At 48.8% G+C, this 1,051,940-nt stretch overlaps 1 protein-coding gene across 2 annotated transcripts; it reads right to left on the bottom strand.

The window, feature by feature from the left end:
* Window positions 1–343,725: 343,725 nt before the first annotated feature.
* Window positions 343,726–885,698, bottom strand: PABPC1 (poly(A) binding protein cytoplasmic 1). Of its 2 annotated transcripts, none has more exons than XM_085605165.1 (15): window positions 885,050–885,698; window positions 883,898–884,128; window positions 817,014–817,207; window positions 816,535–816,650; window positions 728,757–728,896; window positions 662,700–662,794; window positions 612,323–612,460; window positions 557,696–557,791; window positions 517,911–518,183; window positions 514,622–514,712; window positions 507,773–507,886; window positions 507,543–507,697; window positions 447,173–447,257; window positions 401,616–401,746; window positions 343,726–343,818 (listed from the first exon to the last, which is right to left on the bottom strand). In XM_085605165.1, exons 2-15 carry the CDS (start codon window positions 884,088–884,090, stop codon window positions 343,729–343,731), a joined length of 1,911 nt encoding a protein of 636 aa, XP_085461291.1. In that variant the 5' UTR covers window positions 884,091–884,128; window positions 885,050–885,698; the 3' UTR covers window positions 343,726–343,728. The 2 variants fall into 2 exon arrangements, with proteins under 2 accessions (XP_085461291.1, XP_085461292.1); XM_085605166.1 differs by having other exon boundaries at window positions 884,837–885,392.
* Between the last annotated feature and the right edge of the window lie 166,242 nt (window positions 885,699–1,051,940).

Genomic DNA, 1,051,940 nt, shown 5'->3' with positions numbered 1-1,051,940 from the left:
AACACACCTTCAGCTCGGACTTTAGCCCTGATTGGCAACTGTGAGACACTTTTTTTTAAGGTATCTGATTCGCTGATGAGGGACACTTTTAATTTGGTGCTAGCGGCTTATTTTCTGTCTCCGTCCCACCCAGGCCTGTGTTGGTACATGTCTGTTGGTGTGAAGGGCTGCTGGGCCTGAGTCTGATGTTTTACAAAAACAAGGGAGACAGTGTAGAGAAGTTAAGATTTTTACTAAAAACATGCTTTGACGATAGAGCATTTGAATCACAGGAACTTCTACACAATAATCAGCAGATAACACTGAAGAAAGAGAAAACTGTACACTTGCCTAGAAAAAGATCTGGACAGTTGTGGGATGGGGTCAGGGGTGTAGAAAAAGTATGGCCCTGTCCTGTGAACTTGAGTGCAATCCGGAGTGGGGTTTTGGGGGTGGTTAGTGACTGTGAGGAGCGGCAGAGCGTCATAAAATAACAACATATCCTGGAACTAATTTGTTAGCCTTTCACACAAAGGTAAGACCATATACAATATTTGGCTCAACTCCACACCAAACTAATAAACATATTTTATTTGATGTCTAAAGCCTAAAATCGAAGCACATCGACAAAATGTGAGCTTTCAATTTGTAATCACCTGTCACAGAATGTCCCATAGTCGGCGCGTTTGATTGGAGGGGAATATCTCGGGTTGGAACCTGCGGGTTCCCAGTGGGATCACAATGTCCGCACTGCGGTGTAGCCGCCGATCTCTGCAACAAAAGCATTTACCCGCCGAGTTTTCGGATTTATTTAGATAAGCTTGGAATCTGTGAGCAGCAGGCTGCACGAGGGTCCCTGCAGCCACCTGTGAACCCACTGAACTAACAAGGATTGAAGCAACTGAACTGCACATCACACAGAGATCGAAAATATTCTTTTGTATGTTGCGTCTCCAGTTTTCTTTCCGTTTATATTATTTTTGTCGTTCGCTCCATTCATCCTTTTCCACACATAAGCAGGTACAGTTTGGGGAGTGCTGCTACGAAGTTTCTTCATGCACAAACAAGAACAGCAAAGGCACGTGGCCAGCATAACAGCAACCGCGCAAGTTGTATTTACAGTAGCCGCACGTGTGCCTCAGCTCACCACTAGAGTGACAGACCAAGGCTACTAAACTCGATTTTACACCTAATGTCCATTCCACCATGAGAGAATAAGATCGCAGTACTGATTCTATGCCTATTCAGTTCAGTGCCTCTCTGCTGAGACTACCAATACAGGCGTCTATAAGCAGGAACACTGAAATTATGCAGCATCGGAAAAGAACATATTATGCAGCATGGTTGACTGAATGATATGGCCAGAAAAAGTATATTATGCAGCATTATGATGCATTTTGAGTGGCCGTATTATATAGCTATTTTGTCCTTTTAGCACACGTTATCACAAAATAAATCCCAGGCACTATGTAAAATACAAAGATTTCTTACGAAAATAAAGTATACACATTCATCATATACTTATTTAAAATATTATCTACCAACAAGTAATGATTTTGTATTGTGCCTGGAAGTTCCAGAATACTAAGACCCTCATTACCAGTTTGTGAAAATAGGATAAGGTGTTTACGACATGTGGTAAATACCATTACCCGAGGGCAGTGCTTAATTTGAATCAGTGGTTGCTGACTTGCCGGTGGGGGCAACCAGCACTCATTTTTGGGGAGCAGTGCTTATTTTTCAGCATCAAATGTAAAACGAACCGTACGCTCCCGCCATGCCGATTGAGGGTTCGCCTAGTGGTCGGGGGACACTGCGCTCGACGGAGCTTACGGAATGGCACGCGACGGACATCTGCACGCTAGGGGACCTCTACCGCGATGGAGCGCTTATCCCGTTCGCCCAATTAGCGGAGGAGACGGGGTTACCAGTCGGTCAGTTCCTCCGTCACTGCTCGCGACATTGACGAACCGGTGGGGTGCTCTTCAGGAGGAGCCGGCACAACACCCCATGATGCAGTACCTCCATGTCATGGGACGGGGCAGTCACATGATTCGTTGGTTCGCGGCCTCCCTGCGCACACAGGTGGCGATGGACCTGTCTCCTTTGCGTGGTAAATGGGAAGCGGATTTGGATCGCCCCATGGCCGACAAGGAATGGAGGGATGCACTACGGGGACCCACGCGGGTTCCCAGGAACTTGCGGTTTCGCCAAATTCAGTACTTTATACTACACAGAGCATATCTCACTCCCGACTCTATCAACCGCTATTTCCATCACGCGGACTGCCCACGCTGCAAGGCTCTGGATGCGGGACTGGTGCACATGTTATGGAGTTGTCCAGCACTAGACTCGTATTGGCGGACGGTGCATGGAGCGTTAAGTAAATGTGCCGGCCTGCTGGCGCTGTGGGAATGGCCGGCCTGTTTGTTACACTTGTTTCGTAGAACTCCCCCCACGAAGGTTGCCTGTCGCTTCCTTGACCTGGGTCTGATCGTGGCGAAGCGGTTAATCACTAAGCGCTGGAAGGCGGCTGAGCCCCCCCGGGCGCAGGCGTGGCGGAGTTCCCTGCTGGTGTGGGCGGGGGCGGAGGGTACGGCCCTTTTGCGGGAAGAAACGTTGGGCCTTAGACGCACGCCTATAGCGAACCAGTGGGATGTACACTTGCAGGCCCTGATGCAGCTGGATGGGGATGCCCTGGGACTCTGTGGGGCAAGTACTGCGGAGGCACTCCCTGAGGAGGAGGGGAACGGAGGTGAGCCCGGGGGATCCAATTTGGAGACTGGTGTGGAGGTCCTCGTCGAGCCGGGCAGGAGTGCGGACATTGACAATTGCCTTTAATAGAACTGTATGTAACGAGAGGTGGGGACCGGGTGGGGAGGGGTGGACTGGGGGAGGTACCTTGGGGGTCACGTGGTCGAAGACCGAACCTGCTGCTGCTGTTGTGCTGGGGCTTCTGTTGTTTTGCCTCTTTCTTTTTGTTGTTCTATGGATTTGTTTAAATGTGGGCGGTGGTCCTGAGACCTATCAGTTTATCTTTCTTTGCACATGGGGGTGGAGGTTGATCCTGTGGTTCGCTGTACTCACAATTAGCGGGGAATCCTCCGAGTAACTGACTCATTGCCTGTGAGATGTTCCATTTCTGACACGTGTTATGTCTATATCAACGAAATGCCAATAAACGGATTTCATAATAATCAAATGCAAAAGGAAAAATTGATGGACGGAATGCTGAACAATGCAAACATCACCCCCAGTCTCAAGGATCTGGGTTTGATCCATCGTTCTTTTGCTCATCACGCAACCCCAGTTTTGACTCAGCCATATGCAAATCAGTCTTGACCCTGTTCCGTATGGAAGCCGGAGCCTATATAACTACTAATACACCTAAACAGGCATATAGTAATAACATAAAGTTAGTCCCAGGGCCCCCCTTGCCATCGAACAGGGTGTTGTCAGTGGAGGTACCTAACGAGGCTGGTAGCCCAAGACCATCAAGACCAGTGGGGGTAATGCCTTTGCTACCATCCATAGGGGAAGAGAACGTTACCGCCCCAGGTCATGCTGCTGTTACCGACAGGAGTATTTATACTCGCCATGACCTGCAAAGACGCCCCTCGCAAATCAACAGGGTTGGTACTGAAGGGGTGGGAGCGGGGCTCTCTCCACCCCCCACTAGTCTACACCTTCCCCCCAAGCCACCCCTTACACGATTATCCTGGCAAATGTTCCTCCACTCCTGGAAGGATCTTACGGAAGGATCTTACGAACATTGGTCCAACCTCAAGAATAAATCCCTTCACTACTTGAGTTCCAAAATTGGTAACAGTAAGGCCCTATTTGATGACTTCAATATGGTTAGACGTATTAATTGGATCGGTCAGTCCCACAAGTCTTTTCCTGGGGATTGTGTTGTGTTAAGCTTCAGGTCACCTGCCCTAGTCAAGTACATACTGGAAGCTGCCCACCACCTCCCCCATGCCCCTAACACAATTAAGATCCTCCCTTTGGGCTTCTTTTATAGGCCAGGCTTTTTACAACCCTTACGAGAAAATTGTAATTTACCAACATTTCCCGTCAGATCTGACATGCCCCTTGCGACTTCCAACCGCTTTGATATTCTTTCTACACTGGAGGATAATGATTGACACATGGATGGCTCCCTGCGTACCCCAGTGCTTGCCCTAGGGTTGGTGGGTCCTTATTGTCATCTGAGCCACGACTTTATGATCAAGACACCCCCCCCTAAAGATCGTTCCTGTTTGATTATCTCACCTGATCACATCTTGACACCACCTGTTGAAACGTTCGATTCTCATCATGCCTCGGGTCAAGCAGCTGAAACCAGGGTCGAGAAGTCTACATTAAAATTGGGCTCCTGGAATATTGCAGGGCTGGGGTCAAGGCTCGAGATCCCTGATTGGGCTGACTTTATGGATGAGTTCGAAATTTGGACATTTCAGGAGACTTGGGCACTGTATCCTCACTTTCGTACAGGGTTTTTGAATTTCCACAAACCTGCTGTTAAGAGCCATAGAGGCAGACCCATGGGGGGCTTAACCACCTGGATCCGTCAATGTGAAGGTGTTACTGTGTCAGAGGTTCCAATTGATAGTCCTGATATTTTGATAATCAGGGTCAAATCTTGTAGCGGCCCCGATTTTCTTATAATTAACATCTATGTAAGAGGTCTCCCGGGAGGCAAGTGCTCTCCCACTTGTCTATTACTGGAGAATTTTCTGGAGACTGCTTCTATGTTCACGTACAAGATTGTGGCTGGAGATTTCAATGTTTGTTTTGAGCCATTGGGGGCCGATTGTGGGGACTTCACCGAGGAAGAAGACTCATCCTGGGGTGTTCCCATGTTGGAGCTAGAACCAGTTAACAAATGGTCTCAAGCTGCTCTCTTTATGAAGGGTTTATGTTTAAATCAAGGCATGAGAGCAGTAAATGGGCGAACTAAATCTGACAGGATGGGGAGGTTTACATTTGACAATGGTAGGTCAGGGAGCCGAATTGATTATATATTAGCCAGCTTGGATTTGTGGCCACTCATAGACGACATGGTGGTAGTAAGTAGAGTCGAGAGTGATCACAATCCCCTTGCACTGTGTATCAAGGTTAATACCTTTGCAGCCTCCCCTACCTATCCAGATGGCAGTTCCCCTATAGATGTCATTGTTACCAACGATCTTAGAAGGGTGAGATGGCCGAAGATTGCCACCTGTGAATCTTCACGTGTGGCCATCAGGGAATTAATCAACAATACCCTGGTCACACTTAATAAAATGGAATCCCAAAACTTGATTAAGGACAACATCCGGGATTCCCACAACAATCTCTTTGCGGAGCTCAAAACTTTTTTTGTGAAAAGCCAACCCGCCACCGGTAGGGGTAAAGAGTTGAGACCACGTACATGGTTCAACAAGGATTGCAGAATGGCTCAAAGTGCCCTGAAAGAGGCCATTAAATCAGGCTCTCTTTCTATCATCCAAAAGTGTAGACTTGTTTACAAAAATGCCCAACACAAGGCCAAGCAAAATTGGGATGAAGAGCGTTGGAGGGATTTATATCAGGCTTGTCATGATCGCAACATGGTCCAATTCTGGCATCTCCTTAAATGGGGTAACTCCCCCTCGGATATTCGCCCCTCTAATCAAGTAGAACCACAACAATGGGTAGCGTATTTTGAGGAACAATTTAAGGTTGGTGCTTTAACGGACAGGCAGTTCTCTTGTCCTCTAGTTGTTGAAAATACATTAAAATTTACCACTGATGAAACCAAGTTAGTCCTACGCTCGATTAAGAGTGGTAAAGCCCCAGGACCTGACTGTATCCCTCCTGACCTATTTATTCAGGAACAAGATGTATGGATTCCCTACTTGACCCTCCTGGCTAACGCCCTTGCGGGTGGTGCTGTAGTCCCTGACTCGTGGCTCGGGGCAGAGATACTGCCGATATATAAGAAAGGCGATCGCTCTGCCCCGGGCAACTACAGACCCATTAGTCTAATAGACGCAGTACAAAAAATTATTGCCCGCCTCGTACTCGGTCGTATCCAAATTTGGATGTCTGACTTTGACGTGCTGTCTCCACTTCAGGCAGGGTTTCGGTCCCACACTGGGACCCTGGACCAAGTATTCAGGGTAGTACTTCTGTATTGGAAGGTTGTCTTTCTGGGGGGAGGTAAATTGTATGCAGCCTTTGTAGACTTAAGGTCTGCGTTTGACCTTGTGCCGAGGGACAAGCTATGGAAAGTTCTCTTGGACATGGGCATGCCAAAAGATCTGGTTTCTTTTTTGGTCACCATACATGAAAATACGTACGCCCGTGTCCGATGGGGTAAACCCGGGGAACTGACCGATAGATTTAAAGTTTCCAAAGGTGTACGACAAGGGTGTGTACTCGCACCCACCCTGTTTTCTTTATTTATCAATGGGGTTGTAAACTACTTCTTAAATAGCCCTACAGATGCACCTTCATTGGCAGGAATGAAGATTCCCCTGCTCATGTTCGCGGATGACACTCTTTTGATCTCGAGGACGAGACAGGGACTGCAGCTGGCCCTGTCTCGCTTCGAGATCTTTTGCCGCGAGCATGAGTTGGAAATAAACGTTGGGAAGACCAAGTTTATGGTTTTTCGTGGCCCTCGGCGGGTTAAGGCGGAGGTGTGTTTGGGTGGAGTCAACTTATCCCAAACGGCTGTATTTACTTATCTTGGAGTCACTTTTAGCGAGACGTGCAGCTGGTCTCACCAGCTGGATCTTCTCGCACTCAAGCATGCCCAATTGGGAGGAGCCTTGTTGAAAGAGCACAAACACTCTTTAACAAAGCCAATAGCCCCACTCATGAAGATCTACGGCTCCAAGATTTTACCTGCAATTTTATATGGAGCTGAGATTTGGGGCTTTAATAATTTGTCCAAATTGATAACTGCCCAGAATAAATTCCTCCGGTCAGCTATTGGGCTTCCCCAATCCACTCCACGCATCCCTCTCTTGTTTGACCTGGGAATTCAGCCTATAGAGGACTGCGCAGGGTATAGACCCCTGGCGTTCTGGCGCCGCTTGTGGACAACCCCCGAACTATCTAACTATGCAAAAGCCCTTCTGGAGATCAAAGGGTTGGAGGGGTCTCATAGGATTCCCTGGTTGTCTAGCATCAAAACCCTGCTATATGATCTCGGGATGCGTGATCTATGGGTTAACCCTGATACAGAAGTCTTCCCGGCAAAAAAGGTGCTTAAGGTTGCGTATTGGAATTACATTAAGAATAGGAGATGTGTTTCCCTTACAGGTTCCACAATGACTGCTTCTTTCCTAGTTTTTAAGGAGGACTCTGTCTATGAAAGTTACTGGGATACCATCTTGAAGTTTTTAGATCGTAAGTTGTATCACCAGTTCAGAGTGGGCGCTCTACCACTGCGAGGACTCACCAAAAGTTGGAGTCCTCTTGGTAGTGATAAATGCCCATTCTGTGTTGACAAGATTGAAACCATGGACCACTTCCTTTTTTGTTGCCCAACTTATCAACTTCCTAGACGTATCTGGCTTCGACCTGCATGCAGACTAATGAGCACTCGTTCTGCACAGGTCGCTAGTAGAATTTTGAAAACCGATACTTCCACTCCTATAGTAATTGGTGTTGCTAAATTTATTAGTTGGGCATGGATCCTTAGGGCCAAGAAATTGAAGCCATAACCTGTGTTCTTTGCTGCCGCACAATAGTATCTACTTTGGTCCATGGCATAAACGGCACGTCTCTCTCTTTGCACTTTATTGTATTTTTTAACATGATGTGATCATTTTTACCTACTATTTTATTTACTATTTTAAAGGTTTTACAGTCTATTTTTGTATTGTACATGAATTGTCTTATAGTCGAATTGTCTAATATGTGTAGTATGTCTTTTATGATGCAAATCGAATAAAGACTTTTTTGACTGACTGACTGACTGAATAACATAAACCCTTCATGATCAACACACGTAGTCCTACAGAATTTGTCAAGGTGATCTCAATCTATAGTAAAAGACAACTGCCTTTTCATTCACATTTTTAAACGGATCTACAAGCTTTATGACCAGGTCTCTGCCTAGGAAGACCACGCAGAGGGGTAGACACACCTAACTAATTGGGAAAACATGAACATAAGGTCTCCACCTACAGATATGGACAGTAAATTTGGCCAATCCTACGAAAATACTTTATGTTTGTTAAACCAGATGTAGAGTTTTTAACATGAACCTAAGGCTTTTGCCTTACCAAGACTCCCTCACCAAAAAAAACAGCGCATTTGGCCAGACCAGAGAGCATGACATTTATAATTTACCACAGTCAGTCAATCAAAGCTATAGTAACCTCCTGTCTGTAGCAATGTTTCACTGTGGGAGCTATGGATTTATTTATTTTTATTTATTTTTATTTAGGCGATTTATTAAGCGCACAACTACCCGGAGGTGTCTCGGCGCTATTGGACAGATTAGAAACAGTCAGACAGGTGAGACGAAGAAAATTATTTGAATAACCATGTTTTTATGTACTTCCGAAAAGATAAAAGAGTGGAGGCACTCTTAATATGTAGCGGAAGTTCATTCCAGAGTTTGGTTGTTGCCACGATGAATCTCTTATCGCCCCAGGTGGCTTTCTTGGTTCTAGGGACCGTAAGCAGCTGATTAGAGCTAGAGCGTAGATTCCTGATAGGTCTGTACTGGCAAAAGCTTCTCCTAAGGAATTCAGGTCCTGAGCCGTGGATTGACTTATAGGCTATACATAATGCCTTAAATTTGGATCTGCTTTTGATAGGCAGCCAATGAAGCTGTCGAATGACTCCTGAAATTGGTTTAAATTTAGGAGTGCCCGAGAGAATCCTAGCCGCGGCATTCTGTACCATTTGTAACTTTTTTTGGACTTTTTCTTGTGCGTTTATAAATAGTCCATTACAATAGTCTATTCTAGACATGACAAGGGTACTGATAAGAGTTTTTCCTGCGCTAGGAGGAAGATAGGGTAGAAGCTTCTTTATCATTCTGATGGTGTAGAATGAGGATGAGGTGATATAATTAGCGTGTGGCATGAATGTTAGTCTGTCGTCAAATAAAACTCCAAGGTTTTTTACTCTGGTGACCGGAACCGGGGGGGAGCCTAATTCCTCAGGCCACCAGGAGGATGACCAGCTGGGGAGAGGTTTTCCAAAAATCATCACCTCCGTTTTGTCAGAGTTTAGTTTTAGACAATTTCTTGACATCCAGGTGCAAATGGTGGACATTCCTTTTTTAAAATTGTCTGCAGTGATGTTTCCATTTTCGTATATTTCAATGACAATTTGGGTGTCATCAGCATATGATGAGAGTCGCAGATCGTGCGATTTTATGATTTTAGCAAGGTCAGCAACATAAAGATTAAACAGCGTAGGGCTCAATGATGAGCCCTGCGGGACACCACATGGTTGGGAAAAGGGAGGTGAGAGGAAGCTTCCCAATTTAACTTGTTGTGAGCGATTGTCTAGAAAGGAGGCTAATAAGGCCTTGGCTTTATCTTTGATTCCTATGGCTGATATACGGTTAATGAGGGTTGAATGATCCACCGTATCAAATGCAGCTGAGAGATCCAACAGCACCAGAATTGCAGCTCCACCCTTATCCATAGTTGTACGTATTTCATCAGCTGTTTTAATAAGCGCTGTCTCCGTTCCATGCCCTTTCCTGAATCCAAATTGGGTTTCATCTAGACAGTTGTTGTTTTCGATGTATTCGGCCAGCTGAGTGTTCATCACCTTTTCTATGATTTTAGCTGGAAGAGGGAGACCTGCTATGGGTCTGTAGTTACAACAGTCGGAGGGTCAAGGTTGGGTTTTTTTAAAAGAGGTCTGATTATTGTTTCTTTCCAGATGGAGGGGAATATTCCAGTTTCAAACATAGAGTTACAAATTTTTGTTAGTTCTGGGGCTATGGTTTCTGCAATGGTTTTTATTATAGTGGGTGGGCAAGGATCATTGGGAGATCCAGATTTGGATTTAAGAATGAGGTCAGTTATGTGTTCGTTTGTGATTTTTTTAAATTCTGAAAAGGAGGGAGGAGGAACCTGATTCTTCTTTTGGGATGCTGGACTATTGTATGGGGAGAGGTCCATAATAGACATAGTGGTTTGTGCAGAGAAACTGGAGTAAATGTCCATTACCTTATTCTGAAAAAAACTGGCAAGATTGTCACAGAGAATTTGGGTAGGTGTTACTGACGGGGGTGTGTTTAATCCTGATAATTTGGTAACAACTTTATACAGTTGCTTCGTGGAGTCTTGAGATGCTTCAATTTGATCAGTATAAAATTTACTTTTTTCTGTTATTAATAATTTTTTGTAATTGGAAAGTGCTTCCTTATACTGAATTTTAGCTGCGCTATCATAATTTCTGCGCCAGAGGCGTTCCAGGTTTCGACATTTCTGCCTAACCAACCTTAAATTCTCTGAAAACCAGGGAGCAGAGGGAGTTTTACGATTTTTGGAGGTGTTTTTTGTAGGGACAAGCGTCTCAACGGCTGAGCGAAGCCATTGTGTGTAGAGCATTGCTGCGTGCTCAGGATTTTCAGGGAGGTCTTGATGTGTATCTTTCAGATGCGATTTGATATTATCTGGGGAGATGCTGTTCCATGCTTTAAAGTTAACCTTCGAGAAAGTGGAGGTCTGATTGGGTGGTCTATGTACGGTGTTAATATTAAAAAGAATTGCAAAGTGGTCAGACCATGTTAAGGGGAGGATGTTTCCTAGAGAGATATATTTATTGTTGGTAAACAGTCCATCAAGAGTGTGACCGGCAGTATGAGTCGGTTTGTTTATTAACTGAGAGAGTTCAATAGAATTGAGATCTGAAAGTAAGGCAGATGTATTTTCATCATTATTAGATTCAAGGTGAAAATTGAAATCACCTAAGATAGTGAAATCAGCTTCTCCTGCAGAGGGCTCTATTAGGGCCGCTATAGATGAGAGGAAATCTGATCGAGAGCCGGGAGGGCGGTATAATAATATACCTTTGAATGTGTATGCTTTAGTAAGTGATATGGCAAAAGAAAAAGCTTCGCAGCCATTGATGAGTATAGGATCTATTTTGATATTATAAATATCACGATGTATCAGGGCTATACCTCCGCCTCTTTTATTGACTCTGTCCAGTCTTTTAACTGAAAAGTCGTTAGGGGTTACGGTAGCAAAGTCAGGCCCTGATGATGGATCGGCCCAGGTCTCGGTTAGAAATAGAAGATCCAATTTGTGGTTCTCGAGAAAAGCAAGAATTTCGTATTTGTGCTTAGGTAAGGAGCGGACATTGATGAGCGCCGCTGTGACCCTATGGTTTTTAGTAGGGTTGGTCGATGAATCCATGGACATAGATAGTGGTAAGCAAGAGTTACGTGTGCAGTTGTTGCATGGCATTAGCACTTCAGGGGGTATGTAGGAGTTACGGGGACACCTTTGTGAGTTCTTGGATATAATCTTGATGTTTAGCAACTGTTTTCTGGTATATATTAGCGAAGCGGGTGGCTGGGCTGGCCTGAGAGGATCAGGGGGGGGGGGCGCTAGGCGCGGTCCAGGCGCGGACGGGCGCAGACGGGCTTGCCTTTGGCGCGCCTTCGGCGCGCCGGCGGCGCGCCCGCTGCGCGCGTCCGCTGCGCGTTGCGCTTTGCATCTGGCTTTGAAGTGTATATGCCAGCAGCTGATTGGATGGCTAACCGGAAGTGCCGGGCCCTTCCTGTTGCACGTGATCCCTCCACTCAATCCGAATAATCGGTGGTGGAACGGGGATTATGTGCTCCTGAATGGGTGAGTGCGCGGCGCAAAATATATTTAAAAGGTTGTAAAAGGGTGGTGGGTTAAAACGTCACAAAGTACAAAGTACAATGATTCAATTTGCAAAATAAAGCGTGATTAATGAGCCCTTTTCCAGGCGCTCTTAACAGTTTCAAGCTACAACAGTTTCAAGCTACAACAAAAGGCAGGAACCCTTTACCAGGCGCTCCTAACGTACTGTTACAAATACTCAGCTCACCTTACTGAGTCTAAGCGCGTCCGCTGCGCGTTGCGCTTTGCATCTGGCTTTGAAGTGTATATGCCAGCAGCTGATTGGATGGCTAACCGGAAGTGCTGGGCCCTTCCTGTTGCACGTGATCCCTCCACTCAATCCGAATAATCGGTGGTGGAACGGGGATTATGTGCTCCTGAATGGGTGAGTGCGCGGCGCAAAATATATTTAAAAGGTTGTAAAAGGGTGGTGGGTTAAAACGCCACAAAGTACAAAGTACAATGATTCAATTTGCAAAATAAAGCGTGATTAATGAGCCCTTTTCCAGGCGCTCTTAACAGTTTCAAGCTACAACAGTTTCAAGCTACAACAAAAGGCAGGAACCCTTTACCAGGCGCTCCTAACGTACTGTTACAAATACTCAGCTCACCTTACTGAGTCTAAGCGCGTCCGCTGCGCGTTGCGCTTTGCATCTGGCTTTGAAGTGTATATGCCAGCAGCTGATTGGATGGCTAACCGGAAGTGCCGGGCCCTTCCTGTTGCACGTGATCCCTCCACTCAATCCGAATAATCGGTGGTGGAACGGGGATTATGTGCTCCTGAATGGGTGAGTGCGCGGCGCAAAATATATTTAAAAGGTTGTAAAAGGGTGGTGGGTTAAAACGTCACAAAGTACAAAGTACAATGATTCAATTTGCAAAATAAAGCGTGATTAATGAGCCCTTTTCCAGGCGCTCTTAACAGTTTCAAGCTACAACAGTTTCAAGCTACAACAAAAGGCAGGAACCCTTTACCAGGCGCTCCTAACGTACTGTTACAAATACTCAGCTCACCTTACTGAGTCTAAGCGCGTCCGCTGCGCGTTGCGCTTTGCATCTGGCTTTGAAGTGTATATGCCAGCAGCTGATTGGATGGCTAACCGGAAGTGCCGGGCCCTTCCTGTTGCACGTGATCCCTCCACTCAATCCGAATAATCGGTGGTGGAACGGGGATTATGTGCTCCTGAATGGGTGAGTGCGCGGCGCAAAATATATTTAAAAGGTTGTAAAAGGGTGGTGGGTTAAAACGTCACAAAGTACAAAGTACAATGATTCAATTTGCAAAATAAAGCGTGATTAATGAGCCCTTTTCCAGGCGCTCTTAACAGTTTCAAGCTACAACAGTTTCAAGCTACAACAAAAGGCAGGAACCCTTTACCAGGCGCTCCTAACGTACTGTTACAAATACTCAGCTCACCTTACTGAGTCTAAGCGCGTCCGCTGCGCGTTGCGCTTTGCATCTGGCTTTGAAGTGTATATGCCAGCAGCTGATTGGATGGCTAACCGGAAGTGCCGGGCCCTTCCTGTTGCACGTGATCCCTCCACTCAATCCGAATAATCGGTGGTGGAACGGGGATTATGTGCTCCTGAATGGGTGAGTGCGCGGCGCAAAATATATTTAAAAGGTTGTAAAAGGGTGGTGGGTTAAAACGTCACAAAGTACAAAGTACAATGATTCAATTTGCAAAATAAAGCGTGATTAATGAGCCCTTTTCCAGGCGCTCTTAACAGTTTCAAGCTACAACAGTTTCAAGCTACAACAAAAGGCAGGAACCCTTTACCAGGCGCTCCTAACGTACTGTTACAAATACTCAGCTCACCTTACTGAGTCTAAGCGCGTCCGCAACGAATCCTGCCTTGTGTACCACAGTTGCCGTGCAATCCTCAAGGCTGCTGCTGGGGTCAGCTACCCCAGGGTCGCCAAAGACAGATGCGGCAGAAAGCTGCAGACACCTGCCCTGCTGTTCCTGTGATCATCTGCTCCATCCTGGGAGCGCTAGAGTGTCTTGATGACCCCTGGCAGTGGAGCCGTCTTCTCTGTGAGTGACTCCGCTGTTTTTAGTGGGTAACCTCGACCTACTTGGGCAGATTCTTGGAGATCCCTATACCTCTTGGTCGAGCTGCGACCCTCAAAGATACAGCAGGGTCCCTGGGTGGGCAATGTTGGCTCTCCTGTGGCTGCCGCTGCGCCATGTTTTACGAGACTGCAAGGCTCCTCCCTACAGTGCAGTAGTTAGACTGCCTCCACTCCTCCATTCCTTTTGATTCTTGTACCCGAGTGACATAACGGGCGGTGAGGCAGCACACAGTGCCCCTGCATCTCACAGTAACGATGAGAGAATGTGGCCTAACGGTTAGGGCGGCCGACCTCGGAACTGGGTAACCAGGTTCGAGTCTCGGCAACCAGGTTCGAGTCTCGGCAGGGACGCTCAATGTTCTGTGATTTTAGGCAAATCACTTAATCTCCCCGTGCCAAACAAAAACAGGTATGTCCGTGTGGAACACAACTGGCTTTGCGCTACATAAAACTCTACAGAAATGGCTACCTTCCCTATCTCCAATAGGAACCTTTGGTAAAACACAGATTTGCAGAAACGACTTCTGGTGAGGCTCATACTTTCTGAGGGAGTGCTTCGTTGTTGTCGGTGGAGGGGCACCAGCAATTATTTTTCCTCATCAGATATATCCCATGAGCAAGAGAGGGAAAGAAGGAAAACCTGCCACAAAGACAGAAAGCAGAAGCCTGCAAGAGAGAGATAAAGGGGCAGGGAGTGCCTGGCAGTGGATTAAAGAAGCCTGAGGTGAATTCAGGACAATGCAGCCTTGGTTTTCAGAGCTCTGATACTTAATAGCACCGGCCATGGGCATCCGAGCAGTGCTTTGGGCACCAACTCTTATTATTTTACTAATTAAGCGCTGCCCCCAGAGTGAGGTATTTACCACATGTGGCAAATACCTCCTACTTGTGGCAAATACCTCTTACTTTGTTTTCACATTTAAAATGAGGCATTGCATGTAAAATCGGTCAATTTAAGAATTTATCAGGGAAAAACTGTGAGGTGTGGAAATTATTCCACAACTTGCAATTCTGATCCCTGTGCAAAGAAAATAGTGGAATTTAGCCCTTAGCTTGTAATGTGGGCCTATGTCATTAACACTGTGCAGACCAAGTACAGTACTAAAATAGTATTTGTTACACCAAGTGTGCACATGCTTAGAGATGTTTTCTGTTAAATGCAGTATTCAACAGAACACAAGCTTACATGACCACACTTTTTGTACTAAAAGGTGTGCCTCTTCTGTTTTGTTGTAGAACGAGTCTTCAAATTTGGGTTTACTTTGTTTCCAAACACCAGCCTCTAGAATCCCCTTTAGCCATTAAGAAAGAACCACAGAGAACAGTGTTATACATCACATATGTATAATCTAATGGCTTCAACAGGAGGCATTGTAAGATGCACGTCATCAAACCATAACAAAACAGGTAACAAGTTTGGGGTATTTCTGTATGCTGGACCCCCCTTAGAAATAAAATTGCCTCTGGTGTAACATATATTTTCACAAACAAGGAAGCAAAGCATTTCATAACAAAGAAGTAATTATTATTTCCACCATGTCAGAATTGCGTTTAAATATATATGTTTTTTTCCACACTACAGACAAAAGTTCCTCCCCAGTTTATCAATTGAGGACTGCTTGGGCAATTAATTCATCCTATTAGTACCGCTTTAAAACCCAAGTACAGCAATTAACTACTGAAAAATGACCAGTTGACTTGGCAAAGTTCCAGTGACTTATTGCCAAAAGACTGCAGTATTTCTTTTAGTAACTTTTGATCTGATTGAGCTTGATTGGAAATTAAATTATATAGCTGATAGTGGAATATGTGGCAACTGCAGTAAATTCATAGTTACACAGCTAACACTGCAGCCGCATAATTTTAGTGACTGTGCCTGTTACAATCACAAATGTGTCTTTGATTGTGGAATTACAACAATATCTCTAGTTCATTTCACGTACCCTAGGAATAAACAATCCAATACTTTGTCTTTAACATCTGGATTGAACAGAGGATTTAGACAGCAAAAGGTTCTCAAACTATTGCCTTCACTCTGAGGATATACCTGCTTCTTGCTATATGGATATCCTGCTTGTAGAAAAGTGGGTTTCTGTTGCAGTACCCCCCCCCTACCTTTTGCCTGATCCTGATGCATCTTTGACTGAATGTGCACTGGGTTCCTTCTCACTAGGTTACCAGTGCCTGTGTTCTTTCCCAAAATTGTACTATTGTTTCCACAATTGGCACCACTCTGGCTCACTTATAAGTCCCTTGTAAAAAGTACCAGTGGTGCCAATGGCCTTGTGACCAGAGAGGGTTTCTAAGGGCTGCAGCATGTATTGTGTCACCCTAAGAGACCCCTCACCAAACACAGGCATAGTGTCACTGCAGCCTGCATGTTGTGGTGCAGACAAAAGTGAAGACTTGATCTGGCGCACATCCCTATGTGCCAGGCCTACCAGCTCTGCAAGAGGCATAGTTAAGTCACCCCTAAAGCAGGCCTTACAGCCCTAAAGCAGGGTGAAATATACCTCAAGTGAGGGCGTAACTGCATGAGCAAATATGCCCCTATAGTGCCCAAGTCCATTCTTAGACCATTCTTAGACATTATAAATGCACAGTGAAGCCATACTGAGTACATGGGCTGGGAGCTTGTCACCAAGAGTTCCACAGCTTCATGATGACATCAGTGAATTCCAAGATATTTAGTACCAAATATCTCAGCTTAATAAACCCACACTAATGCCAGGGTTGTATTTATTAAGACATTCTACCAAAGGGCACCTCAGAGGTGCCCCCTGAAATCCTACCAAACCACTAGTGTGTGCCTGACTGGTCTCCACCCGCCTGCCACTTCTAGACATGCTTCTGACCTCCTGCGGTGGGAGCCTTTTGCTCTCATGGGTCAGAAACAAATCCTGCACTGGGTGGAGGTGCTTCACAGCAATGAATGGCGGTAAACCTCAAAGGCGTCCCGTCCTTTGTTATGCTGACCAGTGCCTCTCCAGCTAGTGGAGATGCCTGCCACCCCGACCCAGCCCCACTATTGTGGGCAAGGTTGGCAGCAACATTAGTAAGCAGGAGAGGTGTGTTTCCCTCTCAGCCAGGCCCCCCTAAGGTGTCCTGAGCTGAAGTGACCCCTCCTTCAAAAATTCTCCATAATGGTTTGGAGGATTTTAGCCAAAAGGTTTAGGGGTATGCACCCTCCCCAGAGGGAGTGGACATACAGAGGGTGTAGTCACCCTAAAGGTAAGTAGCCCAATTGGCTACTACCTTCTGACCCCCTGTAAGACCCCTAAAACTGTTATTTAGGGGCAGCCCAGAACCTTAATCCTCAGATTACCGACGGCCCACAAAGTAGAGGACAAAGAAGAGCCGTGTAGCAGCGAAGACTGAGGACACCACCTGACTTGGCCTTAGCCTCACAGGCCTGTCTGCAGCCCTCAAAGACCCTACTACAGAAGAGCACCTTCTAAAAAGACTCCTGATCTCCTGTGGACAGTAGATCTGTCCAGAAGAAAACCAAGTTTAAAGACCAAAGTTCTGCCTGTGGAACCCCTAAGTCGACCACCTCTGCACCCAACGCCCACAGTTCGACTCCAAGAGTCCCAAAAGTCCAGAAAAGGTTCCCCAGCTATCCTGAGCAAAAATTCCTCACAGCGTGCCCCCTTCCGGACTCCACGTCGACACCTGTAGCTTCTGCACGACGACCCCTCCTCCAACTGCGACCACACTGATAAGCTAACTTCCCATGCCAAAGGATACCCCGGAGCCCATGGGCCTTGGGTAGATCTACAGATGGTGTCCTGACACCCCAGCACATCCCAGCTTACCTGTGCGGCTATAGGTTTACATAGATCAGCCTCCTGACTTGAGCCTGCAGCCTTTTTCCGATTCCAAGATTCCCCATTGGTTTGCATAGGGTGCTCGACGCCGTCCCTGAGCCACTGGAGGTGTAAGTTTGGTGCTGCTTTGTGGCCCCCGTGCTTACCGTAACCCCCAGAGACTGGGTTCCAAAACCATGCTACTTACCTGCGAGTAGTACCACTTAGATTTCCCCCTTTCTCCATTGGCACCAGATCCTGAGTTTGATCTCTGCATCCATCGCCCCAGTGGCGCTCGTGGTGCACTTAAGTCACTTACCCGAACCTTGCCTGGTACTGATTCTACATTCAAAAGCTTAATGTCGTAAAATGTTTACTTACCTGCAAATTTCTGATTGTGTTTTCTCCCATAGGCTAACTTTGTATTGATTGAAAAATGCAGTGTCCACTTTTGATATTGAAAAGCAGTGATATTGCAAAACCTATTTTACTGCAACTAAGTATCTTTGGTTCTAACAAATAAACATACAGAAAGTTATATTTTTACAAACAATTGGTCTGAGATTTATTCATTGAGTGTGTGTAATCATTTCTTGCCTGAGTGTGTACAACAAATGCTTAACACAGCCCTCTGATAAGCTTAATTCCTCGCCCACACTACCACAAAAGAGAGCATTAGTATTATCTACTTTAGCTTCTGTAAAGCCTCTGGTGATCCAGTGGACTCTGCACACTATACCTGAATTTGTTATAGTGTATACAGAGCTAGCTTCCTACACCGCCCTCTCCAGTCACTGGTTTGAGAGATGCGTCACACTGGTATAATTTGGCTGACAATGTCTAGAAAACCATTAAACTGTCTGTCCCTCATATGGATACACATAATAAGCAAGATAACTCAATCAATCAAGAATTCTTTGCGGTAATCAGTGCAAAACCTGCTGGCTACAGACTTTAAATACCAGGATTAATTTTTTTAACATCGTTTTTATAAGCAGTCTGTTACTTACGATCTTACATCACAATTTCCTGACCATGTGTATTAGTTACATACTCATTAACTATTATGCATATGGAGTGAATAGAAGGAGAACAAAAGAAGACAGAAACTGATCATACTTTGTTTCCATACTAATTTCCTAATCATTCCGTCTTACATAATCTTGGTCCATATAAAGTTTAAACATGCTCCTAGTATAGTAATGGTCTGTGTGGGGTATTCGTTGTGTTTGCTGATATTATCATATGTATAGCCTTTTCTAATTTTTATAAACCTAATGAACCAATAACAACTGCTTCCTCCTGGGGTCAGAACTCACTTCATTCCTCAATTGCCTATTTTATTCGTAGGTCGAGCTTCTTATTTGCTTCAAGGGTACAGGGAACCAGAGGGGGCCAGCACAGCTACCCTACTGCTTATGTGCAATATCTCTATGTATGGCATGTACCTTATGGCCTATTGGGGTGGCCTCCCATTGGGGTAAGTCCCTTCCTCTGCTTCAGTCAGGGGGTCTCCAGTATGGTTCTCAACTTCCCCAGATCCTTGGGCTTTCCACGCCCTCATTACTTCGTCCCGGGGTTCCGCCAGGGGTTTACGCCTTTTGCTAATTCTATGCTCTTGTGTCCGCACTCTTTCCTCCGCTCTGGCCCAATTCGAAACATCATTCTCCCATTCAGACACTCTTGGGCCTAACATTGTATGGCATCTAAGGGCAACTAGATCGATAAACCTATGTCCAATATTTTGGGCTTTTGTCCTTGGAATAGTCCCAACAGGCAAATTTCTGGACTGCACTTCAGAGTGCGTGCTAGGACTCGATTCAATTAATCAATCAATCAATCAATCAATCAATCAATCAATCAATCAATCAGGGGAATTGTAAGCGCGCTACTCACCCGAGAGGGTCTCAAGGCGCTTGGGGGGGTGGGGGGTTAGCAGTTCCGTTTAGTCGAAAAGCCAGGTCTTCAGAGCCTTCCTGAAGGAGTTCAGGGAAGGGGTGCGTCTGATGTCGGTTGGGAGCTCGTTCCAGGTCTTGGCCGCAATGTAGGAGAAGGATCTTGCCCCTGCTCTGGCTCAGTGGAAGCGTTGGGTTTTGGCGAGGAAGAGGTTGGCTGAGTAGAGGATTCTTTTGGGTACGTGGAGGGTGACTCTGTCGTTGAGGTATTGGGGTCAGGTGTTGTGTAGGCATTTGTAGGTGTGGTTGAGTATCTTGAAGGTGATCCTTTTCTCGACAGGGAGCCAGTGGAGCTTGCGTATGTGTTGACTGATGTGTTCGTGTCGAGGGAATGCAGAGGACGAGTCTGGTGGCGGTGTTCTGTATCATCTGGAGCATGCAGAGTAGAGACTCATTGATACCGGCGTAGAGGCCATTTCCGTAGTCCAATCTGCTGGTGATGAGTGTGTGAGTGGCTGTCTTCCTTGTCTCGGAGGGGGGGATCCATTTGAAGGTCTTGCAGGGGAAGCGAAGGGTGTTAAAACAGCTGGAGGTGACGGCATTGACCTGTCTGTCCATGGAGAGGGAGGAGTCAAGTACGATGCCGGGGTTTTTGGCGTGGTCGGTGGGGGTCAGGGGGCTGCTGAGGGCGGTGGGCCACCATGTGTTGTTCCATGCCGATGGGGTGTTTCCGAGGACGAGTACTTCTGTCTTCTCCGAGTTGAGTTTTAGGCAGCTGTTGCTTATCTAGGCTACGACGTCCTGCATTCCTTCCTGGAAGTTGAGTCTGGTTGTGACAGGGTCCTTGATGAGGGAGAGGATGATCTGGGTGTCATCTGCGTAGAAGACTATGCTGAGGCCGTGCTGTCAGACGATGGTGGTGAGGGGAGCCATGTAGATGTTGAAGAGGGTAGGGCTTAGTGATGATCCTTGTGGGACTCCGCAGTAGACTTCCGTGGTTTCAGAGAGGAAGGGTGGTAGTATGATTCTTTGGCTTCTGCCGGTGATGAACGATCGGATCCAGTCGAGGGCAGTGCCTTGTATGCCGGCGTCGTGTAGTCTGGCTGTGAGTGTGTGATGGGAGACGGTGTTGAAAGCTGCTGATACGTCAAGTAGGATCAGGGCTGTGGTGTGGCCTTGGTGCGGATGTCGGTGGTGAGTAGGGCGGTCTCGGTGCTGTGGTTGCTGCGGAATCCGGATTGTGAGGAGTCGAGGATGGCGTTCTCTTCGATGAACTTTGTCAGTTCTGTGATGACGGTCTTCTCGCGACTTTCGCCGCGAAGGGGAGGAGCGAGATAGGCTGGTAGTTTTTGAGGTCCGTCGGGTCTGCCTAGGGTTTCTTGAGCAGGGGCCTGACTTCTGCGCGTTTCCAGTCGTCGGGGAAAGTGCCGGTCTTGAGGGTGGTGTTGATGGTGCGTTGTAGTGCGGGTGCAGCTCTGTGGTAATTGTGTGGCGGGCAGGGATCTGTGGGGGCCCCGGAGCGGATGCGTTTCATGATCGCGGCTGTCTTTTCGGTCATGATCGCTGTCCAGGAGGAGCTGATGGGCTGGCTGGCGTTGTCGGAGGGAGGGCTGATGGGGGGGTCAGGCGTATGGTGGTTGTCGTAGAGGTTCTTTATCTTCAGGTGGAAGTAGGATCCTAGTTTGTCGCAGAGTACTTGTGAGGGGGTAATGTCAGTGGTTTCACTGCGGAGCTTGGTGAATTCCTGGGTGACGCTGAAGAGTTCCTTGGAATTGCTGGAGTTGGGGAGGATTCTGTTGCGGATGAACGTCCTTTTGGTGGTTCTGATGCATTGATGGTATTCCGTTATGAACAGGTAGAAGGGTGCCTTCAAGGGATTTATTTGACAATTAGTTTGTATAGTTTCAATTATTATTTGAAAGTAGGTTGGTTATATACCTACAATTATCACTTGTTGTATTCTTAAATCAACTTAGTTTATCAGAGTCAAAGTTAAATCAAGTGCGAATGAATCATCACATATTAAACTCAATGTAATAGAGACAATGAATCAGAAGGAGGAGATAAAGTCAGGTGTGTATATAAAAATTGAATTTATATTCAAAGTTCAAAAGGGTACTTCAAATAACAACAATTATTGATACAGTGAAAGGAAATGTTTCAATTATTGATGCCTTCACTTTCAAATTTGATCAAACACTTTTTCACAATGGTATAATTTTCTCTGGAAAACAGTGTGAGAGTCGACGTTTCGGTCTTTAGATTTTCTTTAACAAGACCATCTTCAGGACAAATTTATTTACAAGGTTGACCCCTCAAAAAGCTATTGGTTGTTATATCGAAGGTAGAAATGAAGGGGCGTCAAGTCGCAAATGCGTAACTGCCCCAATATATCGCAGTTAATAAGATTCTAGTGATTATATAGATGCCCACGTTTCAGTCTGAAGGCTGTTTTTTAAATCACGCATGCACGTCAGTATTGCGAGCCAACTCTTGCGTTTATTTACCGGCACCGTTCGCCGTCCAGACGTGTATGGATGAGTCAAATCGTGAGATTAGCCTACAGATTAATTCGTGGGTACCTTTGCAACCTACTGAGTCTTAAACGGTGCCGGTAAATAAACGCGAGAGTTGGCTCGCAATACTGACGTGCATGCGTGATTTTAAAAAACAGCCTTCAGACTGAAATGTGGGCATCTATATAATCGCTAGAATCTTATTAACTGCGATATATTGGGGCAGTTACGCATTTGCGGCTTGACGCCCCTTCATTTCTACCTTCGATATAAGGTCCAATAGCTTTTTGAGGGGTCAACCTTGTAAATAAATTTGTCCTGAAGATGGTCTTGTTAAAGAAAATCTAAAGACCGAAACGTCGACTCTCACACTGTTTTCCAGAGAAAATTATACCATTGTGAAAAAGTGTTTGATCAAATTTGAAAGTGAAGGCATCAATAATTGAAACATTTCCTTTCACTGTATCAATAATTGTTGTTATTTGAAGTACCCTTTTGAACTTTGAATATAAATTCAATTTTTATATATACACCTGACTTTATCTCCTCCTTCCGATTCATTGTCTCTATTACATTGAGTTTAATATGTGATGATTCATTCGCACTTGATTTAACTTTGACTCTGATAAACTAAGTTGATTTAAGAATACAACAAGTGATAATTGTAGGTATATAACCAACCTACTTTGAAATAATAATTGAAACTATACAAACTAATTGTCAAATAAATCCCTTGAAGGCACCCTTCTACCTGTTCATTCACATTTGCCCGAGCCCTCAAGGGTATATTAGGTTGTCCACTGTACTTACTCTGGTATTCCGTTATGGCGTCCTTGTAAGAGGTGTGGATTTCAGGTGTCTTGCTGTTTCTCCAGTTCTTCCTCAGGCATCTGCATGTGCGTCTGGCTTCTTGGAGGTCAGTGGTGAACCAGGCGGCTTTCCTGGGGCGCTGCTTGTCGGGTTTGCGTAGCGGGCGAGCTTGGCAATCCAGGTGTGGAATTCTGTGGCTGCACGGTTGGCGTTGGTTGCCGCGGTGGAGGTGTTGCCATTTAGGGTGGAGTTAAGTTGTTCCTTGGTGACGTTGCTCCAGTTCCTTCTCGGTGGGTGTGGAGCAGGTTCAGGCAGCTTGGGTTTGCTGACGAGGAAGTGTAACCCCTGCTTTCCGTCCGAATCATCAACGCAAGTAATTTCCCAGTCTTCCTCACCTTTATATGCTGCCTCTCCTGGTATGTTCGGAAATCCAGGAGTCGCAGGCGTCCCAGGTTTCATTGTATTTACTTTTTGCGTCTGACAATCAATTTTTGGCCTCCTCATCTATCCCGATATCCCTATCCAGTATCTGGATTTGGGATTCCAGTGTCTGGAGCTCCAGATTAATCTCCCGCCTTGCACCCACTGTCTGGCCCATGCATTGTCCCCTCAGTACTACCTCAAAGGCTTCCCATTCAATCAAGGGGGTGCTTGCAGTGCCTTTGTTTTGTTCAAAATAAGTCAAAATGGCAGCAGACAACTGCTGTCTAAAACAGTCGTCTTCAAGTAGGTTGGGGTTTAATCTCCATAACGGGATGGGAGCCCTTTCGGGAGTCGGAGCAAATCTCAAAAGTAAGGGACTATGGCCCGAAATGGATTGCCACAGGTACTCTGCCCCCACCAGCGTAGACGCCAATTGTCTAGAACAGAGAAACATGTCTAATCTGGTATGGAGAGCATGAAGTGGCGAATAGAAGGCGTATTCCCTCAGTCATGTGTTCTGTAACCTCCATACAAATGAATTTGATCCTGGTTTGGGGCATAGATGCTTCTCCAGGTTATTTCTCTGTGTCAAGGCTCACTTCCAAATGGCAGAAGAACCAATCTCTACGGGAGAGACGAGGTGCCTCCACTCTCCCATAAGGGTATAGCCACCTCAAGCAATGGATATAGCTATGAAAAAGGACTAATACCCCCAGGTAGAGAAGAGACAACAGAAGGACCACCAGGGAAGACCTCCAACTTGGTGGGAAAGTAGGAGAGGTGAGATCCTGGAGCTGTTATCTCAAGACTGCATAAACATAAAAGAAAAAAGAAGAAATGACAAACGTTAAGAATTCTTTCCCTGACTCTATTTAGAATAGTGAGAAGAAAACTACAGCGCTAAGGGTCTCAGAAAGTGGATTGTGTACTATCTCATACTCACAATTAGATGGAGGTGTGTCAAAGTCCATGTAAAGTCTCTTAAAAAAAAATATACATATATAAAATTAATAAACCGCTCTTTCAATTTGCAGAGCGTGAGATGTACCTCAAAAACGGAATCAGAGGCATACGTTTGCCTTCAAGGTGTTCGATGAGATACTTAGTCAAGAATCAACAATAGGTAGCACTGTTCAATCAGGAGTGTCCTGAGAGAGATTGCTCTCAATAAAGTTGTGAATACAAAATACAAATCCAGCATCATATAACGCTATGATGAAGAAGTCTTACAATGCCCAATCTGATATCCAAGTGCACACACAAAAAAAAGCAGATTCCGGAATTAAGGCGGACTCCAGCTGAAGAGACGAACAAGGACTCTTTGGTAAGCCTCGCATCTCGAAGGGAAAACAGGAACCCAATTCACTGCTTGGAAGCGGCAGAAGCTGTCCTCAGGCTGAAAGGAAATCCTTGTGCGACGTCTTAGGGAGGAATCGCATGGAGACAGCAACTGGCAGAGAGCCTCGCCGAGTGATACAAATAGCCGCTGGTGAGAGAGCAGCGTGTCAGCTGTTCACATTGCAGAGCAGCCAGCAGCCGCAAGAGAAAGCGCGGCGTGTCAGCAGCTCAACGAGCTGAGCCAGGAATCAAAAAGGGTAAATTACACTTTAGATAGCAATAGGAGGTTTTCTCGAGGGGAGCAAGAGCCAGTTCTTTGACACAGGAGAGGGGTCTCACAGATCACAGCGTAGATACAACAGGGTTTCAGGCTCTCAGGAAGTCCAACAATAGAGCATCCAAGTCAAGTGACGTGGTCCATACGTAGAGAGTCAGCCAAGCATCTGAGTTAGTGGGCGGGCCGCTTTTATAGTCATGCAGTCACTTGACCACACGTTACCAGTGTAATATGCAGTAGTACACAGATCGACTCTCTGCATTATGGGAGTGGTTCCATATCGAGGTGAGACAAGTGTGATGTTCTGGGCCTGCGGGTATCTATGAAGTAGAGAAAGGAAGGTGAAGGGGTAGAAATTTGGGGTAATACATATCAGAAAAGAAAAAAGGAGAGATTTTGGTGGCTGAATGAGTTGTGTTATTATAGGCGAATTCCGCCAATGGGGAAGGCTTGTACCAAACTACTAGTGATTGTACTCAATAGACATCGCAGATACTGTTCTAGAGTTTGGTTGGGTCTCTCAGCTTGCCCATCAGTCTGAGTGATAGGCCGAAGAAAGACGGTGGGCTATGTGTAAGGCCTCACACATGCCCTGCCAGAATTTTGAAACGAATTGTGGGTCACGATCGGAAATGATTACAGAGGGCAATCCGTGCAGTCTCACTATCTGCTTGATGAACACCTCTATTAGTTCTTTGGCTGTTGGAAGTTTTTTGAGAGGGATAAAATGAGCCATCTTGGATAACAAGTGTACTACCACCATTATTGTCGTAAAACCCAGTGTAGCAGGTAAATCAGTGATAAAATCCATGCTAATGGAAAACCAGGGAATATGGGGGATGGGCAAAGGATGCAATAAGCGGGCAGGAGCACAATGCGAGATTTTTTGTCTTGCATAAGTGGGACAGGCTTTAACAAACTAACTGATGTCTTGGGTCATCCAATTCCACCAAAACCATCTCTGACATGTTTGTACAGTTTTTTCCCCTCCAGGATGCCCTGCCAAAGGTAGAGTATGGCACCATTTCATAATCTGGGCACGAATCTCATCCGAGGGAATATACAAACGATTGTCGTGATAGTACAAATCATTCACAATCTTGTTCTGGGGGTCTGATAACCAGTCTGTGGGATTAATTGTAGAGTAAGCAAGGGCTAATTTATCAGAGAAGGTCTCAGAGTCCTCTTTATGTATCTCGCCTACAGCGTGGATTTTTCTGTCTGGTTTAATGGGAAGTGGAGAGTCCAAAGTGTGTTTCTGGTCTTTTCCCAATTGGGACAAGGCGTCTGCTTTACCTTGTTTCACTCCAGGGCGGTATGTAATAACAAAATCATACTCGCTGAAAAAGGAGACCCACCTCATTTGTCTTGGAGTAAGAGCTCTAGCCGCCTTGAAAATCTGAAGATTCCGATGATCGGAATAGATGGTTATGACATGTGGAGATCCCATTAAGTAATGTCTCCATTCCTGAAAAGCCAACTTAATGGCTAGTAGCTCTCTTTCTCCTATTGTGTAGTTTTGTTCGGCAGTTAAGAGGGTCTTAGAAAAGTAAGACACAGGATGCAAACTTCTAGTCTGAACGTCTTTTTGGGATAGAACATCTCTCATCGCATATTGTGATGCGTTAGCCTCTACATAATACGGTTGTATTCCATCTGCATGACGTATGATGTGAGCGGATATAAACTTGTTCTTTAGAGTGCGGAATGCATCTTCTGCTTCATCATCCCATTCGAATATCACCCCCTATTTTAGGAGCCTAGTGATAGGAGTGACAATGTCAGAGAAGTGATCAATGAACATCCTATAAAAGTTGGCAAATCCTAGGAAGGATTGCACTTCTTTCACTGTCTTAGGCCTTGACCAACTGGTTATGGCAGAGACCTTAGAGGGGTCCATATGGAGACCTTCAGGGGAGATAACAAATCCCAAGAAGTCTACTCTTTTTGTATGAAAGAGGCATTTATCAAGTTTGGCGAACAGGTGATTGACTTGAAGGAGATGGAGTATCTTTTTTACATGCTCCACATGCTCCTGTTCTGATTGTGAATAAATCAGTATATCGTCTATATAGGCTATTACAAAAAGATCTAGATAGTCCCTTAAAATTTCATTTAAAAAAAACTGAAAGGCCACAGGGGCATTGCATAAGCCAAAAGGCATTACGCAGTACTCGTTGAGCCCGAATTTAGTGCGGAAGGCCGTCTTCCACTCATCTCAATCTCTTATACGGATCAAATGGTAGACCCCCCGGAGATCGAGCTTAGTGAATCTCTTTTCCGGCCTGATCTAGAATGTTGGAGATGAGTGGAAGAGGGTACTTGTTTTTTATCGTTACTTCATTAAAAGCACGATAGTCCAGGCAAGCTCTTAAGCCTCCCTCTCGTTTCGGAAAGAAGATAGGGGAGGAAACGGGTGAAGTCGAGTGATGGATAAATCCTTTCTTTAGCATGTCCTAGAGATAGTCATGGGAATACTTGGTTTTGGGTTCCGTGAGGGCGAAACCCTGCTAATCGGCAGATCAGCACCAGGAACTAGATCTATACTACAGTTGTAGGAACGATGAGGGGGCAAAGCCACAGCTTTAACTTCATCAAAGACATACTTATAATCAGTGTACTCAGGGGGTAAGGAAAAATGAGTGTTCTCTGCTATTGCACAACATATAGGGGACTGCCATTGCGTGGCTTCCTGGTAACAATGTAACATACAGTAGTGGGATCTCAAGGTAACTTTTCTAGTGACCCAATCTATGTGAGGGTTATGTGTTTGTAACCAAGGAACCCCTAAAATGGCCCTAAAATTAGGTGTCAATCAAGTCAAATGTAATATTCTCCAAATGCCCATTGTCACATGACATCATGATATCAGGGGTTTGATAGGCCAGTAATCCTGACGATAACTCCGTACCGACAACTGCTCTTACCTTTTCAGGTTGGGGTTTGGGAATAAAGTCTATGCTAAGAGCTTTAGCCAAGGCGATATCCAGAAAATTTCCCGTGGCCTCAGAATCCAGCTGTATGGACATGGCTTTTCTGTGCTGCGATGGCAGGGTCAGTGTTATGGTTATAGTAAAGTGTTTGGGCACAGGAGCCAAGGTGTTGGCTAAAAACTGAGAGATCTGTAAGAGGGAAGGACTTGAAGGGGCGATCTCTTTGTCCTCCAAGTCTCTTAGTTTTCTGATTGGATAGAATACCCAGTCCTCCCAGTGGGAGCTTTTAAAGCCATTTTAGGTTTAACTGTACAATCTCTGGCGTAATGACCGTCTTTGCCACAGTAGAGACAGAGGTTAAGCTTCCTACGCTTGTCTCGTTCTTCACTAGATAACGGACCCCGAATACTGCCTATCTGCATGGGTTCACTAGTGTCTTTCACCTCTATTTTCTCCTCTAGTCAAGACAAAACGAGAGTAGTCCCCTTTAGTTTTCTCGCCCTTTCTCTCGCTTAACCGGTGGTCTAACTTTACCGCCAAGTCGATAAACGAAGTACAATCCTCAGGAGAATCAACTATCTGGGATAAGATGTCCTTTAACTCATCTTTTAATCCCCTATAAAACAGGGAGGTTCTTTTTTCTTCTGGCTATTGGGTCTCTGTGACTAATCTATTGAAGGTGGTAACGTAAGTAAGCAGATCCTTCGATCCCTGTTTGAGTCCCAATAACTCATTGTCACTTGCCTGCATATACGAGTGTCGTGCAAAACGCCTCCTCATCCTGTCCTTGAACTGAGGCAGGTTATATAAAACGAGATCATCATTTTCTACAAGCAGAGTTGCCACTCAGATGAGAGACTATAAAGGTGACTTTGGCCGCATCGTCAGGCAACGAGGTTGATCTACACAAGAACTGCAGATGACATTGGTTCATAAACGCCCCATAATTACTGCTATCTCCATTAAACCTCTCTGGCATTGTTAAAGGGGCTGGAGAAGGCGTCATCACTGTCACATTTAAGGGTGGAGTACCGCTTGCCACAGAGGAGGAAGCAGAAGAAGGTGAAGGAACATGAAAATGGGCGGGTTGTATGAAACTCTTTTTGTGCTTAGGAGTCAGATCTGCTGTTCTGGCTTCTATTTGTCTATGTGTCTTTATGGTATCTAATTCTGACACTATGCTCTGGTTTTCTATCCTAGGTGCTCTCAGTTCAGTTTGTAGTATAACTACTGCAGCAGCTAACACCTTCATAGTAGTGTGACGAGGCGAGGCAGGTCCGAGGGCCCAAGAGCAGGCGAACACCGATTTCTTCTCTCCCCACACAGCCCCACTTGGACCAGGCAACAATCAGGTACTCTGTGCCCGACCCAAAGGCAAGAAACGAGGACTGTTACTTTAACTGGGCCGAGTTTGATCCGGGCCCCGCCCCCTTCGGTGACGTCGACTTTCCGGAACAAGAAATTCCCCGGACGGACAGTAGGGAGGTGTGTCATACACCTGGAGGCGAGGAGGAGGCAAGAGAGGAGGAACCGAAGAACGTGAGAGAGCTGACGAACCTAAGAAGAGACGAGGACGAAGAGGACGCCGCCGCTGCAGAGCCAGGAGGCCAACGGAAAGGCGAATCCCCGTGCCACACTTCAAGGGAAGTGTGGCTTCAGCAGGTACGGAGTCGTGTCACAGCGTGGGTGGGAAGGAAGGGTTCAAAACCTCCCCAAAGCACCCGACCGAATAGCTCTTTAAAGCACCTCCTGTTTACCTAGGCCCTGAGCACAACCGACACACCGTACCACCACCTGAGTAGTTAAAAACGAGCACCGTGTGAATCCTCACTCCCTTCCCCTATTGTGCATGACTGCCTGGCTGACCCATACACTGATACCGCGCTGTATTCTTTCTCTCTGGCCCCACGGTACCCGAGGCACCCCTGCAAGCCGGACAAGCTGGAGTGGAGCAGGAGCAGCGCCGAGAGACGAAGCCGAGCCAGCCGGGACAAGAAAACCCACGAAAGCCCGCTTCCTTACTACCGGAGTAATCCGAAACCCCGATGCACTTTAAAATCAATAAAACCTTCTTTAAGAACAGCACGTGTCCCCGTGGTTGTCTCCGACCCGCTACAAGTGGTGGAGAATGCAGGCACCCCGATAGCCATCTGTCCTGAGAGGATGGAAGACATCCTGCATCACCTAGTGAAAGGACAGGAACAGCTGGGTTGGGTGGTGGAACAGCAACTTAACTCGGCCAAAGCTGACCGAGAAACATTCACTAACACAATGTCTGCGCAGCTTGAGGGGTTACAGAAACTCGTGACTGACGCAACCGGGAACCCCACCCCACGAGAACCCCCGTCCTTCCCCCACCCCCTCGGGAATATCCCTACAGAAGTACGTAACGGGAGAAGACCCCGATGCGTTTTTACTCAACTTCGAGAGAGCCGCTTTGGCCTGTGGGTGGCCCGTAGAGAAGTGGCCCTTCTTCCTAGCCCCCCTCTTAACCGGCGAGGCTCAAGCAGCCTATCAAGTTGCCAACGCTACAGGTGAAACCCCATATGCCACTGTCAAAACGATTATTCTGGACCATCTGGGCATGGACCCAGAAGCATACAGGGTCAGGTTTCGCAAAGAAAGAGGGGCTGTAGGTGAAAACCCCAAACCCTTTTTTTAGATTAAAAGCGGCCGCCGACAAATGGCTTACTCCTACAATCAGCTCCAAGGAAGAAATCATGGATAAAATATATTTGGAGCAATATTTGGACGCTCTCCCGTATGGGACTCAAAGATGGCTACGCCAACACTCCAATCTAACCACCGCTCAGGCGATCGACATGGCAACGACCTTTGCAAGAGCTCAGCCACGAATGTACGTATGGGAGCCAGAAAAAAACGCGAAACTCGCCAGTAAAGCCGATCGGAAACCCAGAACTCCTACAGAAACAATGATGCCTCACCCCCACAAAGTAGAGGTTCCAACCTCTAAAGGCCCGCACTGTTTCGAGTGTGGGGCATGGGGGCATATTGCCCGATTATGTCCTCAGAAAAAGGGCCCTGAAGAACCCATAGAAGTGGGATACTTGCCGAAGACTGTCCTCTATTCCGCGAAACTAGGAGGCGCGTATCATGTAAGGGTTAAAGTGAATGGGAAACCCGCCAATGCCCTTTTAGATTCTGGGTGTAAACAGTCCGTAATTCAAGGGGTGTTTGTGCATTCCACTCAGGTACTTCCCCAGAGGTGGGTTTACATTAAATGTGTCCATGGGGACGTGAGGGCATACCCACTGGCACAAGTACCCCTAGAAATAGAGAATGGAAAGACCCAGGAAGTAAGGGTAGGCGTACTAGAAACCTTGCCTGAAGAAATCATCATAGGCACGGACAACCCCCATTTTCATAGTCTTTTCTCTACGTCCATTAAAGGCTTCCTTCCCAAACCACAAAAGAATTTACCGGCCTTACTGTCCCCCGACCCTTGGGTCTCTGACATGAGTTTTAGGTTCACCCAAACTAATGATCCCACCTTCTTCAATGCATGGGAACAAGCACATGCCGAACAAGACAGTCCCTCACCGACCTTTCCCCGTTTTGTGATGCAGGATGGGCTCCTCTATAGACAGGGAAAGACAGAAGAACCCTTACAGTTATTGGTTCCCTCTTCCTTCAGAGAACAGATCATGTTCTATACACACACACATTTGCTAGCCGGACACATGGGGAGTGAAAAAATCACCCACAACATTTTGCGGTATTTTTTTTGGCCTGGGATCTACCAAGAGATAAAAAAACACTGCCTAGCATGTGAAATTTGCCAAAAGAAGAACACACACAGGCCACCAGCGGTGCCGTTACAACCTCTTCCCATAATAGGCACCCCTTTCGAAAGGGTTGGGATGGACCTAATCGGGCCCCTTCCAAAGAGTCGGAAAGGAAACCTGTATGCACTCGTAATAGTGGACTATGCCACACGCTTCCCCGAGGCCTTTCCCCTAAAAACTCCAACATCTAGCGCCATAGCCGAGAAATTTATTGAACTGTTCTCTCGAGTAGGCTTCCCGAAAGAGATCCTAACAGACCAAGGTACACCATTCGTGTCCAGATTAATGCATGAGGTGTGCACGCTCCTAGATCTGCATCAGATAAAAACATCGGTGTATCACCCCCAGACCGATGGGCTTGTGGAGCGTTATAATGAGACCCTCAAGGTCACTCTTAAAAAAATGCTGTCAGTAAACGGAAGGGATTGGGATCGCCTCTTACCCCTAGCGTTATACGTTATACGAGGACAGACCCAAAGCAGCCTAGGCTGTTCCTCGTTCGAAATGCTTTACGGACGCCAGCCTAGGTCGCTATTGGAGATGACTAAGGAAGCCTGGGAGTTGGAAAAAAATGAGGAGAAAAGTATTTTAGATTACAGTCTCTCTCTCAAAAACACCCTGGGAAAACTGAGAGACCTCGCACATGCTAACCTCGAGAGGAATCAAATCAAACAAAAAACGTATTACGATAAAGGAAAGAAATGGAGAAGACTGGAGGTGGGGGAGTGGGCTCTGGTATTACTATTGTCCTCTACTAAACGTTTCCAATCCGAATGGATGGAACCCTATAAAGTCCTCGACACTATAGGGAAAACCAGTTACCAACTACAGGTGTCTCCCAGAAAAAAGCAAACGTATCATATCAACATCCTAAAAAAATGGTTGGGACCCCCACCGAAGGATGTTCAATTGACCTTACCAACAGGGACATCCACGACCTCCACCCTCGAACATCTGGTAATAAACGAAGACCTTAGAGAGCAAGAGCACAATACTCTAATACAGGTGTTAAAGCCGTTTTCCCCTGTCTTTTCCGACATACCCGGGAAGACATCTCTTACAGAACACCGGATAGAGACACAGCCGGGAACCACAGTAAAATTAAGGCCCTTCAGGATACCAGCAGCCAAGAGGGCAGCCGTGCAGAAAGAAGTAGAAGAAATGTTACGGTTAGGTGCATCCGGCCCTCCCGAAGTGACTGGTCGTCCCCTATAGTAATGGTGCCCAAACCGGACGGTAGTACCCGATTTTGCATGGATTTCCGCTCTCTCAATTCTATTTCAACCTTTGACGCCTATCCCATACCAAGGGTGGACGAACTAATCGAAAAACTCGGAGAAGCACGATACATAAGTACACTAGACTTGACCAAGGGATATTGGCAAGTTCCCCTACGGGAAGAAGACAGAAAAAAGACGGCCTTTGCCACCCCTGACGGGCTCTATGAATTTAACGTGTTGCCGTTCGGATTACATGGAGCCCCCGCAACGTTCCAACGCCTTATGAATGAGGTGCTGAGAAACCATCAAGACTATAGTTCTGCGTACCTAGATGACATTATTATCTTTAGTCCTTCCTGGGAAGAGCACCTACGACATCTAGAAACCATTTGTAGAACACTACAGTCCACCGGGTTACACATTAATTCAAAGAAATCCCGGATCGGATCCCAAAAAGTAAAATACTTAGGATATGTACTGGGGCATGGGTTAATAGAGCCTCAAATTGAGAAAGTCAGAGCAATTTCAGAAACACCCTTTCCCACGACAAAAAAGGAGATGAGAGCCTTCCTGGGACTCATCGGTTATTATCGCCGGTTTATCCCCTCCTTTTCGGCCCTTGCAGCTCCCCTCACCCACACTTTGAAACAGGAATTTAAAGCTCACTTATTCCATTCCCCAACAGTTGAGATGTGGGACGCCTTTAACGCCCTTAAAAAGATCATTACCACCGCCTCAGTGTTGTCTTCTCCTGACTTCAGCAAACCCTTTATTGTACATACGGATGCCTCTGATTATGGGGTGGGAGCTGTTCTGTCACAGATAGGGTCAGACGGAATGGAACATCCTATCCTTTACATTAGTAGAAAGTTGTTTCCCCGGGAGGTGAGGTACCCTACAATAGAGAAGGAATGTCTTGCCGTTAATTGGGCGGTCGACAAGCTCCGATATTATCTGGAGGGCCACCCATTCACTCTTTATACTGATCATGCTCCATTGCTGTGGATGAGCAGGAACGCGTCCCTGAATCCCAGGGTACTGAGATGGTTCCTATCGTTGCAACCCTTCTCCTTTACTGTCTGCCACCGAAAAGGGTCTGCAAATGGGAGTGCGGACTTCCTCTCCCGTTTTCCTCTCCCCAATCGGGAGAATCCTAGGGAGGGCGTGTGTGACGAGGCGAGGCGGGTCCGAGGGCCCAAGAGCAGGTGATCACCGATTTCTTCTCTCCCCACACAGCCCCACTTGGACCAGGCAACAATCAGGTACTCTGTGCCCGACCCAAAGGCAAGAAACGAGGACTGTTACTTCAACTGGGCAGAGTTTGATCCGGGCCCCGCCCCCTTCGGTGACGTCGACCTTCCGGAACAAGAAATTCCCCGGACGGACAGTAGGGAGGTGTGTCATACACCCGGAGGCGAGGAGGAGGCAAGAGAGGAGGAACCGAAGAACGTGAGAGAGCTGACGAAACTAAGAAGAGACTAGGACGAAGAGGACGCCGCCGCTGCAGAGCCAGGAGGCCAACGGAAAGGCGAATCCCGTGCCACACTTCAAGGGAAGTGTGGCTTCAGCAGGTACGAAGTCGTGTCACAGCGTGGGTGGGAAGGAAGGGTTCAAAACCTCCCTAAAGCACCCGACCGAATAGCCCTTTAAAGCACCTCCTGTTTACCCAGGCCCTGAGCACAACCGACACACCGTACCACCACCTGAGTAGTTAAAAACGAGCACCGTGTGAATCCTCACTCCCTTCCCCTATTGTGCATGACTGCCTGGCTGACCCATACACTGATACCGCGCTGTATTCTTTCTCTCTGGCCCCACGGTACCCGAGGCACCCCTGCAAGCTGGACAAGCTGGAGTGGAGCAGGAGCAGCACCGAGAGATGAAGCCGCGCCAGCCCGGACAAGAAAACCCACGAAAGCCCGCTTCCTTACTACCGGAGTAATCCGAAACCCCGACGCACTTTAAAATCAATAAAACCTTCTTTAAGAACAGAACGTGTCCCCTTGGTTGTCTCCGACCCGCTACAAGTAGTTTCAGGAGTTTCAATAGACAGGGAACTATCCATTATAGACTCATATGAGGCGCCCTTATCCATCTTCGCGCGGGGGATATAAAAAAGTGGGCTTGACTTTCTGTCAAGGCTCACTTCTGAATGGCAGAAGAACCAATATCCACAGGAGCGAAGAGGTGCCTCCACTCTCCCATAAAGGTATAGCCAACTCAAGCAATGTATATAGCTATGAAAAATGACTAATACCCCCAAGGAGAGAAGATACAACTGAAGGACCACCAGGGAAGACCTCCAACTGGGCAGGATAGTAGGAGAGGTGAGATCCTGGAGCTCCAAGACTGCATATACATAAAAGAAAAAAGAAGAAATGACAAACGTTAAGAATTCTTTCCCTGACTCTATTTAGATTAGTGAGAAGAAAACTACAGCGCTAAGGGTCTCAGAAAGTGGATTGTGTACTATCCCATACTCACAATTAGATGCAGGTGTGTCTAAGTCCATGTTAAGTCTCTTAAAAAACCCCAAAAATATATAATTAACTAACCGCTCTTTCAATTTGCAGAGCTTGTGATGCACCTCAAAAACTGAATCAGAGGCATACGTCTGCCTTCAGGGCGTTCGATAAGGTACTTGGTCAAGAATCAACACTAGGTAGCACGGTTCAACCAGGAGTGTCCTGAGAGCGATTGCTCTCAATAAAGTTGTGAATACAAAATACAAAAAATGGCAAGTTCCTTGGGTCCAGCATTATATGACGCTATGATGAAGTCTTACAATGCCCAGTATTCTATCCAAGTGCACACACAAAAAAAGGAAGAGCGGGCAGACTCGAAATTAAAACGGACTCCTGGTGAGGAGATGAACCAGGACTCTTTGGTAAGCCTCGCATCTCAAAGGGAAAACAGGAACCCGCTTCACCGCTTGGAAGCGGCGGAAGCTGAAGGGCAATTCAGTGCGTCCTCAGGCTGAAAGGAAATCCTTGTGCTATGTCTTAGGGAGGAATCGCATGGAGGCAGCAACTGGCAGACAGCCTCACCGAGTGATACAAATAGCCGCTGGTGAGAGAGCAGCCAGCCGCTGCGAGAGAAAGTGTGGTGTGCCAGCAGCTCGACGAGCTGAGGCGGGAATCAAAAAGGACAAATTACGCTTCTAATGGCAATAGGAGGTTATCCAGAGGGGAGCAAGAGCCAGTTCTTTGACACAGGAGAGAGGTCTCACAGATTGCAGCGTAGATACAACAGGGTTTCAGGCGCTCACAGGAAGTCCAACAATAGAGCATCCAGGTAAAGGGGCGTGGTCCATACGTAGAGAGTAAGCCGAGTATCTGAGTTAGTGGGCGGGCCTCTTTTATAGTCATGCAGTCCCTTGACAACACGTTACCAGTGTAATATGCGATAGTACACAGACCGACTCGCTGAACAGGTGCATTATGGGAGTGGTAGTGCTGTTATCTGTACTACAGAGAAGGCACAGGTCGCTTGACGTGTAACACTATGCCCCTCAACCTACCTTAACTTTGCCCTAGTTACCTTCCCCCCTTACTCCCTACCCCCATCCTTCTTGTCTCAGCGACAGGATTCTATCTGTGCTTTGTGTGGTGGACCCCAGAGTATCAAACAACAAACCAAACACTACAACTCCTCATCCCAGGAGCGGAGCGGCAAGGGCCGGCTGCCCAAACCTGTAAACAAACATCTCTTCAGTTAGAATGTCGCCTTCAGCTCCTCTGGTGGTTCACCCTGGTGGGGGAGGGAGGGAGTCAAAGAACTTTGGAAGGGTGTTGGTTCCGTACAGGTTCTGCAGTCTGTGGGACGGCCGACCAGCACTCTCCCTTCAGCAAGTCCGACTCATTGCCTGTGAGTTCTTCCAAGTCTGTTGATCGTGCTTTCTGTCCTGAGGATGAGTCTGTTGGTTTGTCCGACTTTTGAGGTGATATCATCAGTGTTACCGCTTGCAGAGCAGCTTTTCTGTCCTGTTGTGCCTGGGAGGTCGTGGGCTTCTGCAATGCACTAAATTTCTTGGTGCAGCATTGTCTGTTCCTGGCTCCACGTTTCATCCCTCGGGGGCCCGGCTGTGGTTTTGGCAGGGGTTCACCTTTTTTGTATGCCTCGAGCTAGGACCATGTCCCCTCCAGTGTGTTACAAAAGTGCATTGTGCCATCTAGGATAATCCTGGGCTTCGCTAGGAAGACATGGGATTATTGTAAAATGGCCTCCCGGAGGGCCTTCTTGGCCTTAATAAAGGATGCTCGCTGCGCCTGCACCCTGGCTGCGAAATCAGGGTACAACAGTACTTTGCTATTGCCCAGGATGTATGGGCCGTGGGCTTTCACTTGCTGTAGGATCGAATCCCTATCCCAGTGGTGTAGAAGTTTGGCCACCACTGGTTGGGGAGACCTCCCCGGAGCAGGAGCACACCCAGGGACTCGGTGCGCTCTCTCGAGGGCAAAGAACTTAGAGAAGGAATCAGGGGGCATCATTTCTCCAGGAACATCAAAATGTCCGTGCCCTCCGTACCCTCCAGAATGCCCCCTATCCTGAAATTGTTCCTTCTATTCTGCACTTCAGTGTCCTCCACCCACCGTTCCAGCTCGGTCCCTTTTGAGGTGAGGTCGCCCAGGCACTTCTTTGACCCTGTCAGACAGCTTATGGTGCTCAGCCTGCAAGAGTCCCAGCCCCACTGACACTGCTCCTGTATCTTGTTGCAGCACAGCTTTAGTGTCTGCGATCGCCACTAGAACTTTGTCTAGGTGGAGGTGCAGTGAGGTTTCTGTGGACGCCAGTTCTCCGCCATCTTTCTCAGCCAGCAGTGAGGAGGGTTCACGTGTGTTGGGCTGTTTTCTCGGCTTTGCCCTTCTGTCTCCGCATCTTGGCACCCGCCGCTAAGAGTGCCATTGAGAGAGGTAAGTTCAAGTTCTCACTAACCCCCTATGAATTTCTGTGTCCTCACCAATCAGTGGGTCTATGGGGATTTGTGTTGCTGGTGCCGCTTAGGTTTCTGTGGCCCTCAGGGGTCTTGGTGTCTAAATATAAGGGCCCACGCATGCAGATATGTGTCTCTCACTTCCCGGTCTCTCTAGCACCACTGTGTTTCAGGCCTCGAGCGCCCCTCTAGCACCAGCCTTTCCTCGCTCACTGTTTATGTGGTTCCCAGGGGGGCCCACTCTCCCCCTGCCTCACTAGCAGACCCGATCCCTCTTACCAGGCCGTGGATCACCTCATTTTTGGCTCCAAGGTTGATGAGTTCCTGGTGCCTCCTTCAAGGCCCAGCCTTTCCATCAGCCGGGCCCAATATTGTTCAGACTGGCCTTGTTACACAACACATAGGCCTCTGCCTCTCACCCTGCACCGTGGGCTGCCTCGGGGTCTCCAAAGTTAATTGTCAGCAGTTTCTTTGGCCCCCTCCTTGTCACCGCTATCCTACAGGAGCCTCTTTCTCTTGGGTGTGAGGCATTCGGACATACTGGGGCTAAGGCTCTCCTTCTCCGGGGGCCGTGTCCCTTAATTGCCGTCACTGGGACCACCTGGGTGAGGGCCCGTGGAAACCTATCAGACCCTGCTCGTCTCTTCCAGGTGCTTTTGTTCAGGGCTGCTCGCACCGGGCAGACCCCAATAATGCATGCAGGGCCGGAGATATGCGCCATTGGCCTTCCTCTGCCCCTTACCGCTCCAACCGCTCCAGGGCACCTCGCCCACCTGAAATCCACACCTCAATCCACTGCCTTACACCAGCGTTGCCGCCGACTGGTAGGCTTTTACGCAAGGCCAAGCGGGGCCTTCCAGCGGGCGTCTCTCTGCTGCCGGGTCACCGTCTTCTTGGGCCTTTGGCCTGCGTCACACTCCTTGTTCGCCTTTCAGGAACCGCTCGGCCTTGGAAGTTCTTAGTTTCAGTCTTTCCGCTTCCATGCCATTACTAAGTAATTCTGTCCCCTTCAGGCGCTGCTGTGTCGCCCCAATCCCAGGGAAACAAAGGATTTTTACTTGGCAGGGACAGAACTTTGCTTTATGCGACCGCCATGTTGGTGCTCCCTTTTTAAACATATTTTATAATATTTTTCATCCAGTATCACATCGTCATTACATCTTTCTTTTTCACTCATTACAAATGTTGTGTACCTGGTTGTTGGTCTGGTTAACAAAGCATTGTTGTGTCCTGCTGGACACATTCTAGTGTCTCAGCAGGCACTGGTCTTTCCAGCCACTCCCTCGAGGGCTGGACACACATGCACCTGACACCCATCCATCACAGGCGTCACTAGTGACGTGAGCCTGTTAATAAAAGGGCCGGGGTGCACGTGCTCGAGGCCAGTTCCAGTATACCACTACCATGTGTCTGCGTCCTTATTAGCAGCATGTGGGCCCAGGGCCCACGACACAACAAGCATGAGTTGAGGGAAATTTAATGAGCATAATGTTCTGCAATTTTACATACAGGGCAGTATTGTGATACACAAAGGTTCACATGACATCTGTCCGGCTACAAAACCCACATCTCAAATGGTGTCAAGTAATGCACTTCAGAAAACCTTTATAATATGATGGTTGTAAATTCTTATCTCAGTCACTCCTGTGTAAATAACTCTTCACAATATTGTTCATTCTGTGATCTCTCAGGGGAAGTGGAGGGCATTTCTTCTAATTTCAAGGTGACATCATTGATGGTGGTTGCCCACATTTCCAAGGCAGCATGTTTGAGCTCTCAAAAATAAAGTATGCAGAAGGGGTATTTCCACTGCTGCATACTGTCGGTATAGGTGCATGTGGGGCGTTCCGTCCGTGACCACTGTTTGCTCAGATAATAGCTACCAACTCAATAAATGTACTTTCATATTTCCCAAGTCCTCACGTGGGAATAACCTGAGCAGACATACTCCAGGATTGTCTGTCAGTTCAATACACATGGCCAGGTTGACTTGGACGATACACCCAGTCTAGAATTGAGTTAGGGGAGACATCCTTTACAACGCAGGCATTACAACGGAATGCCTTTACAACACAACTATTACAACGCAGACACACTTACATTGTATGCTTTTACATCGCATGCTATTACAACGCATGTACAATTACAATGCATGCTATTACAACGCATTGGTAAGTATTGTATGGTAAGTGTTTGCTTTACTTGTTGATAATGTTTGTTTAATAAACTGGGGGGGCGATTTTAATATAGCCCTTCAGCCCCATGTGGATCGGTCCAAGGCTTTGCCGGTACACTGCACCAAATCGCGACAGGTATTGCAGGATATAGTTGCTGATGGTTTGCTGCTGGATTCTTGGCGATACATGCACCCCGCGGCGCTTGAAGGCACGTGCTTTTCAGCAGTTCATGCATCTTGGGCCAGACTGGATTATGTTTTTTTGTCAGTGGGCATGGCAGGATGGCTGGGGAAGGTGACACACCTTGCCCGCACATATTCAGATCATTCCCCTGTAGTGGCCGAACTCCGCATCCCCTTACGACACTCTACATATGTTCATTGGCGCCTTAACCCTCTTTATTTACAGGATGCGGTCTTCAAAGTGGAGATAGAGCAAGATATACGGGAGTTCTTCGAGCGAAATTTGCAATCTGTTCCCAATGTCACTACTGTATGGGAGGCGTTCAAGGTAACGGTGCGAGGGTGGTGCATTTCCAAGGGAGGAGGGATTCTTAAAACACTACGCAGAGATCTGGCGTCCCTCGAAACTAAACTCAAGACGCTGGAGGATGGCCTCAGTTCTAACCCTGGCGATCACGCACTTAGAGCCAGTTTCCGCAACACGCTAACGGAATATGAGGTTCTAGCTGACAGGGAGGGTAAATTGCGTGGCAAGCCGTACAGAGCCAGGTTGTATGGGGAGGGGGACCGCCCGGGTTAGGCCCTGGCTGATGCGATTCGCCCCCCCAAGTTCTCAAACTATGTGCAGGAAATCCAGGACCCGCAAGGTGCTACCCATAGAAGCCTCCCCGACCAACTGGCCACATTCCAGGCTTGTACACATCTCAGAGGGGCATTCCGCTAGAGCTCGCTGATTATCTGGAGGATACCACCCTGGCATGGTTGGGGGATAACCAACAAAAATTCCTCAGCCTCGAATTGGATGAGATTACAGAGGCTATCATGACGATGAAGTCCGGCCGGGCCCCTGGGTCCAATGGGCTCCCGATTGATTTTTATAAAGCTTATGCCCCAATCCTGGCCCCCATTCTGAAGGAGGTTTTTTATGCGGCGCTGGAGGAGGGCTGCTTGCCGAGCACTATGCGTGAGGCCTTAATCACCTCCTTATTAAAACCTGGGAAACCTCCAGAGTGCTGTGACTCGTATAGACCCCTGTCGCTGTTGAACTGCGACACTAAGATACTCACGAAGGTTCTTGTGACAAGGCTTAATTTATTAATGCAACGCCTTGTTTTACCCGATCAGGCGGGATTCATCCAGCAACGTGCCACGTCGCATAATCTTAGAACCCTTGCAGCGGTCCTACAGGATCTTGACCCCAATTGCCCTGCGGTGGCGGTGTTCCTAGACGCCACCAAGGCGTTTGACTACCTGGAGTGGGATTACTTACACAGAATATTGGGCCGCATGGGGATGCCGCCGGCCTTCCTCCATTGGGTGCAGCTGTTATATTGTCGGCCGGTTGCGTCCATGCTTCTGAACGGTGCTAGGTCCCTTACATTTCCGATCTCCAGGGGCACGCGACAGGGATGCCCCTTATCCCTAATCTTATTTGCTCTGGCTATCGAGCCCTTAGCGGCTAAACTGCGGCAACACCATAATGATAAGGCACTAATTTATCCCTCTCGTCAGGTGCTTATTTCCCTCTATGCCGATGATATGACGCTCTATGTGAAAAAACCGCAAGATAATCTGAATCCAATACTCCGAGAAATCACTAAATTCGGGGTTATTTCCGGCATGCAGATAAATTGGTCTAAGTCAGCGGTGTTCCCGCTTACAGAAGGTTCCCAGCTGCATCAGTTGGATTACCCGTTAGCCTGGGAGTTGGAGGAGCTCAAGTACCTAGGAATACACATTACCAGAGATAGAGATGCGTTGATGCGCCTGAATTATGGCACTTCCATGGTTAAAATTACTGACTCCATTACGAAGTGGTTGCGACTCCCCCTATCCATGGCGGGCAGGATTTCACTAATTAAAATGGTCCTTTTGCCGAAACTGCTATATCTCTTTATCAACATTCCGTATTATCCTGGGTCCTTTTTTTTCGCCACACTCAACTCTCAACACGGCTCATATGGGGCGGGAAGCGGGCGCGTCTCAGTCTACGCACGATGATGTTACCTTATCGCCAGGGGGGATATGATGTGCCAGATTTCGAACTCTACTACTATTGTGCACAGTCGCACTTCGCTACTTATTGGTTCCATCCGCCGCCTTTCATGCCTCACTTGGCGGTTGAGGATGGCTATATGGCCCCGATTCCTCCCGCGGCTTATCTCTTCACTGCAGTACGGGAGAGGGAGAGAGATCCAACCACAGTCGACTGCACGGTTGCTGCATGGCATAAGATAGCATGCAGGTTTCAGTCCCCAATGTTCTACTCCCCCAGAATGACCCTACTAAGTAACCCACTATTGCAAGTCACATGTGAAGGTATCTGCCGAAAGATGCTTGCGGATCTTAAGTATTCTACCTGGGGGGACCTCTATATTGGGGGACGGTTCCGCACCAGGGAGCAATTCTTTGCTGACCGCCCGCCTACACCAATGGACATTTTCCTATATACTTGCCTTCGCCAAAGTGTTAGAGCAGCTACCCCTGCGTTTCAAGAAGAACCTGAAGTGCTGGCTCCTCTGCATGCCTTTCTGCAGAAGGACCCACCTAGGCATGCTGTTTCCCTGTTATACAAGCATGCGCAGGCTGCAGTCTCCTCTCGCCTTCTTAAAGCCAGGCAGGAGTGGGATGCGGATTTGGGAACTCCACTGTCGGATGATCAATGGGAGCGCAGCTGTACCCAGACGTTCGGCATCACGGGTAATAGCAGATTACGCATCATCCATTTTACATTTTTACACAGATTGTATTATACCCCGGCTAAGCTCCATAGATTTCGCCTCCGGGACACTGATAGTTGTGCTCGTTGTGGCAGGGAGGGTGCGGATTTCCTGCACTTGGCATGGAGCTGTGCCCCGGTGGTGGCATTCTGGACACGAGTGTTTGAGGGACTCTCGGAAATGCTGGGTATTCAGCTGAGGCCGTGCCTACTTGTGGCTCTTTTGGGGTTACTGCCGGACGTCAAAACACCACATAAAAAATTCCTTGCCATGGCACTGCTTTGAGCAAAGCGGCAAGTGGCATGCCGGTGGGGGAGAGGCGGGGCTCCTAAATTTAAGTGCTGGGTCCACACCATGGCCACTTGGCAAGACAATATGGGCTCCTACGTAGAAATGTTGCCTGCCAAATCGCGCCCGAAGGATATTTGGGGCCCGCTCACTACTTATTTAATCGCGCAGGAGGTGGAGCGTGCGAGACAGGCTGACGGCGAGGCAATGAGGGGAGGGGGAGCGGCTGCTCCCGGGGACGGTTCCCCTACCTTTTAGCTGGGATGGTTTCCGTACACGCACCACACGATGTTATCATCTTGGGGAGGTGGTAGTCTTATTGTATTACCGGGATTGCATCTCCTCAGCGCATGGAGCTGGGGACCGACCTGCGGGGGGGAGTCGAAGCTATCTGGACTTCTGTCCATTGTCACATTTGGTTCTTTATATTGTACCATGCTGTTATTTGCCTGCACTATACAGTGTTTTGCTTTCACAGTACGGACTGGACTGTAACGTGAGACTGTAGTAACTATATTGTTGGCACTCGGTGGGTGGGGGGGAGGTGGGATTGCACGTGGTTTCCAAGCTGTCGCGGGAAGGTGCCATATTTGTGAATTGCTATGTCCTTGGCTATTTGTGGATATCATATTTCACTGATGTACCGCGCAACTTTTCAATAAAGTTTTTTTGGGGGAGAAAAAAAAATGTTTGTTTAATAAAATGAAAATTATGAATTAAACAAAAATATTTTATCAAAATTATTAATACTCATGTATTAATAGTGTTATTAAATAGTTCATATCTATTATAATAGTAATACTAATTATTTTATGGAAAAGGTTTATTTTTGGGTAATAAAATACTCATGTATTAATATTTATATGATATTTTTAATAATTAACTGAAAAGGGCATATTTAGGTGCCGATTCTGATCCGGTAAAAATAATTTGCGTACGACCCGTATCCATATTTGTTTACGTACGAGTCGTACAAGTACCGTACAAACTGGCAAGTACGATTCGTACGTGAATAAAAACTACGAATAGCGTCGGGAAAAGTCTACGAGAGTGCGTCGGAAAGTGTTCACGTCCGAATATAGTTGGGAAAAGTGTACGAAAGTGATCCGGACAGTATCACGAGCAAATCGTAAAACACAAGTCCGAGCGCGTAAGTACGATCCCGACCGTCCGTCCGAATACACAATCGCACGTAAAAAGGCCCGTACGGAGCCAACGCTGGTGCACACATGTACACGGGTAAACTCATGCCCGTGTACAAGCCGTACAGCCCCCCTCCACCCCAAATATGTCAGCACCGTACACCACCATGTCCGCACTGTACCCCAACCCCGCAACTGTATGCGCCGTACCCCCCGCATGTACGCGCCTCACCCCCCATGTACGCGCTGTACCTCCGCATGTACGCGCCGTACCCCAGGGCCGCACGTGTACGCACCGTACCCCCACCGCATGTACGCGCCTTACCCCCCCATGTACACGCCACACCCCCGCATGTACGCGCTGTACCCCAGGGTCGCACGTGTACGCACCGTACCCCCACCCCATGTACGCGCCTTACCCCCCGATGTACGCGCCGCACCCCCGCATGTATGCGCCGTACCCCCGCATGTACGTGCCGTACCCCAGGGCCGCACGTGTAGGCACGTACCCCCACCGCATGTACGCGCCGCACTCCAACACCGTACCCCAGCACCCTCACCCAGCATCACGTATGTACGGATCGTACCTACGCGAAAATGACTGTTACAGAACCAGAACACTGTTAAAACAGCACAAGGAGGGTCAATTCGACTCGCACAACACCACAAAACACGTCTACATGACAAAATACATCTCAATGACTGACCTGGCACATCCAAACAGGCAAACAGAGGCCCCAAATTACAACCACCACTTATAACACACCCACCAAAATTCAAACACAGCCACACCCAAAAATGGACCAATAAAAAGGGCCCACACACACAACCCATGAGCCTTTGCAACAGACCCACTGCTGCCAGACCCCACTGAGAAACAACTCCACAGAGAAACTACTCCACATCACTCATACCTCCACTACACCTTCAATCACACACCTTCACACAACCTCATCCACAAACATCCCCCTCTTCACATTCACACACACACTGTCACATTCACACCCACACACCCACAACCATCCACACCCACACCCACACTCCACACCATGCCCACAGACAAGAATCCAAAGTTCACAACGGCGAAGCTGGACCTCCTTGTCAACGAAGTCATCAGAGTCGAGCCACAGCTGTTTGGAACATTGGTCAGACAGACCAGCATATCTGCAAAATCTGCCATGTGGCAGAGGATTGTTGACAAGGTGAATGCTGTTGCGCCCATCCGAAGGACCAGGCATGAATGCCAAGCCAGGTGGTACGATCTGCGCAGGGCGGTCAAGAGGAAAATGAATGAAGAATGTGCCCAGAATAACATCACTGGAGGTGGGCCGCCCCGCAGACCCGTACACTACCATCCCTGGGAGGAGAACAACTTACGTAACATGGGGGCAATGGGGTCCACACCACATACACACCAAATGCACCCAACGTCCCCCAAGCACTCACCGCAAACAACCACACTCAAAAACCACACTGATGCCACTAACATCACCATGCACCCTTCACAAATCAAGGCAAGGCCATGTCCAAGCCTACAACAACCACAAACACAAGACTGGATGTCCTGGAGGCTGGGAGGGTGGGCCCCACACAACACATTGTGGAAATGAGACGCAGACACCAATGCCCTCAGCCCATATGGCATAGGTACATAACCATGCACAATGCACAGGGACTGGCAAAGTACTGATAAGGTAGATGACACTTGGCCCTGCTGTATGCAGCACAAGGCCCTCCTGGGACCACTGTACACTCAAACACCAACTCCACAAGCACAGGTATCTAGCACAGGAACTCACACTCACTATCATGCCAGCATGCACCATGAGGGGACAGACACATCACCTGGGAGACCCAATGACAAATCACACTACACACAACAGCAGGCCCGGTCACAACCCCCCCCCCCCCTAACACAAGCACACACACCCGGGGCAGGCAACAGATTTACACACTCCCACAATGGACATGTGACACAACAAGACCGATCCAGAGCCAAATAAGCAGCAGAGCAAACAATCTACAGGTCAAACACTCAGGAGAACATCCCAATCTGTCCCCCGCAACATACCCATCACCAAGTGGACATTGAGAGGAATGCTAGGCACATCCAACTACCTGGAGGAAATGTGTCAACTTGAATATGTATGAAACATAGATGTTGCATGAAACACCATTAACATTGTCTCTCTCTCACACACAGGGCAACGTCGTCGATTTCCCCCCAACACTGGGGGGGAGAATCACAGTCCCAGGCACCGCGTGAAGACGATCCCACCGGCAGCGACGACTTTCACCACTCCGTAGATGAACCCGACCAACCTGGACCCTCTGGTGCCCAAGCCCCTGCAGCACCTGCGTCAGGTACATCTGTGCCAACTACCACCCCCATTCCTGCCACATCCCAGGACACACCCAGGAGCCCTGCTCACACTGAACAACACAGCCAGTCTGACCAGGAGGGACAAGGTTCTCCGGGCACCCAGGAGGAGGCAGGCAACCCTGCAAATGCCATCCCTCAAGGGTCCCGTAGACCCGATGTGCCCACAACTGCAGGCCAGGCTCAAGTGGGCGAGGGGTGGTGGGAGTGGAGGCAGGCGGAGGTGCAAACCTGACCAGCCAGCTCAGGACCCCGGTATGTCACACATACGCAACATCCTGGACTCATACCGGCGTGACAACAGAGGCATCAACCAGGTCGTGTCAAGACTCTCCGAGATGCAGGGGACCCTTGATGACATTAAGAACCTGCAGGTCGAGCATCATGCCAGTCATCAACAACACCAAGGACGGATGGAGGCAGGACTGGCTGAGCTCCTGGCGGTGCACAGGGACGTGAGCCAATCACTCCGTCAGATCGCCCAAAGCCTGGCAAACCCTCCCTGTGCCACCAGGGAGGGAGGAGGAGGAGGATTCATCTGACGGAGCGTCCCCAGCATCGTCAAGGCCTGCATCTGAGGGTCCCCGGAGGAAGGTGGGTCGTCCACGGAAAAGACCGTGAGAGTCAGTGGACCATCCCCATCTCCCAGGTCACCTGGCCTGGCACCTGGCCCTCTGGCGCAACAGCAGCACCTCATCCAATGACATTCTCTGCCACATGGACTTGCTGGTCAAAGTCTGACCAATGATGACCAACACTGTGGTCTGGACTCTGATGACTTCCAATGCCAGGGATACCGTCTTCCCCCTGTGAACTTTGGATTCTATTCCCCCGGTACAGCACCCAATTGTATCTACCAAACCACTTATTCCACCACAAATAAATATTTCACTTTGGACATGAGACGTTCCTGTCATTTTGCATCATTCAACGACATATGTGTGTGGAAATGTCAAACTATGCCTGAGTGTTGAACCAACTCCAGCCAACCATGCCCTGGGATCAGAGTCTGGTACAGGACACACATGGGTCATAAGGTATCATTCAATGTAGGCATGGAGCACAACACTCACCTGTGATGGCCTCCGGCTGCTGAGGGGGGGCTTGCTAAACTGTGCGGACACACCTATTTGGGAGATCATCATCAAGGCGTAGAGGTCATGGCTCATGTGGAGGTTCCCGGGGAGGGAGTCCCAGGTATGTGTGGCCAGGTGGGAGAACAATGTCCTGTATGCTGGAGTACGGTGGATGTGAAGAACGGTGGCCAGGACAAGGTTGGATGCACGGAGATGGCCCAACGGGATCTAGGATGACAGACGTACAAGGTTGGTTGGGGTCGGGGTTGTGGACTGCCTCCTGAGTGTAGGTGGGGAGTGTGGAGGTCACCCTGCAGCAGACAGTGATCCATTGCAGCTATCCATGGTGGACGGTGAGGTGGCTGGGGCGCAGGGTGTTGAATCTGAGGTGTGCAGATGCACCCTGGAAGTGGACCAGTTTCCTGGGAGTTTGGATGTACTTGCTCCGTAGAGGGCAGGGCTGTATGTGACACGGATGTTGTCATGGACCTGGGGGATGGTCTGTCTTTTCTTGGAGTGGATCTATCTGTGGATCATGTGCATAATGCAGAGGGCGTTGCAGCATGAGGTACAGATGCTGTGGACTAGCATGGCATATGTGAGCAAGCCAAACATGATGCACACCATCTTGTGTGTGTGGTACTGGGTGCTTGTGCAGGGCTCTTGCGGGTGGGACACAGGCACTTGACCCAGCTGGAAGGGGACAATCCTCAGATGTTCACCTCAGTCCTGTACAAGTCCAGCCTCAGGGTGCTCGTGTGCAGCCATCCATCAATAGATCTCATGCATACTGGAATGACGGAACTGCCAATGTCTGTGTCTTTGTTGAGGGTGAGGAGCACCTGGCTGTCAATGGCATACGAGCTGATGATGAGGTGCTGTGCTCATGTGATGGTGGAGAGGGGGGTCCTGGACACTCTGTAGATTGACATGCTGAGAGATGATACCTGTGCCATGTCCCAGACAATGACACCATACTACATGCTGAAGCCTTGAGTCCCACTCCCATGCCCTTGCTGGGCTACAGAGCCGGTGGGGAGTATTAGGGACGTTACCTGGTTGGTGTGACAGGGCCTGGAAGGCGGGGCAGCGCAGTGTAGGCAGTTGGAGTTGCACACTCAGCATGCAAAGGTGTCGTGTGTGTGCCCAGGGTATGTCTGGCAGCAGGCGTTAGATGTGCGGATGGACATAGCTCGGAGTGTGGCTGATACATCAGACTGTAGTGTGATGTGGGTAATGCAAAGACAGGATGGTGGTGCAATGTGCACCTTGCATGTGCTGATGGTCCAGCCTTTGCCACCGCGTGGCGGCAACAGTGGCATAGACAAGCTGAGGACAGCAAAATGAATGGGTGGAGGGAGGAAGTGATGAGCATCCTGGAGGCGTGTGTGTTGCCAAATCTGGATACTCTGTTGGCCCTTGCTGCAGGGGCTGCAGCAGCAGGCGGCATCCCCTCGCAAAATGACAGAATGTGCACACATAGACTAGGATGTCAGAAGGACAACTGCAACAGGCGCGTGTGTAAAGTAAGGAGTGTCCAGTGTCACATGGCACACCCAGAGACAATGCATGCACAATCACCAAAGAAGCATGACACCGGATCAGGAAACTGAAGGCCGACCTGCGCACAGGAGACACACCCTCAGCAGCAGTTGGTGGCCCATTGTGCGGACCAACATGCCAAAAAACATACACGACCATGTACTTCATGCCCAAGAGGGAGCCTAACCCATGAGCAACTGCATGCATGTTGCTAAACTACACATGGACTCCTATGCATAATCTTCCACAACTATGCCAGATATGCCACATGCAAAGTGGCAAGAGACCTGCATTGACAGAGATGAGGCACCTTGGAGTGTGACAAACACCTTTATTACTCAGCCGCACACTAAGGGAAATGCATCAATTGGAACAGACTCACAGGTCATTTGGCTGACCATGTGTGACCTACACTGGACACCCTCTTCAACACACAGATGTGTAAATCCTACTGAGCTGGCACACAAGTGAAGGGGTTGAGCCTAACACCCCTTGCTGCACACGGAGAGTTTACAATTCCCCATTGAGCCTCATATGGGGATGTCCCACACTATGTCCACCATTAGCATCCTGTATGTTCCTTGGAGCCGTTATACACACATTGATGCCTCCATCAGAATCCACACACCATTACAGATGACTGCCAGGAAGGGTGACCATCAATTCATGGGAGTCATGCAACACGTCATGTGGCCCATGGTGAGTCGACATGTATGCATGGTAACACAACATGCACAGGAGCAGTCCCCACATATCACAAACACGTACCACCCCCAAAATGCCTTGCTGCACTCCTTACCCCAAATTACTTGTCACCATGTCTGTGCATGTAACTCTGATCCAGCACACGTTGCTATACTCATGAGGAATAGCAGGAGGGCAATGATGACATGAGCAGAAGACAGCCGCAAGAACCTGGGGAGGACAGACACACAACAAGTCAGCGAAGAGCCAGTAATCCGCAGACATGTACATGTACTGTACAGGAATGATGTTGTCACCATGCCCTTAACGAATTTAGTGTCCCAGCTAATATGTGTGGAATTACATCATCACTTGAATGACACATCAGAACACACCTCCAAGTCACTTAGCAGACAGTCAGCTCGACACACACATTGCAACACATGCCACACAAGGCTCAAAGCGTGCACACTCAGACACAGGGACTCACCATCATGAGAAGAAGTTGCGGATAAGCTGACTCTGGATGTCCTCATCCTCATCCTCACTTGACCCGTGCCCGAGCCCTTCATCCTTCACGGGTGGATGATCCTGCTCATCCGGATCAAGGATGAGTGGCACGGCCTTCTCCACTGCCATGTTGTGCAGCATGCAGCACACAATGAAGATTTTGCAGACCTTCACCGGGGCATATGAGAGTGCGCCGCCGGTCTTGTGGAGGCCCCGTTTCTGCTCTTCAGGAGTCCAAACGTCCTCTCAATCACGCGCCTCGTCTGCCCATGGGTGTCGTTGTACTGGTGTTCTGCGGCTGTTCTGGGGTTGCGGAGAGGCGTCATCAGCCATGGCATGTTGGGATAGCCAGAGTCCCCTACATGGAAACATCATGTGAAGAAGTGGGTCAGGAGATGCCGTAAGAAACAAAGATAGCGCTGAACACAGGACTAACAGAGTATACCCACCAACAAGACATGCTCGTTCCGCGTGCAGCTGCAGCATCATTTCTGGCACCCTGCTATGCCTCATGACGTATGCATTGTGTGCGGACCCTGGAAAACGTGCACAGACATGGGAAATCAGCATGTTAGCAAGACACACCACAAGGGCATTAATGGAGTGGTAATGTTTTCTGTTTCTATAGGCTACCTCCTGTGCCTGTGGTGGTACCAAAGCCACATGTGTCCCATCAATGGCCCCAATTACATGAGGCATCCCTCCCAGGGCATAGAACTCACCCTTAACACCTGTCAACTGCTCACGAGTGGGAAAATGGATGAATTCATCCAGGTGCAACAACATGGCTTCTATAAAATCATGCTGGACACGGCTGAACATAGTCTGGGACATGCCACCGACATCAGCTAGGGTCATTTGAAACGTGCCGGTTGCAAAAAAATGTAGGGCTGCCATCACCTTCACCTTGGGGGTTAGAGCTGTAGGATACCTGTGTTGTGGTTGGAGGTGTGGTGCAAGCCGGCGGGTCAAGTCCTCTATCAACTCTTGCGAGAATCTGTATCTGCGTATGCAGTCATGTTCAGGCATGGCATCCAGGTCTGGCATTCGTCTGGGGAGAGGCGGTGCCCTGCAGAGATTTGGAAGGAATAACGAAGAGTGAGTACATTACCACACCAATGTCACTGAGGTGAGCACATGGTCAACAGCTAATACACATCTGCTTAATACAGAGTCTGTGCTGTGCAATACATCCAGGACACGTGGGCCAGCCAGGTGATACTCCTACGAACAGCCAGCCACAATAGTTGCATGGCAATGTTGACGTGACATGCCATGAAATAGCTGTTGGACAGTGTAAATGACAAGCCAGACACATTACATGAGTGACAGACATCCACATATCAGCATTAGAAGGATGTCATCTCATACAGACAGCTGGCGGGAGTCTAGACGCACAGGTCACATGTTATCTGTAAATGGACAGATTACACACATTTCCATTAAGGGGTCCATGTCAAAAACTTATGTCACAGACATTGAGACAACGCAGACATTGCCTCATGTCAGGAAGTCATCTGCAAAACATCATGACACATGTAACGTGTGAGTCCACATGTGGCATGGTGTGCGTATATGTGTAAATTAGGAGAAAATGGGGTTTCCACTTCCAGGTTGGAGGCGCGCACAAATATACTTGGACCTGTCAGGTCTACTTCCAGTTAAATACTTTCAATTAAGATTCTTACAAAGTTTCAATCTGATTCAAAATCCATTGTATTTTATTTCATTCTTACTGACGTTCTTTGTTTTTCACAAGTTCCTTCTTTGCTGAGACGTCAATATATTACATTTTCACAACAACCCAATGCATTTCGGGTCAAAAAATGACCCTTCCTCAGGGGTCTATAAATGGAAAAGACAAAGAAATATTTTGAGCTACTCGGCCATTTTTTGACATAAAACTAATTAATAATTTTTTTTTTAACATCTATTGTAATTGCATCACTGTCTGTTGAGTAAACTGTGTCACAACAGTCTAATTATCATGCATTCCTAATTCACCTCAGTTCCCATCATAATGTAATGCTAAACTATCTAGATCAAATTGGTTCCAACGGTATCACTCTCAAACAAAAATCAAATTGTAAAGGTCACCTGCGATATAACGATTTTAGTTGAAAAAAACGAGTGCTGTTGCTCATGTTTTCTACGGCGGTGATAAAGCCACTATTGATAATCTGGTGCTCATGCAGTGTTTGTTATGAGACAGTGCGCTCAAATCCTTCGTGTTTTACAATGTTTTTCTGTCAGCGTTTAGTTGCACATAATGAAACCAGCTTGTGAGCCTATTTTAATCGTAACCTCACTATTTATTTGCTAACTGATTGGTCCAATCGCGGTACCGTGGTTGGTCCCGATCAGTGCAAAAACGATTTAATAAACGATTTAATAAACATTCGTTTGACACTGCTAAGCTTCCTAGATACTTTATAATCGCATCAGTGACTTGACATGATGCTGCTAAATCGAAAGATGCAAAGGCTGTCACTGGTGTATGTTTAAAGGGATTGGAGGAAACGTAGGATGCAAATGAGTCTGACCAATCACTCTGTACTCCTGTATATGAAATAGGCCAGCAAGGCAGATATAAGGCAGGCAGAACACATGAGAGAGCACTTGCCTGCACAACATGTCAGTCGATACCACTGCTGCTGTATTGTCTCCCTCTGGCACCATGTCAAGGACTGTGGAGAGGGCCCAGCCTTTCACCCAGGAGGAGAACGAGGCCCTGCTGGATGTGATCCTCCCACAGTACCCCATGCTGTATGGTCGACCAGGGGAGCAGGTGAGTGCTGACTCCAGTACCTTTGCCTGTGCACCTTTATTGTGTCTGTCACTTCTGGCATTGTGGCCAGGTGTGACAGACATGCAATGTTGGGTGGAGTGGGTCCCGGGGGGGGGGGTGGCTTATATCTCTCATGCAGGGCTTGATGTAGTTCATGTGTGCACTCCTCACTTGCATTGTGCTTACTGTGACATTCACTGCATAGTGCATGGCACATTCCGCTAGTCAAATCCTCTTGGGCATTCTTGTTCTATTGTCCTGCAGTGATTCAGTGGTCACCCCGGTGTGACAGGTGACTGCACCCACAGAAGTGTGTGAGAGTTGAGTGGAGCTGTGGTGAGAGTGGTGAGTGTCCAAATGATGTGTACGCCCCCTGATGTGTGTGAATGTTTCTTGTCATGTGGATGAGTGTCTATGTGGAGTGTTGCACCACAGCTGCATGGAGGAGGCAACTGTTCAATACATCTGATGTGTGAAGTAAGCCGTGCTGTGTGTCTGACTTGCTGAGCTAGCCCCACACCTGTGACCCCCCCCCGGCAAGTGGCACATGTGCAGAGTGAGGTTTGCATCCGCTGTTGCCAATGGCAGGTGATTGATGTGTGCCTGTGTGTGTCTGTGTACTCTGCTGATGTTTCGTCAGTGGCCTGGCGCATGTGACTGCTTAGCGTTGCTGTCCATCAGCCTTGTGTTGCTTGGGATGCACAGTGTGTGCCATGATCAGGGATTGGTTCGCACCCCTCATGCCACCTGTGTACTTACTATGCCATGTAGTGCATTGCTGCGTCCCCAGTGGAAAAAGTCCCTATGACTGAGGTGCTATTACTTGCCAGCATACTATGCCCTGTTCTACAAATCTAAGATGTTCAACTGTGTGTTTCTGTGACATGGTGCAGGTGTAGTGATGTTGTCCCACTTTGTCATCCACACAGGTATCCCCCTACCACAAGGTGAAGATCTGGAAGGATGCCGTCAAGGCCGTGCAATCGGCGGAGGGTCGCAGTCGGCACCTGCCACAAGTGAGGAAGAGATGGCAGGACATCCGGTGCTGGACCCGGAGGATCGCCCGGGTCATGCTGAAGGAGGAGGCTCCTCGCAAGCATGGCGGATGCCGGTGCCTGACCCACCAGATGCGGCGTGTCCTGGCGGTGGTCTTCCCTGACCTGGATAGGCGGATTCGGGAGTTACAGCAGCAGGAAGGGGGTAGGTACATGTGTGTTTGTTGTGTGTCGCCAGCTTTTGTTGCTGCTCAGTCGCCTGGAGACACTGCCAGGGTATATATGTGCAGTGCATATCCTGTTCCCCCACAGTCAACCTGTGCTGTTCTTCCTCCCATCCCCTCCTTGACATGTGTTACCTGGTCTGTGTGTGATCACTATTGCACATGGTCATCTAGGCTGCCAGTTTATCAAGGTGCACACTGCTTTCAGCATCATGTGTGGGGGTGGTCTGCCTGTGCCCTGTACAGTCATTAGGGGGTGCATATTTGTTGCCACTGATGCTGAGTCCCAACATAGGAGTGTGAGGTTTCAAATGAACAGACTTGCTGCATGCATTACCAATGTTGTGGCCTCAGACATGATGTGCATGAGTGGGATATATGCATAGTGCCGGGACGGTTGCTCCTGTAACAGTCAGCTCATTCCAGGACCATGGAGCAGTGTGCACACTACAGTCCCCTGTCACAGCCTGCCCTCCTACTCATGTGTGTCATCCAACACTGTGCACATTCACTGTGAGTTCATAATGGCTCTGCCTCTGTGGCATTGTTCCCTGGCCTGGGTAGTAGTTTTCACATGTGTGATACATTTGCCCACTGGACAGGGATACAGCAGTTTGCTTGTGCATACTCAAACTGGGCAGTGCCTGTGTGGCTATTCACAACAATCTGTTGATGTTTGTTTGTGACCAATATGTTTTGGCAGCCCTACAAGGTGATGTCGTGTTAATGAAGCTACTTTTCAAGCACAGTTATTGTAACCCTGAATAAGAGCTCTCACTTCTTGATTGGTATCAGTCACATTGACTCAGGTATGGGTGGGTGTGCGCGGGAGGGGCGTACATGTTCAACCCTGATGTTTCACTGCCAGTTCTGACTTGTGTGTGATGATTCGCAGTACAGAAAGTCATCGTGCAGTGCCCCCGTGATGTTGGCCAGTGCTTGCTGTTGTTGCTTCATTGCCTGTGTCAGTTCTTGGCAATCATGTATCCTGCTTGGACATTTTTGGCACCTGTGTGTGGTTCAGATGCTACACAGTTGTGACTTTGTGTGCTGACATCTGTGGGTACATTCTGGCTTGCCATGAGGGGGAACCCACAGTACAGCTAGGCTTTTTTGCTAAACAATTGCAGGCCCATTAGCTCATGCATTGTCCTGGGTGTGGACATGTGTGCCACTCCAGATGACAGTCAGTAGGTCATATGTGTAGCCAACTGTGTGATCAGGTGACGGATAGCCATGTGACAAATGACATTATTCAAGTTGTTACTCTGGGGAAATGTCCATTGGCACTCACTACACCTGTCAACAAGTCTCAATGTTTCATATGCTGGACCATGTTGTTTGGTTGTGAAGGACAATGATGTGCCTGCATGACAGATGTCTCCCAGGGAAGTGCACAAGACACCACCTTTACACTTTCCAGGGACACGCTGGCACATTTAAAAGTAATGCACAGTTTGGACAACACTTGTTTGGAGTTCATACATATACATGTTCCCACAGTGTGCTAGCATTTGGGTTAGTCCTTGGTTGTTGCTGATACAAAATTACGAGTGTCAAGTCATCCAGCCACCCTGGTGCCATGTATATGTACTTACTGCTACGCCATTTCTTCCTAACAGTGGCAGATTTGAATGAGTCTGACAGCTCAGACAATGACTGTGTACATGTAGTTTGGTGTGCACCTCCTTGTGTGACTTCTGCTATACAGACACGTGTGTTGTGTTCACAGAGTGCCACATTCACACATGCTAGACATGTGCATTTTGTAAAGGGTTGTGATTCTCCAGGAGTCACAATGTATTTCTTTGGGGTGTCAAAAGTACTCACAGGTCTCTGAGTCTGGGGACACCTTCTGCCTTGGCATGTGGTAATTGGCCTTGGGTGCGACATTACTGTTTGTTTCCCAGTGAACAAGAGGTGGCATGCCTTCATAGTCTTGCTGTGCTCAACTGATCCCAGACACTAGCTTCTCATGATCTTGTGAATTCAAGTCATTTGCTGCTGTGTCCTAATTTTCATTGTTTGCAAGTGGCATGGTGCGTCAATCAACTGGGGAGTGCAGGGCTTACATATGTGGAGAGTATCCTAGATGGTACTCCTGATGCCTTTCCTGATATGCACTGTTGCCTATTTTGTTTGGACTCATGTGTCAGATGTATACAGGTGACTGATTTTTTCCTGTCTCTTCACCTTGCCCACAGCATCATCGGAGTACACCGAGGGAGACACCGGCACGGACGTGGAGGAGGGATCAAGCACTGGTGCCACCACTGCTGAGGAGTCGGCGGAACCAAGTGGCGCGAGGGGAGTGAGGCGGAGGACCTGCCCAGTACCAACACAGACTACGAGGCAGACGGGTCCGAGGCTGAGCTCCCAGAGGGGGCGGAGGCTGCTCCCAGAGCTCAAAGCAGCAGTACATCTCTCGCCGCCCCCTCCATTCCCATCACCGCCCTCCCACTTGCTCGGGTCCCTTCTGTCCGTGCTAGGCCACACGGTGTCTCCTTCGTGCCAGGCACCGCACCCCCTGCCCCTGTCCCCCCTGCTGCCCTCACTGCCGAGTCTGTGGACATTCAGCAGCAGTTGCAAGTTGGGCAGACATCGATCTTGACTGTCCTCCATGGCCACACAAGACTGCTGACCCAGATGGTGTCGTACATGGAGGGCATGTCATCAGCGATGTCTGACCAACGGATGTCCAACACCCATGCCTGTCCCAAGCACACCCAGACATCCACACACACGCACCCCACCAGACACAAGCAGCACACCACCTCGTAAGGGCAAGCGCACACCTCCTGACACGCACACTCAGGGGGTAGCAGGCACACCCACTGGGTCTGGGGCACACAGGCAGGCACGCAGCCACAGTCCTCGTCCACATGACTCACTCCCCAGTCCCTCCGATGTCACTCCCCTTGGCTCCCCTGCCCCAGATTCGGAGAAGGAGGCCTACTTTGCTGGGCTGGGCCTCAGCCCCACTAGTTCACCTGGACGCAAACGGTCAAGGCACTCCTCGGGTAGGGGAGTTAAGTCTCCCAGCCCATCCACCACCTCCCCCAGTAGCGCTGCAACCCATCCCTCCAACCCCCCCCCTCCTTGGGGCCTGTTGTTTCTCCGGGTGCAGGGGAGACGCTTGAAGAACTGGCAGAAGTGTGCAGCACTGAGCTCGCCTCCACCTTTGGCGCTGCCTCACCCCCTGTGGTGGAGTCATCCGTCCCTGCACCCACCACACCTACCCTTCCCCCTCCTGTCCCTGCGGTGCCTGGTCCTTCCCCACATGATGCCCCCCCTCCCCAGTCGACAAAACACTCTTGTGATGTTCAGGCAAGCTAGGGGAGACGCATGGCCATGTGTCCCCCCCAAGGACTGCTGATATGGACTGGCCATTGGCCTTTGTGAATAGTCTAGTTTACACATTATTATTTTCATGCTGAATAAAGCATTTTCTTTTTCTTTGGAAAAGTCTTGCATTTCAGGTATTGATGTTGATGCTGATGCTACAGGAGTTGGGGTTGTGGGCATGTGTTATGTTTCAGGGATATGTTGTGGTCTGCTGCTCATGAGGTGGAACCTGGTATCTGCGTGCCATCACGCGATCTCTGCAAAGATTCGTCGTGTATGCTCTTTGTGTTTGGAGACATTGTCCCAAGGGGTGTTCCTTCCTCTGTGGCACCTGACATCTCCCCTGCAGAGAGTTGCACAATTGTTGTGTTGCCCTGTGTCTACATGTCCTTTGTTGGTGATGGATCCCTTCAACTCTGGGCATGCCTGCTCAGCAATGTGTCCGCCTGCATTGTCTGTGCCATCCTTGGTACTCACTGTACTTGTGTATAGAGTATTTTGCCATGCCTTCATGGATAAATGGTCCCTTTTCCGCACAATGCATGTGTGTAATCCCAGCCTAGTACACATATGGTACTTGTTCTGCTGGGTATTTGAACACTTGACTCACAATTGTGGGCATTGTATCTGTGGGAACAAAACACTATTCCTTCCATGACAGACAACATCTTGGTGGCTAGCCCAGCACCTGAACATTCCTATCAGTCCTGGGATGTGCATGACAGTGTGTGTTCTCTTTGGCTCTCTTAGTTTGTTAGGCAGTGACATGACTATACAGTCTTGTGGCATGATCTCAGTGTGTGTATTGTGCTGCATCTGCCAGGGGTGGGTATGCATGTGTTATTTGTCCTCACACCCACATGTGGTGTGTCATGCAGTGGGGGTTAGACCTCCTTCCTCATGGGAGTGGGACAATGCTGTCAGTGATGTGTTGTTATGGCACTATCCTCATTGTCCTAAGTTAGGGATACGTACATTCACCCATGGAGCTGTGGTCATCTGATTATGATGTACACCCCACCATGTCTCTGTCCACTGCTAGGAGTCCTCTGCACCCACCCCTCACATGTCTGGGCACTGCTGGGAGTCCTCTGCACCCACCCCTCACATGTCTGGGCACTGCTGGGAGTCCTCTGCACCCACCCCTCACATGTCTGGGCACTGCTGGGAGTGATAGACACCCACCCCTCACATGTCTGGGCACTGCTGGGAGTGATGGGCACCCACCCCTCATATGTCTTGGCACTGCTGGGAGTGATGGGCACCCACCCCTCATATGTCTGGGCACTGCTGGGAGTGATGAGCACCCACCCCTCATATGTCTTGGCACTGCTGGGAGTGATGGGCACCCACCCCTCATATGTCTGGGCACTGCTGGGAGTGATGAGCACCCACCCCTCATATGTCTGGGCACTGCTGGGAGTCTTCTGCACCCACCCCTCACATGTCTGGGCACTGCTGGGAGTCCTCTGCACCCACCCCTCACATGTCTGGGCACTGCTGGGAGTGATGGGCACCCACCCCTCACATGTCTGGGCACTGCTGGGAGTGATGGGCACCCACCCCTCATATGTCTTGGCACTGCTGGGAGTGATGGGCACCCACCCCACATATGTCTGGGCACTGCTGGGGGTGATGGGCACCCACCCCTCATATGTCTGGGCCCTGCTGGGGGTCCTCTGCACCCACCCACTCACCCACCCACCTGCGCCCTTGCTGTGGTACACTGCTGTCCTGGCCATTCACCCCCCCCCAATTTACAGCTGATGTGCTGCACCAAGCCGTACACCTACATCCGTGGCGTGTGTACGCCTTGTATCCATCATGTGTTGGGGCTGTAGGGGTATGCGTGTACGGACCGTACCCACGCCCCCAGAGCATGGGTACGGGCCGTACACGCGTACCCCAACGTCACCACTGCACTGGTGGTACGGCTTGTACCCATGCTCTGGGGGCGTGGGTACGGGCCGTATCACCATTGTGGCGGTGACGTAGGGCTATGCGTGTAAGGCCCGTACCCACGCTCTGGGGAACGTGGGTACGGGCCGTACCACCATTGTGGCGGTGACGTTGGGGTACGCGGGTACGGCCCGTACCCATGCTCTGGGGAACATGGGTACGGGCCGTACCACCATTGTGGCGATGACGTAGGGGTACGCGTGGTACGGCCCGTACCCACGCTCTGGGGGCGTGGGTACGGTCCGTACACGCATACCCCTACGTCACCACTGCAATGGTGGTACGGCCCGTACCCACGCTCTGGAGAGTGAGTACGGGCCGTACCACCATTGTGGTGGTGACGGGTACGCGTCCACGTCCACTTCCGTTGTGGCGGGACGTGGGATTGGTGGACACGCCCCCCGAAGTGACCAGACCATGGAGGTAATGAATGTGCAGGATGTATTAGTAATTTGTGGGGTGTGGGTTATGTTTCCTGCCCCTTGCACCCCCCCTTTGCCCCTGGGGGTTGTTCTGACCTTCTGCGGCGTCTGCAGCGGTTTCTGTACACGAGGTGGTAGGCTATGAGGGCCGGGATGACGCGTAGGTTGGGGTCCATCGCTGTCCGTCGCGTACCGGGGCTCCTTGTTCGCGTCGTTCTCAATTTCCCGGCAGTTTTTGGCTCAGGTAAAAAATTCTGCGTGCGGAGTGACGTCGGCACGAATCGTACTTGCTGGTCCGTAGAACGCTGATTGACTCCGACCAGACGTCGCGTATGCGCCGTCCAGATTCAGATTTGTATGTATTTTTTTGCCGGTCGGTGTTTTTTACGACTCGTATGGAAATGGTAGTTCAGTGCGAATCGTACTTGCGAGTTTGTAAGCTGTTTTTCCCGGGTACGAGTCGGACGGAAAAAATCGCTCCGTGCGACCATTCGTACCCGGGTTTTACCGGATCGGAATCGGCACCTTAATATTTAATAGGTAATGGAAATTGGCTGGTATTGTGTAATTTAATACTTAAGTAAATATTTAATTGCATTTTTGATAAGTTATGAGTAAATTAGGGTAGTGATAAAATTAATACTCAGGTATTAATATTAATACTAAATTATTAATACTTAATTAAATAAATAAAACTAAAGAATTAATGGAAACAAATTACTTTTTGGGAATTAATTTTTTAGGTAATTATATTTATACTACATTTTTTATAATTAACTAAAGAGTTATTAAATGATTAATAATAAGGATTAATAGTTAATATGCAATGGAAAATGGGTATAGTGTAATTTAATATTTAGTTACATATTTTGTATATTTCTTTGATAAGTTAGGAGGCAATTATGTAATTGTTTAATTTAATACTTAGGTATTATTAATATTAATATATAAAAAATATTCTAAACATTAATAATTAGCAATGAAAGAAATGTATTGTCATGTTTAAATAATATGATGGATAAGATTTTAATGGTGTAAAAAATTATAAGTAAAAACGAATGTAAAGTAGATGTAAAGTAGTATTCAGGGTTTAAAATAAGTACTAGAATTTTTAAAGTCATTTTTAATAATATATTTTTGGATAGATAATTTTAATATAGGCTTATTGTAATATATGAATAGTTATTAATTATTTAAAAATTATACGTTTAGGGGCCGATTCCGATCTTGCTCGGAAGGGCTCTGAACGCAACCCGGCCGGAAGAAGTACAAGCCGTAGACGTGTTTTCCGACCGACTCGTACAGCTGTACGAGCAAGCAAGTACGATGCGAGAAATGCGAAATAGTCGACCGAATCATTTCTGGGTCCGAACCACTCCGTACGTCTCATCTGTAAGCAAACCGTGCCGTGCAATGGAGGTGATTTCCGACCGAGCCAGTACGATGCACGATTTGGACAGCCGGATCGAGTCGGAGCCTTCGACACGTAAAAGCTCCGGGAAGCGGAGTTTGGGGTCTGTGCCGGACCCCCTACACCCATTGCCTTATGAGTCGATCACGGGGGGACCCAAGGGTCCCCCTACACATGCATGTATGGTGCGGGTGGCACAGGCACGCCCACACAACAGGGGGTGTCCTTGTACGCAACATATATTTTTCATCAATGGGAGCCTATGTACGCGTCGTACAGCAGGCTCCCATTGACTTCAATGGGGCTCCGAGCGACCCGTGTCCGTCAGTGCTTGTTCGCATCGTACTCATGCGCTCGGAGCTCCGGAGCTTGAGTCGGTCGGAAAGCCCTCCGGATCCGAGTCGGACGGAGCCTTCTCCCAGCGAGATCGGAATCAGCTCCTTAATATGTAAGTCACTAAAATATTATTTGGCAGTTTTATTTTTGGGGGAGATACATAAATGTGAATAAAGAAATACAAGACATGTAATGCATTAATAAAAAGATTTTATTAATAATTTTACATATTTTTATTTGTAGAAATAAATGTAAATAAAAATATACAAAAATAGAGTAGAAACATACATCATTTATAAAAATAATTTTGCATTTTATTATGTACAGTTACATTTTAAAATACATTTTTGTACATTTTTCTCACGGTTTTCCATTGAAGTCAATGAGAGAAAAAGTCCTTTTTCTATTATTACAGAAAGAAATGACGTTGATGCGTAAACGTAACTCATCATTACGGAGATCGTCGCGAGAGACAACAGAAACAAGGGAGAGCTTCGTTAAGGTAAGACAAATTTACATTATTAAAATATATAGTGTAATGGTAATGTTTATTGTAAGGAGAGAGTAGGGAGGTAGATAGTTGTAGAAAATGTTATTGAGGTATTTTCGATGTGTGTTAACCAACTATTTTCCGCCATCACAGGATGCAGTAGTAGGTTCATATTGGGTCTCTTATTTTCGAAACAATTTTTGTTTCATAAAGTGTTTAATGATATATATATATATATATTAAAAACAAGTGTTTTGAAAGGTGTGCTTTTTTAGTTTTGCGACACAATTAAAAAAAAATATATATACGTTTCTCGTCGTCGTGGTTAGATGTATTTATAATATGATTTAAAGTAAAATATTTTGGATGTGCTCATTATTATTTTTAGAAAGGATTTTCTGGCTAGAAAAATTGCATTGTTAGAACTTTTTCTAAGAAAGAAAAAAAAAGCTTTTCGGGATTTTTTTCTTGGGTGTGTTTATTTTGGATTTCTACAGATATCGAGATGGCATTGTCTTTATATAAGAATTGGGTTGGAATTTGTTGAGTTTTTTTAACAATATATTCATTTTTTGGGATTTTTTTATTGGGGCCGTTTTTTAAGATATGCACTGTTTTTAGTGTGCATATTAATATCTTTTTTATTGGTTTCTGGATTTTTCCAATGGATTGTTTATTATTTGCTAAGGATTTTGAAAAACAACAGGACTCTTGGTGAAGTAATGGATGGAATGTAAGTCTAAGAGTTGAAGAAAGAAAACATCTGAAGGTAAGGAGACCCGACTTTTATTATTAATTTAAAATTGTTTGGATATAACCAATTGAATTAGTAGTATTTGTTTTAGGGCAAAACAGACAAGTAAAAAGTTAGTGTGTGTTAGAAATGGAGGACGTGTGCAAGATTATCAAGGTAGTCTGAAGCCACTGTCAACGTAAACTGTTGAAATATGCCCAATAGCCTTTCAGACATTTCCTTTTAGTTCTTTTAGAAATACGTGGGTTCAGACTACCTGTTACTGATTGCGACATTCTCATTTCTTGGAAACTTTGCTGCTTCTTCAAAATTTCCAAGAAATGATAGAAATTAGGATGAGGTTTGCCAATTGATTTATTGAAGGAGTTGTGCCATCCCTCTATGGCATTGTTTGTTTTTGCTCCTCCCTCTAAGCAGGACGAGTAACAGTTCCACCACTCCACATGGAAAAGTGGCCTCCTCCTGTGACCCGACCTGCTTAGATGGCTAATCCATGTGTCTTCAAAATAACTTGGAATAGTTGTCAATTTCTCTTCATTTGTTGTAAAATTTTCAGATTCTGTAATTGAAGTGTAGTACTCGTCTACACGGTCAGGAGGAACAAAGCAAAGGGCAGTTCGTTTTTTTTAGTTCAAACTGTAGTTTGCTATCTGATACATAATCCTCAATTAAGGATTTTTAAAAAAAGTTTTCTCCAATATGCCTGTGAAAAGTGAAAAAAACATCCTTGAATATGGGTATCTGTGAACTTTTTGGTTATTGTATTAATCATGATCAATTCAAAGTCAATTAGTACTTTTCTAGGACTTTTGTTTGAGATTTTTATCACTGACAAAAATTCAGTGTATGTTGAGGATTATTTATTAAGGAGTAAACTGTAAAGTAAGGGAACTACTGTATTGTTAATGTATGCTTGAATAGTGTATATTTGTGTAAATGGATGGGGCGTGCTTTTAAACATTCCATCCATCATCCAATATCACTGTTCTCTAGCCTTACAAGATTATGGGGTGTGCTAAAGATTAGTATTCTCTTTTGAGGGTTTTGGTTGTCATGCAAAAGGAAAGGTTAATTAGAAACAGTGACAGAGAGTTCAGGTGGAATTATTATGTCAGAGTAGGTTTGGGGTGTTACTCTTTGTGGGTTATGTAGGAGAGTAGGGTCTGCAATCCTATGATCACCCAGATTTTTTGCTTTTGCTTCATTGGTTTACGACTTTCCCCGGCTGTGGGCCTGCCAATCAGACCCACAGCCTAGCTGTTCTCTCTCGAAATTACACACATGTACATTAGGTGCATCCACCAATTGGAACTGGGCCGCCTTGTCAGTCCCTGTCCCAGCATACCGCAGGTATCCAGGGCATCGGTGTACCCAGGGCCTACCAGGGGCTGCAGCATGTATTACGCCACCCCTGGAATGGCCGCCCAAATCTGACACAACTGGCTGCACGACAGCTGGGGCGACGTGGTGTAATCACCCGTTGCTGTAGGTGTAGTATTCCTACACATAACCCTAAGATGGACACATGGGTTCCTATCAGTCACTCCTATGGCAGGCCTAATCAATCCTGAAGGCAGAGTGCAGGGAATCATGTGGGACGGTGCTCTGGCGCGAGCTGAGCCCGTCGACGGCTTGCGGAACCAAGTCCTAATAGCCGTTCCATGGTGACGCGGGCCAACTACTTTTAAATGCATTATAATCCTCGCGGTTATTTGCTAACTTTGGCCTCGCATCACCTACACATGTAAGGTGTCATACGAATGGGAATACGAACCCCTCGCCAGTTCTGGCAACAGGGTTAGCATTCCCCCCTTTTAGAGGGGCACGACATGGAAGTAACCATGAACCCCGGTTAAAGTTGACTCAAGCCTCAGCATCACAAAATGGATGCTGCCACCAGACACAAGTCTGACCTCCTGCTGCTGGGAGACCTTCCAGCGAGGGGAGCTTGGACAAAGGGTTTCCTGTCGAGGGCGGTGTTAGCACCATCCCAGACAGGGGTTTGTGTATCCCAGGTAGGCAGGGCTGAAAGGAAGGTGATTGCCAGTGGCACCCCGGTGCTCACTGCGCATAGCCCGGCTCAAACCAGTTTCGGGGGCACACCAGCCCCTGAGCTGGGGCGAAGCCGGACAAAGGATAGGGGTGTAACCACCCCCCTCCTGGCTCCACCCATAGGTAGAACCTAGTCACGGGCCAGCCCCTTTTCTTAGAATAAAGGTAGGAGCGAGTCCCCTTCCCAAATTGGATAATTCTGAATCTTGAACTACTTTCCACGAAAGGAACTCTTGACTATTTCTGAAGACTCTCCCTTGTGGCTAAGGAGTAGCCACCCTGCACCAGCAGGCACCACCTGAGCGCTTGCGGTTTGCTGTAAGTCTCTCCTACGGACCAAGACTGCCCAGCTCGACGAGACCCGAGTTCCCTGCCATCTCCGACCTTTTACCTCCCTCATCGGCTCAGCTGAGAGTCATAGGTGTGACGAGACCTGCGGGACCGGCTATCCTCAGAACCAGCACGACGCTTATCTAAGCACGCTCACCGAGGGACCCTCGAGTGAGTGCACCTAGGGTTTGAGAAGCCCTAACCCTGAGCAGCTCCAGCACCGAAGTCTGCCTCCCCAGCATCCCCAAGATCTGCGTGGGGGCCCTTCCGCTCCTTGCTGTTCACCGCGTTGTTCGACCACTTGCCGACCGGCTTGTGGCCCTCTTCACGACGCACCACGTTTGTTTCATCACTAGTCTGGTTGCTCCAGACTGGCTCTTGCTCCCCTTCAACAGAGGAGTACCACGGACCCTCCTGGTCCACTCCAGACGCCATCTCGACTCCACCGCGTGGGCTTGCCACTGCCAAGATCCGCTGCCCCATTCCTGGGCCCAGCCTCATCGACAGCAGACACCTGCGTGGGACAGCTCGCCCTCCATCCTGGTCGCCGCCGCGCCTCCTGGTCCGAGGAACAGCCGAGTCCGACGTCATCCACCCACCTGGTCGAGGTGACTTCAGCCGGTACCCTCCTGGTGCCCCACGATCGCTGGCTAGCGGTTGAGAACTGAGTCCCCTCTGCTTTCAGGTTTCCTTCATCACCGATCCAGGTTTGGATCTCGCTGAACATCGACACTGGTCGCCTGCCAGCAACTCTTCTTTCAGGCTCCTGAGACTACAACGAGGACTTCCGACATCTTGCCGAACCTTCCACAGCCGCAGCCTCTGGGCTAGGTAACTCGAGCATTTCGGTGCTCCATCGCAGGTTCGCTTTACAAGTGTCCAGTTCCTTTTACGTTTAGTCCCACTGATCGGATCACTCCGGAATCAGTCACTTTAGACTTTCTACACTCCTCCCCTTCCACTTGCAGTGTAATGGTTTCGTGCCCTCGGGCATTTGTGTAAATTGTGCAACCAGAAGTATTCTCCTAAGAGTTTTGTATTGTGCTTAGCTCCCTGACTCATAAAGAGCCAGGGTAGTCTTGTTATAAATAAATATCCTTTATCTTCATAACAACTTGTGTGGTGTCCTTTCACTTGGTGTTCAAGGGGTATATGTGATGGTAAACAGCTGGCTTAACACGCCCTCTAGAGTTTAGCCTAAGACTGCTCGTATCCACGCTACTAGGATAGCTGGTCTATAAGGTTGACTTACAACCAATCATCAATAAGGGTCGTTTGGAATGATACACAGTGATCACTAGAATAGTGAGCACTACATATCAGGCCAACTTCTCACATTGGTGAGCAGCGGTTGGGATTTGAGCTTGCTGTTGTTTTACCACACACGTATCCTAAGAATATCGAAGTGAAAGATCACATAAGTACCCAGGTACATATAACTTAACTTAGAATACTCCGAGTTCTACTGAACCGGCTGTTGTAGTGTAACAGGGCTTAGCACACCCTGGCTACAACTCTTAGCAAGGGATCAGTAGGTAAACACATAGTGTAGGTAGGTGCATCACTTACACCTCACTAGAAAAGCATGTCGGTCCACGGAGAGTCTTTGCAGACCCCCCTAGTGGTCAGTGACCCTCCACAGGTCGTGTCACGATATGCAACTCTTAGCTTCAAGGAGATGGGACAACTGTGTGCCTCCAGGAAGCTAAACCAGGGTTCTAACCCTACCATCGCAATACTGATAGGTCTCTTAGAGGCGTACGATGCTAGGAGGTCCTCTAACACAGGTCCCCCCAGTGCTGATGGGAACATGCCTCCCTTAGAGGGAACCCTCGGTGACCCAGACCTCGACCTCCACACAGAGGAGGAGGACGAGGAGGAGTTATCAGGAGACGAGGCAGACAAAGGTCCAGTGGTAGTCGGCAGGCTTACAAGGACCAACTTAAGCAGGCATGAGAATGGAACTGGGGGAGCCCCGGGCCCACGCTCAAGCAGGCCTAACCTTGGGAACGGACGAGCTAGGTCTCTCTCCAGAGGCTCTGGCAGATCGGTTCATACACATGTCTCTCAGGCATCTTCTCAGAGAGGAATGACGTCCCCTCAGAGAAGGGAGCATGAAGCGAAGATGAGGGAAGTCAATCTGAGGATCGAGCGGGAAGAACTTGCCCTCGCCAAGGAAAGACTTGCCCTAGCCCGAGAGCAGAAATTAAGTGGGTTAGATCCCACTGGTGGCAGCATTCTCAATAGAGAGAAAGACAGGGGTATAGACACTAGACACCTGAGTAAAATAGTGCCCCCCTTTAAACAAGGGGACGACATCCACAAGTGGATAACTGCCTTGGAGAGGGCCTGCACTGTCCAGTGCGTCCCCCCAAGTCAGTGGGCAGCTATACTGTGGCTTTCCTTTGAAGGTAAAGGAAGGGACAAGCTCCTCACTACTAGAGCTGAGGATGCTAACAACTACCAAGTCCTGAAGAACACACTGATTGATGGGTTCGGCTTAACCACGGAACAGTACCGGGTGCTGTTCCGGGACACCCAGAAAATTCAGTCTCAGGATTGGACTGACTTTGTAGATTGTGCCACTAAGGCTTTGGAAGGCTGGTTGCTGGGTAGCAAGGTTACTGATTACACAGGATTGTACAATCTTATCATGCGAGAACAGATTTTAAACAACTGTCAGAACCAATTGTTGCATCAGCACCTTGTCGACTCGGATCTGACCTCTCCCCAAGAATTGGGAAAGAAGGCAGACAGATGGGTCAGAACAAGGGTCAAGCAGAACCAGAACCAGAACCAGGGTGGTCAGAAGAAAACAGACCAGAAGGGTAGTAACAAGAATGAACAAAATGACCAGAAGTCTTCGACAGGTCCCCAACAAACCAAAGAGGGTGGGGGTCAGGCTTCACAGAAGAAGAAGACTCAAGAAGGCCAGTCCAAAAGGTGGTGCCAATATTGTAAAAGTAAGACTCACTGGTTTAGTGAGTGCACCAAGAAAGGAGGGCAAACTCCTGCCACTGCAGCCCCTAAGGCACCTGCACCCCCTAGTACAGTCAGCAGTGGTAGTGCGCCTCCCAAGGCATTAGTTGGGTTAACCTTGGGAACCGAGGGGAGTGACGACTTAGTCGGCACACTCACTCAGGCCGTCCTTGTCTGTACAGGGGATATGGATATGTCCCCTGAAGCCAGTGGCCCCAGCAGCACTCAAAGACAAATGGTCTGGGCCCCACACGATCATTGAGCAAAAGGGAGAGGTCACCTACTTGGTAGACCTGGGAACTCCCCGGAGCCCCCACAGGGTGCTCCATGTAAACAGGCTCAAGGCATATGTCGACAGGGAGGGCATGGGCTTGCTCATGGCCACAGACGAGGGACAGGAGGAGGAGAGTGACCCTCTCCCGGACCTGCTCTCTCAGAACCCTGACGATGGGTCAGTAGACGGTGTTGTCTTTTGTGGCAGCCTCTCTGGACATCAACAAAAGGATTGTAAACAGGTTCTTCAATCCTTTCGACATATGTTCTCTCTGACGCCCAGTCAGACCAATTGGTGTACCCATGAGGTCGACACTGGGGACAGTCTGCCCGTAAAGAGTAAAATCTATCGGCAACCTGATCATGTCAGAGACTGCATCAAGACGGAGGTGCAGAAAATGTTGGAGCTGGGAGTCATTGAACCCTCGGACAGCCCCTGGGCTAGTCCCGTAGTTCTCGTGCCGAAACCTCACACCCAGGGCGGTAAGAAAGAGATGAGGTTTTGCGTGGACTACAGAGGTCTCAATGCAGTCACTAAGACTGACGCCCACCCAATACCAAGAGCAGACAAACTTATCGACCGGTTGGCTTCGGCCAGCTACTTAAGTACGTTTGACCTGACAGCTGGGTATTGGCAAATCAGGTTAGCTGAGGAGGCCAAGCCCAAAACAGCATTTTCTACCCCGGGTGGGCATTATCAGTTCGTGGTAATGCCCTTTGGTTTGAAAAATGCACCTGCCACCTTCCAAAGGCTGGTGAATCGAGTTCTCACTGGGCTGGACGACTTCTGTGCGGCGTATCTGGACGATATCGCTGTCTTTAGCTCCACCTGGGAGGATCACCTGGTCCACCTGAGGAAAGTGTTAGAGGCCCTGCAAAAGGCAGGCCTCACTATCAAGGCCACCAAGTGCCAGATAGGGCAGACACAGGTTGTATACCTGGGCCACCAGGCAAAATACAGGCCATCCAGGACTGGGCTCCTCCAACCACCCAGACTCAGGTTCGAGCTTTCTTGGGCCTGACTGGTTATTACCGAAAGTTTGTCAGAAATTATGGATCCATTGTGACCCCGCTAAACGACCTGACAAGTAAAAAGATGCCAAAAAAAGTTCAGTGGACAGCAAGCTGTCAGAAGGCATTCGATGACCTAAAGCAGGCCATGTGCACAGCACCTATCCTAAAGAGTCCAGACTACTCCAAACCATTCATTGTCCAAACAGACGCTTCGGAACTGGGTGTGGGAGCTGTTCTATCTCAACTGAATTTTGATGGTCATGACCAGCCCATAGCTTTTATTAGCAGGAGGCTGACCCCTAGAGAGAAGAATTGGTCAGCCATTGAGAGGGAGGCCTTTGCTGTGGTTTGGGCCCTGAAGAAGTTGAGGCCATACTTGTTTGGCACTCACTTCAAGATTCAGACCGACCATAAGCCCCTCTTGTGGCTAAATCAAATGAAGGGTGAAAACCCCAAACTACTTAGGTGGTCCATTTCCCTACAGGGGATGGACTTCACAGTGGAGCATAGACCTGGCACTGATCATGGCAATGCAGATGGGCTCTCCAGGTATTTCCACTTAGAGCAAGAAGACTCACCTGGTCAAGGTTAGCTTATTGTCCCAAAGTTTGGGGGGGGGTCATGTAGGAGAGTAGGGGCTGCAATCCTATGATCACCCAGATTTTTTGCTTTTGCTTCATTGGTTTACGACTTTCCCCGGCTGTGGGCCTGCCAATCAGACCCACAGCCTAACTGTTCTCTCTCGAAATTACACACATGTACATTAGGTGCATCCACCAATTGGAACTGGGCCGCCTTGTCAGTCCCTGTCCCAGCATACCACAGGTATCCAGGGCATCGGTGTACCCAGGGCCTACCAGGGGCTGCAGCATGTATTACGCCACCCCTGGAATGGCCGCCCAAATCTGACACAACTGGCTGCACGACAGCTGGGGCGACGTGGTGTAATCACCCGTTGCTGTAGGTGTAGTATTCCTACACCTAACCCTAAGATGGACACATGGGTTCCTATCAGTCACTCCTATGGCAGGCCTAATCAATCCTGAAGGCAGAGTGCAGGGAATCATGTGGGACGGTGCTCTGGCGCGAGCTGAGCCCGTCGACGGCTTGCGGAACCAAGTCCTAATAGCCGTTCCATGGTGACGCGGGCCAACTACTTTTAAATGCATTATAATCCTCGCGGTTATTTGCTAACTTTGGCCTCGCATCACCTACACATGTCGAGTAAGGTGTCATACGAATGGGAATACGAACCCCTCGCCAGTTCTGGCAACAGGGTTAGCATTCCCCCCTTTTAGAGGGGCACGACATGGAAGTAACCTTGAACCCCGGTTAAAGTTGACTCAAGCCTCAGCATCACAAAATGGATGCTGCCACCAGACACAAGTCTGACCTCCTGCTGCTGGGAGACCTTCCAGCGAGGGGAGCTTGGACAAAGGGTTTCCTGTCGAGGGCGGTGTTAGCACCATCCCAGACAGGGGTTTGTGTATCCCAGGTAGGCAGGGCTGAAAGGAAGGTGATTGCCAGTGGCACCCCGGTGCTCACTGCGCATAGCCCGGCTCAAACCAGTTTCGGGGGCACACCAGCCCCTGAGCTGGGGCGAAGCCGGACAAAGGATAGGGGTGTAACCACCCCCTCCTGGCTCCACCCATAGGTAGAACCTAGTCACGGGCCAGCCCCTTTTCTTAGAATAAAGGTAGGAGCGAGTCCCCTTCCCAAATTGGATAATTCTGAATCTTGAACTACTTTCCACGAAAGGAACTCTTGACTATTTCTGAAGACTCTCCCTTGTGGCTAAGGAGTAGCCACCCTGCACCAGCAGGCACCACCTGAGCGCTTGCGGTTTGCTGTAAGTCTCTCCTACGGACCAAGACTGCCCAGCTCGACGAGACCCGAGTTCCCTGCCATCTCCGACCTTTTACCTCCCTCATCGGCTCAGCTGAGAGTCATAGGTGTGACGAGACCTGCGGGACCGGCTATCCTCAGAACCAGCACGACGCTTATCTAAGCACGCTCACCGAGGGACCCTCGAGTGAGTGCACCTAGGGTTTGAGAAGCCCTAACCCTGAGCAGCTCCAGCACCGAAGTCTGCCTCCCCAGCATCCCCGAGATCTGCGTGGGGGCCCTTCCGCTCCTTGCTGTTCACCGCGTTGTTCGACCCCTTGCCGACCGGCTTGTGGCCCTCTTCACGACGCACCACGTTTGTTTCATCACTAGTCTGGTTGCTCCAGACTGGCTCTTGCTCCCCTTCAACAGAGGAGTACCACGGACCCTCCTGGTCCACTCCAGACGCCATCTCGACTCCACCGCGTGGGCTTGCCACTGCCAAGATCCGCTGCCCCATTCCTGGGCCCAGCCTCATCGACAGCAGACACCTGCGTGGGACAGCTCGCCCTCCATCCTGGTCGCCGCCGCGCCTCCTGGTCCGAGGAACAGCCGAGTCCGACGTCATCCACCCACCTGGTCGAGGTGACTTCAGCCGGTACCCTCCTGGTGCCCCACGATCGCTGGCTAGCGGTTGAGAACTGAGTCCCCTCTGCTTTCAGGTTTCCTTCATCACCGATCCAGGTTTGGATCTCGCTGAACATCGACACTGGTCGCCTGCCAGCAACTCTTCTTTCAGGCTCCTGAGACTACAACGAGGACTTCCGACATCTTGCCGAACCTTCCACAGCCGCAGCCTCTGGGCTAGGTAACTCGAGCATTTCGGTGCTCCATCGCAGGTTCGCTTTACAAGTGTCCAGTTCCTTTTACGTTTAGTCCCACTGATCGGATCACTCCGGAATCAGTCACTTTAGACTTTCTACACTCCTCCCCTTCCACTTGCAGTGTAATGGTTTCGTGCCCTCGGGCATTTGTGTAAATTGTGCAACCAGAAGTATTCTCCTAAGAGTTTTGTATTGTGCTTAGCTCCCTGACTCATAAAGAGCCAGGGTAGTCTTGTTATAAATAAATATCCTTTATCTTCATAACAACTTGTGTGGTGTCCTTTCACTTGGTGTTCAAGGGGTATATGTGATGGTAAACAGCTGGCTTAACACGCCCTCTAGAGTTTAGCCTAAGACTGCTCGTATCCACGCTACTAGGATAGCTGGTCTATAAGGTTGACTTACAACCAATCATCAATAAGGGTCGTTTGGAATGATACACAGTGATCACTAGAATAGTGAGCACTACATATCAGGCCAACTTCTCACAGGTTACTTATCTGCTTTTGACGTTGAATAATTCTTCGCAACTTAGATATGGTGGGCATACTACTTGCAACATGTGGGGGAATGTGGTGGGATACCTCCCTTAAAACTGCACCACAGGGTTCATTGGAGGTGGATGCAATAACTTTAATTTCATTAATTCTTTCTCTAACTTCAATCTCCATTGCAGTGGCAGAGTGGTTATGGTCTGTGGTTCTTAATACAATGTCACCAAGAGTAACCGCTCTGCCTGCAATGGGTTGAGTAGTATTGCACACACCTCTAATAAAACCTGGGTTCAGATAGCCTTTCCTTACAATAAACATACCCACTATGGTTAAGCAGTCTGTTTCCTCGTTTTGAGGTGATGTATTTTGCTTCTGTGAAAGAGGCAGACATTTTCTATTCTGAAAAGAGAAAAAAGAAAAAACCAATGTTATTTTTTAAATAATTTGTAGTGTATACCTGTATCGAGGGAATTGTTATAGTATATTTTATGTAAATATTTTAACAGTTTAAAGTTTATACTTTTTCAAGTTCAGTTTAATGTTTTCAACGTGTTGCATTTCTATATTTGTTGGCTTTTTAAAAGAAAAATGCTTTTTGGGAGAGAAAAATGGTTAATTTGTCTTACTGAAAAAGATTTCTGCTTTTTTTACTTTAGAATTAGATGTTGCTTGATTCTTTTACTTTGGTGATTTGTTAGGTATTTTTCATTGTTCTGAAATGAAAGATATTTAATGTGTTTTATTAGATATATATAATTTAAATAAAGTTTACTAGGGAGAGAAATATTGTAAAGTATTTGTATTGGTTTTTGTTTTTTAACTCTTACCTTTATAAAATTGTTTAGGTTGTTCGTTTCTTTGGGATGTGAAGTTGAGTTGTCTTTTGGTCTGAAAAAGTAGAAATAAATGTATTGTTAGGTCATTGAAAATATTGTCTATTATTTATCTCAAATAGAATGACACATTTTTGCTTAAGGAACAACAGATCAATGTTTTGTACTTTTACAAAACGTTTTCATTTTTCTCAGAACAGGTACATTTCAGTTTATTTAGCTATATTTCTTTATTGAAGTTTAAAAAATGTATTTACATGTAAAATGTATTTTTCTGTGGAAGAAGAGAATTAAATTGAATTATAATAATATTACAAAAAAATTTAAAGACATATTTTATTGATGTGAAAATTACCTTGTTATGTTTTTCTTTTTTATGTACATTGAAAGTTTTGAAAGCTGAAAGAAAACATATTTGAACATTGGTTAGAAATTGTAATGAGCATGTTATTTTATTTGTTTCATTTGTGTTTTTATAAAATATCATTTGTTTATTTATTTTTGGTGTAAATATTTAAGGAAATTACCTTGCAATATGCTTTTCAGAACCTTTTCTGTAGATATACCTATTCAGGCCAAATATTGCTGTAATTTTGTAGATGGGTGTTGTAGCAATCTGTTGATATATTAAAAAGTAGAATAAATATTTACAGTTTGTGATAATATTTATAAGCTAATAAAAAACAACAAGCCTGTTTTATTGAGATAAGATAATGTTGGAGTAGGATTAGTAATTTAGGGGCCCATTACGATGGCGGGAGGACTTTGTCCGCCCCCCACCGTAATGGTAAATGGGACCGACCGCCAGAGGTGCGGCAGTCCCGCCAGGCCCATTAGGATGCAACCACCACCCTGGCCGTCGCATCCTGCATGTTTTACATTGTGGCTGGCGGTGCTGTAAGCAGCACCCGCCGCAATGTAAAAGATGCATGGTCTGCATTGGTATGCACAACATGACAGGCACCGCGCGGTGCCTGCCACCTTGTGAATGCCAATGTAGGGGGGTACCATGGGTACCCCCCAAGTGCAGTCCCCAGTCCCCACCCTGCACCCCCAGGGGCACGCGACAGGCCCCCAAAGTAAACTCCGCAGTCTTTTCCATGGCGGAGTCTCCGCCATGAAAATGCATGCACACCGCACACATCATAATATGCAGGCACCGCCACCATATTATGGGCATTTTCCTCCCGGCAGGCAATCGTGACGATTGCCTGCCGGCAGAATAGCAGCGGGCGGTCTTTCCGTCTGCCGCGGTACCCCTCGCCATGCTAATGTGGCAGGGGGTAAATGGCCGTCCGGCGGGGTGTTTTGGTGGGTGGATTGCCACCACCGGTCGGGTAGTGGGGATCCGCCCGCCATGATAATAGGCCCTTAAGTTTTCATCAAGATACAGCATTTTTACTGTAGCAGGCACTCTTCAGAGTAGGAATAGTAGTTTTAGTCTCATCACTCTTTAGTACTCTCTTTGAGGTTTGCATCCCTTGGAGTTGGAATAGTAATTTAAACCCCACCACTATCCACATTTTTTAATGAGGCAAGCACTTTTTGGAGCAGGAATAGTAATTTGAATTCCATCACTATCCAGCACTCTCTCTGATGTATGCAACCTTTGGACATTGAATAGTTATTTTAACTACGCCACTATCCAGCATTTTTCCTGAGCTAAGTATACCTTGGAGTAGGAATAGTAATTTAAACACTATTTCTATTCAGCATTTTCCATGAGGTAATCACCCTTTGGAGCTGGAATAGTTATTTTAACCCCACCACTATGCAGCATTTATCCTGAGGCAAGCTCCCCTTGGAGTTGGAATAATAATTTAAACCCCTCAACATCTAGCATTTTCCCTGAGGCAAGCACCCCTTGGAGTTGGAATAGTAATTTAAATCTGACCAATATCCCCCATTTTCATTGAGGCAAGCACGGTTTGGAGTTGGAATAGTAATTTAAACACCACCACTATCAATCATTTTATGAGATGCAGGCATAACTTGAATTTGGAATAGTAATTTAAAACCCCACCACTATCCAGTATTTTTTTCTAAGCAAGCATTTTTGGAAGTTGGAATAGTAATTTAAACTTTAACACTATCCAGTATTGTTTCTGAGGCAAGCACCCCTTGTAGTCCGAATAGTAATTTTAACACTATCACTATCTAGCTTTTTTCCCTGAGACAAACACCCTTTGGAGTAGGAATAGTAATTTAAATCCCACCACTATCCAGCATTTTGTAGATGAAAGCACCCCTTGGAGTTGGAATAGTAATTTAAACCTCACCACTATAGCATCCTTTGGAGTTGGAATAGTAATTTAAACATAATCACTATCAAGTGTTTTCTCAGAGGTAATCAACCCTTGGAGTTAGAATAGTAATTTAAACACCACTACTATCCAGCATTTATTCTGAGGTCAGCACCCCTTGGAGTTGGAACAGTAATTTAAACCCACCACCATCCAGCATTTTCCCTGACGCAAGCAACTTTTAGAGTTGGAATAGTAATTTAAACATCACCACTATGAAGCATTTTCTCAGAGGTAAGCACCCTTTGGAGTTGGAATAGTACTTTAAACCCCACCACTATCCAGCATTTACTCTGAGGCAAGCACCCATTGGATTTAGAATAGTAATTTTAACACCAGCTTTATCCAGTAGTTTCTCAGTGGCAAGCACTTTTTGGAGTTGGAATAGTAATTTAAACCTGAACACTATCCAGTATTTTTTCTGTGGCAAGCTCCCTTTGGAGTTGGAATAGTAATTTTTATACCACCACTATCCAGCTTTTTTCTCCGAGACAAATGCCCTTTGGAGTAGTAATAGTTATCTAAACCACATCATTATCCAGCATTTTCCCTGAGGCAAGCATGTTTTGCAGTTGGAATAGTAATTTAAACCCCATCACTATCCACCATTTTCCCAGAAGCAAGCATCATTCGGAGTTGGAATAGTAATTTAAACTCCAACATTATTTAGCATTTTCACTGATGCAAGCACCCTTTGCATTTGGAATGTTAATTTCAACAACATCACTATTTAGAATTTTTCTAGAGGTAAACAGTCTCTGGAGTTCGAATAGTAAATTAAACCCCAACATTATTTAGTATTTTTTGTGATGCAAGCATCCATTGAATTTGGAATACTAATTTAAACACCTCCACTATTGAGCATTTTCTGTGAGGTAAGTACTTTTTGTAGTTGGAATAGTAATTTCAAGTTAATATTATTTTGCATTTTCTCTGATGCAATCAAACTTTGCATTTCTATTATTAATTTAAATTACATTATTATCGAGCATTCTTACTTAAGTAAGCAGTCTTTGGAGTTGGAATAGTAATTTTAATAATAGCAATCTTCAGCTTTTTTCTTGAGGTAAGTAAAGTTTGGAGTTGGAATATTAATTTCAAGTCGTACTATATAACCTTTTCTGTGAGGCAAGCAACATTTGTATTTGGAATAGTATTTTTAAACTTAATACCATTTATTAATTTATTTGAGGAAGTATCCTTTTTAGTTGGAATAGTTTTTGTAAACCCACCACTATACATGTATTTAAAAAACAGTAAAAAAATGTGTATGGTTTTATTAACTCACTTTATATATATATTGTCCCAATCCGAATATTTTTGCATCTTTTGTCAAAGTGTGAAATGTTTCCAAACCAACTGAAAAAATTTAAAATGCTTTATTTTAGTGCATTTGTGTTTCTATAAATGTGTAAATATTTAAACAGTTTGTACTTACTTGGTATTTTAGATGGCTCACTCTGAGGTCTATATTTTTTCGTATTCAAAAGGTGTGTGCAGTCTCTGGTAATCAGGTAACTACAGTTTTAAAATGGTGGACGGCTCCTTTTATACGTTTTGTTGTGTTGAACGTTATTTGAAATGAAAATATGTTTTGTACATGTTTATTCATTGTGTTTTTAATGCTGTGTGAGAATGTAAATAATTATTTTGTTATGTTAGTGTTCGTAATTTTTTATTTAGGTATGTTATAACATCCGTTTTGGCGATTTCCAGGTCAAAGTAATTTCATTAAAAGTTGTAGGACTTTTGTTTTCGTGCATCTTGAAATGGTGGATTACTTGTTTGTGTTTATATTAGTTTTGAGTTATTGTGTATTTATTATGTAAAATTATAAAAAGTATTAGTGGTAGATTCTTTGGCAAAATGAAGTGTATTAATATTGGTTTTTTTGGTTTGTGTTTATATTGAACATTTTTGAATTAATTACTAAAATGTATATAATATTAAAAATATTGTTTATAAATTATTCATTATTTTCTTTATTTTATATAATTGACGTGTTTTATGTATTTGGGTTATATTTAGTAAAATTACATTAAAATAAAATTTCTTCTATTATGTAAAAACAAATACTCTAGTATTAAGTTTAGTACTCGAGTATTAATTTTAATGTTGGATACTTTTATTAAATAGCATTTAATTATAAAGTATCTGTTAAACAGTTTCTTGATATAGTCAAATAAATGTTATATTTTCCATGAGATAAATATTAAACCCGAGTATTAATTTTAGTACTCGAGTATTAATTTTAAGACTCAAGTTTTAATTTTAAATACCCACGTTTTAATACAATTCCCCACCCAAAACCCCTGTTTTCCATGTCTCCCGCTCCAGGGGATTATTATACAAAGAAAAAAAAACACGTCGTAAAAGTGTGCGTTGTAGTAGTATGCGTTGTAATGGATCATTCAATGTATTATGCTACTTTTGCGTTGTAATAGTATGCGTTGTAAAAACATGCGATGTAATGTTAGTTGCGTTGTAAAAGCTGCGTTGTAAATGCATGCATTGTATTTGTTGGCGTTGTAACGTCATATATTCTGGAGTCAATACCTAGCATTTTGATTCAGTTGATACCATATGTGACAATAGCGTCAGGACATTGACATTTAGAACAATTGATCAAAGAAGCACCAAATACTCTAGAGTCTGGTGGGATGAGATAGGTAGACACTTATATTGTAGCAACTTGGACCAATCAATATATTACAGTCTACAATTATGAACAGGTAGAATGCTGGTTGCATTAACCCCTAGCAATGTTAAGGGGGTAAAATCTAACATACCCTTTTACAATGACAAATCTTTCCTCTGGTCTATTTCCCCATCTACCTTTATCGGACACAGTTGTATCCGTTATTGAGGCCCTAGAGTATCAGTGGAAAAACCTGTTGCAAACACTTTACCTGTCCACCGCTAACACAGTTTCACAATTTCAGACCCAATCAGTTGTGTTTACTGTAGAAAGGTGATTTGGATGCCCCTTCTTTATAAGTTAGCACTTTATGTTATTTGGTAGCTGAAGTCATGCCTCAAACGTTCCAGGTTAGTAACATATGTATTTTGTTTAGATAACCATACAGTAATCTTTCTAGACAAGATATTTGTGGGATTCACATCTCACTGACCACCCCACCCCCCATGTACAGGCGCTTATACAATTTACTGTATTCATTATGCCAACATAGCACCATAATGTCAGTCACTGCCATATACAAGAGATGCACACCATTCTGCAACGTCATTATACCCCGTCAAACCCTTTCCATCTGGTCCCATCATATTCCTCCTTAAGATACAAGTTAATTAGTATAATTACAGTTCTCCAGCATTGGTATCTTTCATAAATTCATATGGTTGAATCCATCCCCATAGTCCAGCAGGTAGTCCTTCAGTAACTAGCATGTTCGTAAAATAAGGCCACAGGCCTGGAACACTGACCATTTAGTAACTTATTGGCCTCAAGAAAAGACCCCACACTTCATCCAATCTGAGAGACGCAAACAACACCCAATGTTTCTATATAGCATGAGCCTCAAAGAATATACAATATACAGCCTTGGGTGAGGATGGGTTGGGCAGCATGCGAATCTATGAAAGAGAGCAATGCGGGAGCACTGTAGGTGCAGGTAAGTAACTTGTGTGTTCTCCATCACTGGATCTCTCTTGATTCACATGCTTGAGTAGAAAGCACTTTATCATCAACAACAATGTGAGCATCATTGGTAATAGCAACTTATACACTTACCTTCAAAAAACACTGAAACAGCATGCAAAAAGGAGTAAGCACACATATTAAATTAGTTGTTGTGGAACTGTCTATAAGACCGCAGATGATGTGAACATCTCCTTATCCAGTTAGTAGTACTGAGTAAAGGTAAACCAGCTGTTCTAGGTCACCACCCTGTAGATGTTCACCAGTGGCACCCCCATAGAGAGCAGTGGTGGTGGATGTCTCTCTTTTGGAGTGTGCTGTCACTGAACTACTGAGATGATTGTCAGCTTTCATACAGCAAAATATACTTGTCTCTGCAATCTATGTTGCAGTGCCTTGCATAGAAAAAGCCCGACCTTGTCATGGATGACTACAGTAAACAATGCGTTTGTTTGATTTACTGAAAGCTTTTATCTATAAATAATTTAATGGAGAATACAGAAAGTGATGGATAGAATGCTTCAATTGATCTCAGTTACTGGTAATTACTCTGGCCACATCCTTGTCCATCATTGTTTTGCCCACAATGCCACTGCACATTAGACCAAGCCTCTTCAGTGCGATGCAGCTTGGTTCCAATGCCACAGTGAGCATAAGACAAAGATAATGGATGGAGCTCTGAAACTAGATTCTGGGTAAAATCCATCCTCGTTCTTTAGCACACTTCGCCACCCCATTTCAGACCCAGCCATATGCAGATCAGTATTGACCCTGCTCCTCATGGGAAACGTCCAGCCCGAACTGCCAAGCCAGGTCCTCCCTGGACCAGAAACAAGCATATTTTTGTTTGCTTTGTTCACTCTAAGTTGGCAGGGTATGCCCAGACGTGTGGTCCCTTGTTCAGTGTGCCACTGTGTTCAAGCTAGCCTGGCTGATGAGGGGTGTTACCTCGAAGCCAGCCCCCGGATTCTGGTCCAGGAAGGACCTGGCTTGGCAGTTTGGGCTGGACTGTTCCCATGAGGAGCAGGGTCAAGACTGAGGAATACAAAAAAGTGATGGATGGAATGCTTGATTAATCACAGCCACTGGTACTTACTAGGGGCCTCATCCCTGTCCATGTTTTTTTGCCCACCATGCCACCCCAGATTAGACCCAACCATATGCAAATCAGCCTGGGTCCTGCTCCAATAGGAATAGTCCATCCCAAACTGCCAAATCAGGTCCTCTCCAAACTGGTACACAAGCAAACCAAGACCGGTTTCGGCCTAATTGGGCTTCTTCAGTCGAGTGCAGCTTGGTTCAGAATTTAAGACATCTGACAATGTTACATTAGCATAGTGATCTTCCTGCTACAGCAGATGGGCTTTGCAAAAGCCTTCAAGACTTCCTGTTTATTTAAATTAAAGTCCGATGGCACTTTTGGAATGAACTTGGGATTTATTCTAATAATACTCTGACCTTATGGAACCTAAGGAAAGGATTACGATTTACGTATGCTTGAATTATGCTCACTGCGTGCAGAAGTGAAAGCCAATACTGTAGTCACATTCCATAACAAAAGTTTCAAATCGGCCTTGTGGATTGGCTTGAATAGAAACTTCAACAGCTGTGTGAGTATTGTGTTGAGTTCTCATTTGGGTGCTGGTGGTGCAAAATTCCCCCTGGGATGTTAGAAAGATCCCCAAGTATTGGAAACCATCCTCTACCACCAGCAGCCCCTGTGGCAACGGTAATAAGTCTGGGAGGCCGCTAGGGGTATATAGCACTGATTTGTCCCAATTAATCTTATAGTCTGAACGGGCCCCGTATTCCCCCAACATTTGAAACAGCGTCAGAATTGTGGGCGCTGGATTGGTTATATAAAGGACAATATCGTCGGTATATGACCATGTGTTTTCCTCCTTGTCATCCACGATAGACATACAGAACCCTCCAACTCCAAGGTGCAACCGCACCATACAAGCAGGAGTCCAGCATTAGGCAAATAAAAGCAGTGATAGGGGACTGACCTGCTTAGTCCCCCTAAATATTGGGAATTCGACTAATGTTCTCCCATTAACCTGTACCGGCGCAACTGGACTCTTGTAGAGCATTGCTACCCACTTCTTAAAGTGGAGGCCAAAGCCACATTTCAGAAGTGTCTGTTCAAGGAATGGCCAGTGGATCGCATCAAAAGCTTTCTCAGGATCTAGGGAGAGAAAGACAGGAGGTATGGAGCGTGCTTATACTGTGTTTAAGCAATTGTGCATGCATCTCAGATTGAGGTGGGTCAACCTGCCAGACATGAATCCCGACTGGTCCCTATGTATCAGGGGGGTGATTACATGTAACAGTCAAGTGGCCAGGATTGTGGCCAGTAGTTTAGTCTCAACATTAACCAAGGAGAGTGACTGGTAAGAGTTACACATTTCCCTGGGTTTCCCTTCTCCGGGAAGAACCACAATAGTGGCTCTCCGCAGATCTGGGTGGGCCTCCCCCAAGTCTAAGCTTCTATAAACAGATCCTGCAGGTGGGGCCTAGGATATTCGCATACTTTAAAAATAATTCTGCAGGGATCATATTGGGCCGCAGGGTTTTCCCCGATCTCAGTTTGGAGATCACAACTCATATTTCATCCAGTGTCAACTCTTCTTCCAATGCGGCCCCCGGGGGAAGAAAGGTCAGCGGACTAGTCTTCCCCCGGGGATTTCGCGCAAAAGGAAGGACAGGGGAGGAAGGGGTGGGATTAGTGGAAGAGGTTAAAGGGGGCTGGGAGAGGAAGTCCTTCCTCTTCCTTTCCCCAGCGCCTCAGGGTGGTTCAGCTAGTTGAGCTTTGGGTGGTGGGGGATATTTTGGGAAGTGGTTTGTAGGCCTTTGCGGGGGTTTCGTGGTGGCGTGGTGAGGCGTATTGGAGCCTGGTTGACCCGTGCGCGGGGGGGCTCGAGCAGCGGTGTTGGTGGCATCCATCGGGTCTGCGGGCGGCGGAGCAGCGGACGTGTGGCGGCCCCGTCAGGCGACGAGTGGCGGCCTGCGAGCGGCTTGGGCGTCGGCGGAGGAGGAGCGTGAGTCGGCGGCGGAGGCGAGCGGCAATGGAGGTAGCAGGGGGACAGGTCCCGGATGATGCGGCGGTGCGCGCGGCGCTTCAGCTCCTTGGGCGCGCTGGGAGGGCTGACCTGCTGAGGCCCGGGGTGTTGGAGCAGGCATGGGTGGGCATGGCCAGGGCACCGCGAGCGGCATCCGCGGGGGTGGCGGCGGCAGTGGCAGCATGTCTGGAGGAACCCCCTCCCAAGAAACATGCGGCAGCGGCGCGGGGGGGGGCCAGGAAGGCAGGCTCTGGGTAGAAGCATGGGGACCGGCGTCTGAGCCTCCCTGCGCTGGGCGGCGGTGAGGGGGGGGAGCGTGGGTGTTGGCGCTGGAGGGGCGGGGGGTCCCCCGGGGGTGTTCTTGGCAGGGGGTCGGAGGGACCGAGGGGGGGCAGTGGCGCCTGGGCAGGGGAGGGGAGGGGGGCTGTTCTGGTGGAGTACAGTGACGATAGTGAGCAGGAGGGGGACTTTGAGGAGCCGGTGGGGGAGGAGTTCTCCTTGTACCTATCTGGCAGTGAGTCGGCCGGGGCGGAGGGAGGGGGGTGTGGGGGACAGCCCCCGGACGCCCTGGGTGGGGGCATGGGGAAGGCTGGGGGGCGGGGGGGCAAGGGCAAGGGCCTGGCGAAGGCGGTGGGGGGTCCGGGGGGGACGTGAGGCGCCAGGCACATCTGGGGGCGCGGGGCGCGGTCGCGGGACGAAGGTGGCGGGCAGGGGTGAGGTTCGGTGGGAGGACCGGTGGGATGGGATGTCGTTGGAGGAGCGCATCCGGGAGCAGCGTCGATTGATTGAGGAGACGGAGCGCCGGTGGGATGAGATGTGCACGGCCAGGGAGGGGGTGCCCCAGGGGGGGCACGAGCGGCGGACCGGGCAGTGGCGCGTGGCAGGGTTGCGGGGCCGGCGGCGGGACGCGGGCGGTGGATATGGGTAGATGAGGCAGGGACTGACTTGACGTCTCAGAGACCTGGTGGCGCTGGGGCCCCCTCGGACTATGCCGGTCCGGGGGGGGGGGGATGCAAGCCAGCGCTGTTTGCTGGTAGAGGCCAGGGTGGGCCGGCGGGGTGCACGACGGCCTCCAGACGCCGGGGCGAAGCAGCAGGGGGGTCCGCGGCGGCCTGCCCACCATCGAGGGAGCGGGCATCGTCGGCGCCGGAGTAGGAGTTTGTGCAGGGCGAGGAAGGCAAAGGTGTGAAACGAGTGGTGCGTGAGGTACGGATGGAGTCTGGTGCGGTTGACTTGGATGAAGAGCTGGATTACGAGTCGGAAAGTGAGGAGTTGGAAGAAGGTGAAGTGCGAGACGTGCAGGGGCTGGAAGAAACGCGGAGGTTTGGTGTGTTACAGGTACAAAAAGCCAGCTGCAGCACGACGCCAGTGGCGAAGACGAAAGCCCCGAATCCCGGCAGACGGGCCCAGGCGGTGCCACGCACTCTGACAGGTGAGGGAGCGTGGTGGGGGGTGTGGGATGGGGGGGGGACAAGTTGGGGCGTAGGAGGTCCTGCAGGTCTGTGGGGGTGGGGGATGGGTCGGTGAGGGAGGAGGGAGATGCTGCAAAGCAGACGGTTCCGGCTAAGGCGGCGGCCCTGGAGGGGGACGGGAAACGGCTCGTGGGGGCTGGTGTGCAGACGGACAAAGAGGGGGAGAAAGAGGGGAAGGATGAGGGGGGGAGAAGCATAAGAAGAAGTTGCCCTATATGGGCCTGGCGATGCCTTTGGGGTCGCATTTGTCTGAAAAAACGAGGGCGAGGATCTGGAAGCATGAGTATGTGGATGTGTTCAAGCTGTTGCACCGGGAGATACAGGCTAAGGAGGGGTCTAAGGAAGAGGAGTGGGAGTTGACGAGACGGCCGCGGGTGCCGGTGAATATGGAGAATTGGACGTCGGCCTTTTTGATTTACACAAGCATCTATTGTGAGAAACATCGGGATAGGGCGATTGCGTTGTTCAAATATATGGATATCATCCGCAAGGCGCAGATGCACTTTGGGGGTTTCGCGTGGCTCAGTTACGATGAGGAGTTTCGGGCTCGGATCAGCGTTAACCCTGACAAGCCCTGGGGTGAGGTAGACCAGGAGTTGTGGGTACAGTGGATGTCTTCGACGCAGTCCTCCGCGTCCACGCATACGGCTAGCGGGCTTCCAGTGTCATATCGGCCTTTTCAGTCCCGTCCCGCCTCGACGGGGGCGGGAGGAGGACCCAGTGGAGCCGGGGGAGTAGGCGGGCAGGCTGCCGCTGCAGGCGCAACAGGACAGCCGGCCAAGAGCGGGGGAGCCACCACAGGGGCCTGCTGGAATTTTAACAAGGGTTTCTGCACCCGCCACCCGTGCAAGTTCAAGCACGAGTGTTCTAAGTGTGGAGGGCGGCACCCGGTCACACAATGTTTTACACTGGCCACTCCCTCCGAACAGTGGCGGATTACCAAGGGCAGGGGGCAGGCTGGGCCAAAGGGCTCCTACCCCTGTTAGTGTGGAGGCCATGGGTCCTTGGCTCTCCCGCTAGCCTGATCGGGAGGCGGCGTTGAAGCTGTACTGGGGGTTCACTGAAGGGTTTCGGGTGGGGTACCAGGGACCGCGGGAGTGCAGATGGGAGGAGAATTTGAGGTCGGCGAAGGATTTGCCGGGGGTGGTTGAGGCGAAGTTGTGGAAGGAGGTTCTGGAAGGTAGGATCGCCGGCCCGTTTGACACGTTGCCGTTGCCGGAGCTCATCATATCCCCCTTGGGGGTGGTGCCAAAAAAGGAACCAGGGGAATTTCGCTTGATCCACCACTTGTCGTGGCACGAGGGGTTGTCGGTGAATGATTTCATCGCGGAGGAGGATTCCCGGGTGCTGTATGCGTCGGTGGATGATGCGATTGCGCTGGTGAGGGTGTGTGGGCGGGGGGCGGAACTGGCTAAGTGTGACATCAAGTCGGCGTTTCGCCTTCTGCCCATTCACCCGGCGGACTTTCCTCTGCTGGGGATGCAGTCTGGGGGGCGATCTTTGTGGATACGGTTTTGCCCATGGGTTGTGCGGTATCCTGTGCGTTGTTCGAGACTTTCAGTCCTTTCCTGCAATGGGCCTTCACTGACAGGGCGGGGCACCGGCTGGTGTCTCACTATCTGGATGATTTCTTGTTCGTCGGGCGCGGACAGTCGGGGGAGTGCGGGGAGGCGTTGTGGCAGTTTCAGAGGATGGCGGGGGAGTTTGGGGTTCCGTTGGCGCCGGAGAAGACGGCTGGGCCGAGCAGTTGTCTGGCTTTCTTGGGGATCGAATTGGACTCCGTCGAGTGGGTGGCGCGCCTGCCCCAGCAGAAGGCGGAGGAGATGCAGGCATTTTTGGGCCAGGTGGTGTTGCAGCGCAAGATTGATTTGAGGTCCGTCCAGCGGTTGTTGGGTTTGCTGAATTTTGCGTGCCGAGTGGTGCGGGCTGGCAGGACTTTTTGCAGGCGACTGGGGTTGGCCATGTCGGGGGCTGTGCTGCCCCACCACAGGGTGCGGATTTCCATGGGTGTCCGGGCGGATCTGCGGGTCTGGCAGGGGTTCTTGAGCGACTTCAATGGGGTCTCCTTGGATTTTGCGGATGACAACATGGTGTGGCAGGTGCAGATCTTTTCGGATGCGGCTGGGGCTCGCGGCTTTGGAGTTTTCTGGGACGGAAGGTGGTGTGCGGAGCAGTGGCCGGCGCACTGGTTGTCGCAGGGCAGGAGTATTGCGTTTTTGGAGTTCTTTCCGCTGGTGGTGGCGCTGCAGGTGTGGGGACAGGAATTCCAGAACAGATCTGTACTGTTCCATGTGGATAACCGAACGGTGGTTGACCTGGTGAATCATCAGAGGGCAAGGGACCTGCGGGTGCTGCGCTTGCTGCGAAGTTTCATGCTGCTGTGCTTGCGTTTTAATGTGCTGTTTTGCGCGAAGCATGTGCCGGGCGCTAGCAATGACATTGCGGATGCATTGTCTCGTTCGCAGTGGCAGCGTTTCCGAAGGTTGGCGCCCGGAGCAGAGGTTGTCAAGACCAAGGTGCCGGAGGGTATCTGGAGCTGGGGGGAGTGAGAGTGGTGAATTTGGTGGAGAAGTCTGTTGCTGAGTCCACAAGGCGGGCGTATCGGTTTGCTTGGGTGGAACTGGGTGCGTCTCTGGGATGGTCGCGGGATGCTTGGCGTATGTCTCAAAGGGAGTGTGAGGAGGGGGTGATGCGGTATGTGTTGCATTGCATGGACAGGGGTTTGTCGCCGGTGACGATTGCAGGGAAATTGGCGGGGATTTCTTTCTATGGTATGGTTTATTTGGGTTTTGATCCAGCCAGGAGTGAGTTGCTGAGTAGGATGCTGAAGGGCTGGGGCAGGGAGCGGGGGAGTGTGACTGTGCGTGAGGCGATCACCTTTGAGTTGCTGGTGGATATCTTGGCGGAATTGAGTTGTTGTTGTTACGACATGGCTGAGTTAGCGTTGTTCCGGTTGTGCATGACTTGGATGTTCTTTGGGGCTTTCCGGGTTTCGGAGTTGTTGGGGGGTAGGGGTGCGACGGGGATGAGGTTTGAGGATGTTCGTTTGGACGGGACGCGCTTGGGAATCTGGCTGGGACGGTCAAAAACGGACCAGGCTGGAAGGGGAGCATGGGTGTGGTTGTGTGAGTCGGGGGGGGGGGGGGGGGGGGTGGGAGTTTGCCCGGTGCGTGAATGGGGCAGTTTTTGTGGGCAGGTCGGCCGGAGTGTGGGAGAGATTTTCTGTCATGCCTCCGGGAAGAGGGTCACGGCTTTCCAGCTGCTGGCGGTTTTGCGCATGGCATTGAGGCGCCTCGGTAGGGACCCGGCTGGGTATGAGACGCACTCCTTCCGGATCGGCGCGGCGACGGCGCGGTTGGGGTGGTCCTGGGACAAGATCCGGCGGATTGGTAGATGGAGGTCGCGCTGTTGCGAGCGGTACGTCCGGAAGTAGGGCAAGGGGGCGCGTTGGCTGTTGGAGCGTGTCTGTTGTATTTCGTGTTCTAATTTCCTTTTTTCTTTGTAGGTTGTGTTGGGGGTCCGGGAGCCAAGACGGTTACCTCGATCGTTGGTCATTCGTTTGTGCATTGGGCATCCAAGTATTCCGACAGGCAGGTGTACGGTCGTAACCTGGGCCTGAGAAGCAGCAGTCACGAGGTATTTTGGTGGGGCAGGAGTGGGATGCGCTGAGGAGAGTTATTGCCCTGGCTGACCAAGAAAGTTTCACAGAGAGGCTGTCCGGACTTGCTCGTCATCCATTTGGGGGAGAATGATCTGGTGAAGCAATCGGGGGTGTCACTGCTTTATTTGATGCAACGGGACTTGGAGGCGATGAAACGCAATCTGGCTGGCGCCTGTATTGTGTGGACTGAGTTCATTCCTCGACGGATCTGGAGGGGGGCATTGAAGCCCGCAGCAGTGGAACGAGCCCGGAGGAAGCTGAATAGGGCAATGCGGGTTTTTTGTGAGAACACTGGGGTCAAAGTGCTGGCGCACACCGGACTGCGGCTCGAAGAGCCCCTGCTTTTTAGGGACGATGGAGTGCACCTTTCGCACATAGGCAACGCGTACTATATGATGGAGCTGAGGGATTTCATCAGTGGTTTGTGGAATGAGTCGATCTGGTGTCGGAGAGAGTGAGGGCGAAAGGTGCACTGGTGAGGGGTGGGGCAGGTAACCGCCCTCCGGGGGTTCCCTGGTTGGCGGATTGGGGAGGGGGGAGGAGTCCATGACGGGCATACTCACCCTTCCGGGGAGGGGGATACTGGTGAAGGTGGGGGTGCGTCAGATCAGTGTACGACGATTGGAGATGATGGAGAAGTTTGGAAGAGAAGTGAGGAAGCGAATGGGATAAGTGAGGAGGTGCTGTGTGAAGTGGGGATGGAGTAATTGGAGTCTGGGAGAGTATGGAAAGTGAGAAGTTATGTTGTTGGGGATTGTTGGGGGGTTTGTGTTATGTTTGGTTATGATTGTCCAACCCTGTCCTAATAAATGGCCTTTTACGCTAACTTACCTGGCGTGGACTGATTATTGCGCGAAGAGTCGCAGGCTTCCGCATCTAACACCGGGGAGGGAATCGTGGCTAAATATTGTGAAAAACCATCCGGGTAGTGGAGCAATCTAGATTTATAAAACTCTTCATAGTAACAGGCGAATTCACTAACAATGCAGGCATACGTGTCGCAAATGACCCCAGTGGGGCTGAAAATTGTCTGCACCCAGCGAGCATCCTGTTCTTCTCTAATCAGCCATGCCAGGAGCCTACCGGCTTTGTCTCCTGTTTCATAAAGACGATGCAACGTAGACATCATCTGTTTCTTGGCCCCGTCTTGTGCTAAATCCCTATATTCAGTCTGTAGAGTTGCAAGCCCCCTGGCACATCTGATTTAAAGACATTCTCTGCTGCATCAGGCTGCCTGGCAGTCATTTATGGTTTGCACAGGCAGTGCTACACTTGGGGAAAAAATACTCCGGCAACCCATAAATAGGTGGTCACGGTGTAGCAGAGAAAAGGGGTGGAGTCACAAGGACGGGGCTTGAAAAGTAGAGTTCGACAGTCAATGTAGACACTTATTTTTTTTTAAACTGCTGCAAATTAATTGGCAACAAGGACGAATGTGACAAAAATCTGTTCTAGCTTACTTTACTAGTCACAAAGAGGCTGCATTTTAAAATATCTTACAGGGTGAAGACACTTGCTGCAGGGATCTTTGTGTGACCAGCAATTTTGAGGGGACAATAATAATGGCAAGACAACTCTGGTGGTTAAGGCCGTACTGGGAGAGTTCTGTGTTTTGTCCATTGACTCCTAACATATCCTATCGAGTTAATGTGTCTGCTGCAAAGCACTTTGTGTAGCATGAAGATCACAGATTTGTATTTTACGTAGATAGGTAAGTAGGCTACTGCTTTTGAAATTGAGAAAAGTTTGCTACTTCCAGTTCATAAGTTTCAATCCTTCTAATATAGCGCAGTGATCTATTTACCAGCACCAAGGAGCTGCATGCAAATTGCAAGTCATGAGTTTAGATCCTTATTTTGTCTCAATCTGTTATTCTAAGATTGCAAATTAATAAATCCTTATTCGTACAGACAACCCCAATCATTGCATTACATTTTATATCCGGACTTTGTGTTACTCTCAATTTAGTTTCCAAAGGTTGGTGTGACTTTACCAAGGTGTGGTCATGCCACACCTTGACCCCCAATGTATGCGTTCCTGGAGTAATCTTTCTTCAAATCCAGCACTGCCTATGTTAACCATAAATGACTGCCAGGCAGTCTGAGCCAACAGAGAGTGTCTTCAAATCAGGTGTGCCAGGGGGCCACCAGGCTGCACACTATGTGACGCTGTGTCGATAGCAGGCAGGCTGAGGCGCCTGCCAAGCAACCCTACTCTTGGCCTTGGATGGTGTTGCAGAACGGTCTGTCACCCTGCTGCTCTCAGGTCCTCTCAGGCCAACTCTGCTCTGTCTGTAAATGCTCAGCACTTCTGACGGGGAAATCTTAGCATATAATATCTGCAGGTATGGATGATATGTGATTCCGACACCTTATAACCCTCATTGTCTTAAGTAACATTTCCTGTACATTTATTTCCACATTTGTATGATTTATTGTCTCTGAATGGGATGTAAAGCGCTCTGACAGCCTATACTGGGATGAGTAGCATTATAAAGGACCAAAATTAAAATTAAAAAAATTAGCAGGTGCTATTTAGATCATCTTTAGTGTAACTTGCTTATGCACACAGATAAATCTTGCATTCTTGCAGTGCATGCACATCTCTTACGTGGGGGGGGGGGGGCAAAGTCCAAAACTTGCCCCCAAGTCATAGTTTCTCTAACATACTTGTGTAGTGATAAGCTATGTGCCTTTGTTTCCTCCCATGGGCATTTAGACGTTAGGCTCCAGATCGCTTACAGCCAGAATGATACTTGAACAAAAAGATCAGCCCTTTTTTGTGCCTATATGGAAGTGAAAATAAGAAAGCCTCCTCGCTGCCTCCACGTTGCTGCGCTTAACGGAATGCAGACAATGTGCAAGTGCTGCTGAATCGTGTCCCAGTGTTGAAAAATTACACCAGGAAAAATTCAGCACCTCTTGCATTTCCCTTCAGCCTCTGGAAGCACAAATTCGGATTATTATTTCTGGAACGGTTCTGAAACATATATGATCTGTTTTTAAAGACTGTTCACAGAATTTCCCACCCACTTCAACCTCTGGATGTAGTTGTTGAAAATAAGATTAATGGAAAGGGATAAAGGTGAAGGTAAAAAATTCATATATTGTCGGATAGACATGCAATGAGTCGTCATGCATCATTGGGTCTATGTTATCAAATTTGGAATTCCATAAGATATCATGGTCAGTACAGCTTCGGGTCAGATGGTGACCTTGTATCTGTTGTCTACTTAGCCAGCATTGGGGTAGGGATGGGGAGAAAGGAGTCAAGTTACATACTTAATTATTTCGCAGTTCCTGATCATGCTGAATGACATGGTCTTCAGCAGGCTGCTTCCTCCTCAGCCTATAATGACTGACTCACTTGTTTGGTCCCATTAGGCTTTGTGAATATCAATGGCACCTTACCTGTAATGATGTGCAGGTATATCCAATAGACGTCATTTAGGGGTTGCCAAGGATCGCAGTTGCGACTCCTAGATTGCCTTCTGTGACCCTTAGCACTGCGCTTGCACATACATGCCAACAGTCCTGATTCAAGCAGGAGCCAAAATGGCTTTATTTCAGGTGTCTTAGCCTAAAATCTCCCTTCTTCTATGCATGTCAATGGTGAAAATAAATTCTCCCTGTTTTTTTCAGAATATACTTCTTTTGATGTTCTAAATGTTGGCATATATGATTGCGACCCCTGGGCCAAGCCTACAAAGAGCAGTACCAGGAACAGAAGATATAAAACTTTTCCTCTGTAAACAAATGTAGATTTTGGGTTTAAACAGCTGTAACTTCAGGCTGCTCCTGCTGAAGACAGGCCACAATTGAAACTTGTAACTATTTAATTTTGTTCCATCAGAGGGAGGAGCCTAGCGCTTGACCAAGATGGCCGCGTGAGCTTAGAGCTCCCGAGACCCTCGCGCCCTCCGTCGACTATCCTGACTCAAATCCTGATGGTATGCATGGCACCGTGTAGCTGAGTTGTCAGGGAGGCGATTGATGTTACCCGCGACCGGATCGCCCACCGGGAACCGGACTTATGACTGGCGAAAGATTGCGGCCTAACTCCCGGAGATGCCAGGGGCTAGAGTTGGCAGGATGCCCGACTCCTAGTTGATCAACAACGGCCTGGTGAGGTGTGAACTACCGGACGGAGGCCCTCGCTCTTTCACTTTCGGTTTCGTCCCCTTTGTCTGCCCGGACACTGTAGTACTCTGGGTGGTTCTATAACCCCAGGGACGCTCGGTGGGCGATTTTGGAAGAACAAGGCGGACCTGCTCACTCCTTAGACCTCTCTCTGAGAGGGGACGGTCCTCACTGCATTGGACTGCTTGGAGTCCATTATGTCGGGCAAGGCAGAAGGAGATAGGCTGAAGACTAAGTCCACCAGGCGGGGAACGTACTCCCAAGTAAATAGTATGGACCGCTACGCCCTCCCGAAGACATCGCCGAGTGGATCGAGCCAGGCGCCGGATGCCCAAAAGGAGGGCTCGCCTGGGACCCCGGAGCTCTCCCTGCAGGATGTCATGGGCGCGCTTGATGGGATGCAGACCTAGATGGGAAGGCAATTTGAGGCCCTGGCGCATAAGGTGGATGCTATCCTGGTGGATGTCAACTTGATCCGCTCGGACCTGGGCAAGACAAACGAGCGCGTCAAGGACCTGGACCAAAAGACCACGGGCCTCACTGGAGAGGTCGCGGACCTGCAGAACGAGGTCAGGAAGCTGAGAGCCGAGAGTGACCTCGCCGCCCGCCGGCTGGAGGACTTCGAGAGCCGGTCCAGGCGCAACAACGTGCGCGTAATCGGGGTACCGGAGTCCTCGGATGAGGCTTCGGCGGACCTGCTTGTGGAGGATCTGGTCCTCAACCATCTGAAGCCTAAGGGCCTTGGGAAGTTTTTCGCGGTGGAAAGGGCCCATAGGGTGCCGGGCGGACGGCCCAAGGCGGGTGCCCCGCCGCGGCCGATTGTCGCCCGGCTCTTTCATTTCCGAGATCGGGACGCTATCCTGCAAGCTTCGAGAGTGACGGGCCCAGTCCCCTTCCAGAATGCGTCGGTGAATTTTTATCCGGATTTTACCCAGCAGGTGCAGAGACAGAGACAGAGTTTCCTGGGGGTGAAGCGAAGGCTTCGGGAGCGGGACCTAAAGTATGCCATGCTTTTCCCCGCCAGACTACGGGTGGTGCATGAAGATCGGACATTCTTTTTTGACTCTCCTGTTATGGCTGATGAATGGCTGGACGCTTTGCCCCGGCGACGGACCGGGGACGACATAGCTGAGCATGGAGACAGTGGCCGGGATGGACAGGGCTGATAACTCAAAGCCGGCCCGACTTGATTTGACCATATTTGTAGATTTGGATAGAGTGCAGTAACTGTGGAGGGTTGCGGGAGGACGAGGGGTGCTCTTTTCCTCCCTTGGGGTACTTTTTGTAGATTTTTGTTTTTGTGGGGCGACAGGCACACTGCAAGTTGGGGGGGCTTTTTAAGCTGCAGCAGGGGTGCAGGGTGGGGGGAGTTATGGGGAGTTTGAGTTTGCTGTTGGGGGGTTTATTTCTGCAAGGCATGATGATTATCCTCAGGGTTGTTCCATGGTGGCGCCTCGGGTGTGGGGTGGGCCTCTTTCCGTTTGAGGATGGGGGGTAGAGGCCTAAGTGTTATAAGCTGGAATGTTAATGGTTTGGGGGATCGCATTAAGAGGGGGATTGTTTTGCAATTTCTGAAACGCTCACTGCCAGACGTTGTACTGCTGCAGGAGACGCACCTCATAGGCAATACGTGCTATGCCCTGAATAGGAAGGGGTTTAAATTCATTGCACACTCGGGATTCTCTTCTGGGTCCAGGGGGGTGGGCATCCTCGTTAGAGCATCGCTGCCTTTTGAGGTGGACTCCACCATTGTTGACGATAGGGGGAGGTTTGTGGCGGTGGCGGGGCGGTGGGAAGGAAGGACGTTGGTTTTGGTTTCGGTTTATGTCCCGCCGGCCCTGCAGGCCGCCACATTTGCTGAATTGGGCAGGGCTTTGCTGACTCTCCCGGGGGGCATGCTGGTAGTGGGAGGGGATTTCAACGCTGTGGGTTCCGGACTGCTGGATAGATACCCGCCCAGGGACACAGGGGGGGCTCAGAAATGGCTTCCAGACCTCCTAGACACGTTTGGCCTGATAGACTGCTGGAGGCTCCGGCACCCCACACAGAGTCAATACACGTTTCACTCCGGGGCGCATGGTAGCCTCTCCAGGATTGACTACCTGCTCACTTTGGCCGCACATGCCTCGTTGATATCCGAGGCGAGGCACATGGCACGTGGTATCTCTGATCACTCGCCAGTGTGGATCCGGCTGGATCTCGGTCGAGAGGGAGGAGGGAGGGTGGCCCCCATTAACCCTTGGTATTTCCGAGACCCCAAGATGCGCAGCGCCCTAGTAAAGAAGGTAGATAATTACTTTAAGGACAATCTGGGATCCGTGGACTCGGCGATCTCGCTGTGGGAAGCTTTTAAGACCGTGCTTCGGGGGGAGGCCCTCTCCCTGGTGGTGACTGCCAAGAATCGGAGGGATTGCGAAGTGAGTCGAGTAGAGGAGGAGATTGCGGCCCTTGAAGGAGATATGGAGGAGGGGGTCACAGAGTCCTCGTTGCATGAGCTTTGCTTGAAGCAGGCGGAGTATAGGGACCTGGTGACGGACGCCGCCAAGACCCTCAGCAGGGAACAACAGGGCCGTCTGTATGACGTTGGAGATAAGGCGGGGAAGCTCTTGGCGTGGCTGGACAGGAAGGAACGGGTCAATAGAGTGGTGCCAGAGTTGATTGGAGAGGGGGGAGAGGTGATTGTGGAACCTGAAGGGATTGTGGAGTGTTTCGCGGAGTATTTTCATAGGGTTTATTCCTCTGTGTCGGACAGGCCGCCCGAGGACTCGTCTGATCTCCTCCGCGATATCGAGTTGCCCTGCCTCTCTGACATAGATAGGGACGATTTGGATGGCGACATCACGGTTGACGAGGTGGCGGGGGCGATTCGCGCGTTGAATTCGGGTAAGGCCTCTGGACCGAACGGACTGCCGATCGACCTGTACAAACTGTTCCCGGATAGGGTCGCCCCTCACCTGCGCGCCATGTTCTTGGAGGCGCGGGGAGACGGGATCCTTCCGTTGGATCAGCGGCTGGCGTCGATTGTGGTCATACACAAAGAGGGTAAGCCCCGAGATAGATGCGCCTCCTATCGGCCCATTTCACTCCTCAACGCTGAGCCGAAAATTCTTGTCAAACTCCTGGCAACCCGTCTGATTAGAGTACTGGGCGATCTGGTCCACCCGGATCAATCTGGCTTTATCCCGCACCGAAACACAGCATTGAACCTTAGGCGTCTTCATGGCGTCATCGCCAGGGCGGGCACGCTGCGTGAACCGGCTGTTGTGGCATCTCTCGATGCCACGATGGCCTTTGACACGGTGGAGTGGGCATATTTATGGGCCGTGCTGGCCAAGTTTGGTTTTGGTCGCGGGTTTGTGAGCTGGGTCCGTTTGCTGTACGAGGGGCCACTAGCGAATGTTGTGGTGAATGGTCGGGCATCTGCTCCGTTTCAGCTTGGAAGGGGTACGCGGCAGGGCTGCCCCCTGTCGCCTCTGTTGTTCGCCCTCGCCCTTGAACCGTTGGCTGCGTGGATACGTTGGCACCCGGATATACGGGGCCTTCGGTGGTCGCCTGATCACGAGGACCGTATTTCACTGTATGCCGATGATATCCTGCTGTATCTCGCCTCACCTAAGAAGTCCCTTATAGTGGTCTGTGACGTCCTCGCATCGTTCGGTAGGAATTCAGGGCTTGTGATTAATTGGGGCAAATCGTACTTGTACGTTCTTAGTGGCGAGGTCCCACCGATCCCTAGAACATGCTCGATACAGGTTGCCCAGCAAGGTTTTGTGTATTTGGGGATTTTTATATCCATGGATCCTGCTGTGCGCTATGAGAGGAACCTGCTCCCCCCCTTGGCACGCTTGAGACGGGATGTTGAGGGTTGGCGGAGGCTGCCGCTCTCCCTTGTTGGGCGTGCGGCCAGGTTCAAAATGATGTCTCTTCCCCGCTTCCTCTACGCCCTCCAGAACACCTTGGACTGGGTACCGGCTAAATACTTTCGGGAGGTCGAAGGCCTCCAAAGGACGTTGCTATGGGATGGGCGGCCGCGAATAGCTATTTCAAAGTTGACGCTCCCATGGTACGATGGGGGCATTGCGCTCCCAGACATCCGACGGTACTACTGGGCCACGCAGTTGAGCGCGATCAACCATGGGTTCTACGGCCCGGCCCTCAGCCCTGGGTATGCCATGGATAGGTGGCTGCTGCGCGGCGGCAACTACTACAGGGCGTTGTATTCGCGGTCCCTAGACTCGTCCCTCACGGGGCCCACAGGTGTGGCGGTGCGCGTATGGAAGATGGCGACCGACTCGCTGGGCTGGAAGGACAGGCTAACCCTCGCTACCCCATTGTTTGAATCGGAACGGTTGGGAAGACTCTGGCATACGAAGGGCTTTGATAAGTGGGATCTGATAGGGATATCCAGGGTGGGGGATGTGCTGCATAAGGGGAGGGTGAAGTCTTTCGAGGAGTTGCAGACTGAGTTTGAGCTAGGGCCTTCAGAATACTTTAGGTATATCCAGCTGCGTCACGCCCTCCGATCAGTCCTAGTGGAGGGTGAGAAGGTGCCGGAGTCTTCTCCCCTTGAGGACCGAGTCCTTGATGGTCATATGCCCGAGAGCACGATTTCGCTTATATATAAGAAGTTGATAAACGTCCGGGCGGACTTGCTATTGGGCCTGAGAGAACAGTGGACCAGGGATGGCCTCGAGTTGGATAATGAGGACTGGCAGTCAGCGGTTTCTTCGCCTAAGGAGGTTGCGATTCCGTCGCGTCTGAGGCTGGTGCAGCTCAAAATACTGCACCGGGTGTACGTTACGGGGCCACGGCTGGTCCACATGGGATTCTCGGAGGATGGCCTGTGTAGAAGGGGATGTGGTATGGTGGGTACTTTCCTGCACATCATTTGGGAATGTGGGGTCGTTGTGGAGTTCTGGAGGAGAGTCCATGCAGTTATGGGGGAGGTGACGGGCATTGTGGTACAGCCGGAGGCGCGGTGTTGCCTCCTGAACGTTTGGGGGCCCACTGATCTCGATGAGGCACAGACCCAATGGGTGACTCTGGGTAACATGGTGGCTAAGAGGGATATCGCGCGATTATGGGGCTCCTCGGGTCCCCCTACACTGACCGCGTGGAAGGAGAACATGGATTGGAGCATGTTTAGGGAGAAGACGGTCTACTGCTCTAGAGGTCGCCCCCGGAAGTGGCACGCCATCTGGGGGCGGTGGAACCAATATAGGGGGGGAATTTGTCTTGCCCCGGATCTGGAACCGCCCGAGGAACAGCTTTCCCCCTGACCTACCATCCAGCACAGTTTTGGTTTAGGTACCCGCTCTGAGCCTCTGCTGTTCCCCTTCTTCCTTCGCACACAGTCTTATAATTAGTAGATGAGTGGGGTCCTGCCTCCCCTGGGGGCTTTCGCCATGGGATTTCAATGTTCTGCCTTGCTGGGGGTTGTTGTGTGTTTTTTCTGTGTTTATTTAAAATTGGACCTTTGCATTACTCTTCGTACTGTATCCGGGACGCATTACTGTATCTAACTTGCAATGCTGCCGAACCTTCGGGCTGTCGGCTGAATAGCTGTGTCCTGAATTTCGAAATAAAGGTTTTCAAAAAAAAAAAAAAAAAAAAAAAATTTTGTTCCATCAGCTAAAGGTTTGCTTAGGTGTTACCTAGCAACATACCCTTCAAGAACCCCAGGGCCAAGACTCCACCAGGTGGAGACGTGTGTTCACCTGCAGCCTCAGTGGGCAGCACCAGGAGGAGTTAGGGTTGCTGTCAGTAGTTTGTACCAGTCTTGCTGTGATGCTGGACTCAAGCTGTTCCTTTTGGCTTATGTAACCAGTGCTGCCAACAACCTTATAGGTAGTCATGGTAGACACCTTCATTTTTTCCATTTCCAATTGCTAATGTAAAAATGGCAGGGTGTATACATTTGCCTGTAGATCTGACAATATCAAACCATAACTACCAGTAGATATTCATTTGCCAGGGACAAAAAGAATAGGATCAATGCCGTCCTCCAGTATATCTGATGTATCTAGTGTAAACAGTCTAACAAGTGGATATTCCAATATCTCAGAGGAACCAACAGCTACTACTTCCCAAAATACTCTTCTATTGGAATTACAAAGAAAAAATTCAGAAAAGAGCATGCACCCATGAAAACAAGAAGGGGAAAAAATCAAGATCGTGAAACAAGGGTGTCACCACCAGATCTACATCACAGAGCCAGAAATCAGGAACACTAATGTATCTGATATTGACAATTCTGACAATGATATTGTTGTGATTAATCTATCGGAGCATGTAGTAAATAATGAAGAAATACATTTGTTAAACAAGTTTCTGGGTTTCTGTCCTTCTGCCTTACCTAGATTTACTGACTTACACGTGGATTGTTTTAAGTTTGTACGGAAACTGAAACTACAGAAATTCTTTTTGGTAAATCAGCACATCCACCGGTGTTAGAACAGGCACATCCGGGAGAGAATGGCACTACTATCAGGGACCTTAGTGATATACTCACCTTGCTCTCCCTGGATGACCTATCTGTACCCCAGACGATTCAGTATTTAATGATTGAGTTGGACATAGATTATGTTTTGAGTAATGTCAGTGGGCTGAAATTATTTTCCACTTTCACTCCTTGCTTGCCATCTGACAATGCCATTGACAGATTTTTCCAAGAAGTAACTAGGGATTTGTACAAACTCGAAGAAGAACATACACAGGGCTATACACAGCTCAAACACATCACCCCACAGGAAAAACAAGCATTGCTTTCTCTTAAAAATGATCAATCCATTGTGATTAGAGAGGCTGACAAAGGGGGTAATGTCCTCATGAATAAAACTGATTACATAATAAAAATCAATAGACAACTGAAAGATACATCAGTGTATCAGAAATTGAATAGTAATGCCTTGAAGGACACCATTGTCAGTTTGAAACATTGGAGGGATTTATGTTTAATAACAAATACTGAATACTATCACCTCTTCAAACCAACTACCAGATGCCCGTGCATCTATATCTTACCTAAAATACACAAGGGGGGTGACTTCCCCCCGGGGAGACCAATCATTTTGGGCATAGGTTCTCCCACTGAAAGGTTGTCTGAATATATTTATTTATTTATTTTATAACACTTGTAAGGCGCACAGCTACCCACAAAGGGTTTCCCGGCGCCGGACCAGCAAAACACAAAACACAACTGGATAGAGAGCATTTAAAGCACTTATTTGTCGAACAACCAGGTTTTTACACGTTTTCTAAAATTCATATATCTTTCCTCCTTGCGTATATGAATGGGTAATGTGTTCCACAGAGTTGGGCCCAAATAGGAAAATGATCTCCCGCCTATTCTAGCCCGTTTGAACCTCGGTACCGCAAAGTTCGCAGCAGTGCAAGAACGAAGACTGCGATAGGGGAGGTAGGGCTTAGCAAGGTCCTGTAGGTATTTGGGGGCAGTGCCAGCTTTGATTTTAAATAGGTAGGTCAGGGTTTTGAAACGAATCCGGTTTTCAACCCTGAGCCAATGCAGGTCCCTAAGATGTTTGGTGATCCTAGCGGATCTAGGGATTCTGCAAAGCAGTCTGGCAGCAGCGTTTTGCACCAGTTGCAGACGTCTTATTACTGCTTTGTTTGAGCCCAGGTACAAGATGTTACCGTAATCAAGCCGAGATGTCACTAAGGCATTGACTACGTTCTTCTGGGTAGTAGGTGGTAACATCCAGACAATTTTGCGAAGCCATTTAAGAATGGTAAAACATATGCCTGCCACTTTGTTGGCTTGCTGAGTCATAGATAGACTGTCATCTATGATGACCCCAAGGTTTCTGACCTGAGAGGCTGGAGGTGGAAGTTTACCTAATGACGTTGGCCAATGGGGATCACTCCAGAGATCTTTACTATTCCCTAAGAGGAGGACCTCTGTTTTCTCCCCATTTAATTTAAGCTGATTAGCTGACATCCAACTAAATATTTCCTGAAGGCCTATTTTTAATGCAGATGGAGCAGATGAGTCAGATTTGGAAAGTGAAAACAGGATTTGAGAATCATCTGCATAAGTCATTAAAATAAGACCAAAATTTTCTGCAAGATTGGCCAATGGTCGTAGGTACAAATTAAAAAACAAAGGGCTCAGGATCGATCCCTGTATAGATATATATCTCCAACTGTTCGTCCACAACCTGCCCTCCTTTATCAAGGACACACAAGATTTCAGATTATGAGTGGACAGAGGGAACTGTTTTGGTAACAATAGATGTGTGCTGATAGTACACTTGTATACCCATGTATACCACAATTCGAGGTACAAAAATATTGTGACAAAAATATGTAAGTCAAGAATATCGTCATCCTATCTACATCATGGTAAGTACAAAAATATCGGATAGAAAAAATATCTTTGTCAAAATAATCGTTGTTAAAAAATCCTTTTTTACTGTTAAAAAAATAATGTAAAATAAAGTAAATAATACATATAATTAAAAGAAACAGTTAAAAATATTTAAAAATATTTAAAAATGATAACATAATGTAAAAATAAATTCAACATATACATATAAAATATAATATATACTTACTTAATATTCCTAAATAATTATTTTAATAACAAACTGTTAAAAACATTTGATAACTTATAAATACATATATACACATACAATATAAATAAAAATATAAAAATATATATATTAAAAATTACAATATTTTTTACATAATTTATACACTACATTAACTAAAACAGTAGAGAAACTATTGGGTAGCGGAGGGAATAAAATTACTATTCCAACTCCAGAGAGTGCAACAGTAGGGAAAATGTTGGATAGCGTAGGCATAAAAATTACTATTCTCACTCCAGAGAGTGTAACAGTAGGGAGAGTGTCGGTTAGAGAAGGGGTAAAATAGACTATTCCCACTCTAGTGAGTGCAACAGTAGGAAAAGTGTTGGATAGGGTAAGGGTTAAAATTACTATTCCCACTCCAGAGAGTGCAACATTAGGGAAAATGTTGGATAGGGTAGGAGGTTACAATTACCATTCCCACTCCAGAGACTGCAACAGTAGGGGAAGTGTTGGATAGCGTAGGGGTAAAAATTACTATTCCCACTCCAGAGAGTACAACTGTAGGGAAAGTATTGGATAGGAGAGGGTTAAAATTAACATGCTTATCAATTAAATATGTTTTTAAATAAAATAAAGTAATAATTAACAAATTAATTATGAATATCAATAAATTAAAATTAATAATTACTTTAACATAAAATTACTTCCCACCCTATTCCCCTATAAACCCACAACCCGCTCCTAAAATAAACACAATTAATATAATAAACAATGAATCAATTAATAAACAATTAATTACCAATTAACAATAAATTATCAATACCAATAAATAAAAATTAATAATTACTTAATTATAATAAATTACTTCAGACCCTATTCCCCTATAAACACACAACCTGCTCCTAAACTAAATTAACACAATTAATATATTTATCAATTAATAAAAATTATTTACCAATTAATTAATAAACAATAAATTAATCATCAATACCAAAAAATAAAAAATAATACATTTTACTTAATTTACTTCCCACCCTATTCCCCTATAAACCCACAACCCGCTCCGATTTTTTTCTACACAATTAATATAATTTTCTATTAATCAATTAATTATTATTTACAATTAATAATTAACAATTTATTATCAATAACAATAAATACAAAGTAATAATTACTTAATTATAATACATTTCTTCCCACCCTATTCCCCTATAAACGACAACCCGCTCCTAAACTAATTTAACACAATATAATTATCAATGAATGAATTAATAAAAATTAATTAACAATTAACAATAAATTAATCAATATAAAAAAATAAAAATTAATAATTACTTTATTATAATTAAATTACTTCCCACCCTATTCCCCTATAAACCCCCAACAGAATTAAAACGCAAAATCAAAATAAAAATAATTAACAATTTCAAAAAATTATTATGTAATTTACTATAATTAAATTACTTCCCACCCTATTCCCCTATTAACCCATAACCCGCTACAGTACTGAAACACAAAATGTACTTTTAAAAAATTTACTAACTTCTAAAAATGTAATACATATATTAAAAACAAAACATAACAAAAAATGTGGAGCACATACATATAAAATACATAACGCTAATATAAACATCGATTATTACCAACAATTTTTTTTGCAAACGATATTACTAACTTCGATATTAACAAAAACAATATTTCTTACCTTCAGGTCGATATTCTGGTCACCGATATTCTTGATGTCGATTTTCTGTCCTTTCGATATTTACAACTCGATATTTCTGTAGGTCGAAAAAAACCTTGATATTATGTCTGTCCATTTTCAGCCACATTGTTTGAACACACTAAAATGCTACTACATCTTATAAACTTACTACCCGAGAATACAATTTTCACAAATAATGGGGAATGGTACAGCCAGGTTCAGGGTGTGGCCATGGGAGCCCGGTTCTCATCCTCTTTTGCAAATATGTACATGTGTCTTTATGAAAAAGTACACATTTGGACGGATGGCCCTAATGAGTTATTGGAACATATATTGTATTGGGGACGTTACATCGACATGATCATGTTTTGGTCAGGAGATGGTGACACTAACTACATTTTTTACTTACCTCAACAATAATGTTTTCAATACTGTATTTACATGGGAATACAGTACAATGGAAATACATTTTTGGACGTAACCATCTGTCCGGATGGTCAATGGCTACAAACACATTTATACAGAATACCTACATCCAGCAACTCGGTGCTCCAGCCACCAGTGCACATCCACCATCACAATTACAGGCGATTACCTTTGGTGAAATTATCAGAACTAAAAGGAATTACAGCCAAACAGATGCCCTTGGCTTGGAATTAGAGGTTGAAAAAAAATCATCCTGTGGGGTTATAAGAAGGATATGCTAGATATCTCAAGACAAAAATTGTCCCACATCAAACAGGAAAATCTTTGTTGACCTTAGGAAAGACTAACAAAATGAGCAGTACACCAAAATGTCTTGCAATCATCACACCTAACTTTGAGCTCAGAAGTATATAAAATCCTAACTAGACATTGGCACATACTAACACATGGTCCAGCTTTGAAGGAAGTGATTAAAGCAGACCCACATGGTACATAGTAGGGGTACTACACTCAGACAAACACTGTGTCGTAGTTACATTCCTCCAAACACTCCGATGACTTGGCTGCCTTCCCCACCAAAATGATTCTACAAATGTGGAGCACTTAGGTGCCGATAACGATCCGGTAAAAATTTTCCCCGTACGACTCGTATCCGGTCTTTTTACCGTACGAATCGTACAAGTGCCGTACAAACTGCCAATTACGATTCGCATGGGAAAAAGACCATACGAATCGCATTGGGAATTATTCCCCACACGTCCTCGGGTCGGAAAATGTGTCCGACACGTCCTCGGACGATTTACCGTACAAATGTGAAAAGTGAAGTCCGACCGAGGAATCACGATCCATCCCGTGCGTCCGATGTTACAACCGTATGGAAAAAACACCGTCCGCACCGAACTCCCATAGCAACCATGGAGACATGTGCCCGCATACGCGCCCAACACTCCCCCCAGCCCCCTAACGTTCGAGACGTACCCCCGTGTATGTACACCCCCACCCGTGTATGTACACCCGTGTACATGTCGTACCCCCGTGTATGTACACCCGTGTACGTGTCGTACCCCCGTGTATGTACCCCCGTGTACGTGTCCTACCCCCGTGTATGTACACCCGTGTACGTGTCGTACCCCCGTGTATGTACACCCGTGTACGTGTCGTACCCCCCGTGTATGTACCCCGTGTACGTGCCGTTTCCCCGCGTGTATGTACACCCCTGTACGTGTCGTACCCCCGTGTATGTACACCCGTGTACGTGTCGTACCCCCGTGTATGTACACCCCTGTACATGTCGTACCCCCCGTGTATGTACACCCCTGTACGTGTCGTACCCCCACCCGTGTATGTGCACCCGTGTACATTAGAGTCATACCCCCACCCGTGTATGTACACCCGTGTACGTGTCGTACCCCTCCGTGTATGTACACCCCTGTACGTGTCGTACCCCCGTGTATGTACACCCCTGTACGTGTCATACCCCCGTGGATGTACACCCCTGTACGTGTCATACCCCCGTGTATGTACACCCCTGTACGTGTCGTACCCCCTGTGTATGTACACCCCTGTACGTGTCGTACCCCCACCCGTGTATGTGCACCCGTGTACATTAGAGTCATACCCCCACCCGTGTATGTACACCCGTGTACGTGTCGTACCCCTCCGTGTATGTACACCCCTGTACGTGTCGTACCCCCACCCGTGTATGTACACCCCTGTACGTGTCGTACCCCCCGTGTATGTACACCCCTGTACGTGTAGTACCCCCCGTGTATGTACACCCCTGTACGTGTTGTACCCCCCCGTGTATGTACACCCCTGTACGTGTCATACCCCCAGTGTATGTACACCCCTGTACATGTCGTACCCCCACCAGTGTATGTGCACCCGTGTACATTAGAGTCATACCCCCACCCGTGTATGTACACCCGTGTACGTGTCGTACCCCTCCGTGTATGTACACCCCTGTACGTGTCATACCCCCACCCGTGTATGTACACCCCTGTACGTGTCGTACCCCCACCCGTGTATGTGCACCCGTGTACATTAGAGTCATACCCCCACCCGTGTATGTACACCCGTGTACGTCAGAGTCGTACCCCCACCACAACCTCCTAAGTACGGAGCGCACCCCAGGCCCCAACATCACAACCGCATGTACGAGTCGTACCAAGCCACACACAAGGACAGCACTGTACAACAAAATGGCCCATGTACACCCCGTACACACGCTAAAAACGCACGTACACAACCAGGACAAAACAAAACAACACAAGAATACACCATTCGAATGGCACAAAGCCACTAAACATGTCCAACAACCACTAAAACAACACATTCACTGACCTGCAACTGCCAAAAACAAACAGAGGGCCCAAACACCACCACTCCTTATAACACACCCACCCAAACTTCAAACACAGACACACCCACCAATGGACCAATAAAAAGGGCCCACACACACAAACCATGAGCCTTTGCAACAGACTCACTGCTGCCAGACCCCACAGACAACCTATAGCACCAAACTAGAAGCTTTACCACACCTTCACACAACCACCTTCACAAACACCCCCTCATCACATTCACACACACCTGCACAACCACACCCACACACCCACAACCATCCACACCCCCCCCACCATCCACACCCACACCCCTCACCATGCCCACTAACAAGAATCCAAAGTTCAGTAACCGAGAGTTGGAGGTCCTTGTCGATGAAATCCTCAGAGTCGAGCCACACCTCTTTGGAACATTGGTCAGACAGACCAGCATTTCAGAAAAAACAGCCATGTGGCAGACCATCGTCGATGCTGTGAATGCTGTTGCGGACACCAGAAGGAATAAGCAGGAATGCCAAGCCAGGTAGTACGATCTGCGGAGGAGGGTCCGAGCCAAGATGATGGATGAACACAACCAGGCCAACGTCACTGGAGGAGGGCCGTCCCGCAGACCCGTACACTACCATCCCTGGGAGGAGAGGGTGATGGCCATACTGCCGGTGGAGGCAGTCGAAGGATTAGGAGGACTCCGAGACCCGGGTGAGTACACAAACAACGCACCTCACATGGGGGGAACGTCATCCACAACCAAACTCACAAACAGGCACGCAACCACCCCAAGCTATCGCATGACTCAACCACACTCCATGAACACGCACATGCCACTGGCGCCACCATGCCCCATGCACCCAGCTGGACAATGTCAAGTCACAGGCCACAGAAGACACCAACACATGACACGGTAACCCAGATGGCGGGAGGGTGGGCCCCCAAAAATCACATAGTGCAACTCAGAAGCAGACAACAATGCCCTCTGCCCATATGGCCTAGGTCACAGCCAGACAAACAGTGTGTCCCCACACAGGAAAGACTCGCCAGCAAATGGCGGACGCCTTGCATTAACACATGGGGGTGAAGGCACTGTTTTGCACATGACAGCAGCTAATGAACAGCCAACACTGTGAAAGAGTGGCAGCACACACCACCACAGCAGCAGCGCAGAGACACACACTACACCCAATGGGTGCCTGGAGATCAGAAACAAACTCACATCAAAAAGCCAAGGGCCATTCAAAGATCTGCTAACAGTGAGTGCCCAGGAAGCTGGGCTGAGGTGACAGAGGGTGACACACAGAGGGAGGGAGAGGGAGACAGAGAGGGAGGGAGAGGGGGACAGAGAGGGAGGGAGACACAGGGAGACGGACAGAGGGAGGAGGCTGACACACAGAGGGAGGGAGAGGGGGACAGAGAGGGAGGGAGACACAGGAAGACGGACAGAGGGAGGAGGCTGATACACAGAGGGAGGGAGAGGGGGACAGAGAGGGAGGGAGAGGGGGACAGAGAGGGAGGGAGACACAGGAAGACGGACAGAGGGAGGAGGCTGACACACAGAGGGAGGGAGAGGGGGACAGAGAGGGAGGGAGAGGGAGACAGAGAGGGAGGGAGACACAGGAAGACGGACAGAGGGAGGAGGCTGACACACAGAGGGAGGGAGAGGGGGACAGAGAGGGAGGGAGAGGGTGACAGAGAGGGAGGGAGACACAGGAAGACGGACAGAGGGAGGAGGCTGACACACAGAGGGAGGGAGAGGGGGACAGAGAGGGAGGGAGACACAGGAAGACGGACAGAGGGAGGAGGCTGACACACAGAGGGAGGGAGAGGGGGACAGAGAGGGAGGGAGACACAGGGAGAGCAAATCAGCCGTGTGGTGTGTGGGAATGTCTGCTCGTCAGCAGGTGGACTGCGTGCATGTAGACAAGGGTGGCCAGTGCCAGCACCCCCCTCTCCTCCATGGCAAAACACAGGGCCATGTCACAACCTGTGCACGAGCACAACAACAGCTACCTGCATCATTGAAGTGTGTGGAACAACTTCATGTGCCCACGTACAGTGCAACACGGAAGGCGCCAATGCACGGCTCGCCACACCTGCCCACTCCACTGCTGACTGCAGTCACACTTGACGCAGCAAGTAAGACTGTGCCACACATAGTTAAAGGCGCCAAAGCTGTGCCCAAGGGACACACCCATGCACAAGTGCACTGTGAGTGGAATGCAAGAGAGATCCAAATTCCCAGAGGAAATGTTCCAACTTTGAAACTGATGAAACATGGATGTTGCATGGACCAAAATTAACATTGTCTCTCTCACACACAGGTCAACCTCGTGGTTCACCCCCCAACACTGGGGGGGAAGACTCACAGGACCCGGCTCTGCGGGAGGCTGATCCCACCGGCAGCGACGACTCTCACCACTCTGTGGACGACCCCGACCAACCTGGCCCCTCTGGTGTCCAACGACCTGCAGCACCTGCGTCAGGTACAACGGGGCCAACCACCACCCCCACTCCTGCCACATCCCAGGAGACACCCAGGATCCCTGCCCCACCACCACAAAGCAGCCAGGCTGGCCAGGAGGGACACGGTGTCCCGGGCACCCAGGAGGAGGCAGGCGACAACGCCAATGCCACCCCTCAGGGGTCCCGGAGACCCGATGTGCCCACAAGGGCAGGCCAGGTGCAAGTGGGCAGGGGTGGTGGGAGTGGAGGACGGCGGAGGCGCCAGCCTGACCAGTTGGCTGGGGATCCGGTATATTCCCATGTCCAAAACATCCTGGACACATACCGGCAGGACACCACGGGCATGGCCCAGGTTGTGTCCGTCCTCGAGGGGATCAAGACCCAGCAGGCCCAGCAACATGCGGAGCTACATGCCTGTGTACTGCAACACCAACGGAGGATGGAGGACAGACAGGCTGAGCTTGTGACGGTGTTCACGGGAATTCACAGTACACTCCGTCGGATGGCCGACAACATGGGCAACCCTCCCTGTGCCAGAAGGCGTAGAACATCACCACCCACAGGGAGGGATCAGGAGGAGGAGGAGGAAACGTCCGATGGAGCATCCCAAACATCATCACGGCCTGCTTCTGAGGGTCCCCGCAGGAGGGCGGGTCGTCCACGGAAAAGACCGTGAGGGTCGGCGCTACAGCACCATCTCCCAGGACACCTGGCCTGGCACCTGGCCCACTGGAGCAACAGCAGCACAGCATCAAAAGACATTCTCTGCCACATGGCCTTGCTGGTCACTGTCTGACCAATGTTGACAAAGACTGTGGCATGGACTCTGAGGATTTCAAATGGCAAGGACACCAACTCCCCTACTGAACTTTGGATTCCAAACACCCGGAAAGCCCCTCATGTCATGGCATCGTGTGCTGATCCTGGAAAACGAGCACAGACATGTGAAATCACCATGTTGGACAGACACACCACAAGGGCATTGATGGAGTGGTAGTGCTTGCGATTCCGGTACGCTACCTCCTGTGCCTGTGGTGGTACCAAAGCAACATGTGTCCCATCTATGGACCCAATGACATGGGGCATCCCTCCCAGGGCATAGAATCCACGCTTGACCCCAGTCAACATTTCTGGGGTAGGAAAATGTATGAAGTCATCCAGGTGAATCAACATGGCCTCTAAGAAATCATGCAGCACACGGCAGAACATGCTCTGGGACATGCCACCAACATGAGCTATGGTATTTTGAAAGGTACCCGTGGCTAGAAAATGTAGGGCTGCCATTACCTTCAGCTTGGGTGTCAGTGCCGTAGGATACCTGTGCAGCGGTTGCAGGTGTGGTGCCAGTCTCGCCGTCAAATCAAGAATCAACCGTTGGGGGAAGCGGTAGCACCGGATACAATCATTCTCCCGCATGGCAGCCAAGTCCGGAATTGGTCGGGGAAGAGGCGGCGCTCTGCAGTAATTTGGAAGTGACAAGGAAGAGTGAGTGCACCACAACAACAAATAATTTGTACTGAGCACATGTTAATCTGTCTATACACATATGCTACATACGGAGTCAGGTATGTGCCACATGCCCTGGACACGTATGGCTGGCAGGTGACACTCCTACCAAGACCCAGCTACACACGGAGATTGAGAACCTCCACATGCCATGGCATGGGATTAGCTGTGTCCCAGTGCAAGTGAACAGCCAGACGCAAGACAGGAGTGACATACACCCACACATCAGCAGAAGTAGGATGTCGATTGCAGAGACTGGTAGCGGAACACTGGAGCCACAGGTCACATGACATTACACTAGGACAGCCCACACACCTTGCCATGAAGGTGCACATGTCATGACTCAACCACACATTCATAGAGAGGATGCAGACATGTCCTTGTTACGCTACTCCGTGTCCCATGCATACATACGCACCTCACATCCAATACCACATGTGGCATGGTGTGCGGAACAGTGTGCAATGTCAATCTACACACAGACACATGTTGGTTGCTGCAACAGCTGCAGCTTTTGAGGGTGCTCCAACATCAACCTAATGGGAAACCCCCACACATACATGACATAGTCACATCGTGCACCGTGGGTAGTGACAAGTCAGGTGTGGTAACCCCTGTACCGGGCATCAGGGGACACTTCCGTGTGTTGGTGTCCGTGCCATGCCAGTGTCGGTCATCCCAAGTGTGCAGTACGACATGCACACATGTCAAAGGAGTCAAGGGCATGCCTGGCACACATTGCACCGTCACACATTACATCTGTACACATCTCATCATACATCTGGTGCCTTCTCGACTCAGGAGTAATGTGCCACATCACAGCCTGTCACACCTGTGCCCCACACATGTAGTACTGCCCAGACAATGCCTTGATGTCCATCCATGGACAAGTATGTCCGCCCTATTCCTTCCTGTGTGCTGCCTGTCACCACTGTGATGTGTGAAAACCGCCGTACTGCTGCTAAGAGGGCCTGTGTACGTTCCCATATCACTATGGGAGTGCTGCCGTATGTGTACCCATAGTGATGGTGAGCGTACAGGCATGTGTACGGTCAGTAAGTACGCATACGCGAGAACACCCATAGTGGTACGGACCGTACACACGCCTGTACGTTCACTATCACCATGGGTGTCCTCGCGTATGCGTACTCGTACTGGTACGGCCCGTACACACGCCTGTACGTTCACTATCACTATGGGTGTCCTTGCGTATGCGTACTCGTAGTGATAGTGAACGTACAGGCGTGTGTACGGGCCGTACCAGTACGAGTACGCATACGCGAGGACACCCATGGTGATAGTGCACGTACAGGCATGTGTACGGGCCGTACCAGTACGAGTACGCATACGCGAGAACACCCATAGTGGTACGGCCCGTACACACGCCTGTACGTTCACTATCACTACGAGTACGCATACGCGAGGACACCCATAGTGATAGTGAACGTACAGGCGTGTGTACGGTCCGTACCACTATGGGTGTTCTCGCGTATGCGTACTCGTACTGGTACGGCCCGTACACACGCCTGTACGTTCACTATCACTACGAGTACGCATACGCGAGAACACCCATAGTGGTACGGACCATACACACGCCTGTACGTTCACTATCACTATGGGTGTCCTCTCGTATGCATACTCGTAGTGATAGTGAGCGTACAGGCGTGTGTACGGGCCGTACCAGTACGAGTACGCATATGCGAGGACACCCATGGTGATAGTGAACGTACGCACGCGTGTACGGGCCGTTGCTATGCATTTGGGGTGCCCTAGGGGCCCGGAACGCACCGTACCTTTGGGTGAAGCTCAATTTTACATACGGGACACATGAGGGACAAGTATTAAGGCCTACATGCATGCTGGTTGTCATGGAGACCAAGTTTTAAGTTTGAATTTGTTCTGGAAGGTGCACAGCAGAAGTCAGTTGGAATGAATCTACTTTGTTGCAATGTGTTTGTGGGGTTGACATCATGCTGAAGAAAAAAACACAATAAGAACCCACTGACTGTGCTAGGTTTGAAGGGATTGGAGGAAACATCGGATGCAAATGTGAGTGACCAATCACTCTATACTCCTGTGCATGAAACAGGCCAGCAAGGCAGATATAAGGCAGCCAGGTCCCATGAGGGAGCACTTGCCTGCACATATTTCGATTCTACCACACTGCTGCTGCTCGTGATTCCCTGGAACCATGTCAAGGTCTGTGGAGAGGTCACAGCCATTCACCCTGGAGGAGAACCTGGCATTGCTGGATGTGATCCTCCCACAGTACCCCCTGCTGTATGGGCGACCAGGGTATCAGGTGAGTGCAGAGCTACTAGCACAGACTGTGTCCCTTTTTTGGTGACTGTGACTTCTGCCATTGTGTCCAGGTGTGACACACATGCTATGTACTGTAGGGGGGTGTCCCGGGGGGGGGAATGCCTGATGTCTCCCAGCAGTGCCCAGAGACAGGAGGGGTGGGTGCCTATCACTCCCAGCAGTGCCCAGAGACAGGAGGGGTGTGTGCAGAGGCCTCCCAGCAGTGCCCAGAGACAGGAGGGGTGTGTGCAGAGTCCTCCCAGCAGTGCCCAGAGACAGGAGGGGTGTGTGCAGAGTCCTCCCAGCAGTGCCCAGAGACAGGAGGGGTGGGTGCCTATCACTCCCAGCAGTGCCCAGAGACAGGAGGGGTGGGTGCCTATCACTCCCAGCAGTGCCCAGAGACAGGAGGGGTGTGTGCAGAGTCCTCCCAGCAGTGCCCAGAGACAGGAGGGGTGTGTGCAGAGTCCTCCCAGCAGTGCCCAGAGACAGGAGGGGTGGGTGCCTATCACTCCCAGCAGTGCCCAGAGACAGGAGGGGTGGGTGCCTATCACTCCCAGCAGTGCCCAGAGACAGGAGGGATGGGTGCAGTGGCCTCCCAGCAGTGCCCAGAGACAGGAGGGGTGTGTGCAGAGTCCTCCCAGCAGTGCCCAGAGACAGGAGGGGTGTGTGCAGAGTCCTCCCAGCAGTGCCCAGAGACAGGAGGGGTGGGTGCCTATCACTCCCAGCAGTGCCCAGAGACAGGAGGGGTGTGTGCAGAGGCCTCCCAGCAGTGCCCAGAGACAGGAGGGGTGTGTGAAGAGTCCTCCCAGCAGTGCCCAGAGACAGGAGGGGTGGGTGCCTATCACTCCCAGCAGTGCCCAGAGACAGGAGGGGTGTGTGCAGAGTCCTCCCAGCAGTGCTCAGAGACAGGAGGGGTGGGTGCCTATCACTCCCAGCAGTGCCCAGAGACAGGAGGGGTGTGTGCCTATCACTCCCAGCAGTGCCCAGAGACAGGAGGGGTGGGTGCCTATCACTCCCAGCAGTGCCCAGAGACAGGAGGGGTGGGTGTGATGCACAGTGTGAGCCTTTATAATTGATTGTGTCTTTGCCCTCATTCCACCTGTGTACTTTCACTGGCACGTACTGCTTTTGCCCTTCCCCAGAGGAGTATGTCCCTATGGCAAAGGTGCAATGCGTTGGCTGCATGACATGCCTTGTTGTAACCAGCTAATTTGTTCTCATATGTGTCTCTGTGACATGTTGCAGGTGTATTGATGTAGGGTCACTTGTTCATCCTCACAGGTAGGCGCCTCTGCCAAGGAGCAGATCTGGCTGACCGCCGTCAGTGCCGTGAGGAGTGCGGATGGTCGGAAGCGGCGCCTGTCCCAGGTGAGGAAACGCTGGCAGGATATCCGGTGCTGGACGCGGAGGATCGCACGGGTCCTGCTGGGGGACTCACCTGAGAGCCATAAGAACCGCGGGCGCCGCCGTCTCTCCCACATCCACAAGCGTGTGCTGGCGGTGGTCTTTCCAGACTTGGACAGGCGCTTACAGGAGATGCAGCAGCAGGAAGGGGGTAGGTACATGTGTGTTTGTTGTGTTTCACCAGCATTTGTAGGTGCACTGTTCTATGGATGCACTGCCAGGGTTTAATGGTGCTGTGCAGATCCTGTTACCCACAGTATTGCAGTGCTCTCCTGCCTCCCTTCCCCTCCTTGCAATGTGTTCCCTGGTCTGTGTGGAGTCACTCCGTCACAAGGTTATGTAGCCTGGCACCTTCTCCACGTGTACAATGCCTGCAGCATCATGTGTGGGGGTGGTGTGTAACAGGTTTTGGGACCTTGCCTGTGCCCTGTCCAGTTCTGGTCTTGTGGGTTCCATGTCAGTTGGCACTAATGCTGAGTCCAGACATGGGAGTTAGTCTCTCAAGTGTGAGGCCTTACAGCACACATGTCCTATGTGGTGGCCTGTGACATGATGTGCATGAGTGTGCGGTACGCATAGTGCGGGGATGGTAGCGTGTGTTGCAGTCATTCCCATTCAGGAGCATGGAGTTGTGTGGCCACTACTGTCCCCAGGGGCATATTTTCCTAGGTATCATGTGTGTAATCCGAATATGTTGACAATCTCTGTGTCTACAGCATAGGTTGTGCTCTGTGCCATTGTCCCCTGGTCAAATGTATTTTGACGTGAAATGTAGTACAAGTGTCCACTGTACAGACTGACCTGATTTTCCTTGTTCATACTCACGGTGGACATTGCCTGTGTCTTGTTAGAATCATCTGATGATGCCCATTTGTACATGAATATTTGGACAGGCGCACCTTGGGTATTTTGTGTGCAACCTTGAATTGTTGCATCCCATATGTATTTCACCCAGACTAAGGGATGTAAGTGCTTCCTGTGTCTCCAAATAATAGTCTCATGTAGGGGGTGGGTGGTGCGGGCATGGCCTTCATGTCACAACCTGATATCTCCTTGCTAGGACTGGCCAGTGTGTGATGTTTGTCTGGACATGCACTCAAGGTGCAGTGGGCCAGTCATGGTGGGCATGTTTTCAGTATAACCTATGCTGCATGTGCCTCTTGTTCGTGGATATGGTCCCTGCTCATCCCTATTTCTCACTGGTTAGAGCAGGCATACCCTGAAGCAGAGGTCAGACCCGGGACCAGGGTTCGATTCCCGACGCGGCAGGGTCTGGAGCCCAATTGTCCACGGACTTGATAATTCTCGCTTCGGTGCCCACTCTAAGCATGAGTTCACACTAGGCAGCTCTGGGCAACTAGCTTGCTTAATCTCCACAATGGCCCCCCCGCGGCGGGATGCCTGGCTTTCACCTTGGGGATGCCCAGTATGGATTATCTCACAGGGAAAAACCAGGACGGGTTCCCAATGCAAGCGCTGGGATGCCCAAGGGTAACCGTGCGCGATATAAAACTCCTAATAATAACTCCTAATAATAATTTCCTGCCACGCTGTGTGGTGCAGATGCAGTGCTGGATTGTCCCCAGGGCCTTGCTCCTCAGTCAAAATTCCATTCCATCTCATTTGCTATTGTGTCATGCTCTCCATAGTTTTTCGGTGGCATGGTGGGTCAAACAACTGTGTCTTGCATGCCCTACATAAGTACCTTGTTTTGTAGATGTAACTCTTTTGTTTCAGGCTATGCACTGTGACCTATGTAGATTGGACTCATGTGACATATGTATACAGGTGTATGATTAATTTCTGTCTCTTCACCCTGCCCACAGCATTGTCGGGGGACACGGAGGGAGACATGGGCACAGACGAAGCAGAGGGACCAAGCACCAGTGCCAGCGGTGACATCGGGGCTGGCACATCAAGTGGGACTGAGGCGGAGGAGAGTGAAGCCGGGGACCTGTCGACTGGCACAACAGAGTATGAAGCTGACGGGTCCGAGGATGATCTCTCCGAGTGGGCGGCGACTGCACCAGCAGCTGACAGCGGCACTACATCTCGCCCCGCCCCCTCCATTGCCATCAGCCGCCTCCCACTTGCTCGTGTCCCTTCCCAACGTGCCCGGTCACCACGTGTCTCCTTCCTGCCAGGCACCGCACCCCCTGCCCCTGTCTCCACTGCTGCCGCCAATGCCGAGTCTGTGGACATCCAGCGGCAGTTGCAGGTTGGTCAGGCTGCGATCCTTAATGTCCTCCATGGCCACAGCCAGGTCCTCAACAACATGGAGGCATACTTGGAGGGCATTCATTCATCGCAGGCTGACCAACGCAGCTTGCTGAGGTCGATAGACTCGACACTGACTGCAGCAGTGGGTCTCCTGCAGCGCTACGTCCCTACCCCTGCCCCATCCACACTTCCCACTCCCATGCCTGTCCCACGTACACCCAGACATCAGCATGCGCCCACCACAACACACACAGGCACCACACCAGCAGGGAAGGTCCACCGCACACCTCCTGACACGCACACACAGGGTGAAGTAGGCACACCCACTGGGTCGGGGGGCAAACGTGTGACACGCAGCCAGAGTGGGAGTCCGCATTCCACCCAATCCACTCCCTCCAAATCCCCTCCCCTCAGCTCTCCTGGCCACATCTCCCCCAAAGACTCCTTCATGGCCGCTCTGTCCCTGAGCCCCACAGTGACGCCACCACGCAAGCGGTCAAGGATGTCCTCGGTCAGGGTGGTTGATTCCCCCCCCCCCTGTCTACACCCTCCCCCAGTGGCGCTGCGACCCATCCCTCTGACCCCCCCCCCCCCTCCTTGGGGCCTGTGGTTCCTTCGGGTGCAGGGGATTCCCTGGCGGACCTGGCTAAGGTGTGCAGCGAGCTCCTGGCCTCCACCTTTGGCCCTGTGGTGGAGTCCTCCATCCCTGCACCCACGACACCTACCCTTCACCCTCCTGTCCCTGCGGTGCCTGTTTCTTCCCCCCCACATGATGCCCTCACCCCTGTGGAAGACAACGGAATGTAACTGTGCAGGCAAGCTAGGGGACACGCATCCCACTGTGTCCCCCATCCAGCTGTGAGTTCTGGACTGCCCTATGGGCTTTGTAAATATTGAACTTTCTACGAACATACAATTTTTGATCTTGCTGATTAAAGCCATTTTTGTTTCCTTTGAACACTACTGCTTTTCTGATATTGCTGTTGGTGGGGCTGCTACATGATTTTGGGTGGTGATCATGTGTTGGTTGTGTGGGAAATGTAGTAGTGTGCTGGTCATAGGGGGGACCCTGGGATCTGTGTGCCATCACACGGTGTTAACTAGGTTTCTGTGTTCATGTAAGCAGTTGCTGCATGGTGAAATTGTCCAAAGGTGTATTCCTTCCTCTGTGTACCCTGACATCTTCCCTGCAGGGTGTTCCCAATATTTTGCGCAGAGCTGTGTGTACATTAGCTGGGTGTGTGACGGACTCCTTCTACTTTGCACATGCATGCTGAGCGATGTCTCCACCTGCATCATTCGTGGCATTCTTGGTAGTCATTGTACTTGTGTATGTGGACTATTGACATGACTTTATGTGTACATCTTTTATTTTCTGCGCTATGCATGTGTATACTCCCAGCCTCGCACACATGTGGTACATGTACTGCAGGGTCTTTGTGCACCTGACTGAAATTTGTGGGCATGGTATCTGTGGCTACTCCACCCTTTGCGTTTCATGGGCACTGCTGTGAGTGTTAGGCACACACCCCTCCTGTCTCTGGGCACTGCTGGGAGTGATAGGCACACACCCCTCCTGGCTCTGGGCACTGCTGGGAGGACTCTGCACACACCCCTCCTGACTCTGGTCACTGCTGGGAGGCCTCTGCACCCACCCCTCCTGTCTCTGGGCACTGCTGGGGGGACTCTGCACACACCCCTCCTGACTCTGGGCACTGCTGGGAGGCCTCTGCACACACCCCTCCTGTCTCTGGGCACTGCTGGGAGTGTTAGGCACACACCCCTCCTGTCTCTGGGCACTGCTGGGAGTGATAGGCACACACCCCTCCTGGCTCTGGGCACTGCTGGGAGGACTCTGCACACACCCCTCCTGGCTCTGGGCACTGCTGGGAGGACTCTGCACACACCCCTCCTGACTCTGGGCACTGCTGGGAGGCCTCTGCACCCACCCCTCCTGTCTCTGGGCACTGCTGGGAGGACTCTGCACACACCCCTCCTGACTCTGGGCACTGCTGGGAGGCCTCTGCACCCATCCCTCCTGTCTCTGGGCACTGCTGGGAGGACTCTGCAAACACCCCTCCTGACTCTGGGCACTGCTGGGAGGCCTCTGCACACACCCCTCCTGTCTCTGGGCACTGCTGTGAGTGTTAGGCACACACCCCTCCTGTCTCTGGGCACTGCTGGGAGGCCTCTGCACACACCCCTTCTGTTTCTGGGCACTGCTGTGAGTGATAGGCACCCACCCCTCCTGTGTCTGGGCACTGCTGGGAGGCCTCTGCATACACCCCTCCTGTGTCTGGGCACTGCTGGGAGGCCTCTGCACCCACCCCTCCTGCCTCTGGGCACTGCTGGGAGGCCTCTGCACCCACCCCTCCTGTCTCTGGGCACTGCTGGGAGGACTCTGCACACACCCCTCCTGACTCTGGGCACTGCTGGGAGGCCTCTGCACACACCCCTCCTGTCTCTGGGCACTGCTGGGAGGACTCTGCACACACCCCTCCTGACTCTGGGCACTTCTGGGAGGCCTCTGCACCCACCCCTCCTGTCTCTGGGCACTGCTGGGAGGACTCTGCACACACCCCTCCTGACTCTGGGCACTGCTGGGAGGCCTCTGCACACACCCCTCCTGTCTCTGGGCACTGCTGTGAGTGTTAGGCACACACCCCTCCTGTCTCTGGGCACTGCTGGGAGGCCTCTGCACACACCCCTTTTGTCTCTGGGCACTGCTGTGAGTGATAGGCACCCACCCCTCCTGTGTCTGGGCACTGCTGGGAGGCCTCTGCACACACCCCTCCTGTGTCTGGGCACTGCTGGGAGGCCTCTGCACCCACCCCTCCTGCCTCTGGGCACTGCTGGGAGGCCTCTGCACCCACCCCTCCTGTCTCTGGGCACTGCTGGGAGGACTCTGCACACACCCCTCCTGACTCTGGGCACTGCTGGGAGGCCTCTGCACACACCCCTTCTGTCTCTGGGCACTGCTGTGAGTGTTAGGCACACACCCCTCCTGTCTCTGGGCACTGCTGGGAGGCCTCTGCACACACCCCTCCTGACTCTGGGCACTGCTGGGAGGCCTCTGCACACACCCCTCCTGTCTCTGGGCACTGCTAGGAGGACTCTGCAAACACCCCTCCTGACTCTGGGCACTGCTGGGAGGCCTCTGCACCCACCCCTCCTGTCTCTGGGCACTGCTGGGAGGACTCTGCACACACCCCTCCTGACTGGGCACTGCTGGGAGGCCTCTGCACACACCCCTCCTGTCTCTGGGCACTGCTGTGAGTGTTAGGCACACACCCCTCCTGTCTCTGGGCACTGCTGCGAGGCCTCTGCACACACCCCTCCTGTCTCTAGGCACTACTGAGAGTGATAGGCACACACCCCTCCTGACTCTGGGCACTGCTGGGAGGACTCTGCACACACCCCTCCTGTCTCTGGGCACTGCTGGGAGTGATAGGCACCCACCCCTCCTGACTCTGGGCACTGCTGGGAGGACTCTGCACCCACCCCTCCTGTCTCTGGGCACTGCTGCGAGGCCTCTGCACACACCCCTCCTGTCTCTGGGCACTGCTGGGAGTGATAGGCACACACCCCTCCTGTCTCTGGGCACTGCTGGGAGGACTCTGCACACACCCCTCCTGACTCTGGGCACTGCTGGGAGGCCTCTGCACACACCCCTCCTGCCTCTGGGCACTGCTGGGAGTGATAGGCACACACCCCTCCTGACTCTGGGCACTGCTGGGAGTGATTGGCACACACCCCTCCTATTTAACAATATGTATGCTTAGTCCATACACGTGTGTGGGTTCGCTCCATGGGGGTACGGGTCGTACTTACACTGTTGGGGTGGGGGGTATGCCCCATACGTCCGCGGGTGAGGGTACGGGTCGTACTTACACTGTTGGGGTGGGGGGTACGCTCCATACGTCCGCGGGTGAGGGTACGGGTCGTACTTACACTGTTGGGGTGGAGGTACGCTCCATACGTATGGGGGTGGGGGTACGGGTCGTACTTACACTGTTGGGGTGGGGGGTACGCTCCATACGTCCGCGGGTGAGGGTACGGGTCGTACTTACACTGTTGGGGTGGGGGGTACGCTCCATACGTCCGTGGGTGAGGGTACGGGTCGTACTTACACTGTTGGGGTGGGGGTACGCTCCATACGTACGCGGGTGAGGGTACGGGTCGTACTTACACTGTTGGGGTGGGGGTACGCTCCATACGTCCGCGGGTGAGGGTACGGGTCGTACTTACACTGTTGGGGTGGGGGTACGCTCCATACGTCCGCAGGTGAGGGTACGGGTCGTACTTACACTGTTGGGGTGGAGGTACGCTCCATACGTACGCGGGTGGGGGTACGGGTCGTACTTACACTGTTGGGGTGGGGGGTACGCTCCATGCATACGCGGGTGGGGGGACGTGTCGTACGTACACTGTTGGCATGGGGGGTACGCTCCTTGCATACGCGGGTGGGGGTACGTGTCGTACTTACACTGTTAGGGTGGGGGGTACGCTCCATACGTACGCGGGTGGGGGTACGTGTCGTACTTACACTGTTGGGGTGGGGGGTACGCTCCTTGCATACGCGGGTGGGGGTACGTGTCGTACTTACACTGTTGGGGTTGGGGGTATGCTCCATGCATTTGGGGTGGGGGTACGGTCCGTACATATCCGTCCCCACGCTATGTGATGCTTGTGCGGGCCGTACCCAAGCCTTTGCCACGTGGGTACGAGCCGTCCCGCCATTGTTGGGGTGACGTAGGTGTGGGCGTGGTACGACTCGTACCCACGCTCTTAAGGCGTGGGTACGGGACGTACCTGTCTGGTTGTGTTGCCGGTTCGCGTCGTCAAGAACTTCCGTTGTGGCGGTCGCTGGCTTAGCTGGGCACGCCCCCACCCCCTCGTAGTGACCAGGGCCTGAGGGTCAGGTATGTCCAGGGCATGTGTGCTGTGTGACTTTGGTGGGGGTTTTGTGGCCTGCCCTGGTCCTGCCACCCCCCCCCCCCCTTTCCCCCCTCCCTTTGTTGTTCTGACCTTCTGCGGCGTCTGCGTCGGAACCTGTAGAGGAGGTCGACTGCTATGAGGGCCGGGATGACACGTAGGTTCAGGTCCATGTCTGTCCGTCGCGTACGGGTACTCCTTGTTCGCGTCGTCCTGTCTGTCCGTCGCGTACCGGTACTCCTTGTTCGCGTCGTCCTGATTTCCCGGCAGTTTTTGGCAGCCGGAAAATATTCACCGTGCGGGATGACGTCGGTGCGAATCGTCATTCCTGGGTCGTGAATGGCAGGCTGCGTGCGTCCCGACGTCACGTCGGCGCTTTCCCGGATCGCATTTGTACGTTTATTTTCGTCGGTCGGGGTTTTGTACGATTCGTACGGAAATAGTGTTTCCGTGCGAATCGTAATTCCATGTTTGTATATTTTGACGACCGGGTACGTGTCAGACGGAGAATATGCTCCGTCCGACGGTTCGTACCCGGTTTTTACAGGATCGTGAACGGCACCATAGTGTTTGCAGTTTTGTAATCGACAAAACCACGTCTTTCCGTTACAAAACAGGAAAAACATACAGCATCAAGAAATTCATCAATTTTAACACCAAGTACGGGTGTATTTTATACTGTGTATATGTGGCCAAATATATCTGGGTATTACTATCAGGCCATTAAAAGAAAATATGCAGGAACATCTAAGGGCTATACAAAACAACACACAACTCCTGCCTGCCCATTCACGACGCCCAGCCTGCTCTTCAGGCCATGCGGACAACATCCTGTGATGCTCTCCTTGCTGCCCTCTCCACCGTGAATGGGAGTCTAGGCACAAAACTTGAGCAGCAAAAATTTCAGTGAGACTTGTCAGGGACAGTATCTCACCCGCGCTCCATCGCGGTCTGTGTTGAGACAGTTTGACTTGGTCCAGTGTGACCAGATAGCTGCTGTTGACATTTTGTGCTTTTAGGTGCCATTATATACTTTATTCATTAAAAAAATTCATAACTCCGGTTCTACTGATTGGATTTCTGTTGTTTTAATCTTGTTTTATTTATTAAATTTATCTCTATCGTTCTAACCTGGTGTTGGTTCCTTTTTGTGTGTTTTCACTTTAAAACTGATTGAAATGTTGCACAAATACTTTACACATTGCCTCAACGTTAAGCTGGACTGCTCTGTGCCAAGCTACCAGGGGGTGACCACAGGTTAATTTGGGGCTTGCTTGTGTCTTACTCTGACAATCATTTTGGTTGCTAGGGCTCACATCCCAGTAAAACAATTTCTTACACTACTAGCCTGGCAATGGAATTAGAGGTTTCTAATCCACACTGTATTGGGAATTTCGCTGTGTCCCGGCCATCAGCGATGACTTGGGTAGGAGTCACACAGGCTTCTTCAGGGGCTATGAGGAGCACTTGTGCCACAAAGTATGGAGTAGCAACCCAGGAGACAAGTGGTATCAACCGATCGTAGGGCCAACCTGGTGGAGGGAAAGATTGTTTTTCCAAATGTGTCCAGACTGTCTTGAGGGGCAGTGGGGAAAGCCTCTGAAGGACAAGTTACGCCTTTTCTGGTGGAGACTCAATCTAACAGGTGAATCCTCATCTTTTGAATACTTCCAGATGTCAGACTGGACTCGGAAAACATTTGCAAGCACTGTCCCCCCCCCCCCTCCCCCAGCACTGAGAGATGGCATTGTGCGGCATCACGGCCCCATTACGACTCCATCTCGTACGCTTGTGATGTTAACATCTGCATATATACATCGCCTGCTCACGCTGGCACCCGTTTCTTTCTGTACTCCATCTGTACCAACAGACCTGGAGCCTTAAAAAAACAAAAAAAACTAAAATTATTAGTTTTTTTATGTACAGATGTCTAATAATATAAACATTTTAGATACCGCTCCACAGAACGGGGAGGTAGGAGGGCTGGTGAAGAATCTGCAGTTAGATAATTTCTCTACCGGAAAAGGCATAACCAAAGGTAAGTAATTTCTTCTGATACAGACATCGAACCACATATTTCTCACCTTTTAAATCGATGGATACCAGAGTAGTAACTTCCAGGTGGTGGGTCTGTGGAATGGTTCAATGGTTCAAACTAAAACATCTTGTAGAACAGACTGGGCAAAATGCCCTTCCCCCTGACTTGGTCATCCAGGCAATAATGTTTGGTGAATGTATGCAAGAATGCCCACATTGCAGCCATACAAACATACAAAACCAGTACACCTGAGCTATTGTCATAGCAGGTGCTTATGGTGGTTGTTTCTTAGCTAGGCTATAACAGATTTTATTACATAAGACAATCCATCTCAATACAGTTTTCTTTTGCACAGCCTTTCCCTTTTTAACTCCAGAAAAAGGAACAAAAAGTTGTTCACCCTTTTGGAATTCCTTAGTTAAAAACTGAGAGCGCTCTTAGGCTCCAGATAATGTAATCGCTCTTCATATTGTGAGAGATGAGGCGGTCCATAAAAAGATGACAAAGTGATAGATTGTCTACATGAAAAGGTGTTAGCACTTTAAGGAGAAATGACGTCCTTGTTCGAAGGACTGGCTTATCAAGACAAAAATAAAACAGAAGGAGGCACTAATGACGAAGACTGATGCTCACTTACTCGCCTAGCAGACATAATAGCTGAGGAACACAATTTTCAGTGTCAACAGCCTTAAAAAACAACTAAGCTGAAAGGGCAGCCAAATAACCTTTAACCATGGGCACAGCATGGCCTTGGTATGCCAGAGATAAATAAAACAAAAGAATAGAGAAGGAAGCTTGTGAGGACGTAAGGAACACCACACCACACCACAAATTTCTTCCAATGAGCATTATAAACAGTTTTTGGAGCTGGCCCCCACAATCACGCTGAGCGCTTCCGGAGGAAGATCGTATGTCAACAACTGCTGCAGTTAAATCTCCATGCATAAAGGTGTAAATTGCTCTGGTTCGAGTGGAGAACTCTTCCTTGCTGCTGCGACAGGAGATCCCCCAGAAGGGGCAACTGAATTGGAGGACTGATGCTCATGGCCAGAAGTTCTGGGTAACACACTCTCCTTGCCAGGCCAGAACCACTGAGAGGACTTGGGCCCCGTCTCTCGATCTTATAGAGAACTCTATGCAGGAGAGGTAGAGGAGGATAGATATGCATGGGCCCCAAACCCCAATACATGCGGAAGGCATCCCCTAGGGAGGTCTGCCTTGGGTACTCCAACATGCAAAATGCTCGACATTGCGCAGTCTCTACAGTGGTGAATAGAAAGAGCCAGTGCTCTCACTGTCTGTGCAAGATACCCCATATTATCTCTGAGTTTAAATGCCATGAATTTGGGCCAACGTGAGCATTTTGAACTTGTCTTTCCTCAAAAAGAAGTTCAAAGGATCTAAATGGGACAAAGACCCCCTCCTTTTTAGGTATTAGAAAACAGCAGGAGTAAAAAACAGTTTCTCTCTCTGAAACTGGGACCCTCTCTATTGTCCCTGCTCCCCCTTTCGCCAAGAGAACCTGAACTTCTTGAAGAAAAGACGAATGGTCCTCTGACATATGTTTTGGTGAAAGAAGAATGTCCAAAGGGAACGAATGAAAAAGGAAGGGAATATCCTTGTGTCACGATATGGAACTCCTATTCAGCGGACGTTATGCTCCTTCATGTCGGAAAGTAATAGGTGATGCAACCCTCAACCAGCTGATTATGAAGCACCTAGGTCAACTCAGAGAGACTTTTATGTTGGCGCAGAAGACGAGGCTGGAGTTTGGGCAGATAGTTGTACTTGAGTGGCTGAACATTGTCTAATTGCTCCGTGACCGCATCCCCTAAAAGCCAGAGTGATCTCTTCCACTGGAGTCCTGAAACTTCTCTGCCTCTGAAGATAACCCCTTTCAAACCCCCGAAACAGACACTGTTACTGTGATAGTTGCCGATTTGGAGGAGCAAAATCTAAAGAGCAGGCCATGGCTTTGCTCTCTCTAAATCTCTCAAGGGCTGTATCTATTTTTTCCCCCAACAACCTCACACCTTCAAATGGCATGTCCATCAAAGAATGTTTAACATCTGTATGAAAACTAGTTGAGTTGATCCAAGCATGTGGTGTCATCACCGCACTGGTCTCCAATGCTCTACCTATACAGTCTGCGGTATCCAGACCAGATTTTATTCAAACCTTTGTAGCATCCCGTCTATCTGCATTCAAACCCTGCAAGATATTTAGAATGTCCTGTGGCATTGGAAGTAAAACATCAGCCACTTTATCCCACAAAGCATGAGAATATCTCCCCAAAAAACAGTATTCACTGACCTTAAAGCAAATCTAGCTGAAGAAAATACCTTTTTCGCAAAAGCTTCCATCTTTTTAGACACCCTATCGGGAGGAGTAGAAGGAAAAGCATTCGGATTAGTACAGCTTGCTGAAGCCTAAACTATTAGACTTTCTGGAGTTGAATGCTGTAGCAAAAATCTGGAGTCCCCATTGCCAGACAATGTCTGCTTGCAATCGGTCAGTTCACTGGAGGACAAGATCCTGGTTTAGCTCAGGTGCCCATTAGAACATCTACCTCATTAAATGTTAACAAGGGCTCATGTGAAGCAAGTGCTGGATCAAGAATTTCTGTCAGTAAAGTTGTTTTAACAGCTTGTGTAGGCAAAACAAGAGCATGAGTTTTTGCTGCCTATGTATGATGGTGGCAAAAGAAGCTGCCTCCTTAGTAGCAGTAACTAGTGTAGGAGATGACAAAATCACACCAGGAGAAGTGTCAGGACCACTTGCATTTAGCATATCATGCAAAATATCCTGAAGATTTCTAGATCATAAAGATACTGTCCCCTTGATAGCTCTGGTTCTGACTGAGAATAAACCAAATTCGATGGTAAATTGTCTTCAGAGAGACTAGTATCAGATTTTGTACTGTTGTCTGCGATGTAAATCTCTGCATTTTGGCCTCAAAGGAACAATCTGCAGCATCAAGCGTGGTGCTGGAAGTAAAGATGTTACAGTTTAAATAGTTACTGGACCAGACATTGACATTGAAACAAAAAAAAGAGGCACATATGGCATCGAGGACAGGTTTTTCGACGATTGATCAGCCAGAGGATCCTCCTTGGAACCCTGGAGCCCAAAGGCGTGCTTGACGGATCCAGAACAATGCCAAAGATAGTCTATAGCCTTCTTAAGCTGCTGGAGCTGATCTGCTGTGGATACCTTACCGGAAGGGAGTTGAAAGGCAAGGATGTCGAGGGTTGATCCAACACAGGGGAACATCTCTGTCCCGAAATCACAGGTACCTCACGAGACTCTGAATGGTGGGAAAGATGAGTGGCTCCACATAGTGAAGACATGCTTGCTCTTATGCTCCTTATAACTCTTCTTGGATGTGCTTGACTTTGATGAAGCTCTATCTAATTAGCGACCTCTATATGGTGAGCAAGATAGTCTTTTTGATATCAACCGAGATCGACATGCCATTGACATCAAATGAGAATTATTCTTCAACTTCCTCAACTACATTACTGTGAGCTTGGTCTCTCAATCCCAGATCATCATCTTGGCATACAACAAACATGACTTCGAGTCATGGCCTGAACCAAGACACCATAAACATATGTTGTGTGAATATGTGACCGAAATCCGGCGGTCACAGGCCCTATATGATTTTAAACTCAATGGCTGTAGCTGACATTGGCATTCACAGTAATTTGTAGTAGAAATTGCAAGATAACTATCGAATGACAGTTGAAGCTCTGGCTCCACATCAGTTGGTACAGAAAAAAAAAGAAACTGACAACAGCACAAGCAGGTGACACATATATAATGAGGCTGAAATCAAGTACGTAAGAGACAGTTGTCAGCGGGGCCGTGGCATTGTACAACATCACCTGTCGGTGCTGTGGGACATTGCTTCGCAAAAGTTTTCTGGATCTGGTCTGACACCTAGAGTTATTCAAAAGGTCAGGAATCTGTGGTTAGAATTCTTCTTGCTAAGGAGGACTGCACTACTAAACTCTTGGGAGAGGGATGCTGGGTCAAGAATGTGGTATATCCTGGAGCCAGGCGACGGCGGCAGGACACTTGGAGGTTTACTTGATCTCCTGAAAAGAGCCTGGACCAGGCATCCAGGAGGACGTCTGGAAGGGCCTCAATAAACGGAAGCATGGGTTCTGAGCTCGTCTGCAATGTAAATCTCTGCATTTTGGCCTCAAAGGAACAATCTGCAGCATCAAGCGTGGTGCTGGAAGTAAAGATGTTACAAGTTAAATAGTTACTGGACCAGACATTGACATTGAAACCAAAAAAAGAGGCACATATGGCATTGAGGACAGGTCTTTCGACGATTGATCAGCCAGAGGATCCTCCTTAGAACCCTGGAGCCCAAAGGCGTGCTCGACGGATCCAGAACAATGCCAAAGATAGTCTATTGCCTTCTTAAGCTGCTGGAGCTGATCTGCTGTGGATACCTTACCGGATGGGAGTTGAAAGGCAAGGATGTCGAGGGTTGATCCAACACAGGGGATCATCTCTGTCCCGAAATCACAGGTACCTCACGAGCCTCTGAATGGTGGGAAAGATGAGTGGCTCCACATAGTGAAGACATGCTTGCTCTTATGCTCCTTATAACTCTTCCTGGATGTGCTTGACTTTGATGAAGCTCTATCTAATTAGCGACCTCTATATGGTGAGCAAGATAGTCTTTTTGATATCAACCGAGATCGACATGGCATTGACATCAAATGAGAACGATTCTTCAACTTCCTCAACTACATTACTGCGAGCTTCGTCTCTCAATCCCAGATCATCATCTTGGCATACAACAAACAGGACTTCGAGTCATGGCCTGAACCAAGACACCATAAACATATGTTGTGTGAATATGTGACCGAAATCCGTCGGTCACAGGCCCTATATGATTTAAAACTCAATGGCTGTAGGTGACATTGGCATTCAAAGTAATTTGTAGTAGAAATTGCAAGAGAACTATCAAATGACAGTTGAAGCTCTGGCTCCACGTCAGTTGGTACAGAAAAAAAAAGAAACTGACACCAGCACAAGCAAGTGACATATATATAATGAGGCCGAAATCAAGTACGTAAGAGACAGTTGTCAGCGGTTCCGTGGCATTGTACAACGCCACCTGTCGGTGCTGGGGGACATTGCTTCGCAAAAGTTTTCTGGATCTGGTCTGACACCTGGAGTTATTCAAAAGGTCAGGAATCTGTGGTTAGAATTCTCCTTGCTAAGGAGGACTGCACTACTAAACTCTTGGGAGAGGGATGCTAGGTCAAGAATGTGGTATATCCTAGAGCCAGGCGATGGCGGCAGGACACTTGGAGGTTTACTTGATCTCCTGAAAAGAGCCTGGACCAGGCATCCAGGAGGACGTCTGGAAGGGCCTCAATAAACGGAAGCATGGGTTCTGAGCTCGTCTATCCTGGCGGAAGGACTCCTATTACTAAGATAGTTTTTACTTCCATCACCATGAGCTAGAGTTCAAGTGGGTCACCCACTCATCTGATCACATCAAAAAAGACGTACTCTCCTTGTGGCCAGACCAGAAGTAACTAAAGCAGTGTCAAGGGATGTGTCTAGCCCACTGGTGCACCCCAACTCCTCATACCTGTTTCTTTGGGGAAACCCTGGGCAATCTCATTGGTGGGGTCAAAGGCCCCATATTTAGCCTCTTCTTTGAATTCAGTACACAAAGAAAGTTGTATTGCTACAGAGCAGAAAGGTTGCCCAGGTGACGCCGGTCTCTAAATCGGACGGCCTCGATGAGGCTCCAACTCAGAGATTGAAAAGACGATTGGATCATTACTTGGAGTCTGTGACACTGGAGGATTAAAGGTCAGCGAAGGCCATGGAACTGGAATGGGGTTTGGGATTGGTCCAGATCCGAAAGGTCTGACCTATGTCAGGGGAGGACCTGTCAACAGTAACCCGATTGAATTATCTCATGATTCCATGCAGCTCAAAGGCGCTCCAGAGGGAGTTAGTTACTCCAAGATACAGGACATCATCATGCAAAACTCCTGAAATTGGTCAGGAGTCGCACCAGTGTCCAGAAAGTTCAGAAGCTGATTAGGCGCCAGCTCTGCAAGAAGTGTGTGGGAGAGGGGCATCGAGGTGTGGAGGTTGTCTGGTGCTCCTTTAGGAGATTTGAAGGGGCATGGTGTAGGAAAGGGCCCCTTTTTGCATGGTTGCCCCCCACTTTTTGCCTGATGTTGATGCTCTTTGACTAAGTGTGCCCTGGGTTCCTGCCAACCAGGTACCCAGGGCCTATGTTCTTTCCCGAAAACTGTACAGCTGCAACCCCAATTGACAAATCTCTGGCCACATGCAAGGCCATTGTAAAAGGTACCAAGGGCAATGTGACCAGGGAAGGCCTCTAAGGACTGCAGAACTTATTGTGCCACCCTTAGAGGCTTTGTACCTTTATACACACTGCCCTTCAGGCTGTGCGTTTTGGTGCAGAAGAAAGTGAAGAGTCGACAACATGGCACACAACCCGGTGTGCCATGCCTACAATCCACTGCCTGTGGCATAGGTAAGCCACCCCTCTAGCTGAGTGCACTGTACCACTGGTGAGGGTACAGGTCCATGAGCCCTGTACCACTACAGTGTCTAAGTCCATTCTTACACTTTGTAAGTGCAGTAAAGCCATAAAGAGTAAATAGTCTGGGAGTGTGTAATTACGAACTCCACAGCACCATCATGGCTTTACTAAAAGCTGTGAAGTTTGATATCAAACTTCTCAGCACATTAAACCCATACTGATGCCAGTGTGAGATTTAATGTCAAATGCACTCAGAGGGCATTTTAGAGATGCTCCCTGATAAATGGCCTAACTCTAGTGTCCTGGCTGCCTGGCTGCTTGCCAGCAGCCACCCCCGACATGTTTCTGGACCCCTCGGTCAACATCCTCTCGCTCTCGGTGTCCTAAAACAAAGCACATCCTGGGCAGAGGTGCCAAGCCTCGTCCCCCAGGATGGGCTGGGTCCACAAAGAGGAAACTTCAAAGGCTTGCCCCCTCTTTGGGCAGGAGAATCAGTTGGAAAACCAAGATAGGAGGAAAAGTGTTTCCACCTTTGCCAACCCCACCACGCAGGTGGGGGAGGCGAGGCGAAGCACAACTCTCAGTCCACAACATCTTGAAGCTGGGGGGACCCAGCCAACCAGAGTGAGGCTTATGCCCCCCTCCCACTGGAGGGTGGCATACTAGGGGGTGTACCCACACCAAGGAAGGGACCCATTGATCCCAACCTGTACCTACCTGAAACGTCCCTAAATTTAGTATTTAGGAGCAACCCCAAACCTTGCCTCATCAGACAAGAAAGAAGCAGGATCGAAGAATCGTGCTGAAGGAAGAAGAGGAGATCTGGCAACCAACAGGGTAATACCCAATTGACCCTTTTAGTACCTGGGTAAGGAACAATAAAGAGCAAGCAACAAAGAAGGTACAAAAGGAAAAGATAAGAGAATAACTTGGGACAAGAGCACACTAATTGACTCTATATCTAGTTTATTAATCTAGACAGATTTAATCAAAATATTTGGACTTTCCTGCAACAGAAATGACCACGGAAGGAAGAAGAGGAGGGCACCAACTGACTTGGCCCTAGCCCTACCAGCCAGTCCCGACCACAACCTGCTCACGTGGAATCCTGGTGTGTCCTGCAGCCAGCAGCACCCAGGGACCAGAGTTCCTGCCCTGCCTTCCATAAACAGACTTTGATTCCCGTAAGCACCTGAATTGCTCACCAACAGACTCTGACCCCAGCGATCCTGAACTGGGATCCTGTGATCCCTGACCTGCCTCAAGCCTTTTGATGACGCTTGCAGTCCCTATCTGGAAGATCTCCCGACCGGAGGCAGTAAGGAAAACCCGACACCAAAAGACACCCCTGCAACAAACACCCATGGCCTTGGGTGGCCCAACCGACGGTGTACAGACATCCCTCAACATACCAACTTACCTCTCCAACCGTTGGTCGCCTCCAGAAGATTTTCGTGTCTGAGCCTGCAGTGTTTGTTCAGACCCGATCTTCCTCATTAAAAACAACAAGGCGTCAATCCAGGACCCTTGCCTCGGACGCCCCTGTGCCGCTGTGGGTGGACCTTGTGAGCCATCTTGGATCTCTGTTTGCCCTGAGCTAAACCCTAGGAGCTTTGCTCCCACATCCAAGTGGTGTGCCTGAGAGCAGCCACCAACTGGAGTCCACCTATCCATCACTGGATAAAATTGGGCTTCAGCACTCTGCACCTGGCCACCCTAGTGCCACTGAGGATGCTCTTTGAGTGCATCCTTGACCCTGAGGGAACCCTGGTTCTAACTCCAGTACCCCAACTCCCAAGACCGATTACTCATCTTTAAACCAATAACCTGATTTTCTCCTATAGGACTGCATTGACTGTGTTTCTGTGGGAAAAGTTTTAAGTGTGGAGTTGAGAATTGTATGAAAACCCAAGAAACTGCGTTTTGAGAAAAACTGACTGACTTACTTTTTATCCAGGAAATGTCACAGTGTGATATCTAGGCATATCAAACGGAGTGTATAAAGTAATCCTGAAAAACGAACCCAGAAAAATAATCAGATATAATCCAAAAGTAATCACATCTGTATTTGCATACCTTTACAAACCTGTAAGTAAAGTCATTACTCCTCCAGCTTGGTTTTTAACAATCTGTCTGGAAAAGTACAATCATATCTACCTGTATTAAATCCTGCTTAGTTCTATAAATAAAAATGCAACAAAGAAATATTTTTGATACAAACAATTGGTCTGAGTTCAGTCTTTGAGCCTGTGACATCATTTCTTGCCTGAGTGTGTACAATAAAGGCTTAGTACTACCCTCTGATAAAGTCTTACTGCTTGCCCAGACTACCACAAATAGAGAATAAGGTATTATCTACGTTCACCTCTGAATGCCTTTGGGGATCCACTGAACTCTATGCACGCTATACCTTACTTTGGTATAGTATATACAGAGCCAGCTTCCTACACGTGGGGAAGTTGAATGGCACTTCAACAACTTATTCTTGAACTCGTTGGGGGAACGGCCTGTGAATGGTCCCGCTACCAAGACTGTCCTTGGGAGTGGAAACAACAGTCTTTCGTCATCTTGCAGCAAAATGTCTCATCGCTCTCTCCTGAATCTCCTTCAGATGCACTGAAAGGCAATTCAAACAGCCATTGGAGTCATGGCCCAACCCAAGGTACCACAGGTAGACCAAGTGAGAATCAGTCACTGACATTTGGCTGTGTGATTTGCTGCAAGGTTTTAAATGGGTAGGCTTCTGAGGGGATATAATTCTCAGCACACTGGAAACAATAGAAAAAGAGCTTGACAAAAAATCAAGAAAAAGTTGGTCAAAAAATGGCTGAGGTAACTCCCCAGATCTAGGACTGTTGGAGTGGAGACTAGAACGATGTAAGAGTGCCAGGGTGGCGTCTATTTAGGCACCACACGTCACATCTGGCGTGTATATAATTGACGAGGAACCGACTGCACCATCTACCGGTGCCTAGAAGAACTGCTCAAAGATTTCTGTATTCAGTCTAACACCTGGCAATATTCTAAGGTAAGGAATCTGGGGTTAGAAGTCTCTTCCAGAAATAATAGGTAAAGCAAGGCAATCTCTTTTTGGCAAAGAATGGGATTCACTGTCCGCCTACACATCACAAACAGAAACATTTCCATATAAAAACACAATGTTCTCGTAAAAGGCCTCCCTGCCTCTAAAACAGAAAGGTTCAGAACCCCATATTGGGCAAGTTCAGGAGCCATGCTTAGTTTGGAGATGTCAAGTTGTTGTGTAGATTCTTGCTGTGTGTTCTGGACAATAGGTCTTGCCTGCAGGACTGTCTTGTGATTTATTTCCCAATAGTAGATCAGTAAACACCCTTGGCTTGTTTCAGCTTGGTGATGGCTTTTGGGAGAAGCAAAATTGGTCGAAACATTTAGAGAAATGCCTTTCACGCACTGATCAAAGCGCGTTCCCCAGATACCCTGGCTCCTGGAATGTGAATCTTCGATATTCTGTGCAGGTTAGTACATGGACTTCAGGACCCCATTTCTGATATCCTCTGCTACATTTACTTAAGCCATATATGTTAGTTTTGGACTCCGTGAAGGTTTTTCAAGATAATTACTGGCTATTATCTGGCAACATGTAGTCTGAAGGCCTTGGAGACTTTCCTTGACCTTGTAACCTCCCAATGTGTCGAGTTGTTAAACATATTGGTGTGTTGTCATTCTGGATCAACATCTCACTGTCGGTTAAAGACTGGTACCAATGATTTTTAGAGCCAGAGGATCCTCGGAGTTCGAGCAGATCACACCCATCTATTCCTCATGGGCGTAGAAGCCTTGGATCTGCAGATTCCATAATAGGCCCCCAACCCTAGAAGGGAGGGATCCATGCGGATGGTCTGCATCAGACGCAACTGCTGGAAGCAGTGCTGAACCAATCGATCCTCTGAACATTCATGATGACGTCTGCAGACTTCGATTTAGGACTAACTGTTGCTATGCATGAAGCCCAGGACCCCGGAAACGGTTACCGCGGACTCGCACTAGGGGAACGTTCTTGGAAATTAGGCATCACTTCTGCTGCGTACTCAACACTCCTTCCTGAGAAGTTTACACTTTTGTTTTTAATGCAGCATCCCTCCCAGATACTGCATCCTTTGTGTTGGTGTGCCTTTGGGTTTTTCGAAATGTACATCAGGACCTAGCTATTTAACCAGCTGAGATGCTTTATGAAAATTCACTAGTGCTTCATGTTGTTAGTTGGCTTTCAGGAGCTAATCATCCAAATAAAGGTACTAAAAAAAAGCTTTCCTACTGAGATGCGCAGACCCCACTGTGATACATTTAAAAAACCCTTGGTGCAGATCAAAAGCCAAATGGCAGGACCTCGAGTTGTGCTTCTGGAGAAGAGGTATATGAAAGTATGCACCCTGAACATCCAGTACACACAGTTTCCTTGACATATTTACAGGATTATTTGAGGGTGCGACAGCATCCTGAAGCTTTCTTTACCCACTTATGAGTGGTAAATCCAAGATGGGCCTATACTTCTAATTTACACTTCACTCATCAAGAAGTACATTAAGTATTCACGCTGTACTTTTGTTTACACAGGACTCCTGCTATTGTTCTGGTCTTTTGTAGAGTCCTTGCTTCTATTCGGGGGTTGATGGTTGCAACGGGAACGGCCTTTACATCGCGGTCATCACACTGCGATGCCATTACAACGACATATTTGCTTACTGCTTTGCGGGGGGAGGGGCCCAGGTACCACAAATAATTCTGCTCTGTCCATACAACTATGCTGTTTATCTGGTAGTGTGATTAATGCATTTGGACATCTTTTCTTAACTGCTGTGAATCCAGTGGAATGTCGACCCTTAAAGAGCAGGGGATTTTGATTTGGCAGTGTATTTCTAAAAAAGCAGCGTTTGATAGTTGAAGGAGCAGCACCTAGTAAGCGTTCATAGTGTGAATTGCTGTAGATTCACACGCTCTGCACACTTTCTATCTAGTGTTAGACTTGCAAGTTGTTTTTCTTTGAGGAAGCGTTCAGAGTCATGAGGTATGGTAGGACTACTCCCTTCCATAGCAATGCACATGAAAATCTCCTGCATTGTTAGATGTTAGATGATGTAGATGTATGGAACAAGGTTCTTAAAGCTGTCTGATCACCTTTAGCCTGTTGAGATAGTATATCCACCTAGTAGTTACTTTGTGAAAGTATGTGGCATTGACCTTGTAGCTTATTTGCAGATGTCAGCTAAGGAGAATATTCCCCAAGAAAGCCTCTGTTGCTCCTTTCTTACGTATGGAGAATGCAGTGGGAGGGGCGAGTAGGTTTTTATTTTTTGCTTTGAAGTAGCAGGTCTGGATACATTTAATTAACATAGCAATTCAGGCTTTTGATATTGGGTGACCTTTACGAGGTTTAGCAAAAGTGATAAAAAAAAACTGTTGAGTTTTACAGAGAGGTTTGATCCCGTCAATGTATTTCATTAGGACTTTCTTTACATTAAGGGTGTGAAGGACCCTTTTCGCTATGGAGTGTGATTGAGGGAAAAAGACTGGAAGCTCAATTGAGAAGGAACGCAGAAGCCACCTTGGGGCGAAAGGTAGGATTGGTTCTAAGGACAAACCTGTTTGCTTGCACCTGGATGAAAGGTTCTTGTAATACTCCTCAATGAGGTTATAGGTATGAGGAAGAACATGTTTACTCATCCTGTAAGCATCTGTTTGTAGCATGTAGTGGTGTAGATTTACATGCTGTGCATAGTCTTGTCATCTAGTATAGGGCCTGGACGTATACAACATGCTTTTCTTGAATAATAAAAAAAAAAGCCTTTCAAGTCACAAGGTATAGTGACTCCTCCTATAACAGGTAATGTGCATTGGCATCCCCTCCATTGTTAGATTGTTTTCCCGCATAGCGGGTGAGGATGGCGATGGAGCATAAATATTGCAGGAAGTTGGCCTTGCAAGAAAAAAAGAGGAAAGACGGAAAATAAAAGCAATAAGGCATCTGCAACAACTGAAGACGTCTGGGGAGGAGGGTGGGCACACATGAATCTGCAGCACTACATGCCATGAACAGATGCTTACAGGGCAAGTAACATTTTCTCTTTGTGACATGCAGAGCTGTAGAAACACATGTTCTGCATAGAATGTAACGAAGTTCCCTCCTCCCCCCCATTCCAAGCAGTGGCTAGCCAAAGGTTGTTGCAGAAGATAGACCGGCCCACTTGAGCTTGTTGGTGTGCTAGGACATCCACGCAGCAGTGTTTGGTGAGGACCAGGTGGCTACCTTACAGATATCCGCTATTGGGATATTACATAGAAAGCCATTGAAGCTGCTTTACCGGAAGGATGAGGCCTGGGTGGAATGGGGAGCTGTCTTTTCGCCTTGGCATAGCAGGTTTGAATGTTCTTGGCTTGCCAGGGAGCTAACCCTGCTTTGGAAATGGAAGTGCCTTTGTGTGGTTTAGTGTAGGTTACAAAAGGTTTTTGAGTTTTAGGAAAGACTGGACCCATCAATATAGTACCTGGGGGCCCATCTTTGCATCTAGTGTGTGGAGGGTTCTTTCCGGCATTGAATCTGGATGTGACAAGAACACTGGGAGTTTAATGGTTTGGTTGACATGGAAAGGATAGACCACCTTAGGCACAAACTTTGGGTTAGTTTAAGGACTACCTTGTCAGTGTGTACCTTAAAAAAGGTTCCTCACATATCTGAGGGAAGGAATTGCAAATAAAAATGCAACCTTCCAAGACAAAAACTGGACAGGGCAATTGTTGAGGGGATCAAAAGGGATTCCCATGAGCCTAGGAAGGCCTCTATAAAGGGGGATAATCTTGTTAAGTCCTTCCATGAAGACTTAAATAACTGGAACTCTGAATAATGGAGGTTTTCCTGTTCTGCAGGAATGCTGCTACCTCAGCCGAATGGAAGCGTAAGCCAATTCTGAGCATTGTAAATGAAGTAGGTAGCAGACAATACCTTGTACTGCTGGCTTGAGTGGATCTGTGTGTTTGGAAAGGTAAAAGTGGACAAACCTTTTCCACTTTGTATAGCGAGCTCAAGTAGTGAGACGGCGAGCCTGGGTAGTGAGACGGCGAGCCTCAGAGGATGGACATTCACTCAGTTGGTAAACTGAGATACCCAAATTCTAGAACCTCAGGAGCCAGATCGCTAGGTTAAGCTGCCAGGGATTGGGGATGGCGGACTGTGCCCTGGTGTTGAGTGGGAAGGTCCAGCTGTAGGAAAGCTGGCTCTGTATGTACTATACCAAAGTAAGATATAGTGTACACAGAGTCCAGTGGATTTCCAAAGGCTTAAGTAGATAACACTAAAAGCTAGATTTGTAGTAGTGTAGTTAGGTTTATCAGAGGGCTGTGTTAAGTATTTGTTGTACACACTCAGGCAAGAAATGATGTCACACACTCAAAGACTAAATCCAAGACCGATTGTTTTGTATAAAACATTATTAGTTTGTTATTTTAGTTTTAGAACCAAGAGGAACTCAGTTGCAGGTAAGTAACAGTTTCAAGAATAGCAGTAACACTTTTCAAAATGCAGTAGGAAACGTTTTGCAAGGCAGTAAAAATGCTTTACAGTAATAGAAATACTTTTGTATTGTCAACCAGAAACAGTAGAACTTAGCAGTTGTAAAAGATAGACTAGACATTGGGGCGGCCGGGTGCAGAGGTCACAGAGCTCAATGTTAGTCAATGGAGATTGGCGGCACCCACAAGAGGTGCTGGTTCCAGGTAAGTATTGGGGGCCACAAGTCAGCACCAAAGCTACACCACCAGCGTGTACAAATCAGTGGCGGGCGCCCAATGCTCTTCAAAGGGGAATTTCGGTCACACAGAGAGGCTGCAGGCTCCGGACCAGGAGGCTGGATGAAGGTGGATAAAGGTGACCACCAACTGGACAGGTAATTTGGGATGTCGAGGGAGGTCTGGGCACCATTGGTTGGGCTCCACAAGGCCAGGGGGCTGAGGATGAAGGGGTACCTATTGGTGGCAAATGTTCTTCGCCGGAGCAGGTCGCAGCCAAGAGGACCCTTCGTGTAGAGGCTGCAGGCGACTTTGTGGGGTCCAGGAGAGGTTAGCCACCGAGGGAGTCAATAACTGGGGACACGTCACTGAACAGGTAAACCACTCACACTTGGGGTGTGGGCGTCGGGTGCAGAGTGGGCGGGGGTCACGGATCCGCCCGATCAAGGAATCCCTACAGTTGGAGTTTTCTGGACAGAGCCGCTGTCCTCGAGAGATCTGGTCTTTGTTGAAGGAGGGGGGGGAGGGGGGGGGGGAAGTCTTCCTGGGGTTCTTGAAAGTTGCTGGCCACAGGACAGGCGTGGTCGTCTTCTTCGCAGGGTCTTGGAGCAGGAGACAGGCCGGTAGGGCTGTGGCCAAATCAGTAGTCATCTTCCAGGCTCGGCTGCACAGCATCTTCGTCCTTTTTTTTAGTATGCAGGAATCGGAGGATCAAGGTTCAGGGGTGTCCCTAAATACTGAATTGAGGGGCGTTACAGGTACTGGCAGCTGGTAGACAATGGGCTACTTGCCCTTAAAGTGACTATACCCTCTGTATGTCCCCTCCATTTGGGGAGGGGCATGCCCTAACCTGATTGGGTAGAATCCTTCTATTCAATATGGAGAATTTCCTAAGGAGGGGGTCACCTCGGTCCAAGACACCTTAGGGGTGTTCCTGGCAGAGAGAGGACATACCTCTCCTGACTACTAATTTTCCTACTGACCTTGTTGCCAAAAGTGGGACTTGGTCAGGTGGCAGGCATCTCCACTAGCTGGACAGGCCCTGACTAGCATATAAAAGGCTTGAAAGCCTTTGAGGCTCACCACCCTGAATGCTGCTCCGGCTTGGGGGTAGGTGTGAAGCACCTCCTCCCCAAGCAGCCTTTTCCCAGACCCACAAGCGAGCACAAGGGCTCCCACCTCAGGGGGTCAGAAACATGTCCGTGTGTGGCAGGCTGGTGCAGACCAGTCAGCTGGATATGAGGGAGTTGCTCGTTTTTCAGGGGGCATCTCTAACATGCCCTCAAAGACTGAACTCAGACCAATTTGTTTGTATCATAAATATTATGTTATATTATTTCTTAGAACCAAGACAAGCCTGGTGCAGGTAAGTGAAATAAATGCTTAGCAAAATCTTATGCAATTGAAAACTGGTTCAAATGCAGTTGATTGAATTACAGGTAAGTCAAGGGTTCAAAATTACTCTTCGGTTACTTTTCAGGTTACTATGTACGTTACTTTTTAGATTACTTTATAGATTACTTTTGCTAATCAGTGTGATATGCCTAGATATCACACTGATACATTTCTTAGATAAAAGGTAAGTAATACACTTTAAGTACATAGACAGTTTTTCAATGTTCCATACAAATCAACTCCACACTTAAAACAATTTTCAAGGAAAAACAATCAATGTATTCCTACGGAGAAAAATTAAGTTAACGGTTTGCAGGCAAGTACTGTTTTGTGGGAGTTGGTATTCTGGGGTAAGTACCAGGGTTCCCCCAGGGTCAAAGAGGCACTGTTGAATCACCCTCAGCTGCACTACGGTGGCCGGGTACAGAGTGCTTAGGCCCAATGTTATCCAATAGGGGTTAGGGAGCCTCTGGTTTGTGCCTGCTCACAAGCAGGCCTCAGGGGTGTGGGAGCAAAGCTCCTGGTGTTAGGTTCAGGCCAAAGGGGGATCCGAGTTAGCACCCAAAGTACACCTGCAGGGGCGGCTGGGTGCAGGGTGCTGGATCAACGTCAGGAGCCATGTTGATTTCAATGGAGATTCTCTGGTTGCAACAAAGATTGCAGGCTCGGGGACAAAGTTCTTCTGGAGGTGACCGCCAGTTGGAGAGATAAGCTGGGATGCCTGGGGATGCTGGGACACTGTCAGTTGGGCCACCCAAGGCCGTGGGGCGTCGGGTGCAGGGGTGTCTTTAGGCATCGGGTTTTCTTACCAGCTCTGGTCGCGGTTGGGAGGATCCTCCAGAAAGAACCTGCCGGATCCACTTGGTGTTGCGAGGCAGGTCAGAGATCACCAGATCTCAGGTCAGAATCGCTGGGGAGATCTCCTCGTGATGTTGGACCACTCAAACTCGGGCCATGTGCGTCGGGTGCAGAGTGGTGCAGACTCACGGTTTTGGCTGGAGTCTGAGTCTGTTGGTGAGCAAATCCGGTGCTCACAGGAGACAAAGTCTTTGGTTTTGAAGGCAGAGCAGGTCCTTTGGGTTCTTGAGGCTGCTGACTACACCGGGATTTCGCCGGAGCAGGTTCAAGGTGCGGACAGGCCGGTAGGGCTGGGGACAAGTCAGTAGGCGTCCTCCTCTACTTAATTCTAGCACGGTTTCTTCGGTCCTCCTTTTCTTGTAGATTCTTGTCTGAGGAGGCAAGGTTCAGGGTGGCCCCTAGAGCCAAGGTCCATCAAATGTGTATGCTGGCCTGCAATATAAGGGTTTTATCTTTGGTGCAATTGTTTCTGTTCATGGCACAATAGTGCCCATGCTGTAATAATGGTCATCCTTGACTATTACGGGTATCTTTAAGTGTAGTTTTCCAATACCGGCTGCCATCATCGACATATTGACTGGCCTACTTTTAGCCACCCCTGACAAAATGATGACCGTTTCTTTCATAAAAATGGCCATAACTGATATACATTGGGCATCCTGGATGTTATGGCGGCAAGCCTTGGTACGTTGGCCCTGGTATAACGGTGGGCATTATTTGCATAACAAAAGCATACTTGATGCTATGGTGAAAATCCATTACCTATGATTGTAATACCTGGGCACTTTAAGCAGAATCTGTCTGTGAGGAATTTTTACATGATAGTGCTGATATTTGTGGATTGTGTGTTTTCTAAAATTGAAAACGGATATTTTACTGGCAAATATGTTTTTTAAAAAATATTTTTATTCTGGAAACGGAGTGTTTGCCCAAAATGGAAAGTGGTATTTGATAGAAAATGCATATTATCAATAACTAATATGCTGACAAAGACAAAATATTTTATTTCTAAAACACATTTAAAGTTGATAGCCGAATGCTAATTCAAGCTGAGTTGGGGGGATCTTACTGCTCTAGTTCTGTCCTCTGTGCCGCAGAGCATTTGATCATTTGAATGTAACTTCGTTAGTGAGGGGGTGGCATTTAATAGTGAGAAATTCTTTCCTGCTATTTCTGCTGGTAACCTTATCTTGAATGCTTGGGTGTTTACTACTGACAATCCTGCTTAGAGTGGTCATAATGTAATGTTAACACATGTTGCCACGGGGGAGGAGCCAAGATGGCGACCGGGACGGCAGCGTAGACTCCCGGCTCCGTGAACCTCCGCATCCCGCACGGATATCCTGCCTGAGATCCTCAACCTGTGCTACGTGGTCGTGTTTCTGAAGGAGAGGGGCTCCCGACTGTGTGACTCCGAGGTTTCTAGCCGTGCTATCACCGGAGAAAACTGCATCGGAACTTTACGGCCTGTGCGGCCCTGGAGCCGGGACATCGAGTGGACGCCGTGGCCGGGTGGCAGTGCGACAACAGCGGCCGGTGGTGACTGGGTGGAGTCGGCCCACCGGAGCGGTGCCAAACTCGGCCTACATTTCAGCGTGGTCGCTTCTACTGCCCAGTGTAGCTGACCGAGTGCATGACCGGGGGTGTAAATCTTAGATCCTCCGGTGACTGCCCCTGCCTTGCTGGTGAGCTGCCCGGCCGCCGTCCGTATCCTGCCCCGATCATTGCGGGCCGCCCCCGGATTTCTACGGGAGCTGGTCCGTGGTGGGGACGACTGTTGCCCGTGACCACGGATAGTTTTTTGCCTGCCCCCGGAACCCGGTCACCCGCGACGTGGACATCGCGACGCTTGTCCCGGGGTCCCGGCCCCGGTGAGGGTCGGGCATACTTGGCGGCCATCTTGGGTCGATGAAGCCTACCATCCTGTCCGCTGGGCTGCAGCGGGCCTGTGAGCGTACGATTTTTGGGAGTGTGGCGGCGAGATCACAGAGAGCTGAGCTGGGGTACGGCGACCTCCTCGAGGCTCTTGGTACTCTTCACTCCTCCTTGGTTCATGGTTTCGTGATCTTGGGGAGTAAGCTCGATGGTGTGGCGTCGGAGTTGGGGCAGTGGCGGCCCGCCTGTCCGCACGAACACAGAGTCTACCCACACTGCGCGCAGGAGGACGCTGTGGCGGCCACCCCTGAGGTTAGTACACGACTGGACGCCCCGGCCAGTGTGCTACAGTGTGTTCGACCTTCTGAGGGCCTGATCTGTCCCGGAGGCGTTGGACCTGAGTGGGATGTGGTGGCCTCATCCCGTGCATGCCCTCCTGCGACCCAGAGACAACTCCAGCAACTAATGTCTGCTTTGGCTGCTTCTGCCTTCCTGAACCTTGCGTGCAGTGCAGATCCTGGGGCAGCACTGGGAAGCCTGTTTCCTCACGCGGCGGACTGTGTTGATGCTCAGAGACTTCCACCCCGCCTGTGTGCGTCGCTTCTCTGTCGTTGTTGGACATTCCTCTGCCTAGAAACATTGGGTATGGTGCTGGGTCGAGGGGTTGGCATGGGCAGAATTCCACAGAGTGGTCAGGGATGAGGCTGGCCCCTCGGGGGTGGTCGCCTAGTGGACGGGCGGGCTTGGGGTGGTGTGCTCTCCTGACATGACTACTGGCACAATAGGTGCATAATGCTCCCCATCGTGGTTTGAGAAGATTGTTTTTGTGCTGTTCCTTGTTCACTTTAGGGGAACCTTACCGTGCGGGAGGGAGAAGCCGGGGGTCTGTTATGAAGGCCCTCCTCCAGTTTATAAATACTTTCTCTACCCCCCCGTCTGGTGGGGGTCCTTTCCTACTTCTTTTTCCCTATTCTCCTACATTTCGGGTCTGGTTCCAGGGCGACAGGCACACTGCTGGGGGGGGGGGCCGTACTCATCTGCAGAGGTGCAGGGTGGGGGGTTGGGGGAGGGGATTCTGTATTCTTTCATCTTTTTTTCCATGGCCTCCTTTTTCTTCTCTGATTCTTTTTGTTTTTCTTTTTCTGGGATCAGCGTGATACACCTCCTTTTGCTATGCCTCGTTGCCGTTCCATGTGTTCACAACTTCCGGGGTGTTCTTGGGGAGTTCTGGCGGGGGACTGCGGGCGCAACTGTATACTATGTTTTTCCCCATCCTGATGTTCTTGTGTTTGCGCCATTGACCGAATAGATTGCTGTAAATCGCTAACGTTCATTACTCTGCATATCCGTGATCGTTGTTTTAAAATTACTTGTCACCTGATCTTTCTGCTTTGTTTCATCATAAAATGAAAACCTCTTTCTCCTGGTGCCCTACTTACGCTGTTCACAGTATTAGCAGTACGATTTTGCTCCCCGAAGTGCTGCCTGTGTTTATACTTGTCGTTATTGCTCTGATTGCTTAGCGGCCGGCCCTGGGGGGTTGTAGGCCCATACTTGTTCTTATTGAACTGTCAATAAAGGTTTTCAAAAAAAAAAAACAAAAAAAAAAAAACACATGTTGCCACTACTTTACAGTGAAAACATATGCTAGTAGCTCAACAGGGTCAGCTTTTGGGCAGTGCGAGTGGTGCCACCGCACCAGGTGCCAAGGTCAGGGGGGCGCCGTATGTGTCTTAAATGTGTCTTAAATCGGCACCAATGGCAATCACATCGTCCAAAAGCCTGCACTGTTAAACGGTTGTCCCTCTTTCTTTTCTACGATGTTAATCTTCGTAGAACTGGAAGAGAGAAAACCGTGTTTAACAAGTCAGGAGGCACGCTTTTGCCCGCCCATGCGTTGCTATAAGTGTTTTGATTAGCTGAATATCTCGGGCGGGCCCTGGAAAAGTCAACAGATGTACTCTGTGTAGGAAGGTGGATATCTGACTATGGTTACCCCCAACTTTTTGCCTAGTGTCTAGCTGGTTTTTCGACTTAGTTGGCCTGAGATCCTGCCATTCAGGGTCTCAGGCTGTCTGCTCTCTCTTTAAAATGGACTCCATGTACCCTAGGTACATAACCAATTGGTAAGGATCACCTTACTGGACCCTGTACAGTGTACCCTAGGTACCCAGGGCATAGGTGTACCCTAGGCCTCCCAGGGGCTGCAGCATGTATTATGCCACCCCTGGTCTGGCCTTCCAATCAGACACAACTGGCTGATCACTCAGCTGGGGCAAGGTGGTGTAATCACCCCTTGCTTAGGTGTAGTATTCCTATACCTACCTTATATATAGACACGTGTGTACCTATCAGTCACTCCTATGGCAGGCCTTGACAATCCTGGAGGCAGAGTTCTTGGTAACATGTGAGATGGTGCTCTAGCATGAGCTAAGCCTGTCTGCAGCTTTCGGAACCATGTCCTTATAGCTGTTCTATGATATAGCCTACCATATACTCTTAAAGTGCCTTATAATCTTAAACGGTTATGGTAACTATGGTTTGGCTTTATCAAAACATGTCGTGTAAGGTGTCTAACACTTTGGAATAATACCCCCATACCATTTCTGGTGATGAGGATATTATTCCTCCCTTCTAGAGGGAGAGACATGTTAAAATCCTACTTTGCTGTTTATCTCTAACCAAAGCCTCAGCATCACAAAATGGATGCTGCTGCCACAGACACAAGTCTGACCTCCTGCTGCTGGGAGTGATCCCAGCCAGGGAGGCCTGGACAATAGGTTTCCTGCTTGGGGAGGTGCTAGCACCTCCCCAGACAGCCTTTAGTGTATTGGGGCAGGGTGGGCTGAAAGGAATGAGACATGCCTGGGGCACACAAGGTGTTCCTTGCATAGTCCAGTTCAAACCGGCGCTGGGGCACTCCAGCCCCAGCTCTGGCGCGAAACTGGACAAAGGGAAGTGGGTGTAACCACCCCCTCCCAGGTCCCACCCATAAGGCGTGACCTAGCAGGTATCCCAGCCCCCCAGATTAGTATAAGAGTGGGAGTTGGGCCTCAAGAGATTAGATTATCCTGAACCTGCAAAACTGAACAGAAACTCTGGACCTTCGACATTCGACGAAAGAAGAAGACTGAAGAATCTCCCTTGTAGCCAAGGAGTGGCTACCCTGTGCAAACAGGCACCATCAAGAGACTACCCTTTGCTTTGCGACCGTTCTACGAGGAACCGACTGCAGAGCCCGACCAGAGCCTTGACTTCCAGACTTCTCCGACCCTCATCCACATCTGCAGCAGAGCTGAGATCCGTGGAGGCGACGAGCGACGTGGGACCGGCTACCTGGGAAAAGTGGCTAGTAACTTACAGCGCAGCTTCTGAGGTACCCTCGAAGTTGTGCACCGGGGATTGAGAAGCCCCAACCCCAAGCACCATCTGCACCGAAGACCAGCCCCCCACACTCCACGAGTCCTGCGTGGGGCCCTTCAGCATTTTCCTGCTTGCCGCGTCTGTCCGGTTGCTTGCCCGCTGGCTAGTGGCCTTTGTGACGACGCTCCCTGAAATCTTCTGCGCTGATTTGGCTCCTCCAGACTGGCTCCCGCTTCTCTGCAAAGAAGAAGCACCCCAAACCTTCCTGGTCTGCACCAGAAGCAAGTCCTTTGTTCTTCGTGGGTTCCGCTTGCCAAGGCTTGGTGAGTCCTAGTCCAACTTCGACGCCGCCGACAGCAAGAGCCTTTGTGGGAAAGCTCGCCTCCTGGTCCTGGTCGTCCTCGACGCTTCCTGGTCCTCCTGGCTGCAGCGACAAGCTTCACCTTCACCTGCAACTCTTCACGACATCGCCTGGTTCCTTCCTGGTTCCACGTGGTCACTGGCTAGTGACCTTGACTCTGTCCCTTCTGCTTGCAGGTTTCTTCTCTTCTAGATCCCAGCCTTGGGATCCACCGGACACTCTCCCCTGACTGCCTGTCAGCATCTTTCTTCAGGCATCCATAGGAGTCGACGACGAAAACGACGCATCTTCACCCCTATGCACCCGCAGCCTGTGGGCTAGGTAACTTGGGTACTCCGGTGCTCATCAGGATAGTGACTATCCTAGTGTCTAGTTTTCAAGTCTCAACTTCCTAGCTACTCCGGAAGTGTCCTAAATCTACCGTTTTCTAAACTGTAATATTGCTATTGACTTTTACGCATTACGCGTGAGTGTTTCCACTCTGCACACGAATCCCGTGGGCCTCCCACTTCCTAACCTTTGGTGGTGTAGTGTAGCCCCAGCGATTCCCTAGGCCTAGGCCTATTCTATTTCCGTGACAGTGGTTCTTATACCACTTATTTAGTATATGGTTTGCGTGGCCCCTAGGGCCTAACTGTATTACTTACCTGTGTGACTTACTGTATGCATTAATAAGACTGTGTTGTACTTACCTCTAATCTCATAAAGAGTGCTGAGGGTTTGCTTAGAATAAATACACTTTATTTTATATATATATCTGTTGTGGTGTCCTTTCATTTGGTATTCAAGGGATTATATATGGTATCACAGCTGGCTTCACATGCCATTCAGAGTTTAGCCTAAGACTGCTCTTGTCCATGCTACCACTAGGATAGCTGGTCTATAAGGTTGACTTTACAACCAATCACCATAAGGGTATTTGGACTGATATAAGGTGTACACTATAACTAGTGACATCATACATCAGGCCAACTTCTCACACTCTGCATCGGCATTTTGAAACACCAAAGTACATCCGGCGGCTAACATTACTCTCTGGCGCGCGCTCTCCAGATTTTTGGCACAGAAAACCCAGCTTCGCTCTCTGCAGCATATGAAAGGTCAGTAGGTCAACAACTTTGTTTTTTCCATAGCTCTTCACTCATGCAGTACGTTTTCTTGTGGACTATGCTGTGGTGTTCAGCTTCCTCTCGCTTTCCCCCATTGCTGCTGACTCTTGGCCTCTGTAGTGCGCTCATTAGAGGAGGGAGCAGGATAGAACCGGGGCCGCCCTGCACGCTTGTTCAGATCGGTGTATGATCGCATGGGCTACCTTCTAAGGGCCAGAGCACTAACTGCTCCGTTATATATTTTTGTTTCGAAAAAACACACTGCCAGCTGCCCCGGGTCCATGCAGGAGACCCGATAAGAGGGCGGCCGCTTTCGTGCCACAAGAAGGCACAGTAGGTGTCACGTCACTTCCGGGGAAAGGGGGGTGGGGGACAAGGTATGTATACCTTCCCCTGCCCACCGGGTGCCCTCTTTTCCACGACCCTGACGCCATTTGGATGCCCGAGGTTGTCTGTCGAGGCTGCCCCGCGGGTCCGTGCTACGCGGCGGCATGTGCGCACCTCGTTAGTCGGATGAAAGGGGGAAGTGAGCGAATAAAGGAAGAAGGCGCTCCTTCAAAACTTTAAAAGCAGAGGCGCCCATTATTCTCTTTTGTATTCGTTTTGTCGCGCGGACTCTACCATAAGGTGTCAGAGCGCTCACTGTAGGAACAGCACTGATCAGGTAGGAGTAAATTCCATATGAGCATGTTTTCATAAGCAAATGTCCGTTACATGAGGCAACCATGAGAAATGGGCAGTTACAATTACAAGAGGTAGCTAAGGTTACTTTACGGTACGAGAGATACAAGTGCCTTGGTGTGCATGTTTCAAAAGCGTATAAAGTACAAGTAGAGGTATAATCCTGCAATATTGGTAGACACACTAAACACTAAATCAAACGTTACGTCATTTGGCATTGTGCAGGACAGGCCAAACGCAGCGACACATAGGACATCCGGCAAGGGGCAGCAGGGGGCAAGTAAGTAGGCCACAATATAAAAAAAAATTTTAAAACTTTTTTAGTGGTACTCCTATGCCTGGACAGGGGTTAAGGGGTACAGTTATTTACAACTGCGGAAAGGGAAAGTTCCAAGGTTCAGTCTAACGAATAGGTATTGGGGGGATGTTAATTCCTCTTGGTTTGCATTTCAGCACTTTCAAGAGAGCGATAAGCATGGCGCCAAACGTCACGGCCTGGGCAGGCCAGGGATCAGGAACTGGGACAAGGGGTGCCAAGTGGAAATCGGACAGGGTCGCAAGGACGATAAGGCAGAGTGTGTTTTAATGTTTTGATTATAATTTCAGATCTGGTCGGAGCGAGAGAGAGTCACTACGCAGTGAAGCGTTGACAGAGATCAAGGACAGGTATGGATAGGGTAAAGGGGGAGACAGGCAGGCAGACTTGTCAATGTAGTGGGGTCGACTACTGGAAGGGGACAGGTCACTTGGGGGGGGGGGGGGATGACTCCGGTTTTAACCCGGGGCGTATGTTAACTTGTTTCTCTTCATCTCCGCACGCAGAGCACACACGGAATCTGGATTAGGGGCACACGGAATAAGGTCCACCGGACTATTCCAATCATGTGAGTATTAAGAGGGGAAGGGAAATGAACTGCAGGCGATCCAGGCCTTGTAGGCCCTATGGAGAACAAGGGGAATGCAACGGTGGTTTTGCTGACTCCTATTTTGTCTCCTCAGATTGTTGTGCCGGTCGGGCCAGCGAGGCGGCATGGAAGGCCAGGGTTCTCCCCCCCCTATTTACGCAGACTTCCCAGGTCGAAGACTCCTTGCCCGAAACGTCCCAGGAGGCTCTGTGGGCAGCATTTATCTTGATGGCCAAGAGCAAAGGTTTGGCAAGGGCCACAGCTCTCTTGAATGCAAGGGATCCGGAAGATTCAGGGATTGTCGTCGACGTCCCTATCCCCGAGCAAGAACACATTTTGGAGTCTGGGTCTTCTAGGCCCAAGCGAGCACGCAAGCCTACGACTAAGGACTTCCCGGCGGATCCGCCACCACCCAAGACCAGGGCTCCGCCTGCGACTAGATACACCGGTTCGCAGCCGATCGCTTCCCCGCCCGTGGGTCCGTCCATCTCCCCAGACAGCGTGACGGCCGCAGCGAATTTCGCCACCCAGGAAGACCTGGGTAAGATCTTGGACACGATGAGGGACTTCATGGCAGAGGTCAGAGCAGGTCATCCTGGGCCCAGCTCACCCCAGGTGGGGGGCAAGCCAGGCTTGGATACAGGAGGGGCGCGGGTGGCTGCGGCGGCCTGGGGTAACCAGGGTTGCGGCCTCCAAGCACCTCAAGCGGTCCCTGCTATTGCGCCCCTGGTTTTAACAGGGGAGACTAACCAAGTTACTCCTAATCCTGCTAGGGCATTGGGGGAGAAGTATGTGCTCCTACTACAGTCAGACAGCCTATCACGAAGACAGCTAGCACAGGCATGGACACTCCGGCCGCAAGGGGGGGGGGCGCTACCGCCCACCAGCGGTTAGTGGTACTCCCCTTTCTGGAACGAGCGACCTAGCTGCAGGGTCTCTTCCTAGTCCCGTGCCCGCATTGGTAACTCCACAGCAGTTGTGCAAGCATCCCGCCCCCACACAGTTAGTTACAGTAGCACCACTACTCTCTGGCCGTTGCTCCCTGGCATGGCAGGTGCCACAGGCAGCTATGGAAGCCATTTGGAGACGCAAACTGATAAATATTTTCTCCCTGTTATTACTTGGCCAGGATGGCATAGACGCCAGGAAAGCGGGGGTAAAGGAAGAGGACAAAAAGGTAAAGTTTCAGACCTGGCCTGAGAAGAGCATAGAAAATTGGCTTGAGGCTTTCCCGATTCTGTCGGCAGTCATCATAGAGAAGCAACCTGAGGAGCACAGGAGCTCCTACAGTATGGAAGGTTAATCCACAAGGAGGCAATGAAGTGGGGTGGAAGTGGATGGTTGAATTATGACAGAGTCCAGGAAGAAGATGTCCATGTGTCCTGAAATGTTGTGGGACCAGAATGAGGTCCAGCTATGGCTGGACCACATGGGTTCCCGTGCACACCAATCCACTGAGACACAAGGCAAGGCAGAGGCAGAGCGGGGGACCGGTAAAGGTTCTTTTCGGTGGGAATCGCATGGTTTTAAAAAGACATTTCGGGGGGGGGTTCAGAAGGGGTGGCCTGAGAGGAGGCTTTAGGAGGTTTTCCCCAGGGACATGCCGATTGTTCAACAAAGGGTCATGCTCTTGGGGCAAAACGTGCAAATTTCAGCACGCATGCAACCCTTATGGTGGATCACATCCTGCGGTCAAGTGTCGCACTCAACAGGAGAAATTGCCTGCCACAAAGAGCAAGCAGGATAATTGAGGACCTAGGCACAACCAAACACCATGTCACATGCCTCCCCTCTCCCAGTAACAGCACCCTTTTGTCTCTCCTGTCTTCTCCAGCAGTACCCCCCTCCCTTGGGATTCCACCCCAGTTACCAGGCAGGTAGTCAAGGGTCCTTCACCAGTCAGCCTGGCCAACCTCATCCCTCTCCTTAGACGGTACCCCAATAAGCAGGACGGCCTGCTACTAGGCTTCAGCGAAGGTTTTCGCATTCCCTATGTGGGCACGCTGGGGAGTCGGGAGGAAGACAATCTTAAGTCAGCAAGGGAACATACAGCAGTAGTCAGAGCTAAGGTGGAAAAGGAGAGGGCTATGGGCAGGGTGGCGGGACCTTTTCAGGGGCCACCGCTGGACGATTTTGTTGTCTCTCCTCTGGGGGTGGTGCCCAAGAAGGAGCCAGGGTCTTTCAGACTCATCCATCATTTGTCCTACCCTGAGGGAGAAGCTGTCAACCATGGGCTGGAGGAGGGATCTTGCTCTGTCACGTATTGTACGCTGGATGTAGCAATGGACTTAGTCAGGAGGGCAGGCAAGGGGGCTTGGTTGGCAAAACAGATATCGAATTGGCGTTTCGCTTGCTGCCAGTCCACCCGAGTAGCCAACACCTGCTAGTTTTCAGGCTGGATGACAGATACTTTTACAACAGATGCATGCCCATGGGTTGCGCAGTATCCTGTGCCTATTTTGAAGCGTTCAGCACTTTCCTCCAGTGGGCCCTTCAAGAAAACTACGGGGTGGTAGGCATTACGCACTACCTCGACGACTTTCTTTTCATAGGAGGAGTGGGCACTCAGGATTGCAGGGAGGCCCTGGAAACCTTTGAGGAGTTGGCTCATCACCTGGGTGTTCCACTCGCGCCAGGTAAAACCGAGGGTCCAGCCCAGGTACTAACTTTCCTAGGGATCGAACTTGACACCATCAAAGGAGAGTCCAGGCTGCCACTTGACAAAGTCCAGGACTTAGCAAACCAGATTCAGTCATTATCAGGTCAGGACAAGGCATCCCTGGGTTGCATTCAAAGCCTGCTGGGGAAACTCAACTTTGCAGCCAGGGTTATACCAGCCGGGAGGGTGTTTGCACGTAGGCTAGCCAGGGCAATGGCTAAGGTAAAGAAGAAACGCCACATGGTGAAGCTAAGTAAAGGTATGAAGGAGGACCTTTCCATGTGGGCTACTTTTCTGGAAAGTTTCAACGGGTCGGTTATATGGAGGGCACCCTGGGCTGAGAGCACTGAACTTGCGCTTTATACAGACGCGTCAGGTAGAGAAGGTTTTGGGGTGATCCTAGACAGGGAGTGGTGCGCGCAGAAATGACCCAATGCTTGGCACAAAAAGAAAATCACGACCCGCATTACAGTCCTGGAATTGTTCCATATAGTGTTAGCTCTGCATCTTTGGCCGGCAGTACTTTCAGCAAGAAAGGTTGTTTTCTGTTCGGACAACATGGCTGTGGTCCAGGACATCAATTCTCAGTCTGCGACTTGTCCCCTAGTTTTGTGTTTGTTGAGGGAGCTGGTACGAGTTTGCCTAATCAACAATGTAGAATGCAGGGCGCGACACATCCAAGGGGTGCAAAACATTGCAGCTGACGCTCTCTCTCGTTTTCAGTGGTGCCGGTTCCGGGAGGCGAGAGCGAGAGAGAACATGACACCTTTCCCGCCTCACCTTTGGTTTCTGCTGAAGTTGAAAGGCGACTGAGGGGACTGGGCGAGCTGTCCCTGGCGCCAAGGACCAGTAAGCGCTACCGAGTGTGTGTGGCAAAGTTTTGTACAGTAACAGGAGCCTGGGACGTAGGGAAAGCATCTCTACAGTGCAGAGTGCAGAAGTTTGTTATTTGGGCCAGGGATGAGGGGGAAGAGCCACCCTTGGATAGCGAGCCATTTGTCAGCAATAAGTCACCATGCAAGACTACTGGGGCAGGAGGATCCAACAAAATCTTTCTTAATCAGGGCAGCGATTAAGGGATGGGCCAGGTGCGAACCACGACTGCCAGACACTAGGTCCCCAATTGATTTTGAAACACTACAGGGGATGCTAGACTGTGTGCATAGGGCCACAAATTCTCAGTTTGAAGCAGCATTGTTCTCAGCCACTTTCAGCCTGGCATTGTTTTGGGTCCCAAGAGTAGGCAAGTTGGTTGCGAGGTCCAAGCAGGACAAATCTGGTGTTGCGTTGAGCAGGTAGGATGCCAGCCTGGCCGGAGACGCCCTCACAATATGGTTAAGGAGGTCAAAGACGGACCAAGCCGGGGAGGGCTATTGTGCTGCATCAGCTTGAGATCGACAGATACTGCCCCGTGCACCTGGTGTCTGCCTACCTAGCGCTACGCCCAGCAACTGAGGGTTACCTATTGATACATGAAGACAGTACCCCCCTCACCAAGTTCCAAGTACATAGCATAATGCAGGCATGTTTATCGTTTTCAGGAAATAATGTACAGGGTAAACGTTTCTGTAGCCATTCATTCCCCATAGGGGCAGCCACCACAGCATTTAGGTCAGGACTGTCAGCTGAACGCATTAAGCAAGTGGGGCGTTGGGAGTCCCAGTGTTACAAAAAATACATCCGTCCCTGAAGACCTGTTTTGGGGCTGGGGACTAGGGAAGGGGTTGACAGTGACAAGCGTGGAACAGCATGAACAATTTGCGGCTATTGTTGCCGGTGGTGTGCAGGGTGATTTATAAGGTTACTTGATTGTAGACAAGTCAGCGAGGCAATATAATGTTGGGTGAACAATTGATGGACATACAGAACAATTTTGCAGCACATGATGCTGGTGGCATGCAGTGAAGTGCAATATGTACATTGTATTTGTAAATGTGAATTAAGTCAATAAAACCTTGCAAACCTTCTTTTCTTTAAATACCAGGGACCATGGTTTGAGTGATTGGACATTCGGGCGTGTTGCGATTGGCACGGTGGGTGGAGAGCAGGAAATGGAGACACGATCTCACAGCCACAGACATTGTCTGGCTAGGATACCCAGGCATGCGCTGGACCTGCTTACTGGAGAAGCTGCAACAGAGACTGGGGGGGTGGGGATTCCCCCTCCTAATGTACTGGTGATACACCTGGGAGGGAACGATCTGGCATCTGTGGGTAGGAGGGCACTACTCCATGAAACAACTGTAACCATGTGCAAGTTGAGCAGTCAACTGGGGACCTGTGAGATCTGGTGGTCAGAGATAACACCCCGGCTGGTGTGACAGGGGGCGCGATCAAGAGAAGCCATGGAGGTCTCTCGCAGGAAGGTCAACAGCGCCATGAGGAGATTCACCGGGCAAAGGGGTTTTGGCTTCATCCGTCATGGGTTACTGCACACTAAGGCCACAGGGTGTTGGGTGAATGATGGGGTACACTTGTCCAGAGTTGGCATGGACCTGTTCTTACTTGACCTGGAGGAGGCCTTAGGGTCAACAGGGTGTAAGTAAGGGATATGGTGGGGGGGCTCTGGGGTGACGCTGGCCACACTCAGATCTGTGGCAGAGTTACAGGGCGATCCAGAGGCTGTAAGGGACATATGGGTACCCTATGCAGGAGCACAACAAGGGTGCAAAGGCCAAATATCCACAGGGAGGTCCTCCGGTTGGACCCTGGAGGAGCGACGGCGCCCTGTTAGTCCCACGGGCAGCTGTTGACCTGAGCAACCGGGGGTTGCCTGGCAGGCTCCGCCCCTCTAGGGGGCTTGAGCAAATGGGGTGGGCTGTTGGCCCACTGGTGGGAGGTGTCTTCCCTCCCCCAAATATGACAAACACTGTTGGACAAGGCCCCGGTGTAATTTGGCTCATCAGGTGGCAGGCGGCGAGGGGCTGCCTGCTTTGGGATCGCCCATAAGCTAACCCACCAATCTTGGCATAGTTGTAACGCTAATAAACCTGCAGCAATATTTCTTTCCATACAAAAGGTGTCTTGTCTGGTTATTTCTCTGAGATTGCTGTGGAAGGGTTTGGGTGGTGAGTGTTGCCCCGATTACTTACCGGTAATCTTCATTACTCCGAGATAGTCTTCCTCGCCACATGACTAACGAAGTGAGCTTCAGCTCCACCACAGAACCCTCCAAAGCAAAAGTTAGCCTCCCATGCCTCCCATGCCTCCCATCCCTTCCCAATATGGCCGACCCCTACCCCCATGGACACTACAAGAGGCGGGCCAGCCCACCCCCAAAGCCTGAAACTACCAAGCCAAACATGAAGCCGATAGCCATACAGGGAGGGAGGGACGGGAACTCATGTGGCGAGGAAGACTAACTCGGAGTAATGAAGATTATCGGTAAGTAATCGGGGCATTACCTCCTCGTTAGTCATCCTCGCCACATGACTAACGAAGTGAGCACATACCCAAGCCAAACGGCTTCATGGTATACAACAAAACACCACAAAGGCGAGAAAAGGTAAACAAAACAACTTTATTCCAACGTGTAATGAAAACCACAGAAGAACACAGCCCAAGTAGGACATTCAAGGGGTGGCAGAACCAGCACTCAGGACAGCCCCCGCAAAATCCCCAGGAAGAGAGCCCCCCAGGACCACCCGGTAGTGCTCCATGAACATGTGGGGAGAGGACCACGTAGCCGCCCGGCAAATCTCCTCAGTGGACACACCCTTAAACGAGGCCCAAGACACCGAGACACCCCGGGTGGAACGCTCCTGGACAGACCCCGGGAGGTTAGACCCCTGGGCGCCGTAAGCCAGCAGGATAGCCTGCTTCAGCCAGCGACTGAGAGTGGAAACGGAAGGCTTGTGCCCCGACCGCACCGGGCCAAAGGTCACAAACAAGCTGTCACACTGACAAAAGGAGGCGGTGCGATCCAAGTAGATCTCCACCGCCCGACGGACATCCAACAAGGACAGGGGATCGCCCACCGAGGGGGAAAAGGAAGGCAAGGAAACCTCACGAGAGCGGTTAGCCAAGGAGGGAATCTTAGGCAGAAACCGGGGATCATGGCGCAGGACCAGCCGGTTCGGCAGGACCCTCAAGAAGGGGGGAGACCGAAGAAAGGACCCCAGTTTGCCCATAGGGCCGGCCGAGACAATGGCGACCAAGAAAACCCCCTTGAAGGTGAGGAACTTCGGATCCACCGACTGAAGCGGCTCAAAGGGGGGACCCTGCAGAGCCCGCAGGACCAAGGGAAGGTCCCAAGGAGGATAGAGGCAAACAGCCCTAGGCCGCCTCAGAGAAAAGCTGCGCAGTAAGCGGGCCACCAAGGAATCCAGGAGGTCCAGGTCCGGACTGCGGAAGACCCGCAGGGCAGCCCACTGAGCCCTAAGAGTGGAGGTAGCCAACCCCAGGGAAAAACCCTCCGCCAAGAAATCCAGAACCCTCATGGGATCCACCGATACCTGATCAGAACCCAGCAAGCCGCACCAACGGGAAAAAGAGGACCAGTGCCGGGAATAGGACAACAAGGTCGAAGACCACCGGGACCCCTGCAATAAAGCAACCACCCCCGGGGAACACCCCTGGGCCAACAAGGTCACCTTCTCAACAGCCAAGCCTGCAGATGGAGCCGGCGCAACACCGCCCCGGGCAGAGGAGGGCCCCGCAAGGGGAACGGGTGATCCGGAATCGGCCAGCAAGACCAAATCGCCAGCTCGCCCAGGAGAGGAAACCAGGAGCGGCGCACCCAACCGGGAACCACCAAGAGCACCAGGGCCCGGTCCAAACGGATCTTGCAAAGGACCCGAGGAATCAAGGGAAACGGAGGGAAGGCATAAAGGAGACCCCGAGGCCACGGGAAAGACAGAGCATCCACCCTCCAGACCCCCGGACACGGATGTAGAGCGCAGAAGCATGGCAGGAGGGCATTGTCCGACTCCGCAAACAAGTCCACCCGGGGAAGGCCAAACAGGCCCACCAGATGGCGAAAGACCGACGGCAACAGGGAGAGGGCACTCAAATGCGCGAACACCCGACTGAGATGGTCCGCCACCACATTCTCCGACCCCGGGAGATAGACAGCCCTGATCGACAAGACCGCACCTTCCGCCCAGGACAACTGTTCCCGGGACAGCAACCACAGGGAGCGCACCCGGCAACCCCCCTGGTGGTTGATGTAACACCTCACCACCTGGTTGTCTGTCCGATCAAAACATGATGACCCTGGAGGGAGGGAGCAAAGTCCCGGCAAGCTAGGAGGACCGCCTTCAACTCGCGGTAGTCGGAGGAGCAGCGGGACAGAAGAGGACCCCACTGACCCTGAACCGACCGGGACCCCAAGGTCGCCCCCCAGCCCAGGTGACTGGCATCGGTCGTGACAACCCGGGATGGGGAGACCAGAAAGGGAAGGCCCTCCGAGAGATGGGACGCCACAAGCCACCAGCCCAGGTCGGACCGGATCTGGGGAGACACCGGAACCGGAGCTTCGTAGTCCTCGGAGCGGGGGTCCCAAAGTGATAGGAGGTGATTGACCAAGGGGTACTGGTGAAGGCGAGCCCAGGGGGGAACATTGATGGTTGCAGACATCAACCCCTGAACCCTCAACCACAGACTCACAGGAGCAGAATCCCGCCCCAGAACAGCCCCCAGATCCCGCCACAAGACACTGCGGCGTGCCAGGGGCAAGAACACCTTCCCCTGAAGCATGTCCAACCGGCCCCCAATGAAGATCAAGTCCTGGGTGGGTTCGAGGTGGGATTTTCGGAGGTTGATCAGGAAGCCATGGGCAGACAGGACCTCGCAGACCCTCCGGACGTGAAGCCTCCCCTTCGAAAAAGAAGAAGCAGAGATTAACCAGTCATGCAGGTAGGGAAAGACCCTGATATCCTCCCGGTGAAGAACGCCCACCAATGGCGCCAGGACCTTGGTGAATACCCTCGGGGCAGAAGATAAACCAAAAGGGAGTACCTGGAATTGGAAGTGGCAGGAACCCACACAGAACCGGAGGATGGGCTGAGAAGACAGGTGAACCGGCACATGGAGGTAGGCATCCTACAGATCCAGGGAAGCCACCACCTCCCCCTGGACCAGCAGCGGCAGAATCTCCTGCAGAGAAAGCATTTTGAATTTAGCGCGAGGAATGAACGAATTCACCCGTTTCAAGTCCAAAACAGGCCGAAAATCCCCAGACACCTTCCTTACCAGGAACAGAATGGAGTACACGCCGAGGCCCCGCTGAGATGGGCGAACAGGCCGGATGGCCCCCTTCACAAGCAGGTCCTGGATGCCAGCGAGCAAGGCCGCCCGTTTGTCCGGAGAGGAAGGCAGCGGGGTAGCGCGGAAGGTGCCCGGAGGAGGAGAACTGAATGAGATGGTGAGACCCTCCCTCACGATCCGAAGAACCCAAAGGTCCGTGACAGAGGACTCCCAAGCTGGAAGGAAGTGGCGAAGATGGCCGCCCACCGGGAGCCCACCCGGCGGGGCCAGAAGATAGTCCGGACTTTGGGGCGGGGGTGGAAGCAGCAGGCTGAGACCGGGATTTTGAGAAGAAGGGAGCGCCCCGGCCATGACCCCTACCTCGAAAGGGCGCACTCCCCCTGGGAGCGGAAGAGGTGGAAAACGCCCTCTTGGGACCCGGAAAGCGGGCCCTGGACGAACGAAGGGGGGCCACCAGTTTCCGGTCCTCAGCCAACTTTTTGATCATGTTCTCCAGGGAAGACCCGAAAAGCTTCGGTCCAGAAAAGGGAATCCTCATCAGCAAGGCTTTCTGGGCAGCCTCAGCCTTCCAGTTGCGCAACCAAATCTGGCGCCTGGCCTGAATAGCAGTGGCCCCAGCAGCAGCAGAAGCCCCCAAGGTGTCGAAAGAAATGTCAGACAGGAGACGAGTCTGCTGTTCCATAAGCGCCAGGGTAGGCACCACATCCGCCCCCTGGTCCATCAGTTCCGCCAAGGACTGGAAATCCTTCAACAAGGACTGCACCTTGTAAGACAGGTAGGCAGAGGCACGAATGGAAAAATTGGCGGCCGAATAAGCCCGCTTGGCCGCGGCCTCCACCCGCCTGTCAACAGGGTCCGAGGGCGAGGCATCCTCGGAAATGATGGAACCCTGCGAGGAAAGCCCTGCCATCAGAGAGTCTACCTTGACAGAGGAAGGGTACTCCTTGGCAAAGTCCTGGATTGCATAGCGCTTCGCCAGGTACCTCGGGAAGGCCTGCTTGTCAACCTCCAACCATTCCCCCTCCAACACCTTTCTCACGGAGGAATGAAGAGGCAGAGACTCCGGCTCCTTACGCTGATACTGTAAGAAAAAATACTCCGAAAGGTCCGAAGCCAGAAAAGCCAAGTTCTGCTTAATGTGAAGAAGAACATCACGCAACTCCTGACCCTGCACATAGCGCCCCCAGAGATCCTCCTCCTCCCCCTCAGCGTCTGACACAGAAGAGGGATCCAAGCGAGAACGTTTTGGAGAGGAGGGACCTTGCCCCGAGCGCTGCGCAAAAGCAGCCGCCACCGCAGCCTGAATCATCCCCTGAATAGATTGCAGGGTGATCGCCTCAGGAGGAACCTGGGGGGGAGGGTCCTCCCCAACCGGGACATCACCATGTTCCATGACAAAACACAAGCAAGGACGCCAGTACAGCCAGGACACCAGAACAGTGAAACGAAACTGAAAAACTCCTGCTCCTAAATAGCAGAGAAGAAGGTGGGAGAAAACACCTGAGAGAACCAGCGCGGGACCGTCCAAACTCCGCCCCGGGACAGCGAGCCGGGCCCCGGGCAGGAAATCGACGATCGGAAGCCACGCCTAACAGACACGGCACGGGAAGACCCAAGCAGGAAGGACCAGGGCAGAGACTCCGCCGAGACCAACACCATCGTGCCCCTGAAACCGGAGAACAAACACCTGGAAGGCAGGTAAGCCAGGCCCCCCAGCCGCCACCCGCCACGGCACCCGGATGGGAAGGCGGGCGGCGGCAGCACATAGACCCGGGCTGTGTACACGGGTCGAACCCTGCAGACTCGCCACCTGCCCCCGCGCCGAAGCGAGAGGCGCAATGTAATCAGTATGGCAAGGCCCCCGCCTGAGTCAGAGACCGGCGGGCGAAAAAACATACGGACATCGCCGCACAGCCGCCGCCTGCACCTAGGCAATGAAAGGCGGCGGCGGAGACAACGGGAACGGAACCCGCATGCAAGTCCGTGAATACGCCTCAAGAAGGGGGGAGCACACAGCAAGCCCCCACACTCGAGAAGAGACATATAAAAAGTCCGCCCCCCCTGACAAACCCACGGCCCGCTAAAGCAGAGCCTAACCGGCTCGAAGGCGAAAAAAAACAAAAAACGCCCCAAACATACCGGGGGCCAAAAGCAGGGGGAACAAACAGAGTCCAAGCCCTAGGGTCCGCTAGAGCAGGACCTCCGAGACCCACATACCTGCTACAGCAGGCACCACTTACCTGACGCGCTCTGGAGAGACGTGTGCAGAACAAAAAAAACAGGCTTTGGGGGTGAGCCGGCCCGCCTCTTGTAGTGTCCATGGGGGTAGGGGTCGGCCATATTGGGAAGGGATGGGAGGCATGGGAGGCTAACTTTTGCTTTGGAGGGTTCTGTGGTGGAGCTGAAGCTCACTTCGTTAGTCATGTGGCGAGGATGACTAACGAGGAGGTAATGCCGATATTGGCACTAAGGCACCAGCCTCAATTTATTTTATTTATTTATTTATTTAACTTGTATGGCGCGACAGCTACCCAAAAAGGGTTTCCCGGCACCTGGACGAAGCTACTGAGAGGAAAGAGTTTATTGGTTGAAAAGCCAAGTTTTAAGGGCACAGCGAAAATAGGAATAGGACGGCTCTCTGCGCAAGGTGAGAGGAATCGAGTTCCAAAGAGAGGGACCCAAGACAGAGAAGGATTTACCACCCATTCTTCAGAGTTTGAACCGAGGCACATCGAATTTTACAAGTGAGGAGGACCGGAGAGAGCGAGTTGGAACATACTGACGTACAAGAGTCTGGAGGTAGTCAGGTGCAAGGCCCCACTTGATTTTGTGCATAAAAGAAAGGGCTTTGAATTCAACACGCTTGTCAATACGGAGCCAGTGCAGAGCATGAAGATGGGGGGAGATAGAGGTGCGTCTGGGAACTCCGCATAAGAGTCGAGCAGCGGAGTTTTGCACAAGTTGCAGCCTATGGGATACTGCCTTATTTGCACCTAGAAACAGAACGTTACCATAGTCCAGGCGGGACGTAATAAGGGCATGGACTACGGTTTTTTGGGTATCTTTAGGCAACATCCAGATGATTTTACGCAACCACTTCAGAATAGTAAAGCAGGTGGCCGACACTTTAGTGGCGTGATGGTGCATTTTCAAGGAGTCATCGATGAAAAATCCTAAATTACGGACATGGTCAGCGGGACGGGGGAGAGGACCCAACTCGTTCGGCCAGTGACGAGTACCCCAAAGATCTTTCTGCTTGCCCAGGATAAGTACCTCCGTTTTATTAGCATTAAGTTTTAGATAGTTGTTGTTCATCCAAGCAGCAATTTGACGTAGACCCGACTGAAGAACAGAAACAGAGGAGGAAGGATCAGATTTGGAGAGTGAGAAGATGATTTGAGAGTCATCAGCGTAGGTGAATAGAGATAGGCCAGTGTTGACAGCAATGTCCGCCAGAGGCCTAACATATAAATTAAAAAGCAGAGGACTTAAAATGGAGCCCTGAGGGACTCCAAATGGTGATGAGAGAGTGTTAGAACTGTCAGATGCAGAAAATACTTGAAAGGTGCGATCAGTAAGAAAGGAGGATAGCCAGTCCAGAGCTGAACCACATACACCAAAGGATTCCAGAATGTTAATTAGGATAGGGTGAGAGATGGTATCGAAAGCAGCGCTCAGATCTAACAAAATGAGCGCTACTGTCTCACCAGAGTCCAATAGGTGGCGCAGTCGTTCAGTCACTCCTAAAAGTGTGGTTTCCGTCGAGAAACCAGCACGGAAGCCAGACTGGGAAAAATGAAGGAGATTATTGGTATCCACAAATTTGACAAAATGAGTGTGGATATGTTTTTCCAGCAGCTTAGAAAAGATGGGAATGAGAGATATGGGACGAATATTAGACAAAACTTTAGGGTCGGCATCAGGCTTTTTTAACAGGGGAACAACCATGGAGTGCTTCCAGATTGGAGGAACAATAGAAGATATAAGGGAAGAATTTAGAGCTTCCATGATCACCTGGAGATGGGCGGGATCGAGTTGTTTCATTATGGAGGCCGGTAAAGGGTCATTAGGAGAACCCGATTTAATGATGCCAAGAGTGGAGATGAAAGTTTCCAAATTCAGGGGAGGCCAACAGGATAGTTTGGGAGAAACACTGAAGTGTTCTTGACAGATATCGGTCAAAATGGGGGAAGAATTCATGCAATTAAGGGGAGAGTTAGCAATTTCGAAGTGAATGAGTTCAATTTTATCAGAAAAGAATTTAGCCAGATCATCACAAGATTGCTTGTTAAGAGGCTGAGGTTTAGCTATAGTCTGGGCGCCAGCCAGATTTTTCACTAAGCTAAACAAAGTCTTAGGGCGATTTGTGGCAGTGTTGATGATGTTACAAGTGTAAGCAGCACGAGAGGATTTACACAGATCATGATAAATTTTTAGAGAGATTTTGTAGGCTACTTTCAGATCTGGGGCATAGTTTCGCCGCCATTTTCTTTCTAGTGCTTTACATTTGGATTTTTCGATTCTAAGGCTATCAGTAAACCATGGCGCAGGTGGATGGTGGTAAGTTGATTTTTTTTTTTAACAGGGGGAAAGCATGATTCAACAGCATGGGACAACCAATTTTGGATGTTTTCAGCAGAGACAGGTGCCTGCATAGTGGCAGGGGGTGTAGTTTCCCTTAGCAGGTTATTCAGAGTGTTGATGTCAACTTTTTTCCAGTCCCTAGTGAAGAACATGGACTGTGGGAGAACTGGGAGGAAAATATCAGGGGCCTGAATTTGAAATTTCTGTAGGAAGTGATCCGTCCAAAAAACAGGTAGTGCAGGTTCACACACCATAGATGTGATGTTAGAAAAAATAGGATCTAAAAGATGGCCTGCCTTATGAGTGGGACCAGTATTACAAAGAGCCAGATTCATAGCTAGGAGATCAGAGATAAGATGAGAGCTGGTAGCATTAGCAGTATCTTCCAAATGGAGATTAAAATCGCCAAGTAGTGAGAAATTGGAAGAGGACAGAAGAAGAGAAGAGACCACACTGGGCAGAGAAGCCGACCACAGTGAAGAAGAGCCTGGAGGTCGGTAGAGTAGGAGTCCAGAAAAAGAGAAATTAGGAGTAAGTGTAAGTGTAAAACGTGCGGCTTCACAATTAGGAAGAATGATGGATACAAAGTTGCATTGAAAAGCATGTTTATAAATGACAGCAATTCCCCCGCCTGGTCCCGTGGTTCGGTCCAATCTAGCAATGGCGTAATTGGACGGTAGGGCAATAGCTATATCGGGGCCAGAACTGTTGTGAAGCCAAGTCTCGGTTAAGAAAAAAGCATCTGGGGGAGGAGCCAAGATGGCGACCGGAGCAGACGCTTGAGCGCCCGGCTCCGTCGGCCCTTGGCCTCGGACTATCATCCTGATTCCTATCCTCGCCGATTTTCGAGGTGCACCGTGTGCGACGACGCGCTGACCGCGCCGCCGCTTTCCCGGAGTCTTAGCCCGCCCGGATGCCGGAGTTCTTGGTGCCTTTGTTCTTCGCACTGGACCCCCGCTCTACTGTGGCCTTGGCCGGCCCCCTGGAAGCTCCGCAGTCACCGGACCCGCTGGCGCAAACCTGAGCCCCGCGGTCCCGATCCCGCCTCACACCACGGACTGTCGCCAGATGAGCCGGGGGAGAGAAGCCCGGACACCTCCTGCACCCTGCACATACGGGCTGGAGCTATAGGGTAAGCCCCGGTGTGGCGGGTCTTCTGGCCCGCTCTGTGGACCGCGCTGTGGGAGGCTGCAGACCCCCTTCTTCTATCGCCTAGTTGGCGGCACAGAGAGCCCGAGGGAGGGGAAGCGACTGTTGGCCTTCACCTGTTGCGGCGCAGACCTGATGGGAATTGCCTCCTTGTAACGACCCCCCCCTGGCCACTGCACCGTTCAGCGGTGGAACATGACGTTGATTGCCTGCCTGCTGCTGGGGGGGGATGCTCCGGTCTCGCCCGCTACCCGCCTCGCCCTCCCTCTACCAGACTCTAGCTCCACAGTGCCGTCCCGGATTGCTGCCGATGTGGGGGCGCAGCTTCCGCTGACATGCGGCTCCATTCTGGCTGCCCTGCAGGACTTTCGTCTGCAATTGTGTGCTGGCTTACAAACACTGAGTGAGCGGTTCGACTCCATACTGTCGGCTGCGGGTCGGGAGCGCCCCGTTTGTTATCAACAAGACATGGGTCGGCCGGTGCTTCTGTCCTCTTGCGGGGCCGCAATGACTGTGTATAACCGTGCTACGCTGGCGTCTGCAACTGGCTTTCCCGGCATCCAGGATCAATCGCTCTCCTGCTCAATTGCGGATACTTTGTTTCCCCGTTCATCGCTGCCTGCCTGGTTGTTGCCTGCCCCACCGCGCCCGCAAGAGTATCCAGCTGAGCGACACCTGACGTCCTCGAGGAATCGTTCACGGCGGCCTACGGCTTCTGTTATGTGGAACTCGTGTACTTTACAGGCCAGGTCTGGATTTTATATGGTGCACAAGGGGACCTCAATAGCCGATCGGCGGCCATTTTGTGACTCTACTTCTCCATCTTCTCCCCAGCGGCCATATTGTCTTTGTCTGCACGGGATGCGGGGCCTTCATGTGGGGGTTGGTCTAATCTTAAGCCCGCGATCGGGCCAGGGCTAGGTTGAGTTATATCACCATGGTTTCACGGCTGGACTGGACTCGGACTGGAATTGTTTGCATATGTTGTGCGCACTCGTCGCGCATTGTCTGCCTTCATTTAAAATGCTGTGACACGTTATCTTCACACGATCGCTTTTGGGTATAGTGGGTTTTCAGTGTGTGGAGGTGTGGCTGGCCGGTGGTCCCGGGCGCTCCGAGGTTACGTGGGGCTCCTCCCCGCTTTCTTTCTTCTTTGTTTTCTTATTTTCTTCATTCTATTCCTACTTTCTCTCTTGTCTATATTTCGGGTTCATTGGGCGACAGGCACTATGCTGGGGGGGGGGGCAGGCCGTAGCCTCCGCATTGGTGTAGGGTGGGGGGGTAATTCACTGTTTTTTAGTTCTATGGGCCTTTTTCTTCTATGTCTCTGCGCTATACTTGTTTCGATTCGGGGTCCGGGTGTGGGGTGGATTGAGTGGGGGCGGCTTTGGAGGGGTGCGTATTTACACACGTGACTATCCTGTTATCTAACTGCACCGCCTCACTGTCTGAGATTTTCAATGGTCGTTTTAATGATGCTGCTGCTCTCCTGTGTGGTGAAGCCATCTTGCGGACTCGAATCTCCTTGGTTCTATCCTTTACTGACCTTTTTCTCGAAAAAATTATTTTAAAAACCGTAAAATTAACCTTTACTTCTCCTTCCCCTTGTGTCAAGGATCTCTCCAGTGTATACCTCGTCAATCGTAGCTAAGCTTGATCATCAATGCACAAGGGATGTAATGTTTGCCTCAGGGCTTAACCGTATTGTGGCCGGCCGGATGGTTGTAGGCCCGTATTTGTTCTTTTCTATGCACAAATAAAGGTTTTTAAAAAAAAAAAAAAAAAAAAAAAGAAAAAAGCATCTGGGGAATCTTCCAAAAGAAGATCAAAAATAAAGCTTTTGTGCTTAGGAAGAGAACGACAATTCAGACTCAAAAAACGGAACTTAGGAGCTGTATAATCGGAAGTCATGAATGTAAGGTCGTTAGACTCCAAGGAGTGGGACAAGGCAAAGGAGCAGTGAGCCCCTGAACATGGGAGGGAGTGAATATTGTCAACAGAAAACAAAGCACAATCAGTAGAACGGATCGGGCGTAAGGCAAGAAGTTGTGACGACGAGTAAACTAATCTGGGAGATACAGAAGAAGATGGAGGGGCAGGGGTTCTGGCCCCTGGCCCCGGTCTGCCGCGGACGGGCGCTGACGGGCTTGCCTTTGGCGCGCCCGCTGCGTGCGTCCGCTGCGCGGGTCGACAGGCATCCCCAATAAAGGCTGCAAGGATCACGTGTCAGCATTGACAGTGAAGCCCCACCTCCCCGCAATGAACCAATCAGTATTCTTCCGCTATCTCCCTCCACAGCAAACGGGATAGCCCGTGGTGGAACGGGGAGTGGGCGGGTCAAGAGGTTGGCGATTAAGGGTGTGTGCAAAATAGTAATTTAAACAGAGTAGCAGCAATTTAAACAGAATAGCAGCAAAACAGTTTAAAAACACAGAAAGAGCATTTCGTTAAAAGAATAAAAGTTAAGGAAAACGAGCTAGCAGGGCGCTACCTTTACAGCGCGCGTCAATAAGCGCTTTACCAGAGGAAGTAAGGAAATTCAGGGCTAAACATATCCTGCACTTTCCTGCTCTGCCCCTCCTGCTCCTTGGTGCCGCTCAGGCTCTGAATGCACGCTCATTTGTTCAGACTCACACTAGTAACATGTCACAGCACTCGAAGAGAAGCCACGGAGTAGTATTTCATGTGCTGAAACAAGTGGCCCCTGCAGCACTTGTAAAATACATTTCGCTAGCTTCCTTTGTCTGAAGGGCAGCCTCATCCCCGCTCCTTGCCCCCTTCCACGGTGTCTACTTTCTCACCTTTTGCTTAAGTTAAGCACTTCGTCGCCGCGCTCTCTTTGGAGGCGGCGGCAGGGTGGAGCCGGGGCAGCCCTGCACGCTCGTGTAGGTCAATGTTTGATCCCATGCAGCTACTGCAAAGACACTAACAGCTCCGTTCGTTTTTTTGTGTTGAAACAAAACAGAGGCACCAGTCTCTGTAGGCGCTTTATGAACAGAAGGGAAATTCAGGGCTAAACGTAGCCTGCAGTTCCCAGAACCCGTCCTGCGCCTCCCGCTCCGTTGCTGCCAGTCACAGCCAATGCTGCTGCCTTTCCTGTCACATCAAAAACGGTCCAGCTAAAACGTGTGTCCCATTTAGTTGTATTTATCGCCCATAAGAGGGGCGGTACCCACTGAAAATACACAATTCGCACATCCTTTTACAGCATCAGTGTGGAAAAGGCTGTAGAAACCTTTTACTTCACCCAACGCACACTCCTCTCTGACGGCGGGCAGCCCTCCACTGGAGGCAAGGCCCTCAGCTGCCTTCTGTGTGAAGTGAGCGCCCTCTCCGAAAGGGAAGGAACAGTACAGTTTCAAACCGACGGTTCGCTTCACAACCTGCAATATCCTGGTTAACTTGCAGTTGAAGGTGTGTTGGTCGGTGTTAGTTTCCCCTGCCACAAAGCAATTTCCGGGCCGTCAGCGTGCAAAATACAAAGACACATGCCTAGCATTCCCACCCCTAGCCCCCTGTTGTCAGTTATAGGGATCCTGAGCTGGAGAAAGAAACCTAGTTATACAGTTGCATTATGAGTCCGTTCTTGGTAGTGCATTAAAGGTCAGTTTGGTCACATTAATTGTTCCATCAAAGTGTTTTGCGTGACGTCCACCCGTTTCATTTTTAGGTCTCGCCTGATCCAGCGCTTGCGCTGATCTGGACGAGACATTTTGTATACAGGCTTTTCAAAGTGCTGCCGTGGCCTAAAGCTTCAGTGCACGTGAACGTGCACGCGCGCTGCGCCATGGGTCTTTCCTCCGTAGCACGCGATCGTAATCGCGATCACTTTCACGGCCGCCGCGTTGCCAAAGCTTGTTAATGCTTGTTTTGTTTGTTGCAGAATCTACTTTAGAATTTGCTTCAAACTACGCCGTTGTCATTCCCCCACCCCCTTGCAAAAAACCTCACAGCCTACGGCAACTTTTCCATCTACTTCATGTTCATTTTTTCTGCTATTCACATCACCCACCCCTCGTTCGCCGCTTCCCTACCTCGTCCTGCTTCTCGGTTACCCCTTGCACCATCCATACCAGCGGTCCCCGGAACGCACGTTTCCCACCCCCACCCCCCCATCTCGAGTCCATTCAGCCGGTTCTGCGCACCCCGCGGGCCGCCCTCACCTCCACTAACGCCCTGACAGTCGCGAGAGGCGCCCCAGACGTCCTTCCTTCACGGCCTCCACACGGTCCTCGTCGCGCACCACGACGCCGCAGCCCACACTGCTCCAGTGTGTGTCTCTAATGGGAAGCAGCTGGGCTGCGGCGTCTGCTCGGAAACGGACCGGGAGGCATTATTCCTTTGAAAATGAATGGAAAGGTGGTCTCAAATTATTTAACATTGCTTTCAAGGTGCTGTGACTTCTGGAGGGACAAGTGACGGGCGAGGCAGATGGATTTATCTACAAGAAAGTCTGACATGTAAATTAACAGCGCTAAGCATTGTGGGACTTGTAGTTTTGTTTTCTGATTAATTTTATAAATCTCCACTTGCTTTAATATATTGCTTTTCTGCTAACTTGTATCTCGCCCAGTTACTCATTTACAACTGGAGTTACTCGATGACGCACAACAGAAGTAGACAAAGCCAACAAAAGAAAAAACAAGCATTTGCAATGCAATAGGTCTCCGATTTCCTCGAGTTTGAGCTATTAACATTGTAAATAACAATGCCTTTTATTTATTTTTTGTTTTTAAAACATAAATAAAAGGCAGTGTCATTTACAATGCCAATAGCTTAAACTTGCGTAATTGCGAGACCTATTGCATTGCAAATGCTTGTTAAAATCTGCAATTGGAAGGCAACTCGAAAAAAAAAAACATATAGTAAGTAACATTTGACTTGGTACAGTGTTTAAAATCTATACAGAAACCAGCAACATTCAACTTGGTGTAGTGTTTCAGATTTGCTGCATGCTGTAAAAGGTTAGACCTGTGAATTAAAGTCACACAGAACAGGAAGATTGCAATTGCATAATTGAAGTAAAAACGTTAACATTTCTGTCTCCATGAATGGTATGGCGACATTAAGTTTTGTCTCCCTTTAAAAAACATTTCAATACATTTGAACTCCCAAACACCAATAAAAGTTTGGTTCCTAAAGTTTATTTTTGCTACTATTCCTGCTGCAAAGAACCATACAATGCAGATTACTGAACTTTATTTAATGTGGATAGCTCAGTGGGTTACTGCTTTTGTCACAGAGATCCTTTTGTTAGTTGCAGTTCATCGGTTACAATCCTAATGAAGCACAGTGACAAATGAACTGTCATTGAAGAACTGCATGGTATAGGTTAGAGCATTGTTTTTTTACTCCAGTCTTTTATAATCTTAATGTTGCTAAAAAAAAAAGGTTTGTTTTGGTTGAAATATATTCTTATTAGTGAAGCCAACCCCAACCACTGTCTTATGTTTTAAATCACTAGAAAAAATGATCTTAAAATATGCTGCTTACTGGTGGATCACATGTGATTCCTAAATCGTGTAATCCTCATTGTGTTATGTAACATTTCCTATAGCCTGAATGATTCATCGTCTCTATATAATGTGTGTGTGATGTAAAGTGCAATGACATCCTACACAGGTATGAGTAGTGCTATAAAACAAAATGTATGTAAGAGGGGCTGTGGAGAGATGAGGGGCAATTTTGAAGGCTGGTAGTACGAGAATCCGTGGAGCAGGAGGTCATGGGTGGGGGGTGCCAAAAAAGACTGTGGCACCAGGCGCCACCAGCGCTAAAGCCAGCCCTGTAGCTCAGCGGGACTTTCCTTGAGCAGAAGTAGCTCTCAACACAGAAAAAGGTTTGAGACCCCTGCTGTAGGGGGCTTCAGTTTAGGACAAGTAGCATCGCCAGTTAAGTGTCCCAACTTCTTACAGTTGCGACACCAGGCCTTCAGGGGATCAAAGTTCTTCCCTTTTGTAAGAAAGTGGGTTTCTGTTGCAGTAACCCCCCCACTTTTTTGCCTAATAGCTGATGCACTTTTCCTTGTTATGCCCTGGGCTCCTGCCAATCAGGTGCCCAGGGCCTGTGTTCCTTCCCTAAAAACTGCTTAACAGCCAAAACCTAAATTGGCAAACCCTGGCCACAGGTCAGACCCTGGTAAATGGTACCCTAGGTACCCAGGGCCTTGTGACCAGGGAAGGCCTCTCAGAGTTGCAACACTCATTGTGCCACCCTTAGAGGGACTGTACCCTAACACCCACACACTGCTCTTGCAGGCTGAGTGTCTGGATACAAGACAAAACAGAGAGTCGACATGGCACACATCCCTGTGTGCCATGCCCACAACCTACACTGCCCTGGCATACATCAGCCACCCCTCTAGCTGGGTGCCCTATGCCAGTGGTGTGGGCACAGAGGCAGGAGCCCTGTGCCCCTACAGTACCCAGGTCCATTCCTGGGTCCTGTGAGTGCAATGCTGCCAGCCAAGAGTATATGGTGCTGGGAGCTTGTCAAACACGAACTCCACAGCACCATAATGGCAGCACTGAAGACTGAGAAGTTTGGTTTCAAACTGCTCAGCACATTAAATCCACACTGATGCCAGTGTGTGATTTAATGTACAAAGCACCACAGGGGGCATCTTAGAGAGGCCCCCTGAAACCTAAACCTACAATCCACGTCTGTCCTGAGGCTGCCTAGGCTGCCACACAGCAGACATGTTGCTGGACCCCTGAGTAGGAGAGCCTCGGCTCTCCTGGGTCTGCAATAATGCATATCCTGGGCGAGGTGCTAAATCTCCTCCCCCAGGATGGGCAGGGGGAAGCTTCAAAGGCATGCCGCCTCTGTGAGCTTCCCCAGGCCACTGCAACCCCCCCACTCTGGCGGGAAGCTTGGCCGGAAACCCCAAATAAGGACAGGGGATGTGCCAGCCTGCCAACCCCACCCCTCAGGTGGGGGAGGCGAGGTGAAGCACATCTTAGGGCTCTCGCCATCTTGAAGATGGGAAGCCCTGCCCAATCAGGACTAGGCTCCTGCCCCCCTCCCACAGGAGAGAGGCAGGATAGGGGGTGTACCCACCCCAGGACAGGGACCCATTGGCCCCTGCCCTTCACCTACCTGTAACGCCCCTAAATCTAGTATTTAGGGGCACCCTGAACCTTCCTTCCCCAGATTCAAGATTCCAAACTACAAAGAAGAGCAAGAAGAAAGAAGACCTGCCCTGCAGCTGCTAAAAAGAGGAAGACACCAACTGCTTTGGCCCCAGCCCTACCGGCCTGTCGACCCTCGAACCTACTCCTGCTCCAACCTGGCATCTCTTGTGGCCAGCAACCTCACAAACCCCGGAGGACCTGGCTACCTCTTGGCTCTAAGCCCCTGGGACACCCATGAGTAGAGGCTCTACTCAAAAACCTATCTCTAATGCCTGGCAGCAGCCCGGAACCGCGAACCCAGCACACTCTGCACCAGCCAAGCCTGGCCAGTGCCGGAGTGAACAAAGACCCTGAGGACGACCCCACGGCGACTGTGACCCCGAGTCCGGCACCCAAGGACCTCCCTTGACACTCCTGAAGAAGCCTGCAGCCTCAGAACAAGGTGCCCCCCCCAACCGCGATTAACAGAGGGTAAGATTTCCCGACAACAAAAGTCACCCCTGCACGCGGCGCCCCACGCCCCCCTGTGCCCAATCCCGGGGTGCCTACCTATCCTCCAACTACCCAACTTACCTCTCGAAGTGGTGGTGGCACCTGAAGAGTCCTCGTCCCCGAGCTTGCAGTCTTTTTCTAAACCGGAGATTTCCCATTGAAATCAATTAAGCGCCCGAAGGCTCAAAAGCACTCTGCACCCAGCCGCCCGAGTGGCCCTGGCAGTGAAAACTCTACACCTACCTACTTCTCCACTTGCCCTGAGTAAGTGACCAGGAGCCCAGCTCCCACAGCCGCGTGGCTTGCCAGTCAGCAGCCACCAACCGAGGCCCCCCTATCCCTCATAGGATAACATTGGGCCTAACTCTCTCTGCACCCGGCCGCCCTAGAGCCGCTGAGGCTGAACCAACTGTACCTACCTGACCCTGGGTGACCCCTGAGTCTATGCCCAGAACCTCAACTCTGCCAGTCGAGTACTTACCCTTAAATTGCAAACTCTATTTTCCTCATAGGGTAACATTGACTGGCTTTTTCCTGAAATTTCTTCTAAGTGTGGACTTTTCAAATCTTAAAATATTCACCAAAAATTAGCCGAGTAACGAAAACGAAATTACTCACCTGCTCTTAGGTGAGCTCCCAGTGCTGGATTTTGATGCCCAGCACTGATTCTGAAAACTACTCACAACTGTACTTACCCTTAACTCAATTTTCTTCCATAGGAATCCATTGACTGTTTTTCTGTGAAATTTCTTCTAAGTGTCGATTTCTGCAATCTTTAAATATTCTTCAAAAATCGTATAATATCTGAAAACGTAATTACTTACCTGTTTTGGATAAAGGTCCCAGTACTGAGTCTAGGCACCCAGTACTGGATTACAAAAGTAACGAGAACCTACTGTACCTGTAACCTGAATTTTCTTCCATAGGGAATCATTGCATGTTTCCTTTGAAATATTTTTTAAGTGTCAACTTTTAAAATAGCTAAATATTGTTTAAAAATCATTACAGTAATTAAGTCGACTTTCATCACTTGATTCTGAGTACTGTCCCAGGACTGAATCTAGGATCCAGTCCTGGAATTCCAAAAGTAATCCTAAAAGTAATCTGTGGCAAATAACATGAAACTTCCATTGAACTCAATGCATTATTGTGTTTAAAATAGTGTTGCCTATAGCAACCACTTGTAACTGTTTACAAAAGTCAATTACATATTGTAAAAGTATTTATATAAAGTATCTCATTCTGAGAAAGTATATTTTAATTCCAATTGTTGGTTCTAAAATAAAACAAGCTTATATTTTTTATATATAAACCATTGGCCTAGAGTTCAGCTATTGAGTGTGTGGAACTATTTGCTGACTGAGTGTGTACAACAAATGCTTTACACTGTCCTCTGATACTGCCTTACTGCTCGACCAAGCTACCACTTTAGAGAGTAAGGTTATATCTAACTTTAGACTCTGTCAAACCCTTGGGGACTGTGGACCCTGTACACCCTGTACCTATTCGGGAACAGTATATACAGAGGCACTTTCTCACATTGGTGGATCAGCGGTGGGATACAAACTTGCATTTGTTGGACTACTTGGTTACCATCTGATCACACGACAGAACTCTTAAAAATTGCCTTTAGAATTCTGATTGGTCTTTTCCAAAATTACTAAAAGTCTTGCTAGGGCCTTGCTTAAGTCCCATTAGAATTTTAGAAAAATAAAAGTCACTATAGTCAGGGTAGAGGATTAGAACTGTCAGGTTAGAATGTCTCAAACAAACCCAGCTATTAGTGATAATAATAACATGGACCTGGTGGAGGAGCTCGACCTCACACCTTACTTACACTTGTCTTTCAAGGAATTGAGGTCCTTATGCAAACTTAAAAATGTACCAATGGGCCTGCATCCAACCAAACTAGGGCTCCAGGAGCTCTTGGCTGAGTATGCTAAGGACCACCCATCTGAACATGGTGATGGCCAGTCAGATGAGGAAGGGGAAGCAGAGGAGGTGAACAATAACCCCCCCATACTATCCCCTAGGGAGGAGAGGGCACCCATACCCTCCAATCCAAGGATTAGCATCTGGGCACCTATAGACTACACAGGTGGCTCTGGTACCAGAGAGAACACTGGGGGACCCACCGGTGAAGAGGACAGCCTTTTAGCAAGGCTGGCCAAAAGAGTAGAGCTAGAGTCCAGGTTCCTGGCTCTAGAAAAAGAAAGGAGAGAGACGGGTTTAGCACCCATCAATGGTGGCAGCAATGACAAAAACAAGGATAGGGAGGAAACTTCTGAACCTAAAATCCCCAAAGGGATTGTCCCCAAGTTTGAGGAAGGTGATGATATTACCAAATGGTTCACAGCCTTTGACAGGGCTTGTGAAATAAGAAGAGTAGGGAAACCTCTCGGGGGGCACTCCTGTGGGAACTGTTCTCTGGTAACTGCAGGGACAGGCTTCTGACCCTCTCTGGGCCAGAGGCAGGATCCTATGACCTCATGAGGAAGGCTCTGATTGAGGGATTTGGATTCACTACTGAGGAGTATAGAATTAGATTCAGGGGGGCTCACAAAACCCAGACCCAGTCCTGGATTGACTTTGTAGACTTCTCAGTAAAGACACTGGATGGTTGGTTAGCTGGACATGGTGTGCAGGATTTTACTGGATTGTACAATTTATTCATGAAGGAACATATATTAAGCAACTGCACACATGAAAAGTTGCATCAGCATTTGGTAGACCTAGATCTAATTTCTCCCCAAGAATTGGGGAAAAAAGGCAGACCACTGGGTCAAGACTAGGGTGACTAGGACGTCTACTGGGAGTGACCAAAACAAAGGGGTCCCAAAGCCTCCCCAGAAGAAAGAGAGTGAACCCCTTGTGGGTAAAAGTAAGGAGTCCCAGGTAGCCCCCCAAAAACCTGACCAGGAGGGTGGGCCCAAAGACACCTCACAAACTAAACCAGGGTACCAAGGTAAGAGTTGGGATCCCAACAGAATATGGTGTTTCAACTGTCAGAAGTCTGGACACCACACCCAGGACTCTAGCTCTCCTAAAGACAAGATCCCTAGTACAGCTCCAGGGGTAACTAGTGTAGCCCCAGGGGTTGCCAGTGTAGCTTGGGAGGGAGGGTCCTCAGATGAGGAAGTCCTCCTAGCTTTCAACTGGGGAATGGGCCCCAGAAGCAAGCTGGAGATCCCAGAGGGGAGTAGACACTTCCACCACCTACTGGTGAATGGAATCCCAGCCACTGCCCTGAGAGATACCTGTGCCAGTCACACTGTGGTACATGACAGGTTGGTATTCCCACACCAGTATGTCCCAGGGGAAACAAGAAGGGTAAGGACTGTCCCAGGGGGAGTCACTGTTAGGCCTGTGGCTCTAGTGCCCCTAGCCACAGCTGGTTCCCTTAGATGGAGAAAAGTGATAGTCAGTAAAAACCTCCCCCTTGATTGTCTCTTGGGAAATGACCACTTAGATGTGGAACTGAGCCAAAGAGAGGTGCTGGCCCAATGCCAGGCCTCGCCCAAAGAACCTGTGGGGGCTCAACCTGCAGTCAGTGCAGCTGAGTCCCAAAAGAGTGAGAAGAAACAGGGTAGGAAAGGTGGGCAACTGTTAGCCACAGTTCCAGAGAGCCAGGGAGATTCTATCCCAGTGAGGGAAAACTCCAACAATGGCACTGGTACAGCCCCCCCTAACCAACAACCAGACCTGACTAGTCAGGTAACTGTCCAGCCTGAGTTAGTGGCCCCTCAGATGGCAGAACAAAGGAAGGAGAATGGGTGTTCCCTACAAAGAGTAGTGACCCCACATCCTCAAACAGACCAACAGCCAGGACCCAAGGAGACCTATAATATAGCTCCCTCACTTACCAGTCAGGAGCTAAAGGTGTGGTTCTGGGCACTGACAGCTGTCAGCAGCCTCTGCTGGGTGTTAGCCTTCATGGCAGCCCTATCCTTGGCATGGTGGCCTAACCCCCTGCCAAATGGCTAAGTTAGAAATTACAGAGGCATGCACCTCTAAACCCAAAATAAAAAGATGGGACAAGGACACTAAAAGACAAGGAGAGGAGCCTTGGGAGTTAGGTCCTGAAACTGATAAGACGGGCCAGCTCCCCAAAGGGACTCGCCTGACAGAAGGATGTAAGGCAGAGTAGGCCCTGCAACTTTCAAACCACTTCCCCAACTCTTCCTCGCCTGAAAGACTAGGTAGACTCTCCCAGCATGGGCAGAAGTCTCCTGGCCTTTGGGCTGGGGGGCGGGGCTTGTGTAAGAAAGTGGGTTTCTGTTGCAGTAACCCCCCCCCTTTTTTGCCTAATAGCTGATGCACTTTTCCTTGTTGTGCCCTGGGCTCCTGCCAATCAGGTGCCCAGGGCCTGTGTTCCTTCCCTAAAAACTGCCTAACAGCCAAAACCCAGATTGGCAAACCCTGGCCACATGTCAACCCCTGGTAAATGGTACCCTAGGTACCCAGGGCCTTGTGACCAGGGAAGGCCTCTAAGGGCTGCAGCACTCATGGTGCCACCCTTAGAGGCCCTGTACCCTAACACACACACACACACTGCTCTTGCAGGCTGAGTGTCTGGATACAAGACAAAACAGAGAGTCGACATGGCACACATCCCTGTGTGCCATGCCCACAACCTACACTGCCCTGGCATACATCAGCCACCCCTCTAGCTGGGTGCCCTATGCCAGTGGTGTGGGCACAGAGGCAGGAGCCCTGTGACCCCTACAGTACCCAGGTCCATTCCTGGGTCCGGTAAGTGCAGTGCTGCCAGCCAAGAGTATATGGTGCTGGGAGCTTGTCAAACACGAACTCCACAGCACCATAATGGCAGCACTGAAGACTGAGAAGTTTGGTATCAAACTGCTCAGCACATTAAATCCACACTGATGCCAGTGTGTGATTTAATGTACAAAGCACCACAGGGGGGCATCTTAGAGAGGCCCCCTGAAACCTAAACCTACAATCCACGTCTGTCCTGAGGCTGCCTAGGCTGCCACACAGCAGACCTGTTGCTGGACCCCTGGGTAGGATAGCCCCTGCACTCCTGGGTCTGCAACAATGCACATCCTAGGCGAGGTGCTAAATCTCCTCCCCCAGGATGGGCAGGGGGAAGCTTCAAAGGCATGCCGCCTCTGTGAGCTTCCCCAGGCCACTGCAACCCCCCACTCTGGCGGGAAGCTTGGCCGGAAACCCCAAATAAGGACAGGGGATGTGCCAGCCCGCCGACCCTCAGGTGGGGGAGGCGAGGTGAAGCACATCTCGGGGCTCTCGCCATCTTGAAGATGGGAAGCCCTGCCCAATCAGGACTAGGCTCCTGCCCCCCTCCCACAGGAGAGAGGCAGGATAGGGGGTGTACCCACCCCAGGACAGGGACCCATTGGCCCCTGCCCTTCACCTACCTGTAACGCCCCTAAATCTAGTATTTAGGGGCACCCTGAACCTTCCTTCCCCAGATTCCAGATTCCAAACTACAAAGAAGATAAAGAAGAAAGAAGACCTGCCCTGCAGCTGCTAAAAAGAGGAAGACACCAACTGCTTTGGCCCCAGCCCTACCGGCCTGTCGACCCTCGAACCTGCTCCTGCTCCAACCCGGCATCTCTTGTGGCCAGCAACCTCACAAACCCCAGAGGACCTGGATGCCTTTTGGCTCTAAGCCCCTGGGACTCCCATGAGTAGAGGCTCTACTCAAAAACCTATCTCTAATCCCTGGCAGCAGCCCGGAACCGCAAACCCAGCACACTCTGCACCAGCCAAGCCTGGCCAGTGCTGGAGTGAACAAAGACCCTGAGGACGACCCCACGGCGACTGTGACCCCGAGTCCGTCACCCAAGGACCTCCCTCGACACTCCTGAAGAAGCCTGCAGCCTCAGAACAAGGTGCCCCCCAACCGCAATCAACAGAGGGTAAGATTTCCCGACACCAAAAGGCACCCCTGCACGCGGCGCCCCACGGCCCCCTGTGCCCAATCCCGGGGTACCTACCTATCCTCCAACTACCCAACTTACCTCTCGAAGTGGTGGTGGCACCTGAAGAGTCCTCGTCCCCGAGCTTGCAGTCTTTTTCTAAACCGGAGATTTCACATTGAAATCAATTGAGCGCCCGAAGGCTCAAAAGCACTCTGCACCCAGCCGCCAGAGTGGCCCTGGCAGTGAAAACTCTACACCTACCTACTTCCCCACTTGCCCTGAGTAAGTGACCAGGAGCCCAGCTCCCACAGCCGCGTGGCTTGCCAGTCAGCAGCCACCAACCGAGGCCCCCCTATCCCTCATAGGATAACATTGGGCCTAACTCTCTCTGCACCCGGCCGCCCTAGAGCCGCTGAGGGTGAACCAACTGTACCTACCTGACCCTGGGTGACCCCTGTGTCTATGCCCAGAACCTCAACTCTGCCTGTCGAGTACTTACCCTTAAACCGCAAACTCTATTTTCCTCATAGGGTAACATTGACTGGCTTTTTCCTGAAATTTCTTCTAAGTGTGGTCTTTTCAAATCTTAAAATATTCACCAAAAATTAGCCGAGTAACGAAAACGAAATTACTCACCTGCTCTTAGGTGAGCTCCCAGTGCTGGATTTTGATGCCCAGCACTGATTCTGAAAACTACTCACAACTGTACTTACCCTTAACTCAATTTTCTTCCATAGGAATCCATTGACTGTTTTTCTGTGAAATTTCTTCTAAGTGTCGATTTCTGCAATCTTTAAATATTCTTCAAAAATCGTATAATATCTGAAAACGTAATTACTTACCTGTTTTGGATAAAGGTCCCAGTACTGAGTCTAGGCACCCAGTACTGGATTACAAAAGTAACAAGAACCTACTGTACCTGTAACCTGAATTTTCTTCCATAGGGAATCATTGCATGTTTCCTTTGAAATATTTTTTAAGTGTCAACTTTTAAAATAGCTAAATATTGTTTAAAAATCATTACAGTAATTAAGTCGACTTTCATCACTTGATTCTGAGTACTGTCCCAGGACTGAATCTAGGATCCAGTCCTGGAATTCCAAAAGTAATCCTAAAAGTAATCTGTGGCAAATAACATGAAACTTCTATTGAACTCAATGCATTATTGTGTTTAAAATAGTGTTGCCTATAGCAACCACTTGTAACTGTTTACAAAAGTCAATTACATATTGTAAAAGTATTTATATAAAGTATCTCATTCTGAGAAGGTATATTTTAATTCCAATTGTTGGTTCTAAAATAAAACAAGCATATATATTTTTTATATATAAACCATTGGCCTAGAGTTCAGTTATTGAGTGTGTGAGACCATTTGCTGACTGAGTGTGTACAACAAATGCTTTACACTGTCCTCTGATACTGCCTTACTGCTCGACCAAGCTACCACTTTAGAGGGTAAGGTTATATCTAACTTTAGCCTCTGTCAAACCCTTGGGGACTGTGGACCCTGTACACCCTGTACCTATTCGGGAACAGTATATACAGAGCCACTTTCTCACACCTTTATATCGATTAATGGACTGGGAAGGGTTTTGGGACCCACCCCCCTGTGCAGGATTTTGGGGCCTTTAGAAGACTCAGGCTTTTTATCTTTAGGATTCTCACCCCCTTTCCCCTCTCGAGGTTTTGTAACCCCTTTCTTTTGGTCACCCCCAGTGGCTGTTTGTTACCCTTGTCTTGACCCAGTGGTCTGCCTTCTTTCCCAATTCTTGGGGAGAAATTAGACCTAGGTCTACCAAATGCTGATGTAACTTTTTATTAGTGCTATTACTTAAAATATGGACATTACTACCAGTTAACCAACCACCTAGTGTCTTAACCGAGTAGTCAACAAAGTCAATCCTGGACTGATTTGGGGTTTTGTGAGCTCCTCTGAATCCTTCTATATTCCTCAGTTGTGAGTCCAAAGCCCTCAATCAGAGCGTACTTCATTAGGTCATAAGACCCAGCACCTGCCCCTGTAAGGACCAGAAGTCTGTCCCCACAGTTACCAGTGAACAGTTCCCAAAGGAGTGCCCCCCAGTGTGACTTCCTCACTTTTCTCATTTCACAGGCACTATCAAAGGCTGTGAACCATTTTGTGATATCACATTTAGGGACAATCCCTTTGGGGATTTTAGGATCATAATATTGCTCTTTATCCTTATTTAGTCAATTGCTGCCACCATCGATGGGAGCTAAGCCCATCTCTGCTCTCTTTCTCTAGAGCCAGGAGTCTGGTCTCTAGATCCAATCGTTTTGGCAACCTTACTAAAAGGTTGGTCCACTCATTGAGGCTGTCCTCAATGGACTCAAGCACCCGAGACACCTGTATGGGATCTAGGTACTGTGAGTTGTATTCTTGGAGTCCATTCTTTCCCTATGAAGTTAATGAATGAATGAATTTGTACTTGTATAGCGCACTTCTACCCCCAGACCGGGGTGTCCTGGCGCTGTACTCATACCGCTGAGGAACCCTTCCTGGCTTTTCCCTGTGAAATGTCCACTCCTGGGCACCCCCAAGGTGAAGCCAGGCATCCCGGCTCTGTTGGGGCCGTTGTGGAGATTAAGCAAGCTATTGCCCAGAGTTGCAGAGAGGGAACCCATGATTAGAATAGGCACCGAGGCGAGAATGATCAGGTCCGAGGAAATTGAGCCCAAGACCCGCCAAGGCGGGAATTGAACCCTGGTCCCGGGCCAGACCTCTGCATCAGGGTCTGCCGCTCTAACCATTGAGCCACACTTCTCCACAAGTGTGTGTGTGGGGGGGGGGGGGGGTGGTAGGTCACCTTATCCCCTCCCTCTTCTTCCTCTGCAAGGTCTTCACCATTCTCAGAAGGATTGTCCTTAGCATACCCTGCCAACAGCTCCTGGAGTTTTTGTTTGGAGGGATGGAACCCCATGTTATTATTAAGCTTGCATAAAGACCTTAACTCCCAAAATTGTAAGTGCTTTGCAGGGGGGTGGGGGGGGGGCATGCCCGGCATCATGGCCGATTGGACGTGACTCCGTTCGGCTTCGTCCCAAGCCCAGTAGATCATATGGCCTGAGGCGATTTGCGGTGACCCTCAACAGCCTCAAAGACAACCAGGTGTGGGGGAACTAAAGAGAAGCGATTTCGGAAGTCCATACGAGCCCACGGAGCCAACGACTGTCGGATAACAGACCGGGGCTGCCCTGGAGAGAACTCCACAACAAGGCGGCCCTTCCCGTCGGAAGAGCTGTGGCGCGGCGCGGATGAGGGCTGGAGGACGGATGGAGGCGCCTATCTTACAGTGAGCCCCGTGGAGGTCTTCTTGAGCGCTCCCACTCGGTGTGGCGGTACAGAAGAGCAGTGAGCACCCAGCAGGAGGTCCCCGTGACCCCTCCGGACTCTGCGCTGTTTAGAAAATGGCAGACTGATCGGACTGGGCCCCCATGGAGGTGAGATGAGGGCGTGCGGGGCCTCAGCTGCCGGACTCTGGGCCACTACTAATGTGGAGATTGTCTAGTGTGGGCCGTGGCGGTTCTGAGGGAGGCGCCCCCGGGCCCCCCCCGAGGCTGCTGAGTGAGCGAAATAACGGGAGACCCCTTAGCGGACCGGAGGGTCGAGGTGGGACACCGGCGGCTGCATCAGGAATCAGTGAACGCGGTGGGAACCTCCACAAAGACACCTACCTTCTTCCGCCTGAGGGAGTGCGCATCAGGAATCGCCAGGACGGCACGGGCCACCAAGTGAATTAAACAGGGCCCTCTTGGCACCCCAGACACGAGGTGCCTGACCCTGCATTGGCTACAGAGAGTGAGGCTTGAGCTGTGCTACTCCGGGGAGCTGTGGAGCAGGCCGCCAATCTTTTTAGTGAATCACTGTGAGCACCTGGCATAAGCATAGTACAGAGAGGGGGTCCTGAATCCAACTCCTACGCGGGACTGTGATCATTGGCTGCCTGACCCTAACATGGCCGCTAATAACTTAAGACTCCAATCAATGCGCTCTGGCAGCATCAGCGCATGCTGCAGGCCCCCTCCCTACTACATATAAAGCGGGTATCGCGCTTGGGGAGGGCATTGATAGAGATGGGAGCCTTCTCACTATGCCCTACCATTAAACCACAAGCTGCCCTCACCAGGGTGACCCATTGGTCCGGCCTCTGTGGCCCAGAAAATCAGATCCAGGGATATACCTGCAAGGTCTAGCAAAGCAAAACAAAGGCCTGTGGGTGACCGAAGAGCGCACGGCCTGGTTCCGAGCGACAACCGGAGGCAGCCAGGAGCTGGCCCAGTGTAGCTTCCACCTATACCACCGAAAAAGACCTCCAACAACAAGGTCTCCAACTATTTTGCTGCAGCAGGAGCAGGGCCTCCCGGTGAAGAAACGGCACAATCCACAGGAGTATTGCGCTCACCAGGTAGGACCTGCAGACCTCCCTCCGAGAATTTAAAAAGGAGCTTCGAGCAGACAAAAACCGACATGAACACCTCCTTTGATGCATTTCAGGAACAAATGAGGGAGAAGATGACGTCCTTGCAGGCAGATTTAGACTCGGTTGGCGCCAGAACGATGGACCTTGAGGCGAAAGTGCAGAAATTGACGGATCGCATGCAACCCCTGTAAGCAGATTCAGCTGACATGAGGGGACACGGTTTCCTGGGGAGAGCAGGAGACCGAGATGTTCTGGCAACATGGATAAAGTCTTTTCAGAACGCCACGTATTTGCTCTACCAAGATGTGGCACAGGCCACGCTTAACCGCCGTCAGCAGTTCCGCCCGAACACAGATTGCCCGAGAGAGAAGAAGGTCAAGTACAGCTGGACCTACCCGTTTGGGATCGCCTTCTGATGGGAAAACAAGCAGAGGCACTGCACTGAGTTGCCAGAAGCGGCGGACACCCTGGGGATCACGGTTCCAGTACCGGCTGGCACGTCAACCTCGGGAGCCACCGAAGGGGAAAAGCAACGAGATCAAATGGGAGGCGGACAGTGGAGAAGAGTAGGCCGCAGGACCAACAAACTCCGGACTGAGCTTCGCGACCTGTGGTTCCTGAAACCAAGCTTTCTCCGGCGGACAGGATACGCCACCCCCCCTTCCCACCCCACGGGGGCGAACAGACATTAATGCGGAGAGATGGGTGGAGCGGAGGACTTGCAACTCACGAGTCTGTGGGACAACTATAGTATTGTACATTATGGGTGGCACTGGTTGTGAGGTTTGCCCCCCTGGGGCTGCCGTGGGCACGCTCCGCTTGCTGAGAGCGGTCTGCAGCGTGACTCGTCTCTGAGGGGGTAAGGAGAATTCGGTGGGAGGGTGGCTGGAGTGGAGGACTTGTATTCTCCTGGGCACATGTGATGCCGCTGGGACTCTCAAACTTGAATAACGCATGCCGGAGTGGTAAGACAATTGTTGCTCACTAGTGGGCTGTTTAATTTCGCAAATCATGTGCCTCAATAGTTATTGTTTTGGGGGCTGGGGGAACGGGAATGGTTACTTTCCACGAGTTTCACCTGGTAGGGAGGTTCCCCTCTGGGAGGGGGATTCTTCATACTCGATGTTATCGTTTGTTCTGGTTTGTTAATTTAGTTCGATGTCATGGTGCCATTTTTATTTTTATATTGTTTTTGGGCGGGGGGAGACCAGGAGGAGACTTCAGAAGCTTAGTTCGTGCAGAGGCCCTAACAAAGGGGGCCAGGTACCATCCAGATATCTATGGCTGTCAGGTCTATAACCTGGAATGCCCAGGGCTTAAGTTCCCCAAACAAGCAACAACGTCTTTGGAAATATTTTCTAGACTATAATGTCCAAGTGGCGGCCATTCAGGAGACGCACTTCAAGAAATCGGAGGAGCATCGCTTGCGCCACAAACATTATCCTCTTATATTTAGATCCTCTCACGCTTCCATACATAATGGGGTGGCGCTACTTTTGCATGCAGGGTCCCGTTTCAGGCGCAGAACACTAAGGCTGACAAAGCAGGGAGGTACGTTATGGTTCGGGGGGGAACTAAGGGGCCAACGATGTACATTTGCAGTTCTCTATGCACCAAACACAGGTCAACAGGACTTTATTCTCTCCTTCCTTATGGCTTTGGAGAACTTTGCGCAGGGGGACATGGTGCTCTTCAGAGACTTCAACCTCGGCTGGGATCAGGGGTTAAACACGTCTCACTCACATAGGGAGGGGTCTTTGGCAAGGCACTCAAGTCACAACTCCAGCGCATGGGATTCATAGACGCTTGGAGAAACAACAATCCTAATGTGCGTGATTACACCTTCTCTCACTCCCACAGATCATACTCCCGCATTGACCACATTTGTTAGTCAGTCTCTGCTCCCTTCGATGCTACAAACACACTTCCACCTGATATCTCTGTCTGACCATGCTCCCCTTAAGTTGACACTCACCTGGTCGAACCCACGTCCAAAGCATGCGCGCTGGTATTTCCCCAACTTCATCTGCCGGGATAGACTTCTACACGACGACCTCAGGAAATCAATTAAGGATTTCTTCGAGCAGAATGACCTTGAGACTACTTCCCATGCCAATACCTGGGACGCCCTCAAACCGGTAGTCCGGGGTAAATGCATTGAGCTGGCCACTTCACTGAGAACGCAGCAGCGAGAGGAGCACCTCATGCTAGAACGAGAATTACAGTCTGCAGAGCAGGCACATAAGGCTAGACCCTTGGTCCAGGCATTGAGAAAAGTCACATCCCTCAAAGGGAAGCTACAGGCCATAAATACTAATAGGGCAGAAAAAACCATCTTACGCCTACAGTCCAGGGGATACGAGGGTGGGAACAAAGTGGGGTCCCTGCTCACACGTCAACTCAGGGCTAAACAGGAAAGGGAGTACATTAAACTGATAGTAGATGATGCGGGCGTCTCACACAAGACAGAGGAGGGGGAAGCACAGGTCTTCGAGAAATTCTACCGTACTCTTCATACTTCAGAACTTCCAAGGGCGCAAGATCAAAGGGAGTACTTGGATCCCCTAGACCTCCCCCAAGTCCCGGCTAACACCAATGAAGAGTTGGCGGAACCCATAACCTCGGAGGAAGTACAGAAAGCAATCAATGCGCTTAAACTTCAGAAAGCACCAGGACCAGATGTTTTTTTGGCACACTTCTAATGTACCTTCGCATCGGAGTTGGTCTCCTTTTTAACTACTCTATTTAACATCATTGCCTCAACATAGCAGGTTACTCCTTCCATGGGTGAAGCGGTTGTGGCAGTGATCCCCAAGCCCGGTAAGGACCCCACAGCCTGTTCCTCTTATCGCCCAATTGCTCTTCTAAATCTAGACGCCAAGATTTACTCCAAGATCCTGGCCACTCGCCTCAAATCTGTGCTTCCTGGCCTCATTGGCCCAGACCAATCAGGCTTTATTAAAGGGCGACAGACTCATGACAATTTGCGGCGCATCATCCATATAATAGAGAAGGCCCGGAAGAAAGAAATCCCAGCGGCTCTTCTCTCGTTAGACGCGAAAAAAGCATTTGGCCGCGTAGAGTGGTCCTTTTTATTTCAAGTGCTCCGGCGCTTTGGTTTTAATGAAACCTTTATAGGGATGATTCGCGCCCATTATCCTAACACCCGGGTCCTGGTCAATGGCTCTGCTCCCCCCCCATTTTAGCTTGGTGCGCGGGACGCAACAGATGTCCATTGTCCCCCGTTCTTTTCGCCTTGAGTATTGAAGCCCGGGCACATGAAGTTAGGGGAAACCGAGACATTCGGGGGATACTGTTTGGTACAGATGACCATAAGATAAAACTCTTTGCCGATGATGTGCTTCTCCCAGTCACAGAACCACTGACCTCTCTCCTGGCTGTCCAAGAGGAGCTCATGCTGTTTGAGCGGGTGGCGGGGTTCAAGATTAATCTGGCCAAGTCCTCTTTACTTAATCTGTCCCTATCCGAAGAGGAGTGGCGGCTAGTGGAGGGAGCGTCGCCCTTTAGTTGCACGACTAGAGATCACCTATCTGGGAGTTAAGCTCACCCCCCATATCTCAGATCTCTAGAAGGCCAACTTCCCTCCCCTTCTACGTCAGCTCAGAACGGACTTGGGCAAGTAGAGCGCTGCATACATTTCCTGGCTGGGCAGAATTAATGCCATAAAGATGAATGCACTTCCCCGTTTGCTTTACCTCTTTCAGGGGTCGCCTATTCCCGTGGAAGAAGGGCTCTTTTGGGAACTGCGGCAATTGCTTACGAAATTTATATGGCTGGGGAAAAGAGCTCGCCTGCCATACCGCCTGCTCACGCGACCACGCAGGGGGGAGGGGGGGGCTGGCACTACCAGATTTCAAAGGGTATTACAGAGCGGCGTAACTACCCGTAATCACAGAATGGTCACTGAGGGCTTCAGAGAAGCATTGGCTCCATATGAACAGACAGATAGTCGGCCGCACAATTTGGGACCGGTTATGGAAGCCAAAAAATGATAGGCCGCCCAACACATACATCAGCACTCCCACTTCACCACACTACAGGTATGGGATGCTCTTACTAGGAGGTTGTGTTGTGTGTCGATTTAGATACCGTATATAGGTTTTCCAGATTTATGTCCTTATATAGGCACAATTCGCATTGCCCATATTTAGGCATAGGAATCCTACCCTTATTTAGGCCTTATCCATGCTAACCAAATACAGGCATGGCCACCTACATCCGTTCATCTACGTCACAAAGAGTTCTTGGAAAACCAGACACTTAAGCCTTTAAGACTTCCCCTTGCATGGATATTGATTTTTCCAAGAACTCATTTATTATGCATGAACATCTATGCCTTAGGGGTTCATTCATGACGTTCTTCTGCCCTTCTTTTACGTCAATACTGGCATTCCTAAACACCTTCAAGGTATAAATATACTTTCACTTACCATGGCAAACCACGGTTCGGCTGCCTACTTGCACAATGCGGTTCGCCACGGCAAGTTCGGAAGGAAGTCAAGCCCCGGCCTGACGCACTGACCAGATGCTGTCATCCTCCTCACAGAGAATCCAGCTCCAGCGTTTCTGACTCCCCTTGCGGGGTGTTCGAGATCGAGTCTCGAAGAGATTCCAACCTCACTCATTTTAAGGTATGGAGCGGACTAGAACCTAGAGGGACTTTTGGCAAATCTTGGCGACTATAGCTAAAGTAGACTATAGACCAGCAGCACCTACTTCTACCTCGTACTACACTTAGGTTAGGTACACTGGGGTAAAACTAGCTAGAAGCATCAGATGAGTATTAACATTTTAGCCTGTGTTATTTATGTATGTATTTTTATGAATATCTGTCAGCTATAAACCATGCTATTGCAGTATTATTTTATCTTACTGCCAACGCTGTACGTATTATACTTCACATTCTGTCATACGATTGTAGCAGTTCATATCTCTTGCACAAGAAATAAGACTGTTCAATAAAACCTTTTTATTGAAATGCCCATCTATCTATTTCTGTGTAACTCTGTAGAAACGAAGCATGCAAGATTGACTGAGTGAAACTTATCTATTGTTTCCACGATTCTGATTGTTCCGATTCTAAGAGAAACAAAGTTGTCATGTTTATGCGGTTGTCAAACTAATTCCTTCTTGTTTATTCGAGAAGTTCCTAGTGACCTCTGAGTCAGCTGGCACACACAAGTAATTAAGTTTAATGTACTCAATAGAGACATACTGACCTCAGTCCTAAGTCAAAACTATAGTGTATATTATTCCAATGCGCAGAGCCTATCAGGAATATAGGAACTACACTACAGTTGCAACTCACCACCTTCCCCTCCCCCTACATGCCCATACATTTTAATGCTGCTTTTCCCCGGCACTTGAAGAGAGACCATTTGAGGCTAGGAGGGAGGCAGTCGGGTGATTTCCCACTTATTTAATAAAGGCGAGCTTCTCGCCTTTCAAGAATGCAAGAAGCAGGGGGCGTGGCCAACTGCCGACGTGAATGGCCGCTCGGTAGCCGAGCTCCGCCGCGCCACTCCCGAAACATCTGTTTAAAATCATCAGCCCCGGCCAAATATCTGTTCCTAGGGACTAAACGAAGTCTGTAGCTGTTGCCCCGAGCACATACGAACTTTGGGAGAAATCGAAGGAGCTCTCGTGCGGTTGCTGCCATCTCTCGTGCCGCCAGTCACGGCTGTATCTCGATCCTCGGCTGAGGGGATCTGCGCGACGCTGCAGCTTGGGCCTAGGCCGCGGTTCGACACGGAGGTGGTAGATGAGTGGCGCTCACATCCCAGTGAAGTTTAACGAACAGGAGGCACCCGGCGGGGCAGCCCGGCAGGTTTGGTGTACGCCGGGGGGTGAAGGAGGGGGGGGGGGGGGGGGGGGGGGAGATCTAGCACTGGCCGAGGCAGTTTTCCCGAATAGCTGCCATAGCCCACAGTTGGAGGGAACTTTGAGAATAGATGCGGGCCTTCCCACTACCCCAGAAACTGCCGCCATCCCTGTCTCACCTGCCCCATCACATCCATAAGCAGACCTGTAGGCCGCCGTGGCGAGTATAAACTACCTGTGAGTGGGTCTTGAGCGAGGGGCTGCAAATACGTGACACCCCAGAGGAAGGAGAAGAGCTGAAAAAGACGTGCAGCGGCCTCCATGGTGCGCTGGACGTCCCGAGGGGCCTCACCATCCTGCTTGCTGCCCGTTGTGTTCAAGCAGCCTCTGCGTGTGTAACCAGAGGGGTCCCGCGGCGCTGCAGCCTTTTCCTTTGGTCGAGAGGGGTGAAGAAGGCGGCCATGATAGAACTCCGAGGGGCAGTGACTGATTGGTGCTCCAGTTGGTTAACGGTCCGGATGCTGGTCTTGAAGGGGAGTCAGCTGGATTATCCGAAGGTGGATTATTCGCACTGAGGCCTACTGTGCAGAGAGGAGCCAGGGCCTCCAGCTACCACATCACGGTGGGCGACCAGAACTCTCTATGTTGCTGAGAGGTGCCACTTAGCGTCCATTGGCTTGGGGGTTGGGGCTCTCTTCGCGAAAACCAACATGCCGGGTGGGGGGTCCCACTGTAGGCGGTGACGAGTAGCTGGCACGTCCCGACCCTCCACTGCACCCTCTTTGGTGAAGCAAACATGGCGACGGGCCGCAGTGGGCGAACTGCCCTGCAGGCCAAATTGGACAAATATGCGTGGCAGAAGACTCAAGAGGAAGGTCAGGGCACTGCCGCAACCCAGAGCGAGAGCCCAGAGCCCACGAATAAAGATATTATAGCAGCAATAACCACTGTACAGACCTCCCTCAATGGCAATTTGATTTGTGGCATAATTTATATGCATGGTCTAGTAAGAGTGGTTTTCTATTAAAAACGGACTTAAATGCGTGTTGTTAAAATATATAGGTACAGTAGACTCCTTCTTGTTTACTTCAGACCTCCCTCGAAACCCGGATCGACACAGTCACCACGGAGATTGCCTTAATTAGGGAAGACATGAGGAAAATGGCAGATCGTGTGAGTTCTGTCGAGAACAACACTAAAGATTTGGTGAATAACTGTCCTCCTTAAAAAAAATAGGTGACCGAACTGCAAACTTCCCACGAGGCAAGGATCCTGCAACTGGACGAATATGATGGCCGAATGAGGCGCAACAACGTTCGGATTCTTGGCATTCCGGAATGAGCAGAGGGGCAGGCAGCCGACCTGTTCGTTGAGGAGCTGATCCTACAACGACTTCAACCACGAGGACTATCCAAGTGTTTCTCTATTGAACGAGCTCATGTGTGCCTGGGGGTAGGCCGAAGCCAAGAGCCCGAGTGTTTAATTTTCGGGACAGTGATGTGATCCTCCAGACTGCGGGAGTGGCTCCCCCGCTGACATTCGAAAACAGTAAAGTGTCCTTTTTTCCGGATTTCACTCCGAGAGTCCAAAAACAACGTCCTAGCTTCCTGGAAGTGAAGCGTACTCTCAGAGACCAGGAGATCAAATATGCCATGTTGTTCCCACCAAAACTCCGGGTTGAATCAGATGGCAAACTGTGGTTCTTCATGAGACCCGAGGACACATTGGACTGGCTTGACGGCTGGCGCACAGTTGGTAAGTGGTCACACAAATCCGTACCTGCGGCCAGCGGGGCCGGTGACCGGCGTCAGCAGCGACGTTCACCTCCCCATTCTGATTCAGGGTCCCAGAGCCCGACGGGGTGAATGCGAACAAGGGACAAGTAAGAGGGACTGCCTGTTAAGTCTTTGATTTTCACACTCAGCTGGGACATAGGTGTTGTACTCAAGCTGTAGTTTCTCCTCCTATTGACTGGAAGAATCAAATTGTTTGTGTGATCCTTAGTTGACCTGCTATGTCTTATACATCTGCTTTGTCTAGCACTATGTAACCCAACATTTGTTTAAGTATGTTCCGCCCTCGGGGCTTATTGGCCAGGGCTAGCTAGTTGGTTTGTGGTTATTGATATAGGTAGTGGGGTTGTTCACATACCCAAAGTTGATGAGGGAGGGCGACAGGCACTCTGCAAGTTGGGGGTGGCGGGTGGTTCAAGACCCGTTGTGCAGGGAGGCAGGGTGGGGGGGGTGAGGAGTACACACTGGGAGGGGGTTAAGGGGTTTGTGGTCTATGTTTCTTTTGCTTTCTGTATCGGTACATTGCCATGCTTGGTTCTCTGATGAAGCAACTGGTCCCACTGTCCCTTGTGAACACGAACTACACTGGGGCGGCTTTAGTCCACCAACTAACTACTATCATATGATGGAGGGGTGCTCTGATTGCCCAGTGACTGCTTGGTTCCTCAAGATGATTCCTTTCCCCAACAAGACGATTAGATGGCACCAGGCGTAGCTCTCAATGTATTAACTTGGAATGTTAATGGCCTGGGGGACAAGATTAAGAGGGGTATTGTGTTGCAGTATATCATACGGCAGGAGCTGGATATTGTGAGACACACTTGATAGGGAACTCCTTTGGGGCCCTGAACAGACAGGGGTATCGAATGATAGTACACTCAGGATTTTCCTCGGGCTCAAGTAGGGTGGGGTGGGGATTCTCCTCCGCAAAGGCTGCCCATACATGCTACACAACACCTGGACTTGCGCTCAGGGTCGATACTCAGCTGTCACGGGTACCTGGGAGGGATATGTCCTTAATGTAGTTTCTGTATATGCCCCCCCCCTGGGTTACAGCGATTGACATTACGAGACGTAGGGATTCTACTACTGGAATTACCCTTAGGAGTGTTGATACTGGGGAGTGACTTTAATTTAACTATGGAGGGATCTCAGGACCGTCTCCCACCCCGGGCAGATCCGCCATGGGGCTCGCAGCTTCACGAGTTCGCTAACGCCCTCGGAGTTGTAGACATCTGGAGGTGGCTGAACCCATTTCCTACTCACTTCACGTTCCAATCAGGGGCTCACGGTAGCCAGTCTCTAATCGATTATATGTTTACACATGCACAAGATATTCATGCTTTCACTATCTCCAACTGTTTAGCACGTGGGATATCTGATCATTCGCCCATTCTTACGACTCTCGGTCTGCAGCAGGCCAGACGCCGCGGTACCTTTACTGTACAACCGTGGGCGCTAAAGATACCTCATATCAGGGAGGCGCTACTTAATGATACTGATTACTACTTTGTGGAAAATGTGGGTTCCGTCGATTCTGCAGACACACTTTGGGGAGCGTTTGGTGCTGTTATCAAGGGCAGTGCACTGTCGTTAATGGTGGGAAAAAGGGCTGTGCGCTCTAAGAGGGTGGTAGAGATGGAAACAGATATATTAACCAGGGAACAGGCCATCGCACGTGACCCCGATCCTGAAGCCCAACATAGTTTAGATGTCAGACGGCAGGACTATAGGCAACTTCTTTTAGAAGAAGTCACTGCGCGCTCCCTTGCTACCCGTCACAGAATCTATGAGCAAGGTGAACACAAGGGTAAACTCCTGGCGTGGCTGGAACGGAAGGAACAAACCGCGAAATGGGTCCATGCAATAGCTGGCCCTGACGGTGCACTTCTCACTGACCCCCAAAATATTGCCGACACCTTTTGAAGAGGTCTACAATATATCGGAGACATCAAGCCCCGTTGTCAGCAGATCTCCTGGCCACTATAAATGTGGTGTCTTTCCCCACAAGATAGAGATGCACTAGAAGTGGACATAACTGAGATAGAGATTCAGAAGGCCATACAGGATGTCCGCTCCGGCAAAGCCATGGGCCCTAACGGACTCCCCATTGAACTTTTTAAACCCATGGCCGCTAAATTAGCGCCTCACCTGCTGAATATGTACACGGAATGTTTTGAGTCGGGACTACTTCCAGACGATATCCGAAACTCCTCCATTGTGGTTGTCCATAAACCAAATAAGCCAGCGGAGGACTGTAAATCATACCGTCCTATCTCCCTCCTCACCGTCGAGGCTAAGATCTTGGCCAAACTACTGGCCAATCGACTCCTTCCTTATATCACCAAACTGGTCCATCCGGACCAGTCCGTATTTATGCCGGGACGGAACACGGCCCGGAATTTGCAATGAGTGAACTGGGCTCTTGGTAGAGTTGGAACCATCAGGGAAGAAGCGATCTTATTGTCACTAGATGCCACTATGGCATTTGACACCATTGAATGGGATTTCCTCTTTGCTGTATTAGCTCGCATGGGGTTTGGACCCAGGGTGATAAGATGGATTATGCTCCTATACACACAACCTACCGCGCATGTTACCGTCAACAATCACCGCTCAGCTACCTTCCCTCTCAGACGGGGCATGAGACAAGGTTGCCCGTTGTCTCCACTGCTCTTCGCCCTTATATTAGAACCACTGGCAGTTTGGGTTAGGGGTGATCCAGAAATATGGGGACTGAAATGGACGGTAGACCACGAGGACCGCGTCTCGCTGTATGCGGATGACATTCTTCTCTATCTGGCCTCTCCTTCACGTTCTCTGCGGTGTGTTCTCCACAAATTTGACATATTTGGCGCCCATTCTGGATACAAGATTAACTGGTCTAAATCTCGGATGCTTGTACTATGGGGTGACCCCCCTCCCCTCCAGTCCTCGGGGCTATGCGATTCCGGTGGCGTCTCAGGGTTTTCACTACCTGGGTATCTTTGTTACCTCGGATACTAACCTTTTCTTTGAACAGAACCTGCTGGGGCCTCTCCGACGTCTCAAATCGGATGCCCTACATTGGCGATCTCTCCCTCTTACTCTTCTGGGGCGAGCGTCCCTTTTTAAGATGCTCGTGCTCCCGCGCTTTCTTTATGCGTTACAGAACACCCCCAATTCTATCCCAGACTCCCATTTCTCCAAAATTGATAGCGTCGTGCGGGGACTACTGTGGGAGGACCGTCCGCCACGCATTGCAATGAACAAACTCACCATGGGACGGTATGACGGGGGCATAGGGTTTCCAGATATACGACTATTATCAAGCTTCACAATTGACAGCAATAGTGGGTGTTTGGTCCACATGACGACCCTAATTTCCGTACAGAATCACTGGCTCATGGGGCAGGGCGGCTATAATAGGGCGTTGTATACTAATTCCCGTAAGCTTAGCTTGACAGGCCCGACAGCCCGTACGGTTGAGGTCTGGCATGGAGTCATGAGGAAACTGGGTTGGCAGAACCGCTTGACTAAAGCAACACCACTCTGGGAACCTGACATCAATGTCCTGGGTTTGATAAATGGGACACCATCGGGATTTCCACAGTAGGGGACATGAGGGTGAAGGGCAACCTAGCCACATTCGCTGACCCTCAGGCTAAGTACCAATTGACACACACGGAGACCTTCAGATACCTCCAGATCAGTCATGCCATATCGGCGGCTGTGCCCAAGGGGCTCCCTCTACCAGAGTCTTCCACCCTAGAGGACCGGTTGATACTAGCACCCATGGACCACAAAGCAATATCCCTCACTTATAAAAAACTGGTAAATAACCATACTGACCCGATGCAGAGACTATGTGTGGGCTGGGAGTCGGACCTGGGAAGTATTGAGGATGAGGACTGGCGAGATGCGCTGGCCTCTCCCAGGGAAGTGGCCATCCCCATGAGACTATGTCTCATCCAGCTGAAAATCCTCCATCGAGTCTATTTTGATGCTAAACTCCTTTTTAGACTGGGTAGATGACTCTGTCTCCGTAATTGTAATCAAACTGGCACCTTCGTTCATATACTCTGGGAATGTCCAAAAATTAAGCATCATGTATTTCCTCTGCTTTATTATTCGCTACATAAATTGCTGGACACTGACCGAAAGCGGAGATATGATGGAACCTGTGCTCATTATCAAGTGGTTGTAAAATGGAGTCATTTATTGGGAGCCTGACTATGGCCTTGATATTGCTTTGTACCAATATAATTTTGTTGAAAATAAAAATTGTTTAAAAAAATAAAAAGAATGCAAGAAACAATTTGCGCTGACTGCCAAAGAAGAGTACCATTATCTACAGCAACCCCTGGGGATGCATGTCCTTCCTGTATGCTCTCATTGAAGCCCTGAGCCCCAGGTCGACTCCGTGTTATCTGTATCCCCCTTTGGCGGAAAAGCAGTGGGAACATTTAAGTAAAGATGTAGTGAAATTCAATAGCACGATGCACCTCAGGGAGGAACACTATAAGCTTATATATGATTGGTACCTATATCCTCAGAAACTACATAGGATCTTTCCCACTACTTCGGATAGATGCTGGAGGGAATGCGGACTGTTGGGCGACTTTCGCCGCATCTGGTGGGATTGTCCCTCCATTCAGGTGTTTTGGAAGGAAATGTTATCCCAAATTAAACTCATTTTTGGGTACTCCATTCCTATGTCTCTGGAACATACTCTACTGGGGGTGAGAGACAACACCCTGAAACGCCAAACACAGAGCGACAGGTCTGTTATGTTGCTTTGCCTGGAGGCAGCAATAATGGCAGTAGCCACAGCGTGGAAAAAACAAGGAAGCGCCATCTTTAACGCAATGGCATGTGAGGCTGTGGAGGGCACTGGAGCGCATGGCCAACATAATGGACGACGCCAGAAAAGGCTTCGAATATATATGGTCCCCGCTGGTGAGCTACCTGTCGGAGGGGCTCCCACTGACAGCTTGCGCCCCACGAATTAGGGCCCTTAATCTGTTCCATATCTAATCCCGCAGCAGCGCAGCAGACAACCTCATTATTTGCACCATGACATCACCGTTTTGTTAAGTTTTTCTTTTTTCCTTTTTTAGGTATGATAAGTTTTCTTTTCAAGTTACTCTCTCTGGAGGGGGGATTGAATGACAGGTGCGGGATACTTTATGCAACAAATTAAGATTGTGATGATTGAGTTCTCTAAGCCATGGACCTTGTGACCAAGCTCAAACCTACATGTGAGATCTGTAACTCTGGGTTTATTCTGACAAGTGTTGCGTATGTATTGCATTCCTGTATCAATCTCAGAGAAAAATCCAAATAAACAGAATTTGACAAAAATAAATGCTTTGCAAAATCTTATGCGATGTTTACAATTGAAAACAGGTTCAACTGCAGTTGATTGAATTACAAATAAGTCAAGGTTTCGAAATTACTTTTCATTTTCTTTTCAGGTTACTATGTGCATTACTTTTTAGATTACTTTTGCTAATCAGTGTAGTATGCCTAGATATCACACGTATACATTTCCTAGACAAAAGGTAAGTAATACACTATTAGTACATAGACAGTTTTTCAATGTTTCATACAAACCAACTCCACACTTATAACAATTTTCAGGGAAAAACTGTCAAAATATTCCTATGGAGAAAACTGAAGATATTGGTTTGCAGGGAAGTACTGTTTTGTGGGAGTTGGTATTCTAGGGTAAGAACCAGGGTTTTCCCCTGGGTCAAGGAGGCACTCTTGAAACACCCTCAGCGGCACTAGGGCGGCCGGGTGCAGAGTGCTGAGGCCCAATGTTATCCAATGGGGGTATGGGGCTTCCGGTTGGTGGCTACTCACGAGCAGGCCACAGTGTTGTGGGAGCAAAGCTCCTGGTGTTAGGTTCAGGGCAAAGGGGGATCAGAGTTAGCACCCAAAGTACACCCGCAGAAGCGCAGGGGCTGCAGGGTGCTGTTTTGGCGTTGGGTGTCCTATTGATTTCAATGGGGATTCTCCGGTTGCAACAAATACTGCAGGCTCGGGGACGAAGATCTTCTGGAAGTGACCACCAGTTGGAGAGGTAAGTTGGGATGCTGGGACACCGTTGGTTGTGCCACCCAATGCCTGGGGCTGTCTTTAGGAATAGTTTTCTGTTTTTTTTTTTTTCTTTCTTAACAGCTCCGGTCGCAGTCCGAGGGATCCTCCAGAAAGAGGCTGCATGGATCGCTTGGAGTTTCGAGGCAGGTCAGAGATCACCAGATCTCAGGTTAGGATTGCTGGGGAGTCCTCCTCGTGGTGTTGGACCACTCGAACTCTGGCCATGGGCGTCGGGTGCAGACTCACGGTTTTGACAGGAGTCGGTCTCTTTTGGTGAGCAAATCCAGGATTTTGCTGGAGCAGGTTCGAGGTGCGGACAGGCCGGTAGGGCTGGGGCCAAGTCAGTGGCCATCCGCTTCCTAGTCCTAACACGGTTTCTTCAGACCTTCTTTCTTCTGGTCTATTCTTGTCTGAGGAGGCAAGGTTCAGGGTTGCCCCTAAATACTACATTTAGGGGCGTTACAGCTTTGTAAAAGTTGGGGCCAATGGGTACCTTCCTTGGGGTGGGTACACCCCCTTTTATGCCACCCTCCAGTGGGAGGAGGCCATATGCCTCACTCTGGTTGGCTGGGTCCCCCCATCTGCAAAATGGCAGGGACAGAGTTGTGCTTCACCTCGCCTCCCCCACCTGAGGGGTGGGGTTGGCAAAGGTGGGCACACCTCCATTCCTCACTTGCTTTTCCAGATTCTCCCACCCAAAGTGGGGGTCAGAACTGGTGGGAGCCAGTTGCTGGAAGCAGCATTGGGCTGGGGTAGCTCACAAAGGCGGCAAGCCTTTGAAGCTTCCCCTTCGTGGACCCTGCCCATCCAGGGGGAGGAAGCTTGGCACCTCGTCCCAGGATGTGCATTGTTTCAGACCCCCGAGATCAGCAGGCTCTTGACCTAGGGGTCCAGAAACATGTCTGGTGGTGGCAACTGGCGAGCAGCCACTCAGTGCATTTTCCATTAAATCACACAATGGCATCAGTGGGGGTTTAATGTGCTGAGAAGTTTGATACCAAACTTCTGTTTTCAGTAAAGTTATTATAGTACTGTGAAGTTCGTAATGACAAACTCACAGAACCATATACTCTTAATGGAATTACTGCACTTACAATGTCTAAGAATAGGTTTAGACACTGTAGGGGTACAGGGCTCATGCACCTGTACCCTCACCACTGGTATAGTGCACCCAGCTAGAGGGGTGGCTGACCTATGCCAGGGCAGTGGGTTGTAGGCATGGCACACAGGCATGTGTGCCACGTCGACTCTTCACTTTGTTCTGCAACAAAACACGCAGCCTGTGTGTGTGTGTGTGTGTGTGTGTGTGTGTGTGTGTGTGTGTGTGTGTGTGTGTGTGTAAAGGTACAGGGACTCTAAGGGTGGCACAATAAGTGCTGCAGCCCTTAGAGTCCTTCCCTGGTCACACCTGTGATACCATTTACAAGGGAATGACCTATGGATAAGGGTGCCAATTGGGTTTTGTATTTAATTCAGTTTTAGGGAAGGAACATAGGCCCTGGGTACCTGTTTGGCAGGATCCCTGGGCACACTCAGTCAAAGTACATCAGCAGTTTAGCAAAAAGTAGGTGCAAGCATGCAAAAAGAGGGCACTTTCTTACCCCTCTGAGTGCATTTTGCAATAAATCTAACACAGGCATCAGTGTGGGTTTATTATGCTGAGAGGTTTGATACCAAGCTTCTCAGCATGCAGTAAAGCCATTATGGAGCTGGGGAGTTCGTAATAACAAACTCCCAGCCCATGTACTCAGTATGCCTCCACTGCACTTACCATGTCTGTGAATGGGCACAGACAATGTAGGGGCATATGCAGCTATGCCCTCACCTGTGATATAATTCACCCTGCCTTGAGGCCGTGAGGCCTGCTAGATGGGTGACTTACCTATGCTACAGGAAGTGGTTTGTGGGTATTGCACCCAGGGGTGGGTGCCATGTCGACTCAAGTTATGTTTGCAGCAAAACACAGTCTGCAATGGCAGTGGGCCTGTGTTTGGTGAGGGTTCTCTGAGGGTGGCACAATAAATCATGCAGCTCAAGGGCCCTGCGACTTCTCTGGTCGCAGGGCCCTTGGAACCAGTGGTACCTTTTACAAGGGACTTACATGTGGGGTATAGGTGCACCAATTGCGAAAACAAGGTTACCGTTTTGGGAAAGAACACAGGCACTGGAAACCTGATTAGCAGGGACCCAGTGCACACTCAAAGTGCATCAGAAATCTGACAAAAGGAGGGGGAGGGTTACTGCAACAGAAACCCACTTTCCTACACCAGCCGGTTTGGGAGCTTCTCATGAAGGACTGCGTACAAATTGAGGAGGGTTGTGAACGACAGCTGCCACCAGGACAAGGGGGAGTGAAGTCTGCGGTAACTTCTAAACCACGCACAGAGATCAGAAAAGGGAAGGTAAATATCCCTGACCAGTTTATCTAGAGTGCATTGCCCATGTGGACTGTGGTTGTAGAAACCTGGAGGCGAACATTGGGCATTTTCGGCAGTAGCAACAGATCTATGTTGGGAAACCACCTATGTTGGAAGTAGGGGAGCAGGACTAGGGGTTGAGCTCCCACTCATGGACTTGTTGCCACATCCTGCTGAGCAGGTCTGCATAGTCATTGCCACGCACAGAAGATACCCTGCTAGCAGATGTACTCTGGTGGATCGTCCAACGCTGAATGCTTAGCAGCAATGTCGAGAGTTGAGGAGTTGCAGATAATACATGGCTGTCATGTTGTCGGTTTTGAGCAGGACTGTTTTGTAATGTACATGGCAGTAGCCTTCAGACCAATTAGACTGCCAGTAACCACAGATAGTTGACGAGGAAGGTCTGTTGAAGGGATGTCCAAATACATTGAAGAACAAGTTACTTACCTTCGGTAACGCATTATCTGGTAGAGACAATACCTAGCTGCACATTCCTTACCTTTGAATTTCCCAGGTGTCAGACTGGATCCAGAAATGTTTGCGTGAGCAGTACCCCTGTGCGCCAATGTGTGGCTTGTGTGGCGCCGGCGGCGCTGGATGTGACTACCTGGGCACCTATATAGGTGCCACCAAGGCGCGCGAACGCCAGTAGTGCAAAGCAATGAAGTCAACTGGCTAGTTTGTGTGCAAACTATGGCCCTGTAAATGGAGCAACCCGAGCTCTATAAATGAGTTCACAGAGCGGGAAAGCATGGGTGGGCCTGTAAGTAATCTGCAGCTAGATATTGTCTGTAGGAAAGTAGGATCTGCGTTAATGGTTACCCCCACATTTTGCTTGGTGTCTATGTTTTTGACTAGTCTGACTGGGATCCTGGTAATCAGGACCCCAGTCACTAAGCTTTCTCCCTACATTGACCCTGGTAAGTACTTCTGTACATCCACAATTGGCTACTGGTGTACCCTTGTAAGTCTCTAGTATAAGCCGGGGCGTGGCTTAACTAGCCATGATGGTGGTCGTGTTTGGCTGAGGCTCTGCGCAGGGGCCCGACAATCGTCAGTAAACCGCCGAACCTGGGGCCTTGAAAACGGCCAGATCCCATCATCCGGAGGCCGGATCACCGGGGACACCGTTTGAGACAAGAGGAAGAGGGCAACGCAGACAGAGGCGCACACGGCCAGACAACCACGGGATCGGGCGCCTGACTCCAACATGGCACCCGCCCAGCAATGGCCGTAATTAGCCTCGCGTCCCAGGCAACCGACAAAGCAGGAATGTACGTCTGCCAATATTAGCCTCTCCCGTAACCAAAAACACACCCAGCACCGGCACGCAGGCACCTCAGCTGCAGCGGTCCCCGCCGCTGTGTATCCTGTGTGGAGACCACCGAGACATCAACACCGGGGGGGGGGGGATCCTACACCGCCGGAGCCGCATTCAATGCCCGCACCTGCACAGGAGACAGGCTGAGCACCATACAGATCTCCTCGATCCACCGGAATCAAACACCCTTCAAGTGATTGGGGGGGAAATGCCTGGCCCCCAAAATGGCGCCCACCTGGTGCTTGCACTGGGGGCGAATGTAGCTCTGAGGACAGCGCGCCCTGGGAGCCCACAGGGTGCCCGGGAGGATTGGCTCTCATGGGCATTGTCCCGGATGGCTTCTGAGGGGGGCCCCCGGAAGATTGAGGTAGACACAGTGGAGGTCCTACCAGTGATTTGACCGGCCGAGCTGCGGCCGCCTGGCAGCTTCCAGGGAGGAGCCTACTAGGGGACAGGCATAGGAAGCCCAACGGACAGTGGAACCAGAATCAACATCGCCCACTCAGACATTCAGACAGGGCCCCCCCCCCCCTTGCAAACCCCCCAGATCTCCCGTAATGCGAACCCGCAGTGTGGATCCTGCACCCGACACGAGACACTCCGCCACTGAACGCCAAGGAAGGGTGGTGCCGGCACGCCCGGGACCCCCCCCTTGCAGCCCCAAGAGATACCTCCGCGCATGAGCGGACCAGCACAACGCTCACCGGGCAACGGGCAGTCTCACAAATTCTCCCCTCCACGGAGGAAAGGATCCAGGGTAGGCACCTAGACCAAGGAGTGCATAGCGGTGAACTGTCCAGGTACGGATTGGAGAGACCCGGCAACCTCCCCAGGAAGAAGCCAGGATTTGTGCTCCAGAGGTGCAACAAAACTGCCACACGCTCACACTGTAACAGTGCAGAGGGCCGTACACACAAGCGGACGCCAGAGGCCCACGGACGGGAGCGGGAAAAAGCACCCCATACGCCATCTCCAGCCATGGGACACCTAAAGGCAGCAGGGACTAGCCAAGCTGTCCACCAACCCGGATCAACTTCATCAGCCCCAGCAGGGCAGGCTCCAAGCCAGACTCAGACACGACCGCCACTATGTCGAACAAGCCACTATGTCCTTGCCGCCATAGAGCACTCACGAATCACTATAGGAGAGCGTTTCGGAACCCTAGCCACGGACCTCAGCCTGCTGCAAGATGACCATCGCAAATTGGTGGACAAGGTATCGGACGGAGAAAAAGTACTGAACGCACTACAGCCGCAAACCAAGGCGCACCAAGACTATCAAGGACTTGCAAGCCCGCGTTGCTACCCTGGTGGAGAGGGCGTACGATCTGGAAGGGCACTCCAGGAGGAGCAACCTCCGAATACTGAATTTGCCGGAAGGAGTGAAGGGCAGAGACCTGATCGCATATATCGAATCCTGGCTTCAGTCCTTCACGCCTCGAGAAGAACTCACCCCCTATTTCTCCATCGAACGGGCACACAGGGTACCGGCGCGCCGCCACCATCTGGGCTCACTCCCACACCCTATGCTAGTTAGGCCGCTCCACTTCCGGGACAGGGACGCTGTCCTGAGGGCTGCCAGAGAGCACCATCCCATCACGGTAGAAGACAAACACATCATGCTCTTCCCGGACTACTCCAGAACGGTGCAGTGAAAACGAGCGTCATTCCTCGAGGTAAAGCGACTGCTCCAAAGCCAGAATGTTCAATACTCACTGCTGTTCCCAGCACGCCTTAAAATTATCCATAAAGACACCACACAAGTTTTCACCGACCCACAAGCGGCCATTCACTGGATGGAACTGCACTTGCGCCTTGATCCGTCAGCAGGGACTGCAAAAACGCACAGCCCCAAGTCATTCAAACCTCCGTGGCGCCGCACCCAGAAATCCAAAAGCCACTCTGATACGTAGTCACTTTGCAAGCGTTGGAGCCGGCCTCGTGGCGTGGTCCTGTTCCCCCTCGCTAAGCCGCACGAGGTCCCATGCACCTCGGGGCTCTTCCATTTTGGATTGTGCGTGACTCTACGTAACCACCTACGTGACCCCGCTCCACCCGGCCTCGGTCCCAGCGAGGCCTGACATCGGGGCGCCAACCCCTGGCCAGGGGGATACCACGTGAACACCTCCCCACTCCCGGCGGAGGGCAGTATCGATGGGACCCCCAACTGTCCTTCCACACCTAGGTGCGATTGCCCCACAGCTCTCTTGGGCCTGGCGCCTCTCCTGCTGGACGTCTGGCCGCTCCCGACCCGGCCTCTCCGCCCCCCCCGGGCGCAAGGGTCCGGACATCAAAGGGCTCCAGACCTATATCTGGGGCGACCCGGCAACAAGACGGCATTTGTATCCCGGAGTCAAGAGCCCTGCTGATCGGATCGCGGCTGACCCTACGGAGAAAGACTCATCCTGAAACCACACTCTGAGCCCTGCTGACGACGACGCGGCTCCATCGTGCTTAAAAGACCTTCACGAACCTTTGGGGCCCTGCTGACGCTGTCACGGCCCGACCTGGTTAAACTTACCATCAGAGCCCAGCTGACCTCGTCGCGGCTCGACCGAAGCGGACCTACCACCGGAGCCCTGCTGACTGTGTCGCGGCTCGACCTAAGCGGAACTACCACCCGAGCCCTGCAGACACCGTCGCGGCTCCCCACGTCCGAGCTGCTTTGAGACCAGCACGCAAGTTCTGGCGCAGAGCCTCCCCGTACCAGGCTGGTACTAAGACTGTCCCGCTACCCTACCCCCACAAAGACATTGAGACTCTTTCTGGATCACTCGATCCCCATGGAAATATATTGAATGTGCTACCATTGATAAAGAACCAAGATAAGCAACTGATACGGAGTCCTGTGTGGTGGTGTTACTGGGCCTAGTACGATCACAGGAGAAGGACCTCTCCTAGGAGGCTTCTCGGCAGCGCTCGGCTATAACTTTGCGGTAGGAAGGTGCCCCGGAATAGTCCCCCCGACTCCCCGGTGGTCCTCCCTCCAACATTTGGTGGCCAGTGACGGGATCCGAGCCAGACGCAATCGTACAGGCAAGTAACGCACCCACTACCTAACCAGACGGAAAGAAGGGAACCATGAACGGCCAAGAAGCAACCATGGCCGCAACCTTCCAGCCGGAAAGGCTGGAAGAATACACCCACAAAGAACTGAAACAATTTGCAAGGACAAAGGGATCCCGACCACAGGATTGGGCACCAAGGAAGAAATGCAGACAGCCCTGAAAGCCCGGGCAGAATCCAAGACCACTCCACCCCGAGCCGAAGGGACCTCGGCCCGGGACGGAAACCGGTCACCGACCATAACCCCGACAAATGGGGGGCGAAGCATCCCGGAAGCCGGCCTATCCCACGAAGAAATGCAAGAATGGGAGAGGGTCCGGACACACACGAAATGGACCTCGCACGACTCCGGCTGGACGGTGAACTCCTGCTGGCGGAGAAGAAACTAGCCTTGGAGCAACTACGGCTGCAGGAGGAAATCGAAGAAAAGAAACGGCATCGAGAACTAGAAGAGAAACGGCTAACCCTCGAGCACGAGAGGGGCCTCAAGGAACTCAAACTGAAATCCAAAACGGGGGAGACCAGCACCCCCGGGGCCCGGGACGCTCTGCCACTGACAGAGCCAAAGGTTCATATCCCCAAGGATGTCGTCAAGGAATACTACAAAAACTACGACATCCAGCAGTGGTTCCGAGCCTACGAGGTAGCCATGACCTCCCATCGGGTACCCCGGAAGGATTGGGGTGCCGGCCTATGGGGGAGGTTCCTCAGCGAGGGCCGGGATACCCTGCTGCAACTCCCCGACGCGGTGATGACGACATACGACCACATGAAAGAAGCCCTACTCACACGCTACGGACTATCAGCCGAGATGTACCGGCAGCGCTTCCGGGACTGCAAGAAGCTCCCCGGTACCACATGGCTCGAATACGTGGACTTCTTCAGCCGGGCCTTTAAAGGGTGGATAAAAGGGAGCAAGGTCACCTCGTACAACGAACTGTTCGACCTCATTGTCTGGGAGCACCTCACCAACAACTGCTTTGTGGAACTAAGGCAACACCTCCTGGACAGTAAGCTGACCGAGCCCCGGAAGCTCGCCGCCGAGGCCGACCGATGGGTCAACACCCGGGTCCCCCGGAACCCCGTGGGGGACTACCAACGGAGTACCACGGGACCTCCTCGCCAGCGGGGCGGAGGAGGGGGGTCCCACCGCAGTCGAGAATTCCCGGCCGGGCCGCCCAGAAGCCCGCCACGAGGCCAAGCCGCCAACCACACGTCCCCGACCCTGGTCCGAAGAGGAACCCCCATCGCCAGGCCTGGACCCCGACCAACAGTGACCTGCTTCGGCTGCCAACAGACCAGCCACTATGCGAGCAACCCGGCCTGCCCCGTGAACCGACGGAACGGGACCGCTGGGCCCCCTCCCCGACAAATAGCCGCCGCAGCCCTGGGGGAAGGAGAGGAAGAGGAGGAAAACCGCGAGGACGGGTCCCCCGAGTGGGAACCAGCTGCCATGTCACTCGTATGCCTGGGCTCCCGAGAAATGGTGCCCCGAGCTGCCATCCCAAGCAACACCCAGAAGTACCAGCAGTGGGTCACCATCAATGGACAACGGGCCGAAGCCCTCCGGGACACTGGGGCCAGTGTGACCGCTGTCCGCTGCCACCTGGTGACCCCCGAACAAATCCTGCCGCATGTCCTATGCCCTGTCCGGACCGCGGATAACACCGAAAGCATGTGCCGGATGGCCAGGATCCCCTTCGAGTGGGGACTCTAAAAGTAACTGTCTGCGACGACGCCCCAGTGGACTGCCTCCTGGGGAACGACCTAGAGAGCTCCCCCTGGGCCCAGGTGGAGCGCCGAGAGCATCTGGGGATGCTAGGGCTGCCCGCGTGGGCCTGCGCCACCACCCGGTCCATGACCGCCCCACCAGCCGCTGCCGCGGCCCCCGACGAGCCTACGGATCAAGAACTGCCACCCTCCTCCGGCACGGAGGAACCTGACGATGAGGCCGGGCCATCAGAACTTTCCCCCGACGAGGCCGCCTCCCTCAGCGAGATCCCCGAGCTGGCCCAGTGGCGCCACGACGGGGGCCCCACCCGCGAACAATTCCAGCAAGAGCAGAAGGCCTGCCCGTCCCTCGAGGGGGCCCCGACAGCAAGCGGCCGCCCAGGCCTCGGGGGACCCCACGGGAACCCACTGAATCTATTGGGACAAGGACTTATTGTATAGCGAGCAGAAAGTCGCCGAACTGGGGGCCGGCCGGGTGTTGGTGGTTCCCCTCCGATTCCGAGAGTTCCTCCTGAACCTGGCGCATGACGTGCCCCTCGCCGGACACCTCGGGCGAGACAAAACTTACAGCCGCCTAGTGACCCATTTCTATTGGCCCCGAATGCGGAGAGACGTGGACCACCACTGCTGGTCCTGCCAGACCTGCCAGGCTAGCGGAAAGACTGGGGGTCGAGTCAAGGCCCCCCTCCAACCGTTTCCAGCCGTCCACACCCCGTTCGAACGAGTAGGGATCGACATCGTGGGGCCCCTCGACCCCCGAACCGCCCTGGGACACCGCTTCATCCTGGTACTGGTCGACCACGCCACCCGATACCCCGAGGCCATCCCACTCCGCACTGTGACCGCTCCAGTGGTGGGCCGGGCCCTGATGGGCATCTTCTCCAGGGTGGGGTTCCCCCGAGAAGTGGTGAGCGACAGGGGTACGAACTTTATTTCAAAGTACATGAGATCCCTCTGGCAACAATGTGGGGTCACCTACAGATTCACCACCCCTTACCACCCCCAGGGGAACGGACTGGTCGAGCGGTTCAACAGAACCCTGAAGGGGATGATCAAGGGTCTGGAAGAGCCCCTGAGGAGGAGATGGGACGTCCTGCTGCCCTGCCTCCTGTTCGCCTATCGAGAGGTACCACAGAAATCCCTGGGCTTCAGCCCCTTCGAACTGTTGTATGGGCACCCTGTCCGAGGGCCCCTCAGCCTGGTCAAGGAGGGCTGGGAGGCGAACGTCCAAGATGCCCCCCCGACGTCTACTGGTACCTCCTGACCCTGCGGAACCAGACTCGGAAGTTCCGGGCCCTGGCAGAAGCCAACCTCGAAGCCAGCCAAGAAGACATGAAACGCTGGTATGACGAAAATGCCTCGACCATCGAGCCGGGCCAGCAAGTCTGGGTCATGTCACCCGAGGACCCCTGCGCCCTGCAGGACAAGTGGACCGGGCCCTTCAAGGTGGTTGAGAAGAAGAGCCCCGTCACCTACCTGGTCGACATGGAGTCCCCGAGGAACCCCCTCCGGGTCCTACACGCCAACCGGCTCAAGCCCCACTTTGCCCGAACTGAACTAAGCCTGCTGCTGGCTACCGACGATGGGGGCGAAAGCGACTCCGAGCCCCTACCAGACCTCCTGGGGTCCTCGGGCCAAGACGGCTCCTTGGAGGGCGTCCACCTCTCCGCCACCCTGACCCCAGAACAGCGCCATGACTGCCGGAAGCTGCTGCAACCCTTCGCTGCCCTCTTCTCTCTCACGCCCGGGGTGACCCCATGGTGCGTCCACGACGTGGACACCGGGGACAGCCCTCTGTGCGACACCGCACCTACAGAGTACCCGACCAAGTCAGAGCCTGCATACAGACCGAGGTCTCCAAGATGCTCGCCCTCGGAGTCATCGAGCCATCCGACAGCCCGTGGGCCAGCCCTGTGGTCTTGGTGCCGAAGGCCGCCGCCCCCGGCACCCCCCCGGAACTCAGATTTTGTGTAGACTACCGGGGCCTGAACGCAGTCACCAAGACCGATGCCCACCCCCTGCCACGGGCAGACGAGCTGATCGACCGCTTAGGGGCCGCCCGCTACCTAAGCACCTTTGATCTCACCGCTGGGTACTGGCAGATCAAGCTCACCCCCGGCGCCCAGGAGCGATCCGCTTTTTCCACCCCCGATGGGCACTACCACTTTCGGGTGATGCCCTTCGGTATGAAGAACGCCCCAGCGACCTTCCAGAGGCTGGTGAACGAGGTCCTGGCCGGGCTAGAAGCTTTCAGCGCGGCCTACCTAGACGACATTGCAGTCTTCAGCAACCACTGGGCCGCGCACCTAGGACACCTCGGAGAAGTCCTGGCCGCTCTCCAAAGGGCCGGGCTCACGATTAAGGCCAGCAAGTGCCAGATCGGTCAAGGATCTGTGACCTATCTGGGCCACCAGGTGGGGAGTGGCCAGGTGGCGCCCCTCCAGTTAAAGGTCGATGCCATCCAGGCGTGGGAGCCCCCCGCAACCCAAACCGCTGTCCGGGCCTTCTTAGGCCTCACAGGCTACTACCGGCGATTTATTAAGGATTATGGCAGCATTGTGGGGCCCCTCACGGAGCTCACTTCCAAGAAACAGCCCAAGGCGGTGCACTGGACGCCCCGCTGTCAGACCGCTTTTGAAGCCCTCAAGGCGGCCATGTGCGCTGCCCCTGTGCTACAGGCCCCTGACTACAGCAAGGAATTTGTGGTTCAGACCGATGCCTCGGAGTACGGGGTCGGGGCGGTCCTCTCCCAGATGGACACCGAGGGCCTCGACCGACCTGTGGCCTTCATCAGCCGCCGACTGCTGCCACGAGAACAGAGGTGGAGCACCATCGAGCGGGAAGCCTTCGCTGTGGTATGGGCTCTCAAGAAGCTCCGGCCCTACCTTTTCGGCACCCACTTCAGAGTCCAAACTGACCACCGGCCCTTGCGGTGGCTAATGCAAATGCGGGGCGAGAACCCCAAGTTGTTGCGATGGTCCATCTCGCTGCAAGGGATGGACTTCACCATGGAGCACCGGCCCGGCAACGACCACGCCAATGCCGACGGCCTGTCCAGATTCTTCTGCCTCGGCGAGGAGAACCCCCAAGGAGATGGGTGACTCTCCCTGCCTTCAGCTGGGGGGGGGACGCGTGTTGGAGCCGGCCTCGTGGCGTGGTCCTGTTCCCCCTCGCTAAGCCGCACGAGGTCCCATGCACCTCGGGGCTCCTCCATTTTGGATTGTGCGTGACTCTACGTAACCACCTACGTGACCCCGCTCCACCCGGCCTCGGTCCCAGCGAGGCCCGACATCGGGGCGCCAACCCCTGGCCAGGGGGATACCACGTGAACACCTCCCCACTCCCGGCGGAGGGCAGTGTCGATGGGACCCCCAACCGTCCTTCCACACCTAGGTGCGATCGCCCCACAGCTCTCTTGGGCCTGGCGCCTCTCCTGCTGGGCGTCTGGCCGCTCCCGACCCGGCCTCTCCGCCCCCCCGGGCGCAAGGGTCCGGACATGAAAGCGCTCCAGACCTATATCTGGGGCGACCCGGCAACAAGACGGCAGTTGTATCCCGGAGTCAAGAGCCCTGCTGATCGGATCGCGGCTGACCCTACGGAGAAAGATTCATCCTGAAACCACACTCTGAGCCCTGCTGACGACGTCGCGGCTCCATCGTGCTTAAAAGACCTTCACGAACCTTTGGGGCCCTGCTGACGCTGTCGCGGCCCGACCTTGTTGAACTTACCATCAGAGCCCAGCTGACCTAGTCGCGGCTCGACCGAAGCGGACCTACCACCGGAGCCCTGCTGACTGTCGCGGCTCGACCTAAGCGGAACTACCACCCGAGCCCTGCAGACACCGTCGCGGCTCCCCACGTCCGAGCTGCTTTGAGACCAGCACGCAAGGTCTGGCGCAGAGCCTCCCCGTACAAGGCTGGTACTAAGACTGTCCCGCTACCCTACCCCCACAAAGACATTGAGACTCTTTCTGGATCACTCGATCCCCCTGTAAATATATTGAATGTGCTACCATTGATAAAGAACCAAGATAAGCAACTGATACGGAGTCCTGTGTGGTGGTGTTACTGGGCCTAGTACGATCACAGGAGAAGGACCTCTCCTAGGAGTCTTCTCGGCGGCGCTCGGCTATAACTTTGCGGTAGGAAGGCGCCCCGGAATAGTCCCCCTGACTCCCCGGTGGTCCTCCCTCCAACAGCAAGTCGCTGGCGTCTCCAGATCTGGAGCAGATTATAGCAGATCGCCGGAAGGCGCTTCAGGCAGCAGCGGAGTGGGCAGCGCATATCTCCACACCAGACCTAGAAGGCACCCCGCATACCTTCACGCCAGAAGAAGACCCGAACGACTCAAGTGACTCTGGCGAGAACTCTGGGACCCTGCCAAAGGTCAGACTGCAGACACTCATCTGAAGCTCCCGCAAGACGATCACTATATGGACTATAGCACTTACCCACATCTTGCAACACCGCAGCATGCACTGCGCCCTGTGTCCCTATGTGACCCCACATGCTTCAGTGCATGGTGCCCCACCAACACACCCGACACTGTGCACCAGGGCCCCCCCCACTGGAGAGCCTTAGAGACATGCTCAACCCAAAAAGACCCCACAGAGTTCTCGTTCACCCTCCCCCTGCACCATGACCTCCCACATCCCCAATCATGAAGGGCAGGGCACTCCCGCATAGGTCCACATCACCCATCAGTTAGCAACTACTCACAACAGAGGGGTGGCTCTGTAATTCCCGGGACCCCTCACCACAACAGCGCGACCCACCAGCCGCCTTGACCCATACGACAGATCTCATACTTCTCACTCTAAACGTCAGGTGTATACTTACAGCTAGGAAATGCTATGCTATTCATGCATATGTCAAGCGCCAGCAAGCACAGGCCATTTTAGTACTAGAGACACGTCACAAAAGGGGAACTGGGCAAACTACAGAAGAAATGGCAGGGCACCTTTTGCTCCACGACATTCTGCTTATGCATGGGGAGCCCTGATCTGGATCCAGCCACGAGTCCCCTTTTTGGAGACCGGCAGGAAGATAGATCCTGAGGGGAGATATGCATTATTGGAAGGGTTACTAGACAGTCAACCCACACTAATAGGCAGCATATATGCCCCCAACACAGACCAGGCAACATTCTTGGAGACCCTGACGAGTACCTTGGCGCAATTCACATCCTCCCAGTGGATATTAGGAGGGGATTACAACTGTTCCCTAGATCTTACACTGGATAGATCTCAACTCCCCGCCAAAGAATCCCAAGCCCGCACACGAACAGCCCGATTCCAACATTGGGCTGCTAATTGGTCATTAACGGATGCTTGGCGCCATGCACACCCGACAACTAAACTTTACTCCTTCCACTCCATTCCTCATAACCTGCAAGTCCGCTTAGACCGCTTCATGTGCACGCGGATGATTCTCCCCTTCCTCCGACACTCTGACTATTTAGGTAGGGTCATAGCAGACTATGATGCCCACGTCATGACCCTCCAGTGGCGCCCACCTACGTCCCCGGTCCCCACGTGGTGACTCCCCAGAGACTGCCTAACAGACCCAGTGTTCCAGCACGAGCAATCGGAAACCATCCAACACTACTTTGAGGAGAATATGGGCTCCACACAATCCAAAACACTTGAACGGGACGCCTTCAAAGTGGTCTTATGGAGGGCATGTATTCGGCAAATTATGGGGATGCGGAAAACAATAGAGAGGGCGGTGCAGGCAGCAGAACAACAAGTAGCGCGTCTGTCTAAGGCAACTAACAACAGCTTCCCCCCACTCAAATGACAGAAGCCAAGATGAAATACGCGGAAGCGTGCCCAGACCTGCGGAGATGCAACTTTCACGTATATGCCACTAGAGCCCACAATGAAGTAAACCATGCCGGCACCTTACTGGCCTGGCTCATAAGACAAGACACACAGACACAACCGATCACCAGCATTAGAAACACCGCCGGCGAGATTCTGTACACACAAGCAGACATCTCGGAGGCCTTCCATGAATACTATGCCACACTATACAGGGAACCGACCCAGGATAGGGGCGAACACATCCGTGCAATGCCAGACACTGAGGCCATAACACAGCTACCAGAAGAAGACAAGGCGTCTCTGGACGAACCACCGACAGTGACAGATTAAACATGCCATCCACCACCTAGCCAAAAAAAAGGCCCCCGGCCACGACGGCTTCCCCATAGAATTTTACGCCATGTTCTCCCGGCACCTAGTCCCACAACTAGACACGGTCTGTAAAGCAGCGTTAGAGGTGCGGCTGCTTCCCAAATCTATGCTGGAATCCATACTGGTGCAGTTTCCTAAATTCGACTGGGAACCCCTGATCTGGACTTCATACCGCCCTTTCACCCTCTTGACTGCGGATTGCAAAATACTCGGGAAGAACTTAGCAGACAAAATCATGGAGGTTCTCCCCAAACTCGTACAACCCGATCATTGCGGATTCGTGCCCAGGAGGAGCACCTCCCAAAACATACGCCGGCTATTCCAGATTCAAGACAGTGTATGGGGCAGATTCCCACGTGTGGCGTGCCTTGTGCGGAATCTCGAGAAAGCCTTTGACACTCTTGCATGGCAGTATTCATTCGAGGTCCTGCAGCAGGTGGGATTGGGTCCCCAACTCATAGCGTACATCCGGTTACTGTACACCGGGCTTACAACGCGGGTCAGAATAGGCAGGCACATCTCGCCCCCCCCCCACCATCTCGGTCATGCGTGGAACGCACCAGGGATGTCCCCTGTAATATTCGCCATCACAATGGAACTGCTGGCGATACGACTGAGGGAGGAGGGCGAGCTCTGGGGTATACCGCTGGGGGGCTGTACACAGTGTGTTTCTGTACAAGAATGACCTCATCTATGTCGGGGACATCACGGCAGACTACACCACTCTTTGGAACGCGCTCGCTAACTTTGAGAAAGCCGCAGGGTTGAAGATAAATTGGGACAAATTCTCCATCTACCCCCTGCACCCGGATGTACCTCACTGGGAGGACAGTGTGGGAGACGCCGCACTGTCCTGGGCGGGAGATGCCCCAAGATACCTGGGAATTAGACTATCACACACCTCAGAACCTCCTGGAGGGGATCCACTATCGGACCCTCCGAGGGTTTAAAAGACAAGTCAACTTCTGGCGCACACTGCCCCTAGCACCAATTGGACTGGTCGCTCTATCCAAAATGATCATGGTGCCCCAGCTCCTCTACTATTTCGCCAATGTCCCGGTTATCCCCCCATGCCCCTTTTTTCAAGAGCTAGACTCGTTACTGACCTCGCTGATCTGGGGGAAGGACCGCCATAGAGTAGCCCTGACAACACTACAGCTGCCACAAGATGGGGGGGGGGGCTACTTCCTCGCAGCGCAGCTGCAATGGCTGTCGCGATGGACAGCGGGCCGAAACCTGGGAGAAACGGAAACACAAACAGGAGCTGTGTCAATTCCGGAACTGACCCGGATGCTCCTCCCGGGGACCAAGCCCGACTCGGCACACCCCCTATTGGTCAAAGTGGCCAGATCCTGCACCCTACAAATCCACCGTCTATCTAAGGCAACGCCCAACTACTCCCCATTATTGCCGATTGTGGGCCTCCCCAAGGGGAAAGGGTACTACACCATGGGTGAACTGCAAGTGTGGACAGAGCACGCGCTCACCGAGTTAAAAGCCCTGTTCATTGATTGTCAGCTAAGGTCATTCGCAGGGTTGTCTGAAGAGAGCAGGCTTCCTGCTGGCCAGTTCCTACTACACCGACAACTGGTTGCCGACTGCAGAAAGACGTGGGACCTCACGGACGGAGAACCCAAGACACACCCTGTAGGAGAGTAGGGTCTGCAATCCTATGATCACCCAGATTTTTTGCTTTTGCTTCATTGGTTTACGACTTTCCCTGGCTGTGGGCCTGCCAATCAGACCCACAGCCTAGCTGTTCTCTCTCGAAATTAACACACATGTACATTAGGTGCATCCACTAATTGGAACTGGGCCGCCTTATCAGTCCCTGTATCAGCATACCACAGGTATCCAGGGCATCGGTGTACCCAGGGCCTACCAGGGGCTGCAGCATGTATTATGCCACCCCTGGAAGGCCGCCCAAATTTGACACAACTGGCTGCACGACAGCTGGGGCAAGGTGGTGTAATCACCCGTTGCTGTAGGTGTAGTATTCCTATACCTAACCCTAAAATGGACACATGGATTCCTATCAGTCACTCCTATGGCAGGCCTTATCAATCCTGAAGGCAGAGTGCTGGGGATCATGTGGGACGGTGCTCTGGCGCGAGCTGAGCCCGTCGACGGCTTGCGGAACCAAGTCCTAAATAGCCGTTCCATGGTGACGCGGGCCAACTACCTTAAAATGCATTATAATCCTTGCGGTTATTTGCTAACTTTGGCATCGCATCACCTACACATGTCGAGTAAGGTGTCATACGAATTGGAATACGAACCCCTCGCCAATTCTGGCGACGGGGTTAGCATTCCCCCCTTTTAGAGGGGCACGACATGGAAGTAACCTTGAACCCCGGTTAAAGTTGACTCAAGCCTCAGCATCACAAAATGGATGCTGCCACCAGACACAAGTCTGACCTCCTGCTGCTGGGAGACCTTCCAGCGAAGGGAGCTTGGACAAAGGGTTTCCTGTCGAGGGCGGTGTTAGCACCATCCCAGACAGGGTTTGTGTATCCCAGGTAGGCAGGGCTGAAAGGAAGGTGATTGCAAGTGGCACCCCGGTGCTCACTGTGCATAGCCCGGCTCAAACCAGTTTCGGGGGCACACCAGCCCCTGAGCTGGGGCGAAGCCGGACAAAGGATAGGGGTGTAACCACCCCCCTCCTGGCCCCACCCATAGGTAGGACCTAGTCACAAGCCAGCCCCTTTTTCCTAGAATAAAGGTGGGAGCGGGTCCCCTTCCCAAATTGGATAATTCTGAATCTTGAACTACTTTCCACGAAAGGAACTCTTGACTTTTCTGAAGACTCTCCCTTGTGGCTAAGGAGTAGCCACCCTGCACCAGCAGGCACCAACTAAGCGCTTGCGGTTTGCTGTACGTCTCTCCCACGGATCAAGACTGCCCAGCTCGACGAGACCCGGGTTCCCTGCCATCTCTGACCTCTACCTACATCGTCAGCCCAGCTGAGATTCGTAGGTGTGACGAGACCTGCGGGACCGGCCATCTTCAGAAACTGCACGACGCTTATCTAACACGCCCACCGAGGGACCCTCGAGTGAGTGTACCTAGGGTTTGAGAAGCCCTAACCCTGAGTGGCTCCAGCACCGAAGTCCGCCTCCCCAGCATCCACGAGATCTGCGTGGGGGCCCTTCTGCTCCTTGCTGTTCACCGCGTTGTCCGACCACTCGCCGACCGGCTTGTGGCCCTCTTCACGACGCACCACGATAGTTTGTTTTTCATCACTGGTCTGGTTGCTCCAGACTGGCCCTTGCTCCCCTTCAACAGAGGAGTACCTCGGACCCTCCTGGTCCACTCCAGACGCCATCTTGACTCCCCCGCGTGGGTTTGCCACTGCCAAGACCTGCTGCCCCACTCCTGGGCCCAGCATCATCGACAGCAGACACCTTCGTGGGACAGCTCGCCCTCCATCCTGGTCGCCGCCGCGCCTCCTGGTCCGAGGAACAGCCGAGTCCGACGTCATCCACTCACCTGGTCGAGGTGACTTCAGCCAGTACCTTCCTGGTACCCACACGATCGCTGGCTAGCGGTCGAGAACTGAGTCCCCTCTGCTTTCAGGTTTCCTTCAACACCGATCCAGGCTTGGATCTCGCTGAAACATCGACACTGGTCGCCTGCCAGCAACTTCTTCTTTCAGGCTCCCGAGACTACAACGAGGACTCCCGACATCTTGCCGAACCTCACGCAGCCGCAGCCTCTGGGCTAGGTAACTCGAGCATTTCGGTGCTCCATCGCAGGTTCGCTCTACAAGTGTCCAGTTCCTTTTTCGTTTAGTCCCACTGATCGGATCACTCCGGAATCAGTAACTCCAGACTCTAACCACTCGCATTTCACTGTTAGCGTAGATGGTTTCTCGTGCCCTTCGGGCATTTGTGTAAATTATGCAACCGAAGTATTTTCTAAGAGTTTTGTAGTGTGCTTAGCTCCCTGACTCATAAAGAGCCAGGGTAGTCTTGTGATAAATAAATATCTTTTATTTTCATAACAACTTGTGTGGTATCCTTTCACTTGACGTTCAAGGGGTATATGTGATGGTAAACAGCTGGCTTAACACGCCCTCTAGAGTTTAGCCTAAAGACTGCTCGTATCCACGCTACTAGGATAGCTGGTCTAAAAGGTTGACTTACAACCAATCATCAATAAGGGTCGTTTGGAATGATACACAGTGATCACTAGAATAGTGAGCACTACATATCAGGCCAACTTCTCACACACCCGGTACTGCATACGCTCCTAAACATGGGGACGGGGAAACACCTTGTCACATGGATCTATAAATCCATCATGGAACTTACATGTGCCCCCTAACACGACTGCAACTCCACTGGGAGGAGGAATCGGCCAGGCTCTTCATGACCAAGAATGGCTCACAGCACTAGAACACCACAAAAAAGTGTCCCGCAATCAAAGGTTCAAAAACATCCAATTTAACATACACCACCGCGCATACCTCACGCCGGCGAAGCTTAAGCGCTTTTACCCCCAGACACACAGTTCGACTGCCCCCTCTGCCACACCCCTGAAGCCCCATACATCCACATGTTCTGGACCTGCCCCACGCTGCAAGTCCTCTGGGCAACAGTACACACTACACTGCAGACGGTCACGGGCCTGACGGGACTCACCACATGGAAGTCATATGCCCTAGGCATCTTTAAGCGACACAAGCAGAGAAAGATAGAAACCCGATTTGTATTACTAGCTATACTCCTCCCAATGCGAAGCATCGCAACGTACTGGTGCTTACCGGGCGGTCCCCCAATTGCTGCATGGTGGGGGGCGGTTAAGAAGTGGGGCGCGGCTGAGGAGGATATCATCAGACAGGAAGAGGCACGCGACGAAAGCCCATTTCGATGGACTGGTCAATGCTCCTCCATAACTTAATACAAACACAGGCTGCCCCTGTGGAGACCCAGCAGCCCACCCAGACAGAGCCAAGTCCACATGCACCTCGACCCTCACAAGGCCCCCCCCGAACTAGGCTACACACTCATCCGCCATGAGTAGATCACCCTACTTACGCTGATGGGAAATCACTGTTTGCTGATAACGGATCTGCGAGGAGCTCTGCCCCTATCTTCCTGAGTTCTGTCTCCCCAGTTTGGTTGTACATATGGATCGTCCCCTTGAACCATCACACATAGATGACAGGTCCAACACTCGCTGCCAGGGAATGGTTACTCCATAAGGCCTCCCGATATCCCCAAACAGGCACGCATCTAGGCCTAACCCACACAGGAAGAGCGGCATCCACCCCTCAATAGACACCCAGTTATCCTTTATGAATATGTTGAAAATATATGTTGTGCAATGATCAACACTATCGACTGTTATATAACTTGTACGATAACTGTAAATCCAATAAAAAGGTTTACGAAAAAAAGTCTCTAGTATAAAGCACCCAGGGCATAGGTACACCAGGGGTCTCCCATGGGCTGCCGTATGTATTGTGCTACCCATAGGAGTCCAGTTGAAATGCGACTACAGGCCTGCCATTGCAGCCTGTGAGTAGGTGCTTGCACCTCTCACGACAGTTTAAGTTTTCTTATATCAGGAGTCACTACACTTCAAAACTTATGTCACCCCATGGCAGGATCATCAGTCCTGAGGGCAGGGTGCTTGGGTACAAGAGTGAGGGTGCCCCTGCATGAGCAGGACACTCCTTTCAACCCCGGAGTCCATACTCTAGACTTTGTAAGTGTGGTCAGCCATTTTAGTGGACATCAGTCATTACGAGATGTTTAACTATATAGTAGCTGCATTAAACCCAGTCATGCTTGATATTAAACATGTTGTAATCATACCCCAATACCAATTCCAGTGTTGGAGGTATGATCCCATGTACTGGGGGGCACCCCTGGGGTTCCCCCCTGTACTACCTTTAGTAGCTAGTGCTGCTGTCGACCACAGTCATGATTCTGCCCTCCAGTTGCTGAGCCAAATTTGAGCAATAAGTTTCCTGTCACAGGAAGGTGTGACCACGTCGCAGACAGGACATAGTGTATTGGGTAGGGGCTCTTGCCAGCACCACCAGACTGCTTGAATGACACATTTGCTGACTTCCTTGCATAGTCCAGTTTGAGCCAGTTCAGGGAGCCCTTGGCTCCAGCTCTGGTGCAAAACTGGACAAAGGACATGGGAGTATCCTCCCTGCTGTCCATCCCTTCCTCTGGGAGGGACCCCTGACTTGTTCCATCCCTTTCCCTAGGGTACTCAAGGGCTTGCCTGTGGGTGCTTCCGTAGATTCACTGTGGGACAAGACTCAAGCCCGAAACCACTTCACTGTTCGACCGTCTGGGCACTTGGTCTGCACTGGAACTCACCTGGAACAAAGACTGCATCAAGGAAGACTACTGCTGCTCCTGGTTTCGCTGTTCTGCCAGTCTTCTTCGTCGCCTGTGCTTCTACCAGGATCTTCAGCAGACCTGTGGTCATCAAGGACACCTGAAGTAATATCGCTTGGCGTGAAGGAGTCACTCCCCTGCATCTACAGACACTGAAAACGAAGCGGAGCGGTCGGCTGGTCCTGATGTCCCACATACTTCGAAGGGCTCTGCAACAACGGTGGTGGTTCTGTAACTCCATTCAGGCCTGACCTGTCCTTTCTGCAATTTTGAGGCCAATATCCCTTGAACAGCTAGGACCGAACCCCTATGCACCGCATCGACTTGCAGTTGCTGTGAGAAAGTGCCATCTTTCTTGCATGGTATGCCGCCACTTTTTGCTGAATTGCTGATGTACTTTGAGTGAGTGTGCCCTGGGCTCCTGCCAATCAGGTACCCAGGGCCTATGTTCCTTCCCTAAAACTGGATGAAGCCTAAAACCCAATTGGCGTCTCTGGCCACATGTCAGCCCCTGGTAGATGGTACCAAAGGAACCCGGGGCCCTGTGACCAGAGAAGGCCCCTAAGGGCTGTAGCACTTATTGTGCCACCCTTAGAGGTCCTGTACCCTGACACACACACAAACACACACACACACACACACACACACACACACACACACACACACACACACACACTGCCTTTGCAGGCTGAGTGTCTTGGTGCAGAACAAAACAGTAGACATGGCACACATCCCTGTGTGCCATGCCCACAAACACACTGCCCTGGCATACCCCAGTCACCCCTCTAGCTGGGTGAACTATGCCATGTGGTGAGGGTACAGGTGCATGAGCCCTGTACCCCTACAGTACCCAGGGCCATTCCTGGGCCCTGTATGTGCAGTGCTGCCATTAAGAGTATATGGTGCTGGGAGGTCGTCATCACGAACTCCACAGCACCATGATGGCTACACTGAAGACTGAGAAGTTTGGTATCAAACTTCTCATCACATTAAACCCACACTGATGCCAGTGTGGGATTTAATGTAAGATGCACGACAGAGGGCAACTTACAGTTGACCTTTGACCCTAACCTACAATCCACGTCCTGTCTGAGAGGCTGCCACCCAGCAGACATGTTGCTGGACCCCTGGGTAGAGAGCCATCCGCTCTCCTGGGCCTGCAACAATGCACGTCCTGGGCGAGGTGCTAGGTCTCCTCCCCCAGGATGGGCAGGGGGAAGCTTCAAAGGCATGCTGCCTTTTGTGAGCCTCCCCAGACCACTTGCTGTACTCAGCAACTGGTCCCCACCGGTTCTAGCCCCCACTCTGGCGGGAAGAATGGCGGGAAACCCCAAGTGAGGAAAAGGGGTGTGCCAGCCTATGCCAACCCCACCCCTCAGGTGGGGGAGGCGAGGTGAAGCACATCTCCGGGCTCTTGCCATATGAAGATGGGGAGCCCTGCCCAATCAGGACTAGGCTCCTGCCCCCCTCCCACTGGAGAGTAGCAGGATATGGGTCGTACCCACCCCAGGGAAAGGACCCATTGGTCCCTGCCCTTTACCTACCTGTAACGCCCCTAAATTTAGTATTTAGGGGCACCCTGAACCTTCCTTCCTCAGATCCCGAATCCAAAACGAGCAAGAAGAACAAGAAGAAAGAAGACCTGCCGTGCAGCTGCTAACAAGAGGAAGACACCAACTGACTTGGCCCCAGCCCTACAGGCCTATAGGCCTGTCGACCCTCGAACCTGCTCCTGCTAAAACCCTGCGTCTCCAGTGGTCAACAACCTCGAAAACCCCGGAGGACCCGACTGCCTTGTGACTCTTAAAGACTGGGACTCCCACGAGCAGTTGGTCTGCTCAAAGCAAGCAACAAACCCCTGATGCCAGCCAGGAACCGCGACTCCTGCACACTCTGCACCCACCAAACCTGGACTGTGCCGGAGTGGACAAAGACCATGAGGACATCCCCCCGGCCACTGTGACCAAGAATCCAGCACCCAAGGACCTTCCTCGATGCTCCAGACGACGCCTGCAGCCTCAGAACCAGGGACCCCTCCAACCGCGACCAGCAGAGGGTAAGATTTCCTGACGCCAAAAGGCTTCATTGCAGCCCCCTGTGCCAAACTCCTGGGGGCCTACCTAACCTACAGCTTCCCAACTTACCTCTCGAAGTGGTGGTCGCACCTGAAGAATCTCCGTCCCTGAGCTTGCAGCCTTTGTTCATCTGGTAGCTTCTCTATTGAAATCCATTGAGCGCCCGACGGCTCAAAAGCACCCTGCACCCAGCCGCCCGAGTGCCCCTAGAAGTGCAACATCTATCCAAAACTACTTCCCCACTTGCCTTGTGTGAGTGACCAGGAGCCCAGCTCCCACAGCCGCATGGCCTGCCTGCTAGTCACCAACCAAAGGCCCCCTGCCCGCCATAGGCTAACATTGGGCCTAACTCCCTCTGCACCCGGCTGCCCCTGTGCCGCTGAGGGTGTAACAACTGTAACTACCTGACCCTGGGAGACCCTCGAGTCTATGCCCAGAAACTTAACTCCGCCAGTCGAGTACTTACCTGAAAGACGATAACTCACTTTATCTCCATAGGGTAACATTGACTGGTTGCACTTGAAAATTCTTCTAATTGTCGAGTTTTGAAACTTTAAAATATTCACCAAAAATCAGCCAAATAACTAAAACGAAATTACTCACCTGTTATCAGGAGAGACCCCAGTGCTGGATCTTGGTTCCCAGCACTGACCCTGAAAAGTGATTACAACTGTACTTACCGATAACTTGTTTTTCCTCCATAGGATAACATTGCCTGGTTTTTGCCAGAAATTCTTCTAAGTGTCGATTTTTGAAACATACAAATATTCCTTAAAAAATCGCCTGTGTAACAAAAACAATTTTTTTCAACTGTTTACAGGAAATGCACCAGGGCTGAATCCAGGATCCAAACCGGAGAAAGAAAATCATACGCAAAGTAATTGAAATTGTATTTACTTAAAAACTCCCATTTAGCTCAATGTTCTAATTGTGTTTGAATTGTGTTGCCTATTGCAACAACTGTAACTATTGCATTTAAAAGTCTATTGCTATTTGAAAGTATTCAACTAGAGCATCTTATTCTGAGAAAGTATTGCGATACCTATTGTTGTTCTAAAATAAAACTATATATTTTTATATACAAAACAATTGGGCTAGAGTTCAGTTCTTGAGTGTGTGAGGCCATTGGCTGACTGAGCGTGTACAACAAATGCTTCACACTGTCCTCTGATACTGCCTTACTGCTCGACCAAGCTACCACTTTAGAGAGTAAGGTTATATGTGACTTTAGCCTCTGCCAAACCTCTGGGGACTGTGGACTCTGCACACTGAACCTTACTTTGGCGCAGTATATACAAAGCCACTTTCTTACAGTTGCCAAGGCTTGTTGGCTCTGCACTCCAAAGATCTTCAGGCTACAAGAATCTGCAGCATCTCTTCCTGCCAAGTACAGCGTCCTCACCACATCCTCTGCACCTTGGTTCTTCCTTCTTGGTGAGCTGCTCGAGGTCTGTAGGAAGCTGGCTCTATTTATACTATACCAAAGTAAGGTATAGTGTGCACAGAGTCCAGTGGAGTCCTGAAGGTATATAATAGTAGATACCTTACTCTCTTTTGTGTTAGTGTGGTTGAGCAGTCAGGCTTATCAGAGGGTAGTGTTAATCATTTGTTGTACACACTCAAAGACTGAATCCAGACCAATTGTTTGTATAAAAAGTTCTTCTGTTTTATTTCTAGAACCAAGATTTACCTTGTAGCAGGTAAGTTGTACTTTTCATACAAAGTTACTTTTCTCAATACAGTGAGCACTGGTTTTGGAGGAACATTCAAATTACTTTTTCAATCGAGAAAACGGTTTGTAAGCTGTTCAAAAACACGTTACTTTCAGAATACTTTGTAGTTCCTTCAATTTTGGCATGAAACAAATTAATAACACGTTCTAAGCACCACAGGACATCAGCAAGCAGGTTAACTCTGTTAAAGGCACCAAGTTATTTTTGTTGCAGTTCAAGACAGTTCAACACTTAAAAGATTTTGCAGAGAAAACCCACCATACAATCCTATGGAGAAAAACAAAGTGTTAGTTTACAGGACTGGCGTTTTGGGGGGTAGACCAAGGTTCAGGTTGGTACTCAAGGGGTATAACCAGCGGCATGAGGGGGGCCGGATGCAGAGTGCAATGTTAGCCAATGAGGCTAGGGGGCACCTCAGTTGGGGGCTGCTCACGAACAGGCTACTCAGTCTTGGGAGTCAAGCTCCTAGGGTTAAGTAAGGGCTAAGGGGGCCCAGGTTAGCACCAAATCCACACCACCAGCAGCGCAGGGGCAGCTGGGTGCTCAGAAGTGTCAGGAGCCCAATGCTTTCCTATGGAAGATGTCGGTCGAGGAAAAGGAATGTAGGCTGGAGCCAGAAGATTGGATGAAGGGAACCAACGACTGGAGGATGAAGTTGAAGAGTTACTGGACACCAGGACACCATTGGCCGGGCACTACACGACTCAGGGGCTGTGGGTGCAGGGGCATCTTTTCGTGTCGGGTTCTTCTCACCAGTTCTGGTCACAGTCGGGGGGGTCATTCACAATGAGGCTGCAGGTGTCAAGGAGAAGGTCAGTGGAGGTGGTTCAAAGCAGGATCACAAGTCAGGATCGGGGGAGACCTCGCTGGGGTGTTGGACCACTCAAACTCATGCCGTACATCAGGTGCAGGGTAGTGAGGACTCGCGGATTCGGCTGGATCTGGAGTCCTGGCTTGGGTTGGACAAATCTGGTGTCCATGGGAGACCAGAGTTCTTTGAGAAGGCAGGGCAGGTCCCCGGGGTTCTTGGAGGCCGCTGGCCGCAGGATACACCAGTTTCTGCTTGCATGGTTTCCGGAGCAGGAGACAGACTGGTAGGGCAGGGGCTAAAGCAGTTGTCATCCTGCTCTTCAGTCCTTATTCTTCTTGTCATGGCGAATCTGAAGAGACAAGGTTCAGGGAAGCCCCTAAATACTACAATTAGGGGCGTTACAGGGGTGTGCAGGTTGGGACCAATGGGTCCCTTTCCTGGGGTGTTCACACCCCCTATTATGCCACCCTCCAGTGGAAGGGGGCATAGGCCTCATCCCGATTGGAGTGGTCCCCCCATCATCAAGATGGCGGGGACTGAGAGATGACCTTCAGTTCACCTCCCCCACCTGAGGGGTTGGGTTGGCAAAGGTGGGCTCACCTCCCTTCCCGGCTAGGTTTTCCCACCGGTTCACATGCCCAAAATGGAGGTCAGAACCAGTGGGAGCCAGGTGCTGATAGCAGCAAAAGGCTGGGGGCAGCTAACAAAGGCAGCATGGCTTTGAAGCTTCCTATTTGAGGACCCTGCCCATCCCGGAAGAGAAATGACACCCCTGCTAAGGATGTGCTTTGTTTTCAGACCCAGAGAGCGGAGGTGCTCTACCCAGCAGTCCAGAAACCGGTCTGGTGGTGGCAGATGGCTGGGAGCTTGTCAGGAACCATACCAGTGTTGTTCCTTTTTCAGAGGGCATCCCTAAAATGCCCTCCGAGTGCATTTCTAATTAATCCCACACTGGCATTAGTGTGGGGTTTATGTGTTGAGAAGTTTGATACAAAACTTCCTAGACTTCTGTAAAGCCATCATGGAGCTTTGGAGTTTGTGTTGACAAACTCCCAGCCCATGCACTCAAAATGGCACCACTGCACTTACAATATCAGTGAATGGCACAGACACTGTAGGGGCATATTGCTCATGCAGCTATGCCCTCACCTGGGTATGGTGCACCCTGCCTTTGGGGCTGTAATGCCTACTAGAGGGGTGACTTACTCATGCCACAGGTAGTGTTCGTGGGCATGGCACAGAGGGATGTGTGCCTTGTCGACTCTTCAATTTGGTCTGCACCAAAACATGCAGCCTGCTATGGCAGGGTGGGGATGGTGCAAGGTCTCCGAGGGTGGCATAAAACATGCTGCAGCCCTCAGAGACCATCTCTGCTCACAAGGCCCTTGAAACCAGGGGTAGCTTATACAACGGACTTACATGTGGTCCAGCAGGATCCCAGCATACACACAGTCAAGTTGGCATTAGGCATCTGGCAAAACGTTACGGGGTAACTGTTAGACCTCGCACCATTGGCGTGGGTCTCCCTTCCATCTTTTGCTTTTGTCTCCGCTGTGTTTGCTGGTGTTAGAGGCTCTGGGTGCTGTGCCACTGACATTCAGTGCTGAAGCGCGAATGCTCCCTATTGTAAAATGACTGTTTGAATTGGTATTCCTCTAACCCTAGCTGACCCAGGGAACATGTCTGGAGAATCGAATTTGGTATGCCTGAGCTCAGAATATTAGAGTGCGCCTTTTGGTGGGGATTATTTTTATATTCTGTGTTTGGGAGTGCCACTTTTGGAGGGCGGGTATTTTCTTGCCTAAGTCTTCCAGTGTGCTCTGCGGTTATGTGTATTGGTTGTCTGGTTTTGGAGGGACAGAGCAAGCTGAGCCCGACCTGGATTGAACAGAGAGATCTGCAGTTGGAGTATGGGGAGGGGTGACCCTTTGATCTGAGCAGGGCTGTGCCTGGCAAGGTGAATGATGGCTCCACCTCCCACTGTGCGTCTGATAGCAGACCTCCTTTTCCTGAAAGGTAGGATGCAGCCTCGTAAACAAAGTGCTCCAGGCCGACACCAAACTGGTTTCTGGCTGGGTTCAGTGACTTGTGACTTTTGAGAACAAAGACTTTTGGGGTATAAATATCTGTGCTAAAACCCCTACATGCTGTGTTACTTCGGGATGTCAAACGAACATCTGTCCGTGTATCTAGAGGGAAAGGACTTTGAAACTTCTATCTATCTTGCTGAAGCAACTACCCAAGAGCCTGATTTGAGCTTGCCTACTGCTGAAGTCTCAGGGACATTAGACTTCACCCATCAGCCTTCTGAATTCCCACTGAGGGGGATTCTACTTGCAGGTGAGGTTTCTGTTGAGAATTCCAGAGCCTCTGGGTCTACTGCGGGGAACGTGGGCTGAGAATCATCGCTATCGCTATTGTGGGCCGTTGCAGCTGAGGAACTGTTGCCGTGAGAGCCCGCATTTGCCCGTGCTACGAAAATGATCGCTATCGCAGGCCGCTGCAGCTGTGGAGCTGTTGCCGCAGAGAGCCCGCATTTGCCTGTGCTACGAGAATCATCGCTATCAGTATTGTGGGCCACTGCAGCTGAGGAGCTGTTGCCGCTGAGAGCCCACATCTGTCTGTGCTACGAGAATCATCGCTAGCGCTATTGTGGGCCACTGCAGCTGAGGAGCTGTTGCCGCTGAGAGCCCGCAATTGCCTGTGCGACGAGAATCATGGCTATTGTGGGCCGCTGCAGCTGAGGAGCTGTTGCCGCTGAGAGCCCGCATTTGCCTGTGCTACGAGAATCATCTCTATCGCTATTGTGGGCTGCTGCAGCTGAGGAGCTGTTGCCGCTCAGAGCCCGTATCTGTGCTACGAGAATCATCGTCATCGCTATTGTGGGCCGCTGCAGCTGAGGAGCTGTTGGCGCGGAGAGCCCGCATTTGTCTGTTCTACGAGAATCACCGCCTCAGGATCATCGTGAGCGCACGCCGCGGACCGCCGTAGCTGGGGGCTGTGGCCGCTGCGAGTCCGCCTGTCATCACAGCTTCCTCACAAAGCTGCGTGCCGTGCCCCTTTCAACTTCAGGTACATTGTGCATCACCGGGTCACATAGACCCCGGCCTCGAACTAAGTTCGTTTCACCCGCATTTGATTGCTTTTTAAGTGACTCGATATTTACGAGCATTGTGGCCTTGATCACTTTTAACCCGTGTTTTAAGCCTATATAAAGATTCCTATTTTTCGATAACTACTTGTGTGGTGTCCCTTTGCAGTGTCTTCACTGAGTTATTGTATATGGTCAAATGCTTTACACACTGCCTCGGAGATTGGCCTGTCTGCTCGTGCTACGTTACCACAGGGTTGAGCAGGGGTTATCAAAGGGTGTAGCCCCCTTACTTTGAATTAGGAAGAAGGGTCCCTATTTGGACATTGGCGCCGGCCACTGCCAACTAGAGATCCCCATTTCTAACATTGGTGGTCAGCGGTGAGGATCAGGACTTGCATTTGTGATCGGCATACAATAACTGGTGTACACTACTAGTGAGTGCAGACCTAAAACGCAACCACATACGTTTTTGATTTTGTTCTATTTTTGATCGGCATTGGCAGTTATTTCTACAATGGGTAAGCCAATATCCAATGCTTCGGAGGATCTCACCTTTGAGGAAGAGAGGTTAGAAACCTACACTGCCAAACAGCTAAAGTCTTTTTGCAAGCAATTCACCATCCCTATTGGAGGTCTCTCTAGGAAGGAGGAGTATCAGAAGGCGCTAAAGGCCTGGTTAGAGGCGAGGGAGTCCCCTGGGAATAGGGGAGAGCCTGTGGACGGGGGAGAGAATGCTGGAGGGCAGCAGGATAACGAAGTAGATTTAGTGGGAGGTAAAGCACTTTCCAGTCCAGGTACTAGTGTGTCTTCAAAGAGCCTGTCCCCAGAAGAGATGAAGGACGGAGAGAGAGATAGGAGGCATAGTTTGGAGATGGCTAAATTAGAAGGTCAGAAGGACCTAGAGAGTAAAAAGTTGGATATTGAGAATAACAGGTTGGCATTTGAACTTGAGAAAATGAAACTGGAGCATGAGAGAGTATTGAGGGAGCTGGAGATCAAGGCTAAGAGTTTAGAGATCTCCCCCCTCTGGTGGCAGCATACCTTTAGTACCCACCGAGAGTAGAGTTTATATACCCAAGGATGTCATCAAGGATTTCCATACGAGTGAAGATATTGGGCAATGGTTTGCCGCCTACGAGATAGCAATGGTGTCCCACCGGGTCCCTGAGAAGGATTGGGGAGCTGGGTTGTGGGGACGCTTTGTGAGTGATGGGAGGGATACCCTGTTGGATCTGCCTGAAGAGAGCAGGATGGTGTATGCCCATATAAAAGAGGCCTTTTTGACGCGATATGGTTTGACCCCAGAAATGTACAGGCAGAGATTTAGAACCTGTAAGAAGTTAGAGGGTACCACTTGGGTTGAATATGTCATTTGTTTTGCAGAGCAATGGACCGCTGGGTAAAAGGTAGCAAAGTGGAAACTTTTGAGCAACTGTATGATTTGTTTGCGTGGGAGCATTTAGCTAGTAACTGTTTTCCAGAGCTACGCCAGCACCTTATTGATAGCAAGCTAACTAACCCTAGGAAGCTTGCTGAGGAGGCGGACCGCTGGGTGAGCACCCGGGTTCGTAAGTGTCATGTGGGAGACTTCCCCAAAGGTGGGCAGGGTCCCCAGCACAGAAGTGGGGGGACAGGGGTAAACAGAGGGAGTTCCAGAGAGGGCCCCAAAGTAATTCCCAAGGGAACCAAGGAGTGGTGTCCCCATCTCCCCCTGAGAAGAAGTCAGTGCCCCCAACAGGTAGACCTGTTCATTGGGTGCTCCTTACTTGTTTTAAGTGTGGTCAAATGGGCCGCTGGTATTATGATCCCCAGTGTCCCCAGACGGACCTCAATGCACCACCCCATGCACCAACCTGCTAGTGTAGCCCTGGGAGGGGAGGAGATGGGTGCCCAAGAGAGGTGGGATCCCGTAGAATTGACCCTTGTCTCGCTAGGAGACTTTTTAGAAGGTCCCTAACCTCACACTGCCTGATAACACTAAGAAGTGCAGGTAGTGGGTGACCATCAATGGAGGCTCTGAGGGACACAGTGTGACTGCTAACAGCTCCCGGTTGGTGTCCCCAGAGCAGGTTGTCCCCCATGCATTCTGCCCAGTAATGTCAGAAGACAACTCTGAGAGCCAGTGTGAGGTGGCTCAAGTTCCCTTTGAATGGTGGTGAGGGGTCTCAGGAACTCTTAAGGTAGCTGTGAGGCCAGCCATGCCGGTAGACTGTCTGTTGGGCAATGACTTCGAGAACTCCCCGTGGGTTACGGTGGAGAGGAAATCTCACTTGGAAATGTTGGGTCTGCCTGAGTGGGCGTGCGCAACCACTCGATCCATGGCAGCCAGTAGGACATTCAGAAGGACCTGGAGCCTGAAAGTATGGCCCAGGCCCCTGCCTTAAAGAGAAGGGGTAGAGGGCGCGGGAAACCGTCCCCCATAGTTCCCACGGTCCAGGAGGGAGCAGACCTTGAGGGGGTGCCCTGGAGCCTACAGGGGAGCAAACAGCCGAACTGGGGGGGCCTGCCTGAGCTGACCCATTGGCAGCAGGAAGGAGGGCCCACCAGGGAGGAATTTTGTTAACAGCAGAGAACGTGCCCTTCTCTTGAGGGACTGCAGCCCAGGCAGCAGGTGATCAGCCAGGGTCCCATCTGGTCTATTGGGAGAATGACCTCCTTTACAGCGAGTCTAAAGTTGCTGAGCCTGGGTCAGCCCGCGTGCTAGTGGTACCCCAGTGCTTCAGAGCCTTCCTACTGGGGTTGGCTCATGATGTGCCATTGGCAGGACATCTGGGGCAGACCAAGACCTTTGAGAGGTTGGTCACCCACTTACTGGCCCCAGATGCGCAGGAGCTCAGATGCTCACTGCAGGACATGTGAAACTTGCCAGGCAAGTGGGAAGAGTGGGGGGGGGGCTGAGGGGGAGATCAAAGCCCCACTCTAGCCCTTTCCAGTTGTCAGTACCCCATTCGAGCGAGTGGGCATTGATATTGTGGGGCCTCTGGACCCCAAGACAGCCATGAGCATCAGGTTCATCCTGGTCTTGGTGGACCATGCCACCCGGTACCCTGAAGCCATCCCAATCCAGACAGTGAAGGCCCCCGTGATGGGACGTGCACTGATGGGGATTTTCTCCCATGTGGGGTTCCCCAGAGAGGTGGTGTCTGACAGTGTACTAACTTCCTTTCCAAATATATGAAGTCTCTGTGGGAGGGGTGTGGGTTATAAGTTCACCACCCCCAAGGTAATGGGTTGGTTGAGAGATTCAACCAGACCCTCAAAGGCATGATTATGGGCCTGGAAGAGTCCATGAGGTGTAAGTGGGACGTCCTCTTGCCATGCCTGTTTGCTTACCGTGAGGTACCACAGAAGTCCCTAGGGTTCAGCCCCTTTGAACTGCTCTATGGTCACCCGGTACGAGGTGTCTGAGTCTGGTCAAGGAAGGATGGGAGCAGTCTCCCAGGAAACCTCCCCAGGATGGGTTTAGTTACATGCTGGCCTTCAGGAACCAGACTCGGCGTTTCAGAAAGCTTGCTGAGGCAAATCTGGAAGCCAACCAGGAAGAGATGAAATGTTGGCACGATCAGAATGCCACTACGATTGAGTTTCAGCCTGGTCAAAAGGTTTGGGTCATGGCCCCAGTGGAGCCCTGTGCGCTCCAAGATAAGTGGACCGGACCGTTTGAGGTGGTGGAGCGCAAGAGTCCTGTTACCTACTTGGTGGACTTGCAGTATCCCCGGAACCCTTTGCGGGTCCTGCATGTCAACCGCCTGAAGCCCCACTTTGAGAGGTCCGAAGTGGGCATGCTCCTGGCCACAGCTGCTGGGATGGATGAGGAGAGTGAGCCTCTTCCTGATATCCTGTGTGCAAAGGAGCAAGATGGGTCAGTGGAGGGTGTGGTCCTCTCCACCACACTGACCCCTGAGTCGCAGAGTGATTGTCGCAAACTGTTGGGGCAATTCAGTGATCGGTTCTCCCTGGTGCCTAGTGTCACTGATTGGTGTGTCCATGAAGTGGACACTGGGGACAGTCCTCCCGTTAAGCACAAGGCTTACAGAGTGACTGACCGGGTTAGGGCATGCATTAAGGAGGAGGTTTCCAAAATGTTTGCTTTAGGGGTGATGGAGTCCTCTAGCAGCCCTTGGTCCAGCCCAGTGGTCTTGGTACTAAAAGCTGCAGTGCCTGGAGCCACTGCCGAACTTCGGTTCTGCGTAGACTACCGAGGTCTCAATTCAGTCACGAAGACTGACGCGCACCCCACCCCCAGAGCTGATGAGCTCATCGATCGGCTAGGGGCTGCACGGTACCTCGGCACGCTTGATTTGACGTCTGGGTATTGGCAGATCGCCTTGACTGATGGGGCAAAGGAGAGGTCAGCATTCTCCATACCGGATGGGCACTACCAGTTCAGGGTGATGCCCTTTGGGATGAAGAATGCCCCTGCCACCTTTCAGAGGTTGGTCAACAGGGTGTTGGTTGGGCTGGAAGATTTCTGCGCCGCCTACCTGGATGACACTGCAGTGTTTAATTCCTTGTGGGAGGACCACTTGCGCCACCTCTGGGAAGTGTTGATGGCACTGCGAAGGGCAAGCCTCACAATCAAGGCAAGTAAGTGCCAGATTGGGCAGGGTTCTGTGGTGTACTTGGGACACCAGGTTGGGAGAGGCCAGGTGGCACCCCTACAACCCAAGACTGAAACCATCCTGGCTTAGGAACCCCCAAAACATCCTGACACAGGTAAGAGCCTTTTTAGGACTCTCAGGTTATTACAGGAGGTTTGTCAAGGGGTACAGCAACATTGTTGCACCTTTGACTGAGCTGACTTCTAAGAAGCAGCCAAAGATTGTGAACTGAAAGGACACCTGTCAGGAAGCTTTTGACGCCCTGAAGACTGCCATGTGCACAGCACCTGTCCTTCAGGCACCCAACTTTTCAAAAGAATTTGTCGTCCAGACAGACGCTTCAGAGCATGGTGTGGGGGCTGTTCTGTCACAGATCAATGAGGAGGGCCTAGACCAATCGGTAGCCTTCATTAGTAGGAGGTTACTTCCCCGGGAAAAGAGGTGGAGTGCAATTGAGCGCGAGGCATTTGCTGTGGTCTGGGCACTGATGAAGCTGAGACCATACCTGTTTGGGACTCACTTACGGGTTCAGACGGACCACAGGCCCCTCAGATGGTTGATGCAAATGAGGGGTGAAAATCCAAAGCTGTTGAGGTAGTCTATTTCCCTACAGGGTACAGACTTTACGGTGGAACACCGCCCTGGTACAGAACACGCCAATGCTGACGGTCTGTCCAGATTTTTCCACCTTAGTGATGAGAACCCCCAAGTGGGTGGGTATTTTCCCCACATTTCAGCTGGATGGGACACGTGTTAGACCTGGCACCATTGGCGTGGGTCTCCCTTCCATCTTTCGCTTTTGTCTCCGCTGTGTTTGCTGGTGTTAGATGCTCTGGGCGCTGTGCCACTGCCATTGAGTGCCACAGTGCGAATGCTACCTATTGTAAAATGACTGTCTGAATTGGTATTCCCCTAACCCTAGATGACCCAGGGAACATGTCTGGAGAATCGAATTTGGTATGCCTGAGCTCAGAATATTAGAGTGCGCCTTTTGGTGGGGATTATTTTTATATTCCGTGTTTGGGAGTGCCACTTTTGGAGAGCGGGTATTTTCTTTCCTACGTCTTCCAGTGTGCTCTGCTGTTATGTGTATTGGTTGTCTGGTTTTGGAGGGACAGGGCAGGCTGAGCCTGACCTGGATTGAACAGAGATCTGCAGTTGGGAGTATGGGGAGTCGTGACCCTTTGATCTGAGCAGGGCAAGGTGAATGATGGCTCCACCTCCCACTGTGCATCTGATGGCAGACCCCCTCTTCCTGAAAGGCAGGATGCAGCTTCGCAAACAAAGTGCTCCAGGACGACACCGAACTGGTTCTGGCTGGGTTCAGTGACTTGTGACAAAGACTTTTGGGGCATAAATATCTGTGCTAAAACCCCTAAACGGTGTGTTACTTCGGGATGTCAAGATGAACCTCTGTCCGTGTAACTAGAGGGAAAGGACTTTGAAACTTCTATCTATCTTGATGAAGCAACTTCCCAAGGGCCTGATTTAAGCTTGCCTCCTGCTGAAGTCTCAGGGGCATTAGACTTCACCCAACAGCCTTATGAATTCCCATTGAGGGGGATTCTACTTGCAGGTGAGGTTTCTGTTGAGAATTCCACAGCCTATGGGTCTACTGTGGGGAACACGGGCTGAGAATCATCGCTATTGTGGGCGGCTGCAGCTGAGGAGCTGTTGCTGCTGAGAGCCCGCATTTGCCTGTGCTACGAGAATCATCGCTATCGCTATTGTGGGACACTGCAGCTGAGGAGCTGTTGCCGTTGAGAGCCCGCATCTGTCTGTGCTACGAGAATCATTATCGCTATTGTGGGTCACTGCAGCTGAGGAGCTGTTGCCGCTGAGAGCCTGCATTTGTTTGTGCTATGAGAATCATGGCTATCGCTATTGTGGGCCACTGCAGCTGAGGAGCTGTTGCCACTGAGAGCCCGCATTTGTCTGTGCTACGAGAAACATCACCATCTCAGTTGTGGGCCGCTGCAGCTGAGGAGCTGTGCCGCGGAGTGCCCGCCTTTAATCACCGCCTCAGGATCATCGTGAGCGCACGCCGCAGACCACCACAGCTGGGGGGTGTGGCAAGTCCGCCTGTCATTATCGTGGCTCCCTCACGAAGCTGCGTGCCGTGCCCCTTTCAACTTAAGGTACATTGTGCATCACCAAGTCGCGTAGACCCCGGCCTCGAACTAAGTTTGTTTCACCCGCTTTTGATTGCTTTTTAAGTGACTCCATATTTACATGCATTGTGGCTTCTTGATCACACATGAGCCGTGTTTTAAGCCTATATAAAGATTCCTATTTTTCGATAACTACTTGTGTGGTGTCCCTTTGTAATGTCTTCACTGCGTTATTCTGTATGGTCATAAATGCTTCACACGCTGCCTCTGAGATAGGCCTGTCTGCTCGTGCTACGTTACCACAGGGTTGAGCAGGGGTTATCAAAGGGTGTAGCCCCCTTACTCTGACTTAGGAAGAAGGGTCCCTATTTGGACATTGGTGCCAGTCACTGCCAACTCGTGATCCCCATTTCTAACAGTAACCATGCAAAATGGGGCACTTTCCTACAAGGTCCTCTTGCAACTCCTGTGACTTCGGCCTGTGGTTCCTCTTAATGGTCTTCTTCTGCTCCAGTGGGCTCTCCTGTTTGCTCGGAGCCTGCTCTGACTCTCCTGCTTGTGGCGAGTCTCTTGGACCTTGCTGGTCCCAATGTTGCTCCTTCGTTCTCCACACCAGTTGCAGCTACCAAGGCTTGTTGATGCTTTCACCAGACACAGACCCCCTAGTTCTCAACTTCGGAATGGGATATCTTAGGGATGGGTGAAGGTCAAGAACGGTCCGGGGTGGCTCACCTCAATGACCCCACTTCTTAACCTGACGGGGAGTCGTCTGATGACTCCACACTGGTGAACTATGATTCCCCCAGGGAATAGTACAGAGAGAGTCCCTCGAGTTAGGTCTGCTTTATTCCTCCTGAGAGGGTGAAAAGAGTCCAGGGGAGGTCCAGATCCTCCTCTGTCAATTTCAATGCCTCTAACACTTTAATAGGGACCTCCATCTCTAGCACGAGGAAGGACTCCTTAGAAAGGGATTACCACCTTGAGAGAGCCAAACTCTAGCTCAAGAAGTTGGAGTTGACCCTTGATAAGGAGACCCTAAAGTACAGAAGGTTAGGAAGAATTTGGTACCAGGGTAGCAGCACTAGTGAACCTAGGTTAAGGAGACTTCTTTTGATGCTTGGAACCTGAGCAGGATAATCCCTCCTTATCAGGAGGGCATGATATCCATAAATGGATTACTGCTTTAGAGAGACCCTGTAAAGTTCAGAATGTCCCTCAAGGGCAGTGGGCAGATATCCTGTGGCTCTCCTTTGCTAACAAAGGTAGAGACTGTCAGGGAGGAAGATACTGACAACTACTCAGTCTTGAAGAGAGCCCTCATGGATGGGTTTGATTTATCCACTGAACAGTACAGGGTTACGTTTAGGAACACACAGACTGCACAAATCCAAGACTGAGTTGATTTTGTAGACAGTGCTATTACGGCTCTGGAAGGCTGGATTCATGGAAGTAATGTACATGATTATGAGGGACTGTACAATTTATTGATGAAGAAGCACATCCTTAATTGTCAAAATCAGTAACTGCACCAGTACCTGGTGGACTCTGATCTGACCTATCCCCAAGAATTGGGAAAGAATACAGACAAGTGGGTCTGCACCAAGGTCAGGCAGAAAATACATGGTAGTGGGGGTGACTAGAAGAAGCAAGATTCTTCTAAGGCCCAAGAGAAGGATGGGGAGAAAGGTAAAGACAAAAAAGAGGCTTCACAAAGTCCCTAAAAATCTTCCTCTGGGGGTGGGTCCTAAACCTCCCCTTCCTCTGGCAAGAAACCTTGGTGTTACCTGTGTAAGGAGAAAGGCCATTGAGCAAAGGATGCCAATTGCTCTACAGCCAACACCAAAGAGATTACTACTACTGCCCCTAAGGTAACTAGCACCCCTAGCACCGGTACAAGTAGTAATAGTGCCCTAAAGGGATTAGTAGAGTTAACCTTGAGTTCTGAGGTGGGTTCTGGCCTAGTCAGAACACCCACTCAGGCTGTCCTCGTCTGTGACAGTGCCACTTTACTAGTAAGTCCCCATTAACTTGGGCAAGTTCAGACAGCAATCCGATTAATGGTCAAGAAGCTGTAGCATACAGGGACAATGGTGACAGATACATTTGTTTGTCTCCTGAGCAGATCGTACTTGGTCAAATTTACCAATTGACCAATGCAGGCAATGTCAGGACTGATCATTGCTTGTCAGTTGTAAATCTCAGCTGGTGAGGGGTAACTGGCCATAAAAGAGTAGTGTTTTCCCCATACCTACCAGTGGACTGTCTGTTGGGCAATAATTTAGAAACGTCAGCCTGGTCTGAAGTGGAGTTCAAAACACATGCAGACATCACTGTAATCTCTGCCAGTGCATTTGCTGTTACTAGGGTACACGTCAAACAGTTAAGCACTGAGGGAGCTCTGTATCCTGAAAGAATGGACCAGCCAGCTCACAATAGTAGGCGCAGGAAGGGTAAAGATGTATCTTCCTCTCAAACTCCCAGTGAGGATCAGTATCCTGAGGGAAAGGACTTCAGCCCCTGTGAAGGAACTGTCCCAGACGAAATTGGGTCTGACACTGCAGAGTTCTTGGGGGCAGGGGCCCTTTCATGGCAGGCATGTTTCTGGAGCAGAAAACCTACCCCTCTCTTGAAGAGCTCAGACAACAAGCTGCTGCTAAGGATTCAGGGAACATCAGTGGGTCCCATAGGATCTATTGGGAAGATGGGCTCCTATTTTCTGAGTGTAGAGACCCCAAGCCTGGTGCCACCAAAAGGTTGCTAATACCTCAGAAATTCAGGGATTTGTACCTTACACGTGACATTCCGCTTGCAGGACATCCTGGGCAAAGCCAGACTTGGGACAGGCTTGTTTCTCACTTTCACTGGTCCCATATGTCTGAAGATACCAAGGAGTTTTCTTGCTCCTGCGCCACTTGCCAAGCCAGTGTTAAGTCCGGTGGCACTATAAAGGCCCCCTTAATTCCACTTCCAGTGGTTGTGGTTCCATTTGAGAGGGTAGGGATAGACATTGTAGGCCCCTTAAACCCTCCAACAGCATCTGGACATAGTTATAAACTATTGTTGGAGGACCGTGCCACTAGGTATCTAGAAGCTATTCCACGTAGGACCACTACAGTTCCTGTGGTGGCTAGGGCTCTTCTGGGAGTCTTTTCCAGAGTAGGGTTTCCTAAGGATTTCTTGTCAGACAGAGGTACAAACTTCATGTCTAGCTACATTACTGCTATGTGGAAAGTGTGTGGTGTAAACTAGAAGTTTACCACCCCCCCACCACCCACAGTGCAAGGGGCTTGTTGAAAGGTTAAACAAGACCCTAGAGCGAGCTCATGGGGCTTCCAGAAACACTCAGGCGAAAATGGGATGTCTTGCTACCCTGCCTTCTCTTTGCCTACAAAAAGGTTCCTGAGAAGGGTGTGGGCTATAGTCCATTTGAACTTCTGTTTGGACAGCCAGTTAGGGGTCCACTATGGTTGTTTAAGGAGGGATGGGAGCAGCCTCTTAAACGTCCTAAACAAGACCTAGTGGGCTATGTACTCTGCCTGCGTTCTCGTATTGAGGAGTACATGACAGCGGCCAGCAAAAACCTTGAGGGCAGCCAGGAGCTTCAGCAAGGTTGGTATGACCAAAAGGCTGTACTGACTGTTTACCAGCCAGGACAGTGGGTGTTGGAGTCTGTGGCCCCTGCAGCTCTCCAGGACAAGTGGAGTGGCCACCACACTATCATTGAGAAAAAAGGCGAGGTCACATACTTGGTTGACCTAGGCACTCCAAGAAGTCCTCACAGAGTACTTACTATGAACTGCCTAAAGCATTTTATTGACAGGGCTGACATGAGCTTCTCATGGCCACTGATGGACAGGAGGAAGAGGGTGACCCTCTCCCTGATCTCCTCTCTCAGGACCCTGTTGATGGGTCAGTTGATGGATTAGCCTTGGTATCTTCACTGTCACAGTAGCTTCACCGACCAGAAGAAAGCGGATTGTAGACAGGGTTTCAATCAGTTTCCCAACTGGTTTTCTGTGACTCACAGTCAAACAACGTGGTGTACCCATGAAGTGGACACAGGCGATAGTCTACCTGTCAAGAGCAAAATCTCCAGACAACCTGATCATGTCAGAGACTGCATCAGGATAGAGGTCCAAAAGATGCTGGAGTTGGGGGGTCATTGAGCCTTCGGATAACCCATGGGCTAGTCCTTTAGTCCTTGTGCCAAAACCTCACACCCAAGATGGTAAGAGAGATTAGGTTTTGTGTAGACTATTGAGGTCTCAATGAAGTCAGTATGACTGATTTCAATGAAATTCCCAGGGCAGATGAGCTGATTGATACTCGGGCCTCTGCCAAGTATCTCAGTACATTTGACCTTGGTTACTGGCAAATCAGACTGAGGATGCGAAACCAAAAACAGCATTTCCAACCTCTAGAGGGAATTATCAATTTATTGTGATGCCTACTGGCTTGAAGAATTTACCTGCCACATTTCAGAGGGAAGTGAACAAAGTCCCGACCGGTCTGAAAGCCTATAGTGCAGCATATCTAGATGATATTGCTGTCTTTAGCTCCATCTGGAAGGATCACCTGGTCAACCTCAGCAATGTTTTAGAGGCCCTGCAAAAGACAAGACTCACTATCAAGGCCACAAAGTGACAGATAGGGCAGAGCAAGGTTGTATACTTGGGTCACCTTGTAGGTGGAGGCCAAGTTCAACCATTGGAGAGCAAAATCCAGACCACAATGGACTGGATTGCTCGTACTACCCAAACTCAGGTCAGAGCTTTCTTGGGCCTGACTGGGTACAACATGAGGTTTGTTAAGGGATATGGGTCCATTGTGACTACCCTTAATGATCTCACCTCCAGAAGGATGCCTAAGAAAACCCAGTGAACAGTTAGCTGTCAAAAGGCATTTGATGACCTGAACCAGGCCATGTTCTCTGCTCCCAGTCTGCAGTCCTGATTACTCCAAAACCTTCATTGTCCAGGCAGATGCTTCTGGGATAGGGGTAGGAGCTGTTTTGCCACAACTTAATGCAGAGGGCTAGGACCAACCAGTAGCTTTTATAAGCAGAAGGTTGACGACCCTCCCCCCTTCCACCCCCAGGCCTTGAAGAAGTGAGGCCATACCGGTTTAGTACTCACTTCACTGTTCAGATAGACCATAAGCCCCTCTCTCTTATGGCTTAAACAGATGAAGGGTGAAAATCCCAAACTTTTGAAGTGGTCCATATCACTACATGCCAACGCAGATGGACTCTACAGATATTTTGACTTAGAAAATGTAGATTCAACTGGGCAAGATTAGTCTCATATCCTTTTGTTGGAGGGGGGGGGGTAGGGGCTGTAGGAAAGTATGATCTGCTTTCATGGTTACCTCCACTTTTTGCTGGTGTTGAACGAGTTACTTACCTTCGGTAACGATGTATCGGGTAGAGAGACAGTCTAGCCGCAGGTTCCTTAGCTTAGAATATCCCCAGGCGTCAGACTGGATCCGGAAAACTTTCCGCAGCAGCACCTCTGCGCGCTGGGGCGGCGCCGCACGGCTCCGCCTTGACATCATCAAGCAACACAATTCAAACACAATTATACATTGAGCTCAATGGGAATTTCTAAGTAAATGCAATTCTCTTCCAGGGGATCCTCATCAATAGTCATAAGCACTGAATATTCCCGCCCATGTGCGGGGACCCCGGAAACAATAAAAATTATATATGAAAAACACATATATACAGCTCTGTATAAGTATGAACACATATATTATTTTTTCCAAACCAATGCAGCCCCCATAGTAGGCTAGACAATGTAATAATGAATGTAAACATTCCCAGATAGATATAAATATCTAAATAAACACCATAGGGCAGTGGTTCCCAAACTTTTGACTTCTGGGGACCCCCACTTAATCATTACTGGAACCCGGGGACCCTAACTGAATCATTATTCGAATCCGGGGACCCCCCACGAGTCACTACTGGAAGTCAGGGACCCCGGCCTAAGCAATGTTCATGATTTGAACCACAAAACAATACACAAAAATACAAAAAAAAGCATTCAAACAAATAACACATTTTATTTAATTAGAAAACATATAATTAAAGTAGAAATCAAAATGTAATTTTAATAGAATTGTTGAAGCTTTTCTAAATTCAATTGAGGCCGCTCATCATCCATACTATATATAGTTTGATGCACTTGCACTGCTCCCGCAAATCAATCTGAGGATACCAATTTAATTTTTAGCCTCCAGTTTAAAATTCTTTCACATTTACAGTAAGTTTAAAAATGTTCAATTGTACATTTAGCCTCTTTATATATCTACACTTTATTGATCTGTTATTATTATTCGATTTTCAAAGTAGTCGCGGACCCCCTGAGGAGGCATCAGGGACCCCCAGGGGTCCCCGGACCCCAGTTTGGGAACCACTGCCATAGGGATACAAATGCACCTAAAATCTTTTTTTTCTTTTCTTTCATGAGACAAACCTCATGAGAAAGAAAAAAAAACACTGTGCCAAACACAGATAAAAAACATTGTTAGCCTGCAGGCTGCATTGTAATACAATACCATAGAGACTGAAAAGCCTTGTACAGATAAAAACTGGCACCGTGCCTTTAAGGCAGCCCTGATCCCAAGATCCCATCATGCCTCAGGGGTGACAGTTGGGTCAGTTCTATCCGGCTCCTTCAGTCAGGACCCTGGAATTCAGTTCTCTTCTTTTTTTTTTTTTTTTACTTTCTAGTCAAGAACTTACCAATTTTTGGTAATTTTTTTGCTTCATTCGAAATATTCTGCTGTTTGGTGAAGCATTTACTGACTTTCCTGAAGAGATGTTTAATTTTTTTCTGTCAAAAATGCCTTCCTTGTTCATGGCCTGTCCATCCTGTGGTAAAAAGAAGGCTACTTCGGATACACATGATGTGTGTATCATTTGTCTACCTGACACACATTCTCCTGCTTCCTGTCGTCATTGTAAAAACCTTTCAAAGAGGACTTTGAAAGAAAGGGAGAGGATTAGGCTTTATTGCCTTTCTGAGATGCGGTCGACGTCGAAGCAGTTGATCCCGGTTTGTTCTCCATCGGCGTCGGAGACTCCAGCGGCGGGATCGTCGCTGAGAGGTGAGGAGACAAGGGAGAGTCACGCTTCCAAAAGAAAGTCAGCGTCGAAGTAAGACCCGGCGGCGAAACGCAGTCGTTAGTCGTCGAAAGCATCGCCGTCGAGAAAGCATCGATCGGCATCAAAGGAGAAGCATCACCGTTCGGCGTCGAAGTCGACATCTAGGCGGAAGTCGACGTCGAGGGAAAGGCACAGACGGTCGCCGTCAGTCAGCAGCGACGTCGAGATGAAGATAGACGTCGAAAGAAAGGCACAGGTGATCGCCGAAGACATCAGCGACGTAGAGGCGAAGATCGTCGTCAAAGCAAGGATCTACGTCGAGGCAGACGCCTCCGTTGGGATCGACGTCGAGGCAGGCGCCTCCGTCGACAAAAGTATCCATGACACCAAACCAGCCATCCACAGCGAGGATACAGACGTCGAGGCGAAGTTCCCCGTCAGTTTCTAGGCCTCCGTCCAGGATAAGCCCTCCGTCAACGACAAGGCTCTCGACGTCGAGGCATGACTCGACGTTTTTCCTGTCGAAGTCCAGATCTCCGGCGATATGCTTATCGCCGTCGAGACAGTCCTCCGCTGTGGGGCTTCAGGAGACGTCAGGACTTAGATCGACGTCCAGGTCAGCGTCGAGACGGAGGTCTCCGCATAGAGAGACGTCAAGACAACGATCTCCCCCTGATGTGGCATCGGAGCATGGTTCAGCGTCTAGGTCTCCACCTATTTCCATTTCTCCATCGGCTTCCGCAGGATCAGGATCTCTTCTGTCTCCTTCAAGATCCAGATCCCCAGAAGTGGTGAATTCTTCTTCAGGTCCTCTTTCCCAGAAGAGCATCCTCGACCAGCAGAAGCTCAATTGGGAGCGTCACCGACAATCCAAAGCCAGGAAGAGGGACGTCTTCCGGGACAAAGTCCCCTCAGATTTCTACCAGAGTCCATACCTCCACGTATACCTTCTATGGCACATGCAGTGAGCATTTCCTTGGCTAGATTGAGGAACCTTGCCCAACAAAGGAGACCAGCAAGTTCTCATTCTTGGGAAAGAGATTATGGACGACGCTCTCGTTCACGTTCGTCCAGGAGAAGATCGAGATCCACTTCTCGCAGAAGAGAGGCGGAGCGATCTGAGAAACGAAGGCGTAGGTCTCCTACAACTTCTTCATCCAGTCGTTCCTCCAAGAGAAGTTACTCCCCCACACTGTCAGATACGCCACCATCTCGAATTCTCCAGTGGATGACATCAGCACATTTCAAGAGGTTTTGTGCAGGGGAGCGGCCAAGTTGAACATTCGGCGGCTCGTCCACTGTTGCCTCTGATTCCTGGGTTGCTAAAACCAGTGATGGACGTTTTCCTAACGCCGGCTACCATCAAGTCGGCTCCGGCAAGAATCCTTAAAAAATATCGTCCCGCTCCAGAGGATCCCCTGTTTCTCAAAGCTGATCCTCCTCCTGATTCTGTAATCACGGCGGCCGCTAGAAAAACACACTCAGTTGCGTTGTCGTGTACAGTCCCTCCGGACAAGGAGAGCAAGACGCAAGATTCTTGGGGTAGAAGAGTATACGGATCGGCCGCTTCTAACTTAAAGGTTGCTAGTGCCTTAGCGCTCTTGGGGCGCTACGACAGAGCGCTTTGAGATTCTCTACAAAGATTCACAGACAGACTTCCTCAGGAGGATAGGAAGGATTTTGAGGAGATCCTGCAGGAGGGCAGCTTGGTTTCCAATCAAGTTATAAGTGCGGCAGCAGACGGAGCTACTCTGGCAGCTCACTGCTACGCCCATGGCATTTCAGCCAGAAGATCCTCTTGGCTGAGGTTAACGGCTCTTAAACCTGAGGCTCAAGCTAGGATTCTCAACCTACCTTTTTCTGGAACCTCTCTTTTTGGCTCACACACCGACGACGAGATGGCTCGAATGAAATCAGAGCTTAAAACCATGAAAGCTGTGGGTCTGGAGAAGAGGAAGGAGTTCCGCCGTCGTAAGGGATCTGACAGGCGTACCTTCCAACAGAGGGTTCAAACCCCTCACTGGCAAAAGAACCAAGACCAGCAAGGGCAGAAAAAGCAGCAATTCCAGTCTCGTTGATCATCAAGAGGACGAGGGAATAACCGCCAATCCAACAGCGGTAACAAAGCTCAAGGCAAACAATGAGCGATCGCTTCCTCCAACGCCGTCCACCACTCCAGTGGGAGGAAGTATTTCACAACATCTACAAGAGTGGCAAAACATCACCAGAGACAAGTGGGTTCTAACTACACTGCGACATGGATACTCTCTTCGTTTCCGGAGTCTTCCTCCCTTAATCCACCAGTGCATTCGAATCATCATCTCAAGATGCTACGGGAGGAGGTGGCTACCCTTCTTCTCAAATCGGCCATAGAAAGGGTTCCGAGAGCACAGAGAAGGAGAGGAGTCTACTCCAGGTATTTTCTGATACAGAAAAGAAGTCCAAAAACAGAGTTCAGACCCATCTTGGATTTACGAACACTCAACAAACATATCAAAAAAGAGAAGTTTCGCATGTTAGCACTCCACCAAATATATCCACATCTCCGTCGAGGCGATTGGATGTGTTCGCTGGACCTACAAGATGCGTACTTTCATATACCCATCGGCCAACGTCATCGGAGATACCCGAGATTTGTGGTTGGAACCTCCCACTACCAGTTCAAGGTTCTACCATTTGGCCTGAAATCAGCACCTCGAGTGTTAACAAAGTGCATGGCGGTGGTAGCTGCTGCCCTGAGGCGCGCAGGAGTCTTCGTCTATCCCTATCTAGACGATTGGTTACTAAAAGGCCCATCACCCCAGAGTGTAAGCTCACAGCTGACACGCTGCTTAAATCTGTGTCACCGATTGGGGCTCCGGGTGAATTACAAAAAATCCACCCTCAAACCAACGCAAAAGGATACACTACCTAGGAGCACTTATAGATTCCGAAGTAGGAAAAGTGTTTCCTTCGGAGGAGAGACAGTTATCCCTTGCTCAAAAAGGCAAACGTATCATGGTCAACAATCTGTTTACAGCGCGACAGATATCATCCCTGCTAGGGGCCATGGCATCTTGCATATTCCTAGTGCCCAACGCCAGGTTGAGAATGCGTCCTCTCCAACAGGATCTAGAGGACAAATGGGACCAAAAGGCTTCTCTTTGGGAGGACAAGGTGTGTCTTTCAACAACAGCCAGGCAGTCGATCAGGTGGTGGATGAGACCGATCAATCTACGGGTTGGAATTCCTTTTCATCAAGAACCCCCATCGCAAACATTGATCACCGACGCATCGCTCCAAGGGTGGGGCACGCATCTGGGGACTCTGCAGACCCAAGGGCTTTGGTCCAGCAACGACCAGCTGTATCATATCAACATGCTAGAGCTCAGGGCAGTCCATCTCGCCCTCAAAGCTTTTCTGCCCTCAATCAGAACGAGTTCCATTTTAGTACAAACGGACAACACCACCACGATGTACTACCTAAACAAGCAGGGAGGTACTCGTTCCAGGACTACGGCACTGGATCCTGGCAAGGAACATTTCCATAACGGCGGTACAACTGCCAGGCTAGCTCAACGTTCAAGCGGACTCGCTCAGTCGGCACTTTCAAGATCCAGAGGACTGGGTCCTCAACGACGAGGTGCTAGAGGACATTTTCGAGGAGTGGGGCCGTCCGCAATAGATCTCTTTGCGGCTGAAAGCAACACAAAATGCCGAGGCTTCGCCTCAAGGTACTATCGACCAGGGTCAATGGGGAATGCCCTTTTGATCGACTGGTCAATGACATTTGTGTACGCCTTTCCTCCTCTTCCGCTAATCCCGAAAGTGGTGACCAAGCTGCAACACTCAGCCACCAAGATGATCTTGATAGCACCGGACTGGCCGAGGCAGTGGTGGTACCCAGATCCCCTTCATCTATCGATCCGCCCGCACAGGCGTCTGCCGTGCAGGCCGGACTTGCTAAACAAGATGCAGGGGAGGATTTCCCTCACTGAGCTTAACAGCATGGCTCCTGAAGTCCTCCAGTAAGGCCATTTAGACCTTCCTCAGGAATGTATGACCATATTGAAGGAAGCTAGGAGACCTTCTACAAGGCACTCATACTTCTGTAAGTGGAAGAGATTTTACATATGGTGTATTCAAAATCAATATAACCCTACAAAAGGTCAAGAGGAAGTGATTCTACCTGATCTACTTCACTTAGCCAAGGCGGGATTGAAATTTTCCTCCATCAAAGTGCACCTGGCGGCCATTACGGCCTATAGGCGCTCTCCCTCTCAGCATTCATTCTTTAAACTTCAAGTGGTGAAGGACTTTTTACTCTATCAGAAAGTCTGACCAACTGTTTGTAAACTATGGTGCTGTCCGTACAGGTTTTGCAGCATCTAAACGCTCTATTGCCAGATGGATTGTGTCAAGCATTAAATTGGCTTACCAACTAGCTCAAAAACCGTTGTGGCCTCTACCTAAGGCACATTCCATAAGAGGAAAAGCAGCTACTGCTGCGTTTCTCAATAATGTCCCACTCTCCGAGATCTGTAAAACAGCTACTTGGAGATCTGTCCATACATTCACGAGACATTGTCTGGACTCGGACACCAGAGCAGACACTCAAGTAGGGCAAGCCTCCTTGAGGGAACCTGTTCAACAACTGACTATCTCAGTTGTTTTTTCATTTCAGTACGTTTCTCATTTGCCTGCAGGTAGAAGGTGGGCTCGCTATTCTATTCAGTGCTTATGACTATTGATGAGGATCCCCTGGAAGAGAAGGATAAGTTACTTACCTGTAATCCTAGTTCTCTTCCAGGGGTATCCTCATCAAAGTCATAAGCAACCCACCGCCTCCCCAGGCAAATGAGAGGATTCTATTCTTAAATCTGAAAGAAGTATATCTTTGTGTCTAGACCTACGGGTCCCGAAAAGAACAACTGACCCAACTGTCACCCCTGAGGCATGATGGGATCTTGGGATCAGGGCTGCCTTAAAGGCACGGTGCCAGTTTTTATCTGTACAAGGCTTTTCAGTCTCTATGGTATTGTATTACAATGCAGCCTGCAGGCTAACAATGTTTTTTATCTGTGTTTGGCACAGTGTTTTTTTTTTCTTTCTCATGAGGTTTGTCTCACTAAAAAAAAAAAAAAAAGTTTAGGTGCATTTGTATCCCTATGGTGTTTATTTAGATATTTATATCTATCTGGGAATGTTTACATTCATTATTATTACATTGTCTAGCCTACTATGGGGGCTGCATTGGTTCGGAAAAAATTATATATGTGTTTATACATATACAGAGCTGTATATATATATATATATATATATATGTGTTTTTCATATACAATTTTTATTGTTTCCGGGGTCCCCGCACATGGGCGGGAATATTCAGTGCTTATGACTTTGATGAGGATACCCCTGGAAGAGAACTAGGATTACAAGTAAGTAATTTATCCTTAGTTACTTTTTGGATTACTTTTCTTACCACAGGACTGGATCCTAGATTCAGTCCAGGGACATTTCCAGGAAACAGGAGAGTAAAAACGTTTTGGTTACAGGTATGATTTTTAAGGAATATTATTGTATTTTAAAAAGCTGACACTTAGAAACTTTTTCACATAGAATCACCAATGTTATCCTATTGGAGGAAATTCACTTAGCAGGTAAGTGGGGTTATTGTTACTTTTTCTAACTCAGTGTTGGATCCTGGATCCAGCACTGGGAAATCTCCTGTAAACAATTGAAAGAATGTGTTTTTGTTATACAGGCGATTTTGAAGGAATATTTGTAAGTTTGCAAAATCGATACTTAGAAGAATTTCTGGTGAAAACCAGGCAATGTTATCCTGTGGAAGGAAAATCAAGTTATAGGTAAATGCGGTTGTAATTACTTTTCAGGGTCAGTGCTGGGCACCAAGATCCAGCACTGGGATCTCTCCTGCTAACAGGTGAGTAAATTAGTTTTCATAATTTTGCTGATTTTAGATGAATATTTTAAAGTTTCAAAACTCGACACTTAGAAGAATTTCCAAGTGAATCCAGTCAATGTTACCCTATGGAAGAAAAGTGAGTTATCAGCTTTTGGATAAGTACTCGACTGGCAGAGTTAAGGTTCTGGGCATAGACTCAGGGGTCTCCTAGGGTCAGGTAAGCACAGTTGTTACACCCTCAGCAGCACAGGGTGCAGAGAGAGTTAGGCCCAATGTTAGCCTATGGCCGGCAGGGGGTCTTTGGTTGGTGCCTGCTGGCAAGCGGGCCACGCGGCTGTGGGAGCTGGGCTCCTGGTCACTTACTCAGGGCAAGTGGGGAAGTAGATTAGGACAGAGGTTGCACTCCCAGGGGCACTCGGGCGGCTGGGTGCAGGGTGCTTTTGAGCAGTCGGGCGCTCAATGGATTTCAATGGAGAAGCTCAGTGATTAACAAAGGTTGCAAGCTCGGGGACGAAGATTCTTCAGGTGCGACCACCACTTCGAGAGGTAAGTTGGGAAGCTGTAGGTTAGGTAGGGTCCCAGGAGCTGGGCACAGGGGGCCGCAGGGCGCCGGGGTGTCTTTTTGTGTTGAGAAATCTTACCCTCTTCTGGTCGCGGTTGGAGGGGTTCCTGGTTCTGAGGCTGCAGGCGTCGTCAGGAGCGTTGAGGTGGGTCCTTGGGTGCTGGATTCGGGGTCACAGTCGCCGGAGGGACATCCTCGTGGTCTTTGTCCACTCCGGCACAGGCCAGGCTTGGCGGGTGCAGAGTATACAGGAGTCGCGGTTCCTGGTTGGCACCAGGGGCTTGTTACTTGCTTTGAGCAGAACCACTACTCGTGGGAGTCCCAGTCTATAAGAGTCACAAGGCAGTCAGGTCCTCCGGGGTTTTTGAGGTTGCGGACCACTGGAGACGCCGGGGTTTAGCAGAAGCAGGTTCGAGGGTCAACAGGCCTGTGGGCTGGGGCCAAATCAGTTGGTGTCTTCCTCTTGTTAGCAGCTGCACGGCAGGTCTTGTTTCTTGATCTTCTTGCTTGTTTCGGATTCGGGATCTGAGGAAGGAAGGTTCAGGGTGCCCCTAAATACTAAATTTAGGGGCGTTACAGGTAGGTAGAGGTCAGGGACCAATGGGTTCCTTTTCTGGTGTGGGTACACCCCCTAGACTGCCACTCTCCTGTGGGAGGGGGGCAGGAGCCTAGTCCTGATTGGGTATGGCTCCCCATCTCCTAGATGGCAAGAGCCCAGGGTCGTGCTTCACCTCGCCTCCCCCACCTGAGGGGTGGGGTTGGCAGAGGCTGGCACACCCCCTTTCCTCCCTTGGGTTTTCCCACCAGTCTTCCCGCCAGAGTGGGGGTCAGAACCGGTGGAGCCAGCTGCTGAGTACAGCAAGTAGCCTGGGGAAGCTCACAAAGGCGGCATGCCTTTGAAGCTTCCCCTGCCCATCCTGGGGGAGATCTAGCACCTCGCCCAGGATGTGCATTGTTACAGACCCACGAGAGCGGATGGCTCTCTACCCAGGGGTCCAGCAACATGTCTGCTGGGTGGCAGCCTCTCCGGCAGGACGCTGGTTGTTGGTCAGTTTCAGCGAGCATCTCTAAGATGCCCTCTGTCGTGCATTTTACATTACATCCCACACTGGCATCAGTGTGGGTTTAATGTGCTGAGAAGTTTGATACCAAACTTTTCAGTCTGCAGTGCAGCCATCATGGTGCTGTGGAGTTCGTGATAACGACCTCCCAGCACCATATACTCTTTAATGGCAGCACTATACTTACAGTGCCCAGGAATTGACCTGGGTACTGTAGGGGTACAGGGCTCATGCAGCTATACCCTCACCACTGACATAGTGGACCCAGCTAGAGGGTGACTGAGGTATGCCAGGTCAGTGTGTTTGTGGGCATGGCACACAGGGTTGTGTAATACACAAACAACTATGAGTCTAATACAATTGAGAACCTTGACACAATAGTAAAGGTGATGCTAAAGATATTGAAGATGCGAATTCATGTATGCATATATATGTATATACAAAAGTGTAAGATTCCCATCATCCACCCGAAGTGGTTTGCTTCATCATCTGGGAACCAGGGACTTATTTGAGAACCATATTCTACTTGGCAAATTGTAGATATTGGTCTCTTAAATGTCCCAAACTATTCACTGGTATAGTGTAGTTGTTAGATGATGGTAGGGTGTGATGGCTGCAGTGCTTGTGAAGGGTGCTAGTGCTTGTGTGTAAGTGCTGTTTAAAAGTTGTCTAACAAGGCACTAAGAACACTTTATTAGATCGCTACCTTGTTGACAAAAACTAAAAACAGTGCTATAACAGTTTCCAAAATATAATAACTGTGTTGAAAAAAGGTCTACATGTTTCTGCTATCGGATGAAATTCATCCAAGCTTTCGTCAGGACCAATAAAGCTACTGCAAGGATAAATAGTGCCCAAGTAACCCATAAAGTGGTGTATACAACCTGGACCCAAATGGAGGGCCAAGAAGCTCCGTGAGAGGTAGTTTCCCTTCACTGACCTGCACGGGTAGAGAGAGACAACACAACATAGCAAAAACCATAACATAGTGTTATTTTCAAGGTCAACATTTAACATCCAGAAAAAATGTCCAGTATGCGAATACTCATAAATGTATTGAGACTATGGTAAGTCTGTATAATTTAGTAAGGTAAAGAAACTATTTGGCACTTACCCAATTAGTGATGGGTGTGCACCTCACCCCACCTGGCAACTGCTCAGGTTTAAGGAGGCCCCGCTCTGTAAAAAAATCAGAGGGTTCGACAATATTAAAACCCATATGCTGGGTAATTTAAAACCGCTGTGGCCCACTCCGCGCTGTATTAAAAACCGCCAAAACACACAGTCTGTCGTTCGAATGCTACATAATAAGTGAGGTCTCAAGGCATTAATGACCCTTGGTAATCTATTAGAAAACCGCAAAATCAACCAACTGAACCCAACTTGTAAAAGCATTCAGGTCTGTTAAAGCGGGTCCGTGCCTCTGCTCAATTACATCAAGAGCGCGGACAGAGGTGAATCTGCGCTTGCTTGCATGTAAAACTTAAGAAATAAGATGTTCCCACTCACCTATCCGTCGGTACCTCTTGTCGGAGCTGAGCTCGAAGGGGAGGCAACCTGCGGAATGTGAGTGCTTGGTTAAAGTAAAGAATGCCGGTCTTGGTTGCCCAGGCAACCGAGAGCACGGCCGTGGTAGAACGCTATAGAATGCGTCATCCCGTTACGTTGATAAACCTGGGAAATGTAGTGTTTCCACCCCGCCTAGATGGAAGAGCGGGTTGGTGTATTCTGGCTGTATCGAATATCCATTCAATTCCTCTTTGCCTTACGGTGTCAGAAAGATAAAAAAAATGAAAATGAAAATATTTCACTATGATATTATATTACACCATACGATCTTGTCCTGCAAGCAGAAATTATAAGGCCACGAATCTTTGTGTAATTGCGGATGGTAAAGACAGGCGATATGCTCAATGTGGGAGCGTATGATATTTCATTCCTGCCAAACCTGTATCACAGTGTGTGTGGTACCAGATGATATCTGTTCTTAAAGTGAGGACCATGGGATATCGTCATTCAGCCTGTTACAATCACTTTGGAGTCTGAAAACCCATTTCTGTTCCTTCTGAAAGAGGAAACTAGTGACATCTGTTACATGTGGTGGAATAAATGGTTGTTCCAGGACGAGCCATTTTATGTCTTCTGGTTTATGGTTCAGTGTCAAGAAATGATTAGTCATTCTGGTCGCTTGTTTTTTGCGCCTAATAGTGCTCTTGTGTTCACGGATTCTCACTTTAATTTTTCGGGTGGTCATCCCTACATATTTAAGTGAGCAGGGGCATGTAATCAGATAGATGACTTTCTCTGAATTACAGTTGGTATGTTTATGAAGAACCCACGGTCTTGAGGTACCAATGTCTACCGATTTTGTAGGTTCTGTCTGTGGGCACACTGAACAAGAACCACAAGGATAATGGCCCTGAACAGGTGGCAGGCCCCAGAGTGTAGATGTAATGGAATTCCTCTTGACTTTAGGTCGTGTATGTATAAGATTGTCCCTGAGGCCCGTCCCTCTCTTGAATGAGAACAGTGGAGGGGGAATCTTATCGTTGCTTAGATTCAGAATGCGCCAATGTTTTCGCACCACTTTTTGCACATCGTTCGATAGTGTGCTAAAGGTGTTGACAAATGTCAATCTCGTGAGTGGTGGTTTAGGTGTTGAAGGCGCAATAAGAGCGTCTCTGTTATTATTCGCCGCTCTTTTTCTAGCTTGTCTTACCAAAGGCGTGGGATATTTCCTTACTTTCAGTTGTTGAGATAGATCAGCTGCATGTTTATCAAAGGTCTTTTTAGTGGAGCAGTTTCTGCGTATACGCAGAAACTGTCCTACAGGTAAGTTTTGTCTTAATGACTTGGGATGGTGGCTCTGGAAGCTCAAAAGAGAGTTCTTCGCTTGGGGTTTCTTGTACAGTTCGCTCCCAAGAATCCCTTGTGTGGGGTAAATGACAATGTCTAGGAAAGGCAGTCTGGATTTATCGTGTGTTACTGTGAATCTCAGAAAGTTGTTTTGAGTATTTAGCCAAGCATGGAAATCGAGCAAGGTAGTAACGTTCCCACGCCATATTACTAAAACGTCGTCAATATACCTCTTCCAAATGACAATTCTGTCACGGAAGGGATTGATGTCATTCAGCACACTATTCTGTTCAAAAAGATGAACATAGAGATTCGCCAGGCTCGGCGCAAAAATGCTGCCCATCGAGGTTCCTGAAGTTTGGAGGTAGATAGTTTCTTCAAACCTGAAGAAATTCTCCTTCATTGCTAGCCTGGCACACTCCATGATAAAGTTGATCGGAGTGATCGTAACTAGATCTTTTGTGTCAAGTAAGCCCCTAATAGCTTCTAATGTCTCATCTTGGGGAATACAGGTATAGAGTGATTCGACATCGAAACTTACCAGCAGGTCTGTCTCGATGTCGAATGGGGTCTCAGGTAATAGTCTTATGACATCTTTGGTGTCCTGTAGAAATGTTGGCATTTCTTTAACCAATGGCCGTAGAAAAAAGTCCACGAAAGTAGACAGAGGTTCTAACAGTGACCCTATCCCTGATATAATGGGACGTCCTGGTGGTGGTCTAGTGGCTTTATGTATTTTGGGGAGAACGTAAAAGTAAGGAATGACTGGATATTTGGTAATCAATAATTCAGACTCTTGCGATGTAATCCAGCCTGATTCTTTAGCTTCATAGACCAAGTCGTGTATCTCTTTGGACAGTCTTATGGTTGGATCTTCGGGCAAAACCCGATAAGATTTGCCATCATTCAGTTGTCTTAGACATTCATTCCGATAGGCTGCTGTATCCATAATGACAATGGCACCACCCTTGTCAGCGGGCTTAATGGTGATGGTATCGTCATTGGATAGTGTCATCATGGCTTGTTTCTGCGAGAAAGAGAAGTTGCAGTAGCCACTATCACTCCTAGAACAGAGAGAGGTAACATCATTGATTACAGCTTGCTCGAAAACTTTGACGTGATCTGGCACCAGATGTGCTGGCGGGTTGAAATTGGAAGGTGGTTTTAAGCCTGTGTTAGATTCTAAAGTTGGATCATCTGGGCCCATCGTTTCTATTCCTTTTTCTTTATTCTTGAAAAAGAAGTGTAGACGAACTTTGCAAAAGAATTTACCCATTTCGCACCTCAATTGAAAAGGGTCGCCTACACAGGTTGGGACAAAACCTAAACCTTTGTTTAGGACCTCAAGTTCAATTGATGTCAATTGTCTTTGGCTTAAGTTAACCACTAGTTCATCACGTTCACATTCAGTCCTTGTGGTTGTATGCTCTTTGTGTTCTAAGTGTTCTGTGGTGGCTGGTCTGTTTGCCAATGTACTTGTGGCCCTCCTCTTCTCCTGCCTCTGCTGCGTCCACGGCCTTGTGTGCCATGTCGACTGTTTTGTTCTGCACCAAGACACTCAGCCTACAAAGGCAGTGTGTGTGTGTGTGTGTGTGTGTGTGTCAGGGCACAGGGCCTCTAAGGGTGGCACAATAAGTGCTGCAGCCCTTAGGGGTCTTCTCTGGTCACAGGGCCCTGGGTACCTAGGGTACCATTTACCAGGGGCTGACATGTGGCCAGAGATGCCAATTGGGTTTCTCCACACTGTAAAATCGGACTACGGGTCCACTGGGAGGCCTGGGCAGCCACCATCATCTTCTCTGCATCACCCACATCAGACCGAATCAACACTCACCCCATTCTTTCCTTAGCAGTCGCCCGATCCCCATCATCCAGTCCCAGCATACAACAAGGGCGAGGAAAGGGAATGAGGGGAAGACACTCGTAGATGTTATGGGAACTGGGGACACCAATGTCTGTGTGGTGGGTGTAAGGGAGAGAGGTAGGGAAGAACCAGGGGCAACTGGCACAGCAGATAGGCCTATATTTGCTGCAGTCTCGGCCGATGGAGCCGAAAAGGAAATGAGGGGTTCTCCATCTGAAGCGGCTAAGGCAGGAGCATGGGAGGCGGGGTGCTGGGTCGGCAGGGCTGCTGTATATGCCCTTTGCGGGGCATTAGGAGGTGGTGGCAGCACATCTAACAGATCCTCCACAAAGGGATCGCCTTCTCGTATGGCATAAGACTTGTTACATTGCAATCTAAACTTACGGTCAGCACACTCTACCCTTCTCTCTCTCGTACGCTATAGTCTTTTGCTTTACTATCTGCATCTTCCCTCTCCGAGCCTCCTCCTCCACTCTAATCAGTCTTTGCTTGGCTTCCTTTTGCTATACCTGAAGAGAGTCAAACATCGATTGCCTTCTTTTTGCAAACAATTTATCCTGCAAGAGGTTCAATTTCTGTTAATCAAAAGTACACTGTAACTCTGCGTTGTCCCTCGTATATTTGTGCCATAGAGTACTAAACATAATAGGGCTAAGGCAATGCTTCACATACAAGTCCGCAGACCTATCAAGTTCACAAACAAATCAAGAAATGGCTTCCAGACCATATCCAAATTATTCCAAACGGCTCCATATTTACCAAAGATCAAGACAAACTCACCTGGTGCACACAGGTCGGACAAAGTTATTCTCCACTGCAGACTCTTCGGACCAAACTACCAGTTCAAGGGTTTCGCCTTTCAGGACCCCAACAGCGATGACCACTAGACGAGGCATTGCACGATCAGACATGCGGGGCAGATGCGAGAACTAAGCTTGATCGTGTGGAGATCCACTATCCGCCCGTCCGACCTGACGTGACCCCATCCTCCACACCCGGTTATGGGCAAGGATGGGACACCCGGTGGAGTCCCTGTTCGGGCACCAAATGAAGGAAGTGACCCGATTAGGGTCACTCATGACCACCTCTCTGCCTTCCCAATAAATTAAGAGTCGGTCAGACAATAGAGAATACAAACTTACTAGTTTATTAGTAATATGCTGCAGCAGGGCCCAGTCTGACCAGTCTTCTGAGATAACTGCAGAGGGACTGACCCCCGTCCACACGGTAACACAAAATATAAATTTCCAACACCTCTAGAGACCCCCCCCCAAACTTGAATGTTCCAGCTCAGGATGAACAAAGAAGGCAAACAAGGATGAGCCATGACACAGGGCTGGGTACATGCTATCTCGACCCCAAGGCCGCTCGGCATTCTAAGATGTGGGAACGGGTTTATCTAACAGCAAAGGTATGCAACAATACATAGTACATTCATTAGCGCAGCAAAGCTTCAACCTTGAGAAGTACAGGCTGGAGGCGCAGGGGCAGCCTTTCTGCCGACGCAAGCATTATGAGACACAAGCTCAATTTTAGTTACAGAACAAGATGGCGCCAATAAAGATGGCGCCATGAACAGATGGCGCCATGAATGCTAACTTAACACGGAATAGAGTTTGAGCATAGCAAAGGGAGCATTTCGATTCTGTGCATCACAAAAATAACATTTCAAATCTAACACTGGTCTCGCCCTGCCAACCTTCTGCGTCATTTGTGCTTCATCCAGATTCTTCTCCAGGCCTGTGTGCATCAAAGACACCTGAAGTACTCTCCCTTGGAGTGAAGGAGTCACTCTCCTGCATTTGCAGGCACAGCAACGAAGCTGCTGCTCCTGAGGTCTCACGGACTTCGAAAGGCTCAGCAACACAGGTGGTGGTTCTACAATTCCCTTGAGGCATGCACTGTCTTCACAGCAAGTTTGAGGCCAGGATCCCTTATCGGTACCGCTGGAACAGAACCCTTGTGCACAGCGTCGACCTGCTGTTACCAAGGCTTGTTGACTGTCCTCCAGAGATCTTCGGGCTACAAGAAGTCCCAGCATCCCTTCCTGCCAAGTTCTTCATCCTCACCGCATCCTCTGCACTGTGGGCCTGCATCTCTGGTGAGCTGCTAGAGGTCCTCTTGCACCTCCAGCCTGTGGGTCATCTGGCTTCAGTGGGCTACCCTGCTTGCTTAGCGCCTGCTCTGACTTTTGCACTTGGCAGGTCCCTCGGACCTTGCTGGTCCCAATGCTGCACCTTTTTCCTTTTCTACATTTGTTGCGATTGCCAAGGCTTTTTGGTGCTCCCGCCAGACACCGACCCCAAGGTTCTTGACTTCCAACGTGGGAAAGCTCAAGAATGGCTCTTGATCTTCCACATAGTCGCCTGTTCCTCAGTTGCAGCGACAAGGTCTCCGTCACCCCTCCTACATCTTCCGTCATCGGTGGTCATTGGTGCCTCCTGGTCACTACGGAGTGGCATGGACTGTCGCCCATTCTTGCAAGTACTCCTCTTCAAGAATCTATTCTTGGATTCCACAAGACTTTCACCTTCTTCGCCAGCGGCATCTTTAATGAAGCCCTCCATTGTGGTTTAAGGCGGTTTCCAATGTCACTTCACACCTATGCACTGGTTCCGGGAGTATCCACGGGTGGGGTGACTCTCTAACCTTCCATCTTCCACAGGGTTTCTTAAGGGTTCTTCCTAAAAACTGCAACGCAACTTTCCCATTGAGTTGCATTGTGTACGCGGCTGTGTTTCCACTCTGCACACAGCCTCCGTGGGGTTCCTGGGTAGTTACCTTGGGTGGTTCCTTGGGTCCCCGGCTCTTCTGAGTCTTCTGGTCCAAGTCTCAACTTTGATTGCAGTTCGCATTCCACTTCCTTATATGGTTTGGTCTCCCCCTGGAGACCAATGTGTATTTGTGCTTATTTACCCATTACCTTATGACATATTGTGTTGATATCTCTAGGTAGGAGATGTACCAATGTGTTAGTGTGTATGGTAAATACAACTATTTTTATAACTATACTGTGTGGTTCTTTTTCGGTTAAACCTACACTATATGATTAGTTCTGGTAAAACAAGCTGCTTAACACTCCTTCTGGACTAAAGGCTGCCCTCCACAGCTACCACTTGGAGAGCTTTCTATGGTTGTCTAGGGCCACTAAAATCATTATAAAGGTTGTCTGGATTAGTGCAAGGTGCTTCACTTAAATCAGTGTGCACCATATACTAAGCCAGCCTCCTACAATGCGTTATTTTATACATCAACACACTGCCCTCCCATGCTCTTTCAGATATAAACAAAAATTACCCGGGCGTGGCAAAATTGAAGCAAGGAACCTTGGGGCCTGTCCGACAGACTCTTTCTAGTCTTTCTGACATTGCAGCCACTCGATACTTTAAATGGTTAAATTCAGCTTCCAATTCACTGGCCCTTCAAAACACAGTAAATTAAAAAAGAAATAGGGAACCAATCCTACGGTTCTCTGACGACCTGAGATCAGAGAAGCAGAACTGTAGAAGGCAGGAAAAGAAACGGTGTCAGAAATATAATGAACTAAAATACCAAATACAAAACTTGACTGGGCACATTAAAAATAAAAGATCTTTATAGCTAAAACTACTTATTTAACTCAGAGAATTGAATCTGCTAAAAACTCATAATAACTTTTCTACCAATCCCCAAAGTAACAGCTAAATCGGATACAGAATCCAGCAACTCCAGCCAATCCTTCTGTAATGGCACTGCCAACTTTTTCTAGGACAAAGTTGAGAAAATGTTTAACAATTTTGGTAATCAGCAGACCACAATTTTGAAGGATCCGATTTCTTCCAAGCCAACAGTACCGTTCCCCAATTTCACAACTTTCACCTCTCCATCCACATAGTACTGAGGATGCTCAAAGCTGCTATGTCCGGCTCCCCAGATGACCCTCCCCACATAAGATGGCTTCCCTGATGGCAGACACGTTAGCTCCAGTCCTATCCAACATTTTTCAGTTCATATTTCGGTCTGGATAGTCGCCCTGCTTTAAAAAGAACCTTCTTTGGATCCGGCTATCAACCAACATCCTGTCTTCCTTTTCCTCTTACTGAAAAACTAATGAATGCCCAGCTTTCAGACTTTATTCCAACCCATTTTTACTGGATGACACCCAATTCTGCTTTTGTCTTATAGTACTGAATCCGCCCTCAGAGCGGCCGAAGGAGGTAGATGAGGCAAAGCGGCCTAGATCCTATTGGATCTGTCAGCCGCTTTAGACACGGTCCACCACAAATTACTTCAGAGAAATTGGCATAATGGGAGCTGCATGGGACCTACTCAGTTTTTATCATCAAGAGAACAATCAGTCCGTATGGACAATTATCTTTCTCCATCCTCTTTTGCATGTGGTGTTCCACAGGGATCGGCGCTCAGTCCATCACTGTTTAACATTTATGTTACCCCTCTGGCTCAGTTAGTGTAGTAAGCTGGCTCCGTATATACTATACCAAAGTAAGGTATAGTGTGTACAGAGTCCATTGAATCTCCAAAGGCTTACAGAGGTAAAAGTAGATAATAACTTACTCTATTTGTGGTAGTGTGGGCGAGCAGTAAGGCTTTATCAGAGAGTAGTGTTGAGCATGAAATGATTTTACACAAGACTGAACTCGGACCAATTGCTTTTTGGTGGGACCGAAGATTGCTGGCCCCAAAAGGCTATAGTCTTGTTATTGAGATTAGATGTCTTCAGGCGGAGGAGCTTATAGATCTGGGAGACCTGGTGGCCTAGTTTGTTAATGTTTGACACAAACAATGGGATTGATGGTTGGACGGAGGAAAAATTTGGTTTTTGAGAGGGCCGTTCTGATTTTCAGGAAGTTGTAAAATTCAATGTCAGCTTACAAATATTGCTTTGTTTTATTTTATTTTTAGACCCAAGGAGGACTTGGTGTAGGTAACTAAATATACTTTTAAAGAATAATAAATACAGTTGAATGCAGTTAGGTCAAATGAGCAAGTTACTTACCTTCGGTAACGCTTTTTCTGGTGGATACAGTATTTGCCTGTGGATTCCTCACCTTGTGAATATCCCCTGCGCCAGCAACATTCGGAAACTTTTGTAGCAGTCCACGCCGATGAGGTCGAAGACGACGTCACAGAGACACGGCTCTGCTCGTGACTCCGCTGACGTCACCGGCTCCATAAGAAGACCTAGTCGGCGTGATGACGTCAGTTCTGCCCCTTTTTTTCCGTGCCTTCGAGGCACACGGGAAGACTGACAGCAATATATATACACAGTATACACAGTACACAATATGCAGAAAAACACAGTGTGGAGAATAAGCAGAAAGGCAAAAGAAATAACACAATGCCCTTGAGAGATATAAATACATTGTGAAACACCAACAACAGAACTATAGGTATAGAAGGATGGACAACGGGGAGGCGGGTGGGTCAGTGAGGAATCCACAGGCAGATACTGTATCCACCAGAAAAAGCGTTACCGAAGATAAGTAACTTGTTCTTCTGATGGATACATCTGCCAGTGGATTCCTCACCTTGTGAATAGATTCCCACAGCAGTCCCGCTCCCGGAGGAGGGTGTCCACCCTTCTACACCAGAAAGTCTGAAGGACGGAACGAGCAAAGTGTCCGTCCCTCCTCACTTCGGTGTCTAAGCAATAATGTTTTGCGAAGGTGTGGAGGGAGGCCCAAGTTGCCGCCCTACAAATGTCCTCCACAGGAACCCCCTAGACAAAGCAGATGTGGAAGACTTTGCCCTAGTGGAATGAGCTCTCAAACCCTCTGGAGGTTCCTTACCAGCCAGGGAGTAGCAGATCTTAATGCACATGCACAAGACAATCCACCTGGAAAAGGTGCGCTTGTGCACCGCTCGACCTTTCCTGCAGCCAACAAAGCCCACGAAGAGCTGGTCATCAACTCTGAAGTCTTTTGTCCTGTCAAGGTAGAAGCTCAACGCCCTCTTAGGGTCCAAGCGGTAAAGTCTCTCCTCCTCCTTGGAAGGGTGAGGGGGGAGGATAGAAGGAAGGAAGGGTAATGGATTGCCCCCGATGGAAGGGAGTTACCACCTTAGGCAAAAACGCAGCCCTGGTCTCGAGTACCATTCTTTCAGCATGAATGGTCAAGAATGGGGGTTTTGAACTTAGAGCTTGAAGCTCACTTACCCTCCTTGCCGAGGTGATTGCAATGAGGAAAACCGTCTTAAAGGACAACAGTCTCAAGGGACACTTATCTTATGGGTTCTCCCTTCGAACCCTTACACAAGTTAATACAAGGTTTAAGTCCCATTGAGGCACAATAAAGGGAGTAGGAGGAATCCTGTTTGTGAGACCCTTGAGAAAACGAAGAACAATAGGTGATTTAAATAAAGACGGCTGATCCGGCAAACAAAGGAAAGCCGACAAAGCCGATAAATAACCCCTAACAGTAGCCACAGCAAAGCCTTGCTGAGCAAGAGAAAGGGCAAACTGAAGGATGTTAGATAGACGAGCCTTCAAAGGGTCAATGGACTTCTCTCCGCACCAAAGTACAAATTTAGACCACCTATAGGAATATATGGATTTGGTGGAATGACGTCTGGCAGACAAAATTATATCTACCACATCAGGTGGGAGAGAAAAAGAACTCAGGTTGCCCCGTTCAATCTCCAGGCATGAAGGTGTAAGCTCTGGAGATGGGGGTGTAGAACCTGCCCCTCCGATTGCGAGAGGAGGTCTGCCCTCAGAGGGAGACGGAGCGGAGGGCACGAGGAGAGGTGGAGTAGATCTGTGTACCACACCCTTCTTGGCCAATCCGGGGCGATCAATATAACTTGGGCCCGGTCTTGGCGAATCTTCCTCAGAACCCGAGGAATCAAGGGTATGGGAGGAAACGCGTAAAGGAGTCGTGAGCCCTAACTCAACTGAAATGCGTCCCTCAACGCTCCCTGCATCGGATACTGGAGACTGCAGAATGACGGGCAGTGAGCATTCTCATGAGTGGCGAACAGGTCCACCCGAGGAGTTCCCCACATCCGAAAGATGTGACGAACTACCTCCGGATGAAGCCTCCACTCGTGGTCGGCGGAGAACTGCCGACTGAGACAGTCCGCACGTACGTTCAGCACCCCGGCCAGATGATTTGCCATCAGACAAATCTGATGGTCCTGAGCCCAGGAGCATAGACGCAGGGCCTCTCTGCAGAGACAAAGAGACCCCACTCCTCCTGGTTTGTTTTTTATATACCACATCGCGGTAGTGTTGTCCGTCAGGACTTGAACAGACTGACTGCGAAGGGAAGGGAGGAAGGCCTAGAGCGCCAAACGTATCGCCCTCAATTCCAAAAGGTTGATATGAAGCAACCTTTCCTCTGGAGACCAAAGACCCTTGATCTCCAGATCGCCCAGATGAGCACCCCACCCTAAGGTGGATGCATCCGTTATCACCGTGGCCACCGATGGAGGTAGATGGAAGGGCTTTCCTTTGGACAGATTGCCCTCCACGCTCCACCAAGATAGATCCGCTGCAGCTTCTCTGGAGAGCCTCACAGACTCCCTGAGATCTCCTTTGTGCTGATACCACTGCTTGCGGAGGCACCACTAGAGCGCCCTCATGTGCCAGCGTGCATGGTTAACCAACAGGATGCAGGAAGCAAACAGACCGAGCAGGCGAAGGACCTTCAGGACTGGAACGACCGCTCCATTGCAAAATAAAGGAATCATTTCCTGTATGTCGAGAATCCTTTGAGGAGGAGGGAATGCTCGAGACACAGTAGTGTCCAGTACCGCACCTATGAACAAGTTGCGCTGAGAGGGCACCAGGTGAGATTTGGGCACATTTATCGAGAAACCCAATTTGAACAACAGCTGAGTTGTATCCTGCAGATGATGAAGCACCTTCTCTGACGACTCCGCTTTGATCAGCCAGTCGTCCAGATAGGGGACAACGGCAATCCCCGACCTTCTGAGATGGGCTGCCACCACTGCCATCACCTTCGTGAAGACTCGGGGTGCAGTAGTAAGACCAAACAGAAGGACCGCAAACTGATAATGTTGCGATCCTACCGTAAACCGGAGATACTTCCTGTGCGACTTCAGGATGGACACCATCCAGTCCTCCTGATTCAGCACTTGAAAAACCTGCGCAAGGGTGAGCATCTTGAACTTCTCTTGCTTCAGATAAAAATGCAAGATCCTGAGGTCCAATATCGGACGCAATCTGCCGTCCTTTTTCGGAATCAGGAAATACCGGGAGTAGCATCCCTGACCCCTCTCCTGCTCTCGAACCACCTCTATGGCACCCTTCTGAAACAACTTCAGGACTTCCTCCTGCAGGAGAAGACGGTGGTCCTCCGAGCAGGCCCCTTGACAAGGAGGGTAATTTGGAGGGAATTCCCGAAAGGGAAGGGCGTACCCATTTTCTACAAGTGCCAGAACCCAGAGATCTGTAGTTGCAGATTCCCAATCTTGTAGAAAATGGGTAAGCCGGCCCCCCACCGGACCAGCATGATCCAGAATGTCAGATCTAGGGCTGCTTTGCGGAGGTGGGAGGGGCAGAGGAGGAGGAAGAAGAGGTGGAGAGTTGATGGCCACGTGAGAGACCCCTGATTCTTCCTCTGTAACCCTTGGACAAAGAGCCTTGCTGTTGTTGCTGCTGCTGTTGCTGGGTCTGTCTGTAAGAGCGAAAAGTCGCCCTTCCGAAGCCTCTATACTTCTTGAAAGATCCCCTTGGCTGGGATTGAAGACCCAACGACCTTGCCGTGGCTTTGCTCTCCTTGAAGCGTTCGAGAGCGGCATCCGCCTTCTTGCCGAACAAACCAGACCCATCAAATGGTAGGTCCAACAAAGCCGACTGTACACCTTGGGAAAATTCAGAGGACTTTAGCCACGCACCCCTCCTGGTGGCAACAGAAGACCCCATGACTCTGACAACTGAGTCTGCTGTGTCCAGTCCACTTTGAATTACTTGTCGTGCAGCCGCCTGAGCATCTGTCAAAACCTCATTGAAGCCAGCCCTATCCTCCTCCGACAACTTTGGTGCCAATTTTTTCGTGAGTCCATAAGCGCATGGATATAGCGCCCCAACAGACAAGTTGCGTTTGTTGACTTTAGGGCCATGCTGGCTGAAGAAAAGACCTTTTTGGCCGACTGGTCCATCTTTTTGGCGCCTCTGTCCCCTGGAACCTGAGGGAAGGCACCGTTGGATCTTCCCGAACAAGCAGCCTGAACCACCAGGCTCTCAGGCGATGGGTGCGATGTTAAAAACTCAGGATCCCCTGGAGCCGCCCTATACCTCCTTGCGACTGTCCTAGAGACTGCGGGAGCTGAAAAAGGTTTACGCCATACCTCTAATACAGGGTCGATGATGGCCTCATTAAAGGGCAACAAAGGCTCCGAGACTGCAGTAGGCGAATGCAGCACCTCAGTAAGAATATTAGACCTGAACTCCGTGGTTGGTAACTGGAGGTCTAACAACTCCGCAGCCTTCCTGATGACCGCATGATACGGCGCTGCATCCTTTGAGGGCTCATCTGATGGTGGAGTGATTTCCCACCCAGGAGACAAATCCAGCCCACTTGCCTCCTTTAGCTCCTCAAACACTTCATCAGAGTCAACCAACTCTCCCTCTTCAGTTTCAGCTTCCTGCAAAAGATACCTCCTTTCATCCACCACTCTGTGCCTCCCTTCTGGATCGAATCCGCACCAGCGGCGTCGACGGCGCCGGCCGCGGCGTCGAACGTGGATCCGCTGGAGCAGCCGGCGTCGAACGAGGTCGAGCCGGCGCCGGTGAAGAGGGAAGATGCGTCGACGTCCTCGGCGCCGGTAGATGCCAAGACGGCGCCGCTTGAAAGAACGGCATGAATGGAGCTTGAGGATAGACCTGCGGCACTCCCAAGTTAAAAGCCATCGGACCAATCAGAACCGCAGGAGCACCAGTGGTATACATGGCCCTCGAAAACACCCCATACATCGCATTTAGATAATGCGAGGGGTCCTGACCCGGTCCAGGGAATGCAGGGTACTGGTCAGGCATCACCGGACTCGGGCCTGCCGGCGCCGACGGTGGAATTAGCGGCGTCACAGGCTCACCCGGGACTGGAAGATCCTCAACCGGGGCCGGAGACGGAGCTGGAGATGAATACGGAGCCGGAGTCGGGGATATCACCGGAACCAGAGATGAAGGCGAAGCCACTGGAGAAGAAGGAACTGAAGGTGAGGTCGGGACTGGAGAAGGAGACACGGATCCCCTCCGACGCCGAGCTGGCGACTTCGACTTCGGAGCCGAACTCTTATCGGAGTGAGGACGAGAAGAATACCTCCTCTTCTTCTTATGCTTCTTGCCTCTCGAAGCATGCCCCGAAGTCGATTTAGACGCCGACCTAGACCTCGATCTGGACTTCCTCCTTCCTCTCTTCATCCTGGCGATGAAAAGCTTCGCCTCCCTTTCTTTTAGAGCTTTGGAGCTCATCTTGCGGCAGCAAGAACAACCATCCACATCGTGGTCGGATGAGAGACACCAAACACAGTCTTCATGTGGGTCTGTAATCGACATGTGCTTGCCACATTCCCGACAGGGTTTGAAACCCGACTTCCTTGTCGACATCTTCTCGAAGAGAAACAGAAGAAAACCAGAAAAATACACAAAGTATCAGAAAAGCTACTATCAACGATTCCCGAAATCCGTTGGCGTCGACGGCGCGGAAAAAAGGGAACTGACGTCATCACGCCGACGAGGTCTTCTTATGGAGCCGGTGACGTCAGCGGAGTAGCGAGCGGAGCCGTGTCTCTGTGACGTCGTCTTCGACCTCATCGGCATGGACTGCTACAAAAGTTTCCGAATGTTGCTGGCGCAGGGGATATTCACAAGGTGAGTGTAGGAAGGTGGATATCCGACTATGGTTACCCCCAACTTTTTGCCTAGTGTCTAGCTGGTTTTTCGACTTAGTTGGCCTGAGATCCTGCCATTCAGGGTCTCAGGCTGTCTGCTCTCTCTTTAAAATGGACTCTATGTACCCTAGGTACATTCCCAATTGGTAAGGATCACCTTATTGGACCCTGTACAGTGTACCCTAGGTACCCAGGGCATAGGTGTACCCTAGGCCTCCCAGGGGCTGCAGCATGTATTATGCCACCCCTGGACTGGCCTTCCAAACAGACACAACTGGCTGATCACTCAGCTGGGGCAAGGTCGTGTAATCACCCCTTGCTTAGATATAGTATACCTATATCTACCCTTAAAATAGACATGTGTACCTATCAGCCACTCCTATGGCAGGCCTTAACAATCCTGGAGGCAGAGTGCTTGGTAACATGTGAGATGGTGCTCTAGCATGAGCTGAGCCTGTCTGCAGCTTTCGGAACCATGTCCTTATAGCTGTTCTATGATATAGCCTACCATATACTCTTAAAGTGCCTTATAATCTTAAACGGTTATGGTAACTATGGTTTGGCTTTATCAAAACATGTCATGTAAGGTGTCTAACACTTTGGAATAATACCCCCATCCCATTTCTGGGGATGAGGATATTATCCCTCCTTTCTAGAGGGAGAAGACATGTTGTAACCTACTTACCCGGTTAAAGTTAACCAGAGCCCCAGCATCACAAAATGGATGCTGCTGCCACAGACACGAGTCTGACCTCCTGCTGCTGGGAGTGATCCCGGCAAGGGAGGCTTGGACAATAGGTTTCCTGCCTTGGGAGGTGCGAGCACCACCCCAGACAGGCCTTAGTGTATTGGGGCAGGGAGGGATGAAAAGAATGAGACATGCCTTGGGCACACAAGGTGTCCCGTGCATAGTCCAGTTCAAACCGGTGCTGGGGCACTCCAGCCCCAGTCCTGGCGCGAAACTGGATAAAGGGAAGGGGGTGTAACCACCCCCCTCCCAGGTCCCACCCATAAGGCGTGACCTAGAAGGCAACCCAGCCCCCCAGATTAGTATAAGAGTGGTAGCTGGGCCCCAGGAGATGAGATTATCCTGAACCTGCAACTTGAACAGAAACTCTGGACCTTCGACATTCGACGAAAGAAGAAGACTGAAGAATCTCCCTTGTGGCCAAGGAGTGGCTACCCTGTGCAAACAGGCACCATCAAGAGACTACCCTTTGCTTTGCTGAAGTTCTACGAGGGACCGACTGCAGAGCCCGACCAGAGCCTTGACTTCCAGACTTCTCCGACCCTGATCCACATCCACAGCCGAGCTGAGATCCGTGGAGGCGACGAGAGACGTGGGACCGGCTACCTGGGAAAAGTGGCTAGTATCTTCCAGCGCAGCTTCCGAGGCACCCTCGAAGTTGTGCACCGGGGATTGAGAAGCCCCAACCACCATCTGCACCGAAGATCAGCCCCCCACACTCCACGAGTCCTGCGTGGGGCCCTTCTGCATTTCCCTGCTTGCCGCGTCTGTCCGGTTGCTTGCCCGTTGGCTAGTGGCCTTTGTGACGACGCTCCCTGATATCTTCACTGCTGGTTTGGCTCCTCCAGACTGGCTCCCGCTTCTTTGCAAAAGAGAAGCACCCCAGACCTTCCTGGTCTGCACCAGAAGCAAGTCCTCCGTTCTTCGTGGGTTCCGCTTGCCAAGGCTTGGTGAGTCCTAGTTCGACTTCGACGCCGCCGACAGCAAGAGCCTTCGTGGGACAGCTCACCTCCTGGTCCTGGTCGTCCTCGACGTCTCCTGGTACCCGTGGCTGCAGCGACAAGCTTCACCTTTCACCTGCAATATTCACGACATCGCCTGGTTCCTTCCTGGTTCCACGTGGTCACTGGCTAGTGACCTTGACTCTGTCCCTTCTGCTTGCAGGTATCCTCTCTTCTTGATCCCAGCCTTGGGATCCACCGGACACTCTTCACTGACTGCCTGTCAGCAACTTTCCTTCAGGCATCCATAGAAGTCCATGACGAAACCCGACGCAAGTTCACGCCTATGCACCCGCAGCCCGTGGGCTAGGTAACTTGGGTACTTCGGTGCTCACAAGGGTAGTGACTATCCTAGGGTCTAGTTTCCGAGTCTCGACTCTCTAGCTGCTTCAGAAGTGTCCATAAACTGTTAATTTCTAACATCTACTATTTCTATCGACTTTTACGCATTACGCGTGAGTGTTTCCACTCTGCACCTGAATCCCGTGGGCCTCCCACTTCCTAACTGTTGCTAGTGTAGTGTAGCCCCAGCGATTCCCTAGGCCTAGGCCTATCCTATTTCCGTGACAGTGGTCCTTATACCACTTCTTTAGTGTATGGTTTGCGTGGCCCCTAGGGCCTAACTGTATTACTTACCTGTGTGACTTACTGTATGCATAAATAAGACTGTGTTGTACTTACCTCTAATCTCATAAAGAGTGCTGAGGGTTTGACTAGAATAAATACACTTTATTTTTATATATATCTGTTGTGGTGTCCTTTCATTTGGTATTCAAGGGATTATATATGGTATCACAGCTGGCTTCACATGCCATTCAGAGTTTAGCCTAAGACTGCTCTTGTCCATGCTACCACTAGGACAGCTGGTCTAGAAGGTTTACTTTACAACCAATCACCATAAGGGTTGTTTGGACTGATACAAGGTGTACACTAGAACTAGTGACATCATACATCAGGCCAACTTCTCACATTGGTGAGCAGCGGTTGGGATCTGAGCTTGCTGTTGTAATACCATTGTAATCTTGAGATACTAAATTGAAAGATCACACAGATATTGTTTAGGTACATATTACATAGATTATAATACTTAAGTCCTACTGGACTTAGTGGTTGTAGGTTGAAGGGAGTAACACACCCTGACTACAACCACTAGAGAGGTTTAGTAGAAACAACTAGTGTAGGTAGGTGCACACACCACACCCTCACTAGATCATGTCTCTGGGAGGAGATCAAGTAGATGCTCTCTCAGGAGGGGCAGGTCTGAAGACGACCCCCTCTAGATATGATACCCTAACTTTTCAGGAGATGAGACAATTGTGTACCTCCAGAAAGTTAAAACAGGGTGCAAACCCTACCCTCCTTCAGCTAGTACAACTCCTAGAGGAGTATGATACTCTTAGGGCCTCACAGGCCAGTACCCTAGGTACAAAGGAGGGTCTACCCACCACAGATGAGTCAGAAGGGACTTCAGATGAAGAGGTAGACAGCCAGGGCCAAGTAGGAGGACTTAGCCAGGCTAACCTAAGCTTACATGGGAGTTTGCATGGGATCCCCCCATACAGACAACCAAGTGGGCTTAACCAGAGAAGCAGGCGAGACAGATCCCCTTCAAGGGAATCCATCCACTCCCATGTCTCTAGCATCTCTAATGCCTCTTCTCACAGGGGAATGACTTCACCTGAGAGAAAGGAGCATGAAGCCAGAATGAGGGAAGCTAATCTGAGGATTCAGAGGGAAGAACTTGCCCTTGCCAAGGAGAAGCTTGCTCTGGCTAGAGAGCAAAAGTTAAGTGGGTCAGAACCCACTGGTGGCAGCAATATCCCTAAGGCAGTGGTTCCCAATCTGTGCGCCGCGGCACCCCAGTGCGCCATCAAAACTAGCCAGGGGCGCCGAGAACGGGTGCGCACCAGTTTGGGAACCGCTGCTCTAGGCAGGTTTATGGAATCCGTATTCATACGCCAGTTGTTTAATATGAACAGACTGCTAACCAACTTTCCTGCGACACTATATTAAGTTGCTCTTGGTTATTTGGAACACCAACTGCATATTTTTCGTGCGGATTGCGACGCTTAGGGAGGTCTAAATGTGAACACATAAAAAACAATCTGAATGTGACCGCATATCCTGCATATGCGCATTGGGAATGGAGCACACTGAAGAGGTTTTTCCAAGTATTTCAGTGGAAGACGAATTGAAACCTGAACTGAGTTTAATATGCCACAAGAGCTTGCAACACAATGGCAATGCTTTGTTTTCAACCCTCCATAAATAATTTTCTTAGCCGTGCGCACACATTAGAAGGCCTTGTACACTTATCTCATTGGATTGGTTTGTGACAATTGCTTTCAGGGTGCATAATATCTCGACTGCTGTGCTTAGCAGGTGGCCCCAGGTATTGTTGAAGCGTGACAGCCGAATTTCCTTTGGTTGGAAATGCGTCTGACATAAGCAAATCCAAGATACACAACTGACAGAGCAGTGCTACTCGTTGGGCAACAGAGCAGCCTAAGGCACATTATCCAACGACTTAGAACGGGAAACAAACCCATACATGTGAGTAGATAACAAGCTTAAACCAAGGAAGTCCGGTGCTCCTGACGCAGCTGTCAACTTGAGACATTTTGCCTTTTCCATTTTTTTTTTTTTTTTTACCGGGTGCTAGGTGGGCCACAGTCAACACAAGTGCCTGCTCTGTGATAGTGGAGTGAAGATAAACATGATATGCTAGATGGGCATTGAAACTGCTCTATTTTAATCACCTTTTTCAAATAAGGCACGCCATAATTTTAATTGTGGTGGAATATTTAGTACTTCTTTCATAGTCAAAAAACATAATGAAAGTTTGAGTCCACCCTGATGGCGTAGAAATCTGTAACGTACATGTTACATACAGATCTGGCTCAACCTACTGAGCTAGAACTACTGACTGGCCAGTACATTAAAAAACGCATAACAGCACAGCTCCCTGGCTTCTTGATAGGAGCAAGTAGAATAAGGATCCCAAAAGGCGGTTACTGCAAAAATAACAAAATGTTAAATACTCTCTCAACCTATGTTATCTATTTGAAGGTAATTAAAATGTATCATCCTTACAACTTGCAGAAAAGCAAACAGTGGGGTGTAAACGGTTTTCATCCCTGCAGTTAATTTAAACTTTCGTGGAAATATAACTGCAAATGAAAAGTACACAAATCAAAAGTGCTACACAGAACATCCAATGTTGTTTGGGTTGTTTTAAAGTCAAATAGTGAATAAGAACAAAGTCAAAAAATAAATAATATTCATCCATGTCGCAAGCCCAGACTGGGGCCATCGGCAGCAGCGAGCCCAAGGTGAGCACCTCCACTCTGGTATGGGTACACTGAAGGGTGGGTGGAGAGAGGGACAGCAGGTGCAGTATGCACACCTCCACCTCGAGGCACGAAGCCGACACAGTAACGGGCCAGATGTAGAGGGGGGCTGTGGCCCTTGATATTCATTTTCACTCCGAGGCACAGAACTGGCACACTGAGGGACAAGCGATGCCAGGTGGGATCTTCCGCTCGAAGGCACAATGCTTAACTAAGGGGGTTAGTGGAGAGAGACAATGGACACCAGTTGTGCACTTCCATCCTGAACAGGCACCAGTTTTGCACTTCCATCCTGTGCACAATGCTGACACACTAAGAGGGTTGGTGGAGAGAACGGCAGTGGGTCCAAACTGTGCCTCTTCACTCAGGGTCACGATGCTGGCAAAGAGACACAGGAGGAACGAAGGGTGGAAGGCCCAAGGTGTGCAGTGCACCTTCACTTCCAGCACAGAGCTAGTACACAGAGGAATCATGAGGGGAGAGGCCAGAGGTAAGCCACCTCCTGCTGTGGCATTGAGTGAGTGCTATTGGCACTGTGAGTGGGGATAGAGAGTACATGGAACAGCAATTCCAAGGTGATCATCTCCCTCCCTGGACAAACTAATAGAGATTGAGAAAATAAAGTGCAGCAGGCACAAGGTGAATCCCTCTGAACTGGGATGTAGAATGAGGGTTGCTGGCATATTGAGTGAATTTTAGTGGAGATGTGAGAGCTGGCCCAGGATGACCACTGCCCCATGTGTGCACCCTGCAGACATACAGAGGAGACCAAAGGTAAATATGTTGTCTGTGAGACGCTGTACAAACACCACTAGCACACCGTGTCCAGTAAAGGCTAAAGGGAAGGGCCAAGCACCTGCATCCACGAATGTGCTCACAGCTGGCACTGTGGAGGTTGCATGCAGGAGGGAGGCCGTATGATTATAATAGCATCATCCCAGTTATTTTCAGGGAGAAAAATGTAAGTACTCCTGAGACTGGGTTTACATCTATCCACCCGCCCAAAAAAAGTAGCATAATGGGGAGCCGCGGCCAATGGCAAGTAGGTCAAGGGAGCCGCTGGTCAAAAAGGTTTGGGAACCACTGCCCTAAGGATAGAGATAGGTCTTATGACCATAGAAACCTAAGCAAGATAGTCCCCCCCATATCAGAATGGGGATGACATCCACAAGTGGATGACTGCTTTGGAGAGGGCCTGCATACATCAGGTACCCCAGAGTCAGTGGGCAGCTATCTTGTGGCTCTCTTTTTCTGACAAAGGTAGAGACAAGCTCCTCACAGTCAGTGATGAGGATGCTAACAATTACAAAGTCCTGAAGAGTGCTCTGATAGATGGGTTTGGCTTAACCACTGAGCAATATAGGTTGTTGTTCAGAGACACCCAGAAGACACAAATACAGGACTGGTCTGATTTTGTGGATTGTGCCACTAAGGCTTTGGAAGGTTAGTTAACTGGCAGCAAGGTGCAGGATTGTACAACTTGATTATGAGGGAGCAGATCCTTAGTAATTGTCAGAACCAGCTTCTCCATCAACACCTGGTAGACTCAGATTTGACCTCTCCCCAAGAATTGGGAAAGAGGGCAGAAAAATGGGTCAGGACCAGGATTAGGCCTAAAAAACAGGGTGGTGACCAAAAGAAAGATACCACCAAGCCTCAAGAGAAGGGTGGGGATAAAACAAAAGAGAAATCTTCCTTAGGGCCCCAGAACTCCACACAGGGTGGTGGGTCCCAAGCTCCCTCCTCTACCACAGTTAAAAAGCCTTACTGCCATGAGTGTAAAACTCCTGGGCATTGGAAAACTGACAGCAGTTGCCCAAAGGCTAAAAACAAAACTGTTCCTCCAGCTACTCCTGTCACACCACCTATTACTGTCAGCAGTAATCCCCCAGGTGGTGGGAGTGCCCCCAAAAATGTGATTGGGTTTTCTTGGGGAACACAGGGGGACCCTGGCTTAGCCAATTCCCCTACAGCAGCTACTCTTGTCTGTGATGGTGGCATGGGATTTGCCAACTTCACTGCCTGTCCCAACACTTTGGGTAGGTACAGACAGGAGCCCTACATCAATGGTAGAAAAGCTGAGGCCTACAGAGACACTGGAGCTAGCATCACTATGGTGGCCCATAGGCTAGTTCCCTCTGAGCAGCTTTTGCCTGGTTTCTCATACCAGGTAACTAACATTGATGGCAAACAGAACAGTCATCCCATGGCAGAGGTATGTCTCAGCTGGGGAGGTGTCACTGGCCCCAAAAGGGTGGCAGTGTCTCCAACCTTGCCTGTGGACTGCTTACTGGGGAATGACTTAGAACTCTCAGCTTGGGCTGGAGTTGAACAAGACACCCATTCTAAAATGGTAGGCCTTTCACAAAAGGGTAGTGGGGTTGTGCCAGCCACAACCCCTGTCCAAGTAGATTTCCTCCCTGAAAAGGTTGGAAGGGCAGTGGTAGCCACAGCCCAGGCAAAGGCAGACTTCCCTGTAGAGATTGGCAGAGCTGTCACAGTCACAGCTCAAACCCAAACTGAGTGCCTCCCTGAAAAGGTTGGCAAGGCTGTAATGGTCTCAGCCCATACTCAGACTGACATAGGTGTAGTGAAGCCTGAAACTAGGGATCACTCCACATAAACAGAGAGTAGTGGGGAGGAAGAAAAGTCTCCCTCTCCCCAGACATTAGGAAAAGGTCAGCCTCCTCAGGGATCTGACCTCACCCCTTGTGAAGGAACTGCCCCAGAGGTAGCCAGGCCTGGCCTGGCAGAGCCTCTGATGTCAGTGGCCCCTTCCAAGGTGGGACCCAGTCTGGTGCAGGTAGCCTGCCTCTCTCTACCCTGCCTCAGTCAGCCCAGGGCTGCAGTGGTCAAGGAGGCCAGTGGACCCCAAGAGGGCCCTTGTCCACAAGAACCCCCCCATCAAAAGCATGAGGATTGCCTGGCTAGTAGCCCTAGCCAGGTGATGGTTAAAAACATTCCTGAGGGATCTCCTTTACAGGTAGTTAGGGACCTCCCCCAGAGGGATTCTGTTGGGCACAGGTAAACATGGGACCTTAGGGCCCCAAACCTGACCTGTCCCTCCAGTAAGCCCACAAAAGGGACCTAGCCTCCAGCTTTAGGTAGCCAGAGGCTGACCCTGAGAGCACAGTGCAACTCAGTGAAAGAAAGAAAAGCATCCATGGTGGAGGATGATTGGAGGAAGCTGAGGCCTCACTTTGAGGACACTCCCTTCAGTACTCCATCTCAGCACCAGCCTTTTACTTTGCAAAGACACACCAAAGGTAGAGATTCCCTATGGTGGAGACCCTAGGATACCTTTGGGATGAGGGATTGCTTAGTGGACCATGAGACAGGGGGTAACCATGCCAGTGCTGGTTCTTCCTTATATGGCCACTTAGGCAATAGAGGCTTACCTTGTCAAGGCCAGCCTCATCTCCTTTCGTTTGGGGGGGGCGGGGGGGGGGGTTGTGTAGGAAGGTGGATATCTGACTATGGTTACCCCCAACTTTTTGCCTAGTGTCTAGCTGGTTTTTCGACTTAGTTGGCCTGAGATCCTGCCATTCAGGGTCTCAGGCTGTCTGCTCTCTCTTTAAAATGGACTCCATGTACCCTAGGTACATTCCCAATTGGTAAGGATCACCTTATTGGACCCTGTACAGTGTACCCTAGGTACCCAGGGCATAGGTGTACCCTAGGCCTCCCAGGGGCTGCAGCATGTATTATGCCACCCCTGGACTGGCCTTCCAAACAGACACAACTGGCTGATCACTCAGCTGGGGCAAGGTCGTGTAATCACCCCTTGCTTAGATATAGTATACCTATATCTACCCTTAAAATAGACACGTGACCTATCAGCCACTCCTATGGCAGGCCTTAACAATCCTGGAGGCAGAGTGCTTGGTAACATGTGAGATGGTGCTCTAGCATGAGCTGAGCCTGTCTGCAGCTTTCGGAACCATGTCCTTATAGCTGTTCTATGATATAGCCTACCATATACTCTTAAAGTGCCTTATAATCTTAAACGGTTATGGTAACTATGGTTTGGCTTTATCAAAACATGTAGTGTAAGGTGTCTAACACTTTGGAATAATACCCCCATCCCATTTCTGGGGATGAGGATATTATCCCTCCCTTCTAGAGGGAGAAGACATGTTGTAACCTACTTACCCGGTTAAAGTTAACCAGAGCCCCAGCATCACAAAATGGATGCTGCTGCCACAGACACGAGTCTGACCTCCTGCTGCTGGGAGTGATCCCGGCAAGGGAGGCTTGGACAATAGGTTTCCTGCCTTGGGAGGTGCGAGCACCACCCCAGACAGGCCTTAGTGTATTGGGGCAAGGAGGGATGAAAAGAATGAGACATGCCTGGGGCACACAAGGTGTCCCGTGCATAGTCCAGTTCAAACCGGTGCTGGGGCACTCCAGCCCCAGTCCTGGCGCGTAACTGGATAAAGGGAAGGGGGTGTAACCACCCCCCTCCCAGGTCCCACCCATAAGGCGTGACCTAGCAGGCAACCCAGCCCCCCAGATTAGTATAAGAGTGGTAGCTGGGCCCCAGGAGATGAGATTATCCTGAACCTGCAACTTGAACAGAAACTCTGGACCTTCGACATTCGACGAAAGAAGAAGACTGAAGAATCTCCCTTGTGGCCAAGGAGTGGCTACCCTGTGCAAACAGGCACCATCAAGAGACTACCCTTTGCTTTGCTGAAGTTCTACGAGGGACCGACTGCAGAGCCCGACCAGAGCCTTGACTTCCAGACTTCTCCGACCCTGATCCACATCCACAGCCGAGCTGAGATCCGTGGAGGCGACGAGAGATGTGGGACCGGCTACCTGGGAAAAGTGGCTAGTATCTTCCAGCGCAGCTTCTGAGGCACCCTCGAAGTTGTGCACCGGGGATTGAAAAGCCCCAACCACCATCTGCACCGAAGATCAGCCCCCCACACTCCACGAGTCCTGCGTGGGGCCCTTCTGCATTTTCCTGCTTGCCGCGTCTGTCCGGTTGCTTGCCCGTTGGCTAGTGGCCTTTGTGACGACGCTCCCTGAAATCTTCACTGCTGGTTTGGCTCCTCCAGACTGGCTCCCGCTTCTTTGCAAAAGAGAAGCACCCCAGACCTTCCTGGTCTGCACCAGAAGCAAGTCCTCCGTTCTTCATGGGTTCCGCTTGCCAAGGCTTGGTGAGTCCTAGTTCGACTTCGACGGCGCAGACAGCAAGAGCCTTCGTGGGACAGCTCACCTCCTGGTCTTGGTCGTCCTCGACGTCTCCTGGTACCCGTGGCTGCAGCGACAAGCTTCACCTTTCACCTGCAATCTTCACGACATCGCCTGGTTCCACGTGGTCACTGGCTAGTGACCTTGACTCTGTCCCTTCTGCTTGCAGGTATCCTCTCTTCTTGATCCCAGCCTTGGGATCCACCGGACACTCTTCACTGACTGCCTGTCAGCAACTTTCCTTCAGGCATCTATAGAAGTCCACGACGAAACCCGACGCAAGTTCACACCTATGCACCCGCAGCCCGTGGGCTAGGTAACTTGGGTACTTCGGTGCTCACAAGGGTAGTGACTATCCTAGGGTCTAGTTTCCGAGTTTCGACTCTCTAGCTGCTTCAGAAGTGTCCTTAAACTGTTAATTTCTAACTGCTAGTAATTCTATCGACTTTTACGCATTACGCGTGAGTGTTTCCAATCTGCACCTGAATCCCGTGGGCCTCCCACTTCCTAACTGTTGCTAGTGTAGTGTAGCCCGAGCGATTCCCTAGGCCTATCCTATTTCCGTGACAGTGGTCCTTATACCACTTCTTTAATGTATGGTTTGCGTGGCCCCTAGGGCTTAACTGTATTACTTACCTGTGTGACTTACTGTATGCATAAATAAGACTGCGTTGTACTTACCTCTAATCTCATAAAGAGTGCTGAGGGTTTGACTAGAATAAATACACTTTATTTTATATATATATCTGTTGTGGTGTCCTTTCATTTGGTATTCAAGGGATTATATATGGTATCACAGCTGGCTTCACATGCCATTCAGAGTTTAGCCTAAGACTGCTCTTGTCCATGCTACCACTAGGATAGCTGGTCTATAAGGTTTACTTTACAACCAATCACCATAAGGGTTGTTTGGACTGATATAAGGTGTACACTAGAACTAGTGACATCATACATCAGGCCAACTTCTCACAGTGAGGAATCCACTGGCAGATGTATCCATCAGAAGTTCAGAACAGTTGAAATTACTTTAGTTACTTTGTAATTACTCTGATTACTTTTTAGATTACTTTTTTTACTCCGTGTGATAGGCCTGGATATCACACTGGGAGATTTCCTAGATAAAAGGCGTCAGTTTTTGTAAACATGCAGTTTCTTGGGTTCTCATACAATTTCCAACTCCACACTTAGAACTTTTTCACAGAAAAGCAGTCAATTCAGTCCTATGGGAGTAAATCAGGTTAACAGTCTGCCTTGGGAGTTGGATTCCCGGGGTTAGAACCAGGGTTCCCCCAGGGTCAAGGATGCACTCAAAGAACACCCTCAGCGGCAATAGGACAGCTGGGTGCTGAGGCCTAATGTTATCCAATGGTGGATAGGGGGCCTCCGGTTGGTGGCTGCTCACGGGCACGCCACTTGAATGTGGGAGCAAAGCTTTTAGAGTTTATCTCCGGGCAAAGGGTGATCCAAGATAGCACACAAGGTGCACATATAGCGGCACTGAAGCTGCCGGGTGCAGGATCAACGGCAGTAGCCCTATCTATTTCAATGAGGCGGCTCCTGTCAGAACCAACACTGCAGGTTCGGGCACGAAGATCTTCTGGAGGCGACCACCGGTTGGAGAGGTAAGTTGGGATGTCAAGGGATGCCGGACACCGTCGGTTGGGCCACCAAAGGCCGTGGGGAGTCAGGTGCAGGGGTGTCTTGGCATCGGGTTTTTCATACCGGCTCCGGTTGCGGAGATCCTCCAGAAAGGGGCTGCAGGTGTTGCCGGGAGACTTGAAGTAGGTCAGGGATTACCAGATCCCAGGTCAGGATCCCCAGGGGGACCTCCTTGTGGTGTTGGGCCACTCGAACTCGGGCCGTCGGGTGCAGAGTGGTGCAAAGTCAGATATGGCAGGAGACAGGGTTTGCTGGTGAACAAAACCAGTGTTCACAGGAGACAGTCTTTTTAGTGAAGGCAGGAAAGGTCCTCCGGATACTGGGGGACTGTAGGCCGCACTGGGATCCTGCTGGAGCAGGTTGGGGTCGGGACAGGCCGGTAGGGCTGGGGCCAAGTCAGTTGGTGTCCTCCTCTTCCTTCTTCAGCACGGCTCTTCGGTTTTCTTGTGTGAGGAGGCAAGGTTTGGGGTGCCCCAAAATACTAGATTTAGGGGCAGTTCAGGTAGGTACAGGTTGTGACTAATGGGTCCCTTCCTGGCCGGGGAGGGAGGGTACACCCCCTATTATGCCACCCTCCAGTGGGTAGGTGTGAGAAAGTGCCATCTTTCTTGCATGGTATGCCCCCACGTTTTGCTGAATTGCTGATGTACTTGAGTGTGCCCTGTGCTCCTGCCAATCAGGTACCCAGGGCCTGTGTTCCTCCCCTAAAACTGTGTTCAAGCCTAAACCCAATTGGCATCTCTGGCCACATGTCAGCCCCTGGTAAATGGTACACTAGGTACCCAGGGCCTTGTGACCAGAGAAGGCCCCTAAGGGTTACAGCACTTATTGTGCCACCCTTAGAGGCCCTGTACCCTGACACACACTGCCCTTGCAGGCTGAGTGTCTGGGTGCAGAAGAAAACAGTTGACATGGCACACATCCCTGTGTGCCATGCCCATAACACACACAGCCCTGGCATACATCAGCCGCCCCTCTAGCTGGGTGCCCTATGCCAGTGGTGTGGGTACAGGTGCATGAGCCCTGTGCCCCTACAGTACCCAGGTCCATTCCTGGGCACTGTAAGTGCAGTGCTGCCATTTAAGAGTGTATGGTGCTGGGAGATCGTCAACACGAACTCCACAGCACCATGATGGCTACACTGAAGACTGAACTTCTCAGCACATTAAACCCGCACTGATGCCAGTGTGGGATTTAATGTACAATGCACGACAGAGGGCATCTTAGAGATGCCCCCTGAACCTAACCTACAATCCACGTCTTGACTGAGGCGCTGCCACGCAGCGGACATGTTGCTGGACCCCTGGGTAGGAGAGCCCCTGCTCTCCTGGGCCTGCAACAATGCACATCCTGGGCGAGGTGCTAGGTCTCCTCCCCCAGGATGGGCAGGTAAGGCTTCAAAGGCATGTCGCCTTTGTGAGCTTCTCCAGGCCACTTGCTGTACTCAGCAACTGGTCCCTACCGGTTCTGACCACCAATCTGGCGGGAAGACTGGCCGGAAACCCCAAGGAAGGAAAGGAGGTGTGCCAGCCTCTGCCAACTCCACCCCTCAGGTGGGGGAGGCGAGGTGAAGCACATCTCCGGGCTCTCGCCATCTTGAAGATGGGAAGCCCTGCCCAATCAGGACTAGGCTACTGCCCCCCTCCCACAGGAGAGTGGCAGGATAGGGGGTGTACTCACCCCAGGAAGGGGACCCATTGGTCCCTGCCCTTTACCTACCCGTAATGCCCCTAAATTTTGTATTTAGGTGCACCCTAAACCTTCCTTCCTCAGATCCAGATTCCGAAAGAACAAGGAACAAGAAGACCTGCCGTGCAGCTGCTAACAAGAGGAAGACACCAACTGATTTGGCCCCAGCCCTACCGGCCTGTCTACTCTCGAACCTGCTCCTGCTAAACCCCGGCATCTCCAGTGGTCAGCAACCTCGAAAACCCTGGAGGACCTGACTTCCTTGTGACTAACTACCTGGGACTCCCACGAGCAGTGGTAGTGCTCAAAGCAAGTAACTGACCCCTGGCATCAGCCAGGAACCGCAAACCCTGCACACACTGCACCCGCCAAGCCTGGCCTGAGCTGGAGTGAACAAAGACCACGAGGATGTCCCCCGGCGACTGTGACCCCGACTCCAGCACCCAAGGACTCACATCGACGCTCCTGACGCCTGCAGCCTCAGAACCAGAGACTCCTCCAACCGCGACCAGCAGAGGGTAAGATTTCCCGACACCAAAAGGCACCCCTGCACCCGGCCCCCTGTGCCCAACTCCTGGGTGCCTACCTATCCTCCAACTACCCAACTTACCTCTCGTAGTGGTGGTCACTCCTGAAGAATCTTCGTCCTAGAGTTTGCAACCTTTGTTAGTTCTTGAGCTTCTCCATTGAAATCCATTAACTGCCCGACGGCTCAAAAGCACCTTGCACCCATCCGCCAGAGTGCCCTTGGCAGTGCAACTTCTACTCTAATCTACTTCCCCTGAACAAGCCCAGCTCCCACAACCGCGTGGCTTCTTAGCCAGCAGCCACCAACCAAAGGCCCCCTGCCTCCCATAGGATACATTGGGCCTAACTCACTCTGCACCCGGCTGCCCCTGAGGGTGTAACAACTGTACTTACCTGACCCTGGGAGACCTCCGAGTCTATACCCAGAACCTTAACTCTGCCAGTCGAGTACTTATCCAAAAGCCGATAACTCACTTTTCTTCCATAGGGTAACATTGACTGGTTTCACTTGGAAATTCTTCAAAGTGTCGAGTTTTGAAACTTTAAAATATTTATCTAAAATCAGCAGAATTACGAAAACTAATTTACTCACTTCTTAGCAGGAGAGATCCCAGTGCTGGATCTTGGTGCCCAGCACTGACCCTGAAAAGTAATTACAACCGTATTTACCTATAACTTGATTTTCCTTCCACAGGATAACATTGCCTGGTTTTCACCAGAAATTCTTCTAAGTATCGATTTTGCAAACTTACAAATATTCCTTCAAAATCGCCTGTATAACAAAAACACATTCTTTCAATTGTTTACAGGAGATGTCCCAGTGCTGGATCCAGGATCCAACACTGAGTTAGAAAAAGTAATAATAACCCCACTTACCTGCTAAGTGAATTTCCTCCAATAGGATAACATTGGTGATTCTATGTGGAAAAAGTTTAAGTCTCAACTTTTAAAATACAAAAATATTCCTTAAAAATCACAACTGTAACCAAAACGTTTTTACTCAACTGTTTACAGGAGAAGTCCCAGGACTGAATCTAGGATCCAGTCCTGTGGTAAGAAAAGTAATCCAAAAAGTAATCAATTGTATTTAACTAGAAATTCCCATTGAGCTCTGTGTTATATTGTGTTTGAAATTGTGTTGCCTATTGCATTCAATTCTATTGCATATTGAAAGTATTTATCTAAAGAATCTCATTCTGAGAAAGTATATTTTGATACCTATTGTTGGTTCTAAAATAAAACAAGCATATTTTTATATACAAACCATTGACCTAGAGTTCAGTTCTTGAGTGTGTGAGACTGAGTATGTACAACAAATGCTTTACATTGTCTTCTGATACTGCCTTACTGCTTGACCAAGCTACCACTTTAGAGAGTAAGGTCATATCCAGTGTTTAATTTGTAAAATATTAAGTGCAGGCGCTCACATTTTTTTTTTAGAAGGCTACACCCACTCCCCAGGCTCCGCCCACTTCATTTATTGGCACCACCCACATCCACAGCCTCAACACATAAGAGCCACCTCCCCACTTCTTGAGTTCATGCAAGAAGCTGAAGCCCTGGCTCTTCACATAAGCAGCTCGGGGGCCTCACACCCACACACCTGCCCAAGCGTCTGGATACCCTCTTGAGTGATTAGTCCACTATACAAATGTTAACATAATATAACATATAGGAAGCCTATGACAACAACTTAAAAATTAACTAAAATTATAGAATGTGTGTAAATCTCAAAATGCAGCTTTAGGAAAGGCCATTTGAGGACTTGAAGAAGGATTGCAAACTAAAGAGAATGTGCTTACACTGTGCTATTCAAATGAGGATGAAGGAAGGAATACATTAAAGAAGGCACCAAGAAATGCAGGAGCGAAGGAGAGTACTGGAGTTAGGAAACAAATGAGCAATGGATGAAAGAAGAAAATAATGTAAAAGGAAGAAATTGAGGAATAGTGTGAGAAAAGAAGAGAACGATGTGTAATGAATGAATTTAAAGGGGTGAAGGAAGGAGCAGGAAAAAAGAAAGTAAGGAGTAAATGGAAGAAAAATGCACAAAGGGAGGAAGGATGGAGAATAAATGAGGATGTTTGGAAGCAAGGATGGAAAGAAGAAAGTAGGTATGGCTGGAGGTGCAGAGGAAGAGAAAAAGGAAAAAGATGGGATGAAGGAAAGAAAGGAGGTCAGGGGAATGTATGCAAGTATGAAAGGTACTGGATGAAGCAGGGACAGAGGGAATAATGATAGTGTAATATTGTAAAGAAATTGAAAAACAAAAGATTAAAATACATTTCTATGTACTTAACACACCATGTACGTTTGTAAAGCACATATTCACGAGAGGGGACCTTGACACCGTATTAAAAATGTTGTTATCCAGCTCAATGGCACTAATTTTATCGACCACAGAAAGATGAAAGACTGAGTGGCCACACCAAGATTTAAATGTATGACCTTGAGATCAAACCCAGATTCCTGGAGTGGATATAAAGATATGTACAAGAATGAAAAACACAAAAGGGAGGAAGATGGAGAGGCCTAAAGGAAGAGATAGATATAAAGGAAGACAAAGAATTTGAAAAGAAGTGGGGAAAGCAGAGATTGGAAGTGCAAGATTGGAGTGAAACATGATGAGAATGAAAAGTGGAAAGAGGAGAAAGGCAAGGGAAGAAAAGCAGACAGTGGAGAGTATGTGAAAGGAGAGTGGAAATACGCAGACATAGGGCAGAAAGGGAAGGAAGAATGGAGAGAGCAAAGGAGTGAGGTTTGAATGGGGGGGGGGGGGGGGGAGAAAAGCAGATCCTCAGGGAGATCCGCCTTCTCACTTCTGGAGTAGCTTTCCTGTGACTCTGCTCCGACCACTAGGAGAGGACAAAGGGGATATGGAGTTATGTGCTTCTCCCTTTTTGGACTGAACCTTAAATAAGGAGCATAGACAGGGGGTGATCTTTATACGTTCTGTTGATTTACTTACTTTTCCTCCAGAAATCCCTAGTTATAATTATCACCAGCCCTACTGGGGAGGGGGTAGATCCCAAACCCTGTGGGGTCAGAGATGGAATCGCTGTAAGCTTTCTCTTCCCGAGTTAGCCTTCCTCTGTTCCGCAAATATTTTGAAAAGGGGGGACCTGGGTTGACTATCCAACTCGAGACCCTACGCTTTGTTGGACACACCCGGCACAAATCAAGCACTGGGAAGGATGCAAGTAAATTGGCAGTGCACTTGGGAGGGGCAGACACAAGATGGACAAGGAAAGCCATTGAATAAGAAGCAGGCAAAAGAGAATAGCAGGAAAGGCAATCAGTGGTAATCAATGGGAGGGCTCCAAGCTCCTGTATGTTCTTAGTAAGCCCTGCCATAATATCCGCAGCACCTACAAGTGACCCCGAGTTTCAGAACTTCTGCGGAGCCCGTCCGCGGTGACCCGGTGTCTCTGTGGGCGGTAGCGGGGCTGTGGGGGCTCCCGCGATCTCGCGGCCTACTCGCCCCTCCAGAGCCGGGTTCTGTGGTGGAGGCTCTGGCCGCCACGCGGCTCCGCTCTTTCCTTCACGCCGCTGAGGCCGCGGCCCGTGCGGTTGTGTGGGGCCCCCCCACCCCCCCTCCCTGGAGTCTAGAGACAGTGGACGTCGATCTGGAACCCTGGGCAGCACTGCGAGGACAGAGCTCCCCGGACACGAAGCGAGACGGCGGAGGGGGACAAAGCGCCTTCACACAACCCATCCAGTGTACGCCGGCTGCGGGACCCAAGGTGGCGGTGGTGTGATGCCGTAGGTGAGCACTCAGTTGGGGGCCAAAGATCTAGTGGTACTCCGTGATCGACCGGAGTGCGGACAATCTGCATGCAGCACGGCTGAAGTGACCCAGCCCGGAGGCCGACCGTTAGGGTTGCGCACCTGTCTTCGGAGAGCCTTCACTCTCAAACAGTGGGAATAGCCTGGCCCTGCTGAATTGCTTAACGAACCCTCTCAAGATACGACCTGCCTCGCTGGGCTCACAGGTGACACGCACTTGCTACTGGCGACCTGTGTTTGAGACAACCTCACCTTCAGGGTGTGGGTCGTGGAGGCTGCCAGGGACTGGGGGCGCACTGAACCAGAGGAGCCGGGCGGCGGGTCGGTGGCCCCCCTGGGTACCATCGATTGCTGCGGGGGACTGTGACTAAGTGCAAGGTTGCTGCTGGTGGCTGCCCACTCGGAGATAACGGTAACATAAAGGGAGCCCTCCCAGGTACTGAACTATATCTTGGCTTAGATTGCAGTCTAGCGCCCGGGGGAGGGCGCATTGATCGTGTGGGCCAAGGGTGTGAGGGGGCCAGGACTAACCCTTGAAGAGCTGGCTAGAGTGCAGGGTCGGCTGCATTACCTAATTGCAGGCCCCCCCCCCCCACGCTTCCTATCTGGCGTTTGTCGATAACTGGAGCCATGGCGGACCGCGTCAAGGGTGCTGGCACTAGGACAGCAAGGCCGGTCCAAACCAACAAGCTGGACAGATATACGATCTCTAAGAACCCACAGCGAGGGCAACTGCAGGACGATGTAGAACGGAGTGGCCCTGGACCTGAGGAGCAGGAACTTTCCCTTAAGGATGTACTGGATGCAATAACTGGGGTTAAGACCTCTCTAGATTCAGTGGCTGTGGACGTCAATCTCATAAGGGCAGACCTTGGGAAACTTAGCGAAAAGGTGAAGCAGGTGGAGATCACTACTGCTGGCCTGGTGGGGGACGTGGCGCAGCTACAAAGGGAGGTCCATGACCTACAGGACGCTCGGCGCACTGCAGCCCTTCAGCTGGACGACTACGAATGCAGTCTTCATCGCAACAACCTCCGCATCATAGGGGTCCCGGAGAAATCAGAGGGACAGACCCCTGACCTATTCGTTGAGGACCTTATCCTAAAACACCTGCGACCAAAGGGACTCAGTAAATTCTTTGTGATCGAGCGGGCCCACAGGGTCCCGGGCAGCCGACCTAAGCCAGGCGCTCCCCCGCGGCCTATGTTGGCCCGCGTCCTTAACTATAGAGACCGAGATGTGATTCTTCAGAGCTCCAGGGCTGGGGCCCCCCTCCGATACGAAAACGCTGTAATCTCTTTCTTCCCGGACTTCACAAAGAGTACAGAGACGACAATTTCTATCAATCAAACGTGTTCTGAGAGGGAAAGGCCTAAAGTACTCAATGCTGTTCCCGGCCCGCCTTCGGGTTGAGGCGGAGGGGAGAGCTTGGTTCTTTGATCGGTCTGAGGACGCCGCAGATTGGATCGAGTATCGAGACACTAACAAACCCGGGACAGGAAGAACCGGTGGCCCTGGTGACAATGCGCTGACCTGAGGGGGAGCCCCGGCGAGGACTGGTCATGGTACGCGGATGGGTGAGAGTGGCGGGATCCTTGGATTACAATCTGAAACGGGACTAAAGATCTCTAGTTGGGTTTACGATAAAGTGACGATCATGGTGCGATTTATATGTTTAGCAAGGGCCTGGGAGCGGGGCTCCCCGCTTTACCCCCTGGACTGTTTTCTTCTTCTTTCTTTGAATTAGGGCAACAGGCATTCTGCAAGTTGTTAATGGGTAGGAGGGGGGCTGTTGGGTAGGGGACTTTGTGGTAATTTGTTTTTCGTTTGGCAAATTTGTTGTTATGACGAAGGTGCAGTTCCCATTCCTAATGGGTATCGACGTTACTCTCCACAAAAGCACCGATGGGGATGCGGCGTAGCAAGGAAATTAAAATCCTAAACTGGAATGTAAATGGGTTGGGGGACAAGATCAAACGCAGTATAGTCTTATAACAGATTCGGAGGCTCTCGCCTGACATAGTTCCGCTTCAGGAAACCTACCTCATTGGCCACACATGTAAAGCCATGCACAGATGGGGCTAGTCCATGCACACTCATTCGGGGTTTGCGTCTAACTCTAGAGGGGTGAGCATTATGCAAAAGAAATCATTCCCTTTCCTGCCTGCCTCCACTTATATTGACGACTGGGGTAGATACGTGGGGGTCACGGGCGCGTGGGAAGGAATAACCATCACATTCATGTCTGTCTATGCCCACCCAGGGTTGCAAATTATTAAAGAACAAAGGTCCTTAGCTTAAACATGGATAATGTAACTATTAAACACATAGACTTAAATAAGACCTATGCAAATTCTTCCTGTGTCCAGCCGGACAGAGGAGCATTTATTTTTTGAAAATACAAAAGGTTTTAAACGAGATAAAGGAAGAAAAATTAAACAAGGGCACAAGCCTGTGCCGAGTTTTCAACAAGGGGAGGAGAGTAAGAAAAGAATAGCAGGCAAAAACTTCGGGAGCAAACAAGGAGGCTTACAGTACAATAAGAAAATCATGTAAGCTCAAACCAACAGAGACCACAATACATTTTTCGCAATGGATAAAATGTGGTGCTGTTACAGAAAGTCGACGTTTCGATCCCTAGCTCCTAATACAGAGGGATCATCCTCAGGACTAAAAAGGAAGGGATAGATATAAAGGAAGACAAAGAATTTGAAAAGAAGTGGGGAAAGCAGAGATTGGAAGTGCAAGATTGGAGTGAAACATGATGAGAATGAAAAGTGGAAAGAGGAGAAAGGCAAGGGAAGAAAAGCAGACAGTGGAGAGTATGTGAAAGGAGAGTGGAAATACGCAGACGTAGGGCAGAAAGGGAAGGAAGAATGGAGAGAGCAAAGGAGTGAGGTTTGAATGGGGGGGGGGGGGGAGAGAAAAGCAGATCCTCAGGGAGATCCCCCTTCTCACTTCTGGAGTAGCTTTCCTGTGACTCGGCTCCGACCACTAGGAGAGGACAAAGGGGATATGGAGTTATGTGCTTCTCCCTTTTTGGACTGAACCTTAAATAAGGAGCATAGACAGGGGGTGATCTTTATACGTTCTGTTGATTTACTTACTTTTCCTCCAGAAATCCCTAGTTATAATTATCACCAGGCCTACTGGGGAGGGGGTAGATCCCAAACCCTGTGGGGTCAGAGATGGAATCGCTGTAAGCTTTCTCTTCCCGAGTTAGCCTTCCTCTGTTCCGCAAATATTTTGAAAAGAAGGGGGGACCTGGGTTGACTATCCAACTCGAGACCCTACGCTTTGTTGGACACACCCGGCACAAATCAAGCACTGGGAAGGATGCAAGTAAATTGGCAGTGCTCTTGGAATTGAGTCTCGATACGCCGGAACGGGTGAGCCGTTCCGGCGTATCGAGACTCAATTGAGCTCGGCCAAAACACCGGCTGCCATCGCTTGCTGAGTCTTATCCCATCTTCCTTGTATACAGAAGCAATATGCTCTGACCTTAAACAGGCAGCCCCCGGTTGCTGCACTCCATGCATACAGCAATAAATTCTGCCCTGTACTCAGTTCGGTGATGCTACCCTCCTGACGCCACCACTTACGACGCTACCACTACACGTCAAGGCGTACAACTTCTATCAGGCAACTTTAAAAATTTTAGTCCTGAGGATGATCCCACTGTATTAGGAGCTAGGGATCGAAACGTCGACTTTCTGTAACAGCACCACATTTTATCCATTGCGAAAAATGTATTGTGGTCTCTGTTGGTTTGAGCTTACATGATTTTCTTATTGTACTGTAAGCCTCCTTGTTTGCTCCCAAAGTTTTTGCCTGCTATTCTTCTCTTCCTCTCCTCGTTCAAAACTCGGTACAGGCTTGTGCCCTTGTTTCATTTTTCTTCCTTTATCTCGTTTAAAACCTTTTGTATTTTCTAAAAATAAATGCTCCTCTGTCCGGCTGGACATAGGAAGAATTTGCATAGGTCTTATTTAAGTCTATGTGTTTAATAGTTACATTATCCATGTTTAAGCTAAGGACCTTTGTTCTTTAATAATACGTAATTACCCGAGGTCCAATAGCTACCTTTATCTGGTTCCCTTGTTACTTATACTGTCACCCAGGGTTGCAAGCCACTACATTCTCAGACCTTAGTGCTGTGTTGCTGACACTGCCGGAGGGACACCCAGTGATCGGGGGAGACTTCAACTCAGTGGTGTCAGGTACACTAGACAGATAACCCCCCCCCCCCGCATGTTGCCACCTGCAGCCCACTCCTTCACTAGCTTTCTGGAGGCAATGGGACTCGAGGACTGTTGGAGGGCTTACCACCCTGACAAGATCCAACATACCTTCCACTCAGGGGCTCACAACAGCCTTTCACGGCTAGATTATGCCATCGTTCCAGCCACGCAGGTGTCGCACATACAGGAAGTGCGGCACTTGGCTAGGGGCATTTCCGACCACTCTCCCCTATGGGTCCATATTGTCCTTGATGACACCCCGGTGGGACGCCTTGCCCCGATTAACCCCTGGCATCTCAAGTGCCCTAAAATACGGGCCGGCCTTGTCAAATCCATCGACAATTATTTTTTGGATAATGAAAGCTCGGTAGACTCCCCGCAGACACTGTGGGAAGCCTTCAAAACAGTAGTGCGTGGCGAAGCCCTCTCCCTCATAGCAGGGTCAAAAAAAGATAAGCTAGCGGAGGTCTCTGACATGGAACAAGACATCTAACGTTTGGAAAATGATCTTGACCCTGACCCCTCGCCGGAGGCCCTTCACGCCCTGCAACTCAGACAGGAGGCGTATCGAGCCCTGGTTACCGACCGGGCCAAGATTCTAGGACAATGCAGACTAGGACGGGTTTATGACTGGGGTGACAAAGCAGGGAAATTAATCGCCTGGCTAGACAAAAAGGAGCCAACTAGCCGGCTAGTCCCTGAACTCAGGGATCCTGGAGGAACAGCTATAGCAGACCCTCAGGAAATAGTCGACCGCTTTGCAGCTCACTTCCGTACAGTTTATCGCTCCAAAGTGCCATACACCGAAACAGACTCCTCTGAATTCCTGCGTGACATCAATCTGCCGTTGTTTTCCGATAGTGACCGTGCTTTCATGGATAGCGCCCTAATACCAGACGAGATCGCAACTGCAATCAGGACACTCCACCCAGGCAAGGCCCTGGGACCTAACGGCCTCCCGATCGAACTCTATAAACTACGCCCTGATAAACTAGCGCCACGTCTGAAATCAATGTTTGAGACCTGCCTTGAGCAAGGAGCACTTCCCCTAGACCAACGAGTCGCAACTATTGTCGAGATTCATAAGGAAGGGAAACCCAAAACTGACTGCCTCCTACAGACCTATCTCATTATTAAATGCCGAACCCAAAATACTAGCGAAAGTGCTTGCTAATAGACTGATCAAGGTCATAAGTGGCCTTGTACACCCGGACCAATCGGGGTTTATGCCCCGGTGAAATACCGCCCTCAATCTTCGCAGACTGCATGGGGTATTGTGCAGAGCGCCAACCCTGCGGGAAGATGCCATTGTGGTCTCCTTGGACGCCACAATGGCTTTTGATACACTCGAATGGCCCTATCTATTCGCAGTGCTCAATAAACTGGGATTTGGGCCGGGCTTTGTTCAATGGGTAAGATTGTTGTACAGCTCCTCATTGGCCCAGGTAGTCGTGAATAACAGGAAGTCCGACCCCTTTTTTCTTAGTCGAGGGACGCGTCAAGGGTGCCCCCTTTCCCCCCTGTTGTTCGCCCTAGCGCTTGAACCCCTTGCGGCCTGGATCCGCAGAGATGTAATGATCCGTGGATTGAGGTGGGCTGCCGGCTGGGAGGACCGAATATCCTTGTATGCGGACGATATTCTCTTATACCTCGCCTCTCCCAAAAAATCTCTTATTGCACTATTCAACATCCTTTCCGTTTTTGGCAGGTACTCCGGGTTCGGCATCAACTGGCAGAAGTCCCACCTTTATGTCTTGAGTGGAGAGGCACCCCCAATACCCCGAAACTGTCCCATAACAATTGCCTCAGACGGTTTTAAATATCTGGGGATCTTTATCTCACTTGACAAGACCCTCCGTTTCACCCGAAATCTTGCCCCCGCAATACAACGACTAAAGCAAGGTATTGCAAATTGGAAATCACTTCCCCTTTCCTTACTAGGGATGGCGGCCCTCTTCAAAATGATGTCCTTACCCCGCTTTCTCTATGTTCTCCAGAACTCGGCAGACCCAGTACCAAATTGCTATTTTCAACAAATAGAAGGGCTCCAACGGGACCTTCTTTGGAATGGGAGGCCTCGCATTGCTCTAAAAAAGCTCACCCTTGGCTGGTTTGACGGGGGGATAGGATTGCCCGACATCAGAAAATACTATTGGGCCTCAAATCTGATGGCAATAAATCACTGCACATACGGGCGGCCTGATGATCCTAGGTATGGTATGGATAGGTACCTCCTTCCCAGCGGTGCCTTTGCTAAGGCCCTTTATTCCAAGCCCAACAGATACCCTCTCACTGGCCCCACCAAGCACTCCGTCCACATCTGGCACGCGGCGACCGCTTCGCTGTGCTGGAGCAATAAACTGACCCTCTCCACGCCCCTGTGGGACTCTCAGAAACTCGGGCAATTCGCAGGGTTTTGATAAATGGGACCTAATTGGCATTTCATATATCAGAGACTTATGGGGTAAAAATGGCGTCAAGTCTTTTGACTTCCTCCAACGTCAATATGCCATGGCAGGCTCAGAGCGCTTTCGCTACTTGCAGGTGAGTCGCGCACTGCTAACGACATACCTCACGACACTTCCCCACCGGACTATTCACCACTGGAGGACAGACTGCTAGATGGCTATCTATCTGAGAGGGCCATGTCCTTAACATACAGGAAACTCATTAACATGGACGACCCACTGATGCCTCTGCGAGAGAAATGGGAGAGTGATGGCATAGAGTTGGACGATGAAACTTGGCAGACCGCAGTCTCCTCCCCCAAAACGGTTGCCATTTCGGCGTGCCTCCGTCTTGTGCAGCTGAAAATCCTACATAGAGTTTTCATCATGGGACCCCAATTGATTCACATGGGTAGTTCAACAGATGGTCACTGCAGACGGGGATGCACCCAGCTAGGTACATTCAGCCACATACTCTGGCACAGCGACCCCATACAGGCCTACTGGCGAGACATTCACAATATCATGAGCAAAGTGCTCCGACTTCCTTTACAGCCGGAAGCCCCCAGATGCCTCCTCAATATCTGGGAACCCACCGACCTCAACTCATATGCTATACAATGGGTGACGCTGGGCTGCATGATCGCCACTGGTGTATGTTGAGGGAAAAGACTGTATATGCAGCCTGGGCCTGTCCCCGAAAGTGGTCCAAGATCTGGTCTCCCTGGAACGCATATCGAGGTTACATATGTGCCCCCCCAGAAGACCCCGAATGCGAGAGTCCCCCCACAGCGTAACTCCCAACCCTCATTTTCCTAAGTCTGTATACATTGATGCCGCTATATGCCCTGTCATTGATCTGATGGAACTGTACCTGTGTTGAAGATGTCAAATATGTTTAATAAAAAGAATTTAAAAAAATAATAATTATAAACTGTTGTCCTTATTCTGGCGGCCTCCGTTCTCCCCAATTAAGTGAAATGAATAAATTTAGTGTTGGTTGCTGAATCTCTAAAAAGTGTAATCTCTGATGTGCCACGCAAAAAAAGTATAAAGGATCTCATATGCAATTGCGGCGTGATGCCATACATTTTTTGTCTTGGCTGATCGGATATTTCAAAAATAGACTATATGTACATCAAAAAGGAAAAGAGCTCATCAGAAAACATATGGCTTTTCACTAATTCATTGTCCCGGCTTATCTCTGGCATTTATTACAACAGTGTCATATCATGCATTTCATTGTGTTCTGTTTGGGCTAGCTGATTGTGACAGTACTGTTAATGGGCGCGTAATGCATGAGGTTGATTATGAATGGAGACCCACAAGGCACTTGGGCAGACTCCAGGAATCAGCCCAGGATACCAATGATTAACTCATATCTGCCTCGCATCCATAGACGGCGTCATTTTAATTGCATTACTGTAATTGTATGCAAGTGAACACAAATTACTCCGCAACATTTTTCCTAATGCGTACACAAAATGGCATTTGACTCTGTGCTAATCACGGTCGTTTATATTCCTACCATAAATAAGCCCCAGCAGCAACCTGCACGTTTGTTAGCAAAAACGTTTCAATGTGTCACCTTGGAGAAAACTGAAAAGGTATACAATTTTAACATCGACCCCGTTTTACAAAGGAGACTTGTCATCAGATGTCTTTAAAGTTCCTAGGGCGTATCCATTTTCTGGTACTAAGATAGTCTGAAATCTCTCACCTCCAACTGCACTGACCTTTTACCCAGCTCTCTCTTGCTCACAGGAGGTTTAGGGGACTCACGTCTGTTTCCTATGCCACTTGCTCTGCTTTCTCTGTGTCCTCTCGAACTCAACTGCTCTTTCTGTATTCCGAAAGATTCCTTCGGCCCGGGGGCTTGGATGGGGACACCCAATCAGCTCTCACGTGCCAGGAGTGCCCCGGAAGTCGATTCGCGCAGAGGCCTGCCTGTTCCATTTGTGCTGAGGCCTTCCTGTCCCCGAAGAGCCTTGAAGCTGCTTCTGACCACAGCCCCGCTCACCGCTTCACTGCTTTCTCTGCAGCTGACCGACTCCCATCAAGGATCAAGCAAGGAAGGAAACTCCACCATTGAAAAGTTGGACCCCTCAACACTCCTCAGGAGCATTCCCATGGCTCTCAATTCTATAGACCCGTCGCTGAGAAATAAGTGCCGGTGCTTAGCACCGGCACAAATTAAGCACTGGTAATATCTAACTTTAGCCTCTGCCAAACCTCTGGGGACTGTGGACTCTGTGCACACTGTACCTATTTGGGAACAGTATATACAGAGCCACTTTCTTACAGTGGGGGGCACAAGCCTCACTCTCACTGGCTGAGTCCTTCTTCAATATGACTGGGACTGAGAACTGTGCTTCGCCTTGCCTCCCCTACCCGAGGGGTGGGGCTGGAAAAAGTGGGCACCCATCTCCTATTTTGGTTTTCCCGCCCAAAGTGGGGGTCAGAACCAGTGGGGGCCAGTTGCTGGGAGTTGCTAATGTCTGGGTCAGATCACAAATCCTTTGAAGCTTACCCTTCGTGGACCCTGCCCATCCTGGGGGAGGAGACTTGGCACCTCTGCCAAGGATGTGCTTTGGAGCATCCCTGGACCGGAAACAAGCTTCCTAGGACTGTTGCATGGCTTGGCAGTTCGGGCTGGACTGTTCCCATGAGGCACAGGGTCAGACTGATTTGCATATGGCCATGTCTGAACTGGGGTGGCAGAGTGGGCTAAAGAACGGTGATGGATCAAACCCAGATCTGTTGACTGGGTGTGAGTGTTTGATTGGTTCTGATGCTCCGTCCATCACCACCCCCTTTTGTACCGCTTTGTTCGCCATAAGTTGGCAGGGTATGCTCAGACGCGAGTCCCTTGCTCACTTTGCCACTGGATTCAAGCAAGCCTGGCTGAAGACGGCTGAAATGCCAGAAACCGGTCCTAGGAAGCTTGTTTCCGGTCCAGGGAAGGCATGGCTTGGCAGTTCGGGCTGGACTGTTCCCATGAGGCACAGGGTCAGACTGATTTGCATATGGCCATGTCTGAACTGGGGTGGCAGAGTGGGCTAAAGAACGGTGATGGATCAAACCCAGATCTGTTGACTGGGTGTGAGTGTTTGATTGGTTCTGATGCTCCGTCCATCACCACCCCCTTTTGTACCAGAATTATCTTTAAGGCACTATGTATCACCCACAAGGCCTTACATAATGTATCTATTTTCTTGAGAAACAGCATGAACTAGTACACCACAAACAGGTCTTTACGGTCTCCTGCTTCAAAAATCAGTGATTGTGCCCAAATATAAACAGGCATCCTGGGGAGAACGCAGCTTTATGCTTGGCGCCTGCACTAACAAACAAGTCCATTATACATTAAATCATCCTCTCATCTTCCATCTTTTAGAAAGGTGGTAAAAACCTGCTATTTCATCTTATATAGTAATTTGAAGCACCAGTAGTCTCAGGTCATTCACAGTAGCTAGTGCCAAGACACCCAAGGGTATTCTTGTGTTTAACAAATTTATCTAACATAACATGTTAATGCCGCTTTTCAAGGGTTGGCTTCTAGGAGTCACTGGCGCTGGAAGGTCTCGATTTGGGCGACTTTTTGTGCAGCAAAGGCATTACAGGCATGGATGTGGCTTCAGCATCAAAAGATGTTGAGGCTTCTCGGTGCGTTAAGGTGTCTTAGGATCAGAGAGATGATGGGGATTGATGTCCTTTGGATGATTCCATTTTAGCTCGTTTGACTATCCATTATGCTGAACTGAGTACAAAAGTGGCGGAGGTCCTGAGGGCGGTTGTTTCTACTGTACAGGGCTGGAAGCCCAACTCCCTAGAGAGCTGTCAGAGTGCGAACTCTTACAGAATTGTGATGTGCTTCGACCATATTCACAAGTCTGAGTGTTCTTTGTAGAAGGCCTGACTAAACTGAAGATGGAGCCCTTTCATCGGATGCACTGTAGGTAAGGACGCATGGAATGGGACTCTACGTTATCTTCCTCCTCGGTGCAGTGGGTTTGGTTCTCAGAAGATTTGAGGCTTCTTTGGCTGTTTCTCTCTCCGCATTGTGACGTGGGCCCATCCTTGATCTTGATTATGAAGAATGAACACACCTTGATGTGGTGTCTTGATGTTTTGACTGCCTCAATGTAATTCACTTTTGAATGCTGACGACATATTGATCTTCCTGAAGTCAGGCGCGATGACTGTGCCTCAAATGCGAATGCCTGAGAATACTAGGTTATCTTCTCTATGGTGCAGACTATGCTGCTGATACCCTAGTAAACAGGTGCATTGACTCTGACCCTGAAAAGGCAGTATAACGCTGGGAAATTCAACATACATCTTGATGGCACACAAACACCAACTGGAAATTGTAGGATAGTGGATCATTTGGGTTGGACAACTGTCCAGCCCAAAGGATAAGGCCACAACCTGATAGAAGCCAAATGAATGAAAAAGCAAACCTGAGCTCCATCCCTGGTAATTTGATAGACAGCAGTCAGGCTTAAATCAAAGGCAATGTGTAAAATATTTACGCAGTCCACACAGTGGAAATAGTTACACAGCAAAATTCTACAACCAATTTTGAAGTAAAGATAATTTTTTTTTAGTACAATAAGACCAACACGACAAACATCCAATAAGGGGAACTGGAGTTTAAGTTTGAAAGGTTTGTGTGAATATGACACCAAAAAGCACAACAGGCCAATGATAGTCTATGGAAGTGGTAGACCGGGACCTAGGCACAAATTGAGGCAGACTGCGATGGAGCCCTTGTTGCATACACCAAGTGGATTGGTGCCACTGGAAGTCAAAAGGTTTGCAAAAGGTTCATAGTCCTAAACCAAAAAGAGGTTAATAATTTTCTTTGAAAAACGTTAGGTCTCCCTTTAAGACAAGTGTGAAATTGTAGCCACTGCAATGGCAGGTTAGTCCCGTTAATGCTCTGGAGCTTTTGAGATTTTTGCCAAAGAAAGGGACTATTGTTTTTTCAGTGATCCTGGAGCTGTTCAGGGAAATAAATCTGAATATCAATCCAGCATTGTGGAACTGCCAGGCGGGTACTTTTTGTGGGAGGACCCCTTGACTCTGGAGCTGCAGAGCAGATGTTTCCTAACTTTCTACCGGTGCACAAATCAATAACAGGAATAAACGTCTATGCTCACCCTCCCAAGAACCTCATAGGGGCAACTAGAGACTCTCAAGGTGGCAGTGAGAGGCCACCTTTAAAGTCCAGTCCATATTCCAGTTGCCACTGGTCAGCTATGAATTGTAGGGAAAATGCAATTTGCAGTTTTTTGCATCCCTGTAGCTATACAGGTTGTCAGCCAACTGACCCTTGGTGTCCGCTTCTTTGCCCTGGGTACAAGGGGAAGCAGGTCCAGTCCTTAAGAGCTTTTCACAGGAAGAAAATACAGCCCGTTTCTATTATTTTGCAGGTCCAGAAACTGTTCTGAGGAAGGCTGGGCGAGGGTCCAGCTTTGTAGGGTTCTCCAGCCCGTAGGTGGAGACGACTCCTGGACACTCCATAACCAATGGGTTATAAGATTCTGGAGGCAATCTTTCCCACTTTTTCAGCAATTACTGTTTGCCCTACTACAAACAATCCCACAGTGCACCTCACCCTCAAAATCCAAGATGAGGAAAATTTTCTCAGAGGTGTGGCCAGGCTAATGAGCAGTCCCCTATTTGTGGTCACTCAAAGCTGGTTCTGAGGGTAGTTTTCCTATCACTGGATTTGGTACCAAACAGACTACAGAGACAAAAGCTGGGGCTTTCCAAGGATCACCTAACATTCTTGTGACAGGGCAGGCTCCTTTGAAGTCAATCAAGTGCCTGAGTCCACCTCAATTGCTAGGGTACGTACACACCTCCCCACTCCATCGTCACTGCTCGGAGAGCAGTTTTCACACAACTTTCACACTAAATCCGGTCAAGGACAGGCTGGGGAGTTGCTGGAGGGCTGATGCAAATTACGCTCCAACAGCTTCAGGCAGGGTAAAGGTAATGTTTTCAAAGTTACATTTGCTATATATGAAATAAAAATTCAGCTTTACCATTAGATTGGATTTTTTTTAAATAGAAGTCTTTGAATGGAGTTTGTAGCTGGCACAGGTGAACAATTAGTGTATAATCAATGCTAACTTTTCTAAAGTGTAAGTAACTGCCTGACCAGAGACAATGTTGTTTTGGGCCCAGTCACTGGGAGAGCATTCCATTTCTAATATCACGTTACACTCTTAAATGTTATATACCCTACCTAGCAGGCAGCAAGGTGTGGTTAGGGACGACTTACGTAATCGTTTAAATCAGGTTTTCCTACAGGTCATAGGTGATTTTGAAAGGTCTGGTCAGCAGGGTTGAAGCCCCTGTGTCAGGCTATACAGGACAGGCCTACAGCCAAGTTTTCATTGCCACTATTGTGGATAAACAAGTGCTGCAGTCCATACGCGGCATTTAACCTTCCATACTAGGGCTGTATTTCTGTACCATATACTCTTGGCCTTATAACAAATTCAAATATGTTAATCCTGTTTTAAGCTGATTGAGATGTTTACGGGGTAAGAGTACATGCACTGGGTAGTAGTGCTAGAGTTCACGATTAACAAAAACACCAGTTAGTACCCGGATGTGGTGGAACCTGACAAGATCAAGGATAGCCCAAGATCTGTGCCCATCAGATCTTCCTAATGCAGATTCTTGATAGCTCTGCTGTTTTCCTGAAGGCCATACAGCCTAATCTTTATAGTGTCCTTCAGTTCTCCTGGACCTTTTTTTTAAGCAGAAATTACATTTTTCAACAATACAGATGCTACGATGGTATGTTTGTGCCTTTTTCCCAAGAAAGTAAGAACACTTTCCAATGATAGATGGCATTCCCTAGTAAAATAAACATTTCTTTTGAATAACTGTTGAAATTCCAATCATTCTCAAAAGACATCAGGTGAAAGTTTTTTTTTAAGCTTGGGAAAGGTTTTCCAAATAAAAATTGCAGAGATTGGTGCTCCAGGATCCAACCACCAGGACCCAGAATAAAGAACTGTTCTGTCACTGGGAGGCTATGATAGGATGCTTGTGAGCTTCAGTATAATACAAAAAAAGCTTACCTTATTAAAGTATTTTGAGATCCTTCAGCGTGGCCTAATTAGAGTTCACTAATAGAGCAAAGATCATACAATTGAGAACATGGTTTGACATGTTGGAGCATAAGTAAGATAGCCTGTTGTAGGGGTTCTGCAGAGACGAAAGTGTTTATTGGAAATGTAGACACGCAAATAAACAGGATAGTGAGCATTTACAAATAAAGTCCAGTTTTATGTTTAATCAATTTTTATTAAAGCAAGAATTTTATAATCCAAATTATGTTTCTTCACTCAGCTAACACTCACTGTAGCGAAACAGTGTGGATATTCTGAGCTTTTCCACAGTAAAGAATTAAAAAATTAAAGAAAGGAATGCTTCATCTTCTCGTACTGTGCTGAAAATGCCTTTCCCCCGGGTCTAAAAAACATTAATTTTGCTTTTGTATTTTGCTATTTTTTTTATTTTTCTCAATGTGATCTAGGACTAGCAGTACGTTTTGCTAGGCCTGGCATTTGCTCTGTACGTAAGCTTCAAAGTTTCCTTTCCATTTTTTATTGTATTTTATGTTTTGCAATGTTTTTGCAATATTTAAGAGTTTTTCCATGTTTAGATATTTTTTCTGCCGGTGAAGCGGAATTCAATTGTGGTCCCCATGTTTTTCTAGAAAGAAAAAAGAAACTATTAATTTTCCCCTTCGTAGATAGTCAATTGTTCATCACATAACCTGCATGCAGCAGTGAGTAACAATTCAATAAATGTAAGTGACATTTTACATAAATATGTTTAAATACAGGCTGAATTGTAAACAAAAATACATAAAACTAGGAGCCCTTCTAATCGATTTAGCCAATTGTTTTTCCAAACCCCCTCCCCTCCAAAAAAAGTTAACATTTGCCTGTTATTGAGCTTTTTTTTTTGTAATGCATTTCTTCAAAAAAAATATTGTAAAAAGTTGAAGCAGTTGACTTTTTTAAAAAAAGCACAAGTTACGACTTGTGTAATGATATATCTGTAAGAGACATTAGTTAGTGATCGATTCCTTACCTTAGAATATCACCAGGCGGCAGACTGGATCCAGGAAAGTTTAGCTAGCAGTAGCCCTGCGCGTCAGTAGGTGGCGTTGTGCGGCTCCGCGTCCGTCGCTGGCGTCGTACGCGCCAAGATGACATCATGGAGACTACTTAGGCGCCACCCATGCGCGCTGACGTCAGTTCTGTACACGACATTCCGCGCCAGGAACGCAGAGCCATGCAAGAAACTTACCACTGGTGCCAAAAAACTAGGGCCCTGAAAAGGATGACCTTAACCCTAGATATCAGTTCGCAGAACGGGGAGGATGGGTGGGGCGGTAAGGAATCCATCACTAACTAATGTCTCTTACAGATCTATCGTTACACAAGTAGTAACTTGTGCATCTGAAAGAGACCCGTTAGTGATAGATTCTTTATCTTAGAACAGATACCCCAGCAATACCAACACCGGTGGTGGGTCTGCGAACAGATTACACCAGAAAGTCACGGAGAACAGAACGGCCGAAGAAGCTGTCTCTCCAGACCCGACTGTCAAGGCAGTAATGCTTGGTAAACGTGTGCAGCGAGGCCCACGTAGCTGCCTGACTAATGTCCTGCAAGGAGATGCCGCGTCCCAAAGCAGTAGTGGCTGCTGTTGCCCTGGTAGAATGGGCACGCAGCCCCACAGGAGGCTCCTTCTTAGCCAACGAGTAACAGGCCTTGATGCAGAGAACGACCCACCGAGAGATGGTCCGCTTGTGCACAGCCCGACCATTTTTGGCGCCCACGTAGCCAATAAAGAGCTGGTCATCCACCCGGAACTGTCTGGTGCGCTGCAGGTAGAACGAGAGCACGCGTTTGGGGTCCAGACGGTGGAGCCTCTCCTCTTTTGAAGGATGCGGAGGCGGAAAGAAGGAGGGCAAAGCAATGGTCTGCCCGATGTGGAAGGGCGTGACAACCTTTTGGCAAGAAAGAAGGACAGGAGAGGAGGTTTGGAAGAAAGAGCCAGGAGCTCACTCACTCTTCTGGCAGAGGTGATAGCTACCAGGAAAGCAGTCTTAAGAGGGAAAAGATGCAAAGGACAATTATGAAGGGGCTCGAAGGGAGCACACATCAGATATGTCAAGACTAGGTGTAAGTCCCATTGAGGCATTATGAACGGCACAGGAGGAAATGTGAGTGTAATGCCTTTCAAGAAACAGTGACCAACCTGGGACTCAAAAAGAGATGGCTGATCTGGAAGCCGTAGGAAGGCGGAGATGGTCGAAAGATAACATTAGATAGCGCCCAGAGCAGAGCCCTGCTGGGCCAAAGAAAGAAGGAACAGAAGGACCTCAGAAAGAGGGCAGAGAGGATCCACAGCCTTTGCTGTGCACCATGCCACAAATTTGTTCCACCTGCAGGCGTATACTGTTTTAGTGGAGGGAAGCCTGGCTGCCAGAATGACATCACAGACTTCAGGAGGCAAGTCAAATGGCATCAACTGCTGCCGCTCAATCTCCACGTATGGAGGTTGAGGCTGGACAGGTTCGGGTGGAGGACCGTCCCCTGCTGCTGCGACAGAAGATCCTCCCGAAGAGGCAGTCGGATCGGGGGATCGATCGCCATGCTGAGTAGCTCGGGATACCAGTATCTTCGTGCCCAATCTGGACCCACAAGGATGACTTGGGCCCAGTAGCGCCGAATCTTCTTCAGCACTCTGGGCAGAAGTGGTATAGGCGGAAAAGCGTACAACAGACCGCAACTCCACTCGCGACGAAAAGGGTCGCTGAGCGAGTGTCGCCTTGGAAATTCCAACGTGCATAACTGATTACATTGCGCGTTCTGTTCGGTGGCGAATAGATCTAACCAAGGTTCTCCCCACTGCAGAAAGAGACCTTGCGCCACGTCCAAGTTTAGACGCCATTCGTGATCCATCAAGCACCGGCGGCTGAGTCTGTCTGTCTTGGCGTTCAGAGAACCTGCCAGGTGTTGAACCACCAAGGTAATGCCTTGATGTTCCAGCCATGTCCAGAGGCGCAGAGCCTCCTGACAAAGGGTCCACGACCCCGCCCTGCTTGTTGCAATACCACATGACGGTGGTGTTGTCCGTGAACACCTGCACTACACTTCTCCGGACACATGAAAGGAATGCCTTCAGTGCAAGTCGGATCGCCCGAAGCTCCAAAAGGTTGATATGGAGCCAGGACTCCGCCGGATCTACCATTGACACAATCACGATTCGAGTGCCACAACTGCAAGTGTCGTGCAGTGCCCTCCGAGATCTGGACATGATCGGACAGGTTGCCCTGATGCTGTGCCCACTGGAACTTCAGGTTCCATTGCAGTGCCCACATATGCCACCTGGCATGGCATACCAGCAGGATGCAGGAGACCATGAGGCCCAGGAGCCGGAGGGCCATCCTGACAAAACCGGGGATAGAGGCCAAAAGTTCGGAATCATAGCCTGAATAGCACGGACTCGCTGCTCGGGAGGAAAAACCCGAAACAGCGTCGAATCCAGAACCGCTCCGATGAAGGGGAGCTTCTGAGAGGGACTCAGGTGCGACTTCGGCACGTTGATGGAGAACCCCAGCAAATGCAGGAGGTCGGCCGTAGTCTGGAGGTGGTTGACGACTGCCTGGGGCGAGCCAGCCTTCAGCAACCAGTCGTCGAGGTAAGGGAAGACTGACACCCCTGACCTGCGCAGGTGAGCCGAGACGACCGCCATCACCTTCGTGAACACCCTAGGGGCACTGGTAAGGCCGAAGGTGAGCACGGCAAACTGAAAATGCTCCTGGCTTACCGTGAACCGCAGGTAACGCCAGTGGGCCGGCAGGACGGGGATGTGAAAATATGCGTCTTGCAAGTTGAATGCTACCATCCAGTCTCCAGGGTCGAGGGCAGCCAATATTTGAGCTAGAGTCAGCATTTTGAACTTCTTCTGGAGGAAGCGGTTGACGTTCCGGAGATCCAAGATGGGACGCAGACCCCCTTTGTACTTCTTGGGGACCAGAAAGTAGTGGGAATAAAACCACTCCCTACTTCTGGCCCAGGAATGTACTCGATGGGCCCCCTTGGCGAGGAGGGCCGTAACTTCCTGCTGGAGAGTTGCCAAGTGTTTCCCGACATGCGGTGGTACCGAGGTGGCATGGCTGGAGGGGAGGACTGGAAAGGAAGGGAGTACAACTTGCGGATGATCTGCAACACCCACTTGTCTGATGTGATAGCGTGCCAGTGGGGGAGGTGAAGGCAGATCCTGCCACCCACTGGCATGGGGTGCTCCACAAAGCTCGGGATTAGGAAGGTTTGGAGGTAGAAGCATCGGGGGAGGAAGGTGGACAGCCCCCACGCTGATTCCCAGAGCCGCCCCTGCGGAAGCCGCGTCAGCGCTGAGGCCGGTTCTGCACAGGCTTGCTGAAGGAACGTGCCTGGGCGCCCCTGCCTTGGCCACTAATGGAACGAAAACCAGGAGTGGCTGGGTTCTTCGCGGAAAGACCTAAGGACTTGGCCGCGGCCCGAGTCCTTAAAACGCTCCAGTGCACTGTCAGCCTTATTGCCAAATAGGCGAGTGCCATCAAAGGGCATGTCCATGAGGGAGCTTTGGACATCTGGCGAGAACCAGATAGATCTCAACCAGGCGTTGCGACGAAGCGCCAGTCGTAGAAATCGCACTACCCAGTGAGTCTGCGGTGTCCAAACCACACCGAATGGCGAACTTAGCTGCGTCCTTACACTCAGCAATAGCTTGGGCCACTTCAGGACACTGAGGCAACACCTGTGCAACTGTATCCCACACCGCGTGGGAATAGCGGCCCGATAGGCAGGCGGCGTTCACCGACCGCAGCCCAAAGCTGGCCGAAGAGAACAACCGCTTACCGAACTGCTCCACTTCTTAGAGTCCTTATCCGGCGGAGCAGAGGGAAAGGCACTCTGACGTCGAGGTTTGGATGACCAGGCTCTTAGTCCTAGGATGCGTGGTCAGGAAAGCGGGGTCACCAGCCGCTGGGCGGTGACGCCTGGCGACATTCTTATCCACAGGGGCCCCTGTGGCTGGCCGTGACCAAGTGCCCAGCAAGACGTCAGTGAGGGTGTCGTTAAATGGCAGCAGGGACTCCGACGAAGTGGACGCCGTCTGGAGCACCTCAGTGAGGAGATTAGTTTTGAGGGCCACCGTAGGGAGATCAAGGTTGAGGACCTCAGCTGCCCGACGGAGCACCATCGTATAGGAGGCACCCTCCTCCATGGTATGCAGGGGAGAGGCAAACCCCGGGTCAGAGGAGATGTCGAGGTCGCCGACATCCTTCAAGTCATCCGCCCACTCCTGCTCGGCAGTCACACTGACGGGCAAGAGGGTCCGAGGACCCCTCCTAGTCGTCGTCCACCTCCGTCGCAGGCGGAACAGGCCGTGGCAGCAGAGCAGGAGCCAGAACAAACTGCGTCGGGAACGGCACAGGCCGAGCCGGCGCCGTGTCCCAATGCGGATCCCAGGTAGGAACAAACTGGTCCTGGAACCTGGGCAAGGGCGGAACAAATGGCACCCACTGCGGCGGAGGCGAGGGTGGCGCTGGGGCCGGAGCGGGCAGCGCTGGACCTTGTGGCGCCGTGGCCGGAGCCAACGGCACAGGATTATGTGGCGCCGAAGCTGGATCCGCCGGCGGTGCCGGTGGCCCACCAGGATCCGAACATGGGACCGCGGGGCCCGAAGGCGCGCCGGCTGGAGCCCGAGGCCTAAAGAGGAGGCCCATCGTAGCGGGAAATTCTTGCATTCTTGTGCGGGAGTCGCCGACGGACCAGAGTAAGGTGGGTAGGCTGCGGGACTCCCGGGCTCCAAAGGAGCCGCCGGGGCAGAACCCCTGTCCCCCTCGTCCGCATCCAGGGACCAGGGGGGGGGGGGGGGGGTGTGGAGATGTCGGAGAGCGAACACGCTTCTTCGACTTCTTTTTGTGTTGTCCCTTACCTGAATCTGAGGGTGAAGACTTGGAGTCCGAGGAGCGACTACTGCGGCCCCGCGAGCGGTTCCTGGAACGGCCCCTGGACCGGGAATGGCGCTGGACGAGTGCCGGACCTCCAGCAGCTACCGGCGCTGCTCCTGCAAGGCCTTCGGGGCCATGGCTCGACAGTCCCGGGAGTCGTGGTCAGTCTCCAGGCAGTAGAGGCAGGCATCGTGGGGGTCCGCCACCGACATATTGCGATGGCAGGCCCCACAAGACTTAAAGCCAGGCATCCCCATGTGCACCAAGAGACCAAAGGGTACAGGAGACAAAAGTCTCAAAAAGGGTAGTCAAAAAGTGACTAAGGTACGTGCTCTAACCGGATCTGCGCTTGGAGGCGCGGAAAAAGAAAGAATTGACGGGAGTGCGCAAGGGTGGCTCCTAAGTAGTCGCCGTGACGGCATCTCGGCGCTTACGACGCCAGCAACGGATGCGGAGCCGCACAACGCCACCTACTGACGCACAGGGGTACTGCTAGCAAAACTTTCCGGATCCAGTCTGAAGCCTGGGGATATTCTAAGGTAAGGAATCTATCTCTAACGTGTCTCTTTCAGATACTATTTTATTAATTTTTCACTAACAATAATACAGTGCATATTGGCAAATCTGGAAGGGATTTTTGACAGGCATAAATTAAAAACGTATGCAATCCAACCAGATATACATTATGTATGTTTAATATACATATATCCCAGGGTGTTCCAAGACAGCCTGAGATAGAACCATCGAGCTCCAAAACACACAGCTACATATTAGTGCCCACTTGGTCACCATGAAACCAACAGAGAAAGAGACATTTCTATCACCCTTCAATCCTCCACTTCCGATACATCTTCCACGGGATGGTCTCCATCCTCTTGGAACATGCCTAACAGTTGTACCCACTGTAATATAGCCGCGGATGCCCAGTCATCAGTGCGCGAGGCGCATGTGCTGTTTTTCCACAGCCCCCCACTCCATCAAATCTTTCAACCTTCAGGTCAGCAATGGGGCCTTTGCCCCCCTCCACCCAATAGCCACCCACATCTTTGACAAAAGCAGGGCCAGTTGGGCCAATCTATGGGGCATCTTACGACCTCTAGGGCGCGCCATCATGCCTAATAGACAGGCAAGCAGTCAGTGGGGCACGAAATGGTTACTTACCAGTAGGAGTAGTTTTGCAACTTTAAGAATTTTCTGGATTCACATGCTGTGCATTATTCCAACATCTAGTGGTTGGGTCCGGAATGGTCTTTTTACATTTTTATCCTAGTTTTGGTCGCTGTTGACCACCATTTGGTCACAGGTACGTACTCTGTGTGACGTCAGATGGTATCCTGGAGGTCGAAATGCGTGGTAGCCAGCTTCGGATTCTATTTTCTCCTTATTTCTAGTATACTGTAGTCCTTGAGATGGTTGTGGAATACTGATTTAATCCTATGTTTTCCCACCTGTTTGTTTTCCTTGTAGGGGAGGTCGGGTGGGTCGCATGTGAATCCTGAAAATTCTTCAAGATGCAAAACTACTACTACTGGAAAGTAACCATTTAGTTTTAAAGCGTGAATCATTTTCCAGATTCGCATGTAGCGGTTTCGCCCGTGTTTGGGAGGTTGTGTTTAAAGGAAGACTTGGCAAACAGGTGTTGAAGCACCCTTTGTCCAATTTGAGCTTCCTTACTCATTTGTATGTCCACAAAGTAATGCTTCGTAAAAGTGCGCGGTGATGCCCATGTTGCTGCTGCACAAAGAGTCAATGGGTACATTTGCCATGAAAGCCAGGGTTGCTCCCTTCTTGGATGAGATGTTGGCTGAATAGTTATTTCTTTTGTGGCATTGGCATAACATGATTGGATGGTTTGTACTACCATCTTGCAATAGTTGCCTTTGTGACTGGTGATCCTGTGTTGGTATGTGCTTAGGTGACGACAAAATTGTTTGGTTTTCCGGATCCGTTCTGTTCTTTGCAAATACAGCAATGCCCTCCTTACATCCAGGGTATGGAGGCTTTTGTTCCCCCTGTGGTTTTTGAAGAAAACTGGTAGGGTGATATTTTGATTTAAGTGATATTTTGAAACCACCTTTGGTAAGAGATGTGGGGTTGTCTTTAGGAATACTTTATCCTTGTGGATTTGTAAGTATGGTTCTTGTATTGTTAGAGCTTGTAGTTCACTTACTCTTCATAGGGACGTGATAATGATAAGAAAAACCTTTTATAGTAATGTGTTTGAGGTCCGCTGTATGCATGGGTTCAAAGGGCTTAGTCATAAGGTGTGAAAGTACTGTATTCAGGCTCCATATAGGTACTGGAGCTGTTCTTTTTGCTCCTTCTAAAAACCTTTTAATTACTGGTCTTGCAAAGAAGCTTTTACATCTTTTTCCTCTTGTGTATGCTACTATGGCAGCCAGGTGTACCTTTATGCTCGAGTAGTTGATGTTGCTATCTAGCAGGTAAGTCGGGTATGTAATTACTGTATCTTGAGTGTTAATTGAACCGACCTTGTTAGCGGTGTACCAGGTGGTATATTGCTTCTATTTTGCTGTATAGCATTTTCTCGTAGACTGCTTTCTTGCCTCCTTTAGAATTTCCATTGTTCCAAGAGGCAGATTGAGGTGGCCAAATTCTATGTACTCAGGCGCCAGGCTGCCAGGTGCAGCATTGCTGGTTCCGGGTGAAAGATTTGGCCTTGTTGCACTGTTAGCAGGTCTTTGTCGGCTTTGGTCTTGAACCTCTCCCCCTTGTATAGTTCTAGGAGGGTTGAGTACCATGTTTTTCTTTGCCATTGAGGGGCAATGAGGATCATGTTTGTTCCTCGTTTCTTAGTGGAAAGGTGTAAGCAAATGTCCGTGCCCATTAGTTTTATGACATTCCTCACTGTCAGAGATTGACCCCTCTGGTAGAGTGTTTCGTGATGTATTGCTTGTATCCTGCTTTGCGTGGGGTACACTTTTGCTGTTGTGTTCAATACGGATCCTAGGAAGGTTTTTTCTATTTCGGGTTTTGTTGAAGATTGTTTATGGGTTTATTGAGAAACCCAGTCTTGGTAGCGTTTGGATAGCTGCTTGAACATGCTTGTGGCATGTTTGCTTTGAATGTGCCCTTATGAGCCAGTCGTCCAGATAATGGTAGACGTGGATTCCCTTTCTTATCAGGTGTGCCGCTACCGCGGCTAGGCACTTTATGAATACCCATGGTGCTGATTTTATTCCGAAAGGCAGGACCTTGAATTGGTAATGTGTTCCGTTGTGCAGGAATCGCAAGTACTTTTTGTGTTCTTTGTTCATAGGGATATGTAAGTAGGCGCCTTTGAGGTCTATTGTTGCCATGTAGTCTCCCTTTTGGATTTGTGGTATCTCTTGAAGAGTACACATCTTGAAGCATTGTGTTAGTATGAATTTATAAACCTTAGGTCCATGATTGGCCTTAGAGTTAGGTCTTGATTGGGTATTAGGAAATATAGGGAGTAGTCTTATTTTGGTACCAATTCTATTGCTTGTTTTTGGTATAGTGCCTTGATCTCTGCCTCTAGCAGTGTCAATTCTGTTTTTAGGAATTTCCTTATCTTGGGTGGGTTTGCAGGCGGTTTTCTTGTCAGCTCTATGCAATACCCGTACTTTACAAAAATTGTATATATTGGCTCGTCCGTTGTGATATTTTGCCACTGTGAGGAACAAGGATATTCTTCCTCCCACGGGTGTTTTGTGTGGGTCCTTGTTTAGGAGTGAGTCAGTTGGATCAGTTTCCTCTTCCTCTTCCTCTAGAGGACTGGCCTCTCCCTCTGCAATTGCCTCTTGACCGAAAGGGCGGTTTCTGCTGTTGCCAACCTTGGTAACTTGATTGCTGACCTAATTGCTGTCCTGTATGCTGCCCTTGTGTCTGCTGTGGCATTTGTTGTCCCTGACCAAAGGTGTCTCTACCTGTGGGCTTTCTGTTATTGAATCCACCCCTTTTAAAAGAACCTCTCTGCTGTAGCACGAGTTCACACTATGCAGCTCTGGGCAACAAGCTTGCTTAATCTCCACAACGGCCCCCCCCCCCCCGCGGCGGGATGCCTGGCTTTCACCTTGGGGATGCCCAGTACGGGTTATCTCACAGGGAAAAACCAGGACGGGTTCCCAATGCAAGCGCCAAGATGCCCAAGGGTAAGTTGAGCGCTATATAAGAACACATAATAATAATAATAATAATAATAATAAGGGCTCCCATTGCTCATGCTGTCTCGTTGTCCTGCCTCATCTGTTGAAGGCTTTCATCTACTTCCTTTCCAATGAGTGCCTCTCCATTGAATGGTCTATTGATGATGGATGTTTGAACTTTGAATCCAGATATTCTGAGCCAAGCAGGTCTTCTTAGGATGGTTCATGTGCACATATGCCTACTAGCAGTATCTGCTGCATCTAAAGCCGACTTAGAGCAGGTGATTGCCACTTTTTCCCCTCCTGAACAATAGATCTTGCCTTTTTCTTGTCCTCCTCAGGGAGTTTGTACAGAATCTACTCTATCTCATCCCACTGTTGGTGACCATATCCGTTTAGTAGGTCATTGGAATTTGCGATGTGCCACTGTGTTGCCGTTCCATTCTCCTCCCTACCATGTCCATCTATTTTACTTTCCTTTTCTGGTGGAGGTCCGGTGTTGGAGCCTGCATTAGCTCTCCTTCTGGCTGTGGAGACAATAATTGAGTCAGGTATTGTGTTCCCCTGAATATATTTAGGGTCCTTTGAGGAGGCCTTGTATTTCTTTTCTACTCTGGGGGTTGCCTCCTTGTTTGAACCTGGTTCCTTGAATGCTTCTTTTCTTAGATCCAGAATGCTAGGAAGCATAGGAAGATATGGAGTTCCCTTAGTAGCTGGGGCTAGGGTTTCTAACAGGAAACATGTGTCTCCTTTTTCTTCCTCTAGGACTACTCCAAATTGATTTGCTGCCCTCTTGACTAGGTCATTGTAGAAAGCTATGTCGTCTGGAGGCGATGCTTTCGAGGGATACCTGCAGATCGCCTCCTTCGGGCTTTCGGTATCGAGATCGCTCCACAAATCTTCAAACTTTTCTGAGATTCCCTCTTCCGGTTCGTCCCCATATTCCTCGGGTTCTTTGTCTCGAGGTTCTGGAGTTGGGGGAGAATCAAAGATCCCTTACTCTTCTCCCTTGGCGTCTTCTGTGTCGACGTTCTCCTGTTCGGCAACCGGTACCTTCGGGATTTGAAATTCCTAAAGCGATGCGTCAAACTCCTTTTTTTCTGGAGGCGTGTCGCCATTTGGTCCTGGAGTATTTTTCTTTTCCTTTTGACTTCGAGAGCCCTCTCTGCGTCGGAGACTTTCTTTTTACCAGCATCGACGAGAGATTGATTGTGTTGCCTTTTTTCGCAGGTTCATGTTCAACCCTTGGCTTTGGCGTTTTGTCCTCTGTAACTTTTGGTTGGGTTCCGTGGGGTTCTTCGCGGCTGACCCTTGATCGCCTTTTTGCTCGGCATCGGGGCTGGCTTGTGCGCCATATGGTGTCTTACCTTCTCAGTCTTCTTTTGCGGATCACTCTCCGGGGCGTGAATTTTTTCAGACTCCCCTTCCAGAACCTCGACGTCCGATCCCTCGTGCGTCGATTTAGCTGGTGCTCCATGTATCAGAGGTTTTCTTCGAGGTCTGCGACACTGTGGCGTAGTGGGCCTCTTTGTTTTCGGCGTGTTCCAAGTGTCTTCGACAGGAACGCCGCACCGGCCTCAGTGTCCTTGTCCTGATGGTTCTCGGGCAGGTAAAGTTTGCAGACGTCGTGTGGGTCCCGTTGAGCGTACTTGTGGTGGCACTTGACGCAGAACTTGAAGGGGGTATTCTCCATGTCCCCTACCTCGCCATTTGTGGACCGATGTGGTCCTTTGTGGTGTTGATACTGCAGCTCTACTCATGTCCCCAGTTACGGTGTCTATGAAAGATGAGATTTCTCTGCAATCTTTCTTCTTGAAGTTTTTCGGGAAAAACTGAAAAATCTTCGGAGCTTCCCGTCTTGCTTCCAGACCCAACGGCGGAAAAAAGAATCTAAGATGGCTACCACGCACGTCGACCTCCAGAATACCGTCTCACGTCACACAGGGGACGTACCTGGCACCAAATGGTGGTCGACAGCGACCAAAACAAGGAAACAAAATAAACAGACAATTCCGGACCCAACCACTAGATGGCGGAATAATGCACAGCATGTGAATCCAGAAAAGGATTCACGCTGCAAAACACAAGTGACCAGTAGGACTAAATTGGTGTACAATCTCAGGCTAAATGTAGGTTGCATCAACCATGCCACATTGTGCACAGGTAGCATTCCTTCCAGGGTTTATTCTGTTGATGCTGTATGGCGTGTTTTATATGCGGTGTACGAAATATAAATGCAATAGTTTGAAGCAATTACAGGATACAGTACGAACAAGGTTCAAAGCCATCTCCCAGTCTGTATTGGAGACAAGTGCCTCCATTTCTCCCTCTTAGGCCGTTTGCTCAGGGTACTGCCGTAGCTGCATGTGTTTCCTGGAGGCTTTGGATGAAGGAGTGATGAGATGGCGCCCCTATCCAATGAGACCTTCAAGGACCCCCGACTGTCACGGGGCTGCCAGGAAGTCCACCCAGAGATCTTTAGCAATGCTCTCCATCTTGGCATAACGAAGAAAATGAGCCGTTCCCACCGCAAATAAGTCCCGGTCACCCGCTTCCGGACAACTCCACTGCCCCATTCCACAGCTCCATAGAAATGCATGGTGGAGTCAATGTTTCGGAAGAGCACCAGAACCTAAAGTTTCAGTTCCCTACTAAAGGGAGCCCCAAGAATAACCTTCTGACCAACCCTTACCCTGATCACCGCAGTGTGGGTAATCAAATATGGCAACGTGAACTCTGATCTCCTCCCCCTGCATTGGCAGTTGAGGCAGGGTGTTCCCCTCCCTAACTCTGTTCGCAGAAGCCGCTTCCCCCAGTTGTCAGACAGCAATTGCCTTTAACCACGGTAAAGCAAGGGTTTTAATCAAGAGTTTCAATTTTCTACATAGTAAAATCTGCAATGATCCAGCTGATTTCCCAACTTTTTTTTTTTTTATATACAAAGTAATTAAACCTTAAATGTGACCACTTGTGGGATCTTCCTTCACAGTTTTTCGGGAGGCCACACATTTTCATATAGCATTAAATAACAAGTTACTTCCCTTTGGTAACGCTTTTTCTACAGGATACAGTATCTGCCTGTGGATTCCTCAACCTTTTGAATTACCCCCATTGCACAGCATTCCACGGAAACTTTTTTCATAGCTTTCCCACGTTGATGAGGACGTCACAATGGAACGGCTCCGCTCGCAACTCCGTGTGACGTCATGGGAGCAATAAGACCACCTTGTCAGCGTGCTGATTTCAGGTCCACCCATTTTTGCCTTCGAGGCAAACTGGTGAACCAACACCACATCACAAACATACACAGTATGCAACATTTCCTCAAGTATATATAGTATACGACCAAAAGAGAATAGAACCCTGAAATCCTAAATCAAAGGCATTTCCTAATGGCAAATATCACATCATTATGAATAACATACCAAATACATGAGCTATAAGCCAGAAATGTTTTCGGTATAAGTAGGTAAACAGGGAGGCGGGTGGGTCAGTGAGGAATCCACAGGCAGATACTGTATCCACCAGAAGAGAAAATGCTACTTACCAGTATGCATCTGTTCTTGGCATGTAGAGCTGCAGATCCTCACACTTCGCATTAGATCGCCATCTGGTGTTGGGCTCGGATGCTTGCACTTTGTTGTTGTCTTGGAAGAAGTCTTTGTAGTCACGAGATAGGCGACTCCTCCCTTGGACGATAGTGCGCATGGGCATCGACTCCATCCTCACATTGTTTTTCGCCATGATGGGAAATGATGGAGTTAGTAGAAAAGAAAGATGTCCATGTGTGTATATCTAAGTAAGATAGTACTGGAACATATACAGGTCCCGGGGAGGTAGGTGGGCGGGCGTGTGAGGATCTGCAACTCTACATGCCAAGAACAGATGCATACTGGTAAGTAGCATTTTCCGTTTGAGGTATATGAGCTGCAGATCTCACACTTCGCATAGACTGTACAGCAGTATCTCCCCTAGCGGTGGTCACCTGTATCTGTTGCAGTAGTTTGAAAAAGTGTTTTAAGAACAGCTTGGCTTACACGTCAACACAATAGTGTTTAGTGAAGGTGTGTGTTGTAGACCATGTCGCTGCCTTACAAATGTCTTCATGGGGAATGTTCCCTAAGAATGCCATGGAAGCCCCTAGGTTGTGTGTTGAGTGCGCTCTAGAGGGAATTGTTAATGTGTGCTTGGCTTTTTGGTAGCATATTTGGATACATTTAACGATCCATCTTGCAACCCCAGCTTCTGAGATGGGATTACCCTTATGCGGTGGAGAGAAAGCTACAAACAATTGTTTTGCGAAAGGATTTAGTCCTGTCAATGTAATAGAGTAGAGCTCTTTTGACGTCTAGGGTGTGAAGAGCTCTCTGCTACGGAGTCCGGGTTTTGAAGAAACACCGGTAGCTCCACAGATTAAGATGAAATGCAGAAATTACTTTAGGTAGGAATTTGGGTTTGTTCTGAAAACCACTTTGTTAGGATGTATTGGTAAAAATGGCTCTTGTATGGTTAAAGCTTGGATCTCACCCTCCTGAAAGAGGTGATAGCAATAAGGAAAGCTACTTTCCAAGTGAGGAACTGAAGTTCACATTTATGTAGCTGTTCAAATGGGGGTCCCATGAGCCTAGTAAGCACAATGTTCAGATTCCACACTGGAGAGGGTGGTAATCTGGGAGTTATGATGCGTTTAAGGCCTTCCATAAAGGCTTTTATTGCTGGGACCCTAAAAAGTGACAAGTGTTGTCTGTTTTGTAAGTAAGCAGCAAGTGCTGCTAGATGTAGACGTATGGATGAGTATGCCAAATTACATCTTTGCAAATGTAGTAAGTAGCAAATGATGTTCTGAATGGACGCATCCAGTGGATTGATATGATCGTTATTGCAGTAAATGGCGAATCTTTTCCACTTTGCTGTGTAGCAAGCTCTGGTGGTAGAGCGCCTGGCTTCTTTAATGATGTTCATACAGTCCGGTGGAAGGTTAAGGTAACCAAACTCTAGGACTTCAGGAGCCAGATAGCGAGATTCAGTTGAGTTGGATCGAGGTGCCTTAGCTCTCCATGGTTGTGTTAGTAGTGATGGGGAGAGGTGAGTTTTTGGTGTGGGACTAGTCAGAGTTCCAGTAGTGTTGTGTACCATGGTTGGCGCGCACATGTGCGAGCCACTAGGATCATTTTTAGAGACTGTTGTCGGAGCTTGCGTACCACTAGTGGAATCAGTGGGAGTGGCGGAAAAGCGTACGCAAATCTGCCTGACCAGTTCATCCATATTGCATTGCCCTTGGACAGTGGGTGTGGAAACCTGGCAGCGAAGTTTGGGCATTTTGTGTTTTCATGTATGGCAAATAGATCTAGGTCTGGTTGGCCCCACATCTGGAAAAAAGGTAGAAGAGCTTGTGGATGTAGTTTCCATTCGTGTATCTGTTGTCTGTCGACTTAACAGATCCGCAATGTGATTGTGAACTCCTGGAAGGTGTTCTGCGAGGAGGTATATGTTTTGTGGGATGGCCCACCTCCAAATGTTCTGTGCAAACTGGGACAGTTGTAGAGAATGTGTTCCTCCCTGTTTTTGTATGTAATACATGGCCTTCATGTTGTCCTTTCAGATCAGGACGACTGTTTTGTACATGGAGTTGGAATGATTTCAGGGCTAGGAATATCGCTAGTAGTTCCAGATGATTGATGTGGAGCACTTTTTGTTGAGTGGTCCATTTGCCCTGCGTTGTGTGGGCTAAGAGATGGGCTCCCCACCCTGTGAGTGATGCGTCTTAGTATTATCTGTGGAACAGGCTCGAGGAACGGCCGCCCTTTTTGTGTTCCACCACTGCAGAGAGCGTTGTGTGCAGCTGTCTACCAACACCAGATCTGATTCCATTGATGTGCCAGACATTCCTGTAAGGGACGCATTTGAAGCCTTGCGGGAGGTACGATGAAAATGCAAGATGCCATTATGCCTATGAGTTGCATGAACACTCTGGCTGGGAGAGTGTTGGATTTGAAATTTAGTGATGAGAGCTTGTATACTGGCTTCCTGGCTGGGCTGGGATACGCTAGAGTTGTGGAAGTATTTATTGTGGCCCCCAGGTATTGATGTACATGAGAGGGCTGAAGGTGCGACTTGGTAGAGTTGATTGTGAACCCCAAGTTGTGTAGTGTTTGGATAGTTTGATGTGTTGGATACACTGGTTGAATGATCTGGCTTTTATTAGCCAGTCATCCAGATACGGGAAGACATGGATCTGTTGTCTTCATAGGTGTGCTGCTACTACTGCAAGGCACTTGGTAAACACTCTTGGAGCAGTGGTGACCCCGAATGGAAGGACCTTGAACTGATAGTGTTGTCTGTACAGTACGAACCTTAGATACTTCCTGTGCGCAGGATGTATGGGAATGTGGAAGTAGGCGTCCTTGAGATCTAGTGTGGCAAGGAAGTCTCCTTGTTGTAGTAGTGGAAGCACCTGTTGGAGAGTGATCATGTGAAAATGATCCGAGTGTATATACTGATTGAGGGGGTCTGAGGTCGAGAATTGGCCGTAGGGTCCCGTCCTTTTTGGGGATTAGGAAATACAGGGAGTAAACCCCTGTTCCCTGGTGTAGTAAGGGGACTGGCTCTATGGCATGTTTTTGAAGCAGTGAGAGAACCTCTTGTTTCAAAAGAGTAAGATGGTCTTTGGACATTGGACGCTGTCTAGGTGGTATGTTTGGGGGGGGGGGGGGGGGGGGGGGTCGGGTGGGGGTGGTAGCGTGAAGTTCCAGGCAGTAACCATATTGGAGAATTCGTCTTACCCACCTGTCTGTTGGGATGGAGTTCCAGACAGGTAGGAACTGTGTTAATTGTGGAATGGTCTGGGGGGATTGGAGGGAAGTCACTTTTTAACAGCAGGGGAGGTACGAGTGTTGTTTACCTCAGCCTCTCCCTTTACTGTTACCTCTGTAACCTCCTCTGAAATATCCTCTATTGGGGGATGTTTGTGTGGTGTTTTTAAAGGAAGATGAGCTATCTGTGCCCACTTTCTTGGAGGCTCCTCTATAAAAGGAGCGACAAAAGGAGCCACACGTTTGCGGAGACTAACGCTCCCATCGACTTGGAAGTCTATCTTTTTTCATGAGCAGTGTCCACAGCCGGCCCAAAAAGTTGTTTTTGATTGAACGGCTGATTTAGAATGGTTGTTTGGACCTCCTGCTTGAAGCCTGAAATGCGCAGCCAGACATGTCTTCTGAGCAATATACTTGTATTGACAGACCTAGCGGCAGTGTCCGCTGCATCAAGGGCACATTTAATTGATGAGTTGTTGATTAGTTTGCCCTCTTGGGTTAGGTCATTTGCTCGAGTCTTATTCTGGTCAGGCAAATGCTGTAATAGGGTTTCCAGCTGGTCATAATGGGCCCCATCATATCTAGCTAGCAGTGCTTGAGTGTTGGCTATGCGCCAGTGATTGGCCGCCTGCGCAGCTACCTTCTTGCCAGATGTGTCTAACAATTTAGATTCTTTATCAGGGGGCGGTACATCCCCTGAGGTTTGTGAATTAGCTTGCTTTCTAGCATTGGACACTTCTAATGAATCAAGAGGCAGCTGACCTTTGATGTATGCAGGATCGTCAGGGGCAGGTCTATATTACTTATCGATCCTGGGATTAAGAATCCTGGCCCGTACAGGATCTTTAAGTATGTCGGGAGCATGCTTAATCACTCCTTTAATCATTGGCAATATTTGTACAGTCTTCTGGGACTGTTCAAATGTGCCTAGAAGAAAATCCTCCTCTGGTGTGTGAGTGCATGTGCACCCCATGAAATACAGCAGCCCTATTGATGAGTTGTCCAAACCCAATATTATCCTCTGGAGGAGATGGTTTTGTTGGGTATGGTTGGGGGCTTGGGAGGTCTGGGGGGGGGATCTATTGGATCATTGTAATCCCAATCGTCTTGTGGTGGGTCATCTGGATCTGTGAACGGGTCATTAGGGTCACCAGCCACCCCTAGGTCATCATAATAGTCTGGAGGTGGTGTATGTGGTGGAGAAGTTACAGGCTGAGGCGGGTTAACAGGTTTGGGGAGAGGAGGGGTGTTAGATGGAAGGAAAGGAGAAGAAGGTGGCATAGGTGATGTGGCACAGTCCTTCACATGCACTGGAGGGGTTTGTGCTGTGTCCAATTTCTTCTTGCATGGCACAGCTGTGACATGTCCTGTTTTAGGGTTGATCTAGATCTTTTTCTGTTTAAGATCGACAGGATTCGGATGAAAAAGTTCCTCCTCCTCAACAACTGGTTTCGGCGCCGATTTTTTCGGTTCTGAGCGAGGCTGTTGCTGAGTCTTTTGCTCTTTGGCCTTAGGAGGCGTGAAGGAATCCTTAGGCTTGGTTTTCAGTTCCGATGGCTTTGGTTTAGGAGCCGTGGCGTGATTTTTAGATTTAGAGATTTTGGACGCCGGCTTATCCATGGGCTTCGATGTGTTCGCGGCCGGTTTGTCTTTGGAAGTGGAAGGAATTGGAGCAGATTTCGGAGCAGAGTGTTCTTTTGGCTTTGGTGCCGAAGGTGCCGGTGGGACTAGTACGTGCGGTTGGCTCGGTCCTGAGCTACCAGAAGGCTTGTCTTTTTTCTTCAGAGCTGGGCCCGGAGGCGGGGCTTCTGCAGTGTGTTTTCTGTCGCGACTGGGGCCAACAGGCGAAGTTTTGACCAGTGCGTTCTGCTTTGGTGTGGGAGTTGGGGTAGTGGCAGTAGAACTCACTCGTTGCCCAGGAGTGATGGGGTCGTCTGAGTCTTCTGCCTCTGACACGATTTGGAGATCTTAGGAATTTTCTTCTGGGACATCTGGGCCTTCGAAGATTTCCACCGGTTCCGGAGCTGGTCTCTGCACCAGGACGTGTCTTCGAGCTCGACGATCTCGAATGGTCGTCTTTGATCGAAAGGAAGCACAGGCTGGGCAGCTGGACTCGTCGTGATCTGGCGAGAGGCACAGGTTACAGACCCTGTGATAGTCACTGTGTGGAAATTTTGCTCCACACTGGGGGCATTTTTTGAAAGGCGCTCCTTTCGATGAACCGTAGGCCTTACGGCATAGATAGGCCCAGCGGCCCGCATCGACGACTGGAATCGAACCAATGAAAGGCGCGTCGAGATTTCGATGTTTTCTAGTCAATTGGAAAAGTTTGTAAAGTTTTGCGCGTCGAAAAGTTTGAAAAGGAATATGCTACTTACCAGTATGCATCTGTTCTTGGCATGTAGAGCTGCAGATCTACACACTTGTGCATAGATCGCCATCTGGTGTTGGGCCCGGATGTTTGCAGTTTGTTTTTCCTCTTGGAAAGTCTTTGGAAGTCACAAGTCCGGTGACTCCTCCCTCGGATCGTATTGCGCATGGGCTTCGGCTCCATCCTCAGATTGTTTTTCGCCAGCAGGGAAAGATGGAGCGTAGTAATAACAGTGAAGATGCCCATGTGTGTGTTATCTAAATAAGATAAGCTGGAACAGATACAGGTAGCCGGGGAGGCGGGTGGGCGTGTGTAGATCTGCAGCTCTACATGCCAAGAACAGATGCATACTGGTAAGTAGCATATTCCGTTCGAGGCATATGGGCAGCAGATTACACACTTGTGCATAGATTATATAGCAGTACCCACCGTTAGCGGCGACCACCTGTATCTGTTGCAGTGGTTTGAAATAATGTTTTGAGTACAGCCTGGCCCACACTAGCTTGTTGCTTAGTTTGCACATCTACACAATAGTGTTTGGTGAAAGTGTGCGGTGATGACCATGTAGCTGCTTTGCAGATATCATCTAATGGGATGTTCCCTAGAAAAGCCATTGAAGCCCCTATTCTACGTGTAGAGTGGGCTTTAGGGGGAACGGAGAGCGTTCGTTTTGACAATCCACCTAGCTATCCCCGACTTGAGATGGGGTTGCCCTTGTGTGGTGGAGAGAAAGAGACACAGTTGTTTGATCTTACGGAAAGGTTGTGTTCTCTCGATGTAGTAGAGTAAAGCTCGTTTGACATCTAGTGTGTGAAGAGCTCTTTCTGCAACAGTTTGTGGTTGAGAGAAGAATACTGGTAGTTCTACAGATTGGTTTAGGTGAAAAGGAGAAATGACTTTGGGGAGGAATTTTGGGTTGGTACGTAGAACCACCTTATTATGGTGCATTTGTAGAAAAGGTTCTTGAATAGTAAATGCTTGTATCTTACTGACCCTTCTGAAGGAAGTGATGGCTACAAGAAAAGCGGTTTTCCATGTTAGGAATTGAAGTTCACATTTGTGTAGGGGTTCAAAAGGAGGTCCCATTAGTCTGGTGAGAACAATATTTAGGTTCCACACAGGTGAGGGTGGCACTCTGGGGGGAATTATTCTTTTAAGGCCTTCCATGAAGGCTTTAATGGCAGGTACTCGAAAGAGTGGGAGATGTTGCCTGTTTTGTAGGTAAGCTGCTATGGCTGCGAGGTGTAGTCGAATGGACGTATAGGCTAGATTGCACCTTTGTAGGTGGAGTAAGTAGCCTATGATGTGTTGAATGGACACATCTAGTGGATCGATGGTGTTGTTATGACAATAGATAACAAAACGTTTCCACTTGGTGGCGGAGCACGCTCTAGTGGTAGGGCGCCTAGCTTCTTTGATGACGTTCATACAGTCAGGAGGAAGATTTAGGTACCCGAATTCTAGGATTTCAGGAGCCAGATCGCAAGGTTGAGCTGAGCTGGGTCCGGGTGTCTGATCTCTCCATGGTTCTGGGTTAAGAGGTGTGGAGAGAGGCGTAATTTGTGATGTGGTACTACCGATAGTTCCAGTAGTGTGGTGTACCACGGTTGTCTGGCCCAAGTTGGCGCTACTAAAATTAGTGTGAGGGAGTGCTGTTGTAGTTTGCACACTTCTAATGGAATTAGTGGGAGAGGCGGAAAAGCGTACGTAAATCTGCCTGACCAGTTCATCCATATCGCATTGCCTTTGGACAATGGGTGTGGGTATCTGGCGGCGAAGCTTGGGCATTTTTTGTTTTCGTGGGTGGCGAAGAGGTCTATCTGTGGATGCCCCCACATTTGAAAGTATGGGTGAAGAACTTGCGGGTGAAGTTCCCACTCGTGGAGTTGTTGTGTTTGTCTACTGAGTAAATCTGCTATGGTGTTTTGTACTCCTGGAACATGCTGGGCTAGGAGAAAGATTTTCCGAGGTATGGCCCATCTCCATATGCTCAGTGCCAATTGAGAGCTGTGGAGAGTGTGTCCCGCCTTGTTTTTGAATATACTACATAGCTGTCATGTCTGTGCGGATTAGGACTGCTTTGTCCAAAATTTGTGTCTGAAAGGATTTTAGGGCTAGGAAGATCGCTAGTAACTCCAGATGATTGATATGGAGTAGCTTCTGTTGAGGTGACCACTTGCCTTGCATGGTGAGATGTAATAGATGAGCTCCCCAGCCGGAGAGCGATGCGTCTGTTAGTACTATCTGTGGAACCGGGTCCAGGAACGGTCGACCTTTGGAAAGGTTTGTGGTAGTCCACCACTGCAGAGAGCCATGGGTACGACAGTCTACCAACACCAGATCTGTTAATTGACCCTGGGCCTGGTTCCATTGGTGCGCTAAGCACTCTTGGAGAGGAAGCATCTGGAGTCTTGCGTGAGGTACTATGAAGATGCAAGAGGCCATCATCCCCATTAGTTGCATGAACACCCGAGCTGGAAGGGGGTGTTGTGCTATGAATTTTGCGCGCAGAGCCTGGATGCTTGCAATCCTGGCAGGATTGGGGTAGGCGAGCTCTTTTGAGGTGTCTTTAGTGGCACCTAGATATTGTTTTATGTGGGATGGGTGGAGATGGGACTTTTCGTGGTTTACAGTGAAGCCCAGCTGATGAAGTAGCTGGATGGTGGTGTGTGTGTGTTGTACACACTGATTGTATGAACTGGCTTTTATTAGCCAGTCGTCTAGGTAAGGGAAGACGTGAATGTGATGTCTTCGCAGATGTGCTGCCACCACTGCTAGGCACTTGGTGAATACTCGTGGTGCGGTTGTGACTCCGAACTGGAGCACTTTGAATTGGTAGTGGTGGCCGTCCACTACAAATCTGAGGTACTTCCTGTGGGCCTTGTGCACTGGAATGTGGAAGTAAGCATCTTTTAGGTCCAAAGGGGTGAGGAAGTCGTTTTTGTAAAGTAGCAGAAGTACCTGCTGAAGCGTTACCATATGAAAGTGGTCTGAGTGTGGGCCGAAGGTCTAGGATGGGCCGCAGAATTTCGTCCCTTTTTGGTATGAGAAAATACAAAGAGTAGACCCCCCATATTTTGTTGGTTGGTTGGAACATGTTCTATTGCCTCCTTGTCTAGGAGGGAGATTACCTCCTGCTTGAGTAGCTGTAGATGTTCTGGTGACATCGGGCGTTGTCTGGGTGGAATGTTTGGGGGGGGGGGGGGGGGGGGGGTAATGTTAGTTCTAGGCAGTAGCCTGACCGAATTATTTGTGTTACCAGTTTGTCTGAGGTGATGGTAGTACAGATGGGAAGGAAATGTTGGAGTCTTCCCCCGACCAGAGTGTGATAGTCTGGGTGAAGTGGAGGGAAGTCATTGGGGAGGCACGGTGGCAGAGCGTGCGGTATTTGTTTTGCCTCTGTCTTTATTATTGTTGCCCCTGTAGCCGCCTCTTTGGTAACCCCTTGTAAAGGTGGACTGAGTAGGGTATTTGTATGCAGTGGAAGCGGAGTCTGAGGAGTAGCCTCTGGATGTGCTCCGAAAGGAAGAGCGGCGAAAGGAGCGTCTGGGAGGGTGAGATTGTAAGGCTCCCATGGATTTTGCCGTGTCCGTGTCCTTTTTCATTTTCTCCAGGGCGTCATCCACTTTGGGCCCAAACAGATGTTCCTGGTCAAAGGGGTGGTTGAGGATGGAGGCTTGTACCTCCGGTTTAAAACCCGATATCCTTAGCCAGGCATGGCGACGGAGGACGCTAGTGTTGATAGCCCTAGAGGCTGTGCCTGCTGCGTCTAAGGCACAACGTATGGAGGTATTAGTAATGGTTTTGCCCTCCTGAATGGGTTTGTTGGCCCTAGCTTTATATTTATCAGGGAGATGGTGCATTATGGCTTCCAATTCGTCACGATGGGCCCTGTCGTATCTGGTGAGTAGCGCCGGTGTATTGGCGATACGCCATATGTTGGCAGCTTGGGATGCAGTACGCTTGCCTTATGCATCCAAGAGTTTAGACTTTGTCAGGTGGTGGTGCTACGCCGGATGCCTGGGAGTTGGCCCTTTTACGTGCAGTGGAGACTACTAGAGAATGTAGTGGCGCAGGCCCTCTAATGTAGGGGCAGATTTATATTTCTTCTCAATGCGCGGGTTAATGACCCTGGCTCTGACTGGGTCCTTAAAGACCTCTGGCGCATGCTTTATAACTCCTTTGAGCATAGGCAATATGGAGGTGGCCCTATGTGTGGTGTCAAATGCATCGAGGAGGAAATCCTCCTCCACGGGGTCGGTATGTAGATCTACCCCGTGATAGTGTGCCGCCCTTTGCAATAGGTGGTTGAACCCCAATGAGTCTTCTGGTGGAGAAGGTCTGGAAGGGTAAAGATCGTCCAGTGGGACGTTCGGGACATCAGGGATATTGTAATCATCCCATGGGTCTGGGGATCCTGTGGGGGTGGGGTCCCCCTGTAGGTAGATCTTGGGGTGCATCCCCTATGTCGTCATATGGATCCCCCTGATCATCATCATCCGGAGATGGAGTTGGGAAATGATGTGGTGGGGCGGAGGAGGAGGGGAAGGTGGAGGCGGTGGAGGAGGTGGGGAAGGTAGTCTGAAAGGGGAGGTAGCAGAGTCCTTCCTCTTTGGAGGTGGAGGCGGAGCCGGTTTCTCCAATTGTCTTTTTTTGATAGAGAGCATTAAATGTCCAGTTTTGGGATCCTTGGTTAATGTTTTTTGTAAGGGATCTGGTGGCGTCGGGCCGTTGGTTTCTCATGTTTTTCTGTGCCGGTTCGTTGTTTAGAACCATGCTTAGGAAACTCCGGTTGTTTGGTAGGCGCCGAGATGGGTTTCGGCTTTAAAGTGTCGGTGGCTTTGTGTGCTTTGGTCGGTACCGAAGATGGTGTTGGTACCGAAGAGCTGGGTTTCGACCCAGAGTGTTTCGGTGCGGGGCTCGGTGTCGAGGTGGAGGCCGGTTTCTTCTTCGGTGCCGAAGAGTGTTTATCGGCACCGACGGTGGGCTGGCTTGAGCCCAAGCCGCCGGAAGGCTTACTTGGCTTCTTTACCGGGCCCGATGGTGCGGTGTGTGAAGCAGTGTCTCTGGTCTTGGCTAGGCCCGGAGGCGTGACTGAAGCCTTTTTCGGTGCGGGGGGAGGGGGGGTGTGTGTGTGGTGGTGTGTGTGTGTGTTATTAGATTAGTACTCACGACCCTCTGTGCCGGAGTGATGTCCTCCACATCTGAGTTGTCTGCTTCGGAGGCGCTGACTAGTCCCTCGTCGGTGTGAGGCTGTTCTGGAGCGTCGACGCCTTCTCCGAAGATGTCGTCCAGAATTGTTGTCGAGGAGTGTGCCATGGTTCTTCTGGCTCTTCGGTCTCGAATTGTCTTTTTGGACCGGAAGGACTTGCACGCCGGACAGTCTCGAGCCTCGTGTTCAGGGGAGAGGCAGAGATTGCATACCTCGTGGAGATCGGTGTGGGGGAATTTGGACCCACATCGAGGGCACTTTTTAAATGGAGTCCTTTCCATTAGCCAGGACCGGAGCTTGGGTAGGCCCGAAGGCCGCCGTCGACGACTGGAACCGAAGGTCTGTGCCGATGAGAAGTCGCGAAGAGTAGGGAGATGGTGTTCGAAACAATACCGCGAATTGGGGTGAGGATTGCGCGTCTATCGTCGAACTGGAACGCGAAGATTACATCCGAGCCCGATGGCGGAAAAAAACAATCTGAGGATGGAGCCGAAGCCCATGCGCAATACGATCCGAGGGAGGAGTCACCTTACTCGTGACTGCCAAAGACTTTCCAAGAGGAAAAACAAAATGCAAACATCCGGGCCCAACACCAGATGGTGATCTATGCACAAGTGTGCAATCTGCAGCTCATATGCCTCGAACCTAAAGTTTTGAACCGGTGCGCAACAATTGCATCCGAACCCAATGGCGGAAAAAAACAATCCGAGGATGGAGTCGATGCCCATGCGCACGATCGTCCAAGGGAGGAGTCACCTATCTCGTGACTACAAAGACTTCTTCCAAGACAACAACAAGGTGCAAGCATCCGAGCCCAACACCAGATGGCGATCTAATGCTAGGTGTGAGATCTGCAGCTCATATGCCTCGAACATAGCGTTACCAAAGGTAAGTAACTTGTTCTTCTAATGGATACATCTGCCTTTGGATTCCTCACCTTTTGAATTGAATCCCAAAGCAGTCCCGCTCCCGGAGGAGGGTGTCCACCTACCTATACCAAAAAACCCTGCAGCACAGAACATGCAAAATGGCTGTCCCTACTCGCGTCTGAATCCAAGCAATAATGCTTTGCGAATATATGGAGGGAGGCCCAAGTTGCAGCCTTACAGATGTGTACAACAGGGACACCTCTAGCCAAAGCTGAAGACTTCGCTCTAGTAGAATGAGTTCTAATACCTTCAGGCGGTTCCTTCTTGGCCAAGGCATAGTGGATCTTGATGCACAAGTGTACGCAAGTGGGTTTCTGTTGCAGTAACCCCCCCCCCCCCCCACTTTTTGCCTGATAACTGATGCACTTTTCCTTGGTGTGCCCTGGGCTCCTGCCAATCAGGTGCCAAGGGCCTGTGTTCCTTCCCTAAAAACTGCCTAACAGTCAAAACCCAATTGGCATCTCTGGTCACATGTCAGCCCCTGGTATATGGTACCCTAGGTACCCAGGGCCTTGTGACCAGAGAAGGCCCCTAAGGGCTGTAGCACTTATTGTGCCACCCTCAGATGAGCTGTACCCTGACACACACACACACACACTGCCTTTGCAGGCTGAGTGTCTTGGTGCAGAACAAAACAAAGTCGACATGGCACACATCCCTGTGTTCCATGCCCACAAAACACAGCCCTGGCACACCTCAGTCACCCCTTTAGCTGGGTGCCCTATGCCAGTGGTGTGGGCACAGGTGCATGAGCCCTGTGCCCCTAAAGTACCCAGGTCCATTCCTGGGCATTGTAAGTGCAGTGCTGCCATTAAGAGTATATGGTGCTGGGAGGTCGTCAACACGAACTCCACAGCACCATGATGGCTACACTGAATACTGAGAAGTTTGGTATCAAACTTCTCAGCACAGTAAACCCACACTGATGCCAGTGTGGGATTTACTGTAAGATGCACGACACAGGGCAACTTAGAGTTGACCCCTGAACCTAACCTACAATCCACGTCTTGTCTGAAGGGCTGCCTAGGCTGCCACACAGCAGACATGTTGCTGGACTCCTGGGTAGAGAGTCATCCGCTCTCCTGGGCTGCAACAATGCATATCCTGGGCGAGATGCTAGGTCTCCTCCCCCAGGATGGGCAGGGGAAGCTTCAAAGGCATGCCGCCTTTGTGAGCTTCTCCAGGCCACTTGCTGTACTCAGCAAATGGCCCCTACCGGTTCTGACCCCCCCCCCCACTCAGGCAGGAAGACTGGCCGTAAACCCCAAGGAAGGAAAGGGGGTGTGCCAGCCTCTGCCAACCCCACCCCTCAGGTGGGGGAGGCGAGGTGAAGCACATCTCCGGGCTCTCGCCATCTTGAAGATGGGAAGCCCTGCCCAATCAGGACTAGGCAACTGCCCCCCTCCCACGGGAGAGTGGCAGGATAGGGGGTGTACCCACCCCAGGGAAGGGACCCATTGGTCCCTGCCCTTTACCTACCTGTAACGCCCCTAAATTTATTATTTAGGGGCACCCTGAACCTTCCTTCCTCATATCCATATTCCCAAACAAAAAAGAAGATCAAGAAACAAGACCACCTGCCGTGCAGCTGCTAACAAGAGGCAGACACCAACTGATTTGGCCCCAGCCCTACCGGCCTGTCGACCCTCGAACCTGCTAAACCCCGGCATCTCTAGTGGTCAGCAACCTCAAAAACCCCAGAGGACCTGACTGCCTTGTGACTAACTACCTGGATGTGAGAAAGTGGCTCTGTATATACTGTTCCCAAATAGGTACAGTGTGCACAGAGTCCACAGTCCCCAGAGGTTTGGCAGAGGTTAAAGTTAGATACAACCTTACTCTAAAGTGGTAGCTTGGTCGAGCAGTAAGGCAGTATCAGAGGACAGTGTAAAGCATTTGTTGTTGCAAAAAGGTCCACCAGAGGAAACCCCCACATTCTGAAAATGCAGTGAACCACCTCAGGGTGAAGACGCCACTTGTGATCGGCCAAGTACTGCATACAGACTGTCCATACTAACATTTACGCAAATCTGGTGATCCTGAGCTCAGGACCAGAGCCACTGAGCCTCTCTGCAGGGACTATACAACCCTACTCTTCCCTGTTTGTTGATGTACCACATCGCAGTACTGTTGTCCGTCAGGACCAGAACTGACTGATTGCGAAGGGAAGGAAGAAAGGCCTTGAGAGTTAAACGTATTGCCCGCAATTCCAGAAGAATGAAACTAAGCAATCTTTCCTCTGGAGACCAAAGACCCTTGATCTCCAGATCACCCCGATGAGCACCCCACCCCAGAGTGGAGGCATCCGTTATCACTGTGGCCACTGGTGAAGGAGGTTGAAACTGCTTCCCTTGAGTCAGGCTGCCTGAAACACCACCATAACAGATCCGCCGCAGTATCTCTGGAGATTGACCACCTCCCTGAGATCCTGGTTGTGTTGCAACCACTTCCCACGGAGGCACCACTGCAGTGTCCTCATGTGCCAGCGTACATGGTTGACCAACCATATGCAGGAAGCGAACAGACCGAGCAGGTGCAAAACTTTCAGGATTGGAACAGCTGCTCCATTTCGAAACATTAGAATATTAGCTTGGATGTCTAGAACCCTCGGAGGAGGCGGGAAAGCATGACAGTAGTATCCAGTCCTGCCCCTATGAACAGGTGGCAACAGGTGAGATTTGGGTACATTTATTGAAAATCCCAAGTCGAACAACAATAGAGTTATTTGCAGATGATGAAGCACTAGCTCTGGCGAACTTGCTTCGAGCAGCCGGTTATTCAGATAAGGGAAAACAGGAATCCCCAACCTTCAAAGATGCGCTGCCACCACCTTTGTGAAGACTCGAGGCAAGGATGTAACACCAAACAGAAGGACCGCAAACTGGTAGCGTTGAGATCCCACCGTAAAACTGAGATACTTCCGATGCAACTTCAGGATGGGAATGTGAAAATTTGCATACTGTAAATCAACCGACACCATCCAGTCTTCCTGCTGTAGCACCAGAAGAACCTGAGCTAGGAACAACATCCTGAACTTATCCTGTTTGAGATAAAAATTCAAGACTCGGAGGTCCAGGATCGGCCACAAAGGACCGTCTTTTTGGGGGATCAGGAAATACGGTAGCATCGCTGACCCCTCACCTGCTCCAGAACAATCTCTATTGCACCCTTCTGTAACAGGGACATGACCTCTTGTTGCAGAGGCAATAGACGGTCCTCCGAACACCAACCCTGGCGAGGGGTGTAAGAAGGGGGAAACCCCTGGAAGGGAAGAGTGTACCCATTTTCTACAAGATTCAAAACCCAAATATCGGACGTAACAGATTTCCAAATTTGTAGAAAATGGGGCACCCGACCTCGACCATGGAGGGATCTAGAGCTGCTTCCCTGCCGAGCCAGAGGTGGGGACAGGGAAGGGGAAAGAGGAGGAGACCTGTTGACAATTAGTCCGTCGGAGACTACCTCTTCCCTTCCCTCTGTGACTTGTACAGAGTTCTGTTGTTGCTGCTGTCGGCCTTGAAAAGGAGCCGCACCTGGAGTCAGGAAAGGTGGGTATGGATCCGGAGCTGTCTGACCTGAGATAGGGGTTGTGGAAAGGGCTCTGGTTGCGGCACCGGAGACACTGGATCCGGGATCAGAGCATCCAGAGGTGCAGGAGACTCCCACCTGGGCATCGGAGAGTCCTCTGGTGTATTAGAGAGTGCACAGCAGACACTTGCGGTGAAGGAGAGGGGGAGATGTCATTCTAATGACGACATAGGACAGGAGACACAGACTTAGACGACTTCTCCTTCGGAGAGCGGTGCTTGGACCCATGTCGCCTCTTTTTCTTGTGTTTTTTGGACGATCTCGAAGTGTGCGTTGTGAGAAGTTGGCCTGATGTATGATGTCACTAGTTCTAGTGTACACCTTATATCAGTCCAAATACCCTTATGGTGATTGGTTGTAAAGTCAACCTTATAGACCAGCTATCCTAGTGGTAGCATGGACAAGAGCAGTCTTAGGCTAAACTCTGAATGGCATGTGAAGCCAGCTGTGATACCATATATAATCCCTTGAATACCAAATGAAAGGACACCACAACAGATATATATATAAAATAAAGTGTATTTATTCTAGTCAAACCCTCAGCACTCTTTATGAGATTAGAGGTAAGTACAACACAGTCTTATTTATGCATACATTAAGTCACACAGGTAAGTAATACAGTTAGGCCCTAGGGGCCACGCAAACCATATACTAAGTAAGTGGTATAAGGACCACTGTCACGGAAATAGGATAGGCCTAGGCAATCGCTGGGGCTACACTATACTACCAAAGGTTAGGAAGTGGGAGGCCCACGGGATTCAGGTGCAGAGTGGAAACACTCACGCGTAATGCGTAAAAGTCAATAGCAATAGTACAGTTTAGAAATAGATAGATTTAGGACACTTCCGGAGTAGCTAGGAAGTCGAGACTGGAAAACTAGACACTAGGATAGTCACTATCCTGATGAGCACCGGAGTAGGAGTAGTTTCTTTTCTGTAACTCCAGTTCTGTAGTAGGGGTATCTCTGTTATAGTCATAATCTAGTGAATAGTCCCGCCCATGTGCGCGGACCCCGGAGAAATAAAAAATAATCTCTAAAAGGTGACAAATCATGCAGACCTGCATACACCTTTAAGAGAGAATTTAATTTAAAGACCGATAATGCAGCCTATACCCACAGGCTACACTGTCCAGTACTTCAACTAGAATTCCACCAAAATCCACAAACAGCACTGCCTGTCCAGTTTTTCTCCACATAGGAAAAAACCCTGCCTCTACCAGCAAAAGCCTCTGGAATGATAGAGAGGAAGGAGTGGACAGACAAGCCCCATAGGCTGCCATTATGTGGCTTGGAACAGGATACTGTGCCTTTAAGAACACTTTCCAGTTTTCCAGAACTTTCCCCAGTATCCCAGAATGCCCAGCAGGTCCCATTTACTTTCAGTTCTTTTTGAAGGCGTAGCACGCCAGACCTGTAGCATTGTACATATGAATAAGTATCTCTCCACCGGGGAGGAGGGCGGGCGCTTATGACTATAACAGAGATACCCCTACTACAGAACTGGAGTTACAGAAAAGAAACTACTCCTTCTGTAGTAGGGGATCTCTGTGTATAGTCATAATCTAGTGAATAGAATGGCAAGCCCATCCCCACACAACAAAAGCGGTGGAGAACACATAAGACACTACCACTACTGTGCGAACAAATTTCGCAGCGAAGCCTGCCCAACCTGAGCATCTGCCCTGGCATCCGTGTCCAGACAGTAATGCGCAGCAAAGGTATGGACCGACTTCCAAGTGGCCGCCTTACAGATTTCCGCAATCGGAACATTACGCAGCAAAGCCGTCGTGGCAGCTTTGCCCCTGGTGGAATGAGCCTTAGGTTTACCCCCTAAGGTCTTATTAGCCTTTTGATAACACAACTGTATGCAGGACACAATCCACCGAGAGATGGACTGCTTAGAGGTCGCAAGACCAGTCCTGACTGAGCCATAATTAACAAACAATTGGTCAGACCTACGAATATCCTTGGTCTTAACCAGATAAAATTTCAACACCCTTCGGACATCCAGGGAATGGAGAGCCCTTTCCGCTGGTGAAGAGGGATTCTGAAAGAACGTAGGTAAAGTTATGGTCTGATTGACATGAAAGTCAGAGATAACCTTAGGAAGGAACTTAGGGTGAGTACGCATCACAACCTTAGCAGCATGAAACACAGTATAAGGTTCTTGACAACATAATGCCTGAAGTTCACTCACCGTGCGGGCCGATGTAATGGCCACTAGGAACGCCGCCTTCCAGGATAGGTGCTGCAATGAAGCCTTGTGAATAGGTTCAAAAGGCTCTCTCATCAGTCTGGACAGCACCACATTCAAGTCCCAAGAAGGCGAGGGAAGTCTGACAGGAGGGAACACCTTCTTCAAGCCTTCCAAAAAATCCTTGACCACAGGAATCTGAAAGAAGGACGTCTGTGAAGGGCACTTCCTGTAAGCAGTCAAAGCAGCCAGATGAACCTTAATGGAATGGAAATTAAGGCCAGACTGCGCCAGATGCAAAAGGTATGGAAGGATGACATCTTCCTTACATGTTGTCGGATCAAAGTTCTTGGACTTACACCAGATACAGAACCTCTTCCACTTGTAAGCATAGGATGTCCTAGTGGAAGGTCGCTTAGACTCCTTCAGAATGTCCATACAATCGTCTGGTAGATTCAGATGACCATATTGCACTATTTCAGGAGCCATGCCGCCAAACTCAAAGACGAGAGGTTGGGGTGCACCATCCGCCCCCCGAACTTCGTGAGAAAGGCCGGCCTGCACGGCAACCGCATGTGAGGAAGGAGAGACCGGTGAAGAAGGTCCGTGAACCACCACTGCCTGGGCCACTCCGGGGCGATCAGGATCATCCGCGCCCTGGACTGGGACAGCTTGATGAGCACCGCCGGAATCAGGGGAATGGGTGGAAAAGCGTACAGAAAGCTGTTCGACCAATCGATCCATAGCGCATTCCCCAGCGTCCCCCGCTGGTAGTACCTGGATGCGAAGTCTCGGCATTTGCTGTTTTCGGCGGTGGCGAACAGATCTACGTCTGGAGTCCCCCACCTTGCGAAGACTTCTCCTAGTACTTCGTCGTTTATGACCCATTCGTGGTTTTCCTTAATCAGCCTGCTCAAGGCGTCCGCCTGAGCATTCTGCACCCCTGGCAGATGCGTGGCCGTAATAGTCAGTCCTCGGGCCAGCAGCCAGCGCCAGATCGCCTGCGCCTCCTGCGACAGAGTGCGCGATCTCGACCCCCCCTGCTTGTTGAGGTAATACATCGTGGTTGTATTGTCCGTCTGTATCAGCAGCGAGTTGGTCTGGAAGGACGGAAGGAAAGCCTTCAGTGCCAGGAAGAGCTCTGAGTTCCAGGAAATTGATGTGGTACGTCGATTCCAAAGGAGACCACTTCCCTTGAATCTGCAGGTCCCCGGAATGCGCACCCCAGCCCTGGAGAGAAGCATCCGTCACCACATTCGTCGTGGGAATGTCCTTGTGGAAGGGAACCCCCTGGAGGAGGTTTTCCGCCGAACACCACCACTTCAGAGACTGACGAGCATGTAGAGACAGTCGGATCTTGTCGTCCCAAGAGCCTGTCTTCTGATCCCACTGATCCTCCAAGCACTCCTGCAGTGGTCGCATCTGTAGACGTGCGTGCGGAGTGAGGAAGATACAGGAGGCCATCGATCCCAGTAGAGAAGACACCTTCCTCACAGTCGTCGATGGAGCAGTCCTGAGGTCCTGAGCCTTCCGAAGGAGTGATAAGGATTAGTTACTTACCTGTAATCCTAGTTCTCTTCCAGGGATATCCTCATCAAAGTCATAAGCATTAGAATATTCCCGCCCATGTGCGGGATCCCGGAAACAGTATATTATATGTGCCCCACATATACATATCCATACATATATACCTATATGTATACACAAGCAAATGCAGCCCCTAACACCCTAGAGCTGGATCATGCTGTAAGGAATTTCCACTACACATTAGAAAAATAGCATTATAAACATGAGAAACAACATTATAACTTGTTTGGAAACTGTTTTAATGCTTAGAAAACAGCAGAAATTCTTAGAAAACACTGAAAGCATAGGAAGCTCCCAGGCTGCATTGCAAATACCCAGTCTAAAAAGACTGAAAAGCTAACTCATAGCTGTATAGTAAAAACTGACACCGTGCCTTTAAGGCACACCTGACCCCCACCTTCCCATCATGCCTCAGGGGTGACAGTTAGGTCAGTTGTTCTTTGCGGAGACTGAAAAGTCATGGCACAAAGAAAATAATAACCTCTGAAAACTATCACACCTTTGCCCGGGGAGGCGGGAGGGTTGCTTATGACTTTGATGAGGATACCCCTGGAAGAGAACTAGGATTACAGGTAAGTAACTAATCCTTCTCTTCCAGGGGATCCTCATCAATAGTCATAAGCATTAGAATAGAATAGCGAGCCTCACCTCATCTCCCTGCGGGCAAAGGAAAGAAAAAACAGAGAAGGGACAGTATGCTCAGATAGCTCAGCTACCCAAACAGGTTCCTCAAGGAGGCTTGGCCTACTTGGGCATCCGCCCTGGAATCGGATTCGAGGCAGTAGTGCCTGGTAAAAGTATGGACCGATTTCCAAGTGGCCGCCTTGCAGATCTCTGCCATAGGAACGTCATGCAGGAAAGCTACTGTGGCCGCTTTCCCCCTAGTAGAATGGGCCTTAGGGGCCAAAGGTAAGGGCCTTTTCGCCAGCTGGTAGGCTAGGGTAATGCAAGAAACAATCCATCTGGAAATGGATCGCTTAGCCGCTGGGAAGCCTGTTCTCATGGCGCCATAGTTGACAAACAGCTGGTCCGTCTTCCTAATGCCTCTGGTACTTGCCAGGTAGAATTTAAGTACCCTTTTGAGGTCTAAGGAGTGGAGCGACCGCTCAGCCGGGGTCGCTGGATTCGGGAAGAAGGATGGCAGAGAAATGGACTGATTAATATGAAAATCAGACACTACCTTAGGGAGAAAGGATGGATGTGCCCTTAAGACCACTTTGTGCTGGTGAAAAAACTGTGTACGGCTCTTTAGTACACAGAGCCTGGATTTCGCTTACTCTGCGTGCCGATGTAATGGCTACCAGAAAAGCCGCCTTCCACGACAGATGCTGTAAAGAAGCTTTGTGGATCGGCTCAAAAGGTGGGCCCATCAACTTGGATAACACTAAGTTCAACTCCCACGGAGGTGAAGGGTTTCGAACAGGGGGGTAAACTTTTTTCAACCCCTGCAAGAAGTCCTTGACCACCTGCATCTGGAAAAAAGAAGGTTGACTGGGGGACCTCCTGTAAGCTGTAATGGCAGACAAATGGACCCTGATGGATGCATACTTCAAGCCTGATCTAGCTAAGTGAAGGAGGTACGGAAGGATGACGTCCTCCTGCCCCTTTGTAGGATCATGGTGATTCTCCCTACACCAAATGAAGAACCTCTTCCACTTAAACGCATAAGACGCTCTTGTGGAGGGTCGCTTCGCTTCCTTGAGAATATGCATGCAGTCAGGAGGTAGACCTAAATGTCCGTATTGCAGGACCTCAGGAGCCATGCCGTTAAGTTCAGTGAGGGAAGGTTGGGATGCAGAATCCTCCCGCCCATCTTGGACAGCAAGTCCGGCCTGCAAGGCAGCCGCCTGTGAGGTCGAACCGAGAGATGAAGAAGGTCCGGGTACCACCACTGGCGCGGCCAGTCCGGAGCTATGAGGATCATCTTCATGTCGGATCTGAGCAGCTTGGATACCACCTTCGGAATCAGAGGCAGGGGCGGAAAGGCGTAGGCAAATGTCCCTGACCAGTCCATCAAAAGAGCATTCCCCCTGGTCCCTGGACGGTGGAATCTGGACGCGAAGGCGTGGCATTTTGAATTTTCGTCGTCTGCAAACAGATCGATGTCTGGACGACCCCACCAACGGAACAGGTCCGCCACCACGTCGTCGTGCAGCACCCAGTCGGGCTGATCTTCGAAATGCCTGCTGAGTGCGTCTGCCTTGATATTCAATTCCCCTGGAAGGTGTACTGCCACCACCGAGAGGTTCCGGGCAAGCAGCCAGTGCCAGATCGCCTGCGCCTCCAGGGAGAGGGGCCGTGACCGAGTCCCGCCCTGTTTGTTCAGGTAAAACATGGTCGTGGTGTTGTCGGTCTGCACCAGGATTGAGTTGGTCTCGATTGCTGGGAGGAACGCTTTTAGAGCAAGGTGGACTGCTCGAAGCTCTAGCATATTTATGTGGTAGCCCTGTTCTTTTGCAGACCACTGACCTTGTATCTGGAGGAACCCCATGTGGGCTCCCCATCCTTGTAGCGACGCGTCTGTCACCACTGATTGCACCGGAAGTGGCTGATGAAACGGGACTCCCACCAACAGATTGTTCTGACGAGTCCACCATGTTAGGGAAGATTTCGCTACCTGGGGGAGAGAGATCCGATCTCCCCAACGACCTGTGGACTGATCCCATTGATCCTCCAGAGCTTGCTGCAAAGGTCTCATCCGCAGCCTGGCGTGGGGAATCAGAAAAATGCAGGACGCCATGGAACCCAGCAGAGATGCTACCTGCCGAACTGACGGCCTCCGCATCTGCTGCATAAGCCTGCATTTTTTCTTCATTGAAGACAGTCTCTCCTCCGAAGGATACGCTCTTCCCACGCTTGTGTCCAGAACGGAGCCAAGGTAGTGGATGGACTGAGTAGGCCGCTGCACGGACTTCGCCATGTTGACGTGAAGGCCGAGAGCGTGCAACTGCCTTAGACAGATTTGGAAGTCTTTCTTCACTTGTTGCTGGGTTGGAGCCTTCAGTAACCAGTCGTCCAGGTACGGGTAGACGAAGAGACCCTGCTTGTGTAGGCAGGCCGCCACCACTGCCATACATTTGGTGAAGACTCGCGGGGCCGACTTGAGTCCGAATGGAAGCACTTTGTACTGGTAGTGCTTGTCTCCAACCACAAACCGCAGGTACCTGCGGTGATGCTTTGCTATTGGAATGTGAAAATACGCATCTTGGAGGTCCACCGAACACATCCAATCTCCGACTTGTAGATGTGGACATATTTGGTGAAGCGCCAACATACGGAACTTCTCCTTGACGATGACTTTGTTTAGGAGACGAAGGTCCAGAATCGGCCGAAACTTGTGCTCTTGATCTTTCTTGGGCACCAGGAAGTACCGGGAGTACACTCCTTTTCCGACCTGTGAAGGAGGAACCCTTTCTATGGCATGCTTTTGCAGAAGGGACCTCACTTCCTGCTTGAGTAGGTTTAGGTGGTGAGGACGGGACCTCTTTGGCGGGATGTCTCTGGGAAGCGCTCGAAAACGTAGCGCATATCCATGACGCAGTATATTCAGCACCCAGCGATCTTTTGTGATGCTGACCCACTCTGCTAGATGTTGCGACGCACTTCCTCCCACTGGAGTGGGCAACGGTCGTAGAGGAAGCCACAGCTCATGACTTTCCTCCTCTTGTGGCAGTGGAGGACTGTTGTTGGTGTCCACCTCTGCCTCTGCCAGACTTTCCGCCTCGAAACTGGGTTTTCCCTTGTGGTTTGCTCTGAGACCACTGAGGGGTTTGAACCCTCTGTTGAGGCCCCTTGCGTTGGGTGGGTCGAAAACGGCGCTTGAACTCCTTTTTCTTCTCCAAGCCCACGGCTTTGAGAGTGTCCAGCTCAGTTTTCATGCGCCCCATCTCCTCATCCGTGTGAGTGCCGAAGAGGGAGTTGCCAGAGAACGGGAGGTTTAAAATCCGTTGCTGTGCGTCTGGCTTGAGCCCTGTCAGACGCAACCAGGACGACCTCCTGGCGCAGACGCCGTGTGTATAAGAGTGGGCTGAGATTAGCGCACCATCCGCCGCTGTGCTAATCGACTGATTAGCCACCAGTGCCCCTTCAGTAACAATCTCCTCAAAGTCCTTTTGGTCCTCCTTGGGCAGCTTGGATTTGAAACGTTCCATCGAATCCCAGAGGGCCCTATCGTACCTGCCCAGAAGCGCTGCCGCGCTGGAGATCTTGAGGGCTGCCGCCGCCGAAGAGCAGGTCCTGCGTCCCCATGAGTCCTGGGTTCTGCTCTCCTTGTCTGGAGGGACGGAGGAGGAGGCCGACGCCGTCTGACCCTTCCTGGCAGCTGCCACTATGACGGAGTCCGCAGGTGGGTCTGTCTTTACAAAGACGGGGTCAGAGGTTGCTGGCTTGTATTTTTTTAGGATACGAGCCGGAACGGCTTTGACAGTCGCCGGGGTGAGAAAAGTGTCCATGACTGGTTCCATGATTCCTGGGACCAAAGGCAGCAGCGGACGAGAGGCAGACTTTTGGTGAAGTGTTTCAAAAATCACCGAGGTTGTGACTTGGGGGACTGACATCTCAATCCCCAGCTTCAGTGCTCCCCGCTGCAACACTTCCTGGTAGGTGTTGATGTCGTCTACGGGAGAGACCCTGGACACTGGGCTGTCCGTGAGCGTGGGAGAATAGTTTCTGATGGAGGACTTGGAGGACGAGGAAGAGGACGATGATGGAGTCCTTTTGCGCTTCCGGTGATGATCACGCGCCCTTGACACAGGTGAACGCTCCTCCCGTCTGGGGGAGCGCGATCTGCGTCGCCTGTAGTCCGGAGATCTCGGACGTGCTGGCCTGGGGGGACTAGATCTGTCCACAGCCGCCACCAGGCGTTGCAGCGGAGAATCATGCACTGGGCTGATGTATTCCCGCATCCTCCTTGTAGGCCCTGAGTCTAGCCAATGATGTGCTGGTAGTAGCCATCTGGGCGACAGAGTAACGGTCTGAGCCTGAGGAGAAGACCTACGGGGTTGAGCTGCAGGTTCTCGTGGCTTTGCTGGTCGTGGAGAGGCCTCTGAGTGGGAGGAGGAGTGGCGAGAAGCAGACTCTGTAACCAGGACCACCGACTTGTCTGAGGCCTGTCTCGACGTCGAGCGCGGTCTTGACGACGATCCGTGGTGTCCTCTCCTGTCTCGCTGGGACTCTCTCGACGTCGAACGCCGTTTCGACGTGGACCGGCGGCCATGTTCCGTGGGCGAAGCCTGCCGCCTCGACGTCGAGCGGCGATGTGAAGCCGACGACGGAGGCTCTCTCTCCCTCGACGCCGGACGCCGGCGGAGATGCTGCCACTCTCGACGTTGATACCGATGCCAACCTCGACGCCGAACGCCGCTTGGAGGACGACGGCGGAGGATCCTGCTGCTTCGACGTCGAACGTCGATGAAGCCTCGACGACGGTGGGGATGGTGCCCTCGACGACGGAGGGGTGACACTCCTCGACGCCGGTCGTCGCCTGGTTGACGACGGCGGAGGGTCCCTGCTCCTCGACGCCGATCGACGTCGAGATGTCGACGGCGGAGGCTCTCTGCTCCTCGACGCCGATCGTCGCCGGGTTGACGACGGCGGAGGCTCTCTGCTCCTCGACGCCGATCGTCGCCTGGTTGACGACGGCGGAGGTTCCCTGCATCTCGACGCCGATCGTCGCCGGGTTGACGACGGCGGAGGGGGGGTGTCTCTCGACGCCGAACGTCGCCGGGTTGACGACGGCGGAGAGGATCTGGATCTCGACGCCGATCGTCGCCGAGTTGACGATGGCGGTCTGGACTTCGACGTCGACGTCGTACCTGCTCTCGACGGCGAGCCCGCTGTCGAGAACTTCTTTTTCGAAATATGACCTACCGGAACATCTTTTCCCAGCGCCGAGCCCGACGCTGAGGCGGAAGGACGAGAGGACTTGCTTCTAGATGATTTTTTATGCCTCTTGGAGCCCTTCCTCACCGGAGATCGGCCTCTAGATGGTTGTGCCAGGCCATAAGCGCGACTTCGCTCTCTGTCCTTCAAAGTTCTTTTGGACAGGCCCTGGCAGTGAGGACATGTGCTGGAATCATGGTCCTCCGGCAGACACAGGATACAGACCCTGTGAGAGTCAGTCGCGGCCTTTTTCTTGCCACAGGCAGGGCAAGGATCGAAAAGAGAAGGCATTTTAAGTGGAAAAAATGCCCAAAAAAGCCTAAAAAAAGGCAGCCTCTTACTGACTTAGCTGTGAAACGTCGAAGTAAGGGAAAAAGAATTGAAAAAATAGACAATATTTTCTGACAAACTCAGAAAAAAGTGGAGCTCTGTTGCCAGGATCCTTCCAGAAGGAGCCGGAAAGAACAACTGACCTAACTGTCACCCCTGAGGCATGATGGGAAGGTGGGGGTCAGGTGTGCCTTAAAGGCACGGTGTCAGTTTTTACTATACAGCTATGAGTTAGCTTTTCAGTCTTTTTAGACTGGGTATTTGCAATGCAGCCTGGGAGCTTCCTATGCTTTCAGTGTTTTCTAAGAATTTCTGCTGTTTTCTAAGCATTAAAACAGTTTCCAAACAAGTTATAATGTTGTTTCTCATGTTTATAATGCTATTTTTCTAATGTGTAGTGGAAATTCCTTACAGCATGATCCAGCTCTAGGGTGTTAGGGGCTGCATTTGCTTGTGTATACATATAGGTATATATGTATGGATATGTATATGTGGGGCACATATAATATACTGTTTCCGGGATCCCGCACATGGGCGGGAATATTCTAATGCTTATGACTATTGATGAGGATCCCCTGGAAGAGAACCGTCTCTCCTCCGAAGGAGACACGCTTGCTGACCGCGTATCTATGGAGGCCCCCAGGTACTGTATGCACTGTACCGGAGATGGGACCGATTTGGACATGTTGACGTGTAACCCCAGCTTGTTCAAGAGCTCGCACGTCCAACGGAAGTGTTCTTGCGCTTCCTCGAAGGATGACGCCTTGATCAGCCAATCGTCCAGATACGGGTAGACAAACACCTTGTTCCTCCGCAGGTGTGCCGCCACCACCGCCATGCACTTCGAAAAAGTCCTGGGAGCAGACTTTAGCCCGAATGGCAGTACTGTGTATTGATAGTGATTGGCGCCGACTTGGAATCGCAGGAACTTCCTGTGCTTCTGTGCTATGGGCACATGGAAGTACGCATCCTGTAGATCTATGGCACAGAGCCAGTCTCCCCGTTGCAGCTGAGGGTAAATCTGGTGCAACGATAGCATGCGAAACTTCTCTCTGCGAATCCACTTGTTTGCTTGTCGCAAATCCAGAATGGGCCTGAACTCGTTCTTGTCCTTCTTGCGAACGAGGAAGAACCGAGAGTACAGACCTCTTCCCCTTTGGGACAAAGGTACTTCTTCTACCGCCTTTTTTCTCAACAAGATGTCTGCCTCCGCCTGGAGCTCCCTCAGCTGGAAGCGAGAGCTGACCGGCGGAATCGCTGGAGGCGGGCTGATGAACCGAAGACTGTATCCATTGCAAACAATATTCAGCACCCACTTGTCCTGAGTAATTTTTCTCCACTCTGCCGGAAAAAATCGAATGCTTCCCCCCCACTGGAGTGGGTAACGGTTGAGGGGGAAGTAACAGCTCAGGGCCGAGACCCGGCCGGGCCCTTGTTTGTGGTAGTAGCCTGCTGGCCACCTCTACCCCTCTGGCGCTTCTGGAAGGGCTTGCGGAACTGCTGCTGTTGTGGCTGCTGCTGTCCCGAGCCCTGCCCACGCCCTCGGCCCGACGACCCGAACCTCCTCTGGAACGGTCGTTTCTTTTTCTCGGCCTTCTCTAACCCGACGGCCGTCAGGGTTTCCGCTTCAGCCTTCATGCGGGCCATTTCATCGTCCGCATGCTTCCCGAACAGGGTTTCCCCCGAGAAGGGCAGGTTGGCCACTCTCTGTTGCGCCTCCGGCTTGAGGGACGTCAGGCGCAACCAGGAATTGCGGCGCTGGTGGACGCCATGACAGTAGGCGTGGGCGGCCAATAGCGATATATCCGCTGCTGCGCTGATCGTTTGGTTAGAAACCAGCATGCCTTCGCGCACCGTCTCCAAGAAGTCCTCCTTCTTGTCTCGTGGCAGGAGGTCCGCATATTGCTGCAGGGATTCCCACAGGGCCCAGTCGTAACGGCCCAACAACGCCCCTGCACTCGCCGCCTTCATCGTGGTGGCGGCGGTACCACACACCTTCCTGCCCGCAGAGTCCAGCCAGCGGCTTTCCTTGTCCGGTGGCACCGTGGAGGCCGGGGCGGTCGCATGTTGTTTTCTCGCCGCCGTCACGATAACCGAATCCGGCTTCGGGTCCCCTCTCAAGAATGACGGATCCGACTCCGGGGCCCTATATTTCTTCATGAGCCTGGACGGAGCGGCCTTCGCTGTTGCGGGAGTGAGGAACAGTTCCAAGGCTGGTTCCACCAGTCCAGGCACGAGAGGCAGGAGGGGGCGAGACAAGTGTCTTTTATGAAGCGTCTCAAATATCACGGACGTCGTGGGTGTTGGAACCGTCACCGTGATATTCAGCTTCGCAGCCCCTCGCAACAGCACCTCCTGGAACGAGACCAAGTCGTCCACCGGCGACACCCTAGTCCCCGGGGAGTCCGACAGCGTCGGGGAAAGGTCCCTGTCCGAGGAGCGCGACCTGGACCTATACCTTCTGCGGCGTCGTCTAGAGTCTGACGAGGATCGCCCTCGGCTCCGCGATCGTCGCCTCCTGTGAGAGCGGGAGCGCGACCTCTTCGGCTTAGGCCTGTCCGCCGGTCTCGCTGGTCCAGGCGACCGTGGGCGTCGTGGCTTCGGGGTCCCCTGCGGCGGAGTCGGGTACCGTGGAAGGGAAACCGACCTCGGGGGGACCGGCGGCGGTCCCGCAGGAGTGCTTGGCAGCAACAGAGGCTGGGGTGGCGGAGACAGAGTCCGCGGCCGCGGAGGAGGCGGTGGAGACGGTGGTGGAGGAGGTGGCGGTGGTGGAGGAGGCGGTGGCAGAGGTGGGAGAGGAGGAGGCGACGGAGACCTCCGAGGCGGGGTATATACCACTGAGTACACCGATCCCGGCGACTCTCTTCCTCGACGTCGACCTGTGCCTCGACGTCGACCTGTGCCTCGACGGCGATCTTCTCGGCGTCGATCTCTTCCTCGACGGCGACCTCCGCCTCAACGGCGACCTCCGCCTCAACGGCGACCTCCGCCTCAACGGCGACCTCCGCCTCAACGGCGACCTCCGCCTCAACGGCGACCTCCGCCTCTTCATCGACGGCGAGCTGCGATCCCTCGACGCCGAAGCCGGGTCTTCTCTCGACGTCGACCGCTGGACGCAGCCGAAGACGGCGTCGTCGCCGACGACGCCGATGTAGTCGACGGCGGCCTATTCAGGTCCCTCGACGGCGATCGTCGACGCCGCTTCTCCCCAGAGCCCTGGGGAGACGGCGAACAGACGGTGGTCATCCTCCTCGACGTCGCCGTCGACGCCCTCGACGGGGAGCGGGAGCGCTTACTGGTCTTCCTGCCCCTGGGGAGCCCCCCAGAGGCCTCAGTATGGGCCAAATCAGCCCCTCCAGACCCACCTGGTGCCTTCAGTCTTCGCTCCTCCAGAGCTTGAAGCCTGCTCTTCATCCTGTCCCTCAGGGTTCTGGCTGAAAACGAGTGGCAGATGGTACAGCTTTCAGGCACGTGGGACTGGGGAAGGCAAGCTATGCACACCTCGTGTGGGTCAGTTTTAGCCTTCTTTCGACCACATTCCGGGCACTTGTCGAACAAGCCAGGCATGTTGACAGTACCAGCTACTAAACACAAGAAAAAGTGACAAAAATTGCCAAAATCTCAATGAAAACCTTGAAAAAGGTAGAGCTCAATGCTCCAGGGTCCTGCTAGCAGGAGCCGGAAAAAAGAACTGAAAGTAAATGGGACCTGCTGGGCATTCTGGGATACTGGGGAAAGTTCTGGAAAACTGGAAAGTTTTCTTAAAGGCACAGTATCCTGTTCCAAGCCACATAATGGCAGCCTATGGGGCTTGTCTGTCCACTCCTTCCTCTCTATCATTCCAGAGGCTTTTGCTGGTAGAGGCAGGGTTTTTTCCTATGTGGAGAAAAACTGGACAGGCAGTGCTGTTTGTGGATTTTGGTGGAATTCTAGTTGAAGTACTGGACAGTGTAGCCTGTGGGTATAGGCTGCATTATCTGTCTTTAAATTAAATTCTCTCTTAAAGGTGTATGCAGGTCTGCATGATTTGTCACCTTTTAGAGATTATTTTTTATTGCTCCGGGGTCCGCGCACATGGGCGGGACTATTCACTAGATTATGACTATACACAGAGATCCCCTACTACAGAACCCAAGTTACCTAGCCCACAGGCTGCGGGTGCATAGGGGTGAAGTTGCGTCTGGTTTAGTCGTCGACTCCTATGGATGCCTGAAGAAAGATGCTGACAGGCAGTCAGTGAAGAGTGTCCGGTGGATCCCAATGCTGGGATCTAGGAGAGGAGACCTGCAAGCAGAAGGGACAGAGTCAAGGTCACTAGCCAGTGACCACGTGGAACCAGGCGATGTCGTGAAAATTACAGGTGAAGGTGAAGCTTGTCGCTGCAGCCACGAGGACCAGGAAGCGTCGAGGACGGCCAGGACCAGGAGGCGAGCTGTCCCACGAAGGCTCTTGCTGTCGGCGGCGTCGAAGTTGGACTAGGACTCACCAAGCCTCGGCAAGCGGAACCCACGAAGAACGGAGGACTTGCTTCTGGTGCAGACCAGGAAGGTCTGGGGTGCTTCTTCTTTGCAGAGAAGCGGGAGCCAGTCTGGAGGAGCCAAACCAGCGCTGAAGATTTCAGGGTGCGTCGTCTCAAAAGGCCACTAGCCAGCGGGCAAGCAACCGGACAGACGCGGCAAGCAGGAAAATGCAGAAGGGCCCCACGCAGGACTCGTGGAGTGTGGGGGGCTGATCTTCGGTGCAGATGGTGCTTGGGGTTGGGGCTTCTCAATCCCCGGTGCACAACTTCGAGGGTGCCTCAGAAGCTGCGCTCGAAGATACTAGCCACTTTTCCCAGGTAGCCGGTCCCACGTCTCTCGTCGCCTCCACGGATCTCAGCTCTGCTGTGGTTGTGGATCAGGGTCGGAGAAGTCTGGAAGTCAAGGCTCTGGTCGGGCTCTGCAGTCGGTTCCTCGTAGGACTTGGGCAAAGCAAAGGGTAGTCTCTTGATGGTGCCCGTTTGCACAGGGTAGCCACTCCTTGGCCACAAGGGAGATTCTTCAGTCTTCTTCTTTCGTCGAATGTCGAAGGTCCAGAGTTTCTGTTCAAGTTGCAGGTTCAGGATAATCCAAAGTCTTGAGGCCCAACTCCCACTCTTATACTAATCTGGGGGGCTGGGATACCTGCTAGGTCACGCCTTATGGGTGGGACCTGGGAGGGGTGGTTACACCCCCTTCCCTTTGTCCAGTTTCGTGCCAGGACTGGGGCTGGAGTGCCCCAGCACCGGTTTGAACTGGACTATGCATGGAGCACCTTGTGTGCCCCAGGCATGTCTCATTCCTTTCAGCCCTCCCTGCCCCAATACACTAAAGTCTGTCTGGGGAGGTGCTAGCACCTCCCCAAGCAGGAAACCTATTGTCCAAGCCTCCCTTGCCAGGATCACTCCCAGCAGCAGGCGGTCAGACTCGTGTCTGTGGCAGCAGCATCCATTTTGTGATGCTGAGGCTTTGGTTAGAGTTAAACAGCAAAGTAGGATTTTAACATGTCTCTCCCTCTAGAAGGGAGGAATAATATCCTCATCACCAGAAATGGTATGGGGGTATTATTCCAAAGTGTTAGACACCTTACACGACATGTTTTGATAAAGCCAAACCAGAGTTACCATAACCGTTTAAGATTATAAGGCACTTTAAGAGTATATGGTAGGCTATATCATAGAACAGTTATAAGGACATGGTTCCGAAAGCTGCAGACAGGCTCAGCTCATGCTAGAGCACCATCTCACATGTTACCAAGCACTCTGCCTCCAGGATTGTTAAGGCCTGCCATAGGAGTGGCTGATAGGTACACATGTGTCTATATATAGGTATACTATATCTAAGCAAGGGGTAATTACACGACCTTGCCCCAGCTGAGTGATCAGCCAGTTGTGTCTGATTGGAAGGCCAGACCAGGGGTGGCATAATACATGCTGCAGCCCCTGGGAGGCCTAGGGTACACCTATGCCCTGGGTACCTAGGGTACACTGTACAGGGTCCAATAAGGTGATCCTTACCAATTGGTTGTGTACCTAGGGTACATGGAGTCCATTTTAAAGAGAGCAGACAGCCTGAGACCCTGAACGGCAGGATCTCAGGCCAACTAATTTGAAAAACCAGCTAGACACTAGGCAAAAAGTTGGGGGTAACCATAGTCAGATATCCACCTTCCTACATGCGTAGTCGGCGACTTCAACCTTGACTTGGTCCTCTTCCGACCTCTTTTCACCTTTGCCCGGGCCATAAACAACTTCTTTTGTCTTTCCTTAAGTGCCTTCAGATTCATCCGACAGCATAAAGAACATTCTTCGACGTTGTGGTCTGACGATAAACAGTCTTCATGGGGGCCTGTAACTGACATATGGTCCCCACATTCCCTAAAGGGTTTAAAACCAGGCTTCTTCTGGGTAGCCATTACGAAGAAACGGTTAAAGGACAATTGCAACAAAGTAGACTACACATAAATGGAGATACCAGGAAAAACCATTATGCGTCAATGGTGCAGGAAAAAGAACTGACGCCAGCGAGGTCTTATGGCTCCAATGACATCACGCGAGCGGAGCAATTCCATTGTGACATCCTTGCCGACATGGGAGAGCTATGAAAAAAGTTTCAGTGGAATGCTTCGCAAGAGGGGTAATTCAAAAGGTGAGGAATACACAGGCAGATGTATCACTCAGAATATTTTTGCACCCTACAAAATAGGTTATATTAACCACTCAATTCTTTTAAAGGTCAAAATAATACTAAAGAATGGAAATGTTACCAAAAAAGTAGAACTTTCCTTAAAGTCATCAAGCACAGACTTCTTTCAAAGTAAATGGAGTTGAAGAAATCATTGCAATGTTGACATATAGGCAGCAGCCATGTTAGCATGAAAACTGACATTGCACCTTTAAGTGCTCAAATCCCTCCAGTACCCTATCATGCCCGGCAGGTGGCAGTTACCGTTTTTTTTTTTATAAGAGATTCAAAGGATCTTTCAAAAAAATCAAAAAGGATAAGGAGATAGCCAAAGCAATGCGGGCACTGAAAAAATCCTGCAGCTCCTTAAGCCACACCCATTACTGTGGAGGCTCTAAGACCACCTCCCATGAAACCCTCATGTCCTATCAAAGTACCCAGCCAGGGCCAGCAATCTTCTCCCTGAAGGTCCTATAGGGGCAACAATGCCAGAGGCAAGGGTATCTCCCCAAAAGGAGCTATACCCGCGCCCAAACCCTGACTTGCCCCTTCCAACCATACATCTGTCCGTGGCTCCTACAAGGATTCTTACCCACATGGCAAACTCATCTCAGACCAGTGGGTGTTGAACATTATCCAACAGGGTTATTGTTGCATACTTCAATACCTTACACCATTCCCCCTTGGAAACCCTCACCGGAACATCACAGTATGCTCAAGGAGGAAGTCAAAGCCTTCCTCCTCAAAGGTGCTATAGAACCCATCCCGACTATCAGCAGGTTAGGGGAGAATACATAAAAATAGACAGGTCCTTCAGGTCTATTCTGGACCCCAGCCCCCTACACAAATACATCTTATCAGAGCATTTTACCATTGTAACCCTTCAGGATTTCATTCCACTTCTCCAGCAATGCAATTTTAGGGGATAGGGGGACCCCGGTTGGTGACTGCTTATGAGCAGGCCACAAGGTTGTGGGAACAAAGCACCTGGGGTTTAGCTCAAGACAAGGGGGGATCTGAGTTAAGACCCAAAATACACCCGCAGCAGCACAGGGGCGGCAGTGGGCAGGGTGCTGTTTTGGCATCGGGTGCCCTGTTGATTTAAATGGGGATTCTCCGGTTTCAACAAAGACAGCAGGCTCGGGGACTAAGATCTTCTGGATGTGATCATTGGTTGGAGAGGTAAGTTGGGATACCTAGGGATGTTGGGACACAGTTGGTTGGGACCCCAAAGGCCATGGGACTTCGGGTGCAGGGGTGTCTTGAGGCATCGGGTTTTCTTACCATCTGTCGGGAGGATCCTCCAGAAAGAGGCTACAGGCTTCGCTGGGAGATTCTAGGCTGGTCAGAGATCACCAGTTCTCAGGCCAGGATCGCCGGGGAGACCCATTCGTGGTGTTGGGCCACTTGAATTCTGTCCGTGGGTGTCTGGTGCAGACTTGCAGATTTGGCCAGAGTCTGTGGGTGAGCAAATCTGGAGCTCACGGGAGACCGTCTTTTCTGCGGAAGGCAGGACAGGTCCTCTGCGTTCTTGAGGCTGCTGGCTGCAGGACACACTGGGATTTCGCTTCTGCAGATTCGACGTGGGGACATGCCGGTAGGGCTGGGGATAAGTCAGTGAGCATCGTCCTCTTCTTAGCTTTGGCACAGCGTTCGGTCCTCCTCCCTGAAGTGGTTTGTCTGAGAAGGCAAGATTCGGGGTGGCCCCTAAATACTAAAACGTATCGTTTCTTACTTGGTGTCGTTTTGCAGCTTGAAGACTTTCTGGATTCACTATGCTGTGCATTATTCCGCCATCTAGTGGTTGGGTCCAGAATTGTAGTATTTGCTCTCTTTTTTCCCGTGGCCCAGGCGGGTGTCGACAGCCCACCATTTGGTGTCCTTTGTGACGTTGTTGACGCGCTTCCTGCGGAAGCTCCCACACCTTTGGTCACCAACTTCGGATTCATTTTTCTTGTCTTGTTTTATCTCCTTTGGAGATCCATTTAGCTATGTGTGCAGTTTAACCCCCCATTGTCCTCCTGTCTCATCTTTCCGGAGGATGGTGGGATTGCTAGAGAATCCAGAAAGTCTTCAAGCTGCAAAACTACACAGACAGGTAAGAAACTATACGTTTTGCAGCATGAATCTTTCTGGATTCACTATGCTGTGCATAGACTTAGTAACGGTTTGTCCTTACTGTGGTGGCTGGATGGAAGATGAGCATTGGTTACTGAAAATGTGCTGCAAGACCTTCTGTCCCACTTGCGCTTCCTTGTTCATTTGAATATCCACACAGTAGTGCTTAGTGAACGTATGCACTGAAGACCATGTTTCAGCCAGCCAAATGTCTTGGATAGGTGTGTTTGCCAGAACGCAATTGATGCTCATTTCTTCCTTGTTGCGTGAGCTTGAGCTGCTCCTTGTAACTGTTGTCCTGCCTGCTTGTGGCAGAGTTGAATTGTCTGTGCAATCCATTGTGCAATAATTTTTGGTGACTGGTCGTCCCAGAAAACTGCTGGCAAAGGAGACAAATAATTTTTTGTTTTTCTGCATTCCTTTGTCCTCTCTATATAGTGCATTACAGCCCTTCTGGTGTGGTGTGTGTAGCGCCCTTTCTGTTCTTGTGGTCAGTTTTTGGAAAAACGTGGTATTTGGAATGTTTGGTTAATGTGGAACCGAGACACCACCTTTGGCATGAAGTGTGGGTCCGTTCTCATTACAATCCTGTCCTCGTGTATTTGTAAGTAGGGTACCTGGAGTGTAAGTGCTTGCAACTCACTCTTCGTAGTGATAGCCACTAAGAAGACTCGCTTTAGTGTGAGCATGTGCAGTGTAGCCTTGTGAATAGGTTCAAAGGGTGACTTCATCAATTGAGTTAGCACTACGTTGAGGTTCCATGCTGGTGCTGGCATCCTCTGCGGGGGGGGTGGGGGGGAAGGGGGGAGAGAAGAGTCTTTTCGCTCCTTCCATAAACTTGGGAGGTGAAGAAACTTTTCCCTGTTTCTCCTCTTGTGTAGGCCACTATCGCAGCTAAGTGCACCCTTATTGATGTGTAGCATAGCTTAGGTTGCTTTGTAGCAAGTGCGTTAAGTATCTTAGTACTGTTGATTCCCTTGCGTTGTAGTTTCCCCTTGATGCACCATTGGGAGAACCTTTTCCGTTTTGCTACAAAGCACTTTCTTGTGGTAGGCCTCCCTGAGTACTGCCATAGTACTTGCTCGTAGTTTGAGGTGTGCAAATTCTAGGTTTTCAGGAGCCCTGCTGCTAGGCTGAGGCTCTCTGGCTCTGGGTGTAGCACCTCTCCGTTCTGCATTGTTAACATGTTCCTTCTTCTTGGTAACCTGTGTGCTGGTTCTTGTGCCATTTCCACTATCTGTGAGAACCAGGACTGTCTGGCCCACTGAGGTGCTATCAGTATTAGTGTCATGTTGCAGATTCTGCATTTGTTGAGTACCCTATGTATCAGTGGTATCGGGGGAAAAGCGTATGCAAATGTCCTTGACCAACTTATCCATAGCGCATTCCCTTGTGACCGATGGTCTGGTTGTCTCTATGCGAAGTGTTGGCATTTTGCATTCTGGTGTGTCCCCCACCTTTGGAATATCTTTTCTATTTCCTGCTGGTTGATCTCCCATTCGTGGGATGCTGACTTCTGCCTGCTGAGTCGTTCTGCTTCCACATTGTCTTTCCTTGGGAGATGTATTGCTAGTAGGTCTATTCTTAGTGGAATGGCCCATGCCCATATTTCCTGAGCTAGCCCTGACAGTGCTACTGATTGTGTTCCACCTTGTTTGTTGATGTAGAACATGGTAGTTGTGTGTTTGGATCAACATCCCGTTTCCGTACAGCTGCATCTGAAAGGCTTTTAAGGCTAGGAACACAGTTTTTAGCTCTAGGTAGTTGATGTGTCTGACCGCATCTTGCTGCGACCACAGTCCCCTCACCTTGAGTTTGTTCATGTGCATCCGTTGTGATGGTCACTGAAGGAGTTGGTTGAGTGAATGGTTTCCCCTGTGATATGTTCTTGTTCCACCATGCTATTTCCTGATGCACTGCGTGTGTGACAACCACTAGATCTTCCCAACTCCCTGTTGCCTGTGACCATTGCTGCTGTATCCATTCCTGGAATGGTCTCATGTGGAGTTGAATATTTGGAACTAGGTGGATGCATGACGCCATCATCCTCATCAGCTTGCTCACCGTCCTCACTGTCAGAACTTGCATCTTGCGGTAAAGACGTGTTTCCTTCAGTATTGCCAATGTTCTCTTCCTGCTGGGGAACACTTTGGCCTGTATGGTGTTGATCTCTGCCCCTAAGAATATTTTTATCTGCTCCGGCTCGGTTGACTTTCCCAATGGCTTGAGAAACCCAGTTGGCTCAGTGTTTGTACGACCTGCTGGATGTGTTTTTTTTTGCAGTGGCTGTATGAACTTGCCTTTACGTGCCAGTCGTCGAGGTAGGGATATACGTGTATTCCCTGCCTTCGTAGGTGCGCTGCTACCGCCGCTAGGTATTTTGTAAACACCCTTGGTGCGAATTTGAGTTCAAATTCCAGTACTGTGAACTGGTAGTAGTTTGGTTGATCACAAACCTTAGTAGACGTTTGAGCTTGTGGTTGATGGGAATGTGCAAGTATGCGTCCTTTAAATCTATAGTTGCCATGTAATCTCCTTGTTGTATTTGTGGTATTACCTCATGTTGGGAAGTCATCTTGAACCTTTGAGTTCTTATGAATTTGTTCAAGAATCTCAGATCTAGGATAGGTCTTAGCGTTTCGTCCACTTTTGGCACGAGGACGTAAGTTGAGTAAACCCCCCCCTTGTTCCTTTGGTTGTGTGGTACTACCTCTATCGCCCCCTTGCTGAGCAGTTGCTTTGCTTCTAGTTGCAAGATCGAAAGTTCCTTTGCTGAGTGAGCCTTGATCCTTGGTTTTCTGTTTGGAGGTTGTTTTTCTAGCTCTATGCAGTATGCGTATTGTATGATGTTTAGTATCCACTCCACGAGAAAGTTCTTTATCCTGCCTCCTACTGGTGTTGTAAGTTCTAGGGACTGTCTTTTGTGGACCGTTAGGTTTCGGCTTGTCTCCGTCTTTGTGCCCGCCCCGAGGTATTGCTAGGGTGGGTGCTTGCTTCTTGGTGAAGTCACTTGGAGGAAGGTTGTTGGCCTCCTCTTCGTGTCTGTCCTCTTCCGTTTCCGCACCCTCGAAAGGACTGGCCCCGGGGCTGGTACTGCCAGTTCTGCTGCTGCTGTCCCTGCTGCTGATGGCCTTGGTTGTTCCCATGAAAGCCTTGTTGGAATGTTTGGTGCGATGTGATCTCCTGAGAGCCCTGCAGGGAGTCAGAAATAAGTCTGATGGCAAGCTGGAAGGATACAGTCAACCAGCACACTAGAAGACTAGTAAGGTTTCAGGGGGCACTTCTAAGGTGCCCTCTGGGTGCAAGTTATAATAGATCTAGTACTGGCATCAGTACAGATTTATTAAGACAGGATGTTTGATACCAAACAGTATTTTCATTGAAGCCATCATATAGCTGAGGAACTCCTCATAATGACCAGTCTATATACTTAGGATAGCTTACTTGCTCACTTGTACCATCTAGTAATGGAACTAGACAGCACGGGGCATATCTTCATATACAGAAATGCCTTCAAATGTAATATAATGCACCCTGCCCTAGGGCTACAAGGCCTGCCGTGGGGGTGACTTACAATTATTGCACGCTGTGACTTTGGCATGGCATACAGTAAGAGTGCCATGTTCGGTTTTCACTCATGGTTTGCACCAGGACACAGTCTGCAATGGCAGCCTGCATGCAAAGTGTGTGGGGGTCGCTTAGGGTGGCATAAGACATGCTGCAGAACTTGGGAACCCTCTTTAGTACCCATGCACTAGGCACCAGGTGTGCCATTTACTAGGGGCTTACAGAGGTGCTAAATGTCTTGCCAAATGGGGAACAACTGAACAGTTACCTTGTTTTAGGTAAAGAGAACTGGCACTGGGGACCTGGGTAGCAGGAACCCCGTGCACTTCAGTCAAAATTACATAAAATACCGGGCAAAAAGTGGAGGTGAACATATATAAAAAGAGGCACTTTCCTACAAGCATTTAAACGGCACCAAAACTGAAGAAATCAACATGACACAAGAAATTGAACACCAATTATAAAAATAGACTGTACTTTTATAAGAATTTAGATACTGGAACGAAAATGTTCCACTGGAGGGTTCCTGAGATCGACTTTAAAGCAAGAATACATCAAGAATCACTAAACTGCAAACAAGCTATGGCAAAGTCAACGTATTGGACATTCAGAAACCTTTTCAAAGAACACTTAGTTAAGTTTTATTGCAATCGGTTAGAAGTACTTGGGTCAACCAAATGTAGCAGCGAACTAGTCAGGGGGGCCAGGAGGTTTTAGAGGGTACCTCAAAGGTACCGTCAGGTTGCAGGTACTAATAAATCCATCACTGGAATCAGTTTTGGTTTATTAATACAAGGTGTTTGATTCCAAACCCCATAGGTTTCAGTGAAGCCACTAGTTTAGACCAGTGCATACCTTTAGATGACTTCCCTGTTCACTTGCAATATCTAGTAATTGAACTAGATATCACAAGGGCATATCTGCTCATGCTGATATGTCTTCACAAAATATAATGCACCCTGTCTTAGGGCTCAACTGCCAGCTGAAGGGGCGACATATTAACTGCTGTGACTTTGGCAGGGCACACAGGAGTGTGCCAGCACATGTTTTCATTCATGGTTTGCATGTCACACTGCCTGTGTGCGATATAGGTGTGGGTCCCTTAGGGTGCCATAAGATATGCTGCAGCACTGAGGCACCCTCTTTGGTACTCAGGCCCTAGGTATCGGGGGCACCATTTACTAGAGAATTACATGGGTGCTAAAGTCCATGTCAATTGGGTTACAATTAGACTTTGTTTTAGGGGAAGAGCAGAGGCACTGTGGTCTGGTTAGCAGGCCTCTGCACTGTCAAGAGGTGAAAACCAGCATTTAGTAGTCAAAAATGGGGCAAAAAGTTGGGAGACAACTGCAACAAAATTCCAGCTTCATACATAATGTGACTTCAAATGAAGAATAAATATCTTCGTCAACAGGCATACAGTTCCAAAATGCCCACAATAAGTTAAAATTTAGATACCTGTAGATGAGGTATGCATCAAATGAGTGAAAAGAGTAGCATCTTTTCACAGTCAGTTACTTTACTGGCACCTAATTTTTATGTAAGAAATGTACTATTCCCTGTTCCTCACCGCATAATGAAGTACAGCAAATACTCACGTGTTAAACGCTTGGAACACCAGTGGCATTGTTAACTTTTTGTGCTGCCTCCTTAGCCTGGTGAGCTTGCAATACAGCAACAGCTTCATCAACCTATGAAGAGGGATGAAAATTAATTTACAGGTATTCTGACTGTAAAACTTGTTATCACTCTTCAGCACAATAGTCTACTTTAACAGCAGAGCTCCTCTGTACACATTTACATTTTACATATTGTTTTGAATACTTTTGATAGTGCATATTTTATTTGCAAAGCAATAGAAATATACACAAAAATAAAGATGAAAAACACAGAAAGGAGAAAATACAGCTTGTAGCATTCCAACATAGCTGAAACTACATTCATGCAAAAAACAAACAAAAAAAAAAAAGATCGGTTAAGCCAAAAAATCTCAAGTACCGGGGCAATGTCAGTGTAGCAAAATGAAAATGTTACTTACACTGTAAGCATCTGCTCGTGGCATGTAGAGCTGTAGTTGCACATGCTGTGCATACTCATGTCATCTAACATCAGGCCGGATGTGTGTAAGTTGCTTCTCTTCGAAGTCTTTCGAGTCACAAGGTAGGGTGACTATTTTTGCTGGTAAAGCGCATGGTCAACAGCTTCATTGTTCTCCCAAATAGTGGTTGGGGAGGAATGTGAAGTGATGTATAGAGAAATGTCCAAAAAAAGAGGGATAAAGATAGAAAGGACACTGCAATTGCCTTAGGCAACCAGGGAGGAGGGTGTGTGTGTGTGAGAATCAAAAGCACTACAAGCCACTAACGATACTTACAGTGCAAGTAATATTTTCAGTTCAAGACGTGTGGCTGTAGATACACTGCAGGAAATTAGCCCTTGACATGGTGACCCCCCACTTTTTGCCTGGTAACGAAATGGTTACTTACCAGAAGGAGTAGTTTTGCAGCTTGAAGAGTTTTCTGGATTCACATTCTGTGCATTATCCCGCCATCTAGTGGTTGGGTCCACGATGGTCTTTTTTTCACTCTTTGGGGCATCGTTGACCACCATTTGGTGCTCAGTCCATCCCTTCTGTGACGTCAGATCGCCTCCCTGTAGTTTCTGTGCGTGGTAGCCATCTTTGGATTCTTTTTTCTCCCTTTCCCTTACTTGGCAAAATAGGGTATATCTTACATCTTGTTGTTTTTAGTTCTTTATTTAAGTGATCTTTTCCCACCTGTTTGCATTCAACCTCTGAGGGGAGGTGGGTGGTTCGCATCTGAATCCAGAAAACTCCTCAAGCTGCAAAACTACTCCTACTGGTAAGTAACCATTTCATTATACAGCATGAATCCTTTTCTGGATTCACATGATGTGCATTAGATTATGTAGCGCTTTCCCCCTCCTTGGGGTGGTTGTGGTAAGATGAGGAAGATTTTGCAAACAGGTGTTGAAGTACCTTTTGCCCCACTTGAGCTTTCTTAGTCATCTGTATATCCACACAGTAATGTTTGGTGAAGGTGTGTGGAGATGCTCATGTTGCTGCACATAGTGTCTTTTGGCACATTGGTCCTAGAGTGAGAGAAGGAATATGCTACTTACCAGTATGCATCTGTTCTTGGCATGTAGAGCTGCAGATCTACTCACTATGCATAGATCGCCATCTGGTGTTGGGTCCGGATGTTTGCACTTGTTTGTGTCCTGGAAAGTCTTTGGAAGTCACGAGGTATGGGACTCCTCCTTAGGATCATAGTGCGCATGGGAATCGGCTCCATCCTCCGATCGTTTTTCAAAAGCAGGGAAATGATGGAGCTTTGTAAGAAAACAGGAAGATGCACTTGTATACCGTATGTAAATAAGATAATACTGGAGCAGATAAAGGAAGCCGGTGAGGCGGGTGGGCGTGTGTAGATCTGCAGCTCTACATGCCAAGAAAAGATGCTTACTGGTAAGTAGCATATTCCGTTCGAGGCATAGGAGCTGCAGATTACACACTATGCATAGATTGTATAGCAGTCCCACTCCCTAGCGGCGGCCACCAGTATCTGCTGCAGTAGTCTGAAATAGGGTTTTGAGTACAGCTTGGCCCACACTGGCTTGTTGTTTTGATTGCACATCTACACAATAGTGTTTGGTGAACGTATGTGGTGTAGACCATGTAGCTGCTTTGCAGATGTCATCTAATGGAATGCTCCCTAAGAAGGCCATAGAAGCCCCTATTTTTCTTGTAGACTGGGCTTTAGGAGGAACAATTAAAGTGCGTTATACCTTGCGGTAGCAAATTTGTATGCATTTAACAATCTATCTGGCTATCCCGGACTTAGATATGGGATTGCCTTTGTGTGGTGGTGAGAAAAACGAAAAGTTGTTTGGTTTTTCGAAAAGGTTGTGTTCTTTCAATGTAATAGAGCAATGCCCTTTTAACATCTAAAGTATGAAGAGCTCTTTCTGCGACTGTGTGGTTGCGAGAAGAAAACGGGCAACTCCACAGATTGATTAAGGTGGAAGGGGGAAATTACTTTTGGGAGGAATTTAGGATTAGTGCGGAGAACCACTTTATTGTGATGCATTTGTAAGAATGGTTCCTGAATAGTTAGGGCTTGTAGCTCACTAACTCTTCTTAGAGAAGTTATGGCCACTAGGAAAGCAACCTTCCATGTTAAAAATTGTAGCTCACATTTATGTAGAGGTTCAAAAGGAGGTCCCATTAGTCGTGTGAGAACGATATTTAAATTCCACACAGGTGAGTGTGGAACTCTGGAAGGAATTATCCGTTTGAGTCCTTCCATAAAAGCTTTGATGGCGGGTACTATAAATAGTGATAAATGTTGTCCATTTTGTAGATATGCTGCTATAGCAGCAAGGTGCACCCGAATAGACTTACAGGCTAAGTTGCACCTTTGTAGGTGTAGTAGGTAGGTTATGATGTGTCGGATAGACACATCTAGAGGATTGATGGCATTGTTATGGCAATATATCACAAATAGTTTCTACGTGGCTGCATAGCAGGCTCTCGTGGTAGGGCGTCTAGCCTCCTTAATGACGTTCATACAGTCAGGAGGAAGGTTAAGGTAACCGAATTCTAAGACCTCAGGAGCCAGATCGCAAGGTTGAGCTGAGCTGGGTTTGGGTGTCTGATCTCTCCACGGTTCTGTTAAGAGGCGTGGTGAGAGGTGTAATCTTTGGTGCGGGACTACTGACATTTCCAGCAATGTGATGTACCACGGTTGTCTGGCCCAAGTCGGAGCAACTAGAATGAGAGTCAGTGAGTGTTGCTGTAGTTTGCGCATCACTAGTGGTATGAGTGGGAGAGGCGGAAAGGTGTATGCAAATCTGCATGACCAGTTCATCCATATCTCATTGCCTTAGGACAATGGGTGTGGGTATCTGGCGGCGAAGCTTGGGCATTTGGCATTTTCGTGGGTGGCGAAGAGGTCTATCTGTGGTTGCCCCCACATTTGAAAGTATGGTTGAAGAACTTGTGGATGGAGTTCCCACTCGTGGATCTGTTCATGACTTAACAGATCTGCCATGGTGTTTTGGAATCCTGGGACGTGTTGGGCTAGGAGAACTAGGTTGAGGTATAGCCCACCTCCATATGTTTTGTGCTAGCTGGGAGAGCTGCAGAGAGTGTGTCCCTCCCTGTTTTTGGATGTAGTACATGGCTGTCATGTTGTCTGTGTGGACAACGACAGCCTTGCCCGATATTCGTTTTTGAAATGCTTTTAAGGCTAGGAATATGGGCGGTAATTCTAGGTAATTGATGTGGAATAACTTCTGTTGAGGTGTACACCTGCCTTGCATGGTGTGATGTAATAGGTGAGCCCCCCCCCAGCCGGAGAGCGATGCATCCGCTGTTATGACAATTTGAGGAACTGGCTCTAGGAACGGTCGCCCTTTGGAAAGGTTTTTGGTGTTCTACCACTGCAGAGAGCGATGAGTGCGACCGTCTAACACCACCAGATCTGTTAGCTGACCTTGAGCCTGGTTCCATTGGCGTGCTAAGCACTCTTGTATGGGACGCATCTGGAGTCTGGCGTGAGGCACTATGAATATGCAAGAAGCCAACATCCCTATGAGCTGCATGAACACTCGAGCTTGGAGAGAGATGCGGCTGAAACTCGGGTAGGAGAGCGAGAATGCTTGCTATCCTTGCTGGACTGGGATAGGCTAGCGCTTTTGAGGCATTTATTGTGGCGCAGAGGTACTGATGTGTGTGAGAGGGTTGCAGATGAGAATTGGTGTGGTTTACTGTGAACCCCAGGTCGTGGAGTAACTGAATAGTCACGTGAATGTGATGAACACACTGGTTGTACGAGCTGGCTTTTATGAGCCAGTCGTCGAGGTATGGGAAGACGTTAATGTGTTTTCTCCTTAGATGGGCTGTGTAGGAAGGTGGAATCTGACTATATGTTTGCCCCCAACTTTTTGCCTGGTATTTGGATGGTTTTTGACTAGTCTGGCTGGGATCCTGCTATCCAGGACCACATCTGCTTCCTCCCTAAAACTGATGGGAGTACCCTAGGTACAACCCAATTGGATACTGAGGATACCCTGTCATCCCTTGTAGATGGTACCCTAGGTACCCAGGGCATGGGTCCCTCAGAGGTCTACGAGGGCTGCAGCACTTATTGTGTCACCATGGGACAGCCATACCAAATGACACCACCAGACCACTACTGTAGTCTGGGTAAGGTGGTGCTTGCACCCCCTTACAGGGATACAGGTACCCTGCATCCCACCTATGTACAACACATGTATTCTCATTGGTCAGCCCTCAAGCAGGCCTTGCTAATCCTACAAGGCAGGGTGCTGAGATATGTGTGAGGGGGGGACCCCTACTTGAGTAGGGCCCCTCTGCAACCCTCGTAAAAATCATTGCTGGGTTGTTTGTAGTGTGGCCATACCATTTACTCTTAACCGCATACAAGTATATCGCGATAGCATGATAATTTGAGAATGGCTACACAGAACCATATCGTGTTTGGTGTCAAACATGTAGGAATCATACCCCCAGTCCAGCCATGGGCATGAGGGCATGATTCCCCCCTGCTAGAGGGGAGATATGGGAAAAGCGGCAGAATTTAGACACCAATTTAAAAGTGCACACGTATCACAAAATGGATGCTACTCGCCACCCACACGACTGGCTGCCTGTTGCTGGGCAAAACACCAGCCTCAGCAGCTGGACAATAGGGATCCTGTTGCAGGGAGGTGCCAGCACCTTCCCAGACAGGCTATGTGGATTGGAACTGGGTGGGTGCACCATAGGATGCCTTTCAGAGTTGCACGTAGGCTGCTACAGCACCTACATTCTGCATACACCGCCTGGAACCGGTTCAGGGGCATCTTGCCCCTCGCCTAGGCAGGAAGCACACAAAGGGGAGAGGGTGTAGCCACCCTTTCCCGCCTCAACTCTCATTGGTGGGCTCTGATCTGGACCCTCCCCTAATCTCTTGGATAAAGGTGAATACTGTGTCCCCAGAGCCTCAGATTAATCTTGGACTTCACAGACCTGACCTTCGACGAGCTGCTGCCCAGCGGACTGAAGAAATCTCCCTTGGGGTAAATGAGTTAACCCCCTGCTTGGCAGGCACCTGAAACACTGCAAGTGACCCGGTTGGAGCTTCGCTGCTCCTGCGGACATAGACGACTCCTCTCACCCTTGAGGTGGGTTTCCTAGCATCCCAGAGGCCAGTGAGCGTGCCCAGCAAGTCTGAGCACCGTGGACCGCGTGGGTGCCGAGATCCCAAATACCCCAGGACACCGGCCACCTCTTGCCTAGCACACGACCCTAACCAGGGGGGGAAGTTGTGCTTTGGCCCAATATTGAGCCAACCTCTCAGCAGCAACTGTGCCAAAGATCAGCGCCCTAGCCCACTCCTATGGCCCGTGGGCACCCTTTAACGCACTCCAAATTGCTGCCTCCCACGGTCCCTTGTCTCTCGACTTGTGGGCCTTAGCAGAGGTCAATCTTTACTTTTAAGAGTTCCCCTGGTTGCTCCAGGCCTGCTCTACAGTCTCCTCGAAGGAGACCTCGCTCAGACCTCGGGGGTCTGCACCAGTAGCTGATTTGTTCATCTTGCGTGGGTTGCGGTTGCCAAGGCTTAGTGGATCCAATCCGGGCACTAACACCGCAGCGACCCTCATCCGTCGTGGGACAGTCGCCCTCCAGAAGCTGGCCTTCCTTGAAGCCTCCAGGAGCCCGTGGCTGCAGATCCAAGCTACACCTTTTTTCCACTTGAAGCACCCGACATTGGAGGGCTCTTTTCCTTGAGCTCCCTGGTCACTGTGCCGTGACCCAGACTCTGTCCCCTCTGCTTTCAGGTTCTCCTCTACAAGATCTACAACTTCATTCTTCACAACATCATAGACGCTTTTGGCTAGCAGCAGTTTTGTACATTTTCTAATTGAAAATCAGCCCGCGACCCGACATCGAAAACGACCTATGCAACCGGCTTCCCTGGGGCAGGTAACAGTGGTACCTCGGTACTCTCGTTTTCTAGTGGGCTCCTCAAAAGCTTAACTCTAAGTTTTTAACTTTGAACTCCTGCTAGAAGTGTCTTTAATCTTTTAAAATCAAACCGTAACATTCTCCAAAGGTTTTAATAGAGATCCCGATAGCAGCTATTACCACTGCACACGCCTCCCGTGGGTCCCCTTCCTCATCACCTGGGGTGGATTCTTAAGGGGCCAGCGATCCTAAATGCCCTAGGCATTGTCTGTAGAATTGTCGTGGTTCTTATACCACTTTAATATATGGTTTCGTCGCCCCCTGGGGCCCTGTGATTCCAGTGCTATTTATTGTATCTATAAATGCTTGTTTAAATTGTAACTTTACCTCTAGCCTCATAAAGAGACTTGTGGGATTCTGTTTAGAATAAATACATATATTTTATATATATACCTGTGTGGACTACTCTTTCATTTGGTCATTCAAGAGGTTATCTATGGTAAAACAATAAGCTTAACACTCCTTCAAGACTTAGCCTGAAGGCTGCTCTCCACAGCTACCACTAGGATAGCTTTCTTTAAAGGTTGTCTTTAACCCATCACCTTAAGTGTCGAATTGGACTGGTGCAAGGTGGCCACTATAACTAGTGACCAGCATATGCCAGGCCAACTTCTCACAGGCTGTGACTACTGCTAGGGCACTTTGTGAATACCCGTGGTGCTATTGTGACTCCAAAAGGGAGTACTTTGAATTGATAGTGCTGCCCGTCCACTACAAACCTGAGATATTTTCTGTGAGCAGCGTGTATGGAACTAGGCGTCTGAGATCGAAGGTGGCCAGGAAGTCTCCCTGTTAAAGTAGAGGGAGGACTTGCTGTAGTGTGACCATGTGGAAGTGGTCTGATTGTATGTACAAGTTTAGTGGCCTGAGGTCTATAATAGGTCTCAGAGAGCCATCCTTCTTTGGTATGAGAATACAGGGAGTAAACTCCTGTGTTTTGTTGGTGCATGGGATCTAGTTCTATTGCACTTGTTTGTAGTAAGGAAATTACCTCTTGTTTGAGGAGTGACAAATGTTCTGCTGACATTGGACGCTGTCTGGGTGGAATGTTTGGGGGGTGGGGGGTAGAGGTGAGTTCGAGACAGTAACCCGATTGCACTATTTGTTGCACACACCTGTCTGGTGACGTTGGTACAGACAGGAAGGGACTGCTGTAGTCTTCCCCCGACAGGAGTGGAATGGTCCGGGGGAAGCGGAAGGAAGTCATTGGGCAAGGGTGGAGGCAGAGCGGGTGTTAGTCTAGCCTCTGCCCTTGTTGTCTCTGTATCCTCCTCTGTGGTAACCTCTGGTGAAGGTGGATTGGGTGGGAGACTTGTAGGAAGTGGATGGGGTATCAGACTAGTATCCCCTGGAGTTGCCCCTGTAGGATGAGCGACGAAAAGAACATCTGGGAGCTTGCAATTGCAAGGCTCCCATTGATTTGGCTGTATCTGTGTCCTTTTTCATCTTCTCCAAGGACACATCAACATTAGGGCCAAAAAGGTGTTGTTGGTCGAATGGTTGATTGAACCTCAGGTTTAAACCCGGAAATGCATAGCCACGCGTGCCTGCGAAGGACGCTTGTGTTCACTGCTCTGGATGCGGTATCTGCTACATCAAGAGCACACTGGATAGAGGTGTTGGTGATAACTTTACCCTCTTGTATTAGGTCGTTGGCCTTATGTTTGTATTTGCCCGGGAGGTGTTGGAGTAGGGACTCTTAACTCATCATAGTGAGCCCTATTGTATCTAGCTAACAGGGCTTGAGTATTTGCGATGCGCCAAATATTAGCTGCCTGGGACGCTGTTCTTTTGCCAGAGGCGTCCAGGAGTTTAGACTCCTTGTCGGGCGGAGCGGCATCACCAGTTGTCTGCGAATTAGCCCTTTTCCTAGCATTTGAGACTACCATGGAGTCTAATGGAACAGGGCCCCTAATGTAAGCTGGGTCTGTAGGGGCAGCTTTGTATTTCTTCTCAATTCTAGGATTGATGATTCTTGTCCTGACAGGGTCTGTAAACACTTCTGTAGCGTGTTAAATCACCCCTTTGAGCATGGGTAAAGTGGATGTGGACCTTTGGGAGGTGTCGAAAGTGTCCATTAAAAAATCGTCTTTGACCGGTTTTGTATGTAGGTCGACCCCGTGGTACTGGGCAGCCCGGTGGATTAGCTGGTTAAACCCCATGGTATCTTCTGGTGGGGGAGGCCTAGAGGGGTAGATTTCCTCTTGTGGGATATTAGGGACATCAGGCGTATTGTAGTCATCCCAGGGGTCAGGGGATCCTGGTGGACTGGGGTCATTTAGAGGCATGTTGTTGTCACTGTCCCCTGTGTCATATGTGTCATCTACTGGTGTAGGGGATGGCGTAGGAGAACGAGGTTGGGGAGGTGGAGAAGGTACCCTAAGAGGTGATGTGGCTATATCCCTCTTTTTAGGTGGTGGAGCTGGTGCTGGCATGTCCAGTGGTCTTTTTCTGTAACAGTCAATTCATCGGTTTTAGGGTCTTTAAAGTTTTTTGTTGAGGGTCTGGTTGAAAAAGCTCTTCTGAAGAAGGTTGGGTGTTCGGTGTTGGCACAGAGGGCTTTTTCGGCGCTGGCTGCAGAGCAGTTTTGGGCTTCGAGCTATGCGATTTGTCAGTGTGTGTGCGCTTCTTCGGGGTCTATGCTTTTTTCGGCTCCAAAGAGTGAGAGTCCGCGCTCTTGGGGAGCGACTTCGTCGGCTCGAGTGTTTTTTCGGTCCCGGGGAGTCACTGGCTGGAGTCTTTGGTGCCAAGGGCTTCGGGGTGGAAGTAGCGGTCGGCCCTGAGGGGTGTGGCTTCTTTTTCGGTGCCAATGATTGGGTTTGGGCACCGGTGGCAGGCAGACTTGAGCCCGAGTCGCCGGAGGGCTTGGTAGGCTTCTTTGCTGGGCCCGAGGGCGGGGCATGGGAAGCAGGGTGTCGGTGTGCACCTGAGCGCGAAGGTGTGACCGAAACCTTTTTGGTTTTAGGGAGTGGGTCAGGGTCGATGTCTTCACTTACGACCCGTTGAGCTGGAGTCACTTCTTTGACGGAGTCATCGGCTTCGGACGCGCTGATGAGCTCTTCTTCGACCCACTCCTCTGGCACATAGACGCCCTCCTTGAAGATGTCGGGATCGAACTCGACGAGCGAGCCATTGTCCTTTGAGCTCGTCGATCTCGGTTGGTCTTCGAGCGGAAGGAGGCACAAGCAGGACAGACTTTGGCCTCGTGCTCAGGAGAGAGGCAGAGGTTACACACCTCATGCAGATCGGTGTGGGAAACTTCAACCCACATCGAGGACATTTTTTGAAAGGCGTCCTTTCCATGAGCCAGATGCTAAGCCTCGGGTCGGCCCGAAGGCCTTTTTCGATGACTGGAATCGAAGACTGGTAGAGATGCGCACAGATTAGGGTTCGCGTTCGAGACAATACCGTCGAAAGGGTGAAGGATTGCGCGTCGAAACAGGAATCGGTAACTGTTCCGAACTGGAGTGCGAGAAGCCCATCCGAACCCGATGGCGGAAAAAAACAATCTGAGGATGGAGCTGATGCCCATGCGCACTATGATCCTAAGGAGGAGTCGCATACCTCGTGACTTACAAAGACTTTCCAGGACAACAACAAGTGCAAACATCCGGACCCAACACCAGATGGCGATCTATGCATAGTGTGTAATCTGCAGCTCATATGCCTCGAACACAATGTTTCCCTTTAAGGAATTGCTTTGTCTCCTGTAGATAGTATAGTAAAGCCCTAATGTCCAGGGTATGAAGTCTTCTTTCTAGTCGTGTTCGTGGGTTTTGGATGAAGATCTGCGAGCTGTATGCTTTGGTTCATGAGGAATTTGCTAACTACCTTGGGTAGGAATTGAGGGTTTGTCCCTAAGATAACCTTGTCCTTGTGGATTTGCATGTATGGTTCCTCAATAGTTAATGCCTGTAGTTCAATTAGTCTCCGTAGAGATGTTATAGCTATTAAGAAGACAGTGTTTATAGTGTTGTATCTGAGTTCTGCTTTGCTCATAGGCTCAAACTGTTCTGTCATTAGTTGTGTTAGAACTGTGTTTAAGTTCCACATTGGGGCTGGAGCTTTTCTTGGGGGTGCAATCCTTTTGGACCCGTCCAGGAATCTTACGATGATGGGTGCTGTGACATGAATCTCCCCTGGTGTAGGCTACAATTGCTGTCCGGTGCATCTTGAGGCTTGAGAAGTTGATGTTACTGTCAAGCAAGTGTGTGAGATATACAAGCATGGTTTCCTGTGTAGAGATCACATTTAGGGTATTGTTTGCTGTACACCATATGGTTTACCGTTTGCACTGAGCTGCTTAGCATGGTCTTGTGGCATGTTTTCTTGCCTCCTTTAGTATTTCCGAGGTTCCTTGTGGTAAGTTCAGATGTCCGAACTCTATGTATTCAGATGCCAAGCTGCTAGGCTGAGTGTTGCTTGTTCTCGGTGAAAGATCTGACGCCCACCCTTGCATTGCGAGAAGGTCTTTGTCTGCCTTGAATTTGATCATCTGTCCCCTGGACAGCTCGACTAGGCTTGAATATCAGGTTTGTCTTGCTCATTGCAGGGTTAGGAGTATTAGATTTGTTCCTGGTTTTCCCCAGTACCCTTTGTAGTAGAGGAATTGGAGGAAAAGGGAATGCAAATGTTCCTGACCAGTTAAGTGACAGAGCATTCCCTTTTGATGGGTGGTGTTGAAACCTGGAGGAGAAGGATTGGCATTTTTTTTTCTCCATTGTTGCGAATAGGTCTAGCAAGAGGTTGAAGACCTGTTGCAGGCTCCTTTGCTTTATCTTCTATTTGTGTGATACGCTGTTTTGTCTGATGAGTTGATCTGCTTTAGTGTTGTCCTTCCTTGGCAGGTGAATTGCCTGTAGGCAGATTTTCTTTTAATAGGCCCATTTCCATATTTCCTGGGCTAGTTTGCCTTGGGTGAATGATTTTGTTCCTCCCTGCTTGAGGTAAAACTTTGTCATGGTATTGTCCTTCTGGATCAATACTGCCTTACCTCCTATGTGGCTTTGAAATGCCTTTAGTGCCAGGAGCATTGTCTTCATCTCCAGGCAGTTGATGTGCTTTATGGAGTCTGCTTCGTTCCATTGACCCCTACCCTCAGGTTTCCTGAATGTACTCCCCAACCCATTTGGGACGCATCTGTTGTGATGGTCACTAAGGGAGTTGGTGATTGGAAAGGTCTGCCTAGCGTTATGTTCTTTGATGCCCACCATTGTATCTCCTTCTGAAGCCTTTCTGTTACAACCACTAGATACTCCCAACTCCCTGTGGATTGTGACCAACTGTTGCCTAGCCACTCTTGTAGAGGGCACATGTGGAGACATGCATGGGGGATGAGAGGAATACATGATGCTATCATGCCCATGAGTTTCATGACCGTCAGAGAATGACCCTTCTGGTACAGGCATGTTTGTCTGATAGCCTGTATTCTCCTCTGGGTCGGGTATGCCCGTGCAACCTTTGGTGTTTAATCTTGCTCCTAGGAAGGTCTTTTCTTGTTCTGGGTTAGTTGATTACTTTTTGAGGCTTATTGAAAACACCATCTTTTAAGTGCCGGGATCACCTGGTGAATGTGTGTGTAACATCTTTGTTTTGAGTTTGCCTTCACCAGCCAGTCGTCTAGGTAGGGACAGACGTGGATTCCTTTCCTTCTTAGGGATGCCACTAACGCTGCTAGGCCCTTTGTGAAGACTCTTGGCGCTGATTTTATTCTGAAGGGCAAGACCTTGAATTGGTAGTGAGTGTTCTCATGGAAGAACCCGAGGTATTTCTTGTGAGCTTGATTCATGGGAATGTGCAGATAGGTGTCCTTTAGATCTATTGTTGCCCCTTTCTGTAGCTGTGGGATTACTTCCTGTAGTGTTGACATTTTGAAATGCTGTCTGCAAATTAATGTGCTTATGAATCTGAGGTCTAAGATAGGTTTTAGCGCGAGATCTTGCTTTGGTATCAAGAAGGTGAGTAGTTTCCTTTGTTGTGTTCCCTTCTTGGTACCATCTCTATTGCTTATTTTTGTAGGCGTTTTTTTATTTACTGTCTTAATTGTAAGAGTTCGGTCCTTGGAACTTCTTTCTTGGTGGGTTAGTTCTATACAATAGCAGTGGCGTACCACATTTAAAATCCAACTGTCTGTTGTGATGTTTTTCCACTGATGTAGGTGGTGCACTATTCTGCCTCCCACTGTCGTGTGGGGGTCTTTTATAGTGGGCAAGCCACTTTGAGTTCGCTCCTCCCCCTCTTGAGGGTTGACCCCCGGCTCGTCCTCTTCCACGAAAGGGCTGGCTTGGCGGAGTGTGGCAGAAGAGGGGTTGTACCCCACCCAAGGTAAGGGACCCATTGGTCCCTGCCTTTTACTTACCACTAACGCCCCTAAATTTAGTATTTAGGGGCACCCTGAACATTCCGTCCTCCGATTCCCGCAACCTAAGAAGAAAAAGGACGAAAGAAGACACCCAGCAGAGGAGACTGCAGAGAACAACTGACTTGGCCCCAGCCCTACCGGCCAGTCTGCAGTTTCCAGATATCCTGCGCCAAAAATCGTCCAGTCCTGCAGATAGCGACCTCCAGGACCCCTGGGAGGACTGACTGCCTTCAACAAAGACCGGATCTCCTGTGAACAGCTGCCCTGTTCAAAAGAAACTCCGAAAACAGACTGAGCCTGCTGAGAACAAAGAAACCAGACGCCTGGAACTATCACTGCACCCGTCGCCAACGGCCCGAGTTAGAGTGGCCCACTTGTCCCAGCGAGGTTCCCCAGTGCTCCAGAGTCCGAGTCCACCGTGGGTTGACCCCTTCAGGACTCCCCGACGTCGCCTGCAGCCTCTGCAGAGACCCCCCCCCAAACCGCGAGTGGCCCGGTAAGGTGACATCCGACCTCAAAAGACACCCCTGCATGCAGCCGCCCTGCGCCCTGGAGAAAAGAACCCGAGGTGCACCTACGTCCCCGAGCCCTCCATCTTACCTGCCCAGCTGTTGGTTCCTCCCGGACGTCTTCCTGGACCGAGCCTGCAGCTGAAAACCAGAATCGAAAATCTCCATTGAAATCAACAGGGCACCCGACCTCAAAACAGCACCCTGCACCCGGCTGCCCTAGCGCCGCTGAGGGTGCCCCTTTGGTGCCGACTTGGTCCCAACTTGCCCTGAGCTTAACCCTAGGAGCTTTGCTCCCTCAACCCCATGGCCTGCTTGCCAGCCGCCACCAACCGGAGCCCCCCTATCCTTCATAGGATAACATTGGGCCTCAACACTCTGCACCCGGCCACCCTACCGCCACTGGGGGTGTGTAAGAAAGTGGCTCTGAATATACTGTTCCCAAATAGGTACAGTGTGCACAGAGTCCCCAGAGGTTTGGCAGAGGCAAAGTTAGATATAACCTTGCTCTCTAAAGTGGTAGCTTGGTTGTGCAGTAAGGCAGTACCAGAGGACAGTGTAAAGCATTTATTGCACACACTCAGCCAGCAAATGGTCTCACACACTCAATAACTGAACTCTAGGCCAATGGTTTTGTATAAAAATATATAGTTTTATTTTAGAACCAATAGGTATCAAAATATACTTTCTCAGAATGAGATGGTTCAGATGAATACTTCCAATAGGCAATAGACTTTTGAATGCAATAGATACAGTTGCAATAGGCAACACAATTTCAAACAATGATACATTGAACTCAATGGGAATTTCTAGTTAAAAGCAATTGATTACTTTTTGGATTTCTTTTCTTACCACAGGACTGGATCCTAGATTCAGTCCTGGGACATCTCCTGTAAACAGTTGAGTAAAAACGTTTTGGTTACAGTTGTGATTTTTAAGGAATATTATTGTATTTTAAAAGTGGACACTTTTTTCACATAGAATCACAAATGTTATCCTATGGGAGGAAATTCATTTAGCAGGTAAGTAGGGTTATCGTTACTTTTTCTTACTCAGTGTGGGATCCTGGATCCAGCACTGGTGCATCTCCTGTAAACAGTTGAAAGAATGCGTTTTTGTTATACACGCAATTTTTAACTAATATTTGTAAAAACCAGGCAATGCTATCCTACGGAGGAAAATCAAGTTAGTGGTAAGTACGGTTGTGATTACTTTGCAGGGTCAGTGCTGGTCACCAAGATACAGCACTGGGATCTCTCCTGATAACTGGTGAGTAATTTCGTTTGTTATTCGTCTGATTTTAGATTTAATATTTTAAAGTTTCAAAACTCGACACTTAGAAGAATTTCCAAGTAAAACCAGTCAATGTTACCCTATGGAAGGAAGGAGTAGTTTCTTACCTGTAACTCCAGTTCTGTAGTAGGGGTATCTCTGTTATAGTCATAATCTATGAATAGTCCCGCCCATGTGCGGGGACCCCGGAGCAATCAAAATATCTCTTAAGGTGTCCTGCATTTGCAAACCTGCAAAGACACTTGAGACAGACAAAATAATACAGCCTAATACAACATGGCTGCACTGGCCAGCACTTCCTCTGAAGTGAACACAAAAGCCAAAATAAAGTTTTAAATGTCATTTTTATTCACATCTGACATGTACCTTTAATGTATCACAGTCCCTTCACCAAAATCCCTTTAAACAATAGAGGAAGGGGTGGACAGACAAGCCCTATAGGCTGTCATTATGTGTCTGCTAAAGGGATACCGTGCCTTTAAGGAACTCTCCAGAGACCCCCGGTATCCCAGGATGCACAGCCAAAGCAAGTTACTTTCAGTTCTTTTTGAAGGTGTATAACAACAGGCCTGATACTGTCAGTTTACTCCACCGGGGAGGAGGGAAGGGTCGCTTATGACTATAACAGAGATACCCCTACTACAGAAGGAGTAGTTTCTTTTCAGTTCTTTTTTCCGGCTCCTGCTAGCAGGACCCTGGAGCATTGAGCTCTCCCCTTTTCAAGGGTTTTTTGGAGATTTTGTCAATTTTTGTCACTTTTTTCAAGTGCTTAGTAGCTGGTACTGTCAACATGCCTGGCTTGTTCGACAAGTGCCCGGAATGTGGTAGAAAGAAGGCTAAAACTGATCCACACGAGGTGTGTATAGGTTGCCTTCCCCAGTCCCACGTGCCTGAAGGCTGTACCATCTGCCACTCGTTCTCAGCCAGGACCCTGAGGGAGAGACGGTCGACGTCGCCGCCGAAGAGGAGATAGACGTCGAGGCACAAGTCGCAGTCGAGGCACAGGTCGCCGTCGAGGAAGAGAGAGTCACCGGAATCGGTGTACTCGGTGTATACGCCTCCTCGGATGCCTCCGTCGCCGCCTCCTCTCCCACCTCCGCCGACTCCTCCTCCACCACCGCCACCGCCTCCTCCTCCACCTCCACCACCGCCTCCACAGCCGCAGACACTGCCTCCGCTGCCCCCACCTCGGTCGCTGCCACGCACTCCAGTGGGACCGCCGCCGGTTCCCCCGCGGTCGGTTTCCCTTCCGAGGTACCCGACTCCGCCGCAGGGGACCCCGAAGCCACGACGCCCGCGGTCGCCGGGACCGGCTAGACCGGCGGACAGGCCGAAGCCGAAGAGGTCGCGCTCCCGCTCTCACAGGAGGAGAAGGTCACGGAGCCGTGGACGGTCATCGTCGGACTCAGGACGACGCCGTAGGAGGTACAGGTCCAGGTCGCACACGCGCTCCTCGACCAGAGACCTTTCCCCGACGCTGTCGGACTCCCCGGGGACTAGGGTGTCTCCGGTGGACGACTTGGTCTCTTTCCAAGAGGTGCTGTTGAGAGGTGCTGCAAAGTTGGGTATCACGGTGACGGTTCCAACACCCACGACGTCCGTGATATTCGAGACGCTTCATAAGAAACATCTGTCTCGCCCTCTACTGCCTCTTGTACCAGGACTGGTGGAACCCGCGTTGGAGCTGTTCCTCACTCCCGCGATGACGAAGGCCGCTCCCTCCAGGCTCGTGAAAAAGTATAGGGCCCCGGAGTCGGATCCTACCTTTTTGAGAGTGGACCCGAAGCCGGATTCGGTCATCGTGACGGCGGCGAGGAAACAACATGCGACCGCCCCTTCGTCGACGGTCCCGCCTGACAAGGAAAGCCGCTGGCTGGACTCTGCGGGCAGGAAGGTATGTGGGACCGCCGCCACTACCATGAAGGCGGTGAGTGCAGGGGCTTTGTTGGGCCGTTACGACCGGGCCCTGTGGGAGTCCCTGCAGCAGTATGCGGACCTGCTGCCCCGGGACAAGAAGGAGGACTTCTTGGAGACAGTGCGCGAAGGCATGCTGGTTTCTAATCAGGTGATCGGCGCAGCGGCGGATGTCTCCTTGCTGGCCGCCCACGCCTACTGTCATGGCGTTCACCAGAGGCGGCATTCGTGGCTGCGCCGGACGTCCCTCAAGCCAGAGGCGCAGCAAAGAGTGGCCAACCTGCCCTTCTCGGGGGAAACCCTGTTCGGGAAACATGCGGACGATGAGATGGCCCGCATGAAGGCGGAGGCGGAAACCCTGACGGCCGTTGGGTTGGAGAAGGCCGAGAAGAAGAAGCGCCCGTTCCAGAGGCGGTTCGGGTCTTCGGGCAGAGGGCGTGGGCAGGGTTCGGGACAGCAGCAGCAACAACAGCAGCAGTTCCGCAAGCCCTTCCAGAAGCGCCAGAGGGGTAGAGGAGGCCAGCAGGCTACTACCACTACCAAGGGCCCGGCCTGGTCTCGGCCCTGAGCGGTTACTTCCCCCTCAACCGTTACCCACTCCAGTGGGGGGAAGCATTCAATTTTTTCCGGCAGAGTGGAGAAAAATTACTCAGGACAAGTGGGTGCTGAATATTGTTTGCAATGGATACAGTCTTCGGTTTATCAGCCCGCCTCCAGCGATTCCGCCGGTCAGCTCTCGATTCCAGCTGAGAGAACTCCAGGCGGAGGCAGACCTCTTGTTGAGAAAAAAGGCGGTAGAAGAGGTACCTCTATCTCAAAGGGGAAGAGGTCTGTACTCTCGGTTCTTCCTCGTTCGCAAGAAGGACAAGAACGAGTTTAGGCCCATTCTGGATTTGCGACAGGCAAACAAATGGATTCGCAGAGAGAAGTTTCGCATGCTATCGTTGCACCAGATTTACCCTCAGCTGCAACGGGGAGACTGGCTCTGTGCCATAGATCTACAGGATGCGTACTTCCATGTGCCCATAGCGAGGAAGCACAGGAAGTTCCTGCGATTCCAAGTCGGCGCCAATCACAATCAATACACAGTACTGCCATTCGGGCTAAAGTCTGCTCCCAGGACCTTCTCGAAGTGCATGGCGGTGGTGGCGGCACACCTGCGGAGGAACAAGGTGTTTGTCTACCCGTATCTGGACGATTGGCTGATCAAGGCTTCATCCTTCTCGGAAGCACAAGATCACTTCCGATGGACGTGCGCTCTCTTACACAAGCTGGGGTTACACGTCAACATGTCCAAATCGGTCACGACTCCGGTCCAGTGCATACAGTACCTGGGGGCCTCCATCGATACGCGGTCAGCAAGCGTGTCTCCTTCGGAGGAGAGACGGTTATCACTCCTTCGGAAGGCTCAGGACCTCAGGACTGCTCCATCGACGACAGTGAGGAAGGTGTCTTCTCTACTGGGATCGATGGCCTCCTGTATCTTCCTCACGCCTCACGCACGGCTACACATGAGACGACTGCAGGAGTGCTTGGAGGATCAGTGGGATCAGAGGACAGGCTCTTGGGACGACAAGATACGACTGTCGCTGCATGCTCTTCAGTCTCTGAAGTGTGGTGTTCGGCGGAAAACCTCCTCAAGGGGGTTCCCTTCCACAAGGACATTCCCACGACGAGGGTAGTGACGGATGCTTCTCTCCAGGGCTGGGGAGCGCATTCCGGGGACTTGCAGATTCAAGGAAAGTGGTCTCCTCTGGAATCGACGTACCACATCAATTTCCTGGAACTCAGATCTGTCTTCCTGGCACTGAAGGCCTTCCTTCCGTCCTTCCAGACCAACTCGCTGCTGATACAGACGGACAATACAACCACGATGTATTACCTCAACAAGCAGGGGGGGTCGAGATCGCGCACTCTGTCGCAGGCGATCTGGCGCTGGCTGCTGGCCCGAGGACTGACGATTACGGCCACGCATCTGCCAGGGGTGCAGAATGCTCAGGCGGACGCCTTGAGCAGGCTGATTCAGGAAAACCACGAATGGGTCATAAACGACGAAGTACTAGGAGAAGTCTTCGCAAGGTGGGGGACTCCAGACGTAGATCTGTTCGCCACCGCCGAAAACAGCAAATGCCGAGACTTAGCATCCAGGTACTACCAGCGGGGGATGCTGGGGAATGCGCTATGGATCGATTGGTCGAACAGCTTTCTGTACGCTTTTCCACCCATTCCCCTGATTCCGGCGGTGCTCATCAGGCTGTCCCAGTCCAGGGCGCGGATGATCCTGATCGCCCCGGAGTGGCCCAGGCAGTGGTGGTTCACGGACCTTCTTCACCGGTCTCTCCTTCCTCACATGTGGTTGCCGTGCAGGCCGGACCTTCTCACGAAGTTCGGGGGGCGGATGGTGCACCCCAACCTCTCGTCTTTGAGTTTGGCGGCATGGCTCCTGAAATAGTGCAATATGGCCATCTGAATCTACCAGACGATTGTATGGACATTCTGAAGGAGTCTAAGCGACCTTCCACTAGGACATCCTATGCTTACAAGTGGAAGAGGTTCTGTATCTGGTGTAAGTCCAAGGACTTTGATCCGACAACATGTAAGGAAGATGTCATCCTTCCATACCTTTTACATCTGGCGCAGTCTGGCCTTAATTTCCATTCCATTAAGGTTCATCTGGCTGCTTTGACTGCTTACAGAAATGCCCTTCACAGACTTCCTTCTTTCAGATCCCTGTGGTCAAGGATTTTTTGGAAGGCTTGAAGAAAGTGTTTCCTCCCGTCAGACTTCCCTCGCCTTCCTGGGACTTGAATGTGGTGCTGTCCAGACTGATGAAGGAGCCTTTTGAACCCATTCACAAGGCTTCATTGCAGCACCTATCCTGGAAGGCGGCGTTCCTAGTGGCCATTACATCGGCCCGCAGGGTGAGTGAACTTCAGGCATTATGTTGTCAAGAACCTTATACTGTATTTCATGCTGCTAAGGTTGTGATGCGTACTCACCCTAAATTTCTTCCTAAGGTTATCTCTGATTTTCATGTCAACCAGACCATAACTTTACCTACGTTCTTTCAGAATCCCTCTTCGCCAGCAGAAAGGTCTCTCCATTCCCTGGAGGTTCGGAGGGTGTTGAAATTTTATCTGGATAAGACCAAGGATATTCGTAGGTCTGACCAATTGTTTGTTAATTATGGCTCAGCCAGGACTGGTCTTGCGACCTCTAAGCAGTCCATTTCTCGGTGGATTGTGTCCTGCATACAATTGTGTTATCAAAAGGCTAATAAGACCTTAGGGGGTAAACCTAAGGCTCATTCCACCAGGGGCAAAGCTGCCACGACGGCTTTGCTGTGTAATGTTCCGATTGCGGAAATCTGCAAGGCAGCCACTTGGAAATCGGTCCATACCTTTGCTGCGCATTACTGTCTCGACACGGATGCCAGGGAAGATGCTCAGGTTGGGCAGGCTTCGCTGCGAAATTTGTTCGCACAGTAGTGGTAGTGTCTTGTGTGTTCTCCACCGCTTTTGTTGTGTGGGGATGGGCTTGCCATTCTATTCACTAGATTATGACTATACACAGAGATCGAAAAGTTTCTTACCTGTCGGTGTAGTTTTGCAGCTTGAAGATCTTTCTGGATTCACTATGCTGTGCATTATTCCGCGATCTTGTGGTTGGGTCCGGATTCGTAGTCTTTTCTTTGTTTTTTTTTTTTTTTTTTTGTAGCCCAGGTGGGCGTCGACGTCCACCATTTGGTGCACCTCCCGTGACGTCGTCGTGCTTCCTGCGGAAGTCCCACCTTTGGGGCGCCATCTTCGGGTTCTTTTTTCCCCATTTTGTTTTTTTTTTTTTTTTTTTACCCTAGGCGATTGATTAATCCTTTTGTCCATATTTCTGTACGTATCCACTTATTTGATCCTATCCATTTCACCCCCTCTTCCTCCAGCCTCATCTTCCTGGCGGAGGTGGGTGGGTTCGCTAGTGAATCCAGAAAGATCTTCAAGCTGCAAAACTACACCGACAGGTAAGAAACTTTTCGTTTTGCAGCGTGAATCTTTCTGGATTCACTATGCTGTGCATAGACTTTGTAGCGGTTTTCCTATTTTTGTGGTGGCTGGGTGGAAGATGATCGCTGGTCGTTGAAAATGTGTTGTAGCACCTTCTGTCCGACCTGTGCTTCCTTATTCATTTGAATGTCCACGCAGTAGTGCTTTGTGAACGTGTGCACAGATGCCCAAGTTGCTGCGAGACAAATGTCTTGGATGGGCGTGTTTGCCAGGAAGGCAACTGTGGCCCCCTTCTTCCTTGTGGAGTGAGCTTGGGGCCCCTCCGTTAGCTCCTGTCCAGCCTGTTTGTGACAGAATTGAATAGTGAGGGCAATCCACCTAGCGATGGTGCCCTTGGTCACTGGTCTACCCATGAAGCTAGTAGCAAAGGACACAAACAGCTGCTTCCTGAGTTCCTTGGTTCTTTCAATGTAGTGCATCACCGCTCTTCTGGCATCGAGGGTGTGCAGGGCCTTTTCTGCGTTTGTAGTCGGGTTTTGGAAGAAACTCGGTATCTGGATACTCTGATTCATGTGGAACGCCGACACTACCTTGGGCATGAAGTGTGGGTCCGTCCTCAGGACTACCCTGTCCTTGTGAATTTGAATGTAGGGCTCCTGTAGCGTTAGTGCTTGAAGCTCGCTCACCCTGCGTAGTGAGGTTATGGCCACTAGAAAGGCAGTTTTCATCGTCAACATTTGTAGATTGGCCTTGTGAATGGGTTCAAACGGCGCCTTCATGAGCTCCGTCAGAACCACGTTTAAATTCCATGCCGGCGGCGGCAACCTTTTCGGGGGTGCCATTCTTTTGGCTCCCTCCATGAATCTCTTCACCACCTGCGAGCTGAAGAAACTTCCACCCTTCTCACCTCTGGTGTAGGCAACGATCGCTGCTAGGTGCACCCTTAGGGAGCTCGAGCAGAGGTTACTCTTTAGAAGGTGTGTGAGGTACCTCAGCACAGTTGAGTCTCTTGTCATTCTGTTTTGCAGGCCCTTTTTCCTGCACCACACCGTGAATCTCTTCCACTTTGCGCTGTAGCACTTTCTTGTAGTAGGTTTCCTTGCCTCCCGTAGCACTCGCATAGTGCTCTGAGGTAATCTTAGGTGTGCGAACTCTAGGTCTTCAGGAGCCATGCTGCTAGGTTGAGGGTCTCTGGCTCTGGGTGCAGGACCTCCCCGTTTTGCATTGAGAGCAGGTCTTTTCTCCTCTCGAACCTGTACGGATTGCCTTGCGCCATTTCTTGAATCTGTGAGAACCATGTCTGCCTCGCCCACTGTGGGGCCACCAGGATCAGAGTCATGTTGCTGGTTCTGCACTTGTCGAGCACTCTGTGCAACAGGGGTATCGGTGGAAAGGCGTAGGCAAATGTCCTCCACCAGCTTATCCATAGGGCATTTCCCTTGGATTGCTGATCTGGTTGCCTGGACGCGAAGCTTTGGCATTTTGCATTGTGGCGTGTTGCAAATAGGTCTATTGTGGGAGTCCCCCATCTCCGGAAGATTTTTTCCGTTTCCTGGCCATTGAGCTCCCACTCGTGCGATGCTGACGTCTGCCTGCTCAGCCAGTCTGCCTCCACATTGTCCTTCCCTGGTAGGTGAATTGCCAGTAGATCTATCTTGAGAGGTATGGCCCATCTCCAAATCTCCTGAGCTAGGGATGAGAGGGGAAACGACTGTGTCCCCCCTTGTTTGTTGATGTAGAACATCGCCGTGGTGTTGTCTGTCTGTACCAACACCCTCTGGCCGCACAGGTGTCTCTGGAATGCCTTCAGGGCTAGCAGTATCGTTTTCAACTCGAGGTAGTTGATGTGGCGGACCGCGTCTGCTGGAGCCCATAGACCCCTCACTCTGAGGTTGTCCATGTGCGCTCCCCATCCCTTCTGCGATGCGTCCGTGGTAATGGTCACTGTTGGGCTTGGTGGTGTCAGGCTTCTCCCCGTTATGTTGTCTCTGTTCCACCAAGTTATCTCCTCCTGCACTGCGTGCGTAACAACCACTAGATCCTCCCAACTTCCGTTTGCTTGTGACCATTGCTGTTGCAGCCATTCCTGGAATGGTCTCATGTGCAGGCGTACATTCGGCACCAGCTGGATACAGGACGCCATCATCCCCATCATCTTGCTCACCGCCCTCACTGTCAGAGCTCGTCCCTTCTGGTAGAGCTGCGTCTCCTTCAGTAGGGCATCTGTCCTCCTGTCGCTGGGCACTACTGTACTGTTGAGGGAGTTGATCTTTGCCCCCAGGAAAATCTTTACCTGTTCCGGTTCCAGCGATGATTTTCCCCAGTGGATGGAAAATCCCAGATTTGTGAGGGTGTCTGTTACGCGTTTTGCGTGCCTCTCGCACTTCTCGCGTGAGTTTGCCTTGACCAGCCAGTCGTCCAAGTATGGGTATACGTGTATGCCCTGCTTTCGTAGGTGTGCCGCTACCGCCGACAGGCATTTTGTAAAGACCCTTGGCGCTTATTTTAATCCGAAGGCCAGGGTTGTGAACTGGTAGTGTTCCTGTTCGATGTTGAATCTTAGAAGGCCCTTGTGCCTTCTGTTTATTGGGATGTGAAGGAAGGATCCTTGAGGTCCACGGTGACCATGAAGTCCCCTTCTCTTATCTGTGGCAGTACCTCCTGCAGTGAAGTCATTTTGAACCTTTGCGTTCTTATGAACTTGTTTAGGTAACGGAGGTCCAGTATGGGTCTGAGGTCTCCGTCTACCTTCGGAACCACGAAGTAGTTTGAGTAGACCCCTTTGTTGCGTTTCCCGAACGGCACTGCCTCTATGGCTCCCTTTTGTAGGAGTTTCCGCGTTTCTTCTCTGAGTATTGCCAGTTCTTGGGCCGATCTCTGTCTTCCCTTCGGTTTCCTGTTTGGAGGTCTTTTCTCCAAGTCTACGCAGTATCCGTACTGCACGATGTTCCGTATCCACTTGTCTGTGGTTATACGCCGCCACTCCTGAAGGTAGAACCTCAGCCTTCCGCCTACTGGTGACGTATGCTCGTAGGCTCTTGCATCTTCTCTTCCCCCTGATGACACTTTTTTGCGCCTCACCCTTGGGGACCTGACGAGGGTAGGCGTCTTCTTGCGTGCTGAGTCACTTCGAGGAGGGCTGATCGCCCCCTCTCCTCCTTTGGCCACGTCCGTTCCCTCTCCCGCGAAAGGACTGGCCCCGAGGTTGATATTGCCAGCTTTGCTTCTGCTGACTTTGTCCGTGACCTTCGCCCTGCTGACCTTGTTGGAACGCCTGGTGCGATGTCCCTTGTTGGCTTGCACCCCTACCGTAGGGTCTCCTCGAGGGATTACCTCGTCTCATTCCCCTCAGCTGTAGGGCCCCCATGGACCTCGCTGTCTCGTTTTCCTTCTTGAGCTGGGTGAGCTTTTCGTCCACCGTTGCTCCGAACAGTGTCTCTCCGTTGAAGGGGGTGCCAAGGATGTTGTTCTGCACTTCCGGTTTGAATCCAGAGATCCTTAGCCATGCATGCCTCCTCTCTGTGACCCCTATGGCCATGAGTCTTGCTGAAGTCTCTGCCCCATCCAACGCCGTCTTTATACAGGAGTTAGCGATGTTCTTGCCTTCATCCACCAGGTGAGAGGCTCTCTGGCGGTATTCTTCGGGGAGGTGCTTTACTAGCTCCCCCATCTCATCCCAGTGTTGGTATTGGTGTCTATTGAGAAGTGCATTCGAATTCGCCATGCGCCAGTGCATTGCGGCGTTCCTCTCGACCTTTCTGCCTGTGAGGTCGATCCTCCTGCTCTCTTTATCCGGAGGTGGGCCCGAAGTTGCTGGAACGTTGGCCCTTCTCCTGGCCGTGGAGGCTATGATGGAGTCTGCGGTGACGCTACCCTTGATGTAAGGTGGGTCCAGGGAGGAGTGCTTATATTTCTTCTCTGTCCTGGGCGTGATCGACCGGCAGGTGGCAGGCTCCTTGAAGGCTTCTCTCCCCTGGTTCATCACGCTTTGTAGCATGGGGAGGAACTGACTCCTAGTCTGGATGGGGAGCAGTGTTTCGACGAGAAAGTCGGCTTTCGGCCTCTCCTCGTCGAGTTTGACGCCGAAGGCCAGTGCTGCGCTCTTCACCACCATATTGTATACCCCGATGTCGTCGGGTGGCGAAGGCCTCGAGGGGTACGTGTCCACGGGCTCCTCCGGGTTTTCGGTGTCGAGATCGTGCCATTCGACGTCGTTGCTGGTAGATGCCGCCGATTCGAAGAACGACTGTTGGTCTTCTTCCTCGGCTTCTTCCTCATAATAGGGCTCCTCTTCTTCTTCGAGATCCCTTGTCAGCCCTTCGGCGTCGAACTCGTCTTCGACCTCGACGACGTCCGCCGATGAAACCGTTGGAATCTTGAATTCCTTCATCCTGGCGTCGAACTCCTTCTTCCTTTGAAGGATGTTCTCCATTTCGGCCTCGAGCCGCCTCTTCTTTTTCTCCATTTCGGAGATGCTTTCGGCGTCGACCGCGGGTCTTTTCGATGAAACTTGCGTCGACGTCGAACGTTCTTTCTGCGTCGATCGGCCCGTTTCATGGGATGATTTCGACGACCCTTGCCTTTCGGCGTCTTTCTGCACCAGGGAGTCCTTTTGTAAGGATCCGCTGGGCCTTTTGTCCGAAGTTCCCCCTTTGGACGTCGAAGTTTTCGGCGCCGGGGCTCCCTTCGTGGACCTTGACTCAGTTTTCCTCGAGTCACCCTCGTGTTTGAGGTGTTTTCTGATTTGCGCTCGACGATTCTCTTACCTCGTCTTCTTTTTTCTTGTCGGTCTCTACGACCGTGAAGTTTTCGGCTGTCTCGGCGACGTTGTCCTCGTCGTCCGTGTCGAGGCCCAGCTCGTAGAGTGTCGGGGGTTTCCCTTTGCCATCCATGTTGGCGTTGGCTCTTCTCTGCCTCTCTCTCACCCTGAGTGTCTTCGGCGCGAAGGCTGAGCAGGCGTTGCAGTCGATACTCTGGTGATCCACCGGTAGGCAGAGGTTGCAGACCGGATGCTGGTCTTTCTGCGCGAACTTGTGGTGGCAGTTTGGGCAGAACTTGAATGGCGTCTTGTCCATTTCGCTCAGGGTCTCTGAGCGTGCATTCTCCAAGGCTGTCGAAGAAAAAGCTCGCTGGTCCTCTTTCTTCGCGCTCCTGATGAAATCTGTTCTATTCCTGATGTCTTCTCTTGATTCTATCGATGAAACTCGCTTTTCTTCCTTCTTCCTCCGAGTGAATTTCTGGAGCTTCCCGATGACGATCCAGACCCAACGGCGGAAAAAAGAATCTGAAGATGGCGCCCCAAAGGTGGGACTTCCGCAGGAAGCACGACGACGTCACGGGAGGTGCACCAAATGGTGGACGTCGACGCCCACCTGGGCTACAAAAAAAAAAAAAAAAAAAAAAAAAAACAAAGAAAAGACTACGAATCCGGACCCAACCACAAGATCGCGGAATAATGCACAGCATAGTGAATCCAGAAAGATTCACGCTGCAAAACCCCTACTACAGAAGGAGTAGTTTCTTTTCTGTAACTCCAGTTCTGTAGTAGGGGTATCTCTGTTCTAGTCATAAGCGCCCGCCCTCCTCCCCGGTGGAGAGATACTTATTCATATGTAGAATGCTACAGGTCTGGCGTGCTACGCCTTCAAAAAGAACTGAAAGTAAATGGGACCTGCTGGGCATTCTGGGATACTGGGGAAAGTTCTGGAAACCTGGAAACTTTTCTTAAAGGCACAGTATCCAGTTTTAAGCCACATAATGGCAGCCTATGGGGCTTGTCTGTCCACTCCTTCCTCTCTATCATTCCAGAGGCTTTTGCTGGTAGAGGCAGGGTTTTTTCCTATGGGGAGAAAAACTAGACAGGCAGTGCTGTTTGTGGATGTTGGTGGAATTCTATTTGAAGTACTGGACAGTGTAGCCTGTGGGTATAGGCTGCATTATCTGTCTTTAAATTAAATTCTCTCTTAAAGGTGTATGCAGGTCTGCATGATTTGTCACCTTTAGAGATTATTTTGTATTGCTCCGGGGTCCACGCACATGGGCGGGACTATTCACTAGATTATGACTATAACAGAGATACCCCTACTACAGAACTGGAGTTACAGGTAAGAAACTACTCCTTCTGTAGTAGGGGATCTCTGTGTATAGTCATAATCTATGAATAGAATGGCAAGCCCATCCCAACCAACAAACAGCGGTGGAGTAAGAACCAAACACCAACAAATCACTGTGCAAACAAATTCCTCAGCGAAGCCTGTCCAACCTGCGCATCTGCCCTAGCATCAGAATCCAGGCAGTAATGCTTTGTAAACGTATGGACCGACTTCCAGGTGGCAGCCTTACAAATGTCAGCAATTGGAACATTCCTAAGCAAAGCTGTAGTAGCCGCTTTGCCCCTAGTCGAATGCGCTGTAGGCTTACCCCCTAACGTCTTAGCTTTCTGATAACAAAGTTGAATACAGGACACAATCCATCTGGAGATTGACTGTTTTGAGGTAGCTAGACCAGTTCTTACGGAACTGTAATTCACAAACAGTTGATCCGACCTGCGGATGTCTTTTGTCTTATCTAGATAGAATTTCAACACCCTACGCACATCTAGTGAATGCAGAGACCTCTCCGCCGGAGAGGAGGGATGCTGAAAAAATGTAGGCAAAGTTATCATTTGATTTACATGGAAATCAGATATCACTTTAGGCAAAAATTTAGGATGAGCACGCATCACTACTTTAGAAGCATGGAATACAGTATACGGCTCTTGACAACACAGAGCCTGAATCTCACTTACCCTCCTGGCCGATGTAATGGCCACAAGGAAGGCAGCCTTCCAGGACAAATGCTGCAAAGAAGCCTTATGAATAGGCTCAAAAGGCTCCCTCATTAATCTGGACAACACCACGTTCAATTCCCATGGTGGAGAAGGTCGTCTAACAGGGGGAAACACCTTACGCAAACCCTCCAAAAAATCTTTAATCACAGGGATTTGAAAAAATGAGGTTTGGGAAGGGCCCTTTCTATACGCAGTCAAAGCTGCGAGATGAACTTTAATAGACTGAAAATTAAGCCCAGATTGAGCTAACTGCAGCAGATAAGGCAAAATAACATCTTCTTTACAGGATGTAGGGTCAATGTCCTTTGCCTTGCACCATAAGCAGAATCTCTTCCACTTATAGGCGTAAGAAGTCCTCGTAGACGGTCTCTTCGCCTCTTTCAAGATCTCCATACAGTCCTGAGGTAGGTTCAAGTGTCCATACTGTACTAGCTCAGGAGCCATGCTGCCAAACTCAAGGACGAGAGATTGGGGTGAACCATCTGTCCTCCGAACTTCGTGAGAAGGTCCGGCCGACACAGCAGGCGCCGGTGTGGCAGAACAGACCGGTGAAGAAGGTTGGTGAACCACCATTGCCTCGGCCACTCCGGAGCAATCAGGATCATACCGGCTCTGGATTGCGACAGCTTGATCAGCACCGCCGGAATCAGGGGAATGGGTGGAAAGGCGTAGAGAAAGCTGTTGGACCAGCTGATCCATAGGGCATTCCCCAGTGTCCCTGGTTGGTAGTACCTGGACACGAAGTCGCGGCATTTGCTGTTTTCTGCCGTAGCGAACAGATCGATATCCGGAGTGCCCCACTCTGCGAAGACGCCTCTTAGCACGTCGTCGTTTAGCACCCACTCGTGATTTTCTTGAACGAGCCTGCTGAGTGCATCGGCTTGGGCATACTGCACTCCCGGCAGATGGGTCGCCGTGATAGTTAGGTTCCTGGCCACCAGCCAATTCCAGATCGTCTGTGCCTCCCGAGACAGCGTGCGTGAACGGGAGCCCCCCTGCTTGTTGAGGTAATACATGGTAGTAGTATTGTCCGTCTGAACTAGCAGGGAGTTCGTCTTGAAGGAAGGATGGAACGCCTTCAGGGCCAAGTGTACTGCTCTGAATTCCAAAAAGTTGATGTGGTAAGTCATCTCCGTCTGTGACCATGTCCCCTGAATCTGAAGAGGGCCCGAATGCGCTCCCCAGCCCTGGAGAGACGCATCGGTCACTATGGTCTGGACCGGAATATCCTTGTGAAAGGGAGTCCCCTTGCAGACATTCTCTGAGGAGCACCACCATTTCAGAGACTGTAGAGCGTGTTGGGACAGATGAATAGTGTCCTCCCAACGCCCCCGTCTCTGGTCCCATTGATCCTCCAGACATTCCTGCAGAGGCCTCCTATGCAAACGTGCATTGGGGGTGAGAAAGATGCAGGAAGCCATCGACCCCAGTAAAGAGGACACCGTCCTCACTGTAGGAGAGTGGGCTGAGAGGAGGTGCAGGGCCTTCCCACGGATCGATAAGCGTCTCTCCTCCGAAGGACACACGCTTGCGTTCAAAGTATTGACTGAGGCCCCCAAGTACTGGAGACACTGCACAGGGATCGGCACTGACTTCGTCATGTTGATGTGCAGTCCCAGGCGATGAAGCAAGGCAGCTGTCCTGTTGAAATTACACTGGGCTTCCTGGTACGTGGAAGCTTTGATCAGCCAATCGTCCAGGTATGGATACACAAACACTTTGTTCTTCCGCAAGTGTGCTGCCACCACCGCCATGCACTTGGAGAACGTCCTTGGTGCAGACTTCAGACCAAACGGGAGTACTGTATACTGGTAATGGTTGTTGCCTACCAGAAACCTCAGGAACTTGCGATGCTTTAGTGCGATGCTTTAGTGCGATCGGCACATGAAAGTAAGCGTCCTGCAGATCTATGGCGCACAGCCAGTCTCCTCGATGCAACTGAGGGTAAATCTGATGCAGGGACAACATACGGAACTTTTCTCTGCGGATCCACTTGTTTGCTTGACGCAGATCTAGAATAGGCCTGAACTCGTTCTTGTCCTTTTTTCTGACGAGAAAGAACCTGGAGTAAAGACCTTTTCCTTTTTGCCTCAAAGGAACAGTTTCTATCGCCTTCTTCTTTAACAGAACGTCCGCCTCCCACTGGAGCTCGCACCATGTAGGGAGAGCGCACTACTGGAATCTGTGGAGGCGGGCTGGTGAAACGAAGACTGTATCCATTGCAAACAATATTCAGCACCCACTTGTCCTGAGTTATTGTCCTCCACTCTGCCAGGTAGTATTGAATACTTCCCCCCCACCGGAGCGGGTAACGGATGAGGGGGAAGTGACCTTTCAGGGCTTCGACCCGGCCGGGCCTTTGTTCCCAGACGAGGATTGATGCTGGCCTCTGCCCCTCTGGCGCTTTTGAAAGGACTGCCTCGGGAACTGTTGTTGTTGCTGGTGGTGGTGTTGTTGACCAGACTGACGCCCTTGGCCGCGCTGCTTAGAATAACGCCTGCCATAGGAACGGAATGACCTCTTCTGTTCCTTGGGTTTTTCCAACCCCACGGCCTTCAGGGTTTCTGCCTCGGCCTTCATGCGGGCCATCTCGTCATCCGCATGAGACCCGAACAACGTCGTGCCAGAGAAAGGGAAGTTAGCAATCTTTTGCTGCGCCTCAGGGTTTAGAGAGGTAAGCCTCAGCCAGGAATGTCTCCTCATGTGTACTCTATGACAGTACCCATGGGCCGCCAGCAACGATCCATCCCCCGCCGCACTGATGATCTGGTTGGAGACCATCATGCCCTCGTTCAACACCTCCTGGAAGTTCTCCCTTTTATCCCTAGGCAGGGAGGCAGCAAACTGTTGCAGAGAGTCCCAAAGCGACCGGTCATATCGACCCAGCAGAGCGGAAGCGCTAGCAGCCTTCATAGTCATGGCCGACGTAAAGCACATCCTCCTCCCCAAGTAGTCCATCTTGCGACTCTCCTTATCCGGAGGAGCTGTGGAAGAGGGCGTCGTGGAGTGTTGTTTACGAGCCGCAACCACAATGACAGAGTCCGGGGGAGGGTCCACCCGGAGGAACGCCGGGTCCGAATCAGGGGCTCTGTACTTTTTCTGCAACCGTGAGGGAGCAGCCTTCACCACGGCTGGTGTCAAGAAGACCTCCATGGCTGGTTCCTCCAAACCTGGAACCAGAGGAAGGAGGGGCCGTGACAGGCGAGCCTTGTGCAATGTCTCAAATATCACAGAGGTAGTGGGAACCGGTACTGCTACTGAGATTCCCAACTTCGCCGCCCCCCTCATCAGTACATCCTGGAAAGTGGCAATATCATCCACCGGCGAGATTCGAGTAGGCGGTGTTTCCGACAACGAGGGGGAGAGCCGCCCATTGCCAGAAGAGTCCGTATACCTCGTGCCTCTGGAACGAGATCTATATCTCCGTCGTCCATGCCTTGTGTGAGTGGACGATCTGTGTCTGCTCCGTGACCTCCGGCGAGATCGAGAGCGTGACCTGGGTCTGCGTGGAGCCTTAACAATCGCCGGCAGCCGAGGAGACGGCGGGAGCTGTGGCACCGGTGGTGGCGGAGGTGGCGTAGGTCGCTTAGGAGGAGGAGGCGGAGGAGGCATAGGAGGCTTCTGAGGCAGCGGCTGAGGGAGAGGCTGCGGAGCTCCATCACTCCTTGCAGGAGAACCCGGACCAGCACTGTCCGGACTCCCGTCCACCCTTCTCTTCTTGGCGGGCCTGTCCCGTGCTAAAGTGAACGAGGGGGGAGCGCCTTCTCCTCCTAGATCCACGACTGGAGATCGTAATCACCGAAGACGTGTTACCAGATGTCCTAGACGTCGAACTGAGCGTTGACCTCGTACGGCGTCTCCTCGCCGGTCGGCGCCCCCCCCCGACGTCGAACGGTGGCCCATCGACGTCGAACGGCGGGTCGACGGAGAGCCTCTCGACGTCGACCGATGCCTCCGACGTCGAACCCCTTCGCCTCGACGGCGATCTGTGCCTCGACGGCGATCTGTGCCTCGACGGCGATCCCCTGTGCCTCGACGGCGATCCCCTGTGCCTCGACGGCGATCCCCTGTGCCTCGACGGCGATCCCCTGTGCCTCGACGGCGATCCCCTGTGCCTCGACGGCGATCTCCTTCGTTTCGACGGCAGTCACCGGCGTCTCGGCGTCGATGTCGATCCATGAGTCGACGGCGAAGGAGACTAGCGGCGTCGCCTCGACGGCGAGCTGCGCTGTCTGTGGGGCTCGGTACGACGTCGATGGTGTGTCGGCGTCGACTGTGGAATCCTCGACAGCGACCTAGTCCTAGGTCTCGCCGGCCCCTCTCTCGACGTCGAACGTCGAGAACGCCGAGATCCAGAGCCCTGGATCGACGGCGAACACACCGGTGCTTTACCTCTCGCCGTCGTCGAATGCGACCTACCAGCCGGTAGGTGTCGTTTCTGCCCCTTTTTCTGCCCGGAGGTCCCTCCAGCGGCTGAAGCATGGGCAGAGGAAGGGGAATGAGATCCTCCATGCCCCGAAGCCCCACCTGTCCTCTGCTTCTCCTGTCCCTGGAGGCGAATCTTCTCTCTGTCCCTCAGGGTCCTCTTGGAGAAGGTCTTGCAGATGTCACATGTAGCAGGGACATGTGAAGACGATAAGCAGAGGATACAGACATCATGTGGGTCCGTCTTGGCCTTTTTCCTCCCACACTCAGGGTATTTATCAAATAAAGCCATGCTAAGAGTGGGTCAAACTGCACCAAATTGCAGGATGCAGCAGAGAAAGGCTCTAGACGTCGAATGAACAAACTATTTTATCCAAAAAAAACAAAAAATGTAATCCAAATATCCACCCAAAAGGGTAGAGCTCAAGCTCCAGGGACCTGCTAGCAGGAGCCGGAAAAAAGAACTGAAAGTAACTTGCTTTGGCTGTGCATCCTGGGATACCGGGGGTCTCTGGAGAGTTCGCAGACACATAATGACAGCCTATAGGGCTTGTCTGTCCACCCCTTCCTCTCTATTGTTTAAAGGGATTTTGGTGAAGGGAGTGTGATACACTAAAGGTACATGTCAGATGTGAATAAAAATGACATTTAAAACTTTATTTTGGCTTTTGTGTTCACTTCAGAGGAAGTGCTGGCCAGTGCAGCCATGTTGTATTAGGCTGTATTATTTTGTCTGTCTCAAGTGTCTTTGCAGGTTTGCAAATGCAGGACACCTTAAGAGATATTTTGATTGCTCCGGGGTCCCCGCACATGGGCGGGACTATTCATAGATTATGACTATACACAGAGATCCCCTACTACAGAAAGTGAGTTATCGACTTTTGGGTAAGTACTCGACTGGCAGAGTTAAGGTTCTGGGCATTGACTCAGCAGTCTCCCAGGTTCAGGTAGGTCCAGTTGTTACACCCGCATCGGCTCAGGGGCAGCCGGGTGCAGAGTGAGTTAGGCCCAATGTTATCCTATGGGAGGCAGGAGGCCTTTGCTTGGTGGCTGCTGGCTAGCAGGCCACGCGGCTGTGGGAGCTGGGCTCCTGGTCACTTACTCAGGGCAAGTGGGAAAGTAGATTAGAGTAGAGGTTGCACTGCCAGGGGCACGCGAGCGGCTGGGTGCAGGGTGCTTTTGAGCCGTTGGGCGCTCAATGGATTTCAATGGAGAAGCTCAGTGACGAACAAAGGCTGCAAGCTCGGGGACGAAGATTCTTCAGGTGCAACCACCACTTCGAGAGGTACGTTGGGTAGTTGGAGGATAGGTAGGCACCCAGGAGTTGGGCACAGGGGTCCGCAGGGCACCGGGTGCCTTTTGGCGTTGGGAAATATTACCCTCTGCTGGTCGCGGTTTGATGGGTCCCTGGTTCTGAGAACAGGCGTCGTCAGGAGCGTCGAGGTGGGTCCTTGGGTGGTGGATTCGGGGGTTACAGTCGCCGGGGGGACGTCCTAGTGGTCTTAGTCCACTCCGGCAGAGGCCAGGCTTGGCGGGTGCAGAGTGTGCAGGAGTCACAGTTCCTGGCTGATGCCAGGGGCTTGTTACTTGCTTTGAGCTGTACCACTGGTCGTGGGAGTCCCAGTTAGTTATAGTCACAAGGCAGTCAGGTCCTCCGGGGTTTTTGAGGTTGCTGACCACTGGAGACGCCGGGGTTTAGCAGGAGGGTAGAGGGTAGACAGGACGGTAGGGCTGGGGCCAAATCAGTTGGTGTCTTCCTCTTGTTAGCAGCTGCACAGCAGGCCTTCTTGTTTCTTGATCTTCTTGCTTGTTTCGGAATCTGGATCTGAGGAAGGAAGATTCAGGGAGCCCCTAAATACAAAATTTAGGGGCGTTACAGGTAGGTAAAGGGCAGGGACCAATGGGTCCCTTCCCTGGGGTGGGTACACCCCCTATCCTGCCACTCCTGTGGGAGGGGGGCAGTAGCCTAGTCCTTACTGGGCAGGGCTCCCCATCTTCAAGATGGTGAAAGCCCGGAGTTGTGCTTCACCTCGCCTCCCCCACCTGAGGGGTGGGGTTGGCAGAGGCTGGCACACCCCCTTTCTTTCCTTGGGGTTTCCCGCCAGTCTTCCCGCCAGCGTGGGGGTCAGAACCAGTGTGGGCCAGTTGCTGAGTACAGCAAGTGGCCTGGAGAAGCTCACAAAAGGCGGCATGCCTTTGAAGCTTCCCCTGCCCATCCTGGGGAGGAGACCTAGCACCTCGCCTAGGATGTGCATTGTTGCAGGCCCAGGAGAGCGAATGGCTCTCTACCCAGGGGTCCAGCAACAGGTCTGCTGTGTGGTAGCCTAGGCAGCCCCTCAGACAGGACGTGGATTGTAGGTTAGGTTCAGGGGGCAACTCTAAGTTGCCCTCTGTCCCGCATCTTACATTTGATATCAAACTTCAGTCTTCAGTGCAGTCATCATGGTGCTGTGGAGTTCGTGATGACCTCCCAGCACCATACTCAATGGCAGCACTGCACACAGTGCCCAGGAATGGACCTGGGTACTGTAGGGGTACAGGGCTCATGCCCTTGTACCCAGACCACTGGCGTAGTGCACCCAGCTAGAGGGGTGACTGAGGTATGCTAGGGTTGTCGACTCTGTTTTGTTCTGTACCAAGACACTCAGCCTGCAAATGCAGTGTGTGTGTCAGGGTACATGGCCTCTAAGGGTGGCACAATAAGAACAATAGTTACTTACCTGTAATCTGTGGTTCTCCAGTATTGGTGTCTTTCATAGATTCACATGCCTGAATCATTCCCCGTCGGAGTGGGAGTCCCATGGTACATAGAAAAGCAATAATTATGCATATAACAACCAAAACCCCTGGTAACCTGAACCAGGAAGTAAAGTAGCCTAAGCTACCAGGAAAAAACTTCCACATCTATGACTATCACAGTCATTATATCCAGTCCAAACTGCAGCCAATCAGGCGACAGCACCCACCAGAATGTTCTCCTCAGAGGCTCAGGCTCTCAGATTTTCTCGCACAGGAGTGAAGTAATACATAACAGCCTAAAAAGCCTCTGAGGGGAGGTGGGCGGGTTGCATGTGAATCTATGAAAGACACCAATACTGGAGAACCACAGATTACAGGTAAGTAACTATTGTTCTTCTCCAGTATTTGGGGTGTCTTTCATAGATTCACATGCCTGAATCAGAGTAGATAGCAGTACGTAACCTTATGCTCATAAGACGCTGCTTTGTATCATAGACCTTATACATTATGAAACAGTATAAACCACAGAGAAATACATGTGTGTTTCAACATCTGGAAAACAATTTCAAGACAGAAATAGCATGGAAAAAGCGTCTTATAAAAGCATAGTGGAGGAGGGAGAACAGAGGCTCACCTTATTTGAAAAGATTGCGTAGAACAGCTTGTACGACTGATGCATCCACATCACTTGCAGCTTCCAAACAGTAGTGTTTGGTAAAAGTATGTCTGCTGGACCATGTTGCAGCTTTACAGATCTGATGAAGAGGCACAACGGCGAAAAGCGCTGTAGATGAAGAGATCGCTCTCGTAGAGTGTGCTCTTGGGGTCGCTTGCAATGGTCTTCCAGCTTGGTCATGGCATAAACAAATTGCAGCAGAGATCCAACGAGCTATGGTTGGCTTTGATACTGAATGGCCTTGTCGCGGTTTACCATATGCTACAAAGAGTTGGTCCGATTTGCATATTGATGCTGTCCGCTGTAAATAAAACTTGAGACATCTCTTGATGTCTAGAGAATGCAAGGCCCTTTCTGCAGCGGTTAGCGGATTTGGGAAGAATGTTTTCAAAATTATAGGTTCATTAAGATGGAAATCCGTCGGAACCTTTGGCATAAATTTTGGATTAGTGCGCAGCACTACAGATTCAGATGAGAATTGCAGAAAGGGTGGAAGAATAGTGAACGCTTAGAGGTCACTAACCCTTCTGGTTGATGTTAAAGCCAGCAATAAGGAAACCTTCCAAGAGAGGAACTTTAGATCCACCTTGTGAATGGGCTCGAAAGGATGCCGCATTAGTTGTGAAAGCACTATATTAAGGTGCCAAGAAGGAGGTGGACGTCAAATAGGAGGGAACATCCGAAATAACCCCTTAAAAAATTGTTGGATGACTATTGGAATAAAGAGTTGGCACCATCCTGCCGAAACCTTGAAATTGCCGCCAAGAACACCTTCAGAGTAGAATGGGAAAAACCGGACCTTGCCAACTGTAGAAAGAAAGGCAGAATTTGCTCTGGTCTTGCATGGATAGGATGAAGATTAGCAGATTGACACCACATGCAAAATCTTTTCCACTTTAATTTATAGGTTTTTACAGTAGCGGGTGCTCTAGCATTGGCCAAAACCTCTTGACAGTCTGAAGGGATATCTAAGTGTGCAAATTCAAGGTGTTGAGGAGCCATGCCGCTAATCTCAGCGATGTTGGGTCCAGATGATAAATTTGACCGTTCTGAAGGGTCAGAAGCTGTGGAATTGGTCGAAACTGTATGGGCTCGGCCTCCGTGAGGAGGAGAAGTTCCGTAAACCAGTACTGGCGGGGCCATCTGGGAGCAATTTAGATCATGCGGCAAGGCTGTTTGATCTTGTGCAGAACCCGTGGAACCAACGGAATCGGTGGAAAAGCGTAGGCATAAATTTGCGACCAATTCATTGAAAAGGCATTTCCCAGCGATCTTTTGTGGGAAACCCAACTTGCAAAGAACGGACATTTGCGGTTCTGGCTGGTTGCAAAGAGGTCGAGATCGGGATGCCCCCATTTCTGAAACACTCCGTCCAGGGATGGTTGGTGTAGTTCCCATTCGTGATTCGACGTTGTGGTTCTGCTGAGGGAATCCGCCAGAACATTGGTGACTCCCGGGACGTGAATGGCTTTGATGCTGATCTTGTGACGGATCGCCCAATCCCAAATCTCCTGCGCTTGCTGAGATAGTAGGGCTGACCTCGTCCCGCCTCGTTTGTTTAAGTAATGCATACTTGTCATATTGTCTGTTCTTACTAGTACGCATGCTCCTCTGATGACGGCTTGGAAGGATTTTAAAGCCAAGAATATGGCTCGCAGCTCTAAGAGGTTGATATGCCACCTTCTTTGCTCTAGAGTCCACCTGCCATTGACTTATTCCTTGAAGGTGCGCACCCCAACTTTTGAGGGATGCATCTGTGGTGATGGTGAAATCCGGCATTTCGACCAGAAATGGACAACCCTCCTTCAAGTGCTTCATCTGACCCCACCACTGAAAGGCGTCCCGCATTCTTGTGGTGATGTGAATGATATCCTCGAATGACCCTGTGATCTGAAGCCATTGCAGATTGAGCTCCTCTTGCAACGGCCTCATTCTGTACCGGCAGTTGGGAATGAGATGAATGCAAGAAGAAATCATTCCTAGGAAGGATTTGTACACACGGACTGAAACGCACTCTTTTGATAGTAGTGAGCGCGCGAGGTTGCGTATCTTGATCTGCCTTTCTTTTGACACAAAGGCCTTGGACAGATTTGTGTCCAGTGTTGCTCCTAGGAACGTTCTTCTTTGGGAAGGAGTTAGATGTGATTTCTTTAGATTTGTGAAAAGACCCAGGGACTGAAAGAGTAAGAGGCATTTTTGAACATGCTCGGATGCTACCTTGGCGGAACTCCAGGTACGGGAAAATTTGAATTCCGTGCAGACGGAGATGTGCAGTCACAGGCGCCATGACCTTTGTGAATACTCTGGGCGCAGAACGAGTCCAAATGGGAGGACTCTGAATTGAAAATCCCTGCCAGCCACTCTGAACCGTAGAAATTTTCTGTGCCTGGGTAGGATTGGTACATGAAAATAAGCGTCCTGTAGATCGAGGGTGGCCATGTAATCCCCCATCGAAAGCAACTGTAGAATTTCTTGGAGCGTTAACATCCGGAGAGACATTTTCTTTAAAAATTTGTTGAGAGCGCGAAGATCGAGAATTGGCCGTCACTCTCCTGACTTTTTCCGGATGAGGAAAAACCTTGAATAAAAGCCTGTTCCTTTCTGCAGTAGAGGGACTTTTTCGATTGCTCCCTTTTGAATCATCAGATTTATTTGGGGAAAAAAGCTCCTTGAGATGAGCAGGGGGTGAACCTTTGGGAGGAGAATTTGGTGGAATTTTTGTGCATTCCAGAGCATGGCCTCTGGATACTATATCCAATACCCACTTGTCTGTCGTAATCTTGGACCAATTAGAATAAAAGTGGGATATTTGACTACCAATTTTTGAACGGGGCAACGGTAGAGATGGTGGCAGTCCTCATTGTTTCTTACTGGACTCTCGTCCACGAAAGGATTGCTTCCTACGAGACTGAGTACGGTTGACTTTGTTGTCCGTAATATTGTTGGCGATAATTTTGAGATCTTTGGCCAGGCTGGGAGGTTTGAAAGGAACGCTGCTGATTATAACCTCCCCCCCCCCTGCTAGAGAAGGATCCACGTCCTCTGGCACCACGGAAGGAAGACTTCCGGAATTACAGGCTACCCAGAGACCTCGCCGTCTCCGTATCCTTCTTAATCGCCTGTAGTGCTTCATCCACATGTGGACCAAATAAGGACTCACCATCAAATGGCATGTCTATGATCTTTGACTGCACCTCCTGACAAAAAGTCGTTGACTTTAGCCAACCCTGCCTCCTTAACACTGCAGCTCCCGCCAACTGCCTGAACCCAGTAGATGCCACATCCACTGCTGCATCAATGATCTCTGCCGATGCATACTCCCCTGCCTGCAAGATCTTTAAGGCCTCGGATTTTGAAGGCTCCGGTAACATATCGATGAAAGGCGAGATGTCGGACCACATCTGGCGATCGTATCTCCCCAAACCTTCTTTCCTATTGCATCCAATCTCCTGCCGTCTGTCAGGTGGAGCTGATATGGGCTCCTAGCCCGTCTCTGAGCCGCTTGAGCTATAACAGAGTCCGCTTTAGGTTGACCAATAAGGCATGCTGGTGAGTTACTTGGGGCCTTATACTTTTTATCCAACCGTGGTAACACTGCTGGAAGAGAGTTTGGAGTAGCCATTAGTCGTAATCACTCTTTCCAAATGAAATCAATGATTGGGATTGCCCGAACCTGCTTCCTCGGTTGGTATTTAAAATCATAAAGGAAGCAGTCCTCCACCTTTGCTTCCATGGGAATCAGGAATCTCTTGGTAGCTCTCTCCATAAGTGAATGGAAATTTCCGATATCCACCGGGGGAGAGTCCACCAGGGCCGGAGCACTTGGAGATGGAGTTTGCACCTGATAATCCCTCCCACTCTGACATCACAGATTGATCATCTACTTTTCCCTCTTCCCTTTCATCGTCAGTAGCATGTGAGTGACGAGATGGCAATGGAGAAGGTGGTCTTGGAGACTGAAAAGACTGTATCGACACTCTTGGCATAGGTGTCGACGGAAGAGATGCCGCCGATTCCGAAGGAGGGAAATGCCTATAAAAATCCTGCAGCATATACTGCAGATTATCGAACAAGTCCAATGGCATTTGAGCAGAAGGCACTGGTACAGGAGGTGGCGACTGTGGTGCAGCATCAGGATCTTCGTCCTGGTTGTCGTCCTGAAATTTGATGAAGAGCTCCGATGGACTCCTTGCAGTCCGAAACCTTTCATCCTCTCCGGAGTCGTCGTCCTCATCCTCCTCCGATTGTAGAAGCTGCGCCGGCAAATTTAAAGGTGAAATAGCTTCCAAAGATGACCCACGGCGCTGAAGAAGTGTAGTCACCATTGCCGTTTGATCAGACAGTGCAGACGACGGAGTCGCAGTCCATACCTGCATATCCTTGCAGGTAGACAAAAGAGGTGGTGACAAGCGCGTCGACGGTATTCCTGATGTAGAAGCCATCTTCAACGACGAGGCTGTTTTCGGCGACGAGACGTTAGCCGTCGAAGAGGCAATCTTCGTCAACGAGAGCGTCGACGACGAGAGCAACTTCGTCGACAAGGCGGCCGACGAGGCCATCTTCGTCGACGAGTGAATCTTCGCCGACGGGGCGATCGTCGACGGTACAGCAATCTTCGTCGGCGATGCAGCCGCCGACGAGGAAGTCTTCGTAGATGGAGTAATTTTCTTACTTCTTACCGTCGACGGAGCGGAGACGAGTGATGACACTTAATTCGTCGACGAAATGGGCTTAACACTCACCGAGACCAGCGTCGACGGAGACGAAGCTGAAGTCATTATCATTGCAGGTCTTGGCGACGAGAATGTAATCGTCGACGTTGAAACCGCATCGACGATGATAACCGTCGACGTCAGAGGCGTCGACGGTGCCGTCGACGACGCCTGAGGTAAAATCCTGTCAGCAAAACTTTTAGGTGGTACAGTTTTTCCTGATTTTTTCAGAGGCGTAGAGGGCTTGGTGCCTGAAGGTGGAGATGTCTTCCTAGATGAAGACGAAGACTGACCAGAGCCCTTAACAGGCTGGGCTCTCCTCAACACCTTCGCCCCAGGAGAAGAAAGCACTTCTTTAGCCATCCTTTTTCTGGAAGAGACAGAGGATCCAGAGGCACTTTCTATCTCTGACAAAGGAGTGTCTTTATCCTTGATCTTCTGTAGCCACAAAAGAAGGCGCCCTTTCTCTATCCCTGAGGGTTTTCTGAGGGAAAGTTCGGCAAATCTTACACTCCTTTACCTCATGATCAGGATAGAGGCAATAGATACATTTCTTGTGAGGGTCTTCAGAAAAAAGCCAAAGCTTTCCGCAGGACTCACAAGGTCTGAAGAGGGATCTTTTTGAAGTTGACATCCTTGAAGACTGTAAAACAGCAGTGAAACTTGAAGTACTGAGCAGAGCTCAGGGAGACCCCCTTCACACGACTTGCGGTAGAAAATCTGAGAGCCTGAGCCTCTGAGGAGAACATTCTGGTGGGTGCTGTCGCCTGATTGGCTGCAGTTTGGACTGGATATAATGACTGTGATAGTCATAGATGTGGAAGTTTTTTCCTGGTAGCTTAGGCTACTTTACTTCCTGGTTCAGGTTACCAGGGGTTTTTGGTTGTTATCTGCATAATTATTGCTTTTCTATGTACCGTGGGACTCCCACTCCGACGACGGGGAAGGATTCAGGCATGTGTGAATCTATGAAAGACACCCCAAATACTGGAGAAGTGCTGCTGCCCTTAGGGGCCTTCTCTGGTCACAAGGCCCTGGGTACCTAGGGTACCATTTACCAGGGGCTGACATGTGGCCAGAGATGCCAATTGGGTTTAGGCTTCATGCAGTTTTTAGGGAAGGAACACAGGCACTGGGTACCCGATTGGCAGGAGCCCAGGGCACACTCAGTCAAAGTACATCAGCAATTCAACAAAAAGTGGGGGCATACCATGCAAGAAAGATGGCACTCTCACAGTAACCCGCTGGATCACTGGGACCAGAAACTATGCCCATCCTGGGCAGAGGTGCCACACCTTGTGAGAAAGTGGCTCTGTATATACTGTTCCCAAATAGGTACAGGGTGTACAGATTCCACAGTCCCCAGAGGTTTGGCAGAGGCTAGTTAGATATAACCTTACTCTCTAAAGTGGTAGCTTGGTCGAGCAGTAAGGCAGTATCAGAGGACAGTTTAAAGCATTTGTTGCACACACTCAGCCAGCAAATGGTCTCACACACTCAATAACTGAACTCTAGGCCAATGGTTTATAAATAAATATATGCTTGTTTTATTTTAGAACCAATAGGTATTAAAATATTCTTTCTCAGAATGAGATGTTTTATATAAATACTTTTGCAATATGCAATTGACTTTTGTAGAAAGTTACAAGTGGTTGCAATAGGCAACACAATTTTAAACACAATCATGCATTGAGTTCAATGTAAGTTTCAAGTTATTTGTAACAGATTACTTTTAGGATTACTTTTAGAATTCCAGGACTGGATCCTAGATTCAGACCTGGGTCAGTAATTTGAATCAAGTGATAAAAGTCGACTTAATTACTGTGATGATTTTTAGACAATATTTTGCTATTTTAAAAGTTGACACTTGGAAAATAGTCAATGATTCCCTACGGAAGAAAATTCAAGTTGCAGGTATAGTATGTTCTCGTTACTTTTGTAATCCAGTACTGGGTACCTAGACTCAGTAATAATAATAATAATAATACAGAATTTTGTATAGCGCGAACAGCTACCTCACGAGGAGGTGTCCCGGCGCTGAGAGAACAAGTGTATCAGACCATGGAGGCTGGAGAGAGTAGCATTTAGCGAGACTGGGTAAACAGCCAGGTTTTCAGCAGGTGTTTAAAACAGGCTTCAGATGGGGCCTGTTGGAGGGTGATGGGTAGTGAGTTCCATAGATTGGCCACATTGGCCGAGAAGGTTCGTCCTCCCAGCCGGGCTCTTTTTACTCTAGGGGCTGTCAGACGCACATGGTTGTTGGATCTGAGCGAACGAGATTGGGAATACCTTGGAAGTCGAACTTTCAGGTAATTTGGGCAGTTTCCATATAAGGATCTGAAGGCCAGAGTGAGTGCCTTGAATTTTATTCTACTAGCAACTGGTAACCAGTGAAGGGAGAGGAGGTACGGAGAGACTGGGTGCTTGAACGGAATCCTCATTAAAAGTCTCGCAGCCGCATTTTGAACCAGTTGTAGTTGCTGTATAAGGTACTTTGGTAGGCCCAAATACAGACCGTTGGCGTAATCCAGCCTGGATGGGACTGTGGCGTGGACTACGATTTTTCGGCAGCTGACTGGTAGAAGTCGAAGAATCTTACGTAGATTCCTCAACTTGCTCATACAGCAGCCAGCAACTTGCTGTATGTGTGAAACAAAGGACAACTTATCATCCCACCGCACACCTAGATTTCTTGCAGAATGGCTAGGCGAGGGAGCTATACCCATCTCTGCCGGCCACCATAAATCAGATGGTGGGGGGGGGTCTCTGCCAAAGAAGATCACCTCAGTTTTACTAGTGTTGAGTTTTAATTTGTTGGTGTTCATCCAGCAGGCTACGTCTTGTAGGCACCCCTTAAAATTTGAGAAGGATGCCTCTGACACTTCTGAGTATGGGAACACCAATTGGGTATCGTCGGCGTATGAGATTGCCTTGATCCCCCAATTGGCGATCAGCGTAAAGAGTGGAGCCAGGTAGACATTAAATAAAAGTGGGCTCAAAGCCGAGCCCTGTGGGACGCCACAGTTCAGTGCTTTAGGTGTAGAAAAGACGTCCCTTAATGCCACCTTCTGAGTTCTTTGAGTCAGATAGGACTGTAACCACTTCAGTGCCTGACCCTGGATGCCTATCTCCGCTAGTCGAGACAGTAATATAGCGTGGTCGACCGTGTCAAAGGCGGCCGACAGATCCAGGAGCACCAGCATCGCTGAGTCTCCCGAGTCCATCGACCACCTTACTGACTCTGCCACCTCAATTAAAGCTGTTTCGGTGCTAAAACCAGGTCGGAAGCCTGATTGCGTCTCATGTAGAGTTTTGTTGTATTCAATGAATTGATTTAATTGCCGCTGGATAACTTTTTCAAGCATTTTGCCTGGTGCTGCAAGGAGGGAGATTGGACGGAGATTATTGAGATCAACTGGGACCTTTATCCAAAACAGGTAAGCAATTACGTTTTCAGAAGTTATACGATTTTTAAAGAATATTTAAAGTTTGCAGAAATTGACACTAAAAAGAAATTTCACAGAAAAACAGTCAATGATTTCCTATGGGAGAAAATTGGGTTACTGGTAAGTACAGTTGTAAGTATTTTTCAGAGTCAGGGCTGGGCACCAAGATCCAGCACTGGGAGCTCAGCTAATAGCAGGTGAGTAATTTCGTTTTCGTTACTCGGCTGATTTTTGGTGAATATTTTAAGATTTGAAAAGTCCACACTTAGAAGAAATTTCTGGGCATAGACTCAGGGGCCTCCCAGGGTCAGGTAGGTACAGTTGGTTCACCCTTAGCGGCACAAGGGCGGCCAGGTGCAGAGAGTTAGGCCCAATGTTATCCTATGAGAGGTAGGGGGGCCTTGGTTGGTGGCTGCTGACTAGCAGGCCACGCGGCTGTGGGAGCTGGGCTCCTGGTCACTTACTCAGGGCAAGTGGGGAAGTAGATAGGTGTAGAGGTTGCACTGCCCGGGCAGCTGGGTGCAGGGTGCTTTTGAGCCTTCGGGCGCTCAATTGAATCACCCCCTTAGAGCTTGTAATGGTAGAACCTTGTCTGAAACATCAAGTAGTTATACCTTCCACAGAAATGACTGTGGTTCTCTGCTAGACTACATTTTAATTGACTCCAAATCCTGGGATAGGTTAATTGATTTCAGGGTGGTTCCACGGATAGATAGCAACCATCATGCGCTAGTACTAGAACTAAAGGAGTTTAACCCTGGTAACGTCCCTAGTTCAGATAACTCTATTGATACCAGATTGACACTTTCCAATTGTAGGCGAAGAGTGCGATGGACCGATTTCAGTCCAACGCAAGATAAATTAAGCACTTTATATGAAGCCCTGGTCCCGGTACTCCTGATGGCATCCAACTTAACAATCCATAAAGGAGCAGGTATAGATCTTGACCTGGTCACAACAAACCAAGCTAGATTAGGAGAAATCACATTGGACTTCTTCTACCCCCACCCCCCCCAAAAAAAATCAGCCTAGAAGGATGCCCCCCCCACCCTTGGTATAATGATCAATGCCGCAAAGCCAAAAGATCGCTGGTAGCGTCCGTCAAGGCTAATGATCGCCTGCAAATTAAACCTGCCAGGACGGCATATAAAGCGGCTATTTTTTAATCTAAAAAAGGGTGGGAAAAGGATAAGTGGGATGCTCTGAGAAGCGCCCTGGGGGCCAGGGACATGAGGACCTTTTGGAAAGTTGTCAACACTGGTAGTGCTGGTGCTAAATCACTGGTAGACCCAAATTTGGATGAAGAAGTCTGGCAGGAACATTTTGAATCTCTCTACTCCACGGAAGATACATTGATTGATGAGATATCGGAGGGATGCCCTGTGGGGATTGACCATTCCTCCAAATTGAGGAAAACAAAAGAATCCTAGGACGATAGCTCTAGTACAAGTCTAAATGAAATCAAGGGAGCTTTAGCTAAAATTGCCCTAGGAAAAGCACCCATGCTAGACAAAATCCCTGGGGATCTTTTTCGCTGTGAACCAATTGTCTGGGCTCCATATCTTTGGGTGCTATTAAACGCCATACTCCAGGGCATGAAGCTTCCCCCCAGTTGGGTTGGAGCGGAAAGAATCCCCATCTATAAAAAAGGCTCACCGCTTTTACCAACCAATTATAGGCCAATTAGCCTGATAGACATTACGCAAAAAATCTTTGCGCGTGTATTGCTGCTTAGATTACAAACCTGAATGGAAGAACGGGAGATATTATCCCCTTTACAGGCAGGGTTTAGGGAAAAACTGTCCACTTTGGACCAAATACTCAGGCTTCAAGTGCTACATTGGAAGACCGTGTGTTTAGAGGGTGGTAGCCTCTATTTAATATTTGTAGACTTGAGGTCAGCCTTTGATGTGGTCCCAAGGGAAAAACTTTGGACAGTCCTCCATGAGATGGGGATTCCAACATATCTTACCCACCTCATTAAGCGGCTGCACGAGGATAACTTTGCCAAAATCAGGTTTGGCAAGCCTGGAAAGTTAACTGCACCCATCCCGATTAAACACGGTGTTCGCCAGGGCTGTGTGCTCGCCCCCACTCTCTTCAGTCTTTACATCAATGGCTTGATAGATTATTTACTAGTCGAGAAAGACCTCGATGCACCCAAGTTAGCCTCCCGGAAAATCCCAGCAATGATGTTTACCGATGAAACTTTACTAATATCCAAATCACCTATGGGGATCCAGAGGGTACTCCATAAATTGAATATGCTACTTACCAGTATGCATCTGTTCTTGGCATGTAGGGCTGCTGACATTCATATCTGTGCATAGATCGCCGCCTAGTGTTGGGTCCGGATGATTGCACATTGTTGTCCTGGAAGAGTCTTCGAAGTATCACGAGATAGGTGGCTCCTCCCCTGGACTACAGTGCGCATGGGCATCCTCTCCATCCTTAGATTGTTTTTCGCCATTGTGGCAGTGATGGAGTAGGTACAGTAAGTGATGACCATGCTATACAGTAATTCTGAGTGCTGCAGCCGCTACAGGCGCCGGGGAGGAGGGTGGGCGATATGAATGTCAGCAGCCCTACATGCCAAGAACAGATGCATACTGGTAAGTAGCATATTCAGTTCGAGGCATGTGGGCTGCTGAATTCATATCTGTGCATAGAATACATAGCAGTTCCTCCATTAGCGGCGGCTACCCGTGCCAGCTGCAGCAGTCTGAAAAAGAGTTTTGAGAACAGCCTGTCCTACAGCTGCCTGCTGTTTTGAGTGTACATCTAGGAATGTTTCCTAGGAAAGCCATGGACGCCCCTAACTTTCGTGTTGAGTGGGCTCGTGGGGGAATCGTTAATGTGCGATTAGCTTTTTGATAGCAAATTTGAATACATTTAACAATCCATCTGGCTATCCCTGCTTTGGAAATGGCGTTGCCCTTGTGTTGTGGAGAAAAGGCAACGAAAAGTTGTTTTGTTTTCCTAAAGTCCTTAGTTCTGTCTATATAGTACATGAGGGCCCTCTTTACATCTATTGTATGGAGCATTCTCTCTGCGACATTTTGTGGATTTTGAAAGAAAACAGGCAGTTCAATAGTTTGATTCATGTGGAACTGCGATATCACTTTGGGCATGAATTTGGGGTTGGTACGTAGTACAACCCTGTTTGCGTGAACCTGTATGAATGGCTCTTGAATGGTTAGTGCCTGGAGTTCACTAACTCTTCTTAACGAAGTGATTGCCACTAGGAAAGCTACTTTCCAGGTGAGGAATTGAATCTCACATGAATGGAGAGGTTCAAAGGGTGGACCCATTAATCTGGTGAGGACCAAATTGAGGTTCCACACCGGTGCCGGTGGGTGTCTTGGGGGAATTACTCGTTTGAGTCCTTCCAAGAAGGCTTTGATGGCAGGCACTCCGAATAAAGAGAGGTGCTGCCTGTTTTGGAGATAGGCTGCAATCGCGGTTAAATGGATACGTATTGAGTTGTATGCCAGATTGCATCGGTATAGGTGTAAGAGGTAACAGATGATGTTTTGAATGGATGCGTCCAGCGGGTTAATGTCATTGTTGTTGCAGTAAATGACAAACCTCTTCCATTTAGCCGCATAGCAAGCTCTGGTCATGGGTCTCCTGGCTTCTTTGATGATATCCATACTGTCAGGTGGCAGGTTTAGGTAGCCAAACTCCAAGACCTAAGGAGCCAGATTGCCAGGTTCAGCTGTTGCGGATCTGGGTGCTGAATTTCGCCATGAGGAACACCTCCCTCCTCTGAATGGCCCACTTCCACATGCTCTGAGCCAGATGAGACAACTGTGGAGAGTGTGTTCCTCCCTGCTTCTATATGTAGTACATGGCAGTCATGTTGTCCGTCCGGATCAGCACGACTTTGTTGCACAAGTGTACTTTGAATGCCTTCATGGCTAGGAAGATTGCCATCAGTTCCAGAACGTTGATGTGCATCTTTTGTTGCGTCGTCCATAGTCCCTGCACTGTGTAAGTGAGTACATGAGCTCCCCAACCCTGGAGAGAGGCATCCGCCGTCAGTATTATTTGTGGAACAGGCTCTTGGAACGGTCGGCCCTTGCAAAGGTTTTGTGGATTCCCCCAATGCAGAGAGTTGTATGCCCAACTGCTCACCAACACTAGGTCTTTTAATTGTTCGTGAGCCTGATTCCATTGACGTGCTAAGCACGCCTGAAGCGGGCGCATATGTAGTCTCGCGTGCGGGACTATGAAAATGCAGGAGGCCATCATGCCTATCAACTGCATGAACACTCGCGCAGGAAGGGAGTGTTGAGGTTTGAACTTGGAGATCAGCAGTTGCATGCTGTTGATCCTCACTAAATTTGGCAGAGCTGTGGCTGCCAGAGTGTTTATGGTCGCGCCCAGGTACTGTCGTACGTGTGCGGGTTGGAGATGTGATTTTGGGTAATTTAGTGAGAATCCCAGACTGTGAAGAAGGTGAATGGTGATGGACATGTGGCTGGCACATTGCTGGGCTGACTTTGCCTGAACAAGCCAGTCGTCCAGGTAAGGGAAGACGTGAATGTGTTGTCTCCGTAGATGTGCAGCCACTGTTGCTAGGCACTTGGTAAAGACCCTGGGTGCTGTTGTTACTCCGAAGGGGAGAACTTTGAACTGATAGTGATGCCCCTGAATAGTGAACCTGAGATATTTTCTGTGCGATGGGTGTATGGGTATGTGGAAATACGCATCTTTCAAGTCCAGTGTGGCTAGGAAGTCTCCCTGGCTGAGCAGCGGTAGAACCTGCTGTAGGGTGAGCATATGGAAATGCTCTGAGAGAATGTAGTGGTTGAGGGGTCTCAGGTCTAGTATAGGTCTGAGCGAACCGTCCTTTTTTGGGATTAAGAAGTACAGAGAGTACACCCCTGTCCCCTGTTGGTTGACGGGCACGACCTCTATTGCACCTTTTTGCAGCATACTTAGTACCTCCTGCTGCAATAATGCCAAGTGCTCTGCGGACATAGGACGGTGCTTTGGCGGTATGTTGGGTGGAGTGGACGTTAATTCTAGACAGTAACCGTACTGGATAATGTCCTTGACCCACCTGTCTGTGGTGATGGACTTCCAGACTGACAGGAACCGTTGGAGTCTCCCCCCGACAGGTGTTGTGGTCGGGGGCAGGGAGAGGGCTTCACTGTTTGTTTTTGGGGGAGGACCTGGTGTTGCCGTACCCACGTCCTCTGCCTTTGGTGCTGGAGCCACGATATCCACCTCTGGTGGTTTTATCATAGTTACTTTGTGTGCCCCCTTTAGTGTACTGCTGCTGTGACCCCTGACCTCTAGCTGCTCCTCTATTCCCGGGGCGACGAAAGGAGCCACTACGAAACTGCTGCGTCTGCAGAGCCCCCATTGATTTCGCAGTGTCAGTGTCTTTCTTAATTTTTTCGAGGGTAGTGTCAACTTCAGGGCCAAATAAATAGTCTGGGTTGACCGGTTGATTTAAGATATTGTTCTGAATCTCAGGCTTGAAGCCTGAGATTCTCAACCATGCGTGCCTCCTCAACAGGACGCTTGTGTTGATTGCCCTCGCCGCAGTGTCGGCTGCATCCAGTGCGCACTTGATGGATGCATTGGTAAGGAGTTGTCCCTCTCTGATAAGGAGCTCCGCTGCCTCTTTATATGCATCTGGCAAATGTTGTAGCAGTGATTCTAGTGTGTCGTTTTGGGACCTATCATAACGGGCCAGGAGTGCCTGTGTGTTGGCAATGCGCCAGATGTTTGCTGCTTGCGCTGCAATCCGTTTGCCTGATGTCTCCAGCACTTTGGACTCCTTGTCTGGGGGAGGAGCATCACCCGTTGTTTGTGAGTGGGCTCTTTTGCAAGCATTAGCAACAACCATGGAGTCTAAAGGTAACTGACCCCTAATGTACATAGGGTCTCCGAGTGCAGGCTTGTATTTCTTTTCAATCCTGGGGTTCAGCACCCGTGCCCTGGTTGTTTCTTTAAAAATGTCTTTTGCAGGTTTTAGAACTCCTTTTAACATGGGCAGAGTTGACAGTTTTTTCCAGAAGAGGCGAAAGTGTCCACCAAGAAGTCTTCTTCGACAGTGTCAGAATGGAGTTCTACTCCATGATTGGCAGCAGCCCGTTCTATGAGGGCATTAAAGGCAGCAGTGTCCTCTGTGGGAGATGTCTTTATGTTATAAAGCTGCGTGTCATGGGTATCTGGTGCGGTACCCTGGTCGGTGGGGTCATCCCATGCCTGATCTGGGTCTTGCAGGTGATCATCAGGATCGATATCCCCAGGGTAGGTGGTATCATCCCCTACATAGTCCTCTCCTGCGTCTGCCTCTGAAGGCATAGGAGAAAAGGACGGTGGATCCTGATGGAAGGGTTGAAGTGTTCATGAAGCACTGGCTCTGATCCTGCCGGCAATTTGTGTTTGAGAGGAATTTTGTAGGAGTCCAATCCCCTCTCTGGCGTGATTTTCCACTTGCGGAGCATCAACCTACCAGTGTTGGCGTCGATAAATTGCGCCTGTGAAGGCTCGATATCCGTTTGTCCAGTGGATGGGGACTGTGTTTGGCGGACACGTGTCCGAATCTCGAACAGTTTCGGCGTCGTGGGTGGCGGCAACCCAAACGTGATGTTGGCCGGCGCAGAGTGCGATTTCGCAGCCATGTGTGTGTCGGGACCCGACACGCACAAGGGTTGCCCGTTCTCTGATGCGTTGCAACGATGCTGAGACCTGTTGCACGGTGAACGCAGATGGCTCCTTGGAACCGATCGGCACCTTGGAGGTAGGCGTCGAAGCGGCATCCGACTTCTTTGCAGTCATGGGGTCGTCGATCCGAAGGGAGGTATCGACGCTCGTTGGAGTCGACGGGGTGGCCACCTTGACTTTGGTGGTTTGGGCCGTAATCTTCAGTGCCAGAGGCCGAGGCGCCTTGTGGGGACCGAGGGCCTTCTTCTTCGGCTCGGCACCCGTATCCGCTGTGGTGAGCTCGGCACCGAAATCCCTTTTTGCGCGTTCGGAGCCGATGACCTTTGCCGGCGTCGAAGGAGTGGAGGGCTTCGAGCCGATCACAACCAGTTTCACTTTCGGTTTCGCTGGAACCGGTGCGATGGACGGTTTCGCTGAAGGGAATCCAGTCGTTTGATAATAATGGCTCTTGTGAAATGTTCGAGGCCGGGCCTGGAGGCGGGGCCGAAGAACCGTGAGATTGATCTTGGGTAAGGCCCGAAGGCGATCCCTCGACCTGAGCCTTATGACGACTTAGTTTTTCGGCCTTCGTATCGACGGATTAGCCTAGCTCTTCGCTGGAGCCATCTTCCTCGGCCCCAAGGGCCTCATCATAGTCTCCTACCTCTTCGACGACGACTTCTCCCTGAAAGATCACCTCATAGTCGTCTTCCGATCGTGAGTCGTGTTCGGAAGCGGGGCTGGAGTCTACGTCTTCCACACTCTCGGCGTCCTCGTCTTCGGTGCTAAAGATGTTGGCCGGGGCAGGCACCGATTGCTGCGCCTATAATCTCGCTGCCTGTCGATTCCGGAGAGTCTTCTTCGAGCGGAACCGGGCACAGGCCATACATTTCGACTCATCGTGATCCGGTGAGAGACATTTGTTGCATACCGGGTGGACGTCGATGTGTGGGTATTTCGCGTGGCATAAAGGACATCTTTTGAAGGGAGTCCTCGATTCCATCGTCGATCGAAGTTCGATGTTCGGACCAAGCGGATCCGAAAAGCTTGAAGAAGGCGCTAAAGCACTAAAGAAACTAGTCGACACCGAACGGGAACAGTACCGACGATAACTAAAGGCCTTTTGGCCTTAAACTGAATTTTCCTAACTTGAGCTAAGATAAGCACATCCGAACAAAATGGCGGAAAAAAACAATCTAAGGATGGAGAGGATGCCCATGCGCACTGTAGTCCAGGGGAGGAGCCACCTATCTCGTGATACTTCGAAGACTCTTCCAGGACAACAATGTGCAATCATTCGGACCCAACACTAGGCGGCGATCTATGCACAGGTATGAATTCAGCAGCCCACATGCCTCGAACTTGAAGCATTCTGTAGTGAAAGAGGATTAGAAATCAATCTACAGAAAACCAAATTTATGGCGTTTAACAGTCCTAAAAGCACAAGAGCACACCCCTCCTTAAATGGCAAACCCCTTGAAAAAATGTCCTCTTTTGACTATCTCGGCATTACAATCACAGAAACTATGGACTGGGGGGGGGGCACAAATAAAAAAATCATCATTAAAATGATCACAATCATCGGGTGGCATTATGAAGGTCTTTTGTAAGTCTAGCCAGAAACCAGTGAGCCCAGCCATTGAAATATATAGGGCCCGGGGAGGGGCGTTATACGGTGCAGAACTCTGGGGTTACACAAGACCAGAGAACTTAATGCAGGTAGAGAACAACTTCCTGAGACAGCTGTTAAAGCTCCCACGGAGCAAACCGTTAATTCCGCTCCAATTAGACCTGGGCCTTATGGCAATTGCTGATGTAACCAATCTTAAACCCTTATTGTACTGGTGTCGCCTGTGGGTCACCCCAGAACTCTTATCATATAGGGAGGAAATAAGAAGTAATGAACCTAAGGGGGGCTGCCAAACTCCCGTGGCTCGTGTACATAAAGCATATGCTGGACAGTATGGGGCTGGGGGAACTTTGGGCCGATCCTGAGTCCGCCTGCTCCTCACTCCCCAGGAAATCATTAAAGGCCCATTACGAAGAGTACAAAATGGCACAGCTTCATAGTTGCCCCCGAGTAGGCAAGGTAACCTCAGCCTTTTTAGATATCAAAGATAGGTTTAGCTTTGAGCCAGCCCTAGATGACATCAAGCCGGCAGGTGCTAGAAAGCTTTACCTCCAGTTTAGGCATGGGGTTCTGCCTCTCCGTTGTTTTACATACAAACTGGGGGGGGGGGGGGGGGGGGGGGGGGGGGGGGGGTTTGCAAATTTTGAGGTGTCCGGCATGCGATTGTCCAGAAGAGTCAGTACTTCACGTGTTTAGCTGTCCTGGCTACTACAAGGCAAGAAAACGATGGCTGGTCCAAATCTGTAGGAACCTTGGTACTAGACGTTGCTCTGAGGCTTTCAGGATACTGAAAAATGATTGCAGTATCCCGATAGTTTACGCAGTGGCAGGTTTCCTATTTTCCATATGGTGTACAAGTAGGATATTCATAAAAACACCCCTAAAATAGAGCCAGGACGTGTTTTTCTCGTCAGTCTTACAATTAGACCCCGTTTTTAATATGATTAGATTATATTGAGCATGTTCATTGACCCATTAATCATGCTATAGGGAAATTGTAATTTGTAAATCTACTCCTGCAATTATTATAGAAGAGAAAAAATTATGTGCAGCAGTAACCAGCATTGTAGGGGGCCCTTAGTGCTAGGACCCATGATCTGCAGTATAGAATACTGGTCATCTTTTTTTTTAGAAATTCTTTTTAAGTAAATTATTTATTTATTTGCACTATGCACTTTCCACAGGTGAATCTTTGTTCCTTGCCTTGAATAACCCTTTGTGATCCTCGCTCCTTTTTGTCCTCCCTTCGTGAAACTATAAGAATTGTAGGTATTTTTTAACTGAGCATTATTCATTTCACATGTGTGCCAATAGTGTTCATCATTTCTTTTTTTCTTCTTTTTTTTCTTTTAATCATATGTAATTGATTTTTGATGTATCAATGTGTATCGTATCTGTACTTTTGAGGTCATATTGACCGAAATAAAGTTTTTTTAAATTGAATTGATTTCAATGGGAGATCTCCGGTTTAGAAAAAGACTGCAAGCTCGGGGACGAAGATTCTTCAGGTGCCACCACCACTTCGAGAGGTAAGTTGGAGTATAGGTAGGTACCCCGGGATTGGGCACAGGGGGGCGCGGGGCGCCTTTTGGTGTCGGGAAATATTACCCTCTGTTGATAGCGGTTGGGGGGGCACCTGGTTCTGAGGCTGCAGGCTTCTTCAGGAGGGTCGAGGGAGGTCCTTGGGTGCCGGACTCGGGGTCACAGTCGCCGTGGGGTCGTCCTCGTGGTCTTTGTTCACTCCGGCACTGGCCAGGCTTGGCTGGTGCAGAGTGTGCTGGGTTTGCGGTTCCGGGCTGCTGCCAGGGATTAGAAGTAGATTTTGAGTAGAGCCTCTACTCATGGGAGTCCCAGGGGTTTAGAGTCAAAAGGAAGTCAGGTCCTCCAGGGCTTGTGAGGTTGCTGGCCACAAGAGATGCCGGGTTGGAGCAGGTTCGAGGGTCAACAGGCCGGTAGAGCTGGGGCCAAAGCAGTTGGTGTTTTCCTCTTCTTAGCAGCTGCAGGGCAGGTCTTTCTTCTAGCTCTTCTTCGGATTTTGGAATCTGGAATCTGCGGAAGGAAGGTTCAGGGTGCCCCTAAATACTAGATTTAGGGGCGTTACAGGTAGGTGAAGGGCAGGGACCAATGGGTCCCTGTCCTGGGGTGGGTACACTACCTATCCTGCCTCTCTCCTGTGGGAGGGAGGCAGTATCCTAGTCCTGATAGGGTAGGGCTTCCCCTCTTCAAAATGGCGAGAGCCCGGAGATGTGCTTCAACTCGCCTCCCCCACCTGAGGTGGGGTTGGCAGGCTGGCACATCCCCTGTCCTTATTTGGGGTTCCCGGCCAAGCTTCCCACCAGAGTGGGGGTTGCAAGTGGCCTGGGAAGCTCACAGAAGCGGCATGCCTTTGAAGCTTCCCCCTGCCCATCCTGGGGGAGGAGATTTAGCACCTCGCCCAGGATGTGCATTGTTGCAGGCCCAGGAGAGCAGGGGCTCTCCTACCCAGGGGTCCAGCAACATGTCTGCTGTGTGGCAGCCTAGGCAGCCTCAGAACAGACGTGGATTGTAGGTCAGGTTTTAGGGGGCATCTTTAAGATGCCCTCTGGGGTGCTTGGTACATTAAATCCCACACTGGCATCAGTGTGGGTTTAATGTCCTGAGAAGTTTGATACCAAACTTCTCAGTCTTCAGTGTTGCCATTATGGTGCTGTGGAGTTCGTGTTTGACGAGCTCTCAGCACCATGTTCTCTTAAATGGCAGCACTGCACTTACAGTGCCCAGGAATGGACCTGGGTACTGTAGGGGCACAGGGCTCCTGATCCTGTGCCCACACCATTGGCATAGGGCACCCAGCTAGAGGGGTGGCTGATCTATGCCATGGCAGTGTAGGTGATGAGCATGGCACACAGGGATGTGTGCCATGTCGACTCTTTGTTTTGTCTTGCACCCAGACACCCAGCCTGCAAGGGCAGTGTGTGTGTGTGTAAGGGTACAGGGCCTCTAAGGGTGGCACAATGAGTGCTGCAGCCCTTAGAGGCCTTCCCTGGTCACAAGGCCCTGGGTACCTAGGGTACCATTTACCAGGGGCTGACATGTGGCCAGGGTTTGATGTTTTTTAGGGAAGGAACATAGGCCCTGGGCACCTGATTGGCAGGAGTCCAGGGTACACTCAGTCAAAGTACAATCAGCAATTCAGCAAAAAGTGGAGGCATACCATGCCAGAAAGATGGCACTTTCTCACACACCACCTCTCCCAGGATGGGCCAGTGCTCGACGGAGGAATCTTCAAAGGACTGCCGTCTTTGTAATGAGACTCTCAGCCTCTGCTGCTAGCAGCAGATGGCAGCCACTGGTTTACACTCTGGGCAGGAAACTCAGAAGAGGTGTGCCCACCTTTGCCAACACCACCACTAAGGTGGGGGGAGCCAGGGTTATGCACATCTTTCAGTACCCGGCATCTTGAAGCATGGATAGTTCTATGCCACCTCCCACAGGAGGGTGTCATAATAGAGGGTGTAGTCACCCCAGGTGAGGTGCCCAATGGCCCTACCTAATACGCTCCTAAAACGGCCAGAAATCTAGTATTTAGGTGGTCCCCCACAGACCTAGAAACTAGATCTGTGGCGACCTAAAAAGCAAGAAGACATCCCTGCAAAGAAGACTGAAGAAGACATCCCTGCAAAGAAGACTGAAGAAGACATCCCTGCAAAGAAGACTGAAGAAGACATCCCTGCAAAGAAGACTGAAGACGACTGCCTTGGCCCCAGCCCTATCAGCCTGTCTCCAGATTCGAAGAACCTGCGATCTCTGTCTTGCAACCAGCGACTTCTGAAAACATTGGGAGGACTGCTGCCTTAGAAAAGGACTTTAATCTCCTGTGCACATCAGACCTGACCAGAAGAAACAAACTGCCAGGGCTCCGGATCCAGCTGCAACCGTGATCCCTGCCCACTTTGCACCCAATGCCCACGGTCTGAGTGGGTCACCTGTGCAGCGAAGTCTCGCAGCAATTCTGCCATTATGTCCAGCGTTGGCTGATCGCCACAGTGGCACCTGCAGTGTGAATCGAGGGGTTCCCCTCCAACCTCGCCTGGCCCCTGCATGAAGACTGAGGTCGAAAGGCAGCCCTGCACCCTTAGCCATGGGCCTTGGTGAGCTGAACTGACGGTGCCCCTGCGACCCCCTACATCTCTACTTACTTCACCTCTGTCATTGCTCTCCCTTGTGCAATCTCTGGTGCCACGCCTGCAGCCCGTTTGCCCATTGAAAAGCACTATGCACCAGATGTCGAAATTTCATCAGGCCGCCCCCGTGCCGCTGGTGGTGTATGTTTAGTCCTGTTTTGTGGCCTTCCCTGTGCTTAGCCTAACCCCCAAAGCTTTGCCCATCTACTTACCTGCAAGCAGTGAAGCTCCAGGCACCACCGGTCATCATTGAAAAGCATCTGAACGAACTCCAATTTTGACCTCTGCACCCAGCTGCCCCAGTGCCGCTGGTGGTGCAATTTTGGTACTCACTTGACCCTTGCCTCTTGCTGACTTTTGGTCACGAAGACTGGAATTGTAAGTGCAATACTTGACTATTTAAGCATGATATTTCCCCATATGATAACATTGAACTGTGCTGAAATTTTTTCCAAATGTCTATCTTTCAAAAAGAAATTTATTTTTATTTAAAAACCTAATAACCATATTGCGAAGATCTTAGTCTTAAAATAAAATACAAAGTATACTTTTTCTAAAATTGGTCTTGATCTCCTCCTTTAGTTGTGTGTCAATTATTGGGTAATGTTGTGCAATAAATGTGTTACACTCCTCCGTGTTAGGCCTAAGGCTGCTCACCCACACTACTACTAATAGAGCACACTGGGTTTTACATATAGCCCTGTACACTTTTTTGGAACCCCTGAGCTCTGTGCACTGTATACCCACCTAGTGGTAATACCATTGACAGAGCCCGCTTTCCACAGCATGGCACACAGGGATGTGTGCCATGCCGACTTCAGTTTTAGCTGCACCAAAACACAGTCTGCAACTGCAGTGTGTGTGTGTGTTTGGCGAGGGGTCTCAGAGAGTGGCACAATACATGCTGCAGTCCTTAGATCCCCTCTCTGGTCACAAGGCCCACTAGTACCTTTTACAAGGGGCTTATATGTGTGCCAATTGTGGAAACACAGGTACAGTTTTAGGAAAGAACACAGGCACTGGGAACCTGGTTAGCAGGGACCCAGTGCATACTCAAATTTAATTAGAAGCAGGCAAAAAGTAGGGACTTTACTAAAACCAGGTACACAGTGCAGGACTGGGATATCACAGAAACTCAGTCACACTAAGAAAAATTCAAAACACACTCCAACATCCTTGTCAGATAAACGTAAAGCAGATAAACCATACAGTATTCTCCCCTCCACCTCAGGAAAGGGGGGAGGGGGGAGGGAGCGGGGCGAGTAGAGTTAAAACAACCCAAAATTTTTTATTCTGCACAAGATCCTTTTGACCAGCAAAGTCAAGTCTGCAGGGACCACAATGAAAGCTAAGTATGAAGAAAAGTTACTTACTTGTAAGTCATTTAAACTGGAACCCTCTGTAAACAATGTTAACATAACAATGTACATTATCCCCAATAATACCAAACTTTACATAGACAATTGACATTCCAATCAAGTCACTGCAAATGACTCCAACTCCAGCTAGAGACCAGCACTTAGCCTGTTGAACCAGATTGTCTATCACACGGTAGGGGTGAGAAACTCTTAGAAGAACTCTCCTATTGAATTATTTTTTCAACCTTTCACCATGGCTGAGATGGCGGAGAAGAAATCACTTTAAGGCTTGGAAAGCCTGTGGAAATTTGTCTGTATACATATGTGAGGAAATGTGGTGTAGTATGGTGGGGTTGCGATACCTTACCATGTAATACACTACCAATTCTTCTTGGGACCAGTCAGGCTTCATTTATCAAACCGTAGCTCAATCCTGGGCGGCTGTGGCTTCAAGCCGCCAGGCTTCAACACAGGAACAAATGTAAAGCACTTAAACAGGACCAAAACAATTGAAGAAAGAAACATGACTGAAGAAATCCAACACCAATTTATAAAAATAGATAAGTTTCATGAATTTATGGACACCAAAATGAAAAAAAGCCACTGGAGGATTCCTGATAGATTTTTTTTTTTATAGTGAGTTTGGAATAACCTATATTTTGCATACTTAAGTAAAGCATAATACAACTAATGTGAAATGAATGGTGCAGTCAAACCTTGGAACGAAGAGATTCTGGAGATTCAAGCATGTGAAGAAGCTCAGAGTTGTCAATCTCCAGCAACATGCCAGTAATTTTACCCGCCAAAGTTGGATGCATGTTTTGAATGAGAGGGAACAGCCTCTCGCCTAAAGAAAATCAAAATGTAAACAAATTGTGTTAAGTTGCACAAAGTTTTGTAGCCATTAAGCAATTTTGTATAACACTAATGAAGAATATTGTTAAAAATAATAAATACAATCTAGTATCTGAGATACTACAGCATGGCACCTAAAATACTCAGACAATATAAAATGGCCCTAAATGAGGGTAACAATCCTAGGAGTCTCAAGTCTCTGGTTCAGGGCTATAATTTAGAAAGACTAAACCTACAGATGGCCAACACCCCCAGAGACCATAGAGCCAACTGAACAGTAGGTAGAGGTTATAGGTTAGTCAAATATACTGGACTTTGAGATACTATTCAACCTGCTTCATTAAAGCGATTGAAAAGTGTAGGAAAATGGGTCATTAGTTATGTTGCCTGTACAAGTAATGGGTCCACATTTGTCCACAACTGGGAACCAAACACCCCATTGTAGCGCTGGACTCTCATAGGGTAGCGCTGCAGAGCAGCCCAAGGCTTACTCAAGGGAGGTGGTGGGTGGTGTGGGCTAGTTATCTCCGTTCTTAGATACACAATAACACTCAAATGATTGTCCATATTACACACACAGTACTCAATACTATGCAGCTATTTACAAATATAAACAAGCTTATGGAAATGCTTTTGGGATGACATTGCGTAATCAGCCCTCCAAAACAGAGGTCTAGAGCAACAAATCACGTCAGAACCTTTACTTGTATTAGAAATGCAGTAATAGAATATCACTTTGAATGAGCGTGCACTTAATATGGGCAATAAAACATGTTTACTTGGCATAGGAGTGGTTGTCAGCATCATTACTTCATTAAAGCATTCACAAGAGCATATGTCTATGCATGTGTAGGTGATTTGCGTCAAAGTTACTGATAGCATGAAGAACAAGTTACTTACCTTTGGTAACGATTTATCTGTAAGAAACATTAGTAGCAATAGATTCCTTACCTTAAAATTACCACCCCCAGGCGTCAGAAAGTTTGTCAGCAGTACTCCTGCGCGTCGGTAGGTGGCGTCGTGCGGCTCCGCGTTCGTCGGCGTTGTGATCGCCGGGATGACGTCGCGGGCAGTATTTAGACACCACCCACGTTGACGTCCGTTCTGTGCACGACTTTCCGCGCCAGGAACGCAGAGCCATGCAAGATACTGGCCACTGGTGCCTTGAAACTAGGGCCCTAAAAAGGGTGACCTTAACCTTAGAAATCAGTTCGCAGAACGGGGAGGATGGGTGGGGTGGTAAGGAATCTATCACTACTGTTTCTTACAGATACATCATTACTGAAGGTAAGTAACTTGTTCATCTGAAAGAAACAAGTAGTGATAGATTCCTTACCTTCGAATAGATACCCCAGCAATACCAACCCCAGTGGTGGGTCTGCGAACCAAGATCACACCAGAAAGTCCTGGGGAACAGAACCGTCAAAAAAGCAGTCTCTCTGGACTTGGCTGTCCAGGCAATAATATTTTGTAAACGTGTGCAGAGAGGCCCACGTAGCTGCCTGAAAGAGGTCTCGCAGGGGGATACCCTGTCCCAATGGAGTAGTGTCTGCAGTTGCTCGAGTGGAATGAGCACGTAGACCCACCGGAGGCTCTTTTTTAGCCAAAGAGTAACAGGCTTGGATGCACAAGACAACCCAGCGGGAGATAGTCCTCTTGTGCACTGCCCGACCTTTCTTGGTGCCAACGTAGCCAACAAAGAATTTGGCCTTCCACCCGGAACTGTTGTGTGCGGTGGAGGTAAAATGAAAGCACCCGTTTTTGGTCCAGACGGTGGAGCCTTTCTTCCTCTCTGGAAGGATGTGGAGGCTGGAAGAAAGTGGGCAAGGTAACAGTCTGCCCAATATGAGAGGACGTGACAACATTGGGCAAAAAGGAAGGCCGGGGCTTGAGCACCACCATGTCCGGATGAATGGAAAGGAAAGGAGGCTTTTAAGAAAGAGCCTGGCGCTCACTCACTCGCCTAGCGGAGGTGATGGGCACCAGAAAGGCAGTCTTCAGAGTCAAAAGACGAAGAGGACAGTTGTGAAGAGGCTCGAAAGGAGCGCACATCAGATAAGTTAGAACTAGATTCAAGTTCCACTGTGGCATCACAAACGGAATAGTAGGGAAAAGGTGTGTAATGCCTTCGAGAAGGAATATGCTACTTACCAGTATGCATCTGTTCTTGGCATGTAGAGCTGCAGAGCCACACACTTAGGATAGTAGATCGCCATCTGGTGTTGTGCTTGGATGCTTGCAGGTTGTTGTTGTCTTCAGAAGAAATCTTTGGTCACGAGATAGGTGACTCCTCCCTTGGACGACAGTGCGCATGGGCATCAACTCCATCGTTATTGTTTTTCACCATGTGGGAAATGATGGAGTTTGTAGAAAAGAGAGATGTCCATGTGTGATGTCTAAGACCATGCTGGAACAGATACAGGTCCCGGGGAGGTGGGAGGGCATGTGTGACTCTGCAGCTCTACATGCCAAGAACAAATGCATACTGGTAAGTAGCATATTCCGTTCCGAGGCATATGAGCTACAGATCACACACTTAGGATAGACTACATAGCAGTATCTCCCCTAGCGGTGGTCACCTGTATCGGTTGCAACAGTTTGAAATAAAGTTTTACGGACAACCTGACCCACAGAAACGAAAAGTTTCTTACCTGTCGGTGTAGTTTTGCAGCTTGAAGATCTTTCTGGATTCACTATGCTGTGCATTATTCCGCGATCTTGTGGTTGGGTCCGGATTCGTAGTCTTTGTTTTTTTTTTTTTTTTGTAGCCCAGGTGGGCGTCGACGTCCACCATTTGGTGCACCTCCCGTGACGTCGTCGTGCTTCCTGCGGAAGTCCCACCTTTGGGGCGCCATCTTCGGGTTCTTTTTTCCCTTTTTTTTTTTACCCTAGGCGATTGATTAATCCTTTTGTCCATATTTCTGTACGTTTCCACTTCTTTGATCCTATCCATTTCACCCCCTCTTCCTCCAGCCTCATCTTCCTGGCGGAGGTGGGTGGGTTCGCTAGTGAATCCAGAAAGATCTTCAAGCTGCAAAACTACACCGACAGGTAAGAAACTTTTCGTTTTGCAGCGTGAATCTTTCTGGATTCACTATGCTGTGCATAGATTTTGTAGCGGTTTTCCTATTTTTGTGGTGGCTGGGTGGAAGATGATCGCTGGTCGTTGAAAATGTGTTGTAGCACCTTCTGTCCGACCTGTGCTTCCTTATTCATTTGAATGTCCACGCAGTAGTGCTTTGTGAACGTGTGCACAGATGCCCAAGTTGCTGCGAGACAAATGTCTTGGATGGGCGTGTTTGCCAGGAAGGCAACTGTGGCCCCCTTCTTCCTTGTGGAGTGAGCTTGGGGCCCCTCCGTTAGCTCCTGTCCAGCCTGTTTGTGACAGAATTGAATAGTGAGGGCAATCCACCTAGCGATGGTGCCCTTGGTGACTGGTCTACCCATGAAGCTAGTAGCAAAGGACACAAACAGCTGCTTCGACTTCCTGAGTTCCTTGGTTCTTTCAATGTAGTGCATCACCGCTCTCCTGGCATCGAGGGTGTGCAGGGCCTTTTCTGCGTTTGTAGTCGGGTTTTGGAAGAAACTCGGTATCTGGATACTCTGATTCATGTGGAACGCCGACACTACCTTGGGCATGAAGTGTGGGTCCGTCCTCAGGACTACCCTGTCTTTGTGAATTTGAATGTAGGGCTCCTGCAGCGTTAGTGCTTGAAGCTCGCTCACCCTGCGTAGTGAGGTTATGGCCACTAGAAAGGCAGTTTTCATCGTCAACATTTGTAGAGTGGCCTTGTGAATGGGTTCAAACGGCGCCCTCATGAGCTCCGTCAGAACCACGTTTAAATTCCATGCCGGCGGCGGCAACCTTTTCGGGGGTGCCATTCTTTTGGCTCCCTCCATGAATCTCTTCACCACCTGCGAGGTGAAGAAGCTTCCACCCTTCTCACCTCTGGTGTAGGCAACGATCGCTGCTAGGTGTACCCTTAGGGAGCTCGAGCAGAGGTTACTCTTTAGAAGGTGTGTGAGGTACCTCAGCACAGTTGAGTCTCTTGTCATTCTGTTTTGCAGGCCCTTTTTCCTGCACCACACCGTGAATCTCTTCCACTTTGCGCTGTAGCACTTTCTTGTAGTAGGTTTCCTTGCCTCCCGTAGCACTCGCATAGTGCTCTGAGGTAACCTTAGGTGTGCGAACTCTAGGTCTTCAGGAGCCATGCTGCTAGGTTGAGTGTCTCTGGCTCTGGGTGCAGGACCTCCCCGTTTTGCATTGAGAGCAGGTCTTTTCTCCTCTCGAACCTGTACGGTTTGCCTTGCGCCATTTCTTGAATCTGTGAGAACCATGTCTGCCTCGCCCACTGTGGAGCCACCAGGATCAGAGTCATGTTGCTGGTTCTGCACTTGTCGAGCACTCTGTGCAACAGGGGTATCGGTGGAAAGGCGTAGGCAAATGTCCTCCACCAGCTTATCCATAGGGCATTTCCCTTGGATTGCTGATCTGGTTGCCTGGACGCGAAGCTTCGGCATTTTGCATTGTGGCGTGTTGCAAATAGGTCTATTGTGGGAGTCCCCCATCTCTGGAAGATTTTCTCAGTTTCCTGGCCATTGAGCTCCCACTCGTGTGATGCTGAGGTCTGTCTGCTTAGCCAGTCTGCCTCCACATTGTCCTTCCCTGGTAGGTGAATTGCCAGTAGATCTATTTTGAGAGGTATGGCCCATCTCCAAATCTCCTGAGCTAGGGATGAGAGGGGAAACGACTGTGTCCCCCCTTGTTTGTTGATGTAGAACATCGCCGTGGTGTTGTCTGTCTGTACCAACACCCTCTGGCCGAACAGGTGCCTCTGGAATGCCTTCAGGGCTAACAGTATCGTTTTCAACTCGAGGTAGTTGATGTGGCGGACCGCGTCTGCTGGAGCCCATAGACCCCTCACTCTGAGGTTGTCCATGTGCGCTCCCCATCCCTTCTGCGATGCGTCCGTGGTAATGGTCATTGTTGGGCTTGGTGGTGTCAGGCTTCTCCCCGTTGTTATGTTGTCTCTGTTCCACCAAGTTATCTCCTCCTGCACTGCGTGCGTAACAACCACTAGATCCTCCCAACTTCCGTTTGCTTGGGACCATTGCTGTTGCAGCCATTCCTGTAATGGTCTCATGTGCAGGCGTACATTCGGCACCAGCTGGATACAGGACGCCATCATCCCCATCATCTTGCTCACCGCCCTCACTGTCAGAGCTCGCCCCTTCTGGTAGAGCTGCGTCTCCTTCAGTAGAGCATCTGTCCTCCTGTCGCTGGGCACTACTGTACTGTTGAGGGAGTTGATCTTTGCCCCCAGGAAAATCTTTACCTGTTCCGGTTCCAGCGATGATTTTCCCCAGTGGATGGAAAAGCCCAGATTTGTGAGGGTGTCTGTTACTCGTTTTGCGTGCCTCTCGCACTTCTCGCGTGAGTTTGCCTTGACCAGCCAGTCGTCCAAGTAGGGGTATACGTGTATTCCCTGCTTTCGTAGGTGTGCCGCTACCGCCGACAGGCATTTCGTAAAGACCCTTGGCGCAGATTTTAATCCGAAGGCCAGGGTTGTGAACTGGTAGTGTTCCTGTTCGATGTTGAATCTTAGAAGGCCCTTGTGCCTTCTGTTTATTGGGATGTGAAGGTAGGCATCCTTGAGGTCCACGGTGATCATGAAGTCCCCTTCTCTTATCTGTGGCAGTACCTCCTGCAGTGAAGTCATTTTGAACCTTTGCGTTCTGATGAACTTGTTTAGGTAACGGAGGTCCAGTATGGGTCTGAGGTCTCCGTCTACCTTCGGCACCACGAAGTAGTTTGAGTAGACCCCTTTGTTGCGTTCCCTGAACGGCACCGTCTCTATGGCTCCCTTTTGTAGGAGTTTCCGTGTTTCTTCTCTGAGTATTGCCAGTTCTTGGGCCGATCTCTGCCTTCCCCTCGGCTTCCTGTTTGGAGGTCTTTTCTCCAAGTCTACGCAGTATCCGTACTGCACGATGTTCCGTATCCACTTGTCTGTGGTTATACGCCGCCACTCCTGAAGGTAGAACCTCAGCCTTCCGCCTACTGGTGACGTATGCTCGTAGGCTCTTGAATCTTCTCTTCCCCCTGATGACACTTTTTTGCGCCTCACCCTTGGGGACCTTACGAGGGTAGGCGTCTTCTTGCGTGCTGAGTCACTTCGAGGAGGGCTGATCGCCCCCTCTCCTCCTTTGGCCACGTCCGTTACCTCTCCCGCGAAAGGACTGGCCCCGAGGTTGATATTGCCAGTTTTGCTTCTGCTGACTTTGTCCGTGACCTTCGCCCTGCTGACCTTGCTGGAACGCCTGGTGCGACGTCCCCTGTTGGCTTCCACCCCTACCGTAGGGTCTCCTCGAGGGATTTCCTCGTCTCATTCCCCTCAGCTGTAGGGCCCCCATGGACCTCGCTGTCTCGTTTTCCTTCTTGAGCTGGGTGAGCTTTTCGTCCACCGTTGCTCCGAACAGTGTCTCTCCGTTGAAGGGGGTGCCAAGGATGTTGTTCTGCACTTCCGGTTTGAATCCCGAGATTCGTAGCCATGCATGCCTCCTCTCTGTGACCCCTATGGCCATGAGTCTTGCTGAAGTCTCTGCCCCATCCAACGCCGTCTTTATACAGGAGTTGGCGATGTTCTTGCCTTCATCCACCAGGTGAGAGGCTCTCTGGCGGTATTCTTCGGGGAGGTGCTTTACTAGCTCCCCCATCTCATCCCAGTGTTGGTATTGGTGTCTATTGAGGAGTGCATTCGAATTCGCCATGCGCCAGTGCATTGCGGCGTTCCTCTCGACCTTTCTGCCTGTGAGGTCGATCCTCCTGCTCTCCTTATCCGGAGGTGGGCCCGAAGTTGCTGGAACGTTGGCCCTTCTCCTGGCCGTGGAGGCTATGATGGAGTCTGCGGTGACGCTACCCTTGATGTAAGGTGGGTCCAGGGAGGAGTGCTTATATTTCTTCTCTGTCCTGGGCGTGATCGACCGGCAGGTGGCAGGTTCCTTGAAGGCTTCTCTCCCCTGGTTCATCACGCTTTGTAGCATGGGGAGGAACTGACTCCTAGTCTGGATGGGGAGCAGTGTTTCGACGAGAAAATCGGCTTTCGGCCTCTCCTCGTCGAGTTTGACGCCGAAGGCCATTGCTGCGCTCTTCACCACCATATTGTATACCCCGATGTCGTCGGGTGGCGAAGGCCTCGAGGGGTACGTGTCCACGGCCTCCTCCGGGTTTTCGGTGTCGAGATCGTGCCATTCGACGTCGTTGCTGGTAGATGCCGCCGATTCGTAGAACGACTGTTGGTCTTCTTCCTCGGCTTCTTCCTCATAATAGGGCTCCTCTTCTTCCTCGAGATCCCTTGTCAGCCCTTCGGCGTCGAACTCGCCTTCGACCTCGACGACGTCCGCCGATGAAACCGTTGGAATCTTGAATTCCTTCATCCTGGCGTCGAACTCCTTCTTCCTTTGAAGGATGTTCTCCATTTCGGCCTCGAGCCGCCTCTTCTTTTTCTCCATTTCGGAGATGCTTTCGGCGTCGACCGCGGGTCTCTTCGATGAAACTTGCGTCGACGTCGAACGTTCTTTCTGCGTCGATCGGCCAGTTTCATGGGACGATTTCGACGACCCTTGCCTTTCGGCGTCTTTCTGCCCCAGGGAGTCCTTTTGTAAGGATCCGCTGGGCCTTTTGTCCGAAGTTCCCCCTTTGGACGTCGAAGTTTTCGGCGCCGGGGCTCCCTTCGTGGACCTTGACTCAGTTTTTCTCGAGTCACCCTCGTGTTTTCGAGGTGTCTTTTGATTTGCGCTCGACGATTCTCTTACCTCGTCTTCTTTTTTCTTGTCGGTCTCTACGACCGTGAAGTTTTCGGCTGTCTCGGCGACGTTGTCCTCGTCGTCCGTGTCGAGGCCCAGCTCGTAGAGCGTCGGGGGCTTCCCTTTGCCATCCATGTTGGCGTTGGCTCTTCTCTGCCGCTCTCTCACCCTGAGTGTCTTCGGCGCGAAGGCTGAGCAGGCGTTGCAGTCGATACTCCGGTGATCCACCGGTAGGCAGAGGTTGCAGACCGGATGCTGGTCTTTCTGCGCGAACTTGTGGTGGCAGTTTGGGCAGAACTTGAATGGCGTCTTGTCCATTTCGCTCAGGGTCTCTGAGCGTGCATTCTCCAAGGCTGTCGAAGAAAAAAGGTTCGCTGGTCCTCTTTCTTCGCGCTCCTGATGAAATCTGTTCTATTCCTGATGTCTTCTCTTGATTCTATCGATGAAACTCGCTTTTCTTCCTTCTTCCTCCGAGTGAATTTCTGGAGCTTACCGATGACGATCCAGACCCAACGGCGGAAAAAAGAATCTGAAGATGGCGCCCCAAAGGTGGGACTTCCGCAGGAAGCACGACGACGTCACGGGAGGTGCACCAAATGGTGGACGTCGACGCCCACCTGGGCTACAAAAAAAAAAAAAAAACAAAGAAAAGACTACGAATCCGGACCCAACCACAAGATCGCGGAATAATGCACAGCATAGTGAATCCAGAAAGATTCACGCTGCAAAACTTGTTGCTTTGCTTGCACGTCAACACAATAGTGTTTAGTGAAGGTGTGTGTTGCAGACCATGTGGCTGCCTTACAAATCTCTTCTAAGGGAATGTTTCCTAAGAATGCCATGGAAGCCCCCATTTTGCGTGTGGAATGCGCTCTAGGGGGAACCGTTAGTGTGCGTTTAGCCTTGTGGTAGCATATTTGGATACATTTAACTATCCACCTAGCTATCCCAGATTTGGAAATGGGGTTGCCTTTATGTGGTGGAGAGAAAGCAACAAATAATTGTTTTGAGGAATGATTTGGTTCTGTCAATGTAGTAAAGAAGGGCTCTTTTAACATCTAAGGTATGAAGAGCTCTTTCAGCTACCGAGTCTGTATTTGGGAAGAACACTGGTAACTCTACTGATTGGTTAAGATGGAATGGGGATATGACTTTTGGAAGGAATTTCGGATTTGTTCTAAGAACCACTTTGTTACGGTGTAATTGTAAGAATGGTTCTTGTATGGTTAAAGCCTGGATCTCACTTACCCTCCTGAGGGATGTGATAGCGATAAGGAAAGCCACTTTCCATGTGAGGAACTGCAGTTCGCATTTATGCAGAGGTTCATATGGGGGTCCTATGAGCCTTGTAAGAACAATGTTTAGATTCCACACTGGAGAGGGTGGTAATCTGGGAGGGATAATCCTTTTTAGTCCTTCGATGAAGGCTTTGATCGCAGGTACTCTAAAGAGTGACAAGTGTTGTCTATTTCGCAAGTAGACTGCTAATGCTGCTAAGTGGGGACATATGGATGATTATGCCAAATTACATCTTTGCAAGTGCAGTAAGTAGCAAATGATGTCCTGGATGGATGCATCCAGTGGGTTTATATGATTCTTAGTGCAGTAAATGGCAAATCTTTTCAATTTTTCAGCATAGCAGGCTCTAGTGGTAGGTCTTCTGGCCTCTCTTATAATATTCATGCAGTCTGGTGGCAGGTTGAGGTAACCGAACTCTAGGACTTCAGGAGCCAGATCGCCAGGTTCAGTTGACCTGGATCTGGGTGTCTGATTTCTCCATGGTTCTGGGTTAATAAGGACGGGGAGAGATGTAGTTTTTGGTGTGGAACTAGCGAGAGTTCCATTAGTGTTGGGAACCACGGCTGGCGTGCCCATGTGGGAGCTACTAGGATCAGTTTGAGCGACTGTTGCCTGAGCTTGCGTACCACTCATGGAATGAGTGGCAGAGGCGGAAAAGCGTACGCAAATCTGCCGGACGAGTTCATCCATATCACATTGCCCTTTGACTCCGGGTGGGGAAACCTGGTGGCGAAGGTTGGGAATTTTGCGTTTGTGTGTGGCGAACAGATCTCTGTCTGGTTGGCCCCATTGTTGGAAAAAGGGCAGTAGGACTTGGGGATGTAGTTCCCATTCGTGGATCTGTTGAGTTTGTCGACTTAACAGATCGGCAATTTGATTGTGAACCACTGGAAGGTGTTCTGCAAGTAGGTATATGTTCTGGGGAATGGCCCATCGCCAAATGTTCTGTGCGAGATGGGACAGCTGGAGAGAATGTGTGCCTCCTTGTTTCTGTATGTAATACATGGCTGTCATGTTGTCTGTCCTGAGGACAGTTTTGTTCTGGAGATGTAGTTGGAATGATTTTAGTGCTAGGAACACTGCTAGCAGTTCCAGGTAATGGATATGGAGCACTTTCTGTGGAGTGGTCCATTTGCCCTGAGTGGTGTGGCCGAGGAGATGGGCTCCCCATCCTGTGAGCGATGCGTCAGTTGTCAGCACTATCTGTGGAATAGGCTCTAGGAACAGCCGCCCTTTGGAGAGGTTTGTTATGTTCCACCATTTCAGAGAGCGATGTGTGCGGCTGTCCACCAACACCAGATCTGTAAGTTGTCCGTGAGCCTGGTTTCACTGACGTGCTAGACATTCTTGCAAGGGAAGCATTTGAAGTCTTGCATAAGGCACAATGAAGATACAATACGCCATCATGCCTATGAGTTGCATGAACACTCTTGCTGTAAGAGTGGGTTGGATTTGGAATTTTGTGATAAGAGCTTGTATATTGGCTATCCTGGCTGGCCTATGCTAGGGCTGTGGAGGTGTTTATGGTGGCTCCTAGACAGTGATCTATGTGAGAGGGTTGGAGATGAGATTTGGGATAGTTTATTGTGAATCCCAAGTTGTGTAAGATTTGGATGGTTTGGCGAGTGTGTAGAGCACATTTGTTGAATGACTTGGCTTTTATTAGCCAGTCGTCTAGATACGGGGAGACATGAATTTGTTGCCTTCTGAGATGTGCTGCTACTACTGCCAGGCATTTTGTGAATACTCTGGATGCGGTTGTTACCCCGAATGGAAGGACTGTAAACTGGTAGTGTTGTCCGTCCACCACAAACCTTAAATACTTCCTGTGGGCAGGATGTATGGGAATGTGGAAGTAGGCGTCCTTGAGATCTAGTGTGGCAAGGAAATCGCCTAGTTGCAGTAGTGGGTACTTGTTGAAGAGTGATCATATGGAAATGATCTGAGTTGATATACAGATTTAGGGGTCTGAGGTCGAGTATTGGTCTTAAGAGTCCTGTCCTTTTTGGGGATTAGGAAGTAGTGAGTATACCCCTGTACCCTGATGTTTTAAGGGAACTGGTTCCATTGCGTGCTTTGGAACCTCTGGTGACATTGAAAGCTCTTTGGGTGGTATGTGGGTGGAGGGGGGGGGGGGGGGGGGAGATGGGGGGTTGTTGTGAGTTTCCAGCAGTAACCACACTGGATAATTTGTCTTACCCACTTGTCTGTTGTGATGAGTTCCAGACAGGTAGGAACTGTTTTAGTCTTTCCCCGACCGGAGTGGAATGGTCAAGGGGGAGTGCAGGAAAGTCACTGTTTTGTGGCAGGGGAGGTACGAGTGTTATTACCTCGACCTCGCCCCTTGTTGTTGTTTCCTCTGTATCCGCCTCTAAAATATCCTCTACTGGGGGATGTTTGTGTAGCGGTCTTGAATGTAGAGGTGTCCGCTCCCATATTTTTGGAGGCTCCTCTATAGAAGGAGTGCCGAAAGGAGCCACGTGGTTGGGGAGACTGTAATGCTCCCATGGACTTAGCCGTCTGTGTCCTTCATTTTTTCAAGGGCAGTGTCTACTGCAGGCCTAAAGAGCTGTTCCTGATTGAATGGCTGACTAAGTATGGTAGTTTGTACCTCTGGCTTAAAGCCTGGGATGCGTAGCCAGGCATGTCGAAGGAGCACACTTGTGTTAATTGCTATAGAGGCGGTGTCTGCGGCGTCAAGCGCACATTTAATTGCTGCATTTGAAATAAGTTTTCCCTCCTGGATAAGGTCATCTGCCTGGGTTTTATATTGGTCTGGCAGATGTTGTAAGAGAGTCTCTAATTGATCGTAGTGGGCCCTGTCATAGCGTGCTAGTAGGGCTTGGGTGTTGGCAATACGCCAATGATTTGCGGCTTGTGCTGCTACTCTTTTGCCAGAGGCTTCTAACAGTTTGGATTCTTTGTCTGGGGGTGGTGTATCTCCTGTGGTTTGGGAGTTGGCGCATTTCCTAGCATTGGAAACGACCAAAGAATCTAAAGGGAGTTGTCCTTTGATGTAATTAGGATCTTCAGGGGCAGGCCTATATTTCTTTTCTATCCTTAGGTTGAGAACCCTGGCACGAACGGGGTATTTAAATACTTATGGGGCGTGTTTTATGACTCCTTTAATCATGGGCAGAATTTGTACCGACTTTTGAGATTGTTCAAAAGTGTCTAATAGGAAGTCTTCCTCTGGTGCGTCTGAGTGCATGGTGACGCCGTGGTAAAATGCCGCTCTATTTAATAATTGGCCAAACCCCAGGTGATCGTCAGGAGGCGATAGTTTTGAGGGATATGGCTGAGGGTCAGGCATGTCTGGTAGAGGGAATGCCCAATCATCCAGTGGTGAGGTGTCTGGATCCGTGAACGGATCATTAGGGTCACCCCCACCCCCTAGGTCATCATCATCATCATCCTGGGGAGGTAGTGAATGTGATGGAGAGGGTATAGGTAAGGGTGGTGTAGGCAGAGGGGGTGGGATAGGCAGTATAGGAGAGGGAGGAGGAATAGGGGATGTTGCAGAGTCCTTCCTGTTTACAGGAACTGGGGCAGGTGGTATGTCCAGTTTAGGTTTTTTACAGGGCACCGCGGTGACATGTCCAGTCTTGGGGTTGATATAAATCTTTTTCTGCCTTGGATCAATGGGATCTGGATGAAAAAGTTCTTGTTCTTCAGGAACAGTCTTTGGTACCGATTTTTTCGGTTCCGATCGAGGTTTTGGTTGATTGGTGGATTGTTTGGCTTTAGGAGGCGTAGGAGAGTCCTTAGCCGCTGGTTTCGGTACCGATGATAGTTTCGGTGCCGATGTCGGTTTCGGAGCCAAATGTGTATCTGTAGGCTTGGGAACCTTCGGTGCCGGTTTATCTATTGGCCTTGGTGTTTTCGGGGCCGAAGGCGTTGGAGCCAATTTCGGTGCCGAGTGGTCTTTTGTATTCGGTACCGAAGGTGCCGGTTGGACAATGACCTGCGGTTTGCTCGGTCCCAAGCTACCGGAAGGCTTATATTTCTTCGGAGCCGAGCCCGGAGGCGGGGCTTCTGAAGGATGTTTTCGGTCTCGACTGGGGCCAGCAGGCGAAGTCTTGACCAATGCCTTTGGTTTTGGTGGGGTTGGGGCAGTAGTACTCACACGTTGCCCAGGAGTGATGGGGTCGTCTGAGTCGTCTGCTTCGGAAATTATTTGTAGATCTTCTGAATCTTCTTCCGGGACATCGGGGCCTTCATCAAAGATGTCCTCTAGTTCAAGAGCTGTTCTCTGTGCCATGATGTGTCGACGAGCCCTTCGATCTCGAATGGTTTTTTTGGATCGAAAGGATGCGCAGGCTGGACAGCTGGACTTGTCATGTTCAGGTGATAGGCACAGGTTGCAGACTTTGTGGTGGTCACTGTGCGGAAACTTTGCTCCACACTGTGGCCATTTTTTGAAAGGCGTCCTTTCCATGAGCCGTAGGCCTCACGGCGTGGATAGGCCCAGCGGCCCGCGTCGACGTCCGGAATCGAGCCGATGAAATCAATGTCGAGAATGAAGGTGCTTCGATGTTTGTGTGAAGTTTTGCGCTTCGAAAAGCTTGGAATTGATATTTCCAACCGGAGCGGAAAAGTTACATCCGAACCCAATGGCAGAAAAAAACAATCTAACGATGGAGTGGATGCCCATGCGCACTGTCGTCCAAGGGAGGAGTCACCTATCTCGTGGCCAAAGACTTCTTCCTAAGACAACAACCTGCAAGCATCCGAGCCCAACACCAGATGGCGTCTACTATCCTAAGTGTGTGATCTGCAGCTCATATGCCTCGAACATCTATTTACAACAGGGGACTTGAAAAGAGAGGGCTGATCAGGTAGTCTGAGAAAGGCCGAAATGGCAGAAAGATAGCCTTTAATCATGCCCAGAGCAGAGCTCTGCCGGGCCACAGAAAGAAGGAACAAAAGGACCTCAGAAAGAGGGGCAGAAAGGGGATCCACAGCCTTTGCTGTGTACCATGCCACTAATTTGTTCCACCTGCAGGTGTATACCACTTTAGTGGAGGGACGCCTGGCTGCCAGAATATCATCACAGAGTTCAGGAGGCAAGTCAAAGGGAATCAACTGCCGCCGTTCAATCTTCATGCAAGGAGGTGGAGACTGGACAGGTTCGGGTGCAGGACCGTCCCCTGTTGCTGCGACAGATGATTCTCCCGAAGAGGCAGACAAATCGGAGGATTTACGCTCATACTGAGTAGATCGGGATACCAAACTCTTCGAGCCCAGTCCGGCACCACAAGAATGACTTGGGCCCGGTCGCGTCTGATCTTCAGCACTCTGGGCAGAAGTGGTATAGGCGGAGAGGCGTACAATAGACCGCAACTCCACTTGCGACGAAAAGTGTCGCTGAGCGAGTGCCGTCTTGGAAATTCCAACGTGCATAACTGATGACATTGCGCGTTCTCTTCGGTGGCGAATAGATCTAACCAAGGATCTCCCCACTGCAGAAAGAGACCTTGCGCCACGTCCAAGTTTAGACGCCATTCGTGATCCATCAAGCACCAGCGGCTGAGTCTGTCCGCCCTGGCATTCAGAGAACCTGCCAGGTGTTGAACCACCAAGGTAATGCCTTGATGTTCCAGCCATGTCCAGAGGCGCAGAGCCTCCTGACATGGGGTGCACGACCCCACCCCGCCCTGCTTGTTCCAATACCACATGGCGGTGGTGTTGTCTGAACACCTGCACTACGCTCCCCTTGACAGAGGGAAGGAATGCCTTCAGTTCAAGACGGATCGCCCGAAGTTTCAGAAGGTTGATATGGAGCTTGGACTCCGCCGGAGACCAGAGGCCTCTGATCTCCGCCTCTCCCATGTGGCCACCCCATTCCAAGAGGGATGCATCCGTCACCACCGTGTGCTCCAGTTGGGGAAGGGAGAGGGATCTGCCGCTGACCCAATGTTGGTTCATGAGCCACTACTGCAACTGCTGTGTAGTGCCCTCCAAAATCTGGATGTGTCCGGACAGGTCCGCCTGATGCTGCGCCCACTGGAACTTCAGGTCCCACTGCAGAGCCTGCATATGCCATCTGGCATGGTTGATCAGCAGGAGGCCATGAGGCCCAGCAGCCTCAGGGTCATCCTGACCAAAACCCAGGACAAGGGCTGAAAGATCAGAATTATAGCCCGAATGTCCCGGACTCGCTGTTCGGGAGGATAAACCTGAAACTGAGCCGTGTCCAGAACCACTCCGATGAAAACGAGCTTCTGAGAGGGTACCAGGTGCGACTTCGGCACGTTGATGGAGAACCCCAGCAAATGCAGGAGGTCGGCCCTAGTCTGGAGGTGGGAGACGACTGCCTGGGGCGAGCCCGCCTTTAACAGCTAGTCGTCAAGATAGGGGAAGACTGAACCCCCGATCTGCGCAGATGAGCTTCGACCACCACCATCACTTTTGTGAACACCCGAGGGGCGTTGGTAAGGCCAAAAGGGAGCACGGTGAACTGAAAGTGCTGGTGGACAACCGTGAACCGCAGGTAACGCCGGTGGCGGGCAGGACGGGAATATGAAAGTAGGCGTCCTGCAAGTCCAACGCTACCATCCGGTCTTGCGGGTCTAGGGCAGACACGACCTGAGCCAATGTGAGAATCTTGAATTTCTCCTTCCGGAGGAAGCCGTTGAAGTTCCGAAAGGTCTAAGATAGGACACAGGCCCTTCTTTGGAACCACGAAGTACTGGGAATAACAGCTACGACCTACTTCGGGCGTCTGAACACGCTCGATGGCCCCCTTGGCCAAGAGGGCCGCAATTTCCTGCTGGAGAAGTGCCAAAGTGATCCCTTACATGCAGTGGTACTGAGGTGGCATAGCTGGAGGGGTAGTCTCGAAGGGGAGGGAGTAGCCCCTTCGGACAATTTGCAGCACCCACTGGTCCAATGTGATGGTGCGCCAGTAGGGGAGATGATGGCGAATCAATCCGCCTACAGGCGTTTGATGGACCTAAAAGGACAGACTAGGAAGGCTTGGCAGTGGATGCCACGGGGGTGGAGGTGGACTGACCTACCCGCTGGCCCCCTGAACCGCCTCGGCTGAGGTAGTTGCTGTGCCGGCCTGTGGCTCTGCGAACGTAGTGGGGTGCCCCTTCCGCAGACATGAAAGGAGCGAAAGGCAGAAGGCGGAGGAGGCCGAGTTACCGACAGACCCAAGGACTTTGCCAAAAGCCTGTGAGTCCTTAAAGCGCTCAAGCGCACTATCTGCCTTATTGCCAAAAATGCGAATGCCATCAAAGGGCATGTCCATCAAGGTATTCTGGACATCCCCTGAAAAGCCAGTTCTCAGCCAGGCGTGGCGCCTAAGCGCCACCGTCATGGAAATTGCCCTGCCCAGCGAGTCGGCGGTGTCAAGTCCACAACGAATGGTGAACTTAGCTGCGTCTCTCCCAGCAGCTTGGCAGCACCTGCGCAACCGTGTCCCACAGAGTGTGGGAATAACGGCCCAAGAGGAATGCGGTGTTCACCAACCGCAGCCCTAAGCTGGCAAATGAAAACAGCTTCTTGCCAAGCTGCTCCAGCTTATTGGATTCCCTATCCGGAGGTGCGGAAGGGAACGCGCTTTGGGACGCAGAGGCCTGGACAACCAAGCTCTCAGAAGTAGGGTGTTGAGAGAGGAAGAGGGGATCGCCCAGAGCCAGGCAATGGCGTCTGGCCACGTTCCTGTCCACAGGAGTCCCTGTGTTGAGCCTGGACCAGGTGCCCAAAAGAACGTCAGAAAGTATCATTAAAGGGCAGAAAGGGCTCCCAAGAGGTTGCCGCCGGTTGGAGCACTTCTGTCAGGATGTTCGTCCTGACTGCCACTGTAGGGAGCTCGAGGTGGAGGGCCTCCGCCGCCCTACGCAACACCACTGCGTAACCTGCTCGCTCCTCCGTAGCCACGGTAGGAGACAGCATGCCAGGGTCCAGCGATGTGTCAAGACCACAGGTTCCCCCAAATCCTCTGCCCAGTCCGGATCATAAGCACAATCCTGTGCGAGAGGGTTCTCAGACACCTCCCAGTCCTCCGAAGTCTGTGGAACAGGCCGAAAATACAGAGGACTGACATAGGGAACAAATCCCATCTGCGTCGATCGACACTGATCCGGCTCTGTGTCCGGTTCAGGGCTGAAACAGGGAACGTCGTCGTCCCGAGGAGCGGGCGACATTGAAAGCGGTGCCGGTGGAGTCGATGTCGGTAGAGGCGTAACCAGGTAAACCAACGTCGACCGGGGTCTGATCCCGGATCCCATGGGGGCCTGTGGTGCCGGAGCGGTCGGCAACGCCGGGGCCGGAGCCAGCGGCGAGGGAACAGGACCCCCAGTCGGGCCTACGGGGCCCAGAGGCACATCGGCAGGGTCAGACGGCCCAAAGACTCAGGCCATGGCAACAAGAAACTCTTGCACCTGAGCAGGCATCGCTGCTGGACCCGGGAAGGGCGGGATAGGCCGGCAGCGACGTCACAGGCTCCACCGGAGTCGGCTCTGTCCGCACCCTCAGCCACATCGCGCTCGGGGAAGTCGAAGAGCGCCGACGCTTCTTTGACTTTTTGGAATGCTTCGACTTACCTGACCCAGAGTGTGAAAACTTAGATCCAGAAGAATGATGGTGATGGTGACTACTCCGCGACCGGTCCCTTGCCCTCCCATGGGACCGGGACCTTGAACGGTGTGGAGCCGCCTGCCGGACTTCCAGCAACTTTCGGGACAGCTCACGCAAAGTTTTTGGCGCCATGTGTGAGAAAGTGCCATCTTTCTTGCATGGTATGCCCCCACTTTTTGCTAAATTGCTGAATGTACTTCGATTGAGTGTACCCTGGGTTCCTGCCAATCAGGTGCCCAGGGCCTATGTTCCTTCCTTAAACCACACAAACTCCAAATTGGCAAACCCTAGCCACATGTCAGCCCCTAGTAAATGGTACCCTAGGTACCCAGGGCCTTGTGACCAGGGAAGGCCTCTAAGGGCTGCAGCACTCATTGTGCCACCCTCAGAGGCCCCGTACCCTTACACACACACACACACTGCCCTTGCAGGCTGAGTGTCTGGGTGCAGGACAAAACAAAGAGTCGACATGGCACACATCACTGTGTACCATGCCCATCACCTACACTGCCAAGGCATATGTCAGCCACCCCTCTAGCTGGGTGCATTACGCCTATGGTGTGGGCACAGGAGCAGGAGCCCTGTGCCCCTACAGTACCCGGGTCCATTCCTGGGCACTGTAAGTGCAGTGCTGTCATTTAAGAATACATGGTGCTGAGAGCTTGTCAAACACGAGCTCCACAGCACCATATTGGCAACACTGAAGCCTGGGAAGTTTGGTATCAAACTTCTCAGCACATTGAACCCACACTGATGCCAGTGTAGGATTTAATGTACTAAGCACCCCAGAGGGCATCTTAGAAGATGCCCCCTTACAGCTAACTTACAATCCACGTCTGCTCTGAGGCTGCCCAGGCTGCCACACAGCAGACACGTTGCTGGACCCCTGGGTGGGAGAGCCCCTGCTCTCCCGGGCCTGCAACAATGCACCTCCTGGGTGAGGTGAGAAATCTCCTCCCCCAGGATGAGCAAAGGGAAGCTTCAAAGGCATGCCGCCAGTTGGAGTTTCCCCAGGCCACTGCAACCCCCCACTCTGGCGGGAAGCTTGGCCGGAAACCCCATACAAGGACAGGGGATGTGCCAGCCTGCCCACCCCACCCCTCAGGTGGGGGAGGCGAGGTGAAGCACATCTCCGGGCTCTCGCCATCTTGAAGATGGGAGGCCCTACCCTATCAGGATTAGGCTACTGCCCCCTCCCACAGGAGAGAGGCAGGATAGGGGGTGTACCCACCCCAGGACAAGGACCCATTGGTCCCTGGCCTTCACCTACCTGTAACGCCCCTAAATCTAGTATTTAGGGGCCCCCTGAACCTTCCTTCCTTAGATTCCAGATAGAAAACGACAAGAAGAGCAAGAAGAACAAAGACCTGCCCTGCAGCTGCTAAAAAGAGAAGACACCAACTGCTTTGGCCCCAGCCCTACCGGCCTGTCGACTCTCGAACCTGCACCAGCGCGGCATCCCACGTGGCCAGCAACCTCACCAACCCCGGAGGACCTGGCTGCCTTTTAGCTCTAAGCCCCTGGGACTCCCACGAGTAGAGGCTCTACTCAAGAAACCTATTTGCTATCCCTGGCACCAGCCCGGGACCGCGGACCCAACACACTCTGCACCAGCCAAGCCTGGCGAGTGCCGGAGTGGACAAAGACCCAGAGGACGACCCCACGGCGACTGTGACCCAGAGTCCGGCACCCAAGGACCCCCCTCGACATCCCGGAAGAAGCCTGCAGCCTCAGAACCAAGTGCCACCCCAGCCGCGATCAACCAGAGGGTAAGATTCCCGACGTCAAAAGGCACCCCTGCACCCGGCGCTCTGCGACCCCCTGTGCCCAATCCCGGGGTACCCACCTAACCTACAACTACCCAACTTACCTCTCGAAGTGGTGGTGGCACCTGAAACATCCTCGTCCCCGAGCCTGCAGCCTCTTTCCAAACCGGAACATTCCCATTGATTTCCATTGAGCGCCCTAAGGCTCAAAAGCACCCTGCACCCAGCCGCCCGAGTGGCCCTGGCAGTGCCCTTTCTACACTAACCTACTTCCCCACTTGCCCTGAGTAAGTGACCAGGAGCCCAGCTCCCACAGCCGCGTGGCTTGCCAGACAGCAGCCACCAACCAAGGCCCCCCTATCCCTCATAGGATAACATTGGGCCCAACTCTCTCTGCACCCGGCCGTCCTGAAACCGCTGAGGGTGAACCAACTGTACCTACCTGCTGGGGACCCCTGAGTCCATGCCCGGAATTTCAACACTACCAGTCGAGTACTTACCCTTAAACCGCTAACTTCATTTTCCTCATAGGGTAACATTGACTGGCTTTTTCTTCAAAAATCTTCTAAGTGTGAACTTTTCAAAACTGCAAAAATTCACCAAAAATCAGCCAAGTGACAAAAACGAATTTACTCACCTGCTCCTAGGTGAGCTCCCAGTGCTGGATCTTGGTGCCCAGCCCTGACTCTGAAAAGTGTTCACAACTATACTTACCTCTAACTCATTTTTCTCCCATAGGAAACCATTGTCTGCTTTTCTGTGAAATTTCTTCTAAGTGTCTACTTTTGCAAATTTGAAATATTCTTTTAAAATCGTACCATTTCTGCAAACGAAATTACTTACCTGCTTTTGATAAGGACCCCAGTCCTGGGTCTAGGCACCCAGTCCTGGATTACTAAAGTAACGATAAAGTACTCTACCTGCAATTTGAATTTCTTGCCATAGAGATCCATTGAATGTTTTCTGTGAAATATTTTCTAAGTGCTAACTTTTGAAATAGCTCAATATTATTTAAAAATCATTACAGTTATTAAGTCGACTTTCATCACTTGATTCTGAATACTGACCCCAGGCTGGTTCTAGGAGCCAGACCTGGAATTCCAAAAGTAATCTGAAAAGTAATTTATTACAAATAACCTGAATTTACCATTGAGCTCAATGCATTGTTATGTTTAGGAAATAGGATTGTTTATTGCAACCAACTGTGACTGTTTACACAAATTTATTGCTTAAAACAAAAGGATTTATATTCAACCTCTCATTCTGAGAAAGTATATTTTTACCCCCTCTGTGGTTCTAAAAATAAAACAAGCATATATTTTATATATACAAATCATTGGCCTAGAGTTCAGTTATTGAGTGTGTGAAACCATTTGCTGACTGAGTGTGTACAATAAATGCTTTACACTGTCCTCTGGTACTGCCTTACTGCTCGACCAAGCTACCACTTTTGAGAGTAAGGTCATACCTAACTTTGACCTCTATCAGCCTCTGGGGGACTGTGGACTCTGTACACCCTGTACCTATTAGGGAACAGTATATACAGAGCCACTTTCTCACACCATGGCCCGGCAGTCGGGGCACGACTTGGAGTCGTGGTCGCGCCCCAGGCAATAGAGACGCACTTGGTGTGGGTCCGTCACCGACATCATGCAATGACAGTCTCCACAGTTCTTAAACCCGGGCATCTCTACGGCACCAGGAGTCGATCTACTCTAGAGAAAAATAGGAGACAAAAAGCCTCAAATAGCTCAGTCAAAAAATGACTGGGGGTACTCGCTCTTCCCGGATTTGCGCTTGCTGGCGCGGAAAAAGAAAACTGACGTCAGCGCACGTGGGCGGTGTCCAAGTACTGCCCGTGACATCATCCTGGCGTTCACGACGCAGACGACTGACGCAGAGCCGCACGATGCCACCTACCGACACACAGGGCAGACGACTGACGCGGAGCCGCACGATGCCACCTACCGACACGCAGGGGTACTGCTGACAAACTTTTCGGATCCAGCCTGACGCCTGGGGGTAATTCTAAGGTAAGGACTCTATCACTACGCTTTTCTTTCACATATACCACTTTTAGCATAGCCCCAGAGGGCAACACAATTATAATCACAATATTTATGCAATTATAATTCTCACCACTAGAAGGTGTTTGCAGTGCAGTATCACTTTTCCACCCCTAAATACTACATTTTACACTAAGGCCCTAGAGGGCAACATTACTTTAGTAAATACACAAGTCGGTACCACCTTTCACCCCAGAGGGTGTCTCTTCATATGAAAAACTCACAAACTTTTCAGGCCACAACTGGTTACAGTCTTAACCTTTGCCCACAGACGGCATACCGTTACCCAATAATGAAACAAGTGTTCCAACATGGAGAAGCTTTCTAATGTCACCGCCAACTTAGGATAGGGTCTTTTTAACCTTATCAATTGGGGGGCTGCGCTGCTTTGGCAGCTCCCCATCTTCCTTACTTCTTTGTTGGTGACCCCACACTCCTGGGGCCACCATAAAACCAATATGAGGGATTTTTGTAAAGGGATGTGGGCAGGCTGCGCAGGGCATTATTACGGGGCACTCCTCGGGCTTGGCTGTGAATTCGTTCACAGCGGCTCTTTTGCTGCATTGGGGAGATCTGCGATGCTGGTTTCTTTAGCTGCTTTGTATTTGGGGTGCCCGGTCACACCCGGGCACCCCGCGAGCACTTGGGTCATTGGCGAGCAGCTTGAGGAGCCCACCCCCAGCTGCTCTCGCCAGCTCCCTGCTAGGCCAGCACACGCATGCTGCCGCGGGAGCCGGCACTCCGTTTCTGGCGCATACTCCTGCTGGCAGACGTGTGCTTGGCGGCCAGGGGTCAGGCTGCATGGGGGCCCCTTCCATTTTCCACGTCGGGCCCAGGGTTGCGGTCTTGGCCCCCGGGCACGGGGAGCGCGGAAGCGCTCCCAGGCTTTCATTGGGGTGTTGTTGGGCCCCGAGATAGGGTCCTGGGCCGTAGATATCTTCACAGGGAGTGCCACGGCGCTCCCTGACTTTGCCTTCATTGTCGGGCCCCGGATGGAGTACTGGGCCTGCCTGCATCTTCGCGGGGAGTACTACGGTGCTACATGAATAGTTTCGCTCATCAGGGGCCCAGGGATTGAGTCCTGGGCCTCCTCTTCACATTACGAGGGGGAACAATGGAGCTCCCTCTAATGTTTTCCTTCTTGGGGCCGAGGGATGGAGTCCTGGGTTCATTCAGACTCCTCGTGGGGATAGCCGGAGAATTTGCTTGGGGCAGCCCTTGGGCACCCCGTTGGATACAGCTGAAACCAGCAGCAAAGCCCCAGGTGCCCTGCAAAACATTTCCAGAGCACATCTCGGTCCCGGTTATGCTGATTCTGATGATCCCGGCCTCCTTTTTCTCTTGGTGGGAAGCCCTTGCCACCTGGAGCCCTTTGTCCAGGCCTCCTGGCCTACAAGGTGAACAAACTCTGCAAGGAGCTGGTTTAACTGGCAAGGACACCAGCTTTCCTGGTCCTGGGGAGTACCCCCACTAGTCCTGGGTTGAGTCAGAGTCCTGGGCCTTGATGGCAGTCAGGGGGTTCCTCTTTCCAATTGTCCATTGCGGCTGCCTCCAAGTCCAGTGTCCAGCAGAAAATCACAACCATGAGGGGGCTCTCTCCCCTGTGCAGGACCTTTTAAGTTGGGGTGGGAGTGTCAGGCAGGGCCACACCTCTGGTCTATCCTGATGTGCCACATCACCTATGTGCCCCTGTCCCAAACTCCCTGCACAGTCTTCAGAGGTAACTCAAAATGGAGTCACCCAGAAGTCACTTGCCACATGCGCTCTGGGGATCTCAGCCTCACCCCTCGCCTGACATCACTCCCAGTGTCTACCACCAGCAAATCTTGAAACCTCCTTCAATCCCATTCAGGAAGCAGAGATAGTCAAACTAATCTCCAGTGCTAAGCCCTCATCCCACACACTTGATCAGTTACCCCCTCAACTGACCAAGGACCTGAAACGTGTCCTAGCCCCCCTCTGGTGCAAGATAATAAACAGCTCCTTGAGATCCAGAGTCGTACCAGACTGCCTCAAAGTCGGACAAGTCACGCCACTGCTGAAAAAGCACAGCCTAGACACAAAGGATCTGAATAACTTAAGACCTGTCTCGAACCTACCTCTTCTATCCAAAATCCTGGAAAGACGTGTACTTCCACAACTGACCCAACACTTGAACAACCACCTTTTAGATCCCCAACAATCGGGTTTCAGAAAAGGCTGCAGCACTGAAACCGCGATCCTTAATGTCATAGATATACACAAGTCACTTGACTCGGACCAATGTTGCCTTCTCATTCTCCTGGATCTATCGGCAGCATTCGATACAGTCTACCACAAACTTCTCATCAAGGCTCTACAAGAAAGGGCAGGACTTGAAGAGACTATCTTACACTGGTTCTCCTCCTTCCTCCACAACCGCTCACAAAGAATAAAACTCAAAAACTTTGAGTCCGACCTTCACCCCGTAAACAGGGGTGTTCCACAAGGGTCAGTGCTCTCCACTCAGCTTTTCAACATCTACATTCAACCCCTCACTACCCTACTCAAAAAATCCAACATCCCTTTCCACCTATATGCTGACGACACAGATCTATCTGGAAACCACCTCCATTGATGACATACAGAGACTCAACGCCACGCTCAGAGGTACAACACTGGCTCTCAAGTAATCATCTAAAACTCAACCAAGAGAAAACAAATACTCATCTCCAACAAAGAAGAGAACACCCAAATTGCAGAATGGCTCAAAGCTATTGATGTTCTTAATGGTAACCTCACCCTGGACGGACTTGGTAAAATCTCTAGGTATCACCGTAGACCTGAAACTGGACATGAACACACATTAAAAGCTCTTCAAAAAGCGCCTTCCTTAACTTGAAGCTACTGCACAAAATACAACCCTTCCTCTCGCCCAAGGACCTTCAACAAGCCACTCAAGCACTGGTGCTGTCCTGACTAGACTGCGGGATTAGCTTGTACAGTAAAATCCCACCTCGCCCCCCTCAAAACAACCTTCAATGCAGCAGCCAGAATGGTCACCGGAACTAAGAAATTTGACCACATCTCGGCCGCACTCAGAACTAAAATGGCTCCCAATTGAAATGCGGGCCAGCTTCAGAACAGCCTTCCTCACACACAAAGCCCTTCACACAGGCAAACCAGAATACCTGGCTTCCAAACTCAAAAAGGCCGCCCGGGCCAAGAACCTCAGGAGCTCCAATACTCTTCTAATCCTGCTGAAAACATGCAAACAAAAAACCGCAGCCAGGTCGTTTGCCAGTAACGCGCCCAAAATCTGGAACTTTATTCCCCCACATCAGAACGATCCCCTCTTCTGCAAAATTAAAAAGCCTGCTTAAAGTCCTCTTCCTCGATCGCACACTAGCGAACAGATAGGATCCACGGAAGTGCCTTAGCCGGCACTCCAACTGACTAACTCTGTGTCATGTGACATTGACATCCGCTACCGCCCGGACCCCCTCCGGAACCCTACCCCTTCCCTCTGCCCCGAATAAGAAAACTTAGCGGCAACTCGTTCTGTGTGACCTGCACTCATGTTTCTTTTTTTTTTACTTCTTTGTTTGAACTCTACTCGTCACGAATCACTATGTTCTACAATGATCTCTGTGCTGCTTGTTTGCAAATAAGTCACTTGTGAAGCGCTCGGATGCCCTATATATAAAACTCCTAAAGAAAATTGTTTTTTAAATGTTCAGTGTACATCGGGTGTGCCTCTGGAGTCTCTACCCCAAAGAGAACTGGAGCTGCGTCCTAAGCCTATTCCATAGGAGTATAATGGAGTGTCCCTACAGTCCAACAGTACAGCACAGTGACAATCACTTACAGGAGTAAACCCACATTATAGGGCCTATTCCAGGTCATTACCCAACACTGCATAGTCTATCCTAGCTTATCTGCGCCAGCCTATCTGTGCGCTGTTTTTGGGCTTGCACTACTGAGAGAAAGTGCCATCTTTCTAGCATGGTATGCCCCCACTTTTTGCTGAATTGCTGAATGTACTTTGACTGAGTGTGCCCTGGACTCCTGCCAATCAGGTGCCCAAGGCCTATGTTCCTTCCCTAAAACAAACCAAACCCAAATTGGCAAACCATGGCCACATGTCAGCCCCTGGTAAATGGTACCCTAGGTACCCAGGGCCTTGTGACCAGGGAAGGCCTCTAAGGGCTGCAGCACTCCTTGTGCCACCCTTAGAGGCCCTGTACCCTTACACACACACACTGCCTTTGCAGGCTGAGTGTTTGGGTGCAAGACAAAAACAAAGTCGACATGACACATCCCTGTGTGCCATGCCCATCACCTACACTGCCATGGCATACATCAGCCACCCCTCTAGCTGGGTGCCTTATACCAATGGTGTGGGTACAGGAGCAGGGGCCCTGCCCCCCTACAGTGCCCAGGTCCATTCCTACGCACTGTAAGTGCAGTGCTGCCATTTAAGAGTACATGGTGCTGAAAGCTCGTCAAACACGAGCTCCACAGCACCAGAATGGCAACAGTAAAGACTGAGAAGTTTGGTATCAAACTCCTCAGCACATTAAACCCACACTGATGCCAGTGTGGGATTTAATGTACCAAGCACCCCAGAGGGCATCTTAGAGGTGCCCCCTTAAACCTAACCTACAATCCACGTCTGCTCTGAGGCTGCCTAGGCTGCCACCGAGCAGACATGTTGCTGGACCCCTGGGTAGGAGAGCCCCTGCTCTCCTGGGCCTGCAACAATGCACATTCTGGGCGAGGTGCTAAATCTCCTCCCCCCGGGATGGGCAGGGGGAAGCTTCAAAGGCATGCCGCCTCTGTGAGCTTTACCAGGCCACTGCAACCCCCCACTCTGGCGGGAAGCTTTGGCCGGAAACCCCAAATATGGACAGGGGACGTGCCAGCCTGCCAACCCCACCCCTCAGGTGGGGGAGGCGAGGTGAAGCACATCTCCGGGCTCTCGCCATCTTGAAGATGGGGAGCCCTACCCTATCAGGACTAGGCTACTGCCCCCCTCCCACAGGAGAGAGGCAGGATAGGGGGAGTACCCACCCAGGACAGGGACCCATTGGTCCCTGCCCTTCACCTACCTGTAACGCCCCTAAATCTAGTATTTAGGGGCACCCTGAACCTTCGTTCCCCAGATTCCAGATTCAAAACTACAAAGAAGAGCAAGAAAAAAGACCTGCCCTGCAGCTGCTAAAAAGAGGAAGACACCAACTGCTTTGGCCCCAGCCCTACCGGCCTGTCGACCCTCGAACCTGCTCCAACCCGGCATCTCTTGTGGCCAGCAACCTCACCAACCCCGGAGGACCTGGCTACCTTTTGGCTCTAAGCCCCTGAAACTCCCATGAGTAGAGGCTCTACTCAAAATCTACCTCTAATCCATGGCAGCAGCCCGGAACCGCGGACCCAGCACACTCTGCACCAGCCAAGCCTGGCCAGTGCCGGAGTGAACAAAGACCACGAGGACGACCCCACGGCGACTGTGACCCCGAGTCCGGCACCCAAGGACCTCCCTCGACACTCCTGAAGAAGCCTGCAGCCTCAGAACAAGGTGCCCCCCCCTACCGCGATCAACAGAGGGTAAGATTTCCCGACACCAAAAGGCACCCCAGCACGCGGCGCCCCGCAGCCCCCTGTGTCCAATCCCGGGGTACCTACCTATCCTCCAACTACCCAATTTACCTCTCGAAGTGGTGGTGGCACCTGAAGAATCCTCGTCCCCGAGCTTGCAGTCTTTTTCGAAACCGGAGATTTCCCATTGAAATCAATTGAGCGCCCAAAGGCTCACAAGCACCCTGCACCCAGCCGCCCTGGCAGTGAAAACTCTACACCTACCTACTTTCCCACTTGCCCTGAGTAAGTGACCAGGAGCCCAGCTCCCACAGCCGCGTGGCTTGCCCGTCAGCAGCCACCAACCAAGGCCCCCCTATCCCTCATAGGATAACATTGGGCCTAACTCTCTCTGCACCCGGCCGCCCTAGAGTCGCTGAGGGCGAACCAACTGTACCTACCTGACCCTGGGGGACCCCCGAGTCAATGCCCAGAACCTCAACTCTGCCAGTCGAGTACTTACCCTTAAACCTCATAGGGTAACATTGACTGGCTTTTTCCTGAAATTTCTTCTAAGTGTGGACTTTTCAAATCTTAAAATATTCACCAAAAATCAGCCGAGTAACGAAAACGAAATTACTCACCTGCTCTTAGGTGAGCTCCCAGTGCTGGATCTTGGTGCGCAGCACTGACTCTGAAAAATACTTACAACTGTAATTACCAGTAACCCAATTTTCTTCCATAGGAAATCATTGACTGTTTTTCTGTGAAATTTCTTCTAAGTGTCAATTTCTGCAATCTTTAAATATTCTTCAAAAATCGCATATCATCTGAAAACGTAATTACTTACCTGTTTTGGATAAGGGTCCCAGTACTGAGTCTAGGCACCCAGTACTGGATTACAAAAGTAACGAGAACATACTATACCTGCAACTTGAATTTTCTTCCATAGGGAACCACGGACTGTTTTCTTTGAAATATTTTCTGTGTCAACTTTTAAAATAGCTAAATATTGTTTAAAAATCATTACAGTAATTAAGTCGACTTTCATCACTTGATTCGGAGTACTGACCAGGACTGAATCTAGGATCCAGTCCTGGAATTCCAAAAGTAATCTGTTGCAAATAACTTGAATTTTCCATTGAGCTCAATGCATTGTTGTGTTTCAAATAGAGTTGCCTATTGCAACCACTTGTAACTGTTTACAAAAGTCAATTGCATATTGCAAAAGTATTTATATGAAACATCTCATTCTGAGAAAGTATATTTGAAATCCAAGTGTTGGTTCTAAAATAAAACAAGCATATATTTTTTTATATATAAACCATTGGCCTAGAGTTCAGTTGAGTGTGTGGAACTATTTACTGACTGAGTGTGTACAACAAATGCTTTACACTGTACTCTGATACTGCCTTACTGCTCGACCAAGCTACCACTTTAGAGAGTAAGGTTATATCTAACTTTAGCCTCTGTCAAACCCTGGGGGACTGTGGACTCTGTACACCCTGTACCTATTAAGGAGCAGTATATACAGAGCCACTTTCTCACAACGACAGGTCTCCCACATGCAGCCCTCTCACGTGTGTTCACGTGTAACCAGTCAATTTCCCTCTTACCCTTGCATCGAAGCGGCCTTATCTTAAAAGGCGGACAATAGGGGAAAACACTTGCAGTTCATTTTACCTTGAGTTTACTGTGAGTGAGTCACAGGTTAGGAGGCTCCCCCACAGAAAAAGTTCAAAAACCAGGTGATCAAAAAGCAAAAATATCCAGGCAGATAAGATTATCAAAACCGCCTTCTCACAAAAAGAGAATATCTCATTTTCTATTCGAGTGTTTTCCATAGTATTGTAATTTTTAGTACAGTGAGTTCAGTTATTAAACAAAGAAAAAAAAAAAAAAGGAGAAGAGCCAGGAAAAGCATCTTTAGCTGCCCACCGTGGAGTGCAGGCCTGAGGCTTCAAAGCGGAGTACATTAAAGTAAACATGCAATCCAAATCACAAATTTAGTAAGATGCACAACGGAAGTTGAGACATAATATTGGTTAAAATAAAACACGTATGCCCTATCAAATTTAATAAAATACAGAAGGGGGTTGGAGACAAAGTGACAGACAAAATAAAGATAAAATAGTTAACTTTTTATAAAAAAAAATACATGTGGGCACTTGTGTCAAATTGTGGAACACGGAACACTGTGAGCAAGTCTACTTCATTTTTCTTTGGTAGTGCAGTATTGGTGGACCTGTAAAGTAAAAGTTGGAGGAAAATGTAATGGAGGTGTGAAATTGGAGGAAAATGTATCGCCAGTATTTTCAGTATTCAGATAGAATTCTGTGATTGTATGATCTGTCAGACAGGCAATCAAAAGTATTATTAGGTCAGTGAAGGGACGTATAGGATCATAGATTACTCCTTTTGTGATAACGAATAGTTTCTTACCTGTCGGTGTAGTTTTGCAGCTTGAAGATCTTTCTGGATTCACTATGCTGTGCATTATTCCGCGATCTTGTGGTTGGGTCCGGATTCGTAGTCTTTTCTTTGTTTTTTTTTTTTTTTTTGTTGCCCAGGTGGGCGTCGACGTCCACCATTTGGTGCACCTCCCGTGACGTCGTCGTGCTTCCTGCGGAAGTCCCACCTTTGGGGCGCCATCTTCGGGTTCTTTTTTCCTTTCCTCTTTTTTTTTTTTAACCCTAGGCGATTGATTAATCCTTCTTGTCCCTTTATCTGTATGTTTTCATTTCTTTGATCTTTTCCATTTTACCCCCTCTTCCTCCAGCCTCATCTTCCTGGCGGAGGTGGGTGGGTTCGCTAGTGAATCCAGAAAGATCTTCAAGCTGCAAAACTACACCGACAGGTAAGAAACTATTCGTTTTGCAGCGTGAATCTTTCTGGATTCACTATGCTGTGCATAGACTTTGTAGCGGTTTTCCTAATTCTGTGGCGGCTGGGTGGTAGATGAGCGTTGGTCGTTGAAAATGTGCTGAAGCACCTTCTGTCCAACCTGTGCTTCCTTGTTCATCTAAATGTCCACGCAGTAGTGTTTCGTGAACGTGTGCACAGATGCCCAAGTTGCCGCGAGGCATATGTCCTGGATGGGCGTGTTCGCCAGGAAGGCCACGGTGGCCCCTTTCTTCCTTGTGGAGTGAGCCTGCGGCCCCTCCGCTAGCTCCTGTCCAGCCTGTTTGTGGCAGAATTGAATAGTGAGGGCAATCCACCTTGCGATGGTGCCCTTAGTTACTGGCCTACCCATGAAGCTAGTAGCAAAGGACACAAACAGCTGTTTTGACTTCCTGAGTTCCTTGGTTCTCTCAATGTAGTGCATCACCGCTCTTCTGGCATCGAGGGTGTGCAGTGCCTTTTCTGCGTTTGTAGTCGGGTTTTGGAAGAAACTTGGTATCTGGATAGTCTGATTCATGTGGAACGCCGACACTACCTTGGGCATGAAGTGTGGGTCCGTTCTCAGGACTATTCTATCTTTGTGAATCTGAATGTAGGGTTCCTGCAGCGTTAGTGCTTGAAGCTCGCTCACCCTGCGTAGTGAGGTTATGGCCACCAGAAGAACAAATGTTACTTACCTGTAAACTGTGGTTCTCCAGTATTGGTGTCTTTCATAGATTCACATGCTTGAATATTCCCCGTCGAAGTGGGAGTCCCACGGTATATATAAAAAGCAATAAGTATCATGTATATATACGTATACACATACCTAACCACATAAGAGTATATACATACCCAAATAAACATCTATATATAGTTCAAATAACATATCAAGTTAAAAATACCATAGGATAGCATTGAGACATAGGAAAGCATTGAGAAAAAGAATCACTTTGCTAACATATCACTGTCACTTTATAGTCCAAACTCCAGCCAATCAGGCGCTAGCACCCTCTAGAACCTTCTCCTCAGAGGCTCAGGCCCTCAGATTTTCGAGCACGAGAGTGACCATAGAGCCGAAAGAGGAGAAGAGAGCCTCTGAGGGGAGGAGGGTGGGTCGCATGTGAATCTATGAAAGACACCAATACTGGAGAACCACAGTTTACAGGTAAGTAACATTTGTTCTTCTCCAGTATTTGGGGTGTCTTTCATAGATTCACATGCTTGAATAGAATAGTAAGCAGTAAACAGTATTTGGCTGACCAAGCCGTATTGATATTGCATGTAATACAAACAATGTATTTAAAACGCAATAATAATAATAATAATACCCCAGGAGGAGGGAAGTAGCAGAGGCTCACCTTATTTAAACAGATTTCGTAGAACTGCCTGTCCCACAGCCGTGTCTGCTTCGTTAATGGATTCCAGACAGTAGTGCTTCGTAAACGTGTGCCTGCTGGACCACGTAGCTGCCCGGCATATTTGATGGATGGGCACACCAGCGAACAGGGCAGTGGAAGATGACATAGCCCTCGTTGAATGGGCTCTCACTCCCGAAGACAGAGGCTTACCAGCCTTTTGATGGCAAAAAGAGATTGCTGATGAAACCCAACGGGCAATAGTAGGTTTGGTGACAGACTGTCCTTTGCAAGCACGCCCGTAGGCCACAAACAACTGGTCAGATTTGCGAAAGGATTGAGTCCTGCTAATGTAGAATTTTAGACATCTCTTCAAGTCCAGAGAGTGTAAGCTTTGCTCCGCCGGGGTTTGTGGATGCGGGAAAAAAGTCTTTAAGAGCACTGGTTCGTTAAGATGGAAATCGGATGGCACTTTAGGTATAAAAACCGGATTAGTGCGGAGGATGACACAATCCGATCTGAATTGAAGGAACGGAGGCTTTATTGTAAAAGCGTGAATGTCACTGACTCTGCGGGAAGAGGTCAGAGCAAGGAGGAGGGCCACTTTCCAAGTTAAAAATTTGACATCCGCTGAGTGGATAGGTTCGAAGGGCGCCTTCATAAGCTGAGCCAGCACGATGTTCAGGCGCCACGTGGGTGGAGGACGCCGAATGGGCGGGAACATGCGGAAGAGACCCTTGAAAAATTGTTGTATGACTCTGGATGAATAGAGAGAGGACGAGCCATCTTGTCGGTAGCGAGATATTGCCGCTAGAAATACCTTTAAGGTAGAGTGTGATAATCCAGACTGCGCTAGTTGTAGGAAGAACGGCAGAATGTGTTCTGGAGGAGCGTGCACAGGATGAATGTGGGCGGAAGCACACCAATGACAAAATCGCTTCCATTTGAGCTTATACGTTTTCACTGTGGATGGAGCTCTTGCCTTAGCTAACACCTCCCTGCAGGCTGGAGGAATGTTCAAATGAGCAAATTCAAGGTGCTCAGGTTCCAAGCCGACAAGCTGAGAGATCTGGGATTCGGATGGCATATCCGACCATCGTTCATTGTGAGCAGATCCGGCTTCAGGTGGAGAAGGATGGGCTCGCGTTGGGATAGGAGAAGCAACTCCGAAAACCATGCCTGCCGAGGCCACCGTGGAGCTATTAGAAGTACATGGCACGGTTGTTGTCTCATCTTCCGCAGCACTCGTGGAATCAACGGAATCGGCGGAAAAGCGTACGCAAATATCCCGTACCAATTGATCGAAAGGGCATTTCCGCACGACCCTTCGTGGGGAAACCAGCTTGCGTAGGACTGGCATTTTGCATTCTGCGGGGTTGCGAAGAGGTCGATTGTCGGGTGACCCCAAAGGTCGAAGACGAATTCCAGCGTCGGTTGATGTAACTCCCACTCGTGGGTTGATGATGCTGACCGGCTGAGTGCATCCGCCAGAGTATTGGAAATGCCGGGCAGATGAATTGCTTGTATCGTCATCTGATGGAGTATGGCCCAACTCCAAATCCTCTGCGCCAGACGGGAGAGCAGTGGAGATCTCGTCCCGCCCTGTTTGTTCAGGTAGTGCATGCACGTGGTGTTGTCCGTCTGAATGAGGACTGACTTCCCTTGGAACTGCAGGCGGAAGGATTTCAACGCCAAGAAAATGGCCATCAGTTCCAGTCTGTTGATGTGCCAGCAACGCTGAGCCGCTGACCATAGGCCCTTGACGGATAGATCTTGAAAATGTGCGCCCCAACCCTCCATGGATGCGTCCGTGGTAAGGACGAGTTCTGGGGTTGACGACAGAAAGGATGTTCCTGCTGCGATGTTGGCAGGACAAGTCCACCAATGCAGCGCTTGAGCCATGCGGGGTGACACCACGACCTGATCGTTGAAGGAACCGGAAACCTGGCGCCACTGCTTGTCTAACTCCTCTTGGATGATGCGACTTTTTAGTCTGCAGAGAGGGATCAAAGCGATGCAGGAGGACGCCATTCCCAGAAAGGATTTTAATATGCGGACTGAAACTGACTGCTTTGCTGCGATGGAGCTCGCAAGCTGTTGAATCCGTTCCTGACGTTCTGCTGAAGCGAAGGCCATGGTTGTGCTCGTATTGATACAAGCGCCGAGAAAAGTCTTGCACGTAGTCGGCGTGAGTTGAGATTTTTGCACATTGATCGACAACCCCAGGGACTGAAACAGATCGAGACAGCGCTGGGTATCGAGGGCCGCCTGGTGAGAGGATTGAGCTTTGATGAGGCAATCGTCCAGGTAGGGGTATATCTGAATACCCTCTTGTCGTAAGTGAGCCACCACCGGGGCTAGGAATTTTGTAAAGACCCGCGGGGCTGAGCAGAGTCCGAAGGGTAGGACTTTGAATTGGTAGTCCCTGTGGCCCACTCGAAACCGTAGGTATTTCCTGTGGCGTGGTAGAATGGGCACATGGAAATATGCGTCCTGCAGATCGATCGTTGTCATGTAATCCTCCTGAGAAAAGAATTGGAGGATGTCCTTCAATGTGAGCATCCGAAAGGACTGAGTCTTGAGAAATTTGTTGAGCAATCTGAGATCGAGGATCGGACGCCATTCCCCTGATTTCTTTAGTATGAGGAAAAAACGGGAATAGAATCCCAACCCTCTTTGATATTTCGGAACCACTTCGATGGCACCCTTGTTTAACATTATTTGGATTTGTTTGAAAAGTTCTCTGAGATGGGCGGGTGGTGGCCCGGATGGCGGTGTGCGTGGAGGAACCTTCACAAACTCTAGGGCGTGGCCCCTTGAAATTATATCCAGGACCCAGCGGTCCGAAGTGATTAAGGACCAGGTTGAAAAGAACTGGGAGATTTTTCCTCCAACGAGAACTAGAGGACAACTGGGAAAAGGAAGTACTTTCCGTACAGAGTCACTGCTTCTTGGTTGAATTTCCTCTGTAATTCGACTTTCCTCTGTATGACTTGCTATTTTGCTGTCTGTAGGACTGCTGCGGTTGTGAATAGTACCGCTGTTGCCCCTGATTGTACGAGCGGTATTGGGACGAGGAGCCACGAAAGGATGATGATGAGGAGGTGCCGCGGCCGCGCGCACCTCGAAAGGGCTGCTTCTTAAACTGTAGAGTGCCGAGGGAACGAGCCGTATCCGTATCCTTTTTAATGGTTTGCAAGGCATCTTCTACATGCTGGCCGAATAATGACTCCCCGTCATATGGCATGTCCAAAATCTTAGCCTGGACCTCTTGCCGAAAAGAGGTTGACCGAAGCCAGCCCTGTCTTCTTAGGACGGCTGCTCCCGCCAATTGGCGAAAACCGGTGGATGCGATGTCAACAGAGCAGTCAATGATCTCGGATGACGCCCTTTCTCCCTCTTGCAGGATTTTCTGAGCTTCCGCTCTTGAATCCTCCGGTATAAGTTTGACCAATGCAGCCATGTCCGACCACATCTGTCTATCATAACGGCCGAGGATAGCCAAGGAATTCGCAGCCCGGACCGTTGTTGACGCCATGGTTGAAAACTTCTTGCCTATAGCATCCAGGCGACGGCCGTCGCGGTCCGGAGGCGCCGACATTGGAGATGATGGATTCTTGGAGCGGCGCTGTGCCGCTTGTGTGATCACTGAGTCCGGCTTAGGTTGAGACACCAAGCAGGCTGGGGAAGAATCCGGAGCTTTATATTTTTTCTCCAGGCGTGGGAGCACCGCCGGAATAGAATTAGGTGTCTTCATTAATTTTAGGCCTTCATTCCATATGAAGTCTATGATTGGCACAGCTCGTACTTGTTTCTGAGGTTGGGACTTGAAGTCATATAAGAAACAGTCCTCTTCCCTGACCACCATGGGAAGGTGAAAGCGTTGTGCTGCTCTCTCCATCAGCTGATGGAACCCTGTTATGTCGACAGGTGGCGAGTTGACTGGTGACCTTGGCGGTGATGCGGGCGAATTGATTTGGTAATCATCCCAGTCCGCCATAGTGTCGTCTTCTGGGAGCTCGCCCTCTTCCGTATCCGGATTGTCCATATTATCATCCTCTGCATTGAAAGGCAGTGCAGGTGTGGAGGGCGTGGGTATCGTTGGCAATATAGGAGGTGGAACCTCAGATGGCGCTTCACGTGGAGTATTTTGAGGGGATGCTGGAAAACGACGATTATAGTCCTCCAACATATATTGGAGGTTGGAAACAAGCTGCACAGGAAGCTGCATCATAGGAACCGGAGCAGAGGTATTTTGCTCTTCTTCCTGTTCATAAAATTCATCCTCCTCAGACTCTTGGCATTTTATATGGAGCTCCGAAGGACTATGAGCATCCCGAAAAAGAGACTGATCGCCTTCATCCGAATCGTCCTCATCCCCTGAGGGAAATAGTTGACGAGGTGGCCGTGGTCCAGGTGGTAACATCACTGGGTCTAGCATGGCCTTACGACGAAGCATTAAGGAGCTGTCCACAGACCCCGGTGCTGGTGTTGACATTGGCACCAATGGCATTGTCGCAAAATTTGACCCTACCGTCGTCGAGGCGACCGTCGACGAAGCAATCGTCGACGGAGCTGCCGTCGACGAGGTTGTTGCCGTCGACGGGACTGTCGTCGACGGGACTGTCGTCGACGGGGTGGCTGCCGTCGACGGAATGGCTGTCGTCGACGGAATGGCTGTCGTCGACGGTGTGGCTGTCGTCGACGGTGTGGCTGTCGTCGACGAGGCTGTCGTCGACGAGGCTGTCGTCGACGAGGAAGATTTCCTCTTCTTCTTTTTACCCATCGTCGACGGAGTTGTGGACGTCGACGGAAGCGCCAGCTTCCCAGTCGTCGACGAAGAAGTGAGTGGTATCGTCGACGAGACAGTTCTAAGAGACACACATACTATCGTCGACGGAGAAGACGTCGACGAAGTCAGTGTCGTCGACGAAGGATATCTACTCGATACCGTCGTCACCGTCGTCGACGAGGCTGATGAAGTAGCCGATCTCGTCGACGGAGGGGCCGTCGACGGGCCCGTCGACGGTTTTGAAAGTTTCTGACTGGAAACATGTGCTGACGGAGTCACAGGCGCCTGAGAGCTACGTCTCGGGGGCGCAGACGTGGAGACAGAGACCTTGCCTGTAGACACTTCCTCAAGGTGAAGTCTCTTCTTTTTCAGAAAAGGAGATGGCAAGTCCTGGACACTTCCACGCTTTGAGGAGACTCCTGTTTTGACAGAGGCTACACTTTCCACCTCAGAAAGTGGGTTGTCTGTGTCCTTTAGTTTTTGAAGCCATATCAAAAGGCGACCTTCTCTATCTTTCAAAGTTTTGTGAGAGAAAGTTCTGCAGATCTTACAATTAGCCACCTTGTGATCAGGATACAGACAATAAATACATTTCTCATGGGGATCCTCAGAGAAAAGTCTTGACTTTCCGCAAGATGAACAAGGACGGAAAAGAGATTTCTTACTTGCAGACATGATGAGAGATAAAAAACCTCAAACCAGAAGAAGAACTGAGCAGAGCTCAGGGAGACTCCCTTCACACGACGTGCGGTAGAAAATCTGAGGGCCTGAGCCTCTGAGGAGAAGGTTCTAGAGGGTGCTAGCGCCTGATTGGCTGGAGTTTGGACTATAAAGTGACAGTGATATGTTAGCAAAGTGATTCTTTTTCTCAATGCTTTCCTATGTCTCAATGCTATCCTATGGTATTTTTAACTTGATATGTTATTTGAACTATATATAGATGTTTATTTGGGTATGTATATACTCTTATGTGGTTAGGTATGTGTATACGTATATATACATGATACTTATTGCTTTTTATATATACCGTGGGACTCCCACTTCGACGACGGGGAATATTCAAGCATGTGAATCTATGAAAGACACCCCAAATACTGGAGAAAGGCTGTTTTCATAGTCAACATCTGCAGTGTGGCCTTGTGAATGGGTTCAAACAGTGCCTTCATGAGCTCCGTCAGGACCACATTCAGATTCCATGCCGGCGGCGGCAACCTTTTCGGGGTGGCCATCCTTTTGGCTCCTTCCATGAATCTCCTCACCACCTGCGAGCTGAAGAAACTTCCACCTTTTTCACCTCTGGTGTAGGCCACGATGGCTGCTAGGTGTACCCTTAGTGAGCTCGAGCAGAGGTTACTCTTTAGAAGGTGTGTGAGGTACCTCAGTACTGTTGAGTCTCTTGTCATTCTGTTTTGCAGGCCCTTTTTCCGGCACCACACAGTGAACCTCTTCCATTTTGCGCTGTAGCATTTTCGTGTAGTTGGTTTCCTCGCCTCCCGTAGCACTCGCATCGTGCTCGGCGGCAATCTTAGGTGTGCGAACTCTAGGTCTTCAGGAGCCATGCCGCCAGGTTGAGGGTCTCTGGCTCTGGGTGCAGGACCTCTCCGTTTTGCATTGAGAGCAGGTCCTTCCTCCTCTCGAACCTGTATGGGTCGCCTTGTGCCATTTCTTGAATTTGTGAGAACCATGTCTGCCTCGCCCACTGCGGAGCCACCAGGATCAGGGTCATGTTGCTGGTTCTGCACTTGTCGAGCACTCTGTGCAACAGGGGTATCGGTGGAAAGGCGTAGGCAAATGTCCTCGACCAGCTTATCCATAGGGCATTTCCCTTGGATTGCTGATCTGGTTGCCTGGACGCGAAGCTTTGGCATTTTGCATTGTGGCGTGTTGCAAAAAGGTCTATTGTGGGAGTCCCCCATCTCCGGAAGAGTTTCTCCGTTTCCTGGCCATTGAGCTCCCACTCGTGTGATGCTGAGGTCTGCCTGCTTAGCCAGTCTGCCTCCACATTGTCCTTCCCCGGTAGGTGAATTGCCAGTAGATCTATCCTGAGAGGTATGGCCCATCTCCAAATCTCCTGAGCTAGGGATGAGAGCAGGAACGACTGTGTCCCCCCTTGTTTGTTGATGTAGAACATCGCCGTGGTGTTGTCTGTTTGGACCAACACCCTCTTGTTGAACAGGTGCCTCTGGAATGCCTTCAGGGCTAGCAGGATTGTTTTCAACTCGAGGTAGTTGATATGGCGGACCGCATCTGCTGGGGCCCATAGACCCCTCACTCTGAGGTTGTCCATGTGCGCTCCCCATCCCTTCTGCGATGCGTCCGTGGTAATGGTCACTGTTGGGATTGGTGGTGTCAGGCTTCTCCCTGCTGTTATGTTGTCTCTGTTCCACCAAGTTATCTCCTCCTGCACTGCGTGCGTAACAACCACTAGATCCTCCCAACTTCCGTTTGCTTGTGACCATTGTTGTTGTAGCCATTCCTGGAATGGTCTCATGTGCAGGCGTACATTCGGCACCAGCTGGATACAGGACGCCATCATCCCCATCATCTTGCTCACAGCCCTCACTGTCAGAGCTCGCCCCTTCTGGTAGAGCTTCGCCTCCTTCAGTAGAGCCTCTGTCCTCCTGTCGCTGGGCACTACTGTACTGTTGCGGGAGTTGATCTTTGCCCCCAGGAAAATCTTCACCTGCTCCGGTTCCATCGATGATTTTCCCCAGTGGATCGAGAATCCCAGATTCGTGAGGGTGTCTGTTACGCGTTTTGCGTGCCTCTCGCACTTTCCGCGTGAGTTTGCCTTGACCAGCCAGTCGTCCAAGTAGGGGTAGACATGTATTCCCTGCCTTCGTAGGTGCGCCGCTACCGCCGACAGGCATTTTGTAAAGACCCTTGGTGCTGATTTTAATCCGAAGGCCAGGGTCATGAACTGGTAGTGTTCTTGTTCGATGTTGAATCTTAGAAGGCCCTTGTGCCTTCTGTTTATTGGGATGTGAAGATAGGCATCCTTGAGGTCCACGGTGACCATGAAGTCCCCTTCTCTTATCTGTGGCAGGACCTCCTGCAGTGAAGTCATTTTGAACCTTTGCGTTCTGATGAACTTGTTTAGGTAACGGAGGTCTAGTATGGGTCTGAGGTCTCCGTCTACCTTCGGGACCACGAAGTAGTTTGAGTAGACCCCTTTGTTGCGTTCTCTGAACGGCACTGTCTCTATGGCTCCCTTTTGCAGGAGTTTCCGCGTTTCTTCTCTGAGTATTGCCAGTTCTTGGGCCGATCTCAGTCTTCCCTTTGGTTTCCTGTTTGGAGGTCTTTTCTCCAAATCTACGCAGTATCCGTACTGCACAACGTTCCGTATCCACTTGTCTGTGGTTATACGCCGCCACTCCTGAAGGTAGAACCTCAGTCTTCCGCCTACTGGTGTCGTATGCTCGTAGGCTCTTGAATTTTCTCTTCCCCCTGATGACACTTTTTTGCGCCTCACCCTTGGGGTCCTGACGAGGGTAGGCGTCCTCTTGCGTGCTGAGTCACTTCGTCGAGGGCTGTTCGCCCCCTCTCCTCCTTTGGCCACGTCCGTTCCCTCTCCCGCGAAAGGACTGGCCCCGAGGTTGATATTGCCAGTTTTGCTTCTGCTGACCTTGTCCGTGACCTTCACCCTGCTGACTTTGTTGGAACGCCTGGTGCGACGTCCCCTGCTGGCTTCCTCCCCTACCGTAGGGTCTCCTCGAGGGATTTCCTCGCCTCATTCCCCTCAGCTGTAGGGCCCCCATGGACCTCGCCGTCTCGTTTTCTTTTTTCAGCTGGGTGAGCTTGTCGTCCACTGTTGCTCCGAACAGTGTCTCTCCATTGAAGGGGGTGCCAAGGATGTTGTTCTGCACTTCCGGTTTGAATCCCGAGATTCTTAGCCATGCATGCCTCCTCTCTGTGACCCCTATGGCCATGAGTCTTGCTGAAGTCTCTGCCCCATCCAACGCCGTCTTTATACAGGAGTTGGCGATGTTCTTGCCTTCGTCTATCAGGTGAGAGGCTCTCTGGCGGTATTCTTCGGGGAGGTGCTTTACTAGTTCCCCCATCTCATCCCAGTGCTGGTATTGGTGTCTATTGAGGAGTGCATTTGAATTCGCCATGCGCCAGTGCATTGCGGCGTTCCTCTCGACCTTTCTTCCTGTGAGGTCAATCCTCCTGCTCTCCTTATCCGGAGGTGGGCCCGAAGTTGCTGGTACGTTGGCCCTTCTCCTGGCCGTGGAGGCTATGATGGAGTCCGCAGTCACGCTACCCTTGATGTAAGGGGGGTCCAGGGAGGAGTGCTTATATTTCTTCTCTGTCCTGGGCGTGATCGACCGGCAGGTCGCAGGTTCCTTGAAGGCTTCTCTCCCCTGATTCATCACGCTTTGTAGCATGGGTAGGAACTGGCTCCTTGTCTGGATGGGGAGCAGTGTTTCGACGAGAAAATCGGCTTTCGGTTTCTCCTCGTCGAGTTTGACGCCGAAGGCCATTGCTGCGCTCCTGACCACCATATTGTAGACCCCGATGTCGTCGGGTGGCGAAGGCCTCGAAGGGTACGTGTCCACGGGCTCCTCCGGGTTTTCGGTGTCGAGATCGTGCCATTCGACGTCGTTGCTGGTAGATGCCGCCGATTCGTAGAACGACCGTTGGTCATCTTCCTCGGCTTCTCCCTCATAATAGGGCTCTTCTTCCTCTTCGAGATCCCTTGTCAGCCCTTCGGCGTCGAACTCGTCTTCGCCCTCACCGACGTCCGCCGATGAAACCGTTGGAATCTTGAACTCCTTCATCCTGGCGTCGAACTCCTTCTTCCTTTGAAGGATGTTCTCCATTTCGGCCTCGAGCCGCCTCTTCTTTTTCTCCATCTCGGAGATGCTTTCGGCGTCGACCGCGGGTCTTTTCGATGAAACTTGCGTCGACGTCGAACGTTCTTTCTGCGTCGATCGGCCCGTTTCATGGGATGCTTTCGACGACCCTTGCCTTTCGGCGTCTTTCGGCACCAGGGAGTCCTTTTCTAAGGATCCGCTCGGCCTCTTGTCCGTGGTTCCCCCTTTGGACGTCAAAGTTTTCGGCGCCGGGGCTCCCTTCGTGGACTTTGACTCAGATTTTCTCGAGTCACCCTCGTGTTGTCGAGGTACTTTCTGTTTTGTGCTCGACGATTCTCTTACCTAGTCTTCTTTTTTCTTGTCGGTCTCTACGACCGTGAAGTTTTCGGCTGTCTCGGCGACGTTGTCCTCGTCGTCCGTGGAGAGGCCCAGATCGTAGAGCGTCGGGGGCTTCCCTTTGCCATCCATGTTGGCGTTGGCTCTTCTCTGCCGCTCTCTCACCCTGAGTGTCTTCGGCGCGAAGGCTGAGCAGGCGTTGCAGTCGATACTCTGGTGATCGACCGGTAGGCAGAGGTTGCAGACCGGATGCTGGTCTTTCTGCGCGAACTTGTGGTGGCAGTTTGGGCAGAACTTGAATGGCGTCTTGTCCATTGCGCTCAGGGTCTCTGAGCGTGCATTCTCCAAGGCCGTCGAAGAAAAGGGGCGCTGGTCCTCCTTTCTTCGCGCTCCTGATGAAATCTCTTCCTTTCCTGATATCTTCTAGTGATTCTATCGACGAAACTCGCTTTTCTTCCTTCTTCCTTCGAGTGTAATTCTGGAGCTTCCCGATGACGATCCAGACCCAACGGCGGAAAAAAGAATCTGAAGATGGCGCCCCAAAGGTGGGACTTCCGCAGGAAGCACGACGACGTCACGGGAGGTGCACCAAATGGTGGACGTCGACGCCCACCTGGGCTACAAAAAAAAAACAAAAAAAAAAACAAAGAAAAGACTACGAATCCGGACCCAACCACAAGATCGCGGAATAATGCACAGCATAGTGAATCCAGAAAGATTCACGCTGCAAAAAAACTTACTCTAGTCGTATGCTAGTCAAGTAGGAGTTTACTAAGTAGAAAATATCAGTTGTCATAGGTATTCCATATCGCTGTGAGAGTGACAGTCATCAATATGGAAAAACTGAAGTGATGGCTATCATCCGTATTAAGTATGAGAGACTAGGGATGGCGTAGGGGACCAAAAATAGGGAGTTGTTTTAATTAAAGATAGTACAAACAGAAGCAGTAGTAGCTTAGAGAGAATGGAGTTATTGTGGTTTCTAAGTCAGAAAGCAAGTATAATGAGAGTTAAGAGTAAAAGTAACAGTGGTTTCATACCATTTCTACCGTTCCAATTCACAGTAGTACTTAGTTGTCACTAGGTTGATAAAAGGGAGTTCTAAAGGGCAAAAGCAGAGCATCTTTAATGGGCATAACAACAACTGGGGTAGATACTAATATAGGACGCACATAGATGTACCTGTGAATCTCACTGAAGATGACCTAGGTGTGGCTGTCTCAGCAGAGAAAAATTACTGTAAAAAACACCCAGACATCAACATTGCAGTTGATCGACCAAGAATGTAAGAGTTGATACCAAGTGATGAAAGAATAACGAATAAGGAAAACAGAATAGTCAACGCCACAGAACATCATAGTCTGGTGGAAATTAAAAATCGGTAGATACGGTGAATCGGGGAGAGATGTCAAATACAAGCACATCATGAGTCAAATGCGGGTATGAAATAAAATATAGCGGTAAGCATACCAAATTGAGGCTAAAGAGACCAGAATCTGTCACTGTAGTCTGAAATGTAATATCACTGCAGTAGGTCGGGAAGTGGTCCGGAGTGGGGTATACAGGGCTGGAATTCAAATAGTATTGGAGTGGTTCAGGGTCAGCGAAAGACACCCGGAGTAATTGTTAATAAAGGCGGCCATTTGGGATTAAGATGAGGTGTGGTAATAAAATGCTAAAGGGACAAAGTTGGGATTCAAATTGAAGGAATTTTGACAGTATTGTTGGTTAACAGTGCTATTGTGAAATTTGTTGGGTGGAGTATGGAAGTAACCAACAGTAAAAGCCGAAACAGGCTCAAAAGTTTACTGGGGGCTGTGTGAGTATACGTATTGGCTGGCCCCTTTTCTTCTTTTTATGGAGTGGTTAATGAACTGACTATACAAAATCACATAACAAGAAAACACAAACGGAAAATTTTATTTTCAGTTGAATGAATAGCATCTCAAAATTCAGTATAATTGACTAACCTATACCTCGTCAAACTATGTTTTTAAAATCCCTGGTAAATACTGAACAGAACGGAACTTTACAGGAAAACTACTGCCCAGTACCAATCCTCCTTTTTAGGTTCCAATCCTGATCAGAACAAAGCTCACAAACTGGTGGAACAATAAATTCTAATGCCAGCCTCAATTCTTTGGAGCACTGAAGGTTGATGTCCTCATGGGTAATGTTAACTACCTGTGGGGGAAAAGCCAAACCGTTTTGTCAGGAGACCTTTCTCAATCCTACTATTAGATAGCGGAACATTGCACAACATATGAATGTAGAACAGGTTAATTCTGCAAAAATCCCAATATCTTCAAGACTAGTGATTAGGTTCCAAAACCTTTGCTACAGCAAGGGAAGGACCATCTCCTACAGCTGTTTGAGATGGTACTTGCAAGACATTCTATGAATTGCCAGGCAGAGGAGATTGGAACCGTAGGATATTGCTATTTTGCTGTATATTCAGCAACAATCTGACTTTTATGATTATATTCCATGCCAAGATGGAAAGTGATGCTCTCCATTCCCCTCTGGGTGGCATATAGAAGGTGGCATAGAGGAAGTCACTATTTGGAAGGAACATTTTACGAGCAGACTTGGAAGGAAGTGGACTATTTGCTGCTGTCTTTGATGGTACTGTTTTTGGGGAGACTGCAACTGTTGCGGTTTTCTGATGGTATCTTGATTCACTGATTTTGGCAGCTACCTGCAAAGCTGTTTTTCTAGGCCACAGTTTTTAATGCTCCTACATCAGTTTCTATTTGCAGTAACTCTATATTGGCAAGCATATATCCAGGAAAGGACACATTTAACATTCTGTGCTATGTATTTGGTAGCTCTCTTTAGGTACTTGTTGAAAATGCTTTTTTTTTTTTTTAAACTCTATCCGGTCAAGCCAATTTTAGTATGGGCTCCCAACAAAGCTGTCAGCACCTAATCCAACAAACCTCATGCACTATCTGCTACCAATGAAATTGAGGATGTGGTACATACAAACTAAAAGCCGATCATGCCAACTTTAGTATGGGCTCCCACAAAGCTGTCAGCACCTAATCCAACAAACCTCATGCACTATCTGCTATCAATTAAATGGATGATGTGGTACATACATCACAGGCCTACCTCATCTGAAACTTCTCTTTTGTCAGGGGGAGATCATAATCTTTTGGAAAACTAGCATCACTTAAATAGCACAAATGAATTGGGAGAAACCTAGGTCCTTCTCCTGGAGCTTTATATAACTTTAACATCCTAGAAAATGTTCACTTATTTCTGGCTAGCATTAGAAAAACATCCAATTTTGGTTTGAAGACACCAGGGGACTAGTGGCAGCAGAGGACTGCTAAGTGTGCAATGCCAGTGTTTTCAGATTATTAAATCCAGTGTCAAAAGAGGAATGTTTAACTTAGCGGACCTCTCGTCAGGCCATGCTGGGTGTCCTGAGAGCAATCAATGGTTATGAGGCAATATCTAGTATCAGTACTGGCAAAAGGATTGAAGTCTAGGAGTACCTCTTGATGTACCATTTCATGGAACCAACATAATCTAGATTCCAGAGTTGCTTCTAGGTTACTTCCAGAAGTGCCAGGATCTGAAATTCGGTCTCACTCAAGGTCTTTCAGCTTGGAGGACAGGTACAGCCAACTTAAGGTTTAGTACAAAAGACAGGTTAGGGCTCAGTTGACACCACAGATCCTTGCTCAGCACATATCTACTGCTCATATCAGTACATAATTAGATCAAAGGAAGATGCTGCATGGTCATTGTCTTGACTTATGTTTTGTATAGGCCAGAGCAAGCTTTTGGCACAAATTGTGTGTGAAACGCGTTGGAATTGAGGACACAATTATTGTACTAAATGCAGGAATTTGCACCCACGGCCACAGATAACAGGGATTTGCTTTGCATACAAACACATTGCAGTGCTATAGTGAATGAACCTACATTTATATTTTTACAGGCTATTTCTTAAATGGAGGTCAAATTGATCAATATGAGATGAATGAAAGATTAGAGACCAACATTGAGTCAACCTAGAAAATGTGTCTTTAACACATTTTTCCCATAACCACAAAGGCTTCAATAAACCAAGATTCCTTGAACAAAGTTAAGCTAAGTTTAATAAACTGCATGGCACCTTCTAAGCAACAAAATAAATCAAGTTGCATTGAGACATTATGCTACTTACCCAACATTTGCTTTTGTTCTTGTGGTGGTGCAGATGCCAACATTGAAGCAGTTAAGGGCTCCTGACCTTGTACATGGACAGCAGGCTGCACCACAGGTGAAAAAAACATAAAACATTTGCATTTTAGTTCAAAGTAACTATTTAGCTCACAACTTAAAAATGTTAAAGTTTTTCCCTTTAATTGGAATCGAACAGTGGGAATGATGGGAAGGCTGGCAGACTGTTACTAGGATCTATTAATGCAGGATATGTTAGCAGCCCTTACAAAGTGCAATTGCTGCTCACGAAGAGTGTCCTGGTGCAGTAATTACTAAAGAGGGCTACTACACAACAGAGGGTCTGCAACATTTTAAAATGTTGCTAAACTGATTTTAAGCTTCTGAGCCCAAAGTCAACTATCCTGGTTTGTACTGGCCTGGAACTGAGTTCTTCATCCGCTGCCATTAAATGGGTGATGGACATAATACAAGAAATAGGATATAGATAAATTGCTTACCTGTAATCCTAGTTCTCTTCTAGGGGAATCCTCATCACATTCATAAGCACTGAAAAGTCCGGCCCATATGCAGGGAGCACAGGCTCAGCCGAAAAGTCAGGTCTTGAGGCTCTTCCTGAAGGTGTGTAGAGTTGGGGAGCGTCTGATGTTGACTGGGAGCTCTTTCCAAGCCTTGGCGGCGACGTAGGAGAAGGCTCTCCCACCTGCTCAGGTTCTGCAGATGTGCAGGGTTTCTGCTAGGGCGAGGTCGGCGGCGGAGCAGAGGTTTCTTCTGGGTACGTGGAAAGACTCTTGAGTTATTTGGGTCCAATGTGGAGGGATTTGTAGGCGTGGGTGAGTAGCTTGAAGGTTACTCTTCTCAACAGGGAGCCAGTGGAGGTCTCGCAGGTGTTGGGTCATGTGATCATGTCGTGGAGTGCCAAGGACGAATCGGGCGGCAGTGGTGGTGGTGGGGGGATCCACTTGAAGGTCATGCTGGTGAAGCAGGTGGAGGCGACAGTCTTAATCTGGCAAGTCAGTGAGGGAGGAGACTAGAATGATGCAGTAGGTTTCGGGCGTGGTCGGTCCGGGTGGGAGGGTTTCCGAGGGTAGAGGGCCACCAGGTGTTGTCCCAAGTGGTGGGGGAGGGACCCAGGACGAGGACCTGTCTTCTCAGAGTTAAGCTTTAGGCAGCTGCTGCTCATCCAGGCTGCGAAGTCTTTCATTCCTTCCTGGAAGCAGTCTGGTGTCTTCAAGGTTCTTCGTGAGGGAGAGGATGAGCTGGGTGTCGTCGGCGTAGGATACTATGCCGAGCCCATGCTGTCAGACGATGGCAGCGAGGGGAGCCATGTAGACGTTGACAATCGTGGGGCTGAGTGATGATCCTTGGGGTACTCCACAGTTGATCTCTGTGGGTTTGGAGAGGAAGGGTGGGAGTCTGATCCTTTGGGTTCTGCCGGCGAGGAAGGAGCAGATCCAATCAAGGGCGGTTCCCCATACGCCAGCGTCATGGAGTCTGGGGTGTTGAAGGCTGCGGAGAGGTCCAGCAGAATGAGCGCCCCGTGTGGCCCTGGTCTAGGAGCACGCGGATGTCGTAGGTGGCGGCAAGACGAGGGTCCCGTGTGGCCCTGGTCTAGGAGCACGCAGATGTCGTCGGTGGCGGCAAGAAGGGCGGTGTTGGTGCTGTGGTTACTGCGGAATCCAGACTGGGAAGAGTCGAGGATGGTGTTCTCTTCGATGAATGTAGTCAGCTGGGTCTTGATGAATTTCTCGGTGACATACTTCTGTCCAGGTCAGTCCCTTTGGGGAGCTAGCCTATCAACAGTTTCAGGACCTAATTCCCAATGCTCCTTTCTTAGTTCTTTAGTGTCTTTACCCCATCTTTTTAGCTTGGGTTCAGAAATGCTTACCTATGCAAATTCTAACTTAGCTAGGGCAAAACCCAGCTTACCCACAGAGGTTAGCCACAGCTTGAGTAACCCCACCATGACCAATAGGGTCAGGGGGCCTAACTTGCTATTTGGCAGGGGGCTAGGCCAGTGCTGCCATGAAGGCCAACACCCAGCAGAGGCTACTGACAGCTGTCAGTGCCCAGAACCACACCTTTAGCTCCTCACTGGTAAGTTAAGGGGCTACCTTACAGGCTTCTTTGGGTTCTGGTTGCCTGTCTGCTGCTTTAGGGTGTTTTTTCCACCCTCTGTTCTGCCAGCCGAGAAGCCACCAACTCAGGCTGGACAGTTGCCTGACTAGTCTGTTTTTTTGTGTGCTAGGGTGGACTGCCAATTTTGGAGTTCTCCCTTATTGGGATAGAATTTCCCTGGCCTACTGGAATTGTGGCTAATAGTTGTCCACCTTTCCTACACTCTTTCTTTTGGGGCTTATCTGCAGGCTCAGCCCTCAAAGGATCCTTGGGTGGGAACTGGCCTTGTACCAGTACCTAACTTTGTCTCAGACCAACCTCTAGGTGGTCATTCCCAAGGAGACAATCAAAGGGAAGGTCCTTATTGACTACCGCCTTTCTCCAACGAAGGGACCCAGCTATTTCAAGGGGCACTACAGCCACAGGCCTAACAGTGACCTCTCTTGGGATAGCCCTTACTCGCTTTGGTTCCCCTGAGACATACTGGTTTGAGAGAACCAACCTGTCATGCACCACAGTGGTGTGACTAGGACAGGTATCTCTCGGCAGTGGCTGGGATTCCATTCACTAGAAGGTGGAAGTGTCTAATCCACTCTGGAATCTCTAACTCACCTTTTGGGCCCATTTTACAGTTGAAGGCTAGGAGGACTTCGTCATCTGAGGAACCCCCCTTCCAAATATACACTGGCAACCCCTGTAGCTACACTAGGGGCTGTATTGTTTAGGACAGAGGTGTCTTTGAGCCCACCCTCCTGGACAGGTTTTTGGGGGGCTACCTGGGACTCCTAACTTTTATCTTAAAGAGGCTCACTGTCTTTCCTCTGAGGAGGTTTTGTAACCCCTTCCTTTTGGTCAACACCAGTAGACGTCCTGGTCACCCATGTCTTGACCCAGTGGTTCGCCTTCTTGCCCAATTCTTGGGGAGAAATTGGACCTAGGTCTACCAGATACCGATGCAACTTTTAATCAATACAATTACTTAATGTGTTCTTTCATAAGCAAATTATAAAGACCATCAATCTTGCACGTTCCTTCCAGTCAACCAGGCACCTAGTGTTTCATTGAGTAGTAAACAAATTCCACCCAGAGCTCACTCTGGGTTTTCTGAGCCCTATCCCCCTCGTCTAATTCTATACTCATCAGTAGTGAGGCCAAATTCCTTAGTCAGGGTGCCCTTCAAGAGTTCATAGGACTCCGCTTCTGCCCCACTAAGGGTCAGAAGTCTGTCTCTGCACTTACCAGAGAACAGTTCCCAAAGGAGTGTACCCCAGTGAGTTTTCTTCACTTTTCTTGCTTCACAAGCCCTCTCAAAGATTGTGAACCACTTCGTGATATCACCATACTCAAACTTAGGTACAACTTTTTGGGATCATAAGATTGTTCTCAGACACTATTAAGTTGCTGCTACCATTGATGGGTGCTAGGTCTATCTCTGCTCTTTCTAGAGCCAGGAGTCTGGTCTCTAGGTCTAATCTTTTGGCCAGCCTCACTAAAACGTTATTCTCCTCATTGAGGCTGTCCTCCATGGACTCAAGTACCTGACCCACCTGTGTGGGAACTAGGTGCTGTGAGTTGTATTCTTGGAGTAAGGGGCCCGGTTCTCCCTAGGAAGTGAGGGGGGAGGGGGGCTGGTAGTTATCCTCATCCTCTTCCCCATCTGAGAGGTCTTCACCTTGCTCAGTTGGGTGGTCCTTAGCATATCATGGGAACAGCTCCTGGAGCTTTAGTTTGGAGGGATGGGATCCATTGGTAATGTTTTTAAGATTACATAGAGACCTTAACTCCCTAAATGCTAAATGGAGATAAGGGGTGAGGTTGAGCTCCTCAACCATGTTCTCTATGTCATTTGTTATATTTTCACTAACAGTTGGGTTCTTGTTGAGAGACATTCTAACAAAAATCCGAACCCCTCTTACCCCTAACTAAAGTGAGTTTTTATTTTTCTAAAATTCCAAAGGGACTTAACCAAGGACCTAACAAGACTTAGTAATTTGGAAAAATTTGTCAATAGCAACTCAATATCTTTGAAAAGACAATTTAGGAGTTCTGTTGTGTGATCAGGTGTTGACCAAGTCAGTCCAACAAATGCAAAGTTGTAGATCCCACCAATGTAGGAAGCTGGCTCTGTATATACTATAGCAAAATGAGGTATAGTGTGAACAGAGACCAGTGGAACCCCAGAGGTAGGCAGAGGTAAAAGCAGATAGCGCCTTACTCTCTACTTGTGGTAGAATGGGTGAGCAGTAAGGCTTTATCAGAGGGTAGTGTGAAGCATTTATTGTACACACTCAGGGAAGAAGTGATGTCTTCACACACCCAAAGACTGAACTCAGACCAAGATTTTTGATAAAACTATTAGTTATTTTATTTCTAGAACCACGCCAAGCCTGGTGCAGGTAAGCTTAATAATTTGCGAGATTTATGCAGTAAATTACAGTTGAATGCAGGTTCAAATGCAGTTGGTTGATTTACAGGTAAGTCACAAATCAGAATGCATTTTTAGTTACTTTGTAGATTACAATAAACATAACTTCTTGGATTACTTTTCAAGTTACTTTTCCTAATCAGTGTGATATGGCTAGATATCCCATGAGACATCTCCTAGACAAAAGGTAAGTAATTCACTTTTTTCTCATATGCAGTTTTTCAAGTATTCATACAAACCAACTCCACACTTAGAGGAATTTTCAAAGAAAAGAAGTCAATGCAATCCTGGGGGAGGAAGGATAATGTTACTTACCCAGTAAGCATCTGTTCTTGGCATGTAGAGCTGTAGATTCACATGCTTTGCATACTTCTTATATCTAGTGTTGGGCCGGATGTTTGCAAGTTGTTTTTCTTCGAAGAAGTCTTTCCAGTCACGAGGTAGGGGACTCCTCCTTTCGGTGATAGTGCGCATGGGTATTAACTCCATTGTTAAATAGTTTGCCCGCAGAGAGTGAGAATGGAGTTATTAAGAAAAGAATAGAGATGTCCATCCATATGTATAGAGAGGTGTCCAACGATATCAGCGTAGGCAGAGGGGTCAGGCAAGGGTGTGTTCTGGCCCCCCTTCTTTTTATCATTTACATAAAAATGTACATAAATCACTGATTACACTAACCAACGATATTTCCAGAATCAAAGGCAAAACTCTCCCGGTGCTTTTATACGCAGATGATGCGATTTTAATAGGTCGCACACCAAATGCACTACGCACTTTAGTTGAGGATTTACAGATTTTATGACCGGCCTAGATTTATGCACACATTTTAAGAAATCATTCATAATGTCCTGTGGGCCAAGGAAATGTCCTCTAAATTCTATCTCTGTGGGAGACCAAAAATTAACCTGCACTGCTACTTTTCCTTATCTGGGGATGGTCTTCGCTGCTAACGGTACCTGGTGTGAATATATGGTGTATTGTGAAAATAAGTTCTCGATGGCCTTTAATTCAATCCTCACACTCCCCGCCCTAAAAGATCGGGGCACAATTCCAGACATTTTAAAGATTTTTTTAAGTCTCAGTGTGTACCAATAGCTACCTCTGGGGCAGAGGTATGGGGTATTGCCAAATGTTCCCATAGAGGAAAACAGATTTTGTAGAAAACTTTTGGGCGCTCCAATCTCCACTCCCCTGTACATATGCCACGGGGGGCTAAAGAACAAGTTACTTACCTTCGGTAACGCTTTTTCTGGTGGATACAGTATCTGCCTGTGGATTCCTCACCTTGTGAATATCCCCTGCGCCAGCAACATTCGGAAACTTTTGTAGCAGTCCACGCCGATGTGGTTGAAGGCGACGTCACAGAGACACGGCTCCGCTCGCGACTCCGCTGACGTCACCGGCTCCATAAGAAGACCCCATCGGCGTGATGACGTCAGTTCCGCCCCTTTTTTCCGTGCCTTCGAGGCACACGGACGGACTGACAGCAATATATACATAAACAGTATACACAGTACACAACATGCATATCAACACACACAGTGTGGAGAATAAACATCAAAGCACTAGAAATAACAATGCCCTTGACATTAAAAAACACATTTGAAACCATCAATAGAATTACAGCCATAGAATTACTGGTATAGAAGGATGGACAACGGGCAGGCGGGTGGGTCAGTGAGGAATCCACAGGCAGATACTGTATCCACCAGAAAAAGCGTTACCGAAGGTAAGTAACTTGTTCTTCTGATGGATACATCTGCCAGTGGATTCCTCACCTTGTGAATAGATTCCACAGCTGTCCCCACTCCCGGAGGAGGGTGTCCAACCTTCTACACCAGAAAATCCTGAAGAACAGAACAAGCAAAATGCCCGTCCCTCCTCACCTCAGTATCTAAGCAATAATGTTTTGCAAAGGTGTGAAGGGAGGCCCAAGTTGCCGCCCTACAAATATCCTCCACAGGAACCCCCCTAGACAAAGCAGAGGTGGAAGACTTTGCTCTAGTGGAATGAGCTCTTAAACCCTCCGGAGGCTCCTTACCGGCCAAAGAGTAACAAATCTTGATGCACAAGACAATCCACCTGGAAAGGGTGAGCTTGTGCACCGCTCGGCCCTTCCTGCAGCCAGCAAAGCCACCGAAGAGCTGATCATCAATTCTGATGTCCTTCGTCCTGTCCAGGTAAAAGCTCACCGCCCTCTTAGGGTCCAAACGGTGAAGCCTCTCCTCCTCCTCCTTGGAAGGGTGAGGGGGAGGATAAAAAGAAGGAAGGGTAATGGATTGCCCCAGATGGAAGGGAGTTACCACTTTAGGCAAAAATGCAGCCCTGGTCCGGAGCACCATTCGTTCAGCATGCACAGTCAAGAATGAGGGTTTTGAACTAAGAGCCCCTCCTTGCCGAGTTGATTGCAATGAGGAAAACCGTTTTAAACGATAACAGTCTCAAGGGACACTTATGTAAGGGCTCAAAGGGAGAACCCATAAGATAAGTCAGTACAAGGTTTAAGTCCCATTGAGGTACAATAAAGGGAGTAGGAGGAAATTTATTTGTGAGGCCCTTGAGAAACCTAAGCACAATAGGTGAATTAAATAAGGACGGCTGATCCGGCAGGCATAGGAAAGCCGACAAAGCCGATAAATATCCTTTAACTGTAGCCACAGCAAAGCCTTGCAGAGCAAGAGAAAGGGCAAACTGCAGAATGTTAGACAAACGAGCCTTCAAGGGATCAATTGACCTCTCTCCACACCAGAGAACAAATTTAGACCATCTATAGGAGTATATGGATTTGGTGGAGTGTCGCCTGGCCGATACAATAACGTCCACCACATCTGGCGGGAGAGAAAAAGAATTCAGGTTGCCCCGTTCAATCTCCAGGCATGAAGGTGTAAGCTCTGGAGGTGGGGGTGTAGAACCGGAGACGGAGCGGAGGGCACGAGGAGAGGTGAAGTAGATCTGTATACCACACCCTTCTTGGCCAATCCGGGGCAATCAATATGACTTGGGCCCGGTCTTGGCGAATCTTCCTCAGAACCCGAGGAATCAAGGGTATGGGAGGAAATGCGTAAAGGAGTCGTGAGCCCCAACTCAACTGAAACGCGTCCCCCAACGCTCCCTGCATCGGATACTGGAGACTGCAGAATGACGGGCAGTGAGCATTCTCGTGAGTGGCGAACAGGTCCACCCGAGGAGCTCCCCACATCCGAACTACCTCCGGATGAAGCCTCCACTCGTGGTCGGCGGAGAACTGCCGACAGATTGTCCGCACGCACGTTCAGAACCCCGGCCAGATGATTTGCCATCAGACAAATCTGATGGTGCTGAGCCCAGGACCATAGACGCAGGGCCTCTCTGCAGAGACAAAGAGACCCCACTCCTCCCTGTTTGTTTATATACCACATCGCGGTAGTGTTGTCCGTCAGGACTTGAATAGACTGACCGCGAAGGGAAGGGAGGAAGGCCTTGAGTGCCAAACGTATCGCCCGTAATTCCAGAAGGTTGATATGCAGCAACCTTTCCTCCGGAGACCAAAGACCTTTGATCTCCAGATCCCCCAGATGAGCACCCCACCCTAGAGTGGATGCATCCGTTATCACTGTGGTCACCGATGGAGGTAGATGAAAGGGCTTTCCTTGGGACAGATTGCCCTCCACGCTCCACCAAGACAGATCCGCTGCAGCTTCTCTGGAGATCCTCACAGACTCCCTGAGATCTCCCCTGTGCTGATACCACTGCTTGCGGAGGCACCACTGGAGTGCCCTCATGCGCCAGCGTGCATGGTTGACCAACAGGATGCAGGAGGCGAACAGACCGAGCAGGCGAAGGACCTTCAGAACTGGAACGACCGCTCCGTTGAAAAATAAGGAATATGCTACTTACCAGTATGTATCTGTTCTTGGCATGTAGAGCTGCAGAGTCACACACTGAGGATAAGATCGCCATCTGGTGTTGGGCTCGGATGATTGCAGGTTGTTGTTGTCTTCGGAAGAAGCCTTTGGTCACGAGGTTGGTGACTCCTCCCCTGGACAACAGTGCGCATGGGCATCCACTCCATCGGCAGATTGTTTTTCGCCATGATGGGAAAAGATGGAGTATATAGAAAAGAAAGAAAGGATGTCCATGTGTAATGTCTAAGTAAGACGGATGCTGGAACAGATACAGGTCCCGGGGAGGCGGGCGGGCGTGTGTGACTCTGCAGCTCTACATGCCAAGAACAGATGCATACTGGTAAGTAGCATATTCCGTTCGAGGCATATGAGCTGCAGATCACACACTGAGGATAGATTATACAGCAGTGCTCCCCTTAGCGGTGGTCGCCTGTATCCGTTGCAGCAGCTTGAAATAAAGTTTTTAGGACAGCCTGGCCCACGGAGGCCTGTTGTTTGGCCTGCACGTCAACACAATAGTGATTAGTGAAGGTATGCGTGGTAGACCATGTGGCTGCCTTGCAAATGTCTTCTAAGGGAATATTGCCTAAGAAGGCCATAGAAGCCCCTATTTTACGCGTGGAGTGCGCCCTAGGGGGAACTGTAAGTGTACGTTTAGCCTTGAGGTAGCATATTTGGATGCATTTAACTATCCACCGGGCTATTCCGGATTTGGAGATCGGGTTGCCTTTGTGTGGTGGCGCGAAAGCAACAAAGAGTTGTTTTGTCTTTCGAAAAGGTTTTGTCCTGTCGATGTAATAAAGCAAGGCTCTTTTGACATCTAAGGTATGTAGGGCCCTTTCAGCTACCGAGTCTGGATTTGGAAAAAAGACCGGTAGTTCTACTGATTGGTTAAGGTGGAAAGGGGAAATCACTTTTGGAAGAAATTTAGGGTTTGTCCTAAGAACCACTTTGTTACGGTGTAGTTGTAAGAAAGGTTCCTCAAGTGTAAGGGCTTGTATTTCACTTACTCTGCGCAGGGAAGTGATTGCGATAAGGAAAGCTACCTTCCATGTTAGGAATTGCAATTCACATTTGTGCATAGGTTCAAATGGGGGACCCATGAGTCTTGTTAGAACCACATTGAGATTCCACACTGGTGCAGGTGGCAATCTTGGGGGAAGAATTCTTTTGAGACCTTCCATAAACGCTTTGATGGCTGGTACCTTAAAAAGGGACAGGTGTTGCCTATTTTGCAAGTAGGCTGCCAAGGCTGCTAGGTGTAAACGTATAGAGGAATACGCTAGATTGCATCTTTGCAAGTGTAGTAGATAGCAAATGATGTTTTGGATGGAAGCATCCAATGGATGTATGTCATTATTAGCGCAGTAGATGGCAAATCGTTTCCATTTAGCGGCATAACACGCTCTAGTAGTAGGGCGTCTGGCTTCTTTTATGATATTCATACAGTCTGGAGGGAGATTGAGGTAACCGAACTCTAGGACCTCAGGAGCCAGATCGCTAGATTCAGTGTTTGAGGATCTGGGTGTCTGATTTCTCCATGGTTCTGGGTTAACAGATCCGGGGAGAGGCGTAGCTTTTGATGTGGAACTAAAGATAGTTCCAGAAGTGTGGTGAACCACGGTTGACGTGCCCAAGTGGGAGCCACTAGTATTAGTGTTAGTGACTGTTGTTTCAGTTTGCGTACCACAAATGGAACTAGTGGGAGAGGCGGAAAGGCGTACGCAAATCTGCCTGACCAGTTCATCCATAGGGCATTGCCCTTCGACTGTGGGTGTGGAAACCTGGCGGCGAAGGTTGGGCATTTTGTGTTTTCGGGAGTGGCGAACAGGTCTATGTCTGGTTGTCCCCACTTTTGGAAGAAGGGGAGTAGAACCTTGGGGTGTAGTTCCCATTCGTGGATCTGTTGTGTGTGGCGACTTAGGAGGTCGGCCACTTGATTGTGGATCCCTGGGAGATGTTCTGCTAACAGGTAGATGTTTTGGGGAATTGCCCATCTCCAGATTTGCTGTGCCAGTTGGGACAGTTGGAGAGAGTGTGTCCCTCCCTGTTTCTGTATATAATACATTGTCGTCATGTTGTCTGTGCGTATGAGGACAGTTTTGTTCTTTAGGTGAATTTGAAAGGATTTTAGTGCTAGGAACACTGCTAAGAGTTCCAGGTGGTTGATGTGGAGCAGTTTTTGTTGACTGGTCCATCTGCCCTGAGTGGTATGGTGAAGGAGGTGGGCTCCCCACCCCGTGAGAGATGCGTCTGTAGTTAGCACAACTTGTGGAAGAGGCTCTAAGAACGGTCTCCCTTTGGACAGGTTGATGGTGTTCCACCATTTCAGTGAGCGAAGTGAGCGACTGTCCACCAACACCAGATCGGTAAGTTGTCCGTGAGCTTGGTTCCACTGTTGTGCTAAGCATTCCTGTAAGGGACGCATTTGAAGTCGTGCGTGTGGGACTATGGAGATGCATGACGCCATCATGCCTAGGAGCTGCATGAACACTCTTGCTGGAAGAGATGGATGAGTTTGAAATTGAGAGATGAGATTTTGTATACTGGCTATCCTGGCAGTGCTGGGATAGGCAATGGCTTTGGATGTATCTATGGTTGCTCCTAGATACTGATGTAAGTGGGAAGGTTGTAGGTGGGATTTGGGGTAGTTGATAGTGAATCCCAAATCGTGGAGAGTTTGAATCGTGCGATGAGTGTGGAGAACGCATTTTTGGTATGTATTGGCTTTTATGAGCCAATCGTCCAGATAGGGGAAGACATGGATCTGTTGTCTTCTGAGATGCGCTGCCACGACTGCTAGGCACTTGGTGAACACTCTGGGTGCCGTTGTTACTCCGAATGGGAGAACTGTAAATTGAAAGTGTTGCCCATCTACCACAAATCGTAGATATTTTCTGTGAGCGGGATGCATAGGGATGTGAAAGTATGCGTCCTTGAGGTCCAATGTGGCGAGGAAGTCTCCCTGTTGTAAAAGTGGGAGGACTTGTTGGAGAGTGGTCATGTGAAAATGATCCGAATGTATATACTGGTTTAGTAGTCTGAGATCCAGTATGGGCCTTAGTGTTTTGTCCTTTTTGGGAATGAGGAAGTATAGAGAATATACCCCTTTTCCCTGATGTTGAATGGGGACTGGTTCTATCGCATGTTTTTGTAACAGGGATTGAACTTCTTGTTTGAGGAGAGAGAGATGATGCGAGGACATTGGACGTTGTTTGGGCGGTATGTTTGGGGGGGATTGTATGAGTTCGAGGCAGTAGCCAGACTGGATAATTTGTCTTACCCACCTGTCTGTGGTGATGGAAGTCCAGACAGGTAGGAATTGTTGGAGTCGCCCCCCGACCGGAGTGGAATGGTCTGGGGGGAGTGGTGGCAAGTCACTGTTTGGTGGCTGGTGAGGTGCGGGTGTTGTTGTTGTTGCCCCGCCCTCGACCTTTGTTATTGTTTCCCCTATAACCTCCCCGGAAGTAACCTCTGTTAGGGGATGTTTGTCCAGAATTTTTAAAGGTGGACGTGGTCTCAGTTGATGTGTTTTTGGAGCCTCCTCTATAAAAGGAGCGACGAAAGGAACCCCGGTTCTGGTGAGACTGCAGTGCTCCCATAGACTTGGCAGTTTCATTATCCTTTTTCATTTTTTCTAATGCAGTATCCACTGCAGGGCCAAATAGCTGCTCTTGGTTGAAAGGTTGAGCTAGAATTGCGGTTTGAACCTCCGGTTTAAAACCGGAAATACGGAGCCAGGCATGTCGTCTGAGTAAGACGCCAGTATTGACCGCTCTAGAAGCAGTGTCTGCTGCATCTAAGGCGCATTTAATGGAGGCATTAGATATTAATTTGCCTTCTTGGATGAGGTCAGAGGCCTGGGACTTAAAAGATTCAGGCAGATGCTGCATAAGGTCCTCAAGTTGGTCATAATGCGCTCTATCATACCTGGCTAACAGGGCCTGGGTATTCGCAATACGCCAATGGTTAGCCGCCTGCGCGGCGACCCGTTTGCCCGAGGCTTCTAAAAGCTTAGACTCCTTGTCTGGGGGAGGCGTTTCTCCAGTTGTCTGAGAGTTAGCGCGCTTCCTGGCATTTGATACGACTAGGGAGTCTAAAGGGAGCTGGGCCTTAATGTATGCAGGGTCTTGCGGGGCTGGTCGGTACTTTTTTTCGATGCGTGGGTTGAGCACCCTAGCTCGAACAGGGTCCTTAAAGACTTCAGTAGCATGCTTTATAACCCCTTTGATCATGGGCAGTATGTGGACAGTCTTTTGTGACTGCTCAAAGGTATCAAGGAGGAAGTCCTCTTCAATGGCGTCTGTGTGCATTGTAACGCCGTGGAATGTTGCTGCCCTATTTATAAGTTGGCCGTACCCTAGGTGGTCATCAGGAGGGGAGGGCTTGGAAGGGTAGGTAGTGGGGTCAGGCATGTCAGGTATAGGATAAGACCAGTCATCCATGGGTGCTGGGTCTGGGAACGTAAAAGGGTCGTTTGGGTCAGCAGGATCATCAAATAAATCAGGGTCCGCCCCTCCCCCTAAGTCATCATTATCATCCTGTGGAGGAGGTGAATGATAGGGAGATGGTAAAGGTAAAGGTAAAGGTAAAGGAGAAGCAGGAGGAGGAGGGGGGGACGGGTTAGGAGGTAAAACAGGAGAGGAAGGACGAAGTGGTGAAGTAGCACAGTCCTTTTTCCGTATGGGAGCTGGGGGAGGTGTAGTGTCCAGCTTCCGCTTTTTATATGGGATGGCAGTCACATGTCCCGTTTTAGGATTGATGTAGATCCGCTTCTGAGTAGGATCTGGTCGAAAAAGATCATCTGGCTCCGAAGGTGGTGTCTGTGACGTCCGCTTCGGGTCTTTATGAGCTTGTTTCGGCGGGGACGCAGTTTTCGGTGCCGACTGATTTTTCGGTGCCGACTGATTTTTCGGTGCCGACTGATTTTTCGGTGCCGACTGATTTTTCGGTGCCGACTGATTTTTCGGTGCCGACTGATTTTTCGGTGCCGACTGATTTTTCGGTGCCGACTGATTTTTCGGTGCCGACTGATTTTTCGGTGCCGACTGATTTTTCGGTGCCGACTGATTTTTCGGTGCCGACTGATTTTTCGGTGCCGACTGATTTTTCGGTGCCGACTGATTTTTCGGTGCCGACTGATTTTTCGGTGCCGACTGATTTTTCGGTGCCGACTGATTTTTCGGTGCCGACTGATTTTTCGGTGCCGACTGATTTTTCGGTGCCGACTGATTTTTCGGTGCCGACTGATTTTTCGGTGCCGACTGATTTTTCGGTGCCGACTGATTTTTCGGTGCCGACTGATTTTTCGGTGCCGACTGATTTTTCGGTGCCGACTGATTTTTCGGTGCCGACTGATTTTTCGGTGCCGACTGATTTTTCGGTGCCGACTGATTTTTCGGTGCCGACTGATTTTTCGGTGCCGACTGATTTTTCGGTGCCGACTGATTTTTCGGTGCCGATTGAGGTTTCGGTGCCGAATGAGTTTTCGGTGCCGATTGAGGTTTCGGTGCCGAATGAGTTTTCGGTGCCGATGGACTTTCAGGCATCGATGTTGAAGAACGTTTCGGTGCCGGTGGAGACTTCGGTGCCGAGGAACGTTTCTGTGCCGAAGGAGATTTCGGTCTTGGAGCCTGTTTCGGTGCCAACAATGGGTGTTTGGGTGCCGAGGGTGTTAAAGGCACAATTAGGTGAGGTTTGCTCGAGCCCGAGCCACCCACAGGCTTAGATGTCTTCGGAGCCGGGCCCGAGGGCGGGGCTTCTGAAGAGGATTTCCGGTCGCGACTGGGCCCAACTGGCGGAGTCTTGACCACTGCTTTTTTGGATGGGGCAGGGGCAGGGGGGGTGGTACTCACACGCTGCCCTGGAGTGATGAGGTCATCGGAATCGTCGGCTTCGGACACGATCTCGAGATCTTCGGTGTCGTCTTCGGGAACATCTTGAGCAAAGATGTCCTCCGGTTCTGGAGCTGGTTTGGCCATAATATGGCGTCGAGCTCTTCGGTCCCGGAGGGTCTTCTTCGAACGGAAAGCGGAACAAGCTGGACAGGTGGACTCGTTGTGTTCCGGCGACAGGCAGAGGTTGCAAACCTCGTGGTGGTCACTGTGGGGGAACTTCGCTCCACACTGGGGGCATTTTTTGAAGGGTGTCCTGTCCATCAGCCGCTTCCGGAACCGGTCCGAGTTGATGTCGACGTCGATGAAATGAAGATTAAAGAATTAAATTGATTGCTGGAAGTTTTCTGCTGGAGCGGAAAAAAGTTCATCCGAACCCAATGGCGGAAAAAAACAATCTGCCGATGGAGTGGATGCCCATGCGCACTGTTGTCCAGGGGAGGAGTCACCAACCTCGTGACCAAAGACTTCTCCGAAGACAACAACAACCTGCAATCATCCGAGCCCAACACCAGATGGCGATCTTATCCTCAGTGTGTGATCTGCAGCTCATATGCCTCGAACCCTCTGTTAGGGGATGTTTGTCCAGAATTTTTAAAGGTGGACGTGGTCTCAGTTGATGTGTTTTTGGAGCCTCCTCTATAAAAGGAGCGACAAAAGGAACCCCGGTTTTGAGGAGACTGCAGTGCTCCCATAGACTTGGCAGTTTCATTATCCTTTTTCATTTTTTCTAATGCAGTATCCACTGCAGGGCCAAATAGCTGCTCTTGGTTGAAAGGTTGAGCTAGAATTGCGGTTTGAACCTCCGGTTTAAAACCGGAAATACGGAGCCAGGCATGTCGTCTGAGTAAGACGCTAGTATTGACCGCTCTAGAAGCAGTGTCTGCTGCATCTAAGGCGCATTTAATGGAGGCATTAGATATTAATTTGCCTTCTTGGATGAGGTCAGAGGCCTGGGACTTAAAGGGTTCAGGCAGATGTTGCATAAGGTCCTCAAGTTGGTCATAATGCGCTCTATCATACCTGGCTAACAGGGCCTGGGTATTCGCAATACGCCAATGGTTAGCCGCCTGCGCGGCGACCCGTTTGCCTGAGGCTTCTAAAAGCTTAGACTCTTTGTCTGGGGGAGGCGTTTCTCCAGTTGTCTGTGAGTTAGCGCGCTTCCTGGCATTTGATACGACTAAGGAGTCTAAAGGGAGCTGGGCCTTAATGTATGCAGGGTCTTGCGGGGCTGGTCGGTACTTTTTTTGGATGCGTGGGTTGAGAACCCTAGCTCGAACAGGGTCCTTAAAGACTTCAGTAGCATGCTTTATAACCCCTTTGATCATGGGCAGTATGTGAACAGTCTTCTGTGACTGCTCAAAGGTATCAAGGAGAAAGTCCTCTTCAAGGGCGTCTGTGTGCATTGTGACGCCGTGGAATGTTGCTGCCCTATTTATAAGTTGGCCGAACCCTAGGTGGTCATCAGGAGGGGAGGGCTTGGAGGGGTAGGTAGTGGGGTCAGGCATGTCAGGTATAGGATAAGACCAGTCATCCATGGGTGCTGGGTCTGGGAACGTAAAAGGGTCGTTTGGGTCAACAGGATCATTAAATAAATCAGGGTCCGCCCCTCCCCCTAAGTCATCATTATCATCCTGTGGAGGAGGTGAATGATAGGGAGATGGTAAAGGTAAAGGTAAAGGAGAATCAGGAGGAGGAGGGGGGGACGGGTTAGGAGGTAAAACAGGAGAGGAAGGACGAAGTGGTGAAGTAGCACAGTCCTTTTTCCGTATGGGAGCTGGGGGAGGTGTAGTGTCCAGCTTCCGCTTTTTATATGGGATGGCAGTCACATGTCCCGTGTTAGGATTGATGTAGATCCGCTTTTGAGTAGGATCTGGTCGAAAAAGTTCATCTGGCTCCGAAGGTGGTGTCTGCGATGTCCGCTTCGGGTCTTTATGAGCTTTTTTCGGCGGGGACGCAGTTTTCGGCGCCGATGATTTTTTCGGGTCCGATGGATTTTTCGGAGCCGATGGACTTTCAGGCATCGATGTTGAAGAACGTCTCGGTGCCGGTGGAGACTTCGGTGCCGAGGAACGTTTCTGTGCCGAAGGAGATTTCGGTCTTGGAGCCTGTTTCGGTGCCGACAGTGGGTTTTTGGGTGCCGAGGGTGTTAAAGGCACAATCAGGTGAGGTTTGCTCGAGCCCGAGCCACCCACAGGCTTAGATGTCTTCGGAGCCGGGCCCGAGGGCGGGGCTTCTGAAGAGGATTTCCGGTCGCGACTGGGCCCAGCTGGCGGAGTCTTGACCAATGCTTTTTTGGATGGGGCAGGGGCAGGGGGGGTGGTACTCACACGCTGCCCTGGAGTGATGAGGTCATCGGAATCGTCGGCCTCGGACACGATCTCGAGATCTTCGGTGTCGTCTTCGGGAACATCTTGAGCAAAGATGTCCTCCAGTTCTGGAGCTGGTTTGGCCATAATATGGCGTCGAGCTCTTCGGTCCCGGAGGGTCTTCTTCGAACGGAAAGCGGAACAAGCTGGACAGGTGGACTCGTTGTGTTCCGGCGACAGGCAGAGGTTACAAACCTCGTGGTGGTCACTGTGGGGGAACTTCGCTCCACACTGGGGGCATTTTTTGAAGGGTGTCCTGTCCATCAGCCGCTTGCGGAACCGGTCCGAGTTGAGTTCGACGTCGATGGAATGAAGATTAAGTATTTAAAATGATTGCTAGAAGTTTTCTGCTGGAGCGGAAAAAAGTTCATCCGAACCCAATGGCGGAAAAAAACAATCTGCCGATGGAGTGGATGCCCATGCGCACTGTTGTCCAGGGGAGGAGTCACCAACCTCGTGACCAAAGGCTTCTTCCGAAGACAACAACAACCTGCAATCATCCGAGCCCAACACCAGATGGCGATCTTATCCTCAGTGTGTGATCTGCAGCTCATATGCCTCGAACAGGAATCATTTCCTGTATGTTCGAGAATCCTTTGAGGAGGAGGGAATGCTCGACACACAGTAGTGTCCAGTACCGCACCTATGAACAGGTTGCGCTGAGAGGGCACCAGGTGAGATTTGGCCACATTGATCGAAAAACCCAATTTGTACAACAGCCGAGTTGTATCCTGCAGATGGTGCAGCACCTTCCCTGGCGACTCCGCCTTGATCAGCCAGTCGTCTAAATAAGGGAAAACTGAAATCCCCGACCTTCTGAGATGGGCTGCCACCACCGCCATCACCTTTGTGAAGACTCGTGGTGCCGAAGTAAGACCAAACGGGAGGACCGCAAACTGATAATGTTGCGACCCTACCGTAAACCGGAGATACTTCCTGTGCGACTTCAGAATGGGGATGTGAAAATACGCATCCTGCAAGTCGAGCGACACCATCCAGTCCTCCTGATTCAGCGCCTGAAGAACCTGCGCAAGGGTGAGCATCTTGAACTTTTCCTGTTTCAGGTAAAAGTTCAGGATTCTGAGGTCTAATATCGGACGCAATCTGCCGTCCTTTTTGGGAATCAGAAAATACCGGGAGTAGCATCCCTGACCCCTCTCCTGCTCTGGGACCACCTCTATCGCACCTTTCTGAAACAACTTCAGGACTTCCTCCTGCAGGAGAAGACGGTGGTCCTCCGAGCAAGCCCCTTGGCAAGGAGGGTAATTTGGGGGGAATTCCCGAAAGGGAAGGGCGTACCCATTTTGTACAAGATCCAGAACCCAGAGATCTGTAGTTAGATTCCCAATCTTGTAGAAAATGGGTAAGCCGGCCCCCCCACAGGACCAGCATGAACCGGAATGTCGAATCTAGGGCTGCTTTGCGGTGGTGGGAGGGGCTGAGGAAGAGGAGGAGAGTTGCCGGCCACGTGAGCGACCCCTACGTCTTCCTCTATATTCCCTTGGAGCCTTGCTGCTGCTGCTGCTGCTGCTGGGTTGGTCTATAAGAACGAAAACTCGCCCTTCCAAATCCTCTGTACCTCTTGAAAGTACCTCTCGGCTGGGATTGAAGGCCCAACGACCTAGCCGTAGCCTTACTCTCTTTGAAGCGCTCGAGAGCAGCATCAGCCTTCTTCCTGAACAGACCAGACCCATCAAAAGGTAAGTCCAATAAAGTTGACTGGACATCAGAAGAGAATTCGGAGGACTTAAGCCATGCACCCCTCCTGGTGGCAACTGAAGACCCCATGACCCTGGCAACTGAGTCTGTTGTATCCAGGCCACTCTGAATAACCTGGCGAGCAGCCGCCTGGGCATCCGATAGAACTTCATTGAAGCCTCCTCTATCCTCCTCTGACAGTTTTGGCGCCAACTTTTTAGCCGAGCCCATAAGCGCATGGATATAGCGCCCCAACAGACAAGTCGCATTTGAAGATTTTAATGCCATACTGGCTGATGAAAAGACCTTCTTGGCCGATTGGTCCACCTTCTTTGCCTCCCTGTCCCCTGGGACTTGAGGAAATGCCCCTTTCGACCGTCCAGAACAAGCCGCCTGAACTACTAGGCTTTCAGGTGAAGGGTGTGAAGATAAAAATTCAGGATCCCCTGGAGCCACCCTATACCTTCTTGCGACTACCTTGGAGACTGCAGGAGCTGAGAAAGGCTTGCGCTATACATCCAGCACAGGTTCCAAAATTGCTTCGTTGAAAGGCAACAGAGGCTCTGAGACCGCAGTTGGAGAATGCAACACCTCAGTTAAAATATTGGACTTGAATTCGGTGGATGGCAATTGAAGGTCCAACAACTCCGCAGCCTTTCTAATTACTGCATGATAGGGTGCTGCGTCTTTAGAGGGTTCGTCTGATGGCGGAGTGATCTCCCACTCCGGAGACAAATCCAGACCACTTGCCTCCTTCAATTCGTCGAACACCTCATCTGATTCGACCAATTCCCCCTCTTCAGCCTCTTCCATCAGAAAGCGTCTCTCCTCCAGCACTCTTTGCGCCTCTCTTCTCGAACGGATACACACCTGCGGCGTCAGCGGCGCAGTGTTCGAATCCGACGGCGCTGGCAGTGGCGTCGAACGCGGATCAGCTGGAGCAGCCGGCGTTGAACGAAGTCGAGTCGGCGCCGGCGAAGCGGCGTCGATGTTCTCGGCGCCAGCAGCTGCCAAGACGGCGTCGCTGGGAAGAACGGCATAAACGGTGCTTGAGGGTAAACCTGCAGCACTCCCAGATTGAGACCCATCGGACCCATAGGTGCACCAGAGGTATACATGGCCCGTGAGAACACCCCATACATTGCATTGAGATAATGCGAGGGGTCCTGACCTGGAGTAGGGAAAGCAGGATACTGGTCAGGTAGCACCGGACTCGGGCCTATCGGCACCGACGGTGGAGCAAGCGGCGTCACAGACTCACCCGAAGCCTGACGATCCTCATCCTGGGCCGGAGTCGGAGCCGGAGGACTTGCAGGATCTGGAGATAGAACCGGCGCTGGAGATGACACCGGGGATTCAGCCGGAGCCGGCGAAGGCACCGGAGAAGATGGAACCGGAGGCGAAGTCAGGACAGGAGAAGGAGACACTGACTCTCTCCGACGTCGAGCTGGCGATTTCGACTTTGACGTCGAAGCTTTATGATGCGACGAATGCCTGCTCTTTTTCTTATGCTTCTTGCTCTTTGAAGCATGTCCCGAAGTCGACTTGGAAGCCGACCTCGACCTGGATCTTCTTCTTCCTCTTTTCTCCTTCTTCATCCGGGCGATAAAGAGCTTTGCTTCTCTCTCCTTAAGAGCATTCGAGCTCATTTTCCTGCAACTCGAACAACCTCCCAGATCATGGTCCGAGGACAAACACCAAACGCAATCGTCATGCGGGTTGGTGATGGACATGTGCTTGCCACATTCTCGGCAAGGCTTAAACCCAGACTTCCTTGTCGACATTTTTAGAAGATAGACAGAGAAATCCAGAAAACATACAAAGTAACCAGAACAGCTACCAGTAACGATTCCCGAAATCCGTTGGCGTCGTCGGCGCGGAAAAAAGGGAACTGACGTCATCACGCCGATGGGGTCTTCTTATGGAGCCGGTGACGTCAGCGGAGTCGCGAGCGGAGCCGCGTCTCTGTGACGTCGCCTTCAACCACATCGGCGTGGACTGCTACAAAAGTTTCCGAATGTTGCTGGCGCAGGGGATATTCACAAGGTGAGGAATCCACTGGCAGATGTATCCATCAGAAACTAGGATATATTGAAGATTTTATAAGGGCACTCCCCGCACTATTCTGGCTAGCTATAATGAAGAACCCCGAAGAATCTCTCACAAAGGACATAATAGATGACTATTCGTTGCGAGAAAGGGATGGATATCCCATGGCTTGCTGGGGTCGTTAAGAGCTTGGAAAGTATCAATTTTGGTAGACTGTTTTTTAATCTGAACACAGCCGCAACAGTTGATAAAGCTTTAAAGTCACCACTGTACGCACTTTATAGCACGGAAAGACTAGAGGGAATCTAAGAAACATACTGTTGCTAAATTTATACCCATCGAGCATCCTGAACACTGTCTACCTAGTTACATTGTATTACCAATGTCCCAATGGGAGAGAGGCCTCCTCTTCCGTCTAAGTTAGAGCTGAGACTAAGATATTTGCCCTGCTTTCCCCTTGGGTATAATGCAAAACTTGACTCCCTGCCATGCCCATGTGATGGTCATAGAAGACAAACACTTCTACACGTTTTATTCTTCTGTAAATATTATATGAAATATGCACAATGGCTCTTAATTCCATTTTTTTTAAACTGTCAACTATTAAATTAACTGATGCCCTCAATTGTATACTCAAATTGGCTAATGATGAACTGATCTTGCGCATTGGCACTTTTTCCGCGAGTAGCTACGGGGGCTCGAAAATCTATGTGCGACCTATGAAGTTACTCGTATTTTGCAATTCACAATATGTACTTTGCCCAGGTTTACTGTATTTTGCCACATTATGAACATGACATGCTATTTATCTGTTCTAATGTGTTTTTACCTTGTTTATGTTTTACTTCTATGGATACATGGTTATCCGAATAAAGTCTTTGGATTTGTATATAGAGTAACAGAGAGAGAGAACTGCAACAGGTAAAGGTACCCGGGGAGGAGGGTGGGCGCATGTGAATCAACAGCTCTACATTCCAAGAACAGATGCTTATTGGGTAAGTAACATCCGTTCAAGGCACGTCAGCTGAAGATCACATGCTTTGCGTAGATTATACAGATGTATTCTACCAAAGCGGTGGCTAACCTATAGCTGTTGAAGTTGTCTGGTAAAGTGTTTGAAGTACTGCCTGGCCCACATTAGCTTGTTGTCTCGCTAACACATCTACACAATGGTGTGTGGTGAATATGTGCAGTGTAGACCATGTTGCAGCTTTACAAATGTCAAGTATGGGGATGCTTCTTAAGCAAGCCATAGTAGCCCCTATTTTGTGAGTGGAATGTGCTCTAGGTGGTATTGTTAACAGTCTTTTTGCTTTTCCATAGCAAGTTTGAGTGCATTTAACAATCCATCTAGCAATACCGGACTTGGATACAGGATTGCCTTTGTGTGGTGGTGCAAAAGCAACGAAAAATTTTTTAGTCTAATAAAATGATTTTCTTCTTTCATTGTAATATAAAAGGGCTCTCTGTCACCTAAGGTGTTTAGAGCTCATTCTGCCACAGAATCAGGTTGAGGGAAGAATACCGGTAATTCAACTGACTGATTGATATGAAAGGCAGATACTACCTTAGGTAAAAATGTGGGGTTACTACTAAGAACCACTTTTTCTGTTAAGTTGGAAAAAAGGTTCTTCTATGGTTAGTGCCTGTAGTTCACCCACTCTCCTCAGTGAAGTGATTGCAATGAGGAAAGCTGTCTTCCAGGAGAGAAACTGTGGCTCACATTTATGTATGGGTTCAAAAAGTAGGCCCATTAATCTTGTGAGGACTATGTTAAGATTCCACAGTGGGGCAGGTGGAAGTCTTGGTGGTATAACTCTTAAGTCCTTCCATGAAAGCTTTGATTACTGAAAAGTGATAAATGTTGCCTATTTTGTAAATACGCAGCTATTGCAGCAAGATGTAGTCGGATAGAAATGTAAGCTAATCCTGACTGCTGCAAGTGTAACAGATAACAAATGGTATTTTGTATTGATGTTATTACAATGGATAACAAAACGTTTCCATTTAGCTGCATAACAGACTCCTGTTGTAGGCTTTCTAGCCTCTCTGATGATGTTCATACAGTCTGGTGGGAGATTTAGATAACCAAACTATGAATTCAGGAGCCAGATCGCAAGGTTCAGTTGTTTGGGATCTGGGTGTCTGATTTCTCCATGGCTCTCGGTGAGGAGACTGGATGTGAGGTGTAGCTTTTGATGTGGAACTAGGGTCAACTCCAACAGGGTTGTGAACCATGGTTGACGGGCCCATGTGGGAGCTACTAGAATCAGTGTGAGGGAGGTTTGTCTCAGTTTTCAAACCACTAATATAAAAAGTGGGAGAGGCGGAAAAGCATAGGCAAATATCCCTGCCCAGTTCATCCATAGTGCATTGCCTTTGGAGAGCAGGTGTGGGTACCTGGAGGTGAAGTTTGGGCATTTTGGTGTGTGGCAAAAAGATCTATTTGAGGAACTCCCCAACTTTGAAAGTATGGGAGGAGAACTTGATGGTGAAGTTCCCATTCGTGTATTTGCTGTCTTGCTCTGCTGAGATCGGCAATCTGATCGTTCACTCCTGGGAGGTATTCTGCTAGGAGATAGATTTTGTGGTGATTGGCCCACCTCCAAATGTCTTGGGCCAAGTGTGACCGTTGGAGAGTGTTCCCCCCCCCCCCCCCCCTGTTTTTGTATGTAATACATAGCTTTAAGGTTGTGGATATGAACTAGGACAGCTTTGCCGACCAGGTGAGTCTGAATGCTTGGATTGCTAGAAAGACTGCTCGCAGCGCTAGATGGTTTATGTAGAGAGATATTTGCTGTTGACTGCACAGGCCTTGCACTGTGTGGTGCTGAAGATGAGCCCCCCCCAGTCAGTGAGAGACGCGTTGTGAGAATGTGCCATCTTTCTTGCATGGTATGCCCCCCCTTTTTGCTGAATGTACTTTGACTGAGTGTGCCCTGGACTCCTGCCAATCAGGTGCCCAGGGCCTATGTCAGCCCCTGGTAAATGGTACCCTAGGTATCCAGGGCCTTGTGACCAGGAAAGGCCTCTAAGGGCTGCAGCACTCATTGTGCCACCCTTAGAGGCCCTGTACCCTTACACACACACACTGCCCTTGCAGGCTGGGTGTCTGGGAGCAGGAGCCCTGTGCCCCCACAGTGCCCAGGTCCATTCCTGCGGTACAAAAGGGGGTGGTGATGGACGAAGCATCAGAACCAATCAAACACTCACACCCAGTCAACAGATCTGGGTTTGATCCATCACCGTTCTTTAGCCCACTCTGCCACCCCAGTTCAGACATGGCCATATGCAAATCAGTCTGACCCTGTGCCTCATGGGAACAGTCCAGCCCGAACTGCCAAGCCATGCCTTCCCCGGACCGTAAACAAGCTTCCTAGGACCGGTTTCTGGCATTTCAGCCGTCTTCAGCCAGGCTTGCTTGAATCCAGTGGCAAAATGAGCAAGGGACTCACGTCTGAGCATACCCTGCCAACTTATGGCGAACAAAGCGGTACAAAAGGGGGTGGTGATGGACGGAGCATCAGAACCAATCAAACACTCACACCCAGTCAAAAGATCTGGGTTTGATCCATAACCGTTCTTTAGCCCACTGCCACCCCAGTTCAGACATGGCCATATGCAAATCAGTCTGACCCTGTGCCTCATGGGAACAGTCCAGCGCCCCCCCTCCCTTTGAAACCAGGAAGTAAAGTAGCCTAAGCTACAAGGAAAAAACTTCCACACCTATGACTATCACAGTCATTATGGCCAGTCCGAACTGCAGCCAATCAGGCGACAGCAACCACCAGAATGTTCTCTTCAGAGGCTCAGGCTCTCAGATTTTCTTGCACAGGAGTGAACCAGTACATAATAGCCTAAAAGCCTCTGAGGGGAGGTGGGCGGGTTGCATGTGAATCTATGAAAGACACCAATACTGGAGAACCACAGATTACAGGTAAGTAACTATTGTTCTTCTCCAGTATTTGGGGTGTCTTTCATAGATTCACATGCCTGCATCAGAGTAGATAGCAGTATGCAACCTCATGCTCATAAGACGCTGGTTTTGTTTTACAGTCAAAATACAGTATCTATCGGGATATCTGCAGAGAAATACATGTGTGCTTCAACATATGCAGAACAATTTCAAGATCTAGAAATAGTATGGAAAAAAGCATCTTCTATAAAGCATAGTGGAGGAGGGAGAACAGAGGCTCACCTTATTTGAAAAGATTGCGCAGAACAGCTTGTCCCACTGATGCATCTACATCACTTGCAGCTTCCAAACAGCAGTGTCTGGTAAAAGTGTGTCTGTTGGACCATGTTGCCGCTTTACAGATCTGGTGAAGAGGCACACCGGCGAAAAGAGCTGTGGATGAAGAGATTGCTCTCGTAGAGAGCGCTCTTGGGGTCGCTTGCAATGGTCTTCCCGCTTGGTCATGGCATAAGCAAATTGCAGCAGAGATCCAACGTGCAATGGTTGGTTTTGAGACCGAATGTCCTTGGCGTGGATTGCCATATGCCACAAAGAGTTGGTCCGATTTGCGTATTGTTACTGTCCGTTGTAAGTAGAACTTGAGACATCTTTTGATGTCAAGGGAATGCAAAGCTTTTTCTGCAGCTGTGAGCGGATTTGGGAAAAAAAGGTTTTAAATTATAGGTTCATTAAGATGGAAATCCGTCGGGACCTTTGGCATGAATCTTGGATTAGTGTGCAGCACTACAGATTTGGATGTAAATTGCAGAAAAGGTGGATGAATAGTGAACGCCTGGAAGTCACCAACTCTTCTGGTTGATGTCAAAGCCAGCAATAAGGAAACCTTCCAAGAAAGGAACTTTAAATCCACTTTGTGAATGGGTTCGAAAGGGTGCCGCATTAGTAGTGCAAGTACTATATTAAGGTGCCAAGAAGGAGGTGGATGCCGGATAGGAGGGAACATCCGGAACAACCCCTTAAAAAATTGTTGAATGACTCTTGGAATAAAGAGAGTTAACACCATCCTGCCGAAACCTTGAAATCGCAGCCAAGAACACCTTCAGAGTAGAATGGGAGAGACCGGACCTTGCCAACTGTAGAAAGAATGGCAGAATTTGTTCTGGTCTAGCGTGAATAGGGTGAAGATTGGCAGACTGACACCACATGCAAAATTAATCTCTTCCACTTTAGTTTATAAGTTGTAATCGTTGCAGGTGCTCTAGCATTAGCCAAAACCTCCCGACAGTCTGGAGGAATATCTAGGTGAGCAAATTCAAGGTGTTGAAGCCATGCCGCTAATCTCAGCGATGCTGGGTCCGGGTGACAAATTTGTCCGTTCTGGAGGGTCAGAAGATTTGGAATTGGCCGGAACTTGATGGGCTCGCACTCCGAGAGGAGGAGAAGTTCCGTAAACCAATGCTGGCGTGGCCACCTGGGAGCAAGGAGTATCATGCGGCAAGGTTGTTTCTTGATTTTGCGCAGACCTCGTGGAACCAACGGAATCGGTGGAGAAGCATAGGCATATATTTGTGACCAATTCATCAAAAAAGCATTTCCGAGTGAGTCTATGTGGGGAACCCAGCTTGCAAAGAATGGTCATTTCCGGTTCTGGCTGGTTGCAAAGAGGTCTAGATCGGGATGCCCCCATTTCTGAAACACCCTGTCTAGGGATGGTTGATGCAGTTCCAATGCGTGATTCGATGTTGTGGATCTGCTAAGGGAATCCGCCAGAACATTGGTGACTCCTGGGACGTGAATGGCTTTGAGGCCGATTTTGTGACGAATCGCCCAATCCCAAATTTCTTGTGCTTGCTGAGATAACAGGTCTGACCTCGTCCCGCCTTGCTTGTTCAAGTAATGCATACTTGTCGTAGTGTCCGTTCGTATTAGTATGCATGCTCCTCTGATGATGGCTCGAAAGGATTTTAGAGCCAAGAATATGGCTCGCAGCTCTAGGAGGTTGATAGGCCACCTTTTTTGTTCTAAAGTCCACCTGCCGTTGACTGTCATTCCTTGAAGGTGCGCTCCCCATCCCTTGAGGAAAGGATCTGTGGTGATGGTGAAATCCGGCATTTCGACTAGAAATGCACAACCTTCTTTCAAGTTCTTTATCTGGCTCCACCAATGAAAGGCTTCCTGCATCCGTATGGTGATGCGAATGATATCCTCGAAAGATCTTGTAATCTGGAGCCATTGAAGGTTGAGCTCTTCCTGTAATGGCCTCATTCTGTATCGGCAGTTGGGAATCAGATGAATGCAGGACAAAATCATACCTAGGAAGGATTTGTACAAACGGACTGAAACGCACTCTTTTGACAGCAGTGAGCGCGCGAGGTTGCATATCTTGATTTGTCTTTCTTTTGAGACAAAGGCCTGGGTCAGTTTTGTGTCCAGTGTTGCTCCTAGAAAAGTCCTTCTCTGCGAAGGTGCCAGATGAGACTTTTCAAAATTTATGGAAAGACCCAGAGACTTGAAAAGTAGAAGGCACTTCTGAACATGTTCGGATGTTGTTTTGAAAGATCTCGCCTTGACAAGGCAGTCGTCTAGGTACGGGATAATTTGAATGTCGTGCAGGCGAATATGTGCAGTCACTGGCGCTATGACCTTTGTAAATACCCGGGGTGCTGAACGGAGCCCAAATGGAAGGACTCTGAATTGAAAGTCTCTGCCAGCCACTCTGAACCGTGGAAATTCTGTGTCTGGGTAGGATCGGCACATGAAAATAAGCGTCCTGGAGGTAGAGGGTGGCCATGTGATCCCCGCCGAAAGTAACTGTAGAATTTCTTGAAGTGTTAACATTCGGAAGGACAGCTTCTTTAAGAATTTGTTGAGGGCGCGAAGGTCGAGAATAGGGCGCCATTCTCCCGACTTTTTCCGGATGAGGAAAAATCTTGAATAGAAACCTGTTACTCTTTGTAACAGAGGGACTTTTTCGATTGCCCCCTTCCGGATCATCAGATTTATTTGGGAAAAAAGCTCCTTGAGATGAGCAGGGGGTGGACCCTTGGGAGGAGAATTTGGTGCAATCTTTGTGAATTCCAGAGCATGGCCTCTGGCTACTATATCCAAAACCCACTTGTCTGTAGTAATTTTGGACCAGTTCGAATAGAAGTGGGATATTCTTCCTCCAATTTTTATCTGGGGCAACTGCAGAAATGGTGGCAGGTGGCTGACCTCATTGTTTATTGGACTCTCGTCCACGAAAAGATTGTTTCTTTCTTGACTGCTAATAAGAATGACTTCGCTGCCCATAGGATTGCTGCATGTAATTTTGAAATTTTTGGCCTGTCTGGGAGGATTGATAAGGACGCTGCTGATTATAACCTCCCCTGTTGAAGGATCCACGTCCTTTGGCACCACGGAAGGAAGATTTTCGGAACTGTAGGCTGCCAAGAGACGTCGCCGTCTCTGTATCTTTAATAGTCTGAAGGGCTTCATCAACATGCTGTCCGAAAAAAGACTCTCCATCAAACGGCATATCGATGATTTTCGATTGGACCTCTTGACGGAAAGATGTTGAACAGCCAACCTTGCCTCCTCAGCACTGCTGCACCCGCCAATTGCCTGAATCCAGTAGATGCCACATCCACGGCTACATCAATGATTTCCGCCGAGGTATATTCCCCTTCTTGCAAGATTAAGACCTCGGACTTTGAAAGCTCCGGCAGCATATTGATGTAGGGGGAGATGTCGGACCACACCTGGCGATCATATCTCCCTAATATGGCTAGGCAGTTTGCAGCCCGAACCATGGTCGCCGCCATCGTGGAGACCTTTTTACCGATTGCATCCAACCGTCTGCCATCTGTCAGGTGGAGCTTAAATAGGAGACGAGGGATTCCTGGGCCGTCTCTGTGCCGCCTGGGCTATGACGGAGTCAGCTTTAGGCTGGCCGATGAGACATGCCAGTGAGTCACTTGGTGCCTTATACTTCTTGTCTAACCGTGGTAAGACTGCTGGGAGAGAATTTGGTGTAGCCATGATCTTTAAGCCCTCTTTCCAAATAAAATCTATATATCGGAATTGTCCTGATCTGTTTCCTTGGTTGGTCTTTAAAATCGTAGAGGAAGCAGTCATCCTTTTTTGCTTCCTTTGGAATAAGAAATCTTTTAGTTGCTCTCTCCATAAGGAGATGAAAACTCCCGATATCCACCGGAGGAGAGTCCACGGGGGCCGGAGCGGTTGGAGACGTGTTTGTATTTGATAGTCGTCCCACTCCGACAGCAGTGAATGGTCATCCACCTCTCCCTCTTCATCGTCCGTAGTATTTGCGTCATGTGAATGACGAGATGGCAACGGAGAAGGTGGTCTTGGAAATTGGAAAGAGGGTATGGGTACCCTTGGCATAGGCGTAGACGGAAGAGACTCTGCCGATTCCGAAGGAGGGAAGCGCCGATAATAGTCCTGTAACATGTATTGTAAATTGTTCGGCAGGTCTAACGGCATTTGTGCAGAAGGAACTGAGACAGGAGGTGGAGGTTGCGGTTCAGTACCTGGATCTTCCTCCTGGTCATCATCCTGGTACTTGATAAACAGTTCTGGTGGACTCCTTGCAGTCCGAAATCTGTCATCCTCCCCAGATTCGTCGTCCTCATGCCCCTCCTCCGAATTTAAAAGCTGTTCCGGCAGTTTTAAAGGCGATAAGGCTTCCAAAGAGGATCCACGGAGTTGAAGAAGCGAAGTCACCGTCGACGGCTGGCTAAAAAAGGCAGACGCCGAAGTTGCAGTCCAAACCTGCATATCCGTGCAGGTAGATAAGAGAGGCGTCGAAGAGTGTGCCGTCGACGGAATCATCGACTATGACTGTGTTGGCAATAATACCTGGCCTGATACGGAAGCAGTCTTCGACGACGAGGCCATTTGTGTCAACGAGATGTTAGCCGTCGACGAGGACGACAAGGCAATCTTCGTCGACGAGGGAATCTTTATCGTCGACAAGTCAGTCTTCGTCGACGAGGTGGCCGCCGACAAGGCGGGCGTCGACGCAGCAGTCGATGAAATCTTTTTTATCCTTACCGTCAACGGAGCGGAGACGAGTGATGACACTTCCTTCGTCGACGAGATGGGTCTGACACTCACGGAGACCAGCGTCAACGGAGACGAAGCTGATGTCAATCATTCATTTTAGGTCTCGGAGACGAGAATGTAACCATCGACGTTAATGTAGCGTCGACGATTATGACAGTCGATGAAGCAGTGGTCGACGACGGCATTTTTACCTGAGGTAAATCTTTGTCTGGAAATCTTTTAGTTGCCAGAGACTTTCCGGATTTCCTCGGGGGCGTAGCAGGCTTGGATTTTGAAGGTGGAGAAGTCTTCTTTGATGAAGAAGACTGGCCAGAGCCCTTAGCAGGCTGAATTTTCCTCAACACCTTCGCCCCAGGAGAAGAAAATTCTTCTTCAGCCATTCTTTTTCTGGAGGATATAGAGGACCCAGAGGCCGCACTTTCTACCTTGGATAAAGGGTTGTCCTTGTCCTTAATCTTCTGTAGCCACAGAAGTAGGCGCCCTTCTCTATCCCTGAGGGTTTTCTGAGGGAAGGTCCTGCAGATCTTACAATCCCTCACCTCATGATCCGGATAGAGGCAGTAAATACACTTCTTGTGAGAATCTTCAGAGAAGAGTCGGAGCTTTCCACAGGACTCAAGGTCTAAAGAGAGACCTTTTAGAAGTTGACATCTTGAAGTAATCCAAAGCAACAGAAAAACTGAAGTACTGAGCAGAGCTCAGGGAGACTCCCTTCACACGACGTGCGGTAGAAAATCTAAGAGCCTGAGCTTCTGAGGAGAACATTCTGGTGGGTGCGGTCGCCTGATTGGCTGCAGTTCGGACTGGACATAATGACTGTGATAGTCATAGGTGTGGAAGTTTTTTCCTTGTAGCTTAGGCTACTTTACTTCCTGGTTTCAGGTTACCAAGGTTTTTTGGTTATTATATGCATGATTATTGCTTTTCTATGTACTCCCACTCTGACGACGGGGAATGATTAAGGCATGTGGATCTATGAAAGACACCCCAAATACTGGAGAACCAGGGTCCCCCCCCCCCCCCCCCCCCGGGGCTCTCCGTGCAGAGGCTGCAGCAGACGTCGGGGAGTCCTGGATTGGTCAACCCACGGTGGACTCGGACTATGGAGCGCTGGGGGACCTCGCCGAAACCGGTGAGCCACCCAAATTCTGCCCGTTTGAGTCGGGTGCAGTGATGGTTCCAGGCATTAAGTTTCTTTGTCCTCAGCAGGCTCAGAGTCTGTCTTGGGAGTTTCTTTTGAACAGAGCTGCTGTTCACAGGAGATCATGTTTTTGTTGAAGGCAGTCAGTCCTCCCAAGGTCACTGGCTTCATCAGCACAAGGCGACTTTTGTCTTAGGATCTCTGGAAACTGCAGACGGGCGGGTAGGCCTGGGGCCAAGTCAGTTCTTTTCTGCAGTGCCACAAGACCGGTTTCTGAACCTCTGGGGTGGGAGCCATCGCTCCCTGAGCCCAGAAACAAGGAGTAGTTTCTTACCTGTAACTCCAGTTCTGTAGTAGGGGTATCTCTGTTATAGTCATAATCTATGAATAATCCCCGCCCATGTGCGGGGACCCCGGAGCAATCAAAAATATCTCTTAAGCTGTCCCGCATTTGCAAACCTGCAAAGACACTTAAGAGACAGACAAAATAATACAGCCTAATCACAACAAGGCTGCACTGGCCAGCACTTCCTCTGAAGTGAACACAAAAGCCAAAATAAAGTTTAAATGTCATTTTTATTCACATCTGACATGTTCCTTCATTATCACACACTCCCTTCACCAAAATCCCTTTAAACAATAGAGAGGAAGGGGGTGGACAGACAAGCCCTATAGGCTGTCATTATGTGTCTGCTAAAGGGATACCGTGCCTTTAAGATACTCTCCAGAGACCCCCGGTATCCCAGGATGCACAGCCAACACAAGTTACTTTCAGTTCTTTTTGAAGGTGTATAACAGGCCTGATACCGTCAGGTTACTCCACCGGGGAGGAGGGAGGGTCGCTTATGACTATAACAGAGATACCCCTACTACAGAACTGGAGTTACAGGTAAGAAACTACTCCTTCTGTAGTAGGGGATCTCTGTGTATAGTCATAATCTATGAATAGAATGGCAAGCCCATCCCAACCAACAAGAAGCGGTGGAGTAAGACCAACCACCAACAAATCACTGTGCAAACAAATTCCTCAGCGAAGCCTGTCCAACCTGCGCATCTGCCCTAGCATCAGAATCCAGGCAGTAATGCTTTGTAAACGTATGGACTGACTTCCAGGTGGCAGCCTTACAAATGTCAGCAATGGGAACATTCCTAAGCAAAGCGGTAGTAGCCGCCTTGCCTCTAGTCGAATGTGCCGTAGGCTTACCCCCTAATGTTTTATTAGCTTTTTGGTAACAAAGCTGAATACAGGAAACAATCCATCTGGAAATGGACTGCTTTGAGGTAGCTAAACCAGTTCTCACCGAACCATAATTAACAAACAGTTGATCCGACCTGCGGATATCTTTTGTCTTATCCAGGTAGAATTTCAACACCCTACGCACATCAAGTGAATGCAGAGACCTCTCCGCCGGAGAGGAAGGATGCTGAAAAAACGTAGGCTAAGTTATCATCTGATTCACATGGAAATCTGATATTACCTTAGGCAAAAATTTAGGATGGGTACGCATCACTACTTTAGAAGCATGGAAAACAGTATACGGCTCTTGGCAACACAGAGCCTGAATCTCACTCACCCTCCTGGCCGATGTAATGGCCACAAGGAAGGCAGCCTTCCAAGACAAATGCTGCAACGAAGCCTTATGGATAGGTTCAAAAGGCTCCCTCATCAATCTAGATAACACCACATTCAATTCCCAAGGTGGAGAAGGTCTTCTAACAGGGGGAAACACCTTACGCAAACCCTCCAAAAAATCCTTAATCACAGGGATTTGAAAAAATGAGGTTTGAGAAGGGCCCTTTCTATACGCAGTCAGAGCTGCGAGATGAACCTTAATAGATTGAAAATTAAGCCCAGACTGAGCCAACTGCAGCAGATAAGGCAAAATAACGTCTTCTTTACAGGATGTAGGGTCAAAGTCCTTCGCCTTGCACCATAAGCAGAATCTCTTCCACTTATAGGCGTAGGAAGTCCTTGTAGACGGTCTCTTAGCCTCTTTCAAGATCTCCATACAGTCCTGAAGCAGGTTCAAGTGTCCATACTGCACTAGCTCAGGAGCCATGCTGCCAAACTCAAGGACGAGAGATTGGGGTGAACCATCTGCCCTCCGAACTTCGTGAGAAGGTCCGGCCGGCACGGCAGGCGTCGGTGTGGCAGAACAGACCGGTGAAGAAGGTCGGTGAACCACCATTGCCTCGGCCACTCCGGAGCAATCAGGATCATTCTGGCTCTGGATTGCGACAGCTTGATCAGCACCGCCGGAATCAGGGGAATGGGTGGAAAGGCGTAGAGAAAGCTGTTGGACCAGCTGATCCATAGGGCATTCCCCAGCGTCCCTGGTTGGTAGTACCTGGACGCGAAGTCGCGGCATTTGCTGTTTTCTGCCGTAGCGAACAGATCTATATCCGGAGTGCCCCATTCTGCGAAGACGTCTCTTAGCACGTCGTCGTTTAGCACCCACTCGTGGTTCTCTTGAACGAGCCTGCTGAGCGCGTCTGCTTGGGCATTCTGCACTCCCGGCAGGTGGGTCGCCGTGATCGTCAGATTCCTGGCCACCAGCCAGTTCCAGATCGCCTGTGCCTCCCGAGACAGGGTGCGTGAACGGGAGCCCCCCTGCTTGTTGAGGTAATACATGGTCGTAGTATTGTCCGTCTGAACCAGCAGGGAGGACGTCCTGAAGGAGGGATGGAACGCCTTCAAGGCCAAGTGTACTGCTCTGAGTTCCAAAAGGTTGATATGGTAACTCGTCTCCATCTGCGACCATATCCCCTGAATCTGAAGAGGGCCCGAATGCGCTCCCCAGCCCTGGAGAGACGCATCGGTCACTATGGTCTGGACCGGAATGTCCTTGTGAAAAGGAGTCCCCTTGCAGACATTCTCTGGGGAACACCACCATTTCAGAGACTGCCGAGCGTGCTGAGACAACTGGATCTTGTCCTCCCAACGCCCCCGCCTCTGGTCCCATTGATCCTCCAGACATTCCTGCAGGGGCCTCATATGCAGACGTGCATTGGGGGTGAGGAAGATGCAAGAAGCCATCGACCCCAGTAAGGAAGACACCGTCCTCACCGTAGGAGAGCGGGCTGAGATGAGATGCAGAGCCTTCCCACGGATTGATAAGCGTCTCTCCTCCGAAGGACACACGCTTGCGGTCAAGGTATTGACTGAAGCCCCCAAGTACTGGAGACACTGCACAGGGATCGGCACTGACTTCGTCATGTTGATGTGCAGCCCCAGACGGTGAAGCAAAGCCGCCGTCCTGTTGAAATGGCACTGGGCTTCCTGATAAGTGGACGCTTTGATCAACCAGTCGTCCAGGTATGGGTACACAAACACCTTGGTCTTCCGCAGGTGTGCCGCGACCACTGCCATGCACTTGGAGAACGTCCGCAGTGCAGACTTCAGGCCAAACGGGAGTACTGAATACTGGTAATGGTTGTTGCCTACCAGAAACCTCAGGAACTTGCGATGCTTTGGTGCGATCGGCACATGAAAGTAAGCGTCCTGCAGATCTATGGCGCACAGCCAGTCTCCTCGATGCAACTGAGGGTAAATCTGATGCAGGGACAACATACGGAACTTTTCTCGGCGGATCCACCTGTTTGCTTGACGCAGATCCAGAATAGGCCTGAACTCGTTCTTGTCTTTTTTTCTTACGAGAAAGAACCGTGAGTAGAGACCTTTTCCTTTTTGCTTCAAAGGAAGAACAATTGTTACTTACCTGTAAACAGGTGGTTCTCCAGTATTGGTGTCTTTCATAGATTCACATGCTTGAATATTCCCCGTCGTCGGAGTGGGAGTCCCACGGTAAATAAAATAGCAATATATACATATATATATGTAGTAAAATATATACATAAGTAATCATATAATTAGTGCATATAGGTGTAAAACACACATAGTGTACCTATAAGAGAAAAACTCCATAGGAATACAATGGAGAGAGACAAAAGACCTTTGTAGTCTATCTCTGTCATTATGTAAGTCCGAACTCCAGCCAATCAGGCGTCAGCCCCTCTCTAGAACCTTCTCCTCAGAGCTTCTCACCTCAGATTTTCGTAGCACAAGAGTGACTGTAAAGTGCATGAGGAGAAGAGAGCCTCTGAAGGGAGGAGGGAGGGTCGCATGTGAATCTATGAAAGACACCAATACTGGAGAACCACCTGTTTACAGGTAAGTAACAATTGTTCTTCTCCAGTATTAGGGTGTCTTTCATAGATTCACATGCTTGAATATAGAATAGCTAGCAGTAACAATCACCATTGTTTCCATGCCAAATAGATTCAACATATATAGATAATCAATCTTCTTATGCATAAAAACAGTATTGAACAACTGTAACATTGTAAATGCATAATATATATGGAAACAATATGGAGGCGGGAGGAAGAGGCTCACCTTACTTAAAAAGATTGCGCAGCACTGCCTGTCCCACCGCAGCATCCTCCTCGCTTAAAGTTGCTAAGCAGTAGTGCTTAGTAAACGTGTGTCTGGTCGACCACGTAGCTGCTCTGCAGATGTGTTGCAAAGATACTCCAGCAAATAAGGCAGTAGATGATGACACTGCCCTAGTGGAGTGTGCCCTCACTGGAGACTGCAGAGGTTTATTTGCCCTTTGGTGGCAGAAGACAATAGCTGCCGAGATCCAGCGTGCAATCGTTGGTTTAGTAACCTGACGTCCTTTATGACAGCGTCCATAAGCTATAAAAAGTTGATCGGATTTCCTGAAAGAAGCTGTCTTACTGATGTAGAACTTAAGACACCGCTTGACGTCCAAAGAATGTAATCTTTGTTCTGCAGGTGTCTGAGGATTGGCAAAAAAGGTCTTTAATATTACTGGCTCATTAATGTGAAAGTCAGTAGGCACCTTGGGTAGAAATGATGGATTGGTGCGTAACACTGCAGCATCCGGTTTGAACTGCAGGAACGGAGGTTTGATGGTAAAAGCATGGATGTCACTGACACGACGAGAAGACGTTAGTGCCAGAAGTAGAGCTACTTTCCAAGTGAGATATTTTAGGTCGGCCTTGTGAATGGGCTCAAACGGAGGTCTCATCAATTGTGCCAACACAACGTTGAGGTGCCACAACGGAGGAGGACGCCGAACTGGCGGAAATTTCCGGAATAGGCCCTTAAAGAATTGGCGGATTATTCTTGAGGAACAAAGGGAACTTGATCCATCTTGCCGGAAACGGGAAATGGCTGCTAGAAAAACCCTTAGGGTTGCATGCGACAGTCCAGAACTGGCTAGGTGCAAGAAGAATGGTAGCAATTGCTCTGCCGTGGAATGTATCGGATGAACTCCGTTAGCAGCACACCAATGGCAGAATCGTTTCCATTTAAACTTGTACGTTCTGATTGTAGAAGGTGCTCTAGCCTGGGCCAAAATATCCCTACAATCCTGGGGGATGTCTAGGTGGGCGAACTCATGGTGTTCAGGTTCCATGCTGATAAGCTCAGTGAGGAGGGATTTGGATGACAAATTCTCCCTTCGCTCATGGTAAGCAGATCCGTCCGATGTTGCAGGAGGATTGGCTGGCATTGGGACAGGAGGAGCAGTTCTGAGAACCACGCTTGCCGTGGCCAGCGCGGGGCTATTAGGATCAGGTGGCAAGGCTGTCTCCTCATCTTCCAAAGAACCCGAGGTATGAGGGGTATTGGAGGAAAGGCGTACGCAAATAGATTGCACCAGTTTATCAAAAGGGCATTCCCTTGTGATTGCTTGTGGGGATGCCAGCTTGCGTAATTTCGGCATTTCCGGTTCTCCGGCGTGGCAAAGAGATCGAGTTGCGGACGGCCCCATAGTTGGAATATCCTCTCTAGAGTGGGTTGGTGTAACTCCCACTCGTGGGTCGACGAGGAGGACCTGCTCAGGGAATCCGCTAGGACATTGGATACTCCTGGCAGGTGGACTGCCGTAAGCAAGATCTGATGACTGAGAGACCAGTCCCAAATTCTTTGAGCTAGCCTGGAGAGACTTGGGGATCTTGTTCCGCCCTGTTTGTTGACATAGTGCATACAGGTTGTGTTGTCTGTCTGTATTAGCACTGACTCTCCTTGGAGCAAAGGCAGAAACGATTTTAGAGCCAGAAAAATCGCCATGAGCTCCAACCTGTTGATGTGCCAAGATCTTTGATGTGTGGACCATCTTCCCTTCACAGAGAGATCCTCCAAATGAGCGCCCCATCCTTCCAATGAGGCGTCTGTTGTGAGTGTTCTGTCCGGTGGCAGCGACAGAAAGGACATGCCTTCCGTCAAGTTGGCTGGAATTGCCCACCATGCGAGTGCTGACTTTATCTGATCTGTGACACATATCATGTCGTGGAAAGATCCCGTTACCTGACGCCACTGAGCATCCAGAGCTTCCTGGATAGGACGTGTCCTCAGCCGGCAATGAGGGATCAAGGCAATGGATGATGACGCCATCCCCAGAAATGATTTTAATAGTCTCACAGAAACTGACTCTCTTGATCTGATCAGAGCCACCAGTCGCAGCATCTTTTTGAGACGCTCCTGGGAGAGGAATGCCTTCGCCGACACAGTCTCCAGAGTTGCGCCCAGGAAATCTCTTTGTTGGTACGGATGAAGTTGGGATTTTTCCACATTTACGGACAGGCCTAAAGAGCGAAACACGTTCTGGCACAGAAGAGTGTGTTGTCGCAGGTGAGTGCTTGACTGAGATTTCAGGAGAAAATCGTCCAGGTATGGAAATATTTGCACTCCCTGGAGGCGCAAATACGCTATTACTGGAGCCAGTACCTTCGTGAACACTCGAGGGGCTGAGCGCAGGCCAAATGGTAACACCTTGAATTGGTAATCGTGTTGACCCACTCGAAAACGCAGGAACTTTCGATGCCGCTGTAAAATAGGGATATGAAAATAGGCATCCTGGAGATCTATAGTCGCCAGAAAATCTTCCTGCAAGAGTAAGCGCAAGATGTCTACCAGCGTCATCATACGGAAGGATTGGCTCTTTATATATTTGTTTAGTGCTCTTAGATCGAGGATGGGCCTCCACTCTCCGTTTTTCTTTGTGATCAAAAAGAACCGGGAATAAAAACCTTTTCCCTTCTGAGACACTGGTACCAGTTCTATAGCTCCTTTTTGCCTTAAAAGTCGGACTTGATGCAACAGTTCTTTCATGTGAGCTGGTGGCGGTCCGGAGGGTGGAGTGGGAGGAGGGAATTTGGTGAATTCTAAGGCGTGTCCCTTCTTCACAATGTCCAAAACCCAACGGTCCTTTGAGATGGAGGACCATTGGGAAAAGAACAGAGAGATTCGACCTCCAACCTTGTCTGTCCGGGAAGAGTCACTGTCTCTTTGATGCGGATCCTCTGTATGAGGATTTTCCTCTATATGACTTGGAGGTTTGCTGCCGTGATGTTTGCTGTTGCTGTCCATAAGAGTAACGGTTGGACCCTTGATTGTAAGGTTTGTATTGTTTATTGTCTTTTCGAAAACTTGAGGAGGTGCCGCGTCCGCGTGCACCACGAAAATTACTCCGCTGAAATTGAAGGTTTCCTAGTGATCTAGCTGTTTCAGTGTCTTTCTTTATGGACTGTAGAGCTTCATCGACGTGGCTCCCAAATAAAGACTCGCCGTCATATGCCATGTTTAAGATCATAGACTGAACCTCCTGACGAAAGGATGTAGATTTTAACCATCCTTGCCTACGCAGAACAGCCGCTCCGGCAAGCTGACGGAAACCCATGCAGGCGATGTCCACTGCACAATCGATTATTTCCGCCGATGCCGCTTCTCCCTCTTGGAGCAACTTCATTGCCTCCAGTTTAGATGGCTCTGGTAACTCCTGAACCACATCCGAGATATCAGCCCAAACTTGTCTGTCATATCGTCCCAGGATGGCCAAGGCATTAGCTGCTCTAACCACCGTCGAGGCCATAGAAGAGAATTTACGCCCTATGGCATCCATCCGACGTCCGTCACGATCCGGAGGCGAGGTGATAGAAGATGCCGGATTTTTCGCCTTACGTTGCGCTGCCTGCGTAACGACCGACTCAGGTTTAGCCTGACCCGTGAGGCATGCTGGGGTTCCTATCGGTGCCTTATATTTCTTTTCCAATCGAGGCACCTGAGCTGGCAAGGTATTCGGTGTCTGCATTAATTTCTTGCCTTCTTCCCAGATAAACTCAACTATGGGAATAGCATGAGTCTGTTTGTAGGGTTGATTCTTGAAATCATAAAGGAAGCAATCTTCCTCCCTGCGCTCCGTTGTTAACTTAAAACGGTGTGATGCCCTTTCCATCAGTTGGTGAAAATTGGCTATGTCCACTGGAGGTGAATCCCCTGTTACTATTTGTGAGGGGGATGGTGTTTGTGCCTGGTAATTGTCCCACTCCGCCATATCATCATCATTGTCATCTACATCCCCATCATCATCTGGGATTTCACCCTCTTCTGGGTCCTGAGGGCCTTCCTCTACAGGCTCATAATGAGGCAACACCCTTTCCGGAACCTGTCGTGGAGGTACAGGCGGCATCTGTGGAGCAGGATTTACAATAGGTACCGGTGGAATAATTGCTGGAATCACCGGGGTTGACGGAACCTCTGAACGTTGAGGGGATAGAGGGAACCGTTGGTTGTAGTCGTCCAACATGCGTTGGAGATTAGTAATGAGCGACAGAGGAAGAGTCGCCGTTTTATGCTTCGGAGGGGCCTGGTGTATAAATACCGGATCCTCATCCTCACTACTGACATCCTGGCACTTAATAACCAAGTCGGATGGACTTTGTGCCGTTCCGAAAGACTCCGGTAACCCCTCGGATTCCTGATCCGAATCTGTAGCAAATAATGGTGAGGGAGGCTGTGCAACTCCCAAAGGAATATTATGTTCCTGGCTCTCCAAGCCCACAGTAGGAGGTAATGGTGTCCAAGAAACTCCTTCCCTTCTTGTTTTCTGGGTAGTCGCCACACCGCGTATTCGTACCCTTACGAATGTCTGTGGGGATGTACTCGTCGACGGAGCCGTCGTCGAAGGAATGATGGTCGACGGAATTATCGTCGACGACGTCTGTGGCAACAAGATTGCCGTCGTCGGATTCGCCGTCGACGAGGTCGCCGTCGACGAGGTCGCCGTCGACGGAGCCGCCGTCGACGGAGCCACCGTCGACGGAGCCGCTGCCGACGGAGCCGTCGTCGAGGTCTTCGTAGACAAGGCTTTCGTCGACGGAACCACCGTCGACAGTGTCGTCGTCGGGATCTTCTTTTTCTTCGCCGACGGAATGGGCGTCGACGAGCTCGACGACGTCTTCGTCGACGACACAGTCTTCGTCGACGGAACCTTTACCTTCTTCGTCGACGTCGAAGTAATGGGCACAACAGAAGTCACTGCCCTTGAAGAAGTGATGGTAATCGTCGACGAGGATAACGTCGACATAACGCTCGTCGATGACGAAGCAGCTGACGTCGTCGTCGGGGTCACCGTCGACGAGGTAGAAACAGCAGATCTCGTCGTCGGGAGCATCGTCGACGAGGCTGACAAAGTTTTCCCCGAGGAATAGGAAGTAGACGCCTCAGCAGCCTGAGAACAGTGTCCCATAGGCGACAAAGCAGTAGGTGAAACCACAAAGGTGGCAGTTGTCAGAGGCAAAGCCAGCTTCTTTTTCTTCAGGAAAGGAGATGGTAACTCCTGCACACTACTGCGCTTAGAGGCTGGTTGAGAACGACCAGAAAAGAGACTTTCCACATCAGAGGGAGAGTTATCCTTGTCCTTCAGTCTCTGTAGCCATAAAAGCAGGCGGCCTTCTCTGTCCTTTAGAGTTTTTGTAGAAAAAGTTCTACAAAACTTACATTTTGCCACCTCATGGTCAGGATATAAACAGTAAATACACTTACTGTGTGGGTCCTCAGAGAACAAACGCAGTTTTCCACATGAAGAGCATGGTCTAAACAAAGATTTCTTACTAGAAGACATCCTCACTGACAAAACTGAGCAGAGCTCAGGGAGACTCCCTGTCACACGACGTGCGGTAGAAAATCTGAGGTGAGAAGCTCTGAGGAGAAGGTTCTAGAGAGGGGCTGACGCCTGATTGGCTGGAGTTCGGACTTACATAATGACAGAGATAGACTACAAAGGTCTTTTGTCTCTCTCCATTGTATTCCTATGGAGTTTTTCTCTTATAGGTACACTATGTGTGTTTTACACCTATATGCACTAATTATATGATTACTTATGTATATATTTTACTACATATATATATGTATATATTGCTATTTTATTTACCGTGGGACTCCCACTCCGACGACGGGGAATATTCAAGCATGTGAATCTATGAAAGACACCCTAATACTGGAGAACAGCTTCTATCGCCTTCTTTTTTAACAGAACGTCTGCCTCCCGCTGGAGCTCCCGCACCATGTTGGAGGAGCGCACTGGTGGAATCTGTGGAGGCGAACTGGTGAAACGAAGACAGTAGCCATTGCAAACAATATTCAGCACCCACTTGTCCTGCGTTATTGTCCTCCACTCTGCCAGGTAGTGTTGAATACTTCCCCCCCACCGGAGCGGGTAACGGATGAGGGGGAAGTAACTTTTCAGGGCTTCGACCCGGCCGGGCCTTTGTTCCCCGCCAAGGACTGATGCTGGCCTCTGTGTGAGAAAGTGCCATCTTTCTTGCATGGTATGCCCCCACTTTTTGCTAAATTGCTTAATGTACTTCGATTGAGTGTACCCTGGGTTCCTGCCAATCAGGTGCCCAGGGCCTATGTTCCTTCCTTAAACCACACAAACTCCAAATTGGTAAACCCTAGCCACATGTCAGCCCCTAGTAAATGGTACCCTAGGTACCCAGGGCCTTGTGACCAGGGAAGGCCTCTAAGGGCTGCAGCACTCATTGTGCCACCCTCAGAGGCCCTGTACCCTTACACACACACACACTGCCCTTGCAGGCTGAGTGTCTGGGTGCAGGACAAAACAAAGTCGACATGGCACACATCACTGTGTACCATGCCCATCACCTACACTGCCAAGGCATATGTCAGCCACCCCTCTAGCTGGGTGCATTACGCCTATGGTGTGGGCACAGGAGCAGGAGCCCTGTGCCCCTACAGTACCCGGGTCCATTCCTGGGCACTGTAAGTGCAGTGCTGTCACTTAAGAATACATGGTGCTGAGAGCTTGTCAAACACGAGCTCCACAGCACCATATTGGCAACACTGAAGCCTGGGAAGTTTGGTATCAAACTTCTCAGCACATTGAACCCACACTGATGCCAGTGTAGGATTTAATGTACTAAGCACCCCAGAGGGCATCTTAGAAGATGCCCCCTTACAGCTAACTTGCAATCCACGTCTGCTCTGAGGCTGCCCAGGCTGCCACACAGCAGACACGTTGCTGGACCCCTGGGTGGGAGAGCCCCTGCTCTCCCGGGCCTGCAACAATGCACATCCTGGGTGAGGTGAGAAATCTCCTCCCCCAGGATGAGCAAAGGGAAGCTTCAAAGGCATGCCGCCAGTTGGAGTTTCCCCAGGCCACTGCAACCCCCCACTCTGGCGGGAAGCTTGGCCGGAAACCCCATACAAGGACAGGGGATGTGCCAGCCTGCCCACCCCACCCCTCAGGTGGGGGAGGCGAGGTGAAGCACATCTCCGGGCTCTCGCCATCTTGAAGATGGGGGGCCCTACCCTATCAGGATTAGGCTACTGCCCCCCTCCCACAGGAGAGAGGCAGGATAGGGGGTGTACCCACCCCAGGACAAGGACCCATTGGTCCCTGGCCTTCACCTACCTGTAACGCCCCTAAATCTAGTATTTAGGGGCCCCCTGAACCTTCCTTCCTGAGATTCCAGATAGAAAAACGACAAGAAGAGCAAGAAGAACAAAGACCTGCCCTGCAGCTGCTAAAAAGAGAAGAAGACACCAACTGCTTTGGCACCAGCCCTACCGGCCTGTCGACTCTCGAACCTGCACCAGCGCGGCATCCCACGTGGCCAGCAACCTCACCAACCCCGGAGGACCTGGCTACCCTTTAGCTCTAAGCCCCTGGGACTCCCACGAGTAGAGGCTCTACTCAAGAAACCTACTTGCTATCCCTGGCACCAGCCCGGGACCGCGGACCCAACACACTCTGCACCAGCCAAGCCTGGCCAGTGCCGGAGTGGACAAAGACCCAGAGGACGACCCCACGGCGACTGTGACCCAGAGTCCGGCACCCAAGGACCCCCCTCGACATCCCGGAAGAAGCCTGCAGCCTCAGAACCAAGTGCCACCCCAGCCGCGATCAACCAGAGGGTAAGATTCCCGACGTCAAAAGGCACCCCTGCACCCGGCGCCCTGCGACCCCCTGTGCCCAATCCCGGGGTACCCACCTAACCTACAACTACCCAACTTACCTCTCGAAGTGGTGGTGGCACCTGAAACATCCTCGTCCCCGAGCCTGCAGCCTCTTTCCAAACCGGAACATTCCCATTGATTTCCATTGAGCGCCCTAAGGCTCAAAAGCACCCTGCACCCAGCCGCCCGAGTGGCCCTGGCAGTGCCCTCTCTACTCTAACCTACTTCCCCACTTGCCCTGAGTAAGTGACCAGGAGCCCAGCTCCCACAGCCGCGTGGCTTGCCAGACAGCAGCCACCAACCAAGGCCCCCCTATCCCTCATAGGATAACATTGGGCCCAACTCTCTCTGCACCCGGCCGTCCTGAAACCGCTGAGGGTGAACCAACTGTACTTACCTGACACTGGGGGACCCCTGAGTCCATGCCCGGAATTTCAACACTACCAGTCGAGTACTTACCCTTAAACCGCTAACTTCATTTTCCTCATAGGGTAACATTGACTGGCTTTTTCTTCAAAAATCTTCTAAGTGTGAACTTTTCAAAACTGCAAAAATTCACCAAAAATCAGCCAAGTGACAAAAACGAATTTACTCACCTGCTCCTAGGTGAGCTCCCAGTGCTGGATCTTGGTGCCCAGCCCTGACTCTGAAAAGTGTTCACAACTATACTTACTTCTAACTCATTTTTCTCCCATAGGAAACCATTGTCTGCTTTTCTGTGAAATTTCTTCTAAGTGTCTACTTTTGCAAATTTGAAATATTCTTTTAAAATCGTACCATTTCTGCAAACGAAATTACTTACCTGCTTTTGATAAGGACCCCAGTCCTGGGTCTAGGCACCCAGTCCTGGATTACTAAAGTAACGATTAAGTACTCTACCTGCAATTTGAATTTCTTGCCATAGAGATCCATTGAATGTTTTCTGTGAAATATTTTCTAAGTGCTAACTTTTGAAATAGCTAAATATTATTTAAAAATCATTACAGTTATTAAGTCGACTTTCATCACTTGATTCTGAATACTGACCCCAGGCTGGTTCTAGGATCCAGACCTGGAATTCCAAAAGTAATCTGAAAAGTAATTTATTACAAATAACCTGAATTTACCATTGAGCTCAATGCATTGTTATGTTTAGGAAATAGGATTGTTTATTGCAACCAACTGTGACTGTTTACACAAATTTATTGCTTGAAACAAAAGTATTTATATTCAACCTCTCATTCTGAGAAAGTATATTTTTACCCCCTTTGTGGTTCTAAAAATAAAACAAGCATATATTTTATATATACAAATCATTGGCCTAGAGTTCAGTTATTGAGTGTGTGAAACCATTTGCTGACTGAGTGTGTACAATAAATGCTTTACACTGTCCTCTGGTACTGCCTTACTGCTCGACCAAGCTACCACTTTTGAGAGTAAGGTCATACCTAACTTTGACCTCTATCAGCCTCTGGGGGACTGTGGACTCTGTACACCCTGTACCTATTAGGGAACAGTATATACAGAGCCACTTTCTCACACTCTGCCCCTCTGGCGCTTCTGAAAGGGCTGCCTCTGGTACTGCTGCTGTTGCTGGGGCTGTTGCTGGGGGCCCGACTGACGCCCTTGGCCCCTCTGCTTGGTGTAGCGCCAGCCAGAGGAACGGAAGGACCTCCTCTGCTCCTTAGGCCGCTCCAGCCCCACCGCCTTCAGAGTTTCCGCCTCAGCCTTCATGCGGGCCATCTCGTCATCCGCATGTGACCCGAATAGCGTCGTGCCAGAGAATGGTAGATTGGCTATCTTCTGCTGCGCTTCCGGCTTGAGCGGAGTCAGCCGCAGCCAGGAATGCCTCCTCATGTGTATGCCATGGCAGTACCCATGGGCCGCCAGCAGCGACACGTCCCCCGCCGCACTGATGATCTGATTAGAGACCATCATGCCCTCGTTCAGCACCTCTTGAAAATCCTCCCTCTTGTCTCTGGGCAGAGAGGCCGCGAACTGATGCAGGGAGTCCCAAAGAGACCTGTCATAGCGCCCCAACAGAGCGGAGGCGCTAGCGGCCTTCATCGTAGTGGCCGACGTGGAGCACATCCTCCTCCCCAAGGAGTCCATTTTGCGACTCCTTATCCGGGGGAGCCGTGGATGAAGGCGTCGTAGAGTGTTGCTTACGAGCCGCCGCCACGATAACAGAATCCGGTGGGGGATCCACTCTGAGGAACGCCGGATCAGAGTCAGGAGCCCTGTACTTTTTCAACAGTCTCGAGGGCGCCGGCTTCACCACGGCCGGCGTTAAGAACACCTCCATAGCCGGTTCCTCCAACCCTGGGTCCAGCGGGAGGAGGGGGCGCGACAGATGTACTTTATGCAAAGTCTCAAAAATCACAGAAGTAGCGGGAATAGGGGTAGTCACTGATATCCCCAACTTCGCAGCCCCTCTCAGCAACACCTCCTGGAACGTGGCAATGTCATCCACTGGAGAGACGCGGGTAGGAGGCGTCTCCGACAGCGAGGGCGAAAACTTGCCAGCCCCAGAAGAGTACGTGCCCCTCGACCCTCTGGAACGAGACCGATACCTCCGTCGACCATGTCCAGAGCGAGTGGAGGATCTGCGCCTACTCCGTGATAGTCTGCGAGAGCGAGATCTCTGCCGGTGAGGAACCCTCGGGGAAGGAGGCGGTGGCGAAGCAGGCAGCTGAGGCACGGGCAGAGGCAGCGGAGGAGGTGGAGGAGGAGGAGGAAGAGCAGGCACCGGTGGAGGCGCCGGTGGAAGGTCGGGCACCGGAGGCAAAGGCGGCCGCTGGGTACGCAGCGGGGTCAGATGATCCGAAGCCCCATCACTTCTAGCCGGAGAGCCCCCATCATTGTCCGGGCTCGCGGCCACTCTCCTCTTCTTGGCGGGCCTGTCCCGCGTGGAAGCCACCGAAGGAGAACGTCCGCGCCTCCCCGATTCCCGACTGGAGATCGTGATCACAGAGGACGTATTCCCCGATGTCTGGGACGTCGAACTGTACGTCGACCTCGTCCGGCGTCTCTTCGCCCTCGACGACGAGCGCCGTCCCGCAGTCGATCGCCGTCTCGACGTCGACCCACGTCTCCTCGACGTCGACCCATGCCTCCTAGGCGTCGAACCCCGCCTCGATCTCCGTCGCCGAGGTGTCTGCCTCGACGTCGACTGCCGCCTCGGCGTCGCCCGCTGGGATCTCGGCGTCGCCCGCTGGTGTCTCGACGTCGACCGCTGGTGTCTCGACGTCGACCGCTGGTGTCTCGACGTCGACCGCTGGTGTCTCGACGTCGACCGCTGGTGTCTCGACGTCGACCGCTGGTGTCTCGACGTCGACCGCTGGTGTCTCGACGTCGACCGCTGGTGTCTCGACGTCGACCGCTGGTGTCTCGACGTCGACCGCTGGTGTCTCGACGTCGACCGCCTCCGCCTCGACGGCGGGCGCCGGGATCTCGCCGTCGACTCAGTCAGCGTCGAGCCGTGGGTAGACGGCGACGGCGGCGAGTGAAGTCCATGGGGCTCGGTACGACGTCGATGTGTTGTGGACGTCGACCGTGACACCTGCGACCCGGTCCCGGGTCTCGCCGGCCCCTCCCTCGACGTCGAACGCCGAGGCTGCCGCGATCTAGAGCCCTGAATCGACGGCGAACATACCGGTGCCTTCCCTCTCGCCGTCGTCGCCTTCGACGTCGAACGCGACCTACCAGCCGGTAGGTGCCGTCTCTGCTCCTTGCTCTGCCCGGAGGTCCCTCCAGGGGCTGAAGCATGGGCGGAGGAGGGGGAATGGGACCCTCCATGCCCTGAAGTCCCACCGGTCCTCTGCAACTCCTGTCGGCGAGTCTTCTCCCTGTCCCTCAGGGTCCTTTTCGAAAAGGTGCTGCAGATGTCACAGGCAGCCGGGACATGTGAGGGCGACAAGCAGAGGATACACACATCATGTGGGTCCGTCTTAGCCTTCTTCCTCCCACACTCAGGGCATTTATCGAATAAAGCCATGCTGAGAGTGGGCCAAAACTGCTCCAGATTGCAGGCAGTAGTAGACAAAGGCTTTAGACGTCGAATGAAACCACTATTAATCCAAAAAATCCGATTTTAAACAATTAAACCACCCAAAAGGGTAGAGCTCAAGCTCCAGGGTCCTGCTAGCAGGAGCCGGAAAAAAGAACTGAAAGTAACTTGTGTTGGCTGTGCATCCTGGGATACCGGGGGTCTCTGGAGAGTTTCTTAAAGGCACGGTATCCCTTTAGCAGACACATAATGACAGCCTATAGGGCTTGTCTGTCCACCCCTTCCTCTCTATTGTTTAAAGGGATTTTGGTGAAGGGAGTGTGTGATAATAAAGGAACATGTCAAATGTGAATAAAAATGACATTTCAACTTTATTTTGGCTTTTGTGTTCACTTCAGAGGAAGTGCTGGCCAGTGCAGCCTTGTTGTGATAAGGCTGTATTATTTTGTCTGTCTCTTAAGTGTCTTTGCAGGTTTGCAAATGCGGGACAGCTTAAGAGATATTTTTGATTGCTCCGGGGTCCCCGCACATGGGCGGGGATTATTCATAGATTATGACTGTAGGAGAGTAGGGTCTGCTTTCTATGTTCACCCCCACTTTTTGCTTTTGCTTTACTGGTTTTCGACTTAGATGTGGCTGTGGGCCTGCTAATCAGACCCACAGCCCTGCTGTTCTCTCTCTAAATTACTACTATGTACTTTAGGTGCATAACCCATTTGGATAGGATCACCTTATTGGGCCCTGTACAGTGTACCCTAGGTACCCAGGGCATAGGTGTACCCTAGGCCTACCAGGGGCTGCAGCATGTATTGTGCCACCCCTGGCCTGGCCTTTCGTTTTGACACAACTGGCTGATCACTCAGCTGGGGCAAGGTCGTGTAATCACCCCTTGCTTAGGTGTAGTATTCCTATACCTAACTTACATATGGACACATGTGTACCTATCAGTCACTCCTATGGCAGGCCTTGACAATCCTGGAGGCAGAGTGCTTGGTAACATGTGAGATGGTGCTCTAGCATGAGCTGAGCCTGTCTGCAGCTTTCGGAACCATGTCCTTATAGCTGTTCTATGATATAGCCTACCATATACTCTTAAAGTACCTTATAATCTTAGACGGTTATGGTAACTATGGTTTGGCTTTATCAAAACATGTCGTGTAAGGTGTCTAACACTCGGGAATAATACCCCCATGCCATTTCTGGACATGAGAATATTATTCCCCCCTTCTAGAGGGAAAGACATGTTAAAATCATACTTCAACTGTTAGCCTCTGACCAAAGCCTCAGCATCACAAAATGGATGCTGCTGCCACGACACAAGTCTGACCTCCTGCTGCTGGGAGTGATCCCAGCCAGGGAGGCCTGGACAATAGGTTTCCTGCTTGGGGAGGTGCTAGCACCTCCCCAGACAGCCTTTAGTGTATTGGGGCAGGGTGGGCTGAAAGGAATGAGACATGCCTGGGGCACACAAGGTGTTCCTTGCATAGTCCAGTTCAAACCGGCGCTGGGGCACTCCAGCCCCAGCTCTGGCGCGAAACTGGACAAAGGGAAGTGGGTGTAACCACCCCCTCCCAGGTCCCACCCATAAGGCGTGACCTAGCAGGTATCCCAGCCCCCCAGATTAGTATAAGAGTGGGAGTTGGGCCTCAAGACTTTAGATTATCCTGAACCTGCAAAACTGAACAGAAACTCTGGACCTTCGACATTCGACGAAAGAAGAAGACTGAAGAATCTCCCTTGTAGCCAAGGAGTGGCTACCCTGTGCAAACAGGCACCATCAAGTGACTACCCCTTGCTTTGTGAAACGTTCGACGAGGAACCGATTGCAGAGCCTGACCAGAGCCTTGATTTCCAGACTTCTCCGACCCTCATCCACATCTGCAGCAGAGCTGAGATCCGTGGAGGCGACGAGCGACGTGGGACCGGCTACCTGGGAAAAGTGGCTAGTAACTTACAGCGCAGCTTCTGAGGTACCCTCGAAGTTGTGCACCGGGGATTGAGAAGCCCCAACCCCAAGCACCATCTGCACCGAAGACCAGCCCCCCACACTCCACGAGTCCTGCGTGGGGCCCTTCAGCATTTTCCTGCTTGCCGCGTCTGTCCGGTTGCTTGCCCGCTGGCTAGTGGCCTTTGTGACGACGCTCCCTGAAATCTTCTGCGCTGGTTTGGCTCCTCCAGACTGGCTCCCGCTTCTCTGCAAAGAAGAAGCACCCCAGACCTTCCTGGTCTGCACCAGAAGCAAGTCCCTTGTTCTTCGTGGGTTCCGCTTGCCAAGGCTTGGTGAGTCCTAGTCCAACTTCGACGCCGCCGACAGCAAGAGCCTTCGTGGGACAGCTCGCCTCCTGGTCCTGGTCGTCCTCGACGCTTCCTGGTCCTCCTGGCTGCAGCGACAAGCTTCACCTTCACCTGCAACTCTTCACGACATCGCCTGGTTCCTTCCTGGTCCCACATGGTCACTGGCTAGTGACCTTGACTCTGTCCCCTCTGCTTGCAGGTTTCTTCTCTTCTTGATCCCAGGCTTGGGATCCACCGGACACTCTCTCCTGACTGCCTGTCAGCATCTTTCTTCAGGCATCCATAGGAGTCGACGACGAAAACGACGCATCTTCACCCCTATGCACCCGCAGCCTGTGGGCTAGGTAACTTGGGTACTCCGGTGCTCATCAGGATAGTGACTATCCTAGTGTCTAGTTTTCAAGTCTCAACTTCCTAGCTACTCCGGAAGTGTCCTAAATCTATCTATTTCTAAACTGTAACATTGCTATTGACTTTTACGCATTACGCGTGAGTGTTTCCACTCTGCACACGAATCCCGTGGGCCTCCCACCTCCTAACTAACGCTAGTGTAGGGTAGCCCCAGCGATTCCCTAGGCCTAGGCCTATTCTATTTCCGTGACAGTGGTTCTTATACCACTTATTTAGTATATGGTTTGCGTGGCCCCTAGGGCCTAACTGTATTACTTACCTGTGTGACTTACTGTATGCATTAATAAGACTGTGTTGTACTTACCTCTAATCTCATAAAGAGTGCTGAGGGTTTGACTAGAATAAATACACTTTATTTTATATATATCTGTTGTGGTGTCCTTTCATTTGGTATTCAAGGGATTATATATGGTATCACAGCTGGCTTCACATGCCATTCAGAGTTTAGCCTAAGACTGCTCTTGTCCATGCTACCACTAGGATAGCTGGTCTATAAGGTTGACTTTACAACCAATCACCATAAGGGTATTTGGACTGATATAAGGTGTACACTATAACTAGTGACATCATACATCAGGCCAACTTCTCACATTGGTGAGCAGCGGTTGGGATCTGAGCTTGCTGTTGTAATACCATTGTAATCTTGAGATACTAAATTGAAAGATCACACAGATATTGTCTAGGTACATATAACATAGATTATTATACTTAAGTCCTACTGGACTTTGTAGTTGTAGGTTGAAGGGAATAACACACCCTGACTACAACTACTAGAAAGGTTTAGTAGATACAACTAGTGTAGGTAGGTGCACACACCACACCCTCACTAGATCATGCCTCTGGGAGGAGATCAAGTAGATGCTCTCTCAGGAGGGGCAGGTCTGCAAAAGACCCCCTCTAGGTATGATACCTTCACATTCCAGGAGATGAGACATTTGTGTACCTCCAGAGGAATAAAACAGGGTGCAAACCCTACCCTCCTTCAGTTAAGACAGCTCCTAGAGGAGCATGATACTCTTAGGGCCTCTCAGGCAGGTACCCTAGGTACAGAAGGGGGTCTACCCACCACAGAGGAGTCAGATGGGACTTCAGAGGAAGAGGTAGACAGCCAGGGCCAAGTAGGAAGACTTAGCCAGGCAAACCTAAGTTTACATGGGAGTTTGCATGGGGTCCCCCCATACAGACCCACAAGTAGGCTTTCACAGAGAAGCAGGAGGGACAGATCCCCTTCAAGGGAATCCATCCACTCCCATGTCTCTAGCATCTCTAATGCTTCCTCTCACAGGGGAATGACTTCACCTGAGAGAAAGGAGCATGAAGCCAGAATGAGGGAAGCTAATCTGAGGATTCAGAGGGAAGAACTTGCCCTTGCCAAGGAGAAGCTTGCTCTGGCTAGAGAGCAAAAGTTAAGTGGGTCAGAACCCACTGGTGGCAGCAACATTCCTAGAGATAGAGACAGGCACTATGATAATAGAAACCTGAGCAAGATTGTCCCTCCCTACAAGTGTGGGGATGACATCCACAAATGGATAACTGCTTTGGAGAGGGCTTGCAAAGTACAGCAGGTACCCCAAAGTCAGTGGGCAGCTATCTTGTGGCTCTCCTTCTCTGAGAAAGGAAGAGACAAGCTCCTCACAGTTAGTGATGAGGATGCAGATAATTACACTGTCCTGAAGAGTGCTCTGATTGATGGGTTTGGCCTAACCACTGAACAATACAGGTTGTTGTTCAGGGATACCCAGAAGACACAGACTCAGGACTGGACTGACTTTGTAGATTGTGCCACTAAGGCTCTGGAAGGCTGGCTATTGGGAAGTAAGGTTAAGGACTATACAGGATTGTATAATTTGATCATGAGAGAACAAATACTTAACAACTGTCAAAACCAGCTATTGCATCAACACCTGATTGATTCTGATCTGACTTCTCCCCAAGAATTGGGAAAGAAGGCAGATAGATGGGTCAGGACTAGAGTTAAGCAGAAAAACCAGAACCAGGGCGGTGATCAGAAAAAGGCAGACCAGAAGGGTAATGATCAGAAACAAAAAGACCAGAAGTCTTCACCAGGCCCCCAAAAGGCTCAGGGGGAGGGTGGTTCCAAAAAGGATAAGAAGAAAGAAGGCCAAAAGAAACCATGGTGCAACTATTGTAAGTCTACCTCACATTGGTTTAGTGAGTGCACCAAAAAGGATAAGCCCCCAGCCACCATTGCCCCTAAGGCAACTGTACCCCCTAGTTCAGCTGTAAGTGGTGGTTCCCAGCAAAAGGGTGTAGTAGGGTTGACCCTGGGAACTGAGGAGGATTCTGGCCTAGTCAGAGTACCTACTCAGGCTGTCCTGATCTGTGATGGGGACTTAGCTTTGTCCTCTACTGTAGGCCCCAGTAACCTGGGCAAGTACAGACAGACACCTTTTATCAACCAAAGAATGGCTCAGGCCTACAGGGACACTGGGGCTAGTGTCACAATGGTGACACCTGCTTTTGTGGACCCTGGACAGATCATACTAGGTGAGAATTACCTAGTGACCAACGCTAGCAATGCCACTACCTCCCATAGTGTGGCTATTGTTAACTTCTCCTGGGGAGGGGTAACTGGCCTCAAGAAAGTTGTTGTTAGTTCAGACCTTCCTGTAGAGTGTTTACTGGGCAATGATCTTGAAACTTCAGTTTGGTCTGAAGTGGAGTATAGGACCCATGCAGAAATGCTGGGGATAGATGCACATGTCCTTGCTGTGACCAGGTCACAGGCCAAAAAGTGCAACACTGAGCAAGTGCTGGATCCTGAAATTATGGACCAGTCACAATCCAAGAGAAAGAGCAGTAGGGTTAAGGCTGTGCCTTCCCCCCTGCCTCAGGTGGTGGATCAGCCCTCCCAGGAGGATGATTCTGAGAGCCCTGAAGGAACTGTCCTAGAAGAACTTGAACCTGATCAGGTTGAGTTTCTTGGGACAGGGGGACCTTCCAGGGCAGATCTGAGGCAGGCTCAATTAGACTGCCCCTCTCTTGAACCCCTCAGACAGCTGGCTGCTGCTGAGGCTGCAGGGAATGCTCAAGGTACCCATCGAGTGTATTGGGATGAAGGGCTACTGTACTCAGAGGCTAGAGACCCCAAGCCTGGTGCATCCAGGAGGTTGGTCATACCACTGAAGTTCAGAGGCTTCCTTCTAACCTTGGCCCATGATATTCCCCTTGCAGGACATTTAGGCCAGAACAAGACTTGGGACAGGCTTGTCCCTCACTTTCACTGGCCCCATATGTCAGAAGATACTAAGGAGTTTTGTCGCTCCTGTGTCACCTGCCAAGCCAGTGGCAAATCAGGTGGCACCACAAAGGCCCCCCTCATACCACTACCTGTGGTGGGGGTCCCCTTTGAAAGAGTGGGCATAGATATTGTAGGACCAATGGACCCACAAACAGCATCTGGGCACAGATTCATACTGGTGATAGTGGACCATGCCACCAGGTACCCAGAAGCAATTCCCCTGAGGACCACAACAGCTCCTGTTGTGGCAAGGGCCCTGCTTGGAGTATTCTCCAGAGTGGGCTTTCCAAAGGAGGTCATTTCTGACAGAGGTGCCAACTTTATGTCAGGATACTTGACTGCAATGTGGAAGGAGTGTGGTGTTAACTATAAGTTCACCACCCCCTATCACCCACAGTGCAATGGGCTTGTTGAGAGATTCAACAAGACCCTAAAGGGAATGATAAAAGGATTACCAGACAAGCTTAGGCGAAGATGGGACATCCTTTTACCCTGCCTTCTGTTTGCTTACAGAGAGGTCCCACAAAAGGGGGTTGGCTACAGCCCTTTTGAGCTTTTGTTTGGGCATCCTGTAAGAGGACCCCTGTGTTTGGTAAAGGAGGGATGGGAGAGACCTCTCAGACAACCCAAACTAGACATAGTGGATTATGTACTTGGTCTCCGCTCCAGGATGGCAGAGTATATGAAGAAGGCTTCTAAAAACCTTGAGGCAAGCCAAGAACTCCAAAAAGCTTGGCATGACCAAAAGGCTGTACTGACTGTTTACCAGCCAGGGCAGAAAGTGTGGGTGTTGGAGCCAGTGGCCCCAGCAGCACTCCAAGACAAATGGTCTGGACCCCACACTATTGTTGAGAAAAAGGGAGAAGTCACCTACTTGGTGGACCTTGGGACTCCCAGAAGCCCCCACAGGGTGCTTCATGTCAACAGATTGAAGGCATATGTTGACAGGGCAGACATGGGGCTACTCATGGCTACAGATGAGGGGCAGGAGGAAGAGAGTGACCCTCTCCCAGACCTGTTGACTCAGAACCCTGATGATGGCTCAGTTGATGGTGTGGTCTTTTCTGACAGCCTCACTGTCCATCAGCAACAGGACTGCAGACAAGTTCTGCAGGCCTACAGACATATGTTCTCTCTGACCCCAAGTCAGACAAACTGGTGCACCCATGAGGTGGACACTGGTGACAGTCTGCCTGTGAAGAGTAAAATCTACAGGCAACCTGACCATGTCAGGGACTGCATAAAAGTTGAGGTACAAAAGATGTTGGAGCTGGGAGTCATTGAACCTTCAGAGAGCCCTTGGGCTAGTCCTGTAGTCCTTGTGCCAAAACCTCACACCCAAGATGGTAAGAGAGAGATGAGGTTTTGCGTGGATTACAGAGGTCTCAATGCTGTCACTAGGACAGATGCCCACCCAATACCTAGGGCAGATGAGCTCATTGACAGACTGGCAGCTGCTAAGTTTTTGAGCACATTTGACCTAACAGCAGGCTACTGGCAAATCAGACTAGCTGAGAGTGCAAAGGCCAAAACTGCTTTCTCGACCCCAGGAGGACATTATCAATTTGTGGTAATGCCCTTTGGTTTGAAGAATGCACCTGCCACTTTCCAAAGGCTGGTGAATCAAGTCCTTACTGGGTTGGATGATTATTGTGCAGCTTATCTCGATGATATTGCTGTCTTTAGCTCCACCTGGGAGGATCACCTGGTCCACCTGAGGAATGTTTTAGAGGCCCTGCAAAAGGCAGGCCTCACTATCAAGGCCACTAAGTGCCAGATAGGGCAGAGCAAGGTTGTATACCTGGGCCACCTAGTTGGTGGGGGTCAGGTTCAACCACTGGAGAGCAAGATCCAGACCATAAAGGACTGGGCTCCTCCAACTACCCAGACTCAGGTCAGAGCTTTCTTGGGCCTGTCTGGGTACTACAGAAAGTTTGTTAAGAACTATGGGTCCATAGTGACACCACTTAATGACTTGACCTCCAAGAAGATGCCAAAGAAAGTTCAGTGGACAGCAAGCTGTCAAAAAGCATTTGATGACCTGAAGCAGGCCATGTGCAGTGCACCTATTCTGAAAAGTCCAGACTACTCCAAAGAGTTCATTGTCCAGACAGATGCTTCTGAGTTAGGTGTGGGAGCTGTTCTTTCACAACTGAATGTAGATGGTCAAGACCAGCCAATTGCTTTTATAAGTAGAAGGCTGACCCCTAGAGAGAAACGTTGGTCAGCTATTGAGAGGGAGGCCTTTGCTGTGGTTTGGGCCCTGAAGAAGCTGAGGCCATACTTGTTTGGCACTCACTTCAAGATTCAGACAGACCATAAGCCCCTCTTGTGGCTAAATCAGATGAAGGGTGAAAATCCCAAACTTCTTAGGTGGTCCATTTCCCTACAGGGGATGGACTTCACAGTGGAACATAGACCTGGGACTGACCATGCCAATGCAGATGGACTCTCCCGATATTTCCACTTAGAACATGAAGACTCAACTGGTCAAGGTTAGTTTAATGTCCCTAAGTTTGGGGGGGGGTTGTGTAGGAGAGTAGGGTCTGCTTTCTATGTTCACCCCCACTTTTTGCTTTTGCTTTACTGGTTTTCGACTTAGATGTGGCTGTGGGCCTGCTAATCAGACCCACAGCCCTGCTGTTCTCTCTCTAAATTACTACTATGTACTTTAGGTGCATAACCCATTTGGATAGGATCACCTTATTGGGCCCTGTACAGTGTACCCTAGGTACCCAGGGCATAGGTGTACCCTAGGCCTACCAGGGGCTGCAGCATGTATTGTGCCACCCCTGGCCTGGCCTTTCGTTTTGACACAACTGGCTGATCACTCAGCTGGGGCAAGGTCGTGTAATCACCCCTTGCTTAGGTGTAGTATTCCTATACCTAACTTACATATGGACACATGTGTACCTATCAGTCACTCCTATGGCAGGCCTTGACAATCCTGGAGGCAGAGTGCTTGGTAACATGTGAGATGGTGCTCTAGCATGAGCTGAGCCTGTCTGCAGCTTTCGGAACCATGTCCTTATAGCTGTTCTATGATATAGCCTACCATATACTCTTAAAGTACCTTATAATCTTAGACGGTTATGGTAACTATGGTTTGGCTTTATCAAAACATGTCGTGTAAGGTGTCTAACACTCGGGAATAATACCCCCATGCCATTTCTGGACATGAGAATATTATTCCCCCCTTCTAGAGGGAAAGACATGTTAAAATCATACTTCAACTGTTAGCCTCTGACCAAAGCCTCAGCATCACAAAATGGATGCTGCTGCCACGACACAAGTCTGACCTCCTGCTGCTGGGAGTGATCCCAGCCAGGGAGGCCTGGACAATAGGTTTCCTGCTTGGGGAGGTGCTAGCACCTCCCCAGACAGCCTTTAGTGTATTGGGGCAGGGTGGGCTGAAAGGAATGAGACATGCCTGGGGCACACAAGGTGTTCCTTGCATAGTCCAGTTCAAACCGGCGCTGGGGCACTCCAGCCCCAGCTCTGGCGCGAAACTGGACAAAGGGAAGTGGGTGTAACCACCCCCTCCCAGGTCCCACCCATAAGGCGTGACCTAGCAGGTATCCCAGCCCCCCAGATTAGTATAAGAGTGGGAGTTGGGCCTCAAGACTTTAGATTATCCTGAACCTGCAAAACTGAACAGAAACTCTGGACCTTCGACATTCGACGAAAGAAGAAGACTGAAGAATCTCCCTTGTAGCCAAGGAGTGGCTACCCTGTGCAAACAGGCACCATCAAGTGACTACCCCTTGCTTTGTGAAACGTTCGACGAGGAACCGATTGCAGAGCCTGACCAGAGCCTTGATTTCCAGACTTCTCCGACCCTCATCCACATCTGCAGCAGAGCTGAGATCCGTGGAGGCGACGAGCGACGTGGGACCGGCTACCTGGGAAAAGTGGCTAGTAACTTACAGCGCAGCTTCTGAGGTACCCTCGAAGTTGTGCACCGGGGATTGAGAAGCCCCAACCCCAAGCACCATCTGCACCGAAGACCAGCCCCCCACACTCCACGAGTCCTGCGTGGGGCCCTTCAGCATTTTCCTGCTTGCCGCGTCTGTCCGGTTGCTTGCCCGCTGGCTAGTGGCCTTTGTGACGACGCTCCCTGAAATCTTCTGCGCTGGTTTGGCTCCTCCAGACTGGCTCCCGCTTCTCTGCAAAGAAGAAGCACCCCAGACCTTCCTGGTCTGCACCAGAAGCAAGTCCCTTGTTCTTCGTGGGTTCCGCTTGCCAAGGCTTGGTGAGTCCTAGTCCAACTTCGACGCCGCCGACAGCAAGAGCCTTCGTGGGACAGCTCGCCTCCTGGTCCTGGTCGTCCTCGACGCTTCCTGGTCCTCCTGGCTGCAGCGACAAGCTTCACCTTCACCTGCAACTCTTCACGACATCGCCTGGTTCCTTCCTGGTCCCACATGGTCACTGGCTAGTGACCTTGACTCTGTCCCCTCTGCTTGCAGGTTTCTTCTCTTCTTGATCCCAGGCTTGGGATCCACCGGACACTCTCTCCTGACTGCCTGTCAGCATCTTTCTTCAGGCATCCATAGGAGTCGACGACGAAAACGACGCATCTTCACCCCTATGCACCCGCAGCCTGTGGGCTAGGTAACTTGGGTACTCCGGTGCTCATCAGGATAGTGACTATCCTAGTGTCTAGTTTTCAAGTCTCAACTTCCTAGCTACTCCGGAAGTGTCCTAAATCTATCTATTTCTAAACTGTAACATTGCTATTGACTTTTACGCATTACGCGTGAGTGTTTCCACTCTGCACACGAATCCCGTGGGCCTCCCACCTCCTAACTAACGCTAGTGTAGGGTAGCCCCAGCGATTCCCTAGGCCTAGGCCTATTCTATTTCCGTGACAGTGGTTCTTATACCACTTATTTAGTATATGGTTTGCGTGGCCCCTAGGGCCTAACTGTATTACTTACCTGTGTGACTTACTGTATGCATTAATAAGACTGTGTTGTACTTACCTCTAATCTCATAAAGAGTGCTGAGGGTTTGACTAGAATAAATACACTTTATTTTATATATATCTGTTGTGGTGTCCTTTCATTTGGTATTCAAGGGATTATATATGGTATCACAGCTGGCTTCACATGCCATTCAGAGTTTAGCCTAAGACTGCTCTTGTCCATGCTACCACTAGGATAGCTGGTCTATAAGGTTGACTTTACAACCAATCACCATAAGGGTATTTGGACTGATATAAGGTGTACACTATAACTAGTGACATCATACATCAGGCCAACTTCTCACAATGACTATACACAGAGATCCCCTACTACAGAAAGACTTTTCCTGAGGGGAGGTGGTCACACCTCCCTCCAGGTCAGGTAGAGCCATCTGTGGCAAGGGAGATTCAAAGGCCTTGCTGCCTTTGTAATGCGACCCCAAGTCTCTCATGCTATCAGGAGCAGGCCCCCTTCCTGTCTCCCCTCCTTTTCGGCGGAAAGACAGGCAGGAAAAATTACAACAGCCCAGAAGGTGTGCCCACCTCTGCCATACCCCACCCCTCAGGTGGGGGAGGAGACATGAAGCCCACTCTTCAGTGCGAGCCATCTTGCAGATGACAGGCACTCTCCAATCAGGATTATGCTCAGTGCCCCACGTGGGGTGAGCACACCATGGGTGTAGTCGCCCTAAGGTCAGTAGCCCATTGGCTACTGACCTCAAGACCCCTAAAACGCCCCTAAATACAGTATTTAGGGGCAGCCCTGAACCAAGAAGACAGATTCCCGCAACCTAAGAACGACGAAAGACACCCAGCAGAGGAGACTGCAGAAAAGAACTGACTTGTCCCCAGCCTTACTGGCCCAGAGATCCTGCATCAAAAGTCACCTTGTCCTGCAGCCAGCGACCTACAAAACCCTTGGGAGGACTGACTTCCTTCAAACGAAACTCCCAAGACAGACTGAGCCTGCAGAAGACAAAGAAACCCGATGCCTGGAACGACCACTGCACCCAACACCTACAGCTCAAATCCGGGTCGCCCACCGGTCCTAGCGAAGTCCCACAGCGCTCCAGAGTCAGTGTCTACCGTGGGTTGACCCCTCCCAGACTCCCCGACGTCACCTGAAGCCTCTGCACAGAGACCACCTCCAATTGGGAATGGCCCAGTAAGGTGAAATCTGACCTGAATAGACACCCCTACATCCAGCCGCCCTGCAGAAAAGAACTCAAATTGCACCTATGTCCCCAAGACCTCCAACTTACCTGCTATTGGTTTATCCCGGAAGTCTTCCTGGACCGAGCTTGCAGCCAAAATCCAAAACCGGCAACTCCCATTGAAAACCCAACACCAAACCAGCACCCTGCCGCTGCTGTGGGTGCACCTTGTGTGCTAAATCGGATCCCCCTTTGCCCTGAGCCTAACTCCAGGAGATTTGCTCCCACAACCTTGTGGCCTGCTCGTGAGCAGCCACCAACTGGAGGCCCCCTATCCCGCATTGGATAACATTGGGCATCAGCACTCTGCACCAGCCACCCTCGTGCCGCTGAGGGTGCTTTCAGAGTGCATCCTTGACCATGGGGGAACCCCGGTTCTAACCCCAGAAAACCAACCTCCAAACTTAAGCACTTACTGTTAAATCAATAACCTGGTTTTCTCCCATAGGACTGCATTGACTGCTTTCTGGTGAAAAATCTGTGGTGTTGGTTTGTATCGGAACCTAAGAAACTGCAAATGTACCAAAACGGATTTACTTATGTTTATTCTAGGAAATGTCCCAGTGTGATATACAAGCATATCACACGGAGTAGAAAAAGTAAGTTAAAAGTAATCTGTAAAGTAATGTGAAAAATAATCTGAAAAGTGACTTCGAACTGTTGACTTACCTGTAAATCAACCAACTGCATTTGAACCTGCATTCAACTGTAATTTACTGCATAAATATTGCAAAGTATTATTTCACTTACCAGCACCAGGCTTGGCTGTAGAAATAAAATAACCAAATACTTTTTAAATAAACAAATTGGTCCGAGTTCAGTCTGAGTGTGTGACATCATTTCTTCCCCGAGTGTGTACAACAAATGCTTAACACTACCCTCTGATAAAGCCTTACTGCTTGCCTACACTACCACAAATGGGGAATAAGGTGCTATTTACTTTAACCTCTGCCTAACCTTGGGGTTCTACTACACACTGTGCACACTATACCTCATTTTGGTATAGTATATACAGAGCCAGCTTCCTACACTGGTTGGCAGGGACCTTGTGCACTTGCAATCGAAACCACATCATTGTCCAAGCAAAATGTGGGGTGGCTATGTCAAAAGAGGCACTTTCTCAAAGAGTTTTTATCTGGCAGGCAAAAAAGAAAAAGAGGACTTTAGGTGGGGCAGGATTCTATTAATGGCACAAGCAAAAATGAATGCATATAGGTGGTTTTCTGTAATGCCAACTTTAACCTTGTCTTAACTTCAGTAACCTGGATGAAATCATTAATTTAATCTCTTGGTATTTATAATATATACTTTCTTGGACATTCAGGATTCAACTTGGAAGTATCTCCTACAACTCAACATTGATAGAATCAATCTAATCAAAAGCAACTCACCTGCTGCATTGTGACTTGAGGCTGTGCACTGAGATGCTGCTGGGGATTACGGACACCTGCAGCATACTTGTATTGAGGAACAGCTCGTACTGCAGGAGCAGTTGCAGCAGCAGCAGCAGCTGGTCGTGGCCCCATTGTTTGTGTTGATGTATTAGCTGGAAAACAGAACGCAAGCTAAGTAAATGAACATCTATGGTTAGCTAAAAAAAATATATGTGCTGACTACTCACCAACACGCTGTGCAGACATAACTCTTGGTACTTGAGAAGAAGTTGGTCTCATAGCACTAAATGTTGGCGGCCTTGGAGCAGCTGGGCGTATTGCACCAGGCATGTTCTGGAAAGCTGCATTTAAAATATCGAAAATTGATGTTATGAAAATTTTAAGTGGGATTACTATTCTTTCATACAGTTACATTCAAAATATCAATTCAGTTTAGCCTTAATTTAGGAGTCATTACTCCAACCTAGGATTTATTCAAACAGGCCAGCAAAAGAATGTTCAGCAACACTTTAGTGACAAGTAACTAAAATGCAACAGCACTGGTGTATTTCACAGATTCACATGCTGTGCATTACATATCAGGCTGGGAATCAGTTTAATACGCAACCTTTCCATATTGTTTTCATTGGCTATGCTTTTGTGCACCGCTTTGCTTCTTCTATGTAATACTTTACTGTTCTCAAGGGGTATCGGTATGTGTAGTGCTTACTCTGCCTGTGGCATTGGCTGTTGGAAGTAGGCTGCAGTTGTGTGGACTGGTTGACGTGGACACAAGATCACTTTTGGTAGGACCTGAAGGTTGGTCCTCCATGGTCACTAGTCCTTGTGTATCCGTAGTTACAATTCCAGTATGGGGAGTGTTTGTAATTCACTGACTATAGCAAAGATATGGCAAAGAGCAATGCTGTTTTCATTGTCATACGTTTGAGTCCTGTTTTGTGCATGAGCGGGACCCTAATTATCTGTGTTAGGACCAGGTCAGGTTTCACGTAGGCGCAAACAATTTTTTTCAACAACTTGATTAGTGTAGTAAAGAGGCTTTTTCCTACAATTGCAGATTAGTGTATTTTGAAGGATCTGTATGATAGACCTGCATCTAGGTCGGGTTTGGTACCCAATGATTGTCGTCTCCCCTGTTAAGTTGTGCAAAACTTTCCTTTCTACACCACTGGACGAATCTGTTCACTTGGCTGTACAGCATTTATACATCATGGGTTTTCTGGCTTCTAACTTCTATGCACCAGGCGTCCACATTTTATGTCCTTGAGAGCCATGCTGCTACGCTAGGACTAGATAGCCCCCTTTTTATTGATAGCAAGTTCTGAAAGGTTGGCAACTATTACAGTGCTTTGTGCCACTTCCATCAGATATAAGAATCATATTTTGTCTGCCTGGACCATCATCCAGATTATCTTCAGGCACGTCTGCTTACACATCCATCTCTAGAGGTGGGATCGGTGTAAAGTGTATGCAAATTTCACCTATAAGTTTGTCGAACGCACTTCATACAGATAAGCAATGAGGATAACTGGAAGCGAAGTTTGCCATTTTCTGTTTACGTGGTTTGTGAACAAATTCGTGAAAGGGTTTTAGTGTGTAGGAAGTGATGGCGCTCAGCAAGTATGCGTGTAGGGTGTTTAGGTAAACTACAGTAGAAAAAGCAAGATGTACAGATTTCTTCAATGGTAATGGATGTTCTTTTATTCCTTTGAGAAATGCAACCAGCCGACACGTGTTTCGTCAGGGAAAAATAATCCCACGAGTCTTCAGGGCCCAAAACCGGTGATAATTCCAACCCGGGAACCAGCTTGTGTCAATCATAAAATCGGGTAGGAGTAGGTATGCTTGGTTATGCAAATCTCAAGAAAACTGTGCTGCGATTAGGGGATGAATAATAATCTAAATAGTAGTGTATTGAAGTAATTAAAGGTCAATAATCAACCAAAATGCGGTTGAGTATGCGATCACAGCGATGGTGACGAGGGAGTAGAACACGTGAGTGTTCATCATGTCTTTTTGATAGAAAAAACGATCACGCGTCCTGGCGGCACCCATTCTAATGTGTTTGTGTGAATAGGTCTGTTTGTGGGGTAATGCGTGTACTACCTCTTGGTCTACTTCCCACTCACATGAACTGTTTCGTCCACCTAATTTGTGTGCTTCTACATTAAGCATACTTTGAAGGTGTATGGCTATCCGTGGTAAATTTGTCTGTATTGCTTACTTTCATATTTCCTCTGCAAGCGTGGATGGGATTGGGGATCTTGTTCCAACTCTTAGTAAGGAAAGAACATTGTGGTCACGTTGTCAGTTTGTATCTGGTCCCCTTTCTTCTGAAATGCCTGTGGAAAGGTTTCAGCACTAAGACAACTGTCTAACTCTAGACAACTTACGAGCTTCACTCCATCCTACCAGCTCCAGTGACCCGACGTTGAGAACCCCAATATGTGCACCCCACCCCAATGGGATGCATCTGCTGTGATGGTTACAGAAGGGGACCGTTGTATGAGGGGTATGCCTGCTGTGATGTTTTCTGCTTTTCACCTTTCTGTACATTCCTCTGTGACAACCACTAAAACCTCTTCGCTCCTCAATTGTACCTAGTGGCTTTGAAACAATTATTGGATCGATCTCATATGGAGTCTGGCAAGAGGAAAAGAATAAATGAAGTGCATCAGTCCACCATACCTATTAATTTCATCTCTGCTTCTGCTGGCTGAGGCAAGCTTGCTGTTTCAATGCAGAGCGCTCTATTGTATCAGGAATTCTTTTGCCTTTACAGAGTTCAATGTTGCTCTCAGAAAAACGTTCTTGGGATTTGGTCATTTCTCCTGGTTCAGTGAGAACCCTAGTTTGTGTAGCATTTGCCTCAGTGGTATGCTGTCCTGGTACTGTGCCAGTGAGCTCAACTTTTCCAGCTAGCTAGCTTGTCTAGATAGGGGTATTCCCTGCCGTTTCGACTCACAGCTGATACTACTGCAAGGCACTTTTATAAACACATTTGGGGCTGATTTTATCCCATATGGAAGGACTTTGCATTGATAATGCAAGCTGTTCATGGATAAACCTGTGGTACTCTAGGGCCTGCTGTTCATCAGGATATTAAAGTAAGAATCCTTGAGCTTCTGTTTCCTGAGAAATTCTGCTACAGGGGCTAGGACCTTTGTGAAAATCCGGAGGGCGGATCAGAGTCTGAAAGGCAGGACCTTGAATTGAAAGTGGCTCTTGGGTACTGTAAAGCGTAAAAACTTCCTGTGAGCAGTGTGGATGGGGACATGAAAGTATGCGTACTCGAGGTCCAGAGTGGCCATGTAATCTCCCTGATTGAGGAGCTGCAAAATGTCCTATAAGGAGACCATCAGAAACGAGAGCTTGATGAGAGGTGTTTAGCTCCCTCAGGTCTAAAATAGGGCGCCAATTTTCTACAGTCTTTTGAACAAGGAAGAACTGGGAATAGAATCCTTCTCCCCGTTGGGATTGAGGGACCGGTTTTATCGCTCCTTTGAGTAGTTTGTGTGCCTCCAGACGTAGAAGATGTAGATGTTTGGATTCGGTGGCACATGGGGGTTGTTCCCTGGTCATCATCAGATGAATAATCCTGGACAGTAACCACCGTTTGTTGCGGTTCAGGTAACTCCGGCAACAAAGTTTGAGGAGAAAGCTGAGGTGTAACCGAATGGGCAAGTGGAGTAGAAGGCACTTGCATTGTTTCCTGGGCAGAAGATTGTGTAGGAAATCTCCTTCTATAATCAGATAGCATGAACTGCAAGTCCGTAATGAGGGAAGATGGCATACAGCTGATCTCCCGAGACCTTAATTGTGGCTCATATTGTTGCTGCTCCATGTAGTACTCGTCTGAGTCTTGATATTTGACATGCAGCTGTGAAGTGCTAACGGCAGCACCGTAAGGACCGCCATCGTCCTCAGAAAACTCCTCTTCTAAAAGGAGAGCTGGAGGCAGAGGTGTCACTTTTCGGGGAGAAGCCATCCCTGGTGTAATGCGACGTTTCCGTATTGAAATTGCCACATTTTGTATCGTCGACGATGTTTGAGTAGTCGACGGGGAGAGGACCACCATCGACGGGACCGTCGTTGAGACCGTCGTCATGATCAAGCTGGAAGCAGTCGTCGTCGCTGTAGACACCATCACCGGCGTCATCCTCGTCGACGTGGACGTCATGAGAGTAGACGGCGACAACAGGGTGAATTGGATATCTGTGCAAGGCGTCGAAGCTTTTGAAATGGTCGCCGACGGAATCGATGTCGTCGAGCAAATTTTTCTCTCAGCTTTACCATCAGGTGGGACAGAAGCTGTTTTTTAAAAAAGTTTTAGCCTCCTCAGAAGGAGAAGTAGAAGGCACATAGCTCGTCTTCTTTTCTGGTGCCACTTCTGGGACAAGTCCTTCCCTCTCCTTTACACCTCGGTGAGGATATTTGATGGGACTACGCCTGTCAGACTTAGAGGTCTTTTGTAAGGCTTTTGAAGGGGGGTCTGAAGAAGTAGTAGGTGAAGCCCTACCCCTTTTTTGAGACCTCCTCGAAGTAGCAGATGAAGCATCAGTGTCACTGGAGACAGGATCTTTCTGTGATTTCAGTTTCGGAAGCCAAGTGAGCAGACGCCCCTCACGGTCCCGCAAGGTCTTGGTGGAGAAGGTAGGACAGATTTTGCTTTGTGGTCAGGATACAAACAATAAATACAGTCTTTATGTTTGTCCTCCACATAAAGTCTCTTCTTGGAGAAGGTGGCACAAGCTTTGAAAAGAGCCTTCTTCACCTTGTCTGACAAGTGAAGAGTTGAAGTGAAAGATCAGGTTGAAATTTAAGGAATACATTGAAGAAAACGGAGCAGAGCTCAGAGGAGACTCCCTTGAACAGTGTGCGGTAGAACATCTGAGGCTCTCTCAGGAAGGTTCTATGGGCTGAGGCTGTTCTGATTGGCTGTTCATTTTATGTGGTCTCTTTTACAAAAAGAGGTGGATATGCTACAAAACGAGCTATTTCTATGGAGTTTTTTTATTTACCGGGGACTCCCATCCCGACGGGGAATGATACAAGCAATGGGAATCTATGAAAGTTCCAATACTGGAGTAAACGCTTAATACCAGAATCTGAAGAAAAAACTCTTCAGAGGAAGATCTCTGGCAGTACCCTTGCTGTTAGCTTGACCTTGGTAGAAAATAAAGCAGCTCAGCCTCTGTGGGGATATGGGGGTCTAAGTTCCACCCTCCTGATCGGCCAGAGTACCGGTCACAGAATGAGGTCCTGTATAACCTATGGCTGTTTTGAATATTATTTCATTGTACGAACACTGCTATGTTAAGGACTACAGAGGCCTGATAATGGAGAAGCGAGTGAGAATGTATGTGTGTTATTCCTGCAAGTCTGCCATTGGCTCTTAATAGCATCAACAGTCACTAGCTACTGAAATTCACTGTGTTGTGTGTGCAACAAAAGAAAGGCCTTGATTTCCCCCCAAAAAGTATTATCCCGAGCTGGAAGTGCACAAATGTGTATCAAGTGGCTAGAAAAGTCTACCCTGAAAGAGCACGGATGGGAAGCTGTATGTTTCTCCAACCTAATGAATGCATAATAACAGAAGTGAAATGTGCTGAGCTGCTCCTTTGGTGTAAGATGTGGATGGAGGTAACCGTTCTGAGTTATAGTATTTAATTAAGTAGAAGATTATGAGCTAATTCTGAATTTTAATTAAGGAGGTCTCTGTGGGCAGAGGCGGTGGAAATTCGAATGGATTGTCTGGATTACTACTAAAATTAGATTAAAAGGGGCTTTTCAGAGAGGTCACAACAGGTCACACCCCTCCTCCCAAACAAAAACAGTAACTGATGCAAATGCTTCCATGCAGACCATTTCTTTTTGTCCTTCGCCAGCATGTGCTCTAATTTGACTCAGCATAATGTCCCTATTTGAGGTGTCCTTTATGACACTTTAGAGCAGAACTCAGTTTTTAGTGAAGTGAGAACTGGAAGGCACACCTCACTGACCAGATGAGGGTCAGAACCTGCTTTCTCTCTGCCACAAGGACACTTGACAAATAAGCAGGGCAACTTAAAATAGAATGAATGCACTCAAACGCTAAATAAAGTGTTAGTATACTTCACTGCATCAGAAGACAAAGTGATTAAAACATTCAGACAGAAAAACGGACAAAAAATGGACTGAACAAAGGTGTTCTAATGTAACACTCAAAATCTGGAAAGAAAATGCCTAAGGATTGGATGCCTACGGACTGGGTGTTTATTTTCCTTAGCTCTCCTAAGGTTAGGCCTATCAGTCCTTGTACCTTAATCGGTCTTAAGGTGGGCAGCAATTTTAGGATTACATGGCGGGGGTAGTTTAGAGGGTTGAGATTGGAATGGCCTTAAGAAGATGCTACACAGTATGAATTATGCTTTTTTGTAATCTAATTTGTAATTTAAGTATGGGGCTGATTTGTTCCAGGTTCTTTGAAAACTGGAGGGAATTCTGTTTATCAATACTTAAAATTAAGATCCTACAATGCAGAAGCCTCAACATCAAAGGGACCAGAGCAAGTAGAAGCGTATTCCAATTCTGTAAATAAGGATACTCCTAGTCAGTGTTTTGCCAAGGTAAATGCCACTTGCACACACACACACAAATTAATCTGCTGGGTTCCTTGTCCACTTCCATAATTATCATGAAAATAAGCGATCAATCGTTCCCTGCTTAACAACTTAAATAGAAATAAGGGTTGGATATTACAGCAGTGCATCTTTGCACCTATGGTTGCAGATGGTGAGAGCCAGCATTAATGAGGAGGGGGGGATGAAGTTTGCATGTGATGATCAGAAAATTGGATTGGAAAAACTGAAAGTTGAAAGACAGGAAGCGTGTGGTAGTGGAATGAGGTGAAATAGAGGCAAGGCAACATTGGTAACTGGCAACCCCAGCACTTGTTTTACAGAAAAACTGAGCCCTACCTCACTTCAACACGTACAGCAACAATCAATACATATGCATGATTTAAATAATATTTATCAGTAAGGTCATTTGGCTTACAGCACCATTCATGTGCAAGAATTAAATAAATTACTCACGATGAGGTCTAGCCCCCTGTGCAGTCCAGCGAGGACTGGGTCTTAGTTGGGTAAGCTGGCCAGCAGGGTAATAAGCTGCACGGTTCTGAGTCTGCTTGACAAAATCAAAGATATTTTAGAATAGTTTGGTAACACATTACCAATGAATGCTTTTTAAAGCGCGATACAGAAAATAGAGAAAAAGCTATATTGATCTTGTTCACAACGCCTAAATATTACGGCCACATTAAATTCTCAAAGTATTTCCACTCTACTAATATACTAAATAGAACCTTGTCATGGTCCGTCCACTCACAGGTTCACAATAATGTTTGGAACAAAATGGTTAAAAACCTAAACGTGTTAGTACAATATTTAGAAAGGGGACTTTAGAAAAGTAAGAGTAGGGTGCTGACAGATCAGTCCTTTAACAAGAGTTTCTAGATGCACAATTTTTTACATTAAGGGGGAACATTTATACATAATTGAACAAGATATGCTTCTAGTAAAGAAAGTCTGCTTAAAATACAGCTAATAATTGAGGTTGAGATCTTAAAAAGTTATATTTTGTTTCAAAATATCATGCTTGAATCTTGTAAAAAAAAAAAAAAACCACGATACAGTATATAAAGTTACTAGATGTATCAAAACAGAATGTTAAATAACTGCATATCACCAAACATATTGGTGCCTGCTACAAAGTGTAGAATAACTGGTGTTCACTCTTGCCATCTAGTGTTAGATTCGGAATAATGCACCTTTAAATAAAAAAAAAAAAAGACATGCTTTCCTTAGAAGGTTACTCTTGATACATTCCTGAAACCCACAATGCGTCAGGACATAGACTTCACCTCAGACTGTAGTCGCCCGCTGTGATGAATGTCCTTCAGCAAGTCTGTGCACTAGAAAGAGAATACTGCTAAACCAAAGGCTGATCGGACATATTTAAAAGAGCAACAGGCAAATCTCTACTGGTTAGCATCTGGGGTTCATGGGACTCTGTATTGAAACATGCCAAAAAATTATTTTTATATGTAATGTTCTCTGTATGTAGCATATGCTGCCATATATCATACGGTGCGTGCACTGAAAAGCAGAGCTCAAAACAAAAAATTTGACCTGTCGGTAGAGCAAGGTGACTCTTGGAACAAAGTTTTGAGCTTTGTTTGGCCCACTTGTGCTTCTTCACATCTGTGACTTTCCACACAAGACTGTAGTAAATGTGTAAACTGAAGACAAAGCAGCATCTCTGCAGAAGATGTCTGATGAAGAGGCTACCCAGTAAAGTTACTGTGGCTATTTTTCTTACAAGAGTTTGGGGCAAGTGTAAAAGGTAGCAGACAATGTCAACGCCGTACAGGAAGTTACAAAACGTTTCTATCTAGCTGCATAACACGAACTAGTAGGCTTTCTAGTTTCCTTTAGAATTTGCATACATCCCTGTGACACTTGCAATTATCAACATTTCTATGACCATAGGTGCCAAATAATTAAATTAAGGGATTTGGAATTGGGGATGAAGCAGTTGGTTGAGATGCTGACTGAGGAATTGTGGACATGGCTGTCCTTGGTATAGATGCACAGATGTTTAGAAGAGAAGTGTGGTATGGATTATTACCGTGTTGGAACACTTAGAAGGAGCATCTTTTGTAGCATCCTGAGCAATATATATGAGATAATTGACTGCAGAGGCATATAGCATGCAAATATACCAGATCAATTTATCCATAACTTATCCTCAAGAGTTAAGGGACCTGGATACTTGATGGCAAGGCTTCTACATTTTAAGCTTGCTTGGATGGCAAACAAATTATCGGGGTCCCACAACAGTAAAAGTCCTGCTTGGGAACTTGGGCGTTAATATGCCGTTTGAGAGTCTCCGAGTCTCTACTTGTATCAGCAAAGTTATGGACTACTGAGAAGTGAACTGCCAGCAAGTGCTTACGATAAGCGATAATTGCAAATTGCATAAATAGTCCTGGACAGAACTGTAGAGTATGTGCTTGGGTATTTTTTAATACAGTACATGGAAGTCATATTGTGTGTCAGACAACTTGTTTTGCAGTCATTTAAAATGGGAAGAAATACAACGGAACAGCCAGCACATTGTCGTGAAGTCAGCCATGTATGCCCCAAACCCTGAAAGAGACGCGTCTGTGGTGATGGTCATCTCATGTCATCCTTTAAATCTGCACGCGTGTGGAGAAAGGGACGGTGATGGTGAAGTTGGGTGCTCTGAAGAACATAGGCATGCAGGGCTTTTTGAAGAAACAGGCAATAGGCCAAGGTCTTGTTGAACCTATGACAGCTGAAAGTGCTTACCAAATCCGGATTCAAATCCCTTAAGACCTCAAAGACTGCACCAGGTGTCAACATGGTAAAATCTGTGTTCATGAGGGCATAGTGCACCCAAGTATATCCTTCCATGCCGAACATTATTTTTCAAAAAAAGGCCTTGAGCACCAAACTAGCACCTTCATCATGGACACACTACAAGCAGAGGTTACAGACTCTATGCCGGTCCTAACAGGGCATAACTTAAAAGGATTATTTTCCATTACCTCCCCCTGACGTGAGCCAGTCTATGACCTGGCCCTAGGTTCTTCACAAGGAATTACTAGCGTACAGTCCTCTTGGATATGTTATATTTTGGAAGTCTTCAGTTCACTTGGTCTCCAAATTATAAATGATCCATAATGCGAAGCATTCATGGGTATGCAAAAAACAATCTAAGTTGGAAACTATATCCTCCAGCATTAAGGATTTCAGTGGATGTATCACGGAGTCACAACACTGAAAGCACTTCTTGTGCTATTCCGAATTCCACACTAGATGGCAGGCGTGGGCAGATATACACAGTAGATGCTGAAAACTTAAGCTCACTGAAAGAAAAATCTGCAAATTCAATCAGCAGACTACAAATGACATGTCAAAGTATCAATGCTTTCTATTTGTTTAGGGTGTTTTGGAAAAACCAACCTCTGTCCAATTCCCCCTTTCACTCTCAAATGCATACAATACCTCTTGGGATTTCAAACCTTATCAAAGTGGGGATGTCAGTGCACAAATAGATGGATGGTCCAAATCCAATTTTAAAGCAACAAAAAGAAAATGTAACCACTTTTGCCCCCATCAGTCTTACATCAAATTTCATAAATAGGCATCAATTACTCAAGTTTTTTTTAACATTACATTGCAATGGCAATACAACATCACTTTTCTACATTTTGGAACACAAAAACACCAATCCAACACCTTTAATATTTGCAGGGGGTCTACAAAAGGGCTGCCAAGAGTAAACATCTTTTACCTGTGGGATTGCTGCCATAAAGTAACCAGAGGGTGGTGCAGGCTGGTATGGTGTGATCACAGGATTAGGCACGGCCCTTACACTGGCCATTCGTTGCATGTATTGGTTAGTGAGATGGGCCTGCCGCTCTTCTTTGCGCTGGGCTAACGCCACATACAATGGCTTGGTGGCGACAATCCTCCCATTCATTTCTGTAACCGCTTTAGTGGCTTCTTCAGGAGATGAGAAGCATACAAACCCAAACCCTTTACTGCGTCCACCTTCCATCATTACCTACACAAAATAAAGTTTTACAGTTGGAAAGCCTGGCACAGAAAAATGTCAATCATTGGCATAAAGACTGAACAACAAATTAAAAGAAATCAGTTACTTGCAAGTAAATATTGCTTTTTCACGTTCTTCTAGATTCACAAGCTTTGCACAACTCCACTGTTTTCTGGTTGGATCCAAAACCTTTTTCTGAGTGAATGTCGACATAGGCAGAGCCTGTATAGACACTGAGCTCCCGTGTGGTTCTGTGTCCCCAATTACAATTTTTGTTAATTACTTCTTTCCTTCAATGGAGGTGGGAGGTTCACATGTGAATCTCTAAGAACTTCAAGGGGCACAAGAAAATTAGTTACTTAACTAAATACGGTTCTCCAGTATTGGTATCTTTCATAGATTCACATGCTTGAATCATCCCGGTCGTCATAGTGGGAGTCCCACGGTATACATATAAAAGCAGTAGATAAAATTACCATAGGCTACCATACAATGGAAAGTCGGTGCAATAGACTACCTTATTTCCCATTTTTTTTTGCCCGTGGAGGTGGGGGAAGAGCTCCCCCAACCTCCCCAGGCCTATGTTTAGATTTTGTTGCAATGATGATCGCGCACATGGCGCGCGATAGGCATTTAAACAAAAACGAAACAAACTTTGTTTCAGTTTCAGTGGTCGTGGGGCTATCTCAGCCCCCCAAGTAGCGAAACACTTGGGAGAGGTATCGTTGGAAAGGGGAGAATCTCCCCTTTCCAATGGTCCCCTTCCCCAGTGGATCCCTCCATGGGGATCACCCCAAGAGGGCGATCCCCAAGCAGGGATCCACCCACTAGCATCAGGGAGGGGGGAGCGGCCCCTTTGGCAAGGGCCTTTGCTCACCACCTGTTTTTTTAGCCACATTCAGTCTTTCACAATTAGAGTCTTTCTGCTCCCCCCTGGGGGGCAGATGGGCGCGGTAGCCTTCAATCTGCCACTAGAAACCAGGGATTTTTCTTTTTTTTGACGTTGGGGTGGGGGCTGCCCAAAAAAGGGCATGTCAATCCCCCCCCCACAGGAAAATCTCAGTCTTTTTTTGCGCAATTTTTTTTTAGGGTGGGGCTGCCCGAAATGGGCACGCCAATGACCCCACCCCCCGCCACCATTACAGTCGTTCTGCCCCCCCCCCCTCCCCCGGGGGGGGGGCAGAACGCCCACTTGACGTCAGGGATTTTTTGGCACAATTTTTTTTAGGGTGGGGCTGCCCGAAACGGGCATGCCAATGCCCCCACCCCTCCTCCACAAAAATGACAGCCTTTCTGCCCTCCCTGGGGGGCAGAAGCCCCTAATATGCCCCCCCCCACCCAGGGGGGAGGGGGCGCCAAAAAGCCCACTAGACGCCAGGGATTTTTGGGGGAACATTTTTATTAGGGTGAGGGCATTCGCAAGCCCGTTTTTGGCAACCCTAGCCCTAATTAAAATTTGCTCACTAGTTGCCAGGGATTTTTTTGGGGCAAATTTGAATTAGGGTGGGGGCTGCCCAAAACAGGCATGCCCATGCTCCCATCCCCTCCAAAAATTACAGCCTTCCTGCCCCCGGGAGGGAAAGGAGCCCTCAAAAAGCCCACTAGACGCCAACGATTATGCTGGCAAATTGCCTAGCTGTAATTTTTGAACCCTAGCTCTGCCGGCACCTAGGGAACCTACCAAACCCACACCTTTCTGAAAACTAGACACCCAGGGGATTCCAGGGAGGTATGACTTGCGTGGATCTCCTAATGTTTCCTTACCCAGAATCCCCTGCAAACCTCAATTTTAGCTGGAAAAATCATATTTTTCACACGTTTGTGTGGGAAAGTTGTGGCATCACCGGGCGGACACACATTTCCTACCACCCAGCGTTCCCCCTGGTCTCCCGATAAAAATGGTGCACTCGTGTGGGAGGCCCAAGTGCCCGCGACAGGCAATTTTTTTTTAGGTTTGCAAGGGATTCTGGGTAACAGAACCTGGTGGGAGGCAGTCAAGTCACCCCATCCTGGCTTCCCATGGTTGTCTAGTTTTCAGAAATGTATAGGTTTGCTAGGTTTCCGTAGGTGCCGGCAGAGCTAGGGTTAAAAAACTCCAGCTAGGCACTTTGCAAAAAAGGGTAATTTTTCATTGTGAAAATGTGGTGTGCTCAAGTTGGGTTTTGAGATATTTCCTGTCGTGGGCACTATGCCTACCCACACAAGTGCGGTACCATTTTTAATCGGGAGACTTGGGGTAATTCAGATTTGTAAAGCAACTGTTATTACCTATTGACTTTCGATGCATTTCTGCCATCCAAATTTAAGACATTGTGTAAGAAAAGAAGTCATTTTGAAAAATGACTGATAATTCTCAAGCTAGTAGGAGTATTACCAATTTCGAAAATGTGCAAATATCTACTGTTTCTAAACTCTATAATTGTTCCCATTTCAGAAATACATAGGTGTCTTTCGTACCGATTTTTCCATGTATACATTTTCCCACAATAATTGCTATATACCCGGTACCTAATAAAAAGCCATTGCAAATTGCTGCTCAGTTTTTGATACTGGGTTCGTCGGGTTCTTGGTGAACCTACAAGTCCCATATATCCCCACCACCAGAAAGGTCCAGCGGATGTAACGGTAATATTGCTTTCAAAGAGCTGTCATAATTAGAAGAAGTTACAGGTGAAAACGTTGACACAAAAGGCTGTTTTTTTCAACTAATTTTCAATTTTTCCTATATTTAACTGTTAGTTTTTATAAAGAAACCTTGATGGATCTACACAAATGACCCCTTGCTGAATTCAGAATTTTGTCTACTTTTCTAAAATGTATAGCTTTCCAGGATCCATTATTGCTTTCAAACCCATTTCTACCATTAACTGGAAGGAGGTTGAAAGCACAAAAAATAGCAGAAATAGGCTATGTCTCAGAAAAATGCCAAAACTGTGTACAAAATGCTGGTTTTCTGACAAAAGTCTCATTCCCTAAAAGCTGGGAAAATTGTGATTTCAGCCCGACAAACCCTTTGATACAATTTGCAGGGAAAAACCCAGACGCTTTCACTTGCAGCCCTTTTTCCCCCCAAAAGAACAAGTTACTTACCTTCGGTAACGATGTATCTGTAAGAAACATTAGTTTTCTCACCTTAGAATATCCCCAGGCGTCAGACTGGATCCGGAAGATTTTGTCAGCAATACCCCTTGCGCGTCGCTAGGCGTCGTCTGCGGCTCCGCGTCCGTCGTCGGCGTCGTGCGCCGGAATGACGTCGGAGTACTTAGACGCCACCCTCGCGCGCTGACGTCAGTTCTTGTACATAGCTTTCCGCGCCAGGAACGCAGAGCCATGCAAAGACCGACACTGGTGCCAAAAAATAAAATCTAGGGGCCTGAAAAGGACAACCTTAACCCTAGATGTCAGTTCGCAGAACGGGGAGGATGGGTGGGTGGGTCGGTGAGGAATCTAACTAACTAATGTTTCTTACAGAAAAATCGTTACCGAAGGTAAGTAACTTGTTCATCTGAAAGAAACACGTTAGTTAGATTCCTCACCTTAGAATAGATACCCAAGCAATACCATCCCCGGTGGTGGGTCTGCGAACCAAGATCACACCAGAAAGTCCTGGAGGACAGAACGGCCAAAGAACCCATCCCTCCGGACTTGGCTGTCAAGGCAATAATGCCTGGCAAACGTGTGTAGCGAAGCCCACGTTGCCGCCTGACAGATGTCCTGCAAAGGGACACCCCGTCCCAAAGCAGTAGTAGCCACTGTGGCCCGAGTAGAATGGGCGCGCAGCCCAACAGGAGGGTCCTTTTTTGCCAAGGAGTAACAAATTTTGATGCACAAAACGACCCACCGAGAGATGGTACGTTTGTGCACAGCTTTCCCCTTCTTAGCACCCACGTATCCAACGAAAAGTTGGTCGTCCACCCGGAACTGCTTTGTGCGGTCCAAATAAAAGTAGAGCGCACGTTTTGGGTCCAGACGGTGGAGCCTCTCTTCCTCTTTGGAAGGATGCGGAGGCGGAAAGAAGGTGGGCAAGGTGACAGACTGCCCAAGATGAAATGGAGTCACCACTTTCGGAAGAAAGGAGGGACGAGGCCGAAGGACAACCTTATCCGGATGAACAGAGAGAAAAGGAGGCTTTGAAGATAAAGCCTGGAGCTCACTCACCCGTCTAGCCGAGGTGATGGCTACCAGAAAAGCAGTCTTAAGCGTCAGCAGACAAAGAGGACAATTATGAAGAGGCTCAAAGGGAGCACACATTAGAAATGTGAGAACAAGATTTAAGTCCCACTGAGGCATTACAAAAGGGACAGGAGGGAACGTGTGAGTAATGCCTTTTAGAAAGCGTGTAACTACAGGGGACTTGAAAAGAGAAGGCTGATCAGGAAGCCGCAAGAAGGCAGAGATGGCAGCAAGATAACCTTTCAGGGTGCCCAGGGCAGAGCCCTGCCGGGCCAAAGAAAGAAGAAACAGTAAAACCTCAGAAAGAGGGGCGGAAAGGGGATCCACAGCCTTTGCTGTGCACCATGCTACAAATTTGTTCCACCGGCAGGCGTATACCGTCTTTGTGGAGGGACGCCTGGCTGCCAGAATGATATCACAGACTTCAGGAGGCAAGTCAAATGGCATCAACTGCCGCCGCTCAATCTCCACGCATGGAAGTGGAGGCTGGACAGGTTCAGGTGGAGGACCGTCCCCTGCTGCTGCGACAGAAGATCCTCTCGAAGGGGCAGACGCATCGGAGGATCGGTCAACATACTGAGTAGCTCGGGATACCAGTACCTTCGTGCCCAATCCGGAGCCACCAAGATGACTTGGGCCCGGTCGTGCCTGATCTTCTTCAGCACTCTGGGCAGAAGTGGTATAGGCGGAAAGGCGTACAACAGACCGCAACTCCACTCGTGACGAAAAGCGTCGCCGAGCGAGTGCCGCCTTGGAAATTCCAACGCGCAGAACTGCTGACATTGCGCGTTCTCTTCGGTGGCGAATAGATCTAACCAAGGCTCTCCCCACTGCTGAAAGAGACCTTGCGCCACTTCGGAGTTCAGACGCCATTCGTGATCCATCATGCACCGGCGGCTGAGTTCGTCTGCTCTGGCATTCAGAGAGCCCGCCAGATGTTTAACCACTAGGGTGACGCCCTGGTGTTCCAGCCACGTCCAGAGGCGCAGAGCCTCCTGACAAAGGGTCCATGACCCCACACCGCCCTGTTTGTTGCAATACCACATGGCGGTGGTGTTGTCCGTGAACACCTGCACGACACTTCCCCTGACGGAGGGAAGGAAGGCTTTCAGTGCAAGTCGGATCGCTCTCAGCTCCAACAAGTTGATGTGGAGACGAGACTCCGCCGGAGACCAGAGGCCTCTGATCTCCGCCTCTCCCATATGGCCACCCCATCCCAGGAGGGTTGCATCCGTCACTACGACATGCTCCTGTTGGGGAAGGGAGAGGCTCTTGCTCGTGACCCAATCGCGGTCCGTGAGCCACCACTGCAACTGCTGTGCAGTGCCCTCCGAGATGAAGACCTGGTCGGACAGGTTGCCGTGATGCTGGGCCCACTGAAACTTCAGGTCCCACAGCAGAGCCCGCATGCGCCGCCTGGCGTGATGCACTAGTAGGATGCAGGAGGCCATCAGCCCCAGAAGCCGCAACACTAGCCTGACCGAAACCCAGGATAGAGGCCGAAAGATGGGAATCAGGGCCTGTCTATCCCGGACCCACTGTTCCGGTGGATGGACCCGGAACTGCGCCGAATCGAGAACCGCTCCGATGAAGAGGAGCTTCTGAGAGGGACTCAAGTGTGACTTCGGCACGTTGATGGAAAATCCCAGCAAATGCAGGAGATCCGCCGTAGTCTGGAGGTGGGAGACGACTGTCTGGGGCGAGCCCGCCTTCAACAACCAGTCGTCGAGATAGGGGAAGACTGGAACCCCTGATCTGCGCAGATGAGCTGCGACCACCGCCATCACTTTCGTGAACACCCGAGGGGCACTGGTGAGGCCGAAGGGGAGCACGGTAAACTGAAAGTGCTCTTGGCCCACCGTGAACCGCAGGTAACGCCGGTGGGCCGGCAGGACGGGGATGTGGAAATATGCGTCCTGCAAGTCCAACGCTACCATCCAGTCTCCAGGGACGAGGGCAGCTAGAACCTGAGCCAAAGTTAACATCTTGAACCTTTCCTTCCGGAGGAAGGCATTGACGTTCCGGAGGTCCAAGATAGGGCGTAGGCCTCGTTTGCCCTTCTTGGGAACCAGAAAGTAGCGGGAATAACAACCACGACCTACTTCTGGGCTCGGAACGCGCTCGACGGCCCCCTTGGCCAAGAGGGCCGAAACTTCCTCGTGGAGAAGATTCAAATGATCCCCCGAGATACGGTGGTGCTGCGGTGGCATGGCTGGAGGGGGTCGTCTCGAAGGGGAGGGAGTAGCCCCTTAGGACGATGTGCAGCACCCACCTGTCCGATGTGATGGACCGCCAGTGGAGCAGGTGATGGCGAACTCTGCCGCCCACTGGCGTGGAATGGGCCTGAAAGCTCGGACTAGGAAGGCTTTGAGGCGGATGCTGCCGGGGTGGATGTGGGCTGACCTCATCGTCCTCCAGAACCGCCTCGGCGGAAACCACGTCCGCGACCGCGCACAGGTTGGTTCTGCGGCTGGTGGCTAGGCGCACGTGAGGAGGCACCCCTTCCTTGGCCATGAAAGGGGCGAAAGGCGGAAGTTTGCGACCGCGGGGCCGAGAGGCCCAAGGACTTGGCCGTTGCCCGGGAGTCCTTAAAGCGATTCAGCGCACTGTCCACTTTCTCGCGAGTGCCATCAAAGGGCATGTCCATGAGAGTGCTCTGGACATCGCCCGAAAATGACGTGGACCGCAGCCAGGCGTGACGTCTAAGCGCCTCTGTGGTAGAAATGGCCCTACCCAGCGAGTCCGTAGTGTCAAGCCCACATCGGATAGCATGTCGCGCTGCATCCCTCCCATCGGCCAGAGCCTGGGTAAGTCGTGTCCGGACCTCCTCCGGACACAGGGGCAGCACGTCCTCCACCGCATCCCACAGAGAGTGGGAATAACGGTCCAAGAGACAGGCGGTGTTCAAAGACCGCAGGCCCAAACTAAGGGAGGAGAACAGCTTCTTGCCAAACTGTTCCAGTCTCTTGGAATCCCGGTCCGGCGGGGCGGTCGGGAAGGAGGATTGGAAGGTAGAGGCCTGGATAACCAGGCTCTCAGGGGTAGGGTGTTGGGACAGAAAACTGGGGTCGCCCGGAGCAGGGCGGTGGCGCCTGGCGACGTTCCTGTCCACAGGAGGAACTGTGGAGGGCTTGGACCAGGTGCCCTGCAGAACGTCAATGAGGGCCTCATTGAATTGCAGCAGAGGCTCAGTGGAGCTTGCTGCAGACTGAAGCACCTCAGTAAGGACGTTAGTCCTCACAGCCACGGCAGGCAGCTCGAGCCCAAGGGCTGCGTCCGCCTTGCGCAGCACCACAGAGAAAGCAGCGCCCTCCTCCGAAGCCAGTCGGAGGAGAGACGAATCCAGTGTCCGGAGAGGTATCCAGGCCACTGGCCTCCCCCAGTTCATCTGCCCAGTCCTGTGACATTTGAGCCTGAAGGGCCATAGGATCCTCGGATCCCTCCCAGTTGTCCCCATCATCCGATTCCTGGTATACAGGAGGAAGGAGCGGAGCCGGGCGATAGACAATGTGTCTCCAGCGGCGCCGAACGCGGCGTCCAGACGCCGTATCGGCGCCGGGCCCGGAGCGGGACTGAACTGGGGCTCGACGTCGAGCAGAGTCGGCGTCGGGGGTGGTACCGGTGTCGACGCCGGCAGAGGAGGCGTGACTAGGTCGACCGGCGTCGGCGGGGACTCGGGAACGGGTCCCTCGGGCGCTTGCGGCGTCGAGGCCGGCGCAGTCAACGGCGCCGTAGCCGCCGGCAGGCAAGGCAGCCCAGTCGGGTCCGCGGGGCCCGAAGGCGTGCCAGCGGGCGTCGACGGCGGAGCCAGGCTCCTCATGGCCGAGAGGAAGGCACTGACTTCCGCCGGCGTCGCGTCAGTCCCAGGGACCGGTGGGTATGGGGACTTGCGCGGCGCCTGCGGCTCCGCCGGAGCCGCGGGGGTGGAACCACTCTGACCCTCGGCCGAGTCGCGCGACCGGCGAGGGGAGTCCGAAGAGCGGTGTCGCCTCTTGGACTTCTTGGAATGCTTCGACTTACCTGAAGACTTAGATCCCGACGACCGATGGCGACGTCGGCTGCGGCTCCGCGACCGATCCTTGGACCTCCTCCTGGACCGGGATCGAGAGGCTCGCGGAGCCGAGTGGCGAATCTCGAGAAGCTTACGGGACCGCTCCAGTCTAGCCTTCGAGGTCAGGGCCTTGCAGTCCGAACACGACTCCGCGTCGTGGTCGAGGCCCAAGCAGTAAAGGCACCGGCGGTGATGGTCCGTAACCGACATCAAGCGGCTACAGTCAGCACAGGCTTTAAAACCAGGCATCCTACCGGCACCGAAGTCGAGACAAGATCAAAAAGGATCGAAAAAGTTAGTCAAAAAATGACTAAAGGGGTAGCTCTCCCGGATCTGCGCTGACTGGCGCGGAAAAAAGAAGAACTGACGTCAGCGCGAGAGGGCGGTGTCTAAGTACTCCGACGACGTCATTCCGGGGCCGGACGCGGAGCCGCAGACAACGCCTAGCGACGCGCAAGGGGTATTGCTGACGAAAAATCTTCCGGTTCCAGTCTGACGCCTGGGGATATTCTAAGGTGAGGAATATAACTAACGTGTTTCTTTCAGATATCCTAAATTTAGCTGTATTTTGGCCAATTTCTGGGACCCCTCCAGGGGAATCCACAAACACTGGGTACCTTTAGAATCCCACATGATGTTGGAAGAAAAGGACGCAAATTTGGCATGGATACCTTGTGGTCAAAAAGTTACAGGGGCCTAAGCGCGCACCACCCCAAATAGCCAAAAAAAGGCTTAGCACAGGGGGGGAAAAGGCCTAGCAGCGAAGAGGTTAATAGATTCACATGCTTGAATCAGATTAGTTAGCAGTTTTGTAAACATGTATGTTTTATAGTACTGTAATATAAACCTTTGTACCTTAGAGGATAGTGGGTTATAACATACATGCTAATATAAACCTTAACGAGATAGTACTTAACATATTTATATAGACATATAAAAGCATATACATGTCTATATACAACATAAAAAGAATGCCTCTAATATAGAGGCTTACTTTATTGAAATAGAGGACGCAGGACTGCCTGTCCCACTGCTGCCTCGCTATAACTTGCCATTTCCAGGCAATAGTGCCCACAGAAGGTATGAGCCTTCTTCCAGGTAGTGGCACGGCAAATCTTGTCCAGTGGGACACCAGCAAAAAGAGCAGCCAAAGAGGACACTGCTCTTGTGGAATGCACCTTGGTCTTGGTTGTAAGCAGTTTACCTGCCTTTGAGTGGCACAATTGGATAGTGGCAGCAATCCATCGTGCAACAGTTCTTTTTAGGTCTCGCCTGACCCAGCGCATGCGCTGGTCTGGCGAGACTTATTGAGAGGGCTCCAAAAAGTGCTACCAGGCCAGCCTAGAGCCACAGTGCATGTGCGCGGCCGCGCGCGCCGCGCTTTACCGCGATTACTTTCGGCCGCTTTGATGTTTGATCGTGATCGCGATCACTTTCACTTTCGCGGCCGCTTTGCATAGCCAATAGGTCTTGCTTTTGGGAACTTGTAAGTATTTAGTTATGCAACTGGGGCATGGCTAAACACTTATAAGGTCCCAATGGAGAGACCTATTGGCTATGCCAATGCTTGTTGTAACATGCTACTAGGAGTTGATCCGTTCTGCGCAGATGATTTGTCCTTTGCAAATAAAACTTAAGGCACCTTTTTACATCTAGAGAGTTAAGAGATTTCTCCATTGGAGAGGAAGGATGTGGAAAAAAGGTGCGCAGAATTTCAGGTTCATTAAGGTGAAACTGGGATGGAACCTTTGCAATAAATCTAGGATTTGTCCATAACATTTCGTAATCCTCTGAAACGCAAGTAAGACTCTTTAATGGCGAAAGCCTGAATTTCACTTACTAGTCTGGCTGAAGTGCGAGAAGCAAAGCCACCTTCCATGAGAAAAATTTTAACACTAATTTTGTGGATCGGCTCAAAAGGTGGTTTCATTAATTGCGGAAGGACCACATTAAGACACCATTCAGGTGGAGGAGTTCTGAAAAGGCCCTTCATGAACTGTTTGATGAGGCGGGCAGAACAGAGAGAAGAGGCGTCAGACTTCCGTCTATATCGAGAGATAGCATAAGCCAAACCTGATCTTGCCAGAGATAAGGCAGGATTTTCTCTGGGAAAGAGCGAAGAGGGTGAGTATCATTGCTATGGCACCAAGAGCAAAAACACTTCCATTTCAGTCTATATGTTTTCATAGTAGACTCCGTTCTTGACCTGGACAAAATATCCTTACAATCCTGAGGGATAACTAAGCCCTTGTATTCATTGTACTCAGGTTCCAGGCATTCAATTGAAAAGAAGCTGGGTGCGGATGCAGGATTGCTCTTTGTTCATTGTCATTAGGTTGGCTGACAGAGGAAGGCGATAAGGCTTATATTGCGACAGTAGGAGCAGCTCAGTGAACCAGTGCTGACGAGGGAAACGGGGAGCAATGAAAATGAGTTGGCACGGTTCCCGTTTCATTCTCAACACGCTGGAGATCAGGGGATATGGGGGAAAAGCATATGCAAAGATTCCTGACCATCTTATCGAAAACGCATTCCCCCATGACCCTGTCCGAGGTTCCCTGCTGGCAAAGAACCGGCATTTCTGGTTCCCTTGAGATGCAAACAGATCCAAGTTGGGTGTTCCCCATTTGTGGAAGATGCTGTTGAGGACCGATTGATTGGAGTTCCCACTCGTGATTAGTTTGACTCAACCTGCTCAAAGTGTGCCAGGTTGTTTTTTTTATACCTGGGAGATGCTCCACCTTGATGGTTATTTGATGCTGTAAAGTCCATTCCCATATATTTTGGGCTTCACAAGATAGGATCGTAGATCTCGTTCCCCCTTGCTTGTTCAGATAGTGCATGCAGGTGGTGTTGTCTATGCGTATGAGGATGCTCTTATCCTTGTAAGGAATTACTGGAGGGCTAGAGAAATTGCTCAAAGTTCCAGAAAATTGATAAGCATTTTGGGGAGAGAGAAACCGACTCCATTTGACACTTATTTGGAGGTCCTGCAAATGTGCTCCCCAACCTTCCAAAGATGCATCTGTTGTCAGAACAAACTCTGGAAGAGGTGAAAGGAATGACATTCCTAGAGAGATTGTGAGATTGCCACCAAAGGAGTGCATCCTTAATGACCGGAGTAATTCGAACTATGTCGTCGAATGATCCTGATATTTGAAGCCACTGGGCATCCAACTGACCCTGAATTGGTCTCATTCTTAGTTGAGCATGAGGTACCATGAGAATGGAGGAAGACATCATCCCGAGTAAGGATTTGAGGAAACGTACAGAAGCGCACTTTCTTCCATAAAGGTCATGAGCCAGAGATAAGATGGTGTTCAGCCTTTCTGATGACAAGTATACCTCGTCTTGTAGAGTGTCTAGTAGTGCACCCAGAAACGTTAGCCGATAAGAAGGGTCTAGAATAGATTTTCGAAGATTGACTGCCAGTCCCAGAGCTGCAGACAGAAAGGGATGTCTTCTGAAGCCTGACGAAGAGAGCAGGGACCTTTACCAGCCAATCGTCTAGGTATGGGAAAATCTGGAGGCGTTTCAGCCGTAGGAACGCTGCCACAGGAGCAAGCGCTTGGTGAAAACCCATGGAGCTGAGCCAAGTCCCAAGGGAAGGACCTTGAACTGATAATGTGCGCCTGCCAGAGAGAAACGTAGAATTTTTCGATGTTTGGGGTGGATAGGGATATGGAAGCATGTGTCTTCCAAATCCAGGCTTGCTAAAAAACGTGAATGGTTCAGAAGTTGTAAAATCTCCTGAAGAACGGCCATAGGAAAGGATTTCTTCAGCAGGTATTTGTTGAGTTTTCTGAGGTCTAAAATGGGACGCCATTCCCCCAACAACAACTTTTTTTTTTTTTTTTTTAAATCGGGAAAAAAAAACGAGAGTAGAAACTTTTCCTTTCTGAAAGCGAGGAACACGTTCAATTGCTCCTTTTCGAAGGATTATCAAAGCTTCCTTCTTTAATAACTGAAGATGGGGTGGTGTTGATCTTTGAGGCGGGTGATGAGGTGGCGTTGAGGTGAACTCCAAGGTATGGCCATACCTTAATATATCTAGGACCCATGTGTCTGATATGTGTTTCCATTGATGCAGAAAATGTGAGAAGGGCTTTCTTCAGAAAAGACAGAAGCGGCAGGCGGTGAAGTGTCGTCACTGTTTACGACCGAAATCTCTGGGCTAGGACTGCTGTTTTTGTCGAGGCTGTCTGGAGTAGGCAGCCTGTGGTGGTGCACAATATTGCTTTTGCTGCTTGTAGGATGGCCGGAAAGAGGTGTAGGTTTGAGGCTGGCACCTTTGATAACCTTCTCGAAACAAATAATTTCCCCTGCCTCGTGCTCCACGAATGGGGGTCTTTCTGTATTGGAGCGTTCCTACAACTTTAGCCGTATCTGTTTTGATGGTCTGCAAGGTGTCATCGATATGCTTGCCAAAGAGTGTTTCACCATCAAACGGCATATCAAATATCTTGCTTTGTACTTCAGGGCAGAACATCGTTGCTATCAGCCAACCCTGGCGCCTAAGGACAGGGGCTCCAGCAAGCTGACTGAAAGCTAAAGAAGCAATATCCATGGAAGCATCAATAATTTCAGATGCTGACCTTTCTCCTTCCATCAGGATCTTTCTAGCTTCCATCTTCTTGTTATCTGGAAGAAGAGCTAAAAATTGGGCAATGTCCGACCACATTTGTCGATCATACCTGGCTAAGATGGCAAGATCGTTGGCAGCTCAAACAGTTGCCCCTGATGATGATGTGGACCTTTTCCCAATATTATTCAAGTGCCTCCCTTCCCTATCACGTGGTGGTGATGGGCGCTAGAAGGTTCCTTGATCTCCATTGTGCGGCCTGTGAGATGATGGAATCAGGATTAGGATGACTTACTAGACACGGTGGAGCAACGTCTGGAGACTTATACTTCTTGTCAATTCAGGGCAAGACCGGGATAACCGTGGCTGGTGTCCTCACTACCTTTAATCCTTCTTCCCATATGTGGTCAACAATAGGAATAGACCTAACTGATTTTCTAAATATGTCCTTAAAATCATAAAGAAAGCAGTCCGATTGCTTTACTGTCAGGGATAATTGAAAACGTGGTGCTGCTCCAGCATGAAAGCAGCCTATGTACCCTGGCGGATATTCTATCATCTGAGGAGAGGGAGACGCTGGAGTGATATGACAGTAATCCCATTCATCTCCTGTTTTACCTTCTTTCTGAGGCTGAGCATCTTCAATTTCTCCCTCATCAGAGGTATCTGGATGTTGTTGCGGTTGTTGAGACCCACTATTATCTCCCACCAGCGAAGATGCAGACACAGGCACCGAAGTATGAGGTGGTGAATGTGAGAAGTTGGCCTGATATGTAGTGATCACTATTCTAGTGATCACTGTGTATCATTCCAAACGACCCTTATTGATGATTGGTTGTAAGTCAACCTTATAGACCAGCTATCCTAGTAGCGTGGATACGAGCAGTCTTAGGCTAAACTCTAGAGGGCGTGTTAAGCCAGCTGTTTACCATCACATATACCCCTTGAACACCAAGTGAAAGGACACCACACAAGTTGTTATGAAAATAAAGGATATTTATTTATAACAAGACTACCCTGACTCTTTATGAGTCAGGGAGCTAAGCACAATACAAAACTCTTAGGAGAATACTTCTGGTTGCACAATTTACACAAATGCCCGAGGGCACGGACCCATTACACTGCAAGTGGAAGGGGAGAAGTTAGAAAGTCTAAAGTTACTGATTCCGGAGTGATCCGATCAGTGGGAATAAACGAAAAATGAACTGGACACTTGTAAAGCGAACCTGCGATGGAGCACCGAAATGCTCGAGTTACCTAGCCCAGAGGCTGCGGCTGTGGAAGGTTCGGCAAGATGTCGGAAGTCCTCGTTGTAGTCTCAGGAGCCTGAAAGAAGAGTTGCTGGCAGGCGACCAGTGTCGATGTTCAGCGAGATCCAAGCCTGGATCGGTGAGGAAGGAAACCTGAAAGCAGAGGGGACTCAGTTCTCAACCGCTAGCCAGCGATCGTGTGGGCACCAGGAGGGTACCGGCTGAAGTCACCTCGACCAGGTGAGTGGATGACGTCGGACTCGGCTGTTCCTCGGACCAGGAGGCGCGGCGGCGACCAGGATGGAGGGCGAGCTGTCCCACAAAGGTGTCTGCTGTCGATGATGCTGGGCCCAGGAATGGGGCAGCGGATCTTGGCAGTGGCAAGCCCACGCGGTGGGAGTCAAGATGGCGTCTGGAGTGGACCAGGAGGGTCCGTGGTACTCCTCTGTTGAAGGGGAGCAAGAGCCAGTCTGGAGCAACCAGACTAGTGATGAAACAATCGTGGTGCGTCGTGAAGAGGGCCACAAGCCGGTCGGCAAGTGGTCGAACAACGCGGTGAACAGCAAGGAGCGGAAGGGCCCCCACGCAGATCTCGTGGATGCTGGGGAGGCAGACTTCGGTGCGGGAGCTGCTCAGGGTTAGGGCTTCTCAGACCCTAGGTGCACTCACTCGAGGGTCCCTCGGTGGGCGTGCTAGATAAGCGTCGTGCAGGTTCTGAAGATGGCCGGTCCCGCAGGTCTCGTCACACCTACGACTCTCAGCTGGGCTGATGAGGTAGGTAAAAGGTCAGAGATGGCAGGGACTCGGGTCTCGTCGAGCTGGGCAGTCTTGATCCCTAGGAGAGACTTACAGCAAACCGCAAGCGCTTAGGTGGTGCCTGCTGGTGCAGGGTGGCTACTCCTTAGCCACAAGGGAGAGTCTTCAGAAATAGTCAAGAGTTCCTTTCGTGGAAAGTAGTTCAAGATTCAGAATTATCCAATTTGGGAAGGGGACTCGCTCCTACCTTTATTCTAAGAAAAGGGGCTGGCCCGTTTCTAGGTTCTACCTATGGGTGGAGCCAGGAGGGGGGTGGTTACACCCCTCTCCTTTGTCCGGCTTCGCCCCAGCTCAGGGGCTGGTGTGCCCCCGAAACTGGTTTGAGCCGGGCTATGCACAGTGAGCACCGGGGTGCCACTGGCAATCACCTTCCTTTCAGCCCTGCCTACCTGGGATACACAAACCCTGTCTGGGATGGTGCTAGCACCGCCCTTGACAGGAAACCCTTTGTCCAAGCACCCCTCGCTGGAAGGTCTCCCAGCAGCAGGAGGTCAGACTTGTGTCTGGTGGCAGCATCCATTTTGTGATGCTGAGGCTTGAGTCAACTTTAACCGGGGTTCAAGGTTACTTCCATGTCGTGCCCCTCTAAAAGGGGGGGGATGCTAACCCCGTCGCCAGAACGGGCGAGGGGTTCGTATTCCCATTCGTATGACACCTTACTCGACATGTGTAGGTGATGCGATGCCAAAGTTAGCAAATAACCGCGAGGATTATAATGCATTTAAAAGTAGTTGGCCCGCGTCACCATGGAACGGCTATTAGGACTTGGTTCCGCAAGCCGTCGACGGGCTCAGCTCGCGCCAGAGCACCGTCCCACATGATTCCCTGCACTCTGCCTTCAGTGACTGATAGGAATCCATGTGTCCATTTTAGGGTTAGGTGTAGGAATACTACACCTACAGCAACGGGTGATTACACCACGTTGCCCCAGCTGTCGTGCAGCCAGTTGTGTCAGATTTGGGCGGCCATTCCAGGGGTGGCATAATACATGCTGCAGCCCCTGGTAGGCCCTGGGTACACCGATGCCCTGGATACCTGTGGTATGCTGAGACAGGGACTGACAAGGCGGCCCAGTTCCAATTGGTGGATGTACCTAATGTACATGTGTTTAATTTCGAGAGAGAACAGCTAGGCTGTGGGTCCGATTGGCAGGCCCACAGCCGGGGAAAGTCATAAACCAATGAAGCAAAAGCAAAAAATCTGGGTGATCATAGGATTGCAGACCCTACTCTCCTACAGTGAAATAACAGGCAGTGGTGGCTGTGGAGGTGGAGAAACAGGTGCTGTAGGAAAACATGTACAATAGTCTCGTAATAAATCCTGAAGATCTTGAACCATTGCGACAGGAAGGTAGACTATGGGTTCAGAAACTGGCTCCATATATTGCATTGTAACATGAGGAGGGTGGTATTCATGTTGAAAATATTCACCATAACACTTATCTTACTGATATTTAACATGTAATTGGGAAGGACTATCCACAGCTCCAAACATCCCATCATCAGATTCCTCCAAGAATGTTGAAGGAGGTAAAGGAGAAACTATTGCAGGATTTTGTAAAAATTGCCTTGTCGACGGATAGATGGACGCTTATGACCAGGCGTGGGATACATCACCATCAGCTTCTTCGACGGTAAAAGCGTCTGCATCGTCGACAAGTTTGTCGTAGACGCTGTTGTAGACTAAGTCGTCGACGGAAACACAGTCGACGAGGATGCCGACGAAAACGTTTTAGTCGACGGCGGTACAGCAATTGTTGTCACCGGGACTGTCATCGGTGATGGATCTTTCTTTGACGAGGCAGGAGAAACTTGCTTAGAAGATTTTTTTTTATCGACGGAGACCGAAATTAACGCTGTCTGTGGCACAAGCGTCTTTGAGACCTATCTTTATGGAATGGATTGAAGAATATTTGTCTTTATTTTTATGGATTTTCTCCTCAGCGGGAAACGGAAGCTTTCCTTTTTGTGAGGTACTTTCCTCCTCAGGACGAGATCTCTTAGATGACTTTCTTGGAAACTTCAGGAGATTCAAGAGATCTCTCTCACTCCTTTTAGGTGTTTTCTTTGAGGCCTGTGATGTAGAACTCGCTTCATCATCTGAGAGAACAACAGATTTTGACTTTAGTTTTTGAAGCCAAATCAATAGTCTACCCTCCCTGTGCTTGAGGGTTTTTGTAGAGAAGGTTCTACAGATTTTGAAGTCTTTTACCTTGTGTTGAGAGTAAAGGCAGTAGATGCAGCTCTTATGTAGATACTCAGCATGCAGCCTCTTCTTTCCACATGATCTGAAGAGACCTTTCTTTGAAGATTGACATGCTTGAAAATGCTAGAAAACTGGAAAACCAGAGAAAACTGAGCAGAGCCAAGGGAGACTCCCTTTCACACGACGTGCTGTAGAAAATCGGGAGGAACCTAGCCTGTCTTGGGATTGTTCTAGAGGGTGCAGTCGCCTGTTTGGCTATTGGTTGGAATTTGTTTTTTTTGTTGTTTTTTTTTTTTTACAAAAGAAGGTAGATAGGCTATTGCATTGACTTTCCATTGCATGGTAGACTATGGTAATTGTATCTACTTTTATATTTATGATGAAGGGCACTAGTTGCCCGAAATGCATTGGGTACTTTTAATAAAACACTGCCTTGGACGAATCATGCATCAGTCGTGTTTTCTGCAAGAGGCCCGGAGGGGCACAGCTAAAGCATGGGAATCTTGGAAAATGGCATAATATTCCGCGTGTGGAGCAAAGGATAAAATCTAAGTTGAAGAAAGGATGAAAAGATATATGGAATATAACGAACAATTTGATTAACGAGTAGGAGTAATCGACACAATCGCCAATCTGGCATAACGCTACTGTGCCACTGGAGGGGGCGAAATGTTGCCCCCGTTGTAACTAGTGTTTTTCCAGGTGCACTTTGGGCATGCACCATCCAGTGTGCACGCATTTTCATGAACAGCATGGAGAAAGTGAAAAAATATGAAAAGCAGGAGTGCATCTCATTATTGTAACCGACATTTCGTGAGGACCATGTGTGCCACGTTAGGTGGCCTCATTTCTCCTAGTTAAATATACCCTAGGTTTAGCTATGTGTGTCTTGTTGGCCGGTAGATAACTGGTCAATGGTCTGTAGTCTCCATCTGGCCAGGGTGATCTTAGTTCTTTGTGGGAGACTACCCAAAGCCTCTAGACACATCTGTAACTGACTAGTTTTTGTAATGTTATGTGACACTTGGAGGTAGTACAAGACCATTCTCTTGATAACTGGGGTGAGCAAGACACTGCCAGTAAATGAGTCACTAGTGCTCTGCATTGGATGATGTCAAACCGTGATACTAACTGTGGTAGGAATTTGAGGTGTGCTCTCATGATCATCTTATCCTTATACAGTCATGTATTGTTGTGAGTGCCTGAAATTCACTCGCTCAATGATATAATCAGCATCAGAAAAGTAAGTCATACTGAGAGCTGCATACGGAATTAGTTACCTGTAACTTCAGGTATCTAACATTGGTATCTTATATATTCATATGCTTGAATCATTAACAGTCAGGCTGGCAATCTCCGGTACATTAATACCATAGTATACAGTGTAAAACGGTCAATCGGCCTAAGATGTATATTTAGTAACCACCCAACTCATTTGAAAGAACCTAAATTTAAGCCAATGAGCTGGAAGCCCAAGTTCACCGACTCCGCCTAGAGGCCAATATAGCTTAGATTTCAAAGCAAACGTTTGAGTATAATATAGGAAGAGCCTCTAAAAGGGGAGGAGGGAGGGTAGCATGAGAATATGTAACAATGTTGCCTCTGCACACTCTAGGCTCGATAGGATAATCACCGTTTCAGTAAAGTTCTATCGTGATAGTGTGCATCCACGCTTGGTGTCTGGTCCCTGGACACTTGATGCAATACTGTATACAAGACTGAGAGGAGCTCCTTCTCACTGGCGGGAGCAACACTTAAGCAACATAGAGTTGCTATTCTCCGGTTTAAATCAAATGTTATACGCTCAATAAATCCTGCTCAATAATAGTAAATCTTCATTGCTTTCATGGAATATTTATTCTTGAGCTTCATTCCTTAATCATAGGAAATGCTGTAAAGTCGGTTCCATAAACATTACATCATGTTGAATTCACAACCCAATGCATTTCGGGTCGATATCACAACCCTTCATCAGGGGTCCTGATACAAGTTCTACAAAGCAAACGAGCAAGAGTTTGGACACTATATCGCCCCAAAACTGTTCACATGTCTAATTATAGATAGGATGTGGAAAAGTAGTGCAGAAAAAGAAAAACTAAAAAGTACCCATGATTACTTGCCTGAGTGCAGTGCAACATTTTTATAAGCGTGCCGTTAGAAAACATGCTGCGAGTTGCACTCGGGCACGTAATCACAGGTACTTTTTAGTTTTTCTTTACCACCTTTCCACATCCTATCTATGATTAGACATGTGAACAGTTTTGGGACGATATAGTGTGTAATGTTTATGGAACCGACTTTTCAGCTCTCTTTGGGTCCAGGCGATGAAGTCTTTCCTCCTCTTTGGAGGGATGAGGAGGTGGATAAAAAACAGGGAGAGTAATAGACTGCCCCAAATGAAACGGAGTAACTACTTTAGGCAAGAAAGTAGCCCTGGTCCTGAGAACTATCCTTTCAGCAGGTAATGTTAAAAAAAGGGGTTTAGAACTAAGAGCTTGAAGCTCACCCTCCTTGCCAAGGTTATGGCTACAAGAAAGACCGTCTTAAAGGACAACAGCCTCAAAGGAAAACTATGAAGAGGCTCAAACGGAGACTCCATCAGAAAAGTTGACAAGATTAAGGTCCCACTGTGGCATTACAAAAGGAGTAGGTGGAAACCTGTTTGTAAGGCCTTTGATAAACCTTAGTACAATAGGAGATTTAAATAATGACGGTTGATCAGGAAGACATAGAAAAGCCGATAAGGCCGATAGATAGCCCTTGACCGTGGCCACAGCACAGCCCTGCTGAGCCAAGGAAAGAGCAAACTGAAGCACATCAGAAAGGTGGGCTTTTAAAGGGTTAATGGATCTCTCTCCACACCACTTAACAAACAGACCACCTATATGAGTAAACGGACTTGGTGGAGTGTCGCCTGGCGGATAAAATAACATCCACCACATCAGGCGGGAGAGAGAAAGAACTCAGGTTGCCCCGTTCAATCTCCAGGCATGAAGGTGTAAGCTCTGGAGGTGGGGGTGTAGAATCTGCCCCTCCGACTGTGAGAGGAGGTCTGCCCTCAGAGGGAGACGGAGCGGAGAGCACAAGGAGAGGTGGAGAAGATCTGTATACCACACCCTTCTTGGCCAATCCGAGGCGACCAATATAACTTGGGCCCTGTCTTGGCGAACCTTCCTCAGAACCCGAGGAATCAAGGGTATGGGAGGAAACACGTAAAGGAGTTGTGAGCCCCAACTCAACTGAAACGCGTCCCCCAACGCTCCCTGCCCCGGAAACTGCAAAATGACGGGCAGTGCACATTCCCGCGGGTGGCGAAAAGGTCCACCCGAGGAGCCCCCCACGTCCGAAAGACAGCGCGAACCACCTCTGGATGGAGCCTCCACTCGTGGTCGGCGGAGAACTGCCGACTGAGACTGTCCGCACGTACGTTCAGCACCCCAGCCAGATGATTTGCCATTAGACAATTCTGATGGTCCTGACCCCAGGACCATAGACGCAGAGCCTCTCTGCAGAGACCATGCGAACCCACTCCTCCCTGCTTGTTGACATACCACATCGCGGTAGTGTTGTCCGTCAGGACTTGAACAAACTGACCGCGAAGGGAAGGGAGGAAGGCCTTGAGTGCCAAACGAATCGCCCGCAATTCCAGAAGGTTGATGTGAAGCAACCTTTCCTCTGGAGAACAAAGACCCTTGATCTCCAGATCCCCCAGATGAGCACCCCACCCTAGGGAGGAGGCATCCGTTATCACTGTGGCCACCGATGGAGGCAGATGGAAGGGCTTCCCTTGAGACAGATTGCCCTCCACGCTCCACCAAGATAGATCCGCTGCAGCTTCTCTGGAGATCCTGATCGACTCCCTGAGATCCCCGTTGTGCTGATACCACTGCCTGCGTAGGCACCACTGGAGCGCCCTCATGTGCCAGCGCGCATGGTTGACCAACAGAATGCAGGAAGCGAACAGACCGAGCAGACGAAGGACCTTCAGAACTGGAACAACCGCTCCATTGTGGAATAAAGGGATCAACTCCTGAATGTCGAGAATTCTTTGAGGAGGAGGAAATGCTCGACACACAGTAGTGTCCAGTATCGCCCCTATGAACAGGTTGCGTTGAGAGGGCACCAGGTGAGATTTGGGCACATTGATCGAAAAACCCAAGTCGAATAACAGCAGAGATGTTACCTGCAGATGATGTTGCACCATTGCCTTCAGAAGCCAGTCGTCCAGGTAGGGGAAAACCGGAATCCCCGACCTCCTGAGATGAGCAGCCACCACTGCCATCACCTTCGTGAAGACTCGAGGTGCGGTAGTAAGACCAAACGGGAGGACCGCAAACTGGTAATGTTGCGACTTAACCGTAAAACTGAGATACTTCCTGTGCGACTTCAGGATTGGGACATGAAAGTATGCATCCTGCAAGTCGAGCGACACCATCCAGTCTCCTTGCTGCAACGCTTGAAGAACCTGCGCAAGGGTCAGCATCCTGAATTTCTCCTGTTTCAGGTAAAAGTTCAAGACTGAGGTCCAGGATCGAACTCAATCTGCCGCCCTTCTTGGGAATCAGGAAATACCGGGAGTAGCATCCCCGACCCCTTTCCTGCTCTGGAACCACCTCTATCGCACCCTTTTGAAGAAAAGCTAGAACCTCCTTCTGCAAAAGAAGCGTATGGTCTTCCGAGCAGTAACCCTGGCAAGGAGGGTAAGGGGGAGGAAAATCCCGAAAGGGAAGGGCGTACCCAGTCTCCACGAGGTTTAAAACCCAAAGGTCGGTTGTAACAGATTTCCAACCTCGCAGAAAGTGGGACACCCGACCCCACACAGGTCTCACATGATCTAGGATGGGGGATCTAGGGCTGCTTCCCTGAAGCTTCATTGGGAGCAGAGGAGGCAGAAGATGAAGACGGGTTGCGGCCAGAACGTCTCCGTCCTCTTTGTCTTCCTCTATACGACCTATAGAGGGGATTCTGCTGCTGCTGTTGCTGCTGAGGCTGCCGGAAGGAGCGAAACAAAGATCTGCCAAAGCCTCTGAACTTCCTAAGCCAAAATCCTTTAGCAGGAAAAGATTTCGCCGTCACCCTGCTATCTTTAAATCTTTGCAAGGTGGAATCAGCCTTCTCACCAAAAAGTTTGTCCGTCAAAAGGCAAATCTACCAAGGTGGCCTGAACATCCGTAGAAAAGCCAGAAGAACGAAGCCACGCTTGCCTCCTAGCAGCTATCGACGATCCCATTATCCTTGCCACAGAATCAGCCGTATCAAGCCCCGACTGAATTACCTGCCTTGCAGCAGCCTGAGTATCAGTGACCACTTCCATAAAAGACGCCTTATCCCCTTCTGGCAACTTGGGGGCTAATGACTTCATAGAGTCCATCAGAGCATGAACGTAGCGCCCTAGTAAGCAGGTGGCATTAGTGGATTTAAGCGCCATGCTCCCTGAAGAAAAGGTCTTTTTAGCTGCCTGATCAGCCTTTTTAGACTCCCTGTCCGCAGGAGTCTAAGGGAAAGCTCCTGAAGAATGCTTCGAACATGAAGCTTGCACCACCAGGCTTTCTGGAGAAGGGTGAGAAGATAGAAAACTTGGATCCCCAGGAGCCACCCTATATCTCCTTGCCACCTGCCTGGAGACTGCCGGCGAAGAGAGTGGCTTACGCCAGACATCCATAACTGGCTCCAAGATAGCCTCATTAAAAGGCAACAAGGGTTCACTAGTCTAAGCCGGCGAATGTAGCACCTCAGTCAGAAGGTTTGGTTTATACTCAGCAGAGGGCAACTGCAAGTCCAGCAACTCTGCGGCCTTCTTTATTACTAAATGATAAGGAGCCAGTTCCTGCGGTGGAGAGGATCTAGTAGAAGAATGCTCCCACTCCGGAGTTGTATCAAGACCACCAGCCTCTTGAATCCCTTCAAAGTCGTCGGTAGATGTAGCCACCTCACCTTCTTCCACCTCCTCCCTATAACGCTCCTCTTCCAAGACTCTGAGCGGATCCGTGGAACCGGCACCAGCGGCGCCGTACGCGGAGTCGGTGGAACCGAACGTGGAGTCGGTGGTGTCGGAGTCGGCCGCGCCGGAGTTGGAGTTGGAGTCGGCCGCGCCGGACGCGGAGCCGAGGGAGTCGGCAACAGTGTCGAGGAGGGCTCCGAAGAAGGCCGATCCAATCGAAGTCGAGATGGATCCCCAGACGGCGCCGGAAACTGCCACGAAGGAGCCATCGGCAAAAAGGGCATAAATGGGGCCTGAGCATAATGCTGCGGCACTCCCAAGGTGTATGCCCATAGGACCCACGGGACCAGAAGGTGCGCCAGATGGGAAGGCAGCCCGTTGAAAAATCCCATACATAGCATTCAGAAAATGCTATCCACACCCGGAGTCGGGAACTGTGGATAAGGGATTGATCCCGAATCCGGCTTAGGAGTACTTGGAACCGGAGCCGAAAAGTCCTCGACAGGAGCCACAGGATCAGCCGGCTCTGGATAAGGCTCCTTTTCCTGTTCTTGCACGACCTCAGAAGCAGAAGACTTCACCGGCGACTGCGCCGGTGACAGCGCCGGGGACCGCGCCGGAGTCCGCTTCGGCGAAGGAGATCTCTCTGGAGACTTCCTAGGAGATGGAGAAGGAGACACATCCTTACTTCGACGTCGAGGCAAAGTATCTCAAAGCCTTGCTCTTCAAAGACCGGTGCCGAGAGCTATGTTTCCTTTTCTTGTGGTGTTTCTTCGACTTCGAAGAATGCGAAGTCGACGACTCCGGCCTCGATCTCTCCTTCCTACTTCTCTTCTCCTTCTTTGCCTTGGCCATGAAGAGCTTCGCCTCTTTCCTTCAAGGCCTTGGGGTTCATCCTTCTGCAGCTGGAACAGTCCTCCACGTCGTAGTCACAAGAAAGGCACCACAAACAATCTTCATGGGGGTCTGTCATCGACATGTGGCCCCCACATTCCCTACAAGGTTTGAAACCTGACTTCCTAGTCGAAGACAATGGTGAATTTACCAACAGTAACCCACTACAGGCTACAAAGTAGCAGGAGAGTGCTGGAAAACCGTTGCGCGTCAATGGCGCGGAAAAAAGGGAACCGACGTCATCACACCGACGTGGCTCTCTTATGGCTCCGGTGACGTCATACGGAGTCATGAGTGGAGCCGATGCATTATAACGTCCACGTCGGCGTAGAGAGCTGGGGAAAAAAAGTTCCGAGGAATGCTGGCACAGGGGATATTCACAAGGTGACGAATCCACTGGCAGATGTATCCATCAGAAATAATATGCTGGTGTTGATGGCACGAGATGCTGTGTCTGCTGCATCTAGTGCACATTTTATGGAAGTATTGGTGATAAGCTTCCCTTCTTGAAAGAGGTCGTTAGCCTTTGTCTTGTACTCATCAGGCAAGTGTTGGATGAGTTTTTCTAACTCATCACAGTGAGCTCTGTTGTAGCGTGCTAACCGAGCCAGGGCATTGGCTATTCGCCAACGGTTAGTAGCCTGTGAGGCCACTCGTTTGCCCTATGCATCTATTAATTTTAGACTCCTGATCAGGAGGAGGTGTGTCGCCTGTAGTTTGGGAATCAGCTCTTTTGCAGGCGTTGGATACGACAAGAGAGTCCAAGGGCAACTGTCCCCTAATATATGCAGCGTCTGTAGGAGCAAGATTGTACTTTTTATCCACTCTAGGCGTCAGTATTCTGGCTCTGACTGCGTCCTTAAAGACCTTGTCTACGTGTTTTATCATGCCCTTGAGCATGGGTAAAGTATTAGTGGACTTCTGTGAATGTGTGAATGTCTCCACAAGAAAATCTTCCTCTAGAGGGTCTGAGTCTAGCTCCACCCCATCGTATTGATCAGCTCTGTCTATAATCTGTACAAAGCCTATATTGTTGTCAGGTGGAGAGGGTCTGGAGGGATACAGGTCAGGGTCATTATCGTAACCTTCCCATGGATCAGTGTCATGTGGTATGTCTTCTGGTATGTCCTGATCCTCATCTCCATCATCCTGTGGTTCAGGTGAAAATGGGGGTAGTGGTGAATTTGATAGTGTGATTAGTCGATGTGGGTTAGGTGGAGAAGGAGGTATGTAAGGGGGAGAAGGGTTAGTACCCATATCCTTTTTCAGAGTAATAGGACAGTCCTCTGAGAGCTGCAGCTTCTATTTTTTGAAAGTGGCTGTAAGGCGTCCAGTCATGGGATCGATACTGAGTTTTTACTATTTTGGGTCCAAAACTGTCTTCGGATGGAAGTTCCTTGGAAGGAGCGTCTTTGTCCTTAGGAAAGGGTTTCAGTGTAGAAGATTTATGAGGGTCTTTGTGGGCCGAATGGTCAGAGTCCCAATGCTTACTTTTGTATTTGGAACCTGAATCTTTCGGAGGTGGATGTTTCGGCTCAGAGTGTTTCGGTGCAGAGGTTGACGGTTCCGAGATTTTAGGTGCTGAGGATTTTGGTATGGACAATTTCGGCTCCAACAATTTTTCGGCTCCGAGGCCTTCGGTGCCGAAGGTGTCTTCTGTGCCGGTGATGTAGGGAGTGGCACATGAGGCTGCTTGGTTCGGCACCGGAATGGGGCTGGCTCGAGCCGGAAGGCTTGTCCTTATGTTTCGTAGCCGGGCCGGAGGACAGGGCGCTAGAAACTTTTTGTTGGAGCCGACCAGAGCTCGAGGTGATGCCGGAGCCTTAGGTTTTTTGGGGTGCATGGTCACGTGAGGATTTGTACTCGCAGTACGTTGACCCAGGGTGATGTTCAGGTCTTCCTCCATGTCGGAGTCGGCTTCGGAGACGGAGACCAGTTCTTCTTCCTCTGAATCTTCACCAAAGATGTCTGGTACAGAACCGCTGTCTCATTTCGTGGCATCGAGCCAGATGGTCACGAAGTGTCTTTTTAGATCAGAACGCAGTCCTTCTCGTTGTGTTCAGAGGATAAGCACAGGTTGCAAACCTAGTGCCGGTAGGTGCGTGGGAACTTAGCACGACACCCGGAACACAGTGTAAATGGAGTCCTTTCCATCGGCTGCTGGCGTGGTTGGCACGGGTAGGCCCAACGGCCCGCCTTTAAGTTTCCGATCAAAGGTTTTACAAATTCTACGATGCGCGTCGAATGGGAAACCGCAATCGAAAGACAATACTGTCGAGGGTAGAGGATTGTGCATCGAAGGGGTTCGGAAAAGATACCGAACCGCAGCAATACACATCCGAACCCGATGGCGGACAAGAAATAATCTGGGGATGGAGTCGATGCCCATGCGCACTATCACCAAAGGGAGGAGTCACCTACCTCGTGACTACAAAGACTTTTCCGAAGAAAAATAAAGTGCAAACATCCGGGCCAAACACCAGATGGAGATCTATGCTAACACATGATCTACAGCTCCTATGCCTCGAACATTCATATTTTTAAAAAGTATTCCAAACTATTTTTCTTTTTCTTTAATCTGCGTCTCTTCTCGAATAGGTTTCCTCTAGTCTCCTGTCAAATCCTAGATAGCTGCTCATCTTCCAAAACACAAGCCTAGTAAAACTGAAATGTTTTCTTTCCACCTTGCACTGTCTGCATTGCGCAAATATTTGTCAACTCCCCCTTCTATTCTTCTGTACTCTAACTTACAAAACAAGCTGATCCCAGAACTGCAGCAGAACTCTTTCTCCTGATCCGGTCTACCGCCTCACAATTCACATCACCCAACCCACTAGTGAACATACTCCAGAAAGGCCACTGGAAGGAGGAAATGAACAAGATACCTCTCCTAAACAAAGGATCAGTGAAGTACACAACGTTTCCCCTCTTACATCTCACAAGCATACTAAAGGCAATCAACACCCAGTAATGGGGACTGGATGGATTTTTACTGGAAAGAACCAAGAGTCCCAGTGAGGCCAGTTCAGGCTTTCTCCAGTGTTTTGTGAAATGGGTTAAGAACCCTATATCTTTTTCCGTATTACGGCAACACAGGAACCACAATACGTGGGTTTCGATAGAGTAGAAGAAACATTCTTTACTAATAGGCTGGGGGCCTCCTCTCACCCTCCATACAGGTTTTGGGGATAGGGGCTGGAAAGGCATACTTATGTTGGGTGGCTTTATAAACAGACATAACCACCATCTTGTGCATTTCACAGGTCGACCCAATGGCCTCAACCATTAATCAAGTCATCCATAAAGCAGTTACACTGGACACAGCCGCTTCATATCGACACAATTAAGGCAAGTGTTCATAGTAGTAGACACTGGTGAACTTTTTACTGCAGAGCCAGAAGGTAGCCTTCCCACAGGAGTGCAGGTAATAAGATATGAACTATAATCTAGCTATAGACACTGCATAATAAGTAGCTACCTTGTCAGAAAAATTGTACAATTATGAGTGTTACCATGACATTGGCTTTAATGTTTAACAAGAAAAAAAACACTAGAGCACCTTCAATGTTCACAAGACTAATTCGGTGGAGGAAAAAAAAACATGCAAGGAAAGGACAGCAGAGCTTTGACAATTTGTGTACTTCCATCTGACTAGTCTCTCCACCTACAACTTTATGAAAAATACAGTTGCTTCAGGTCTGGGTTTGAATTGTAGGAAAAACACTTAATTCACATGTACTAGAGAGAGTGAAGAACCCAGGGTATCTGCTGATGCAGAATAGCACCTTCCAAAGTCTATCAAATGCTGAGTTTTCTGAATTTTTAGTGCCGGTTAGGAAACCAATACCTCACATGTTTAACTCAACTTGCTGATTAGTGTTAACTAAAAAAAAAAAAAATTTTTTTTTAGAACAGCTGTAATTACAATAAAATAGTCCTTTTCAGACTCCACTGTGCCTTTCGACATGATGCCCAGGTCTGGCAGATACCGCAGTCATTTCTTTGTTCTGGCTAGGGTACGATCAATCATAAATTAACACGGGTATCCTTGCATCCCTTTGTATGATTATCATCTCAAACTTCAAATATTTGACTCCTTCCACTCTAGGGAAGCCTTTTAAGAGGTTTTCAGCTTTGTCTGCATTTTACTACCAACACAGCTTCTCTTATTGTGAGGTGTCTATATCTGTGGGATACAAAAGGGGCGCTAAATATCCTCACTGAGTGTGTTGTCTGCCTACTGGCTCCTTACTCCATTAACAAATAAAAATTTTGTAGCAAAATGTCAAATGGGACATTAAAGTATAGAAGGCATCAGGCAACGAGGGAAGCTGTTGTTTGTGGTTTTTTTTTTTTAACAAGGCCACACAAGTGGAAACTGCTTCCACTACAACTTCACCTTTCACCCACAAATATCCCTGTGTAGAAAGTTCCAGGGAAAGGTGGGTAGAGAGAGCGGGAGGTGGGGGGAGAGCGGGAGGTGGGGGGAGAGCGAGAGGTGGGGGGGGGAGAGCGAGAGGTGGGGGGGGAGAGCGAGAGGTGGGGGGGGAGAGCGAGAGGTGGGGGGGGAGAGCGAGAGGTGGGGGGGAGAGCGAGAGGTGGGGGGGAGAGCGAGAGGTGGGGGGGAGAGCGAGAGGTGGGGGGGAGAGCGAGAGGTGGGGGGGAGAGCGAGAGGTGGGGGGGAGAGCGAGAGGTGGGGGGGAGAGCGAGAGGTGGGGGGGAGAGCGAGAGGTGGGGGGGAGAGCGAGAGGTGGGGGGGAGAGCGAGAGGTGGGGGGGAGAGCGAGAGGTGGGGGGAGAGCGAGAGGTGGGGGGGAGAGCGAGAGGTGGGGGGAGAGCGAGAGGTGGGGGGAGAGCGAGAGGTGGGGGGAGAGCGAGAGGTGGGGGGAGAGCGAGAGGTGGGGGGAGAGCGAGAGGTGGGGGGAGAGCGAGAGGTGGGGGGAGAGCGAGAGGTGGGGGAGAGCGAGAGGGGGGGAGAGCGAGAGGGGGGGGGAGAGCGAGAGGGGGGGAGAGCGAGAGGGGGGGAGAGCGAGAGGGGGGGGAGAGCGAGAGGGGGGGGAGAGCGAGAGGGGGGGGGGAGAGCGAGAGGGGGGGGGGAGAGCGAGAGGGGGGGAGAGCGAGAGGGGGGGAGAGCGAGAGGGGGGGAGAGCGAGAGGGGGGGAGAGCGAGAGGGGGGGAGAGCGAGAGGGGGGGGGGGGGAGAGCGAGAGGGGGGGGAGAGCGAGAGGGGGGGGGAGAGCGAGAGGGGGGGAGGAGCGAGAGGGGGGGGAGAGCGAGAGGGGGGGGAGAGCGAGAGGGGGGGGAGAGCGAGAGGGGGGGGAGAGCGAGGGGGGGAAAGCGAGAGGGGGGGGAGAGCGAGAGGGGGGAGAGCGAGAGGGGGGAGAGCGAGAGGGGGGGAGAGCGAGAGGGGGGGGAGAGCGAGAGGGGGGGAGAGCGAGAGGGGGGGAGAGCGAGAGGGGGGGAGAGCGAGAGGGGGGGAGAGCGAGAGGGGGGGAGAGCGAGAGGGGGGGAGAGCGAGAGGGGGGAGAGCGAGAGGGGGGGAGAGCGAGAGGGGGGGAGAGCGAGAGGGGGGGAGAGCGAGAGGGGGGGAGAGAGAGGGTGGAAGAGGGAGGGAGAGGGGGAGAGAGAGAGGGAGGGGGAGGGAGAGAGAGAGGGGGGGGGGAAGAGCGCAGTGTAGGCAAGACCTAAAAACGGTGTGAGAGGTCAGGAAGAGGGAAGTGTGAATCTTTCAGCTTTTTTCTCAGGGACACCATGTTGCCTCGAAACTGGCCAGTCTCTCTACAACAGACAGACTTTCTATTTTCTACTAGAGCTGCTGATGGCTTCCTTTGCGATTCTGACAGTTAAATTAAGAACCTTTCCTTTTTCCTCCCAGGGATGCTGACCATCCCACTTATGGTTTTTGCTGCTTATGGGGACTGTAAAAATGCAGATTTCTATGTATTCTGTACCTGATCCATCATGGAATATATTTTGCATTTCTCTGTAATGCCTCTATTGCAATAAAACCCTTTAACTTTTTTTGATCTAGAACTCAGTACTGGAGTGGTCCTAGTCACTATTTTAATTACTTGAGATTATGGGCCTGATGTCAATGAGAGTGGTGACTTATCACAAGAGCATGAGTGCCAGAGCTGAGCTGCTAAAGGTGAATATACGGATGACCAAAATATTGGGGTGCAGTACATTATATGGGTTCGGCTCCCTAGTCACAAATATATTGCATAAAATTATAGCAGACTCTGCATTGCTGGGACTTGTTAACAATACATCTGACACACAGCATTTTCTTTCTGCTAAAAAATTTAAAGATGTCCTTTCTGACATTGTGCTCTTCTCTTTCAAACATGTATTTCATGAGCAGGCTCATTAGTAAGAGGCACAACATCAAAAGGCAGACTACGAATAAATTGATCACAACACAAAGCACACAGTATTCACAGGGGTTGCAAAATAATATAATGTACTGCTTTCAAACACGGGTCTAGGTTTTCAATGGAGTTAAGCAATAAAGTTATAAATGTTGATTGGAAAGTATGAAGAACAATGAAAATCATTGCTAAGCAGCAAGGAAATGTTTCTTATTACAATAAGAGTAGTGTATTTTTTCTCAAAACATTTAAAATAGGACTATGAAAGAAGAAATTGCTTATTAACCAACATCTTTGAATGGAACTAAAATGTTATCAGATCGATGAAGAAACAGATTAGTTGTGCACCCATAATATAATAAATTGACTAGCATGATTTTCAGTGGAGTTCCAGGAATATTACAAAATATATACAAAACTGAGATAAGATACAAATGAAAACCCAAGTGTAAGCTACTTAATCTATTTTTAGTTTGCAATTTGTTGTGTTTTACTTGACCTCTGAGCACGAATATATTTGTAAATTTACATTTGTAACTGAAAAGTTTGACAGCGCAAGGAAAAACATAACTTGATGAGCTACTCAGAAATGTAGCAAATGCAGGATCTTTGTATTGTACATGTCGTGAAAAATATAGATATGTTTTTTGCTCTAAACATTTTTCCTGTTCCAAAGAAATACACATCTAAGCCACAAATTAAAAAAAATTATTAGCGAGGGGTCCATCACAAGACTACGTCAGTGGTTTCAATTTGAACAGGTCTGTCTGTACCATGTCAAGTGCAACTGTTTAGCAGTGCTTCCGGCCACAGTGCATTAAACGCTCACAAGGGGAATAAAATATGATAGGCAAGTACCAAGTTCGAAACCTAAGCCATCCTTTAAAAGTCGGTAAACTTAGTACTATTCAAATGGACAATAACGTCTGCTATTAATTATGTTTAGAAATGGCTGAAGTGTGGTATGAAAAGCTTCAAGTCTATGTTGCCATTGCAATCAGGTACGTATACGTGTTTTCTTAATAAACATAAAACCGCTTTAGTTAAAACAGTATTACACCACTGTCTGCAGACAGTGTTCACATGACGTACCAAGCTTCACACAGGAACCCAGCAAAAACACATATTATGCATATAAAAAAATCCAGACAATGCGAGGCAAGTGGGCCAGCAGTCCAAATATAGTGGTGGTTGTCTTTTGAAGGCGAGAGTCGAAAACATTGTACTTTCCGCTGCTACGGCAGGCAGCAAGACACACAAGCGGCTTTTCAGACCAACCCAGCGAGGAAGAGGTGAAGACAAACGTCAAGGGCCGATGTAGGGGAAGCACACATGTTCTTACGGAAGTAAAAATGATAGAGACCTGTTTGAATTTAAGTGAGCACACCTTGGGGAAATCTACCCGCCAGCAGATATCCAGTTCACATGGGGCACCAGGATCTTCCGGCTACTGACATCAACAGAGCCGCTCTATGGCCTCATAGCCAATAAAAACAAGCATTGGCCGCGCGACACAGGAAGCTTGTAGTAATATATATAAAAATTTAAAAAACACGCTAGTGATGTGCGCGCAGCAGCACGAAAAAGTGACAGTGATTGTGCTGGAAGGGAGGCAGATGGCGGATGCGCGCGTGAACGCTAGGCCACCAAAAGCCTGTGGCAGCACTTTGAAAACCCCAATACTAAATGTCTCGCAGAACAGCACGTGCGCTGGCTCAGCGAAACATAGAAAGGAAGATTATAATCATTGACGATCTTACCCTAGACATTACTGTTTGACATCAATGGACTTGACCTCAGTAAAAGGTAGGGCACAGACTTACTAGCAAGTCGAAGACTGCTTTCCCCAACATCAAAGCAGCATCACTGTTAGCTGTGACGAATTTTCTATGTTGCAGTGTGCCAGGGCACATCAGCTAATGTAGCCACTTCACTTGATGCACCATTCGACTTTGCCACACGTTTCAACGTCAAACCATTAAGCATCTGGTCATCTCTCCGTGTGTCACCCATTGTCAAGACGCCCGCCCTTATACAGTTGCAAATGCCTTTAAAAAAGCTAGGACTCTCCATCACCTAATTTGACAACAGTATCATTGAGACACTTTCCCTTCACAATTCTGTCTTCTGTTCATTCAGCCAGAATAAAAACTAAGTGCCACAGTGGTTACTTTACAGTTTGACTAGTTCAACACGTGCATTTAACATATACAATTTTTAAAGGGGCAAAACTGATGCATTGACAGTCAATTTCTGAAGGGCAAGTCCTGCAGTTCTGTTCTGCTCACCTCATCTCACCTATGTCCGAAAATATGGAACTCTATTCCTCACAATTCATGCAAAGTTGATGTCTACACCAAAATCTTCCCCTTAACTAATCTACAGTTTAGAAACACGTTTTACAACATTTTTGGAAAATGTAAAAATAAAATGGCCTGCAATTGAATAAGGATAAAAGACAGACTTGACATGCTACACTTTTGAGTTACTTTCAGCTACTGGACAAGGAGGCTTTGAATTTATCTGTCAAAAGCACCTGGAGACCACATCCTGTTAGGGATCAGAATTTGGAATCAGATATTCTGAAAGGAATATGCTACTTACCAGTATGCATCTGTTCTTGGCATGTAGAGCTGCAGAGTTGTACACTTAGCATAGGTCGCCATCTGGTGTTGGGCCCGGATGTTTGCAGTTTGTTTTTCTTCTTGGACAGTCTTTGGAAGTCACGAGTTCGGTGACTCCTCCTTCGGTCCGTACTGCGCATGGGCTTCGGCTCCATCCTCAGATTGTTTTTCGCCAACAGGGAAATGATGGAGTGTAGTAATAACAGTGAGAAACCCATGTGTTGTATCTAAATAAGATGTACTGGAACGGATACAGGTAGCCGGGGAGGCGGGTGGGCGTGTACAACTCTGCAGCTCTACATGCCAAGAACAGATGCATACTGGTAAGTAGCATATTCCGTTCGAGGCATATGAGCTGCAGATTGTACACTTAGCATAGATTATATAGCAGTACCCAACCCTAGCGGCGACCACCGGTATCCGTTGCAGCGGTTTGAAAAAGTGTCTTTAGTACAGCCTGGCCCACCCTAGCTTGCTGCTTGGAATGCACATCTACACAGTAGTGTTTTGTGAAGGTGTGCGGTGTAGACCATGTGGCTGCCTTGCAGATGTCATCTAAGGGTATATTCCCTAGAAAAGCCATAGAAGCCCCTAACTTTCTTGTAGAGTGGGCTTTAGGGGGAACAGATAATGTTCTCTTTGCCTTTTGATAGCAAATTTGTATGCATTTTACAATCCACCTAGCTATCCCTGATTTTGAAATGGGGTTGCCTTTATGTGGTGGAGAGAAGGAAACGAACAATTGTTTAGTCTTCCTGAAGGGTTGCGTTCTTTGTATGTAGTATAGTAACGCCCTTTTTACATCAAGTGTGTGTAAGGCCCTTTCTGCAACAGATTGGGGTTGCGAAAAGAAGACAGGTAATTCCACTGATTGATTGAGGTGGAAGGGGGAAATGACTTTGGGCAGAAACTTCGGATTTGTGCGAAGTATGACCTTGCTGTGATGCATTTGTATGTAGGGTTCCTGTATGGTGAACGCTTGTATTTCACCAACCCTTCTAAGGGAAGTGATAGCTACAAGGAAAGCTGTTTTCCAGGTGAGAAACTGTAGCTCACATTTGTGCATTGGTTCGAAGGGCGGACCCATTAGACGTGTAAGAACTAAATTTAGATTCCATACAGGGGAAGGTGGTGCCCTGGGAGGAATTACTCGTTTAAGGCCTTCCATGAAGGCTTTAATAGCGGGCACTCTGAAGAGTGATAAATGCTGCCTGTTTTGTAGATAAGCAGCGATCGCTGCTAGGTGTAGGCGTATGGATGAATATGCCAGGTTACACCTGTGAAGATGGAGCAGATAGCATATGATGTGCTGTATGGATGCATCTAGGGGGTTAATTGTATTGTTACGGCAGTAAATTACAAATCTTTTCCACTTTGCGGCATAGCATGCTCTAGTGGTAGGACGTCTGGCTTCCATGATGATGTTCATGCAATCAGGGGGAAGGTTAAGGTATCCGAATTCTAAGATTTCAGGAGCCAGATCGCCAGGTTGAGCTGGGCTGGGTCCGGGTGCCTGATTTCTCCATGGTTCTGGGTTAGGAGGCATGGGGAAAGGTGCAGTTTTTGATGTGGTACCACTGATAGTTGTAGTAGCGTGGTGTACCACGGCTGCCTGGCCCACGTTGGAGCTACCAGAATGAGTGTGAGGGAGTGCTGTTGTAGCTTCCTGACCACTAATGGAATTAGTGGGAGAGGTGGAAAGGCGTATGCAAATCTGCCTGACCAGTTCATCCATATCGCATTGCCCTTGGACAATGGGTGTGGGTATCTGGCGGCGAAGCTTGGGCATTTTTTGTTTTCGTGGGTGGCGAAGAGGTCTATTTGAGGATGCCCCCACTGTTTGAAGAATGGGTGAAGAACTTGTGGATGCAGTTCCCATTCGTGTAGTAGTTGCGTTTGTCTGCTGAGCAGATCTGCTATGGTGTTTTGTACTCCTGGAACGTGCTGTGCCAGGAGAAAGATGTTTTGGGGAATTGCCCATCTCCATATGCTCTGGGCTAAGCGGGAGAGCTGGGGAGAGTGTGTCCCCCCCTGTTTTTGTATATAATACATCGCAGTCATGTTGTCTGTGCGAATGAGGACTGCTTTGCCCGAAATTTGTTTTTGGAAAGATTTTAGGGCTAGAAAGATCGTCAAGAGCTCCAGATGGTTGATGTGGAGCTATTTTTGCTGTGGCGTCCATAGACCTTGCATTGTGAGGTGTAGGAGGTGCGCTCCCCAGCCGGAGAGCGATGCGTCCGCTGTTAGAATCACCTGAGGAACCGGGTCCAGGAACGGCCGTCCTTTGGAAAGGTTTGTGGTGTTCCACCACTGCAGAGAGTGATGTGTGCGGCCGTCCACCAACACCAGATCCGTCAGCTGACCCTGGGCCTGGTTCCACTGTTGTGCTAGGCACTCTTGAAGTGGACGCATGTGGAGTCTTGCATGGGGCACTATAAATATGCAGGACGCCATCATTCCTATGAGCTTCATGAACACTCTTGCTGGAAGAGAGTGTTGGGGAAGGAATGTTTTGCGTAAGGCTTGAATGCTTGTGATTCTGGCTGAGTTTGGATAGGCAATACCTTTGGAGGTGTCTATAGTGGCCCCGAGATATTGCTTTGTGTGAGATGGTATGAGGTGCGACTTTTGGTAGTTCACCGTGAAGCCTAGCTGGTGGAGCAGTTGGATGGTGCTGTTTGTATGTTGCACACATTGGTGGTAGGACGTGGCTTTTATCAGCCAGTCGTCTAAGTAAGGGAAGACGTGAATGTGTTGACGTCTGAGGTGTGCTGCTACTACTGCTAGGCATTTGGTAAACACTCGTGGTGCAGTGGTGACCCCGAAGGGGAGAACCGTGAATTGGTAATGCTGCCCGTCCACCACGAACCTGAGGTATTTAGTGTGAGAGGGGTGTATTGGAATGTGAAAGTATGCGTCTTTCAGATCCAAGGTTGTGAGAAAGTCTCCCTGGCAGAGGAGTGGGAGGACTTGTTGTAGAGTGACCATGTGAAAATGGTCTGAATGTATGTAGGCATTTAGAGGCCGGAGGTCCAGAATGGGTCTGAGGGTCTCGTCTTTCTTTGGTATTAAGAAATATAGAGAGTAGACCCCTAGATTTCGTTGATTGACGGGGACCTGCTCTATAGCGTGTTTTTGCAGGAGTGAGAGTACCTCTTGTTTGAGCAGTGTGGAATGTTCTTGAGACATTGGACGGTGCCTTGGTGGGATATTGGGTGGGGTAGATGTTAGCTCTAGACAGTACCCTGACCGAATGATTTGGGTCACCCATTTGTCCGATGTTATGGACTCCCATACGTGGATAAAGTTTTGTAGTCTGCCCCCGACCGGAGTGGAATGGTCTGGGGGGAGCGGAGGGGAGTCATTGGGCGGGGGGGTGGCAGAACGGGTGTTGTTGGTTTTGCCCCTGCCCTTATTGTTGTTACCCCTGTAACCACCTCTCTGATTGCCCTTTGAAAAGGTATTTTGAGGAGGGGACTTGTAGGAGGTAGAGGCGTTATCGGTGGAGGAGCCTCTGCCTGTGCCACGAAAGGACGAGCGTCGAAAGGAACGTTTGGAGGCTTGTGTTTGGAGTGCCCCCATAGACTTTGCTGTGTCTGTGTCTTTCTTCATCTTTTCGAGCGCTTCGTCTACCTTTGGCCCAAAGAGTGTTTCCTGGTCAAAGGGGTGATTGAGTATGGATGCCTGGACTTCAGGCTTGAACCCTGAGATCCTGAGCCAGGCGTGGCGACGAAGCAGGACACTGGTATTTATGGCCCTAGAAGCAGTGTCGGCTGCATCGAGGGCACACTTAATGGAGGTGTTTGTAATTAGTTTACCCTCCTGTATCAGGTCATGAGCCTTGTGCTTGTATTTTTCTGGAAGGTGCTGCATAAGAGCCTCTAGTTCGTCATAGTGTGCTCTATCATATCGCGCAAGCAGTGCTTGTGTGTTTGCAATGCGCCACATGTTTGCAGCTTGGGAGGCGGTGCGTTTACCAGACGCGTCCAGAAGTTTAGATTCTTTGTCTGGCGGTGGGGCATCTCCTGAGGATTGGGAGTTAGCCCGCTTTCTAGCTGTGGAGACAACTAGGGAATCTAGGGGAGCAGGGCCCTTGATGTAAGCAGGGTCTGTGGGTGCCGCCTTGTACTTCTTCTCTATTCTAGGGTTCAGTACTCTGGCTCTGACAGGGTCTTTGAACACCTCTGTAGCGTGCTTGGTGACACCCTTAAGCATGGGTAAAATGGAAGTAGATTTGTCTTGTAGATTTGTCTTGTATATCAAATGTATCCAGTAGGAAGTCTTCTTCTACTGGTTCACTGTGCATGTCCACCCCATGGTAGTGTGCTGCTCTCTGCACTAAATGGTGAAACCCTAAGGAGTCCTCTGGAGGAGACGGCCTTGATGGGTATAGGTCGTCCTGAGGTACATTGGGTATATCAGGGTTATTGTAATCCTCCCATGGATCTGGGGTCCCTGGTGGAGTGGGATCCATTGGGGCGTCCGCCGGGTAATTGTCCGGATCCCCATCATCCGGATCTGGGGATGGGGTCGGATCGTAGTGAGGTACAGGTGGCGGAGACCTGTGAGGTGGAGGCGGTGGAGGGGGTAGGGGAGGCGGTGGTGGGGAGGGCACTCTGAGGGGAGAAGTAGCAGAGTCCTTCCTTTTGGGTGGAGGAGGAGGAGCCGGAGCATCAAGGCGTCTTTTCTTGGTAGTTAAAGTCAAAAGCCCAGTCTTTGGATCTTTGGACAAAGTCTTTTGTAAAGGGTCTGGTGTAAACAGAGCCAATGGTGTCGAGTCGTCTGTCGGCACCGGTGATTTCGGAACCGGGGGTTTCGATGGTCTGTGTGCGCCATGCTTTTTTGAGGTCTCCGGGTGTTTCGGCGTCGAATGATGTTTCGGCGCCGGAGCGTCGGTGCCGACAGATTTGTGTTTGTGTTTGGTCGGCACTGAGTGTCCAGGTTTCGGCACCGGTGGTTTCGGAGTCGAGCTGGATTTTGCAGTCTTCGGTGCCGGATGCTGTTTTTCGGTACCGGGTGTCGGCTGGCTCGATCCCGAGCTGCCATGAGACTTTGGGAGCTTCGACACCGGGCCCGAAGGTGGGGTGATCGAAGTTTTGGTTTTGGTTTTGCCCAGGCCGGCAGGCGAGGGAGTAACCTGAGTCTCTTTGGTTTTCGGCGTGGGGGTGGGAGGGGGCATAGTACTCACGGTCCGCTGCGCTGGTGTAACGTCCTCCACGTCGGAGTCTTCGGCCTCGGAAGCGCTGACGACGTCTTCCTCCTGCTAGGTGTGTGTTTGCCCCGAAGCTTCGGCGTCGTCTCCGAAGATGTCCGGTGGAGCTGCAGAGGATGAGTGCGCCATGGTGCGTCGAGCTCTTCGATCTCGGATGGTCTTCTTCGATCGAAAAGACTTGCAGGCGGGGCAGTCTCTGGCCTCGTGTTCCGGAGAGAGGCAAAGGTTACACACCTGATGGAGGTCGGTGTGGGGAAATTTAGACCCACATTTTGGGCACTTTTTGAACGGAGTCCTTTCCATCGGCCGGGACCGGAGTCGCGGAGGGCCCGAAGGCCGGTTTCGATGTACGGGATGGAGAAAGTGCCGCTTCGAGAGATGAAGATGATGAAGGAACTCGAAGAATCGAGGATTTTCCGTCGAGGCTGGAACCGTAGAAGTTCGAAGCCGGAGCACGAAGTATCACATCCGAGCCCGATGGCGGAAAAAAACAATCTGAGGATGGAGCCGAAGCCCATGCGCAGTACGGACCGAAGGAGGAGTCACCAAACTCGTGACTTCCAAAGACTGTCCAAGAAGAAAAACAAACTCAGCTCATATGCTTCGAACATAAACACTTTCAGGATCTGTTTAGGAAATAACTACCTGCTGATAATAAGACATAATAGAGCTGGTAAGATAAGATTTTAAAAAACAAAGACTTTTAAATGTATCAAACAGATGAGCAAACTGACAATACCAAGCAATTGCTCTTAGTGCAGAGTAAAAGACTTGGAGTCTTCTCACAAGACTGGCCCCAATCCATCCAGGGCAAGCTACATTTTGTATACTCTTGGGATTCAATGATTCACTCAGGGAGCCAACAACATGCTGCTGTGAAACTTAATTAAAGCTATTTAGATTCGTCATTGAATGTACCAGTAAGCGTTTTAATGATGCACACTAAAGCAGCCTCACTCCTAGCATAAAACTTGTGCTGAGGCAGAGTGCTCCCCTATTTCTGGAAACAGAATACTGGCCAACTGGGAAAGACAGATGGGAAGGAGAAGCCTCCAGATGTTGAAACTCTTCAATTGCATAACATTTCAGTCCAGGCAGGTCTACCACCTTCCATAGTTCCTAGGCCGGAATAAACCCATATTCATTAGCCACAAGAATCCATATTATTGCATTTGAACAGTAAATATAGGACCAAGATGTATCTACTGGGCTTCAAAGCAGGTACACAGAAATATAAGGTTCACAATTCAAAAAATATCGCAATTAGTCCTCTGTTATCTCCTCATCCCGTGCAGTGATATGGGGCCGCTATAGCAGCCTAAGCCCTATGCAAAACAAATGACATGACATGCTTTTGCTCAAAATTGACGAAAAAGGCCTTCCAATTGACCATTGAAATCTTACCTTTGCACTAGTGATTGTACCAAAAGGAGTGAACTCTTTCCGTAGTCGTTCGTCATCTATACCATCATCAAGATTTTTCACATACAAGTTAACACCCTAAAAAGCAAGAAGTTTATAGTAGGATAAAGTCAATTGAGATCAGTTAACTTAAGACAAATAAACTTTACCTGATGACTGGAAAACATACAATAAATGATTGATAGATTTAACATCTTTCATTACTTTTGTAGCTTCTGGACTGGTAAATGTATACATTACACTTGGCTCATGAGTAAGGCTTGTTTGGGTGGGTATTGTAAAGATAGGAAATCAAGAAGTACCCTCATCCATGATGGGCCTTCCTTTGAAGAGATGGAGCCATGATGGTAGCTGTCGACTTCTCAATGGTATTGAAGTGACACTTGTCTGTGCAATCCGACAACTTAATTTTTTTTAGAACGTCTTCCCTTACCTTTTCATTGAAACTTCACAGATGGGATCTATTCTAGCAGAATACTTGGTTATGGATTCTTGTAGGAAGCTGGCTCTGTATATACTATACCAAAGTGAGGTTTAGTGTGCACAGAGTCCAGTGGAACCCCAAAGCGTAGGCAGAGGTAAAGTTAAATACCACCTCACTTTCTATTTGTGGTAGGTAGTGTGGTCGAGCAGTAAGGCAGTATCAGAGGACAGTGTAAAGTATTTGTAGTAAATGAATTTACACACTCAAAGACTGAACTTCAGACCAATTGTTTTTGTATAAAAATATTTAGTTTTTATTATCTAGAACCAAGCAAGCCTGGCACAGGTAAGTTGATAAATACTTTGCAGTAAATATAGTTTGAAATGCAATTGTAAATGTACTTTGCAGTGGTTACAGTTTAAATTACAGGTAATGCATTACTGTGGAATTACTTTGTATCGATCTTGCAATGAAAATTACAGGTATGTTACTTTTACATTTCTTTTGAGATTACTTTTTCTACTCCATGTGATATGCCTAGATATCACACTGGGACATTTCCTAGAGAAAAGGTAAGTAAAATCAATTTTGCGCAAATGTTATTTTTCAAGTTCACATACAATTCAACTCCACACTTAAAACATTTTTCGGGGAAAAACAGTCAATAGGTTCCTACGGAGAGAAATTAATTTAATGGTTACCAGGTAAGTACTCAGTCTTTGGAGTTGAGCTTCTGGGGGTAGAACAAGGGTTCCCCCAGGGTCGAGGATACACTCTTGTTACACCCTCAGCAGCACTAGGGTGGCCGGGTGCAGAGTGCTGAGGCCCAATGTTAGCCAATGGGGGATAGGGGACCTCCGGTTGGTGGCTGCTGGCTAGCAGGCCACTCTGCTGTAGGAGCAAGGCTCCTGAACTTTAGCTCAGGGCAAATGGGGAAACAAAGTCGCACCAAAAGGTGCACCCTCAGCGGCACTAGGGCGGCTGGGTGCATGGTGCTATTTCGACGTCGGGTGCCCTGCTGGTTTCAATAGGGAGCCTCCGGTTTGCAAAGGCACTGCAGGCTTGGGACGAAGGTCTTCTGGGTGAGATCACCCCTTCGAGAGGTAGGTTGGGAAGTTAGGAGTTGGTTAGGCACTGTCAGTTTGTGCACACAAGGCCGTGGGGCGTCGGGTACAGGGATACCTTTTAGGGTCTGATCTTACCAGCTCCTGGTCGCGGTTGGGGGGACCTTCTGGATTTAGGCTGCAGGCATCGGCTGGAGGCTTGAGGCAGGTCAGGGGTCACCGGATCTAAGGTCAGGATCGCCGTGTTGACCTCCTTGTGGTGTTTGGCCACTCAACATCGGGCCGTGGATAGCGGGTACAAAGTGGGGCGGATTCGCGGTGTCCGGCCGGAGCCAGAGGTTGCAGATGAACAAATCCGGTGTTCACGGGAGACAAAGCCTTTGTAGTTGAAGGCAGGCAGGTCCTCTGGGGTTTTCAAGGTTGCTGGCTGCAGAACCCACCGGGATTTAGCAGGAGCAGCTTCAAGGGGGAAACAGGCCGGTAGGGCTGGGGCCAAGTCAGAGGGGGTCTGTGAGAAAGTGGCTCTGTATATACTGTTCCCAAATAGGTACAGTGTGTACAGAGTCCACAGTCCCCAGAGGTTTGGCAGAGGCTAAAGTTAGATATAACCTTACCCTCTAAAGTGGTAGCTTGGTCAAGCTGTAAGGCAGTATCAGAAGACAGTGTAAAGCATTTGTAGCACACAGTCAGCAAATGGTCTCACACATTCAAGAACTTAACTCTGGGCCAATGGTTTATATACAAACAATATATGCTTGTTTTATTTTAGAACCAGCAATAGGTATCAACATATACTTTCTCAGAATGAGATGCTTTATATAAATACTTTTGCAATATGCAATTGGCTTTTGTAGAAAGTTACAGGTTGCTGCAATAGGCAACACAATTTTAAACACAATAATGCATTGAGTTCAATGGAAGTTAAGTTATTTGCAATAGATTACTTTCAGGATTACTTTTGTAATTCCAGGACTGTATCCTAGATGCAGTCCTGTGTCAGTTCTCAGAAACAAGTGATAAAAGTCGACTTAGTTGCTGCTATGATTTTTAGACAATATTTTGCTATTTTAAAAGTTGACACTTAGAAAATATTTCATAGAAAACAGTCAATGATTCCCTATGGCAGAAAATTCAAGTTGCAGGTATAGTATGTTCTCGTTACTTTTGTAATCCAGTACTGGGTGCCTAGACTCAGTACTGGGACCTTTATCCAAAACAGGTAAGTAATTACGTTTTCAGAAGTTACACGACTTTTAAAGAATATTTAAAGTTTGCAGAAATTGACACTTAGGAAATCTTTGACTGTTTTTCTGTGAAATTTCTTCTATGGGAGAAAATTGGGTTACTGGTAAATACAGTTGTAAGTATTTTTCAGTCAGTGCTGGGCACCAAGATCCAGCACTGGGAGCTCACCTAATAGCAGGTAAGTATTTTCGTTTTCGTTACTCGGCTGATTTTTGGGGATTATTCTAAGTTTTGAAAAGTCCACACTTAGAAGAAATTTCAGGAAAAACCAGTCAATGTTACCCTATGAAGAAAATTGTGTTATCGGTTTAAAGGTAAGTACTTGACTGGCAGAGTTAAGGTTCTGGGCATAGACTCGGGGGTCTCCCCGGGTCAGATAGGTTCAGTTGGTTCACCCTCAGCTTCACAAGGGCGGCCGGGTGCAGAGAGAGTTAGGCCCAATGTTATCCTATGAGAGGTAGGGGGGCCTTGGTTGGTGGCTGCTGACTAGCAGGCCACGCGGCTGTGGGAGCTGGGATCCTGGTCACTTACTCAGGGCAAGTGGGGAAGTAGATAGGTGTAGAGGTTGCACTGCCAGGGCCACTCGGGCGGCTGGGTGCAGGGTGCTTTTGAGCCTTCGGGCGCTCAATTGATTTCAATGGGAAATCTCCAGTTTAGAAAGACAGCAAGCTCGGGGACGAAGATTCTTCAGGTGCCACCACCACTTCGAGAGGTAAGTTGGGTAGTTGGAGGATAGTTGGAGGCTTCTTCAGGAGTGTCGAGGGGGCCATGGGTGTCGGACTCTGGGTCACAGTCGCCGTGGGGTCACCCTCGTGGTCCTTGTTCACTCCGGCACAGGCCAGGCTTGGCGGGTGCAGAGTGTGAAGGGTTCGCGGTTCCAGGCTGCTGCCAGGGATTAGAAGTAGATTGAGTAGAGCCTCTACTCATGGGAGTCACAGGGGTTTAGAGTCAAAAGGTAGCCAGGTCCTCCGGGGTTGGTGAGGTTGCTGGCCACAAGAGATGCCGGGTTGGACAGGAGCAGGTTCGAGGGTCGACAGGCCGGTAGGGCTGGGGCCAAATCAGTTGGTGTCTTCCTCTTCTTAGCAGCTGCAGGGCAGGTCTTCTTTCTTCTAGCTCTTCTTCGGATTTCGGAATCTGGGGAAGGAACGTTCAGGGTGCCCCTTATTACTAGATTTAGAGGCATTACAGGTAGGTGAAGGGCAGGGACCAATGGGTCCCTGTCCTGGGGTGGGTACACCCCCTATCCTGCCTCTCTCCTGTGGGAGGGGGGCAGTAGCCTAGTCCTGATTGGGCAGGGCTTCCCATCTTCAAGATGGCGAGAGCCCGGAGATGTGCTTCACCTCGCCTCCCCCACCTGAGGGGTGGGGTTGGCAGGCTGGCACATCCCCCGTCCTTATTTGGGGTTTCCGGCCAAGCTTCCCGCCAGAGTGGGGGGTTGCAGTGGCCTGGGGAAGCTCACAGAGGCGGTAAGCCTTTGAAGCTTCCCCCTGCCCATCCAGGTGGAGGAGATTTAGCACCTCGCCCAGGATGTGCATTGTTGCAGACCCAGGAGAGCAGGGGCTCTCCTACAGAGGCGCAACTAGAGCCTCTGTATCTAGGGGCTGAATCTTTAAGCAATAGGCAGAGTGGAGCTTTTTTCGGCGGGGTGGGGGCTGAATCTTTAAGCAATAGGCAGAGTGGAGCTGCAGGGGCTCTTAGAAGGGGTGAAACAGCAGCAAGGTCTCATCAACATGCAAATGGTCTTTTAAAGACCTGATAAGTGCTCGGGTGGGGGGGGGAGGGGGCTGAAGCCCTTTGAGTCCTACGGGTGTTGCGCGCCTGCTCTCCTACCCAGGGGTCCATCAACATGTCGGCTGTGGGGTGCTAGGTACATTAAATCCCACACTGGCATCAGTGTGGGTTTAATGTGCTGAGAAGTTTGATACCAAAGGGTGGAACTCTAGGTGGAAATATTCTTTTAAGCCCTTCCATAAATGCCTTGATAAGCTGGTGGCGAAGCTTGGGGATTTTGCGTTTTGGTGTGTGGTGAACAGGTCTATTTCTGGGTGGCACCACATTTGAAAGAATGGAAACAACTTGAGGATTAAGTTCCCATTCATGGATCTGTTGTGTTTGGAGACTGAGCAGATGCGCAGTTTGATTGTGTATTCCTGGGAGGTGTTCTGCAAGGAGATATATATTTTGAGGAATGGCCCATCTCCATATGCTTTGAGCTAGGTGTGAAAGCTGCAAAGATTGTCTCCCCCTCCCTGTTTTTGTATGTAATACATTGCTGTCATGTTGTCTATATGGACCAGGACAGTTTTGTTTACGATAAGGAGTTGAAAAGATTTCAACGATAGGAAGATCGCCAATAATTCCAGGTAATTTATGTGTTATTTTTTTTTTCCAGGGGTCCATATGCCCTGAATGGTATAGGTTTGAAGAAGAGCTCCCCAGCCGGTGAGCGATGCGTCCAGTGTTGGCACTACTTGTGGAACCAGGTCGAGGAACGGCCGCCCTTTGGAAAGGTTTTGTGTGTCCCACCACTGCAGAGAGCAATGGGTGCGGTCGTCTACCAACACCAGATCTGTCAGCAGACCTTGAGCCTGGTTCCACTGATGTGCCAAACACTCCTGTAAGAAGTCGTGCATACGGGACGATTAGACTGCAAGAGGCTATCATCTCGATTAGTTGCATGAACACTCACGCTGGTAGTGAGTGTTGAGGCTGAAACTTTGCTATTAGAGCTTGTATGGTGCTTATCCTGACTGGGTTGGGGTATGCTAGAGCTTTTGAAGTGTCTATTGTAGCCCCCAGATACTGTTTGTTGGATGGTTGGAGATGGGATTTGCTGAGGTTTACTGTGAATCCCAAGTCATGAAGCAGTTGTATTGTTTTGTGTGTGTTGCACAGAGTTGGTGCGAGTTGGCTTTTATGAGCCAGTCGTCCAGATAAGGGAAGACATGAATGGGCCGCAACTACTGCGAGGCACTTGGAGAAGACTCTGGGTGCTGTAGTCACTCCGAATGGGGGGACCCTGAATTGGTAGTGTTGACCATCTACCACGAACCTGAGATATTTCCTGTGAGCGGGGTGAATGGGAATATGAAAGTAGGCGTCCTTTAAATCGAGAGCGGAGAGAAAGTTGCCCTGTTGAAGTAGTGGGAGCACCTGTTGGACAGTGACCACATGGAAGTGATCCGACTGAATGTAGCGGTTTAGCGGTCTGAGGTCCAATATGGGCTTGAGAGATCGTCCTTTTTTGGAATTAGTAAATAGAGGGAGTAAACCCCTGTGCCTTGGTGAGGCAAGGGAACTGGTTTTATTGCATGTTTTTTTAATAGGGAGAGAACCTCTTGTTTAAGAAGTGTTAAATGTTCCGAGGACATTGGATGTTGTTTGGGAGGAATGTGTGTGGGGGTAGAGGGGGGCTCCAGGCAGTAACCATACTGAATAATTTGTCTTACCCACGTGTCTGTTGTGATTGAATTCCAGACAGGTAGCAACTGCGAATGACGTCCCCCGACAGGAGTGGGATGTTCGGGGGGGGAAGGAGTTACTGTTTGGTGGTAGGGGAGGTGCGGTTATTGTTGCCGCAAACTCTTCCCTTACCATTGTTGCCTCTGTAGCCTCTGCGAAAGTATCCTTTGGAGGACGTTTGAGTGGGGTTCTTATACGACAAAGAGGGGTGTTCTGAGCCAATGGTTTTGGAGCTAGCTCTAAAATGAGCGGCGAAAAGAGCCTCTATGGGAAGGGAATTGTAAGGCCCCTATGGACTTAGCAGTTTCCAAATCTTTTTTCATCTTTTCTAAAGATGGGTCCACTGAGGGTCGGAAAAGATGCTCTTGATCAAAGGGTTGATTTAGAATAGCAGATTGTACCTCGTTTGAATCCGGAGACTCGGAGCTAAGCAGGTCTGTGCAACAAAACGCTAGTGTTAATGGCGCGAGATGCGGTATCAACCGCGTCAAGCGCACATTTAATTGAGGCGTTTGATTAATTTCCCCTTGTATAAGGTCGTTGGCCTTTTGTTTGTACTGGTCAGGAAGGTGTTCCACGAGCTTTTCAAGCTGGTCTTAGTGAGCCCTGTCGTACCTGGCCAATAAATCTTGGGCATTGGCAATCCGCCAATGATTTTAAGCCTGTGATGCAATGCATTTACCAGATGAGTCTATTAGCTTGAACTCCTTATCAGGACGGGGAGGGGGGGGGGGGGGGGGGGGGGGAGTGGAGAGGTAGGGGAGAGGCAGAGGTTACAGACCTCGTGCACATTCGCGTGTGGCAACTTAGCACCACACAGAGGCATTTTTTTAAATGAGTCCTTCCCATTGACTGCAGGTGTGGTCGGGCGGATAGGCCCAACAGACAGCATCGAGGTGTTTGTTTTTAATGATGCGCGTCCAAAGGGAAACGCAATTGCGACAATACCGTAGAGTGGAGAGGGATTGTGCGCTGAAGGGAGATTCTAAACCAATATCGATCTGGAGCGCAGCAAATCACATCAGACTCGGATGGCCGAAAAAAACAATCTGGAGATGGAGTCGATGCCCATGCGCACTGTTGTCCTAAGGAGGAGTCACCTACCTCGTGACTACAAAAGACTTCCTCCACGACAAAAACAAAGAGCAAACATCTGGCCCAACACCAGATGGCGATCTATGCACAAGTATACGATCTACAGCTCATATGCCTCGAATGCCCTATTTTCCTCCATAGGATAAGATTGACTGTTTTTCTGTGAAAATTTCTAAGTGTGGAGTTGGAAAATCTATGAAAAGCTTTAAAACTGTAACCAAATAACAAACGCTTTTACTTACCCGTTTACAGAAATGTCCCAGTACAGTATCCAGGCATACTGCACTGTGTAAGAAAAGTAATCGGAAAAGTCATTTACTTGACCTGCTATTGAAAAGTCAATACAAAGTATATGTACAGTATTTCGAAAGCATTGCATTACTAGTAGCTCTACTGTAATCAAATCAAAGTGCATATACAATTGCAATTCAAACTGTTTACAAACTGCATTACTTCTGTAAAATATGTATTGCTTACCTGTGCCAAGCTTGCTTGGTTCTAGAAAATAAAATAACTAAAAGAATATTTGTATACAAAACCAATTGGTCTGAAGTTCAGTTGTGAGAAAGTGCCATCTTTCTTGCATGGTATGCCCCCACTTTTTGCTAAATTGCTGAATGAACTTCGATTGAGTGTACCCTGGGTGCCCAGGGCCTATGTTCCTTCCTTAAACCACACAAACTCCCAATTGGCAAACCCTAGCCACATGTCAGCCCCTAGTAAATGGTACCCTAGGTACCCAGGGCCTTGTGGCCAGGGAAGGCCTCTAAGGGCTGCAGCACTCATTGTGCCACCCTCAGAGGCCCTGTACCCTTACACACACACTGCCCTTGCAGGCTGAGTGTCTCGGTGCAGGACAAAACAAAGAGTCGACATGGCACACATCACTGTGTACCATGCCCATCACCTACACTGCCAAGGCATATGTCAGCCACCCCTCTAGCTGGGTGCATTACGCCTATGGTGTGGGCGCAGGAGCCCTGTGCCCCTACAGTACCCGGGTCCATTCCTGGGCACTGTAAGTGCAGTGCTGTCATTTAAGAGTAGATGGTGCTGAGCTTGTCAAACACGAGCTCCACAGCACCATATTGGCACCACTGAAGCCTGGGAAGTTTGGTATCAAACTTCTCAGCACATTGAACCCACACTGATGCCAGTGTAGGATTTAATGTACTAAGCACCCCAGAGGGCATCTTAGAGATGCCCCCTTACAGCTAACTTACAATCCACGTCTGCTCTGAGGCTGCCCAGGCTGCCACACAGCAGACACGTTGCTGGACCCCTGGGTGGGAGAGCCCCTGCTCTCCCGGGCCTGCAACAATGCACATCCTGGGTGAGGTGAGAAATCTCCTCCCCCAGGATGAGCAAAGGGAAGCTTCAAAGGCAGGCCGCCATTTGGAGTTTCCCCAGGCCACTGCAACCCCCCACTCTGGCGGGAAGCTTGGCCGGAAACCCCATACAAGGACAGGGGATGTGCCAGCCTGCCCACCCCACCCCTCAGGTGGGGGAGGCGAGGTGAAGCACATCTCCGGGCTCTCGCCATCTTGAAGATGGGAGGTCCTACCCTATCAGGATTAGGCTACTGCCCCATCCCACAGGAGAGAGGCAGGATAGGGGGTGTACCCACCCCAGGACAAGGACCCATTGGTCCCTGGCCTTCACCTACCTGTAACGCCCCTAAATCTTGTATTTAGGGGCACCCTGAACCTTCCTTCCGGAGATTCCAGATAGAAAATTACAAGAAGAGCAAGAAGAACAAAGACCTGCCCTGCAGCTGCTAAAAAGAGAAGACACCAACTGCTTAGGCCCCAGCCCTACCGGCCTGTCGACTCTCGAACCTGCACCAGCGCGGCATCTCTCGTGGCCAGCAACCTCACCAACCCCGGAGGACCTGGCTACCTTTTGGCTCTAAGCCCCTGGGACTCCCATGAGTAGAGGCTCTACTCAAGAAACCTATTTTTAACCCCTGGCAGCAGCCCGGGACCGCGGACCCAACACACTCTGCACCAGCCAAGCCTGGCCAGTGCCGGAGTGGACAAAGACCCTGAGGACGACCCCACGGCGACTGTGACCCCGAGTCCGGCACCCAAGGACCCCCCTCGACATCCCGGAAGAAGCCTGCAGCCTCAGAACCAAGTGCCACCCCAACCGCGCTCAACCAGAGGGTAAGATTCCCGACGTCAAAAGGCACCCCTGCACCCTGCGGCCCCCTGTGCCCAATCCCGGGGTACCCACCTAACCTACAACTACCCAACTTACCTCTCGAAGTGGTGGTGGCACCTGAAACATCCTCATCCCCGAGCCTGCAGCCTTTTTCCAAACCGGAACATTCCCATTGATTTCCATTGAGCGCCCGAAGGCTCAAAAGCACCCTGCACCCAGCCGCCCGAGTGGCCCTGGCAGTGCCCTCTCTACACTAACCTACTTCCCCACTTGCCCTGAGTGAGTGACCAGGAGCCCAGCTCCCACAGCCGCGTGGCTTGCCAGACAGCAGCCACCAACCAAGGCCCCCCTATCCCTCATAGGATAACATTGGGCCTAACTCTCTCTGCACCCGGCCGTCCTGAAACCGCTGAGGGTGAACCAACTGTACCTACCTGACACTGGGGGACCCCTGAGTCCATGCCCGGAATTTTAACTCTGCCAGTCGAGTACTTACCCTTAAACCGCTAACTTAATTTTCCTCATAGGGTAACATTGACTGACTTTTTCTTCAAAAATCTTCTAAGTGTGAACTTTTCAAAACTGCAAAAATTCACCAAAAATCAGCCAAGTGACAAAAACGAATTTACTCACCTGCTCCTAGGTGAGCTCCCAGTGCTGGATCTTGGTGCCCAGCCGTGACCCTGAAAAGTGTTCACAACTATACTTACCTCTAACTCATTTTTCTCCCATAGGAAACCATTGTCTGCTTTTCTGTGAAATTTCTTTTAAGTGTCTATTTTTGAAAATTTGAAATATTCTTTTAAAATCGTACCATTTCTGCAAACGAAATTACTTACCTGCTTTTGATAAGGACCCCAGTCCTGGGTCTAGGCACCCAGTCCTGGACTACTAAAGTAACGATAAAGTACTCTACCTGCAATGTGAATTTCTTGCCATAGAGATCCATTGAATGTTTTCTTTGAAATATTTTCTAAGTGCTAACTTTTGAAATAGCTCAATATTATTTAAAAATCATTACAGTTATTAAGTCGACTTTCATCACTTGATTCTGAATACTGACCCGAGGCTGGTTCTAGGAGCCAGACCTGGAATTCCAAAAGTAATTTGAAAAAGTAATTTATTACAAATAACCTGAATTTACCATTGAGCTCAATGCATTGTTATGTTTAGGAAATAGGATTGTTTATTGCAACCAACTGACTGTTTACACAAATTTATTGTTTAAGACAAAAGTATTTATATTCAACCTCTCATTCTGAGAAAGGATATTTTTACCCCCTTTGTGGTTCTAAAAATAAAACAAGCATATATTTTATATATATAAACCATTGGCCTAGAGTTCAGTTATTGAGTGTGTGAAACCATTTGCTGACTGAGTGTGTACAATAAATGCTTCACACTGTCCTCTGGTACTGCCTTACTGCTCGACCAAGCTACCACTTTTGAGAGTAAGGTCATACCTAACTTTGACCTCTATCAGCCTCTGGGGGACTGTGGACTCTGTACACCCTGTACCTATTAGGGGACAGTATATACAGAGCCACTTTCTCACATCAGTCTATGAGTGTGATATCATTTGCTGATTATGTACAACAAATGCTTAACATCACCCTCTGATAAAGCCTTACAGCTCGACCACCACGAATAGAGAGTAAGGTGCTACTGAATAGTTTACCTGTCGGTGTAGTTGTGCAGCTTGAATAATTTTCTGGATTCACTATGCTGTGCATTATTCCGCCATCTAGTGGTTGGGTCCAGAATTGTAGTATTTCTTCTCTTTTTAGGTCTCGCCTGATTCAGCGCTTGCGCTGATCTGGCCGAGACATTTTGTAAACAGGCTTTTTCAAAGTGCTGCCGTGGCCTAAAGCTACAGTGCACGTGAACGTGCACGCGCGCCCTCCGTTGCACGCAATCGTAATCGCGATTGCGATCACTTTCGGCCGCGTTGCCAAAGCTTGTCAATATTGATCTGGAGGCAGAGCACGCTGTGCAAAAACCGCGGGGCAGCATTTAAAAGCTGGCAGGGAACCAGCTTCATGCCAGTAGTGTGAAAACAGCTTCTTCTAGTGCACAACTACCAGAAACCGTCAGAGTGACTTTATAATCCCGCCGGGATTCCAGCACCCCCTCTCCTAATACAACGAAGAACGAATGTGTATTTTACGTTCCTTCGCTATGCCGTACTTTATAATCATTTTTCAAAGGGAGCGATTCGTGTCCGTTGGTAGCGCCTATTACCGCAGCGCTACAAAACCGAATACAGGAGCTGCTGGTTTACACAGAAAAACAAAATATTGATATTTCACCCATGTGTTTTCTTCGTGTGAGTTGTATAAAGTAGGTCCCTGTGGCATTAAATGGGTCTTGCGCAGCGTGTCTGCTCTGCCACCGTGTGCGATCTCTTAGTCTTCGTAGTTGGGCTTGTTCGATTCACTCGCTCCCTACATAAGACTCAGCCCCAACTTTTCTGCCCGACCACTTTGAATTGTTGCTGGCCCTATACCTTCATCCCACCCATCCCAGTCTATACTTTAAACATGAGCAGGCACACTTGGCCGGGTGACTCATTTATCCAACTGTTACACAATTGTAGGAAACGTACTTGCAGGGCCACTTTGATTTAAAATGCAACCTGGTACCCCATTTTAAAAATAATGTACTTTTACTGATATTTACAATGCACATATTTTGAAAGCATATACGTGTTTATATTCCTCTCTTCTTATTTGTAATAGCCAGGATACCTTTATTGAAGTATATATATTTCACACAACACATGGCACTCCCTTTATTTTCAGTGTCGAAGCCACATTCCACCAACACGTTTTCTTTATAAACAAACACTCGTATTTTCACAATCTGCAGTTTGATTTGACTACCTATATTTATTGCTCCATCTCACACAATTCTACTCCATGCCATTCCACACCACTCAATTCCACATCCCACAATTACATGCCACACAATTCCACGCTACACAAATCCACACCACACAATTTCACAACACACAGTTCCACTACACGCCCAAAAATTATACACCACACAATTCCACGCCACATGATTTCACTCTACGCATCCCAATTTCACTCCACTGCACATAATTCGACTCCACTCCATGCCACATAATTCCCTTGCATGCCACAGAACTTCACTGAATGCCACATTATTCCACTCCACGCCACATAATTCAAATCCTCTATACATAATTACGCTTTATTATATGCCACATAATTTTACACCACTCAATGCAACACAATTCCACGCCATGCTACACAATTCTGTCACAATTCTACTCCACATCACATAATGCCACTCCACATCATGCCACATAATTTGACAGAACACCACATAATTCAACAAAGTGTAACACAATTCCACTCCTTCCTACATGACTCCACACAATGGCATTCCAAGTTACACATCTGCCCTTCATGCCACATTGCTCTCCATGCTGCACAATTCCATGTCTCACAATTCGACTCCATGCCACAGAATCCCACGAAACCAAGTTCCACGCAACGTAATTCAACTCCACACCACATAATTTCATGCCATATATTACCCCTCCAAGTCACATAATTCCACTCCACCTATTTTCAATCCACTCCATACCACATCATTTCACCCCATGCCACATAATTCCACACCACTCAAGGCCTCGCAGTTCCATGCCACACAATTCCACATCTCATAATTCCACTCATGCCACAAATTTCCACTTACACAATTCCATGCCACATAATTCCACTTCAGTGAACATATAATTCCACATCATGCCACATACTATGCCACATAATTTCACTCCCTACAACATAATTCCACTCTGTCACATAATGCCTCTTCCCTTTCGTGCCACATAATTCAGCTCAACATATTTCCACTCAACTCAACACACTTCCTTGCCATGCGACACAATTGCACATCACATAAATCCATGCCACATAATTCTACTATATGCCACACACTTTCACTCCACACCAAGTCACATAATTCCACTCGACATCACTTAATCCCACTCCACACAATTGCACTCCATGTCACACAGTGGCACTCCTCACAATTCCATGTCTCAAAATTTCACTCCATGGCACACAATTGCACGCCATACAATTTCACACCACACAATTCCATGCCAAATAATTCTGCCCACTTAAATCCAATCCATGGTATGTAATGCCATGCCACACAATTCAAATCAACCTAATTCGGCTCCATGCCACATAATTCCACGGCACGTAATTCCACTCAACACCACACAATTCATTACCATGTCACATAATTCCACTCCATGCTACATGATTTCCACTCCACTCAGTGACACTCCATGTCACCCAATTGCACTCCACATCACACAATTGCATTTCACGCCACACAATTCCACGTTGCACAATTCCACTCCAGTCAACACAATTACACTCCATGCACCACAATTCAACTCCATGCCACCTAATTGCACTCCACCCTCATATTTCCAATCCAAGCCACATAATTCCACTCCATGTCGCATAATTCCAATCCTCTCAATGCCGCACACTACCATGCTAAACAATTCCATGCAACAAAATTCTTCTCCACATAATTTCACGCCACCTAATTCCTCTACACCACATAATTCCACTAGTCAACACCCCACAATTCCATGCGACACAATTCAACTCCATGCCACATAATTTCACTCCATGCAACATCACATGACTCCACATCATGCTACATAATTCCACTCCATGAGACATAATTCCACTCCATACCACATAATTCCACATTGTACCACACTGTACCACCTAAATTTAATCTCCCCAAACCAACATAATTTCACACCACACAATTCCATGTCACATCTCACAATTCTACTCCACTGAGCATAATTCCACTCCTTGCCACCTAATTCTATGCCACACCACTTGATTTCACACCATGTCACATAATTCCACTTCACGCCACTGAATTCCTCTCCACACAATTGCACACCACGTCACATAATTGTAGTTCACGCCACACAGTAACATGTCTATCTCAGTGAATGCAAAATAATTCCACTCCACATAATTCCATGCCACATAAAGTGCTCTCCACTTCTCATAATTCCACACCACATAATTCCATTTCATGTCACACAATTCCATGCCACATAATTCCATACCACACCCCATAATTCCACACCACATCACATAATTCCACTCCACCCCCATACTTCCTCTCCGCAGAATTGCACTCCATATCACACAATTGCATACCACGCCACACAATTCCATGTCTCACAATTTCCCTCAACACCCCACAATTCTAGGCCACACCACACAAATCCACACCAATTAATTCCATGCCATACCACATAATTCCACTCCATGGCACGTAATACCATGCCACATAACTCCACTCCACTATTAATGAATCCACTCAATAACATAAGTCCACTAAGCGGCACATAATTAAACTCCACCACATAATTTCATTCCATGCCACATATTTCCACTCCATTCCATGACACATACTTCCATTCCTCTCAACACAATTCCTCTCAACACAATTCCTCTCCACACAATTCCTCGCCACACAATTCCTCGCCACACAATTCCTCGCCACACAATTCCTCGCCACACAATTCCTCGCCACACAATTCCACGCCACACCATATAATCCTACTCCACGCCATGCCAACTAATTCCACACCACATCCCTTAATTCCACACCATGCCACATAATTTAACTCCAGGTAACATAATTCATTTCCATACAATTGCAGTCTATGCCACACCACGCCAATCAATTCCACATCTCACAATTCAGCTCCATGCCACACAGTTCCAAGCCACTCAACATACTTTCATGCCACATAATTTCACCCCACACATCATAATTTCACTCTGCATATTTCCACACCTTGACACCACGTAATTCTACTCCCCTCTACATTTGCAGAACAAGCATTTGCAATTCAATAGGTCTCGCATTTACGCAAGTTTGAGCTATTCACATTACAAATAACAATGCCTTTTATTTTTGTTTTCTTTTTTAAAACTTAAATAAAAGGCAGTGTCATATACAATGCCAATAGCTTAAACTCGCGTAAATGCGAGACCTATTGCATTGCAAATGCTTGTTTTTGTTGCTGTTGGTGACGACGTAGTACCATTTGGTGTCCTGTGACATCGACGGGCTTCCTCCGGAAGCTCCTGCCTTTTGTAGCCATCTTCGGATTTATTTTCCTCTCTTTTTTCTCTCGCTCTCCTACTAATAGTCCTCTTCCTTGGCGGAGGAGGGTGGGTTCACTAGTGAATCCAAAAAATTCTTCAAGTTGCAAAACTACGACAGGACCTGTCGGTGTAGTTTTGCAGCTTGAAGATCTTTCTGGATTCACTATGCTGTGCATTATTCCGCGATCTTGTGGTTGGGTCCGGATTCGTAGTCTTTTCTTTGTTTTTTTTGTAGCCCAGGTGGGCGGCGACGACTCACCATTTGGTGCACCTCCCGTGACGTCGTCGTGCTTCCTGCGGAAGTCCCACCTTTGGGGCGCCATCTTCGGGTTCTTTTTCCTCTAGTTTTTTTTTTTTTTAACCCTAGGCGATTGATTAATCCTTTATGTCCATTTTTCTGTACTATTTCATTCCTTCTGTTTCTTTATTTTACCCCCTCTTCCTCCATCCTCATCTTCCTGGCGGAGGTGGGTGGGTTCGCTAGTGAATCCAGAAAGATCTTCAAGCTGCAAAACTACACCGACAGGTAAGAAACTATTCGTTTTGCAGTGTGAATCTTTCTGGATTCACTATGCTGTGCATAGACTTTGTAGCGGTTTTCCTAATTTTGTGGCGGCTGGGTGGTAGATGAGCGTTGGTCGTTGAAAATGTGTTGAAGCACCTTCTGTACAATTTGTGCTTCCTTGTTCATCTGAATGTCCACGCAGTAGTGTTTTGTGAACGTGTGCACAGATGCCCAAGTTGCCGCTAGACATATGTCCTGAATGGGCGTGTTCGCCAGAAAGGCAACGGTTGCCCCCTTTTTCCTTGTGGAGTGAGCCTGAGGACCCTCCGCTAGCTCCTGTCCAGACTGTTTGTGGCAGAATTGAATAGTGAGGGCAATCCATCTAGCGATGGTGCCCTTAGTCACTGGTCTACCCATAAAGCTAGTAGCAAAGGACACAAACAACTGCTTTGATTTTATGAGTTCCTTGGTCCTCTCAATGTAGTGCATCACCGCTCTTCTAGCGTCAAGAGTGTGTAGAGCCTTTTCTGCATTTGAAGTCGGGTTTTGGAAGAAACTCTGTATCTGAATACTCTGGTTCATGTGGAACGCCGACACCACCTTGGGCATGAAGTGTGGGTCTGTTCTCAGGACAACCCTGTCCTTGTGAATCTGAATGTAGGGTTCCTGTAGCGTTAGCGCTTGAAGCTCGCTCACCCTGCGTAGCGAGGTTATGGCTACCAGAAAGGCCGTTTTCATAGTCAACATTTGCAGTGAGGCCTTGTGAATGGGTTCAAACGGTGCCTTCATGAGCTCCGTCAGTACCACGTTGAGATTCCATGCTGGCGGCGGCAACCTTTTAGGAGGAGCAATTCTTTTGGCTCCTTCCATGAATCTCTTTACAACCTGCGATGTGAAGAAACTTCCACCCTTCTCTCCTCTGGTGTAGGCTACGATCGCCGCTAGGTGTACCCTTAGGGAGGTCGAGCAGAGGTTACTCTTTAGAAGGTGTGTGAGGTACCTCAGTACTGTTGAGTCTCTTGTCATTGTATTTTGCAGCCCATTCTTCCTGCACCACATAGTAAATCTCTGCCATTTTGCTGTAGCATTTGCGTGTAGTTGGTTTTCTTGCCACCCGCAGCACCCGCATAGTGCTTGGAGGCAATCTAAGGTGAGCGAACTCTAGGTCTTCAGGAGCCATGCCACCAGGCTGAGGCTCTCTGGCTCCGGGTGTAGGACCTCTCCGTTTTGCATGGAGAGCAGGTCTCTTCTTCTTGTGAACCTGTGGGGATTGCCTTGCGCCATTTCCTGAATTTGGGAGAACCATGTCTGCCTTGCCCACTGCGGAGCCACTAGGATCAGTGTCATGTTGCTGGTTCTGCACTTGTCGAGCACTCTGTGTAACAGGGGTATCGGTGGAAAGGCGTAGGCAAATGTCCTTGACCAGCTTATCCATAGGGCATTGCCCAGGGACTGCTGTTCTGGTTGCCTGGACGCGAAGCTTTGGCATTTTGCATTTTGGCGTGTTGCAAACAGGTCTATTGTGGGAGTTCCCCATCTCTGGAAAAGCTTCTGCGTTTCCTGGCCATTGAGCTCCCACTCGTGCGATGCAGAGGTCTGCCTGCTTAGCCAGTCTGCCTCCACATTGTCCTTCCCTGGAAGGTGAATTGCCAGTAGATCTATCCTGAGAGGTATGGCCCATCTCCAAATCTCCTGTGCCAGAGAGGAGAGGGGAAACGACTGAGTCCCCCCCTGCTTGTTGATATAGAACATTGCCGTGGTGTTGTCTGTTTGAACCAACACCCTCTGGTTGTACAGGTGTCTCTGGAATGCCTTCAGGGCTAGCAGGATGGTTTTCAATTCGAGGTAATTGATATGGCGTACCGCATCTGCTGGAGCCCACAGACCACTCACTCTGAGATTGTCCATGTGCGCTCCCCATCCCTTTTGAGATGCGTCCGTGGTAATGGTCATTGTTGGGTTTGGTGGTGTCAGGCTCTTCCCTGTTGTCATGTTGTCTCTGTTCCACCAAGTCATCTCCTCCTGCACTGCGTGCGTAACAACCACTAGATCCTCCCAACTTCCGCTTGCTTGTGACCATTGCTGTTGTAGCCATTCTTGGAATGGTCTCATGTGCAGGCGTACATTCGGCACCAGCTGGATACACAACGCCATCATCCCCATGATCTTGCTCACTGACCTCACTGTCAGAGCTCGCCCCTTCTGGTAGAGACGCGTCTCCTTCAGTAGGGCATCTGTTCTCCTGTCGCTGGGCACCACTGTGCTGTTTAGGGTGTTGATTTTTGCTCCCAGGAAAATCTTCACCTGCTCTGGTTCCAGCGATGACTTCCCCCAGTGTATCGAGAACCCCAGATTCGTCAGAGTGTCTGTCACGCGTGCTGCGTGTCTCTCGCACTTCTCGCGTGTGTCTGCCTTGACCAGCCAGTCGTCTAGGTAGGGGTAGACATGGATCCCCTCCCTTCGTAGGTGGGCTGCGACTGCCGACAGGCATTTCGTAAAAACCCTTGGCGCTGATTTTAGCCCGAAGGCCAGGGTTGTGAACTGGTAATGCTCCTGGTTGATGTTGAACCTTAGAAGACCCTTGTGTCTTCTGTTTATTGGAATGTGCAGGTAGGCATCCTTGAGGTCCACGGTGACCATGAAGTCCCCGTCCCTTATTTGGGGCAGCACCTCCTGCAGCGAAGTCATTTTGAAATTCTGCGTTCTGATGAATTTGTTTAGGTATCGCAGGTCCAGGATGGGTCTGAGGTTTCCGTCTACTTTCGGTACCACAAAGTAGTTAGAGTAGACCCCCTTGTTCCGTTCTCTGAACGGCACTGCCTCTATGGCTCCTTTTTCTAGTAGTTTCAGCGTTTCTTCTCTGAGTAGGGCAAGCTCTTGACCCGATCTCTGCCTTCTTTTTGGTTTTCTGATTGGAGGTCTTTTCTCCAAATCCACGCAGTATCCGTATTGCATGACGTTCAGTATCCACTTGTCTGTGGTTATACGTTGCCACTCCTGAAGGTAGAGACTAAGTCTTCCGCCTACTGGCGTTGGATGCTCGTAGGCTTTTGATTTTCCTCTCCCCCCTGATGTTACTGCATTGCGCCTCACCCCTGGGGGTATGTCGTGGGTAGGCGTCCTCCTGCGTGCTGAGTCACTTGGATGAGGGTTGGTCACCCCCTCTTCTCCTCTGGCCACGTCCGTTCCCTCTCCCACGAAAGGACTGCACCCGAGGTTGGTACTGCCAGTTTTGCTTCTGTTGACCTTGTTGTCCGTGACTATCACCCTGCTGCCCCTGCTGGAACGTCTGGTGCGACGTTCCCTGCTGGCTTCCTCCCCGACCGTAGGGTCTCCTAGAGGGATTGCCTCTCCTCATCCCCCTGAGCTGTAGAGCCCCCATGGACCTCGCCGTCTCGTTTTCTTTTTTCAGCTGGGTGAGTTTCTCGTCTACTGTTGCTCCGAACAGTGTTTCCCCGTTGAAGGGGGTGCTAATAATGTTGTTCTGCACCTCCTGTTTGAATCCAGAGATTCTTAGCCATGCATGTCTTCGCTCGGTGACCCCTATGGCCATTAGTCTGGCCGAAGTCTCGGCCCCGTCCAACGCAGTCTTAATGCAAGAGTTTGCGATGTTTTTACCTTCTTCCACCAGGTGGGAGGCTCTTTGGCGGTATTCTTCGGGGAGGTGTTTTACTAGTTCCCCCATCTCGTCCCAGTGCTGGTACTGGTGTCTATTGAGAAGTGCATTGGAATTCGCCATGCGCCAGTGTGAGAAAGTGGTTCTGTATATACTGTTCCCTAATAGGTACAGGGTGTACAGAGTCCACAGTCCCCCAGAGGCTGATGGAGGTCAAAGTTAGGTATGACCTTACTCTCAAAAGTGGTAACTTGGTCGAGCAGTAAGGCAGTACCAGAGGACAGTGTAAAGCATTTATTGTACACACTCAGTCAGCAAATGGTTTCACACACTCAATAACTGAACTCCAGGCCAATGGTTTGTATATATAAAATATATGCTTGTTTTATTTTTAGAACCACAAAGGGGGTAAAAATATACTTTCTCAGAATGAGAGGTTGAATATAAATACTTTTGTCTTAAGCAATAAATTTGTGTAAACAGTCACAGTTGGTTGCAATAAACAATCCTATTTCCTAAACATAACAATGCATTGAGCTCAATGGTAAATTCAGGTTATTTGTAATAAATTACTTTTCAGATTACTTTTGGAATTCCAGGTCTGGCTCCTAGAACCAGCCTTGGGTCAGTATTCAGAATCAAGTGATGAAAGTCGACTTAATAACTGTAATGATTTTTAAATAATATTTAGCTATTTCAAAAGTTAGCACTTAGAAAATATTTCAAAGAAAACATTCAATGGATCTCTATGGCAAGAAATTCACATTGCAGGTAGAGTACTTTATCGTTACTTTAGTAATCCAGGACTGGGTGCCTAGACCCAGGACTGGGGTCCTTATCAAAAGCAGGTAAGTAATTTCGTTTGCAGAAATGGTACGATTTTAAAAGAATATTTCAAATTTGCAAAAATAGACACTTAAAAGAAATTTCACAGAAAAGCAGACAATGGTTTCCTATGGGAGAAAAATGAGTTAGAGGTAAGTATAGTTGTGAACACTTTTCAGGGTCAGGGCTGGGCACCAAGATCCAGCACTGGGAGCTCACCTGGGAGCAGGTGAGTAAATTCGTTTTTGTCACTTGGCTGATTTTTGGTGAATTTTTGCAGTTTTGAAAAGTTCACACTTAGAAGATTTTTGAAGAAAAAGCCAGTCAATGTTACCCTATGAGGAAAATGAAGTTAGCGGTTTAAGGGTAAGTACTCGACTGGCAGAGTTGAAATTCCGGGCATGGACTCAGGGGTCCCCCAGTGTCAGGTAGGTACAGTTGGTTCACCCTCAGCGGTTTCAGAACGGCCGGGTGCAGAGAGAGTTAGGCCCAATGTTATCCTATGAGGGATAGGGGGGACTTGGTTGGTGGCTGCTGTCTGGCAAGCCACGCGGCTGTGGGAGCTGGGCTCCTGGTCACTTACTCAGGGCAAGTGGGGAAGTAGGTTAGTGTAGAGGGGGCACTGCCAGGGCCACTCGGGCGGCTGGGTGCAGGGTGCTTTTGAGCCTTCGGGCGCTGAATGGAAATCAATGGGAATGTTCCGGTTTGGAAAAAGGCTGCAGGCTCGGGGACGAGGATGTTTCAGGTGCCACCACCACTTCGAGAGGTAAGTTGGGTAGTTGTAGGTTAGGTGGGTACCCCGGGATTGGGCACAGGGGGCCGCAGGGCGCCGGGTGCAGGGGTGCCTTTTGACGTCGGGAATCTTACCCTCTGGTTGATCGCGGCTGGGGTGGCACTTGGTTCTGAGGCTGCAGGCTTCTTCCGGGATGTCGAGGGGGGTCCTTGGGTGCCGGACTCTGGGTCACAGTCGCCGTGGGGTCGTCCTCTGGGTCTTTGTCCACTCCGGCACTGGCCAGGCTTGGCTGGTGCAGAGTGTGTTGGGTCCGCGGTCCCGGGCTGGTGCCAGGGATAGCAAATAGGTTTCTTGAGTAGAGTCTCTACTCGTGGGAGTCCCAGGGGCTTAGAGCTAAAAGGTAGCCAGGTCCTCCGGGGTTGGTGAGGTTGCTGGCCACGAGAGATGCCGCGCTGGTGCAGGTTCGAGAGTCGACAGGCCGGTAGGGCTGGGGCCAAAGCAGTTGGTGTCTTCTTCTCTTTTTAGCAGCTGCAGGGCAGGTCCTTGTTCTTGTAGTTTTTTTATCTGGAATCTAAGGAAGGAAGGTTCAGGGGGCCCCTAAATAATAGATTTAGGGGCGTTACAGGTAGGTGAAGGCCAGGGACCAATGGGTCCCTGTCCTGGGGTGGGTACACCCCCTATCCTGCCTCTCTCCTGTGGGAGGGGGGCAGTAGCCTAATCCTGATGGGGTAGGGCCTCCCATCTTCAAGATGGCGAGAGCCCGGAGATGTGCTTCACCTCGCCTCCCCCACCTGAGGGGTGGGGTGGGCAGGCTGGCACATCCCCTGTCCTTGTATGGGGTTTCCGGCCAAGCTTCCCGCCAGAGTGGGGGGGTTGCAGTGGCCTGGGGAAACTCCAAATGGCGGCCTGCCTTTGAAGCTTCCCTTTGCTCATCCTGGGGGAGGAGATTTCTCACCTCACCCAGGATGTGCATTGTTGCAGGCCCGGGAGAGCAGGGGCTCTCCCACCCAGGGGTCCAGCAACGTGTCTGCTGTGTGGCAGCCTGGGCAGCCTCAGAGCAGACGTGGAGTGTAAGTTAGCTGTAAGGGGGCATCTCTAAGATGCCCTCTGGGGTGCTTAGTACATTAAATCCTACACTGGCATCAGTGTGGGTTCAATGTGCTGAGAAGTTTGATACCAAACTTCACAGGCTTCAGTGTTGCCAATATGGTGCTGTGGAGCTCGTGTTTGACAAGCTCTCAGCACCATGCACTCTTAAATGACAGCACTGCACTTACAGTGCCCAGGAATGGACCCGGGTACTGTAGGGGCACAGGGCTCCTGCTCCTGTGCCCACACCATAGGCGTAATGCACCCAGCTAGAGGGGTGGCTGACAATTGCCTTGGCAGTGTAGGTGATGGGCATGGTACACAGTGATGTGTGCCATGTCGACTTTCTGTTTTGTCCTGCACCCAGACACTCAGCCTGCAAGGGCAGTGTGTGTGTAAGGGTACAGGGCCTCTGAGGGTGGCACAATGAGTGCTACAGCCCTTAGAGGCCTTCCCTGGCCACAAGGCCCTGGGTACCTAGGGTACCATTTACTAGGGGCTGACATGTGGCTAGGGTTTGCCAATTTGGAGTTTGTGTGGTTTAAGGAAGGAACATAGGCCCTGGGCACCCAGGGTACACTCAATCGAAGTACATTCAGCAATTTAGCAAAAAGTGGGGGCATACCATGCAAGAAAGAAGGCACTTTCTCACAGCCAGTGCATTGTGGCGTTCCTCTCGACCTTTCTTCCTGTGAGGTCCATCCTCCTGCTTTCTTTATCGGGTGGTGGCCCCGAAGTCGCTGGCACGTTGGCACTTCTCCTGGCCGTGGAAGCTATGATGGAGTCTGCCGTGATACTACCCTTGATGTAAGGGGGGTCCAGAGAAGAGTGCTTATACTTCTTCTCCGTCCTGGGCGTGATCGAACGGCAAGTCGCTGGTTCCTTAAAGGCCTCTCTTCCCTGATTCATCACACTTTGTAGCATGGGAAGGAATTGGCTCCTCGTCTGGATGGGGAGCAGGGTCTCGAGGAGGAAATCGGCTTTCGGCCTCTCCTCTTCCAGTTTCACGCCGAAGGCTGTTGCTGCGCTCCTGACCACCATATTGTACACCCCGATGTCGTCGGGCGGCGAAGGCCTCGAAGGGTACGTGTCCACGGGCTCCTCGGGGTTTTCGGTGTCGAGATCCTGCCATTCTATCTCGTGGCTGGTTGATGGCGCTGAGCTGTTGAACGACTGCTGGTAGTCTTCCTCGGCTGCGCCCTCATAATAGGTCTCATCTTCCTCTTCGAGATCTCTCTGCAGCCCCTCTGTGTCGAAATCGTTCTGCTCCCTGATTTCAACGACGTCCGTCGGCGGAGCCGTTGGAATTTTGAATTCCTTCATCTTGGCGTCGAACTCCTTCTTCCTCTGAAGGATGCTCTCCATTTCGGCCTCGAGCCGCCTCTTTTTCTCGATCTCGGAGATGCTTTCGGCGTCGACTGCGGGCCTCTTCGACGGAACTTGCGTCGATGCCGGCTTGTCCTTCTGCGTCGAGCGCCCCGTTTCATGGGTTGTCTTCGACGAACCGAGCCTTTTGGCGTCTTTCGGCGCCAGGGAGTCCTTTTCGAAGGATCCGCTCGGCCTCTTGTCCATGGCTCCACCCTTGGTCGTCGAAGTTTTCGGCGCCGGGGCTCCCTTTGTGGACTTTGACTCAGATTTTCTCGAGTCACCCTCGGGTTTTCGAGGCATTTTCGGGTGTTTTGAAGTCAACGACTTACCTCGTCTTGAGTTTTCTTGTCGGTCTCTACGACCGTGAAGTTTCGGGTCCCTCGGCGACGTTGTCCTCATAGTCTGTGGAGAGGCCCAGATCGTAGAGCGACGGGGCCTTACCCTTGCCTTCGATGCTGGCGTTAGCTCTTCTGACGTTCTCTCACCCGGAGCGTCTTCGGCGCGAAGGCTGAGCAGGCGTTGCAGTCCTTGCTCAGGTGGTCGACCGGTAGGCAGAGATTGCAGACCGGATGCTGGTCCTTCTGCGCGAACTTGTGGTGGCAGTTAGGGCAGAACTTGAATGGCGTCTTGTCTATTGCGCTCAGGGCCTCTGAGTGCGCATTCTCCAAGGGCGTCGAAGAAAAAAGCGGAACTCTTCCTTCTTCGCGCTCCGGATGTAATATATTCCTCTCCTGTGATCTCTTCGTAGTTATTTATCGACGAAACTCGCTTTTCCTTCTTCCTTCGATTGAAATCCTGGAGCTTCCCGATGACGATCCAGACCCAACGGCGGAAAAAGGAATCTGAAGATGGCGCCCCAAAGGTGGGACTTCCGCAGCCCACCTGTGATACAAAAAAAAAAAAAAAAAAAAAACAGACTACGAATCCGGACCCAACCACAAGATCGCGGAATAATGCACAGCATAGTGAATCCAGAAAGATTCACGCTGCAAAACTATTCGTTTTGCAGCGTGAATCTTTTCTGGATTCACTATGCTGTGCATAGACTTTGTAGCGGTTTGCTAGTTTTGCAGTGGCTGGGTGGAAGATGAACTTTGGTTTGTAAATAGATGCTGTAAGACCCTTGGTCCTACTTGTGCTTCTTTGTTCATTTGAATGTCCACACAGTAGTGCTTGGTGAAAGTGTGTACTGAAGACCATATTGCAGCCATGCTAATGTCTTGGATTGGAGTGTTAGCAAGAAATGCAATAGTTGCTCCTTTTTTCCTTGTTGAATGTGCCCGTGGCGCTTATTGTAAAGTTTGTCCTGGTTGTTTGTGGCACAATTGTATGGCTTGTGCTATCCATCTTGCGATTGTGATCTTCGTTACTGGTCTTCCAAGAAAACTTTTTGCAAAGGATACAAATAACTGTTGTGTCTTTCTGTATTCTTTAGTTTTTTCCACGTAATACATGACTGCTCTTCTTGTGTCAAGTGTGTGCAAAGCTCCTTCCGCTTTGTTCTTAGGGTTTTAAAAGAAACTTGGTATTTGAATACTCTGGTTTATGTGAAATCTTGACACCACCTTTGGCATGAATTGCGGATCTGTCCTCATGACAATCCTGTTACTATGTATTTGGAAGTAGGGTTCCTGTAGTGTGAGCACCTGTAATTCACTAACTCTACGTAAAGATGATATTGCCACTAAAAATGCTGTCTTTATTGTAAGCATTTGTGGCGTTGCCTTGTGCAGTGGTTCGAAAGGTGCTCATCATTTGTGCTAGAACCATGTTCAGATTCCAAGTTGGTGCAGGTACCATTTTTGCCTTCCAGGAACCTTTTGACCACGTGAGGTGAAGCTCTTTCCCGTTTCCCCTCTTGTATATACCACAATTGCTGCTAAATGTACTTTTAGTGATGTAAAGCAAATTACTTTCTAGTAAATGTGTAAGGTATTTTAGCATGGTTCTCTCTTTTGTAACCCTTCTCGAAAGAAGCCTTTGAATACACCATTGAGTGTATCTTTTCCATTTTGCTATATAACATTTTCTTGCTGTTGGTTTCCTAGCTTCTCTTAGAATAACCATTGTGCTTTCTGAAAGTTTGAGATGTGCGAATTGTAAGTCCTCAGGAGCCATGCCGCTAGGCCTAAGCTCTGGATGCAACACTTTCCCGTTTTGCATTGTTAATCTTTCCTCCTTGGAAGTTTGTGCTTTGTTCCTTGTGAGATTGCCATTAGTTCCGAGAACCAGGTTTGTCTGGCCCATTTTGGTGCTACGAGAATCATTGCTGATTCTGCATTTGCTGATCACTTTGTTCAGTAATGGTATTGGGGGAAAAGCGTACTCAAATATCCCTGACCAGTTTATCCATAGGGCATTCCCCAGGGACTGACTGTAAGGTCGCCTGGATGCAAAGTTTTAGCATTTTGCATTTTCGGGTGTTGCAAATTGGTCTATTTGTGGTGTTCCCCATTTTGCAAAGATTTTCTTCAGTTCCATTTGATTCAGCTCCCACTCCTAGGAGGATGTTGCTTGGCTGCTCAGACTGTCCGCTACTATATTGTCCTTTCCTGAAAGGTGTATTGCTATGATGTCTATTTCCCTTGGGATCGATCATCTCCAGATTTTCTGGGATAGCGTTGAGTGGTACAGACTGAGTTCTTCCTTGCTTGTTTATGTAAAACATTGTTGTTTTGTTGTCAGTTTGTATCAACACCCTTTTCCCGTATCGCTCTTTGAAAGGCTTTTAAGGCTAAGAATACGATCTTTGGCTCCAGAATATAGATGGGTTTCACTGCATCCTGCTGTGTCCCCAATACCCTTACTTTTAGGTTGTTCATGTGCGCCCCCTACCCTATTAGGGACGCATCTGTTATGGTCACTGTTGGAGTTGGTGATGTGAAAAGTCTGCCTTATGCTATGTTTGATTTGTTCAACCATGCCATCTCTTGATAAACTCGGTCTGTGACAACCACTAGATCTTCCCAACTCCCTGTTGCTTGTGACCATTGTGTTTGGAGCTACTTTTGGAATGGTCTCGTGTAGACGAATGTTGGGAATTAAATGGATACATGATGCCATCATTCCTAGTAATTTCTCCACTGTCCTCACTGTCAGATGATGCCCCCTCTGGTAAAGGGGAGTCTCTCTTAAAAGGGCTGCTCTTCTTTTGTTGCTTGGGAATGCTCTCCCTAACATGGTTTATTTCTGCACCCAAGAACACCTTAATGCTTTTTGGTTCTACTGACGATTTTATGGAGAACCTCAACTGAACTAGTGTGTTGATTACTTGTTGTATATGCTGCTTGCATAGGTGGTAAGAGTTTGCTCTGACTAACCAGTTGTCCAAATAGGGGTAAAATGTGAATTCCCTGCCTTCTGAGATGTGCCGCTACTGCTGCTAGGCACGTTGTAAACACCCTTGGTGCTGACTTTAGCCTTGTGCGTTTTCTGTTCATTGGGATGTGTAGGTACGCATCCTTTAAATCTAATGTTGCCATGTAATCTCCTGTTTGCATCGGAGGTAGCACTTCCTGTAGGGTAGTCATCTTGAATCTGTCTTTATGAATTTGTTTATAAAACTTCGGTCTAATATTGGCCTTAATGTTTCATCCACCTTTGGAATCAAGAAGTATGTTGAATATGGAATATGCTACTTACCAGTATGCATCTGTTCTTGGCATGTAGAGCTGCAGAGTTGTACACTTAGCATAGATCGCCATCTGGTGTTGGGCACGGATGTTTGCAGTTTGTTTTTGTTCTTTGGACAGTCTTTGGAAGTCACGAGTTCGGTGACTCCTCCTTCGGTCCGTACTGCGCATGGGCTTCGGCTCCATCCTCAGATTGTTTTTCGCCAACAGGGAAATGATGGAGTGTAGTAATAACAGTGAGAAACCCATGTGTGTTGTATCTAAATAAGATGGACTGGAACGGATACAGGTAGCCGGGGGGGCGTGTACAACTCTGCAGCTCTACATGCCAAGAACAGATGCATACTGGTAAGTAGCATATTCCGTTCGAGGCATATGAGCTGCAGATTGTACACTTAGCATAGATTATATAGCAGTACCCAACCTTAGCGACGACCACCGGTATCCGTTGCAGTGGTTTGAAAAAGTGTCTTTAGTACAGCCTGGCCCACACTAGCTTGCTGCTTGGAATGCACATCTACACAGTAATGTTTTGTGAAGGTGTGCGGTGTTGACCATGTGGCTGCTTTGCAGATGTCATCTAAGGGTATGTTCCCTAGAAAAGCCATAGAAGCCCCTAACTTTCTTGTAGAGTGGGCTTTAGGTGGAACAGATAATGTTCTTTTTGCCTTTTGATAGCAAATTTGTATGCACTTTACAATCCACCTAGCTATCCCTGATTTAGAGATGGGGTTGCCTTTATGTGGTGGAGAAAAGGAGACGAACAATTGTTTAGTCTTCCTGAAAGGTTGCGTTCTTTGTATGCAATACAGCAAAGCCCTCTTAACATCAAGTGTGTGTAAAGCCCTTTCTGCAACAGATTGAGGTTGCGAGAAGAAGACCGGTAATTCCACCGATTGATTGAGATGGAAGGGGGAAATGACCTTGGGCAGAAACTTCGGATTTGTACGAAGTATGACCTTGCTGTGATGTATTTGTAGGAAGGGTTCCTGTATAGTGAACGCTTGTATTTCACCAACCCTTCTAAGGGAAGTGATAGCTACGAGAAAAGCTGTTTTCCAGGTGAGAAACTGTAGCTCACATTTATGCATTGGTTCGAAAGGCGGACCCATTAGCCGTGTAAGAACTAAATTTAGATTCCATACAGGGGAAGGTGGTGCCCTGGGAGGAATTACTCGTTTAAGGCCTTCCACAAAGGCTTTAATAGCAGGCACTGTGAACAGTGATAAATGCTGCCTGTTTTGTAGATAAGCAGCGATCGCTGCTAGGTGTAGGCGTATGGATGAATATGCCAGGTTACACCTGTGAAGATGGAGCAGATAGCATATGATGTGCTGTATGGATGCATCTAAAGGGTTGATTGTATTGTTACGGCAGTAAATTACAAATCTTTTCCACTTTGCGGCATAGCATGCTCTAGTGGTAGGACGTCTGGCTTCCATGATGATGTTCATGCAATCAGGGGGAAGGTTAAGGTATCCAAATTCTAAGATTTCAGGAGCCAGATCGCAAGGTTGAGCTGAGCTGGGTCCGGGTGCCTGATTTCTCAATCGTTCTGGGTTAGGAGGCATGGGGATAGGTGCAGTTTTTGATGTGGTACCACTGATAGTTGTAGTAGTGTGGTGTACCACGGCTGCCTGGCCCACGTCGGAGCTACTAGAATGAGTGTGAGGGAGTGTTGTTGTAGCTTCCTTACCACTAATGGAATTAGTGGGAGAGGTGGAAAGGCGTATGCAAATCTGCCTGACCAGTTCATCCATATCGCATTGCCCTTGGACAATGGGTGTGGGTATCTGGCGGCGAAGCTTGGGCATTTTTTGTTTTCGTAGGTGGCGAAGAGGTCTATGTGAGGATGCCCCCACTGTTGGAAGAATGGGTGAAGAACTTGTGGATGCAGTTCCCATTCGTGTAGTTGTTGTGTTTGTCTGCTGAGCAGATCTGCCATGGTGTTTTGTACGCCTGGAACGTGCTGTGCCAGGAGAAAGATGTTTTGGGGAATTGCCCATCCATATGCTCTGGGCTAAGCGGGAGAGCTGGGGAGAGTGTGTCCCCCCCTGTTTTTGGATATAATACATTGCAGTCATGTTGTCTGTGCGAATGAGGACTGCTTTGCCCGAAATCTGTTTTTGGAAAGATTTTAGGGCTAGAAAGATCGCCGAGAGCTCCAGATGGTTGATGTGGAGCGATTTTTGCTGTGGCGTCCATAGACCTTGCATTGTGAGGTGTAGGAGGTGCGCTCCCCAGCCGGAGAGCGATGCGTCCGCTGTTAGAATCACCTGAGGAACCGGGTCCAGGAACTGCCGCCCTTTGGAAAGGTTTGTGGTGTTCCACCACTGCAGAGAGTGATGGGTGCGGCCGTCCACCAACACCAGATCTGTCAGCTGACCCTGGGCCTGGTTCCACTGTTGTGCTAGGCACTCTTGAAGTGGACGCATGTGGAGTCTTGCATGGGGCACTATGAAAATGCAAGACGCCATCATTCCTATGAGCTTCATAAACACTCTTGCTGGAAGAGAGTGTTGAGGAAGGAATGTTTTGCGTAAGGCTTGAATGCTTGTGATTCTGGCTGAGTTTGGATAGGCAATACAGTTGGAGGTGTCTATAGTGGCCCCGAGATATTGCTTTGTGTGAGATGGTATGAGGTGGGACTTTTGGTAGTTCACCGTGAAGCCTAGCTAGTGGAGCAGTTGGATGGTGCGGTTTGTATGTTGCACACATTGGTCGTAGGACGCGGCTTTTATCAGCCAGTCGTCTAAGTAAGGGAAGACGTGAATATGTTGACGTCTGAGGTGTGCTGCTACTACCGCTAGGCATTTGGTAAACACCCGTGGTGCGGTGGTGACCCCGAAGGGGAGAACCGTGAATTGGTAATGCTGCCCGTCCACCACGAACCTGAGGTACTTCCTGTGAGAGGGGTGTATTGGAATGTGAAAGTATGCGTCTTTCAGGTCCAAGGTAGTGAGAAAGTCTCCCTGACAGAGGAGCGAGAGGACTTGTTGTAGGGTGACCATGTGGAAATGGTCTGAATGTATGTAGGCATTTAGAGGCCGGAGGTCCAGAATGGGCCTCAGGGTCCCGTCTTTCTTTGGTATTAAGAAATATAGAGAGTAGACCCCTAGATTTTGCTGATTGACGGGGACCTGCTCTATAGCGTGTTTTTGGAGGAGGGAGAGTACCTCCTGTTTGAGCAGTGTGGAATGTTCTTGAGACATTGGACGGTGCCTTGGTGGGATATTGGGTGGGGTAGATGTTAGCTCGAGACAGTACCCTGACCGAATGATTTGGGTCACCCATTTGTCCGATGTTATGGACTCCCATGCGTGGATAAAGTTTTGTAGTCTGACCCCGACCGGAGTGGGATGGTCTGGGGGGAGCGGAGGGAAGTCATTGTGCGGGCGGGGTGGCAGAACGGGTGGTGTTAGTTTTGCCCCTGCCCTTATTGTTGTTGCCTCTGTAACCACCCCTTTGGTTGCCCTTTGAAAAGGTATTTTGAGGAGGGGACTTGTAGGAGGTAGAGGCACTATCGGTGGAGAAGCCTCTGCCTGTGCCACGAAAGGATGAGCGTCGAAAGGAACGTTTAGAGGCCTGTGTTTGGAGTGCCCCCATAGACTTTGCTGTGTCTGTGTCCTTTTTCATCTTTTCCAACGCTTCGTCCACCTTTGGCCCAAAGAGAGTTTGTTGGTCAAAAGGGTGATTGAGTATGGACGCCTGGACTTCAGGCTTGAACCCTGAGATCCTGAGCCAGGCATGGCGACGAAGCAGGACACTGGTATTTATGGCTCTAGAAGCAGTGTCGGCTGCATCGAGGGCACACTTAATGGAGGTGTTTGTAATTAGTTTACCCTCCTGTATCAGGTCATGAGCCTTGCGCTTGTGTTTTTCGGGGAGGTGTTGCATAAGAGCCTCAAGTTCGTCGTAATGTGCTCTGTCATAGCGCGCAAGTAGTGCTTGTGTATTTGCAATGCGCCACATGTTTGCAGCTTGGGAGGCGGTGCGTTTGCCAGACGCGTCTAAAAGTTTCGATTCCTTGTCTGGCGGTGGGGCTTCTGAGGACTGGGAGTTAGCCCGCTTTCTAGCTGTGGAGACAACTAGGGAATCTAAGGGAGCAGGGCCCTTAATGTATGCAGGGTCTGTGGGTGCCGCCTTGTACTTTTTCTCTATTCTAGGGTTCAGTACCCTGGCCCTGACAGGGTTTCTGAACACCTCTGCAGCATGCTTGGTGACACCTTTAAGCATGGGCAAAATAGACGTGGATTTGTCCTGAATGTCAAATGTGTCCAGTAGGAAGTAGTCTTCCACTGGTTCGCTGTGCATGTCCACCCCATGGTAGTGTGCTGCTCTCTGCACTAGGTGATGAAACCCTAAGGAGTCCTCTGGAGGAGACGGCCTGGATGGGTATAGGTCGTCCTGAGGCATATCAGGTATGTCAGGGTTGTGGTAGTCTTCCCATGGGTCTGGGGTCCCCGGTGGAGTGGGGTCCATTGGGGCGTCTGCCGGGTCCCCGTCATCCGGATCTGGGGACGGGGTCGGGGAGTGATGAGGTAAGGGTGGCGGAGACCTGGGAGGGGCAGGGGGTGGAGGAAGTGGAGGAGGCAGAGGAGGAGGTAGTGGGGAGGGCACTCTGAGGGGAGAAGTAGCAGAGTCCTTCCGTTTGGGTGGTGGAGGAGAAGCCGGAGTGTCAAGGCGTCTTTTCTTGACAATTAAAGTCAATAGCCCAGTCTTTGGATCTTTTGCAAAGGGTCTGGTGTAAACAGAGCCAGTGGCGCCGAATCGTCCGCTGGCGTCGATGATTTCGGAGCCGAGGGCTTCGATGGTTTCTGTGCGCCATGCTTTTTTGGGGCCTCCGGTTTTTTCGGCGTTTTCGGCGCCGGAGCGTCGGTGCCGACAGATTTGTGTTTGGTCGGCACCGAGAGTCCAGGCTTCGGCACCGGTGGCTTCGGAGTCGAGCTGGGTATGACTTTCTTCGGTGCCGGATGGTGTTTTTCGGCACCAGGTATCGGCTGGCTCGTGCCTGACGACGTCGTCCTCCTGCTCGGTGTGTAGTTGCCCCGAAGCTTCGGCGCCGTCTCCGAAGATGTCCGGTGGAGCTGCGGATGATGAGTGCGCCATGGTGCGTCGAGCTCTTCGATCCCGGATGGTCTTTTTTGATCGAAAAGACTTACAGGCGGGGCAGTCTCTGGCCTCGTGTTCTGGAGAGAGGCAAAGGTTACACACCTGATGGAGGTCGGTGTGGGGAAATTTAGACCCACATTTTGGGCACTTTTTGAACGGAGTCCTTTCCATCGGCCGGGACCGGAGTCGAGGAGGGCCCGAAGGCCGGTGCCGATGTACGGAATGGAGAAAAGTGCCGCTTCGAGAGATGAAGATATGATGAAGAAACTCGAAGAACGAGGATTTTCCGTCGAAGCTGGAACCGTAGAAGTTCGAAGCTGGAGCACGAAGTATCACATCCGAGCCCGATGGCGGAAAAAAACAATCTGAGGATGGAGCCGAAGCCCATGCGCAGTACGGACCGAAGGAGGAGTCAACGAACTCGTGACTTCCAAAGACTGTCCAAAGAACAAAAACAAACTGCAAACATCCGGGCCCAACACCAGATGGCGATCTATGCTAAGTGTACAATCTGCAGCTCATATGCCTCGAACACTTAGTTCTTTTCTCTGTGCGGTACGTGTTCCATTGCATGTTTTTCCTGTAATTCTTGTACTTCTTTAACTAGATGACATGGTTCTTCTTTGGAATGTCTTTCTTTGGTGCTTTGTCTGGAGGTTGTTTGGTTAGCTCTATGCAGTAACCATACTGAATTATGTTTAAAATCCACTTGGCTGTGGTTATTTCCCTCAATTTTTTATGGAAAAATTGTAGTCTGCCTCCTACTGGGGTGGTATGTTGAAGGAACTGTAAATGTATCTGTGTGTACCCTCAGTGTTGCTGAGTGTACTGATTTGTGATTGAAGTCACTTAGTTGAGGTTTGTTGCTTCCCCTTGTGGCTGTCCTCTGCCACGGAAACACCCATGAAAGGATGCTCTTTCTTGGTACTGCCATCTTTGCTGTTTTCCCTGCTGTGTACCCTGGTTTCCAGCTTTGTATGTTTGCTGGTAACCTTGATGAGAGGTAGCAGGTTGTTGCGTATCCCTATCTCCTTGATGGTGTTCCTCTACGTAAGCCCCTGAACTGGAGAGCCACCATGGACCTCGCAGTTTCGCTGTCCTTTTTCAATTGATTGAGTTTCTCATCAACCACACTCCCAAACAATTGTTCACCATTGAACAGGGAGTTAATGATGTTACTCTGAACTTCAGGCTTGAATCCAGAAATTCTAAGCCATGCGTTTCTCCTTTCTGTGATTCCGATCATCATTTATTTGCTTGATGTTTCAGCAGCATCTAAGGCAGATTTTATGCATGTAATTGCAATACTTTTCCTTTGTTCTACCAGGTGGGTAGCCCTCTTTTGGAATTGTTCAGGAAGGTTCTTCAACAACTCTCCTACTTCTTTCCAATGTTGGTATGCGTGTCGGTTCAACAATGCATTTGAATTGGCTATGCGCCATTGATTCGCTGCACTCCTTTCCACTATCCTTCCTACCAGGTCCATCCTCTTGCTTTCTTTGTCTGGAGGTGGTCCCATTGTAGTTGGTACATCTGCTCTTTTCCTTGCCGTTGATGTCATAATGGAGTCAGCCGGCACCGATCGCCTGATGTTGAATATGCTACTTACCAGTATGCATCTGTTCTTGGCATGTAGGGCTGCTGACATTCATATCTGTGCATAGATCGCCGCCTAGTGTTGGGTCCGGATGATTGCACGTTGTTGTCCTGGAAGAGTCTTCGAAGTATCCTGGGATAGGTGACTCCTCCCCTGGACTACAGTGCGCATGGGCATCCTCTCCATCCTCAGATTGTTTTTCGCCATTGTGGCAGTGATGGAGTAGATACAGAAAGTGATGACCATGCTTTACAGTAATTCTGAGAGCTGCAGCTGCTACAGGCGCCGGGGAGGAGGGAGGGCGATATGAATGTCAGCAGCCCTACATGCCAAGAACAGATGCATACTGGTAAGTAGCATATTCAGTTCGAGGCATGTGGGCTGCTGAATTCATATCTGTGCATAGAATACATAGCAGTGCCCTCTATTAGCGGCGGCTACCAGTGCCAGCTGCAGCGGTCTGAAAAAGAGTTTTGAGAACAGCCTGTCCTACAGCTGCCTGCTGTTTCGATTGTACATCTACACAATAGTGTTTGGTAAATGTATGTGTAGTGGACCAGGTGGCTGCTCTACATATATCATGCAAAGGAATGTTTCCTAGGAAAGCCATGGAGGCCCCTAACTTACGCGTTGAGTGGGCTCGTGGGGGAATCGTTAAAGTGCGTTTAGCCTTTTGATAGCAAATTTGAATACATTTAACGATCCATCTGGCTATACCCGCTTTGGAGATAGCGTTACCTTTGTGGTGTGGGGCAAAGGCAACGAAAAGCTGTTGTGTTTTCCTAAAGGGTTTGGTCCTGTCGATAGAATACATGAGGGCCCTCTTTACATCTAGGGTATGGAGTGCCCTTTCAGCGACAGTCTGTGGGTTTTGAAAGAAAACCGGCAGTTCAATAGTCTGATTCATGTGGAACTGCGATACCACCATGGGCATGAACTTGGGGTTGGTACGTAGTATGACCCTTTTGGCGTGAACTTGTATAAATGGCTCTTGGACGGTTAGTGCCTGGAGTTCACTAACTCTTCGTAAAGAAGTTATCGCTACTAGGAAAGCTACTTTCCAGGTAAGGAATTGAATCTCGCATGAGTGTAGAGGTTCAAAGGGTGGACCCATCAGGCGTGTGAGGACCAAGTTGAGGTTCCACATCGGAGCCGGTGGGTGGCTTGGAGGAATGACTCGTTTGAGTCCTTCCAAGAATGCTTTGATGGCAGGCACTCTGAATAAAGAGGTGCTGCCTGGTCTGTAGATAGGCGGATATTGTGGTCAAATGGACACGTATAGAGGTGTACGCCAGATTGCATCGGTAGAGGTGTAATAGGTAAGGAACGCGTTACTTACCTGTAACTGCGGTTATCCAGTATTGGTATCTTTCATAGATTCACATGCCTGAATCATTCCCCGTCGTCGGGAATGGGAGTCGCCGGTAAATAACAAAGTAATGTCCAGAAGACATAAGACAGCCATAGGCCTCAGAGGCCTTAGCTTAGTAAGCTATCCACGTCCTTATGTAAAAAGGACCAAATTTTGGCCAGAGCCAATCAGCTAACACCACCCTCTAGAACCTTCCTGGTAGGAGCTCTAGTCCCTCAGATTTTCGTGAGCACAGTGCTAAGCAGCTGTATACTGAGAGATCCGAGAGAGCCCTTCCAGGGGAGGCGGGTGGGTTGCATGTGAATCTATGAAAGATACCAATACTGGATAACCGCAGTTACAGGTAAGTAACGCGTTCCTTATCCAGTATTAGGGTATCTTTCATAGATTCACATGCCTGAATCAGAGTAGCAAGCAGTGAAAAAGCACATTTCGAAAGATATGGATAACATACAGGTATTAGATAACCACATCTATCTGAGATAAATAACAGTACTACTGTAAAGCAATGAATAAGTAATGCATACATTATAGTGCGAAATGTGCATAAACTCAGGATGGTGGGATGAAAGAAAGGGCTCACCTCTATTTAAAAAGATGACGTAGTACCGCTTGGCCCACTGACGCATCCTTCATGATCTCCGCATCGAGGCAGTAATGCTTGGTGAAGGTATGCGGCGTCTTCCATGTGGCCGCTCTACAAATATCCACAATGGGCACCCCAGCAAAAAGAGCCATGGAAGTAGACATGGCCCTTGTGGAGTGGGCACGGACCGTTGTTCTCAACGGACGTCCTGCCTGTTGGTGACAGAAAGAAATGGCCGAAGAAATCCAGCGGGAAATGCTCTGTTTTGTGAGCGGAAGCCCTCTTCGAGGTCTGCTGTAGGCTATGAATAGCTGATTTGATTTACGAAAAGATTTCGTTCTCTCAATGTAAAATTTCAAGCAACGCTGAATGTCTAGTGAATGTAGAGTTCGTTCCGCCACTGTTTGTGGATTTGGGAAGAATGATTGTAAAACAATAGGTTCGTTGAGGTGGAAGTGAGATGGAACCTTGGGAATGAAAGCTGGATTTGTGCGGAGAAGGACTATCCTTTTTGAATTGCAGGAATGGGTCCTGGATAGAGAATGCTTGGAGCTCTCCCACTCGCCTTGCCGAGGTGAGAGCTAGTAGAAGTGCCACCTTCCAGGAAACAAATTTAAGGTCAGCTCTGTGGATGGGCTCAAACGGGTGCTTCATTAATTGAGCTAGAACTATGTTAAGGTGCCAGGCCGGTGGAACAGGCTTTACTGGAGGGAATGTGCGAAACAGTCCTTTCATGAATTGCTTTATGAGTCTATGAGACCATAAAGAGGGGCCGGAAGAAGATCTTCTGAAACGTGAGATTGCAGCTAGGTGAACTTTAATGGAGGCATGAGCAAGACCAGATTCTGCCAGATGTAAAAGGTAGGGTAAGACTTGTTCTGGGGTGGAAGAGAAAGGATGCAACTTATTCGTCTTACACCAGATACAGAATCTTTTCCACTTGAGTGAGTAGGTCTTGTTGGTACTATCTGCTCGAGCCCGAGCTAGAATTCGTCTGCAGTCTGGAGGAATGTCTAGGCCCCGAAACTCTCTGAACTCAGGAGCCAAGCTGATAACCTGAGAGAGGCTAGATCCGGATGTTGAATCTGCTGATCGCTGAGCGTCAGAAGAGATGGAAACGTTTTCAGCCTGATCGGAGGTTCCTGGGAGAGGAGGTGAAGTTCCGAGAACCAGTGTTGGCGTGGCCAAGCTGGGGCTATCAATATCAAAGTGCAAGGTTCCGCCTTCATCTTCCGTAGTACCCTGGGGATCAGGGGAAATGGCGGAAAGGCGTATGCAAAGACGTTGCACCATGCTATCGAAAAGGCATTCCCCAGGGATCTTGGTTGGGGATGCCAGCTGGCAAAGTATTGGCATTTGGTGTTGCGTTGGGTGGCGAATAGGTCCAGCTGAGGTGTGCCCCATTGGGCGAAGATATTGTTGAGGACCTGCTGATCCAGTTCCCACTCGTGGCACGCTGCCTGTCTCCTGCTTAGATAATCTGCCAACACATTGTGGGTGCCTGGAACATAATCTGCTCGGAGAGAGATGTTGTGGCGGAGCAGCCAGTTCCAGATTTTCTGCGATTCGCGCGAAAGTGTCAGTGAACGAGTCCCTCCCTGCTTGTTCAGGTAGTGCATTGTCGTGGTGTTGTCTGTCCGGACAAGCACTACTGAGTTCTTTATCCTCGGGAGGAAAGCCACTAGAGCTAGGTAGACTGCTCGGAGCTCTAAAAGGTTGATATGAAGCATTTTCTCCGAAAGGGACCACTTTCCGCTTATCTGTAGCTCCTGAAGGAAAGCTCCCCAGCCTTCCAAGGAGGCGTCCGTGGTGATTATATGAGGAGTAGCAGGAAGCAAGAAAGGCAAGCCTTGCGAAAGGTTCTTGGGGCGAACCCACCATTGCAGAGCCTGTTTGATCGCCGGGGTTACTTGGATGACGTCGTCGAAAGACCCTGTACACTGGATCCACTGGTTCGACAGAGCCTCTTGTAGGGGTCGCATCCGTAAGCGGCAATGTGGGATTAATAGAATGCAGGAGGACATCATCCCGAGGAGGGATTTGAAGAGGCGCACCGAGAGTGTCTTTCTTGTCATTACCTGGAGTGCCAGAGATTGAAGTTTGTCCTGGCGTTCCTGTGACGGGAATGCTTTCCTGTGGATGGTGTCTAGTGTGGCTCCCAAAAATTGCATGCATTGGGATGGTTGCAGGACAGATTTGTCGTGGTTGAGAGTGAGCCCCAGTGACTCTAAGAGTGTCAGACAAGCGTTGCAAGATCTTATCACGCCTTCTTGTGATGGGGACTTGATAAGCCAGTCGTCTAAATACGGGAAGACTTGGTGGTGGGAACGGCGTAGGTACGCCGCCACTGGTGCTAGGCATTTGGTGAAAATGCGTGGCGCCGATTTGAGCCCAAAAGGCAGAACCCGAAACTGGTAATGCCTGCCCGCCACCATGAAACGCAGGAACTTCTTGTGGTTGCGGTGTATTGGGACATGAAAATAGGCGTCCTGAAGGTCCACCGACACCATGTAGTCGTTTGCGTTGAGTAAATGCAAAACCTCCTGTATGGTAATCATTCGAAACGACTGTTTTTTCAGAAATTTGTTGAGATTTCTGAGGTCCAATATGGGTCTCCATTTTTTCTCTTTCTTTCGGATGAGAAAGAAATGGGAGTAGAACCCTCTCCCTCGTTGGCTTAGGGGAACTTTCTCTATAGCTCCCTTTAGAAGCATAATCTTTATTTCTTGGAGTAATGGGCGCAGGTTTTTGTGAGCCCTTTGGCGGGGAGGAGTTTGAGGAGGAATTTGTATGAATTCCAGGGAATGGCCGAATTGTATTAATTGGAGGACCCATCGGTCCGTAGTTATCGTTTGCCAATTTTTGAGAAAATGGGAGATTTTTCCGCCAATCTTGTAGGATGGAGACAAGTTTGTGACCGGCTGCATCTGGAAGTCATTGCCGCCGCGCGGCACCCTTTTGTCTTCCTCCTCTGTTACGAAAGGAAGTTTTGTGGTAAGACGACTGTTGTCGCTGCTGAGATTGTGGACGGTACTGCTGGGAAGAGGAGAAAGAGGAACGCTGTTGAAAGTCTCCTCTGGAGGAAGTCTGACCTCTTCCTCTGGACCCACGAAAGGAAGGGTTCCGAGATTGCAGAGACCCCAGGGCTCTGGCAGTATCTGTATCTTTTTTGATACCTTGCAATGCCTCGTCAATAAGAGGACCGAATAGAAGCTGGCCATCATAAGGCATGTCCAGGACTTTTGTCTGGACCTCCGGTCTGAAAGAAGTTGCCTTGAGCCAACCCTGGCGCCGGAGAACAGCCGCACCAGCCAGCTGTCTAAAACCTGTGGAAGCAATATCCATTGCACAGTCTATCAGTTCCGTGGCAGATCGTTCACCCTCCAACAGAATCTTCCTTGCCTCTTCTTTTAAGTCAGAAGGCAAATCCGCTAGATATGGGGCAATGTCCGCCCACATTTGTCGGTTGTACCGTCCCAATAGTGCAGTAGCGTTGGAGGCACGCACTGTCAAGGCTGACATAGAGGAGAAACGTTTCCCTATGTTATCCATACGTCGCCCTTCTTTATCCGGCGGAGCTGTCAACAGCGCAGCTGGGTTGTTTGCCCTCCTCTGCGCAGCCTGAGTGATAACCGAGTCCGGCTTTGGATGGCCTGTAAGACAAACCGGAGCCGTGTCCGGAGCTTTATATTTCTTGTCCAGGCGTGGTAGAACCGGTGGCACTGATGAAGGGTTCTGCATTATCTTTATGCCCTGGTCCCAAATATAATCAATTATCGGAATTGCCCGGACGGACTTCTTGAAGGGTTCCTTAAAGTCATATAAGAAACAGTCTTGTTGATGCGAAGGCATCGGGATCTGGAAGCGCTGCGCCGCTCTTTCAATGATGTTGTGGAAACCGCCGATGTCGTCGGGCGGTGAGTCGGCTGTGGTAGGGACAGGCGAAACAGGAGCCGGAAGGATGTAATCGTCCCATTCATCTTGTTGGGATTGGACGTCCTGGAGTTCTCCTTCCTCAGGTTCCTCCTCCTCCTCCTCCTCGTCCGTGGTGGGCCGAGGCGGAGGTGCCGTCCTCTCCAAAAGCAGTGGAGGCGGTCGTGGCCGTGGAGTGGAAGGCCCCGCAGGCATCGGTGGAGGTGCCGGAGTCGGAAAACGCTGCTTATAGTCCGTTATTAAGAGCTGAAGGTCTGTGACCAAGGCTGCCGGTAGACACACCATGGAAGGTGGAGGCGGCATGTATTCTTGATGAGGAACCTCCTCATAGTCCTGGGGATTGTCTTCGAAATCCGAGACATCCTGGTACTTTACATGAAGCTGTGATGGACTAGTCGCCGCAGGAAAGAGACTAGCGTCATCCGAATCCTCCTCTTCAAAGAGGCGAGTGGGAGGCAAGGTTGAGACCTTACTGGGCGAAGTGAGGGCCGGAGTTAATGCCCGCTTGGTTATTTGTACATGCACAAATGTACCTTGGTCGTCCGTGTCCATACCCCTCAAGGGGCTCGATGGTATAGCTGTAACCGACGTTACAGGTATCAATGCAGTCGACGAGATCGTCGTCGGGGTCGTCGTCAACGACGAGGATGATGAAGACGGTCTCCTCGTCGACGATGACGTCGACGACGGTGATATTCTCGTCGACGGTGTCCTCGTCGACGGTGTCTTCATCGACGATGTTGTCGTCGACGATGATGATGTTGATGAAGCTCTCGTCGACGGTGTCGTCGTCGACCCTTCCGTCGGCAGCTTACTCGACGACGACTTTTTTATGGCTAACGTCGACGGAATTGTCTTGCCTGCCGTCGACGATGGAGTTGTCGTCGTCGAGGACATGGAATGGGATGTCATCGTCGATAGAGTCGTCGTCGACGATGTAACTGAAATCGCTGTCGAAGGAGACTTTCTCGTCGACGCTACTGTCGACATTGTCGTCGACGAGGTGGCAATAGGCTTTTTGAAGGTGTGGGGCATCACCTTAGGAGACAAGCTCCCTGGAACAGGCGAATCCTGGACCTCTGAAGACTTTTTCTGCGTCTTCTTTTGAGGTGGCTGCGACGAAGGGCCGGGCGATGCCACCCTTGGTCTTTTAGATGAGGAGTGAGACGCAACTGAGGAACTCTCACTCTCCTCAGAGGACACCACATCCTTGTCCTTTAGCCTTTGCAGCCAGATTAAAAGGCGCCCCTCTCGGTCTTTCAAGGTCTTAGAAGAGAAAGTCCGACATACCTTGCAGTCCTTAGAACTATGACTGGGATAGAGGCAATACAAGCAGTCCTTGTGTTGGTCGTCGATATGTAGCCTCTTCTTTCCGCAAGAGGCGCAGGGCCTGAATAAACCCTTCTTAGGTGTATCAGCCATGCTGAAAATCCAGAAAGTTGTGAAGAAATACTGTCAAATCCAAAGAAATGAGCAGAGCTCAGTGGAGACTCCCTTAGCACGACGTGCGGTAGAAAATCTGAGGGACTAGAGCTCCTACCAGGAAGGTTCTAGAGGGTGGTGTTAGCTGATTGGCTCTGGCCAAAATTTGGTCCTTTTTACATAAGGACGTGGATAGCTTACTAAGCTAAGGCCTCTGAGGCCTATGGCTGTCTTATGTCTTCTGGACATTACTTTGTTATTTACCGGCGACTCCCATTCCCGACGACGGGGAATGATTCAGGCATGTGAATCTATGAAAGATACCCTAATACTGGATAACAAATAATGTTTTGGATGGATGCGTCTAGCGGGTTGATGTCATTATTATTGCAATAAATGACGAACCTCTTCCATTTGGCTGCATAGCAAGCTCTGGTAGTGGGTCTCCTGGCCTCCTTAATGATGTCCATACAGTCAGGTGGCAGGTTGAGGTAGCCAAACTCTAGGACTTCAGGAGCCAGATTGCCAGGTTCAGCTGTTGCGGATCTGGGTGCTGAACCTCTCCATGGTTCTGCGTCAAATGCTCGGGTTTGACCCGCAGCCGTTGATGCGGCACCACGGAGAGTTCGAGAAAGGTGGTGTACCACGGCTGGCGTGCCCACGTTGGAGCAACCAGGATGAGTGTCAGAGAGTGTTGTCTGAGTTTGCGTGCCACCAGCGGTATTAGTGGTGCCGGGGGAAAAGCGTATGCAAATCTGCCGGACCAGTTCATCCATATCGCATTGCCCTGCGACTGCGGATGTGGGAACCTGGCGGCAAAGCTTTGGCATTTTGCGTTTTCGCTTGTGGCGAATAGGTCTATGTCTGGATGACCCCACTGCTGGAAGTACGGTTGGAGAACTGATGGGTGTAACTCCCACTCGTGCATCTGGTGGCTGTGTCTGCTGAGCAGATCCGCCATCTGGTTGTTCTTGCCGGGGAGGTGTTCCGCCATGAGGAACATGTTCCTCTGAATGGCCCACTTCCACATGCTCTGAGCCAGATGAGACAACTGTGGAGAGTGTGTTCCTCCCTGCTTTTGTATGTAGTACATAGCGGTCATGTTGTCCGTCCGGATCAACACGACTTTGTTGCACAAGTGTACTTTGAATGCTTTCATTGCTAGGAAGATAGCCATCAGTTCTAGAAGGTTGATGTGCATCTTCTTTTGTTGTATTGTCCATAGTCCCTGCACTGTGTAACTGAGTACATGAGCTCCCCATTCCTGGAGAGACGCGTCCGCTGTCAGTATTATTTGTGGAACAGGCTCTTGGAACGGTCGGCCCTTGCAAAGGTTTTGTGGATTCCACCAATGCAGAGAGTTGTATGCCCGACCGCTCACCAACACTAGGTCTTTCAACTGTCCTTGAGCCGGATTCCACTGACGTGCTAAGCACTCCTGGAGCGGGCGCATATGTAGTCTCGCGTGCGGGACTATGAAAATGCAGGAGGCCATCATGCCTATCAACTGCATGAACACTCGCGCGGGCAGGGAGTGTTGTGGTTTGAACTTGGAAATCAGCATCTGTATGCGGTTGATTCTCACTAAATTTGGCTGAGCTGTGGCCGCCAGTGTGTCTATGGTCGCACCTAGGTACTGTTGTACGTGTGCGGGCTGGAGATGGGACTTTGGGTAATTTAGTGAGAACCCCAAACTGTGAAGGAGGTGAATGGTGCGGGATATGTGGCTGGCACATTGTTGGGCTGACTTTGGTTGAATGAGCCAGTCGTCCAGGTAAGGGTAGACGTGTATGTGCTGCCTCCGCAGATGTGCCGCTACAGTAGCTAGGCACTTTGTGAAAACCCTGGGTGCTGTCGTCACGCCGAAGGGAAGGACTTTGAACTGGTAGTGCTGCCCCTGAACAGTGAACCTGAGGTATTTTTTGTGTGAGGGGTGAATGGGTATGTGGAAATACGCATCTTTGAGGTCCAGTGTGGCCAGGAAGTCTCCCTGCTTGAGCAGAGGGAGGACTTGCTGTAAAGTGAGCATGTGAAAATGCTCGGAGAGAATGTACCGGTTTAGGGGTCTCAGGTCTAATATAGGTCTGAGCGACCCGTCCTTTTTTGGTTTTAAGAAGTACAGGGAGTACACCCCCGTACCTTGCTCGTGGACGGGTACAACCTCTATTGCACCTTTTAGTAGCATACTTTGCACCTCCTGCTGTAAGAGCGTTAAGTGCTCTGAGGACATAGGACGGTTTTTTGGAGGTATTGTGGGCGGAGTTGAGGTTAATTCTAGGCAGTAACCGTATTTGACAATATCTTTGACCCACCTGTCCGTGGTGATGGAGTTCCACGTGGACAGGAACCTTTGTAGCCTTCCCCCGACAGGTGTTATGTGGTCGGGAGGAAGGGAGAGGGCGTCACTGCTTGTTCTTGGGGGAGGACCTGGTGTTGCCGTAGCCGCGTCCTCTGCCCTTTGTGCTGGAGCCACGATATCCACCCCGGGTGTTTATGTCGTAGGTGCTCTGTGTGTTGCCTTTGTTGTATGTTTGCTGTGACCCCTGTCCTCTACCTGCTCCTCTATTTCCGGGGCGACGAAAGGAGCCGCTCCGAAAGGACTGCGTTTGTAGAGCCCCCATGGAATTTGCAGTGTCCGTGTCTTTTTTTATTTTCTCTAGGGTGGTGTCAACCTCCGGCCCGAATAAGTAGTCGGGGTTGACAGGTTGGTTGAGGATGTTATTTTGTACCTCAGGTTTGAATCCGGAGATTCGCAACCAGGCATGTCGTCGCAACATGACGCTAGTGTTTATGGCTCTGGCAGCTGTATCCGCGGCATCCAGTGCACACTTAATGGATGCATTTGTGAGGAGCTGTCCCTCCCTGATGAGGATCTCTGCACCTTCTTTGTATTGGTCAGGGAGATGTTGGAGTAGTTGTTCTAATGTGTCGTAGTGTGCTCGATCGTAGCGAGCGAGGAGCGCCTGAGTATTGGCAATACGCCATATGTTAGCCGCCTGTGCGGCAACTCGTTTGCCGGAGGTCTCTAGCACCTTGGACTCTTTGTCCGGGGGAGGAGCATCACCTGTTGTTTGCGAGTGTGCCCTCTTGCGAGCATTCGCAACTACAATTGAATCCAAAGGTAACTGGCCTCTAATGTAGGTGGGGTCCCCAGGCGCCGATCTGTATTTTTTGTCGATCCTGGGGTTTATTACTCTTGCCCTGGTGGGTTCCTTGAAGATGTCCTTTGCTGGTTTGAGGACACCCTTCAACATAGGTAGAGTTTTAATGTTCCTTTCTGAGGATGCGAAAGTGTCCATGAGAAAGTCGTCCTCTACGGTGTCAGAGTGAAGTTGCACCCCATGATTGGCCGCAGCACGTTCAATTAAGGCGTTGAACGCGGCAGTGTCCTCTGTGGGAGATGTTTTTGCTCCATAGAGTTGCGGGTCCTGTGCATCTATAGGTGCACCGGAGTCGACAGGGTCATCCCAAGCTTGATCAGGGTCCGGTTGGCCTTGAGGGTCCATTTCTCCGGGGTAGGGGACGTGGTCACCCATGTAGTCCTCCAAAACATCTGTGTCGGAGTGTGTGGGAGAGAAGGACAGTGGATCCTGGTAGGGGGAATGGAGAGGTTCGTAAAGAACCGGTTCCGAAACCACTGGCAGCTTTCTTTTAAGTGGGATCCGGAAGGAGTCCAAAGCTGGCTCTGAAGTTATTCTCCGTTTGTGGAGCAGCATCCTGCCGGTGTCGGCGTCGATGATATGTGACGGAGACGTCTCCGCAGGAGAACATTCGGCAGGCGTGATTGTGGTGTGGGTGACCCGTGTCCTGATTTGGAACATTTTCGGGGCCGTGGATGGCGGCAGGCCAAAAGTAATGTTGGCCGGTGCCGAAGAGGCTGTTGGAGCTTTTATTGGCTCGGAGCCCGATGTGTCCTGGAGGACTGTTTTGTGTTTGGTGCCGTGCGCAGCAACGGGCCGCACCTGGAGCGCCATCGATTTCTTTGCGCCGACCGGTTCCGTAGAAGCGGGCGTGGACTTTTTCGGCGCCGGTGAGTCATCGAGTCGAGGGGTGGTAATGGCCGTCGACGTTTTCGATGAGTGTGCCTTTGGTGGTGCTGTCGAAGCGGTGTGAGACGCAGCAGGCAGTTTGACCTTTGGGGTCGGAGTCGATTGCGTCGGTGCCGGGAGCCGAGTAGGTTTGGTGGCACCGAAGGTCTTCTTCCGTATGTCGACGCCGGCCGTTGCAAGCTCGGCACCGAAGTCTCGTTTGGTGCGCTCGGTGCCGATGGGTTTTGCTGGCGTCGAAGGTGTGGTGGGCCTCGATCCGACCAGCGTTACTTTCGGTTTTGGTTTCGGTTGAACCAATACAGCTTTCGGTTTCGAAGAAGGGAAACCAGCCGGTTTGGGTATTAATGGCTGCCGCTGAATGTCCGAGGCCGGGCCAGAGGGCGGGGCCGAAGAACTGCGGGATAGGTCTTGGGTAAGGCCCGAAGGCGATCCCTCGACCGGAGCCATAGACTGGCGCACTGGGATGTCCTCAGTCTGTACGGGTAGGCCTTGCTCGTCATCGGAGCTACTCTCTTCGGCCCCTAAGGCCTCATTGTAGTCTCCTACCTCGGTGTCGTCTTCGTCTCTGCGAAAGAGGCTTTCTTCAACGTCTTCCGAGCCGGAGTCGTGTTCGGAAACGGGGCTGGAGGGTAGGTTCTACACGTCTTCGACATCTTCGGTCTCAGCGCTGAAGATGTCGGCCGGGGCCGGTGCCGCTTGCTGCGCTTCGAGTCTCGCTGCTCGTCGATTCCGGAGAGTCTTCTTGGATCGGAATCGGGCACAGGCCATACATGTAGATTCGTCGTGATCTGGTGAAAGGCATTTGTTGCACACCGGATGGACGTCGATGTGGGGATATTTCGCATTACATACCGGACACCGCTTGAATGGTGTCCTCGATTCCATCGTCGATGGTCGGGTAGGAAGCGAAAAAGTTGGTTCTGGAAGTTAGTAAACTAACAAGATACTATCGATACCGATCGGGAACAGTACCGACGCGAACTAAAGGCCTTTTGGCCTAGAAAAAGTTTTTCCTAACTTGAGTCAAGATAAGCACATCGGAACCCAATGGCGGAAAAAAACAATCTGAGGATGGAGAGGATGCCCATGCGCACTGTAGTCCAGGGGAGGAGTCACCTATCCCAGGATACTTCGAAGACTCTTCCAGGACAACAACGTGCAATCATCCGGACCCAACACTAGGCGGCGATCTATTCACAGATATGAATTCAGCAGCCCACATGCCTCGAACATATGGGGTCTTTAGAAGAGTGTTTGTACTTATTTTCAGCTCTTGGGAGTTATAGCCTTGCATGCAGCTGGCTCCTTGAATGCCTCTTTCCCCTGGTCTAGTACGCTTGGTAGTATTGGGAGAAATTGATTTGATTGTGTAGGTATTACTGTCTCTAATAAACATGATTGCGGTTTTTCCTCCTCCAGTGGCACCCCATAAGTGTCTGTTGCCTTTTTAACCACTTGATTATACATGCTAATGTTATCTGGGGCTTAATGCCTGGAAGGATACGTCTCTACAGCCTCCTCCAGTGACTCAGCGTCGAGATCTTGATTCTCCGAGATCGCAGATTCAGTATATGTTTGTTCATCTTAGTCGACGTCATCCCCGAAGAATGATTCTTGCTCTTCGACTGGCTCAGGGATTGTCGTCGATATCAGTTAATCGACGACTGGCTTCCCTTCCGTATTGTTTTCGGCGGAACCTTGAAGTGCTTCAAACTTTCGTTGAAGTCTCTTTCGTTGTAGTATATTTGCCATTTCGGCTTCGAGCCTTTTCCTTTCTATCTCAACTGTGTGTGTTTCAGCGTCGAGATCTTCGGCCTTTCGTTTTTCGCTCGTTGACGCCGAAGCGGTCGACGGCGGTTGCTTGTGCCTCTTTTCGACGCCGATGTGTCCTTTGAGTGTCTTGACGTCTTCGTCCTTTCGAGGACCTTTGCCGCTTCGGAGCACTTATCCAAGGATCCTATGGTGTGTTTTGGTTTGGATGTCATCGCGGTCGAAGCTTTCGATGCTGGGGCGCCTTTTGTTAGTTTAGAGCGGGTTTTGAGAGACTTCTGGTTTTTTGAGGTCAACGACTCCCTTACCTCTTTCGAAGTCTTCTTTTCGACCTCCGCGACCAAAACGTATTTCCTAGTCGCCCTCTGGCCCTTCGGCGACATTATCTTCCTCTTCACTGGAGAGGCCCAGGTCTCGCAACGAAGGCGGTGGTCCTTGGCCCTGCATGTTGATTGGCTCGTCACTGTATTTCTCTCACTCTCAAAGTCTTCGGGGTGAAGACCGAGCAGGCCTTGCTGTCGGCGCTCTGATGATCCAGCGGCCGGCCGAGGTTACAGACTGGGTGCTGATTCTTCTGTGCGTACATGTGGTGACAGTTCTGACAAAATTTGAACAGTGTTTTGTCCATTACTGCGCCCAGCGAACCCCCTGCATGCGCATTCTCCGATTATGATCTAAGATCTTGATTCTAGACTCCTCGTTGACCTCCGGTCGCCCCCAGGAAGTCAAAAGAACTTCCTCATGGTGTTTCTCCTTTATTTTCTTCAATTCTTCTCTCCACTCTTGGGAGCTTCCCCATAAAGATCCAGACTCAACTGCGGAAAAAAAGTATCTGAAGTGCCGGAGGAAGCCCGTCAACGTCACAGAAGGACACCAAATGGTACTACGTCGTCGGCGCCCACCAACAGCAATTATTTTTTTTTAAATAATAAAAAAAAATACTACAATTCCGGACACAACCACGAGATGGTGGAATAATGCACAGCATAGTGAATCCAGAAAAGATTCACGCTGCAAAACTACTTTTACCTTTACCTACCTTTGGGGTTCCACTTTGGTATAGTCTACACTGAGCTAGTATTGACATGGTGTACAATTATGTTCCACATTGTTTTTTCTAGCTAAAACAGCTGTAGTTTTGTCTGTATTGACATTGTTCAGTTTGTTTGCATTGGAAAAGATTTTAGCGCTAGGAAGTGGGTCTTTAACACCTTTAGATGCTGGACAGAGTTTCCAGCATTCCCTTGGCTCTTAATCTGCAGTGATCCTATGTGTGCATCCCTAATCTGCGTGTGATGCATCCATCATTGTCACAGATTAAAGTGGTGCCAAAAAACATCCTCTCATTCTCTCCCTTATTCACCATTTTAGAATTTGAACTTGCTTCGTGGCAAACCATTAGATCGTCCCAATTCTTGTTTTGTTACCATTGTCTCAGTCCCGCCTGCAGTGGTCTAATGTGCAGTCTGACCTGCTTTGGAAAGCATGAAGTAATCATGCTCGACAGTCATAATTTTTCTCAGTCAGAGAATGACATGTGGCAAATACCAATCGTTCCTACAATGCCAGAATTCTAGTCTGTCTGAGGAGCCTGCTAGTGCCATTTGAATATTTAGATAAGCCCCCAAGAGCTTTTGGTGATTTCTTACTATTAACTGACAATCCCAGCGAGTGCAGCAGACAAATGATCATGTTAGTGCTTTCCTGGAATTGTAGGAAGGAATTTCCTTCACTAGCCAGTCGCCTAAAAATGCTTAAGAATGTATAGCACACTTTACAGCAAAGGGTAGGATCCAGAATCAGTCATGCTTTTACAAACCATACCAGAAACTTCAGGTATTTCCTATGGTGTCTGATCATAGGTACATGATGTAGGTCTTTCAAGTCGATCTTTGCTAGGTAGTATCTTTTCTCCAACATAAAAATAACTTCCTGCTGTGCTGTCACTATCAACTCAAGTTTTGATTAAGGTCTTTAGGCACTGGGGTATAGGATCAGCTTCAGTTCAGTGCCTTATTTTGGAATGTAGTAGTATACAGAGTATACTCCTGTATTTGTTTGCGACTCTGGTACAGCTTCTATGCACGATTTCCTTTTTGTAGTTCTAACTCTTTGGCATACATGGTCTTGGTATACTGCCTATTTCTATGCAATATCCATGTTTAAAAATATTCGGCAACTAATGTTATTCATTGTTGATGGAAATTTTGGATTCTACCCCCTACTACTGTACTTCTAGTGGCAGACTGACTGTTCTCTCCCTCAACTCTGAAATGAGTGACATGCAGGTGAAATTCCTTGCTCATGAGAAGCCACTTGGGATGTACTCTCACCCTGCACTGACTGGGTCTGAGTAAAGGGATTTGCTCCATTTCCTCTTCTGGCAGTATGAGCTCTTGATTTTTCATTTTTGTCTAAGGCTTCAAATCTGTATTGTCCCCAGATAATCCGTTAATAATGGAATTTCTAGTTTGAAGCCCAGGAGTCCAAGCCAAGTAAATCTATGCAGTACCAAGCTCATAGACAGACTGCATTCACTGAACCCGTGGATCATTTGAGACGTGTGTAGGAGAAGGTCTCACCCTCTTCAATGTTACTCCTTGACCTCTTAGAATTTTTCAGGAGGGAGTTGCACAAGCTTTTTAAACATCATCCCCACAACTAGTGCACAAGCCATAAGGACTGTATATTCGCTTATGTATGGGCTACTCCCTTCGCCCCCATCCCACTGCATCTTTTAAACTGTCCCAGTCTGGTGACTATTACGGACTTCACCAGGCTGCAGCAACAATGAGAATTAGGCTCTGTGGCTTTTAATATATGTAGGTGTAGGAAGCTGGATCTGTGTATGGAATACCACCAGGTGGATATACCGTGCACAGAATCCAGAGATTCCTCCAGAAGTGTACAGGGCTCAATGTAAACCCCAAGTGCTCTATTAGTGGTAGTGTGGGCAAAACAGCTTCAGAACTAACAGAGAAGAGTAAGACATTTGTTGTGCGCACAATGACCAATAAATGACAACTCAAAGTAGACCCACACCAATTTGATAAAAATAAGCTTTGTTCAAGTTTTATTTGATGGCAGGAAAATTACTTTAGTCTTTCAAAAGTCAACACTTAATGCAATTCAATGTCATCCTATGGAAGAAAGCAACAATGCAGTTTCTCGGGTAAGTACCCAATTTACAATTCCAGTCTTTGGAGTTTAAGGTCAGCCGAAGGCAAGATTCGGTTAAGCACAATGTCTGCACCACAAGCGGCACAGGGACAGCAAAGTGAAGAGGTTAAATAGGACAATGGGCCCAATGAGTTTCAATGGAGACTAGGGGCGCTTGAAACCACACTGCTTGCAGATAAGCTAATTGGCTACAGGGGCCAAGCTTCCGGGGTTCGACCAAGTACGGGGGGACACAAGGCAGCACCAAACATACCACCAGCGGCACAGGGGCGGCCGGGTGCAGGGTGCAAAGACCACGTCAGGCACCCACTGCTTTTCAAATGGGGACACTCAGTTGGACCTGCAGGCACCGAACCGGAGGCTGCACGGAGAAAACCTCCGACAGCAGACTAAATATAGATGCTGTAAGTCGTAGGGAAACTGTCGAGCTCACCAAGTACAGGAGCTTCGGGCACAGGGGGTGTCCTTTGATGTCTGGTGTTTTTACTAGAGCCGGTCGTGGGACTGCAAACATGGCCATGAAATCCAGGAGGGTTCAGCCAACCCTAGACTCTTGAAGTCCGGATCGCTGGGGAACCTGTTCTGGATCAGTGGGCCGGAGGAGTCAGGTGCCCAGTGGTCAGGACTCGCGGTTCATGAGGGCACAGAGTCCTTTGTGTAGGTTTCTTGGGAAAGGTCTGCTGTCCTCGGGAGATAAGGTCTTGATCAAAGGTCAGGCAGTCCACCTCTGGTTCTGGCGGTCACTGCCTGCACAACGGGCATAGTCTTCCTTTCAGAGTGTTTCAAGCTGGCGACACGGCGGTAGGGCTGGGGCAGTCAGTAGGAGTCTTCAGGCTTCCCTGCACAGCGTCTTCATCCTTCTTGGGTCAGCAGGAACTAGTTTCAGGGTTTGGGGGAGCCACCTAAACACTAAATGTATGGGCGTTTTAGGGGGGTGACAAAGAGGCAACTTTACCTGGGGTGTCTACACCCTCAATGATTCCACCCTCCTGTGGGCGGGAGCATAGTCCTAGCGCAGATTGGAGGGGTCTCCCCATCGTCAGGGGAGGAGTTGGCAGAGGTGGGCACACCTATTCCGTCTAGATTTTCCCGCCCAAATTTTGTTACCCATGATGTATTGTGTTTATCAAATTCAATCTATTTGAGCATTTGCTTTATTATGGTTAAATGCTTGAACGCGTTTAGGGCTTAATATTTGATTAAATGGGTCATATATCAGACGGCTAAACATCTGGTCTAAATATACTCTTCTGAATGACCCCCCTGTTGGCAGTTTACTTCAGTCTGGCGGCAAAACTAATTTCTATGGTTGCACACCGTAGGCATCTACAGCGCTTTTTGCCACCAAATGATACACAAGAAGTCACCTGGCGGAAATGGTATATTAGGGTGTTTTTCTACCCCCTTTTCTGCTGAATTAGTGTATCTGATTCCATATCGTTGTCAAGAGTCTTGTACTCCCTCTTGTATGGCGTGTGTCGTCATCTTGCAATTGAGGAGCTACTTGATCTTATGTATCTGAATTTCTTTTATCAAGTAGCCCCCCCCCCCCCCCCTAAAAAACAATCAGTGTTGACTCTTTTATGGCCCCTGTGTACCATAGGTTGAGGTGCTTATGGGCGCTTGTCCATTGCCTTCCTTCAGTCTGAGTCCTTTGTTGATGCTGAGCCCAGATGAACAAGTTACTTAACTTCAGTAACGCCCTTTCTGGTGGATATTCTAATCTCAGATTGCTCTCCTTTAGAATATTTCCAAGTGTCAGACTGGATCCAGAAGACCTAAAAAAGGCTCCCCTTCACCAGTAGGTAAGCACCTCCCTTGCACGTCACTGTCAGTTTTTAAAGCGGAGCCCAACAATCTGGGGTACCACTCTGCAGTCAAGAGTATTCACCAGAAAGACCGTAAAGTTAATTTGCTCTTCGCATGGGCATTTCTAATTGTAGATTCGTCAACTTTAAAACAGGTCAGTTCCTCCCAAGGCGACGGGTCTGCGGAACTTCAGTCCAAAAAGTCCAGCAGGACCAAATGGGTGAAATGCCCTTCCTGTCGGACCTGGATGTTAAGGCAGCAGTGCTTCTTAAACTGTACCAACACCCACACTGCGGCCTGACATGTAAAGGACAGATACGCCGCATGCCCGCAAAGCGGTAGCAGTCTTGGCCCTAATGGAATGGGCCCTCCACACCACCCGAGGCTACTTCTTGGGCAGTGTGTAGGAGATCTTCATGTGGAGGACAATCCATCTTGACAACGTCCTTTTCTGCACTGCCTTGCCCAAGGCCCCAGAAACCTCTCAAGGAGCTGATCTTCCATCTGATGGTTTTTGGTGAGGTCAATGTAAAAGCGTAATGGCCTTTTGGGGAACAGCTGATTGGGTCTTCTCTTTCGAGGAATGTGGCAGGGCAAAAAACATTGGGAAGAGGGAAAGCGCAGCATGAAAAATCAGACTACTTTAGACTAACCTGCCGCCTTGGTCCTCAGCACCACCTTATCAGGAAAAAGAAGGTTTAAGGCTGTACTGTACTTAGAGTTCACACACGCGACGAGCCGAAGTGGAACCAGAAACATGGTCTTCAGAGTGAGATGTAGTGGATAGTTGTGCATGGGTTAAAATGCGGTGCACGAGGAAAGGGTGGCAGAGAGACTGTTGAGGTCATTTTGGAGGTGGGGGCTCGCCCCAATGTCTGAGCAGACCACGCCCAACCCCTTGAAGCAAAAATAAATAAAAATCTCCACAGGGTAAAAGTGGGCTTGCTGGTACCTGCAGGCAAGCAGATTGGAGGTAAGCATCTCCACTCTGCCCTGAGGGGAGGGCGGCAGCAGAAAGGCCGTTGCAGGTGCCCCCCCCCCACCCCCACCCCCAGCCCTTTTCTGAATTCCTAATAAAAAACATCTGTCCAGAGGGCTTTCTCACCCTCCTGTGTCCTGTGGCCATCCTCAAGCAGAGATCCACTATGGAGAGAGAGCATTTAAAAAAAGGGGAGTTTCGCCCCATTCCAACAAAACCTCCCCCATGTAAATTGGTGTTCGGGGGGCTGAGCCATAACCCAGAGTACCGATGTAAGTGAAAGTAAATGTCATTTTACATTCACTTTCTCTTTGAGGAGGTCAGCACGCTATGCACACTGATGGTCAGAGAGAAAAGGCCTCAGGCTACCTGGAAAGCTCTTCCATAGCAGCTAAGCCTGAAAATAGAAAAAAGGAAATCCCTTATGCCAGGCCGTACTGGAGCCATCCACAGCAAGAGCGCTGCTGTGATGGTTCCAGCACATCCTTAGCATGCAAGAGGTTTAACAAAAAAGTCAATAGAAACACTAGCTAAAAAAATTTTTTAAACGCTTAAACCTTTTTTAAAGTGCATGAATGGGAGAGAAATCTGAGCAGGGTAGCCAAAGGCTGCAGCTATGCTAAGAAAAAAAGTGAAAGTCCTCCAGAGTCCCATCATGCTGTGTAGACTGAAGCGATCTCTAGTCTTTGCACACTCCTCTCTATTCCTTCAGCCAAGGAAGAGGGAGGGTTTGCTTATGATCAGAGGAGACTTCTCAGAAGGAAAGCTGGCATTACAGGTAAGAAACAGTTTCTTTTCCTTCTGGGATCTCCCTTGATAATCATTAAGCACTGAGTAGAATACAAGGCCATCCCGGAAAAACATGGTGGTGGATGGATAAACCAATGAAAACTATGCAAATGGTAGTTCTCAGGAAGTGAGAAGTGAAGGAATCAAATATGCAAAGAAGCATTTTCATCTTAGAAAGCGTTTAAAATAATTCCGAAAACCTCTTGCGCAGGACATGATACAAAAAGGAAAGTTTCCTCTGTGTTATATGTACATGAGAATCTGCGATGTATTTCGGTTCTCTGGATCCAATCTTTTTCGTCCACATGCGCTGCAGGGCTTCTTGGGTGCCATTGAGGGATGTAAATACAGACATGCAGCAAACCTGCTGTGGAGCTGTTAAAAGTTGCAGACACATGAAATGTATGTACAGTCCGTCAACCAAAAGCAATGGGTCCTCTCCGTAAAGAAACAGATTCAGGATTTGCCTATTTGAGTAGATCAAAGCCTATTTTACTGCTCTCATCCCCCCGCTTAGGTTTTGAGAATTTGTTTTTGGTCTCATTAATGCTAAAGCTTGGCTTTTAGGCAGCATGTCAATTTCTTGAAGTTACCTGGTATCTGGTGATTCGGTCCTGCTTCATTTGTTCAAATTTACGTTTCAGTTCAGTTTGCCGTTCCACCTTCTTTTGAGCCCTGCCCACGTAAATCTGTTTTCCATTCAGCTCCTTTTGGTTCATATCATCCACAGCCTTAAAGACAAAACAGTTACTTTAAAGCATGTACAGCAATATATTTTATCATTCAAAGTTGTACTCTGAATTTTCTTTGCTGCATGTTTAATTAGAAACAGACATGTGAAAAACCTGACACCACACCAGGAGAGCCACAGTGCAATGCGTCAGTTAGAAAATTAGGCACACAGAAGTTTGAGGTGACTAATCTCACTCAGCAAGGCGTAAAGGGTCCCCTAAAATACCCAGCAGCTTCATTCCCCTGTTTACTTATGGAGCAATCTAAAGTGCTTTCAATGTCCAAGGACAAACAAACAGTTTCGTAAGATAATAAGCCGCGAATACAGTCTAGCAACACACAGAACCCTCTATTGACAGTTCAGTCATGTTCAGAGTTTCTTTATAACCAGGATCCAGTATCCTCTTCAGAAGGGATCCTAATGCTAGGGAAAGCAAATTCTAGAGTGTAGACCTGGGATAGGATCCTTCACTGGATTTGGGTATGCAGACTAAGGCAACAAACTTTACTAGCATATGCTATTTAAGAGGAGTCCCCTCCCTCCCTTCTCCCTTGCAGGCAAGGTTGCTATATCAAGCTATTTGTAAACATTCTCATCCCACTAACACTAGCATTCTTTGTTCGACTCTGATCTTTTCAGGGAGCCTTATGGGCTGGCGGGCAGGCACATTGCTTTTGGAAGGTACTGACCCTGCTGCTTCAGCAGGGTAGGACCTGCGTGCCGGACATTGAATTATACTATTGGGGCAGTCTCGCTATGTGCACTACTGGATACACCCCATACCGTTTCAACCGCATATTGCAATACAGGCAGATAATGCCACTCCCTGCCCATTGGATACGTCCTCAGTGTGTATGTGGAATGAGATGGACGCAGTCAAATGTGTGGTGAGGGCATGGAAATGGTTGAGCCGCAGAGCCAGTCTGGTTTTTCTATATTTCACTAGGCTGAAGCTGAATCATAACAGCATGTTCTCTGAATGGAGATATGGGGATCCAGCAACAACTGGGGAGACCGCAACTAAGGACGATGGGAGACCTCTACTCTCATGGCACTTTCATCACCCTGCAAGATACTTAGAGCTGGACTAATTGCACACCATTGGATGTTTTCCACTATCACGGATTCCGGGGCAGTTGTAGAGTGAATCAAAGCACTTTACTTAGGCAGCATGGTAGCTTGCTGGTTCTGGACTATATCCTTTGTTCACCATCTCCAAGAAACGAATTATGAGACTGTACACTAATTAGCAAGAGAAAGTCCCTGTTTAAAAAAAAAAAAAGCTAGGAGGAAGGAGTGGCAAACAGACCTTACTTATGCAGTCAGACGGGCATATTGTTCGCCTAACTACAGGTGGTGCCTAATACAACTCAAATTCTTCCGCAGACTACTGATGGTGCCCATTTGTTTGAGGTATGGTTCGTCTGATGCTGAATTTATACATTTGGAGTGGTGAGGACTTTCGGGAACTCAGTCTCACTGCATAGAAGAGATGATAGCTGACATGGTACTGGGGTATGTTACAGACATTCCAGTAGACACATGAAGCCTTACCGCCTGATGCTACTATTAGCTAAGATAAGAGTGGCAATGCACTGGGTACGGCGAGCCAGTCTAACAGTGAACTGTTGCCTAAAGGATATGCCCCACTGCCAGAAACAACTCAAAGAATATTGGAAGCTCATGTCTGCTAGAACCCACACCAAGGACATTTAGGGACCACTCTGCCTACTTGGCAGGGCGAGACGCAGCAATGGGGTAAAACAATGCTATGGTGAGATACTGTTGGGTAGACAAGAGATGCCTGCGAGGAGAGGTCTGCGCACTGGTGGATGTAATACTGCTCTTTCAGATGCGCATGTGGCGCTCACTGACTTGACACATGGAGTTGTCTGCCACAGAATACACACCAGAATGTTGGCGAAATAGGCTGTGTAACTCAATCCGGCTATCCACAATAACAGCAGCAAAAATGGACACTGCTGCTCTGCTAATGTAAATGAGTGTCTAGAACTTGTCATGTGTAACTGGGGCCAACTTTGAATTTTCTAACTTTGAAATATCAAGTCACCTCCCTTGTCAGCTAGAGAGGCACATGGAGAAACCTGAAGGTGGTGCGAAGAGAATGCCTACTCCTGCAGTTTCGTACTTTGTGGGGGTGGCGAACAATGTGGGGAAAGATTAGGAAAGCGATCAGGAATATTTAGTTAGCAAGTTAGTCTAATAAAGGATGCTGGTGTCGGCTACACATTTTATAAGGGAGTGAATGGTCTTTAAAGGTTTGGTCTTAGCCTTCAGCACTTGTAGAAAGCCGTCTCTCTATATACTATACCAAAGTGAGGTATAGTGTGCGCAGAGTCCAGTGGAACCCCAAAGGTAGGCAGAGGTAAAGTTAGATAGAACCTTACTCTATTTGTGATAGTGTGGTCGAGCAGTAAGGCAGTATCAGAGGACAGTGTTAAGCATTTGTTGTACACACTCAGTCATCCAATGAATTCACACACTCAAAGACTGAACTTCAGACCAATTGTTTTCGTATAAAAATATTTTTTGTTATTTTATTTTTTAGAACCAAGCAAGCCTGGCACAAGTAAGCAATAAATACTTTACAGTAGTAATGCAGTTTGGATTGCAATAGTAAATGTACTTTGATTTGACACAGTATTGTGTCAGAGAAATGCAATGGTTTGAAAATACATTACATAGACTTGAATGGGATTTTCAGTAAAATACCAGGTAAGTTACTTTTTGGATTACTTTTCTTACTCAGTAGTATGCCTGGATACTACTCTGGGACATTTCCTGCAAACAGGTACGTAAAATCGTTTTTGTTAAACAGTGTAATTTTAAAGAATTTCTTTAGGTTTTCAAACTCCACACTTAGAAACTTTTCCAAGAAAACCAGTCAATGTTATCCTATGGAGGAAAGGAAAATGCTACTTACCAGTATGCATCTGTTCTTGGCATGTAGAGCAGCAGATCCACACAATAAGCATAGATCACCATCTGGTGTTGGGCCCGGATGTTTGCACTTGTTTTTGTCTTGGAAAAGTCTTTGGAAGTCACGAGGTAGGTGACTCCTCCTTTGGATGAGAAGTGCGCATGGGCATCGGCTCCATCTTCAGATTGTTTTTTGCCAGCAGGGAAATGATGGAGTTTTGTGAGAAACAGATAAGACGCTGTATCTAAATAAGATACTACTGGAACAGATAAAGGTAGCCACGGAGGTGGGCAGGAGTGTGTGGATCTGCAGCTCTACATGCCAAGAACAGATGCATACTGGTAAGTAGCATTTTCCGTTCGAGGCAAATGAGCTGCAGATCATAGATTAAGCATAGATTGTATAGCAGTACCCCTCCTTAGCAGCAACCACCAGTATCTGTTGCAGTGGTTTGAAGGAATATGCTACTTACCAGTATGCATCTGTTCTTGGCATGTAGAGCTGCAGAGTTGTACACTTAGCATAGGTCGCCATCTGGTGTTGGGCCCGGATTTTTGCAGTTTGTTTTTCTTCTTGGACAGTCTTTGGAAGTCACGAGTTTGGTGACTCCTCCTTCGGTCCGTACTGCGCATGGGCTTCGGCTCCATCCTCAGATTGTTTTTCGCCAACAGGGAAATGATGGAGCGTAGTAATAACAGTGAGAAACCCATGTGTTGTATCTAAATAAGATGTACTGGAACGGATACAGGTAGCCGGGGAGGCGGGTGGGCGTGTACAACTCTGCAGCTCTACATGCCAAGAACAGATGCATACTGGTAAGTAGCATATTCCGTTCGAGGCATATGAGCTGCAGATTGTACACTTAGCATAGATTATATAGCAGTACCCAACCCTAGCGGCGACCACCGGTATCCGTTGCAGCTGTTTGAAAAAGTGTCTTTAGTACAGCCTGGCCCACCCTAGCTTGCTGCTTGGAATGCACATCTACACAGTAGTGTTTTGTGAAGGTGTGCGGTGTAGACCATGTGGCTGCCTTGCAGATGTCATCTAAGGGTATATTCCCTAGAAAAGCCATAGAAGCCCCTAACTTTCTTGTAGAGTGGGCTTTAGGGGGAACAGATAATGTTCTCTTTGCCTTTTGATAGCAAATTTGTATGCATTTTACAATCCACCTAGCTATCCCTGATTTTGAAATGGGGTTGCCTTTATGTGGTGGAGAGAAGGAAACAAACAATTGTTTAGTCTTCCTGAAGGGTTGCGTTCTTTGTATGTAGTATAGTAACGCCCTTTTTACATCAAGTGTGTGTAAGGCCCTTTCTGCAACAGATTGGGGTTGCGAAAAGAAGACAGGTAATTCCACTGATTGATTGAGGTGGAAGGGGGAAATGACTTTGGGCAGAAACTTCGGATTTGTGCGAAGTATGACCTTGCTGTGATGCATTTGTATGTAGGGTTCCTGTATGGTGAACGCTTGTATTTCACCAACCCTTCTAAGGGAAGTGATAGCTACAAGGAAAGCTGTTTTCCAGGTGAGAAACTGTAGCTCACATTTGTGCATTGGTTCGAAGGGCGGACCCATTAGACGTGTAAGAACTAAATTTAGATTCCATACAGGGGAAGGTGGTGCCCTGGGAGGAATTACTCGTTTAAGGCCTTCCATGAAGGCTTTAATAGCGGGCACTCTGAAGAGTGATAAATGCTGCCTGTTTTGTAGATAAGCAGCGATCGCTGCTAGGTGTAGGCGTATGGATGAATATGCCAGGTTACACCTGTGAAGATGGAGCAGATAGCATATGATGTGCTGTATGGATGCATCTAGGGGGTTAATTGTATTGTTACGGCAGTAAATTACAAATCTTTTCCACTTTGCGGCATAGCATGCTCTAGTGGTAGGACGTCTGGCTTCCATGATGTTGTTCATGCAATCAGGGGGAAGGTTAAGGTATCCGAATTCTAAGATTTCAGGAGCCAGATCGCCAGGTTGAGCTGGGCTGGGTCCGGGTGCCTGATTTCTCCATGGTTCTGGGTTAGGAGGCATGGGGAAAGGTGCAGTTTTTGATGTGGTACCACTGATAGTTGTAGTAGCGTGGTGTACCACGGCTGCCTGGCCCACGTTGGAGCTACCAGAATGAGTGTGAGGGAGTGCTGTTGTAGCTTCCTGACCACTAATGGAATTAGTGGGAGAGGTGGAAAGGCGTATGCAAATCTGCCTGACCAGTTCATCCATATCGCATTGCCCTTGGACAATGGGTGTGGGTATCTGGCGGCGAAGCTTGGGCATTTTTTGTTTTCGTGGGTGGCGAAGAGGTCTATTTGAGGATGCCCCCACTGTTTGAAGAATGGGTGAAGAACTTGTGGATGCAGTTCCCATTCGTGTAGTTGTTGCGTTTGTCTGCTGAGCAGATCTGCTATGGTGTTTTGTACTCCTGGAACGTGCTGTGCCAGGAGAAAGATGTTTTGGGGAATTGCCCATCTCCATATGCTCTGGGCTAAGCGGGAGAGCTGGGGAGAGTGTGTCCCCCCCTGTTTTTGTATATAATACATCGCAGTCATGTTGTCTGTGCGAATGAGGACTGCTTTGCCCGAAATTTGTTTTTGGAAAGATTTTAGGGCTAGAAAGATCGCCAAGAGCTCCAGATGGTTGATGTGGAGCTATTTTTGCTGTGGCGTCCATAGACCTTGCATTGTGAGGTGTAGGAGGTGCGCTCCCCAGCCGGAGAGCGATGCGTCCGCTGTTAGAATCACCTGAGGAACCGGGTCCAGGAACGGCCGTCCTTTGGAAAGGTTTGTGGTGTTCCACCACTGCAGAGAGTGATGTGTGCGGCCGTCCACCAACACCAGATCCGTCAGCTGACCCTGGGCCTGGTTCCACTGTTGTGCTAGGCACTCTTGAAGTGGACGCATGTGGAGTCTTGCATGGGGCACTATAAATATGCAGGACGCCATCATTCCTATGAGCTTCATGAACACTTGCTGGAAGAGAGTGTTGGGGAAGGAATGTTTTGCGTAAGGCTTGAATGCTTGTGATTCTGGCTGAGTTTGGATAGGCAATACCTTTGGAGGTGTCTATAGTGGCCCCGAGATATTGCTTTGTGTGAGATGGTATGAGGTGCGACTTTTGGTAGTTCACCGTGAAGCCTAGCTGGTGGAGCAGTTGGATGGTGCTATTTGTATGTTGCACACATTGGTGGTAGGACGTGGCTTTTATCAGCCAGTCGTCTAAGTAAGGGAAGACGTGAATGTGTTGACGTCTGAGGTGTGCTGCTACTACTGCTAGGCATTTGGTAAACACTCGTGGTGCAGTGGTGACCCCGAAGGGGAGAACCGTGAATTGGTAATGCTGCCCGTCCACCACGAACCTGAGGTATTTCCTGTGAGAGGGGTGTATTGGAATGTGAAAGTATGCGTCTTTCAGATCCAAGGTTGTGAGAAAGTCTCCCTGGCAGAGGAGTGGGAGGACTTGTTGTAGAGTGACCATGTGAAAATGGTCTGAATGTATGTAGGCATTTAGAGGCCGGAGGTCCAGAATGGGTCTGAGGGTCTCGTCTTTCTTTGGTATTAAGAAATATAGAGAGTAGACCCCTAGATTTCGTTGATTGACGGGGACCTGCTCTATAGCGTCTTTTTGCAGGAGTGAGAGTACCTCTTGTTTGAGCAGTGTGGAATGTTCTTGAGACATTGGACGGTGCCTTGGTGGGATATTGGGTGGGGTAGATGTTAGCTCTAGACAGTACCCTGACCGAATGATTTGGGGCACCCATTTGTCCGATGTTATGGACTACCATACGTGGATAAAGTTTTGTAGTCTGCCCCCGACCGGAGTGGAATGGTCTGGGGGGAGCGGAGGGGAGTCATTGTGCGGGGGGGGTGGCAGAACGGGTGTTGTTGGTTTTGCCCCTGCCCTTATTGTTGTTACCCCTGTAACCACCTCTCTGATTGCCCTTTGAAAATGTATTTTGAGGAGGGGACTTGTAGGAGGTAGAGGCGTTATCGGTGGAGGAGCCTCTGCCTGTGCCACGAAAGGACGAGCGTCGAAAGGAACGTTTGGAGGCTTGTGTTTGGAGTGCCCCCATAGACTTTGCTGTGTCTGTGTCTTTCTTCATCTTTTCGAGCGCTTCGTCTACCTTTGGCCCAAAGAGTGTTTCCTGGTCAAAGGGGTGATTGAGTATGGATGCCTGGACTTCAGACTTGAACCCTGAGATCCTGAGCCAGGCGTGGCGACGAAGCAGGACACTGGTATTTATGGCCCTAGAAGCAGTGTCGGCTGCATCGAGGGCACACTTAATGGAGGTGTTTGTAATTAGTTTACCCTCCTGTATCAGGTCATGAGCCTTGTGCTTGTATTTTTCTGGAAGGTGCTGCATAAGAGCCTCTAGTTCGTCATAGTGTGCTCTATCATATCGCGCAAGCAGTGCTTGTGTGTTTGCAATGCGCCACATGTTTGCAGCTTGGGAGGCGGTGCGTTTACCAGACGCGTCCAGAAGTTTAGATTCTTTGTCTGGCGGTGGGGCATCTCCTGAGGATTGGGAGTTAGCCCGCTTTCTAGCTGTGGAGACAACTAGGGAATCTAGGGGAGCAGGGCCCTTGATGTAAGCAGGGTCTGTGGGTGCCGCCTTGTACTTCTTCTCTATTCTAGGGTTCAGTACTCTGGCTCTGACAGGGTCTTTGAACACCTCTGTAGCGTGCTTGGTGACACCCTTAAGCATGGGTAAAATGGAAGTAGATTTGTCTTGTATATCAAATGTATCCAGTAGGAAGTCTTCTTCTACTGGTTCACTGTGCATGTCCACCCCATGGTAGTGTGCTGCTCTCTGCACTAAATGGTGAAAGGAGTCCTCTGGAGGAGACGGCCTTGATGGGTATAGGTCGTCCTGAGGTACATTGGGTATATCAGGGTTATTGTAATCCTCCCATGGATCTGGGGTCCCTGGTGGAGTGGGATCCATTGGGGCGTCCGCCGGGTAATTGTCCGGATCCCCATCATCCGGATCTGGGGATGGGGTCGGATCGTAGTAAGGTACAGGTGGCGGAGACCTGTGAGGTGGAGGCGGTGGAGGAGGTGGAGGGGGTAGGGGAGGCGGTGGTGGGGAGGGCGCTCTGAGGGGAGAAGTAGCAGAGTCCTTCCTTTTGGGTGGAGGAGGAGGAGCCGGAGCATCAAGGCGTCTTTTCTTGGTAGTTAAAGTCAAAAGCCCAGTCTTTGGATCTTTGGACAAAGTCTTTTGTAAAGGGTCTGGTGTAAACAGAGCCAATGGTGTCGAGTCGTCTGTCGGCACCGGTGATTTCGGAACCGGGGGTTTCGATGGTCTGTGTGCGCCATGCTTTTTTGAGGTCTCCGGGTGTTTCGGCGTCGAATGATGTTTCGGCGTCGGTGCCGACAAATTTGTGTTTGGTCGGCACCGAGTGTCCAGGCTTCGGCACCGGTGGTTTCGGAGTCGAGCTGGATTTTGCAGTCTTCGGTGCCGGATGCTGTTTTTCGGCACCGGGTGTCGGCTGGCTCGATCCCGAGCTGCCATGAGACTTTGGGAGCTTCGACACCGGGCCCGAAGGTGGGGTGATCGAAGTTTTGGTTTTGGTTTTGCCCAGGCCGGCAGGCGAGGGAGTAACCTGAGTCTCTTTGGTTTTCGGCGTGGGGGTGGGAGGGGGCATAGTACTCACGGCCCGCTGCGCTGGTGTAACGTCCTCCACGTCGGAGTCGTCGGCCTCGGAAGCGCTGACGACGTCTTCCTCCTGCTCGGTGTGTGTTTGCCCCGAAGCTTCGGCGTCGTCTCCGAAGATGTCCGGTGGAGCTGCAGAGGATGAGTGCGCCATGGTGCGTCGAGCTCTTCGATCTCGGATGGTCTTCTTCGATCGAAAAGACTTGCAGGCGGGGCAGTCTCTGGCCTCGTGTTCCGGAGAGAGGCAAAGGTTACACACCTGATGGAGGTCGGTGTGGGGAAATTTAGACCCACATTTTGGGCACTTTTTGAACTGAGTCCTTTCCATCGGCCGGGACCGGAGTCGCGGAGGGCCCGAAGGCCGGTGTCGATGTACGGGATGGAGAAAGTGCCGCTTCGAGAGATGAAGATGATGAAGGAACTCGAAGAATCGAGGATTTTCCGTCGAGGCTGGAACCGTAGAAGTTCGAAGCCGGAGCACGAAGTATCACATCCGAGCCCGATGGCGGAAAAAAACAATCTGAGGATGGAGCCGAAGCCCATGCGCAGTACGGACCGAAGGAGGAGTCACCAAACTCGTGACTTCCAAAGACTGTCCAAGAAGAAAAACAAACTGCAAACATCCGGGCCCAACACCAGATGGCGACCTATGCTAAGTGTGCAATCTGCAGCTCATATGCCTCGAACATAATGTTTTGAGTACAGCTTGAACCACACTAGCTTGTTTTGTTTGCACATCTACACAATAGTGTTTTGTGAATGTGTGTGGTGTAGACCATGTAGCTGCTCTGCAGAGGTCATGTAAGGGAATGTTCCCTAAAAAGGCCATTGAAGCCCCTATCTTTCGGGTAGAGTGAGCTTTAGGGGGAACTGATAATGTTCGTTTTGCTTTGTGATAGCAAATCTGTATGCATTTGACAATCCACCTTGCTATCCCAGATTTTGGATATGGGGTTTCCTTTATGTGGTGGTGAGAAGGATACGAAAAGTTGTTTTGTCTTGCGAAAAGGTTTTGTTCTCTTAATGTAATAAAGCAGTGCTCTTTGGACATCTAGAGTGTGAAGAGCCCTCTCTGCGACTGTTGGTGGTTGCGAGAAGAACACTGGCAACTCTACAGACTGATTGAGATGGAAAGGAGAAATAACCTTAGGGAGGAATTTAGGATTAGTTCGGAGAACCTCCTTATGATGTATTTGTAAGAAAGGTTCCTGAATGGTTAGTGCTTGGAGCTCACTAACTCTTCTAAGAGAAGTGATGGCTACTAAAAAAAGCAACCTTCCAAGTTAAAAACTGTAGGTCACATTTATGTAGATGTTCAAATGGAGGACCTATTAGTCTTGTGAGAACTGTGCTTAAATTCCACTCAGGTGAGGGTGGTACTCTGGGAGGAATTATTATTTTGAGGCCTTCCATAAATGCTTTGAAGGCAGGTACTCTGAAAAGTGATAAGTGTTGCCTATTCTGTAAATAGGCCGCTATGGAAGCGAGGTGCAACCTAATAGATGTGTATGCTAAGTTACACCTTTGGAGATGTAGTAGGTAACCTATGATGTGTTGGATAGACACATCTAGGGGGTTGATAGTGTTATGACCATATATAACAAATCTTTTCCACTTGGCTGCATAGCAGGCTCTAGTGGTGGGACGTCTAGCCTCTGATAACGTTCATACAGTTAGGGGGAAGGTTAAGGTAACCGAATTCTAAGACCTCGGAAGCCAGATCGCAAGGTTGAGTTGAGCTGGGTCCGGGTGTCTGATCTCTCCACGGTTCTCGGTTAAGAGGCGTGGGGAGAGGTGCAGTTTTTGGTGCGGAACCACAGAGTTCCAGTAATGTGGTGTACCACAGTTGTCTGGCCCAAGTTGGAGCAACTAGAATGAGTCCGTGAGTGTTGCTGTAGCTTTCGCACCACCATTGGAATGAGTGGGAAAGGCGGAAAAGCATACGCAAATCTGCCCAATTCATCCGCATCGCATTGCCTTTGGACAATGGGTGTGGAAATCTGGCGGCGAAGCTTGGGCATTTGTGTGTGGCGAAGAGGTCCATCTCTGGCTGCCCCCACAACTGGAAAAAGGGTCGAAGAACTTGTGGATGAAGTTCCCACTTGTGAATCTGTTGCGTTTGACGGCTTACGTTAACAGATCGGCTATGTTGTTTTGGACTCCGGGGACATGTTGGGCTAGGAGAAAAATGTTTTGAGGTACAGCCCATCTCCATATGCTCTGTGCTAGTTGAGAGAGCTGTAGAGAATGTGTCCCGGCTTGTTTCTGTATGTAGTACATGGCTGTCAGGTCCGTACGGACTAGGACAGCCTTGCCTGATATTTGCTTCTGGAATGCCTTTAGGGCTAGGAATATGGCTAGTAACTCCAGGTGGTTGATGTGAAGTAATTTTTGTTGAGGAGTCCACCTGCCCTGCATGGTCTGATGTAAAAGATGAGCTGCCCAGCCGAAGAGCGATGCGTCCGCTGTCAGGACAATCTGTGGAACTGGCTCTAGGAACGGTCGCCCTTTGGAAAGGTTTTTGGTGTTCCACCACTGCAGAGAGCGAGGAGTGCGATCGTCTACCAACACCAGGTCTGTTAACTGACCTTGAGCCTGGTTTCATTGGTGTGCTAGGCACTCTTGGAGAGGATGCATCTGGAGTCTTGGGTGAGGCACTATGAATATGCAAGAGGCCATCATCCCTATGAGTTGCATGAACACTTGAGCTGGAAGAGAGTGTTGAGGCTGAAATTTGGTTATGAGGGATTGCATGCTTGCTATCCTGGTTGGACTGGGATAAGCGAGCGCTTTTGGAGGTGTCTATTGTGGCCCCTAGGTACTGTTAGATAAGACTGTGTGGTTTACTGTAAACCCCAAGTCGTGGAGTAGTTGAATAGTGGCGTGAGTGTGGTGTACACCCTGACTGTATGAGCTGGCTTTTATGAGCCAGTCGTCCAAATATGGGAAGACGTGAATGTGCTGTCTCCTTAAATGAGCTGCCACTACCGCCAGGCACTTGGTGAATACCCAGGGTGCTGTGGTGACTCCGAAAGGGAGTGCTTTGAATTGGTAGTGTTGACCGTCCACTACGAACCGGAGATATTTCCTGTGAGATGTGTGAATAGGAATATGAAAGTAGGCGTCCTTGAGATCTAGAGTGGCAAGGAAGTCGCCTTGGGAAAGAAGAGGAAGGACCTGCTGAAGTGTGACCATGTGAAAATGGTCTGAGTGTATGTAGAGGTTTAGGGATCTGAGGTCTAGAATAGGTCTCAGGGAACCGTCCTTTTGGGTATGAGAAAATACAGAGAGTAAACTCCTGTGTTTTGTTGGTGCAGGGGAACTGGCTCTATTGCACTCTTTTGTAGAAGGGAGATGACTTCCTGCTTGAGCAGTGATAAGTGTTCTAAAGACATTGGGCGCTGTTTGGGGGGGTAGAGGTGAGTTCTAGACAGTAACCCGATTGAATGATTTGTCTCACCCACCTGTCTGTGGTGATGTTGGTCCAAACAGGCAGGAACTGTTGTAATCTTCCCCCGACTGGAGTGGAATGGGCCAGGGGGACCGTTGAGAAGTCATTGGGTAGGGGTGGAGTCAGAGCGGGTGTTTTTGGTCTTGCCTCTACCTTTGTTATTGTTTCCTCTGTAGACACCTCTCTGGTAAACTCTGGTAAATGTAGACTGGGTGGTGGAGGGGTTGTCAGAGGAGTAGCCTCTGGAGGTGCCCTTGTAAGAGGAACGACGAAAGGAACGCCTGGAAGCTTGTAATTGCAAGGCTCCCAATGATATAGCTGTCTCCGTGTCCTTCATCTTTTCAAGGGATGAATCTACTTTAGGACCAAATAGGTGTTCCTGATCGAATGGTTGGTTTAAGATGGAACTTTGTACTTCAGGTTTAAAGCCTGAAATGCGTAGCCAGGCATGTCTACGCAGGAGAACACTTGTGTTGACAGCTCTGGAGGCGGTATCTGCCACGTCCAGCGCGCAACGAATGGAGGTGTTGGTGAGGAGTTTCCCCTCCTGTATAAGGTGATTGCCCTTGTCCTTATATTTGTCTGGGAGGTGTTGCAAAAGGGTTTCTAGCTGGTCGTAATGTGCCCTATCGTACCTGGCTAACACTGCTTGAGTGTTGGCGATACGCCATATGTTAGCTGCCTGTGAAGTGGTTCTTTTGCCAGAGGCGTCCAAGAGTTTGGACTCTTTATCGGGAGGTGGAGCGTCCCCGGATGTCTGCGAATTGGCCCTCTTTCTAGCATTGGAGACTACAAGGGAGTCTGGAGGCATGGGGCCATTAAAGTGAGCTGGGTCTGCTGGCGCAGCCTTATATTTTTTCCTCGATCCTCGGGTTAATAACCATAGCCCTGACAGGATCTTTAAATACCTCAGGTGCATGCTTGGTGACTCCTTTTAGCATGGGCAGAATAGTGGTGGACCTTTGTGGGTTATAGGTGGCGTCCATAAGGAAATAATCTTCCACAGGGTCAGTAAGTAAGTCAACCCTGTGGTATTGGGCAGCTTTGTGGAGAAGCTGATGAAAACCCATTGTGTCCTCTGGAGGGGAAGGACTGGAGGGGTAGATGTCATCCTGGCGTACTGTAATCTTCCGAAGGGTCAGCGGAATAAGGCTCATCATCCGCACCCCCTCCTGTGTCAGAGGTGTCATCATCAACCATTGGTGGAGGAGAGGGTGTAGGAGAATGGTGTGGTGGGGAGGAGATGGGGGAGGAGACTGGTGTGGTGGGGAGGAGACTGGTGTGGTGGGGGAGGAGACTGGTGTGGTGGGGGAGGAGACTGGTGTGGTGGGGGAGGAGACTGGTGTGGTGGGGGAGGAGACTGGTGTGGTGGGGGAGGAGACTGGTGTGGTGGGGGAGGAGACTGGTGTGGTGGGGGAGGAGACTGGTGTGGTGGGGGAGGAGACTGGTGTGGTGGGGGAGGAGACTGGTGTGGTGGGGGAGGAGACTGGTGTGGTGGGGGAGGAGACTGGTGTGGTGGGGGAGGAGACTGGTGTGGTGGGGGAGGAGACTGGTGTGGTGGGGGAGGAGACTGGTGTGGTGGGGGAGGAGACTGGTGTGGTGGGGGAGGAGACTGGTGTGGTGGGGGAGGAGATGGGGGGAGAAGGGGCCCTGAGGGGAGATGTGGCAATGTCCCTTTTTTTAGGTGGTGGAACCGGTGAAGGTGTATCCAATGGTCTCTTTGTACTCCAAGTCAGCAGACCAGTTTTAGGGTCTTTTAGAAGAGTTTTCTGTTTAGGGTCTGGTCTAAATAGCTCTTCTGATGGAGGCTGGTCTTTCGGCGCCGACCGTTTCGGTAGACTTACGCGGCACCGACTCTGGAACGGTTTTGTGCTCCTTTGGCTTGGACCTGTGATATTTTACTGTCTCTGTGGCCGCTTGTGGAACCGGATGTTTGTCGGCTCCGAGGCTTTTTTCGGATCTGAAGGGTGTGAATCTGAAGCTTTAGGGATCGGCTTTCTGCTCGGCTCAGTGTTTTTTTGGAGTCGATGGGGCGGTGCCTGTAGATTTCGGTGCCGAGTACCTGGATGTGGAAGCAGCGATCAGTATGGAGGTGGACGACTGTTTCTTGTTCGGTGCCGGAGACCGCTCGGTACTGATGGTAGACTGACTCGAGCCAGAGTCGCCTGAAGGCTTAGTAGGTTTCTTTGCCGGGTTAGAGGGCGGGGCATGGGAAGCAGTCTCGCGGTGTGCACCTGGGCCTGAAGTTGTGACCAAAGCCTTTTTTGGTGGTGGGGGAGGGGGGTTGGGGGTCAACGTCTCTACTTTCGACCCGCTGCCCAGGAGTTCTGTCCTTGACGTCGGAGTCATCGGCTTCGGAGGTGCTGACGAGTCCTTCGGCCTGCACTTGCTCCGGAACATCGACACCCTCGTGGAAGATGTCATCGGAGATGGAGGTCGACGAGCGAGCCATTGTTCGCCGAGCTCGACTATCTCAAATGATCTTCGAGCGGAAAGAGGCACAAGCTGCCTCGTGCTCCAGTGACAGGCAGAGGTTACACACCTCATGCAGATCGGTGTGGGGAAATTTCGACCCACATTGATGACATTACCTGAATGGCGTCCTTTCCATGAGCGAGATACCAAGGCCCAGGTAGGCCAGAAGGCCTTCGTCGATAACCGGAATCGAGGACTTCGATGTTGAAGATATGCGCGACGACTAGGGATTGCGATCAAAAACAATACCGGAGAAGGGTGGAGGATTGCGTGTCGAGAGAGAAATCGGTAACTGTTCCGAACTGGAGCGCGAGAAACACATCCGAGCCCGATGGCAGAAAGAAAACAATCTGAAGATGGAGCCGATGCCCATGCGCACTATCGACCAAAGGAGGAGTCACCTACCTCGTAACTTCCAAAGACTTTTCCAAGACAAAAACAAGTGCAAACATCCAGGTCCAACACCAGATGGCGATCTATACTTAGTGAAGTGAGTGATCTGCAGCTCATATGCCTCGACCATATGGGGGGGGGGGTCGGTCTCTCCGTACAGAGGCTGCAGGCGATGTTGGGGAGTCTTGGGAGGGGGTCAACCCATAGTGGACTCAGATTCTGGAGCACTGGGGGACCTCGCCGGCCACTAACTCTGGCTGCAGGCGACGGGTGCAGTGGTGGTTCCAGGCGTCTGGTTTCTTTTTCCTCAGCAGGCTCGGAGGCTTTGTTTGATGTTTCTTTTGAACAGAGCTGCTGTTCACAGGAGATCAAGTCTTTGTTGAAGGCAACCAGTGCTCCCCGGGGTTCTGGTGGTCGCTGGCTGCAGGACAAGACCATTTTTGGCACAGGATCTCCGGTAACTGCAGATGGGCTGATAGGGCTGGGGCCAAGTCAGTTCTCTGCAGTCTGCTCTGCTGGGCGTCTTCTTTGGTCCCTTTTCTTAGGTTGCGGGAATCTGCCTTATTGGTTCAGGGCTGTGCCCTAAATACTGTATTTAGGGGGCGTTTAGGGGTCAGTAGCCAATAGGCTACTGACCTTAGGGTGACTACACTCTGTGTGCTCACCCCATGTGGGAGAGTGAGCACAATCCCTAATCCTGATTGGGGAGTGCCTGCCATCGGCAACATGGCTGGCACTGAAGAGTGGGCTTCACCTTACCTCCCCCACCTGAGGGGTGGAGTTGGCAGAAGTGGGCACGCCTTCTGTGCTGGATAGTTTTTCCCCGACGGTCTTCCTGCCGAAAAGGAGGGGAGACAGGAAGCGGTCTGCTCCTGATAGCAGGAGAGGATGGCGGTCGCATTACAAAGGCTGCCAGGCCTTTGAAGCCTTCCTGCCACAGATGGTTCTTCCTGGCTTGGGGGAGGTGTGAACACCTCCGCCCAGAAAAAAAGGCTTTGTTTCTGGGCTCAGGGAGCAAAGGCGCCCAACCCTACGGGTCCTGAAATGTCTTGTGGTGGCAGGCTGGTGTGTACCAGTCAGGGAACCCACCAGAGGCGTGTCGTTTTTCAGGGGGCATCTATAAGATGCCCTCTGTGTGCATTTTTCATTAAATCTCACACTGGCATCAGTGTGGGTTTAATGTGCGGAGACGTTTGATACCAAACTTCCCAATTTTCAGTGTTGCCATTATGGTGCTGTGGAGTTCGTAAGGACAAACTCCCAGCACCATATACTCCTAATGGCAGCACTGCACTTACAATGTCTAAGAATGGACTTGGACACTGTATTGGTACAGGGCTCATGCACCTGTACCCTCACCACTGGCATAGTGCTCCCAGCTAGAGGGGTGACTGATCAATGCCAGGGCAGTGGGTTGTAGACATGGGAAAGGGATGTGTGCCATGTCGACTCTTCACTTTGTTCTGCACCACAATACGTAGCCTGCAGAGAGAGCGTGAGTGAGTGTGTAACGATACAGGGCCTCGAAGGGTGGCACAATAAGTGCTTCAGCCCTTAGAGGTCTTCCCTGGTCACAGTGCTCTGGGTACCTGTGGTACCATTTACCAGGGGCTGACCTGTGGACAGAGATGCCAATTGGGTTAGTTTTGGGGAAAGAACACAGACCTTGGGAACCTGTTTGGCAGGGACCCAGGGCACATCAAGTGAAAGTGCACCAGTAGTCTGGCAAAAAAAGTGGGGGGGATTACTGTGAGAAAGTGGCTCTGTATATACTGTTCCCAAATAGGCACAAGGTGTACAGAGTCCACAGTCCCCAGAGGTTTGGCAGAGGCTAAAGTTATATATAACCTTCCTCTCTAAAGTGGTAGCTTGGTCGAGCAGTAAGGCAGTAGCCGAGGACAGTGTAAAGCATTTGTTGCACACACTCCGCCAGCAAATGGTCTCACATACTCAATAACTGAACTCTAGGCCAATGGTTTATGAATAAAAAATATATGCTTGTTTTATTTTAGAACCAACAATAGGTATTAAAATATACTTTCTCAGAACGAGATGCTTTATATAAATACTTTTGCAATATGCAATTGACTTTTGTAGAAAGTAACCAGTGGTTGCAATAGGTAACACAATTTTAAACACAATAATGCATTGAGTTCAATGGAAGTTTCAAGTTATTTGCCACAGATAACTTTTAGGATTACTTTTGGAATTCCAGGACTGGATCCTAGATTCAGTCCTGGGTCAGTACTTGGAATCAAGTGATAAAAGTCGAATTAATTACTGTGATGATTTTTAGACAATATTTTACTATTTTAAAAGTTGACACTTAGAAAATATTTCATAGAAAACAGTCAATGATTCCCTATGGAAGAAAATTCAAATTGCAGGTATAGTATGTTCTCGTTACTTTTGTAATCCAGTACTGGGTGCCTAGACTCAGTACTGGGACCTTTATCCAAAACAGTTAAGTAATTACGTTTTCAGATATTATACGATTTTTAAAGAATATTTAAAGATTGCAGAAATCGACACTTAGAAGAAATTTCACAGAAAAACAGTCAATGATTTCCTATGGGAGAAAATTGGGTTACTGGTAAGTACAGTTGTAAGTATTTTTCAGAGTCAGTGCTGGGCACCAAGATCCAGCACTGGGAGCTCACCTAAGAGCAGGTGAGTATTTTCGTTTCCGTTACTCGGCTGATTTTTGGTGAATATTTTAAGATTTGAAAAGTCCACACTTAGAAGAAATTTCAGGAAAAAGCCAGTCAATGTTACCCTATGAAGAAAATTGAGTTATCGGTTTAAAGGTAAGTACTCGACTGGCAGAGTTAAGGTTCTGGGCATAGACTCAGGGGTCTCCCAGGGTCAGGTAGGTACAGTTGGTTCACCCTCAGCGACTCAAGGGCGGCCAGGGGCAGAGAGAGTTAGGCCCAATGTTATCCTACGAGAGGTAGGGGGGGCCTTGGTTGGTGGCTGCTGACTAGCAGGCCATGCGGCTGGGGGAGCTGGGCTCCTGGTCACTTACTCAGGGCAAGTGGGGAAGTAGATAGGTGTAGAGATTACACTGCCAGGGCCACTCGGGCGGGTGGGTGCAGGGTGCTTTTGAGCCTTTGGGCGCTCAATTGATTTCAATGGGAAATCTCCGGTTTAGAAAAAGACCATGCTCAGGGACGAGGGTTCTTCAGGTGCCACCACCACTTCGAGAGGTAAGTTGGGTAGTTGGAGGATAGGTAGGTACCGCGGGATTGGGCACAGGGGGCCGCGGGGCGCCTTTTGGTGTTGGGAAATCTTACCCTCTGTTGATCGCGGTTGGAGGGGGGGCGGGGGGGCACCTTGTTCTGAGGCTGCAGGCTTCTTCAGGAGTGTCGAGGGAGGTCCTTGGTTGCCGGACTCGGGGTCACAGTCGCCGTTCTTGTGGTCTTTGTTCACTCCGGCACAGGCCAGGCTTGGCTGGTGCAGTGTGCTGGGTTCGCAGTTCCGGGCTGCTGCCAGGGATTAGAAGTAGATTTTGAGTAGAGCCTCTACTCATGGGAGTCCCAGGGGTTTCGAGTCAAAAGGTAGCCAGGTCCTCCGGGGCTTGTGAGGTTGCTGGCCACAAGAGATGCCGGGTTGGAGCAGGTTCGAGGGTCGACAGGCCGGTAGGGCTGGGGCCAAAGCAGTTGGTGTCTTCCTCTTCTTAGCAGCTGCAGGGCAGGTCTTCTTTCTTCTAGCTCTTCTTCGGATTTTGGAATCTGGGGAAGGAAGGTTCAGGGTGCCCCTAAATACTAGATTTAGGGGCGTTAAAGGTAGGTGAAGGGCAGGGACCAATGGGTCCCTGTCCTGGGGTCGGTACACCCCCTATCCTGCCTCTCTCCTGTGGGAGGGGGGCAGTAGCCTAGTCCTGATTGGGCAGGGCTTCCCATCTTCAAGATGGTGAGAGCCCGGAGATGTGCTTCACCTCGCCTCCCCCACCTGAGGGGTGGGGTTGGCAGGCTGGCACATCCCCTGTCCCTATTTGGGGTTTCCGGCCAAGCTTCCTGCCAGAGTGGGGGGTTGCAGTGGCCTGGGGAAGCTCACAGAGGCGGTAAGCCTTTGAAGCTTCCCCCTGCCCATCCTGGGGGAGGAGATTTAGCACCTCGCCCAGGATGTGCATTGTTGCAGGCCCAGGAGAGCAGGGGCTTTCCTACCCAGGGGTCCAGCAACATGTCTGCTGGGTGGCAGCCTAGGCAGCCTCAGAACAGACGTGGATTGTAGGTCAGGTTTTAGGGGGCATCTCTAAGATGCCCTCTGGGGTGCTTGGTACATTAAATCCCACACTGGCATCAGTGTGGGTTTAATGTGCTAAGAAGTTTGATACCAAACTTCCCTGTCTTCAGTGTTGCCATTATGGTGCTGTGGAGTTCGTGTTTGACGAGCTCTCAGCACCATGTACTCTTAAATGGCAGCACTGCACTTACAGTGCCCAGGAATGGACCTGGGTACTGTAAGGGCAGAGAGCCCCTGCGCTCACACCATTGGCATAGGGCACCCAGTTAGAGGGGTGGCTGATGTATGCCATGGCAGTGTAGGTGATGAGCATGGCACACAGGGATGTGTGCCATGTCGACGTGTGTGTGTGTGTGCTTCCCTGTCACAAGGCCCTGGGTACCATTTACCAGGGGCTGACATGTGGCCAGAGTTTGCCAATTTGTGTTTTTAGGGAAGGAACATAGGCCCTGGGCACCTGATTGGCAGGAGTCCAGGGTACACTCAGTCAAAGTACATTCAGCAAAAAGTGGGGGCATACCATGCAAGAAAGATGCCACTTTCTCACAATTACTGCAACAGAAACCCACTTTCCTACAGCACTCACACGCAGAAGGCGAAGTTAGCTTAATTGTACCATTTGTAAAGTGCAAGTGCTACAGAACTAGGGAAGAGGTAACAGCTAAAGAGAAATTAAATAGGTTTTCAGTTCAACAACAAAACATTTTACTCGTATTTGCTTGCTTTTGATGTAATGGCTTTCCTTCCTCTTCTTGCGTTTGTCCCTCACCTGGAGCACAGCTTCTTCACAATACTTTTAACTGAATGTCTTGTATACTTTCCACTGCTCACTTGCAGGGAGCTCGTTTTATCTTTCAGCACTTCGCGAGTGCTTGTTTGTTCCCGTCTCTCTCATGTTCTGCTTTCCCCGACAAACACCCAACACCACACTCAGTGTTGGACCCTCATCGGCCCCTCGACTCCAGCTTGTTCAACGTTGCGCCCCATACTTTTTAAAAAAAATCCTCTTCCAGCCTCACAAACATCCGTTCAACAGAATTTCGCAAGATCTGAAGAATTTGACAGATATTTAGGCAAGCCAGAAAGGATGGAATCACACGAATGGGGGACTGGATCACAGTTTTGTGTTTATTCAGGTACACCAAAAAAGTCAGGCTGAAATCAAAAATGACCCCCCACAGTTGAGAACGGCAATACAGAGACCAAGTCCCACAACCAAATTCCACCAATTTGAATTCCAAAAAGAGAAAGTACCAAATACTATAATCTCCATCCTAGATTAGTTATGTCAAAGATTTAATTATCCAGCATAAGACTGGCGGCACGTAAGTTACTGAAGGCACTGATCATCTCTATCCAGACTCAGAAAAGTTTGCAAGTCCTCACAAAAAAAGACCAAAATAACAAATCAAGGTGGCAAATGAAGAAACAAAGCCTGAAATTAGGCATGCTGAGACCAGAGTTATGGAGAACATCAGAGAACTGCAGTGTATTGCAATTTAAAAGGAGGCGACTACGATCAGGAAAAAAAAAGGAAAAAAGGGAGGAGTAGAAACAAAAACTTAATGGGAGATTGATAAACAAAACAATTGGATCCAAAGTCTGACCGTTTAGATGGGTTGGTCAATTTGCATGCTCAACAAGACTAAGATTTTGGCCGAGATCTAGCAGGAAAGTAGCACAGATATTGGCAGCGTCAATGTGAACATTAAAATCAAGAAACATGAGATAATTATTGGCATGAAAACATAAGGTGGGTATATACTTAAGAGTTTAACCGCAAAACTGGCCTGGTGTGTTCTATTGAATTGCAGGATTGCAATTAAGTGAAGGGACATGATTGCTACATACATGAGCTCTACAACAGCCAGGGTTAGTAAAGTTTTAAATATTGATGGATGGTTTATAGATTACTACAAGGTGACTGCCTTTTAGTTAGTGGGAGAGCCTCACAAATGATTTTTAAATCTGAGGTAATAGTTGCTGTAAGGTTACGATTAGAATCAAAGATTACCCTATTGGATCTAGAAGTTAAAGCTTTAATGGGAGCAGCAGGCCAGGACTGTCCTCACATGTATGAGGATGAACTGCAGGGATGTAAAAGAGTGGATGCAAGTATATCACTACAGAGCTGAGTGAGGATGGCAAAAATGGCCCCCTTACTGGTGTGGCTGTTGAATAATAAGGCTGCACATGTCCCATCTTGATCTTCAGGAATCCCACAGGTGGGATGCCCAGCAATCAAAACAATATAAGTAGCATAACATTCACATCCCAATGCCAGAGTTGCAGATCACACTGCTAACGAGGCAGGACTGAACAAGCTGACCCCTACCCAAACTGATATATTAGATGCATCGCTCTCTGCAGACAGAGCAGCAATTAAAGAATTAGTGATAGGTTGGACACCATTATGAGATGGTTGGCCCTAAGTTTTCACGACACTTACTGTACACTATTGGTCCTGAAATGCTTAAAAATTCAGAGGCCAAGGAGTGCTGCTTCCTACCAGCCATAATAATGACAACCCAAACCAAACCTTGACCACCCAAAAGTGTCCTCATATTGGCCTTGTCCATGTTGAACGTAAGACTCTAAACTCTTGGGCAAAGTACTTGCCACCATAATCTACCCATAGTAGCTGATCGTGGTGCAACCTGACAAATCAGATTCTTCTCACAAAAGTATATAGCAGCGTACTCAAGACATCTCATCATAAAGGGTCGCACACAAGCAGTCGAAATACAGATTGTGGGATCAACAGACTTGGAGAATTAATTCAACATTCAACTATAACTACCTATCAAGATCCTCAATAACATGCATACAATAAATTCACATCGATCAGCTAGGGTTAGGACGAGTGGGATAGTACCAGAGGCATTACACATACAATACAGCACACACCAGGGCTGCAGCTAATCCCCGCTCCTATTTACCCTGGCTGCGGAGCCAATGGCAGAAATACTTTGTTGCGATAGCATGCGCACACACACTTCACTACTTGCAGATGACCTACAACTCTGCCTAAATTTAAGTAAGACAGGTCTTCAACCAGTGCTGGCAGTCCTTAATTGTTTAGAGCAAAAATAGGTATAGGGTGCAGAGTCCAGTGAGTCCCCAAAGGTATGGAGAGGTTAAAGTAGATAATCTTACTCTAAATTTAGTGGTAGCTGGGCTGAGCAGTTAGGCTTATCCGAGGGTAGTGCAATTGCATATTCATACAAGGCAGGACCACACTCAATGACTGACTCCAGGCCAATGTTTGTAGAAAAATATTACTTTTGTTACTTTTATTTCAAGGAACCAAGTTGAACTCTGTTACAGGTAAGACTTCAGTTATACTTTCAAATTACTGGCAATAGGTTTGTAAAGCATCAAACAATACTTTACATGTGCTTGAAATGCTTTTCATTACAGAAAAAGATACTTTGTGTTCATGTAGGAAGCTGGCTCTGTATATACTATACCAGTCCAGTGGATCCCCAAAAGCTTACAGAGGTAAATGTATACAATACCTTACTCTCGATTTGTGGTAGTGTGGGCTAGCAGTAAGGCTTTATCAGAGGGTAGTGTTAAGCAGTTATTGTACACTCATGCAAGAAATGATTTCACACACTGAATGACTGAACTAAATGATTTCACACACTCAATGACTGAACTCTGACCAACTGCTTTCTTTAAAAAGATGTCTTCGTTGTATTTTACTTTTAAAACCAAGCCAGACATGGTGCAGGTAAGTAAAAAGGAAAATGCTGCTTACCAGAATGCATCTGTTCTTGGCATGTAGAGCTGCAGATTCACAAACTGTGCTTAGATCGCCATCTGTTGTTGGGCCAGATATTTGCACTTTGTTGTTATATTGGAATAAGTCTTTGGAAGTAACGAGATCGGTGACTCCTCCTTTGGACAATAGTGTGCATGGGCATCGACTCCCATCTTCAGATTGTTTTTTTCGCCAAGAAGGGAAAGGATGGAGTTTTTTGAGAAACCGAAATAGATGTCCATGTATGTTGTATTTAAGAATACTGGAACAGATAAAGGTAGCCGGGGAGGTGGGTGGGCGTGTGTAAATCTGCAGCGCTACATGCCAAGAAACGATGCATACTGGTAAGTAGCATTTTTCGTTCGAGGCGTACGAGCTGCAGATCACACACTGCATAGATTGCATAGCAGTACTCCTCTTAAGCAGCGACCACCAGTATCTGTTGCAGTAGTTTGAAATAGTGTTTTGAGTACAGCCTGGCCCACACTAGCTTGTTGATTTGCCTGCACATCTACACAATAGTGTTGTGAATGTGTGTGGTGTAGACCATGTAGCTGCTTTGAAGATATCATCTAAGGGAATGTTCCCTAAAAATGCCATTGAAGCCCCTATTTTGTGATAGCAAATTTGTATACATTCGACAATCCACCTTGCAATCCCAGTTTTGGAAATGGGATTGCGTGTATGTGGGGGTGAGAAGGATACAAAAAGTTGTTTTGTTTTGCGAAAGGGTTTTGTTCTGTCAATATAGTAAAGGAGTGCTCTTTTTACGTCCAGTGTATGAAGAGCTCTTTCTGCTACTGTTTGTGATTGCGAGAAGAACACTGGCAACTCAACAGATTGGTTGAGATGGAAGAGAGAAATGATCTTAGGGAGGAATTTGGGATTTGCCCTGAGAACCACTTTGTTATGATGGAGTTGACAAAATGGTTCTGGAATAGTTAGTGCCTGTAGCTTACTGACTCTGAGAGATGTAATGGCCACAAGGAAAGAGACTTTCCATATAAGAAATTGTAGTTCGCATTTATGTAGAGGTTTGAATGGAGCACCCATTAAACTAGTGAGGACGAGGTTTAGATTTCACACTGGCAAGGGTGGTACCCTGGGAGGAATTATTCTTTTGAGGCCTTCCATAAATGCTGTAATGGCAGGTACCTTGACCAATGACAAATGTTGTCTATTTTGTAGGTAAACTGCTATGGCAGCAAGATGTAATCTAACGGATGTGTATGCTAGATTACATCTTTGAAGATGCAGCAGGTAACACATGATGTTTTGAATGGACGCATCTAGAGGATTGATGGTGTTACAGTATAGAACATCTTTTCCACTTGGCTGCATAGCAGGCTCTAGTGGTGTGGCGCCAAGCCTCTTTGATAACGTTCATACAATCAGGTGGAAGATTGAGGTAACCAAATTCTAGGACTTCAGGAGCCAGATCGCTAGGTTGAGCTGTGCTGGATCTGGATGTCTGATCTCTCCAAGGTTCTGTGTTAAGAGCTCTGGGGAGAGGTGTAGTTTTTGGTGCAGGACTACTGATAGTTCCAGCAATGTTGTGTCCCATGGATGTCTGGCTCATGTTGGAGCAACTAGGCTCAGTGTTAGTGACTGTTGTTGAAGCTTGCGCACCACTAATGAACTGAGTGGGAGAGTCGGAAAAGCGTACGCAAATCCGCCAGACCAATTCATCCATATTGCATTGCCTTCAGACAATGGGTGTGGATATCTGGCAGCGAAGCTTGGGCATTTTGTGTTGTAATGTGTGGCAATGAGATCTCTGGCTGCCCCCACATTTGAAAAAACAGTTGAAGAACTTGTGGATGAAGTTCCAACTCGTGAATCTGTTGTGTCTGACGCCTTAACAGATCTGCCATGGGATTATGAATTCCTGGAAGATGTTGGGCTAAAAGGAATATGTTTTGAGGAATAGCCCACCTCCATATGCTCTGTGCTAGTTGAGAGCTGCAGAGAGTGCGCCCCCCCTTGTTTTTTTGTAAATAGTACATTGCTGTCATATTGTTGGTGCGGACTAAGACAGCTTTGCCCGATATCGGTTTCTGGAATGATTTTAATGCCAGAAAGATTGCTAGTAACTCCAAATGATTGATGTGGAGTAGCTTTTGCTGAGGTGTCCATGTGCCCTGTATGGTGTGATGTAGTAGATGAGCTCCCCAGCCAGTGAACGATGAGTTTGCTGTTAGCACAATCTGTGGAACCGGCTCTAGGAACAGTTGCCCTTTGGAAAGGTTTTGGGTGTTCCACCACTGCAGAGAGCGATGTGTGCAGCCGTCCACCAACACCAGATCTATTAGCGGACCTTGAGCTTGGTTCCACTGATGTGCTAAGCATTCCTGTAAGGGGCGCATCTGGAGTCTTGCGTGAGGTACTATGAATATACAAGAGGCCATCATACCTATTAGTTGCATCAACACTCGAGCTGGAAGTGAGTGTTGCGGCTGGAATTTTGTTTTAAGGGATGACATGCTTGCTATCCTGGCTGGACTGGGATATGCAAGGCCTTTTGAGGTGTTTATTGTGGCACCTAGATATGGTCGGATGTGGGACGGTTGGAGGTAAGACAGTGAGGTTTATGGTAAACCCTAAGTCGTGAAGTAGTTGAATTGTGGTGTGTGTGTGATTTACACACTGGGTAGGCTACTTGACTTTTATGAGCCAGTCGTCCAAATATGGGAGACGTGAATTTGTTGCCTTCATAAGTGGGCTGCTACCACTGCCAGACATTTTGTGAAGACTCTGGGTGCTGTGGTGACTCTGAATGGGAGAACCTTGAACTTGTAATGCCGACCGCCCACTACTAATCGAAGATATTTCCAGTGAGCAGGGTGAATGGGAGTGTGGAAGTAGGCGTCCTTGAGATCCAAGGTGGCAAGGAAATCGCCTTCTTTGAGTAGAGGAAGGACCCGTTGAAGAGTGATCATATGAAAATTGTCTGATTGTATGTAGAGGTTTAATGATCTGAGGTCCAAGATGGGTTTAAGGGTTCCGCCCTTCTTTGGAATGAGAAAGTACAGTGAGTAAACCCCTATGTTTTGGTTGACATTGGACTCTGTTTGGGTGGTATATTTGGGGGAGTTGAAGTGAGTTCTAGACAAATAGCTGGATTGGATGATTTATCTCACCCACCTGTCCGTGGTAATGGTGTTCCAGACAGGTAGGAACTGTAGCAATCTTCCCCCAACCGTAGTAGAGTGGTCCGGAGGGAATGGAGGGAAGTCATTGTTTGGGGGTGGAGGCGGTGCGAGTATTGGTAGTTTTGCCTCTACCCTGGTTATTGCCCCTGTAGCCTCCTCTGTAATAGACCCTGGTAGATTAGGTCTGGGTGGGACTTTTGTAGGAAGTGGAGGGGTTATCAGTGGTAAAACCTCTAGAGGCACCCTTATAAGAGGAGCGACGAAAGGAACTTCTGGGAGCTTGCGATTGCAAAGCTCCCATTGATTTGGCAGTATCCATATCTTTTTACATCTTCTCCAAAGATGAATCTACACTAGGCCCAAATAAGTGTTGCTGGTCAAAAGGTTGGTTTAGTATGGCAGTTTGAACCTCAGGTTTGAACCCCGAAAAGCATAGCCACGCATGTATGCGCATAAGGACACTGGTATTAATAGCTCAGGAGGCTATGTCTGCAGCATTCAGAGCACATCGAATGGTGATATTAGTTATGAGTTTGCCTTCCTGGATGAGATAATTGGCCCTCGTTTTACATTGATCTGGAAGGTGTTGTAGTTGGGTCTTTAGCTCGTAATAGTGTGCCCTATCGTACCTAGCCAGCAAAGCCTGTGTGTTGGCAATTTTCCATATGTTGGATGCTTGGGACGCTGTTCTTTTACCAGATGCGTCCAACAGTTTTGACTCCTTATCAGGAGGTGGAGCATCGCCCAAGGTTTGAGAGTTAGCCCTTTTCCTGGCATTGGAGACTACCAAGGAATCCAAGGGAAGCTGCCCTTTAATGTAAACAGGGTCTGCTGGGGCAGACTTTTATTTCTTTTCTACCCTAGGTTAATGACTCTAGCCCTTACAGGATCCTTAAAAACTTCAGGAGTGTGTTTGAATACCCCTTTTAACATTGGGAGAATGGAAGTGGACCTTTGAGCTTGTGCAAAAGTGTCCATGTGGAAATTTTTCACAGGGTATGTGGGCAAATTCACACCGTGGTATTCTGCAGCTCTGTGTATGAGCTGAGTGAATCCTATAGTGTCCTCTGGAGGGGATGGTCTAGATGGGTAGATATCATCTTGTGGTGTATTAGGAACATCTGGTGTGCCAGAATCGTCCCATGGGTCCTCTGGGGTATTAGGATGACTAGTTCCCCCTAAAGGTTCATTGTCCCCTTCCTCCACAGAGGTGTCATCATCCTGAGGTGGAGGAGATTGCGAGGGTACTGGGGATAGGAGAGATATGGTGTGGAGGAGGAGGTGGAGAAGGAATTCTTAAAGGAGAAGTGGCAATGTCTCTTCTTTAAAGGGCGTGGAGCTGGTACAGGTTTGTCCATTTTCCTTTTCCTGGAAGGACCAAGTATAAGTTGACCTGTCTTGGAGTCTATTTGGAGAGTTTTTTGGGTTGGATCAGGTCGAAAAAGCTCCTCTGGAGTGTTTCAGTGCCGATGTTTTCGGGTCCGATTGTTTGTGTGCCACAAGTTTTGGAGTCGTTTTATGCTCCTTAGGTTTGTAATCAGGAGTTTTCCTGGGTTCCGTTGGTGTCTTTGGAACCGGTTGTTTCTTTGGTTCCGATGGTTTTTTCGAATCCGAAGGTTGAGTGCCAGTGGTCTTCGGAATCGGTTGCTTGCTCCGTTTCGATGACTTTTTCGGAGCCGAAAAGTCAGTGCCAGTGGATTTTGGTGCCGAATGCACCGATGTGGAACCAGGCGCCAATGTGGAACCAGGCGTCGGTGCGGACAAAGACAGTGCTTTCTTTTTTGGTGCCAGGTATGGGGTTTTGTGACAGACGGTAGGCTGGCTCGATCCTGAGTGGCCTGAAGGCTTATGTAGTGACTTCTTTGCTGAGCCCGAAGGCGGGGCGTGGGAAGTTGTCCCGGTGTGCATCTAGGTCCAAAGGTAAAGGTGTTACCGAAGCCTTTTTGTGAATTGGGGTGGGGGGTGGTGAAAGAAAATCGACGTCAGTGCTTATGACCCGCTGCCCTGGAGTGATGTCTTTGACGTCAGAGTCGTCCGTTTCGGAGGCGCTAATGTTGACCTCTTCAATCTGCTCCGGTACATTGATGCCATCTTGGTCCGGTTTCGATGTTGATGATCGAGCCATGCTTCTTCAAGCTAGACGATCCCGTATTGTTTTCTTGGAGCAGAAAGAGGCACAAGCTGGACAGTCTTTGGCCTCGTGCTCGGGCGAAAGGCAGAGGTTACACACCTCGTAAAGATCGGCAAGTGGAAACTTGGATCCACACTGAGGCCACTTTTTGAAAGGAGTCCTTTCCATGAGCCAAAGGCATAAGGACACAGCTAGGCCCGAAGGCCTGCGTCGACGACCAGAATCGAAGAACTCAAGTTTGTAGAGATGCGCAAATGGGAAACGCAATCAAAACAATACCGAAGAATGGGTGATGGATTACGCGTCGAAAGGTAGAACATTAATGACATCGAACTGGTGTGCGAACACCACATCAGAGCCTGATGGCGGAAAAAAACAATCTGAAGATGGAGTCGATGCCCATACGCACTATTGTCCAAAGGAAGAGTCACCCATCTCGTGACTTCCAAAGACTTATTCCAATACAACAAAGGGCAAACATCCAGGCCCAACACCAGATGGTGATCTATCCACAGTGTGTGATTTGCAGCTCATATGCCTATAACAAGTACTTTTTTGATAACACAGTTGAATGTAGATACAGGTAGGTCAAAGGTTTGGAAACAGTTGAAATTACTTTTGTTACTTTGCAATTAGTTTGTGATTACTTTTCAAATTACTTTTTCTCTTTCCCTGGGTCATATGGTACCTTTTATAAGGGACTTACATGTGGCCAGAGTTGCCAATTGGGTTTGCAACAGTACAGTTTTAGGGAAAGAACAAAGGCCCTGGGTACCTGGCCAGCAGGAACCAAGGGCACACTCAAAGAGCATCAACATTAGGCAAAAAGTGGGGGCAACCATGCAAAAAGGGGCACTTTCCTACAAATGTTAAGCATTTATTATACACACTTAGGCAAAAAATTATGTCACACACTCAAAGACTGAACTCAGACAAATTGTATCAAAAATATTTGTTGTATTTTATTTTTTAGAACCAAGCAAGACTTGGTACAGGTAAATCGAATTGTACTTTTCTAGACCAACTGATCAATAAGCAAGATGGATACGAATGACTTGTTACAGGTTTGTGCAAAGATTCAATTACAGTTGAAATTACTTCTAGATTACTTTGATAAATTTTGAGATTACTTTTTCTACTCCGCGTGATAAGCCAAGCTATCACACTGGGACATTTCCTAAATAACCGGTAAGTAAAACAGTTTTAGGTTTCCATTCAAACACCCTCAACACAAGTTTTTCAGAGGAAAAGAGTCAAAGCAATCCTATGGATGCAGGTAAGTACACTGTCTTTACAGTCGAGTTTGACGCTAGACCAAGGGTTCCCCCAGGGTCAAGGATGCACTCAAAACACCCTCAGCGGCACCAGGGCGGCCGAGTGCTGAGGCCCCAATGTTAGCCAATGGGGCTAGGGGGCCGTCGGTTGGTGGCTGCTTAAGAGCAAAGCTCATGGGGTTACGCTCCGGGTAAAGGTTGATCCAAGTTAGCACAAAAGGTGCACCCACAGCGGCAATGGGGCAGATGGGTGCAGGATCCACGTGAGGTGGGCGGTTTTCAGTTGGAGAGGCTCCGGTCAGAACAAACCTTGCAGGCTCGAGCACGAAGACTTTCTGGAGGCACTCACCAGTTGGAGAGGTAAGTTGGGATGCTGGGGGTTGCCTGGACACCATCTGTAGGGCCACCCAAGGCCGTGGTGTGTCGGGTGCAGGGGTGTCTTTAGGCGTCGGGTTTTCGTTACAAGCTCCTGTCGCGGGAATCCTCTAGATAGAGCCTGCAGGCGTCGTCGGGAGGCTTAAGGTAGGTCAAGAATCACAAGATCCAAGGTCAGGATTGCCAGGGAGACCTCATGGTGTTGGGAAACTCTAATTTGGGCAGTGGGCGTCGGCTGCAGAATGGTGCAAGCTCGAGGATTCGGCCGGAGCTAGAGTCTGGATCTTGAGCAAGTCCAGTGCTCATAGGAGACAAAGTCTTTGTAGGGAAGTCAGGGCAGGTCCTCCGGGTTCTGGGGGAAGGGGGGCTGCTGGCTACGCCAGGATTCTGCTGGAGTAGGTAGAGTTCAGGACAGGCTGGGGCCAAGGTAGTAGGTGTCCTCCTCTTCCTTCAGCATGGCTCCTTGGTACTTCTTGCTTGTCTGAGGAGGCAAGCTTCAGGGTTGCCCCTTAAAACTAAACTTAGGGACGTTTAAGGTCGGAACCAATGGGTCGCTTCCTTGGGGTGGGTACATCCCCTATTATACCACCTTTCAGTGGAGGGGGGCATAAGCCTCACTCTGGTTGGCTGGGTCCCTCCATTTCCAAGATGGTGGTGTAGGAGGAAAATGCTACTTACCCAGTATGCATCTGTTCTTGGCATGTAGAGCCGTAGATTCATTTGCTTTGCTTAAGTCTGCCATCTAGTGTTGGGTTCAGATGTTTGCACTTTGTTTTGTTCAAATAAGTTTTTCCAGTCACAAAGTAAGTGGTGACTCCTTTCAGTTATAGTGTGCATGGGCATAGACTCCATTGTTAGATTGTTTTCCCGCAGAGGGGGAGAATGGAGTTAGTAAGAGTAGAATAGAGCTATCCATGTGTATGTACCAAAGTAAGATATTACTGGAACAGGTACAGGTACCCGGGGAGGTGGGAGGATGCATGTGAATCTACAGCTCTACATGCCAAGAACAGATGCATTATGGGTAAGTAGCATTTTCCGTTCGAGGCATGTGAGCTGTAGATCACATGCTTTGCATAGACTATACAGCAGTAGTCTCCCAAAGCGGTGGCTAAACTGCAGCTGTTGCAGTGGTTTGAAATAGTGTACGTAAGTACTACCTGGCCTACATTAGCTTGTTGTCTAGCAAACACAACTACACAGTAGTGTTTTGTAAATGTGTGTGGTGTAGACCATGTTGCAGCTTTGCAGATGTCCGCTATGGGAATGTTTTCTAAGAAAGCCATAGAAGCCCCTAGTTGGCGGGTGGAATGGGCCCTAGGGGGAAATCGGTAAAATTCTCTTTGCTTTTGCATAGCAGGTTTGAATGCATTTAACTATCCCCAGTGTGCAATACCCGATTTAGAAATGGGATTGCCTTTGTGTGGTTGAGCAAAAGCAACAAAGAGTTGGTTAGTTTTAGGAAAAGGTTTTGTCCTTTCTTTGTAATAAAGTAATGTTATTTTAACATCCAAGGTGTGTAGAGCATGTTCTGCCACAGAATCTGGTTGCAGAAAGAACACAGGCAACTCAACAGATTGGTTGATGTGGAAGGCAGAAACAACTTTAGGTAGAAATTTAGGGTTAGTGCGAAGAACCACTTTGTTTTAGTGTACTTGTAAAAATGGTTCTTCTATGGTTAATGCCTGAAGCTCACCCACTGTCCTCATTGATGTGATAGCAATGAGGAAAGCAACTTTCCAAGTGAGAAACCGCAGTTCACATTTATGCAATGGCTCAAAGGGTGGACCCATTAGTCTTGCAAGAATAATATTAAGATTCCACGCTGGGGCAGGTGGAAGTCTTGGTGGAATAACTAGAGTCCTTCCATAAAGGCCTTAATAACAGGCACTCTGAAAAGAGACAGATGTTGTCTATTCTGAAGGTATGCAGGTACTGCGGCGAGATGTAAGCGTATAGACGTGTAGGCTAAATTTGAGCGTTGTAAATGTAGTAAATAGCAAATGATATTTTGAAAGGAAGCATCAAGTGGGTTGATACGATTGGTGTCACAATAAACAAACCGCTTCCATTCTGCTGCATAGCAAGCTCTTGTAGTAGGTATTCTGGCCTCTTTAATGATATTCATATAGTCTGGTGGAAGATTCAGATAACCAAACTATGACTTCAGGTGCCAGATCACAAGGTTGAGAGGTTTGGGATCTGGAGGTCTTATCTCGCCATGGCTCTGAGTAAGGGGACTGGATGTGAGATGTAGTTTTTGATGAAGAACTAAAGTTCCAACAGGGTAGTGAACCAGGGCAGACAACCCAGAGAGGTTACAAAACTGGACAGAATCTCCTCAGAAGCCGTCAGACCTCAAATACGGTTGCCGTACTGGGATTGGGACGATACAACAGAGTCTTAACAAATATCTTTATTGGTAAATATGTGAAGATGAGAAAGGGAATGCTCTACCTAGCATTTGTAGATCTCCCATCGGCCTTTGACTGTGTGATACACGATATACTCTGGCCAAAACTGAAAGACATGGGGGCAGAGATCCAGACTATCAGCTTCTTGAGAAACCTATACACGGGGTGCAGAGCTAAGGTTAGGTACGGTGCCAAAGGAGAATGCACAGAAACGTTTGACGTGGAGAAAGGGGTGACACAGGGATGCATCCTAGCCCCCCTTCCTGTTTTGACTATACATTAACAACAGTGTGGGTGAGGAGTTAGTGGCAGTTACAAAAGATCTCCTACAAATAGGTAATCGCCCCTTCCCGGCCCTCCTTTACGCCAATGATGCAGTCCTCATGGCCACACCCCATTGGCCTTACAGTCGTTGCTCACTAGCTTTGTCGACTATATGAAGGAATTGGGCCTTCAAGTGAACCAATCAAAGACTTACAAGTGTGGTAAGAGCAACACGAAATGTAGGGACATAATAACCGGAACAAAGATTAAGTTCACCGACTCCTTTTCTTATTTAGGGGTCCTATTAGACAAAGACAGTTCATGGAATGAATATGCTACTTACCAGTATGCATCTGTTCTTGGCATGTAGGGCTGCTGACATTCATATCTGTGCATAGATCGCCGCCTAGTGTTGGGTCCGGATGATTGCACATTGTTGTCCTGGAAGAGTCTTCGAAGCATCCTGAGATGGGTGACTCCTCCCCTGGACCACAGTGCGCATGGGCATCCTCTCCATCCCCAGATTGTTTTTCGCCATTGTGGCAGTGATGGAGTAGATACAGGAAGTGATGACCATGCTATACAGTAATTCTGAGAGCTGCAGCTGCGACAGGCGCCGGGGAGGAGGGTGGGCGATATGAATGTCAGCAGCCCTACATGCCAAGAACAGATGCATACTAGTAAGTAGCATATTCAGTTCGAGGCATGTGCGCTGCTGAATTCATATCTGTGCATAGAATACACAGCAGTACCTCCTATTAGCGGTGGCCACCCGTGCCAGCTGCAGCAGTCTGAAAAAGAGTTTTGAGAACAGCCTGTCCTACAGCAGCCTGCTGTTTTGAGTGTACATCTACACAGTAGTGTTTGGTAAATGTATGTATAGTGGACCATGTGGCTGCTCTACATATTTCTTGTAAAGGAATGTTTCCCAGGAAAGCCATGGACGCCCCTAACTTCCGTGTTGAGTGGGCTCGTGGAGGAATCGTTAAAGTGCGTTTAGCTTTTTGATAACAAATTTGGATACATTTAACGATCCATCTGGCTATACCTGCTTTGGAAATGGCGTTGCCTTTGTGTTGTGGAGAGAAGGCAACGAAGAGTTGTTAAATCTTCCTAAAGTTTTTAGTTCTGTCGATATAGTACATGAGGGCCCTTTTGACATCTAGTGTGTGGAGCATCCTCTCAGCGACATTTTGTGGGTTTTGGAAGAAAACCGGCAGTTCAATGGTTTGGTTCATGTGGAACTGCGATATTACTTTAGGCATGAACTTGGGGTTGGTACGTAGTACGACATGGTTTGCGTGAACTTGTATAAATGGCTCCTGAATGGTTAGTGCCTGGAGTTCACTAACTCTCCTTAAGGAAGTGATGGCAACCAGGAAAGACACTTTCCAGGTGAGGAATTGAATCTCGCAAGAATGGAGAGGTTCAAAGGGTGGACCCATTAGTCTGGTGAGGACCAAGTTGAGGTTCCACACCGGTGCCGGGGGTGCCTTGGGGGAATCACCCGTTTAAGTCCTTCCAAGAACGCTTTGATGGCAGGCACTCTAAATAAAATGAGGTGCTGCCTGTTTTGGAGGTAGGCTGCTATTGCTGTTAAATGGACACGTATTGAGGTGTATGCCAGATTGCATCGGTATAGGTGTAATAGATAGCAGATTATGTTCTGAATAGATGCGTCTAGTGGGTTAATGTGGTTGTTGTTGAATAAATGACAAACCTCTTCCATTTGGCTGCATAGCAAGCTCTGGTAGTGGGTCTCCTAGCTTCCTTAATGATCTCCATACAGTCAGGCGGCAGGTTTAGGTAGCCAAACTCTAAGACTTCAGGAGCCAGATTGCCAGGTTCAGCTGTTGCGGATCCGGGTGTTTAATTTCTCCATGGTTCTGCGTCAAAAGTGCGGGTTTGATCCGCAACCTTTGATGCGGCACCACGGAAAGTTCCAGAAAGGTGGTGTACCATGGCTGGCGTGCCCACGTTGGAGCAACCAGGATGAGTGTCAGAGAGTGCTGTCGCAGTTTGCGTGCCACTAGCGGTATCAAGGGCGCTGGGGGAAAAGCGTACACAAATCTGCCGGACCAGTTCATCCATATCGCATTGCCCTGTGACTGTGGATGTGGGAACCTGGCGGCAAAGCTTTGGCATTTTGCGTTTTCCCTTCTGGCGAATAGGTCTATCTCTGGATGACCCCACTGCTGGAAGTACGGTTGGAGCACTGATGGGTGCAACTCCCACTCGTGCATCTGGTGGCTGTGTCTGCTGAGCAGATCCGCCATCTGGTTGTCTTTGCCTGGGAGGTGTTCCGCCATGAGGAATATGTTCCTCTGAATGGCCCACTTCCACATGCTCTGAGCCAGATGAGACAACTGTGGAGAGTGTGTTCCTCCCTGCTTCTGTATGTAGTACATGGCAGTCATGTTGTCCGTCCAGATCAACACGACCTTGTTGCACAGGTGTACTTTGAATGCTTTCATTGCCAGGAAGATTGCCATCAGTTCCAGAAGGTTGATGTGCATCTTCTTTTGTTGTGTAGTCCATAGTCCCTGCACTGTGTAATTGAGTACATGAGCTCCCCATCCCTGGAGAGACGCGTCCGCTGTCAGTATTATTTGTGGAACAGGCTCTTGGAACGGTCGGCCCTTGCAAAGGTTTTGTGGATTCCACCAATGCAGAGAGTTGTATGCCCGACCGCTCACCAACACTAGGTCTTTCAACTGTCCTTGAGCCTGATTCCACTGACGTGCTAAGCACTCCTGAAGCGGGCGCATATGTAGTCTCGCATGTGGGACTATGAAGATGCAGGAGGCCATCATGCCTATAAACTGCATGAACACTCGCGCCGGTAGGGAGTGTTGAGGTTTGAATTTTGAGATCAGCAGTTGCATGCTGTTGATTCTCACCAAAGTTGGCTGAGCTGTGGCAGCCAGAGTGTTGATTGTAGCGCCTAAGTACTGTTGTACGTGCGCAGGTTGGAGACTTGACTTTGGGTAATTTAGTGAGAATCCCAGATCGTGAAGAAGGTGAATGGTGTGGGACATGTGGGCGGCACATTGTTGTGCTGATTTGGCCTGAACTAGCCAGTCGTCCAAATAAGGGAAGACGTGAATATTTTGTCTTCGTAGATGTGCGGCCACTGTCGCCAGGCACTTGGTAAAGACCCTGGGTGCTGTTGTTACTCCGAAGGGGAGAACTTTGAACTGATAGTGATTCCCTTGAATGGTGAATCTGAGGTATTTCCTGTGTGAAGGGTGTATTGGTATGTGGAAGTATGCATCCTTCAGGTCTAGTGTAGCTAGGAAATCCCCCTGAGTGAGTAGTGGGAGAACCTGTTGGAGGGTGAGCATATGGAAATGCTCCGACAGTATATATAGGTTTAGGGGTCGCAGGTCTAGAATAGGTCTGAGCGAGCCGCCTTTTTTTGGAATCAAGAAGTACAGAGAGTACACTCCTGTGCCCTGCTGGGCGGTGGGTACTACTTCTATGGCCCCTTTTGCGAGCATAGCAAGCACTTCTTGCTGGAGTAAATCTAAGTGTTCGGCTGACATAGGACGGTGCTTTGGTGGTATGTTGGGTGGAGTGGAAGTTAGTTCCAGACAGTACCCATGTTGAATGATGTCCCTGACCCACCTGTCCGTGGTGATGTTCTTCCATGCGGGCAGGAACAGCTGGAGTCGTCCCCCGACAGGTGTTAAGTGGTCGGGGGGTAGGGAGAGGGCGTCACTGGTTGTTTTTTGGGGGAGGACCTGGTGTTGCCATATCCACGTCCCCTACCCTTGGCGCTGGATCCACGATATCCACCCCTGTTTTTGTCGTAGGTGGTTGTGTGTGCTACCTTTAGCATACTGTTGTTGTGACCCATGGCCCCTTGACGTTCCTTTATTTCCAGTGCGACGAAAGGAGCCACTACGAAATTGTTGGCTTTGTAGCGCCCCCATAGATTTGGCAGTATGTGTGTCTTTTTTTATTTTCTCTAGGGTAGTGTCGACGTCTGGGCCAAATAAAAATTCTGTGTTAACCGGTAAGTTGAGGATATTGTTTTGGGTCTCGGGTTTGAAGCCTGAGATGCGTAACCAGGCATGGCGTCGTAATATGACACTTGTGTTTATTGCCCTGGCCGCTGTGTCAGCTGCGTCTAGGGCGCATTTGATGGACGCATTAGTGAGGAGTTGTCCTTCTCTAATGAGGAGCTCTGCTGACTCTTTATACTCCTCTGGTAGGTGTTGGAGCAGTGACTCTAGGGTGTCATAATGTGACCTGTCATAACGTGCCAGGAGTGCTTGTGTATTTGCGATGCGCAGGATATTGGCTGCTTGTGCTGCCACACGTTTGCCCGATGTTTCAAGGACCTTTGACTCTTTGTCGGGGGGAGGAGCATCACCAGTTGTCTGTGAGTGGGCTCTTTTGCGAGCGTTGGCAACCACCATAGAGTCTAATGGCAACTGACCCCTAATGTATTTAGGGTCACCAGGTGCAGGCTTATATTTCTTTTCAATCCTTGGATTTAACACTCGGGCTCTTGTGGTGTCCTTGAAAATGTCTTTGGCAGGCTTCAGAACCCCTTCAAGCATGGGCAGAGTCTTGACAGTTCTTTCCGAAGATGCGAAAGTGTCAAGCAGGAAGTCCTCCTCAATGGCGTCAGAGTGCAGTCCCACCCCATGATGAGCAGCTGCCCGTTCGATAAGGGCATTAAATGCGGCCGTGTCCTCTGTAGGAGAAGTTTTAATATTGTAGAGTTGCGCATCCTGAGCATGTGGCGTGACACTTGGGTCTGTGGGGTCATCCCATGCCTGATCAGGATCCTGTGTGTCATCGGGATCTGCGTCCCCGGGGTAGATGGTATCGTCCCCACCATATTCCTGCATTGTGTCCGATTCAGAAGGGGTAGGAGAAAAGGACTGTGGAGCTAGTGGGAGGGGATGGAAGTGTTCTTGCAACACTGGTTCCTGCTCAGCCGGTAGCTTGCGTTTTAGAGGAATTTTGTATGGCACCTCTTCCCTGACTGGCGTGATCTTGCGCTTGTGGAGCATGAGCCTGCCAGTGTCGGCATCGATAAACTGTGGCCCTGAAGGGTCGTGTTCCGTTAGGCCAGAGGCGGTGGACTGTGTGTGGAGGACACGTGTCCGAATTTGAAAAAGTTTCGGTGCCGATGTCGGTGGCAGCCCAAAGGTGATGTTGGTGGGCTCCGAGTGCACTGTACCGGGTGAGGTAGTGTGGGGACCCGAGGTAGAGTGGAGGGCTACCTGGTCCCGGATACGTTGAAGAGAGGCAGAGACCTGCTGCACAGCAAACTGAGATGGTGGTTTGGTGGGCATCTTAGTGGTAGGGGTGGAGGCCGACCCCGACTTTTTTGTCGGAAGGGGGTCACTTGCTTGGAGGGATGCATCGATAGTCGACGTAGTCGAGGACTTCTTTGGCATCGGTGCTTTAGGCGTTGACGAGGCGGCCATTTTGACTGCGGAGGCGACGGGCTTTGGTGTCGGCGCCAAAGGTGTCGGTGCCTTGTGGTGCACAAGGGCGCGCCTCTTCTGAGCGTCGACCGCGTCTGCTGCGGTGAGCTCGGCGCCGAAGTCTTTCTGTACGCGTTCGGAGCCGACGACTTTTTTCGGCGTCGGTGCCGGGCCAGCGGACTGTTTCGGTGCACTTGATCCAACCACCACCAGTTTCGCTTTCGGTTTTGAAGGTACTGGAGCGATGGATGTTTTTGGGTTTAACAACCCGGTCGTCTTGGGTAATATTGGCTCTTGTATAGTGTTCAGTGCCGGGCCGGAAGGCGGGGCCGAGGAACCATGGATTAGGTCTTGGGTAAGGCCCGAAGGCGATCCCTCGACCGGAGCCAGACGACTAATTTTGGCCTCCGTTTCGACGGATTGGCCTAACTCCTCGGGGGAGCTGTCTTCTTCAGCCCCATAGGCTTCGTCGATGTCCCCTACGTCGACTGCCTCTTCACGTCGAAAGAGCTCTTCGTCATCGTCGTCCGATCGGGAACCATGCTCCGAAGCAGGGCTAGATAGTATTTCTTCCACGCTCTCGGCGTCCTCGTCCTCGGTGCTGAATATGTTGGTGGGTGCGGGCGCTGCCTGCTGCGCCTCGAGTCTCGCTGCCCGTCGGTTCCGTAGAGTTTTCTTGGATCGGAACCGTGCGCAGGCCATGCATTTTGACTCGTCGTGATCCGGCGAGAGACATTTGTTACAGACCGGGTGGACGTCGATGTGAGGGTACTTGGCGTGGCACAAAGGACACCTCTTGAACGGAGTTCTCGATTCCATCGTCGTGAAGCGTCGAAGTTTTGACCAAGTCGAATCGAAAGTTTGAAAAAGGGTGTGGAGCACTAGGATTAGTAGTCGACACCGAGCGGTAACTGTACCGACGAAAACTATAGGCCTTTTGGCCTAAACTAAGTATTCCGAAGTTGAGCTAAGATAGTTGCATCCGAACCCAATGGTGGAAAAAAACAATCTGGGGATGGAGAGGATGCCCATGCGCACTGTGGTCCAGGGGAGGAGTCACCCATCTCAGGATGCTTCGAAGACTCTTCCAGGACAACAATGTGCAATCATCCGGACCCAACACTAGGCGGCGATCTATGCACAGATATGAATTCAGCAGCCCACATGCCTCGAACCAATGCTACTGACAATAGTAAGAAAATATTTATTAAGGCCTGTTGGGCTCTCAGAAGTATTGCAACATGATTGGGCTCGACCTCCCCCTCCCCGTGATGATGCTGGAGATATATAAAGCAAAGTGCCTAAGTATGGCATTATATGAGGCGGGCATATGGGGATACAAGAAATGCAAGGAGGTGCAAGTATTAGAAAACATTTTTTGATACCTTTTAGCAGTCCCCAAAAGTACCTCAGTATATGTATCCCACACTGAACTTGGCGCCCCTTTGTCACAGAAACATTTTTTTTTAAGTAAGGCATGGTACATAGGTAAAGCAATTGCGTGCGATCTGGCCGTGTATGCTACACAATGAATGATTCCATGACATACATATCATCAAGGAAAATTGACAGTTCTAATTGTACAGTTAGGTCCCACTTGTGATATCTATTCTGGCTCTCAGAGGTTCACAAATTTCTCCCCGATACATTGCACTGCCCCCAAATTTGCGTCCATTTGTTCGGGCACCCCCTGGCTTTATAGATGGGATTTTTCTGTCACCATGCACCAGTCCATACCTTTGGCTCAATCTACTATGTGCGGCGGGTTCAGAGCCCTCCAAATCCGGGCAATATTCCTCTTAGCGACCATCAGCCCCAATGTGAGCCACGTTCGTTCCCTGGAGTTCAAATCAGTAGGGTCCCAAATGTTCAACAAGGCCAACTTAATGTTACAGTGAATCTGTTGCCCCAGCACCACCTCCATCCAGCGTGCCACCCTCTCCCAATAACTCTGGATCACTGCGTACTCCCAGAGAGTATGGATAAAAGTTCCTTCCTGTTCGCATTGCCGCACACAACTACAATCCAGGGTGTAACCCATACTAACCATCAGGGTCCCTGACAAATAGGATCTGTGAAGAAGCATTAACTGCACCAGGCGGAGCCGGGAGGAGATGGCCACCTTCCAAGGGGAGGCCACCGCCGCCTGCCATTCCTCATCCTCTAGACCCGCCACATCATGGTCTCATTTGGCTCTCAAGCGGGTCAGGAGATCCGCCATGTTAAGCTTTTTATAGATGAGGGATATGGCTTTCTCCGGTAGGTCGCCGTCTAAGATTCGGTCTTCAAGTGGGGAGGATTCAGGGAGTACACTGCCCCTAGGAAGTACCGCCAGCAGGGCATGCCCGATTGAGATATCTAAAATATTCAGACTGGGCTAGCTCGTAGTCCTGCTGCAACCGGGGAAAAGGAACCACCTCCCCCGACTTCCATAAATCACCCACCTTGGAGGTACCTATAAGGTCCCATCTATCGAAGCCCTTCGAACGGATCAGTCTACCCAACTGTTCGCAGTGCCAGAGCGGCGTGGCCTGTGTGAGTTTGCCCTCTCAGCCCAGACTCCTGGTAGCCACCCTCCACACGTGGACAGCATGTCCGGTCGGGCCGGTCAATGCAGGCCTAAAGGATCGTACGTGTAAGGCACACTTGAAGCCGCCCCCCCCCGGGAGGAGCCACCTGTCAATCTGAAAGGCCAGGTCACCTTGCGGTCTATACATTAATTAATGGCTGCGAGTTGCGAAGCCCGATGCTCCCGTCAAACAATCCTAGCGTGAGTTTGTGTCGAGATACGGGGTGGTTTACCCTCCCACAGGAGATCTCGAACAATACAGTAGAGTTCCTTGAAATAAGAGATGGCGACAGGGAGTGGGGTGTTCTGCAGTGCATATAACAGTCTGGGAAGGGACATCATCTTGAATAGGGCCGCTAGCCCCAAAAGGGTCAATGGAAACGATTTCCAGTGTTGGACATCCGATTTGAGACGCACTAGAGGCAGCAGGAGATTATTATTCTGAAAGCTAGATAAATATTTAGAGACCCAGATCCCCAAGTATTTAAAGCCATCAGCTGCCTCTGCTAGTTAGCAGCCCCGAGGGAGCCGAGGCCGTTCGCCATAAAGGACGTAAAGCACCGACTTAGACCAGTTTATCTTAAACTCCGCGAACCTACCAAACACACGGAATATGTCCAAGACTACATTGAGGGATGCTACCGGGGAGGCCAAATATAGCAAGATATCCGCATATAGTGTGATATGCAGTCCTCCCAGCCTGATGTCCATTTGAGGCCCCTGATGACGGGGTCCTGCCGGATCCATGTTGCCAAAGGCTCTAGGGCCAAGGCGAAGAAAAACGGTGACAAGGGGCAGCCCTGTCTGGTACCCCTGCAGAGAACAAAAACTGGAGTCTTCCTATTGTTGACAACTTCTTGAGCAAGAGGTCGATGGTATAAAAGCCGCTCCCAGTTGATAAATTCGGGCCCAAACCCCAGTTTGTGGAGCACTGCGAACATGTAGGGCCATTCGATGGTGTTGAATGCCGATGCAGCATCCAGGGATACCACAGCAGCATCATCCATGATCGTGTCAACCTGGCACAGCACGCCATGAAGCCTACGCAGGTTGAGGGAGGTATTCTTAGTGGGCATGAATCCCGACTGGTCCGGATGGACCAGGCGGGTTAGGACCCTGAGCAAGCAAGTGGCAAGAAGTTTCGCCAGTATTTTCGCTTCACAATTAAACAACGAAATGGGCCTATAGGATGAACACTTATTGGCCGGCTTACTCCCGTTATGAATGACTACGATGTTGGCAAGTCAGATCCTCAGGAAGGATACCTCCTTTTTTTACTTTTGCGATACATTTTGGTGAGATAAGGCTGCGTCTTTCTCGCTGTGAGCTTGAACAATTCAACAGGCAGACCACTAAGGCCCAATGCTTTCCCTTCCCGCAGGTCATGAATGGCTTTTTCAACCTCGGCCATTGTGAGGTCGAGTTCGAGATCAGAGCACTCTTCCTCTAAGTAGGGGCATCGAGATCACCAAGCGAGAGGAAGCCTCTTCCTCCGTATGCGTCGTGTGGAATGTGTAAAGCGACTGGTAGTACTGGCCAAATTCGTCTGCTATGCCTTGTGGTGCAGTGAGGCGAGACTGAGTCTGTTTCTATCTCAACCACGACACGCTGAGCCCTATCCCTGCAATCTAGCCAAACCAGTAATTTGCCCACCTTATCGCCTACGTCGTAGAATCTGCTTAGCGTCGCCCTGTGATGCGTCTTGGCGGCTTCCGTAGCTAGGTCAGAGAATTCCTCAACTTTTATTCGCAGCTTCTGACGCACCTCCGCCGAGTCTTGTAATCCGACTGCAGCCAAGATTTCCCCCTCCAAACAGGCCATAGCAGCAACCCTCTCCCTGAGTTATCCGGCAATCTAGGCCAAGACCACCCCCGTATAACCACCTTATAGGCTTTCCAAAGAGTATTCGCAGAGTCAACTGACCCTTCGTTTTTCTGAAAGTACAGATCCGACAAACTCAAGACCTTGTCCCTGATGGGAGGAGTCGTGAGGTACCAGGAATTAAATCGGTGCCACATGGCATACTGTGGGCTCGCCCACCTCTAGACGACACAGCATGGTTGAATGAACAGATTTTCCCCCCCTGGCCAGGTGTTGTATGGCTCAGACGGTGTGAAGGTGCACTAGCATCAACACAATACAGGACATACTACGAGGAGGCCCAGAAAGGAAGGTGTATTTGAGTTCAGACGGAAGCATGCTCCTCCAGACATTCACCAGGTCCATTGCGCCCAAAAAGCTATAGATCCGCCTGCGGGAGGGCAGTAGGACCCTATGGGGCCACCGGTCGAGGGAGTCAGAGACAGAGTTAAAATCTCCCCTGATCAACAATCTACAGTCTGGTAAGTCCAGATCACCAAGGTCAGAGAAGGCCTGTGTGTGCAATCCCGGTGGTATAGAGACAGACTAGATTGAGTGTGCACCCCTCAAGTCCCAGAGACCGCATCAAATCTACCCAGGACGGCAGTGTGGACCAAGACAACAGTCATGGGGAACGATTTACGGACCAATATACCCACACTCCGGGAACCAGAACTAAAAGCAGAGTGGGCCACCAGCTGGAAACCCCATCGCGACAAGGCCTTGCAGGCGTTCCAGAGCAGGTGGGGCTCCTGTAGGAGCACAACATCTGGGGAATGAAGTTTTAAAAATTGGAGAACCACACCTCGCTTAATCTTATCCCCCAGCCCGTTGACATTCCACGACAGCAACTTGAGCTCCTGCCTAATCGTCGTGCCCATCACTCCTACCTAGGAGTACGTGCAGTCACGGAGTGAACCTCCCAGAAAGGTCCCCGAGAGGGGACACTCCCATAGACCATGGTCTCATCACAAATAGACATACCAGAAGCATGGAAGAACCTTCATCTGCCTTTACCTGGAGCCAGTCAATTATGCCATACCTAAACAACAACAAAACTAGAATGCAAATTAAAATAAGACCCCCCTCCCCCCAAACCCAACAAAAACCAGGAAAACACTCACCGGAAACCCCCCTCCCTGCATAGCGGTGTCAGAACCTCCCGCCCACCCAAACTTGCAGAGTGCCTATTGCCCACCCTTCCAAAACTTGTGGGTGCGTGTAACCAACCGGGCACCCGTCTCTGAAAAATAATCAACTGTTGAACACACATTGTAAGCAAAGATAGTCCGCAGGCACCATGCAAGCCCAATAAGGTACTGTGTGTCCAACACAGTGGGCTCTGGCAACAATGGAAGATCACAATTAGTCCTCTTTGAAAAGGTCCCAAGACAGGTCACATATCCGTTGCATAGTCTGTTACCCCCCCCCCCCCCAGGGGGTGGGGGTAGGGGGGGGGCGATACCCCGACCCAGACTCTCAGCAAGTGAAAACATCTACCACCTATGAGAAAATAAACAGACCAGTAATAGGACCCTCCCGTCGCCATTTCTTGCTCCTCAGGAGGGGTGCCTCTGCCGGAGCAGGGTTGTTTTTCTGGCCAGCCGTGCACCATCCGTCCAACCAGTCCCAAGCCTTTTTGGGGGTAGTAAAGAACCAGGCTTTCCCCTCAGACTCCACCCTCAGCTTGGCCGGAAAGAGCATGGCGTATTTTAACTCTTTCACAAAGGGCCTTTTTCACATTGAGGAAGCTGCGTCTTTGTCGCTCAACCTTGAGTGAAGTCCGGGGAAAAGGTGATACAGCTGGTCTGGTATTCCACCGGGGGCACTGACCAAGCAGATTGCAGAATGACATCTGTCCCGGAAGTTAAAGATTCTAGCCAACAAGGGCCGCGGGTGAGGGGGGGCATTTTTGGCCGGCTGCCCGGCACTCGATACATCTCGACTGTCTAAAAATCAGCCTCTTACGCATCGCATGGTGGGCGTATGTTCAGTGGTTATTTTGCGACCTGGCTGTGAGAAAGTGCCATTTTTCTTGCATGGTATGACCCCACTTTTTGCTGAATTGCTGAATGTACTTTGAGTGTGCCCTGGACTTCTGCCAATCAGGTGCCCAGGGCCTATGTTCCTTCCCTAAAACCCAAATTAACAAACCCTGGCCACATGTCAGCCCCTGGTAAATGGCACTCTAGGTACCCAGGGCCTTGTGACCAGGGAAGGCCTCTAAGGGCTGCAGCACTTCTTGTGCCACCCTTCGAGGCCCTGTACCCTAACACAAACACACTGCCCTTGCAGGCTGAGTGTCTGCGTACAGGTCAAAAAAGTGAGTCGACATGGCACACATCCCTGTGTGCCATGCCCACAACATACACTGTCCTGGCAAACATCAGCCACCCCTCTCACTGGGTGCCCTATGCCAGTGGTGTGGGCGCACAAGCCCTGTGCCCCTACAGTACCCAGGTCCATTCCTGGGCACTGTAAGTGCAGTGCTGCCATTTAAGATCGTCAACACGAACTCCACAGCACCATGATGGCTTCGCTGAAGACTGAGGAGTTTGGTATCAAACTTCTCAGCACATTAAACCCGCACTGATGCCAGTGCAGGATTTAATGTACAATGCACGACAGAGGGCATCTTAGAGATGCCCCCTGAACCTAACCTACAATCCACGTCTGGTCTGAGGGGCTTCCTAGGCTGCCACCCAGCATACATGTTGCTGGACCCCTGGGTAGAGAGCCATCCGCTCTCCTGGGCCTGCAACTATGCACATCCTGGGCGAGGTGCTAGGTCTCCTACCCCAGGATGGGCAAGGGGAAGCTTCAAAGGCATGCCGCCTTTATGAGCTTCTCCAGGCCACTTGCTGTACCCAGCAACTGGCCCCTACCGGTTCTCAACCCCCACTCTGGCGGGAAGACTGGCCGGAAACCCCAAGAAAGGACAGGGGGTGTAACAGCCTCTGCCAACCCCACCCCTCAGGTGGGGGGGCGAGGTGAAGCACGTCCCCGGGCTCTTGCCATCTTGAAGATGGGGAGCCCTACCCAATCAGGACTAGGCCACTGCCCCCCTCCCACAGGAGAGTGGCAGGATAGGGGGTGTACCCACCCCAGGGCAGGGACCCAGTGGTCCCTGCCCTTTACCTACTTGTAACGCCCCTAAATTTAGTGTTTAGGGGCACCCTGAACCTTCCTTAGATTCCAGATTCCAAAACAGCAAAGAGCAAGAAAAAAGACCTGCCGTGCAGCTGCTAGGAAGACTGGTTTGGCCCCAGCCATACCGGCCTGTCGACCCTCGAACCTGCTTAATCCCGGCACCTCCTGCGGCCAGCAACCTCACAAACCCCGGAGGACCTGGCTACCTTGTGACTCTGAGCACCTGGGACTTCCACGAGCATTGGCTCTGCTCAAAGCAAGTATCTAACACCTGGCATCAGCCCGGAACCGCGAACCCTGCACTCTGCACCCGCTGTGCTGGAGTGGACAAAAACCCAGAGGACGCCCCGCCGGCGACTGTGACCCCGAATCCGGCACCCAAGGACCCACCTAGACGCTCCCGACGCCGCCTGCAGCCTCAGAACCAGAGACCCCCCCAACCGCGATCAACAGAAGGTAAGATTTCCCGAGACCAAAAGGCACCCCTGCACCCGGAGCCCTGTGGCCCCCTGTGCCAGACTCCTGGGTACCTACCTATCCTCCAACCACCAAACTTACCTCTCGAAGTGGTGGTCACACCTGAAGAATCTTCGCCCCCGAGCTTGCAGCCTTTGTTCGCCCTTGAGCTTTTCCATTGCAATCCATTGAGCGCCCGAAGTGGCCCTGGCAGTGCAACTTCTGCTCCTACCTTCTTCCCCATTTGCCCTGAGCAAGTGACCAGGAGCCCAGCTCCCACAGCCGCGTGGCCTGCTAGTCAGCAGCTACCAACCAAGGCCCCCCTGCCTCCAATAGGATAACATTGGGCCCAACTCACTCTGCACCCGGCTGCCCCTGTGCCGCTGAGGGTGTGAGGGTTCGCGGTTCCTGGCATATGCCAGAGGCTAGATACTTGCTTATGAGCAGAGCCACTGCTCGTGGGAGTCACAGATGCTCAGAGTCCCAAGGTAGCCAGGTCCTCCGGGGTTTGTGAGGTTGCTGGCCACAGGGGGTGCCGGGATTTAGCAGGAGCAGGTTCGAGGGTCGACAGGCCGGTAGGGCTGGGGCCAAAGCAGTTGGTGTCTTCCTCTTCTTAGCAGCTGCACGGCATGTCTTCTTTCTTCTTGATCTTTGCTGTTTCGGAATCTGGAATCTAAGGAAGGAACACCCCCTATTCTGACACTCCTGTGGGAGGGGGGCAGTGGCCTAGTCCTGATTGGGCAGGGTTCTCCCTTTTCAAGACGGCGAGAGCCTGGGGACGGTGCTTCACCTTGTCTCCCCCACCTGAGGGGTGGGGTTGGCAGAGGCTGGCACACCCCCTGTCCTACCTTGGGGTTTCCGTCCAGTCTTCCCGCCAGAGTGGGGGTTGAGAACCGGTAGGGGCCAGTTGCTGGGTACAGCAAGTGGCCTGGAGAAGCTCAAAGGCGGCATGCCTTTGAAGCTTCCCCTTTGCCCATCCTGGGAGAGGAGACCTAGCACCTCGCCCAGGATGTGCAGTGTTGCAGGCCCAGGAGAGCGGATGGCTCTCTACCTAGGGGTCCAGCAACATGTCTGCTGCGTGGCAGCCTAGGCAGCCCCTCAGACCAGACGTGGATTGTAGGTTAGGTTCAGGGGGCATCTCTAAGATACCCTCTGTCGTGCATTGTACATTAAATCCTGCACTGGCATCAGTGCGGGTTTAATGTGCTGAGAAGTTTGATACCAAACTCCTCAGTCTTCAGTGAAGCCATCATGGGGCTGTGAAGTTAGTGTTGAAGATCTCCCAGGACCATATACTCTTAAATGACAGCACTGCACTTAGTGCCCAGGAATGGACCTGTGTACTGTAGGGGCACAGGCCTCATGCTCTTGTGCCCACACCACTAGCATAGGGCACCCAGCTAGAGGGGTGGCTGATGTATGCCAGGGCAGTGTATGTTGTGGTCATGGCACACAGGGATGTGTGCCATGTCGACTCCCTATTTTGTCCTGTACCCAGACACTCAGCCTGCAAGGGCAGTGTTTTTGTGTTAGGGTACACGGCCTCTAAGGGTGGCACAATAAGTGTTGCAGCCCTTAGGGGCCTTCACTGGTCACAAGGCCCTGGGTACCATTTACCAGGGGCTGACATGTGGCCAGGGTTTGCCAATTTGGGGTTTAGGGAAGGAACATAGGCCTTGGGCACCTGATTGGCAGGAGTCCAGGGCACACTCAGTCAAAGTACATTCAGCAATTCATCAAAAAGTGGGGGCATACCATGCAAGAAAGATGGCGCTTTCTCACAGGCCTTTCCTGGGCAGAGGTGGTCACACCTCCCCCAGGTCAGTAAAAGGCATCTGTGGCAGGGGAACTTCAAAGGCCTTGCCGCCTTTGTAACACTACTCTCAGCCTCTCCTGCTATCAAGAGCAGGCCCCCTTTCTGCCTCCCCTCCTTTTTGGCGGGAAGACAGCCGGAAAAATTAGTACAGCCCAGAAGGTGTGCCCACCTTTACCAATCCGAACCCTGAGGTGGGAGAGGCGAGATGAAGACCTCTCCGGGCTGCAAGGGTTAAACTGATGTTGGGTTAGTTAAAATAAGCTCGCTGTAGTTATACAAGGCCATAATACTCACTCTGCGTACGCGGAATAACTTTGCTGTAATTTTACAATGCTATATAACTCGCGTGTATGCGGCATATTTAATCCACACCGCTACGCAATATAATGAGGGAATATTGAATCCTAGGACTGAATAGTGCCGCGTGGGGCTTCTGATTAAGTCCTAGACTGATTTGATAATGGTACATGCGGGACGGCTGAGGCTTAAGATCACGGGTGGCCGTAAACTACACCACAAAGTTTAAATATGCAGGTATCACCTTGGGTCAATCGCAGTGAGCGGGCACCCATAGGGAGGTGCGCATACACAAAATATGGAAATGGAACATACGCTGAGCCCGCCTAAATGGCCTTAATGGAAAGTGCTATGTAATCCATGTTGCTTATCAGCCACTGAATTTAATTACCCAAGCTACATTTTTATTGTCACGCTGACAAGCTGGGGGAACGCGCCCATTGTTCTTTGGGTTTATCAGCTTAAAGTATATAATACTGACATTTGAAGTACCCAACAATCACTTTACTGAAAGAATACAGCATGAACAATGTATTCAATGAAATACGTTTACAGATATATACAACTATGAAACAACAATGACTCCGGAAATGAAGAGTTTAAGTTGTGTAAAATTGGAAGGTATGCCCGGCCTGATAATGCTTTGTTGCATGTCAACTACTCTTTCGGACTGCATGGTATACTATTAGAGTACCTACCAAATAAACTAATAATTAACAATACCGCCAAAATAAGCTTTTATGCAGGCAAATGTACTAAGCACCAAAACCAACTGAGCCTGACCAAACCTTACTCATAACCCATCAGATTTAAGATACACATGGCAATTTCTAATAATCTAGTAAGAGACCTGCTTTAAATCACTTCCTTTTTCTGTTACTCACTTAGACTTTCCTTCACTAAAATTACAGAAGGCTTATATGCAACCTTAGTGCATCCGCAGCAGAGTTATATTAAGTTTGCGCACAGCGGGAAATTTCTTTCCTCACTTTCACTTGTGGTGCCGCACTAAAATAGAATTGATAACCAAAATTGTTTTCTATTCATTTAATCTCTTATTGATACAGCCTTGAGAAAGCCCCAGGCTCAATAGCCCCTGGGAGTTAAACACTTGTTGGCTGTTCTTGGATGTGGATCCAATATTCTGATAAAAGTGGAGATATGAACATACTGACATGAATTTGACTGATATCTAATAAAAAAAACCTCCTACGCTCTGGAGATCCTTTAAGGACTCCTGTATTTTGTTGTGATGCTAATGGTGTAGTGTGCCAACCTCTGCCTTGCTCGGAAATTTATCAGCACAAATTCTACAGTCTTCCAAACTATTGGCTTTTGACAGGCAGAGGGTACACACCTTTTGAGTGTCGTTTTTATGGTGGCACTTTAGGCAAAACCTAAAAGGGGTATGCTCCCTTCTCGTTCTCTGAACAGCTGTCTTGGTGCATCAGTCTTTTCACCAATGGTGTTCCTCAGAGGTGTGTGTTTTTTCTGTGTTTTCCCTCATTTACTGGTCATCACGGATCCCCTTCCCTCGACGGTAGTTTAGATGGAAAACTATTCTTCTCAGGACAGTTTCTTCCTCTACTCCAGAGCTCTCCTTATTAGCTTCCAGACTCAACTGAGAAAAAATAGACCCTGAAGATGGACTGTCACAGGGTTTACGAGGCATACATCTGACGTCACTCAAGAAAGGCTTTAGGCCTAAATGGTCAGTAACGCCCACGGAAAAATAAAAAAGAAAGCAGACAACAGGGAGCAGATTCCCGATCTAACAACTAGATGTCAAAATAATACACAGCATGTGAATCCAGAAAAGATTCAAGCTGCAAAACACCCACTGTAGATATTTAAAATGTTATTTTGCTACCTAGTTTGTTTATCAACCAATATACCAATCATCTAAATTTTCCATGAGAATTTTAGAAGTCATCATATGTAAATGGAGAACTAGCTTACGATCGCAATAGTAAGAAGGCATTTACCCTGTGATTGAAATGCGCTAACAATTGGATTTACAGAACATTCAGTATGATGCAGTGGAGCAGCACAACTCATACAAATCATTAAATCACATTGGAGAAAAAACTTATTATGCATTACTTACTTTTTGGGCATCTTCATGTCTTTCAAAGCTGACAAAGCCAAAGCCTTTTGATTTTCCAGACTCATCAGTCATAACCTTCACACTCAAAGCTGGACCTACAAAAGTACATAGTCACCTAAGTAAATATGGTTTGAGATAAACAACTTATAGATACAGTGGAATAAACAAACGTAGAACGAAGTTACTTATAATGCAAACTCTAGGGTATTTTTAGGCTCAGATCTATGTACTGCACCATGTACCACACCACCTCACTGCATTCTTCCAAGAATACGTAATAGGTTACCATCCCCGTTGTGTTGGGTACTACACCCTGAAAAGAACCAAAGTAGCCAGCAACAAAAATCTCAGCAGAAAAGGTAGATGTACTACAAATGAACTAAGACGCGTATGGAAACTGCACCAATGCTATACCAGCATTGACCCGCCCCATCTGATAGTGCAAAATAGTGAAGTGACTGCAAAGCAGCAATATAGGTAAAAAGGCGATGTCTGAATCAGAAGCAACCCAAAAATGCCTCATCTCTCACTTTAGCTGCACACTGGTCTGGTGGCTCTCTTCACTCTTCCCAAGTGTACATAAAAGGGGTTATACAGGTTGAATATGCAAGAGAAAGTGGCCTAATGTAAGAAAGTGGCCTAATGTAAGAAAGTGGCTCTGTATGTACTGTTCCCAATTAGGTACAGTGTGCACAGAGTCCACAGAGGTTTGGCAGAGGCTAAAGTTAGATATAACCCTACTCTCTAAAGTGGTAGCTTGGTCAAGCAGTAAGGCAGTATCAGAGGACAGTGTAAAGCATTTGTTGTACACACTCACTCAGTCAGCAAATGGTCTCACACACTCAAGAACTGAAATCTAGGCCAATGGTTTTTGTATAAAAATGTATAGTTTTATTTTAGAACCAACAATAGGTATCAAAATATACTTTCCCAGAAGGAGATGCTTTAAATTAATACTTTTCAATAGGTAATAGACTTTTAAATATAACAGTTACAGTGGTTGCAAAAGGCAACACAATTTCAAACACAATAATACATTGAGCTCAATGGGAATTTCTAGTTAAATGCAATTAGTTACTTTAAGGATTACTTTTCTAACCACAGGACTGGATCCTGGATTCAGTCCTGTGACATTTCCTGTAAACAATTGTGTAAAAGCGTTTTGGTTACAGTTGTGATTTTTAAGCAATATTTGTGTATTTTAAAAGTTGACACTTTTCACATAGAATCACCAATGTTATCCTATAGGAGGAAATTCACTTAGCAGGTAAGTGGGGTTATGGTTACTTTTTCTAACTCCGTGCTGGATCCTGAATCCAGCACTGGTGCATCACCTGTAAACAGTTGAAAGAATGTATTTTGGTTATACAGGCGATTAACGAATATTTGTAAGTTTGTAAAATCGACACTTAGAAACTTTTTCAGCAAAAACCAGCCAATGTTATCCTATGGAAGGAAATTCAAATTACAGGTAAAGTATGTTCTCGTTACTTTTGTAATCCAGTGCTGGGCTCCTAGGTTCAGCACTGGGACATCTATCTAAAACAGGTAAGCAATTACATTTTCACAGTTGGTGCGATTTTTAAAGAATATTTGTAGTTAGCAAAAATCGGCACTTAGAAAAAATGTCACAGAAAAATAGTCAATGGTTTCCTATGGAAGAAAATCCGGTTAGCGGTAAGTATGGTTGTAATTACTTTTCAGGGTCAGTGCTGGGCATCTCTCTTAATAGCAGGTGAGTATTTCCGTTTTTTACTCGGTTGATTTTAGGTGAGTATTTTAAAGTTTAGAAACTCCACACTTAAAAGAAATTTCAAGAGAAACCAGTCAATGTTACCCTATGAAAGAAAGGAATATGCTACTTACCAGTATGCATCTGTTTTTGGCATGTAGAGCTGCAGAGTCACACACTGAGGATAAGATCGCCATCTGGTGTTGGGCTCGGATGATTGCAGGTTGTCGTCGTCTTTGGAAGAAGCCTTTGGTCACGAGATTGGTGACTCCTCCTCTGGACAACAGTGCGCATGGGCATCCACTCCATCGTCAGATTGTTTTTCGCCATGATGGCAAAAGATGGTGTATAGGAATGAAAGAAAGGATGTCCATGTGCAATGTCTAAGTAAGACAGATGCTGGAACAGATACAGGTCCCGGGCGGGCGTGTGTGACTCTGCAGCTCTACATGCCAAGAACAGGTGCATACTGGTAAGTAGCATATTCCGTTCGAGGCATATGAGCTGCAGATCACACACTGAGGATAGATTATATAGCAGTGCTTCCCCTTAGCGGTGGTCGCCTGTATCCGTTGCAGCAGTTTGAAGGAATATGCTACTTACCAGTATGCATCTGTTCTTGGCATGTAGAGCTGCAGAGTTGTACACTTAGCATAGATCGCCATCTGGTGTTGGGCCCGGATGTTTGCAGCTTGTTTTTCTTCTTGGACAGTCTTTGGAAGTCACGAGTTTGGTGACTACTCCTTCGGTCCGTACTGCGCATGGGCTTCGGCTCCATCCTCAGATTGTTTTTCGCCAACAGGGAAATGATGGAGCGTAGTAATAACAGTGAGAAACCCATGTGTTGTATCTTAAATAAGATGTACTGGAACGGATACAGGTAGCCGGGGAGGCGGGTGGGCGTGTACAACTCTGCAGCTCTACATGCCAAGAACAGATGCATACTGGTAAGTAGCATATTCCGTTCGAGGCATATGAGCTGCAGATTGTACACTTAGCATAGATTATATAGCAGTACCCAACCCTAGCGGCGACCACCGGTATCCGTTGCAGCTGTTTGAAAAAGTGTCTTTAGTACAGCCTGGCCCACCCTAGCTTGCTGCTTGGAATGCACATCTACACAGTAGTGTTTTGTGAAGGTGTGCGGTGTAGACCATGTGGCTGCCTTGCAGATGTCATCTAAGGGTATATTCCCTAGAAAAGCCATAGAAGCCCCTAACTTTCTTGTAGAGTGGGCTTTAGGGGGAACAGATAATGTTCTCTTTGCCTTTTGATAGCAAATTTGTATGCATTTTACAATCCACCTAGCTATCCCTGATTTTGAAATGGGGTTGCCTTTATGTGGTGGAGAGAAGGAAACGAACAATTGTTTAGTCTTCCTGAAGGGTTGCGTTCTTTGTATGTAGTATAGTAACGCCCTTTTTACATCAAGTGTGTGTAAGGCCCTTTCTGCAACAGATTGGGGTTGCGAAAAGAAGACAGGTAATTCCACTGATTGATTGAGGTGGAAGGGGGAAATGACTTTGGGCAGAAACTTCGGATTTGTGCGAAGTATGACCTTGCTGTGATGCATTTGTATGTAGGGTTCCTGTATGGTGAACGCCTGTATTTCACCAACCCTTCTAAGGGAAGTGATAGCTACAAGGAAAGCTGTTTTCCAGGTGAGAAACTGTAGCTCACATTTGTGCATTGGTTCGAAGGGCGGACCCATTAGACGTGTAAGAACCAAATTTAGATTCCATACAGGGGAAGGTGGTGCCCTAGGAGGAATTACTCGTTTAAGGCCTTCCATGAAGGCTTTAATAGCGGGCACTCTGAAGAGTGATAAATGCTGCCTGTTTTGTAGATAGGCAGCGATCGCTGCTAGGTGTAGGCGTATGGATGAATATGCCAGGTTACACCTGTGAAGATGGAGCAGATAGCATATTATGTGCTGTATGGATGCATCTAGAGGGTTGATTGTATTGTTACGGCAGTAAATTACGAATCTTTTCCACTTTGCGGCATAGCATGCTCTAGTGGTAGGACGTCTGGCTTCCATGATGATGTTCATGCAATCAGGGGGAAGGTTAAGGTATCCGAATTCTAGGATTTCAGGAGCCAGATCGCCAGGTTGAGCTGAGCTGGGTCCGGGTGCCTGATTTCTCCATGGTTCTGGGTTAGGAGGCATGGGGATAGATGCAATTTTTGATGTGGTACCACTGACAGTTGTAGTAGCGTGGTGTACCACGGCTGCCTGGCCCACGTCGGAGCTACCAGAATGAGTGTGAGGGAGTGCTGTTGTAGCTTCCTGACCACTAATGGAATTAGTGGGAGAGGTGGAAAGGCGTATGCAAATCTGCCTGACCAGTTCATCCATATCGCATTGCCCTTGGACAATGGGTGTGGGTATCTGGCGGCGAAGCTTGGGCATTTTTTGTTTTCGTGGGTGGCGAAGAGGTCTATCTGAGGATGCCCCCACTGTTGGAAGAATGGGTGAAGAACTTGTGGATGCAGTTCCCATTCGTGTAGTTGTTGTGTTTGTCTGCTGAGCAGATCTGCCATGGTGTTTTGTACGCCTGGAACGTGCTGTGCCAGGAGAAAGATGTTTTGGGGAATTGCCCATCTCCATATGCTCTGGGCTAAGCGGGAGAGCTGGGGAGAGTGTGTCCCCCCCTGTTTTTGTATATAATACATCGCAGTCATATTGTCTGTGCGAATGAGGACTGCTTTGCCCGAAATCTCTTTTTGGAAAGATTTTAGGGCTAGAAAGATCGCCAAGAGCTCCAGGTGGTTGATGTGGAGCGATTTTTGCTGTGGCGTCCATAGACCTTGCATGGTGAGGTGTAGGAGGTGCGCTCCCCAGCCGGAGAGCGATGCGTCCGCTGTTAGAATCACCTGAGGAACCGGGTCCAGGAACGGCCGCCCTTTGGAAAGGTTTGTGGTGTTCCACCACTGCAGAGAGTGATGTGTGCGGCCGTCCACCAACACCAGATCCGTCAGCTGACCCTGGGCCTGGTTCCACTGTTGTGCTAGGCACTCTTGAAGTGGACGCATGTGGAGTCTTGCATGGGGCACTATGAAGATGCAAGACGCCATCATTCCTATGAGCTTCATAAACACTCTTGCTGGAAGAGAGTGTTGAGGAAGGAATGTTTTGCGTAAGGCTTGAATGCTTGTGATTCTGGCTGAGTTTGGATAGGCAATACCCTTGGAGGTGTCTATAGTGGCCCCGAGATATTGCTTTGTGTGAGATGGTATGAGGTGGGACTTTTGGTAGTTCACCGTGAAGCCTAGCTGGTGGAGCAGTTGGATGGTGCTGTTTGTATGCTGCACACATTGGTCGTAGGACGCGGCTTTTATCAGCCAGTCGTCCAGGTAAGGGAAGACGTGAATGTGTTGACGTCTGAGGTGTGCTGCTACTACTGCTAGGCATTTGGTAAACACCCGCGGTGCGGTGGTGACCCCGAAGGGGAGAACCGTGAATTGGTAATGTTGCCCGTCCACCACGAACCTGAGGTATTTCCTGTGAGAGGGGTGTATTGGAATGTGAAAGTATGCGTCTTTCAGATCCAAGGTTGTGAGAAAGTCTCCCTGGCAGAGGAGTGGGAGGACTTGCTGTAGGGTGACCATGTGAAAATGGTCTGAGTGTATGTAGGCATTTAGAGGCCGGAGGTCGAGAATGGGTCTGAGGGTCCCGTCTTTCTTTGGTATTAAGAAATATAGGGAGTAGACCCCTAGATTTTGTTGATTGACGGGGACCTGCTCTATAGCGTGTTTTTGGAGGAGTGAGAATACCTCTTGTTTGAGCAGTGTGGAATGTTCTTGAGACATTGGACGGTGCCTTGGTGGGATATTGGGTGGGGTAGATGTTAGTTCGAGACAGTACCCTGACCGAATGATTTGGGTCACCCATTTGTCCGATGTTATGGACTCCCATACGTGGATAAAGTTTTGTAGTCTGCCCCCGACCGGAGTGGAATGGTCTGGGGGGAGCGGAGGGGAGTCATTGTGCGGGGGGGGTGGCAGAACGGGTGTTGTTGGTTTTGCCCCTGCCCTTATTGTTGTTACCCCTGTAACCACCTCTCTGATTGCCCTTTGAAAAGGTATTTTGAGGAGGGGACTTGTAGGAGGTAGAGGCGTTATCGGTGGAGGAGCCTCTGCCTGTGCCACGAAAGGACGAGCGTCGAAAGGAACGTTTGGAGGCTTGTGTTTGAAGTGCCCCCATAGACTTTGCTGTGTCTGTGTCTTTCTTCATCTTTTCGAGCGCTTCGTCTACCTTTGGCCCAAAGAGTGTTTCCTGGTCAAAGGGGTGATTGAGTATGGATGCCTGGACTTCAGGCTTGAAACCTGAGATCCTGAGCCAGGCGTGGCGACGAAGCAGGACACTGGTATTTATGGCCCTAGAAGCAGTGTCGGCTGCATCGAGGGCACACTTAATGGAGGTGTTTGTAATTAGTTTACCCTCCTGTATCAGGTCATGAGCCTTGTGCTTGTATTTTTCTGGAAGGTGCTGCATAAGAGCCTCTAGTTCGTCATAGTGTGCTCTATCATATCGCGCAAGCAGTGCTTGTGTGTTTGCAATGCGCCATATGTTTGCAGCTTGGGAGGCGGTGCGTTTACCAGACGCGTCCAGAAGTTTAGATTCTTTGTCTGGCGGTGGGGCATCTCCTGAGGATTGGGAGTTAGCCCGCTTTCTAGCTGTGGAGACAACTAGGGAATCTAGGGGAGCAGGGCCCTTGATGTAAGCAGGGTCTGTGGGTGCCGCCTTATACTTCTTCTCTATTCTAGGGTTCAGTACTCTGGCTCTGACAGGGTCTTTGAACACCTCTGTAGCGTGCTTGGTGACACCCTTAAGCATGGGTAAAATGGAAGTGGATTTGTCTTGTATATCAAATGTATCCAGTAGGAAGTCTTCTTCTACTGGTTCACTGTGCATGTCCACCCCATGGTAGTGTGCTGCTCTCTGCACTAAATGGTGAAACCCTAAGGAGTCCTCTGGAGGAGACGGTCTTGATGGGTATAAGTCGTCCTGAGGTACATTGGGTATATCAGGGTTATTGTAATCCTCCCATGGATCTGGGGTCCCTGGTGGAGTGGGATCCATTGGGGCGTCCGCTGGGTAATTGTCTGGATCCCCATCATCCGGATCTGGGGATGGGGTCGGATGGTAGTGAGGTACAGGTGGCGGAGACCTGTGAGGTGGAGGTGGTGGAGGAGGTGGAGGGGGTAGGGGAGGCGGTAGTGGGGAGGGCACTCTGATGGGAGAAGTAGCAGAGTCCTTCCTTTTGGGTGGAGGAGCCGGAGCATCAAGGCGTCTTTTCTTGGTAGTTAAAGTCAAAAACCCAGTCTTAGGATCTTTGGACAAAGTCTTTTGTAAAGGGTCTGGTGTAAACAGAGCCAATGGTGTCGAGTCGTCTGTCGGCACCGGTGATTTCGGAACCGGGGGTTTCGATGGTCTGTGTGCGCCATGCTTTTTTGAGGTCTCCGGGTGTTTCGGCGTCGAATGATGTTTCGGCGCCGGAGCATCGGTGCCGACAGATTTGTGTTTGTGTTTGGTCGGCACCGAGTGTCCAGGCTTCGGCACCGGTGGTTTCGGAGTCGAGCTGGATTTTGCAGTCTTCGGTGCCGGATGCTGTTTTTCGGCACCGGGTGTCGGCTGGCTCGATCCCGAGCTGCCATGAGACTTTGGGAGCTTCGACACCGGGCCCGAAGGTGGGGTGATCGAAGTTTTGGTTTTGGTTTTGCCCAGGCCGGCAGGCGAGGGAGTAACCCGAGTCTCTTTGGTTTTCGGCGTGGGGGTAGGAGGGGGCATATTACTCACGGCCCGCTGCGCTGGTGTAATGTCCTCCACGTCGGAGTCGTCGGCCTCGGAAGCGCTGACGACGTCTTCCTCCTGTTCGGTGTGTGTTTGCCCCGAAGCTTCGGCGTCGTCTCCGAAGATGTCCGGTGGAGCTGCGGAGGATGAGTGCGCCATGGTGCGTCGAGCTCTTCGATCTCGGATGGTCTTCTTCGATCGAAAAGACTTGCAGGCGGGGCAGTCTCTAGCCTCGTGTTCCGGAGAGAGGCAAAGGTTACACACCTGATGGAGGTCGGTGTGGGGAAATTTAGACCCACATTTTGGGCACTTTTTGAACGGAGTCCTTTCCATCGGCCGGGACCGGAGTCGCGGAGGGCCCGAAGGCCGGTGTCGATGAACGGGATGGAGAAAGTGCCGCTTCGAGAGATGAAGATGATGAAGGAACTCGAAGAATCGAGGATTTTCCGTCGAGGCTGGAACCGTAGAAGTTCGAAGCCGGAGCACGAAGTATCACATCCGAGCCCGATGGCGGAAAAAAACAATCTGAGGATGGAGCCGAAGCCCATGCGCAGTACGGACCGAAGGAGGAGTCACCAAACTCGTGACTTCCAAAGACTGTCCAAGAAGAAAAACAAACTGCAAACATCCGGGCCCAACACCAGATGGCGATCTATGCTAAGTGTACAATCTGCAGCTCATTTGCCTCGAACATAAAGTTTTTAGGACAGCCTGGCCCACTGAGGCCTGTTTGGCTTGCACATCAACACAGTAGTGTTTAGTGAAGGTATGCGTGGTAGACCACGTGGCTGCCTTGCAAATGTCTAAGGGAATGTTACCTAAGAAGGCCATAGAAGCCCCTATTTTACGCGTGGAGTGCGCCCTAGGGGGAACTGTAAGTGTACGTTTAGCCTTTTGGTAGCATATTTGGATGCACTTAACTACCCACCGGGCTATACCGGATTTGGAGATGGGATTGCCTTTATGTGGTGGTGCGAAAGCAACAAAGAGTTGTTTTGTCTTTCGAAAAGGTTTTGTCCTGTCGATGTAATAAAGCAAGGCTCTTTTGACATCTAAGGTATGTAGGGCCCTTTCAGCTACGGAGTCTGGGTTAGGGAAAAAGACTGGTAGCTCTACTGATTGGTTAAGGTGGAAAGGGGAAATCTCTTTTGGAAGAAATTTAGGGTTTGTCCTAAGAACCACTTTGTTACGGTGTAGTTGTAAGAAAGGTTCCTCTAGTGTAAGGGCTTGTATTTCACTTACTCTTCGTAGGGAAGTGATTGCGATAAGAAAGGCTACCTTCCATGTTAGGAATTGTAATTCACATTTGTGCATAGATTCAAATGGGGGACCCATAAGTCTTGTTAGAACCACATTGAGATTCCACACTGGGGAAGGTGGTAATCTTGGGGGAAGAATTCTTTTGAGACCTTCCATAAACGCTTTGATGGCTGGTACCTTAAAAAGGGACAGGTGTTGCCTATTTTGCAAGTAGGCTGCCAAGGCTGCTAGGTGTAAACGTATAGAGGAATACGCTAGATTGCATCTTTGCAAGTGTAGTAGATAGCAAATGATGTTTTGGATGGAAGCATCCAATGGAGGTATGTCATTAGCGCAGTAGATGGCAAATCGTTTCCATTTTGCGGCATAACATGCTCTAGTAGTAGGTCGTCTGGCTTCCTTTATGATATTCATACAGTCTGGAGGGAGATTGAGGTATCCGAACTCTAAGACCTCAGGAGCCAGATCGCTAGGTTCAGTGTTTGAGGATCTGGGTGTCTGATTTCTCCATGGTTCTGGGTTAATAGATCCGGGGAGAGGCGTAGCCTTTGATGTGAAACTAAAGATAGTTCCAGAAGTGTGGTGAACCACGGTTGACGTGCCCAAGTGGGAGCTACCAGTATTAGTGTTAGCGACTGTTGTTTCAGTTTGCGTACCACAAATGGAACTAGTGGGAGAGGCGGAAAAGCGTACGCAAATCTGCCTGACCAGTTCATCCATAGGGCATTGCCCTTCGACTGTGGGTGTGGAAACCTGGCGGCGAAGGTTGGGCATTTTGTGGGGAGTGGCGAACAGGTCTATGTCTGGTTGTCCCCATTTTTGGAAGAAGGGGAGTAGAACCTTGGGGTGTAATTCCCATTCGTGGATCTGCTGTGTGTGGCGACTTAGGAGGTCGGCCACCTGATTGTGGATTCTCTGGGAGATGTTCTGCTAACAGGTAGATGTTTTGGGGAATTGCCCATCTCCAGATTTGCTGTGCCAGTTGGGACAGTTGGAGAGAATGTGTCCCTCCTTGTTTCTGTATATAATACATTGTAGTCATGTTGTCTGTGCGTATGAGGACAGTTTTGTTCTTTAGGTGTACCTGAAAGGATTTTAGTGCTAGGAACACTGCTAAGAGTTCCAGGTGGTTGATGTGGAGCAGTTTTTGTTGACTGGTCCATCTGCCCCGAGTGGTATGGTGAAGGAGGTGGGCTCCCCACCCTGTGAGAGATGCGTCGGTAGTTAGCACAACTTGTGGAAGAGGCTCTCAGAACGGCCGCCCTTTGGACAGGTTGATGGTGTTCCACCATTTCAGTGAGCGAAGTGAGCGACTGTCCACCAACACCAGATCGGTAAGTTGTCCGTGAGCTTGGTTCCACTGTTGTGCTAGACATTCCTGTAAGGGACGCATTTGAAGTCGTGCGTGTGGGACTATGGAGATGCATGACGCCATCATGCCTAGGAGCTGCATGAACACTCTTGCTGGAAGAGATGGATGAGTTTGAAGTTGAGAGATGAGATTTTGTATACTGGCTATCCTGGCAGTGCTGGGATAAGCAATGGCTTTGGATGTATCTATGGTTGCTCCTAGATACTGATGTAAGTGGGAAGGCTGTAGATGGGATTTGGGGAAGTTGATAGTGAATCCCAAATTGTGGAGGGTTTGAATAGTGCGATGAGTGTGGAGAACGCATTTTGGGTGAGTATTGGCTTTTATGAGCCAATCGTCCAGATAGGGGAAGACATGGATCTGTTGTCTTCTGAGGTGCGCTGCCACGACTGCTAAGCACTTGAACACTCTGGGTGCTGTTGTTACTCCGAATGGGAGAACTGTAAATTGATAGTGTTGCCCATCTACCACAAATCGTAGATATTTTCTGTGAGCGGGATGCATAGGGATGTGAATGTACGCGTCCTTGAGGTCCAATGTGGCAAGGAAGTCTCCCTGTTGTAATAGTGGGAGGACTTGTTGGAGGGTGGTCATATGAAAATGATCCGAATGTATATACTGATTCAGTAGTCTGAGATCCAGTATGGGCCTTAATGTTTTGTCCTTTTTGGGAATGAGGAAGTATAGGGAATATACCCCTGTTCCCTGATGTTGAAGAGGGACTGGTTCTATCGCATGTTTTTGTAACAGGGATTGAACTTCTTGTTTGAGGAGAGAGAGATGATGTGAGGACATTGGACGTTGTTTGGGTGGGGATTGTATTAGTTCGAGGCAGTAGCCAGACTGGATAATTTGTCTTACCCATCTGTCTGTGGTGATAGAAGTCCAGACAGGTAGGAATTGTTGGAGCCGCCCCCCGACCGGAGTGGAATGGTCTGGGGGGAGTGGTGGCAAGTCACTGTTTGGTGGCTGGGGAGGTGCGGGTGTTGTTGTTGCCCCGCCCTCGACCTTTGTTATTGTTTCCCCTATAACCTCCTCGAAAATATCCTCTGTTAGGGGATGTTTGTCCAGAATTAAGGTGGACGTGGTCTCAGTTCCCGCGTTTTTGGAGCCTCCTCTATAAAAGGAGCGACGAAAGGAACCCCGGGTTTGAGGAGACTGCAGTGCTCCCATAGACTTGGCAGTCTCGTTATCCTTCTTAATTTTTTCTAATGCAGTGTCCACTGCAGGGCCAAATAGCTGCTCTTGGTTGAAAGGTTGAGCTAGAATTGCGGTTTGAACCTCCGGTTTAAAACCGGAAATACGGAGCCAGGCAGGTTGTCTGAGTAAGATGCTAGTATTGACCGCCCTAGAAGCAGTGTCTGCCGCATCTAAGGCGCATTTAATGGAGGCATTAGATATTAATTTGCCTTCTTGACTGAGGTCAGTGGCCTGGGATTTAAAGGGTTCAGGCAGATGTTGCATAAGGTACTCAAGTTGGTCATAATGCGCCCTATCATACCGGGCTAACAGGGCCTGGGTATTGGCAATATGCCAGTGGTTCGCTGCCTCTGCGGCGACTCGTTTGCCTGAGGCCTCTAAAAGCTTAGACTCCTTGTCCGGGGGAGGCGTTTCTCCAGTTGTCTGTGAGTTAACACGCCTCCTGGCATTTGATACGACCAAGGAGTCTAAAGGGAGCTGGGCTTTAATGTATGCAGGGTCCTGCGGGGCTGGTCGGTACTTTTTTTCGATGCGTGGGTTGAGAACCCTAGCTCTAACAGGGTCTTTAAAGACTTCAGTGGCATGCTTTATAACCCCTTTAATCATGGGCAGTATGTGAACAGTTTTTTGTGACTGCTCAAAAGTATCGAGGAGAAAGTCCTCTTCAAGGGCGTCCATGTGCATTGTGACGCCATGGAATGTTGCTGCCCTATTTATTAGTTGGCCAAACCCCAAATGGTCATCAGGAGGGGAGGGCTTGGAGGGGTAGGTAGTGGGGTCAGGCATTGGATAAGACCAGTCATCTACTGGTGCTGTGTCTGGGAACGTAAAAGGGTCGTTTGGATCAACAGGATCATTAAATAAATCAGGGTCCGCCCCTCCCCCTAAGTCATCATTATCATCCTGTGGAGAAGGTGAATGGTAACGGAGGAGGAGGAGGAGGAGGAGGAGGAGAAGGTGAAGGTGAATGGTAACGGAGGAGGAGGAGGAGGAGAAGGTGAAGGTGAATGGTAACGGAGGAGGAGGAGGAGGAGAAGGTGAAGGTGAATGGTAACGGAGGAGGAGGAGGAGGAGAAGGTGAAGGTGAATGGTAACGGAGGAGGAGGAGGAGAAGGTGAAGGTGAATGGTAACGGAGGAGGAGGAGGAGGAGGAGAAGGTGAAGGTGAATGGTAACGGAGGAGGAGGAGGAGGAGAAGGTGAAGGTGAATGGTAACGGAGGAGGAGGAGGAGGAGGAGGAGAAGGTGAAGGTGAATGGTAACGGAGGAGGAGGAGGAGGAGGAGGAGGAGGAGGAGAAGGTGAAGGTGAATGGTAACGGAGGAGGAGGAGGAGGAGGAGGAGAAGGTGAAGGGTAACGGAGGAGGAGGAGGAGGAGAGGTGGAGGAGGAGGAGGAGAAGGTGAAGGTGAATGGTAACGGAGGAGGAGGAGGAGGAGGAGGAGAAGGTGAAGGTGAATGGTAACGGAGGAGGAGGAGGAGGAGGAGGAGGAGGAGGAGGAGAAGGTGAAGGTGAATGGTAACGGAGGAGGAGGAGGAGGAGGAGAAGGTGAAGGTGAATGGTAACGGAGGAGGAGGAGGAGGAGGAGGAGGAGAAGGTGAAGGTGAAGGGTAACGGAGGAGGAGGAGGAGGAGGAGGAGGAGGAGGAGGAGGAGGAGGAGGAGGAGGAGGAGAAGGTGAAGGTGAATGGTAACGGAGGAGGAGGAGGAGGAGGAGGAGGAGGAGAAGGTGAATGGTAACGGAGGAGGAGGAGGAGGAGGAGGAGGAGGAGGTGGTGAAGGTGAATGGTAACGGAGGAGGAGGAGGAGGAGGAGAAGGTGAATGGTAACGGAGGAGGAGGAGGAGGAGGAGGAGAAGGTGAATGGTAACGGAGGAGGAGGAGGAGGAGGAGGAGAAGGTGAAGGTGAATGGTAACGGAGGAGGAGGAGGAGGAGGAGGAGGAGGAGGAGGAGAAGGTGAAGGTGAATGGTAACGGAGGAGGAGGAGGAGGAGGAGAAGGTGAAGGTGAATGGTAACGGAGGAGGAGGAGGAGGAGGAGGAGGAGGAGGAGGAGGAGAAGGTGAATGGTAACGGAGGAGGAGGAGGAGGAGGAGGAGGAGGAGGTGAAGGTGAAGGTGAATGGTAACGGAGGAGGAGGAGGAGGAGGAGGAGGAGAAGGTGAGGTGTGAATGGTAACGGAGGAGGAGAAGGTGAATGGTAACGGAGGAGGAGGAGGAGGAGGAGGAGAAGGTGAAGGTGAATGGTAACGGAGGAGGGAGGAGGAGAAGGTGAAGGTGAATGGTAACGGAGGAGGAGGAGGAGGAGGAGGTGAAGGTGAATGGTAACGGAGGAGGAGGAGGAGGAGGAGAGGTGAAGGTGAATGGTAACGGAGGAGGAGGAGGAGGAGGAGGAGGAGGAGAAGGTGAAGGTGAATGGTAACGGAGGAGGAGGAGGAGGAGGAGGAGGAGAAGGTGAATGGTAACGGAGGAGAGGAGAAGGTGAAGGTGAATGGTAACGGAGGAGGAGGAGGAGGAGGAGGAGGAGAAGGTGAAGGTGAATGGTAACTGAGGAGGAGGAAGGAGGAGAAGGTGAAGGTGAATGGTAACGGAGGAGGAGGAGGAGGAGAAGGTGAAGGTGAATGGTAACGGAGGAGGAGGAGGAGGAGAAGGTGAAGGTGAATGGTAACGGAGGAGGAGGAGGAGGAGAAGGTGAAGGTGAATGGTAACGGAGGAGGAGGAGGAGGAGGAGGAGAAGGTGAAGGTGAATGGTAACGGAGGTAACGGAGGAGGAGGAGGAGGAGGAGGAGAAGGTGAAGGAATAGAGGAGGAGGAGAAGGTGAAGGTGAATGGTAACGGAGGAGGAGGAGGGAGGAGGAGGAGGAGAAGGTGAAGGTGAATGGTAACGGAGGAGGAGGAGGAGGAGAAGGTGAAGGTGAAGGTGAATGGTAACGGAGGAGGAGGAGGAGGAGAAGGTGAAGGTGAAGGGTAACGGAGGAGGAGGAGAAGGTGAAGGTGAATGGTAACGGAGGAGGAGGAGGAGGAGGAGAGGTGAATGGTAACGGAGGAGGAGGAGGAGGAGAAGGTGAAGGTGAATGGTAAGGAGGAGGAGGAGAAGGTGAAGGTGAATGGTAACGGAGGAGGAGGAGGAGGAGGTGGTGAGGTGAATGGTAACGGAGGAGGAGGAGGAGGTGGTGAAGGTGAATGGTAACGGAGGAGGAGGAGGAGGAGGAGGAGGGGAGGAGGAGGAGGAGGAGGTGGTGAAGGTGAAATGGTAACGGAGGAGGAGGAGGAGGAGGAGGAGGAGGAGGTGGTGAAGGTGAATGGTAACGGAGGAGGAGAAGGTGAAGGAGGAGGAGGAGAAGGTGAAGTATGGTAACGGAGGAGGAGGAGGAGGAGGAGGAGGTGGTGAAGGTGAATGGTAACGGAGGAGGAGGAGGAGGAGGAGGAGGTGGTGAAGGTGAATGGTAACGGAGGAGGAGGAGGAGGAGGAGGAGGAGGAGGAGGTGGTGAAGGTGAATGGTAACGGAGGAGGAGGAGGAGGAGGAGGTGGTGAAGGTGAATGGTAACGGAGGAGGAGGAGGAGGAGGAGGAGGAGGAGGTGGTGAAGGTGAATGGTAACGGAGGAGGAGAAGGTGAATGGTAACGGAGGAGGAGGAGGAGGAGGAGGAGGGGAGAAGGTGAATGGTAACGGAGGAGGAGAAGGTGAATGGTAACGGAGGAGGAGGAGGAGGAGGAGGAGAAGGTGAATGGTAACGGAGGAGGAGAAGGTGAATGGTAACGGAGGAGGAGAGGAGGAGGAGGAGGAGGAGAAGGTGAATGGTAACGGAGGAGGAGGAGGAGAAGGTGAAGGTGAATGGTAACGGAGGAGGAGAAGGTGAATGGTAACGGAGGAGGAGAAGGTGAATGGTAACGGAGAGGAGGAGGAGGAGGAGAAGGTGAATGGTAACGGAGGAGGAGGAGGAGAGGTGAAGGTGAATGGTAACGGAGGAGGAGGAGGAGAGGAGGAGAAGGTGAATGGTAACGGAGGAGGAGGAGGAGGAGGAGAAGGTGAATGGTAACGGAGGAGGAGGAGAGAAGGTGAAGGTGAATGGGTAACGGAGGGGAGGAGGAGGAGGAGAAGGTGAAGGTGAATGGTAACGGAGGAGGAGGAGGAGAAGGTGAAGGTGAATGGTAACGGAGGAGGAGAAGGTGAATGGTAACGGAGGAGGAGGAGGAGGAGGAGAAGGTGAATGGTAAGGAGGAGGAGGAGGAGGAGGAGGAGGAGGAGGAGGAGGAGGAGGAGAAGGTGAATGGAGGAGGAGAAGGTGAATGGAGGAGGAGAAGGTGAATGGTGGAGGAGGAGGAGGAGGAGGAGGAAGTGGTGAAGTAGCACAGTCCTTCTTCCGTATGGGAGCTGGAGGTGGTGTGATGTCCAGCTTCCGTTTCTTGTATGGGACGGCAGTCACATGTCCGGTTTTGGGATTGATGTAGATCTGCTTTTGAGTAGGATCTGGGCGAAAAAGTTCATCCGGCTCCGAAAGCGGTGGTGGTGATGGCAGTTTTGTGTCTTTATGAACTTTTTTCGGTGTGGACGTAGTTTTCGGTGCCGATGGATTTTTCGGTGTCGGAGTTTTTGGTGCCGATGGATTTTTCGGCGCCGATGGAATTTTCGGCGCCAATGGAGTTTTCGGTGCCAATGGAGTTTTCGGTGCCAATGGAGTTTTCGGTGCCGATGGAGTTTTCGGTGCCGATGTCGAAGAAAGTTTCGGCGCCGGTGGAGACTTCGGTGCCGAGGAACGTTTCAATGCCGAAGGAGATTTCGGTCTTGAAGCCTGTTTCGGTGCAGACAGTGGAGTTTTCGGTGCCGAAGGTGTTATAGGTACAATAACATGAGGTTTGCTCGAGCCCGAGCCACCTACAGGCTTAGATGTCTTCGAAGCCGGGCCCGAGGGCGGGGCTTCTGAAGAGGATTTCCGGTCGCGACTGGGCCCAGCTGGCGGAGTCTTGACCAATGTCTTTTTGGATGGGGCAGGGGCAGGGGGGGGGGGGGGAGGTACTCACACGCTGCCCTGGAGTGATGAGGTCATCGGAATCGTCGGCCTCGGACACGATCGAGATCTTCGGTGTCATCTTCAGGAACATCCTGAGCAAAGATGTCCTCCGGTTCTGGAGCTGGTTTGGCCATAATATGGCGTCGAGCACTTCGGTCCCGGAGGGTCTCCTTGGAACGGAAAGCGGCACAAGCTGGACAGTTCGATTCGTTGTGTTCCGGCGACAGGCAGAGGTTACAAACCTCGTGGTGGTCACTGTGGGGGAACTTCGCTCCACACTGGGGGCATTTTTTGAAGGGTGTCCTGTCCATCAGCCGCTTCCGGAACCGGTCCGAGTTGATTTCGATGGCGATGGAATGAAGATTGAAGAGTTAAATCGATTGCTGGAAGTTTTCTGCTGGAGCGGAAAAAGTTCATCCGAACCCAATGGCGGAAAAAAACAATCTGACGATGGAGTGGATGCCCATGCGCACTGTTGTCCAGGGGAGGAGTCACCAATCTTGTGACCAAAGGCTTCTTCCGAAGACAACAACAACATGCAATCTTCTGAGCCCAACACCAGATGGCGATCTTATCCTCAGTGTGTGATCTGCAGCTCATATGCCTCGAACAGTGAGTTATCGGCTTTTGGGTAAGTACTCGACTGGCAGAGTTAAGGTTCTATGCATAGACTCAGGGGTCTCCCAGGGTCAAGTAAGTACAGTTGTTACACCCTCAGCGGCACAGGGGCAGCCGGGTGCAGAGTGAGTTAGGCCCAATGTTATCCTATGGAAGGCAGGCGGCCCTTGGTTGGTGGCTGCTGACTAGCAGGCCACGCGGCTGTGGGAGCTGGGCTCCTGGTCACTTGCTCAGGGCAAATGGGGAAGTAGGTAGGAGTAGAAGTTACACTGCCAGGGCCACTCAGGCGTCTGGGTGCAGGGTGCTTTTAAGCCTTCGGGCGCTCAATGGATTGCAATGGAAAAGCTCATGGACGAACAAAGGCTGCAAGCTCGGGGATGAAGATTCTTCAGGTGTGACCACCACTTCGAGAGGGTAGTTGGAGGATAGGTCGGTACCCAGGAGTTGGGCACAGGGGGCTGCAGGGCGCCGGGGTGCCTTTTGGTGTCAGGAAATGAATATGCTACTTACCAGTATGCATCTGTTCTTGGCATGTAGGGCTGCTGACATTCATATCTGGAGAGAACATAAAGGGTCAACCCATATGAAGTCACTGGGACCTGGGTATGGAACAGTATAAAGGAAAGTGGTCCCAGCATACAGTTCATTCAAAAACAAAACATTAGCATTATTGGAACATAATTTAGACGGATAACTCAAAAAAGTTCGAATGTTATTTAATCACATCGAACACGTAACATTCTTTCAAAATTGAATCAGAAGAATTTTTAAGCAACAATTTGAAAAAGTAAAACACGTGCCCAAGGGAAGGGAGGGGGGTGAGTGAAATAGTGCAGAATTTGGAAGGAAGTGAATACAGTGTTAAAGGTTACTGAATTACACTTAAATTGGACGGCATTCAAGAATCACTGCCGTATTTTGAACATAGATTCAATCATAGTCACAGTATTAACAATTCGGAAAAGTGCCATATAGAAACAATCACAGTACATCATGTACTGTTGACGGTGTTGGCAAAAGATGTTGAGTCGACGTTTCGACCCCTTGAGTGTTGTAGGTATTAAGTGGAACCTTACGGGGTGGGGTCTTCATCAGGACTGGGAAAGACACAAAGGAAGGGTGGGCACCTGAAGGAACAAAAGTTTAAATGAGTGGGGACTCATCAATCTTTCATTTGGCGGAAGCTACAACATATTAAATTAATTTGAGAACAAAATAAAAGTTACCATGTCCGAGGGTGGACAAGCCTCTAAGACGTCCGCAGGTCGTCAAAGAGAGAGGGAAAAATCCTCGGCGGTAACGGACTGGCGTGGAGAGTGGTTGAAACCTGAAATTAAGTAAGGTGAGTCAGACTGGTGAACCAGACTAGTCAGTTCAATAAATGGTCGCTCCCAACGTTGGAGGGAAATAATTACCATCGACCACAACTCGTGGGGGTTAAGTCTTAGGATTCATGGAAAAGCATAGCCTGGAGATTAATCCGGGTTTAGGGGATGGTTGAACTGCTGGAGAAAAATCACTGCTAGTTCACACAAAGGAACGAATCTACACAGGGAAAAAAAAGACAATTCAGAAATTGTGACAGGGAGAGCGCCTGCTAATACAAAAGTGCTGGAGAAATCACTATGGAGGTGGGATAAACATGATTTCAAAGAAATGGATAGATCAGTAATAAAGAGAAGTAGAACTTCTCATTGTTATTCACGAGTCCCGTAGGATCACGTAGAATGGGTATAAGAGCATCGCTAGTACTCGAAAACACATAAATTACCGTGGGAGAGGGCAAAGTGTCGAGAGCCGACACGGCATGTCACATACTACATGCAGACACAAAATAAATCATTTTGGGCAGAGCAGGATGTCTCGGACAAAATCAAAAGGTCAAGGAGCCAGCATGAAAGGGGGGTAGGAGCTTACCCTGAGTCTCAGCGTCCGCTGCATCAATGAATGGGAAGTGCTTGCCCCGGGCGCATCATTTAAATAAGGAGACGCGCGGTGAACGCGTGGTCTCCGTTAACGTGCTGGCGCTAGATGCCGGTTGGCAACCGTCAAGGAGAAAAGACTATAATCGGTAGCGTCACGGAGTTGACAGCGTATTAGGAAGTTGTGGACATGGTAGAAAACGTAACGCATGAGTCAAACAGAACAACTAGAAAGGTATTGATCGCCCATTTTAAAACAATGTTAATAGTGTAAACAATGTGCAGTACGGTTTAAACAATTTACATCAATACAAAATCAGAGAAACCCAAACAGTACATGGTGATAATCCTGTTGGGAAGAAAGCATATATCCACATACAAAATGTCCAAACAATCACAGTGTATAGCAGCAATTAGGCATGGCAAAAGGTAAGCATGATAGCGTATGATACTGTGTCTGCTGGGTGATAGCCAGCTGCTCCCGGTACAACCAGCCCTATTCATAGAACAAAATATGTTATCAAATGTGTGCTGGTAGATGGAAGGAGAGGTAACAAAGTGGACTTCTCATATTAGTGGCAGACATAATGGCTCCTTAAGAGGGGAGAGAAGGAACACATCAAAAACAGAGCCAGAACTAGCTCAGATTAATCAAACCCGGAGGACTGCTAATTGGGCGTTACTGCCATCAAGTTCATTAAGCCCATTGGCCACCGTGTCCATCATAGACATCCATTTAGATTCTCTCACATTGAGAATGGCTGTTAGGTTGCCGCCTCTGGGGCCCAGCTTGACTTTCTCGAGAACTAGCCATTTGAGATCATCTGGTTTATGATTTTTTGAGGTACAGTGTTCAACGAGGGGGGCTCCCGCCACGTTGCACCGGATTCTGCTATGGTGCTGTAGAATTCTAGCTTTCACCTTTTGTTGTGTCTGCCCAATGTAGAGTAAATTGCAAGGGCAACTGATACAATAAATCACATCAGAGGAGTTACAATTCGTAAAAGAACTGAGAGTTATCGTGTGTCCTCTATAGGTGAAGATCTTTGTCGGGTCAGTGGAATCACAGGCCTTGCAGTGGCCACACTTAAAGTGTCCGATCACTGGTGGTAGATTCCAAAGTCCTTGGATGGTTGGTGTTGTCGCTGTTTCAAGAAACGAGTGGACTACATAGTCCTTTACATTTCTCGCTTTCTTGAAGGAGTGCATCGGCGGGTTTGGTTGGTCGATGTCATCAGCTACTAACTCCCAATGTTTATTAATCACTTTCTTAATTTCATTACTCCGTGTTGAAAAAGTAGTGACACAAATCAGTCTCTGCAATGCTGTATCTTGTTTAGCTTTAGGTGTTAGCAGGGTTTCACGGGGATTGAACCATGCCCTCTTGCGAGCTTTCTTAACCAGTCTCCTGGGGTATCCCCTTGATAGTAGACGATTGCTCAGGTCCTCAGATTCCACAAAGTAATCCTCCTTTTTGGTACAATTTCTTCGTATCCTCAAAAACTGTCCAAAGGGTAGGTTATCCCTAAGGCCACGTGGGTGGTGGCTACTGTATCTAAGTAGGGAATTACGTTCTGTGGGTTTTCGATACGTTGTGTGCAATTTGTTGTCTTCACAAAAGATTTTGATGTCCAGGAAGGCAAGTTCTTTGGCATGCGAATGTATCGTGAACTGGATATTGTCGTTGCATAAATTTAGCCATTCATGGAAAACCGCCAATTCCGTGAGGTCACCATTCCAAATTAGGAGAATATCGTCGATGTAGCGTCTCCATAAATTGATCTTGCCAGAGAAAGGATTGTTAGCGAAGATAAATTGACGCTCAAAGTGATCCATGAAGATTATTGCTAGATCAGGAGCAAAGGCAGCTCCCATGGCAACACCTTTAGTTTGAAAGTAGAAGTCTCCTTGAAAGATAAAAAAATTTTTTTGCATAGCAATAGTCAAGAGTTGAATTATAAATTCAGTTGGAACTCTCATTGGTGCTGGTCTGGTGTTGAGGGCTTCGGTCATCACCTCCAGTGCCGGTATCTGGGGAATGCTAGTATACAAGGAAACGATGTCGCAGGTCACCAGTAGCTGGGTATTTGGATCGAAGGGTAGTTGGTCGACCAAGTTGATCGTCTGCATCGTATCCCTAAGGTAGGCCTCAGTTTCCTCTGCCAGTGGTTTCAGGAAGAAATCAACATATTTACATAATGGTTCCAGTAAGGAGCCGCATCCCGAAACAATCGGGCGTCCAGGTGGTTGCTGGAGATCTTTATGGATCTTGGGTAGGGTGTATATGGTCGGTAAACGAGGGTATTTCTGGTTGAGATACTCAAACTCAAGTTTGCTGAGTATACCTAGACCATAAGCCTCGGAGGTGATTTGTAAAATTTCTTCTGCCAGTTCTTTAGTTGGATCAGATCGTAATTTAGAATAGCTCACGCCATCTTGAAGTTGCCTCAGAATCTCATCCTTATATGCCGTGGTGTCTTGAATGACGATCGCACCACCCTTGTCCGCAGCCTTTATTACAATATCTCTATTGTTCTTCAATTTGGTTAATGCAGTTCGTTCCAATTTTCTGGCATTCCCCAGATACCGGCACTGGAGGTGATGACCGAAGCCCTCAACACCAGACCAGCACCAATGAGAGTTCCAACTGAATTTATAATTCAACTCTTGACTATTGCTATGCAAAAACATTTTTTTATCTTTCAAGGAGACTTCTACTTTCAAACTAAAGGTGTTGCCATGGGAGCTGCCTTTGCTCCTGATCTAGCAATAATCTTCATGGATCACTTTGAGCGTCAATTTATCTTCGCTAACAATCCTTTCTCTGGCAAGATCAATTTATGGAGACGCTACATCGACGATATTCTCCTAATTTGGAATGGTGACCTCACGGAATTGGCGGTTTTCCATGAATGGCTAAATTTATGCAACGACAATATCCAGTTCACGATACATTCGCATGCCAAAGAACTTGCCTTCCTGGACATCAAAATCTTTTGTGAAGACAACAAATTGCACACAACGTTGTATCGAAAACCCACAGAACGTAATTCCCTACTTAGATACAGTAGCCACCACCCACGTGGCCTTAGGGATAACCTACCCTTTGGACAGTTTTTGAGGATACGAAGAAATTGTACCAAAAAGGAGGATTACTTTGTGGAATCTGAGGACCTGAGCAATCGTCTACTATCAAGGGGATACCCCAGGAGACTGGTTAAGAAAGCTCGCAAGAGGGCATGGTTCAATCCCCGTGAAACCCTGCTAACACCTAAAGCTAAACAAGATACAGCATTGCAGAGACTGATTTGTGTCACTACTTTTTCAACACGGAGTAATGAAATTAAGAAAGTGATTAATAAACATTGGGAGTTAGTAGCTGATGACATCGACCAACCAAACCCGCCGATGCACTCCTTCAAGAAAGCGAGAAATGTAAAGGACTATGTAGTCCACTCGTTTCTTGAAACAGCGACAACACCAACCATCCAAGGACTTTGGAATCTACCACCAGTGATCGGACACTTTAAGTGTGGCCACTGCAAGGCCTGTGATTCCACTGACCCGACAAAGATCTTCACCTATAGAGGACACACGATAACTCTCAGTTCTTTTACGAATTGTAACTCCTCTGATGTGATTTATTGTATCAGTTGCCCTTGCAATTTACTCTACATTGGGCAGACACAACAAAAGGTGAAAGCTAGAATTCTACAGCACCATAGCAGAATCCGGTGCAACGTGGCGGGAGCCCCCCTCGTTGAACACTGTACCTCAAAAAATCATAAACCAGATGATCTCAAATGGCTAGTTCTCGAGAAAGTCAAGCTGGGCCCCAGAGGCGGCAACCTAACAGCCATTCTCAATGTGAGAGAATCTAAATGGATGTCTATGATGGACACGGTGGCCAATGGGCTTAATGAACTTGATGGCAGTAACGCCCAATTAGCAGTCCTCCGGGTTTGATTAATCTGAGCTAGTTCTGGCTCTGTTTTTGATGTGTTCCTTCTCTCCCCTCTTAAGGAGCCATTATGTCTGCCACTAATATGAGAAGTCCACTTTGTTACCTCTCCTTCCATCTACCAGCACACATTTGATAACATATTTTGTTCTATGAATAGGGCTGGTTGTACCGGGAGCAGCTGGCTATCACCCAGCAGACACAGTATCATACGCTATCATGCTTACCTTTTGCCATGCCTAATTGCTGCTATACACTGTGATTGTTTGGACATTTTGTATGTGGATATATGCTTTCTTCCCAACAGGATTATCACCATGTACTGTTTGGGTTTCTCTGATTTTGTATTGATGTAAATTGTTTAAACCGTACTGCACATTGTTTACACTATTAACATTGTTTTAAAATGGGCGATCAATACCTTTCTAGTTGTTCTGTTTGACTCATGCGTTACGTTTTCTACCATGTCCACAACTTCCTAATACGCTGTCAACTCCGTGACGCTACCGATTATAGTCTTTTCTCCTTGACGGTTGCCAACCGGCATCTAGCGCCAGCACGTTAACGGAGACCACGCGTTCACCGCGCGTCTCCTTATTTAAATGATGCGCCCGGGGCAAGCACTTCCCATTCATTGATGCAGCGGACGCTGAGACTCAGGGTAAGCTCCTACCCCCCTTTCATGCTGGCTCCTTGACCTTTTGATTTTGTCCGAGACATCCTGCTCTGCCCAAAATGATTTATTTTGTGTCTGCATGTAGTATGTGACATGCCGTGTCGGCTCTCGACACTTTGCCCTCTCCCACGGTAATTTATGTGTTTTCGAGTACTAGCGATGCTCTTATACCCATTCTACGTGATCCTACGGGACTCGTGAACAACAATGAGAAGTTCTACTTCTCTTTATTACTGATCTATCCATTTCTTTGAAATCATGTTTATCCCACCTCCATAGTGATTTCTCCAGCACTTTTGTATTAGCAGGCGCTCTCCCTGTCACAATTTCTGAATTGTCTTTTTTTTCCCTGTGTAGATTCGTTCCTTTGTGTGAACTAGCAGTGATTTTTCTCCAGCAGTTCAACCATCCCCTAAACCCGGATTAATCTCCAGGCTATGCTTTTCCATGAATCCTAAGACTTAACCCCCACGAGTTGTGGTCGATGGTAATTATTTCCCGCCAACGTTGGGAGCGACCATTTATTGAACTGACTAGTCTGGTTCACCAGTCTGACTCACCTTACTTAATTTCAGGTTTCAACCACTCTCCACGCCAGTCCGTTACCGCCGAGGATTTTTCCCTCTCTCTTTGACGACCTGCGGACGTCTTAGAGGCTTGTCCACCCTCGGACATGGTAACTTTTATTTTGTTCTCAAATTAATTTAATATGTTGTAGCTTCCGCCAAATGAAAGATTGATGAGTCCCCACTCATTTAAACTTTTGTTCCTTCAGGTGCCCACCCTTCCTTTGTGTCTTTCCCAGTCCTGATGAAGACCCCACCCCGTAAGGTTCCACTTAATACCTACAACACTCAAGGGGTCGAAACGTCGACTCAACATCTTTTGCCAACACCGTCAACAGTACATGATGTACTGTGATTGTTTCTATATGGCACTTTTCCGAATTGTTAATACTGTGACTATGATTGAATCTATGTTCAAAATACGGCAGTGATTCTTGAATGCCGTCCAATTTAAGTGTAATTCAGTAACCTTTAACACTGTATTCACTTCCTTCCAAATTCTGCACTATTTCACTCACCCCCCTCCCTTCCCTTGGGCACGTGTTTTACTTTTTCAAATTGTTGCTTAAAAATTCTTCTGATTCAATTTTGAAAGAATGTTACGTGTTCGATGTGATTAAATAACATTCGAACTTTTTTGAGTTATCCGTCTAAATTATGTTCCAATAATGCTAATGTTTTGTTTTTGAATGAACTGTATGCTGGGACCACTTTCCTTTATACAATGACATTCATATCTGTGCATAGATCGCCGCCTAGTGTTGGGTCCGGATGTTTGCACGTTGTTGTCCTGGAAGTGTCTTCGAAGTATCCTGAGATAGGTGACTCCTCCCCAGGACCACAGTGCGCATGGGCATCCTCTCCATCCTCAGATTGTTTTTCGCCATTGTGGCAGTGATGGAGTAGATACAGTAAGTGATGACCATGCTATACAGTAATTGAGTGCTGCAGCCGCTACAGGCGCCGGGGAGGAGGGTGGGCGATATGAATGTCAGCAGCCCTACATGCCAAGAACAGATGCATACTGGTAAGTAGCATATTCAGTTCGAGGCATGTGGGCTGCTGAATTCATATCTGTGCATAGATTATATAGCGGTCCCTCCATTAGCGGCGGCTGCCCGTGCCAGCTGCAGCAGTCTGAAAGAGTTTTGAGAACAGCCTGTCCTACAGCTGCCTGCTGTTTTGAGTGTACATCTACACAGTAGTGTTTGGTAAATGTATGTATAGTGGACCATGTGGCTGCTCTACATATTTCCTGCAAAGGAATGTTTCCTAGGAAAGCCATGGACGCCCCTAACTTTCGTGTTGAGTGGGCTCGTGGGGGAATCGTTAATGTGCGTTTAGCTTTTTGATAGCAAATTTGAATACATTTAACGATCCATCTGGCTATACCTGCTTTGGAGATGGCGTTGCCCTTGTGTTGTGGAGAAAAGGCAACGAAAAGTTGTTTTGTTTTCCTAAAATCCTTTGTTCTGTCTATATAGTACATGAGGGCCCTCTTTATATCTAGTGTATGGAGCATTCTCTCTGCGACATTTTGCGGATTTGGAAAGAAAACAGGCATTTCAATAGTCTGATTAATGTGGAACTGCGATTTCACTTTAGGCATGAATTTGGGGTTGGTACGTAGTACAACTCGGTTTGCGTGAACCTGTATGAATGGCTCTTGAATGGTTAGTGCCTGGAGTTCACCAACTCTTCTTAACGAAGTGATTGCCACTAAGAAAGCTACTTTCCAGGTGAGGAATTGAATCTCACATGAATGGAGAGGTTCAAAAGGTGGACCCATTAATCTGGTGAGGACCACATTGAGGTTCCACACTGGTGCCGGTGGGTGTCTTAGGGGAATCACTCGTTTGAGTCCCTCCAAGAAGGCTTTGATGGCAGGCACTCTGAATAAAGAGAGGTGCTGCCTGTTTTGAAGATAGGCTGCTATCGCGGTTAAATGTATACGTATGGAGCTGTATGCCAGATTGCATCGGTATAAGTGTAAGAGGTAACAGATGATGTTTTGAATGGATGCGTCCAGCGGGTTAATGTCATTGTTGTTGCAGTAAATGACAAACCTTTTCCATTTAGCCGCATAGCAAGCTCTGGTTGTGGGTCTTCTGGCCTCCTTGATGATATCCATACATTCAGGTGGCAGGTTGAGGTAGCCAACTCGAAGACTTCAGAAGCCAGATTGCCAGGTTCAGCTGTTGCGGATCTGGGTGCTGAATTTCGCCATGGTTCTGCGTTAAAAGTGCGGGTGTGATCCGCAGCCTTTGATGCGGCACCACGGAAAGTTCTAGAAAGGTGGTGTACCATGGTTGGCGTGCCCATGTTGGAGCAACTAGGATGAGTGTCAGTGAGTGTTGTCGCAGTTTGCGTGCCACTAGCGGTATTAATGGCGCTGGGGGAAAAGCGTACGCAAATGTGCCGGACCAGTTCATCCATATCGCATTGCCCTGTGACTGCGGATGTGGGAACCTGGCGGCAAAGCTTTGGCATTTTGCGTTTGTTTGTGGCGAATAGGTCTCTCTCTGGATGACCCCACTGTTGGAAGTACGGTTGGAGTACTGACGGATGTAGCTCCCACTCGTGCATCTGGTGGCTGTGTCTGCTGAGCAGATCCGCCATCTGGTTGTCCTTGCCCGGGAGGTGTTCCGCCATGAGGAATATGTTCCTCTGAATGGCCCACTTCCACATGCTCTGAGCCAGATGAGACAACTGTGGAGAGTGCGTTCCTCCCTGCTTCTGTATGTAGTACATGGCAGTCATGTTGTCCGTCCGGATCAACACGACTTTGTTGCATGAGTGTACTTTGAATGCCTTCATGGCTAGGAAGATTGCCATCAGTTCCAGCAGGTTGATGTGCATCTTCTTTTGCTGTGTCGTCCATAGTCCCTGCACTGTGTAATTGAGTACATGAGCTCCCCATCCCTGGAGAGACGCGTCCGCCGTCCGTATTATTTGCGGAACAGGCTCTTGGAACGGTCGGCCCTTGCAAAGGTTTTGTGGATTCCACCAATGCAGAGAGTTGTATGCCCGACCGCTCACCAACACTAGGTCTGTTAATTGTCCTTGAGCCGGATTCCATTGACGGGTCAAGCACTCCTGAAGCGGGCGCATATGTAGTCTCGCGTGCGGGACTATGAAAATGCAGGAGGCCATCATGCCTATCAACTGCATGAACACTCGCGCTGGAAGGGAGTGCTGAGGTTTGAACTTTGTGATCAGCAGTTGCATGCTGTTGATCCTCACTAAATTTGGCTGAGCTGTGGCTGTCAGAGTGTTTATGGTCGCGCCCAGGTACTGTCCTACATGTGCGGGTTGAAAATGTGATTTTGGGTAATTTAGTGAGAATCCTAGACTGTGAAGAAGGTGAATGGTGAGGGACATGTGGCTGGCACATTGCTGGGCTGACTTTGCCTGCCCCTGGGTGCCGTTGTTACTCCAAAGGGGAGAACTTTGAACTGATAGTGGTGATCCTGAATTGTGAACCTGAGATATTTTCTGTGCGATGGGTGTATGGGTATGTGGAAATACGCATCTTTCAAATCCAGTGTGGCTAGGAAGTCTCCCTGACTGAGTAACGGTAGAACCTGCTGTAGGGTGAGCATATGGAAATGCTCTGATAGAATGTAGTGGTTGAGGGGGTCTCAGGTCTAGTATAGGTCTGAGAGATCAGTCCTTTTTTGGGATTAAGAAGTAGAGAGAGTACACCCCTGTCCCTTGTTGGTTTACGGGCACGATTTCTATTGCACCTTTTTGCAGCATACTTAGTACCTCCTGCTGCAATAATGCCAAGTGCTCTGCGGACATAGGACGGTGCTTTGGCGGTATGTTGGGTGGAGTGGACGTTAATTCTAGACAGTAACCGTACTGGATAATGTCCCTGACCCACCTGTCTGTGGTGATGGACTTCCAGACTGACAGAAACCGTTGGAGTCTCCCCCCGACAGGTGTTATGTGGTCGGGGGGCAGGGAGAAGGCGTCACCGTTTGTTTTTGGGGGAGGACCTGGTGTTGCCGTACCCACGTCCTCTGCCTTTGGTGCTGGATCCACGATATCCACCTCTATTGTTTTCATCATAGTTACTTAGCGTACCCCCTTTATTGTACTGCTGCTGGGACCCCTGACCTCTAGCTGCTCCTTTATTCTCGGGGCGACGAAAGGAGCCACTCCGAAACTGCTGCGACTGCAGAGCCCCCATTGATTTTGCAGTTTGTGTCTTTCTTAATTTTTTCGAGGGTAGTGTCAACCTTGGGGCCAAATAAAGAGTCTGGGTTGAACGGTTGATTTAAGATATTGTTCTGAATTTCAGGCTTGAAGCCTGAGATTCTTAACCATGCGTGCCTCCTCAACATTACGCTTGTGTTGATCGCCCTTGCTGCAGTGTCGGCTGCATCCAGTGCGCATTTGATGGACGCATTTGTAAGGAGTTGTCCCTCTCTGATAAGGAGCTCTGCTGCCTCTTTGTATTCGTCTGGCAAGTGTTGTAGCAGTGATTCTAGTGTGTCGTAGTGTGACCTATCATAACGGGCCAGGAGTGCCTGGGTGTTGGCAATGCACCAGATGTTTGCCGCTTGCGCTGCTATCCTTTTGCCTGATGTCTCCAGCACTTTGGACGCCTTGTTGGGGGAGGAGCATCACCCGTTGTTTGTGAATGTGCTCGTTTGAGAGCATTAGCAACAACCATGGAGTCTAATGGTAACTGACCCTTAATGTACATAGGGTCTCCGGGTGCAGGCTTGTATTTTTTTTCGATTCTGGGGTTCAACACCCGTGCCCTGGTTGTTTCTTTAAAAATGTCTTTTGCAGGTTTTAGAACTCCCTTCAACATTGGCTGAGTTTTGACGGTTTTCTCAGAGGAGGCGAATGTGTCCACTAAGAAATCTTCCTCTACAGTGTCAGAATGGAGTTACACCCCATGATTGGCAGCAGCCCGTTCTATATATTATAAAGCTGCGTGTCAGGAGTATCTGGTGCGTTACCCTGGTCGGTGGGGTCATCCCATGCCTGATCTGGGTCTTGCATGTGATCATCAGGATCGATATCCACCGGGTAGGTGGTATCATCCCCTATATAGTCCTCTCCGGCGTCTGCCTCTGAATGCGTAGGAGAAAAGGACGGTGGGTCCTGAAGGAAGGGTTGAAAGGCTTGATGTAGCACTGGTGCAGAACCTGCCGGCAGTTTTTGTTTCAAAGGAATCTTGTATGAGTCCAAACCCTTCTCTGGTGTGATTTTCTGCTTGCGGAGCATCAGCCTACCAGTGTCGGCGTCGATAAAGTGTTCCTGTGAAAGCTTGATATCGATTTGTCCAGTGGATAGTGACTGTTTGGTGGACACGTGTCCGAATTTCGAACATTTTCGGTGCCTTGGGCGGCGGCAATCCAAATGTGATGTGCGCCGGCGCAGTGTGATTTTGCGGCCTTGTGCGTTTCGGGACCCGACGTAGGTTGGAGGGTTGCCCGGTCCCTGATGCGTTGCAACGACGCGGAGACCTGTTTTTTTTTTTTTCAAAAAACCTTTATTCAGCATAGAAACAATACACAGCATAGTGCCGCCTACAACCATAAGTGGCCGGCAGCGTGATAGGAGAAATGAAGGCAATGATGTACACAGCGGTTCGCCTACAACCCGCTGAGGGCCGGCCGCGTCACAGTAGTCACCGACACGCAATATGATAGCCCTAAGGGGCTTACGTCCTGTTTTTTGTTATTGGAACCTTCAGTTATCAGCTGTTTCGTACAACATGTACACATTGTGCATAGGTTGAAACCGCAGAGTGCAGTAGTATCACATCCCATATCCCAGGGGTACAATACATCAGAGTCCCATTGCTTAACCCACCAATGCCGGAGAAGCAGTGAGGGAGAACCCACAATACCGCCACCCGCCAGCAACCCCAGAGGAGGCCGCGCCAAATCTGGGAAACTATGTCAACCATCTACTGAAGTGTGGACAAGCCTTATAGGAGTGCGATGGAGGAACAACCCACATCCGGTCCAGACACAACGCCTGACGGCTCAAGCAGAGTGCCCTCAGTGGGTGTAGTGTTATGGGATCTATATAATACATCTATATGAAGGTGTGCTATGATAGGGGATGTGATATCAGGTAAGTCGTAAGAGGGCCCCATATATCCACCAGTCTAGACGCTGTAGGCAGAAGCTCCGCATATTGGAGCAGCGTGTCCTGACACTGTACCAGGTCTCTGATCCAGTCTTTGAATTTAGGGGCCCTGCCCCTCCCCCACCTGCATGCTATCTATCAGTCTCTTCGCTATGAGAAAAGCGACTGTAGCGAATCTGCGGACAGGTCTCCTAACAGTTTTTGTGTAACCCAAAAGTGCCTGCATTGGAGACGGCGTCAATGGTATATCTATCATCTCCGAAATGCGCGAATATACCTGTCTCCAATAGTCGGCAATCTCCCGGCATCCCCATGCTATGTGCAAAAAGTCCGCCGCAGGTGCGTGACATCGCCAACAGAGGTCGTCCTCCCGGAGACCTATCCTGCACATGTGGGCTGGAGTACAATAGAGTCTATGTAGGAACTTATAGTGAATGACCCTGAATCTACTGCTGGAAGAGATTTGTTCGGTTTGTAAACAGCAGAAGCTCCAGAGTTCGTCTGTAATGGGCGCTCCCAACTCCACCTCCCATTCAGTGCGCGCCCTGCAAGGCCCCGGATCTGGTGTGGTGTGTAGTGAGCGATTTTGGTTTGATACCGCATGTGCAGGGGTAGCAGCTTTGAGCAACTGATGTAGAGGGTCTAAAGTGGGTGGTTTGTCAGGAAACCCCTCCGTCAGCGCTCGAATCCCACTACGAAGCCAACGACGCTGATACCTGTTGCAAGGTGAACGCAGATGGCGCTTTGGAACGGATAGGCACTTAGGAGGCAGGCATCGAAGCGGTATCCGACTCATTTACAGTCGTTGGGTCGTCGATCCGAAGGTAGGTATTGACGCTCCTCGGAGCCGATGATTTGGCAGGCGCCACACCCTTTGATGTCGACGCAGACGGATCGACCACCTTGACCTTGGTGGGTTGGGCCGTAATCTTCGGTGCCATAGGCCGAGGCGCCTTGTGGGGACCGAGGGCCTTCTTTGGCTCGGCGCCGGGACCCGTCGCGGTGAGCTCGGCACCGAAATCTCTTTTGGTGTGTTCGGTGCCGATGACCTGTGCCGGCGTCGAAGGAGTGGAGAGCTTCGAGGCCTTCGAACCATTCGCAACCCGTTTCACTTTCGGTTTCGATGTAACCGGTGCGACGGACGGTTTCGGTTTCACTGAAGGAAATCCAGTCTTCGATATTAATGGCTCCTGTGAAATGTTCGAGGCCGGGCCTTGAGGCGGGGCCGAAGAACCGTGTGACTGATCTTGGGTAAGGCCCGCAGGCGATCCCTCGACCTGAGTCTTATGACGACTTTGTCTCTCGGCCTCCGTATCGACGGGTTGGCCTAGCTCTTCGCTGGAGCTATCTTCCTCGGCCCCAAGGGCCTCATTGTAGTTTCCTACTTTGTCGACGACGTCTTCGTCCTCGAAGATCACCTCATCATCGTCTTCCGATCGGGAGTCATGTTCGGAAGCGTGGCTGGAGTCTATGTCTTCTACGCTCTCGGCTTCTTCGTCCTCGGTGCTGAAGATGTTGACTGGGGCAGGCGCCGATTGCTGTGCCTCCAATCTCGCTGCCCGTCGATTCCGCAGAGTCTTCTTCGAGCGGAACAGGGCGCAGGCCATACATTTCGATTCATCATGATCCGGTGAGAGACATTTGTTGCACACCAGATGGACATCGACGTGTGGGTATTTCGCATGGCATAAAGGACATCTCTTGAAAGGAGTCCGATTCCATCGTCGAGCGGTGATCGAGGTTCGGACCGAAGCGGATCCGAAAAGCGTGAAGGTTCTAAAACACAAAATAAACTGGTCGATACCGAACGCGAACAATACCGACGAGATCTAAAGGCCTTTTGGCCTTAAACTAAAGTTTCCGAACTTAAGCTAAGATAAGCACATCCGAACCCAATGGCGGAAAAAAACAATCTAAGGATGGAGAGGATGCCCATGCGCACTGTAGTCCAGGGGAGGCGCCACCTATCTCGTGATACTTCTAAAATAAAACAAGCATATATTTTTTATATATAAATCATTGGCCTAGAGTTCAGTTATTGAGTGTGTGAGACCATTTGCTGACTGAGTGTGTACAACAAATGCTTCTCACTGTCCTCTGATACTGCCTTACTGCTCGACCAAGCTACCACTTTAGAGAGTAAGGTTATATCCAACTTTAACCTCTGTCAAACCCTGGGGGACTGTGGACTATGTACACCCTGTACCTATTAGGGAACAGTATATACAGAGCCACTTTCTCACAACGAGACGCCGTTCTTTCGTGAAGGGTCTCAAAGATGACTGAGGAAGTGGTTTCTTGGACAGGCATTGGGATATTCAACTTTGCCACTCCTCTGCACAAAACATCTTGGAATGTGCTGATGTCATCCACTGGAGAAACTCGAGATTGAGGCGTATCTGATAGTGTGGGAGAGTAATCTCTCTTGGAAGAACGACTTGAAGAGGATGCAGGAGACCTATGCCGTCTTCTCTCAGATCGCACCGACTCTTCTGCAAGAGGTGGACCTCGATCTTCTCCTGGGCGAAAGTGAACGCCGTTCATACACTTTCGCGAGAGCGGGAACTTGCTGGTCTCCTGGGCTGGGCAAGGTTCCTCAATCTGGTTAAGGAAATGCTTACTGCATGTGCCATGGAAGGCATACGTGGTGGTATGGACTGAGGCAGCACTCTGGTGGGGCTTTGCCCCGGAAGATGACCCTCTTCCTGCCTTAGGAGTGTCGGTGACGCTCTCAATTGAGGACTTGTTGGACAAGGATGCTCTACTGGTGAAATAGGAGCTGGAGAAGAATTTATCACTTCTGGTGATCTGGATCTTGAAGGAGACAGAGCAGATCCTGATCCTGCTGAGGCCGATGGTGAAATGGAAATAAGCGGAGATCCAGAGGCAGAACCATGCTCCGATGTCACCTCCGGTGTATATTTCACTCTATGCGGAGACTTACGCCGACGCTGACCTGGACGTCGATTTAAGTTTTGATGTTTCCTGATACCCCACAGCGGAGGACTGTCTCGACGGCGATAAGCCTATCGCCGGAGATCTGGACTTCGACGCCGAGTGGACAACCGGCGATGAGTCATGCCTCGAAGTCGAGAGCCTTGTCGTCTACGGAGGGCTTATCCTGGACGGAGGCCTAGAACCCAACGGGGAACTGCGCCTCGACGTCTGTATCTTCGCAGACGTCATGGAAACCTTTGACGACGGAGGCGCTTGCCTCGACGTCGATCCCGACGGAGGCGTCCGCCTCGACGTCGATCCATGCTCCGACAACGACCTTCGTCTCGACGTCGGCAAGGTCTTTGACGAAGATCGCCCTCCTCTCGACGGCGATCCAATTCTCTATGTCGATCGCCTGTGTTCTTTGGACGACGATCTTCGTCTCGACGTCGCTGTAGATTTCGACGTCTACCGTCTGCACCTTTCCCTCGACTTTTGTCTAGATGTTGACTTCGACGTCGAACGGTGATGTTTCTCCTTCGACGCCGATCGAGGTTTCCTCGACGGCGATGTTGGACGACGAATGTATGTGTTTCGCCGCCGGATCATGCATCAACGTTGATTTTCTCTTAGAAGCATGACTCACTGGTCTTCTCACCTCTCAACGACGATCCTGCCGCTGGAGTCTTCGACGCCGAGCCAGACGCCGATGGAGAACACACAGGAATCAACTGCTTCGACGTCGACCGCATTTCAGAAAGGCCATAAAGCCTAATCCTCTCCCTTTCCTTCAAAGTCCTCTTTGAAAGGTCCTTACAATGTCGACAGGAAGCAGGAGAGTGTGTGTGTAAGGTAGACAGATGATACACACATCATGAGTATCCGAAGAAGCCTTCTTGCCACAGGATGGACAGGGCATGAACAAGGAAGGCATTTTCTGACAGAAAAAAGTTTAAAACTGTCAGGAAAATCCAGAAATGCTTCACCAAATAGGAGAATAATAAGATGAAGCAAAAAATTCACTAGAAAACTAGCAAATTCTTGACTAGAAAGTCAAAAATGAAGAGCTGAATTCCAGGGTCCTGACAGAAGGAGCCGGAAAGAACAACTGACCCAACTGTCATCCCTGAGGCATGATGGGATATTTGAATCAGGGCTGCCTTAAAGGCACGGTGACAGTTTTTACCTGTACAAGGCTTTTCAGTCTCTATGGTATTGTATTGCAATGCAGCCTGCAGGCTAACAATGTTTTTATGGATCTTTGTTTGGCACAGTGTTTTCTTTCTCATGAGTTTATACCTCATTAAAAAGAATTAAAAAGAAAAAAAAAAAAAGAGAGATTCAGGTGTATTATTACACCTATGATGTTTTATTGGATATTTATATCTACATTGTCTAGCCTATGGGGGCTGCATTGGCTTGGAAAAAGTAATATATGTTTATACATATACAGAGCTGTATATATATGTGTTTTTCATATATAATTTCTATTATTTCCAGGGTCCCCGCACATGGCGGGAATATTCAGTGCTTAGGACTATTGATGAGGATCCCCTGGAAGAGAATGGGAGAATTGCTTGTGAGCTACAGGCAATAACCATGTTGGATAATGTCCAACACCGATTTGTTTGATGGTATTGCCTGCCACATGGGAAGAAATTGATGAAGTCTTCTGCCAACTGGTGTATGATGATCGGGGGTAATTGTTAAGAAGTCGATGTTTGTTGGGAAGGTACGTGTTGGGGTACCTCTACCTCCAATATGGTTTCCTCTGTAACTGCCTTTGTAAAATCCTCTAGAGACGGAGGATTGATTCTGTGGTTAAGAGGAAGATATGTTGGCATCTGTGGAGGTATTGTTGGAGCCTCCACTATAAAATGAGCGACGAAAGGAACCTATTAGAGGGCAACTGTAGTGCCTCCATAGGTTTTGCTACTTCTGTATCTTTGTTTATTTTTTCAAGCGAGTCATCCACTTGGGGGCCAAATAAATGCTTCCTAGTCAAACAGGGGCATTTAGTATTGTTTGATGTACTTCTGGTTTAAAACCATGGTTGTTGTCTGAGGAGAATACTAGTCTCCTCTGACTGAAGTATCAGCAGCATCTAACACACCTAATAGAGGAATTAGAAATTAGTTTACCATCTTGTACAGTTCATGTCCTATCTTTCTGTGTTCTTCTGGAAGATAGAGTAAATCTTCCATTTCGCCCCAGGGGGGCCTATCGTATCTAGCTAAAAGTCCTTGTGTGTTGGCTTTACGCCAGTGGTTGACTGATTGTGCATCCACTTATTTACCTGAGGCATCTATTAGCATGGACTTTGTCCAGAGGTGGTGCATCCCCCGTAGTTTGGGAATTTGCTCTTTTACGAGCAATGGACACAACCAAGAAATCTAAAGGAATCTCTGGCCCTGAATAAAAATTGGGTCAGATGGTGGGGGTTTATACTTTTTATCCACCCTAGGTGTTATAAGAGTCCTCACTGGATCCTTGAAAAGATCTTCAGCATGCCTCATCATACCTTTTAACATGGGTAATGATTGGGTTGTCTTATGTGTGGACAGTAATGTTTAAAATAAGGTATCTTCGTCCAAAGATTCCTTATGTAAAGTAACTCCATCGTATGTAGCTGTCCTGGCAATTAACTCCTGGTAGGAGGTTGTCATCGGGAAGGTTTATCAGGGTATAGATCTGGGTCTGTATCTGTAGGAGGATCCATATTGTATTCATCATCCCATGGATCTGGTGGTGGTGGTTGTCAGTAAGTGTGATCCCCATCCCCTGCATCAGGATCTGTATGTGGAGAGCCCTGTAGTATGATGCCTAGAGGGTCTGCTGGTGGTACAATAGGTACTGGTGAAGAAGGCATCGTCTTTTTAAGAGGGAGTTTATATCCAGGGTCTTTCTTTTGGAGGATGGTATCACTGGTATTGCTGTAATATGTCCAGTTTCTGGATTTATCTATAGTTTTTTTTCTGTTCTGGATCCAGCTTTTGTTGCATGGTTTCCAAAATTGGCTTTAGAGGCTTTTGAAGAGTATCTTTGTTTCGGTGCCAAAAAAATCAGTTCCTAGCTGGATCTGTCTATCTTTCGGAGCATAAACTTTAGGTGCCAAAGTTTCTTCTCTCGACTCATGCCTGAGCCGGAAGGCCTGACGTGTGTTTTCGGTGCAGAGCCGGAGAGCGGGGCATTGGAAACAGTCTCTGTGCCTACCATGGCCGGATGTCAGTGGTGGCCTGGTAGCCTTATGTTTAATGGAAGCGGGTTTTGTGGGTAAAGGGGCTTTGGTACTCATGGCACCCTGACAGGCTGGAACATACTGGGACTCCAATTCTATCTCCTGCTCGGAATCTGAATCTTGTATGGAGATGGCCTCTTCGTCCTCCACTGCCAACGCTTCCATTTATTCCTGTTCGATATCTTCTCTGAAGATATCGGGGGTCTCTTCGATGCTTTGTCGCTGCATTTCTTTCCGTCGAGCAAAGCGGTCTCGGAAGGGTCTATCGGGCGGAATGAGCAACAGGCCCGCAGTCTTCTTCCTTGTCCTCCGGAGATGGGCACAAATTAAAGATTTTATGAAAGTTGGTGCGCGGATATTTGGAATGGCACAGAGAGCAGACCTTGAACTGAGTCTGTTTATCAGCAGATTTAGTCGAGGTTTATTTCTCGAGTGGAAGTGAAAGAATGGGCTAGGCCCGAAAGCTATGGTTGGAGTTCTGGATCCAGCTGTGATAGTTTTCTGACATGCGGAGGATGGGAAATTGCACTAGAAACAATACCGACTTGGTTGCGAACCGAAGGGATCCTGACGAACGGTCTCGAAAAGGAGCACAGTAAGCCACATCAGAACCCGATGGCGGAAAGCAAATCCAACAATGGAGTTGATGCCCATGCGCACTATCACCGAAAGGAGTGTCCTTTCCTCTTGACCAGAAGAACAAGTTACTTACCTTCGGTAACGCTTTTTCTGGTGGATACAGCATCTGCCTGTGGATTCCTCACCTTGTGAATATCCCCTGCGCCAGCATTCCACTGAACTTTTTTCCCCAGCACTCCACATCGACGTGGGCGACGTCATAATGCATCGGCTCCGCTCGCGACTCCGTATGACGTCACCGGAGCCATAAGAGGCCCACGTCGGCGTGATGACGTCAGTTCCACCCATTTTTTCCGTGCCTCCGAGGCGAACAGGTGGACCAACGACAGACTCAAAGTATACACAGTATACCATAAACAACCACATATACATAGCATACAAAGAAAAGGGATGCTAAATAAACAAGCATTTCCTACAAATGTACAAGAAAGTATAAAAACATTTCAACAAGACCTCTTTCATGGTATACAAAGGTGGACAACGGGGAGGCGGGTGGGCCAGTGAGGAATCCACAGGCAGATACTGTATCCACCAGAAAAAGCGTTACCGAAGGTAAGTAACTTGTTCTTCTGATGCAGAGATCTTCAAACTTTTGGGTGCACAGACCCCCCTGTCAACATTTTCAGTCGTAAGGACCCCCTCCTGATAAACATTTCTAAACCTGTAGGCAGGGCTTCTGGAATTACGAGGCAGGTGAGGACCAAATTACACGACAGGCTTGACTAAATTGTGTGGGAAGAAAATTTAAATAATGTTATGTGATGCAGCGTTATTTTGGGATAGAATTGCTTCATTATTTTTTAATTTTTTTGCACACAGTAACACTGAGGAAAGATTTCACCCCATCAATACCAGTTTATAACCAAAATACAGCAATTAACATCAGAAACATGTCTAGTCAACCTTTGAGATGGGCCTTCCACTCCGCAGGAATACGTGCTGCCATATTAGAAGCTCACCTGGCCCTGGCCGGGAGCAGCAGGGGTCCCTTAAAACCCTGGCGGTCTTGTGCAGAGTTAAGCAATTTATCCATGCCACTTTCCTCTCACCCCTCCCTTCCATTCCTCTCTCCTCTCCTGGATCCCTCTCTCACTTTGCAGGCCATTTTATTTCACCCCTTCTTACAACTTCTAAACTCTCCCCATTCAACTTCTCACTTCACCCTTAATCACCTCTTGCCATTCTGCCTTTTCACTGCCCTCATCTCTAACAGTTTCTCGCATTTATCTCATGGCCTCTCTGGCCCGGTCACCTCCCGTGCCCATCTGCACTTCTCATTCATCTCAATCTCTCTGTTCAAATTGTTGTCTATTTGTATCTTACACCTCTCCAGTCCCCCATTCATCTTTCACATCTATCCTTTGTTTTTTCACACCTTCTTGAACCAATGTCCCTCTCCCCTGTTACCTCAGCACCAGTGCTTAATTTGAGAAGGTGGTTTCCGTTGCTCCGCGCTGGCACCTAATTGTGCACACTGGCAATATGGCCACATGCCACTTGATTGCTCTGTCTGTGTAATTTAGAGATGAGCAGAACAGCTGTTTATTAATTCAATATACATTAAAAACGATAAACTTCTGACATCCATGCCATTCTTGTAGATTTGTGGGCTTGAAATAGTCACACTTGTACAGTGTTATGGTTGGTAGTTGCATAGGTATTAACATTGGCCGCACATGCAAGGCAATGGGTGGGTGGTTAAAGTTGCAGTGGCCTACTGGTGAGGTTCCTGGCACATGTTTAATTACAAATTAATCACTGCTCAGCACCCACCCCAGTACTCCCTCTCTTCCCCTATCGCTGCTGTCCCTCACCAATGTTGCATCAAATTACTTTTTAGGTCACAGATCATCTCTCAGCTATCTTCTCACAGTTTGACAGTAGCCCTCCTCTTTGCCCGCAACGTATCCTCACTCACTTCTTGCGGTCTGCACTTCCCTTCGGCACTTCACATTTCTCCTCATCCCTGACCTCTTCAATCGAATTCTCTCACTCCCTTGCTGTACTTTCTCATCCTCTCATCTCTCCTCACCGAGCACACGGGTCGGACCCGTATGCTCCTCTTGGCCTGTGCCACTCTGCTTATTGTTTCCTAATTCAGGAAGGCACGAATTGTCTGTCTTGCTGTTTTGGTGCAGGCCACAGTTATGGAACGTGCACCCTCCTTTGCTTCGCTCCACCAAGACTCTATTATCCTTTAGGAAGATATAAAAACCTGCCTCTATGCTCTGTAGGTCACCCCTTTTGGCTGGTTCTCCTTCCCCCTTCTGTATGTTTCTCATTTGCCTTCAGGCAGCAGATGGCTATTAGCCCCAGGACACCTTTTGGTAACAGCAGCACACTAATAATAATAATAATAGTAGTAGGCAGAAGCATGGGAGCGACTAGACCCAAACTTCGCGAGGGCGCCTACATTCCAAGGCAGGGCTGGCCATAGCACTGGCCACACATGGCGCAACAGTCTTTTTTGGTGCCCCATCCCCGTTTCCTCCTTCTCCATAAATTCCCTCACTACCACTCACCAACAAAGCACCTCATCTCTCTGTAGCACCTTTCTGACAAACATTTTTTTTATAGTGCTACTCAGTTTACTCACAGTTCTGTGATCTGCATAGTACATGTTCTTTGTAGCAGGCACATTAACCCTCTGCACTCTGTGGATGAGAAGTGTGCCCATGTGAGTGCACGGTGAGTGATGCAACAGTGTGAGAGTAGGGAAAGAGGAGTGACTGCAGGGTGAGTGAGGTGACCATGAATTTGGGTGCGGATGTAAGTGCAGAGTGGGACGAATGAATGCATGGATAATGATGGGCTTGTTTGAACAAGTTGCAAATTGAGCAGTGAGGGGACAGGTGAATGAGGTGTCACATGAGTGCAGATGAGTGGTGTGACTGCAGGCTGAGGTACAGGGTGAACAACGCAAGTGCATTGTGATTGCAGAGTGATCACTGTGAGTGCAGTGTGAGAGGGTGAATGATGTGAGTGCATGGTGATCAGTGTGAGTGCATTGCGATCGCTGTGAGTGCCGGGTCAGCGTGAAAGTGAAGTGTGAGAATGAGAAGTGAGTTCTCTGAATGCAGGGTGCATTCCCAAACACTTGAAGTAACTCAGCATATTATTGACGGCAGCGTAGGGTTTAAGATATAAGTTAAACTATTGCTATTCTGGCATTAATCAGGGATCGAGGGTGGAGGAAATAAATAATATGCTGATCCTGCAACACACTTCCAGTCCTATGGTTAGGGTTGCCTGCTCATTATTTTGATGTCCCAGACAGTACAAAAATAAGCAGTCACCTAAAGCTGTATATTTTAGCACTCATCTGTGCGTACTTGGAACAGCAAATATAAATAAAAGCACTTTTAATTGTGTTCTAGGGCTGCCTCAATGATCCATGACTGATATTCAAAGGGAACAAAGACAGAAAAGTCACATTACGAATGAATGCAAATGATTTTATGTACAATCCCATTTAGTGTCAAGAGGATGCCTTTGCAGGCTCTTTAAACATCAAATGGCTGGTATTTCTCTTCTTGCAACCCTACTTTATATTTATTTTCATGAAATGCATTCTCACTACTGCAGTAACTGTAAAATACAAATGTAAGGAAAAGGCAGAGTTGGGGCCCAGGGGGTACTGGAACTAGAAAAAAAAAATCAGTAAGCACTTTACAAAAGGTATGTAAATCTGCATATGGTCCTTAACGACCTGTGAAAAACGCAGGAGATAAGACTGCAGACAGCCCAGCGGAGCCCACAGCAGCTCGAGCTGAGACACACTACGGGGGAGGAGGGGGGCTGAATCCCTTGTTGTGCCTCGCAGAAGTGTGACCGGGAATGCGCAACCCCCTTTCCATCACTTCACGGCCCCCCTGGGGGTAGCGCCCCACACTTTGAAGACCCCTGTTCTGATGGATACATCTGCCAGTGGATTCCTCACCTTGTGAATAGATTCCCACAGCAGTCCCCACTCCCGGAGGAGGGTGTCCACCTTCCTATACCAGAAAGTCCTGCAACACAGAGCGCGCAAAGTGGCCCTCCCTCCTCATCTCGGAGTCCAAGCAATAATGCTTCACGAAAGTATGGAGAGAGGCCCAAGTCGCGGCTTTACAAATATCTGCCACAGGAACCCCCCTGGCCAAAGCAAATGTAGATGATTTTGCTTAGGTCGAATGAGCTCTAATACCCTCAGGAGGAGTCTTACCAGCCAGGGCGTAGCAGATCTTGATGGCAAGGATAATCCATCTCGATAAAGTGCGCTTGTGCACCGCTCTTCCCTTCGAATCACCAACATAGCCAATGAAGAGTTGATCATCTAGACTAAAGTCTTTAGTCCTGTCCAGATAAAAACACACAGCCCTCTTTGGATCCAGGCGATGGAGTCTTTCCTCCTCTTTGGAGGGATGAGGAGGTGGATAAAAAACAGGGAGAGTAATAGACTGCCCCAAATGAAACGGAGTAACAACTTTTGGCAGGAAAGCAGCCCTGGTCCTGAGAACCATCCTTTCAGCATGTAATGTTAAAAACGGGGGTTTAGAACTAAGAGCTTGAAGCTCACCCTCCTTGCCGAGGTTATGGCTACAAGAAAGACCGTCTTAAGGGACAACAGCCTCAAAGGACAACTATGAAGAGGCTCAAACGGAGACCCCATCAGAAAAGTTAAAACAAGATTAAGGTCCCACTGTGGCATTACAAATGGAGTGGGAGGAAACATGTTTGTAAGGCCCTTGATAAACCTCAGAACAACCGGAGATTTAAATAGTGACGGTTGATCTGGAAGGCATAGAAAAGCCGATAAGGCCGAAAGATAGCCCTTGACCATGGCCACAGCACAGCCCTGCTGCGCCAAGGAAAGAGCAAACTGGAGCACATTAGACAGATGGGCTTTTAAAGGGTCAAAGGATCTCTCCCCACACCATTTAACAAATTTCGACCACCTGTACGAGTAAATGGACTTGGTGGAGTGTCGCCTGGCCGATAAAATAACATCCACCACATCAGGTGGGAGAAAGAAAGAACTCAGGTGCCCCGTTCAATCTCCAGGCATGAAGGTGTAAGCTCTGGAGGTGGGGGTGTAGATCCTGCCCCTCCGACTGCGAGAGGAGTTCTGCCCTCAGAGGGAGACGGAGCGGAGGGCAGGAGGAGAGGTGGAGAAGATCTGTGTACCACACCCTTCTTGGCCAATCCGGGGCGATCAATATGACTTGGGCCCGGTCTTGGCGAATCTTCCTCAGAACCCGAGGAATCAAGGGTATGGGAGGAAACGTGTAAAGGAATGGTGAGCCCCAACTCAACTGAAACGCGTACCCCAACGCTCCTTGCATCGGATACTGGAGACTGCAGAATGACGGGCAGTGAGCATTCTCGTGAGTGGCGAGCAGGTCCACCCGAGGTGTCCCCCACGTCCGAAAGACGTGACGAACCACCTCCGGATGGAGCCTCCACTCGTGATCGGCGGAGAACTGCCGACTGAGACTGTCCGCACGTACGTTCAACACACCGGCCAGATGATTTGCCATCAGACAAATCTGATGGTCCTGAGCCCAGGACCATAGACGCAGGGCCTCTCTGCATAGACAAAGAGACGCCACTCCTCCCTGCTTGTTGACATACCACATCGCGGTAGTGTTGTCTGTCAGGACTTGAACAGACTGACCGCGAAGGGAAGGGAGGAAGGCCTTGAGCGCCAAACGAATCGCCCGCAATTCCAGAAAGTTGATGTGAAGCAACCTTTCCTCTGGAGACCACTGTGGCCACCGACGGAGTCAGATGGAAGGGCTTTCCTTGCGACAGATTGCCCTCCACCAAGATAGATCCGCTGCAGCTTCTCTGGAGACCTTGATCGACTCCCTGAGATCCCCGTTGTGCTGATACCACTGCTTGCGGAGGCACCACTGGAGCGCCCTCATGTGCAAGCGTGCATGGTTGACCAACAGAATGCAGGAAGCGAACAGACCGAGCAAGCAAAGGACCTTCAGAACTGGAACAACCGCTCCATTGTGGAATAAAGGGACCATCCCCTGAATGTCGAGAATTCTTTGTGGAGGAGGAAATGCTCGACACACAGTAGTGTCCAGTACCGCCCCTATGAACAGGTTGCGATGAGAGGGCACCAGGTGAGATTTGGGCACATTGATCGAAAAACCCAAGTAGAATAACAGCTGAGATGTTACCTGCAGATGACGCTGCACCATCTCTGGCGACTGCCTTCAGAAGCTAGTCGTCCAGGTAGGGGAAAACCGGAATCCCCGACATCCTGAGATGAGCAGCCACCACTGCCATCACCTTTGTGAAGACTCGAGGTGCGGTAGTAAGACCAAACGGGAGGACCGCAAACTGGTAATGTTGCAACTTAACCGTAAAACTGAGATACTTCCTGTGCAACTTCAGGATTGGGACATGAAAGTATGCATCCTGCAAGTCGAGCGACACCATCCAGTCTCCTTGCTGCAACGCTTGAAGAACCTGCGCAAGGGTCAGCATCCTGAATTTCTCCTGCTTCAGGTAAAAGTTCAAGATTCTGAGGTCCAATATCGGACGCAATCTGCCGTCCTTTTTGGGAATCAGGAAATACCGGGAGTAGCATCCCTGACCCCTTTCCTGCGCCGGAACCACCTCTATTGCACCCTTTTGAAGCAAAGCTAGAACCTCTTTCTGCAGGAGAAGCAGATGGTCCTCTGAGCAGTAACCTTGGCAAGAAGGGTAAGGGGGAGGAAACTCCCGAAAGGGAAGGGTGTACCCAGTCTCTACGAGGTTCAAAACTCAAAAGGTCTGTCGTAACAGATTTCCAACCCCGTAGAAAGTAGGACACCCGACCCCACACAGGTCTTACATGATCCGGGATGGGGGATCTAGGGCTGCTTCCCTGAAGCCTCATTGGGAGCAGAGGAGGAGGAGGAAGAAGAGGGGTTGCATCCAGAACCTCTCCGACCCCTTTGTCTCCCTCTATAGGACCCATAGAGGGGATTCTGCTGTTGCTGCTGCGGAGGCTGTCGGAAGGAGCGAAAGGATGATCTTCCGAAACCCCTAAACTTCTTAAAAACAGATCCCTTAGCAGGTGCTTGCAGACCCAAAGACTTAGCCGTTAACCTGCAGTCTTTAAATCTTTGTAGGGCAGAGTCTGCCTTTTCTCCAAATAACTTCTGCCCATCAAACGGCAAATCCACTAATGTGGCCTGAACATCCGCGGAGAATCCAGATGAACGGAGCCACGCCTGCCTTCTTGTGGCTATGGATGAGCCCATCATTCTCGCCACCGAATCGGCCGTATCAAGCCCTGATTGGATCACCTGTCTGGCAGCTGCCTGAGTGTATGCAACTACCTCCAAGAAGGACGCCTTATCACCCTCAGGCAGCTTAGGGGCTAAAGACTTCATTGAGTCCATTAAGGCATGCACGTAACGACCCAGCAAGCACGTGGCATTGGAGACTTTAGTGCCATACTTCCTGAAGAGAAAGTCTTTTTAGCCGCCTGGTCGACCTTTTTGGACTCCCTATCTGCAGGAGACTGAGGGAAAGCCCCCGAAGCGTGCTTTGAGCAGGATGCCTGCACAACTAGGCTCTCTGGAGACGGGTGTGTAGATAGAAAATCCGGATCCAAAGGCGCCACCCTGTATCTTCTCGCCACTTGTCTGGAAACCGCCGGAGAAGAAAGTGGTTTTCTCCATACCTCCAAAACAGGCTCCAAGATGGCCTCATTAAAAGGCAGTAAAGGCTCTGAAGTCGACGTAGGAGAGTGCAGCACCTCCGTCAGCAAGTTAGACAGTTCTGCGGCCTTTTTATTAACCACATGGTAGGGTGCCAATTCTTGTGGTGGAGAGGATCGTGATGAAGTGTGCTCCCACTCTGGGGTCGTATCCAGACCACTAGCCTCTTGTATCCCCTCAAATTCATCAGAGGATGTGTCTACTTCACCTTCCTCTACCTCTGCTCTATACCTTCCTTCTTCCAATACCCTTTGGGCCTCCCTTCTTGATCGAATCCGGGGAGCCGGCGTAGTCGTGCGCGGCGTCGGTGGAGCCGGAGGTATTGGAGTCGGCGGCGCCAGAGACGGAGTCGGCGGCGCCATAGACTGAGTCGGCGGCGCCATAGACTGAGTCGGCGGCGCCGGACGCGGCGCCGATGGAGTCGGCAACGGCGTCGAGGAAGGCTATGAAGCAGGATGATCCAGCCGAAGCCGTGACGGATCCCCAGACGGCGCCGGAAACTGCCACGAAGGCGCCATCGGCAGAAAGGGCATAAAGGGGGCCTGAGCGTAATGCTGTGGCACCCCTAGCGTATACGCCATGGGACCCACGGGACCAGTTTGTGCTCCGGATGGGAAGGCTGCCCTAATAAAGATACCATACATGGCATTCAAGAAATGTGTAGAATCAGTACCTGGAGCCGGGAACTGAGGATAAGGTACTGAACCTGTATCCCTCTGCGGAGTACCTGACAGCGGCGCCGCAGTGTCCTCTACTGGAGCCGTAGAATCTTCAGGCACCGGAGTAGGCTCTTCCCTTTGTTCCTGTTCACCATCAGAAACAGGCTACTCCACTGGAACCGGAGACGACGCCGGCGACGGCGCCGGTGACTGCGCCGGTGGTCGCGCTGGAGCCCGCTTCGGCGAAGGAGATCCTCCCGGAGACTTAGAAGGAGAAGGTGACAAGTCCTTACTTCGACGTCGTCGGGGCGAAGTCGACCTCGACTTCCTGCTCTTCGAAGACCGGCGTCGTGAAGAAAGTTTCCTTTATTTGTGATGTTTCTTCGACTTCGACGACCTCGAAGTCGACGACTCCGACCTCGACTTCTCCTTCTTTCTCCCTCTCTTCTCCTTACCGATCTTCGCCATAAACAGCTTAGCCTTCCTTTCCTTCAATGCCTTCGGATTCATCCTCCTACAGCATGCACAATCTTCAACATCGTGGTCCGACGAAAGGCACCACAAGCAGTCCTCATGTGGGTCCGTCATCGACATATGGCCGCCACATTCCCTACAGGGCTTAAAGCCAGACTTCCTCGTCGAAGACATTACAGATTTTACAACAGTAACACCTTACAACTACAAAGTAGCAGGAGAGTACTTTAAAAACCGTTGCGCGTCGACGGCGCGGAAAAAGGGAACTGACGTCATCACGCCGACGTGGGCCTCTTATGGCTCCGGTGACGTCATACGGAGTCGCGAGCGGAGCCGATGCATTATGACGTCGCCCACGTCGATGTGGAGTGCTGGGGAAAAAAGTTCCGTGGAATGCTGGCGCAGGGGATATTCACAAGGTGAGGAATCCACTGGCAGATGTATCCATCAGAAAAGGCTTCTTCGAAGAAAAACAACTTGCAAACATCTGGACCCAACACTAGATAACAGGAGTACGCAGTGCATGTGTATCTACAGCAAAGATGCCTCGAACACTGTTTTACAGCATGAACCTTTTCTATATTCACATGCTGTGCATTGACGACATGGCAGCGTTTTCTTCAGTAGGAAGACAGGGTTCCTCTGATTGTGTTAGCAAATAAGTGTTTTAGCACTCTGTCCCACTTGGGCCTCCCTCTTGGCAAGGATGTCCATTTAATGTTTTGTATACATGTTTACCGCAGGTGCAGCGCAAATAACGTCCAAAGCCACTCTTCTCAGGAAAGCCAAAGCCACTCTTCTCGGGAAAGCCAGAGTTGCCCTTTCTTCCTTGTAAAGTGCGCTTGTGGCCTTTGAGTGTTACCACGGCTGTCTTTCTGTTCTAAATAATACATAGCGTTTCGAACATCCAGTGTGAGTAGGGCCATTTCTGCCACACTACCTTCATTATGAATATGGGGCTTATTTTTATTGCTATCTTAGTCTTATGTTGATCGAGATACAGTTCTTTTGCGGTAAGAGTTGGAGTGTAAGACATTTATTGCACACACATGATCAATAATGGACACAATTCAAGAAGGAGATCCAGACTGATAAGATTATACTTTGTTTATACTTTATTTTAAGACCCAGGTCTTCGTAATGAGGCAAGTACGTTTTTAATTAAAAATACTTTCAAAGAACGACACTTAGAAACTTTCACACTGTCCAAAGTTATCCTATGGGGAAAATAATATTGTGGTTAAACAGGTAAGTATCAAACTTACAATTTCAGTCTATGCAGCCAAAAGTCAGAAAGGGTCAGGGGTCAGGTAGGTACCAAAACTGCACCACAAGTGGCACAGGGGCAGAGTGTAGAGGGCAAAATGAGACCCATTGATTTCTAATGGAGACAGGGGATGCCTGGAGCAACACTGCTTGCAGGGAGGTAAATCGGTAGCAGGGACCAAGCTTTGGGGGATAGCACCAGCATAAAGTGTGCAGGGTGCATATCAGGTATCGGGCTCCGAATACTTTTCAATGAGAATATTGCTGATGGCAAAAAGGCTGCAGGCATGGCACCGGAGGTTGCAGGAGGAAGACTGACAGCAGAGGTAAATTGAGATGTAGGGGGTGGTAGGGGCACTGTCGGATCAACTCACCAAGGCCCAAGGGCTTTAGGTGCAGGGGTGCCTTTCAACGGAGTCTTACCAGAAGCAGTCAGGGGAAACCTCTGCAGTCACACTGCAGGAGCTGTTGTGGAGGGCAGGAGAGGTCAGCCAAAGCTGGACACAAAATCAGGATCGCCAGGGAGACTTCACTGCACAGGTGAGCCACTCAGGACGTGGGCGTCTGGTGCAGAGTGGACTGGGGACGCAAATCATCCTGGACCCAGTGTTTTGGAGTTTGTATATTGGACATGTCCGCTGTCCACAGGAGATGGGAGTCTTTATTTTAGGCAACAGTCCACCCAGGGGTTTTGGAGGTCGTTGTTGCAAGACAGGTCGCAGGGTCGTCGAATTGGAAACAGGCCGGTAGAAGCCTGAAGAAAACTGCCTTGGCCCCAGCTGCAGGGTGTCGTCTTTATTCATAGGTCAATGCAGATCGGAGGGTCAGGTCTGGGGGAGCCACCTAAACACTGAATCAAGGATGTGTTTTAGTGGAGTAGCATGTAGGGACAATAGGCACCGTACCTGGGTGACTATACCCTCTATTATGCCACCCTCCTGTGGGAGGGGGCATTGGTGTAAGAAAGCGGCTCTGTATATACTGTTCCCAAATAGGTACAGTGTGTACAGAGTCCACAGTCCCCAGAGGTTTGGCAGAGGCTAAAGTTAGATATAACCTTACTCTCTAAAGTGGTAGCTTGGTCGACCAGTAAGGCAGTATCAGAGGACAGTGTAAAGCATTTGTTGCACACACTCAGTAGGCAAATGGTCTCACACACTCAATAACTGAACTCTAGGCCAATGGTTTATATATAAAAAAATATATACGTTTTATTTTAGAACCAACATAGGTATCAAAATATACTTTCTCAGAATGAGATGCTTTAGGTAAATACTTTTGCAATATGCAATTGGCTTTTGTAGAAAGTTACAGGTTGTTGCAATAGGCAACACAATTTCAAACAATAATTCATTGAGTTCAATGGAAGTTTTAAGTTATTTGCAATAGATTATTTTCAGGATTACTTTTGTAGTTTCAGGACTGGATACTAGATTCAGTCCTGGGTCAGTTCTTCGAAACAAGCGATAAAAGTCAACTTAGTTGCTGTTATGATTTTTAGGCAATATTTTGCCATTTTAACAGTTGACACTTAAAAGAAATTTCATAGAAAACAGTCAATGATTCCCTACGGAAGAAAATTTATGTTGCAGGTATAGTATGTTCTCGTTACTTTTGTAATCCAGTACTGGGTGCCTAGACTCAGTACTGGGACCTCTATCTAAAATAGGTAAGTAATTACGTTTTCACAGTTTTTATCCTATGGGAGGCAGGGGGGCCTTGGTTGTTGGCTGCTGACTAGCAGGCCACACGGCTGTGGGAGCTGGGCTCCTGGTCACTTACTCAGGGCAAGTAGATGGGTGTAGAGGTTGCACTGCCAGGGCCACTCGGGCGGCTGGGTGCTTTTCAGCCTTCGGGCGCTCAATTGATTTCAATGGGAAAGCTCCTGGTTGGAAAAAGGCTGCAAGCTCGGGGACGAAGATTCTTCAGGTGCCACCACCACTTCGAGAGGTAAGTTGGGTAGTTGGAGGATAGGTAGGTACCCAGGAGTTGGGCACAGGGGGCTGCATGGCACCGGGTGCAGAGGTGCTTATTGGTGTCGGGAAATCTTACCCTCTGTTGATCGCGGTTGGGTGGGTACCTGGTTCTGAGGCTGCAGGCGTCATCAGGAGCGTCGTTGGAAGTCCTTGGGTGCCAGACTCGGGGTCAGAGTTGCCGGGGAAGTCGTCCTCGTGGTCTTTGTTCACTCCGGCACGGGGCAGGCTTGGCGGAGGCAGGCTTGGCGGGTGCAGAGTGTGCAGGGTTCTCAGTTCCGGGTTGATGCCAGGGATTAAAAGCGGATTGTGAGCAGAGCCTCTGCTCATGGGAGTCCCAGGTGCTTAGAGCCAAAAGGTATCCAGGTCCTCCGGGCTTTGTGAGGCTGCGGGCCACAAGAGGTGCCGGATTGTAGCAGGAGCAGGTTCGAGGGTCGACAGGCCGGTAGGGCTGGGGCCAAAGCAGTTGCTGTCTTCTTCTTAGCAGCTGCACGGCAGGTCTTTTCTTCTTGCTCTTCCTTGTATTTTGGAATCTGGGGAAGGAAGGTTCAGGGTAACCCTAAATACTAGATTTAGGCCTTTACAAGTAGGTGAAGGGCAGGGACTAATGGGACCCTGTCCTGGGGTGGGTACACCCCCTATTCTGCCTCTCTCCTGTGGAAGGGGGGCAGTAGCCTAGTCCTGATTGGGTAGGGCCTCCCATCTTCAAGATGGCGAGCACCCGGAGATGTGCTTCACCTCACTTCCCTCACCTGAGGGGTGGGGTTGGCAGGCTGGCACATCACCTGTCCTTATTTGGGGTTTCCTGCCAGGCTTCCCGCCAGAGTGGGGGCTGCCAGTGGGTGGGCTGGGGAAGCTCACAGAAGCGGCATACCTTTGAAGCTTCCCCCTGCCCATTCTGGGGGAGGAGATCTAGCACCTCGCCCAGGATGTGCATTGTTGCAGGCCCAGGAGAGCAGGGGCTCTCCTACCCAGGGGTCCAGCAACATGTCTGCTGTGTGGCAGCCTAGGCAGCCTCCCAGACCAGACGTGGATTGTAGGTTAGGTTTTAGGGGGCATCTCTAAGATGCCCTATGGGGTGCTTGGTACATTAAATCCCACACTGGCATCAGTGCGAGATTAATGTGCTTAGAATACAAACTTCTCAGTCTTCAGTGTTGCCATTATGGTGCTGTGGAGTTCTTGTTTAACAAGCTCTCAGCACCATGTACTCTTAAATGGCAGCACTGCACACAGTGCCCAGGAATGGACCTGGGTACTGTAGGGGCACAGGGCTCATGCTCCTGTGCCCTCACCACTGGCATAGGGCCCCCAGCTAGAGGGGTGGCTGATGTATGCCAAGGCAGTGTAGGTGGTGGGCATGGCACACAGGGATGTGTGCCATGTCGACTTAGTTTTTGTCTTGTACCCAGACACTCAGCCTGGGGGGGGGGGGGGGGGGGGGGGGGGGGGGGGGGTGTGTGTGTGTGTGTGTGTGTGTGTGTGTGTGTGTGTGTGTGTGTGTGTGTGTGTGTGTGTGTGTGTGTGTGTGTGTGTGTGTGTGTGTGTGTGTGTGTGTGTGTGTGTGTGTGTGTGTGTGTGTGTGTGTGTGTGTGTGTGTGTGTGTGTGTGTGTGTGTGTGTGTGTGTGTGTGTGTGTGTGTGTGTGTGTGTGTGTGTGTGTGTGTGTGTGTGTGTGTGTGTGTGTGTGTGTGTGTGTGTGTGTGTGTGTGTGTGTGTGTGTGTGTGTGTGTGTGTGTGTGTGTGTGTGTGTGTGTGTGTGTGTGTGTGTGTGTGTGTGTGTGTGTGTGTGTGTGTGTGTGTGTGTGTGTGTGTGTGTGTGTGTGTGTGTGTGTGTGTGTGTGTGTGTGTGTGTGTGTGTGTGTGTGTGTGTGTGTGTGTGTGTGTGTGTGTGTGTGTGTGTGTGTGTGTGTGTGTGTGTGTGTGTGTGTGTGTGTGTGTGTGTGTGTGTGTGTGTGTGTGTGTGTGTGTGTGTGTGTGTGTGTGTGTGTGTGTGTGTGTGTGTGTGTGTGTGTGTGTGTGTGTGTGTGTGTGTGTGTGTGTGTGTGTGTGTGTGTGTGTGTGTGTGTGTGTGTGTGTGTGTGTGTGTGTGTGTGTGTGTGTGTGTGTGTGTGTGTGTGTGTGTGTGTGTGTGTGTGTGTGTGTGTGTGTGTGTGTGTGTGTGTGTGTGTGTGTGTGTGTGTGTGTGTGTGTGTGTGTGTGTGTGTGTGTGTGTGTGTGTGTGTGTGTGTGTGTGTGTGTGTGTGTGTGTGTGTGTGTGTGTGTGTGTGTGTGTGTGTGTGTGTGTGTGTGTGTGTGTGTGTGTGTGTGTGTGTGTGTGTTAGTTAGGGTACAGGGCCTCTAATGTTGGCACAATGAGGGCTGCAGCCCTCTGAGGCCTTCCCTGGTCACAAGGCACCGGATACCTAGGGTACCATTTACCAGGGGCTGACATGTGGCCAGGGTTTATCAATTTAGGTTTTTAGGGAAGGAACATAGTCCCTTGGCACCTGATTGGCAGGAGTCCAGGGCACACTCAGTCAAAGTACATTCAGCAAAAAGTGGGGGCATACCATGCAAGAAAGATGGCACTTTCTCAAAATAGGTCTTGACCTGATTGGAGGGGTCCCACCATTTTCAAAATGGCTGTAACTGGAAGTTGTGATTCACCTCACAGGCGTCGACATCCCACCATTTGGTGTACTTCTCGTGACGTCGGCGTGCTTCCTGCGGAGGTCCCACCTTTGGGGCGCCATCTTAGGGTTCTTTTTTCCCCTTCCTCTTTTTTTTTAACCCTAGGCGTTTTAGTAATTTTCCTTTTATATGTCCTTTCAGTATTATCTTGTTCTTTAAGTCTTTGTCCTTCCACCTCTTTCTCCTGCCTCATCTTCCTGGCGGAGGTGGGTGGGTTCGCTAGGGAATCCAGAAAGATCTTCAAGCTGCAAAACTACACCGACAGGTAAGAAACTATTCGTTTTGAAGCGTGAATCTTTCTGGATTCACTATGCTGTGCATAGATTTTGTAGCGGTTTCTTATCTTTGTGGCGGCTGGGTGGAAGATGAGCGTTGGTCGTTGAATATATGTTGGAGCACCTTCTGTCCTACTTGTGCTTCCTTGTTCATCTGTATATCCACGCAGTAGTGCTTGGTGAACGTGTGCACTGAGGCCCATGTTGCCGCCAGGCATATGTCTTGAATGGGTGTATTTGCCAGAAAGGCAATTGTTGCTCCCTTCTTCCTTGTGGCGTGGGCCCGTGGCCCCTCCGATAGTTCTTGCCCGGCCTGTTTGTGGCAGAATTGTATTGTTAGTGCGATCCATCGTGCAATGGTGCCTTTTGTCACTGGTCTACCCAGGAAGCTCGTTGCGAAGGACACAAAAAACTGCTTGGTTTTCCTGTGTTCTTTGGTCCTCTCGATGTAGTGCATCACCGCCCTTCTAGCGTCTAGAGTGTGCAGTGCCCTTTCTGCGCTTGTTGCTGGGTTCTGAAAGAAACTTGGTATTTGAATTATCTGATTTATATGGAATGCTGACGCCACCTTTGGCATGAAGTGTGGGTCAGTTCTCATTACGACTCTGTCCTTGTGTATCTGGATGTAGGGCTCTTGCAGCGTTTGCGCTTGCAGCTCGCTTACTCTGCGCAGTGAGGTTATTGCCACCAGAAAGGCGGTCTTCATTGTTAGCATTAGAAAGGAGGCCTTGTGAATGGGCTCAAAGGGCGCCTTCATAAGTTCCGTCAGGACTATGTTGAGGTTCCATGCCAGAGGCGGCATCCTCTTTGGTGGCGCTATTCTTTTTGCCCCTTCCAGGAATCTCTTTACTACTCATTACGTAAAGAAACTTCCTCCCGTCTCACCTCGTGTGTAAACTACGATCGCCGCTAGGTGGACCCTCAGCGAGGATGAGCATAGTTTCGCCTTTAGTAGGTGTGTAAGGTATCTAAGCACCGTTGATTTCCTTGTCAATTTATTTTGCAGTTTATTTTTGCTGCACCACATTGTGAACCTTATCCACTTTTCCCCATAACATTTTCGTGTTGTTGGTCTCCTTGCCTCCCACAGCACTCGCATAGTGCTCTGAGGTAGTTTAAGGTGTGCGAACTCTATGTCTTCAGGAGCCAGGCCGCCAGTCCAAGGTTCTCTGGCTCTGGGTGTAGAACCTCACCGTTCTGCATGGAGAGCAAGTCCTTTATTTTTGCAAATTTGTGTGGAGGGCCCTGTGCCATTTCCACTATTTGTGAGTACCAGGTCTGTCTTGCCCACTGTGGTGCCACCAGGATCATGGTCATGTTGCTTGTCTTGCACTTGTTGAGTACCCTGTGTATCAGTTGTATTGGTGGAAAAGCGTATGCAAATGTCCTTCACCAATTTATCCATAGGGCATTCCCCTGGGATTGTTTTTCTGGTTGTCTGGATGCGAAGTTTCGGCATTTTGCCTTCTGGTGTGTTGCAAACAGGTCTATTGTCGGTGTACCCCACCTTTTGAATAGCCTTTGCGTTTCCTGTCCATTGAGCTCCCACTCATGGGATGCCGAGGTCTGCCTGCTGAGCCGATCGGCTTCCACCTGGTAGGTGTATGGCCAGCAGGTCTATTTTGAGTGGGATGACCCATCTCCAAATCTCTTGTGCCAGAGTGGAAAGGGGGAACGATTGTGTTCCTCCCTGCTTGTTGATGTAGAACATTGTTGTAGTATTGCCCGTCTGTATCAACACTTTTTGGTTATATAGCTGCCTCTGGAAGCCTTCAGGGCTAGCAGTACGGTCTTCAATTCCAGGTAGTTGATGTGTCTGACCGCATCTGCTGGAGTCCACAAACCCCTCACTCTGAGCTTGTTCATGTGTGCTCCCCATCCTATCTGGGATGCGTCTGTGGTGATGGTCACAGTTGGGCTTGGTGGGGTCAAGGGCTTTCCTATAGTTATGTTCTCCCTGTTCCACCATGCTATCTCCTCTTGCACTGCGTGCGTAACAACCACTAAATCCTCCCAACTGCCGCTTGCCTGTGACCATTGCTGTTGCAGCCATTCCTGGAGTGGTCTCATGTGAAGCCGTACATTGGGGACTAGGTGAATGCATGACGCCATCATCCCCATGATCTTGCTCGCTGTTCTCACGGTCAGTGCTTGCCCCTTCTGGTAGAGGCGCATCTCCTTCAGCAGGGCTATTGTTCTCTTGTCGCTGGGCATCACCATTCTGTCTATGGTGTTGATCTGTGCCCCCAGGAATATCTTCACCTGCTCTGGTTTCATTGAGGATTCCCCCAAGTGTATTGAGAACCCCAGGTTCGTTGGTGTCTGTGACCCGCTGTGCGTGTTCCTCGCATTTTTCGCGTGAACTTGCTTTTATTAGCCAGTCGTCGAGGTAAGGATACACATGAATCCCTTCCCTCCGCAGGTACGCTGCTACTGCTGCAAGGCATTTTGTGAAAACCCTTGGTGTGGACTTCAGCCCGAATGCCAGGGTTGTGAATTGGTAGTGATCTTTGTTGATTGTGAACCTTAACAGTTTTTTGGGCTGTCTGTTCATTGGGATGTGCAGGTAGGCGTCTTTGAGATCCATGTGGACATGACGTCCCCGTCTCCCATCTGTGGGAGTAGTTCTTGTAGGGATGTCATTTTGAATTTTTGCGTCCTTACGTACTTGTTTAGGAACCGTATATCCAGGATGGGTCTTAGTGTCTCGTCCACCTTTGGTACCAGGAAGTAGTTTGAGTACACTCCTTTGTTCCTCTCCTTGAAAGGTACTGGTTCTACGGCCTCTTTTTGGAGCAGCTGTAGTGCCTCCTCTGCGAGTTGTGCTAGCTCCTGTCTTGAGTGTTCCCTTCTCTTTGGTTTTCTGTTTGGAGGGCTCCTCTCCAACTCTATGCAGTATCCGTACTGAATGGTGTTGAGTATCCATTTGTCTGTAGTTATTTTTTGCCATTCTCGAAGGAAAAGCCTCAGTCTTCCGCCTACTGGTGTTGCATGTTCGTAGGCGTTTGGTTTGTGTAGCCCCCCCACCCCCCATTTTGTTCTTTTTGTGCTCCACCCTTGGAGGTAAATTGTGGGTGAGCCATCTTCTCCGTGCGAAGTCACTGAGGTTGGTTGGCCTCCCCCTCTTCTTCTTTGTCCTCGTCCGTTCCCCCTACTGCGAAAGGACTGGTCTCGAGGCAGGTACTGCCAGTTTTGTTTCTGCCGGCCCTGTTGGCCGTGGCTCTCGCTTTGCTGGCCTTGCTGGAAACTTTGGTGTGACGTTCCCGGCTGGTTACCTCCCCTTCCGTAAGGTCTCCGAGTCGGGGTACCTCTTCGCATCCCCCTGAATTGCAGGGCTCCCATGGACCTTGCCGTCTCATTCTCTTTTTTGAGTTGGGTGAGCTTCTCATCCACCGGTGCCCCGAACAGTTTCTCTCCATTGAAAGAGGTATTCAGTATATTATTTTGGACCTCTTGTTTGAATCCTGAAATTCTGAGCCAGGCCTGCCTCCTTTCAGTGATTCCTATCGCCATCAGTCTGCTTGACGTCTCTGTCCCGTCCAATGCCGTCTTCAGGCATGAGTTAGCTATATTCTTCCCCCTCTTCCACTAGATGGGAAGCGCGTTGTTGGTATTGTTCGGGGAGATGTTTGATTAGGTCCCCCATTTCGTCCCAATGTTGGTACTGGTGCCTGTTCAGTAGTGCATTTGAGTTCGCCATGCGCCAGTGCATTGCAGCGTTCCTCTCTATCTCCCTTCCAGTGAGGTCCATCCTTCTGCTCTCCTTGTCAGGAGGTGGTCCCGAGGTCGCTGGGATATTGGCCCTTTTTCTGGCCGTGGATGCAATAATGGAGTCAGCAGTGACAGATCCCTTGATATATGGAGGGTCCTGTGAGGAGTGCTTGTATTTCTTTTCTGTTCTGGGCGTGATGGATCGGCATGTTGCTGGGTCCTTGAACGCCTCTTTCCCTTGGTTCATGACACTTTGGAACATGGGGAGAACTGGCTCCTAGTTTGGATGGGTAGCAGTGTTTCGAGTAGAAAATCTGCTTTCGGTTTTTCCTCCTCTAGTTTCACGCCAAAAGCTGCTGCCGCGCTTTTGACGACCATGTTGTACGCCCCAATATCATCTGGCGGCGAAGGCCTCGAAGGATATGTCTACGGGCTCCTCTGGGTTTTCAGCGTCTAGGTCCTGCCATTCCAGCTCTTGCGTCGTCGACGGTGCCGAGCCGTAGATAGACTGCTCCTCCTCCTCTTCTTCTCCCTCATAATAGAGATATTCTTCCCCTTCTTCGGGAGCTTTCGACTGCTCTTCGGCGTAGAACTCTTCCTGCTCCTCGACTTCGACAAGAACCGTCGCCAGTTACGCTGGGATTGTGAATCTCTTCATCAAACTCCTTCCTCTGAAGGATGCTCTCCGTCTCCGCCTCGAGCCTTCTCTTTTTCTTCTCTATTTCGGAGGCATGTTCGGCGTCGAGCGCTGCTCTTTGACTGAGCTTGCGTCGATGCGGCCTTGTCTTTCGAAGTCGAACGCCCCACCTCGTGGGCCTGTTTCGACGAACCTTGTTTTTCGGCGGTCTTCGGCACCTGGGAGTCCTTCTCGAAGCATCCGCTGGGCCTTTCGTGCTTGGATCCACTCGCGGTCGTCGAAATGTTCGGCGCCGGTGTTCCTTTCGAGGGCTTTTTTCGAGTCAGTGTCTGGTTTTCGGGGCCCTTTCGGGGTTTTTGTGCTCGACGTCTCTCCTACCTTGTCAGACGTTTTCTTATCGGACTCTGCAACCGTGAAGTCATCAGGTCCCTCGGCGATGTGGTCTTCGTCGGTGGAGAGGCCCAGGTCGTACAGAGACGGGGCCTTACCCTTGCCTTCCATGTTGAAGTTGGCTCTCCTCTGCCTCTCTCTCACCCGGAGGGTCTTCGGCATGAAGGCGGAGCAGGCGTTGCAGTCCTTGCTCTCGTGGTCAATAGGCAGGCAAAGGTTGCAGACCGTATGTTGGTCCTTCTGCGCGTATTTGTGGTGGCAGTTACGGCAGAATTGAAAAGGTGAATTGTCCATTCCTGCGCTCAGAGTCCCTCAGTGCACATTCTCCGTTGGACGTCGAAGATTGAGGTTCTCTTCCTTCTTCGTCGTCCCGGCTCTATGTTCTTCCTCTCTGTAGTCTGCTTTATTTTCCTTCGATGAAACTCGTGCTCTTCTTCTTTCTTCATTCAAACTCGGGAGCTTCTCGTTGACGATCCAGACCCAACAGCGGAAAAAAGAATCTGAAGATGGTGCCCCAAAGGTGGGACTTCCGCAGGAAGCACGCCGACGTCACGAGAAGTACACCAAATGGTGGGACGTCGACGCCCACCGGGGCTACCAAAAAAAACAAAAAACAAAAGAAAGACTACGAATCCGGACCCAACCACCAGATCGCAGAATAATGCACAGCATAGTGAATCCAGAAAGATTCGCGCTGCAAAACTGCACTACATTTAAACCACATCAAAAACAGGCAGAAAGTGAGGGGCTGACCATGCAAGACAGGCACTTTCGCACACTTGCTCTTAATAATGTGATAATCAAAAAGGCAGTTTAGAGTTAGAAATGTCAGCTCTGCATCGGCTCAAACAGTGATCTCATCTGTTGTGTTCGTACCACATTGAGATTCAACGTAAACATGGGTGTATTTCATGGGGGAGAATTTTTTCCTCCAAGATTATCTTTACCACTGATGTGGTGAAGAAGCTTTCCCATATTACTCCTCTTGTGTATTCCTTAATGGCCACTAATGGGCCTTTGCAGCACTTATCCAACAGGTAAGCAAGGCATTTGATTACTGTGGTGTCCTGCGGTCCGTCTGTATGGTAATTTTCCCCATTGCACCAGTGTGTGAACCATCTCCACATGTTAGCGTAACGTCTTGTAGTACGTTGCCTTGTTTCCGCAATAATTTGCATTGATCTTGCGGATAGGTTTGGGTGTCCAAACCCTAAGTCTTCAGAATCCACACTGCCAGACTCAAGGTATCTGGTTCCCAGTGGCACACTTGTCGCATCTGTACCTTTAAGAGGTCTTGATGTACCAGAATCTTAATTTGTCCCAGTGACATCTCCAGCAGATTCAAGAAGCACATTTGTCTGGCACACAGCAGGGCTATGAGGATTAATGTCAGTTGCTCCCATTTGCATTTTTGTATCATGTGTGGATGAAGGGTATTGGGGGAAAGTATAGGCAAATCTCCCCTACCCTTTTATCGATAGCGCATTCCCTAGAGATCTTGGGTGGTGAAACCTGTATGCAAGGCTTCGGCATTTTTCGTGACTTGCAAACAGGTCCATATGTGGCATGCCACACCGGTGAAGATGTCTTCTACTACTAATTTTAATACCCACTGGTATGTAGTGTTTTCCACTCAGTCTGTCAGCTTCTGTGTTGTGCTTTCCAGGTATATCTCATCACCACTAGTGATATCCCTTTCTCGTTTGCTCATTTCCATGCGTTTTGGGCTAGTTTGGACAACTTGTGCAACACTGTTCCTCCATACTTATTGAGGTAAAACATGATTGTCGGTTTGGTTTAATGCTGTCCTTCCACAAGTATTTTTGGAATGCCTCCAGGGCTAGAAATACAGTCGTCAAATTCCAACACATTTATGTGCTGTACTGCCTACCCAACCAGGAAACCGTTAGGTTTGCCAACCCCGCAAATCTTCCGAAACCGTTCTCCGGCATTCTCGCCAATTTACCTGGGTCCATGTGACCAAGGTGGGGGTTAATTGGAGTCCGAGGTACCCGATATGCTCCGTGGCCCATTGATAAGGAGCGAGCGTTTTCAAGATTGGTACCTCTTCTGTCAGGATCGTGAGATTCAGAGCCCAAGATTTGCCAGGATTAATTTTGAGGCCCGAAGCTTGCTCAAAAGACTGCAACAGAGCATGGAGCGTCGGAAGGGATGTATGTGGACGCGATAGGGTGAGGATGAGATCATCCGCGAAGAGCGCTACCTTGTTTTGCCGGCCACCAAGGGAAATCCCATGTATGTCCGGATGCTGCCTGATCATCTCTGCTAGGGGCTCTACCACCAGGGCAAACAACAGAGGTGACCAGGGACATCCCTGCTGTGTACCTCTAAATAAGGAAAAAGGGTCTGTGAGTTGCCCATTAACTTGAACCCGGGCTTGCGGAGAGAGATAAGGGGCCATGATCACAGAGATGATATTCTTGCCCAGTCCGGCCTTTTGCAGTCCCGCGCAGAGAAAGCCCCAATCCACTCGATCAAACGCCTTCTCTGCGTCCATCGAGAGAAGGCAGGCTGGTATATTTCAGTGCTGGGCTTTCCCAACCAGATGCGCTATTCTACACACATTATCCGCCCCATGCCTGTTGTGGATGAAGCCAACTTGATCCGGTACCACAAGGCCAGACATGTGGGGATCCAAGCGATCCGAGCATTTTGGTGTAAATTTTGAGGTCCGTGTTCAGCAAGGCAATGGGGCGATATGATGCACACAGCGTGGGGGTCCTTAACCGGTTTGGGGAGAAGGGCTATATCAGCCATACCCATGGAGGGTGACAGCCCCTCCGTGCCCGAGAAGGAGTTATACAGCTGCAGAAGGTGTGGCTGGAGTTGCGGTAGGAACATACGGTAAACAACCAATGGCAGGCCATCTTGTCCGGGCGTCTTCCAGAGAGGAAGACGCTTCAACGCTGCCCGCAGTTCCTCCGCCGTGAGAGGGTCTTCTGTTTGGCATGATGTGGGTGGATTGGAGTCCAGGGGCACTGGGTGGATTGGAGTCCAGGGGCACTGGGCTAAGACGATAGCTATATGGGCTTGAGAGGGCGTTTCCGCCTTATAGAGGGCAGCGTAATAAGCCCTAAAGGCCTCGCATTTAGCTCGCACCGTGGTGGCCCAGGTCGCATCCGGTGCATGGATATTCGCTATGTGGGACTTCGCCGCACGGGCCCTCAAGCGCTGCGCCAGCACTCTGCCCACCTTGTCTCCCCCCTCAAAATATCGTTGTTTTAGGGTTAACAGGGACCGCTCTGCCTTATTAGTGCATAGAACGCGGAGCTGGCCCCGGAGGATAGCAAGTAGTCTCCGACTCGTGACCAAAGAATGACCCTGATCTTGCTGCTCTAGCGCCTTAATGTCCTTAGAAAGGCTATCCTCCAGGCGGCGGGCCGCCCGTGCAATCGCTAAAGAGGTGATGTGACCGCGGATTGTAGCCTTAAATGCATCCCACACCACTTGAAAGGGAGTCTCAGGAAGGTCATTGCTCACAAAGTAGGAATCAATGGCGGTCCGTATACTCTCCACATCTGCCTGGTCACGCAAGACATGCAACGGCAAACGCCACCTCGGAAGGTGGGCAGGAGAGGCGGCCGGATCCTGCAGTAGGAGCTCCACATGGGCATGATCAGATAGCGATATGTCAGACAGACGCCCCCAGCGTGTCCCTCATGTTATCGTGTGAGATGAATAAATAATCAATACGCGAGTATGAATGGTGGACGTGGAGTAGTACGAGTAATCCCGCACCTCCGGAGAGTGGCATCGCCATACATCCAGCAAGCCAAGGTCTGTTATCTGTTTCCGTAGTGTGGAGGACATGGCTCCCGTCCCATTGGAAGCAGCTTCACTACGGTCCATCGCAGGGTCGCACACAAGGTTAAAGTCTCCTCCCAAAATTAGTGAGGGATCGCCAGGTGGCACATGTTCCCGCAGCAGATAGGAATCCTGCATCTGGTTTGGTGCATAGACATTGCACAGTGTAAGTAGGCGTCCCCCCACCCTCACCTCCGCCCTGATGAAGCGTCCATCCGGGCTACGAAAGACTTTGGAATTCCCCTGCCTGATTCCAGATCTACAGAGAATAGCCACTCTGCGGGGGGCATCTATGCGCAGCAGGTGAGTTTCTTGCAGAAAGATAATGTCCGGGCTATGTTGTTGCAATAGCGCCACACCTGTTGCCGCTTATTGGGTGAATTAAGTCCCTTGACATTAAGGGCCTTTAAAGTATTAAGAATCTTTAAAGGGCCGGGAACAGCCATACAGAGAACAGGTCCCAAATTAGTCCATCATGCCACCGAAGAAAGCGCTTGCGGGGAATGGAAAGAGAATGCAGGAACGGGCCTTCTCTATCAACAAGCACGCGTCGTGACTGTGTGGTCATCCGCTCGCCATACCTAGCACCCACAAAAAAGTAAGAGAAAAGGTACAGACAAGTTGGAAAACAGAGAATAGAAAGAGAGGAACCCAACTTTGGCCAACCAGGCCACATTTTCCTGTTCCAGTCACTAGCCAGCCAACACCCAAGGGTTCGGACAAGCCTAGAGACGTCACTCTCCCAGGAACAGAGGGGGGTACGTCGTACGCTGCTCTCGAGTTCGCCCAGGTAGAGGGCTCCAGCACCAGCCACCCCGCACAAGAAATAAAGGCTGGGAGCTGGGTAACGGCAAGGCCCCCCCACCATTCACCAAGTCCGACTAGAAAGTGCTAGACCAGAAGGAGCAGTGATCTCAGAGAAGGGTTCCAAGAGGCATCACAGGTACATGAGCCGTTGATCACGAGGTTGGAGAATCTGAATCTGATTCGGACTGGTCTCCTTTCAAGGACCTAATGTGTTCTATAATGTCCTGCTTAGCCTGTAAGGAGTCTTGTTCGTTGAAGGGCGGGGAGCGCCTGCGCCAGTGAGCGGTCGACCAGATCGGTTTAGGGAGGAGGGGTGGGAAGGTCAATTAACTGCGCTGCATCTCTGTAGGACCGTATCACCCTACGCCTGGACTCCCATGTAAAAATAAGGGCAAAGGGGTAACCCCACTGATAGGAGATATTCAAGCTCCGCAAATTGTCTGTCACAGGTTTAAAGTCACGGCGGCGTCTCAGGATTGTGGGGGCCAGGTCCTGAAAAATCTGGATCTTGTTCCCCTCGTACGTGAGGTCTTGCTTAGCTCGTGCCGCCCGTAGAATAGATTATTTTTCTGTAAAAAAGTGGACCCTGGTTAAAATGTCAGGAAGGAGGCCCGGTCTGCCGGCGGGCCCGAAGACCTGGTGAGCCCGATCCAGGGCCGGGGTGGGTGGGGGGTGGAGAGGTTGTCATTACCCCACACTTCGTGCAGCAGCCATGCCACATAAGTCATAATGTCCTTCCCTTCTGCTCCGAGAGGAACCCCCCAGACGCAGAGGTTATTCCGGCGACTTCGATTTTCCAAATCCTCCTGCTTCAGTTGCAATTCTATGTGTTGGTCTTCCAGGACAGCCAGGCTCTGCCAAAGCTGCGCTTGGTCTTCCATCTGGGCATCAAACGTCTTTTCCAGCCGATCTACTCGCCCGCCAAGATCTGCGACCTCTTTTCGGAGCTCTTGAACACAGGAGTGCACTTCAGTACGCAGGGAGCCAATCTCAGATTTCAATTCAGACATGAAGGAGGTCATAAAGGCCTGTGTCACTGGGGACGAGTCTCCTTCAGCCTGCATTTGCTCCTCAGCGGGTGCAGACGGGCCCATCTTGCCCCACATTGCCACCACCGAGTTGTCCTTGTGGGCTGGCCCTGCGCGTCATTTTGGCGTCACGGTTGTACAGCCGGTGTCAAGTCCCAACAGGCAACGAAGAGCCCCCCGCTGCTTCTGCAAAACACGGACCGCCACAAGGCCCGTCAGATGTGTTCAGCCCCACCGCAGACCCAGGCAGCCCAGACAGTGCAGAGTAGGGAGTCCTAGTACTCAAGCAGTCACCACAGCTCCGCAGTATAGAGGCACACTCAAGGCCAGTAGCCCCTGTCAATCCCACAGCAGCCCTTTAAAGCGCACGAGGGCCCCGCAAGAGCATGCGGCCAGACCCCCAGGACACAGCACACTGCCCCAGCCGGGTCGCTCAGCACCCCACCACCCCTCCGGCAGGGATAACTCCAATGTTCACCTCTCAAGAGTAGGAGCCACCAGCCCAAGATCAGGCCAGTCAAGTGCAGCCCAGGAGGTCGCAGCCCAAAACTGTCAGCACCGGGTGAAATATCACAAATGGGCCCCCATACAGGAGAGTTCCCTGGCCAGTGGAGAGGAGCAGTCCAGCAAGGTGTGCGGCAACAGCTGGGGCGATGCACAGACGCAGCAACAGTCCACACCCCACTGGCGATGCGAGGAAGTGTCCCCCCCAAGGGTAGGGGCAGGTGCAGGCCAGCAGAAAGGGCAGGCCGGGCAGGCAGGTCGAATGGGCGTCAGGCGGCTCGCGGGAGCGATCCAATGGGGGACAGGCAACAACCAGGGGAGTCGCCAAGAGACCTCCCTTTATGGGAGTCCCCAGGCCACTGGCACACAACAGTCCCGCATAGAGGCAGCCCGGGCTCCAGCCAACTCCAGGCGCTAGGCCCCCCTCACACCACAAAAAGCAGGGCACTGAGAGCAAAGTCACGCCGGGCTCCCCGCAGTCAAGGTCCTCCCCACGTCTGCTTCAGCCACCGCCCTTCATATAAAAGTCCCACTCACCGCCAGGCCACCCAGCCACCAGCAGCTCACCACGTGTCTGCAAAGGCCAGCCCTCTTCACCAGCCTCTGTAGTCGGGACCCCTCCACTCCACAAAATAGCGGACAGCAGGCGCGATTGTCAGGCTGCCAGACGAGCCGCGATGCCTCCCGCTGTCCCCGCCACCTCCAAGGAGCCGCGCCGCCACTACCAGGACAGCACGGCACAATTGCTGCCGGCAGAGTATCAGCGCGGCCCAAGAAGGGTCCATGTGGGTCCAGCCGATCCCGCGACGTGTCCCCGGTCCGCAACCCACAAGATGGCGGCTGCGGGCACTTTTAAGGGCACCTCCCTCCCCGCGTCGGTGTCAGAGGAACAGGGGAGACCCAAGGCGATGTCCGGGCCTCACTGAGGGCAAAGGTGCTGTGCTATGTGGATGCTTACCCCCGATGTCCCCCACAGGGGTAATTCAGAGTCGCGCGCCCCACTCAGCGCCAGCAACTCACAGGTCGAACAGGCCTGCGCAGGCAAGATGGCAGCCGCCACAGCAGATCCCCGGAGGTCCAAGAGTCTCCCGAGCTGCCGCGGCCTTCCCCGCCGTCCTCCATCAAGCCCACAGTGTCGCCACCGACTGTCGAAACAGATGAAGACCCCGCCGGGCCGGGGGAATCAGCCAGCAGGATCCCAGGCCCGGAGGTGTTCCACCGGCACGGTGTGTAAGATGGCGGCCCCGGGTCAGCTAAAGGGCCGCCACCCGCCCGCGCGTTTGCTCCGGATCAATATCTTGCGCCTTCCTCTCCGGAGTAAGCACTCCCACTGCTTCGCCCACACCACCGTGGACGGAGAGCGCCAGGGGGCCCCGGTGTGCACAGGAACCGCTCTCACCGCAAGGCCGGGGACCACCGATCCGGGCGCCGTAAAATGGCGGGTGCACCAACCGACATATCAAGAGGTTGCAGCTCAGGCACTGCTACCGCCACTCCTGCGCGATACTCCGCTCGCCAAAGGGTGCCCCATACCATCCGCAACTAGGGCACCCCCGGGTTCAGCGACAGAAAGCCCCCAGCTCCGCTATAATTGCTTTAGTGCGCGGCGGCCTGGCGGTCTTACTGCATTGTCAGCGAGACCACGGCCCTAATTTCTTCAATAGTTTTGATACGGTTTGAATGTTTAACACATGTTCCTCTGTGTAAAGCCTTACTGCTCAGTACCACAGCTACCTAGGGTTGAGCGGAGGGTTTTACAGAAACTACTGGACCTAAAGGGGTTGGTAATTGTATTACATTGCAAGTTCCCACAACCACATCATGTAATACACCCCATTTCACCGTAATGAACCTTGTCCACTACGAATCTGAATTTTCTGCGTGCTCTGTAAATTGTTGTGCGCAGGAATTCATCTGAGGTCTATGGGTGCCATATAGCAACACTTCTGTAGAAGGATGACTTCTTGTATTGATTTAATCTTGAATTTTTACATTTTGATTGACCTGTAGAGTGTTCACAGGTCCAAGATACGTCTTAGGGTCTTGTCTGGGTTTGGAACAAGAAAGTATGTGGAGTACACTCCCTGGTATATTTTCCCTGATGGCTACCTTTTAAGAGGTCTTTAACTTCTTGCCTTAAATAACTTTGCTCCTTGATCTTTTTCCCCCGTGGCATTGTGGGAGGTGCTTTTGTTAATTCCTTGCAGTATCCATGTTGGATGATGTGTAGTATCTATTTGTTGGAAGTGATTCTTTCCCATTCCTCTCTGAACCCTGCGTTTCTTCCTCTCATGGGTGACTTGTGCAGGAGGATTTTCCTTATACAGTCACTTGGCATTGCCCAGTCCTACTCGAATAGCGACTCCTCTTCCCTTGTGTCCTTGGAAGTCTTGAGGGTGATCTATACTGCCATTGCATTAGGTGGTAGCCTGCCGAACAAATGTGAAACACTAGACCTGGACCACACAGCACCATCGGACAAGCCGATTTAGACCTTGCCTGCTAGACAACAGTTTGTAAAACGATGACAGCAACACCAAGAGTTTCAGGAGCTAATCAATGATAAAATGTCTGTGCAGCCATTTAAATGTGAATAGATCTGCTTCCCCACTGCTTGCAAGTAGTAAGACACTGCGTTGGTGGTTCCAGTTGGGAGCATTTTGAGGATAGGTCAGATTTTAGCATTGATACTTTTGCGCCGAAGGAGAACACTTTCTCTCTGCAAAGGGAGAAAGGTCTCTAATTCTGACAATAGGGCCCCCCTTCACAAAACAAAAGGTTAATTTCAGAAGAGACTCCCAGAATGATGTATTCACGTCTTCCCACCATGAAACAAATTAGAGATTTTCCCCAAATAATTAGTTTATCCCAATTTCCTGCTTGGTTGAACACAGTTGTCTCACATAGCAGAAGCCTGGAATGTGGGATTAGGATCTGGGGTCAAGATTTTTATAAGTGGAAAGTTGGCTAGACTAATGAATTTGTCACTGCCTGACCAGGGGAGAAAAGAGTAGTCCGTTCCTGTAAAAAACACTTTACATTGACAAAGCAAGACTGTTATACGTGGCAATATGTGAAGAATAGCAATACCATATTTGCAGAAGACTTCTTTTAGTCGTTCATCGTCCATGTCTTCACCGAAATTCTTGATGTAAACATTAGTAAATTCCTTTGCTCTGGCACCTAGCTCTGCTTCACGTTCTTTCCGAGATTTAAAACGGCCAACAAATCTAAGTTAGAAAGATTACATAGATGAATAATAGGTAAAATAAATTACAATTTTAGACAGCAGTTTTTCAGTTGGATGCTAAATTTCAGCAGGTTAGTGACCAAAATTACTCCAGTCAAAACCTCCTTTGTGAATGCAGACCTGTCAAAAGGTAGCACTAATGTAAATAAGATGAGCAAAAGACAAGTGTGGGTTTTAGATCAAACTGAGTTTAAACAAGGTTACACTGTGCTCAAACTCTATTTGCTCAAGTTTAACCTTTGGCGAGAATCTGTAGACAGTTTTTTGTAGTATATGCAAGATCAGTCTCATTACATGCACAGATCAAGATATAACCAAAATGATGAAACTCTTAAAACCTAATATTAGCACCTACAACTTAATGGTGAACAGAGGACAGTCAAATATTCCTCAGAATATAGACCATGACAAAGTTACATAGCTGTAACTAGAGTACATTTTAATACAAGCAGTGTACGAAATAAATGCATCCATACAGAGCACTACATTGCATGATACACATGTAGCAAGTAAACATTATGTTGACTCAAACTCCCTCGAATGGGGAAGACTTGGTCAACTCCACTCTCCCCCATGTAAATTCAAGAAAAACTCTGAACTGGACAGTAAGGTAGGTGTTACACCTGTCGGCCCTTTGGCAGTTCCCTCCTCATTTTATTATTTTTTTGTCCCTTCCCCTTCTCATTTTTTTGTGTCTTCTACCAACTTTTTGGGTGCTGATGTAGAGGTTCTGGGCGCCTCCTCCTCACTACCTGAGGGAGAGGCGCAAGGCGCTCCACTGAGGAAACTAGATAAGGGAGGTTAGATTCACAAAATGGTGGCTCCAACTGTCACCTCAGCACCTGGACCATGACTGCCATGAGAGGTTCCGGAAGGATTAGTTACTTACCTGTAATCCTAGTTCTCTTCCAGGGGTATCCTCATCAAAGTCATAAGCATTAGAATATTCCCGCCCATGTGCGGGATCCCGGAAACAGTATATTATATGTGCCCCACATATATATATCCATACATATATACCTATATGTATACACAAGCAATTGCAGCCCATAAACCCTAGAGCTGAACCATGCTGTAAGTAATTTCCACTACACATAAGAAAATAGCATTATAAACATGAGAAACAACTTTATAAATTGTTTGGAAACTGTTTTAATGCTTAGAAAACAGCAGAAATTCTCAGAAAACACTGAAAGCATAGGAAGCTCCCAGGCTGCATTGCAAATACCCAGTCTAAAAAGACTGAAAAGCTAACTCATAGCTGCATAGCAAAAAACTGACACCGTGCCTTTAAGGCACACCTGACCCCCACCTTCCCATCATGCCTCAGGGGTGGCAGTTAGGTCAGTTCTTTGCGGAGACTGAAAAGTCATGGCACAAAGAAATAATAACCTCTGAAAACTATCACACCTTTGCCCGGGTAGGCGGGAGGGTTGCTTATGACTTTGATGAGGATACCCCTGGAAGAGAACTAGGATTACAGGTAAGTAACTAATCCTTCTCTTCCAGGGGATCCTCATCAATAGTCATAAGCATTAGAATAGAATAGCGAGCCTCACCTCATCCCCCTGCGGGCAAAGGAAAGAAACAGAGAAGGAACAGAATGCTTAGATAGAGCCAGCTACCCAAACAGGTTCCTCAAGGAGGCTTGGCCTACTTGGGCATCCGCCCTGGAATCGGATTCGAGGCAGTAGTGACTGGTAAAGGTGTGAACCGATTTCAAAGTGGCCGCCTTGCAGATCTCTGCCATTGGAACGTCATGCAAGAAAGCTACTGTGGCCGCTTTCCCCCTAGTAGAATGAGCCTTAGGGGCCAAAGGTAAGGGCCTTTTCGCCAGCTGGTAGGCTAGGGTAATGCAGGAAACAATCCATCTGGAAATGGATCGTTTAGCCGCTGGGAAGCCTGTTCACATGGCGCCATAGTTGACAAACAGCTGATCCGTCTTCCTAATGCTTCTGGTATTTGCCAGATAGAATTTAAGTACCCTCTTGAGGTCTAAGGAGTGGAGCGACCGCTCAGCCGGGGTCGCTGGATTCGGGAAGAAGGATGGCAGAGAAATGGACTGATTAATATGAAAATCATACACTACCTTAGGGAGAAAGGATGGATGTGCCCTTAAGACCACTTTGTGCTGGTGAAAAACTGTGTACGGCTCTTTAGTACACAGAGCCTGGATTTCGCTTACTCTGCGTGCCGATGTAATGGCTACCAGAAAAGCGGCCTTCCACGACAGATGCTGTAAAGAAGCTTTGTGGATCGGCTCAAAAGGTGGGCCCATCAACTTGGATAACACTAAGTTCAACTCCCACGGAGGCGAAGGGTTTCGAACAGGGGGGTAAACTTTTTTCAACCCCTGCAAGAAGTCCTTGACCACCTGCATCTGGAAAAAAGAAGGTTGACTGGGAGACCTCCTGTAAGCTGTAATGGCAGACAAATGGACCCTGATGGATGCATACTTCAAGCCTGATCTAGCTAAGTGAAGGAGGTACGGAAGGATGACGTCCTCCTGCCCCTTTGTAGGATCAAGGTGATTCTCCCTACACCAAATGAAGAACCTCTTCCACTTAAACGCATAAGACGCTCTTGTGGAGGGTCGCTTTGCTTCCTTGAGAATATGCATGCAGTCAGGTGGTAGACCTAAATGTCCGTATTGCAGGACCTCAGGAGCCATGCTGTTAAGTTCAGTGAGGGAAGGTTGGGATGCAGAATCCTCCCGCCCATCTTGGACAGCAGGTCCGGCCTGCAAGGCAGCCGCCTGTGAGGTCGAACTGAGAGATGAAGAAGGTCCGGGTACCACCACTGGTGCGGCCAGTCCGGAGCTATGAGGATCATCTTCATGTCGGATCTGAGCAGCTTGGATACCACCTTCGGAATCAGAGGCAGGGGCGGAAAGGCGTAGGCAAATGTCCCGGACCAATCCATCAAAAGAGCATTCCCCCTGGTCCCTGGACAATGGAATCTGGACACGAAGGCGTGGCATTTTGAATTTTCGTCGTCTGCAAACAGATCGATGTCTGGACGACCCCAACAACGGAACAGGTCTGCAACCACGTCGTCGTGCAGCACCCAGTCGGGCTGATCTTCGAAGTGCCTGCTGAGTGCGTCTGCCTTGATATTCAACTCCCCTGGAAGGTGTACTGCCACTACCGAGAGGTTCCGGGCGAGCAGCCAGTGCCAGATCGCCTGCGCCTCCAGGGAGAGGGGGCGTGACCGAGTCCCGCCCTGTTTGTTCAGGTAAAACATGGTCGTGGTGTTGTCGGTCTGCACCAGGACTTAGTCGGTCTCGATTGCTGGGAGGAACGCCTTTAGAGCACGGTGGACTGCTCGAAGCTCTAGCATATTTATGTGGTAGCCCTGTTCTTTTGCAGACCACCGACCTTGTATTTGGAGGCACCCCATGTGGGCCCCCCATCCTTGCAGCGATGCATCTGTCACCACCGATTGCACCGGAAGTGGCTGGTGAAACGTGACTCCCACCAACAGATTGTCCTGACGAGTCCACCATGCTAGGGAAGATTTCGCTACCTGGGAGAGAGAGATTCGATCTCCCCAACGGCCTGTGGACTGATCCCATTGGTCCTCCAGGGCCTGCTGCAAAGGTCTCATTCGCAGTCTGGCGTTGGGAATTAGAAAAATGCAGGACGCCATGGAACCCAGCAGAGATGCTACCTGCCGAGCTAACGGCCTCCGCATCTGCTGCATAAGTCTGCATTTCCTCTTCATTGAAGACAGTCTCTCCCCCGAAGGATACGCTCTTCCCACGCTTGTGTCCAGAACGGAGCCAAGGTAGTGGATGGACTGAGTGGGCTGCTGCACGGACTTTGCCATGTTGACGTGAAGGCCGAGAACGTGCAACTGTCTCAGACAGATTTGGAAGTCTTTCTTCACCTGCTGCTGGGATGGAGCCTTCAGCAACCAGTCGTCTAGGTACGGGTCGACGAAGAGACCCTGCTTGTGTAGGCAGGCTGCCACCACTGCCATACACTTGGTGAAGACTCGCGGAGCCGACTTGAGTCCGAATGGGAGGACTTTGTACTGGTAGTGCTTGCTTCCAACCACAAACCGCAGGTACCTGCGGTGATGTTTCGCTATTGCAACGTGAAAGTACGCATCTTGGAGGTCCACCGAACACATTCAATCCCCGACTTGCAGATGTGGACATATTTGGTGAAGCGCCAACATACGGAACTTCTCCTTGACAATGACTTTGTTTAGGAGACGAAGGTCCAGAATCGGCCGAAACTTGTGCTCTTGATCTTTCTTGGGCACCAGGAAGTACCGGGAGTACACTCCTTTTCCGACCTGCGAAGGAGGAACTCTTTCAATGGCCTGTTTTTGCAGAAGGGCCTTCACATCCTGCTTGAGCAGCTTCAAGTGGTGAGGACGGGACCTCTTTGGCGGGATGTCTCTGGGACGCGCTCGAAAACGTAGCGCATATCCATGACGCAGTATATTCAGCACCCAGCGATCTTTTGTGATGGTGTCCCACTCTGCTAGATGTTGTGACGCACTTCCTCCCACTGGAGTGGGCAACGGCCGTAGAGGAAGCCACAGCTCATGACTTTCCTCCTCTTGTGGTAGTGGAGGACTGTTGCTGGTGTCCACCTCTGCCCCTGCCGGACTTTCCGCCTCGAAACTGGGCTTTCCCTTGGGGTTTGCTCTGAGACCACTGAGGGGTTTGAACCCTCTGTTGAGGCCCCTTGCGTTGGGTGGGTCGAAAACGGCGCTTGAATTCCTTTTTCTTCTCTAAGCCCACAGCTTTGAGGGTGTCCAGCTCAGTTTTCATGCGCCCCATCTCCTCATCCGTGTGAGTGCCGAAGAGGGAGGTGCCAGAGAACGGGAGGTTTAAAATCCGTTGCTGTGCCTCTGGCTTGAGCCCTGTCAGCCGCAACCAGGACGACCTCCTGGCGCACACGCCGTGTGTGTGTAAGAGTGGGCTGAGATTAGCGCACCATCCGCCGCTGTGCTAATCGACTGATTAGCCACCAGAGCCTCTTCAGTAACAATCTCCTCAAAGTCCTTTTGGTCCTCCTTGGGAGCTTGGACTTGAAACGCTCCATCGAGTCCCAGAGAGCCCTATCGTACCTGCCCAGAAGCGCCGCCGCGCTGGAGATTTTGAGGGCCGCCGCCGCGGAAGAGCAGGCCCTGCGTCCCCATGAGTCCTGGGTTCTGCTCTCCTTATCTGGAGGGACGGAAGAGGAGGCCGACGCCGTCTGACCCTTTCTTGCAGCTGCCACTATGACAGAGTCCGCCCGCGGGTCTATCTTCACAAAGACGGGGTCAGAGGTAGCTGGCTTGTATTTTTTTAGGATACGAGCCGGAACCGCTTTGACGGTCGCCGGGGTGAGAAAGGTGTCCATGACCGGTTCCATGATCCCTGGGACCAAAGGCAGCAGTGGACGAGAGGCAGACTTCTGGTGAAGTGTTTCAAAAATCACCGAAGTGGTGACTTGGGGGACTGACATCTCAATCCCCAGCTTCTGCGCTCCCCGCTGCAACACCTCCTGGTAGGTGTTGATGTCGTCTATGGGCGAGACCCTGGACACTGGGCTGCCCGAGAGCGTGGGTGAATAGTCCCTGATGGAGGGCCTGGAGGACGAGGAAGAGGACGATGATGGAGTCCTCCGCTTCCGGTGATGATCACGAGCCCGTGACCTAGATGAACGCTCCTCCCGTCTGGGGGAGCGCGATCTGCGTCGCCTGTCGTCCGGCGATCTCTGACGTGCTGGCCTGGGGGGACTAGCTCTGTCCACAGCCGCCACCAGCCGTTGCAGCGGAGAATCATGCACTGGACTGACGTATTCCCGCAGCCTCCTTGTAGCCCCTGAGTCCTGCCAATGATGTGCTGGCAGCAGCCATCTGGGCGACAGATTAATTGCCCCCTGAGTCTGAGGAGAAGACCTACGGGGTTGACCTGCAGGTTCTCGTGGATTTGCCGGTCGTGGAGATGCCCCTGAGTGGGAGGAGGAATGGCGAGACGCCGACTGTCACCAGGACCACCGACCTATCCGAGGCCTGTCTCGACGTCGAGCGCGGTCTTGACGTCGATCCGTGGCGTCGTCTCCTTTCTCGCCGGGACTCCTCTCTCGACGTCGAACGACGCCTCGATGTGGACCGGCGGCGATGTTCAGTGGGCGAAGAATGCCGCCTAGACGTCGAACGGCGATGTGAAGCCGACGACGGAGGCCCTCTCTCCCTCGACGCCGAACGCCGCGGGGACGCCGGCGGAGATGCTGCCACTCTCGACGTCGACACGGAAGCCAACCTAGACGCCGAACGCCGCTTGGATGACGACGGCGGAGGATCCTGCTGCCTCAACGTCGAACGCCGATGGAGTCTCGACGACAGAGGGGATCGTGCCCTCGACGACGGAGGGGTGACACTCCGACACCGGTCGTCGCCTGGTTGACGACGGCGGAGGGTCCATGCTCCTCGACGCCGATCGACGTCGAGATGTCGACGGCGGAGGTTCCCTGCTCCTCGACGCCGAACGCCGCTGGGTTGGCGACGGCGGAGGCTCTGCTCCTCGACGCCGATCGTCGCCTGGTTGACAACGGCGGAGGTTCCCTGCTCCTCGACGCCGATCGTCGCCGGGTTGACGACGGCGGAGGGGTGGTGTCTCTCGACGCCGAACGTCGCCGGGTTGACGACGGCGGAGAGGCTCTGGATCTCGACGCCGATCGTCGCCGAGTTGACGATGGCGGTCTGGACTTAGACGTCGACGACGTACCTGCTCTCGACGGCGAGCCCGCTGTCGAAAACCTCTTTTTGGAAACACGACCTACCGGAACATCTTTTCTCAGTACCGAGCCCGACGCTGAGGCGGAAGGACGAGAGGACTTGCTTCTAGATGAATCTCTAGGCCTCTTGGAGCCCTTCCTCACCGGAGATCGGCCTCTGGATGGTTGTGCCAGGCCATAAACGTGAATTCGCTCTCTGTCCTTCAAAGTTCTTTTGGACAGGCTCTGGCAGTGAGTACATGTCTTGGAATCATGATCCTCCGGTAGACACAGGATACAGACCCTATGAGAGTCAGTCCTGGCCTTCTTGCCACAAGCAGGGCAAGGATCGAAAAGAGAAGGCATTTTAAGTTGGAAAAAATGCCCAAAAATGCCTAAAAAAGGCAGCCTCTTACTGACTCAGATGTAAAACGTCGAAGTAAGGGAAAAAACAGTTGAAAAACAGACAATATTTTCTGACAAACTCAGAAAAAAGTGGAGCTCTGTTGCCAGGATCCTTCCAGAAGGAGCCGGAAAGAACAACTGACCTAACTGCCACCCCTGAGGCATGATGGGAAGGTGGGGGTCAGGTGTGCCTTAAAGGCACGGTGTCAGTTTTTTGCTATGCACCTATGAGTTAGCTTTTCAGTCTTTTTAGACTGGGTATTTGCAATGCAGCCTGGGAGCTTCCTATGCTTTCAGTGTTTTCTGAGAATTTCTGCTGTTTTCTAAGCATTAAAACAGTTTCCAAACAATTTATGTTGTTTCTCATGTTTATAATGCTATTTTCTTATGTGTAGTGGAAATTACTTACAGCATGGTTCAGCTCTAGGGTTTATGGGCTGCAATTGCTTGTGTATACATATAGGTATATATGTATGGATATATATATGTGGGGCACATATAATATACTGTTTCCGGGATACCGCACATGGGTGGGAATATTCTAATGCTTCTGACTTTGATGAGGATCCCCTGGAAGAGAACCTTCTGGGTCCCTCTGGCAAGTCAGGCCCAAGGTGATAAATAGAGGTGACAGGAGGGCGGCCATTTTAGAATAGAGCTGAGCGGACGGTTAGCCAGGAGTAAGGCACCTGAGTGGGGAGGTGGCTGCACTGGTCAGGGATTGACAGGTCTCAGGGTCTGCACGGTTCCCCTCGCCAGTGACATCACCCCCAACCTTTTGACCGGTCCCTGAGTGCCGCCAGTGACTTGAGACACTCTTATTTAGAGAGGCCTCAAGGAGGAGTGAACCCCTGACCTCTTGGTTTTGGGAGAGGGCCATTGCTGGGGGCTAGTGACTTATAACTCCGCTGTCGCCTGGGATTGTCATCTTCACAGACACAGGGGAAAGATGTGTGTGCCCATGCCCTGAGAGTCCAGTCAGCTTCCGCCCTGGTGCCGTGAGAGGACCGGCACCGTGTTACTTCAATCTCCCCTCCCTCCACGAGTTCTGTCTTCAAACCCTGGCCGCCACCCCTATTGCTAGGACAAGAAATTACCTGCTGGTCTTCGGCCGTAGCTGCCGACAGCGAGTGGCCTGAGGAGAGGGATCGGCCCTGGGCGTGTGGCGGCGTGAGAGCGACGAGACTGTGGTGCTGTGGAAACCCATCGTCAGGAAGTGCAGGCGGGGCGGCCGTAAAGCCGCTGCCTGAGTCACCTGAGAAGGGGCCGGAGCGCCGCCCCCTGGTTGTACGAGAGCGGAGGCCGCGCCCACACCAGACACGCTGTTCCGGGTTTGGAGCCGCAGGAGTTGTGGGCTGGCCGACAACGTAGCCTCCCAGTCAGGTGACCGGTGGGGAGGAGGAGGTTCTGCCTCTGAGGAGGGGGAGTGCCCTCCGTCGACGAAGGAAGAAGGTTCCCGTCAGGGAAGGGAAGTGCCTGTGGGGGAAACCCTTGTGGGAGGTGGCCCCGTGTAAGTGAATTTTCATCCCTATTGCTGTGTGAGGATTTCCCCGTGATACCCCCTTCCGGCTCCGTTACAAAGACGAAGGAACACATCTCGCAACATCGCGAGCTTCAGGAGGAGGACATCAGATGGACAGTAAGCAGGGGATTGCAGCGCGGGAGAAGGGAGTGTGAACGGAGCGGAAGGGGAAGTCCATCAGAGTTTGTTGCATTTATTGGCAGTATAGCGCCACCATGTGCATGACCAGAGTGAGGTGAAAGGTGGGACACCTGTCTGTTGCGGGTGGTGGTAGGTCAAGCTCCAGTATCAGAAAACGCTGAGGTTTAAAGTGTCACGGGGGTGGTGTAGATTCAGTGACCAACCACTCTAACCGTTACCTGGATGGAAGTAACCCTTTGATTGCCAACAGTATTTTCCATGTCCCGATAAGTTGTATATGTCGGGGGCAGAGGGGAATGGCAATCTAAGGGTCAGGAAACCTCATACCCAGGGCAGCCAATTAACAGATGAACCCCCTTTAGATTAAGGATTACCCTGAGTGTGAATAGGGGAGTGTTTACCGAGCGTGGTCTGCAAGGGGTTAGACGTCCCTCCAGAGTCCAGGTGCTATGCACAACCCACATGGAGAGTGTTAGTGATGTGCCAAGCAAGAAGTAATATTCCAGGTCGGAAGTTGTTCAAGTAATATCTGGAAATGCTATTCTGAAATGTAACAGTGTGTTAATTTTAAAAAAAACGTTTGATGAAAAGTTTCTTGAACTGTAAGGTCCGGTTTTGCCTCCAGATATAGGGGAACGTTCATCTGACAATGTAATGAAATGTTTCAGGTCGTAGTGTCAAATTGAATACCCGATTTTAATAAGAAAGAAAAGGGATGAACAAGTTACTTACCTTCGGTAACGCTTTTTTTGGTGGATACAGTATCTGCCTGTGGATTCCTCACCTTGTGAATATCCCCTGCGCCATCATTCCACGGAACTTTTCTTCCCCAGCATTCCACGTCGACGTGGGCGACGTCATAATACACCGGCTCCGCTCGCGACTCCGATCGACGTCACCGGAGCCATAAGAAGCCCACGTCGGCGTGATGACGTCAGTTCCACCCATTTTTTCCCCGTGCCTTCGAGGCGAACAGGTGGACTAACGACAGACTCAAAGTATACACAGTATACAAAACACCAACACATATGCATAGCATACACAGAAAAAGAATGCTAAATAAACAAGCATTTCCTACAATTGCACAACAAAGCATAAAAGCATATCAACAAGACCTATCTCATGGTATACAAAGGTGGACAACGGGGAGGCGGGTGGGTCAGTGAGGAATCCACAGGCAGATACTGTATCCACTAGAAAAAGCGTTACCGAAGGTAAGTAACTTGTTCTTCTGATGGATACATCTGCCAGTGGATTCCTCACCTTGTGAATAGATTCCCACAGCAGTCCCCACTCCCGGAGGAGGGTGTCCACCTTCCTATACCAGAAAGTCCTGTAACACAGAGCGCGCGAAGTGGCCCTCCCTCCTCATCTCAGAGTCCAAGCAATAATGCTTTGCGAAAGTATGGGGGGAGGCCCAAGTCGCGGCTTTACAAATATCTGTCACAGGCACACCCCGGGCCAAAGCAGATGTAGAGGCTTTAGCTCTAGTTGAATGCGCTCTAATACCATCAGGAGGAGTCTTACCAGCCAGGGCATAGCAGATCTTGATGGTCAGAATTATCCATCTTGACAGCGTGTGCTTGTGCACCGCCTTCCCCTTAGAACGACCAATGTAGCCAATAAAGAGCTGGTCATCAAGGCGAAAGTCCTTGGTTCTATCCAGATAAAAACTAACAGCCCTCTTCGGGTCCAAACGATGGAGTCTTTCCTCCTCTTTGGAAGGGTGAGGAGGAGGGTAGAAAACAGGGAGAGCAATGGACTGCCCCAAATGAAACGGAGTGACTACCTTTGGCAGGAAAGCAGCCCTGGTCCTGAGAACCATCCTTTCAGCATGCAAAGTAAGGAAAGGAGGTTTGGAACTAAGAGCTTGAAGCTCACTTACCCTCCTTGCCGAGGTTATGGCCACAAGAAAAACCACCTTAAATGATAACAGCCTCAAAGGACAAGTATGAAGAGGCTCAAAAGGGGACCCCATTAGAAGGGTTAAAACAAGATTAAGGTCCCACTGAGGCATTACAAATGGAGTGGGAGGAAACATGTTTGTAAGGCCCTTGATGAACCTCAGAACAACCGGGGACTTGAAAAGTGAAGGTTGATCTGGAAGGCACAGAAAAGCTGATAAGGCCGAAAGATAGCCCTTGACCGTGGCCACAGCACAGCCCTGCTGAGCCAAGGAAAGAGCAAACTGGAGAACATCAGAAAGATGGGCTTTTAAAGGGTCAACGGACCTCTCTCCACACCATTTTACAAATTTAGACCACCTGTAGGAGTAAACGGACTTGGTGGAGTGTCGCCTGGCCGATAAAATAACGTCCACCACATCAGGTGGGAGAGAGAAGGAACTCAGGTTGCCCCGTTCAATCTCCAGGCATGAAGGTGTAAGCTCTGGAGGTGGGGGTGTAGAACCTGCCCCTCCGACTGCGAGAGGAGGTCTGCCCTCAGAGGGAGACGGAGCGGAGGGCACGAGGAGAGGTGGAGAAGATCCGTATACCACACCCTTCTTGGCCAATCCGGGGCGACCAATATGACTTGGGCCCGGTCTTGGCGAATCTTCCTCAGAACCCGAGGAATCAAGGGTATGGGAGGAAACGCGTAAAGGAGTCGTGAGCCCCAACTCAACTGAAACGCATCCCCCAACGCCCCCTGCATCGGAAACTGGAGACTGCAGAATGACGGGCAGTGCGCGTTCTCGAAAGTAGCAAACAGATCCACCCGAGGAGTCCCCCACGTCCGAAAGACGTAACGAACTACCTCCGGATGGAGCCTCCACTCGTGGTCGGCGGAGAACTGCCGACTGAGACTGTCCGCACGCACGTTCAGCACCCCGGCCAGATGATTTGCCATCAGACAAATCTGATGGTCCTGAACCCAGGACCATAGACGTAAGGCCTCTCTGCATAGACAAAGAGACCCCACTCCTCCCTGCTTGTTGACATACCACATCGCGGTAGTGTTGTCTGTCAGGACTTGAACAGACTGACCGCGAAGGGAAGGGAGGAAGGCCTTGAGTGCCAAACGAATCGCCCGCAATTCCAGAAGGTTGATGTGAAGCAACCTTTCCTCTGGAGACCACAGACCCTTGATCTCCAGGTCCCCCAGATGCGCACCCCACCCTAAGGTGGATGCATCCGTTATCACTGTGGCCACTGATGGAGATAGATGGAAGGGCTTTCCCTGCGACAGATTGCCCTCTACACTCCACCAAGACAGATCCGCTGCAGCTTCTCTGGAGATCTTGACTGACTCCCTGAGATCCCCGTTGTGCTGTAACCACTGCTTGCGGAGGCACCACTGGAGCGCCCTTATGTGCCAGCGTGCATGGTTGACCAACAGAATGCAGGAAGCGAACAGACCGAGCAGACGAAGGACCTTCAGAACTGGAACAACCGCTCCACTGTGGAACAAAGGGACCATCTCTTGAATGTCGAGAATCCTTTGAGGAGGAGGGAATGCTCGACACACAGTAGTGTCCAGTACTGCCCCTATAAACAGGTTGCGTTGAGAGGGCACCAGGTGAGATTTGGGCACAATGATTGAAAAACCCAAGTCGAACAACAGCAGAGTTGTCACCTGCAGATGCCGCCGCACCATCTCTGGGGACTCTGCCTTCAGAAGCCAGTAGTCCAGGTAGGGAAAAACCGGAATCCCCGACCTCCTGAGATGAGCAGCCACCACTGCCATCACATTTGTGAAGACTCGAGGTGCGGTAGTAAGATCAAACGGGAGGACCGCAAACTGGTAATGTTGCGACCCAACCGTAAAACGGAGATACTTCCTGTGCGACTTCAGGATTGGGACATGGAAGTACGCGTCCTGCAAGTCGAGCGACACCATCCAGTCTCCTTGCTGCAACACTTGAAGAACCTGCGCAAGGGTCAGCATCTTGAATTTCTCCTGTCTCAGGTAAAAGTTCAAGATTCTGAGATCCAGTATAGGACGCAATCTGCCGTCCTTTTTGGGAATCAGGAAATAACGGGAGTAGCATCCCTGACCCCTTTCCTGCTCTGGAACCACCTCTATCGCACCCTTTTGAAGCAAGGCTAGAACTTCTTTCTGCAGGAGAAGCAGATGGTCTTCCGAGCAATAACCTTGGCAAGGAGGGTAAGGGGGAGGAAACTCCCGAAAGGGAAGGGCGTACCCAGTCTCCACGAGGTTCAAAACCCAAAGGTCCGTTGTAACCGATTTCCAACCCCGTAGAAAGTAGGACACCCGACCCCCCACAGGGCTTACATGATCCAGGATGGGGGATCTAGGGCTGCTTCCCTGAGGCCTCATTGGGAGCAGAGGAGGAGGAAGAAGAGGGGTTGCGTCCAGAACCTCTCCGACCCCTTTGCCTCCCTCTATAGGACTTATAGAGTGGATTCTGCTGCTGCTGCTGGGGCTGCCGGTAAGAGCGAAAAGACAATCGCCCAAAACCCCTAAATTTTCGAAAGGTCGAACCCTTTGCCGGTACTTGCAGGCCCAAGGATTTTGCAGTCAATCGGCTGTCCTTAAAACGCTGAAAGGCAGAGTCCGCTTTCTCCCCAAACAGCTTCTGACCATCAAATGGAAGATCGACCAGCGTAGCTTGAACATCCGCTGAGAAACCAGAGTTACGGAGCCAAGCCTGCCTTCTCACAGCAACAGAAGACCCCATGATCCTTGCCACGGAGTCCGCAGTATCCAACCCTGACTGGATAACTTGCCTGGCAGCCGCCTGAGTGTCCGCTACAACCTCCATGAAGGATGCCTTATCCCCTTCAGGCAACTTAGGAGCCAAGGACTTAACGGAATCCATTAGAGCGTGCACGTAACGCCCCAGCAGGCATGTAGCATTAGTCGATTTTAACGCCATGCTTCCTGTCGAAAAGGTCTTTTTGGCTGCCTGATCAGCCTTTTTAGACTCCCTGTCAGCTGGAGACTGAGGAAAGGCACCGGAAGCATGCTTGGAGCATGAAGCCTGCACAACCAAACTGTCCGGGGACGGATGAGTGGATAAAAAGTCAGGATCCCCTGGTGAAACCTTGTACCTTCTTGCCACCTGTCTACACACTGCAGGAGAAGAAAGGGGCTTCTTCCATACCTCTAATACCGGCTCCAATATGGCCTCATTGAAAGGCAACAAGGGCTCCGATGTCGAAGTCGGAGAATGTAACACTTCTGTGAGCAGGTTGGATTTGTACTCTACAGAAGGCAGCTGTAAATCCAGAAGCTCCGCTGCTTTCTTTATCACTACGTGATAGGGAGCCAACTCATGAGGTGGAGAAGACCTGGCAGATGTATGTTCCCACTCTGGGGTTGTATCCAGCCCACTGGCTTCCTCAATGCCCTCGAAGTCGTCCGAAGAAGAATCAACCTCACCTTCTTCCACCTCTCGATATCTTCTTTCCTCCAACACCCTCTGGGCTTCCCTCCTCGACCGGATTCAGGGAACAGACGTCGGCGACGTCGTACGCGGCGTCGGAGGAACCAGAGGAACCGGCGTCGACGGCGCCAGACACGGCGCAGATGGAGTCAGCCTCGACGTCGATGGAGTCTGCTTCGGCGTCGATGGAGCCAGTCTCGCCGTCGAAGGAGGCTCCGAAGCCTGCCGAACCTTCCGAGGTCGAATCGGATCCCCAGACGGCGCCGGAAACTGCCAAGAAGGCGCCATCGGCATAAAGGGCATAAAGGGGGCCTGAGCATACTGCTGTGGCACCCCCATTGTAAAGGCCATCGGACCCACGGGACCAGCTGGTGCTCCGGATGGGTAGGCCGCCCTAATAAAAATGCCATACATAGCATTTAAGAAATTAGCCGAATCCGTACCTGGGGCCGGGAACTGAGGCAAAGGAACCTCTTGTGGGGCCTCCGGCACCGGCTCCGCAATATCCTCCACTGGAGCCTCAGAATCTTCAGGTACCGGAACCGACTCTTCCTGCTCCTCATGCATAGAAGCATCCGACTCCACACGAACCGGAGTCGACGTCTTAGACGGAGCCGAAGACCTCGTCGGAGACTGATTCGGAGTCTGCTTCCTCGAAGGAGAACCTTCCGGAGACCTTGAAGGTGAAGGAGAAGGAGACAAACCTTTGCTCCGACGTCGATGAGACGAAGCCGACCTCGACTTCGATTTCTTGGACTTCGAGGATCGACGTCTAGAATGTTTACTTTTTTTATGGTGTTTCTTCGACCTCGACGACCTCGAAGTCGATCTCTCCTTCTTCCTCCCTCTTTTTTCCTCACCAATCTTCTTCATGAAGAGCTTGGTCTTCCTTTCCTTGAGTGCCTTCGAGTACATGCTTTTACAGCATCCGCATTCCTCCATATCATGTTCCGAGGAGAGGCACTATAAACAATTCTGATGAGGATCCGTTATCGACATCAGGCCTCCACACTCCCTACAGGGCTTAAAGCCCGACTTCCTAGTCGAAGACCTAGTCGAATAAACAGATACACGACCAAACTACAAAGTAGCACTGGAGAAAAACCGTTGCACGTGGAAGGCGCGGAAAAAAGGGAACTGACGTCATCATGCCGACGTGGGCTTCTTATGGCTCCGGTGACGTCGATCGGAGTCGCGAGCGGAGCCGGTGTATTATGACGTCGCCCACGTTGACGTGGAATGCTGGGGAAGAAAAGTTCCGTAGAATGCTGGCGCAGGGGATATTCACAAGGTGAGGAATCCACTGGCAGATGTATCCATCAGAAAAAGTTTTATAGTAAACATTACATTTAATCTGTGTAGTGTCCTTTTTGAGTGGTGCTGCGCTAGATTGTGAGCTGGGAAGGATGCAAGCATGAGATGCTTGGTGGAGATGAAAGCCTGTTGACCTGAGCCAAGCTACCCCTAGGACGTAGGTCCAACAGTAGGTTATTTAACTTGTCTTCTCCAGCATTGAATCCATCAGTTTTAGACGCTTGAACTCATTAATGAGAGAAAGAGGCTCATTGTAGGAAGCTGGATCTGTATATACTATACCAAAGTGAGGTATAGTGTGCACAGACTCCAGTGGAACCCCAAAGGTAGGCAGAGGCAAATTTAGATAGAACCTTACTCTGTATTTGTGGTAGTGTGGTTGAGCAGTAAGGCAGTATCAGAGGACAGTGTTAAGCATTTGTTGTACCCACTCAATCAGCAAATTATTTCACACACACTCAAAGACTGAATTTCAGACCAATTGGTTTTGTATAAAAATATTCTTTTATTTTATTTTCTAGAACCAAGCCGGTCTGGCAAAGGTAATTTGATAAATACTTTGCAGTAAAGATACAGTTTGAAATGCAATTGTATATGTACTTTGAAATGGTAATGGTTACAGTTTGAATTACTGGTAATGCAATACTGTGAAATGCTGTACATATTTTTTGTATCAACTTTGCAATGAAAATTACAGGTAAGTTACTTTTATGTTGCTTTTTAGATTACTTGTTCTACTCTGTGTGATATGCCTAGATATCACACTGGGAAATTTCCTAGAGAAAAGGTAAGTAAAATAAGTTTCGCACAATTATTTTTCTAGTTTCCATACAAATCAACTCCACACTTTTTTCAGAGAAAAACAGTCAATGGATTCCTATGGAGAGAACTGAAGACCCAATCCAACCCGCTTTACTCCAATCCGCTCCACCCCATAGTCTGCTCCAATCCGCTCCGCCCCATAGTCTGCCCCAATCCACTGCTTCGCGCTCCAATCCATTGCGCCCCAATCCACTGCATCCCGCCCCAATCCATTCCGCCCCAATCCATTCCATTCCGCCCCAATCCATTCCGCCCCAATCCATTCCGCCCCGCCCCAATCCATTCCGCCCCGCCCCAATCCAATCCACTTTATCACATAATCCACCCCTCCAATCTATCTCAACTCCCATCCACCCCACCCAGCCCAACTCCACCCAGTCTGCCCCAATCAATCTACTCTACCCCAATCAACCCCACACCACTTTTTAACCATGCTGAACAGCAGCCACACTAGTGAACAACAAGGCTAAAAACACATTGCCAAAGCCAATCGCTCTTGCATAGTCGAGACCTACTGGCTTTGCCAATGCTCGTTTGTTGTGTGCGTCAGCAAAAAGGTCCAACTCCAGATAGCCCCTTCCTACAGATACGTGTGGAGAATTTAGTAGTTTAGAATCCAATCGTGATTTTCTTTTATTATTAGACTATTGCCGCAATTGTTTAATGGAAGCCTTTTCCAGATGGTCTGAGCTTGGCCCCTCCACAAGCCTGCAGAGGCCCTATGGCATCCCCCCTCCCCAAACCTCAAAAGGACAAGGAGAGACCATCTGAAATTTGACTGAAATGGAATAGGGGTGCTTGTGGCCCCCTTCACCGAGCTTCAAAAGCCTACCCCTGGGGCCGATTAATGTAAGGTACTGGGGAAGCAGGACCTGTCGGCTACCCTGCCCACAGCAGCGCAGCCACGGAAACCCGCGTTTGCTGTAACTTGGTGGGAGCATTTTTGAATTTCATTCTTAATGGGAGCAAACAAAGTATGCTCCCAGTGGGTCGCAGAATTTTGATTTGCTTCCCTGTCAGCACTGAACTGGGCAGGGAAACAAGGAGCCAGCTGGGGCCGCAGGGGCCTTGGGGCTCCTCCCCATGGCTCCCAATGAGAGTAAGGTGGGTGCCCTGGGTGGGCACCAGGGTATCCATCTTTAACAGAGGAAGGCCTTGGGCAAAATCGACCTGGGTAGGGGAGCTGCATGCACTGCGTGCCCTCCCCCTGAAAATCAAGCCAGGGATGGGGTGCCTGGGGCCAGAATTATTTATTTAAAAGAGTGGGGATGGGGACTCCAGGCCCGCTCTTAAATAAGGGGCTGCACAGCCCCCTCCCCTTTAATTTTAGAAATGGCCCAGGGAGATGGGGTCCCCAGGGCCTAACAAGGCTTTGGGAGCGTAGCCCCCTTCCCCTTTACTTAATTAGGCAGCACCAGGGGATGGGGTCCCCAGGGCATAAGGCGGCTTGGGGGAAAGAGGGCCGTGCTACCCCCTCCAATGTTAACATGGATGTATGGCCCTGAGGGATGGGATCCCGAGGGCCTAAAAAAAAAAAAAAACTCCGGGAGGGGGGCCGCGTGGTCCCCCTACCCATTAATTTTTGAAAAAGGCCCTGGGTGATGGGGTTACCAGGACAGGCACTACAGCCAAGCCTGCACCATGCAAAGGCCTATGGTTGTGCGGAGCATGGAGTTAGCTGCATGTGATGGGGACTGGCTGCAGGGACTGGCTGCAGGGACTGGCTGCAGGTCAGACAAACGCCACGCGTGGCGAGGGCTGCATTTAGGTATGATAGCTGAATATTAGTTTACGGAAAAAAACTAGAAATAAACTGAAAAATCAAAGGGTAATGTTAGGTTAATTTATCAGTAACTAACGTATTGAACCAAAGAAAGATTTATTCACCGACAGCCATGCACTGCTTGTGATCTCACATATGACATGTCCTGTGACAATTTATATCGCAAATTAAACTAATCTCATTGATGACCTCATCCAAGCTTCCTTTGCACACATTGCTCTTTAAACTGTTACACCATAAGAGGCAACTGCAAAAAAGCTCAGAATAATAAGTGTCTTTACTGCTATCATACATACTACCCCAGAGGTAACATTGACCCTATACCATATACTTCATGGGTAGGCACGTTCATGTCCACTATGAACAGATAAAATGTTAACCTATCCTACACACTGTTCAATATGTATACAACTGTTCAGAGAAAACCATGTTCCTCAAGATACTCAAGCCCTGTTACATAACTAATGCCCTACTACGGACACTCTTTACCTTAACAAAACCCCTGACAGTTAATGAAACTACATAGGGAAATGAAGTGGATAAGAGTAGAAAACGGTGCACTTTTAACGGTTTTTACTGTACAGAGAACGTTTACTCTACCACACTGTTTGAAGACTGTGAAACTCATGAGTAACACACCAGAGTATTAAAAAGTATCTACTAAACTGTGTACACTCCATGTAAAGCTTGTCCCAAGAGCAACTATTCACTTAAATAACCAGGGTCTTAAAGGTGCTAAAGAACATATTACCTGCAGCATTCCAGATTGTGCAAAACAGCACATGAACATAGGTTAATACCTGGTGCATGCAGTCTTCTATGTTAAGTAGATATTGCCATGCTGCGACAATTCTGTCTAATACCTCAAGGCTGCTTTTAACAATTAGTATGTAGAATCTTTGCCCAGTTGAAAACTTTCTGCAGTACCAAAAAACTTTGTGTGTAACATGCTGTCACCAGCACCCAGCATTACTCTTCAAGGCAAGATTTAGAATGTGTTAAATACCCGCTACACATCTATGATGTAGATTTGCAACCATGTGGTTACTGAAGAAAATCTTCCACTGACTACCATCCTCTGAAAGGTAGACTCGGTTTCAAGTTCTTGTCTTAAGCTGCCTTGACTATGGCAATGCTTTGCTCATGGCTGCAAATGATTCCCTATTGGACAAACTTCAGGTGGTGCAATACACGGCCGCAAGCCTGGTCTGTAATATTCCAGCTAACTCCCCATTAGCACCCACACTGAGAACCATACACTAGCTTCTAATCACTAAGGGTATTATGTTGAAGATCTGCAGTCTCACCCAGAAGGCTCTGATGGGTGGAGCCCAAGTATACCTTAAGGACAAACTGCAGTACTATAGTCCCGCAAGAAAACTTAGATGAAGCGATAAAGCCTGACCGTTCCCTATATTCGTACCACCAGATGCAGTGGATGAGCTTTTTCCTTTACTGCTCCATCTACTTGGAATCAATTCCGTATCATTTGTTGCTGCTCAGACTTTTCCACATTTAAAAAACTCTCGAAGACCTGGTTGTTTTAGGCTGTTGCAGTGTTCCTATGCTGGCATAGTGCCAAAATATACCTTTGGGTATAATCTGTGACCTGCATCTAGTGGTCATAACGTAAGACTCATTAGGAGCACGGGTTTTGAAAATTGTTACTCATTAGGTGGACACAGGCTGTATAAAATTAGGTAGAAAAGTAATATGGTACTTAACAGCCACTGTGTAAACTATAAAACTAACTGATGGACTAATTGGATGGTGTCAGTGATATCATTTGAGATGTCAGTGTTGTCAAACGTCATAAAACATGTCGTAAGAAGTCATTTGCGAGGTCATAAGCAGTGCTTGGCGGGGGCACAGATCTAATTAGCTCTTCTAACTAGAACTGCTGAATTTCACTGGTTTTGTACTAGTGAAACCTGAGCCCAACTATAACGTCCCTGTAACCATTGTTTTTTTTCCAGTGAATTTGTACGTTTTTTTAAATTCCATTTCCTAACTACAACGTCCTTGTAACCTTTTGTATTTTCAGTGAATTTCTAAGGTTTTTAAAATACTAATTCTTAACTATAGAGTGGTAGGTAAAGGGTGTGGGGCCTCTGACCAGTTCTCAGGAATCCCACTGTGTAAAACTTACAGAAAGTAAAAGGAGGGCTTCTCAAACCCCCCCCACCCCCTCGTCACTCAGCATCCAATAGGACATTTCCAAGCCAGGAGATGCGTTTGCAGAGAGGTGGTGAAAGGGGGCATGGCCTCCGAAGACCTCTTAGCAATCCTGTTGTGTACGGCTTACTAAAGCAAGTAAGTTACTTACCTGTAACTAGTTATCCAGTATTGGTATCTTTCATAGATTCACATGCCTGAATCATTTCCAGTCGAGATGGGAGTTCCATGGTAAAATATTCAAGCAATGCCTTAAATTCATCATAGGCTACAATGGCCAAAGGCCATCTAAACAGTAGCCTATTTATTTCCTTTTTAAAAAAGGAATAAATGTTGGCATTCAGCAGTTAGCACCCTCTAGAACACTCCCAGCAGAGGCCAGTTCTCCTCGGATTTTCTAAGCACAAGTGGGAAGGATAAGTTACTTACCTGTAATCCTAGCTCTCTTCCAGGGGTATCCTCAAAGTCATAAGCACTGAATATTCCCGCCCATGTGCGGGAACCCCGGAAATAATAAAAATTATATATGAAAAACATATATATACACACAGATATAGATATATATAGATATATATATATATATATATATATATATATTTATACACACACACACACCAACACACATTTTTCTCATATCAATGCAGCTCTTATCTAGGAGGCTAAACAATGTAATTGCACAGACTATTTGCAAATATATATATATATAGATATATAGATATATATATAGATATATATATATATATATATATAGATATATATATATATATATAGATATATATATATATATATAAACACAAGAGGGCAAGTAGCACTTGAACTCTGTTTTTTTAATGAGCAAAGTACTCAAATATTAAACTGCAAATAAAGTAGACATTGTTAGCCCTACAGGCTGCATTGTAAAGCAGTAGCATAGAAAATGAAAGCATTTTCAACAAAAACTGGCACCGTGCCTTTAAGGCAGCCATGACCCCTAGCTTCCCATCATGCCTCAGGGGTGACAGGTCAGTTCTTTGCATAACCCTGAAGGTCAGGGCACAAAGATATCCTTTAACACTTCAGAAAAGAATCTCATTTGCCTGGGGAGGCGGGTGGGTTGCTTATGACTTTGATGAGGATACCCCTGGAAGAGAACTAGGATTACAGGCAAGTAACTTATCCTTCTCATCCAGGGGATCCTCATCAATAGTCATAAGCACTGAATAGAATAGCAAGCCCATCAACCACCTGCAGGCAAATGAGAGTAAAACATGACCCAACAAATAATAACAGCCGGAATCAGCTGTTGAACAGATTCCTCAAGGAGGCCTGGTCTACTTGAGTGTCTGTTCTGGTGTCTGAATCCAGACAGTAGCGCCTCGTAAATGTATGGACGGACCTCCAAGTTGCTGCCTTACAAATTTCAGACGTTATGAAGAGAAGCAGTAGTAGCCGCTTTTCCTCTGGTAGAGTGTGCCTTGGGAGTAAACCAAAGGGGCTTCTGTGCTAATTGATAAGCAAGTTTGATACATGAAACTATCCATCTGGAGATAGACCGCTTTGAAGCTGCAAAACCAGTTCTGATCGACCCATAGTTAACAAATAGTTGATCAGATTTTCTCATAGATCTGGACCTGTCCAGATAGAATTTTAAAACCCTTTTCAGATCCAGAGAGTGCAAGGCCCTTTCAGTTGGAGTGGAGGAATTGGGAAAAAAGGTGGGTAGAGATATGGTCTGATTCACATGAAAATCTGACACCCCCTTAGGAAGGAAAGAGGGGTGCGTTCTCAACAAATCCCTATTAAAAGATGGAAAACTGTATAAGGCTCTTTAGAGCAGAGAGCCTGTATTTCGCTCACTCTGCAAGCTGACGTGATCGCTACCAAGAAAGCCGCCTTCCAAGAAAGATGTTGTAAGATTGCTTTGTGTATGGGTTCGAAAGGCAGACCCATCAATTTTGATAGCACCAGGTTTAGCTCCCAGGGTGGTGAAGGAGGCCAGACCGGAGGGTAGACCTTCTTTAAACCCTGTAAGAAATCCTTAACAGCCTGTAACTGAAATAAAGAAGGTTGAGAAGTTGAGCGTCTATATGCAGTTATCCCCGCTAAGTGCACCTTAATAGAAGAAAACTTCAACCCTGCTTTCACTAGATAAAGTAAGGAAGGATGACCTCTTCCTGACCCTTGGTTGGATTACAATTGTTTTGCACAAACCACATATAAAAGCGCTTCCACTTGCATGCATACGAATGCCTCGTGGACGGTCTTCTTGCTTCCTTCAAAATGGACATACAGTCCTGCGGAGGTCCTAGGTGGCCATACTGGAGGACCTCAGGAGCCATGCTGCCAAGTTCAGTGAGAGAAGGTTGGGGTGAACCCTCCCGTTCATCTTGGACAGCAGGTCCGGTCTGCACGGCAGCTTCCTGTGAGGGCATTCTGATAGGTGCAGACGGTCCAGGGTATCACCATTGTCTGGATTAGCGGAAGAGGTGGAAAGGCATACACAAATGCCCCTGGCTGCGGGGAAAGGGGGGGGGGATTTTTTTTTTGTTAAGATGTTTTTACCTATATTACATCCAGATAGATTTAACAACTTGCCATCCGTTTCGCCACACTTTTGGTGTACACGGAAATAATGAGTATGACCTGCTTTGATATGCTGTTCGCGACTTTATAATGATACCGGCTCATTGTATGTTGCCATTCGAGGACGATTATGGATGTCTGACATTGTCAAAGTACATTATCCTATACTGGTTGTCATAATGTCATTTGTTGTGTTGTATGCCTTTATATACTGCAATACGATGACTGGCTCACTTCTCTGTAAAATTAATAAAAACAAATTAAAAAAAAAAACCTTGAGGCGAAGTTTTGGCATTTCGCATTTTCATCGTCCGTGAAGAGGTCGATGGTGGGACTACCCCATTCTTGGAAAATGACTTCGTCGAAGTGACGACAGAGCATCTGCTTTCCCGTTTTGTTCTCCCGCCAAGTGGACTGCTGTGACCGAGCGATTCCTTACTAGGAGTCAATGCCAGAGCGTTTGCGCTTCCAATGACAGAGTGCGTGAACGTGTTCCCCCCCTGTTTGTTCAGGTAGTACATGGTGGTGGTATTGTCCGTCTGTACTATGATCGAATTTGTCTGAATCGAGGGGAGGAAAGCCTTAAGGGCTAGGTCAGTGATTCCCAATCTGTGCGCCGAGGGCACCCCAGTGCGCCGTAAAAACTACCCAGGGGCGCCGCGCACCAAACGCACAGTTAGGGAACCAAAATAATTTGTTAATCCTGGCATAGCAATAGGTCAAGACAGTATGTGGAATGAAAGGTGCGAAAATGCCATTAAATACAAAAATAGATTTAAAAAATGCAGATTTACTTGTAGAGAAAGTCCCCGACCCACAGTAGCAATGCACGCCTGCACACAAACAGGGAAACACTGCAGAGGGGCGCAGGACCTACAAAGGACGGCGGGGACGGGCCACAGTCCCTCCTAGTGTTTGTTTTTTGCATCTTTTATATAGCGCAAACTCGACCGAAGGTATTGGAGCGCTGTACATGAGCACCGTATTTACATTACACATTCAGGCACGGGAGATTAAGTGATTTGCCCAGAGTCACAGGATGTGGACGCGACCCCGAGGCTCGAACCCTGGTTTCCAGCACCAAAGTCGGCAGTCTAGCCGACTGACCACATCCCTCTCCTTTGTAAATAAATCTCCGGTGGCAGCTGCTGCACAGAGACCTGGGCTGAACCTGCCAACCCGGGGCTAAAAGGACAGGCCGAGACGAAGGAGAAAGAAGCCTGGGTGGAGAGAGGGGCTGACAGAAGGGAATTTACAAGGGGAGCAGGAAGGAGGCCACGAGTGGGAGCCTTTACTGAAGTGTTGATTACAATTTGGGAACACAGTGATGGCCGCTATGGTAGAGCTGAAGTCTGGCGAACAGACCCTGCCATTAAAGACGCCTTCAGTGTATAGCAGCGCACTCTTGACCTGTGTTTTTGTGATGTAAGAATTCTATGAAGCTTCGAGATTAAATAATTAAGCACAAACCATTAAGGACAATACCAACTGGATTAACACACTGATTTAAGTACTTCGTGTGCACAGATTGGAAGAGGACAAACAGGCACGTCCCTCCCCCTCCACAGAACTTGTTGGGTACACAAGGATCTTGGTTGCAGGCACCTTAACCTCATGTTATTTTAAATTGCAGCCCATTTGCAACATTTAAACATGCAAGAACATATTTACCACATTTGTTCTTATTGCCAATAGTATTGAAGCAATTACATATAGATCAAGCAAATGCCCACTATTTAACAAAAAAGCTGTTATCGGAGGACCACTTTAAACAACAGTTTTCCCTTTAAAATGAATATGTTCAAGCTCTTATAGTTTATAAAACAGTACTGCATACTGTTTCATTTGGTAATTGCATGCCCATTCTTTTGTGGTCCAAATTTGTGCCCGTAGTGTGCTCAACCTACTTAGAGCTGGGGCCCTGCATTATCACTTGAGCAGTTTCCGCAGGGGATCACTTTGTGTGTGTCTGGGTCTCTGCTTTTTCTTCTCACTGCTGTGGGGGCGACAGTACCCCTGTATGGTCCTACCAATCCTCTTGTAACACCACAGGGCAGTGAGTGACCTGACCCAGATAACAAAGAATACTACGGAGAATATGTCCTAGCAGCACCCTGGTAAAGTGAGTAATACACTGCACTGGGCAGTGCCTTTCCTTATTGGCTGTCATAGTATCTGAAGCTTTACCATAACACACAGTGCAATATGCCACACATAGTAAATTGTGACACATACTACTTCAGTTTTGGCATTAGGTGTTTTTTTAATGTTGTAAATGCCAGGTGTACCTGTACCTGAAAGTTGAGGGTGAATGGAAGGAGGCATATTTCAACGAGTGAAGTGGTTTGCTTTTCATTTACTGCTAGACGAGCAAGGGGGGGGGGGGGGGGGGGGGGTGACCGGATCAAGGGCCATAGGCCACATCAGCCTAGTTTTGCGATTGCCAGCAGTCCATTCCATGCTGCCAGAATATCACACGCTTCATCATACAACCTGCCCAATCACACTATGCAGCAGGAATGCCACATTTCCCCATCTATGCAAACAATGCAGTTTGTTGCATAAAGCAACATAGGTTAGTGACGAGCACCGCAGGCATAAATGCAAAGTCTGGTGTTAAAGCAATAGTTCTTCAAAACTCATTTGTGAGTGAAATGACTGCATGGAAGTACTGACCTAAAAGTCTTTCCATGACATGTCACACAAATCAAAGCCTGCCATCGACACTCTTTTCCATACTGCATGATTATAATACCTTCATCCCAAAGAAAAACCAAAGTACTCCCGAGGCTGGGCTTACATTCCCCCCCACCCGCCCCAAAAAAGTAACGTAATGGGGAGCCGTGGCCAACGGCCAACAGGTCAAGGGTGCCGGGGGTCAATAAAGTTTGGGAACCTCTGGGCTAGGTGAACAGCCCGCAGCTTTAACATGTTGATGTGATAAGATTGTTCTTTTGTTGACCATAAGCCCAGAGTCTTGGGAGACCCCATGTGGGCTCCCCAACCCTGTAATGAGGCGTCTGTGATTAGAGATTGAAAAGGAGGAGGTTGGTGAAAAGGAATTCCAACTTGCAAATTCCCCATCTTCATCCACCACAGGATGGAGTATTTTGCTGCGTGTGAAAGGCTTATCTTTTCGTCCCAGCGAGCTGCTTGTTGGTCCCACTTGTCCTCCAGATCCTGCTGAAGAGGACGCATTCGCAGTCTGGCATTGGGGTCCAGGAAGATGCAGGATGCCATCGACCCTAACAGGGAGGCAATTAGACGAACCGGTAACCTGCTGTCGCGCAGAACTAGCTTGCATTTCTGTAAGAGGGAACACTGTCTCTCCTCCGAAGGAAACACTTTTCCTACCTCGGAGTCTATCAGAGCACCTAAGTAATGAATTCTCAGAGTTGGGAGAGACGTTGATTTGTCAAAATTTACATGCAGGCCCAGCCGGTGACAAAGCGTGAGACAGTCCAGAAAATGATTTCTCACAGTGTTCGGGGAGGGACCTTTCATCAGCCAATCGTCTAAGTAGGGGTGCACGAAGATTCCTCTTCGTCGCAGTGCGGCTGCCACTACTGCCAGGCACTTAGTGAACACCCGTGGGGCTGACTTTAACCCAAAGGACAGCACCTTGAACTGGTAATGAGAGGATCCCACCCGAAATCTCAGGTACTGCCTCGGATGTGGATTGATGGGCTTGTGAAAATACGCATCTTGCAGATCCAGCGAACACATCCAATCCCCTTGTCTGAGATGTGGATATATTTGATCGAGAGCCAACATGCAAAACTTCTTTTTTATTGATAGGTCGAGTGTTCGCAGATCCACAATGGGTCTGTACTCCGATTTTCGACACTTTCTTTACCAAGAAGTATCGAATAGTTTCTTACCTGTCGGTGTAGTTTTGCAGCTTGAAGATCTTTCTGGATTCACTATGCTGTGCATTATTCCGCGATCTTGTGGTTGGGTCCGGATTCGTAGTCTTTTCTTTGTTTTTTTTTTTTTTTTTTGTAGCCCAGGTGGGCGTCGACGTACACCATTTGGTGCACCTCCCGTGACGTCGTCGTACTTCCTGCGGAAGTCCCACCTTTGGGGCGCCATCTTCGGGTTCTTTTTTCCTTCCTTTTTTTTTTTTTTTTTTAACCCTAGGCGATTGATTAATCCTTCTTGTCCCTTTATCTGTATATTTGTATTTCTTTGATCTTTTCCATTTTACCCCCTCTTCCTCCAGCCTCATCTTCCTGGCGGAGGTGGGTGGGTTCGCTAGTGAATCCAGAAAGATCTTCAAGCTGCAAAACTACACCGACAGGTAAGAAACTATTCGTTTTGCAGCGTGAATCTTTCTGGATTCACTATGCTGTGCATCGATTTTGTAGCGGTTTTCCTAGTTCTGTGGCGGCTGGGTGGTAGATGAGCGTTGGTCGTTGAAAATGTGCTGAAGCACCTTCTGTCCAACTTGTGCTTCCTTGTTCATCTGAATGTCCACGCAGTAGTGTTTCGTGAACGTGTGCACAGATGCCCAAGTTGCCGCGAGGCATATGTCCTGGATGGGCGTGTTCGCCAGGAAGGCCACGGTGGCCCCTTTCTTCCTTGTGGAGTGAGCCTGCGGCCCCTCCGCTAGCTCCTGTCCAGCCTGTTTGTGGCAGAATTGAATAGTGAGGGCAATCCACCTTGCGATGGTGCCCTTAGTCACTGGCCTACCCATGAAGCTAGACGCAAAGGACACAAACAGCTGTTTCGACTTCCTGAGTTCTTTGGTTCTCTCAATGTAGTGCATCACCGCTCTTCTGGCATCGAGGGTGTGCAGTGCCTTTTCTGCTTTTGTAGTCGGGTTTTGGAAGAAACTTGGTATCTGGATAGTCTGATTTAGGTGGAACGCCGACACTACCTTGGGCATGAAGTGTGGGTCCGTTCTCAGGACTATTCTATCTTTGTGAATTTGAATGTAGGGTTCCTGCAGCGTTAGTGCTTGAAGCTCGCTCACCCTGCGTAGTGAGGTTATGGCCACCAGAAAGGCTGTTTTCATAGTTGGCATTTGCAGTGTGGCCTTGTGAATGGGTTCAAACGGTGCCTTCATGAGCTCCGTCAGGACCACATTCAGATTCCATGCCGGCGGCGGCAACCTTTTCGGGGGGGCCATCCTTTTGGCTCCCTCCATGAATCTCCTCACCACCTGCGAGCTGAAGAAACTTCCACCTTTTTCACCTCTGGTGTATGCCACGATGGCCGCTAGGTGTACCCTTAGTGAGCTCGAGCAGAGGTTACTCTTTAGAAGGTGTGTGAGGTACCTCAGTACTGTTGAGTCTCTTGTCATTCTGTTTTGCAGGCCCTTCTTCCGGCACCACACAGTGAACCTCTTCCATTTTGCGCTGTAGCATTTTCGTGTAGTTGGTTTCCTCGCCTCCCGTAGCACTCGCATCGTGCTCGGCGGCAATCTTAGGTGTGCGAACTCTAGGTCTTCAGGAGCCATGCCGCCAGGTGGAGGGTCTCTGGCTCTGGGTGCAGGACCTCTCCGTTTTGCATTGAGAGCAGGTCCTTCCTCCTCTCGAACCTGTATGGGTCGCCTTGTGCCATTTCCTGAATTTGTGAGAACCATGTCTGCCTCGCCCACTGCGGAGCCACCAGGATCAGGGTCATGTTGCTGGTTCTGCACTTGTCGAGCACTCTGTGCAACAGGGGTATCGGTGGAAAGGCGTAGGCAAATGTCCTCGACCAGCTTATCCATAGGGCATTTCCCTTGGATTGCTGATCTGGTTGCCTGGACGCGAAGCTTTGGCATTTTGCATTGTGGCGTGTTGCAAAAAGGTCTATTGTGGGAGTCCCCCATCTCCGGAAGAGTTTCTCCGTTTCCTGGCCATTGAGCTCCCACTCGTGTGATGCTGAGGTCTGCCTGCTTAGCCAGTCTGCCTCCACATTGTCCTTCCCCGCTAGGTGAATTGCCAGTAGATCTATCCTGAGAGGTATGGCCCATCTCCAAATCTCCTGAGCTAGGGATGAGAGTGGGAACGACTGTGTCCCCCCTTGTTTGTTGATGTAGAACATCGCCGTGGTGTTGTCTGTTTGGACCAACACCCTCTTGTTGAACAGGTGCCTCTGGAATGCCTTCAGGGCTAGCAGGATTGTTTTCAACTCTAGGTAGTTGATATGGCGGACCGCATCTGCTGGGGCCCATAGACCCCTCACTCTGAGGTTGTCCATGTGCGCTCCCCATCCCTTCTGCGATGCGTCCGTGGTAATGGTCACTGTTGGGATTGGTGGTGTCAGGCTTCTCCCTGCTGTTATGTTGTCTCTGTTCCACCAAGTTATCTCCTCCTGCACTGCGTGCGTAACAACCACTAGATCCTCCCAGCTTCCGTTTGCTTGTGACCATTGTTGTTGTAGCCATTCCTGGAATGGTCTCATGTGCAGGCGTACATTCGGCACCAGCTGGATACAGGACGCCATCATCCCCATCATCTTGCTCACAGTCCTCACTGTCAGAGCTCGCCCCTTCTGGTAGAGCTTCGCCTCCTTCAGTAGAGCCTCTGTCCTCCTCTCGCTGGGCACTACTGTACTGTTGCGGGAGTTGATCTTTGCCCCCAGGAAAATCTTCACCTGCTCCGGTACCATCGATGATTTTCCCCAGTGGATCGAGAATCCCAAATTTGTGAGGGTGTCTGTTGTAAGACCCTTGGTGCTGATTTTAATCCGAAGGCCAGAGTCGTGAACTGGTAGTGTTCTTGTTCGATGTTGAATCTTAGAAGGCCCTTGTGCCTTCTGTTTATTGGGATGTGAAGATAGGCATCTTTGAGGTCCACGGTGACCATGAAGTCCCCTTCTCTTATCTGTGGCAGAACCTCCTGCAGTGAAGTCATTTTGAACCTTTGCGTTCTGATGAACTTGTTTAGGTAACGGAGGTCTAGAATGGGTCTGAGGTCTCCGTCTACCTTCGGAACCACGAAGTAGTTTGAGTAGACCCCTTTGTTGCGTTCTCTGAACGGCACTGTCTCTATGGCTCCCTTTTGCAGGAGTTTCCGCGTTTCTTCTCTGAGTATTGCCAGTTCTTGGGCCGATCTCAGTCTCCCCCTTGGTTTCCTGTTTGGAGGTCTTTTCTCCAAATCTACGCAGTACCCGTACTGCACAACGTTCCGTATCCACTTGTCTGTGGTTATACGCCGCCACTCCTGAAGATAGAACCTCAGTCTTCCGCCTACCGGTGTCGTATGCTCGTAGGCTCTTGAATTTTCTCTTCCCCCTGATAACACTTTTTTGCGCCTCACCCTTGGGGTCCTGACGAGGGTAGGCGTCCTCTTGCGTGCTGAGTCACTTTGTCGAGGGCTGTTCGCCCCCTCTCCTCCTTTGGCCACGTCCGTTCCCTCTCCCGCGAAAGGACTGGCCCCGATGTTGATATTGCCAGTTTTGCTTCTGTTGACCTTGCCCGTGACCTTCACCCTGCTGACTTTGTTGGAACGCCTGGTGCGACGTCCCCTGCTGGCTTCCTCCCCTACCGTAGGGTCTTCGAGGGATTTCCTCGCCTCATTCCCCTCAGCTGTAGGGCCCCCATGGACCTCGCCGTCTCGTTTTCTTTTTTCAGCTGGGTGAGCTTGTCGTCCACTGTTGCTCCGAACAGGGTCTCTCCATTGAAGGGGGTGCCAAGGATGTTGTTCTGCACTTCCGGTTTGAATCCCGAGATTCTTAGCCATGCATGCCTCCTCTCTGTGACCCCTATGGCCATGAGTCTTGCTGAAGTCTCTGCCCCATCCAACGCCGTCTTTATACAGGAGTTGGCGATGTTTTTGCCTTCATCTATCAGGTGAGAGGCTCTCTGCCGTAATTCTTCGGGGAGGTGCTTTACTAACTCCCCCCATCTCATCCCAGTGCTGGTACTGGTGTCTATTGAGGAGTGCATTTGAATTCGCCATGCGCCAGTGCATTGCGGCGTTCCTCTCGACCTTTCTTCCTGTGAGGTCAATCCTCCTGCTCTCCTTATCCGGGGGTGGGCCTGAAGTTGCTGGTACGTTGGCCCTTCTCCTGGCCGTGGAGGCTATGATGGAGTCCGCGGTCACGCTACCCTTGATGTAAGGGGGGTCCAGGGAGGAGTGCTTATATTTCTTCTCTGTCCTGGGCGTGATCGACCGGCAGGTTGCAGGTTCCTTGAAGGCTTCTCTCCCCTGATTCATCACGCTTTGTAGCATGGGGAGGAACTGGCTCCTTGTCTGGATGGGGAGCAGTGTCTCGACGAGAAAATCGGCTTTTGGCTTCTCCTCGTCGAGTTTGACGCCGAAGGCCATTGCTGCGCTCCTGACCACCATATTGTAGGCCCCGATGTCGTCGGGTGGCGAAGGCCTCGAAGGGTACATGTCCACGGGCTCCTCCGGGTTTTCGGTGTCGAGATCGTGCCATTCGACGTCGTTGTCGGTAGATGCCGCCGATTCGTAGAACGACCGTTGGTGGTCTTCCTCGGCTTCTCCCTCATAATAGGGTTCTTCTTCCTCTTCGAGTTCCCTTGTCAGCCCTTCGGCGTCAAACTCGTCTTCGACCTCCTCGACGTCCGCTGATGGAACCGTTGGAATCTTGAATTCCTTCATTCTGGCGTCGAACTCCTTCTTTCTTTGAAGGATGTTCTCCATTTCGGCCTCGAGCCGCCTCTTCTTCTTCTCCATCTCGGAGATGCTTTCGGCGTCGACCGCGGGTCTTTTCGATGAACCCTGCGTCGACGTCGAACGTTCTTTCTGCGTCGATCGGCCCGTTTCATGGGATGCTTTCGACGACCCTTGCCTTTCGGCGTCTTTCGGCACCGGGGAGTCCTTATCTAAGGATCCGCTCGGCCTCTTGTCCGTGGTTCCCCCTTTGGACGTCGAAGTTTTCGGCGCCGGGGCTCCCTTCGTGGACTTTGACTCAGATTTTCTCGAGTCACCCTCGTGTTGTCGAGGTACTTTTTTTTTGCGCTCGACGATTCTCTTACCTAGTCTTCTTTTTTCTTGTCGGTCTCTACGACCGTGAAGTTTTCGGCTGTCTCGGCGACGGTGTCCTCGTCGTCTGAGGAGAGGCCCAGAGCGTAGAGCGCCGGGGGCTTCCCCTTGCCGTCCATGCGGGCGTTGGCCCTTCTCTGCCGCTCTCTCACCCTGAGTGTCTTCGGCGCGAAGGCTGAGCAGGCTTTGCAGTCGATACTCTGGTGATCGACCGGTAGGCAGAGGTTGCAGACCGGATGCTGGTCTCTCTGCGCGAACTTGTGGTGGCAGTTTGGGCAGAACTTGAATGGCGTCTTGTCCATTGCGCTCAGGGTCTCTGAGCGTGCATTCTCCAAAGCCGTCGAAGAAAAAGGGCGCTGGTCCTCCTTTCTTCGCGCTCCTGATGAAATCTTTTCCTTTCCTGATATCTTCTAGTGTTTCTATCGATGAAACTCGCTTTTCTTCCTTCTTCCTTCGAGTGTAATTCTGGAGCTTCCCGATGACGATCCAGACCCAACGGCGGAAAAAAGAATCTGAAGATGGCGCCCCAAAGGTGGGACTTCCGCAGGAAGTACGACGACGTCACGGGAGGTGCACCAAATGGTGTACGTCGACGCCCACCTGGGCTACAAAAAAAAAAAAAAAAAAAGAAAAGAAAAGACTACGAATCCGGACCCAACCACAAGATCGCGGAATAATGCACAGCATAGTGAATCCAGAAAGATTCACGCTGCAAAACTTGAGTAAACTCCTCTCCCTCTCTGAGCCACTGGCACCCTCTCGATGGCTGACTTTGAGAAGGGTGGCCATCTCTTTCTGTAAGAGCTTCAGTCGGTGACTCGACGATGGAACTGGTGGGATTGAGGGAGGACGATGTCGGAAACAGAGAGTACCCATGCTGTAGCGTAGCTAGCACCCACCGGTCCTTTGTGACAGCTCGCCACTCTTCGAGATGATTTGCAATACTTCCACCCCCCCCTTCCCCAATGTAGTGGTTAACGGCGACAGGGGAAGTAGGCCCCTCACTGTTTCGTCTGCGTCTTGGCAGAGTTGTTGCCTTGGCGCGGATTTCCTCCGCCTCTAGAAGGGAGTCTGCCTCGATACTGTGAGCGTTGTTGACCTTGCTGATCCTGATTTTTTTTGCCAATGAGGGGTTTGAACCCTCTGTTGGGAGGATCACCGGTTGTAAGGTCTCTATCTTTTGCGGAATTCCTTCTGTTTCTCAAGGCCCACTGACTTTAGAGTGTCCAGTTCTGCTTTCATGCGGGACATCTCATCCGTGTGAGCCCCAAACAGAGAAGAACCAGAGAAAGGCAGGTTCAGGATACGCGCCTGCGCTTCTGGCTTAAGCACCGTAAGTCTAAGCCAAGATGCTCTTGCGCATATTCCATGTGAATAAGCATGGGCTGAAAGTGTAGCCCCATCCGCCGCAGCGCTGATAACCTGGTTCGAAATCGAGCTGCCCTCCTTCAAGATTTCCTCAAAATCTTTACGGGCTTCCTCTGGCAATTTCTCCATGAGCCTCTGTAGTGAGTCCCATAGCGATCTGTCATACCTGCCCAGAAGAGCTGATGCATTAGAGACCTTTAACATGGAGGCGGAAGTGCCTCAAACTTTTCTGCCCCACGAATCTTGTGTTTTACTCTCGTCTAGCGGCACAGTAGAGGAATAGGCCACAGCATGGGTATTTGTTGCCGCAGCAATGATGACAGGATCTGGGGGAGGATCGGCCCTAAGGAAGAGCGGACCGACTTCTGGTGAGCGGTACTTTTTAGAAATTCTCGCTGGGGTGGTCTTTACATTTGCCGGAGTGAGAAAGATATCTATTACTGGCTCTATGAAGCCTGGCACTATTGGAAGTAGAGGTCTGGATTTTTCACGCTTATGTAGGGTTTCGAAGATCACAGAGGACTTACTTTGACGAGTAGGCATGGGAATACCTAGCTTCGTAGCTCCTCTACCAAGAATGTCCTGGAAAGTGTAGATATCAACCACCGGAGAGACCCTTGACGGTGGAGTGTGTCAAAGTAGGCGAGTAGTTTCTGTGAGAAGACCAAGTGGATGAAGAGGACGGAGTAGGAGCTCTGTGCTACCTTCTCTTGCTTCTAAATCTAGACCTCATATTGTGGTAACGAGCAGGAGTGCGACTGCGAGCCCTGACTCCTGAGGAAGGACGTTCTCTATCCACAGCCTCCACTAGATGAGACAAATAAGATCTGCGAAGAGGGCTTGAATAAAGCTGGACTCCTGTGCCTGATGGATTGGCCCAATGATGCAATGGCCTGTACCACCGCGGTGATAAATGAATGGAAGGCGATCTGCGCCTCTCTAGTCCCTCAGGAGACCTTGCAGGAGGATCTGGTTGGAGAAGTTTGGTGGTGTCCTGACTCTGGGCTGCATTAAGTCGAGACCACCACTTCTGGAGACCGTGACGTTGACCCATGATGAGAACTGGGCGAGTCAGCCCTAGATGAAGGTGAAGAGGATAGGCTTACTGGAGGTGAGGCTTCTTTGGATGGATGCCTCGACTGCGATCTGGAGCGCCTCTGCGCCGATTGTCGCCTCAACGGAGACGTCTGCCTCGACGTTGACTTTTTCCTCTTAGAAGGTGGACTCAACGTTGCTCTCGACGTCGAACGTCTGCCCGACGTCGACGGAGGGCCCTGCTTGGATGTCTGCCTTTCTCGTTCTGAAGACTGATGCCTCGACATCGATCGGCGCTGGACTGCCGACGACTGAGATCGCTGCCTCGACGTCGAAAATTGTTCGCCTGATCTCAACGGAGACTTCTGTGTCTGCGTCGCTGATTGAGTAGAATGTCTCGATGCCGACAATTCTTCACCCGGCTTCGGAGACTTCTGCCTCGACGTCGAAGTGTCCTGTGCCTCAACGACGAAGATCTCTGGATTGACGTCGGAGATCTGCCTCTCGACGTCGATCGCAAATGACGAGGCGCAGATGGAGAAATATGCCTCGACGTAGAGCGCTGCAGCGCCAACGGAGTGAAGTGCTTCGACGTCCGAGCGTCGATGATGCGCCGACGGAGCACTGTGTCTCGAAGTCGATCGCTCCCCTAGCGTCGACGGAGACCCGACTCTCGACGTCGAACACTGCCTGGTTGACGTCGACTGAGGACCGGTTACCGTAGTCGACGAAATCTTAGTAGTCGATGGTCAATGATGCGCCGGCATCACTGAAGTCTTCAACATTGATTTTGTCGTCGCCGGTAGCTTCGACGTCGAACCCGACGCCAATGGAGAACAGAGCGGTACAAAAGGGGGTGGTGATGGACGGAGCATCAGAACCAATCAAACACTCACACCCAGTCAACAGATCTGGGTTTGAAACCCCGAAACCGGTCCTAGGATGCTTGTTTCCAGTCCAGGGAGGACCTGGCTTGGCAGTTCGGGCTGGACTGTTCCCATGAGGCACAGGGTCAAGACTGATTTGCATACGGCTGGGTTCAAACTGGAATGGCATGGTGAGCAATAAAAAAAAAAATGGATTTAGGCCCAGATCTCTGTACTGGGGTGAATGTATGACATTGTTTTGCATTCTGTCCATCAATTGTTGTTTTTGCATTTGTCACCCCGAGTGGGACGGGTATGCTCAGACATGAGTCCCGAGCTCTCCATGCCATTGGAATCAAGCTATCCTGGCTGAAGAGGGGTGAAACCCCGAAACCGGTCCTAGGATGCTTGTTTCCAGTCCAGGGAGGACCTGGCTTGGCAGTTCGGGCTGGACTATTCCCATGAGGCACAGGGTCAAGACTGATTTGCATATGGCTGGGTTCAAACTGGAATGGCATGGTGAGCAAAAAAACTATGGATTTAGGCCCAGATCTCTGTACTGGGGTGAATGCATGACATTGTTCTGCATTCTGTCCATCAATTGTTGTTTTTGCATTTGCCAATGGAGAACAGACGTCGACCAAGTTCGTTTCTTCTTCTGCTGCCTCACAGAAGACCTACCACTTTCAGAGGCCAAAAAGGCGATTTCTTTCCCTTTCTTTTAAAGTTCTCCTGGATAGCTTCTTACAATGATGACAAATGCTAGACGAATGAGTCTCAGGGAGGCAGAAAACACACACAGGATGTGTATCAGATCTGGCCTTCTTGCCACATGCAGGGCAAGAGCTGAATAAAGAAGGCATTTCTGAAGAAAAGAAAACTCTTTCTGAACTCAAAAAAGGTGTTGCCTTCACTCTAAGGCAAAAAGACGTCGAGCGAAGGCAGAAAAAGTTGAAAGATTTATAGTATTTTTTGACTGAAAGCCAAAAAACAGGAAGAGCTGAAAATCCAGGGTCCTGACTGAAGGAGCCGGAAAGAACAACTGACCTGTCACCCCTGAGGCATAATGGGAAGCTAGGGGGTCATGGCTGCCTTAAAGGCACGGTGCCAGTGTTTGTTGAAAATGCTTTAACTTTCTATGCGATTGCTTTACAATGCAGCCTGTAGGCTAACAATGTCTACTTTATTTGCAGTTTGATATGAGTACTTTGCACATTAAAAAACAGAGTTCAACTACTACTTGCCCTCTTGCGTTTTTATATATATTTGCAAATACAGTCTTTATGTGTGTAATTACATAGTTTAGCCTCCTAGATGGGAGCTGCATTGATATGCGGGCTTTTTTTTATATTATATATATATATATATATATATATATATATATATATATATATATATATATATATATATATATATATATATATATATTATATATATATATATATATATATAATTAGGATCCCCTGGAAGAGAAGTAAGGATCCCAAAATCAATGAGAATTGACTCCACAGGGAGGAGGGTGGGTTGCATGTGAATCTATGAAAGATTCCAATACTAGATAACCGAAGTTACAGGTAACTGTTAGACCTGGCATCATTGGCGTGGGTCTCCCTTCCTCTTTACGCTTCCTACCTTTTATGTTGGCTGGATTTAGATGCTCTGGGCGCCGTGCCACTGCTGAGTGCCACAGCGCAAATGCTCCCCGTGTGAATATGACTGTATGAATTAGGATAACCATAACGCCTAGGTCTGAGTAGCATGTTCTAATAGCGAGTTACCCTCCATTTTACTGTTACTATTGTGAAGCTATCTGTTCTCATCGGCCTGAATGGGCAGGTTGGGGATTACCTTCTGTAATCCTATCTGACCCCCAGGACCGGATAGAAACTTCGAGTTTGATATGTTTATGCTCAGGACATTGAGATGCACCTTTTAGTAAGAACCATTTATATATCCCATGTTTGGAAATGCCTCTTCTGGAAACTCTGTATTCTCTTGCCTGAGCTTTCCTGTAGGCTTTGCTAGTATGTGTATTGGCCATCAGGATTTGGAACAGCAGGGCCAGCTGGATCAGACCCGGCTGGAGAGAGAGATTGGTATTCAGAGCATGGGGAGGGGTGACTGATCTGAGCAAGGCGGTGTCTGGCAAGGTGAATGATGGCTCCACCCCCCCCCCCCCCATCCACCCCACTGGGCGTCTGATAGCAGACCCCCGCATTCCGAAAGGGCAGGATCTCACCTCGTAAACCAAGTGCTCCCCAACCCCACTGAACTGGTTCTGACTGGATTTAGTGATTTGTGGCTTTAGAGAACAAAGACTTTAGGTATAAAACGCTGCGCTGGAACCTTGTCCAAGTGTGTTCCTTCTGGATGTCAAGACGAAACTCTATCCGAGTGAACAGAAGAAAGGACTTTTGAAACTTTCACCAAGCTTGCTGAAGAAACTACCCGAGGGCCTGAATCGAGAGCGCCTCCTGCCAAAGTCTCAGGGACATTAGACTTCACACAGTCAGCTGTCGGAATTCCTGTGCAAGGAATTCTGCTTGCAGGTGAGGCCTCCGTCGAGCAATCCGGAGCCTCTCGTTCTACTGTGAGAAACGCGGACTGGGAACCTTCGCTGAATATGTGTGGGCCGCTGCTGCTAAGAGAGCTGTCGCCGCTGAGAGCCCATCTAAATTTGAACCTTCGAAACCCTCGCTGAATCTGTGTGGGCCGCTGCAGCTAAAAGCTGTAGCCGCTGAGTGCCCACTGTTGTGCCAGCCTGGTCGAGACCATCCTTCGTATTGTGGGCCGCCGCAGCTAAGAGCTGCTGCCGCTGAGCGCCCGCACCTTCGCCACCTCTGCATCATCATGATTTGTCCTGTGGGCCGCCACAGCTAAGAGCTGCTGCCGCTGAGTGCCCACATCTTTGCCAACTTTGCATCATCGTGATTCGACCTGTGGGCCGCCGCAACTAAGAGCTGCTACCGCTGAGTGCCAGCACTTTTGCCAACTTTGCATCATTGGGATCTGTCCTGTGAGCCGCCGCAGCTAAGAGCTGTTGCCGCTGAGCGCCCGCACCTTTGCCAACGTGGCCTCATCGTGATTTGTCCTGTGGGCCGTCGCAGCTAAGGGAGAGCTGCCGCTGCTGTGTGCCCGCATCTTGTTCACCATTGTCGAGGATTGTCGCTATCATCTCGAGGGCTGCCGCAGAGCTGCAAGACTAGAGTCATCACCACCACCAGCCCGGGCCTCTGCAGCCGCATGCTGCTGCCACTGCTGAGAGTCCGTCTGTCCCAGAGTGCCCGAATCATTGTGGGTCCATGCTGCGGACCCCTGCAGCCAAGACTTGCGGTCGCTGGGAGTCCGCCTGTCAACGTCTCCACTTCTTCGAGAAGCTGCGTGCCGTGTCCCCTTTCAACGGCAGGTATCTGGTGCGCAACGGGCCACGTAGGCTCCGGCCTTGAACTCAGTATCACGTTCTGGTGAATACGTTATTGCCTTTTTGAGTCTCTACTGGTTTACGTGCATTGTAGCTTGTAAAAACACTTTGAGAGTCTGGAGTTAAACCTTAGATAAAGATATTATTTTTCTATACCTAATTGAGTTGTGTCCTTTTGTGGTGTCGTTATTGCCTTATTGCGCATGGTCAAATGCTTCACATACTGCCTCTGAGATCGGCCTAACTGCGTGTGCTACGTTACCACAGGGTTGAGCAGGGGTTGTCAAAGGGGGTAGCCCACTTGCCCTGACTTAGGAAGGAGGGTCACTATTTGGACATTGGTGCCAGCCATTGCCAACTAGAGACCCCCATTTCTAACAGTCACTTATTTTCTTTTGCAGTATTGGGGCATCTTTCATAGATTCACATGCCTGAATCAGAATAGCAAGCAGTACCATAAAACTGTAGTGTTAGCAGACGGTGGGAGACATGTAACTTAAAACTCTCAAAGATCTAGACATATACTAGTAACATTTCTAATAATCATTCAATATCCTGCATAAAATGCATGCACTAAACATTCCAGCAGAATAAAATGCTAAAACCACTACTTTTGCAGTAAATCTTCCAAGTCACACAAGCATTAACATATTAAAAATAGTCAAAAACAGTTATATATTTGTCTATACATATCCAATTTCTTGATTAAAATAAAGAAAGAGCTCCTCTTATCTCAAACAAAGAGGCTAACCTTAATAGAAGAGATGACGCAGTACCGCTTGGCCAACCGCTGCATCCTCTTGTTGCGTAGATTGCAGAAAGTAAAACTTTGTAAAAGTGTGGACTTTCTTCCATGCACACGGCATAATATGTATAATGTCACTCCGGCAAACAAAGCTGCTAATGCAGAAACTGTTCTTGTGGAGTGTGCTTTAGTTCTTGCTGTCAGGGGCTTGTTAGCCTTTTCGTGACAGAACTGGATCGCGGATGAGCCCCATCTGGCGACCGTGGCATTTGTTACTGCCGTACCTGGTTTTCCTTGTCCGTAAGCGGATTTGTTTTCCTCATCTCCTTCGTCTTGTGTAGGTAGAATTTCAAGCATCTCTTGATATCCAACGTATGCAATGCCCATTCTGCTGGACTAGATGGGTTTGGAAAGAAAGATTGTAATATCACCGGCTCGTTGAGGTGAAACTGTGTTGGTGCCTTTGTAATAAACGTCTGGTTCGTCCGTAGAGTTACATAGTTTTCAGTGAAATGTAGAAAAGGTTCCTTGACTGTAAAGGCTTGTATTTCTCTCACTCTCCTTGCAGAAGTAAGGGATACAGTTCATGTGAGAAATGTAAGCTCCGCCTTGTGAATTGGTTCAAATGGTTGTCTTATCAACTGCACCATGACCTAATAGAGATTCCATTCCGGAGGACATGCACGCACCTGGGGAAATGTGCGGAAAATACCTCTAATGAACTGCTTTATAAGACTAGATGAGCAAAGAGTTCAAGGAGATTTCCTATAACGGGAAATTGCAGTCAGGTGAACCTTCCCTTAAGAGAAAGTGAGACCCGATTTAGCCAGAGAGGAGATGCAACAAAATCTGCTCAGCAGGAGCTTGGAGCGGGTGAACGTTATTTCTTTAGCACCAGAAACCGAATCGTCTCCATTTCAAACGGTATTTAGCAATAATCTCCCTACACTCTTGCAGTATATTTAGGTCCTTAAATTCAAGGAATTCAGAAGCCATGCGTGCAAATGAAGTGAGTGTGGGTCCGGATAATTCACTTGGCCCTTGCCCCTCGATAACATGGTTGAGGATGGCAGCAGGCGAATGGGTTTAAACTGGACAGTAGAAGCAGTTTTGGGGACCAATACTGCCTGGGCCAACATGGTGCTATCAGCATCAGACGTCAGCCTTCCAATTTCATCTTGGTTAGAACCCTGGGAATTACCGGAATGGGGGGAAAGCGCAGGCATATATCCCTGACGATCCCATTAAAAGGGCATTCCCCCTTGACCCTGGTAGGGGGAATCTGCTGGCATAGTACTGGCATTTGGCGTTCTCCACTGCGAACAGGTCCAATGCTGGTTTCCCCCATTTTCGAAATACCTTGTCCAGCTGGATTTGTTCGAGCTCCCACTCGTGACAACTGGACTGAGACCTGCTTAATGTGTCTGGTAGGGTATTTTGCAGACCTCTGACCTGCTCGGTCTTTAACGAGATTCCATTGTGTGTTATCCATTCCAATAACTCATGCGCTTCCTGGGATAGAGTAATGGATCTTGTTCCTCCTTGCTTGTTGACATAGCACATGCTGGTCGTATTGTCTACACAAACCAACACAGAGGAGCCTGCTATTCTTGGCAGGAAAGCTTTAAGAGACAGGAATATGGCTTGGAGCTCCAAGCTGTTGACGTGCTGCTTCCTCTACGCCGAAGACCATTTGCCCTGAATTTGCAAGTCCTGGGGTGCTCTGTATGAAAGTCAGGCTCTGAACGGGATTTGTTGCCTGAAACCACACCACTGTAGTTTTTACCATCCGTGCTGTGATTCGAATGACATCTTCGAAGGATACCATAGCCTGTTGCCACTGTTTCTGCAGCTCCTCCTGAAGAGGCCTCATTCAGTCTGGCTAGAGGTACCAGATTGTTTGCTGAAGAGGACATCCCCAGGAGCGATATGTACATCCGTACAGAAACTGACCCTTTTTTTGATTTGGTCTTTGCAAGCATTTGCAGACGTATCCATCTTTCATGAGACAAGAACACTGCATTGAATAGTGTCTCTGGACGCTCCCAGGAAAGCCTTTACTTGAGCTGAATGCAAAACCGATTCTTCCCTGTTTAGGGTAAGTCCCAAAGTACAGAACAAAGGAAGGCAAGCTTTCATTGCTCGATTGGCCGCCTGCGCTGATGCTGCTTTGAGCAGCCAATCGTCGAGGTACGGAAATTCTTGAAACCCCTGAGCCCACAGGGTCGCCGCTACTGGTGCCAGGCACTCAGTGAAGATCTGTGGTGCTGATTTGAGGCCAAACAAGAGCACTTTGAATTGATAGTGTGTACCAGACACCGTGAACCTTAGGAATTTCCGGTATTTCGGATAGAATGGGATATGGAAATATGAGTCTTCCATGTTTAACGAAGACATGAAATCTCTTGTTTAAGCAGCCCAGGATATCGGAGAGTGTTACCATCCTGAACATCTGCTTTTTGAGAAACTAGTTGAGATTCCTTGGGTCCAGCCGGTCTCCATTCTCCCGATCTTTTTAATTAGGAAAAAAACAAAAACCTTTTCCCTACTGAGCGAAAGGTACTTCTATTGCTTCTTTGAGAAGCATTGCCAAGACTTCTTTTCGTAATAAGTGAAGATGAGGAGGACCCCTGGGTGTAGTGGTTGGTGGTCGCTGTAGGAACTCTAGTGTGATCATTGGTGACTAGGTCAAACACCTAGTGATGGGATGTCATCTCATGCCACTGTTGTACATAACTGAAAATTTTCGCTCCAAGGGTAGGGAGGCAAGATGGGCTGGTACCCCGACGTGCTCATTGCTTTCTGCCCGAGTCGCGGCCTTGTTGGGGGAGCTCGCTTGCTGCCTCCCTGGCAAGAAAAACCAGCAGCAGATGGTTGACGATATGATGAGGGGTTATAAGATTGCCGATAGAGCTCGATATGGCGGTTATTGTTGAGCTCTTTGGTATCCTCCTTTGTAATTGGCAAATCCTTGCCCTCTAGCACCTCTGAACGGCACCCATCTGTACTGCAGAGCGCCCAATGAGTTTGCTGTGTCCGTATCATTTTTGATTGCCAATAGAGCCTCAATGTGTTTTCCGAAGAGTGACTCACCATCAAAAGCCATATCTAGAACCTTTGCTTGAACATCTGGTATGAAGGTGGTTGCTCTTAGCCATCACCAACGACGAAGTACAGCTGCCCCAGCTAATTGTCTAAAACCAGTATTTGCCACATCAAGCGCACAGTCAATTGTCTCTGAAGCTGCACGCTCACCCTCCAACTGTATCGTGCGTATCTTGCGCATCTTGTGCTTTGCTCCAGGTTGAGGTCTATTAGCCCTACTATGTCGGACCACATCTGGCGGTCAAAGCGACCGATAATGGCTAGAGCATTTGCTGCTCCGATTGTCACAGCTGCCATTGAAGAAAATCTTTTTCCAAGAATGTCCATTCTACGCCCTTCCTAATCTGGGGCGGGGGGAGTAATAGGGGTAGCCGGGTTCTTAGATCGCCTTTGTGCAGCTTGAGAAATGACCTAATCTGCCTTAGGATGTCCAATAAGGCAAGATGGAGTCATCCGGAGCCCTATACTACTTCTCCACACAAAGCAGTGCCGATGGAATGGACTCTGGTGTTTTCATAATCCTGATGCCCTCCTGCCATATATGGTCAATGATAGGTATGAAGCATACCACTTTCCTTGTGTCTTCCATGAAGTCGGATAGGAAACATTTGGTTTGCTTCAGTCCAATAGGCAAAAGAAACCTGTTGGTTGCCCCCTGCATTAAGTTGTGAAAACCCCCGATATCTTCTGGAGGACAAGGAAGGTACAGAGGAGGGAATGGTGTTGGTATCACGTACTCCTCCCAAGAGTCAAGAGCAGATACTGGATCTGGCAGTTCACCTTACTCTACATTTTCCGAGGAGGGAGTGTTATGTTCTCCTGGGTCAACTGCCCCCGAGCCTGGCATATTCACAGGTGTGCTAGGCAGTTGAGGACCTGGTGTGCCTGCAGGTTCCCTCCACTTGAGGTACCCGACTCTCCAATTGATGTTGCTTCAGAGGGACTGTCTATAATCCGCCAACATGGCTTGAAGATCCTCGATTAATGATGGCGGTAGATGGGCTATGTCCCTGGGACATGGTTCCGGTTGGTTAAATTGATAACTATGACGTGGAGCCATATACCCTTGCTGGTAATATTGCGCCTCTTCTTCATCCTCCTAGTCATCCTCCTGGCACTTCACATGAAGCTCAGATGGGCTGTGGGTTACCCCATAAAGGACATCATACTCTTCTACATTTACCCTTCCAACAGATGTGATGGAAGCAAAGGAGATACCTTGCTATAGTCCTGCATAGACTGGTGTAAAAATGTCTTACTCTACTGACCAGAGTAATCCTCGTCGATGGTGCAGGAGTTATGGGAAAGGGCACTTCCTTCGTCAACGGTGCTGTCGTTGACGGTATGTTTATCGACAGTGACGCCGTTGACGATGTCTCTGCCGTCGACGGTGTCTTCAGCGGACGAGTCTGACGGCGTTGCCGCCCACAGAGGGGCGTTGCCGCCCACAGAGGGGCGTCGCAGCCAACGTGGAAACTCTGGTAGAGACAATAGGAGACTGGATCGCCGTGGTCACTGTTGCCGATGTTACACATATTGTCGTTGAGAGAGACATTCTCGTCGGAAAGGACTTTAAGGTTTTCCTACTTACAGGATCAGAAGAGGAGGCTCTAGGGCATCCTGGTGGGTGTAGAGGGCAGAGAACGCTGGTTCAGAGGCCTGTTTAGTATATTTATCCCTACTTGAAGCCCTTACCTGGCAAGGCAAAAAATGCTTTCTTCCCTCACCTGAGGAAGTGTCTTTGGGTCTAGCCGTCTTGTGGGATGTTGAAGCTCCGCCCTCTTCTTCATCAGAAGAGGAGTGTTATTGTGGCTCCAAACCACAAAACAACAATCTTCCCTCTCTGTCCTTGAGGGTCTTGTTTGAGAAAGTGCTACAGATTTTACAATCTGTCACCTCATGCCTAGGATATAGGCAATAAATACATTCCTTGTGTGGATCATCCACAATGACCCTTTTCTTCCCACAGGTTTTACAAGGACGGAAAAGGCTTTTTTGTCTGACATGGTCAGGAGCACATAATGAACGAAGCACTGGAGTCCACACTTCGTTTTCTAAAAAAAAGTTTGGCTGGATCTGCGAAGCCAGCCAATTTTTTTTTTTTTTTTTTAATGCTTTTTTTGGGCCCCACTAGGTCCCAGCAGACCCCCGTTCCCGCACCGAAGCCTAGGTGGTCAGGGTGTTTCTACCCTGCCTCCCCCTTTTTTTCCTTATATAAAAACATTTGTGTTGGACTGTTCAACTGTATCCCAAGATGGCTGCAGACTCTTGCTTGTCCCAGCTCATCAGTCTTGTGTTTTTGTCTCACTTGGAATATAGCCTGTTTGCCAACTCAGATTGTCTGACTTGTACCCTTCTACTGCTCCCTTTTAGGGAACTTTTGTTTGAAATGTTGGCAGCCAGTCAAATTTCAATAGGGTTTCATTAGGATTTTGGGCTCCCAGATACCTATAGTATTTTAAACTTCAATATCTCTGAAACTACTAAACAAATGTATACCAAATCACAAAAAGCATGTCTTCTGGACGAACATCTAGCTTTCTGCTAAATTTGGTGTAATTTCGTTCAGTGGTTTAGGCTGTCAGACTGCAATATTGTTAATAAAAAAATGTTAAAAGGAAAATCCCCATGGACACAAACGGGGAAAACGAGTTTTGGGACTCGCCCTTTTTCCTCGGTCCCCTCTTGACGGATCACCCCTAAATTTTCAACAGCAGCGGATATATAAAGGGGAAGTTTTTTGAAAGTTTTGAGAAGATTTGTCAAGAGGCACCAAAATAATTGGCAAAACAAAAAAAGCCTTACCTATGGAAACTTTGGTCTTAACTACATATTAACAACCGCCAGAAGGAGAGATCTATATACATACACACACACACACACACACATACACCCCCCATACATACACCCCCCAATACATACACCCCCCATACATACACCCCCCATACATACACCCCCCATACATACACCCCCCCACACACACCCAACACTCCCCCCCCCCCCCCCCATACCCCACACCCCGCACACCCCACCCCCCTGCCTGTCCCACTGCAGCATCACTCCGCATGGAAGAGTCCAAGCAGTAATGTCTCGTGAAAGTATGGACACTGCTCCATGTAGCTGCCCTGCAAATGTCTTTGATCGGAACTCCAGCGAAAAGAGCAGCGGAAGATGAAAATGATCTTGTCGAGTGCGCCCGGACCCACCCTTCTAAGGGTTTGCCAGCTGCTTGGTGACAGTAGTGGATCGCGCTGGCAATCCATTGTGCAACCCCTTGCTTTGAAAGGGGGAACCTTTGTGAGGTGCACTGAAAGCGACAAACAGCTGCGTAGATCTCCTGAAGTCCCTGGTGCGTTAGAGATAAAATTTCAAACATCTTTGAACATCCAAAGAATGAAGAGACCTCTCCGCTGGAGTTGTCGGTCGAGGGAAAAAAGATTTCAGAACGACTGGTTCATTCAAATAAAAATCCGAAGGGACCTTCGGGATGAATTTTGGATTTGTCCTCAGGAGGAGTGTCCTTTTTAAACTGCAAGAACAGTTCCTGAATAGTGAGAGCCTGAAGTTCTCCAACTCTCCTGGCTGATGTTAAAGCGAGAAGGAGGGCTACCTTCCATGAGAGAAATTTAAGGTCCGCCTTATGAATTGACTCAAAAGGAGGTCTCACGAGTTGAGCAAGGACTAAGTTGAGCTGCCACATGGGTGGTGGTGGTCTAACTGGAGGAAAAACCCGAAAAAGTCCTTTTAAAAATTGTTTCACAATTCTTGCAGACCAAAAGGGAAGGGCCAGAAGATGTTCGCTGAAATCTAGAGATTGCTGCCAGGTGCACCTTGATAGAGTGGGCGAGCCCTGATTTGGCCAGAGATAAAATGTATGGCAAGATGTGATGAGGAGCAGAAGAGAAAGGATGAATGTCCTCTTGGCAGCACCACAGGCAGAAACGCTTCCATTTCGAACGATGGGTCTTATTCGTACTAGGTGCGCGGGCCTGAGCTAGCACACCTCTACATTCTTGAGGGATATTCAAGCTCTGAAACTCTGTGCTCAGGAGCCACGCTGTCAACTGAAATGAGCTCAGGTCCAGATGTACCACTTGGCCCTGGGACATAGTCCATAGAGAGGGAATTGGACGCAGGTGAATTGGATGGTCCTGGGAGAGCAGGAGAAGCTCTGTAAACCAAAACTGGCAGGGCCACGCCGGTGCCACTAGAATCATTCTGCAGGGTTCTGCTTTGAGCTTCCTGAGCAGTCTTGGAATTAGCGGAATTGGAGGAAAAGCATCAACAAAGGCGCCTGACCAGGCCATCGAAAGCGCATTCCCCAATGATCCCTGATGGTGTTCCCTGCTTGCGTAGAACCGGCATTTCCTGTTTCCTGGAGTGGCAAACAGGTCTATGGATGGAGTGCCCCAAAGACTGAAAACTCTGTAAAGTGCGCTGGGCTAATTCCCACTCGTGACTCACAGATTTGAGACGACGACGCGTACCCGCTGACGTGTTGAGGGCACCCGGAAGATGTTCTGCTGAAAGTGAAATTTGGCGATTGATAACCCACTCCCAAAGCTCCCGGGCTTCCTTGGACAGCAGACGAGACCTTGTTCCACCCTGCTTGTTCACATAATGCATGGCCGTCGTGTTGTCCGTACGGACCAGGACGGTGAATTTTCAGATTCTCGGAAGGAAAGCCTGTAAAGCTAGACGAATCGCTTTGAGCTCCAGTAGGTTGATGTGGAGAAGGCGTTGCTCAGGCCGCCAACGGCCGCTTACTTGAAGGTCTTGCAAGACTGCACCCTAGCCTTCTAGAGAGGCGTCTGTGGTAAGTTCCAGAAGAGTTGGAGTGACTGAAGGTGAGACCCTGAGAGATATTGTCTCTGACCATCCACCAGCTGGCCGCCTCTTTCATAAGAGGATTGATGAGTACTTTCTCGTCGAAAGAGCCTTCTGTTTGGCGCCACTGCAAGTCCAATTGCTCTTGGAGTGGGCGCATTCCTAGCCTGCAATGCGGAATTAAGGGAATGCAGGATGAAATCGATCCTAGAAGGGACTTGTAAAGGCGAACAGACAGCAACCGTCTTGTTTGTAATCGACGGGTGGAGGTGATCAATATTTGCTGTCTTTCCTCTGATGGAAAAGCTTTGAAACAACTTGTGTCCAGAATAGCCCCCAGAAACTTGGCCGTCCTGGAAGGACAGAGAACCGACTTTTCCCTGTTGAGTTGAAGTCCCAGATGACTGAAGAGTTGAATGCAGCTTTCGACTGCTTCTGATGCAGTCTGAGAAGCCGGTGCTTTCACCAACCAGTCGTCTAGGTAAAGAAAAACCTCTAGTATGCGTCCTCGAGATCCAGTGTGGCCATGTAATCCCCCGGATCGAGGAGCCGCAAAATGTCCTGCAGGGATACCATCCGAAACTAGAGTTTTATGAGATAGGTGTTGAGCTCCTTCAGGTCTAAAATTGGGCGCTATTTGTCTTCGGTCTTGCGAACGAGGAAGAACCGGGAATAGAATCCTTTGCTTCGTTGGGACAGAGGTACTGGCTCTATCGCTCCTTTGAGAAGTAGTTGGTGAGCTTCTAGACATAAAAGGTGCAGATGTTTGGATTCGGTGGCGCAAGGGGCTCTGGATGGTGGCTGGTGTTGAAACTTCAGTGTATGGCCAAAACTAAGAGTTTATTACCTGTCGGTGTAGTTTTGCAGCTTGAAGATCTTTCTGGATTCACTATGCTGTGCATTATTCCGCGATCTGGTGGTTGGGTCTGGATTCGTAGTCTTTTTTTTTTTTTGTAGCCCAAGTGGGCGTCGATGTCCAATCAATTGGTGTACCTCTCTTGACGTCTGCGTGCTTCCTGCGGAAGTCCCACCTTTGGGGCGCCATCTTTGGGTTCTTTTTTCCCTTCCTCTCTTTTTTTTTTTTTTAACCCTAGGCGTTAAGTAATTTTCTTATATATATCCTTTCAGTATTATCTTGTTATTTCAGTCTTTGTCGTTCCACCCTTTTTCTCCTACCTCATCTTCCTGGCGGAGGTGGGTGGGTTCGCTAGTGAATCCAGAAAGATCTTCAAGCTGCAAAACTACACCGACAGGTAAGAAACTATTTGTTTTGCAGCGTGAATCTTTCTGGATTCACTATGCTGTGCATAGATTTTGTAGCGGTTTGTTATCTCTGTGGCGGCTGGGAGGAAGATGAGCGTTGGTCGTTGAATATATATGTTGGAGCACCTTCTGTCCTACTTGTGCTTCCTTGTTCATCTGTATATCCACGCAGTAGTGCTTGGTGAACGTGTGCACCGAAGCCCATGTTGCCGCCAGGCATTTGTCTTGAATGGGTGTATTTGCCAGAAAGGCAATTGTTGCTCCCTTCTTCCTTGTGGAGTGGGCCCGTGGCCCCTCGGATAGTTCTTGCCCCAAATGTTTGTGGCAGAATTGTATTGTTAGTGCAATCCATCGTGCGATGGTGCTTTTTGTCGCTGGTCTATCCAGGAAGCTCGTTGCGAAGGACACAAAAAACTGCTTGGTTTTCCTGTGTTCTTTGGTCCTCTCGATGTAGTGCATCACCCCCCTTCTAGCGTCTAGAGTGTGCAGTGCCCTCTCAGCGCTTGTTGCTGGGTTCTGAAAGAAACTTGGTAATTCAATGGTTTGATTTATATGGAATGCTGACACCACCTTTGGCATGAAGTGTGGGTCCGTTCTCATTACGACTCGGTCCTTGTGTATCTGGATGTAGAGCTCTTGCAGCGCTAGCAGCTCGCTTACTCTGCGCAGTGAGGTTATTGCCACCAGAAAGGCTGTCTTCATTGTTAGCATTTGAAGGGAGGCCTTGTGAATGGGCTCAAAGGGCACCTTCATAAGTTCCGTCAGGACTATGTTGAGGTTCCATGCCAGAGGCGGCATCCTCTTTGGTGGCGCTATTCTTTTTGCCCCTTCCAGGAATCCCTTTACTACCCGTGACGTAAAGAAACTTCCTCCCGTCTCACCTCGTGTGTAAGCTGCGATCGCCGCTAGGTGGACCCTCAGCGAGGATGAGCATAGTTTCCCCTTTAGAAGGTGTGTGACGTATCCAAGCACCGTTGATTCCTTTGTCAATTTATTTTGCAGTTTATTTTTGCTGCACCACATTGTGAACCTTTTCGACTTGTCCCCATAACATTTTCGTGTTGTTGGTCTCCTTGCCTCCCGCAGCACTCGCATAGTGCTTGGAGGTAGTTTAAGGTGTGCAAACTCTGTCTTCAGGAGCCAAGCTGCCAGTACGAGGCTCTCTGGCTCTTGGTGTAGAACCTCTCCGTTCTGCATGGAGAGCAAGTCCTTTCTTTTTGCGAATCTGTGTGGAGGTCCCTGTGCCATCTCCACTATTTGTGAGTACCATGTCTGTCTTGTCCACTGTGGTGCCACCAGGATCAGTGTCATGTTGCTGGTCTTGCACTTGTTGAGTACCCTGTGTATCAGTGGTATTGGTGGAAAAGCGTATGCAAATGTCTTTGACCAACTTATCCATAGGGCATTCCCCTGGGATTGTTTTTCAGGTTGTCTGGATGCGAAGTTTCGGCATTTTGCATTCAGGTGTGTTGCAAACAGGTCTATTGTCGGTGTACCCCACCTTTTGAATAGCCTTTGCGTTTCCTGTCCATTGAGCTCCCACTTGTGGGATGCCGAGGTCTGCCTGCTGAGCCAATCGGCTTCCACATTGTCCTTCCCTGGTAGGTGTATCGCCAGCAGGTCTATTTTGAGTGGGATGGCCCATCTCCAAATCTCTTGTGCCAGAGTGGAAAGGGGAAACTATTGTGTTACTCCCTGCTTGTTGATGTAGAACATTGTGGTAGTATTGTCCGTCTGTATCAACACTTTTTGGTTGTATAGCTGCCTCTGGAAGGCCTTCAGGGCTAGCAGTACGGTCTTCAATTCCAGGTAGTTGATGTGTCTGACTGCATCTGCTGGAGTCCACAGACACCTCACTCTGAGCTAGTTCATGTGCGCTCCCCATCCTATCTGGGATGCGTCTGTGGTGATGGTCACAGTTGGGCTTGGTGGTGTCAAGGGCTTTCCTATAGTTATGTTCTCCCTGTTCCACCATGCTATCTCCTCTTGCACTGCGTGCGTAACAACCACTAAATCATCCCAACTGCCGCTTGCCTGTGACCATTGCTGTTGCAGCCATTCCTGGAGTTGTCTCATGTGAAGGCCTCGAAGGATATGTCTCTACGGGCTCTTCTGGGTTTTCGGCGTCGAGATCCTGCCATTCCAGCTCTTGTGTCGTCGACGGTGCCGAACCGTAGATAGACTGCTTCTCCTCCTCTTCTTCTCCCTAATAATAGAGATCTTCTTCGGGAGCTTTCGACTGCTCTTCGGCGTCGAACTCTTCCTGCTCCTAGACTTCGACGAGAACGAGAACCGTCGCCGGGATTGTGAATCTCTTCAGCTTTTCATCGAACTCCTTCCTCTGAAGGATGCTCTCCATCTCCGCCTCGAGGCTTCTCTTTTTCTTCTCCATTTTGGAGGCATGATCGGCGTCGAGCGCTGGTCTTTTTGACGGAGCTTGCGTTGACGCGGCTTTGACTTTCAAAGTCGAACGCCCCACCTCGTGGGCCTGTTTCGACGAACCTTGTTTTTCAGCGGCCTTCGGCACCTGGGAGCCCTTCTCGAAGGATCCGCTGGGCCTTTCGTCCTTGGATCCACTTGCGGTCGTCGAAATGTTCGGCGCCGGTGTTCTTTCGAGGACTTGACTCGTTTTTTTTCGAGTCAGTGTCTGGTTTTCGGGGTTTTTGTGCTCGACGTCTCTCCTACCTTGTCAGACGTTTTCTTATCGGTCTCTGCGACCGTGAAGTCATCAGGTCCCTCGGCGATGTTGTCTTCATCGTCGGTGGAGAGGCCCAGGTCGTACAGAGACGGGGCCTTACCCTTGCCTTCCATGTTGAAGTTGGCTCTTCTCTGCCTCTCTCTCACCCGGAGGGTCTTCGGCGTGAAGGCGGAGCAGGCGTTGGTCCTTGCTTTCGTGGTCGATAGGCAGGCAAAGGTTGCAGACCGGATGTTGGTCCTTCTGCACGTATTTGTGGTGGCAGTTACAGCAGAATTTAAACGGTGTTTTGTCCATTCCTGCGCTCAGAGTCCCTCAGTGCGCATTCTCCGTTGGACGTCGAAGATTGAATATGCTACTTACCAGTATGCATCTGTTCTTGGCATGTAGGGCTGCTGACATTCATATCTGTGCATAGATCGCCGCCTAGTGTTGGGTCCGGATGTTTGCACGTTGTTGTCCAGGAAGAGTCTTCGAAGTATCACGAGATAGGCGACTCCTCCCCTGGACCACAGTGCGCATGGGCATCCTCTCCATCCTTACATTGTTTTTCGCCATTGTGGCAGTGATGGAGTAGATACAGTAAGTGATGACCATGCTATACAGTAATTCTGAGAGCTGCAGCCGCTACAGGCGCCGGGGAGGAGGGTGGGCGATATGAATGTCAGCAGCCCTACATGCCAAGAACAGATGCATACTGGTAAGTAGCATATTCAGTTCGAGGCATGTGGGCTGCTGAATTCATATCTGTGCATAGAATACATAGCAGTACCTCCATTAGCGGCGGCTACCCGTGCCAGCTGCAGCAATCTGAAAAAGAGTTTTGAGAACAGCCTGTCCTACAGCTGCCTGCTGTTTTGAGTGTACATCTACACAGTAGTGTTTGGTAAATGTATGGATAGTGGACCATGTGGCTGCTCTACATATTTCCTGTAAAGGAATGTTTCCCATGAAAGCCATGGACGCCCCTAACTTCCGTGTTGAGTGGGCTCGTGGGGGAATCGTTAATGTGCGTTTAGCTTTTAGGTAGCAAATCTGAATACATTTAACGATCCATCTGGCTATACCTGCTTTGGAAATGGCGTTGCCCTTGTGTTGTGGAGAAAAGGCAACGAAAAGTTGTTTTGTTTTCCTAAAGTCCTTAGTTCCGTCTATATAGTACATGAGGGCCCTCTTTACATCTATTGTATGGAGCATTCTCTCTGCGACATTCTGTGGATTTTGAAAGAAAACAGGCAGTTCAATAGTTTGATTCATGTGGAACTGCGATATCACTTTAGGCATGAATTTGGGGTTGGTACGTAGTACGACCCTGTTTGCGTGAACCTGTATGAATGGCTATTGAATGGTCAGTGCCTGGAGTTCACTAACTCTTCTTAACGAAGTGATTGCCACTAGGAAAGCTACTTTCCAGGTGAGGAATTGAATCTCACATGAATGGAGAGGTTCGAAGGGTGGCCCCATCAGTCTGGTGAGGACCAAATTGAGGTTCCACACCGGTGCTGGTGGGTGTCTTGGGGGAATTACTCGTTTGAGTCCCTCCAAGAAGGCTTTGATGGCAGGCACTCTGAATAAAGAGAGGTACTGCCTGTTTTGGAGATAGGCTGCTATTGCGGTTAAATGGATACGTATTGAGGTGTATGCCAGATTGCATCGGTATAGGTGTAAGAGGTAACAGATGATGTTTTGAATGGATGCGTCCAGCGGGTTGTCATTGTTGTTACAATAAATGACAAACCTCTTCCATTTAGCCGCATAGCAAGCTCTGGTAGTGGGTCTCCTGGCCTCCTTGATGATATCCATACAGTCAGGTGGCAGGTTTAGGTAGCCAAACTCTAAGACCTAAGGAGCCAGATTGCCAGGTTCAGCTGTTGCGGATCTGGGTGCTGAATTTCGCCATGGTTCTGCGTTAAAAGTGCGGGTTTGATCCGCAGCCTCTGATGCAGCACCACGGAAAGTTCTAGAAAGGTGGTGTACCATGGTTGGCGCGCCCATGTGGGAGCAACTAGGATGAGTGTGTGAGAAAGTGGCTCTGTATATACCGTTCCCTAATAGGTACAGGGTGTACAGAGTCCACGGTCCCTAAGGGTTTGACAGAGGCTAAAGTTAGATATAACCTTACTCTCTAAAGTGGTAGCTTGGTCGAGCAGTAAGGCAGTACCAGAGGACAGTGTAAAGCACTTGTTGTACACTCAGTCAGCAAATGGTCTCACACACTCAATAACTGAACTCTAGGCCAATGGTTTATATATATAAAATATATGCTTGTTTTATTTTTAGAACCACAAAGGGAATAAAAATATACTTTCTCAGAATGAGAGGTTGAATATAAATACTTTTGCAATAACCAATGGATTTTTGTAAATAGTCACAGTTGGTTGCAATAAACAATCCTATTTCCTAAACATAACAATGCATTGAGCTCAATGATAAATTCAGGTTATTTGTAATACATTACTTTTCAGATTACTTTTGGAATTCCAGGTCTGGTTCCTAAATCCAGCCCTGGGACAATATTCAGAATCAAGTGGTGAAAGTCTACTTAATTACTGTACTGATTTTTAAATGATACTTAGCTATTTCAAAAGTTGACACTTAGAAAATATTTCAAAGAAAACATTCAATGGATCTCTATGGCAAGAAATTCAAGTTGCAGGTAGAGTACTTTATCGTTACTTTTGTAATCCAGGTCTGGGTACCTAGACTCAGCACTGGGGTCTTTATCAGAAACAGGTAAGTAATTACGTTTGCAGAAATTGTACGATTTTAAAAGAATATTTCAAGATTGCAGAAATCAACACTTAGAAGAAATTTCACAGAAAAGCAGTCAATGGTTTCCTAGGGAAGAAAAAGGAGTTAAAGGTAAGTGTAGTTGTGGGTACTTTTCAGAGTCAGTGCTGGGCACCAAGATCCAGCACTGGGAGCTCACCTAAGAGCAGGTGAGTAAATTCGTTTTTGGTACTCGGCTGATTTTTGGTGAATATTTTGAGTTTTGAAAAGTTCACACTTAAAAGAATTTCCAAGAAAAAGCCAGCCAATGTTACCCTATAAGGAAAATGAAGATCGCGGTTTAAGGGTAAGTTCTCGACTGGCAGAGTTGAAGTTCTGGGCATGGACTCAGGGGTCTCCCAGTGTCAGGTAGGTACAGTCAGTTCACCCTCAGCGGTTTCAGGACGGCCGGGTGCAGAGAGAGTTAGGCCCAATGTTAGCTTATGAGGAATAGGGGGGCCTGGTTTGGTGGCTGCTGACTAGCAGGCCACGCGGCTGTGGGAGCTGGGCTCCTGGTCACTCACTCAGGGCAAGTGGGGAAGTAGGCTAGTGTAGAGATTGCATTGCCAGGGCCACTTGGGCGGCTGGGTGCAGGGTGCTTTTGAGCCGTCGGGCACTCAATGGAAATCAATGGGAATGTTCCGGTTAGGAAAAAGGCTGCAAGCTCGGGGACGAGGATGCTTCAGGTGCCACCACCACTTCGAGAGGTAAGTTGTGTAGTTGTAGGTTAGGTGGGTACCCCGGGATTGGGCACAGGGGGCCGCAGGGCGCCGGGTGCAGGGGTGCCTTTTGATGTCGGAAATCTTACCCTCTTGTTGTTCGCGGTTGGGGTGGCACTCTGTTCTGAGGCTGCAGGCTTCTTCCGGAATGCCGAGGGGGGTCCTTGGGTGCCGGACTCGGGGTGGGGTCGTCCTCAGGGTCTTTGTCCACTCCGGCACTGGCCAGGCTTGGCTGGTGCAGAGTGTGCTGGGTTCGCGGTTCCGGGCTGCTGCCAGGGGTTAGAAATAGGTTTCTGAGTAGAGCCTCTACTCATGTGAGTCCCAGGGGCTTAGAGCCAAAAGGTAGCCAGGTCCTCCGGGGTTTGGTGAGTTTGCTGGCCACTAGAGATGCCGCGCTGGTGCAGTTCCGGGAGTCGACAGGCCGGTAGGGCTGGGGCCAAAGCAGTTGGTGTCTTCTTCCCTTTTTAGCAGTTGCTCTTCTTGTAGTTTTTCGAATCTGGAATCTGGGGAAGGAAGGTTCAGGGTGCCCCTAAATACTAGATTTAGGGGCGTTACAGGTAGGTGAAGGCCAGGGACCAATGGGTCCTTGTCCTGGGGTGGGTACACCCCCTATCCTGCCTCTCTCCTGTGGGATGGGGGCAGTAGCCTAATCCTGATAGGGTAGGGCCCCCCATCTTCAAGATGGCGAGAGCCCGGAGATGTGCTTCACCTCGCCTCCCCCACCTGAGGGGTGGGGTGGGCAGGCTGGCACATCCCCTGTCCTTGTATGGGGTTTCCGGCAAAGCTTCCCGCCAGAGTGGGGGGTTGCAGTGGCCTGGGGAAACTCCAAGAGGCGGCATGCCTTTGAAGCTTCCCTTTGCTCATCCTGGGGGAGGAGATTTATCACCTCACCCAGGATGTGCATTGTTGCAGGCCCGGGAGAGCAGGGGCTCTCCTACCCAGGGGTCCAGCAACGTGTCTGCTGTGTGGCAGTCTGGGCAGCCTCAGAGCAGATGTGGATTGTAGGTTAGTTGTAAGGGGGCATCTCTAAGATACCCTCTGGGGTGCTTAGTACATTAAATCCCACACTGGCATCAGTGTGGGTTTAATGTGCTGAGAAGTTTGATACCAAACTTCCCAGTCTTCAGTGTTGCCATTATGGTGCTGTGGAGCTAGTGTTTGACGAGCTCTCAGCACCATGTACTCTTAAATGGCAGCACTGCACTTACAGTGCCCAGGAATGGACCCGGGTACTGTAGGGGCACAGGGCTCCTGCTCCTGTGCCCACACCATAGGCGTAAGGCACCCAGCTAGAGGGGTGACTGATATATGCCTTGGCAGTGTAGGTGATGGGCATGGCACACAGAGATGTGTGCCATGTCGACTCTTTGTTTTGTCCTGCACCCAGACACTCAGCCTGCAAAGGCAGTGTGTGTGTGTAAGGGTACCGGGCTTCTAAGGGTGGCACAACGAGTGCTGCAGCCCCTAGAGGCCTTCCCTGGCCACAAGGCCCTGGGTACCTAGGGTACATTTACCAGGGGCTGACATGTGGCTAGGGTTTGCCAATTTGGAGTTGGTGTGTTTTAAGGAAGGAACATAGGCCCTGGGCACCTGATTGGCAGGAGTCCAGGGTACACTCAGTCAAAGTACAATCAGCAATTCAGCAAAAAGTGGAGGCATACCATGCAAGAAAGATGGCACTTTCTCACAGAGTGTCAGAGAGTGTTGTCGCAGTTTGCGTGCCACTAGCGGTATTAATGGCGCTGGGGGAAAAGCGTACGCAAATCTGCCGGACCAGTTCATCCATATCGCATTGCCCTGTGACTGAGGATGTGGGACTGGCGGCAAAGCTTTGGCATTTTGCGTTTGTTTGTGGCGAATAGGTCTATCTCTGGATGGCCCCACTGTTGGAAGTACGGTTGGAGTACTGATGGGTGTAGCTCCCACTCGTGCATCTGGTGGCTGTGTCTGCTGAGCAGATCCGCCATCTGGTTGTCCTTGCCGGGAAGGTGTTCCGCAATGAGGAATATGTTCCTCTGAATGGCCCACTTCCACATGCTCTGAGCCAGATGAGACAACTGTGGAGAGTGTTCCTCTCTGCTTTTGTATGTAGTACATGGCAGTCATGTTGTCCGTTCGGATCAACACGACTTTGTTGCACAAGTGTACTTTGAATGCCTTCATGGCTAGGAAGATTGCCATCAGTTCCAGAACGTTGATGTGCATCTTCTTTTGTTGGGTTGACCATAGTCCCTGCACTGTGAAAGTGAGTACATGAGCTCCCCAACCCTGGAGAGAGGCGTCCGCTGTCAGTATTATTTGTGGAACAGGCTCTTGGAACGGTCGGCCCTTGCAAAGGTTTTGTGGATTCCACCAATGCAGAGAGTTGTATGCCCGACCGCTCACCAACACTAGGTCTTTTAATTGCCTGTGAGCCTGATTCCATTGACGTGCCAAGCACTCCTGAAGCGGGCGCATATGTAGTCTCGCGTGCGGGACTATGAAAATGCAGGAGGCCATTATGCCTATCAACTGCATGAACACTCGCGCAGGAAGGGAGTGTTGAGGTTTGAACTTGGAGATCAGCAGTTGCATGCTGTTGATCCTCACTAAATTTGGCTGAGCTGTGGCTGCCAGAGTATTTATGGTCGCGCCCAGGTACTGTCGTACGTGTGCAGGTTGGAGATGTGATTTTGGGTAATTTAGTGAGAATCCCAGACTGTGAAGAAGGTGAATGGTGAGTGACATGTGGCTGGCACATTGCTGGGCTGACTTTGCTTGAACAAGCCAGTCGTCCAGGTAAGGGTAGACGTGAATGTGTTGTCTCCGTAGATGTGCAGCCACCGTAGCTAGGCACTTGGTGAAAACCCTGGGTGCTGTTGTCACTCCGAAGGGGAGAACTTTGAATTGATAGTGATGTTCCTGAATAGTGAACCTGAGATATTTCCTGTGTGATGGGTGTATGGGTATGTGGAAGTACGCATCTTTGAGGTCTAGTGTGGCTAGGAAGTCTTCCTGGCTGAGCAGCGGGAGAACCTGCTGTAGGGCGAGCATATGGAAATGCTCTGAGAGAATGTATTGGTTGAGGGGTCTCAGGTCTAGTATAGGTCTGAGCGACCCGTCCTTTTTTGGGATTAAGAAGTACAGAGAGTACCCCTGCTGGTCGGTGGGCACGACCTCTATTGCACCTTTTTGCAGCATACTTGGCACTTCCTGCTGCAATAATGCCAAGTGCTCTACGGACATAGGACGGTGCTTTGGCGGTATGTTGGGTGGAGTTGAGGTTAATTCGAGACAGTAACCGTGCTGGATAATGTCCCTGACCCACCTGTCTGTGGTGATGGTTTTCCACGTGGACAGGAACCGCTGGAGTCTCCCCCCGACAGGTGTTATGTGGTCGGGGGGAAGGGAGAGGACGTCACTGTTTGTTTTTGGGTGAGGACCTGGTGTTGCCGTAACCATGTCCTCTGCCCTTGGTGCTGGAGCCACGATATCCACCTCTGTTGGTTTTATCGTAGGTACTCTGTGTGCCCCCTTTACTGTATTGCTGCTGTGACCCCTGGCCTCTAGCTGCTCCTCTATTCCCGGGGCGACGAAAGGAGCCACTACGAAACTCCTGCGTCTGCAGAGCCCCCATTGATTTCGCAGTGTCAGTGTCTTTCTTAATTTGAGGGTAGTGTCAACTTCAGGGCCGAATAAGTAGTCGGGGTTGACTGGTTGATTTAAGATGTTCTGAATCTCCGGCTTGAAGCCCGAGATTCTCAACCATGCGCGTCTCAACAGGACGCTTGTGTTGATTGCCCTCGCCGCTGTGTCGGCAGCATCCAGGGCGCACTTGATGGATGCATTGGTAAGGAGTTGTCCCTCTCCGATGAGGAGCTCCGCTGCCTCTTTGTATTCATCTGGTAAATGTTGGAGTAGTGATTCTAGTGTGTTGTAGTGGGAACGATCATAACGGGCCAGGAGTGCCTGTGTGTTGGCAATGCGCCAGATGTTTGCTGCTTGCGCTGCAATCCTTTTGCCTGATGTCTCCAGCACTTTGGACTCCTTGTCTGGGGGAGGAGCATCACCTGTTGTCTGCGAATGGGCTCGTTTGCGAGCGTTAGCAACTACCATGGAGTCCAAAGGTAACTGACCCCTAATGTACATAGGGTCTCCGGGTGCAGGCTTGTATTTTTTTTCAATCCTCGATTCCGGAGAGTCTTCTTCGATCGGAATCGGGCACAGGCCATACATTTCGACTCATCGTGATCCGGTGAGAGACATTTGTTGCATACCGGGTGGACGTCGATGTGTGGGTATTTTGCTTGGCATAAAGGACACCGTTTGAATGGAGTCCTCGATTCCATCGTCTATGGAAGTTCGATGTTCGGACCAAACGGATCCGAAAAGCTGGAAGAAGATTCTAAAGTAGCAAAGAAACTAGTCGATACCGAACGGGAACAGTACCGACGAAAACTAAAGGACTTTTGGCCTTAAACTGAATTTTCCTAACTTGAGCTAAGATAAGCACATCCGAACCCAATGGCGGAAATAAACAATCTAAGGATGGAGAGGATGCCCATGCGCACTGTGGTCCAGGGGAGGAGTCACCTATCTCGTGATACTTCGAAGACTCTTCCAGGACAACAACGTGCAAACATCCGGACCCAACACTAGGCGGCGATCTATGCACAGATATGAATTCAGCAGCCCACATGCCTCGAACTTCGATGTTCTCTTCCTTCTTCGTCGTCCCGGCTCTATGTTCTTCCTCTCTGTAGTCTTCGCTTAACTTCCCTTCGATGAAACTCGTTCTCTTTCTTCGTTTAAACTCTGGAGCTTCTCGTTGACGATCCAGACCCAACAGCAGAAAAAAGAATCTGAAGATGGCACCCCAAAGGTGGGACTTCCGCAGGAAGCACACCGACGTCACGAGAGGTACACCAAAAGGTGAGACGTCGATGCCCACCTGGGCTACAAAAAATAAAATAAAAAAAACCAGAAAGACTACAAATCCGGACCCAACCACCAGATTGCGGAATAATGCACAGCATAGTGAATCAAGAAAGATTCACGCTGCAAAAGGAATGATATTGAGGGCCCACCGATCTGATGTTATGAGTTGCCAGTTGTGGAGGCATTGGGATATCCTGCCCCCCACTGGTGTTACAGGGGGGCGAAGGAACAGTATACAGAGCCGGGAAGCCACTATTGGTGCTTAGAGGAATCTCTCCCCTAGCGCCCTTGTCCTCTAGAGGATTGACGAGAGAAAGACAACGATTGGCCTTAACATTGAGAATACTGGGGCCTGTAAAACTGAGATGGCTGCGAATAGAAGGAGTAGCGCTGCTGATGATATCCACCCCTGTATGAATAAAAACCTCTTCCTCTCACTCCACAGAAAGGAACTTTGCGGTATTGCAAAGTCCCAAGAGACTTCGCAGTCTGTGTCCTTTTTTTTATAACCTGCAGCGCATCGTCCATGTGCTTCCCAAAAAGCATCTCCCAATTGAACGGTAGGTCCAGGATTTTATTCTGGACTTCCGGGCAAGAGAGCGGAAAGCTGTAGTAGCAATGTCCAATGCGCAATTTCCGAAGAGGAATGTACTCCCTCCTCCAGGATTTCCTTGGCGTCAGCCTTAGAGTCTACTGGTAGTTGGTCTAAATATGGGGATAGGTCGCACCAAAACTGGCAATCATATCGTCCAAGAATCGCTAAGGCATTAGCAGCCCTGACCAGGAGGTTAGGCATAGAAGAGATCCTCTTCCCCACATTATCTAGTCATCTACCCTCAATATCCGGTGGTGTGGTGAAGGGCACAGACGGATTCTTCGACTTTATTTGGGCCGCTTGAGAAATCAGAGAGTCCTGTTTCGGCTGGCTGACCAGACAAGTGGGGCCGCCCTCTGGAACTTTGTACTTTTTCTCCAGTCGAAGAAAAAAAGGCATGACAATTGCTGGAGACTTCATAACTTTTATCCCCTCATCCCAGACATGGCCCACAATTGGGATAGAACGGCCAGACTTTTTATAAGGTTCTTTGAAATCAAAGAAAACATTCCGATTGTACTGATGGAATGAGAAGATCGAAACGTTTGGAAGCTCGTTCCATTAAATTGTGAAAACCTCCAATATCTGCTGGAGGAGAGTCCGCCGGATCCGGAGATGGAGAAGCGGGATCCGGAATAATGTAGTCGTCCCATTCCCTATCTGGATCTGGGACTGAGAATGTGCCCTGGTCATCATCTGATGAGCCATCTGGAATTGTGACCACATTTTTTGGAGGTTCCGGAGGCTCCAGAACTGGAGCTTGGGGAGCGGAGGAACCACTGGACCAGGAGATAGAGGAGGAGGTTGAGACACTTGAACTGACTGTTGGCCGGAAGATTGAGTTGGAAATCTTTCTGTAATCCAACAGCATGAGTTGGAGATCAGCAATGAGTGAAGACAGCATGGCCACCATGCCCTGTTGCGACTGTTCCGGACACCTAGATTGTGGCAGATATTGCTGTTGCTCCATATAATAGTCCTCAGAGTGAGTCCTGATATTTTACATGTAACTGGGATGGGCTAAATGCATCCCCGTAAGGACAGTCATCCTCCTCTGAAAATTCCCCCTCCAAAAGGACCGCCGGAGGCAGTGGAGCCACTCTCCGAGATGTCATTTCTGGGGTAATCTGGCATCTTATCAAAATTGCCACTTTTTGTATAGTCGACGGAGTCATCGCCAACAAAGATTGAACCGTCGACGACGAAAGGGCAATCGTCGATGGGACCGTCGTCAAGACAGTCGTCAGTACCATGCTGGAAGCCATAGACGTAGTCGTCCCCAAAATCGACGTCATCCTCGTCGACGTAGAGGTAGTCATCATAAGCGTCGACGACATAGTAACAGGTCCCTCAGGTTGAAGCACCGAAGAAGCAGTTGTCGACGAAGGCAATGGAGACGAAGTGCTAGTCGACGAGCCCGTCGACTGAGCCAAATTCGACGCCGGTTGAATTATTGATGCGGTAGTCGACGGACCTGATGATGTCGCGGCCGGACGGATTTTCCTGTCAGCTTTCACCTCAGGTGGGACGGAAGCTGGTTTTTTGAACAGTTTTGGTTTCTCAGAGGGTGGAGGAGAAACCGAAGGCCCCAGGCTCATTTTCTTAACGGATTGTACCTCAGAAACCAGTCCTTCCCTCTCCTTTACACCTCGGTGTGGAGATTTAATGGGACTACGCCTGTCAGACCTATCAGAGGTCTTTTTTAAAGCCTTGGCAGGGAGGTCAGTAGAAGTTGAAGGAAAAGACCTACCCCGTTTTTGAGATCTCCTCGAAGATGTCGCAGAGGAGGCATCATCACCGTCACTCGAAACAGGGTCTTTACACGACTAACTTTTGCAGCCAGGTGAGTAAATGTCCCTTAAGGTCTTTGAAGAGAAGGTTCGACAGATCTTGCAGTCAGTAGCCTTGTGGTCAGGGTACAAACAAATACAGTCTTTATGCTTGTCCTCCACATAAAGCCTCTTTTTCGAACAGGTGGCACAGGCTTTGAATAAAGCTTTCTTCTCCTAGTAGACATCCTGAAGAATGGAAGTTGAAAAGTAACAGTTGAAACACAGAAGTTGAAGAGAAAACTGAGCAGAGCTCAGTGGAGACTCCCTTGCACAACGTGCTGTAGAAAATCCAAGGCTCTGAGGCTCTCTCAGGAGGGTTCTATGGGGTGAGGATGATCTGATTGGTTGTTGCATTGTTTTGGTCTCTTATAAAGAGGTGGATAAGCTACAAAATGCCTACTGCTATGGTATTTTTTATTTTACCGAGGCCCCATACAGACGACGGTGAATGATACAAGCTATGGGAATCTAAAAGTGCCAATACTGGAGTAAGCAAGTCACCCCTACAGCAGGCCTTATAACCCAGAGGCAGGGTGCATTATATTACATGTGAGGACATACCTGCATTAACAGATATGCCCCTGTGAAGTCTAGGTTAATTACTAATTACTAGATATCACAAGTGAACATGGAAGCCATCTTCAGTATATGTACTGGTCATCACGAGTTCCCCAGCTACATGAGGGTTTTACTGAAATACATTATGTTTGGTATCAAATATTCTCTTAATAAATCTGTAATGTTGCTCATATGCACCTAGAGGGCACCTTAGAAGTGCCCCCTGAAAAGAACTACTGGTATCTAATGTGCTGGCTGACTAGTATCGTCCAGCCTGCCACCACAGACAAGTTTGTGAATCCCCCAACCCACGAAGTAGGTGAAAGCCTGCGCTCTCAGAGCTCAGGAACAATGTCTGCTCTGGAGGAAGGTGTTCATACCTCCACCAGCAGGATGGCTAGTGTTTTAGCATATAAAAGCATATGCGACCCTGGCACTAGGACAGGCAGGAAAATTAGCTAGTCATAAGGCGTGTTCACCTCTCAGGCTTGTCACATCTTTAAGATGGGCTACCTGAATGTGAGCAAAGGAAGAACGGTTTCACGATAATTTTTGGTGAATTTAGAACTCGTGGAAGGTTTAAGCCCACTACTAGCAGGAAGAGGTCATATAGGGGGTGAAGCCACCCCAGACGTAAGTAGCCCATTGCCTACTACCTTAACCTGCACTTAACACCCCTAAATTCAGTATTTATGGGACCCCCTGACACCGGGGACTCAGATCCGTCTATTGGGAACAAAGGGACCAAGATGAGCCAAAAACGTGAGAACTGTGGAAAAGCCTCAGAATTGGTGCCAAGCACTGCCAATTGCCTTGACCCAACTCGTCCAGAAGCTGTGCATCCTCCTAAAGTTTCAGAGGGTTGCCAGCACTTTGCCAACCAACCAGCATATCTCTTGAAGTGAAGGAGTAACTTCCCTGCAGCCACCGACCGCATCTGCCCAGTTTACCTATCTGCTGACCACCGACCGGGTCTACCAAGGAAGCAGCAGCCCAGGAGAAGGTTTTCCAGACGTCTGCACCGTCTCTCCAGCGAGTTTCAAGACACTAGACACTACAGGAGCCCCCTAGCACCAACACCCTGGATACCACAGCACTTGCAGCAGCCAAGGCTTGTTTAGTGTCCAGTCCGGACACCAACACAGCTAAGAGCGACTGACCGATGAGGGACATCCGCATCACCAAGGCCAGTATGGAGTAGGCCTGCTGTCTTTTTAGTCCCCCATCTCTAGGTCGTCCCCAAGAAGTGACAGCCTCCAATGCAAGCAACCTGCCGGACAAAACGCCTCTACACTCGAGCCCCATAGTCTGAGTAAGCCAACCGACAGTGCCCGCTTACCACAAATACCCTCAAGAGCAGAGCCGCGCTTTGGGTTCTGTCAGACTTGTTCCCACTTGCAGCCCTCTTCTATGACAGGTTGCTCCATTGACTTCAACAGTAGCGTTTGAGGTCATTGCAACCAAGCACCTGGAAACAACGGCAGGTAAAATATGCAGTGTATGTTTTTCCCATAGGATAACATTACCGTGTTCAAGGTGGATTTAGAAATACAGCAAAAGAAAACAAGTTACTTACCTGTAACTTTGGTTCCCCAGTATTGGTAACTTTCATAGATTCTCATGCTTTGTATCATTCCCCGTCGTCGGAATGGGAGCCTCGGTAAATAAATATATATCATAACCATAGAAACAAAAGAGAAAATAGGCTTAGGCCTCATCTCATTTTGTAGCATATCACCCTCTGTGTAAAAGAGCCCAAACTTTTGCCAGGACCAATCAGCACAGCCTCACCCTTTGGAACCTTCCTGAGAGAGCTCAGAGCCTCAGATTTTTCTACCGCACGTTGTGCTAGGTAGTCTCCACTGAGCTCTGCTCAGTTTTCTCAACTTTTCTTTCAGAAATTTACATTTTAACATCTATAGTGACATTATGTCAGAAAAGGAAAAGAAAGCCTTATTCAGGCCCTGTGCTTCTTGTGGAAAGAAGAGACTTTTCATTGAGGATAAGCATGAGAGTTGTATTTACTGCTTATACCCTGAACACAAGGCCACAGACTGCAAGATTTGTCGGACCTTATCTACTAAGACTTTGCGGGACAGAGAGGATCGATTGCTGACATGGCTGCAAAAGCTGAAGACCAGGAAGGAAGTTCTCTCTTCAGATGAGGATTCGATTTCTGGCACTTCCTCCAGGAGATCAAAGAAGAGGGGTAGGTCATCTCCCTCCATATCTGCAGAACCCCCTGTCAAAGCCCCTCACGGGATCTCTGAAAGGTCTGAGGAGGCTGGTCCCATGAAATCTCCTCACGGAAGTGAAAAGGAGAGGCAGGGACAGGCTGCTGGTGTAGACACAGCCTCTAGGGACAAAAAGGAGGTTTCTATATCTTCTCCTCCGTCCCAGAAGGAAAAGCCTGCTAAGAAACACTCTGCAGGAACTCCACAGATGCCTCCTGTGAAGAAACCGCGTCCGTCGACTGTGATTAAAGCCGGCACGCCGACGATGATTTCTACAGTAAAAACTGTTTCCTTGGTTTCGTCGACGGGACCGTCGACAATGTCTGCTCCTGTTTTAACGATAGCTTCATTCTCGTCGTCGACGACGGTTTCCATGAAGCTCCTGTCGACGGCAGTTTAGACGACGATATCGGCGACGTCGATGCTGATGACGACGAGTTCGTCGACGAGACCATCGACAGTTGTCCCGTCGACGATTAAGAAAGCTCCGTCGACAAGCTTGCCGTCGACGAAGAAAAAGGCTCCGTCGACGACGATTCAAGCATCGTCGACGACCTTATTGTCGACGACGATTCAGACTCAGTCGACGAAGACTACCGCGCCGTCGACTATTTCATCGTCGATTTCGTCGACGCTTGGTATTCCTTCGACGACTACTCCGTATAGAAATCTGTTTTTTCTAAACTGGTCTTAAATTTCTTTGAGTGTGTCTCTTATTTATTGACTATGTGTGTACAACAAATCCTCAACACTTCTCTCTGATGAGCCTAAAGCTGCTCAACCAGATTAACACAAAATAGAACTTAGGGTAATGCCAACAGGAAAGGCGGCACTTAAGCAATACTTTTTCTGATTTAAAATTCACTCAGCCTCTTACCCCAAAATGGCTGTGAATTTTGCTCCTCACAAAAATCATGAGTCACAGCTGACTCAAGATTCAAGGAGAAGGAAAATATTTTTTTCAGTGACTCAAGATTCAAAGGGAAGGAAAAAAAAAAATTCAGCCCAAATCCAGGCAATCGGCATTTATATGTGCAGTCCTGGCTCGTGAATTAAAACACCAGAGACGAACAAATTACGTATCTTCGGTAACGCTTTTTCTGGTGGATACAGTATCTGCCTGTGGATTCCTCACCTTGTGAATATCCCCTGCGGCAGCATTCCACGGAACTTTTTTCCCCAGCTCTCTACGCCGACGTGGACGTCATAATGCTTCGGCTCCGCTCGCGACTTCGTATGACGTCACCGGAGCCATAAGAGAGCCACGTCGGCGTGATGTCAGTTCCACCCATTTTTTCCGTGCCTCCGAGGCGCACATGTGGACCAACAACAAAGTATACACAGTATACAATATACAATCAAATATACATAGTACATAAACAAGCATTTCCTACCAATGCACCAGAAAGAAAGAAGCTACAAAGCATAACATCACAAGCAAGACATCCTTTAAGGTATACAAAGGTGGACAACGGGGAGGCGGGTGGGCCAGTGAGGAATCCACAGGCAGATACTGTATCCACCAGAAAAAGCGTTACTGAAGGTAAGTAACTTGTTCTTCTGACGGATACATCTGCCAGTGGATTCCTCACCTTGTGAATAGATTCCCATAGCAGTCCCACTCCCGGAGGAGGGTGTCCACCTTCCTATACCAAAAAGTCTTGCAAGACAGAGCGCGCGAAGTGGCCCTCCCTTTCTCATCTCAGAGTCCAAGCAATAATGCTTTGCGAAGGTATGGAGGGAGGCCCAAGTCACGGTCTTACAAATATCTGCCACAGGAACACCCCTGGCCAAAGCAGAGGTGGAAGACTTAGCCCTAGTAGAGTGAGCTCTAATACCCTCAGGAGGAACCTTACCAGCCAGGGCATAGCAGATCTTCATAGCAAGGATGATCCATCTTGATAGAGTGCGCTTGTGCACAGCTTTTCCTTTAGAATGTCCAACATAGCCCACGAAGAGCTGATCGTCGAAACTAAAGTCCTTCGTTCTGTCCAAGTAAAAGCTCACAGCTCTTTTTGGGTCCAGACGATTAAGCCTTTCCTCCTCCTTGGAGGTATGAGGAGGCGGATAAAAAACAGGGAGAGTAATAGACTGCCCCAAATGAAACGGAGTAACCACTTTAGGCAGGAAAGCAGCCCTGGTCCTGAGAACCATCCTTTCAGCATGTATTGTTAAAAACTGGGGTTTAGAACTAAGAGCTTGAAGCTCACTCACCCTCCTTGCCGAGGTTATGGCTACAAGAAAGACAGTCTTAAAGGACAACAGCCTCAAAGGACAACTATGAAGAGGCTCAAACGGAGTCCCCATCAGAAAAGTTAAGACAAGATTAAGGTCCCACTGTGGCATTACAAAAGGAGTAGTTGGAAACCTGTTTGTAAGTCCTTTGATAAACCTTAGTATAATAGGAGATTTAAACAATGACTTGATCAGGAAGACATAGAAAAGCCGATAAGGCAGATAGATAGCCCTTGACCGTGGCCACAGCACAGCCCTGCTGAGCCAGGGAAAGAGCAAACTGAAGCACATCAGAAAGATGGGCTTTTAAAGGGTCAATGGATTTCTCTCCACACCACTTAACAAACAGGCCACCTATAGGAGTAAACTGACTTGGTGGAGTGTCGCCTGGCGGATAAAATAACATCCACGACATCAGGCGGGAGAGAGAAGGAATTCAGGTTGCCCCGTTCAATCTCCAGGCATGAAGGTGTAAGCTCTGGAGGTGGGGGTGTAGAACCTGCCCCTCCGACTGCGAGAGGAGGTCTGCCCTCAGAGGGAGACGGAGCGGAGGGCACGAGGAGAGGTGGAGAAGATCTTTATACCACACCCTTCTTGGCCAATCCAGGGTGACCAAAATAACTTGGGCCCGGTCTTGGCGAATCTTCCTCAGAACCCGAGGAATCAAGGGTATGGGAGGAAACGCGTAAAAAAGTTGCAAGCCCCAACTCAACTGAAACGCGTCCCCCAACGCCCCCTGCATCGGAAACTGGAGACTGCAAAATGACGGGCAGTGCGCGTTTTCGCCGGTGGCGAATAGGTCCACCCGAGGCATCCCCCACGTCCGAAAGACATGACGAACCACCTCCGTATGGAGCCTCCACTCGTGGTCGGCGGCGAACTGCCGACAGACTGTCCGCACGTACGTTCAGCACCCCAGCCAGATGATTTGCCATTAGACAAATCTGATGGTCCTGAGCACAGGACCATAGACACAGAGCCTCTGTGCAGAGACAATGCGACCCCACTCCTCCCTGCTTGTTGACATACCACATCACGGTAGTATTGTCCGTCAGGACTTGAACAGACTGACCGCGAAGGGAAGGGAGGAAGGCCTTGAGTGCAAAACGAATAGCCGGCAATTCCAGAAGGTTGATGTGAAGCAACCTTTCCTCTGGAGACCAAAGACCTTTGATCTCCAGATCCCCCAGATGAGCACCCCACCCCAGGGTGGAGGCATCCGTTATTACTGTGGCCACCGATGGAGGAAGATGAAAGGGCTTTCCTTGATACAGAATGCCCTCCACGCTCCACCAAGATAGATCCGCTGCAGCTTCTCTGGAGATCCTGATCGACTCCCTGAGATCTCCGTTGTGCTTATACAACTGCCTGCGGAGGCACCACTTGTGAGAAAGTGCCCTCTTTCTTGCATGGTATGCCCCCACTTTTTGCTAAATTGCTGAATATACTTTGACTGCGTGTACCCTGGACTCCTGCCAATCAGGTGCCCAGGGCCTATGTTCCTTCCTTAAAACAGACAAACTTCAAATTGGCAAACCCTGGCCACATGTCAGCCCCTAGTAAATGGTACCCTAGGTACCCAGGGCCTTGTGACCAGGGAAGACCCCTAAGGGCTGCAGCACTCATTGTGCCACTCTTAGGGGCCCTGTACCCTTACACACACACTGCCTTTGCAGGCTGAGTGTCTGGATGCAGGACAAAATGAAGAGTCAACATGGCACACATCTGTGTGCCATGCCAAACACCCACACTGCCAAGGCATATGCACCCGGCCGTTCTGAAACCGCTGAGGGTGAACTGACTGTACCTACCTGACACTGGGGGACCCCCGAGTCTATGCCCAGAACTTCAACTCTGCCAGTGGAGTACTTACCCTTAAACCGCTAACTTCATTTTCCTCATAGGGTAACATTGACTGGCTTTTTCTTGGAAATTCTTCTAAGTGTGGACTTTTCAAAACTCAAAATATTCACCAAAAATCAGCAGAGTACCAAAAACGAATTTACTCACCTGCTCTTAGGCGAGCTCCCAGTGCTGGATCTTGGTGCCCAGCACTGACTCTTAAAAGTACCCACAACTATACTTACCTTTAACTCATTTTTCTTCCATTGGAAACCATTGACTGTTTTTCTGTGAAATTTCTTTTAAGTGTTGATTTCTGCAATTTGTAAATATTCATCAAAAATCGTATAACATCTGAAAACGTAATTACTTACCTGTTTTGGATAAAGGTCCCAGTACTGAGTCTAGACACCCAGTACTGGATTACAAAAGGAATGATAACCTACTGTACCTGTAACCTACTTTTCCTTCCATAGGGAATCATTGATTGTTTGCTCTGAAATATTTTTTAAGTGCTAACTTTTGAAATAGCTAAATATTAGTTAAAAATCATTACAGTACCAAAGTCGACTTTTAACAGCTGATTCTGAGAACTGACCCAGGACTGGATCTAGGATCCAAGCCTGGAATTACAAAAGTAATCTAAAAAGTAATCTGTTGCATATAATTTGAATTTATCATTCAGCTCAATGTATTGTGTTTAGAAATAAGAGTTACTTACTGCAACTACTTGTAACTGTTTACTAAGAAGTCTATTGCATATACAAAACTATTTTTATGAAACTTCTCCTGTCGAGAAAGTATATTTTAATTCCAAGTGTTGGTTCTAAAATAAAACAAGCATATATTTTTTATATACAAACCATTGGCCTAGAGTTCAGTTATTGAGTGTGTGGAACTATTTGCTGACTGAGTGTGTACAACAAATGCTTTACACTGTCCTCTGATACTGCCTTACTGCTCGACCAGGCTACCACTTGAGAGTAAGGTTATATCTAACTTTAACCTCTGTTAAACCCTTGGGGTATGTGGACTCTGTACACCCTGTACCTATTAAGGAACAGTATATACAGAGCCACTTTCTCACACCACTGGAGTGCCCTCATGTGCCAGCGTGCATGGTTGACCAACAGAATGCAGGAAGCGAACAGACCGAGCAGACGAAGGACCTTCATAACTGGAACAACCGCTCCATTGTGGAACAAAGGAATCATTCCCTGTATGTCGAGAATTCTTTGAGGAGGAGGAAATGCTCGACACAGTAGTGTCCAGTACCACCCCTATAAACAGGTTGCGTTGAGAGAGCACCAGGTGAGATTTGGGCACATTGATCGAAAAACCCAAGTCGAATAACAGCTGAGATGTTACCTGCAGATGATGTTGCACTATCTCTGGGGACTCTGCCTTCTGAAGCCAGTCGTCCAGGTAGGGGAAAACTGGACCTCCTGAGATGAGCAGCCACCACCGCCATCACCTTCGTGAAGACTCGAGGTGCGGTAGTAAGACCAAACGGGAGGACCACAAACTGGTAGTTTTGCGACCCAACCAAAAAACGGAGATACTTCCTGTGCGACATCAGGATTGGGACATGGAAGTACGCGTCCTGCAAGTCGATCGACACCATCCAGTCTCCTTGCTGCAACGCTTGAAGAACCTGCGCAAGGGTCAGCATCTTGAATTTCTCCTGTTTCAGGTAAATTCAAGACTCTGAGGTCCAGGATCGGACGCAATCTGCCGTCCTTCTTGGGAATCAGGAAATACCAGGAGTAGCATCCCTGACCCCGTTCCTGCTCTGGAACCACCTCTATCGCACCCTTTTGAAGCAAAGCTAGAACCTCCTTCTGCAAAAGAAGCAGATTGTCTTCTGAGCAGTAACCCTGGCAAGGAGGGTAAGGGGGAGGAAACTCCCGAAAGGGAAGGGCGTACCCAATCTCCATGAGGTTTAAAACCCAAAGGTCGGTTGTAACAGATTTCCAACCTCGCAGAAAGTGGGACACCCGACCCCCAACAGGTCTCACATGATCTAGGATGGGGGATCTAGGGCTGCTTCCCTGAAGCTTCATTGGGAGCAGAGGAGGCTGAAGATGAAGATGGGCTGTGGCCAGAACCTCTCTGTCCCCTTTACCTTCCTCTGTACGACCTAGAGAGGGGATTCTGCTGCTGCTGTTGTTGCCGGAAGGAACGAAATGAGGATCTCCCAAAGCCCCTGAATTTTCTAAGACTAAATCCCTTAGCAGTAGTCTGTAATCCTAAAGATTTAGCCGTTACCCTGCTCTCTTTAAACCTTTGCCAGGCGGAATCAGCCTTTTCACGAAACAGTTTTTCTCCGCAAATCTACCAAAGTGTCTTGAACATCAGTAGAGAAGCCAGAAGAACAAAGCCACACTTGCCTCCTAGTGGCCATCGACGATCCCATTATCCTTGCCACAGAATCAGCCGTGTCAAGTCCCGACTGAATTACCTGCCTTGCAGCAGCCTGAGTGTCAGTGACCACCTCTATAAAATAAGCTTTATCTCCTGGCAGCTTAGGGGCGAATGATTTCATAGAGTCCATAAGAGCATGAACGTAGCGCCCTAGTAAGCAGTTGGCATTAGTGGATTTAAGCGCCATGCTCCCTGAAGAAAAGGTATTTTTAGCTGCCTGATCAGCCTTTTTAGACTCCCTATCCGCAGGAGTCTGAGGGAAAGCTCCTGAAGAATGCTTCGAACATGAAGCTTGCACCACCAGGCCTTCTGGAGAAAGGTGGGAAGATAGAAAACTTGTATCCCCAGGAGCCACCCTGTTAGACCTGTCAGCCCTTTGGGTGGTCCCTCCTCATCATTATTTATTTTGTCCCACTTTTGCCTCAAACCCTGTTTGAATTTTTCCTTTTTGGGAACCACCAGACTTTTTAGTGTTGCTGCAGATTCAGGGAGCCATTTTAGCTACCCCTGAAACTTCTGTCGGAGGGCCTGAAGCACAAAATGGTGGCCACCTGTGACATCACCAGCATCCACTGGAACCTACCAGCACCTTCCAGAACATTCCAGAACCCTGTGACAGTTGGAGGCGGTTTAGAATGTTGGGAAGCTAAGACAGAGAGTTGGCAGTTGGAGCTGGCAGTTGGCACCTGACTGGTGAAGAGTGAGCAGCACAAACGTGAAGGAGGAAGGAGTGAAGCAGCAGGGGTGGAAACTTGTGCCTGGAGTGGGGTCCATAAACCCACCCTTGATACTAGTCCCTACTGACGGAGCCCAGCCTGGAGCCCTGTGTGGGAAGAAGTCAGAAAAACCATCCTGAGGACCTGGACAGCAGGAACAGGCCTTAGAGACAAGAGAACAGCAAAATCCTGACCTGGAAGCTGGTTTCCCTGAAGTCCGACGTCGAGTAGCCTAAGACCTGGAGCCCGAGGTGGAGAAGCGGCGCTGACTGGAAAAGCAGACGTCGTACCCGGAGCCGCCAGAGGTCGAGAGAGGGCGCCGTCAGAGGTCGTGAGGAATACCAGAGGTCGAGGAGGAAGTCACCCGAGGTCGAGTGAGCGGCGTCATCGGAGGAGTGAAGTCCGCCCTCCGGAGTCGTCGGAGACCGAGGTGAAGGGTAACGGAGGTCGGGAGTGAGGATCGCACTCCGGAGTCGCCGGAACCTGTGAGAATCGTGCCGGAGGTCGGGAGTGGAGGTCGCACTCCGGAGTCGCCGGAAACCTGTGAGGAGCACCGGAGGTCGGGAGTGAGGATCGCACTCCGGAGCCGCCGGAAGTCGACATCGAGGCAAGGCCGGCCGACGTCATCGAATCCGAGGTCGCCATCGGACCGGAGCCGCCCGAAGTCGACATCGAGTAAAGACTGCCCGACGCCATCGAATCGGAGGTCGAGATCGAACCGAGGCCGCTGACATCGAGACCGGATCCGCCTGCCGTCGTCGTCAAAGAACTGACATTGTGCCGAGGCCGCCGACATCGAACCGGAACCGCCTCACGGCATCGATACGACCCCAGCGGCGTCGGAGCATCAGAAAAAGGGCAGTAAGTGGAGTAGAGGGCGCCTAAGGCCCTGTGGAGACCTGAGAGACTGCTCCAAGGGGCTAGGGAGGTGCTGGAACCAACCTGACTGTGCCAGGGGTGAACTGGGACTAAACTAGAGAAGTTGTGTGGAGAGAGAGAGCCAGGTCTCTGGTATTTTCCCCCTTTATCTACCTCAGTTTAGGCCTCAGCCTTGACCAAGCCAGGGAGTAGACACCCCCAAGCCTTCCACATCCCCACAAGCTGTGCCTGGGCCAAATCAGCCCTTAGGAATTCAAAAGTGAACTGAATCCATGAGTGTCACTGTCAGCTTTTAAGTATTTATTAGGGGCACTGTATTTATTGTATTTAACCTATTTATTGTTCCACTGTATTTATTGGTCCACAGTATTTATTGATGCACAATATTTATTGGTTACAGTATTTATTGCCTCAGAATATTTAATTGCCTGTCTGTATTGCACTTTTATTTACGCCTTCAGTATTTATGATCACCCCTATTTATTGAATCATTAAGCCAGTATTTATTTGTCCTGCACTTTCTAAAAAGTTTGTATATTGTGATTGTTATTTATTTTCTCCAATCAGCAACTAAGAGAAAAAGCAGATAAAGAAAGTTATTTTCATAATTTTTACGGTGTAGAGTCGTTTTTGGAACGGATGCACGCATGGTTATTGTTTGGGTATGTTGTATGCTTAGCACGGAGCCTGATTCCTGACCACTCGAGCCAAGCTACCACAGTGTGTCCGGAAGACCACCACCACCCCTTCTAGTGTGGGAGTGGTTTTCCAACATAAATTGGTGTTCAGTGGTGGGATAGAGCGGTGCCTACGCATACTCAACAATAACTGGGGTAGTCCATAGGCCTACACCGGGAGTTTTCTCAAGAGCGGCCTTCCTAATTGTGGGTTTTTGTTTTTTCCAAATTTACTCTGGTGGTGGGAGGAGGTATTATTAAAGGTACCCCCCTGCATAGTTACTGCACAAAACCTGTCCTCTAACCTGAGTGGGCGAGATGGAATTTGTACTAGAAAATCTAGAAACGTACACTGTGGCCCAACTCAGGGAGTTTTGCCAGCGGGAGGGGGTGTACTGTCCCCCAGGAGCAAAGAAGGGTGCATTCCAAACCAGCTTAAGGGCTTGGGGGGAGGCACGTCGAGAAAGCAAGGCTGAGGAGGAGGACAGGGATAGAGAGCCTGACACCGAGGGGGCTGAGATGCACCAACCTGAGGTAGGGAACCTGTCAGCGGGGCCCAGAACCATTTCCAGGAAGGGCAGCAGTGCCTCTAGCGGTGGCTTGTCTGAAGTGGAGTTAACAGACCGGAGGGAGAAAAGACAGCTCACATGGGACTTAGCAAGGCTGGAGAAGGAGAAGGAGGAGCAGAGGATGGCCCATGAATTACGACTGAAAGAAATAGATCTTCAGATCTTGAGAATCGGGGCACAACCTGTTCCTAATGGTGGCAGCCAGACCCAAGAGATCACCAGGGAATCTAAACCATACCTGCCAAAGGACATAGTAGCTAGCTATGGTGTGGGCGACGATATCGCCAAGTGGCTAGCGGCCTATGAGGTCTCACTGAGGGCCCATGGGGTTCCAGAGAAGTACTGGGGAGGGGGATTGTACAAGTACATGCCTCCAGCTGGTAGGGATGCTTTATTGGCCCTCGAAGAGGATGAGCAGACCCACTACCCCACCATGAAACTGGCGCTCATCAGAAAGTTTGGACTAACACCTGAAAAGTACAGACAGAAGTTCAGGGGTAGTCACAAACTGGGCACGCAGAATTGGGTGGACTTCCTGGACTATGCAAAGAAGGCAATGGAAGGTTGGATTCAGGGCAGTGAAGTGAGGAACTACGAGGGGCTGTTTGACCTAGTACTGAAGGAACACCTGCTCGAGAAATGTTTCCCTGAACTGCGGCAACACCTGGTGGATAGCAAGCTGACCAGCCCCCGGAAGCTTGCTGAGGAGGCGGACATTTGGGCTAGTACCCGGGTGTCCACAAGGGGGACTGGAGGGGATACTCAAAAGGCCGGACAGGGCGCCCCCCAGAAGAAAGAGGGGGGGGAAAAGAAAAAGGAGTTCTCCAAAGGCCCCCAAAATAACTTCCAAGGGAAGGGAACAGGATTCACCCCTAAGGCTAACCCGCCCAGAAACCCTAATCCTGGCCAGAGTCAGCAGCCAAGGGTTGTCCATTGCTACGAGTGCGGTGGCGTTGGACACTATAAAGGAGATCCGAAGTGCTTGAAACGACCACCCCCTCCCACTGGAGGAAAGACCCCCGGAGTAGCTAGTGTAGTGCTCGGGGAGGAGATGCCCTTAACTAAGGGAAGGGAGTGGGCGGGTGTCACTTTAGTGTCCCTGGGAGAACGGGAGATGGTTCCTAAGATCCAGGTGCCCGCAAATACTGCAAAGTATGGGCAGTGGGTCACCATCAACGGCCAAAGAGGGGAGGCTCTGAGAGACACAGGAGCCAGTATGACCATGGTGCGTAGCCAACTGGTGTCTCCAGAGCAGGTAATTCCCGATGTACTCCACCCAGCCGCGATGGCTGACGGCAGAACAGGCCACTATCCAGTGGCCGAGGTTCCCTTTGAATGGGGGGGGGTTGCAGGTTCACTTCGAGTTGCCGTAAGCCCTGCCGTGCCAGTCGATTGTCTGCTGGGAAATGACATGGAGCACAACGCTTGGAAGGAGGTGGAATACCGGACTCACACTGAGATGCTGGGTACACCTGACTGGGCCTGTGTTAGCACAAGGTCCGCGACTACCCGAAGAGGGAGTTCATTTCGGCTGGAGCCTGGAACAAAGGCCCAGCCAGCTGCCAGTCAAGGGAAGAACCGAGGACAGGAGGAGCCTGCCTCGGCGTCCCCACCCCGTAGGACGGATAGGCCACCGGAGGTGGTGGGCCAGGAGTCTGCGGTGGGGGACGTTACCAAACTGGAGGACCTACCCATCCCGGCCGAGTGGCACGTGGAGGGAGGCCCGTCCAGGGAGGAATTCTGCCAGGGCCAGAGGGAGTGCCCTACCCTTGAGGGGCTGAGGCGACAGGCCGAAGCCCAGGCAGCAGGGAACGTTGAAGGGAACTACAGTGTTTACTGGGAGGATGGCCTCCTCTACAGTGAACCCAAGGCACCCCTACATGGATCGACACGAGCCTTGGTAGTTCCTCAACGTTATCGAGCCTTCCTTCTGGAGTTGGCTCACGAGATCCCCTTGGCAGGACACCTGGGGCAAGACAAGACCTTCGCCCGTCTTGTCCCACACTTTTATTGGCCTCAGATGAAAGTGTCGTCCGATACCTACTGCCGGACATGTGTGTCTTGCCAAGCCAGTGGGAAAACAGGGGTGAAGCTGAAAGCTCCCCTGGAACCACTTCCTGTCGTTAGCACCCCCTTTGAAAGGGTGGGCATCTACATTGTGGGTCCGTTAGATCCACCGACTACAGCTGGTCACAGGTTTATCCTGGTTCTGGTGGATCATGCCACACGGTACCCAGAGGCAATACCTCTGAGGACCATAACAGCACCTGTTGTGGCTAGGGCCCTGATGGGAATCTTTACCCGAGTGGGTTTTCCCAAGGAAGTTGTGTCCGACAGGGGGACCAACTTCATGTCAGCGTACATGCGGGCCATGTGGAAGGAGTGTGGAGTGACATACCGGTTCACCACTCCTTACCACCCCCAGACAAATGGTCTGGTGGAGAGGTTTAACAAAACCTTGAAGGGCATGATCAGAAGTCTGCCTGAAAGCCTGCGGAGGAAATGGGACGTCCTCCTACCCTGTTTACTTTTTTCCTACAGGGAAGTGCCACAGAAGGGAGTGGGCTTCAGCCCCTTCGAGCTTCTGTATGGGCACCCTGTACGTGGACCTCTCAACCTGGTGAGAGACGGATGGGAAAGAACTCCCAGAAAGCTTCCCCAGGATGTGGTGAGCTACATGCTGGCCTTCCGGAGCCAAATGGCTAAGTTGTGGAAGCAAGCTTCTGACAACTTGGAAGCCAGCCAAGCAGTGATGAAGGCGTGGTATGACCACAATGCTCACCCGGTGGAGTTGGAGCCTGGCCAGAAGGTGTGGGTGATCGAACCGGGAGAGCTTAGCGCCCTCCAGGATCGCTGGTCAGGACCCTTTGAGGTGTTGGAGAAGAAGGGTAAGGCTACCTACTTGGTGGACCTGAAGACCCCTCGTCAGCCCCTACGGGTGCTGCATGCCAACCGCCTCAAACCCCACCACGAGAGGCCCGAAGTCATCTTGATGATGGTGACTGACGGAGGAGAGGACGTGGAAAGCGAGCCTCTCCCTGATCTGTTTGCGTCTCAAGAGAAGGATGGGTCGGTGGAGGGAGTGATTCTCTCCCCATCTCTAACTCCTGGACAGCAAGAGGACTGTCGCCAGGTCCTGGGGCAGTACTCTTCGTTGTTCTCCCTTGTCCCGGGTAGGACTCACCTGTGCGTCCATGACGTGGACACAGGAGACAGCCCACCTGTGAAGTCCAAGATCTACCGGATGTCAGACAAGGTGAAGGCCAGCATTCATAGTGAAGTCACTAAGATGCTGGAGCTAGGAGTGATCGAACCTTCTAGCAGCCCCTGGTCCAGTCCGGTGGTACTAGTACCAAAAGCTGCACCACCGGGTGCCCAACCAGAACTGAGGTTCTGTGTGGACTATCGGGGACTGAATTCAGTGACCAAAACTGATGCTCATCCGATCCCGAGGGCGGATGAATTGATTGACCGGCTGGGAGCTGCCCAATATCTAAGTACCTTTGACCTTACTTCAGGGTACTGGCAGATCTCTTTGACTGATGGAGCAAGGGAAAGGTCAGCCTTCTCCACGCCCAATGGCCACTACCAGTTCTGTGTGATGCCCTTTGGGCTCAAGAACGCACCTGCCACGTTTCAGCGCCTGGTAAACCAGATCCTCACCGGAATGGAGAGTTTCTCTGCTGCTTATCTGGATGACATAGCCGTCTTCAGTAACAGCTGGGAGGATCACTTGCGTCACCTGCAAGCTGTTCTCCAGGCCCTGAGACGAGCTGGATTGACGATCAAGGCCAGCAAGTGCCAGATCGGGCAGGGGTCGGTAGTGTACCTTGGACACTTGGTGGGTAGGGGAGCGGTGCAACCCCTCCAGGCGAAGATCGAGGCCATCATGGCCTGGGAACCCCCCCAAGACACAGACTGAGGTCCGAGCATTTTTGGGCCTCACGGGATATTACCGCCGCTTCGTGAAGGGGTACGGTACCATCGTAGCCCCCCCTCACGGAGCTCACGTCCAAGAAACAACCTCGACGGGTAGTCTGGACGGAGGCTTGTCAGCAAGCCTTTGAGAAATTGAAGAAAGCTATGTGCGAGGCCCCGGTCTTAAGGGCCCCAGACTTTTCCAAGGAGTTCATTGTCCAGACAGATGCATCAGAACATGGCATTGGGGCAGTGTTATCGCAACTCAACGAAGAGGGTCTGGATCAACCCGTGGTCTTCCTATCCCGGAGACTACTTCCCAGGGAACAGAAGTGGAGTGCAATAGAGCGTGAAGCATTTGCAGTGGTATGGGCTCTGAAGAAGTTGCGGCCATACCTGTTTGGCTCTCACTTCCTAGTTCAGACCGACCACAGACCCCTTCGTTGGCTGATGCAAATGAAGGGGGAGAATCCCAAGTTGTTGAGGTGGTCTATTTCCCTACAGGGAATGGACTTTCAGGTGGAACATCGGCCTGGAGTGGACCACGCCAATGCAGACGGTCTCTCAAGGTATTTCCGCCTTAGTGATGAGAACTCCCAAGGGGTTGGGTAGCTCTCCCCACTTTCAGCTGGGGGGGACGCGTGTTAGACCTGTCAGCCCTTTGGGTGGTCCCTCCTCATCATTATTTATTTTGTCCCACTTTTGCCTCAAACCCTGTTTGAATTTTTCCTTTTTGGGAACCACCAGACTTTAGTGTTGCTGCAGATTCAGGGAGCCATTTTAGCTACCCCTGAAACTTCTGTCGGAGGGCCTGAAGCACAAAATGGTGGCCACCTGTGACATCACCAGCATCCACTGGAACCTACCAGCACCTTCCAGAACATTCCAGAACCCTGTGACAGTTGGAGGCGGTTTAGAATGTTGGGAAGCTAAGACAGAGAGTTGGCAGTTGGAGCTGGCAGTTGGCACCTGACTGGTGAAGAGTGAGCAGCACAAACGTGAAGGAGGAAGGAGTGAAGCAGCAGGGGTGGAAACTTGTGCCTGGAGTGGGGTCCATAAACCCACCCTTGATACTAGTCCCTACTGACGGAGCCCAGCCTGGAGCCCTGTGTGGGAAGAAGTCAGAAAAACCATCCTGAGGACCTGGACAGCAGGAACAGGCCTTAGAGACAAGAGAACAGCAAAATCCTGACCTGGAAGCTGGTTTCCCTGAAGTCCGACGTCGAGTAGCCTAAGACCTGGAGCCCGAGGTGGAGAAGCGGCGCTGACTGGAAAAGCAGACGTCGTACCCGGAGCCGCCAGAGGTCGAGAGAGGAGCCGTCAGAGGTCGTGAGGAATACCAGAGGTCGAGGAGGAAGTCACCCGAGGTCGAGTGAGCGGCGTCATCGGAGGAGTGAAGTCCGCCCTCCGGAGTCGTCGGAGACTGAGGTGAAGGGTATCGGAGGTCGGGAGTGAGGATCGCACTCCGGAGTCGCCGGAACCTGTGAGAATCGTGCCGGAGGTCGGGAGTGGAGGTCGCACTCCGGAGTCGCCGGAAACCTGTGAGGAGCACCGGAGGTCGGGAGTGAGGATCGCACTCCGGAGCCGCCGGAAGTCGACATCGAGGCAAGGCCGGCCGACGTCATCGAATCCGAGGTCGCCATCGGACCGGAGCCGCCCGAAGTCGACATCGAGTAAAGACTGCCCGACGCCATCGAATCGGAGGTCGAGATCGAACCGAGGCCGCTGACATCGAGACCGGATCCGCCTGCCGTCGTCGTCAAAGAACTGACATTGTGCCGAGGCCGCCGACATCGAACCGGAACCGCCTCACGGCATCGATACGACCCCAGCGGCGTCGGAGCATCAGAAAAAGGGCAGTAAGTGGAGTAGAGGGCGCCTAAGGCCCTGTGGAGACCTGAGAGACTGCTCCAAGGGGCTAGGGAGGTGCTGGAACCAACCTGACTGTGCCAGGGGTGAACTGGGACTAAACTAGAGAAGTTGTGTGGAGAGAGAGAGCCAGGTCTCTGGTATTTTCCCCCTTTATCTACCTCAGTTTAGGCCTCAGCCTTGACCAAGCCAGGGAGTAGACACCCCCAAGCCTTCCACATCCCCACAAGCTGTGCCTGGGCCAAATCAGCCCTTAGGAATTCAAAAGTGATCTGAATCCATGAGTGTCACTGTCAGCTTTTAAGTATTTATTAGGGGCACTGTATTTATTGTATTTAACCTATTTATTGTTCCACTGTATTTATTGGTCCACAGTATTTATTGATGCACAATATTTATTGGTTACAGTATTTATTGCCTCAGAATATTTAATTGCCTGTCTGTATTGCACTTTTATTTACGCCTTCAGTATTTATGATCACCCCTATTTATTGAATCATTAAGCCAGTATTTATTTGTCCTGCACTTTCTAAAAAGTTTGTATATTGTGATTGTTATTTATTTTCTCCAATCAGCAACTAAGAGAAAAAGCAGATAAAGAAAGTTATTTTCATAATTTTTACGGTGTAGTCGTTTTTGGAACGGATGCACGCATGGTTATTGTTTGGGTATGTTGTATGCTTAGCACGGAGCCTGATTCCTGACCACTCGAGCCAAGCTACCACAGTGTGTCCGGAAGACCACCACCACCCCTTCTAGTGTGGGAGTGGTTTTCCAACACACCCTATATCTTCTTGCCACCTGTCTGGAGACTGCCGGCGAAGAGAGTGGCTTACGCCAGACGTCCATAACTGGCTCCAAGATAGCCTCATTAAAAGGCAACAAGGGTTCAATAGTTGAAGCTAGCTAATGTAGTACCGCAGTTAGAAGGTTTGGTTTATATTCAGCAGAGGGTAACTGCAAGTCCAGCAACTCTGAGGCCTTCTTAATAACTATATGATAGGGAGCCAGTTCTTGCGGTGGTGAGGATCTAGAAGAAGAATGCTCCCACTCCGGAGTTGTATCAAGACCACGAGCATCTTGAATGCCTTCAAAGTAGTCCGAAGATGTATCCACCTCACCTTCTTTCACATCCTCCCTATAACGTTCCTCTTCTAAGACTCTCTGGGCCTCTCTCCTTGAACGGATCCGAGGAACCGGCGCCGGCGGCGCCATACGCGGTGTCGGTGGAACCGAACGTGGAGTTGGCGGCGCCGGAAACTGCCACGAAGGAGCAGTCTGCAAAAAGAGCATAAATGGGGCCTGAGCATAATGCTGCCGCACTCCCAAGGTGTATGCCATAGGACCCACGGGACCAGATGGTGCGCCGGATGGGAAGGCAGCCCGTTGAAAAATCCCATACATCGCATTAAGAAAATGTGTCGAATCCGCACCCGGAGTCGGGAACTGCGGATAAGGGATTGATCCCGAATCCGGCTGAGGAGTACCTGGAACCGGAGCCGAAAAGTCCTCAACAGGAGCCACAGGATCAGCCGGCTCTGGAGAAAGCTCTTTTTCTTGCTCGACGTCAGAAGCAGAAGACTCCACTGGCGCCGGTGACTGTGCCGGAGACTGCGCCGGAGTCCGCTTCGGCAAAGGTGACCTCTCTGGAGACTTCGATGGAGAAGGAGAAACAACATCCTGACGTCAAGGCGACGGCGATCTCGAAGCCTTGCTCTTCGAAGACCGGTGCCGAGAGCTATGCTTTCTTTTCTTGTGATGCTTCTTCGACTTCGAAGAGTGCGAAGTCGACGACTCCGGCCTCGATCTCTCCTTCTTCCAACCCCTCTTTTCCTTCTTCGCCTTGGCCATGAAGAGCTTCGCCTCCCTCTCCTTCAAGGCCTTGGGGTTCATTCTTCTGCAGCTGGAACAGTCCTCCACGTCGTGGTCAGAAGAAAGGCACCACAAACAATCTTCATGGGGGTCAGTCATTGACATGTGGCCCCCACATTCCCTACAAGGTTTGAAACTGACTTCCTAGTCGAAGACATGGTGAATTCACAACAGTAACCCACTACAAGACTACAAAGTAGCAGGAGAGTGCTGGAAAACCGTTACGCGTCGACGGCGCGGAAAAAAGGGAACTGACATCACGCTGACGTGGCTCTTGTGGCTCCGGTGGCGCCATACGGAGTTGCGAGCGGAGCCGAAGCATTATGACGTCGGCGTAGAGAGCTGGGGAAAAAAGTTCAGTGGAATGCTTGCGCAGGGGATATTCACAAGGTGAGGAATCCACAGGCAGATGTATCCATCAGAAATGTGTACACTCTTGCAATTCTACTTGCAACCTTTGTAAATGTTAATGACTCAAAAAGTATGAAGGTGAACAGATTTACACCAACCAACAAAAGCAAGCTTTGAGTACAATTCTACCTTCAAGCAAAGTTTGGTTTAAATAAGTCCAGACATTCTTGCTGTAGCCATGAGCAAAGTATTTTATGGGCGTTAAAATGGGAGAACACGAACTCAACTCTGTACCATCTGCAAATATTTTTACAAAACTCTGCATGCAAAAACCTAGCCAGCAGAATGCCACACATCATGCTAATTCATCCAGAGACCAACATTCTAGCCAATCAAAAAATGCATGGAGTGGATAGTGTAATGCAGGACAATGGAATCGCTGATCACAACTGTGCAATACATAACTGTGCATATCGTCCTATATTGCCATGGGGGTGAAGGATTGGAGGGGGAGGGGGAGGGGGGGGGGGGGGTGAATGAATTTTAAGAACTTTCTGAATGTCATTAAAACCCAGAAATGGCACGTAAAGGGACATATTACACAAATTAGTAATTTTTTTATTTTTTTCAATTGTGTACTTATTTCAGTACAATTACTATGAAAACAATGCTTTATTTTGCATTTAGTAAGTGAAATCCTAAACTTAACTGGTACTAGCAAAAACTAGAAATTAATTATGTAGATAGTATAAAGACACATTGTGGTGACAAAAATTAGTGCACAGCAGGGCTAATAATGGCGATTAGCATGTTTAGCTTTCATCAATTGACTGGATACAAAAAAAGTGGCGATTATGGTCTAACTGCTGAAGAATCTCCAAGGCAAGTCGGAGCTCACAATACTGATTTACCGGCAAACTAGAATGCTCAGCTCTCCATGGGCTTAACCAACAGGGATCTCAGAAGGCTCCAATCTGCAAGAGGTATGGGCGCTTCTCCCATTTAGCCTCTCATTTGGACTCAGAAGTGCTGCCTTGGTCTTGGACCTGAGGAATTAGAAGTGTGGAGCCCATGCAGGGTGAAGTTTGGGTCTACAGAGGCGTGACCGTGAGTCTGCCGGTCTACCCATGTTGAAGCTGCAGGACATGAGAAAGTTGGGAGCTGGTGGTGAAAGCTCTAGACGCTTACCCCAGAAGTTAGGATAGGACAGTCTGGGCAGGACCAGATGCCAGTGAGTGCCAGACAAAGGTGCCATCTGTGCTGCCACAGGATGACCAAAAATGCAGATTACCTCAGGGAGCCTGTGGAGGGGCAAATCAGGGAGATTAAGTCTCAACAGCTAATAGCACACCTATGCCACGATAGTCGGGCCTATAGATATCTTCACTGGTAGCTTGCCTCACCTGCAGCCCTAGGAGAATGTAGGAGACTCGGGTACTAGTAATTCAAAAACATGGAGTAACAACTCAGAGTACTGGGTGCTCTGGATCAGAGGAGGTCTCAAAATGCTCTCTCAGACTGTTGCAAGGCTTCTGAATTTATACAGGGATGAAGAACTCTGGGTTATCCTGCATACTAACAGACACTCCATGGTGGTTATTCGGTGCGATAAACATAGGAAGGGTGTGAGAAAGTGGCTCTGTATATACCGTTCCCAAATAGGTACAGTGTGCACAGAGTCCACAGTCCCCAGAGGTTTGGCAGAGGCTAAAGTTAGATATAACCTTACTCTCTAAAGTGGTAGCTTGGTCGAGTAGTAAGGCAGTATCAGAGAAGAGTGTAAAGCATTTCTTGTACACACTCCGGCAGCACATGGTCTCACACACTCAAGAACTGAACTCTAGGCCAATGGTTTGTATATAAAAATATATAGTTGTTTTATTTTAGACCCAACAAGAGGTATCAAAATATACTTTTCTAACTCCAGGACTGGATCCTAGATTCAGTCCTGGGACAGTGGTTGGAAACAAGTGAGTAAATAAGTTTTAATTACTGTTGTGATTTTTAAGCAATATTTTGCTATTTTAAAAGTTGACACTTTTCTGATCAAATTACCAATGTTATCCTAGGGAAGGAAATTCACTTAGCAGGTAAGTGGGGTTATGGCTACTTTTTCCAAGGTCAGTGTAGGTCCTGGATCCAGCACTAGTGTACCACCTGTAAGCAGTTGAGAAACTGTGCTTAAGTTATACAGGCGATTTTTAAGGAATATTTATACGTTTTCAAAATCGACACTTAGAAGTAATTTCACAGAAAACCAGTCAATGGTTTCCTATGGAAGAAAATGTGAGTTCCGGGTAAAGTATGTTCTTGTTACTTTTGTAATTCAGCGCTGGGCTCCTAGATTCAGCACTGGGACATCTATCTAAAACAGGCAGGTAATTACGTTTTTATCATTGGCACGATTTTTAAAGAATAATTGTAAGTTTCAAAAATCGACACTTTGAAACTTTCAGCAAAAAGCAGGCAATGATAACCTATGGAAGGAAATTCAAGTTACTGGTAAGTACGGTTAAAATTACTTTTCAGGGTCAGTACTGAGCTACAAAATGCAGCACTGAGGTCTCTCTTGATAACAGGTGAGTAAATCGGAATTCGTTGTTCGGCTGATTTTAGATGAATATTTCAAAGTTCCAAAACTCCACACTTAAAAGAATTTCCAAGTGAAACCAGTCAATGTTAGCCTATAGAAGAAAAGTGAGTTATCGGCTTTTAGGTAAGTAGTCAAATGGCAGATTTATGGTTCTGGGCATAGACTCAGGGGTCTCCCAGGGTCAGGTAGGCACGGTTAGTACACCCTCAGCTGCACAGGGGCAGCCGGGTGCAGAGGTAGTTAGGCCCAATGTTATCCAATGAGAGGCAGGGGGCCTTCGGTTTGTGCCTGCTGGCGAGCAGGCCACGCGGCTGTGGGAGCTGGGCTCCTAGTCACTTGCTCAGGGCAAATGGGGAAGTAGATTAGGACATAGGTTGCACTGCTAGGGGCACTCGGGCGGCTGGGTGCAGGGTGCTTTTGAGCCGTCGGGTGCTCAATGTTATTCAATGGAGATCTTGGAAAGTGAACTAAGGCTGCAGGCTCGGGGACGGATGATCTTCAGGAGCGACCAACACTTCGAGGGGTAAGTTGGAATCTTGGAGGATAGGTAGGCACCCAGGAGTTGGGCACAGGGGGCCGCGGGGCACCGGGTGCAGGGGTGTCTTGACGTCGGAAAATCTTACCCCCTGCTGGTCGCGGTTGGAGGGGCCTCTGGTTCTGAGGCTGCAGGCATCGTCTGGGTCGTCGAGGAGGGTCCTTGGGCACTGGATTCCAGGTCAGAATCGCCGGGGGGACCTCCTAGGGGTCTTTGTCCACTCTGGCACAGGCCGGGCTTGGCGGGTGCAGAGTGTGCTGGATTCGCGGTTCCTGGCTGGCACCAGGGGTATTGCTGTTTGAGCAGAAGCACTACTTGTGGGAGTCCCAGTCTTGGTAGAGTCTCAAGGTGGTCAGGTCCTCTGGGGTTTTTGAGGTTGCAGACCACTGAAGGTGCCGGAGTTCCACAGGAGCAGGTTCAAGGATCAACAGGCCAGTAGGGCTGGGGCCAAGTCAGTTGGTGTAGTCCTCTTTTTAGCAGCTGCGCGGCGGGTCTTCTGGTTTCTTGATCTGCTTGCTTGTTTTCGAATCGGGATCTGAGGAGGAAGGTTCAGGGTGCCCCCAAGTACTACATTTAGGGGCGTTACAGGTAGGGTGAGGGCAGGGACCAATGGGTCCCTGTCCTGGGGTGAGTACACCCCCTATCCTGCTCCTCTCCGGTGGGAGGGGGGCAGGAGCCTAGCTGTGATTGGGCAGGGCTCCTCACCCTCCAGACAGCCGGAGCCCGGAGTTGTGCTTCACCTCACCTCTCCCACCTGAGGGGTGGCATTGGCACAGGCTGGCACACCCCCTTTCCTCACGTAGGGTTTCTCGCCAGTCTTCCCACCAGAGTGGGGGCCAGTTGCTGAGTACAGCAAGAGGCCTGGAGAAGCTCACAAAGGGGACATGCCTTTGAAGCTTCCCCCTGCCCATCCCGGAGACGAGACCTAGCACCTCGCCCAGGAAGTGAATTGTTGCAGGCCCAGGAGAGCGGGGGCTCTCCACCCAGGGGTCCGGCAACATGTCTGCTGTGTGGCACCCTAGGCAGCCTCTCAGACAAGTTGTGGATTGTAGGCTAGGTTTCAGGGGGCATCTCTAAGATGCCCTCTGTAGTGCATTTTACATTAAATCCAACACTGGCATCAGTGTGGGCTTAATGTGCTGAGAAGTTTGATATCAAACTTGTCAGTCTTCAGCATAGTCAACACAAACTCCACAGCACCATGATGGCCATCTCCCAGCACCATATACTCTTAAATGGCAGCACTGCACTTACAGTGCCTAGGAATGGCCCTGGGTACTGTAGGGGCACAGGCTCATGCACCCGTGTCCTCACCACTGGCATAGGGCACCCAGTTAGAGGGGTGGCTGATGTATGCCAGGGCAGTGGGATTGTGGGCATGGCACGCAGGGATGTGTGCCATGTCGACTCCGTTTTTAGTTCTGCACCAGGACACTCAGCCTGCAAAGGCAGTGTGTTTGTGTCAGGGTACAGGGCCCCTAAGGGTGGCACAATAAGTGCTGCAACCCTTAGGGGTCTTCTCTGGTCACAATGCCCTGGGTACCATATACCAGGGGCTGACATGTGGCCAGAGATGCTAATTGGTTTAGGCTTTAGTACAGGGTTTAGGGAAGGAACACAGGCCCTGGGTACCTGATTGGCAGGGACCCAGGTCACACCAAGGAAAAGTGCATCAGGTATCAGGCAAAAAGTGGGGGGGGTTACTGCAACAGAAATCCACTTCCTTACAAAGAGGCACTGGATTTAGGAGGTTGTGCGGACGTGGCATTTTCCCAAGCATAATCATAGATATGCTGCACTTGGCACATAATCCATCAGCCACTGCATAAACTGCAGATTTTATGCAAGAAAACAAATTCTAGCTCAGATGCTTCAAAAGTTACTAAAACGCTGCAACTCTTGTTGCTGCGTAGGGGTAGGCCTTTTGCAAAGCTCAACTTGTCACCTTGGGTGTTGGACTGGTACTAATGAGGTGCAACCAATTCCCTAACAGTGCTAACAAGTGTAATAATGGCAATATAATGAAGTAATTCTACCACAAAATGTGCTGCATTACGTCGCATAATATGGCTTTTCTTGCAGCATAATTTACTCAATCCTACAGCATAATTCCAGTGGCCCAGCCAACCAGGGCAGAACTATCAATGGGTCTTCAACTGCATTTAGAATGTTATGGTTTTGAATGGCTTTCATAAATAGGTTAAACAATGAGCTACATGAAACCGCTCATATGCCTGGAACTGTGTTTTACGAATTAAAAAATTGGCAGTGTTGAAGCTCTGCAGAGGGTATTATGATGTAACTTTCGCAAAATAAGGAATATATTTCATAGATCACAGCGAAATAGGAGTTTTTATAGTACTGCAACTGTGCAATAAAGAACCGACATGTAATACCTATACGTACAATAAGTGCTCAAAGTAATTTTGTTCATAGCCAGCAATTTTAAATACTTACACTTTGCGGTCATTAAGGAGCATACCGTTCATTTTTTCGATAGCTCGCTCTGCAGCCTCTTGGGTTTCAAAATGAACGAAGCCATAACCCTTAGATCCATTTTCATCACATACCACCTGTCAAAAAATAGTTTTACTTTTTTGGTATGTGTTCAACAGTATTAGAAATGATGAAGCAGATACTTTAGTGGAGATTTTACAACAAAGAAAAACAAAAACTAATAGCACCGTAGGTCAAAATTACTCATTTGATGCAAAAATTCAAACATTAAGAATCTTTTGAAGGTAACACAAGGGTTCACACAGGTAATGCAACCATAACTGGGGACGGCAAACCAAATGTAGCACATCTGCATTTCACAACTATAGAATTCAACAGCACTTAATCATTTGATAAGTCTACAGTGTTGATTACATTTTCAAACATTCATTTTGGAAAACGGGTCAACCGGGTCGCACTGGTAAGCATTCTGCACTCACCTTACAAGAGAGAATATTTCCAAAAGCAGAAAATGTGTCATATAGTGCTTTGTTATCAATAGACTTGTCCAAATTTTTTATGAAAATGTTTCCAACTCCACTTTTACGGAGTGACGGATCACGCTGAGACCACATAATACGCACTGGCTTTCCTTTTATGACATCAAAGTTCATGGTATCCAAAGCACGTTCAGCTGAAAAAAAGATTAAAAGGATGAATAAACAGATAAGCAAAAAGAGAAGTCAGTTTAGTTGACAAATGGAAGAATCTGCTTAGAACCCCCATAAAGGAAATTTCTAAGGCAAAATCTTCCCTGTTGTGCTTGCCCTCTAAGAGTAGATCAAGTTCTCTCAAATAAATTACTTACCTCCATCTTTTATAGATTTACATGCTCCAATTACTCAGTCAAGCTGGGAATCCTTGGTAGTCAATCTTTAACAGTCTTCATATATATGCAGAGCACAGTTGAAGCAATAATAAATATGTACAAAAGCATTATTTGGCCCAAATTCCGGCCAATTGAGTCAAGTGACTTTGGGCTCCAAATGCTCAGAGGGGATTCCATAAAGTAGATTTACAGACAAAAATGATAAGGAAGAAATCCTCAGAGTTCTACTTCTCACTTCATATATGCTGATTTTTCTTGCAGATTTCACATCTTTGGTTTCTGGTCCTTGTTCGAAACCACATTACCTTCAGGCTCAGGAAATTGACATTTGAACCCATTTGATTACAACTGGCTGAACCCAGGAAGAAATATCATGGATAATACACCTTTGAAGGCCAAAGTGCTCACAAATATAACGAAACAAAAAAACAAGGCGTGGTAGGAGCATTACTCGGTATGTTTGAACTGCTCGCAGGGGACTTGCGGAACAAGAAATTTGTAACAAAGCACTCTATACTGTGCACCATGTTCCTGCTGTTAAATGCAGGATCAGCTTTGATATTTGTAAATTGTTAACCAGGCTTAGGTAACAAGACGACAAATTAACTTGCTATTTTCTGCCAATATAAATCTATGGGGACTAGTTGATATTAAATTGGGGTTTCCTTTAGTATTACTATACTTTATTCTTTTATCACATTTTTCAGCAGAGCTCACCTCAGTCACCTTCACTGAGAATCCAGTGCAAGTTAACACTGCAATAAGGGAAAAATTGACTATCTTAGTATTAATGAAATTTTGTCATAAAAAAAGTTTAAAAATCCATAGTTCGCATACATTTGTGTGTTTTACAAAACTATTTAAAAAACGAACATTTTCCTGCTACAATGGTCACTTTCTTTGTATATGTCCTTGTCTGCTCCATAGTGTAAACTATTTTTTACATTTGTATTAGAGACCACCCCAGACCATCTGTTTACTCCATTCCTTTGTCCTCTTACCCAGTTTTCTCTCTACTTACTCCGCCACATAACCTCCTCACACCTACACATTCAGAACGACAGTTTTCATTCCAGATTTGTTACCCTACCTTTTCAACCGTATCTTTCTCCTTAGTTTTTTTTTTTTGCCTGGAGATACGCCTGGAAGCAATGCTCCCACCTGCATCTTTTACATGGCTTCCATTCTTTTGACTTAATTTGTTCAACTAACTTTTTGGGACTTCCTGAATCAGTGCACTGCGGTTCTCTTTCAGCCCATGTCACTCATTTACAACTCGCTGCTGCACCCCTTTAATGTGACAAGTATACTGGATTCGGTTAGGCTTTTAATTGTCATGTTATATTTTTACCTAAGTAAATACAATATTTTGAAAAGTCTACATATTTTTACAAGTTCTCTTCTCATACACAACCTTTTCCTTAACTATTTCATTAGTGTCTTGACGCAATTATTGCAATACAATTTAGGTCTTTCATACAGACCAATTTAACTGTGTAGGAAACCCCCTGTGATCAAAAAAGCCATAAAAGGGTCATACATACATAGAAAGCTTAAGGCCAGTTCTATTCATCCCTTGGTCTGGTTCAACTGTCATTCACATTTTGCGTCGACTCACCAGACCATGCAGCCTAGAGCACTGGGTCAGTCTACAACCAATCTCTCTTGCACTGAGAAGGACGGCATCACATGCACATTCACCTCAAAGAAGTGCACTTTAATGTTCAGGTTGGTGGACCAAAACGTAACTGTTCCAATGCATTTTTGTTTCCAATTTATGCTCTTTTTTTGGTCTATACAGTTGAAAACTTCATTATGACATACCCAAACGGTACAAGAGGCTTTATGAAAGACTTATTAGGAAACATTTGGTGGCTTCACCCTACTTCCTCTTGCCTCCCCCTCACAATTTACATTGCTAAAATTATTCATATTGCACCCCAATTGGTTGAAGTACCCCAATAAATATACCAGACTGATCTATAATGGTAGCTGGTTCGCTGCAGGGTAGGCCTTTTACTGTGGCAACAATATATGCTCCCAATACAAACTAGGACTCTGTTTTGATCCCATTGTTAGTGACAAAGGGAGTACTTGCCAAAGGTGATTTACTCCAGAAGGATTTCAATACTTTCTGGGACCCATCTTTATAGACAAGTCTGCTGATACTTAGTCCGACTTGTTCCAAAAAATTGAAATATGCTCTAGGAGATCTGGGTCTCAAGAAATCCATGAGGAGACCGTCATGAGAATACTTAAGACTACAAATTATTTTTAAGCTTACACAATCCTACTGTAGGCCAAATTATAGAATGCTCAGCAACAGTCTTAAGCAATGGCTGCGTGAAACCATGATGTATGTGATCTCCCTTTCTGACCATGCACCGTTGGAGCTCGTCTCACTTTGGAGGCCAAACAGTGTAGACCCAGGAGCTAAATATTTCGCTAGAGACTCAGAGTTAAATAAACACATTAAGAGGCTGTATTCCTTATTCCTTTAACCGTAACACCCCACACAACAGTAGCTGGGCCTGCATTCAAGACACTTCTATGGTGGCTATTCATTGCTGATGTATTGGAGCTATGGCAGGGGTCCATGAGGAGTAGCAGACGGAAGGTGACAGCGGACTAATTTGTCACGACTGATGATAAACATAAAGCGAAACCAACTAGGGTAGAAAAGTGATGTGCCTGAAAAAAACTGAATGCACTGAATACAAACAAAGCTGAATTAGCACTTCTGAGACCTGGGAATATTTCTTCTGACCAGAGTAACAAGCTAGAACCCCATTTAGTAAGGCAACTGCGCCACAAGAAAGAACAGAAGTACATAGGGGATATCAAACTCCAGACAGGCAACACATCAGATTTTGGCTTTGAGAAATTAAATGCGTTCATATATATATATTTTTTTATTCAGACATTATACAAAGCATTCTCTACAACGTTGACCCCTCATTTAATGCAAGCCTTTTACTCCATACAAATTACTGGCATGGTCTCGCTGTTGACCTGTGTGCCTCCCATAGGCCTACTGCACAAGTTTGAAATCACTGCTTACAGCATTTTTCCACCCAGATCAATCCAGATTCATTAAAGGACAGAAAACACATAAGGAGGCTAGTTCACTTGGTCAAGAAAGTGGATAAGATAGCTATACCAGCTACCTTTGTGTTGCTTGACACAGAATGATTTCGACCGGGTGGACTGGGGCTTCCTGGTGCACACTATGGAGAATTTGGCTTTGGCCCAATTTTTATATAAATATGCTGATGGTGGGCTATCAATCCCCTACTGTCAGGCTCAAGTGAACGGAAGGCGCTCCAAACCCTTTTGCTTACAAAGGGGAGATGTGGCAGGGATGTCATGCCCAGTTTCCCTGCTATTTGCTTTAAGCATTGAGCTGTTTGCTGCTAGGGCAAGAGGGAAAGATAAGGGGCATCCCATTTATCAGTAAATACCACTACATCATGTTAGTTGAGGATGAGGTACTATTACTTCTGACTACCACCACCATCTCCCTACAACACTCTCCAGGAACCTGCAAGACTTTAAGGCTGTATCTGGGCTCAGGGTCAATACCTGCAAATCTGAAATCCTCAATCTGTCAAGATCAACCAAATCCCAGCCTGGTCCCCACTTCAATGGTCCAGGAAACATGAAATATCTTGGCATCTATATTAAGCCAATCGGGTAGTCTCTACTAAGCCAACTACCTGAGGGTACTCACTTCCATCCACAAGGACTACTGGAGGTGGTCTCCACTGTTCCTATCCTGGTTGGGTCGAATCACAGTTAAGATGACAATTCTCCAGGGGGTTCTCAAACTTTTCAAAGCCATGCCAATCTCATTACAAAGGTAATTCCTTTATGACCTAAAGTCACTAATGCTACAGTTCATTTGGTGGGGACGAAAATCGTGACTGAACAAGATTTTGTGGGCCAACAAGTCAGAGTGAAGATTAGCTCTCTGACTTCATTTTACCGTAAGCAACCCAGCTTATGGTCATAGTAGATTGGACATGCAAGTGTCAGAGAAACACTAAGAGCACATGGAGCCCGATATAATTGGCAGTTTGAGTTTGAGTTTAAGGAATTTGTAGAGCGCACATACAACAGGCGGTTTCTTGGCGCTATGTAATTACTACTGCTCAAGGGGCATAACAACTGAGGGAACAGGGAGGTTAGGATTGGAAGGCTTCGGTAAAGAGAAAGGTTTTGAGGTCTTTGAGGAATAAAGGATATTGGGAGCAAGACCTCAGTTGGAGTGGGAGGGAGTTCCAAAAGGCGGGAGCCGTGGTAGAGAATTTGGAACCTCCCCATTTTTTCCGTTTGAAGCGAGGTACTACCAGTAGTTGCTGGGTTGTAGAGCGCAGTTCTCTAGGGGGGATATAGTCTTGAATGGCTGTGTTAATGAAAGCCGGGGCAGTGCCAGACCGGGCTTTAAAGATGGTACAGCCAAGCTTGAAAAGAGCGCGTTGCCGAACAGGGAGCCAATGGAGGGATCTGAGAAGGGGGGTAATATGTGCACTGTGGGATTTAGTCTGGAAGCCGAAAAATATACCTGCAAATGTCTACCATAACCCCAGGGTATAGATCCCCTAGTGTATCACAACCGCCCTCTCACCAGTTTGAGACTGGCATTGTTAGTAATCTGCAAGAATGACTAGCCAACATAGCGGCAGGTTCCTACAGAGCAGAGGTTAATGGGTAACAAACTATTGCCAATTCCCAGGTCTGTGCCAGCAGTCTTACCAGCAAGGGCAGGTGACATGCAGGCGAGCACGTATGGCGGTCTATGGGGTACTATGTGTTCTGAGCACTTAGTAGAGACACCTGGGCATTAACACCATGTTGGCCACAACAACCCTGCCTGCTAATGACAACAGGAGAGTATTCCACAAAGTCGCTAAAGCCTGTAAGCCCCGATGTACTCTATCCATATTGGACTCTTATTGCATTTGGGGGTGTGTGTCACCTGCATCCCCAGGTACCGAAATCTAGCTAGTTACCAACCCAACCCCAGATCAAGGCTGTGGACCAAACCATCCCTGCGCCCCAACATCGTTTCAAACAGCTGTACTGCAGACAACAGGGCGAGCACAGAGGCTCTCAGATACACCAGTGCATCATCTGTATAGAGGGATATAATATGCTCAATTCCCCACCTGTATCCCCAGTCCTCGTAGCCTCGTCCGGAAAAGGACTGCCAGCCGCAAAGAGTGTTTAAAGTGGGCTCCATGAGGCACAAGAGCACCACAGGCGAGAAGTGGGCTTCAGTTCACCCCCAGGTGCGTCAAAATATTGTAAGGCCTCCCCACAAGCACAGTCTCTTCGGATCCTTTTCCATAAGCTATATGGGGGGGGCCCAAACTCAACAGGCAACAGCAGAGTCTGGTTACCTCGCAACACCCAAGTCGGCGTCTAACCTCTGCTCCCCCCACTCCATCCTAGGGGCCAGCAGCCAGAATCCCCAACTGGGTGAGCAAGCAATGGGCAATCTGGACTGCTCCGGACGCCAACTCGCAGCAGCAGCTGCCGCCGCAGCCGCACCCTCCTCCCAACGCAAGCTGGCAGGTGGTGCTGAATTACTGTGGGGGCTTCTCTGTGGCCCCACAAGTACCAAGCATCTCTGTGGGAGCCCCAGCAGACCAGCTCAGGGACCCCCCCCACCTCCCGGAGGGCATGTTCCGTCAGTGAGGGGCCTCCAGCGGTTTACTTCTCAACACTACGCAGGGGGCGGACAGTCTTTGATCTCTTCAGCAAAGGGCCACTCCACGTCGCTCAGGAGCCCCACATTTTAGAGGCCCAAGACCACAGCCATGGGGCTCAACAATGCCACCCTCCCGGCAAGGGAGCACACCCTCCACGTCACCCCCACCTGCCTCTCAGGGAGTCACCAGTGCGCCATGGCCCTCTCGGTACAGGGGTCACCCGCTCTATTTGGGGAGGCCACGCACTGGGAGCCCAGTAGTGATGCCATGGCAGATGGAGCGATCCGCCACACAGCTTTCCTCTACGGGATCTACGGCTCCCCCAGCACATCCAGGGAGTTCCGTCTGTTTTCGCAGCGGAAAAGCCCTCCAGCAGGGCGAGCAGAGTACAGGATGCAAGCAGATTTCAGGGGGGGGGGCGGGGGGGGGGGGGGGGGGGTCTTGGAGCCTCCACTTAAAATGTGTAGTCGGCCATGCCCAAAGACAAAGACTACACTATGTATGGGATGCTCTCCAGGTGCTCAGTAAAGCTATCCTTCCTTTCCGATCATAGCGCTATGCACCACAACTCAATTTTCACACCACCTCTATTATCCAGGACCTTTTGATAGTTGAAAAGGGGGGAATGCCTAACCATCTCAGAAGTTTAAAAAAAAGATCCATTGTGCACAATCAAGACATGGCTGCTACACCAACACATATGCACAGCTGCAACAAGATATTTATTCCCATTATAACAAGCATTGGCAAAGTCTACAGGTCACACCTATGGGACCTATTGGCTTTGGCAATGGATTTTCCCAGGGGCTAAAAAGTATTGCATGTGGTGTGGCTGAGGACAGCATTGATGCCAGCAGGGGGGGGGGGGTTATTAGGAGCGGTGGATGCAAGGTAATGGAGTTCTTTTCTTTAAGGGTTTCAATCCATACTGCCCTCTAAATTATGCCCCTAGTTTCTAGAACAGATACAAATTTGACAATACTGTATGTTGTATTTTCATCGCGATCCATCTAACTCACTGTGAGCAAGTGCCTCTTGACACGGTTAGGCCTCACTTTTCCCCTGGATATTGATGTGGTTTTGGTTGTAGTGCACAGGGTACATAGCAACCAGTTCCCCTATGCCAGTACTTTTCTTCAAAACTATTCGACAATTGGCCCTTCAGACCCCCTGTAGCTCTTTAGTAAATGGTACCTTGGTACCAGGGGCATTGGTATTGAAGAGGGTCACCTAGGGACCCCCGCTTCCTTAGCATTCATGGCCTGGTGCAGACAAAATGACAAATTGACACTGCCTGTGTGCCATGTCAGCTGGCACTGCCTAAGATATAGAGCAGTAAACCCTCTAGCAGGCCTTACCAGCCCTAAGGCAGGGTGCACCATACCACAGGTGTGGGCATATCCGCATGAGCAGATATGCCCCTACAATATCTGGGCCCAGTCCTTAATGTTTTAAGTGCCAGGGAAGCCACAGAGAGCACACGGGCTGGAAACTCGACAACTCTAGTTCCACAGCACTATGATGGCACACAGGAATACTTGGTACTAAACTACACCTCTCAACCCCACACTGATGCCAGTTTGAGATTTACTGTAACATGTACCCAGAGGGCACCTCAGAGGTGCCCCCTGAAAAACTTGCCAACTCTGGTTTGGTCACAGACTGGTTGAAGGCAACCTGCCACCACTAGGTCAAGAGCGTCAGCTCTCTGGGACAAGAAACAATACACATCCTGGGCTGAGGTTCACCACCTCCCCCAGGATGGGCCCAGTGCTCGAGAGGGAAGCTTCAAAGGCCAGCTACCTCTAAAGCATCCCCCAGTTTACACCCCCCACTTTGGGTGGGAAAAGTTAGAATAGGAAGTGTGCAAACCAGTGCCAACTCCACCCCTAAGGTGGGGAGGCGAGGTGAAGCACATCTTTCAGTCCCCACCATCTTAAAGATGGAGAGACCACTCCAATCAGGGCTTGGTCTATGCCCTCACCACAGTAGGGTAGCAAAATGGAGGGTGGTATAATTGAGGATGTAGTCACCCCAGGTTAGGTGCCCATTGGCCCTACCTGCGTCTCCCCTAAAATGCCCCTAAATGTAGAATTTAGGTGGCCCTTCAGACCTGGAAACAAGTTTCCTGTCGACCCAAGGACAAAAGATGCAGAGCAGCAAAGCCTGAAGACTACTGACTTGTCTCCAGCTTCAAACACCTTGCTAAGACGACACCTGTCCTGCAGCAAGCAACCCTGAGAACCCGAGGAAGACTGCCTGCCCTTCACAAAAGATCAGAGACTCCTGAGGAAAGCAGCTCTGTCCCCAAGAAACCTACACAAAGGACTCCGGTGCCCTCTGGATCCACAAGCCCTGCCCACTCTGCACCAAATGCCTCCAGTCCGTGTTCAGGTGGAGCACCGATCAGGAACAGGTTCCCTGGCAATCCTGACCTCAAGTTCAGCGTTGGCTGACCCTCCTGGACTCAGACGACACTTGCAGCCTGAATCCAGAGGCTCCCCCTGACAGCGACCAGCTCTGGTGAGAAGAATCCGATGTCTAAAGGCACCCCTTAACCCGAAGCCCCTGGGCCTGGTGAGCTGAACAGACTATGCCCCTATAGTCCCCTACACCTCTACTTGCCTCTGCTGCGGTCGGTCTTCCTCTTGCAGCCTCCGGTGCGACACATGCAGCCCGTTTGTCCGAAGCGTGTGGCATTGGGCAGCCAACGCTGTAATTACATCCTGCAGCCGGCTGCCCCTTGTCGCTGGTGGTGTATGTTTGGTGCTGATTTGTTCAAACCCCCCCGTGCTTGCTCTAACCCCCAAAGCCAGGCCTCTGCATCCGATTTGTTAGTGTGGGCAAGTAGCCTTGGGCCTAACTCACTCACCGTATCTTAGACACTATCCATATACCTCACCCTGGGATAAGCCTTCTCTGCTTTAGCGAGTCAAGTGCACAAGCTTGGATATAGGCTCAGTTAAGGCAGCAAGAGATATAGAAAATGACAGACCCCTCCTTCCCCCGCTTTGTTGAGACTTGCGCTATAGCAGTTGCTGGTAAAAGGTGCATATTGGGTGGTTCTGCTCACTGATGTTTATAACATACTTGCACACACTCCCTTTGTTGCTTTAGTTAATAGAACTATTTTCATAATCCTATGAAAAGTTCTCAGAACATGTCATTGTACTGCTTTCAGTGAGTCAAATTAACATCTAATATGTTTTGTTGAGCTTTGAATTACAGATGGCAATAACGTAATCCGTATATATGCTTTGTTGGTGAAGACTAGTCTTTTTTAGCACTTGTGTGTTAACACTTCACACTGAAGTAAAACCTAAGTAGGGGGGACATGGCTTCGCGCTGAAGGGAGATGGCCGCGTAAAGGAGTAGCTCCGTCCAGCATATCCCAAAACCACACCATCCGCCACACATCTGATCCCCGCTCACAGGGATAGCCTCTAGCAGTGTTTTGAAACCAGCCTGGCTGGTCGTCGCAGCCGCCACTGATCTGGGGGGCGAGTGGTGAGACCCGGTGTTTTGCGGCCTGCCTTGAGTAACGGACCAGGACCTGTGGTGCCTGCGGAACGCGAAAGACATGTGATCGCAGGCGGCTGTTGAATTAAGAGACACCGGGGATTGAGGCCTGACCCAGGGGAAGCAGTGCCGGAGGCATCGCGGAAGCTGTGCCCTTCCCGGTGACGATTCTGGGGGTATGTTAGAGCAGCACAGGAAGTGGGGATCCTGCTGGGCAATCTGTTCGCGAGGCAGGCACAAAGTGAAAGTGTTTAGAGTGGTGGAGAAAATCACAGGGAAGAGAGACACTGGAAGCCCAAGCTGCAAAAGCGAATACCCACACTGGCTTTAAGCTGTGCTGATCGGCTGTTTTCTGAGCCCTCTCAAGGCCCTTGATCCCCGAACTAAAGTGAGAAGTGGCCGGCGGTCAGGTGCCCGGCAGCCGTGTCGCTCCTGGGCGCTTCTGAGGAAGGAGAGAGTGGAACGGCCTATTTGAGCAGCAGCGGTGGGGGCCAGACTTGCTCCTGTCGCAGTGAGGAGCTGGAGTGACGCAGCGTCCAGAGACCCGGAGGGAGCACCTGGGCAACCTCACAGGCGAGAGCGGGGCTGAATCAGTGCACCACGCCGTGTGTGGAGGAGGCTTTCGCTCTGTGGAAGGCAACAGGGGCTTTTTCCACCTACTAGGACGCCCTACTGTGACCCACTGTGGGGTCGAGCACTAACTGAGGATACCACCGAGCGATCCGCATACACAGAGGGGGCACGTCCTGTGAGACCGGCAATTTTGGAAGTCCGAGGCCTCGGCGATCTACCCATTGCGCAGTATAGGCACCCTGGTGTATAGGGGTGTTCGTGTATTGCAACCAACTTGCTTCTGACAAGTAGCTGCGCGCTGCCAATGCCTACATCCCTGCAGTCTCTGGTGCGACGATACTAACCCTTGGGAGCTAGAATTAATTGTGCTACTAATGTAACAGGTGGGGGACTCCTGAACACAGCAGCACTGACCTGCCTGATCGTTCAGATTATGGGGGCTGTGGAGTAACCGAGTGGCCTCCCCCCCCGCACGTCTCTGCGTCCCTGAACTCAGCGGTGGGGCCTGCTGGGCCGCTTTGATGGGCGGCACGGCCGGCCCTTCCCTGCCAGCGATCCCAGCCGCCTCTGTTGAAACGAAGGGGTGTCACCCCATGAGCAGCATCGAGGAAAGGCCGGCACCCCTGTAGTGCTGCAGGGAGAGGCTACCTCACACTAACAACGGCTCACACTAACAACGGCGCACACGGTCCACGGGGAGAAGGAGGTTGCGACCTGTGTTCCGGACCCGGCTGTAGTGCGCATGAACTGCTGCATACGCAGCAGTTCTTGTGGCTGAAGGACCAGGCTGGCTGAGGTAGGGAGATATGGCCCGGGGGTGTAGATTGCATGGAGACAGGTCGGCCACCTGAGCTTGGGACCCCACCGTGAGACCCCACGCACTGGTGATTGTGAGTTGACTATCTCAGCCCCCCCGACGAAAGCCCTCACGGCCAAATCTCTCAATTCACAAAGACCATTGAGACAGCTGGGGTGTGGAGGTGTGGGGCAAAGACCTGCATATTTCCCGCCCGTGACGTAGAAGGTCTGGGACGTGGCCAGTGCGACCCACGCACGGATTGGAGGGTGCGGAGTGGTGGACCCATAGTCAACATGAGTGGAAAGGGCACAAAGCAGTCGCGGCAAAGCAGACTGGATAAATACACCTTTTCTAAGGCGGCTGTTCCTGAAACCACCTTGCGCGAAGCACCGACCGGGGATGCAGAGGGTGTCTGTCCCCCGGCCTCACCTTGAAGGACGTCATGGAGGCGATAGGCCAGGGTTCGCACCTCGATGGAACAGAGAAAGGATGGAATTGCGGTCGAGATGACGCAGAGCGGACTTTGCAAAAATTTGTGAGATGGTCCAGCAGCTCCAAGTGACCACGGCTAGCCTTGCTGAAGATGTCTCGCAGATCCAGATCGAACTCCGCGATCTGCAAACCTTCCAGAAATACGCAGAGGACAAGCTTGATGACTACGAGAGGCGCTCCCGGCACAACAACTTACGAATTATTGGAGTGCCGGAGACGGCGGAGGGGAAGGTGCCGGACTTCTTTGTCGAAGACATGATACTTAAACATCTTTGCCCTAAGGGACTGTCCAAGTTCTTCGTCGTGGAACAATCCCACAGGGTCCCCGGGGGACGTCCGAGACCTGGAGCCCCCCCGACCCCTACTGGCGAAGGTGCTTTATTTTCGCAATCGGGACACGATCCTGCAGTGTGCCAGGGCGGCGCTGCCCCCCAAATATGAAAACACAACCATTTCCTTTTTCCGGGACTTCACTCAAGATGTTCAGAAACAAAGAAGATCCTTCCTCACCGACAAAAAGACTCCGGGACAAAGCCCTTAAGTACGCCATGCTCTTGGGGGGGGGGGGGGGGGGGTAGCTAGCAGCCAAGCATGGCGGTGGCTTTTTATAGGAGCTCCGGACCTTGGCCGGCATAATCCGGACTTGAATGGCCTAAACATTGCGTAACCGCCGTAAAAGTGTAAGAACACGGAGCGGGGATGGCAGAGAAGACTGTGCCACTGGGAAGTCAGAGCGACGGCCACAGCCTAAGTTATGCACCTGACAGCCTCATAGCACAGCAGAGTACAGAGCGCGAAGGGCCGAACGGGGAATGCGGCAACTAATCCCGGCGCTCATGAGATGGTGAGACTGCGGCCGCAAGTAGACGAAAAGGCAGCGAGATAAAGTTTGCCTTGTCGCCGAGAGGAAACAAAAGATGGTGCGGTGGCTGGTACTGCGCAGGGGCAAAACGTGAGTGGAGTGCCAGCGCAGCGGGCCCAGCGGCTAATCGAGACCGGGGATGAGGAGCGGCCTACCCTCTGATACTGAGGGAGAAACGTGTAAGTGGAGCACTACAGGCCACGCCTCCCGGATGGTCCCAGTGCTCAGCCGCATTCTCCAACCTGCAGGTATGGACAAAGTGAAGCGGGACCGAGCACTCGCACGGAGACCCCTGACTGCGACGTGCGGATGAATTATAGCCCCAGATTGAACCGCGATGGGCGCTATGAGGAAAATGGCAGAAGGGAGCGCCTGCAAGTGACACTGGCTGGGACCGGATTGCCTGGGGGAGCGTGGTGAGCGGCATACCCCCTGTGGCACGCCTGAAGTGCACACGTATTGACTAATACCCAAGGCTTTGTTGGGGACTGCTCCAGTGGGACCGGAAACGAGGGCAAGAGTCCTACGTGCGCAACTGTGGAGGGAAAGGCGGTGAGCGGCCTGCGGCGGACACTAGTGGGCCCGCGAAGCATGGGATCCCCACGAGCGGCCGGGCCCCGCTGCGTCCCTGAAGACCAATGGAGGGGGCGAACAATGTGCATGACGCAGCGGTAAAGGCTCTGGAGCTATAGCTGCAGGGATTGCAGCTACTGCGTGGACACGGAGGATCAACGGAGGCTCCACGACCCGTGACGCAACAGGGTGGCTGCACTGTGAGATATACAAACAGTGGGAGGCGGAGCACAAGACGGTAGGCTGAGTGACTGAGCCGTGCGTCAAGAGAGGGCAGTGCCACTGTAGTGTGGGAGCTGTATCCGGTTCTGGGGAGGCGCATTGGTGATCTCAGAGTGACGCATTGTAAATTGGGCCCCTTCCACACAAGCTGTATGCTGTTGGAGTGCACTGCAGGATGGGGCGTAAGGGAGTGAAGCAGCAAGACCAGGGCGACCAGAACTTCATACAAGATGCGGCGGCCCTTGAATCAAACCAGGGATGGAGAGTACCTCACAGACAGTGGCACCTGTAAATAAGCTGGATCTTATAATACGCGAAACAAGGAAGGCGATAGAACTTCAAATTGGTACTCTAACTACGGGCCTTAACTTACTCAGAGCGGACCACGCTAAATTAGCAGATAAAGTGAAAGATAATGCTGCGACGCTGGAGGAGGTGGTCCTGCGTCAGTCGCAAGCCGACACCAAGATCACACAACTGCAAGATTTAAGACAAGCCTTCGATTCCATTAATTGGGAATAGGTTTCAGGCACTGGCAGGATTTGGGATCCTAGAGGGATACATTGCTTGGTTACATCTGCTGTATAAGGCCCCTACGGCACAGGCACGCACTGGTAGCCACATGTCAGAGGAATACTCCCTACATAGAGGGACGAGACAGGGCTGCCCCCTATCGCCTCATTTTCATACTGGCACTGGAACCATTAGCCATATCACTGAGGAAAGAATTTGCAGAATGGGGTATACAGTTGGGAAATGCATTACACGTTTTTTCGGCATATGCAGACATCTTATATCTGCGAGACCTCAATATGCCACTAGCCTCAATATACGACACGTTCCGTCGCTTTGAAATTATGTCTGGCTTGGCTATCAATGTGGGGAAAATCGCATGCTTTCTTTTTCACAGAACATGTAGACACAGACAGAATAGACTTTGGGGACGCCCAGCTAGTGGTTGCCCCGACTACTTTTAAGTATCTAGGCATACAAATTTATAGGACGCATGAAGTTATGAAAGATGGTAATCTGCACACAGCAATACGGGCTCTGAGGTCCAGTATAGTATTCTGATCGGCATTGCCATTATCTGTTATGGGGAGGGTAGCCCTTGCAAAATAGGTGGTGCTGCCGAAGGTCTTGTACTATTTCACTAACATACTAGTAATTGTACCGCAGGCCACGTTCAAACTACTAAACACAATGATTACTGAACTTATTTGGGGGAATGGTAGAAGACGGATAAGCTTGAAAAAGCTGCAACTAGGCACACGAATGGGAGGTTTTGGTGTCCCAGACCTGCAAGCCTATTACTATGCAAGCCAATTACAATGGCTGTCATATTGGACGGCGGGACGCAACCTACAGGAAATAGGGTACACAGAGACGGACATAGATAATGGTGTGCTACATATGTTATTACCTGGTAGCAGGTTCCCCCAGAGAACCCCCCCCCACTATTGGCCATGACGCTCCGATGTTGGAAGGCAGCACTACAATACACACGCACACTACCGGCATATGAGGGCAACATTCCCCTATTGGGGATCCTATTACCGGGAGGCAAAATCACGAAACGCAAGCTAAAGCCCTGGTTGGAAGCGGGGGCTACTACGGTGTCGGATCTATTTGGGGATGGAGTATTACTAGACCATGATACCTTTGTCAATGAAACTGGAGTCCAGGCCCACTTATACATATTACACGCATGCACAGATGAGATACATAAAAACGCACTGGTCGCCGCAAAGGCAAGAACCCTACACCAGTGACCTGGTCAAGATGGTCTATTATATGGGAAGAGGCAGACACCTTATCAGATGGCTCTATACAGGCATTAGTTTGCATACGAGACCTGCTCTAGACACACTAAGGGCTGCATGGGAAAGAGACATAGGAAGGGACATAACGGATAAAGAATGGGAAAGCATACTGGAATACCCAAGAAAGACATCGAGGAACACAACATTCAAATATATACAGACAATGGTATTGCATCGAGCCTATCTCACCCCCCATAAATTACACAGAATGTTTTCCCAAACTCAGCACTATTGCCCGAGATGCTCATTGGAGGGAGCGCACCTACTCCACATGTTATGGATCTGCCCAAAGGTGCGGGGATACTGGGACACTGTAAGGCAAATAACAGGGGAAGCGGCAAACCAGGAACTACAGAACATAATGGATGAATGCATTTTAGGACTTCACAAACGAATGTCCAAACAAAGTGCAATACCGCTTTATAAACCTAGCACTCATCTTAGCTATACGTAATATAACTAGGAGATGGAAATCGCGGAAGCCCCCAGATGTACTAACCTGGCACACGGAATTACTGAGGTGGGGCAGTGCCTAGAGCGCGGCGTTGCGCAGAGACGAAATAAGGGGCCTGCGAAAAACGCCAATTGCAATGGAGTGGGATGGGATGCGATGCTGGAAGCCCTGAAATTGTCAGATGTAGATTAAGAACCCAAAGAGGCTACGCAACTGACTGTGCAGAAGGGTAAGTCTAGTTAACTACGCAGAAGACAGGGAGATGCATTGTATACGCATGTAGATTTGGCATGAATATAGAACGGAAGATGCCAAAGGCGACAGATTTAGCCGTACGAGTGAGGGTGGGGTGGGGTTGGGAGTTGAGGACTGTTTTTTGTATTACCGTGGTACCGTAACACCATTAATTGGGATGGATGTCCCAAAAGAATTGTATCCTGTTAAAATTACTATGTAGACTGATTATGCGTAGTTAACTTATTGTAAGAATATGTCGTACATGTGTACAATTGTTATAAAGAAATGACTGCAGACACTACCAATATGTAATGTGATGGTGGGACATATGAAGCTTAAAGGAAAAATCAATGTTTGTTTAAAAAAAAAAAAAGTACGCCATGCTCTGCCCGGTTGCGGGTCGAGGCAGATGGCAAACCATGGTTCTTCGACTGTGCTGAGGATGTGGCAGACTGGTTGGAGAGACGCAAAGCAACATAATGCCCGCTGAGCCCTCTCCGATGGGAGACTTTGACCATAGGGTGGGCCTACCTTGTGGTCTTAACTATTTGTTTTGTTCCTGATCCGGAGCCACGTCGGGCCGGCCCTAGGGGTGGCTCCGACGGCCAAGAGGTACATTGATCATCCTACTTCCCCTATGCCTTTTTGTTCCTAGAGACACTGGAGGCTGTCCCATACGGGGACTGACACTGATTAGTATTGGCAGCTGTGGTTGGGATGGGGGATAGAGCACCTTTTCCCCCCCTCACATTTAGCTACTTAGTTTCCGGGTTGGGCGACAGGCACTCTGCAAGTTAATCTCACGGGTATTTCTAGGCCCGGAGAGCAGGGAGGGGGGTGGCTGGAGTTGGGAGTGGGAGAGGGGTTCGTTTGTTCCAGTTCATTCGGCAGCACTATCTATCAGGGCCTTCGGAGGCAAACCCGCACCCAACACTATTTATGGCTACACAATGGGATAGGGGTTTGACCTTGTTCAGTTGGAAAGTCAACGGGCATGGTGAAAAAGTGAAGTGCACCTTGGTCCTCCAATACCTTAAACACCATTACCCGGAGGTGGTCTTCCTGTAGGAGACACACCCTGTGGGCAACTCCTGCAAGGCACTAAATAGATGGGGATATAGGCCAGTGGCCCATTCTATTTTCACCTACGGATCCAGGGGAATCCGGATTAAAAACTCTTCCTTTTTATGTACAAACAACATGCACTGATGAGTGGGGCAGATACGCCGAGGTCACGGGACAGTGGGAGGGCAACACGCTCACCCAAATGTCCGTATATGTACCGCCTGGCGTGCAAAGCAAACTTTTTCCGATCTAGGGACCCAGCTGCTTTCACTTTCCAAGGGGCTCTTACTAGAGAGGGGATTTCAATGCTGTTGTCTATGGTTCCCTTGACCGTTTCTCCCCCCCAAATGACATCGGCCCCTGGTCTCACTGCCTCTCAGACTTTCTGGAGTCCTTTGGCCTATCTGATGTTTGGTAGACATTTCATCCTGGTGACATCCAATACACATTTTTCTCAGGGGCGCAACCAAGCTTCTCTCGCACTGACTATCTCATAACTTCCGCATCTCAAGCCGCACATATCCATGAGATCCGATCCCTAGCACGGGGAATATCTGATCACTCCCCAATATGGACTGGTCTGGTTCTAGGTGATGCGCGGGTGGGTGTTATTGCGCCCATCAACCCCTGGTTTCTCCGCAACCGCTTGGTTCGCAAGGGTCTCCTGCTCGCAATTGACGACTACTTTCAGGAGAACCAGGGCTCAGTCGACTCCCTCCAGACTCTGTGGTAGGCGTTTAAGTCGGTGATAAGGGGACAAGCTCTCTCACTGATTGCTGGCCCGGAAACAATCCACCTCTTACAGCTCAAGAGAGACTAATATAAAAGTATTGCTACAGACAGGGCTAAGAGTTGGGGGAGCGAGAGAGATGGTAGGGTAAATGAGTTTGGTGATAAGGCTGGGAAGCTCCTGGCCTGGTTAGACAGGAAGGAACAGGCCAACAGGATTGTCCCAGAGCTGTCCAACGAGGCGGGTGGAGTGCACACCGACCCACTCGAGATAATCCGCGAATTTGCTACATATTATGACGAAGAGGACTCCATGGGCCTACTTCGTGATATCCGTTTGCGAGTAAGACAACAAGTTCCTGGATAGAGACATAACTAACGATGAAATAGCCCAGACAATTAGGAGCCTACGTCCAGGGAAAGCACTCGGGCCCAACGGCTTGCCCATTGAGCTTTACAAGCTGCGTCTTAAAGGCCTTGCCCCGTTTCGTCCGATCCATGTTTGAAGAGAGTAGAAGTGTGGGTGTCCTTCCTCCGGATCAGAGACTGGCATCCCATGTCGTGATTCCCCAAGGAAGGAAAGCCCAGAAACAAATGCACCTCTTACAGGCCCATTTCCCTCTTGATTGCGGAACCCAAGATTCTTGCCAAACTCTTGGCCACACGGCTATCTCGGGTGATAACACTGGTCCACCCAGATCAATCGGGCTTTATGCCCCACCGTAACACGGCCCTTAATATGCGCAGGGTTCATGGAGTGCTGGGGAGAGCGGATACTATTAACAAGCCGGCTGTGATAGCGTCGCTAGACGCCTCCATGGCTTTTGATACCATAGAGTGGCCATACCTGCTAGCTGTCCTTGCCAAAATGGGGTTTGGGCCTGTCTTTATAGCATGGGTTAGACTCTTATATACGGAACCTATGGCCCAGGTGATACCACACAAGCGATCAGACCCATTCCAGCTGCACCGAGGGACCAGACAGGGGTGTCCATTGTCCCCCCTACTGTTTGCCCTCACCCTGGAGCCACTGGCGGCCTGGATCCGTGCAGACCACGGACTGCGGTGGTCGAAAGACTGGGAGGACCGTATCTCGCTTTATTCTGATCTCCTCTATCTCGCTGTTGGGTAGAGCAACACTATTTAAAGTGATGTCCTTGCCCCGGCTGCTACATGCCTTGCAAAACTAACCAGATCCGGTCCCAGCACGATATTTCAGAGAAATTGAGGGGCTACAGAGAGCTGCTGTGGGAGCGGAGGCCCAGAATAGCATTTAACAAATTGGTCGTGAACTGGTACAACGGAGGTATCAGCCTCCCTGACATTTGGAAATATTATTGGGCATCCCACCTGGCTGCCATTAACCAATGCACTTAACGCCAGCCTGATGGCCTGGCTTTTACTATGGACAGGTGGCTACTGCCCAGAGGGAACTACAATAGAGCCTTGTATTCCAACCCCCGGAGACTCTCCTTTACTGGCCCCCCCAAACACTTGGTGCTGATTTAGCACTCCGTCAATAAAAGCTTAGGTTGGGACTGGAAGCTCAGTTTGGCGACGCCTCTGTGGGACTCCGAGCAGTTAGATAATCTTTGGTCCACGAAAGGCTTTGATAAATGGGACCCGATTGGTATATCCCATCTAGGAGATCTCTGGGTGAAGAGTGATCTGGTTACTTTTGCCACACTCGCAGCAATTTGAGCTCTCTAGTACAGAATTCTTCCGCTATTTGCAGATTCACCATGCCATCACTGCCATGCCATCATCCTCACCATTAGAGGACCGTTTACTAGACGGCTACCTTTCCCAAAAAGCAATCTCTCCTTACATACAAGAAACTGATTAACAACAACCCTGACCCACTTGAGCGCTTAAGTGAGTGCTGGGGGAGAGACGGACTGGAGTTTGATGACGAACAGTGGCGGGAGGCGGTTGCCTCACCTAGGGAAGTGGCAATCTCGGCACGTCTGAGATTGGTCCAGCTCAAGATACTACACAGAACATACATCACTGGGCCCCAATTAGTACACATGGGGAGGAGGGTGATTGTAGACGCAATAGTAGGAACATAGGTACCTTCATCCACATAGCATGGGAATGTGATCAGATACAAAAGTATTGGCGGGAAATACATGAAGTGATGGAAGAAGTGCTACATAAAACCATCCATTCTGAGGCTAAAAGATGTCTCTTAAACATGTGGGGACCCACAAGTATGGAGAGGCTCTGGGCTACGTTGGGGGCAATGGTGGCCAAACGAGATATAGCTTAGCAGTGGGGGGCAGCGGCTCCTCCAACTCTGGCTTCCCGGAAGAGGAGTCTAGACTGGTGCACGTTTAGGAAGAAGACTGAATACGTAGCACGAGGATGCCCCAGAAAGTGGTCCACGGTGTGGTCTAGGCTGAACGATTATCAGGGAGGAATTTGTGTAGCCCCTATACACTCCTCAGAGGAGGAACCACTGTCCCCTTGATGCAACTCAAACAATAAATTATCACCACCGAAAAAATGAATGTTGTCTGACTAATCACCATTGTGTCATTTTCATAAATGCGCTAATGCAGACTGTTTTTTCATTTGTTTATGTCTAATAAAAAGACATTTTCTTTTTTTTTTTAAAAAGCTGAGAAGTACACACCAAATATTTGAGCAAATGCTATTTACCTGACAGTACTCTGCTTCAAGACCTTACATCAACAGGATCATTGAGAAGTATCAACAACGGCCCAAGCACCAAAAACATTTTGCAACTGGCAAGTGTCCATGGTGCTGGAACAATTTTCAGAGTGAGGGAGTTGTCAATGTTAAATCACTGAACTAATATGGACTGTGAGAAAACCATGAGTCACACTAAGAACAAGTGTAGCCAAAGTATTCAGCATGAGAGTGATAATGGTGTAGTATGTAGTTTGTGGTACAATTTGGAGTACACTTTTGCAAATATTGTCTAAATCAAGGTGTTGTGACATTCTCCACTAAAGTTGGACAGTCATAGTTTTAAAGATATAAATAAACAGCACAAATGATAATCGGTGGCAATCGAGTTTGAGAGTATTTCAATTGTGCACCACCAAGCGTACTGATGTGTGCATTTCCCATTCACTTTTAAGCACATTTCCAGTTATTTCCAGGTATTTTTGTGAAAGGTCTTTACTGTGGCTTTCCCCCATGGTGTATAAGCTCTGTAGAAGGCCAGCATACCTACAAAATCAACCTCAGGGATAGGAGCCGCAGCATAATGTTCCAACGCAGTGTCAGAGATACTCACTGGACTCCGACCAATGTTGATGAGCTCTAACATTTTTGAAGTTTCACAGTGTTGACAGAAGTAATAAAGACAGTGCCACCTTACCGTGCAACTACTCCCATGTTTGTTATTGGCCAATTTCAGCACCTACAAATTAATACTGCAATTTAACGACAACTCAAAATTATTGCCCAGAGAAAAAAAGATAGACTGCTTGAAATTTGGATTATCCCGAATCATTCCACAGCCATTTTCCAGCATAGGAATGTCTATGCACATATATGGACTTAATCCAGTCTATTTCATAAAAGTCACAATTTGTACTTGTACTAGACAATTTTTCACACTTTTCTGGGAAGATATGTCTCGATAACTGTATGCGGTTTACGAAGGGTTGCGCCCAAGAGTTGCCCACAGTCTTTTCTAATCTCCAACAGAGGGCACGTTGACTATTGTTGGAGCAGTCCAGCCCACTATAAGTGTTCACAGAAGTGCCTGTGGCTCAAAGGATTTAAGTCTGCAGAATGCCACACCCCATATATCACAAGGGTTAATTCAGATCTGGCTGGCTAGGCGGATGTCCCTCTTCCCCCCTCACCGCTATATGTTCATCCCTCCCAAAGCTGTGCGCTCAGTTGCAGAGGCCAGCTTCTCCCTGATAGAACTGGCCTCCGGTCTGTTCCATGGGTGACGAGAAGCTTCACTCCTTTGCTAGAACCTCTAAACAAGTCTCAAGACTCAAATCTGCTTCCCGGTGAGATCGATGGCCACATCTAGAGTCCACCAACTCCTCCCACATCCTCAGTTTTGTCACAGACAGGCCTAGTAGTCATAACATAGAAAGAGGTGGCAGTGTTCCCTTAAAGAGAAATATCCGCACATTCAACAAATATGATTTGATTCATCATTAATTTGAGCGTGTAAAATTCATACAAAAGGGTGCTAATTCCGCCCCCAAAAACCTACCACCTAAAGGCATTAATAGCACAAGCAAATGTGCAATCACTTATCTAAACAAACTGGGGTTCTGGCAGCACACCATAACCTGTATTGTTGATCTATAGACTATTGAGATCAAATAAGCGGGAACATACAGTAAATCACTATTTTAAGAGTGGACAAGACAACAATATTGATCCGAAACAAAGATCCAGAGGGGTCATTTCTCATGCACATCAGTATTTTTTCTTATTCTCGGAAACATTTTTTTTGTAAAATATTCCCAGCACACAATAGCAGATACGTGTTTTGTCTTTTGCTAAGACTTTCAAGGCAATCATATAGAAATCTATACGTCACAAATTGATAGCAGCTAATGTCCGTTAAAGCTGGATGAGATCTATAAGGGAACCCCAGTATTGGTGATGGTACACCCCACGAAACCCTGGGATGGGTCAGCAAAGTGCTTCTAAATGTTAGTTGCACGTTTAAATTCAAATCCAAATGACCACATTCTCTGTAATATGTAACTATTCAAAAGACCTTCATTTGCGGCCCTGCTCCGTGTAAACAGTCACCCTACACACATTGAATTGGCCGACAATGTCTTAATATCAAATTTCCTTTATCTTGGCCTAAGCGGCGCAACCATAATACGTTGTAACCAAACTGTAATGATATACCTGCCGATCCGCGTGTCCCTGCAGTAACCAGACTGTTTGACAATAAGAATAAAGAATACCGAACTGCATGAGAAATGACCCCTCTGGATCTTTGTTTCGGATCAATATTATTGTGTCTTGTCCACTCTTAAAATTGTGATTTATACTGTATGTTCCCACTAATTTGATCTCAATTGTCTATAGATCAATAATACACGTAATGATGTGCTGCCAGAACCCTAGTTTGTCTAGATAGGTTTGATAGACACTGTGCCCCTTTCACCAGGTGGCCCCCCTCCCCATCCCCCTTGTTAAATCCTGAATGACTTCCACCGAGCCGTGTCCACCATTTTGTGGTGTGGTCAATCCCTAGGCTGCAATACAACCCCACAACCCCATCTGTTTAAACTTTTTTGCTGCGGTTCCCACAGTAGCGGGTCGCAAGGCTGAACGGGGAATAGTACTCAAAGTCCTAGAAACCATCTTGCTCAAGCCTCTCTATGCCCAACTTTTATTCACTCGAATATTCAGTATTAAGTGATGCAACGACAACCAGGGCGAAGTTGTTGGCTCTGGGTATTACTAATTCAGCGAGAGGAGAGCTTAGTGGATGTAACGTTACATTTCTTTTGTAGAAGGGCCTTCAGTGCACTAAGTAAGATTAAAGCCTTGCTGCCTACTTTGATTTACAGTCATTTTTGGACAGCAACTTTGACTTTCATTGGAAAAACATAGTATGATCTACACAAATGACCACATAATGAATTAATAGTTTTGTCTATTATTCTGAAATGGGCTGCTTTCTGGGTTCAATCTCGGGCTGACAAATGCAAAAAGAACAATTGATGGACAGAATGCAGAACAATGTCATACATTCACCCCAGTACAGAGATATGGGCCTAAATCCATCATATTCTTTGCTCACCATGCCATTCCAGTTTGGACAGCCATATGCAAATCAGTCTTGACCCAGCACCCAATGGAACAGTCCAGCCCGAACTGCCAGGCCAGGTCCTCCCTGGACTGGAAACAAGCATCCTAGGACCGGTTTCGGGGTTTAACCCTCATTAGCCAGGATAGCTTGACTCCAGAGGCATGGAGAGCACAAGACCCACGTCTGGGCATACCCGTCCCACTCGGAGACACAAATGCAAAAAGAACAATTGATGGACAGAATGGAGAACAATGTCATACATTACCCCAGAAGAGATCTGGGCCTAAATCCATCGTTTTGCTCACCGTGCCATTCCAGTTTGAACCCAGCTATATGCCAATCAGTCTTCACCCTGTGCCCAATGGGAACAGTCCAGCCCGAAATGCCACTGGATTCAAGCTAGCCTGGCTGATACGGGGTGTTACCCTGAAACTGGTCCAGGGATGCTTGTTTCCGGTCCAGGGAACACCTGGCTTGGCAGTTCAGGCTGGACTGTTCCCATGAGGCACAGGGTCGAGACTAATTTACAAATGGCTGAGTCTGAACTAAAGAATGATGATGGATTAAACCCAGATCTGTGACTGGGGGTGAGTGTTTGAAAAGTTTCAGCGCTCCGTCCATTATCTCCTTGTTTCCTTTGTCTCCACCCCCCTGTGATGGACCTGCATGGAATTGAGAAAAACTTGCTAAGTCTCTGCTACATGTCCTGCATAGCCATCAAACTGTGCCAAAAGTATTAATAAATCGAACATGCTTTGATCCCGCCACTCTCCTTTAACTTTACCACACTCTTTGGATCTGCATGAAACCTGAAGTAGCTTCACTGTGTATAAATTGCTATATTTCTGCTAATTTGTATGCAGTGTTACGTGCATTTGATGCAGAATTATCAAGAAGCAGCACTAAAGTTAAAAGCGAATTAAGATGGTCTCCCCTTTTAACTTTGCCTCATCAATTGATTCACAAAACTGGACATACAAATAGGCTTCTGCTAAATGTTGTGCAGATTTTTTGCTGTGCAATCGGTAAATGGACATAATTGGATTGGCAAGAAATCTAAAATAACTGCACTGTGTGTAACTTGCTACCTGCGACATTTTATGCAGCTTCATCCAACCGCACCAAAGTTTTAAGCAAATTAAAGGGGTATTGCAACCACCTTTTACTTTGACAACACACTACGTATTGTGGAACGTCCCAAAACGTGACATAACAATAGAAAATTAATCCATCCCAAGTTTCTGCCAGAGTTTACTTAGATTTGTCACACTGTCAGAGGAATTAGCAAATTAATTTTTCGCTTTGTTCCCCCTAAATTGGCAGGGTATGCCCAAACGTGGGTCCCTTGCTCACTTTGCCACTGGATTTACAGCTAGCCTGGCTGATGAGGGTGGTTAGCCAGAAACGGGTCCCAGGATGCTGGTTTCAGGTCCAGGGAAGACATGGCTTGGCAGTTTGGGCTGGACTGTTCCCATGAGGCACAGGGTCAAGACTGATCTGCATATAGATATAGCGGTGTCTGAACTGGGGTGGTGAAGTGAGCTAAAGAACGATTATGGATTCAACCCCGAACTGTGACTGGGGGGGTGAGTGTCTGAAAAGTTTCAGCGCTCCGTCAATAAGCTCCTTGTGTTTGCTTCAATCTTGGGGTGTGCACTAATTGCAAATACGTAGAAACTGCAAAATAATGAACATATTGCTTACCATTTAGTGCAAACCAGCAATGGCAAAAAAAAAAAATAAATTACTGTGCCTGTTTCTAAAAGCAGGGAAGAGGCAGTTCTTAATACAGCCATATTTTTGTTAGAGACTTTTAGAAAAACTTTCCACAGCACCTTTTCCACAACTTAAAAAAATTGCCATATTTTGGATACTTTCTCAGGGCCCCCATTGGCGAGAGGGGACCACAAATTTACTCCACTTACCATTTGTGGGAAAAGTTATGAAGGCTTTGTGAGAAAGTGCCATCTTTCTTGCATGGTATGCCCCCACTTTTTGCTGAATGTACTTTGACTGAGTGTGCCCTGGACTGCTGCCAATCAAGTGCCCAGGGCCTATGTTCCTTCCCTAAAACAAACCAAACCCAAATTGGCAAACCCTGGCCACATGTCAGCCCCTGGCAAATGGTACCCTAAGTACCCAGGGCTTTGTGACCAAGGAAGGCCTCTAAGGGCTGCAGCACTCCTTATGCCACCCTTAGAGGCCCTGTACCTTACACACACACACACACACTGCCTTTGCAGGCTGAGTGTTTGAGTGCAAGACTAAAACAAAGTCGACATGGCACACATCCCTGTGTGCCATGCCCATCACCTACACTGCCATGGCATACATCAGTCACCCCTCTAGCTGGGTGCCTTATGCCAATGGTGTGGGCACAGGAGCAGCAGCCCTGTGCCCCTACAGTGCCCAGGTCCATTCCTGAGCCATGTAAGTGCAGTGCTGCCATTTAAGAGTAGATGGTGCTGAGAGCTCGTCAAACACGAGCTCTACAGCACCATAATGGCAACACTAAAGACTGAAGTTTGGAATCAAACTTCTCAGCACATTAAACCCACACTGATGCCAGTGTGGAATTTAATGTACTCAGCACCCTAGAGGGCATCCTAGAGGTGCCCCCTTAAACCTAACCTACAAATCCACGTCTGCTCTGAGGCTGCCACCCAGCAGACATGTTGCTGGACCCCTGGGTAGGAGAGCCCCTGCTCTCCTGGTCCTGCAACAATGCACATCCTGGGCGAGGTGCTAAATCTCCTCCCCCAGGATGGGCAGGGGGAAGCTTCAAAGGCATGCCGCCTCTGTGAGCTTCCCCAGGCCCCTGCAACCCCCCCACTCTGGCGGGAAGCTTTGGCCGGAAACCCCAAATAAGGACAGGGGATGTGCCAGCCTGCCAACCCCACCCCTCAGGTGGAGGAGGCGAGGTGAAGCACATCTCCGGGCTCTCGCCATCTTTAAGATGGGGAGCCCTACCCTATCAGGACTAGGCTACTGCCCCACTCCCACAGGAGAGAGGCAGGATAGGGGGGTGTACCGACCCCAGGACAGGGACCCATTGGTCCCTGCCCTTCACCTACCTGTAACGCCCCTAAATCTAGTATTTAGGGGCACCCTGAACCTTCCTTCCCCAGATTCCAGATTCAAAACTACGAAGAGCAAGAAGAAAGAAGACCTGCCCTGCAGTTGCTGAAAAGAGGAAGACACCACCTGCTTTGGCCCCAGCCCTACCGGCCTGTCGACCCTCGAACCTGATCCAGCCCGGCATCTTTGGTGGCTAGCAACCTCACCAACCCCGGAGGACCCGGCTACCTTTTGGCTCTAAGCCCCTGGGACTCCCATGAGTAGAGGCTCTACTCGAAACCTCTCTAACCCCTGGCAGCAGCCCGGAACCGTGAACCCAGCACACTCTGCACCAGCCAAGCCTGGCCAGTGCCGGAGTGAACAAAGACCCTGAGGACGACCCCACGGCGACTGTGACATCGAGTCCGGCACCCAAGGACCTCCCTCGACACTCCTGAAGAAGCCTGCAGCCTCAGAACAAGGTGCCCCCCCAACCGCGATCAACAGAGGGTAAGATTTCCCGACACCTAAAGGCACCCCTGCACGCGGCGCCCCACGGCCCCCTGTGCCCAATCCCGGGGTACCTACCTATCCTCCAACTACCCAACTTACCTCTCTAAGTGGCGGTGGCACCTGAAGAGTCCTCGTCCCAGAGCTTGCAGTCTTTTTCCAAACCAGAGATTTCCCATTGAAATCCATTGAGCGCCCGAAAGCTCAAAAGCCCTCTGCACTCAGCCGCCCGAGTGGCCCTGGCAGTGAAAACTCTACACCTACCTACTTCCCCACTTGCCCTGAGTAAGTGACCAGGAGCCCAGCTCCCACAGCCGCGTGGCTTGCCAGTCAGCAGCCACCAAACAAGGCCCCCCTAACCCTCATAGGATAACATTGGGCCTAACTCTCTCTGCACCCGGCCGCCCTAGAGCCGCTGAGGGTGAACCAACTGTACCTACCTGACCCTGGGAGACCCCCGAGTCTGTGCCCAGAAAAAAGTATCAATACTTTAAATTTACACACAAAAGAATTCATTACAGTCCCTCTGCAGACTATTGACCTGCCTCAATGTTCCTGAATTAAAAATGCCACCAGGGTAAGAGATGAACATGTGCTCTATAATTAAAACAAACATTTCTGCTGCCCTATGCCAGATAAGAGGGCTACAAAATTGTAAACAGTCCACAAATAACAGAAGAAAATAACGTCCAAGTCTCAAAACAAATTAGATCAATTTAATTAAATACCAATGTTGTGTATGCAGCCAGTTACGTAAATGGCGTTTAAAATATATTAATACCCAAGGTCCATCACACTAAAATTCAAAATAAATAAAATTTTAAACACATCAGAACATCAAGCTAATGAGATTGAGGGCCTCAAGGAATCTGCAGGATCATCCATATGAAAGAATGTTACCAAAGGTAAGTAACTGGTTCTAACAGATGTAGAATGCTGCACATACCTTAAACGAACCCTTCAACAGCATCCCTTCAGGATATGGGTCACGTACACAAAGCCACGTCACAAAAGGAACCATTGAAGGTAGGCCTCTCAAAGTGCGACATCTTTTCTCTCCATGTCAAATAAGCTTTACAAAGGAATGCAGAGGACCAAGTAGCCACCTCAAAAATTCCCCACACAGGCAACCCTCTCAATACAGAAGTAGGCAACACTGTTGAGGTTCAGGAAGGTATTAATTCAATGGTCAATCATGGGTTATGTAAAATTACTCACTAAGTCCATTAGGAAGCTGGTGCTGCTGCTGGCAAGGAGCAGACTGATGAGAGGTTGGAAGAAGGGCCGCTAGCTACTAAGAGTAAAGAATTGCTGAGGGATGTTGTCAGCAATGTTAGCTCCAAAAATGATGCTGAATTGCAGGCACTGAGACATATGTGCACCATTTAGGAACTACTTGACCCCGCAGAAGGAGAAAAGGGCTGACATTACAGGAAGTATAAACTTCCAGAATTAAGGTATGCCTTTTGCCCCAAGTTTCTTGTTCTCGTTGTCAGCTGCACCATTGTCTCAACTGTTTACCACACTGCACGTACAACTGAAATTTAGGGCAATATGTGCTGCTATTAATCACTGTAATGATTCCTTTTTTTCGTGGTACTATTTTTTATGTAGGCCAAACGTGACAACCTTGTTCAGGACTGCCACAAATATGGCTCTGTATAGTGAACTTTTGAAAACAAATGTAGTAATACCCTTTGTCAACAAACCCTAGAAAACCCCAGAAGGAACCTTACCACCAAGCCTTCAACAGAAAACCCATCTAAAAGTGTTATGCTGGGGCGGAGCCAAGATGGCGGAGTGAGCAGTCGTCCTGCTCCGGAGCTCCCGCCGAGGTCGGATCAAGCACCGGCCGTAAAGTCGTCATTGGCACTCGAGATCCCCGAGTGGCGCGCCCGGACCCCCGGGACAGGAATCCCACGTAGCGGAGCGGAAGTTGGCGGACGAGAGCGGCTGCGAGTGCAAGTAAAGAGGAGGTGTGGGAGTGCGCGGCAGCCGCACGGAAGAGGCTGTTCCCAGTGGGGAGATCAGAGAACGGAGCTGCGGTGGTGGGAGTCCCTGGTCCCCGGAGTGGCGAGCACCCGCACAACACCGAGGGCCGCGGAGACAGAGGTGGGAGCCGCGGAGACAGAGGTGGGAGATCCGGAGACCGGTGGAGTGACGCCGCTGCCGAGTCGGAGCCCGACCCGCCATCTTGGGCGGCCGGGAGTGACGCAGGAGCCGAGGCCGGGAGATCGGTGGCCCGCGGTGCGACGCACGCTTGGACCTGGAGCTATTGTGGGTTCGGGGGACCTCGAGGTGGTGAGTGGCGCCCCCCGCGTATATAGCGCCGAAGAGGCCACGGAGGTGCGGCGCCGCGAGTGGAGGAGCAGCCCAGGAGAGCGAGACGCGCCCAGCTTAACAGGACGGGGCTGGAAGTGACGGGGGTTGGCTGCATGTTCTCTCCTTCTCAGTAGAGACGCCCCGGTTCGAACCCTAGAGTTGCTTGCCGCCTGGGAGTCAGGGACTGGTGGACGGGCGGCCTGCCGTGTCTGGGGTTCGAGGCTTGGCCCCTGCTGCAGGGGTGCTGCGCTGGCAGAGGGCTGGTCGGGGACGCCGAGGGCAGCGACGGAGAGCCTGGTGGAGCGGCCCTTTGTGAGTGGAGCAACAGCCGGGTTGTTGGAAGCCGCCCACAGGCGGAGAGCGGTGGGCCCCCCCCCCCCCCATCTGGATACCAGAGAGACTGGCTGGGGTCGAGTCGTGGTGAGCTGAACACACTGGTGGTCGGGGTTCTCCGGGTCGGGGGCCCGGATCCGGTAGTCAGCTGTGCAACGGAGAGCGCCACTACCGAACCGGGGGGCACGAGGGGCGCATCGAGCCCCGAGCCTGCATGAAGAGATGGACGCTATGTGCCGGGGGTGAGGATCGCGACGACGGCAGCCGGAGGACGTAGACAGAGCGTGCGGATCAGGAGGAGCGCTCGGCGGGCATTGGTGAGTTGGAGGTCCCTGCCGGCCACTGAGAGAGTTGGTGCAGCTGGTGGTGGAGGCGGTGATTGTCGGGGCACTGAGACCCGTCAGAAAGCGGCCCCTCGGTGGAGGAGTGGTGAGGAGGGACGGGGTCCCCCACACGATAGCCCAGGGCACCAGGTGCAGAGTGATGTCCAACCAAAGGAAGCCTCAGGACAAAGCCATTAAAGACCTGTTCTCCAGGGGTCCGGATAGAAAGATGCCCGCGGCCTCAGACCACGGAGGCTCGTGGGGGGGGGGGGGGGGGGGAGGCGCCGGAGGACGGAGGGTCAGAGCCCATTACTAAGGCCTTTATGGAGTCGATGTTTGCCGCGTTGCGGGCGGACATACAATCCTTCAAGCAAGAGTTCAAGTCGGAACTCAAGGAGGTCCGCCGAGACGTGGACGGCATTGGCGAGAGGGTAGCGGAGCTGGAGGGCAAGAGTGATGGGAGGGACGAGGAAGTAGCGACTCTGCAGCAGGAGATTGTTCGACTGCACGACCAGCAAGTGGACCTTCAGGGCCATCTTGAGGATCTCGAAAACCGCTCCAGTCGCCATAACAGCCATGTCAGGGGAGTAAAGATGGACGATACCTCAAAAGATCTTTTTGCCTACGCGAGGGAACTCTTCAGTCACATCCTGGAGCGCCCTCTAGCCACGGAGTTGGTGATAGATCGGGCCCATAGGGCGGGGGCCCCCAGGGCGCCGTCGGCCCCCCGTCAGACATTCTGGTGTGCGTGCAGGATTACCGCACCAAGGAGTTGATAATGCAAAGAGCGAGAAAGATGCACCCCTTGCAGTTTCGCGGCCACAGCCCGGTGCTATGTCAGGACTTGTCCGCCCTCGCGCTGCAGAAGCGACGCCTCTTTAGACCCGTCACGACACCTTTGGCAGAATAACATTCCCTACAGCTGGGGTCACCCCTTTCGTTTGGTGTTTCGGAAAGAGGACAAGCTCTTCAAGTTGCGCTCATTGTCGGAAGCCTGCAAGCTGCTGGGGGTGGACCTCCCAGATGAGGGGGGGAGCGGAGGAGACCTCCACAGTGGTGGCAGAGAACACTGGGCCTCGCTGGCGTCAACAGGGGTGTAAACGCCGTTCCAAGAAGCCGCCGGCAGCGGAGATCACGAGGGGCCGGCTCTTGGCACTGGAGGCTGTTTCCTCGGACCTTTCTGGTACTAACAATGGCTGAACAGGTTAAGCAAGGTATCTGAGTAGTTCTGCTTATTGAATCCAGACCTGGGAGGGAGGGCTTCTTTCCACTTTTGGTGTACATTCCCCGATGTCTTATTACCAATCATGGACGAATGATGGACTTCCTGTTCTTAGTTGTTATGAGGTGATGTTTTTTGGGTTGGGGGTGTTGGGGGTGAGGGGAGGAAGGTGCTCCACGTCTACCATTCCTTCAAGATTAGAGTGATCTTTGGTGCCTTTAGGTCCTCCACAGGTTCACGCTACAGAGGTACGGGAGCCACAACACGTGACGCCACACGGGGGCAGAGTAGTCCAGGTGATCCATGTCATGCCACCCACCACACTTAAGATATTGACCCTGAATGTTCGCGGTCTTAACAATCCCTTTAAGCGAAGGGCCGTTCTGTCCTGTTTAGAAAACTCACGCGGATCTTGGTTTGCTACAGGAAACCCACCTTCTAGGGCGGGACTGTCACCGGCTTAAGTCCTGGAAGTTTCCCACGCAATTCTTCTCCTCATGACCTGCCAAAACAGCGGGGGTGGCGATTCTGGTGGCACAGCGGTTTCGGGGGGAGGTTCTGCACAAGGTAGCTGAGATCAGGGGACGATTATTGATATACCGTTTTGCCCTTGGGGGAGTGTTGTTCACGATTGGCTCCTTGTATGCTCCGAACGAGGGGGCGGAGCGATTTTTACAGGCGGCACTTCTGGAGGCCACGGCTACACCCAATCGCAATGTTGTAATCGGGGGGGGGGGGGGGGCGGACCTTAATTTGTTTTTTGATAATGCTCAGGATCGATCTAGCCAGCGCTCTCATCAGACTGGGGAAATTTCTAAAGAGGGGCTCCGGTACTTGCGGGAGCTGGGGTTCTGCGATTTATGGCATAGTATGCATCCGAGCGATAGAGAATACCCCTTCTATTCTAACGCGCATAAGACCTACGCCAGACTATCATTTTCTGGTGTCTACATCGACTCGGGCAATCTCTACGGCGGCGAATATAGGAACAGCATCTTGGTTGGACCACGCTCCGGTGACCGCAATTTTCACCCTCCCGCCCACATCGCGTCCCTCTAGGATTTGGCGCCTGCGAGATGCCCTGCTGCACCGGGAGTCGGTGCTCAAAAAAATTCAGCATCAGATTCGGGACTTTCTTCAACATAACGAAAACACAGACACCACACCTGCCACGCAGTGGTCGGCGTTGAAGGCAGTCTTGCGGGGGGAGTTCATCTCCATTTCGGTGGCGGACAATAGGGAGCGGGAGAGCAAACGGGGTGAGCTCACGCAGCAAGTCAGGAATTGGAAAGGATACATCAGCGTACGGGAGCTCCGAGAGTTTGGCGGCAGCTCAAGGCCGCTCGCCAACAGCTAACGGCACTTGACCAGGATAGAGCAGAGTTTGCGGCATTACGGTTGCGACATGCCTATTATGTGGGGGGGGACAAATGTGGGCGCCTCCTGGCCCACAAGCTTCGCGAGACTCGTCAACGACAGGGAGTTAAGAGGATCACTCGAGCGAACGGTACGGAGTTGGCCCCGATATTAACTCGGCTGTTACACTCTTTTGCCGCTCAGGGAGCTATCCCTGGCGACTTCCTAGAGGCTTCGATTGCGGTTATCCCTAAGCCTGGGAAAGACTGCTCGCACTGCGGATCTTATCGTCCAATAGCCCTCCTTAATGTGGATCTTAAACTGTACACCGGGATCCTAGCTGCCCGCCTTGGCCCCCAGATGCCATTCCTCGTAGACCCGGACCAGGCGGCCTTCATCCCCGAATGACAAACGGCAGATAACACGAAACGGATATTGCACCTTATTGAAAAGGCTACTCGGGTTCCGGGGGAATTTATGATGCTGACCATTGACGCTGAAAAAGCGTTTGACCGTGTCCACTGGCCATTTCCGGAACAGGTGTTAGAGAGAGCGGGTTTGGGTGCACGGTTTCGCACACACATCCTTAATTGTTATACGTCTCCCACCACGGTTGTTAGAGTGAATGGCTTCATGTCCTCCCAATTCCGAATCGAGAGAGGCACAAGGCAGGGGTGTCCACTATCCCCCCTCCTTTTTGCCCTCTACATGGAGCCCTTGGCCCAGAGGCTGAGACAGAACCCGGAGGTCAAGGGGATTCGGTTCGGGGGTTATGTCCACACGATAAGTTTATACGCGGATGATGTCTTATTGTCACTGTCTGACCCGTTATTCGCTCTCCCGGCATCCTGGGAGGAGCTGGATGGGTTTGCTCGGGCGGCCAGGTTTAAAGTAAATGCAGAGAAGTCTTTAGCCTTGGACTTATCGTTATCTAGCTCCACTCGAGCGAGCCTGCAGTCTTGATTTCCCATTAGCTGGGCAGTTACCGCAATCTCATATTTGGGGATTCAAGTGGCCCCCTCGCTGCCTGCGGTGGTCGATTTGAACTATACTCTATTGCGCGACAGAATCCGTCGTCAGCTTGACCGGTGGCGGCACTGCACCCTTTCCTGGTTGGGTAGGATCGCAGCAGTAAAAATGACCGTCCTCCCGCAGATTCTGTATCTCTTTCGTACTATCCCTCTCCGTCCGCCGGTGGGATGGATCAAGGCGCTGCAGTCTGAGTTGGCCCGGTTCGTCTGGAAGGGGCGAAGGCCGCGTATGCAGCGAGCACCGACGATGCTGGGCCCGGAGGCGGGGGGCCTCGGGGTCCCGGACTTGCGACTCTACTTCCAGGCTGCCCAATTGAGGTATCTAGTGGAACTGAGTAAATGGGAATCGGAGAAACATTGGCTGTTTCAAGACCAGGCTATTGCGGCAGGTCCCCTGCAGGAGATTCCCTTCTTACGCAAAGCTCATAGGCTCCCAAATTTATATGCTTCTTATATCACGCGGGTCCCTCTTGAAGTCTGGGATGCCAACAACCTTTTGCACGAATTGACTACCTTTCCGTCTCCGCTTACCCCGCTGACGGGCGATCCCGATTTCACCCCTGGCCTGGAGGAAGCCGCCTTTGCGGGGTGGAAGGCGGCAGGCTGCCGGTCCCTTTGCCATGTTTATGGGGGGGATGAAGGGGTACACTTGTTCGCTCAGCTGCGGGAGGAATTTGGGTTACAGGAGACGGAGAGGCTGCGGTATATGCAGGTGAGACACTGGGCGCTGCAGCCACAGGTTCGCGCTGGGGCGGAGTGGCGCCTCTCCCCCTATGAGCGATGGCTCATTACGCGCACATCAGATAAACACCTCATTTCTGACCTTTATAAGCAATTGCAGATCACATATAAACACACCTATCTCTAGCAGGAATAGGTGGGAACGAGAGCTGGGGAGACCACTGAGCCACAAGGAATGGGAGGACATATATTATAGGGCGAGGCACTCTGCACATCACATGGGACTCACTAAGACTCTCACGAAGATTGTGACATACTGGTATTACACCCCAGAGCGCTTGCAACAGGTGGATCGGGCCCGGGAGGCATGGTGCTGGAGGGGTTGTGGAGTGGTGGGCAGCCTCACCCATGTCTTGTGGGAATGTACACATCTCAGAGCTTACTGGCAGCAAGTGTTAGATGAAATTGATAGGCATTTTGAGACGGAGGGACCACGTTTCCAGGCATATGTACTTCTCGGCCTGCCCAACCCTTTGACTTATCCACTGCGGTCTCGTAGGGGTCGACTGATGACCATTGCACTAGGGTCCGCTATCCAGAACATCCTCAGTCACTGGGGTACCTCTCAGGGGCCAACTTTTACGGGGTGGTTGTATCGTTTATGGCACGTCCTGGGTATGGAAAAATTAGCATGGACCATGACGGGGGAGAGATTTGGAGAGTTGTGGCGGCCCTTCCTGTCGATCGTGGCCGCTGAATTCAGGGAAGTCACTTGTCCCGGATATCTAAGACTGCTGTGTATTGCTGAAACCTCAGAAGGAGGGCACTAGCAGCTCAACGAGGGGTTAGGAATGACACGGAGCACGAGGGTTGGAGGGACGGGGTGAGGGTTTTCATTTTCGGGGGGGGGGATATGTTTTGTTTTGCGTTATATGTGCAAGAAGCGGAGACATAGCGAAGTAACGGGCAGTACCTGTACATGCTACTCACACGAGAAATAATGCTGACCCGTCTGGCAGGGGCTCGTATAATAGCCTTGTATGAGAGATGTTATATGCATATATTTATGTGTTGAAAATACAATAAAAACATTTAAACCATAAAAGTCTTATGCTTACATAAAGGTCTACCCGACTATCCTTATAAAGCAACAAATATCTGATCAAATGTACCGTACCAGAATGGGAGGGTCGACATGGACTGGTGCACGTTTTGTGAAAACAGTGTACGTAGCGCGGGGCTGCCCTAAGAAGGGGATGCAAATATGGGGTAAGTGGAATCACAGTAGTTACACAAAGAGAATTGGGGACCGGGAGCGAAGTTAGAAAAGAAGGAGGTCCAGTACCCGTGCTCCCACAAGATAACGTGCAAGTACTAGGGGGGTAACTGTTCCTCAGAACTAAGAAAATGACCAAATTGTGGTACTTAAGACTCATGTGAGGCTGGATCAACGTAGGTGTAGGGGGGGAAATGTCTCCTTTTCAATATAGTGCCCTCAAGCACCCTTGCGAGTGTCATGCTTCATCATCGGGCGTTGCTCCTCGTGGAGGTGGCGCTGCAGTCCCTCACGGGCCCCGCGAGAGGGCTCTTTGGCGGAGATCTTTTGAGGAGACGCCGCAGTTGTGCATGCAGGTGTGTGGGCCTATAAGGGGTGTGTGAGTGTTTTAAAATTACCAAATGGTACCTAGAACCAATGTTTATTCAAGGGTCCATATGGTAAATTAAAAGGAAGTGGATACTAGAGCTCCTCTTTAGAACAAATATAGAGGGCAGATGTGTGACTAACCGCTGATCTCAGGATGTGTGCAGTAGTGAAAAGTCCTACTTAAAAAAGGGTCAACATGTTTCGCGCTATCAACTGGTCCCTAAAAGTTCCTGTGGCACTTCGTCAGGACCGAAATGTGAAGTGAAAAAAACATGAAACAGGTTCCAGGGAAGAAGGAGCCTGTGGACCTGTAATACCTTGTTCTTAAGGAGTTTAGCGTCCTTGCGCTGATGGAAACTCTTTCTGTAGGTACCTATACACCAACCCCTCTATTCCGGAGATCAATTCCCATCGGCACCCTCTCGGTTGCTGGCTGAGCAAATGTGCTCGCCTGTCAAGGGTCCATTAACATACCCCGCCGTCATGGTGTGCCGGGAAATGGAATGACCACAGGGGTAATATCTGTGAACCACCAGCTCTGCCAACGCAACCATCGCTAGAAGAGTCAACACCCTAATATTTCACTGTTTGCTGTAAAACTGTAAACAAGAGTATAACGCTGTATGCAAAGTATTATCGATGTTCATGCTTTTTGACTCAAACTATTGTGAGTCTGTGACAATGTTTTGTTAACAATCATAATAAAGGAGGAGGAGCCAAGATGGCGACCGGAGCAGACGCTTGAGCGCCCGGCTCCGCCGGCCCTTGGCCTCGGACTATCATCCTGATTCCTATCCTCTCCGATTTTCGAGGTGCAACGTGCGCGACAACGCGCTGACCGCGCCGCCGCTTTCCCGGAGTCTAAGCCCGCCCGGATGCCGGAGCTCTTGGTGCCTTTGTTCTCCGCGCTGGACCCCTGCTCCATTGTGGCCTTGGCCGGCCCCCTGGAAGCTCCGCAGTCACTGGACCCCCGGCGCAAATCTGAGCCCCGCGGCCCCGATCCCGCCTCACACCACGGACTGTCGCCAGACGAGCCGGGGGAGAGACGCCCGGACACCTCCCTCACCTTTCACCTGACGGGCTGGAGCTATAGGGTAAGCCCCGGTGTGGCGGGTCTCCTGCCCCGCTCTGTGGAAGGCTGCAGACCCCCTTCTTCTATTGCCTAGTCGGCTGCAAAGAGAGTCCGAGGGAGGGGAAGCGACTGCTGGCTTTCACCTGTTGCGGCGCAGACCTGCGGGGAATTGCCTCCTTGTTACGACCCCCCCCCCCCCTGGCCACTGTACCGTTCAGCGGTAAAACATGGCGTTGATTGCCTGCTCGCTGCTGGGGGGTGATGCTCCGGTCTCGCCCGCTGCCCGCTTCGCCCTCCCTCTACCAGACTCCAGCTCCACAGTGCCGTCCCGGATTGCTGCCGATGTGGGGGCGCAGCTTCCGCTGACATGCGGCTCCGTTCTGGCTGCCCTGCGGGACTTTCGTCTGCAATTGTGTGTTGGCTTGCAAACGCTGAGTGAGCGGTTCGACTCCATACTGTCGGCTGCGGGTCGTGAGCGCCCCGTTGGTTCTCAACAAGACGTGGGTCTGCCAGTGCTTCTGTCCTCTTGCGGGGACGCAACGACTGGGTATAATCGTGCTACACTGGTGTCTGCATCTGGCTTTCCCGGCACCCAGGATCAATCGATCTCCTGCTCAATTGTAGACACTTTGTTTCCCCGTTCATTGCTGCCTGCTTTGTTGTTGCCTGCCTCACCGCGCCCGCAAGAGTATCCAGCTGAGCGACACCGGACGTCCTCGAGGAACCGTTCACGGTGGCCTACGGCTTCTTTTATGTGGAACCCCTGTACTTTACAGGCCAGGTCTGGATTTTATATGGTGCACAAGGGGTCCTCAATAGATGATCGGCGGCCATTTTGTGACTCTACTTCTCCATCTTCTCCCAAGCGGCCATATTGTCTTTGTCTGCACGGGCTGCGGGGCCTACATGTGGGGGCTAGTCTAATCTTACGCCCGCGATCGGGCCAGGGCTAGATTGATTTCTATCACCATGGTTTCACGGATGGGCTGGACTGGGACTGGAACTGTCTGCATATGTTGTGCGCACTCGTCGCGATTTGTCTGCCTTCATTATATTGTTGTGACAAGTGATCTTCACACGACCGCCTTCGGGCGTAGTGGGTTCTCAGTGTGTGGAGGCGTAGTTGGCCGGTGGTTTCGGGCGCTCCGAGATTACGTGGGCTCCTCCCCGCTTTCTTCTTTGTTTTCTTATTTTCTTTCCTTTATTCCTACTTTCTCTCTTGTCTATATTTCGGGTTCATTGGGCGACAGGCACTATGCTGGGGGGGGGGCAGGCCGTAGCCTCCGCATTGGTGTAGGGTGGGGGGGTAATTTACTGTTTCTTTTTAGTTCTATGGGCCTTTTCTTCTATGTCTCTGCGCTGTCCTTGTTTCCGATTCGGGGTCCGGGTGTGGGGTGGATTGAGTGGGGGCGGCTTTGGAGGGGTGCGTATTTACTCATGTGACTATCCTGTTATATAACTGCATCGCCTCACTGTCTGAGATTTCTATGGCCGTTTTTAATGATGCTGCTGCTCTCCCGTGTGATGGAGCCATCTTGCGGACTCGAATCTCCTTGGTTCTATCCTCTACTGACTTTTTCCTCGATAAAATTATTTTGAAAACCCTAAAATTAACCTTCACTTCTCCTTCCCCTGGTGTCAAGGATCTTTCCAGTGTATAACTCCTGAATCGTTGCCAATCTTGACCATTGATGCACAGGGGATGTAATGTTTGTCACAGTGCTTAACTGTTTTGTGGCCGGCCTGATGGTTGTAGGCCCGTATTTGTTCTTTTGCTATGCACAAATAAAGGTTTTAAAAAAAAAAAAAAAAAAAACACAATCATAATAAAAAGAAATTTAAAAAAAAGTTACCAAATCAAAATAACGAATGAGCTGCCATATCAGGTCCAGCCTATGTGAATGCTCGTCCACCTTAGGTATATATTACGGTGGGAGAAATTAACCCAAAAGATTACCCAACTGACCGACGTTAATCCATACAGCACTATACATGAGTGGAAATGAATCAATTTTGTTAACTTTTGAAAAACCTAGCATCTATAGGACCTCAGACGGGTGGGAAAAAAGCTAGCAGAATTTGGTTCCCAAAAATCCTTCACAGTACCAATGCTTTTGCACTTCTTTACCAAAGAAATTGCAAACGGAAAAATTTATAGACAGCAGACAGACTGATTAGCATCTGAACAGCACCCAAGCCACAATCACCCCCCATTAGAATAAACCGCACCAGCGGAGGAACACCGTACCATCAATATAACATCAAAAACCACCTCAGAAAAACTAGAATAGCCAGCCCTTCAAATTCCAAGCTATTAGACAAGGTTTTAAAATTAGGATGAAATAGATGCCCTTTCTTGGTGTAAATAGGTCTAGCCTCAGAGAGAGACAAACTAGGGACTTGAAACAGGGGTGCAATAAATCCAGATACCAAAGCCCCCAAGGCCCAATCCAGAGCAATTAACATTACCCTTGTTTTGACGAATGCCACTCATAGCATCAGAAGATAAAGTGGAAAACACACTGGAGAGCAACCTTCCAAATTACCGTCAAGAGCACCTCCTCCTAATGATGCCTACAAAAATCCAGTGAGCAAAATTGATTGGACTTAGTTTCTTCTTGCCGCAAATGGATTCAGACATGGACAGTCGCTACAACAAAACAGCATTAGCAGTACCAGACAAAACTTCATCCTGTTATCCTTACAGGACGTTCTGCTCAAGGAATAAGCAGTCACATTCTCCCACATCACCAGATGAACCTATTGATATCCTAATTCACTGGTCCACCACAGAGTTCCAAAATCTTTTTGCATGAACCGAAAGTACACCTCTGGAATATTCCAGGTCCTTTAACACCCTAATTCGAATGGTGCACGTACGACTCAGTCCAGAAGGGAAGAGCCTTTCCCTACCATCAACTTCTCTGAATGGATAGCCAACTTCCATGTTTGACCAATCCAACCACCACCTCAGACAAAAAAAAAAAAAAAACATGACTGAGTCAATTGCAATTATTACAATCATAATGAAGCTGCTGCATATTGATTTGCTTCAAGGGGATCTGCAAAATTCAAGGTGTCATCAACCCAAGGACTATTGGAAACTGTATCATCTGAGCAATAGCCTGCTCATTACTTCGAACACGTAAGATAATTTGTGCCCAAAACGTCTTCCATAAACTGAACAGGCTAACAGGGAAATATTCTTTGTGTTCAGAGAAAATTACTGCACATACCAAATCGCAATTTTACTAAAAAGACAGTACAAACCATTACCTCAATAACACTCCAACTGCCCTCCAACCAGTCTTGAGAAGCTAGATGGAACTCAGTAGTCTTCCATTTGGGAAGTGGAAGAAGAACATCAATACACAGTTGCTGCCTGGCTGCCCTTTGTCAGAGCCATGGAAACAGTCTATCTTTTCTGACAATCTAGAAGCAGCCACAAAAGTAATTTCCTGTAATCACAGAGGGTATCTCAGGAAGAACTTAAGAAGCAGAAATGTCTTGTCTGTAGTATCCAGCACTAAGATTCCCTGACTGAAACAATTGCTGGAAAAGCACTCTGGATACCTTTATAAGCAGAGACCAGCACCAGTAAGCTTTAGCTGTGTTGAATAAGTGGATCTGAAGAAGCTTTATTTCATTTCAGGCAAGCTCACCACTGCAGGGGCTTGTGAGAAAGTGCCATCTTTCTTGCATGGTATGCCACCACTTTTTGCTGAATTGCTGATGTACTTGGAGTGTGCCCTGGGCTCCTGCCAATCAGGTACCCAGGGCCTATGTTCCTTCCCTAAACTGTGTTGAAACCTAAACCCAATTGGCATCTCTGGCCACATGTCAGCCCCTGGTAAATGGTACACTAGGTACCCAGGGCCTTGTGACCAGAGAAGACCCCCAAGGGCTGCAGCACTTATTGTGCCACCCTTAGAGGCCCTGTACCCTGACACACACTGCCCTTGCAGGCTGAGTGTCTGGGTGCAGAACAAAACAGTCGACATGGCACACATCCCTGTGTGCCATGCCCACAACACACTGCCCTGGCATACATCAGCCACCCCTCTAGCTGGGTGCCCTATGCCAGTGGTGTGGGTACAGATGCATGAGCCCTGTGCCCCTACAGTGCCTAGGTCCATTCCTGGGCACTTTAAGTGCAGTGCTGCCATCCAAGAGAATATGGTGCTGGGAGAACGTCAAACACGAACTCCACAGCACCATGATGGCTCCACTGAAGACTGAAGTTTGGTATCAAACTTCTCAGCACTGGCCGGAAAACCTAAAGAAGGAAAGGGGGTGTGCCAGCCTCTGCCAACCCCACCCCTCAGGTGGGGGAGGCGAGGTGAAACATCTTTGGGCTCTCGCCATCTTGAAGATGGGAAGCCCTGCCCAATCAGGAATAGGCTTGGTAGGATAGGGTGTGTACCCACCCCAGGGCAGGGACCCACTGGTCCCTGCCCTTTACCTACCTGTAACGCCCCTAAATTCCGCATTTAGGGGCACCCTGAACCTTCCTTCCTCAGATCCAGATTCCACAACAGGAAGGAAGATCAAGAAATAAGCAGACCTGCCGTGCAGCTGCTAACAAGAGGAAGACAACAACTGCTTTGGCCCCAGCCCTACCCGAACCTGCTCCTGCTAAACTCCGGCATCTCCAGTGGCCAGCAACTTCACAAACACCGGAGGACCTGGCTACCTTGTGACTCTAAGCAACTGGGACTCCCACGAGAAGTGGTACTGCTCAAAGCAACTAACTGACCCCTGGCCTCAGAACCAGGGATCCCTCCAACCACGACCAGCAGAGGGTAAGATTTCCCGAAACCAAAAGGCACCCCTGCGCCCAACTCCTGGGTGCCTACCTATCCTCCAACTACCCAACTTACCTCTCGAAGTTGTGGTGGCACCTGAAGAATCTTCGTCCCCGAGCTTGCAACCTTTGTTCGTTTTTGAGCTTCTCCATTGCAATCCATTGAGCGCCCGACGGCTCAAAACCACCCTGCACCTAGCCGCACGAGTGCCCCTGGCAGTGCAATCTCTACTCTACTTCCCCATTTGCCCTGAGCGAGTGACCAGGAGCCCAGCTCCCACAGCCGCGTGGCCTGCTACCCAGCAGCCACCAACCAAGGGCCCCCTGCCTCCCATAGAATGACATTGGGCCTAACTCACTCTGCAACCGGCTGCCCCTGTGCCGCTGAGGGTGTAACAACTGTACTTACCTGACCCTGGGAGACCCCCAAGTCTATGCCCATAACCATAACTCTGCCAGTCTAGTACTTAAGCCGATAACACACTTTTCTTCCATAGGGTAACATTGACTGGTTTCACTTGGAAATTCTTGTGTGGAGTTTCTAAACTAAATATTCACCTAAAATTAACCGAGTAACAAAAACAAAAATACTCACCTGCTATCAGGAGAGATCCCAGTGCTGGATCTTGGTGCCCAGCACTGACCCTAAAAAGTAATTACAACCATACTTACCGGTAACCCAATTTTCTTCCATTGGAAACCATTGACTGTTCTTCTGTGAAATTTCTTTTAAGTGTCGATTTTTGCAAACTACAAATATTCTTTAAAAAAAAATAAAAAATCTGTGAAAACGTAATTACTTACCCGTTTTAGATAGATGTCCCAGTGCTGAACCTAGGAGCCCAGCACTGGATTACAAAAGTAACGTGAACATACTTTACCTATAATTTGAATTTCCTTCTATAGGAGAACATTGCCTGGTTTGGCTGAAAAAGTTTAAGCGTCGATTTTGCAAACTTACAAACTGACCATTTGCTGACTGAGTGTGTGCGACAAATGCTTTACACTGTCCTCCGATACCGCCTTACTGCTCGACCAAGCTACCACTTTAGAGGGTAAGGTTATATCTAACTTTAGCCTCTGCCAAACCTCTGGGGACTCTGTACACACTGGAGCTATTTGGGAACATTATATACAGAGCCACTTTCTTACAGGGCTTCAACCAGGCTTTTTCGCACAAGATCTGCAAGTGCTTCATTAAATGGAAGCACTGCTTAAGACACCTGGTTATCTGCCAAGAATTCTGTAGATTATGAGGTCTTCAGCTGTTCAGAATGGAGCTCGACAGTATCTGCAGTCTAATTACTAACGAATACTAAAACTCAGGCCCCGAATCCAAGCCAAAATAGTATTTCATACTCTTCAGATATTTTAGTCTGGATTTTGAGAAACGGTCATTAAAGTAAGACAGTTTTCTCCCTCACAGTGCTTAAATTGGACAGAGGCTCTGCTGAATTGAAACAGACAGAGGAATCCGACACTGAAGCTGAAAGATTTCCAACATTGTTATGGAGGAAATGAGACATGAACATATGTAGTAAAAGGAGCCGAAACATGTTTCAAGCAGTCTAGCAAACCGATCTGTCCTGAAAGTGCACCAGAGAACAGCTGGTTAAATTAAGATAGGCTAGGCCTTCTTAAACTCATCCTACTGATGAGCTGAAACTTCTTTGGATGGAAAATCCTACCCACTGCAGACGCTGCAGGTAGCCACAAAGATGGCTCCATTGTGAAGCTATAAGGATATTCACATATATCTCCGACAAGAGCAGCATAAAGGCAGAGATCACAAGACACCACGTCATGCAACCACCACAAATATTGAGGATTCAGCACTACCAACATCTGGCACCAGCAAGATGTGCATGGCTTGAAGCTGCTTGAAGGCAACCCAGGCACAAAGCGTTTGCACAAAGAGGTTTAAAAACAAAAAGTTGCAAATGATCTGAGCCAGTACTTGCATGGAAAAAACAGAATTGAAGGCTCTGATGGTTGATGTTCAATGGTCTTAACAATATATTACTCAGGGACATCTAGACAAATCTATTTGCCATTAAAATGTCTGGGACTGAAGCCTCAGGCCCCCCTGAAGAATGTGCTTCCTCCTATATTATCTAAATGCATGAGTCAGGGAAATCCAAGAGCCACTGGAACCACCATGCAAACATTTATGGCTGTATAGGGAATAGGTGAATCGTATCATGCAAACCAAAATCTCTGAAAAGAAAAGTGCGTGCACCCCTATGACTACATATTAAAATATAGCTGCAGAGAACAGATGCCAAGTACTCCAATATATCCTGCGAATACACCATACTGGAAAGATGCATTATTTCACAGATCCGTAGGACACAGTCAAATGTGTCCATTATATACAAGTGACTGAGACAGGATCTCCGTCAACAACCCGAGGCACAGAGTGGGGTCATCTAAGCGACAATGACTGCGGTGGAACACCTTCCACAACTGTCGCCTGCAGATGTTCCATTAAACAGTTGGTATCGGTGACCCTTTTGCGTATCCCTCCCTGCAGTATAAGCTGCAGAAGTGCTGGTAGCAGTGACCTTAACTATGCCCGCAGTAGGGGAACTGCTTGGGCAGGCTTTGGCCCCCTTGCATCTGTTCTGCTCAGACGAACCAGCTCTGACCTGGCCGGAGAGTGTTGGGCTTCTGTTCCACCCCCTCGGGTTGATTCCCCTATTCTCTTCATATACAAACTGAGTGCAGGATGAATGGAGGGATGGTTGCTTCTAGCCCAGTTGGAGGGTTGAGGTGGGTGGGATGTTGCGGTAATGCCCTGTTGCCTCTCAGCATAATGACGCATGCTTCTTAGAATGGAGACCCCTGCATGTGTGACCGGCGATCTCAAACCCACATATAGCTCTGGATGCCATTGATTAAATAAGTGACTAGGAACATAAGGGGGCTAAATAATAGGTGAAACATGTTCTGACGTATGTGCAGCGGCATAACAGACATCTGTTTGCTAGAAGACCTACATCTTATGAAGGGCACTCCAGCGTGCTGGCTAGATTGGAGGGCGACCCCTAGCATACTATTCTAATTATGCACGTGGGGTGGATGTTTTAGTCCGCAAGGGACTGCCATGGCCATAATGTAGATGACACCCGTTTTTTGTAGAGATTTGGAGACAGGTGGGGACACTTGGGCCTAGGGGACTTTAATGTGGCCCTCGATTCCAGCGCAGACAGGCCTAGCGACTCCCGGCACCCACATGCAGCTGCGTAATTGTGACTTATAATGGCTGACCTCAGCAGGCCGCCATCCCCATGATTTTAGTCGACCTAATTGCGAATCTTCGAAATTCGTAATTAGGTATTAACAATTTACAATTCTGATACATGTAGCCCTAAATATAGTTTGCAATTCAATTCAAAAAGACTATTTCGGTCAAAATGACCTAAAAAGTACAACACACAGCAAACATTTTACATCTAAAATAGCATCATGCTGTCAGTCATGATTAAAAGAAAAAGTAAAAACAATGGTAATTGTACACACATTTTCATATTTAGAATACATTGGATTTTGGGATATAAGATTGGGCAAGGCTTACACAATTAATCTCGAAAAGTGCGTAGTGCAATAAATACATAAATTAGCTAGAAAAAACATGTATATAAAAAAAGCAAAAGCTCTTGAATTTAAAACTATATATGAAATACAAAAATAATTAGGGAGTTTACTGTACTATCACAATTGCTACAAGGCAATCGATTCATCATTTCGAGATCTCAGGTAAACCCTTCTAGTGCACCACATTGAAAACAAGAAACCTGCAACCAAATATACTATTGGGATGCTAGAGTCAGATTTCAATATCCTAAATACTTCGAGACAGCGCCTATTGCCAAGATTCCTACAAATCTGGACCAACCAACGTCTCCTTGCCTTCTGATAGCCTAAACAGCTAAAAAAAAAAACACGGACCTCTGTTTCCTCAGGATAGTCACATGCCGGGCACTGAATCATTTGTTGGTCTCTCCACTTAGATGTAAAGCAGCGAAGTGGAAGCACCCCATATCTATATTGTAAATAGAGCTTCCTAGCCGCTGGTGGAGTTATGAGATCTATTGCCGGTTCAAAGCAAGGAAAATCTTTTATTTCTAAAAAACCACTAGTGAGTTTCCCAGTCCCGGAAAAGGTATGAAGTTGAGTCAGTCTGTACTCTTTATAACATACCTTCATGTAATCCTTAGATATTAGCAAACAGGCTGACTCAGGTTCAGACCAACAATCCCCTAAACCCATGCTAATTAGCAGAGATTTTATGTGGTCAAACCACAGTATCTTTACAGCATCCCATTTAAAGACGCGTTGGGGCGTGTACTTTTTAGGCAATTGAATGCCATAAATTTGGTTTTCTGTAGGTTTATTTCTAGACCTCTATCTCTACAGAACATCTCAAATGTATCCAAAACCCTTTGTATCCCCATAGGCGATTTAGCTACCAATAGGGTATCGTCGGCAAACATCATTGCCGAGATTTTATGGGAGGCTAACTTGGGGGCATCAAGGTCTTTCTGCAAGCAAAACGTCAATCAGGCCATTAATATAGAGGCTAAATAAGGATGGCACAAGCACGCACCCCTGGCGTACGCCATCGTTAACGGGTATAGGGGCTGTAAGATTACCGTCCTTACCATATCCAATTTGCGCATAATTGCATTCATGTAAACGTTTAAAAAGTCGAATTAAATATATGGGGACCCCCATCTCACCCAAAACTAACCATAATAATTTCTCCCTAGGTACTAAATCAAACGCAGATCTCAAATCTACAAAAATTAAGAGGAGACCACCCCCTGCACACTTCCAGTCTTCCAGTACAGCAATTGTAGTCTTAGTATATATAGTATGCATTTGAGGGGTCACAATAGGCGTCAAATGCCAAATAGAAAAGTGTTTCTCGTACAATGCAACACATTTAAAGTGACAGTCAATCTTTCCACACTATGCAGAAAGTTAACAAATACCCAAATGATTACATATTTGACTTGTCAATGTGCTTCTTTTAATGGAACATAGTTTGTGTTCAGAAGTTTTTATTGGTTGTTTTCCAACAATGAATACACGGAACATACATAACGTAAGACACAATACTACTAATAAACTACACAAATTAGGCACATTAATCTAAAATTGACAAATTCTGCACATTAATCTAAACTATATTATAAAGCAAAATAAAAATCCACATCTAACAACACTGCAGGAAGACTTCTACTTAGTTATTGCAATGACATTAGTACATATGGTTCCCTGTGGAAGGAAATAGTTAGCAGTCATGTGTAGGTACGGCTATGGAGCGGCCCCAAGTCTCCCTATCTCCATGGATTTCAGTTCACGGGGGTCTGTCCGATTCCAAGTGTGTATCAAGGCTATCCCACATGTCTGAGGGGGGGTTTCCATGGCGAGTGTTGGAGGGTGATTGTGTCAGCGCCCCTAAGGTTGGAGACCCAATTCAACAACAATGTAAATTACGCTTTGTGTCCTTCCAGTTATTTAAAGATGACTAACTGCTGCCATCAAAAGAAGATCCAGAAGGGCCCTGTCATTATCACTCAGGGATTGGACTCGGAGGAAGCCAAATACCAGCATAGAGGCTTCTCTTAAGAGAGCATGCAAATAGTTTGGAGACAAAATCAAAAATCCTCTCCACAATTCCAGCAATTGGAGTCCTCCCTGATCTTATGTAGGTGTAGGCGAGCTGGTGTCCAGTATGCCTTGTGAAGTAGCCCGAATTTTCTCTGCGATAGGGCTGGCGAAATTTTATCCCTAGTGACTGAGTTCAAGTTTTAGACCAGATCTCTTTGGGGGATCTGAGAGGAGGAAAGCCATTCCAAATAGTCTGGGACCTTCTTGTTAAGGTCAGATTGCTTGGGGCGAAGGGCTTTGTATATTCAGGAGATCTGGTGGGCCAATTTATTTATTTTCTCTATGTATTGTGGGAGAGATGGGGAGGAGTATTGTAGATTTGCTTTTGTAATTGCAACATTTATTTTTAAGAAGTTATAGAACACCAGAGGGTCGAGGTTAAATTTAGTCTGTAGGTCGTTGAAGGTAAAGGGGGATGTTGTGTCTACTAATTGGCGAGGGAAGAAGATACCTTTGTCGATCCATGTACTGAAGTAAATAGACCTTCCCCTGTAACGGATCCTATTGTTGTCCCACAATGACTCCATGTTCGAATGTTTTATGCTAACCTCTAAATTTGTATCTAGTGTCAATAGAGCATGTTTCGTGTATTTGAATATAGATTTTGAGCAGCAAATGTTTGTGAGTTTGGAGGTAAGTAGGGCAACTGGGGCCAGGATGATGAGTAGCGCTTTTTCAATTTCTAGCCAGACTGGAGTATATCCCACCGGAGGAACAAACCAATAGGAGCCCTGTTTGGCTAAGAACGCCGTTTGGAAGAGTTTAATATCTGCCAGGTTTACTCCTCCAAGGGATTTATCCAGCCTGAGTTTTTTCGGGCATATTCTTGTCTTTTTTGCCTTGTCATATGAACTTTGAAATGAGGATGTCCAGCTTCCTATGGAACTCCTCCATCAATGTGAGGGGGAGCATGGTTTTTAGGTAGTTCACAAGGGGAGTGACCATCATCTTGATGTTTCAATTCTACCCCACCAGGTTATGAATCTAGGGGACCATGCGTCTAAAAGTTATTGTATTTTCTCTAAGGTGCTGGCTTCGTTCCTTTGCAAGGATTCCAGCAAATGAATGCTGAATTCCATCCCTAGATATTTAATAAAGCACGGTTGCCAGGCGAGGACCGAGTCGCCTATTATCTCTCTAGTGCAGTAAATATTAAGGGGCTTGACTTCCGACTTGTCTCTATTCAGCTTATAGCCAGACTGGGATGAGTAGATTTCTATGGTTTGAATCAAGGCTGTAACAGAGGAGCATGGGTCCTCGTTGACAATGAGAATGTTGTCCGCGTAGGCGGCCAGTTTCACTTGGAGGTCTTTAAAGGATACTCCCTTTATGTTAGGGTTCTGTTTAATGTCCTGGAGTAGTGGTTCGCGGGCTAGGAGAAGGAGATAAGGGGCAGCCTTGTCCAGTGCCCTGCTCTAGTGTAAAGACATCTGGTAGGGTTCCATTAGTCGCGAGTTCTGAGTACATTGCCATGGCCATATTAGTGAATGTGCTTCCAAGGTTAAAAGTCAACATGCAATGTCGTAGAAACGACCATGAGACTCTGTCGAACACCTGTTCGGCGTCTAAGGTAATGGCAATCGTCGAGACAGTTTTCTGCTTTGCTTGTTCCAAAATATGGCTGAGCAAGCGGGTGTTGCAGTTAGACATCCTACTTTTAAGGAAGCCAACTTGGGAATTGCTAATAATTTTTAGGGAGGGCCACATTCAACCGGGTTGCTAATATTTAGGCGTAGATCTTGCAATCCACGTTAATTAGTGAAATTGGCCTATAGTTCTTGGGCAAGAGTGGGTCTTTCTCCTCCTTTGGTATGACAATGATCGTGGCTTCTTTCATTGATTTGGGTGTATGTCCTTCCCTGGCTATGGAGTTAAAGACTTTCAGCAGGGTTGGTTGTAGAGAGTCACTAAATGATTTGTAAAAGGCCGCCGAGAAGCCATCCAGACCCGGGGCCTTATTGCTTTTCAGGGATCTAATAGAATTAGGTAATTCTATTTCTGAGAAGGGTTTACCCAGAGAATCACCATCCGCCTTTGATAGGCGTGGGAGATTTAGAGTTTCTAGGATCTGGTGCACTCTTCCGAGTCTATTGTTTGTTTATTTTTATAAAGATCCTCATAAAAAGATTTGAAGGCACTCAGGATCGCCTTTTGTTTAGTATGGGTAGCGTTAGTAGGGTCTTATCGAGGGGATGGTAAATTGTCTATGCTTGTGCTTAAAATAGGAGGCTAGCAGGAACAGTTTTAATGGGAAGGTTGCAGCTTTTCTAAATTTAATGTAGGCCATCATTTACAGTACGTTCTAAAATTGTAATTTTGCATTTTAGTTATTTATATACGCCTTAAAAATGTTATTGTTTTATGTTCTAAGCATTTGAGGACTCACTGTGTCGATGTGGATCCCCAGGACGACAGGTTAAAAACCGCTGCTTTAGCAGATTAGGCCTTTGGGAGAATCTGTCTTTTTTAACACAAGGGTGTAAACTACTGTTATCTTTGACCAACAGAAATCCACACCCAGTGCTACTATGAATGAGCCTGCTATTTCAACGAACATGCAGCTTTCTCAAGGCAATTTAAGTTCAGGACATAGCTGGATACAAGACATAAGAGGTTTAAATCACAAGCACATTTCCAAGCATGTTATGAAGGTTCATTTAAAATGGCACAATTAACCACAAACATTTACAGAAGTAATGCTTCCTGCTATTATTGTAATTGCATTTATATAGCGCTTACTACCCCTGACAAGGCGTCTTAAGTGCTTTTTAAGCGAGTAGCACGCTACTCCGGAACCCATAAAGGATTAGTGTTGAAAATTAGTATAGTGAAATATGAAAGTGATTTAAGTGGTGGATCGGTTAGTCAATTATTTGGATTCAGAAGGATGGCTTATAGTCAAATCAACTGCTCTTCCAGCTGAGTAATTTTCTTGACCCTCTACACCCTTAGCATATGTGACATCTTTTAAATTTACTCTGGTTATTCAAGCAAAAACTGGCCTAGTACTTTAGAATGCCATCTGAAACTAGAGATAGCATTACAGAACGATGAATAAGTTACTTTTTCTGATGGCTCCAGTATCTGCCTGTGGATTCCTCAGCTTCAGCAGTACCTCATGCACAGCATTCCACAGAAACTATTCTTCTTAGCCCCCCCCACACGGCAACAAGGACGTGACAATGGAAAAGATCCACATGCGACTCCGCGTGACTTCATCGGAGGCATAATTAGACCTTGTTGGCATGCCGTCAGTTCCAGCCATTTGCCTTCAAGGCAAATGGCTGAACCAACACTACACAAATATAAACCATATACACACAAACAAAACTGGAAATTTCTCGTCCTAGATATTTCCTAGAGTCAAGCATCACATGATTTAAACAATAAATCCCAAATATACATTGATTATTTTCCAGTATAAGCAGGCAGGAAACAGGGAGGCGGGTGGGTCAGTGAGGAATCCACAGGCAGATACTGTATCCACCAGAAAAAGCGTTGCCGAAGGTAAGTAACTTGTTTTTCTGATGAATACATCTGCCTGTGGATTTCCCACCTTTTGAATTGAATCCCCAAACAGTCCAACGCCTGGCGTAGGGTGCCTGCCTACCTATAGCAAAAAAATCCTGCAGCACAGAACGTGCAAAATGGCCGTCCCTTCTCACCTCTGAATCGAAGCAACAGTGCTTCGCAAAAAAGTGTGGAAGTGTGGAAGGAGGCCCAAGTTGCCGCCATGCAGAGGTCTACCACAGGGACCTCTAGCTAAAGGCAAAAACTTAGCTCTGTAGAATGAGCTCTAATACCTTCAGGAGGCTCCTTCTTGGCCAAGGCATATCAGATCTTAATACAGAGTATGATCAGCCTGAACAGTGTTCTCTTGTGGACAGCCTTGCCCTTCATCATGCCTACATATCCGATTAAGAGTTGGTTGTCCAAACTGAAGTCCATGGTCCTGTCCACATAGAAGATGACAGCCCTCTTAGGGTCCTTAGGAGGATGATGGGGGAGGGTAGAAAGTGGGTAAAGTGATGGATTGCCCTAGGTGGAAAAGAGTAACCACCTTCGGAAGGAAAGCAGCTCTGGTCCTAAGAACGATCTTATCCACATATGAAATGATGTAAATGGAGGCTTGGAGCTAAGAGCTTGCATCTCACTCGGCCTACTAGCGGAAGTGACTGCAACAGAAATACCGTCTTAAACGCTAGGAACCTTAAGGGACAACTATGTTAAGGTGCAAAGGGAGAACCCACCAAGAAAGTGAGAACCAAATTCAAATCCTACTGAGGCATGACGAAAGGAGTGGGGTGGAATTATTTGGTACACTTTTAATGAATCTCATAAATATGGGAGATTTAAACAACGAGGGATGGTTTAGTAAACCGAGAAAAGCCGACAAGTAGCCATTAACAGTAGCAACTGCACAACCCTGTCGTGCTAGGGAAAGAGAGAAACTCAGAATATCAGAAAAATGGGCCTGCACAGGATTAATTGATCTCCACACCATTTAACAATCTTGGCCCACCTACCAGAATAGACAGATTTGCTGGAAGGTCATCTGGCCAATAAAATAACATCCATCACATCTGGCGGGCGAGAGAAAGAGCTCAGGTTACCCGGTTCAATCTCCAGTCATGAAGGTGCAGGCTCTGGAGGTGGAGTGTGAGTGGAGGTCTGCCCTGAGAGGGAGCGGAGAGTGCGATGCACGGTAAAGGAGGTCTGTGTACCACACCCTCTGCGGCCAATCCAGGGAGATTAATAGGACTTGGGCCTGGTCTTGTTGAATCTTCCTCACTACTCGAGGAATCACAGGTAAGGGAGAGAAAAAGGTTGAAACGGCTTCCCTTGAGACAGGTTGTCCGGAACACTCCACCTTAACAGCTCCGCTGCAGTGTCTCTAGAGATCCTTACCACCTCTTCAAGATCTCCGTTGTGTTGAAACCACTGCCTGCGGAGGCACCACTCAAGGGCCCTCATATGCCAGTGTGCATGGTTGACCAAACGTATGCAGGAAGCGATCAGACCGAACAGGTGCAAGATCTTCAGGACTAGAACAGCTGCTCCATTCTTAAGTGGAAGCATAGCCTGCATGTCGTATCCTCTGTAGTGGCAGGTAGGCACGATTCAAGGTAGTGTCCAGTACTGCCCCTATGAACAGGTTGCGATGAGAGGGCACGGGGTGAGTTTTGGGTACATTTATCGAAAACCCAGAGTTTAACAACTGTTGTGTTACTTGTCAATGATGCAACACCATCTCTGGCGACTTCGCTTTGAGCAGACAGTCTAAGGATAGAGGAAAACAGGGTCACCGATCTTCTAAGATGAGCTGCTACCACCACCATCACCTTTGTGAAGACCTGAGGTGCGGAAGTAAGACCTAACGAAAGGACGGCAAACTGGTAGTGTTGAAACCCCACTGTAAAACGAAGCTACTTTACATGCGACTTCAGCATGGGAATGTGAAAATACCAGAGCCAGGGTCAACATCTTGAATTTCTCCTGTTTAAGGTAAAATTCAAGACCCTGAGGTCTAGGACCGCCATCAAGCGGCAGTCCTTTTTTCGAATCAGGAAGCACCTAGTGTATCATCCCGGACCCCTTTCCTCCTCCTGAACCACCTCGATCGCACCTGAGCACAAACTCTGAGGAGGAGGTAAAGGAGGGAGGAAACTACCGGGAGGGTTGGGCATACCCATTCTCTGCAATGTTAAACACCAATAGATCTATAATAACAGACCTCCAATGTTGTAGGAAATGAGACACCAGTCCTCCCACGGGACAAGCATGCTCTAGGATGGCAGAGCTAGACTGCTTCCCTCCAAAACCAGCTGGAGGGGCAGAAGAGGAGGAGGAGACTTGCTGCTGTGCTGTACCCCGCAGACGACCTCTGCCCTTTTCCCTGTATAATCTGTACAGGGGGTTTGCCTGCTGTTCCGGCTGATGTTTGGCATGAAAGGATATGGTCCTACCAAAGGCACGAAACTTGCAATATCCAAAGCCTCTGGATTGAGAATGGAGACCCAAAGATCTTGCTGTGGCTCTACTGTCTTTAAAGCGCTGCAGTGCCGAGGCCGCTTTGGCCCCAAATAGACAAGATCCATCAAAAGGCAGGTCTAACGGGGTAGCTTGGACATCAGGGCAGAACCACGAACCCTGTAACCAAGCGTGCCTCCTGGTCCCCACACACGAACCCATCGCCCTGGCAACCGAATCAGCAGTGCCCAGACTGGATTGTATGACCCGGCGGGCCACAGCTTAAGCATCCGCAAGAACCTCCGAAAAATTATCCTGAACGTCGTCTGGTAGTTTTGGAACCCAAATGGCATGCAGCATTTGTTGATTTGAGAGCCATACTGCCTGAAGAGAATACCTTCTTCGCAGATTGCTCCATGCGTTTGGACTCCCTATCTGCAGGTGTAGATGGGAATGACCCTGCAGACTGCTTCGATGAGCACGAAGTCTGGAAAACCAAACTTTCCAGTGATGGATGAGTGAATAGGAAAGCACGATCGCCCGGAGCCACTTTATACCTTCTCGCTACAGACCTGGAGACTACAGGAGCAGTGTTCGGTTTCTGCCACACATCAAGGATGGGCTCAGTGAAAGACTTGTTGAAAGAGCAAAGACTCCGAGATAGTAGAAGGGAATGAAGCACCTCTGTCAAAATATTAGATTTCAATTCTGCTGTGGGCAGAGGCAACTCCAGCATATCCACTGCCTTTCTGATCACAGAGTGGTAAGTCACCTGCTGCGTTGGGAGACCGTTAGAAGACTAGAGTTCACATTCAGGAGAAGTATCCAGGTCACTAGCTTCCTGAAACCTTCGAAACCCTGATCAGTGTCCACAATCTACCCTTCCTCAGTCTCCTCATGTTGTTCCTGGTACTCCTCCATTCCCATTAACCTCTGTGCTTCTCTTCGTCGGAGGCGCCAGACGTGGGGCCGGCGACTTCGGGATCGGTGTCGAAGGTAGGTCTGCTGAGACAGTAGTCGACACCAGCCGAGTCGGCACCAGTTCAGAACCAGACAGCGCGGGGGAAGATCCATCCAGTGGCACTCGCCACTCCAGAGATTGTACCGGCATCGAAAATCTCTGCGCTGGGCAAGACTAACTCCCTGGAGCCGTCGGCATAAAAAGCACGAGGGGTGCCTGAGGGAAATGAGGTGGCAAACCTCCCAGGGAGTATGCCAGCGGATGCACCTGTAAGGTTTGCTGCTCTGGCGAACAAGCCAAACATCGCATTCAGAAAATGCAACGGATCCGTACAGAGTCGAGAAGGCAGGATACCCCGGATCCGGTACTGCAGGCTCTGAAACCGCTCGAGGAGGCAGCACATTCGGCTCCAGTTTCGGCACCGGAGACCCTGGAGTCAGAGGTGGAGTGGTTGGCAACAGTGGAGGTGTTGCTTCTCTTGGCGCTGGTGGAGTCACCGCTCTCGGAGATGGGGCTGGAGTAAGCTTAAGAGAAGGAGAAACGTCATCCTGCCGATGATGCCGGGGACACAGACTTCATCTTTCGACGAACGACGCCGAGGCCCATGACTTGGATCGGGACCTCGACCTTCTTTAGACCCCTTTGTTTCTTGGCTTTGGCCATGAAAAATTTGGCCTCTCTCTTCTTCAGTGCCTTGGGGTTCATGTGCCTGCATGACAAACACTCCTGAAGTCGTGGCACGATGAGAGGCACCACAAAAAGTCTTCATGGGGTCAGTAATAGACATCTGACCCCCACATTCTCTGCATTGCTTGAATCCGGATTTCCTCTGAGTAGACAGTCGCTGCTACAAATATCCGGAGACCTGCAACAACGAAACTCCCAGAAAGGGTGAGCCCTGGGAAGCATCAACGGCACGGACAACAAGCATTTACAATGCAATGGTCTCGGCATTGGTAAAGTTAGAGCTATTGGCACTGCTCATGACAATGCCGTTTCTTTACATGTTTTAAAAACAAAAACAAACAAAAATAATGTCATGAGCAATGCCAATAGCTCTAACTTTACCAATGCCGAGACCATTGCATTGTAAATGCTTGTTTATTCAAGCATGCAAAGAAAACAACTGGCTTGGATGAAATATTCACGCATGGAACAGGGCAACATGAGGGTCCTACGTGTGATTATGTGAGATGCCTTCACAAGTAATGAAAAACACCAACAGTGAGGGCACATAGTAGGTTTCTTGCTGACAAAAGCGAAGACAAAAAAGTTAGATTGGAGCTTTCCGACTTAAAATATCTATTGAACTCAGCACAACTCAATTATTTTTTACAACTAAAACAACATTCGCTGTTTCTATAGATAATTAACTTAATGTCAAATTGTAGACTGCACGGCTCACTCAGTAAATTGTACAATCCAACATGGGTGTTGCGTTGAAGTCACTTGCCAATGGCACTTGACCAGCTGCGACGTGACAGCTCAATATTTCTTCTCTGTCTATTACCAAAGGTTCCGCCCATGTCGGATAAATCTGGTGCTCGCCAGGAAGAGGCCTGTGGCGTGATTACGCAATGTTTAGGGCAGGGTCCATAAATAAAAAAAGGGGAGTTAAAGCGCCATTGTAACTTAAATCTTCTGAAGGGGCACTGGCAGCCGCAAATATCAGGTTGTATGTAAATATTTCATAACATCACTCCCTTCAGTGACCGCTTACAGTATTACAGGCGTGAAGTGTATCCAAAGGCGAATAGGAAGACTTAACACATACACCACTAGCGGAATGGACTCACCCGACTACATGAACTCTCGCGATGACGATTTTACCTGAGGATGGTGACGCTACCCCTCCGCACAGGCAAAAACACCACTGGCTCGGACACCCGGATCGGCTTGAACTGGAACTTGCAGCCGAAGCACAGCGCCGAGTCGCTGAAGACGGACACAGAAACGATGGGCCTTTCGAAGATGTGGATGGGGTCCAGGTGCGAGACGATGCAGCCTCCGGGCTGGTAATCGTTGATGACGAAGGAGATCAGGTGAGGGAGCAACGCCGGGACACCACCGCCTTTCTCCGAGGCACAGCAGAAAATGCCTCGGAGAAACGCCACGTCCTTTTCGGATTTGGGGGCGTGTTTTGCTGTTGTCTCCTCCCTGAGACTTCTCGCAAAAAACACGCCCCCCGATCCGAAAAGGACGGGGCTTCAACGGAGTGACTGGACCTCTTCTCCAGTGGCTGGCCAGCATTTAAGAGGCCAGCCAATGGAGAACAGGAGAGAAGAGGGGCGGGTGCAAGCCCCTCTTCTCAAAGTCATTAAATCTCGGAGCGAGACTGCGCAAGCGCAGCCTTCGCAGCCGAGACCTAAAAAGGAACAGGCGTTAGCGCGCCGACTAGGTCTTATGGCTCCAATGAAGTCATGCGGAGTAGAGTGCGGAGCGGTTCCTTTGTGATGTCCTCGTCGACGTGGGAGAGCAGAGTAGAAAACCTTCTGTGGAATGCTGCACTTGGTGCAATTCAAAAGGTGAGGAATCCATAGGCAGATGTATCCATCAGAAACTAATATACATTACCTACTGGCAGTCCAGGACCTAGTTTCCATAGGAAAAGCAGGTCATGTGTGATGTAATATGTGAGGTCATAAGCAGTGCATTGCAGGGGCGCGAGTTACAGTTGGCGTAACTAACTATAACTGCTTAATTTCTCTGGTTTTGTACGACAAATGTCAGTCTAACATTTTTAATTCCCTTTCCTAACTACAACGGCCCTGAAATCTGTGTTGTTTTTCAGAGAATATATCAGCCGAAATCCAGCAACAGCTTTGAAAATAGATCTGGGTACAGACTCGACATTTTTAAGTGCATTTTATTGTATTCACAGCATGTCCACCAGATATTCATATTCACTAAAATAAAAAAATGGTTACACTGACGTTCTAGGTAGGTTCAGTTTTACACACAAAACCATAGAAATTCAGTAGTTAGAGTGGTCTTGGGTAGCTAGAACTCTTGCACCTACCATAAATGTTTTCCTCATCGATAGGTTTACAGAAATGTAATAGTTTTCTCTTATCCTTTCTTTTAACAGTTTTATATAGCACAAACTTGACCCGAATCGGGTATCAGAGCGCTTTACATAGCACCAATTGCATTACATGAGGACACATTAATTTGTTAGCCACAGGGAGATAAAGTGATTTGCCCAGAATCACCAGGATGTTCAGCGTCATTGCCGAGACTCGAATCCAGTTGCCCCGATTCAAGGTCGACCACCCTAGCCGTTAGGCCAACCCCTCTCCCATAATTACCTTAGGGCACGAGTTCTAGTTACTCGAGATAACCAACTATAACTTCTGAATTTCTATGGTTTTGTATATTTAAAAGAGAATCGCAGGAGATCTAACTTGTTTTGTTTCTGACTTTTTGGGGACCCCGCCACTAGGCCTAGGGGATTAAGGTATTCCTACCATGCTCCCTTGTATATTTGACATTTTCTCCGTACTTAGGCCAAGCCCCAACTCCCAAGATGGATGACACTACTTTCTGGTTGAAGTGGTGGCAGGTAATCAGATCCCACCATGAGATCTGTCGGATCTGCGGACCCTCCACATCCCAAGATACACTTTTTTTTCAGGTTGTTGTGCACGAAATTAATTTTCCGCCCAAAACATTTTTGGGTTTTCTGCGGCAGTTCTCTTCTAAACAATTGCATACAATCTTCAAGGAACGTTTCTGGGTAGATTAAAGTGTGGGTACCGTGGTAACGCCTTCAACCTGGACTATCCCTCTTTCCCAATTACAGAAACATCTTGAGACTAGCAGGCGTGCCTGTTGAAATATACGTTGCTTTTAAACACCTACAGCATGGAATTATTTTCAATTAAAGGCTTTAGAAATACTTTACCAGGAAAATCGAAATTCGTTCACTAGTGTATACATTAGGACAAAATACATACACATTTGCAGAATAACTGTCGCCCACGCTACTTTTAGTTCAGTAACAACGCAACTAAACTTTCTTTAGAGCGCCTAGATGTGGGTTATCCTATTTCTAGTAAATAGACGCCCTCTCCTCAAACAGGTATGCGCTGTTCAGCGGCCGCACCCAGCATGACCGAGCGCAAAACAGAAGCAGGAAAAAATACAAATAAATCGTAAATAAATACAAATAAAAACATCTAGTTTGCTCTATATTGAAGTTATTGGTTGCATTCTTTTTAACTGAACTTTTTTTTTTTAAATCACAGCTTGAAAACAACTAATGTAAAACCTCAACTCCAATAATTAGTACATATATTTATGACAAATGTCAGACAGCAGATTAATAGGACCGCAACTTTTACTGTGAAGACTACCAGTTTGACAGTCTGATCAAGTTCAATATCCAACAGAAAGCCCATTCCGCAATTAAGAACCAGAATTCCTAAAAGCAACTGTGTACAGACTGGGGTTACAATCAGATTTCTAAGACCATTATCTGAGCATTTGCATTCAAGCTATCACAAACATCTTGAAGTAAGCAATGTTCCAAGCCCACAAAAAGGAATTTTCCAAAAGGTTTATAAGACAGACTGAACCAGAACACAGATTTGGGTGCACTTTCTAGCAATAGAGCAATTTACATTATAGGAGTATTCTTCCACTGATAGTAATGTTCATGATACTTCTACAAGAAGGACGATGTTTGTAGTAGTAGAAGTTTATTGTATATAATAAAAATAATTACAATCAAAAGACCATAAAACAATAAAACCCAATAGAACAAAAAGGGTGAGATCTTGTGATCAGCACACATTAAAACAAGGAATTCGAATCAGACCCCACCGTTTTTTTAACATGGAATAGGTTAACTCAAGAAATGTGAAGGGTTTTGTTATAAAGACTTCTGTTTGAAAAGCAAAACCTAGTAAAAACATCTTTGACCATCCGCACATTCATTAGCAGCAATAAAACAGCCATGTAAATACTTCTTGCGAAGATATAATGAATAGTTTAGGACGAAGACAAATAATGTTCTCCAGTGATTTCTCCTAATAACCAGTATGCATTCCTGGGAGTTGACACCATTAAGTTGCTACAATCCTTCAAACCACAGGAGTTGAATGTACAAGACCTTAATTCTCGAATACTTGTTTTTTTTATATGCAGTTTTAAAGCGGAAGTTAAATAATCTTCACAGTCAGAGGTATAGGTGTCAAGTAGTTGAGTGTATTTTAAAGAGGCACACAGGTTGCAGGGATGGTTATTGTTCATCAAGGTGTTCCTTATAAGTTGTTTACGTGACTGCCTACTCAAAGATGGGAGGATGTGTTCTTTTATGAGGTTTGTGTAATTTCATGCATTGAATCCAAGTTAACTTGTTTTTCCTTCAGTTTTGCAAGGATTAAACCTTTAACGGAATTAATCAGAGCCCTTCGAAGGCACAAAAACATCACAGGTGTGCCATAAAGACAGCGACATTAGACTTCAAATCAGATCTTATTAAACAAGGTAGGGTTGCTGCCCGTAATTTTAACTAGGATCAGATACTCTGAATGTATATTTTATAGAAGTTGCTTACAGAGTTTGGTTTCAGCGCCGGTGATGGGTTCAAAAAAACAGGAATTATTTTGGCATGGAGGGCTGTGTGAAGAAATTATGGTTCTACCATCATAGTTGCTCAAAGCACTTAATGGATCTGGTTTGATTAACCGATAGAGCACTTTTATGTGCAGTATTTGCAATCATGGCCAGATAGGCTTATCAGGTCAATTTGTTTATCATTCAATGTCAACCCTAAGTTTTTTCACTTTTGTTCCAACAGCCATGATTTTTGTTTTAGCTGGGTTGCCTGTGAGCCCTTTGTCAAAGTTAAAGGATAAAAGTTTAGATAGTTGGTTTTGCAAGCGGACAGTGGTTGTAGAGAAAATTACAAGGACATCTACATAGGCTAATCCTGCAATAGGACATCTTGGAGCCAAGCCTTCAGGACCATGTAAGATAGAGTGATCTGTAATGTATAAAGAAAACTTGGGAGCCAGAACGTACCTTGTTTGACTCTGCATATTGTTGCTTGTAGTCCAATAGTGGTGTAACTAGATTTTGTAGCCAAACTGCTGCAACTTGACAACAGGTTTGTGTGTCTACCTTACAGAGGATATATTGTGTATGAACATTGGGGCGGGAGCCATATGCATCTGCTTCGACAGCACTAAAAAATTAGCAATCCAAGCATCCAGTAAACCTCCCAGGCATACAACAAACAGATCTAAATTATACATATTCAGCACACAGACGTTAGACACAGACTAGGTTTCCGTTATAACATTCATGTAGAGTCCGGTAAAGCATGTGACTGCATTAGATCAGTGCTGATTGCTAAACATAACGGACAGGTTTGTAGCAAACATTTGGTCTGTGGTATATTAACACAAAATTCCAAATGACAAAGCCCACAGTGTGAGATTTAAATTACCTGCAGTATATATAAACTTTGTATGATATTCTCCAATGTCAAGCTGGTAGCTTGATTTTTTTTAATTTTAGAAGGGATTCATTTGGTTGAAAGGATAAATTAACCACAATCTCAGATAAGAAGTGCTACAAAATCTCAAGAAGGATAAGAGTTATTCCTGCTAAAGAAGCATTTTGTTTTTCAATTAAAGTAAAAAAAAACTTGCTACATGGTTTCTAAACCCCAAACGGAAAAAACAGGATCGTTTCCAACTGGACAAATCAAAATCCCTTCATTTTTATTTTAAATCAAGTATTCAGTACACTTCCTTGCAACTGACTGTAATAATCGAATATAGATGTTCCTTTCCCGTTACCCCCCCCCCCCGATCTTTCAGTACTCCCTCCTGTTGATAGCTAATTGAAGGTTTGGAGTAAAAGTCCCCCGGATGTAGCCTGACCCACGCATTTTGTCCGTATGCCTCGCCTGTTGTTTTTTTGTTGTTATTTATGTTAAATGTATGTCTCCTGCTTCTCTCGAGCTAGCCTGAGCCATCTACGGGGCTGGGCCCCAGGTGTCGCCTGCTGCTTTAACTAATGTACGATCCTTTCTGAGTCTAGCGGCCGGCCCTGGTGGTTGTAGGCCCATGCTTGTAACTGCTTTATTGTTTTAATAAAATTTGGAAAAAAAAAAAAAAAAAAGTATTCAGTACACTCACATTGATGTGTGAAACACACAAGACGACCAAAGACTGCATTGACTGACTGCTTATGATTCACCATTGCAGAGTGAATTTATTGTAGTAACATGTCTGTAAAAAACATAGCTGTAAAATATTCATGGCGTTGTAGAAACATTAAAACTACCAGCGCAATAAGGGAAATTAAAACACCACAATTGAAAAGAGGTTACAAGCCCAGAAATAAAAGAAAGGCTGGAAACACCAGGTTAAGTCTATAATACTTCTAGTGTTAGACTTTAGTTGCATTTCTCACATCAGTATTTTGCTTTATTTAAAATTAAAACTAAAATTTCATGGGTATGGAGGACTTAGTTTTGAAAAGACTTCATCTGAATCCACTAACTAATCCTAAAAGTTCAAAATATGTTACCTCAACACTTAGGCTAGCTATCAAATCGCTTGGTGCTTCATATCCCCCTATATTCTTCAGCAGTTATCTTGAAAAAAATTGAAACTTTAAGACCCCTATATCACTAATGATGATGCTATTTATGATGATACACAAGTTCATAGGAAAATCTCATCCCACTAGACTTTTGGTCAAGATAAGGCACTAGCCAATGTTCAGTAGTGGATGATTCGCCATTACCCACAAAACCGAAAATGCTCTCTTCCATTCTTGTTTAGAATGGTCTATCATAGCAAATTCCATTATTCTGGCTTTACTTTGGACACAATTCTCGATCTGGTCACATGGCCTTAATAACATTGCCAACAAGCATTGAAAATGCAATAGGTCTCGCCTTTTATTAAGTTAAAGCCATTTGCTTTGCTATACAATACCATTAGCAAAGCAAATGGCTTTAACTTAATCAAAGGCGAGACCTATTGCATTTTCAATGCTTGCTGCAGGGCTTACTGCAATTGGTAGGTAGGATGCTGATAAGCATAGGTGCTGTTAGCTCAGTAACTTACCAGCTCATTCATTTAATGGCTTACTTTCTCTAGTTCAACTTGTGCATTCATTTTTTCACAGGTTAAATGGCTGTTTAGTTCGGATCCATGCTCACTGATTCACTCAGTTGTCTGGTTGTTGACTCACTGAAGTCATCAATTCACTCACTCATTAACTCACTCTCAGATTTGTATCCATTGATTCATGCAGTCGCCTTTTCCTAGATCCACTACAGCTCTCACTTATTTACTCTTGCGCAGCTTTTTTGTAAAAATAAATATGCAAAGGAGCTTGGTTGCTCTTGTAGTGGACAGTAAGGTATGCAAATCGGGTTAAAATTCACTTTCTGGACGTTCAATAATTCATGCGGCTGTTCTTTGACTCCCACAAGCCTATCATAAACTCGCTCCGCTATTAAGTCACTTAATCATTACTTCAAACACTCACTCGTTCGTTTTCTCACACAATATTAATGAAGGCCACCACGTGTTGTAACATCGAATAAGGATTAATCACACACACACACACAGCCGCATGCAAAACTTGCTTAGAAGATGTACTTCTTTTACCAACAGCGCATGTCAACTCAGAAGAGTAGAACACAGAGCCAAGGCAGCCTTAAATAGTGCCGGTCCCTGCAGTGCTGTGCACTGACAGTAAAGTTATGGCGAAAGACTAACATTGACAGGTTCGTCCTAATTAGTAATCGATCAATTAATCCATAAATAAGTGGTGCAGGGTTTTTTCTTTCTCGTGAGCCCTCACCGGGGCTGTCTAGTCTTGATGCCAACTCGTGCCCCCCCCCTCACTTGCTATTTATCTCTCTTGCACCTTCGTTTTCATCCGTTTTCTTCCTTCTTCACGGTTTCCTTTATTGTATGCCTCATCATGCCTTCCCCTTCTCACTCTAGCTGGGGGTCAAAGTCCGATCATGAAATATAAGACCCGTTCTTCAAAAGTAAGACTGAGTGCCCACCCATTTAACCACCGGCAGAAATTAATCACCGGGCGCCTTGCACTGCCGAACACTGGCAGTGAAGTTATATAAAAGGACTATTATTCAAAAATGCATCATTAGTCTTCTAAAGACTGCCAATCACTGGCACCACCTCCATGCAGACATGAAACTTTCTCGCCAAAGCGGACACGGAAAAGGAGGTGCTTCTATGCGCTGCCTGGAAGCACGAGGCGCTGGGTAAAGTTTAATAACTACCAAGCAATTACACTCCTGGATATTAAACCCTTCTAAGCAGGCATTTTATTAAATGCTAAATATCGATTATTATATAAGAGCCTCCTCAGCTAGCTTCGTGAGGAACTTTAACGTTGCCATCGGGGCACTAAAGATATCGACTCCGACGGCACTAGGGATGTTAGAATGTAAACGCACAATTTGCTTTAATTAAAAAAGCGTTGCAGACGGTTTATATTAGACAGAAGCGAACTCCAAACACGGAAGACAGTGAGGACCGTACACAGTGTGCGATGCATAAATGAACAAGCAATGCTCGCGGGAAGCCTCGCGCCAGCTTCCTCAGCACTGTCTGGGAAAGCGAAAGCACGCTGCCATGCAAGCGTAGAGACAAAAAAACGCGCGCGTGTACAAAGATGGCGTCGGGCTGTCCACATGCGCGTGCATTTATGTGTCCCTACGCGTGCATGTTTAGCTTTGCGGCAGCGAGAGCAGCCATGTTGGTCCATCTGGACACGCATTCATTCAGCTTTGGCTGAATCGATTACAAAAGGTCCTCTCCATGGCAGAGAGGAGCGCATGCGCTGCTTTCGGCAGGCGAGACCTAAAAATGCTAACCATCACCTCTGGGAACGGAGTAACAGAAGGGTTTAACTAGTGCAGCTACTGAAACTAGCCCTAAAGCATAATGAAGAGTTATATTACCGACCCAAAATGATGACCAATGGGGTCCCGACCCATACAATACAGACAGTTGTGGGGAACAAGAGTCATGCTCTGCTAAACATTAAGACATTTCCTTGCCAATTATAATTAAGGGTAACCAACCAGCATTGCTTTTAACTGCTAAAATGACAATATCATGGAGAATAGAGTGCCCTCTAGGCCAGCAGTTCTTAACTTATGGTCCAGGAACACCTGGAAGCCCATGACACTCAGGGGCCAGCGACTGCTGCGAAAATTAAATATCAATGTAATAAGGGGTATAGAACAGTAAAAAAGCAAAATGCAAAAAAAAAAAATAATAATTCTAAAATGTGTAAATTACAAAGAATTTGAAATTGGAGGCTAAAATTAAGATGGCATCTTCGGGTTGATTTGTGCTACCAGTGCAAGTGTATCAAACAATGTTATAAGTACGATAAGTGACAACTTGAATTTAAGAAATCTCCAAAATTCCCTTTAATGGTTTTATTTTGTTACATTTGTTTTTAAAGTAATTAAAATATTTATTAATTTCTAAATTTGACGAATGTTTGTTTCTGTTATCTTTTGCAGTTCAAATCATCAAAATTTCTCAAACCACAGTCCCCAGATTCAATAATGACTCAGTGGGGGGTCCAGATTTCAATAATGATTCGATGGGGGTACCGGGTAATGATTTAATTGGGGGGGGGGGGGGGGCGCAGAAGTCAACAGGTTAAGAACCACTTGTCTAGGCAACATTAAAAGGATTCTGAAATACAGGTATTAGCACCCACTTACTGTTCTTGGCACACAATCAAATGCTTTGAGAGGTTCAGACAAGTTACAATCTTGACAATAAAAAGCACTTGTACAGTGTTTGGGTTTATTATGCTAAAACATGCAGCCTAAGCACACTGGATCAAGAAACAAGGGAGGGAGCCAGCAGAAAAGGGAAATTATAGTTCATGCAGTTCAATGGAGCCACTCTAGAGGCAGTAAGAAACAGACGAGTATTAGAGATAAATACTCCACTGAGCTGAGACCAGACCAAGTCAGTGACTGAAAGAGCCTAGTGAAGAACGTCAATGATTACAATGGAGCAAACCCAAAGCAACATCTAGACCAAAAATAAACGCTGCGTAAATGAGTTCTCTCTGAAATCTATAAAATAATACTTTCATTCTGGAGCAATTCTGGGGACATAATTCCGAGTGGTCCAAAGAGGGTGTGAGATGTCATACCAAATAATTCACATTATGCCCGAGCCAAGTAAAGTCTGCCCTTGCTGTACATGTTTTCTCGCTTTACTTCCACCGCTTCAGTTCCGAAAAGGGTCATATTTAAAGGCCGCAGTGATTAGCGTAAATTAAATGTTATTAGTTCCGACGTTAACGATTGAATACCACTGTAAACGGAATGCCTTCCTGGCTGGTCTAATAATCTTGAAGGGACATGTTTTAAATCGAAGATGCACTACTTCAAGGAGCCTGGATTATAGAACCATCTTTTCGAGATGGCTGTGCAATGTTGGTCGGTGCTGTTACAATGTTATGGACATTAGCGTTTAAAATGTCTCTCACTATGATTACATTTTATAGCACTTTCATTCTCTCCACTCTTTCGGTAATGTCAAATGTGCCGACATTTAAATGACAATGAATTCAGCTTCTGTACAGGTGAGATAAACACTTAATTTCCATATTAATGAACTCATAAGTGTCCAAGTTTTTCGACCCCATGGACCGTAAAAACACGTGGTGTGTGCTATTTATCTTATCCAGTAAACTCATTTGGTATGACACCTCACACCCTCTTTGGACCACTCGTAATTATGTCCCCAGGGCATAATGTGAATTCAAATTCAGAAAGAAAACTTAAAAGTTTGGCAAAATCGTTTAACGGTATGCATACATTTACTGTGCCAGAAATGCAATCCCAACAGGACATAAGACCCGGACGTAAATCACATGTAACTGCAATACTCAATTCAAACGGCTAGTCATGAAGGCACACAATTGCTGCTTTGACTCGTTGTGCCCACATATCTAACCAGTGAAATAAATGTTATAAAAGCACATGGGAAAATACAATACTGGCAAACAAATATGCATGTTATTCGTGTATGTATTGGAGCATCTGTGGACAATCAAAACACGTTCGTGTGTTTTCTAAACGTCCTAGACATTTCTTAAAATAAAAACACAAGTCAGACCCTGCCTCTGGAACGTTCAAAGTCAGACACAGCAAAAGAATCCACTTAGATAATTTTTGGGATTTCAACATTGAAATTACGCCCATTTCTCTGCTCTACGGCTCAAGCAAAAACAAAAAAAAAGGCGCATACCTTACTAAACACGATTCTGCTATTTAATAATGCAACAATAGTCATCTATACTACCCGTTCTACGCCAACATGGCAGAATATATCAGTCACACTATAGGAGACTCGCTACAGTGGCAAAACTGTCAAACACCGTGGGTTCTCCGAGCAGCAACTGCCCATTAATCAATTTACTTCTGTAACACGCGACTTCTGGGCACAAGGAAAACAGCAGAGGCAACGAGTGGATCAGCCCAATGACCAACCAAGACATATATAAAAGTATCCCACCTTCTGCAAAAACGCGAGCCCCTCCCACTTGCAGTAAACGCGTGAATCGTACATGGGTTTTCAAACAGTGCATCAGCACAGGTACAAGACATTTGTGATACAATACAGAGTCGTGTGGCACTTACCGTCGGCCGGCTGCTGAAAGTTGACATAAGCATAGCCCAGAGAGCGGCGAGTGATCATGTCCCTGCAGACTCGAATAGAGAGGATGGGCCCAGCCGGACTGAACTTCTCATAAAGCATGGCCTCCGTTACGTCTTGGTGCAGGTCCCCCACGTAGAGCGAGGCCATCGGGTAACTAGGGGCGCTCGGATTCATCCTGCACAGGGAGGGCAGCACCAGACGCTCAACCTTCTCTGCAGAAGAAAAAGAAACAGTCACCCAAACAGAAGTATCGCAGGCAAAGAATATTATCCGTACAAGCTAGGAAAAAGTTTTCGTCCCACAAAAAAAAGGGGGGGGGGGGGTCTGACAGCCCTACATGCGTTTGGAGCGGGTAGTTTTTAACACCAGGGATAATAGTATCTTTAATATGTAGGCTGATGCTCACAGGCACAACACCAATCACTACAAGAACAGTACAAGGCAGTTCTTATATGTGCAATCCTCTCAGCAACAGGCTGAAATGCACAGGCTAAACAAACGCACACACATCTTGTTGGCGGATGGGGTGTGTGCACACAGGGATAACAAGCAGGGGAAAGATGTCCTTGACGTGGAACACCATCCACGGTGCAGCATGAATCTCCATATCGTACAGACTTTACGATTATTCACTCCCCATTCGTAGGATTAGAGCAATCAAGTACTGCAGCAGTACCGTGGCCAGTATACCATGCACCCTAGTGTAAGGGAGGACATGCCACAATCCCAACCCCCCTTCCCCCGATTGATCTTTCAATTATAAGATACATCAATAAGCAAGGTTCAATGTGCCCCGGTGTTGCTGCACCAATTGAACCTACGCGACTGTATTCCAGATCGGATCAGTATCCATATGCAGAACACAACCTACGCCACCGTTTTGCAGATCGGTTCAGTATCCATATGCAGAACACACCCACCTATCGAGTACAGGCGGATAGGTGTGTGGCCCAACACTGGACCACAGGCTACTTAGCCAGCACCGCTTCGTCCATGGATCTCACAAGTACGGCAGCCCTGGGAAAACAGGCAGCAAAAGGGCCGGCCTAGGGCCACTCTGGCTCCTCATGGCCGGAGAGCGTTCAGAGGACAGGGCCGCGTGTCGGACATTGCGACGGTCATGCAAACGTTACCGGTTCCGCAGGATCACGCGCGGCTGCGTCGGTTGATGTTGAAATTCAAACGCGACGAATTCGTCCGTGGGCTGCTGCCAAACTCCTGCGTTCGCTACTGGGGTCCTGGAGGCTCGGATTCTCCGCTTCACCGGCTGTTGGTTTAATTCTCTTTCAGTTTTTTGATATTCGATTTTTTGGGTCAGGAAAAGAAATTAAAGACTTTTTATTAAAGTTTTAGATTTTGTGCTTTTTTTTTGTTTTTTTATTTTTTAATAATAAGAAATGTGTGCCGAGGCCAGGAGCACACACTCACACACACAGCACTAACAGCCGGGGTATAGGGAAGAGGGCCGGCCCGCGCACACGCACTATTTATACGTACGTCTGTGCCTGACGTCAACACGCCTACTTAGACACCGGAAGTTGATTCTTTGCGGGTGCTGAAACTCTCATTGCAGACTCGGCAAAAAGTACTTCGTGGGAGAATTCGAATACAGTACAGGAACGCATGGCTTTTGTGTGCCGCGTTTAAACCGTGAACAGTGGAAGAGAATGGACTCGCAAATTATTCTCGCCATTGCCGCTATGTGCGGACATCTTCAAACGACACTCCCCGAGCACGTTGCTTGCTATCGTTGGCTCCGTCCATTTGCAGCCATCTTGGAACGACTTTTCTCTGACTCCAAGCTCCTCCATTACGAGTGGCAGCCATATTTGAACAGAACTGCCACATTGGACGTATTTGCTTTAAAGACACATTTGTGTTCGACAACGATTATGCAGTTAAAACACAGCGAAGAGAAGGTCGTTCACCACACACATGAGTTAACATCTTAAACGTAGAGATAGGTAAAAATCCAGTGTGAACAAAAATTGAACCCATCTTTCACTTCATGGTGGCCAGTTAACGTGATGAGACCATTAAAGCAGAAGTGTTTACATTTCACTCAACAAACATGGACGAACACTAGAACGATGAACACCTACACCCTCCCTTGTACTTCATTGGCTGCGAATGTAGCACACAATCCGGATGGGCATTAACCCTGTGCACTGCAATATTCATGTAACGTTTTGTGGCAAACACTGCTAAACTAGACAGTAGTGACGTTGTTTAATATTTTACACCAACGTTGTATTCCTGTTTGTTCTTTATTAATTTCGTTTTTTTTTCACCTTTCAAGCTGATATAATACCATTTTTGTTTTCTGCCATTTCTTTAGTAAAGCGCTTTAACACCTTCGGGTAATGCCCGTAATATATACAACTGCGTACTCTGTGGACAAATATATTAAAACAGAATACATTTATTCTGTGATACTATGCCACGTTGTCGAACCAGTTTTAATATAAAGATTTACAAAAAAAAACCAGAATACATTTATTGACATTGAATGACATTTAGGCTCTGATTTTAAGTGGGCCAGGTAAGTTGTGTAGGGCTCCAAATAAACAATCATTTGTAATGCAATAGGTCTCGCATTTTGTGAAAGTTTGAGCTATTGGTGTTGCAAATGATAATGTTTGTTAGATTTTCTTTTTAAATATCCCAGTAGAAGCATAAATAATAAAAAAAATTCCACGAACAAGGAAACCATTAATGCAATTATATAAAGAAAGATTGCAACTGAGCATACATTTCCATTTGTCTTTATTGGAAGTGAGATTTTTGTTAGCTTGCGTTTAAAAAATGCACCATTGTTGTTTATTTAGAATTACGCTAAATAAACAATGGAAATGGTGCATTTTTAAAACGCAAGCTAACAAAAATCTCACTTCCAATAAAAAGAAATGCAAACATATGTTCAGCTGCAATCCTCTATATAATTGCATTAAGGGTGTAGTCAGGGCCGGACTGGAAACAGAAACCAGCCCTGGCAAACTGCTTGGGTGGCCGCCCAGGAAGGGGAGGGTGGGTGTGGCGGAGCGGTTTGCTAGGGCCGCTTTCGGCCAATTTGGTTACAGGGGGCCGATATTGATGACTCCGATAACAAAAACGCACCCCCTCAGGGGCCAAAAACCGGCCCCTACCCTGGAGGCCCACCGGGGAAACGCCCGGTGCCCGCTACGGCTAGTCCGGCCCTGGGTGTAGTACCTTATGTGGCTAATAGAAGTCCCTTTACAACTTCACACGGACCCCTACTAACAGTCTGTGGCACAGCACCCTTTCCTTGCTTCGTGGAATTTCTTTTATTACTTATGCTGCTGCTGGGATTTAAAAGAAAAAATAATCAGGCATGGCCATAATGGCGATCGAGTGAGACACCTCTCCTCGTCGCTCCCAAGCCGCTGCACAATTGACCGTCACCCAGGGATCGTAGCTCCCCCAAACTGCTCCTGAGGCGTACCGGAATACTGGGAGAGCCCGCGACGTACGCTAAACAGATCTGCCGTGACCAGCTTCCTGGTTGGAGACCCCAGGTGAAGTGAGGAGGCGAGGCCTTGGTCGGCTGGATCACGCATGCCAGCCTGAGTGAGGGGAGGAGCCCGGCATGGCGACGGTGTAGGACGGCCAGAGAGCGCTTCCCCTGTGTGCTACAACAGCGCTTGAGCCCCCCGGTCTGATTTATCTATGCACCGATGGCAGCCGGAGCTTAATCGGACCCGCCTAGCCCAGACAGCTAGAGATGAGATCCAGGGCCTGGATGGGGCCCGAAGAGGTGATCGGAGCCAGGTGCAGCTCACTGACTGCGGGTGGGGCTGCGCCTGCTTCACCGCTCGGTTCCTGCTGGTGCGTGGACCCAGGAGGCCGCGACTGGGGACGTTGGCCTGTGCCGGGCCGGGACCCGGGAAAAGGAAGGAGCAAGGCCTGGGACTGGAGGTCTCCGTGAGAGCGGAACGGTGGCGGCCTGTCCAGCGTTGGCTGCAAAGTGGGAGACGCGGTGCTGCCGGTGACCTGGGAAGAAGAGTGACGCCGCGGCGAGGATCGGAGAAACTCCCTTGTAGCTCCCTACCACAGCTGGGCAATTCACTAACGGACGCAAGCAGGAGCCCAGCAGTACTCATTCAAAGCAAGGAGGTGAGGAGGCCTAGTGGGAGTTTTGGGGACAGACCCGATACATAAGGGATCTCCCTCTGGTAGGGGCCCACGACGAAGCCCTGGTTTGTGCTGTCGGAGGCCACCTTGAGAGCAGGCCGCAGGGTGCAGGACTCAGGGGGCGGGGCAGGAGTCTAACCCCCCCCTTTTTCGCTAGCTCACCTGGGTCACACATTGGTTCGCGGGACTTGCATGGTCACATACCTACCATTGAGGGCTTGGCCCACAGCCTTAGGACAGCGCCGGAGTTGGGTGGGGTTCTCACACAACCGTGCTACTTTGAAATTTAACGACTGCCTCCGACTGGGTTCAGAAGAGGATCCCAGCTGCTGCAGATAGCTCCTGACCATTAGCTCTTGGTGATCACCCGGTCTCGTTGTAAAGCCAACAAGATGACTGCAGCCAGGCCCAAAAAAGACAGATCACTAAAGGACATGCTTATCAAGCAAGGAGGCGGTACGCCTGGGCCCAACGTGCAGACTGCTCACCAGAATCTTGAGGAGGACGAGCCCGGGGAGCCAGCGACCTGGGCTTTCCTTGAGTTGCTGTTTGCATCTCTCCACAAGGATTTATAGGAGGTCTAAAAAGAGTTGACGAGTGACATTCGAGAACTACGGAAAGACATGGACAGCTTGGGGGACACAGTTGCTACTCTGAAGGACCTGAGTAGTAGCCACACTGAAGAAGTGTAAATACTTCAGCAAGAAATTCTGCGGCTCCGGAACCGGCACCTGGACTTACAGGTACACACCGAAGACCTCGAAAATAGATCCCAGCGCAACAACATACGCGTCAGGGGTGTGCAACTCAAGCCAGAGAGCGCGGACATCGAAGACTTCCTCACCGGCCTTTTCCGCTTCATTCTTGACGCTGCACCTTCTTTTCGAAATCAAAATGATTTGCGCTCATCGAGTGGGCCCCCAGCGCTCAGGGGCGCCCCTCCAGCGGACATTTTAGCTTACCTCCAAGACTACAAACTGAAGGAGGAGATCTAATGCAAAGCAAGGGAGAAACACCCCATTAACTTTCAGAATCAATCCGTGACGTTGTACCAAGACCTTGCGGCGTCCACCCTACAGAAGAGGCGCACCTTTCGACCAGCGACTGCATTTTTGCGCAATAAAGGCATAGCATACTCCTGGGGACATCCCTTCCAACTCATCTTTCACTGGGAGGGACGCCTGCTTCAGATGGTCTCCTATGAAGAGGCATGCAAACTCCTGGGCTTGGACTCAGAGGCGGGCAAACAACCAGAGCAGGCCTCATCTCGACGCACCACCTCAGAGCTAGTGCGCTGGCGCTCCAGGAGCCCAAGATCGAAAATTACCAAGCCTAATCCGGACACCATAGCCAAGGGCCAGCAGGTAGCGGTGGAGGCACTACCCAGGGATCCGACACAGATGGATCCTTCCTGAAGCAGATGGGTGAATCGCATTGACTGCCTCCTGGGTGGTGGTCGGGCAGCGGAGCGGGGAGTACGACCACGCAGATACTCCAAGATGAATCAATCAATCACGGACTGTGAGTTTTGTATTTTTCTCAATTTAACTTTTCTCTTGTTTAAACTTTGTTTATTGTTTCTGAATTGGGGGTTATGGTGTACATACCTTACACTGAGGCACTCACGTCTTCATAACTACGAACTAACCCTGGTCAGCGGTGGAATAGGTACACCGGTCCAGCGAATAGCACGACCTTGCGGTCTCAGGGCAACTCTCTATAACACACATAACAATGGCTAATCCATTGAACATTGTCACACTAAACGTTAAAGGCATCCATAATCCAGTGAAAAGGAGAGTTATTTTATCTTGTCTGGAGAGCATAGGAGCTGATATATGTCTCTTACAGGAGACCTATCTTTTGCCACAAGATTATCACAGGCTTAGATCACTCTCTTTCCCCACTCCGCATTTCTCGTCCACTCGCACCAAATCGGCAGGGGTGGGTTTCTTGGTCTCTTGCACTTTTAAAGGCTCCATAGGAGACAAGGTTGCCGAGATAAAGGGGCGACTGCTAGCATTCCGAGTGATGGAGGGCACATTGTCTGGGGTTATAGCTTCCTCATATGCGCCAAATGAGGGGCAGGAGACATTCCTTCATACAGCCCTAGCGGAGACACTGACCGCACGGACAGGAATATTCTCATAGGAGGAGACTTTAATCTGGTCCTCAACAATGACCTCGATAGATCCGCATCCAGATTCGGTCACTCCAGGTCCCACTCCCCAGGGGGTTGCAAGGCTCTCAGAGACATGGGATTTAACGACATTTGGAGAACTCGACACCACCAGCTTCAAAAATACTCTTATTTTTCACATTCACATAAGACATACGCTAGATTGGGCCTCTTTTTAGGTACATCCGAACTCCTACACCTTACATCTTCGGTTGAAATCCTCCCTGCAGCACTGTCTGATCACTTGGCGGTGCAGCTGACACTCAATATCCCCCCTACACAGTGTCCTAGACGAACGTGGCGGCAGCGGGACACAATACTCTCTCCCAAAGAGACAGTCCAACGCATAGAAAACTCTATTGTGGAGTATCTGTCCTTCAACGGCATAGCAACCTCCACACTATGGGAGGCACTCAAAACAGTGATCCGCGGTGAGTTCATCGCAATCTCCGCGGCCGACAACAAATTGCGCTCCGAGAAGAGGGAGCAATTACCAGGGCGGGTTAAAGAACTGGAGGGCATACATCAACGCACTGGGGCCCCACGGGTTCGGAGACAGCTGAGCGCGCCCAGCTGGCCGGTATACATTTGGATAAGGCCGAATACGCAGCCTTGCGGCTCCGACACAACTATTACACAGGTGGCAACAAAGGCGGGCGCTTGTTGGCTGCCAGCCTCCGGGCACGGCAGCAGTGCTCTGCGGTTCGATCACTTCAAGACCTGTCTGGCTCAGTTGCCACTGAGAACATAGCCATCGCGGATGCATTTCGACAATTTTACGCAGAGCTGTGTATACTAACTAACAGCTAGACTTAGAGGCCTGCGACGCCTATTTAAGGGAGGCACATACTTCATCCCTCATATTGGCCCAGGCTGAAGCACTAGAGCAGGACATCTGAATTGAGGAGGTCATTTCTGCAATCTCTAGACTTAGCGCTGCTAAGTCTCCGGGCCCGATGGTTTCTCCCCCCTTTTTTGTAAGATGTTTAGCGCAAAACTGGCCCCCATTTTAACCCGGTTATTTAATAGCTTCTCGTCCTCTGGAAGGATCCCTCCCAATATGCTTACCGCCACTAACTCTGTTATTCCCAAACCCGGAATTACAGGCAGGTCTGCAGCTCGTATCGCCCCATCTCGCTCCTTAATATTGACCTTAAATTATTCACTAGCATCCTTGCCTCGCGACTAGGAACCCAACTACCATACATTATAGACCCGGATCAAACCGGTTTCATCCCCCATCGCCAAACCAGTGATAACACAAAGAGGGTGTTGCACCTAATTGAGAAAGCCTTGCAAATTCCCAATCACCATATGCTTCTTGGGGTCGATGCTGAGAAAGCATTCGACAGAGTGCACTGGCTTTTTATCGAACGGGTGCTGGTCCACTTCAGGATCCCCAAGAGATTCCATACCTGGGTGTTCAATTGCTACCATTCCCCCTCAGCTTCAGTGAATGTAAATGGGCTTCTGTCTATGCCATTCCCCATTTGTAAAGGGACCCGCCAAGGTTGCTCAATGTCCTCACTATTATTTGCTTTATTAATGGAACCATTTGCTCAGAGGATCCGTGACACTGCCAAGATACAGGGCATAGTTTTCGGGGGGCAGAAAACAAAATTAACCTCTATGCAGACGACATCTGGTGTCCCTGGTTAACCCGTTGGTCTCACTTCCCACCTTCCTAGCTGAGATGGAGGCATTCAGTGCCGTATCAGGTTTTAAATTCAACCTCTCCAAATCACAGGCTCTGAGCCTTTCGCTCCCTCCAGACATGATTGCTACCTTAGCGAAACAATTCCCAATCTCTTGGGAGCGGGACACTTTACTTTACCTCGGCGTGAAGATCGGACACTCTCTCCAAAATACTTCCCTCATTAATTATCGCGCTTTACATAGGTGAATCAAAGCAGAATTATGGTAGTGGTCACACTACCCGATCTCTTGGCTGGGGAGAATCGTGGCCATAAAGATGACTATCCTGCCTCAGATGTTATACGTCTTCCAGACACTCCCCCTAGCTCCGCCAGTCGGAATGAGTACCAAATTACAATTCGAACTACATCGCTTTACTTGGGCTGGGAAGCAACTATGGATGAGAAAAGAGCAGAGCTACTGCCCCACTTCCATGGGGGGTCTCGGCCTGCCGAACCTCCAACTCTACTAACAGGCCTCACAAAAGAAATATCTGGTTGAATGGAATAAGGCAGAGTCCGAGCGCCGTTGGCTCTTCCAGGACAGACCGGTGGCCGGTACCTCACTTTGGAAGATCCCCTTCCTAAGGAAGACGCACAGACCCAGGAGTCTCCACATGTCCCCGATCATGAAGCCTACGATGATGGCTTGGGACAGCTGCGGTGGTCATCACAGGCTTACTTCCTTCCTGTCCCCTATGACGCCCTTATTTGACAACCCTGAATTCACTCCTGGGGTGCCCCTCGGAGCCTTCCCCAAATGAAGACAATCTAGCTGTCGCTCAATGGGCCACATGATTGATTGCGACGGGATAATGCCATTCCCGCAACTGCAGTCTGACTTCAACTTAGGAGAGTCTGAACGCCTACAGTACTTGCAGCTCAGGTCCCTACCGGACAATAGAGCCAATACGCAACGGCATCTTACAGTGTACGAGAAATGGCTGGTTACAAACACTTCTAGTAAAGGCCTGATCTCCACACTTTACACCGTATTACTGCAGCGCTCAGCTCATACTCACAAAACCAACCAGATTAGGTGGGAGGGAGCACGCTAACACACAAAGAATGGGAAAGTATTTACTATAGATCCCGTCATACGGCTCGACACACAGCCTTAACTGAAACACTGACGAAAATAACAACGTACTAGTACATCAGCCCGGAACGATTACACAAGATAGACCCATCCAAGAGTCCGCACTGCTGGAGGGTTTGCCAGGAGACCGGGACACTAGTCCACCTACTAAAGGACTGCCCGCAGATTAGCGACTATTGGTCACAAGTTATAGACGAGGTGGGCCGACATTTCGTGGCACAGCTCCCCAGGTTTCCCGCCTACATCTTACTAGGTCTATCTGATCCTCTGACATACCCTCTGAAATCGCTGAAAGGCAGGCAGATGGGCATTGCATTGGGGCCATGCTGCAAAATGTCCTTTCCCACTGGGGTTCTACTCATATCCCAGCCCACCTGGGATGGCTTCATCACCTTTGGTTTGTTCTTGGGATGGAGCAAATTTCATTCACATCTAATAAGGGGAAGACATCTGAAAAACGTTCATCTCAGGAGTTCAGAGAGTTGACGTGCCCCCGCTACCTACGGGTCCTGCGGCTCTCGAGTGCATGAACAGACACAGCACCAGGCAAACATGGACATAGACAGTAGACGTTGAAGAATGCCACATGGCACAGATGAGGTATGGGTTAGGGAGGGGGAGGGGTTTGCTGTTTTTGTTTATTTTCTTGTTACTTAATCAGCTGAGATTTCATAGTGCTGTCCTTGCACGGAATGAGCATTGATGTGTATCCCTGTGTTATATATATATGCAAAATGACGATAAAAACATTTAAACCACAAAAAATAATAATCTAACAAACATTAATATTTGCAACGCCAATAGCTCAAACGTTCACTAATGCGAATCCTATTGCTGTGCAAATGCTTGTTGTACTTATGTCTTCCTGCACTGTAACGGCGGCATCTCGTGGGACGATGCAAGGTTAAAACGAATCAGCCTAGGAAAGGACTTCGAGCGCGTGCATTGGCTTTTAAATATGTTGTTATCCTGAACGTAAGCTAAAATAACCGATAGTTGCTTCTTAACGTGCTGTTTTTCCAATAAGTACAGACCCTGCCTCCTTCGTATCCCACAGCTGCTGCCTGTGCCTTTTGCAAAGCAAACATAGCTGGAAAAGTAAGGAAGGGTCCTTTGATGCCTTCCATCCCTGCAAGGAGAGAAGTGCGCTATGCAGGCAGACTGGCACTCAAGCAACATGCCTCCTCGCTGTTATGAGGCCCGAGGCGCTCCATCCCTGCAGGAAGGGGAACAACCTTTACAACGCAACTTTTACAACGCACTACACTTACAACGCAATTTTTACAACGCAACATCCACTACAACGCATTCCATTACATCGCATGACACTACAACGCATTTTTAAAAACTACCTTTACAACGCATTCCATTACATCGCATACTACCTTTACAACGCATACCATTACAACGCATAATATTACACTACACTATCCAACACTTACCCTACTGTTGCACCCCCTGGAGTTAGAATAGTAATTTTTACCCCTATACTATCCAACACTTACCCTACTGTTGCACCCCCTGGAGATAGAATAGTAATGTTTACCCCTATACTATCCAACACTTACCCTACTGTTGCACCCCCTGGAGTAAGAATAGTAATTTTTACCCCTATACTATCCAACACTTACCCTACTGTTGCACCCCCTGGAGTTAGAATAGTAATTTTTACCCCTATACTATCCAACACTTACCCTACTGTTGCACCCCCTGGAGTTAGAATAGTAATTTTTACCCCTATACTATCCAACACTTACCCTACTGTTGCACACCCTGGAGTTAGAATAGTAATTTTTACCCCTATACTATCCAACACTTACCCTACTGTTGCACCCCCTGGAGTTAGAATAGTAATTTTTACCCCTATACTATCCAATACTTACCTTAAATGCAATGTAATATTATGCGTTGTAATGGTATGCGTTGTAAAGGTAGTATGCGATGTAATGGAATGCGTTGTAAAGGTAGTTTTTAAAAATGCGTTGTAGTGTCATGCGATGTAATGGAATGCGTTGTAGTGGATGTTGCGTTGTAAAAATTGCGTTGTAAGTGCATGCGTTGTAAAAGTATGCGTTGTAACGTCATACATCCGGAAGTGGTGCGCGGACTGGCACTGGAGCAACGGACGCCTCAGTGTTAGGGGGCTCGTGGTGTCCCATCCCTGTACGGAGCAGTGCACGAGCAGACTGGCATTCAGACAACCTCAGTGTAAGGGAACCCGAAGAGCCCCATCCCTGCGTGGAGAAGTGTGCGGACAGATTGGCACTGGAGCAAGGCACAGCCTCACTGTTAAGGGACCAGAAGCACCCCATCCCTGCAGGGAGAGGTGAACTATGCGAGCAGAATGTACATTGACCGGGGTAAGGGGGGAAGAGGGGAGGCGGGATGAACGTGAGGGAGGAACGGTGAAGCAGAAACACAGGGCCCAAAGTAAACAAAAAACTTGGCAGCCGTTGAAGAAAGATGAAAAGCGTCTGCAAACGTTTCTTTTATCAAGCCGGCACAAAGTAAACAAAAACCGAACACATCATTACAATCCACAAGCAGAGGCAAAAAATAAAAGAAGTAGTCCCCAAAGGAACACATAAACACCTACAACGAGCATGAGTGTATTTTGGCGTTTCAAGATTTTCCATGTGTGAAGGGGTCTCGCTGGAAAATGACAGGCTCTCCAATCTAAGGTTGCGGCCTATCAGTCAGTAGGGCCTTTATTCCTCAAACTATAACGGCAGGGCGGCGTAATGCAACTTTTCAATTTTCTAAAAGTGGCGCTTTTTATTTTAGAAATTAGTTTTGGTTTGGCTTTAATGATGCTGCAGTGGAATTCATGCACAATCAATTGTGAAAGAAGTTATGACTGGAATTAATAATTGTAGGAATTAAAACATTGCTTGATTTGGGAAATGCAAGGTCATGCATGATATGTGGAGCTCAGCCATTGGTACAGAACTACCTCATTTTATTGGAACGTGATAGTAAAGTAAACCTCGTCTTTACAGGGTCCATGTTTGTACTGCTGCTGCCTGTGTGCATAGCACAGCAGATTAAGGAGTAACTGAAATAAGCACATCGAAGTACAGCAAATATATTCTGTTAGAAAACCTCTTGATCTTACCAGGAAGATATTTATTCGCAGTGATTTGTGTTTCTTTTCTCCTAACTTATCAGATTAAGAGATTTGTTTTGAGAGGATATTCATGTCTGTAGGAAAAAGTCAATATTTATTTATTTATGTAGAAAGTTTTATATAGTGCAAACATGACCACCGAGGGTATCAGAGTGCTTTACAGTATATGCAGCAAGGAGGGTACAATCAAACAGAACAGAATCAGTAAAGCGACAAGTTCATAATCTTATAGTGTCCGACAGTCTCATGCGCAAGGCAGCTGGGCCACAGATCACCATCTATAGTCCCAGAACACAGTCAAGGAACATGTCTGTGCGGTAATTAGTATAGAGTCACATTTGGTATTTCATGCAGAAAGAAGCAAAACAATAATAAATCAAATGGTCAGCACCATAAATACCAAATGTATCTTTTTTTAAATTATTTTATTAAAAAAAATGAAACTACGTTTTTAATGAAACCGCTGGAGCATTTTAGTGGCAAAATTCTTTTTTGCAACAAAATGGATACAAAAATATAAATAAAGATTAGGTGTAAATAATTGAAAGTCGGGTACACGGTGGAATGATTAAAAAAAACATTTTAGGAAAAAATAATTATAAAGCTGCTGGAGTGAATCTCAGAAACAAAGGCAAAAGGACGGCTCTATGATTAAAATACTAATCAATGTCATCTGGTGTGACGTTGAGGTCACAAGTTCGAATTCCGGAAGGTCTAACTCACTATTTGATAGGAACAAGGTTGATAAATTGAGGACCAACTGAGGCTAATAATAATGATGACAATAATAAAATACAAATTATTATAATATTTTTTTTTATGAAACGATTAATACTGTAGCTGTTTCTAAGTGGAATTACTAACTGTATAGTGATTGAGAATGTGCAAAGTAACGAGAAATGGTGTTTGGTACAGAGGGATAGGGAACGTGGCAATGGGAGAAATGTCCATTTCAGGGCAAACTCAATGAGGCAAAGAACAAAGGCATAGGCTGATGACTTGGTGGGCTAATTCATTCACTGCAGGTGTCTGTGTTTTATTCCTAGGTCACAAGTTAGAGTCCTTAAGGGTCCACTCAGACTTTAAGCCCACCCAAATAAAATGAGTAGGACAGAGTTGGGTAACAATAAACATCTGTTATGTCGTGCCAATAATCTCTGTGATGACTGTGAGCTTCAGCTAAATAGATTATGTAATGGAATGCATTTTTAATAATATAAAGCACTAGAATTGTCGAGAAACATGATCAGGAGCAAGACTATTCTGGGTTGGTCAGGACAGCCAAACATTAAAGCCTTATAACTGAAGGCACTGGATATCACTCACATGACTTTCCTGTGGTATGTTTGTGAGCATTTCGGACATGTCCTCCATCTTGTTTTCCTGTGAGTGTGTTGTCTGTTACTGCTTACGTGTTTTCTGTGAATGTGTGATTCTATGTGTTTATGAACATGGGTGACTGCTTGTGTTGTCTGTGAGCAGAGGGGTCACTATGTGAGTTGGTCGCCATATTACAGATGCATCTAGGTGTTCTGCTCTGTCCGATTGTGTGTGTGCAGCTACACTATGGCATGTGTGTGTGTGTTTTCTGTACATGCATATAGCACACAAATGATATTGTGCAGAAATCAGGTTTCTGCGAATATCGATTGTGCATCACCAAATACAAGTGTCTTGATTTATTTGGATCCTATTAAAATCTCTGTTTCCAGCACACTTAAGAATTACTAAAATGTGCTTCATTTTTACTTTCCTAACTGCTGAATGCATACAGTTCATTTACAGGTCTTTACATTTTGTAGTGTTGCAAAAAATAGCCTTTCTTTTCACACTCCCTGTACTCCAGCAAGATTGTCACATAATTTACTTTGAAAACTCCTCTCACTTTACAGTCAGAGAATGAAAAGTAAGCACCAATCCCCGTGTTAAACGAATAAGGGGAAATTTGTCAGAAAACATAGCCCGATATTTGACATCTGTCTTTGAAGCACCGGCAGATGTGACAAGATAAACTCATAATTTAAAGGCATCTTTATTTATTGCTCGGACTTTCCTAACCCACCAAAAATCGGCACCCGACCCAATTTTCTGCTGAGTATAGGCAGGTTCTGTAATAAGGGCACAGCATTAACAAGGGGAGGGTCTGCGGTGCATGTCCCAAACCCAGTAAACCACACCCATCCTGATTCCTGCCAGTCTTATGATATTCTACAGTCCTGGAGGTTTGTGGACCTTGCAGTCCATGGTAGCAGAGTCACCATAGTGATTCCAAAGTATGCATCTCACAGTTGCAGATATTGCAAGGGGGTTACTGTTAACACAGTTGTACCCTTTTTTTTCAAGCTCTAAACTCCGTTGCCTGTTTTTGGTGGATGCATGCTCATCTGCTTAGCACACTTCAGGGCAGCCAGAAAGTAAAACAGATAATGCAAATGAAATCAGCCACCTGACAAAAACCGACAATGCAAGTGGAGCCACTACACTCCATAAACCCTACAGATCTTTTGAGAACTCATTACTCGTAGACAAACAACGCCTACCTTCCCCCAAAACAGTACTGAATAGTTCCCCCCCCCCCACATCAGGCATGATGGTGGTTATTTGGGGGCATGGGAGCAGTCTTTCAGAGGCCCATGCTTAGGCTGAAAGTATCCTGAAGCTACTAAATGTGAAACTGTGAGCCTAATGTGATCCTAGTGTTGGAGCACTAGGAGTCCCGGGCCACGGCAACAGGGCAACTCAAGCAAAGCTACTTGTTCAATTCATGGGTCTGCAGCTTGCTTAGTTCAGGGTCACTTGGTTGAATACTACATAGCTGCATTCCAATTGTGGATGAAGGTGGCTTATCATAATTAAGGGCAGAATGGTCCTTCCCTTGGACTACACGCACATCCCAAGCTTGTCAGTTGTTCAGTCTCTCCTGCTCAGCTCGTCTTGTCTAGTCCAACGGGCTGTGGATTCCTCATCTAGGCAGCACTTTTCTGCCAGGGTACCTCTAGTTGACTTTTTGGTCAGCAAGTAGGCTCCACCCCTCAGTTTTTCCAGAAAGCACTTAAGGCAGAATGCAACACTTTTCGACCTGAATGGGAGCTGGTCACAAGGGTTCCTCACTCTGGACACATAGCTGCATCCCTGTCCTTGGTCAAGAGAAACTGGCAAAAAGTCCTGGATTTCCATGCTGAGTGTATGTCTTGTTGTCAGACCCAAATGTGGATTCCACCAACCTGTCTCTGTTCTGGCTTTTGCAGTCCTGACATCTGTCACACAAGCTCTCCTAGCCACTATATTTGTTCTACAAATTACCCAGGATGCAGGTTGGCCAGAGCTGCCGACTTTGGAGCTGGGGAACCAGGTTCGAGCCTTGGCGTCGGCTCAACATCCTGTGATTCTGGGAAAATCACTTAAACAAAAATGAATGTGTCCTTGTGTAGTGTAACTGGTGCTCATGTAAAGCACTCCAATACTTTCGGGTCGAGTTTGCGCTATATAAATATGCAAGAATAAAAATGGAGCCTGATGGGATGTAAGCAATGGCTCAAAGAGAGAAAAGTCTCATCTACCCAGCGATTATATGGAATTGGTTGCCAAAGCATTTCTGATAGAAGAAAGAAAGGCTAAAGGGTGCTTCTGCACTTAAATTAGCAATGACCCCCACCCCACATTCACTGTGGCTTGGCTCACTTTATTTGGGAGGCCCCGGAATGTTCCAAACTCTTTTTCCATATCACAAAAGTGTGAGAAGGCATATCTTATCTTCCATTTTCCATTCACATAAACAGAGATCCCAAATTGATTTCTGTCTACAGTCAGCTGAGTACATAGACAGAGGCTCTACATTCACCCAACCCTGAATGCATCCATGCACACCGTCCACATCCTTTTTCCACAAGGATGGCGCAAAGGAACTGGCTGAGGCAGAACAGAAACAACCTTATGAAAACATGAGAGACGAGTGGGAATCTGTCTCCTGGAGGTGACAGAAAAAAAGTAATATCCCATCAACTGTAATCATTTCTGCCACCACTGCCGTTGCTCTCAGCCTAGAAGGAGGACAGTAGTCGCTCTCTCTAGGAAATGTGAATTTCAGAGCCCAGCTGTTTTACACCTGGGGCCCTTGTGATGCACATGATTTTCATATTCTCTATGAAAATGTGAAAAAAACTGTAGTTAAGATCACAGCTTGCCAGGACGTGAAAACTAAGTAATGGTGCACTGTAGGAAAGCGCCCCTTTTTGTGTGGTCACCCCCTAACTTTTTGTATGATATCTGATGCACTCTGACTGAGTGTGCCCTGGGTCCCTACCAATCAGGTTCCCAGAGCCTGTGTTCTTTCCCAAAACTGTACTATTGCTCTCACAATTGGCACACCTCTGGCCCACTTATAAGTCCCTTGTAATAACTATCAGTGGTACCAAGGGCCTTGTGACCAGAGACGGTCCCTTAGAGCTGCAGCATCGATTGTGCCACCCTAAAGTACTCCACACGGGGGCGTGGCCAAGATTGCGACTGAGTAGGACGTGCCTGCTCGTCGCTCTGTCCAGCCGACAGGGCCCCACTGCCATAGCTTTGTGTATCCTGGGGCCTTGCTCCCCCGTCAATATCTCTGGGGGCCAGCGACGCCTAAATCAGACAGTGACGGCCACTCAAAAGAGAGATCCAGTTGCCGCCCTGTTGCTGCAAGCAGCTCCGGGCGGAGCTGCATGACCACTCAATCTAGCCCGCCGGAGTGCGGCCTCTCGACTGATCAGTTTCCCCCAAGCAGCGGCACTCCGGCCCGGATCCGGTTGGGACCGGACTCACCCTCAAGTGTGTGGCAGGCCCGGGGCGCGCAAGAGGCATATAGGCCGGAAGAAGCAGGCCATGCTTTCCCCCCCCCGGCGAACACTTTGGAGATTAGGTCAGTGTTGCCTGGAGAGAGTGGGTTACAGGACACTTCGCTAGCTATGGGCACTGCTCGGCTCCCCGTTTTGGGGGGGCAGGAGCCTGCCAGGCCTAAAGGCCCAAGTTGTAGGAGCTAGGCCCAGAGGTCCGAAGGTGGACGAGAGGGGGGCGTGTGAGGAGTACTTCCCCCTGATCGAGTGCTACAGCACATAACTGGGCAGAAAGGCAACTGGCCATGGCGGTGGTGACCTGAGGACCAACGGAGCTTGAATCGGGTGAGGACGACCGCTTAGAGGGCAGATCCAACCGCCACCTAGTCCCCGCAGGCAGCTCCGGGCGGAGCTGTGCGATCACCCCCTCGTGTCTGCCGGTGCGCAGCCCTTCAGCTTGGCAGTCTCCACAAACAGCAGCATTCTGGCCCGGACCCGATGGGGCCCAGTTTCACCCTTAGATAGGCGGCGGGCACATGGCACACGAGGGACCGACCCAGAGCTGCGAGGCTGGCAGTGAGCCTGGAGCGCAAGAGAATAGAGGCCTAGAGTGCCAGGCCAAGCTTCCCCCCCTCCCTCCCCCCAAGCGGACACTTTGGAGATAAGGTCAGTGTTGTTGGGAGAGAGGGGGTGACAAGATACTTTGCTGGCTGCGGGCGCTGCTCAGCTCCCAGTTCAGGGTCCAGGAGGCCTGCCTGGCCTAAAGGCTAAAGTGGAGGAGCCGCACACAGAGGGCCGGGAGTGGATGCGAGGGGGAGTTGTGAAGAGTGCCCCCCCTCCCCCGATCGAGCCCTGTGGCAAACAACTGGGCAGAAACGCAACTTCCCTTGGTGGTGGTGATCCGCCTACAGTTGGGGGTCGTCAGTCCCAAATTGTTTATAGGACCCAAATCGACGCGGCAGGAGCCGGAGGAGCTGGAGGTCGAACCAACCGGCACGGTCGGGTGCTGGTCCCAAGGGGCTAGGAGGCAGGTAGAACCGGGCCCACACTGTAGTGGTGCGCTGCCTTTGTGAAAGGGGCAGCAGAGGCGGAACCAATCATCCACAGCCTGAGTCGGGCAGTAAGCCCTGGAAGCCCGGAGGCGGAGTAGGCTCTGAAGGCCCATACCCGAATACAGTGCACTCCGGGGAGGTCCCAGGCGGAGTAGAGTTGTTAGGAGATGCAGCGTGACATACGGAGGGCTACAGCATTTGCCCAGAGAACCACGCCACAGAAGCCGGTAAGGCACAGATGTGCTTAGAGGTCCAAGCGGAGGAGCACAACGCAACCGGAAAATGGCATCAAATAAAGGTAAGAAGGAACGCTCTGTTAAGGAACTCCTCCTTAAGCCCAGCACCATTAATGCAGACGCACCACCTTCTATGCAGGGGAGCTCCGCGGGCCCAGAAGCAGGAGATGAGGAAGCCCCAGTAACACGTTCCTTCCTTGAAACCTTGTTCGCCTCTCTGAAAGATGATCTGCACACTATGAAAAAGGAACTGGCCCAAGAAATTAGAGAGGTTCGGTTGGACTTTGGACTAGGTGGGAGAGAGAGTTGACACACTAGAGACGCAAGCTTCTGCCAAGGACGAGGTGATAGACCAGCTTTAACAGGAGATCCTTCACCTGAGGGATCGGCACCTGGACCTCCATGCGCATGTGGAGGATCTCGAAAATCGCTCCTGACGCAACAACATACGAATTCGGGGGCGGAGGGGCCAGATATCGCCCGGTATGTTGAGGAACGTTTCCGCTCCATCCTGGGAGCCCCGCCAGACCAGCAGATCAAGTTGGATCGAATGCACAAAGTGGATCTGAAGAGATCGGCCCCGGTCCCCCCGGCAGACATTCTCATGTGTGGCCATGATTTTCAGCTCAAGGGACAAATTCTCCGAGATGCTCGAGATAAGCATGCTGCCGAGTTCTGGGGTTCCCGACTCCTCTTGTTCCAGGACTTGGCGGCCTTCACACAGCAAAAGAGGAGAGAGTTCAGGCCAATCACAGCTCATTTGCGATCCACAGAGGTCCCCTATTCTTGGGGTCATCTCTTCAGGCTGTTCTTTAAATGGGATGGCAAGTCAAACCACATCGGATTGCTGCAGGAGGCCAAACAACTGCTGAACTTACAGAGGATGACTAGAGACCCCACGCAGGCTGAAACCTAGAACAGACCCCTGAGAGGAGAGGGATGGCAGAAAGTGGGTCGAACCCTGCTGCACCTCTGACCGGACCCAGAGACTATTGCCTGAGAGTTGAAGGCCGTCATAGCCTCACTGGAAGAGGATACTGCCAACCCAGACTGAGAGACCCCATGGTGCAACATGACTACGATGGTTGGGACCGGCCCTGGGATCCTAGGGCTTGATTTATATAGTTCCCGGCCCTTTTGATTGGTAAGGGCCAAGGCGGGGCGGGGGGACGGAATGGGTCCTGCTGACATCTCACGCCTTCTTATGGGTTTTTGTACCCAGGACTATCATCCTGTTTGTCAGTTACTGTTATTTGTTGATTACAATGTTATGAGGTTATTCAGTCCTCCTCCTCCTCCAGATCTGCTAGCTACCGCTCGAAGAGACCCTCCCGGAGCTAGTTCATCACCACACAGTGCCCGACAGTTCACAACATTGACAGCCTTTGCGGTCCTACGACGAGGCCTAGCTTCCCCCTGCTACCCAATAAATCAAATCAGATGTCCACGAAAGATAGCATTGCTCAATGTAAAGGGCGTCCACAACCCAGTTGAAAGGCGAACCATCCTTTCATTTCTAGAAAACACAGATGCGCATATATGTCTCCTTCAGGAGACGCACCTTTTGGCTGGTGACACTCACAGACTGAGAGACAGGGTGTTCCCACACAAGCTTTTCTCGTCCCACTCCACCAAAACAACTGGGGTAGCCATCCTCATCTCCTCCAAGTTTAACGGCAGAGTAGGACCTAAACAAGCGGAACTTAGGGGTAGGCTACTGGCTCACACCTTCCTACTGGGCTCCCACACCTTCACTATTGGCCCAGTATATGTCCAGCACGAAGGGCAGAAGAGGTTTCTCCATGAGGTGGTGCTAGAGTTATTTAAATCTTCGGATAGATCGCTGATTCTAGGGGGGGACTTTAACCTGGCCCTTGATAACGATGTTGATAGATCAAATCAGTGACACAGGCAGACCAGAGCACTTACAGAAGAGGGGAAGCGGCTGTTTGCCAAGGCAGGGTTGACTGACGTATGGAGGACTCACCACCCGACAAACAGAAAGTATACTTTCTACTCGCACTCCCATATGACCTATGCTAGGATTGACCACTTTCTAGCCACCGATATAGTCGCCCAGCAGGTACAACAGGTAGAGATACTCCCTCGCTCGCTATTTGATCACTCTGCGGTGAGCATGACACTGGCCCTTGCTGGTCCTAAACCCACATGCTGCTTTTGGTGCCTAAAAGAAACAATGCCTCAGCGCCCTAAAAGTAGTGCAACGAATCACAAAAGCGATAGTTGACTACCTAGAGGTGAACAACACTCCAGACACCCCTATAGCAACACTCTGGGACGCCCTAAAGGCAGTGGTTAGGGGAGAGTTTATCGCCATCACTGCATACGATAATAAAATTCGGAGAGAAAAGAGAGAGCAACTTTCCCGTGAGGTGCAGGTGAACGTATCCACCAGAGAACGGGTGCCCACAGGGTTTGAAGCAGCTAAAAGCTGCACAAACTTAATTAGCGTCTGGACATAGACGGGGCAGAGTATGCAGCAATGCGACTTAGGCACTCCTACTATACCGGGGGGGACAGAAGTGGGAGACTCCTGTCTAACAGACTAAGGGCACAGCGGCAGTCCTCCACCATTCCCATGGTTATCGACTAGTCGGGTCAGGAGCAGGCCTCCGACCAGGCCATTGCAGAAAAGTTCCAGCAGTACTATGCGGCCTTATATGGAGCACAACAACTATCCGCCGACGGCCCCGCCCAATACCTACGTGGCATGAACACCGCCAAACTAACACCTGACCAGGCCGAACAGCTCGAATCCCCGATCAAACTAGAGGAGGTGATCTCGGCCATCTCCAAACAAAAATTGCTTAAGTACCTGGACCCACATGGCTTCCCTTCCCTTTTTAATAAAACCTAGTGCTCCAAGCTGGCCAGATACTTACGAGGGTGAATAACTCGGTTTGGCTCCCCTCCCCAATCCCATCCACAATGTTAGAGGCGTTGGTCACAGTAATACCCAAACCAGGGAAGGACAGGCGGCACTGCACGTCCTACTGGCCCATCTCCCTCCTTAATGTGGACCTTAAATTGTTCACAGGGATCCTGGTGCAACGTCTCTCCCCCACCTACCGGGTTTGATAGACCCGGACAAATCAGGCTTTGTGCCCAGTCGTCAGTGCTCCGATAACACCAAACGCCTTCTACACATTATCGACAAAACAAATCGCTTCAGTATAGAGCGCATGATTCTCTTTATTGATGCCGAAAAGGCATTTGATAGGGTGCACTGGCCCAACCTAACAAGGACCATGTGGCACTTTGGCCTGATGGAGAAATTTATAGCTGGATCCTAAGCAGTTACACCAATCCAACTGCCTCTGTCTGAGTGAACAGCCTCACCTCTAGCCCCTTTCCTATTCAGCAGGAAACAAGACAGGGTTGCCCGCTCTCCCCACTACAATTCGCCCTCTACATGGAGCCTATGGCCCAAAGAGTACGTAATGCTCCCTTGATAACTAGGGTGGTGTTTGAAGGGGAGGAACACAAGATCAGTTTTTATGCGGATAAAGTAGTTGCTACTTTGGAGAACCCTAGAGTCTCCCTGCCCGCCATTGTGGCCCAACTGGAACAGTTTGCACAGGTGTAAGACTTCAGGGTCAACATTCACAAGTCACAAGCTCTCAGCCTGTCTATCTCTCCAGACACAGCAGAGGAACTTAAACGCACTTACCATATTCAATGGGCCCAGGAGACCATCCCCTACTTAGGCCTTCAGCTCGCAGCAAGCACCACCTCACTGAATTATACAGCATTACTCCGGCACATACGGGACTGCTTCCGTAGATAGAGACCGCACTCGCTGTCTTGGTTGGGTTGCAGATAAAAATGACAATCTTACCAAAAATACTATTTCTTTTCCAGACCCTCACGCTGACCCCCCCCCCCAGCAGCGCGACTTGGAGCGCTTTATTTGGCGTGACCAAAGACCCAGATTACGTAGAGAACTATGCTATAGACCCCCAACAGAAGGAGGCCTAGCAATCCCCAAATTGCAGGACTAATATTGGGCGGTGTAGTTGAGACCTCTGGTAGAATGGTCATGACCAGAAGTCCCAGAAACACTGGTTGTTTATGGACATAGCCTTAGCTAGAACGCATATGGGGGGTTCCTTTTCTTACAGGAGGGGCACAGCCCGCAATCTCTACATCTCGAAAATCACCCACGCTACCCTAACAGCCTGGGACAGAGTGGCTACATCCTGTGCGCTCACGTCGTTCCCTTCTCCGCTCACTCCTATAGTGCACAACCCCGCATTTACCCCCGGTCTTGATACGGGAGCATACGCTCAGTGGACCAGAGAGGGCCGAAGGTCCATCGGACACTTCTTCAACGCTGATGGCCTTTTATCATTTGAAGACCTCCGTACACAACAGAGTCTCCCGGAGAGGGAACACTTCCGCTATCATCAAATCAGACACTGGGTCATGCAGACAGGGGTCTGGGACGGGGTTCAAAGGGCCCGCATGCCATTTGAGAAATGGTTGGTGACGAAACATGCGGGCTTGCGTTTGATACCAGAACTTTACAAGCTACTCAGACGCACCCCCAGGACAGATAAATCCCGTGGACAATTGAGGTGGGAGGGGGACCTGGGCAAGACTCTTTCGGAGAGGGAGTGGTCGGATATTTACCATAAAGCTCGCCACACAGCCTGCAGCGTAGCTAATATTGAGACCGCAACTAAAATTGTAACTTATTGGTATCTCATCCAGCAGAGACTACCCAGAGGTAATCCGGCCCATAACCCTCAGTGCTGGAGAGCATGTGGCTCATTGGGTACCCTGATCCACCTTCTATTGGAATGCCCCCGTATCTCCGGCTACTGGACGCAGTTCCTGGATGATATTGACGCCCACTTCGATACCCAGATCCCCCGCTTCCCTGCATACACCTTGCTGGGCTTTCCCAATACTCTCACCTTTTCGCTCAAGTCACGAAGGGGTCGGCATATTGCATTGGCGCTGGGGGCGGCCCTTCAAAACATTCTAACTCACTGGGGAACGGCCACCTCCCCTACCTACCTGGGGGGGTTCCATCGGTTGTGGGGCACGCTTGGGATGGAAAGGAACTCTCTCTTTCCAATCCAGGAGCCTCGTTCCGAGACCTCTGGAAGCCCTTTCTGTCACTTCTAACCTCGGAGTTTAAGGAACTCACATGCCCTAGATATCTGAGGTTATTGCGGATAGTGGACCCCCCACAGACAGTACCACAAGGAGAAGTGGAACATTAGCAGACACACAATCCCTGGGTCGGCACCGGCGGGACCAGAGGAGAGAGGCCTTGGGTACGCAGCTAAAGCTCCCTTGCTTCAGGGGGAGGGGGAGGTTGAGGGGGATTTGTTCCTTTTTTTTCTCAAGCCATCCCATGTAGGTGGGACCTTCAGCAGTACTTAAGTGCAAGTAATGAATTGTTGTTATGTTTGATGAATATGCTGGAAACCAATAAAGAAATTTAAACATAAAGGACCCCACACCTAACACATATAACACTGCCATTGCAGGCTATGTGTTGTGGTGTGGCTAAACTAAAAGAGTCAACATGGCACACTGTGAGCTTATGCAAGGATCGAGTCCCACACTAGATCTGGTTTGGGTGTAATTTATTTCCTTATACACACGGCGTTTATGAAAAGCCAGAGTTCAACAGAAAGATAATGCCTCTTATCCTGTATTCAATCTTGGTCTTGGGTTCCCGATACGTCTTCTTTTCTTCCTCCGCCTTCCCTTTCCAAGTTTCTTGTTCCCTAAGAGAAAAGAAGAGAAGGAGCAGTATGGTAAGTCCTAGGGTATGGCTTTTGCCAGGGGGAAGGGAGTGAAGGATCACCCACTGTCTTGAGCGCGTCTAGCGATGCGAGGTAGTACAGGGAGCGGGTTTGAAGCAGGCAGGAGACGTGCCGCTTTTGCCCCTACTCGCTGGCTTTCTCAAATGATCCAGGATGATGGATTTGATGTCTGCGTAAGGGGTATTGCCTGTGGAATTTGCTACCTGGTAGGCAGCTTGGGCTTTGCCAGTAAGCAAAGGTGCCAAAAAGAAGGGCCATTTCTCTGTGGGCCAACCACAGGCTTTAGCTGCCCTGTTGGTCCCTGAGGGTTACTTCTGATTTCTAGTGTTCTAAAGGTTGTCTGCTCCTCTGCTGATTTCTGTAGTCCTTCTATTTGGGCCGCCATGGTGTTTTTGAAAATGTCTTGGTCGGCGCTCTACGGCCCATTCTAACTTCTCCTGTCCTTTCACCAGATGTTGTATAAGGGCGTCCTTTATTTCTATACTAACCGACAGGTTGCCCACATTCTCCACCACTTGTGAGCTTATGCAAGGATCGAGTCCCACACTAGATCTGGTTTGGGTGTATTTTATTTCCTTATACACACGGCGTTTATGAAAAGCCAGAGTTAAATAGAAAGATAATGCCTCTTATCCTGTATTCAATCTTGGTCTTGGGTTTCCGATACGTCTTCTTTTCTTCCTCCGCCTTCCCTTTCCAAGTTTCTTGTTCCCTAAGAGAAAAGAAGAGAAGTAGCAGTACGGTGAGTGCTAGGGTATGGCTTTTGCCAGGGGGAAGGGAGTGAAGGATCACCCAGTGTCTTGAGCGCGTCTAGCAACGTGAGGTACTGCAGGGAGCGGGTTTGAAGCAGGCAGCCGACGTGACGGTTTTGCCCCTACTCGCTGGCTTTCTCACTCCTCTGAACCCACCCTGAGAATCGCTCCCATACCTGAGTGAGCCATGCTCCTCCAGGAGCATGGACAGGCGCAGCACGAGATCGTTGGCCTCCTGGCTCTCTCAATTTTACTGCTTCCTCGGTTCTCGCTGTCAGGTGCGGTATTTCCTCTTCTGGCGTCTCCGTCTGCTTACCCTTTGAGGCTTGGACGGCCGCTTCTTCTTCGCGTCTTCCGGCGTCTGTGCTCTTGTTCTCGTCGTCTGGACTGCCCCCTTCCACCATTGGCTATGGGATAGTGACGGCTGGTCCATGAGTGGCGTCTTCGGAGGACAGATCCCAGATAAAGGGAACTTGCCGTGAGAAAGGTTTTTTTCCCAGTATGCATGGGGCTTTGTGCTACAGTCCAGTCCGATAGTTCCTCCGGCTGAAAAGAGAGGAGAGCATCCGTTTCATGAGGTACACTCCACTAGTCCGCCGTACCGTCAGTTCCCTCCTGGGAGACACTGGAATCATGGCACACACCGTCCTGGGTGCCATGCCTACACCCCACTACCTGTGGTATAGGTAAGTCACCCCTAAGGCAGGGTGCACTATACCACTAAATTGTAAGTAAGGTATTATCTACTTTATCCTCTGCTATACCTTTGGGGACTTACTGGACTCTGCACACTATATCTCTTTTTGATATAGTATATACAGAGCCAGCTTCCTACATGCACACTCACTAAAGCCACGTAGGGGACAGTCCTGTGTCAAAAATGGGTCTTTGATTACCATATGCTCTTTTTTTTAAAATGGCAATAGTCCTTCTAACTCACAATTCTAGCACTCTTAACATTCCTGCTGTCTCATCTTATTGTTAGTACTCTTATTTGTAGGTGTCCTGTCTATCCCCACAACCCCAATCTGGAGGCTGGAGCAGCATACATGCCTACATACCTGAATACAGAGGAAGACTCCTGATCAAAAATTATATTATTTTCGCTGTCTTCCAATTTAATGGGGGCTTTAAATTCTTTTGATTTTATTCTCTAAAACCGCCTCTTCAGGGCTCAAAAATGTTTGTATGTACAGTGCAGGCAGAGAGGTAAAACTGTCATAAATGTGTTCCATGATCTTAAGATCGGATTAGTGATACATTTTCATGAAGTACAGTCATAGGACATTCATCAATCATTCTCAAATATAACCCAAAGAACCGCTGTGAATTCACCTAGTTGGTGGCATGCTTCATCATCGGGTTCCCACCTACGGTGCCAAATGCATCCTAGGTGTGCTTCGACGCCTGATTACAGCGGAGCAGGTGGTTTTTGTGATAGGCGTGAGTTCAGTGTAAAAGCTTAGAATGTCTCTAGGATCCTCCTTCAAGCCTGGAGTATTTTAATGCTGAGGTCCTGGGACAAGGTTAAAAGGAAGAAAAGACATATTATTAAGACTGAATTAGTGTTGAATATCCTTGTGATGGTCTACATGTTTAAGCCTTTGCACCGTAACTTGATAGGCTTTCTTCAGGACCAGAAAGTGATTTTAGGTGAAGAGGCCTCGCGAAAGGAGGATCCTAGAGACATTTTTAACCATTACACTGCACTCACGCCTATCCCAGAAACCACCTGCTCCGCTGTAATCAGGCGTCGAAGCACACCTAGGATGCATACAGCACCCTAGGTGGGAACCCGATGATGAAGCATGCCACCAACTAGGTTGGTGGGTAAGGGTTCTTTTAAAAACTCAATGGGTTTCCCTTATTCACTGGCCTGTTGATGCAGTGAATTTGGATCCCCCCCCTTCCCCCCCCCGGGCCCGTCCTTATTGTTTTGTATTGCTTTTCGGGGAAGAGGACGTAACCCCCTTTTTTTCCTCGTTCTCTCATTGTTTATGCTAAACAATACTGATGCCAACGTCTGATGTGCTATAATAATGTAAGCAGGTTACACTTTCATGTATTGCATGCCAAGTTATTTGTGAACTTTAGAATGTATTATACAAATAAGGATCAACTGGTAGTGATGATTAACTACCAGATTATGTCCTTGAGATATGAATAGCTCCTTCCCGCTATGCATGGAGGACTAGACAACGGCATGGGTGGTGGGCACTAAGTGCATCACACAAGCTTTGAAAAATATAATATTTGTTAGTTTATTCCAGTTGGTTTCCTGGGTTACCACACTTATAGTTGGGGATTTCAGTAGGGGTGGGGATTATTCGAGGCTGTCCATTGTATTTAATAGTTGTCTCAAGAAGTCATAATTAAAATATCCTGTTGAAACCTCTGATGGTTTTGGGTACACGATCCACAACAAAAATATTTCAACTGGTTAACATGATTGTCATGGGCTACATGAAAATGTCAACCGTATGGAAAGTTTAGCCCGCATATGTTCAAGAATTTGTGACTGAGCAGGGAAAAGGGTGCTACCCACATACTTTTTTGTGAAGGGACAGATCAATACATAAACCGCACATTCAATTTTGCAATTCAAATCATTTACAAATACATCTGATGCCATGAAACAAAGGATTTTCTTATGTGGCTGTTAGGATTTTACTGGAATTCAGGTGAGGGACTCCACTGCTAATCTAATAAAATATGTAATGAATTCCAGAATCTGAAGTGACTGTCTGGGGGGAAAGGGTAATGGAGGTAGTGAGAAAATAAGCACTCTGTAAGCAGCTCGGCCTGCTGATCTTGAGAGCACAGGTTGGTGTAAGACATGTGGCAAGGATCCTTGGTTGGCAACGGACTGACTGACAATCTCCATAATCCTAGAAGACAAGGTATCATTAATTTAAATATACCTATGTAAACTGTCTTGTGCGTAACAGTAGAATGGCTCACTAAGAGCTGGAAGTGAAGATGCCATGACTAGCCCACATGCAACCAGGATACACTCCAGGAACTGAATACAAATGTCTGCTTGCAATAGTAATGAAGCCAATATGATTTGGAGTGACTGAAGTTCGAGAAGAAATGCCACAATGACAGCAAGCAAAGGTGTGGAAGGAAGAGTTAACCTGAGCTGCTGTAACCACATGAGGGAATCGAAGGAGAGCAAAACAAAGAAGTGCAAGGGATGAAAATGGTGCGAAAAATGCAACCGTAGTACAAAATCTATAAACCGCTGTTGCCAGGCAAAGTGTAACACTGTGAGACTGGTACTCAAATCTTCCCCACTCTTACCGACCCTGAAAATCTGGAAGTTTTCAGCTGCTTCCAGAATGTTCCAGATCTTCCGCTTTGCCCCAGAAGCACTAATCTGTGTTACCCTGTGACTCAACTTTTCTTTGCCTCCCCAGCCACCACTGGGCAACCTGCCATATTCCCCAAGGCTAGCTAATAGCAAGCCTGTATCTTAGAGTCTAAGAAATGAGACTGTGTCCCTGTGATATGGAACACAATCTCCAGAGAGCACAAACTCCAGGATTCCTGATATTATCTCTCCTCAATTGCTCCCCAAATCTCTTCAAATCGGACATTGTTTATTAAGGAAACAATGGTGGAATGACCGGATTAAGCTGGGTGCATAAATGAATGACTCAAATTCCCAAGATTTATCTGAGGCATCACACCTTTTACAGGACACTGGATACTGACCCCTGACTGTACATGAATCATTAATCACTTCCACTTCCTACTCAGGTGACCCATCTATTATAATTGAAGGAGGTGGCACCTTGTCTGTGTTGGTTGATCCTTTGACCCTAGAGATATGAACGTCTGGGTGTGCGTGCCATTATAGCCGCCCTGCAGAATTCCTAACTAAGACAGTGATCTTGAAAGGACCCTCAAATCGGAGAAGGAACTTATGGTGGGGACCAGGGATAGATAGATAGATTGATTCTGTGAGGTTAGCCAAACATGTTCATTCAATGTTTACTGGAAACCAGCCTGTCTGTGCTGACCTACAAATCTCTTATAGTCTACTTTGGCTCTCAAAAGATTGTTCATGCCTCTTGTTAAATGTCTCTTATGTTATTCAAAATACTCTGTACCATAGATATGAGGATAGAGAAAAACCTCTTGGTCAGGTACATGAGGATGATATCCATATGAGGAAAACAACTCAAGCACTGTGGAGGGAAATGTTATAATAAAACTCAGCTAGGGGAAGCCATTGTAACCAGTGTTCTTGGTGGCCCATTACGAAACAACAGAGATATTGTGCTAAGGCTTGATTAACCCTCTCTGTCTGACCAGCTGTCTGAGGCTGGTCATTACAAAAATGGGGTATCCCAGTAGTCAAGGACCTGGGCGCAGAATTAGTACAAAAAACAATGGTCCTGAACCAATAATTGAAAAATGCGAAAAAATGTTTGCTCACTAAGTTAAATCATTTACTAAGTCACGAGCAGGATTACTTAAGGGGGCTCACAATATTTTTTTTTTTTTTTTTTTTTTTGAAACCGTTTATTGCAGTTTATAGAAGTTACAGGTATGGGCCTACAACCACACGGCCGGCCGCTAGAGCATCAAAAGCATATTACATACATACAGCAAAAAATTTTCTCAGCGGTGCACAGTAGGAAGACAGGAGTGATCAATGGTGCAGGCCTCACAGCTCCATGCCCACAGTACGGTTCCATTTTCTTAATGCAAAACAACATAAACAAACCACAACCGCAAGGCAACCCTCGATCCAAAGTGACAACACGTGCTCCATAAGTGGGGGATCCAAACCAGCAGCAAAATTCTGAAGAGGGGGACGGGAGTAGATCAGGGACTGGGGGACCGCGCGCCCGCGGCCAAGGGAGGGGCGCCATCTAGGGAGACGGAGCCGGCGAGGCCGCTGGTAGCAGCGGCGGCTCACAAATACCCCCGCGGTAGGCGTTCCAGGGGCCCCAGAGTTTCATCCACGCCCCAGGCTTACCCCTCGCCACATACACCACCTTTTCACGAAACATACACCAATCCATATGCTCTTTCCAGGCCGACACCGCAGGGGGCCTCTGGGATCCCCACAATTGGGCAATATCACGCTTGGCTATCATGTATCCCAGAGTCACCCACCGCGCCTGTGGGACCGAGTAGTCATTTGGTTCCCAGACATTCAGCAAGCATCTCCTCGCTTCAGGCAGCAGCGCGACACGCGTAACCATTCGTAGAACCTCATGCACACCACGCCAGAATCGCTCCACCTTCGGGCACTCCCACAGTATATGCATGAAAGTCGCCAACGCACCACAGCCACGCTTACACATTCCATCACCGGCAAAACCCATACGTAAAAGCCTTGGCCCCGTCACATAGACCCGGTGAAGGATCTTGAGCTGGACGAAACGAAGGCGAGCCGGGATGGCCACCTCTTTCGGAGAGGCCACCGCGGAAATCCAATCCTCGTCGTCCAGCTCCAGCCCGTCGGCAACCCAAGCCTCGCGGAGACTAGTCAGCAGACACGATCTATCGTTAATCAATTTTTTGTATATGAGGGAGATCGTGCTGTCCGGGACATGGCCATCTAGCACTCTGTCCTCCAGGGGGGAAGACTCCGGAATGGATGCAACATCCGGGAAGACGGAGCCCAGCGCATGGCGGACCTGTAGGTACCGAAAGTACTCACTGCCCTGCAGCTGAAACTCCGCCTGCAGCGTCTCAAAAGTTTTGAATCCCCCCCTCGTCCAGAGATCTCCCACCGTGCTGATTCCGATCGTGTCCCACTTCTCGAAGCCCTTCGACGTCCACAGGGAGCCCAACCTCTCAGATGCATACAGCGGAGACGCTCGGGTCAAACGGTCCTTCCACCCCATAGCTGCATTAGCCGCGTGCCAGACACGCACCATGACACGCGCCGGTCCCGTCAAACGGGAGTCGGGCGCGCCAGAGTAGAGCGCTCGATTATAATCGCCACCGGGCAGAAGCGTCCTGTCCATCTCAAATGCCGGGTTCAAGGCGGGCTCGTAAAGGCCATGGTTAATTGCAGCTAGTTGGGAGGCCCAGTAATACCGTTTGATGTCCGGGAGGGCGACCCCTCCATCGTACCACGGGAGCGTCAATTTAGCCAGAGCAATACGCGGCCTCCCGTCCCAGAACAGGCGCCGCTGGAGGCCCTCCACCTCGCGAAAGTAGCGTGCCGGGGCCAAGTCCATGGTATTCTGGAGGGCGTAGAGGAAGCGCGGCAGGGACATCATTTTAAATAAGGCCGCTCGGCCAAGCGGCGAGAGCGGCAGACGCCGCCAGCGCACCACGTCCTCCCTCAGACGCTGGAGGGGGGGCAACAAGTTCCGCTCATAGCGGGCCTCCGGGTCAAGAGTGATATATATACCCAGGTACCGGAAACCCTGGGAGGCAATCTGGATCGGACAGTCCCGTGGCAGGACCGGGGCCTCCCCGGAGAGCACATAGACACAGGATTTCGCCCAGTTGATGACCAGGCCTGAGTTGCGACCGAAGGAGCGCAAAACGTCAACCAGGACGATCAGTGACTTGCGCGGGGAGGCGAGATACAAAAGGATATCGTCAGCATAGAGGGACACGCGGTCCTCATGCTCGGGGGTCCAGCGGAGACCACGGATAGAAGGGTGCCACCGCAGCCACTCCGCCAGGGGCTCCATGGCCAGGGCGAACAGGAGAGGCGACAGGGGACAACCCTGTCGCGTGCCCCGCCCCAGCGCAAATGGGGCAGATACTCGCCCATTCACCACCACCTGCGCCAACGGGCCCGAATATAGCAATTTGACCCAGCTGACGAAACCCGGGCCGAACCCAAACTTCGCCAGCATCGCCCAAATATATGGCCATTCGAGCGTATCAAACGCCATGGTGGCGTCCAAGGACGCCAAGATGGCCGGCTCCCGCACAAACGGGACACGTGCGAGCACCCCGTGTAAGCGCCGCAGATTAAGCGCCGTGTTGCGATGTGGTATAAAGCCCGATTGGTCTTGGTGGACCAAATCGCCCACCACGCCAACCAACCGGTTGGCCAACACCTTGGCGAGGATTTTGGGCTCCGCGTTCAGAAGCGAAATCGGCCTATAGGATGTGACCCGCTCACGGGGCTTCCCCTCCTTATGGATCACCACAATTGTAGCCAGACGCTGGTCCGGCGGGAGGGAGCCCTGCGAGTGGGCCGCAAGGAACATCGCGCGCAGGTGGGGCGCCAACACATCCGGGCGTAGCTTGTATAGCTCAATGGGAATACCATTGGGGCCCATGGCCTTGCCGGATGCAACCGAGCGAATAGCCGAGGCAATTTCGTCCGAGGTGGGCGGGGCATCCAGCGAATCCCTGTCCTCCACCGTAAGGGAGGGCAGTGCGATGTCCCGAAGCAAGGCATGGGAATCTTCCTCCGAGCAGGGAGAAACCGGGGAGTAGACTTCGCGGAAATAATCCGCGAAGCAGGAGACAATGGCTTCCGGCTCAGTGACGCACACACCATCCACGCTCTCAATCAAAGGCACCACGCGGCTCGCTCTTTCCCTCTTGTCCAACCACGCAATCAATTTGCCAGCCTTGTCACCCACATCATACAATCGCCCCTGCTGCTCTCTACTGAGGCCCCTGGCCGCCTCCGTGACGAGGGCCCGATAGGCCGCCTGCTTTAAGTGCAAAACATGCAGCTTAGCGTCTGTTACCCCGCTCCCCAGGTCACCCTCCAGTTCTGCAATCTCGGCCTCAACCCGGGTCACCTCCTCCCGCTCGCGCCGCCGGGCATTGGAAATAAAGGAGAGGGCCTCCCCTCTAAGAACCACCTTGAAAGCCTCCCACAGGGAGATGGCAGACGGGACCGACCCCACATTCTCATCGAAATAGCGCTGTAAGGATTTGATCAAGTCGGCACGAATGGTGGGGTCGCGCAAATACCATGCATTGATCGGGGCCACCCTGCCATCCCCCCTCGGGAAGACATCGAAATGCAACAACAATGGGGAGTGGTCTGAGATACCCCGTGCCAAATGGCGCACCTCCCCCACCCTCCCTGCATGGGCCGCCGGGACAAGGATGTAATCAAGCCGCGAGAGGCTACCATGGGCCCCCGAGTGGAAGGTGTACTGTTGCAATACGGGATGCTTTAAGCGCCAGCAATCCACCAGGCCCAGCGTGTCTAAAAGGCCGGGCAGCCACGCCTGTGCCCGGGGGAGGTCCCTAGGGGGATGGCGATCCATAGACCCAGAGGCAACCGCGTTAAAGTCCCCTCCAACCACCAACAGGCCACCCGGAAGGTCCAGAAGGAGGCGCCCCAGGTCCGCAAATGTAGTGGCTTGTAACCCAGGCGGGACGTACACTGGGGGCTCACAATATTAAATATGAAATTTAGAAAGAGAGCTGGTAACTGGTATAATGGAAATAAATAATACCTAACTGAGTGGTTGAGTATTTCCAAAATTGAGAGGTAACAGTAATCCTCTTTCTGAAATGATGACCTCGGGCAGTTCACAATCCAAACAATCTTCTTTCGGAAACCCTTGTGAATTCAAAGCATTAACTAGCCTATCAAGAGGAATAAATGTGCAGTTTTGGTCATATAGGCGTGTACAACATGAATTGTAGTGTATTGTTCAGAAATAAGAAGTTCAACAATGAAACCCATTGATATACAAGCCCAGAATTGGCTGGGTGTGGGCAGTTTGTAATACTACTGAGTTTACTACAGTGAGTTGTTTTTGTTGTGGCACAAGTGGCTCAGAAGTTTATGTATTCCTTCTTATCTTGTCCATCCTTTCCTACCAGTAATTCTGTTTAAGAAGGTCACCTGTCATTTTATATCCTGGATGTCCTGGTATTAAGAGTTAATCTGGGACAAAAAACCTGGGTCTTGTAGAAAAGACTCCTAGATCAGCCTAAGAGCGCCTCCCTCTCAGACAGAGAGTTGTAGCTAGCACCGTGAGTAGCTGTCAAGGTGCAAGGAGATTCCCAGTGATGAAGCATGCCACCTCTGGTGGGTGAAGGAACATTCCTGTACAGCTAGGTATTGCTCTCTTTGTTCTGTTCTCTGTCTTTTCTAAAAGACCCAGGTTTTTCGATGTGTGTTTAACTATATGACTGGGGAGCAAACATCAGCAGGACTCCAAAATTCCCTAGGCCCTCTCTGTTGTGATAAACTGCTATTAAGAATGTCATAATACTAATACTCAGACAATAGTATATAAGAAGTTGAAGGCATGCAGTAATAGACAATTAATTATTTTCCTTTACAAAGGATCCTTCCTTATCCATTCCTGTAGATCTTTAAGTCCATGAAACACACAAAGGGTGATGATGGGAGGAATGTTTGCAATTTATCTAACCCCTGTGTCGGGGTCCGGCTCCCATAGACCCCGATCCGCTGTATCAGGCATCACCTCACGGGACCGTCCCTCTCTTTCCTTTGCAGCCCCCAGTTGTTGATGTCAGCCTTAGTGCTCGAGACGAGTGCTATGCCTCGCAAGGCTGTCCCTTTAAATCCCGAGAGGAGGACGACTCTGGCCCCGCCCCCTGGGGGTGGAAGTACAACACGTCAGCCAAGGATAAGACTGCCAGAGCCTATGATCAAGTCGTCGATGACCGGAAGGAGGAAGAAGACGGATGTCAGAATGCGGAGGCAGAGCAAGGAACCCTGAAGCAGACGGAAGGACCGGGAATCTTAAATACCCCTGACAAACCACACGAGAAGAAGCCAGGATGCCACCGACCTCACGCAGCGCCCAGCCACGTTCCCGGAGGAACGTGGCTGGAGCACGTAAGGGCACGATTCCAGGGAGCTGGGAGAAGGGTGGACACGGCGTCCTCGGGAGGCGGGGGAGGCTTCTAAAAAGTGCCCCGTAGTGAAGCTGCAAGCGTTACCTATTTCAGCGCGCCCCCCTGCTCCTTTTGGTGACGGTTTCCCCTCCCCTACACCGTCTAGAGAACAAATCCCTCACTCCCCCCCCCCCCCCCCCCCTTTTTTTTTGCAATAAAAGGCAACTGGCACTAACGGAAGTGCATTTCTTTGTTTTCTCCTGCCTCCCATATCCCAGCTGGCCCCTGACGAACCATCATCTACGGCAACGCCAAGGAGAAGAATTGATCCCCCCTGACAAAGACGTCCCCATCTATAGTGCTATGTTGTTGTATCTGCTCAGTCCAATAAAAGAAGAGTTGTACCCCACCCAGTATTGTCACGTGTTACCTGCCCGGCGCGACACACTGATAATCACTTGGTAGCATTCCAACCCATTGTTCTTTTGCCGACCATGCCACCTCAGATTAGACCCAGACATGGAGCCCATGCTGATACCCAACTGATGAGCCTGAATCAAAGCGAAACCGGTTTTAGGTTGCTTGTGTACCGGTTCAGGGAGGACCTGGTCTGGCAGTCAGGCTGGACTATTCCTATTGGAATAAGGTAGAGACTGATTTGCACATGACTGTGAGGCACGTTGGGGAAAAAAACGATGGATTAGAATGCTACCTGAGCTATTGCCAGTAGTTAGACGTGTTGTAAGCATTCCTCTCATCACCTTTTGTGTGTTCGATCAACCAGGAAAGAGTGAGCATCCTTTTCTTCCTCCAGCTGAAGAGCTAATATGGGAGGTAGCTCCACAGGTATTTTTTCCTCTTTCATGGGTCAGGACATTGCATCTGCTTTCTTGTTTTGATTTCCTGGTCTGTAAATGGTTTTAAATAGGAATCTAGAGAAGAAAAAGGACCACTGTGCATCCCGAGGATTGGAGCACTGCTTCATTAATTTGATAACCCAGGGTTATTTTAGTTAGTCCAGGCCATACTGGATGGTTCAGTCCCCCTCTACAAAATGTAGCCAGTGCGGGAATGCTTCCTTTGTGGTCAACAACCCTCTATAATATATATAATGTAATACTTCTCAGCAGGATTTATAGTACAGTAATAAAAGGCTACAGCATGTAGGGCTGCAGTAGCCAATGTTATTGTGATACAATAACCCCAGTGGCATAGGATGAAGTGTCAGTTTCTGCAATGATCTTGATCTCTTAGTATTGGAGCGGTCTAGAAATTTTCTTTAAATTCTGAGAAAGATTTCTCCTGTTTTGGACTCAGTGCAAAACTAACTCCTTACTTGGGGACCAAGTGAGTAGGAGGACTTGGATGAGTAATCTTGAATGAAATGTTGATAAAAAGTATTAAAGTCAAGGAATCTGTACCCCAATGACAGTTTGAGGAACAGGCCAATCCTATACAGGTTTAACTTGATCTTAATGTATTTGTACTCCATGATCAGTGAAATGGAAACCATATAATAAGCCCACCACGACTGGGGTATACATAATGGAGAAAACAATGTCCGGTTGGAATCTTTATCAGTATTGCAGTGGGTAGTTTAATCACCTGAAATATAATCAGATTGAAGAATTCACAAGTCATTCAATTATAGATGCAGAGAGTGAAATCAAGACCTCACATTTCTTAAATGTGATTGGATAGTTTTGTACATCATATCTTCTCAGTGTAGGACAAGAAAGTAACAATAGTGCAGACAATGCAGTGCCCAAAAGAAAGTGGAAATTCAATTATATACAATGTGGTAAAAAGAACACTGTACATAATTCTTGGTTTATATTGGTAATCATAATAGGGTACGGACAGTTAACAATTTCAAAGGTTATGCCGATATAATGCAATCATTATGAAACAAAGGGATATATTGTAGCCATTTCAACCTGATATTTATATGATGGGTCTCATCAGTACCAGCCATCTGTCTAAAAAATCACATAAAAGAAGAAAAGGTGGAACCTTAAACACTTCCAGTCTAAAAGCATGCGTCTAGCATCCTACATATAAGACCTCTAAATCCACTTACCAACATTTTGTAAGTCTAGTTAGGTTGTCTTTTAAATGGTCATTAGAAGACATCTGCAAGGTCGAGGTATAAACCAAAATCGTCATAATAATTATGCAGGTTACAAACCAAGTAAAGGAAACAGAATCCTAGCACCTCTCCAGTGTGTCAGAAGGTTAAGTAATCAAGTGCGATGAGGTAAGTGTCTGTGGCAGTTCCTCATGCCTGAATTAACATGTGAACGAATCAGTGCTTAATTTAATCTGATGATTACTGTTGGGTGCCACCTGCACTCATTTTGGAAACTGGCCCCTATTTTTCTGCATCAGACATTTACCAAGAATATGGGAAGAAAAAACAAAGAAAATAGAAAGATGGAGGAAGAAAACTATCAAAATACTGCCATAAAAGAAGAAAGAAAGAATCTGGAAGAACAAGTTAAAGGGACAGGGAATATCCGGAAGTGGATTAAAAAGACATGATGTGGATTGAAGACTATGAGCCTTGGTATTTGGCGCCCCGACATTTAATTCCACTGGCCGCAGGCTTCTATGCAAAGCACTGGGCCCCAGCACATTTTACAAATTGAGCACTGGGATTGATCCAGTCACACATTGAGGGTAGATAGCACTTCCTGACTGTGTGCAAGGAGTCACTACCTCCTATAACAGTGGGCAAACAGCCTCCGAGAACTCAGTGTCACAACTGCATGTAATACTGACTGTAAAACTTTGAAGACAGACCTGTAAATATTTACCACTGCTGCCATATAAGTTACAAAAGTCGTGGAGGCATACAACTGGATGAACTGTATGCTACAAAATACATATATTCAGAATCATGTGTTATGTCTTTGAGAAGCCTACAGGCAAGCACGCCTGTCTGTATGGTCTTCTGTCAACTAAAACAAATTCAACTACACAAACAAGGGTGCCATGTTGGAGTACTGAAAGTGTACATGTGCCCTGCTGAATGTAAAGGAACATGACATATGCTCTGAGCCACGCACAAATGTGAACCATCTATTGTAATGGAAAGCTGTGATTGACAGTAGCGAAGGGAGGAAAAATCTGACACAATCAGTGAGTGTGAGATAAAAAGATAAACAAATGAAGTGCCTTGTATACATTACAATACATTCATAAGTGAACAAAGTAGCCATCTATGTCACAGATAGCTATATAAGATGTCAAACAGCAACTCATAAGCTATCCACACCAAAAAGGTTGTAGCAATAATCCAAATAAACAACTTGTAGCCAAATCTACAAAACATTGGAATTAGAAATCATTCGCAAACAGGTTAGCGACTGAGAAAGAGGTGTATGTATGAACACGCTTATTCGGTTCCAATCAAAATAGCGATGCACACTGAATCTTACCGACTCCCTATTTTTGCATCTGGAATTCACAATGACCTATTAGCAATTCTCAATTCGCGTTTCATATTTTGGGATGTACTATTTGTTCGCAAACTGCAAATAGTCAAAAAACGCGGTTTTAGGACTAGCAAATTAGCATCAAGTGGAAGCAGGTGGTACTCACGTGCATACTATAAAGGGGGGAAATGTTCTTTCGTTTTTTTCACAATGGCTGCTCTGTATGCAATGCCGAACAGGATGAGCATTTTTCGTCAACACTAGCACAGGAGTATGCAAAGACACATTTTTAGAGTCAGAACAACTTTATTCTAGCAGATTGCGAAGGAGAAATATGAGAGGTATAGGCTCAGCAGCAATGTTATTTTTTATTTAATTTCTAAACTAGAACCTGTGTTTTTAGGGACACATATATGAGTATTTTCTATATCCACACACTTTCAGGTACTTTGCTGCATTCACATTTTAACTTCAGAAAGATTGCTTTCTCATTTTTTTCACAACCTTTTGAATGAAATGCTGTTAAATATTCATAGTAACATTTCATTGCTAAGTACTCAGCAAAGTAAATCAGATTGTTTTAGTTTGGCGCATTTTCTACAGGTAATAGGCAATTGAAGCCCCTGTAGTCCACATAAAACTTCATTTCTTTCTTCTCACCCTGGGAGTGAGGTTTGAGGACTAAAACAAACAAATGGGCTGGCCCAGGGAATCTCTCAGGGTTCAATGACACCCAGTTCCAGGATCTTGCTTACTTCAGCCTGGATGCTCTCTTTGACATGATCAGACTGCCTGTAGATGTAATTTTTTACAGGAAGGCTGTCAATCAGTCTGCTGTTCAGCAGTGAGGGTGTCTGACAAGACACGGAGAGGCTCTCTCTCTGCTTCCTGACCCTCGTCTGTTACCATGAGCATAGTCATTTCAGCCCTGACATTACAGGGTTTACGGCGGTTTACACCTATAACCCTCTTGGTGTTAATGCATGTGTCAAAGTCCATTAAGTAAGTGACCTCCCTTTTCTTTCAAGGAATTGCTAGGACCCAGTCTATTTGTCCTGGAAGGCCCTCGGAGCCACAGGCTCCAAAATCAATACCTACCGCCCTGGCTGGAAGCCTTCTGGTCATACCTGAGCTATGGAGCGCCTCGCCTCAAGAATTTTGCTTTCTTTTTTCATGAACTCAGCCATCCTGGAACAAAGGCCAAGAACTTAATTCACAATATTCTGCTTAGGTTCTTTGAGAGGTCTCTCCCAGCCTTCCTTCACTAGAGACAATGGTCCCCTTACAGAGTGTCCACACAAAAGTTCAAAGTGGAAAATCCCTACTCCCTGTTGTAGCACCTCTCTGTTAGCAAAAAGCAGGCATGGTAGCAAGACATCCCATCTCCTTCTGAACTTTTCAGGGAGTCCGCCAATCATACCTTTCAGGGTCTTGTTAAATCTTTCAACAAGCTCATTTGTCTACGGATGGTATGGGGTAGTGAATTTATAAGTCACTCCACACTCAGTTCACATTGTGTGTCTCATGGAATGTACACATGAAGTTTGTACCTCTGTCTGATACTACCTCCTTTGGAAACCCAACCCTAGTAAAAATACCAAGGAGGGCTTTTACCACTGCAAGAGCAGTGGTAGTCCTCAGGGGAATTGTCTCAGGATACCTAGTGGCACGATCCCCTACCACTAGTATAAATCGGTTCCCTGATGCTGCTTGAGGGTCAAGGGGACCAACAATGTAAATCCCAACCCTCTCAAAGGGTATTCCCCAACCACGAGGAGTGCCATTAAGGGGCCTTTAGGTGGCTGTCTTGCCACTAGATTAACAGGTGGCACATGAGTTACAAACCTTCTTCACTTTCTGGGACATTCCTGGCTAGCAGAAGTGGTACACCAACCTACTCCAAGTTTTGGTCTGGCTAAGATGCCCAGCTAGGGGAATGTAATGGGCTAATGTTAGGAGCAACTCTCTAAACTGTTGAGGCACTACTACTGAACCAGTGGCACCAGTTTTGGGGTATCTGGCCTCAGTGTAAAGGAGTCCCTCCTTTCAAAAGGTCCTGTGGGAACCACTGACACTTCCCTTTTCCTAATCAGCAGCTTGCTGCCTCAGGCTTTCAAGAGTGGGACAAGTTTTCTGCCCCTGGCACAGATCTTCCCTAGAGGGTACCCCTGGGCCCAAAAGCTGTGCTGTGCAAGGCTCAAGCTCATGGGGCTCAGTTCCTTCTGATGCTGACAAGTCTCCTCCCTAAGGAGAAGGGACTTGATGTGGTGTCTGAATAAAAGTTGGTTTCCCAGACTTCTTGCCCTTTCTCTAGGAAGATTGAGCCATTATTTGAGTCTCCAATACATCTTTTTCACCCTGGGTTCTACACCGTGCTCTTGTTTTTACACACACCCTTTCAGGTATACCCAGTATTGCTGCATGAGTTTTCTTTTCGACCTCAGCCCATGCTGAGGACTCCAAAATACTGCCAAGCAAACACTGCACAGGAATTTGCAGAATATACCACCATTCTTTTGTGGCCAGTAACCCCTCTCCAGTTTAAGGACACCAAAGCCATTGGATGTACCTTAGCCTGAATGTCAGCATTGGGGACTGTATAAGTCTCTCCAAGGAAGTACTGGTCTGAGGACACCAGTTGATCAGTCACCCTGATGACACTGGCACAAGTATCTCGCAGAGCTTCAACTTTAACCCTATTTATATGTGGCTGTTGTCTTTTTTTCCAGATCACTGGATTAGACAGCCAGGGTTGCAATGCCCACTCCACCCTCTGTGACTAGTGTTGCCTCTGCATGCTCTCTGACATAGTCAGGGCCCACCTGTGATCCTATCTGGAGACTTACCAATGCATTTACTGCAGGTGTACTATAGGCATTTTTATTTGTCTTTACAGCTATGGTCTCCAGTTCGGTGTCCAACAGCCTTACAGGCATGACACCAAGCCTTTTTGGGGTCCGAGTTTATACCCGAGTACCCACCCATGGACTGTGAAGAGTTTCTGAGCCCTACCTCCTGAGCAGGTTTTTGGGGGCCTTTGTTTTTATCTTTTGGTCACCATCTTTCCCTTGGGGTGTCTTTTTGGCCTCTTTGTTTTGGTCCCCTCCACCAGTGGTAGTTTTGGTTATCTTTGTTTTGATTCAGTGGTCTGCCTTTGTCCCAAACTCTTTTTTCAGTTTTTCACTAAGGTTTCTTAACTGTATAAAAAGGTCCCAAATCTTTTTATACAGTTAAAAAACCTTAACACTTTTCTTTTGTCCTAAGTAAAGTAAGATTTTTACATTCTAAAAACTGAGTACAGGGACTTCAACATTGCCCCAACAGTTAATTTTAAAATTTAGAAAAATAGACCAATCGAAAAATATAACTGCAGGGCTTGCAAAATCCAAACGCCCACTCGCATTGTCGAGAAAGATTAATTAAGGACGAGCTATATTTAGGGACTACTCACCCTTTCTTGGAGCTGAAAATCCTCTAACTTCTGTGTAAGACCTCTGTCTCTGAAAGTAGAGCAAAGGTGACAAAATACCAAGATTTAAAGGCATCTTTATTGCTCACAAAGTGAAAGCGCAATAAAGATGCCTTTAAATCTTGTCACATTTGCTGGCTTTCAGAGGCAGAGGTTAAAAGTCAGAAAGTCAGTTTGTCTTTCTGCATTTATTTTTCTGTGACTGAAATGAGATGAGTTTGAAAAGTGGACTGTGTTACAGTTGAACTGTGCAAAGCATGTGAAATAAAAGGCTGTATGATGTCAGGCTTTCCTCTAAAACAACATTGAAATAGCTAAGTGTAATGCTCTAACAGTTCAAATATATTTTCATTAGTTATGAAGACATATTTTTGTAATTCTGCTGTGAAAAAAAATGTATATGCTCAAAACAAATTAGAAAACCCTTTACTTGGTGATGTTCAAATTTTAAATATTTTTGCTGAAACCCAATTTCCAAACATTGTTCATGCACTATTATCAATGAAGCTATATGTTAGTGGGAAAGTTTTGTGGCCATTTCAATGGAAAATATGCTATCTGTAAATGCCAGTGCACTACCACATAATTCTTTAGTAATATGGTTATGAAAGGTGAGTTTTTAAACATGAACTGGGAATTATTACTGCTCTTGCCCAGATGACAGCACTATTAGTGAACTAAGGTCCAGATGTAGGACCATTCCATTGTGCGAGTCGCAAATTGCAACGTTTTGCGACTCGCAAAATGGTATGTACAACAGTGTGTCTGGGACACTGTTTGCGATTCTCAAATGGGTTATGAGGCAGGTCGCAATTTGTGGCATATTGGGAATGGCCTGCAAATACAGGAATGATGGCCTGCTGGGGACCGAAGACCCCTATATCTGTGTTTGATTTTTCAAAAAAGCAACTTTTTTTTCCAAATGCAGCCAATTTTCCTTAACGGAAAACAGGATGAGTTAAAAAAGTATAAAGAAAAATGTTTTTTTTTTAAATGTAGAAGCAAGCAGTGGTCCCTAGGACCAGTGCCTGCTCTTGCAAATATTTTTGCACCCATTCACATAGGGGAAGGTGTCCCCTTGGGACCCCTTCCTGTTTGCGAGTGGCTTACCACCTACTTGAAGTAGACAGTAAACTTAGAGTGTTTTGCGACCAAAACAATGGTGCATACCATTCTGACTCGCTAATAGGAAGGGGCGCCCTTGGCACTCCCCTTCCTAATAGCATCTCGCAAACACTATTTTGCAAGTCACCTAGTCGCAAAATAGCGTTTGTACATACCACCACCCTTTTTCGCGGTCGCAAACGGCTTTATGTTCCAATTGTGACTGGAAAAAACGGTCATAGATCTGGTCCAAAGAGGCAAGCCAAGGTTCATGAGTACCCTATATATATATGTTTGATTCTTGTTATACATGGAGCAAACATTTAGTCTAGTTAATAATAAACATTTTTTTACAGCAGAGATAGTGAACTTGCATATTTGACGATGCTCTCTTCTGTGATAATAAAGGAAAAGGTGGCTCCATAAGACAAATATTTCCCTAGTATCACACAGTTTGAAATTGAAACCAGTTCACGAGCCAAGTACATTACAGTTAGGTCGAGTAGATTATTCAAGTTATTAGACCTGCAGGTCTAGTAAACTTTTTATGATTTTTCGAGTCCTGAACTGACTAAAGACAATTTTGAATTAATTCATGCAGGCACTTACTGGCAGAGTGGTATCAGTAAACGCAAAGTCGTAGACCCCACCGCTGATCCACCAATGGAGGATGCAGGCTCTATGTAGTGCACTAAAATGAAGTACACTGTGCAGTGAGTCCAGTGAGACCCAGCTTGGTATACAGAGGCAAAAGCAGATAATACTAATGCTGTTTTTGCGGTAGTCTGGGCAAGCAGTTAGGCTTATCAGAGGGTAGTGCTAAGTATTTGTTGTACTCACACAGGCAATAAATGAAACACACACTCAAGAATAAATCTGAGACCAATTCATAAAAATAAAACACAGATTTTCATGTAATTTGTCAGACCATGAATTTTGTTCTACAGTAAGTACTTTTTAGGAGATTCATTTTTTCCACTTTCACAAAATGATTTACTTTTGTGCGCAATTTATGCACCACTGAAGTCGACAGGAGAAAAGGGAAAAATGCACATAAAATCACACAGTTGGATTTTAATGTTCACCTTTGGAATTTAAGTAGGTAGCAAGTAAAGGCCCAATGTTCCACCAGCGGATTCCCGGGAGCTTCCCGGATTCGGGAGCAGGGTGCTGAGGTCGTTGGTAGCTGGTGCGCTACAAAGAAGGGGACAACTTGAAAACACACTGCACAAAGGAACTTAAAAGTAAGTCCGTGGGGTCCCACTCGAGGGAGCAGGTCGTAAGGGCCTCAGGACAACGGAAGCACAGCTGGATTGTCGTTACCAAGGCCGGTCGGGCCTGGTTCAGAGCAGATAGGTCAGTTGGGTGATGCTCGTCAAGATGTCCTTGTGGTCAGGGGCAGAAAGCTTGGAGAGGAGATTCCGGGACAGCTGGGCTACTCAAAAAGTGGGTCACAGGGGTCTCGATGTCCCTCAACGGGTGCTTTGTTCCTGGGCAGTTGGAGTCCGAATTGGACTCTTCATCTTGGTGAATGCTGCAGAGGGTCCGTTACCCCATGTATTGGTGCAATATGGCTCCGGTAGGTCCTGGTGTCTCCAAACCTGGTGGGAAGACAGAGCTGACCCTCCGGAGCTGGTGTACAACTTTTGGTTTGGATGCTGCATCGGAGTCATCAGGGAGCAGCATGTCGGTACAACTGGAGTCTGTGGTTCAGTTGTTGTGTTTGCTATTTTCGCTTAGTGGCTAAGGGTATGCCTAGGCGTGGGTCTCTTCCTCGCTGTGCCACTGGATTCAAGCTAGCCTGGCTGATATGGGGTGAAACCCCAAAACCGGTCCTAGGATGCTTGTTTCCGGTCCAGGACGGACCTGGCATGGCAGTTCGGGTTGGCCTGTTTCCATGAGAAGCAGGGTCAAGACTGAATTCCAAATGGCTGGGTCCAAACTGGGGTGGCATAGTGGAAAAACGAATGATGGATTAAAATCCGATCTCTTGACTGGGGGTGATTGGTTGAAAGGTTTCAGCACTCCGTCCATCATCTTGTTTTGTTTGCTTTTGCGGTTCATTGCCTGGGGGCTACAGGAGAGCGGTACCGCACTCCAAGGGAGTTCTTTGGCTATTTTTAGAAGGCTGGAGGAGATCCGGGGATTTTGGAGGCCTCACAGTTTCAGGACAATCCAGCACACCATCATTGTCGAGTCCTTAAGGCAGCAGGCAGGGTTGGGTGCCAATTTGCTGCAGCAGGGCTTCAGTCCTAGGATCAGCAGCTTTTCATTTTCCTTTTCATCTGTGTCCAAAGAATCTAAGTTCAGGGTCCAGGGATGCCACCTAAATACTAGATTTAGGGGCATTATAGGAAGTGACAGGTAGTAGCCAATGGGCTACCTACCTTTAGGGTGTCTAAACTCTCTAAATGACCACTTCCTGTGGGAAGAGGTACTACCCTAAAGTGGCTAATTCCCTCACAAATCAAGATGGGGGAAATGAAAAGTGGGGTCCACATTGCCTGCCCCACCTTAGGGGTGGTGCTGGCTGAATGGGCACCAACCTCCTAATTTTCATGCCTGTCCTCCCGCCAAATGTGGAGCAAGAACGGGGGGTTAGCATCATCCACTAGCTGGAACTGACTGGGTAATATTTGAAAGGCGGCATCACCTTTGATGCTTCCTGCCTTGGAAAGCCATCCTGTCCTGAAATAGGTGTGAAGCACCTCCGCCCAGAGCAGTCTTTGTTCCTGGCTTCTGAGAGCACTGGCCCTCACCCTATAAGGTCAGAAACATTTCTATTAGTGGCAGCTTGGATGAGACTAGTCAGAGACCACACCGGTGCTTCTTAGGATTTCAGGGGACCATCTAAAGGGTCTCCAGTGTGCATTTATCAATAAATCCATCACTGACATCAGTGAGGATTTATTAGGACGAGATGTTTGTTATCAAACATCTTAGGGTACAGTGAAGCCATCATGGAGCTAGGAAACTCGTAATGACAAGTTTCCAGCCCATGGTCTCTCTATGGCTTCCCTGTGCACTTACAATGTTCAAGAATGGACTTGATATTGTAAGGTCATATCTGTTCATGCAGATATGTCCACACATGGTATATTGTGCACCCTGCCTTAGGGCAGTAAGGTCTGCAGTAGGGGTGACTTAACCTATACCTCATGCAGTGTATGGGGGCAAGGCACACAGAGCTGTGTGCCATGTCGACTCTTCGGTTTTCTCTGCACCAAGACGTGCAGCCTGCAATGGCAGTTTGCATAGTCTTGGGTCTCTGGGGTGGCAAAATTGGTGTTGCAGCCCCAGTGGACCCTCTTTAGTACTAATGCCCTAGCTACCAAGGATACCATTTACTTGGAACTTACAGGAGTTACTGAAGTGGTGCCAATCAAGGTACAGCTTTGGGAAAGAGATCAGGCACTGGGAAACTGGTAGGCAGGGACCCAGTGCACTTTCAATTCGAAATTACATCATACACTAGACAAAAAGTGGGGGCTAACCATGTCAAAAGAGGCACTTTCCTACAGCTGTGTTGATGGCACACATGTATTAATTTTCCCTCCAAGTGCTATTGAGTTACTGTGTTACTGTATAAAATTAGAAAGAGACAGCCATAACTGATCTTGGGGGTAAATTTGTTAGTTCCACTAAAGATACCTATTCTTAAGGCCCTGTGCCCTATACAGGCGGCTTTCAAGAAGAGAGTTTGGGGATGACTTTCTTATAGGTATTTATAATCGTTTACATTAACTTTTATAAACACTCAATATATATTTTTGTCTGTAATTGTATGTTCTAGTTGTATTAGGAGACAGTATGTATGCCTACACATTGGATTATCACATCATACCTCAATTCTACTACAAGGAGACAACGCGGTACAATATAACGTAAAAGCAAACAAGGGCTGTTATATGTACATTTGGGACTTCTTAAAGGGAGGTTTCATTGCCTTCACAAGAGTGGGAAAGCACTCCAATATTTCCCTCTTGTGGCTTGCAAAACAGTGTCAGTGTGTGCTACACTACACAATATAGCAACAAGGAAATTACTTCCTATGCAGCCATATCAGGACAGCTCTGAAGAAGAGGAAGACCTCCCACCCCCAAACCCATCCCATAATGACACCAGAACAGCAGATGGAATTGAGAGACGCAGTTACATAACCAATAGCTTCTTTTAAAATAAGCCAAAGAAATACATGCATTGTGTAATAAAGTAGTCACAGTCAAAATACAAAAAAGTAATTTTTATAACCCTGTTTATTTAGAGGAAATATGAAGACACATAAATGCGACAATCTAACTTTGTTTTTGTCTAAACATCATTTTGAAATGCTCGGTAATTAAACAAAATAAATGTGTCTCTTGGAATTCCCAAAATATTTTCAATGCATATTTCTTTGTTTGCTTGGAATGGGCCTCTCTACATTAGAGAGGCCCTACTTCTATATCAGCAGCCTGACTCTCAGTGCATGCCTATATCTTATCACATCAGACTCAGTCATACTACTGCGGCTAGGAACATCCTCACATTCTAGAGCAGGGGTAGCTTGACCACTAGAACATGTTTGCATAGTTCGCAACAATTCTAGACATGATGTAACTGGTCTAAACTATTTGCAACATCTTTGCTACAGTGTGCTATTTCTTGCTGAATATGTATGGTTCTCGGAATAAGTGTCCCTGTAGAAGTTGCCAATTTACCTGTTAGTTTACCCAAATTGTGCATTTTAAAGACATGTTGATGTCTTTTGTTTTGATGCTGTGTCTCTTCAACAATAGAATCATGTAATTACTTAATATTTTCATTTACATTGTCAATAATATCAATCATAGCAGACAAGCCTTCATTCATAGTTTGTGCTAGCTTGTTAAGGGATGGCAGCCAATAGTTTAGTTTGAACACCTAGCATTGATTTCTCTATTTGGACAAATTCAGTTCTAGATTGTGGGGCACCTGTATCATCAGGTCTTGATGGAGCCTGTGGCTGTAGTGTTAGGAATATGGTAAGTTCTCCTGGGGTCATGGATTCAATGACCCAGGAAACTTATTGTGTTTTTTGAAAATGTTGCTGCGGGGGCCCATCTGCTCCCCGCAGTCCTCCAGAACATTAAAAAAATCTTGGTGGTGCCCCTGCCCCTTCTAGGGGGACCAACAAGCTCACAAATTCTTACTTAAAAGCCCTCGCTGAATATTATGGGGCACTCCTAGTAGGAGCAGTGAATAATAAACAACTGTCTCCTGCCACTCATTTATTATTCAATTTATTTTGTATTTTTGGGTGTCCTGGTCCCACACAGACACCCCCACTGTTTTGTTTCATGATGGGTGGGTGTAGACCTGCCAATCTTATGAAACAATTCACTGTGTGAGGAGGGTGAGTGGCCATGTGCCCAGAACTACCTAGGAGGCACTTCTGCGCCCTCCCCCACCAACCCCCAAAACAAGCCTGCTGAGGCTGGTGCTGATGTCCCTGGGTGTTTTCACGACACATAATGGACGTCAACTTTTAAAAGCCCCCAAAGATAAAAATAACAAGCTGGAAATCCTCTTTGCAGTGGTTTCCAGGTCGTTTTTCCTCCCCCCGTATGATATCTGTTCCTCACTAGGTGATCGTGTGATTTTGGCAGGTCTGTGGGAGAGCGGAGAGCCCCAAGGTACCCATTCCCCGGGGCAGTTAATTTTTTTTAAAGGGGGAGGGGACTACGTTGCCCGACATGCCTCTTTTAGCCTGGGGAGCCCATCCGCATGGGTCCTCTCCCCGAGCCTCATTACGCCCCGGCCACCCCATCTCCCAAGGCTGCGTTACTTTATAAAGGGGAGGGGCCACGTGCCCTCCTCCCTGAGCCTTATTACGCCCCACGGACCCCATATCCCAGGGCCAAATAATCAATAAGGGGAGAGGGACATGTTGACCCCCTTACCTAAGCCTAATTAGGCCCTGGGGACTCCGTCCTCTGGGGCCACAATTTAAATAAAAGGGAAGCGGGCTATGCAGACCCTTCCCTGAGCCTTTATAGGCCCTGGAGACCCCATCCCCGTGTCTTATTGAAAGGGGAGGCAGTCCCTGTGGACACCATGCCCCAGGGCTGTATTTATTTTAAAGGAGAGGGAGCCCTCTCACTGAGCCTTATTAGGCCACGGGGATCCCATTCCTTGGGGACTGTCTTCAATATAAGTGAGTGCCCCAGTGCCACCCAGGGCACCCACAAACAACATGTTGGGGGCCGCGGGGGAGGGCCCCTGTCGGCTATACGCATGTTGCGGGAGCGTGCGTTGTTCCCAACCGGAGGGAGCAACTATGTATGCTGCTATCTCTGGGCAGGAGCAATATGTGTTCCGTTTCCCTGCCCGAATCAGTATGGACAGGGAAACAGAATACAGGACTGCTCCCAGCTGGCAGGAGCATTTTTAAAACTCCCACCCGCTAGGAGCAGACTTTGTGTTTGCTCTAGTTTGGCAGGACATTTGAAATGGCTCCTGCCAGGCGGGTGCGAACACAAGTTTCCCTGCCCACGCTGGTGCGGACAGGGAAACTACTAAGTCCCGGGAGTGAGCTCCCCCGGACAAAGCATGTGAGCTGGCACAAGGGATGGGGACCCCGGGGTTGAAAATGGCTCACGGAGGGAGGGAGCACCCACCCTCTCCCCTTAATTAAACAATGCGGTCCTGGGCTGTCATTTTTTGTAGTGATCCTGCAGAAGTTCTGCAAGGTCATAGAAAAAAACACCTTTATTGGGGGGGGAGCAGGTGGGGAGGGTTCCTTTGTCCCCTTATTTATTTATTTTTTTACAAGTGCAGGACAGGGGACTAAGCACCTGGGTCCTGTAATGGCTCTCAGCAAAAATGTTCTCATGTTGCTGGTTACGAATCAAAGCTCTCACTCCTGCTGGAGTCTGAATCTCACAGGAGCAAAATGGCCCAAGGTAAAAAAAGAGCTTCCTGGGCCAATCAGAACACTATTTTTAAACTGGCGCTCCCACAAAACTCTCGAAACCTTCTCCCAGACCCATCCGTCCAGAAATACACATATGTTTAAACCTTAATTTCTCAAAAACTACTGAACGGATTTACACCAAAAACACCATCTGCGGATCAAGATCTAGCTTCGTGCCAAATTTTTTGCAATTCCGTTCCTTCAGTTTTTGCTGTAACCCTGCCTAAAGAAGCCCCCGCTTACAGATCACCCTGAAACTTTCCATACATAAACTAGTGAAAAAGTAGCACTTTTTTGGAAAGTTTTGTGTAGATTCATCAAATGACGCCAAAGTTATTAGCAACACAAACAATGTATTTCCTATAGAAACGCTGACCTAACTATAACTACCCATACCCAACTATATATTTACAATTCCTCTACCCGGAAGGAAAAGGCACTCAAAAGGTTTCGTTTCTAATGCTTTATTACAATGACAGATGACCCACTGGTTGACAAGGTTTGGCTACAGCAGCCTCCTACTGGACCAAAAGTTCAGTCCTCCTCTACCATACTTATAGTCCTACAGTGTCGATTAAAAACAGATTAGATGCTATCTGTCACAATCCATTGCCCCAAATCCTCCACCACTTTTTTCTTGTTCTATTTATTTATCTGTTTCCGTTGTTGCAGCGATTCTTGCATCATTTGTTGCCAAGAACCATTATCTATTTTACAACTGCAACTAAAAGTATCAATTTAATTGTTTTTGCCATTAATAGTTGTAGGGCTGACTTCAGCAAGCGTTTATGGCAAAGGGATATTGATTATCTTTTTTTTTTATTTTTTTTTTTTTTTTTTTAAAAAACCTTTATTCTTGAAAACATGGACACAGCTATTTAGCCGACATCCCGGAGGTTCGGCAGCTTTGAGAAAGCAAACAAGGAAACGTCCACAGTGCATAGAGGCGAATCAAAAAAGGTTCTATTTTAAATAAATACAAACTCACACAAAACCCCAGCAAGGCGAATAACACTGAAAACCACTGGTGATTGCCCCTCAGGGGAGAGCAGACCCCCGTCGTCTAACAGTCACAACTCTGTGCTAAGAGGAAAAAGGGGGGAAAAGCAGAGGCCCAAAAAGTCAATTATCAATCAGATACATATACAGATGCTGGAAAGAATGTTAAGGAGAGAGCTGTTCATCGGGGAGATCCAAATCAGGGGCAAGACATATGCCACCCCTATACTGGTTCCACCTCCCCCAAATGGCATGCCACTTCCGGGGGCGCCCTCTAGCACAATATACTGTCTTTTCCCTCAGCATACTCCAGTCCATGTTTTCTTTCCACGCAGTCAATGTGGGGGGAGCCGCTGAGCCCCACAGGCGCGCGATGTCTCGCTTAGCCACCATATTACCCAGGGTCACCCACTGGGTCTGTCCCACATCGTGATCGGTAGGCCCCCAAACGTTCAGGAGACAGCACCGAGCCTCCGGCTGCATAACAATGCCCGTCACCTCCCCCATCACCGTATGGACTCTCCTCCAGAATTCCCTGATAACGCCACATTCCCAAATGATATGCATAAAGGTACCCACCATCCCGCATCCCCTCCTACATAAACCCTCCTCCGAGAATCCCATACGAACCAGCCTAGGCCCCGTGACATAGGTTCTGTGGAGTATTTTGAGCTGCACCAGCCTCAGTCGTGATGGGATCGCGACCTCCTTAGGAGAGGAGACCGCAGACCGCCAATCCTCGTCATCCAGTTCGAGCCCGTCCCTAGTCCACTGGTCCCTCAGCCCCAACAGCAGGTCGGCCCGAACGTTTATCAATTTCTTATATATGAGAGAAATCGTACTCTCCGGCATATGGCCGTCGAGGATCCGATCCTCCAATGGAGAGGACTCAGGCACCTTCTCTCCGTCTACGAGAACTGATCGCAGGGCATGACGCACTTGAACGTAGCGGAAGAACTCGGATTTCCCCAACTCATACTCCTGCTGCAGCTCTTCAAAGGACTTCACCCTCCCCTTACTCAGCAAATCTCCAACCCTGGAGATTCCAATCAAGTCCCATTTATCAAAACCTTTCGTATGCCAGAGCTTCCCCAATCTGTCAGATTCAAACAACGGGGTAGCTAGGGTGAGCCTGTCCTTCCATCCCAACGAGTCAGTCGCCAACCTCCACACGCGCACCGCCACCCCCGTGGGCCCCGTGAGGGACGAGTCCAGCGCCCGAGAGTACAGCGCTCTATGATAATTACCGCCGCGCAGCAACCATCGGTCCATGGCATAACCGGGGCTTAGAGCCGGACCATAGAAACCATGATTAATCGCGCTCAACTGGGTGGCCCAATAATAGCGTCGAATGTCCGGAAGCGCAATACCCCCGTCGTACCACGGAAGCGTCAACTTAGCAATCGCTATGCGCGGCCTACCATCCCACAGCAATGATCGTTGGAGGCTTTCAACCTCCCGAAAGTAACTGGCCGGTACCCAATCAAGGGTATTCTGCAAAGCATAGAGGAACCGGGGGAGAGACATCATTTTAAACAAAGCGGCGCGCCCAACGAGGGAGAGCGGCAGCTTCCGCCAGCCCGCAACATCCCGCCGCAAGCGCGCCAATGGGGGGAGCAGGTTTCTCTCATACCGCAGGGTGGAGTCAGTGGAGATAAAGATCCCCAGGTACACAAAGCCCTGCCGGGCAATCTGGATCGAGCTCGTTCGCGGGACAGGCGGAACCTCGCCGCTCAGAACATACAAATACGATTTACTCCAATTGATGACAAGACCCGAGTTCCTACCAAAGGACGTCAGAACGTCACAAACCACTATAAGCGAGTTCTTGGGCGAGGCGAGATATAACAGGATATCATCGGCATAGAGCGATATACGGTCCTCGTGCTCGGGCGACCACCTATTCCACGTATATCCGGATGCCAGCGTATCCACGCCGCCAGCGGCTCGAGGGCAAGGGCGAACAACAAAGGCGACAAGGGGCATCCCTGCCGAGTTCCCCTCCCAAGCTGGAACGGAGTCGACGCCCGCCCGTTTACTACCACACTCGCAAGGGGACCCTCATACAGCAACCTCACCCAGCTCAAAAAACCAGGGCCAAAACCGAACTTGGCAAGCACTGCCCACAAATATGCCCATTCCACCGTATCAAAAGCCATCGTGGCATCAAGAGATGCCACAATAGCTGGTTCTCGGATCGTGCCCGCCCTGGCAATCACTCCATGGAGGCACCGAAGGTTCAACGCGGTGTTACGGTGCGGGATAAAGCCGGATTGATCCGGATGGATCAAGTCTCCGAGCACCCTGACCAAGCGGCCTGCCAGAATTTTAGCCAGAATTTTCGGCTCAGCATTAAGGAGTGATATTGGCCGATAGGAGGAACACTTATCTCGGGGTTTACCCTCCTTGTGTATTACAACAATCGTCGCCAGTCTCTGGTCCAACGGAAGGGACCCTCCCCCCCGCGCCTCCACAAACATGGCGCGCAGGTGAGGGGCAACCCTATCCGGGAACAGCTTATACAAGTCAATCGGCAAACCATTAGGGCCTGAGGCCTTACCCGAGTTCAGCGCACGGATGGCACCCGCCACCTCATCGACCGTTATGTCTCCATCGAGGTCGTCCCTATCTACGTCAGACAGGCAGGGCAAATCAATGTCCCGCAGGAGGTCAAGTGAGTCCTCGGTCGGCCTATCCGAAACTGCGGCATATACCATACTGAAATAATCCGAAAAACACTGTACTATCCCCTCAGAGTCAACAACTACCTCTCCCCCCTCTCTCGTCAGTTCCGGCACTACTCTATTAACCCGTTCTTTTTTGTCCAGCCAAGCTAGGAGCTTCCCGGCCTTATCCCCAACATCATACAAGCGGCCCTGCTGTTCCCTACTGAGGGTCTTGGCGGCATTAGTCACCAGGTCCTTATATTCGGCTTGCTTCAGGCTCAGCTCATGCAGTGAGGCCTCTGTAACCTCCTCCTCCATGGCCACCTCTAAAGCCGCGATCTCCTCCTCAACCTGCATAACCTCGCCATCTCTCCGCCGCTTGGCCGCCACCACCAGGGAGAGTGCCTCTCCCCTCAGCACAGTCTTAAATGCTTCCCACAACGACACGGCCGAGTCAACAGACCCCTGGTTGTCCTTAAAAAAGTGATCAACTGTCTTCAACAGCGCACTGCGCATCTTGGGGTCCCGAAAGTACCAGGGGTTTATAGGAGCAACCCTGCCCCCTCCCTCGCGCCCGACATCCAGCCGAACCCACACTGGCGAATGATCCGATATGCCCCGCGCCATATGCCTGGCCTCAGATACCAACGAGGCATGCGCAGCCAGGGTAAGCAGGTAATCTATCCTAGAGAGGCTACCATGCGCCCCGGAGTGGAAGGTGTATTGGCTCTGTGTGGGGTGCCGGAGCCTCCAGCAGTCTACCAGGCCGAGTGTGTCTAGGAAGTCTGGAAGCCACTTCTGAGCCCCCCCGGTATCCCTGGGCGGGTACCTATCCAGCAGCCCAGAGCCGACAGCATTGAAATCGCCCCCCACCACTAACATACCCTCCGGGAAGTCCAACAAGGCCCTACCCAGATCTGTGAACGTGGAGGCCTGCAGGGCAGGAGGGACATAGACCGAAACCAAAACCAAAGTTCTGCCTTCCCACCTCCCCGCCACCGCCACAAACCTCCCCCTATCATCAACAATGGTGGAGTTCACCTCAAACGGTAGTGAAGCTCTAACTAGGATGCCCACACCCCTGGATCCAGAGGAGAATCCCGAGTGAGCTATGAATTTGTAACCTTTCCTATTAAGAGCATGGCAAGTATTACCTATAAGGTGTGTCTCCTGCAGTAGGACGACATCCGGCAAAGACCGTTTCAAGAACTGCAGGACTATCCCCCGCTTAATGCGATCCCCCAAACCATTAACATTCCAGCTAAGAACGTTTAAACCCCTACCCCCCATCCCCACACCACAAGAGACCCACCCCCCACCCGAAGAGCCACCATGGAATAATCCTGACAATGAGTACTGCGCCTTGCAAAAACAAACCCCCCAACAAGAAACCCAAAATCCCAACTATCCCCCCCACCCTGCACCCCTGCTGCAGCTTACAAAGCCCCCCCAACTTGCAGTGTGCCTGTCGCCCTACCAATACCCAAATCTACAAAAAGTACCCTGAGGGAGGAAAGAGCTCCCATCGTCCTCCCGCAACCCTCCGTATTGTACTGCAATCGGTTCAAGTCATCATCCGGAACCAAATCAAGTCAGTCCGGCTCCAAAGGCATCAACCCTGCTCATCCCGGCCACTGTCCCCGTCTGTGGCGGCATCCTCACCAGTCCGTCGTCGGGGCAAAGCGTCCAGCCATTCACCGGCCAAAGCAGGCGACTCAAAGAAGAAAGTTCGGTCTTCATACACCACCCGTAATCTGGCAGGGAAAAGCATGGCATACTTCAGGTCCCTCTCCCGAAGCCGTCTCTTCACCCCCAGGAAGCTCAGCCTTTGCTTTTGCACCAGCTGGGTGAAGTCAGGATAGAAACTCACCGACGCGTTCTGAAAAGGGACCGGGCCCGTCACCCGAGATGCTTGCAGGATAGCGTCCCGATCTCGGAAGTGAAAGAGCCTGGCGACAATCGGTCTCGGTGGAGCTCCCACCCTGGGCCTCCCGCCTGGCACTCTGTGGGCTCGCTCAACTGCGAAGAACTTCCCAAGGCCCTTAGGCTTCAGATGATTAAGCACCAAGTCCTCCACGAGAAGGTCCACAGAAACCTCATCCGAGGATTCCGGGACCCCGATAATGCGCACGTTGTTGCGCCTGGCCCGGCTCTCGAAGTCCTCGAGCCGACGGGCGGAGAGGTCACTCTCGGCCCGCAGCTTACGAACCTCAGTCTGAAGTTCCGAGACATCGTCAGCGAGGTCCGTGGTCTTAAGATCAAGGGTTTTTACCCGTTCATTGGTTTTGCCCAAGTCCGCGCGGATCAGGTTAACGTCCACCAAGATGGTATCCACTTTATGCGCCAGGGCATCAAACTGTCTCCCAATCGAGGCCTGCATCCCTTCGAGTGCGCCCATGACGTCCTGCAACGAGAGCTCCGAGGACGGGGGTGAGGCAGTCTTCTGTCCGTCCAGCGACTGGCTCGATCCACCGGGCGACCCCTTCTGCTGGGCATACCGGTCCATGTTATTAGCTTGAGTATAAGCTCCCCGCCTGGTAGCCTTGGGTTTCAGACGATCCACCTCTGGTTTACCCGACATGTCTGGCTCCAAGCAGTCCGGTGCCAAAAGACGGCCCTCTCTCAGGTAGAGGGAGCAGGAGAAGTCAGTACTGCAATAGCCCGCCTGGGTATGGCGCAGAGCGTCCAGAGGATAATGAAGCAGGCGAGAGCACTCCCAGGCCAAGGCAGACAAAGGGCGAGAAAGTGAAAGTGAAAGGACGGGATCTTCCGTCCGACAGTTCACACCTCGCCTGGCCGCTGTTGTTCCATTAGAGGTCGGGCATCCTGCCAACGCCAGCCCCTGGCATCCCTCGGAGACAGGCCTCAAACTTCCGCCGTGCACAACTCCGGTTCCCGGTGGGCGATCTGAGCTCGGGCGGCATCAATCGCCTCCATAACGAGTCATCTGCAAGATGCCGTGCATATAATACAGGATTGAAGACAGGATAATCGACGGAGGGCGCGTGGGTCTCGGGAGCTCAAAGCTCACGCGGCCATCTTGGTCCGGCGCTAGGCTCCTCCCCGATATTGATTATCAGATCCCTATCCTCTCAACTCCAGTATTTCACATGTCTCACATTTTCGTGGAGAGTTGGATATTTAGATCTGGATTGGCTGCAAGTGTATTGCAATAAGATATTACTTAAGATATTACTTCACTTTACAGCACCGCTGTGTTACACTGCCCATGACCTCATATTTTAGATCACTGATGAAATCTATGGAGGTGCAAGTTATACTTATATGTCTACTGCGAAGAACTGGCAAATTTCTCTAGTTTTATGTTTTTTAACAGTAGTACTTTTCAGTGAATGTCTAAGATTTTTTAATATGTTAAAAACTTGCTACAATCTCCACTTTAACCTTTGTGTTTTTATCTTAGAAATGTACATTTATTAGCACAAACCACTTTTAGTATCAAAAGAGGTTCAGGATGCACTTGTGAATGAGTTTGCTAGTTTATTTAAAGATCCGCACAGAAAAACAACCAAATGTTTCGACCTGTGATCATGGTCCTTCAGAGTTTGTCTTTTCTATCCGTTATTTTGTTTGACATGCCCGCTGATCAATCTACCCTTTAAGCACAGTGTCTTTCCAGAAAATGAACTCTTTATCATATCATTTGTGCTGTGTGACGTGTTTATAAAAACTATAGACTTTTTTGTATTTGTCTCTGTTGAAGCTTACATATTTCAAAACATTGTCCTCTTTAAATGATGAATGTTTGAGTTTGAGTGAACAATTTTATCACTGGAATTTCCAATCTCACATCTTATTTGAGATGGCAAATAGTTACAAGACCTCAAAAAAATCATACAAAATTTAAGTAGTCCTGCAAATCTAGTAACTTGAATAATCTTTTCAACCTAACCGTAATGTACTTGACCCGTAAACTAGTCTCAAATTGTGTTATCATAGGGAAATAATTTATTTTATGGAGCCACCTTTATCTTCATTACTGCATGTAGAAGCACCTTCAAATATGAGAGTTCTGCATTTCTGCTGTACAACATTTTTTTTATTTTTATTTAATAGACAAAACATTTGCTCCATGTATGATAAGAGTCAAGCCCACATATAGGGTACACTTAACCCCTGATTTGCCTCTTAGTTCACCAATACCATTGTCTATTTTTTTCAAAATTATTTTATTAATTTTACAAGGAAAAAAAGGAAAACACAAGTCTGCGCAACAAGCACCGAGTTCGATCTTCATGCATCACAGGTATACAAGCAAAGTCATACAGCGAAATAATAATTGTAATCAGAACTATTGCAGTCAATGCCCATATAGTAACAAATCATATGTGTCATGTAGAGACTCTGTGGATCCCTTCTTCTCCATTATATGCATGTGAGGCCACACCACCATCATCGCTTTTCATAACTGAGTATGCCCTCCACCATCCCCAGAGCTTTCTAGATTTGCGTGGGCATCCCCTGCTATGGCATACCACCTTTTCTGCTGCCATATAAAGATCCATTGCACAAGGCCCTTCCTGCAGGGAAGGTATCACTGAAGCACCCCGGTACCAATATCACACATTTGGGGTCCAATTGGAGTTGTTCCTCTAATATGCAAGAAAGTTCATTAATAATCTCAGCCAAAGCCGTGTCTGGTGGGCTCGAGGGACATACCCTGAATCTAGTTTCTGCATACGTCCCGCCCGCGACGCTTACTTCCACCCTCCATCACCTCACAGCCATGTCTCCGCCTTGCCCCTGGGTCAGACGATAATTGGGGGAGACTTTAATGCGGTCATGCAACCGTCTCTTGATGCGATCAGTGCGCCCTCTCCAGTACGCCTAGCCTATGCCAAAAAGTTGTCGGACTGGTCGGCGGCTCTTGGTTTGTGCGACGTCTGGAGGGTTTGGAACCCCCGAGGGACAAAATACACCCATACCTCGGTGGCCCATCACACACACTCTCACATCGATTTACTCTTTCTACCCGCCACCGATTGCCAGAGTCTCTCCGGTATCTCTATTCTCCCCCAGGGGATCTCGGATCACTCGGCCATGTCACTACACTTGGGGGGAGCCGCAGAGGGGGCACGGACGGTCTGGCGACTGAACGCGGGATAGAAGTAGAGTTGTGCCACTATTGTCTTACTAATCAGGGCTCGTTTCCCTCCCCGGGCACGCTTTGGGAGGCCGGTAAGGCCACCATCCGAGGCGTGGGTAGAAGTCTGGTACACGCAAAGCGTGCGGCTTGGTCTGATCGCCTGACTCGGCTCGAGGCTCGGGCCACGCGACTGGAACGGGCCCTCTCTGACTCTACTGATCCCCAACCTGCTAGGCAACTGGCAGTAATTCGAGATGAAATCCAACAGATCTCCCTCGATTCTGCCAAGACACTATGGCGCTCCTCTGTGGCCCGTGTATACGGCTGGGGAGACAAAAATGGGAAGCTGCTCCATAACTTGATTTCGTACCCCAGGGCAAACAGGGTCATCCCTGAGATCCGGGACGCCGCCGGAACCTGCCACCTCACTTCTCGGGCCATTGCACAGGCCTTTGCAGAGTACTATGCTCAGCTATATTCTGCTCGCCCCCTTGAGGCTGCTCTTGTGGATCTGCTGGGATGGGCGGCGGTCCAACTCCCCTGCCTTACCAAGGCAGAAGGAATGGATCTCGATCGTCCCTTTACCCCGGAGGAGATACAGGGGGCCATTTCTTTGTTGAATCCGGGGAAGACGGCCGGGCCGGACGGCTTCCCGCAGGAGTACTATGTGGTCTACAGGGACTTGTTGGTACCCCAACTAGTTGAACTTTTTCAACATGTTGCTGAAATGGGCTCCTTTCCCCTCCAAGACTAATGTGGCCACTATCGTTGTCATTCCGAAAACCCAACCACCCTCTTCCTCCTGTGCGGACTACCGTCCGATCTCTTTAATCAACACTGAAATTAAGATTTTTGCCACGGCCCTGGGCCAGCGTTTCGGTCCTCTTTTGCACAAGCTTGTCCACCCGGACCAGTGTGGCTGTATGCCGGCCCGCGACACCAGACACTGCATACAGCACCTCCACTTCGCCTTGGAACACCGTCACTGTCTGACACCGTACCTAACACTTTTACTTATAGATTTTGAGAAGGCCTTTGACACGGTGGACATCCTTGCGACGATGGGTATTGGACCTAATTTCCGACGCCTTGTTCGCTCACTTTATTCTACTCCCAAAGCCAGGGTCCTTACCAACGGTGCCATCTCAAGACGCATTTCCAATTCGGAGAGGCACACGCCAGGGTTGCCCTCCCTCACCCTTCTTGTTCGTGTTGGCAATGGAGCCCCTGGCCTGCCTCATACGCAGCGACCCCCGGGTCTGGGGCTGGTCTTGGGACTCCCGCCACGTGGACAAAATTGCCCTATACGCGGACGATGTCCTGCTCTTCTTGGCAGGGCCCAAGAACTCTGGTCCTCGCTGCCTGGAGGTGCGGCTCAACACGGCTAAATCTACCCTGATCCCTCTCCTTCTTTCACGGGGGTGCTTCGACTGGCAATAGACTATCCCGATCAGGAGAAAGCCGTTCAAGTACCTTGGGATTTGGGTGTCTCTGCTCCCGGAGCTGGAGTAGGTGCTCAATATTACTTCCCTGGTCACGAAAGCCAAACACGATCTCAAGTGCTGGAAAACCCTACCACTCAACTCTCTTGGGAGAGGGGCACTTTTTAAAATGATGATCCTTCCTTGCTTTCTATATATTATTCAGAATACCACCTTTCACTTCCCGGGGAGTTGGTTCTGAGAGTTCGATGAGGTGATCACAAAGTTTCTATGTCGGCGTGGCAGCCCACGTATCGCCCTGGCCCGCTGCCGGATTAAGCCCTTTGATGGAGGCATGGGTATGACGAATCTCCACCTCTATTATCTGGCCACCAGACTCCTCATCATCCATGACTGGTTCACAGGGGGGTGGTCTGACCCGGCCTATCGGACCGAACTGAGAAGCATGGACTTTCCGCACATACAAGCTTATTTATACAGGGCTCCCATACCACAAGCGATGCCACCAATCACTACAGCAGTCCTGGTGGCCTGGCGCTCTGCCCTGCGACACACACACTGGGACAAGCGACTCACTCAACACACACCTCTCTGGCAGGGCAAGTGGTTGCAAGAGACGGCGACCCTCACAGGCTTCCGGCAGTAGGACCGTGTCAGGATTTCTCTCCTTGGGGACGTGTGGGTGGGGATCACATCAAGGCCTTCTCTGACCTGCAGCAATGTCACACCCTTCACACCTCCCAATTCTTTAAGTACCTGCCCTCACTGCCCATGTCCCAACAGGCACATCTCTACCCGAGTATAGCCCAATGGAAGCACAGGTCATGATAAGAAATCTGGGCAGAGGAGGGGTGTCTCAGATATACTGCTCCCTAGTGAACAATGGTCCGACCACTTTAGCCTTGCTCCGGGCTCGCTGGGAGGGATGGCTGGGCCCCTTAGAGGAGGCGGACTGGCGCGATGCCCTTATGGCTCCCAAAACCCTCATGACCTCCTCTAAACTCCGTCTCATACAACTCTATTACCTCCACATGGCCTACCTTACTCCCGCTCGCTTGCAAGGGGCGGGGTTGGCCCCTCCCCGGACTGCACACGTTGTGGCCGAGCTCCAGCTGACTTTTATCATATGGTATGGTTGTGTCCGGGCCTTGATCCGTTCTGGTCAGGGGTGGAATCTGAGCTCACACAGACCTTGGGTTGGCAGGTCTCCCATGCCCCCTCCACCTTCTCTTGGGTGTGTTTGATGGCTTAGACAGCTTTAGAGTGGATAAATGAATTCTGGGAATGGCGGTCGCTGTGGCCAAGTGTGACATAGCGGCAGCCTGGGCTCAGGCCAACCCCTCTACCCTGAGAAAATGGCGCCGAGGAGTAGATTGGTGCACGGCCCAGGAGGAACCCCTCTATGAGGCTCGGAGCTGCCCAGCAAAATTCCACAAGATTTGGGGTAAATGGTTGAAACTACTGTTTTGAACTCCGTGCTATGGCTCTTCCATGCAATAAGGTATTGATTTCTCGCCTGCTTAGTCCTACCGTGACTGTCGTGGTCACTGCTTGTTGGAAGCTGTTTCATGCTTTATTTTGTAAGAGGTGTGCTGAAGATTTGTTTGCTTGTTTTTCAAAAATGATAATAAAAATTGATTATCAAAAAAATTATCTCAGCCAAGTATGCCTGTATATAAGGGCAACCCCATATAGTATAGATAAATGAACCCATGTTCACTGCGCACCTTTGGCTTGTAGATATGGGGGCCTTATCCATAGTATTTAGCTTCTGGCGATCATAGTACTGTGTAACACTTTGAACTGAATGAGTCGCAAACGTCCATCCCTGAGATGCATCAGGGCGCCTCCCAATCTCAGGGGTGTGCAGGGTGTGGAATTTAATAAAATATCTACTTGCCCACGGGCCAGGTTGCTTCATAAATCCACTTGTCCCTTAGGTGCTATGGAGTGCGACAATTGATTATGGCAGCAAGCTCAAATATAAGAGCTCTGATATAGCCTCTCTGATTATGCCAGGGCTCATACCATAGTAGTGTTTGAATACTTGAAATTGCCTTATGTTGCCACGTTTCCACAGATCTACATACTGGGGCTGAAGGTAGTGGTAAGCAATAGTTCCAGGGTTAGAATGCCCTTTTGAGACTGTGCAGCCCTATTAACTTGCATGTTTTAAGGGTTTTCAAAAACTCTTCTCTAATCTTTTCCCATACTAAGAAAGTTATACATTTACTCCTGACAATGGCAGACGTAAACTTTCTTCCACAGTTGGGAAAAAAGTGGTTGGAGGGAAAGTGAACTTGCAAACACTCAGATTTTTGCATGAGCAAATCTACACATGCATATTTGCTCATTCTAAAATGCAGTTCACAAATATTTTCTAGGAGTCCTATTTCTTGTCCAACTTCTGTAAATTCTTGAGAATACACGAAAGCCGTATAGCTGCACTTAATGCAAGGATATATACCATGGGTGCACTTTTGAGACTTTCTTTAATAATTGGGCCCCTAATTTGGACTGGCATTGGCCGTGACCTTTTGTGTTTATTAAAATTCTGTCTCTCTCTCTCTCTAAATCGGCTGGCTTCACTGTGAGTGATAGATTTCTGCTCTTTCACAAGGAGCATCTCGGCACACAAAAGAGTTTTGTTCAGTGCCAGTAACTACTGTGGCATTGTGTGCTTTTTGAGACCAAAAACTATTTTTGCTTTTGCCAATGTTTGTTATGATGGCGAGGGCCCGGCAGCTCCCACACCAATAAGGTTTTACAAAAACCATGCCAAAACAAGTCACACATTGACAAAACTAAAAAAGTTGACCACCAATTTCAGGCTTACTGGCTTTGTCAATGGTTGTTCATTTTCGTTTCCCATAATTGTATTGAAACTGGTTACACTGATTTTCCATTATGAATATTTTTGGGAAATACTAGCATGCATCAACACATGTTATTAAATGATGCTGCAAAGAAATGGTACCGGAAATGTTACCGTAGTATAACTCTAAATGTTTTTTTCCTGCTTCCATTTTTTTATGAACATTTTATTTTGAAAGCAAAGAATCATCAGTCTTGCTTCCAATGTTCTGCAAATATTTGCATCAAATCAGAGAGCATTCTGGGAGCATTATACATAGCTTCATATTGCTAAACTTTGAAAACGTGTGTACACACTTTTATACTGGAACCAATGTCAGTGGTGCAGTCAGAGTTTACAACATTTACTTAGATCGCTCACCCTAATAATCAAGGCTTTCAATTAATGAACCATAAATACAAGTTTGTACAGTATAAACATATGGACTAAAATATACCTCAACTTCAGACAGTGCCCTTCCCTGATCCTTAATGTGGTACTGCAAACTGGCAGCAAAAGGGTTTGTGCTGCAGGGGGTTGGGCCTCCTTGTCCCAAGGACAAAATACACATGAAAACTTGTTGACCCCAAACAATATGTCCTGGGTGTTGGGCTATAGGAATTCCACATCCGTGTGTGCAATTTTATGAAATATTACTTGTCCATGGGACAGGTTGCTTCATAAAATGACTCCCATAACAACATTCACTTGTCCCTTTGGTGCCATGTAGTGCAGCGATAAATTATCGCAGCAATTTCATATAAGAGCTCTGAAAATAGCCTCTCTGATAATGCCAGAGCTCATACCATAGTAAGCAATAGTTCCCCATGGTTGGAATGCCCTTTTGAGTCTATGCAAACCTACTAACTTGCATGTTTTATGGGTTTTCATCAGCTTATCGCTAATATTGTCCCATACAGAGAAAGGCTGAATTTCCTCCTGACAAAGCCCTTCAACTTTTTCAAGGGTTGAGGCACAAAAGTGGTCGGTGGGAAAGTGAACTTGTTACCGCACAACAGATTTTCACCTGAGGAAATCTACACATGATTATTTGCCAATGCTAAAATGCAGTTCCCAAATATTCTCTAGGAGTACAATTACCTGAGCTATTTCTGTAAATTCTCGTGAAGTCATGAAAGCCGTAAATTGACTTATACCAAAGGTGCACTTTTGAAACTTTCTTTAAGAATTGGGCCCCTATTTAGGTCTGGCATTTGTTTTTATTAAAATGCTCTCTCTTTTTTTTACCAGCTTGCTTGAATGAGTGACAGCATTCTGCTCGTTCACAAGGAGCATATTGGCACGCAAAGTAGTTTTGTTCAGTGACAAGAACTACTATGGCAATGTTTGATTTTTGAGAGCAAAAATATTTTTGCTTTCGCCAATGTTTGTTACAATGATGATGGACCAGAAGCTCCCACATCAATAAAGTTCTACAAAAACCACATCAAAACAAAGCGCACATTGACATAACTAAAAGGCTGACCACCAAAGTCATACCTATTGGCTTTGCCAGTGCTTGTTTATTTTCATGTACCCTATAATTTTGTTGCAACTGGTTACACTGATTTTCCATTATGAATATTTTTGGGAAATACTAGCATGCATCAACATATTTTTCTAAACTATGCTTCAAAGAAATGGTACCTAAAATGTCACAGTACGTTAGAAAAAATAAAATTTCCTAGCTGCATTTTTCATGACTTTTATTTTGAAAACAAAGAATCATCAATCTTGCTTTCAACCTTTCTCATCTAATCAGAGAGCATCCTGGAAGTATTATATGTAGCCTTATATTGTTAAACTTTGCAATTGTGTGTACACATTTCAATACTGGATTCTCTGTCATTAGTGCAGTCTGAATGTTTATTTCCTTAGAGTGCTCACCCTAGTAGTTAGGGCTTTGTATTAATGAACCTGAAATACAAGTTCCAACAGCATTGACACATGGGCACAACCATTCCCTTAACTGCAGACAAAGTCCTTTCCTGATCCATAATGTGGTAATGTAATCTGGCAGCCAAAGGATTTGTGCTTCAGGAGGTTGGGCCTACTTGTCCCAAGGACAAAATAAACATGAAAACTTAATGTCCTTGACCCCAAACAATATGTCCTGGGCATGGGGCTATAGGAATTCCACACCCCTGCAATCTACATCCTCCATATCACCCATATCTCCATAGCAACCATACCTGGACCATCTTTCTCTCAAGCACACTAATTGTCCGGCATATTAATATTATTGTTGATTGTCCGATATGTTTGTGAAACATCCTTTCTATCCAGAGCTTCCATCAGGATACACCCCTCCAACGGGGTATACTCCGGAATGTCCTCTGTATCTATTCCAACTGAATCAGAAATTGGGAGGGTTTTAATTGATATTCCGGCTGCAGTGAGGGGAATTAGATCAGTGTTCCCTTTTCTAGTATATCTCCTACAGTGAATATACCAATTATGTCCCATGTCTCAAAACCACTAAGTCTGGAAACTACTCCCATCCAACTACCCTTCCAGAGAGGGGTCTCCCGGGTAATCCTATGTGACCATCCTAACGTTTAGGGGGCCTTATGCCATGCTAACAGGGATACCTGCGTCGCCAAAGCATGAGCCCCCCATACAGGTAATGTGTGTATGCTTTTCTAATCCTGCCCTCTCAAGATGAAATGTGGGATGATCCTGTGTAGCGTAAATCCAATTGTTTATGGCAGTTAAATAAGACGTCCAGTAGTAACCTTCGATGTCCAGCAACGCTAGGTCTCCATTGTATTGAGATTGTTGTAGAGTGCAGAGTGATACTCGGGGTGGCCTCCGTCCCACAGTAGAGTTCGTAGTCCTCTGTTAATTGCAGTGAATACAGACGTGGCTACAGGGTAGTATGTGTTCTGGACGGCATATAGTATTTACATAGGGTAATCATTTTGAAAAGGGTGGCACGGCCCATCAGCGACAGGGGAAGACCTCGCCATTGGGCAACCTCTGTTAGGAAATTAGTGAGAACTCACCCAATATTACGCTTGGTGCAAAGCTCTTTTTTGGTGGTCATGAAGATTTCCGTAGACAATCGAAGACCTTGAGGAAGTGGTAATTCCGGTACAGGGTTCTGTGGGACATATGACACCTACTTGGCCCAGTTGATGGCAAATCCGGAATGTGTGGGAAGCGGGCCTGGTATATGCTGTCCACTAGTTAAAGTGGGCACATTGCACCAGTCCAAACGACCCTTATGGATGATTAGGTTAAAGACAACCTTTATTGAAAGCTATTCTAGTGATAGCTATGGAGAGCAGCCTCCAGGCTAAGTCTCGAAGGAATGTACAGCAGCTTGGTTTACCAGAGTATAACCTCTTGAATGACCAAATGAAAGGAGAACCACACAAGGTATATATATAAAATATATGTATTTATTACTAAACACTCTCTACTAACCTTTTTATGAGATTAGAGAACATGATACACAATATTAAAGCACTAGAACGACAGTAAATAGCACAATACACAGTGGGCCCCAGGGGGAGACCAAACCATATATTAAGAAAGTGGTATAACAACCCCGACTTGACTAGACACAGTGCCTAGAGCACATAGAATTGCTGGGACCCCAAGGAACCACCCAAGGTAGTGACACAGGGCACCCACGGGGGACGCGTGCAGTGTGAGAACACAGTCGCGAGCTCCGTACAATCGTATAGAAAAGTCGCGGTTGGAATTTTAAAGCTTAAGGACACTTAGGAGAGGACTTTGAGCAAACCCTTTCAAACTTAGAAGGTTCTAAGGCCCGCACCCATGTGAGCACCAGAGTACTCGTGTTACCTGACCCAGGGAAGCCGGGTGCATAGGTGTCAAATGGTGTCGGGAAACGTCATCGTTTTCAATGGCGTGATGCTGCAAAGTGCTGCTGGCGTGAAGAAGAAAAGTGTCCGGTATGATCCAAGCCTGGATCGGAGCAGAGAAGAACCTGAAAGCAGAGGGGACAGAGTCTGGGTCACTTGCCAGTGACCAGGGGGTCAGTATACGAATGCCCACCGATGTCGGGTGCTTCAGGTGCGAAGAGGTGAAGCTTGACTCTGCAGCCACGGGGACCAGGAGACATTGACGACGACCAAAGTCCGCAGGCGAGCTGTCTCATGAAGGATGTCGAGTGCTGGGGGGTCAGTGTCCGGATTGGAGACCAACAAGCCTTGGCAACTGCAACCCACGCGGTCAGAGAAAAGATGCTTCGGTGTGGACCAGCAAGGTCCTGTGGACTCCTGAAGCGATGGAGTCAGGGCACATCTGGAGCAATCAGGAAAGCCCACTGAAAGTTAAAGTACCCTTCTCAGGGACCCACAGGTCGACGGACCAGGGATCGCGAAGGGACCTCGAGAGGAATCACAAAATACCAGCCCACGGAACACTCGTGGAGTGCAGGCTAGTAATCTTCGGTGGAATCACTGCTCGGGCTCTGGATTACAACTACAAGTAGCCCAAAGCACAGCCTCTGGGATCGCCAAAAAGCATATGCTAGGAGGAGGAGCCTAGCGCGCAACCAAGATGGCCGCGTAGGCTTACGGCTCTCGAGGGCCTCCGCAACCTCCCACGTCTACCCTGACTAAATCCTGGTTAATTTGACGGGCTTTTGCTGATGAATTTGCGCTGAGGTGCCACCCGTTTTCCAAATTCAGATCGGACGCCGGGAACCCGAATGGTTGCCCTCCGAAGTTTGCGGCCTGCTATTGCCTTGGTCCCGATCTCGAGTTGGTGAGGTGCCCGGGTACGAAGTGAACAACAGCGGCATGCTGGGCTTGACTTGCCACGTACCCCGCACTTTCACTTTCGTTTTCAAGTTTGTTTTCTGAGACCGGCTGAGGGACCTTGGTGTTTCAGAGGAGCGCGGATGGCGGAGTGTCTGGCCTGATTTTCGGAATATACACGGGCTTCCTGTCTGCGACTGCTGTGTTCTATTGAATTAGCTACCTGGTCCCTGTCCCTGGTGCTGGCGGGCGCCAACCTTGGTGGCCTCCGGAAGATGGCGGCGAGACTAGACGGAGACAAGTCGAAACCCAAGTCAACCCGGAGGGGAGCCTATACTCAGGTCAACAACATGGATCGTTATGCGCAGACAAAGGGATCCCCTAGTGGCTCGCATAAATCGCCTGAGAGGTCTAAAGAGGTCTCGGGCCCATCGTCAGAATTGACCCTGCAGGACGTCATGGGCGCCATTGAGGAGATGAAGGCTGCTGTGGGTCAGCGGTTTGATACCCTGGCTCATAAATTGGACGCGGTCCTGATCGATGTGAATTTGGTCAGGGCAGACCTGTCCAAAACCAACGAGCGGGTCGACTCCTTGACTCAAGCGGCGTCGAGCCTAACTGTGGATGTGGCCGCCCTGCAGACGGAGGTCCGTAGGTTGCGGCTAGCCAGTGACCAGACGGATCGTCGACTTGAGGACTCCGAAAGCAGGGCTAAACGGAACAATGTTCGTATCATTGGAGTGCCGGAAAGATCGGAGGAATCTGCTGCTGATCTTTTTGTGGAGGATCTGGTGATCAATCGTCTCGCGCCCAAGAGATTGAGCAAGTTCTTTGCGGTGGAGCGGGCCCACAGGATTCCGGGTGGTGCGCCCAAAGTGGGTGCTCCCCCGCGGCCTATAATCGCCCGACTCTTTAACTTTCGGGATAAGGATGCTATCCTTCAGGCGTCGAGGGTGGCCGGGCCGCGGAAGTTTGAGAACTCTAATGTCAGCTTTTACCCGGACTTCACGCAAGCGGTCCAAAAACAACGGCTGGGATTTTTGGGCGTCAAACGGCGCTTGAGGGACATGGAGCTGAAATACGCAATGTTATTCCCGGCTAAGTTGCGGGTTGAGTTCCGGGGTCGCTCACACTTCTTCGACCGGCCGGAGGCGGTTGGAGACTGGTTGGATGCCCTGCCTCGGGGACAGGATCGAGACACTCGGATGGCGGAGAGCGGAGAGGATTTGGTGGAGCAGGGCTAGAACTTGGTCCCTGGTGATGGACTAGACTGGTGACGTTTGGTACCTTGGCTCAACTGGACACTAGTTTGACACAATATGCCCTTCAAATGCCTGGAGGTTGTGGGGAGCTTATTGGGGCCCTTTCCTCCTTCTGGGGTTCTTTTTGAGGTATATGTTAGGGCGACAGGCACACTGCGAGTTGGGGGGGCTGTTCGGGCTCAAGCAGGGGTGCAGGGAGGGGGGAGTTGTGATTTTGGGATTGTGGGGGAGGGGGGTTGTTGGGGACTGTTTGTTTGTTTCGCAAGGCAATGTGAAGTTCTCTGCTGACTTGTCCGGGTTGTGCTTTCCGGGATGTGGGTATCATGCACGGGAGTGGGGTGGGGGGTAGGGGATTGAGAATCCTTTTGTGGAATGTGAATGGATTGGGGGACAGGATCAAGCGCGGGGTGGTGCTGCAGTTTTTGAAACGGATTTCGCCCGACATTGTTTTCCTGCAGGAGACACATTTGATTGGGAACTCCTTCCATGCCCTAAATAGGAGGGGCTATCGCCTCGCCGCTCACTCTGGTTTCACTTCTGGCTCTAGGGGAGTGGGCATTTTGGTTAGGGCCTCTCTCCCATTGGAGGTGGACGAGGTGTTTCACGATGATAGGGGGCGCTATGTGGCACTGGTGGGGAGATGGGAGGGTAGGACTGTTTCGCTCGTTGCTGTTTATGTGCCTTCGGGGTTACAGACGGCTACATTCGCTGATTTGGGGCGTCTTGTCCTGGGACTCCCTGGGAGGGTTCTGGTGTTGGGGGGCGACTTTAATGCTGTTGTCTCCGGGTTTGAGGACCGTTGCCCCCCCAAGGATCTCCCTAGGGCTCAGGCCTGGTTGGGTGGCTTTTTGGACACTTTGGGACTTGTAGATTGCTGGAGATTGATGCACCCGGGACAGGCGCAATACACCTTTCACTCGGGGGCCCATGGGAGTCTCTCGAGACTTGATTACATGCTTATGCCGGCGATCCAAGCTGGGATGATTGGGGAGGTGCGTCATTTAGCCCGAGGTATCTCTGACCATTCCCCCATATGGTTGCAACTGAAGGTTGTCCCTGGGGCAGAGGGGAGAGTAGCACCCATTAACCCCTGGTATCTACGTAACCCTAAGATCCGCGCGGAACTGGTCAAGTCCACTGATCACTACTTTAATGATAATGTGGGGTCGGTGTCGTCGGCCGTCTCCCTATGGGAGGCTTATAAAGTGGTGGTCAGGGGGCAGGCCTTGTCCCTTATCTCCCATGCTAAGAGGTGCGAGAGAGCAGAGGTGGTTCGCCTGGAAACTGAAATAGCTGAAATGGAGGAGGACTTGGAGCGGGGAGTTACTGATGAGAAATTGCACGTTCTCAGCCTCAAACAATCGGATTATAGAGCGCTTGTCACGGAAGCCGCTAAAGGGATGAGTAGAGAGCAGCAAGGACGACTGTATGATGTGGGGGATAAGGCCGGAAAGTTGATTGCCCGGTTGGATAAGAAGGAGAGAGCGAGCAGGGTGGTGCCCGTGGTGGAGAGAATGGACGGAGTGCGTGTGACTGACCCTGTGGAGATCGTTGACTGCTTCGCGGATCACTTCCGCGGGGTATACTCTCCGGTTTCTGTGCGTTCGGAGGAGGATTCTCATCTGTTGCTTAGAGACATTGCATTGCCAACCCTATCGGAGGCTGATGCAATATTGATGGAGACGAAGTTGTCGTCAGATGAGATCGCTCTGGCCATTCGCTCGATCGCATCTGGTAAGGCTGTAGGTCCTAATGGTCTTCCCATTGAACTATATAAGTTGCGTCCCGATAAGATAGCGCCGTATCTTCGGGACATGTTTTTCGCGGCACGTGCGACGGGTTTCCTTCCCCCTGACCAACGTCTCGCCACCATAGTTGTGATACACAGAGGGGAAGCCGCGAGATCGCTGCGCCTCCTATAGGCCCATTTCGCTGTTGAACGCAGAACCCAAAATCCTGGCTAAGGTATTGGCTAATCGGCTGGTTCGGGTCGTGGGTGACCTGATTCATCAGGATCAGTCCGGTTTTATACCGCATCGGAATACTGCCCTGAATTTGAGGCGGTTGCACGGCGTGCTTGCTAGAGCGGAGTTTATACGTGAGCCGGCCATCTTGGCATCTTTAGATGCCACTATGGCGTTCGACACTTTGGAGTGGCCGTATATTTGGGCCGTATTGGCGAAATTCGGGTTCGGCCCTGAGTTCATTGGTTGGGTAAAATTATTGTATGCTGACCCATTGGCTCAGGTTGTGGTGAATGGTAGGGTGTCGGCTCCCTTCGCACTGGGGAGAGGTACGCGGCAGGGTTGTCCGTTATCACCCCTTCTTTTTGCACTTTCTTTGGAGCCTCTAGCCGCTTGGTTGCGTTGGGAGCCGTCGCTGCGGGGTATTAGATGGACGCCGGAGTTTGAGGACCGTGTCTCCCTTTACGCGGATGACATCCTTCTGTACCTTACCTCTCCCCGACAGTCGCTAATTGTATTGGTGGATGTATTGAATTCCTTTGGTTGCAACTCTGGCCTGGTTATTAACTGGGCCAAGTCATGTGTTTACGTCCTCTCGGGTGAGGCCCCCCTCCTACCGCGGGATTGTCCTATCCAGATTGCTACACTGGGGTTCAAATATTTGGGAATCTTTATCTCTCTGGATCCCGCGGTCCGATATGAGCGAAACCTTCTCCCTCCCCTCCAGCGATTGAAGGCCGACTTCGCGAGGTGGCGACGACTTCCGCTCTCGCCGCTCGGACGGGCGGCATTGTTTAAAATGATGTCGCTACCTCGCTTCTTGTACGCTTTGCAAAACACTCTAGATGTCGTGCCAGCCCGTTATTTTCGTGAGGTGGAGGGTCTTCAGCGCCAACTCTCGCCAAGTTGACGCTCCCTTGGTACGATGGGGGGGTCGCCCTCCCCGATATTAAAAGATACTATTGGGCGTCTCAATTGGCGGCGGTGAACCACGGGATATATGGTCCTGCCTTAAACCCGGCCTTCGAGATGGATAAATTACTGCTTCCGGGCGGGGATTATAACAGGGCGCTGTATTCGGTGACCCCGGATGCGCGGTTGACGGGACCCACGCGGGTCGCGGTACGTGTGTGGCATGCGGCGAGTGCTGCGATGGGGTGGAGGGATCGCTTGACTCGGGCGACGCCGTTGTATGCCTCCGGACGGCTGGGTTGTTTGTGGCAAACGAAAGGCTTTGAGAAATGGGATATGATGGTATATGTAAGGTGGGTGATCTTTGGGCAAAGGGGTCTTTCAAAACGTTTGAAATGCTTAAAAACGAATACAAATTAAATGATAGAGAGTACTTCCGGTATGCACAAGTCTACCATGCGCTGTGTTCCGTCTTCCCGGACGCTGCTGCTATCCCCGAATATTCCCCGCTGGAGGATAGAGTGTTGGATGGCTATGTGCCTGACAGCACTATCTCTCTGATCTACAAAAAACTTATTAATGATCGCGCGGACTTGCTGATCCGTCTCCGGGAGGCATGGACGGGCGACGGCTTGGAACTGGACGATGAGGACTGGGTATCGGCGGTGGCCTCCCCGAAAGAGGTGGCGATCCCGGCCCGCTTACGATTTGTACAGCTGAAGATCCTCCATAGAGTGTATGTCACGGGGACCGGTTTGCTACGTATGGGTTACTCAAGGGATGAAATGTGTAAGCGTGGATGTGGCCTGTCGGGCACCTTTCTTCATATCCTATGGGAATGTTCGGAGGTTGTGCGATTTTGGAACGGTATCCACGCCGTAATGGAGGAGGTCACGCATGTCGCTCTGTCGCCAGAGGCTAGGAGGTGTTTGTTGAATGTCTGGGAACCGAATGACTATAATGTGGCACAGACGCAGTGGGTGACTCTGGGGTACATGGTGGCTAAGCGTAACATAGCACAGCTGTGGGGTTCCCCGAGGCCGCCCACGATCGCGGTATGGAAGGAGAATATGGACTGGTGTATGTTTAGGGAAAAGACGGTGTAGGTTGCGAGAGGCAAGCCTGGGAAGTGGACGAAGGTATGGGGTCCATGGAATTCCTATCGTGGACATATCTGCACCCCGCCTCTGCCGTTAGAGGTCGATATTGCTTTGTCCCCCTAGCCACGCATTCTGCGGGATTGTGTGAAGTGTGTTCTATGTCTTGTCTTCCCGTTGCCCCCCGCTGCCACTTCCTGTCAAGAACTGCTTTGGATACTATACGTTGTCCCCCGCCCTGGGAAGCGCACGCTGCTATTTCGGACTCTCATTGCCTTGAGTGTGTTTTGCATTTAATAGAAAATGAAACAGTTTTTTCCGATTGCTCTTGGCCTATGGCCACGGCCGGTTGCATGTGCTCACGAACTGCCGGGAGCTTCGCTTCTGGTTCATTTGAATGTGTGGCGTTGCATTGCGGGCCCTCGGGCTCTGTAGCGGCCTGCCTTGGTGGTTGTAGGCCCTTGTATGTATTTTATTGTGTAATAAAGGTTTCTAAAAAAAAAAAAAAAAAAAAGCATATGCGGCTGCAAATGTGCACGGTGTCCAGGGTTTCGGGTTGCACGTCCCCACGAGGGCTGCGGGTCTCAGGTTTGCTGAGAGCACTGGTCGGAAACGGGGAAGCTTAGGAACCCACCTCCTGTGTTACAAAATCTTCGGAGTCCTTCAGGAGCTGCGTAGATGCAAACCGGTCAGATGTGTCTTTGATGCCAAGGGGGATTCTTCGGTCAGCCAACGTAGTGTAGATAGTTGAAGTACTTTGTTTCTGTAGCAGAGTTTAGTCCAGGTAAACATCTAAAGTCCTGTAGCCAGGGGTTCCTACTTTATATCCAAGGAAGGGGTGGGACAAACTCTGGGGACCCACCTATGGGAGGGTCAGGACAGAGGGGTGGCTACACCCATGTCCTTTGTCCAGTTTTGCACCAGAGCAGGGGCTGTGAGCTCCTGCAACCGGTTTGAGCTGGACTATGCACAGGTACACCAAATGTGCCCCCAGTGCAGACATCAAAGCACTCTCAGAGTGCACCCACCCAGCCCCAATACACTAAGGCCTGTCTGGGAGGTGGTCACACATCCCTGTGACAGGAAACCTATTGTCCAGCCGTCCCCTGCCGGAGTTTCGTCCAGCTGCAGGAGGGCAGACTCGTGTCTGTGGCTGGCAGCATCCATTTTGTGATGCCAGGGTTTGTAAAGCTGTTACCGGGTGTACCGGTGCTGTCATATTTCTCCCTCTAGTAGGGTGGAATCATACCTCGCACACCAATTACTGGTGTGGATGTATGATTCCAAGGGGTTTGACACCAAACACAACATGTTTCCATGCAGCCGTTTTAGAGTTAGCATTTACCGCGAGGTTATAATGCACTTAAGAGTATATGGTAGGTTGCATCACAAACAACCCCGGAATAGAGGTTCCGAAGGCTGCAGAGGGGCTCTACTCATGCAATTGCACACTCTCACATAAAACCCAGCACCCTGCCTTCAGGATTGATAAGGCCTGCCATAGGGGTGACTGATAGGTTTATATGTGCCGGGATATGGATAGATATAGGGAACCTATATCTAAGTAAGGGGTGCATGCACCACCTTACTCAGGCTGCTGTAGCAGACCTGTTGTGTCATTTTGAATGGTCTCCCAGGGGTGGCATAATACATGCTGCAGCCCCTGAGAGGCCTCTGGGGTACCTATGCCCTGGGTATATAGTATACCATACTAGGGACTTGTAAGGGTACCCCAGAATCCAATCTGAAGTGTACCTAAAGTACATGCAATCAATTTAGAGAGACAGTAGCTAGGCTGGGGTCCGGGATAGCAGGACCCCAGCCAGACTAAGTCAAAAACAGTGAAACATCAGCAGAACGTGGGGGTAACTATAAGAAGCAGATCCTACTCTCCTACAGAATGGGCCCCATATTCATCCACGATTTCGAAGAGGGCCGGGATAGTAATGTCATAAAGGAGTATATCATCAGCATAAAGTGATAATTTCTCCTCGCATTTGTCCTCTTGTGTTAATCTGAACCCGCTTATGTTGGAGGTGCTGTTAGATCATGCCAGCCAGGAATTCTATTGTGAGGGCAAATGATACGGGAGAAAGGGGGGCCGAGCTTGCGAGCTGCAAAATGGCTGCTTGAGCGCTTAGCTACGGGCAGCCGCTGAACTATCCTGCATCTATCCTTGTTCTGCGGTACATAAGAACTGGGAAACACCACAGTGCGGTGAACTGCTGAGTCTGGCTGCGGGATGAGCGGCTCCGGAGACCTCTGAGCCATTGCTGCCCCGAGTGGTGAGAGGAACAGAGTTGGTGCCTTGGATGGAGTTCAAGACACCCCGCTGGAGTGACGAGTGCGAGGGGCGTGGAGCCGTGCTCTCCGCTGCTGAGGCACAATAAGTTCTCCGTATACTTGAGTCGCCCGGACCTGGAGGGCGCTTTGTGACAGTTGAGGGCGGTAGGTCCTCTGAGCTGCGGCCTGCGACCCTGATACATTCTTGGGATGGGGAAGAGTGGCGATCGAACTACGGTGACCCCGCTTCTGGAATTGACAGTCGGCGTTTGGGCATAAGATCTGCGAGCGTACCCCGAACCCCCCACTCCGACACCCGGGGGGCCCACGTCGGAGGCTATTATTTGATGGCCTGCCTGATCGGGTGCTGCGGTCGTCTCGCACTCCATTTAAGGCGTCTGCAAGCGGAGAAGCGGCCTTTCTTATGCTGGTTGGCCTAGGGGGAAGAGACGCCCTACACAGACGGTGACCTGGGGCTGCTGAGTGAGTTGGGATCGGCGGAGAGGAGATCCCAGGCCCAATTACGGACTACAGTGCGGTGAGAAGAGGGAGATTACGAATGGAGTTTGTTTGCGTTAAATGTGAAGTGGACGCTGCCCTTGGGGTCCCTGTGAGAGAGTGTCTGGGCTGCTGATGGTCTTTGACGCCCAAGCGGGTCCGCCATCTTAGCTCTTGGCAGTGGTGAACCACGAGGAAGTGCCTGAGGCGAGTGCGAATGACTTGCAGTGCTGCACAGAAAACAGAGACAGCCACTCCCCCGCGCGAGCGGAACGGGCTACTTACACCCCAATTTGCACGCACAGGTGAAACGCGCTAGTCCGGTCCACAGAGGTGGGTGGTGAAGAGCGGCATCTACGGGCCTTGAATGCTGGATGGGGACAGCGTAGGAAGCACTGGTTCTGAGTGGTGCGCACGGTACGATTACTAAGCTTTGAGTGCCGGCGCTGACATGCCCAAGCTAAGATTGTTTTATCAGAGAGAGGAAAGTAACACTACCCCAAATGACTGACACATGGTTTGGTGCCTGGCCAGCTAATGCCTGTGAAACTGGAGAGTGACACCGACCCCTGACAAGGTGAGAGTGCTAAGATTATAGTATTTCGGGAGACCAGCGTGGGAGTGACTTGAGGGAGGGGCCCTGCCTCGTTGAAGCACACTGCAACAAGACTCAGAGCGTGTGCTAGTGTCTCTGGTGCAGGGTCTTTTCAGTTGGTACGGACGTAGACGGGAGAGTGGGACACGCTGCCTGTCGGAGTTGACGAGAGGACACACTATAGCGGTGAGGAGTTGAATTGGCTGCGATTGGACACCAGCGTACCAATACGTTTTTCTGTATTCAGTCCTGTTCCTTGACACATATCATGCTACAACATGGGCAGAGTTGATCGCACTCAACCGAAGCTCACGTTTGACCCAAAGAAATCGAAGGGCCGGGACACTCCTGCGGAAGAAGGAGACTCCACCCAAGACACAGTGTCTGAAGAAATGGGCTGCGATATTCGCTCTATGCTGGTCTCAATGGAAAAAAACCTCCAGGGTAGTATGGCGGGTTTGGGCACCAAAATAGATGCGCTCTCATACCGGATGGCCAGGATGTCTGAAAGACTTGACAAGCACGCGGAGCGCCTTGACATGGCGGAGCGCAGGATCACTGAAGTGGAGGAAGCGCAGACATCGATGGACACCGAGCACAAGCTTATGGGGAAGGTCCTTCAGGACAGGGCTGAGGATTTGGAGGCGCGCTCGCGTCGCAATAACTTGCGAATCACGGGAGTCCCTGAATCAACGCCTACTGGTAATATGGAGAAGTTCGTGGAGAAGATGCTGACTACATTGCTGGGAGAGGATGTGTTCTCTACAATGTTCGTAGTGGAAAGAGCGCATAGGTCATTGGGCCCCCACCCTTCTTCTGGGGCACCACCTCGCCCTATAATAGCGCGATTGTTGAACTATAGGGACAGGGACTCGGCGTTGGCCGCAGCTCGGAATAAACACTCTTTGCAATATGAGGGGTCCTCCATCTTATTGTATCCGGACTTCACGGCGAGTGTCCAAGAGGCGCGCAGGCAATTCGCTCCTTTAGAGCGGCAAATGGGAGACCTAAATATAGACTATGCCATGCTGTACCCTGCTAGGCTGCGAGTTAACCGGAATGGTCACTCTCGGATTTTCACGGAACCCAAGACGCTACAAAAGGCTTTGAAAGAATGGTCCAAAGAGAAACGCTCCCGCCCAGACAGAGAGGAATCGTTGGTTGCTGTTGGAGGCAGCTTGGACAAGCAGGACTGAACTAGATGCTGATGGGGGTTCAGTAAGCTAAACCATGAAGCAGCATGCCTCATTGCCTCTGGAATGAGGGGAAACCGGGGGAGGAGGGATTATTGGGAGGCTGCATTGCGAAGTAGTGGGGTTTGTGTCACAGAGGTTACCGATATAGGCTGTCAGATATGTTCACTGTTGGATGTTTGCTGTGGGAATGCTGATGATGCCTTTCCTAAGTCTTACTTGACTGTAGGTATGGGTGGTTATAGAGGCAGAACTATGATATTAGGGCGGTTCCCTTGGGGGCTGTGCTAGATTTCCCTATAACTTATGTTCTGCACGGGCTCGCAACATCTGCCCTTAGGTGTATGACACTGTCGAAGTTTGTTTTTCTGAGTGTTTGGGGAGGGGTGGGAGGGTTCTTATCTGCCAAACACAGTTGGGATATGCCTGGCGTGGGTGTGGGGAGGGTTGAAATCGAGACTCACAGTGCTATTCATAAGCAATGATACTCTCAGGATGGGTACATTTACACGGAAGAGGAGCGAATAGGGTAGTATCATATACACCTACACCATAAACAGTATGGATAGTAGCCCTGGAGGCATGGCCCTTGACACTGTAAACGCACTTACATGGAACGTAAGGGGCTTGAATGACCATCGGAAAATACGTAAGGTTTTGAGCTATTTGACCAGACACGACGTAGATATTGCCCTGTTACAGGAGACGCACTTGCCACTGGATAGCCCTAAACTGCGCCATAGGGGATTGCAAGGGAATATACACGCTACTGGTTTTACTACCGATGCGAGAGGGGTACTGACATGGGTTAATCCTAAGAAGGCATTGAAGCTAGAACCGGTGGCGACAGACCTGGAGGGCAGATTTGTAATCATGAGGTGCGTGGGGAAGGGGATCAATTATATGTTGGTTAATGTCTACGGCCCAAATTATGACGACCCAATTTTTTTCCTAAAATTGACTGACACTGTATACTCGCACTTCGGGGGGGAGTCTGCTCTGGGGTGGCGATTTTAACTTCGTCAGGGATCCGACTCTAGACAGATCCGAGGGCCTGAGAGACAGGTTTCGTCCTCTGCTAAAGTGATGGATAGCACACTGACTCACCTTGACATGACTGATGTATGGCGACACCCAATGCAAGGGGGATACACGCATTATTCTGCATATTACAACCTTCACACCAGAATAGATTATTGGTTTATGACTCGGCATCTGCTTACACATATCCGTACATGTAAGATTCTTCCCCGCACCTACTTCGATCATTCCCCGTTACTCCTGGTGCTAGATACCCCTAAAATACGAGTGCCCCCCTCTGTTTGGGGATTCCCCCGCTACTCGCTATTAGATGCAGTCTTCAGAGAAGAGATTGCTGCAGCTATCGAATTATTCTTTGAAAAACATCGTGGGGTCAGTTGACGACTTCCAGACAGTATGGGAAGCGTTTAAAGTCTATATAAGGGGAGTAGCTATGTCTAAACATGCAGGTGTGCTACGGTCGATTCGTCCAGCGTCTTCAGGACCTAGAGCGGAAGCTGGCATCCCTGGAAAAAGCCCACCTTGGTAGACCTGATGAGTCGATCACACAGGAGCTAAAAACCCTGGCAGAGTTCTATAAAGAAGCTGACGCGGAGGTTAAACATATGGGCAAGTACGCCTGACTGTATGGAGAGGGGGAGCGCCCTGGGGCGGTCCTGGCACACCTACTTAGACATCGCAAGGAGCAGCTGGTGGTGCCAGAGTTCGTGGCGCCAGACGGCGAATCTCTGCTCACAGATTTGGAGGTAGCGGAGGAATTCCGTCAATACTTCTCGGAATTATACACTTCCCGGGGGGACAGTACGGATGAACAGGTGCTCGACTACCTGACTCATGTCAAACTGCCATGGCTTACTAATACTCATAGAGAATTCTTAATGCAACCCATTGAACGAGAGGAGATATTATAAGCAATATCAAGTATGAAAGCGGGGAGCGCTCCGGGAGGGGACAGTTTAACGGTAGCCTTTTATAAGGCGTTTCTAGACCTGCTATTGCCACATTTAAAAGCGTTGTTTGAAGATATGTGCGTTACTGGGACGATGCCGCCATCTATGAGGGAAGCGATTATTGTTGCAATCCTCAAACCGGGTAAACCCTCAGGCGACTGTTCCTCATATAGGCCGTTGTCCTTACTTAATGTGGACACCAACATTTTCGCAAAAATCCTAGCAAACCGCCTGATCCCATTAGTCCCCACCGTAGTAGCACCAGAACAAGCTGGCTTTGTGCCGAGTAGAAATCTGACATACAATCTGCGTACTGTATTTGCAGCTCTACAACACACTAGACCGGAGATCCCCGCGGTTGCAGTATTTTTAGACAAGGAGAAGGCATTTGATTCGGTCGAGTGGCATTTTTTGAGACAGGTTCTGCTCTGGATGGGGGTGGGACAGGTCTTTATCCAATTGCTGGGGGTGCTGTACTACTCTCCCACAGCACGCATAAAAATAGGGAACCTGGTTACTCACCCTATTCGAATCACCAGGGGTACTAGACAGGGCTGCCCTCTGTCTCCTATACTATACGCCCTAGTGGCTGAGCCCTTAGCCTGTGCTTTGCTGGAATATCACAGCCATAGAGGGATAAGATTTCCGGGATATGCATTGATTGTCTCCACTTATGTTCGTAAACCTGAAGAAAACCTCTCCACAGTGCTCCGAGAGGTGGTACATTTTGGTGCCGTGTCTGGGTTGCGGGTCAACTGGAACAAGTCTATCATATTTCCTCTTACCCCCTCCACTAGGGAGTTTGAGCCGGACTACCCGCTTCGATGGTCTTCGGATTGCGGTGCGATATTTGGGCATCAAACTGCATACAGATTTGGAGGTGGTCTTTCGGGAGAACTACGGCATAGCAGTTAGTAAGCTCGAAGATGACGTAGAGAGGTGGATTTGATTGCCAATTTACTTGAAGGGCAGGGTGTCCATTATGAAGATGGTTATACTGCCTCGTTTCCAACTCCTCTTCACAAATATCCCCATGGTACTACCAAGGATTTTCTTTCAGCGCCTCCAATCTCTGATGATTCGTCTCACTTGGGCGGGTAAACAGGCACGAGTTAGTTGGCGGACCCTTACGCTCCCGTACTCTATAGGAGGTCTCGGTGCCCCTGACTTAGACATAGAGTGCGCAATCATATTATTGGATTCATGGACCATCTGAAATACCGTACATCCGTATAGAATCTGTTGTTGCAGACCCCACTCCGCTCCCGGCCTTGCTGTTTAGACCCCACGATAGGCGCACGGAGTTCCTGGACTCCTTCAATACAGCAATCCTTGCTTGGCACTATCTTTTGCAGCTCCAAGCTGGTGCCTTCCTATATTCTACGGTATCACGGCTGGACTGGTGCCAATGGTTATCGCCGTGTGCGGATAAAGGGATTGTTGCTGCGTTGAACTCGCTAAAGCTACATACCATAGGGGACCTCTTCATAGATGGAGTGGCTAAAAGTTGGAGGGATTTGAACATAGAAAACGTGCTCCCGACCCTACTTACGAGATTTCAATTTTACAGAGTTCGCCACGCACTTAATGCACTGCTAGGGGACGATAGGGCAGAGCCTCTAGAAATAAAAGCCTTAACAAACATTATTACTACAAAAGTGTCTACCAAAATAGTATCCAGAGTTTAACATGACACGATAACTGCTAGCTGTGGCGACTATACTAAGGCGAGGTTAATCTGGTAAAGGGATTTACAGAGGGACATCACAGACGATATGTGGACATACTGTTGTCTCAGTACAAAGCGTATATCCCTGAACGGGAGGCACAGGCTAATACATTTTAAATATCTTAATAGGATATATTACACCCTGGAACGACTTCATAGGTATGGGCTGTGTGAGGTATCGAACTGCGACAGGTGTAATGAGCATGCGGCTGATTTTTTCCACTTGGCCTGGACATGTCTGGGCATAACACACTTTTGGGCGACGATTTTTGCTGAACTTAGCCAAATAGTAAAACTGACACTGCTTCCAGAGCCGACTCTTGCCTTACTGGGTTACTCTAAGGCGATACCAAAAGGAGCGAGGAGACAGATAGATATGGGTTTGTTGAAAGCTAAACGATGAAATGGAATGAAATGAAAGTGTTTCTTATATAGCACATGGCTACCCGGAAGCATCCCAGCGCTGCGGAAGGTGGCTAGAGGGCAGGATGCAATCACGGGAATAGCCATGTCTTCGGGTGTTTGCGGAATGTCCGAAGGTTGGGTTCCTTACGGATGGAGAGAGAGAGGGAGTTCCAGAGCTTAGAGGTGTTGTATGAGAAGAGGCGTCCGCCTGTCCGCACCTTCTTGATTCTGGGGGTGTCGGTCAGATAGAGATCATCTGAGCACAGATTTCTGGTGGCTTTGTATGGTTTGATCAGGTTCTTAATGATCGGGGAACCCTTGCCCTGCAGGTTTTTGTGTGTAATGCACAGGGCTTTGAAATGTATTCTCTCCTGTATTGGGAGCCAATGAAGTGATTTTAGGGCGGGCTTGGCGGAGCAGTGTTTTTTAGTGTTCGTGAGAAGTCTTGCCGCCGAGTTTTGGACCACTTGGAGCTTAGCAATGACCGATGTGGGGGCGCCCAGGTACAGGGCATTGCCATAGTCCTGTCGGGAGAGGATAAGCGCCTGAATCAGGATCTTTCTTGAGTCGTCGGGTAGAAGGGGCAGTATTTTACGTGTGGTTCGAAGCAGACCATAGCAGGTAGCAGCGGTTTTTCTAGCTTGGGTTCTAAAGGTGAGATCGTGGTCAAGCCAGATGCCCAGACTTTTTATTTCTTTTTTTGACGTGGGGGCGGGTCCCATACAGGTTGGCCACAGAGTGTTGGGGTTGAAAGTTGGTTGGTTTCCCAGCAGCATGAGCTCCGTCTTTTCGCAATGAGCATCACATAGATTTCAACAAGACAATGCGTGTAACAAAGTTAGGAGCCCTTTGCCAGGCGCGCCGTCCACTTAGAAGTTACCGGCTAATGTCCTCTAGCGCGTCCGCTGCACATCGAGGCATGCATGGGGTTTTAAGCTGTTGGTTTAGCAGCTAGACCGCTAAGCTTCCCTGTGCCGATTCAAGCACTTCCGGTCTGCGTCAGCCTTCCCTCCACTCAACCGGAACAATCCGTGGTGGACCGGGGAAGACGCTGACCTGGTGCAAGTGTGCGAGTGAGGGTGATGGCTGGGTAAGTGTTTAAAACTGAAGTGAGGGAGAATTGAACAACGACGAATTAAAAAACAGTTGGTGATCTTTTTTAAAAAAGTTTCAGGCAAATTCCAGTAATGAGCATCACATAGATTTCAACAAGACAATGCGTGTAACAAAGTTAGGAGCCCTTTGCCAGGCGCTCCGTCCACTTAGAAGTTACCGGCTAATGTCCTCTAGCATGTCCGCTGCGCGTAGAGGCGTGCATGGGGTTTTAAGCTGTTGGTTTAGCAGCTAGACCGCTAAGCTTCCCTGTGCCGATTCAAGCACTTCCGGTCTGCGTCAGCCTTCCCTCCACTCAACCGGAACAATCCGTGGTGGACCGGGGAAGACACTGACCTGGTGAAAGTGTGCGAGTGAGGGTGATGGCTGGGTAAGTGTTTAAAACTGAAGTGAGGCAGAATTGAACAACGACGAATTAAAAAACAGTTGGTGATCTTTTTTTAAAAAGTTTCAGGCAAATTCAAGAAGTGAGCATCACATAGATTTCAACAAGACAATGCGTGTAACAAAGTTAGGAGCCCTTTGCCAGGCGCTCCGTCCACTTAGAAGTTACCGGCTAATGTCCTCTAGCGCGTCCGCTGCGCGTCGAGGCGTGCATGGGGTTTTAAGCTGTTGGTTTAGCAGCTAGACCGCTAACCTTCCCTGTGCCGATTCAAGCACTTCCGGTCTGCGTCAGCCTTCCCTCCACTCAACAGGAACAATCCGTGGTGGACCGGGGAAGACGCTGACCTGGTACAAGTGAAGGTGATGGCTGGGTAAGTGTTTAAAACTGAAGTGCGGCAGAATTGAACAACGAGGAATTAAAAAACAGTTGGTGATCTTTTTTTAAAAAGTTTCAGGCAAATTCAAGCAATGAGCATCACATAGATTTCAACAAGACAATGCGTGTAACAAAGTTAGGAGCCCTTTGCCAGGCACTCCGTCCACTTAGAAGTTACCCGCTAATGTCCTCTAGCGCGTCCGCTGCGCGTCGAGGCGTGCATGGGGTTTTAAGCTGTTGGTTTAGCAGCTAGACCGCTAACCTTCCCGGTGCCGATTAAAGCACTTCCGGTCTGCGTCAGCCTTCCCTCCACTCAACCGGAACAATCCGTGGTGGACCGGGGAAGACGCTGACCTGGTGCAAGTGTGCGAGTGAGGGTGATGGCTGGGTAAGTGTTTAAAACTGAAGTGAGGCAGAATTGAACAACGACGAATTAAAAAACAGTTGGTGATCTTTTTTTAAAAGTTTCAGGCAAATTCAAGCAATGAGCATCACATAGATTTCAACAAGACAATGCGTGTAACAAAGTTAGGAGCCCTTTGCCAGGCGCTCCGTCCACTTAGAAGTTACCGGCTAATGTCCTCTAGCGCGTCCACCCGTACGATGTGTGACAATATGCTGGATGAGGGGACCTCTCCCTACAATTGCACAATGGTCTAGGGAAATGCTTTATTGCAACACACAATCTGAAGTTTATAGTGAACTGATCCCGCCCAAAAATAGACCTAAGAACTTTTGGGCGTTGTATAAAACCTATGTGGAGAGTAAGGAAGACAAGGATGAGGGCAGTGTAACTACAGAGGGAGCAAGATCCCCGCCTGGATCCCACAATGTATAATTGAAGTGGTGGTAGGAGAGTCTTTGGACAGGGGCATTGATATGCTGCTTTGATAACATTCATTGAAATATATGTCAAGAATGGATGGTTGAAGAAAACTCTAGTGTAATGTAATACAGGTGTTGATTTCCTAAGATTTGTATCGTTAGGATGTATTGAATTGCAACACATTATTATGACGTACATGATGTAATGTGAGTCTCATGTTGCTGAGGTTTAAAACTCAATAAAAAATAAAAAAAATAATTAAAAAAATGATAAGGAAGAAAAAGGACAACCCTGTCTTGTCTCTCTACATATAACGAATTCTATGGATGCCACTCCATTCACTCTGACTTTGGCTATTGAATTCTTGTATAGGAGAGCCACCCATCCCATGCAGCGTGGACCAAAACCAAATTCGGAGTGTGTGTGCTCCAAGAAGGGCCAATGGACTGCAACAAACGACTTTTCAGCATCTAATGACAAAACACCGTGAGGGGATTGGCGGGTCTGTACATTTGTCATGCATATGTGCATTCTGCGTAAATTGTGGCGAGTTGCTCTACCGGGCATAAATCCTAATTGGTCACAATGTATTAAAGGAGTGACCGAAAGGAGTTAAGTCACCAGGATAGTGGCCAGGATTTTGGTCTCCACTTCAACAATGAGATAGGTCAAAATGACTCACATCTATCTTTGGGTTTACCCTCTCTTTAGGGAGCACCAATATACTTGCCTTTTGGAGGTCCAATTGTAGTTCTCCCTTTTCCTTCCCTTCCTGAAAAGGTTCAGGAGATGGGGTCCCAGCAGGGTGGGATACAGTTTGGGCCCGGTGTTTTTCCTGAATTCTGCCTGCTACACTGCTAGTTGCCGCATCTTTAACGGATCCGAAACTGGTATTTGGGATCTTACAAGTGGTAGGATCTTCTCTTCTAGAGCTTTTAGCTCTGCACTCTTTCACCTGTTTTTTTGGAGAACCAGGTTTTGGGCTCTATCTCTCAATACAATTTTGAAGACCTCGCCCAACACTATTTGAGATTCAAATGTGTGTTCATTTTCTTTAAGGCTGAGCTTTGTATCTATTGGAGGCCCTTTGATACTATATATATATATATATAAAAATTTCGCGAGGATTCATCGACCGGCGCCAAAGTTATTCCAAATAGAATGTTGCGGATTTCCTATGGAAACAGGGTCCTAACTATAACTACCTACTGGCGACCGCCAGTAGGTAATATATAAATATATATATATATATATATATATATATATATATATATATATATATATATACCTGGAGTATACTTTATGTGCACCAAGTAAGAGTACGCTTGTTTATTGGGGTGTTGCTGGCGCCATAGATCTTGTAGAGGCACTCCTGTAACGAACTGTGCCAGTCTGGCTGGGTGTGCTGCTTTATGTGTGGAGCTAGGACGATTGAAGACTGGTGCCATAACAGCATTCAAGTCCCCCCGATTATGTGCATTGTTAAGGTTGATTCAAGTAATATATCTGTGAGTTATACAAGGGTTGGGACCTTCAGCCATGGAGGGGCATATACACTAATAGTTGTCATAGAGGTTCGACCTCTAAATCCCTGTACTCCAATAAAGCGTTCCCAGAGGATCTAGCCACATTTTAGACACTGTGAAGGGGGGGGTCCTTCTAACCAATATTGCCAATGGAGAACAGGCATGGGCCAAGGTAATGTACGCCCCTCTACCCAGGAACCTACAATGTGTCCCTTTCAGGTGTGTTTCTTGTAATAGAAGAAAGTTCGGTTGCAGCCGTCTGATCTATTGAGAAACTAGACTCCTTTTAACCTTGCTACTAAGCCCATTTACATTCCAGGAGAACATGGCGATAGGGCTTTGTGCTAGCTTGTCTGATGGGTGCCTCTATGAGTACCTTTGCATTTGAAAACCGAGAGATAACCACACAGTACAGACAGTATTAACGGTATTTCGCTTTCTGTGATGCATGATAAAGAATCAAAAAACAGTGGAAGCATAACACCTGACCCCCCAAATAAACCCCACCCCTGCAGTTCTCCCTAATTCTGCACCTCAAATTACTCACCAAAACAGAGTAAAGGAGAGCCTGAGAGGTCTGTAGGCCCTAATGAAGTGCTATATACAACCCCCCGAAAACTTTGCTCAACTTAAACATGCCAATTTAAAAGTGAAAAGAAAAAAATGAAAAAAAGAAAGGCAAGTGAAGTAAAAACAACAACAATAAAGATTCTGTTGGAAAACACCCTCTACTCTCACAGAGTGGTCTTACTGTCCCTGTAGAGGGCCAACCACACTATGGATTGTCTTATTTCACATTGTTCACATTGTTCTTTGGGGCACTCCATGTCTGCACCTTTTTTTGGTTTTAGGTGATAGTCCACTTCCGGCCCCTGGGATGTCCTGATTATGTCCAGTCAGTTCCATGTCTGTGATCTCTCGCAGGAGAGGATGTTCAGAATCAGAGTCTGAAGTGTGGGCCCGCTCAAAGGGGTCAGGGGTGGCTGTTCCACTTGACTATGTATTTGACCTTGCTGATATGTGCACCGTTTCATGATCAGTGCCAACGATCTGTCAGATGTGGAACCTCTCGTTCAAGTTGGGCCCAGGGTTCCGGCACGGTGTACCCCTCTGAAGCTCCATTTGCGGCGTATTTGGGGGCGTTGGCTCTTCGGTCTTGCCCCTTCCCGTACAGCCATAGTGTCATCCTCCCATGTGCCTTTCCCCAGTTTCAGGGGTGAACGTTCTTTGAGCCATCTCCATGCCTCTTCAGGCAGCTGGAAGAAGAAAGCCTTCCCTTCAAACAGAACTTTAAGTTTTGAGGGTAAAAGTAGCATATACTGGAGGTGCAGATTTTTCCATTTTTGTTTGACGGAGTCAAAAGCGCGCCGTTGTTTCTGCTCCTCTCAGGAATCATCTGGGAACACCTTCACCTTAGCGTTGTTGTAGCGAATTTCCCCCATCAGTCGTACCTCATTTCATGTTTCTGTTTTTATAGTTTAAGAAACGAGCAATCACAAGCTAGGAGGGCCCCCAATGGTGGCTTCGGAGTAAGTGCAAGTTGGGCTTGTTCTATAATGAAACAGTTGGAGAAATTCTTCAAGATTATGAAGGCCCTCGGCCAAGTCTCAAGAAGGGCTCCCATATTCTGTCCTTCGCCCCACCCGGGAGGACCCACTAAGCTTAAATTATTCTGCCTTGCATGGTTTTCTACATCGTCCACCCTCCAAAGCAGATCTTTCATTGTGACCTGTAATTCGGTAACATCGCCACAAATGACGTGTGGTATCCTCCACCTCTGATATGCGTGTCTCAGCTACTGTCACCCTCTCAGAAACTTGACGCAAGTCCTGCCTGAGCAACATAATTTCAGAGCGAACCTCGTCAATTCTATTCTCCAACGAGTCTCTGGAAGACTGAATGGCCTGCATAAGCGCGGCGTAGTCCGGTATTTCAGTGGGTTCATTAGGCGTTTCTGTCTGTGTGGGCATCACCCTGGTGTATCGGTCCATTTTGCCCTTCCTGGGCTGTTTGGGATCCTTGCCTTTCGCCATTTTGCATGTTGGGAGGGTGGGGGCCACCCGTCCCCTTCAAGTCCCCCCGACGCTGGTCCTTTCCAGTCACGATACAGGTCCTTCTCTGCAGGCGTCCCTATGCACCGTGTAGGTGCTGCTTCCAGGGAAACGCGAGGCCCAGAGTCCTTTTCCCCCTACGGAGGAGACCGCTAGCTGGACCGTCCTCTAGCTGATTCGATATGCTTGTAGCCAGTAAGAGTATGAAGGGGTTCAGTATCCTTATTATAGCTGGTGATCAGCAGGCCACTCAGGCCTGCACAATTCCTCACACCGGTAGGTCGCCATCCCCAAACCTCAATCACCGTCTCTGATAAGGTGCGCCCCTATCTGGGCAGTCATCAAGAAGAACCACAAATCTTCACCCGGGGGATGCCGCATACAGGAGCGTTCCATGTCCCGAGGTGGTTTCTCACTTGATCATATGGGGTCCCAGACATGTACAAAATCAATAGGAGGCGAATAGACTGTCTTCACCAGCACAGCCGCCTTACAGCACTCCACTTCTCTCTTCCCTGACGCAGGTCGGGAGCAGCGCAGCACTCGCCCCACAGCTCATCGGCCGCGACAGATCAAGACCTCTAGCCGCGGCTTCACCTGCAGGTTGGCAAAACTTGGAGAAAAAGAAAGTCCATAACAGTCTGACATTTTTGTCTGAAGTTCATGTCACTGAATAAAAAATTCATGTTTTTGAAGCATTGCAACATCACTACTTTCAACATTAATGTGTATGTATATACATATATTTACTACTTTAAAATGTAATCAAAAATATAATTCAAACTTAATTAAAAATAATGTACATGAATTAAACTCATAATTTAACAACATTTACTATCTATTACATAAACAATAAAAATGTTAGGGTGGGATTTTTTTAAATTATTGTTTTAAAAATAAATGTATCTCATATTTACATTGATTCCTTATTTAGTATGCATATAATTTTTGCATTTGTGTACTGCAACACATTATTTTATTTTTTTCAATTCAATTCAATTCAATTTGTCTTTATTTCGATTAAATTCATCATAAAAGACAGTACAATATAAAATACATCCACCGAGCAATAAAAAAAAAAAAAGTTCCATAAATATACAAAAAGATAAAATCATTACAAGAATAAAAACAGGATAAAAACTAGATAAAAACACATCACATGGTTACCATTAAATCCTAGTTCTAATAATCCAAACCCATCCTAGAAATTTGGCCACAGCAATTACAATGGGTTCGCTAGTGTCATATCTTAAAATTCTTAAGGCCACAAACCCCACCATATTGCGGCAAATGGGTTTAAGCCATTTCACCCGAGGGGCTGCATAGGCCGGGCATTCAAAAAATATATGACCAACCGATTCCCTACAATCAATACACCAACGACAGGATTCGGTCACCTCCCCCTTCCAATTTTTGGTAAACAATCTGGTGGGTAGGGAACCAACCCTTAGCTCGTGGTATAGTTTCCTGTCGCTGGACCTGCTAATTATATTCCAGTAATCTTCTAGTAATGGGTCACTTTTACACTCAAGGAACTTGCCGGTCAGTGACGTTGCCAAGATTTGATTGGACTGTTTCTGGTGTAACTGGGACCAATATAAACTTTTAAATAATTTTTGGGGGGGAAAGGGGTTGTCAGCAGGGTCGGACCACAGGTTTCCCAAGCCCATAGATTCCAAAAGCAATCTAACTTGCTTAAACCATGCTATATTTCCAGAACCCAGGATAGAACGAACATCCAGGATGGCCTTAGCATATGGGGCTAATTCCGGAATAGTCCACAATCTTCTTCATAAGGCCAATGGTTTGAACCGGGCAATATCATCAATTGAGTGACAGCCAAGATCCAATAATAATGGTTTCACGGGGCTTGAACTAGGGAGACCCGTTAGGTTCTTCAAAAATTTGTTTTGCACCTTGACCAAAGAAGATAGGTCTGCAAAACCCCAGAGTTCCGCGCCATAAAGAATCGCCGAACTAATCCTGGAGTTATAAATCTTAATTGCTGGACCTATCCTTTTGGTCTGTGACAGTCTCTGTTCTTTCACCAAACACCCGGAAAGCTGGGCAAACTTGAGGGATAAAATATCAATTTGGGGCTTCCAGCTCAGTTTGCTTCCTAAGACAATCCCCAAATAGGTCATAACGTTTGTATGTTCTAACTTTTCGTTATTCATCGTAACATGACCTGCCACACGTCTTCCTTTATTAAAAACCATATACTTGGTTTTAGAAACATTTACTTGCAGATCATGATCGTGACAGAAAGTGTCAAACTTATTCAAGGCCGCCTGTAACCCCATCTGTGTCTGTGATAATAAAAGGGTGTCATCCGCAAACATGAGCAGCGGGAGCTTGTTACCACCCAGGGAAGGGGCGTTGGTTGAAAAGGATGAAAAATACTGCACAACCCTATTTATAAATAGCAAAAAAAGAGTTGGCGCTAGGACGCACCCTTGCCTGACACCCCGTGTTACTTTAAATCTGTCTGTGACCTGCCCTTGGTTCCCCCATCGGACTTGGGCAAAGTTTTCGTCGTGCAACCTAATCACAATATTCAAGAGATCAGCGGGCATCCCTAGCCCATCTAGGACCCCCCATAGTTTAGTCCTAGGAACTAGGTCAAATGCTGACCTAAGGTCGACAAAGGCGGCATATAAAGTGCCGCCACCTAAATAGACCGTTTTCCAAACGATCAATTGGAACCTAAGGACCTGGTCAATGGTGCTAATGCGGGATCTGAACCCAGCCTGTAGGGGTGATAAAATGTCCTCCTGCTCAATCCATAACTGAATTCTTGCCAGAACCATCCTGGCAATAATTTTTTGGATCGAATCGATTAGACTAATCGGGCGATAGTTCCCTGTGCTCGAGCGATCGCCCTTCTTATAGATGGGCAATATCTCGGCAACTTTCCATGATTCGGGGATAACCGCCCCCTTTGCTATGGTGGTAGCCAAGAAGGCGATATAGGGTACCCAGTTACTTTGATCAAATTTGAAAAGATCGACCGGGACACAATCAATACCCGGGGCCTTTCCACTGGGTATCTTTCTTAAAGCCGTCTCAACTTCTCTACAGTCAAACGAAAGATTTTGGGTGGTAGTCGTATCCCGAGAAATTTGGGGGATTGTCTCATCAATCAGGTTAGTACCGGAAAACTGGGACTCAAAATGCTCCACCCATATCTCAGGGAGAACATAATTAGAGGGAACCTGCAAATTCGGGGAATTACCCCACTTCACAATGTGCCAGAACTTGGTCAAATTTTTAAGTTTGCTGGGGACTAAAAGGTCTTGCCAATGGTCATTGTCCCATTCTTGTTTGGCCGCAGTTTTGGCCTTACGGTAATTACGCCTAGCTGTTCTAATATTGGCCATATTTTTAGATTTTAATGCGGATTTCAATTTGCCGTAGGTCTCTCGGCACTATTTGTTGTACCAGTGATTGCGCTTTGATTGAGTTTGTTTCTTTGGTTTACTGGGTTTGGAGAAATAGGTTTTTAGGCCCAAAAATAAAGTGTCATGAATTATGATAGTCTCCCTGTTAATAGCTTCTTGGGAGGGGAGAGAGTGCAAGGCTGCCAGAGCGCTAGTGACTTGTGTGCTGATTTCGGCTAATGCTTCAGTGTCAATAGCTACCCTATCCCAACGCACTCTCCGTTGGTTATTGGTGAGGAGGGCGTCTGCGGTGACTATCTCGGTTTGTTCGTTGCTTCTGTGAGCAGCACAGAGCAGAAAACTTAGAACGAGGGGGTTATGGTCGCTCTCAGGGCGATCTAAAATCACCATATCTCTTAGGGTAGACCAGAACTCCACTTTGATGAGAGCATAATCAATTCTGCTGTGGCGAGGACCGTCAACAAAAGTGTCGCTACCCATTTTGTCTGAGTCGGTCCGTCCGTTTGCCGCCCTAAAGCCACGCCCCAAACACAGACTCATCCACTGGATGGCAGATTCGGTCCACTTCTTGATGGGTGGAAGATCGAGAGGAGGGATGTTCCAAAGAACATCCACTTCCATCGTGAGTGAATCCCCGGTGGTATTCAAAGGCTCAAAACAACAGTTCAGATCCCCCACTATTATTACATTAATGCCGGGGTTAACTGTTTCCAGAAACCCATCTAGTTGTAAAAAAGTATTAGTGCCGCGCCCTCCTGGTTGACCTCTATTGTAAACATTGATAATCATAATATCTGGACTATCATGGAGGTGCAGCAGTAATATTAGGAGATCTGGGCTGTCTACAACCAATTCAGAGGGTCTGCACTTAAGGGTTTGCCTGACCCAAATACTAAGACCTCCCGAGGGTCGGCCCTTTGCCCCTCTAGTAGCTGCTTTGTAAAAGTTAGTGAAACCGGGTGAATAAACCGGGTCCACTGCCCACGTTTCCTGGAAAGCCAGAATGTCATATTTGTCCACCCATGTAGACCACTCCTCTATTGAGGTTTTACTCCTTAGGCCAGCTATATTCCATGAGACCAAGGTGAAGAAGAAACATTGGTCGCTATCAACAGGCGATTGATTGGTCCGAGGACAAGACCTGTGAGGCAGTATGATTTTCGGTCTTGCCGGGAACTGAACATCCTGGCTCGCCGGGGCTAAGTTCTATGCGCATATGATTTACATTATTTTATTAGTTCTAGGTTACAGATTAATATTTACAATCAATTTATATTTTATGTTAAAATCATTTTTTTTTTAGAAAAACAAACTTCCATAATGTCCCCTATCATTTTCCATAGGGAGATCTCCGCATAGTACCTTTACAAATGTCATTCCTTTTGTAGATTGCGCCATTCAATGATTTGAGCAGGTGGAGACATGTATGTAAAAAGCGTAGTTACAACTAGGTGAAGCATTAAATATATGAGTAAATACACACGTGTATATTTATCCTTGTGAACAGGTCCAATATTGTTTTTCATCGGCTCATGCTTTTGTAGATGTTGCTGTTCTTTCAATGCCCTTACTACTAATCATAGTTTTTCCATAGATTGGTTTCTGTTGCATTGTAAACTTTCCTGCTTTTTTGTTGAATAACAATTGACTGAGTTTTGATCACATAAATAAAGGTCAATACACTTTTCTAATAAAACTCACATCTGGGAGCAGATATTCTTAGAGCTGCAATATATTCATCAGTTGACTTGTGACTGCCTTGACATCTCATGAAAATGTTATGCTACTCTATAATAAAGCTTGGGTCATCCAAGAAGTGTAACTCAAGTCTTTTGACAGCTTCTCTGCATTCATCCTGATTCCCAACATTTACTGTTAGCTACACCAATTTTGATGTCCTTCGAAATCAATCAAATTTAATAGAAGTACCAATTCTCTCTCGTTCAAACTTTTTCTTTCAGTGGCTACCAAGAATTTATTAAATGTCCTAAACTATTACCTCCATTTTATGTTTAGTTTTCCAGGATTGGGTAGAAATGGACTTGGAGGCTGTAAGGTTTGTGAAGATACCAAGATGTTAACATTTTGTCACTTATCTTCAGTTTCCTGTGCTTGGCGTCTCTAAATATCTAGCAGCAATTAAACAGTATACAGAATGTCAGATCCACTGCTATACAGGCTCATACACTGCGACTATGAAATGTGCACAGTTTTAAAGATAGCCACCATACATGGTACATAGGGCGAACTAACGCTACTGTGTGCTTCCTGTGCCATCACGGTTGGTGCACATGTTCTTGTCTGGCTTACGCGTCAAAGCTGCACGTCTCCTTAAAATGTTGTGGTTACCTTTAGGCAAACATATACTGCATTCCAGTTGTGGTTGTACTTAATATCAGCACCAGTGGGGAACACAATAAATTTCCTCGGCGTATAAAAAGCAAGTATCCTTAATAGTTTGGCCAGCCCGTGTAGTGCACAATCCCTAGCCAGATCTGAAGTGTCTTGATCATGGGAAGTGACTAAGAGTGCGCACTGAGACATCAACCAGGCTGCAGAAGTACAGTAAATAAAGAAGCATTACTGTTGGCAGCGTGCTAAGCCGCTACTGTTTTACTTCCCCAGCGTCCTGATAATTTGGACCGGGAGCGGTGTAGTCCCTATCATACTTTGGTGCTCCCTGCTGGGCCTGTCTCTATTTTCACCTCAAATCAGAGAAAAATTTGAAGAAAGTGTTCTGCTCAAAGAATGAGAGACAAGAAATAAAGTTTAAAGATTTACTCAGAGATAAAATAGTTACAGTCATGCATAAGCTGGGACATCAATTAGTAATATCAGAACATATAAATTCAATAAGAAATGAAAAGTCATAGGGCGCAGTGGAGGTCTAGTAGGGGCAAATCCAACATAGATTTGCCTTCAACGAATGGGAAAAGGGTCTCACGGTTTAGTAGGACTTAAAACAAAGGATTTCATACAGTAACTACATTAGTACATGGTTCACAGGCTTTTAACCAATGAGAAGCAAACAAAAAGAAACATTTAATCAGTGGCGTAACAAAACTTGAGCCCCCCCCTCGAGTCAGTCAAGAGCTCTTAGGCCAGGGTACTGTGCTGAGGGGGCCACAGGAGCTCTGGGCCACCCCACACCACGGAGGCTTATGTTACGCCACTGAATTTAATACAGAATACATTTGGTGATTTCCCCATCATTCTACTACATTGATTTAGGGGTTGCACATCCTCTTCACATAGAACATGAAATGTTACATAGTATGTTCGTCTGACTGGGACTGACTCTTGTCCTCGGAAAGGTATACTTCATCCGACACGACTGAAAAACTCTTCGTTCGGTCATAGCACAGCCTGAAAGATCTTTATAATAGAAAAGAATAAGCAGCAGAAACGATCATGTGATGCACGGTAAGGTTACATCCAAGATGGATGACAGACGCTAAGTTACAGCTAAAGCTTCTAATCGTGTTCTAACCATTAAAATGTTGGCAATCTATTTTTACACTGTAGATAAACATACCTGGGCTGCTGGGCAGCTGTTTGGTGCCACAAGCTCCAGACTAGACTCCCACTGACTGACCTAACGCCCAGTTGGAATCTCGGAGTCAGGCCCTCACTGCTAGGACGAGGAACGACAGAGGGACGTCTCGAGTGCAATATAGCTTGGCCAGGCACAATAAAACAGCATAAACACCAGTTAACATGAACAAGTAGTGAAGCATGGTACAATTAAATCAATGCAAGATACAAAACCAACGCGACCCTTACTGGTAGACGACCGATAATCCGGAGGGGCCTAATATAAGTGGATGGCCCATCTTTAACGATTCTACCCTACCTATGGGCTATATGGATAACGTGGGAGCTTATGGAAGGTTGACGCTTCCTACTTTTTGGTGCGCTGACAGATGCCACTGCTAAATGTAGCAAACAATATGTGTAATTCCGCTAAAAAACCTAAAGCGGGAACTGCAGAAGAAAAGAAGGAAATTAATAGTTCGCCCACTTTCGGGGAGATCAAAGGCTCGCCCCTTGCAACTTTTTAGGCGTTTAGGGCACGCACATATTTGATTATACATAGAAAGAAATAAGTTATTTTAGTGACGTGTTCCGTCTTTCATATAGTCTAGAAAGTAGCCTTCTCTGCGATAGATTAGTGGGCCAACTCGCTAAGCATTCGGTGGCGCTCACTGCATCTTACCGTACATTGTGCATCATGCAGTGGGCTCCACGTGTGAAGAAGGTTCCAGTCTCGACCTCCCAGGGGAAGGCAGGCTGGAAGCGGCCATGCACACCCGCGGAACGGGACCGCTACTACAGAGTACAGGCCGCCTCGCTGGCAGCCCAAGCCCCTTCACAGTCAAGAGCCGCCCGCTGTCCGGCGCTTGGCCCGTGTGCAGGACCACTTCCCTGCAGGTAGGAGGCGCCCGTGTGAGCAAACAATAGCTCCGGGCAACGGCTTGTGCGTCACAGACGTAACGTCAAATCGTGCACTCGATATGTAGATTTGAAAGACTGCCCTTGCTTTGGAATTCTTTTTTCATGTGTGCATATGCGTGAGGACGATTAACCCGTTGGCTAGTGTTTGTTCCCGTCAGGTATTTTTTTTTTTACATAACACAGTCAGGACTACCAACAGTGCGGGCGGTGGCGGTCTGTTCATCGTTAATTTTATTTCACTATTAACTTGCGTTAAGAGGAGTTTGTTTTATCAGTAAATAGCCAACATACAATAATATTTTTGCCTCAATAAATGTTTTTTTTCCTGACTCTAGAGTGTTCGGACGCATGTATGCTCCTGGTGTAGTATGTGTAGAGGGGTGGTTCATTTCGGACCACATTGACACAAATACGCTTGATTTCGCAGTGTCACAGGCAGCACATTTCCATTGAAATGGCCACTAAATTTGCACTGCCACTCCGTTGTGATGATAAAACTATATAGCGCACAAAAGTTAATATGTAGAATTTGGGTTTCAGCCAATATTTATCATCACCAAGTAAAGTGCCTTCATTTATTTTGCTCTTATTAAAATGTTTGTTCCTTCACGCTTTAGAATTAAACAAAATGCACTTAATTTGTGCTTTCCTAATTGCAGATGTACTTTGGAATATTTTTGCAGTTCATTTATAGATATTTACATTTTGTCCTGCTTTAAAAACTGACGTCCTACAGCCTATCCTTTCACATTGGCTGTACCCAAGCAAAATTGTCACATAGTTCTGTTTACAAAAGAGCTTCTATTTAAAAAAAAAAAGAAAAGTAAACACCAATCTCCGTGTGAAAAAATAAGCAGCTATTTGACAGAATAAGTAGCTTGACATATGACATTAATCTTGGAACGCACAGTAAATGAGTTTAAAAAACCACATCTTTATTGCTCATTTACCTTTTTGAACCTAAGCATAATTATTTTGGTAAGGGTGCAGGGGACCTACAGCATACATGCCAATAGGCCCGATTCGGGCAGGAGTCTACTGATTTTTCAAGCAAAAAATGGCTTTATTTTAGCTGTCTCCTGCCTTTAATTGCATCCTCTTCAATAGAAGTCAATAGGGAAATTACACTCTCACAGTTTCTATTTCAAAATCTCCCACTTCCTTCTCCAAAAATGTTGGCATGTATGCTACAGTACCCCCAAGTTAACAAGTTTTTATCTTGTCACATTTGCTCGGAGTTCAAAGACAAGTCAAATGTCAGGCTATGTATTCTGACAAATTACTGCTTATTCTTTTACAATGGAGATTGGTGTTCACTTTTCCTTCTTTAACTACAAAATCAGAGGATTTTGCAAAATGTAAATACCTGTAAATGAACTACTAATATTTCAAAATATATCTGCAGTTGGGAAAGCACAAGTTAAGCACATTTGCTTAGTATCTCCAAAGTGTGATGGAAACAAAGATTTTAATACTATCAAAACAATACACTTTACTTGGTAATGCACAAATTAGGAATATTCGCGGGAATCCCACCCATAATCTAACATTTGTGCCCTATATATGTGTTACTAGCGAAGCTGCATGTCTGTGCAAATTTGGTGGCAAATTAAATGAAAAATGTGGTCTGTAACTGACAGCGCACTAATCACACCATGCTTTACTACTATATTTGTGACAGTGTGCTCCAAAACGCATCACCAGCAACATACCACAGCCATACCACTCCCCTGCTGAATGGGTGTGACTCATTTGCTACACTTGTTCTTTGTGTGATGCTTGGATGTTTCACATTCCTATGGCTTTAGTGATTGATGGCAGGACCCCCAGTATGAAAATAGTTTAATAGTTTGATTTGGTACCCGGATATGCTCTATGGAGGGTTTTAAGTGAGTTGGGACTTCCCTCTTACCTTTTAAATATACTGAGAAGGCTACATAATGGAAATTATGCCCGAATCAGATATGGGAAAAATGGGGAACTAACACAGCCTAACCCTGTAAATAGGGGAGTCAGGCAGGAGTGTGTGCTTGCCCCCACCCTGTTCTGCATATACATCAATGGGTTGATTGATGCACTGACAGTACACAAGGATACAGATGCTCCGAAAATCGCGTAAAAGCACTTTCCTGCCATGATGATTGCAGACGATACTCTCCTCCTCTCTAAGTGGCCAATGGGTATCCAAAGAATCTTAGATGGGTTTTGTGAGTTCTGTAGGACCAGGGGATTAGAGATTAACATCAACAAAACAACATTTATGATCTTCAACCCTAGCAAATCCACACGCCCTAACCCGCACATTAATGGAATCCCTTTGGAACAGGTCTCTGTATTCGATTATCTGGCCCTATCCCTCACTGAAAACATGACCTGGGGGGCTCAAATTAATAAGTCTAACCTTAAATTGACACAAACTACAGGCGGCCTGGCAAATTTTTTTAGAAAGACTTTTCACAAACCAGTGAGTCTGGTTATGGAGATATATAAAAGCCAGGCGAGGAGTGCTGCCCTATATGGGGTTGAACTCTGGGGGCACTCTAACCATAGGTCTCTGGTCATTACAGAAAACAACTTCCTTAGACAATTACTCGGACTACCAACAAGCTCCCCTTTGGTCCCACTGCGTATGGACCTAGGGGTGAGATCCATTGCTGAGGAAATTGACTGCAGGCCACTACTCTTTTGGCGGCGCCTTTGGGCAACACCGGAACTGTCTGAGTATAGATCAGAGCTATTGGAAATACTGAGACTCCCCGGCTCAGGGAAGCTGCTATGGCTTCTATTTATCAGGGAGAGCCTCTACGAAATAGGCCTAAAAGAATTATGGGATAACCCTGATACAGCTTGCATGAGTACATCACCTAAGCATCAGCTATTGAGGCAGACTATCCGCAAAACTCCATGTAGAACCAGCACATGGCAACCTCACTTCACTCTTCCTGGAAGTAAAAGACACTTGCAGGTTTGAGGCATGTCTTGACGAAATCCGCCTGGCATCAGGCAGGAAATTATATGTACAGTTTTGCCACGGCTGTCTCCCCCTGCATGCTTTTACGTGTAAATGGTCGGGCGGAAATTCAAGTGGGTGCCCAGCATGTAACATGTGTGTTGAGTCCGAAGTACATTTTTGCTCGGGGTATCAATTAATAAGACAAAGATGGTTGGTTCAGCTGTGTAAAAACCTAGGGACAACCCATTGCATGGAAGCATTTAGAATCTTAAAATATAACACAGATTCCCACATAGTTTTTGCAGTTTCACGTTTTTTGAACTCCATGTGGTGGGTCAGGAGAAACTTCCTTAAGATGCAAAACCAAGGACCTGACTGTGTCTGATTTTCCTATCATCTTCTTAACCTGAAAATGTATTATTCCAGATGAATTGTTTTTATCTCTTTTTAAATTTTTTAACTATTTTAACCTGTTTGTATATATCTGTGTTTGTTCTTTTATGGTGAAAACCCGAAATAAAGAAATATTGGATTAGAAAATAGTTTCAGCACCTCTGATGCCTCCACATCCATCAGCCCCAAGAAATAACCTAACAGCTTAGCAGAGAACAGAATAAAGACCAGGCCACTACAGCACAGTGACAGAGATCAGCAATGTTGGCTTATGCAAATAATATGCAAATAACACATGTAAGAGCCCAACTCTGGCCTGAGATAAGCCCACTTCCCACAATTGGCCTCATAGCTTCCTAGAAACTTGCAGAACTTGTGCACTAATCGTACAATGAGTAAGGTCATTTGCAATCAGAGGATTCTAAGACCTGTTTGGAATGCCCCTGTCCGGCAAAAAACTGAGGTGCAAGGTATTTGAAGGTTAATCTTGCAATCTCCCTGAACTAACGTCCCAAGAGTTAAATGATGGTATACAACTCTAAAATGCTGCTAAGCCTGGATTTGTGAAGATTGAATTTTCTCTATTTCTCCCCCTTTCCTTTTCTTATATGGTTAAAATAATGCTATCACTTTAATGTTATGCACGCTTATCAGTGTCAGTGCGTTATGGAATATAAGTGCACTACTGGGCGTCACCACATGGCTCATGCTATTGTTTTGCGCACCATGGCTGTTCTTGTACTGACTCAGTGTCCGCTGATTTATGGTTCATATAAAAACAATAAAAAGATTTGTGGAAAAATAAGGCTGTTAAGTCTGGACTGCTCCTATTGGAACAGGAGAAAGGCTAAATTGCATATGACTGATTCCTGTCTGTTGTGGCATGTGAGCAAAAGAACAACGGACTGGGATGTGGCACAAAGTAATTACCAGTGGCTGCGATAAATCAAGAATTCCACCTCTCACTTTTGTTTTTCTTCAGTGCATCACCTTATGTGCGACAGATGTAGTAGCTACCAGTGGTGCAGCAGGTGTAGTGGCACCAAAGTACAGGGCCCTGAGGAGCCCATTGAATCGGGATAATGCTGTATTTGCTAACACAACAGTAGTCAAAGAGGCCATTTTCCTTGCCTGCACACAGTCCCATTGTAACCGTGTTATGTTACTGGCGACGGCTATATACTGACGTGGGTCCCATTCTCATTGTGCCATTAGAACTAAGCCTCATCACAATGATGAGGCCAAATAGGCCAAAACAGGGCGAGGTTGCTTTTGTTCTTGCTCAGAAGGTACTTTACCTGCCAGTTCAATCCGGACTGGTCCTATTGGAATAGGACCTATGTTCCCTCTAAGATGTGTGCCTGGGGACTATGTGACGTTACATTGTGTGCTAACACCATGCGGTAGGTATCAACGCGGACATTACATCGTCCGCATTGTTACCACGCATGGCATTACAACGCAAGTCGTTTGCACGACTTGCACTAGATGGCACGCTGGACTTAGGAATAGTATACATTACTATTCCTACTCCAGTTAGCTCAACAGCAGGGAATGTGTTGGACTTAAAATCCAACACATTCCCTGGTGTTGCACGCCATCTAGCGCAAGTCGTAGAAACGACTTGCGATGTAACGTCCGCGTTGTTACCAACGGGCGTGGTACTGACAGTGTTGTAAACGCTGTCTCCCGTGCCTGGGCGGCTGCACAAGGTATGATTTTTGCAGCGCAAAGAGCTTTAAAGTGCTTGCACTTCAAAGGGCTCCTGTGATGATGACACAAACGCTCATTAACAACTGTCAATAAACTCAGAGTGGGTAGGGAAAGACAAAAAAAGCCCAGCAGGAACTCCTATCGGTGCACTCCTGGAAAGCAAGTGGTATTTTATTATTACCAACACCTCCATGCTTTTGTTTAAAGTGAAGCTATCACTTCCCACCCCAAGTTTTAGCCACAGGAAGAAAACAAAGTCAGAAACTACTACTTTATTTGCAAAAGTAGTACAGTAATATTTACAGGCCATGAAGAATGTTTGTTTGTGCAATACTATATATTTTTTAAAAGGGTACAAAAAACAGCAGCAGCCTTAAGCAGTTTTCATTGCTCAGGTTAAGCAATTGAATAAGTAATCAAAATTCAATACAAAAGAACCTAATGGAAATGTGATTTACTTCTGGAACGTTTTAATCCGACTGTGGAAATGAAAGCACATACGAGTGGACAACAAAGCTATAGCTACTTTCCCGTAATAGACAGGTGTGCAATATATTTAAAATAGTGACCTCGCATAGGTAAAGATTGACACAGTTCTTGAATGATTGACAATCAGGACGGAGTGCAAAATTATATATGTGTTTCTTTTCAAGACATTAAGAACCTGGATAATTCTTCTGGTGTGTCAGCCACTTGTGTAAGGGGCTGGGTGAGTCAAGCATTAAATGCTACTGCACGCTGACAATGACGATTGTTGTCAATTTATATGAAATAGCATTTTATTGAGACTTGTCTTATTGGTAGGCAGATGTAGTCATAGTGTACCAAGTAAACTGTCAGTTAACATACAAATAGTTTATACTTTTGAGACGTGGTTGTTATTTCACAAAATCGAGCATTGGCATCCACAAAACAAAACTTAATCGTAGAGAAGTTGGCAGGTAGATGAGTTTGACAGCGCACATATTTTTAATCCTGGGCTTCTTATAATGCATTCTGTGGGTTGTAGACTTGGTTCGGTTCAACGGAACTAACGTGCCTAAGGGTAGGATTACGTAAGTGCTCCAGTAGTGCAGTAGTCCTGCACCGAACAGGTGCAAAATGCATCTGGTGTGCCTCCAGCTGCCTGTAGCATTTTTATATTCTATTTCTGCATTTCAATATATTACAGACTTTTGCAAATAGAGCCCTTTGTGTAACTAAGCCCTGGAGATATTAGCAGCGGTGGCCAGCACGGATCGGATGTAGGGGGGCAGGGGCCGGGGCGGGAGGACGCAAGGGGAGCCGGTATTACAAAATAAAAAACGTACCTTCTCGTTGCTTTCTTACCGCGTCACTCCTCTGTAGCCCTCCCTCGCTGGCCTGAACAGGACTTTGGAAGAATTGTGCACAGGACTTCTACTATTGTACATACTAGGTTTGAGGTGCTGAACCAGTGGTCAGCCGTGGTGGTTTCTTTTTGTCAAGTACACAGGCTGTAATTCAACCTGCGTTGAGAACATGCGAAGAGCGCAAGACTGTTTGACTGGCCCAAGAGGGCCGGCCAAGCAGTCATTGCGCACTTAGGAGGGTGCTACCACTCCTCCCCTGCCCCCGCCCCCTCATGCAAAGCTGCAGAAGTAGGAGAAAAAAAAATGATAATAACACAAGGTATTATCATTTTATTTTCCCTTTATTTCACTGCTAAAAAGCAGTGGTGTGACGCTCCTCCGCCTTCGCGGAGGAGCCACCACTGGATATTAGCCTCCTTTTTGGGGATTGTTCAATAAGCATGGCTTTCTTCCGACTCCATCAATTGTTATTTTTGCATTTGTCACCCCGAGTGGGACGGGTATGCCAAGACATGGGTCCCGTGCTCTCCATGCCACTAGAGTCAAGCTATCCTGGATGATGAGGGGTGAAACCCCGAAACCGGTCCTAGGATGCTTGTTTCCAGTCCAGGGAGGACCTGCCTGGCAATTCGGGCTGGACTGTTCCCATTGGGTGCAGGGTCAAGACTGATTTGCCTATGGTTGGGTTCAAACTGGAATGGCATGGTGAGCAAAACTATGGTTTTAGGCCCAGATCTCTGTACTGGGGCGAATGTATGACATTGTTCTGCATTCTGTCCATCAATTGTTCTTTTTGCACTTCTTCTGACTCCAGCTTTTGCACTTCGTCCAAGCTGAACCGTAATTAAGGGATTTATTTTCGGTCTTATTGCTTGTAGCTCACATTGACACCATAAACTACGAGAATTGATCACGTGAGCTGCTCAGAACTCCCAGCTAGTCAAGTACTGTAATCGACTTAATTTCTCCTTTTAGGGTGTCTAGGTAAAGGGAAGAGAGGTTAAGGATGTTTTCCTGTGGCATCGTCGCTATTTGGGTCAATAAGGACCAGGAAGGGCATTGGGCCAGAACTTCTGCCTTTCCGTTCCGTTTTACCCCTTCACCTCACCTCTTATCTTAAATCTAATTACATCCATACAGAGGACTACGCGCTTCATATCTCAACTGCCACATTTACTGGATTTTTCTTATCACTTTTACAGTGAGTGGATGTCAATAAATGACAGAGAGCAACTAAGCTAGTGACTGAACTTGACAGAAGGCAAACAAAATAGTTCATTTGCATGTATTTCAACAAGCGCAACTTAATACTATAGAGGGAATGTCAGAGTGAGCAAGGCGGGAAAGTGAAAAAAGAAATGACAAATACTAACAGTGCGACAGAGAGAATAAAAGTATAAGTGACATTGAAAAAGTGAAGGTGAATGTAACTCTGCTGGAGCTTGTATAAGGGTGTGAGAGCGAACATGAATAGACAAGGAACACGGTGAGCGAGAGGGTAACCCGAAAGAGTGAGAAACTTAGACTTGGAAGGGGTAAAAATGAATTAAAAAAGAGCTATACAGATGACACAGACAGAAGGGAGAGGAAAAGGTAAGGAGGAAGTGGGAAACTGAAAGGAAGAAAGGATGCAGGGAATAGTGAATAACAAAGGAGACAGAGGACTCGCGTCCCTGTGGCCCAATATGTGATATGTATGCCAACATAAACGAAGGGCAAGCATTCAATGGCTCAACACCTGCTATATGATCTGTGGCACAGTGCTTGATAGCGATATGAAACTGATGGACAGGGATTTCTTGGCACACTACCGGATAAGGGAAAACGTCACCTGTAGCTCAGTTCAATGACTAATGCGTATCTAGGCGCAATAATTCTGATTGGCATCCAAATTAAATTATTTAATACAGTTTATCAATGAATGGTCCGCTGCACAGTTGTCTGAAAACATTAACAGGAACACAGAAAATTAAAATTGTATTATTCTGTGCCACAGTAGATGATGGGCATCAAAGCACGTGATGTAAAAAGTTCTCCGGGCAGTGTCTCTGATCAGCATGGTACTAGCACAAGAAACGCCAATTCCCAAGTTCTCTGCCCTGATCATTCGGAAGTACATATAGTCATGCCACACACCCTCAGATAGATATAATCCATGACGTGGTACATTTAGTGACCATTGTGTATCTTCAGTCAGAGGATGTGGCATCAATGCTAGACACGAATGGTAAATATCAGCATTGCCATTTTTCAGACAACCGTGATTTCACCGGTTCTGCATCCTGCTCTGCTGTGCCTCTGAGGAGTTTATGGCTGTCACTCAACGTGTCTGAGCCACATACTGCTCAGATGGACAGCAGAACGGGTGGATTCCAGAAAGAATGTAATAATGGGAACATACATTTATTTTGTACTACTGAGAATTAACTACTAGTGTACAGGAGCAGAGCATGAATTTGATTCTTTCATGAGCTCTCATTCAGAACCATTTCTAACAGTTGTAATGTTTTAGCCAATTTAGAAGGGAACAATGGTTTAAATGAATATATTAAACCATTTTTAAAGGAATGGTGGAGGGTTACCTCCCAAGTCCACCAAATAGTAACTTTATGCTTGTTTAAATGAATCAGTTGCGCACACAACTAAAAACATCTTCACACAAACAGGTCACTGCTGCACAGAGAGAACAATTATTATGGAAAACTGATTAGGAAGAAAGCTGACTTGCATATGGCTGGTTCCCATCTGAGGTCTCTGGTGAGAAAATAATTGTTGGACTCGAATGTAACCTGAGTAAATACCAGTGACTGAAATTCAATGAAGCATTCCACCTGTCACTTTTTTGTTTTCCTCAGTGCCATGGAGTAAGTGTGGCGTGGCTGGACGCGAGGCAAGATGGCCGCACAGTAGTGCTGCTCCGCCGGCCGCCGCCAACATCCTACAGTATCCTGCTCTGTAACTGCCCGCCACCGAACGCCAGGGTACAGGACCGAACCTCCAGATCGAGCGCATACCGCGGCTGTCGCTCTGGTGCGGCTCTGTGATCTGTGGCCGTGACTGTGGCGCAGCGCCTGGCGAGGCCGCCATTTTGGGACGTCTGCGGGTCGCGGAGTAGACGAGGTGGCGAGAAACGGCATCGCGCTGAGACCCTCCCGCGCCGCTTGTCTGGTACCTGTGCGGTGATCATCGGAGGAGAGGAGCGGTGATGCCGGGACGACTCTGGAGCTGCCTGACGTTGTGCGCCTCAGCGGAGGAGGAGAGTGGTGGCTCGGAGAGCGCAGGGGAGGAGCGAGCGGTGCGGTGCCTACGCAAGCCGCCGGCTTCGGACGGGTGAGTGGGCCCTGTGGCCGGTGGCGCGCTCCCTCCCCCCGTGTCTGACCCGGACTGCCCAGTGCTGGTCTCCAAGTGCCTGGTCACTCACGCTGACTGCGGATCACTGCGGGTTCCGGGGGGCTGGGGAGATAGAGACAGATTGGAGAACGTATTGCTGACTGGGACACGACGAGGGATCACCGAGCTGTTGGCTCAGCGACGGCTCCCCTTCTCCCCCCCCCCCCCCCCTACTGGGTACGGATCGCACTGCCTTGTGTACAGCTGCTGAGACCTGGGTGACTGTCCTGGAGGCTGGAAACACACGCACCGTGGTGCGGACTACTGCCGGGGGGACGGAGCGGTGGAAGGTTGCGCAGGATCGTCGTGGGACCTCTGGGGAGCCACTGGTGGCGAGCTCGCTGCTGGCAGTGGTGGGCCTGCAGCGCTACTCGTGCGGGCTGGTGAGGCGAGGGCCTGCTGGCGCTATGTGGTGAATACCGCAGGGGCCCCCCCTGGGGTGCTCGTGGACGGCGGACGCTGCACCTCTCCCCCCCCTGATTGGACCCTGCCGTCGCCTGGTGTCTTGCTCCTTCCTGGCCGGGGGGCGCGCCTCCTTCCCCTGTTGGCACTGCTGCCCCTGTCGTGCCCGGGTCAGTGTGAGCTGAGGGGTGACCATGGGCAAGCCGGATAAGGCCCAAGCGCGGCTCACGTTTGAGACGCGAAAGGGTGGCAAGTCGTCGCACTCACTGACTTCAGACTCGGAGTTGGAGTCTACCACGCCAGCCCCCACTGCCTTGGAGAAAACGTTGTCGGCAATTCAGGCCAGCCTGCAATCCATAGATGGCAAGATAGAGGCCCTCAGTGGACGCATGGACTCCATTTCCGCCAAGCTAGACAGGCAGGGGGTTCGCTTGGGCGAGGCGGAACAACGCATCTCCGATAACGAGGATGGCCTCAGGCAGGTTTCCGACAAGACCACGGACATTGCGAAGCTGCTGGCAGTGATACAGGCCAAGAACGAGGATATCGAGGCGCGCTCTCGGCGCAACAACGTACGGATTTTGGGTCTGCCGGAATCTACAAATGTGGGCAGGTTTGAGGACTACATCGAAACCATGATACGGGACGTCTGTGAGCCCACGAATCTCTCAGCCATGTTTGCCGTTGAGCGCGCCCATAGATCCCTGAATGCGCGTCCGCCGCCGGGCGCTCCACCGCGCCCCATCATAGCTAGACTGTTGAACTTCAGGGATAGAGACACACTGCTCCGTATCACTCGCCAGAAAGGCACGATCACCTACCAAGGTAATGTCCTCTCCTTCTTCCCTGACTTCACTGCTGCGGTCCAGGCCGCCCGTAAAGAATTCCTAGGGGTTAAAAAACTGCTCATGAAAGACCATGTCCCTTATGCGATGCTGTACCCGGCGCGACTCCGTATAGGCACTGATGACACGGCTAAAATATTCACTAGCCCAAAGTCGGTTATGGACTATGCTAGATCACTGCGGAAAAGGCAACAGCACTCCGCTCCTACCTCCGAGATTAATGATTGACTGAGATTTCACCTCTCCGCTGCTGGGTCCATGTTGAGGCCTGCTCGAACTGCACACTATGTGGATGCCTTGGGTCGCAAGTCTGCGGACCTCTATCTGCTGTTTGCTGCACTGCTGCGCTGCGCTCGTGCTATCTCTCCTGTGACCTCCTGTCGGCTATTGCTATGTACTGTTACTTAGATATGCGGCCATGGCTGGCTCGGGGACCGACTAGGGGTCACCTGCATGTACTTTCAGCCCTTGACTATCATGGTGCGAGATGCGCTGCTGGGTCTTGTTGACTGCCACACACGTGGAGATACTGTTGTACTGCGGCTGGGCATCTGCTCCGCACGCTGGGCGGATATATGGCGCCTCGGGTGGTGGGCTACTTACTGGGAGCATTAGGTACAGAAAGGCGGCCCCCTCCCCAAAAGACTGGGAGGTGATTGCGGCCGCTACGTTCCCCCAATGGGTGCTCCCCACTTTTCTTTCTCATTGTTGGGCAATAGGCCTGTTTTTGGTTCTGTTTTTCTATTAAGTTGTGTAGGGGCGGGGATTATCTTTGGCAAAGTTGGGCTGCTGAAGTGGGTGGTGGGCGGGGGTTCAATACGGTTCCGGATGCAAGAGAAGTACGAGCCTGGAGCGTGGGCTTGGATGATAAGGCAAGGTACGAATGGTGATGCGCTGTGGAGAATGACAGCTGGGGTTGCAGTGGGACCAACACTTAGAGACAATGGGTGAAGACTACAGATGCTTAACCTGGAATGTCCGCGGGCTTAACACCCCAAAGAAAATTAGACAGGTCCTGCACTACTTAGACAGGCACAGTGTCCAGGTGGCGTTGCTGCAAGAGACGCACCTCACTAAACACACAGAGGCCGCGATGGCGTGTAGGTGGGCGGGGTTTCGGCTCGCTTCCTCGTACTCAGCCTATGCGCGAGGGGTGGTCACACTGGTCAAAAAAGGTGTCCCTTTCCAACCTGTGCGAACGTCTACTGACTCAGAAGGGCGCTGGGCGGCGGTACAGGGCAGACTAGGCATGACCTATGTTACGATTCTAAATATGTATGGCCCTGTGGTGGATGATCCCTCCCCCTTTGCGCAGATGCTTGCTGCGGTGCGATACTCTGGGGGGGAGACCTCAACACACATCTCAATCCACAGGTTGATAAATCAAACCCGACGGGGGCTCGCACGCTTAGAGTGGCTCAGAGTGTTCGGGAGGCGATGGGAGAATTGGGATTGGTGGATGTTTGGCGCTTGAGGAATGAACGGACTTGTATGGGCACGCACATCACACCGGCCCACAACAGCTGGTCCCGACTGGATTATTGGTTGTTGGGAGAGGAGGCTAACAGATGGGTGCTTGATGTCCACAACCTGCCGCGCACACTGTCAGATCACAGCCCTGTATATCTGCACCTGCGAATTCCGGCATACCCCCACCGCCCCTTCACATGGCGCTTTCGCGCGGAGGCGCTGCATGACCCGCTATACGCAGATACTATTAGGGAGGCCATAGTCAACTATTTCGCTGAAAACACGGGCTCCGTGGCTAGCCAGGCGTCTCTCTGGGAGGCGTTCAAAGTGACGATCCGGGGGGTCTGCATTGGCACCACCGCAGGCATTCTGAAGGATATACGGGGGCAACTTGCTAAAATTGAGACTACTCAGGCTGGGTTGGAGAAGGGCTATTACGCGGCGCCGTCTGCTGCCACGTTGGCACGTATACAGGAGCTGCTTGTAGAATATGATAAATGGGCAGACACAGAAATAAAATACAAGGGGAAGCGGCATGTGGCTAGGGCATATGGTGAGGGTGGGCGACCTGGCAGAAATTTGGCCGCTAAATTACGATTTCGAGCGAATCATCAACAAATAGACAAGATTGTGGATGCTGCTGGAACGGAGCATTTCACGCCACAGTCCATTGTTGACCAATTCAAAGACTGCTATCAGACACTTTACACGTCGCAGGGGGAGGTTGACGGATCGGCTCTGTCGGACTACTTGTCAGACATAGCGTGTGCGTGGCTCTGCGACTCCCATCGGGAATATCTATCATTGCCAATAGATATACACGATGTCCGAGAAGCTATTATTTCTCTTCCCAACAAAAAGGCCCCCGGGCCTGACGGCCTATCGGACGAATTCTACAAGGCATACGTCGACCTACTTGCCCCACATCTGTTGGAACTTTATGCTGAGGCACACGAGGCTGGCGTCTTGCCTCCGTCTCTGCGCCAGGCCATGATCATTACTCTCCTTAAAAAGGATAAGCCGCCCTCCAGCTGCGACTCCTATCATCCCCTATCATTGATTAATCTGGACGCAAAAATATTTGCTAAAATTCTGGCCACCAAACTGCAGCCACTAATGACCCGACTGGTGCTCCCCGATCAATCCGGGTTTATACCGGAGCGATCCACCTCTCACAACCTGCGGACTATCTTTTCCATGTTCCATATCCTTAATCCTGAGTTGCCGGCGGCCGCTGTCATGCTGGACGCGGCTAAAGCCTTTGACTCTGTTGAATGGCACTATATGTTTTACATACTACGCAAGATGGGCTTCCCGGAGGTCATGCTGCAGTGGATTCGGCTTTTGTACACGGACATATCTGCGGTGGTGCGCGTGGGTAACCACACGTCTGGGCCTTTCCGAATTGCAAGGGGTACGAGGCAGGGGTGCCCGCTGTCCCCTTTGCTATTCGCACTTGTTCTTGAACCGCTGGCATGTAAGATCCGGCAATGTCATAGAGCGTCTGCCCTCAACTTTAACCATCGGCCAGTTGGAATATCAATGTACGCGGACGACATGGTCTTGTTCATCAGGCATCCCCAAACACACTTAGCCCCGGTCCTTCGGGAATACATTAAATTTGGTCTGTATTCAGGGCTCACGATAAACTGGGACAAATCGGTCGTCATTCCACTTACGGCGATTACGTCCCAGCCCCAACTGGAATATCCTTTGATTTGGACGTCAGACCCAGTAAAATATCTCGGAGTGTGGGTCCATCGTGATCCCGAGGTAGTGATTAGGGAAAATTACGGTAGGGCTTATGACACGCTGGTGCGGCAGGTGGACTGCTGGCTGCGTCTCCCCTTGTCCCTGGCAGACCGCATCGCTGTGATAAAAATGGTTGTCCTTCCGCGCTTTCTTTACTTATATTGCAATATACCGATTAAGCTGACTCAGCAATTTTTCGCACTGCTGCGTGCCCAACTACTGCGCTTCATCTGGGGGGGACGACACCCTAGAATTAGTTGGAAAACACTGACCCTGTCGTACGACAGGGGGGGCTTCGCGGCGCCGGACTTCTACGTGTATTATCTCTGCGCACAGGCGCAATATGCGTACTATTGGTACGGACCACACAACTACATCCCGCATGTGGCGGTGGAGGATGGGGACGCCCATCCCACCCCACTTCGAGGTATGCTCACACACACTACCCGACATACACCACGCGCTGAAATTAACACACTGGACATGACAATTGCAGCCTGGCAGGCGATAGGCCGTAGGACGCGGAGGCTGCCGCTGTATGCCCCGGCCCTGCCACTAGCACACCACGCTGCCTTGTCGGTCACACGGGAGGCGGGTCCTCTAACATCGCTTAAAGAAGCTGGTATCACTCATATGCAAGACCTGTATCCGCAGGGACACTATCTAGAACAGAATGATCTGGCATACATACAAAACCCCACGCCTTTGTTTGTGTATACGTGTCACCGTCTCAAAAAGGCCATGAAAGCTCACTACCCCTGTTTCCCAGCTGAGCCCCCCACACTAAAGGCACTGCAGTTGCTGCTGGTAGCTCCCTCTAAGAAGAAACTACTTACTAAATTGTACAGAGCTGTACAGGAGGAGACGGTTAGCGGCCCCGATACTAGTCTCGCAAAATGGAATGCTATTCTGGATCCCCAACTCACGGATGCGGATTGGGAGCGGATTTGTTAGCTGACGGGCCGTCTGACCACCAATTGCAACCTGCGAATTATCCACTTTAAATTCCTCCATCAAGTATACTACACCCCGGCCCGACTGTATAGAATGGGGTTGAGGGAGTCGGCTTAGTGTAGACGTTGTGGACAGGCAGATGCGGATTTTCTGCACCTCGCCTGGAGCTGTGTGCCAGTGTTTGAGTACTGGGGAGAGGTGCTGACTCACATTCATAAAATGACAGGGGCTCTGATTCCGAGTGTGCCTGCGGTGTGTCTGTTGGCTGCTGTGCCTCAGCTGAAGGGCGTGTTGGGCAGATTTGTGAGGATCGCTCTTCTGCTGGCTAAACGGCGCACTCTGTTTACGTGGGACGGTATGGCCAAACCAAAAATAAGTAAGTGGCTGTCGGACATGGTATATTGCAGGGAAAATTTGGAACTGTATGCAGAAGAGTTGCCCGCCTCATCCCAACCGAAAGATATTTGGGAGCCGCTCAGACACTTCCTTGCTGAGACAACGCTGGCTGATGCTGAGTGATTGCGGTTATGTCACGTACATTGATAGGGGTTCTGCTGCGCTGTTGTTATTAAGGCGGGCCCGCAACGGGGCACGCACCGTATTTCCAAAGTGCACACTGTGATTTCTGACTCTGTCCGGAACTGTACTGTTGTTGCAATGTTTTGTTCTTCTGTATGCTGCTCACAGATGACTGTGAAATGTACTTCATTTTCCCTAATAAACAGATTAAAAAAAAAGAAAAAAAAAGTGTGGCTGGTTCCTGTCTTAGTCGCTGGTGAGCAAAAAATTGTTGGACTGAAATGTAGCGATGGATTAAGTGTGATGAGGATGCTCAGATGTGGGTCCCATGCTCCCTGTGCCACTGGGACCAAGATGCACCCTACTGACAAGACCTAAATGGGGTGAAACCAGTCTAAGGTTGCTTGTGTTCCGGTTCAAGGGAACCTGACCTGACATTTGGGATGGACAGTTCCAATCAGAGCCGGACCAAACGGAAGTACATGTGGCTGGTTCCTGTCTGAGCTGCCTTGGTAGGTAAAAATACAATGGACAGGAATACAGAATGAGTACTAGGGCCTGAGATTAATTCAAAGATTCCTTACATCACTCTTGCTTTTCCTAGATGCTGTGCACCTGTGTATCAAAGAAGGAACACTTGCAGGATGCAGGCACCACCTATCCACGATGATACACACCATCCTCCTCTAAATGTAACCTCACTCGCTGCAAACCGTGAAAACGTCACACACAGCTCAACACACCATCAGAACCTCACCCGTTCATCTGCTGTGCTTTGCACAGTGGTCCAAACTATGCGGCAAGTCACGCAGTTTCAAGTTTAAAGAGATCTCTCAGGATGCTCTATGCCAAGATAACCAACCATGCTACCATACACATCAGTGCCTTCCAAATACAGCTCTATAGTACCAAATATTTAAGAAATTCTAATGCATGCTAATTTATTAAAGCCACCTTCACTTTTTAGAAATTCTAATGAATGAATCTTGTAGAACAGCCCTTAAAGGCACACAATGCAATGCACCTTTCCATAACATTGGGCTTATGTCTTGAAGCAAAATGAGTGTTAGTCATAACCTTGATGTTTCCTAGAAGAACACAGGGATAACACAGCCCAGCATAACATTGGGCGGCGAAGTAAAGGAAAGTCTGTGACATGTCTTGGCAAGGCAAACCCTGCAAACTTGAGGACTGAGCCTGAGAGAGGGAGATAGAGCGTCTCTGTTATTAATCCTGGAAACAGTGTGAACAGGTAATATTCTACCAATGTATGTGGCCTCTGGCTGCAGAAAGCCCTGCAGAATTCGCACACCTGTCTTTAACCTTTCAAGATAGAAGCACCAGAGCTCAGCGGCTGGCTGTGGGTACCTAGATTCAAGTCTCCCTCATGCCTGGGAGTCGTGCTCTCATGGATCTTCTGTTCCCAAAGGTGCTGTAAGGCCAACATTCCTTGAACTGTCAGAAAAGTATATGCCATCCTGTCCCATTTGACTTTTTCTGATCAGCTCTTTTATTTTCCCTAAGTGAACTTGACAACATCGACAACATCTACAGACTGTGCTCCATGTTTTTGTTGCTCAGCCTTCGTAACACCTTGGATACAATCTGCACACAGACTCTCACATCATGGACTACTGCCTTGCTTTGAGGAAATGGGGTTTAGGCATAGCATGTCCAGGTCTACAATCGAATTGTGATGAAAGCCATCTGGCTGGACCTCCACTGGGAGATGGGGTGCAAACAGGAGAAGAATCCATGACTAATGTATGTAGACAGAGAGAGAGAATGAGGATGTAGCCAAGAGATAGGCATTGCAAAACCCGTGATATAGCCGGCAGTCCTGGGGCAAGAAGGATTACATAGGATGTGAGACAGATACCCATAGCGCAGTGCTAGGAAAAGTTGCTGAGGTCAGCAGATCATGGCTGGGCTCAGGGTGGGAGACACTGATGAAAGGTACATACAGGGAAAGACTGGGCTCTGGGAAGAGGCCTGCAGTACCCATTCCTGTATTCTCAAACATGTGAGAATTAGAGGCTCCAGTGCGGTTCCTGCAAGGGACCCGCAGTGAGCAACATACAATGCAGACCTGTGTGTCCTATAGGTTTCTTATATGTTTTATAGGTGTTCTGCAAGGTTCTTCTGACTTTAAGAGCACCATGCAATACAAAAATATAAACTACATATTACCTCACAGAGAATGACAAATGCATTTAAAAGTACTTTCACCTACTGTAAATCACATTGATGTTTATGTCACATAAATGGTAATTAACTTAAACATGAGGGATCCTGATGACACATTTAATCATAAGGGAAGTAAGCCTGGTTGGTTCTTTTAAAGTGTTATTTGTTCTCCAAGTATGTTAATGCTAGTTTAATAGTATATTTGATTTTGTTCCTGTGGGTACCAAAAGTAAATTCCAACAAGTTCTGAAATCATAGATAAACAATTTAGAAATTGTCCACATTTTTGTTTACTTTACTTAGAAACTCCACTAGAGAGTGCGCAGTATCTTGAAGTTACATTATAGCAGAAACTCTATGGCTGAAGGGGTGGGGGTTGAGTAAAGCAAACATACTTTACAATACTTGACAAAGATAAAACCGTCTCAGAGATAAAAATATAATAAGGGATCAAACAGTCAGCTACTAAATGCAGAACGGATTGTTCATACTGTAGATCACAGTGCACCACCACCAAATGTCAATTTCTTAATTTGAACGAATCAGTCAAACAGTGAAAGATCTTACTCATCTTACTGCCCCCATTGGAGCACTGGTGCTTACTCACCCTACTGCCCCCATTGGAGCACTGGTGCTTACTCACCCTACTGCCCCCATGTGAGCACTGGTGCTTACTCACCCTACTGCCTCCATTGGAGCACTGGTGTTTACTCACCCTACTGCCCCCATTGTGAGCACTGGTGCTTACTCACTCTACTGCCCCCATTGGAGCACTGGTGCTTACTCACCCTACTGCCTCCATTGGAGCACTGGTGCTTACTCACCCTACTGCCCCCATTGTGAGCACTGGTGCTTACTCACCCTACTGCCCCCATTGTGAGCACTGGTGCTTACTCACCCTACTGCCCCCATTGGAGCACTGGTGCTTACTCACCCTACTGCCCCCATTGTGAGCACTGGTGCTTACTCACCCTACTGCCCCCATTGGAGCACTGGTGCTTACTTACCCTACTGCCCCCAATGGAGCACTGGTGCTGACAATGGGTGTAGTAGGGTAAGTAAAATCGTTCACTGATGGATTGGTTGGGTAAAATTAAAAAGAACGCCAGCAATCACAATGGGAGCAGTAGGGAGAGTAAGGTTGTTTGCTGATGGGTTGGTTCTTTCAATTTAAGAAATTGACATTTGGTGGTGGTCCCCTTCCCTTCTATTCAATCAATCGGGGTGTGGGATGTGGAATTCATGGATTTGATATTATGTGGTGTGCAGCTTATTTTGTATTCAGATGATATTTACAGGTTACCTTAAAGTAAGGGTGGTCTTGAACATGTGGCATTCCTGTGGATGGCGTACGTTGCCGAAATGCGCGTACAAGATGAAGTTGTGGCCACAATAGTGTCACAAAAGAACATAAACAATTCACGAGGAAAAGAAATAATATTTAATTATGCAAAAACTGTTTATATAAAAGAATAACACTTTAGTAATAGTAATTACAGTGTATAGACTCAAGACCTGAAATGTCATGGATGTGAAAAACCAAAGAGAGTTTTAAGTTTTGGAACGTATGGAGGTATGATTGGGTATGAATGAAGAAGATGAAAATGTACACTTGAGTGAGTGAGTGACTATATAGTCTTTGGAAACCTGTACCTATTCAACCTAGGATGGACCACCTGAGGTCGCCACATTGTTGTAAATGTTTTGCTCAATTGAACATGTATTTGTAAAACAAGATAAAGGCAGTTTTAATATTGTGACAAAGAGATGAAGGTAATTATTGTAATACAATGATAAATATATTTTTGACAATATATACTCTCCGAAATGCACACTGATGTCTATATGGTACGTGTATGAGTGAGAATATGATTAAGGTTGTCGGGAAAAGCTGTGGCTGATTCTAGTTTTTGTCCTGCCCTAGGGCCATATTCAGAGCAGCGGGTCCCTTTTTCTAATAATTAACGTCAATCAGACCATCTATCAGAAAGTAGAACATAGAGCTCTCAAGTTTCTCAGGTCCTTGCGTGAGTAGCTCAGTCATACTAAGTTATTGTCTTTGTATTCTGGAACTTGTAATATAGCCCACCGTAGCAGGCTATACCGGCTATTAAAGGCCCGCTCCTGCGCTAAAGGCCTGAGCCTTCGGCTCGGACCTTTCACAAGGGAGCGGGACTTTAATAGCCGGTATATCCCTGCTACAAAGGGTATAAGGCTATTAGAACATTCTGCCACTAGAGGGCAGAATGTTCTAACAAATAAAACAAAGGCTTCTCGAAGCTCGAAGGGATTAAAATCCCCTTGAGCTCCGAGAGGCCTTGGTAAAACATTTGGAATGTTGCTCTGCGGGCATTTACCGGCCTGTAGAAGTAGGGAGAACTCCATTTTCTTTAATGGAGCTCCCAACATTCCAATGTTCTAATCCTCATTATTTTATGAGAAAATAAGAACTACAGTTCTAGAATGTAAGGACAGAAAACTGGACTAGCTACGGTACTCACTCATGGACTTTGGAAACTTGAGAGCTTATAGAGAGATAGGAACCTCTAGAGAGAGCAGAACACTAAGGGGGCTACGGACTGCCAACAATTGGAGAACAACATGCCCGAGTGTAACTGCTAGAGTTCCATATAACGAACACCAAAATCACATCTAATTCTTTGAAAGTCTTCCTTTCCTTGGTACTGTGAGAGGAAGGATGGCGACATGAAAAAGAAGGCCTGGTAGCATCACCCTTTTTGCCAGTGTAATTCTACCCATACATGCAAGAAGGAGTTTTCCTGGAAAACCCCTCCTGAGACCTAAGGGCTCTTATAGATGCTGCCAGGTTGTCCGCCAACAGCTCAGCTTCTGAGTAATATCCCTCAACACTCAGCTAGTGAAATGTGAATAATTCCCAAGTGATGTTACTACCTCCCAGGTCTACCCTATGTGGGTGCATAAGATGACTTTGTCCTGTTGACTTTTAATACTTTCACTTTTCTGAACTTCCTTTGGAATGATTGTATGGAAGAAAGATCCAGTCTGATATCCCTAACAAAGAGTAACTTACAACGGGCATAAAGCAAACAAACATATGTTGTGTAGTTTCGGCTTTGGGATTTCTCCTGTCTCATCTAATCTTGCTTAGTATAGCCTCAAAGGGTTCCATGGCCAGGGTGAAAAGTAGTGAAGAAAAGAGGCCTCGTCTTGTGCCCCTATGTACCTGATACAATGCTAAAATGGAACTCCCCGTTCTGTACCTAGATGTTGGTAATGCATACAATACACTAATCCATTGTATCATGTTTGCCCTTAGGCAACATTTTTAAATCACCTTGAACACGTACTGCTGATTGAGCATATCAAATGGTTTTTTCTAGTTTCAGATAAATAATTGTAGCATGTGCCCGGTATTGATGGACTATTTCCATTACCCTTAGCAAAGCCCTGATGTGAAGGGACCTGGAATGACATGGAATGAATCCATTCTGGTCGGTATGAATTAAATGAAGGAACCCTCTTATTACCTTTTAGACAGAATTTTACTCAGGATTTTATAATCAGCCTTAAATATGGATGATGAGCTATCCAAGAACCCCTCGCCTTCATAACAATTAAATAATGGGTGTTGTTGTGCATGGCTTCCAAAGGTGGGGTTATCAAGAACACAGGTTTTGAAACTCAGTTATTCACCGCTTTGACATTAGAGCAATGAAAAAATAAGTTACGTTTTTTAACTGCTCTGGTTAGTAGTGAAACACTGGGCCATAAAGCCTGTTGTCTGTCTCCTAGGGATCCACTGCCTCATTTGGGTCTCTAGAGACTCAAGGGGTGTGGGGAAATGTAAGGGGCATATCTGCCACCTTGCCCGCTAGCTGCAGAACCTGCACAGTTAAAGAAATGCAGGCCATGCTGACTTTCTGCTCTTACAGAGTTGCTGTAAGTACATCGCTGTCTCTCCGCACTAGTTTTTTTCAATATTTAATGGTGTAGGGGATATGGTCAGTGGGTGGTGGAAGTGGGTGTGAAGATACCGGGCATATATTAATTGTAAAATATTGCTATGGGAAGTGGGCATGAAAACTTTTATACTTCTTCTGTATTTTGTGCTCACTGTCTTGACCACTTATTGGAAATGTACCTGCCTGTTTCTCTGTCTTCACATGGCTACATCTCCTGTTGCTATGTACAATTCTCCACTACCCTCTGGTGTGTGATACACACTTTATAAATACCTTGTATGGAGTAAAATAAAAGAGTTGCTGGCATGGTGTCCATACATCTTGAAATTCCTAGGATTTGGCTCAGCAGGGTGGCTCCCCAGTTGAACCTATAGATTTTAAATGAAACTGTTTTTCTTGATGGCCCAGGAGTGCACAGCTGTTTATGCATCCTTGTTCAAACTCCTTTGCCTCATCTACAAATATCTGGTTAGCAAGGGTCTGGCTTACCTACGGGAGAACCTCACGCCCTACTTCCCTAGCAGAAATCTTTGATCTAAAGATGAACTGCTATTGGCCCGTGCATATTTGCACTTTGAGATACGGCAGCTGGTCTTTTTCTCACCTTTTCCCTTATCTCTGGAACAAGCTTCCCCTTCGCATTCGATCTTGTTCTGACTCCAAAAGTTTAAAAACACATTTGAACACCTGGTTATTTTGACTTGCTGCTCTGTTCTGACTTTGCTGAGCTCCGAGATACCACTTACAGAATAAGTTGTTGCGTTATATAAGGTGCTACTAACATAATATGACATAAAATAACAAAATAACATAACATAACATATGCATGGACAGCAATGAAGGACTAGTTGACTGGTCCCCATTGGTTCAGTGTATCCACAGATCATGTGATGTTGAAGAATTCACAAATTAGTTGTGCACCACCATCTTCAGGAGGAAAAGGCATTGTTGAGGTACTTGATATGGGGTAGGAGCAAGGTTTGATGTGTCTTTTATTTTACTGGTGACTATTGAGATAGGCTGCTAACCATCTTCTGGATTGTCTCTTCAAGTTACAGACACATGTATTGAGCTGTGACATAAGCTTCCAATATTGGGAACCCTGCACAAAGTTGCCTTGCATGCACCATGAGTTGCATATGGCAAATTGGTGGGCCTCCTTGCAAAATGTAGTGAGGGGCACCTCAAAGCTTTCCTAGGTGTGTCGCCTCAAATGTAGTCAAAGGATATGGGTCAGTTGGCAAAACATGAGCAAAGTCTATGTTAAGTCTTTGGGCACATTTACATTATTACACTTAACCCTAAAATACCCAACACACCAGAAAAGATAAGAATACCGAGGGCCATTTTTCTGATGTGCATGAGCTACAGATGCGTAACACATGGTCGGTGAGGTGATATTATAACAACTGCAGAAACCGTAGGTCTTTAACCAGGTGGCCCTATTATAGGCCATACTCAGTCATAAGGACCAACTGTGGCTGCACCCTACAGAAAATGTGTAACCCTTTCACAACTGACAGAGTTATGACTCTATACAAATCAGATAGGGTGAGTGCCAGGGATTTGGAGACCTAATTAGCCCTGTTGAATGCCCCAGAGCTTCTTAGGCCAATTTAGAAGGCAGAAACATGTTGGTTTAACACTGGGATCCTGCATTGAACACGCCCCACAACCCTATTTTTTTATTTATGTGGTGACATGTGACAAATAGATTTACCTAAAAATCCTTTATACATTTTTTATTTCAGAACTATAGGCTCTGGACCACTTCTTAGCAGTTAGGCACACAGCTCACTTCTCCAACAAGAGAGCTCCAGGGGGAGACCAATGTGCGTAACCTCATGTCACTATGGTGAAGGAGGGGCCCATGTTATAGCATTTTGCTTCAGTGAGTTAGGGCTTCGTCCTTTTTATTAAGTAAAGAATCTTCACGTATGCCGCAGCCATCTAGGTAGAATCTCCCAGCAGGAACAGGACTCCCAATATTCAAACCTTTGCTGATGTGTCAGGGACTTTAGTGGTAATATTGATAAGAAAGGTGTACTCAAAGCCAGTTTCAGTTCCTCCCCTCTGATGGAGCAAGGTTTCGTATAAAAAGAAACTTGCTTGTCTGCAATCCTCTCGAATAACTTATAACATTGTAACCAACCTGTCTGTGAATACTAATTTTGCACCACATTTTACTTATTGTATCTAGGAGAAGCTTTTCTATGTGCTTCACTAATGAATAACCCGAGTGTCCTAAAATGACCGCCAAAAACGCAGGAACTCTTCTGCGCATGCGTCTACTACATCTACGTAGTATAAAGTCTTCTGTCGCTTGGGGGGAAATCTTTGCAGCTGCGCAATAGCTTTTAATATGGCTGCTTGAAACTATCGCACTAACGCACATGCTGTGCTGAAACTAACCTATGCAAATTTACTAAGCTATTAATGCAAAAGAAATATTAAGTAAATGGGGTTAGAGTAGAAGTAAGTGGTATACAGTGAATTCATTTAATTTTGTATTCTAACAGGTTCTTTTCTGACTTTATTAATAGCTTGCATTTGGGCCTTGGAGGGTGACCGATGTCCATATCCTTTGCGACAAACTATGCATGCGCGCAACCTCCTTGTTCTGAAACTAATGAAGTCATTGGGTGCCTGCCAATCCATGTGCCCAGCAAGGACATGGGAAGATCAACTCCTGACCCTACGAGAGGAAAAACCTGAAACATTGTATTACAGATTTATCGATCCTCATATGAAATGCTTGTGGGTATAAAGCTTGTGGGTATTAAAATTAAGGGGCGGAGAATTAGACAATAGGACTAAAGAAAATTATTACACTTAGTATGGTGTGATGTCCTCACCCCATTGCCTGGCCCAATCAAATTGCGGGTGAACATGGAATTGAAACATTTGGGGGTGGATCATACATTTGAATTGGTATAACAGAGGTAAGTTCTAGATTGTTAGACACACTTGACCCACGAGATGCCGATGCTATGCTGAGATGCTGCCCGATTTTGCTGTAATCTGACTGAAGAATCCAACACTAGGGGAAATATGCAGAACAACCGAGGAGGCACATCTAAGAAGGGGTCCGGACGAGCCCGAGCCGGAGAGAGTAGCACCAGAGAGGGGTGTAATGTTGGCATTACACTAGAAGAGGCCACCTTCCCTGTCCTGAATCCTTGATACTCTGATATCTAGGTCCTCACACCATTCTAGGGAAATATAGTTCTGTGGGGTGTGCTTCATAGTTGCTCTCTGTTCTTTCTCTCCTCAGGTACTGTCATCATATGAGATTAATTAATGTGAATTGAATTATAAACTTATTGAACTACTATTCCTGATGGAGAATTTTGATGTGTCTATGTGTACTCTGATTTGACTCACAAAATTATTAATTCAGATAAACTTTTAAAACTCTTTTTGAGTCTGCAGTTCTTTGAATAAAGATAAATGTATTATATCATTTCCTCCCTATTCTAATCTACTACTAGATCTTTCGAACATGCATTTACTCAGGAGACTGGAATGGTAAGAATACTGGTATAAAGGTTTCCTAGGGTAAACAAAATTGAGGACCAGTGGATATTTGCTAGCTCATTGAGTATATGAATGTATATGGGCCCAAATGAGTGTTGTGTGTATGAATATGTAGAGCTGGTAAACTCCGCTGCATCAGTTTTTCTTGGTAGCAGAGGCATGGTTAGTATAGTTAGTTAGGTGAGGATTGTATTTGAAATTTTGAATTATTGATTTATGTTTAACCAAAACCCGTTATGTATTGTTTTATGTTGTCTGGAAATTCCCGGGAATATTGAATAGCGGGTGGTAAATGGAAGCCACACTGCAGTGAGGTTATTGGTCTGGATCGAGAAAGTGCTAAAAGTTATGCAGGACTAGAAGCACTACGTTAGGGAATAATTTCTTGTATGATAGTGAGAGTAATTGGTAGTGAGGAGTTCGCCGGTGAAATTTTGGTATTATATCACCTAGAAAGGGTAGTACTGAAGGAGTAGCAGGTTCTCTGATGCTTGTGTGAAGAGCAAGCATAAAGGTTTTACTCGTAGTGTGTGAAGAGTAAGCGGAAGGGTTTTACTCGCAGTGAAATAAATCTTACTATTCTTTGAATTAGTGGGTCAGACACAATAGCGAATGTTTATACGTTGTTCAATTAATGCAATTTGTGTGAAATTTGTGCGAAAATAAGTTTTTGCATTACCTTGTAAAGGAGGGGTCAGTTGAGGGTGCTGCACTGACGTCACTGAGAGCCGTGCTGGGATTGGTTGAAACCGCGAGCGTGTAGTTGATGCGAAATTGTAAAGGAGGGGTCAGTAGTAAGAAGTGATACTGACGTCACAGAAAAGCGGCGGAAGCATTGGCTGAGCGAGCGAGCAGAGTAGAAGTTGATTGGTCCTCAGACTAGAAAACGTGCTGGTATTGGAGAATCTTTAGAATTAAAGCAAGCGTCTGATTGGTTGACAAAATAGAAATCCCAAGAATAATAATAGATAGTGGAGTTTGCATGTACGATCCAACATTAACAGGGACCCGACCAGATAGAAGATTTATAGGGTTTGCTTACGAGCAGTACCTTAACAAGTACGCAATGTACGGAGAAAAGAGAAAAATGTCATTCATGCAAAGGGTTAAGAATTATTTTAAAAAGGACAAACCCATTAAGAGTAGAGAGGAGATTCTCAATCCTCCTCCAAATACGCCTGCATCATACGTGATGGTGGAGAGAGGCTATCATACCTGTGTATGGTTAGAGAATTGGGTAGAATACACAAAAGATGATGGAATATTAGCATTTCTTGAATACGGAAGCTTTAGTGGAAGAATATTGTACAATTTAAGAACACGGATGAATGAATTAGAACCCAGACCTAGATTGACTCAATATGAGGATTTAGAAGAATGGGAAATGGAAGCCTTTGAACGTCATAGACCCCGGAGTAACAGAACCTTAAGCAAATATTAGCCGAAATTTCCCCAAGAGACTAGAGATAGTCAAATGAAACAATGGAGACAGGCCATGGTGGCAGAAGGTTTATATCCTGTGTTAACATCAGAAGTGCAGACAGGAGGTAAATGTACAGAGAAAACCAAGCACTTAACCATGTTAGGTAGCGGAGAAACAGAAGAGGGATACCTAGAAGACATATTGATGAAAAGTCCTCCGCCTTATAATGATGGATTCAATAGAATGACCCCCAGTGCCCCGATGATAGGAACACCTTTAGTTCCCCAGATAGTACATGACACCACAGACAGGGTACTTCAAGAAAAGGAAAAGGAAGCAATAAATAAAAATAGAGATGAATTGATTCAGAGAATAGCTCAGATAAACGCACATCCGGAAGCATTGACCATACCAGTGACAATAGGTCCGGTAGTTCCATTATATGGCGAAAAGTCCAACTGTTCTAAAATTCCTGTAATGCCTACCCCAAGCATAGAACCTAGGAAAGAAAAGATAATAATAGATGATCAAGCAAGTGAATGTGAATCAGTAATATCATTAATGGATTTGCCCATAAGAGAGCCGATGATGGAAAGCCCGAAGAGAAATTTGCCCAGTTGTTCAAAGGAAGTTAGACTAGAAACATCATCAGGAACTAGAAGTGCCACAATAGTAACCCAGAAGATATAGAGAGATGGTCTCAAGAAATAGTAAAGCCAAAGTCACCGCCCAAAAAATTAGACATTTTTAAATTGAGAGTAGAATTGGAAGAAATGGTTGCTGGAAATGTGGGTCTAGACAGATTAAACACATACAGTGAGGAAGAATTACTGTTTATTTGTAGAAGCATTAGACGAAACACAAAGGTATTCCATGAAAAACTGGCGAATTTGGCATCGGAAATGGGAATTGACATAGGGAAATCAAAGGTGTTGCAGAAACCATATAGAGCAGAATTGTCTGATAAGGATTTGGAAAACATGAATGTGTCTGGAAGAAAGTTGCAGATCAGGGAGTTGTTATTTCTGTTGTAAAAGTTGGGAGATCTTGAAAGATGGAAAGTTAGATGGGCAAAGAAAAAGGAAGAAGCACAGGTAATTCGAACGGCATCTGAATATGCCATGAGAGAAACAGAAAAGGCTGAGAGGTTCTATCCGATGAGAGAAGTACCCGGTGGGGGGTACGTACATGTGCCATGGACTAGACAGGATATTTTGTCATTTACAAATGATTTCCCAAAATTGAGAGTGAAACCAGTGGAGTGGTACAGACAAGTTGAGAGATTTGTGAAAGTTTCAAATGTTTTGTTAAAAGATCTAGATGGTTTGTTTGACATAGTAGTACCTGCAGATTTGTGGACAGAGTGTAAAATTACTATAGATTGGCCTAGTGAGGAGTATCCAAGAGACTCAAAGACAGGAGCTCCGTCAGAAGATGTCATGAAAAAATATCACCAGGTGATCACTTTTCTGAAGCATAAAATTCCCCCGAAAGAAACTGATTGGGTAAAAATAGACAGGACAACCCAAGAGAAAAATGAGTCTGTGCATGCTTACTACGAACGTCTTTTCAGGTGTTCAAACAGTATAGTGAGTTTGAAAGCTTAGAAAACAAAGACATGACTAATTTCGTGTATCGATTTGTAAGTGGGCTGAGATTGGATATATCTCAGATGATTAAACAGCACATGTTGTGTTGGCAATCAAAGCCCATTGACGAGATTTTAAAATATGCTAAATATTATGGGGACGAGATTGATTACAAACGAAAAGCCTTAGAAGAAAAAGTAATGTGGGCTCAAGTAAAATTAGCTGAACAGCAAGAGCTCCAATTAAATAAACAGTCAGAAAATCAAGGAAGAGCACAAGGTCAAGGTGACAATAATGGGGGAAAACCTCTGGAAAGTTGAATCGGGAAGAGGCAAAGAAAAAATTTCCCTGTCACGGGTGCGGGAAGTTGGGGCAATGGAAGGACGGGTGTAAAGCTATACAAGTTAATAATGTCTCGAATCAAAATTTGATTCCACAGACGCAGAATGAGGTGTTAATGAGTCATCAGCAACAGGGTATAGATCTACAGAGTCAATTGCCACCTGCCCCTAAATCAAATTTTGTGAGTCAAGCCAAGTACAGTGTGGATGCCGGATTTCCAGAAGGAAGTGGTAAGAAAATGTTTGTAACATCACAGTTTCTTTTGCAGGACCCACTAATTGATTATGATCAGGAATGATGGTGCCTGAGGGGGGAGGAAGGGGAGTGCGTACTTGGCGCATCCCTACCGGTAGATCAGTCAGGTCCATACGTAGAAGGTAAAGTGTAAGGAAATGCTATCACTTTCTTGTTGGATACTGGTGCTACCAGGTCAACTGGAAGAACAGCAGACATTCCTAACCTTCCCCTCTCAGGTGAAGACATCCAAGTTGTAGATATTTCAAACAAACGGATTAGAACCCCGATCACAGAACCAATGGAGGTGCGAATTGGAAATTTTAAAGAAATGCATACGTTCGTGGTGTGTGATTCAAGCCCTGTAAATTTGCGTGGAAGGGACTTGCTGTGCAAAATGAATTGCACTATATCTTGCACACAGGAGGGTGTTGCAATACAAACTCCAGATGAAGATGGAGTTTACAAGTTCATGTTAGCCAAACAGAGAACAGAAGTAAATGAATTATATTCGATGATGACACGAAATAAATTACCTGCCGAAGTCAAACTGACTGTAAATGCAGAAATATGGGATTTTTCTGGAAAAGAAATAGGATTAATGACAAATGTAGATCCCGTACAAGTAACAGTGAAAGAAGGTGCTGTTTATCCGAATACCCGACAATACAAAATGAGTCCAGAAGTAAAAGAAGTGTTGCCGCAGAAATTGAGCGATTGGTCGAACAAGACATCTTGAAAGAAATAATGAGTAGCCCTTGTAACTCACCTATAATTGGTATTAAGAAACCTAATGGGAAGTATAGGGTGGTTCAAGATCTTAGGAAAATTAAGAAGATTGTTGTACCATGCTGCCCAGTAGTGCCTATTCCAGTTGTGATTCTTTATCAGATACCATGGAAAGCAAGATGGTTCACAGTAATCGATTTATGTCATGCATTCTTCTCTATTCCATTGCATCCAGATAGCAAGTTTTTATTTTCGTTCAAATTTGAAGAGCATGTTTATGTGTGGAATCGTGTGCCTCAAGGGTACACAGAAAGTCCTTCAATCTTTAATCAGATTCTCAAAGAACCCTTGAATCTCTTGTATTGCCCAGAGAGTCAGTCCTGGTGCAGTATATTGACGACCTATTGGTGGCGTCAAACACTCAAGATGACTGTGTTACTGATTCAATTGCACTGTTGAATCATTTGGCAAAAGGTGGACATAAAGTGTCCCCCGAGAAACTTCAGTTTTGTAAGAATTCAGTCAAATACTTAGGACATCAAATAGAAAGAGGAATTAGAAGAGTGACGTCTGAAAGAATTAGAATAATAAGATAAATTAAGTTGCTACAAACCCAAAAAGAAATAAGAATGTTCATTGGAGTTGTAGGGTATTGTAGGCAATGGATTGTAGGGTTTGCTTTATTACTAGCTAAACCCCTGATACAAATGACCAGAAAGAGAGCTAAAGTTCCTATAGAATGGGACGATGAGACTATGGGATCATTTAGAAAGTTGCGAGAATGTTTGTGTGAAGCACCTGCTTTATGAATGCCAGACTATTCAAAAGAATTTGCATTATTCTGCTATGAGCGGGGTAATTGTGTACTTTCAGTTCTGACACAGAGACATGGATTGATGAGAAGGCCAGAGGCATATTTTTCAGCTACCTTGGATCCTGTGGCCTGTGCATTATCAGGTTACCTGAAAGCTGTAGCCGCAACTTGTGTAAGCATAGAACAGAGTGAGTCAATTGTGATGGGATACCCTGTCAAGGTGTATGTTCCTCATGCAGTGGTGATTCTGCTAACTAGAACTCGAACGCAGTACCGTACTCCCAGTAGGCTGACAAAATATGAAAGAATAATACTGGGGGCTGAAAACATGACACTAGTGAGGTGTACTGTTCTTAATCCAGCCACCTTACTACCTGATTCTTACGAAGAAGAAGTGAAAGATGAGTTTGAGCATGAATGTCTTGACGTGACTGAACTTAGCACCAAACCACGTCCTGACATACAAGAGGAACCCTTGAAAAACGTAGAGCATGAGCTGTTTGTAGACGGCTCATGCATGCGACACGAGGAGGGAGGATTAAGTGCGGCTTACGCCGGTAACCGATATGCTGACCAGGTGGCCCAACACTGTGCAAGGCATAAAATTGCCTTAAACACGCAAATCGAAACTTGTGGAATCAGCTGCCAACTTATGCTACTTGCAGGAGTGGGAACCTGGGAGGAGGTGAAAGTTCTGCAGAATGCAGTAGACATGAGAGAAAAGGAAGAGTGGGTGAAAATAGGATGTCAAAGAAGGGCAGAAGATGGTGTGTGGGTTTGTTATGATAGCAGACCAGTCATGCCAGACAGTATGCTTGCACCGATGGCTAGAATGTACCATGGAGACACACATGTGGGTAGAGATGCAATGATTTGACTTTTCAGACAGGATTAGTTTAACGCAAAGTTCAGGAATGTAGCAGAGAGCCTTTGCCAAAGATGTTTAATATGTCAACAAATGAACCCTGGCAGGAAAACTGTGGTCTGTATGGGAAAGAATGGAAAGGCAGAGGATCCTTTTTTAAGACTTCAATTAGATTTCATTCAACTGCCTGCTTGTCGAGGGCTGAAATATGTACTTCTCATAGTTTGTTTATTTTCAAAGTAGGTGGAAGCATACCCGACCCAAAGAAATGACAGCTTGACAGTGGACAAACTTTTATTAAGAGAACTCATCCCTAGATTTGGTTTTCCAATAACGATTGAATCAGATAGAGGGTCTCATTTTAATAATGAAATAATTCGACTAATTTGTGAAGCATTCAAAGTCGAACAAAAATTGCACTGAGCTTACTGTCCAGAGGCTTCTGGGGTGGTAGAACAATTAAATGGCACGATCAAGTCAAGACTCGAAAGGTGTGTGCATACACCCCACTGGAATGGCCTGATGCTTTACCTCTGGTCCTGATGAGACTCAGAAGTATTCCAGACAAGAATGCTGGATTGAGTCCCCATGAAATACCATGGGAAGAGCCAAGAGACAGGCATGTGTACCAGGACACAAGCTGTTGAATATAATTGATGACTTGGTTTTGGAGTATTGCAAAGAATTGGCTGACAGAGTGCATTCTATCTCTCATCAGGTTGGGGAAGACTCTTTCAACAGACAGCTGAGCCAATCACATGATCTGAATCCTCTGTGACTGGGTAGTTGTGAAGAATCACACACGAGAATTGTGCCTAGCACCAAGGTTGGACAAACCACATCAAGTTATATTGACTACTTCAACAGCAGTAAAGTGCACAGGATTGCCTAATTGGATCCATGCAAGTCATACCATTCCCATCTTAAACTGAACGGTGACAAGACCAAGCTCATGTTGCTCGGTAACCCCTGCCCCCCTCAAGGTTTCCTCCATTTGGCCAGCATGTATGGGTCCTCCGCCTGTCCCCAAATCCAAAATAAAGAGTTTGGGTTTCTAGCTTGATTCTGAGCTCAGTTTTAAAACCCAAGCAAGGAAAGTCGTTGCCTCCTGCTTCGGCATTTTAAGAATGATGCGTAAAGTGTTGCCTTTTCTTCCTCCTCTAGCAAGAAAGCTCGTGGTCCAGGCACTTGTCATATCCCGCCTGGACTATGGCAACGCTCTTTATCTTGGGGCCCCCTGTGCGGTTTTGAAGAAACTTCAAACCATGCAAAATTGCACCACAAGGATTCTTCAGGGTTTTCCAAGCCCCCAGTCAGATAAACCCACCCGTAGGTCTTTACATAGGCTTCCTATTCAGGAAAGAGTCAATTTTCAAGCCCTCTGCACCACCCATAAGATGCTAGGGGGTGTGGGACCGGCTATTATTTCTTCCTTTGTCCAGCCCTACCAAGCCAACAGAAGGTTACGCTCAAATGACCTCCATCTGGCGTCTGTTCCTACAATTAAGAGGTCCAGAAGTGGCGGCCGGCTCTTCTCCTATAACGCTGCTAAACTCTGGAACTCTTTGCCGCTGCAGCTACGTAAAGAGCCAGACCATACCGTCTACCGTAAGAAGCTCAAAACCTGGCTTTTCCCAAATTGATTGCCACAGCTTAGTGCGTTTTCTGCCCTGGCGCTGGGATGCCTTCGGGTAACCATGCGCTTTATAAATGCTATTTCATTTCATTTCATACCAAAAGGGTACCAGCTCCTGAAGAAGAAGAGTTTCCATTGAAACAAGAAATTGATGGTGCTGAAGGTTGTGCAGCTGAAGAACTTCCTATAGAAGATTCTGAGGTAGCTGCCCAAGAACAACCGAGCACTTATCAGGACGACTGGATCCCACTGGTGGGCATACCTGAAGTACTTATAAGAACTAGGAGTCAAACACAGATAGACAGACATGAAAAGAGTGAGGGCTAGACAGGAATAGAAGAATTCGCTCAGGAAAGTAGGGAAACGACTGATAGGGAGCCTGAGCAGGAACAGTTAAGGAAAGAACAATATACTCAGACAGAAGAAAACCAAAGCCCCATTCCTGAGTCTGAGGAGGGACAGCTAGGATTTAGAGAAAACGTTCAGGCAGAAGAAGGTAAAGAGGTAAAAAGACTTGTACAGGACCAGATAGGCATAGACACGCAAGTTCAGGATACAGAAGAAAAACCAGACATCACCAATCCTGAACAGGGTCAGATTGAGGTAGATTAACCCATCCAGGCAGAAAATGCCAGAACAATAAGCCCTGGACAAGGTCAGATAGACAGGAAATCTGAAGACGAAGCTGATCAAGTTGTACCAAAATCTAAAGAAAATAAAAGGAGTCTTGAAGAACCTGACAGTACAGTGAAATTTAAGAAAAGTCAAAAAGGTGATAATTGGTCAAGAATTATCAAGAGACTGAGATATCGCATTAAGACAATAAGTGAAGAACCTGATCAAGTAAACTAAGTAACTAGTCAATCTGGACCTTCCAAAGTAACACCAAAGCGAAGGAGTCAAAGGTTGAAGACATTGAATAACAAGTTCAAGGGTCCTGAGTGGACATATGTTATTCTTGAATACTCTGAAAATCTTGACTTAAATGAGTGATGAAGAGCTGAATGTTGAACAAATTGAGTAAGAAGTGAGACCGACTTGAGGGAGAGAAGACGCTTAAGGTGTTATCTCATACCAAGTTCTGAATTAAAGAAGAGAAAAAATCTTCTTGTCCAAAAATGTCTGATAATAAAGTTGCTGGAAAACCAAAACAAAGCTGTATAAAGAAGTGTTGTAGAATCTATGTATGTAGCTTAACATTAGTCCTCATAATGTGGGTAATATTAGCAATAGCTATTCCTTATTTGATGGTTACGAACAAGCAATATAGTACTAATGCACATACAGAAGCTGCAAAACATTAAAGGCGATAGAGTAGACTTAGAAACACTAGGGGCCTCATGTAGGTAGCTAAATACCGGTCGGTAACGGCCGAAATTCGGTAAATATGCCGTTACCGACCGGTATTTAGTCAAGTGAGATGTAGGAGGCCAAAAACCAGTTTTCGGTAAATATGAAGCGGTAAATACCGATTCATAATTACCGATTTCTAAAATACCGATTCATATTTACCGAATACATATTTACCGAATCGGTAAATATGAAGTGGTAAATATGAATCGGTAAATATGAAGTGGTAAATATGAAGTGGTAAAACTGAAAAAGACATGTAGGTAAATTCGGTAATTAAGAAATCCATGAAATTCGGTAATTAAGAGTCGTTAATTAACACTGATTGAAAGCAGGTGGTAAGCATCAACAGTGCATATAAACAATCCCAAAATGCAACAGCGTGGACAACATGGCCGCTGACAACATGGCCGCTCTGTATGTCATTGCAAGGCGCCTACGTCTACAGGCAGCAGGTCTGAGGATATGGAGACGGGAGGAACGCATCTACAGACAGCGCATCACACTCTTCTAACTGACTGACGCAGAGATACATGAAAGGTACAGGCTACACCCCCAAACCATCATGGACCTGATAAGGGACCTGCACCCACTCCTGGACCAGCCAACAAGAAGGGCGCATGCCATACCACCACATGTGCAGGTGCTCTGCAGCCTACATCTACTGGCATCTGGCAGTTACCAGGGGGTGATAGCTGCGGTGGGCGGTGTATCCCAGAGTTGCCTGTCCCGTTTCTTCAGGAAGTTCCTGGATGCCATGATGCAGAGAATGCACCACTACATCAGCTTCCCAAACACACAGGCCGAACTGCAGAAAACTAAAACTGACTTTTATCACATGGCACAGTTCCCCCATGTCATTGGCTGTATTGATGGCACACACATCCCAATCTGCCCACCAGCTGCCACTGAGCACATCTACAGGAACAGAAAGTCCACCCACTCCATCAATGTGCAGGTAATCTGTGATGCAGAGAACATCATCACTGATATTGTAGCGAAGTTTCCTGGGAGCACCCACGACTCCCACATCTTCCAGAACAGTGGGATCTACACACGACTGCTTGCCGGAGAATTTGGAGAGGGATACCTGCTAGGTAAGTAACAGTGACGCCCCATGAAACCTGCAAATCATAGTGTATTGAGGCATGTGACTGATGGTTCCCTTTTACTCACCTAGGCGACAGTGCATATGCCTGCCGGTCATTCATCCTCACTCCCTACCTACACCCATCAACCCAGAGTGAGAGACGATATAACGTGGCACATAAATCTACACGCAATGTGGTGGAGCGCACGTTTGGACTACTGAAAAGCAGGTTCCGCTGCCTCCACAAGAGCGGAGGCGCACGCCAGTACACACCCATCATCTGCTGCAAGATCATTGCCACTTGTGCAATGCTGCACAACCTTGCCACGAAGAGAGGTACAGAGGTGGAACTAACAGATTTGGAGGACAACGAGGATGAGTCAGGCCAGCCAGAGGCCAACGCAGCTGGAGTGCCAACTGCAATAGATGGGAGAGAGAGACGGGCAGAGATCACATGCAACTATTTCTGAGTAAGTAAGGGGACACAGCCAGTTGTTGGATGTCATGACGTAGTTTAATAATGCGCCACTACGCCATTGCAACAAGATCAAGCCAATCTGGCAACATTGCATATTTACAAGGAGTAAGTCCAGGGTTACGTCACTCATTAGGAATTGGCTACGCAGGGCTGCATCAATGTTTGCGCACACGCGCTGCAGTGTGGGATGGCACGGATTGAGCATCCTCACTACTGCCAACCCCAAGCCGCCTGCTGCTCCTGCGTGTATCTGGGACGGGGGGTGTGCTGCTGCTGGAGTCGATGCTCTCCGCAGCATCCCCTGCAGCAGTTGTGGCCGCCTGACTTGTTAATAGCACCTCAAGTGCACTTGTGACCTGCACCATCCCCCGAGACACGTCGCTGCAGCAGTGTGTCAGGCCCTCCTGCATCGACACAGAGCGCCGGCAGAGTAGAGAAGTGGCAGTTGCCAGACGGTTGAGTGCCCTGGTGTTAGTGTCCCTCCTCTGCCGTTCCCGGCGCCGTGCATCTCTGTCAGCATCTAATTTGCTGCACAACAGCTGGATTGACTGGGACATGTCCCGAATGCCCGCTGCCATTTCACCCATCCCCACTGCCATTGTGCTGATGTTCTTGTCCATGTTGACAAAAGTTGATTTCATGCCCCGTATATGCCTCTGGACTGACATGACTGCCTTTGTTTGCAGGCGCTGTTGCTTTAACATGTTGCCCTCGAGCCCCGAGAAGACCCCATGGCTGTCAATGTTTGCTGGTGGACTCTGCACATGCGACCTGCGGCGCCGTCTTGCACCCGTCTGTTCTACCTGTGAGGTGTAGGGCACAGTGGCATGGCTCCCATCCAGGGGCATAGTATTTTGCTCCGGGCCCCTGCTGTCGTCAGACGAGGTGTCTAAGGCTCGCAGCCTGGCGGCAGCACGCCTCCTCGATCTCACACATGCAGGCGGTGATGTGGCCGGTGACTCAAACATGAGTGGCGATGCTGGCTCTGGGTGAGGTAATGCTGGCCCTGGTTGAGGTGAGGCTGGCTCTGGTTGAGGTGAGGCTGCCTGTGGTAGTGGTGCGGCTGCCTGTGGTAGTGGTGTGGCTGCCTGTGGCACTGCTCCCTGGGCTGAACTTGTGCTGGCCAGAGCTGATCTGTGTGGCCGGTGTGCCCTCTCTCCTGCAGCATGTCCTGTCCTGCGCGATGTCACATCTGTGGACAGAAATGCAACATCAGCTCAGTGTACCTGAAGGGCTGCATTGCAAGCATCACAATAAATTCATGTAACAGTCTCACATTGTCCTCTGCCTGCTTGTGGCTAATGTGTGTACCATGCCTTGTTGTCCTGTGCTATTTACTTCATGGTTGGGGGTTCCCTGACTACATCTCCCAGAATGCATTGCCTGTCTGCACTAACACATGGACTGGAGTGGGATACTCATTTCACAATGGGGGATGTGGGATAGGGGTAGGGGGGGCTACATTGCTGTGCATTCGTCTTACCTTGTTGGGTGGCGGCTCTGGCAGAGCTGTCGGCATCCCCAAGGCCCACGACGCTCTCGTGCTCGATTGTGGCCTCCACCAGCTCCTCCAGTTCGGTGAGGGCAGGTGCCCTGTTGGTTCCACCTCCAGTCTAGCTGGCCTCCTTCTGGATTTCCCCCATCTTCCTCTTGGTTACAATCCTCAGGTCATACCAGCGCTTTTTGAGTACCTCTATGTCCCTGTGGGTCACTCCCACAGCATTGACCTGCGCCTGGATACCCAGCCAAATATTGCGCTTTTCTGACTCCGGCACTTGCAGGGACTGCCTCCCAAACAGCTTCTGGTGCTGCTTCACCACCTCCTCCACCAGCACCTGGAGTTCCTTGGGGCTGAATTTCATCTTCCTCCTCCTTTCCCCTCCATCTCTCAGTGTCCTCTGCGTCGACATGATGATTTTGTGCTGCACAAACACGCACTGGCTCCCTGCCTCTCCTCTGCACTCCAAGCCTCTCCAGAGTCTGTTAATTGTGTGCACCTGCCTGGGTGTGGCCACTTCCTGGTTGGGTGGGGTGTGGTTGCACAGGATTGGCTGTTTCATCCAGTCATGTGATTTTTTTTCCCGATTCGGTAAATACCGATTCGGTATTTACCGAATCGGTAAATAACACTTCGGTATTTACCGAATCGGTAAATAACACTTCGGTATTTACCGAATCGGTGAATTCCGATTCTTGAATACCGAATGTTACCGATTCGGTAAATATTACCGAATTATTACCTACATATAACTTACCGATTCTTAAATACCGATTCGGTACGGTTCGGTATTTAAGAATCGGTAATTTTTATTTACCTACATGAGGCCCTAGATGAGTTAGATTTACACTACACTGTAAATAAGAATGAAACTGATTTAAATGTATTTGCAAATCTCTTAATACATTATGTAGAAACTATGGAAGTTAGCGATAGTTATGTTTGCATGAAATTGCCAAATTCAGTAGCTGAAGGGGTAACTTATCATCATTTACCCTTGACTTATGGTATTTCATGTAGTGTATTAGCTAGTTTATTTTATAGAACTGGAAAACTGGAGTATTATTATTCAAAAGTAGATGTAATATTTTCAGAAGTTCCTATGCGAAAGAGCATGAAACCTGACCTTAGTACCTGGGACTCGCAATTCATGGGTGAATATTTCCTAACAATGAAGACAATAGATATAGCTGATGAGCATAAACGCAACCTAACATGTAAATTACATGAAGAAGAAAATATATTTTTGAATTTAGTAGAACAAAGGAGACAGGATTTCCAAAGAAGGGCCTCTGAACCAAAACCTCAGATACCTAAATGGGCTGAAAAGGAAGACCTTTTAGTAACTGGCAAGACTCATGCTGCTATGTCTCTGGACTTTGAAAAGAAAGGGAAAATCTGTCTCCATAGACTTAAAACAGAATATAACAATGTATTTATTGGTTCCAGTGAATGTGAACATAACTTCTTAGTAATTGGGGGTTAGGGACTAAAAGGAGGAAGTGATCCAGTATTTTCTGGAATTTATTATATTTGTGGAAACAAAGCCTATTTTAGATTGCCTGATCACTGGTATGGGAGTTGCTATTTCGGAATAGTATTCCCTAAAGTTTATCATGTTAAAAGAATCACTGGAAGCAATAATGACAGTACTGGACTAACCCCATACAAAAGAGCTAGTTTTTCGGAAATAGTAGGTGATATATTTGGTGCATTGATACCTTCAGTGGGGGTTCTGCTGAATTCTTGAAAAATCTGTCGATTGTCAACAGTAGTTGATCGGTTATCTACTGACACTGCTGGAGGATTTTTACTAATCAATACAGAGTTAGTTGCTGTTAGATCTATGGTTTTGCAAAATCGACTTGCCCTTGATATCTTATTAGCAAAAGAGGGTGGAGTCTGTAAAATGTTGAAAGCGCAACATTGTTGCACATATATACCTGACAAAAGCATAGAGATTGGAAGGTATATTAAACATATTACACATTTGGAAGAGGAACTGAAACCACTGGAGGTTGACAGTGTATGGAAGAAAATAACAAATGGTTTTTCCACTATCAGTAGTTGGATTTCAAATATAGGTAAAAGTATCTTAGGTCAAATATTATTGCCAATCATGGGCATAACTTTATTAGTTTTGATGATAATGTGTTGCCGCAAATGCAGTGGGAAAAGAAAGAGGTACGAAGTGAATGAGAAGGGTAGAAAAAGGAAATGAGAAGAAATACGACTGGAAGAATTGAAGGGAAATATCTACAAAAGAATGAAAGGACCACAATTTAAGAAGGATAAAGGAGGGAATAAAAGATTTCAAGAAATCGAAATGATAGAATGCTAAAGTTGGCATCTGATTTAATAGAAGCTAGTTATGGCATAAAATGCCATCAGAGAGGGGATTGATGGAGCAAGGTTTCGAATAAAAAGAAACTTGCTCGTATGCAATCCTCTCGAATAACTTATAACATTGTAACCATAACCTGAGTGTCCTAAAATGGCTGCCAAAAACGCGGGAACTCTTCTGCGCATGCGTCTACTACATCTACGTGGTATGACATCTCCTGTCGCTTGGGGGGGAAATCTTTGCAGCTGCGCAATAGCTTTTAATATGGCTGCTTGAAACTATCGCACTAACGCACATGCTGTGCTGAAACTAACCTATGCAAGTTTTACTAAGCTATTAATGCAAAAGAAATATTAAGTAAATGGAGTTAGAGTAGAAGTAAGTGGTATATAGTGAATTCATTTAATTTTGTATTCTAACATGTTCTTTTCTGACTTTATTAATAGCTCCTATTTGGGCCTTGGAGGGTGACCGATGTCCCTATCCTTTGCGACAAACTACGCATGCACGCAACGTCCTTGTTCTGAAACTAATGAAGTCATTGGGTGCCTGCCAATCCATGTGCCCAGCAAGGACATGGGAAGATCAACTCCTGACCCTACGAGAGGAAAAACCTGAAACATTGTATTACAGATTTATCGATCCTCATATGAAATGCTTGTGGGAATAAAGCTTGTGGGTATTAAAATTAAGGGGCGGAGAATTAGACAATAGGACTAAAGAAAATTATTACACTTAGTATGGTGTGATGTCCTCACCCCATTGCCTGGCCCAATCAAATTGCGGGTGAACATGGAATTGAAACATTTGGGGGTGGATCATACATTTGAATTGGTATAACAGAGGTAAGTTCTAGATAGTTAGACACACTTGACCCACGAGATGCCGCTGCTATGCTGAGATGCTGCCCTATTTTGCTGTAATCTGACTGAAGAATCCAATACTAGGGAAAATTCACGGAACAACCAAGGAGGCACATCTAGGAAGGGGTCCGGACGAGCCCGAGCCGGAGAGAGTATCACCAGAGAGGGGTGTAACGCTGGCGTTACACTAGAAGAGGCCACCTTCCCTGTCCTGAACCTGTCCTGAATCCTTGATACTCTGATATCTAGGTCCTCACACCATTCTAGGTAAATATAGTTCTGTGGATTGTGCTTCGTATTTGCTCTCTGTTCTTTCTCTCCTCAGGTACTGTCATTATATGAGATTAATTAATGTGAATTGAATTATAAACTAATTGAACTACTATTCCTGATGGAGAATTTCGATGTGTCTATGTGTACTCTGATTTGACTCACAAAATGATTAATTCAGGTAAACTTTTAAAACTCCTTTTGAGTCTGTGGTTCTTTGAATAAAGATAAATGTATTATATTATTTCGTCCCTATTCTAATCTACTACTAGATATTTCAAATGTGCATTTACTCAGGAGACAGGAATGGTAAGAATACTGGTATAACGGTTTCCTAGGGTAAACAAAATTGATGACCAGTGGATATTTGCTAGCTCATTGAGTATACGAATGTATATGGGCCCAAATGAGTATTGTGTGTATGAATGTGTAGAGCTGGTAAACTCCACTGCATCACCTCTGCTCTTGCTGTATACAGTATTGCCATCATCACAGTGAAATGTAAATTGATATTTGTATAGCGCACTACTCACCCGCAAGGGTCTCAAGGCGCTTGTACGAATACCGCTGTGGAACCCATCCTGGCTTTCCCTGTGAGGTGTCCACTCCTGGGCACCCCCAAGGTGTAGGCCAGGCATCCTTGGCGTTGTGGGGGCTGTTGTGGAGATTAAGCAAGCTATTGCCCAGAGTTGCAGAGTGGGACTCCATGATTGGAATAGGCACCGAGGCGAGAATGATCAGGTCCGTGGAATTTTGAGCCCAAGACCCGCCGAGGCAGGGAATTGAACACTGGTCCCGGGCCAGACCTCTGCATCAGGGTCTGCCGCACTAACCATTAAGCCATACTTCTCCACATTGCACCTACTCTCCCTTGTAGAGGGCATTAGTACATGGTAAACATTGGAGCCCTTTTTAATCTTGTTAGCATAGCTACACAGAGATACGAGAGTTAGATCACATTCTCTACACTGGTTCCAGAAATTATTTCTTTCCTTCTTTGTTTTTACAATTAACTGTGCATAACAGAATGTGTCTTGATCACAGTAGCGTACAAAGAAATCATAGGTTTGGCCTTACTTTGATGCTTGTTTTCTAACAAGATACTCAAATTAAACTGCTACATATACTTTTGTCAGGTTGGTTTCCTTATAAAACTTGAACAATATTCTATTTGCCATCTATGACAATGAAATCCAAATAAACCGGATGATAAAAAATAAATCTTGAGAGGCACTATTGATTTCATGTAAATGTAGTACAAGGACTCTGTACACTGACAGCTTCTGCTGATTCTGAAATTTCTATTTGCTTGCCCAGATGGGTCAGCCTGGTTACTGGTGCTAAAAGTACTATCGAAAAGAAGAACTTATAAAGCACCTTCTCATTCCCACAACGCTCTCGCCTCCTTAAAGTCTTGAAAGATGTGCGCCCCAAATGACTTCATTTCAGATGTAACATTATAGTGATATTACTGCGATATCTGTCATTGTATGCATCTATTTGCATCCATGGCAATTGAGGTTAAGGCCACCACCGTTGTTGGCCATTCATCTGTCCTGGATAATCCACCTTGCTGAGAGGACACTTTCTGCTGCCTTATTGGTTGCTGTATATTAGTTGTATTTGTCTGGTTGTTTTCCTATCTTCCTGATGGATATCTTTACATCAGGGGCTATCTGCAGACTTGTTGCTTCCTAGCTGTTGGCTTGATGTCTGGCAACATTGCCCTCTTGTCTTGGTCAAAAATGCTGTTTGTGATTTCCATCTACCCTTCCTAGACTGTTGTTGAGATTTCGTGACTTTCCTGTTTCTTTATAGTGAGTTCAATGGAAAACGGCCGTCTATAGGGATTCTTCAAGCTGACGGGAAACATGGCAGCTGTCAGTTAGTGCCGGTCACGGGATCACTGATGTGCTAGGCGAATTTAAATAACTAAACGCGTTTGGGTGCTTTACCTACATTAGAGGGTCCCTCGAAGGCCCGGCAAAGTCGGCGGCGATTAAGGAGGGAGTGCAGCGATTGTCGAAGCAAACTTCTTTTCCCCGGCGAGAGGTTTCTCCGTCACAGTGTACGATGGAGCCGAGCGAGAGGAGAGGAGTATGGGCGGAGGCGGCAGCTTGGCTCAGCTGGGGCCGCTGCGCTGCAGTGAGGATCAGCTTCCCAGGAAGCAGTTTACTGCCAGGTCAGGTCAGGTCTCGAGTGTTTGAACCTGAGTTTGGACGCATTGTTCAGTAAGGGGAGATGAAATTCAAAACCCCCTAATGACCCCAGTAAGGAGAAGGGAGCGGGTCATGAAGTTAGAGAAAAGCAATACAGAGGAAGCAGGCAAATCTAAAATTAAGATATCTACTGAGCAGGAGAAAGAAAAAACACAAGGAAGGAATTGTCTATGGTTTAAATAGATATACACTAAGGAGTAGGGATATCTGGGGGAAACGGGGAGCTTCCGCAAATATCCTTTCAAGTAAAGTGGATTGTTTAGCGATTCCCGCTAGTTCAAAAATGGACAGCTGCAAAACTCAAAAAAAAACTCTGAAACCATCACACCCAGTACGTGTACCCTCGGTTAAAAAATCCCTACTGGAAAAAACACCTAAGAAAGTAAAAAAGTAGGTCCAAAAAAAAAAAACCCGAAAGTATAAAAATAACTCCTTCACTCTGCTCATACTTTAAAGTCCAAGCTGAATCCCAAACTCAGACTCAAGTGCGGGAGCCTTTAACAGGCTCTCCCAGTACAGCTCCCGAACAACTGGAAGAGAGAAGTGTTTTTTTTAAAGTCATGGAGCACTCAGCCTCTACTAAAGCAGGGGGGTGTCCTCTGTTTAAAAAATAGGTTTGATCCCTTGGCAGAAAGGGGAGGCAAGCACAACCCACCTCACCTCAACTCACTTCAAAATGTAATCACTAAACAGAGCGACACTCCGGAACTGGAGAAGTTATTGTCCACTATGTTAACGGAGGTTAGGGAAAAGTTTGCGATCCCAGAAACTAATCAACAAAAAATTCAGGGCACAGTGGAAGCCCTAGAGGCCAAAATCGACAATTTAGTGGAGAGCATTGGGGTGTTGGAAGTCTCTGTAGAGGATCTTGCCAAAAAAGTGAACGTTAACATGGAAGAGATACAGAGTTTAAAGAGTAATGAGAGAGATTTGAAAGATAAATTGGAATCCCTGGAAAATAATGCCAGAAGGAATAATATTCAAATTCTGAATGTTCCTGGGGCCTCGAAGATGGGGACATAAAATCTTATGTGGTTAATCTCCTGAAAGAGTTTAATATGGAAATTGAGCAGCCCAGTTTGGAGGAAGACATACAAAGAGTACACAGGGACCCATATATAAGATGACCAGGAAAGAAAAATCCAAGAAGGATTCTCGTAAACTTAAAATCCTACACACTAAAAGAAAAAATTCTTGCTAGTGCTTTAAAGGTGGGAGTATTTAAAAAGGATGACTGGTCTTTTCGTATAAGATCAGATATCTCTCGTATCACCCAAGATGGGCAGTGGGAACTGGGCAAATTTATTCAAGAGCTGAGGGAGATGGGCACCACTGCATATATGCAGATTCCCTGTTTCACTGAGGGTAATGCAAAACAATAAAATGTATAACTTTCGGGACCCAGCCGAAGTCAGTAAATTTATAGACCAGATAAAAGTACAACAAATCTAATTCTTGATCTTTCTCTATAGCACATCATGAGGGCCTATATGAGGCAGAAAACATAATTCTATCTCTAGTGAATATGGAGGGTTCCCCAGGGAGGGAGTGTTTCAGTAAGGGGAGGGGTTTACAAGGAAGTATAAATAGTAAAGAAAGTCATACACTGGGTGAGGGAGCATGTAGGAAAAAACCCCCAAAAATATGTCCTCTTTTGCTATTTTTGGATCAGAAGTCTTTTTTTTACTAAACATAAGTTTTAATCTGATGGGAAGATTTAGGCCTAATAGCCTTAATCATGTTAGATGGTGGTTTTTGATATGGCACATTCCAATAAACTTAAGTTGCTAAAGATTCTATCCTGGAACGTCAACGGTCTTAGGGTCCCTGCAAGAAGGAATAGAATTCTGGAGTATCTGAAAATTAAAGATATAGATATCTTTCTCATTCAAGAATGTCACCTAGCTAAAGAAGAATGTCCCGAGATTTTAAAAAGCCAACAATGGATTGAACACTGTATTTACTCCTCTCAGTCTGGTACGGTGAAAGGGGTGACCCTTTTTATTAAAAAATCTATTCGGGCTATACTAGGGGACTGTGTGGTAGATCCACGAGGCAGATGGGCTATAGTTAAGGCCAATATTTATGACTTTATGGCTTTTGTGGGATATTATGGCCCTAACTTAGACAACCCTGCACCTCTCCACATACTTCTTTTGCAGTTAGTGGATATTGATAGCCCTGTTATAATGGGAGGAGATTTTAATGTGTGCCTGGACCCAACGCTGGACTCTACTTCTAGAAGGGCAGCAATGTTAACTTCCCATATGAGGAGGGTCCTGAAACAACTAATTTCTGATGTAGGTCTGGTAGATATATGGAGGAAAAAGAGGGAAGGAGAAGAGGTTGAAGGAGGAAACTTCACTTTTTATAATAAAAAACATGGACACCAGACAAGGATAGATTTTTTTCTAGTAGACTCCAGTATCAGTAAAAATATAAGGAAAGTTTCACATCTTCCCGAACACTTATCTGATCATTCAGCCGTATTATTGGAGATCATGATCGGAGACAAAACTACCTCATTGAGACGTTAGACTCTCAACCGCACCTTGCTCCCTGATTCTTCGGTTGTAGAAAGTCTGAATACGGCTACGAAGGAGTTTTTTCTTTCAATCTTGGGTCCGCTTCTTTAAATATCGTCTGGGAAACATATAAAGCTTTTCTCATAGGCATACTTTCCAGCATTGGCTCTGCACACAGTAAGAAGTCTAAGGAGGAAATTAATTCTCTGGAAGCTTTCATAAAATCCTTAAAAAAGGAGATGACAAAAGCCAAAAATCCGGTCAGCAAAGACTAGATAGGGCAAAATCTACGTACAGTAAAATCGAAGTTAGCTGACTTTTTAGAAGCTAAAATAAGGCGGAAATGGGAAGCCAGTAGGCTATCTCATTATGAATATGGGGAAGGGTGTGGGAAATTATTATCATAGAAGATAAAATCTAACCAATCTAGAAACTTCATAAAAGACCTAAAATGCCAAAATACAGGAAAAATAATCATGGAAGTGTAGTGTAGTTCCTATATCCCTGATAGGCTCTGCGCATTGGAATAATATACACTATAGTTTTGACATAGGACTGAGGTCAGTATGTCTCTATCGAGTACATTAAACTTAATTACTTGTGTGTGCCAGCTAACTCAGAGGTCACTAGAAACTTCTCGAATATACAAGAATGGATTAGTCACTGACAACCGCATAAACATGACAACTTTGTTTCCCTTAGAGTCGGAACAATCTAAGAACCGTGGAAACAATAGATAACAGTTTCACTCAGTCAATCGTGCATGCTTCGTTTCTACAGAGTTGCACAGAAATAGAGAGACGGGCATTTCAATAAAAAGGGGTTTATTGAACAGTCTTATTTCTCATGCAAGAGATATGAACTGCTGCAATCCTAAAACAGGATGCGAAGTACAATACGAACAGGGTTAGCAGTAAGATAAAATAATACTGCAATAGCATGGTTTGTAGTTATGACATATATTCATAAAATACATACATAAATAACACAGGCTAAAATGTGAATACTCATCTGATGCTTCTAAATAGTTCTACCCCAGTGTACCTAACCTAAGTGTAGTACGAGGTAAGAAGTAGGTGCTGTTTTCTAAAGTATAGCTAGCTATAGTTTTAGTTTTGCCAGGAGTTGCCAAAAGTTTCTCTAAGTTCTAGTCTGCCCCATACCTTAGAATGTGTGAGGTTGGAATCTCTTTCTAGGACTCGATATCTAACACCCCGCAAGGGGAGTCAGAAACACTGGAGCTGGATTCTCTGCGAAGAGGATGCCAGCGTCTGGTCAGTGCATCAGGCGGGAACTCGATCTCCTTCCAAACTCGCTGTGGCGAACCGCAAGTAGGCAGTCGAACTGGACCGTACCGGAACCGAGGTTTGCCAGGGCAAGTGCAGGTATATTTATACCTTGAAGGTGTTTAGGAATGCCTGTATTGACGTAAAAGTCGGACATCGGAACATCATGAATGAACCCCTAAGGAATAGATGTTCATGCATAATAAATGAGTAATTGGAGAAATCAATATCCAAGCAAGGGAAACTGCTAAAGGCTTAAGAGTCTGGTTTTCCAAGAACTCGTTGTGACGTGGATTGACGGATGTAGGAGACCATGCCTGTATTTGGTTAGCATGGACAATGCCTAAATAAGGGCTGGATTTTCTATGCCTAAATAAGGGCAATATGAATTGTACCTATATAAGGGCATAAATACAGAAAATGCACAGTCAACAAGTAGGAGGAGTAATGAGTTGCTGACATCAGTTAGAACAGCCTGACAGTTACAGTCTAAGGCAGGTGCATGAGCAGCTACAGACTCTTCTGAGCATGTGCAAGGCTCTGGCTCAGTGTTGAAAGAGTTAACTATATCACATGACACAAGCAGAATACAAGGGCAGTCAACAGCGAAGAGGGAGAAAGCACATGGCGAGCACATGGCTTACTAAAATGGCTGCCACAAACAAAATGGCTTCAGTAGATGCTAACAGCTATTGCAGCTAGTTTTCCACAAGGGGAAAGCCGCAGGCCTGGACGCTCTCCCAAATGAGACATATATTATATTAATAGAAGAACTTGCACTTATCCTTTTGCAAATTTGCAATTCCATCTTTGTCTTTGGCCATGTTTCCCCTTCTTCGTGGGATTTCACCACCCACACTTAAACCTAATAAAAACCCGAGGGAATGTGAGTCATATCGCTCCATTTCATTACTTAATAGCTATTACAAGATCTATTCGCAATTATTGACAAAACGATTAGACAAAATAGTTGGAACTCTGATTCACTCAGATCAGAAAAGAGTTATAAAAGGGAGGCAGTTGCATTAACTGACCCATGAGCTAATTGGGGTGATTGACCTGGCCAAAGGAAGGGAAGGTTTCAAGATTCAAGTACTATCAATTAGCAAGTTGGGCTAAAACATTGGGTAAAGACGGGAAGGGAAATTCATTCTGGGAGTCAAAGATAGTTTCCCGCCCCCTTTTGCCAAAGGAAGTATCGGAGTGGTACTGGATGTTGATTCAGGTACCTGAGGAGGGACAAGCTCTACCGGTGTCGATCTGGAGGAGGGAATTGCCAGATTCAGACCTTGAACAGATATGGCAAGTATCTATGTCTTATCTATGGCTCTATGCAAAGTCTGCTCCACTCAGGAAGAATCATCTCTTCACAGTTCACAAGGCTTATTGGACTCCCAAAAGGCTATCGAAGCTGGGGATGCAGGTGGCAAAGAGGTGCCCTAAGTGCGGGGAGGTCAACGCAGATGAAGCCCACATGTTTTGGCTGTGCCCTTTGATCCAAAGTTTCTGGCAGAAAGTAGGTAAAACACTCTCTGCTTTATTGGGACAAGAAGTACAGATGAGCTTGGAGTTGGTTATTTTTGTGGTAATGTTAGAGAGGAAGGGGGATAGATCACTAACAAAAGCACACAGAGCCCTGGTGTTTATGCTAATTCTTCTTGCGCGTAGAGAGCTTTGTATAAAGAGGATCATGCCTTTTCCCCCGGTGGAAATAGAGTGGATAATGTCAATACAAAGAATAAAGACACTGGATAGAGCCACAGCAAATTCTAAAAGAATGAAGATATGGGATATCTGGGATAACTGGGCAAGGAATATTAAGCATTGATGGGTATCTTTCTCCGTTTTTCTCTCTTCTACTTCTTTTTTCTTCCCTTTTTCCGTATTATATTTGTGTTTATGCTATTAGTTAAAGGTCCAATGATTAACACCAAAATAAGCAGGCTGCTGGAGAGGCTAGCACATGCTAAAAAGGCATCGGTTTCCAAGCTTGCAGCACCATGTGAGATTCGGTATGTGTTTTTTTTGATTCTCTAAAAAACACCCCTTCTCTATCAGGAGAGGCCAAGATTTTCCTACTCAGGCACAGCTGCTTGGAACTTTTGATACCTAACACATAATGCAAATGAGGATTAAAAAATAAATAAATTTTTAAAAAAAGGGATTCTTCAAGCCGCATGTACACTCCTGGTGCCTTGAGAGCTGGCTACATTGTCTGCCATTTTCTCTGGTATTGCAAGGGTGGAGGAACTTTCTATGTATAGGCTTTAATTTCTCCTTCCTGGTCTTCACCGTGCCCCATGTCCATTATCCAATGCTACATTTGGCTGCATCTCAAATCACTTAACTGGGCAGGTTACCAATCTGGTGTCTGGTTCTGGACATGTTGTGCAGCTAATACCACTACATGTCCATGGCAGCCCCAGTCATAATGGGCCCAAGCACCCACCAAACAAACACACCAGTTCACATGATCCAACCTGTCAAATGGGTACATAGGACTGGTCGTCTGAGATCTAGTGAGGTGTCTCCCCAGGAATCATTTGACTTGGCAGACCCTACTTGATCAGGTTGTCCATATTCAACCTGAGTGTTTTCTCAGATTTTGGCTCAGTCTGATACTTCTTGTCCTTGGCCTTACCCAACGTATGCAAAGTGGCCTTCCATTGGAAGCCTCCCCCTTTTTTCTTCCCATCCTCCCACTTCCCTCTTACTGTATCCTCCACAAACCTCTCCATCCCCCATGCCTCCCCCGGCAGCACTATAGTACTTGCAGCTTGGCTTCGGTTCAGAGGTGGGGATCCTCCACAATGGAGGTCTCATCTTGCTTCGACTCAGGTTCTTAGCAATGGTTCAGCCTGCTACACTTTCCCTTCTTGGATCTCAAAGCCCTGCCTCACCTCTGCCTCTCAACATGGCACTGGTGCTCACGCTCCTCTTGGGTCCAGTGCCTGTACATTCAAAAGATCATCGAGCTCTGTGTCCTATTCACCAAATATCAGTCATTCCCAGAACCAGCCACCTCTCTGCCATGCAAAAGGTTTTGTAATCCTCACTGTACCAGTAATTATGTGCTATGTTCCCTCTAATTTTTTCCCTGTAAGGTCGCTGTGCGCTGCAGCCAAGGCTATGTGCACCAGTAACCCGATCACATGTGTGGTTGCAGCGACAAATATCAGTGCAGATTGTGTGAGTATTCATGTTAACCTCAGTGCCAGTCAGGTGCTGCAATTACCATGTGCTGCAATTACCATGAATACTTTCTCAGAGACACACAATATGCCCCGCACAGGGCCGGCCTTAGCGCTTGTGGCGCACTGTGTGACAACGTTTGTTGGCGCACCCCAATGACCACCCCCGCCAGTGATTCCCTCACTATTACCCTTTAACAGTGCCCCTCAAGGTCTCCATTACCACTCTCTCTGAGATGTATTTAATTTGTTTTATAACGTCTCTCATTCCAGTGTAGGGTGTACTTTACTTTGCACACATTAAACAATCAGTCATGGGTATGTAAATCAGCGTATAATAAATGTTACATATGACAGAGGACTGCAAGGTATTGGAGTGACATGTCATTCATACTGATAAGCAGCATAGTTTAAGAGTGCATTGTCTGGAGAAGCACAAACTCAGAATTTAAAATGTAACACCATGGTTAGGATTTCTCTTTAATAAGAATCGCTTTGTACCCAAATGAACCCTATCTGCAACATTAGGATAATGAATGGCTGGGGAAAAAAAATCATAGCGCTCTAATCTATACCTTGCAGTATGCAAGAAGTTCTTTGATGACAGTTAATAGTTTACTGTTCTATATTAGGATTTTAACATATAAACTACAAGTAACAAAATGACCTCTCTGACATAAGTAGTAACCCGCTAACCAATTTTCATTCTATGCACTTTGTGATCTGCATGGTACACGTTCTATGCAGCAGGCATATTAACCCTCTGCACTACCTTAAAACTTCCACTAGAGAAAATTCCAATCTCTCTAAGACAACAGGTAACATTACAACTACAGCAAGCCAGGACTGTTGGCTTTGTCAATGGTTCTTATTTGCATATGATAAAGAAGCACCAACTACGCCTTCGTTGTATATAACAATGCAAATGCTTCAGTTCTAACATGATGACATTGAAAGAACTGTAGCGATTCTCTTTGTAGTTACATAAAAGGCAGTGAAGGGTGGTACTACCGAAGAGTTAAGATTTTTGTTTTTTCACCCTGAGGGTGAGGGCAAAAATGGAGAGCTAGTCACACACAAAGGAGGGGAGCGTAGACTGTGTAACGCTGTGAAACGCTGCAACCAAGGCTCGTTTTGGGCTCGTTTTGGGGGCTTAAGACTTTCTTTTTAAAATCTGTTGAAACTTTTCTTTAATTTTGAGGCGAAAGAAAACATCTCTGATACTTATGTGCCTCACTGCACTGCACTGCATGTTGTTGTGAACGCATTGTGATCATTTTAAAAACGTTATTCTACGCACTGTAATCATTTTAAAAACGTTATTTTACCTTGGGAACTTGTGTTTTCTGTCTTGATCCTGCGTTTGCTCCCCGGTCCACCACAGCTGGTGCTGGTTGTGTGGAGGGACGCCTACGCTACATTTCTCTTCCTCACTTCCGGTGGGACACTAGACATCCGCCATCTTTAGAGGGTTACGGTCTAGTCCTCAGACCCATTCCCTCGCACACAGTACTTAAACAGGATATGGCGCTGACGCGCACTTGATAACTGGGTAGACTGTGTAACGCTGTGAAACGCTGCAACCAAGGCTCGTTTTGGGCTCGTTTTGAGGGCTTAAGACTTTCTTTTTAAAATCTGTTGAAACTTTTCTTTAATTTTGAGGCGAAAGAAAACATCTCTGATACTTATGTGCCTCACTGCACTGCACTGCATGTTGTTGTGAACGCATTGTGATCATTTTAAAAACGTTATTCTACGCACTGTAATCATTTTAAAAACGTTATTTTATCTTGGGAACTTGTGTTTTCTGTCTTGATCCTGCGTTTGCTCCCCGGTCCACCACAGCTGGTGCTGGTTGTGTGGAGGGACGCCTACGCTACATTTCTCTTCCTCACTTCCGGTGGGACACTAGACATCCGCCATCTTTAGAGGGTTACGGTCTAGTCCTCAGACCCATCCCCTCGCACACAGTACTTAAACAGGATATGGCGCTGATGCGCAGCGGACGCGCGCAGCGGGCGCGCCGGCGGCGCGCCGAAGGCGCGCCCAAGGCAAGCCCGTCTGCGCCCGTCCGCGACCATGACGCGTCCAGCGCCAGCCACGCTGCCTGTTTACCTCCACACCAAACCATGACAGCCCAGCAATTGGAGGCATTAAATATAGGCAATCAATGCGGTCATGCGCTCGAGGTTGTTAGCATTTCGGGGCCGTTAAGTTGTCGCATATGTCGGACCCAAATCAATGTAATTAACCAGGATACAACGTCTGACTCATACACCACCCACTCCCTTCCAGTACCCATCCTGGGAGGCCTAATAAATGCTCGTTCTCTAAGAAAGCATGCCCTGGATATTAAGGAGTTGATTGTGGAGAACAAATTAGATTTCCTATTTGTCACCGAAACGTGGTTGAGGGAGGACTGCAATCCAGACATAGTAACCGCTCTGCCACCAGAGTTTACCATGTGTAGGTTAGACAGAGAGGAGGGCAGGGGAGGGGGTGTAGCCATTATACACAGGGAATCTTTGCAGGTGAAGACTTTTTCCCTCCAAGGCCTTACAGGAGCAGAAAACATGGGATTCTGCTGTGCTATGGATAACTCCCTTTCCTTTGCTGGAGTACTGTTGTATCGGCCACCAGGCAATAGTAATACTTTTTTAGATTCCCTGGGAGAAGCTCTCAGCGAGGCAGTACTCAGATATGCGAACTTCACTCTTTTTGGGGATGTTAATCTTAATTTAGAATGCGAGGATAGCCCGGGAGTTTCTTCCTTTCTAGATACTATCTCTATGCTGGGGCTCAAACAGTTGGTCCAAGGACCCTCTCACTGTGGAGGACATACTTTGGACATTGTATGTTCTAACCTAGAGTCCCTACAGACTGGCAAACCAGTGCCACAGGCCTGGACTGATCACAGTTTTATTCCTTTTGACTTTCCTATGCCCCAAAAAGTTAGTGCAGTCATAAACGACAGTGACCACAGCTATTCTAGTAAGCGGAAGTGGCATCTGTTGGCCTCGAATCCCCTCTTGACAGCCACGGCTTTAAATACTGCTCCGGAACTTATAGGGGAACCTGAAGAGGATTCAGACAGACTGAATAATTGGATCATATCCATCGGGAATAAACTGGAACCCCATAGAAGAGCCATTAGAAAATCTAAAAGGAAGAGCCACAATGACCCTTGGTTCTCCAGGGATCTAGCAGAGCTCCATCTACAGAGCAAGCAGCTGGAACGTAAATGGAGGAGGGGATACGAAGTATCCAGTCTGCTGATCTTCAAAGCCTTTAGGAAGAAATATAAGGCGGCCATTAATTCTGCAAAAAGGGAATACTTTTGCAACAAAATCGCTACAGCCAAGAATAATTCTAAAGAAATATTTAAAATTGTAAAATCTTTTACTGATCCCAAGGTCCTGCACACCACCATACCGCCATCTGTGGAACTCTGCAATGAAATTGCATGTTTTTTCGAGGACAAAATTAAAAACATTCAAAGAAACTTTAGGACTTGGAAAGCGGAAGATTGTAACGATATAAATGAACCAGACCTCAGTGCTAATCTTCCAGTTCTGGCATCATTCCAAGTGGCCACTTTAGCTCAAACTAAAGAGGCTATATTAGCTTGCAAATCTGGTTCACCACTGGACGTCTGCCCCCCGACGTTTCTACACCATATTATTGATGTGGTTAATCCTGTAATCAATGGCATAGTGACCTCCTCTCTTGCCTTGGGTAAAGTGCCCACAGATTGGAAATTTGCGATTGTCAAACCTCTAAAAAAGAAACAGAACGTAGATTCCTCAATATTATCCAACTACAGGCCCATTTCGCTTCTCCCCATCTTGGGTAAGATCACTGAGAAAATAGTGTGTCAACAATTGGCAAGCTTTACTGAATCTGCGTCCATCCTCCATCCTCGACAATCGGGTTTTCGTCCCAGACACTCGACGGAGTCAGCGCTACTCGAGATCACGGACACCCTTAAATTCATCTTGGACAGTGGGAGGAAGGCAGTCTTGATTTTGTTAGACTTGTCTGCCGCGTTCGATACCATTTCCCATGACATCCTGTTAGCCAGATTAAGATCATGCGGCATTACAAACTTGGCCCTGGCATGGATATCATCATTTCTGTCTAACAGGAAACAAGTCATCTCCTTGGGATCTTGCGTATCATCTGAACGCACTGTCTCTACGGGTGTTCCTCAGGGGGCCTCTATCAGTCCCCTGCTGTTTAACATTTACATGGCCCCGCTGATCTCGTTGATCTCTTCCTTTGGAATTGAGACCACATCCTACGCTGACGACACTCAACTCATTTTGTCTCTGGAGGATAAAACAACATCAGCAGAGGAGAATTTTAAAACCTGTTTCTCAGAGATCATTAAATGGATGACTAACAACCACCTCTGTTGTAACACCGATAAAACAGAGATCCTTCCCATTGGCAAAAACAACACATTCCAACCCAAGGATTGGTGGCCAGAGGACACGGCAGCTCCTCCATCTATTGTGGAGGTTGCCAGAAATCTGGGAGTCTTGTTTGACACCTCACTCTCATTTAAGCCGCATATATCAAAATTAACAGGGATTTGTTTTAGCCACATTCGAACTTTGAAAAAGTTCTTCAATGTCATTCCAGCAACAGCTAGAAAAACAGTTACAGTAGCTCTGATTTTGTCACGGTTGGACTACTGCAACAGCCTTCTCGTTGGGACCAATAAATCGTCCTTAAGACGGCTTCAGGTAGTCCAACATGCAGCTGCTAGACTGGCCCTGGGCCTTCCTCGTAAATCATCGGCCTCAGCTGCATTGAAGACTTTACATTGGCTATCAATTCCTAAAAGAATTCTTTTTAAACTCCTCCTGACAACCTTTAGAGCTGTTCGAGGAGTCGGCCCCGCCTATCTCTCTGCCAGGTTTAAACCATATACCACTGCCAGAACTTTACGATCTAGCTCAGCTAATCTTTTGACAGTGGGCAGGTTCAAACTGTCAACTAGGGGAGGAAAATCTGCCTCAATACTGGGAGCTAAAGCATGGAATCAGTTACCTAGGGAACTGAGGGCAATACAACAGCAAGATCCATTTAAACGTGCCCTCAAGACCTGGATATTTGGTCTATCTGATGCCTGCTCTCTTGCTCTAATTTAGCCTGCTTTGTATCAGTATGCTTGGTTATCTGCAGCGCCAGGAGGCTCCAGTCGGAGTGACAGTTGCGCTATATAAACATACCCTTCATTTTAATTTTTTTTTTTCAGGATACGGTGCTCACCTACTCCGAACCCCCAGTCAAATACTTAAACACACTATGAGGAGTAGGGAGTGAATGCACGTGGTGTTGTGATATAATGTGGAAACGTGCTGTGTGTTTTAACCCCTTGAGTGCCCATGACGAGATGGTCTCGTCATGGGCCGCGGTTGCGCTGTGCCCATGACGAGACTATCTCGTCATGAACCCCGCCCGCTAATTCAACGCCCGGCACAGGGCGGGGAAAGGGCGGGGCATACAAGGGGTTAAGACTGCCCTCACTCACACCGAAGTGTGACATTATTCATCATAGGGCTGCTTACAAAACACCCTGGCGCAGCCAACGCCTAGGGTGGAGCAATAGGGTTGGGGAAGACAAACACAACATAAAGAAAAGAAGAAATCAATATTTCCAAAATGTGACTGGGAACAGTGGAGGTGAAGGTGCAGAGTGGTGTATGTTAAAACTAACTCGGAGGTATCCCTAAATCTATTTTATTCCTGGATGCCCCGGTCAGGATTCAAAATGTGAAGGATGGTGCTGCTAGGGAGTTATAATGTGCGCCTTACACCCCTCCTTACTAGATAGCCCCATAGGGACCCATCTTGGCAGCCATAGGGCTAAAGGGGCTTCATCCCCCCATACGTCCTATGTCTCAGCCCGGGCTGCTGCAGCTCGAGCTGCTGTGGGTTCGGCTGGGCAGTGTCTGGAGTCTTATCTCCGGCATGCATGAGTTTTTCACAGGTCTTTAAAGACCATTTACTTATTTACATACTAAGACTTCGTTTTTTTTTCTGATTCCAGTACCCCTTGGACCCTCACTTTGCCTATTCCTTTCATTTGTATTTTACATTTACTGCCGTAGTTTGAGAATGTATTTCATGAAAAGGAATATAAAGTAGGGTGATGGAGCAAGGACTTGGTAGAAAAGAGACTTGCTTAGACGCAATCCGCTCCTTTAAATCAATACCAAGTTACTAAAAGTATTACGTGTAAAACTAATGCGCACCACACGAACACGCGGGTTAGTGAAGCTTGCTTATGTGTTTATTAACATGAACGAAGGACTAAAAACGCTTTAAACGGGGCATGCATCAACTGCATCTACGCAGTATGACGAGCTAATGCTTGAAGGGAAATTCTTGCGCATGAGCAGAAGGCACAAACAATGGTGGCTTAAAGGCTCGAGTGCATGGCATTTGCTTAGCTGAAGCAAAAATGAGCTATTTTACTAATGTATTAGTGTGCATTTGGGCCTCTCATGTATATCTGAAGTAAGCTGAGCCATGTGATATCTGTGCATGTCAACTGAAAGTGAACTTGGAATGACGAAGTCAAGGACGCAAAGTGTACCAGCCTGCGAACGGAGGGTGAAAAGTTCAGCGGAGTGGACTGACACATTAAAGTTTTAACAAATGTTGCAAATGAAATGTGAATGCGGGTGGGAAATAAAGTTTTGAATAAAAATTAAGGGGATGGATTTGTGAACAATGGTTTAACAGAGTTAGATGACATGTAAGCATGGTGTGATGCTCAACCCCCCTTGCCTGACCAATTAGATTTAGAATTTTTACAATATTGAAACATTAAAGGGTGGTACATGAAGAAACAAAGGTATAATTAAGGTAGCTTTAGTTAGTTAGTTAGTCGAGATGCTGTGAGCAGAATTGGAGCGGGAGATGCTGATTCTGGAAGAGATGCTGATGAAGAATCGAATGCAGAGCCTGAAGCAGAACTTTCTATCCTAATTTAATTGGGTTAGATCAGAAAATCGCTGAAGAATCTCGAGGAGGAAGAGAGTGTTAGAGAGGGGTGCGGCGCAATCTTCTGTTCTAGAGAGGGCAACTATCCTGTCCTGAATCCTGTCCTGAAGTCTTTGTCTTTGCTCTGAACTATCCCGGGGAACCCTTACCAGCCCTTTGGCCAGGGGGTTGGTCTTCACACCATTCTTGGTAATTACATTTCATGATCTTTGCAGATCCTCTTTTCTCTCTGTCCTCTCCCTTTCAGAGCAAGTCATTGCATTGAGTCTGAAGTATGTGTTTTGACAATTTAATTTTCTCTCCTACGAATGAGGGTGTCTGTATTGTGTTTTTGAAGTGGTTCAAATGCATTTAATTTAGATAAAGACTTAAAACCTTTCCTGAGTCTGTGGTGTTTTACTTCGAAGTATAGAAAAGTTATTATTATGTTCATTATCACCATCAATTAGTTCAACTAATGGTCCATCGACCAGAGGAAATAACTTTTTGATCTGTGAAGGGTTAGTAAAGGTATTTTTTTTTTTATTGACATTTTTACAAATACAAACCATTTCAACAACAAAACAGGCCAGTTTGCTGTCACAATAAATCAAATATACGGGTTGGTTACATTCCATGCATTAATCCCAGAAACAGTTGTTTTTTGGTCATTTGGCGTGAACATCTTCCGACCAGCCCAACCCAGATTACATACATCCGTAATTACACATCAGCAGTCAGCTTGCAGAATAGCACATCCACAAGTCCCATAGTCATATCTTGCTTCGTCACCACTTACGGACCATCGTTCTGTCCCACATCTGTAACTTCGTTCCGTCCCTGAGCCCATGTCAGAAATGGTTTCCAGATATCGCTGGGTCGAGAAGCGAGGGGGGCAAGCTCCCAAAACACAGTTAGTTGTGCATGCCCATAGGTGACATCTGCTATCCAACCCTTGTGAGTGGGGACCCTCCTCCCTCCCCAGTGTAGCGCTATTTGCAGTTTAGCATATAATAAAAGCAAAGCGTGCAGTTTACGCAACTTGGGTGGGGTGTTTTTGACATATCCTAATAATCCAAGAGCCGGGGAGGGGGTCTCCGACCCTCCAACAATTTGACTCACCGTACCGAACACCTTGGCCCAATACCCCGCTATCTCCGGACAGTCCCACGCTATATGCAAGAATGAAGCAGGAGAGAACCCGCATCTCCAACAGCTGCCATCTTCTTTGAGCCCCATACGATGCAGACCTACAGGTGTTCTGTATACTCTGTGCAAGAATTTAAAGTGAAGCAGCCTGAGTTTATAATTGGGAGACAGTTTTCTTAGCTGTCCACAGCAAAACTCCCACTGCTCTTCAGTTACTGGGACGGAAAGTTCTTCATTCCAATATTGGAAGGATTTAGGCTGGACCAAGGGAGCAGATGCCTGCATATGCGTGTACAATCTCGTAACTAGCTTGCGAGGGGAAGGGGATTTCAGCAGATTTTCCAGCGCCAGTAAGGTCGGAGGGGCAGTGGGGAAGCTCCCACAGAGGGCTCGGCAGGCCGTGCGTAGTTTATGATATAAAAATAGCTCAGTGAAGGGTACCGTCCCATCCCCGCAGTTGGAGGTAGTCTGAACTTGTTTTTTGGATACAAATCTGCAAATGTGTGAAGATGCATATTTTGTATTAATGCCTTGCTGATTCCGTCCTCCACATATGGCAGCATTAGATTACGGGCTACCGGGATCGAGGGAGCATACAGCACAGGGATTCCAGACCGCTTGCGCAGCTCCTCCCATGCCCAACACAGTGTTCCGGCGGAGTCACTGTCTCCACGTGGGTGCTTCGACGCTTTATAAAGGGCTACTTTGAGAGGGATCAGTTCTACCGCGTCCAGCTCCACCTCCATGTGGGGCTGGAAGGGCGTTGGGTGTACCCAAAACTGCAGAAATTGGGCCTGAGCACAAAGTGCATAAAGATGCATGTCCGGCGCTCCCAATCCTCCCTGCCTGAGCGGGAGTGTCAACATATCCCAGGATACTCTGGCCTGTCCGCCCGCCCATGCCAGGGTTATAAGCTGTGACTTAAGGATCCTGAAAAAGTGCTGCGTGAGCGGAATCGGGATGTTGGCGAATAGATACAAAAACTTGGGCAGGATGACCATTTTTGCTAGCGCTATCCTGCCAGTCAGAGACAGCGGCAGCTGCGACCACAACTTAACTTTTTCTTACAGCCACGTTACAGCCCGCCCGTAATTCAGGTTCCACACCTCTTGCGTATTCCTACTGATCCAAATGCCCAAATACTTGACCTCCTCCGCTTCCCATTTTAGAGGATATTCAGAGCGCACCTGGGGCGTCCCATCCGTTAGGGGAAATATCACTGATTTTGCCCAATTAACAACTATGCCAGCCAAGCCCCCAAACCGAATGAATTCCCTTAAGAGCGGGTCTAAATTCTCCTCAGGATTGACGAGATAGAGAGTGACATCGTCTGCATATAAGGAGATGAGCAGGCTTCTGTTACTAAACCCTATACCTCGCGCCGTATGGTGCTGCCGAATGCTCCATTGCAATTGCGAACAGGAGTGGAGATAAAGGGCAGCCCTGCCTCGTGCCACGAGAGATGGGAAAAGGATCAGACAGCATCCCGTTCACCCTGATGCGGGCTCTGGGCAAAGTATACAGTAAACGTATGCTTCTAATAAAAAGCGGGCTAAGCCCCATCCGTCCCAGTATGGCAAAGAGATACGGCCATTCTAGGGTATCAAATGTCTTGGTGGCATCCAAGAACACCACCATGGCGCGGACCTCTGGGTGCAGGTAATGCAAAACAGAGAAAATTGTTCGTAAATTATGGGATGTAGACCTCCCCGGGATGAACCCAGACTGATCCGGGAGCGCAATCATAGGTAATAGTGGCTGCAGCCGGTTCGCAAGTAGTTTAGCTAGAATTTTAACGTCTACATTTATCATCGACAGCGGTCTATACGAGTTGACTTCAGAGTTGGGCTTACCGGGCTTCAACAAGGTAGTAATCACATCTTCCCTCATGGAGTCGGGCAATATCCCCCCCTAGTAAAGGTATTTTAAACAAATCTAAACATTGTGAAGAAACTTATAAAAAACCAGTCCAGTGGTTTACTTGACATTGTGTGTGTTTATGGGCCCAGGTGAGTATATGGTAGTAGAGTATCTGTTGTTGGTACGCCGCTGGATCAGTTTTCTGGTAGCAGAGCTATGGTTATTATTGACTAGTTTGGTGATACATATTGATTATTGATTTATGTTTAACAAAAGAGTTAGCGTCTTGTTTTATGTTTTCTGGAAATTCCCGGGGAATTAATAGTGGGTGGTGACAGAAGCCACACTGCAGTGAGGTTACTCGTCTGTTGGAATGGCACTGAGAAGCTACGCAGGGCTGGCAGTGTTAAATTAGGGACTATTTTCGTATAAAAGTAGAGTGAGAGTGATAGCAGAGATTTCGCTGGTGAAACTTTGGTCCTATTTCCTAGTAAGGGTAACACTAAAGGAGTTACAGGTTCTTATGAGCTTGAGTGAAGGGTAAACAGAGGTTTTTACTCGCAGTAAAAGAGGAGCAATTCTGAGACTCTAGAATAAGTCGAAATTCTATCCTTTGTTTAGTGGAACAGGCAAAGTAGCGAATGTTTTTCTGTTGTTATTAACGAAGAATTTAATGAAAAGTATTAAGAAATAAGTTTTCGTATTACCTTGTGAAGGGAGGGTCAGTTGCTGGAGTTGTACTGACGTCACAGAGAGCCGAGCTGGGATTGGTTAAAACAGCGGCGTGAGACAGAAGCAGCTTTGTAAAGGAGGGATCAGTAGCGAGGAGTAATACTGACGTCACAAAAAGCTGCTCAAGCATTGGTCAGACCATGAGCGTGAGCCAGAATCTGATTGGTTGAAAAGATAGAAGCCGCGCTAGGATTGGTCGAAAGAAAAATTGTATGTTTGATTCTGATTTGACTGCTAGTGTGAGTCGCGCAGATAGAAGATTTCAAGGGTTTGCGGAATACAATTTTATTTATCGTTCATCTAGAATGTATGGAGAAAAGAGGAAAATGTTGTTAATAAAGAGATTTAAGAATTTCTTTAAGAAAGATAAATCTGTATTGACTAGAGAGGGAATTCCTATTTCACCACCGAAAACACCTGCTTCCTTTATGATGATGGAAAGAGGTTATCATACTTGTGTATGGTTGGAGAATTGGATAGAATATACGAAAGGTGATGGAGTGCTAGCTTTTCCTGAAAATGGTACGTTTAATGGGAGAATTCTTCAGAATTTGAGGATGAGAATGAATAATTTGGAACCAAGACCTAGGTTAACACAGTGTGAGGCTTTAGAAGAATGGGAGACTGAATCATATGAACGAGAGAAATGCAGAGGTGGGAGATATAAAGGATTTTTCCCCCGATATTTGTGTGTCACGTGAAGGTCAGATGAAGCAATGGAGAACAGTCTGGAAGCAAGTGTAAGGAGAAAACGAAACACATGAATGTGACATGATACGGTGAGTCAGATGATGAATTGATAGAGGATATTTTAACTAAGAATCCTCCACCATACCAAGTGCACCGGTAATGGGAACACCCTTAATACCTCAAATTTTACATGATACAGCATTTAATAGGGTGCTTCAAGACAAAGAAAGAGAAGTATTAAATAGAAATAGAGAAGAATTAATATAGAAAATAAGTCAATTGAATTTAAACCCTGAAGCATTGACAGTACCAGTGACTATAGGTCCCGCTATCCCATTATATGGAGATAAAGTGAATTGCCCAAAACCCCAAGCTGTAACAACTCCTTTGAGTAATCCAAGAAGAGAGATAGTAATATCAAATGATCAGGCCAGTGAGTGCGATTCAGTCATTTCATTAATGAACCTTCCAATAAGGAAAATGTAACTGAAACCCCTAAAAGAATTACACCTGGAAGTTTGAGAGAAAGAAGGTCTATGGTACCTTTAGGAACTAGAAGTTCGACAGTGGTCACTCCAGAAGATTTGGAGAGATGGGCACAGGGAATAGAAAAACAAAGCTCAACACCAAAGATTTTAGATATTTACAAATTAAAAGTGGAGTTGGAAGAAATTATTGCTGGAAATGTGCGAATAGATAGTTTGAATCTTTATAATGAGGAGGAGTTGTTGTTTGTATGTAGAAACATAACCAGAAATGCAAAACTCTTTCTTGAGAGATTGACAGAGCTTGCTCCAGAAATTGGAGTGCATATAGGGAGATCAAAATTGTTACAGAAACCATATAGAGTGGAGTTTACTTATAAGGATTTGGAGAATATGAATGTGTCAAGAAAAAAACTACAGATAAAAGAATTAATGACCATTTTGCAGAAGTGGGGAGACATTGACAAGTGGAGAACTAGGTGGACAAGAGAGAAGGAGGAAGCACAGGCAAAGGAAGCGTCATCTGCATTCTTGTTAAAAGAATCAGGAAAGGCAGGAAGATTGTGTCCCATGAGAGAGGTTCTTGGAGGTGGATATGTTCATGTCCCATGGAGCAGACAGGATATTTTATCATTTGCAAATGATTTCCCTAGGTTAAGAGAGAAGCCTGTTGACTGATACAAACAGGTTGAAAGATTTGTGAAAGTTTCAAAGGTTCTGTTGAAGGATCTGGATGGTTTGTTTGATATAGTGGTACCTGCTGATTTATGGACAGAGTGTAAGATCACAGTTGATTGGCCAAGTGAGGAGTATCCAAGAGATTCTAAAACAGGAGTACCCTCAGATGAAGTGATGAAGAAATATCTCCAAGTAATTACTTTTCTGAAAGGAAAAATCCCTCCAAAATAACCAGATTGGGTAAAGATAGATAGAACAACTCAAGAGCCAAATGAGTCGGTACATGCATATTATGAGCGGTTGCTACAAGTATTTAAGCAGTATAGTGGCTTTGAGAACATTGGTGATAAAGATATGGGACATTTTGTGAATCGGTTTGTGTATGGCTTGAGACCAGAGATTAGTCAGATGATTCAACAGCACATGTTGTGCTGGCAGAGCAAGACGATGGATGAAATTTTGAAATGTGCAAAGTATTGCGGGGATGATATTGAGGCAAGGCGTAGGAAGTTAAAAGAGAAAATTATGTGGGCACAAGTGAAATTGGCAGAACAGCAGAAAAATAAATCAAATACCCAGACTGATAATCAGATGAAAGAGCAGAATCAGAATAATCAAGTGGCGAATGGTGGGAAAAATAGAGGACGAATGAATAGAGAGGAAGCAAAGAAGAAGTTTCCTTGTCATGCGTGCGGAAAGCTTGGACATTGGAAGAACGAGTGTAAGAGCATTCAGAATAATAATGGGCCAAACCAAAATTTAAATCCACAGATGCAGAATGAAGTGGTTATGAATCAGCTGCAGCAGGTAGTTAATACACAGTATCAGGTGCCACCAGCTCCTATGCCAAACTTTGTGAACCAACAAAAATACAGTGTGGACGCCGGATTTTAAGGAGGAAGTGGTAAGAAACATTCTGTGGTTTCACAATATCTTTTACAGAACAATGATGACGAAATTAATTATTTGCAATGACGGTGCCTGAGGGGGGAGGAAGAGGTGCATCCTTGCCGGTAGATCAGTCAGGTCCATTTATTGACGGGAAAGTGGAAGGTAGTGATATCACTTTTCTATTGGATACTGGTGCTAACCGTTCTACTGTGAAAACAGCAGACATCCCAATCCTACCCCTCTCGGGTGAATCCATCCAAGTCGTAAGAGTGTCGAATCAACAGATCAGAATCCCAATCACAAAGCCAATGGAAGTGCATATTGAAAATTTTAAAGACATGCACCGATTTGTAGTGTGTGATTCTAGTCCAGTAAATCTGTTAGGATGAGACCTATTGTGCAAGATGAACTGCACAATCTACTGTACAACAGATGGTGTCGCTTTCCATACCCCTGATGAAGATATTGTGTGCAAACTTTTGTTTGCCAAACAAGGTGCAGAAGTAGATGAGATATTTTTATTGATGAATGAAAGTGAACTGCCAGAAGAGTTAAGAACAACAGTAAACCCAGAAGTGTGGGATTTTACAGGAAATGATATTGGGTTGATGGCAATGTAGATCCAGTGAAAGTGGCGGTGAAGGAAGGTGCAGTTTATCCAAACACATGACAATACAAAATGAGTCCGGAAGTGAAAGCAGGAGTTGCTCCAGAAATTGACCGAATGATTAAACAAGGCATTTTGAAAGAAATAATGAGTAGTCCTTGTAATTCGCCAACAATAGGACTTAAAAAGCCTAGTGGGAAGTACAGAACAGTACAGGATTTACAAAAAATAAACAAAATTGTAGTGCCTTGTTGTCCAGCAGTGCCAAATCCAGCAGTGATCCTTTATTAGATACCCTGGAATGCAGGTTGGTTTACAGTAATTGATTTATGCCAAGCCTTCTTTTCTATTCCTTTGCACCCAGACAGCCAGTATTTATTCGCATTTAAGTTCGAAGACCGTGTCTTGGCATGATGCCGAGTTCCTCAAGGGTATACAGACAGTCCTTTGATTTTTAATCAAATCCTGAAAAAGTGTCTAGAGAAATTGGTTATGCCCAGAAATTCAGTTTTGGTTCAGTACATTGATGACCTACTGGTGGCATCAAAATCACAAGAAGATTGTGTCACTGATACAATTGCCTTGCTGAACCATTTGGCCGAAGGAGGACACAAGGTGTCTCCAGAGAAATTGCAGTTTTGTCAGCAAGAAGTTAAATATTTAGGCCACAAAATAGAAAGAGGAGTGAGAAAAGTGACCCCAGAGAGAATAAAGATAATCAAGCAAATGCAGTTACCGCAGACACAAAGGGAGATGAGAATGTTTCTTTCTCGAAGTAGTTGGGTACTGTAGGGAGTGGATTATAGGGTTTTCCCTGCTGGCAAAGCCATTGATTCAGTTAACTCGGAAAAGAGCGTGGAAGCGTTTGTGAAATTGCGAAATTGTCTGTGTGAAGCCCCAGCCTTAGGCATGCCTGATTAAACGAAAGAATTTGCACTATTCTGTTATGAGAGAGAAAGTTGTGCACTTTCAGTTTTGACTTGAAGACATGGATTAAACCAATATCCAGTAGCATATTTTTCTGCTACTTTGGATCCTGTGGCTTCAGCTTTACCTAGCTGCTTAAAAACAGTAGCTGCTACTTGTATGAGCCTGGAGCAAAAGGAGTTGATTGTGATGGGACACTCAGTCAAAGTTTATGTTCCACATTCAGTCGAGATTCTTTTAACAAGAACTCGAACACAGCACCTCACCCCTAGTCGGATGACTAAGTATGAAAGAGTGATTCTTGGAGCAGAAAATGTGGCAGTAATAAGATGTACAATGATGAACCCAGCCACATTATTGCCAGACCCCTGTTGTGAAGAAGTGAAAGATGAAGTGGATCATGATTGCTTGAATGTGACTGAGATGTGTACCAAGCCCCGTCCTGATATAAAAGAAGAACCCTTGAAAGAGCCAGATCATGAACTATTTGTAGATGGCTCCTGCCTGAGAACAGAGGGAGGAGGACTCAGTGCAGCGTACACTGTATGTAAAGTATCGGGGGTTATTGAAGCATCCTGTTTACCGGGAGTCAAGTCTGCACAAGTAGCCGAATTAGTGGCCTTAACAAAGGCATGCAAAATTGGGAAAAATATTTACTGATAGTCAATATGGATTCAGGGTTGTGCACAACTTCGGCCAGCTCTGGATGCAGAGGGGATTTCTGACTTCTTCAGGATCTCCGATCAAAAATGGTAAAAATGTGAAAGAATTGTTGGAAGCAATACAATTGCCAAAAGAAATAGCAGTGGTCAAGTGTGCTGCTCACAAGTCAGGAAATGACTATGTGGTGGCAGGTAACAGATATGCTGACCAAATTGCTCAATATTGTGCAAGAAATAACATAACCCTTAACAGAAAAATTGAAAGAAGTGAAATCAGCTGACAACTTATGTTTTTCTCAGCTCTAGAAACATGGGATGAGGTTAGACAATTGCAGGATGAAGTTGAGTCAAATGAAAAAGAAATCTGGATGAAATCAGGATGTGAAAGGAGGACATAAGATAATGAGATAATGTATGGGTATACATTGATAACAGACCAGTCATGCCAGACTGCCTACTCTCTCAAATGGCAAGAATATATCATGGGGACACACATTTTGGTAGGGACTATGCAGACAAAATCGGTATAATCCAAAGTTTAGGGTAGTCGCAGAGACTCTTTGCCAGAGATGCTTAATTTGTCAGCAGCAAAATCCAGGCAGGAAGACAGTGGTCAGTTGGGGAAAAATTGAAAAGGCAGAAGGACCATTCACGAGATTGCAGCTTGACTTCATAGAGTTGCCTCCAAGCAACGGAATGAAGTATGTCCTTGTCATAGTATGCCTGTTCTCGAGATGGGTAGAGGCATATCCCACCAGTAGAAATGACAGCCTCACAGTTGCTAAATTACTGTTGAGGGAGTTGATACCTCTGGTTGGTTTTCCAGTGACTCTGAAATCAGATAGAGGACCACATTTTAATAATGAAATATTTAGTTTAATCTGTGAAGCATTCAAAATTGAACAGAAACTGCACTGTGCATACCGCCCAGAGGCTTTTGGAGTGGGTGAGCATTTAAATGGCACAATCAAGTCAAGGTTAGGAAAAGTGTGCATCAAAATCACTGAAATTGCCAGATGCATTGCTTCTTCTGTTAATGGGACTCCAAAGTATTCCTGACAGAAAAACAGGATTGAGTCCACATGAAATTCTCATGGGAAGAGCAATGAGACAACCATTCATTCCTGGACATAAGTTGTTGAATATAACTGATGATTTGGTATTGGACTATTGCAAAGGATTGGCTGACCTAGTGCGATCGGTCTCTCACCAGGTCGAAGAGGACGCAGTTGCCAGGCAGCCAACGCCAGTGCATGATTTGAATCCTGGAGACCGCGTGGTAGTGAAGAAACACGCCAGAAAGTCGTGCTTAGCACCCAGGTGGGATAAACCACGTCAAGTCATAATGGTCACTAATACAGCAGTGAAGTGTGCAGGTTTACCCAATTGGATTCATGCACGCCAAACCAAAAAAGTTCCAGGCCCCACTGAAGAAGAACAGCAACTGATTGAACCAGTTGAGATCGCTCATGGTTGTGAAGTCGGAGAATCTAGAGTGATAGATTCTGAAGTGATATACGAAGAACAACCGTGCATAAGTCATGGGAAATGGATACCAGTGTTTGACAGACCTGAAGTTGTTATTCAAACAAGAAGAAGAACCAGATTAGAAAGACAGGAAAGTAGTGAGGATCTGATAGGTGTAGAAGAACACGCTCAGGTAAAAGAGAACAAAGCTACCCGAAACTCTGAGAAGGACCAGACAGGGAGAGAAGAACATACTCAGACAGAGATAAACAGATCCTTACAAAGACCTGAGGAGGGACAGACAGGAAAAGAAGAACACGTTCAGGCAGCAGAAGAACAAATTGTAATAAGACCTGAACAGGACCAGTTAGGAGAAGAAGAAAACGTTTGGGCAGAAGAAGAAGATCAATTTTAACTAAGACCTGAACAGGACCAGACAGAGGAAGAAGAACAGGTTCAGGTGGAAGACCTGGACAGGAACAGGTAGAAAGTGATTCAGAAGAAGAAGAACAGATTGTGCCTAAACACCCTGAAAATAAAAGAATTTTAGAAAAAGACAAATAGGGTGAAAGTGCGGTTCAGATTAAAAGGGTCAGAAAAGGTGACAACTGGCCAGGTGGAGTGAAAAGATTGAGATACTATCTGAGAAAAACAAGAGAAAGACCAGAGCAAGTGAATGGGGTTACTAGTCAAACTCAGTCTAAACAGTTGATTGTGAAAAACCCTTGAAGAAGCCCAAAACTGATAAATTTGAACAACAAATACAAGGGCCCTACGTGGACCTATGTAATTTTAGAAGAATTCGAAAATTTAGACTTGAGTGAAGAGTCAGAAGAAGAAGTAGATGCTGCACAGATTGATGAAGGGAAAGTGAGGCCACCTTGAAAACAAGAGTTTGAAATTCCAAGTGAAAAAATAAAAAGAAGAGAAATCATCTTAGATAAAAGATGGCGAAAAATGAAGTCACTGAGCAAACAAAACTAAGTTTAAAACGAAGATGCTGTAGAGTTTGCATATGTAGTATTTTGTTAGTGATGTCAGTATGGCTAATTTTAACAGTACAAAAAGGAACAAAATGGGGAGTAGAGAGGTACCACTCAACATGAGTGGTGGAGGTGGATACATCCTCCCGATGGTAAGTTTATAAACATAGTGATCCACCCACAGGTGTGTATGTTCGTCAGGTCCTCCCAGATTAGGTATGTAGCCCCACAGTGGTGGAAGATACACACTAGTTGTTTAAATATCCCTCACACACCAAAAGGGCCCTTGGTGTCATGCTTCATCATAGGGGTCTTCCCGTCCCTCTACGGGACGGGGCATGCTGTGACCTACGTTTGCGTGGGAGCACTGTTATTGTGAGACAACTATGTGTCGTGTAGGGGTGTGAGAGGAAGGGTCAGGAGTGAATGGGAGAGTGAGTTAAAAGATACCTGGCTCGATGGTCTAAAAAATGTAATATACCTTTGAGCTGGTATCAATAAAAGGTGGGGAAGGAGGTGCGTATGCCTCAATGAACTATACCTCCTATATCTGCCGACATGTTTCGAAGCTCTCCAAGCTTCTTCTTCAGGACCTTAAGGATCCCTTCCTATACTCACAGTGATGTGTTACATAGTCACAAATGTACGGTGTAAGAAAACATATTTTAAGCAGGAGAAATTGCTGCATGAAATTATAAAGCCTCAATCGGTCTTTGTAAACGTTCAAAATTGAAGTTTGTAGGGTTTTTGCACCATGAGCCTTTGAACGGGTGGAGGAAGTGCCTGATAGGCTATAACTCCTGGGACAGTGCCCTGCCTCGTGCAACCTCCCGATTATATACAATTAAAAATGCTTCTGTACTTGTGGGCGAGGTTGTGGCTAAGGCAAGAGCAGCAGTCCTTTGAGCTAAGAAAGCAGCATCTAGCCTCACGTCCGCTCAACATCCTTTGATTCAAAGCTTCTAGTCTTGCTCATTTCGTTTGTTAATAGAGCTCAGCACACAATCTGCCCCACTCTATTAGCAAAAGAAATGCAGCAAGTCTACAAGCACGACGTGTGCCTTCAGGTAATTCTGAAAGCACGAGTTGCGATTGTAGACTTCTTTGCATTTCTTTTGTTGAAAGGGCGCGGCTGCAGGGCAGATTGTGTGCCTTTGTTAAAGTAATCATGTTAATTGCAGCGTATGATGGGCACTGCAATTAACATGAATACTTTCAGAAAGGCTTACAATCTGCCCTGCAGCCACGCCCTTTCAACAAAAGAAATGCAGCAAGTGCAGGAGGCACTTAATGCTGGACTAACCTGCTGTTGTGCGCACTTCAAATGCCAAACTGTGGGCTCCGGGAGAGACCGCTGCGCGCGCGCGCCCATGCGCACAGCTTACAGGGAACAATGGTCATGTGTCTCTTTCCCTGTATGAAGGATGGGTTCAATGCTGTATTGAATATTGAAATGGTGGACAGGCTCCACTAGGAAACACACAATCATAAACAATATCAAGGAGGTCTCTTTCTCCAGGAAGGAATGTTATATTATCGAATGTGGGGGCCATCCACAAGGCCCTTTATCTGGATCTAGTACAGTCAGTGGTTACTGTGTAATATCTGAGGTGGATACTCTTATTTAGTATTGGTGTCTCAGGTACAATTATACTTTAATTGAATGCTCAAATGTCTCCTTTTGGGCACTTGTCTGAAGAGGTAGCAAAGTTGAGCAGTCAAGTCTGACTGTAGGAGTTGCTAGAGCAGGCTTCTCCAACTAGTAGCTCTGGAGTAGATCTCCAGCTACCTAGAAGTAGCTTTCCTCTGTGCAATCCAGCCTACTAAATTATAAGTTTTTGTTTGGTTAAATTAATGTATGTATACTAAAATTGAGAAGCGTGCATTCAAGATGAAAATGTGTGTATTTTTAGAACTTAAAAGCTGATGTTTAGAGAAAAACTGATTTCCAAAATATAGTTAAGCTGATATTTGAGTGAAAAATCATGCAATATTACTGATATCACCTTGGTGACCAGGGCACTTCAGCTATGGCTGTCATGTATTACCCATGTAGAGACATTCCAGATTGAAAAATCCTTTTTACGTTACTGCTGGCAATGCTGCTTGATGCACTGAAGTGATCACTGCTGATAATCGTGCATTGAGTGGCCACTAATGTAATCTTGTTTGACATGGTCAGGTCACTGGCAGAACACTAATATTAGCAGCTCCGGGTGCTTGTCATTGAGCATGAGTAGCTCTTGTCACAGAGAAGGTTGGAGACCCATGTGCTAGAGAGTTAGAAACAAAGCTACAGCATAAATCAGTAAACAAGACCCTATCTCAATGCCCCATTATGACTAAACCTTAAACAAAAAATGATCTTTATTTAAAGATAAGACTATTATTCAATTTCCATGGGCTACACCCTTGATTTTAAAATATCTCTAGACAGTCTGAGGAGACGTGAGACTAGTATGATGTGGAAGGTGCAGGCATGATTCCTTTCATGATGGAAATGTTGGTGGATTGTCTGTGGTTAATTCTGGTGTTCCCTGCATTGTTAAAAAAAGCCCTAAGGGGAGATACAGGAGGGGGTGTTGCAAGATTTCAGAAGACAGTGGGAAATGCCAGGTCTTTCATCAGGAGTTTTTTAGATTCATTTTAGAGTTATGCTCTTCGAGTACCAGGAAAGCATACAGATTAATGTGGGACAAAAGGATACGCCGGCATGTGCAATGGGATCGTGATCCTGTTTCAGCTGATATAGTGCATGTGGTTAATTGTTGCTGAGTATTTTGAGAACAGACTATATCATAGAATAGTTCATCTTTATAGGCCTTCTCTAAAAGGTTTTGTCCACTATCTATGTTCTTCTCGTCAACCCATTTGTTTTTTATACTTAGGCCTTCACCTCCATATCAAAGATTTCGGTAAAAGGGCCAATCAAATCCAGAAGTCTATCCTAGCAAGCACAAAGACCATTTTCTAATCCCTTATGTGGATCCTTTCCACTCTTTCCAATAAAAGGTAAGATGAGGATAAAAAATCAGCATTAATGCATTCTTGCTTCATGTATAGTTTTAAAGTGGTATAGTTTTAATGCCAGGAACAACTATAATACCTCTTGATGAATTAATTGTTCTTCCCATGTCTAAGTGGAAATAACAGTGCCATCTATGTATGCAGTAGCACACTTATTGTGGTCTTTCAATGCATAGCCCATCATTCGTTGAAAAGTAGCGGTCCTCCTTCAAATCCAAGTAGAATATCATTAAATTGATAGAGCCCAGTAGCAGTGGAAAAGCCTGTTTCCACTTTATCAACTCAGATAATGGGTATTTGTTAATACAATTTTGTAAGATCTAGGGTTAACAAGTCCTTGGAGGTGCCTAACTTTTTAACCAAATTATCCATACAAAGCATTGTATAACTATAACATTGGAAGGCCTGATTAACTTTTCTAACACCAATATAAAATCTGATACTATTGTTAGCCTTTGTTACCATCACTATGGGTAAATTCCATTTACTTTGTTAAGGTTCAATTATGTGCATCTTTAAAACAAATTCTAATTTCTCTTGCATGGCTTGTCTGCACGCCTCTGGAAAACTAAAGGGCCTCTGCCTTATTGCCTCATCTGGTTTATGTATAATGTGATGATACATAAGATTAGTATGTCGCAGCTTCTTATCTAATATCTGGCACAATTCAAAATTCTGAAGATCTTGTTCCTGAGTCACAGTCACATTGTCTCCCTTCGGGATATAATTCTCACCAGTAGTCAGGTGGGTGCAACAGGTTAGTAGAGAGTCATTCGGAATGGAACAAGTCCCGTTTAGAAACAAGTTTGACATGATATATTTGACTGTCATTATGTTTGTCAGATAAAGCTACTTGATAAATGACATCTGTGAACCTCTCTAAAATGTCATATAGCAGACATTTTATTATCAGTGTGAAGGTAATAATAACAATACCCACTCTGCACATTGAAAGATTTTTAACTTTTGTTGGTGCAATATGACTGCTGTTTACTTTGAGCATGTTCCATGTTTTGTTGGATTGTCCTGTTTTACACTGCACGATGAGATTTCAGCTGGTTCACGCAATCATGTAGGGAAGTGTTGGCCTTGGCAAAGTACGAGGTTTTCTCCCAGAATTACTTCAAAGGGAGAATATCCTGTTAAAGTTTATTCTGAGATTCTAAATGCAAATAAGGCTAACAGTAGTACCTTGTTCAAATTCTTTTTACTACTCTCTTTCATTATTGTTTTAAAACATAAAAAAGG

Source organism: Triturus cristatus, chromosome 5_1 (genome assembly GCF_964204655.1).
Source record: "Triturus cristatus chromosome 5_1, aTriCri1.1, whole genome shotgun sequence".
NCBI classification, from domain to species: Eukaryota; Metazoa; Chordata; class Amphibia; order Caudata; family Salamandridae; genus Triturus; species Triturus cristatus.
Note: the sequence above shows the minus strand (reverse complement) of the source record. Positions and strands in the feature narration are given on the sequence as shown.

Coding starts and splice junctions, on each gene's coding strand:
- PABPC1 (XM_085605165.1), bottom strand. CDS start 884,090: ATGAATCCGAGCGCCCCTAGTTACCCGATGGCCTCGCTCTACGTGGGG. Junction 662,795..728,756: donor AGAAGTCTTCTGCAAATATG/GTATTGCTATTC, acceptor GTACTTTTGTAG/GTCCAGCTTTGAGTGTGAAG. Junction 557,792..612,322: donor ACCGAATCACCAGATACCAG/GTAACTTCAAGA, acceptor CTTGCTTTTTAG/GGTGTTAACTTGTATGTGAA.